The sequence below is a fragment of the Aquarana catesbeiana genome, linkage group LG08, assembly GCF_042186555.1.
Source record: "Aquarana catesbeiana isolate 2022-GZ linkage group LG08, ASM4218655v1, whole genome shotgun sequence".
Lineage (NCBI taxonomy): Eukaryota > Metazoa > Chordata > Amphibia > Anura > Ranidae > Aquarana > Aquarana catesbeiana.
In genome coordinates, this window is record NC_133331.1 from 111,984,582 (window position 1) to 113,138,014 (window position 1,153,433).

The following is a 1,153,433-nucleotide window of genomic DNA, read 5'->3' on the forward strand; positions in this document are numbered from 1 at the left end:
CTGGTAGATAACTATAAACATTGTAACTTTTCCTTCTTAGATCAAAAGGAATGGACTTCGGTCTGGAAGTTTAACCACTAAGGCCCCTTTCACACTGGGGCGGTTGGGGCGTCGTTTTTGCGGCTGTATTCGTCCGCTAGCGGTGCGGTTTTAACCCCCGCTGGGGGCTGAAAAAGGGTTAAAACCGCTCGTATAGCGCGGCTATATAGCCGCGCTGTCCCACTGATTTCAATGGGCAGGAGCGGTTTAGGAGCGGTGAATACACCGCTCCAAAGATGCGGCTGGCAGGAGTTTTTTTCTACTCCTGCCAGCGCACCGCTTCAGTGTGAAAGCCCTTGGGCTTCCACACTGAACAAACAGCAGCGGCTGTTTTGGGTCGGTTTGCAGGCGGTATTTTTAGCGCAATAACGCCTGCAAACCGCCCCAGTGTGAAAGGGGTCTTAAAGACACTTTTTCTGACACTTGTTTCTTACAAAGTTTATATTTTGCTAGAAAATTACTTGGAACCCCTAAACACACACACACACATAATATATATATATATATATATATATATATATATATATATATATATATATATATATATTTAGCAGAGACCCTAGGGAATAAAATGGCAATCTTTGCATATTATTTTATCATTTTATATATACTGGGATTCTGTACTTGCCAAATATGCTGCAGAAATCTCCCTCCACTAAGTCTGGTTATTTATTTTAAATGCTGAAACTGCTGCCTGTTCACTTCCTGTATTTACACAGACACACCTCCAGCTCTGCAGCCCTCATTGTCCCTCTTATGACTCATTCCCCCTCCCTTCCTGGCAAACTCTCACGAGAGTGAGAGAAAGAGCTGTGCATGATGTCATAAGCCTAGGCTATTTACCAGACAAGAAAGAGGAAGTATAAGGTATTTACTGGCAGAAAAAAAAATGTTTTACTATCCAAAGTTAAAACAACAAGGGCAGAAGATTTAATAGATGGAAAGTTGAAAAAAACGACTGAAGGTCTGCTTTAAGCAATCACATTCACACTCATATTAAATAGGAGTCAGTACACAAATGTCATCATTTAAAGTGCCTCCGATTAACCCCAAGTAAAGTTCAGCTGTTCTAGTAGGTCTTTCCTGACATTTTCTTAGTCGAATCCTACAGCAAAAGCCTTGGTCCGCAGACAGCTTCCAAAGCATCAGAGGGATCTCATTGTTAAAAGGTATCAGTCAGGAGAAGGGTACAAAAGAATTTCCACGGCATTATATAAACCATGGAACACAGTGAAGGCAGTCATCATCAAGTGGAGAAAATATGGTGACAGTGACATTACCAAGAACTGGACGTCCCTCCAAAATTGATAAAAAGAGGAGAAGAAAACTGGTCAGGTAGGCTGCCAAGAGGGCTACAGCAACATTATAGGAGCTGCAGGAATAGCTGGCAAGTACCAGCTGTGTGGTATATGTGACAACAATCTCCTGTATTCTTCATATGTCTGGGCTATGGGGTAGAGCAGCAAGATGGAAGCCTTTTCTTAGCAAGAAAAACATCCAAGCCCTAAGGCTAAATTTTGCAAAAACATATCCGAAGTCTCCCAAAAGCATGTGGGAAAATGTGTTCTGGTCTGATGAAACCAAGGTTGAACTCTTTGACCATAATTCCAAAAGATATGTTTGGTGCAAAAACACTGCACATCACCAAAAGAACACAATACCCACAGTGAAGCATGGTGGTGGCAGCATCATGTTTTGGGGATGTTTTTCTTCAGCTGGAACAGGGGCCTTAGTCAAGGTAGAGGGAATTATGAACAGTTCCAAATACCAGTCAATACTGGCACAAAGCCTTCAGGCTTCTGCTAGAAAGCTGAACATGAAGAGGAACTTCATCTTTCAGCATGACAACGACCCAAAGCATACATCCAAATCAACAAAGGAATGGCTTCACCAGAAAAAGATTAAAGTTTTGGAATGGCCCAGTCAGAGCCCAGACCTGAATCCAATTGAAAATCTGTGGGGTGATCTGAAGAGGGCTGTGCACAGGAGATGCCCTCACAATCTGACAGATTTGGAGTGTTTTTGCAAAGAAGAGTGGGCAAATGTTGCTAACCAAAAAGACAGAGTGCTGTAATTAAATCAAAAGGTGCTTCAACAAGGTATTAGTTTAGGACCCCTATCACACTGGAGGCGTTTTTCAGGCACTAAAGAGCTAAAAATAGCGCCTGTAAAGCGCCTGAAAAACGCCTCCCCTGCAGCCTCAGTGTGAGAGCTTGAGTGCTTTCACACTGTGGCGTTGCGCTTGCAGGACGTTAGAAAAAGTCCTGCAAGCACCATCTTTGGAGCGGTTTATAATGAATGGGCACTGCAAAGCGATTCGGCAGCAGCACTTTTCGGGCGCATTTAACCCTTTCTTCGGCCGCTAGGGGGGGTTAAAAACGCCCTGCTAGCAGCCGAAAAATGCAGCTAAAACTACGGTAAAGCGTCGCTAAAACTAGCGGCACTTTACAGCTAACGCGGAGCGGTGCCAGTGTGAAAGGGGTCTAAGGGTGTGCACATTTATGCAACCATATTATTTGAGTTTTTTTATTTCCCTCCACCTAAAAGATTAAAGTTTGTTTTTCAACTGAGTTGTACAGTTTATAGGTCACATTAAAAGTGGAAAAAGTTTGGAAATGATTTAGCTTTGTCTCATTTTTTTAAATCACAGAAACCTGACATTCAAACAGGGGTGTGTAAACTTTTTATATCCACTGTATTCCAGCCCTCGTGCCCTCTACCACCCCAATTTAACACTCCAGGAGGTCCCTTTCGGGCATCCAGCAATCTCCCAATGATCGTCCCATCCCCCCCAACGATCACAGCCTTTTCCATCCCAAACCTCCCACCCCATACCCCCTATCCCACTCCTCCTCGACTACCTTTGCCCTCACTTACCCCCCCCCCCCCCCAACCTCCTACTCGGTGTTAAATAAAATGGTATTGTGCATCTCTAGTTACTACCCCCTTTTATGGGTCAATGAAAAATGCATATATACTAGCACTATATTGTTATATTGTTTTTTACTTGCATGTGATTGGATATTCTTTGTCAATAGCCTATTTGCCTTTAGTAAATCAGCTCCCACATGTACAAAAATGCCAAGTCACAGTATATGTTTTTTTAAGATTGTGAAGCCCTAGAAAGGGGTGGCCCTGTACTCCACCTTGTACACAGATCCATATCTCAAGTAAAACACAGGCACATGGCAAGAAAGCCGACAAGTGAACAGAGTTCATAATTTTAACAGCAAAATGATATGTTTAAACTTGCTATTTAAGTATGGTACAAATACCATCTTTATACTACCTTCAGAAGAAATACCGTACATATATTGTAACCAGCCAAAGTACCCTAAAATCTACATTTTCCACCTGCCAATCAAAAGTGAAAAATAATTTTTTTTGTACTTAACCAAAAGCAATGGTTGTGGCAGCACCTGGGCTCCCCTTAGCAGACTCGCTTACACTTTTTCTCGTAAAGTCTATCCTGGTTGCCCACTCAGCCAAGTGTTATGCCACATACACACGATCGCACATTCCGACAACAAAATCCATGTTTTTTTTTTCCCGACGGATGTTGGCTCAAACTTGTCTTGCATACACACGATCACACAAAGTTGGTCGGAAATTCCTAACGTCAAGAACGCGGTGACGTACACAACACGTACGACGAGCCGAGAAAAATGAAGTTCAATAGCCAGTGCGGTTCTTCTGCTTGATTCCGAGCATGCGTGGAACTTTGTGCGACGGAATTGTGTACACGCGATCGGAATTTACGACAACGGATTTTGTCGGAAAATTTGAGAACCAGCTCTCAAATTTTATGTGACGAAAATTCCAATGGAAAATGTCCGATGGAGCCTACACACGGTCAGAATTTCTGACAAAAAACTCCCATCAAACTAACATTTTCCGTCGGAAAATCTGACCATGTGTACGGGGCATAAGAAGCCTTTCAGCCATCAGTTGCATATGACTGATTGAGGAAAGCCCTGCCAGGATCAGCCAGAACATGTACATGATCAGTAGTGTTACCAAGTCCTGGAGGTAGCTTATCATAATACAGCACCATCTTTCCTTAACTGTTTCTGCTTATAATGGAGCAAAAAGGTCTGTGATCCCAAAAGAAATAAAAGTGTTGCTGTCACTGCTTATAGTGTGAGCTGGAGTGCGGCTTTAATTTGTTAGTGTATTTAAATCTACTAGTACATCTAACACTCCTCCACCCCACCCTCCCCCCGCAGCTGACAGTGCTGTTGTCCAAATGTGATCCCTGTGCTCATTCATCCAGAGCAGGCAAACTATTATACAGGAGATGTGTTACTGGCCAGAACTCAAGGTGAAACCAGAGGGGAAAAAGCCTTAAAAAGAGAAGAAAACGAATGCAGCCACCACATCTAGGGATTGCTAAACTACAATATATTATTTTTTTGGTTTTGTGTTTAAAGGAGAAGTACAGCCAAAGCCTGTTTGTTCGCAGTTCGTTCTGCACTCCTGTGACCCATTCTCAGCATCAGAGAGCCAGTCCAGGCTGGGGAAAGATCGCGACCATGTGATCAGGATCCACCTAGGAGCCTGGACCGGCACCTGGCTTAGCCTCTCAGCGAGCTGCCACTGCTGCCTCCCCAGCCCAGCACTCCAGTGAGCACCAGGGGGTGGGGGGCAGAGCAGTGAGAGGGTGACTGGCATTCACTAGCTCTCTGCTAATGGAGCACTGAGCAATCAGCGGGGTTTGATCGCTCAGTTCTCAGTCTCTTTCTCAGTCTTAGAGCAGGCGGGGGATAGATGCAGTATCCACCTAGGCAAGTATGATGTCTAAAAAAAAAAAAAAAAAAAAAAAAAAAAAAAAAAAAAAAAACACCCTAAACTTCTCTTTTAATTTCGCTTTAAAGTTTAAAGAAAGAACATATGTAGGGTGCCTTGGTTGAACCCCTAGTTGCCCAACTGTCTGACTAAAATGCTTTCTGATTCACTGCCACAGAACAAGCATGTAGCCAGTAAAGCCACTTAAGAACATATACATTTTAAAGGGGTTGTAAACCCTCATGTTTTTTCACCTTAATGCATCCCATGCATCAAGGTGAAAAAACACCTGGCAGTGACCGGCCCCCCAGCCCCCCCATTTTACTTACCTAAGCCCCTTTATCTCCTCAGCGGGGACGTGCTATCCCTCTCTCCACGGGGTCCCGGCTCTTGATTGGATAGATTGATAGCAGTGCAGCCATAGCACTGCCACAGCTCCCGCTGCTGTCAATTAAATCCAATGCCCGAGTCCAGCATTCATGACTGTGGACGCAAATGCTGGACTCGGGAGCACGCCCGCAAGGTAACCCCCCCCTTCTCCTAGAGGGTTATCTGATGTGGGGAGGAGACGCTAGAGCCGCCGGGGGACCCAAGAGGGAGATGTTCGGGGCCACTCTGTGCAAAACAACCTGCACAGTGGAGGGAAGTATAATATGTTTGTCATTTTAAAAAAATAAAAAACAATCCTTTACAAATCACTTTAAGCCACTGGATAAACCCAACAACTAGCATTTTCAGCAGGATTAGACTCAAATGAGCGATTTATTTAGTTATTTGAATTACTGTAGGTACAATTTATAAGTGGGATTTCAAATATGTAACCATAATTATAGTCTCATGCTTCAAATAACCTTACAGTCAGCTTAACTCTACAGCTAAGCTTACTTGAAGGGTATTTGCAGTATAGCATTGTTACTTTACCCATTTTGATGAAGATTTGACCTGCCTGGATGTTCAGCATCTAAAGCAGCATGTCCTGGAGTTTGGTCATGCTGACCTCAAGTAAATCAGAAAACTGTGAATTAATTGTCTTGAATATTTACACTAATTTGCTACTTTAAGAACACCTGTTTGCTAAAGCTGAAAGTCAGAACACCAAAACTGGACAACTAAAACAGTGGAAAAGTACCTGGTCCTATATAGTAAATCTCATTTAATGCAACATGACATTAGGTTCACACCTATGCGTTTTTTAGTGCAGTTTGCAGAAAGGCCCTACAGTCCATTTAACATGGTTTCCTATGGTACACATTCACATCCATGCATTTTTTCAGCCGATGCGTTTTTGGAAAGGGTCAGGGACTTTTTTCCCCCCCGTAGCAGATTGCATTTTGCGTGTAATAGACTTCAATGGACCCGCACCAATAACGCAAGACTTGTTTGTTTGCATGCGTTATATTCCGTTCCATAAGAAACTGTAAATAGCTGGTTGTTAAGGAACGGGCCAAGAAGCCGGCCGTCGCGTCCTTACCAACCAATGAGTCATCAGATGTCAGCAGGGTTCCCCCCGCTGACAGCTGAATGTAAAAAAAAAAAAAGGAATTGCCGACAAGACCTTGTCAAAAACTGCCTACTGTCTTTTTTTTACACTACACTTTTTTTTGGGGTGAATGAGAAGGGGTACTATGTGGGGTAGCCCCCCCATATTGAGCACATGTGGCCTGGTATGGTTCAGGAAGGGAGGGCGCTCACTTATTTTCCCCAATGTTTTTAATGCCCCTCCTACAACTGATGACTCATCTGTTTTTAAGGACAACGCGGCCGGCTTCCCGGGCCGCTCCTGAAAAGAGAAATAAGTTATTTTTGTTTTTTTCCCAGAATCATACTTACCTAGGTGGAAACAGCATCTATCCCCCGGCGCTTCTGCACTGAGAACAGAGAGATCGAAAATCACCAATGGCTCAGTTGCCGCAGCTCCCCGAGCAGAGAGCTGCTGATTGTCAATCAGCAGCTCTCCACTCTGCCCCCCCGTGCTCACTGGTGCGATGGGCTATGGAGGGGCGGGGAGCCTGAGACGGGTATCAGTCCAGGCACCTGGCATGTCCAGACTTTATTGTGGTGATGATGCGGTGCCTGGACTGATTTCTGTGACGTCGGAATTCAGCCCGCTCTCTGCTGAAAACGGGTCACAGGAGTGCAAAATGAATTGCACGCCTGTGATCCATAGGAGAAGACCAGCCAACCAAGCTCAGGCTGGACTTCTCCTTTAACAACCAGCTATTCAGTTTAAAAATAAATAAATAAATAAAACGCAAAATGCATGAAAACTGCATGCAAAAATGCATCAAAAACGCGGGTTTAAAAAACGCAAAACGCACTGGAAAATACCACCAGAAAGCTGCATCAACCACAGCCGTATAGTAAGGGATCTAAGGGATCTATCTATCTATCTATATATGAGAGAGACCATAGAGAATAAAAAGGTGGTTGTTCCAATATTTTATGTCACACTGTATTTGCGCAGCAGTTGTTCAAATGCAATTTTTGGGGAAAAAAATTACACCTAAATGAATTTAAAAAAAAAAACTAACCAGTAAAGTTAGCCCAATTTTTTACGTATAATGTGAAAGATTTTACGCCACGAGAATCGTGATCTTTTTTATTCTAAGCAAAAAAAAAATGTGATTCTCATTTTGGCCAGAATCATGCAGCTTTAGTAGAGGCTAAAACTTTTGCGCAAACCGATCAATATACGCTTATTGGGATTTTTTTTACCAAAAACATGTAGCAGAATACATATTGGCCTAAACTGATGAAGAAATTAGATTTTTTTTACATTTTTTTTAATTGGATATATTTCATAGCAGAAAGTAAAAAATATTGTTGGTCTTTTTGTTTATAGCGCAAAAAATAAAAAAACGCTGATTAAATGCCACCAAAAGAAAGCTCTATTTGTGGGGAAAAAGGGACATCAATTTTATTTGGGTACGGCGTCACACGACCGCGCAATTGTCAGTAAAAGTAATGCAGTGCAGTATCGCAAAAAAAATGACCTGGTCAGGAAGGGGGTGAACCTTCCAGAGCTGAAGTCGTTAAAAAAAGGACTTGGATAACACCATGGGCCCCCCCATTTTTAAAGCAGCAGTATGGCCTTACTACGGCCAAGAACTTGTGCTGTAACATGCCCTTTTCTCCCCTTCATTAAAGGGATTCTAAAAAGAAAGATTTTTTTTTTTTTTTAAATAACAAACATCTTATACTTATCTGCTCTGTGCAATGATTTTGCACACAGCAGCTCTGATACCTCTTCTTTTCGGGTCCCCCGCCGGCGGTCCAGGCCCCTCCCTCTTGCTATGGGGGTACTTGAGCAGGCTCGCGTCAGAGCCGAGCTTTGAGTGTCTATTTACACACAGAGAATGGCTGGGCCAAACCCCCCGCTCTCTCCTCCCTGGCTGTGATTGACAGCTGCAGGAGCCAATGGCCCATTTACAGATAGAGCACCTTGTCCCACTGTGCCCCAGCTGAAAAGATTTGGTGCTTTGCACACTTTAAGACAGGCTTACTGTATGTACAAGATCACTGCTTAAAGATTTACCATATCCCCCCAACTCGTCTTTATACGGATGTTCCCAAACCTGAACAATGTGACAACAGCAACAGATTCTGCAGCAGCCTCTTCTTATGAAGCCTTACTTGACTCGCTTTAAGCATGAGTGTAAATGAACCCTTAGGCCCCATTCACACCTGAGCACTTTGTAGCTTTTACTGCAGCAGGGTGGCTGCTCCACACTGACCAGTGTTTTGGTATGTCACTCAGCACATGCGCAACAATGACGCGATCCTGTGACCTCTCTGTGGTCACCAGTCACTATCCCTGATCACCGTCACACAAGTCATATGATGACGCTGTACTGCATTGGTGACAGTACATAAAAAAAATGTAATCTAATTTCTTGATTTTCCAAAAAATTACAACTTCATAAAACCCGCCATGCCTCTTACTGCTTCCTCCCCGCTACCGGTGCCACATTTGGCACCTTTCGGGGGGGGGACAGGTACCTGTTCTTGACAGGTAGGCTTCCCCACTTCCGGGAGACAGCGCTGCGGCACCATCCCTCGGATGTTCGCCCCCCTCCTCCTTCCTCTGCCACTGGGCCAGTAAGAAAGCGCAGCGTGCTTCGCACATGCACCGCGGGGAACTAACTAACGAATGGCGGCAGCAGCATCCGGCTGGGGTGCCGACATCTAAGGTAAGTGTCCATATATTAAAAGTCAGCAGCTGCAGTATTTGTAGCTGCTGACTTTTCAAAATTTTTTTTCCCCCAGTCGGAACACCGCTTTAAATTTGGGTACAGTGTAGCATGACTGCGCAATTACCAGTTAGAGTAGCGCAGTGTGGAATAGCAAAAAAATGGCCTGGTCATGAAGAGGGTAAAACCTTAAAACTCCAAAATGTTGGGCACCCAAAACCCCATGTGTGTCAATGGTGGCATGGTGCCTGTAGCTCAAATCTGACGATCCAGAAGACACAGGAGATACTTTTGAGGCAGGTCTGGGAATTTTGGGCTACAAAGACTTGACTGGGAACACGTGAAAACATTTGAATCTATCGATTTCATGTGTAAGAACTGGTCTGCTCCCCCTAGTGCTTTGCATTGACTATAACATGAATACCTGACACTTAGCCTGGGAATTGGAGGCAAATTTTTCCCCGCATCCAATTCGCATAGCAGGAGAATGCAACGGGCCCTCTATGGCGCCGGTTCACATATCTCCAGGGAGGCTGATGAGCACCTTTGGCTCCGTTTCAGGGCCGAATTCAGGCAAAGATTCTGCACCGATTCATCCCTGAAACGGAGAACAGGGACACACAGCGTTGCTGTGCGAGCCGCAGCCGGTTTAGGTGTGAACCGAGCCTCAAATGCACATGTAAAATGCTGGAAATATGCTCCTATTAACACACACACATATATCCACACAAAAACGCTATAAAAAAAAAAAAAAAAGTGTCTGACAATCACTCAGATATGAATGCAGCCTACAAGATTGCATGGTCAGATTGTGATGTGTATGATAAACCTAACAGAACACATGGATTAAACATTACTATTGGTTTTCATAGTGTGCCAGCAGAGACGAGCATTCCTAAAGATGAACTAAAGTTGGCCACACATGATCAAACCAGACCAATTTCATTGTATGGCTGTCTCTGCTCCACAGACATCAATCGTTTGATGGACTTCTGCTGAAGGGACATGCTGGAATACTTCTCTATTAGTGGCTGCAGCCAATCAGCTGCTGATCAGTGTATGGTGACATCAGTGGGTTCCACTATCCCAGTGGTGGGGGAATTCCTTCATCCATCCACTATACCAGTGGTCTCCAAACTGTGTCCCTTTACCAGTTTTTATCCGGCCCTTTAGGTAATATTTCATCCTCTGACACCAACAGTGGGGCTGAATATCTCTCACTGACACCAACAATGACACCAATGATGGGACACAAATCCTCCCAGTGACATCAATGATGGGGCATGATTCTTCCCACCCAATGACACCAACAATGGGGCACAGTTACTCCCAATGACACTAATGATGGGACACAAGTCCTCCCAGTGACACCAACGATTAATGATTCTTCCCACCCAATGACACCAATAATGGGGCACAGTTGTTCCCAATGACACCATAATGGGACACAAATCCTCCCAGTGACACCAGCGATGGGGCATGATTCTTCCCACCCAATGACACCAACAACGGGGCACAATACCTCTTACTGACACCAAAGATAAGGCATTGTTTACTCCCACTGATGTTGTGACTTTTTCTACTTTCAATGGCCAGTGTGGCCCCCTAAATTCTGAAGGGCAGTAAACTTTCCCTTTGTATAGAAAGTTTGGAGACCCCTGCCCTATACTTACCTCCTCTCTAACGCTCTGAAGTCTATAAGAGGTCCCTTACCAGCATCTTCTCCCATTGGCCAGTGCAGAATGATGAAACGCCCGCACATGCACAGCAGTCAGTCATCCTGGCACACAGGGACCGTGTTGGAAAAGCAAGCCGAGCTGTGCCTGCCCAACTCACTGTGCATTCTGCAGAGCAGGTAGGTAGGTGATAAATACACTGCCTACCCCCAATTTCTTCTAAAATGCCTTCAGATAGATTTTAAAGAAGAGGTCCAGCCTGCTTCAGAAATAAATTAAAAGTCAGCAGCTCCAAACACTTGTCCAGGGAGCCCACGACATAAGCACCCCATCCAATTTTTACATTGGCTCTCGGGTGCTGCCATCGCCATTGCTTCTAAGGGAAATTTGCAGCCGATTGCCCACTGCGCATGCGCGCTGCACTTTCTGAACGGCCCGGCGGTGGGGGGGGGGGGGGGCCAACCTCCAAGTGATCTCACCATGGCAAGATCACCTGGAGGTGGGGATGGGTACCTGTCAAAAACAGGTATCCGCTCCTGCCTCCCCCCAGAAAGTGCCAAATGTAGCACTGAAAGGGGGGGGGGGGGGGGCAGATAAGTGGATCTTCCACTTTTGGGTGAAACCCTGCTTAAAATGACTGCTCACATATCATGGAAGGGAAAAATCCCAGAATACTACAAGATCCTCAGAGATGGTGGAGGGCTCATACACACGGGGCGTGCAATTTTCTCCTCTGAATGTCTTTTACCACTGGCAGGAAAAAATCAGCATAAAAAGCACGTTTAGATGAGTTCACATGCGTTTAGGTGCATCCAGTGTATTTTCTGCCCAAACGCTCCTCTCCTGAACGCGTTGGTGATGGTTTTTTCAGCCTGTAGATGCCTATGTATGCATGGACACATAGACTTACATAGAGGTGCGCTTACAGGCGGAGAAAGAAAATCGCCTATAAAAGAAAGGTTTTTGAAAGCCCTGTGTGCTTAGGCCCTTACACTGTCAGATCAGATCTATCAAATAATAACAGAAATCTGTCAATGTGTGGCCGCAGTCATCCCGGCCCGATCTCATCTGGGGTTGTCAATAAAAGTTCTACATTCTATTCTATATATGAACGGTTACGGTGACCATACACAACTAGACTATACAATCAATGTGCAATTCCATCAACACAATTGAATTGATCAGACAGGAAGAAAACTGATTGGCGACTTTGCATCGGTCAGCAGCACTGAGATACTTGAATAGGATGGAAAACCATCAGATTACATGGTGGAAAGTGAGATGTGATCAATAACTTACAATCATATCTTCCAATTATTGATGGAAATGCCCAGCCCCCAACAACTGATCGATCGGAAAGTAATCGAATAATGTATAGCAGTGTGTATGGTCGCAGATGGGAGCACACTGCTGCTGCAGCACCTCTTGGGGCAGAGCTATCAGTCAGTGAACTCCTCTCTGGGATTAGTTACAGATGAATAGAGGAGAGAAGAAGAAGATAGAGAAAGTCCCCTACCGGCTTGGACATGCTGTTGATCGGAGCGGAGCGATTGGACACAGCGGAGGAGTCCGGTCTGCTGAGGATCGCTCCACCAACGAGGTATTATAGGCCGGCCAGACACGTAGCAAAGTCCCCGGACCAACCTTTCCCCGGCTAGGCTCCGCCCCCTCATCATCCACCGTACTCAGGGGCACTGAGCAACACGGCTTGGGGTACTGACAAGGGTCAGGGGCCGGGGCGGAGCTTGCATACTTGTCCAGCCTGGTCCCGCCCACACAGGTTTACCCCGCCCTCTCCCTCATCTGGGTAATGAGTGGGGAGAGGCGGCGCGGCGACTGGGGGTCAGAGCGGAGTCAGTGATAGGAAAGTTCAGCGGGTACAGCGAATACTGACACACTGCTGACTGGGAGTGACACCGCTCTCTGTACGGGACTGTCATACAGGGAAATCAACTCTCTTCCACTATGTCGTCTTCTCAGCACAAAACTCAGTTCCCCTTTTTTTAAATAAACTTTATTTGGAATGTTACAAAGCTGCATTCCATTCATCTCTATACATGGCAGCTCAGCTGTGCAGAACGACACAGAGGGCTGAGGAACAATGCAGCTCTGATAGAGGGGTCTCCATAGTCCCACTAAGCACTATGGGAAGTGTCCTGTCCACACAGCCCTGTCATTAGAGGGGTCCTCATAGTCCCACTATACTCTATGTAGGAACATGACCCCCAACATGGACTAAGCACTATGGGAAGTGTCCTGTCCACACAGCCCTGTCATTAGAGGGGTCCTCATAGTCCCACTATACTCTATGTAGGAACATGACCCCCAACATGGACTAAGCACTATGGGAAGTGTCCTGTCCACACAGCCCTGTCATTAGAGGGGTCCTCATAGTCCCACTATACTCTATGTAGGAACATGACCCCCAACATGGACTAAGCACTATGGGAAGTGCAAGCAAGAAGCCACATCTGCACTTGCAGGAATGCTGTCTCCTATGGTAACAGTCTTTAACAGTTCCTAACTCAAACGTAACAGTTCTTTCAGCTCCACTACAACTGCCTCTTGTAGTTCTTCAACACTGAGCTCCCGGTCTCTCACTAGACCCTCTGATTCAATGACTCTGAATCCCTTGAGCTCCTCCAAGTTTGGCAGTGGTATCTCCCTCAAGCGTCACCCCTGCTTCCCTTCTGGGTCCCTAGCTTGGCACTCCAGATACTTCTCAAGCTTCACCCACACTGACCGGCAAGGTCCCTGGCTTGACTCACAAAGCTGCTCTGCAAGCGTCTCCTCCGCGGGTTGGGTCCCTGACTCTGTCACTGCCTGAAGTTTCCTGATTCTCCACGCTGCCCTTTCAGTGAGAATATGGTTCCGGTACTTGCTTCTGTTACTCACTGTGGTCCCTGGTAAAGGTGGTTGGTCCCTTTGTGGCGACAGCTTCCCTTCTACCTCCGACCACTGCCAGGTTCTCCCGGCCGGCAGAACCGGCGCTTCTGGTTGGACTGCAAGCCTCAGTCCCAACCCTGCACTGCTCTCTTTACTTATGGATAGGCCCTCACACAGCCTAGCAGCCAGATGCCCCCGGGATAGGCCCAATCTCCGGCCGAGCAGCCCAGGGCAATACGACACACGTCCACCCAGCCGTCCAGGTGGCACAGAACACAGATCACCTGACTCCACCCAAATATATAGGTGCTCCCAGCAGGCCAAGGGATTCAAGAAAACCCCCTGACAATTGGCTGGGATACCCCATATACCAATAACTTGACCTTGGGATGCCCTTCTCATATCTAGTACCACCAAGTACCCGGCCACCCATTGGTAGAAGAGAAAAGGCCAAACTTAGGGAGAATCAATGGATCTCTATTAATCAACTAGGATAACTACTCCTGGTAAGTCAATTTGTGAGAAGCAACCCTGCCTAAGCTACAGGGCGCTACATAAGTTTAAAGCTGTAAACCGCGCTTTGTTATTTTTACCTACAAGTAAGCTTATAATAAGGCTTACCTGTAGGTAAAATAAATATCTCCTAAACATGCACCGTTTAGGAGATATTCACCCTGCATGCAGCCGCTGACATTAGCGACGCATTCGTTCTGAAGGTCTGGCATACCATGCAAGAACTAAGGGTTCCCACGCATGCGTGGCGTCATCGCAGCTCGGGCCACTCACAGCGCCGGAGCCTGCAAACCTGGAAGAAAGGCTGGGGGAAGATGTCAGCCCTCTCAGCGGTGACAGAGCGCCGCTGGAAGGGCTTCATTCTAAGGTATTTCATAATGTGCTAGTATGCGATGCATACTAGCACATTATGCCATTGTCTTACAGGTGGTTTTTTTTTTATTTAGTTTTTTATTCTGCAGCGGTTTACTACCACTTTAAATGTATTATTAGCTAGAAAATTAGTTATAACCCCCAAACATTATCCTTTTTTTTTTTTTAAGCAGAGACCCTAGGGAATAAAATGCAGATTGCTGCAATTGTTTTATGTCACACAGTGTTTGCACAGTGGTTTTTCAAACGCAATATTTTTTTTTTAAATACACTTTAATGAATTAAAATTTTTAAAAAAAAAATGTAAAAAACACAATATTTATCCCAGTGTTTTTGTAAAGCGTGAACGATGATGTTACGCCAAGTAAATAGATACCTAACACGTCATGCTTTAAAATTGCACACACTTGTGGAATGGGGACAAACTACGGTACTTAAAAATCTCCGTAGGTGACACTTTAAAAAGCCTTAACAGGTTACCTGTATAGAGTTACAGAGGAGGTATAGCACTAGAATTATTTCTATCGCTCTAACCTTCGCAGTGTTACCTCACATGTGTGGTGCGAATACCGTTTACATATGCGTGCACGACTTATGCATGCATTCGCTTCTGCGAATGAGCAAGGAGGGATGGGGTGCTTAAAGTTACAGTTAGCAAGCACTCCCTAGGAGCACATTTAACACTTTGATTGCCCCTAATGTTAACCCATTCTCTGTCAGTGTCATTAGTACAGTGACAGTGCATTTTTTTTATCACTGTATTAGTGTCATTGGTCCCCAAAAAGTTTCACTTAGTGTTGGATTTGTCCACTGCAATGTCGCAGTCCCGATAAAAATCACTGATCACCGCCATTACTAGTAAAAAAGAAATAAATAATCAATAAACATTCTTAGATTGTAAGCTCTAAGGAGCAGGGCCCTCTGATTCCTACTGTATCAAATTTTATTGTATTTGTACTATTTACCCTCAAGTTGTAAAGCGCTACGTAAACTGTTGGCGCTATATAAATACTGTATAATAATAATAAACATATCCCATAGTTTGTAGACGCTATAACTTTTGCGTAAACCAATCAATATATGCTTATTGGGATTTTTTTTTACCAAAAACATGTAGAAGAATACATATTGGCCTAAATTGATGAAGAAATTGATTTTTTTAATGAGTGTGTTTTATAGTAGAAAGTGAAAAAATATTGTTTTTTTTTTTTGTTTTTTTTTTTTAAATTGTCAGCCTTTTTTTGTTTCTAGCGCAAACAATAAAAACCGCAGAGGTGATCAAATACCACCAAAAGAAAGCTCGATTTATGGGGGGGGACACATACATTTTATTTGTGTACTGCGTTGAACAACTGCGCAATTGTCAGTTAAAGCAACACAGTGCCGTATCGCAAAAAATGGCCTGGTCATGAAGGGGGTAAACCTTGCGGGACTGAAGTGGCTATACAGGCTTAGTTTACTACATCAAAAATCAACCCAAATCATTTTATTTCTGGATGATGTGGAAAAAGGTTATGCCCACAGATGATAACAATCCGACAAGAGCAAAGTGCAGAAACAATGTAACAGACCATTAGAAGTCACTTTACACGTCTGTTGTGTAAACTGCAACCTTATTTATTACTGTGTGGTTATCAAGCTAAGTGCTTCCCATATCAGGAAAATTGTGACCCTTGATTTCTGCAGGATGTTAATAGGTAGATTTCTTCTGATCTGCCGATAATTATATAATTCACACATTTCTGAACTGCAGGCTTCTTCCCAGATCTGACATACTGACAGACATTTATCATGCAAATTTAGACACAAATCAGTCTGCCTGTCATTTACGGTCACCACACCGTCACAGTCTTATTGTACAATTTGCTTTAGAGCTCTTTCACACTTGCAGTGCCCTCTGAAGAGTCATCCGTGTTTGGATCACTTTTCAGAGGGCAATTGACAGGTGGTGAAGAGGTGTTATATTGCCTCCTCACTGCTTGAGGTAACCCTGTAATGCCGCACTACCAACGCCTCAATCATGTACATTGCACGCATTGCCTGTGCGGCCTCATTGACCTCAATGGGAGAGTTTGACAGGCGAGTATACGGCTACTAGAGGTTCCATTGTATACAGTTAGGTTTGCATATGTAAAGTGAAAATGTGGCTGTGCTCATATACATGCAGTATATATTTACATATCATACAGTATGAAAAAAACTATTAAAATACATTTTGAACATTCAGCTTTCTACATACGCAATTCAAATAATGTTAACAAGTCAAGTGTTTTCCTATGAATGAAGCTAACCACAGTATGAGATATTCAGATATAAGTTATAGTAGAATTTCAGATGTACTGTGACTTTAAATAGTTATTTTGCGCCAAACTGGCCCAAACAAACGATTTCGGTTACTAACTGATGTGAGTGCTGTGTTGCTGTAATATACTTTGCTATCATTAGCCATTCAGGGTAAGATTTGTATGTTTATTTTAGCTTCCTCTGATTGGCTGAGATGGAGATGCAGGCAGATGATGTCGCAATTTTCACCTTACCTCACCAATCAGAGGAAGCCTTGTATTCACAGATTAAAAATACAAGGCTTCTTTTGAATGGCGGAGGTGCATTCAGATCGACTCAATTTTGTTTTGGCAGCAGACAAGTAATCACCCACAGTGCTGGAGAACACAGTACCACACACTGTTTTTAGGTAACATTACAACAGTATATTACAACACACACAGCGGCTGCATAGTTATGTAAAGTAAATAGTGAATTTGAACCAGCTTGGTCCAAATTAATTATTTAAAGTCATAGTAAAGCTGGAATTCTACCTTAACCACTTGCTTACTGGGCACTTCCTGCACAGGCTAATTTTCAGTTTACAGTATCATATTTTGAATGACAATTGCGCGGTCATGCAACACTGTACCCAAACAAAATTTTTTTTGACAAATAGAGCTTTCTTTTGGAGGTATTTAATCACCACTGGGTTTTTTATTCTTTGCTAAATAAATGAAAAATTACCAAAGATTTTGTAAACAAAAATAATTTTTTTGGAATAGTTTGTTATATTTGCAGACAGGTAATTTTTTTTCCCTCACTGATGGGCACTGATAGGCTGCACTGATGAGGCGGCACTGGTAGGTGACACTGATGAGGAGGCTCTGATTGGCAACACTGGTGGGCACTGTTGGGACTGCCCTGATAATCAGTGTCCTGATCAGGGCCGGTGTTCTGACTAGAACTGTCCTCCTATCGCATAGTGTCTGCCCCGTACTGCACAGGCGCAGCGCTTGCGCAGTACGGAGCAGAAGGAGATGCCGAAAGTGTCCGAAGTTGATCAGCTGACCATCAGCTGTACACGGCGCTTAGGCGATGGCTTTGTAAGAGGGCCCCTCGCGGGCTCGCTTCGCTCGCCACGCTTCGGGCACGGCCTCGCTGCACTCGGCAATTATTTATTCTAACTCTATGTCCACTTGGATAGTAGGGAATGAACCTGGACATAGGGTGAGAATAAAAGCGCAGGCGCCGTGTACAGCTGATGATCAGCTGTTAAACTTCGGAGACTTTCGGCGCCTCATTTGTCCTCCGTACTGCGCCTGCGCAGTACAGGGCGGACACTATATGATAGGGGACTGTATTCGACAAGACACCGGTACAAGGCAGGGGCGGAAGGGACATGTGCCCTGGGCGCTACCATTTGCCATAGGAGGGGGGGTGCAGCCTGCAGGTGAAGTTCTGCAAGTACACCCGCCAGTGTGTACTACAACAAGTAACCTATGTCAGCGCCCAGAGGCACTGTACAAATTGTGTGTGCCGAATTTGTGCGCTCCTGCATCCTCCCTTCCCTCAGCACAGCTTCACTGTTTCGTTTACTGTTTCAGTTTACTTCCCCTACGGAGGAGTCCCATAGTCCCTGCCAGCAGCGTGACGTCACGTCACTCATGGCCGAAGGGGGAGGTGGGAGGACTCAGAGGAGCGCAGGGAGCTGTGTCAGTCCCGGCGCGCTGTGACCTCGAGGAGCTGCTGCCTGGCTGGCTCGAGTCTAGCTGTATTCTGGAGGAAGCTAAGGTAGATTTGGATTGCAGTGTGTGGCAGACAGTGTCCGAACAGTGTCCGATCTTGTATAAAAGTAAGCGCTAAACAAACATTAATAAATGGCTTGATTGGGGGAGGTGAGGAGGCTAAAGGGAGGTTAATGACCACCACTGCTTTTTAATTTCTGCTGTATGTTAAAGCCTGTAACAGATGGGGAAGTGTACAGTGTGTGCACCCTCTCCTGCATGGATTTTGGCTGGAAGAGGAGAGCTGCCTTGTGGACTGTGGAAGTGTGCTGTGCGTGTGGTGTATTGTGATGTCCAGGTTGGCATAGCTGTATGACAGGTGTCCCACACGGACACCGGTCTGTGTGCGGTCCTTGCAATGTCCACTGCCACCACTGACTTTTTAAAATATTTTTTTAGAAAGTTTTTTTAACCGCTTCAGCCCCGGAAGAATTTACCCCCTTTCCTGACCAGAGCACTTTTTGCGATTCGGCACTGCGTCACTTTAACTGACAATTGCGCGGTCGTGCGACATTGCTCCCAAACAAAATTGACATCCTTTTTTTTACCACAAATAGAGCTTTCTTTTGGTGGTATTTGATCACCTCTGTGGTTTTTATTTTTAGCGCTATAAACAAAAAAAGAGCGACAATTTTGAAAAAACGCATTCTTTTTTACTTTTTGCTATAATAAATATCCCCAAAAAATATATAAAAAAACAATTTTTTTCCTCAGTTTAGGCCGATACGTATTCTTCTACATATCTTTGGTAAAAAAAATCGCAATAAGCGATTATTGATCGGTTTGCGCAAAAGTTATAGCGTTTACAAAATAGGGGATAGTTTTATGGCATTTTTATTAATATTTTTTTTTTTTTTTTAATGGCGGTGATCAGCGATTTTTTTGTGACTGCGACACATCGGACATTTTTGACACATTTTTTCGGACCATTGTCATTTATACCGCAATCAGTGTTATAAAAATGCACTGATTCCTGTGTAAATGACACTGGCAGTGAGGGGGTTAACCACTAGGTGGCAGTGTAGGGGTTAAGTGTTTCCTAGGGGCGTGTTTCCTAGGGGCATGTTTCTAGCTGTGGGGAGGGTGGCTACATGTTACACGTCACTGATCTCTGCTCCGATGACAGGGAGCAGAGATCGCGTGACACTGTCACTAGGCAGAACGGGGAGATGCTGTTTACATCAGCATCTCCCCGTTCTTCCTCCCCGTGAGGCGATCGCGGGTATGCCCGCAGCGATCAAGGCGGCGGGACCCGTGACCTGACTCACGGAGCTTGCCGCGGGCGCACGCACCCGCTGGCAGCCTCTTAAAGGGCAACGTATAGGTACGTGGTTTTGCCTGTACGAGCCCTTCTGCCGCAGTATATCTGCGTGAGGCGGTCGGCAAGCGGTTAAAATGGGGTGGCGGGTCCATTAGTGGTAAAGCGTCGCCAGTTTTAGCTGCGCTTTACCACTATTTAAGCGGTACTTTTCGACCGCTAGCAGGGAACTTTTAATCCCCAAGAAGGGGTTAAAAGCGCCCATGTTGCTAGCCGGAGGTGGCTGAGGGGAGGTTAATTACAATGGTATAAAAATACATATAATTAAAATGTGTGAGTGAACTGTTTCTATTGCATTAAACCTAATTGAACTTGTATTGTTAAGTATATTCTTGTTTTGAAACAACATTGATTCTTTATTAAAAACTGGGGGGGGGGGGCGCAGTTTGCCATCTTCGCCCTGGGCACCAATTGGCCTTGTCCCAGCACTGGTCCTGATTATCAGTGAACATATCCCTTTAACACAAGCCAGTTGTCAGCATGAGGAAAGGAGTGCCGATAACTGGCTTCTGTTTACATCGTGATTAGCTGTGATTGGACACAGCTGATCACGTGGTAAAGCGCCACTGATTGGCTCTTTACCTCAATCTGTGATCATCGGTGTCCAGAGGACACTGTGATCACAGAACGCGCTGCACACCGCAGTAGGCGCAATCACGGGAGGAAGTCATATGACAGCCTCTGATAACTGGCCAGCTGCGCTGTAGCTGTCATTAGGCTATAGCGAGGTCAGCAAGTGGTTACATAGGAAGGGTTGCCACCTGAATGACAAACATTAATGAGATATACTGTAATATATGCAAGGTGTGTCTAAAAAGTTTGGTGAATGGTATCAGAAAACAAACAAAACAGAAGATACAAACAAATTACTTTTATTGGCCTTCAAAATAATCGCCATCCTTCACAACATACTTTTGGCAACGTTCGTAAAGCTTCTGGAAACTGTCATAAAGTCCTCTTTAGGAATTGATCACAGAACCACTGTCACACATTCTTGGATTGCCGCCACGTCTGCAAAATGTGCACCTTTCATGACGCTCATCAGGCGGGGAAACAGACAGAAGTCCACAGGCGTCAGAAAAGGGGATGATCGAGAACATGTACGCCGCCCCGAGCCAAGAACTAGTAGCACCTGGTCTCATCCCCTGTGATGATGGTTCTCAGAAAGGATGGATTCTGGACACACTTGATAATGAAATCTCCAGAGGTTTCCATCCGTTTTTCTTTCTGTACGTCTGTCAGTATGCGCAGCACAAACCATGAATGGATCTTTCTCTTACCCAAATCTTTGCGGCTGATGGTGCGCATCATGTCCTTGCTAATGCCCAATTCCTCCGCCATAAATCAGAGTCAGTCGCCAATCTCGTGCCAGCATTTGTTGCACTCGCTAGATCATGTCTGAGGTTCTGCTCGTGGCCAATGGGTCCTGCTGAGAGCAGGGAGAGGGGAGAAGAGCTGCTGAAGACAGGACAACCCTAGATCCAGAGTGGACTCCACTTTTGTGGGGGGAAAAAATGGCAAATAAAGAAAAAATAATATAGCACATATAATCGTGACACTAATCATATTGTAAATTGAATGTTATTAAAACTTACCTTTCCTTTTCAATCTGCAGCCACTATAATTTTCTGAGAATGTATTGCAATATGACTACAATGTGTACTGACCACCCCATCCCCCCCCCCCCCCGAAACATCATTTCACACTTGTGTGATTGGCTCACCAATTTTCCCAGAAGTCTGCCTAAGATACATTCAGATTTCAGGCATCCCCTGCAACAAAAATGTCATTTTTGAGGAGATACTTTCAATAGGAGCATGTCTAAAGGGATGCAGGCCCGGCAGATTTCCTCATTAGTGCCCTGCAGCTGCACACCTGACAGTTAATTATGAAGCCACTAACATTAGACCCACAGAGGCACAGACAAACACACATGGATTACTTAAGAATAACAAAAGGTAGGAATCTGCGGCAAAGGTTGTTATATTCCTTGCAATGTACATAAATCACCCAGAGGGGATTTTTTTTTCTCAACAAAAGTGGAGTTACGTTTTAATCACTTCAATACCGGGCACGTTTACCCCCTTCCTGCCCAGGCCAATTTTCCGCTTTCATTGCTGTCACACTTTGAATAACAATTGCAGTCATGCAACACTGTACCCAAACTAATTTTTTATCAATTTGTTCACACAATAGAGCTTTTTTTTGGTGGTATTTAATCACCACTGGGTTTTTTACATATTTGCAAAATAAACGAAAAAAGAACAAAAATTTTGGGGAAAGAAAAAACGCGTTTTTCTTTAATTCAGTTATAAAATTTTGGAAATAACCTTTCTTCATGAATTTAGGTCTAAATGTATTCTGCTACATTTTTTTGGTGAAATAACCTAAATCAGCTTATCTTATTTATAGTCTGTAGGAAAGTAATAGTCCACAAACTATGGTATATACAGTACATCCAGAAAGTATTCACAACGCTTCACTTTTTCCACATTTTGTTATGTTACATCCTTATTCCAAAATGGATTCAATTCTCTATTTTCCTCAAAATTCCAGAAACAATTCCCCATAATGACAACATGAAAAAAGATTGTTTGAAATCTTTGGAAATGTATTAAAAATAAAAAAATCACATGTACACAAATATTCACAACCTTTGCCATGACACTCAAAATTGAGCTCAGGTGCATCCTGTTTCCACTGATCATCCTTGAGATGTTTCTACAACTTGATTGGAGTACACCTGTGTTAAATTCAGTTGAAAATGATTTGGAAACTAACACACCTGTCTATATAAGGTCCCACAGTTAACAGTGCATGTCAGAGCACAAACCAGGCCATAAAGTCCAAGGAATTGTCTGTAGACATCTGAGACAGAATTGTATTGAGGCACAGATATGGGGAAGGGTACAGAAACATTTCTGCAGCATTGAAGATCCCAATGAACACTGTGGCCTCCATCATCCATCAAGTGGAAGAAGTTTGGAACCACCAGGACTCTTCCTAGAGTGGGCCACCCGGCCAAACTAAGCGATTGGGGGAGAAAGGCCTTAGTCAGGGAGGTGACCGAAAACCCGATGGTCACTCTGACAGAGCTTCAGCAATTCTCTGTGGAGAGAGGAGAATTTTCCAGAAGAAAAACATCTCTGCATCTCTACCAATCAGGCCTGTATGGTAGAGTGGCCAGATGGAAGCCACTCCTCAGTAAAAGGCACATGACAACCTGCCCGGAGTTTGCCAAACGGCATCTGAAGGACTCTCACACCATGAGAAACAGAATTCTCTGGTCTGATGAAAAAAAGATTGAACTCTTTGGCCTGAATGGCAAGCTTCATGTCTGAAGGAAACCAGGCACTGCTCATCACCTGGCCAATACCATCCCTACAGTGAAGCATAATGGTGACAGCATCATGCTGTGGGGGTGTTTTTCAGCGGCAGGAAATGGGAGACTAGTCAGGATCGAGGGAAAGATGAATACAGCAATGTACAGACACATCCTTGATGAAAACCTACTCCAGAGTGCTCTGGACCTCAGACTGGGGTGAAGATTTATCTTTCAACAGGACAACTACCCCAAGCACACAGCCAAAATAACAAAGGAGTGGCTACAGGACAACTCAGTGAATGTTCTTGAATGGCCCAGCCAGAGCCCAGACTTGAACCTGACTGAACATCTCTGGAGAGATCTGAAAATGGCTGTGCACCGATGTTCCCCATTAATCCTGATGGAGCTTGAGAGGTCTTGCTAAGAAGAATGGGAGAAACTGCCCAAAAATAGGTGTGCCAAGCTTGTAGCATCATACTCAAAAAGACTTGAGACTGTAATTGGTCCGAAAGGTGCTTGAACAAAGTATTGAGCAAAGGCTGTGAATACTTATATACATGTGAGTTTTTTATTTTTAATAGATTTGCAAAGATTTAAAACAAACTTTTTTCACGGTGTCATTATGGGGTATTGTTTGTAGAATTTTGAGGAAAATAATGAATTGAATCCATTTTGGAACAAGGATGTAACATAACAAAATGAGGAAAAAGTGAAGCGCTGTGAATACTTTCCTGGATGCACTGTACACTATATTACCAAAAGTATTGGTACACCTGCCTTTACATACATGAACTTTAACTGCATCCCAGTCTTAGTCCGCAGGGTTCAATATAAAGTTGGCTTATGGGAATGGGACCATTCTTCCAGAAGCGCATTTGTGAGGTCAGGCACTGATGTGAACAAGAAGGCCTGGGTCACAGTCTCTGCCCTAATTCATTCCAAAGGTGTTCTGTCGGGTTGAGGCCAGGACTCTGTGCAGGCCAGTCAAGTTCCTCTACCCCAAATTTGCTCATCCATGTCTTTATGGACCTTGCTTTGTGCACTGGTGCAAAGTCATGTTGGAACAGGAAGGGGCCATCCCCAAACTGCTCTCACAATGTTGGGAGCATGAACTTGACCTCAACCGAGAGAACACCTTTGGCATAATGTAGAGCAGAGACTGCAAGACAGCCTTCTTGTCCACATCAGTGCCTGACCTCAAAAGTGCTCTTCTGGAGGAATGGTCAAACATTCCTATAGACACACTCCTAAATCTTGTGGACAGTCTTCCCAGAAGAGTTGAAGCTGTTATAGCTGCAAAGGGTGGGCCAACTCAATATTGAACCCTACGGACTAAGAGTGGGATGCCATTAAAGTTAATGTGCGTGTAAAGCCAGGTGTCCCAATACTTTTGATAATCTAGTGTATATCTGAAAATTTATCAATCCTGATCTACTGACAGCTCCTCATTTATTAAGGCCCAAAAATGTCAGGACAGTACAGATATCCCACAAGTTAACCCTTTTTGAAAAGTAGACAGTCCAAGCTCCAAGTAAGAGGCATGGCAAGTTTTTTTGAATTTGTCATTTTTTGTCATAAGTTTTTGGAATATTAAAAAAATAATTTTATTTTATTTTTTACATACTGTCACCAGTGCAGCACAGTGTCATCATATAACAGGTGTGGCGGTGATCAGGGACACTGACTGGTGACCATATGAAAAAATAAAAATATAATTTGTAAACACACTTTGATCAGAGCAATATAATGTTACCATAGTAACATTGTACTACTCTGGGGAAGTAATCAGAATTTTATTTTTTACACAATATGTTTGCATATAGCAGTGCAGTAAATTGCTATATGCAAGCATTTTACTGAATACAATTGATTCATTCAGTTTGTTTTTTTGTGATTAGCTGTGATTGGTCAGACCTAATCACATGGTACAGATGGGCTGTGATTGGCCCAGCCTGTACCATGTGATCACCCTGGCCAATCACAGCTAGCAACACAATTGTATACAATGGATGGCTTGAAAGGAAGCCATCCGTTGTTTACAACTGTCACGTGACCTGCTTTGATTGGTTACAGCGGTCACAAGGTAACGGCAGCTGGCCAGTACAGCGATCAGTCATTGGCTGTGTCCGGTGGACGCAGCCAGTGACAGATCGCGCCGCTGCACGGCCCCGCATGGGGCGCAAATCGAACAATGTCATATGACATCCACCCGGATCGACGAGAGTTTCCCACCAGCATCATCTTGCCATACGCCGGGCAGGAATCAGTTAAGGAAGGGGCTGGGGACTGTTATTGAAAGATTTTTGAACTTAATGCAGAAAATGCATTAGGGTAAAATAACTTTTACCTTTACAACCACTTTAAACTTTTACAATAAATAAAAATGGTAAAGCACTTACAGTAATAGAAGGAAGGCACATTCAGGTGCAGACTCCAGTGTTGTCTTCTTTTCCTTGCCTTAATAGCCTGAACTCCTGTCGTTGTACTCGGTCCAGGTTACTGCCATACTAGGAAGTGAACTCAGGATGGGAATAGTTATCCATGGCCTGAACCTTTAAAAGTCAATTCAGCAATGGCAGCTCCCATATGTCTTTCTTTAGAAAGTTTCCTTTGAGGTACAGTATCTCACAAAAGTGAGTACACCCCTCACATTGTAAATATTTTATTATATCTTTTCATGTGACAACACTGAAGAAATTACACTTTGCTACAAAGTAAAGTAGTGAGTGTACAGCTTGTATAACAGTGTAAATTTGCTGTCCCCTCAAATTAACTCTACACACAGCTATTAATGTCTAAACCGCTGGCAACAAAAGTGAATACACCCCTAAGTGAAAATGTCCAAATTGGGCCCAAAATGTCAATATTTTGTGTGGCCACCATTATTTTCCAGCACTGCCTTAACCTTCTTGGGCATGGAGTTCACCAGAGCTTCACAGGTTGCCACTGGAGTCCTCTTCCACTCCTCCATGATGACATCACGGAGCTGGTGGATGTTAGAGACCTTGCGCTCCTCCACCTTCTATTTGAGGATGCCCCACAGATGCTCAATAGGGTTTTGGTCTGGAGACATGCTTGGCCAGTCCATCACCTTTACCCTCAACTTCTTTAGCAAGGCAGATTTCTTTATTAATATAAATCCATACAGCAGGGATAAAACCACTAACCGTCAAGGCAGGTGCTTATTCATAGCTAAATTTTAAGGCACTAAGACATATATATATATATACAGACAGGCAAACCCGTAAATTGGCTTGATTGAGTATCATATACACCCACTACAGGTGATGCAATGTTTTAGATTAATGTTGAGGTGAGTCATCTGGACTTCTCCTCCATATATACATCAAATTGACTCCTTAAAGGAAAAGATAGAACAATTACATAGGAAACCAGTCAGAAAGTCTAATATTTATCAGTAACAAACATATAACATAATGAAAACCTAGGCTAGTGGAAAACATCCCTCCTGAAAAATCATTTAAGAACAAAAAACCTTTTTAAAAAGCTTTCAATAAATATAATCATATATGTGCATATTTATTTTCTTTGATAGATTAACTGTGGAGTTTTTGGCAGAGAAACCTGTGTGTATCTCACATGAGAGTTTTCAAACATGTATATGCATGAGAAAACTTATGAAAATAAATGAATGAATAAACATGACAGGAGGGAGGGAGCAGAGCAGAGCCCTTCCTGTGCCGAGGGGGAAGTGATGTCACCAGCCCAGGCAAAGAAAGAGGCAGACTACGAGGGACCACCTAGCAACAGGCATTTAGAGGTAAGTTAAAAAAAAAAAAAAAAAAAATATCCAAATTTTTTTTGTTTTTTTTTTTTAGAATTTTTCAGGTATTTTTGTTTTTTTGGGTGGAACCTCACTTTAAGGAAAACCTCCTCAATGCAACATAGTAAAAAAAAAAAAAAAGAAGGGGTCATTCCCTGTTTGATACAAAAATCCAAAACTCAAAAAATTTTGGTTTATCTTACACTTTAAAGGAAATGTATAATGTTTATGTACAGTCAGATCCATAAATATTGGGACGATTGTAATCTTTTTGGCTCTATACACCACCACAATGGATTTGAAATGAAACGAACAAGATGTGCTTTAACTGTGGACTTTCAGCTTTAATTTGAGGGTATTTACATCCAAATCAGGTGAACAGTGTAGGAATTACAACAGTTTGTATATGTGCCTCCCACTTTTTAAGGGACCAAAATGCTATTTGCATTTGGAATCTGTTGCTGTCAACTCTCAATATGAGATCCAAAGAGCTGTCAGTATCAGTGAAGTAGAACACCAAAATTGTGTATGCCCCAAGGGGGATATTACGGGCAGTGTATCACCAGGAAGGAATTTATAGGTGCAAATAGAGTACAATCATATTTTTAAAAAATTATCAAAAAGTTTTTATTGTTTACAAAGTATACAAAATACATACGACATATAATAACTATAAGATCAAAGAGTGAAGAAGACAATGATTAATTATAATACAACTGCTATAGTGTTGCAATGGGCCACCCCAGCGGACTCAATGGTCAAACCGCTAGAGTGGAAATAAAACAACACAAGGCACCCTACATGTTTCGGAATGACATAGAAAGACTCAGTTCTTTCTATAGTGTATGCTTCCTTCCTCAGGGGTTTCAAAAAGGCAGTTTGATGTATTTCTAAAAAAGGAAAGATATATATACATGTGTGTAAGTAAATATACATGTGTGTTTCCTTTTTTAGAAAATGCGCCAAGAACAAGCAGGAACTGAAGACAGTTGCAGTAGAGGCCTGGCAGAGCATCACCAGGGATGAAACCCAGCATCTGGTGATGTCTATGCATTCCAGACTTCAGGCTGTAATTGACTGCAAAGGATTTGCAACCAAGTATTAAAAAGTGAAAGTTTGATGGATGATCGGTAATCTGTCCCATTACTTTTGGTCCCTTTAAAAGTGGGAGGCACATATACAAACTGTTGTAATTCCTACACTGTTCACCTGATCTGGATGTAAATAACCTCAAATAAAGCTGAAAGTCTGCAGTTAAAGCACATCTTGTTTGTTTCATTTCAAATCCCTTGCGGTGGTGTACAGAACCAAAAAGATTAGAATTGTGTCGCTGTCCCAATATTTATGGACCTGACTGTATATAATTTAATATGCTCCAGACTTTGATTTAAGTTGATTGTGGTCAGCTCAGAGAATTATTACTGTAATTGTAAGTACTGTAATCTGATTCATTGCTGCCCTTTACCCTTACTTATTGAATAAGCCCTTATATTTTACTGACTGGGCAGGAATAGTTCCATAATAGAATAGGAGGGTATAATAAGTTGGCATGACTTATAGTCAAGCCTTCTATCCGATGGCCTGTCAGAAGTCTGATCTCTGATTCCGACTACTAACGGTCTGTCAACTGAAAAGAGAAATGAATAGGGAAATTCATTTTCTTATAAGCGTTTCTTTCAGAAATAGAAGGGATGAATGTAATGCTTTCTCAGAAAAGTAAGCCATCGCATGGGGCGAGGGAGGAGGATTAGACTTGGGTTGTGTGAATGAGCGGTTTACATGAATTATGCAGTGTACTAGACATACATTCCAGGTGGTTTCCTGGAGATTTCTCTTCCCATAGCATTTCATCCGCCATTGTTTCTTTTAATTATTTATTCAATAGGGTCTTAAAATTTGAAATCACAGCAATTTGAATCAGAAACCATAACACCCAAGCTGCACGTCATCTAGTGAAATCTGTGAATACATTTTATCCAAGCTGCAACCCTGTCAAAATCACACAGTGCACTCAGCTGACCTTCAAATGTAGGCAAATCCAAAACTTTTTTGGAGTTTGGATACAGTGTGGAAGGGTTAGAACTGCTGTCAAGTTTTTTTGTTTTTTTTGCAGTGGGTGTCCCTACTAGAGAGATTCCATCTCTATCTGTCCTACTAACTATTGTTTCCAGCACAGAAAGGATATCCAATATTTCTAACCTGTAGCAAGAACAGGAAGTGAGGGGAAATTATCAAATGGGCACACCTGCTCTGGTGACAGTCTAATATGGGACATGCGCTCAGTTTAGTGACCTCTTATTTTCTTCTGTGTCTCTGGGATAGGAATTTTAGGGAAATCTCCCACATGGGGCACCGAAAAAAAAAATCTTGCAGGGGTCTAAAGATTTCCTCCATCTATCCAAAGCTAAAATAAAAGTATTGTCTTTACCGCATACACTTTAAAGGCAATGTATACAAGTTTTTCATTTACAGTATTTCCATGATTATGCCCAGGTAAAAAAAATACAATTCAAAAATGTTAAATTTTATGACAAAATCTAAAATATTCAAATGCCATATTGCATATGTATTTTTGCTCCAGCATTTGGAGGTATTTTTCAGGCCATTCCTAAAGCCTTGTACACACGGTGAGAATATCGGACGAATATTCATCCATTTTTTCTTGCATGCTAGTCTCATATCGAAAATGAAGAGGTTACCAAAGTTACGAAAGTTCTCATGCGACAAAATACAACTTCAGAAGTGATGTATTGTATTGTATTGTATTATAATGTATTCATTTGTTTCCGAGCATGCGTGGTTTTGGTCTTCCATTTTTTTTCAGTTGAATACTGTACTGATTAAACAAAAATCATACATTCTGATATCGTACAAGAAAAATGTTTGTATTTGTCTGATCTGATAATTTCACATGGACTGTCGTGATTGGCTCTCGAAAGCTGCATACTAATGATCAGATTGTCATATGATTGTTTCGAAAGCGGTATTTTTCATCCAATTTTCTGATCATGTATACTAGGCTTAACGGTCTTGCTAAAAAAAATAAATAAAATAAAATAAAAAAAAGGTCTTCTTTACACAGTTCAATTGTTGAAGCTCAAATTACACACATAGCTGTACACTCACTACAATACTCTCTCAATGCAGATGGAACACTTACTACACTATTTGCTTACTGGGCATACATGCATCAAAATTCATCTGGAACACTTATCCTGGAGTATTCTATAAAACATGCTAGATGGTCACATGACAAAAGGTTGCACCGACCCACATCCCTAAATAAAAATGAATAAAGAAAAATTCCTCTAAGTGGGACTTTTAGGGAGCAACGAACAACTATACAATCACAAGGAAGTGCAAAAATATAAATTTTAATTGATCAAGGTTAAAAAAAATGAGATACAATACATAAAAATATGCTGGATGCAGGAACAGATGTATGCAATAAAGTAACAACAGTTGACAACCATCATTGGTCTGTTGGGAATATGGTATAAACAACAGAGATACCCAACGCGTTTCAAGTTTACAGTACTGGTTCTCTTCTTCAGGGGTTGGAGGTTCCATCAGGACGTGAATACGTCTATAATTATAATAATAATATAATAATAATATGTAAGGATATATATTTATAACAAAAATCTATTTCACAAGGATTTGCATTTTACTGTTACACATATATACTAACCATATATATTGCATAAACATTTAAAGTATCTTGCATCCAATTAAAAAATGCTAAGAACAGACTACGACCAGAAAGTCCACCCAGATTCCGGTCCTGAAAGATGCAGCTGCAGCCCATGGCGCATTGATACCCAAATGAGGTCACCCACAAAGGGCGTCCCGAGGGATCCCCTCTAGTTATCCTTGATTTGTGTGGGGCGACAGAAATCGCTAAGGAAAAAGAGGAAAGGGAAAAGCAGCTAGTCCCATGCAATAGACGAAATGATTCGAAAAAATCCATCTGACCATTGTGTCAGGTTTGGATTGTCATATAGGTATGCAAATACATGTGTATTTATTCATGTGATATAAACACATTATTAAAGAGGCATGGAGATTACCTACCCAAGCATTCATATGGATTAGGGAGGAACCGTGGGACTCATTCCAAAGTTAAAAGCTACAGATGAACAGGATTATTCCTGGATGTACCCGAGAGGCAAACAACCTGTAGTGGATAAGGATAAGTAAGGAATGAGTAAGTCAGAAGGAAAGTGAACCGTCAGACCGCCTTATAAACAGACCCTAAAGGTAACCTCTACGGGACATAGTATATACACAGGATTAAAGCATTAACCTGAAAATATGGCTAGTATATGGATTGGTCCCAGGTGCTGCACACTAGCTGCATGAGAGCATTTGTGTGCCAGCACCATGCTTTAAGTGTGTGGGTAAGGGATGGAATGACCAATCCTCGTCAGCGATGTATGAAGAGGAGGGGCTTAGGGAACGCCCCCTGGGACGATGTCACGTGAACGGCGCCTCCACCCTGACCATCTTAGATAAGATGGAGAGGGAGAGAAGTGTTCTGGCGTGTAAACACGCCGGACATGGTGTGTTGAGCGTCACCGGGATTGGAGGATCAGCGCTGGTGGTAACGCGAGGGCGTCGTCGTCCCGCGTCATCCTCCCGTGGCGCATGCGCATGGTCATGGCAACCGGACACTGTCCAGCCGCCATACCTCACAGGAGAGAGAATCCGGACACGTCACAGGGGCATGAACGGCCTCCGTGCGCCGAGTGAGACACCAATGGGCATGTGCCCATGCAGCACACAGCAACATCCGATCGGAATCTAGGGGAGATCAATTTAAAAAAAACGGGAAAGAAGCAGACATCAATATTTACAAAGTCTCACATACAGAAATAAGGATATTTGTTGTGATGATAGACACCCCAAGAAACCTAGGGGGTTGTTCGTAAAAATAGTAATAATAATGATGTATTTGTCATTTTGGCAATCATTACAGAACATATATAGGAGAATCTGAACAAATGTTTGTTAAGCAATACATTATTGTTATACATTAACCCTCAGCAACAGGAAAGGAGTACTTGTCAGAATTAAAAGGATCCCAATCATAGACAGACAATTCAGAGTAGCAAGAAATAGTGAACACAATTTTGCATTATTAATCATGGTAAGTTGGTTTACCCTAAGGGCTCATTGTTGGTTATTGGTTTTGTTCATTAGGGGGGATCATATGGCTCCCATTCAGATCTCCCTGAAGTGAACCCCTCCAGGAAAGGCCTGAAGGAGACAGAGCCATTGAGTCCAGGAGGTTGGGTGGCATTTAGGCAGAAGATCCACCTCTGTTCGTGCTCTGTTCATGAATAATACTGCAAAATTGTCGCCCTCGCGTCAGATGCAGCTGCATCATTCCGGACCGGAATCTGGGTGGACTTTCTGCTCGTAGTCTGTTCTTAGCGTTTTTTAATTGGATGCAAGATACTTTAAATGTTTATGCAATATATATGGTTAGTATATATGTGTAACAGTAAAATGCAAATCCTTGTGAAATAGATTTTTGTTATAAATATATATCCTTACACATTTCCTTTTACTAATTATAGACGTATTCACGTCCCGCTGTAACCTCTAACCCCTGAAGAAGAGAACCAGTACCGTAATCTTGAAACGTGTTGGGTATTTCTGTTGTTTATACCATATTCCCAACAGACCAATGGTGGTTGTCAACTGTTGTTACTTTATTGCATACATCTGTACTTGCATCCAGCATATTTTTATGTATTGTATCTCATCTTTTTTAACCTTGATCAATTAAAATTTATATTTTTGCACTTCCTTGTGATTGTATAGTTGTTCACTGTCCCCTAAAAGTCCCACTTAGAGGAATTTTTCTTTATTCACTTATTCTGGAGTTTACATCTGTGGGGGTCCAATGGCAAGGATCACAACACAGTCTATTTTGCATCTGCATCTTGAGCTGGTGAAGACGACTCTTTTGCATGCCCGTACAGATCAGTACACTCGTGTGAATAAGGCTGCAGTCACATAAAAAAAAGTTAAGATAAATTCAAAATGTGATCGCTGAAAATACACTACAATTTCCCTTTAAGCAGACTGTCAGCTAGCAATAGTCAAACCAATAAATAATAAATACTAAATGCATTTAATAAACATAACCAAATGTGCTTATATAACAGGAATACAATCCATAATGTCAGGAATTATTGTGGTTACGCACACATTCCTCCACATTACCTGGGTGTAGTGAGCCACCAAGTGAAAATCTCTGGATGTCACAGTGACTCAGCTAGATTGAGTTCTCCACCCTTTCTTTTATAGGTTTGACATGTATTACTGAAACATTGTATCACAGCACAAGAAAACAAAGGTATCCGCTGTACTGAAATGTAACCAAAACGAATCAGTTCTGTAGCTCAGATGACCTGCAGTTCCATACTATACAGCACACCCCACATCTGTCAAAGAAGTCAAAATGAATTATTGTTGAAAGAGAACAGGTCCATTCTGGGCTTATGCAAGAATTTTAATATTCAGATTTTAAAGGTTATCTAAACCGAAGAACAAAAACCTACAGCTTACTGGTCCGTCCTTAGGTGTGGTGGCTGCATTCGTTTTTTGGTTTTTTTTTCAGCTCACAAAGTGTCTGGCTAGATGAAGAGCTACTTTTTTTGTACTTGTCAAATATACAAAATAAAATACTTTCAATGGGATAGTTAAAGGACAGGGTCCAGCTTTTGGAGCATGTTACACCTATATTTAGGGTGTAACATGCAATATGCTCCAGCTACCGCTCATACCCCCCCCCCCCCCCAACTGTGGACAGGGGATCCTCTCCCCACAGCTGCTGTCACATTTCAAAATCAGGATCCACCCACACAGCCATGCCATTCACAGAGATCTTTCAATAAAGAAACTACAAGTCCCATCTTCCACCACAGCAGACGACTTCTTGTAATTCTCAATAAAGTGCCCTTGTAGTTTATGCACACCTCCTACAGCTTAGTAACAGAAAGCCCATATAGAGGTGTGGGTACAAAGCTGGAGGATGTGTCTGCAGGAGCCTGACAATGCACTCGTGATCTACTGACTGCAGGCGCAATGCTCTGCAGATCCCTCTGAAAAAAAAAAAAAATCAATTCATATTTTTTACCTGCAGAAATTTGTACATTTTTTTCTTCTTTTTTTTTTTTTTAAAGATGAACTTATCCTTTAACAGACAAAAGTGAGCAAATAAGAGAAATCTATTGTTACGGTATACATACACTTAAAGTTATCATAAAACATACAGGTTTAAATTACAATATTTATATTTTACTTACGAGCTGCAAGACAGCATTGGTTATGTGCATGAGCTCAGGTAGTCCACATGGAAGACACAACTGAGTATTTCCAGACAAAATGTTTGCTTTGTTTATTATAAAATAGCTAAATAACAATTCATAGCCAGATAGCAAGGATAACTTGCCACAAATTTGTGGCAGTGTTGAATTGTAAGTCTGATAACTTGCTGCACATTTTCACAGGGCAAGTTGTACACTTGCAGAGCACTTGAAGCACAAGTTCTAGTTGACACTTTTCTAATTTGTAGCAAATTTGTGTGGCAAGTCTCTAGCAAGAGCAAAGTAGCAGTTGTTGGTCTACAGCAAGAGCTCTGCAAGTCTATAGCACAGGTGTTAGCCCCCACTATATCCTATCGAACTTAATGGGAAAGGGCCGTAGCAATAGTAGGTAGGAATGCATAACAAGTCCCTATCATGGAATTTTCAGTTTGGAACATCTTGGTAAAGAGTAAAATAATAAATATAAGCAGTCATATGAAGTTTTAAATCATGCAGCATGGATGTTCCAAGGATATCCAGTAAGTATATACAGTCTACCCTTCAAATAAATTCTCTGGAGAACATCTAGATGTCCAAATTGGACATCTAGATTTAAAACTTCATATGACTGCTAATTTTTATTTTTTTACCCTCTACCAAGATGTTCCAAACTGAAAATTCCATCATAGGGACTTGTTATGCATTCCTACCTACTATTGCTATGGCCTTTTCCCATTAGGTTGGATAGGATATAGTGGGGGGCTAATGCCTGTGTGATATATTTGGAAACTGTTGTCCTGTTTTTAAATGGAAGTAAGAGACACAGTAATTTACTACCCAGATAGCAAGAAATTGTGTTTCAAGTTTGAAAATGACTTGCTAAGCTATTGCTAGACTTGCCAGGCTTTACAAGTTTGTTGCACAATTGCAGCAAATCCGCATTACATGACTCCAGATCAACTTTCTTTGCAAACATTCTGCAAGTCTGCTGCAAGTTCTGGTTCAGTTATGTTGTGCAATAGTCATCCCACCACAGGGGTCACTGTGGCTGAAATTTCATGCTGTAGACTTGCAGAGCTCTTGCTGTAGACTCACCACTACAACTTTGCTCTTGCTAGAGACTTGCCATGTAAATTTGCTACAAATTGGAAAAGTGTCAACTAGAACTTGCGCTTCAAGCGCTCTGCAAGTGTACAACTTGCCAGTGAAAATGTGCAGCAAGTTATCAGACTTACAATTCAACACTGCCACAAATTTGTGGCAAGTTATCCTTGCTATCTGGGTATGAATTGTTATTTAGCTATTTTATAATAAACAAAGCAAACATTTTGCTTGGAAATACTCAGTTGTGCCTTCCCTGTGGATTACTTGAGTTCACATAACCAATGCTGTCTTGCAGCTCGTAAGTAAAATATAAATATTGTAATTTAAACCTGTCTGTTTTATGATAACTTAAAGTGTATATATATATACCGTAACAATAGATTTCTCTTATTTGCTCACTTTTATCTGTTAAAGGATAAGTTCATCTAAGCTGTAGGAAGTGTGAATAAACTACGAGGGCACTTTATTGAGAATTACAAGTCGTCTGCTGTGGTAGGAGATGGGACTTGTAGTTTCTTTATTGAAAGATCTCTTTGAATGACAGGGCCAGGACGAGGGGTGGGCAGGAGTGGCAGGTGTGGCCTGGGCACTGTGGTGTCATGTGAGCTGGGCGGGGCACAGCAAGGAAATTAAGGGGGAGGGTATTTGTGTTGGGAGGACGAATCTGGGGTGGCAGCAGGGAAAAAGAATTGTTCTAGGAGGAGAAATATGGGGGGGGGGGGTGGAAGGGGTTTTAAGAGTGGTGATTCAGGGGGATTTGTGTTGGGAGGGGGATGGGGGAAGAGGACTCGTGCTAGGAGGAGAATTTTTTTTGGGGGGGTGGAGTATGGCTGATTGGAGGGCATTTGTACTAAGAGGGGGGGTGGGGTGGAGGATTTGTGCTAGGAGGGGTGATTTTTTTTAGGTGGGGCATTTTTACTGGGGGGGTTTGGGGGATGGAGGGGGCAAAGATTTGTGCTGGGAGGGGGGCTGATTTGTATTGGAATTAGGGTGAATTCATGCTTAGGAGGTAATCATGTAGATTAGTGGCAATTTTTTTTTTGGGGGGGGTTGCTGACACATAATTCTCATACTATTTGGGGGGGCGCTGTTTGAGATGTTCGCCCTGGGCTCTAGGTGACCTTGTCCCAGCAATGGTGAATGTATAGTATGGAACTGCAGGTCAACTGAGTTACAGAACTGATTAGCTTTGCTTACATTTCAGTACAGTGGATACCTTCGTTTTCTTGTGCTGTGATACAATGTTTCAGTAATACATGTCAAGCCTATAAAACAGGGGTAGGCAACCCCCAGCACTGGTGCCGCAAGCGGTATACAAAGCCTCTTTTGCCGGCACTCGACTCCCTCCCCATCAGCAGAGCAGCACAGGGAAGTGTCAGTGAGACATTAACGCATTCCAATTTCAGAGTTCCCCACGCCGCACCTGCACTGAGGGGGAGGCACTGTGCCCTCACACATTGTAAAAGATGGGAAGCATTGTTTGGTTCTCTAACTTTGCTGTAGCTGTGATCGTCAGCTTTTATGATGGGGAAGAGATTGGGTGCAGTTCTGCTATGGCGGGGGGGGGAGGCAGTCCCTGTTTCCAGGAGGAGGAGGACTGTCTTGGCCACTGCTAAAGCCAATCACAGTCCTGCTAGCCCCGTCCACCATCTGGAGGAAGATGACTCGCTTGGTTGCCACTACCAATCTCAGAAAGAAGGGATTTCACTGTGGTTGAGAAAACCACAATCAGATGACAGTTTGTGGAATTACTGTTGAGCTATAGGGAACTTTGTTGAAATTATTCCTAATCCTTTGTGTTACTTACTACTGAACCCCTGCACTCTGTGTGTCCCTTTAAGCCAGAGCCAGTATTCAGCGCAATGAAAATCACACCAAACTTTTTCTCAGCTGCGGGGGCCCAACTTATGATCCTGCACACAGGCCCACTGCTTTCAGAAACTGCCTCTGACCTGAACTTATCATTGCGCATCAATTCCAGATGCTTGTATGTGACATCACATACATCACATATATCGCATACAAGCACGTAGGCTGGATGCGAGAGTTGGATCCACAGAATGAGTGTGCCAGGACAGGTAGATGTGTCTCATCTCTGCTTCCTTTCACCACTCTGCATATCACGCATATCATAGATGAGAAGAGGGTACAGCGCTGGAGCAGATGAGCAGGGGGTACAGCGGTGGAGAAAATGAGCAGGAGGGGTTCAGAAGTGGAACAGAAGAGCAGGAGGGTACAGCGGTGGGGCAGATGTGCAGGGAGGTACAGTGGTGGAATAGATGAGAAGGGGGTTCAGCAGTGGGACAGAAGAGCAGGAGGGTTCAGTGTTGGGCCAGATGAGCAGGGGGTTCAGTGTTGGGGCAGAAAAGCAGGGGGTAGAGCAGTGGAGCAGATGTGAAAGGAGGTATATTGGTGGGGCAGATGAGCAGGGGGGTACAGTGGTGGGGCAGATGAGCAGGGGGGTACAGTGGTGTGGCAGATGAGCAGGGGGGTACAGTGGTGGAGCAGATGTGCAGAATAGCACAGTGGTGGAGCAGATGAGCAGGGGGTTTACAGTGGTGGAGCAGATGAGCAGATCACTCATCTGATGAGCAGGGTAGTACAGTGGTGGGGCAGATGTGCAGTGGTGGGGCAGATGAGCAGGGGGGTACAGTAATGGGGCAGATGTACAGTGGTGGGGCAGTGATCTGAGCTGTTAATTTCTCACTACTAAAGTAGTTTATAGCCTTTACTTTATAAAAAATCATTTTTGTGATTGAGAGTGTGAAGTTGACATATTTTTGTTATAAAATCGGCACGCTCAATTCCTTTGAAAGCATGTTTCGACACACTGTGCTCAAAAGGTTGCCTACCGCTGCTTTAAAACAAAGGCCGGAGAGCGCAATCTAGCTGAGTCACTGACATCCAGAGATTTTCACTTGGTGGCTCACTACACCCAGGTAATGTGGAGGAATATGTGCGTTACCACAATAATTCCTGACATTATGGATTGTATTCCTGTTATAGAAGCGCATTTAATTGGTTATGTTTCACAGTTAGAAGATCTCATTGTAAGTCTTCCATTTTCAGCAACATACAGTTCAAATGGTTTCTGCACAGGTAAAATGAGTAGCAAAACAAAACCTGGCAAGACTTCACTAGTGCAAAGGAAGTCCCAGCTTCTCTCTCTGCTCCATTTAGCTGGATACTAAACCATGGCTTAATCATACCAGAGGAGATGTACAGTAAATAAAAGCTTACGTTGAGATGATTTTCCTGATGATCCGGAAAAGTTTACTTATCTCCCAGGCAACACAGTAAATTCACTGCCCTATGTCCAGGTATATTTGAACAACATCTGCCTTTTTTTTTAATGGGGGGTAAAGTTAGGAATATACTCCACTGGTAGCAAAGGATCCAGAGGCTTTAAAAAAATTTAGATTCTTGTTTTAGCCTAAATGTGACTGGTTCTCTTGAAAAGTCTCATTTACCTCTGAACAACCCATTGGGGTTGATTTATACAAAAGGCAAATAGACAGTTCACATAACGAGAAGGTTGCTCTTTGCAAGGAAATGTGTTGCAGACCCTAGTGAATGAGGTTAAGCTCTATTCTAGATGGATATAAAAAATACTGCGCTATAAGAAAAAACATAAAAAAGAGCCGCGACTAAAAGTGTTATGCTACACCAAACACATGTAAAGATAGAGCAAAAAGTCGCGCTAATCAATGAGTAATACAAAAATAAAAAGCAAAAAAATTGAACGTGAATATCAAACAACCCATATCATAAATAGATAATAATGCATATAAATATCCAAAAATTCAAATAGGTATATCTAACAACCCATATCGTGATTACGCACCAGATGTGCAAGTGAAAATATAAATAAAAATTAGAATGACAAAAATCCATAAGAATCAGTCCATGAATAAACACAGTCTGTGTGGGTAAGCATCAGAAAATCCAATAGTGAAGGTGAGTCCACAGTGATAAATAGTGAAGGTTCACACCGAAGTGACTAGTGCAATATGAGAGTCTCCTCCACCACCGAGAAATACTGCCGCTTACCAGAAAGTGTTGGTCCCTTATTATAGGGGACCACACAAGGCGAATGGCTGCAACCCCAGCCCGGGATCTCACTGGCAAGCCCTGGTCTCCAAAGTGTCAGCAGAGGTGGTCAGCAGACAGGATCGTCATGTACCAGTATTAAACCAAAAAGACAAAAGAACTCCACAGAGTGTAATTCTATTACATTTATTCTGATAGAAAAAACAGGTGGCAACTTACATCAAAGAAGAGTAAAAGCGCATGATAAAAGATGAGCCGGCTGGCTTACACAAGGCCCGTATGCTTCCGGGACTCAGCGGTGACGTCAGGGCGTAGCTCCTCCTCCCTACGTCATTTCGTCACTATCGGACGTGGTCACGGGATACGGGCGGTGTCCTGACGCACCGCTTATATAACAATCTAGCAACCATAACAATCTAGCAACCTAGCAACCCCGCCCCGCTCTGAGTCACAGGGTATGAATCGCAGGGCGCCATCCTACTCAAGGGAAAAAACTGTGGGCAAACCCAGCAGGCTAACTGAAGCCGTGAACAATAGATCCCCCATGGGAATAAATCTATATAGTGTATTGGAAAAACAACAAAGTATATGATGAGCTGAACAACTAATACAAATAGGAACAGTATATAATATAATTGGTGTTCCAATAATTAAAATTAAAATTACCTGGTGGCAACATACCTCGACCGATAGGTTAAAGGCTGAAGGCTGCAGCCGCCAGAGCGAGCCAAAATATGCCACACGTAAACGAGTGGTAATTCTAGGCAAAAGTATACCCAGAGGCTCACAGAATGAAAAAATTAAACAATAAAAATGACGGGAATTAATAATTCCATACACACATCTCTATTGCTAGGAAAGCGCCCCGCTATTCTCCATAGACTCCTCACAATATTAAATATACCTATACACCATGAGTAGAAATGATGTCATAAAAATATATATGTATAGAAAAAATAAAAAATATAATAAAATATTTTTTAGAATTAAAACCGAAATATAAACCACTAGTATACTGGCATCAAAAAATGCCTGCCAAAAGCGCCAACTGGCATCCCAATGTGTAAGCAATTATCCCACTAATTCAAATCTATGAGTTGTCAATAAAAGAGTTGACATCAACTTCAATGTTAAGACCAAAAGGGGTGTAACATTTCATCTTATGGACCCAGGCCTTTTCCAGCCTAGAAATACTTCTAACCAACCCACTACCCCTCCAGTGAGGTCTAAATTTGTCAATCCCCCAAAAAATTGTACCAGTGGGGTCTCTCTTGTGGGTGGTCAAGTAATGTTTAGAAACAGAGTGTTTAGTAAACCCTCTACGTATGTTATTAATATGCTCGTGTAGCCTTACTTGCAAGGGTTGCTTGGTCCGGCCCACATACTGCAGGCCACAGGGGCACTGCAGCATGTACACGACCCCAGATGTGGCGCAAGTGATAAAAGGCTCTATGATAAATGATTTGGAGGTACAAGTAGAGACAAAATTGACAGTTCTTCTAGTTCTACATCCATTAATTGAACAGACCTTACATTTCCTGCATTGATAATACCCCGTTAATTCAGAGAAGAAACCCGATCTAGGTATAGGGGGATTCAAAATGTTAGGTGCCAGTTTGTCCTTAAGGGACGGTGCACCCCTAAAAACAACCTGCGGCTTGTCCGGAAGGATAGGCTTCAAAACCCTATCGTTCTTAAGGATGTGCCAATGCCTATTAATGATGTGTTTCACTCTAGCATGCTGACAAGAAAAATTAGTAATGAAGGGGCAGCGGTAAGAAGCATCGACTGGACCCTCAGCCCGTGTATCAAGTAAGTCGTTACGATCAACATTTTCAACCTGATTTAAGGTACTAGCCACAAATTCAGGAGCATAACCCTTGGCTACAAACCTCTGGGTTAGAACCTGTGCCTGAGTTTGAAATGTGGCAGTGTCCGTACAGTTCCGTTTAAGTCTAAGGAACTGACTCTTAGGTACGGACTTAAGCCACGAAGAATGATGACAGCTATCATTGGGAATAAATGCATTTCTATCGGTTGGTTTAAAGTATGTGGACAATACAAATTCATCATTGCGTATAGAGATCGTGAGATCCAAAAAGTGAATCTGTTCTGAGCTAGCCTCGTAATTGAGACGGATGCCTCTGTCATTGTTATTGAGAAAACTCATATACTTAGATAAGTCGGAGTCATTACCGTCCCACAGGAGGAGGATGTAGTCTATGTATCGAACCCACAAGGTCATCTGGGGCCTTGGCTGGGCATAGACGACATCCTCCTCCCACTTGGCCATAAACAGGTTAGCCAAACTGGGGGCATATTTTGCCCCCATGGCTACCCCCTTATCTTGATGGTAATAATGGCCATCAAACCAAAAAAAATTATGAGTAGCCACATACTCCAACAAAACCATAATAAAATCAATTTGCTCGCGAGGAAGGTTAGAAGACCGATTGAGGTACAGAAACACTGCATCCAAACCCAGCTGGTGAGGGATTATCGTATGAAGAGAGGTAACATCTGCTGTTACCAGTCTAGTATCCACGCCTGGCTTGAGGTTAGAGAGAATGTTAATAACATCTCGAGTATCTTTTATATAAGACCGCATTGACCGTACCAAAGGTTGTAAAAAGAAGTCAATGTATTTGCCCACCCGGGAAGTAATGGAATCGATCCCACTAACTATGGGAAGTCCCGGGGGGCAAATCAGGCTTTTATGAATCTTTGGCAAATAGTAGATTATCGGGATCCTTGGTACTTTAGGCACTAAAAATGCCTTTTCTTTTTTATTAAGAATGTTGGAATTAAAGCCCCTGGTGACTAGATCCTCTAATTCTTTCTTATAATTATCATTGGGGTTGGAAAGCAAATGAGTATAAGTGGTACTGTCTCCCAAAATCCGGTACATTTCTTGCATATAGTCATCTTTATTGAGGACGACTATCCCGCCTCCTTTATCCGCAGGGCGGATAACCAAATTTTTATTCGCACATAAAGAATCTATTCCCAATTCAATGTCCTTCTTATTTTTGACAAATTTGATCTCCATATCCTCCAAATCTTTCAGGGCCAAATCCCTGAAGACTTTCAATGAAGGAGGTAAGGGGCCAGGGGGGTTGAACAAGGAAGAGTTAGATAAACCTGAATGTAAAAAATCACAAGAAGACGTCCTCGGAGGGTTATATGGATTTGAGGCCATATATCTTTGTATGTTGAGTTTGCGGACATATTTATGAATGTCCATGTATATGTGAAATTTACAAATATTGCGAGGTGGTGCAAATTTCAAACCTTTATCAAGGACTCTAATTTTAGATTCAGTCAAAACTTGTGAACTTAGGTTAAAGATGCCTGTACTGTCTACGTCCTTGGTCTTTTTGGATTTAATACGCCTCCCTGCTCTAGTTCCTCTCTTAGTTCGACCACCCTTTTTGTTCCCTGGCCGGGTCTGGGAAAACCCCAATTCTGCTGTGCATATTGATCTATGGTACCTGTCTCATCGTAGCCAGCATGATTGCATCTGTATTGGCCCCCAGAGGCGCAACCAGCATCTCCCGAAGTAGGGGGTGGTTGGTAGACTTCCTCATTGGGACCAAATGTATCATTTAGAGGTGGAAAGTTGTTCTGAACAGGGATATTATATCCAGTGTCATGGTCACCCTCATAATGCACCACACGTGGATCCCCGTATGTGTTAGGGTAAGAATACCCAGAGCCCCAAGAGTGGGGTGGGGCAGACATACGGTAATCAAAATGTCCATTGCCAGGGTTGCCCCTATTGGAATGACCATTATTGTAATTAGGTGTGGAGCCCCGCCCTCGAATAGAGTTTGGGGATCCCCGCATCCAACCCCTTCCACGACTCCGTGGGGGGCCCTGAGGGCCAAGATGTTGCGGACCATATCTATAAGTTTGTGGGGATTGTGATCCCACATAAGGACATTTACCACCTTTGTTGAAATTATCATAATTAGAATTAGAAGCAAGGGGAGACCTACCATTCGTCCTTTGTGGCTGGGATTGCGCCACCACAGTGGTGGAACGAACTCGCTGAGGTAGTGCTGCACCAGAGGTGGTAGTACCAATAGCAACACCCTGTATAGGGATCACAGGCTGATTTATCGCCTGTGAGATGGTATCAATTGGTTGGATGGCGTCGTTGGCCTGTTCAGCCAGTAATTTCTTCTGCCATTCAAAGACTGTATGTGATTCGTAATCACCCAAATCCCTATTAAACTTCTTCCTTTTTTAATTTTTTGCTCCTTTTCCTCTTTTTCCAGTAGTTTGAGTAAACTGTTAGATCTATCCAAATACTCCTCACTCGATTTAAAGGGGACAAGCTTATCCTTAATCAGCTTAACCTCTTCATCCAACCTAGCCAGCTTACTGGCCTTTCTTTCTAGTAAAAATTTTAGAAGACTGATCCCATCTTCATTAAATTGCCTATACCAGCCCTCCAAATCGACTTCCCCTTTTTTGAGGACCCACATCCCACCTTAGGCTGCGGGGTACCATATGTTTTTTAACGTATGTTTCCAGAAAAGCCATATCCCACTAGGTATGGATTTCAGAGACAGTCAGATTTTTCAATCTCATAAACAGACCGCCTAAATCACCATCCCCATTTTTAAAGGGTTCAAAAACGCCATCGGTGTTAACCTTTTTAGTGGCTCTGAATTCAAAAATATCCATGATGTATTGAAAGAATCAACAAGACAAATTACCAAAAAATAGCAGCAATAATGGGTATAAAAACGTAAATGGATATAAAAAATACTGCACTATAAGAAAAAACATAAAAAAGAGCTGCGACTAAAAGTGTTATACTACACCAAACACATGTAAAGATAGAGCAAAAAGTCACGCTAATCAATGAGTAATACAAAAATAAAAAGCAAAAAAAATTGAACGTGAATATCAAACAACCCATATCATAAATAGATAATAATGCATATAAATATCCAAAAATTGAAATAGGTATATCTAACAACCCATATCGTGATTACGCACCAGATGTGCAAGTGAAAATATAAATAAAAATTAGAATGATTCTGCATCATCCAACTATGTACAAGCAATAAAGCTGTGTTTTTATTTTTATTTTTTTGGGGGGTGTTCGGGTGTTCTTTGCAAAGTGAAACTGCACCACATTCATTAAGTTGTGGGGAAACTTCCCTTGCGCAGAGCAACTTATCTTGTAAAGCGAACAGCCTGTTTGCCTTTAGTAAATCAACCCAATTGTATTGAGTGGACTTATGCCCCGTACACACGGTCGGATTTTCCGATGGACATTGTCCGATCGGAGCGTGTTGTCGGAAATTCCGACCGTGTGTGGGCTCCATCGGACATTTTCCATCGGATTTTCCGACATACAAAGTTGGACAGCAGGAGATAAAATTTTCCGACAACAAAATCCGATCGCGTCAATTCCGACCGTGTGTGGCCTGTTCCGACGCACAAAGTGCCACGCATGCTCAGAAGAAATTCCGACACGGGACAGCTCGTTCTGGTAAACTTAGCGTTCGTAATGGATACAGCACTTTCGTCACGCTGCAATGTTCAAAATGGTTTAATACAGCGCACTCTCTTCTTCTTTATAATGTGACAAGAATTAAGTCGTTTTGCTGCTCATATTCACACACACTTCTCACAAACTTCTTTCGTTACTATTTATCGGGATTCCCTCAATATATTTTGATTTCTCACATCTGACAACATATTTTTTTTATTTTTTTTACTTTAATGTAGAATCTTTTTTTGTGCTTCTCTTTTTTAATTTTTTTTTTTGGTGATTTTGATTTGTACTCCCGAAAATGTTTGTGTGTTTTTTGTGACAAGTTCCCACAACACCATTGATATGTTGTTCTATTTAATCTGTAGGAGATTGTTTGTTGTTGTTGTCTCTTGTTAATTTCACATTTTATGTTAGAAATGTACCTGAATCCTCACCAACAAACTGTCCTTTTTGGATGAAAACACACACAGGAGAGTAGAATTTACCTAAAAATATTTTATTAAGGGGTCACAACTATAAACAAAGAGGGAGGCAACGCTGGAGAAACTGCAGAAGTGGGTGAAGCCTTGGACCCCCAGGGCAGACATCAATTATTTAAAAGCAAAATTGGTGGCCTGAGGAGTCCATATCTAAGGGAGGGCAGTCTGGTCCAGAAGTCCCAGAGATCCGGAAAGCAGCAGATGACATCTGTGTCCCCAGGCTGTGGTCATATGAGAGACTGCAGCTTTTGTCAGACCAGACTGAACCCAGGGCAATCACTCTTTGGTCTTCCTTCCAAGCTTCCTTCCAGCCTTTGGCTGTGGTGGTGGAGGAGGAGGAGCATCGTCGATCTCAATGACATCCGTCTTGTGTGTCAGTTCCCCACTCTCCCCCTTACGTAGGACTTTATAAATCAGGTCCTCAGAGATCTTGCGTTGGCCCTCCTGCATGCCCTGCAATTTGGTGGCAGCCATGCAGGCAAAGGCCTCTTCAGGACTGGGGCAGGCTCTGAGGGACGCAGAAGCCTCCTGGATCAGCCTGTATGCTGAATCCTGCACAGGACTGGGAGTGGCTTTCCTGGCCCTTTTGTATGGCAGGTGGAGGGGAGGAACCTGAGACTCAGTCAGGCTGAGACTTGTCCCAGGCTTCTCTTGGCTGCCACTTAGCCCCGCATCCTCCTGGCTGCCACTAATCCCCGCCTCCTCCTGGCTGACACTAATCCCCGCCTCCTCCTGACTGCCACATTCCACAGCCTCCTCCTGGCTGAGGTCTTCCTGTGTATGAAAAAGGGACATAGTTTTAGTTTTTTTACATCAATCACACACAATTTTCACCTCCTGACTGCTGCAAATTGAATGTTAACAAATATAACAGACTATCCTTCTGAGCCCAGCATTTTTCATTCTTGTCCCAATTTTGGGTGCCCACTACTGTCTATTGATATGTAAAACACTTTTTTTAATCAGCAATTAAGGATCAATAATAACATCTATAGTAAACATCATTTCTTTATTGCCCAGAAATCTGTAGAAGAATGCTATACCTGACTCCAGCTGGGCTCCTCCACTTCTTCCTGGCTGGAAGGCCCAGGTTGGACATCAGAAGCCTCAGCTGGGATGGAAGGAAGAGTGGAAGGAAGAGTAGAGAGGGATTCCCTGACTTCAGTGTGGTCTGACAGAAATCGCAGTCTCTCATAGTACCACAGCCTGGGGACATAAACGTCATCTGCTGCAGCTCCGGATCTCTGGGAATCCGTGACCTTCTTGGGCTCCCTAAGATAAGTGCTCCTCAGGCCACCAATTTTAGCTTTTAAATAAGGGATGGTTGCTGTGGGGACCACCGGCTTCACCAACTCCAGCAGTTTCTCCAGCGCTGCCTGCCTCTTTTGTTTGTGGTTATAGTGGGGGTGTCTCACCTGCCACAGACAGGGCAGCTCCCTGTACTTGTCTATGAACAGGGGCAGGAAATTGTGGTTGTTAAACCCATCCATTTTCTCTGCAAGACACAACACAAGACAAACCCTAATGTCAGGCCAAACTCCCCTAATCTTGTTACAATATAGGCTTCAATTTCGAAGCAGTATAGGCCCAAGTTTAGATCCTACCTTCGTTAGCATGATCGGCGTCTCCGATGCTCCTTCCTCCGCTCACAGATCGTACGTAAGACGCGCGCGTAATGATTCATACACACTGCGCATGCGTATAACTCCGTCTGCCCCTGACGTTCTTTCTATTCTATTCCCCGCCCCTTTTCGTTCGGCGCAGTGGAGGAAGAGCACATGGCGGATAGACAGCAGGATCGTGCTAAGTACAGCAACGAGGAGGAGGAGGAGGAAAGGCCGGAGCCTGAAACGTCCCAATCCAGAAGGAGATTAAAGGACTCAAATATGTCCTTTGGGGAGATTTTGGAGATGGTGGACATCCTGAAGAAGGCCAGCTATGATGGAAAGTATGGGCCTTACCCCAACCCCAATGTCCGAAAGGCCAAGATCATGGCGAAAGTGGTCAGGAGTCTGCACCGGAATTTCGGGGTACGACGATCGAAAGATCAGCTCAGGAAGCTGCTGAAATTACGAGAACATGAGCAGTACAGAAAGATCCGGAGAGTGCTGCAAAAAAGTAAGTAGTTGTGCTGTGTTCCTATTGTTCTTGTGTTTATTACGTTCGTGCTGCTCCATGTGCTTTTAGGAACTGTTGTACAGTTTAAAATGGCAACTTTCATGTTTATGGGCACATTATTCGTTCGGATCACACATTTTTATTTCGGACTATAAAATACCATTGTTTAGGCCATATGCATTTGGCCACCATTTTGAGGCCCTATACTTGTCTTCAAAGAATTGGGTTGTGTAGATGGCTTTGTTACTAGAATGAAATGCAAACTAGATTCTGTGTAAGGAGAGGACACTGAGCAGCTGTTTTCACATCTGGACACTGGAGCACTAGTGTGGGACCCCAGAACACCATTTTTATTAGGGGGGCCACACAGGTGCTCCAGTGTATACTATAGGGGGGAATACATCTGTGAAGCTTGTACTAAACAGGTAAAGTATCGCAGATTGACAAAGGACACTAAAAATGCTACATCTTGGAACTCTGCTAAAATAGATCATTGTACCCCACTTCCAAGCAATGTTTCATCTTTATAGTTCTGCCATCAAATATCTGTGTGCTAATTATACCATTTTTGTTTTACATAGGGGAGAAAAGACTTGGAGGACACCCCCCATCCGAGGAGACCAGAGACCCCCCCCTCTGGAAGAAGGGGAAATCCACCCAACACAAGATGAGCAGGAGGAAGAAGACATGGTGGAACTAGTCACCACAACAGGTGAGTGTCTGCGACCACAGGCTCAGATAAGAGATGGATGGCGGCATTTTTTTTAGACCTAATTTATTTTGGGTTCCTCTCTTTTTAGGTGATCGTGAGGTTGTGGATGAAGATCCTTTCACATCAGAAAGTGCCCAGATCGTGATCGGGGAGATCATGGGGTGTAATTTACAATTGGAAATCATCAAGCAAAACATCAATGATGTTATTCCAAAATATAAAAACATCATTGATGTTTTGGGGCGAGTTTAAAGCCCCTCCAAATCACTTTCTTCTTTTGTCTGCTACAATGTGCGAAATGTTTTTGTGATTTTTCCCAAAGCCAAATTTGGAGGATGCACACAGTGTGTCAACATGTGCTATCTGCCATCACGGGAGATCAATGGACGCGTTTTGGGGGTGCAACCCCTTCCTCAATAATAAAGTAGCGGTGAGGAAGGGCTTTCTCCCCCAAAACACGTCCCTTGATCCCCTGTGATGGCAGCTAGCACATGTTGACATTGTGAAATTTGTGTGCATCTTCCAAATTTGGCTTTTCCAGGGGTGATTTCCCCCCATCTGAACGCAATATCAAACACAGTTCCTAAATACTCATGTCTGATATTGCCTTCAAGTTCTACCAAATGTGAACTTTGTAAGATCAAGATTTGTGTCTTTCTTGTGGGTTTTACACAGGCCTGTTTTCTATAAAATGCACATTTTGATTTTGGATAATGCCACCACAAAAATTGTTATACAACAAACATGTTGGTTTGTCAGAAAAACCTTTGGTAAATGCACATGTGATTGTGCAGGTATTAAAAAGATTGCTCATCAAGAATGTGTGGATTATTGTCTCAACGCTACAACACTTTTGGGGTGATGTAATTGTTGTTTTCTGAGAAAATGGGGGTAATTTCCTAAGGGCAAATCCTCTTTGCACTACAAGTGCAGTTTCAGTGCAGTTGCAAGTGCACTTGTAGTGAAAAGTGTCTTTGCATTTAGTAAATAACAGCCAACAGTGCTTTGTATAAGGTTACACAATCACAACATTTTCTGGACTCCACACATTTCTGTCAGGGTCAGCTCAAACAAACACAAGCAGTAAATGTCCACAAAGAAGAGCCTGGGGGGAGATGCCTGTCGAGAACTTGAGGTCCTGCAGGCTTCTCCCTGTGGCCAAATACCGCAAGGTAGCGACCAACCTCTGCTCCGGAGTGATGGCTTGCCTCATGCAGGTATCCTGCCTGCTAATATAAGGGGTCAGTGAAGCCAACAAACGGTGAAACACGGGGTCCGTCATCCTGAGAAAGTTCCTGAAATCATCAGGATTATTCTCACGGATCTCACGGAGCAAAGGCATATGACAGAACTGGTCACGCTGAAGCAACCAATTCTTGGTCCATGAACTCCTCCCCACCCTGTTCATGGACTGGACTTGTGTCAAGGTCAGGACCCCAACACCAAGCCCCCGCACAGCACGAACTCTACGAGGAGTACGCATACAAAACATGGCTAGAAAACGGTCGACTGCTCAGAACGAAGTAACAGAATGCACTGAAGAACAGCAAGGCCTGTGAAGAGCGACCTGAAAAACAGCAACGAGCGGGCAAGATCGCACAGAAAACTCCGATACGAACTGACTGCACGCACTGAAGAGCAGATACAAACCCACAAGCACAAACTGAACGGCAGAAAACGATCTGAAAGCCACGAGTCTGAAAAAGCGCGAATCGTCTCTCACCAAACTTTTACTAACACGAGATGAGCAAAAGGAGCCCAAAGGGTGCCGCGCTTGGTTCTGAACCGGCCTTTTCTAGTCTTGTCGTACGTGGTGTACGTCACCGCGTTGTTGGCGATCGGAAATTCCGACAACTTTGTGCGACCGTGTGTAGGCAAAACAAGTTTGAGCCCACATCCATCTGAAAAAATCCTAGGATTTTGTTGTCGGAATGTCCGAACAAAGTCCGACCGTGTGTACGGGGCATTACTCTGCAGCTGGGTCACACTGACACTGGAGTTTCCACTCATTTATATACTGCTCTTGTCAATGTGTACTTAGGGTCGGTGAAGTGAGGTGAAGTGCAAAAAAATTAAGTGAACTAGTATTTACTTAAGTCTCCGCCACACGACAGGATGTTGGAAGTAAATACTGGTTCACTTCAATAACTTCACACTGCTGTAAATGAGGCCCTTTGTGTACACAAAACATTAATCGGCAGGCCTATTTAGCCATAAATTTGCAGCATTTCTGTAAAGCAATGCTCAAATTAAGCACATCATTACCAAAAGTTACGGTGTCTATTGTAGTTAAGGGCAAGAAAGCCAACTCCAAATCTGGATGCACAAGCTTTGCTGAGCTAAAAACTACTATTGGCAATTATAACAATGTCACGCTATGCAAAATCTGTCTGGTTTAGCAGCACAAGGGAACCAGTACTTCCTAAGTAAGGGGCCTTATGCCAAGTACACACTATCAGTTTGTTTTTCTCGTTCAACTCAGCGGGCTGAAATAAAAAAAAACTGAAGAGCTCAGCAGGAGCTCACTGTACTAACTATCCAATGTTAATTCAGCGATCTGTCTGCTTGGCTATTGTATCCCCCCGCCAGACCACATCGGTCAGTGTTGGAAGCCATTGGACGCCGATCGGATGCTGGCTTTCTAGCAAGCCTGTTTAACAGAAGCCAGCCTTTTGGCTAGCTTGTTTCAGACAGGCTGGTGTACACACAGGCCGAATGTCGGCCGGTTTCTGTTGAACTGGCCAAAACAGGTAGATATTCGGCCCATGTGTACCAGACTTTACATTTTATAAGGAAAGTGCCAGTTCTCTGTCCTTTGGACTTTGGGGGGTGGGGGGCAGACTGTGACCAGTGGGCTTACAAAAGCCTTGGCATCAGTTTTCTGTAGGAGTAAAAAATTACCTACCACCTGTTGTTATTGGGAGGAGGAATAATGCTCTATATCATTGGCATCAGCAAGAGGAATAGTGCTCCATCACTGTTATCAGTGGGAGGAACAGTTCCCCGTTAACAGTATCAAAAGGAAGAAATTGTGCCCCATCAATGGTGTCAGTGGGAGAAGTAGTTCCCCATCAATGGTGTCAGTATGAGGAATAGTTCCCCATCATTGGCATCAGTGAGAGGAATAGTGTCCCATCAATGGTGTCAGAAGGAGGAATTGGGCCCCATCAATTGTATCAGTGGCAGGAATAGTGTCCCAATAACATTGTCAGTGGCAGGGATTATGCCTCATTCCTGGGGTCAGTGGGAGGAACTGTGCCCCAAGGACCAATTAAAGGCAAGCAAAGGGCTGCATTCGGCCTGCAGTTTTGGGACCACTGTTCTATTGCTTATTGCTGTATATTCACTGTGCAACTGTTATGGGGCCTAGCAAAGCATGGAAAGTAATGCTTTCTGGTTCCATAACTAACGTGATTTCATTCAAACCAGATAACAAACATATACAGTGGATCTAAAAAGTCTACACACCCCTGTTAAAATGTCAGGTTTCTGTGATGTAAAAAAATGAGGCAAAGATAAATCATTTCAGAACTTTTTTCAGCTTTAAAGTGACCTATAAACTGTACAACTCAGTTAAACAACAAACAACGAGAGTGAGAGAGAGAGAGCTGTGCATGATATCATAAGCCTAGGCTTTTTACCAGACAAGAAACAGGAAGATCGAAAGTTGAAAAAATGACTGAAGGTCCGCTTTAAGCAATCACATTCAAACTCATATTAAATAGGAGTCAGTACACAAATGTCATTATTTAAAGTGCCTCCGATTAACCCCAAGTAAAGTTCAGCTGTTCTAGTAGGTCCTTCCTAACATTTTCTTAGTCGCATCCTAGAGCAAAAGCCATGGTCCACAGAATGCTTCCAAAGCATCAGAGGGATCTCATTGTTAAAAGGTATCAGTCAGGAGAAGGGTACAAAAGAATTTCCAAAGCATTAGATATATCATGGAACACAGTGAAGACAGTCATCATCAAGTGGAGAAAATATGACACAACAGTGACATTACCAAGAACTGGATGTCCCTCCAAAATTGATGAAAAGACGAGATGAAAACTGGTCAGGGAGGCTGCCAAGAGGCCTACAGCAACATTAAGGGAGCTGCAAGAATATCTGGCAAGTACTGGCTGTGTGGTACAACAATCTCCCGTATTCTTCATATGTTTGGGCTATTGTCAGAAACCATGAAATCAGGCCGGGACAGAAGTACAGTTAAATCACACTTGTTTAATAATAAAAGTAAAAAGAACAAAGGTAGTCAAAACATAGCCAAAGTTCAGTAACCGGAACAGATAGTCAGCCAAGCCAGAAGTCAGGGATCAATGTAGTGGAACAGCAAGCAAGATCTGGAGCCAGAAGGGATGTCAGGAGACAGTTTCTGTGATGTTGACCAAGGCGAAGGCAGAGAACCTTCGGACTGGACGGCTTAAGTAGGCAGGACTGACGAGCAGGATATCATTAACAGCTGAGTAACTGTGGAGAGATAGGAGCTGGCAATTAGCCGACAGCTGACCGGCCAGCTCAGAGAAGGAAGGGCTGAGCCCAGCCCTGACAGTACCCTCTCCTCAACGACCCCTCCCCCTCGGAGGACCACCAGGCTTGAGGGGACCCTTTCCAATGCAAGTACTGTATGCACCCACGGAACCTACGGGAGTCAACAATGGACTGTACTTCATACTCCTCATGGTTCTCAACCTGTACAGGTTGAGGATGTGGCACCGAGTTGGTAAAGCCATTGCAGACCAAAGGTTTTAAAAAGGAGACATGAAATACATTCGAAATGCACATATTAGAATGAAGGTCTCATGCATAAGCCACTGGGTTAATCCTGCGAAGAATAGGAAAAGGCCCAATAAACCGAGGTGCGAACTTCAGTGAGGGAACATGAAGTCGGAGGTTGCGAGATGACAGCCAGACCCTGTCCCCAACCTGGTAGGAAGGTGTCTGTGGTCAGCATGAGGTCTGTACCTATCATTAGCATGTCGCAAAGCCTCCTGGACTTGTGCCCAAGTGGAACGAAGACCACAGAGATGCTCCTCTAATACAGGAATACTCTGCGGAACAAACGAGTCAGACAACATAGAGGGTTGGAAACCATAATTTGCCATAAACGGGGACAATCGGGAAGCAGAATTCAAGGCACTGTTGTGAGCAAACTCTGTCCATGGTAAGAGGTCTGACCAGTTGTTATGATGGTCAGAAATATAGCAATGTAGGAATTGCTCCAAAGACTGATTGGCTCGTTCTGCGGCCCCATCAGATTGTGGGTGATACGCAAAGGAGAAAGCAAGCTGAATTCCCAACTGTGCACAAAAAGGCTCACCAGAACCGGGACACAAACTGAATACCCCTGTCCGAGACGATCACCTTGGGTAGCCCGTGCATGCGAAAAAGATCTCCCGAGCAAAAATGGAAGCCAGTTCCTTAGAAGTGGGCAACTTCTTAAGTGGAATACAATGACACATCTTTGAGAACCGGTCAACCACCATAAGAATAACTGTGTTGCCCTGGGAGTTGGGTAACTCCACAATTAAATCCATAGACAGTTGGGTTCAGGGTCTCTCTCCATTGGGTATGGGTTGTAGGAGGCCCACTGGAAGGTGTCATAGAGTCTTACTCTGAGCACACACGGAACAAGCAGCTACGAAGGCAGTTACATCAGAACGTAGACTAGGCCACCAGAACTGTTGGGAAATGGCCCAAAAGAATTCATTCTTCCCAGGGTGGCCAGCAGCCTTGGGGGAATGCTAAGTCTGGAGCACAGTAGTATGGAGACTCTCTGGGACAAAGCAGCGAGCAGCGGTCACAAGGTTTCTCAGGAGGAGCAGGGACCCAAGCAGCAAGAATTTTGTCACCCAAAGGAGAAGTGAGACTGGTGTGAACCGTAGCCAGAATACGATCATGGGAATCACAGGGACCGGAATCGACCCCAACTTGGAAGTGGAGGAAAATTGTCGTGACAAGGGGTCAGCCCTTATATTCTTAGTACCGGGTAAGAATGAGAACCGGCACAGTGGTACCTTTGAGGAGATGTCTCCATTCTTTCAGGGCTAAAATGATTGCCAACAGCTCTCTGTCACCAATCTCGTAATTGCACTCCGCAGGTGACAATTTCTTGGAAAAATAGCCACAAGGATGCATAGCGCTCTCAGAGGTAGGACGTTGAGACAGAAGGGTGCCAACACCAGTCTCAGAAGCATCAACCTCAAGGATAAAAAGTAACGTAGGATCAGGATGTGCCAACACAGGGGCAGAAACAAAGGCAGCCCTGAGACTCTCAAAGGCCTTAATGGACTCCAGGGACCAACTCTGTGGGTTACTGTCCTTTCTGGTCATATCAGTCAGGGGCTTGACCAGAGATGAGAAGTTACAAATAAACATCCGATAATAGTTGGCAAAGCCCAGGAAACGCTGCAAAGGATGTAAACCCATGGGTCGGGGCCACTGTAGAACTGTCGAAAGTTTCTCTGGGTCCATCGAAAAACCAGCAGTGGAAATGACATAACCCAGGAATTTAACCTGTTCACGATGGAACTCGCACTTCTCCAGTTTACAATAGAGATTGTTCTCTCTTAGTTTCTGAAGCGCAGGACAGACATCTGTGTGGTGGCTCTCCAGGGATTTGTAAAATATGAGGATATCATCGAGATAAACCACACATACAGTGGGGCAAAAAAGTATTTAGTCAGCCACCAATTGTGCAAGTTCTCCCACTTAAAAAGATGAGAGAGGCCTGTAATTGTCATCATAGGTATACCTCAACTATGAGAGACAAAATGTGGAAACAAATCCAGGCAATCACATTGTCTGATTTTTGAAAGAATTTATTTGCAAATTATGGTGAAAAATAAGTATTTGGTCAATATCAAAAGTTCATCTCAATACTTTGTTATATATCCTTTGTTGGCAATGACAGAGGTCAAACATTTTTTGTAAGTCTTCACAAGGTTGTCACACACTATTGCTGGTATGTTGGCCCATTCCTCCATGCAGATCTCCTCTAGAGCAGTGATGTTTTGGGGCTGTCGCTGGGCAACACAGACTTTCAACTCCCTCCAAAGGTTTTCTATGGGGTTGAGATCTGAAGACTGGCTAGGCCACTCCAGGACCTTGAAATGCTTCTTACGAAGCCACTCCTTCGTTGCCCGGGCGGCGTGGTGGGATCATTGTCATGCTGAAAGACCCAGCCACGTTTCATCTTCAATGCCCTTGCTGATGGGAGGAGGTTTGCACTCAAAATCTCACGATACATGGCCCCATTCATTCTTTCATGTACACGGATCAGTCGTCCTGTTCCCTTTGCAGAGAAACAGCCCCAAAGCATGATGTTGCCACCCCAATGCTTCACAGTAGGTATGGTGTTCTTTTGTTGCAACTCAGCATTCTCTCTCCTCCAAACACGACGAGTTGTGTTTCTACCAAACAGTTCTACCTTGGTTTCATCTGACCATATGACATTCTCCCAATCCTCTTCTGGATCATCCAAATGCTCTTTAGCAAACCTCAGATGGGCCCGGACATGTACTGGCTTAAGCAGGGGGACACGTCTGGCACTGCAGGATCTGAGTCCCTGGCGGCGTAATGTGTTACTGATGGTAGCCTTTGTTACGTTGGTCCCAGCTCTCTGCAGGTCATTCACTAGGTCCCCCCGTGTGGTTCTGGGATTTTTGCTCACAGTTCTTGTGATCATTTTGACCCCACGGGGTGAGATCTTGTGTGGAGCCCCAGATTGAGGGAGATTATCAGTGGTGTTGTATGTCTTCCATTTTCTAATTATTGCTCTCACAGTTGATTTCTTCACACTTCCCAGCCTGGTGCAGGTCTACAATTTTGTTTCTGGTGTCCTTCGACAGCTCCTTGGTCTTCACCATAGTGGAGTTTGGAGTGTGACTGTTTGAGGTTGTGGACAGGTGTCTTTTATACTGATAACAAGTTCGAACAGGTGCCATTAATACAGGTAATGAGTGGAGGACAGAGGAGCCTCTTAAAGAAGATACAGGTCTGTGAGTGCCAGAAATCTTGCTTGTTTGTAGGTGACCAAATACTTATTTTCCACCATAATTTGCAAATAAATTCTTTCAAAAATCAGATAATGTGATTGTCTGGATTTGTTTCCACATTTTGTCTCTCATAGTTGAGGTATACCTATAATGACAATTACAGGTCTCTCTCATCTTTTTAAGTGGGAGAACTTGCACAATTGGTGGCTGACTATATACTTTTTTGCCCCACTGTAACTGCAACAAATCTTGGAGGACCTCGTTAATAAATTCCTGGAAAACTGCCGGGGCATTACAAAAGGCAAAAAAGGCATTAAGAGGTATTCATAATGGCCTGTTCTGGTATTAAACACAGTTTTCCACTCGTCACCCTCCTTAATCCCCACAAAATTTTATGCCCCTCTCAAATCAAGCTTCGTGAACACAGTTGCTCCCTTGAGGCGGTCAAATAACTCTGTAATCAACGGAATTGGATAGGCATTCTTAATCGTGAAAACGATTGAGATCCCTATAATCAATACAAGGTCTCCGTTTACCACTCTTCTTCTTCACAAAGAAGAAACCAGCACCAGCAGGAGATGAGGATTTGCGGATGAAACCTTGAGAAAGTGCGTCTGTAACATACTCCTCCATGGCCTTATCCTCCAAGACCGACACAGGGTAAACCCGGCCACAAGGGGGTATGGCAACAGGTTGAAGGTCAACTGCACAATCATACAGCCGGTGTTGAGACAAACTACAGGCTTGACCTTTGTCAAAGACTTCACTAAAATCGCAGTACTCCTCCGGCAGGGAGGAGTGTGAAGAGGTGCATAGGACCTTGGCTACCTTCTGGAAGCATGTCTCACTGCATTGTGGTGACCAGTAGAAAACCTCAGCACGGAGCCAATCAAAAGAGGGGTTGTGCCTCTGTAACCAAGGATAACAAATAACCAGTGGAAACTTAGGTGGGGAAATGACTTGGAATTGGATTATCTCATGGTGAAGAGCCCCTACAGCCATGGACAACAGAACTGTCTCATGAGTCACATGGGCAGGCTGTAGAGGTCTCCCGTCAAGAGCCTCAATGGCAAGTGGAGTGTCACACAATTGCTGCAGAATCGAGTGCTTCGATACAAAGGCAGCATCAATGAACATGCCTGCAACATAGGTTGTACCGGGTCGGCCACAGTGGGAGATTCCAGGTGAACCGTGCGACTCAGTAGCATTTGTAAAGCCATGGCAAACTGATCCATGCGGTGATCCAGTTCATCCAATCTAGAAAAAATATTACCAACAAGTGGATTGACTGCATCTTCTGAATTCTGTGCCTTCGCCTACTGTCAGAAACCAAGAAATCAGGCCGAGACAGAAGTACAGTTAAATCACACTTGTTTAATAATAACAGTAAAAAGAACAAAGGTAGTCAAAACATAGCCAAAGTTTAGTAACCAGAACAGATAGTCAGCCAAGCCAGAAGTCAGGGATCAATGTAGTGGAAGAGCAAACAGGATCTGGAGCCAGAAGGGATGTCAGCAAAGCAAGTCTTGAACAGGATCGCAGGAGGCAGTTTCTGTGATGTTGACCAAGGGGAAGGCAGAGAACCTCTGGACTGGACGGCTTAAGTAGGCAGGACTGACGAGCAGGATATCATCAACAGCTGAGTGACTGTGGAGAGATAGGAGCTGGCAATTAGCCGACAGCTGAGCAGCCAGTTCAGAGAAGGAAGGGCTGAGCCCAGCCCTGACAGCTATGGGGTAGAGTGGCAAGACAGAAGCCTTTTTTTTACCAAGAAAAACATCCAAGCCCTAAGGCTAAATTTTACAAAAACACATCTGAAGTCTGCCAAAAGCATGTGGGAAAATCTGTTCTGGTCTGATGAAAGCAAGGTTGAACTCTTTGCCCAGAATTCCAAAAGATATGTTTGACACAAAAAACACTGCACATCACCAAAGGAACACCATACCCACAGTGAAGCATCCCAGATAGCAAGGAATTGTGCTGCAAGTTTGAAAATGACTTGCTAAGCTATTGCTAGACCTTCCAGGCTTCACAAGTTTGTTGCACAATTGTATCAAGTCCACATTATGTGAATCCAGATCAACTTTCTTTGCAAACATTCTGCAAGTCTGCTGCAAGTTCTGGTTCAGTTATGTTGTGTGATAGTCATCCCACCACAGGGATCACTGTGGCTGAATTTTCATGCTGCAGACTTGCAGAGCTCTTACTGTAGACTCACCAAAGCCACTTTGCTCTTGCTAGCGACTTGCCACGCAAATTTGCTACAAATTGGAAAAGTGTCGACTAGAACTTGTGCTTCAAGTACTCTGCAAGTGTATAACTTGCCATTGAAAATGTGCAGCAAGTTATCAGACTTACAATTCAACACTGCCACAAATTTGTGGCAAGTTATTCTTGCTATCTGGGATGGTGGTGGCAGCATCATGCTTTGGGGCTTTTTTTCTTCAGCTGGAACAGAGGCCTTAGTCAAGGTAGAGGGAATTATAAACAGTTCCAAATACCAGTCAATATTGGCACAAAACCCTCATGCTTCTGCTAGAAACCAGAACATGAAGAGGAACTTCATCTTTCAGCATGACAACAACCCAAAGAATACATCCACATCAACAAAGGAGTAGGTTCACCAGAAGAAGATTAAAGTTTTGGAAAGGCCCAACCAGAACCTAGACCTGAATCCGATTGAAAATCTGTGGGGTGTTCTGAAGAGGGTTGTACACAGATGATGCCCTCGCAATCTGACAGATTTGGAGTGTTTTTGGAGAGAAGAGTGAGAAAATATTTCCAAGTCAAGATGTGCCATGCTGATAGACTCAGTATGGCACAAAAAGACAGAGTACTGTAATAAAATCAAAAGGTGCTTCAAAAAAGTATTTGTTTAAGGGTGTGCACACTTATGCAACCATATTATTTTATTTTTTTATTTTTACTTCCCGACTCCTAAAAGATTTCAGTTTGTTTTTCAATTGAGTTGTACAGTTTATAGGTCACATTAAAGGTGGAAAAAGTTCTGAAATGATTTATCTTTGTCTCTTTTTTTTATATCACAGAAACCTGACATTTTAACAGGGGTGTGTAGACTTTTTATATCCATTGTAGTTCAATAGAGAGCAGACTAAACCATCATTGCCTTAGCTTTATTCTTATTATATTTTCAAGGACATTTAACATTTTGTGTTTTTTCCCAATGTCTTATGTAATTATCAAAGTGTCTGTGAGAAAAAGTTTTCGTAATATACTTTTAAAGAGGAAGTAAACCCCGTGCGATTTTTCTTATTTTGTCAATTTTCACATACAATAGCTCATTACAAGGGATAATAGATTCAAATCGGCCAAAAACGAGATCTGTAAATACCTTATCTAGGCTCTTTGTAATCTCTTCATTTCCGGGTATTGGCCGCGACATTCTTTGTGCTGTTTGCTGATTCTGTTCTGGACGTCACTTCCGCCCTTACTCTGTTTCCCTTTCGAAATCTCGCACATGCGCCGTAGCGCTGTATCAGGAAGGAGATAATCAGCAGCATCGCAAGACTTCTCCTCTGTGCCGTTCAGAGGGGAAGCTCGTCCATAGAAATGCCCGACATGCAGGGAATACAGAAACAGCACACTTTAGGTGCTGTTAATGAAACATCCCTACTGCGCAATCGCGCGTGACGTCATTTTCAATGACAGGACGATTTACATGGAAACTACAGCAGTGAGTACACTTTCACAGGCAGCGATCAGCTGCCTGTGTTATCTACATTATGAAGAGCTAAAGTTGTCTCGGAGGGTTTACAACCACTTTAAAGAACATTGTACCTGTAGAACAAGAAAATCCTTTTTACCTGGTAGGTTGTAGCAACTCAATTCATAACTAATCCTTATGGGTGAACTGCAACAGGCCTTGTTCCTCTGAAGGGTTTCTCTATTGTGTGGGAGCTCAGTGGGAAGAGGAAATAAAATGAAAATGATTGGTAAGGATTTCTGCGCTTTGTACATCACCTTTCCTTGCACTGCATTGCTATACAACTCTTGTAGTATGAAAAAAAAATTAAATATTTGGCTATCTTCTGAAGGGTCATTGAACAATGTTAATCTGCAATTTTTTTGCCTTTCTGGTCATTGGGTAACTTTTGGGGCATTTTTTTTTGTATAAAAGTATAGTGTTGTAAATATTGATGCACAATGATTGTGTGTCAGGCACTATAATGTCAGAGATTTAAAGATATTTTAATTTCTAAGAAATTAAATTCCATTTTCAAACATTTAATTCCTCAGTATTACTGAAAATGAACTAACTGGGTGATGTAGGAACTAGATTTTGGCACAATGGAAGCCTTGTGCTTTGATGCCTAGCTTTCTAGTTAATAATAATATCCCTGTTTATTTGGCCAAGAGATTCAGTTTCTGTATAAAATATGTGTCTTTGTTTCTCTCATCAAAAATTCAGACTTATCTATCAGTAGACAGTACTTCTATTCACACATTTTGAGTGGGAAATAATTTTCTACTGCAATCTAAATACTTTAAAATACTATAATAGAACATAACTTATAAGTGATGAAAATCCTTCCATATGAGGTATACTAGTTTTTCTTTATTGGTGCAGGATAATTCTACATTTGACGTTTAAAGTATTGCTTACCTCCACTCTTGCTTATCATAAAGGTTGCTGTGCCATACCATCGCCCATTTAGGTTAACAACGTCTGTTACTGTGCAACTTTGTACATACATTGTGACATGCATCCACAGTCAAACCCTAATAAAGAAATGTTAGTATATCTGGTAAAAAAAAACTATTAGTAGTCATATTACAGGCCAATAAAAGGATTTAGGGTCCATTCACACTTGTGTTCATTTAATTGGGCTGGCAACTTTCAGAAAAATGACACAGAGCACCACACTGTAGTGTACTACAACTTGGGTGCGAAGGGCTGCCACTAGGCATGCATGGCACCACACTGCACCATTGCATAGTATTGTACTCTTTTAGAAACAATGACTAGGAAAAAAAAAAAAAAAGCTAAACGGTAACTAAAACTAAACCAAAAAAAAAAAAAATTGGTAATAGATACACTTTAAATCACAAATGATTATTTATATTTTGCCTGCAATGCTGATTAGTGTATTCTGGCAGAAATCTCTCCGCTGTCAAAATACAATAGTTCTCCCCACAACCGCTGTCACATTTTGAAAATTGGCTGTGCGGAGCTCTGCCAACAGAGCTGGGTCATTCATTAAAAGGAATCTGTGAATGAGAAAACTACAAGTCCCGTCTTCCACCGCAGCAGACGGCTTGTAGTTTTCAATGAACTGCGAGGGCGCTGGTGAGCACTCGTAGTTCATGCACAAGCCCTGCAGCTTTCAAACTGAGAGCGCCTACAGAGGTATGGCTGAAAGCTGTACCCCAGATAGCAAGCAATTGAGCTGCAAGTTGGAAAATGACTTGATAAGCTATTGCTAGACTTGCCAGGCTTCACAAGTTTGTTGCACAATTGCAGCAAGTCTGCATTGCATGACTCCAGATCAACATTCTGCAAGTCTGCTGCAAGTTCTGGTTCAGTTATGTTGTGCAACAGTCATCCCACCACAGGGGTCACTGTGGCTGAATTTTCACGCTATAGACTTGGAGCTCTTGCTGTAGACTTACCATTGCAGCTTTGCTCTTGCTAGAGACTTGCCATGCAAATTTGCTTCAAATTGTAAAAGTGTCAACTAGAACTTGCACTTCAAGTGCTCTGCAAGTGTACAACTTGCCACTGAAAATGTGCAGTAAGTTAACAGACTTACAATTCAACACTGCCACAAATTTGTGGCAAGTTATCTTTGCTATCTGTGACGGATTCTCTGTTGATCCACTGATCACAGGGTGCAATGCTTTGCACATTTCTACCGGCAAAAATATGTGCATTTATTATTTTTTCCCAAAAGGTGAACTTTAAGCCCCTTCCTGTTCAGGCCATTTTTCTGTTTTCAGCACTGTGATACACTGAATAAGAATTACTTGCAACACTGTACCCAAATGAATTTTATATCATTTTCTTTGAGATAGAAAGTTATTTTGGTAGTACTTATTCACCTCTGGGTTTTTATTATTTGCTATATAAAAAGGAAAAACATTTTTTGTTATAAAAATTTGCAAATAAATCACCTTTTTTCATAAATTTAGGCCAAAATGTATTCTGCTATATTTCTTTGGTAAAAATGAACCTAAATCCACGTATATTATTTATCCTGTGTTCTACAAACTATAATATATTTGAAATTAATCAATCCTGATTTTCTGACTACCTTTCTTACTTCTTGAGGTCCTAATCTCAGGACAGTACATATATACCCAACATAACCCATTTTTGGAAAGTAGACATTCCAAAGCATTTACAAAAACAGTTATGGTGAGTTTTTTGAAATTGTAATTTTTTGCCACAATTTTTTGGAAAATTACATTTTTTTGTCACAAAGTTGTCATTTTAAGTTACAGTATTTCTCACACACAACATGGGCATGCTTACAATTACAGCACAAAAGACATTCTTCAACTTCTTTCATACGTATGAAAATTTTGCTGCTGAGATACATTGAGGGGCCTAAATTCCAAGAAACTCCTTCAGAATTTCATGGGGCGTGATTTTGTATCTGATTTCCTGACTACCTATGACATTTCTTAAAGCCCTTAAAGTGAAGCTCTGCCTCACCTGCCTCCCCTGACTGGACATCCCTGGTGTAAGCTACAGTACGCCCTAATGCGAACAAGGCCTAAAAAATAAATAAACAAATGATCACAGTCACCAAAGCAGTGCAGTGTCACTATGATGACATTTGCACTGATGTGGCTAGTGATCAGAAACACTGGATGGCTGCATTGGCATACAGTGTCATCAGAGCAACCACAGCAGCAGCTGTGTGATTGCCATTTTTAAGACATTTTAATACGCCCTCTCAAATCCAGTAACCCACTGCCTGGCCATTTTTATAACTGGTTAAACTTCACATATCTGGGGTCTGGTGTTCTCCTTGCTATGACTGGATTGTGTAAGGATGGTGTGGTGTCAACATGCCAAGATCAGTAGTATGCTCCAAGGCCCTCAGAAAGAAGGTTGTGGATGTCTTGTGTCTGGCAAGGAAATTTCAAAAGATTCCCAATATATTTGAAACCGATTAATCCATTGTAAGGAAAATAATCTGCAAGTGGTGCAGACTTCATATGAATGCTAAATTGTCCAGGACTCACCATTTCAGCAAATTTAGCCCAAGCTATCTATGTAAATGGGTGCACTTCCTAGGTGAGATTAATAACCCAGATAGCAAGAAATTGTGCTGCAAGTTTGAAAACGACTTGCTAAGCTATTGCTAGACTTGCCAGGCTTCACAATTTCGTTGCACAATTGCAGCAAGTCTGCATTACGTGACTCCAGGTCAACTTTCTTTGCAAACATTCTGCAAGTCTGCTGCAAGTTTTGGTTCAGTTATTTTGTGCAATAGTCATCCCACCACAGGGGTCACTGTTCCTGAATTTTCATGCTGTACACTTGCAGAGCTCCCGCTGTAGACTTGCCACTGCTACTTTGCTATTGCTAGAGACTTGCCACGCAAACTTGTTACAAATTGGAAAAGTGTCAACTAGAACTTGTGCTTCAAGTGCTCTGCAAGTGTACAAATTTGCCAGTGAAAATGTGCAGCAAGTTATCAGACTTACAATTCAACATTGCTACAAACTTGTGGCAAGTTATCCTTGCTATCTGGGAAATAATCATCATCATATATCACAAAGTGTAAGTGTGTCATGTACCTGGGTGTCTTCGAGCCGGGATGATCCTGGTCCCGCAGCTGCAGTCTTACCTGGTGTGCCATGGCGGAGCTCTGGAGTTATTGCAATGTTCTCTCAACTTGATGTATTGCCTTGGACTCACTAGCTCCACCTGCTGCCAGCTGCGGACAATGTACAATCAAGCAGCCCATAAAAAGCAGCACTTCCTGTTACTCAGTGCCCATTTGTTTGGACTAGCTCCCTGGGTGTATTGATAACTCTGTGATTCGGACTACCGTGTATTGAACCTCTGCCTGAATTCTTGACCATTCTCCAGCCTGCTGATTTGGTACTTCACCGCCAGCCCGTGTATGACCTCTGCCTGTCTGACCATTCTTTGGGTTTCGATTTTGTACCGCTTTGCCTGATCTGTTGCCAACTTGACCTGTCTGACTACATCTTCGTCTGAATCCTCAGCATACATGCTCCACTTCGGACACTGCCTACCACAGGTACCTTACATTACAAATGGGCCACAATGGCAGTGGACCCTGCTGACATTGTTAAGGCAATTTTGCGTCAGGGACAATTGATTAGAGCTCATGAACAGCATCTTTCTTCTCTGGACACCAAGTTGGATGAACTTTGTGCTATGCTTAAATCTTGCTGGTCTGGTCACTCTGCACCGGTCCAGACTCCGGCTCCTACTCCTCCAATCCAACCCGCCTCTTCTGTACCACCCCAACTTCCCTTGCTTGAAAAATTTGGTGGTGATACTGAGGACCGCAGAGTTTTTTTTTAATATGTTTGCCGTTTGCATCTCCGCAACAACCCTGGGACTTTTAGCACTTCGTCTGCCAAAGTGACTTTTGTAATTTCCTTGTTAAAGGGCTTGGGCCTGGCCTGGGTCTCTCCTTACCTGGAACGCAATGATCCTGTGCTGCAAGACGATGACAAATTTTTGGCTTCTCTCCAGACTGTATTTGGCAAGCCAGATAGAGCTTCTGCAGCTGACTACTCACTTTTGGACATACAGCATGGTACCAGGTCTGTGCCACAGTATGCTATTAAGTTTTGTACCCTGGCTGCTGAGACTAATTGGGATTCAAGGGCATTACGTGCAGCCTTTCGAAAAGGTCTTACAGATCGCATCAAGGACAAATTAGTCTGTAAGGATTCCCCAGAAGACCTTGAAAGTTGTGTGTTCATCTGGATGTCCGGTATCATGAAAGGTGCCAGGAGAGACTTAGAACTCACAAGTTTCAAGTATGCCAGTTTATCGATTGGCCCCTAACTTCCAAGCACCACCTCAGCTAGAACCTGAAATCTCAGTTGAACCACAGGCACCTCTGGAACCCATGGAAGTCAGCAGTCTCCACCTAACAGCATCAGAGAAACAAAGGAGGTGTGCATTGGGCCTATGCCTGTACTGTGGACTTAAAGGACATTTTTTATCTGTCTGCCTTCCCATCCAGTAAAAAGCAGGGTCTAACCAATGTTGGAGGAGCTGGGTTTGACCTTACAGGTATATCCTCCAAGACCGAGATTACCGTTCCTGCAATTATCCATTTAGCTTCTAAACTTGTCTCCTGTGAGGCTTTTGTGGATTCTGGAGCCACTGGCATATTCCTGGACTACACTTTTGCTAAGGAAAATAAATTCCCATTTGTTCCTAAGTCTAGACCCCTGAGCATCACCACCCTGAATGGACAACAGTTGGGAGATGGCCTTGTAAAGTTTGAGACTACGACAATCCTCCTTCAGGTAGGCGCAATCCACAAAGAGGAAATCGTCTTGTCTCTTATTGATTCTCCACTTCTGCCCGTTTTCCTTGGTTACCCATGGTTACAACAACACAACCCTTCTTTTGATTGGGAAAATGGAGAACTAGCTTCTTGGGGACCATCCTGTTATCTAAACTGTTTGTCTCAACCCAAAAGATTTTCTGGTTGTCTGTTGGATTCTGTGGCCATCCCACCTACCTTGCCTTGCAAATACCATGCGTTTGCAGATGTATTTTGCAAGCAAATGGCAGAGGTTTTACCTCCACATCGTTCTTTTGACTGCGCAATTAATTTGATTCCTGGAGCACCTCTTCCCAAAGAAAGGAACTATCCCCTGTCATTGCCTGAACAAAAATCCATGGAGGAATACATAAAAGACAACTTGGAAAGAGGTTTTATCCGACCCTCTTCTCCAGTAGGGGCAGATTTTTTCTTTGTTGAAAAAATAGATGGGGATCTTCGACCATGCATAGACCAACGAGGGTTAAATCAAATTACCGTAAAAGACTCCTACCCTTTGCCTCTCATTCTAGAACTGTTTGACGTACTTAAGCGAGCCATTATCTTTTCTAAGCTGGACCTCTGAGGGTCTTATAATCTAAATCAAATTAGAGAGATAATCATCATCATATATCACAAAGTGTAAGTGTGTCATGTACCTGGGTGTCTTCGAGCCGGGATGATCCTGGTCCCACAACTGCAGTCTTACCTGGTGTGCCACGAAGGAGCTCTGGAGTTTTTGCAATGTTCTCCCAGCTTGATGCATTGCCTTAGACTCACTAACCCCACCTGCTGCCAGCTGTGGACAATGTACAATTAAGCAGCCCATAAAAAGCAGCACTTCCTGTTACTCAGTGCCCGTTTGTTTGGACTAACTCCCTGGATGTATTGATAACTCTGATTTGAACTACAGTGTATTGAACCTCTGCCTGAATTCTTGACCATTCTCCAGCCTGCTGATTTGGTACTTCACCGCCAGCTTGTGTATGACCTCCGCCTGCCTGACCATTCTTTGGATTTCCATTTTGTACCGCTTTGCCTGATCTGTTGTCGACTTGACCTGTCTGACTACGTTTTTGTCTGAATCCTCAGCATACAAGCTCCACTTCGGACACTACCTATCACAGGTACTTTACAAATTGCTTATGTATACAGTAACTGTGAAAATGAATTACATCAAATACATAAAACATATTCTGCCATGAATAGGACACTAAAAATCAATAAATAATAAAAAAGTGAAAGTTCATAGTGCAATCATAAGCACATGCAAACACATAAAGCAAAGTCCATGAGTGTTTCTCTACGTGAATCCTTTACCATGAATCACTCAGCCTATTACCAAATGGTGTTGATCTCCTGCAGCAACAGAGATCAACATGCGCTCAGTATGAATAAACCCCTGGAGACCATCTACTTCCACAGGTATAATCCTCCAAAGCTCAGGCCAGCAAGCATCAAAGGGCTAAGAGCAGGCCATAAATAATATCATCCTCCAAAAGATTCAAACAGGAGCCGATATAGAGTAATATCAGCACACAAGATCCATTTATTCCACTAAAAGGCAGGTACTTACACAACCACAACAAATGAACAGAGAACACCACACCTCCAGGACTCAGTAGTGTGATGATGTCACAGGCTAAGCTCCGCCCTACATGTTTCGCTCACAATGAGCATCATTGGTATAAATATATAATTGAGTTTTGTTCATTTTGATAAGAATTAATACACCATGTAAATTTTATGTGCCATTTTACTCACATACATCCTCTCTATCTCTAGCCACTATTTGCATGATGATCTAATGTTTGCTTGTTGAAAAAGTCATCCGTTTCCATGGGGTGTACCTACTTTTTCACTTGACTTTTTTAAAAACAAAAACACATTGTTAAGATTAAATAAATAAAACTGATATCTTTAACATATATAAAATCTAAACAAAAAACTAAGAGAGACTATACGTTTCTCGTAAAACAAAAACAAAAAAAAAGACTATACATTTCTTTTAAAACTGAACTCGGAGATAAGAAAATTGTCTAAACACAAGAGGCATGTGTATTCTTGAATGTGCTCTGTGTGTTTCTTCCAGTTCTGTGCAGTAATCTAGTGTGATATTTTGTCTCATATTTTGTGCAGGAATTCCTGTAATATAAAAACAGTCAATGCTGCTCTCTCTTCTTTTTCAGGGTGACTGGTCTTGTGTCTGACCTCTGCTGTTGTATGCAGGCAGCCTGTAGTGGGTGGAGCCTGCTGGGTCCCTCCCATGGCTCTGCTATCTGTACAGGCTATGTACAGCACATTGATGATGTCACTGCTACTTTTACATGGTAATCTCTGGTTTAGCAAAGGCATTCAATGCACGCAAAGTGGCTTTGTACCACTTATGGCAGGGGTGCTCAACCTGTGGCCCGCAGAGCCCTCTGATGTGGCCCACGACCTCAAACCAGGGAAGCGCATGTTAGAGTTGGGCGAACAGTTCGGCCCAAGCATCAGTTCAGGCCGAAACATTTGCTGTTTGCCCTGTTTGGGGAACACCCGCTGAATGCCCTGCAATGCACTGTGTGCTGCAGTGCGTTTTGTCCCCTGGTTGGGCAAAGCTTTGTCCAATCAGGGCACAGTATAAGCTGGTTGTTAAGGAGTGGTGCATGCTGGGTCAGTGACATCAGAAGGGGGCGATGCCACCAGGTGACCCCACCCCTTACTTATATAAGAACTGTCAATCAGCTTAGCCTTCTCGTCGGCGGGAGCATTTTTATCTTTTTTCATTTTTTGGGTATGGCAGGTGGTGTGATTGACGATGGATTTACATCGGGGGACACTTTTTTTTTATTTTTCTTAATAAAGGAATTGTCAAAAACTGCATGTGTGTGTTTTTATTACTTTTTGGCACTTTTTTGGTGAATGGGTAGGTGTACCTTTTACATGGGGGGGGGGGGAGGGGCAGGATCTAGGGGCTTCCAGGTTCCTGCCCACAAAAATTTATAAATATCAGTGACTCTACATATCAACAAATTTTTTTAGAATGATAGCAGCAAATGTGGGAGTGCCAACTCCTAATAAAGTGCAAAAATACAGTATATGAGTGAATTGCAACGTGTGTCAAACATGCAACACATAAAGTGACTATGTGCAACAGTGCGGCAAAAAAATGTAGCACAAAAAAAGTCCAAATAATCAAAGTGCTTCAGCGTAAAAATCTTCCTTCGTAAAGTGACAGCAGCATCCTAACATGCATCAATTGCAGTGTAGTGCTCAGATGAAAACATAGTGCGCCTCTTCGTGTTCACACACACACAGGTAGATAATGGCCCCTTACCTTAAGGTAATAGGGTAAATGCATATGACCAGAATTGGGGCTACCATCCTTAGGATTCCACAGCTATCCTCACGGTCCTAGTCCCGGGGCATAGTTCCCTCCGATGTTTTAGGAGGGGCACGGAAATGACAAGAAGGAGGGTCCCAAATAGTGTAATACAGTATGGCTAAAAACGGCTTTTATTGATAAAAGTAAGGGTACTCACATAAAAAACAATAATACTGTAACTTATCTCCGACGAGCGGTGAGCTCATATGCCTCAGTCAGCATGGATGCCTGTCCCGTCCCTACGCGTGACGTCGCACCTCACGTGACTTCATCAGGGGATGTTTTTCTTGCTGTTTGATTGATTAGCTCTTCATGGTTTAGTGAGCAATCACTTTATTTTAAAGATTTTTTGTTACACTTCAGTATACGCTATTTAATAGAATATATTTTTAGTTTCTTTTTTCACTTGTGTTAAGAATTAGCGCAGCACCACTTATTTAAACCACTTATTCACCCACAGGGTCTGGTTTGTACCCTATTCGGTGCAGGCAGCTTTTCCCATCAGCTCTGTCTCTTACACACATGATAGCGCGGGAATAATTATATATATATATACACACATGTGGCCTGGTATGGTTCAGGAGAGGGGGGCGCACATACATTGCACATTTGGGATGGGCATGTTAGCATAAAAAAGGGGATTAGGCTGCTTTCACACTGATCTGCTTCACCTTTGCTTCATTGAGCCATAATATTATAATGCGCTATAGACCTTTACATTGAACAGCTGTAAGAGCCACAACTAGACATATCGCTGTGCGCACATGCGCAGCTGCGTGAACCAAATTGAGGTGCGTTACGCACACCGAGCACCATCTTGGAAGTGATTTACGGGATAAGGAGCGTCATTGACTTAGGCAACAGGTTTTCAATGATTTTATATAGATATCCCTATATAAACGCAGTGTAAGATGGGACATTCAGACCCCAGATGATGTCTTATCAGATGAAACATGTCGGGTTGATGCTCATCTAGCCACTGCATTTAATTATCGAGTTTTATTGGATTTCATGATGACCTGTCTGTTTATTTCCTTTTAAATGTAAGTGCAATATTCCTTTTAATTAATTGTGTGAAGATTTTCTTTGCTTTTATGACGATTGACCTACTAAATGAAAGAGAAGTTTTACTCTGATCGATGTGGAAACGGATGGTGGATCTGTCACACAGTTTTAAGTCTGGGAGAGCTCATTACCCTGAGGCCTATTTGACTCAATGTTAATAGCATTTGAGTCCATACAATCTGGTAAGCGCATTTAAACCTTTGTATTGGTGGCATCTTACACACCAGGGTGACTTTTGGTTGGAGTAACAAGGCTCTTTTCTATCAAATACTACGTTTTCTACACCCGTGGCTCTCATACCTATGAACTTTGACGTCACATATGGACTTTAATTCACATACACTGTATAGGTGTGGATGTTTAAATTTGGATACAATTGCATGATACAGTATTTGATTGGATACACAATTCTTTTTTATTATTGTTATTGTGGTACAAGTTACTGCATCACTACACACGTATAGCGCAGCACTTTTTTAACCATTTTTATTATTGCACTGAGCCATAGACTTCTATTATATCCTGCGGGTTTGGTCCGCTTTCAGAAAGTGCACCACACCCGCAAGATGTAAAATACCATATTTCAATGGGGCCCATGACCGGTTACCAAATCACTTAAGTGGCCCTCGTTCTTCAAAAGGTTGAGCATCCCGGCCTTATGGCTATTGAGCAATTTACTTGAATGAAACTTTTTAGGTCTGGAGTTCAGATTTAAAAGTGTAGCACCCTGAAGTTTAGGCAGGGTTGCTATCAAATTTAGTTGCCAGGTGATAGTTGCCTTGGCCAATTGTTAGGAGATCAATTGATTTCCCCCTAATTCTGGAATTGCTGCACTTCTCTCTTCTGTCACTAGGTAGTCTGGTACACATTGGATAAGACAAGGGCATAGCAAGGACAGATTATGACTGAATGGGGTGTCCCAGCCAATTGTCAGGGGTTTCTTTAAGCCCCTTGGCCTGCTGGGAGAGCCTATTTATTTGGGTGGAGTCAGGTGATCAGGGTTCTACAATAAAAGTGGGTGGATAATTGCGCTGATATTAACCTCTTCTGTGCATACCTGAGTGTAATGATTCAGTGTGTGACATCACACATAAAAAATATAAATGTACATACACTAATAGCATAAATATTAAATACTAAAAAAATGTGAAATATAGTACCACAAATACCCGGAAATCCAAGACCTTCTAAAATAATTGCATGATATATCAAATTTATAACCAAGTGTATAAACTATATTTTCAAAAGCAAATGTGCATATGATTAGTAGTATAGCAATCAGTGCTACTAATTTAACATGAATAATCTATTGTGCACCAATAATCAAAGATTTAGACATAGCAAAGTAAAATAATACGTGAAGAACAATATGAGCAACAATTATTTAAAATGTCATAATTAGTTGAGTGCTTAATTAAAAGGTAATTGCATTCAATTCTGTGTATTGGACCATGAAAGGAGTCAATAGTGCATGCATAGATAGCATATAAAGTAAGTAAGATGCCAAAACCTATGCCTTCAATGGTGGTAGAATTAGTAAGTTCACTGTCACTTTCTTCCTCTCCGATCAGGGTTCTGTGCCACCCGGGCGGCTGTCTGGGTGGAAGTGATTTATCCTGCCCCGGGCTGCTAGGCTGGAAGCTTAAGGCCTATCTCGGGGACATCTGGCGCTAGGCTGTCTAAGGGCCTATCCAGAAGCAGGAGAGCAGTGTAGGGTTGGGACTGCGGGCTTGTAGTCCAACCAGAAGTAGCATTTAAGCCGGACAGAGAACCAGCTGTGGTCAGAGGTAGAAGGGGAAGCTGTTGCCACAAAGGGACCACTCACTTTGTTCTTGAAGACCACTGTGTGTAAACTGAGGACAGTACCAGAGCAGACTTCTCATCGGCCGGGGATGGTGAAGAAGTGGGAAAACCTCAACAGGTGCCAAGTCAGGGACCCAGCGTGTCAGCAGAGGTGACGCTTGAAGAGTATTTGTGAGTGCCAAGCTAGGGACCAAGCAGGAAAGTGGAGGTGACGCTTGAGGAAGATACTGAGTGCTAACAGTGAAAGAGCTCAGGGGATCCAGTGGCTATTGGATCCGAAGTCTAGTGAACGACTGGAAGTTCAATGAGTGAAGACCCACAGTGAGCGATTGTGGAGTAAGCTGAGAACTGTTCGCGTTGCAAGTAGTTGAATACAATTGCCGTTAGTAACTACTACAAGATATTTTGCCATAGGAGACAGTGGTCCTACCTATACAAAAGTAGTGTCCGGCTGGAGGCCTTCACCTATATAACTGTTTTTTTATAGAAGTCTCGGAGTCTGCTAATTATAATTGCATCTACTCATAGGCGTGCGCACAGGGTGTGCTGGGTGTGCCCAGGCACACCCTAATACCCCCATGCACATTAGTGTTATCGTTCTGTGTAGCAACAGGAACATGGGAAAGTTTTCCCTCCTATTGGCTCTGCCATAAGAGAAGAGTTTATCCTTTTCTCTTTCACTGTGCCAGCAGGGAGATCAATGTGCTGGTGTCATATATATGTAGATACATACACATGCATGTGTGTTTGAGCTTAAGGGTGCACACCCTAATGCATTAGGCTGCGCACACCTATGCATCTACTTAAGGGTGTCCTGGCCCTAACCCTCTCTCCCCCAGTTCTGTTCAAGAGACAATAAATCTCTTTGCATTCTAAAAGTGTCTGGTGCCCACCATTTCATCTTGCATTACACCCACCATGCCTTGTAACCCACTCTACATAGAAGGATATCAGCTGTCCCTAACTCTGGAGGTCACTATTAGGCCACAGGGGCCCTGGGACTTTGCTGCAAAAACTCATACAGGTATGACACAGACATTTCACATATAGTTGAAGATTTCACTGCCTCCAATTTTTTTAGAAAATAAACATAATACTTCAATAATACAGCACATTCCCTCAATACAGCAGTGCTTCTTTCCCTTTGTGACCTAACAATTTAAATATTATGCTTGTAATAAAAGCTTAGCAAGTAACCGGACTATGTGCGAGCAGTGCAAATTGATCTTCTGTTTATTGTTAATGAAGTCATATTAGACTAATCACATGTGAGAACACATATTATTGTTTGGAAAGGAGGTGGGTAGGACTGTTTGTTCTAGTTTCTGAATAAATAACTGAATTTTTCAGTAGTGACATCAACGTACAGCTGAGGTAAACATGACAATCGATATATTTTTCTATTAAAATTGCAAGTCAAATGGTTTATAAAACATGATTTCATGCAACCAAAACAACCTTGGCTGTGCATGTCCTGCAGAGGTTCCATGTTCTTTGACATCTGTCAAACAGAAAAATACAGGATCTATGTTACGGCCCGTACACACACTTTGATTTTCAGACGTCAAATGTGTTACGATGACCGATCGTCCGCAAATCTTACTGTTAGTATACAGAGTTTTCAACAGCCAATTTCACTTTTCCGTCAGACAAAAGCTGGATGTGCAGACTATACATTTTTTGTCGGATGTGAACTCAACGCCTTCGTTTCATTAGTACGGTTTTCATACGAATAAAATTATAAGAGCAAGACTACGCATGCTCAGAAACGAAAGAATACATACAAAACTATTTAATGTGTTACGTCACTTCTGACGTTGTACTCTGTACCAAAAATTCTTGTATTGTTAGTAACCTCTTCACTTTCGACATGAGACTAGCATGCCACAAAAATCGGATATTCTGTCGTTCGAAAATCAAAGCCTGTGTATGAGGCTTTAGAAGCCTGGGTGGAAGCTGTCATTCTCTTGGGCTGCATGCCAGTGACATGAATTGCAGTCACTTGGAGCAGCGTTACTGCTACTGAGCTAGGATGTCATGGGGTAATGGCAGATTACCAGCTCCCTTCTGTAAAATGTTCCTTTTTAACAAAAGCAGGAGAAATAAGTATTCAATGAAAGAAGGCAACTAGTAAGGTTTTGAAAGACCAGTCTGCCAAAACATAATTATTGCTGAAGGTAAAGGTACCACCTGTCCCCTATTATACATGATAGTCACGGATTGCAAGTTAAAATGCTGTGTGCCCTGTATTCATTCAATACAGGACACAGTGGGGCAGATTTACTAAAACTAGAGCTTGCAAAATCTGGTGCAGCTCTGTATAGAAACTAATCAGCTTCCAGGTTACTGTGAAATCTTAAAGGAGAAGTACAGTCAAAGCTTGTTTGGCTGTACTTCTCCTGTGGATCACAGGAGTGCAGATCGTTCTACACTCCTGTGACACATTTTCAGCAGACAGTGGGATGAAGCCCACTGTTGGCTGACGTCACAGAGCTGGTCCAGGCCCGGGAAAGATCGCCACCATATGGTCGGGATCTGCCCACATGCCTGGATCAAGAACGGGCTCAGGCTCTCAGCAAGCCGCTGAGAGCCTGAGCCAGCTGTTCCCGCCACCTCCACAGCCCAGCGCTCCAGTGAGTGTGGGGAGGCAGAGCAGAGAGTTGGAGACTGACAGTGGTGTTTGATCGCTCGGTCCTCAGACTTACAGCCGGCGGGGGACAGATGTAGCTTTGGACCAATGCTGCATCCACCTGGGGAAGTATGATTCAAAAATAAAATTCCCATACTCTTCTTCTAATTTAGCAAGCTAATGTTAGAATACTGATTGGCTACCATGCACAGCTGCAGCAGTTTTAGTAAATTACCCCCAGTTTGTCCTGTATTTCTCCTGCTTTCCCACCTCCCCAGCCATTGGACCCTGTGACATGCTCTGTCTATCATTGAGATTCTGACTGAAGTGACTAATAAAACACCATGCATGATTTAATTTATCATTGGTCTGCTCAGACTATTGAAATGATCCAATTATAAAATAACTGGTAAAAGAGCATAGGTTATTAAAAGGAGAAATGTGGAATTTGCAAAAAATAAGCATACATACTCGCCTCCATGCTGCAGCATCTATGTGATGCTGCAGCTGCTCCTCATCTGCCCTAAAACCAAGAACTGAATTATCACATGACTGCAGTTCGCTCAGTTCTCGGTCTGCTGAGAGCAGAGGCTGTCAGAGCATTATAAAAGCTTCAATAACACAGATCAAAGCCTGTTCTTTACTTCTGTGTGATTGAGGCCTTAGAAATTCTTTGATCGTATTAGTGCATGTGTATTGTGACCTCTGCATGTACTAACGCACTAAAGGGACTGAAGAAGTGGGTAAGTCTTAGCATGTGTCAGATGTTCTGGTTTTCGGATTAGGATAAAATGGGGGAAAATCAAACCTTATACCTACCTTGTGTGTTTTTGCACATGTGTAACTGTGTGTTATTCATATATTGGTACAGTTATTTCCCATCTCTGTTCTAGACCAAACCCATTTTCAGTGGAAATGGATACATGCATACATTCTTCGTGTATGGAAACAAGATGCAAAGTTGTCTAAGATCCTGTTTAGGGTTGAAGACTAGTTCCTGGGGCTACTAACTGTTACATCATCTGAATGCAAAAACTCAGTCAGCGTCATCAGAAAGGAATGTCAACAACTTTAATTCTGTTGATCACTTTGCCCAATGCTTATAGGACAGGTGGAGGGAGAAATCCATCTATTTGCTTATCTAAAACAGTTTAAAAGGGAATAGAAACAATACACCTATTATTACATGTCCAATTATGCCCACACATTTGGTCATTGTGTATTATTTTCCATCACCTTTCAATAAGAGTAATCTGCCACCCAGAATTAAATTATTCTCAGGTTCATGCAAAAACATGAACAAAATATGGATGTGAATTGATCAAAATGCCTATTGACTGGCACTGCGGTGTATGCAATCCATTTCCACCACAATTTTGATGTTTGGTCACTGATATGACTAGGATGGAGACAATGACCTTTGTTATTGGTACACACCATGGATAAAACATATGATGTAATCGCGCTAAAGTCCATGAATATAAAATAACAGAAATAGTCAATAAATAATTCCACAGTAAAGTCTGTAATCCGTGAATCAATAAAAATCAGGGAAATCTATTTCTCCAGGATACCAAGGGCTGCTTCCTGTTGAGTGAAGTCGATCCTCCATATATGCATAAAAAACCAAAAAGAAAGCGCCTCTTAGGTATAAAGGATTTATTCACATGCTAAAAACATAGTAAACACTTACATTGAGGTGGATAATGTGCTGCTTCCATAAAGAACTTGTCCCGGTGTCTCTCAATAGTTCCCAGTGATCAGGGAGAGCCTAGGTGGACGCCGTGCGGGTGGCCGCGGACCTCCGCTCGGAAACACCGGCTGTATGAGCGGTGTAGTGGAAAAGTCACTTCCGCGTTCCAGCGGATCACATGGGGGATGACGTCACTCGGGCAGTTCAGATTAGCTGGGGACCACTACGCGTTTCAGAGCATGCGCGAAGCTCGTAACGGGCATGCGCGCTCCTTTTTCAAGTGTATTGTGGGAGAAGCTAACCAGGAAGCTAAATAACTCTAGGATGATGATAAGAGCCAATCATGACTAAGGAGGGGAGGGGATAACAGTATTAGGAACAAATTCTCTATGGATTACAAACTTAATGAATAAATTGATAATGTTGATAGAGTATTTTGACAAAACGAAAATATGAAATCAGAATATTAAATAATACAAAGTAATTATATATTATGATAATAAGTGAAGATCATAATTAGAAAATATATGACTAAAAATGAAAATAAAAATAAATATAAAAATAAAAATAATAAAAATAAAATTCATAAAAATAATAGTAATAATATGTGGATAAAATAATGATAAATAAAATAGTAGTATATATAAATATTCCGGCATGAAGAAAATTCTTATCTAAAAATTCTTGTCTAAAATGGGCTAGGATACTGAATACGAAAATTATATGTATGTCCCTATATATATCGTTATTATTGGGACTAAAAGTGTAAATACAAGTGTATACAATACAACAAGTAACAAATGTGCATATATGTATACACACATAACACACATGTATACACACACATGCACATACATATACGTACGTACATGCGTATACGCATGCGCACATATATAGAAGAAAGGGCCTCAGTATGTTAATAGGTTGATAACAACAAATATATATTAGTAACAATATAATAGGCAGCAGGACACTCTTAATTCTATTATATTTATATCAGTAATATGTGAAAAGAGGACCTCAGTATGTTGATGGATTAATAGCAATAAAATAATAAACAGCAATAAAAATTAACATAAACATTCCATTCCGTATAATATGCCGCAGAAACCCTAAATTAAAATATATTATATATAGATGGTCTGATAAAGGTAATTTTAGTGAGTATATTTAGATAAAAGGATACGTTCTATAAGATGGTGTTGACCTCCAGTTCCTCATTTAACCCGTTAGGTGCTAAAGTATCTAAAATAAAAATCCAAAAAGTTTCACGCTCACAAAGTTTGGAAAAACGTTCAGCCTCGGATAATTTGTGTGAAATAGACTCAATTACCCAAACCTGTAGGCCGACAGTGGATTTCTGGTGACATTCAAGGAAATGTCTGGGAACGCTGTGTTCATCACAGCCTTGTTCTATAAAACGGCGATGTTTGCCGAACCGTTGTCGCAAAGGACAAATAGTGCGTCCAACGTACAGTAATTTACAGGGGCATGTGAGACAATACACAACGTAATCTGTAGAGCAGTTATAAAAGCCTTCTAGTTGGTATGTTTTATCCTTATGTTGGAAGCTTCGTTGGCCGTGTCTAACGAAAGTACAGGTTTTACATAAGGCCTTATTGCATCTATACATACCCGTGAGTGGAATCAGGCAGAGTGGGCTCTCTGATTTGTTGGTTTTAAATTTACTAGGTGCCAATTTATTTTTTAATGTTGGGGCCCTTCTATAGGTAACCATTGGTTTATCACCAAGGTCGTTAAGAAGAAAAGGGTCCTGTTTAAGAATACCCCAATGTTTAAGGAGTATAGATTCCATTCTTCTATGTTTATTGTGATACCTAGTAATAAAGCGAACCGTACCCTGATCAGTCTGTTTGGTTGTTTTGGGTTTTTTTCCGGGGAGGTAAATGGCATGAGCTTGGTCAACCAGTTTTTCAGGAAACCCCTTTTCTAAAAATTTATTTTTAAGATGTATACTCTGTGCAATGTAATCTGATTCCCTGGTGCAGTTCTGCCTCAATCTACAAAATTGGCCCTTTGGTATGTTATTTATCCACTGTGGATGATGACAGCTGGTAAAATGCAGATACGAATTACCTGATGTCGGTTTCGTATAATTGCGGGAAAAAATGGAATTGGCATCATGAAATAATTCTAAATCAAGAAAAGGGAGACTTTCATTGTTGTATTCAAATGTAAATGAAAGACCAAAGTCATTGGTATTACAATGCGAAACGAAACATTCCATAGACGATGGTGGGCCATCCCAAATGACTATAATGTCATCTATAAATCTGCCAAAAAATATAATGTGTCGGGCAAAGGGATTATTGTTCCATATGTATTTTTCTTCCCACAGACCCATGGTAAGGTTGGCGTAAGAAGGGGCAAAATTAGTGCCCATGGCTGTGCCATGGGTCTGTAGGTAGAAATCATCATTAAAATGAAAATAATTGTGACTTAAACAAAATGACGTGGCTTCAGAGATAAATACAGCTTGTTTGCCATTGATGTTGGAGTCTAAAGAAAGAAAGTGTTGTACCGCCATTAAGCCTATCTGATGAGGAATGGACGTGTATAAGGAATTAACATCCAAAGAGAGCCAAAAGTAACTATCTTGCCAGCTGTAGGGTGCCAACAATTCCATGAGGTGTATTGAATCTCGAATATATGAGGGGAGATTCTGTGCTAGAGGCTGCAGAAATGAATCTACATATTGGGAAAAGCCGCTAGTAATGCTATCCATGGAGGCAACAATGGGTCTACCGGGAGGATTAAGGGAATTTTTATGCACTTTAGGTAAATAATAAAAATAAGGTGTATTATAAAAATCTTTTCTTAGAAAAGAGGCTTCAAGTTTAGTGATAATACCATCTGATAATGCAGAGTGAACTAAAATATCTGCTTCAACTTTGAACTGGGGTAAAGGATCAGAAGTAAGTTTCTTGTATGTAATGCAGTCTGACAGTAACCTAGATGCCTCCATAATATAGGACGTCCGATCTAAAATGACGATTCCCCCTCCCTTATCAGCCGATTTGATAATGACATCGGGATTATTAGACAGAGAGTGGAGTGCGGCCTTCTCTCCGGGAGTGAGATTGTGAGGGCGATATTTATATGTATTCTCATTATGTTCACATAATTTCTGTAGATCAGAGTATACAACTTTATAAAAAGTCTCAATATAGGGTCCTTTTGATCTCGTGGGATAAAAAGCAGATTTAGGTTTAAAACTGGTATGTTTAACAGGAGGTGAACAATCAAAGTGCTGAGTGAGTAATTCAAGGTCTAAACCACTGGCCATAGGGTCTAATTCTAAATCAGAATCATAGATGCTAATGGAACTATCAGATGTGTTACACATGTTATCACCAGAGGTAGCTACAGATGTATTAGTAGGAACGGTACTTTCAACAGTTCCATTCTTGATAGATTGAATATTAAAATATCTTTTTAAAGTGAGGTTCCTTACAAATTTGTTCAGATCTTTGAACAAAAGAAAAGAATTGGGAGGTGTAGTAGGTGAAAAAGTGAGCCCTTTATTGAGTAAGGAAATTTCGTCAGAGGATAATGTATGTGACGATAAGTTGAAAAGTTTTATCGTTTCTGTTGTTTTGTGTGGGATTTTGGATTTATTGCGTCCTCCTCTACATCCTCGTCTGTGTATTTTCTTTTTAGACGTTGTTTCTGATATGGGCCTTTCTCTAAAAAAGGAGAAGCAAAAGTGATATCTTTAGAATGTGAGGCTATTTCACCCCTCTGAAAATCTCCTAATAGGAGACTAGAACGCGGAAGTGACTTTTCCACTACACCGCTCATACAGCCGGTGTTTCCGAGCGGAGGTCCGCGGCCACCCGCACGGCGTCCACCTAGGCTCTCCCTGATCACTGGGAACTATTGAGAGACACCGGGACAAGTTCTTTATGGAAGCAGCACATTATCCACCTCAATGTAAGTGTTTACTATGTTTTTAGCATGTGAATAAATCCTTTATACCTAAGAGGCGCTTTCTTTTTGGTTTTTTATTGGTACACACCATGTCTGCTTATGCTGGAGTTGGGAGACCATATGTTATTAGAAAGCTGTCAAGTGAAAAGCAGAACAGGAGCTCTTATGCCGCGTACACACAAGCAGAATTTCTGACAGAGTCCGATGGGAGCTTTTAATCATATATCCCGACCGTCTGTATGCCCCATCAGACTTTTTCTGTCAAAAATTCTGACGGACTTAGATAGAGAACATGTTCTATATTTTTTTGACGGAACTAATTATTATCGGAAAAAACGCTTGTCTGTATGCTGTTCTGACGCACCAAAGACGAGGCATGCTCTGAAGCAAGTACGAGACGGAAGCTATTGGCTATTGAACTTCTGTTTTCTAGTCCCGTTGTACGTGTTGTACGTCACCACGTTCTGGATGGTCGGAATTTGGTGTGACCGTGTGTATGCAAGCCAGCTTGAGCGGAATTCCGTCGGAACTCCATTGGAAAAACCTTCAGAGTTTATTCCGACGGCAAAACCGGTCATGTGTACAGGGAATTAGGGTTCCATCAATCTAGGGCATGTTGCAGTAAGGCAGGTGCTGCAATACCCTTTATTGTGCACTGAGGTATGCTGCTGCAACTTATTCATTTTGAATGGGAACTAGTGCAAGAGAGAATCGCCCCTGCTCTATTTTCTCTGCAGCACACCACCCATCCTTCACCGTGATGTGTTGCGGTGTGATGTAATGCGCATGCTCTCTGTAGAAATCTTAGGGTACCATGCAAAATTAACGACACCACAAAGATCTTGGTGGATTAGCTTAACAGGTGCGTGTTACCATATCATAATGGTATCCACACATTTGTGTTTTTGCCTGATGCGTTTTCCATTGAAGTCAATTGAAACATATAAAGACACATGTCAATGCATGTCACTATACATTTCAACATGCACATCAATGCATGGCAATAGATATTATTATGCGTTGAAGCACTTTACAATACACATTGACATTTGGTTTCATGCGCTTCTATTGACTTTAGTGGAAGATGCATCATGAAAACCGCAAAAGGTGTGAATCCTGCCTAAATAGCTGTCTACTCCTGAGTCACCCTGAAACCATTACAATTAAAAAATTGAATACAGATAAAAACAAGAACCTGTCAAAATGTAGGCAGGTTATACTGTAAATCATGGCTTTTTTTTTTTGGGTGCATTCACACTTGCAAATGCACCTGCAGTTTCGGTTACATGCAAGAATCCCAGCAGGCATTCCCACGATTAGATACAAGAGGCAGTCCCATTGAAAGCAAAGGGGGGTGCTAGCTCCTGCAGCTAATCACACCTACTCGTATGTAGTCATTCATGCAGCGATCACATGTGAGTGATCAGCCCTGGGTGCAGACTGCTTGCATCCATCACTCACATATGATTGCTGCATTAGAGATTACATGTGAGTGGGCAGGATTGGCTACAGAAGCAGGCACCCTCTTATTGCTTTCCATGAGGCTGCCTCTCGCAGCTAATTGCAGGAACCCCACATGGGTTCTCGCATGTAATCGGACTACGGTGCATTCACATGTGTGAATGCATCCTAGGAGTAATACCAGGTGCAGGCTATTCACACACAATATATCATTTCAAAAAGATATTAATCTGGCCTGTCTTTAATCACTATGGGAGCACTAGCTGAACAGGCTGGGCTTATACCAACTTCAAACAATATAATTACTTGGATTCCCAGACTTCATGCTTTGGTCCGCTAGTTTTTTTAAATTGTTTTGCAAAAGTGACTTCAACTTAGCAAACCAAAGTCATCTGCTAAATCTAAATATAAATTTTAGTACAGACAGCTGTATAAGGTCACTCTGTACTTTGTGGTTACAAGGGTCACTAGTATTCTTCACACCAATGAGTACTTAGAAAATGTAATTTTACCAATTTTCAAAAGGTATGAAATGTGGCTACCTCCTCTGTGTTTGACCCTTACGCTAGAATTTCACTTGTCTGACCTGGTGTGTTAGAAGCATTATGATACTTGTTAGTGTGAGTTGCATTAAGCCAGCCTATTTAAATGAATGGGCTGTCAATGCACCGAGACTGGCAAAAAACCCCCAGACATTACCAATTTTTAGCAACATAGTGCACCACGATGCACTGTAGTGCATTACTGTGCTTTGTGGTGTGCTGCAACACAGGTGCAAAGGAAAGGTCCATTGAGGTACTATTCAGCATGATTGGAATTGCAGTGCACAAATGTGCATTACCATAATAATTTTCTTTTTTTTTTTTTAAAGAATTTTTATTGTGCACATAACAAAATAAGCATACATCACAGTAGTCAGGGTTACATCATCAACTAGAGAACAGAAATTGCATATCAATTACATCACCAGTGCACATATCCATCCACCCTTCATATGCCACGTGGATTTCCGACCCTATTCTACTTTTGTAGTATATGTGCATTTTTTTATTTTTACCATTATTACATTTTCAGGCTGTGTAGCGTCAGGCAGGGTCACACTGTGAAATTTGTTGGAATGGATAGAAAATTAAAGCTGAACTCTTTGAATTAGAAAAAAAGTCTACCATTGCAGTGAGCAACCCGCATTGCAAGGGTTAAATGTTCATTGAATCTAGGGGTGCAGGGATGAAGTGTCTTGCTCACCCCATCACTTGGTATAGTAGGCTTCAGCGCTGTCCTCAAGCTCCGTGCGGTTCCTCTGCATCATCAGGAACAGGGCAAGGCTATTAACCCTGCATTATATGTAAAGAGGCGAGCATGCAACCACGGCCTGAAGCTGCTTAGATAGAACGCTATGGGGGGCCGGTCACACCGAATGAGGGAGCCTGCCAGAGCCTGGAAAAAGGTAAGTAATACACCTTAGTAGCAAACAAATGGCCACCACCGCCACCTATAACTAGCCTTCACAGCAAGGAGCACATGGAAGGGCAACGCATGCAAAAACAAAACCAGAGGAAATTCCCAGCTCTTCTCACCAATCAGTCTGCAACCAACCGAAGTAACGTAACAGTATGCGTTAAAAACAAGGGTTTAGATAGCACACATTTACAAACACATGCGTAAGCTGCAGAGCCACTTCACGTTACACCAGTATTATCTGCAGTCCTAACTTGTAAATTTATGAGAGTCTCCACAGTGGAAGCACATGCATTCTAATGGATATATAGAAGGCAGGTCCCGGCCCGGAGATTGCCTGTGGTGAGAGGACACACTGGACACCTTTGTTGCCATTGTGCTATGTGCTGGGTGTCCAGTGTGCCCTCTGTGCCTTTAAGGAGGGATGGGATACATCTGGGCTCACTTGCCCTCTATCTATTCATTAGAATGCATGTGCTTCCACTGTGGAGACTCTCATAAATTTACAAGGGTTAGGACTACAGATAATACTGGGGTGCCGTGAAGTGGCTCTACAGCTTACGCCAGGGCGTAACCACCAGGCTGTGGCCTCTCTGCAGCCAAGCCGCGGGTGCGGAAGGGGGCAGGCGGCATGAGAGAGCCGGGTGGATCAGAGAGGCAGGCGCGTGGAGAGAAGAGGGCTGGCGAGCAGAGATGACATCATCTCTCTTTGCCTGCCCTGCATCACTGCTCTTCCTCCCTCACAATGCGGGCCTCTTCAATTTCAGAGCTGTGGCAGGGAGCAAAAAGGTGAAATCTCTCACCGCCCACCCCACATCACCGCTCTCCTGCCCTCACTCAGAAACGACCACTGCATAGAGGCCTGCCTCTGTGCTAAATGAACCAGTGCTGCCACCAATGCAGTGACAATCCACATCTGGTAGCACTGGCAGGCAGTGTGGCAAGTGACAATCTGCATCTGGTGGCAGGCGACATGGCAGATGACATTCCTCATCTGGTGGCAGGCGACGTGGCAGGTGACATTCCTCATCTGGTGGCAGGGGACGTGGCAGGTGACATTTCCTCATCTGGTGGCAGGCGACAATCCGCATCTGGTGATGTGGCAAGTGACAATCCGCATCTGGTGGCAGGCGACGTGGCAAGTGACATTTTACATCTGGTGGCAAGTAACAAGCTGCATCTGAGGGCAGCCGACATGGCAGGTGACAATCCACATCTGGTGGCAGGCAATGTGGCAATCCACATCTGGTGGCAGGCTATATGGGCAAGTGACATTCCTCATCTTGTGGCAGGCAACATGGCAAGCGACACACTAAGGACTCTGACTGTTTCTGCGTTATGGTAAATAATAGTTGAACTATTTCATTTTATATTACAATGTAATAATGCGCTTCAATCATCCTGACACCATATCAACCATGGTGCAGTGAGGATTGAAGAGCCAATACCAGCCATTGCCCCGACAACTTGCCCACAAAAAAATTTCTTACCCCCCACGCGCACAATTTTCTTCCACACAACCGGCCCCCGGTGCCAAAAAGGTTGGGGACCGCTGGCTTATGCATGCGGTTGCAAATGTGTGCCAACGAAACCCCTATTTTTAAACGCATACTGTTAGGTTAATTCAGTTCGTAAGCAGACTGATTGGTGAGTTGAGCTGGGAATTTCCTCTGGTTTTGTTTTGCAAGTAATACAGCTTGTCCTTGCACCCCTAGGCTAAACAAGCATTTAACCTTTGCAGTGGGATTTTGTCTCATCCCTGGACATCATCTTTAAGCATTTAACATCGTAAACTGCACTCAGGGGGGTTGGGGAATTAAAAAAAAAAATAGGATTTTTTCCTCATACTTACCTGTAAAATCCTTTTCTTTGAGTGCATCATGGGACACAGAGTTAGGCTAATATTCATTACCTACTGGGACGTCCCAGAGCAATAGCCTTCAGAGGAGGGAGACACCCTGCCAAACAATAGCCATCAAACCTTGTACGGCAGCCTGCAGTACACTGCAGCCGAAAGCCGAATCCTCGGCTGCTCGTACATCCACTTGATAAAATTTTGTGAATGTATTCACTGAAGACCAAGTAGGAGCCTTACAAATCTGAGCCACAGATCCCTGATGGTGAGAAGCCCAGGAGGTTCCTACACCCCTGGTAGAATGAGCTCTCACCCTAAAGGGAAGAGCTTTACATTTCAGACCATAGGCCTGAATGACCAATTGACAGACCTAATTGGCAATGGAAGCTTTGGAAGCTGCCTGCCCTTTCTTGGGTCCTTTTGGTAAAACAAAAAAGGAGACTGATCCTCGGATCTCCGCAGATCTAGACAAATAAACCTTGACTGAATGGACAACATCCAAGGAATGCAGTCGTTTCTTCCGCCGAACGAGGCTGAGAGAAAAAAGAAAGCAAAATAATGTCCTGATTTAAATGAAAGGCCAACACCACTTTTGGCAAAAAGGATGGAACAGGTCGTAACACGACCCTGTCGTAGTGAAGAGTCAAGTATGGTTCCCTGCACGAAAGGGCTGCCAACTCCGACACTCTTCTAGCCGAGGTGATGGCCATCAGGAAGGTCCTGGTCTGTCCTTGACCATTTCCCCTGAGCTGTGAGCCCCTCTAGGGTCACTTCCAAGCCTGAGAGACTGGCATTGGTGGTCAGTACTCTCCAAGTTACCAGGAGGAAGGATCTTCCCTTTCGCAGGTTCAGAACCTGCAACCACCAGTTTAGGCTTAAGCGTGCCCGAGGAGATAAGAACATTGGATAATCCAGGGCTTGTCCTCTTCTGTTCCAAGCCAAGTTGTATGGGTCTGGAATGGAACTGGGCATAGGGCACTGCCTCGAAGGAGGACACCATCCTTCCTAGAAGACTCATACAGAGCCAAATGGAGGGTTGTCTGGTGCCCCGTATCTAATGCACCTGATCCTTCCCGGGCACAAATCCTTATGGGTGGCAAAAATACCCTTGCTTGGACCGTATCTAGGATCGGACCTAAATACTTCAGATTTTGAGCCAGTCTCAAAGCTGACGTTTCAGTATTTATGACCCAGCCTAAGCTTTCCAAATACCGCACTGTGCAGGTTATGCTCTGTTCTAGAGCTTGTAGTGAGTGATCTCGGAGCAGGAGGTCGTCCGGATACCCGAGCACTAAGATCTCTTAAGAACCCAGTACTGGTACTAGGACCTTTGTGAACACCCGGGGAGCTGTGGCAAGCCCGAATTGTAGAGCCACAAATTAAAAATGACGTTCCTCTACTGCAAATCGCAGGAACCTCTCATGAGGCTGAAAGATAGGTATGTGTAAATACGTGTCTTTTATATCGATGGAAGCTAGAAAGTCTCCCATCTGGAGTGAGGCTACAACTGAGCGGACAGACTCCATCCGAAAGGACTGGATTAGCAGATACTGGTTCAGGGATCTTAGATCCAAAATGGGCCTTGTGTCCCCGTTTGGTTTTTGAACCGTAAACAGGTTAGAGTAGAACCCTGTGCTCTTTTCGGGTACAGGAACCTGTATAATCACTCCTTGATGCACTAAATGATGTAGTGCCTGAAACAATAAGTTTCTTTTTGGAGGATCAGAGGGAATGCTGAATCTTAGAAATCTCTGAGGGGGAATCCCCCGCTACTCCAGCTTGTAACCGGGATATAGTTGAGGTGACCGAATCGTCCTGAACCATTGTTCTCCAAATGTCCGCAAAGTGCAGCAGCCTTCCCCTCACCCGATAGAGTGGGGGGGTCCCCTCAAAAGGAGGGCTTGGTGCTAGGTTTAGAACAGTTTTTAACCCAGGGCTTTTTCTGGCCTTGGCCTTGCAGATTGCCCCTGCCCCTAGCGCCCTGTTGGCGGCGGAACTGCACCTGAGGAAGCAGTTTTTAAAGGAGGGACGCCTGGTGCTTTTCTTCACAGGAAGTAGAGAACTCTTCCCTCCGGAAATCTTTCGGATATATTTCTCCAATTGATCATAAAATAAACGTTCCCCATGAAAGGGGAAACCTGCCAATAACTTTTTGCATGGAAGCTTATCTAACTAGTTCTTAAGCCACAAAATATACAAGTAAAGGAGCAGGGAACTAGAGCAACAGATATCCCACAGTGCTATAAAACATAAGTTGAAAGCATAGTAATCTATGTACAAATAGAATAACAAGAGTCCATAGTCTTGTAATATATTTGGAAATATATATAACTTGCCGACCGGCTCCTGTACATATACGTTGTCAGTTTGAAGATGGATATCTCGGTAACGGCAGCACCTGCTGCCACATCTTTATAGCCAGCGGTCCTGTTTACGATAATGGTGGTCTCTGCAGTGGATTCGCAGCGAGATCACCTTTATCGGCGGCGGGAGAAGGGCCACCCCCCCTCCCGCCGCTCTCCCGCGCCCTCTGCGGCTTACCGGAACCGTCGGCAGAGGCGGAGGAGAACAGGACCTGTCCGTGGCTGGGTATGGAGACGAGTGAGGGGAAGATGCCCCCCCCACCCGTCTCCATACTATAGCAGGGCGGAAGCGACGTCAAAACGTCACTTCCGCCCATACGTCTTAAAGGGCTATTTTTCTGTTGTCATTTTTTCAAATGACAATATTTTTTTTTTTGCATTTAAGTCCAAATATGAGATCTGAGGTCTTTTTGAACCCAGATTTCATATTTAAGAGGACCTGTCATGCTTTTTTTCTATTACAGGGGATGTTTACACTCCTTGTAATAGGAATAAAAGTGACCCATTTTTTTTTTTAAACAGTGAAAAAATAAATAAAATCATGTAAAATAAATAAGAAAAACATTTTTTTTTAAAAGCGCCCCGTCCTGACGAGCTTGCGCGCAGAAATGAACATATAAGTGAGTAGCGCCCGCATATGAAAACAGTGGTCAAACCACACGTGAGGTATCGTGGCAATCGTTAGAGCAAGAGCAAGAATTCTAGCCCTAGACCTTCTCTAATGCCGCGTACACACGAGCAGACTTTCTATCCTACTTGGTCCGGCACACTTTCCGACGGACTTTGTCCGCCAAGTGCGCCGGACTTTAAAACGGACGGACTTGCCCACACACGCCGGGACTTTCCGGCGGGCTAAGTCCGCCCGTCTTTCCGACGGACTTTCGCCGGAGTTCCGGCGGACTTTCAGAATGAACGGACTTGCCCACACACGGACAAGTCCGTTCATTTTGAACGTGACTCAGGTGCGACGGGACTAGAAAAGGATGTCAATCTTGCCGCTTTTATCGGCGAGATTGACACCTTACTAGCCCCGTCGCGGGGCATACCAGGCCCTTAGGTCTGGTATGGATTATAAAGGGGAACCCCGCTACGCCGAAAAAACGGCGTGGGGTCCCCCTAAAATCCATACCAGACCCCGATCCGAGCACGCAGCCTGGCCGGTCAGGAAAGGGGGTGAGGACGAGCGAGCGCCCCCCCCCTCCTGAACCGTACCAGGCCGCATGCCCTCAACATGGGGGTGGGTGCTTTGGGGGAGGGGGGCGCCCTGCGCCCCCCCCCCCAAAGCACCTTGTCCCCATGTTGATGAGGACAAGGGCCTCTTCCCGACAACCCTGGCCGTTGGTTGTCGGGGTCTGCGGGCGGGGGCTTATCGGAATCTGGGAGCCCCCTTTAATAAGGGGGCCCCCAGATCCCGGCCCCCCACCCTATGTAAATGAGTATGGGGTACATGGTACCCCTACCCATTTACCTAGGAAAAAAGTGTAAGTAATAAAACACACTACACAGGTTTTTAAAATATTTTATTAAACAGCTCCGGGGGGGGGGGATCTTCCTCCGGCTTCGGGGGTCTTCTTCCGGCTTCGGGGGTCCCTCCGCTTCATCTTCTCCCGGCGTCCGGTTGGTTCTTCTCCGCTCTCCGGCCTCTTCTCCCGGTGTCGCAGGTCTTCGGCCGGCCCCTCCGCTGTCTTCATGTAGCTCTATTGCGAGCGGAGGTCCGGACTTCTTGGCTTCTTGGCTTCTCTTCTCTTCTCTTCTCCCAGATGTTGACACGACGCTCTCTCCGGCTGGACTGGTCTCTGCCCAGGGACTGTGACATCATATGGGGGTGGGGTCTCCGCCTATATAAGTCACAACGCAGCCCTCAGAGACCAGTCCAGCCGGAGAGAGCGTCGTGTCAACATCTGGGAGAAGAGAAGAGAAGAGAAGCCAAGAAGCCAAGAAGCCAAGAAGTCCGGACCTCCGCTCGCAATAGAGCTACATGAAGACAGCGGAGGGGCCGGCCGAAGACCTGCGACACCGGGAGAAGAGGCCGGAGAGCGGAGAAGAACCAACCGGACGCCGGGAGAAGATGAAGCGGAGGGACCCCCGAAGCCGGAAGAAGACCCCCGAAGCCGGAGGAAGATCCCCCCCCCGGAGCTGTTTAATAAAATATTTTAAAAACCTGTGTAGTGTGTTTTATTACTTACACTTTTTTCCTAGGTAAATGGGTAGGGGTACCATGTACCCCATACTCATTTACATAGGGTGGGGGGCCGGGATCTGGGGGCCCCCTTATTAAAGGGGGCTCCCAGATTCCGATAAGCCCCCGCCCGCAGACCCCGACAACCAACGGCCAGGGTTGTCGGGAAGAGGCCCTTGTCCTCATCAACATGGGGACAAGGTGCTTTGGGGGGGGGGGCGCAGGGCGCCCCCCTCCCCCAAAGCACCCACCCCCATGTTGAGGGCATGCGGCCTGGTACGGTTCAGGAGGGGGGGGCGCTCGCTCGTCCCCACCCCCTTTCCTGACCGGCCAGGCTGCGTGCTCGGATCGGGTCTGGTATGGATTTTAGGGGGACCCCACGCCGTTTTTTCGGCGTAGCGGGGTTCCCCTTTATAATCCATACCAGACCTAAGGGCCTGGTATGCCCCGCGCTCGCCGCAATAGGAAGATTTGTTTTTCCTATTGCAGCGAGCGCGAGATGCAATACCATCCCCCCGTGTCGTATTTGGTCTGTCGGACCAGCCTACACACGAGCAGGCTTTCCGTCGGACCAGCACACACACGAGCGGACTTTCCGACCGAAACTGAGTCCGACGGAAAGATTTGAAACTTTCTTCAAATCTAGGTCCGGCGGGCTTTTGGGAAGAAGTCCGCCGGGAAAGTCCGCCGCCGCCCACACACGGGCGGATTGTCCGGCACACTCTGGTCCGCCGGACCAAGTATGCCGGAAAGTCCGACCGTGTGTACGCGGCATAACTCAAAACATGCAACTTGTAGAATTTTTTAAACGTCGCCTATGGAGATTTTTAAGGGTAAAAATTTGACTCCATTCCATGAGCGGGCGCAATTTTGAAGCGTGACATGTTGGGTACCAATTTACTCGGCTTAACATTATCTTTCACAATATAAAAAAAATGGGCTAACTTTACTGTTGTCTTATTTTTTTATTCAAAAAAGTGAGTTTTTTCCAAAAAAAGTGCGTTTGTAAGACCGCTGCGCAAATACGGTGTGACAAAAAGTATTGCAATGACCGCCATTTTATTCTCTAGGGTGTTAGAAAAAAAAATGTATAATGTTTGGGGATGCTAAGTAATTTTCTAGCAAAAAAATGTGTTTTTAACTTGTAAACACCGAGTCTGAAAAAGAGGCCTGGTCTTTAAGTGGTTAAAAAGTCCAAGGACAATATGGTATGGTGATAAAGGGTCCAACACTCAGGGCTGCCATCAGGGGGGAACAGAAACAATGTTCCAATATACTGAAAAGACACAAGGAGAGAGGCGCCTCTGGGAACAGATTTATGACAAGTTTAATAACACTTAGTACAGTCTACTCTGCTCGATAAACATCGCTGGATGGTAAACAGCCGGCCGCAGTGGAGAAGACTCGGAGGAATGGTGCGTCCACCTCGCAGGAATGGATTGACGACCTGATGACCACATTGCACCCCATGTTGGCATTTTCTATGCCTACTCAAATGTGAGTTGCCTGTACTAAGTGTTATTAAACTTGTCATAAATCTGCACCCAGAGGTGCCTCTCTTCTTGTGTCTTAAGCCACAAAAGCGCACATATGTACAGACAAGAGAACCAACAGAGGGTGTAAGGGGAAAGTCTGTGTGGCCTGAAGAGGCCTCAGGGACCCCAAAGAGGACCAGGGAGGCTCAGTAACCTCTGCAAGAGGCAACTTAAAGGCAGAACAAAACATCTCGGTAAGAGTCTGGATCAAAAGCTTCTGCGACCGAGAGGCAGATATCAACTGGATATCTTCTTGTCCAGACTGCTCAGAAGCAGACTCATCTGCCAGGCTCTCCACAGAATCCTGAGCTTGTAGCTCTTCCCTATCCTCAACCCATTCCTGCTTCAAACTTGGAGGCTCTGGGGAGGGGGATCTGTATCTCTTCTTGCCACCCTGTGGAATGGAGGCAATCATGTCAGCAATCCTGTGCTCTATCCCGGCTAGGGCCGAGGACAGTTCATCCTTGGTGATAGAGGGTTAAGCAGCAGCGTTGACTCTAGGCACAATACCAGATAGGCGCAGCGGCTCAGATTGCCAGGAAGCCTCCTGCCTTCCAGGGGCTAAGCACCTTTAGTCTGCCAAGCAACAACTGGTGACTCACGTGACCCGGGTAAGGAGAAATGAACCGCTGCAAATGCCTGGTTCAGAGCCTGCTGTGTGTCCCACAACTGCCTTCTGGAAGCACTGCATGCTTGGCATAGACAGGTTAAATAAGCTGGCTGTGCGCCGGAATGTTCTGTGCATGCGTGTGCACGAATGTGGTCTTGGCGAACGGGAGCGGCTGTATTCGCATATGAGGCAAATCTTTGTGCACACAGATAAAGGCTACGGCACATGTGCAGCTCAAGCAAAAAAAGTTACACCTTGCAAACACCCACAGTTAGCCCCAAAACTCACCCGTATGGTCACCACACACAGGTGTCCAGCCTCTAGCTAACTTGACTGATTATTACAATCACTGGGACACCCCACAATAGTAAAAAAAAAAGGGTTTCACTTACCCGTCCAGGCGCAGGGCAGCTTAGAAACTAAAAGCCCAATCTTCACCCATCACAACGTGTTCCTGGCACTTGCGGACCTTCAAGGACTGGGTACCCTTTCATGTTTAGGGTCCACTCTCTTGGACCTGTACAGCACCCTGCAGGAATGCCTTAGCACTGTGGTGTCCAGGATTCCACTTGGCAGGGTCCAGCGCCCAGAGTTCGCATTACAGGCAAAACCTTGCAGGATCCTGAGTCTTCCTCGCAAGGCTCGGGTAACATTTATCTAAGCATATAGAGCCTGTGTCAAATGGATCCGATCAGTCAATCCCTTGATTTATTTAAGAACTGTTTGTAGGACTAGAGACCTGGAGCTCAGAGAGCTCAAACAAACGTGCTCATCCACCTTGCAGACACTGGTAAAAAACTGATGTATTTCCCTAAATAGGAAGGGTTATATAGGGGATCACTTCCTGTCTAAGACTTTGTCTACCAGTGTCCATTCACCTAGAGATTGAATATTAGCCTAACTCTGTGTCCCATGATGTATGAAAAAGAAAAGGACATGTTCACTATTAAAGTGAACTTGTTCTTTACCTTTCACATATCGTTTAACCTTAGTTTGAGGAATTTGTCTTTCCAGCATCAGTTTTGACAAGCATTTGCAAAGCGCTTAACAAGCTTCAACCTGCTTTCTTGCAGCCTATCACCCTTCAGCTTCAGTATGGTAGTGTTAAATACAGATCTTAAAAGCAAACATTTAATAATTGACAGAAAAACAATGCTATAGCCTCAGATATGCTTTTGCATACAATATTGTCCACAAAGTTTATTGAAATCAAATAATACACACAAGGAATAAACCAGCATACGGTGAGGAAAAACAATCTTTTCTTTACAGTCCATGAAGCTATTGAGAAATGCAACTCAATATACATCCATTTCACCAATCAAATATATGGGATAACATTTCAATTCATTGTTACTTCATGAACATTCTCTTGTGTTAAAATATAAAATCAGTGCACGTTGATTTAAAAGGTCTGTAGGCTTAAATTTTTTGCTTGGTGTATACTTATAGTTGCTAAAAAGGTAAAAAATGTTTTGTGCTTGGTCCATTAATGTGAGCGATGGAAACATTCTTCATATTCCAACCTACATGATTGATTCTGCAGTGGAAATACAAGGTCAGATTTAGGCGGTATTAATCCCAAAACCAAAAATGTATTCTTTTGCAGCTTACCAATCATTAGATGTGGTGGCTGGGCCAGTTTTTTTTATTATTTAGCTTTTTTTTTTTTTGGGGGGAGGGGGGGTTAAATGTATTAGCACCCTTGCCAGCCAGCGTTAAGTGGTTTGCCTCATCCATGTAAACTGATGCATTCTGCTGGAGAGCTTGTGCTGTGAACAACAACAGACTTGCTGGCTGGATAACTAGATGGAAATAGAAGAAAAAAAAAACTTAAAGAAACAAATGCAGCCATCACATCTAAGGATTGGTAAGCTGCAATATAATAAAAGTTTGCTTTTGGGTTTAATACTGCGTTAATCTTTATAGAAAACCCAGGGAAAATGTAATAAATATACTTTCTCCAGTCTTGGGACACAGCCCCATAGAAGTCCTTTAGGGCTGTAATGCACAAGAATGATCTGGAGCGTGAGACTTGCAGTGCTGCTTCGGCCATCAGACCGAGATAAGTAGGCATCTGTGTGTTTGTTAAAGTGCACTTATCCTTTAAGTTTAGGTAGTCAGCAATAATTGTAGAACACAGGCTTTTTTTTACATTCTGTATACGTAACAGAAAACTTGTTATCTAGGGCACACAAATCCTTGTACTTACTGCTCACATTCAAGGCTCTTAATCCATTGCCAAGAAAATTCCTGATGCACGAGTTAATCTCATAATTAAAATTTAATATTGACTATGCAGGGAAAATTCAGTAGCTACAAACAATACAATACTTTTCATCATAAAGTGAAAGGGCTCCATCATACACATGTCTAAATGTATTTCAATGTCACCATGAGTCAGTAAAGAATCACTGCTGTCACTCTTACATAATGTCAGTTCTGTGTAAACTTTATCAGTAACATAAAAGCCAAGTTTAATATCTTATTGTGGCAGAGCCACCACCTCAATACACCACCAAAAGCTGCAACAATTTACCCTAATCTACCAGCTGAATGTCACAGCTTGATCATGTATAGAGAACATTACATTGCCAAAGATTACAGAAAAGGGTACTAATAAGGTGTTCAGCCTGAATGCATTGCAGCGATCACAACATAGTTACATAGTAGGCGAGTTGAAAAAAGACACAAACCCATCAACTCCAACCTATGTGTGCGATTTTATGTCAGTTTTACATTGTATATCCCTGTATAAAGCTGGTGACAACTCCAAGGAAACAGGGACCCAACAATACCCCCATCTCTGCTTATAATTATACCCAAACGTTGTAATTTAGACTGCATGGAAATCAGATCAGTCTACCCAATATTATATTTGAGGTTGTGTGTAATCAATGCAGTGTGTGTGAATGGTATAGGGGTAGTGATATGGTAATGCCACTCTTTATGTCCCTGCACTGCTATGTAAAAGCCAACTATGAGCACATCAGTCAGCATTTCACTTCTAGCATATTCAGATTTCATGGGAAATATCCAACACCCAGACCAGGTGAAATGGAAATACATTTTTTTTGTGACGGATTATGCTTTAGATATCACTCCCTGGAAAGTTACATGTCCATAATGTTTCAGTAATAACACAATTTAGTACAAATCTTGCACACACTGATTCCAGCGGCTCTGTCAGTCATGGACGAGCACAAGGATCTTCTTTTTTACCATGATTTCTGTAATTTAATCTGTTACAGCCCTATAATGTTCACTATTGAGCACTGATCCGAGAGCTTTCCAAAGTACACAGGATCAGAGGAGATTCCATACACAAGCAGACTATTTCTAATCATCAGACGGTGCTAATATACTGCTCCTAGGTTATAAGAAATCCTCAAAAAACATATTAATTTAATTATTTTTATTTAGAACTGAAAAAGCAACACTGACTTGGCAGGGAGCTAATGCACTTGCTGAAGAAAGGGCATCCAAAAGACAGAAAACCCAGTCTGCTCTTTGCATTACTTGCATTGAAGGGGGAAGAGAAATGATTTATTGACACCCAACTGAACCCTCACTTTATTTCACCTAAATTAATTCTGGGTGTATAAAAACAAGATTCTAAGGCCAATGTTCTGTCAAAATAGCCAACTCTTCAGAAACTCCAACTACTTAACTTCCGGTTTACACCATCAGTAATTGGTGATTTTGATGAATTGCTGTTTGGACACAACACCGGCAACCGAATACAGTCCAGTGCACGATTGTTACTCCGCTCCGATACTAGCCAACAAAATGGCTGCCTCCGAGGCGGCGGCGAAAACTTTCTCCTCGTTAGCCACTGTGCTGTCAAAACAGTTAAATCTTCCTGTACCGGACTGTATTCGGTTGCCGGTGTGTCCAAACAGCAATTCGTCAAAATCTCCAATTACTGATGGTTTAACCAGTTCCTGACCGGCTCACGTCTTTTTACGAAGCCAGAATGGCACCCCTGCGCGAAACCCCGTATATATACAGGGTTCCCTCTAAAAGCCGCCAGAGGGCGCCCGCGTGCCCACTGCACAGCGGGGGACCAAATGTGCGACAGGGATTTGTGTGTGTAAACACACAAATCCCTGTCCTGTCAGGGGAGAGGAGACATATTGTGTGTTCCTAGTAAGTAGGAACAACGATATGTCTCCGCCCCTAGTCAGTCCTATCCCCATACAGTTAGAACACACTGAGGGAACACACATTTAACCCCTTGATCGCCCCCTAGTGTTAACCCCTTCCCTACCAGTGACATTTACACAGTAATCGGTGCACATTTACAGCACTGATCGCTGTATAAATGTCAATGGTCCCAAAAATGTGTCAAAAGTGTCTGATCTGTTTGTTGCAGTACCACTAAAAAAAAAAAAAAAAAAAAAAAAAAAAAAAATCGCAGATCACCTCCCTTACTAGTAAAAATAACTAAATAATAAAAATGCCATAAAAATGCCATCATTTTTTCCCATCATTTGTAGACGCTATAACTTTTGGGCAAACCAATCAATATACACTTATTGCGATTTTTTTTGCCAAAAATATGTAGAAGAATATATATTGGCCTAAACTGATGAAGAAATTTTTTTTAAAAAACATTTTTGGTGATATTTATTATAGCAAAAAGTTTTTTGTTTATAGCGCAAAAAATAAAAATCACAGAGGTGAGCACCAAAATAGCACCAAAAGAAAGCTCGATTTGTGGAAAAAAAAGGAAGCAAGTTTTGTCTGGGTACAGCATTGCATGACCGCGCAATTACCAGCTAAAGCAGCGCAGTGCCAAATTGTAAAAAGTGTTATGGTCAGAAAGGGGGTAAAACCTTCCGGGGCTGAAGTGGTTAAAGAAACTGGAAGTGACATGGTTGGAGTTTGACGAGTTGGCTAATTTGAGAGAACACTGGCCATACACGGTTCGACTCTCAGCCAGTTCAGCAGGAACCAGCCGAGATTCGAACCATTAATGGCAGGCTGAATGTACCAAGTTGATTAATTGATAAACTTGTGTACGACTAGCCTCCCGGATTTGCTTGCGATTATCACTAGCAGCAGCTAAAGCCACTAGCGAGATTCCACTGTCAACACTGTCTGTAATTTGCACCGTATATGGCCAGCCTAAAGCAGCCTAAATAGAAAAGCCCATCCCCTGCCTGCAGCTACAGAGTGGAACCCTTGCTCTCTGCAGAGAAATAATATTCTCTTTGCAGAGGTTTGACACGCCCCCATGTTGTGTCAGCACTCTCCAGGGAACTTAAAGTGTAAGTAAACCCCCCTATCGTTTTCAGCCAAGGAAGCTGCCATCTTTACCTCTGGCATGATGCTGCACATGTGATCAGTTTAGACACCAGCCATTGGATGGCTTGACAGTTTGGTTGAGAGCACAACCAATGGTACTGTTACATTTCTGGCATGTGACGGAAATTAAACTGTTTTATGGATGGGTTTACTTCCACATAACCTTTGTCAATTATAGAGCTAAGCTATAAGTGTGACTCAGTAAGGGGACATACTGTACAAGGGGATATTTGTTAATGTATATAGCATAATAACTGTACATTTTTGATGAAATATGTCCTTTAACAACTTCTCCCTGGGGCAACATCATATGACGTTGCAGACTTTGAGTGGTGATATCTGAACAATACCTGCAGTTACAGTCATAATTCAGATATCATTTTTTTTTCAGTCAGCGATTCCCTGCACCATACCAACAATCAAAGCAGCTGTTCAGCCACTTGATTGTTCTTAAAGGCAGCGGGTGGGCACACACCCCCTCCCGCCGCCCTCCAGTGGTTCTACTGGCTCACGCATGTGATCGGCGAGCCGGCAAAGGAATGTTTCGCAAGTTTACCATAGATAATCCAGATGGCCCCCAGGAGTCTCTATGACCTTTGGAAGGCCTGTCGTGATGTTATGACGTCACACCTGGCCTCTGCATTTGGAAAAAATGCAGTTTTTTTGTTTTTATTTCAGGCTCCCCAGCCTAGAGGCGAGATCTGTGGACCTTTAGACCCCAGATCTCGCTGTAAAGAGGACCTCTCATGCTCTATTCCTATTACAAGCAACGTTTACATTCCTTGCAATAGGAATAAAAGTGATAAAATTTTTTTTTTTTTTTTAAAAGAAAGTGTCAAAATAGAAAAATAAAAGTAAACTAAACAATACTTTTTTTTTTTTAAACCGTCCCAATCCCTGCGTGTTTGCTCGCAGAAGCGAACGCATACGTAGGTCACGCACACGTAAACGGCATTCAAACCAAACATGTGAGGTATCACCACGAATGGTACAGCGAGAGCAATAATTCTAGTACTAGACCTCCTCTGTAACTCTAAACAGATAACCTTTTAAAAACTTTAAACTGTCGCCTATATAAGTCTGGCACCTTTCCACAGGTGTGTGTAATTTTAAAGCATGACATGTTAGTTATCCATTTACTTGGCGTAACATCTTTCACATTATGCAAAAGCATTGGGCTAACTTTAGTGTTTTGTTTTTTTAAAATGCATGAAACCGTTTTGGTTTTTTTTCCCCCCAAAAAAATTGCTGTGCAAATAACGTGCAAGATAAAAAGTAGCAATGACCACCATTTTATTCCCTAGGGTCTCTGCTAAAAAAAAAAAAACAAAAAAAAAAAAACATATAATGCTTGGGGGTTCTGAGTAATTTTCTAGTAAAAAAAAATATGATTTTTACATGTAGGAGAGAAGTGTCAGAATTGGCTTGGGAGGCAAGTGGTTAAGAAAGGAACGGGGTGCCTTGAGGGGACTGTCACATCAGACTCAAAGCTACTAAGTGAAGCCCTCCTTCAAATGCAGTGGTTAACTGTAGTCAGTTTAATGATTGAAAATGTGTCTGAATGCAGTAATAGCGTATTAAATATGAATTCTCTATAAACCATGATTTTAAATACTTATTTCTGTAATTTGCTTACAGTCACTGTGATCAGTATCAGCACCTTATTTAGAGATAGCCTGTAATTGTGTAGTTTATAGTGTGTAAAACCAATGACCACACCAAATAATTGCACCACTCCATACTTTGGCTGAAAAATTGCAAAAATGTAAACAAAAGAGAAAATAATCTGCAAAAATTACCCACTAACAGTAATTTTAAATGTGAGTCTATGGAGGAATGTTTAAGTGAATGAACATTTCCCTCTATTATTCTGCCTAGTAATGCAATTTCAAACAGAGAATTTTCGTTGAAAGCCTAGTTTTGAGATAAAAAAAACCCCAGTAGGTAGAAATGTGTTATCTGAACAGGATTGTGTTGATTCTGTGATGATTTTAACCTGATGCAATTAATGTATGTTTCTACCTTTATCCTGGATGTGCTGCAAAAAAAAAATTCTCTATGTATGAAGGAATGTATAACGATAAAGCTAGACTGCCTTATAGTTCATCCTCATGAACAGCCTTCATCAATTCACATTCCTCCCTAACACGGCAGTTGCTGAGTAGGTGACTGTATTGCTTTTTAAGATCATCAAAAAGACACACAGACTGTTGTGAGTGCGGGAAAGGAAGGAGGTTTTCATTCAGTAACATTTGTACTTGATACTCTTCCTCCGGGTTCTCCACCAACTCGCAGTGATACAGGACAAGCACCAGGTTGGAAGCGTAAGGCACAATCCTGCCGCTGCGAAACTTCAATTCATTTTGACTAGAGAAACTGTCCGCAGTAAGAGGCTTCTCATCCTTGAAAAGGCCCATCAGAGCCAACAGTGGCAAGAGAGTCTCTGCATGCCCAAAGTGCATGACCACCGGATTAGAGATTTGCTGGGACCTATAAGATAAAAGCATATCACATCATTAAAGTGGAACTTCATTCTTCCAATCAACAGTGAATATTTTTAATCCTCATGCTGCTGGCATTAGTAAATAGATAGGAAAGTATATAATTTTTACTTGTTTTACCTTTTTTTTTTTTTTTTTACATTTCTACAGTTACTTCCTGGTTTCTTGCCTAGGCAAATGTCATATATCCCAGGAGTCTTCAGGAGGGGAGGAGGGGGTTTTCTTAGCTAAGCACACTCTTCTGCATGCACAGGAAGTAAATGCTACATTAATCCTTTGCCCTTACTCAAGATGGCCATGGCCAGAAATGCTAGGGGTTGTTTTCTAAAGTGATTTTGCTACAAAATATAGCATAGAGACATGAATGGATGGCGGCATTCGCTTTGAATATTTAAAATGACAAAAGAAAAAAAAACGGGGTTTTGTGTCTGTTTTAGGCGATATCACATCCATTGTAATTTGTGCAAAAAGAAAAGAACCTAACCATATGGGAACTTACTGCTACCAGTAAAGCCCCATCTGGTTAGGTTCTTTTCTCACAATATTTAACATTAATCGAATAGTGTTTAATTTTATATATATATATATATATATATATATATATATATATATATTTATATTTATATTGTGCAAGCTAGTGTGCAAACATTGGTTTGAATAGTTACTTAGAAATTAGATCTTTGTTGAGTAACTTATAGGAAGTTTGTGTAATCACAGGGCTAAAGGCTCTTTACCGTGACATTGGAAAAGTAAAAGAATGAGGAAGGATTTAATAAGCCAAGCTTAATAGTTAAATTCATTTCTCAATATCCAGCACTAGAAAACAACAACAATACCGCAACAAAGCAATTTATTGATATTGCCATTCATGTATAATGATATTTTGTTGTACCATTGCTGATAGAACACCAGTAGCCTATAAATCCTAATGAAAAAGTGGTCATTTATTTTGGAGGGACTCTTCTACAAGAATAAAGCACATATGGACTAAGCCTCAACACAATATAATTTATGGTCATTGAGAATATAATAGCAACCTCATGTGACTGAAACAATGTTAAAAATTTGTGTATTTCTAAAAATAATACCCATTTTTAAAAACTCAGCGGAGCTTCATAGATATACACTATATTGTGAAAAGTATTGGGAAGCCTGTCTTTACATGCACAAGAACTTTAATGGCATCCCAGTCTTAGTACGTAGGGTTCAATATTGAGTTGACCCACCCTTGTTCAACATCAGTGCCTGACCTCACAAATGCGCTTCTGGAAGAATGGGCAAACATTCCCATAGACACACTTCTAAACCTTGTGGACAGCCTTCCCAGAGGAGTTGAAGCTGTTCTGGCTGCAAAGTGTGAGCCAACTCAATATTGAACCCTATGGACTAAGACTGGGATGGCATTAAAGTTCATGTGCATGTTAAGGCAGGCATCCCAATAATTCTGAATATAGTGTACACTGTATGTGCAAAAGTTTGTGGACACCTGACCATTATATTTATATGAGCTTGTTGGATATCCCGCTAATATGAAGCTGCTCCCCACTTTGCAGCAACAGTCTCCACTTACATGGAAAGGCTTGCCACAAAATAATAAAGTGTGTCTGTAGGAAACGTTGCTGTATAATTGAAACAAGATGCACACCAATGAAACTTGATAAAAACAGCCTTCATTCTGTTCACTCGCCTCAAGATCACCCTGCTGAGGCTTTTCAGTCTTATGGGCTTATTTGTAAAATGGTCTTTACCCTGCTTTGACATGGTCACCCTTATGGGCTTATTTGTAGAATGGTCTTTACAAATAAGCCAGTAAGGGTGAACCATGTCAAACAAGGGTGGTCTTGAGGCGGTACTTTGGCAGCACCTATGAGTGACTCAAAGTCTACTTTTATCCAGTGATCCATTGCGTGGCTCTTGTTTTCATTATATCAAGAAAAGAAAATCCCCCTTCATTGGGACTTTGTAGGGAACAACCACACATAAGTAAATTGGAAAATATAATTTATTAGGTGTACAAAAAATCGTTCGATCATGAAGATGACCGTGAGTTTAAAAAGACATAACGAAAATTATACAAAAATGTACAAAAATTGAGAAGGGAAAAACAAACAAAAGACAAAAAAAAACGACAGGTTACATGGTTTGCATGACAAAAAGATTGTTGTTACTCTCCGGTACAAAGTGGTCTCCGGTACCTGATGCGTTTCTGGTTCAAGCACCTTCGTCAGGGGTATTTAATAAGAGTGTATGAAGTCATAATTTTGTCTTACTACAAAGAATAGAAAGAAGCATATCATAGCAATAGAGAACATGGATATTTGACAACCATAGGGGACAGGTGAACAGCAGTGGTTGTAAGCGACACCTACCATGCAAAATGTTCCATCATGCAACTTGGAAAAATGAAGCACTGCCAGCGGGGGTATTAGTGGATGCACACCAAGGGCACCAATAGTGTACGAAAATATTAGAAAAAAGGACTTGCACACCAAAATTGCCTGATGATCACAAGGAGTCATACGTGGTGAATTGCCAACTAATAAGTAAACAAAAAAGATAAAATGAGCAAAAAATGAATGAAAAAAAGAAGAAAAGAAAAAAAAAAAAAAAAAACGAAATAAAAATATAATTCATGAAAAAATCCTGATCAAAAATAAACAATATTTCTAGAGAAGAAATTTGCCTATGTATCCATATCCATTTTCAGTCATCTAATCCAACACAGGACAAAGGACTTGGAGTGTGCTGCTACATATGGTCAATAAAAAAAACAAAAACGTAAAACCGAAATATTTACCAAGGTTTATAAGATATGAGTAATCACGCTATCTGAAGCTTTAAATGTGGCTTCTTTTCCATATGTAGCAGCACACTCCAAGTCCTTTAGCATTAGACCTCCTAAGAGAGATTATTATACAGAGAAGGGAGTATAAGTGATTACCAAAAATAACCATCGGTGAAAAATTGTATAGATCTAAATAGATTCTAGGTAGAGAACAAAGGTAAGGATTACCCTATAAGCAAAAGACCCTCTGTCCGAACATCACCCCGCTCTGCAGTGCTCATCGGACTGCCCAGAGTCTCAGACTTCATTTTTTCTTCCAAACAATTTTTTGTACTATGTTGGATTAGATGACTGAAAATGGATATGGATACACAGGCACATTTCTTCTCTAGAAAGATTGTTTATTTTTGTTCAGGATTTTTTCATGAATGATATTATTTTTATTTAATTTTTTTATTATGATTTTATTATATTTTTTTCTATTCTTTTTTTTTCATAATTTTTTTTCACTTATTTTATCTTTTTTGTTTACTCATTAGTTACTCATTAGCAATTCGCTACGTATGACTCCTTGTGACTGATCATCAGGCAAATTCAATAGGCAAGTCCTTTTTTCTGATATTTTCTTCATGATCGAACGATTTTATGTACACCTAATAAATTATATTTTCCAATTTACTTATGTGTGGTTATTGCCTACAAAGTGAAAGTGAAATGAAACGGACAAGATGTGCTTTAACTGCAGACATTCAGTTTTAATATGAGGGTAGTTACATCCAAATCAGGTGAACGGTGTAGAAATTACAACAGTTTGTATATGTGCCTCCCACTTTTTAAGGGACCAAAAGTAATGGGACAGATTCACAATCATCCATCAAACTTTCACTTTTTAATACTTGGTTGCAAATCCTTTGCAGTCAATTACAGCCTGAAGTCTGGAACGCATACACATCACCAGACGCTGGGTTTCATCCCTGGTGATGCTCTGCCAGGCTTCCACAGCAACTGTCTTCAGTTCCTGCTTGTTCTTGGGGCATTTTGCCTTCAGTTTTGTCTTCAGCAAGTGAAATGCATGCTCAATCGGATTCAGGTCAGGTGATTAAACTCTTTGGTTGCTTTTGGAGTATGCTTCGGGTCATTGTCCATCTGCACTGTGAGGCGCCATCCAATGAGTTCTGAAGCATTTTGCTGAATATGAGCAGATAATATTGCCCGAAACACTTCAGAATTCATCCTGCTGCTTTTGTCAGAAGTCACATCATCAATAAATACAAGAGAACCAGTTCCACTGGAAGCCATACATGCCCACACCATGACACTACCACCACAATGCTTCACTGATGAGGTGGTATGCTTTGGATCATGAGCAGTTCCTTTCCTTCTCCATACTCTTCTCTTCCCATCACTCTGATACAAGTTGATCTTGGTCTCATCTGTCCATAGGATGTTGTTCCAGAACTGTGAAGGCTTTTTTAGATGTTGTTTGGCAAACTCTAATCTGGCCTTCCTGTTTTTGAGGCTCACCAATGGTTTACATCTTGTGGGGAACCCTCTGTATTCACTCTGGTGAAGTCTCCTCTTGATTGTTGACTTTGACACACATACACCTACCTTCTGGAGAGTGTTCTTGATCTGACTAACTGTTGTGAAGGGTGTTTTCTTCACTAGGGAAAGAATTCTTCAGTCATCCCCCACAGTTGTTTTCCGTGGTCTTCCAAGTCTTTTGGTGTTGCTGAACTCACCGGTGCGTTCTTTCTTTTTAAGGATGTTCCAAACAGTTGATTTGGCCACACCTAATGTTTTTGCTATCTTTCTGATGGGTTTGTTTTGTTTTTTCAGCCTAATGATGGCTTGCTTCACTGATAGTGACAGCTCTTTGGATCTCATATTGAGAGTTGACAGCAACAGATTCCAAATGCAAATAGCACCCTTGAAATTAACTCTGGACCATTTACCTGCTCCTTGTAAATGAGATAATGAGGGAATAGCACATACCTGGCCATGGAACAACTGAGCAGCCAATTGTCCCATTATTTTCAGTCCCTTAAAAAGTGGGAGGAACATATACAAACTGCTGTAATTCCTACACCGTTCACCTGATTTGGATGTAAATACCCTCAAATTAGAGCTGAAAGTCTGCAGTTAAAGCACATCTTGTTTGTTTCATTTCAAATCCATTGTGGTGGTGTATAGAGCCAAAAAGATTAGAATTGTGTAGATGACCCAAATATTTATGGACCTGACTGTATAATTAGGGATGTGGCAGCAACACACATGTCCGAAACCCTCTTTTTTGTGGTTTTCATTACACAGCGCATTGAGCGAGGACACACTCGCAGGCAAAAACAAAATACACCTGTGTGTTACTTGCTTCTTCTTTAACTACCTGTGCTCATTTAACCAAAAAAATTTGTAAGGTCAGGTACTGGTATTGGATGAGAAGACCTGTATTGCAATATTCAACTAACCTTTTGCAAGAGGGCACAATAAAGCTGGAATAGAAAAGAGCCTTCTCCAAACCTAATTGGAATTAGATTGAAGTGTTTAGGGGAGAATAAGTATTGCTTTTAAAGGAAACCAGGGTTGCGAGAAATACTAAGGCCCCATTGCTGGTCTCTTTGTAAAACCATTTATTCCCATACATGTCACTGGCCTTAATACTTTCCCAGTTTAGGTATACCATACAGATATCCTTTAAGGTAAATACTGATTTCAATGAAGGGGATAAGTTCACTTTTGGAGCATGTTACATCTGTTTTTAGGGTGGAACATGTGTTCCAGCATCTGCAGCCTCTCCCTACACCCCCCCCCCCCACCTCCCTGTGACAGTGGGCCAGGGATCTTCTCAAAGCACCCGCTGTCACTACTTGAAACGCGGCCATGGGGGGCTCTGCCATACAGCTGCATCATTCAGTTTCCTGTAAATTAATGCCTACAAGCTTGTAGTTTTCAATAAGCTGTGAGGGCACAGGTGAGTGTCCTCATAGTCCATTGATCTTCCTAATCTCAGGTAACTGCCTGCCCATACGAGGTATGAGCAGACAGCTATCCTGAGAGTCTGCAAGAGCTGTACATTGCACCTGTGATCTGCTCATCACAAGTGCAATGCTCTGCAGGTTCCTTAAAAAAAAAAAAAAATAGACACAGATTTTGAACGCCTGTTGAGACTAAAAATACACTGTGCCCAAATGGGAAAAGCTCACATACTGCTGTAAGCCACGTTGTCGCTTCACACTTTGTCGATGCCAATGTGCTATTAGCACAAATAAGATATATCATGAGTTTTCACATAACCGTAAAAAAAAAAAAATCTTGGACCCGTTTCAAACAGGCGTCAGCTTGTATATAAGCGGTTTGAACACCAACCTTTTACAAAGCATTTGCAGAGTTTTCATCAAGCTTTGTTGAAGCTTTTAACCACTTTCCATCCAGGCCAATTCTGGCACTTCGCTCCTATATGTAAAAATCATAATTTTTTTTCTAGAATATTAGTCAGAACCCCCAAACATTATATATATATATATATATATATATATATATATATATATATTTAGCAAAGACCCTAGGGAATAAAATGGCGGTCGTTGCAACTTTTTATGTCACAGTATTTGCGCAGCGATTTTTCAAAGCGTTTACTTTGGAAACAAAAACTGTTTCATGAATAAAAAAAAGTAAAGTTAACCCAATTTTTTTGCATAATGTGAAAGATGATGTTACACCGAGTAAATAGATACCCAACATGTCATGCTTTAAAATTGCGCACACTCGTGGAATGACGCCAAACTTCGGTACTTAAAAATCTCCATAGGCGACGCTTTAAGATTTTTTACAGGTTACATGTTTAGAGTTAGAGAGGAGGTCTTGGACTAGAATGGTTGCTTTTGCTCTAACGCACGTGGCGATATCTCACATGTGTGATTTGAACGCAGTTTACATATGTTGGCACGACTTACGTATGCGTTCGCTTCTGTGCACGAGCATGCGGGGATGGGGGCACTTTAAAAATAAAGTTATTCTTTAAGTTTACACTTTCTTTTAAAAAAAAATAATGATCACTTTTATTCCTATCACAAGGAATGTAAACATCCCTTGTAATAGGAATAGTGCGTGACAGGTCCTCTTTATGGAGAGATGTGGGGTCAACAAGACCCCACATCTCTCCTCTGGGCTGGAAAGGCCGAGATAAAAAAAAAAAAAAAAAAAACTCTCTCGGCCTTTCCAGCCGCGTCCTCTTCTTTGTTTACTTCCACCGGCCCGGACATGTTGTAGAAATTTTATTATATGGACTCATGTGGACATTTAATTCTAGGATGTGTGTTTTATAGATTGTCATCTGTCTCCATGTGTCCGATTTAACCGAGGAGCGCTCTAGCAGAGCGCACTTGGGTTGAATCGTGACCAGCGGTAAAACCGTCAGAATGAAAACCTTCTCATGGGCTTGGAGACGTGTTCTCTGTGTGTGCGTGCATTTGCAGGTTTGTAAGTATTAAGCGCAATGCACTTGGCTTCTTGCCTTTAAATGTCTATGCACATTAGAGAAGCGAAGTCTGCATAATTAGAGAAACATATATCGCTGTTGTGGCTACGCTATCCCTTTTGGATACATATCTACTTTTATAAGAGGACATTGATATTTGCCTTATTGGTAAACTCGTACCGTATATTGACAACAGCAGTAGCAATGTCCCCGCAGATCTTCTCAAGCCTGTAAGAACAAGTAGAATCATCTTACTAGATACTGGTTACTCTGAACAGTATTGAGTGGGCTCCATGCTGACCAAAATGGTGGATGTACATGCATGTGGCAAGGCGGGGAGGGGGGCACATGCCTCGAGTGGGTGGGACATGTGCACTCCCCCCCACTCCTGTGGATGCCCTCCCCTTCACTGTTGTCATTTCCTGTGACGTCATTTTGCATGGAGGAAGCAATTGGCTGTTGGGGCCATGACTTCCTTTTTGTCATTCCTTTTGTGGCCGAGAAATAAAACAAAGTGCCTGTGCTCATGAGGGCAGCCAAAGTGCCTGTGCTCATGCGAGACTCCAGCTTGAAGCAGCATCTTTTCTGATTCTATCTGGTGCTACTGAAGTACTTCAATTTCCTTGTACCAAAGAGCTCGATATAAACGTGCTTTTAAACACGAAGGAATTGTTTTGTGCTTTGTGTGCATCTTGACACTGGAAGTGCACATTTTGGCACGGTGTGGATTTGCGTACAAAGCCCAAGGAAATTTCCATGACAGACATGACGTCATAACGTCGCGCCTGGGGCTCTGAGGGTCATAAAGATGACTGGGGACCATCTGGTCACAAGAAATCTCTATGATAAATTTCCGGCGGCGACCAATTCATTCCAAGACTCACCGATCGCACGGGTGAACCAGGAGAAGCACTGGAGGGCTGGGGGAGGTGTCTGCTCCCGCCACCTGTAAGAACGATCAAGCGGCTGAACTGACACTATAATTGTTCTTACGGTGCAGGGAATCGCTGGTGGAAAAAAATGATATCTGTATGATGCCTGTAGCTGCAGGCATTATCCAGATATCCCCACTCAAAGTCCATGATGTCAAATAATGTACCTTGGCCAGTAAGTAGTTAAAGCGCCCTTCAGCTCCAGTTCGTAAATGCTGAAGACAGATCCTATCGGGAGGCCGATTGTTACTTGACACAAGCTGCTAGCAGGCTTCAGCACTACTTGAAGCTTGTTTAAAGCCTGCTGAAAACTGTTAGCAAAAGTGACAATTAGCACTCCCAATTAAGATCAGTGTATAACATTTCCAAACAGAAGCAGAAGGGTGCATTAAAGGGTTAGAGCAAACTGCTCTGGAGCTTGCTAAAAGCTTCATAAAAGCTTGCCGTTCACCCTACTCTTACACTGTACAAGCTGAAGTCCATGTGAAACCGGCCTAAATCATTATGGGGTACACAGAATATTTTAAAAGCCTTTATAGAATCAGCAGGACAAGACTGGTAACACTACTGATAATGTGACTTAACACGTTGCTCTGGTTTAGAACGGCAAATCTGTCAGCACAATACATTAATTGCTTCCTACTTAATGACAGCATTGCCTCATTATTCCCTTCAGGTATTTAGAATTACATTATCTATATTCAGAAAGATTACAGACAGTGTGTGCTGATTGTCTCTATGTAAACTAAACTTTCACTAATGGTGATCAGAAAAAAACATCCCGTTACCTTTGGACATTAATTGCTGATCTAGTTAATGTAAGACCAATGGTAGTATCTTGGCTAACGGATATTGATTATTGAACAGGTCAAATCTATAATTACATGTAACACAATCTACTGCCCTAGTTTGCTATCACCCACATGAACTTGCTGACATCTCATTAGTATTATTTATATAATGATATGTCCATGTACAATGCCAATTCCTAAAAAAGTTGGGACGTCTACATAAAAACAGAATACAATGATTCTCATAAACCTATATTTTATTCACAATAGAAAGTAGAAAACATATCAAAATGTTTAAACTGAGAAAATGTGCCATTTTAAGATAGAATAAAGGCAAGTTTGAAATTGATGGCAGCAACAAGGCTCAGCAAAAATTGGGACAGGGCAACAAAGTTGGCAAAGTAAGCGGTACTAACAAAGAAGGGCTGGGAGAACATTTTGCAACTAATTAGATCATTTGTCAACAGGTCATAAGGTATAAAATGAGGCCTCTTGGAGAGTAAGCATGCCTTAGGGCCAGTTCACACTGCTGCGTGGTGTGAGATCGCATGTGATTTGCACTGCACTGCAGTGCAAATCACCTGTGATGTCCATGCGATGCAAATTCAACCATACAGATAGTATGGCTGAATTTGCATAGCATTCAGACCAAACTCGCACAGGACCCTTTTTTGGTCCGCAGCAGAATCGGATCGCATGGGTGTTCACACCCATGCGATCCGACTCCTGTCCGAATTTGCAGATTGCACTGCAATCTGCAAACTGATTTGGGGGCGTCATTAACTTTTGACACTCCCAGCAGTTCACATAGGGCAGTGTGAACTGCCACTGGGAGACATGCGATGTGGGAATCCGCAGTGGATTCGCAGGGTTCCCGCATCCAGCAGTGTGAACCGGCCCTGATAAGCAAAGAAGGGCAGAGGTTCACCAATCTGTGAAAAGTTACTTCTATAAAAATTGTCAAACAATTTCAGAATAATGTGGCTCAACGTAAAAAATTGCAAAGACTTAAAATCTAACAAATCATCAAGAGACAAGGGTGAAATACAATATTGGATGCTCGTGATCTTTGGGCCCTCAAACACTGCATTAAAAACAGGCATGATCTTGTGATGGACATCACTGTATTGGCTCAGGAATACTTCCAAAAATCACTGTCTGTGAACACAGTTCACCGTGCCATCCAAAAATGCAAGGTAAAGTTCTGTCATGCAAAGAAGAAGCCATATCTGAACATGATCCAAAAACTCCATTGTCTTCTCTGGGCCAAAGCTCATTTAAAATGGTCTGCTGCAAAGTGGAAAACTGTTCTGTGGTCAGACTTGAATTGAAATTTGACGTTCTTTTTGGCAACCATGGGTGACTCATCCTCCAGACTAAAGAAGAAGGACCAGACGTTTACAGAGTGTTGTTAAAAAGAAACACGGTAAATATGGCCCTGTCAAAACTTTACGGAATTGGGGTTGTACTTTGCCAGCTTTTTGTTGCCCTGTCCCAACTCATTTAAAAAGTGTGGCAGCCATCAATTTCAAATTTCCATTTTTTTTCTTAAAATGGTACATTTTGTCAGATTAAACATTTGATATGTTTTCTATTTTCTGTGAATAAAACATGGGTTTATGAGATTTGCAAATCATTCCATTCCGCTTTTATATAGAGACACAGGGGATGATTTACTAAAGGCAAATCCACTGTGCACTGCAAGTGCACTTGGAAGTGCAGTCGCTGTAGATCTCTGAGGGCAAGACCTGAAATGAGGGGAAGCTCTGCTGATTTCTATTTAATCACATACAAGCAAAAATGCTGTTTTTTATTTTCCTTGCATGTCCCCCTCAGATCTACAGCGACTGCACTTCCAAGTGCACTTGCAGTGCACAGTGGATTTGCCTTTAGTAAATAACCCCCCCAGTGTCCCAACCTTTGCTGGAATTGGGGCTGTAGCTGTAAAATTTAATTCATATAACAGATTCACATTTCACCAACTTTCCTTTACCAGGTCAGGACAGGCAATATGTGAGCTCTGACCACCTGAAAAGTTTTTTTTAATCAGGACCCACAACTTCCACTACCTTGTGATGGCTGACGGTATGAAGAGTTTAAAAGGAATGCTCCTATTAGGTCATAAGTGAAGTTGTTTTCTGGCTCAGACCTGCTCAGCTATGACAGAAGGAAGAGAGGTGACCCCACTAAAGGATCAAAATAGAGAAATAAAACACTTATTGAAATAAAAAATAGTGCAAGGGGAGGAATCTGTAAAACTGGACGATAGTGAAGTGTGTGTGTGAATTAAAAAAAAAAGCTGCCTTCTTCTGATTCACCAAACAGAACTGGTTATGTCTAGATCTGAAATGAATAAAAAACCTTGCGAGCCACATACGGGTTAATGCCTTATAAAATCAAAACATAAAATCAATCATAGGCCAACATCAGCAGCAAACACTAAATCACGTTCCATAATCGTGTAAGTGAGATATAAAGACAAAAATGTGTCTGCGCTAGATGGAAAATAATAATAATGAAAACTAATAATATTAAAAAAATATATATAAACATACAATAGTAAGTGCTAAGTGCAAAAAGTGAACATACATATAAATCAACGTGCTACAATAAATCAGAGATGGCTGATGGTGCATACATCCAAGGTGCAAGGTGCTATATTGAACACACAAACTAAGTGCCCAATCAGAAGAAAAACAATAACGTTCCTCATATGAATCTTTGAGGTTCAACCAGTGTAAATCCAAAATTACATAAAGTGCCCAAAAATAGTGTCCATAATCAGTGAAGCTCCTCCATCACGTTCTTCAAAAGTGCAGCACCATAAAACATGCCTTAGTGCCCTCCAGTGATCCCCATAAGCATATACGCTCACCTTCCAGCATGTGACACAGTGTTTAAACTCTGTCAAAATGTGCCTTGGAGCCACTCCTGTGCTCAAATGGAATCAGCTGTAAGGTCTCCAATGCTCCCAATTATGATTTTATGCAAGAGAAAAGAAACTCCATAGCGCAATATAGTTTAACAATAAAGAATATTTATTAAAATGTGTATAAAACTCACCCCTTGCTGGGGTACTCACATGCTACAGGTGCGTCAGTGCACCCTTCTATATAAGCATAGACCAGCCGATCGTAACGGTATGGCGTGCGGTGCGGTGTGTGCCTCCAAATCTCCTGCTCTCTCTCTCTGCTGACAGCTCCGTCCAGGGAGGGGAGGGGGAGGGAGGGAGGGGCCTGGACGGAGCTGTCAGCAGAGAGAGAGAGCAGGAGATTTGGAGGCACACACCGCACCGCACGCCATACCGTTACGATCGGCTGGTCTATGCTTATATAGAAGGGTGCACTGACGCACCTGTAGCATGTGAGTACCCCAGCAAGGGGTGAGTTTTATACACATTTTAATAAATATTCTTTATTGTTAAACTATATTGCGCTATGGAGTTTCTTTTCTCTTGCATAAAATCATAATTGGGAGCATTGGAGACCTTACAGCTGATTCCATTTGAGCACAGGAGTGGCTCCAAGGCACATTTTGACAGAGTTTAAACACTGTGTCACACGCTGGAAGGTGAGCGTATATGCTTATGGGGATCACTGGAGGGCACTAAGGCATGTTTTATGGTGCTGCACTTTTGAAGAACGTGATGGAGGAGCTTCACTGATTATGGACACTATTTTTGGGCACTTTATGTAATTTTGGATTTACACTGGTTGAACCTCAAAGATTCATATGAGGAACGTTATTGTTTTTCTTCTGATTGGGCACTTAGTTTGTGTGTTCAATATAGCACCTTGCACCTTGGATGTATGCACCATCAGCCATCTCTGATTTATTGTAGCACGTTGATTTATATGTATGTTCACTTTTTGCACTTAGCACTTACTATTGTATGTTTATATATATTTTTTTAATATTATTAGTTTTCATTATTATTATTTTCCATCTAGCGCAGACACATTTTTGTCTTTATATGTCTAGATCTGGCTGAAGTTTATTATCAGAAAAGTGGGTTCAAGCTCTTGCTCACACTACATTAATTGCAACAGAACTCTGCAGCATGGAGTTGGTGGAGTCACAGAATATAGTCAGCTACAGTCTGAACCATATCATTTTAGTGTTACGGCTTGTTTAGAAAAGGGATTTAATTTTCTGCCCTGCACTCATTTTGGAAGGATGTTTGACTACTGAGCTTAAAGTGGAATTTTAGCCTTAAAAAAAAAAAAAAAGGGTGAACAGGCAAGAATTTTAATGCAGATGAGGCATGCTTAGTCTTTTTTGCATTAAAGTTACCCACCTGTCCACCCCTATACAGTGAGCTGTGCATGTGCAGCTCATTGTACAAATTTGGCAATGCATGGGCGGGAGTGACATCACCCCCACCTGGCTAATGAGAGCAACCAGCAATTGAGACCTGCTCGGCAGGGAGCTCTGGGACGACGTATCCCTGAAAACAATTAAACCCAAAACCTTGCAAAAAATGGAATTAGAGAAGTATATTGCAGAGCGTGGCACCACATTCAATTAAACCCAAAACCTACAATGCAATATATTGCAGCTTACCGATCATTTGATGTGGCTGCTTTCGTTGTTTTTTTTAGGCTTCTTTCCCCCCTGATGGTCTGGCCAGTAACATACCTCCTGTATTAGAGTGTCCCCTCTTTGGATGAAAAAGCACAGGGGGCACTTTTAGACTGCAGCACGGTCAGTCTGGAGGAAGGGTAGTGTTAGATGCACTAGCAGATTTAAATACACTAAGCACCTGCCAGTGGTAAAAGTTTTGTCTCAACAACGTAACTGCTACACATGCAGGAGAGCTTGTTCTGCTGAAAAATAACAGACTTGCTGGCTGGATCACCAGATTTAAATAAGGGAAAGAAAGCCTAAAAAAGGAAACTAATGCAAATATTTGCTCTTGGGTTAAATACCCCTATATTCTTTTTGAAAATGCTAGCTACATGCGGCTTGCTGCATAGTAAACCAAACATTCTGTTTTGTGGGAACAATGTAAACAAGTCTCCTAACGTAACTCACACCCAAACCATTTTTGCCTGAAAGCACTTGTACACGATGTTTTTCACTTCCTTCTGTGCCTGATGCCCATATACCACTACCCCTAAGGTAAACATTACATTGATACACTAAAACAGAAGAGCTGGCACCACAGTAAATTATAGTATTTCTTGAAGTTTTATTGTAAAGCGGTTTAAACGGCACAGGAAGTCAACACGTTTCCGCTTAAAACAGCCTTGATCATGACATAATTTAGGCTGTTTTAAGCTGAACATACGTTGACTCTGTGCTGTTTACGCCACTTTACAATAAAACTTCAAGTAATAATAGAATTTTTATAACAGTTCACCTGTAAAATCCTTTTCTTTGAAGTACATCACGGGACACAGGGCCATAGTAGTTACTATGTGGGTTATAGGCCACCTTAAGGTGATGGACACTGGCACGCCCTAAATTAAAAAGTGCACTCCCTATATAACCCCTCCCACTGGTGGGAGTACCTCAGTTTTGTAGCAAAGCAATACAGGTGTATACTAAGAAGGGAGGGACCTCTGTGTCCCGTGATGTACTTCAAAGAAAAGGATTTTACAGGTAAACTGTTATAAAAATCCTATTTTCTTATCGTACATCACGGGACACAGAGCCATAATAGTTACTATGTGGGATGTCCCATAGCAATGCCAACTGAAGGGAGGGAGACACAATAAAAGTAGGGTACCAAGAGACTAGAGGACTCATACTGTAGCCTGCAGTACACTGTGCCCAAAGATGATATCCTCATGATCTTTTACATCTACTTGATAGAATCCGGCAAATGTATGGACTGAAGACCAAGTTGCGGCCTTGCAGATCTGAGCCATGAAGGCTTGGTGATGCACTGCCCAAGAAGCACTAACAGCGCTGGAGAAGTGCACTTTAATATGAAAAGGAGGAATTTTCCTCTTTAAACCATAAGCTTGAACAATCACTTGACAAATCCATTAGAAATAGTAGATTTTGACGCTACCTGTCCTCTTTTAGGACTGTCTGGCAACACAAACAAAACATCTGTTTTATGAATCTGAGCGGACACTTTCAACAGACTTTGACCGCTCTCACCACATCCAAAGAATGTAGTGACCTTTCTTCCACAGAACGAAGTTCTGGAAAAAATTAAGACAGAACAATATCCTGGTTTAAATGAAAAAAAAAAAACGATACTCACCTTCGGTAGGAATTCAGGATGAATAAACCAATATGGCTCTTTACAAGAAAGAGCAGCCAACTCTGATACTCTTCCTGCAGAAGATATGGCAACCAAGAAAATTATTTTTCCGCGTCCAGAGGATCAAAGGAATATCTCGTATTGGCTCAAAAGGCTGCTTCTGTAAAGCCGACAGGACTAAATTTAAGTCCCAAGGGTTCAGGGGTGACCTGATTGGTGGATTAATCTGAGTTACCCCTGAATAAAGTTATGAACCAGAGGGTGTGAAGCAAGTGGTCGTTGAAAAATAAATAAATAAATAAAAAATAATAAAGCCGACATCTGGCCTTGATAGTACTCAAGGCCAGCTTCATTTCTAATCCTATCTGTAGGAAATCAAGGATCCTACCTATGACATTATTCCTGGGGTGCCAACCCCCTTCCAGATTCTATAGTAAAATGACTCTGGAGGCCGGCTTCCTAGTATTAACCAAGTAGAAACTACTGAAGCTAACAGCTCACAATCTTTTAGAATGTGGGTCTTAAAGAGGAGATCCACTTAAACAAAAAATATTAAAAGCCAGCAGCTACAAATACTGCAGCTGCTGACTTTTAATAAATGGACACTTACCTGTCCCAGGGTCCAGCGATGTTGGCAGCCGATCGATCGCTCATCTCTCGGCTGCCCCCACCGTCATCCTCGGTCAGGGAATCAGGAAGTGAAGCGTTGCGGCTTCACTGCCCGGTTCCCTACTGCGTATGCACGAGTCGCGCTGTGCTTCTACACTGGTCCCCGTTGTGTTGTGGGAACTGTGTATTTCCCAGAACACAACGGGGGTGGGCGGGCATTTGCGGCTAGCTATTCCCTCCCCCCTGAAAGGTGCCAATTGAGGCACCGGGGGGGGAGGAATCCGATGAGCGGAAGTTCCACTTTAGGGTGGAACTCCGCTTTAATAGCCAAACCGCAAAATTTAGCATTTGTAAGGTAGGATGGAATACCGGACCTTGCGAGAGAAGGTCTAGCCATAGCGGTAGGGTCCAAGGGTTCCTTACCGCCATTTTTACGATCTCGGCAAACCAAGATCTCCTGGGCCACAAGAATCACCTCCTTCCCTTCTTGCTTGATCCTGCGAGCAGGCACGGAAGCAGTAGAACAGGAGGGAACAAATAGATCAGTAAAAAACTGATCCTACGGAAAAACCAAGGCATCTGTTCCGTATGCCATTGGATCCCTTGTCCTTGACACAAAGTTGCCGATCTTGTTGTTGAACCTGGACGCAAACAGATCTACGTCCGAACCTCCCCATTTTTGGCATAATGACAGAAAGATGTCGAGGTGAAGGGACCATTCTCCCGGGAACAATTGTTGGCGACTCAACTAGTTTGCCTGCCAATTCCCTATCCCTGGAATGAAAATTGCTGATAGAATATGATTCACCTCTCTCTGGGCTGCATGACTTCTCGTGCCCCCTTGGTGATTGATATAGGCCACAGCTGTGGCATTGTCATATTGGATCCTGACAGGACAAATCTGTAGTCTGAGCGTCCAGGCCTCCAGGGCCAGGCGTACTGCCCGAATCTCTAGAATATTGATGGGCAAGGTCATCCTTTAGACAGATGCTTCTTCCAGGACTGCTCCCCAGCCCAGAAGGCTGGCATCTGTTGTTACCACCTTCCAGGTAACTAGTAGAAAGGATTTTCCTTTTTGAAGATTCTTGGATATCAACCACCAATTGGGGCTCTGACGCACTATGGGGGATAAACGCATTGGGAAGTCCAGAGCTTGGACCTTTTTGTTCCAAGTTGACAGGATAATGTTTTGCAGCAGTCGCGAATTAAACTGTGCATAAGAAACGGCCTTGAAAGAAGCCACCATCTTTCCCAACAATTTCATGCAAAGTCGAATAGAAGGATTCTTCTTTGTTTTGATCAACTGAATCAGTTCCCTTATGGAACAGATCCTTTCCTGGGGCAAAAACACCCTCTTCCAAGCTGCATCTATGATCAGCCCCAAGTACTGCAATCTCCTTGATGGTTTTAAGGAGGATTTTTCTAGGTTGAGATCCAACCTAGGTATTCCAGTCCTGACTGTGGTGAACAAACTTTGGTTTTAAGCAGGCTACCAATTGATCTATCAAGAGTGGATCGTCTAAGTAGGCTAGCCACTTGACCACTGGGCACTTAAACCCCCTTCCTAACCAGACCAATTTTCAGCTTTTGGTGCTCTCACATTTTGAATGACAATTACTCAGTCATGCAACACTGTATCTATATGAAATTTTTGTCCTTTTTTTCACACAAATGGAGCTTTCTTTTGGTGGTATTTAATCACCGCTGGGTTCTTTATTTTTTGCGCCGTAAAAGAAAAAAGACCGAAAATCTGTAAAAAAATACATTTTTCTTCATTTCTGTTATAATATTTTGCAAATTAGTAATTTTTCTTCATATATTTTGGCCAAAATTTATACCGCTACATATCTTTGGTAAAATTAACCCAAATCGGTGGATATTATTTAGTCTTTGTGAAAGTTATAGAGTCCAAAAGCTATGGTGCGAATATCTGAAAATTGATCACACCTGAAGTACTGACGGCCTATCTAACTTCTTGAGACCCTAACATTCCAGAAAAGTACAAATACCCCCCAAATGACCCCTTTTTGGAAAGAAGACATTCCAAGGTATTTAGAAAGATGCATGGTGAGTTTTTTGAAGTTGTCATTTTTTCCCACAATTCTTTGCAAAATCAAGGTTTTTTTTTTACTTTTTTTTTTCCCACAAAATTGTCATATTAGCAGGTTATTTCTCACACACCGCATATGCATAGCACAAATTACACCCCAAAACACATTCTGCTATTACTCCCGAGTACGGCGATACCACATGTGTGAGACTTTTTACACAGCGTGGCCACATACAGAGGCCCAACATGCAGGGGAGCACCTTCAGGCGTTCTGGAGCACCCAGGCCAATTCTGACATTTCTCTCCTACATGTAAAAATCATCATCATTTATTAGCTAGAAAATTACATAGAACCCCAAAACATTATATATGTTTTTTTAGCAAAGACCCTAGAGAATACAATGGCGGTCGTTGCAACTTTTTATCTCGCACAGTATTTGCGCAGCAATTTTTTAAACGCGTTTTTTTTGGAAAAAAAACTGTTTTGTGCTTTACAAAAACCAAAACAGTAAAGTTAGCCTAATGTTTTTGCATAATGTGAAAGATGAAGTTACGCCGAGTAAATAGATACCCAACATGTCACCTTTCAAAATTGCACGCGCTTGTGGAATGGCGCCAAACTTTGCTACTCAAAAATCCCCATAGGCGACGCTTTAAAATTTTTTACTGGTTACATGTTTTGAGTTACAGAGGAGGTCTAGGGCCAAAATTATTGCTCTCGCTCTACCGATCGCAGCGATACCTCACATGTGTGGTTTGAACACCGTTTTCATATGTGGGCGGGACTTACGTATGCGTTCGCTTCTGCATGCGAGCACACAGGGACAGGGGCGCTTTAAAACATTTTTTTTTTTTTTTTATTGTTCATTTTACTTTATTTATTTTAGTTTGATGCTTTTTTCCAAAAAAAAAATTTTTTGACCACTTTTATTCCTATTACAAGGAATATAAACATCCTTGTAATAGGAATATGGCATGACAGGTCCTCTTTACAGTGAGATATGGGGTCAATAAGACCCCACATCTCACCTCTAGGCTGGGAAGCCTGAAATAAAAAAAAGAAAAAAACGATCCTGGCTTCGATTGTAGCGGTGAGTCGGTAGAAGCGTGGGAGGGGGGGGGACATCCCCTCTCGCCTCCCGTAAGAACGATCAAGCAGTGAAACAGCCGCTATGATCATTCCTATGGTGTAGGGAATCGCCGGCTGAAAAAGCTGATATCTGAATGATGCCTGTAGCTGCACCCATCATTCAGATATCCCCGCACAAAGTCAAGGACGTTGTATGACGGCCGGCGGGCGGGAAGTGGTTAAAACGCTTTTTTTTTTTTTTTAACACAAAGTTGTCCATTTATACAATATTTCTACCGCATAACATGTACATACCAAAAATGACACCCCAAAATAGATTCTCCTGCTCCTCCTGAGTACGGCGATACCACATGTGTGAGACTTCCACAGCCTGGCCACATACAGAGGGCGAGTACAGCTGAGCATGGCTCAGCATGGCAGGCTATGGCAGGGTATTGCGGAGTATGGCGGGGTATGGCGGGGTATGGCGGAGTATGGCGGAGTATGGCGGGGTATGGCGGAGTATGGCGGAGTATGGCGGGGTATGGCGGGGTATGGCGGAGTATGGCGGAGTATGGCGGGGGCATGGCGGAGTATGGCGGGGGCATGGCAGAGTATGGCGGGGGCATGGCAGAGTATGGCGGGGGCATGGCAGAGTATGGCGGGGGCATGGCAGAGTATGGCGGGGGCATGGCAGAGTATGGCGGGGGCATGGCAGAGTATGGCGGGGGCATGGCAGAGTATGGCGGGGGCATTGCAGAGTATGGCGGGGGCATTGCAGAGTATTGCACAGCATTGGAGAGTATTGTGGGGGTATTGCAGAGTATTGCACAGCATTGCAGAGTATTGCACAGCATTGCAGAGTATTGTGGGGGTATTGCAGAGTATTGCACAGCATTGCAGAGTATTGTGGGGGCATTGCAGAGTATTGCACAGCATTGCAGAGTATTGTGGGGGTATTGCAGAGTATTGCACAGCATTGCAGAGTATTGTGGGGGCATTGCAGAGTATTGCACAGCATTGCAGAGTATTGCACAGCATTGCAGAGTATTGTGGGGGTATTGCAGAGTATTGCACAGCATTGCAGAGTATTGTGGGGGTATTGCAGAGTATTGCACAGCATTGCATAGTAGTGAGGGATGGCTGAGCATGGATGGATGGATGGCTGGATGTCTCTGTGCAGCGCTGTGGGCACTACACATCCAGCCCACAGCGCTGCAGACATCCATCCATCCCCCTCCCCGCTCACTGTGTACCGATCGGTACACAGGAGGGGAGGAGAGGAACCGGCGTCATCAGATGACGCCGGTCTGTTTACATGTGATCGCGCCGTCATTTGACGGCGCGATCACATGGTAAACGGCCGCGATCAGCGGCCATTTACCGGGATCCGTGATGCGCCGGGTCCTCTGGACCCGGCGGTCACGGATGTGTTCGGGTGCGCGCCCCAGGGGGCGCGCGAGAGGGGAATTCCGGGAGGACGTCATATGATGTCCTCCCAGAGTTATCCAACCGCCCTGCAGCCGTCATTCAGCTATGGGCCGGTTGGTAAGTGGCTAGTATCGTTATACCTTAAGCCCCTAACCTGGTTAAAGGAGGAGCCAGGACCTTAGTAAACACTCGAGGTGCAGTAGCTAGACCGAAGTCAGAGTTACAAACTGGAATTTCTGGTGAGCGGGGAATGTCGACTGACGCCAGAAGTTCTCCCCCTTGTAAGCTGGAGACTACTGATCAGATTGACTCCATGCAAAAAGAACGGTATTCAAAAACCAGTTTAGATGTTTGAGATCTAAAATGGGTCTGACATCCCCGTTAGGTTTTGGAATCGTGAAAAGGTTTGAATAAAAACCCTAATCCTTGCTTTTCCAAGGGGACCACCGATATCACTCCTTGAGACAAGGGATGATCCAAAGCTAGAAAGAGAGACTTCTTATTCACTGGATCTCTGGGAATGTTTGAGAAAACGAGGAGATGGGAACCCTCGGAACTCTAGTTTGTAACCCAGGCAAATTGAGGAAGCCACCCATCTGTTTTGACATTGTTCCTGCCAGACCCTTTAAAACTGTAGAAGCCTTCTCCCCACTCGAGCAAGCAGGGGTGCCCCTTCATAAAGAGGCTTTAGTATTTTGTTTTGTGGGTTTCCTCCCCCAGGTCCTCTTTTGGTCCTGGGACTAACTCTGAGGTTCACCTCTTGAACCTGAGGCCGTCATGACTGCCTGGAGGTTGATGCACCTGGCACCGGAGAAGAAGCGCGTTTTAAAAGAAAAAATGCTTAAACTTTTTAACTGGTAAAAGGGGACTTTTCCCATTAGAAATTCTTTGGATATACCTATCCATATTGTCTCCAAATAACCGTTCACCATGAAATGGGAAACTGGCCAAGGGCTTTTACATAGCGGTAGGATTCTATGCACATGTACCAGCCCTAGCATGAGCCGTGAGGCCTGGAGAATAGAATCTTTCATAGCGTATACTGTAAAACACAACGCTTCTGATATCCCGGCTAAATCTTGCGCCTGCTGATCAAGAATAATCTTGAGTATCTCCATAAACTGGTCCTTTAAGGACTGAGATACTCTGATTGCTGCCAGCGCAGGCTGAACCTGCGAGCAAAATATAGCTTTTAAAAAGGAATTCCAACTTCTTATCTGTTGGATCCTTTAGCATATGAGCATTGTCTATTGGACAAGTCAGGTACAGAGGATATAGCAGCGTCAACTGCTGGAAATCCCCATTTCTTACAGAACTTTTCCTCCATAGGATAAAGTATTGAAAAACTTTTTTGGAGGAAAAAACTGTTTATCTGGGTGCTCCCACTCAGAATACATAAGCTTTTTTAGCCATGAATGGATAGGAAAAGCATGAACAGATTGAGGAGGCTTTAATGAAACCAAACCATCATCAGAGGGGCGTGTCCGAACGTGAACGAAGAAAGACGTGCTGTGGTTGAGCTCTGTTGCCTCTGACAGTATCCACAGCCATCCTACTCCAGTGCTTTAGGATTTCTCCACCAAACCCTCCATCCAGATTCCTGGACATCCCCTGAGCCAAACCCCGCTTGTTTGGTGCATACCGGCCGTCCACTCGCTCTGCTATCCGGCCCGCGGCTGGCTCCATCCACCGAGGTCCGGTTGCCATCTTGAGGCCTACGGGGCCTCCGGGTCCCCCACGCTCGGGTGCCGCTATCGGTAACACTGGAGGCTGCCCCTCCCGGGTACGCTTGTGGCGGCTCACGCAGACCGGGATGAGAGAGCTTGGGAGACCTGTGGGCCACTAGAGATATCCCACAGAGGACAGTACTCCAGAGACAGAGGTGAGAGGCAGCCATCTTGCTGCTCCCTGAACCCACCAGCCTTAGAATTTCGCCACCAAACCCTCCATCCAGACTCCTGGACATCCCCTGAGCTGACCCCCGCTTGTTTGGCACATTCCGGCCGTCCGCTTGCTCGGCTATCCGGCCCGCGGCCGGCTCCATCCACTGAGGTCCGGCCGCCATCTTGAGGCCTCCGGTTCCCCCACGCTCGGGTGCCGCGATTGGCGAAACTGGAGGCAGCCCCTTCCAGGTACGCTTGTGGCGGCTCCCACGGACCGGGAGGAGAGAACTTGTGAGTCCTAGAGGCCACTGGAAATATCCCACAGAGGACAGTATTCCGGAGACAGAGGTGAGAGGAGGCCATCTTGCTACACCCTGAACCCACCAGTAGCTCCCTCGTCCCCCCTGAGCCAGACCCAAACCCCATAACTCTATAAAAATATCCTGCTCGTGGGGGGGTTGACCCGGGCTGCACTATTGTGAGACTTGCCTCTTAGAAAAGTCCCTATCCACATATCCAGGTGCAGTGGCCATCTTGATACACCCACACAGACCAGAATTTCTCTCTGCAGAGACGCTGGAACACCCCAGCAGTTGAGATGGCCTCCTCGGGTCCCTAGCTGAGATCCCCCACACTACCTCGGGGTGGGCTGCTCTTAGCATTGCAGTCAGCGGCCGCCATCTTGCTACACCTCATAGACTGTTTCTACTAAAGTCCTGGGTGTTCGATCATTACCTCAACAAGGTCCCGCGTACACCTCACCCGACAACATATAGCCCCACAACAGACTCTGAGCCAGCTGACACCCTAGGATTAGGGTGATAAAATGAACGAAAATCATAATCACAAATAAGTGGGGGCGCATGCGAGACGCGATGCAGTTCACCATCTGTAATTAAGAATTCCATCGATTCAGCAAGGATTTAACACACACTGCAAGGATCAATTACCCTAAATTGCTATATATATATATATATATATATATATATATATATATATATATATTTTTTTAACATCCCTGCAGTTTATACTAGTGCATGCCATCAGGCAAGAAGGCGTTCAATCGCTGTGCGCAACAGCACTCTTTAATCACATATCCACTGCGCAATAAAGAGCAGAAGAAGATGGCCCATAAAGGCGCTAGTTCATCGCCTGTACAGTCCCTTACAGCTACCAGTGGTCCTCCACATAAGTCTTCTTCGACACATAATAACCGTGATCTCCCCTCTCAGATCACAAAAGCAGACTTAGACTCCAGTTTAACCAAGATCTACAAAAAACTGGTAGACAAAATACAATGCGAACTCCAAAAAACAACAAACACACTCACACAAGAAATAGCAACCCTAGGAGGACGCACAGATGTTCTAGAAACCAAACATGATGAGCTATCACTTGCACACAATGATCTTAGAAGGGACTTTGAACTTTTAGCTGAAAACCACTCATACTTACAATCACAAGTGGAAGATTTGGACAAACGAAACCATAGGAACAACCTAAGGATTTGTGGTATTCCAGAGTCTGTCACCGATCTGATGCCAGCAGTATCCAAACTGTTCCACAATCTCCTTCCTGATCTACCTCCATCCTCATTTGTATGTGACAGAATTCATAGGGCCCTGCGTCCTAAACCACCCCCAGACAAACCTTCATGTGACATCATTCTATGCATGAAAGACTTCATCACAAAAGAAAGCATACTAAGAGCATCTAGGAATATGCATAACATTGAATTGGATGGCACAAAAATTCAAATATTTCCAGACATCTCACAAGCTACCTTGGAAAGGAGACGCAAAACGAAAGAGATAACTTTGGTATTATAATCAGCTCATATTAGATACCGGCGGGGTTTTCCACTTAAATTAACAGTGCCACACAACAGCACCACAATTACAGTCTTCAACATCTCGGAAGGTAAAGATTTGCTTGTAAAGTTGGGTCTCTTGGATCTGGGTGCAGTTGCAAGACCTCCTACCACCCCTCATACTTAACCTATCTGGGCCACCCCAGCCACGCCTCATGGACAAGGAAGATGGCGTCCATCATTCATTCATCATCAGAAATCTGGATGTCTGAAGATAAAGCTAACGCATACCTGCGACTGAAAGTTCACCCTTTTTCTATTTGTTTTTTCCCCGCAAGGTTCAAAGAACAATTTTTTCAGTTCTAAAAATTTGCAAGCTTTGAAGTTTGATTTACTGTGTTTAGTAAACAGCAGTCCTACACCTTTAAAAGGTAATAGGTTGGTATATCATAGTTCCTTCTATGCGATCCTATACACTTAACTGTTTTTTTTTTAATATTTTTTTCTACTAATTTTTTCAACATATGTCACAGCATGCTCTTATATTTTTGTTTATAGAATCCTCGCTGAGGCTGATCTGCTCCGCCTCTGCTAGTTTGTCCCCCTACTCACAAAGGACTCCATGAGCATGATTCAGCTAGTGGATACACTTCCAAGACTGATCCTGCTATCCATTGTTTTAATGGTGGATGCTCCATTTGTGTGTAATGGACAGTATTGTCCACAACAATATTATTTTTGGTCAGGTAGTGCTTCTCACCCTGACCCCCAAGCTATAAATAATTTTTTTCATAATTATACTAAAATATTCTATTTTTACAACATTTTCAAAAGGTCGAACAAATACTCTCTATTTTACTTAAGGCATTATGATGGTGCGTCGTTGTGCAACGTAGCACTGTTATTATCTAGGAGTTTATTATTTCCAGGGTTCTACTGTTCAAGTACCCCAATCTCCAGTGTTTACATATATAAGTACAGTTTGTCATTTGATATAGATAGGTCAACAAGAAAACACTTATGCAAGATATTGATGTATATTTATTGTATTCTTGAAGATATAGATGGCATCACAATGATCACCAGATTTTCCTCTATCTCAGGTAATTTTTCATATGTAATATTAATGGTGTTAACCATATTACTAATACCACACTGACTCTGCCATATGCTCTTCCCCGGGCCTTGTGATCCGTTGCCACTACCTTATAACTATCAGCGCTATTTAATAACAATACAACAGGTCTTAGGGTGATTTCTCACAATGCTCGGGGCATTAATTCACCTCACAAGAGAAAGAAAGCTTTTCGCCACTACAAAAGATTAGGAGCGGATATAATATTAATGCAAGAAACTCACTTTGCAACAGATAAACACCCTAAATTTATTGACAAGAGCTTCAGTCAATTTTATTGCACTACTTACAACACAAAATCTAGGGGTGCTGCAATATTTATTAGAAACTCGGTGGTATTTGAGGTTCAGAATGTCTTTAAAGACCCAGATAGTCGTTATTTGATTTTGAAAGGCTCAATTAAAGGACATTCTATCACTATTGCCTCAGTATATGCTCCAAATGATGCCCATTCAAACTCTTTCAACAAATTTTTTGATACTCTAGACAATTATCATTCCACACATCTTATAGTGGGTGGTGACTTCAATTTAGCCGCTCATTCGGCTCTAGACAGAAGCAAAGTTGTCCCATCCTCTAAAGCTTTCCCCAAATCTTTGAACAGATCACTTTATAATCATCAATTAGTTGATACTTGGAGAGCCCACAACATAGGTATCAAATCCTACACATTCTATTCCCACCCGCATAACAGCTTTGCCCGACTTGATTACATCTTCTGCACCCCAATCCTACTTGCCAATTCCTCTAAGGCAGATATCCATGCATGCCCTTGGTCTGATCACCACATAGTCTCCTTTAACAATTCACGCACAGGTCTAACCAACACATCTCACTCATGGCGAATAAACGATTCCTTGCTAACAGATCCATCATGCAAACAACAAATTCTATCTCACCTTGAGCAATATTTTGCACATAACGTAACACCAGACATGTCTCCTACAAATATATGGATGGCGCATAAAGCGGTAATGAGAGGCCATTTGATAAATATTGCCTCAATTAAAAACAAAACCAAACTTGCAGATATTAGGTCCCTCACAAAAGATCTAGACCACTTATATCACAGAAACAACCAAAATCCATCTAGCGACCTTCTCAAACAGATTCAAGAGAAACACACTTCCTTAGACACAATATTAACATCGGACACTGAAAAAGCCCTCAGATGGTCCAAAGCTAGATTCTTACTCAACAGCAATTCATATTCCACCATGTTTGCTAGAAAACGAAATCAATCTACGAAACCACACCACACCTACAAATTGAGGAACCCATCTGGAAATACAATGTCCCATCCCAAAGTAGTCATGAAACTGTTCTTAGACTTCTATAAAAATCTTCTTTCCACGTCACAATCATCTCCCAAACAGTCCTCCCTGGACTGGCTTAACGACATTACATTACCCACTCTATCTAGGTAACAAATTGAATCTCTCAATGCCCCTTGTACAGACATAGAAATTAACAGAATCATTGGAACATTAAAGATATCCACAGCCCCAGGCCCGGATGGCTATACCGCATCTTACTATAAAAAAATTTGCCTCTACCATTACCCCACACCTTACTAAACAGTATAATAATATCTATAAGGCGGCCATTTCCCATCTGAAATGCGTTTAGCGAACATGTCCCTTCTTCCCAAACCAAATAAAGACCACTCCACCCCTCAAAACTACCGCCCAATTTCAGTTATTGACAACGACTTAAAATTATTTAACAGTATTAAAAATCTACTTAAACTTTGGTCATCATACCAGATTTCATTCTCGGGCAGAATAGTGGCCGTAAAAATGATATTACCCAAACTTTTTTTTTTTAGAGCCCTTCCTGTTATTTTACCTAAAAAAACATTAGATTCTTTACAGAGAGAGATAAACAAATTAATTTGGCTAAACAAGAAACCCAGATTTAGCTATTCCCTTATGTTTAGACCCCACATAAAAGGAGGCCTCAGCATTCCTAACCTTTGGCTTTATTATCTATCGGCCAGATTCACCCAATTAGCCCAATGGTATGCCCCTTCACCCCAAATCCCCTGGCTCCAGTTCGAGGAAGAATCTATCCTACCATACAACCTACAAGGACTTCTCTGGTCCAAGACCATCCCTCCACAAAAAAGACCCTTAAACCTTATCGTCACTCACACCCTTCAACTATGGAACAGACAAGTCTCTAAATTTAATTTATCCTCTGACACTCCCCCCTGGCTTCCTTTTTAGGTGACCCTCGTCCCCCCCCCCAGATAGAGCTCAAGATCAAAACATTCTAACGAATTGGAAATCACATAACCTAACACATTTAAAATCGCTTTCCCACAACAATTAATTTATCACTTTCTCCAATCTACAAACAATATATGATTTCCCACCTTTAGAATTAGGGATGTATAAAAAAATATAAGACAATTCTATCAGAAATATTACTCACTTACACACCACCCCCCTATACACAATTTGAACAAATTTGTATCTCCTCCCCCTGTGACAGGGGTTTAATCTCTAGAATATATAAAAATTTAAATGAGACAAACATGCCTGAGAAATCACATCCCATGCTACAATGGGAATCAGATTTAATTACCTCATTTACTCTTGATCAATGGGATACTATTTTTACAAATCTCCATAAAAGTACCAAAACCACCTCAATCAGAGAATCAGCCATTAAATTGCTCTATAGATGGTATCTTACGCCTGCTAAACTTAACTCATTTTACCCCTCACTATCCCCACTCTGCTTTAGGGGTTGCCCCTTTCAGGGAACACTTCTACACATCTTTTGGGACTGCCCCCACATAAAAAACACCTGGAATAAGGCTAGCATAATCATAGAAAAAATATCCGGTAGAAAGATTTCTCTTACACCCCAAATCTGTCTTCTATTCTCCCCTATACAAGCTATTCCAATGACAACCACAAGACTAATTCATACATTCCTCAGCTCCATTCATTGGGCCATAGCTTTTAATTGGCACTCCACCTCGGTACCTTGGCCAAAAATTCTTAACCGCATGACGAATATCAAACTTTCTGAAAGAATTCATCACACGTTATATGATTCAATGCCTCTTCATCAAAAAAATGGATTCTTTGGGATACCACCTCTCTGATTTAAAATAAAGGAAGGGGAAAAAAAAAAAAAAGAAAAAAAAAAAAAAAAGGGAGAAAGAAGGTATTTTTCTGTTTTGTTTTTCCCATCTCCTCTTCTTAACATACACTCAATTGTCATTATTTCTTCCCTCCACTACAATACTCTTGATTGGCCCGATTATAATACTATGCATTTTTTTCACCTGACTAACCATAACCCTCTTTTTATTTCCTGTACAACATTCACTGTTAAAAATATCTGTATACATACCTGTACCATCATTGGAATTGTTTTATGGGCTCTTCAGTACCCACAGAATATAAGGTACCGCTTGGTCTCTGCTTCTCCTCAGCTGTAGCCCAGTCTGGTTTTCGCCCTGTATCTTGCACATTTTTTTGGCTGCACAGTTTTAATCTGGAATAAAGAAGTTTTTACACTATCCCAGCTTTTGTGGCTTTCATGGGGAGCCACTCTTTGCAGATTTGGTTGATGTATTGATGAACCGAGGCTCAGGTATAAGAAGTTATATTTAATACACTCCTGCTGACCGGTGATTGGAGTCTTTCTGCCAGGATATCCGGAAAGTTACCTTTGATGATATACATTATCCGATCTTTTCCATGCCTGAGGGTCACTTTGTGGCCACTACTGTCTGGTGAGCGCTTTGATATACCACTTCGGGTGAAGCACGAATAAGAAAGCATGTGCACTTTATTATTATGTGGTGATTGGATCTACTAAGAAGATTGTGTTTTGTTTCATAATTATTTGAGGACATTTGATTTGTTGCACTATATTCACTTTATTGGTAATATAGGATTATTTATTGTATATGCACTGGAGCACTTTAATATATGATAGAATCAACAGGTTCACATTTAATTATATTGCACTATTGATACATCTTTACTCGTGACCAACACTTTAGACACTGGCGAAAAAACTGAGGTACTCCCACCAGTGGGAGGGGTTATATAGGGAATGCACTTTTTAATTTAAGGCGTGCCAGTGTCCATCCCCTGAAGGTGGCCTATAACCCACATAGTAACTACTATGGCTCTGTGTCCCGTGATGTACGATAAGAAACTGTGATTTACTGTGGTGCCGGCTCTTCTTCTGTACTAGATGTGTCGGTGGCTCTTAGCACTCCACACCTGAGCACTGGTAATTTCAGCCATGGAGGATAAAAGGGGAGGTAGTAGTGCTGCACCTTTGCTGTTTGATATCAGCATCACAGACTTTACAGCAAAAACATTCACTTATAAATCACCCTCTGTTTACGATTGCTCCTGTACTTCAATACCCTGATATTCAGTTATAACCCAGTTGTTGAACCTCTGCCTCTCTTCACTGTTAATTTGTTGCTTCAGTTAGACTTTTTGGCTGAAACTTTTTCCTCTGAACTCCTCTCACCTGCCTTGACCGAGACAGATATCTTGCTCACTATTCTAGTTACCTGTGTAAAGATCTTGTTTACCTACTCAAATGGTCAATCACCAGTTTAAATGCTCACCAGCAGGAAGAACCTAAGATTTGCAAACTTGGAGTTTTTCACAACAAACATTCCATCTCCACCTTAAGGAAAAAGGGGTCTATAAGAAATCTCCAGACAAAATCAGGGGTTTAAGAACTGAACACAGAAATGCTCAATGAGGGAATTTTAGAATGGGGAGATGCAGGGCAGCTGGTCTAATTATCCCATCAACTTCATTAAAATGGTCAAGGTGAACAAGTGATGTGATATCCTTTTACAAGTTCCAATGAAATCTGAAATATTTGAAACTGCATGGCTTGCTGCCAGTCCAGGCATCTGTGTGGATTCCGACTATACGGTCAGGATCTTTTCAGAGCTTGGACCGGTTCTGTGACATCAGAGGGTACCTAGTTTTGACAAGTACTCTCTCCCGCTTCCTGTTCCCTCAGTCTTCTGGGACATGTCACAGGTCCCAGAAGACTGTTGGACCATTCACAACACGCTGCACGGCTCGTGCATGCACAGTGGGCAGCCTACTGGGAATCTGAAAGCAGTACAGCCGGCTGCCCACAATTCGGATGCTATCGCTGGGAACTCGAAGGCTAGTGAAGAACTAGCCTGGGTGAGGACAGTGCTGGACCCCTGGAAGGTAAGTATCCCTTTATTAAAAGTCAGCAGCTACAGGATTTATAGCTGCTGCCTTTAAAAAAAAAAAAAAAAAATCCCCAGAGTGAACAACCACTTTAATTTTAATTCTGCTCATAAATTTACATGTCCCAAGCAGAATTTGTAAAGTAGCCATTTCTGTTACACCAACCACACAAAACAGCCCACTTTCAATTTACCATACAGCATCTAGAAAAGCCTCAAAACACCTAGATCAAAATAATTTGGAGTGGTGAGACCAAAATGTAACTTTAGCTAGTCTTAACACAATTATGTCATTACAACCGTAAGGCATAATTCAGAAAAATGTATTTAGAGTAATAGAAAATCATGAAAAAAAAAAAAAGAAAAAGCTTCCTGTAAGTCCATTAAAAGGTGCTGTAACACGTGCAAGAAAACATACTACATTGATTTTTTTTGTGGAAATCAGCATGTGTACACAAATCAAACTATAACCCATAACTGGGAAAAAGCCTATTAGTATGATTAGATAAAGCTTGTGCTGGAACATACAGCATGCAGTTCTTAGAATGTATACCTGCTGTGCATATCAAGTTCCTTCACAAAATTTTCCATTAAAGCGGAGGTCCACCCAAAAAAAAAAAATTTACATTAGTAGTCTCCTTTAAATTTAATAAAAATAATTTTGCTAAAAAAAAAATTTGTACTTGAAAGACCCTGTTAGGCAGTCGTCCTAATCTGCCTACTTCCTATTCCGCGGTGCTCCTAGTTCTCTTCCCGATTCGTCTGGGCTCATAGGAAATGATGACACATCATTTCCCATGAGTCTGTGTGGTTACTGTGTTGAAAAATCGCGTTGTTTCCAGACAGGAATCTAAGTTGTCATAACAACGGGACGGGACCTTCCTCCGTCGCCGCCCGTTGTTATGTTACGGCGCTACGGCCGACGTTTAATTGCGCATGCGCGAGATTGAGAGGTGCATGCTGGTTACCCAGCATGCACCTCCATCAAGAAATCCATTGAAAAAATATCGACTGGGCTTCACATGCCCATACCTAATATGGCAACTGCCACAACAGCAGGGACAAGATATTAAGTAAGTTCTAAAAATGATTACAATATAGAACGGGAACAATGCTATATGATTATTGGTTATATGTTGTAACACTGTTCTCAAAAAAAAAAAAAATTATGGCCGGAACACCGCTTTAAGTTCATACTAGATTAGACAGCCTTTTGTTGTCACTCATCATCAATATGGACACAGTCTTGATTAGCCATGTATAAATTAGGAAAACAAACCAGTTCTCCCTGTGTCTTTTAAAGAAATCCCAGTAGAGACTGCAAATGATCTTACTCAAATGTAAATCTAACAGCAAGCTGGTGGATATTAGAGACCTTGCGCTCCTGCACCTTCCGTTTGAGGATGCCCCACAGATGCTCAATAGGGTTTAGGTCTGGAGACATGCTTGGCCAGTCCATCACCTTTACCCACAGCTTCTTTAGCAAGGCAGTGGTCATCTTGGAGGTGTGTTTGGGGTCGTTATGTTGGAATACTGCCCTGCGGTCCAATCTCTGAAGGGAGGGGATCATGCTCTGCTTCAGTATGGCACAGTACATGTTGGTATTCATGGTTCCCTCAATGAACTGTAGTTTCCCAGTGCCGGCAGCACTCATGCAGCCCCAGACTATGACACTCCCACCACCATGCTTGACTGTAGGCAAGACACACTTGTCCTTGTACTCCTCACCTGGTTGCCGCCACACACGCTTGCCATCATCTGAACCAAATAAGGTCATGGTTCCAATAATCCATGTCCTTAGTCTGCTTGTCTTCAGCAAACTGTTTGTGGGCTTTCTTGTGCATCATATTTAGAAGAGGCTTCCTTCTGGGACGACAGTAATGCAGACCAGTTTGATGCAGTGTGCAGTGTATGGTCTGAGCACTGACAGTTTGACCCCTCACCCCTTCAACCTCTGCAGCAATGCTGGCAGTACTCATACGTCTAGTTCCCAAAGACAACCTCTGGATATGATGTTGAGCACGTGCACTCAACTTCTTTGGTCGACCCTGGTGAGGCCTGTTCTAAATGGAACCTGTCCTGGTAAACCTCTGTATGGTCTTGGCCACTGTGCCGCAGCTCAGTTTCAGGGTCTTGGCAATCTTCATATAGCCTAGGCCATCTTGATGTAGAGCAACAGTTCTTTTTTTCAGATCCTCAAGGAGTTCTTTGCCATGAGGTGTCATGTTGAACTTTCAGTGACCAGTATGAGAGAGTGAGAGCAATAACACCAAATTTAACATACCTGCTCTCCATTCACACCTGGGACCTTGTAACACTAATGAGTCACATGACACCGGGAGGGAAAATGGCTAATTGAGCCCAATTTGGACATTTTCACTTAGAGGTGTACTCCCTTTTGTTGCCAGCAGTTTAGACATTAATGGCTGTGTGTTGAGTTATTTGGAGGGGACAGCAAATTTACACTGTTATACAAGCTGTACACTCACTACTTTACATTGTAGCAAAGTGTCATTTCTTCAGTGTTGTCACATAAAAAGATATGATAAAATATTTACAAAATGTGAGGGGGGTACTCACTTTTGTGAGATACTGTATAAATAGAGATATATATAGATATATCTATATATAATCTCTATCTATCTATACATACACAGTGGGGATGGAAAGTATTCAGACCCCCTTAAATTTTTCACTCTTTGTTATATTGCAGCCATTTGCTAAAATCATTTAAGTTCATTTTTGTCCTCATTAATGTACACACAGCACCCCATATTGACAGAAAAAGACAGAATTGTTGACATTTTTGCAGATTTATTAAAAAAGAAAAACTGAAATATCACATGGTCCTAAGTATTCAGATCCTTTGCTCAGTATTTAGTAGAAGCACCCTTTTGATCCAATACAGCCATGAGTCTTTTTGGGAAAGATGCAACAAGTTTTTCACACCTGAATTTGGGGATCCTCTGCCATTCCTCCTTGCAGATCCTCTCCAGTTCTGTCAGGTTGGATGGTAAATGTTAGTGGACAGCCACTTTTAGGTCTCTCCAGAGATGCTAAATTGGGTTTAAGTCAGGGCTCTGGCTGGGCCATTCAAGAACAGTCACGGAGTTGTTGTGAAGCGACTCCTTCGTTATTTTAGCTGTGTGCTTAGGGTCATTGTCTTGTTGGAAGGTAAACCTTTGGCCCAGTCTGAGGCCCTGAGCACTCTGGAGAAGGTTTTCATCCAGGATATCCCTGTACTTGGCCGCATTCATCTTTCCCTTGATTGCAACCAGTTGTCCTGTCCCTGCAGCTGAAAAACACCCCACAGCATGATGCTGCCACCACCATGCTTCACTGTTGGGACTGTATTGGACAGGTGATGAGCAGTGCCTGGTTTTCTCCACACATACCGCTTAGAATTAAGGCCAAAAATTTCTATCTTGGTCTCATCAGACCAGAGAATCTTATTTCTCACCATCTTGGAGTAATTCAGGTGTTTTTTAGCGAACTCAATGCAGGCTTTCATGTGTCTTGCACTGAGGAGAGGCTTCTGTCGGGCCACTCTGCCATAAAGCCCTGACTGGTGGACAGCTGCAGTGATGGTTGACTTTCTACAACTTTCTCCCATCTACCGACTGCATCTCTTGAGCTCAGCCACAGTGATCTTTGGGTTCTTCTTTACCTCTCTCACCAAGGCTCTTCTCCCCGATAGCTCAGTTTGGCTGGACGGCCAGCTCTAGGAAGGGTTCTGGTCGTCCCAAACGTCTTCCATTTAAGGATTATGGAGGCCACTGTGCTCTTAGGAACCTTAAGTGCAGCAGAAATTTTTTTGTAACCTTGGCCAGATCTGTGCCTTGCCACAATTCTGTCTCTGAGCTCTTCAGGCAGTTCCTTTGACCTCATGATTCTCATTTGCTCTGACATGCACTGTGAGCTGTAAGGTCTTATATAGACAGGTGTGTGGCTTTCCTAATCAAGTCCAATCAGTATATTCAAACACAGCTGGACTCAAATGAAGGTGTAGAACCATCTCAAGGATGATCAGAAGAAATGGACAGCACCTGAGTTAAATATATGAGTGTCACAGCAAAGGGTCTGAATACTTAGGACCATGTGATATTTCAGTTTTTATAATATATATTATACAGTATCTCACAAAAGTGAGTACACCCCTCACATTTTTAAAAATATTTTATTATATCTTTTTATGTGACAACACTAAAGAAATGACACTGCTACAAAATTTGCAGGCCCGACCCTTGGACTTCAAAAGAATATTTGCAGAGGTTAGATTACTAAGCATTTACAATTTTTATGAAAATTCACTACACTGACCTGTTGGAGGGGTAAGTCCAAGCCAAAAACAGAGTGGCCTACAGAGTAATCAATTCTGGGGAAACCTCTAAAAGTTGGTAAACCAAGCATAATAGTATTATATAACAAACCAGTGGCGTAACTAGAACCTTCAGGGCCCCGTGCAAAAAACCATGAAGGGCCCCCCTGACACCCCCGGCTGGGGTCCTTCCCTCCAAGACCGGTGGCAGAAACGCCAAGGCCGGTCGCAAATGCGACGTTTTTGACCCTGGTAGTTCTGCCACAGGCGTCGTTTTTTTTTTCCTACCATTTATTTACAATATTTAAAAAAAATATCTTTTACAATTTTTTAAGGGCCCCCTTGGGGGACTTTGGTGAGATATGAGGGGTCTAAGCAGACCTCTGATGTTTCACCTTTGAGACAGAAAAAGGAGACTGAGAACACAGCTTCAGCTGCACAGAATAAAGGGACAGGAATAGCTCTGTACAGAGCCGCCCCTTCATTCACAAACTGAAGCATAGTAAATACACTTTACTATGTTTAAGTCATGAATGGACTGCGTCTCTGATCGGTATGGATCACTGACTCTTCATTCAGAAAAGGTTTCATCCTGAGAGATAACCTGCAGCAGCCGGCAGGAGAGGGGAGGGGGGAACTCTGAGGAGCTCTGGGGACAAGGGAAGGGGCCAGGAAAAAGTACAGGGGGGGCTGGAGAGCACACAGGGGGCAGCAGAAAGATGCTGCATAGGAGGAGTGGTGGGGGGCGGCTGTATATAGAGGAACTGATCTTTCCATTTCCCCCCACTTATCTCCCTCCTGCAGGCTTTCAGCAGCTGCAGGAGAAAAATGGAGAGATCAGTTTCTCTGTATCAGTGTATCTCAAGATTTTACCAGTCACTGCGCAACATATGGCCTCTTCACTGGCTGTCAAATGCCTCTGAAAAGTGATCTGAGCCTGCATAGTTTTTCAGAGGAATGGTATTTTTTTGTTGGTATTATGAACCCGCCCTAAAAAAAAAAAAAAAAAAATCAGTTCAGATAGCCTTTTTAAAAATCGGCAGCAGCAGCGGCATTGTACCTTCACTCTCCATGTCGGGTACTGCGCTGTAGAGGGAGGCAGAGAGCACACACTGTGCAAGACCCCTCTCCCTTGCTTTCACTTTCAGTGTAAACACAGTGGGATCGAGCTCCTGGACTGCTGTTTTACCCATCGGCTGAGGCTCCGAGAGCTCAGTCTCATATGCAGCCACCTCTCTAACTATTCAGGCATGGGGCCCAGTCGCAATGGCAAATTCTGCGACCCCTATACGTCCGCCCCACACGCTCTTAAAAGCAAATCTTTCACTGGTGCATAAATAATATGAATGGCTTTATATTGCTCAGGTTGTAGAAATGTTGGCAAGCTGTCAGGATTTCACAGGTGTTGTACTGGTACTGCAGCATCCAGTCCTTTGTTTCAGTGAGATATTTATCAGCTGTATAGGAAGATCCTGCAAGCAAATAGAACTCACATGCCTGGACTGACACAGGCAGTAAACCATACTGTCAATAAACATTTTGTGTTTAAACTGAAGGATTGTGCTCTTTAAAAGAGTTTTTATTTGCCAACCTTTCAACATTTTTGTTCGTTTTGTTCAAAGGTCACCAGTTGTAGGCAAATGCAATGACACCATGACTTGGCTTTATTGTAGTTTTCTAGGAACTAAGAAATGGAAATTCTGCACAGGATTTAGCAAAATACAGAATCTGAAAAGTCAGTTCTGATGTGTTTTTTTAAGTGTTTGTTATGAATTCGTGAGTTTTAAAGTCTAGGAGATAGGACCACATTTCTCTGGGAGTATTTAATGTCTAATTCTAGACCCTAGACAAGACTGAAGCTGCTGATTTATTAGGAAGACACTTACCTGTGCAAGGATCCCACAATGTCCTCTCCTGAGCTGTATTCTTTAATCGGCTTCGGGTGCAGGTGCTGGCATCTCCAGTAAATGAAATAGGAAGTGAAGCCTTGCAACTTTACAGTCTGGTTTCCTACAGCACATGCGCAAGTCACGTTGTGTCTAGTGAATAGTCCCATAGTCTTGTGGGACCTGTGATGTGCCCCAGAAGACTGTGGGGGAAGGGAGGGGCTGAACTTCCGGCCATGTTTGCCGCGGCGATCTGACCCGGAAGTGGAAGTGGGTGCCTGTCAAAACTAGGGACGACCCCCCCCCGAAAAGTGCTAAATGTTTTTGGGCCTGCTCCCTTCAGAGCAGTCAACTGCCACTTTGATTTCTTTCTCATCAATGAAAAGCTCACCAGCATTCTCCTAGACACACATAAGAAATTTCTAAAAATGTAGACCCCATGGATGCAACATGTTCATCATTCTATGCCTACTGCCAGTTATGTACCGGTACAGGCACCAAGGTCCTAAGATCCTAGCTCGGTTGTCCCTGAGATTCTTCCCCTTTCTTTCTAATTTTTCCCTTCCTACTCCCCTTGGCACTCCCGATGTGGAGACCCTTTTGTTTACATACTTCTTCACTCTCTGCATGGCGGACCCAAACTTTCGCACTAAACTTCTGAGCGTCCTCTTAACGCGTTATTGGCGCTCAGCTCACACTTTGTATACTTTGCTACAACGTTACTGCAAAATGTACATGTTATCTGGTATACTTTTTCTTCTATATCTCAGTTACTCATTCACGTTTGACAGATATGGGGTTTTGGAACTTGCTGATATACTGGTCTCGCTCATGTATCTGTATGAGATTACGCTCCGTATCCTTTACAAAAAAAAAAAACCTATATAAAAATTTACTAAGTCAAAAAAAAAAAACAGTGCATTTATTATTTATTTTACATTTGAGTCTGCAAAGCATTTTAGTAGTGATCAGTTAATCATGGGTGCAATGTGCAATGCTCAGGATACTGCAGACTACTAGCTGCAGATCTGTATTAGAGCTGCACGATTCTGGATAAAATGAGAATCACAATTTTTTTTGCTTAGAATAAAGATCACGACGCTTACGATTCTCACGGCGTAACATCCTTTTTCACATAATACAAAAAAATTGGGCTAACTTTACTGTTTAGTTTTTTTTTTCTAATTCATTGAAGTGTATTTTTTCCCCAAAAATCACGCTTGAAAGACCGCTGCGTATGGCGAGAGGAGCGAGGCTTTGTGCGCCCGCATCGCTGGACCGTGGGACACGTGAGGGTCTGATTATTAAAAAAGTCAGCAGCTACACTTTTTGTAGCTGCTGACTTTTAAATGGGTGGAACTCCGCTTTGAAATTCCCTAATTTATATTGAAGTTCATTCCTTTGATCTAAGAACGTAAAGTTACAATGTTTATAGTTATCTACCAGCGTGAACAATGTTGTGAAAAACAGTTTTTCTTTTGACAGCTGAGTGAGCAGAGGGCTCTTTACACTTGTTACTTGAATGAATTGTGAGGGGGGTTGAATCGAGACCCCAATTTTTTAACGATTAATCATACAGCTCTAGTCTGTATCGAGGTACGGACCTTCATTTATGGGGCTGGAGGAAGTATTAATGGATTACAAGTGCAGTGACCTTACTGCACCTGTGCTCCTTTGAGAACTATGAGCCCCTCTGCTACATTGGCAAATGGTTGTGAATATCCTTGAGCTGAGCTTTAAAGGGTTTGTTAACCCATTTATATAAGACTATGCCAGCCCCTCTATTAGAGGCTTGCATAGCACACTATGTAAGTAGTTTTAAAAAACGAGCATTCTAAAGTCCGAAATTGAGCTGTCTTCAGGCTGGTCACATGACTCGCAGCTGCTTTACAGCTCCGATGGATGGATTCTGCGGAAGGGGCAGTGATCTCCCTCTGACGTCAGCCAGGGAGATCACGTGGCTGCTCTGTATCGTAGCTGTAAAGCGGCCGCGAGTCACATGACCGGCCTGAAGACAGCTCAAACTCGGTATTTTGAAAACTCGTTTTCGAAAACTACTTAAATAGTGTGCTATGCCAGCCTCTAATAGAAGCTCTGGCAGTGACAATTTTAGGTTTTTATTTTACAATAATAGCAGCGTCTATTCTTAAAAATTCCCCCCCCCCTTCACCTACCTATCCTGCATAAAAAAGATCAGTGTACTTATTTTTAATCCACTCTGGTCACGTGATCCAGTTGCTCCAACTGCCTTCCTTCACTGAGCAGCTGTTGCAGGGGACAGGAGAGAGCGCCGACAACAACTGGGCTATGACAGCCTATGGATGATGTCACAGCTACCAGAATTCTGAGCCATTATCAGGGACTCCCCAGAGCTGCACGATAACGTGACCAGTCCAAAGCAGTTTACAAAATAGCCAAGTATACCAATCATAGGTGTACGCAGCCTATTGCATTAGGGTGTGCACCCCAAAGCACAAACACACATGCCTTTCTCTGCAGCCTCAGCTGCAAGGGGCAGTAAATGAATAGGAAGTGCTCTGTGCTGAGTGGCTTCCTATTCATTCACAAATGGAAGGATAGTAAATAAAGTTTACTATGCTTCAGTTGTGAATGGACACCGTGAGCGAGTGTGTTCATTGTGTTCAGTTCATTTAGAAAAGGATGGGGCCAGTAAATGACATATTTACTAGCCCCTTCCCCAGCTCTCCATCCTGAAACATTCCCCTCAGAAGCCGGGGGGAGAGGAGAGGAGTAGGGGGAATCAGCAATGCACATAGTGATTAGGGTGTGCCCAGGCACACCTGGCACACCCCCTGTGCACGCCTATGATACCAATCTTTTTAAAACCGGTTAAGCAGAATAAGTAGGAAGAGGGGGAAAGAACGTTTAAGAATGGATAGAGTAAGGCTTTTCTTCCACTTGAAGTAATGGTTCAGGTAGGTAAGGAAGAGTGCAAGGATATGAAAACGCTAACAAAGAACATTTCTGGTTTGTTCCCATTTTTTTTGGTAAATATACCATTAAACATGTTTTGTTAAATCTGTGTTCTCTGCCTGTTCTGCACTCTTATCAGTTACATTGTTCCCAGCCATCTCTGAGGACTATAGAACCCTCCCCTTTAACCACTTCCCGCCCCGGCCTATAACAGATTGACGGCCGGGAAGTGGTTCTGTTATCCTGACTGGGCGCCATATGACGTCCAGCAGGATAACATGCCAGTGTGCGTCCGCGGGGGGCGCGCAGTGCGGCGATTGCGAGTGCGTAGTGTCAGTCTGACAAGCTGCATCTCCGATTGTGGTAAGAAGCCTCTGACAAAGACTTCTTAGCACGTGATCAGCTGTGACCCATCGCAGCTGTTCATCGCGTGAACCAGGAAATGCCGGTAAATGGCATTCCTCGGTTCGCGCTGACAGGGAGAGCCGATCAGCACATTGATTATCAGCACAGCTCCATCAGATGTGCCACCACAGCTGCCCAAAAGGTGCCCATCAGCTGCCAGTCAGTGTCCCATCAGAAACAGCTGAAGGTGCCCATCACAGTGCCAATCAGTGCCCAGTGCCAATCAGTGCCCTACAGTAACACCTGTCAGAACCTCATCAGTACCTCATTATCAGTGCTGCCCATCAGTGCCAATCAGTGCCGCCTGTCAGTGCCCATCACAGCTGCCTGTCAGTGCCAATCACAGCCGCCTGTCAGTGCCAATCACAGCCGCCTGTCAGTGCCAATCACAGCCGCATGTCAGTGCCAATCACAGCCGCCTGTCAGTGCCAATCACAGCCGCCTGTCAGTGCCAATCAGTGTCGCTTGTCAGTGCCCATCAGTGTCGCCTGTCAGTGCCGCCCATTGGTGCCCATCAGCCCAAAACACCCCCTAACATACATAGGGCTTCAGATATCCAGAAAAGCCACATAACTTCACTCTTATTTTGCATCTGCTCATTTCCAAAGTAATTCAAGAGCTTAAAAGCAGCGCTCCATCCAAAAGGGGAAGCTCGGCTTATCTGCCCCCCCCCTTTCGCTGCCACATTTGCCATCTTTTGGGTGGGGGGGGGCGGGTACCTGGTTTTGACAGGTACCTGCTCCCACTTCACCACGGCAAACTCAGCCGGAAGTTTGCCCCCTCCTCTTTCCCCCGCAGCCGCACAGCTTCATTGCTGGTTTCCATACGTGTAGATGGTGGCGGGGCGGCAACCGATAGCCGATTGAAAAAATCAACGCCGCTGGATTCCTGGACAGGTAAGTGTCCTAATATCAAAAGTCAGCAGCTACAGTATTTGTAGCTGCTGACTTTTAGTTTTTTCTGCAGGAGCCTGGAGCACTTCTTTAAAACATGGAAGACAATATCAATATCCTTTCCTGGCTAATGCCATCTTATTAAAATATACATTTTTCCAAACTTCTTTATTACCTACAAACACTGACTTCTCCTCAATCTGATGCAAACCTAATCACTCCTTTACAACATTCATTTATAAAAGATGAAAAACATGCTTAGCACATACCAAACTAAAGCTGGGCAGACATTGGTCGAAAATTCTAAATTCAAATCGGTTCAGCAGGGAATGGTTCAATTTTTATCCATGTGTGGGCAACCTGGTTGTACAGAAGTCGCTCTACCAATCGACTTCTGTATAACCAGCCTGATGCGTTTTTCCAAATTGATCAGAGCCGCCGGCTAAAGCCGCCAGGCATCAGTGGTAGTGGTTGCCCTATCCACCTTAAATGCATGGATGGAGGAATTGGATAATTTTCCCACTTAAGGATAACCTAAGAGAGCATTCTGATTTTTAGCAAAGTTACCATGTGTATCAGTTTTGCGGGCAGAATCGCAGTAATTCTGCCCGTGATTCAGAAACGCCCCAAATTGTGGGACGCCCTTGCGATCCCCGTTACTCTAAGGCTACGTTCACATCTCCACGTTCTAAACCACGGGTGGAATTGCTGCAATTCCGCCCACGATATAAAATAGCGGCAAATTGCGGGACATCCGTGCATTCCCTGTGACTTGGAATGGCACCCCAATTGCAGTGCAATTTTACGGCGATTTGGCAGGCGACAGAATAACGGGACGCCTGTTGCTGAAAAGAAGCTCTTGTACTTCTTTTGGGTGACAGGCATCCTTCAACTCTGTTTGCTTAATTTTACCGCGATTGTCGCCCGCCCAATTGCAGTAAAATCGCGGCGCGATTGGGGTGCTATTGGAAGTCACAAGGAGCACACGGGTGTCCGGCAATTTGCCGCTATTTATATATAAAAGTGCAGCTCTAGAAGATATCAAATGCAAATATACAAAACTAGAAAAGGTGCAAATGTGCACATATGAACCGTAATTAATATACAATATTCATGTGATTATAATAGAATGCAAAACAAAAATGGTTAAATTGCAAGCAAGAATAAAGTGCAAATTAAACACTTAGTTCATTGGTGATAAAAGTTCATAAGAAGAGATCCTCCTGAAGCATGGATCCAACAGGTGAAATCATGTGAAGTGTAAAATATAAACTTGACCACGTGAAACCAGTCACCACAGAGAGATAAGAGGCTTACCAGAGACTTAGCAACCACCCTTATTAACGGGGGTCATAAGGCGCTTGTCGGATCTGAGATCGTGTGAAACGATGACCCGAGGTCCTGGTGTGTCCCTCTGCAATCTGGGACCTTATAGAGGGATAACCCAATATCCTGGTTCGTCCTTCTGCGGAAATCCTCACAGTTACCAAGCAATGTTCAGATCCAATACAAATGAAACCAAGGCCCAATTGCAAAAAAAAAGGAAAACCTCCTAATAGTGCAATAATGCCTTGTGAGGTTACTTTAATAAAGAGAAATGCAATGCTACATGTAAAACGAAGAGACCCACATACGAGTCAGACAATAAAATAGTAAACTGGAGTTCCAAACAGAAGTAAAATCACATCAACATGTGAAAGCAATCGCGCATGCGCAGAGCGTGTGTGCGTAGCGTCCCGACGATCGTTTCATCAGATATGACGTCATCAGGGGTACACCCACACGCCTGCGCCGACGCCCTAAATAGTCACCCAGCAAGACAGAGGAGCACTGCCATTGCCTGAAACGAACGATCTAAAGGCGCTCATTGGATGGATGTAATAGTAAAAATAGGAGGGCATGTCTTATGTATGTTGGTCAGACCAACACAGAAAGGAGTCCGTAAGCCACTAGAAACACAGGACAGCAAAAAACATGCCAGCCCTCTATAAACCGCATGTACTGCCATCATGTGGCCATAAGGTAAAATAGCAACACATGAAATAGCAGCACATGTAGTACAAATATAAAAAGGCCTGCTAACACTCCGAGCCACATATGTTGCCATCATGTGGCCAAAAAGTGAAAGAGCTAACAATACACTATCATTATAAAATTTGCCGCTATTTTGAATTGTGGGCGGAATCGCGGCAATTCCGCCCACGATTCAGAACGCAGAGATGTGAATGGAGCCTGAATGGCTCCAAATCGTGGCGCAATTTTGCCGCGATTGTCGCCCGATGAATCGTGGTAAAATCGCTGTAAAATAGCGCAAACAGAATTGCGGGATGCCCAATGCCCAAAAGAAGTTCTTGTACTTCTTTTGGGCATCGAGCGCCCCACGTTTGCATGATTTTACCGTGATTCGTCGGGCGACAATTGAGGCGATTTGGTGCCATTCAAAATAACGTGGATCGCAAGGGCGTCCCACGATTTGCGGTGTATCCGATTTCACCACGATTCTGCCCGTGAAACGGAACGCCATGGTGTGAATGGAGCCTTATATTAAACATAATGCGCACTGCAAAACTACATATTTTCATACCTTATTATTATGCGGACATGTAAATATTTTGTTTTAGAATTTTTGGTCTTTTTAGTATAATGTAATTGGTTTGATACAGAATTTCATACACAGGCTTGTGTGTGCAGCACACATAGGAATTTTTGTGAAAACGCTGAAATGGGAGGCACTCAAGTTGCATGAAAGTTGGACAAAGTAGTGCATGAAGTCGTGCATATATGAATGGGTATCATTGGAAAATATGGGGAACGGGGAACAACTTGTCATGCAACTTTGATGTCCAAAGTTGTAAGACAAGTCGCACAAGTGTGAATGGAGCTTTAACTGCAGATTAAAAACTTCGTCTAGCATAATGTTACATTCCCTACTGGCGAACAATGTTCCCCCATGCTCTGTGATCCAGCACAGGTCCTCCTCTGGGATGAATGACACCCAGTGTTATTCAATCTACTTCCTGTAAGTATGGGCCTCAAAAAGTAGCTCTTTGGGGCCATTAAGCCTCTCTGAACTCACACTGGGGGATTTACTAAAATTGGAGTAGAAAGAATCTGGAGCAGCTGAATCTGCTTCTAGCTTTAGCTTGTTCAGTTAGGCCCCTTTCACACCGATAAGTTTTTCCTGCGTTTTTACTCTGCAAGAAAAATGATTCCCTTTAAATCCTATGGGACTTTTCACACCACTGCGCTGTGGATGTGGTGTGTTTTGAAAAGTCCTGCAGGCTGCATCTTTGGTGCAATGTTGAAAACAGCATCAAAAATTCAGCTTCCCATTGAAATTAATGGAAATCACGGCAAAATCATGGTAAAAATCACGTTAAAAATGCACTGCGATTTACGTTTTTAAGTCACATGTCTATTTTTCACAGAAAATGCATATGGAACACAGGGAAATTGTTTTGCTACAGAACAGTGTCAAAAGGGCCCTTAAGCTTTGAAAATGAAAGCCAAATTAGTAGCCCTGCACAGTTGCTCCAGTCTTCGTAAATTCCCCTTACAGTAGAAAGTTGCAGGGAATGGTGAACTATTATGTGGCACCATTCATGCAGCATTCTGGACCCGCCCAAGGATGAGGACAGAAGTATTAGTACAGGATAGATGCACCACATCTTGCAGATTATCGTAATCAGCCATGCCTTCCAACTTCTGCAGGGAGTACCACAGTTAACATTGCAGGGCTCAGGACTTTAAAAATTACATGATTAGTAGTTGTACCTCAAGATTTACATTAGTACACTTTCAGACAGCACACACATCCAGCCTGCTTAGCCCTCTGATCTTAGGGCTGGTTCACACTACAACTTCAATGTTCTGGATGTGTTATTGCATGCATGTTTAGATGAGCTCTTAAATCATTTTTGACACTATCTCAGTGCTTTTTTCCCCCCCCCCTTTTGACACTTGAAAAATTGGACGGTGTGAATGTTTCTTTTCTTTTTTATTATTTTTACAATTTTACGTTTAAATATTTATTACAATTTTTCCTTATTTTTATTTTTTTTATCAACCCTATTGGGGGGGCTTTGGTGAGATATCAGGACATCTCCCCTTTGAGACAGGGAAAGGGGCTGGGGACAGAGATTCCCCAGTCCTTTTCTCTGCAGCCTTTATGATCATTTATGATGCTCAGTTATGAATGCAGAGTCAGCGAACATGGACTCTGTCCATTCAGAAAAGGAAGGAGCCGGTAAATGTCAGATTTACCGGCTCCTTTCTCCGCTCTCCATCCTTACAGATCTGGGACAGAGGGGGACTGGAGAAGCACGGAGGGGGACTGGAGGAGGAGCACAGAGGGGAACCGGAGTAGCACAAAGGAGGATACCGAGGGGAACCGGAGGAGAGACAAAGAGGGGGACTGGAGGGGTACACAGAAGGGCACCGGATTAGCAGCTGTCAGCTGCTTTATTGAATTCTATACAGGGAGATCGGTGCTTGTAACTCCCTCCACCGCCGTACCGATCATCCCTGACTGTCCAGGTAGCGGATCAAGCATCAGAGCATTTGCACGAGTACAAGTACTTGTGCAAATGATCGGTATCGGTGCAATCCGACTTAAAGTGTAAGTAAAACAATGAACTTCTATGATCTGCTCCCCTGTCAGCCTTCCAGTGGCCACTGCAGGTATGGAGCTGAATGTAAAAACACCAACAGAAAGTAATGTAAAAACACCAACAGAAACTGACAGGCAGTGTACCTGAACATTTTGGTTGTCAAAACAGGTGGCTCTCACATTGATTCTTTGGGCTGGCTGCAAGGTCAAGTAAATACACAGGATAAGTGTCAATCATGTATCCATCTTATGGGGCTCGAAAACGCACCGCATTGCACCAAACATGCACAGGACCCGTTTGGAGTGCATGTGTGAACTACCTCCATAGAAAGCCATGTCATCTCCCTTGACATGTGATTCTGTGTAAAGGTATACAAACAACCAAAGATTGGCCTGTGCAAGTTTGTGATACATTTCTATGTAATAGTCCTTTGATAGGAGTAAGAACAGCATAAAGATCTGTTCTAAAGTGGCACACACCTAGCTTTATGGTCTTCTAAAGTTATGATAAGAGTTGAGTTCAATGCAAATAAAGCTTGAATTATTTAACAGTATTGATTTTCTTTCCTTAAGAGACTCAGTGACCCTGCCCACTATACAAGTCATTATTTAACTCCAACTATATATAAACAATTGCCAATCTTTCACCTGCTGATGCTCTTGACATCATGTGATATACTATCTGTATGATAGTCCAGGTTAGCACTAAACTTTACATTTTCCAGACTGTCCAATGAAGCCGCTATAATACTGATTACACATAGATGCATCTCAGATCTGATACATTGTGGAATGGTTACTGAAGACAATGTAAGGGGCAGTTTACACCACATGCTGTCTAGTGCGTTTTTTTTTCTGCATCAAAAACGCAAGGAAAGAAGGTTATATGGTTCCCAATGGCACATTTCACAACAGTGCAGTCAGTTCAAGGGCTTTCCAGTTCCAGAAAAAAAAAAAAAAAAAAAAAGGAGAACATGCCCCACATTTTTCCTACACTGGACTGTTGAACTGTACTGGAACGCAGTAAAATGCATTACAAACACACTGGAATGCACCAAAAACACATCAAAAACGCACCAGACCCCAGTACAGTGGAAAAAAAGGTAAAAAGCACCTGAAATGCATCCGGAAACGCATCAAAATTGTGTTAAAACCGCATCCGTAATGGATCTGGAGTGCATTTTTGAAGTGTGAACCAACCCTCAGGGCAAAATGAAAAACATATACAGTACATATCTGCTACACATGCACATTGTATAGAGTACGCCTTTAAAAACAGGACAAGAACAAACAAGTACAGTGTTCACCTAACTTCCTGTTTGAGCTGACAACAGTGCTTAGCATTTAAGTCTACCAAAGGCACGTGTTGTAAATCCCAACATGAAGCAAAGATAACGCTGGAATTATGGTAGATCATCAGGTACTCCACAGAAAATCCTGCAGGATTTGGGAACTCCACCCTACCCCTCTTTGTCCCTCTCCACATGAATACATAAAAGCTGAACTCCGGTCGTAAACCTTGATTCAAAGGGGTTGTAAAGTCAGGTTTTTCATCTTAATGCATTCTATGCATTACGATAAAAAGCCTTCTGTGTGCAGCAGCCCCCCTCAGCCACCCTAATATTTACCTGAGCCCCATCTCTGTCCACGAGTGTCAAGGCTGTCCGAGATGCTCCCTCCTGATTGGCTGAGATACAGCAGTGGTGCCATTGGCTCCCGGTGCTGTAACAGTCAGTCAATCAGGAGAGAGAGGGGTGGGTCGGGGGCGGCCTGCGGCTCCGTGTCTGAATAGACCCAGGGAGCGGTGACTTGGCTCAGGTGTCCCCACAACAAGCAGCTTGCTGTGGGGGCACTCAACAGGAGGGAGGGGCCAGGAGCAGCGAAGAGGGACCTGTGAAGTAAGGATGAGCTCAGGCGTGTTTGCAGCTCCATGTTCCCTTGCCCGCCAGGAAGCTGACACTCGGCAGTGCTAATCACAGGCAAGGAGACATGTCTCACTGCCTGTTGTTAGTGCTGTGGAGTGTCAGCTTCCTGGCGGGCACGGGCACGTGGAGTTGTGAACACGCTTAAGCTCATCCTTACCGAGAAGAGGATCTAGGCTGTTCTGTGCAAATCCACTGCACAGGTCAGGCAAGTATAACATTTTTTTTTTTTTTTTTTTATAAAAATAACAAACAATGACTTTACAATCATTTTAAATATATTTTGCAATAGCCACAGATAATATAAATCCACTTTGTATGCACCATATGTCTTTACAAACCCAGTTATTACCTTCTAAACTAGCATTACTGTGCTGTACACAGCTTGTTCAGGAATAAGATGTGGGCGAGATCCAGCAGGTTCCACCCACGCCAGGCTGCCTGCAGAAAAATTACAAGAAGGGGAGGAGACAAGACCAGTCACCCTGCACAAGGAGAGAGAACAGAAGGCCTTTATTACAGGAAGTTCCTGCACAGAGGCAAAGTTTTACACTCGATTACCGCACAGATCTGGAAAAAAAAAAAAAAAAAAAAACACACAAAGTATACCAAGATAAGAAGTAGGAACACAAATGCCTTTTCTAATTAGACATGTGTTTATCCCCGACCTCAGCCTTAAAGAGGATGTCCGCCCACCCCTGCAAAAATTAAAAGCCAGCAGCTACACATACTGCAGCTGTTGACTTTTAATAATAGGACACTTACCTGTCCTGGAGTCCAGTGATGTCGGCGCCGCAGCTGATGTTTCCATCAGCTATCGGGTGCTGCCGTCGCCATTGCGGGTAAGGGAACCCGGCAGTTTAGCATTACAGCTCCACACCAGGCGGGTCCCTACTGTATGTACGCAAAGCACCGCTGCGCTCTCCTACTAGCCCAGCAGCGGGGAAGGAGGAGGGAGCCAAGCTGTTGATGTAATGCGCCGCAGCCCGGACTCCCGGAAGTGGGGACAGGATACCTGGCAAAGACAGGTGTCCGCTCTCCCCCTCCCCAAAAGGAGGGGGTGAGGAGACAAATGAGCAGGAGTTCCACTTTTGGGTGGAACTCTGCTTTAATTTCTTACCTTACAAAACAATGCTGCTGCCTTTGTATGATGTGTCAAAGTAATGGGCTCTTGGCAGAGGTAATTCTGGGGGTTTTCCGGCTTCAGCTGGTTCTGAACCCTCATTAGCTACCCCATTTCAATTTTAGAAGCCTGGTGAGGACATCACAGGCAGAATTAAAAGTCTTTTTTTGCTACAGCAACAGGAAAGGAAAAACAAATGCTGGAAAATGCTCTAGAGGGGGAAAAAGGGCCAAGGAAAAATATGGATAAATGTATTGGCAAACATTTAATAGAAGTCTAATGTGAATCTGTAGCAAACAGGACATTTAGAAATAAAGGTTTGCAGAAGGCTTGTCAACAAAAAAAGGAAAAAAAAAGACCAGGTTATACTGATTCACCTATGTTGCCAACTCATATGTAGAATAGGTTGACATTTTGGCTAAAGCAGCAATTATAACATCTGCTATCCATGCAAGAGTGATGAGTGTGAATAAAGCAGATGTGATTGCATGGTACAAACAATCAGATCAATACTCTGACAAAGGAAATGCACTGAAAATCAGAATATAATTAAATTTATAGTGGAACTAAACTCTCCAATTATTTCCAGCCAAGGAAGCTGCCATCTTAGACTCTGTTTGATCTACAGTTGCCATGATGCTGCACATGTGATCAGTAATGACACCAGCCATTTGACAGTTTGGTAGGGAGCATAAGCAAATGTGACAGTTAGCATTCTGAATGTAACAGTTTTTAAAAAAAAACTGTTAAATAGATGGGTTTAGTTCCGCTTTAAAATAACTATTTTCACTGGTCTATGCTAAGATCTAGAATTGGGCAAGCGTACATAGGAATTTGTGGCTTGCGTTTGAAAGTTTGGCTTTTTAAATAGAGTGTGAAATAGAAGTCAAAGCAACAGGTCCACTTTAATGCAGATCTTCACAGATGTATATTATGTACTTTTGTTTCCCTATAGCCAAGAGTAAAAAGCCCTATATGTAAGCTTTGCATCGCAGGAGTTGTAGCTTACACACAGCACTAGCATTCTGTCCCTTAGATGGAATCCTCCATAGCTAAAAGTACCAGTATTTAATTTGGCTCATCTTGCTGGGGAAATAAAGGAAATAGAAGATATGCTGCTAGGGATAGATGGGATAAAGCAAACCCGATTGAGTACATTACTGGTTGGCTATCCTCAAAACTAAGCATAGGTGCCTTCAAAAACTGGCCCATGGGCTTCTATGCACATAATAATCCAAGCCACCCTTGGTTCATCCTTCTACTGGGCTAGTCATGACAGGAGAGATATCTGAATCTCTTACACATACATACTAGATATGAAAGACTCTCACTCTCTCAGAAATGTAATTTAAGAATTCCATAAAGTGGTTCAGAAGGCTCAACACTGTTTTACCTAAATGCATTCCCGGCATGAAGGTAACAAAATGTCCCAGTTGTTGCATCACCCCCTCACCCTGCTTCTACTTACCTGAGCCCTCTCTTGATCCAATGATGTGCCTTGTTTGCAGTGGCGCTGGTTTCTCTTCCTCTTCTCAAAGGACTCTGCTACTGTCAATCAAATCCTGTGAGGTGAGAGCGGAGGGGGCGGGGTGGGGCGTAGCCATTTGGTGTGTCTATGGCTGCACACAGCCTGGCTCAGGAGCAATCCTGTAGGTGTGCCTCCATAGGAAGAGGCTTCCTATGGTGGTGCACAGAGGAACAGGAGCTTAGAGCACTGGCGGGGGGACTACAGAAGAGGCGGTTCGGGGCGGCTCTGTACAATAACATGTTTATTAGTTTAGAAGTAAAGAAAAACACCACAAGCCTTTACAACCACTTTAATTAAAATATTGGGACAAATGTATTACAAATAATAGAATGTACTTCAAAAAGAACTGTAGAAGTGCGAAGCACTGTTTCGGTTGAAATTGTATTGCACTAGTACAGAATGACCTACTTAACCTTTTTGCTGCCACCAACGTAAAAACTACGACAGTTGCAGCGGGCGGTTTTATACACACGCTGCAGCTGCCAGGAGTGTGTGTATATCTGACAATTGCTTCCAATCACCCCATGTATGAGACAACCCCTCCACTATGTATATCAGGCTTCACATGCACGGGACTGGCATGGTGTGTGCCCCGTGTAGTGGGGAAGGAGCAGAGCAAACATCTGCTCTTGTCCCCTTCTTCCAGAAAGCCATGTGTAAAATGTCATTGCTGGGTCCCCTTTTCACTTTCCCCAGCCTGTATGGCTGGGGCAGAAGCTGATACAGTATCTCACAAAAGTGAGTACACCCCTCACATTTTTGTAAATATTTTATCATATATTTTTATGTGACGACACTGAATAAATGACACTTTGCTACAATGTAAAGTAGTGAGTGTACAGTTTGTATAACAGTGTAAATTTGCTGTCCCCTCGAAATAACTCAACACGCAGCCATTAATGTCTAAACCGCTGGCAACAAAAGTGAGTACACCCCTAAGTGGAAATGTCCAAATTGGGCCCAAATGTCAAGATTTTGTGTGGCCACCATTATTTTCCAACACTACTTTAACCCTCCTGGGCATGGAGTTCACCAGAGCTTCACAGGTTGCCACTGCAGTCCTCTTCCACTTCTCCATGATGACATCACGGAGCTGGTAGATGTTAGAGACCTTGCGCTCCTCCACCTTCCATTTTAGGATGCCCCACAGATGCTCAATAGGGTTTAGATCTGGAGACATGCTTGGTCAATCCATCAGTTTTACCCTCAGCTTTTTTAGCAAGGCAGTGGTCATCTTGGAGGTGTGTTTGGGGTTGTTATATTGGAATACTGCCCTTCGGCCCAGTCTCCAAAGGGAGGGGATCATGCTGTGCTTCAGTATGTCACAGTACATGTTGGCATTCATGGTTGCCGCAATGAACTGTAGCTCCCCAGTGCCGGCAGCACTCATGTAGCCCCAGACCATGACACTCCCACCACCATGCTTGACTGTAGGCAAGACACATTTGTCTTTGTAATGCTCACCTGGTTGCCGCCACACATGCTTGACACCATCTGAACCAAATAAGTTTATCTTGGTCTCATCAGACCACAGGACATGGTTCCAGTAATCCATGTCCTTTGTCTGCTTGTCTTCAGCAAACGGTTTGCGGGCTTTCTTGTGCATCATCTTTAGAAGAGGCTTCCTTCTGGGACAATAGTCATGCAGACCAATTTGATGCAGTGTGTGGTGTATTGCCTGAGAACTGACCCCCTCATCCCTTCAACCTCTGCAGCAATGCTGGCAGCACTCATACATCTATTTCCAAAAGAAAGCCTCTGGATATGACACTGAGCACGTGCACATGCACTCAACTTCTTTGGTCGACCATGGTGAGACCTGTTCTGAGTGGAACCTGTCCTGTTAAACCGCTGTATGGTCTTGGTGACTGTGCTGCAGCTCAGCTTCAGGGTCTTGGCAATCTTCTTTTTTTTTTCCAAATAACATTTTATTGTAATATTTGTATTACAAGAGTACATAATATGCAGTGAATAACAAAAATGAAAAAGGGGAGGAAAAAGGGAGGAAGGGAAGCATGCAACAAAAGACATGTATCTTGGCAATCTTCTTATAGCCTAGGCCATCTTTATGTAGAGCAACATACTCTGATTTTTTTCAGATCATCAGAGAGTTATTTGCCATGAGGTGCCATGTTGAACTTTCAGTGACCAGTTTGAGAGAGTGAAAGTGATAGCTCCCAAAATAAAGAATACTATTCACATGCCCCTGCTCATATATTCAGCCATACCTAAAATATTGTTTTGACTGTTGAGGGAATCAACCACTGTATCGTGTTGGTACACGATTGTGCATTCCAAACAAGATAGAGAAACATATTCTCTTATCTGTCTCGTCTGTGAACCTTGGCTTTGTCCTGAAGAGGCCTATCGGCGAAACGCGTAGACATACAAGGGCTCACTGCACATTATTCATAGATGCATTTATGTTATAATCTTTATCTATTTTTACTTTTATGTATTTGTAACCTTCAATAAATGTATATTTTTATACTGTTACTTTCTCTCCAGTGTTTCTTAGCCATTAAAGTCCCCCCCCCCCCCCGGTAATACTTAGTATTACTTATTTTTTTGTCTTCATATATTTACGGACGTGGCCTGTCTTTGCACTTTCTTTTTTTTGTCTAGGTTAAAGAGAACCTGTCACCAATTAAAGTTACACCCAGGCATGTATGTGTCCAGGCTTCACCCATTATTGTGGACATAACCCACAAGGGGTCTTCAGGGTCAGGGAACCATATGCCCTGGATGGGTATAGCACCCTGCGGCAAACTGCAAGTGCTGCACTAAATGAAGACACGAGTGCCCAAGCAGGAAACATTGCAAGCTGTCCCCAACGTGTGGGGTCTGGGTACAGTTCCCAAGGTTATACAGAGGTTGCACTGATCCAGCTGTACTGCTTCTCTTGTTATAGCAGAAGGCAACAAAGAGGTTCTTTTAAGAATTTGACAAAAATAGCAACTAGTTAAAGCAGTATTAAACCCAAAAAGTACACATTTATTATCTTAAAGCTTACCGATTCTTAGACCCTATACAACTTTTTGTTGTCTGATTTCCTTTAGCTTTACCAAAACCATGTAGTGCAAGGGCCTGCCTGATTGCATACAAATTGAAACTCTTAAAGTTTGACCTCATATTATATGGTTTTGGTAAATCTAAAGGGAAAAAAAATCTAAAGAAAATTGTATAGTGTGTATCCAGCTTTAGATGTGATGGCTGCATTCGTTTCCTTTTTTTTTTCCTGTCTTCTATTTTAATCTTGTCATCCAGCCAGTAAAGGCAAAACACAAAAAGAATGCACCCAAGCTCTACCACTGTATCTGGAGAATGTGTGAGCCAGAGTGTCGGTGCCTGGCTATAACGTTCACTGTAGATCCATAATAGACATGAACAGGCAACTCAATAGCTTCTTCATCAATAATCTTTATTGTTCCACAAGAGCAATTGCAGAATACAAAAGATGCTAACGTGTTTCAGACAAAGACTTTCTCATAGTATTCAGCCAGTAAGTCAGTTTTTTTCAAAAGAACAAACTCTCTTCCAGATATAGAAGTTTACGGGGATGAGACAAACCATTTAACATTGGCAGAGGTGCTTACAGCGATCAGCTTTTATGCACATAAACATTCCGAAAAAAAAAATGCTGATTATAAAGTGTAAGCTGGAGTTTGGAATTAGTGTAGTTAAATCAGCTAGTCCATTTAACACTACCCTCCCCCCCAGTCTGACAGTGCTGCTGTCTCCCCTATGCTCCTTCGTCCAGAGTGGAGGCACTCTAATACCAGAGGTGTTACTGGCTATATCACCAGGTTAAAAACAGAGGGAGAAGGCCTAAAACAGAAAACTAATGCAGCTGCCACATCTTATGCTAGGTTAGATGCAACATATTATATTTTGGGTTTTCAAACCGTTTTTAGCACAGAAACTTCTCCATACGGACCATACGGAAGAAGTGGTCCATCTCTTACAAGACAATAGTAAAAAATTGAGGTTCCATGGAGTAGAGTAGGGTTAAAGGGGTACTGCGGAGGAGGATGTGTCCAGAAGCTATGTCAGTGTCCAATATAACCCAGAGTCTATGAATACCCAGCCTGTGCCCAGAACGGCACTATTAAGTTTTTACAATTACCAACCTATCAGTGCAAGAATCAAGAACGGTTTACAACTGATATGTCACATAGCGGAAGCCTATCTTAATATGTGAATGTCTGCGGAAAAATCACACAAACAAGAAAGTAAGAACAACCAAAAAAGCACATTTACTGTAAAGTGTATGTTACCCCATAGTTTAATAGTTCATACATGTGTCTGCATATTCATATTGAGGTTTGTAAATGTAGCCTGTTTTTTTTTTTCTTTGTTTTTCTGTCAAATACCTGGCGTCCCTGCCAGTTCCCATTCTCCCCTTTCGCAATCTGACCACGTCACGTGCAGAAGCAGATTTGTGCTGGCATGGTCAGCTTATGTACCCAAGGTTGCTGCTCAGAGGTAAAGGAAAACAAATTAGAAAAATGCAAATAACTTTTTTTTTTAATTCTAAGTGTCTTCACAAATACTGAACTGCACTTCCTGAAATTCAGCTTTATAGTACAAAAAAGATGTATGACATCTCCTGAACTTATCTATTATTTATATCTGAAAGTTTTATGGTTCTGCCGCAGCATACACTGACACAGGGCTGTGAGAGAAGAGAGAAAGGCACGCAGAGCAGTTATGGCGGCTCCTCCCCTCTGCTGCCCATTCAGAGAAGCCTTTGTACTTTGCAAATGAGTTTACATAATACAAAGGCTTCTGTGATTGGGCAGGAGGATGGGGAGGGACAGACATAGCAGCTGCACCGACTTTAATGCTGAAGATGATTAGACCTGAAGCATCAGCGTTGACTCCTGAAAATACAGTGATAGTCGTCTTCTGGGAGTTCAATTAAAAAAACCTGTCAGATGTAAATAATAGAAATAAGCCTAGGAGATGTCACACACCTCCTGGGGCTTAACTCAGTGCACCCTCACTTTTTTTTTTTTACAAAGGAACTGAATTATTGGAATTCAGCATTAATGGCTGCAATATCTGATATATCTGAAGGAGAGATATCTGGCAAGCATTCATTGCATTATGCACAGTTTACTCATATGAAAGCTTTTCATACTCATCATTCCATGCTTGAGAACCTAAAGTCAAAGTGTTTTAAATAAGCCATTTTATTTTTTCAGAGGCATTTTAGCTTGGGGTGATCCAAGAGCTTTTTCTTCCTAAGATTTAAAATCTGCAAACATTTCATGTGAGAGGGTCTTTTAAGGAAAAAAAAAAAAAAAAAAAAAAAGGATGAATGTGTGGGAGGCACAGAGCATTTGCCAAATGTATAGTCTTTTCAAAGTTTTTTTGTTTTATTTTTTATAAAAGTTTTAATCTTAGCAATATGTGTTAAAATATAACTAAAGGCAGTGGCGAGATATTAAAACATTTGTCAGATTTTCATTGCGGTCTCTGCTTCCATTAGGGAGATTCACCCTCTCCATTTGTCATGTTTACCATTATCATCAAATGTGAAAGTAAAAGAAGATGCTAAAGTTTTGTGTTGTCCCCACAACAAGAATAGATGGTGACCCCAGTAACAATCAGGGCTTTCCTCCTGCTTTGGCTATAGACAGGAAGTGAAGGAAGATTCCCCAATGGGACACAGATGTAAAAAACAAAAAAAAAAAAAACAAAAAACAAAAAACAAAAAAAACAAAACTAATCCATTCACATATATGCAAATTGGATGCGTTTTGAACTGCATCTGATTTGCATGTGCCAGTTCACATATTTGCGGTGCAGCAGCAGTGCAACAAATGTGGTAAATCCATAACAGGCCCTAGCCCGAGGGGGTAGGGGACGAGCGAGCCCCCTTGTGAACCATACCAGTGGAGTTGCTGTGTAGCCCTGCCGCTTAACCACTTAAGAATTGTCAGATGGCAGAGTGGGCAGACGCAGGAGCCAGTTGCGGAACTTTTTTCCCCTCGGGTTGGTGGTGGTCATCTCAATGACGCTGGATCTACACAGGGGGAACATTGATAAAAGGAATTGTCTGTTTTTATTTATTTTTGGTGAATGAGTAGGGGACAAAATGTACCCACTATCATTCATATTGGGGGGGCAGGATCTGGGGGCCCCCTGCTCGCAGACCCCCACAACCACCAGCCAGGGTTGTGGGAAAGAGGTCCTTGTCCCCATCAACATGGGAACAGGGTGCTTTGGGGTGGGGGGCAAAGCACCCCCCCAATGTTGAGGGTATGTGGCCTGATATGGTTCAGGAAGGGGGGGCGTGCTTGTTCGCCCCCCCCTTTCCTGGCTTGCATGCTCAGATAAGGGTCTGAAATGGATTGGGGGGGGGGGGAACACAATGAAATTATTTTAAGAAGTGTTGGAGTGGTTCCCCTTAAAATTGCCGTTTTTGTTTTTTTCTTGTTTTTTTACAATTTTTTTTTTTGCCAGCAATGTTTTTTTTTTTTTTTTTTTTACATCCAGCTGTCAGCGGGGAACCCCACTGACAGCTAATGAGTCATCCATTGTTAAGGACGTGGTGACCCGCTCATTAATAAGCAGCTAATGTTAAAGATGCTCCAAACAATTTGCATCTGAACCACATCTAAAATCACAGCTGAACTGCTGAACAGCTGCTTTGGAAATTCACAGTAAAGACGTAGGGGAAATTTGCACCAGACATGTGTGAATGTAGCCTTAGTTATACTTTAAAGGGTCAGTTTTAAAGGCATTTACAGCGCCTTGAAAAAGCATTCATACCCCTTGACATTTTGCACATTTTGTCATGTTACAACCAAAATTGTAAATGTTATTTATGTGATAGACCAACACAAAGTGGCACATAATTGTGAAGTGGAAGGAAAATTCTAAAATGTTTTTCACATTTTTTTTTACAAATAAATATGTGAAAAGTGTGGTGTGCATTTGTATTCAGCCCCCCTGAGTCAATACTTTTTAGAACCACCTTTCGCTGCAATTACAGCTGCAAGTCTTCTTGGGAATGTCTCTACCAGCTTTGCACATCTAGAGAGTGAATTTTTTGCCCATTCTTCTTTGCAAAATAGTTTAGGTTCTGTCAGATTGGATGGAGAGTGTCTGTGAACAGCAATTTTCAAGTCTTGCCACAGGATCTCAATTGGATTTAGGTCTGGACTTTGACTGGGCCTTCTAACACATGAATATGCTTTGATATAAACCATTCCATTGTAGCTCTGGCTGTATGTTTAGGGTCGTTGTCCTGATGAAAGATGAACCTCTGCCCCATCTCAAGTCTTTTGCAGACTCTTACAGGTTTTCTTCTAAAATTGTCCTGTATTTGGCTTCATCCATCCTCCCATTAACTCTGACCAGCTTCCCTGTCCCTGCTGAAGAAAAGCATCCCCATAACATGATGCTGCCACCGCCATGTTTCACAGAGGGGATGGTGTGTTCAGGGAGATGTGCAGTGTTAGTTCGTTGCCACACAAAGCGTTTTGCTTTTAGGCCAAAAAGTTAAAATTTTGGTCTCATCTGACCAGAGCACCTTCTCCCACATGTTTGCTGTGTCCCCACATGGCTTCTCGCAAACTGCAAACGGGACTTCTTATGGCTTTCTTCTTGCCACATTTCAATAAAGGCCAGATCTGTGGACAGATTCTCTCACCTGAGTTGTGGTCTCCTCCAGAGTTACCATGGGCCTCTTGGCTGCTTCTCTGATTAATGCTCTCCTTGCCTGGCCTGTCAGCTTAGGTGGATGACCATGTCTTGGTAGGTTTGTAGTTGTGCCATATTGTTTGCATTTTTGGATGATGGATTGAACAGTGCTCTGTGACATGTTCAAAGCTTGGGATATTTTTTTATAAGCCAACCCTGCTATAAACTTCTCCACAACTTTATCCCTGACTTGTCTGGTGTGTTCCTTGGACTTCATTATGCTGTTTGTTCACTAAGGTTCTCTAACAAACCTCGAGGGCCTCACAGAACAGCTGTATTTATACTGAGATTGAATTACACACAGGTGGACTCTAATAATTAGGTGACTTTGGAAGGAAATTGGTTCCACTAGATTTTAGTTAGGGGTAACATAGTAAAGGGGCCTGAATACAAATGCACGCCACACTTTTTTACATATTTATTTCTAAAGAAATTTGAAAACTATTTATTATTTTCCTTCCACTTCACAATTCTGTGCCACTTAGTGTTGGTCTATCACATAAAATACATTTACGTTTTTGGTTGTAACATTACTAAATGTTGAAAATTTCAAGGGGTATGATTACTTTTCCACCTCAAAGCTTCTCATATTTTGTCTTGAGATTTCTGCAAAGTTCCTGTGTCCACATTTGCTGTGGTCCTTATGAGGGGGTATTCTACTTTGCACGCCTACACTATGAAAGAGCTTTACTGCTCCTTGTCAGAATACAATCTATGAACAGACTACCCATCTAAAACTATTTATTTCACAAGCTACAGATTTCTTATTTCAGTAGTTGTATAGAGAAACTGCATTGAGTCGGCAAGATGCTCCTCTAACTTGTAATCTACAATTCTTTATATTTAATACAACAATATGGAGGGGTAAGCTTGTAAACATAAGATAATGACAAAGCCTTTAAAACCAGGACACTCGTGTGAAGGGTGGTCATTTTTTAGAGCAAGGGGTCTTACCTTTTTGTTTTTTGATTACAGATCCCCAATGGATTGCCCAGCATGTTAAAATCATTACCATCACCAGTCCTGTTGGGTACTAGTAGGTCTCCAAAAGATGCTGAAGTGATTGTAAATATTTGTTATTAAAAAAAATAAAAAAAAATAAATCAAACATGTCATACTTGCCTGCTCTGTGTAATGGTTTTGCACAGAGCAGTCTATTCTTCTCGGGTTCCCCACCGGCACCCCTGGCTCCCAAGCCCCCCCCCCCCCCCCCCCCACCTGAGTACCCTCCATAGCAAACCGCTTTAAAAATTACTTTAAGAAAACTGTACAATTTTCTTTCACAATTTACTTTTATATTTAACAAAACCATAATATGAGGTCAAACCTAAACACTTTCAATTTGTATGCAATCAGACAGGCCCTTTGCACTATGCTGAAGCTAAATATAAAGGAAACTGAATAAGAAAATTGTATAAATGTATGGCCAGCATTAAATACGCTTTAAAAACCCTACTTTAGATATGCATATTTTTTTTTTTACCTGAAAATCCATAGTGTGTATTTTCTACGAGGAGCAGATAAGGCCTCTATATAATTAACCTTGTCAAACCCATAATTGTAGGACAGAGTGGTCCACTCCAAAGAACTCTAATAATAATAATAATAATAATAATAATAATAATCCTTACAGGGTACTTATGTTTAGTTAGTGCTCTAGTTTAAAAATAGTACACAAATTAGCTTCTATTCAGTTTTTGAATTTTATCCTGTCATATCTCCTCTTGCTAGGCCATTTGTTATCAGCACCCTACAAACTGCCCTTAACATGATTTCTGTTACAGATAAAGCAAGAAGATAAACCTTTTCGCTGCCAGGCCCTGCGTTCCACTTTTAAACTCAGCTGGCCAGACCATTTTTGTAATTTTTCCATTGCTTTTTTATTTTTCCCTTACAGCTTTCAAAGTTTGTAAAAGACTTGTCAACCCATACCTTATATTTTCTGAAAGCACATGATCAGGAGAATAAAAATAAGGTGCTACTGATTTTTAGGGCCCAATGATATTTGCGCAAATGTTTATCAAAGCATTAATTTTGCTAAAAATACACTAAAATCCTTATTAGTAGATTAAAAAACATAGCACATTTTACAAAAATCCTAATAAATATAAAAGCTAACCTGTATCGAGTTTATAAATAACAAAAATATTTGTAAATTTTAAATTGCGCTTCTTTGTGAAATGGTAAAAGCGGCGCACAAACCGTAAAAAAACAAAACAAAAAAAAAAAAAAAACATAAAAACAAAAACAAAAAAAAACTTACTCTAAAAAGCTGGGAGGTTACCATTTTTCATTTACAGCTTTCAGAATTTAAAAACACCCTCCAAACCATACATTTTCTGAAAGCACATGTAAAAAAAAAAAATAAAAAAAAAAAAAAAAAAAAAGTGCTACTGATTTATTTCTTTAGGCCCCGCAATAGTTGCGCATCAAAATTGCTTTTTTCATTAAAAATACACCAAAACCATTATTAGTGGATACATACAGTACATAGCAAAATTTACAAAATTCCTCCTAAATTAAAAAGCTAAAACTGAATAGTTAATAAATAAATATTTTTACGTTTATTTTGTAAAATGGTAAACGGTACGCAAAACTCTAAATAAATACAAATTTGCTCAAAAAATCTGAAGGGTTACCATTTTTGGCTTACAGCTTTTAGAATTTGAAAACGCCTATTAACCATTCCTTTTTGGAAAGCACATAACCTGTAGAATCAATAAAAAAAAAAAAAAATCCTACTGATTTTTTTTGGCCCTGTAATAATTGTGCAAATGTTCATCAAATTGCTATTTAAAAAAAAAAAATTATAATACACTAAAATCATTATTAGTGCACACAAACACAAGTTAACTTACAAACTTCCTGCTAAATGCTAAATTGCTACTAAAGCATCGTTTACATGTGGCATACTAAAGTGTATGCCCTTGAGGGGCCAGGATTACCTGCACAGGGATGCACAGGTGTTCAGTGCAACCCCGTGCAGGCAGTCCCATTTATGTCAATTGGGATGCAAAGGCTGCACAGGCATAGCCGCTGCTCCCAATCTGACAATGGTGTGGGTGCACGACCCTGAACACAGACAGTGTGGGCACAGGGACATGAACCCCGACCTACATGGATGTCAAATTGGGAGCAAAAGGGCCATGTTTTTGCATTTGACATCAATGGGACTGTCTGAACAGGAATGCCACAGAACACCTGTGCATCCTTGTACAGGTAAGCACAGCCTTGCAGGGGTGTACGCTGCGTATGTCCTGAGTGAACAAGGCCTTCGACCCCTTTCTCACAAGCGGACCGATCTGGCCAGCCTGTTCTGTTTTTTTAGGCAGACACGTTCGGATGACCAATTGTTCTCTATGGAGAGGTGGATGTAAATGTACGTGTCCATTTATACCCGCCTAAATCCAATCTGGTCCGCCAAAAAACAGCCAGATGGGGATTTGTTCCCATCCGTCTAGCAGAATGGATTGGATGGCAATCAGATGGAAATGGACATGTGATCCATTAACATCCGACCACCCCTCAGAGAACAGTGGGTTGTGTCAATGTCCGCTCAGCTGATGCCATCTGCCTGCTCAGCGGGGATCAGTGGACAGATCCCCAGCTAAGAAGGCGGATCTGCTTGATGGAGTCCGCTCCATGTAAAAGGGGCCTTACTATTTGTATTTTTTAAAAAGTGAAATAATTTTTTAATTTTTTTACAAATAATATATATAGTTGTACTTTTTTTGAAATATGAAATTTCTGAAATATTAGACATCTAAACAGACCCCTGATGTCTCTTCTTTTTTTAGACAGATAAAGGGACTGAAGACAGTCCATTTCTCTGAAGCTTGAGCTGCACATTACATGAATGAATAAGAAGTCTGTATAAGAACTTCTATCCATTCATAAACTGATACATAGTAAACATGAAGGGGTGGGGGGGCCTTTTTGGAGGAAGAGGAGGGGTAGGGGAGGTGGAAAGGCTGGAGACAGTTAAAGATAAGCAGTTACATTTTAAGAGAGATATAGGACTTTTCTAAATACATGTAATGATTTTTCACTGGACGATTCACACTGTGCTATCAGACTAGCTGTGTTTAAAATAAATAGTATTCTGTGTGACCAGAATCTGATTAGATACTCTAAAGCAGTGGTCATCAACCTTTCAAACCTCACAGACCACTAAACTCACAATTTAGAATCCTGAGGAGCACGGATATGAATTTGACATGCCTTACATACACACAATGCTCCGACTCTCTGCCCCCCTCCCTCAGGATCACACTGCTTCCTTATACACATAATGCTCCAGCTCTCTGCCCCCCCCCCCACCTTCATCATTGGATCTCATCTCCTTATCCAGCCATGTGCTTGAGCTCTGTGCTCCCTCCCACAATTTGTGATCAGCACTGCTATTGGAAGTCCTCACTTCCCACTCTCTGCACTACTTCCGGCACCTCCCTCTGAGTTCACAGGAGCCAAAACTACAGAGGAGGCATCAGGTATCAAAGCATGCTGACAGTACGCACATTGAGAACACTGAAAACATTGGATGGTACACATTTGCCACAATGCTGATTTAGGGCAGAAACCCTGGGGACCACAAAAATTTTCTCATGGTCCACGAACCACTGGTTGGCGACCGTAGTGCTAAACTCATATGAATGCACATAACCACCACTAAATGCGCCTAAACCTATTTTAAAGCAGGAACATCTAAAAAAAGTAGGAAAAAAAAAGTATATTGAACTTGCAAACTGAAGAAAATTAATATAAGCGGCGCTAACAGTGACACTGTAATGTGATAAGGTGACCATGCGTTTAACCAATAAAAATTGTAATATCACAAAACAATCACAAAAAAAATCACCCTGTGTCAATAAAACATAAGCATAAAGTCCATAGATAGATGAACACCGTGAATGATGGGCAAATTCCTTAAAGTATTCACCAAATCACGTGCAGTGATTCCTCTCCCTTCAGATTCAAAACTCACCGAACAATAATGCCTCACACTCGCGTTTTGGCAAATAAGCATGATAAACCTTACACACAGGTTTAAACCAGTGATCCAATTTCCATCCGTGTATGTACCAATTCAATCCACATGTAAATGAAAAATGCACTAATAGTGTAATAACGTAAAACCAGATTTAAATGTAAAAAAATCCGCGCTTAGGACAATCTGAGGACTGCTGCCTATCTCAAGTTAGTACCCCGAGGGGTCTAATTATAATAGTAAATGGGTATTTAAGGAGATAGAAGTGGCGCTGCCCTCTATATTAATTGAATAATGATCTTTAGCCTAAGTTCAATTGACTGTGGCATATAGGAGCTTCATCACTAAATGCCAAGTCCAGGTCCCAAGACAGAAAATCTATATGATATAAGCAACCGGAGAAATTGTAATAGAGTAAAATGAAACTATAATTCAGAAGAGAAGTGTAAATGATTATAAATGTGTCGTAGTACTAGCAAAAATGAAACAATGATCTTTGCACCATTTTAAAAGAAAATTAAAAAGTTAGTGAAAAATACACCCCAAAGTTCAAAAGTTTTGGGACAAGATGGCGCCAAAAGTTGAAAAAATTTTTTTAAAAATAAATCAAAATCCATGGGTGAAAAAAAGTGTCAGTGCAATAACTGGTGGACCAGTCACAAATTGTAAGTGAAATGATGAAATTAAGTGGTAAGTAACCCCAAGATTCAAAAGTATTGTGATAGTGAGCGCCTGCTGTGAGTGCAGAGTAGTAGACTAATTAATGTGTAGCATATGATATACACTCCCTAAACATAACATACAATGCATACAACAATCCCGGACTTATCATGCACAAATTTATAATTTCAGATGTTTTATGTATCATAGATGGTAGTGGTAGATTTCTAAAAAGTTAGTATTTATATGCATATACTCCGTGTAAGCAAACCTTTTCAACCAAATGGGATAATTAATAAGTTCAGTGTATATATTATATATTTTTCACCCCTTAGGGCTTTACATCCGTGACTTCTGTGCTTGTTGTTCAGAGTAGTGACTTGAGGTGCTCACCCCCCAGTGCTCCCCCACTCACCAGAATTAATCACCCCTACAGGGGTACCGAGCGGTAGAATGGGTGCCTTGGGGTAGTTGGTGATCTCTCCTGTTGAGCTGCTGTTGCTCTAATTGATGCGATCCTTTGCAGGTATTCCAGGTTAAGCTGTGTGCTCCAATATGACCAGGTTACTCCATACCTCCTTTGTCTGTTAACCTCTCCGGGATACCGGAGACAAGAGAAACACAAAGAGGCTTCCTTCGTGAAGTATGTCAATGAGTTTTTTATTGCACAAAAGCTTAAACCAGTCCAATATAGTATGTAATAGTAGAAATTTTAGCAAGTCTTAGCAGAAAAATTGTGAAACCGGCACCGCTGTGTGCAAGGATGGGACCAGAAGCACGCTTACAGCTCGCTTCTGGTCCCATCCTTGCACACAGCGGTGCCGGTTTCACAATTTTTCTGCTAAGACTTGCTAAAATTTCTACTATTACATACTATATTGGACTGGTTTAAGCTTTTGTGCAATAAAAAACTCATTGACATACTTCACGAAGGAAGCCTCTTTGTGTTTCTCTTGTCTCCGGTATCCCGGAGAGGTTAACAGACAAAGGAGGTATGGAGTAACCTGGTCATATTGGAGCACACAGCTTAACCTGGAATACCTGCAAAGGATCGCATCAATTAGAGCAACAGCAGCTCAACAGGAGAGATCACCAACTACCCCAAGGCACCCATTCTACCGCTCGGTACCCCTGTAGGGGTGATTAATTCTGGTGAGTGGGGGAGCACTGGGGGGTGAGCACCTCAAGTCACTACTCTGAACAACAAGCACAGAAGTCACGGATGTAAAGCCCTAAGGGGTGAAAAATATATAATATATACACTGAACTTATTAATTATCCCATTTGGTTGAAAAGGTTTGCTTACACGGAGTATATGCATATAAATACTAACTTTTTAGAAATCTACCACTACCATCTATGATACATAAAACATCTGAAATTATAAATTTGTGCATGATAAGTCCGGGATTGTTGTATGCATTGTATGTTATGTTTAGGGAGTGTATATCATATGCTACACATTAATTAGTCTACTACTCTGCACTCACAGCAGGCGCTCACTATCACAATACTTTTGAATCTTGGGGTTACTTACCACTTAATTTCATCATTTCACTTACAATTTGTGACTGGTCCACCAGTTATTGCACTGACACTTTTTTTCACCCATGGATTTTGATTTATTTTTAAAAAAATTTTTTCAACTTTTGGCGCCATCTTGTCCCAAAACTTTTGAACTTTGGGGTGTATTTTTCACTAACTTTTTAATTTTCTTTTAAAATGGTGCAAAGATCATTGTTTCATTTTTGCTAGTACTACGACACATTTATAATCATTTACACTTCTCTTCTGAATTATAGTTTCATTTTACTCTATTACAATTTCTCCGGTTGCTTATATCATATAGATTTTCTATCTTGGGACCTGGACTTGGCATTTAGTGATGAAGCTCCTATATGCCACAGTCAAGTAAAACCAGATTTAACCACTTCAGCCCTGGACCATTATGCTGCCTAAGGACCAGAGGACTTTTTCCAATTTGGCACTGCGTCGCTTTAACTGCTAATTGCGCGGTCATGCAATACTGTACCCAAACGAAATTTGCGTCCTTTTCTTCCCACAAATAGAGCTTTCTTTTGATGGTATTTGATCACCTCTGCCGTTTTTATTTTTTGCGCTATAAACGGAAAAAGACCCAAAATTTTGAAAAAAAAATATATTTTCTACTGTTTGTTATAAAAAAAATCCAATAAACTCAATTTTAGTCATACATTTAGGCCAAAATGTATTCGGCCACATGTCTTTGGTAAAAAAAAAAGTCAATAAGCGTATATTTATTGGTTTGCGCAAAAGTTATAGCGTCTACAAACTAGGGTACATTTTCTGGAATTTACACAGCTTTTAGTTTATGACTGCTATTTGCTGAGAGGCATGTTGAGTCCATGGAATATTTCATATTTTGACACAAGTTGCGGGAAAGTGACACATTTTTTTTTTTTTTTTTTTGCACACAGTTGTCACTAAATGATATATTGCTCACACAGGCCATGGGCATATGTGGAATTGCACCCCAAAATACATTTAGCTGCTTCTCCTGAGTACAGGGATACCACATGTGTGGGACTTTTTGGGAGCCTAGCCGCGTACGGGGCCCCGAAAACCAATCACCGCCTTCAGGATTTCTAAGGGTGTAAATTTTTGATTTCACTCTTCACTGCCTATCACAGTTTCGGAGGCCATGGAATGCCCAGGTGGCACAACCCCCCCCCCCCCCCAAATGACCCCATTTTGGAAAGTAGACACCCCAAGCTATTTGCTGAGAGGCATGGTGAGTATTTTGCAGCTCTCATTTGTTTTTGAAAATGAAGAAAGACAAGAAAAAAAATTTTTTTTTCTTTTTTCAATTTTCAAAACTTTGTGACAAAAAGTGAGGTCTGCAAAATACTCACTATACCTCTCAGCAAATAGCTTGGGGTGTCTACTTTCCAAAATGGGGTCATTTGGGGGGGTTTTGTGCCACCTGGGCATTCCATGGCCTCCGAAACTGTGATAGGCAGTGAAGAGTGAAATCAAAAATTTACGCCCTTAGAAAGCCTGAAGGCGGTGCTTGGTTTTCGGGGTCCCGTACGCGGCTAGGCTCCCAAAAAGTCTCACACATGTGGTATTCCCGTACTCAGGAGAAGCAGCAGAATGTATTTTGGGGTGTAATTTCACATATTCCCATGGCATGTTTGAGCAATATATCATTTAGTGACAACTTTGTGCAAAAAAAAAAAATAAAAATTTGTCTCTTTCACGCAACTTGTGTCACAATATAAAATATTCCATGGACTCGACATGACTCTCAGCAAATAGCTTGGGGTGTCTACTTTCCAAAATGGGGTCATTTGGGGGGGTTTTGAACTGTCCTGGCATTTTATGCACAACATTTAGAAGCTTATGTCACACATCACCCACTCTTCTAACCACTTGAAGACAAAGCCCTTTCTGACACTTTTTGTTTACATGAAAAAATTATTTTTTTGCAAAAAATTACTTTGAACCCCCAAACATTATATTTTTTTTAAGCAAATGCCCTACAGATTAAAATTGTGGGTGTTTCATTTTTTTTTTCACACAGTATTTGCGCAGCGATTTTTCAAATGCATTTTTTGGGAAAAAAAAAACACAAACATTTTAAAATTTTAATGCACTAAAACACACTATATTGCCCAAATGTTTGATGAAATAAAAAAGATGATCTTAGGCCGAGTACATGGATACCAAACATGACATGCTTTAAAATTGCGCACAAACGTGCAGTGGCGACAAACTAAATACATTTTTAAAAGCCTTTAAAAGCCTTTACAGGTTACCACTTTAGATTTACAGAGGAGGTCTACTGCTAAAATTACTGCCCTCGATCTGACATTCACGGTGACACCTCACATGCATGGTGCAATTGCTGTTTACATTTGATGCCAGACTGACGCTTGCGTTCGCCTTTGCGCAAGAGCAGGGGGGGACAGGGGTGCTTTTTTTTTTTCTTTATTATTTTTTTGCTTTTTTAGCTTATTTTTAAACTGTTCTTTTCATTTTTTTTTTTTAAATCATTTTTATTGTTATCTCAGGGAATGTAAATATCCCCTGTGATAGCAATAGGTAGTGACAGGTACTCTTTTTTGAAAAAATTGGGGTCTATTAGACCCTAGATCTCTCCTCTGCCCTCAAAGCATCTGACCACACCAAGATCGGTGTGATAAAATGCTTTCCCAATTTCCCAATGGCGCTGTTTACATCCGGCGAAATCTAAGTCATGAAATGCTCGTAGCTTCCAGTTTCTTAGGCCATAGAGATGTTTGGAGCCACTCTGGTCTCTGATCAGCTCTATGGTCAGCTGGCTGAATCACCGGCTGCATTCTCAGGTTCCCTGTTGAGACAGGAGAGCCAGAGAAAAACACGGAAGACGGTGTGGGGGGGGCATTCCCTCTCATTGCTTGTAAAAGCAGTCTAGAGGCTAATTAGCCGCTAGGATTGCTTTTACATGAAAGCCGACCGCTGGCTGAAAAGAATGATACCAAGATGATACCTAAACCTGCAGGCATCATTCTGGTATAACCACTCAAAGTCGTGAATGGCGTACCTGAAGACAAAAAAATGGTTAACAACAAAACACAGTAAACGGTAAAGTATAAAAAATTGCATACCTGAAAAGCAAACTTGATAAAACATAATAACAATAAAACATTGCAGAATAGAGTACAGTAAAAAAGAGCAGAACAAGAGAGAGAGAATAGAGAGAGAGAAAACAATAAAACGACAACTATTTTTTTTTAATTATATTATATATATATATATATTTTTTTTTTACACTTTTTTATGTAACTAACTTTTATAACTGTAACCGGTTCCAGGTTCGGGTCTCTCAAAATGCTATGGCATCTTGGGAGACCCTGTGAAAGTGTGCCTAGTCTGTGCAATGCTGTACCCTACGCTAATACTCAACTAGTGAATGGTAGCGTTCAAAACATTCACCAATGCAAAGACCAGGATTGTCAGGACAGGAGGGACAATAATAGCGAGTGTCACGCCTATATCCACGCTTTCTACAGACACGACATCTTTTTTGGGGGCGTTCGTTGGGTAGGGGTACTCGGGAGGACATAAAGAAAATGCCTATCATGCAGCTGACTGCATTTGGTTGGGGATGTGAATGGGGGAAGTACTGCAGAAGTGGTGGGTTCCCAGTTAGGATTGGCGAATGCAGCAGGAAGGGCACTATGGGCACAACGGGCCTGTGTTTGTCTTCTTCTTGGTGGCAGCGGGACACTACTTGTGCTTGCCACCTCACCAGCTTGAACTGCACTTATGGGACTCGCCACGTCACCAAGTGTTACTGCAGTGCTGGTTTGACTACGACCGGGGTGTACTAGGCCGCTGGTGCTTGCCAGTTCACCAAAACGCTACCAAAAAAACTGTTAGCGATCGCAGGGATCAGGCCTGACTCTGCGAACGCTGCAGTTATGCGTTTAGTGTTTTATAAGTGACAGTGATCGATCGATCAATACTGCACTTGGGTGGGCTGGGCCGGGCGGAGGGGCAAAATGCAGGTGCTAGCAGGTATCTGGGCTGATCCCGCTAACACTGCGTTTTTGGTGTCAGTGTGACGGACGGACGGACGGGGGGGGGGGGGTGATTAGGGGGTGTTTTGTGTGCCTGGCATGTTCTACTGTGTGTGTAGTGTGTTTTCACTCTCATTGCAGTCTTCTCTCCTCGGCGCCGGAACGGAAAATACAGAGCCGAGGAGAGATGACATCATTTCCTTTGCTGCTGTTTAGCATACAGCAGCATAGGAATGATCTGATTGGCCGGCAGCGATCGCGAGGGGGGGGGCCACTAACGGATGGTCTCCCCCTCATCTCCGATCGCCGCTGGACAAAAGGGGACTGCCTCGGGCACCGGGGGGTACATATACGTGATTCTGCCTGCCCGTGCCACCTTGCCGACGTACAGGCGGTCCCTAAGTGGTTAATAATCACTGTGTGCACTTCAAACATTACACTCACATAAAATCTCTTTAAACGAGCAAACTCCACAGCAACATCACATCAAATACTCCTGTGTAAACGCCCAACACCAGATGCATTAATGGTCACGGCGGACCCAAGGTGTGCGGATGAAGTTCTCACCACCACTCGCTAAGCCTCGCTACTTGGGCTTGGATCCCCGCTCTCTGACTCAATCCAGCGTGTCCTACGTCACACGCTGTTTCAGATGGATGCCGTAAAGCCACGCCCCGACATGTTTCGTCACACCTGACTTACTCATGGGATTGGCTGTACGGTACAGCAACTCCTCCTCTTATACCCCTTACGTCAGCTCCGGCTAAAGCATATGTAACTATCAGCTCCGCTCACCAGGTGTCCCCGCAGCCACAATACATTTCGTATTGAGTCGATCACAGTCTGCAGGAGAGGCAAATACATCTTTACACACATTTCTGAATATTACATAAGTATCGCCATAACTTCGTTATCAGTGATATGCGCCGGATATCATCAAATTAGTTAAAAATAAACAATAAAATTTACAAATGATAAAATACATATATATATACACCTATGGGGTGCCCTACACATATCGTTAATTTTGGTGTGTTGTAATAAACACTTTGTATGAGATTATTGCTATATTGGATTGTATATGCACATATATATATATTATATATATATATATATATATATATATATATATATATATATATATATATATATATATATATATATATATATCTCAAATGTAAATTAATCTATGGCAATCTAATAAAGAACCGATTAGTCCAGTCAGTCTCAATATTATTAAAAATCTTAAAAAAATCTTAAAAAGAATTTATATATATAATATATATATATTTTATATATATATATATATATATATATATATATATATATATATATATATATATATATATATATATATATATATATATATATATATATATATATATATATAAATATATAAATTCTTTTTAAGATTTTTAATAATATTGAGATTGACTAGACTAATCGGTTCTTTATTAGATTGCCATAGATTAATTTACATTCGAGATATATATATATATCTATCTATCTATATATATATATGTGCATATACAATCCAATATAGCAATAATCTCATACAAAGTGTTTATTACAACACACCAAAATTAACGATATGTGTAGGGCACCCCATAGGTGTATAACATATAATTAATTCACTTTAACCCTAATATCTATAAGCATATATTTTTCCAAGACACACCTAACTGCATCTGACCCCCATCCCATGTAACCTATGGGTACAAGGGCACGATACAGTGAGATGAATCTATATGTAAAATCAACATATACAGTATCCACACAAAGTGCCCTCACTATCAAATCTTCAAAAACTTATTACACTATGCTACATAATAACCCCCAAGACAAAAAATGAAATATAATGATCTACCAAACATATTCAGGATTCCCGAACATACAAATTATTGAACTTAAAAATTGTTTATAAAACAATTCAGGTCCACCTCAATATTGAGGCCCCTGGGCGAGAGACATTTCAAAAGGAATATCCATAGGGTCTCCCTCTGTGAGAGATCCCTGACCCTATTTGACCCCCTCCATGATGGATGCACGCAATCTATCCCACAAAACTATGCCAAGGAGGGGTCCTGGTTGTGTTTCTCTTTGAAGTGTAGCGACACGCTATGATATTTAAATCCATTTTTTATATTCGTAAGATGTTCAGCTATACGGACCTTTAGTAATCTTTTAGTTCTCCCTACGTACAATAATCCGCATGGGCACCACAATAGGTACACAACATGCGAAGAAATGCAGGTAATAAATTCTTTTATCTCAAACGATTCCTGATCCGCATTAGTGACCCTTGACATACCTCTATTCGAGACTCTTACAGTCCTATAACATACGCATTTTCTGCATGGATAAAATCCTTTTAAATCAATGCTCAGAGTTTGTTGGCCAGGTGGATCTAGGATTTTTTTAACCACCCGGTCCCCAAAGTTGGGAGCACGCCTATAAATAAATTTGGGTAGTGTGGGTAGAATTTCTCCTAATTGTCTGTCTCTACTCAAAATGTGCCAGTGTTTTTTGAAAATGGCTTCCACATCCCTAAATTGAAAATGAAAGTCAGTTATAAACCTCAAATGATGTTGGTCAGTCCCCCCTGATAATTCCTTCTTCTCAAAGCATTGATCTCTAGAAATATTAGCTACCTCCTGTATGGTTTTATCCAGCATTTGTTCTTGATAGCCTTTTTGTATAAATTTATCTTTAAAAACTTTAACCTGCGTGTGATAATCAGCCAGCTCAGTACAATTCCGTCGCACTCTAAGTATTTGTCCCTTAGGAATATTTTGGATCCAAGTAGGATGATGTCCACTATTGATTGTCAAGTAGCTATTACGATCCGTTGGCTTAAAATATATTTTGGTGCTTAACCCATTCAATTTCCTTTCAATGGTTACATCAAGGAAGTTAGCAATGGTGTCACTAATCTGATAATCTAATCTGATGTTGTTGGAATTGTTGTTCAGGACTTCCAGGAATTCAACCACCGACTCCTTCGATCCTTCCCATATAAATATGAGATCATCTATGAAGCGGCGGTAGAACTTCAATTGGGGTCTCTGTACACTGAACACACACCTGTCCTCCCACTCTGCCATAAACAGGTTGGCGAGGCTGGGAGCAAATTTCGCTCCCATAGCCACGCCAACCTGCTGTGAAAAGAAAAATCCATGATACCAGAAATAGTTATGGGACATGCAAAAGTCCAAAACATGTCCCAAAAACTGTTTTTGCATGTGGGGAATATCATCCCTCCTACTCAGTGCCCAATTTAACGCTAATAGAGCAACCTCATGCTGTATAATGGTGTACAGTGAGGATACGTCAGCAGTCACCAGATAAGTTTCTACGTCAGGGTCAATCACCACCATTTTCAAGTGCTGCAAAAGATGTATCTTTTAAATAAGCCCTAGTTATTTTGACACTGGGCTGGAGAAATCTATCCAAATACTCTCTTAATCTTGCAGTTATTGACCCGATACCGTTCACGATTGGTCGTGCTGGTGGTACCTGTGTATTCTTATTAATTTTCGGTAGCGTATAGATCACTGGGATCCTACATGTGGACGGCACAAGATATCGTTTTTCTTTAATATTTAATGCATTGATGTGGTAATCCCATTCAACCAATGCATTTAACTGTGACTTATACATTTCTGTTGGATCGGATCCCAATCTTTTATATGTGATCCTATCCCCCAAAAGTTCCATGAGCTGGTTATGGTAAAAAGCTTTGTTCATAAGAACTACCCCACCCCCCTTATCCGCTGGTCCGATAATTATATTCTTCTTATCCTCCAGGGACTTCAATCCATCTCTAATGTATCCTGGGTTCACCCTCTTTTTTATGGGGAGTTCTTCAATATCTCTCAAGACCAAATGCTTAAATACTTCAATAAAGTGGTTATTCGATAACTGAGGGTTGAAGATCGATTTATTTTTCAATCCGCTATCAATTCTATTCACCACTCTATTGGCTCTAATCCCCGATTCTACAGGATGACTCAAGAAGTATTTTTTCATGTTTAAAGTTCTAATAAATTTGTGCGTGTCTCTGTATATTTCAAATTTGTTCATCCTCTTTCTTGGTGCACATTTCAGGCCCGACTGTAATATATTCAATTCTTTTTCATTCAACTCAACATTGCTAAAGGTTGTGTATCCCTGTACCTAAGTGTCCCTCATTCTTTTTCTTGGGTTGTCTGTGTTTCCCTGCCCTACATCCCCTTCTTCTCTTTGGAAGGGTATGATATCTCTGTTTGGATATTGTGGTGGTCCATTTCTGTCTCCCCCTTTGCGATTTACTGGGTATATGTTCCTTCTCGGTGTTCCCCCTCCCCTTCCCCTCCTCCCACGTTGTCCCAAAAAAGGCTCCGGTAGGTAATTTGCCCTGCTGATAGTTACGTATCCTTTAGCCTGAGCTGACGTAAGGGGTATAAGAGGAGGAGTTGCTGTACCATACAGCCAATCCCATGAGTAAGTCAGGTGTGACAAAACATGTCGGGGCGTGGCTGTACGGCACCCATCTGAAACAGTGTGTGACGTAGGAAGCGCTGGATTGAGTCAGAGAGCGGGGATCCAAGCCCGAGTAGCGAGGATTAGCGAGAACTTCATCCGCACACCTCGGCGTCGCCGTGACCATTAATGCATCTGGTGTTGGGCGTTTACACAGGAGTATTTGATGTGATGTTGCTGTGGAGTTTGCTCGTTTAAAGAGATTTTATGTGAGTGTAATGTTTGAAGTGCACACAGTGATTATTAAATCTGGTTTTACGTTATTACACTATTAGTGCATTTTTCATTTACATGTGGATTGAATTGGTACATACACGGATGGAAATTGGATCACTCATTTAAACCTGTGTGTAAGGTTTATCACGCTTATTTGCCAAAACACGAGAGTGTGAGGCATTATTGTTCGGTGAGTTTTGAATCTGAAGGGAGAGGAATCACTGCACGTGATTTGGTGAATACTTTAAGGAATCTGCACATCATTCACGGTGTTCATCTATCTATGGACTTTATGCTTATGTTTTATTGACACAGGGTGATTTTTTTTGTGATTGTTTTGTGATATTACAATTTTTATTGGTTAAACGCATGGTCACTTTATCACATTATAGTGTCACTGTTAGCGCCGCTTATATTAATTTTCTTCAGTTTGCAAGTTAATATAATTTACAGTATTTATTTTTAAAGTGGCAGCTTTGAGTTTATACACTTTATATCAAAGTGTATATAACACTTTTTTTTTTTTTTAGCGCAGTGGTGGGAACCCAGGGAGGGCGCGATTATTAGCTTGGTTACCATTATTTACAGGAAAAAAAAGTAACCTGGAAAGTTGTTTATACTTCCCAGATGACTTCTCCTGCATTTAGAAAAGCTACATGTAAGGCAGGCCATACATGGGTCGAATTTCGAAAGAATTTTCTTTCGAAAATCTTATCTAAGAATTTTCATTCGTATTTTTGCACCATTGGTGGGCTACAGCAACAGCTGATTTTCGTGCGGCCATCGAATTTGAGTAATCGGACATGATTGAAATTTTTTGAAAAACTAACGATTTTGCGAGAAATGTAATCGAAAAAGAAATGTGCATGTGAAAGAAAAGAAAATTCCCAGAAAGAAAAGAAGCTTCCCAGCCACGAAAATTCTTTTCTGTAGCAACATGAGGTGAAAATTAAGGCTTGGTTGGACGAATTTTGAAATCAATGGTGGCCTCATCGGATCACAAAACGCACAAATTTTCTGAGTTCAAAAGAAAATTCTTTCGAAATTCGACCATGTATGGCCACCCTAATGCCCTGTACACACGATTGGACATTCCGACAACAAAATCCATGGATTTTTTCTGACGGATGTTGGCTCAAACTTGTCTTGCATACACACGGTCACACAAATCTTGTCAGAAATTCCCAACGTCAAGAAAGCGGTGACGTACAACACATATGACGAGCTGAGAAAAATTAAGTTCAATTACCAGTGTGGCTCATCTGCTCGTTTCCGAGCATGCGTGGAACTTTGTGCGTCGGAATTTTTTACACATGATCAGAATTTATGACAATATGACAACGGATTTTGTTGATGGAAAATTTGAGATCCAGATCTCAAATTTTGTGGGACGGGAATTCCGATGGAAAAATGTTCGATGGAGCCTAAACACGGTCGAAATTTCCGACAACAAGCTCCCATCGAACATTTTCTGTCGGAAAAGCCAACCTTGTGTATGGGGCATAAGAGTGAATGAGTCTAAGACCGCATACACACTATTAGATTTTTTTTGCAGATTTTTGTCTTCAGATTTACCAAAACCATGTAGTGCAAGGGCCTGCCTGATTGCATACAAATTGAAATGGTTTTGGTAAATCTGAAGACAAAAATCTGCAGAAAATCTAATAGTGTGTATGGGGTCTTAGCCTTCATGTACACTGCTGCTGGTAAACGGATTTTTAGGATCAGTTGGGCATTTTTCTCAGCTGCCCCTGAACTCTCCTCTATGTTATCTTATCATTACATGTACACAGGGTTGTTTATAGCGGTTTCTAGGTAGTTGAGTTTAACAGCATTTTTTGGAAAGCAAAAAATTGCGTTCAGGACAGATACTCAGAGGCATTTGAAACAAACGCCTGCAACTGCTTGTAAACGTGCTAACTCACTTCTAGCCGCATTTTGTTTACAGGCGTTTTAAATTTTTGACTATTTGAAAAAAAAAAAAAAAAAAACCTTCTAAAACGTGGCTAAAGGTGGCAAAAACTGACGTTTTTAAACGTTGGTTACTATCTGTCAAGGTAAATCGTTCAGGAGAGGTTGTAAAATGTCCCGTGTACATTAAGCTTTAGAACTCTTTTACACGGAGGCAGTTTTCAGGTGTTTTAGCTCTAGAAACAGCGCCTGTAAAGTACCTGAAATCTGCCTCCCATGCCGCCCGAGGGTGAAAGCCCGAGTGCTTTCACACAGGGGCGGTGTGCTTGCGGGAAATTAGAAAAAGTCCTGCAAGCAGCATCTTTGGGGTGGTTTGGGAGCGCTGTATACAGCGCTCCCAAAATGCTCCTGCCCATTGCAATGAATAAGCAGCACTTCGGAAGCGCCGCAACACGGTTTGTTTATAACCCCTTCTTTGGAGTTAAAAGGGACCCACTAGCAGACGAAAAGCGCTGCTAAAACGAGTGGCACTTTACCGCTAATGCACGGGCGGCCCCAGTGTGAAAGGGGTCTTAGAGATAAAAAACAGATTCATCAGAGTTGATTTCAAAACAATTTTTTGTCTTGAAAACAATTATACACAGCCAGGAAAAGATGAACTTGGTCAAATTCAGTTGTATTTTTACGCAGAACAGATGCTCCATTTTTTTTTTTCAAATATATATGTTTTTTATTAACGCCCAACATGCAACCATAGCAGTCAGGTTTCATATTTACAGTTGAGCATACAGTTTTGTTACAGATATTGCCTCTTTGTTAGCTTGATGTTAGGTGGTAAAGTATACATTAATATTAGGGATGCACCGAAATTTCGGCCGCCGAAACATATCGGCCGAAAATGGCCTTTTCGGCAATTTGCCAAAAGAGAAAAACGGACGATAATGGAGCTGAGAATGGGGCAGGGCTCCGCCCCCACCCCTGGTGCCGCCCATCATAGGCGTGTCCTATAGCTCAGAAGAGAGGAGAGCCGGCGCCGCCTTGTTTATTTGAGCGCCGGGAACATCACAGCTTTCATTTCAATAGCTGTGTGTTCCCCGCTGCGTGCCATCACATACAGCCCCTCCCCCTCGTCACAGGCAGGCTGCAATGGGGACACTGGCTGGGGACACAGGCTGCAATGGGGACACTGGCTGGGGACACAGGCTGCGGACACTGGCTGCAATGGGGACACTGGCTGGCTGCACTGGGGACACTGGCTGGCTGCACTGGGGACACTGGCTGGATCTGACGGGCACTGGTGAGGCTGCATTGATCTCCTGTACCATGTCCCCAGTCTCTGCCCATCTCCTGTACCATGTCCCCAGTCTCTGCCCATCTCCTGTACCATGTCCCCAGTCTCTGCCCATCTCCATGTCCCCAGTCTCTGCCAACCTCCATGTCCCCAGTCTCTGCCAACCTCCATGTCCCCAGTCTCTGCCCATCTCCATGTCCCCAGTCTCTGCCCATCTCCTGTACCATGTCCCCAGTCTCTGCCCATCTCCTGTACCATGTCCCCAGTCTCTGCCCATCTCCTGTACCATGTCCCCAGGCTCTGCCCATCTCCTGTACCATGTCTCCAGTCTCTGACCATCTCCTGTACCATGTCCCCAGTCTCTGACCATCTCCTGTATAAAAATATTTTTAAAAACAGTCACTTTCAGTATTGGTGCTGTTTCGGTATCGGTTTTCGGCCTAGTGTATTTTTCATTTTCGGTATCGGCACCAAAAAACCCATTTGGTGCACCCCTAATTAATATGTACATTATGTATGTATATTTATCTGTCTGAGGGATTAGGTAAGGAGCCCTGGGGTCCTTTCATCTTCTTATGCATTGCACATTTGCTTTCCTATTTTCCCCATCCTCCTTTAACCTCCAGCTGGTGGACTAGTTGCATGCTTGCACTAACACCAAAAAGAAGGGAAGGTAAGAAAAGGGGGGGGGGGGGGGACACAGGGGAAAAAGGAGGGGGGTGGGATGAATGAAAGGAGAACGGAGGGTAGATTATTAGGGTGGGATAGGTTAGGAAGCCCTGAGGGGAGAGAATGAATTGTTTCCATATCGCCCATGTCTTGTTATATTTTTCCTGTTGGTGTCTCGCAGAAGGCACTAGGTCCTCCAACTTACTGACATCTTCTACCTTCTGAATCCAGCTTGCCACTGTTGGCGGCGTTTGGTTCTTCCAGCAAAGTGGAATACATGCTTTGGCAGAATTTAATAGGTGATGTACAATCGACATTTTGTATCATTTTGCCAACATGGTCGAGACGTGCAATAGGAAAAAGGCCGGATCATTCGGAATATTGTACACTGTAAATTTCTGAATGGTTTCCCTGATTTTGGTCCAGAAAAATTAAGCTTAGGGCAGGACCAAAACACATGCAGGATGGTGCTTCTATTTCTCTGACATCTCCAGCAGATTTCAGACGCCTCTGGCTACGAGATATATAAAGCATGTGGGGTGAGATACCACCTTGTTAGGAGCTTGTAATTTGTCTCCTGTACCTTAGTACAGATGGAGAATTTGAAGGTGAACATAGTTATGCGTTGAACCTGGGCCGACGTGTACGGTCCAGGTCTTTTTCCCACTTACTAATGAAATTCAGCGTCATGTCCGCTGGAGAGATCAAGAGACTGTACATCAAAGACAAGACTTTTGGGAGGGTATCTTCTGTCGTACAGAGCTCCTCGAATGTGGTTAATGGCTTATTAAAATGCTGTGGATTTGGTATAGATGTGGGGTAGTGTCTTAATTGGAGAGCGGTCCAGAATGGCAGCTTAAATGGACCTGTGGCGCATGCAAGTGTCTCTATCGTGGCCCAAGCTCCATTTATAAAGAAGTGTTGTGCCCTTGTGTGGTTAGCTGTGTAAAGCATGTCTCTAATTTGGGGTTCCATCCCGGGGGTGATTTGATGGTTTCCTATAATAGGAAATAATGGTGATTCAGTCGTGGATAGCAAGTGAGTAAAAAAAGCTTGTGCGCCTACGCGGATTGTTGTATCTATAGTTGGGTGTTTCTTCAAGTTTGGCGACAGGTGTTCACAGCACCAAATAGCACTCCCTAGCGGGACATGTGTTTGGGCTTGTTCCAAACGTGTCCATAATTTAGATTTTTAGTGACGGCACCAATCAATGATCCTGCCTAGATGGGTAGCCTTGTAGTATTTCCTCACATCGGGAACCTCCAGGCCCCCATTCAACTTGGGGAGGGACAGGAGGGCGCGGGGTAACTGTAAGGGGATTGCTATGGGAAGTGCCTGTATTAAGTACAGAAATTTGGGTAGGATGCACATCTTAATCAAGTTACATCTGCCAAACCATGAATGTAGGCCTTTATGCCATGAGTCTAACAGGGCCTGGGTCTTGATCAGTAGGGGTGGGAAGTTTAGGTTAAACGTACGGGTTAAATCAGCTGGGACTGAGGTACCTAGATATGTGAGGATGGATTATGTCCATTTAAAATTAAAACTAGAGCGAAGTGCGTACATGAGGGTAGGTGATATTCCAACCCCCATCTCTTCTGATTTGGTATAGTTAATTTTCAAGTTAGATATAGTACCATAAATGTCGAATTCTCAGAGGAGGTTCGAAAGTGAGATAGATGGGTTTGTGAGGGAAAAAAGTAAATCATCAGCATATGCTGAAACTTTATATTGATTGTCTCCAGCCATGATGCCTTGAATGTCTGGGTTCAGTCTGATCTTACATAGAAATGGTTCTAGGGATAGGGCGAATAAGAGGGGTGACAGCAGACAACCTTGTCTAGTTCCGTTTGTAATCTGGAAAGGGTCTGATAAGATACCATTAGTTTTGACCTGTGAGGTAGGGGTTGAGTAGATTTGGGTAATCCGTCTAATCAGTTTCCCTAGTCCGATGTGCTTTAGGACCGCAAACATATAGTGCCAATGAACTCGGTCAAACGCCTTTTCGACATCAGTGTTGACAAATATAGATGGTGTATGGGTTTGATTATCTATATGAATGAGGTTCAGCACTTTCGTTGTGCTGTCCCTAGCTTCCCTTGTGGGGATAAACCCCACTTGATCTAGATGAATTAGGTTTTGCATGTGTCGGGCAAGTCGGGTCGCCAGTATTTTAGTGAATAATTTAAGGACGAGAGGTCCGCTCCTCTTCATAATATACAGGGAGTCGGACCTCTTGACCCCACCACTATCGCATTCAATACCTCCCGGGCCACACCAAGCAGGGTGTACAACCCCCCTCACCTCCACGGATACAGATTCAGTCCCAGATATAGTTGCACTTCTGGGACCATTGCACAGAGACAGCCTCAGTGTGGGCAATTCACGGTAACCCGTCCTTCTGGTATCGTCTGAGCAGCAGGAGGAGGGGACACCTTTATGTGGCAATACAAAATATTTTACAGCGCACACATACAAGAATGACATTTCCTGCAGGGCTAGTTAAAAACACCTGAACATATTCAAAAAATACGGGGGTTTGGTCACACTATATGGTCATATAGTGCTAAGCCCACTTACTGCGACAAAGTACCCCGAATTAGTGGGTCCTACACTAGTAATAGAATGGAAGATCCTTTGTCTCAACCATGGCAGCTGAACTCCTCTATGTGGGAGAACTGAAGGGGATACATCCTAAACACTGGTGGCCACTAACAAGAGGAAATGAGGAGGGGGAGGGGTGCTCCAGCCCAAAAAACCTGGTCAGGGCCTATTATAATATACAAGAACATATTTGGGGGGCACACCATACAATGCGTTTAAATTCAAGATGGTGCTGCTATAAGACCTGCAAACAGTACAAAATATTGTACTCCTCATTACCTCTTATTAGTGGCCATCAGTGTTTAGGATGTATCCCCTTCAGTTCTCCCACATAGAGGAGTTCAGCTCCCATGGTTGAGACAAAGGATCTTCCATTCTATTACTAGTAGGGATGAGCTTCGTGTTCGAGTCGAACCCATATTCGACTCGAACATTGGCTGTTCGGTCATTCGCCGAATTCCGAACGTTATGGGCCGTTCGCGCCAAATTCGTGTGGCGCGTCACGGCCCATAATTCACTGCGGCATCGCAGTGCATTGCTGGCTGATGATTGGCCAAGCATGCACTATGACCCGCATGCTTGGCCAATCACAGCGCCGTCGGTTGAGGGAGCTGTAATTGGCCAAAGCCAGGGTGGCTTTGGCCAATTATGGCTCAGGGGGTTTAGAACACGCCCCACACTATATAAGGCCGCCTGCACGGCGGCCCTGTGTAGTGTGTGTTCCGGCGTTGAAAGAGAGATAGACAGAGAGACCGTGTCATTTCATTTGAGTTAGATAGATTAGGCAGGACAATCAGTGAGTTAGCTGCACTTACAGTGTATTGTGTATATATATGCATCCCAGGTGTTGCATATATATATATATATATATATATATATATATATATATATATATACATACACATACACATACATATACACACACACACACACACATATATACATATACACACACACACATATACACTGTATTCAGTTTAGCTAGATCCGTTCCTGTTATCTTCTTACTGACATGCAGGCTTGTCTTGTTACAGTATTTACAGCTACCTGAAGAAAATTGCTGGTGTTCTTTTGATCCTATTAGTACCACAGTCAGGCAGCTAGACTATTTACAGTTAGTGCAGTGCGTCCTGCTCACAGTGTTCAGCTAAAACTACAAGTTAGTGTGGTGCGTTCTGCTCACAGTGTTCAGCTAAACCTACAAGTTATTTCTTTGCGAGCTCTGCACAGTGTTCATCTAAAGCTACAAGTTAGTGCAGTGCGTCCTGCTCACAGTGTTCAGCTAAAACTACAAGTTAGTGTAATGAGACCTCTGCACAGTGTTCATCTAAAGCTACAAGTTAGTGCAGTGTGTCCTGCTCACAGTGTTCAGCTAAAACTACAAGTTAGTGTGGTGCGTCCTCCTCACAGTGTTCATCTAAAGCTACAAGTTAGTGCAGTGCGTCCTGCTCACAGTGTTCAGCTAAAACTACAAGTTAGTGTGGTGCGTCCTCCTCACAGTGTTCAGCTAAAACTACAAGTTAGGGCAGTGCGTCCTGCTCACAGTGTTCAGCTAAAACTACAAGTTAGTGTGGTGCGTCCTGCTCACAGTGTTCAGCTAAAACTACAAGCAAGTGTAGCGAGACCTCTGCACAGTGTTCAGCTAAAACTACAAGTTAGTGCAGTGCGTCCTGCTCACAGTGTTCAGCTAAAACTACAAGTTAGTGTGGTGCGTCCTGCTCACAGTGTTCAGCTAAAACTACAAGTAAGTGTGGTGAGACCTCTGCACAGTGTTCCTCTAAAGCTACAAGTTAGTGCAGTGCGTCCTGCTCACAGTGTTCAGCTAAAACTACAAGTTAGTGTGGTGCGTCCTCCTCAGTGTTCAGCTAAACCTGCAAGTTATTTTTTTGCGAGCGCTGCACAGTGTTCATCTAAAGCTACAAGTTTGTGCAGTGCGTCCTGCTCACAGCGTTCAGCTAAAACTACAAGTTAGTGTAGTGAGACCTCTGCACAGTGTTCATCTAAAGCTACAAGTTAGTGCAGTGGGTCCTGCTCACAGTGTTCAGCAAAAACTACAAGTTAGTGCAGTGTGTCCTCCTCACAGTGTTCAGCTAAACCTACAAGTTATTTTTTTGCGAGCTCTGCACAGTGTTCATCTAAAGCTACAAGTTAGTGCAGTGCGTCCTGCTCACAGTGTTCAGCTAAAACTACAAGTTAGTGTGGTGCGTCCTCCTCACAGTGTTCAGCTAAAACTACAAGTTAGTGTACTGAGACCTCTGCACAGTGTTCATCTAAAGCTACAAGTTAGTGCAGTGCGTCCTGCTCAGTGTTCAGCTAAAACTACAAGTTTTAGCTGAAAAGGAGTTTAACCTGCCCAAGAACAGCCTAATCTGTGACATGCCCACCAGGTGGAACTCAACGTTGGCCATGCTGCAGCGGCTGCACACGCAGCAGAGGGCCATCAATGAGTACCTGTGCGACTATGGCACCAGGACAGGGTCAGGGGAGCTTGTTTTTTTTTCCCCCACGCCAGTGGGCCATGATCAGGGATGCATGCACTGTCCTGTCACCATTTGAGGAGGCCACGAGGATGGTGAGCAGTGACAGTGCATGCATCAGTGACACTGTCCCCCTTGTCCACCTGTTGAAGCACACGCTGCGTGGAATAATGGACAGGGCACTTGAGGCAGAACAGAGGCAGGAAGAGGAGGACTTCCTTAGCTCTCAAGGCCCCCTTTATCCAGACAGTGTTCCTGCGTGCCCGCCGATCACACAGGAAGAGGACGAGGAGGAGGAGAAGGAGGAGGAAGATTGTGTCAGTATGGAGGTGGAGCCTGGCACTCAGAATCAGCAGCAGTCTTTAAGGGGTCAGTCCCAAGAAACACATGGACTTGTACGTGGCTCGGAGGAGGTGGCTGCGGACCATGTCGTCCTTAGTGACCCAGAGAACTCTGGACCGAATGCCTCAGCAAACCTACGCTGCATGGCCTCCCTGATCCTGCAAAGCCTGCGTAAGGATCCTCGTATTCGTGGTATCAAGGAGAAGGACCAATACTGGCTGGCAACCCTCCTTGATCCACGTTACAAGGGTAAGGTTGCGGACCTTATCTTGCCATCGCAGAGGGAGAAGAGGATGAAACATCTTCGGGAGGCCTTGCAGAAATGTCTGTGCAACGCGTTCCCAGAGACTGGGAGGTTACAAACTCCTGTTTCTGGACAACGTGTTGCTGAGGCTTCGGTCAGTCAAAGAAGGAGCGGTGGAGAAGGTGGCTGTCTGACCAATGCGTTCAATTTTTTGGTCCGCAGCCCCAAGGTATGATCGGTTCCAGCAACCATCGCCAGCGTCTGTTTTACATGGTGCAGGAATACCTAGGGGCAAGATCTGACTTGGACACCTTTGCCACCGAAAATCCTCTGGGTTACTGGGTCTTGAGGATGGATCACTGGCCAGAGCTTGCACAGTAAGAAAATTGAGCTACTGGCCTGTCCTGCATCCAGCGTTCTTTCGGAACGCACATTCAGTGCTGCTGCAGGCTTTGTAAACGATCACAGGGTGCGTCTGTCCACCGACTCGGTCGATCGACTGACCTTCATAAAAATTAATCAGTCTTGGATCACCACCAGCTACCAAGCACCTGATGCTGATGTAACCGAATAATTTTTTTCAGATCCCTTCAAAGACTGCCTATGCTGATGCTGAGTGACTATCCCTGAGTATTTATCCTCTTCCTCCTCAATGATCATGCTGATAGCTTGTAAGAACATTTTTGGTTCTGGGCGCCACCACCAGTGCCTAAGGCCCAATTTTTCAGCCTCTGTTTAACAGGGGCGTGTAACTACAATTTTTGATGCAATATTTTGCAGCAGGGCTCGTTCCTGCGTTCCAACTAGAGTGTCTGTGAGGGGTTGCAGTGTTGTGGCACCAGCACCACCACCAAAGGCCCAATTTTTCTGCCCTTGTTCAACAGGGGCATGTAATTACAATTCTTGATCTAATATTTCACAGCAGGGCCCATTTCTGCACCCACCAAGAGCGAGTGAGGACTTACAGTGTTGTGGCACGAGCACCACCACCAAAGGCCCAATTTATGTGCCCTTGTTCAACAGGGGCATGTAATTACAATTCTTGATCTAATATTTCACAGCGGGGCCCATTTCTGCACCCACCAAGAGCGAGTGAGGACTTAGTGTTGTGGCAGCAGCACCACCACTAGCACAAAAGGCCCAATTTTAGTGCGCCTGCTCAACAGGGGCATGTAATTACAATTCTTGATCTAATATTTCACAGCAGGGCCCTGTGAGGGCTTACAGTGTTGTGGCCACAACAACACCTAAGGCCCAAATTTCTGCTGAGTATATAGGGCAGGCCCCTACTTTCAAACATCTAACTTACAAACGACTCCTACTTGCAAACGGAAGGAGACAACAGGAAGTGAGATGAAATCTACCCCTAGGAAGGGAAATTCTCTCCTGTAAGAGTTAATAGGGAAAAAACATTTCTCCTTTCCACTGATGCTTTCCAATCCTTGTTCCACAAAAAACCCCAAATTTTCAAAAAACATTTGTCATTGGGACAAAAAGTGAGGTGAAATCTTCTGAAGAGGAGGACAGACAGCAAAACAAATGTCACAGGGGTGATAACCCTTCCCTATGTTTTATAAAAAGCTTAAAAAAGATTTTTTGGCTGGAGCTAAACACGTTAAAAATGTACCCATTCAAAATTACAAACAGATTCTACTTAACAACAAAACTACAGTCCCTGTCTTGTTTGCACCGCCTGTATACTGCTGTTCAGAGTATATAGGGCCTGGTGGCCCCACACTTTTCCTTATTTTAATTTGGGTGCGGGGTTCCCCTTAATATCCATACAAGACCCAAAGGGCCTGGTAATGGACTGGGGGGTACCCATGCCGTTTGTCTCACTGATTTTCATCCATATTGCCAGGACCCGACATTACATTAAACCCGCAAGCAGTTTTAAATGAGATGTTTTCCTTTAAAAATGACATTTTGTGCAGGGACTGTTCTAAACACGGGAAACACGCGCCACTTTACAGGCATACTATAGACACACCCCAGGTACGATATTTAATCGGTTCAATACAGGGCAATTTCACCCCCTTCCTTCCCAGGCCAATTTTTAGTTTTCAGCACTGTCGCACTTTAAATGTCAATTGCGCGGTTGTGCGACGTTGTACCCAAAAAAAATTGACGTCCTTTTTTCACCACAAATAGAGCTTTTTTTTGGTGGTATTTGATCGCCTCTGCGGTTTTTATTTTTTGCGCTATAAACAAAAGAAGAGCGACAATTTTGAAAAAAACACAATATTTTTTACTTTTTGCTATAATAAATATCCCAATTTTTTTTTTTAAAAACACATTTTTTCCTCGGTTTTGGCCGATACGTTTTCTTCTACATATTTTTGTTTAAAAAAATCGCAATAAGCGTATATTGATTGGTTTGCGCAAAAGTTATAGCGTCTACAAAATATGGGATAGATTTATGGCATTTTTAAAAAAAAAAAATTTTTTTTTATTTTTTTAGCGGCGATCGCGATTTTTTTTGGTGACTGCGACATTATGGCGGACACATCGGACACTTTTGACACATTTTTGGGACCAATCACATTTATACAGCGATCAATGCTATAAAATTGCATTGATTACTGTGTAAATGTGACAGGCAGTGAAGGGGTTAACCACTAGGGGGCGGGGAGGGGTTAATGTGTTTCCTAGGGAGTGATTACTAACTGAAGGGGGAGGGGACGCACTAGGGGAGGAGACCGATCAGTGTTCCTCCGTTCTGAGAACACAGATCGCTCTCCTCAGAGCTGACAGGCTGTGGATCTGTGTGTTTACACACACAGATCCACATGCCGGCCCGGTTAACGGGCAATCGCGGGTGCCCGGCGGACATCGCGGCCGCCGGGCACACGCACCGGGTCCCGAGGAACGCGGCGGCGCGCGCGCGCCCCCTAGACGCCCGGGAATCCCAGGACGTCATATGACGTCCACCCAGGATGGGAGATCCCATCTGGGGACGTCATATGACTATGGGCGGGTAGGGAAGTGGTTAAAGGAATATTTCACTTTTTTTTTACTTTAAGCATCATTAAAATCACTGCTCCCGAAAAAACAGCCATTTTTAAAAGTTTTTTTTGCATTGATACATGTCCCCTGGGGCAGGACCCGGGTCCCCAAACCCTTTTTAGGACAATACCATGCAAATTAGCCTTTAAAATGAGCACTTTTGATTTCGAACGTTCGAGTCCCATAGACGTCAATGGGGTTCTAACGTTCATGCAAATTTTCGGTCCGTTCGCAGGTTCTGGTGCGAACCGAACCGGGGGGTGTTCGGCTCATCCCTAATTACTACTGTAGGACCCACTAATTCGGGGTACTTTGTCGCAGTAAGTGGGCTTAACACTATATGACCATATAGTGTGACCAAACCCCCGTATTTTTTGAATATGTTCAGGTGTTTTAAACTAGCCCTGCAGGAAATGTCATTCTTGTATGTGTGCGCTGTAAAATATTTTGTACTGTTTGTAGGTCTTATAGCAGCACCATCTTGAATTTAAACGCATTGTATGGTGTGCCCCCCAAATATGTTCTTGTATATTGTAATAGGCCCTGACCAGGTTTTTTGGGCTGGAGCACCCCTCCCCCTCCTCATTACCTCTTATTAGTGGCCCCCAGTGTTTAGGATATATCCCCTTCAGTTCTCCCACATAGAGGAGTTCAGCTCCCATGGTCGAGACAAAGGATCTTCCATTCTATTATTAGTGTAGGACCCACTAATTCGGGGTACTTTGTCGCAGTAAGTGGGCTTAGCATTATATGACCATATAGTGTGACCAAACCCCCGTATTTTTTGAATATGTTCAGGTGTTTTTAACTAGCCCTGCAGGAAATGTCATTCTTGTATGTGTGCACTGTAAAATATTTTGTACTGTTTGTAGGTCTTATAGCAGCACCATCTTGAATTTAAACGCATTGTATGGTGTGCCCCCCAAATATGTTCTTGTACGTTTACGTGGCAGTCCCCTGAAGGGGTAAAGACTGTCTCCTCTCTCGACTACCATAATATAGTGTTCACTGATAGCGTCCCGGCCGGGGTACAAAGGGATCACATTTTGGAGTCCACATGGGTCAGGGGGGAGCAGAAACAGAGGACTGAAATCCGGTCCGTCCGGCTCCCCGCCGCTAGACACCCGGCCTTTAGGATAAATCCTGAAGGTCTCTAAGTGGTAGGGAAAATCTGTTCCTGAATAAATGTCGTCATCATTTAGGAGATAAAATATGCAGGTACTGATGGGTAAAAGGGGGGGGGGGTCTTCTTAGGACTCAAGTGTGCCATCCGGCGTGAGTGCCCTGGATCTCCGGCGCGGTCTCTGTGGTCTGGGTTGGGTGTTGCTTCGCGAGGTCCCTGTGCCAGAGCAGCCGCCCTGTTGTGGGATAAAGAGAAGCCAGTTCTGGACCCTGACGGGAGGCGCCCCCAGGAAATCACACAGGGTCGGTAAGTCCCTCGGGGAGCGGAGGGTAAAGGTGTGTTGGTCTTTCTTGAAAAAGACAGATAGTGGATATCCCCAGCAATAGATAGCTGCCCGCTGGCGGGCCACATACAGGACCGGGCGGAGCATAGCCCTTCTCTGCAAGGTGGCCCGGGAGACATCTGGTAAGGTTTTGATTTGCGCGCCGTCAAAGTCTATCACACCGGCCTCAGATAACATCCCTTGGTCTGTTGGGGTCTGCTGAACGTGGGCCTAATGCCCTATGAATACGGTTAAAAATTCTAGCCTTTGGCGGAGCGTATCATCTGGGAGCTTATGGAATATGTCCGCCGCTGTAACATGACCTGTCGCTTCAGGGAGGCCTCGTACGTGCAGGTTATTACGCTTACTTCTGTCCTCCATGTGTAACAGGAGCATGGTAGCTGCATCTATGTGGGCATCTTGTAAATGTTCCAGGTCAGCAACTCTGCACTCTATGTTTGATACTGAAGTCTCCCCTGCTGGCAGTCTAGTTCACAGTGTCTGCAGTACCCTTCTTACCTTCTGTATCTCCTTGCGGTGCTGCGTTCCAACGCGACCTATGAGGGATTCTATGTCGCTTTTTGTCGGAAGGGCTTTTAGTAGTGCCCACAGCTCTGTATCTCCTGCGGCATTTCTCAGCCCGGTCAGCGGCGTCTCTGCTACTAATTGTAGAGCCGCCTGAGTTTTTGAATAGGAGTCCGACTCAATCAATGCTGCGGGGGACAACGATCGTTCCTCCATTCCCTGAGACGGCTCTGCCTCTACACGCGGCTCCGCCATCTTGGAAGCAGGGGAGGCAGGCTGGGAGTGAGTGGATGCTCAATTTTTAAAGGAAACAAGTCAGAAGACTGTTGTATCCATTATTGCCAACCACTGTATTTACACTTGTATGGCCATCAAAAACTCTGGCTACATTCACACCTTTCATATGTAAAAACAGAGCCCTGTTCACAATCTGCACAGCTGTCCTCTGCCCATTGTAAGACAACCACAGGGACTTTAGACGAGTTCCAATAAAAATCAGGGCTACCAATGTTGGATTTTGGTTTTAATAAAACTGTTCCAATAAACCTCTGGCTTCTGAATAAATTAAGCAAAGGTAAACTAAGGCTAAAAATGGAAGGAAAGAACATGTGTGCTCCTCACACTAACCTTATGGACTTTAACAAACTTCACCTGAATGAATAAACATTGGAATTCAACGGATTGCCAAATACTGTGCAAATCTATACTCCCTCTCTAGGATAGAGAGAGGGAGTAAATAGAAATCTGGGTTTGTGTTCAGCAATTGAAGGCAATGTGGCAGACAGAGTGCTTGCAGCGAATGCCCTCTTGTGGTGACTACTACATATTACAGCTTTGCAGTGGCAATTCAACAAAAATCTTTGCGCTCATATGTTACATTGCAAGGCATTGTAGTAATCAACTTTCTCAAATGTATTTACAGTATTCTGTACGGTGTCCCAGTATGCCTATACAGGTTTCTAAAGTGTTAACCATGCTTAGTGGAAAATGCTTAAATGTTATTTGTGGCTAGAATGGAAAACATGCTGTGCCATGTCTATGTAAAAATTCCATAAGCATCTACACCTGAGGTCCTATTACTAGGGCTTCTTACATTTATAAAAGCAGGACTCCTGGGGAGTGGCCACAGCATGAGCATGTGGAGACGCTTGTTAGAGGAGCTCCATGAACCCACCACATATCGCACCCACAGCAGCTTTCCTAGAGAGATTTTGGCACCGAATCATGCCATCCAGACGGCGGATACCTCCACAGCCTTAATGGACCTCCCAGAACTGATCTGGATCCCTGGATCAGTACTTTTCGGAGCCTCGCCATGCTGCAGCAGGGACTTCCAAGATGGCGCTGACCTAGTAAATACCAGGCCACACGTGCAGCCTCTCCTATCCCCTCTCCATGGCTCCCATCTCCCTCGCTACCTTCCCCTGCCTCACCCTCCAGCACAGCCAGCCCAGTGCCTCACTCAGCGGTGGGAGATGACATGGGGGACAAAGATCTGTGGCTCTTATTCTCTCCCTCCCCACTAAAGCTGATCTGGAGCTATTTGCCCACAGGGTTGAGAAGGCCTTTAGGCAGGACATTGAAACACTCCAAGCTAATACAGCACACATTGGGGGCAGAGTGGAGGATTTGGAGGCACAGTGGGAAGTGGTCACACCTGTCCTGCAAGTACTTCATGAATGCTGCAAGACCCAAGACCGAATGATTAACTCTTTAATAGATCAGATGGATGACTTTGAGAATAGAAGTCGCAGAGTTAACATCTGTATTAGAGGCATGCCAGAAGCTACTGCTCCCAGGGATATAGCTCCTTCCCAATGCTGCAGCTGCTGCCCGATCCCCGCACTCTCTGTCACAACAGTACTGGGAGAAATTCACCGTACTAGCTGTCACTTTTTCATTCTTGGCATTAAGATAAACAAACCTTCAGTGTGCAGCAGCCTCCCCTCGATCCAGTGATGTTGTATGAGAGTCTCGGCTGTCTAGGGTGCAATTGGCTTCCGCTGCTGTCGAAGTCAGTAAGCCAATGAGGAGAAAGAGGGGGCAAGACTGAGCTGTTGCTCCGTGTCTGAATGGACACACAGAGTAGTGGCTCGGCTGCCCCCATAGCAAGCTGCTTGCTGTGAGGGCACTCGGCAGGAGGGAGGGGCCAAGAGCGCCAGCGAGGGACCCGAGAAGAGGAGGATCTGGGCTGCTCTGTGCAAAACCACTACACAGAGCAGATAGTTTAGACATTTTTGTAGAGCTCCATATTTCTGGAAAAAATGCGAATCATGATATTTTTGCTTAGAATAAAGATCACTATTCTCTCACTATTCTTGGTGTAATATCCTCTTTCACATTATAAAAAAAAAAAAAAAAAAAAAAAAAACGGGCTAACTTTACTGTCTAGTTTTTTTAATTAATTGAAGTGTATTTTTTCCCCCCCAAAAAAAATTGCGTTTAAAAGACCGCTGCACAAATACAGTGTGAGACATAAAATATTGCAATGACTGCCATTTTATTCTCTAGGGTCTCTGCTTAAAAAAAATATATAGCAAAAAGTATCCCAAACAGGCAGGGACAGAAAAAGATGGGGCTAACTGAATAGCAGTACACACCAATGTACTAGTATCAATCCCACAGAAATCCGGTGAGGTCCACTGGTGGACCTGCCAAATTGTCTCCTTCCATTTGCCATAAACCGGCAATCGTGACCATTCCCTCAGTGCACGGGCTCAACAAGCACCATGGGGGATGTTGCCGTATCGTGGTGTCCGGGCGGAAGTGATGTATATCTATATCCCTGCATAGGAATTTGCATGCCTTGATGGATCTCTTCTCCCCTCTGGACTACTCAGCTGTTTTGTGAATTAACTTGCTTTAAGCGGCTTTATTACTGGACTATAACCACACAGTCTTTTCCTTCCATCCCCACCCTTTTTTCCTCCGCAGGCTCGAGCCCCCAGGGGGGTTGGTGTTAGTCTACCCTCAACTCAGCAAGTGCTGGATATCCCCACCCTAGTGGTGGGGTAGGCTGACACCAATTTACCTGGCGTCTGGATGTTTCTGTTCATATCTGTTTTGTTACTTGTTCTTGATTAGCCCATTGTGGCCTGTCACCAACCGGAGCCAGGGTTAGTTTGTCATTGGTCTCATCAATTTACATATGGTCATTTAAGTCTCTTGTTTATATATATTTCAGTTTAAAAACATTTATATATATATATATATATATATATATATATATATATATATATATATATATATATATATATATATATATATAAATATATAAATAAAATGTTAGTGGGTTCTAAGTAATTTTCTAGCAAAAAATATTGATTTTTAACTTGTAAGCAACAAGTGTCAGAAAAAGGCCTGGTCTTTAAGTGGTTAAACTGACCTCATTTACAGACCGAAGTTCATCCCTTTGATTTAGTGGTCAGTGGGAGGAATAGTGCCTCAAGGGCCTGATAAAGGCTAGCAAAAGGGCCACATCTGACCCTCGGGCCAGTAAGCAAGCAGGTATTATATGATGCTGCCTCTGTATCCGGGACTACAGAGGCAGCATTGGATAATTCCTGCCTGCTTACTCCACAGTTGGTGGCTGCAGTCCTCACAGGAGTTAGTTTTCCCGTTGTAAGCTGTTTTTGTGACAACAGGAAGCATAGGATGGTAGGCTCTGGTAACTACTGTCTCTCTTCTCGGTACTCCTTTTTCTGGGTCTTTCACAGCGTCCAGTACAGGGGGGTGGAGCAGGAAGAGATCATCATAGTGCACCCCAGAGCGATGCTTCCTGCCCAGAACACAGCACATCTCTCCCTGGGACAGACTGAAGATCTGAGAGGAATTATGGCAGCCTGCATCTTCTGTACATATGGATGCATTTTTCTTTCATGATACCCATATTCTCATTGGATGAGGTTGCCCTATGCATACTGCCTGGATCTTTAACCTATCCCGGAGTTCCAGTTCCTGTTTGGGTCTGTGCAACCGACTAACTGCTGCTGACAGTTCCTGGATTTCCAGTGTTCAACATCGGAGTTCCAATTTCAGTTCTTTCCAGCTTGATTGACTCACTGCCGCTGGCAGGCGAGTCCACTACTTCCAGTAAGAGTGTTTACCCCTGGCCCCAGGTGGAGGACGCACTATCCTTGGTGATCTCATTACGGTTGTGGTCTTTCCATCTCCCATCTATTTCTGAATTGGATTGCACCGCTGAGTTAATTTCCTAGCGTGGACCATTCAGCATATTCCAGTCACCAATTCGTTCTTCATTGAACTTATTTTGTTTCTTCATTGAACTCATTTTGTTTCACAGTGACTTTTGTATTTGCACTTTAATATTTGCTTCACTGTTTTATGACCAATATATACTTTATTGATACTTTGCACATGGTAATCATTGTACTGTTACTATTTACATTCTAGCGCTACACTTTTTTCCACATTTATTTACAATGATTAGCTTTTAGTTGTTTGTGTAAAACCTTTATCCCAAAAAGGAAAAAAAAAAAAAAAAAAAAATCTTGCTGTAACTGCTTATAACGTGTTCACTGGAGTTCAGCTTCAAATGTTAGTCAAGTCCATCTAATGCCCTGTACACACAGTCGGATTTTCCGATGGAAAACGTTCGATGGGAGGTTGTTGTTGGAAATTCCGACCGTGTGTAGGCTCCATCGGACATTTTCCATCTGAATTTCGTCGCACAAAATTTGAGATCTGGATCTCAAATTTTCCGACAACAAAATCCGTTGTCGTAAATTCCGATCGTGTGTACACAATTCCAAATGCAAAAAGTTCCACGCATGCTCGGAATCAAGCAGGAGAGCCGCACTGGCTATTGAACTCAATTTTTCTCGGCTCGTCGTACGTGTTGTACGTCACCGCGTTCTTGACGTTCAGAATTTCCGACAAGATTTGTGTGTCCGTGTGTATGCAAGACCAGTTGGTGCAACATCCGTCGGAAAAAAAACATGGATTTTGTTGTCGGAATGTCCGATCGTGGGTACGGCGCATAACCCTACCCTTCCCCTAGATTGACAATGCTGCTGTCCAAAAAGTGTCTCCATTGTTCCTCCATCCAGAGGGAAGACACCCCATAACTGGATTGTGGTACTGGTTGAATCACCATGTAAAAACAAAAAGAAAAAAAAAACAAAACAAAACAAAGAAAGCTAATGCAGTCACCACATTTAAGGATTGTTAAACTGCATTACATTACATTTTTGTTTTAGGGTTTAATCCTGCTTTAACTCTTCAGCATCTACCAAACTTGAAATATGCATTTAATATAGCTTGACACTTCAAAAAAGTTTTCCACCCTAAAGAGCCATTGCTGAATTTACTATAAGCTGGCCATATACAGATCAAATTTCAGCAGAAACTGGCCAAATTTCAATCCATCTATGGGCAGGCTAGTTGTACTGAAGTCTATTAAATTCAGTACAACCAGCATGTCTTTTTTTTTTTTTGGACGATCACTGCTGGCGGCTATAGCTACCACCAGTAGTGATCATTGTGTTCTGACAGTAGAGAAACCTCCCATTGTCAGAATAGAACGGCGCTGCTGGAGAGATTCCCCCATAATCACTGTTTGTTGATGGGGGAAATCAAGCAATTTTCTTTCCTTCAACCACAGGCCAGATTTAGAGAAAAATGTAAAAGTAAATCACAGAATTCTCAAGCGGCAGCAGACTACTAGGGTAATTGCCACATGCTTTGGCCTATTAAAATCATTTGTGACTATGCAACTCAGCAGGGAGCAGAATGCAAAGAACAGTCAGAGACGTGACATTTAACTAATTTAATCAGTAGTTGCTAATTACTTGACTTCGCTGGTAAGGCCCTGTTTACAACTATGAAAGCCAAATACACAAACTGGCTCCAACTAGCTAACCACTTCAGACCCGGAAGATTTGGCTGCAGAATGACCGGGCCATTTTTTGTGATTCGGCACGGCATCGCTTTAACTGACAATTGCGCGGTCGTGCAACGGTACACCCAAACAAAATTGACGTCCTTTTTTTCCCACAAATAGAGCTTTCTTCTGGTGGTATTTGATCGCCTCTACAGTTTTTTTTATTTTTGCGCTATAAACAAAAAAAGAGCGACCATTTTGAAAAAAAAAAAAACAATATTTTGTACTTTTTGCTGTAATAAATATCCCTATTTTTTTTTTTTTAAAAAAAGCTAATTTTTTCTCAATTTAGGCCGATATGTATTCTTCTACATATTTTTGGTAAAAAAAAAAAAAAAAAAAAAAAAACGTAATGGTTTACGCAAGAGTCTACAAAATAGGGGATAGATTTATAGCATTTTTATTATTATTTTTTTTTTTGCTAGTAATGGGGGTGATCTGCGATTTTTATTGTGACTGCGACATTATTGCGGACACATCGGACAATTTTGACACATTTTTGGGAACACTGGCATTTATACAGCGATCAGTGCTATAAAAATGCATTGATTACTGTAAAAATGTCACTGGCTGTGAAGGGGTTAACGGTGTTCCCTGGGACGCGATTCCAACTGAAGGGGGAGGGTACTGACTAGAGGAAGTGACGGATCATGGTTCCTAGCTAATAAAAACACACGATCTGTCATTCCTCTCAGAACAAAAACGCAGATTTGTGTGTTTACACACACATTTCCGTGTTCTGTACCTCGTGCTCGCGAACGCTTGTGGCCGGCGGTCATCGCGACCATCGGCCACGAGCATCAGCACCCCCGCTGTGCAGCGGGCGCGTGCCTCCGGCGGCGCTCGCCTGCTATCCCGATCCCGCAAGCCGACGTATAGCTACGACGGTTCGTGGGATCGTGCCGATCTGCCGCTGTATAATGACGGTGGCTGGTCGGCAAGCGGCTAATCAAGCTGTTCTAAGTAGGGAAAGTCAACATGCAAATAATACTTATTTTCTCAGTCATACTTTGCATAAAATATGCAAGAACAGGACTGGAAAGAACATTGGTTAACAGCAGGATTAATTGATGGTCATAGTTACTGGAGTAATGGTGTGAAAAACAAAAATGCTCAGGGTTGGTCCACAACACACAAACGCACTCCAGATCCTTTCCGGATGCGTTTCTGTATGCCCGTTTTTAACACTTTGGCGCATTCCAGTGCATTTTTTTAATGTGTTTCCGGCTGCATTCCAGATGTTTTTTTCCTGCTTTTTTTTTGCACTGTACTGGGGTCCGGTGCATTTTTGATGCGTTCCAGTGTATTTTTGATGTGTTTTACCTTGTTTTTTTACAGGTACCCTGTCCCCACTTCTGGGAGACCGGGCTGCTGCGAATTACATCAGCAGCTCAGCCCCCCTCCTCCCTCCCCTTCTGCCGGGCCAGTGAGAGATCGCAGTGCACTTCACACATGTGCAATAGGCTACACTGCTGGGTTCCCTTACCTGCAATTGTGCAGCAGCACCCGACCAGGCAATGTAAACATCGGCTACAGTGCCGATATCACTGGACTCCAGGACAGGTATGTGTCCTAATGGTAAAAGTCAGCAACTACAGTATGTGTAGCTGCAGACTTTTAATTTTTAAAGGGGCGGGCGGAACTCCAGTTTAATGTTAACAGATGAAACCACCTACCCATTGTGGTTGTATCTTTTGGCTTTCAAGAGCAGGCTTGCATACATTTCACCAATGTAGCTCTAATTACATTATTGATACTTTAGTAGTTGCTGGATACGGCTGCTGCTCTTTTTGTACAAAATCCCTGGGGTGCAACATGCACATTTCATGTTCAGAAGACAGTAACTGCAACCACGCATCGGGGAAAACAATTGCATGTATTAAAAAAACTGTATTTAACTGTAAGAACTGATTTCGGTAGACAAGGGCAACAGCCAAGAGGCAGTATAGATGTAACAGCAGTACAAGTCCTTGGACAGACGGCCAAAGCAAATCAGTAACAGTCACCAGGCTGATAGGCAGGTCATGGAGTATTTTCCATTCACACACCATATTATAATCAACCATATAGTTAGGAGGGTGCTGCAAAGACTCCCAACTGGTCACTGTGTAGAACATGAAAATGATATGTCTTTAGCACACCGGCAAGCTGGTTTCAAAATCAAAGCTTTTCTTTACTGCATGAAGAGCATGGCCCCAAATGACCACATTTTGAGGCGGTGCTTGCATCAGGAATGTGATCAACACACTGCAAACATAGAAGATGGGAGGACATCATGTGGTGAAAGGTTATTAGTGCTGGGAGCAGTGACCATTGCAGCCAAAATTGCGTTATTTTAAAAACCTGCTAGAGAACATTTTTTTTAAACAAACAAACAAAAAAAGCCCATAGTTTACGCTTAACACCTGGCAAACAGCTAAATACACAAATACAATACATTTATGGAAACAGTTTTACATATGAAAAGGATTTAGATTTCTGTCCTTGCAGTTCAAGTTTACAAAGTACTGCCGAACAGCACAGCTCGGCATAATTGGTCAAGAGGCCTGATTATATCATTATATTATGCTGCAGATAAGATATTATGCCGCGGCCCGCCTCCTGGACACACAGGTCCAGGCGTCCCCAAAATTTTTCCTGTTGGGCTTATCACCACTTCCCACCCCATATAAGAAGCTAGTACGTCACATTTTAACGGCGATAAGATGCCTCATAGCACTGCACTGGAAATGCTCTACCCCTCCCTCTGCTGAGGATCTTTATGCCAGAATTAAGGATGTGGAGGTGATGGAGAAAATGACGGCCAGACTACAAGATAGATTGGAAGCACATAACAGGGTCTGAGAGCTGTGGCAACTCCGGGAGGATTTACCAGGATCAGGTAACAACACCACTGATATTTGAAAAAAGAATTTGGGGTTGGGGCTTTATATGAGGCAATAACTGAGATTTACCTCCATCCCTATTCATTTGGAAAAGACAAAAAGAGGGTGGGACTTTATATGAGGCACACTGTTACATAACATAATATGAACCAATCAAAGTAAATATAGGTATTTATTGATTACAAAAAGGCATACATGACATAATGACATGACATGACATTAATATCAGGGATGGAAGCACACTGCTACACCATTTTACCCTCCATATGATTTGTGACCTAGCCTAGCCAATCCTCATTACACAGTGCTACACACTGTGGTCAGGGTCGGGCTACTTCCGTTGTCCCCGGGAACTGCGACCCGCACCGGGTGCCCCCCTTCCTCTCTCTATCCCGAGGGGCGGGGGAGGCGATCCCGCTGTGGATCGACGCCACGCCCACACGCCCTGCGTCATGGCGCCAACCATGATGTCATGACGCCGGCGTGTCCGTCCATTCCGCGTGTATATGAGGGAGGTTTGGCGCCTCAACGCCGAGCACTGGATTGAGCTCAGGCGATGGCGCCACCCTCCCTCTTCACGCAGCGTGCCGTTGGTGGTTGCCCTTAGTACATTGGCCACCATCTCCTTTCTATGCACCGCGCCTCTATTCATGGTATGTACATCCTTCCTACTATTGGCTTGTCTATCCTTTTATCATTGTTCCAGCCACCTTCATCCCCTGCACTTTACCTGTTCGTTTGTCACTCTACCATTCACTTCACCCTCCCTGCCTTACTCCGTCACCTATATACACCTAACCTTATATGGTTCCACCATACCTCTTCACCCTTTCTCACATATTCCTATTCTATGGGTTACTATGCTCAGTCACCATCAGCTTTATGGCGATTGTTTCACACACGGTCCTCACCAACCTTTCTCCTTTTTTCCTTTCACTTCACTGAGTACTCTACTCACTCAGGTGTTTTCTTTCTCCAGCACTCAGTGACCATCAGCTCACTGTTCCTATGTTTATCTCTACAGGAATTTTTTGGATCCAACTACAGCATACTATTTTATTCTACCATACACTAATACTTTAGTACTGGAGATCCTTATCCACATGTCTTTTCTATGGCTGCTGGTGCCAATGCCTTGCCTCAGGGTTACACTACCTCAGTTTCCGGGGTTAACGCCATATCTAGTATTATTCCATTATGGTTACCATATACAAATCTATTAGTCTACACGACCAGGTAAGAGTGGATGGGATCCTTGTCTGCTCCCCCTCTTTCCTTCCTATTTTGTATATTTTTCTTTTTTATATATAATATTTTTACTCTATCAATCTTGGTTATCTATCCTAGATATAGCCCAAACCCTGCATCTGCTCCTGACGAGTGGTATACTAACCACGAAACGCGTAGAGCTTTCCTATGATGCGACGTCACATTCCCCCATGTTCTACCATTCTACCTGACTACTATCAAAATTATTATTATGCACCAATCTATTATTATTGAGTTATATGCTACCATTACAATCAGGCTTGCATTTCTAGGTCTATTGAGTTTTTATTGTAAGCTTAATATGTACTATATATTGATTGCTATATAAGATATGTATGTTACCCACTATATATTATGCAATTTTATGAATTTTACTATGTTACTATGTCATGTATGCCTTTTTGTAATCAATAAATACCTATATTTACTTTGATTGGTTCATATTATGTTATGTAACAGTGTGCCTCATATAAAGTCCCACCCTCTTTTTGTCTTTTCCAACACCACTGATATAACTACAATATCCCCCTCTACCTTCTTCTCTTTCTATCACTCCCCTCTACTCTCCTATACTATGTAAACCTGTGACCTCTACAGTTACAGATAATTAAGTTACAGTCTTGCAACAGCACTAAAGTTATAAACTTGCCACTAGATATACTAAAAGACAGACAATGGATCACTGTTGGCATTTCACAATGTTTTAATATTAGAGTATAGCTGTATTATACCAGCATTATATACAACAACTTGCATTTATGTACTACTTTTCCATTTACCATTTATTATTGCATAATGTACTGCAAATACGAAATAATAATAAAAACGTTATTTGAAAAAAAAAAAAAAAAAGATATTATGCCGCGTACACACGAGCGGACTTTCCGGCATACTTGGTCCGGCGGACCAGAGTCCGCCGCACAATCCAATCGTGTGTAGGCTCCCGCTGACTTTTTTTTCCAAAAAGTCCACCGGACCTAGAAATGAAGCATGTTTCAAATCTTTCCGTCGTAAGTCCGCCGGACTCGGTTCCTGACGGAAAGCCCGCTCATCTGTATGCTGGTCCGACGTACCAGATACGACGCAAGGGCAGGGTATTGCATCTCGCGCTCGCTGCAATAGGAAAAACAAATTTTCCTATTGCAGCGAGCGCGGGGCATACCAGGCCCTTAGGTCTGGTATGGATTTTAAGGGGAACCTACGCCGAAATAACGGTGTGGGGTCCCGCCCAAAGTCCATACCAGACCCCGATCTGAGCACGCACCCCAGCCGGTCAGGAAAGGGGGTGGGAACAAGCGAGCGCCCCTCCCTCCTGAACCATACCAGGCCGCATGCCCTCAACATGGGGGGGCGCCCTGCGGGGCCCCCCCACCACAAAGCACCTTGTCCACATGTTGATGAGGACAAGGGCCTCTTCCCGACAACCCTGGCCGTTGGTTGTTGGGGTCTGCGGCCGGGGGGGGCTTATCGGAATCCGGGAGCCCCCTATAATAAGGGGGCCCCCAGATCCTGGCCCCCCACCCTATGTGTATGAGTATGGGGTACATGGTACCCCTACCCATTCACCTAGGGAAAAAGTGTCAATAATAAAACACACTACACAGGTTTTTAAAGTAATTTATTAGACAGCTCCGGGAGGGTCTTCTTCCGACTTCGGGGGTCCCTCCGGTTCCTCTTCTCCCGGCGTCCAGTTGGTTCTTCTCCGCTCTCTCTGGCCTCTTCTCCCGGTGTTCGACCTCTGCTCCCGGTGTTCCAGTTCTTCTACCGCCTCCTCCGCTATCTTCATGCCGCTCTTTTGCTAGCGGGGGCCCGGACTTCTAGCTTCTTCCCTCTTCTCTTCTTCTGATGTTGACACAACGGTCTCTCCGGCTGGAATGCTCTCTGATGTGACTTATATAGGCGGAGACCCCGCCCCCTTATGCCATCACAGTCCCTGGGCATGCAGGGACTGTGACGGTTTAGGGGGCGTGGTCAACATCACCCGGTGACCACGCCCCCCTAAAACATCACAGTCCCAGCATGCCCAGGGACTGTGACGGCATAAGGGGCGGGGTCTCCGCCTATATAAGTCACATCGGAGCGCTCAGAGAGTATTCCAGCCGGAGAGACCGTCGTGTCAACATCAGAAGAAGAGAAGAGGGAAGAAGCCAAGAAGCCAGAAGTCCGGGCCCCAGCTAGCAAAAGAGCGGCATGAAGATAGCGAAGGAGCCAGCAGAAGAACTGGAACACTGGGAGCAGAGTTCGAACACCGGGAGAAGAGGCCAGAGAGAGCGGAGAAGAACCAACCAGACGCCGGGAGAAGAGGAACCGGAGGGACCCCCGAAGTCGGAAGAAGACCCTCCCGGAGCGGTCTAATAAATTACTTTAAAAACCTGTGTAGTGTGTTTTATTATTGACACTTTTTCCCTAGGTAAATGGGTAGGGGTACCATGTACCCCATACTCATTCACATAGGGTGGGGGGGCCGGGATCTGGGGACCCAGACAACCAACGGCCAGGGTTGTCGGGAAGAGGCCCTTGTCCTCATTAACATGGGGACAAGGTGCTTTGTGGTGGGGGGGCCCCGCAGTGCGCTCCCTCCCCCAAAGAACCCACCCCCCATGTTGAGGGCATGCGGCCTGGTACGGTTCAGGAGGGGGGGGGGCGCACGCTCATCCCCACCACCTTTCCTGACCGGCCGGGCTGCGTGCTCGGATCGGGGTCTGGTATGTACTTTGGGGGGGGGGGCCCCACGCCATTTCTTCAGCGTAGGGAGTTCCCCTTAACATCCATACCAGACCTAAGGGCCTGGTATGCCCTGCGACGGGGCTCACGAGGTGTCAATCTCGCCGATAAAAGCGGCGAGATTGACTTCCTTTTCTAGTCCCGTCGTACCCGAGTCACGTTCAAAATGAACTGACTTGTCCATGTGTGGGCAGCCGCGGGCTCACTGCCCAAACTGTTTGCTAGCTGTGGCCCATCAGGCATCTAGCAACCAGTAACGTCACCAGAAAAAGTGAGGCTGAAGCCCCAGCATTCAGAGCAGAGGAGGACTTAACGTCCTCCTTTACTACGCCTAGTGCTTAGCTGCACCCACCTCCTCCTCAATCTTCTTAGGCGGCATAGATGCAGATGGATGGAACATCATGAGGCAGGTACTGACTGCAGTGCAGACTGCAGAGAGGACGGTCGGCAGATGAGTAAGCTGGCAGAAGAAGGGAGGACAGATGACATGACACCCTCGGAATGATGAGATAGGGGACACATCATTTAATATCAGGGCAGGGTTCATGCTGGGACTTGTAGTCCTTCACTTTTGGGGGCAAGTGACAAGCTGCATCTGGTGGCAGACAACGGTGGCAAGTAACAAGTTGCATCTGGTGGCAGGCAACAGTGGCAAGTAACCAGCTACATCTGGTGGCAGGCGACAGTGGCATGCTGCATCTGGTGGCAAGTGACAAGCTCAGGGATCCCATTGATTCTACGTTATGGCAAGTTTAACTATTTCATTATATATTACAATGTAGTAATAGAAATAATGTGACTTGATCATCCTGACAACACATCAAGCATGGTGTCAGGATGACTTAAGTGCCAACACCAGCCATTTGCCTGACAAATAGCCCGCCGCCGAATTTCCCCATCAACCCAGAGACTACATCCCCCCACCCCCTCAGCTTTTTTTGGGAAGGGGGTGTCCCTGAATGGCAATTTGTAAATGTGGTCACCCTACCTCCGACACATCCCTTCCATCACTGGTTTGGGTCTTTCAACTAGCAGCTGTGTGCACAGCACCATTTTCATTAAAGTGGTTGTAAACCCATTACAACCACTTTAACCTACAGGTAAGCCTAGATTAAGGCTTACCTGTAGGTGCAAGAAATATCTCCCAAACCTAAAAGGTTTAGGAGATATTTGCAGAAATAGCGGCACTGATGTCTAAGGCGCAAGCGCCGTAGACATCGGGCGCAGGCACACTGAGCGTGCCGTTTCTAACAGCGATCATGCTGTTAGTGGCGGCACCAGTGCGCATGCATGGGAGTGACGTCATCGTGGCTCCGGCCAGTCACCGGAGCCACGATACCTGGAAGTCACTCCGGAATAGATGGCGGCGTCGGAGGCGGCGAACGAGGGCCAATGCGGAGGCTTCGATCTCAGGTAAGTAATTCATAATGAGCTAGTATACTATGCATACTAGCTCATTATGCCTTTGTCTTGCAGGGTGTATTTTTTTTTTTTCAGAGGCTTTACTTCCTCTTTAAAGCATGATTTTAACTAGATTTCCTTGTCTCTTATGGATCTTAGGCTCTGGTTAGTGTATCTACCCCAAACAGTCCATTCCACAGACTGTTTTTATAGGACCTCCCTGTAGCATCTTAACTGTGTGATTTTGTATATTGTCTTTACAACTATTCCGGTGGTCACTCTGAGGCCGCCCAGACAAGTCCACATACCAGGCTCTACATCTTTCTCTGGCTGCTGATATGGATCCACATTGCGATACTGCAGTATAGCGCCTTACATTCTTTTATATTATGAAATCAGAGCTGCACTAGTTTTCCTCTTTTATATCAGCTTGAAGTTTAGCATTAACCTTGGTAAAACTTTACAACAATCCCATCCTGACTGCATACACTGTACTAGAATTTCACAAATATACAGTGTGCTTAATTTAGCTGCCAGAGCCCTAGACAAGTCTTAATATTTCTTCATTCTGCGAGATGGTCTATGAAAGAAATACGTGACGCGGTAAAAATGAATGGGGGAGGGGGCATTAATGTAGCATAAACATATTCAGCTTGTCACATAAGGAACCTTTAATAAATTAGGATTAAAAATGGCATAAAATCAATTATGGGGAAATTTGTTCTCCAACCGCATGAAGAATGTGTTCATTTTAATATTAAAAAGTAAGCTGTGACTCGGTTCAAACAACAAAAGATCCCTTACCCAGAACTATATTATTATTTAACAACGTAATTAGACATTTCAGCATTAAATGAAATAGCTTTATATGTTGACTGTCCTTATTTTGGCTGTTTTAGTGAGATCATTACACCAAAAGTAGACTTTACCCTTCACAAATGCTCTTGAACACAACGGGAGGCATTAAAGTGGAACATCAGTCATTTTTTCATCTTTCCTTCTTTTAAATCCTCTGCCCTTGTTTTAACTTTGGATAGTAAAACAATTTAAGTTTTCCAATTTCATTTGAACTCTTCCTAATCTGCATGTTTGTTTCAGGTCAGTGAATCAGAGTATTGTAGCCAGAGACAGCCAGGCAACTAGCACTTTCAGAAGTTGGGCAGCAATGGCCGACTCTATATTTCTTACAGTATGATTTCCCTTAACCCTTTTGCTGTCACCATAAGGGATAAGACCTCATTCACATGGGGCATTTTAATCTGTGCCCTGGGCAAATCCGTGTTTACTGGCACGGAGATGCACAGGGACGCCCAAAACACACACATTGCAGTAATGCATGTTATGTGCATTGGTGTACTGTGGTGTCCCAACATACTACAACTGGTTATACACTAATTGAAATTCAGCTGGTTCAGCAGGAACCAGACAAATTTCAATCAGCACATAGCCATCCTTGCTTGAGAAAAGTCGACTGTTTGATCGACTTTTCATAACATGAACATTGTTCATATTATGGTTTAAGGTCCAGAGTTTGCCCTCTGCTGTTAAAATGTATTATAAAAACTGGTCATTACAATCCAATTAGACCATCTCAGTATCTATACCCACAGACAACATAATATATAAATAAATATATTATATATATATATATATATATATATATATATCACAGTGGGGCAAAAAAGTATTTAGTCAGCCACCAGTTGTGCAAGTTCTCCCACTTTAAAAGATGAGAGAGGCCTGTAATTGTCATCATAGGTATACCTCAACTATGAGAGACAAAATGTGGAAACAAATCCAGACAATCACATTGTCTGATTTCTGAAAGAATTTATTTGCAAATTATGGTTGAAAATAAGTATTTTGTCAATATCAAAAGTTCATCTCCATACTTTGTTATATATCCTTTGTTGGCAATGACAAAGGTCAAATGTTTTCTGCAAGTCATCACAAGGTTGTCACACACTGTTGCTGGTATGTTGGCCCATTCCTCCATGCAGATCTCCTCTAGAGCAGTGATGTTTTGGGGCTGTCACTGGGAAACACGGACTTTCAACTCCCACTCCAGAACCTTGAAATGCTTCTTACGAAGCCACTCCTTCGTTGCCCGGGCGGTGTGTTTGGGATCATTGTCATGCTGAAAGACCCAGCCACGTTTCATCTTCAATGCCCTTGCTGATGGGAGGAGGTTTGCACTCAAAATCTCACGATACATGGCCCCATTCATTCTTTCATGTACATGGATCAGTCATCCTGTTCCCTTTGCAGAGAAACTGCCCCAAAGCATGATGTTGCCACCCCCATGCTTCACAGTAGGTATGGTGTTCTTTGGTTGCAGCATTCTCTCTCCTCCAAACACGATGAGTTGTGTTTCTACCAAACAGTTCTACTTTAGTTTCATTTGACCATATGACATTCTCCCAATCCTCTTCTGGATCATCCAAATGCTCTCTAGCAAACCTCAGACGGGCCCAGACATGTACTGGCTTAAGCAGAGGGACACGTCTGGCATTGCAGGATCTGAGTCCCTGGCGGCGTAGTGTGTTACTGATGGTAGCCTTTGTTACGTTGATCCCAGCTCTCTGCAGGTCATTCACTAGGTTGCCCCATGTGGTTCTGGGATTTTTGCTCACTGTTCTTGTGATCATTTTGATCCCACGGGGTGAGATCTTGCGTGGAGCCCCAGATCGAGGGAGATTATCAGTGGTCTTGTATGTCTTACATTTTCTAATTATTGCTCCCACAGTTGATTTCTTCACACCAAGCTGCTTGCCTATTGCAGATTCAGTCTTCCCAGCCTGGTGCAGGTCTACAATTTTGTTTTTGGTGTCCTTCGACAGCTCTTTGGTCTTCACCATAGTGGAGTTTGGAGTGTGACTGTTTGAGGTTGTGGACAGGTGTCTTTTATACTGATAACAAGTTCAAACAGGTGCCATTAATACAGGTAACGAGTGGAGGACAGAAGAGACTCTTAAATATGAAGATACAGGTCTGTGAGAGCCAGAAATCTTGCTCGTTTGTAGGTGACCAAATACTTATTTTCCACCATAATTTGCAAATAAATTCTTTCAAAAATCAGATCTGGATTTGTTTCCACATTTTGTCTCTCATAGTTGAGGTATACCTATGATGACAATTACAGGCCTCTCTCATCTTTTAAAGTGGGAGAACTTGCACAACTGGTGGCTGACTAAATACTTTTTTGCCCCACTGTATATTATATAGATGATCTCTCTCTCTCTCTATATATATATATACTGTCTATCTATCGATATATCCTTTCCAGTCCTTAGATCTGGTGGGTGCATTAGCTTTGTTTTTCTGTGTTTTTTTTTTCCCTCCACCTGGTGACTCTGCCAGTAATATGCTTTATGGCTAGGGTTGCCACCTTTTCTTCAAGGCAAACCCGAACACTTTAGCGATGCACGGCAATTTTTTTTTTTTTTTGTTAGTAAATGCTATAGGATTGTAAAAAACCTGGGACACCTTTGGGCGCCCCAAGGAGAGTAGTAATGCGGCGTGTGTAAAGCGCTTTGGCGAATGGTGGATGTGGCCAAATTGCGTTAGCAGTGGGAGGAGCTTAAAGGAGCATGGTTAAATAAAACAAAAGCATTCTTGTACCCATAAAACAGTCTTAGATTGCTGTGCCACAAGTAAGAGTCTCACAGACATGTACAATACCCAGCACAATCATTAAAAAACTAAAATAAAACTCATTACGTATGATTTTGCATACACTGAAAATAGTCAGAAAGCTGACGCTTTGTTTGAACCGACCTCAAAGAAGACCTTCACTAGAAAAGTTACCGACTGCTTAGCAACCAGCAACTCTTAAGACAATGACCACTTTGGTGAGGAGTAATGTACTATATAGTGCAGGACTTTGTTAAGCTGGCCTTACACAAGTAGTTTTCTCTCATTCAGCAAGTGGCCTGAATGAAAACAAAAAAAATGAGGTGGATGGAGGAATTCCTTTCGCCTTAAAGGGGTTGTAAAGGTTCATGTTTTTTCACCTTAATGCATCCTATGCATTAAGGTGAAAAAACACCTGGCAGTCACCGGCCCCCCAGCCCCCCCGTTTTACTTACCTGAACCCCTTCATTCAGTCGGTGGGGACACACTGTCTCTCTCTCTCTCCACGGGCTCCTGGCTCTTGATTGGATAGATTGATATCAGCGCAGCCATTGGTTCCCGCTGCTGTCAATCAAATCCAATGACGCTGGCACCGGAGGGGCGGGGCCGAGTCCAGCATTCTGTGTCTATAGATGCAAATGCTGGACTCGGGAGCACGCCTGCAAGGTACCCCCCTCGGGGAAGCGCTTCTCCTAGGGGGTTATCTGATGGGGGAGGAGCTGCGAGAGCCGCTGAGGGACCCCAGAAGAGGATATTCGGGGCCACTCTGTGCAAAAATGAGCTGCACAGTGGAGGTAAGTATGATATGTTTGTTATTTAAAAAAATAGGTAAAAAACGTACCCTTACAATCACTTTAAGGGCTGGTTCACACCATAAAGGGTGTGTTTTTGCATGTTCACATGTGGTGCACTGGAACACACAAAAAGTAAGGCACACTAATTTGCATGGTAATGCGGAACTATGTATTTTGGTGGCCACAAAGACACCCACATTTGTCAGATGTGTGAGGATGCTGTCAAGTATTATTGGCACCTGTGCATGTTTGCAGAGGTCCGCACATTTCTGTGTGGTGTGGGAAATGTGTGCGGAAATGTACGTTTTCCACACTGTAAATAGTGTGAACCAGCGCTCAGAAAAAGAAAATAAAAGGATTTTGAGTTCTGCTGTTAAAAAAAAAAAAAAAACACACACACACACACACATCAACGCAACACATTAAAAAAACACATCAGCTCAATTGCATTTAAACAAAAATCAATTGGTGCTATACACAGCGCAGGTGGTGTGAATAAGCCTTAATAGTCCTAATTAGTGGAAATGTCATTCCTTCCAAAAATATGACTTTCCTGGCTGTCACTCTGATCAGCCGGCTTCAATACCTTTGGGACGTGAGGATCTGCATGACAGCCAGGTGGAGGGGACGCCAGCTTTCATGTAGTTAGTATGATTTGCTCAGACATGAGATCTACTCTGATCCCCTCATCTTAGCACTGTCAGAGGAAGGTGTGATGTGCCATGCATAGCCCTGTATGGAGGAGGGGCGGGGAAAGGGTTAAATCCCAGGAATAAGGAAGGTGACATCAGAGGGGGCAGGGCTGGGTGTCCCTGGATGCAGGCTGTATTGGCAGGATCCAAGAATCACCTGGGATGGGATGAGCAGCTGATCATTACCTGGGGAAGAGGTGGGCGGCAATCCTGTACTGTCCAACCGCCTGCATGCAGAATTATCTGACCGGGAATGTGATGGAGGCATCCAGGCCAGGACCTCACACCAGGCTCCACTCCAGGATCAGCGCCGCGGCTCTGCCCCAGCACACACAGCGACCACACACAGGGCCAGGGTGAGGAGGAGGGGGGCCCTGGAGAGACTGTCATCCTGGAACATGTCATGTATGCCTCAAATTTTGCCGGAATCCGCTCCGCCGGGGAAACTTCTAAGGAGGAGGAGCTAGAGAATCTGGTCACTTCTGATTGGTGCTCCGTGCGGCAACAGTTGGCCCGGCTCTGCAGAAGGGACAGACTGACTCCCGCTGAATGCAGGGGGGGCGCAGGGAGTGCTCCTCCATCGCTTCAGTGTGTCAGGCACAGTGAGCCACACAGCCCGCTCTGAATAATGTGCCCGGGTTTCAGGCGGTCTGAAAGCCGGGCACATGATTCAAAACCCGAACTGTCCGGGTGAATCCCGGACAGGTGGCAACCCTATTTATGGCTGACAATGCACACTGTACTGTACATTGGAGCAGCACTGTCAAACTAGTACAGAAAGTGCGTTAAGAAAATAGAACATCTCCCCCATTCGTCATAACTAAAACATATGGGGAGGCATTCTGTAGTTCACAGAGAGCTGGGAATAATAACTGATAATTGTGCATCAGCCACAGAGTGCAAAAAGCGTCATCGGGTCAAAAGAGTAGTTTTTTACCACCTTTCGTACAGATAAAGGCTTTCAATGGTATATTTATTATATCAGAAAGAAGCAAATTAGAGACGTTCATTCCTAGAGTTTCATTTAGAACTATCAATAAGAAGTATGTGGGGGTCTACCTAAACAACCCAATATATATATAATGCGATGGTAGGTTCATTGTATCCTGTCTAAAATTGTCCCTAGTATGTATGAATGTGAGTTAGGGACCCTAGATTGTAAGCTCCTTGAGGGTAGGGACTGATGTGAATGTACAATGTATATGTAAAGCGCTGCGTAAATTGACGGCGCTATACAAGTACCTGAAATAAATAAATATATTATAATATATATATATATATATATATATATATATATATATATATATATATATATATATATATATATATATATATATATATATACACATATACACACACACACGCACTCCAGTCTATCAAGCTGTATAGTCATTATAAATCTAAAAGGAGACTATAAATCAGATTGAAACATGTTCATCCAACCTAAAAGCATAACTCCGGGTAGAAAATTTATCAGCTGGCAGTAATGGTGCTTTCATACCTTAATAGAATATGCTGCTGTTTTCTTTCCCCACTATGTCATGTTGAAGAAATGCAATGTGCACATGCAGTGTGGCATTCTAAGACCGGTGGCAGCTATGCTGTGTATCCCCTGCAGCCACCGGTCTCTGCCCCACTGTAGTTCTGTACAGCAAGCAGGTACGCAACGCTATACCTGCTCATTGTAGTGGGTGGACTTGGCAGCCTTAGACTCCCGGTCTGAGCTGCCCACAATGTGTATATGTTACTGCAGCTGGCCATGTTGGCGTGCCCAAGGTACAGCCCTCTGCACCAACTCTGCCCTCCACTCCGCCTCAGTTTCAGTGCAAACGCTGGTTGTGACTTCCTCCATTTGCTTTTGCAGAATGGGAAATTTAGTTCTTTCCCCAAACAGGTGCAGATAAGGAGTACTCTTTCTTTTCCAAGGATTTCCTGACATTACTGGGGCAGAAAATTTCAACTTGCAAGAAAAGTAAGGCTAATATGTAAACATTGTCAGCGGTTTAAAGTGGTTCTAAAGGCAGAAGTTTTTTTTATCTTAATGCATTCTATGCATTAAGATCAAAAACCTTCAGTGTGCGGAAGCCCCCTGAGCCCCCCTAATACTTACCCTAGCCCCATCTTGATCCAGCAATGTTGCACAAGAGCCTCAACTGTCCTGGACTCTGCCTCTTAATTGGCTGAGACACAGCAGTGGGTGCCATTGGTTCCCTCTGCTTTCAATCAAAATCATTGAGCCAATGCCCAGCCGTGGATCTTTGTCTGAATGGACACACAAGCGGACATCTTGTTACACCCAGCGGAGTTTTGCATTTCACACTTATTTTTAACAGTAAACAGAGCTTATAAAAGGTCAAAATACAGTATTTAGAAATCTGACGGACTGTTTAGATGTTCAATTTTAAAAGCAGCGGCAAACCTGCTGATGTCACAGGTTTGTACAGATAGAGATAGTGGCGCTAATATATATTTGTAAAGATATGAGTCAAAACAGCATGATACCGGTGACACTCCGATTCTATACAAAAAACAGTAATAAAGAGAAATATAACACCCCGTGAAATGTGTCAGTAAAAAAATAAAAACCATGGAAGTCCATGGAAAAAGTTCACATGAAAAAAATCTAGCACAGCAGTAGTTTTTCAATCTTCCTATGTGATAGATCTTCTACTCTTCCACCACATCACTGTGATAGTGACACCACTCCCTCTGAAGAGCGCACTCACCAGAATGTATAGCCTCCCACTCTCATGCTTGGCAAAACAGCAATTGAACCACACCTGGGTTGCATGTGATGAACCGTGACTGCAATCAAGCCAGCTCCATATGTGAAAGACAAATGAATAAAGTGCTCCATATAGCATGATACCGTATTAACAAGTTTATTAAAATCACTCCAAGCACACTTTAATGGTTGCACTCGCTTTTAAACTGAAACAAATAAGCCTTTGAACAAATCCACAGCAAACAACAGGATCGATGATCCAACGGTGCACCACGGTCACAGCGGACCTGAAGTGTAAACTGGTGTGTCTCTCACCCAACCTTCTAAGGCCCAGCAGTCCGACCGGCGTAGTCCTCTCCAGACAGCAGTGTCTAATGTCAGTGCGATGGAATGCCGTGTAACCATTCCCCAGACATGTTTCGTCCAAAAGTCTTCTTCAAATGAGATGGGAATCCCATTTGAAGAAGTCTTTTGGACGAAACATGTCTGGGGCATGGTGGATTTGTTCAAAGGCTTGCAGTCACGGTTCATCACATGCAACTCAGGTGTGGTTCAATTGCTGTTTTGCCAAACACGAGAGTGGGAGGCTATACATTCTGGTGAGTGCGCTCTTCAGAGGGAGTGGTGTCACTATCACAGTGATGTGGTGGAAGAGTAGAAGATCTATCACATAGGAAGATTGAAAAACTACTGCTGTGCTAGATTTTTTTCATGTGAACTTTTTCCATGGACTTCCATGGTTTTTATTTTTTTACTGACACTTTTCACGGGGTGTTATATTTCTATCTTTATTACTGTTTTTTGTATAGAATCGGAGTGTCACCGGTATCATGCTGTTTTGACACATATCTTTACAAATATATATTAGCGCCACTATCTCTATCTGTACACATGTGAGAGGTATAGTTTTGGGATTCAGAACAATTTACACATTTATTTAAGTGGCAGCTTTTCACTGTACACTGTATATGTACACATCTTGTATTCATTTACACAACAATCATTTAAAGGGCGGCTTATTGTTACCTCTCTTGCTACAAACCGATGTCACAGGTTTGCTAATCTGACAGAACACCTCTGATTTTATAATTCAACATGTAAACAGTCAGACGGATTTCTAAATACTGTTTACCATATAAGCTCAGTTTACTGTTAAAAATAAAGTGTGAAATGCAAAACTCCGGTGGGTGTAACAAGATGTTCGCTTGCCCCCTTCTTAGTGTATCCTTACTGTGGAGGAGTGTGGGGTGTAGCAAGATGGCGGCGACGGAACCTCACTTCGGTTACAAATTGACGGGTCGCCAAATCTGATGAAACACCGGCAAGGGACCCAAGAAGAGGAGAATCTGGGCTGCTCTGTGCAAAACCACTGCACAGAGCAGGTAAGTATAAAATTTTTTTCTTTTTTGTTTAAAAATAAACAAACAAGAAGACTTTAACTTTTTTATTTTTTTTAATTTATTATTTCAGGTAATTATATAGTGCCGCCAATTTACGCAGCACTTTATATATACATTGTACATTCACATCAGTCTCTACCCTCAAGGAGCTTACAATCTAAGGTCCCTAACTCACATTCATACACATACTAGGGCCAATTTAGACAGGATCCAATTAACACCACTGTGCCGCCCATATCACTTTAATAGAGCTTAGGAAAAGGTATATGCATTTGAAAAATAGCTAGATCCCAGAGTTCAGCTTTAAATGTATCTCAGCAATTTATGGTGTGAGTGAAGTACGTGTACCACCGCAGACCCACGCTAACAATGGGATATATAAAATGTTAGCTATGTGGAGATATAAAAACTTACTTGCAGAAATATTTTTATGTTTTGGGTAATTCTGGACAATGTGCTCTAAAATGCACCTGAGCACTACAATCCGAAAACGCCATTTAATTCATTTTTAGAAAATAAAAGGAAACTCCCCCATCCATCCATGTCCCAATGCTTAATTTTGCTGCGAAAAAACACTTTGAAAAACATCTTCTAGCATTACTGGCTGTGGCCATCTTGAATAAGGGCAGAGGATTCATGTAGCATTTACTTCCTGGAATCAATCTGCGCTTAGCTCAGGTGTGTATGCAGGAGGGTGTACTTAGCAGAGAAAACCCCTCCTCCCCTCCTAAAAACTGCTCCTAGAATGTATGACTTAATTTGCCTAAACCTGAAAGTCAGAAAGTGACTAAAGAAATGTAGGAAAAAAAAAAAAGGAAGGGGGGGGGGGTTGGGCTGCCCCCTGTACACATCATCCGCCTAGGCATACACTAGGCGCCCTTTGCATCCTGGGATATGCACCTCTCTCCATTCAGTAAAGGAGGAGGGGGAGGGCCTAGCGGCACGTCATCGGTAGGGCTGCTGCCTGAACAAGCCGGTGCCTATTGATGACGTCACAACAAAACGTGATTGTGCAGGACAGAGTGGTAGCAAATCAGAAGTGGATCTCAACGCTGGATCCGCTAGGTGGGTCAGTATCTGAACTGTGCAGAAGCAAGGAAAAAAAATAAAATTAAAGCCGCTTTAAAGTACCTCTTAAAATTCAGCCCACTTAAAGGGTTCTATATTTTAGGACTAAAAAAATAAAAAAAAATAAAAAAAAAAAAAGTCCCCCTCTCCCACAGATCCTATTTAAGGCAAGTCACTTAACTTACAATGCATATTATAACTCATGCTTATTAACCATCATATGCCTTGGCCACTGTGCAGACTCTTTAAATGTCCACTTTTTTTTCCCACAGACAGATGTTCATAATTTGCTTTTTGTTCAGTGGGACCTTTGGCTGAGACCGGGCCAACAGATCAGAAGCTCTACAGTTTAGGAACAGTATTAAGTCCCACTTAGAACAACATGCATTTTGGTTATGCATGAAAAAGTGCACAAGGTGTAAAAATCTATTTTGAGACAGTTTCCCCTTTGATAATAAAACAAAATAATATCTATTAAGATTTAAGCTTTAAGGTTTCTTTTGACCTTGATCATGAATGGGTTAAACAGAGTTTACAGAACCATAACAGTACCTTTTGCTTTCAGAGACTGCAGTTTCCAGATGTTGGAAGATATGCTGGAACAGGTTACAGCTGGACCGGCTGTTAATATCAAACCCGTAGCCACGTTTCCAGTACTGTTTCAAGTCATTTAGGTATTCTAGGACCTACACAACAGACACATAAGATTCATTTAGACACGGTGTGGTCTTTTAGTTGATATAAATACAGACTACACCATTCTTAAGCAGGGTTTCTCATATCTCTGCAGGTCAGAGACAGGTAATTCACGTGTACACAAACTAGAAAATCATGAAGACAAGGAAATAGAGTAACAGAGCTTAAAAAAGGGTCACAAAACAAGCTCTTATGCCGCGTACACATGGGCGGACTTTTCGACTGGACTGGTCCGACGAGCTTCCGACAGACTTTTGAAAGAACGGACTTGCCTACACACGAACACACCAAAGTCCGACACATTTGTACGCGATGACGTACGACCGGACTAAAATAAGGAAGTCGATAGCCGGTAGCCAATAGCTGCCCTAGCATACAGACGAGTGGATTTTTCGGCCGGACTCGAGTCCGTCGGACAAATTTGAAACATGTTTCAAATCTAAAGTCCGCCAGATTTTTGACCGAAAAAGTCAGCTGCAAGTCCGATGGAGCCCACACACGGTCGGATTGTCCGCCGAATTCGGTTCGTCGGACCAGTCCAGACGAAAAGTCCGCCCGTGTGTACACGGCATTATTGACCTCTGTAGATACATGCACTGTGTGGCCATTCACCCTCAAAATTCAGTAATACACTAAAGTTGTTCCAATGAGCTCCCTTAGCAGCAAAGCTCCCCAGCTCCTCTCTCCCAGACCACCTTAATATTTTAATAGACTGCCAATGTATTACAACACAGCAAAAATCGTGACATGCATTCTTTTTTCCTTTGATGCATTGCACCACATTATGCTGCATTGTATGTGTTTTGGAGTAGTGTGTTGGGGCGTCCTTTATAATAAATGGCACTGCAATGCTCAAGACATTGCCAATGTCTAAAGTAATTTTTTTTTACTTTACTGCATTCTATGCAATAGGGTAAAAAACCAAAACAAAAAAACAAAAAACACAACCTTCCAGTTGCTGTACTGCAGCGGCTCCTGCTGCTGTCAGTCAAATCCTGTGAGGAGGGAGCAGAGGGTGGGGCCAAACGTACGCGGTTTGTGTTTATGGATGCATACAGCCCGGCTTGAGAGTGCGCCTACACTTGTGCTCCCATAGGAGGCGGCTTTCTATGGCAGTGCACGTAAAAGAGGGAGGCGCGAAGAGCGCTGGCATGGACCCTTGCACAGATCAGGTTTTTTTTTTTTTTTTTTCTAGTGAAAAAAAAACAAAAAACGAAGGACTTTACCACAACTTTAAAGTTTATCTAAAACAAATAAACAAATAATGTAAGATGTTGCAGACTACCAATCCCTCAGATGTCGTGGCTGCATTAGTTTAATGTTTTTCGTTTTCTTGACCTTGTGATTTGGCCAGTAAATTTTAAGCAGTTACAGAAAAAGGTTGTTTTTTCTGTTGGGATAAGGGTTATTACTAAATTAATAAACATTGATCACTGTACGCCCCCCCACCCCCGTCTATGTTAAATGGTTTGTTTCAACCATCTAACTTCCAATTTTGCTGCAGAGCTTGATTTGTTATAGCAATATCAAAAAGGTTAAAAAGACAGCAGGAGACTCAGAAAAACAAAGACTGCCTTGTTAAAGTAGTATTAAGGTCCCTTTCACACTCCCATGATTTCCAATGCATATCATTCATATCTGTGCGACTTCAAAGTAGTCCCTGCACTACTTTGGTCGTACTTTTGATGTGATTTGAGGACCATAGACCTCAAGATTTTACAGGCATTGCTTCAAGTCGCGTCATAGTCGTGGCAAAACCGCACAACTTTCAGGTCACACAAGTGTAAAAGGGGCCTAAACCCAAAACCAAAAAGTAATGTATTGCATATTTACCAATCATTAGATGTGGTGGCTGTATTCATATTTTTTCCCTGGCGATTTGGCCACCAACTGCATTATACAGGCACCACTCTGGATGAATGAGCACAGGGGGCACCTTTGACAGCAGCATTGTAAGTATTGGGGGGGGGTGGTATTAGTTGTACTAGCAGATTTAAATACGGTAACAAATTGAAGCTGAACTCCAGCTAATACTTTATAATGAGTTACAGCAGTTTTTTTTTCATTTGGTAAAAAGGGTTTTTATATAAAATTAATAAAAGATGATAATTTTAAGCACTCCTGCCAGTATTAGGCCTTATTCAGACTTGTTTAAAATACCGAAGCTGAACAAAACGCACCTGTAACATTGTTCAGCGCATTTCACCCACTACCCAAACTACTCAAAAACCACTACCCAAAACGCCCTATGTGCATTGACACATGCTAAAGGTGCAGTAAAACACTCTAGACTCTTTTTTTTTTGTGAACAAGGTCTAATCAGCCACAAACACATGCCAGCATGCTTATGGCGTGTTACCACAGATTTGAATGGAAGGAGTTGAGATGCTTCAACTCCTTCCAAACTCCACTTGTAGCTTAAATTTTTTTTTTTTTTTAAGCACAGCGACGCGATGTAAGCACTTCATGTGTTTATAATGTGAACAGGTCAGTGCCTTGCCCACATTATCAATTGCAGACTGCTTTACTAGGCATGCGAGGAGCATTAAAACCACACCTTAAACGCCTACTTTTACTGCCAGTGTGAAATGGTCCGTCACATCCCTGTAACTGCAATAGAGCTTGTGCTTTTGAAAAACAACATACTTCCTTTCTGGATCACCAGATGAAAATAGAAGAAAAAGACATCACATATAAGAATAGGTAAGCTGCAATATAATAAATATTTGCTTTTGGGTTAATAACTACTTTAATGTTAGTAACAGACTGAGTCATGTCATTTTTAATTTTGCCTTCAGTACCACTTTAAAGTTAATTTACTGTTGGTTCAGAAAATGTAAATATCTTTTTATCCATACAAACAAAAAATTATGTAAAAAAAAAAAAAATCATAATTAGCAACCTTGGAGTTACTTCCCTGCACTGAAACACACCTTTGCATCTTCTTCATCAAACAGGCGGCACCACGGAGAATTCACAGTGTTGTTAATGGCCAATTCAAATGAGCAGGTAAAAAAGGCTACTTGGATTAAATCTACAGCAAAGACATGTACAGATTAGTCAGTGTGTATGGTTAATAGAAAGCTGAAATGAAAATGTAGGAACTAATAGCAGGATAAAATGTAACGTGGTCTGATGCTAATAAAATCTTTTATCAGATTCTTACTGACATCTATGCCCCCTTGCAACAGCCTCTCTCAACCATTTTAGACCAGAGGAATAATTTTCAGGTCTCAGGGAACCCCTGCTAAAATTAATTTATCGGTTGAATAAATGGCATAGTCAGTAGGAAGAATGTCCCCTGTACCCCCCTGGTCAGAATGGTGCCCTTACAGACAGCCAAATAAATCTGCGTTAATAAATGTGGCGTTGGACCTGGAATTATGCAGGCACCATCAGATAGGGGATCAATCGGCCATAACTCAAGGGACCCCTTGCAAATTGTTGAGAAACCTTCGCTTCCACAGAACCCTGATTGAAAATAGCTGCTTTGCAGTGATTTACTCTTCCTTCCTTGGAGGTGACAAATAGCCTCCCAACCAAGACATACATAGTAAGAAAAGCCAGACAGAGGTTCTAGCTTTCCCTGGCCCCAATTAAAAAAAAGTTTTTTTGTATGGTTACCCCCTCATCAAGAGCCCCTAGGATATTTTGAAGCCAAAGTATCAACAGACAGCTAGATCATTAGGATTTTTGGAAGGACCTTACTGTGAATAATCAGACCTTTATAGCAGAAAACTACTGCAACTGACCATGCCATGTAGCTTCAGTGATGAATCATGGAAAGTATACTTTATAGCATGATCTTTACCTTATTGCACTACTTGCTGTTCTTTTGGCCCACATTTTTATTACAAATGACCCATTCCATTACAGAGGCATGACTGACACGTACAACACTGCCTTCAGTACCACGGTACAGCTTTTTCGTTGCAACTCTTAGTTTCCATTAGAAAAAAATAATAAAATGCTAAAGCAATAAGAACACATGAATCATCAAGCAATATTTCACCTGTGTGTCACACTTGCTGTGCTACTAAGCCACACCCTCTCATCATCAAGAAATTCCAAGTGGTGTAAACAGGAGGTACAAATGACAGTTCACACTTGTCCTATATACATCTTAAATGAGTACTTTAGTAATATAAATATCTGCTTACCAGCGTTTAGTTGGTCCTTAGGAATACTTAACAGATCAGCAACTTTATTTATTACTTTCTGCATTTCTGGTCCTATTTTAAACTTGTCCACTTCATGCAATGCTGTGTCATTGTCTTCCACCTGGACCACAAACTTCTCACAATGGTCAAAGAAACGCATGAGAGTGTCATTCACCACAGGTTCTCTACATGTTATATCTGATAAAACAAAAAGGAGGTGTTATTGTTTGACATCAGTATTCTTTCAATCATAACGTATGCTTTCTTTGAAAGAACACCTTACCAAAATGGCACAGACACTTCAAGTGAAAGCTGCAGAATCATATGCATATAAAAAAAAAAAAAAAAAAAACCCGCAAGAAATTAAATCTGTATCCAAAAACATACAGATATTATATTTTAACAAAACTTTTCAAACACACAACACTAGAAACTACAGAGAGGTATATGTGAATTGCTAGCTTGATAAGTACGGTAATTATAATGATGAGCCTTGAGCCTTTGCCAACTGCTGACGATTATACTGCAGGTTAGGACATGAGACAGTGCACTCTTGACTTCATCAGGAATTCTTAAAAGAACTATAGTACATCAAAAGGTTCTATCTGTCTTATAACCCTATGGCTGCTCCACTATTTGGATTGTCTTGGTGAACTTGAATTGTATTCAAACTCTGCTTCAATCTTTGGCATATCTTCTGAACTCTGTTTGCCTTTTGCTTCCACCATCTGTTCATTTGACTCTGATTTTGCCTCACATTTGAATACTACATCAGATTCCATCTGAAGTCAGGCGCCTCCCTGGTCATACAGTGGGTGCACACAACCATGTGATATTCATCATCATTGCTAGCATTAACAATACAGGTATAGGTAAATCCTTCACACAAGAGAATCAACACTTTGACACTGTAGCGCTCAGGGATACTGGTGAAGCTGGACAGATACAGGAAGATGATAGCTATCAGATCTCAGACCAAAAAAACGGAAATGTTCAGCCAACGTACCCTCTCAAGATCAGGGAATCTTGAAAAATTATAAACAAACAAAAGGGTACAAAAGCCTAGTGCATTACTGTCATCATTTTATTGAAATGAATAGTAAGCTCACAAAATCCAATAAAAATGTTCAAGAACTGAACTGAACTGAACTGAAGAGAACATGTCCCTTAAAAAGCGTCAGTGGTAGTTTGATTCATGTGAGGACCCCGAGTGTTCTGGATCACTGATCTGTATCCTGGGTTTTGTACATTTTTATACCTTGGCTTTATTGAGTATGCACCCACTTGGTTTTACATTCAATAAAACAATGATGGTAATTCACTAGGCCTTTGCGCCCTTTTGTTTTGTATGTTTATCAGTAAATCCTTCAAAAATGCACCTATTCAGAAAGAAAAAAAACAGGGAAATTTGGCTTTCTTGTAAATTCAATATCTTGGAGTACAGTACAGGACAAAGGCAACATATTCATACACCATGGATTACAGGCACGTACCTTCAGGTGATTGGACACCAATAAGCTTTAGGAAAGCCGCCCAGACAACCCTTTCTCTATAACCCTATCTCACTTTAGGAGTCCTCCTGGCAGTTTTGTAACATGCAATGCAGTGTTACCAAGGAAAGGAAGGGAGGCTGGCCTGTGTCCTGTACTCCAAGATATGGAACTCGTAGGCAAGTCATAATGCTTCTTAAACTAAATGGTACAGTACAGGTCCCAGGCAACACATTCATACACCATGGGGTGTTCCCATGCTATGAAAACGATGGGTAGTCAACAACTAAGCAAACAGAACTGTGCCTCCAGGCCCAGCACAGCAGAGGTCAAAAAACAGTTCAGAGCACTGCTGCAAGAACCTTGCGGCCAAAAGCTCTACAGGAGATTAGATATCCATCTGATAAAACTTTGAGAAGGTATAAGCAGAAGACCAGGTGGTAGCCATGCATTTTTGAGCTACAGAGGCTTGGTGCCAAAAAGCCCTGGTAGCCATACATAGATGAGCTACAGAGGCTTGGTGTCAAAAAGCCCAGGAAACCACTACAGATCTGGTGGAGTGAGCACAGACAGGCACAGTAGGAAGCTTTTGATTGAGTGTAAGCTCTTGCAATCAAGTTCCTTATCCACAGTGCAATGGTAGATTTTGCAGTAAGGTGCCTCTCGTGAGAACCCAAGGAGGAAACAAACAGGGAATCTGCTTTTCTGATGGCTGTATTAAGGCCGTAATCCGTCCAAAGAAATGTGACCTATATGCAAAAATTCTGTTTTAGTCAAATAGGCCGCTTGTTGCATACCTGAAATAGAGCTAGAATCAGATGCATAGACTGGTGTTAAAACCGGTTCCTGCGTCCCCCCCCTTGATGGAGGTAAGTTGGAGGCTTTTAGCCCCCCTCCCGGGGGACCCACCTACCGGGTCTCTGCTGGCCTCGATGCTGAGTCTGGCCCCCCAGTGCATAGGTGGGGGGCTGCGAGAAGATAAGGGTTCGGGCCGAGGCGAGAAACTCTTTATGACTCTTTTATGCTGTGAAATGGTGTAGAGATAACCTTATCCCCCACTCCCCTCCCTCTCCCTTTTCTTGCCCCCTTGTTTTCACGTTCTTTTTTTTCCTTTTTTTTCTGTTTTATTTAGACTAAGTGGTTGTACAATGTCTGACTCTTAGGTTTATAATGCACAGCCTACAATGCTATGTGAGGAGACCAACTATACATTATGTGTTTTATATGTTCTTTGTAAAATAAAATAAAGATTACATAAAAAAACGGTTCCTGCTCTGCTGCAAGGGGCGCATCGTCACTTCGAGGTTGAGTGTTGTGCGGGTCTTTGGCAGAGCGAAAATCCACCTGGGGTTTTAAATTGGCTCCTTTTCACCTAAACTCCAGCATAGCTACAAATGGGGGTATTCCCCTGTTGGTTACTCATAGAGTACAGTGTAGGAGATAGGGCAAGCATGTCCAGTAAGAGTACACAGAAACTCAGGTGTAGACTGTTCCGCAACAAATCCTCAAGACAAAAGGGCAGGACGAAGTCCCTGCATACCTTAACCCCTTTGCGCAATTGCCTCCTGGCCCTTTAAGGGGTTTTAGATGCTGGGAGGCAGGGGTGGGGTTTATGATCATGTGACCGCTGTGATTGGCTGTCACATGATCGGAAAGCTCCTGATCACAAGATGTGATCAGGAGCTTGCCATTAGCCGCCGATAACTCTGTCGGGAGCGTGCAGTGGTGTCTGCAAATTGGGACGCAAATATGCGGCCACTCGGTGCCTAGGCTCACCTGCCGAAAGGCCCCATATTTGCGTACCGTCTGTGCATAACGGTTAAAAGGGCTCTTACCAGAAGTGGTAACGTATGTGATCAGTGGTGTGATGTTACACCTGGTTGTCCACCTGAGGCTGAGCTCTAAGTGGTTTAATTTGATCACCAAATTTGAAATGTTACACTGAAGTAAATACATTCCAAACATAACCATGTTTATACAGTAACGGTCAGAGATAAGGGGTATCTTACTTATTCATGAATGACATTGAACTGTTTATAAAGTCCAGGCTTCGATCGTTGTGGTGGGCATACCCTTAAAGGGGTCTTTAGGGACTGAGTTCCATAGTGATGGACTACACTCCTGGACCTGTATGGCACCCTGCAGCAGACTCAAGGTGTTGCACCAGTGCCAAGCTCTCTGTCAATGCAGGATCAAATGTCCAAAGCAACATTATGGGTCATCCCCACATTATGGGGTGCGGGTATGGCTCCCAAGGTTTTACAGCGGTTTAACCCAGCCTCATACACAGCTTTTGTATAGGCATTAGAAAACAGTGAGGTGTTCACTCAAGAATTTAGGAAGAAATTAATAAAGAAATTTAAGAAACAAATTAAGCTGATTTCTCCACAAAGAAGAAGAGTTCCATTACCTTCAGACACTAGTAAAAAACTGAGGACTCAGGGGAGGTGCCCCTATAACCCATCACCATATTTATGGTGCAATATGTTCAGCATCTACCCCCTTCCTTGTGACAGCGGGCAGGGGATCTTCTCCCCTGTCACTGTACCCACATCTCCTGCCTCATACATTCACAGATCTCTGTGAATCAATGAACTACAAGTAGTGACAGCCTTTGTGGCCGACGGCTTGTATTTCTCAATGAACTACCAGGGCACTGTTTAGCTCTCTAGATAGTTCATTGAGCTTCCTGCCATTCAGCAACTGCCTGCCTGTATCAGAGGTACAGCCTGACAGCTACACCAACAGTCTGCAAGATTGTGGCAGTACACCTGTGATCCGCCAATTGTGGGTGCAATGCTTTACAGGTCCCCCCAAAAATCACAGACTGTCACAGACCAACAGCACTTGTAGATAAGGCTATTAATTAATAAAAAATCTCTTGTAACTGAATGAAAAACAAAATAATTATTTGTGAGAAGTGCATACTATTATTCTGCTCTACTGACTACTGCAATTAGTGCTTGAGCTATAGTTTTCAAATGTGCAAGCATAGTCTAGCCAGAACAAGTCAAACTCTACTAATCCTGTCAACATTCTATCTTTTAAAAAGCAAAAAGTTACATGCAGTTTTACAAACCATAAAATGGAATAAAACAATAGTTAACACGCAATTTTGGTGGCAGTGAAGACAGATTCAAAAGAACAACACCCTAGCTTACCTTCTTGTTCAGTATCTGGCAGTTCTGGGAGTTGGAGGTAGTTGTGGGTCACACCTTTGATAAAAGACTTTGTGCTGTCTACACATCGATGCTTAGAGCTGGTGGTGAAGGACATCTTACATTTCTCGAGTTTGTCTGCGGTAAAGAGAGATGGGAAGAGAGAAGCCAATCTATAAGCCAAATTCTTCATGTCTTCCTCTCCATTCTTTACCAGCTGACCATCCATCCAGTCATCATACCACATGTTCCAGCTCTGTAGCTCCTTCACCAGCTCTGAATTGCTTTCACTTTGTTGAATTAGGTTATATATTTTCTTCATCTTCTTTATTTGTTTTTGAGTTGGATATCTCCTACCATGTCTGATCACTGACACAACCTGAAGAGGTGTACAAGTATTGGGCAGTAGATCATGCTTTCTGGAAACCAATAATGGATTCACCAGAAGAAAGGGATTGACTTCTTCATATCGGGTTTTTGTTCCAAAATAAGAAGCTAGTCTGGAAGACTCGCTGGTGGAGAGCCCACCAACACTACAGAACCATGTGACAGAGATGAGAAGGATCTGGGCAGCTTTGGGGGCATATCTTCTGTATTCACAGAGCATTAAACTCATGGTTACAGGAGGCAGTTAGTGTTGCAGGTTTACAGGCAGTATAGAAAGGAGTCTGCAGCATGTATATAGTAAAATAAGCTGTTAGCCTTCCTTCATTTATGGTAAGTCCTAGAAATAAGAACACACGTAAGAAGACTTCCATTAAAATACACATTCTAACAGGCCAATTGTTAACACAAGATATAACCACTTTTTTTTAGCAGTCTAACCTCTCTGGTTGAAATAGAATAGCTGGACACTGATGACTTGCTATGGAGCAACAGAAGCAATTTTGGAGGGGGTAGAAATAACCTCAGTGTACTGCCTCTACTCCATTGTTTACTCAAAGATGAACTCTGGAATTAGGCAAACTTCACCCCTGCAGCAGGGCCCCCTCCCACTACAGGAGTTAAAGTGTCAATAAATCCAGACTATTAACCACTTAAAAGGGGTTGTAAACCCTTGTGTTTTTCACCTCAATGCATCTTATGCATCAAGGTAAAAAAACTTCTGACAACCCCGTTTTTCTCACCTGAGCCCATTTGTTCCCTTAGCGCTCACCTTCTCTGCCCAGGGTTCTCAGCTCTTGATTGGATAGATTGATAGTAGCGCAGCCATTGGCTCCCACTGCTGTCAATCAAATCCAATGATGCAAGTGCCAGGGGGGCGGGGCTGAGTCCGGCATTCTGTGTCTATGCACGCAAATGCTGGACTCAGGAGCGCGCCTGCAAGGTAACCCCTAGGGTAAGCGCTTCTCACAGTGGGTTTACCGATGCGAGGAGGAGCCGCAAGAGCCACCGGGGGACCCCAGAAGACGAGGTTCGGGGCCACACTCTGCAAAACGAACTGCACATTGGAGGCAAGTTTGATATGTGTTTTTTTTTGTTTTTTTTTTATAACAAAAAAAAAAAAAAAAAAAACACAAAGCTTTACAATCACTTTAACCACTTGCCGCCCGCCATATAGCAGAATAACAGCAGCAAAAAGGTTTCAATAACCTGACTGGGCATCATATGACGTCCACAGGATATTGAGCCGCTGCGCGCCCCCGGGGGCGCGCATCGCGGCGATCGTTGTTGTGGGGTGTCAATCTGACACCCCGCAACACCGATCCAGGTAAAGAGTCTCTGACGGAGACTCTTTACCACGTGATCAGCCATGTCCAATCACGGTTGATCACGATGTAAACAGGAAGAGCTGGTGTTCGGCTTTTCCTCACTCACGTCTGATAGGCGCGAGCAGAGGAGAGCCGCTCGGCTGCTCTCCTGACGGGGGGGGTCTGTGCTGATTGTTTATCAGCACAGCCCCCCCTCGGATCCCACCCAGGACCACCATCATGCCGCCCAGGAACACCAGGGAAGCCATCCACACTGGACCACCAGGTATGCCCCCTAGACCCCCAAGGAAATACTAATCTGTCCCAGGCAGCTGCCAACCAATGCCCAGGCAGCTGCCAATCAGTGCCTACCACTGCCAGTGCCACCAGGGATACCTATCAGTGCCACGTATCACTGCCCATCAGTGCCACGTATCAGTGCCCATCAGTGCCCAGCAGTGCCGCCTATCAGTGCCCAGCAGTGCCACCCATAAGAACCCATCTTTGCAGCCTTTCAGTGCCCATCAGTGTCGCCTATCAGTGCCCACCAGTGCCACCCATGAGTGCCCATCAGTGCTGCATATCAGTGCCCATCGTCAGTGCCCGCTCATTGGTGCCACCTCATCGGTGCCGCCTTATCAGTGCCACCTTATCAGTGCCCATCAGTGAAAGAGAAAACGTACTTATTTACAACATTTTTTAACAGAAACAAAAGCAAAACTTATTTTTTTCAAAATTTTCGGTCTTTTTTTATTTGTTTAGCAAAAAATAAAAACCGCAGAGGTGATCAAATACCACCAAAAGAAAGCTCTATTTGTGGGAACAAAATGATAAAAATTTTGTTTGGGTACAGTGTAGCATGACCGCGCAATTGTCATTCAAACTGCGACAGCGCTGAAAGCTGAAAATTGGTCTGGGCAGGAAGGTGTATAAGTGTATTGAAGTGGTCAAGGACCAGGCCTATTTTTCAAACTTGTTATTTACAAGTTAAAATCTGTTATTTTTTTGCTAGAAAATTACTTAGAACCCCCAAACAATATATTTATATATATATATATATATATATATATATATATATATATATATATATATATATATATATATATATATATATATATATATATATATATTTGTTTCAGACACCCTAGAGAATAAAACGGCAGTTATTGAAATACTTTATGTCACATCCTATTTGCGCAGCGGTCTTACAAGTGCAATGTTTTATCGGCGAGATTTGACACCTGCCCCGTCGCGGGAGCCAGCGCCGAGCTGGCTCGCTCATCGGGAAAGTAAAAATGTCCAAATTGGGCCCAAAGTGTCAATATTTTGTGTGGCCACCATTATTTTCCAGCACTGACTTAAAGCGGAGCGCCGCCGAAATTTTTTTTTTTTAAAAGTCAGCAGCTACAAATACTGCAGCTGCTGACTTTTAAAACATGGACACTTACCTGTCCAGGGCGCCCGCGATGTCGGCACCCGAGGCCGAACCGTCTCTCCGTCCTCGGGTGCTGCCGCCTCCATCTTCGGTAAGGGAATCAGGAAGTGAAGCCGTGCGGCTTCACTTCCCGGTTTCCCACTGCGCAATCATTCTCTTCGTTCTTCTCAAGACCTCCTGCTCTCTAGCTCTCTCATCACCTCCTCCCATGCTCGCCTTCAGGACTTTTCCAGAGCCTCTCCAAGCCTATGAAACTCCTTACCCCAATCTGTCCGTCTATCTCCTACTCGATTAGCTTTTAAATGATCCCTGAAAACCCTCCTCTTCAGAGAAGCCTATCCTACCCACACCTAACAACTGTATTTTCATTTTGTCCATCTGATCATCCCCCACAGCTACTCCCCTTTGTTCCACTTGATCCTCCCTTCTAGATTGTAAGCTCTAACGAGCATGGCACTCTGATCCCTCCTGTATTCAATTGTATTGTAATTGTACTGTCTTCCCTGATGTTTTAAAGCGCTGTTGGCGCTATATAAATCCTATATAATAATAAAATGAATAATAATAATAATAATAATAATAGAGACCTTGCACTCCTCCACCTTTTGTTTGAGGATGCCCCACAGATGGTCAATAGGGTTTAGGCCTGGAGACATGCTTGGCCATGGCTTGGTGGAGGGGATGATGTTCTCCTTCAGTATGTCACAGTACATGTTAGCATTTATGGATCCCTCAATGAACTGTAGCTCCCCAGTGCCGACAGCACTCATGCAGCCCCAGACCATGACACTCCCACCACCATGCTTGACTGTAGGCAAGACACACTTGTCTTTGTACTCCTCACCTGATTGCCGCCACACATGCTTGACACCATTTGAACCAAATACGTTTATCTTGGTCCCATCAGACCACAGAAGATGGTTCCAGTAATCCATGTCCTTAGTCTGCTTATCTTCAGCAAACTGTTTGCAGGCTTTCTTGTGCATCATCTTTAGAAGAGGCTTCCTTCTGGGACGACAGCCATGCAGACCAATTTGATGCAGTGTGTGGTGTATGGTCTGAGCACTGACAGGCTGACCCCCCCCCCCACCCCCCCCCCACTCCTTGAAATTCAGCAGCAATGCTGGCAGCACTCATGCGTCTATTTCCCAAAGACAACCTCTGGATATGACGCTGAGCACCTGCACTCAACTTCTTTGATCAACCATCTTTATGTGGAGCAACAATTCTTTTTTTCAGATCCTCAGAGAGTTCTTTGCCATGAGGTGCCATGTTGAACTTTCAGTGACCAGTATGAGAGAATGAGAGTGATGACACCAAATTTAACACACCTGCTCCCCATTCACACCTGAGACTTTGTAACGCTAACAAGTCACATGACACCGGGGAGGGAAAATGGCTAATTGTGCCTAATTTGGACATTTTCACTTAGGGGTGTACTTTTTTTTTTGCCAGCGGTTTAGACATTAATGGCTGTGTGTTGAGTTTTTTTGAGGGGACAGCAAATTTACAGCACTATACAAGCTGTACACTCACTACTTTACATTGTAGCAAAGTGTCATTTCTTCAGTGTTGTCACATAAAAAAATATAAAAAAATATTTACAAAAATGTGAAGGGTGTACTCACTTTTGTGAGATACTGTACATATACACACACACACATATATATAAATACACACACAGTATCTCACAAAAGTGAGTACAGTGTAAATTTGCTGTCCCCTCAAAATAACACACAGCCATTAATGTCTAAACCGCTGGCAACAAAAGTGAGTACACCCCTAAGTGAAAATGTCCAAATTGGGCCCAAAGTGTAAATATTTTGGGTGGCAAACATTAACTTTCCAGCACTGCCTTAACCCTCTTTTTTTTTTTTTTCTTACAATTGAAATGAACTTTTATTAAAGTAATCGCATGTCAGTAACAGAAAATAGTTGCATGGCATACATAAAAGTGAAGGTACACATGTTCACAACACAGAGAAAACTGTACAAGGGGAGACTATTCATAAACAACTAACAGAATAGATTACTTATTTGGAGCCGCTGATAGAAGTCAGGATCACATCATCACCTAAACCAGTGGGTCCTGGACAGACATTGGAGAGTCTCATATGGAAAAAAGAAAAAGGGGGGAGGGGAGCCCAAGGGAGCCGGCGGAGGCCCAGTCAAGTAGCATTTTCAGTTCTATGGGTCCACCTCTGGGCTAGGTGGAGAAATCTCCATTTGCAGGGAGCCCTAAGAGTCTATCCAGGAGGACCAGATCTTGTCAAATTTACTTGGACAGTTCCTATTAATGTACGTAATTCTATACAAAAGGTAGTACTTTATTCAGTGTGTTCCTCCAGGAGACAACGGAGGGTGGTAGTCTAGCCTACCAGCCCAGTTTCATGCCCTTTGTCTCTTGTAGGGGGGCTGGGTAACCTTTGGTGACCTTTATTAAATCAACAATAACTGAAAAACAAAAGGAGATAGAAAGGAAAGTAAATAGGCACAAACCAACACAAACGTCGCACTAACCAACCAGCCCGTTTTCATTTTGTTGTAGGGGGGTCAGGGAAGGCTTTTGCACAGCACAAATCATGTCTCCCTGTACATACATATGCGCATGCGCAGACTGGCAACTGGCTGGGCAGATGAGCGTGAGCCTGTCACCAATGCTGGCACCAGACAGACTATTTAAACAGGCTGCAATTTGGTGTGCTGCTTCTGTGTGTTCATTCCTGATTCCTGTGTTTGACCTCTGATCCTAACCCAGCTTGCTTCTGACCTCCGTTTGACTGCTACCTGCCCTGACCTTGGCTTGTCTCTGGATTCTGCTTCTGCCTTCTCTTCTTGCCTGATCTACCTCCTGTTGCTGACTTGGCTTGTGACCCGACTATCCTGTTGTGTGCCGTCTATGCCTGATCTGCCTGACCATTATGGACCCAGATCATCTGACCCTGCATCCTCCTCATCCAGTCTGCTACAGCTCTTCAGCCCAGCAAGGTCTCATCTGTCTCCTGCTTCCAGCTGCTTACCCACAGTCTGCCACCAGCCTAGCTCAGTGCCAGCTCATCTGCCACCAGCTGGTTCTGCCGCCACGCAGTCTACTGGACTGATCACAGGCACTCATACTGCACTGTGCTCCCATGGCTGCTTTCTAACCAGGTGCTCACTACCCAGGTACGTGACAGGAGAGCGGGGTGATATCATCTGGAAAAAACAAATTGCTATTATCTTAAAAATAAAAGCAGCACAAATTTTTATTATTATGACACAAAAAAGCACAAAAACAAGCTGTTATAACTAAAAAACCATAAAAGCACAAATAAAAATTTTAGCAGCACAAACCAGCACAAATGAGGCACTAACAAACGAGATCAGTTTTGTGTCATTTGGGTGTAGTAGGGGGGCTGAGTGAACTTTGGTGACCTTTAAAAAAATCATTAACAACGCAAAAACGATAAATGATAGAACATAAATTTAAACAGCACAAAAACAATACAAATGTAGCACCAAAGAAACACACTTGAGTTTTTATTTGTGCTGATTGTAGGGGGGGTAAAGTGAGTGGGGTTTGACAAAAAAAATCTGTTATAACTTAAAAACCATAACAGCACAAATAAAAATTTTAGCAGCACAAACGTAGCACTAACCAACGAGACCAGTTTCGTGTCATTTGGGTGTTGTAGGGGGGCTGACTGAGTTTTGGTGACCTTTAATAAATCATTAATAACGCGAAAGGGATAAAAGATAGAACGTAAATTTTAGCAGCACAAAACAGCACAAACGTAGCACTAACCAACGAGACCAGTTTTGTGTCATTTAGGCGTTGTAGGGGGGCTAGGTGATGTCATGGTCTGGAAAAAACAATTGCTAATATCTTAAAAATAAAAGCAGCACAAATGTAAATTTTTACAGCACAAAACAGCACAAACGTAGCACTAAAGAAACACACTTGAGTTTTTATTTGTGCTGATTGTAGGGGGGCCAGCTTCGCTGAGCTGTATTTGCACTCTCCCTAGCCAGATAAAGGAAATAAACGATTTAATTTATTAAAGAATGATGCCAGAAGCAAAACTAGGAAATTTCTGAAGAAATAAAGAAATTTGGGGAGGAAGATCATTTTTATTAAATTCACCCTGCCAACTGGGGTAAGAGGGAGTGACTTTCAGCCTGGCACACCATTGCGAAAATGAGGTCAGGAGGGGAAGCAGGTTCAGGTCGAAGTACAAGGTGACTGGTCCGCCCAGGCGTATCCCTACATATTTAAAGGTGTCAACCTATACCAGCGGGGTCTGCATGGCTGGCCTAGGATGTGCAGCGTGTAAGGGATATATCAGGGATTTGTCCCAGTTGACCTTGACTCCAGAATATGATCCAAAGTCGTTGATGGGAGGGAGGAGACATCCGTTAAAAACAGGAGAGCGTCATCAGCATACAAGGATATTTTCTCCTCCACATCCCCCACTTGGATCCCCTGGACCATGGACGCAGCCCATATCTGCAAGGCCAGGGGCTCCACAGCTAGTGAAAACAACCCCGGTGAGAGCAGGCAGCCCTGCCTGGTGCCTCTACCCAGGGGGAAAGCCGGCGACAGAGTTGTTGGTACGCACCCGAGCGCTGGGAGAAGCATACATTTTTGAAGGACAGCAAAGAGGTACTCCCACTCCACCGAGTCAAATGCTTTCTTGGCATCCAGGGATACCACCGCCCCCGGGCTGTCCTCTGTAGCTACATGCATCAACAATCTGTGAATGTTTATGTTGGTTCCTCTGCCCGGCATAAACCCAGATTGGTCAGGGTGTATCAGGGCAGTAATTACAGAGTTTAAGCGGCCGGCCAAAACTTTAGCAAAAATTTTTTTATATCTACATTCAAGCGGAGTTCTGCAGAATTTTTTTTTTTTAAAAAGTCAGCAGCTGCAGTATTTGTGGACACTTACCTGTCCAGGGCGCCCACGATGTTGGCACCCGAAGCCGATCTATCCCTCGGCTCTTGGGTGGAGGCGTTGCCATCTTCGGTAAGGGAATCGGGAAGTGAAGCCTTGAGGCTTCACAGACTGGTTCCCTACTGCGCATGCACAAGTCGCTGTGTCTCCCAGAAGACAGCGGGGGGCGGAGGAGGCGCCGGATGTGGGATAGATATCCATGGATACTGCGGCTATCTATGCCTGGAAGTGGGAGCAAATACCTGGATTATACAGGTATCTGCTTTCCCCTCCCCCCTGAAAGGTGCCAAATGTGACACCGGAGGGGGGGAGGATTCCGAAAAGCGGAAGTTCCATGTTTGGGTGCAACTCCACTTTCAGGAGTGATATCGGCTGCTATGAGGAACATAGTTCAGGGTCCTTGCCAGGCTTGGGGAGGACCACCACCACCGCCTCAGACATAGATGTGGGCAAGGAGCCCTCCTCAAAGGCCTTCAGTAGCTTCTCACGGTATTTGGGGAGCAGGTGGTCAGCATAATGTTTGAAGGATTCCGCCGGGAACCCATCCCGGCCCAGCATCTTCCTAGCTTGCAGAGATTTATTTGACCGCTAGTCTAATTACCCTTAAGGAAATTCAACTATCTAGCCTCTCCCTAGTCGAGTCTGTAAGACATGGCAGGTCAGCTGAGGCCAGGTATGTATGCAGATCTCCTTCAGTGTACGTCACTTGGGAGCTATAAAAGCTCCTGATAATAGAAGGCAAACCTAGCATTAATCTTTGAGGGATCTACCATAACTTCCCTAGTAGGGGATCGGATATGGACACTGGGGTGGAGTGTTCCCGCAACAACCAGGCCAACAGTCGACCACTCCTCTCCCCTTGTTCAAAGATCCGTTGACTCGTTGTAGCAGGTGAATTTTCGTGGCAGATATACAGATAAGGGAGACATCCCGCAGAACTGCCTGGAGAGAGGAATACACCAGAGGGTTCCTATCCCTAGCATAAATAAATAGTCTCCAGGGCCATAGCTTTATTTTCCACCTCCTGTAGCTCCTTACGGGTACCCCTACGCACCCTCCCAATATAGTCCTGGAAGCTACCCCTTTTGCAGGCCTTAAATGCATCCCAAGTAGTAGGGCTAGAAACCGTGCAATTCTGGGAGTTCCAAAAATTGATCATATCAGTCTTGCAGGGGATGTCAGCCCTCGAGTCAGATAGCCAGAACCTAGACAAACGCCACAAGCCTTCTGCTGAAGGACACAAACTGAGCTGCAGGGAAATAGGAGCTTGATCAGAGATACCCCTGGGGAGAATGGTGACATCCCGGACCCTGGAAAGGACAGACCCCCTGGCGTACACCAGGTCAATTCTAGAGACAGTTCTGTAGGAGGCAGAATGACAGGTATACGCTAGAGCTGCACGATTCTGGCTAAAATGAGAATCACGTTTTTTTTGCTTAGAAGATAAATCACGATTCTCGCGACGTAACATCATCTTTTACATTAAAACAAAAAAAGTTGGGCTAACTTCACTATTTCATTTTTTTCTTATTCATTGAAGTGTATTTTTTCCAAAAAAAATTGTGTTTGAAGGACTGCTGGGCAAATACAGTGTGACATAAAATATTGCAGCAATTGACATTTTATTCCCTAGGGTCTCTGCTAAAATATGTTTGAAGGCTGGCCGCAGGCTAGCCTGGATTTGTAAGAGGAGTCTGAGGGCTATTTATTCCTCCTCCTCCTCCCACAGATCCTTCATCGGATCATTTCCGGGTTACGCCGACACACGTCACTTTCGGGTTTCTTGCTGAGTGACGGTCGGCTGCAACAGTGGTGGTAGTGCCTCTCTCGGTTCTCACACCGGGCACCACCGGGGAGACTGCCCGCTCACCCACCTTCTTATCACCCCATGGTTTCTCCCCGCTTCTCCCGGTGCTCACGCCGGGGGGGGGTTTGTTCAGCCATTCGCCAGCTTCTCTCTCCCTGTACAGACCCACGTGCGGCCGTCTGCCTCGCTTCTCCCGGTGCTCATGCCGGGAGGGGGGGGGGTTTGGCCACCCACCAGCTCCTCTCTCGGTACAGATCCACATGGGGGCCATCCACCAGCTTCTCCCGGTGCTCACGAGATTGGGATAAGTGGAATGGTATAAATGACCAACCCAGGACCTCCTAAGTGTCAGTGAAATGGCCGTAAGACTGGCAATCCTGCCAGTACCCGTCATGGTTGCGCCGGGCGGATCCCTGTGCGCATGCGCGCACACAGGTGCGCAATGGTGGGAGTGCGTAGACGCGCACGCTAACGCGTGCACTGTGACAATTGTTGGCGCCCTCTGGCCTATTTAAGCCTGCTGCAGATGCATGCAGGTTGCTGGATTATCGTCAGCTTCCTGTGTCTCCTGTACCTACTACCTGCATCTGATTCCTGTTTACTACGCCAGTTGCGATTTTCTGCGTCTTCCGCTCTGGTCTCCAATGTCTTGACCTTAACTTTAAGGGTATGGAGGTCACTTGTATGATCTCTAATGGAGTCCTCCGTCGGAGATCCTCTGCTCCACCTCCCCCACCCGGCCGCGAAAGGAGTCCAAATCCCTGCGAATAAAATCCACATTCATCTGCAGGTGGTCTATTTTGTCCATAAGTGCAGTCTGGCCGGTTGCAATAGTCTGCATGGCGGCCACAAGGTCTGCCACTGTTGCAAGGGGAGAGACAGAGGCTTCTGTCTGAGACGCCATGTGCGCTGTAATGGCCGCCTGTCCCCTGGTCCTTGCCCAATCTAATGAGGTTGCTGTGGATTTGGAGCAACGGGTTTTACCGCCAGTCATGACCCGGAGGCACCGCTGAGTATCCCAGACCGATCCACACCACAATTAGGTCTTTTGCACCGGATAAAAGTAGCATTAATGAGCCGGACTCCAGGAGCTGTTAGAGCGTCTTCTCCCATTGCCATCTTGGACACGCCCCCCGCCTTAACCCTCGTGGGCATGAAGTTCACGAGAGCTTCACAGGTTGCCACTGGAGTACTCTTCCACTCCTCCATGATGACATCATGGAGATGGTGGATGTTAGGGACCTTGCACTCTTCCACCTTCTATTTGAGGATGCCCCACAGATGCTCAATGGGGTTTAGGTCTAGAGACATGCTTGGCCAGTCCATCACCTTTACCCTCAGCTTCTTTAGCAAGGCAGCGGTCGTCTTGGAGATGTGTTTGGGATCATTATGTTGAAATACTGCCCTGCGACCCAGTCTTCGAAGGGAGGGGATCATGCTCTGCTTCAGTATGACACAGTACATGTTGGCATTCATGGTTCCCTCAATGAATTGTAGCTCCCCAGTGCCGGCAGGACTCATGCAGCCCCAGACCATGACACTCTGACCACCATGCTTGACTGTATGCAAGACACACTTGTCTTTGTACTCCTGACCTGGTTGCCGCCACACACGCTTGACACCATCTGAACAAAATAAGTTTATCTTGGTCTCATCAGGCCACAGGACATGGTTCAAATAATCCATGTTCTTAGTCTGCTTGTCTTCAGCAAACAGTTTGCGGGCTTTCTTGTGCATCATCTTTAGAAGAGGCTTCCTTCTGGCACGACAGCCATGCAGACCAATTTGATGCAGTGTGCGGCGTATGGTCTGAGCACTGACAGGATGACCCCCCCACCCTTTCAACCTCTGCAGCAATGCTGGCTGCATTCATATGTCCATTTCCCAAAGAAAACCTCTGGATATGACGCTGAGCATGTGCACTCAACTTCTTTGGTCGACCATGGCGAGGCCTGTTCTGAGTGGAACTTGTCCTGTTAAACTGCTGTATGGTCTTGGCCACTGTGCTGCAGCTCAGTTTCATGGACTTGGCGATCTTCTTATAGCCTAGGCCATCTTTATATAGAGTAACAATTCTTTTTTTCAGATCCTCAAGAGAGTTCTTTGCCATGAGGCAAATTTAACACACCTGCTCCCCATTCACACCTGAGACCTTGTAACAATAATGAGTCACATGACACTGGGGAGGGAAAATGGCTAATTGGGCCAATTTAGACATTTTCACTTAGGGGTGTACTCACTTTTGTTGCCAGTGGTTTAGACATTAATGACTGTGTGTTGAGTTATTTTGAGGGGACAGCAAATTTACACTGTTATACAAGCTGTACACCCACTACTTTACATTGTAGCAAAATGTCATTTCTTTAGCCCCGGTTCACACGGGGCGACTTGTCAGGCGACCTAGCCGCCTGACAAGTCGCCTCCCGTTCTGTACTATGGAACCGTTCTAATAGGAGCGATGCAATTCGCTGACTTAGAAAAAGGTTCCTGTACAACTTTGTGGCGACTTGAGGCGACTTGCATAGACTTCTATACAGAAGTCGTTTTGCAAGTCACAGTGGAAGTCGTGTGCAGCAAGTCGTGCCGCCCCTGTGTGAACCGGGGCTTACTGTTGTCACATGAAAAGATATAATAAAATATTTACAAAAATGTGAGGAGTGTACTCACCTTTGTGAGATACTGTATATATAAAATATATGTGAATGAATTATGCCAATTAACACTTCTCAGTTTTGTATCACATTAAATGCTCATTTAGTCTAGGGATGCATACTAGCCCATTATGCTTTTCATTTGCAGGCTTTGCAGTGAGCAAAAGAGGAAGTAAAACCAATCAGGGTTTACTTCCTCTTTAAGAGTTTCAATTTGTATGCAATCAGGCAGGTCCTTGCACTAAATGCTTTTGGTAAATCTAAAGGAAATCAGACAACAAAAGTTGTATAGCGTATATGTGGTCTTAGAGAGGAAATCCCTACAAAGCGATGGAATCCCTGGCTTTCACCAGGAAAAGCGTCCCCATTAGATTTCCCCTCTATTCCTGTTCTGGGGACAACCGAGAACTTGTGATTTTCTTTTTCCTTCAATGATAACGGTACACGACAAATAGAGAGGGGGGAATCTCCCAATCGGGGGCACAGGCAGCAATAAAAACTAAAAAGTGTCACTAAATCCAGGACCCTGCACTCACTATATTTGGTCTCCCACAGTACACAGAAATGCAATTATTTTAGTAAATATAACCATGGTTACTACCTTTTCTTATCAGCAGTATAGAGCAGTCGTGTGACTTCTATCAGTGTCTGGTTAAAGCTTGTAAAATAAGTTTTCCTTCTCCCCTGCTTGTCCCGTGAGGCAGCATGACCCCTGACCCTCTGTCTGGACAGTGTTGATTGGCCCTGTGCTGATCACATGCACCCTCCCAAGAAAAAAAAAAACTCTAGCATTACACACCAAACTGAGCATGTGCAGAGTGACTCCAAGGCTCTGTACTCTCAGGAGATGGATAGAGGACTGTGGAAGAAGCCGAGGATCAGAAAAGACAGGATCAAACAGCCATTTTACACAATGCAGAGGATTAAGCCCTTAGGTTCCACAGTGAGTATAACAAGCATGCTTTTCTGCATATACAGACTGATATTACTGTTGTGGGTTTAGTAACATTTTACATTAAAAATTAAAAGTTTTGCCATTAGATCTACTTTGTTGCTTTTTTCCCCTCATATTGAAGGAGTTAAATATTGATAAGTACAGTGAATGTTTTTTTAACCAATCTGTAAATATTTCAATACTGCTGACAAAGCCTGACCCTGTGCACAGACAGGGGGGAGGGGAGGAGGTGGTCTGTCAGGGTAATCTGCCTCCAGCTACATTGGGGTTATCAGAGGCAGATCCAGTCCTCCATGAACATGAAAATGAAAATACAAGGCTCACACACAAGCCGAGCCCCCTACACACCATTCAACCCATATACATGCAATGACATACCAGGCACCTGCTTCCTATGAGACTTGAATTACCTCAACCAGCTCCACAACTTTCTACATCTGATCATCAGCTCAGCACAGACACTGCAGCAGCGCATGCGTTCCGCTGAGCGGTATATTACATAACAGCGCATGCGCTGCGAGAACTCAGCACAGACCTGTCAACAGCGCTCCAGCACTGACGCATGCGCAGGATGAGCTCGTAAACGAAAGCGTGTGTACTTTTGTGTGTGTGGGAACGGCTGTGCGTGGATTTGTTTCCGGTCGGAATCTGTGGATTGTTGGACAATGCGGTGCTCACTGTATTGTAGTTCGTAGGGAACATGGAGTTTGCCTTCTGCTTCGAGGACTCGGTGTTCTCAGAGAGTAGGGACCGGAGTGCGGGGAGAGAGGTGTCCTATACAGCCAAGCAATGTGAGCCTCAGGTCAGACATCACACTTCTCACTACACATTCCTCCTCTCCCCATATGTGTCCTACTTCCCATTCTTCTACACCTCTCTCTGGGCACTGTGTGATATGAGGACCTCACTGCTCATCTTCCTGCAGAATCATCATCTACAATACACTCACCTTCAGTTATCACCCCTCTCCTCCACACATCACCACCAATTATATTTATGTATTATAATTAACATGCATTCTATAACGTTTAGGGTTGATTGCTGACTCTACACGCAAGGAAAATGACAAATCGCAAATGAGTCCCTGCTGAATTGGCCAAACATTCATCTATCTATGGCCAGTTTCTTCCATCCGGAAGACATTTGATATGACTAAAGATTCCGTCACTAATTGAAATATTTTGTTCCATTATTCTCTATGGGCATTCCATTCTGTCATTCCTTTTAGTATGTCCCTCGTTTTTGCTATTAGTCCCCCCTTAATGTTTTGTTGCAGGTTGATGCTCACATAAAGTACATGGCCAGTGAGTTCAGCTGTGATCTGCTGCCACATGCTGGGTCCCATGCTGCCATTTTTTTTCCTGTTGTCATTGGGATCTGGCCCATAATGACATGCCACCAGTTGTGCCCTCTTCCTCCTGCTGCTGTCTGTAAACTGATGCCTCGGGATATCTGACATGGATAGGATGGTGCTGGAATGGGGTACACATCGTTCTAGCCTAGATAAGAATGGCGGCAGGGTATAAAATTGAAGTCTTTTAAAATTTAGGGGGTCGACGTTGAAAAGAAGTAAAGTCCTCGCTTATAGTGGGGCCGTGCCACGCAAGAGTTAAAGTGATTGTAAAGGCTCGTGGGTGTTTAAAATATATATATATATATATATAAATCATACTTGCCTCCACTGTGCAGTGGAGGTGATGCTTTGCAGGCTTGTAGTAAAAAAAAAAAAAAAAAAAAGTTATCAATGCAATGTTGTTATTTTTTTTATTTTTACAAAGAATGTGCATTTATTATTTTTTTAACATAGGTGAACTTATCCTTTTTAACAGTGAAAGTAAAAGGGGTTGGGTTGTTCCCAGAAAAGTAATAGTGGGTACATTTTCCAACAGGGACACTAGTTCTGGTGACCTGGGGGTCCCCAAGAAATTCCCTTAGTTTGCAGGGAATTCCTTTCACTTCCTGTTTTGGGTATGGGACAGGAAGTGAAAGCCAATCTCCCCATTGGGATAAAGAGGCCAACAATAAACCTTACAGGGGTTATAACCCTCCCTTACTCTAGCCAAAATGGGGGGGGGGGGGGTTGCTTGTAGTTCTAGTTTAACTGCTTGTTTATGTCTAGGGGGACAAGGTAAAACAGTTTTTTAATTACCTGAATCTCCACTCCCACCGGCTCATTTGCACTACTGACCAGTTTTGGCAGCCTCTTCTCTTTTATGCTCTGGAAGTCTAAGGTCCTCTGGCATCATCTTCAAGACTGAAGCCAGGGCGGAGGTGAGGACACTGAAGGCCAGGGATAGAGAGGGTAAAAAAGGGGGAGGGGTATGCCTATATATCAAGAATAATGTACAAGTGAATGTGAGAGATGACATCAATAAAGGAGTTGGGGAGGAGGTGGAATCCTTATGGGTAGAGCTTCATCCCTTTGGAGCTAAGGGTAATAAAATACTGGGAGTATGCTATAGGCCCCCTAACTTGAGGGGGGCGGGGGGGGGACTGACCTCCTATCACAATTTGGATTAGCAGCAAGGATGGGAAGTGTTATCATAATGTGGATTTTAATTATCCAGGCATAGACTGGGCGAAGGGAACCACGCATTCGTCTAAGGCTCGCCAGTTCCTCAATGTCTTGCAGGACAATTTTATGGGTCAGATGGTAGACACACCAACTAGAAACAAGGCGTTACTAGATCTACTGATTACCAACAATACAGACCTGATCACAGCTGTGGAAATACAGGGCAATTTAGGAAACCGCGATCACAGGTCAATTCGCTTCAGTATAAATCACACAAATGGAAAACACAAGGGGAACACAAAGACACTGAATTTCAAAAGAGCCAACTTCCCTAAACTACGAACCTTGCTAGAAGATATAAATTGGGATAAAATCTTAGAAACAAAGAACACGGAGGAGAGATGGGTTTGCTTTAAGAGCATATTAAATAAGGGCGTTAGCCAGTGCATTCGATTGGAAAATAGATTTAAAAGAGCGAATAAAAGTTCTGGATGACTTAACTCTAATGTAAATATGCATATAATAACAAAGGAGAAGGCCTTCAAAAAATACAAGGCTGAGGGATCATCATCAGCATTCAGACTTTACAAAACATGCAACAAGATATGTAAAGGTGCAATTAGGGCGCCAAAGCTAGAAAACGAGATGCATAGCGGAGAAGAGAAAAAAAAATCCCAAGAAATTCTTTAAGTATATAAACAGTAAAAAAGGGAAGACAGACCATATTGGCCCCATAAAGAATGAGGAAGGACATCTGGTTACAAAGGATGGGGAGATGGCGAAGGTATTGAATTTATTCTTCTCAGTCTTCACGAGGGAATGGGGGGGGCTTCAGTAACCAAAAACTGCAGTGGTTGTCCTCATGACACATCACAGGAAGCACCCTCATGGCTAACAGAGGACAGAATTAGAAGTAGACTTGGGAAACTTAACATTAATAAATCACTAGGACCAGATGGCTTGCACCCGAGGGTACTTGGGGAACTCAGTCACGTAATTGCCAGACCATTTTTCCTCATTTTTACTGACCGTCTACCGACTGGAATGGTACCAGCTAATTGGAGAAAAGCCAATGTAGCACCAATATTTAAAAAAGTATAATAAAGGAATGAGAAGAAATCACCTATGAGTTGATTCCCAAAGAACTCCCAGTACATCCCATGGAGAAACAATGTGGAGAAAGAATGCCCTTGGGGGGGGGGGGGGAATTGTGTGGGTGAGAGTATGAGTAGGGGATGGAAACAGAAGTATACGTAAAAAAACAATTTTATTACAAAATGACATTAACAAATTATATTATAAATATTCCTAAAACCATTGAATAGGATGTAGATACATATACAGTTGCTTGATTATTGGATCACAGGTAGACTCCAGAAGAGGAGTCATACAGGTAATATGATCACAAAAATCCCAGCATGTTTTGGAAAAGCAGGGGAATAAAGGTAAACATATTCATTTCCTTCCTCAGGGGTTAAATGGAAGCGAACTGTTATATGTAATTACAATATCTGATGTGGAAAGAATGCACAGACCACAATAAAGAGACAGGACCTCAGGTCTCAAAAGGTGTTTCTTGAATGGCAATATTGTGCCAGAAACAAGGAATTTGATCGGTTGGATAACAAATCATCAGATTGGTGAACTTTAGATAAAAGCCATAGGCTGGGGAAGTCCCAGGTTGTGCTTTATCATATGTTTATGGTGTGCGATGCCTACACCCCACCCCAGGGCAGCAAATCAAGGCTCACAAGGAACAGCCATAAAGTCAGAGAAGCGCCAATCTTATTTGACAAGTAATGTGTATGACTGAATCCTGGCTGTGCAGCTGCTGCACAATATTGTTCCTGGCACAATATTGCCATTCAAGAAACACCTATTGAGACCTGAGGCCCCGTCTCTCTTTATTGTGGTCTGTGCATTCTTTCCACATCGGATATTGTAATTACATATAACAGTTCGCTTCCATTTAACCCCTGAGGAAGGAAATTAATATGTTTTAGGGATGCACCGAAATTTCTGCCGCCAAAACATATCGGCCGAAAATGGCCCTTTCGGCAAAAAGCCGAAAGAGAATTTTTGCCGATACCAAATGGGGTGGGGCTCCGCCCCTGGTGCCGCCTATCAGGGGGGCTTCCTATATCGTAGAATAGAGGAGAGCCGCCGCCTGTTTGATTACAGCGCCGGGAACATCACAGCTTTCATTTAAATAGCTGTGTCTTCCCCGCTGCGCGCCGTCACATAAAAGCCCCTCCCACTTGTCCGGGCACTTTGATAGACAGATCACCCGTCCAGGTTGCGAGCACTGAATTTATTCTCTCTGGAAAAGAGGCGCTTGAGAGGGGATATGATTTCCATTTACAAATGCCATACTGGTGACCCCACAATAGGGATAAAACTTTTTTGCGGAAGGAAGTTTAATAAGACGTGGCCACTCACTAAAATTAGAAGAAAAAAGGTTTAACCTTAAACTTTGTAGAGGGTTCTTTACTTAAGAGCGGCAAGGATGTGGAATGCCCTTCCACAGGCAGTGGCTTCAGCGGGGGGCATCGATGGTTTCAAAAAACGATTAGATAAAAACGATTAGATAAGCACCTGAACGACCACAACATACAAGGATATACAATGTAATACTGAAATATAATCACACACATAGGTTGGACTTGTGTCTTTTTTCAACCTCACCTACTATGTAACTACAGTATGTAACAATTCATTGCCACTGAGTGGAGGGTCAGGTAAGTAAAACTGCTCTTACCATTTGACTAAATGAGCAATTAACCCGTGCAGTGTGGGGGCAGACCCACTGCAAGAGAAGACATTTACTTTAGCTTTAAATTGAACCTCTGCTTTGTCCATGCAAGGAAACAGATGCTCTTTAATGCAGACTTCACCTAGCATTTGTGGATGAACATTTTATGGTTACTCAACCTGGTCACATTGCTATATTATTTTTATATGGACTATAAACTGAAGAACTTATGAATAAATGGTTGTGGAACAAATTATTTGAGTTTCTATTATTTCTTATGGAGAAATTTTGCTTTGATATACAAGTGCTTTGGATTACAAGCATGTTTCTGGAACGAATTATGCTCGCAATCCAAGGTTTTACTGTATAAGCTAAGAGTTGCTGGAGTTGTGCTAAGGACTTCCTGTGTGATAGTGCTGTTTGGTGCAGCACTGTCTGGTAAAGTAAGTTGTATGCTCAGAGTAGCTCCTTTGGCTTCTGACACTGAACAGAGGGGCACTAGTGGAAATAAAAGGTAAGTATATGCTGCTGGGTATTGGGGGAAAGAGGGTGCTAAAAGCAAATCTGTTGACTTTCCCAGAATGGTTTGCTTTAAAATGTGCATGTCTCCAATCCTAGACAGTTGGCTGCTATGAGTGCTTGTATGTGGTGACACTGCAGCAAGGTGGGTAGAAATGATAACTTGGTTTATTTTATTTTTACAGTGGTTCAGTGAAGACCTGAAAGGTGATGACCCCACTGATGAGCATACAGTGCTGAAATTCCGGGCAGACTGGTTATACAGACAGAGAAAATTTCTGGTTGGTTTCCAGAACTCAGTCCAAATTTAAATATTTGAATTAAATGTTTATATATTAAAGGGACATTTCTGTTCTGTAATCATGTATTACCTTTACAGCAGCTTTTATTTTTTTTGTACATATTAATTTTGACTTAGTATGGCAAACTGCTTAAAGCGGCGCTATAGGTGAAATTAAAATGAGGCATTTGATGCTGTCTGTCAGTAGTGTTAACATATCAGTTTTTGATTTTCTGAGTCCCCTCTAGACTGTCATTGCAGTTGTAAATCCCAACCATTATGGAGGCTGTAAAAATAAAGTAATTGACAAAGAAGGCATTGTCAGGTAAAGAGGGCATTTATTTATGGCGCAAAGAATGTGTTCCTTTTTTTTTTTTTTATGCTGTAAGTTGACAATTTTGTAAGCATAGGGAGGGGGTATCCAGTTGCTTACTTTTTTTTAAACCGTCTAATTTGCTTGTATTGTTCTGTAATATAAACTTCTGTTTCAGAAAGCATTTGATGAGTACAGCAGCTGTTATGAGCTTCTACCAGCTGCCAATAATGGAATGAGAAGAGATGTGCAGGAAAGCCAGGCACGCTGCTTAATCCACCTGGAGAGATTTCCAGAAGCCCTAGAGATTGCACAAGCTCTGGTAAAATATCTGTCAATACATTTATTATCTAAATCTATGTGGTTTTTTTTTTTTTTTTTTTTTTTTTTTTTTTTTGATCAAATGCTCAGTAGGCATTCTTTAGTATGAAATCCTTTTAGATCATGCAGATCTTGTATTCTTTTCTGTATGTAAAATGTAAAACTTAATAGCATTTTCATTTGGCTGTAGTGAGCATGAACATTTTGAGAGTTATGATGAGAATTGTATAAACTCTGAAAGGGAGGAAAAATAAGCATCCGTTGCAAAATTTAATTTTCCATCCTGGACTAGAAACATAGTAATCTGCTAAAGTTGGCCATACATTCCCTTGGTCCCCCCCCATCTTTGCTCAACAGCATTGATGCACAAATGTTGAGTACTGAAAATTGTGCTGTGACAGCAGGCACCCGCGGCTGTCAAAATACTTGAATAATGACTGCATCTGATTGATTGCAGGTGGTGTTCACTTAAGTTTTCCCAGTCGTTCCTTTGACAAAAGTCAACTGAAAAATCAACTTTTGTTGAACGAATTTCTGTGTATGGACATTTTTAAACATGGCAATCTGCCTGTTTTAGGGGCTTTTAACAACTTGTATCTATATATTTAGAATAATACTAAGATTTTGTAATGCCTACTTGTGAATGGATACTTTTTCACCTAGTGTAGCCTCATAAGAATCATATTTAGGCTTTGGGTCATTCTGGTCTCCATCCCAGAAAGTACTGCATTTTTCCTTCAGCTCCTAGCATGAGACAGATGATATTAGATACAAAAACCTGAATAGTATGCTTGGCTATCAATTGACAGCCATTTACTTGCTGAAGTTTTTGTCTTTGTAACCCTGCTGGTTGAACATTAAAAAAGAGAGAAATGGTTGTTTCTCACCTCATCTTTCAGGACAGCACCTGGAGAGAGTGCAGCTCCACCCACTTCCCAGTCATTGCTTTAAAGCCTGGACACTTCCACCATGGCCTCAGTTGTAGTGTTTCCTCCAGCCATGGTAGAAGCGCTGCAGGGGATCAGGGGTGTGCTGCGCTTTCTCCGAGTAGGGTTAGGGCATACCTTGGTGGTGGTTTTCTTTTCTGTCTGGCCAGCCTGCGCCAGGGTGACGTCACTGCCAGATGGGGCGGGACTTCCGGTTCCGGCCGCTGGAACTCAGGAGGGGAAAACGGCCTCGGTGGGTGCAATTTCCGGTCATTTCACAGCGACGAAAGGACCTAAAAAATTTTAAATAAAAAGCTGCCGGTCGTCTGCTGGGACCCTGGGAAAAATGGAGCCAGAGGAACCGGTAGCGGGAGCAGGAGCCACAAGCACCAGCCAGACCCAGGTAGGAGAGGCAGTGGCCTCTGTTACTTTACCTGGGCTATGGTTGTTACCTCTCTTCCTCCCAGGGGAGGGAGCCTGAATCACACTCCTCAGGTGATGTCACTGGGAAGTGTGTTTTACAGCAGATTTTCTGGGGTATGTCTTTGTTTTCACTGACTGTTGTTTATGGGTCTGCTGGGGAGGAGATCCAATTTACAAGTTTATTTATGGTATTTTTTTTCTGCTTGGTGTGTCTTCAGGCAAAAGACTAAGCACGTTTCCCCCCCCCCCCCCCCCCTCCCAAGAAAAACTATGTGCCTCATGTAAAGCTTCCCTTAGGGATTCTTGGACCAAGCCTTTGTGCAGGCCCTGCGTAGCAGATTTGGTCAGAGGGGAAACCTCTATTAAAGCGCCCTCTGCCAACCTAGATGAATCCAGAAGGTCCTCCAACTGGATGGAACTAAGGGCCATTTTCCTGGGGCTGTGGGCATTCAAAGAGTTAATCAGGGGCTAACACATCCTGGTGTTATCAGACAACGCCATGGCGGTGGCCTACAGGTCGAGTCAAGGGGGCACAAGAAGCAGGTGTCTTCTAACCTTGGTCTTACAGATTCCTACTTGGGCAGACGACAACTTGGCATCCTTAACAGCAGTACATCTGAAGGGCAGCCTAAACCAGATAGCGGACTTCTTGGGCAGAAGAAGGGTGCTAGAGGAATGGAGCTGAAGTACTGAGATTTTTCAGAGGTTAATAAGTAGATGGGGGTTCCCCAGGCCGACCTTTTTTGCATCACAAGCAAATGCAAAAGCATTAGTCTACTTTTCTCTGAACAGGCAGGACCACGAGGCTGGTCTGTATGCACTGGCCCAGCGCTGGACCTTCCGCTTGGTTTGCTCCTTTCCCTCTGTGCATATGATACCTTTTAGTGCTCAAACTACAGGGAGAGAATACAACCCTAATTTTAGTAGCCCCGGTTTGGCCCAAGAGAGCTTCAATCCTACTAAAGTTAGCGGTAGAGCCCCATTGGTTGCTTCCTGTTCAAATTGACCTGTTGACTCAGGGTCCCCTTCTGCAGGTCATGTCAGGCTGGCAGCCTGGATACTGAGGAGCAAATCTTGAGGAAAAAGGGTTTGTCCGACAGTTTAGTTTGTACCCTGCTAAATAGCAGGAAGAAGGTCACAAGGGCCATTTTATTTTGAATAATGGGAAATCCTTCAACTTCTGGTGCGTTTCAAAAAGTTGCTCTTCACAGGAGGACATTTCCAGTCTTGAATTTCTCCATGACGGAATGGAGAAGGGTTTTGCAGCCAGTACCTTTTTTAAAAGTTCAGGTAGCTGCGCTGTCAGTTTTTCTAGAGAGAAGATTATCTCTAGAACCTTTGATCTTAATATTATTTTAAGGCGCTAGCTAGGGCTAGGCCGGTTCCATTTAAATTTTTCCCTAAATGGGATTTATCAGTGGTTTTGCAAGACTAGAAGACCTTTCGAACCATCAGAAGAAGCCACAATTTCATATTCATCATTTAAAACTAACACTGCTGGTAGAAGTTGCCTCGGCTAGAAGAGTTGGTGAACTACAGGCATTATCTATCATTGAGCCTTTTTTGACCGTTTTTCCAGACCGGGTTGTGCTGAGGACAGACCCGGGATTTTTGTCGAAGGTCTTGTCAGTTTATCACAGGTCTCAAGAGATGGTTCTACCAACGTTCTGTCCATTTCCAACCTGCCCTAAGGAGAGGGAATTTCATAGTCTGGACGTAAAGAGATGCATGTTACGCTATCTGGAGTTAACGAGTTTATTATGTCCAATTCTCTGTTTATTTTGTTTTCGGAATCTCGTATGGGTTACGGAACTTCTAAAAGCACGATTGGAAGGTGGCTTCGGATGGCTATCCACAAAGCTTATATGGGGTTATTGCTATGTTTTTGCTTTTATAATTTCAGCATGGCTGGAGGTGCTCGATGACAACTGAGGCCATGGTTGAAGTGTCCAGGCTTTAAAGCAATGACTGCAGTGCACTCTCTCCACGTGCTGTCCTGAAAGACTCGTAGAAATACCATTACCGGTAAGCCTAAGGTTTTTGTGTACAGAAAAAAAAAAAATAAAAGCATAGTTTGTGGTAGATGGCAACAGTAAACTGGTTAAAACTTTAGTCTGAGATTACCTCTGCGTAAAACATTCGATGCGAATGGTATGGGCATTTAATGTGGATGATGCTATTTTAGAAGGACTGTCAGGAACCATGAATCAGACTGAGAGAGAAATGCAGTAAAAATCACACCTTTTAATATAATGGTAAAAATGGTACAGATCAGTAAACATGGTCAAAACATAAGCCACGGATCAGTAACCAAAGCGGGTAGTCAGACAGGCCAGTAATCAGGAAACCAGAGATCAGCACAGTCGGAGGCAGAAGAACAGGATCAGGAACCAGAAGGGACGTCAGCCGGGCAAAGTCTATCACAGGAACACAGCAGAGAAACTCCAGATCTGTTGACAAAAGCGAAGGCAGGAAAGGAATGAACAGGCAGTTTAAATAACCAGGAGGGGCTGGCTGTTGGTGGGACTGATGAGCAGATAATAATAACCAGGTGAGCCACTGAGGGATCAATGATTGCTGACAATTATCTGGCAGCTGAGCAGCCTCAGCACAGAGAAGGGAGCTCAGACCTGACAGTACCCCATCCTCAATGACCCATCCCCCTCGGAGGGGCACCAGGTTTGAGGGGAAAATGTTTTTTGGGAGCATGTACGTCCGAGAATGAGACCCAAGAGCATTCCTCCGGACTGTACCCTTTCCAATGAACAAGGTACTGTAAGCGCCTATGGAACGTACAGGGGTTAATGATTGCATCTCATACTACTCATAATTCTCAACCTGAACTGGGTGAGGATGTGGTACCGAGGTGGTGAAGCAGTTGCACACCAAGGGTTTTAATAAGGAAACATGGAATACCTTAGAAATATGCATGTTGGAAGGAAGCTGTAAAGCGTAGGCCACTGGGTTGATCCTACGGAGAATACAGAATGTCCCAATATACCGCGGTGCCAGTTTCTGTGAGGCAACACTGATTCGGAGGTTACAAGATGACAGCAAGACCCTCTCCCCAACTTGGTAGGAAGGTGCAGGTAGGAATTGGCGGTCAGCATTGGAGTCTTCACCTCGCAAGAACTCTTGGACCTGCACCCAAGTGGAACGGAGATGCTCCTGTAACGCAGGAATTCTTTGAGGAGCAAATGTGTCAGTCAACATGGATGGCTGGCTGGCTGGAACCCATAATTCGCCATAAATGGAGACAATCTGTGTCAGGAAAGGATTCACCTGCTGATGGGGCTGCAGTTCCAGTGTCCACCAGCGGATGTCTCTCGGCAGTCAGAAGCTGACATCATCCTCCTGCAATCAGGCATCACCTGATGCTGATTGCAGGAAGTGTATTTAAACCTGGTGCATGCTGTTACACATTGCCTTGGTGTTTTTCTCCATGTGCCCCTGATCTGTGTTCCTGAAGCCTGCATTCCGTCTCCTGTTCCTGGACCCTGACCCCATCTCGGCAGCCTGATCCCTTCCTACTCGCTCATTCCATCTCCTACCTTGTTCCCAGCTCCATCTGCTTGATCTCCCGTGTATGACCCTGGCTCTGTTCGGATTACGATCTGGTTATCCCATTTTCTGTATAGATCTGATTTAGGCAGTCATTTATTGTGTGTTCACTGTTTATTTTGGTTTGCTGGTTGGGTTACACTGTTATATTTGAGGTGTGTTTTTTCTTTGTGTTATCCACCTATCTTTTAATAAATTATATTATTTACACTTTACCTTTGTTTGGTATACTCTGTGGCAATCCACACATTGTCAGGAACTGGTGTGACCAGAAATCCTGAAGCAGCATTGATGGCACTATTGTGAGTAACCTCAGCCCAAGGTAAGAGGTCTGACCAGTTGTTTGCTTGTCCTGTGGCCCCACTGGACTGCGGGTGATAAGCAGAGGAGAAGGAAAGCTGAATTCCCAACTGTGCACAAAAGGCTTGCCAAAACCTGGACACAAACTGGCTACCCCTGTCTGAGATGATAACCTTGGGTAGCCAAAATAACTGAAAAGATCTCATGAGCGAAAATGGATGGCAGTTCTTTGGATGTGGGCAACTTCTTAAATGGAATACCATGTGACATCTTCGAGAACCAGTCAACCACCAAAAGAATAACTGTGTTACCCTTGGAGTCGGGTACCTCCACAATAAAATCTATAGACAAATGGGTCCAAGGCCTGTCTCTATTGGGTATGGGTTGTAGGAGGCCCACTGGAAGGTGTCCTGCTTTTTTTACTCCGAGCACACACGGAACAGACGGCTACGAAGGCAGTTACATCAGCGCAGAGACTAGGCCACCAGAATTGTTGAGAAATGGACTAAATGAGTTGATTCTTCCCTGGTTGACCAGCTGCCTTGGGAGAATGGTAAGTCTGAAGCAAAGCAGTGTGGAGATTCTCAGGGACAAAGCAGCGGTCACAAGGTTGCTCGGGAGAAGAATAGATCTGAGCAGCAAGAAATCTGTCGCCCAAAGGTGAAGTGTGAATAGTGGCTAGAATATGATCGGGAGGTGGAGGAAAACTGTTGTGACAATGCATCAGCCCTTACATTCTTAGTACTGGGTAAGAATGAGACTATAATTGAAGCTTGACAGAGAAGGAGCCCATCGTGCCCTTCTGGGAGATGAGCGTTTCGTTTTGCCTCAGACATGAATGTGAGATTCTTATGGGCCGTTAAAATTAGGAGCCGGCACAGTGGTACCCAGTGAGGAGATGCCTCCATTTCTTAGGAGTTAAATGATAGCCAATCACATAATTGCATTCTGTAGGAGACAATTTCTTAGAAAAGTAGCCACAAGGATGCATAGCGCTCTGAGGTAGGACGTTGAGACAGAAGGGCGCCTACTCCCAGTCTCAGACGCATCAACCTCAAGAATGAAAGGTAATGTAGGATCAAGATGTGCCAGCACAGGAGCTGAAACAAAGGCAACTTTGAAAGACTCAAAGGTTTAATGGAACGCGGAGACTAATTCTATGGGTTGCCGTCCTTCCTGGTCATATCAGTCAGGGGTTTGACAAGAGAAGGGAAATTACGAATACATAACCAATAATTGGCAAAGCAAAAAAAACATAGCGGACGTAGACCTACGAGTCGAGGCCACTGTAGAACTGCAGATAGTTTCTCTGGGTCCATCGAAAAACCGGTAGTATAAATGACATAGCCCAGAAATGTAACCACTAGCTGCCCACCCACTGTCGTATGACGGTGGGACGAGGCAGCTCTTGTTCTGGGCGGACGTCATATGACGTGATCGCCTCCCCGAGCACTAGGGGGCGCGCATGCTCACTGGCGACCCTATGCACGTGCCTGGGGGCCGCGATGTCCGCTGGGCACCTGCGATTGCCCAGCAACCGAGCAGGACCGTGGATCTGTGTATGTAAACACACAGATCCACATCCTGTCAGAAGAGAGGAGACCGATGGTGTGTCCCTTGTACATAGGGACACCGATCCGTCACCTCCCCCAGTCAATCCTCTCCCCCCCCCCCACAGTTAGAATCACCTCCCTAGGACACACATTTAACCCCTAGTGTTAACCCCTTCCCTGCCAGTCACATTTACACAGTAATCAATGAATTTTTATAGCACGGATCACTGTATAAATGTGAATGGTCCCAAAAATGTGTCAAAAGTGTCCGATATTTCCGCCATAATATCGCAGTCACAATAAAAATCGCAGATCGCCGCCATGACTAGTAAAAAAAAAAAAAATAATAAAAATGCTAGAAATGTATCCCCTATTTTGTACATGCTATAACTTTTTAACTTTTGCGCAAACCAATCAATATAAAAATTTGTTTAAAAAAAAAAAAAAAAAAAATTCAAATTGGATATTTATTATAGCAAAAAGTAAAAAATATTGTGTTTTTTCAAACTTGTCCCTCTTCTTTTGTTTATAGCGCAATAAATAAAAACCACAGAGGTGATCAAATACCACCAAACGAAAGCTCTATTTGTGAGGAAAAAACTATAACAATTTCATTAGGGTGTAGTGTAGCATGACCGCGCAATTGTCATTCAAAGTGCAACAGGGCTGAAAACTGAAAAATGGCTTGGGCAGGAAGGGGGTGAAAGTGCCCTGTATTGAGGTGGTTAACCTGTTCACGATGGAACTCGCACTTTTCCAACTTACAGTACAGGTTATTGTCTCTCAACCTCTGTAGCACACGGGAGACATCTGTGCGGTGGCTCTCTAGGGATTTTGAATATATGAGAATATTGTCAAGATAAACCACCACGCATTGCTGCAACATATCTCGGAGGACATTGTTGATGAATTCCTGAAAAACTGCTGGAGCGTTGCAGAGACCGAACGGCATTACAGGGTATTTGTAATGTCCAGTCCTGGTATTAAATGCAGTTTTCCATTCGTCGCCCTCCTTGATCCTCAAGAGATTGTATGCCCCTCTCAAATCGAGCTTTGTGAAAACCTTTGCTCCCTTGAGGAGGTCGATTAATTCTGTAATCAATGGAATCGGATAAGCGTTCTTAATCATGATGCAATTGAGACCCCTATAATCGATACAAGGTCTCAGTTCACCACTCTTCTTTTTCACAAAGAAGAAGAGCGCATCGGCAGGAGACGGGGATATGCAGATGAACTCTCGAGAGTGAATCAGCAACATAGTCCTCCATGGCTTTATCCTCAGACATACAATGGTTAGATCCGGCCCCGAGGGGGCTTGGCACCAGGTTGAAGGTCAATTGCGCAATCATACGTCCGGTGTGGAGGCAGACTATCGGCTTGACCTTTGTCAAAGACCTGGCTAAATTTGTGGTACTCATCTGGCAAGGAGGAGAGTGAAGAGGTGCACAAGACCCTAACCACTTTCAGAAAACATGTTTTACTGCATTGTGACGTCCAGGAAAGAACAATGCCAATCAAAAGAGGGGTTGTGCCTCTGTAACCAACGATCACCGGATAAGGAGGTGAGGAAATTACTTGAAATTCGATTATCTCATGGTGAAGAGCCACTACGGCCATGGTCAACGGAGCAGTCTCATGAGTCACATGGGCAGGCTGTAAAGGTCTTCCATCAATAGCCTCAATGGCAAGTGGAGTGGCATGAAGCTGCAGTGGAATCGAGTGTTTAGGCACAAAGGCACTATCTATGAACAGGCCTGCAGCCCCAGAGTTGATTAGAGCATGTGTATCAATGGACGACTCAGACCAAGAAAGGCTAACCGGAAATAGAGGCTTATCCTACAGGATAACTGGGTATACATCAACGCCACCTCAAATCTGTCCCCTACAGGACCTCAAGGTGCGGGTGTTTCCTGGACGGGTGGTACAAGACTTCAAAAAGTGACTTGCCTGGCCACAATAAAGGCACAATCTCTCCCTCCTCCTAAAGGCCCTCTCCTCCACAGAGCGACGCGTGAAGTCCAACTGCATGGGTTCTACTTCACTGGCGGACTCGGTACCAGGAGGCATGGGAGTTGAGGGGGGCAAGGGTGGGAATACAAAGCTTGGAGCCAAACGTACAGGAGGCTTCTGCAAGTGCTCCTTAACCACTTACAGACTGGAAGATTTGGCTGCTTAATGACCAGGCCATTTTTTGCGATACGGCACTGCGTCACTTTGACAATTGCGCTGTACCCAATCAAAATTGAAGTCCTCCTTTTTTTTCCACAAATAGAGCTTTCTTTTGGTGGTATTTGATCACCTCTGCGGTTTTTATTTTTTTGCGCTATAAAATAAACAAAAGTGACAATTTTGAAAAAAAACCTAACTATTTTTTACCTTTTTTTGTGTAGCACCCTCTACCTAAAGATAGGTGCTAGAGAAGTATTTTTCTAGTGCAGGGCCCAAGGGCAGGTACATTTAGCCAGGCCTATGCTTTAGGCTGGACCTGGTTGTTGTGATTTGGGACTGGGAGTGATCAGTGTAGTGGGGGGTGTGGCCACCTGCTCTCCAGACATGCCTCCCCTGCTTTCAGATGGATAGTTCTGGAAGAGAGGTTGGACTTGAGATCTGAGTGGCAGGCAGCTCATGTGAGGAGCCCTGACCAATCATTAATTTGCATTGGCAGGGGACAGGCCTCTCATATAAGCTGGGGTCACATGCTTTCAGGGAGGAGTTCTGTGGAGCAGAAAGACAGCATGGAGTGTTGAGGTGCTGTTCCGCGCGTCCCCACGTGGGGGGATGGGGTGGACGCAGAGGAGGGATGGAGGAACCGCTGGGAAGGAGCTAAAGATAAGAATCTTCCTCTCTAAGGAGGCATCAGGCTGCTGTGGGGACACAACTGTTCTGGAGGAAAAGGTCAGTGTAACAGAAGAAGAGAAACTTGTCAGAGCACTGTAGAATGCTGTGGCCGGGGAACGCAGCATTTATAGTCCTGGACTGGCTGAAAGTAGTCCACCCAATACCAAGTGTCAGGTCATCGTGTGGAGGTACCAAGTCATCTCCGGCCTGGATAGATAAAAGGGAATTTTGCGAGCCACAATGGTATATTGCTTCAAATGTGGAAATCACCTAGCTGCCCGCGCAGAACACGTTTCATATGCCGTGCAATGCAATGTATACAAAAGATACGCTGCGCTAAGGTGAAAATGTCAATCTGGAGATCATTAATCCATATGAGGTATACTGAAAATATCACATCAGCGGCTTATTCAACCACAGCAAGGCACAAAAGATATATGTATTAAAAAAAAAATAAAATTTTTTTTTTTTAAGTGATTATAAGATGCAATGTGTAAATAATATACTAGATGTATACCATTAGAATAAGAGTAGCGATGATTAACCACGTCCATATAGGGCATTTTCACCCCCTTCCTGCCCAAGCCAATTTTCAGCTTTCAGCACTGTCGCACTTTGAATAACAATTGCGCGGTCATACAACACTGTACCCAAATGCAATTTTTATCATTATTTTTCCCCACTAATAGAGCTTTCTTTTGGTGGTATTTGATCACCCCTGCGGTTTTTATTTCTTGTGCTATAAACAAAATAAGAGTGACAAGTTTGAAAAAAAAAAAACACAATATTTTTTACTTTTTGCTATAATAAATATCCAAATTTTTTTTCTTTTTAAACAAATTTTTTCCTCAGTTTAGGCCGATACATATTCTTCTACATATTTTTGGTAAAAAATATCGCAATAAGCATATATTTATTGGTTTGCGCAAAAGTTATAGCGTCTACAAAATAAGGGGATAGATTTATAGCATTATTATTATTATTATTATTATTATTATTATTATTATTATTATTATTGTTATTATTATAATTTTTTTTTTTTTTTTTTTTTTATCGTGACTGCGATAGTGCGGCGGACACATCGGACAATTTTGACACATTTTTGAGACCATTCACATTTATACCGCGATCCGTGCTATAAAAATGCATTGATTACTGTATAAATGTGACTGTCAATGAAGGGGTTAAGCAGGAGGGGGCGCTGTAGGGTTAAATATGTTCCTAGGGAGTGATTCTAACTGTGGGGGGAGGGGACTCACAAGGGGAGGAGACCGATCGGTGTTCCTCTGTGTACAAGGAACACACCATCGGTCTCCTCCCATCTGACAGGACGTGGATCTGTGGGTGTACACCCACAGATCCACGGTCCTGCTCGGTTACCAGGCAATCGTGGGCGCACCGGGCCCCTAGCGATGTGGCGGGCGCGCGTGCCCCCTGGGCTGCCTGGAAAGCGATCACGTCATATGACGGCGGCCCAGAACAACAGCTGCACCGTCCCGCTGTCATATGACGGCGGGCGGGCAGCAAGTGCTTAAACTACTAACTGTATATATAATGAATGAAAAATTATTTATATAATCTGAAATTTACCGTGCAAAAAATATATAAATAATATCACAGTGATAAGTGCAAAAAACACAACCAAGTGCCACACAATGAGTGTGAATATCAAATCCAAGATGTGATATGTGGTTATTAAAGTCCAATTTATGAAAGATCCAAGTCAATTTAACCACTTCAATACCAAGGACGTCATATGACGTCCTTGGCTTTGAGCAGGTATATCTGAATGATGCCTGTAGTTACAAACATCATTCAGATATTGCCGGTTTCAGCCGGCGAATCTCTACACCATAGGAATGATCGTAGCGGCCGTTCCACCGCTTGATTGTTCCTATGGGAGGCGAGAGGGGACGTCCCCCCCCCCTCCCGCCGCCCTCCGGTGCCTGCTCCGACTCACCGTTACGATCGGTGAGGCGGAGAGTGGATCCGCCGGCGCCGGATGTAGCTCATAGAGATTTCCGGCGGACCAGATGGTCTCCGGAGTCTCTATGATCGTCGGAGGCCGGGCGCGATGTTATGACGTCACGCCCCGGCCTCCCCATTCAAAAAAACGGCGCCGCTTCAGCTTGGAAGCGGCGATCGTTTTTTTTTTTTTTTTATTTCAGGCTTCCCAGCCTAGTGGTGAGATATGGGGTCTTATTGACCCCATATCTCACTATTAAGAGCACCTGTCATGTTATATTGCTATTACAATGTATGTTTACATTCCTTGTAATAGGAATAAAAGTGATCAATTTTTTTTTTTTTTTTTTTTCAAAAAAGTGTCAAAATAAAAAAAAAAAAAAAATTTAAAGCGCCGCTGTCCCCGTGTGCTCGCACGCAGAAGTGAACGCATACGTAAGTCCCGCCCACATATGAAAACGGTGTTCAAACCATACATGTGAGGTATCGCCGCGAACGTTGGAGCGAGAGCAATAATTTTGGCCCTAGACCTCCTCTGTAACTCAAAACATGTAACCAGTAAAAAAATTTCAAGCGTCGCCTATGGGGATTTTTAAGTACCGAACATTGGCGCCATTCCACGAGCGTGTGCAATTTTGAAGCGTGACATGTTAGGTATCTATTTACTCGTCGTAACTTCATCTTTCACAAAATGCAAAAACATTGGGCTAACTTTACTGTTTTGTTTTTTTTTTAAACACAAAACAGTTTTTTTCCCAAAAAAAACGCGTTCGAAAAATTCCTGCGCAAATACTGTGTGAGATAAAAAGTTGCAACAACCGCCATTGTATTCTCTAGGGTCTTTGCTAAAAAAACATATATAATGTTTGGGGGTTCTGTGTTATTTTCTAGCAAAAAAATTATGATTTTTACATGTAGGAGCAAAGTCAGAATTGGCCCGGTATTGAAGCGGTTAAATCCAAGTCAATCCAAGTCAATTTAAATCTTGATTTTAATCGCTAGTAAAATAGCTTGATTCAAATCATAATTTTTAAAGAAAATCTGTCATCTCTGTCCCACAGCGGCTCCTCCTCCTGACCCGCTGTTGACCCACCGACAGTCTCATTCACTTTAATGGGATGGCTGGTGATGCGGCAGTGACACAAGGTGAGGGACGTGGTGGCAGCAGGTCAGTGGATGCCCATTACCGGGCGCCACCATGATGGATCTGAAATGACAGGTGCCCTTTAAATGTAAGGACTCATTCTTGCTGGTAGTTAGAATCTTTAATATTTGCAAATAAAATGAAGGTTTCCTATTTGGAATAATAAGCTGTCAGGTTAGTAAAACAGCAATGTCAGAACCGATTCAATCATACAGTTTGGAGTGTACATAGATTTGCCAAACGATGGGAGTAAGGAAAATTGTTGCCCATACTTACCGTAATTTGCCTTTCCTGGATCCTCCCCATGTCAGCCTACTATGGGTCAGCTCCGCCCCCTCTGACCCCTCCAGGACCACCTTTTTTCTAGCCCTAAAGGGCGGCTGTCGGACCAGCTCAACGTTCAAAAACCCTTCCTTGCGACGGAAGATAGGGTGGGAATCCCCGGCTGACATGGGGAGGATCCAGGAAAGGAAAATTACGGTAAGTATGGGCAAAAATTTTCCTTATTCCTGGACCTTCCCATGTCAGCCTACTATGGGATGTACCAAGCAACCTTAAACAAGGGAGGGAAAAAAATAAAGCAACTCAGAGAGAGTACTGCTGCTAAACAAATTTAATGACCGACAGCTGCAGAAAAAACAGAAGAACCAAACATTTCCACAGGAGAGAAGACTACATTTAGCCTATAATGTTGGATGAAAGTGTTGGGCGCGCTTCAGCCCGCTGCTCTGCATACTATCTCGAGTGACACCTTTGCATAATCTGCCCATGATGCTGTCATACCCCTAGTTGAATGCGCTCTGATCTCCGCAGGTGCGGGAAAGCCTAGGGACTTGTAAGCGATCTGGATGGTCTTCACAATCCAGGATGAGACAACCCTAGGTGGGGCCACCATGCCCTTTTTAGGTCCCATAGGAAGTTAATCTTGCTTGCGAAACTCCTCAGTCCGCTCCAAGTAAACTGAAATAGAGGAGACCAAATCTAGCCTCTTCCAATCATCCTGGAACTGATCTACGGTGAAAGCTGGCAAGACAGTCTCCCAATTCATGTAAAAGGCAGTAGAGACCTTCGGTAGAAAGCTAGGAAATGGTCTGAGAATAATCTTGTTGGGAAAAATCACACAAAAGGGCTCTTTGGATGAAATGGCGCATAATTCGGAAACTCTCCTAGCGGAGGCTATAGCTGTCAGGAATACTGTCCTCAATGTTAAATGAAATAAACTCCAAGATGTTCGAGACTGAAGGAGATTCGGGCTCCCAGCCCTTTTCCGCAGCAACGCGTCGGAATGTCTTCCATACTCGGTGATAGGTCGAGTTTGTAGATTTTTTTACGAGAATACAACAAGGTGCCCAACACTCGCTCTGAGAGGCCTAAATCCATCAGAGATCTCCTCTCCATTTCCATGCCATTAGTCTCAGCCTCCTGGGGTTTGGATGACTTATTCCGTTCTGGAGCAGGAGATCCTGACAAACTGGCAGTGGGATTGGTTGACACATCTTCATTCTCTACACCAGTGGGAACCATGGCCTTCTGGGCCAAAACTGTAGAATTGCTATGGCTGTAACCCTCTCCCTGTGAATCTTCAATAGGGTCTTGAGCACTAAAGGAAGCGGAGGGAACACATACACCAGGGGGAAGTCCAACGGTTTGGACAGAGCATCTTGGCCGTAAGCTGGTGGATGGTATGTTCTGGAGAAGAAGCAAGGGAGCTGGGCATTCCTCCCTGATGCCATGAGGTCTATTACAGGCAAACCCCAGACTCTGAAAATCCTTTGCAGGAATTTTGGATTCAAGGTCCATTCACCGGGGTCCAAAAAGCTCAGACTCAAATGGTCTGCTAAGGTATTCTCGGGCCCTGGGAATAGGTTCTTCTCTGTTCACTGGAATATCTGGCATCTGATCTGAAGTAGGACTCGGCTCCTCGTCCCCCCCCTAATGGGACACGTATGTGACAGTGGTCTTGTTGTGTAAAAAGACAGAAGAGGTGCTCTCTTTTAAGAAAAAATAAAAATAAAATCTCTTAACATATGTAAACAAAAAAACATATGTAAGAACAAAAAATATATATATATTTAATATAAAAAGAAAAAAGCGTAGGTAAAAACCTTTCCATGGGTTCTTCAGTGCAAGAAGGCTGGGAACACAGGCAGGCAGATAGACCTGGAAGGGAAGGACGGCTCGATGCACAGCGGTATTAAGCAGTAGGAACAAGTATGCAATAATAGCAGAGTTCCTACCTTAATGCAGAGCTAAAGCGCTGAGAGGAACTGCAGGGAAGCCCAGAGTGTGGGAGACCGCCCCTTTAAGTCTAGGCAGTGCCGTGAGTCAGCACAGAGTGTCCCGGCGGTTTCTAGGCAACTGAACGAGAAGGGAAGCCGCCGTGACGTCACCCGCCCGGCTCGGCGCCGCTCTGAAGCACACAAGGGTTGGACTGCAGAGCCCAGCAGACTGCTGGACACAAGGGAAGAAGGTAATAACCTTTCGAAGTGCACACAGAGCTTAGTCTGATCAAAACAGCCCACAACACCTGCCTGTTTCTCATCTGCCACAACATACATTTCTTTAAACTGACAGTATATGTCCCTGCACCATGGGAACCCACCTCTTTGGGAGATTTACAGCCTGTCTGGGGGGGTCTTCTGTGCTGGGAGAGGCTTAACCCGGACAGGACATACATTCGACCCAATTCTTCACTCCTATATTGTTTTAATTTTTTGAAAAAAGGGCGTCCGGAGCGAAGATGAAAAAAGAACGTCGAGCTGGTCCCCGACAGCTGCCCTTTATGGGCTGGAAAAAAGGTGGTCCTGGAGGGGTCAGAGGGGGCGGAGCTGACCCATAGTAGGCTGATATGGGGAGGTCCGGGAAAAAGGAATATTCCCGAACTTTGTTTAATCTCATGGTTACTGTGAAATTGTGTGAATGCATCAAGTGCATGTTATCTCAGTTTACCAAAAATGTAAATATTGCAGAATATACAGCCTCATGCTACATAACTAAGCTCCATTTCATGCTGAATAAACAAAATTATTAATGTATCTTAAATAGAAAACTATCTTTTTAGATTTTTTTTGTTTTTTGTTTTTGTTTTTTTTTACTCCAAAATCGATTTTTAAATTTAAAAATCAGATTTTTATTTTTTTTAAATCATTGATTTATATCCACCCTGGCGGGTAGTCAGGCAGGCCAGTAATCAAGGAAACCAGAGATCAGCATAGTCGGAGGCAGAAGAACAGGATCAGGAACCAGAAGGGACGTCAGCCGGGCAAAGTCTCACAGGAACACAGCAGAGAAACTCCAGATATGTTGACAAAGGCAGGAAAGGAATGAACAAAGCAGTTTAGACAAAGGCAGGAAAGGAATGAACAAAGCAGTTTAACCACTTGCTTACTGGGCACTTAAACCCCCTCCTGCCCGGACCAATTTTCAGCTTTCAGCGCTGTCACACTTTGAATGACAATTGCGCAGTCATACAACACTGTACCCAAATTTAATTTTTTATCATTTTTTTTCCCACAAATAGAGTTTTCTTTTGGTGGTATTTAATCACAGCTGGGATTTTTATTTTTTGCTAAACAAAAAAAGATGGAAAATTTTGCATACAAAAAAATCATGTTTCATAGTTTGTTACAAAATTTTGCAAACAGGTAATTTTTCTCCTTCATTGATATGCGCTGATGAGGCGGCACTGGTGGGCACTGATGGGCACAGTTAAGGCGGCACAGATAAGGCGGCTCTGATGGGTGGCACGGATAGGTGGCATTGATGGGCAATGATGTGTACCACTGGGGGGCACTGATGGGTGGCACTGATGGGCGGCACTGATGGGCACTGGTAGGTGACACTGGGCACTGATAGGTGGCACTGATGTGCAGCACTGTTGTGGCACTGTGGGCACTGATGGGTGACGCTGGTGGGCACTGGTAGGCAGCACTGCTGCCTATTGCTAGGTGTCACTGGCAGGGGGCACAGATGATCGCCGTGATCGGGACTGATGTCTCTCTCACAGCCGCCGGTGATCGGCTTTTTTTTTTTCCCTCCTCCCTGTCAGCGCGAGGAGAAAAAATAGCCGATTACCGGCTCTGTTTACATTACATGATCAGCTGTCATTGGCTGACAGCTGATCATGTGGTAAGGGGTCGGGACCGACCCCTTACTCCGATCTGTGATTAGGCGAGTCTCATAGACGCGCTGATCACCGTGCGCGCTCTGCAGGTGGCGCGCAGGCCGCTCTTGCAGGGGACAACATCAATAAACGTCATCCCGGCAATGTAGGTCCGCACTGTTACCGTCATTCGGCAATAGCGCGGATCTTAAATAGTCAGAAGGGGCTGGCTGTAGGCAGGACTGATGAGCAGATAATGGTAACCAGGTGAGCCACTGAGGGATCAATGATTGCTGACAATGATGATTAGCTGAGCAGCCTGAGCACAGGAGGGTGCTGCTGAGAGCCCAGCCCTGACAAGAACCAAGGGCATATACTTAGAATTGTATATCTCAGAAGGCATGTGAGTACTTTGGAATATCCCAGGAAGAACTGTAGTCTGTGATCAGAAGCTTGTTTCCCCTGTAATTCCAATAGGGTTATGATGTATGAAAAGTATTATTAAAGGCTATATATAGCACCAGCAGTTTGCACAACACTTTACAAAATTAAGGTAGACAGCAGAGTTGCAATACAAAAGCAATCATAGGGCCCTGCTTATTTGAGCTTACAATCTAAAAGAAAATAAGTAAATGTATTGTATTTCTGAAGAATCGTTTTATTTTTATTTTTTTAGATGAAAGGTGTTAACAACACGGATCACTTGACAGTTGCATTGAATCTCCAGGTCACTATTCACAACCATCTGGGGAATTTGAAGGAAGTGGTTTCTTGTTTGCAACAGTTGGTCACCTTGCACTCATTCAATCCACATTTCTGGATATCGCTGGCTGAATCATACAGAAGTCTGTCATTTGCTTCCTCCCACTGCAGAAATGGATCAGTTAATTTCAGTGAGCCTTCAGTGAGAGAACATTCCTGTGTCCATAATTCCATTAAAACTGTGGACACTGCTAACATGATACAAAGACATTGTAGTAAAAATAACACAAGTCCTTCAGTATTAGAATGCTGCAGGAATAGCACACAGCTGTGGATCTGGTCTTGTGCATCCTTCATCAGAGCAAGGTATGTAGAAAATATTGATGTTGCAGTTTGAGGCTCCGTTCACACTTGAGCATATTCAAATTGTGGGCAGAATTGCAAGATTCTGCCTGCGATTCCAGAATCGCAACAAAACGTGTGATGGACTTGCAGTGTCATTGTTTCTTAATGACACCCTAAATGTGGTGCGATTCTGCCACGATTGTTGTGCGACAAACGCATAAAAATCACAGCAAAACACGCCTGGTTCAGTGCCAAAAATTTGGTATGTGAGCTTCAATGCGTTTTTGGAGCGGAGGGAGGCCCATCCAAAATGAATGGTGCTGCTCTAAAAACGCTGTCAGATGTTTATACCGAAATATTAACCGGTTCCCGCAGATGTACTGCGGCAGAATGGCTCTCTAGGGCAAAATCCCGTGTATATATACGGCTTTGTCCAGGAGAACCACCAGAGGGCACGCAAGCGCCGCCAGAGGCACGTGCATGCTGCACAGCGGGGGACCCGATACGCATGGACGGCGGGCGAGATCGCGTGCACGAAAACACACAAATCCCTGTGCTGTCAGAGGAGAGACGGATCGTTGTTCCTACAAAGTAGGAACAGCGATCTGTCATCTTTCCCAGTTGGTCCCATCCCCACACAGTTAGAACACACAGTTAACCCCTTGATCGCCCCCTAGTATTAACCCCTTCCCTGCCAGTGACATTTTATACAGTAATCGATGCATATTTATAGCACTGATCGCTCGATCAATGTCAATGTTCCCATAAATGTGTCAAGTGTCTGATCTGCCCTCCACAAAATCGCAACACCGCTAAAAATCGCAGATCACCGCCATTACTAGTAAAAAAATAAAAAATAAGAAATAACACCATAAACCTATCCCCTATTATGTAGACGCTATAACTTTTGTGCAAAAACCAATCAATATATGCTTATTGCGATATTTTTGGTAAAGGGGGGGAAAAAATGTAGAAGAATACATATTGGCCTAAACTGGTGAAGAAATTTTTTTTAAATTTGGAGGATATTTATTATAGCAAAAAATATTGTTTTTTTTTTTCAAAATTGTCACTCTTCTTTTGTTTATAGCGCAAAAAATAAAAACCGCAGAGGTGATCAAATACTACCAAAAGAAAGCTCTATTTGTAGGGAAAAAGGACGCACATTTTGTTTGGGTACAGCATTGCATGACCGCGCAATTGTCAGTTAAAGCGACACAGTGCCAAATTGTAAAAAGTGCTCTGGTCAGGAAGGGGGTAAAATTTTCCAGGGCTGAAGTGGTTAAAACAGTATTATATTTAAGGAATAATGCAAAAATCTATGGTTTAGGATATTTTTACATCTTTCCACAATACAACCAATTAATTCAAGTTCGTTTATCCATGCTAGTTGAAGACAAGAATGAATACATCAATATGCTAAAATATATATATTTATTAACTAAAAATTCAGTGTAAAATAATATCAGATATAATTGGTGATATACAAAAAAGATAAACAAAGACTCAATTATATTGGTGATACCAATGATGAGAAAATTTTACCACAAGCTTTTTCAAGTCATATTTCAACACTTTATGTCTTGGTAAACAGCTTTCCGTGGCTCTACAGACTTATGAAAACAACTTTAGATGTTGATTTAAACTACTTCAGCCCCAGAAGATTTTACCCTCTTCCTGACCAGAGCACTTTTTACAATTTGGCACTGCGTCGCTTTTAACTGACAATTGCGCGGTCATGCAATGCTGTACCCAAACAAAATTTTGGTCCTTTTTCCCCCACAAATAGCTTTCTTTTGGGGGTATTTGATCACGGTTTTTCTTTTTTGCACTATAAGCAAAAGAAGAGTGAAAATTTTGAAAAGAAAACAATATATTTTACTTTTTGCTATAATAAATATCCCCAAAAATTAAAAAAAAATTCTCCATCAGTTTAGGCCAATATATAGTCTTCTACATATTTTGGTAAAAAAATTGCAATAAGCGTATATTGATTGGTTTGCACAAAATTTATAGTGTCTACAAACTATGGGAAAGATTTATGGCATTTTTATTTTATTTTTTTTTTTTTACTAGTAATGGTGGTGATCTGCGACTTTTAGCTGTATTGCATCAGACAGATCGAAGAGTTTTGACACTTTTTTTGGGGATCATTGGCATTTAGACAGCGATCAGTGCTATAAAAATGCACTGATTACTGTGTAAATGTAACTGGCAGAGAAGGGGTTAAGACTAGGGAGCGATCAAAGGGTTAATTGTGTGTTCCCTCAGCGTACACTAACTGGGGGGGGGGGAGGTGGATAGGATTGACTAGGAGAAGAGACATATATATATATATATATATATATATATATATATATATATATATATATATATATATTTTTATATATTGTTTTTCCTACTTAGTAGGAACAAACGATATGGCTCCTCTTCCCTGACAGCACAGGGATTTGTGTGTTTACACACACAAATCCCCTTGCTGGAGCTTGTGCACTTGATATTGCGTGGCCGGCAGTGATTGTGCCCACCGGCCACGCGCATCAGGTCGCTGGCGTGCATGGGCCCCCTGATGGCCGCTAAAGGAATGGACGTACCTATACAGGATTTCACCTAGGGGAGCCGATCTACCGCAGTATATCTGCGTGAGCCGGTCAGGAACCGGTTGAAACATGTAATTCCTTCTCAAAACAAATAGACCTTCAAGCTTAAACCTTTTTTACAGTATATGGACAATTTTGTTAACCACGTACAAACTTGGTAATTTAACCAAGACTTATTTTTAAATAATAAATTTAGAATGAATTTATGGTTCAACACATACTATAACTAATCCAATCATACTTTTGAAGTCAGCTTTGTTGAGATCTAACAAGCTATTTATCCCTTTGTTTAAAAGGGAGTAGAACTCATACTGCAGTTAGAATTCAACTCCCTCCCAAAACTGACACTACCAACATTGAATAATTTAGTTAAGCATATGCTCAAAACAACTTCAATTACCCAAAAGGTAAAAATACAAGATTAATATTTTACCATGGCTTAAGACTCTCTCTTTTTTTTTTTTTTTTTTTTTTGTTTTTGTTTTTGTTTTGAGACATATCAATTGGGTGTCCAAAGAATTTCTCTGACCCTCATTCCTACATTCTTCCGTACTCAAGATCTCAACATCCCCTCCACCTTCAAAACATACATTTCCTGCATAACCCTTATAGGGAAATATTGTAGTTTCCTTTACTCACAGTGGCCAAAGAGGGCAGTATTGTATAAAAAATTGACTTTAATTCCTGAATAACCTTTTGACTTGGGCTTAAGGAAAGCCATAAACTATAAGAACCAGACTTCCTGGCTCTTTCTGAAATATATAGTTATGAGACTATTTGGATAAGATCATTACCTTAACTTCTCGCAAACCTTGAAAGTGAAGTCATGGCACAAGAATCATCCCGATTATTCAAAATACAAGGATTATTACACCAGTATAGTTACTATAATCTAATCTAAAATTATAACTGGCCTACAAACATACTCTATTCACTATGATAAGATAAGGTATACATTTTTATGAATATCCAAACAATATATCATGATATATAAAAGAAAAATATGAACCAAAATGTAGGCAGCTTTGTTCAGTTAATCATGCCTATAACTACTCCAATATAATTTACTAATATATTGGTAATTATTGTTAATATGATTGTTTATGCAGTAAATAATACAATATGTTTCATATGGCCGTATTTGAATAAGCCCCCCCCCCCCCCTTTTTTTTTTTTTTTTTTTTTTTTTCCACTTTTCAACCACTTGCCGATCATCCGCCGTAGTTGTACTGTGGCAGAATGGCATGGCTGGGTGAAACAACGTTATGTAACGTCGCTTCACCCTGCGGCCACTAGGGGGAGTGCACGCGCCGCTGGAGGAGCGCACGTGCCGCCGGAGGCGCGCACACCCCATGCTCACCCACGGAGCCGATGCGAGTGCACGGCGGTCGCAATCACCGCCGGGCTCCCGCGATCGCTCGGTGCACACAGAGAACCAGGATCTGTGTGTGTAAACACACAGTTTCCCGTTCTCTGAGGGGAGAACAGACAGATCGTCTGTTCATACAGAGTATTAACAGTGATCTGTCATCTCCCCTGCATAGTCCCATCCCCCTTCAGTTAGAACACAGAATAGGACACACTTAACCCCTTCACTGCCCCTAGTGGTTAACCCCTTCACTGCCAGTGACATTTTTACGGTAATCAATACAATTTTATAGCACTGATTGCTGTAAAAATGCCAATGTTCCCCAAAATGTGTCAAAATTGTCCGACGTGTCCGCCATAATGTCGCAGTCCCGATTAAAAAAAAAACGCAGATCGCCGCCATTATTGGTAAAAAAAAAAAAAGAAAAATGCCATAAAACTATGCCCTATTTTGTAGACGCTATAACTTTTTGCGCAAACCAATCAATATTCGCTTGCAATTTTTTTTTTTTTTTTTCAAAAATATGTAGAAGAATACATATCAGCCTAAATTGAGGAAAAAAAATGTTTTTTTTTTTTTTTTTTATATATTTTTGAGGGATATTTATTATAGCAAAAAGTAAATAATGTGTTTTGTTTTTTTTGTTTTTTTTTGTTTTTTCAAAATTGTCATTCTTTTGTTTTGTTTACAGCGCAAAAAATAAGAACTGCAGAGGTGATCAAATACCTCCAAAAGAAAGCTCTATTGTGGGGAAAAAAGGATGTCAATTTTGTTTGGGTGCGACGTTGCACGGCCGCGCAATTGTCAGTTAAAGCGTCGTAGTGCCGAATCGCAAAAAGTGCTCTGGTCAGGAAGGGGGTAAAATCTTCCGGGGCTGAAGCAGTTAATTTTCGATCTAGGCTGATATGCAAGGAGCCTTAGAGTCTCTTACAAGCTCCACAAGCATGAACTTTAATTTAACCTCCAAACATTTTTTTTTTTAAACGATGGCTTCTGAGTTGTTCAAAAATATATATGATGCAAAGGCCTTAGGAATGAATTCTTTTTAACCCGAGTAGTCCTGACAACTCACAAAAAAAAAAAAAAAGGCACAGCGCTCAAGTGTGAACGGGGCGGCCTATATGCTAGTCTATTGTTTCTTAAAGTGGTTCTAAAGACTGAAGGTTTTTTTTTTTTTTTTTTTTTTTTTTTTTACCTTCCTGCATTCTATGCAGGAAGGTAAAAACCTCCTGTGTGCAGCAGAACCCCAGACCCCCCCCCCCCCAATACTTAGAAAAGAGAGTTGTGGCACTGGTCTGTATTCCCTTTTGTGACTGATGTAGTAAAATTCTGACCCTATTATAAACATGTGCAGTAAGAGATCTACTAATACGAGATCCAAATTGTGTTTTACTTAATATACACAGTGACCTACTAATAAGCAATATATAAACCATTCAAAATAAAGTGCAAATTCTGTACAAAATATGCAATATGGTGCAACTACAGAAAAATTGTGCAAAATAGCAAATAAAAGTGCTTAAAAAAATAACGTGCAGCGTGTTTAAGTATATAAATGAGTAAATGTCCAATCAAGCCCATAAATGCTCAAAAATGGAAAAAAAAAAGAACAAAAAGAGTCACTTGAACAAACACTTCAACAGACGAAGTTCCAAATGGCATTACGTGTCGCCCAGTACGAATCCACCAGCCACACTAAACTGACTCACCAGATGAAATGGCTGATCAAATTTATAGACCAGCAAATGTGCTCTGCAACACACTATATCTCCACCATCCAAGCGTTCGGTACATATCCTCACCAGTAGATCCAGGCATATTACGAATAGTCATGGAAGTATAAAAGAAGGTCTCCATAGCGTAAAACAGTTTTAAAATACTGCACTTTTTTATTAAAAATATGTCCAATCCATTCACATGGTTCTAGTGTCTCCCCGACACTAGGGCATTATCACTTGTAATGCTATCCCAACTGCTGGTCGCCTCCGGCCGCAATCACCAAGCTGCAAGTGCGAATCAGGCGTGTGTGATGATGTCAGTGTCCTTGCCCCCACTCTACGCATTTCGTCATACGGCGTCTTCACATTACTGGTTTAATACCATTGTTAATATAATTGGAGTAGCAGCGGTCAACACACACCCAGTTTTCCCTTTCCATTTATATCCACAGGTGCTGTATTAACTCCCCCACCCCCTCCCCCCAAATACTTACCTGAGCTCCCTCTCGATTCAGCGGTGTGCATGAGAGCATCGGCTAGCTAGGGCTCTCCCTCATTGGGTTAGACAGCAGTGGAGGGAGGCCCATTCAGGCCCAGCTGTACCAATTGCTCACTGTGTTCATCACTGAAGTATCGCTATACTAAGTTCACTATTCTTCAGTTTGTGAATGAACAGGAAGCCTCTGAGTGCTTGCTATTCATTCATTTGTACAACTGAGGCTGCAGAGAAAGGAACTGAATCCTCCCATTATTTCTCTGACTCTGAAGTAAGATATCAGGGGTCCAAAAAAAAATTATTTTAAAAATGAAAGGCTCGTTCACAGTGCTTTGTTGCCTGAAGAGCAGTCAGCATATAGATTGCTCTTCAGAGATCATTTTATCCCTGCATTAGCGTGCCGCAGCCGCATTCTAAAAAACGATTGTAGTGTATTTTTATGCCTCTGTCAAGCTATATGGGGCACCGTAATTTCGAACATCACCCCTGGCCACAGAAGTTCTGTAAATAACTCCATAAAGGCTACTTTCACACTGATGCGTTTTTACTGTTCCAAAAACACAATCCCTTCAAATCCTATGGGACTCTTCACATCACTGCACTGCGGGTGCAGAGTGATTTGAAAAGTGCTGCATCTTTGGTGCGGTTTTCAGATGCGCACACACCTAAAAGCAGCCGTTGAAATTACTAGAAAATGCATTAAACACAGGAAAAACACAGCAAAAACGCACCTGCGTTGCACTGGAAACGCATCAAAAATGCATATTTGCATTTGTTACATTTTAATAGAGCCGTGTGAAAGCGGCCAAACTAGTGCTGATGGTTGCCTTTGGCAAATTATGTTGCAAAGCAGGAAAAGCAAATATACTCACTGCTCTGACATCTGACCCATGCAGAGTCAGGAGGCTGCACAAATTGCCTAAGCACTGAGTATCGTACCCTTTGATCCAGAGCAGTTTTTTTTTTCATTTTTGCTTTGGGCCAACTGAAGCAGCTATAGCTTTGAAGAAGTTCACCTTTTTTTTTTTTTTTTCTAAATTCCAGCTCCCCTATGCACCAATATAGCATTCATGTACTTTTTTTGCAAAAATATCAATGCTTTCCATTAAATCTCTAGACCCTTACTTTTCTTGTGCTCATCCATGAATCCAGACGTTTCCATTAGGCCCCTTTCACACTGGGCGGTGGGGGCGCCGGCGGTAAAACAGCACTATTTTTAGCATCGCTTTACCGTCTTTTTAGCGGCGGTATTCGGGCCACTAGCATGGGCGGTTTTACCCCCCTGCCAATGACCGAGAAAGGGTTAAAAGTCGATGGTATAGCCGCGCTGCCCCATTAATTTCAATGGGCAGGAGCGGTATCTCATTAGCACACACCCTGCATCATCTACCCTCCCATTCCCAGGTGCACGTTTTTTAAATGAGATGCAATCCGTGATCACCCTTCTCACTAAATACACAATATACAATCGGATTGCATAGTGTATGGCCATCTTTATACAAGTACATAGGAGGGAGTGGACAGAAACACTCAGCTGTCAAGCCCCGTTCACAACTCTGCTTAGCGGGAACTCGCATTCCCACATACGTTTGGGGCGGGGGCATTTGAGCATTTTCACTCATCACACATAGGGCAGCTCATCCACCTGAATGGACTTCCCTACACACAGCAATCGCCCCAAAGAAGCTTCAGGACAATTTTTTTTAGAGTGGAGCTTGGTGCCTTTTTATACTGCAAACCTTTTTTTTTTTTGTGCAGTTTATTTCTGAAATGCAAGGAGACACACAGATGTGAATGGAGCCTCCTTGTTCTTGTTATAGACCAATTTCACTTTCAGGCCCCATTCATATCTAGTATAGTGGGAGTGCGTGTTTTGTGGCTCATTTTTCCTGTGACACTCATAGGTTACATGTGGCTTATGGGACATTTTGGCATTTTGTGGGTTGTGTGTTTGTTTTTTTCTTTGTGTTGTGTTTTTTTTTTTTTTACTGTGCGTTTTTGCAGCATTTGCCCCTCGTTTTTTCACATGGCAAAATGTGTGTTTGTTTCTGTGTTTTGGTGTACTGTTAACAATTCATGGCACTGAAAGCGCAACTAGTAATTTTAGGTGTATAAACATGGCCATACAATATACAATCTGGTTGTACAATCTCCTTTTAGATTTACCAAATTTATATAGTAGGAGGAAACCCCTATCTACTCAATCGCTCTGTATGTAATCAGGCAGGCCCTTACACTACATAGTTGATGGTAGATCTAAAGGACATTGTACAATTAGATTGTATGGTGAATGTTACAGAACCCAGGAGACCCTTCTGTTTTCAATACTGCAGCTCTATCCACATAGACTGTTCTCTCCTCTCTGATCTACTGCACACTTCAAAATGCCAAAAGAAAGATCGATGCAAGATTAAACTTAAAGGCTAAGTTTGCCTCTTCTTTTTTTTTTTTTTTTTTTTTTTTTTTTCCCTAACTTCCAGCTCCTCTATGTACCAATATAGCATTAATGTACTTATTTTGCAAAAATATCAAAGCTTTCCATTAATTCTACAGACACTTACTTCACTGTCTTCATGGATGTTTGTACAATCAGATTGTATATTGTATGGCCATGTTTATACACCTAAAATCACTAGTTGCACTTTCAATGCCATTAATTGTTAATGGCACACCAAACAGAAGCAAACACACATTTTGACATGTGAAAAAGAGGGGCAAATACTGAAAAACGCACAGTAAAAAACACACAACCCACAAAACGCAAAAATATCCCATTAACCACATGTAACCAACGGGCTGCCCTATGCGTGTCACAGGAAAAACGAGCCACAAAACATGCGCTCCCACTATACTAGATATGAATGGGGCCTGAAAGTGAAATTGTTGCGATAACAAGAACAATGAGGCTCCATTCACATCTGTGCATTTCCTTGCATTTCAAAAATGCGCTGCACCAAGTTCCACTCTAAGAAATAGTCCTGAAGCTTCTTTGGGGCGATTGCTGTGTGTAGGGAAGCCCATTCAGGTTGATGAGCTGCACTATGTGTGATGAGTGAAAATGCTTAAACACAGCCCCCACAAAAAAAACAAAACGCACGTGGGAATGCAAGTTCCCGCTATGCAGAGTTGTGAACGGGGCTTGACAGCTGAGTGTTTCTGTCCACTCGCTCCTATGTACTTGTATGAAGATGGCCATACATTATGCAGTCTGATTGTATATTGCTTATTTAGTGAGAAGGGTGATCACTGATTGATTGCATTTAATTTATAAAACATGTACCTGGGAGTGTGGATGATGCAGGGTGTGTGCTAATGAGATCAGCTGGTCAACTCCTTCCTGTGTCATGACCTCTAGTCTGTGAGGAAGAAAGACATTATTAATGGAAACGTCTGGATTCATGGATGAGCACAAGAAAAGTGTCTATAGATTTAATGGAAAGCGTAGATTTTTTTGCAAAAAAAGTACATGAATGTTATATTGGTGCATAGGGGAGCTGGAATTTAGAAAAAAAAGTGTACAAAGGTGAACGTACCCTTTTAATAAGGATAATGAAATACAGATGTGTGTTTGTTTTGTTTTTTAGGATAAACAAGGCTTTCTTTTCACAATGTTATCTTGCAAAAAATAATTTTATTTTCTGTGCAATATATAGACAAAAAGATGTAGCAAAAATTAAATAGTGTTTTTTTTTTGTTTGTTTTGTTTTTTTTTATTTTCAGAGACGGGTTAGACCCTTTTTTTTATTTCTGTCTGTCAACCTATTGGGAAGGTTGACTTGTTTTGTCTTGATTATTATTGACTATTACCACTGAGACATAGTGTCCCCAGAACCAAGGGTTAAGGAAAATCCCGTTCAGAGGACTGCTGTCTAAGAGAGGAATTCTCCATACTTTGAGAGATTTCCGCTAAGGCCCTGTTCACAACACACCTGAGAACCTCCGGCGGCACCCCGGTTGAGAAAGGCTGGTCTAGGGCTCCATTTACACCAATGCGTTTTTTCATGCTTTTTGCGGAAATGCAGGACATTTTTATAACATTGGTTCCTATGGAACACATTCACATCAATGCATTTTTGTGCCCCGGAAAGAGTCAGGGGCTTTTTTAAATGCAAAACAGTGTTTTTTGTTTTGTTTTTTTTGTTTTTTTTGTTAAATAGACTTCAATGGAAAAGCTGCAGAAAAGCATGTAGTGCGTTTTTTACCATAATTTGCAAAAAAAAAAACTGTTACATTTTAAAAACGAGTAGTAAGGCCTAGGTTTATGAAACAATAAAATATGGTGTAGGTACCATCATCCCGAGGTTGTATATTAGAGAGAGGTATGAAGGTGGAGACGTGACGGCAGTGCTGCTCATGCCTGTTCACACCTGCACCCCCATGATTTGAAAATTGGGACTATTACGGTACTTGATAAAATATTACAGTTACCACATTCTAAAAAATAAAAATATAAATTTTAATGATTGGACATATCAAAATACAACACATCGATATAACATATAGTCGTAAAAACAGGTACCACACTACATACAGCGAGGATAACCCGCAAATTTATACAGAGCATGTGTGTGGAATTTTAGTCTCGACCGGTTTCGCGGCAGGAAGCGCTTCTTCAGGAGAACGCTATAAAGTAATTTTAAAGTAGTTTAGCTGAATACATATATAAAGATTTACATACAAAAAAATGAAGCAGCAAACATAATAAATCACAGTTATAGTCAGAGATCAAAGTACATACATAGTAACATTAAGGACAAGCTCACCCGCTCGCACTGCTTCCGTGCGAGCGGGTGAGCTTGTCCTTAATGTTACTATGTATGTACTTTGATCTCTGACTATAACTGTGATTTATTATGTTTGCTGCTTCATTTTTTTTGTATGTAAATCTTTATATATGTATTCAGCTAAACTACTTTAAAATTACTTTATAGAGTTCTCCTGAAGAAGCGGTTCCTGCCGCGAAACCGGTCGAGACTAAAATTCCACACACATGCTCTGTATAAATTTGCGGGTTATCCTCGCTGTATGTAGTGTGGTACCTGTTTTTACGACTATATGTTATATCGATGTGTTGTATTTTGATATGTCCAATCATTAAAATTTATATTTTTATTTTTTAGAATGTGGTAACTGTAATATTTTATCAAGTACTGTAATAGTCCCAATTTTCAAATCACGGGGGTGCAGGTGTGAACAGGCATGAGCAGCACTGCCGTCACGTCTCCACCTTCATACCTCTCTCTAATATACATTTTAAAAATGCAAATCGTAATTAAAAACCACAGAAAGCACAAAACGATCAAAAGCAACATTCATAGATGTGAATCAAGCCTCATGGACACACACACGGGTAGATTTGCTAAAACTGATACACTCAGAATCTGGGGCAGCTGTCCATGGTAGCCAATCAGCTTCTAACCCCAGCTTGTTCAAATAAGCTTTGGCAATAAAACCTGGAAGCTGATTGGTTTCTATGCAGAAGTGAGCATGAGTTTGCACTCTCCAGCTTTAATAAATAAACCCCACTGAGCCAGCTCGGGAGTGAGCATGCACAAGTGCCCCATAGCACGTCGCTTGCTATAGGGAGCCAGGAGCGCCGGCAGAGGACCCCAGAAAAGATTGGGGCTGCTCGGTGCAAAACCATTGCACAGAGCAAGTATGACATGTTTGTTATTTAAAAATAAAAACGGAGCCTTTAGATTCACCTTAATCTGCACACGGATGGAATGGAGCAAAAGCAACAATTATGTTGTTACAATGTATTAGTGAAGCTTTCGATCACTGTTTAAATGTCGTATTCTTATCGAATTATTATCTTTTGAAACTCTTTTACATTAAAGCAGAGCTCCACCCAAAAGGGGGAGTTCCGCTTTAAGTACTCTTCCCCTGCCACATTTGGCATGCAATTTTTTTTTTGGGGGGGGGGAGCAGATATCTAGTTTTGACAGGTACCAGCTCCCACTTCTGCTCAGATCGCCTAGGCGCTCTGAATGGAAGTTCTCATCCCCCTTCCTCCCTGCAGTCTTCTGGGACATGTCACAGGTCTGCTGGACCATTCAGGAAGCGCAACGTGACTCGGTCATGAGCAGTGGGCACCCAGCTGTTAAGCCGCAAGCTGTCACAGCCGGGTGCCCACAGTTGAGATGCTGGCGCCGGTGAGAGAAGACAGGGAGAAGGGTGACTCAGGTGAGCACATCACTTGATCATGAGACAGGCGAGTGTGTATTTAATAAAAGTCATGAGCTACAGTTTTTGTAGCTGCTGCCTTTTAATAAACACAACAATGACTGGAGCTCCTCTTTTACATCAGTTTATTTTGGATACAATAATCCTTTCATTTGTTATTCAATATTGAAGAGAGAGGTCATTATAAATGCTACAGGTTATTAATTCTGACAGCTTGTTGTATTTACAAGATAACATAGCATATCTGTGGCCAAAATGTAAATTCAGAATTTCTATGCCGTACTTCAGTTATTTCTAGCCTGCACCTATCGTGCTGAACAATCTTGAGATTTGTAAACGTACTTTGCGAAGATCCATACTACTTACTTCCTTGAATTATGTGACATGTATTCACTGTGCCCTGTTAGTAGTCACTGCTGGGTCACAGACCTCACAGAGCCTGCCCTCTGAGGTGCTGAGAGGGGGAGTTTCAGGAGGTGGAGTCAGTTCATGAATCACAGCCTGCAGGCAGCAATGTACCATGGGATATGTAGTCCATAGAAACTGAAGGTAAACCGCAGAGAAGATGCTGCAAAATATGTAGGAAATCCAGGAAGTTGTGGAAAGTGAGGCTCAGCAGACAGGCAGAAGTCACAACATGAAAATGTCAAGAATAACTATTGTTTGTATTGTTATTACAACTCTACTCAACTCTAATGTCATAAAGTGAAAGTGTATACTGTGGCCATATATTTCCTTTAAAGGTTACAGCTGCATTGACACTATAATTCACTCACAGTTCTGACTTTTCCTTTGTCTTTTTTTTTTTTTTTCCTTTTTTGTTTCTTTCAGAATTCTCCTGCATTTTATTCAGCCCCAGCATGCTTCCTTTGCGTTGGACCATAATCTAAAGACTCAAGATTATATAGAGGAGCAGTTAAATCAGATGGATTTAGCAGAAGAGTCTCAAAGTTTAATAACAAATGTGAGTGAATTTGTACTGTTTACCTACTCCCTCTTAGATGGCCTGTGTAGGTGATTACATAATACTGTAAAATTTTCATACCTCATGGCACTGTACCACAATTCACACATTTTAGTATGTTGTGGTGCACAAGTGTAGGCTACATTATTATTATTTTTTTTCCATCCTGTGTTGTGGTGCCATTCAAAAGAAATGCAGTTACCACAAAGGGCTACTTTGAACAGGCCCCAACATCCAGCTTCACCAGCCAGCAGAAAAGCAGGACTACACAGTCTCCAGATTAATCAAAAAAATATACAAAGTATACAAATGTGTTGTGTGGGACAGCAATTGCGACATATTATATAGAAAAGGAAAAAAACAGCAATAGATTCTGCAACAGACACTGGATTGTGGGGAAAAAAAATCTAAACCTTTATTACAGCATACTATAATAAATTGATCACAAACAAAAAAATTAAAACCTTTTAAAAGACCTTTAGTTTCTATTGCAAATGGATAGCCGCCTCCCCTATTTGTGAAAATTTACTTCCCTCCCAAAGTATCAGCTGGATGCAAACATTACCTAAAGTAGGTTATATAAAGGAAAGCAGCCAGTAAGGACCTATCTTATCTTATCTTTTACTTATTTCCATAATTGCACTGTAATATGAATGCCAAACCCCTCCCAGTGTACACTGTGCTGGTTGTGTAATGATTAAAAAGGTTGCAATTTTTTTTTTTTTTTTTTTAATAAATGTGTTTTTTTATTTTATCAATTTTTTTAAAGTAGAAAAAATGAGATTCACAGTAATTGCCAAAAATAAAAGCCAAGTATCCTACAATGCATCTTGGGGGGGGGGGGGGGGTGAAGGCAATTCAAGCTATGTGGCATACACAGATAACAATCTATACATTAAATATGCAGTTGGTAAAGAGGACCAATCAAGTGCAAAGTAGAGCTGCATGATTCTGGCCAAAATGAGAATCACGATTTTTTTTTTGCTTAGAATAAAAAGATCACGATTCTTGCGACGTAAAATCTTTCACATTATACAAAGAAATAGGCTAACTTTACTTGTTAGTTTTGGTTTTTTTTTTGTTTTTTTTTTTAATTCATTAAAGTAATTTTTTCCCAAAAAAATAGCATTTGAAAGACCGCTGCACAAATACAGTGGTGTGACATAAAATGTTGCAACAACCACCATTTTATTCTCTAGGGTGCCTACTAAAAAAATATATATAATGTTTGGGGGTTCTAAGTAATTTTCTAGCAAAAAAAAAAAAATGATTTTAACTTGAAACCAACAAATGTCAGAAAAAGGTTTAGTGTTTATTAAATGGTTAAACTTTTTTCACTTGCACACGAAGTCTATTCCAGTGACAAATTGTTATAAAGTTTATACTTAAGTTCAACTGATAAAGAATGTTTTGATTCTTGGCAGACTGCCCGGTTCTTTCCTTCCTTTCTTTTGAGGGCTGTGGCTTCAGAAGAGCAGAGAGAGTTCTTTGCATAGAAAGAATCGGGAAACACTTTAGTCAAGATCGCGATAACGATTCTTGGCAATTAATCGTGCAGCTCTAGTGCAAAGTGCATCACGGTGAAAAAAATTTGATAAAGGTATATCAGTACAGTAAAGCAGTCTACAGTAGTAATCATATTAGAGGAGATGCATGCAGTATGCATATAGATTATATAAGCGGTTGACATAATTCAACAATACTTTTGCAATAGAACCCTGAAGAAGTAAAACATCAGATATAGGAGGGAGAGGGGGAAGAGTAAAGTTTGGGTAGAAAAAGAAAGGGAGGGGATGTGATTTTAACCGGGTTCCCTAACCGCTGTCCCAGACCTGAGCCTCCCTCGTCCACCATCCACACATAAAAATAGGCCGATGGAGAATGCTAATGTTGGCCATACATGGATCAAATTTCGATCCATGTATTGGCAGGATGATTGTACCCAAGTTGATGGACTTGAGTACAACCAGCCAGTCTGGTTTTTCTACATGCGATTTCTGCCAGCTGCTAGCCATAATCATTGTACTCTGCCACCTGGCGAGCCTGGCAGAGTACAATGACGGCTAGCAGCTGGCAATAATCGCATGTAGAAAAATCTCACAGGCTGGTTGTACCTAAGTCACTACCGCCCCCACCCCAAGTTGGCAGAATACAATAGCACTGTGGGAGATTCCCCCATCAACACAGAATGATGTGATGAAAGCAAAGAAAATTGATTCCTCTATGGCTAGCCTAACAGTGTTTTTTATAGTATGCCACAGTTCACAAACCTTTATTATGTTTGTCAACAGATTTGCTGGTTGCTTTAAGGTATTCCATACTTTTGACATCCTGCAACCTAGTATGAAGCTCCGTCGGAGAGGAAAAGGTTCAACTTGCTTCCATTTGAGGGTCTCAATAAGGATATACATCCTCAGTAGTTTAGATGTTTTAGAAAAATCAGGAGGAGATAAACCTAATAGGTATGTTCTAGGTGTGAATGGGATGCAGCAGTCTAAAAGCTGGTGGATAAGCATATGGACAGCTGCCAGGGGACAATACGAATAGACAAGTTGAGTTGTTCCAAGGTTTTCCTTGCAACTCCAGAACCTATAGTCAGCAAAGGGATATATGGTGCATTACCTATCCAGAGTGTAATGCCAGTGGAAAAGTATTTTGTATTGATTCTCTTTGTACAGTATTTCACAAAAGGGAGTACACCCCTTACTTTTTTGTAAACATTTTATTAAATCTTTTCATGTGATGACACTTTGCTACAATGTAAAGTAGTGAGTGTACAGCTTGTATAACAGTGTAAATTTGTTGTCCCCTCAAAATAACTCATGACACAGCCATTAATGTCTAAACCGCTGGCAACAAAAGTGAGTACACCCCTAAGTGGAAATGTACAAATTGGGCCCAATTAGCCATTTTCCCTTTCTGGTGTCATGTGACTCGTTAGTGTTACAAGGTCTCAGGTGTGAATGGGGAGCAGGTGTGTTAACTTTTGTTATTGCTCTCACTCCTCATACTGGTCACTGGAGGAATACAAAGACAAGTGTGTCTTGCCTACAGCCAAGCATGGTGGTGGGAGTGTCATGGTCTGGGGCTGCATGAGTGCTGCCGGCACTGGGGAGCTACAGTTCATTGAGGGAAACATACAGCCTTTTAGTTTTGTGCAGTGATACAGGCTCATCTCCTGTACTGACAATGCCTAGTCTGATTTCACTGCATTCTGTGAGCTTCTCATAGTGTTCATTAGAAGCAGCAGCAAGCCCACCTTATAACCTGGCTGGAGGACATTCAGCATCATCTTACGCTTTCCTCTCTAGCCTGATGGTCCTGGCCTGCCCCTTTTATTCATAGGATTCCTGTTCCTACAGACTTGCATCCCACCTATCAAGGCATTTTGATGTCTCTACAGCTGTTTCCCTAAAGCCAGACCACTGCTTGCACTTGCTGAAGAGTCTTGAGGACCCGAGGAGTACTGAGACAGAGTGCTGTGATGTTTTTTTTGTGCCGTGAAATGTCTTTAGCATGTTGATGGGGGTAAGGGGAGGGGGAGCAGGGAAGGCAAAATAAAAGCTGGGCAAATTTCAACTTTTGTTGCATTCTGATATGTACTGTGTTTTATTATTTTTAGGTTATGAGTGAAGATCTTTTATCGGAAAGAATACAAGAAGAGGGACAAATTGATACAAAAAGTACTCTGGCACTGAACACTTTCACAATGCCAACTGATACAGAGTTCAAAGAGAAGTGGTTTAAAAAAATTCAGACGTTGCTTTTGGTCCATTGTTAAAAATGGTTGTATTTGTTCTCATATTACATGTACTCATATAAACAGGACTCTGTATCGCTGGGAATCAGCTCTCTGAGATCAGCTTTAGTACCCAGCTCTTGTCAATCCTGCGTCCAGCATTTTTGCTTGCCTGTAGTGAACTATGTGGTCCATGCTGCTGAGTTTTTTGCTTTGTGAGGCTCTCTAAGGTAAAAGTTACAAGATTTGCCTAGTCATATTTAAAGCAAACAAAAACAAATGAAAAATTCCAATACATAGTGCTATCATGCCCCATAGTTTTTTGGAGCTCTGGAGCTAGGATTTGTTGACCCTTTCTATTTAATATATAAAATTGACACTTTAGTGATTACTGACATTGGGGTTGATTTACTAAAGCTGAAGAGTGCAAAATCTGGTGCAGCTGTGCATAGAAACCAATCAGCTTCCAGATTTATTTTGTCAAAGCTTAATTGAACAAACTAAAGTTAGAAGCTGATTGGCTTCCATGTACAGCTGCACCAGATTTTGCGCTCTCCAGTTTTAGTAAATCAACCCCATTTGTCTTGAGGACGTTGATTTAAAAAAAAAAAAAAGAGTACAGCTAGTTTCTGGTCAGTGTAATTTTAGTCAACCTATGGACATTCACGTATTTCCATATCTTAGCAAGTTGTAAATGAGCATTAAATCAAATTGTCACTGATCTCTGTAGCTGCAGAAACAAGCTATTCTCAGTTAACAGCAGAAGTCCTTATTAAAGCCAACTAAGCTCATTATCATGAGCTCATGTACAGCAGTTGTGGGAGGAGAGAGCATGGTGAGCTGAGCTGCCAACTTGGATAACTTCACAACTTTGAAGATGAATAGTCCCACAGTGCTTGCAGCTACAGAGGTCAGTACTTGTTAAAAATCTGCAAATACTTAAATGTCCGTAGCCAAGCTATAGATAATTTTTTAAGCCCAGCTCCACTCAAAACATTTTATTTAGTTTTAGATAGCATGCAAAACACCTAGAAAGTTTATCAAGTTTTTTTTTGCTGTCTGTGTGCCTGTATGTAGCAGAAGACATTAGATTTTTTTATAAAAGATTTTATTGGATATTTTATAGCAGAAAGTAAAAAATATTGTTTATTTTTCAAAATTATCTGTCTTTTTTTCATTTATAGCACGAAAAATAAAAAACCCAGTGGTGATCAAATACCACCAAAAGAAAGCTCTATTTGTGTGAAAAAAATGATATAAATTTAATTTGGGTACAGCGTTGCACGGCCACGCAATTGTCAGTTAAAGTAACGCAGTGCCAAAAAGTGGCCTGGTCATGGTGGGGGGAGGGGGTAAATCTTCAGTAACTAAAGTGGTTAATGTATTCTGATTTTAGAACCATTTAAAAAATGTTCCCTACTTCTACCTAACCTGTATAAATGCACTTACCCCCTCTTAATCTGCTCTGGTCATGTACTTCTGCAGCTTTGTGTCATGGAGAGCTGATCACAGTGATGATGACAGGTAGAATGTTCAGGAGAGGAGTGTGGAGTGTATTAATACAGACAATATGTTCAGGAGAGGCATGCAGAGTAAATGATGACAGGTAGTATGTTCAGGAGGCAGTGCGGAGTGTTCCCTGTGTACAAGGAGAAGAGGAGTGCGGAGTGTATGATGACAGGTAGCATGTTGAGGAGAGGAGTGCAGAGTGTATGATGACAGGTACCAAGTTGAGGAGAGGAGTGCGGAGTGTATGAAGGCACATGGTGTGAATGAGCCCTATTTCTGTGCTCCATCACTGCAGTGAGATGTATGGTGACGATAACTGTTGTTAGCTGCAGACACACAGCACCAGTATTGACCACATACTTGGTCTTGATAATAGGATATGCTTTATGCATTAATATGACTGGAGTCAGCACATTTCTGGGATCTGCATTTTTTTTCCATTTGTGTGATGACACTAGGGCTGGGGAAAAAATCGATTTAAATCTTGAATCGAGTTGAGAGGTAAAATCGATTCAAAATTTAAGCAAATCGATTTTTTTAGATTTTTTTTTTTTTCTTTTTTTTTCACCGCGCCGGTCCTGAGGAGCTGTGGGCAGGAGTTTTTAGGCGAGGCCGCGGCTTCGGCCTAGTCCGCGAGGCCGGACGCCGCAGACTAGGCTGAAGCCCCCGCCTCGCCTAAAAACTTCTGCCTGCAGCTCCCCAGGACTGGCGCTGACACCGCACCGGTCCTGAGGAGCTGCGGGCAGGTATTTTTAGGTGAAGCTGTGGCTTCGGCCTAGTCCACGAGGCCGTACGCCACGGACTAGGCCGAAGCCACGGCCTTGCCTAAAATTTCCTGCCCGCAGCGCCTCAGGACCAGCGCGGTGTCCAAAAAAAAAAACAAAAAGCTTGAATCGTGAATCAAGTGTTTGTTTGTTTTTTTGTTTTTTTGTTTTTTTAAATCGCAGATTTTTTTTTCGCCCAGCCCTAGATGACTAGCCAGCTGGAGGGAACTGTATTACGTGTAGTTGCTTGTTCAAAAGTGACATGTGACGGATTTTGTTAAGTTCTATGACAGTGATGGCGAACCTTTGCACCCCAGATGTTTTGGAACTACATTACCCATGATGCTCAACTACACTGCAGTGTGCATGAGCATCATGGGAAATGTAGTTCAAAAACATCTGGGGTGCCAAGGTTCGCCATCACTGTTCTATGACAACTGCTCCTGACCATTGCACTTTGCATGCTGGAAGTGCGGCATCAAGGAGTGTGCAACATACAGCACAATATACAGTGTTCATCAGTTATGTATGTATTGTGAGACTCTGCATACAGCGTGCAGCGGTCAGGAGTATGCAACTTATGGCACATCATACAGAGGGCAGCGGTCAGGAGTATGCAACTTGAAACCCAACATGCAGAGTGCAGCGGTAAGAAATATGTAACATACATTACACACTACTGACCTCCTTAATCTGTATGCTGTACTGCATGTGATATACACTCTACTGTTGTATCTTACATACTTTGTCCCCTTTCAGATAGGTGTTGTGATCAGGTCAGCTCACAGAGTCTGCCCCATGTGAAAGGGGTACTTATGGCTGCTGCACTCTATATATGATTATACATACCATGCTCCTGACTGCCACACTCTGTACACTGAGCTGTACATTGCATATTCTTGACCTTTGCACTCTGTACGCTGGGCTGTATGTTACATACTGCTACAGCTGGACTCTGTGCAGGGATCTGTACATTACATAATCCTGAACACTGCATTCTGTATACTGAGCTTTATGTTACATGCATGTTACATACTCCTGAGCACCAAACTATATACCCTGGTCTGTATGTTACATTGCTGGATTACTGTATGTTTTCCATATTTATGCCCACTGCACTCAGTATTTTGGGCTGTACATTACATATTCATGACCCCCCCCCCTTCCTCCCCCCAAACTCTGTATGCTGGCCTGTATGTTACATAATCCTGATCATTGCACTCCTAACACTGGACTATAAATTACACAAAAAGGCACAAGAAGAGGGTGCACCAGCCTTGCGCATTCTCTTAGGACTGGTGGGGGCAATAGCCTCCTAGGACTAGGGGGGGGCCCAATATAAATTACATGATCCTGACCTTTGCATTCTGTACCCTGGGTTGTACATTTACCTCTGAACTCTGCACATTGGACTATATGATATAGATTCCTACCCACTGAACTTTGTAAACAGGGCTGTACGCTACATAGTCCTGACTCCTACACTATGTGTTCAGGGCTATATTTTACATACCCCTAAGCACTGTATGCTGTGTACTGAGCTATACATTACATAATCCTGACCCCTGCACTCTAATATGCTATACTGTAATTGCATGCTCCTAAAAAGTGTTCATTATGTTGAAAGTTTCCAGTCAGTAAGTAGTCCCTGACTATTTTAATGACGTTCTTCTTTCAAGTTGGTTTCACTAGTTCCCCTTTAAATAAAAAAGAATCCAAAACAGGGGGGGGGGGGGGGGAGAAAAGGAGGGCTTACTGAATGATAGATTTATACATCACTAATAATCAAGTATAACCACTTTATTCTGGTAACAATAGTTTAAAACATGGTAAATGACTATGGTCTTTAATTTAAGGACTTACTAACATGTAATTTGGCTAGCCACAATGGGGTGAGCCAAAGAATTCATACACATGTAGGACAATAACAACATGTAACAATTAACTAAAAAGCGTCCAGATGCCAGGTATATTGGGAAAGGTTGTATTTACTCGGTCCTTGCCGATATGTCCCCTAATACTGTGGTTATGTGGAACAGACAAGTACCAACCCCCTAGAGGCTCGAGCCATAAAGGGAAGGAGGAGAAATAGAAAAAGTCCTTGTTTTTTTTCTGTTACCTCTAATCCCAGGTGCTGCATGCAGGCAGCTGGTTAAAGTAGTACTAAAAGCTGTGGGTTTTTTTTCATGGATATGATCATTTTAAATATAATGCACAATACTGGTAAAAGTTTACTTTAAATGTAATTGTAATCCCTTCTATTACCTCCAGTCTATCAGCCTTCACCTTCTCTGGGTTCATATGCTGATCTTCCTTGAGTCTTTAAAGTCTTGTTGTTTTTAACTAAAAAAAAAAAATTGTTCTACTTACTTGCTCCGTGTAATGGTTTTACACAGAGCAGCCCACATTCTCCTCTTTTAGGGTCCACCAACAGTTTTGGCTTCTCCTGTCTTCAGAGTGCCCCAATAGCAATCTGCAAAGTATAGTATAGAGTGCCCCTACAGCAAGGTAAAGAAAACTTCTGCCTTTAGAACCACTCACTTCCTGCCCAGGACTACATGTTGCTCCTCACACATTTACAAGTTCTCAGGCACATACTGAGCTGTATGTGTGCTGTACCTGTGCACACCCCAAATTATTAGGAATTGGGATTTATTAAAGGCAAATCCACTCTGCAATACAAGTGTACTTGCTGTAAATCTGCGGGGAAGCTTTGGTGATTTTATCATCCAATTATGTAAAGATTTTTTTTTTTTTTTTTTATTTTGCTTGCATGTCCCCCTTGGATCTCCAGCAACTGCACTTCCAAGTGCATTGTAGTGCAAAGTGGATTTGCTTTTAGTAAATAAACCCCAAAGTCCAAGATACCTAATAATTTGGGGTGTACACGGCAAAATGCTAGAGTGCAATTTACCTAATGGGGAAACTATTTAGATTGACCTGTGTGTCCCCAAGGAAAGACATTGGTAGGGTTTTACCCTCGCTTCCTGTTTGGCTGGACAGGAAGTGAATACATTTGAAGGAGAAAGTGGAAAAATTTGGGAGGTGTCTTCACCCTATCAGGGGTGTAGACATCCCCAAAAACTGACACGACTTCTAATCGCTCTGCATTCTATCCCCAAGCACAAATAAGAAAGCATTTTTTATTTAGTCTAACTTTGCAAAGACACATTCCTAAGTTCAACTGTGATGCATGTCAATGGCCTAGTTAGACCTTGTTTAATAGAAAACACCAGTTGCCTTTCACTAGAAACATTTGTTAGTCCAGTCCTGCAAATCTGCATCTGCTTTACTATTAATTAAAAAAAAAAAAAGGGTTCCTGCAGCTGCTGTGTGCGCAGAGGTATGTACCTGTGGCGCATATCTGGTTCCCGGAAGCGGTGGCCAGCAAACAGGAATGACATCACGCCCCTCCAGGAAGTTGCTTGTCCTGCTGTGCATTTCTTCCCACCACCATGCCCCGCTCACTGGTCTCTGAGGAAGAGATGATCCTTATTTACAAATTAAGATAATTTTAAAGTTATTTTTACATGGGGTGGTGTTTGTGTGGGTCTAGGGTTGCCACCTTTTTGCCAAAATCGAACACTGTAGCAGCGCAAGCCTTTTTTTTTGTTTTTTTGTTTTTTTGTAGTACATTAAATTCAATACCTCTGTACAAAGCAATACACCACAATTTTTTATGTAGTATACACTATACATATATTTTGTGATTAAATAACATTTCTAATCATATGGAGTTAATCACAAGAGTCCCCTTTACATCAGATTGAACAGAGTTCCCCTTTAGAGCTGAATCTGCAGAGTTCCCCTTTACATCTGAGTGCACAGGGTTTGTTACCCTTTACATCTGAATGCACAGGGTTTGTTACCCTTTACATCTGAATGCACAGGGTTTGTTACCCTTTACATCTGAATGCACAGGGTTTGTTACCCTTTACATCTGATTCTGTAGTTTCCCTTTACATCTAAATCTGCAGGAGAGGAGTGTGGAGGGTATGATGGGGGCAGTATGTACAGCAGAGGATTGCGGAGGATAGCAATATGTACAGGAGAGGAGTGAGGAGGGTATGATGGGGGCAGTATGTACAGGAGATGAGTGCGGAGGGTATGATGGGGGCAGTATGTACAGGAGAGGAGTGTGGAGGGTATGATGGGGGCAGTATGTACAGGAGATGAGTGCGGAGGGTATGATGGGGGCAGAATGTACAGGAGAGGAGTGCGGAGGGTATGATGGGGGCAGTATGTACAGGAGAGGGCAAAAGTATAAATAATAACATTAAATAAAAATAGAAGCTCATTTGTCATTTAAAATGCAAATTTCAATTGTGTTTCAGCAAACATGAGGTCATAGTTATTTAGTCACCCACATACGCAAAAGAAAATATATTTCATTGTCATAGAAAACATACTGTATTTGTAATGACAGTTTCTAATAAATGAAGCATGTAATCCTATTGTGGGCCATTTTAGATTGGTGTATAGGTGGGTGTGATTATTGCAGATCACACATTAAATGAGGAATTATATTTTATATACTGTACTTATTTATTGATTAAGATAAATATACACTATTTTGTCAAAAGTATTGTGACGCCTGCCTGTACATACTGTACACATGAATTTTAATGGAATCCCAGTCTGTCCGTAGGGTTCAGTATTGAGTTGGCCCACACTTTGCAGTTATAACAGCTTCAACTCTTCTGGGAAGGCTGTCCACAAGGTTTAGTAGTGTGTCTCTGGGAATTGATTATTCTTCCAGAAACGCATTTGTGAGGTCAGGCACTGATGTTGGACGAGAAAGCCTGGCTTGGGTTGAGGTCAGGACTCTGTGCAGGCCAGTCATGTTCCTCCACTCCAAACCCGCTCATCCATGTCTTTATGGACCTTGCTTTGTGCACTGGTCCAAATCATTTGGTGGAGGGGGGATTATAGTGGGGGTTGTTTTTCAGGGGTTGGGCTTGGCCCCTTAGTTCCAGTGAAGGGAATTCTTAAGCTGTCAGCATTCCAAGACATTTTGGACAATTTCATGCTCCCAACTTTGTGGGGAGAGTTTGGGGATGGCCCCTTCCTGTTCCAGCATGACTGCGCACCAGTGCACAAAGCAAGGTCCATAAAGACATGGATGAGCGAGTTTGGAGTGGAGGAACTTGACTGGCCTGCACAGAGTCCTGACCTCAACCCGATAGAACACCTTTGGGATGAATTAGAGCGGAGACTGTGAGCCAGGCCTTTTCGTCCAACATCAGTTACTGACCTCACAAATGTGCTTCTGGAAGAATGGTCAAACATTCCCATAGCACACTCCTAAACCTTGTGGACAGCCTTCCCAGAAGAGTTGAAGCTGTTATAGCTGCAAAGGGTGGGCCAACTCAACATTGCACCCTACGGACTAAGACTGGGATGCCATTACAGTTCATATGTGTGTAAAGGCCGGTGTCTCAATACTTTTGACTATATAGTTTATGTTAACACATTATCTGGGGGTAGGGATTAACACTGCACTTCAGATTCAAGGAAGCTGCTTCCTCCCCATCCCATAGTGCATGTATGACCCGGATAATGCCTGGATATTTTTTTTTACCGTATATGATCATTAAGCAGGGCACCGAAGTCCACTCTAGCAGGTAGAGGGTTAAGGCAAATTGCGTTACCAATGTAAACAGGGGCTCATGGGTTGCCACGATAATGTTCCTCGCTGCGGATACCAAGTGGCATCTTTGTGTCACATGCGTTTGGGGACTGGCTGGCGCTGCCTGTTTCCCTCAGGCTGCCCAAGTGACATATTAGGGACGGGAGTGGGTGCCAGTGGTGTGTGTACAGCAGGACCGAGCAAGCCCAGGAGCCCGCACTGACAGGACATTGTACCAAGAAGACAGAAGCCGCGGGACAAGCCCCAAGCCACGCAGGGTGTGGGAGGGGGGCGGGAGGCTGGAGGACCGTGATGGAGTTCAGGGACAGGATGTATATGCAGTTATAAATTGTGTTGCGCTACTCTGTGATAGTATTAAAAATGCAACATATATCAAACAAATACCATAATAATTAAACCCATAAGGTGTATAAATTATTAGAAAAATAAACTGATAACAGCCTCAGTGATCCACATAATAAGTCCCATAAGGTGTAAAGGTTCATAAAATAATAATGATAAATTATTATAATAATAATAAAGTCTCAGTGATCCACATTACCATCTTTTCTGTGAGAAACGTATTAATAATTCCATGCTCCACCACTGCACGAAATAGCCATTCACCTGAAATATTGGACCTATATACACACATATACTGTACAGGTCTCAAATCGCTCCAAACCATCAGCAAGTTTCTCCCAAAACGACCTCCAGGTGGCAGCAGGTAACCTTTAAAACCTTCTAAATGGTGGCAGCAGGTTGCCTTTAAACCCGCGGCACCAACCTCTCCATCGCAATATCAAGAAAACTCAACAAAAGGAGAAGAGGAAGCCTCTGATCGTGTAATGCCCCGTACACACAAGTGAAATTTCCGTCAAAAAAAGTGTGATGGGAGCTTTTGGTCGGATATTCCGACCGTGTGTATGCTACATCCAACTTTTTCTGTCTGAATTTCCGCCAGCAAAAGATTGAGAGCTGGTTCTCTATTTTTCTGAGGGAAAAAGTTCTTGACGGAAATTCCACTCGTCTGTATGCAATTCCGACGTGCAAAAAAAAAAACTTGCATGATCGGAAACAATTCGACGCATGCTCGGAAGCATTGAACTTCATATTCTCGGCTCGTCGTAGTGCTGTACATCACCGCGTTCTTGACGGTGGAAAGTTCAGAGAACTTTTGTGTGACCGTGTGTATGCAAGGCAAGCTTGAGTGGAATTCCGTCGGAAAAACCATCCAAGATTTTTCCGACGGCAATTCTGCTCGTGTGTTCGGGGCATAATACGTTTTTTAATAAAAAAGCACTCACATTCTAAAAATACAATCGAATTGCTGCGACTTCCGGTTTTCGACTCCGGACCGGAAGTGACATAACCATCTACTCTGATACAAACAGTTTAAAAAAAGCATATTTTATTACTAATAATTAAAATTCCACTACATCAATAATATATAACAATAACTAAATTTAAAAAAATGCTAAAAATCATCAAAATCATTAAAAGCCAAAAACAGCATCTAGTGGTGAAAAAATTACTTTTTCCAGTAAAGAAAGATAATTCTTGTTTTTTTGGGCAGATCCACTACATTTTTTGAAATCTGATCATGTAATCTGGGAGCTCTGCGCTACATAAACCTGGGATGTTTGGTTAAAACTTCTTTAAGATGTTTGGCAGCCCTAAGAAAATCCTCTCGATTTTTTTATGCTAACAGGAACATTTTTCCATCGACTCCTCTCTTAATGGTTTAATCTTTAAGAAAATCTGTAAGGTGACCTTACACTGGACCCCCTCCCCATCCCACCCAGCCCCGCTTTACCAGAGTCCTGTGGTCCCCCGTGCAGGCTTAGTTTATAATGTACTATTTTGCACTGCATACTTACAGACTTACCTGCAGACAGAGCCTTTCAAAGCTGTGCCGACATGGCTCTCCTTGGTCTCCAGCCGCCTCTAACTTTGCCCAGTCTTCATTCCAGGTTCCTGATCTTCAGGAGCTTGAATGGCCGGGCCACAGATGACGTCACTCCCGTGCATGCACACAGGAGTCACATCGCCAAGGCACGCAGAGTGGGCTGTAAATGTGGTCTGAGCTGCGCATGTGCGGCTCAGATCACATTACCTGCTGACAGGAGGGGGGCAGTTATGACAGAAGAGGCCACTAGGGTCTCTTCTGTTATAAAAAGCCTGCCTGACATCAGATTTTCAATTCCAAGAGTTTATTATCACTTTAAGTCTATTGAATTGCCCTTTAAGGACATTGATAAGCCAAGGAGCATAATGGCAGCTCTCAAGTGGAATGCATCCATTACAATCAATTCATTCAATACTGAGGACGTCCTTGACTTTGAGTGTGGATATATGAATGATGCCTGCAGCTACTGGCATCATTCAGATATTATTCTTTGCAGCTGGTGATTCTGTGCACGATAAGAATGATCATAGTGGCAGTTCCGCTGCTCGATCGCTCTTATAGGCGACGGTAGGGGACATCCCCCCTCCCGCCGCCATCCAGTGCTTCTCCGCGCTCTCCCGTGCCATCGCGGGCCCGGAGAAAGAATCGTCTGGTATCGTATGACGACGATAGAGATGGTAATGTGGATCATTGAAACCAGATGGTCACCAGTCATCTCTATGACCGTCGGAGGCCCGGGCACGACGTTATGACATCATGCCCGGGTTCACAGAAGTAAACAAAGCCGCGATCGTGGCTGTCAGCATGAGATCGGTGAATTTTTTCCAGCCTGGAGGAGAGATGTGGGGTCTTATTGACCCCGCATCTCTCCATAAAGAGGACCTGTCACAATAGATTCCTATTACAAGGGATGTTTACATTCCTTGTAATAGGGATAAAGTGATTAAAAAAAAAAATGTAAAAAAAGTGCAAAAATAAAAAAAATTAAGTAAAATAAAAAAAAAAAATTAAAAAGCCCCTGTCCCTGGTAGCTTGCATTCAGAAGCAAACGCACATGTAAGTCCCGCCCACACATCATTTCTAGCACTAGACCTCCTCTGTAACTCTAAACTGGTAACCTGTAAAAAATTTTCAAGTGTCACCTATGGAGATTTTTAAGTACCAAAATTTGGCGCCATTCCATGAGTGTGTGCAATTTTAAAGCGTGACATATTGGGTATCTATTTACTCGGCGTAACATCATCTTTCACATTATACAAAAAAATTGGGCTAACTTTACTGTTTTGTTATTTTTTAATTCATGAAACCGTTTTTTTTTTTTAAAAAAAGGCATTTGTAAAATGATTGCGCAAATACTGTGCAAGATAAAAAGTTGCAATGACTGCCATTTTATTCCCTAGGGTGTCTGCTAAAAAAAAAATATATATAATGTTTGGGGGTTCTGAGTAATTTTCTAGCAAAAAAATGATGATTTTTACATTTAGGAGAGAAGTGCCAGAATAGGCCCGGTATTGAAGTGGTTACAGAATGTTTTGTCTGTATTTTAGTCTGTATTACACAATCATTGGCTTTCTCTTCTCTTTTTGTTGATTTCTCTTGATACTGTGATGGAGAAGCTGGTGCCGTGGATTTAAAGGGAACCTGCTGCCACCTGAAGGTTGTTTTGGGAGAAATTTGCTGATGGTGGTGGAGCAGTCTCATGTGTGGTAGAGCACAGAATTATTGACAAGTTTCTCTTCAGGAAAGATGGTAATGTGGATCATTGAAACTGTTATCAGTTTATTGTTCTATTAATTTATACATCTTATGGGATTTATTATTATTATTATGAACTTTGTATTTGGTTGTTATATATATATATATATATATATATATATATACACACACTATATTACCAGAAGTATTGGGGTGCCTGCCTTTACACGCACATGAACTTTAATGGATTGTATTTGTGAACATATATGCATAAAGCATATATGTGGGTATGGCTGGTGGCTGCTGCTGTTCCCCAGATGGCTATGGCTGGTGGCTGCTGCTGTCCCCCAGGCGGGTATGGCTGGCTGCTGCTGTCCCCCAGGCAGGTATGGCTGGCTGCTGCTGTCCCCCAGGCAGGTATGACTGGCCGCTGCAAACAGAAAAATCAATGCTAACTACCCATACAACATTTTGATGACAGAGCTCCCGGGTGCTTGATCTACAGTCATTGGCCTTATAGGCTGAAACAAGTCAAATGATTTTATCTTCGTTTGTACACTGTAGGTTTCAAATAAAATTAAGATTTCTTATGAGCAACAATCAGTGAGTGAATAATCTTTCCTACATGACTGGCAGCTGCTGTTGTCCCCCACCAGGGTATGGTTGGCAGCTGCTGCTGTCCCCCAGGTGGATATCACTGGCTGCTGCTATCCCAGGCAGAGAGCATTTGGTATCACTCTGCCTGTGACAGGAGCCGGCACTATACTGGAAGCATCGGCTCTGTTTTCTACTACAGCCACTTGCTTCCTTTAAAGCCAGATTCATTTTTCACAGTGATGCTCAGGGATGGTGGGTCGGGATTCGGTAACCCGCGATCTGGGTTTGACAACACATCAGAGGGCCTTGCAGGCTGTTTTTTACTCGCAACAATCCACAGAAACTGCCCTACTAAAACTCACTAGTGATTTATTAACTGCTAAAACCAAAGACCACTACTCCATACTACTAGACGATTCTGCTGCCTTTGATACCGTTGACCACCTGCTCCTCCTCAATAAACTCCACTCCCTTGGCCTCCAAGACTGCGCTTTTCTGGTTCTCCTATTTCTCAAAGCATTCCTTCAGGGTTGCCTACAACTCTGTCTCCTCCTCCCCATTTCCTCTTTCTGTAGGAGTCCCCCAGAGCTCTGTTCTTGGACCCTTCACTTCTCTATTTACACCTCCTCTCCTGGTCACCTAAAAAACTCCCACGGCTTCCAATACCATCTCTATGCTGATGTTACCCAAATCTATCTCTTTACTCCTCACCTCACTTCTTCAGTCTCCTCTCCCATTACTAACTTACTGACATATCTGCATGGATGTTGCACCACTTCCTGAAACTCAATCTTTCTAAAAATGAGCTTGTAATATGCCCAATCCCTTTGCCCCCCTCCCTGACTTTTCCATCAAGACCTATAATACATCGGGTACTTAAATCAGGAAGGCTGGCAACTCGGATGCTCTTGAATAGAAGCACTTTATTAGTTACATGGGTACACACGTACAGGCTATACGGTAAGCGTATAGCCTGTACGTGTGTACCTATGCAACTAAATGGAAAATGCTTCGCCTTCATGATTGCTCTCTTCACTTACAGCTCTTATATAGGCAAGGGCGGGGCCATCCGGTGATGTAACCAGGTTACCCGCCCCTTCTGACATCATGTGACGTCACATGACATCAGAAGGGGCGGGGTCACCCTTTCCTTGCCAGGGTCTGGTATGAATTTTGGGGGAGGGACCCAAAATTCCAATAACTAACTAATAATGACTATTAAATTATAGGTATTGGAATTTCCTTTCAAATTTGCCTGTTAGTGAATGTAACAAGTACGAATTTATCCGAAGTTACGAATTATCTGAAATAACAAATGCCGTATCAAAACGAATTAGAAGGTAACGATCTAATAATAATAAATATCAATAATAATAATAAAACCTTTTTTTTATTATTATTATTATTATTATTTATTATTCATTTGTTCCATTCCATTTGTTTAGATGCGGCATTCCTTATTTCGGATCATTCGTAACTTCAGGTAAGTTTGTATTCGTGACTTTCACAAACAGACAAATTTGAAAGGAAATTCCAATACCTATAATTTAATAGATAGTCATTATTAGTTAGTTATTATTTTGAATTTTTCTGATTTTCTTTCTTTTTCTCAGATTTTCAGATTTTCGAATTTTCAAATTCTGAAAATTTGTAATTAAAAAATTCGGAAATTCAGAATTCGAAATTCGAAAATACGGAAATAAGAAAATTCAAAATTGGAAATTGGAAATTCGGAAATCTGGAAATTGGAAATTGCAAATCAGAAATCAGAAATCTGAAATTCGGATAATCAAAAATCCAAATTTTCAGATTTCCGAATTTCCCAATTTTCGAATTTCTCAATTTTCAAATTGCCCAATTTTCGATTTTTTGAATTTACGAAAAAAAGCAAAAAAAAAATAATGAAACGAAAACTAAAACAAACAAATTTTTTGTCAGTGCACATGTCTACAGGGTATATAGTGCAGTGTAGTGCAGAGTATATAACGCAGTGCAGAGTATATTATACTGTGTAATGCAGAGTATATCGTGTATTGCAGAGTATATAATACAGTGCAGTGCAGAGTATATATTATAGTGTATTGAAGTGGTTAAGGGGAACCCTATGACAGAATTAAGAAAAAAAACGACACGGGGTCCCCCCCAAAATCCATAGCAGGCCCTTTGGGTCTGGTATAGATTTTAAGGGGAACTCTGCACCAAAATTTAAAAATAAAATGGCGTGGGGTCCCCCCCAAAAGTCATACCAGACCCTGGCCAGGAAAGGGGCTGACCCTGCCCCTTCTGACATCATGTGATGTCACATGATGTCAGAAGGGGGCGGGTCATCTGATTACATCACTGGGTGGCCCCGTCCTTGCCTATATAAGAGCTGTCAAAGTGAAGAGAGAGCAGTCAGTAGGAGGCCTCCCATGAAGGCGGAGCGTTTTCCATTTTTGCTATTTTTTTTTGGTCCGTTGGGCAGGGTGATTGACGGTGGATTTACATTGTGGGACACTTTTTTTCATTTTTATTTGTTAACTAGAAAATGCATTTCCTGGTGAAAATGCGTGGGAATGCTGAAACGGCCCCCATCAAAACTGCCCCTATCATACTGCCATCAAAACTGCCCCATCAAAATTGCCCCATCAAAATTGTCCTCATCAAAACTGCCCCATCATATTGCCACCATCAAAACTGCCCCATCAGAATTGCCCCATCAGAACTGCCCCATCATATTGCCACCATCAAAACTGCCCCATCAGAATTGCCCCATCAAAACTGCCCCATCATATTGCCACCATCAAAACTGACCCATTAGAATTGCCCCATCAAAACTGCCCCATCATATTGCCACCATCAAAACTGCCCCATCATATTGCCACCATCAAAACTGCCCCCATCATATTGCCATCCAAACTGCCCCATCAAAATAGTCCCCATCAAAACTGCCCCATCAGAATTGCCCCATCAAAATGCCCCATCATATTGTCACCATCAAAACTGCCCCATCAGAAATACCCCATCAAAACTGCCCCATCATATTGCCACCATCAAAACTTCCCCATCAAAACTGCCCCATCATATTGCCACCACCAAAACTGCCCCATCAAAACTACCCCCATCAAATCTGCCCCATCAAAACTGCCCCATCATATTGCCACCTTTAAAACTGCTCCATTAAAACTGTCCCCATCAAAACTGCCCCCATCAAAACTGCCCCATCATATTGCCACCATCAAAACTGCCCCATCAGAATTGCCCCATCAAAACTACCCCATCATATTACTCTATTATAAATCAGTACATGGTGTGTCTGTCCCCTCCCCCGGGCTCTGTTATCAGAGCTGAGATGCTCCAGCCACCTCCCCCTGTGTATAACAGAAGCTTTGGTAACCATGGCAACAAAAGCAACACAGTACACTCTGTTTAATGGCAAAAATTTTCTGAATTGACCACTACACAAAAAGCTTTTTCACAAAAACTGTAAAAGATATCAAACTGAAAAGATATATCCAGATAGCTGAATATTTTGTGAACATTTTAAGGTTTGTTTGGCGTCTGTAGGTGAAAGTATGAAGGAGCTGAAACTTTTGGGAGCGGAAGAAGATTTTAAGGATCAGAAGTATGCTCCAATTGTCTTCAATGTTAAAAAAAAGTGTTAAAAAGCTTAATATTTTAAAAAGTATAAATAGTAGAAAAAAAGTTGAAAAAGTCCCATCATCAGCTGAAAGAGCTGAACATTTTAATAGTTGAATGGTTTTAATAGCTAAAAGTATGCAGAAGTTACACAGAGCCAAAAAACATACGGAACTAGAAAATGCATTTCCTGGGGAAAATGCGTAGGAATGCTGAATAGCTGAATTGCTAAAACGGCCGCCATCAAAACTACCCCATCATACTGCCATCAAAACTGCCCCATCAGAATTGCCCCATCAAAATTGTCCCCATCAAAACTGCCCCATCAAATTGCCACCATCAAAACTGCCCCATCATATTGCCACCATCAAAACTGCCCCATCATATTGCCATCAAAACTGCCCATCAGAATTGCCCCATCCAAACTGCCCCATCATATTGCCACCATCAAAACTGCCCCATCAAAACTGACCCCATCAAAACTGCCCCATCAAAACTGACCCCATCAAAACTGCCCCATCATATTGCCACCATCAAAACTGCCCCATCAGAATTGCCCCATCAAAACTGCCCAATCATATTGCAACCATCAAAACTGCCCCATCATAATTGTCCCATCAAAACTGCCCCATCATATTCCTCTATTATAAATCAGTACATGGTGTGTCTGTCCCCTCCTTCGGGTTCTGTAATCAGAGCTGAGATGCTCCAGCCACCTCCCCCCTGTGTATAACAGAAGCTTTGGTAACCATGGCAACAAAAGCAACACAGTACACTCTGATTAATGGCTAAACTTTCTTGAAATGACCTCTAAACAAAAAGCTTTTTCACAAAAACTGTAAAAGATATCAAACTGAAAAGATATAACCAGGTAGCTGAATATTTTGTGAACATTTTAAAGTTTGTTTGGCGTCTGTAGGTGAAAGTATGAAGGAGCTGAAACTTTTGGGAGCGGAAGAAGATTTTAAGGATCTGAAGCATGCTCCCATTGACTTCAATGTTAAAAAAAGTGATAAAAAGCTTAATATTTTAAAAAGTAAAGTATCAGCTGAAAGAGACGAACATTTTAATAGTTGTATGGTTTTAATAGCTAAAAGTATGCAGAAGTTACGCAGAGCCAAAAAACGTACGGAATAATAAAGAAATAAAAACTAGAAAATGCATTTTCTGGGGAAAATGCGTGGGAATGCTGAATAGCTGAATTGCTAAAACGGCCCCCAGCAAAACTGACCCCATCATATTGCCATCAAAACTGCCCCATCAGAATTACCCCATAAAAATTGTCCCCATCAAAACTGCCCCATCATATTGCCACCATCAAAACTGCCCCATCATATTGCCACCTTTAAAACTGCTCCATTAAAATTGTCCCCATCAAAACTGCCCCATCATATTGCCACCATCAAAACTGTCCCATCAGAATTGCCCCATCAAAACTGCCCCATCATATTGCCACCATCAAAACTGCTCCATCAGAATTGCCCCATCAGAATTGCCCCATCAAAACTGCCCCATCAGAATTGCCCTATAAAAACTGCCCCATCATATTGCCACCATCAAAACTGCCCCATCAGAATTGTCCCATCAAAACTGCCCCATCATATTGCCACCATCAAAACTGCCCCATCAAAACTGCCCCATCATATTGCCACCATGAAAACTGCCCCATCAGAATTGCACCATGAAAACTGCCCCATCATATTGCCACCATGAAAACTGCCCCATCATATTGCCACCATGAAAACTGCCCCCATTATATTGCCACCATGAAAACTGCCCCCATCATATTGCCATCAAAACTGCCCCATCAGAATTTGCCCCATCAAAATTGTCCCCTTCAAAACTGCCCCAATATATTGCCACCATCAAAACTGCCTCATCAGAATTGCCCCATCAAAACTGCCCCATCATATTGCCACCATCAAAACTGCCCCATCAGAATTGCCCTATCAAAATTGCCCCATCATATTGCCACCACCAAAACTGCCCCATCAGAATTGCTCCATCAAAACTGCCCTATCAGAATTGCCCTATCAAAACTGCCCCATCATATTGCCACCATCAAAACTGCCCCATCAGAATTGCCCCATCAAAACTGCCCCATCATATTCCTCTATTATAAATAAGTACATGGTGTGTCTGTCCCCTCCCCCGGGCTCTGTAATCAGAGCTGAGATGCTCCAGCCACCTCCCCCCCTGTGTATAACAGAAGCTTTGGTAACCATGGCAACAAAAGCAACACAGTACACTCTGATTAATGGCTAAAATTTCCTGAAATGACCACTAAACAAAAAGCTTTTTCACAAAAACTGTAAAAGATATCAAACTGAAAAGATATAGCCAGATAGCTGAATATTTTGTGAACATTTTAAAGTTTGTTTGGCGTCTGTAGGTGAAAGTATGAAGGAGCTGAAACTTTTGGGAGCGGAAGAAGATTTTAAGGATTTCAAGCATGCTCCCATTGACTTCAATGTTAAAAAAAGTGTTAAAAAGCTTAATATTTAAAAAAGTATAAATAGTAGAAAAAAAGTTGAAAAAGTCCCATCATCAGCTGAAAGAGACGAACATTTTAATAGTTGAATGGTTTTAATAGCTGAAAGTATGCAGAAGTTACGCAGAGCCAAAAAACGTACGGAATAAAAATAAATAGGATCGAATAACAATAGTGGGACTGCTAAAGCATTCCCACTAATAATAAATAAAGAAACTAGAAAATGCATTTCCTGGGGAAAATGCGTGGGAATGCTGAATAGCTGAATTGCTAAAACGGCCCCATCAAAACTGCCCCATCATACTGCCATCAAAACTGCCCAAACAGAATTGCCCCATAAAAATTGTCCCCATCAAAACTGCCCCATCATATTGCCACAATCAGAATTGCCCCATCATATTGCCACCATCAAAACTGCCCAATCAGAATTGCCCCATCAAAACGGCCCCATCATATTGCCACCATCAAAACTGCCCCATCAGAATTGCCCCATCAAAATTGTCCCCATCAAAACTGTCCCATCATATTGCCACCATCAAAACTGCCCCATCAGAATTGCCCCATCAAAACTGCCCCATCATATTGCCACCATAAAAACTCCCCCCATCAAAACTGCCCCTTCAGAATTTCCCCATCAAAACTGCCCTATCAAAACTGCCCCATCATATTGCCACCATCAAAACTGCCCCATCAGAACTGCCCCATCAAAACTGCCCCATCAAAACGGCCCCATCATATTCCTCTATTATAAATCAGTACATGGTGTGTCTGTCCCCTCCTCCAGGCTCTGTAATCAGAGCTGAGATGCTCCAGCCACCTCCCCCCCGTGTATAAAAGAAGCCTTGGTAACCATGGCAACAAAAGCAACACAGTACACTCTGTTTAATGGCTAAAATTTCCTGAAATTACCTCTAAACAGCTTTTTCACAAAAACTGTAAAAGATATCAAACTGAAAAGATATAGCCAGATAACTGAATATTTTGTGAACATTTTACAGTTTGTTTGGCGTCTGCAGGTGAAAGTATGAAGGAGCTGAAACTTTTGGGAGCGGAAGAAGATTTGAAGGATCTGACGCATGCTCCCATTGACTTCAATGTTAAAAAAAAGTGTTAAAAAGCTTAATATTTTAAAAAGTATAAATAGTAGAAAAAAAGTTGAAAAAGTCCCATCATCAGCTGAAAGAGACGAACATTTTAATAGTTGAATGGTTTTAATAGCTAAAAGTATGCAGAAGTTACGCAGAGCCAAAAAACGTACAGAACTAGAAAATGCATTTCCTGGGGAAAATGTGTGGGAATGCTGAATAGCTGAATTGCTAAAATGGCCCCCATCAAAACTGCCCCATCAGAATTGCCCCATCAAAATTGCCCCATCAAAAATGCCCCATCATATTGCCATCATCAAAACTGCCCCATCAGAATTGCCCCATCAAAACTGCCCCATCATATTGCCACCATCAAAACGGCCCCATCAGAATTGCCCCATCAAAACTGCCCCATTAGAATTGCCCCATCAAAACTGCCCCTTCATATTGCCACCATCAAAACTGCCCCATCATATTGCCACCATCAAAACTGCCCCATCATATTGCCATCAAAACTGCCCCATCAGAATTGCCCCATCAAAATTGTCCCCATCAAACCTGCCCCATCATATTGCCACCATCAAAACTGCCCCATCATATTGCCACCATCAAAACTGCCCCATTAAAACTGCCCCATCATATTGTCACCATCAAAACTGCTCCATCAAAATTGTCCCCATCAAAACTGCCCCATCATATTGCCACCATCAAAACGGCCCCATCATATTCCTCTATTATAAATCAGTACATGGTGTGTCTGTCCCCTCCCCCGGGCTCTGTAATCAGAGCTGAGATGCTCCAGCCACCTCCTCCCCCGTGTATAACAGAAGCTTTGGTAACCATGGCAACAAAAGCAACACAGTACACTCTAATAGCTAAAATTTCCTGAAATGGCCACTGCACAAACAGCTTTTTCACAAAAACTGTAAAAGATATCAAACTGAAAAGATATAGCCAGATAGCTGAATATTTTGTGAACATTTTAGAGTTTGTTTGGTGTCTGTAGGTGAAAGTATGAAGGAGCTGAAACTTTTGGGAGTGGAAGAAGATTTTAAGGATCTGAAGCATGCTCCCATTGACTTCAGTGTTAAAAAAGTGTTAAAAAGCTTAATATTTTAAAAAGTATAAATAGTAGAAAAAATGTTGAAAAAGTCCCATCATCAGCTGAAAGAGACGATCATTTTAATAGTTGAATGGTTTTAATAGCTGAAAGTATGCAGAAGTTACACAGAGCCAAAAAACGTACGGAATAATAAAATTAAAACTAGAAAATGCATTTCCTGGGGAAAATGCATGGGAATGCTGAATAGCTGAATTGCTAAAATGGCCCCCATCAAAACTGCCCCCATCATACTGCCATCAAAACTGCGCCATCAGAATTGCCCAATCAAAATTGTCCCCATGAAAACTGCCCCATCATATTGCCACCATCAAAACTGCCCCATCAGAATTGCCCCATCATATTGCCACCATCAAAACTGCCCCATCAGAATTGCCCCATCAAAACTGCCCCATCATATTGCCACCATCAGAACTGCCCCATCAAAACGGCCCCATCATATTGCCACTATCAAAACTGCCCCATCAGAATTGCCCCATCAAAACTGCCCCATCATATTGCCACCATCAAAACAGCCCCATCATATTGCCACCATCAAAACTGCCCCATCATATTGCCACCATCAAAACTGCCTCATCATATTGCCCCATCAAAACTGCCCCATCATATTCCTCTATTATAAATCAGTACATGGTGTGTCTGTCCCCTCCCCCGGGCTCTGTATTTAGAGCTGAGATGCTCCAGCCACCTCCCCCCTTGTATAACAGAAGCTTTGGTAACCATGGCAACAAAAGCAACACAGTACACTCTGATTAATGGCTAAAATTTCCTGAAATGACCACTAAACAAAAAGCTTTTTCACAAAAACTGTAAAAGATATCAAACTGAAAAGATATAGCCAGATAGCTGAATATTTTGTGAACATTTTAAAGTTTGTTTGGCGTCTGTAGATGAAAGTATGAAGGAGCTGAAACTTTTGGGAGCGGAAGAAGATTTTCAGGATCTGAAGCACGCTCCCATTGACTTCAATGTTAGAAAAAGTGTTAAAAAGCTTAATATTTTAAAAAGTGTAAATAGTAGAAAAAAAGTTGAAAAAGTCCCACCATCAGCTGAAAGAGACGAACATTTTAATAGTTGAATGGTTTTAATAGCTGAAAGTATGCAGAAGTTATGCAGAGCCAAAAAACGTACGAAATAAAATTAAATAATAAACTAGAAAATGCATTTCCTGGGGAAAATGCGTGGGAATGCTGAATAGCTGAATTGCTAAAATGGTCGCCATCAAAACTGCCCCATCATACTGCCATCAAAACTGCCCCATCAAAATTGCCCCCATCAAAACTGCCCCATCATATTGCCACCATCAAAACTGCCCCATCAGAATTGCCCCATCAAAACTGCCCCATCATATTGCCACCATCGAAACTGCCCCATCATATTGCCACCATCGAAACTGCCCCATCATATTGCCATCAAAACTGTCCCATCAAAACTGTCCCCATCAAAACCGCCCCATCATATTGCCACCATCAATACTGCCCCATCAGAATTGCCCCATCAAAACTGCCCCATCATATTGCCACCATCAAAACTGCCCCATCAAAACTGCCCCATCATATTGCCACCTTTAAAACTGCTCCATTAAAATTGTCCCCATCAAAACTGCCCCATCATATTGCCACCATCAAAACTGCCCCATCAGAATTGCCCCATCAAAACTGCCCCATCATATTGCCACCATCAAAACTGCCCCATCAGAATTGCCCCATCAAAACTGCCCCATCATATTGCCACCATCAAAACTGCCCCATCAGATTGCCACCATCAAAACTGCCACATCAGATTGCCACCATCAAAACTGCCCCATCAGAGTTGCCCCATCATATTGCCACCATCACAACTGCCCCCATCAAAACTGCCCCATCAGAATTGCCCTATCAAAACTGCCCCATCATATTCCTCTATTATAAATCAGTACATGGTGTGTCTGTCCCCTCCCCTGGGCTCTGTAATCAGAGCTGAGATGCTCCAGCCACCTCCCCCCCTGTGTATAACAGAAGCTTTGGTAACCATGGCAACAAAAGCAACACAGTACACTCTGATTAATGGCTAAAATTTCCTGAAATGACCTCTAAACAAAAAGCTTTTTCACAAAAACTGTAAAAGATATCAAACTGAAAAGATATAGCCAGATAGCTGAATATTTTGTGAACATTTTAAAGTTTGTTTGGCGTCTGTAGGTGAAAGCTCCCATTGACTTCAATGTTAAAAAAAAGTGTCAAAAAGCTTAATATTTTAAAAAGTATAAATAGTAGAAAAAAAGTTGAAAAAGTCCCATCATCAGCTGAAAGAGACGAACATTTTAATAGCTGAATGGTTTTAATAGCTGAAAGTATGCAGAAGTTACGCAGAGCCAAAAAAACGTACGGAATAATAAAATTAAAGTTAAAATTAAAAATAAATAAAAACAAATAACAATAGTGGGACTGCTAAAGCAGTCCCACTAATTAAATATAAATAAAAACAAATAACAATAGTGGGACTGCTAAAGCAGTCCCACTAACTAGAAAATGCATTTCCTGGGGAAAATGCGTGGGAATGCTGAATAGCTGAATTGCTAAAACGGCCCCCATCAAAACTGCCCCCACCAGATTTTAAGGATCTGAAGCATGCTCTCATTAACTTCAATGTTATAAAAAAAGTGTTAAAAAGCCTAATATTTTAAAAAGTATAAATAGTAGAAAAAAAGTTGAAAAAGTCCCATCATCAGCTGAAAGAGATGAACATTTTAAAAGTTGAATGGTTTTAATGGCTGAAAGTATGCAGAAGTTATGCAGAGCCAAAAAACATACGGAATAATAAATAAATAAAAATAAACAAAATCGAATAACAATAGTAGGACTGCTAAAGCATTCCCACTAATTAAAAATAAACTAGAAAATGCATTTCCTGGGGAAAATGCGTGGGAATGCAGAATAGCTGAATTGCTAAAACGGCCCCCATTAAACTGCCCCCATCATACTGCCATCAAAACTGCCCCATCAGAATTGCCCCATCAAAATTGTCCCCATCAAAACTGCCCCATCATATTGCCACCATCAAAACTGCCCCATCAGAATTGCCCCATCAAAACTGCCCCATCATATTGCCACCATCAAAACTGCCTCATCAGAATTGCCCCATCAAAACTGCCCCATCATATTGCCACCATCAAAACTGCCCCATCATATTCCTCTATTATAAATCAGTACATGGTGTGTCTGTCCCCTCCCCCGGGCTCTGTAATCAGAGCTGAGATGCTCCAGCCACCTCCCCCACCTCCCCCCATGTATAACAGAAGCTTTGGTAACCGTGGCAACAAAACCAGCACAGTACACTCTGTTCAATGGCTAAAATTTCCTGAAATGACCACTAAACAAACAGCTTTTTCACAAAAACTGTAAAAGATATCAAACTGAAAAGATATAGCCAGATAGCTGAATATTTTGTGAACATTTTAAAATTTGTTTGGCGTCTGTAGGTGAAAGTATGAAGGAGCTGAAACTTTTGGGAGCGGAAGAAGATTTTAAGGATTTGAAGCATGCACTCATTGACTTCAATGTTAAAAAAAGTGATTAAAAGCTTAATATTTTAAAAAATATAAATAGTAGAAAAAAAGTTGGAAAAGTCCCATCATCAGCTGAAAGAGATGAACGTTTTAATAGTTGAATGGTTTTAATAACTAAAAGTATGCAGAAGTTACGCAGAGCCAAAAAACGTACGGAATAATAAATAAATAAAAACTAGAAAATGCATTTCCTGGGGAAAATGCATGGGAATGCTGAATAGCTGAATTGCTAAAACGGCCCCCATCAAAACTGCCCCCATCATACTGCCATCCAAACTGCCCCATCATATTGCCACCATCAAAACTGCCCCATCAGAATTGCCCCATCAAAACTGACCCATCATATTACCACCATCAGAATTGCCCCATCAAAACTGCCCCATCATATTGCCACCATGAAAACTGCCCCATCAGAATTGCCCCATCAAAACTGCCCCATCATATTGCCACCATCAAAACTGCCCCATCAAAACTGCCCCATCATATTGCCACCATCAAATCTGCCCCCATCATATTGCCATCAAAACTGCCCCATCAGAATTGCCCCATCAAAATTGTCCCCATCAAAACTGGACCATCATATTGCCACCATCAAAACTGCCCCATCAGAAGTGCCCCATCAAAACTGCCCCATCATATTGCCACCATCAAAACTGCCCCATCATATTGCCACCATCAAAACTGTCCCCATCATATTGCCATCAAAACTGCCCCATCAGAATTGCCCCATCAAAATTGTCCCCATGAAAAATGCACCATCATATTGCCACCATCAAAACTGCCCCCATCAAAACTGCCCATCGGAATTGCCCCATCAAAACTGCCCCATCAGAATTGCCCTATCAAAACAGCCCCATCATATTGCCACCATCAAAACTGCCCCATCAGAATTGTCCCATCAAAACTGCCCCATCAGAATTGTCCCATCAAAACTGCCCCATCATAATTGCCCCATCAAAACTGCCCCATCATATTCCTCTATTATAAATCAGTACATGGTGTGTCTGTCCCCTCCCCCGGGCTCTTTAATCAGAGCTGAGATGCTCCAGCCACCTCCCCCCCCCTGTGTATAACAGAAGCTTTGGTAACCATGGCAACAAAAGCAACACAGTACACTCTGATTAATGGCAAAAATTTCCTGAAATGACCACTAAACAAAAAGCTATTTCACAAAAACTGTAAAAGATATCAAACTGAAAAGATATAGCCAGATAGCTGAATATTTTGTGAACATTTTAACCACTTCCCTACCCGGCCATAGTAAAATGACGTCCACAGATGGGATCTCCCATCCTGGGTGAACGTCATATGACGGCCTGGGCTTCCCGGCCATCTAGGGGGCGCGCGCGCCAGCCGCGTTGCTCGGGACCCGGTGCGTGTGCCCGGCGATGTCCGCCGGGCACCCGCGATTGCCCGTTAACTGGGCCGGACCGTGGATCTGTGTGTTTACACCTCACAGATCCACGTCCTGTCAGTTGAGAGGAGACCGATCTGTGTTCCCAGTACAGAGGAACACCGATCGGTCTCCTCCCCTTGTGCGTCCCCTCCCCCTACAGTTAGAATCACTCCCCTAGGAAACATTTAACCCCTCGTCTCCCCCTAGTGTTTAACCCCTTCCCTGCCTGTCACATTTATACAGTAATCAATGCGATTCTATCGCATTGATCGCTGTATAAATGTGAATGGTCCCAAAAACTGTGTCAAAAGTGTCCGATGTGTCCGCCATAATGTCGCAGTCACGAAAAAAATTGCGATTGCCGCTATTACTAGTAAAAAAAATAAATAAATGATTTTTTAAAAAAATACCATAAATCTATCCCGTATTTTGTAGACGCTATAACTTTTGCGCAAACCAATCAATATACGTTTATTGCGATTTGTTTTACCAAAAATATGTAGAAGAATATGTATCGGCCGAAAATGAGGAAAAAATGTGTTTTTTTTTTTTAAAATTGGGATATTTATTATAGCAAAAAGTAAAAAATACTGTTTTTTAAAAAATTGTCGCTCTTCTTTTGTTTATAGCGCAAAAAATAAAAAACGCAGATCAAATACCACCAAAAGAAAGCTCTATTTGTGGGGGAAAAAAGGATGTCAATTTTGTTTGGGTACAACGTCGCACGACCGCGCAATTGTCGTTTAAATTGCGACAGCGCTGAAAACTAAAAATTGGTCTGGGAAGGAAGGGGGTGAAAATGCCCTGTACGGAACCGGTTAAAGTTTGTTTGGCGTCTGTAGGTGAAAGTATGAAGGAGCTGAAACTTTTGGGAGCGGAAGAAGATTTTAAGGATCTGAAGCATGCTCCCATTGACTTCAATGTAAAAAAAAAGTGTTAAAAAGTTTAAATAGTAGAAAAAAAGTTGAAAAAGTCCCATCATCAGTTGAAAGAGACGAACATTTTAATAGTTGAATGGTTTTAATAGCTAAAAGTATGCAGAAGTTACGCAGAGCCAAAAAACGTACGGAAAAATAAAATTAAAATTAAAAATAAATAAAAACCAATAACAATAGTGGGACTGCTTAAGCAGTCCCACTAATAACGCATTTGTCAAAAACTGTCTCTTGTGGTTTTTCCTTTTTTACACTTTTTTGGTGAATGGGTAGGGGTATGATATACCCTCATACACCTGGCAGTGATCTCTGTACACTCAGTGATGACATGTAGACACTGATGAGCCCTCATACACCTGGCAGTGATCTGTGTACACTTAGTGATGACATATAGACACAGATGAGCCCTCATACACCTGACAGTGATCTGTGTACACTCAGTGATGACATGTAGACACCGATGAGCCCTCATACACCTGCCAGTGATCTGTGTACACTCGGTGATGACATGTAGACTCTGATGAGATCTCATACACCTAGGAGAGCTCTGTGTACACTCAGTGATGACATGTACACACCGATGAGCCCTCATACACCTGACAGCGATCTGTGTACACTCAGTGCTGACATGTACACACCGATGAGCCCTCATACACATGGCAGTGATCTGTGTACACTCAGTGATGACATGTACACACCGATGAGCCCTCATACACCTGGCAGTGATCTGTGTACACTCAGTGATGACATGTAGACTCTGATGAGCCCTCATACACCTGGCAGTGATCTGTGTACACTCAGTGATGACATGGACACACCGATGAGCCCTCATACACCTGACAGTGATCTGTGTACACTCAGTGATGACATGTAGACACCGATGAGCCCTCATACACCTGACAGTGATCTGTGTACACTCAGTGATGACATGTAGACACCAATAAGCCCTCATACACCTGACAGTGATCTGTGTACACTCAGTGATGACATGTAGACACCGATGAGCCCTCATACACCTGACAGTGATCTGTGTACACTCAGTGATGACATATAGACACCAATGAGCCCTCATACACCTGACAGTGATCTGTGTACACTCAGTGATGACTTGTAGACTCTGATGAGCCCTCATACACCTGGAAGTGATCTGTGTACACTCAGTGATGACATGTACACACCGATGAGCCCTCATACACCTGGCAGTGATCTGTGTACACTCAGTGATGACATGTAGACACCGATGAGCCCTCATACACCTGGCAGTGATCTGTGTACACTCAGTGATGACATGTAGACACCGATGAGCCCTCATACACCTGGCAGTGATCTGTGTACACTCAGTGATGACATGTAGACACTGATGAGCCCTCATACACCTGGCAGTGATCTGTGTACACTCAGTGATGACATGTAGACACAGATGAGCCCTCATACACTTGGCAGTGATCTGTGTACATTCAATGATGACATGTAGACACCGATGAGCCCTCATACACCTGGCAGTGATCTGTGTACACTTGGTGATGACATGTAGACACCGATGAGCCCTCATACACCTGGCAGTGATCTGTGTACACTCGGTGATGACATGTAGACACAGGTGAGCCCTCATACACCTGAGTGATCTGTGTACACTCGGTGATGACATGTAGACACCGATGAGCCCTCATACACCTGACAGCGATCTGTGTACACTCGGTGATGACATGTAGACACCGATGAGCCCTCATACACCTGACAGTGATCTGTGTACACTCAGTGATGACATGTAGACACCGATGAGCCCTCGTACACCTGACAGTGATCTGTGTACACTCAGTGATGACATGTAGACACCGATGAGCCCTCATACACCTGACAGTGATCTGTGTACACTCAGTGATGACATGTAGACACCGATGAGCCCTCATACACCTGGCAGTGATCTGTGTACACTCAGTGATGACATGTAGACACCGATGAGCCCTCATACACCTGACAGTGATCTGTGTACACTCAGTGATGACATGTAGACACTGATGAGCCCTCATACACCTGACAGCGATCTGTGTACACTCAGTGATGACATGTAGACACTGATGAGCCCTCATACACCTGGCAGTGATCTGTGTACACTCAGTGATGACATGTAGACACAGATGAGCCCTCATACACTTGGCAGTGATCTGTGTACATTCAATGATGACATGTAGACACCGATGAGCCCTCATACACCTGGCAGTGATCTGTGTACACTCGGTGATGACATGTAGACACAGATGAGCCCTCATACACCTGAGTGATCTGTGTACACTCGGTGATGACATGTAGACACCGATGAGCCCTCATACACCTGTCAGTGATCTGTGTACACTCGGTGATGACATGTAGACACCGATGAGCCCTCATACACCTGACAGTGATCTGTGTACACTCAGTGATGACATGTAGACTCTGATGAGCTCTCATACACCTAGGAGGGCTCTGTGTACATTCGGTGATGACATGTAGACACCGATAAGCCCTCATACACCTGACAGTGATCTGTGTACACTCAGTGATGACATGTAGACACCGATGAGCCCTCGTACACCTGACAGTGATCTCTGTACACTCAGTGATGACATGTAGACACCGATGAGCCCTCATACACCTGACAGTGATCTGTGTACACTCAGTGATGACATGTAGACACCGATGAGCCCTCATACACCTGACAGTGATCTGTGTACACTCAGTGATGACATGTAGACACTGATGAGCCCTCATACACCTGACAGTGATCTGTGTACACTGAGTGATGACATGTAGACACCGATGAGCCCTCATACACCTGACAGTGATCTGTGTACACTCGGTGATGACATGTAGACACCGATGAGCCCTCATACACCTGGCAGTAATCTGTGTACACTCGGTGATGACATGTAGACACCAATGAGCCCTCATACACCTGGCAGTGATCTGTGTACACTCGGTGATGACATGTAGACACCGATGAGCCCTCATACACCTGAGTGATCTGTGTACACTCGGTGATGACATGTAGACACTGATGAGCCCTCATACACCTGGCAGTGATCTGTGTACACTCGGTGATGACATGTAGACTTTGATGAGCTCTCATACACCTAGGAGGGCTCTGCGTACACTCAGTGATGACATGTAGACACCGATGAGCCCTCATACATCTGACAGTAATTTGTGTACACTCAGTGATGACATGTAGACTCTGATGAGCTCTCATACACCTCTGTGTACACTCAGTGATGACATGTAGACACCGATGAGCCCTCATACACCTGACAGTGATCTGTGTACACTCAGTGATGACATGTAGACTCTGATGAACTCTCGTACACCTGACAGCGATCTGTGTACACTCAGTGATGACATGTAGACACCGATGAGCCCTCATACACCTGACAGTGATCTGTGTACACTCAGTGATGACATGTAGACACCGATGAGCCCTCATACACCTGACAGTGATCTGTGTACACTCAGTGATGACATGTAGACACCGATGAGCCCTCATACACCTGACAGTGATCTGTGTACACTCAATGATGACATGTAGACACCGATGAGCCCTCATACACCTGACAGTTATCTGTGTACACTCGGTGATGACATGTAGACACCGATGAGCCCTCATACACCTGACAGCGATCTGTGTACACTCGGTGATGACATGTAGACACCGATGAGCCCTCATACACCTGACAGCGATCTGTGTACACTCGGTGATGACATGTAGACACCGATGAGCCTTCATACACCTGACAGCGATCTGTGTACACTCGGTGATGACATGTAGACACCGATGAGCCCTCGTACACCTGACAGCGATCTGTGTACACTCGGTGATGACATGTAGACACCGATGAGCCCTCATACACCTGTCAGTGATCTGTGTACACTCGGTGATGACATGTAGACACCGATGAGCCCTCATACACCTGACAGTGATCTGTGTACACTCGGTGATGACATGTAGACACCAATGAGCCCTCATACACCTGGCAGTGATCTGTGTACACTCGGTGATGACATGTAGACACCGATGAGCCCTCATACACCTGAGTGATCTGTGTACACTCGGTGATGACATGTAGACACTGATGAGCCCTCATACACCTGGCAGTGATCTGTGTACACTCGGTGATGACATGTAGACTTTGATGAGCTCTCATACACCTAGGAGGGCTCTGCGTACACTCAGTGATGACATGTAGACACCGATGAGCCCTCATACACCTCTGTGTACACTCAGTGATGACATGTAGACACCGATGAGCCCTCATACACCTGACAGTGATCTGTGTACACTCAGTGATGACATGTAGACTCTGATGAACTCTCGTACACCTGACAGCGATCTGTGTACACTCAGTGATGACATGGACACACCGATGAGCCCTCATACACCTGACAGTGATCTGTGTACACTCAGTGATGACATGGACACACCGATGAGCCCTCATACACCTGGCAGTGATCTGTGTACACTAAGTGATGACATGTAGACACCGATGAGCCCTCATACACCTGACAGTGATCTGTGTACACTCGGTGATGACATGTAGACACCGATGAGCCATCATACACCTGACAGTGATCTGTGTACACACAGTGGTGACATGTGGACACCGATGAGCCTTCATACACCTGATAGTGATCTGTGTACACACAGTGGTGACATGTAGACACCGATGAGCCTTCATACACCTGACAGTGATCTGTGTACACACAGTGGTGACATGTAGACACCGATGAGCCTTCATACACCTGGCAGGGATCTGATATAATAAGGATCAGTGCCTAGCTGTCCCCTCCCCCCTCTTTCTACAGACACACACTATCCAGCCGCCTCCGGAGCGCTGCAGAGACGGGCGCTCTCCACAAGATGTCGCCAGACTTTTCCAGGCCGATAAGTACGGGCTGAGCTCGTCTTGCTGTCATCACGGAGTCTCCCGTCTGATTATAGTAACGCTATGAATTGTGGGCAGAAAGATCTCTGCCTCTCTGTCTCCGCCCACACTCCGGGGAGCCTTGGGGAGCGCTCCTCTAAGTGACCCGCCCACCTGGGTGCCGGAGAGCCTGTCTTCTCCATCTCTATCCCTGATCAGCATCCTTCCGATCTCCGGAGCTCACCCTCCTGGAACAAGTGAGTAACCCGCCTGTGACATAACGGTGCCCCGGGCTCCTCACCTTGGCACTGCCCATGGCTGATTGTGGAGAGGCTGGCAGTGACCACAGGTGACAGGAGGACCCGGAGTGCCAGGGGGGACTGGCACTGCCTCTGTGTCCGAGGTAAGGCTGCTACAGGAGAGGGATGGGGATCCTGGGGTGAGGTGGGAAGGATGGAAAGATTGGCATCCCTCCTAAAAGGTGGGTGGGATGGTGAGACTGGCATCACTCCTGGGAGGTGGGTGGGATGGTGAGACTGGCATTACTCCTGGGAGGTGGGTGGGATGGTGAGATTGGCATCACTCCTGGGAGGTGGGTGGGATGGTGAGACTGGCATTACTCCTGGGAGGTGGGTGGGATGGTGAGACTGGCAGCAATCCTGGGATGTGGGTGGGATGGTGAGATTGGCATCACTCCTGGGAGGTGGGTGGGATGGTGAGACTAGCAGCACTCCTGGGAGGTGGGTGGGATGGTGAGACTGGCAGCACTCCTGGGATATGGGTATATTGGCAAGACTCACAGTGCACTTGGGAGGTAGGTAGGATGGTGAGACTGGCAGTGTTCCTGATGGGCAGACTGGCAGTGCTCCTGGGAAGTAGGTAGGACAATCAGACTGGCAACGCTTCTGGGAGGTGGGTAGGATGGTTCAGTGCTTTTAAGGGGTGGGTGGGATGGTGAGACTGGCAGCGCTCCTGTTTGGCAGACTGGCAGCGCTCTTGGAGATTGATAAGATGGAGAGATTGGCAGCGCTCTTGGAGGGTGTGTATAATGGTGAGACTGGCAGCGCTCCTGGGAGGTGGGTATATTGGCGAGACTGACAGTGCACTTTGTAGGTAGGCAGGATGGTGAGACTGGCAGTGCTCCTGTTAGATGGGTAGGATGGGCAGACTGGCAGCGCTTTTGGAGGGTATGTATAATGGTGAGACTGGCAGTGCTCCTTGGAGGTAGGTAGGACGGTGAGACTGGTATAGCTTCTGGGGGGTGGGTAGGATGAGGAGACTGGCAGCACTCCAGGGGTTTGTGACAAGGCATCAGACCACTGCCACCTTCACCAACTTGTGAGAAATGACTGGTAAACCTTACATCACGCTCTTACTGATACATGGCAATGCCACTTTCAGCCTCACCCTGCACAAGGATTTTCAAGCTTGTGGGACCACAACCGACTGAGAGCGCTTGTCACTGGGTTTAGCTTTGCCACACTGCCACCAGATAGGGTTCTACCTAAATTCTGTTCTGTAACCCACACTGTCACCACAGACCGGTATATCCAGAGATTTGCCATATAGTAGCTTTTTTCAGAGAGAGACAGGGATTCTTTAAAGATTAACTCCACTATCGTGGGTAAAAAAAAAATGCAAATAAAAACAATGTAGCGTATACAACTGTGACACAAGTCATATTGTAATATAATGGTTTTAAAAATTGCCTTTAATTTTCAATCTGCAGCATTGTAACCTTTTGTAAAATGCAATATGGATACCTGGAGGCATTCTGTAGACAGATGGGGTACTGAACCCCCCCCCCCCAGAAATGTAATTTCCTGCTTGTGTGACTGATTTTTCCAGTAGTCTGCAATCCATGTCAGATTTTGGGCATCCCCCTGCAACAAAAATGCAATTTTTGATGTAATTTTCCTAAAAGGAAATCACTAGAGGGCTGCAGTCCCTGCCACTTTCTTCAGAGTCTTGCAAGTTCAGCAGCTAATTGATAATTATAAAATCACTCCCATGTAGATTCACTGTACACTATTTCTTCAGACTAACAAAACGCAGGAATGTGCAACAAAGTGTGTTAAAATCCCTGCAATGTACATACAGTAGATCACCCAGACGGCAAAAGTGGAGTTACTTTTTAAAAGTTTTGCGTTAGTGCATTAGAGACAATATTAATGATTTTAAAATATTTAATTAAAAAGATAGAAAAAATTGGTGCAAGCAAAATATTTACAGAAAAGTATTATTGTAAAAAGGAACAATAATTCAACAGAAAACAAAAAGGGTTGAAGAATGAAAAATACTTAACAAGTCCTGGTCGTTAAAGTCCAATCTTTAAGGAAGATGGTACAGTCAGTGGCTCTCATAAACCTTGACAGGTGTTCTTTGATGGTAAAGGAGAGCTCCGGACTATGGATGTAGTCCCTCTTTTCTTGTCCGTGTGTAGAACGTTGACAGCAATTATCTGACCAATTAAGAGGTGTGAGGAGTGGCGATGGGACATTATAGGTTTATGACCATGCAGTGGACACTCCCTACCGTACAGTTTTATACAGATATTAATATCTTAAAATAAGTACAGTTTTAATTCTGGTGTAATATTATCTAGCATGGAATTTCCTTTTAAATGATTCCAAATATGATGGGTATTGAATGCCTGTTTCAACTAGAAGAGGTATTGTGTCCCATTTGCGTCCCGTACCTTCTAATAAAGTGGTGTTTAGGCTTAAAATGCATCTAATTAACAGCTACAGGTAAAATGCCCTTCTGGTCATACCATTATCTGCTCGTGAGTTATAAAATACACTGATTTTTTTTTTTTACTCTACAAGAAAGGATGGACATCAATGTGTATTCGCTGACTACTCCAGCTAAGTTATCGATGACAGGTTAGTTAAGAGGGCACATCTGCTTGCTTTCCTAATTACTAAACTTAGAGTGAGACTGAAATGTGTTTTGGGTTAATGAGCTTCAGGGGGTCTGGGGTCCTCTCAATGGACTGATAAGAATGTTCTGGATTGCAGCTAAAAGTTATGTTGATTGTATCAGATGCCTTCCTAGGGGATCACTGCTGTTATGTCTGCTATTGTTACAAACTGTCATGGCTGAATTCGGAACTACATGACAGCCTTGCCTTTTGACACAGCCTTCTGAGGTGCCCAGTCTGCATTATCACAAGGGGTGGATAGGATGGTCAGACTATAAGCGTTCCTGGGGGGTAGGTAGGATGGTGAATCTGGGTGCACTCCTGGGAACTGGGTAGGACAGTGAGACTTGCAGTGCTCTTGGGGGTTGGGTAGGAAAGTGAGACTGATAGTTCTCCTGTAAGGTGGGAAAGATGGTGAGACTGGTAGCACTCCTGGCAGGTGGGAAGGATAGTGAGACTGGCCGTTCTCCTGGGAGGGGGGTAGGGTGCTGAGACTGGCCGTTCTCCTGGGAGGGGGGTAGGGTGGTGAGACTGGCCATTCTCCTGGGAGGGGGGTAGGGTGGTGAGACTGGCCGTTCTCCTGGGAGGGGGGTAGGGTGGTGAGACTGGCCGTTCTCCTGGGAGGGGGGTAGGGTGGTGAGACTGGCCGTTCTCCTGGGAGGGGGGTAGGGTGGTGAGACTGGCCGTTCTCCTGGGAGGGGGGTAGGGTGGTGAGACTGGCCGTTCTCCTGGGAGGGGGGTAGGGTGGTGAGACTGGCCGTTCTCCTGGGAGGGGGGTAGGGTGGTGAGACTGGCCGTTCTCCTGGGAGGGGGGTAGGGTGGTGAGACTGGCCGTTCTCCTGGGAGGGGGGTAGGGTGGTGAGACTGGCCGTTCTCCTGGGAGGGGGGTAGGGTGGTGAGACTGGCCGTTCTCCTGGGAGGGGGGTAGGGTGGTGAGACTGGCCGTTCTCCTGGGAGGGGGGTAGGGTGGTGAGACTGGCCGTTCTCCTGGGTGGGGGGTAAGGTGGTGAGACTGGCCGTTCTCCTGGGAGGGGGGTAGGGTGGTGAGACTGGCAATGCTCCTGGGAGGTTGGCAGGATGGTGGGACCGGCAGCAATCCTGGGGTGTGGTCAGCTCCGTGTGACTGTCATTTCTCCAAGCAATGGGTGGGATGTAGGAGCAAAAAACCCATACCAAAACCTATGGAAGAACAGGCTGATGAACGTATTGGTAGCCCTAGTTTTGGGAGTGATCTTGTTTACTATGGCATGAGTGTGATATGTGGGTCAAACTTTCCTCTTTTTTTTTTTTCTTTGTAGAATCGGCACATAAATTGTGCGTAGTCCCTGTTATAAGGAGAGTAGATAAATATGCCTATCACCCATTGTAACTATTATTAGCTAGCTTAATGTGGTCTACTTTGCCATTATATCCTAATAAAGATACAGAACATCTCTTGGCTTACAGACTGGAAGTGTTTTTAAACCTTAATAATCAACGTCTCCTATTTTCTCCCCTTTTTGGTCTGGTCTCTTAAGTCATTGAACGTTGTTAGCTATATATGTTCAATAAATTCAAAGAAAGTTCCTGTAGACCCTTTCTAAAATCCAGTAAGTTTGTATATTTCTTTAACTGCTTCAATACCGGGCACTTTCACTCCCTTCCTGCCCAGGCCAATTTTCAGCTTTCAGCGCTGTCACAGTTTGAATGACAATTGTGCAGTCATGCAACACTGTACCCATATGAAATTTCTATAATTTTTTTTTCAGACAGATAGAGCTTTCTTTTGGTGGCGTGTAAACATTTATTTTTTTTTTTTTTTGGGGGGGTGGGGGTTGGGGGGGAGTTTTGACAGGTACCTGCTCCCTCTTCCACTTGGGCCCCCTAGGCGATGCGAGCGGAAGTTCTCCTCCCCCCTCCCTGCAATTTTTTGGGACAGGTCCCAGAAGATTGCCCAACCATTGAGGAGGCGCAGCACGAATCGTGCATGTGCAGTGTGCACCTGGCTGTGAAGCCGCAAGTGGAAGTGACATCATCGCGGCTCTGGCCACTCACACCGCTGGAGGCCGCAAACCCAGAAGAAAGACTGAGGGAAGATGTCACCGCTGGAGGGCTTCGTTCTTAGGTATTTCATAATGTGCTAGTATGCGATGCACATTATGCAATTGCCTTACAGGTGTAGTGTGTGTGTGTGTGTGTGTGTGTGTTTTTTTTTTTTTTTTACTGCCACGGTTTACTACCGCTTTAACAGAACAAAGAGAATTAAAGAACAGAAGGTCACGGTTGGGGTTTCCAGATGAGTAATTGCTGATGTCGTGACAGACTAGTACCACAAGAATAGTTCAGTGAAATGGATATTTACATTACCAAGCCAGTGTACTAACGTAAGGACTGACAAATCTTTGTCTTGGTTGGATGTATGTGATTTTTCTATCAACATTTCCCTGACTGATCTGTAGTTTAAAGAAATACAAAACTGGAAAACCTGTATATGTAATATTCTGCATGAAACTTGTGATTGTTCGTTAACCATTCATTAAAGTGATTGTAAACCTTCCCTTATTTAAAAAAACAAAAACAAACATGTTATACTTCCATGCTCTGTGCAAGGGTTTTGCACAGAGTGGCCTCGATCCTCCTTTTCTAGGGCGCTCCTGGCTCCTCCTCTCCTCGAGTGCCCCCCATGGAGAGCTGATTTCCATAGGGGCACTTGTGCAGGCGGGCTCCCGAGTCCTGCTGCTGCGTCCATTGACACAGACAGCAAGACTTGGCCCCACCCCCGGCTCCCGTGTCACTGGATTTGATTGACAGCAGCAGGAGCCTCCCCTTTAACTATGTTTAATAATAAAGTGGACTTTATTTGGTATAACTTTAGTTTTGGCTGATCGCTTTTCTTTAATATGCAGTGGCAAGGAAAAAGTTTGTGAACCCCTTGGCAATAACATTTTATTTGCCTTAAAATGTGATCTGATCCTCATCTAATGCAGGCCATAGATGTTGCTACTTTCTCTCCAAAGAAAATCACTAGTTCCTCATCAGCACAGTCAGTCTCCCTCCTGCAAAGCTATTGGGTTTTGCTGCGGTGGGGGAGCTGTAACTGCCAGCAGAACACCGTGATTACTGCTAGCGACTGAAGCTGCCAGCAATAATCTAAGACTGAAATAACTAATCGATAATGAAATAGTAAAAACTATTTTTATAATTAGTTGGTCAACTGATTAGTTGGCCTGCAACCTTCAGGAGACTGACAGGAATTCCCCTGCTAGCATAACCCCTCCCTGCCAGGCAAGGCTTCATTTTTTTTTTTTTTTGCTAGCGTCTTAAGTGACAATTATGCCCATGCAGTCTCTGAATGAAAATGCTACTAATTTCTCCATAGTTCCACTTGGGATTAATAGACTAGCTCTTACCGGATCCATTTCCCTATGGTTTTTCTATACTCAGATGATTGGTACCCGGGCCCTGCTCTGGACATATTGGGGACACCCTGTAGCATTGCTGACCAGTACTAAACCCCGTGGAACAGGACCCTGTGCAATAATATATTGCCTATTGGAACGGTAAGGTGCTATACATGTCCTGGACAGTGATCCCCAGCTGGGGAGTCAAGTCCCTGAAGGCCCTTGTAGCATTGCCTGCCGTAATGAATAAAGATTGGACCCCCTAGGTGTCAGGGCTGGCTCAGCCCTTCCTTCTCTGAGCTGGCCGCTCAGCTGTCGGCTAATTGCCAGCTCTCATCTCTCTCCACAGTTCACCAGCTGTTGTGGATCTGCTTGTCAGTCCCACCTACTTAAAGATCTCCAGCTCACTTCATTTCTGCCTTCACCTTGGTCACGTCACAAGAAACCATCTCCTGCGTTCCTGTTTAAAGACTGGCTTTGCTGACATCCCTTCTGGCTCCTTATCCTGCTTGCTGTTCCTCTGCTTGGATCCCTGACTCCTGGCTTGGATGATTACACAATCCGGTTACTGAACTCTGGCTTTGGCTGATTACGCGATCCAGTTGCTGAACTCTGGCTTGGCTGATTACCCGATCCGGTTACTGAACTCTGGCTTGGCTGACTACCCGATCCGGTTACTGGACTGGACTCTGGCTATGCTTTGACTACGCTTACTCTTATTTACCTTTTTATTAATAAACAAGTGTGATTTTACTGTACTTTTGTCTCGGTCTGGTTCATGTGTTCTGACACTAGGGCAGTGATGGCAAACCTTGGCACCACAGATGTTTTGGAACTACATTTCCCATGATGCTCATGCACACTGCAGTGTAGTTGAGCATCATGGGAAATGTAGTTTCAAAACATCTGGGGTGCCACTGCCAAGGTTCATCATCTCTGCTCTAGGGGGTTCCGCGGCATGGACTGATTAGTGCCCTGGGGTAGACTTTGCTGGTACCCTCCCACCCGTGGGGCAGGAGAGGAAAAGTGTCCCTCAGTGCTTAGTAACATGTTTTTTGAGGCCTGTTGGCTTATTGCTATGTTGTCCTCCGCAGATTTTCAGGGCTTTGTGGCATCACCATTATAATAGTGATGAAGATGCCCTGTGTCCCAGGATGCATGATAAAGCAATTTGGATTTTTTTTTTTTGGTTACTTGTAAAATCCTTTTCTTAACGTACTTCACAGAACACAGGGATCCCTCCCCTCTGCCATTGTGGTTCATGGCTTGCTACAAAAACTGAAGGCTTGCCTGCTGCCTGCTGGTCCATTTTTTTTTTTTGCTGGTGTCCATCCACCTGAAGGTGGCAGCATAACCCAATCTTGGATGTACTTGATTTACAGGTAAACTAAAAAATCTTATTTGGTGCAGATCATGGGATTTGTTGCCCTTTTGGGATATTATTTTTTATTATATAATATATTTTTTTTTTTTTTGTATTTGTCACACTAGATGTGTCTCCCTATGCAGACCCTTTTAATCCTGTCCAACGTACGTATGTAAACATCCTGGGTGACAAGTGGTTATACCAGGAGCTATGCAAATTTCTTAGCTGGCAACCGGCTTTCAGGTGTAGGTGATCCAAGTGGCTATATAGCAGCTCAGTTACTTTTAAAGTGCTCGGAAGGGGGCCCTCCTCCTGCTGCTGTTCGCGGGCTCTCTTGCTGCACTCCTTTTCCTGTGGTTTGATTGGCTGCCTCTCCTGGCCGATACCGGCCAGGTAAACATTCTGTGTTTGATTGGCTGCCTTGGAGAGTAGAAGAGGGATCCCCTGATTTCTCTATAAAAAAATATCTGTACCTGCCTAAGCTATCATAAGGGATGTCCATACCTTTTTTGATAGCAATAAAGTTAAATAAAATAAAACTAAAAAAAAAAATAAAGCCCTTGTGCTTACTCGCAAATGGGCACTTAGGTCCTGCATGCATATGTAAACAGTGATTGTACTACACAAGTGAGATTTTGCACTGAATGTCATAGTGAGAGAAATAATCCCAGCCCCAGAGCTTCCGTTTTAACTGTAAACTGGTAACCAGGTAACCGGTAAAGACTTTTAAAGCGTCGCCTATGAAAATTTTCAGGTATCTTGTTTGTTGCCATTTCATGGGCATGCCAAATTTGGAATCTACACGTTTGGTATTTATTTAATTGGCTCAACATGCAAATTTTTTTTTTTTTTTTTGTATTTTTCATGAAAATCTGTGTTTGATAAACAGCTGCTCAGATATCGTGCGACGTAAGAAAAAATTCCAACAGCAACCATTTTATTTTCAAGGGCTTCTGCTTTCAGAAAAATATATAATGTTTGGCGGTTCTAAGTAATTTTCTAGCAAAAATGCTGATTTTAGCATTTGAGAGAAATGCCAGTATTGGCCTGGATGGCAAGTGGTTAACCATTTTGCGGCCGCAATATACTGTGGACGGGTGGCCGCTGTAGCCAAAGCGATATACCCATACGTCGCTGCCTACTTCTGGGTTTCGGGAACGCACATGTGCGCCCTCCATTCAGCACCTGCTGTGAATGCACACAGAGGGAGCCTATCAGCATGTCCTGGCCAATGATCCACAGCCGGGACCTACTGATTGGCTGTGTGCAATCACAGCCCAGAGCTCTTGTGTTGGTAAACAACACAGAGCTCTGTACAGAGGGAGCAATCTGTCAGTTTCTCATCCCTGCAAAGCAGGGATGAGAAACCAAGATCTCTTGGTAAAAGCAGCACATTGTACACACATTGCACATTAGACACATTTTAAACCCCTTGATTGCGCTAAATGTTAACCCCTTCCCATTAAGTGTCATTAGTACAGTGACAGTGTATAGTATTATCACTGATCACTGTATTGGTGTTTGTGGCAGTTAGTCTATTCCGCACCAGCTAGTGTCAGATTGCCCGCTGTGCTATCGCAGTCATTGATCGCTGCTGTTAGTAGTTTAAAAAAAAAAATGAAAAAATAAAAATTTAAAACAAAAAAAAAAAAATTTTTTATTATCATCATGTAGCAGAATACATTCTGGCCACAATTTATGAATAAATTTGATTTTGTTAAGTTTTTATTATTTTTTTTTTTTTTATTAGATCTGTTTTATAGCAGAAAGTTTAAAAAAATATATATTTTTTTCAGAATCTTTGGTCTATTTTTAGTTTTATATAGTTAAAAAACCAAAAAAAACCCCCAAAAACCCAGTGGTCTCCAAATACCACTGAAAAAAGCTCTATTTGTGTGGGGGGAAAAAAAGATATAAAGTTTTAAGGCCCCTTTCACACGGGCTTTCCGATCAGGTCCGCCTGTCAGTTTTTCAGGCAGACCTGATTGGATGCTGCATGCGCCTCTATGGAGCGGCGGTATTCAGCGGTGATGTTGTCTGAGAAATCCAGATGGATGGTGACCCTATTTTCCATCCATCTGGCAGATGGGATCGGATGAAAACGGACAGGCGGTCCGTTTTTCATCCGATCTCCCATAGAGGACAGCGGGGCTCTGACAGGTCCGTCTCTGCACAGTGAACGGATCGTTTCCCCACTGAACAAAGCGGAGTCCGCTGAGCTGAAAACCCCTGTGAAAGGACCCCAAGTTCTTTTTATTTGTTTAAATAAAAGGTTACAAAACAAAATATAATCATAAAGGACCAAAATAATAATCATTCAATGCACTGACATCTCAAGAAAAGCACAACATAAATACAGTGACAAAGACTTAAAGAAGGTGCATCTCCTAGTACTTTACCATTATAACCATATATATCATAATTCTTCCCCAAAGAGGAGGTAAGGTGAGAGGTGGTGTCATCTAAATGCAAAAAAAAAAAAAAAAAAATCTTATTCTTCCCCGAGAAAAATGTAAATGTACTTTATCTTGCTCCACTTATCCTCCCCCCTGTCATCACCTCCAGTCACACCTTACTTCCTTTTTGTTTTTGACATTCCAAATTAAAGAAAAAAAACGTGCTGAAAAACACATGGGGAAAAAAAAAAAGTGAAAAAAACATATGATAATTAAAAGGGTAAAAACTTTAGGGGGATTGTACCTTCCTTTTTCTACTCCTTTTTTTCCATATCCATCCCCTGTTATCCCTCCCTCACAATTACCCATTCACGCCTGGTATGGGCATTCTGTAGGTATTTACTATTCCCAAATGACTGTGTGTGCTACACCAGGAAAAGACAATTTAAGGTACAAAAACCTGGGAGGGATGTAAATTTTGTTTGGGTACAGCGTTGCATGACCTCAACCTCAAGTGGTTAGACAATTATGTGGACATTTCATAAACTAGTATTCCATTTGCTAAAATACCAATAGTTTATTAGACCCGCTATGTATATTTTTTTTATACATTGATATTGTGTATGTATGTCGTGTTTCTATGACGTAAAAAAATGAGATGAATCATGTGAGAACCTTTTCCACCTATAATGTGACCTATAAACTTTACAACGCAGTTGTACAACAAACTGAAATCTTTTAGGTGGAGGGAAGTAAAAATAAAAACTAAAACATGGTTCAATAAGTGTGCACACCCTTAAACTAATACTTTTGTTGCTGTACTTTTTGATTTTATTACAGCACTCAGTCTTTTTGGGTATGAGTCTATCAGCATGGCACATCTTGACTTGGCAATATTTGCCCACTCTTCTTTGCAAAAACACTCCAAATCTGTCAGATTGTGAGGGCATTTCCTGTGCACAGCCCTCTTCAGATCACCCCACAGATTTTCAATCGGATTCAGGTCTGGGATCCGGCTGGGCTATTACAAAATGTTAACCTTCTGGTGAAGCCATTCCTTTGATTTGGATGTATGCTTTTGGTTGTTGTCATGCTGAAAGATGAAGTAGTAGAAGTAGAAGAACAACAATGGCGCCACTCTAAGTGCAGTATTAAAACAAATTTAATAAATCATAAAAACAGGTACTCACAAAAGTACATGTATTCAGGCATATAAGTACTGGGCAGGAAATGCCAGGTGTCCCAGGGGTATGATCCGGTCACGTCCTCAGATGTTGTTCCGCTCGGAGACGGGCTGTGCTGCTGTGTGGGCGGCAGATCCGGCTGCTGGAACGCACTGTGTGTGACGTGATGATCTGGGGGAACGAAGGCACTTCCGGGTCTAGGCAGGGGTGACGAATAGGCCTATTCGTCACCCCTGCCTAGACCCGGAAGTGCCTTAGTTCCCCCAGATCATCACGTCACACACAGTGCGTTCCAGCAGCCGGATCTGCCGCCCACACAGCAGCACAGCCCGTCTCCGAGCGGAACAACATCTGAGGACGTGACCGGATCATACCCCTGGGACACCTGGCATTTCCTGCCCAGTACTTATATGCCTGAATACATGTACTTTTGTGAGTACCTGTTTTTATGATTTATTAAATTTGTTTTAATACTGCACTTAGAGTGGCGCCATTGTTGTTCTTCTACTTCTACAGTTTCCAGAGGATTGCTTCTTCTTTAACAACAGGGCCGCCTTCTACAACTGCTTTTATTGGACTTTAATTCAGTTTTTTATTGGACTGCAACAGCTTACAGTTGCTGATGTTTTAATCACCGTATAATTTTACCATTTCAGATTGTCATTTCATGATAAAAGTTATACAGCACCTAATCACCCCATCTACTGTTTACAAGTAGACTCACCACTGCTGTCTGACCATATTGAATATAGCGCTCACATCCACATGTTTTATGCTGAAAGATGAAGTTCCTCTTCATGTTCAGCTTTCTATATTGTTCCATAAGTTCAACCTTGGTTTTGTCGGACCATAACACATTTTCCCACACGCTTTTGGGAGACTTCAGATGTGCTTTGCAAAATTTATCCGGGCTTGGATGTTTTTCTTGGTAAGAAAAGGCTTCCGTCAAACCACTCTACCCCATAGCCCAGACCTATGAAGAATACGGGAGATTGTTCTCACAGGTACCACACAGCCAACCAATACTTGCCAGATATTCCTGCAGCTCCTTTAATGTTGCTGTAGGCCTCTTGGCAGCCTCCCTGACTAGTTTTCTTCCCGTCTTCATAACCAGTTCTTGGTAATGTCACTGTTGTGCCATATTTTCTCCACTTGATGATGATGATGATGGTGGTCTTCACTGTGTTCCATGGTATATTTAATGCCTTGGAAATTCTTTTGTACCCTTCTCCTGACTGATACCTTTCAACAATGAGATCCCTCTGATGCTTTTAAGCTCTCTGTGGACCATGGCTTTTGCTGTAGGATGTGACTAAGAAAATGTCAGGAAAGATCTACTAGAACAGCTGAACTTTATTCGGGGTTAATCAGAGGCAGGTGTGTACGGACTCTTATTTACCATGAGTTTTTGCATGCGATTGCTTAATTCTGTAATTCTGAACACAGCTACATCCCCAGTTATAAGAGGGTGTGCAAACTTATGCAACTATATTTTCATTTTTTTTTTCCCCACCTTCTCTCCTAAAAGATTTCAGTTTGTTTTTTAATTGAGTTGTACAGTTTATAGGTCACATTTAAGAATGGGTTCACACTAGTGTGATCTCAGATCGCACGTGATTCGCACCGGCACCGAAGGTGCCGATCACATGCGATCTCTGATGTTGTATGGCTGAACTCGCATTGGATTCGCACAGGAAATAGTGCAGGGACTTGTTTTTTCCCTGCACTAGAATTGTTTCTCACCTATGCGATCTGATTCCTGTGCGAGTTCATATTGCGATCTGTGAGCTAACCTGGGGGTGTGATTAACTTTGTTACCCGCAGTGCTTCGCAGAAGTCAGTGTGAACTGCCTGCGGGAGGGATGTGATGCAGGAACCAGCTCTGTAATTGCGCTGGTTCCTGCATCGCACATATATGAACTTGGGGTAAAGGTGGAAAAAGTTCTGAAATTATTTATTATATATATATTATATATATATTCCAAAAACAGGGGATTGCTGCACAAACCGTATTTATTTTGAAATTTTCAAAAGGACATCAGCATGGCATACATATTATATTATTATGTATGCCTGATTTTAAGGGTGTCATGCTGATGTCCTTTTGAAAGTTTAAAAATAAATACGGTTTGCGCAGCGATCCCCTGTTTTTGGATTTTTTTTTTCGAAGCCTGTGGGAGGGCTTGATTGCTAAGGGCTTGATTGCTAAGCACGGCCATCTGAGACTGTAGTGCACCTCACCCTTCTGAATATATATATATATATATATATATATATATATATATATATATATATATATATATATATATATATATATATATATATATATATATATATATACATATATATATTCAGAAGGGTGAGGTGCACTACAGTCTGAGATGGCAAAGATTCAGCATATAGTGCAAATAAATGTATGTTGTATAGATAAAATCCTCCTTGTTGTTCAACTGAAAGTGCCATGTCCACGGTTTTCTAATCTACTCTATCATTTGAATCGCTGCAAAAAAGATTAAAAAAAATAAAATACAATAAAACCTTATATTATATTTATATATATATATATATATATATATATATATAAAATTATATTTATATATCACAGAAACCTGACATTTTAACAGGGGTGTGTAGATTTTTTTTTTCCCTGTGTGTGTGTGTGTGTATACACACACACACACACACACACACACACACACACACACACACACACACACACACACACACACACACACACACACACACACACACACACACACACTGGGAAAAAAAAAATCTACACACCCCTGTTAAAATGTCAGGTTTCTGTGATATATAAATATAATTTTTTTTTTATATATATATAAAATAAGGTTTTATTTTTTTTAATCTTTTTTGCAGCGATTCAAATGATAGAGTAGATTAGAAAACCGTGGACATGGCACTTTCAGTTGAACAAGGAGGATTTTATCTATACAGGTAAATACAATATACATTTATTTGCACTATATGCTGAATCTTTGCTAAGATACATCAACTATTTTGTTTTTACAAACTGTCTCATTGTGGGCTGGTCAGATGCATTCATGCAGCGGTCTCTGGGGAGGGATGGTGGCAGCATGTTGCTGATATTCTGTTCTTGGCAGCCGTTCAGATCGGGGTGGAGAGTTGTGAGGATATATTACAGATCTGTTACACTCAGGCGTGTGGTAGAGCAGGGAAAGTGATGTGATTGTGTTTGTATGGGAGGCCGTTGCTGACACTGAACACTCAGGCTGCACACTGCTTTCATTTTCTACCTGCTTATGTCGGTGAACATTGAATGACAGGAATACTGAGCACTGAAGACTCTTCTGAAGGGTGCCGTGTTAAAACCCCTTTTATGAGCTTGTAGGAATGTAAAAATATTTCTGCATCAGTGGCTCCAAAATGTGATCTGATCTTTATCTAAGGGCTCATTCAAATGTGCATCTGATACGCTGAGTTTAGATGCATGCAGTGTGTAGTTTTCTTTGTACAGTGATGCCATACATACAGCAGCATTTGCGAATGAAAATGTTTAATGGCGACACAACTGAGTTCAGGTCATACAAATCGGAGTATTTTACTTGTGTACGCACTTGTAAACACGTGCACGTGTACACACGTAATGTCATTAGAAGAATTATACGCAACTAAACCCCAAAGCTTCATTTTTACTTCTGCTATAACATATATTCAATATAAAAATGGAAAAAAATCGAATTTCTTCATCAATTTAGGCCAATATGTATTCTGCTACATATGTTTGATAAAGCAAAATCCCAATAAGCGTATATTGATTGGTTTGAGCAAAACTGATAGCGTCTGCAAACTATGGGTTAGATTTATGGACTTTTTAAATTTTTTTTATTATTATTTACTAGTAATGGCGGTGATCAGCGATTTTTAGCGTGACTGCAACATTGCGGCAGACAAATCTGACACCAATATAGTGATCAGTGTTAAAAAAAAATAAAAAAATAATGCACTGCCACTATACTAATGACCCTGCCAGGGAAGGGGTTAACAGGGGCGCTCAAAGGGTTGTCTTCCCTGGGAGTGGTTTGTTACGGTGTGGGGGATGGCTGCACTGTAGAAAGACCGAGATCCATGTTCCCGTTTAGCAGAAACCACAAGATCTTTATGTTCCTTACTAGCAGAACAGCGATCTGTCTTGTTTACATGGGTTCCCGGCGGACATCGGACCCACTGATTGGCTCACGCTGTTTCCAATCACAGGGGGGAGCAGGGTCTCGAGCGCTGCGCGCATGCCCCAGCTCCAGAAGAAGTCCCGTACATGTACGTGATTGTGCGCTTAAGGGCTGCCCTGCTGCACTGTATGTATTTGGGGCAGTCCTTAAGCGGTTAATGTGTACCGTTTCCTTACGAGAATAATCAGAAAAGAAGGACTCTGCATGATCAGAATCCATAAAAGACAAAATAAAACATTTGTCGTACGAGGAAAATCGGACGATCGTTCGCCCAATTTTCTTATAGTGTGTGTGTGTGTGTGTGTGTGTGTGTGTGTGTGTGTGCGAACCTTTATGTAAATTAGACTTTTTTTTTTTTACTTAACCACTTCCGGACCGGCTCACACCGATATACGTCAGCAATTTGAAGAGGGATATGGCAGCAGCTAGCTACAATAACCACGGTATCCTCTTCTTCAGTGAGCGGTCTGGTTCCAGATAAAAGTGGTCTCTGCAGCGGATTTGCCGAGTGTGGGGAAGATGGCCCCCACCCATCTCCATACCATTGCAGGGCGGAAGCGGCATCAAAACGTCACTTCCGCCCATAGCTCCTAAAGTATTATTATTATTATTATTATTATTATTATATTTATTTATTTTGATTGCATTTTAGTGTAAATATGAGATCTGAGGTCTTTTTGAGGTCTATTTAAGAGGTCCTGTCATGCTTTTTTTTTCTATTACAAGGGATGTTTACATTCCTTGTAATAGGAATAAAAGTGACAGTGTAAAAATAAAAGGTAAAATTATGCCTTGTTTCCACTGAGCGGATCGGTTCGGGTCGGTACAGTTTGAATGGCCTAGAATGGTCCGGTCTATTCTGGTGAGCGTTTCCACTGCAAGTGGGACCACAAGGGGCCATACAGGGTTTAGAAAAAATGCCTCAGCATGGCACAGCAGAGGGTTTTCTGTCAGCCAATCAGTGGAATGTATCGTAGCTCCGCCCTAACCGAACCGTTCCATTTTCTATAGCCCCACATCTGAAGCAGGACCCTGAATGGAACAGTTCGGTTCGGTTGTATGGGCCACTTTCATAATGGAAACACCCAAAATAGCGTACCGTACCGAACCGATCCGCTCAGTGGAAACGAGGCATAAGAGAAATTTTATATATTTTTTTTTTTTTAAACGCATCCCGCCGAGCTTGTGTGCAGAAGCGAACGCATGCGCGAGCAGCGCCCACATATGAAAATAGTGTTCAAAACAAACGTGAGGTATCGCTGCGCTCAGTAGAGTGAGAGCAATAATTTTAGCCCTAGACCTCCTCTGTAACTCAAAAGATGCAACCAGTAGAATTTTTTAAACTTTGCCTATGGAGATTTTTAAGGGTAAAAGTTTGTCTCCATTCCACGAGCGGGCGCAATTTTGAAGCTTGACATGTTGTGTATCAATTTACTCAGCGTAACATTATATTTCACAATATAAAAAAGTGTATTTTTCCCAAGGCGTCTTTCAGAGCAGCACCTGAGATAGTGACTCCTCCCACCGGACCACAGGAAACGCCTTCCAGATCTCTAAAGGGAGGCACCTCCCTACCACACTTCAGTTTTTGTGTTTCCTCCAGCCCGGAGGGAACTTCTTTTGGAGGGGAGCCAGGATATCTTAGGTGCTCCTGAGAAACGGGGGGGCTCCTCTCTTGTTTTTTCTTTCACCCAAACAGGAGATTTGGGATTTTTTTTTTTTTTTTTTTTTTTTTTTTACTACCTTGTCCTCCGCGGTAGCCTATATGGCGGATGCAATTAGAATGTCGGCTAGATCAGCAGCCTTAACAGATTCGGCAAGGAGAGTATTGTGACTGAAGACTTGGCCAGGCGATGCGGCATTGAAGAGTAAGCTCTGTGGGATTCCTTTTTTGGGTGACCACCTCTTTGGTCCTAATCTAGATACCATTCTAGACAGGACAGCCGAAATCCTTCCCGGTAAAGAAGAAGAAACAACCCCTGAAGCGCCCTTTTCGACCTCAAAGAGCTCAGGAGCAGGACAACAGGTCCCAGGGGAGGAGGAAAAATTGATCCGCACAAAAAGCTAAGGGCAAGGGTGGAATCCTTTTCCATCCTCCTGTGCAAACTGAAAAAATCCCAATGACTCAACCGTCTGCAGTTGGGCGGAAGGCTGCAAAATTTCCTTCTGCAGTGGTCAGGCATAATGTCAAATCAGTTCATCCCGACCACTCTTTCTCAAGGCTACACAATAGAGTTTACGGAATCTCCCCCAAAAAGATTTCTTGTGCCGAATACCCCAAGGCATCCAGTAAAAGCCCTGGCCATGAAGTCCTTATTAAAGGAGCTGATACAGCAGGGTGTAGTGATCCAAGTGCCACCAGACGACCGGCAACAGGGTTTTTATTCTCACGTTTTCTTGGTAAAACAGGAAAATACCCAATTGATCCTCAACCTAAAATTTCTGAACAAATCCGTCAAGTACAGAAAGTTCAAGATGGACTCTTCTGACTGAAAAAAAAAAAAAAAAATCTGCTGTCCCCATGTTACATGGTGTCAATAGATTTAAGGGATGCTTACCTGCATATCCCAATCTCACACCAATCCCAGAAGTATCTCAGGTTAGCAGTAAAGATGGAAGGCGTAATTCATCATCTGCGGTTCAGGGCCTTGCCGTTCAGGCTGTCATCCTCACCTCGAATCTTTACCAAGGTGATGGCGGAAGCCCTAGCTCCGCTTTGTCTTCAAGGAATTGCAGTGATTCCCTATTTGGACAACCTACTATACTTTGCCCCTTCAAGGGAAAGGTTGAAGGATGACTTATGCCGCGTACACACGAGCGGACTTTACGGCAGACTTTGCCCGGCGGACGGGATTTGGTCGGACAATTCGATCGTGTGTGGGCTCCAGCGGACTTTGTTTTCTCAAAAGTTGGACGGACTTAGATTTGAAACCTGTTTTTAAATTAATCCGTTGAAATCGAGTCCGGTCGAAAAGTCCGCCATCTGTATGCTAGTTTGACGGACAAAAAGCCACGCTAGGGCAGCTATTGGCTACTGGGTATGAACTTCCTTGTTTTAGTCCGGTCGTACGTCATCACTTACGAATTCGACGGACTTTGGTGGATTGTGTGTAGGCAAGTCCGTTCATTCAGAAAGTCCGTCGTAAAGTACGTCAAAGTCCGCCGGGCAAAGTCTGCCGTAAAGTCCGCTCGTGTGTACGCGGCATTAGTCAAAGCATGCAACTATCTGGAATCTCTAGGATGGATTCTAAACCTCCAGAAATCTTCCCTAAACCCGTCACAGGAGTTTGTTTCTGGGCTATCAAACCAATTCAAATAGAACAAAAGATTTTTTTCTCCTGCAGGAGAAAAAGGACAAGGTTCAGTGCACTGTATCGAAGCTGCAGACCAACCAGCCAATAACGATAAGGCAGATTATGTCAGCAATACTGACCTCAACAATGTCTGCTATTCAGTGGGCAAGACTGCACTTCAGTTGTCTACAAAGTTTTCTCCTAAGGTCTTGGGATCACAGCTTAAGATCCCTGGACACGGAGGTGAAGATTCTGACCCAGGTGAAGGGGTCACTATGGTGGTGGAGGAGGAATCGGGAGATCCTATCAAGGGGTCTAGATTGGGCCTTCCCAGTCGAAAGAAGACTGAGAATAGACGCCAGCTCTTGGGGATGGGGGGCCCACCTAGGAAAAAAACTTCACTCGAGGACGTTGGTCCAAGAAAGGCGACTCTCTCAAATTGGAGAGAGTTGAAGGTGATCACCTTATTTCTAGTAATATTCACACAAGATCTTCAGTCTCGCCATGTTCAGGTGTTGACGGACAATGCCACAACTGTGACTTATCTAAACAGACAGGTGGGCACAAGGAGCAGGTCCTTATAAACACTGGCAATGGAAATCCTTCTGTGGGCAAAAAAGCACTTGCTATACCTGTCAGTAATCCACCTGAAGGGGACCCTGAACAGAGTGGCGGATTTCCTAAGCAGGTACCCTGTTCCAGAAGCAGAGTGGTCTCTGAACCGGAGGTCTTTGCAAAGATTTCCAGTATGTGGGGACAGCCAGAGGTGGACCTGTTCGCCTCAAAGGAGAATGCACAGGTTCCTCAGTTCTTTTTCCTAAACAATCTTGACGGATCACTAGGGACCAACGCACTGGCACATCCATGGAGATTTCACCGCTTTTTCCCCATTCCAGTTAATCCCACTGGTACCAAAGAAAATCTGACAAGAAGGGGTACCAGTCGTCCTAATTACTCCGTTTTGGCCGAAAAGGACCTGATTCTCAACTGTTCTGGGAATGGCGACCAAGACTTGTTGGCATTTACCTCTCAGGCAAGTTCTGCTAAGCCAAGGTCCAGTAAATCATCCAGAAGTGGCCAGGCTATCTCTCGCAGCCTGGTATCTGAGGAGCAGCTACTAAGGAGTAAGGGGTTTTCAGACCATCTGATTACAAAATTACTATCAAGTAGAAAAAGGATAACAAGGGCCATCTATATTTAAAGTCTGGAAGGTCTATAATTCATGGTGCGATATCTGCCCAAGACCCAAGGAGCCTTGTTTCCATCTTGTTCTTGCAAGAGTTCTTGCAAGATGGGGCAGATAAGGGACTAGCAGTCAGTACCTTGAAAGTACAGGTTGCTGCGCTAGCAGTGTTCTTAGAAAAATCTGTGGCCTCTGAACAGCTGGTAGTCAGATTTTCTTTTCTTTTTTTTTTTTTTTTTAAGAGCTCTTGCAAGATCAAGGCCAGCAGCAGTCAAGAATTTCTCTAAATGGCACCTGTCGGTAGTCCTGCAATCCCTAGCAAGGGGTCCATTTGAACCTCTCGAAGAAGCGTCACTCAAATGTCTCCCTCCTTAAAGTCCCTCCTTATATGTTTTCTTAATCGCCATTACTTCAGCACGCAGGATCAGTGAGCTAGACGCTCTGTCAATTAGGGAACTTTACCTGTCAATATTTCCAAATAGAGTTATTTTTAGGACAGACTCAAAGTTTTTACCTAAAGTAGCTTCAATGCATAATCGCTCACAAGATATTGTGCTCCCAACCTTCTGTGTTAAAGCGGGGATCCACCCACACCGCCAAAAAAAAAAAAAAAATTAAAAGCCAGCAGCTACAAATACTGCAGCTGCTGACTTTTAATACATGGCCACTTACCTGTCCCAGGGTCCAGCGATGTCGGCAGGCGACACTGAGAACCCGCTCGGTTCTCGGCAGCTGCCGCCGCCATCCTAGGTGAGGGAATCAGGAAGTGAAGCGTTGCGGCTTCACTTCCCGGCTCCCTACTGCGCATGCGCGAGTCGCGCTGCGCGTCCCAAGTGGTCCCCGCTCTCTCCTGGGAGCTGTGTGTTTCCCAGGAGACAGCGCGGTGGGGATGGGAAGAGGCGTAGACTCCCATGGGAGTCTATGCCGGAAGTGGGTGCAAATACCTGTCTTAGACAGGTATCTGCACTCCCCCTCCCCCCTGAAAGGTGCCAAATGTGACACCGGAGGGGGGGAGGGTTCCGAAAAGCGGAAGTTCCATTTTTTGTATGGAACTCCGCTTTAACCCATCGGAGTAGAAGGAGACCTTTTTTCATAGTTTGGATGTCAAAAGGATTTTGTTACGCTGTCTAGAAATTACAAAGGACTTTAGACGTACAGACTTGTTATTTGTCATTTTTTTCTGGCAACAAGAAAGGTTGCCAGGCTTCTAAAGGCTCATTAGCCAGATGGCTGAAATTATCCATCCTGGAAGCATACTCTCATGCAGGGTTGTCTCCGCCAGATGGAGTGCCAGCGATCAGACACTTGGCAGGAAGGTCCTGCAGGCTGTTGTCCCACCCTAAGGGGGGTAAGTCTCTGTTATCCTCTCAGGTGCTGTCCTGAAAGACGCCTTGGAAAAATTCAAGTTAGACTTATCGATAACTTGTTTTCCAGAAGTCTTTCAGGACAGCAACGACCCGCCCTATTAGTTTGATGCACTATGCTGTGATTAACATATGTGCTTATGTGTTCCAACCGGGGTCGGAGGTTCTCTTCTACAACTGAAGTGTGGTAGGAAGGTGCCTCCCTTTAAAGATCTGAAGGAAGAAGGTGTTTCCTGTGGTTCTGTGGGAGGAGTCACTATCTCTCAGGTGCTGTCCTGAAAGACTTCTGGAAAACAAGTTACCGGTAAGTCTAACTTGAATTTTTCCAAAAAAAGTACGCTTATAAGACCGCAAATACAGTGTGGCAGAAAGTATTGTAACGACCGCCATTTTTATGTCTAGGTTGTTTGGAAAAAAAAAAAAAGTATAATGTTTGGGGGTTCTAAGTAATTTTCTAGCAAAAAAACCTGTTTTTAACGTGTAAACAACAAATCTCAGAAAGAGGCTTGTTCCTTGTGGTTAAAGTTCCACTTTAAAGCGGAGTTCAACCCATAAATGGAACTTAAGCATTCCTCGCCCCCTTACGTGGCATGTAAATTTTTTTTTTTTTTTTTTGGGGGGGGGGGAGTGGGGGCTTCGTTAGGAGGGGGACTTCTTGTCCCACTTCCTCCTTCCGCCAAGGGACCACCAAGGCGACTCCTCCTTTCGCCTTAGGCGGCCCCTCCCTCTAGGCGATCTCCTGGGACACGTGACAGGTCCCAGGAGATCGCCTGTCCACTCAGGGAGTGCAGCGCGACTTGCGAATGTGCCGTACGTGCCCGGCCGTGAAGCCGAAAGCTGTCACAGCCGGGTGCCTAGAGTGGCAATGGAGGCGCCGGCGGAGAGGAGGGGGAGAGGAGCGACACTCCGTGGAAACAGGTAAGTGTCTGTTTATTAAAAGTCAACAACTACACTTTTTGTAGCTGCTGACTTTTAATAAACATAAAAAGCCTGGAACTCCGCTTTACATTCATGATTTTGGGCCCTCAGGGGGTTGTTGCCATAATGTGCATGTATACACAGCATATTTCCACATTATCTAAGGAAGCGATCTTCTCCAGTGCTGTAATGTCAGCACTCTCCTCCATCACCAGCTCTTCCATCTTCCCTGGGTCGTCTTCCAGGTTTGGAATATTCGCCAGCACTAGTGGTGTTAGAGGCAGAAGCGACGTTGGATCACTGGCAAGGTATGTATCAAAGGGTTTGGAGGGGATGGGGGACCTTTGCCAAGACATGGTAGCAATGCTTCTTTAGTACTGTGTGAGTCCTTGACATTAATGTGTTTAAAATATCACTAAAGGCAAAACTTTTTTTTTTTTAGGTTTTGGAGTGAAGGTGGATTAATGCACTGTCAGGTTTTTATTGCTGTTAGTGTCGCCATCCTCACCGAGCATGAAATGAAATCCCAAAATTTGGGTTGTTTCTAGATGAGGACATCTAGTGACCTTTTTGGCAACCAGGGATTCCCTCATTTTGGAGGGATTTCCTCTCAATTTTGGTTGTGGCTATGGGACAGGAATTGAAGGGAAATCTCCCAATGGGACACAGATGGCAAAAAAATACTGACAGGGGATATAATCCTCCCTTACTCTTCAACAAAATAGAAAATAAGTTGTGCATTTAGTTCTACTTTAACTGGTGATCTGAGTAGTGAAGGAAGGATAAGGATAAACACTCTGGATCATGAAAACAAGTCAACATTGGCAGTTTACATATTTCCATTCTGATTAGTTTTTAATCCTAAGAGCAATTTTATTTTTATTTTGGTGCACAAGAATCAGTACACAAAATGGGTATTAGTAATTATAATACATCTTTTAGAATCTGGAACTAAACCTATACAAAGGTGTATATACTGTATAAAAACGCAAACCCGTAGCCGAGCTTTACTGTTAGCAGCAAGTCCTAACCAGGGAATTAGCTCTGTTGATACGTCAATAATAGCTGATATTGTCGTTGAATAAAATCCATCTGTAGAAAAGCTGATTGGAGGTCACAGAGTTCATTCCTTCCCTCGTGTCGCTGTAATGTCATTAACTGGCTCCTTTTCCAGGAAATATGATTTTCTGCTCTGCTTATAGAAGAAATGTGTCTTTCAACCTAAATCTGGTTATGAGGAGGAAATAATAAAGGAGATATTGCATTTCTCAAGCATGATTTGTCCTGAGTGATGTATAAAGCTTGGAGCTGAAAGGATCTTGGCTTTGTTGTGCCATCATTGCTAGATTGTTTGCTGCCCATTGTATTGAAATCTAGCAGCTCAATTATCATAGTTGGGCTACGTGGACACTGAGCGTTTAGTCCATGTGAGTCAAGTACGGCTGTCTTTGAGCTGTCCACTCTGACATGCTGAAATACACGGCACCTGGGCATGATTGGAACGTAAGTTCTGGGGTGTATGCTCAGAATGCAGAACTGGGCACCTGAAAAATCTCAGATTTGATGCACATGGGCTTAGTGCCCAACGTGCATGAGACCTTATACTGTAAATATAAGGGAAACATTTTATGTAGATGAGTGCCTAAGACTGATATCAGATGGGCGACTCTGCCATTTAAAATTATGCTGCTGGCAATGATGTTGAAATCGACAGCAGTGGGATCACTAAGAGGCTACCTGTTTGTCCCTATGGAATTGCTCCCTCAATTATTAGCGATCCAGAGTCAGCAACAGAGTGACATCTCATTGCATCTGTCTGTAGCGATCCTGCCACTGGTGATTTGTCTCTAGCAGCAGACTCCCCTTTCTGATATCAGCCTAATATAGAACTTCAGCCATACAGTGAAATGTTCACTTTTAAATACTTGTATGGATTGTTTTTTCTTACAAAATATTCATAATCCCGTTTTTTATAATCTTATTTTCTCACCTTGTGACACTAAATAGGGGCTCCAATATCGCTATTGCAGTATTGCAGCTTGCGGTCTCGCCTCCCTAGAAAACCTGTAATGCTTTGTACACACGACCGGACTTTCCGGCAGAATAGGTCCAACGGTCTTCCCGACGGACTTTCACCGGAGTTACGGCGGACTTCCAATCGAACGGACTTGCCCACACACGGACTAAAGTCCGTTCATTTTGAACATGATGAGATACGACGGGACTAGAAAAAGAAGTAAATCTCGCCGCTTTTATCGGTGAGATTAACATCTTGTGAGCCCCGTCGTAGAGCCTACCAGGCCCTCAGGTCTGGTATGGATCTTAAGGGGAACCCCCTACGCTAAAAAAAAAATGGCGTGGGGGGTCCCCTCAATATCCATATCAGACCCTTATCCGAGCACGCAGCCTGGCTGGTCAGGAACGGGGGTGGGGACTAGCGAGCGCGCCACCCCCCCTCCTGAACAGCACCAGGCTGCATTCCCTCAACATGGGGGGGGGGTGGGTGCTTTTGGGGAAGGGGGGGCGCCCTGCGCCCCCCCCCTCAAAGCACCTTGTCCCCATGTTGATGAGGACAAGGGCCTCTTCCTGACAACCCTGGCCGTTGGTTGTCGGGGTCTGCGGGCGGGGGGCTTATCGGAATCCAGGGGCCCCCCGATCCTGGCCCCCCGCCCTATATGAGTATGGGGTACATCGTACCCCTACCTATTCACCTGGGGAAAAAAGTGTCAATAAAAAAACACACTAGATTAGGCAGCTCCGGGGGGTCTTCTTCCGACTTTGGGGGTCTCTTCCGACTTCTCCGCTGTCTTCTCCCGGTGTCCGGTTCTTCTCCCGTTCTCCGGTTCTTCTGCCGCTCTCCGGTTCTTCTGCCGGGCTCCTCCGCTATCTTCTGCTCTTTTGCCGCTCTTTTGCTAGCGTTGGCTCGGTCTTCTCCGTCTTCTTCCCTGTTCTCTTCTTCTGATGTTGACACGACGCTGTGTTCACGGTGCACAACGACTTATATAGGCATGGGGCGTGGTCACTGGGCATGCTGGGTCTGTGCCGTAATGAGGGGTGGGATCACCACGCCCCATGCCTATATAAGTCGTTGCACACCGTGAACGCAGCATTTACAGCGGGAGAGAGCATTGTGTCAACATCGGAAGAAGAGAAGAGGGAAGAAGACGGAGAAGACCGGGCCACCGCTAGCAAGAGAGGATTATATTGTCACCCGCAGCAGATCGCACACCCACTACATTTTGAATGCGGTACAGGAAACACAAACAGAATGTGAGTTTCCCACACTGTTTGTCGATGTAAACGAGCTCTTGCAGTATTTTACAGCTAACAGAGCTTGCCCAAAAAAAACCCAAAAAACAATCATTTTCGAATATGACGATAATGTCAGCCTGCGTGTTTTCTCAGTACAGGTGTTCTTGGTGATCTTTAAGTTTTTGTATTTTTTTTTTTTTTTGCATTACACACACATTTATGTAAGGAAAAATAATGGGCTTTTAACCACATTAGTTTTTTAAAGGGAGTTATTTGTTCCTGAAAAGCTGACCTAGTTGTGCCACTGCTGTGGTTATCCTTTATAAGGACACAGTCACTTTGCCCTGAAGGAAAGTGAATTTCTTTCCACGTTGTCTTTCAGTACATGGGGATAAACCTGCAGAGACAGAGAGAAACTGTAATAAGGCAGCCTTGTAAGTGGAATAAGCTTATATTTTCTCGAGCTGGACACAAAGTTTAACTATTTGACAGAGGGAGACCTATTTATACTGTGAGTTCCAATAAGTTAGGAATTATCTCGTATTTTTTGCTTTTTCTGTGGAGCAATATGTTTCCTGTGTTGATTAAATTGCAGAAATACAATAAAACTAGTTTGTAGAGGTTACATCTTAAACAGCTTTGTGGACTCTTTCTACTTGTACATTTGACACTATAATTTGGCCTTTCTCAACTAGGATTTCTCCATAGGTCGCTAGAGGTTCTTTGAGGATTGTTATTTCAAAAGTTCCTCTGTGTTAAAAAAAAAAAATAGGCTCAATTCAGATGGGCGGACTCCGTCAGTGGATCCAATATTTACATTTGTGGTAAACTCATTCAATAAATCCAAGCTCTGCAAGCTGAGATAACATGCACTGCATTGTTGTATTCGCACAATTTCACAGTAACCATGAGATAAAACAGTTCAAGAATATTCCTTTTGTCCCATTGTTTTGCAAATTTATGTACACTACAAACTGTATGATTTGAATCAGTTCTGATATTGCTGTTTTACTAACCTTACATTCTAACCTTACGTTAGTTTATCCTATATAGGAAACCTTCATTTTGTTTGCAAATATTAAAGATTCTAACTACCAGCAAGAATCCCTCACCTTGTGTTACTGCCACATCATCAGCCGTTCCATCAAAGTGAATGGGACTGTCAGTGAGTCAACTGCGGGACAGAGATGACAGTTGCTCTTTAAAAATTATGATTTAAACCGGGGCTAATTGCATATCCCTGATTTAAACCAAGCCTTTTTACTCGTGATTTAAATCGTGATTTAAATCCAACCCACCCTGTTTTACGCCCATTGGCCAGATGCACATCCAGAACCACTGGTGTATAGTGCAAATATAGCCTAATATAGAGCCATTTATTTCGAACTGAGTACAGCTTTTTCATGGATTTTATGAAGGCTTTAATGTGTGATGTACTGATTCAGTTGGAGGGCTTTTGGAATAGCCTGAGTCCCTTGTCACAATATCCTATATGGTTATGGCAGGGATGTGCAAATCAGTTTGTCACCATTCCACGAGAGTGTGCAATTTTAAACCATGACATGTTAGGTATCTATTTACTCTGCGTAACATCTTCTATATATTGTGTTTTTTGTTTTTGCATCAAAATTCATTAAGGCTGGGTTCACACTTCTGCCAGATGCGGCTTGCAACAGGGGTCTGGTTTGTCCCTGTTCTCCGTTTTCAGGGACGAATCAGGCCCACATTTTTGCCTGAATTTGGACCTGAAACTGAGCCAAAGACGCACAGGACCCCTGTGCAATCTGCTATGCAGCCGCTATAGAGTGAACTGGCTCCATTGAGAGCTTGTCACACTCTCCTGTCACGCGAATTTGGTGCGGAGAAACTGCATCCAATTTGCACTAGTGTTAAACCCAGCCTAAAGTGTTTTTTTTTTCCCCCCCAAATTTTTTTTTTGAAAAAAACGGTGCGCAAATACTCTGTGACATAAAAAATTGCAACGACCATCGTTTTATTCTGTAGAGCCCCTTCTTAAAAAAAAAAAAAAATATATATATATATATATATATATATATATATATATATATATATATATATATATATATATATATATATATATATATTATAATGTTTGGGGATTCTAAATTTTTTTTCTAGCAAAAAAATACTGGTTTTAACTTGTAAACAAAGTGTCAGAAGAAGCCCAGGTCTGAAAGTGGTTAATGGAGTGGAAACTGGAACTTGATTTGGCTGCTCAACATGCGCTTGTACTGAGCACCCCAGTGCTTCCATGTGCGAGGGTAACCTGAAGGAATTTTTTTTTTTTTTCCTCATTGGGGTCGCGCCTCATTTACCTGCTCAGCATATGCGCTTCTGCTGATGAGCACCCGACACTCCTCTTTCCTGATGAGCACCCAGTCGTCACACTGCAAGGCCTCTCCCCTCCCTGCTAATACCTGGATGCTGTGCTGGAGACAGGCAGGGAGGTGATTAAACATCGCAATGTTAAAAATATTAAAAGACCGCCATAAAGCCCCTTTTCAGTTTTAAATGCCCCAGACATTTAAAAAAAAAAAAAACCCTTCACCTGATTTTAGTTAAAACATGGTTTTAGTAAAAAAAAAAAAAAAAAAATTTATATTGGGACAGGTAGATTGGGACCCAGTTTAGCCCCTTGGACAAGTAGTTTTTTAAAAATTTCCACACCCCTGTATACTGTTTTGTAGTATTATGAAAGATCTGAAATGACCATATCTAATGTATTAAGAGCTGGCAAACCATTAGATCATTGGATCTTTATAGTGGCAAGTTCTGACCAAGCACTTTAAATGCTTCAGTTTTCCTAACTGAAAATTTTTGTGTCTGTTTCCTTCAAAGACAACGTTGTGTAGAATAGATTACTTTAATGTGCTTGTTGCCCAGGGAAGAGCAATATGTGTATACATAGTGCCGTCTGTAGTGGACGCTTATTCCCATTCCTGTTTCAAAAGAAAATCGTTCACAATAATGCTGAAGCTGAACCAATATCAGATTTTTCAGTTCCGCTTGGGAAATGAGTACTGCTATTTATAGTTGAGTTAAGTGAATTTCCACTTGCAGAATGATGCGTTCAGACAATACAAATGTCCCCAAACTACCACTTTTATAGAGTACATGGTCAGAAATGAAATTTGAAGGAGTTGATGCCTAAATTACTCACCAGGAACCATTTTTGTTCTTATCCACAGCCTTGAATTTGTTAAGGCCCATTAACATCTTTGCAGTGCATTATTGCACAATATGTTCGACCAGCACATTCAGAATAAATGGGCTGCCAGCGTACCTTTACAAGGTTAAAGCTGACTTCCAAGAATGCTTATTTGGACCAATGTAAGTATGCATGTGTCATACCTGGAAGATCCCTGTGGAAGCTACTACTGTGATAGCCGCTGGCTTCCGGGTCCTGTGCCGAGCATCTGCCCTGCTGCCTAGTGAACGCAGACAATCAAGACACTTGCTCAGCATGAGTGCCATTGAGAGAACATTTTGCATTTTCTCAATGAATGCAAAGCATTCTCTGAGTGAGATGGAGAGGCACCACCTTGCCCAGTCAAAGAAAGCTTTGCATTATATGAAAATATGAAGTGTTCTTTGAATGGCTTCATGTCAAACAAGTGACCTTCTGTGTTCACTAAGCAGTAGGGCAGCTGTTTGGCACAGGACCTGGAAGCTAGTAATGATCACCGTGGTAGTGCCGCTTTCACGGGGATCTTCCAGACATGACATGTGTACTTGCATTGGTCCAAGCAGTTTTCTTTTTTTTACTGTGCAGAGATGAGAACAGATCCTTAAAAGAGAAGTACGGGAATTTTTTTTTTTTCGTTTAGAATTATACTTGCCTAGGTGGCTGCAGCATCAGTCCAATGCTGCATCTGTCCCCCGCCGGATATAAGGCTGAGAACTGAGCGATCAAACACCGCCGATTGCTTGATTCTCAGAGCTCCCTGAGCAGAGAGCTGGTGACTGTCAGTCACCGCCACCAGCTCTCTGCTCTGCCCCTCCAGCACTCACTGAGCACTGGGCTATGGAGGGGGTGGGAGCAGCCAACGCAGGCTCTCAGCGGCTCACTGGGTGGATTCCAACCATGTGGTCGATCATTACCGAGCCTGGATCAGCTCTGTGACGTCAGCTGACAGCGGGCTTTAGCCTGCTGTCTGCTAAAAACCTGGTTACAGGAGTGCAGAACGAACTGCACTCCTGTGATCCACAGGAGAAGTACAGCCAAATGAGCTTTGGCTGTATTTCTTTAATACTTTGTGGTGCCATTCAAAACGAATGGCCCAGTAATGCATTTCACTCCTACGCGTCATCCCCAGAACACCTTCTATTTTTTTTTTAATGAATAGGAGGTGTTCTCTGCACAAGGTGGAGATTGTGATGTTACCACCCCACCTGTCCACCTCATCCAATCAGATAACCCCTTATACTACTTGAAAAAAATTCAAGGCATTCTGTGAATGCTGAGCAAGCAATTCCTTGTGTTCACTATGCAGAGAGGGAGCTGCTTGGCACAAGACCAGAAAGACTGTGACAATCACTGTAGTAGTGGTGAATACTACAGTGATTCTCCTCTTTCACAGAGGTCCCATATGTATGTTAATTGTATACATACATACATTGGGTCAAGCTGAAACAATGTAACTATGCAATAAAAACCATACCTGGAGTTCAGCTTTAATGAAGTTCAGAATTAGATACTAGTTCTCACTGTTCTCAAGACAATGTGATTCTTAAATATCCTGCATTTTTATTTACTTTTTTCAGGTTTGCATCCCAGTCAAGAAGTTGCTAATCCTTCGTTTTGTGGCAGCCCAACAATAAAGAAACCACGTTTCCTTGCCTAAGAATTTTCCTGTGGTGCATCTAAAAGAATTTGTAAGTCGAAGCCTAATTTTATTTTATTTATTTTTTTTCATATTGTGTTTTGTAAGAAGAACAATTGCTTGAAAACTTCCAATTGCCTTCATAGGTGACCTTCAAGTTGTGTGAAAGTGACTCTATCAGCAGTGCCTTTCCCTGGATCAAAATAAGCACTTCATATACATGGAAGTTTCTGAAGCATGTCATGAAGTGTTGCCTTAAAGCAGCCAGCTTCTGTACTGGAAAATTACATTTGAGAGTCCACATTTAAATGTGGAGGTTATGGCCATCATATAAGGTTTAAGGGCATGCGCACACCGGCATTTGTTTGCACTATAACTGTCTTCCCATACAACTCAGTGGGAATGAAAAAGCAGCTTCATTCTGCTTAGAAGGCAGTCGTAAGCATCTCAAATCCAAGATGAATGACCTAAACTTTTTTACTTTTTCATATCTACACTTGCCCTAAATAAGACTCACTGGGGTTGATTTACTAAATGCAGACTGGCTGTTCAATTTTGCAGTGGAATTTTCACCACAGCTTATTGATTGTGGTGCAATTTCACTTTGCAAAGCATGACCAATCATGTGCAAGGAAAATACACAAAAAAAAAATGTATGCTTGCACATTACTGGATGATGGACATTAGCACAGCTTCACTTGGGAAAATCTCCCAGCAAAGTGCAACTTCCCTTGCAAAATGAATAGCTCAATGTCTGTCTATCTCTTACAAGTGAAACTCTCTGTTGCAGCTCTGTGATGCTGCGAAATGAAAAGCTTGTATAGAAAATAGACTCTGTTTATACCGGTAGTATTGATTTTATTAAAAGTGCAAGAACCTTTTTATAGGCAAACAGAGAAATTCTTGCAGCAGCTATTGATGTGTTTTGGTATAAGACATTAACGAAAGGAATTGGGCTGCATTGAAATCTGCAGTCAGCAACAGGAGGAAAACAGAAAATACAGGCCTCGGTAATTGGCATATTAATCATGTTTGTCAAGTTGAGAGAAATCCTGGCGTTGGAAAGGTGAGCGTCTCTCAGATTGAATTTAGCAAAGATCCAGCCTTTTCATTTGCATAAGATTTCCTATTTGTGATAATTTGTAGTGAGTCATATTTATTGCGTGACAGTTTTTACAAGTCATTTATCAAATAGGCTTATATATTTAATACTTCAGATTTTACTCAGAGGTACATGAAGTATACATTGTAGCCAGCTGCAATATTCGACCCATTAGAGCCAGGGTAGGCAACCCCCGGCACTGGTGCCGCAACCGGCGCTCAAAGCCTCTTTTTCCGGCACTCGACTCCCTCCCCATCAGCAGCGCAGGGAAGTGTCAGTGAGACACTAATGCATTCCAGTTTCAGACTTCCCCACGCCGCACCTGCACTGAGGGGGAGGCACTGTGCCCTCACACTAGAGGTCGACCGACATGGGGTTTTCACTGGCCGATGCCGATGCCGATATTTAGAAATCGCGGTGGCCGATGGCCGATATGTGATGCCGATATATTTGGCCGATTTTTTTTTTTTTTTTCCCTTCATCTCATAAAATCTAACAGTTAGACCCCTTTCACACTGGGGCATTTTTCAGGCGCTTTTGGGCTAAAAAGAGCGCCTGTAAAGTGCCTGTAAAACGGCTCCCCTGCAGTCTCAGTGTGATATCCTGAGTGCTGTCACACTGAGGCGATGCGCTGGCAGGATGTAAAAAAAAGTCCTGCGAGCAGCATCTTTGGAGCGGTGTATACCGCTCCTCCACCACTCCTGCCCATTGAAATGAATGCGCACCACTGCCGAAGCGCCTGCAAAGCGTTCTGGCAGCGGCGCTTCAGGGGCGCATTTAACCCCTTCCTCGGCCGCTAGCTGGGTTATAAGCGCCCCGCTAGCAGCCGAATAGCACCTCTGAAATGACGGTAAAGCGCCGCTAAAGCTAGCAGCGTTTTACCATCAACTCCTGCCCGCTCCAGTGTGAAAGCAGCCTTAAGTAATAAGTGATACAGAAAATTTTTTACATTTAAACATTAAACAAAACAAACCTCCGATCAGTTCACTTGTATGTATAATTTAGAAAAAAAAAAACTATCTTAAATATTAAATACACAAAAACAGGTAATCAAAACTTTTGGACGAAAAAAAATGGGCTAACTTTACTGCTTAGTTTTTTTTTTAATTCATTACTGTATTTTTTTTTTTTTAATTGCGTTTGAAAGACCGCTGCGCAAATACCGTGTGACATAAAATATTGCAACAACCACCATTTTATTCCCTAGGGTCTCTGCTAAAAAAAATATATATAATGTTTGGGGGTTCTAAGGGATTTTCTAGCAGAAAATACAGGATTTTTACCTGTAAGCAACAAGTGTCAGAAAAGATTGAGTCTTTAAATGGTTAAACTGAGAGCTTCTACATGCCAAGTTCAGTCTATTGATAAAAGAACTTGAAAAGATACAAATGTATCTTCTTATCAGACTTGGCAGGCTGCCCAGAGGAGGAGAGAATCCTCTCCACAGGCAACTTGCATTGACTTCTATTACAGAAGTCATTTGCAAGTCACGGCTGAAGTTACAATCGGCCTTTTTTATCAGCACAATCGGCCGATGCCGATTAAGTAAAAAAACGCCAAATATCGGCCGATATATCGGTCGACCTCTACCTCACACATTGTAAAAGATGGGAAACATTGTTTGGTTCTCTAACTTTGCTGTAGCTGCGATTGTCAGCTTTTCTGATGGGGAAGAGATTGGTTGCAGTTCTGATGGGGGGGGGGGGGGGGGATGTCCAGTTTCCAGGAGGAGGAAGAGAGGAGGAGGAGGAGGACGACTGTCATTGCCCCAAGCCAATCACAGTCCTGCTAGCCCGTCCACCATCTGGGAGGAAGATGACTCGCTTGGTTGCCACTACCAGTCTCAGAAAGAAGGGATTTCACTGTGATTGAGAAAACCACCATCAGGTGACAGTTTGTGGAATTACTGTTGAGCTTCTGGGAACTTTGTTGAAATGATTCCTGAACCTTTGCATCACTTACTACTGAACCCCTGTACTCTGTGTCCCTTCAAGCCACAGCCAGTATTCAGCGCAATGAAAATCACAACCAACTTTTGCTGCGGCGCACTTTTTCTCAGCTGTGGAGGCCCAACTTATGATCCTGCACACAGGCCCACTGCTTTCCGAAAATACCCCTGACCTGAGCTCATCATTGGGGATCCATTCCAGATGCTTGTATGTGACATCACATACATCATACATCACATACAAGCACGTAGGCTGGATGCGGGAGGTGGATCAGCAGGATAAGTGTGCCAGGACAGGTAGATGTGGCTCATCTCTGCTTCCTTTCACCACTCTGCATGTCACACTTATCATAGATGAGAAGAGGGTACAGCAGATGAGCAGGAGGGTACAGTGGTTGGGAAAATGAGCAGAAGGGGTTCAGAGGTGGGATAGAAGAGCAGGAGGTACAGCGGTGGGACAGATGTGCAGGGAGGTACAGTGGTGGAAGAGATGAGAAAGGGCTTCAGCAGTGGGACAAGAGCAGGAAGGTACAGTGATGGGGCAGATGAGCAGGGGGGTTCAGTGTCGGGGCAGATCAGAAGGGGGTTCAGTGGTGGGACAGAAAAGCAGGGGGTAGAGCAGTGGGGCAGATGTGAAAGGAGGTGTATTGGCGGGACAGATAAGCAGGGGGTACAGAGGTGAGACAGATGTGCAGGAGGTACATTGGTGGGGCAGATGAGAAAGCGGGTTATAGTGGTGGGGCAGATGAGCAGATGGGTTCGGTGTTAGGACAGATGAGAAGGTGATTCATTAGTGAGATAGAAGAGCATATGGATATGATGTGCAGGGGAAGTACAGTGGTGGGGCAGATGAGCAGCAGGATTACAGAAGAGCAAGGGGGTACAGTAGTGGGGCAGATGTGTAGGGGGGGTTAGTGTTGGGACAGATGAGAAGGGGGTTCAGTGGTGGGACAGATGAACAGGGGAGGGGGTTCAGTGTTGGGCCAGATGAGAAGGGGGTTACAGTGGTGGGAAAGATGAGCGGGGGTGTTCAGTGTTGTGGCAGATGAGAAGGGGGTTACAGTGGTTGGGAAGAAGAGCTGGGGGTACAGTGGTGGGACAGAGGAGAAAGTCAGTACAGTGGTGAGACAGATGTGCAGGGGGTTACAGCGATCCGAGGTGTGAAGGTGCATGAATTTGGGCTGCGGCGTGAGTGCAGGATGTTAATTTCTCACTATTACTCAAGTAGTTTACAGCATTTACTTTATAAAAAAATGTTTTTGTTATAAAATCGGCACTCTCAATTTCTTTGAAAATATTTTTCGGCACACTGTGCTCAAAAGGTTGCCTACCCCTGCATCAGAGTATGTTTTGTTCAGTCACTCCCTCTATTTAGATTATCATGTACTGTAACTCATGCTGCATAACCAGATTATAGTGGGCAGTCTCTGCAGTACTTTAAAGGGGTTGTAAACCCTCTTATTTGTTATTTTAATTAATGAAAAAAAATGTGGCGCTGGTGGCTCCTCATCACATCGAGTGTCCACTTTGGAGAGGTGCTTTCCTTGGTGGACACTGGTGCGGGCGCGCATTCTGTGTCCATTCACACAGAATGCAGGACTCTGCCCCACCCCCCTGTGCCGCATCATTGGATTTGATTGACAGCAGCGAGAGACAATGGCTGCGCTGCTATCAATCTATCCAATTAGGATCCGAGACACCAGCTAGATCTGGTGTGCTTGTTCCCGGAGGATGACAGCATTCAGGTAAATAAAACGGAGGGGGGCTGCAGCTCTACATTAGGTTTTTCACCTTTATGCATAGAATGCATTAAGATGAAAAACCATGAGGCTCTACATCCCCTTTAAAGTAGTTGTAAAGGCTCAAGGTTATTTACCTTCATGCGTGAAGTTAAAAAAAAACCTGTGTTAAGCAGCCCCCCAGTACTTACATGAGCCCCATCCCGATCCAGCGATGTGCACGAGAGCACTGGTTGTCTGGGGTCTCTCTCTCCTCATTGGCTGAGACAGCAGCGGTAGCCATTGGCTCCCGCTACTATCAGTCACAGCCAGTGAGCCGTTGAGGAGAGAGCCACACACACAGTGTGTGAATGAACACACAGAGCAGCGGCTCTGGAACATAGCAAGCTGCTTGCTGTGGGGGGTACTTGGCATAAGGGAGGGGCCAGGAGCGCCAGGAGGATCGGGACTGCCCTGTGCAAAACCACTACACAGAGAAGGTACGTATGACATGCCTTTAATTTCAATTTAAGAGGTACATTTAATCCTTTAGGCATGTAGCTGAAAGGTAAACATTGGTCTGATCCATAAGGGTCTTTCATATGGGGCCATCCAGCTGCAGTGAGTCCCTCTTGGTGTTTTAGTGCTCCTGGGAGGAACAAGTGCAGTGGCCAGTCCTGCTGCAGACAGCCAGTTAGTGGTGAGTGGTAACAGCATTTAGGGCCCTAAGCAGTGGTACCATTTGGCACAGTGTTCAGCCCCATTCAGCCACAGCCTGCCATGAACTTTGACAGACTGGATGCTGCACCTGAAATTCTGAATGAACCCTCTGCACACCGCTATATACCCTTTCTAGCAAACTTTGCAGTAAAAAACAGGGATTTTAAGTTCACACATATTGCAATGCATGTTTAAGCTGGCCAACTGCATCAAAGCAATCCCTCTATGGCCAGTCCCTAACCTGCTCTGCATAATGCTAATGCTACTGCTACTCTGGACTCAATGCCAACATGGGGAAAACGACCACAAAGTGGAGGAGAGCCACTAGGTTCAGGTCTGGCCACTGATCTGCAATGCTTATACCTGCAGGTTCATCCAGAATTTTTAGTGTTAATATGTGGTTACACCCCTTTAGCACCTGATGGATTATAAACATGTACAAGCTATTGGGATTTTAGCACAGGTACAGTAGTCGGTGGCCGGAACAGAACCTAGTGGTTCTCCTCAAACTTGTGTCCGTTTGCCCCATGTTGGCATTGTGTCCACTGTAGCGTTTGCATTTTGCAGAGCAGGTTAGGGACTGGCCATAGAGGGATTACTTTGATGCGGTTGGCCAGCTTTAACCACTTCAGCCCCGGAAGGATTTACCCCCTTCCTGACCAGAGCACTTTTTACAATTTGGCACTGCGTCGCTTTAACTGCTAATTGCGCGGTCATGCAATGCTGTACCCAAACGAAATTTGCGTCCTTTTCTTCCCACAAATAGAGCTTTCTTTTGATGGTATTTGATCACCTCTGCGGTTTTTATTTTTTGCGCTATACACGGAAAAAGACAGAAAATTTTGAAAAAAAATGATATTTTCTACTTTTTGTTCTAAAAAAAATCCAATAAACTCAATTTTAGTCATACATTTAGGCCAAAATGTATTCGGCCACATGTCTTTGGTAAAAAAAATGTCAATAAGTGTATATTTATTGGTTTGCGCAAAAGTTATAGCGCCTACAAACTAGGGTACATTTTCTGGAATTTACACAGCCTTTAATTTACGACTGCCTATGTCGTTTCTTGAGGTGCTAAAATGGCAGGGCAGTACAAAACCCCCACAAATGACCCCATTTTGGAAAGTAGACACCCCAAGGAAATTGCTGAGAGGCATGTTGGGCCCATTGAATATTCATTTTTTTTTGTCCCAAGTGATTGAATAATGACAAAAAAAAAAATTACAAAAAGTTGTCACTAAATGATATATTGCTCACACAGGCCATGGGCATATGTGGAATTGCACCCCAAAATACATTTAGCTGCTTCTCCTGAGTATGGGGATACCACATGTGTGGGACTTTTTAGGAGCCTAGCCGCGTACGGGGCCCCGAAAACCAATCGCCGCCTTCAGGATTTCTAAGGGCGTAAATTTTTGATTTCACTCTTCACTGCCTATCACAGTTTCGGAGGCCATGGAATGCCCAGGTTGCACAAACCCCCCCCAAATGACTCCATTTTGAAAAGTAGACACCCCAAGCTATTTGCTGAGAGGCATGGTGAGTATTTTGCAGCTCTCTTTTTTTTTTTGAAAATGAAGAAAGACAAGAAAAAATTTTTTTTTTTCAATTTTCAAAACTTTGTGACAAAAAGTGAGGTCTGCAAAATACTCACTATACCTCTCAGCAAATAGCTTGGGGTGTCTCCTTTCCAAAATGGGGTCATTTGGGGGGGTGTTTTGCCACCTGGGCATTCCATGGCCTTCGAAACTGTGATAGGCAGTGAAGAGTGAAATAAAAAATGTACGCCCTTAGAAAGCCTGAAGGTGGTGCTTGGTTTTCGGGGTCCCGTGCGTGGCTAGGCTCCCAAAAAGTTGCACACATGTGGTATCCCCATACTCAGGAGAAGCAACAGAATGTATTTTGGGGTGTAATTTCACATATTCCCATGGCATGTTTGAGCAATATATCATTTAGTGACAACTTTGTGCAAAAAAAAAAAAAATGTGTCTCTTTCCTTCAACTTTTGTCACAATGTAAAATATTCCATGGACTCGACATGACTCTCAGCAAATAGCTTGGGGTGTCTACTTTCCAAAATGGGGTCATTTGGGAGGGTTTTGAACTGTCCTGGCATTTTATGCACAACATTTAGAAACTTATGTCACACATCACCCACTCTTCTATCCACTTGAAGACAAAGCCCTTTCTGACACTTTTTGATTACATGAAAAAATAATCTTTTTTTGCAAGAAAATTTCTTTGAACCCCTAAACGTTATATATTTTTTTAAAGCAAATGCCCTACAGATTAAAATGGTGGGTGTTTAATTTTTTTTTTTTCACTCAGTATTTGCGCAGCAATTTTTCAAACGCATTTTTTGGGGAAAAAACACACTTTTTAAAAAAAATTTTAATGCACTAAAACACACTATATTGCCCAAATGTTTGATGAAATAAAAAAGATGATCTTAGGCCGAGTACATGGATACCAAACATGACATGCTTTAAAATTGCGCACAAACGTGCAGTGGCAACAAAATTAATACATTTGTAAAAGCCTTTAAAAGCCTTTACAGGTTACCACTTTAGATTTACAGAGGAGGTCTACTGCTAAAATTACTGCCCTCGATCTGACCTTCGCGGCGATACCTCACATGCATGGTGCAATTGCTGTTTACATTTGACGCCAGACCGACGCTTGCGTTCGCCTTAGCGCGAGAGCAGGGGGGACAGGGGTGCTTTTTTTTTTTTTTTTTTTTCTTCTTTATTATTTTTTTTGCTTTTTTATCTTATTTTTAAACTGTTCCTTTCATTTTTTTTTTTTTTTTTTAAATCATTTTTATTGTTATCTCAGGGAATGTAAATATCCCCTATGATAGCAATAGGTAGTGACAGGTACTCTTTTTTGAAAAAATTGGGGTCTATTAGACCCTAGATTTCTCCTCTGCCCTCAAAGCATCTGACCACACCAAGATCGGTGTGATAAAATGCTTTCCCAATTTCCCAATGGCGCTGTTTACATCCGGCGAAATCTAAGTCATAAAATGCTCGTAGCTTCCGGTTTCTTAGGCCATAGAGATGTTTGGAGCCACTCTGGTCTCTGATCAGCTCTATGGCTGAAAATGATACCAAGATGATACCTAAACCTGCAGGCATCATTCTGGTATAACCACTCAAAGTCGTGAATGGCGTACCTGAAGACAAAAAAATGGTTAACAATAAAGCACAGTAAACGGTAAAGTATAAAAAATTGCATACCTGAAAAGCAAACCTGATAAAACATAATAATAATAAAACATGATAGAATACAGTAAAAAAGAGCAGAATAGAGAGAGAGAGAACAATAAAACGACAACTATTTTTTTTATTTTATATTTTTGTTTGTGTTTTTTTTTTTTTTTTTTTACACTTTTTTTTGTAACTGTAACTTTTATAACTGTAACCGGTTCCAGGTTCGGGTCTCTCAAAATGCGATGGCATCTTGGGAGACCCTGTGAAAGTGTGCCTAGTCTGTGCAATGCTGTACCCTCCGCTGATACTCAGCTAGTGTATGGTAGCGTTCAAAACATTCACCAATGCAAAGACCAGGATTGTCAGGACAGGAGGGACAATAATAGCGGGTGTCACGCCTATATCCGCGCTTGCTGCAGACACAACATCTTTTTTGGGGGGGTTCGTTGGGTAGGGGTACTCGGAGGACATAAAGAAAATGCCTCTCATGCAGCCGACTGCATTTGGTTGGGGATGTGAATGGGGGAAGTACGGGTGCTGCAGAAGCGGTGGGTTCCCAATTAGGATTGGCGAATGCAGCAGGAAGGGCATTATGGGCATGACGGGCCTGTGTTTGTCTTTTTGGTGGCAGCGGGACACTACTTGTGCTTGCCACCTCACCAGCTTGAACTGCACTTATGGGACTCGCCACGTCACCAAGTCTTACTGCAGTGCTGGTTTGACTACGACTGGGGTGTACTAGGCCGCTGATGCTTGCCAGTTCACCAAAACGCTACCAAAAAAACTGTTAGCGATCGCGGGGATCAGGCCTGACTCTGCAAACGCTGCAGTTATGCGTTTAGTGTTTTGTAAGTGACAGTGATCGATCGATACTGCACTTGGGTGGGCTGGGCTGGGCCGGGCGGAGGGGCAAAACGCAGGTGCTAGCAGGTATCTGGGCTGATCCCGCTAACACTGCGTTTTTGGGAACCCTAAACTGCTGGGGACGCTAGTATAGATCTGATCGGATCAGATATTGATCCGTTCAGATACTATACCACTAAGGGAGGCGTATGCTGCGTTCGTGGGTGTTAGTGGTACTGGCGCTAATCTGCCGCTGCCTGGGGCGACGCATATCACCGCCGGGCAATCAGGGGGCTAAACCTTTATTCGGTAATAAACGGCGGGTGCCCTGACACTATAAAAAATAAACAAACTAACCAGCGTCACCTGTAACACTTATACGGTGATCAGTGGTGAAAGGGTTAACTAGGGGGCAATCAAGGGGTTAAAACATTTATTAGGTAGTATATGGGGGTCCCTGTCGCTATAAAACGCTGACGGCGAACCCAAATGTTTACGTCCCTAACTAGCGTCACCAGCGACACTAATACAGCGATCAGAAAAATGATCGCTTAGCGACACTGGTGACGGGGGTGATCAAGGGGTTAAAACTTTGTTAGGGGGGTATCCTAGACCTAAAGGGGGCTAACTCTAACTGCCCTAACACTTCTAACTATCACTAACTGACACCATGCAGTAATCAGAAAAAAAAAAACTGCTTGGTGTCAGTGTGACGGGGGGGGGGGGGGGGGGGTGATCTGGGGGGTGATCTGGGGGGGATCGGGGGTGTAAAGTGTGCCTGGCATGTTCTACTGTGTGTGTTTGTGTTTTACACTCGCTCAGATGTCTTCTCTCCTCGGCGCCGGAACGGAAACTGCCGAGCCGAGGAGAGATGACATCACATCCTCTGCCTGTGTGTACTACTAGGATTCTCATTGGCTGGGAGCGATCGCGAGGGGGGGGCCACGATCGGATGGCCTCCCCCTCATCTCTGAACGCTCCCAGACCAAAGCCGACCGCCGCTGGCACCGGGGGGGGGGGGTCCGGACCCCCCACCTGCGGGAAGGCAATCAGGTACATGATTTTGCCTGCCTGTGCCATTCTGTTGACGTATATCGTCGTTAGGCAGTCGGCAAGTGGTTAAACATGTATTGCAATATGTGTGAACTAAAAACCCCTGTGTGTTTTTGCCAGAAAGGGTATATAGCATTGTGCAGAGGGTCCATCCAAGACTGCTAGTGTTAACATGTGGTCACACCCCTTTAGCACCTGATGAATTATATACATGTATATACAAGCTATTGGGATTTGAGCACAAGTATATTTTATTTCTGGAAGCAGCACCTGTCCCTCTGGGGTGCAATAAAACACTGGGAGGGATGCACTGCTGCTGGACGGTCCTGTGCGCAAGAGGCCTAAGTATACCATTGGTATTTTCATTTGGTTAGAGGACCAGGTCATTTTAGTCTAATGCAGCTGCTGTACAAAGATTTTCCAATGTGTTAAACGCCTACCTGATCATTGCAGACTATTTTGCCAACTAAATGCATGACTTTCTTTTATCAAGCTGTGTATGACCACTGCAAAGATGAGAATAATCGAATCTAGCCATTGGCAACCGTTTTATTATTGCGGAACCATTAAAAAATATGTCTGAACTCGGAGAACCTTTGCTAAAAATAGTGACACCTCCATCTCATGGTACAATAGTGTGACTGGTAAACGATTTTATTTATTTAATTTGGGTACTAGCGCGTACTATAACACTGTCAATTTACGCAGCTCTTTACATATACATTGTACATTCACATGAGTCCCTACCCTCAAGAAGCTTACAACCTAAGGTCCATAACACACATTCATACATCTACTAGGGCCAATTTAGTCAGGATCCGGCTAACCTACCAGCATGCCTTTAGAGTGTGGGAGGAAACCGGAGTACCCAGAGGAAAACCACGCAGGCACAGGGAGAACATGCAAACTCAGCATGGGGAGCCAATCACCACCGCAGTGTCGCAGTCCTGCTAAAAATCGCTGATCACCGCCATTACTAAAAAAAAATAAAATGATAAAAATGCCATAAATCTATTCCCTATTTTTGTAGACACTATATAACTTTTGCGCAAACCAATCAAATGCTTTTTGGGATTTTTTTTTTTTTTTACCAAAAATATATAGCAAAATACAAATTGGCCCAAATTGATGAAGAAATTTGATTTTTATTGGGTGTGTTTTATAGCAGATAATACAAAATATTGTTTTTTTTTTTTTTTTCAAAATTGTTAGTCTTTTATTGCGCTATAAGCACAAAAATAAAAATGCGTTTTTTTTTTTTTATTCAAAATTTTCGGTCTTTTCATTTACAGCGCAAAAAATAAAAAACCCAGAGGTGATCAAATACCACCAAAGGAAAGCTCTATTTGTAGGAAAAAAAGGACATCCATTTTATTTGGGTACAGTGTCGTGCGGCCACGCAATTGTCAGCTAAATAAATGCAGTGCCATATCGCAAAAGGGGCCTGGTCATTAAGGGGACAAATCCTTCCGGGGCTGAAATGGTTAACAGTAGGAATCAGAGGGCCCTGCTTATTAGCGTTACAATACTATTAACCACTTGTTGACCACCTAACTGTAAATGTACATCATTACTTTGATGTGGATACAAGGGTTATGGCAGCAGCTAACTGCCGTAACCCCGGTATCTTTTTTTCAGTCAGGTGACTGGCTTTTAGATGTAAGTGGTCCGTGAGCCGATCTGATGCCAGGGCAGGAAGCCAAGTGAGGGCAAGCTAGCCCCCACTCTGTTCTATGAAATTGGAGAACCGCAGCGACTGCCAATGCAACTTCTGGTCCTCGGGCAGATTGACAGATTGAACTGCACCTTCAGTGTGGCTCAATGATATTGAGGTCAGGAGACTGAGATGGCCACTCCAGAACCTTCACTTTATTCTGCTGTAGCCAATGACTGGTCGACTTGGCCTTGTGTTTTGGATCATTGTCGTGTTGGAATGTCCAAGTACGTCCCATGCGCAACTTCCTGGCTGATGAATGCAAATGTTCCTCCAGTATTTTTTGATAACATACTGCATTCATCTTGTCATCAATTTTGACCAAATTTCCTGTGCCTTTTTGTAGCTCACACATCCCCAAAACATCAGGGATCCACCTCCATGTTTCGCAGTAGGAATAGTGTACCTTTCATCATAGGCCTTATTGACTCCTCTGCAAATGTAGAGTTTATGGTTGTGGCCAAAAAGCTAAATTTTGCTATCATCACTCCAAATGACTGTGCCAGAAGGTTTGAGGCTTGTCTGTGCTGTTTGGCGTATTGTAAGCGGGATACTTTGTGGCATTTGCGTAGTAATGGCTTTCTTCTGATGACTCAACCATGCAGCCCATCTTTCAAGTGCCTCCTTATTGTGCATCTTGAAATAGCCACATCACATGTTTTCAGAGAGTCCTGTATTTCACCTGAAGTTATTTGCGTTTTTTTTCTTTGAATTCCGAACAATTTTCCTGGCAGTTGTGGCTGAAATTTTGGTTGGTCTACCTGACCGTGGTTTGGTTTCAACAAACCCCCCCCCCATTTTCCACTTCTGGATTAGAGTTTGAACACTACCAATTGGCATTCTCAATTCGTTGGATATCTTTTTATATCCCTTTCCTGTTTTATACAGTTAAACTACCTTTCCCCGCAGATCTTTGACAATTCTTTTGCTTTTCCCATGACTCAGAATCCAGAAACGTCAGTGCAGCACTGGATGAAAGATGCAAGGGTCTGTCAGGAGTCCAGAAACTCATTGACCTTTTACACACACACACACACACTAATTACAAGCTAACAGATCACAGGTGAGGATGGTTACCTTTAATGGCAATTCAAACCCCTTTGTGTCAACTTGTGTGCATGTTATCAGGCCATAATCACCAGGGTATGTAAACTTTTTTCATGAGGTTCATTTGGGTAGTTTCTGTTGCGATTATGATTTAAAAAGAGTAAACAAAGTTGATTTGATAATAAATTACTTCAGCCAAACACTCACCATGAGTGATCATTCATATTCTGTGTTATCATTCATATTCTCTGAAAAATGGCCAAGAAATCATAACTTCTGCCAGAGTATGTAAACTTATGAACACAGCTGTAAATCTTGTATAATAATTTATCCAACACATTTTTTTTTTTTTTAAGCATGTAGCAAGGAATGTAGACCGTGAAAATCAAATCTTTACATTGGGGCTTAGTGGAGAAGTACCTCCTTTAGGCCCCTTTCACACTTGGGCGGGAGGTGCGTCGGCGGTAAAGCGCCGCTATTTTTATCGGAGATTTACCGTTGTTTTAGTGGCGGTATTCGACCGGTAGCCGGACGGTTTTACCCCTGCTAGCGGCCGAGAAAGGGTTAAAAAACACCGCAAAGCGCCTCTGCAGAGGGTCTTTGCGGGCGGTATAGCCACGGTGCCCCATTGATTTCAATGGGCAGGAGCAGTGTATACACTGCTCCTTCACCGCTTCAAAGATGCTGCTAGCAGGACTTTTTTCAGCGTCCTGCTAGTGCACCGCTGCAGTGTGAAAGCCCCGAGGCTTTCACACTGGAGACACAGCAGCGGCTGTTTCAGGTATTTTTAGCGCAATAGCGCCTGCAGAACGACCCAGTGTGAAAGGGGTCTTACATTGCTATTCAGCAAAGTGCCCCTGTACACTGGGGGTCAGTGGCGATGGGTCTCCTTACAGTGGGGGATCACTGGTGATGGGTCCCCTTACATTGGGGGTTAGTGGAAAAGGCCCCAAACCCTAAATTGGGCGTCAGTGGAAAAGGGTCCCCTACTTCAGTCTAAAATTGATAGCTGTAAGTTACTGTCTATCATTCGTACTTGTATTATAAATAGTGTTTCGTTAATTGGGAAACGAGAGCTTTCTTGCAGTTTTTTCCTCCAAAAGTTGTTTAGTGTGTCTAGTATACTTTTTTTAGTTCTACGAAAAAAGATATGATACTGTCTCCTTCTTCAGGGTTATTTCACAGAGTACTTATAGAAAGACCTTCTTTTTTTTTTTTTTTTTTTTTTTAATTTTAAACCTTGAAGATAGTCTCTTGATATTTACTCAATGATGGCACTGTCAATTATTCCATCAAATCTTTTATTGTGCCCTTTTGTGGAGCAAGCCAAGTTAAAGGACTTCTTGATTGCTGTATTTTGTATGTTTATTATGGCACATTTTTGTTTTCCCTTTATCTTATCACATCAATAGTTGGAGACCTTCTTTATGTTCTGGGACTGTGGTTTCCTATTGTCTTATTGTGTACAATAAATGTCTTATTGTGTACTTAAGTATCTGTTTAGGGAGGTACATTACATCTGATTTTAGAAGTGATGTAAATTGCATAGTTGTTCATTCATCAAAACTGCCTGTAAAAGTGGCAAAATCATATGTTCTCAGACTGTATTCTCTGAAGCTGAAATGTATGAATGAGGAAAATACCACATTATGGCCACTAAACGGAGCTGAAGCGCATACTTATTTCTTGTGTTTGCCAGCGCCATCTAATGGCCATAATACTTTATTTAACTCATTAACTTTTTTAATTTTGCCTCATTACAACAGAACACATTTGTATGCAATTATGATGGGCAAACAGCTATGCTCATTTTTTTATTAATACATCCCAATGTGGGCAGAGAATAGACCATGGTGTGTTCAGCAAAAACAAAATCTTTGGAGAGTATGAAAGCTCCAAGATTCAATTATTTTTTTTTTTTTCCCGAAATATTCAAAGCGATGCAAGCATGAGACATAGTACATGCTACAATGAATCTAGCAGAAAGTCCATAGCTACTTTGTCAGCATGGCTGGTGACTTAATCAGGAGGTTCTTGACCTCTGGCAGTCTCCAATATTGGGAATCATGACCTCATCGGTTAGCATTGTTCTCAGGTGTCACATTTGCTATTTTGCAATCTGTTCATTCAGCTGGCAAACTATCTTCACGGGTAACATAATAAATTAAGGGTAAAGATAAAGTTTCATTTAAATACACTATCAGGTGCATATCATGTCATCTATTGCAAGGTCATAAACTGCATTTATTACCTCCTTTTGTAGTCTTTGATCAGAAGGAAAGTGGATCAATTCACGGAGTCTCTTTAAATTATAATCAGACTTGACTTTGTTTTCAGAGCATGTTTTTCCAGTTTGTGTTCCGATATTTATTGTGACCCATTTGTACCTTTTCCTAACCTACCCCTTGCACAGCTTCCCCAGAAAATGTTGCTAATCCTACGAGCTGTTGGTGATGGGATTACCAGGATACTGTCCTTACAATTTTGATATATTTTTTTTTTTCTACAAATTAGCCAATCACAAAACTGTATTGTAGGAAGATGTCTTCAATAGATAACTTGTACCTTTGTCAATTCACCTGGAAAGGAAGGTAATTTTAGATTGGTGGAGATCAGCCATTAAAGTTTACAGTAACTATTTAAATCTGTGTTCTGACCTTTTATTGAAACGTGAATGGCAGCTGAAAAAATGATATTGTTGCCAAAGATTAGAGTGCTGCCTTCAATAAAATGCAGCAGGCTGGACATTGTGGGCTGCATTCAATTGTATTATGAGAAAAACACCTGGAGTTGAGTCCGGGTCTTTTTCAACATCTAGCTATAGTGTTGGAGGCTTACAAAATTTTTGGGGGAACAGCTTGGTTCGCGTACGACGAATCATTCCGTCAAACAAAGAAATGCGTCACACATTACATTGCATTGGGAAACCAAGGATGTCGAACTTTGGCTGAATCTTTTTCTTCCCCACAGGCCACATTTTCTCAAACCAGCTGCTCCCTCAAACCAGCCAGGAGTATGTTTTAATTTTAACGAAAGCCAATGCAGATGGCCAAACACTTGTAAGTACAGACACGAATGCACATTTTGTGCAGGTACACACCCCATCAAATGTTTCAAAAGAATGTCCAGTACAAATCAGCCATCCGGCAGGGAATCCTTTTCTAAAAGCAGAGTCGCCAGTGAGTCTTCTTGTCATGGCCCCATGTTTCCAGGAATTTCCAGACAGGCAAACGGCCCTTCTGCTGTTTAAAGATTTGCTTCAGGTTTTTCTTTGCCTAAATTTGATGGTAATGGGCGATACACAAAAACCTTAAATCTACAGTAGGTTTAGAGAGGATAGTGGAAGATAAAATCAATAGTGAAATTTGGTTAGGTAGAGTAGAAGGCCCTTTTAGGGATCCCCTTTTCAAAAATGTAGGGTTTCCCCATTGGGCTTAGTTCCAGAAAAAGAGCCAAATACATATAGGCTTATCCACCATTTTATCCTTTCCGGTGGGTTGCTCCTTAAATGATCAGATGCAGGAGGATCTTTCTTCTGTATCTTACGCTTCATTTGAGGATACGCTGACCATTTTCAAGGATTTGGGCCAGGAAGCATTATTAGCCAAGGCAGATATAAAAGCTGCATTCCAGTTGCTGCCAATTGACTCTGAGTCTTTCATTTCTCTAGGTTATTTCTTTAAAGATTATTTTTATTTTGACAAATGCCTGCCTATGGGCTGCACTTTCTTGTTGTTATTTTGAGGCTTTCGCTTCTTTCCTAGAATGGGTGGTTTCCCAAGTAGTGGGTGTTCATTCCTTAATACATTATTTCGACAACTTCCTTTTCCTAGGCCCCCCAATACAAAAGTCTGTATGCATTTACTGTCATAATTTTTTTTTTTTTTTTTCAATCTGTGTAAGGCTTTCAGGGTTCCATTGACATAAGAAAAATCTGTTTTTCCATCTACTTGTTTGGAGTTCTTACGAATTACCATTGACTCTGTGCTGATGGAATTCAGATTACCTATGGAAATTTTTTTTAGAATAACGGGTAGCATTATTCTCTTGGTTAAAAAAAAAGGTTACTCTTGAAGTACAGGCACTTTTGGGTCAGCTAGTGTTTGCCACCAGAATAATGCCTGTGGGAAGAATTTTCTCCTGTAAGCTTTATTTGGCCATTGCAGGGCTTAAGTCTCCATCAGCACATGTCCGGGTATCACATGATATAAGGGAGGATTTGATGGTCTGGTTAAGGTTCTTGGAATATTTTAAAGGAAGGGGAGTTTGGCAACAGGACTTCATCACAGATGGGGATTTCTGCATTCACACAGATGCAGCTGGGTCGTTGGAATTTGCAGCCATTTGGACCACACATTGGTTTGCGGAGCCTTGGGACCCTGCTTGGAGATTTAAGGGACATCTGCGGAACAGTGTTTTGCTGGATTTATTCCCTATAGTAGTGGCGGTAGAGATCTGGGGTAATGGCTTAAAAAATAAGCAAACTCTAGTTGGTACAGATAATAAAAGTGTTATGTACGCAATAAACTGCTTAACCTCCAAGTCTCCGCCCGTCATTGTTCTGCTGAGCTATTTAATCTTTAAATGTTTAAGCCTAAACATTTAGATCAAAGCAAGATATACTCCTGGCAGAGACAATGACTTGGCGGACGCCCTTTCTCGCTTTCAGATGGAACGTTTCGCCTCCCTGCTGCTAAATGAGGACCCGGTGGGTTTAAGTTGCCTGAAGCATTTATGGAGAATCCTTTAGAACAAGTATTCGCCAATGTGCAACATTCTATCGCCCCTGCCACCATGGCGGGATATCAGTCAGCCTGGTGGTTGTGGATTTCCTTTTAACAGAATTTTGGTGTTGACAGCAACCTGGTCTTTGAGGGCTTAGTGCTGTTCTTTCTAAACGATTTGTTCATTAAAAAATGCTCATGGTTACATAATAATAAAGTTCTATTAGGAATTTCTTTCTCAAATTGTACAATCTGCCATCACTTTTCAGGTTACGGTAAGGCAAGCGTTAAAAGATTAAAAAAAGAGGAACAGAGTGGAGGATTCTAGGGAGCCAATCTCTACTGATGTTCTAGAAAGGCTTTGTACAGCCATGGAGAAGGTTTATTGGTCGCATTTTGAATCAACATTATTCAAAGCCGTTTTTTCGGTAGCATTTTTTTGCCGCTTTAAGTATCTCAGAATTGGTGCCACCCACATTACACAAGCAAGGGTGCCTTAACTGGGAGGATCTGTTGATTGAGGACAAGTTGGTAAGAATTTGTATAAGGCAGTCAAAAAACGATCAAACAGGTAAAAGGTCTTGGATAGTCTTAAATGCTTGTAATAATCCTTCATTATGTCAAGTAACAGCCTTAAAGGCTTATATTAGACAAAGACCTGCAGTGCAGGGAGAGCTTTTCATACATTCGGACGGCTCTCCGTTAACAAAGTACCATTTTATGAGTGTTTTTGACAAACGCAAAAAGGTTTTGGGTTTGTAACATACAAGATTGACGTCGCACTCCTTCAGGATAGGCGCAGCCACCGAGGCAGTCAGGTTGAGATTGGAGGAAAAGATGGTAAAGAAAATTGGCAGGTGGAAATCTGTCCTAACTCCTTAATTGAATAATTTACAGGTGCGCAGAAAATAGCTTTTATAGGGGGGATGGCGTTCATTTAAGAGAGATCGGTTTAGATATTTTCAATGCAGGTCTCAACACATGCATTGAAAGGGCCGTGGTTTTGGGGGCTGGGTGACAGGTGGTTCATGGTTTACCACCTGTCTTCTGGGTGATTTCCCCTCCTTCTTTTGAACATACAGCTCGAGTCGTAGTGGCTGAGCTGTTGACGTGTTTTCAAATGAATATAAAAGTCTATTTTATTCATTAAAACCAATAATAATAAAGGCCGCGGCCATAATTTTATCCAAAGGTAGTGTGAGTGTGTTTTTTTTATTGTTTATCTAAATTCCTGCTGTCTGCTATCCCATAGAGCTCCTGTTAGTTTCTCTCATTCTCTCTGCCTGATCAAACATCATTAGCGATGGGTAGTGTGGGTGTTCATTTATTGTGTTTCAAGACCCTAGTCAGCTGTTGAACCTCATAGCTTGGGGATTGTAAATAATGATCTATCCTGTTTAAAAACTTTTCCTGTTTGTCAATCTTAAGGTGGGTATAAGAAAATTGGGTTAATGATCATCTGGTTTTCCTTGATGTTTCACAGCAAGTCAAAACCGAGGCTGGAACTAATGTACGAAAATTTTTGTACGACGGCTTTTTTTAAAAAAATGTAAAATTAAAAAAAATTTTTTTTGCTCTTTCTGGTCATGCACAGTTTTTCGTATCTGATTTTTTTTTTTTTTTTTCGGAAGAAATCCGACACAAAGTACACATTAAGTGAAAATCGTTAGTTCTGTTCACGTACAAGAACATTTTTGGAGTTTGACCCTTGAGAAATTTTTGTATGGAAAGTCTGAATCGGATGTCAAAAATTGTGTACGCTATAAGAAAATCGAACGATCGTGCCTCGTGTGGAATTCTTCTTCCGATTTTCTTAGTGTGTACATTATTTTTGAGTACTGAAACCTCCAATCCTAATGGTCAGTGGTTTAATGATACTTAGTATATAGGTTTTCCATGTGCAGTGCCTACAAAAACAATGCCCGCCAGAATTACTAATTACCGCAAGTTATTGATACCGGGGACTAACTGTTGCTTCTGTATTCTTTCTAAAATATCGTAAGCTTTTGGAAGCCTTGAAGAAAGGTGACAGAGGTTGTTGTAGAATTTTTCTAGTTAGAATGAAAGCTTTCTATGAAAGACACTGGTTTATATATCACCGTAGGCTCCCTTTGGATCTCGGCTGTCTCTAGAGCTGCTTTGTATTTCAAAACTTACGCTTATCAAGACCCGCTGAGAGTTCATCTGAATCCCTGTAGGGAACTTGTAGCAATTCTTACAGCCATTCTCTTCTGCTAGTGAGAAGCTGTCGTTTCAGGCTGACAAGTCTCTCATCAGTTGGATAAACTTTGACAGGAACCGGTGAGGAAAAATTGAGAATGTGATGGATTTTGCATAGCTAGACGTCATCAGACTGCTAGGCCCATTTATTAGAAGGATGCAATAATATTCCAGGTAGCAAAGCGAAGAATAGCACATTTCTTTACTACTATTACTTATCGTGAGGTTATCTGAATTGGCTGACATTTTCATCACCGGTACAGTCAATATTTTTACAGCATATTATGTGCTTCTTACTATGTATCCATGTGAACATTGACCCTTTCTTTATGGATAGTTATAATGCCTGTGGCAATTATATATATATATATATATATATATATATATATATATATATATATATATATAATAATTTATTATTATTATTATTATTTTTCTTGAAAATGTTTTAGTGGAAATCCATTGGCTTCATTTATCAGTGTCTGAGGAAGACATTCCTGTTACCCAGAACAGCAACCAGTCTGACTTTCCCTTTTGGAAAGCATTTCATTTGGTTGCTGAGGGCAAAGAATCCATTCAGAAATAAATCTTCCATCAGACACATGAAAAAAGTCATTAGGATTCTCCAAACTGTAATACTGTAACAACCATTAGTTTACAGGGAATTTTTGAAAACAATTGATATTGTGATTGCGCCTACAAGGGGAGAAAAAGTTGCCTTATGGACCTAGATGCCCTATTGCCAAGACCCCTTTCACACTGAGGCGATTTTCAGGCACTTTCAAGCTAAAGAAAGCTCCTGAAAACTACACTACACTAAAAAACTAAACTACACTAAAAAGCAATAAAAAAAAAAATTAAAATTAAAAAATGGCCCTGTAAGAGATATGGGCGGAAGTGACGTTTTGACCTCGCTTCCACCCTGCAATGGTATGGAGCAAGGTGGGGGCCATCTTCCTCTCACTCATCTCCATACCCAGCCAGCAGACGGACCCAATCGCTGCAGCTGCCGGCTCCGGTAATTTAAAAGTGATCTTGCAGCGAATCCACTGCAAAGACTGGACCGGAAACCGGACCGCCGGCCGAAGAGGATACCAGGCTTATGGCAGCTAGCTGCTGTCATAACAAAGATATCCCTCTTCAAAGTTAGGACGTATATCGGCGTGCGGCAGTCCAGAAGTGGTTAAAGTGGCATTAAGCAACAATACAAACAAAGAAAAAAAAAATGACAGTTTACCAGTCTTTAAAGAGGTTGTAAACCTCAGGGGAAAAAAAGAAACCCTGCAAGACAAAGGCATAATGAGCATCGCATACTAGCTCGTTATGAAATGCTTACCTCAGAACGATGCCCTGAATCTGCGTAGGCACTCCGCGTACATGGCCGACATCTTCCTCTGGAGTTACTTCCAGGTTCGCGGCTCCGTCACTCTGGCCAGAGCCGCCTGTCACAGCACGGCTACTGAAGAAACGGCATCAGCTGCCATTTCTTTAGTGCGCATACGTCGATGACGTCAGCAGCAGCGCATGTACTGAATATCTCCTAAACTGTGCAAGTTTAGGAGATATTCACGGTACCTACAGGTAAGCCTTATTATAGGCTTACCTGTAGGTAAAAGTGGTGTAACAGAGTTTACAACCACTTTAAATGTGACAGCTGTATTGGTTTTATTTATTTATTTTTTAGGCTTTCTTTGCTTTTTAACCCGGCGATCTGACCAGTAATAGAGTTCCTGTCGTAGGGTATCTCCACTCTGGATGGAGGAGCATCAGAGACACCTTTTGGACAGCAGCATTATCAATCTGTGGGAGGTAAGTGTTTGATGCACTAGCATCAAATAGAGCTTGTTATTTTGAAAAAACGATGGATTTACTGACCAGATGAAAATAGAAGAAAGCCTAAAGAAAACCAATGCATCAGTCATAGAAGAATTGGTAAACTGCATTTAGAATGTGTGCTTTTAGGTTTATTACTGCTTTAATTATAGGAACATCTGCACTTAGTTTTCACTTAAAGTGTTAATAAACCCACAACAGTAAAATCGGTCTGTATATGCATTTAAGCATGCTTGTTATACTCACTGTGGAACCTAAGGGGTTAAACATCTACATTGTGTAAAAAGGCTGTTTGATCCTGTATGCACAGATCCTCCCCTTCTTGCATTGTCTCCAAAACATGTCCAGATAAGATAGTTACTGGAGTCAGGCTTCACATGCTCAGTTTGGTGTGTATTGCTAGAGATTTTTTTTTCTTGGGAGAGTGCATGTGATCAGCCCAGGGCCAATCAGCACTGTCCAGACAGAGGGTCAGGGTCCTGCATCCCGATAGGACAGTCGGTGCAGTATGAAAGTGCCTACAAGCTTTAACCAGGCACTGATAGAAGTTATAAGACTGCTATATACTGCTGATGAGAAAAAGGTATTTAGCAGTTTTTTATATTTACTAAAATGATTGCATTTCCATGTTCTCTGTATTGTGGGAGACCAGATATAGTGCATGCAGGGTCCTGGGTTTAGTAACAGTTTAATTATTTTGCAACGTCCCAGAAATACCTGTTGACCCTGTCAGTAAAGTCCACCTAATGCAGCTTCCTATGATAGTGTAGCCATGATGCTGCACTGCTCCTGAAATCAGAGCAGGGTTGCCACCATGTAGGCTGTGCTTTCTTGTGCTACAGGAGGGATGAGAAGATGTTACAGCAGTTGGTGCAGTTGTTTCACAAGCCTGTAGCTTATCAGTCAACACCTGGCTACACCTAGTCCTGCCTACTTTCTGGATTAGCAGCACTGCCTTCCACTGTGAGCTACAGTGCCTGGAAGGGGGAGCGTGTGAGACATTCAGCTCAGTCAGGATTTGGCCCAGCCCGACAGTCATGGAATGTTTTTCTTTATTTTATGAGTACCGGTAACTGGATTTAGTACTTTTTAAAAGGTCGTACAGGAGCCTTTGGTTGTACTTAATACTAGTGTGTTTTTGGAAAGTTAGAGAAAAATAGTGCATGTAACTCCTAGCAAATAGAAACTTTATGAGATTTAAATTGTCCACAAACCTTTTTTCAAAGGTTCCTCTGGTCAGTCCGGTGAAGTCAGAGATCCTTCAAAAAAAAAAAAAAAACAATAAATTGATCTGGCAGGGAAAAGAGTTAAAATTGGGTAAGCTATGTTGTTTTGAAGACATTCTCAACTGTTTTTACAGTCCACAAAATGTGTGTAGTTGCTACAAAGCCAGGTTAATTCATTAAATTGAGGTAAAGAGCATTGCTCAGTATGCCATAGCAACCAATTAGTCTTCGGGTTGCTGTACTCGGGCCAGTAGCAGATGGAATTAAAAACTAGTGACTGGCTTATTGTGCATGCTATAGTGCTCTTTTACTTACTGAAAAAGCATGATTAATTACTCAAATTACATCCTTGAAATTAAACCTAGTTCTTATTTTGCATTTCTTTTCAAAGTTATGGAATTTCATAGCATACAGTGGCTTTCAAAAGTATACCTTCCCCTGCCTACCCTCTTTGTAGACTTTTTATTTTTTTATTTTTAAAAGAGCTTTATTTCAAACAAAGAGTTTAACAATAGTGCAGAAAAACACCCACGCAGGGGTGATGGAGGGGTACAATCAAATTGAAAGACAAAATATAGATTCTTGCCCAGAACAATCGAGCTTGATCAAACAGAGTAAAGTAAAATAAGTTATACAAAATACAAAGTGTAACAATGTGAAGTTAGAGTATAATGTGTAACACAGGATATTACACGAGGTCTACCCCTGCTTACCGACACCCCAAATGGGAGCAATCTGTGTCAATGGGCAGAATACCAACCCCGCATCCCCCCGGGTGAAAACATAAAGTGCTTAAAACTTACTATGAGTAAAAATTAGAAGTACAAAGATGAAAAATATAGAGGGGCAAGATGTCCTATTGAAATATTGTATCATATAGAACGTTGAGTAGTTGTAAGGGCATACAAAGTAGAATGAATTAGTTAAATGTTACTAACTAAATCAAGAATCCCCATTAGATAATCCAATGGGGTATAAGGAAGACAAAAGACAAACAGGGAAAGGAAAGAACAGTTAAGAGAGAAAGGTAGACACAGAAAGAAAGAAGAAAGAGGGGATCCAGGAGCTACTCACCAATGGATCGATGTTGATGGGGAGTTGAAGGTCGAAAGTGTTGTTAAAGGGGTAGTAAAGCCGTAAGTTATAAGGAGGTGCCAATATGTTGAGCCCAGGGTTCCCATATGCATTTGAATGATTCGAATCTATCTAGAATAATACTAGAGGTTTTCTCCTGAATCATAATCCAAGTGATTTTTTGTTTAGTTAAATGAAAGGATACTGAGGGAGATTTCCAGGATTGCCCAATCGTTGTTTTAGCTCCGAGGAGCATAAAGTGAATCAATTTCTGTTTGTATTTTGTGATATTGGGTATCTTCTTGTTTAGAAGGGCCACTAAAGGGTCCTGGCTAAGGACTGCCCCAGTAACCTTTCGAATTAGACTAAAAACTTTATTCCAAAAGCTCCTGATCCTAGGACACTGCCAAAGGATATGTAGGTGGGAACCCAGGATATCGCATCCTCTGAAACAGAGGGGCGAGGATTGAGGGAAAAATTTGAATAGACGAGTGGGGACTAGGTACCAACGAGTTATTATCTTAAGATTAGCTTCGACTAGGGATATATTAATGATTCCTTTAAATGCCTTTGCTACTTGAATGTTCCATGTTTCCAAATCCCATTCAAAATCGAGGTCGCTCTCCCATTTAAGCATGTAAGGCGCTTTCTCCGGAGGGTCAGCCAAAGCTGAGTATATTAGGGAGATACCCCCTCGCACATCCATGGCTTTAGAGCACCATTGTTCATACGGGGTGACTGTGAGGGGGGAGTTGTCATTGGGTTTAAGAGAACTTAAGAAGTGAGAAATTTGGTGGAAGCGAAATATTTCAGATGGGGGCATGTCTAATTTGGAGGTGCAGTATTCTAGTGTTAGGGGACCGTTGGAATTAAAAAAGTGTCCAATCCGATACAGGCCTTTATCTAGCCACCATTGAAAGGCCTTGATATCCATTCCAGGGGAGAATTTAGGGTTATGAAATATATGGGCTAGGGGGCACCATCGAGAAGTTATAGATTGTGATTTGTGAAGAGAGTCGCATAATGTAAATGAGTGGGACAGGTTAGGAGAGAGGATAAGGGGGCCTAGATTTAGGGGGCTGCCATAAAAGGAAATCTAAATTGTGGTTAGGGACTGCTTGTTGTTCTATTTCAACCCAATCTGGTTTTGGGCCTTTGGCGTATATGATGGAGAATTGGGTTAATTGGGCCGCCTGGTAATACCACCAGAGGTTGGGAAGTCCTAAGCCTCCTTTCTTTCTGGGTCTAATCAGTGTTTGTTTAGGAAGACGGTGATTTAGCTTGCCCCAGGTGAAACGTATAATAGCAGATTGGAGGTTTGTTATTTGTGCTTTAGGTACTGGAATGGGGAGGGAGCGGAAAAGATAAAGGATCCTGGGGAGGAGGGTCATTTTAACGGCATTTATCTTGCCTAGCCAGGACAGATTGTAAAGTGACCAATGGTCCAGGTCGGACTTGAGTTTCTTGAACATAGGAGGGTAATTAGTTTTGTACAGCAGATCTATGGAGGCAGAGAGATGGATACCTAGATATGGGATAGAGGATGAACTCCAAGTGAATGGGGAGTGTTCTATAAGTCTATTTAAGAGGGATGACGGGATAGAGATATTAAGAGCGGTGGATTTGGACATGTTAATCCACCAGTCCAGAGGCCTTGCCAAAATTGTTTAGTAGTTGCATTAAATTAGGGATCAAAGTGAGGGGTGAGGTAATGAAGAGAAGGATATCGTCTGCGAATAGGGCACATTTGTGTAATGAAGGGCCACATTTAACTCCGTGGATGTCAGGGTGATCTCTTATTGCAATTGCTAGGGTTTCAATAGCTATGGCAAAGAGGAGGGGGGAAAGAGGGCAACCTTGACGAGTTCCTTTAAAGATAGGGAATGGGTCAGATAGAGAGCCTTGTAGCCTAATCTGAGCTTTGGGAATGGAATAAAGGGCTTTTACTGAGGAGAGAAAGTGAGGACCAAAACCCCATTTTTCAAGGGTTGAGAAAAGGTAAGGCCAAGTGACCGTATCAAAGGCCTTCTGAAGGTCCAATGAGAGGAGGAATCCCTCCTGTGCTGGGCCCCCATCCCATCCTGACCTGAGTAGGGATATAATGTCCACCGCTCTCCTTATCTGGTCCGGTCCCTGCCTCCCCGGTATGAAGCCGACTTGGTTTTTATGAACGTAAGAATCTATGAAGGACCCCAGTCTGTTAGAGAGAATTTTTGTCATGATCTTAAGATCGATATTGATTAGGGAAATTGGCCTGTAGTTGCTGACTAGGCTGGGGTCCTTGCCTGGTTTGGGGATGATAGAGATGTAAGCAAGGTTTGCTATTCTGTCAAGAGGCTGTCCATTTCGAAGGGAATTGAAGAGCCGGACCAGATAAGGGGAGAGGACATCTATGAAAGTCTTGTAATACTGGGACGAAAATCCATCCGGTCCTGGGGCTGAACCATTTTTGAGACCTTTGATAACCTCCCTAACCTCTCCTTCAGTGAAAGGGGCGTCCATAATAGAACGGTGAGATTCAGATAATTTAGGGAGGGGGGTATTGTCTAGAAAGGAGTTTATGTTAGGTGGGGTGCATGGGTTGGTATCAGCATAGAGGTTAGAATAGAATGAGTGAAAAGTCTCTAAGATCTGCTTAGGATTCTGGGTTAATTGGCCTGAAAGGGATTTTATTTTGGGAAGAGCGTGGATTTTTTGTTTGGGGGAAAGTTTTGCTGCTAATTGGGGGCCGAATTTGTTCGCGAGATGGTAAAACATACCGCTAACCCATTCTAGGTGTTTTTTAGCATTGGAAGTAAGGGCTAGGTTCAAGGCTACTCTAGCTGCATCTAGATTGGCGAGAGAACTAGGTGTCGGGTTTTTCTTATGTTGTTTGCAGAGGGATCGGTAATCCTTCTCAAGGTTTTTGATCTCCATTTGGGATTCACGTTTAAGACGTGAGGATAGTTGAATGAACTTTCCTCTCATTACCACTTTGTGAGCTCCCCATAAAGAATTGGGTGAACATTCATTATTATCATTAAGGAGGAAATAATCTTTCAAACCTTTTTCCAAAATATTACAATGTACTGGATTGGAAAGAAGAGATTCTTTAAGACGCCATTGAGGGGGGCCGACTCTGGTGGTGGCGCATGAGATTTTAATTGTAACTATGGAATGGTCAGACCAGGGTACTTCGCATATGGAGGATTGGGACGCTAAGTGTATCATAGATGAGTGTAAAAATATGTGGTCGATTCGTGAATAGGTCCCGTGGGGGGCAGAAAAGTGAGTGTAGTCTTTTGCTGAGGGATTTAACTCCCTCCAGGTGTCTATCAACCCTAAGGAGTGAAGCAGTTTGGCGATGTGTAGACTCTGTTTTGGAGGTTTTTTGGGAATGGGGATCCCCTTCGACGATTTATCTAGTAGGAGGTCGAATGCTATATTCGAATCACCTCCTAATACTATGGTCCCTTCAAGATGAGGTGTTAAAATATTGAACATAGATGCGAAAAAGGCTGCTTGATTCTTGTTGGGGGCAGAATAGGAAACTAAAGAAAAGAGGGTGCCATTGATGTGTCCTTTGACTAATATATAGCGGCCATCGTTGTCTGTAATGGTCTGGGAATGGGTAAATGATAAACGTTTAGAGAGTAGGATTGCTACTCCTCTCTTTTTGACTTCCGCATTGGCTAGAAAGAAAGTCGGGTAGCTGTGGTGTAGGAAGGTGGGAGCCGATCTTTTGGAGAAATGGGTTTCTTGTAATAGTAGAATTTCTAGACCTCTGGAATGGTAGCTTTGCAAAGCTTTACGCCGTTTTATTGGGGAATTGAATCCTTGTGTGTTGTGGGAGGCAATTTTGAGGGTCCCTGAGTGTGTGGTTGGATTAGCCATGGATGTGCGGGGGGGGCGCGTAAAACAGGAGAGGACCTACCTGATAACGTGGAGTGGGAAGAGAGGTCTTGGTACGGCTGTTCTGGAACGGAAACCTAGGAAAGGAGTATCCGCGAACCATTGATGAGAGCACCTGGAGGGGGAAGAAGAAGAGATTAGGGGGTGTAAGGTAAAGCCAAAAAGAAGATTGGAGGACGAAGAAGGAAAGAGAACTCAGGGGCCGGGAAGAAACTTTCCCTGTCACCTGAGGTGTAGGGCTGGCACGCCAAACCCTACTCCGAAAACCAATATAATTCGGAATTCAGTGAGAGGGCAACCAACAATGGGGTTGCATTTCTGATGAGCCTAGGGGAGGGCCTCCCCTAGAGTTCAACAGGTGGAGTGGCAAGTTGAACCGCTCCGGTCTCGAGGCCTTGCGTAGTAATTATTTGGACCCAAAGTTGAGAGACAATGCATCTAGAAGAAGGTACATTATAACATTAAAATATTATAAAACATTGCAGAAAACCCAATAAGATTATAAAGCATAACAGTAAGCCTAATTAGGCCAAAAAGAAACTAATGAACAACCGAACTGTCTAGGAGGGAAGTGTGCATTTGTTGGTCTCATGACGAGGACCCAAGGGGGGGGTAGGTGGGAAGGGGAAGGGGAGAAGGGAATGAGGGAGTGGAAGGGGATGAGGGTAAGGAAAAGGGGGGGGGGGATGAAATTAACCTAGACAATAATAATACCAGTCTGTGAGGTCTTGTGCATTAGATCATGAACCGCTAGACTAAGGGTGAGCATAAGTGGTCCAATGAAGGGGACCTGGAAAAAAAGAAGGTAAAACCAAAAACTAATTCCTAAAAGAAAAAGCCTGAAATGAAGTTGGACTATTTTGTCCAAATAACTATGGGCCTAGATGGGTGTAGAGGTGACTACTACACCAAGGTAGGAAGCATAGTCTCTGAATAGTAGAGGGTAAGGAAGACTCTGGAAGTCAAGTCTCGGGATCATCACGGTGGGATGGAGTCTCTGTGTCTCTTGGATTGTTGTTTGATCCAAAGGGGGGTGAGAGGGCTGTTTGGAGGGGGTCTCTTGGAGGTGTTGATTTGGCGATCTTCATCTTGTTGGGAAGAGGGTTCCTGAGCGATAAGACCCAGTTGTAGGAGAAGACGTTCGCCGTTTTGGAGGTTAGTAAATCCGTAAGATCTGCCTTTGTAGCTAAATTGTAATCGGAACGGGAAAGACCACCTGTACTTGATCGAGTTCCGATTGAGAACTTCCAGGAGGGGTTTGAGGGATCTTCTTTTCATAATCGTGGCAGGGGAGATGTCTGCAAAAATTTGAATTTTATTGTCTTGTATGGTCAAATTGTCCATGTTACGTGATTTCCTCATTATTTCCTCCTTCACAGCGTAAAAATGAGGCTTGACCACTATGTCACGTGGAAGGCCGTCCTGGCGAGGGGGTTGAAGAGCTCTGTGTGCCCTGTCCAATTCCAGTCTGTGGTCCGGTATATCTGGAATGATCTTTTTAATGACGGATTTAACAGCGTCTTGTGTGTCGACGATCGATTCTGGGACCCCTCTAATGCGAAAGTTATATCGTCTGTTCCTATTTTCTAGGTCATCGATCTTAGATAACGCCAAATCTAGTTGATCTTGCAGCGTCTGGATGCAAGTTGAGTTTTGGTTAGTACGTGCTGTAGAATCGTCCATCGCTTTTTCAATGGCATCCATGCGGCCGCCTAGGTTCTGCAAATCAGCTTTGATGGATGTAGTGATCTGCATCGCCGTTTGTGAAAGCCCTGCAGCAAGCATGTCTGAAAAGCTGCTAAGAAGTAAAGACATTTCATTGGGATAGTTATGGTTCAGGGGTAAGGTCTGTATGGAGTCAGCCGGGTTGTTCTGGGAATTTGGTGAGGGAGAGAGGGGAGCTCCCATCATAGGTCTGCCTAATAGAAAATCTGCGGAGGCTGGGGAGGCAGACAGGTCCTGTCCAGTGTGTCCTGGTAGGGAATCCACAGGAGGAGGGGGCTGGGGGTCTGATGCAGGGTAGTGTGCTCTTAGGCCTGAATAGGAGGAGGCATCGGTCGCCATCTTGGATGACTCAGGGGGTGCTAGGCCGCACTTAGATTGCCTGATTACCTTCTTTCTTTGGTGGCCTTTCGGCATGCAGGCGTGTGCTCAATATTGCCCTTCAGGCGCGGGGGTTATTATTTTTTGGTCCCGCTGTGAGATATTAGCTTGCGGGCCTCTGAGACAGCAGAGCGGTGCTGAGCTCCGGATCGAGACGTCTCTCCGGAGATCCGGCGCATGCGCACTCTCTTTGTAGACTTTTATACATTTTACAGTGTTACAACCTGAAATTATGAGTTTATTTGGTATTTTTTACCATTTGATTTCAACATCACACTTACAATTTTGAAAGTGCAACACTTCAGTTTGTAGTGAAGGGGTAAAAGCTTATGCAAGCCATTGTCATTTCCATGTTCAAAGGAGACCTCCATTTAATTTTGGGTGGGAAGGAGGAAACTGAGGTAAATGCAGACTGGATGTGTAAATGGTAAGGAACTTTTATAACGGCATGCTATAGAGGTCATGCAAGGCTAAGGATCAAGTTCAACAGGCCTTTGGTCCCATCAGATGTGTTTTTATGTTCCCCTCCAATCTATGGGGATGCAAGACCCAATTGAAAAGCAGGTCAAAAGGATGTAATCGTGAGTTAAATGCCCCTGTTAATGAATTCTGAATGAACTTGGAAGCATCTCAGACCAGTGTCATCAACGCAGACCCTCAAGCAGTTGAGATAACTTTATATCGAATTGTCATACTGGTGTTTTCGATTGCCTTTAACTAAAGCTGGACTTAGACGGAGCGATTTTCTTTCCTACAGCCTTGGGTTGCTGGAAAGAAAATCGATTGATTTCCCCCATCAACACAGTCAGTGTTGATGGGGGAGTCCTTCCCGTGGAGCCAATGTGTTCTCCCAGGGGGGAAGCCGTTCCTGCCGGGAGAACACAGTGATTACTGCTGGTGGCTATATTAGCCGCTAGCAATAATTGCATGTAAAATCTGACAGGCTGGTTGTACCCAAGTTGATCGATCAACCTGGGTACATACAGCCAGCCCATATATGGTTAAACGTATTGGCCAGTTCAGCAGGGGACGCTTCGAACATGGTTGGCTTAAGGGTAATTTTATGTTTCTGCATTAATAGAGAATACAAAAGATTTGTGTAGCCATTATTCTCCATCCCATTCTAAGAAGTCTGGTTTGTTGGATGGTTTTTCAACATGCCAGAAACGATTACAAGCAAGGGTCAAAATCCAGAAAAAAGAATATAATAGCTCAGATCCATGGATTTGGGTCTGTCCAGCAAAAATGTGGTTCTTGTGTTCTGTGATTCTTGTGTGATTATAATATTTATCTATTTATGTTTTCACTGTTTCTAAAGCTCTGTATAAAAACCGCTGCAACAAAGCACTTTCTAAATTCTCTATTGAAGCTCCTCTTCCAGCAGCAGACAACGAAGGGACGTGGTTTTTTTTTAGTTATGTGTTAACCTTCTTGGTTGCTTTTTGACCTTTTTTACCTTGCTTTTCTCTTTTTGGCCCTTCCCTGTGAAACCTGAAAACTTTTCTAATCTATTGTAACTACTGAATTTAGACTAGTACTGAGGTAGAGCCTTGGAAGCTGTGTTTCCTGTCTGCTTGTGCCTTATTTTCTGCTTGTTTTTTTTTTTCCTGCTGTCTTTTGAAATGTTTTTGAAGTTTTTTTTTTTTTTTGATAAACTGCAGTATTCCTTCTGTTGCTGTGATTTGTGCTTTGACAACAGCAAAATATTTTCATGTTAACTGTGATTTAACCCCACCATAGGTGGATCGAAGTTTGGCTGGTTCATTAGGGACCAACCCAATTTCCAACCATTTATGGACAGGGAGATTGTATAGAAGTCAGTTTACTGATTGAGGTCTGACTGCTCGATCAGCACTGCAGGGTATGGCCCACAATGCTGATCAGTGTATTCTGATGACAGGGAAGTCTCCCCACTGTCAGAAATACAATAGCTCAGCAGGGAGGATTCCCCCATCCATATTGTGTGTGGATGCTGGCATTTATCCAGGTTTTTTTTTTTTTTTTTTTCCTTCAACCCGCTGACTGAAGGAAAAAAAGGACTAAACTGTGGGCTGCCTTGTGATTGTAAACCTCAGACATGAAATATGAACAAAGCATATACCTCTATAGTGTGTACTTGTCGCAATAAAGAGCATTAAGTGTCATTTCTGTCTGCTGCTTTGTTCCTCTATCTGCATGAATCCCTTCTAAAAAGTTATCTTGACACCAAGAGAAAAAAGGTGACGGGTGGACCTCCAGCTGATGGACAGCCTCAGCTTTGTTTCTTTGTGCTGTGTAAAGGGGGGTGTCCAGGGCCGGACTGGTAATAAAAACCAGCCCTGGAAAAAAATGTCATACCAGCCCCATAGCATTATTATACCAGACCAACATCATAATGTCATTATTTCCTTGTTCATGAAAGGGAAAACCATGCATTTTAAAGCACATTTGAAGAATGTGGGGGGAAACTCTGGTTTCCAGAGACCACCTTCTGCAGAAAGAATACACAAAGGTAAGGGGGATGGTTTACTGTTATAAGGGGCAAACCTTTATGCAGGGCTCAGTTAGACGGCTCCAGGTTGGTGGCTCTGGTTTTATCCTATAGTCTTCTCTCCACAGTCCACACATGTCTGACTTCTCCCATGATCCCCACCCCGGCGGCACTCCCACTCTTGACTCCTCTCCAGACTCTCCCTATGAGACTGCAGACATGATATAAGACAAGAGATGGTCAAAGGTTTCAGACATCGTACAAGAGATGGTTAGAGACTGAGGACATGATACAGGAGATGGTCAGAGGTTGCGGACATGGTACAGGAGATGGTCAGAGGTTGCGGACATGGTACAGGAGATGGTTAGAGACTGAGGACATCATACTAAAGATGGCCAGAGACTGCAGACATGAACAAGAGATCAGTGGTGCCTCACCAGTTACCGTCAAATGCACCCTCACTGTGCCCATCAATGCAGCCTCTGTGCCCGTGAATGCAGCCTCTGTGCCCGTGAATGCAGCCTCTGTGCCCGTGAATGCAGCCTCGCTGTGCCCACCAATGCAGCCTCATTGTGCCCACTAATGCAGCCTTACGGTGCCCATCATTGCAGCCTTACTGTGCCCATCAAATGCAGCTTTACAGTGCTCATCATTGCAGCCTCACTGTACCCATCAAATGCAGCTTTACGGTGCCCATCAAATGCAGCCTCGCTGTGCCCACCAATGCAGCCTCGCTGTGCCCATTATTGCAGCCTCGCTGTGCCCATTATTGCAGCCTCGCTGTGCCCATCATTGCAGCCTCGCTGTGCCCATCAATGCAGCCTCGCTGTGCCCATCATTGCAGCCTCGCTGTGCCCATCATTGCAGCCTCACTGTGCCCATCAAATGCAGCTTTACAGTGCCCGTGAATGCAGCCTCACTGTGCCTGTGAATGCAATTTCTGTGTGCCCACCATTTGCAGCCTCTGTGCCCACCAATTGCAGCCTCCCTCTCTGTGCCCACCAATTGCAGCCTCCCTCTCTGTGCCCACAAATTGCAGCCTCTCTGTGCCCACAAATTGCAGCCTCTCTGTGCCGACCACTGGAGCCTCTCTCTACCCATGATTGCAGCCTCACCTTTCCTGGATGGAACACACATCGGCCATCTCCCGGTGTATGTCGTGGAGCTGGGTCTGTGTACGGCGGTGCTGTACAAGGTCCCGCCCCCCTAGACCAGCTTGTGTGATAGGTGGAACACTGACTCAATCAGTGTTCAATAGAAGACTATCACACGAGACAGTCTAGGGGGGTGGGACCTTTTTACATCACATCGTACTCGCACAGACCCAGCTCCGCAAGAGGAGGACAGAGGGGAGTGGAGCGCTGCAGTCGCAGCACAAAGCGCCCCCAGGGTAGGCAGCCTACCGCCAGTCCGGCCCTGGGGGTGTCTCTTCCCTCCAATCAGCGCTCAGAGCTCTTCTCACTAAGCTCTGCAGAGTGTAATTTCAGTTATCCGCCCCCTTTTTTCTAAAAGCTCAGACAAAGTTGATAAATTCTGGACTTTGAACTTATGGAGGAAAGATTTCAGATACACAGGCACATCTTATGTAGGAGGATTTGTTTAATCTCTGTGTATCACCTGCCTGTCACTTCACTGGGTAAAGGTAAGGTACTGTAAATCTATTTTTTAGTAAGTTATACTTTGTTTTCAGGACATAATGGACTTTGATTTGATGGTAAATGGTGATGGATATCTCCTGAAACTGGCACAAAATAATTTAAACATATACAGTTGTGTGCATAAGTTTATATACCCTGGCAAAATTTATGATTTCTTGGCCATTTTTCAGAGAATATGAATAACAAAAAAAACAAAACAAAAACACATCATCTTAGATGGTAAAGCTGCCCATTCCTCTTGGCAAAAAGCCTCCAGTTCCTGTAAATTCTTGGGCTGTCTTGCATGAACTGCACATTTGAGATCTCCACAGAGTGGCTCAATGATGTTAGGTCAGGAGACTGAGATGGCCACTCCAGAACCTTCCCATTATTCTGCTGTAGCCAATGACAGGTCGACTTGGCCTTGTGTTTTGGATCATTGTCATGTTGGAATGTCCAAGTACGTCCCATGCGCAGCTTCCTGGCTGATGAATGCAAATGTTCCGCCAGTATTTTTTGATAACATACTGCATTCATCTTGCCAACAATTTTGACCAAATTTCCCATGCCTTTTTGTAGCTCACACATCCCCAAAACATCAGCGACCCACCTCCGTACCTTTCATTATAGGCCTTGTTGACTCCTCCAAATGTAGCATTTATGGTTGTGGCCAAAAAGCTCCATTTTGGTCTTGTCGCTCCAAATGATTTTGTGCCAGAAGGTTTTAGGCTGGTCTCTGTGCTGTTTGGCATATTGTAAGTGGGATACTTTGTGGCATTTGCGTAGTAATGGCTTTCTTCTTGCGACTTGACCATGCTGCCAATCTTTCTTCAAGTGCCTCCATATTGTGCATCTTGAAACAGCCATACCACTCATTTTCAGAGAGTCCTGTATTTCACCTGAAGTTTGTGGGTTTTTCTTTGCATCCCGAACAATTTTCCTGGCCGTTGTGGCTGAAATTTTAGTTGGTCTACCTGACCGTGGTTTGGTTTCAACAGAACCCCCTCATTTTCCACTTCTTATTTAGAGTTTGAACACTGCTGATTGGCATTCTCAATTCATTGGATTTCTTTTTATATCCCTTTCCTGTTTTATACAGTTCAACTACCTTTTCCTGCAGATTCTTTGACAATTCTTTAGCTTTCCCCATGACTAGAAGCATCAGTGCAGCACTGGATTAAAGATGAAATGGTCTGGTCAGGAGTCCAAAAACTCATTAACCTTTTACACACGCGCACACTAATTACAAGCAAAAAAGATTACAGGTGAGGATGGTTACCTTTTTTTAATAGCCATTCAAACCCCTTTGTTTCAACTTGTGTGCATGTTATCAGGCCAAAATCACCAGGGTATGTAAACTTTTGATCAGGGTCATTTGGGTAGTTTCTGTTGCCATTATAAGAGTAAAGACAATTGATTGATAATAAATGGCTTCAGCCAAACACTAACCATGAGTGAAATGTTTGTGTTATCATTTATATTCTCTGAAAAAGAAATCATACATTCTGCCAGGGTATGTAAACTTATGAGTACAACTGTATGTATTTTTTAATTGTAGCTGTATATTTTCTGCTAGTACCATAACCTACCACCAAATAACAACTCAAAATAAATCCTCCTGCTCCTGATTGCTGCGAAACCACGTGTGTGTGTATAAGTTATTTGTTATTTGTACCCATAGTAATGCCCAGAAACAATAGTGCACATTTTGCTTTAGTTTTATTCTACCTAAAACACACTGACACTAACTGGCTCTAATATTAAATTTAAATTTTATTTTTTTAATCCTACCTAAAATACACTATCCCTGACCTTTGACCATAACCTTTGACCCTAACTCTAACACTGACCTAAATCAAGCCCTGATCTAGCTGTTTATTTTTTATTATTATTACTATTTTTACACACACTTTGTCTGCAATTTCCCCCCCTAGCAAGGGCAATGTATCTTTTTCTCTATTACAATGCAGATCACTGTGGTGGCCAATCAGAGGCTATCACAGTAGTCAGGTGATCGGGAACTGTTTCTCCCAGTTCCTGATAGTTAGTAAAAGTCTCTTTGCTGGGAGCGTGCTCTGCAGATCACTCGAAGTACAAAAAACAGCGGTGCATATATGTGGCCTCACGGAAGAAGGCCCACTTTCCTGACTCTACTTATGTGTACGTTCATTGTTTAGAGGTTAAGAAAGAGTGATGATATAGAAAATGAATAGCCACTTCTGTCCTTTCTGTGCCACCCACTGTATTAGGAAGCCCATGCATGAATCAGTTTTCTTTCCTTCCACCACGGGTGGAAGGAAAGAAAATCATTCCATTCCCCCATGAGCACAATCAGTGTTGATCAGGTAATCTCTCCCACAGTGCTATTGTATTCTGTGCGGTAAGCCTTCCTATCCGGGAGAACGTGATAAGTGCTAGCGGCTATAGCCGCATGTAAAAAAATTGACAGGCTGGTTGTACCCAAGTCGATCAATGGATCGACTTGGTACAGTCAACCTCCCCATACATGGATTGAAATTCGGCCAGTCCCTGCTGAACCGGTCGAATTTCGATCAATGTATGGCCGGCCGTCTTTAGTCTAGTGCGGGAGCTACCCTTTCCAAAAAAATAAATCTTATGCAAATTGTACTTCTGAAATAAAGTATCTACATAGTACTTGGAATACTCCCACTCCTGCTTCTCTTGTTGTGCTTAGCAGTTGCAATTAGTCACTTGAGCATTGTGCATTGCGTTCTTGCCAGCTAGGAAGAGTGTACATGTGTGCCCCATGCTGAGAAGTTCTTTTAGACCCCTTTCACACTGAGGCGTTTTTTCAGACGCTTTTGGGCTAAAAAGATTGCCTGTAAAGCGCCTGAAAAATGGTCTCAGTGTGAAAGCCTGAGTGCTTTCACACAGGCGATGCGCAGGCAAGACGTTAAAAAAAAAAAAAGCCTGCCAGCAGCATCTTTGGAGCGGTGTATACACTGCTCCTCCACCATTCCTGCCCATTGAAATGAATGATAGGAAAAAGGGGTAAACGGTTTCAATAACCCCTTTTTCCTCATGGGAGAGCGGCAGGATGGGCAGTTTCAAGTCTCCCCCTTTGGGAGCCAGCTAAGGCTCTCAGGTGGACACCTGGTGCTCACATGGCCTGGGGGAGTAGTGCATGTGACTTTCCCGGGCTTTTGGGGGTACTAGGGATGAAAGCTGGATAAATCTGGTCAGATCCAGTGAAATATAGGGCTATATAAACGGGGTTCCGTCTAGTCAGGCTCAGTCGCCTCAGAAGACAGGAGCTGTGGTGTTCCCTCCCCCCTCCCAATTTTTTGTTTTCTGTCGCGGCTGTAATTATGTGGTGGTGTCACATTTTGTAAAAAAAAAAAAAAAAAATTAAATACAAAGGGGGACAAATCTGTTTTTGAAGTTATCTAATATTAATTTATGATGTGGATAATTTTGGTTTCCTATAATATTTATGCAGCCTGAGCCGTAGTGGCTAGGTTGTTTTAAGTCTATTAAGTTGGTGTTATTATAATGAATTTAATATTGTCTTTAAACCAATAATAAAGCAGCCGCGGTCTTATTTATCCAACACTTGTCTGAGTTTATTATTATAAGTTATTATAGTTATAGTTATTAAAGAGGTGTTCCGGCCGAAATTATACTTTTTAAATACAAATACCCCTATAATACACAAGCTTAATGTATTCTAGTAAAGTTAGTCAGTAAACTAAAGTCTGTTTTGTTAGTTTATAGCAGTAGTTTGTTATTTTATAAACTTACAGCAGGCCGTGGCCATCTTAAGTGTGGGCATCTGAAGCCAGACTGTATTTCTTCCTGGATCTCATCCTTGCAGATCTCGCACATGCTCAGTGCAGCACAATCAGTGTACCAGGTTTCAGGTCAGGTTTCCATAGCAACGGCAGTTTCAGAGGAAGTTGCCACCCCTTCCCAGAAGGCATTGCAAACAGGAAATGATGCGATGGGCCGCGGCCAGGGAGGAGGAAGTGAAAAATGAATACAGCAGATATACAGTAGGTGTTGAGAAAAAAAATTAAAAAATATCCAGTTTGTTTACAGTGCACAGTTTAGTGAGGGATGCTGAAGAGTTGTAAAAGTGGGTGGAACTCCACTTTAAGGATTTCTGCCTGCTGTCCCATGGGCAGCACCACCGGAAAAGCGTCGCTGCAGCAGCTCTTTGCGGGTCGTTTTAACCCGTTTTCGGATGTTTTAAACCTCCGCAAAAGGATGGTAAAGCGCCGTTAAAAATAGCGGCGCTTTGCCGCCGACGCCCCAGTGTGAAAGCAGCCTTATTGTGCTTCCAAAATGGATAGGGGCTTGGCAGTACTGAAAACAGGAGGAACGTGCACCTTAAATTTCTTGCTATTAGGACATAAGTGTTCATTAGGTGTTAGGCCATGGGAAACCTTTGATCTTACATTTTCAAGACATGTCTGCCATTCATATGGGTGGTATTAATATCATTACTGTGAATGGGCAGTAAAAAACAAAACCTAGTGGCAGTAGAGCATGTAATGCAGAATCCAGCATTGCTGACTACAACAGAGGTACAGTTCTGCACAATGCAAACATATTCATGTTGCCCCAGAAAGGCTCTTTCAGATGAAAAGCTCTTCATGTACCCATTCCTCAAATCATATATGTGTTGGTGTGATTGAAGCTAATGACAAACTTAGTTGGTATAAACAGGAAACTCACATCTGATAAGTGTCTACTGCTGGGCTTTCAAAAGGATGGACTGGTAAATTTCATATGTATTTTCTTTCATCTCTGCTTATTATGCATAAACAAGCCTGCATCATAGTGCCCTATGGGAAATCTTGCTGACATACACTGGTAGATGAATGTACAAGTTGAGTGAATAAGGGATTTTGTGACTGTCTGATAATTGCTGGTGGAACAATCAAACAGTCTGGTTCATGAGTACTTGAATTATCAAGTAAAGTGTAATACATCTTTTTCTCTTCCACAGTATACATATTGCTTGTTATGGCAACTTAAAGAGCAGCTTCAATCCTCCCTTACCTTTTTTTCATTTCTATCCCATCTTGCCTCTCCTGTTGGGTTGTCTTTAAAAAACATACTCTCCAACCAAGTGCTTTCACAATTATCTGCTGTACTTTGATGCTTCACCGCCACACGCTTGGTCCCACTCCGCCTTCTTCTCATCCTACGTCATCATGGAGCCGGCTGTCTCTTCCTGCCGCCCCTCCTGATGATGGGTCATATGCAAAATTAGCTGGACCGTTCCTGGCGTGTGTAGGGTGTAGTGCCTGAAGCCTCCTGGGATGCATGATGTGGGATTCCTAGGAGGCTCCACATAATTCTTGCCTAAGTGAGAAAGGTGGAAGCTCCTTCGGTTTTAGAAAGTTATTTGTAAAAAAAAAAAAAAATTTGCAAATGCGGTAAAGGAGTGGGGGAAGGAGCAACATTATATAAGTGGTAACGAAGAGTGAAGGTTCTCTTTAATTTACATTTTACCTGCCTGGATTTTACCTTTTATGAAGATAAAATGCAGAGAATGCCATTGCTGACCTGCAAGTGTCTTCAATGGGTATGATTCACAAAGGACTGAAGCTAGAGACCGCTATGTACTGTATTTTCAGAAGTTGGTCAGCAGTGCCAACCTCCATATTGGTTTCTCTCCAAATTCTGTTTTTTTTTTTTTTTTAAGAATGGGCTACAAAATAAAGAACTGTCAAAGTATTTAACACTGTGAAGAATGAGGGTATTGCACAAACCTGTCTCTAAAACTGAGATACTTGAAAGTAAGGCATGTTCATAGCTGCTGATTTCAAGTACCACTTGGCATATAACACATAACATTCAATTACCACAAGATCAATTTGAACAATGGCTTTCATTGATGGGCACATTGGTGAAAGTTTCGCATTATGAGTTTAAAGATATCGGGCATGATTTTCATTTTGGAAAGCTGAAGTAGTTTAATTTCTTGCAGATGAGCACTCCTATTACCAGTGTTCATTCAAAGAAAACATTTGAACTTGTTTTTATTTTTGGCATTGCTTTTCAATCTCTCTGGATTTAATGGAACTCCATATAGACTTTTTTTATTAGGGCACAGCAGGCATAATGTCTGACGTTTTTCATTTACCAGGTCATGGTATATCTAGTAGTTGGTCATATTGAACTGGATTTGTTCTGTAATGTTAACGTGAAACTTCACTCTCCCAATAAACTTTGATTATTTTTAATCCGCATGCTGCTAGCATAAGTAAATAGATAGGAAAGTATATTATATTTACTTTAAATTTATTATTATTATTTTTTTTTACATTTCTTTATTTACTTCCAGGACTCTTGCCTAGGCAAATGATGTCATACATCCCAGGATTCTCCAGGAGGAGAGGAGGGGTTTTCTCAGCTAAGCACACTCTCCTGCATGCATGCCTGAGTTAGGGCAGATGGATTCCAGGAAGTAAATTTTACAGTGCCTTGCAAAAGTATTCACCCCCTTGGGATTTTTCGTGTTTTGTTGCCTCACAACCTGGAATTAACATGGATTGTTTGAGGATTTGCATCATTAAATTTACAGAACATGCCCACAACTTTGAAGATGTGTGTTTTAGTGCAAACAACAAATAGGACAAAATAACAGAAAAAGTCAATGTTCATAACTATTCACCCCCCTAAAGTCAATACTTTGTAGAGCCACCTTTTGCGGCTATCACAGCTCCAAGTTGCTTTGGATAAGTCTCTATGAGCTTTCAACATCGTACCACTGGGATTTTTGCCCATTCCTCCTTGCAAAACTGCTCTAGCTCCTTCAAGTTGGATGGTTTGTGCTTGTGAACAGCAATATTTAAGTCTGACCAGAGATTTTCTATTGGATTGAGGTCTGGGCTTTGACTAGGCCATTACAACACATTTACATGTTTCCCTTAAACCACTCAAGTGTTGCTTTAGCAGTGTATTTGGGGTCATTGTCTTGCTGGAAGGTGAACCTCCGTCCTAGCCTCAAATCACATAGAGTGGTACCAGGGGCAGATCCAGAGCCTAGTCTCGGGAGGGGCACTGCCAGAAAATACTTTTTTTGGGGTAAATTTATCGGGGAAATGGCTGGTGTTAGCGCTTCAATCGTCACGGCACCATGGTTGTTATGGTGTCAGGATGATTGAAGTGCATTATTACTATTATTACATTGTTATAAAAAATGAAATGGTTCAACTCATCATAATGCAGAATCAGTGGGAGCCCTGAGCGTGTCACTTGCCACTGTCACCTGCCACAGTCACCTGCCACACGTTGCGGATTGCCACTTGCCACGTCGCCTGTCACCAGATGCAGATTGTCACTTGCCACATCACCTGTCACCAGATGCAGATTGTCACTTGCCACGTCCCATGCCACACGTTGCAGACTGTCACTTGCCACGTTCCATGCCATACGTTGCGAATTCTCACTTGCCACGTCCCATCCCACACGCTGCGAATTGTCACTTGCCACGTCACCTGTCACCAGATGCAGATTGTCACTTGCCACGTCCCATGCCACACGTTGCAGATTGTCACTTTCTCCCTGATTGGCCAGTAGCCACACACTGTCACCGAGCCGCACAGCTGCTCACCAACCGAGCCGCCTGCTGTCTCACCAATGGAGCAGCCCATGCTCTCAGCCACGGAGCCGCCAGCCAGCTCTCTCCCGCGGCGACGCCTGCCCACCCACTCACTCCCAGGCATTCTCGGAGGGGGCAATTGCCCCCCCCCCCCCCGGATCCACCCCTGTGTGGTACAGGTTTTGCTCAAGAATATCCCTGTATTTAGCACCATCCATCTTTCCCTCAACTCTGACCAGTTTCCCAGTCCCGACTGCTGAAAAACATCCCCACAGCATGATGCTGCCACCACCATGTTTCACTGTGGGGATGGTGTTCTTCGGGTGATATGATATGTGTTGGGTTTGCGCCAGACATAGCATTTTCTTTGGCCAAAACGTTCAATTTTAGTCTCATTAGACCAGAGCACCTTCCTCCATACATTTTGGGAGTCTCCCACATGCCTTTTCGCAAACTCCAAAACGTGCCATTTTGTTTTTTGCTGAAAGTAATGGCTTCCTTCTGGCCACTCTGCCATAAAGCCCAACTCTATGGAGCGTACGGCTTATTGTCGTCCTGTGTATAGATACTCCATTCTCTGCTGTGGAACTCTGCAGCTCCTCCAGGGTAACCTTAGGTCTCTGTGCTGCCTCTGATTAATGCCCTCCTTGCCTGGTCCATGAGTTTTGGTGTGCGGCCGTCTCTTGGCAGGTTTGCTGTTGTTGTGCCATGTTCTTTCCATTTGGTTACTGATTTGATGGTGCTCCTAGGGATCATCAAAGATGTGGGTATTTTTTTTTTAATAACCTAACCCTGACTTGTACTTCTCAACAATATTGTCCCTTTACTTGCTTGGAGAGTTCCTTGGTCTTCATGGCAGTGTTTGGTTAGTGGTGCCTCTTGCTTAGGTGTTGCAGCCTCTGCGGCTTTTCAAAAAGGTGTTTATGTAATGACAGATCATGTGACACTTAGATTGCACACAGTTGGACATCATTTCACTAATTATGTGAAAGGGGGTGAATACATATGCACATGCCAATTATCAGTTTTTCATTTCTGAAAAATAGTTTTATGTATATATGTTTCTAATTTTACTTCACCAACTTAGACTATTGTGTTCTGATCCATTACATATAATTCAGATTAAAAAAAATTGAACTAATAAAGGCTGTAATGTAACAAAATGGGTAAAAAGCCGGGGGGGGGGGGGGGGGGTGAATACTTTTGCAAGGCACTGTATATGAATTATTTGGTTTAGGGGTACAGGAAGCTAATCACGTGGAGCAGAAGCTGGCACCTGGAGGTGGTGAGACACTGTAAACGAATCATGCTCGCACTGAGACATGGTGGAGCCGTCCAGTAATATAATAGAGCGTTTTAACCCGGGTGCAGGGGGAATGCACTGTATAATGTGTGCATAGTTTATGATGGTTTGTGAGTTTATATTTTAAGCAATAAAAGGGGTTTACACGATTAGAGTCCTCTCTCTCCTCTATTTTATGATGGGAATCTTGGAGTGGATAAGCTCCTGGATATACTAACCCATTGGGAAAAAAGCACTTCAGACCTTACTCTTCACGGAGCTGTTATGGTGAGTTCTCGAGTGTGGTGGTGATGCACGGTGGAGGAGTAGAAGCATGGAAGAAATAATTTATGCATGAAGCACTTTCATTAAAGTGGTGTTTCATTCATTTTTGTGTATATTAAAGGTCAGCAGCTACAAATAGTGTTGCTACTGCCTTTAATAAACAGCCACTCACCTGTCCCACGATCCAGCAGTGCACTCATCCAAGCTGCTTTTACCCTGTGTCCTCCCTTGGCGACAGCGGCATCTTTATTATGGGTACCTGGCTGTGAAAGCTTGCAGCTTCACAGCCAGGTGCCCACTGTGCATGTGCGAGCGGCGCTCTGTGACTGGTCCCAAAGTCTTCGTAAACCTGTCATGTGTCCCAGAAGACTTCGGGAGGAAGGGGGGAGGGGGAGGAGAACTTCTGCTTCCAATCACCTAAGGTGACCAGAACAAAAGTGGGAGTGGGTACCTGTCAAAATAGGAAAAGGATTTGGACATTTGGCAGAATATTTGTGTTGTATACATTTGTTTTGCTTCTTTAGAATTTAACTGAAGGAAAATATTGAAGAGGTTCTATATTTTTTTTTTTTTTTTTTTTTTTTGTATAAGGACTACTAAGTAAAATAAGCAATGGATTTTTGATGATTTGAGTATTTAAAAGAAGTATGGGTTTTTTTTTTCTTTTTTTGCCCATTCATACTTGCCTAGGTGGACCTAGCATCGGTCCGATGCTGCATCTGTCCCCCTGGGTCTCTGCACTGAGAACTGAGCGATCGAACACGATGGCTCAGGTTTTCACAGATCCCCGAGTGGAGAGCTGCTAACTGTCAATCAGCAGCTCTCCTCTCTGCTCCTCCACGCTCACTGGAGCGCTGAGCTGTGGAGGGGTGGGGAGCGGCCATCTCACCCTCTCTCTTTATTGTCCTGATGACGCGGTGCCTGGACTGATTCCTGTGACATCAGCAGAGAGGGGACTTCAGTCCCCTTTCTGCCTAAAATGGGTCACAGGAGTACAAAACGAATTGCACTCTTGTGACCCATAGAAGAAGCCCAGCCAAACTAGCTCAGAATGGGCTTCTACTTTTAAATATTTCAACTCACAGAAGCACTTTAAACTGAATTTTTTCTTTCAATAGGTTTTTATTGAGGCACATGGGGAAAAGTACAAGTGAGTTGCCTAGGTAATAACAAAGAAATAACAACTTATAACAATGTGTCACAAGTTTTTTCCAAAGGAAGAAAGGGAGGTGGAAGGAGGGATGAAGGAAGGAGCCAGTGTGTTACTGTAAATGCAGGAAGTGTCTACAAGGGTGTCTGAAAAGAGGTATCGGTCAGCATTGAGCAGGGCTCTATAGATATTGAAATGAGCCTAAGTTAGATAATTAGATGGGTAAGGTGAGGATTCCAAGGTGTAATGAGCAATGGTGAGCAAGTTATTATACACTAAGTGCGGTAGGGAACACTAGGGAGAGCATAACCAAAGGTCCTATTTATGAAGTAATTTATCTACTGAAAGGTGGGCTTTTGCAAACATGTACTCATTTGTGGCATGCTCATTTAAAGTGTGTATGGTTGTATAGAGATCAGAGGCTGAGGGTTGTTTCCAGAGCCGAGCAATTGTTAGCCTAGCCGCAATGAATATGTGCGTGACCACCATGTGGAACTCAAAAGGCCAGGAATCCATGCCTATACCCAATAATGCCAGTTTGGGGTCGGGTGTCATAACTGTGTTTGTGTTTTTTTTTTACAGAAGATGCTATGGAAATTGCATTGGACCAGAAGGTTTTGAGGACAGGGCAATGCCACCATATGTGGACCATTGAGCCTGTTAAGTCAGTTTTTCCAGCATAGAGAAGATTAATCCGGGAGAAAGTTAGAGAGTCTATCAGGCGACTAGTACCATTTATGGAGGATTTTTTGTGACGTTTCCCAGTGAGAAATACAACGGGAATGCTTGAATGTCAGTTGAGTAGCAGAAAACCATTGTTGTAGATGTGAATTGGAGGGTGGATTCCCATTTAAACTGAATTTTTATATTTCACATGTTTGAATAGCATGCACTGTGTATGTTGCACTAAAATATTGTTTACAACTGCACTAGAGTATGTGGTAATAGTTCTATGGGAAAATATTATTGAGCGCTGTGTACTGAGATCTAAATAGTTAAAGAGGAGGTCCAGCCCCCCCCAAAAGAAAAATTAAGTCAGCAGCTACAAATACTGCAGCTACTGACTTTTAATATATGGACACTTACCTGTCCAAGAAGCCCGTGATGTCTGCACCCCAGCTAAACTTCGGATCGGATGTCTGGTGCAGCCACCGCCATTCCTGGTAAGGGAACCTGGCAGTGAAGCCTTTCGGCTTCAAAGCCTGTTCCCTACTGCACATGCGCCTTCTAATTGCGCCCCCCCTCCACCCGAAAAGGTGCCGAATGTGGCACCAGAGGGAGGGAGGAGACGGATAAGCAGCAGTTCCACCAACTGTGTTTTTCAGAGCAGCTGTTATTGTAGAGAGAGCGTGTAGCGTGGGTACTATTGGTATACTGTACTTTACTGTATACTGAGACATAAATGGATGGGTGAGTTTGCGTTCAATATTAAACCTGAATTAAATGGTATTTTTGGTTTGTGGTGTTCAGATCCAGTGTAGTTCTGCTTTAAGGACATTTTGTAGCCTGCTCATACTAAGAACTGAAAAAGTGGCTTGCATCAGCTACAAAACTTCTTTACCAATACAGAACAAGTCCAGTAGAATGCAGTGGCGGCTGGTGGAGTTTTAGGATGGGGGGCGCCAGACCCCGCCCTTCCTCTGACCCCTCCCACTTAGTGAAAATGGGCGTGGTTTCAGCAAAATGGTGGGCGTGGCTCTAAGGTGGTGTGGTTAGCGTCTGAGATGAACTAAGGAGAGGGAAGGAACAGCAGGCCCAGATCCTACACAACAAAAGAAATATGTGTATTCCAGAAAGTTTAACAATCGGCAGATAAAGATACTCCAAAAACCTGGTGTTAGCACTTCAATCATCCCGGCACCATGGTTGTTATGGTGTCAGGATGATTGAAGCGATGATTGAAATCATTCAACTCACTATAATGTAGATTCAGTGGGAGCCCTGAGCGTGTCACTTGCCATCAGGTGCCCCCAGCGGAGTCCGTCCTTGCGTCAGGTGCCCCCAGAGGAGTCCGTCCTTGCGTCATGTTCCCCCAGCGGAGTCCGTCCTTGCGTCAGGTGCCCCCAGCGGAGTCCGTCCTTGCGTCAGGTGCCCCCAGTGGAGTCTGTCCTTGCGTCAGGTGCCCCCAGTGGAGTCTGTCCTTGCGTCAGGTGCCCCCAGTGGAGTCTGTCCTTGCGTCAGGTGCCCCCAGTGGAGTCTGTCCTTGCGTCAGGTGCCCCCAGTGGAGTCTGTCCTTGCGTCAGGTGCCCCCAGTGGGGTCTGTCCTTGCGTCAGGTGCCCCCAGTGGAGTCTGTCCTTGCGTCAGGTGCCCCCAGTGGAGTCTGTCCTTGCGTCAGGTGCCCCCAGTGGAGTCTGTCCTTGCGTCAGGTGCCCCCAGTGGAGTCTGTCCTTGCGTCAGGTGCCCCCAGTGGAGTCTGTCCTTGCGTCAGGTGCCCCCAGTGGAGTCTGTCCTTGCGTCAGGTGCCCCCAGTGGAGTCTGTCCTTGCGTCAGGTGCCCCCAGTGGAGTCTGTCCTTGCGTCAGGTGCCCCCCAGTGGAGTCTGTCCTTGCGTCAGGTGCCCCCAGTGGAGTCTGTCCTTGCGTCAGGTGCCCCCAGTGGAGTCTGTCCTTGCGTCAGGTGCCCCCAGTGGAGTCTGTCCTTGCGTCAGGTGCCCCCAGTGGAGTCTGTCCTTGCGTCAGGTGCCCCCAGCGGAGTCTGTCCTTGCGTCAGGTGCCCCCAGCAGAGTCCGTCCTTGCGTCAGGTGCCCCCAGCAGAGTCCGTCCTTGCGTCAGGTGCCCCCAGCAGAGTCCGTCCTTGCGTCAGGTGCCCCCAGCAGAGTCCGTCCTTGCGTCAGGTGCCCCCAGCGGAGTCCGTCCTTGCGTTAGGTGCCCCCAGCAAGTTCCTGGCTTTCTTTGTGTGTTCAGTGGAGAGGGGAGGGGCCTCCTCTCTCCACTGAACACAAGGGGATTAGTCCTCATGGCGGCCATCTTTTTGTAGCCCGCCGGAAATGACTTTATTCTCACAGAACAAAGAACCTGGCTGGGCGTCGGGCGGAAGCTGCTTGGCGCGATGGATTGCGCCACAAAGCAGCTCCAAACCCCGCCAATTAAGCGCCAATCTCGTGATTGCATTGACATGGCAATTCCCATAGTGCACTGTGTATTTAAAGGGCCATGTTTAAAAAAAAAAAAAAAAAATGATTTTTTTTTTTTTTTTAAGACTGCCTGTAGGCCATGCCCCCCTATTGCTCCCCTATTGCAAGGTAATAATGTGAGATCAGTAAAATACCATGCCTAGATGTATTGGGCAAAAGTCAAAGGTATGTTGAAAACCATTGCCATACGTCTTCTTCTTTGCACGACAGAGATTTAACTTGCATTTTTGGATGGCAAGGTGAACTATCTTTGTTCAGACAGTGATTTTTGGAAGTATTCCTGAGTCCAAGCAGTGATGTTCATCACAGAATAATGCCTGTTTTTTAATGCAGTGCTGTCTGAGGTCCCGAAGATCACTAGCATCCAATATTGCATTTCAACCTTGTCCCTTGCACACAGACATTTCTCCAGCTTCTTGGAATCTGTTGATGATATTGTTACCTGTTTACTCTATTTGAGATTTAATATTTCTCAGATATGATTTGGGTTAAATGAGAGTTCTTTGACCATGAGTGAAAGCTTTAACACAATAACAAAAATGTATTGGTATATAGTAAAGTAGGCCTAGACTAATGCATAGCAATCTATCTAATTGTACTGGAAAAGGGTAAAAATCATGGATTACATAAAGGAATACTGAGTATATTCCTTAAAACATTAATCTACAAACAGTAGGACAGAAAAGACATAAGATTAACATAAACATATTTAGTTCCAATAGTTACCAGGCTATGACCCACAAAGGTTCCATTCGGGTGGCCTCTCTATCAGTGTGTTTCTCTCCCATCTTGTCTGTGTATATCATTACAGGCTGATGCCTCATTGGTTGGCATAGCGTGGCTCTGATGGGCCTCTCTATTCCTGAGTAAGGACTGGCTAAATCTCCAATCCCTATACTTTGCATAAGTCAGCCCCCTTTTAATGCAAATCCTTATCCCAGACTATTTTTTGAGCAGGAAATTTAACCTTGTAAGTAGATTACATTTTCAGGGAAATTAAGTATTCATGATGGATTGGTCATGGCCCCTCATTGCATATTCAAACATGGGATTCTTTGAAGTATATGTAGAACAAAGCAGTTTGGGTCCCATTGTTTAGATACACAAGCTTAGGCACCGAATTGTCTGTCTAACAGACACTTCTGTGAAGCTATGTTACACGCCCTCCATAGATACAAGCTAAATAAAATATATTCATAATTACAATAGTTTACAGCTATTAATGGAGCTTTCACATAAACTCATAAGGCAACATTATTATGCAATTTTACATGTCGAACAATTTCAGAATAATGTTGCACACATTTTTAGATGCAACTTTTCACAGATTGGTGATCCTCTGCCCATCATTACTCCTGAGACACTCTCACTCTCTAAGATATTCCTCTTTTTTTTTATACCCAAGCATGTTAATGACCTGTTGCCAATTAACCGAATTAGTTGCAAAATGTTCTTGTATATCAGTATTACTTTTGTCAGTGCTTTGTTGCTCTGTTCCAACGTTTTTGAGACGTTGCTGGCATCAATTTCAAAATATCCTTGTTTTTTGTTTTCTTAAAATCGTACGTTTTCTGAGTTTAAACTTTTGATATGTTTATTCTTTTTTCTGTTGTGAATAAAATATGGGTATATGAGCTTTGCCAATCATTGCATTCTGTTTTATGTAGATTTTACACAGCATCCCAACTTTTTTAGAAATTGAGGTTGTACATTTTTTCATCCTGGCCCTTTAATGTCAACTCTCCTTTAGGTATTTTTCTCATTGCGTTTTATTTTCTTTGCTATGCTCTAGTTTATATTCCTTTATTTGTGCACAGTCTTCATTGCTTGAGAAGGCAATGCTTTTTATTAGCTTGTTTGTATATTTGTGTCTCCAGAAACAAAAATTCTATTTGACTCATAATAAACTCCATGGATGCTCTTGTCTGTACAATGCAAGCAGCTCCAGTATCTCCACCTCGAGTAATGTGACTCCTTTTATAGTAGCGGAGGACAGAGCACTTATGATTTCATCAAACCTATTAATAATTCAGTGTGAATCTTTGCACTTTCCTTGCTAGCTTGTTCATCTGGTTATAGTAGCCAACACTTTCCCATAGAGTTGCTGAGTGGAAGCCAAGGTATGCAAGTGGTTTGGTGGGACCAAGTAAAGGTGATGACAAATGTCTCTTTTTAGTGCCAATGCTGGTCTCCTACTGCTAAGACAGTGTTTTTCTCTGTTGGATAGTGATGACCGGGTATTTTTGCATGTGAGTTCCCAGCTCCACCCAACCGCTTCAAAACTCAACATGTAATCATATTGTGCTTGTTCACATGTGAGCGATGTGCTGTTGTTCAACGCTCACAAAAAATACATGATCACATTTTTTTTTTATTTTTTGGTTGCAATAAACTTAAAATGTTCCTAAACCCAGGACCCTGCATTTACTATATCTGGTCTCCCACAGTACACATAAAATGGAAATGCAATTATTTTAGTAAATATAAACTAAATACCTTTATCTCATCAGCAGTATATAGCAGTCTTATGACTTCTATCAGTGGCTGGTTAAAGCTTGGAGGAGTTTTCATTCCCCTCGGACTGTCCTATGAGGCTGCATGACCCCAGTCTGGATAGTGCTGATTGGCCCTGTGCTAATCACATGCTCCCAAAAAAACAAAAACCTCTAGCGCTATATACCAAATTAAGCATGTACAGAGTGCCCCCAAGGCTCTCTTTTGCTGTCCCCAACTCTAACAGATGGATTGGGGACAGCAAAAGAAGGGAAGGATCAGAGAAGACAGGATCAAACAGCCTTTTTACCATAGGTGTGCGCAGCCCATTGCATTAGGGTGTGCACCCCAAAGCTCAAACATACATCCCTTTCTTTGCAGCCTCAGCTGCACGGGGCAGTGAATGAATGGGAAGTGCTCTGTGCTGAGTGGCTCCCTGTTCATCCACAACACACATAGTTATCACATGCCTCCGATGACGTCAGTTGTGACAAAACATGTAGGGAGGAGCTTATGTATGTGCCGTTGCCACGCTTGTCCTGCTGTATACACCAACATATCGATCTCCATGCATGGTCTATACACCTTGGATTGATTTTACATGCTTGCTTTTATCTTCTGAGATGTAAGTATTTTTAATCCCGTTTTGCATAACAAGAGTGTTTAAGGTATTACACTATCTGGATGTTTCCTTCATTTTATATCCACAATGCACATCCTTTGTCCTACGTCCATTTAAATATATTGGAAGCAATGAACACTGTCTGTTCCTGGAGGATATGTGATGGCTGTTTTCTGATGATACACCATATTGAGCACACTTGACTCCGTAATAGAGTCCTGCAACTCTGGTAAGAGTCCATCTTACACTGGGTGGTGCAGCACGCTGGTGATTTTTGGATCACACACATCTTCTGTTTATTTTTGCACAATCACATTAACTTTATCTGCTATTTCACTTTCTGAGGGGAAGCCTGGGCAGTAGGGGGAATCTTCACCACACAGAGTGACCAGGCACACCCAGCACACCCCCTGTGCACGCCTATGCTTTTTACACAAATGCAGACAATTAGCCCCTTAGGTTCACAGTTAGTATAACCAGCTTACTTTACTGTTGTGGGTTTAGTAATTCTTTAAATGGTAGCAACTGAAAGGTTGCACCTATCAATCTTTCTCTCCCACCAAGTAACTAGCTTTTCGATGACTAAAACAAATGCTGAAGCCTGAAAATGTGCATAGAAGCTCGCGAAAAAAAGTGACCTTGACGCTTAAGTGTGAATGTAGCACTAGTGTAGCAGGCAAGTAACAGTAGGAAGCTGTGAAAGGCAATAGTGGAATAGCCTTCACACACCTAATATCTCTCTTGTAACCATTTTATCATCAAGAACATTTTTTGTTCTTGCGTTTTTGCTGGCCGTACTTCGTAAACACACAATTAAATATTTATTATTCTATAATATGATATTAATAAATTTGGCCCAATTAGCCATTTTCCCTTCCTGGTGTCATGTGACTCGCTAGTGTTACAAGGTCTCAGGTGTGAATGGGGAGCAGGTGTGTTAAATTTGGTGTCATCGCTCTCACTTTCTCATACTGGTCACAGGAAGTTCAACATGGCACCTCATAGCAAAGAATTATCTGAGGATCTGAAAAAAGAATTGTTGCTCTACATAAAGATGGCCTAGGCCATAAGAGGATTGCCAAGACCCTGAAACTGAGCTGCAGCACGATGGCTAAGACCATACAGCGGTTTAACAGGACAGATTTCACTCAATGGGCCTCTCCATGGTCGACCAAAGAAGTTGAGTGCACGTGCTCAGCAGAAATAGATGTATGAGTGCTGCCAGCATTGCTGCAGAGTTTGAAGGGGTGAAGGGTCATCCTGTCAGTGTTCAGACCATACGCCGCACACTGCATCAAATTGGTCTGAATGGCTGCCATCCCAGAAGGAAGCCTCTTCTAAAGATGATGCACAAGAAAGCCCACAAACAGTTTGCTGAAGACAAGCAGACTAAGGACATGGGATTACTGGAACCATGACCTGTGGTCTGATGAGAACAAGATAAACTTATTTGGTTCAGATGGTGTCAAGCGTGTGTGGTGGCAACCAGGTGAGGAGTACAAAGACCAGTGTGTCTTGCCTACAGTCAAGCATGGTGGTGGGAGTGTCATGGTCTGGGGCTGCATGCGTGCTGCCAGCACTGGGGAGCTACAGTTCATTGAGGGAACCATGAATGCCAACATGTACTGTGACATGCTGAAGCAGAGCATGATCCCCTCCCTTCGGAGACTGGGCCACAGAGCAGTATTACAGAATGACCCCAAACACACCTCCAAGATGACCACTGCCTTGCTAAAGAAGCTGAGGGTAAAGGTTATGGACTGGCCAAGCATGTCTCCATACCTAAGCTCTATCGAGCATCTGGGGCATCCTCAAATGGAAGGTGGAGGCGCGCAAGGTCTCTAACATCCACCAGCTCCGTGATGTTGTAATGGAGGAGTGGAAGAGGACTCCAGTGGCAACCTGTAAAGCTCTGGTGAACTCCATGCACAAGAGGGTTAAGGCAGTGCTTGAAAATAATGGTGGCCACACAAAATATTCACTTAGGGGTGTACTCACTTTTGTTGCCAGTGATTTAAACATTAATGGGTGTGTTGAGTTATTTTGAGGGGACAGCAAATATACACTGTTATACAAGCTGTACACTCACTACTTTACATTTCTTCAGTATTGTTACATGAAAAAGATATAATAAAATATTGACAAAAAAATGTGAGAGGTGTACTCACTTTTGTGAGATACTGTGTGTATGTACAGTATATATGTATAATATTCCAATTTCTTGCTTTTTTTTTTTTTTTTTTCTTTTCCTTAATCTCCCGTTTTTTGAAAGCCAAAGCCTAATTATGTCAGCATGCTGATGACTGTTTTATAGCACATCAGAAATATATCCTAGCTAGCTGCAAATCTTATAGAGTCAAATATTATCAATACGCTATATTGGCGTTTATAAAGAAAAGCAATAGAAGTGTTTTTTTGTAAATAGATGTGTATTTTGGTTCCCTTCATAATGTAGAGCTGACAAAAAATTGTTTCAACTCGCCCATATGTTGGGATGGATTTTGCCTTCGTTCAGTGTGAATTGTCAGAGAATGTCCTGTTGGTGGCACTATAACAAAATGTTTTTTGTCACAAATTTCAAGTGATGATGTTGTACTTTGTTCGCAGTTTCTAGCATTCAATCACTTTGCTAATTGCTTTTACAAGGTTTTACAGCCTAGGATCCCTTTTTATGCTAGCACAAGGGTTTTATATGATTTTGTTTTCATGTTATAAGCTTGTGTGTACAGTATGTGACAGATGACAACCTGCTGTCTTCGACTTTTTTTATATTGTCTTCAATCTTTTTTGCATTAATGTGTCAGTAGAAAAAAAAATCATATTTCGAAAGCCTTAAAGTACAACTAAAGGCAAAACTTTTTTTTTTTTACATTTTAGAGTGTAGAGGGATGATAATCCGTTTTTTTTTTTTTTTGCTCTCTGTGCCCCTGTTAAAGAGGAAGTAAACTTTTTTTCCTGACTTTTACCTATAGGTAAGCCTATAATAAGGCTTACCTATAGGTATTGTAAATATCTCCTAAAGGTGCACCGTTTAGGAGATATTTACATTACATTCAGCCAGTGACCTCACTGGCGCATGCGCTCTGAAGGAAACGCCACCCGCGCCTTTCCTGCTGAGCCCTGTGCTGTTAACAGCGGCTCCCGCGCGCATATGCAGTAGTGACATCGTCATTGCTCCGGCCAGTCAGAGCTAGAGAATGTGAACTTTGAAGCAAGAAAGTTGAAAATTGAAGCATCTGCGCTGCTGACATCACGGTGTTGGAACAGCTTCGTTCTAAGGTAAGTTTCACATATGTGACGGCACTGACCAATTAGAATGCTTTGAAACGTCCCTCCTGACGAGGTACATTTTGGACATTCAGCTGAAGGGATTTCTAAGCCCCAGACTTCTGACGTGGATATACCGGGGCTCAGAACTGAAGATTTCCATGGTCCAGGTCACGTGACGGGGGGGTGGGGGTGAGGAGGGGGTCCTGTGTAAGTTCACCTTACAGATTTTTTTGTAAAGGTGATCTTACCCTTTAAAGAGTGCCCAACTATGCCTGCTCTTTCCGCCCTGCTGCTTGTCATAGCAGTCTTTTTACTACAGTTTCCATGAATGAAATCTCTGAAGGATGGGTGGATAATTGATAGGTTTGCCCTTTCATTAATAGATCTTTTATATTAGTAATGACTTCTATGAGTGGAGCAGCTGGGCCGAAAGGGTGGACATAGTCGGGCACTATTTTTGAATGCCAAGCCACAGCCCAGGGTCTAATTAGAGCAGTCTAATTAGACGTTATGGAAATGGAGTGGCTGCAACCAAAAAGAAACAAAACCTAATGACTTGCCTTCACACAAAAATGGAAGTGGGTGCTTTTGGATTGGTAAATCAAAATGTAAAATATTGAGCTATAAAACAAAATGTCAGGTTTTCTGGTATAAGCATGAATATCTTCAGGCAGCAGTAAAGAACAGTGGAAGTTCAGGACTGCGTTTCTGCAAATTGGATTTGCTATTTTCTTGCAATTGATGGCTCTATCGTTGCTATTACAGGTACATTCTTACCTATCATGCAGTACTATCTCATTCTGCTTGTGAAAATATATCTACTCTGTTCTTGCTCACAGTGATTTTATAATTAATTCAGGCTATTTTTTCCCTTTTGGAACATGTATGTTTGAATACTGCTTAACGCTGAGATGAGAGATCCTGTGTGTTTCTACAATAGGTGGTAAATACAGTGTAGTGCTCTCATCTATTCTCTCCATGGTACCAAGCATCCCACGTGAGGCTGATCTTTATTCTTAGATACTGAATAAATTACTCTATTATTCACGTGGTTTACTTACCTAAATGATACTTTCAGAGAAAAAGAATAAAATGACAAGGGATCTTATGTGTTTACTAAAAACCAAAGCCACTGTTCGGCACCAGTCCAGCCTTGAATGTTTAGATCCAGTTGGTAGCTGTGGGAAAATAACTCCAGTTCTTTGTAAAACTTATTTTACATAAAGTCCATAGTATCCAATTTCTTTTTTTCTATTTTCCCATGCTGTAAAGGGCTGCAGTATATGTTGCCGCTATACAAGTCAAAGGTAATAATCAGAATACAGAATATAAGAGTACTGTGCCATACTTGAAGCCAGAATTTGATACATCTGACATGTCTATTTGGTGCATTTTGTTTATTACTGATTTCATGATCATGAATTTATGTTTTATTGTATATTGGTATAGTTTTCATAGTTTCTTTCAGTTCTTTTTTCTTTTTTCTTTTTTTTTTTTATCCTGAGTATCTCTTATCAGCTCAGCAAAGTTCATGGCCGATTTGTCTGTCTATTGTGTCCATGCAATCAATGGCATTTGTGGATCACTGAGTTAGTGTTACTACATCCACAACAGTAAAATCAGTCTGTGTATGCAGTAAAACATGCTTGTTACAGTATACTCACTGTAGAACTTAAGGGGTTAATCCTCTGCATTGTGTAAAGGCTATTTGATCCTGTCATCTCTGATCCTCCCCTTCCACTGTCCCCAATCCATCTCCTCATAGTACAGAACCTTGGGGGCACTCTGCACATGCTCAGTTTATATTGCTAGAGTGTTGTGTGCTGTGTTGTGTTTTTTTCTTTTTTTGGGGAGCGTGCATGTGATCAGCACAGGGCCAATCAGCACTGTCCAGACAAAGGGTCAGGGGTCATGCAGTCTCATAGGACAGCCAGAGGAGAATGAAAACTCCTCCCTCTACAAGCTTTCATCAGTACTCAGCCGGACACTGATAGAAGTCAGCAGACTTCTATATGCTGCTGATGAGAAAAGGTATTTAGCAGTTTATATTTACTAAAATGATTGCATTCCCATGTTCTGTGTACTGTGGGAGACCAGATATAGTGAATGCAGGATCCTGGTTTTAGTAACACTTTAAGCAGTCCATAGATGAATCGATTTTCATATCTTCCACCACAGGTGGAAGGAAAGAAAATCACTCCATTCCCCCTTTAACACTGTCAGTGTTGATGACGGAATGCCTCCAGCAGCGCTATTATGTTCTGCAGGTGAAGGGGTTCTGGGAGCCTTGATTACTGCTAGTGGCTATAGCTGCGATGGGAGTCTCATATAGAAAAAAAAATCCAACAGGCTGGTTGTACCCAAGTTGATCAATGGATAGTCTTGGGTACACAATCAGCTGGCCTATAGATGGATCAAATCTCTGCCAAACCCTGCTAAACCAGCCAAATTTCAATCCATGTATGGCTGGCTTTAAGACTCCTTGTCTGCAAGCCTCTTGTTTGAGCCTATGGCTCATTGTACATCCTCCATCAATCATGGCTCAATATCCCTATCAGGGGTCTTCAAGTACCCCTAAAATTCATGGCTTATTTTTTTACTTGTTTCAATATGCAGCACTTCAGATTATATAGACCTTCGCCCCTTCCCCAGAGGATCTCATTCATGGGGGCAGTTAACGTAAGAATATGTTTTTGGACTTTGAGAGGGAGACCCTTAAAATGTATTGAGAAATTACAAACTCCATGCATGCAGTGTCAAGTGCTGGAAATTAAACCCAGAATGCCAAGAGATTGAATTCTGGGTGTATAGGATCAGCCCAATAGTTTCCTTTTCAAACTAGTATGAATGTAAACTGTTATATATCAGATTGATAAATAAAGCATTGTAAATGGCTCTGAGTTTGAATAAGCTTTATTAACATCTCATTAACATAGCAACAGTTAGTGCATTGTACTTCTTGACTTCTTTACTCCTCAGTGTAACAATGAGCATGGTTCAGACTGTACATTATACAAGCTGTTTATGCACTGCATTTACATCTGTTTCAGAAAACATGCTAACGCTGGGTGCCACATAGTTAGCCATTTTTTGTTTTTGTATTTTCAACTTCTCTGGTCTTTGCAGTTCTTTAGAATTCCTTACCGGGTGTATGGAAGTCTCAGAACATTCACAACTCTGTTCTCCCGGTGCCTTTTTTTTTGTTCACTTTGTAATACATGCCTCAGGTAACAGTTAAGTGGGTTCATCTGGTGCCTTGAAGCTGCATTGCAAGTCATTTTGGTTGATGTCATTGTATCTTAAGGCTACATCCAAAAAAAAAATGCCTAACCTATACAGCGGGTTAAATGAGTATTGAACGCGTCACCATTTTTTTTTAGGTATATATATATTTTTAAAGATTCTATTGACATGAAATTTTCACCACATGTCAGTAACAACCCATGTAATCCATACATACAAATAAAGCAAAACAAATGTTGAGAAATTAAGTTATCTGTAATAAAATGGAATGACACAGGGAAACCGTATTGAACACGCTAACTGAAATTTATTGAATACTTTGTAGAAAATTCCTTGTTGGTAATGACCGCTTCAAGACGCCTCCTGTATGGAGAAACTAGTTGCATGCATTTCTCAGGTGTGATTTTGGCCCACTCTTCCAAACAGACTTCAAATCTTGACGGTTCCATGGGCCTCTTCTATTAACTCTGATCTTTAGTTCTTTTCATAGATTTTCTATGGGATTCAAGTCAGGTGATTGGCTGGGCCATTCTAGCAGCTTTATTTTCTGTCTTTGAAACCACGAGAGTTTCCTTGGATTTGTGTTTGGGATCATTGTCTTGCTGAAATGTCCACCCTCATTTCATCTTCTTCATCCTGGTAGATGGCAACAGATTTTTATCAAGAATGTCTTGGTACATTTTTTTTCATTCATCCTTCCTTCAATGATCTGAAGTTTGCCAGTACTGTAAGCAGAAAAATAGCCCCTCCCATGTTCCCACCTCACTTCACTGTTTGGGTGATGTGCAGCGCCATTTGACCTCTAAACATGGTGTGTATTATGGCATCCAAAGAGTTCAATTTGGTCTCATCTGACCAGACTGTATTTTCCTAGTATTTCACAGGTTTGTCTAAATGTTGAGCAGCAAACTTTAACCGCTTGCCGACCAGCCACCGCAGTTTTACTGCGGCAGAATGGCACGGCTGGGCGAAATAACGTTGCCTTACGTTGCTTCGCCTTTTGGCCACTAGGGGCACCAGCAGTGTGTGCCCTGAGCCGATGCGAGTGCCCAGCGGGCGCGACGACCGCCGGGCACCCGCGATCGCTCGTAACAGAGCGAGAACCAGGATCTGTGTGCAAACGCACAGATCCTGGTTCTTTCAGGGGGGTAGAGACAGATTGTGTGTTCATACTAAGTATTAACACCGATCTTTCTCTCCTCCTAGACAGTCCCACCCCCCCATACAGTTAGAACTCACCTAGGGAACACAGTTAACCCCTTGATCGCCCCCTAGTGTGAACTCCTTCCCTGCCAGTGATATTTATACAGCAATCAGTGTATTTTTATAGCACTGATAGCTGTATAATTGTCAATGGTCCCAAAAATGTGTCAAAAGGTGTCCAGTTTGTCCGCCGCAATATCGCAGTCCCGATAAAAACCGCAGATGCCGCCATTACTAGTAATAAAAAATAATAAAAATGCAATAAATCTATCCCCTATTTTGTAGACGCTATAACTTTTGTGAAACCAATCGATATACGCTTATTGCGATTTTTTTTTTTTTCAAAAAATATGTAGAAGAATACATATTGGTCTAAACTGAGGAAAATGTGTTTTGTGCTTTTTGGGGTTTTTTTGATAAAAAATGTATTATCGCAAAAAGTAAAAGATATTGTGTTCTTTCTTTTTTCAAAATTGTCGCTCTTTTTTGTTTATAGCGCAAAAAATAAAAGCCACAGAGGTGATCAAATACCACCAAAAGAAAGCTCTATTTGTGGGAAAAAAAGGACGTAAATTTTGTTTGGGTACAACGTCGCACGACCGCGCAATTGCCAGTTAAAGCGACGCAGTGCCATATCGTAAAAAAAATGGCGTGGTCATTAAGCAGCCAAATCTTTCATGACTGAAGTGGTTAACCTAGCTTCAGCATGCTTTTTCAGCAGTCGAGTCTTATGTGGTGAACGTGCATACAGGCCATGGCGGGTGAGTGCATTACTTATTGTCTTCTTTGAAACAATTGTACCTGCTAATTCCAGGTCTTTCTGAAACTCTCCACAAGTGGTCCTTGGCTCTCGGACAACTCTTCTGATAATTCTTTTCACTCCTCTGTCAGAAATCTTGCAAGGAGCACCTGGTTGTGGCCGGTTTATGGTGAAACTATGTTCTTTCCACTTCTGGATTATGGCTCCAACAGTGCTCACTAGAACATTCAGAAGTTTGGCAATCCTTCTGTAACCAATGCCATCAGTATATTTTGCAATAATAAGATTGCGAGAGAGCTCTTTGCTTTTACCCATCATAAGATGTTTCTTGTGTAACACCTGGCAATGAGACACCTTTTTTATAGGCCATCAGTTGAGACTGAACCAGCTGATATTAATTTGCACTGACAAGGGGCAGGATTGATTTCAGCTGGTGTCTTGGCTTTCCATGCCTTTTTTTTGCTCCTCCCTTTCTTCATGTGTTCAATACTTTTTCCTGTATCATTCCATTTTATTACACATAAATTAATTTAATTTTTGAACTTTATTTTCTTTTTTTTTTTTTTTTTTTTTTTTTTTTTCTTTTGTATGTATGGATTGCATGGGTTGTTACTGACATGTGGTAAAAATGTAATGTCAATAGCACCTTTAGAAATCCATTTACCTAGAAAAATGGTAACGTGTTCAATGCTTATTTTACCCACTGTATTTGATATATTTTTATATTATAGATGTCCTTCCTGGAAAAAGCAGGGCAGAACTAAGACATGGAGACGTGTCTATGATCTGCCACTCCTGGACCCACAATGTAGCATGGTCCTAGTTAGCTGATGACACCCCAGTTAAATGTGGGATCAGCCCCATAACAGATTATCCAGCGAGTGGCAGGGTGATCAGAAGCACCTGTTACTGCCTCTTTTGCTCTAAATCACCAGATTTTCACCTGTGTGTTGCCAAGGGCTATTAAAGCCACCTTTTAGGCCGGGTTCCCACTGGTACGACACGACTATTGTACGACTGTCGATCCGACTTTGTCCTGTGATATCGGTCCTACTTCCATCTGACTTAAATGAACAGGATACGATTTTGCTTTGACTTGTCCTTTTTGACCAATGAAAACCACCCCAGTGTGACATCAATTCCTTTTCCTGCTGCTGTAATCACCATGTTGGACATCACAAGTCAGATAGGATGAGGATCTGACTTTGATTCGACTTCAGTGATCTTGAATGGGCTGAAAACAGACCAAAGTAGTGTAGGAACCTTTTTTTAAAGTCGGACCAGTTAAGAGGGCTCTCGTAGGGAACCATTGATTTTTACACTTCATGCGACATGTGCTCCCTAGTCAGAGCATGTCGCACCAGTGTGAACCAGGCCTTATTTAATATATGAAATTTACTCCTACTATGTGTATAAGGCCTCATGCCCCTGGGAAGGAAAAAGCAGCATTAAAAATTCCCCTAAAGCTGCATTTTACAAACATGCTTAAGTTAAGCGTCTGGGCGTTCATTACACTGACCAGAATAATAATTTATTTTACTCATTAAAAATGATAGAATGTTCATGCGCTAAATGTGCCTAGCATTTGGACACGTTTTACATGTGCTGTGTTTTTTTTTTTTGCGGCTAAACGCTCCTCTCCTGAGTGCACTGGGTTTTTTTTCTGCCTGTAAACGCTCCAGCCTCTAAATACCTGTGAAAGCCTAGGTGTGCATAGACATAGACTAACCTAGAGGTGCATTTGGAGGCAGATAAAAAAAGTCAAATTAAAAGTAGTGTTTTTGATACCCAATGTGCATGAGGCCTTAGACTCGCAATGATCAGTAGTGGTGACTTTGGCCTATTTGGCTTGTACATTGACAGTAATAGGGCTATTTTCACACTGAGGCGCTTTACAGGCACTATAGCGCTAAAAATAGCACCTGTAAAGTGCCTCTCCTGTCACTCCAGTGTGAAAGCCAGGCTTTTTTTTTTTTCGGACACTAGCTGGGGTTAAAAGCGCCCGCTAGCGGCCGAAAAGCACCGCTAAAATGACGGTAAAGCGCCACTAAAAATAGCGGAGCTTTACTGCTGGCGTGCCTCAGTGTGAAAGTGCCCTAAAATTTGTAATCATTGAACAAATGAAGAGATTCTGATATCTGGGAAAATAATAAAAAATAAAATATATTCCAAAGACTGTGGTTGCTTTAACCACTAACCACTTGCTTTAAGCCTATTCTGGCACTCCTCTCCTATATGTAAAAATCATAATTTCTCATTTGTTCATTGACAGACACAGCCTTCGTATTCAGAACCATAGGCTTATATCACCTCTATTAGGAGTAAGACTAGGCAGAACAAAAAAACAAAACACTTGGCCACGCCCATGGGCCGTCGTCGGACGGTATATAACCCCCTCCCTGCTCTAGGCATTCAGTTTTTTTCTGCCTAGTCAGGAGTAAGGACCTGGTTCCCTGCTGGGATCTCTTGTCCTGGGAATTTGTGTTTTTGTTTTGTCATTTTCTCTTTTTACTGGATTTTTTTTCCAGTGAGATCTACAATCAACTGCCGGGCTGGGTGATGGACTGGATACTTAGATCCAGAGGGTCACCCCAGGCTGGCCAGCGAGCACGTACAGACCTCAGCTACGAAAGATCCTGGAACTTCATGCGAACAGACTAGTTCTGGATCATGGACGGATTGACTTTGGGGGCTCCCGGTACGGATCTAGTCGGACAAGGCAACAGCGGTGGCTTATGTCCTTCACCAGGGAGGGCCAAAATAGACTGTTGGCGGCCCTGGCTGTTGCCAGTATCCTCCGCAGAGGGCAGAGCGTCTCGTTCCGGCCCCTTTTGGCATACGCTTTCCAGGAGTAGAATACTGTAAACCGGAAAGCTCAGTTGGTTAGGGTTGGACCACGGGGTTGCCCCTTCACTGGGCCGTGTTTCATCATATTTGGCTCCGCTGGGGGCACGCCTGAGGTAGATCTGTTTCGCGTCCTAGCTCAACAGGATGGTACCAAGGTTTCTGGCAAGGTCACGGGATTTTCTGGCGGTTCTAGTGACCCACGTTTGCTCTATGCCTTTCCTCCTCTCCAGCCTCTGCTGTGGCTTTGTGGCAGGATCACTGCTGCGGGGATTCCAGTCATTCTTTTTGTTCCGGATGGGTCCCGGTGGTCTGGGTACGCCGACCGGGTGCGCCCGGTCGCCAACGTTCCATGGCGACTGCCTCTCAGGAAGGATCTACTGTCCCAAGGACCGTTCTTCCATCCTGCTTTAGAGTTGCTGGTTATTAACGGCCTGGCTGTGATGGTCCAGGTGCTGCAGTTTCCAACGCTGCGGATAGGGGGATGTGAAGGAAGGGGCCTCAAGTACCATCGTGGCTCAGGTGTCAGCCTGGTTGGTCTTCAGCTTCTCCTGGTCTCGCACTTCCTGGTGCGTGCCTTTTTTTTATTCCAGGATTTAGACGTCTGTTTCCACCAATGTGGGTTTCTTCTACCGCCGTGGGATCGGATCTTGGTGATTTTGATTCTCTCTCTCTCTCTCCATCTCTTATTTTAGCTGTGTGCTTAGGGTCATTGTCTTGTTGGAAGGTAACCCCTTTGGCCCAGTCTGAGGTCCTGAGCACTCTGGAGAAGGTTTTCCTCCAGGATATACCTGTACTTGGCCGCATTCATCTTTCCCTCGATTGCATCAGTCGTCCTGTCCCTGCAGCTGAAAAACGCCCCCACAGCATGATGCTGCCACCACCACCATGCTTCACTGTTGGGTCTGTATTGGACAGGTGATGAGCAGGGCCTGGTTTTCTCCACACATACCGCTTAGAATTAAGGCCAAAAAGTTCTATCTTGGTCTCATCAGAACAAAGAATCTTATTTCTTACCATCTTGGAGTCCTTCATTTGTTTTTTTAGCAAACTCCATGCGGGCTTTCATGTGTCTTGCACTGAGGAGAGGCTTCCGTTGGGCCACTCTGCCATAAAGCCCCGTCTGGTGGAGGGCTTCAGTGATGGTTGACTTTCTACAACTTTCTCCCATCTCCCGACTGCCTCTCTGGAGTTCAGCAACAGTGATCTTTGGGTTCTTCTTTACCTCTCCCACCAAGGCTCTTCTTCCCCGATAGCTCAGTTTGGCCGGGCGGCCAGCTCTAGGAAGGGTTCTGGTCATCCCAAAAGTCTTCCATTTAAGGATTATGGAGGCCACTGTGCTCTTAGGAACCTTAAGTGCAGCAGAAATTTTTTTGTAACCTTGGGCAGATCTGTGCCTTGCCACAATTCTGTCTCTGAGCTCTTCAGGCAGTTCCTTTGACCTTATTATTCTCATTTGCTCTGACATGCACTGTGAGCTATAAGGTCTTATATAGACAGGTGTGTGGCTTTCCTAATTAAGTCCAATCAGTATAATCAAACACAGCTGGACTCAAATGAAGGTGTAGAACCATCTCAAGGATGATCAGAAGAAATGGACAGCACCTGAGTTAAATATGAGTGTCACAGTAAAGGGTCTGAATACTTAGGACCATGTGATATTTCAGTTTTTTTCTTTTTTAATCTGCAAAAATGTCAACAATTCTGTGTTTTTCTATCAGTATGGGGTGCTGTGTGTGTGTATATATAAAAGAGGAAAAAAAATGAACTTAAATGATTTTAGCAAATGGCTGCAATATAACAGAGTGAAAAATGTAAAATGTAATGGGGTCTGAATACTTTCCGTCCCATATATATATATATATATATATATATATATATATATATATATATATATATATATATATATATATATATATATATATATATATCTCTATCATCTCTATCTCTATCTCTATCTCTCTATATATATATATATATATATATACATACATATATATATATATATATATATATACATACATACATACATACATACATACATACATACATACATAGATAGAGAGAGATCTTGCCATATGTCACAGGAAATTAGCATATTTAATTGATACCACCAATTATTCAAGTGGTTGGTGACTACACCTGTTTTCAGCCAGCTAGAGAAAGGGGAGAGGAAAGGAAGACAACATAAAAATTGTTGAGCCTAAAGAGAAGTGTGTAAATCCGCTTTCGCTCTCGTTCTCTCTCTCTACGATTAAGGCTATTGCTGAAACGTGCCAGTACATTGTTTTATTGTCACTCTGATGTACCAATAAATGACACTTCAAGGATTACAGTCTTGCCGGCTCGTCTTACTATTCCTCTCCAAATGTAGCGTTTATGGTTGTGGCCAAAAAGCGTAATTTCTCCTATCACCTTCTAGGACGGCACACCTGAGAGATGAGGGCTCCTCCCTAAAGGAAAAGAAATCAATTGACAGCTTGTTATAAGTCCCTACCCTTCCCCTTGATCCCCCAGTATTGATTGTGTTTCTCCCGAACACAGCAGCATGTTTTGTTTAAAGACCAAATGACAGGGGAGGGTCGGATGGTCCCCTGTTGAGACAGGTTCTAGGGAGGCCAGGGAGGGCTGAACTAACCTGCAGGCTTGTCCTTCTCACAGGTTGCCCTCAAGGCTGCACCAGCCATCTGGCCGAAGGGAGTGCGCGCCATCGCTGCATGTGCATAAAACCAAGCCGCTCTCTTCATTTCCGGGAATCATCTTGCAGGAAGTGCTGCACTCCAAGCCTCACTCTGGTACACGGGCGCATCACAGGAAGTGGGCGGCGCTGGAGGAACAGCGTGACCCGGAAGTGCTAAATGCCCGGAGAACAGCATGGAGAGACAGAGCAAGATGGCGGAGGGCAGTCGGCTCGCTGTACTAGCCCCACAAGCAGTACCAGCAGCCCAGGACCCAGCCAACCTCCTCATGGAACAGGAGGAAGGGAAGGCGACTACAACTGCGGGCAGATCTAGGTCGGGGCCTGGTAAGTAGAAACCCCCCTTGGAAAGGGATGGTGGGAAGAGGGTGAGAGGTCCTGGCTTCTAGAGGTCTGAGAATTCCTGGGCTGGCCAAAACAGGGTGGGCTTCACCAATCACCTTACCCCCCCCCCCCCCAGTACAAGCCCGCAGTTTGGAGAAGACTGAGTAAAATGACATGTATGCTCTATCTCCTGTCTTACAGAATCCCCAGTGGAACCCAGGAGTCCCCAAATATACAGCCTCTTGCCGCAACAGGGCATAGCTCCTCAAAAAAGTGTGGGTACTGTAAGGAGAAACTCCCAAAGTCCCATTCAAAACACTTCTGCTATAAATGTGTCAATAAATTAGCAGGGAAAGAGGCTTCTACTTTGAAAGAAACTTTTTCAGCTGCCGGGTAGTCAGCAACACAGGGTCTTGACCCAGAGGTGCTTGCCTCTAGAGAAGGCACATCCTCCCAGGAAAGCCTAGTGCTCTCCTCCCGCCCTCAGTCACTGCCTCTAGCTCAGGTAGAGGAGGATGGGGAGGATAGAAAGCCAGGTCAGGTCAGGTCAGACCACAGCTCAGATGGGGAGGTGGATCCAGACCAGCTAAGAGAGACACAGAGGGATGCAAGGTTAAGGAGACACCTCTTCACCCTGAAGGATCTGGATGGGCTCCTACAGGCGATATATGCCACAGAGGAGATTCCAGAAACCCCTAGAGTAACCTCTGCACAGGACACGGTATACAGAGGGCTGAGCAAGGCTCAATCCAGGGTGTTCCCACCCCATCAATCCCTAAAGGATCTGATCCTACAGGAATGGAGGAAGCCCGAAAAGGAGATTTTCCTTTAAAGGAGGGTGACAAGGAGACATTCTTTAAGCACCCAAAACTGGATGCTGCTCTGTCTCAAGTCACCAAGCAGTCTGACCTCTCCTTTGAGGATGCAGGCAGTTTTAAGGATCTAATGGACCGTAGATCAGAATCCCTCCTTAGAAAGGCTTGGGATGCTAATACATCAGCCATGGGTCCAAGCTTAGCAGCCTGTGTAGCCAGGAATGCAGATTTCTGGGTGGAGAAACTGACCAAACGCCTGTCGCAGGAATCTGAATCGAATGACCTCCTTGACTCTCTGTCAGTGATAGGAAAAGCTGTCGCTTACCTTGCAGATGCCGCAGTTGAGTCTGCAAGTGCCTCAGCTAAGACGCCCGCCTTAATCAACTCAGCTAGAAGGGCTGCCTGGATTAAGGCCTGGGAAGGAGATGTTACATCAAAGGGTAAACTATATGGCCTTCCCTTTCAGGGCTGATTGCTGTTTGGCCAGGGCCTGGACGATGTTCTGTCTAGGTCCTCAGAAAAGGGTAAAAAATTCCCAGTAAAGCCCAAAAAGGAAAAATTTAAGAAAAATTCTCGTGGTCCCCCCCCCCCCCCCCGGGAACTGCAGCATAGAGCCATAAAAGAGCTCAACAGAAAGTGGGGCTATGGTAGGGGAAGGCAAAAAAACAATTTTGTTTTCCTCCCCCCAAAGTCGGCACCAAAGAAACAAAGTGACGCCAAGATCGGGGTGGGGGATCGGCTGTCCCACTTTGTCCCTCAGTGGGAAAAGATATCAGACAGCACTTACATCTGCCAGATCCTGCAAGAAGGTTATCGCTTGAAATTTTCGGCAAAACCCCCTCTATGATCAGCCTTACACATCTCCCCCCAGGGATGCCCTGAAAATATCAGCCCTTCTGGATGGTATCCAGGAATTCATAGAACAGCAGGCGGTGGTACCAGTACCAAAAAAACAATACCAAGGATTCTACCCCCATGTATTTGTTGTTCGCAAGCTGACAGGAAAGTATCGGCTGATAGTAAACTTAAGAAACCTGAACAAGCTATTGGAATCCAAAGAGTTTACTATGGAGAGTATCTACTCTGTACGCAAAAACTCATGGAGACCTTCATGACGACACTGGACCTCAAGGATGCCTACATGCATGTGCCAATTCACTTGGATTATCAGGCATTCTTGAGGTTCGCAGTAGTCATCAAAAGGGAGATTTTTCACTGGCAGTTCAGCGCCCTCCCATTCGGGTTAACAGCCAGCCCAAGGATTTTTTACAAAAATCCTAGCAGAGGCAGTAGCCTTTCTACATCTCCAGGGTATATCTCTGAGTCTGTACCTGGACGACCTGCTGATCTCCTGACCATCAGTCACCCAGGTCAGGTCAGATACCAACAAGATCACTTCTGGAAATCCTGGGTTGAATAGTCAGCACGGACTAGAACAGGTCAAGACCTTCAAGACCTTCCTAAGCTACATAGTGGTCACTAGACTACAACAACTCTTCTTGCCAAAGGACAAGGTGGCAAAACTAGCTTCATCAGTGGGGGATTTAATAAAAACCCCGTCACGCTCCAGAAGGGAGGTGCTAAGAACCATAGGTCTGATGTCGGCAGGTATACTGGCCATAGTCTGGGCGCAACTTCACTCAAGAGTCCTTCACTTCTTCCTGCTCTCCTGGGACAAAAAGAGGGAGTCCCTGGATCAGGAGATAATGCTCACCCCTCAGGTCCTGTCCTCCCTAGAGTGGTGGACAGTATCCAAAAACCTAAAGGGAGGCAGACCATGGGTGCAGTGGGATCCGGTAAAAGTTACCACCGATGCCAGTTCCTGGGGGTAGGGAGCCCACCTAGGAAAGGAGAAACCTCAAGGTCAATGGAACAGCTCACTAGTTTGGATGTCATCCAACTACAGGGAGCTCAAAGCAGTGGGGAAGGCCCTGAAAGCCTTTCAAGAAAGCATCATGAGCAAGGAGGTTCAAGTAAGCTCCGACAACACCACCATCATAGCCTACCTGAGTCACCAGGTCCAGACCCCATCTAGAATTTTCCAAGGAGATACTGGACTGGGCCGAGGTGGACTTCCTCAGCCGTCGGCCGATAAGGCAGGAGGAATGGGAACTGAACCCCGAGGTATTTCAAACTCTGGTGCAGTGCTTTTGAAATCCGGAACTAGATCTGTTCACCAACAGGCAAAACAGGAAGGTAAAGAGATATTTCTCGATTTCCCAAGAGAGGGAGTCAGAAGGCTTAGATGCCCTGACTCAGACCTGGCAGTGCAGGTTGGCATACACCTTCCCACCCCTAGCCCTGATTCCGTGGGTCCTTCAGAAGCTCAACCAGTCCACAGGCCAGCTCCTTCTGATAGCACCCTGGTGGCGATGGAGAGCTTGGTTCGCAAGCTTTAGATCCATGGCAGTGGCAGAGCCATGGAAGCTCCTGAACAGGCCGGACCTTCTCAGGCAAGGGCCAGTACTACACCCAAGGCCAGAATTTTTCCAGCTGATGGCCTGGTTAGTGAGCGCCAGATCCTAAAACTAAAAGGCTGCTCAGAAAGAGTGGTAAGCACCCTCCTGCTGAGCAGAAAACCAGTGACTACAAAGATTTACTCAAAAATTTGGAAGACTTTCTGTTCCTGGGGAAAAGAAAAACAGATTACCTCCACCACTGTTCCAGTTATCCTGGAGTTTCCCACCTTGAAGGTAGGGCTGTGTTTACTTGATTATCCTCTCAGGTGTGCTGTCCTGGAAGGTGATAGGAGAAAACCTACGTTAGACTTACCAGTAACAGTATTTCTACAAACCTTCCAGGACGGCAGGCCTACTTCCCGCCCTACGTGGAGGGAAAAATGAGCTGAACACTACAAACTGGTGATCAAGGGGAAAGGGTGGGGACTTGTAACAAGCTGTCAATTGATTGTGTTTCCTGCAGGGAGGATCATCTCTCAGGTGTCCTGTCCTGGAAGGTTCGTAGAAATACCGTTACCGGTAAGTCTAACGTAGGTTTTTGGTTGTATTTTTTTTGCAAAGCAAACAACAAATAGGGCAAAATAACAGAAAAAGTCAATGTGCATAACTACTCGCCCCCCCTAAAGTCAGTACTTTGTAGAGCCATCTTTTGCGGCTATTGCAGCTCCAAGTCGCTTTGGATAAGTCTCTGTGAGCTTGCCACATCTTACCACTGAAATTTTTGCCCATTCCTCCTTGCAAAACTGCTCCAGCTCCTTCAAGTTGAATGGTTTGCGCTTGTGAACAGCAATCTTTAAGTCTGACCACAGATTTTCTATTGGATTGAGGTCTGGGCTTTGACTAGACCATTCCAAAACATTTACACGTTTCCCCTTAAACACTCAAGGGTTGCTTTAGCAGTGTATTTGGGGTCATTATCCTGCTGGAAGGTGAACCTCTGTCCTAGCCTCAAGTTGCACACAGTGGTGCAGGTTTTGCTCGAGAATATCAATGTATTTAGCACCATCCATCTTTCCCTCAACTCTGACCAGTTTCCCAGTCCCGACTGCTGAAAAACATCCCCACATCATGATGCTGCCCACCACCATATTTCACTGTGGGGATGGTGTTCTTTGGGTGATGTGATGTGTTGGGTTTGCCCAGACACAGCATTTTCTTTGATGGCCAAAAAGTTCAATATTAGTCTCACCAGACCAGAGCACCTTCCTCCATACATTTTGGGAGTCTCCCACGTGCCTTTTCACAAACTCAAAACGTGCCATTTTGTTTTTTGCTGAAAATAATGACTTTCTTCTGGCCATTCTGCCATGACTTATTGTCGTCCTATGTACAGATACTCCAGTCTCTGCTGTGAAACTCTGCAGCTTCTCCAGGGTTACCTTAGGTTTCTGTGCTGCCTCTCTGATTAATGCCCTCCTTGCCCAGTCCGTGAGTTTTGGTGTGCACTCGTCTCTTGGCAGGTTTGCTGTTCCATGTTCTTTCCATTTGATTATGATAGATTTGATGGTGGTCCTAGGGATCACCAAAGATTTGGATATTTTTTTATAACCTAACCCTGACTTGTACTTCTCAACAACATTGTCCCTTACTTGTTCGGAGATTTCCTTGGTCTCCGTGGCAGTGTTTGGTTAGTGTTTCCTCTTGCTTAGGTGTTGCAGCCTCTGGGGCCTTTCAAAAAGGTGTGTATATGTAATGACAGATCATGTGACACTTAGATTGCACACAGTTGGACATCATTTCACTAATTATGGGACTTCTGAAGGTAGATATTAGTTCAGAGAAGGACTGTGAATGTGTGATAGAGTGGGTTTTGTATAGGTGGTCTAGATCCTTGGTTAGAAAGAATCTTAAGCCAGTTCTCCTTATTATGAGTTGTGACAAGTGCGATAAGCCGACCTCTAATAACTGCTTTATGGGTGGTCCATAGGATCTGTGGGGTGGTATCAGGAGAGGTATTAAGAGCAAAATATTCCTCTATTGCTGTGTTAATTTCCTGTTCACATGCCAGGTCCACTAAAAGGGAGTCATTGAGACAGCAAGAGTAGGGTGTGGAAGCAGGGCCGTCTTAAATTTTGATTGGGCCCTGGGCAAACATTTTCTTGGGGCCCCCCCTCCATTCTGAGACATACAAAAAATAGCAGGTAGACTCAAAATCAGTTTACTGCAGCAGATCACACAGCGATTGCAATTGTTTGCCAGAGGTTACAGCCTATCATTACTGCTCAATGGCTGGTTTCTAGAGGTTACAACACATAATTTCTGCTTGCCGATTGGTTGCTAGAGGTTAATGTACATTATTAGCGCTCACTAATTGGTTGCTAGGGGTTACAGCACATCATTAGCACTTACTGATTGGTTGCTAGAGATTAAAGCAGATCACTACTGTTTGCTGATTGGTTGCTAGAGGTTCATGCACATCATTACCTCTCACTGAGCAGTGGAGCAATCCCAAATAATTGAGCAAGTAAAGGGGCACATTAATACACATACTACAGGAGAGGTTCAGAGACTGCGGACATACTGCAGAAGACAATCAGAGACTGCGGACATACTGCAGAAGACAATCAGAGACTGCGGACATACTGCAGGAGACAATCAGAGACTGCGGACATACTGCAGGAGACAATCAGAGACTGCGGACATACTGCAGGAGACAATCAGAGACTGCGGACATACTGCAGGAGACAATCGGAGACTGCGGACATACTGCAGGAGACAATCGGAGACTGCGGACATACTGCAGGAGACAATCGGAGACTGCGGACATACTGTAGGAGACAATCGGAGACTGCGGACATACTGCAGGAGACAATCAGAGACTGCGGACATACTGCAGGAGACAATCAGAGACTGCGGACATACTGCAGGAGACAATCAGAGACTGCGGACATACTGCAGGAGACAATCAGAGGCTGCGGACATACTGCAGGAGATTACCAGAGACTGCGGACATACTGCAGGAGACAATCAGAGACTGCAGACATTATACAGGAGATGGTCAGGGAACTTTCAGCAATGCACAGCTTTACAGTTAAATAACACAGCTCAGGGTTTAAACAGTCAGGCATTTTATGGTTGTAAGGACATACCTGGCCAGCCAAACTCATTACATACATTCAGGACTGTGGGCAGGGCTTCCACTCTCTGCTCTCACTAAAGCAGCTGGGAGCTCCACTGATGCTTTGTTGGGTGGGCCCTGGGCCCACATCACCCGTGAATGGTCGCCCCGATGACAACTTTGCAGAGCGCACAGAGGACATGGGAGGATGTATTCCGCACTAGCCAGCTGAGAGGGGCGGGGCTGGGAGCTCCACTGACGCTCTGACCCCGCCCACGTGCAGCCTGTGTACTGGGTATAGAGCGCCTGTAGTGAGAGCCAGTGATCGGAGTGGGAGTGTCATTGGAGCTCCCGGCCCCGCCCCTGGACCTCTGTATTCACCAGGCAGTATAGAGGGGGCGGGGCCGGAAGCTCCACTGACACTCGCACTCCGATCACTGGCTCTCACTACAGAAGCTCTTTTCCGAGTACACAGGCTGCACGTGGGCGGGGTCAGAGCGTCAGTGGAGCTCCCGGCCCCGCCCCCTCTCAGCTGGCTAGCGAGGAATACAACCTCCCATGTCCTCTGTGCGCTCTGCAAAGCTGTGATCGGGGCCCCAATTCACGGCTAGCGCGGGCCCCCCAACAAAGATTGGGCCCAGGGCAAGTGCCCCGTTTGCCCTGCGCTAAAGACGGCCCTGTGTGGAAGAAAGTCCGATCAGATTTGTGGTGAATTTTACAGTGTGGTGGTCAGACCATGGACATGCGTGGATAGCAGCTGGTACAGAATTCAACAGTATGACTGGGGTACAAAAGATATCTGGCATGCGTATCTTGTGGGTGAGAATAAAATGTAAATTCCTTGGCGCATATATTTGTGCGCCACGTGTCTATAAATTGGGAAAGGATCAAGATTTTGTTGAATGGTTTTAGAAAAATCTTTAGCGTTCAAGCTAATGCGACTTCTATCTAAAGCCTGGTGAGCAACAAAGTTAAAATCTCCACCAAGATACATATGGGATGACTGGAATCTACAAAGTGTCAAAGAAGTTAGAAAAGAAACTAGTTTGAGCATCATTGGGAGCATAAACATTTGGTATCCTAAGTTTGCGGCCTGCAACCAAACCTTTAATAATGATAAATGCACTTTCTGAATCTTTATAAGTATGCTGAGTTTCAAAAGGAAAAGATTTGTGGAGGAAAATGGCAACTCCCCTAGTCTTAGTAGCATGCACTGTGCAGAACGCCTGCCCAAAAGCCTTCTAAAAAATTTTAGGATGGTTAGAACGAGAAAAATGCATGTCCTGCAATATGACTTTTTGAGCCCCTAATTTTATTGTTCTGCAGGAAAGCTTTCCTACGTTTGTGTGGAGGCTTATATTTGTCAAGGACTCTAGCAGGGAGAAGCACCTACATTTTTATTTAAAGAATCTGGTAATTTGATAACCCTCTATTAAGTAACCGTAATGGGCACCAGTTTATGATTCACCAGCTGGCCAGCATCTAATTCAGCAGTGCCCAGTGTGTGCAGTATAACTGCAATTCTTTTCTGATCAGTAATATTGGATAAAACAGCGTGTATCTCGGGCAGGGTAGCACTCTTGTTTATTCAATACTGTCATTCAACCTAAACAACATTTCAGTTTTATATCTTTTTATTTGATTCAGTCATAAGTGTCGTTTTTGCTGCAGTTTTCCATCGTATATTGCAAATCTTTTCATCCCAGACTTATATAAATGTGGCAGTAAAAAAAAAAAAAAAAAAAAGTACATTAAAGCTCACTGCCTGTGTATTGCATTAAGATACAGCGGTGTAATTTTTATACTTTACACTTGGCAGCGTTGCATCGTGCAAGCGAGACCTGGGTGACAGCCAAAATAATTTTCCAAACAGTAACGGAAACGGCAGTACAAAAAGAGATAAATACTGCAGCCGGGCTGTGGATCCCCAGAGATATTTAACATTGTTTAATTTAGGAGTTCCTTTTTTACACTGCCGGATCAGATTCTAAAAAAGAAAAGGTATGGGCCTTGTTTTGTACTGTCCTGAGAGATGCTCAACTGTAGCGTCTTTGCTCAGAAATGTGGATCTTGGTGCACAATGTAAATGTAATGGCCAATGAATGATTTAGAGATCTTGTAATTAAAGGTGTAGTTTCACCTGACCAGACTGGCAGGGATGAAATGTCATCTCTCTCCTTTCCTGTTACGTTTCAGTGTTACCTGATAATTTTACACAATCACATCTGTAAAATCAGTTTTATTTAAATATTATGGGTTTGATTTAATGGCAAATAGGCTTTTACTTGGCAAAAGAATTTTCCCTTATCTTAGTGAGCGTTGTGAAAGGATGCCCAGAATCACATGAAAAGGGGAAAAAGCATTTTGCTAACGTGATTAGATGATTAAGGTCAGCAGAGCTTCACCCAATTCATTAGGCTGAGCGCCGGTTCACACAGGGGCAACACGACTTGCAGGTCGACTCACCGAGGCGACCTGCACACGACTTCAGCGGCGACTTGCAAAACGACTTCTGTATAGAAGTCAATGCAAGTCGCCTGAAGTCGTCTCAAAAATACTACAGGAACCTTTTTCTAAGTCAGAGCGACTTGCGTCGCTCCTATTAGGACGGTTCCGTAGTAGAGAATGGGACACGACTTGTCAGGCGGCTAGGTCACCTGACAAGTCGCCCCTGTGTGAATCGGGGCTGAGGGAACATTTTCTTGCAAAGTCAACAACCTATTTGCCTTTAGTAAATTTACCTCTGTATGCACATCCTTGATGTGGATCTGGTTTTTAAAGTAGGATTCCCTTAAATAGGTGGGGCAACCTTACCTAATGAGCTGTAAAAACGTGGGTCCCATATGTTTTTAATTTCAGGTTCCATGAATTAAAGCTGACACATTAGGACATGTGATCTACAGAGGGGCTGCATTGTGGTTGAAGACATCGGCAACATCTTTAGTCAGTTTGAGTGAAAGCTTTAGTAAGGTCAGTGCCCTAACGCGCTGCCACCAACGCATTAAGCCATTTGGCCTTGTGTTGGAGCACCACAGTACCTGTTTTTTATATCAAACATCCATGTGTTGTGTGTTGTTTTTGTTTTGTTTTTTATGGTTTCTTGATCAGGGATTTTGCCAGGTAATATTTAACTTTCTCTCTTGGGTTGGAGGTCCGTAATGTAGAAGACTGAGGTGGGAAGTGCCAGAGGTCACTGTAGAGATGATCCAGTAAAGAGACAAAGGCTGTGGCATACTTGTGTGGGTGGCTCTTGGGGAAACTCCTTCCCTTGCATTTGTGTCTTGACCAGTCCCTTGTATAAATCCATTTTGGAAGAGTAAATTGATTTAATTATTTTCTTATTCCTCTTTTATATGTATTAATGCAGTAAACACTGTGCTAGACAGGTCAGCTATCTAAATGGCATTATGTTGCCACTTAGAATTTCTTCTGTGGATTTCCCACCATGGACGGCTTGCTCTTGTCTGTGTTGTAAAGATTGTGTATAAGACTTCTACGTTTTGTGTAGAGAATTCCTGCTCCTGTTTTTTTCTTCCAATTTATTTTTATTGAATTTTCACAAATAGGTTTGACATATAACATTACAGAGTAAAGAAGATCGATATGCTCATGTAAACAAATGTTACCCTCAAAATGGTATAACAAGGTATTACGCAATCAAAACAGAAATGGACCAGGGCGTAGAGACAAGCTGTAATGAAAAAGGTAATACTGGGGTAAGGTATGCACCATATTTTGGGAGGTGAAAGAAAGGGTTTAGGGTAGGACTGGAAACAGGAGCAAAAAAGTTTAGATTATAACACCTCTGTCCCAATTTGAGATCCCCCTCACCCAAATAGCGACGACTGGTAGGGGGGGAAATGAAGGGAAGAGAGAGGAAAGAAAAGGAAAAAATAAGCAGTGACTCTGCAGTCACTGAAGCACTGAGGGCGGCATATAGGATTCGATCCCTGGTTTTCATGTTTTACGAAATGTAGCCATCTTATTTTGTCGGGCGGTCACTTTTTTGAGGACTATTGTTTGAAAGACTCTGTGCTTGATATCAGTGACGGGAACTGTGAATAAGGTTTCTTGCACCTATTCATTTTATTTTATTTCTTTACTAAGGGGTATGTTTTTAGCAATTTAGTTATTTATTTTTCCAAACAATTTTAGCAATTGATTCGTTTTCTGGTCACTTGTTATCATGCAACTACTAAAGGATTTACTAAACTCTTAAAACATGTCCATCTGAATTTTTCACTCATTTGAGGGACTTTTACGTCCTAGGTAAGATTTCCCATATTAATACTTCCTATGTTATGTCTGCTGTTTTCAAGAGGTGAACTATTGACTTGGCATTAATTCCAATGGAGATTGATTGTGCTCAATCCCTGTGCCTTGCCACCACACACATTTGACAGGTTGCCTGTTACTAAATTATTTGTATGCCCATCACATTGCACCTCCTCTACCATGTCCAATTCAATAACGCAATATATTCACTGGAAAAATATAAGGCATTAGGTGATTGGTGGGAAAAACTGGGAGAAAAAATTCCCCAAAGAGGGTCAGCAGAGAACACTAGTGTAAACACAAATCAGCTTTATTAATTACCAAAAAGCATTAAGCAACCAATTAGAGATACAAAAATGGTGAAAAAAGGTAGCAATATGGACAGACGGTACTCACAAACCAATTATTATTATTACCTTATATGCATTTTAGGGCAACTTGAACTGCATGCAGGTTAACCCTGCATGATTGTCTTACACTTATCAGCAATATTGGCCACTTATTTATCCAATTAACTTTTTAGGTTGATCCAGGCAAAACCTTGCGTTTTTTGATTAGGTGATTGGTGGTGGTACAGGACCCAGGAGATTGCACCGACTACTTGAGTGAATGTCAACTTTCACATTGGTCCATCAGGTATGAAATATACTTACTTACATTTTTTAATAGGGCAGATTATACTTAGATCCTATTTCTGATTTTTAATCGCAATTCATATTCACGGGGGGGAGATCCGACCTCTATTTGTTCTGAGGACCACAACCACAGGATAGAAAGTGATAGGAATTCCAAAGTTTTACAGTTGTCACTGGAACAGCTTGTTAAGGGGACATCCTCCAGTAGGAGAAAAGAGGGAATTTACCCTCACTTTAGACCACTTTTTTTTCTCTCATGTCCCTGGGACAGAAAATGAAGGGAAATACTCCCAATGGGAAAAAATTAACAGGAGTCTTAATCATGCTCTTAATGTTTAGGATCAATTACATTAAATAAATTACATTACAATTACATTAAATACACTAATAAACATTAGTATGGAACACTCAATTATGAGGCAATCCTTATCTTCCTCATTTTAGATGGTATACCATTATGCCATTGCTTTTTTTTTAAAGACTTAAATACTTATATATTCTGCTAGTCGGTGGTGGAACACAGCATTGGGGTTGCTGTGGGGGACCTTCTTGCTGGGTGTCCTCTGTGTGCTGGTGGGCTTATTTGGCCTTTCACCTCTTGTAAGTGTTTTTAACCATTCTTTGGCATATTACAATCTTGATTTACTGTAAAAAATATATATATTTCTTTATATATTGCAGCATACCAATCATTATACTGTGTTTCCCCGAAAATAAGCCCGGGTCTTATATTGATTTTGGCAACAAAAGACACAGTAGGGCTTTTTTTCGGGGTAGGTCTTATCATGCCATGTGCTGTCCTCTCGCCCCCTCCCTGCCTGTCCGGAATCCCCTGTGGAACCATGTAAAAGTGCTTGTAAAATACTAGAATCCACTCAATTACAGTATTATATCATGTAAACTGTGTAGGTTTCTGTAATATAATTGTGCCGCAGACCTTCTTATAGCACCGCTGGGCGCTTCTGTGACCCGCGGGAGCTCTGCAGAGGGAGAGGGGACCGAGATCCCCTGCTGACAGCGCGGAGAAGAGGGGAGCAGCTGCTGGGGGCTTCAGTGACCCATGGGAGCTCTGCAAGGTGACCCATGGGAGCTCTGCAGAGTGACCCATGGGAGTTCTGACAGCTTGGAGAAGAAGAGAAGAGCATGAGATCAGCTGAGCACCGCTTGACACTTCCATGGCCCGCTGGAGTACTCCTCCCTGATCCGAGCACTGCAGGGGAGGGGGGGGGGGGCAAATCCCCCACTAACAGCTGGGAGGAGAGGAGGAGAGCAGCGGGAGATCAGCTGCTGGGCGGCACTATAAGAAGGTATGTGGCACAATTATTTTACATAAACGTACACCGTTTACATTATATACTACTGTAATAGAGTGGATTCTAGGGTTTTACCAGAACTTTAAACTAAGGCTTATTTTCCGGGTAGGGCTTATATTGCAGCCCTTCCCGAAAATCACAGTAGGTCTTCTTTTCGGGGAAACGCGGTATGTGGTGGTTGCATCGGTTTTCTTTTCTTTGTCTTTTTCCCCTCTTTTCACCTGGTGATCTGGCCAGTAACACACCTCCTATATTACGGTGCCCCCACTCTGGATGAAGGAGCAGAGGAGGCTCAGCAGACGGCAGCATTTTCAGTCAGGGAGGAGGGTAGTGTAAAATGTTTTGGCAGGTTTGGAACCGCTAACAAATTGAAGTCAAACTAGAGCAGTTACAGCAAACTGTTTTTTTTTTCTGTCTGGATTACCAAATGAAAATTATAAGAAAGAAAGCCTAATAAAGGAAACTAATACAGCCATCACATCTAAGAATTGGTAAACTGCAATTTAATAAATGTTTGCATTTGGGATTAAAGTGGTTCTAAAGGCAGAAGTTTTTTTATCTTAATGCATTCTCTGCATTAGGATCTAAAACCTTTTGTATGCAGCAGCCCCCCCTAATACTTACCTGAGTCCTATCTCGATCCAGCGATGAGACTCGGCTGTCTGGGACTCTCCCTCATTGGCTGAGAAACACAGCGGGCAGCATTGACTCCTGCTTCTGTCATTCAAAGTCAGTGAGCCAATGAGGAGAGAGGGGGCATATAGAGCTGCGGCTTGGCTCGGGTGCCCCATAGCAAGTTGCTTGTTGTGGGGGCAGGAAGGAGGTGCCACGGCTGCCAATGAGAAGAGGAGGATCTGGGCTGCTCTGTGCAAAGCCACTACACAGGTCAGGTAAGTATAACTAACATATTTATTATTTTTAAATAAAAAAAAACAAATTTTAGTATTACTTTAATACTGCTTCAACTACCGCTTTAACTGTGCTCTACTACCCATCATATTGATAGTGTTACATGCCTTTCAGAAAAAAATGCCTTTTTTTCAGCACCCATTTTACCTGGAGACGATTACTTTTATTGATTATTCCAGTGCATGCTGTACAGTGTGGTATACTGCTGTCACAGTCTGTACTGATTTCTCTAAAATTCAATAAATATTTTCTGAAAAAAAAAAATTAGGATGGAAGATTCAACACTTGTGACGTGAAATATGTAGTTTCAGAGCAGTTTCATATTATATAATTTTTTTGAATATTGCAGTCACAGATCTCATTTGGCATTCAGTTTGTTAGGTTAGGAAGTACCTTTGCTGACGCATTGGAAACTATTGTATATAAAATGTTCTATTTTCGGCAGTAGAAAAAATGTCTATTTAGCAGCGCCAAAGAAGTGAAAAGATTAGCTGTAATATGCATGATATAGCATGCACTTTAATTTCTTAGCATTGAACAAAGTTTAGCCGCTGAGCAACCCAGCAAAGGAAACCCTTCACAAAGGTTCCTTTGTTGTTGAACTTTTCAACTCCCTCACAAAGCCAATTATCAATACCAAATTCACACAAGGAAGTCTTTATTTGTTTTACATATCATGTACAGAACTCCAGCTCTGGGGCACACTAGGTGCCTGGGCGACCTACAGTGCGACCAACAAAGCTTTGCTTCGAATGATTGTATAAAAATTTATCTGAGGAGACTTGGTGTTTTAATAGTTTTCTTTGCACTTGAACCTAGAACACGAGCTGCCTTGTAGGAGCCTTTAGTGGCTGCACTGTGGTGCCAAGACCCTATCGGAGAATTAAATCAGCTGGCTCCAGGCTACCTAACAGAAGGCCTCTAGATTTGAACACTTGATCAATGCTAAAAGGGAGGACCAGTCTGTGTGAATTTTACACTTCTCTTTCAGCAGAGATCACATGACCTAGTGCCTATGAAGTGACCAACACTGAAGGGAGCTTTAACTTTTTCAGATCCGTGCTATAGCCGAATGACGGCTACAGCGCGCACCTACTTTGCTGGGAGTACGTCAATAGATGTCCTCCTGTGCCCGAGCGGCCTGTGCGCCCCCTGCAGGGTGCGCGCGGTGCGGTCTGTGATCAGCGAGTCTGAGACTCGGCTGATCACAGATCGGACCCCTTACCACGTGATCAGCTGTCAGCCAATGACAGCTGATCATGTGATGTAAACAGAGTCGGTAATCGGTTATTTTTTTCTCCTCGCGCTGATGGTGTGAGGAGAAAATAAAAAAAAATCCGATCACCGGCGGCTCTCAGAGGGACATTGGTCCCGATCAAGGAGAGCTGCCGACAGCTCATCTGTGCCCACCTGTGCCACCTGCCAGTCCAGTGCCCACTAGTGCCGCCTACCAGTGCCCACCAGAGCCACACATCAGTGCTCACACTGCCACCTATCAGTGTCACCAATCAGTGCCTCAACAATGCTGCCCATCAGTGCCGCCTATCAGTTCTCATCAGTGCCGCCTCATCAGCGCATATCAATGGAGGAGAAAAATTACCTGTTTGCAAAATTGTATAGCATACTATGAAACATGATTTTTTTTTTTCAAAATTTTCTATCTTTTTTTGTTTAGCAAAAAATAAAAACCCCAGCTGTGATTAAATGCCACCAAAAGAAAGCTCTATTTGTGTGAAAAAGATGATAAAAAGTTCATTTGGGTATAGTGTCGTATGACCGTGCAATTGCCATTCAAACTGCATCAGCGCTGATAGCTGAAAATTGGTCTGGGCAGGAGGGGGGTTTAAGTGCCCAGTAAGCAAGTGATTAGGCAGCATTTTCTCTAGGAGCAGAATTTTAGCACTTTTTTGCTATTTAACCAACTTGGGCACAATATTAATGCAGCTTTGTAACATTTGAGTGTAGGTTCACCATAAAGTGGTTGTAAACCACGTTACACCACTTGTGTAATAAGGCTTACCTGTAGGTACTGTAAATATCTCCTAAACCTGCAAGGTTTAGAAGATATTTACCATATATGCTCGCGCCAACGTCATTGGCGTATGAGCTGTAAGAAACGGCCCTCCGTGCTGTTTCTTCACTAGACTGACTTCACGCCACTCCGGCCTCACATTGGGCACCAAAAAAAAAAAACCTGGATCAATATCTGCATTCCCATTAATTCCAAAGGTGTTCAGTAGGGTTGAGGTCAGGGCTCTGTGCAGGACATTCGAGTTCCTCCACCCATCAAACCTACATGAGCTTGTTGGACATCCATTCCTAAATTATTAATATGGAGTTTCCCCCTTTGTGGCTATCACATCCTCCACTCTGTGAGGTCAAGTACTAATGTTTGATGAAAAGACTGGGCCTCACGTTGGGCACCAAAAAAATTAAAACCTGGCCTTTAGCCAACATTCAAGTTCATGCACACTAACCCATTATGCTTTTACTTTGCAGGGGAAAAAAGAGGAAGTAAAACCCATCAGGGTTTACTTCCTCTTTAACCACTTAAGGACCAGGCTTTTTTCTGACATTTGTTTAAAAGTAAAAATCAGTATTTTTGCTAAAAAATTACACAGGACCCCAAAACAAAGTAGTTTTTTTTTTGTTTGTTTTTTTGCAGGGGCTGTACAGAATAAAATGGAGGTCATTGCAATTTTTTTATGTCACACAAGTTTTTTTCAAATTCAATTTTTTTGGGAAAAAATAACCATAATATATACCCTAATTTTTTGTATAATATGAAAGATGTTGCACTGAGTAAATAGATGCCTAACATGTCATGCTTTGTAACTGCACACGCTCGTGGAATAGAGTCAAACTATGGTACCTAAAAATCTCCATAGGTGACGCTTTAAAAATTTCTACAGGTTACCCGTTAAGAGTGACAGAGGAGGTCTAGTGCTCAGGTGTTCGTGGTGATACTTCACATGTGTGGTGTGAACACCGTTTAACCACTTCAGCCCCGAAGGTTTTACCCCCTTCCTGACCAGAGCACTTTTTACAATTTGGCACTGCGTTGCTTTAACTAACAATTGCGCAGTCATGCAGTGCTGTACCCAAATTAAATTTGTGTCCTTTTTCCCCCCACAAATAGAGATTTCTTTTGGTGCTATTTGATCACCTCTGCGGTTTTTATTTTTTGCGCTATACACAAAAAAAAGCGTCCAATTTTGAAAAAAAACTATTTTTACTTTTTGCTATAATAAATCTCCCCAAAAAATGTTTTTAAATACACATTTCTTCATCAGTTTAGGCCAATATATATTCTTCTACATATTTTTGGTAAAAAAAAAAAAATATCGCGATAAGCGTATATTGTTTGGTTTGCGCAAAAGTTATAGCATCTACAAACTATGGGAAAGATTTATGGCATTTTTATTATTTATTTTTTTTACTAGTAATGGTGGTGATCTGTGATTTTTAGTGGTATTGCGACGGACAGATCGGACACTTTTGACACATTTTTGGGACCATTGACATTGATATAGCAATCAGTGCTATAAAAATGCACTGATTACTGTTTAAATGACACTGGTAGGGAAGGGGTTAACACTAAGGGGCGATCAAGGGGTAAATGTGTGTTCTAACTGTATGAGGGTAGGACTGAGTAGGAGAGGACATATCGCTGTTCCTACTTACTAGGAACAAACATGTCTCCTCTCCTCTGACAGCACAGGGATTTGTGTGTGTTTACACACACAATTCCCCGTGCTGGAGCTTGTGCACGCAATCGCATGTGACCGGCGGCGATCACTGGCCACACGCATCGGGTCCCCCCGCCGGTCAGTGGGCGCATGCACTCTGGTGGCTCTTAAAGGAACCCTTACCCATAAATACAAGTATGCTGGTTGGGAACTGGTTAAATATGTGGAGGTGGCCTACATATGCGTTCACTACTGCGTGCGAGCTTGCGGTGATGGGTGCGCTTTAAAAAAAATAAAAATGTAAAACCTTCTTTTTTTTTTTAATCACTTTTATTGTCTTTTATTATCCCTTGCGATAACAATACAGCATGACAGGCCCTCTTTATGGAGAGATCAAATCTCTCCTCTAACCTTAAAAACAAAAGATCAAAAGTTTGGCCTTGTTTACATTGGCCGGATTCAGAGGTGACGTCATGTCACTCTGGTCCTCTTAGGGCATAGAGATGAATGGAGGCCATCTTTCCTTCGCTAATTTCTTTTACACTATTATTTTTTAGTAGAAAAAGTAAATTCAACAGATTAGTGTGTTGGTACAACAAGCATAACATAGGAAACATCAGCTGTAGGTCGCAACAAAGCACATTCAATGCTCCAAGTTATACTGTATGGTAGGCAAAAACTTAGAAATCCCAGGTGCTAATAGAGTGTGTGTGCATAAATATATGAATTACATATTAGTTATGAAAAACCATCTTCACTAGACTGACTCCTGGGAACCAGGAGTGTCAGAGAGAGAATGATTCAGAAAAGGGAAGGAAGTGTTTAAACAGGAAGTGGAAAGCAAGAGGGAAAGGGGAAGGGAAGAGAAAACGGAAAGCGTCCATCGAGGGTGCATCGGGAGACCCCTAAATTGACAGAAGTAGATTGAACCTAGAGGGTTGGTTGCATGTTATCCATGGTTGCCAAACCCTAAAATTTATTGTGAGTGTCATTGGCAAGGGCCGTCAGTTTTTCATTAATCATAAAGTCATTCATGCCGTTTAAAGAGGAAGTAAACCCTGATGGGTTTTACTTCCTCTTTGTTTCCCTGCAAAGGTAAGGCATAATGGGCTACTATGCATCACTTACCTGACACAGGAGCCTGTGATGTCACCGCTGTCCCCTCTGCTACGGAGCGTCCATCTTCTTTCCGGGTATCGTGGCTCCGGCGCTGTGATTGGCTGGAGCCGCGATGACGTCACTCCCGCGCATGCGCACGGGAGCCGCCACTAACGGCATATCGCCGTTAGCAGTGGCATGCTCAGTGCGCCTGCGCGCCGCTGTCTATGGCGCATGCGCCGTAGACAGCGGTGCCTGTCTTTTTGCAAATATCTCCTAAACCGTGTAGGTTTAGGAGATATTTCTTGGACCTACAGGTAAGCCTTAATATAGGCTTACCTGTAGGTCAAAGTGGTTTGTAAGTGTTCTCAACCACTTTAACTGTTTCAAAACTGAGCACAGGGGTTTTCCATGCCTTCACAATGGACAACTTGGTTGCAATAAAAAGGTGCAGAGCCAGTTGGCATTCCGGATGAAGGAGTTCTGGGATAGGTTTACACAAAAGGGCCTCATAGGGGTCTCTTTTAAGATTGGAATGCAACCTATTACGAAGAAGAGTATAGACCCTGACCCTAGTCTACACACCGTAGGACATGTCCACCAGATGTGGGCCATGGTGCCCTCCTGCGAGCAACCCCGGGAGCAAAGAGGGGGATAGGATGAAATAAAGCGAGCTAATCTAGCTAGCGTATAGTACCATCTCTATAGCAGTGGTCATCAACCCTGTCCTCAGGGCCCACTAACAGGCCAGGTTTGCAAGATAACTGAAATACATCACAGGTGATAGCATTTGCTGCTCAGTGATTGCAGTATTCTAGTCTGCATGTTCCCAAGGTAATACATAAAACCTGGCCTTTTAGTGGGCCCTGAGGACAGGGTTGATGACCACTGATCTATAGGACACATTGTAGGCATTTTCCAAGATGAGAACGTTCATAGAGCTTTTAGTAAGTGCTATTGTCATAATCTGCCAGTCCTCTGGATCTAATTGTTTGCCCAAATCTCTCTCTCATCTGTGATTTCGATAGTGAGGCTTGGAGAGCATGGTGGAGTGCATCGACGCTGCACTAGAAGTGCGGGAGTGATGTCATTGCGCTACACGGGAGTGAGGCTTGGGTATATGGGTGGAGCGCGGCAGCGTTGCTGTGCCCATGTAGGAAGTGATGTCGCACACTGAAAATGAGGCTTGGTTTGCGTTCAGATTATTTCCGGACTGGCGGACCGAGCCAGATTACAGTTTATTATGTGCTGGAACATTCCTTGGGACTTTTTATGATGTACTTATATTGGTAAACGACTTCTGTCCTTTAACCTCTTTGTATGTGGGAATACAATAGTTAACTTATGACCTCTAAGGCCGGAAGTGTTATTCATTCATTGCACTTCCGGTATTTGGACACTCCCAGTGGGGGTCATTATCTGTTTATAGAGCGGTGAGGAGGGGGGGTTCCACACCCCAGATGACGGCTTCTCAGCTGAAACATGTCGGGTGGACCCCTCACGATTGCCGCTATATGATGTTTGAGCTGTTTCTGATCTTCTAATATGTGAGTTTGTTTTTAAATTATTTTAATAAACCAGTGTTTTAAACGTTATCACGCTATGTGAGTTTTCTTACTCCTCGCATGGCATATGAATTATTCGTTTGGCCTATGTCGGATTGCCTATGGATGTGGAAGCTGTGCTGTTACCCTCCCTTCCCACTGTATGCTGACGACATTTGACAAGATACATTGCTTAGACCGGGTGGTCAACAAGCCTTTTTGACTTGTATGACGTATGTCATTTCAAGTCATTAAGTTCCGGTAAGCCTCTTGACGTTCCCGGTGATGGCCCCGGCACCGATCTAGATCTTCTGTTCACTCGTGGTTCCCTCACTGTCTACCTACCTGCCAGATCTGGTGAAATCAATTCACTTGCGAACCTGGGATTTCCACCATTTGTTATGTGCAACCTCCATAGACTTTTGGTGGTGGTTTTTCACAATTTTTTTCACAATTTTTTTTCACAATTTTTTCCACAAGTTTATATTATGGATTGTTAAGTTTCAAAATCTTTTTTACAAATATTTTAGGTCTTTGGAACCGTAACGGGTTTCTTAGTACCAGTTATTGTTTATATCTGCCAATAAGGTTTATTATTCATTGTTTCACTTAATTGTTTTGCTGATCAACACCGCATATTTATTGTGCAATCCATATTTATGGTCATACATGGTTTGATAAGGTTTTACTTACTGTGTGTATGCACTTATGTTTTTTTGATTTATATGTCTGGTAATATATAGCGCTACACTTTTATATATATTTTCTGTTCATAAAATGTGACTTGTTGGAATCTAGTATTTAGTAGACATATGTGGCTCTGGTTATTAACTCTGTGACTCTTTATTATGTATGCAATGGTAACATAAATTTCCTTCTCATGTGTGAGATTGTGTATGTAACAATTGTGGCTATAGCTTTGAGTGTCAGGGTCCGTGCGCCCAGTCCCTTTGTTTTCTTCTTTTTTTATTCAAAGAGAAGGAGGCCCACTAGAGTGGGTAAAGATAGCAAGAGAGAGTAGTAGAGTAGAAATCGGCAAGAAGGAGAAAAGAGGGATTGGTCAGAGGTAGAGGGTGGGAGAGGGGGGAAGGGTTCAAACTCCCGTACCTGGTGTTTCAGAGGGATTGTTCTTAGGTTCTTTACATGGTGTTATGAGGTTATCGCAGTTAAGAGTAGAAGGAGGCATATTTTTGTCTCAGGGAGTGTTTTCATATAGCTGTGGTGGGGTTTCTCAATGACTGACCTTCCTCCGAGAATATAAAGCTGTTCCATAGCCTCCAAGTTTTATTGAAAGTTTCTTGCCTATTTTGTGCTGTGAGAATGAGATCTTCCATATGTTTTATTTCTTCTATTCTTGTAAACAAGGCAATTGGGGAAAAAAGGGGGGGGAAAATTAGGGACTTTTAGGAAGCCATGATCTGGTAAGATCAAGTATTTCCATCCCTAGGGACTTTATATGATGTCATGACCTGGTAAGGACATACACATCCATCCCATCTATATTTAAAGAAAAAAGGGTATATAACCATATACCAGGAATGTGGGACTTTGTGTGAAGCATATGACAGCCAAAAGAGTAATAGGGTGAATTGAAGGAATTTTATTACACATTGCATAGTACATACATGATCAAAAATAGCAAAGGTAAATTAACATATATAGGTAGTGAGACTGTTGAACACAGTTCAAGGTATATATGCTGGTAGCAATCAAAATATGCATGAATCACATTAAATTGGTAAAAGAATGTTAACAGCATGGTAAAAAATATTTGTATAGAAGCATTTAAAATTCCCAGGTTCACCACAGAATAAAGGTGTGTACTATTGATAAAAAAGAATATAACCTGCAGGACCTATGGCCTCATTGGCCTGAAAGAGTACAGAACACATCATGACTTGAAGTATTAATGACATTCGTGGAGACACGGCACATCAAGAGCTCTACGCGTTTCGTGGCTGAAGCCACTCATCAGGAGCAGGCACGTGTGATATCTATAGATTAGGAAAAAATTGAAAAATGAAAAACAAGAAGAATTGCAGGGACACGGTTAGGGGTAAGGTATCAAACCACCATAACCGAGACTTACTTGCTCAAATTGGGCATGCTGAAGGTACAATGGCAAGGCCCCACAGACAGTCCGGGAAATAACTCCACACCGGGAGCTGAGGTGGGCAGCCCCACGGATATGGGGAGGGCGACGCTCACGGTAGGCACGGCGGCCGAGGACATTCTGAGAGTGAAGGGACAATGGTAAACAAGGATATGTGACAAACACAGGAGAGGAAAAAGAAAAGAGAAAAGGGGGGGGGGGGAAAGCAAGGAGAAGGGGAAGGAGGAAGGGGGGGAGGGGAGGGGGAAAGAAGAAAAGGATGGGAGAGAAAAAAGGGGAAGAGAAATAGGAAAGGAGAAAGAAGGGGTTAGTAAGGGAGACAAGGAAAAGAGAAGAAAGAAAGAGGGGGGAAAGAACAGGAAAAGAGGGGAAAGTGGGGGGAAAAAAGGACAGGTGAAAGATGGGGGGAGGGAAAGGAAAAGGGGGGGGAAGAAAAAGGGGGGAAAGGGATGAAGTGAGGACGAAGGGACAAGGTGGGGGGTGGGCAGGAAGGGATATTGTGAATGGGTGAAAGGTGGACAAGTGAAGCCAGATAGATGTGATGGTGATGAAACAAAGGAAATTGCCAATATACCTAGTGAGTAGGGGAACCCCATGAAGGGAGCCAGAAGGACTAGTAGAAAAATCCATGTGGTAGATGGTGTGAGGGGAGCCCCGAGTGCCGTGACCAGCCGGGGAGCGCCCTTAAATACCCCCGCCGCGGGAATGCACACCAATGTCACGCCGTGGGGTAGGGGGAGGAGCGCCATGCGGCCGCTTCCGGCCAACGGCACGCAGCGCGTTCCCCCATAGCCCACGAGTGTGGTGAACACAGCCTGTGCGCGGCAGCGTCAGAGCGCTGCCCCGCGCACAGCAAGGAAGCGTGACACTGACACACATTGACATCATATCCGCTCCCCCAGGCCGTGAAGGCAGTGGGGGAGGGGGGAAAAACGTCCGCAAGGTGTGTCACAGCCCCCGGAATAGGAGAGAAACCAGACCGCAGGACGGCCCGGCACATCCCCCAACAGCAGTGCCAACAATCAAGCTAATGAGACAGTTGGAACAATAAAAAAATTATATGGGAATAAAATAGTTACAAAAATACAATAGATGGAACAGGGGAGACTAAACATAGGTCGTTGGTGGCAGAAAGATTAATATATCTAAACAGGTGGAGCTACATCAGATGCTTCCATCCCTATTTGTATACAAGGCAATTGGGGAAAAAAGGGGGGGGGAGTGGAGTTATTTCCCGGACTGTCTGTGGGGCCTTGCCATTGTACCTTCAGCATGCCCAATTTGAGCAAGTAAGTCTCGGTTATGGTGGTTTGATACCTTACCCCTAACCGTGTCCCTGCAATTCTTCTTGTTTTTCATTTTTCAATTTTTTCCTAATCTATAGATATCACACGTGCCTGCTCCTGATGAGTGGCTTCAGCCACGAAACGCGTAGAGCTCTTGATGTGCCGTGTCTCCACGAATGTCATTAATACTTCAAGTCATGATGTGTTCTGTACTCTTTCAGGCCAATGAGGCCATAGGTCCTGCAGGTTATATTCTTTTTTATCAATAGTACACACCTTTATTCTGTGGTGAACCTGGGAATTTTAAATGCTTCTATACAAATATTTTTTACCATGCTGTTAACATTCTTTTACCAATTTAATGTGATTCATGCATATTTTGATTGCTACCAGCATATATACCTTGAACTGTGTTCAACAGTCTTACTACCTATATATGTTAATTTACCTTTGCTATTTTTGATCATGTATGTACTATGCAATGTGTAATAAAATTCCTTCAATTCACCCTATTACTCTTTTGGCTGTCATATGCTTCACACAAAGTCCCACATTCCTGGTATATGGTTATATACCCTTTTTTCTTTTCTATTCTTGTAAGCCACGTAGCAATTGTCGGTGGAGATGTGGTTCTCCAAAGAATCGGGATGCAGGCTTTGGCTGCTTCTATTAGGTGTCTGATTACAGATTTTTTGTATACTTTTTCCGAAATGTCAGAGGCGTGCAATAGAAAGAATGCTGGGTCGTCTGGTATAATGTGTTCTGTAAATTTCTGAGTGACCTCCCTCACTGTACGCCAGAAGTGATTCAGGATGGGGCAGGACCAGAAAATGTGCACCAGAGTTCCCTTGTCTGCCTGGCATCTCCAACAGTGATCAGGCGTCCCTGGGAAAAAATTGTGGAGTAATTCTGGTGTTCTGTACCATCTGGATAGAAGTTTATAATTTGTCTCTTGAATTTTGGCGCATATGGAGGACTTATGGGTAAATCTAAGGATAAGTTGACGTTTAGCTGAATTGAAATGGCAATTTAATTCTCGTTCCCATTTGGTTATTCCCGAGGGACAGAAATCTGCTTGCGGTGTGTTTAGGAGTTTGTAGGTTAAGGATAGCTTATGTGTAATGGTTCCTGACGTGTCACATATTTCTTCTAATTCTGTGAGCAGTGTATCGTATGTTGCTGGGGGGGGGTTCAGGGAATGGAGAAAATGTCCCAACTGATGAGATCTCAAGAAGTCTAGGCGAAACGGGCCCTCCGGATCTGAAAGTTCCGCGACTGTGTACCATCGTCCTCCAGTAATAAAGTGGGAGGTCTGGTGAAGGCCCGCGTCCCTCACACTCCTAAAGATCGCATCTTGTAGTCCCGGTGTAAACTCAGTGTTCCCCAGTATGGGATATAGAGGTGAGTTGAGGGAAGAAATGGATGTTTGAGAGATTAGTCGGGCACAAATTTTTACCGTGTTGCCTATCAATGGGTGGTGTTTTGTTTCTGGCGGTAGGGTCGTGGAGCACAAAGGTGCTCTTTTGAGGGGGATTACACCTTGATCTTGTTCTATTTGTGTCCAAAGCTTGGTTTTTTGGTGTCTGCACCAGTCTATTAACCATACCAAATGGACTGCATGGTGATATGCCCGAATATCCGGCACTGACAGACCACCGTGGTGTTTTGGTAAAATCAGAAGCTTGTGTGCAAGCCTGGGTCTCTTTTTGGCCCATATGAATTCCGTGAACATGGATTGTACCTTTTTGAAATAAGATGTAGGGATTTAGATTCGGAGCGCTTGCATGATATATAGGAATTTCGGGAGGATTGTCATTTTCAGAATGTTACATCGTCCTATCCAGGAGTGTAAACCCGCGGTCCATTGGTTTAGCATTGTTCTAATTGTTTTCAGTAGGGGTGGAAAATTAAGGTTAAATAATTGCGAGAATGTGTGTGGGATGTATGTGCCCAGGTATTTTAATGCAGTTGCCGTCCATTTTAGGTTAAAACTGGCTTGCAAGTGTGTGAGTCGTGGTTGCGGTATCCCTATGCCCATCGCTTCTGATTTGGCAAAGTTGATTTTTATGTTGGAAAGTGCTCCATATGTTGCAAATTCCTGTAGTAAGTTTGGTAGGGATACAGAGGGTGTAGTGAGCGTGAACATAAGATCGTCCGCGTAGGCAAAAACTTTGTGTTGAGTATGGTTGATCGTTATGCCTGATATGTTAGGATTCTGTTGTATATGGCACAAGAATGGTTCTAGTGTCGGGGCAAAGAGTAAGGGGGACAACGGGCATCCCTGTCTCATGCCGTTAGTGATCGAGAAAGGATCGGAGATCACCCCATTTACCCTGACCTTGGCCGACGGTGTTGTATATGTCACTGAGATCCATCTCAGCATTTTATGTCCCAAGCCTACGTGTCGTAGTGTAGCGAGCATAAATGACCAATTGACCCGGTCGAATGCTTTTTCAGTGTCAGTACTTAAAAAGACGCTGGGAGTTTTGGTGTGTGTAGCTGTGTAAAGTAAATTTAGGACTTTAATGCTGTTATCCCTGGCCTCCCTCGTAGGGACAAAACCTACTTGATCAAGGTGGACCAGGTGAGGTAGATGTGTTTGTAGTCTGGTGGCCAAGATTTTAGTATATATTTTCAAATCCGTATTAAGTAAGGATATAGGTCTGTAGCTCCCGCAACAGGTCGGGTCCTTACCCTCTTTCAGAATAACAGATATTTGGGCCTGCATTGTGGTAGTATGTAGTGTGCCCCCCTCGGCAAGGCCATTCAATAATTTAATAAGATGGCTTCCTAATGATGGTAATAGTGTCTTGTAATATTGAATCGTAAGACCGTCTGGTCCGGGGGCTATACCAGGTTTAGTACTTCCTATGGCAAGTTGTATCTCTGGTAGTGTGATGGGGTCTTCTAGTAATTTGCGTGTTTCCGTAGGCAGTGTGGGCATGTGGGATGAGATTATGTAGTCTGACATGCGGTCTAACTGTGGTGGTGTCGTATTTAAGTTGTAGAGCGACTCATAAAAGGACTTGATATCTGCTGAGGTACAGCAATTTTCTGACCCGTAGATGTGTCTTCCGACGGGAGTAGGGGTATGTTGAGGTCTCTGCCAACTATAAGTTGGCCCTCAGTGAACCTCCCGAGGGCTGCTAAGTGTCTTGCTGGCAATTCGGGGCATAAAGGTTTGCAATGGTCACCCTTACCCCCCCAATCTGTCTGAGGAGTAGGAATCTGCCCATCGGGTCTGTCAATACCTCCGTTAGGGACCATGGAAGGCTCGCCTATATTAGAATAGAGACTCCTCTAGACTTCGCTTCCGAATAGGTAGAGTGGTATACCGTCGGGTAAAATCTATTTTTGAGGGTTGGGAACCTATTTTCCCTGAAGTGCGTTTCTTGTATTAAAACAATGTCTGCGCGTAAGCGTCTCATATCATTGAGCAGCATCCGCCTTTTTTCAGGGACGTTGAGTCCCTTTGCATTGAGTGTGACAATGTTAATCTCATCCATGTTTGTGTTGGTACGAAGGGTAGGGTGTGGGAGAGACGGAGGGTAAGAAAGGGTTAGAAAGTTATAGGGTCAGTGGAAGAAAAGAGAAGAGATAAGAGTGTGAGTTGAGTGAATCCCTGTAGGTGACCACTCCCACAGGCGTGTATGTTGCGGCCGCTGAGGGGTTAAATCCGCAGCGAACACTAACCAGAGTGTCTGAGTGTCTAGAATGACAGCAAAATAATTGCTACTGCACTCTCCAGTGTCACCTGGGTAACGAGCGCTAAACGCTAAGTGAGGGTGTGTTCAGCAAGGGCCTCCAGGAGAGTCCCGATCTCCTCCCGACCTCCCCGGCCTATTACTTTTATGTATCTGCGAGTTATCAGTAGTGATTCTAGTGTACTGATTAAAGCAGTAAGTGGAAATACGTTGTATAACCCTATCTTAACGTGAGAAACTTCTATCGGCAACAATAACACTTTAGAAGACAAAATGTCAACATTCAACAATCCTAAGCTGACTTGATTAACAGAATATGACCCCCCCCCCCAGCTCCCCCCCATAAATCTCGATCAAACATCCCTTCGGATAACCCCCCATGGCGTCTATGTAGGCATCCCACAGGGAGCAGCCATTTAAATGCAGGTGACCTTACCAATACTCCCATCTCTGGCGTCACTAAATATTCCCACTAAATGGCGCTTAAAAGAGAGGAGATAAAGTCCACCATCAGCACCGGTCCCCTCACCCCTCACCACCGGACCCCACCAAGTACATCAGGGACATATTTGTTCAGTGGTATATTGGACAGATATGTCTTTAACCGGAGTCCCGTCCATCCAGTCCATCAGTCCAGACTTTCATCACTGAATCTCACCTGTCCAGTCGGGGTAAAGTAGCGTTTCCTCCGTCCCCCTGGGAACTTCTTCTGGAACAACGTCTGTGAAGCAAGTCTGTGCTTCAGACAGAGGAGGGAGTCCTGCATGTCCTGTCTCAAAGAGTTTGTCCCCTAAACTCCATTTTCGGGTACGTCCCAGAGTACAGACATGTAGGACACCGGACTCGCAGATCATGGTAAAACAGCAGGGGGGGGGAGCGGAGGATCACAATCCCCAACAACAGAGGATTTCGTTCTCGGTTGGGTCAAACTGGCGGCCTCCCCCCCTCGTCCTCTCTCCAAATAACCTCCTCAGGGTAAAGACTGGGCAACAGTAAACAACATGGCCCCTCCTGTCTCCTACCAGGATTCAAACGGAGTCCACAGAGTTGCCAGAGTTTTGAGTCCAGCAGTGGGGCAGCAATCTAGGCATATCAGTAGACATTCTCAGACGTCTGGCAAACAAATGAGGCAGTTTGTCTCTCCGCTTTCCCTCACTCTACGAGGTCTGGGGGGAGTGCTGGCGTGCCGAGGGAGATCCCAGAAGAGCGGCATGGGAGCAAGGCATAGGGGGGTAGGGCACGGGGATGTCCGGGTCGGGGGGGGGGTCTATCAACAAAATAGTAATGACCAAGACAGCTCTTTAAGTGAAGTCTGCAGCCATGCAGGACCATTAGGACTCACGTTATCCAGCAGTTGATGGAGCCCTGAAACGACTCCTGTTCCATTGAGTGCGGGCGGGTCGGTCGGGCCTGTGAGCAGTTGGGCCCGAGCGGCCCCCGGGAGGCTGGATTTTCAGGAGCCAATTGGGTACTGAGATAGGTTCTGTGTCCAGGAACGTAAAGATTTCTGGTAAGTCAGCCGGCGTTCGAAGGGTAAAGGAGGACTGAGTTGAGCGAAAGGTGACCGCCAGGGGGTATCCCCAGCGGTACGTACATCCCTGCCTCCTCGCTACTTCCAAGATTGGTTTCATCAGAGCCCGTCTCTGCAGCGTTGCTCTAGACAGGTCCGGAAGGATCTGTATGTGTGCCCCGTCAAAGTCAAGGTCCCCCTTGTCCCATGCCTTGCGCAGTATGATTTCTTTCTGCGCATAGCGATGTAAGCGACACAGTACGTCTCGTGGCCTGGAGGGGTCTGTAGGTTTGGGGCCTAATGTGCGGTGAACCCGGTCTATCTCCAGTGATGGCGGTGGTGTCTCCAGAATCCTATGAAAGATAGCCGTTACCGTCTCTTGTAGGTCTTCTGGCCCTGTGGCTTCTGGGATGCCTCGCAGTCGCAAATTATTGCGGCGGCTGCGATCCTCCATTTCCTCCAGGTGCAACTGCATCTCTTGTGTCTCCCTTGTGTGGTTATCGTTCGCTTGTTCGAGTACCTGCACTCTAGACTCCAATGCTGCCACTACTGTCTCTCCGGAGGCTACACAATCAGTCACTGTGTGGAGATCTGCGCGCACTTCCTGGATGTCCCTGCTGTGTGCATCTTCAATGCGCTGGATCAGGGTTTCGATGTCTGCTCTCGTGGGCAGGGCCTGAAGCATGGCCCTTAGGTCCGCGTCAAGATGGCTCTGAGTTTGGGTGGGATCCTCCATAGTCACACGGAAAGCGTCCGGTGTTCCCACAAAGGGATCTGGCATCTGCAGAGTTAATCGAGTTGATGTCTGTGTTGTAGTAGGAATCCGCGCCTAGTGGGGTTCACGCGGTGCAGTTACAATGGCGCCTGGTGAAGGCCGCTGAGGATCTCTTAGAAAGCGGCGGATGGTGAGTTGGGAAGCTTGGTGTCTGGTCCCTCTGGTCGTTGAACGTGTCCCGTATCGTGTAGGGGTGTTCATGCCGTGCTCACATGAGTGGAAAGGTAGCTAGTGGCCGGTGGAGGTCGGTTCAGACCGGCAGCTCCTGCAGGACACGTCTCTACTCGGCCATCGCTAAGCCACGCCCCCCCAATAGCTTTCTTTAGTAAAGTGTCGTAAAGCCGTCCAGACCCAGCCTTTTACCCACTTTTAGATCTTTAATACATTGTCGGACTTCGGATTCTTGATTATCACGGTCCATAAGGTCCATATGCGCCTTGAATATGGTAGGCAGCGAAATGCGATGCAGAAAGTTCGTTATGCTCTGATCATTTGAGAGGTCATGGGCAGAATACAAGGTAGTAGTGAGTGTATGACGTAACTCGTCCAGTATCCGGATTGGATTGCTGGTAAGGATATTGTGGCGGGTGCGTAAAGTAATAGGAGTAGGTTTGGGGTTAAAAGTACGTAACCTCTTGGCCAGCATCGCATTTGGTTTGTTTGCTTTAGTATATCAATGCTGGCGAGACCAGCGCAGAGCGCGTTCCACCTGATCGGTGAGACATAAGGCCAATTCCGTGAGAGCCTGGTCCAAAAGTTTACAATTAGCAGGCATGGGGGTTTGCTTAAAAGTAGTTCCAACCGGGATTTTATGTTTTGCTGTAGCTATTGACGTTCCCTTTTGTGTTTTGAGGCCAGCTGGATAATGTAGCTCCTAAGTACAGCCTTATATGCCCCCATAAGGTCACCGGTGAGGAGACAGAAGCAGTGTTGAGGCTAAAATATTCCACAGAAGCTTTCAACAATTCGTCCTGGATGTCTTTGAGGGATAAGAGCGAATCATTCATGACCCACAGGGAATGCTGGGGCTTTACACCCTAAGGACCGGCAGACCACGAGAAGAGGATCATGACCTGTCCAGGGGGCCGCAAGAATAGACACCGAGCTTATTAGAGGGAGATGTTTTCTAAGCATTATCATATGATCAGTTCTAGAGTGGAAGCGGTGTGGGTGAGAGTAGTATGTATAATCCTTACTCAATGGGTGTAATTCTTGCCAGATGTCTACCAGATCATGAAAACGTAGGGAGTGGGAATTTTCTTTCGTTGTGGGTGAGGTAGCTACCGTTTCTGAGGGATATTTATCCAGAACAGGATTCAAGGCCACATTTGAGTCCCCTGCCAGGAGCAGGGTGCCTTTTCTGGTGGGATGTCAATAGGACATGGGTCAAGAAGGGTCCTGGATTGGAATTAGGAGCATAGTAGGTCATTATGGTAACCTCCGCATCTTGAATAGTACCCAGAAGCAGGAGGTGTCTACCGTCCGGGTCTGCTATCTGCTTAGTGCAACTAAAAGGTACTGATTTCCGAAATACTGTCAAAACTCCCCTCTGCTTGGTCGGGCCGTTGGCCAAGGGGTATTGGGCATCAAAATACTTAGGGCTAGAGGCAGAGGAAAAATGAGTTTCCTGTAGACATGCTATGTCTGTGTTATTTCATAAGGTACTTAAAAACTTTCACCCTCTTTTGTGGCGAGTTCATACCTTGAACATTTAATGACAACCAATGTAGTGTCAGGTGAAGGATTTACCAATGTCTCTGGATGCAAACCCTGTGGAGAGGGGTAAGGAGAGGGGAAATCGTAGAGAGATGAGGGGTAGTGAGAAAGAGGAAGAAAGAAAAGCACAATAAGGCCGAAGAAATCTCAGGAAAGAAAATATAGCTGATAAAGCAATAGTGCAAATGTACGTGGGTCCAGGGACCCACCAAAACGTCGGTAGCCAGTCGGGACCATAGTCCTGAGAAAGTGCCGACACTTTGGGGGTGCAGTGATCCACTAGATCCATTCAGCTTACTTAAACATTTTAAACAATAAAAATACAAAAATGAGCACTTATTAAAACGTAATGTATTAAACACAAACTATTACAGAAACAGAAATTTCTTGCTCAAACGAGGGATTGGTTTGAACCTGTCCCAGGCTGCTCGGGATAGGCCAGGGAAGCCCAGGGAGAGGCAACTAGTACACAGATAAGCTACTCAGATGCAGGTAGCGACTACCCAGTAGGTAACTGTTAATGAGCTAAAACTGTATCAACCGTTCAGAATGTGCTATATCTTGTGAGTAAGATATCTCACTGATGGCCATAAGGAACAAGGTCACACTCCATAGCCCACTTTGGGCATGGAGTGGACCTTCAACCTGAATAAGCAACCGTTGGCAGAGGATAAAGCCGAAACACCGGCTTAGCTGCGGGTAACCCTCCCCGAGGACCGCCATTTATCAAATCGGGCATCCCAGGGTGGTAAACCCGCACCAGCCGCATTTATATAAGAACAACCTTCATGCAGTCTAGGCATGCCAACTCCTAGAAGAAAGCAGTAGCCGTGCCTTGCAAGTCAGTTGTGGCCTCTGGTATCCCACTGATTCCAAGATTATCCCTGTGGGCCCTGTTTTCAGAGTCCTCCAGCTCGTCACGCAAACTTTCAAGCTCAGGATTAAGTTTATCCACCTCATCCTCGTGGCCCTCCAACACTGTGGTGGTTAAATCCATCCGCTGCTCCAGCTGGTTTATGCGGTGGCCTAGCTCTTTAAGGCCCTGTATAAGCTCAGAGGAGAGTTTGCGAGAGGCTGTGGAGATTTCATTTCTCACTATGGAACTAAATTTAGAGAGCATGGTATCTGGGTCGGACAAGTCTGGGCTTACCAGGTTTGTGCAGAATTGCTGCAGGCTGTCTGAAGGGGAAGCCGGACACGCTGCTGAGAACCTTGTGTCAGGCTCCAGAGGTTTGGGCACCATCTTGCCTTTTCCCGCTGCAGGGGAAGTTTTGTGCTGCTTAGCTTGTTTCTGTTTGTTTCTGTTTGTTTTCTGCGAGAGGTTTATACCCGTGGGTGACCGACATGCACCACCCTTCGCTTTGCTAATTTCTATGCCTACCTGCCTGTTTTCAGGCTTACCAATCCGCCAGTTAAGCCCCAAAACCACCAGAAAGTGGAAGGGCAACTGCAACCCCTCCCACTGCTGCCTCTTCTAAAAGTGACCCAGCGGCAAATCCACTGCTCTGACCACTTATTTTTTTTTTTTTTTTTTTTAGAAAGACCGGTACCTGAGGGAGAAAATGATAACTGGGCTATGACATCTAGCTGCAGCCACAACCTATTTAACATCAAAATACGGATGTATTTTCCCAGTTAGGCGGTCGGCAAGTGGCTCATAAATAAATAAGTAAAAAAATTGTTTTTTTTTTTTTCAAGCAAAACTAGTATACATTTCTGAATAAATTCTGATGGCCTCCCGCAATCTCCAGCAAAGGGGCACCTTGCAGGGAAAGAAGGGAGAGCACTCTGAGCTAGCTAGAGCTCTACTGCTCTTCCACAACTGTAATGGCCCGTACACACGGTCGGATTTTCCGATGGAAAATGTCCGATCGGAGCGTGTTGTCAGAAATTCCGACCATGTGTGGGCTCCATCGGACATTTTCATTCGGATTTTCCGACACACAAAGTTGGAGAGCAGGAGATAAAATTTTCCGACAACAAAATCCGTTGTCGGAAATTCCGATCGTGTGTACACAAATCCGACGGACAAAGTGCCACGCATGCTCAGAATAAATAAAGAGATGAAAGCTATTGGCCACTGCCCCGTTTATAGTCCCGACGTACGTGTTTTACGTCACCGCGTTTAGAGCGATCGGATTTTCCGACAACTTTGTGTGACCATGTGTATGCAAGACAAGTTTGAGCCAACATCCGTCGGAAAAAATCCTAGGATTTTGTTGTCTGAATGTCCGAACAAAGTCCGACCGTGTGTACGCCCTATAAGTGAAATGGGTTTAATATTCTTAAAGTAAGACTAGAGGCAAAACTTTTGTTTTTTCGTTTTGGATAAAGTAAGGGAGGGTTATGACCCCTGTTTTTGTTTTTTGTTTTTTTTGGAGGGGGGCAGCTATTTTTGTTTCATTTGGGGCATTTCTCTTTACTTCCTGTCCTGTAGCCAAAGCAGGATGTCAGGGAATCCTTAGTTTTCACCAGAGTCATCAGAACTAATGTCCTGTTTGTAAGATTTTCCCCTGGTGACAACCCAACATTTGGGATATTCTTTCACTCTTCCTCTTGGTGATCACGGTAAACAGGACAGACAGACAAGGTGAATCTCCCTAACAGGGGCATGGGCAGCAATCCCCTTTTCTCCCTTTAGCTTATATTCTTCCTTCTTTTTTTTTAAGTTTAAAATAAAACGCCTACAGTGCCTTGCAAAAGTATTCACCCCCCTGGGCATTTTTCGGGTTTTTTTGCCTCACAACCTGGAATTAACATGGATTGTTTGAGGATTTGCATCATTTAATTTACAGAACATGCCCACAACTTTGAAGATTGTATTTTATATTTTTTATTGTGAAGCAAACAACAAATAGGGGATAACTATTCACCCCCCTAAAGTTAATACTTTGTAGAGCCACCTTATACGGCTATCACAGCTCCAAGTCGCTTTGGATAAGTCTCTATGAGCTTGCCATTCCTCCTTGCAAAACTGCTCCAGCTCCTTCAAGTTGGATGTTTGTACTTGTGAACAGCAATCTTTAACCTCCCTGACGGTATTCCCGAGTGTGACTCGGAGTGAATTTTCAGCCCCAAAAGCAGTAACCCAGAGCCACACTCTGGATTGCATAGCAGGATCCAGGTACAGCAAACTTACCTTATCCCCAGGATCCTGCGATGTCCTCCCCGCTCTGTGTGTGAGCCGTCCTCCAATTGATTCATCACAGCGCCGAGCTCCGTTTCCTGCGAGCGTTGGGACGGAGAACGGCGCCAAATTCAAAAAGTAAAAAACACAATACATATACAGTACACTGTAATCTTACAGATTACATTACTGTATCAATTTATTTCACATCCCTTTTGTCCCTAATGGTTTCTCCAGTGCCCTGCATGCAGTTTTATATTATAAATACCGTTCTTTCTGCCTGAAAACTGGAGATTGACCATAGCAACCAAAACCGTTCCTTTACATCAAAAGTGGTTTTAGACCAGCTAGAAAACAGCGATAATAAATTAGAATCACTTGCAGAATTGAGCGATAGTGATTTGTGGGGAAATCCTTCATCAAACACTAAAAGTAATGACAGTGACAATTCTGCAACTGAGCAAAGTTTCAGTGTTTTTGATTTGATTACATTATTGAATAATTTTTATTATTATTATTTATAGTTCTATTATATTATAATTTATGATTTTGTGATTCAAACTTTATCATACCCAGGATGTCTACTAGACTTTTGTTTGGACAGATATAAGTGAGTTATTCCTAAGAATTACAGGCCTACAATATAAAATGCCAAGTTTTCATGCAAAATAATTGTACCGCTTTTAGCACCTAAAATCTGAAATGATCATACCGCCAGGGAGGTTAAGTCTGACCACAGATTTTCTATTGGATTGAGGTCTGGGCTTTGACACATGTTTCCCCTTAAACCAATCAAGTGTTGCTTTAGCAGTGTGTTTGGGGTCATTGTCCTGCTGGAAGGTGAACATCCGTCCTAGCCTCAAATCACACGTAGAGTGGTACAGGTTTTGCTCAAAAATATCCCTGTATTTAGCACCGTCCTTCTTTCCCTCAACTTCGACCAGTTTCCCAGTCCCGACTGCTGAAAAAAATCCCCACAGCATGATGCTGCCACCACCATGTTTCACTGTGGGGATGGTGTTCTTTGGGTAATGTGATGTGTTGGGTTTGCTCCAGACATAACATTTTGTAATTGGTTACACCAGAGCTTTTTATGGGCTTCATAACAAAGGGAGTGAATACATACGCACATGCCAATTATCAGTTTTTTTATTTCTGAAAAATAGTTTTATGTATATATTTTTCTAATTTTACTTCACCAACTTAGACTATTGTGTTCTGATCCATCACTTTTTCTTCTCCCGAGTCCATTGACACAGACAGCAGGATTCGGCCCCGCTCCTGTGTCACCGGATTTGATTGACAACAGCAGGAGCCAATCGCTCCCACTGCTATCAATCAGTCTAATGAGGAGAGAGGCATCGGCGGGAGCTGTTGTGCTCATGCACATCGCTGGATCGGTTGGGCTCAGGTAAGGAAAAGGGAGGGTCTGGAGGGCAGCTGCAGCAGAAAAGGTTTTTCACCTTAGTGCATAGAATGCATTAAGCTGGAAAACCTTTTACCACTGTTATGTGCTGTTTGTACTACATGTGCTAACATTTTCTGTTAAAAAGGTGGAAAACCTTAAGGCTTTAAAACCACTTTAATAATTGCATTATTTTTAATGTCACATGAAAAAAAGCACAACATTGAAAATAAACTTTATCTCATTTGTAATTAACTTATATAGTTACATAATAGGTGAGGTTTAAAAAAGACACAAGTCCATCAAGTCCAACCTATGTGTGTGATTATGTCAGTATTACATTGTATATCCCTGTATGTTACGGTCGTTCAGGTGCTTAGTTTCTTTAAACTATCAATGCCCCCCACTGAGACCACTGCCTGTGGAAGGGAATTCCACATCCTTGCTGCTCTTACAGTAAAGAACCCTCTTGGTAGTTTAAGGTTAAACCTCTTTTCTTCTAATTTTAATGAGTGGCCACGAGTCTTGTTAAACTCCCTTTTGCGAAAAAGTTTTATCCCTATTGTAGGGTCACCAGTATGGTATTTGTATATTGAAATCCTATCCCCTCTAGAGCGTCTCTTCTCCAGAGAGATTAAGTTCAGTGCTCGCAACCTTTCCTCATAACTAATATCCTTCAGACCCTTTTATTAGCTTTGTTGCCCTTCTTTGTACTCGCTCCATTTCCAGTACATTCTTCCTGAGGACTGGTGCCCAGAACTGGACAGCATACTCTAGGTGCGGCCAGACCAGAGTCTTGTAGAGTGGGAAAATTATCATTTTATCTCTGGAGTTGAACCCCTTTTTAATGCATGCCAATATTCTGTTTGCTTTGTTAGCAGCAGCTTGGCATTGCATGCCATTGCTGAGCCTATTATCTACTAGAACCCCCAGGTCCTTTTCTACCCTAGATTCCCCCAGAGGTTCTCCCCCCCCCCCCCCCCAGTGTATAGATTGCGTTCATATTTTTGCCACCCAAATGCATTATTTTACATTTTTCTACATTGAACCTCATTTGCCATGTAGTTGCCATTAATTTGTTCAGACCTTTTTGCAAGGTTTTCACATCCTGCGGAGAAGTTATTGCCCTGCTTAGCTTAGTATCTGCTATCTGCAAATACAGAGATTGAACTGTTTACCCCATCCTCCAGGTTGTTTATGAACAAATTGATTAGGATTGGTCCCAGCACAGAACCCTGGGGGACCCCAATACCCACCCCTGACCATTGCGAGTACTCCCCATTTATCACCACCCTCTGACCTTTCCCTTGTAGCCAGTTTTCAATCCATGTACTCACTCTATGGTCCATGATAACAAACCTTATTTTGTCCAGTAAACGTTTATGGGGAACTGTATCAAATGCTTTTACAAAATCCAGATCCACCATGTCTACGGGCCTTCCTTTAGCTGGCAACTCACCTCCTCATAGAAGGTTAGTAGATTGGTTTGGCAAGAACGATTCTTTATGAATCCATGCTGATTACTGCTAATGATACCGTTCTCATTACCAAAAAACTTGTATATAGTCCCTTATCATCCCCTCCAAGAGTTTACATACTATCGATGTTAGGCTAATTGGTCTGTAATTCCCAGGGATGTATTTTGGGCCCTTTTTAAATATTGGTGCCACTTAATAAATCTTCATTTAACCTCCAGCTGCTACTCTTATTTTGAGTCTGTCCTATATTCAATATTAGACTTACGGGCGCATGATCGGAAAAGGTCGTTATTCCGATATTTGAGCTAGTAACAGCTTCCAGCCATCGATGCTCAATTAGAAAAAAATCGAGTCTCGAGTAGGTCCCATGCACGGGGGAGTAGAACGTATAATCCCTGCAGTTAGTATGCTGCAACCTCCATGCATCTATAAATTGTTACTGATGCAATTTCTGTTTCACTTTATTGTTCCATGCCGTGCCTGTCCTCTGTGTATGGGACGAGTTGTCCTTTCCTGGTTCCAAACGGAGATTGAAGTCGCCAGCCATTATGGCCAGTCCTTTCTTAAATTCCATAAATTCGGCCAGCCTCGCTATCATAAAACTATTTGGATTCTTATTTGGGCCATAGTTGTTTGCCAGTGAACAATCAATTCCATTTAATTTCCCGCTCAAGAACGAGTACCGTCCATCCGGGTCCGTCCTTCTCTCGTGCAGGTCAAACCTTGTTCCGAACGACTTACAGGCGAATCTCTGTAGAACCAAACTGGGAATTCCTTAGAGAAGATTTTTTTATTCTTGCCCAGGAATAGATGTGTTTCCTGCAGCAAAATCACATCAGCTCCAAGGAATTTTAATTCATGCAAGATATTAGCGCGCTTTGTGGGGGGGGGGAATTTATACCACGTACATTATACGATACGATTTTTTTCTAGGAAGTCTCTGTCATGTGTCCTGCAACAGAGTGGTAGTCTAAGTAATTATGTGGCATATTAATCCGGTAGGTATTTTTTCTTGACATCGGCCCACTCTCTCCCACCTCCCTTCCACTCCCTCTCCCTTCCCCCTAACCAACCCTCCCACCCCCCTCCTACCCATTTGGGGGTAACAGGCCTACCCTTGGCCTAGAAAACCGTGGCCCCACCAACACCTCCCGGCCCCTCGGTTGTCCCCCTGGAGGTTGAGCTCGGAATGGTCGTCGCCGAATCCAATGCTCCCCCTGTATTTGGGAGGTTCCCGTGCCTGTCCAAGTTCCCCTCCCTCCACCCCCGCCCATGCCCCCCTCCCGGCAACACCATCTAATGAATTTATAGACCGATGCTTATTTTCTATTTCCCTTGAGCATATTTCTTCTTTGCTTATGATCTTTTCATTTTAAATACTGGTTTCCAGGCTTGCTTTTCCGCAATAGTTTCTCTATCTGCTATTTTTTCCCACCAACCCGGAATTTCCACTAATGGCACATCTAAGCGGTTACAGAATTTTGCTGTTTCTTCCGGGAATCTTAGGGTTGCCGAACGGCCTTCTTTACGTCCAATTAGGCAGGCTGGGAAGCCCCAAGAGTATTGAACATCGTGTGCTTTGAGCTGCTCCCGTAGTGGTTTCAGGATTCTTCTCCTGGCCAGCGTCTCTGCTGCCAGGTCCAGAAAGATCTGCAAATTTGTCTCGCCAAACTTCCCTGGATAGTTCTTTTTCATGTTAGCCTTGATCTGCTCTTTGTCTTTAAAGTTGTGGAATCTTGCAATAACATCTCTTGGGACATCCCCACTTATTTCAGCGGGATTTATAATCCTATGGACTCTTTCAAAAGGGCCATTTCACCCTTTGTTGGTAGCTGTTTTTTTTGTTGGAGTTCCTTAGATGAATGCGTGGTTCCTTCTGCCCAGTCTATGTCTGGATAGTTAAAATCCCTTAATTATGATAACACTTCCCATCCTTGCTGCTAATCTAAATTGTGATAGGAGATCTGTCTCCCCTTCCTCCCTCAGGTTAGGGGGGCTATAGCATACACCCAGTATTATTTTCCCCTTAGCTTCATCCCTTTGGAGCTCTACCCATAAGGATTCCTACTCCTCCCTAGCTCCCTTAGTGATGTCATCTCTCACTTTCACTTGTACATTATTCTTGATATATAGGCATACCCCTCCCCCTTTTTTACCCTCTCTATCCTTGCGATAAAGGGTATACCCTTGAATGTTTGCCAGCCAATCATGAGAGCTGTTGAACCAGGTCTCTGAAATTCCCACATAATCGAAATCCTCCTCGTACAACAGTATCTCTAGTTCTCCCATCTTGTTCACCAGGCTCCTGGCATTGGTGAACATGCCACGTAGTTTATACCAGTCGCATATTATCCTCTTATTGGGTGTTCTGAGATTGCAACTAGGACTTGCTACTATACTTACCTTGGGTTTATGTGCTTTGGTCAACCTACCACTAATTCCCCCAATACTACCCTCTGGAATATGTTCTACACTGACTATCTCTACCTGCGGACCCTCCCCCCCATGGCCTAGTTTAAAAACCCCTTTAACTTTTTGGCCATCTTCATTCCCAGCTGATCTAAACCCTTCTCATTTAGGTGCAGTCCGTCCCTTCTATAGTACCGGTTATCGACTGAGAAGTCAGCCCAGTCCTCCAGGAACCCCAACCCCTCCTTACTACACCAGCTCTTCAGCCACTTGTTTACTTCCCTAATCTCCCTCTGCCTTTCTGGTATGGTTCGATGTACCGGTAGTATTCCTGAGACTACCTTTTCCTCAATTTAGTCCCTAAAATCGTTAGGACACTCCACCTGCCTCTGACTTTGTCATTGGTGCGAACGTGCACCATGACAGCTGGGACTCACAGAACTACGTGCACTCGCAGACCACTCGCAGAACTACGTGCACTCGCAGACCACTCACAGAACTATGTGCACTTGCAGATTTATGCCACTCGCAGACCACTCACAGAACTACGTGCACTCGCAGACCACTCGCAAAACTACGTGCACTCGCAGACCTACGTGCACTCGCAGACCACTCGCAGAACTACGTGCACTCGCAGACCACTCGCAGAACTACGTGCACTCGCAGAACTACTTCCACTTGCAGACCACTCGCAGAACTACGTGCACTCGCAGAACTACGTGCAGAACTATGTGCACTCGCAGAACTATGTGCACTCGCAGAACTACGTGCAGAACTATGTGCACTCGCAGAACTACGTGCAGAACTATGTGCACTCGCAGAACTACGTGCAGAATTATGTGCACTCGCAGAACTACGTGCAGAACTATGTGCACTCGCAGAACTACGTGCAGAACTATGTGCACTCGCAGAACTACGTGCAGAACTATGTGCACTCGCAGAACTACGTGCAGAACTATGTGCACTCGCAGAACTACGTGCAGAACTATGTGCACTCGCAGAACTACGTGCAGAACTATGTGCACTCGCAGAACTACGTGCACTCGCAGACCACTCTCAGAACTACGTGCACTCGCAGACCACTCTCAGAACTACGTGCACTCGCAGACCACTCTCAGAACTACGTGCACTCGCAGACCACTCTCAGAACTACGTGCACTCGCAGACCCCTCTCAGAACTACGTGCACTCGCAGACCACTTGCAGGCCTACGTGCACTCGCAGACCACTGGCAGGCCTACGTGCACTCGCAGACCACTGGCAGGCCTACGTGCACTCGCAGACCACTGGCAGGCCTACGTGCACTCGCAGACCACTGGCAGGCCTACGTGCACTCGCAGACCACTGGCAGGCCTACGTGCACTCGCAGACCACTGGCAGGCCTACGTGCACTCGCAGACCACTGTTAGGCCTACGTGCACTCGCAGACCACTGTTAGGCCTACGTGCACTCGCAGACCACTGTTAGGCCTACGTGCACTCGCAGACCACTGGCAGGCCTACGTGCACTCGCAGACCACTGGCAGGCCTACGTGCACTCGCAGACCACTGGCAGACCTACGTGCACTCGCAGACCACTGGCAGGCCTACGTGCACTCGCAGACCACTGGCAGGCCTATGTGCACTCGCAGACCTACAGTGGGGACGGAAAGTATTCAGACCCCCTTACATTTTTCACTCTTTGTTATATTGCAGCCATTTGCTAAAATCATTTAAGTTCATTTTTTTCCTCATTAATGTACACACAGCACCCCATATTGACAGAAAAACACAGAATTGTTGACATTTTTGCAGATTTATTTAAAAAAGAAAAACTGAAGTATCACATGGTCCTAAGTATTCAGACCCTTTGCTCAGTATTTAGTAGAAGCACCCTTTTGATCTAATACAACCATGAGTCTTTTGGGAAAGATGCAACAAGTTTTTCACACCTGGATTTGGGGATCCTCTGCCATTCCTCCTTGCAGATCCTCTCCAGTTCTGTCAGGTTGGATGGTAAACGTTGGTGGACAGCCATTTTTAAGTCTCTCCAGAGATGCTCAATTGGGTTTAAGTCAGGGCTCTGGCTGGGCCATTCCAGAACAGTCACAGAGTTGTTGTGAAGCCACTCCTTCATTATTTTAGCTGTGTGCTTAGGGTCATTGTCTTGTTGGAAGGTAAACCTTCGGCCCAGTCTGAGGTCCTGAGCACTTTGGAGAAGGTTTTCATCTAGGATATCCCTGTACTTGGCCGCATTCATCTTTCCCTCGATTGCAACCAGTCATCCTGTCCCTGCAGCTGAAAAACACCCCCACAGCATGAAGCTGCCACCACCATGCTTCACTGTTGGGACTGTATTGGACAGGTGATGAGCAGTGCCTGGTTTTCTCCACACATACCGCTTAGAATTAAGGCCAAAAAGTTCTATCTTGGTCTCATCAGACCAAAGAATCTTATTTCTCACCATCTTGGAGTCCTTCGGGTGTTTTTTAGCAAACTCCATGCGGGCTTTAACTTGTCTTGCACTGAGGAGAGGCTTCTGTCGGCCACTCTGCCATAAAGCCCCGACTGGTGGAGGGCTGCAGTGATGGTTGATCTTCTACAACTTTCTCCCATCTCCCGACTGCATCTCTGGAGCTCAGCCACTGTGATCTTCTTTACCTCTTTCACTAAGGCTCTTCTCCCCCGATAGCTCAGTTTGGCCAGACGGCCAGCTCTAGGAAGGGTTCTGGTCATTCCTAACGTCTTCCATTTAAGGATTATGGAGGCCACTGTGCTCTTAGGGACCTTAAGTGCAGCAAAAATCTTTTTGTAACCTTGGCCAGATCTGTGCCTTGCCACAATTCTGAGCTCTTCAGGCAGTTCCTTTGACCTTGTGATTCTCATTTGCTCTGTCATGCACTGTGAGCTGTAAGGTCTTATATAGACAGGTGTGTGGCTTTCCTAATCAAGTCCAATCAGTATAATCAAACACAGCTGGACTCAAATGAAGGCATAGAACCATCTCAAGGATGATCAGAAGAAATTTGACAGCACCTGAGTTAAATATATGAGTGTCACAGCAAAGGGTCTGAAATTGTCAATATGGGGTGCTGTGTGTACATTAATGAGGAAAAAAATGAACTTAAATGATTTTAGCAAATGGCTGCAATATAACAAAGAGTGAAAAATTTAAGGGGGTCGGAATACTTTCCGTCCCCAATGTACGTGCATCTGCAGACTACTCGCAGACCTACGTGCACTCGCAGACCTATGTTCACTCACAATACACAAGTACACAGTACACAATACACAAATACGAACGATCCACACACACTACTCAGACAACACTCAGGTACTCAAACTACACGGGTACTATGACCCCTGTTGTAACCTCTGGTTTTTAACTCCCCACTTAGACCAGTTCCACTTGGTCTAAGTTCCAGCAAGCTCAAAGATGAGCAGGCTCACAGTTCCACACTAGGTTATTTAGGCCTCGAGCACCTGTGACCAATTAACCACTCCCCTTAATTAGTAGGCTGAAGGAAGCCAAGAAAAAAAAGCTGTTTAAAAAGTGTCAGAAAAAGGTGTTAAAAAGCTACAAGGAAAAGCCCAAAAAAGAACCTAAAAATGCAACCCAGCAATCTTCAGCAGTCAAAAATCAAGACTTGTTCACTCTCCACTCAAGCAAGTCTGGTGCAATGCTTTGTACCAGAATCATAATATTGGTGTCATTTTTAACAGGAAAAACTATAGAATGAAGTGTATACTTCTTTAGCTACAGTAACGATGTTTTTTTTTTAAATTAACACTGATCAAAATTATTTGTTGATCAAAGTAGTTTTGGTATGGTTTTTCTCTATGCATTACATTTTTAAAATAAAATATTTTTTGCAAGTCAATATTACCAAATAAAAGCCTTCTTTTACTCTGTTTTCTTAAGTAATCATGGCATTATTGTTGGATAAATTGACCCATAGTAGAAATGTAAAAATTGCTATGGTCCATAGGGGGAGAAAAGGGGTGAGTGCATCTTTAAAGTGGAGATCCACCCAAAAGGGGAAGCTCTGCTTATTTGCCTCCTCCCCACCTCCGCTGCCACATTTGGCATCTTTTGGGGGGGGGGGGGGGAGCGGGTACCTGGTTTTGATAGGTACCACTTCCGGCTGACTTTGCCTTGGCAGGGAAAACCTATACGGAAGTCCCGTCCCCCCCTTCTACTTCACCCTCCGCTGGGCCATTAACAAAGCGCAGTGTGCTTCGCTCATGTGCAGTAAGGAATGGGCTGTGAAGCTGCAAGGCTCCACTGCCGGTTTCCTTTAGCCGAGATGACTTCGACAGCACCCAAGAGCCGATTAAAAAAATTGGCTGAGGTGAAGACACCACTGGATTCGTGGACAGGTAAGTGTATTTTTAGCTGCTGACTTAATTTTTGCTGAAGGGGCCTGGAGCTCCGCTTTAAGCAAGACCGCAGACAGGTCTATGTGTTTTTAATTCCTCCAGTGCCTGGATTCCATTAGTAGTAAGACTGCCCATTGTGGCATGTTGGGTTTTGGCTTCCGATTTTTGACTTTTTTTTTTTTTTTTGAGTGCATACATTTTCTACACACATTTTACACGTTTTAGGCATAAACTAATTTTATATCCTAAAATATAAAAAGAAAGAATTGCGCTTGGTTCATAAACAATATGAGAAATACTTAAGTAGAAAAACCGTGAAGGATGTCCTGCTGCTGAACACTATAACCTCGATATGAGGGCACAAGAAATAGATTTAAAATGAACAGTGCTGGACATATATCACAAAATGTGAAAATGTGAATATCAATGAATCAAATAACCAACAATAGTGATTAACATCCAATAGGGAATGACATTAACATCAAATCAGCTGATATGTAATAAATCAATTAAGTGCTAATAAAATATCACAAAAATATGATAAAAAATAAAAAATAAAATATGGTGAAAAAACAGTTCATATGATGAAGTGAAGGTGAAGTAAAGTCCAGAGAATTATGATATTAAATGCAGGACCCTGGGTCAGTATTCCACCGCTTGTGCTGTCCACCACCTGGTGATAAAGTAATGGAGGCTTACCGGAAAGCCTGCGACCACCCTTATTCAGGGGGGTCAAAACAGGCTTAGTAGAGATATAGGGACCACAGGGGATGTCCCACAGATGACACTGCTGGAACCTCGCCAACTTCCTTCATGGACAGCTCATCAGCAGCAACAAGAGGCACCTTAGGTGATGTGATCCCAGGAGCACTTCCCATGGAGCAATCAGTGTACGCTTGCAAAACTCCTTGGGTGCCAGTGGACCTTGTCTGGGCACTGGATAAGGTTTTAGTCACCAATGCCACACCAGCATTTCGGTCAAGTCTGCGCTCCACAATGCATTGTGCCAGGCTTTAAAGAGTGCCCCGGATCTTTTCAAAATCCCAAAATTATGGCCCGTTTAACTTTAGTGCCCTCTTGCTAGTCTGTTTCTGACTTTCAGAATTGACAATTCCCCAATTCATTCTCCATTATCACTATATAGTACATATTAATTGTCCTACTATATTCCTTCTAAATGTTGCTGCTTCATAGATGGTTAATGTGGGTATACGCACACCTATATGTATTTATTTTAGGATTATTACCTTTCATAAACTCACGTTGTGCACCCAGGTGCCTGCTGTAGGTTTGGTGTTTTGCCATAATTTCCTCATTGTTCATCTCCGTCATTTATTGTATTATTCATCAATTGTTGTTATTACATTTTGTATTTTAATTTAATTTAATTTTTATTTTTTTATTTATTATTTTATTTTTATTATATTCTCTCATATATATTTTTACTTTTATCATCATTTTCAAATATTATCTTCTTTATTATAAATTTATTTTCTATTGTTATTATGATTTTGATTTTTCTTTACATTATTGTTAACATAAATGTCCATCAATGTTATTTTGGGGCAGGTCAGTGGATTCCCATCAACTATTTATATATATATTTATTATTTTTTATGATTACTGTTATTCCATTTTAAACTTCTATTGTCACCGCCATATTCTTATTATTTTTTATCATTTATTTATACCCTTCTGTAGATAATTGTCATTATCACATTGTGCAAAGCCTTGTTTTTACTATGCCACACATAGAGCTCTCTTTTTTCGGCCAGCTGTGCGTTGTCTTGCTGTCAGCGCACGCACATATAAGCTCCCCTGTCTATTTCCTATCACTACACTTGAGAAAGGAGCGCGCATGACAAGATAAATCAATTTTAATGTGACACTATAGAACTCAGTTGAACAAACTGAAATCTTTTAGGTGGAGGGAGGTAAAAATTTAAAACTAAAATATTATGGTTGCATAAGTGTGCACTCCCTTAATCTAATACCTTGTTGAAGCACCTTTTCATTTTATTAAAGCACTGAGTCTTTTTGGGTATGAGTCTATCAGCATGGCACATCTTGACTTGGCAATATTTGCCCACTCTTCTTTGCAAAAACACTCCAAATCTGTCAGATTGCGAGGGCATCTCCTGTGCACAGCCCTCTTCAGATTACCCCACAGATTTTAAATCTGATTCAGGTCTGGGCTCTGGCTGGGCCATTCCAAAATTGTAATCTTCTGGTGAAGCCATTCCTTTGTTGATTTGGATGTATGCTTTGGGTCGTTGTCATGCTGAAAGATGAAGTTCCTCATGTTCAGCTTTCTAGCAGAGGCCTGAAGGTTTTGTGCCAATATTGACTGGTATTTGGAACTGTTCATATTTCCCCCTACCTTGACTAAGGCCCCTGTTCCAACTGAATAAAAAACAACCCCAAAGCATGATGCTGCTACCCCCATGCTTCACTGTGGGTATGGTTGTCATGCTGAAAGATGAAGTTCCTCATGTTCAGCTTTCTAGCAGAGGCCTGAAGGTTTTGTGCCAATATTGACTGGTATTTGGAACTGTTCATATTTCCCCCTACCTTGACTAAGGCCCCTGTTCCAACTGAATAAAAAACAACCCCAAAGCATGATGCTGCTACCCCCATGCTTCACTGTGGGTATGGTGTTCTTTTGGTGATGTGCAGTGTTGTTTTTGTGGCAAACATTGGCCAGAAGTTCAACCTTGGTTTCATCAGACCATAACACATTTTCCCACATGCTTTTGTGAGACTTCAGATTTCTGTTTTTGCAAAATTTAGACGGGCTTGGGTGTTCTTAAGAAAAGGCTTCCGTCTTGCCACTCTACCCCATAGCCCAGACATATAAAGAATACGGGAGATTGTTGTCACATGTACCACATAGCCAGTACTTTCCAGATATTCCTGCAGCTCCTTTAATGTTGCTGTAGACCTCTTGGCAGCCTCCCTGGCCAGTTTTCTTCTCCTTTTTTAATGTTCAATTTTGCAGGGATGTCCAGTTCTTGGTAATGTCACTGTTGTAAATAAAATGTAGAAAATATCCACGCTCATAAATGGTAGTGTTAACCATAATAAAAGACAGACAACAGCAGCCAGCTTAAATGTTGTTTGCAATAGGAATAATATATAGTTCATATGCAGCTATGTATGAAGCACACACCACACCACTGTGCTTATATCAAATCCCCTTACCAGAGAGTTGATCATAGAGAGCTTCCCTTAAATCACACACATCTCCAATAATCAGCCGACGATCCAGCCGCCCAATCTGGCAACGTGGTTGATTTTCCTTAGTTGCGGGGCTCCAATGATGGGTCTCCAAAAGGATTTCCAAAGGGCTCATAGTGAAGTATGTAAGGATGGTGTCAGAAACCATGAAATCAGACCGAGACAGAAGTACAGTTAAACACTTGTTTGATAATAAATGTAAAATAGAACAAAACATAGTCAAAACATAGCCAGAGTTCAGGAACCGGAGCGGATAGTCAGACAAACCAAACGTCAGGGAGCCGGAGATGAGCGTAGTAAAACAGCAAGCAGGATCTGGAGCCAGAAGGGATGTCAGCCAAGCAATTCTTTTAACAGGAATACAGGAGAGCGTCTCTGTGATGTTGACTAAGGCGAAGGCAGAGATCCTCTGGGCTGGACCACTTAAGTAGGCAGGACTGACTAGCAGGATATAATCAACAGCTGAGTAACTGTGTGGAGATAGGAGCTGGCAATTAGCTGACAGCTGAGCCGCCAGCTCAGAGAAGGAAGGGCTGAGCCCAGCCTTGACAGATGGTTGAAGATTTATTAAAATCCAATTTGCAGGTACAGGTAAAAAATGAGCAGGTAGAGTACAAGTTTGCCGCGGCTTGTAGCATGCTTGTCACCAACAGACCACCTGATGCATTTCAGCCAAAGGGCCCTCGCCAGTGGTGTGTAGAGGTGAGTAAAACCGAGCTCGTGATACTTTCTCCACCATGTGCCCCTTCCCCTGACTTCTCTGTCAAGATCAATGGCACAACTAGCAGTACGTCCCCACATGCCAGGGTGCTAGGGGTAACACTAGACTCTGAACTGTCCTTTCAGGCCCACATCCAATCCCTGTCCAAATCATGCTGCCTTAGACTCCGCAACATCTCTAGAATACGCCCCTTTTTAACCAATGACACCACCAAGCTTCTCATTCACTCCTTGGTTATCTCTCGCCTCGACTACTGCAACTCGCTCCTCATTGGATTACCTTTACATACACTATCCCCCCTTCAGTCCATAATGAATGCTGCTGCAAGACTCATCCACCTTACCAACCGTTCAGTGTCCTCCAACCCTCTCTGCCAATCCCTGCACTGGCTTCCACTCACCCAAGAATAAAAGTTAAAGTACTAACAATAATTTACAAAGCCATCCGCAACTCTGCCCCCAGCTACATCACTAACCTAGTCTCAAAATACCAACCCAAACTGCTCTCTTCGGTCCTCCCAAGACCACCTGCTCTCTAGCTCCCTTGTAACCTCCTCCCATGCTCTCCTCCAGGATTTCTCCAGAGATTCTCCCATCCTTTGGAACTCCCTACTCCAATCTGTCCGACTGTCCCCTAATCTATCCATCTTTAGACGATCCCTGAAAACCTTTCTCTTTAAAGAAGCTTATCCTGCTTCTAACTAATACACTGTTTTACTTTCTCCATCAGCTCATTCCCCACAGTTATTACCTTTTGTATCAATTAACCCTCCCTCCTAGATTGTAAGCTCTAACGAGCAGGTCCCTCTGATTCCTCTTGTACCAAATTGTAATATCTGCCCTAATTTTGTTAAACGCTGCACAAACTGTAGATGCTATATAAATCCTATACAATAATAATTCTAATAAATACTACTAGCATAAATACGATCATGTAAAATTAAAAAACAAAAAGGTTTACAATGTTCCAGCTTAAATCCTGGTTCTGAAATCTATGTGTCAGGATGTAATGATGAATCCCTAGGTCTAATCAGTAGCCAATTTTTGCTAGTGCTCCTGGTAGTAGGAGATAGGTTTCGCTGCCTGTTGCTACCAAGTCATGGCCTTCAGATTTGCCCCATCAAGGGGTGAGCGGGGACAACAGCTCTGATGCAGAGACAGGAGACTAAAGCATAGTCGGCATCAAGCAATGGGTCTTGGCAAGCAGTGAGGGGTGTCCAAAGGTGTCTCCAAGGAGTCTGGCGTGGAAACAACCTAAGACAAAGTGTGTTACTGGCTAGATCACCAGGTGAAAGTAGAGGAAAAAAGAAAACAAGCAGCCCCCACATCTACCTACTGGTAAACTACAATAGAATACGTTTTTTGTTTTTGGGTTTAATATCATCTTAACCAGTTCCCGTCCGGCTAATAGCAGATTGATGGCCAGGCAGGTGCTTTCCCATCCTGACTGTACCTCATATGATATCCTGTCAGAAGGCGCCAATCACGGGTCAGCGCAGTGGCACGATCTGTCATTAGCCTTTTCCACAGGACACAGCCGATGACCAGAGTACCGGCTCGCTGTCCATACCATGTGACTGATCACAGCAGGTCACATGACAGTTATACACAATGATTGGCTTCCTTTCAAGCCATTTAATGTGTACAAATGTGTTGCTAGCTGTGATTTGGTGAATTTGATCACATGGTACAGATAGGGCCAATAACACAATAACAGCCCATCTGTACCATGTGATTATGTACAATGTGACAACAAAACAGACTGATTCAGTTTCATTCAGTAAAATGCTTGCTTATAGCAATGTAATACACTGCTATAAGCAAACATAATGTGTTAAAAAAAAAAAAATTCTGATCACTTCCCCAGAGCAGTACAATGTTAATATGATAACATTATATTTCTCAGGTTAGTGTGTTGAAAAAAAAAATGTAATAAAATTATAACCTACTTCTTTTTTTTTTTTTTTGTACTGTCACTTCAGTGTCTCTGATCACTGCCACACCAGTTATATGATGGTGCTGTACTGCACTGGTGACCGTATGTAGAAAAACAAAATTGTGAATTGTTTTGAATTCCTTCCTTTCCCAAAAATTACAACTTCAAAAAACCCACCATGCCTCTTACTAAATACCTTGGACTGTCTACTTTCCAAAAAAGGGTCACTCAGGGGGTGGGGGTGGGGGCATTTCTACTATTCTGCCATTTTTGGGCCTCAAGAAATGAAAGTCCGTCAGTACATCAGGATGGATCAATTTTCAGATATACCATAGTCTGTGGACTCTATAACTTTCACACAGACTAAATAATATACACTGATTGGGCTATTTTCACCAAAGAAATGTAGCAGAATGCATTTTGGACAAATTTTAGGAAGAACAGTTATTCATTTGCAAAAAACTAAAAACTTTTTTTTTTTTTTTTTTACAATTTTTAGTTAGCAAAACATATAAAAAAAACAAAAACAAAAAAACAGTGGTGATTAAATACCACCGAAAGAAAGCTCTATTTGTGTGAACAAACTGATAAAATGTAGTTTGGGTACAGTGTTACATGATCGTGCAATTGTTTTTCAAAGTGCGACAGTGCTGAAAGCTGAAAATTGGCCTGGGCAGGTAGGGGGTGAAAGTGCCGGCGTTGAAGTGGTTAAATACCCTCCAGGCCAATCCCATCATTGGTGTGCTGCGCATATTGGAAAACCAGGACTGAACTATAGAAGACCTGGAACAAGGCTGGAAATGAGAAGTGTCTGAACAGCTGTAGCAGGAGAATTGTCTGTTCTTGTGACCCAAAATAACACTTCCCCTACAGTAGTGCTCATGTAGTAATTTGACCTTTCCCTCTTCTCCAGAGAAGAGTGAAGAATGTAGTCCTGAGATTTTCCAAAGGCGAGAAGAAATTGACCGTTGTTGCAATCATTGCTCAGTTTGAGCTATTTCTAGTCACAGATGAGTTTGTTGTGCATGTAAAATGAAAGAGCTTACAGTTTTAGCAGCTGAGCATTTTCTGTGAGTGGTAAATAAAACTAGCACGCTACGCTGTTGGTTTGTTGCCACTATTTGATGTTTACCCTGGAGATCACATGGCTTCTGGAATACAAACATTCAACAGATCTCTACAAGTCCTTCTCATAGTGTGTTTTCCTATTCCAAGACTGGAGTTGGCAAAATAATAAAAGGATTGAAGTAACAGAGAATAAGAGAAGCTGTTTCCTAGGATACAGGAGTTAGTCTCCGGTTTGCAAATAATTATAATACACTGATGTTTTCATTTTTATAAACCTCAGACCCAGTTAATTAGGCATAAAATTTTAAGCAGTTCTGTTATGCTACATTTTAAAAAAATCTGCAATTAATAACGGGAGTAAAAATCATGAATGTTTATTGTATGCATGTTTACCTTTAAGAAGCAATGTTCCCTATGAGATGGTTTATACCAGCCTTTCCCACCTCAACCTCTTTGTCCAAGAGAAATCCTTTTAGTAATTTTAAGGTCTTGGACACCACCTGCTAAATCCCAGTTCTTTGGGGGTCAGTGGGAAAATGCTCCTTATGTTGGTGGTGAATAGAAAGCATACTATCGTTACAGATGGCCAAAAAGGATAATTTGATGGCAGACTCAGCTGAGTCTGCCAAGTTGCGTTGGCTCCATAGCTGTGCAGACACCATCAAATGCGAGGCCAATTGGCCATAGTTCATGTAACCTCTAGCGATCTCTGAAGGAATCCTGCCTGAGAATAGCTGGTCTATACTGGCTTCTGTAAAGATAGAGATAGAGATACTTTTAATTGTGTAGACCAGCCATTCTCAACCAAGGTTCCTCTAGAGGTGGGCAGGAGTTCCTTGAGCTGTGGCTAACTGATTTTCCATTTGATGGTGTCTGCATAGTTCCAGGTCAAACATCACTTGGCAGAGGCAGCAGCATGACTGCAAGGGTGGCATTCTGTCCACCACTGTAAGGCGAAGGCATTCTTCCCATTGATCACAAATATAGATGAGCTAGGGATCTGTTCAAACCCATGTTTGGCCGACCCTGGAAATTGTCTGTCAGTTCCAGACCAATGCCTAGCTATGGCCAGGGCATTCCCTACACATAAGGGCAGAGATGGTCTTGACATCATTGTCCTAATAAGGTGACATACACAAGTCGATCATCAAGGTAAGAGGCATTTTCTCAATGATGCCCAATGGACTAACTTTGAGCAAGGGTTCCCTGAGACCTGAAAATGAGTTCTGTGCGGGAAGAATTGTCCCTCGATAGGCATGATATGCAAAAGGTCTGGGAAAGGACTACTGCCCTTAAGTGGAGGGTTAGCTTAATGGAAGATGATTTAAATCCTATGAAACGCGAGATGAGATCTATAAGAGAACAAATGGCTAACTACCAGACAAAGATAGACGAAATGGAGAACAGGATGCGTAGGAAGAACCTATGGATAGTGGGGCTTCCCGAACGGACTGAGGGATCAGATCCCATTGGTTTCCTGGAAAAATGACTTAAGGACATGTTCGGAGATCAGTCCTTATCGCCCTTCTTTGCACTGGAAAGAGCCCATAGGGTCCCCCCCCAGAACCCCCCCCAACTGGGTGCCCCTCCAAGGTCTCTCCTGCTAAAAACACTTCACTATAAGGATAAAGTGACTATACTAAATAAAGCTAGAGAAATGGGCAATATCCTGTACAATGGTAATAGGGTCTCTATGTACCCTGACTTCTCACCTGACTTACAAAAATGGAGGGCCAAATTTGGAGAAGTTAAGAGCAAACTGCAACAATTAAAAGTGAATTACGCTTTGCTATATCCCGCAAGATTGCGAATAAACGCTATGGGGGAGACTGTGTTCCTTGACACCCTGGAGAGAGTCGAAGACTGGATAGTAACTATAAGAGGAGACCAGGCTTCATCAACTGGGTCAAAATGCTTTACAGAGCACCAGAGGCTAGAATAAGGGTAAATAATGAACAATCTGATAAATTTGGATTGGGGAGGGGGACGAGACGGGGATGTCCCCTGTCACCCCTCCTCTTTGCCATTGCAATTGAGCCTCTGGCCATCGCCCTCAGATCCCCTGATTAGGTGAGGGGCTTCAGAAGAGGTGATTTGGAGGAAAAACTTGCATTATATGCAGATGACCTTCTGCTATTTCTTGGAGACACGCAGGACTCTCTTAAGAAAGCTATGAACATTATTAATAGATTTGGGCTAATCTCCGGAGTAAAGATAAACTGGGCAAAATCTAGCTTGTTACCTGTAGATACCTCGGAAGGCCCCCTCCCTGAGGAGGTGGACCAGATTCAAGTGGTGAATAAATTTAAATATCTAGGTATAAATATCACCAAAGACCCTTGACTTTATACCTCTGAGAGTATTGACCCGTTATTGGCCAATTTTAGGAGAAAAATAAAAGTGTGGAAACGCCTGCCACTATCTGTGGCAGGTCGCTGTAACCTAATCAAAATGATTTGGATGCCACAGCTTCTTTATTTACTACATAATTCCCCAATTTGGCTGTTTAAAAAGTGGTTCCAAAGGATAGATACATTGTTCAGAGAAATTATCTGGAAGGGTGGCCCAGCAAGAATTCGGTTAGCTACCCTGCAGCTCCAGAAGTCGGAAGGAGGAGTAGCACTTTCGCACCCCTTTAGTTATTTTTTTTTAGTCACAACTTCAGCATATAGCGGGGTTTAATCTAGTAGGCCGAGAAGTAGGAAGAAAGATGCTCCTTCAAAACACCCCACATGATTCAATAGTGGCAGCTTTGGAGGCAGGATCCTTTCCATCAGGACTCCCTACCCTGAATCTAAAGATGAGAGTATGGGACACAGTGAAAACAATTTTGAAATATAGAGGACTCACGGAGCACACCCCCCTCTGGGACAATAGCAAACTGGGAGAACTACAAAAGATGGGGTAGTAAAGGAATGGGAGAGATGTGGAATAAAATCTATTACCCAGCTATATCTAGACGGCACTTTGAAAACCTTCCAGGAACTGAGAGATCAATATACTCTACCGAGTAAATCTTTTTTCAGATACTTGCAGGTCAGGCATGCATTGGATGTACAGTTCAGAGGAAGCTCCGTAGAATGGAATACAATTCCAGTACTTCAAAAACTAATCAATGCAGAGTCAGGGAAAGGTTTCATTTCCAAAATATATCCACATGTCAATAAGGGGAGAATGGTAGTAATGGAACCCCCTTTGTACAGGAGAAAATGGGAAAAAGATGTGGGAGACATCTCTGAACCGCAGTGGAACTGAATTTTTTTTGAGCTGGTCACGCTGTCCCCCTCTCAGAGGAGGTCACATTTGTTCTTACTATATAGAACTTTATTATAATCCTCAAACTTTTTCAGTTTGTCCGCCAGCCAGATTCAAGATGCCCTAGGTGTGGGGAGAATCTAGAGGCAGATGCGCACCATATGTTTTGGAGATGTCCGAAGTTGTTCCGTTGTTGGACGGCGGTGACGGGAATCATTGACCGGGCGTTCAGAACCTCCACTAAGTTGGAGGCAAAACATTGCCTAATGGGATTGGTTGAGGGAGAGGAAACAACCAGCTAGCAGTCATGAGATGCTTATTTCAAGCTAGGAACCCGATCGAGCAGAGATGGCAGTCGGCGTCACCGCTGTCCAGTGAGGAATGGCTAAATAATATGAACGGGGTAATTCTCAAGGAGAAATCAGTATACATAAAGCAAGGGGCACTAAAGAAATATGACCTGATTTGGAAACCCTGGTGGGAAGCAAGAGGGATTAATGTTTACATTTTATCAGTGTAGAAAAACATGAAAACGACGGGTAGTGACCTAAAAGAAAATAGATTATGAGAGATTGAAAGATGAGTGAATGAGAGGTATGGTTGGAGTGAGGGCGAAGTGAATGGGTGGCGAATTTAAATAGAAATAGAACCTTAGACAGGCCACTTTGTAGGATGCCCAACCCAACCAGGCAACACTCAAAACGTTATTATTATATCACATACATTGTTTAGTTAGGGAGTGGAAGTACTGGGGAAGGAGGGTGGGCCCTGGAGGAAATGTCTGTTTTCTTATGTTGTGTTTTAATCAAGAAATATTTGAATAAAGAAATAAAATAAAAAAATTAAAGATTTCCCCAGGCGTAAAAAGCTGAGAAAAGCTGTGGACACAAATGATGTGCATTACACAGCGGTCAAAAAACGAAATACACAGTTGAAACACATTTAAACATATAAAGCGTTATACTTGTAAAAATGCTTATCCTTTTAATGGACATGCTCTAGTGATCCCTTTGCTCCTGCTGTGCTAAGTGACTGCCTAGGAGAGTAAAGCTGGCCATACATGGTGCAAACATTTTTCCTGCAACCACGGGTTTCAGGAAATAAATTTACACGATTCCACCATCAACACAGACAGTGTTGGCAGGGGAATCCGCAATTGTTTTCTCCCAGCTGGGGGGCTGGGGCAGGCGAGGGAAGCCATCTCTGCCGGGGCAAGACAGTAATTATTGATCTTAGCTATAGCAGTCACTAGCAATAATAGCAAGAGAATCCGGTAGGCTGGTTGTACCCAATTTGATTGCTCGACTTGGTACATTCAGCCTGCCCATTAATAGTTTGAATCTCGGCTGGTTCGTGTAAAAACAAACACAAGAGGGCGCAAACACCTAGTGCATTACCACAAAAACTATTTATTAAAAACACAACATTGCTATACTTACAAAAGTAAGATAAAATCAAGCTAATCAAATGCACAACTCCAGCAGGTGAGATGGGTTTTCTCATCGGATGCCACATGGTGGAAAAGCTTACATGTTTTGGGGGTCAGACCCCCTTCTTCAGAGCTAGCCCAACCAAGTAGTGATGGGAAGTCCGGATCTTTTAAGTGAATCGGTTCATTTCGAACTACTCACTGAAATGAACTGATTCAATGAATCGATTCTTCGGTTCTTTAGTTCACTTGCTGAGTCTACTGACAAGCAAGTGAACCAAAGCTCTCACTCAACCTTCTTAAATGATTAGAATCAAAAGAATGATTCTTCACAGAAGGTTGGCAGGTCCTGGGGACGTTTACTTGTATTTAGTTCCTTGCTCGGAGGACAAGCACAATCCTATTGTTGTGTCAGAGTGCCAGACCACAATTTGTCAGATTAGCCAACCCAGCGTCATCAATTTTGGTGATGCACAAAAAGCTGTGTAAATGAAAAGCAGGTTTTTGTGCATGTGAACCTCATTCTGATGGGCCAACTTCACAGTTAACATTACTAGCCATCAGATTTTTCCGTAGTCTTTATAGCGCATGCACAGGAAAAATTATCGGACTTTACTACCGTGGGTGGTTGAAGTACCCACGGTAGTAAAATCCAATTGTTTGTGCGATTTGAAAGTCGTGCAATTTTTGCCACGATTTTTAGCATGACTTTGATGCGATTTTGATGCGACTTGAAGCAATACCTATGTATTCTTGAGGTCTCTGCCTCAAGTCGCATCAAAATCAGACCAAAGTAGTGCAGTGACTACTTTGAAGTTGCTGTGACTTAAAGACACACAGATATGAATGGTACTCATTGGAAATCATGGGGTACGACATGTCATGCGACTTTGTAGTCCCAAGTCGCAGGACAAGTCACACAAGTGTGAAAGGGGCCTCATTATGCACTGTAAAGTACTGGTGGTGACTCATGGTTCTTTCAGTGTACTGTGTTCTAACAACTCATATGATTCTTTAACTCAGTAACTCGTATGATTCTTGAACTCGGAGTACCGTGTACTCTGTCTTGACTCATTTTAAGTTTGTATCCAGTTCCTGGGTGTCACTGTGCCTTGAGCACGCTGATTGGTTGCAGGGAGGGGCCGAGCTGTCTCACTCTAGGATCATATTACTAGGCCTGCTCTGCTATGCTAGTATTGAGTGCATACTGAACTGTTTCAAACGGATCAGTTCACTCAAATGAATCGATTCATCCAGTTCACTGAAAAGAATCGATTCAAAAGAACGATTCGTTCATGAACTGGACATCACTACAACCAAGCAGTGAGCCAGTGTTTCAAACCGTGTATGGCCGGCCTAACTGAATTCTGTAGACATGTCATTACCCAGCCTCCTACCTGTACTGCGGAATATTAGTCAATCATATGGGTGACTTTCAACCTGAACACGCTCTCCCTCACATCAGCTTAGAGTGTAGCTCCACTTCTGTTGAGAAAAAAAAATCCCTTTGCATGATCTATGTACATGGTAAGTATTTAAAGTGGTTGAAAACCCTAGCATATGTTTACTGAAGTGACTAGCCTCAGTTGACACATAAAGATAAAACCAATCATTCTACATAAATTGTACCTGTTTATCTGCAGCAATTTCTTTTCTACAGCTATACACATTTTACACAGCATCTCCCTGCTCTGAAAAGCAGAGGGCAGGGATCTAAAGTCGCACACTGCAGAGCTCAGTAAAGAGAGCTCTGAGAGTTGATTGGAGGTAAGAGGCACAGCCCCCTCCGCTCAGTACACAGGGAACATGCACAGCTGAGGCTGACAATTACAGGCTTTGTGCTGGGGCTCTCAGATTCAATATGCATATTCTTATACCTGTCAAGACAATGTTTTCTTCGTATTTTGGCTACATTGTAAATGCCTAAATTTTTTTATTTTTTCCCTGTAAACATAATAAAAATAAATTTAAATATAGTAACATTCATCAAGCTGTTTCTCTAATGTGGCTTAATGACTGTGTAGAGAGGTCTATTATACTAAGTCTGTTTATTTGTTTTTTGTCAATTGATGCTAGTTTCTAGAAAATTTTGTAAGGTATGTTCTCTTGACTGGCCATTTCTGCCCACAAGCAGCGTGATGTTTGGAATAGGTGCCCTTTAAATGAAGAGAACAAGTCCTTTTCGATGGACACACAGAATAAAAATTGGAAAGCTGAATTGGATGCAAATGTGAATTTTGTGTTAAGGATGTTTAATTTAATTGAATATGTAGACTGCTTCTAGAATGCAGCTATCACAAGCGTAATTAGGGGCACGGTTAACAAATCATCTTTCCAATTAGATGTAATGCTGTCCTGCATGGCATGTAAACCTTATTATTGAAATAATGCCTCACCAGGGCCTTTTAACAATATCATTTTCTCACCATAACAGGTCATTTGTCAGCCTTCGTTCGGATGAATGATATACTTTGCACTTGTAGCTACGGTTACAGCCTAACGGGTCACTGTCTATTAGCAGATATTTCATAATGTGTGATAGATTTATGTGACTGCTTGCTTCAGGTTATAGCACATTTCTTACAATGTAATTGGTTAAAGCGGAACTATAATATATTTGGCTAATTACAGTTTTTAGCGGTTATAAAGTGATCTTTTATTTGTTATATTACCTACATAAAAACCTGCATTTGCAATTAATTTTTTAATATAAGGTGCTTCCATGGTCATTAGGATACAGAACATTCTGGGCTTTCTAAAAAGAAAGTCCAGCACTACTTTTTTCTACATGTAAAGCTGGAAGAGGGAGATGGGTACAAACCTCCGCAGACTCATTCAGCTGCATATTTATACAAACCTAAACAGGAGATCATATTGCCTATTTTTTTCACAGCAGTAAGTGACATAAGAAACCCCGGCAACAACATGTTACCTGCTGATTGCAAGTGGTAAATAGTTATTATTTTTACGCAACACTTCATATTTATTAGAAATTAATTGCATCACTAATTCCTTCCTCCTAGAAAATGAAAGCCGTGTTTTCAATACAAAGCTAAGATCAAGAACATGAAGTCATGACCTTAAACTAACAGGAAGAAAGCTCAATTCAAATCTTAGAAAGTGTTTTTGTTACTGAAAGAGTATTTGATTCTTGGAATAGACTTCTAGCAGAGGTAGTGACAGTAGAAAGACAGTGTTGGTTCCGTAGGGTTGCCTCGCTAGTATTTTTATCTTAAAGTGTTGATGTAAATGATCTGGCTCCCAGGCAGGCAGCTTCTACACCCCAGAGGATCTCCATGGTCTTCTTGCCTTTTTTAGTGTAACGTAACAAAAATGGATACTGAAGCACCACACCACTGCTAAGAGGTCCAGGTACAACTCTATTCTGATAAGTCAGAACAATCCAAAAAGTAGCCAACTCGTTTTGGGGATCCAAGAGCGTCCCCTTCTTTAGGGCTTGATTGACAACAATGTGAACAAACCAAAGGTCAACTGGACCAACAAAAGTTTGTTTTTTGTTTTTTTTCCCGTGTGAATTACAAGCACAGGTCTGGTCATCAGCCAAACAAGCTGCTAACCAGGCCTATGCTTGGCTACTTTTTGGATTGTACCCCTGACTTTTACTGGAATAAAGTTGTATCTGGACCTCTTAGCCATTGTGTGACACTTCAGTTTCAATTTTTGTTACAGCAGAGTTAGAGAGATTAGTCAACAGTAAAGGGGTGCAAACATGCTTGGGACAAACCTAGATCTATAATCAAAAAGTGAATAAATCAAAAAGAAAAATGGGGAAGATTTAATTGACCACTTGTTTTTTTTTTCTGCTGTCAGTCCTCTGTTTTCATCAACATGCAGTAAGGTGATGTGCCAGAAGAGAAATCTTTCTAAGGCCAGTTTCACATCTATGTGGCTCTGTGTCATGTTTGCATGTCCACAGCAGCCCATTCAATTGTGTCTGCGTATCCTACTGGGAAAAGGTCCCTGCATCTTTTTTAAAAAATATGGTCTTGTATCAGGCATTTCTGCGCTTGGGAAACTGCACCGCATTTTTCAGTGCACAGGGATGCCATTAAGAGTTAAAGTGACTTGTAAATGCTATTTTTTAATTTATTTTTTTATAACAAACGTGTTATACTTACCTGTTCTGTGCAGTGGTTTTGTACAAAGCAGCCCCAATCCTTCTCTCGGGTCCCCTGCCGACACTCTTGGCTCCTCCTCTTCTCGGTGTGTCACCATAGGAAGCTACTTCCTATTGTGGCCTATTTGTGGACTCAATCCCGAGCCACGCTGTCTGTGTCCATTGACGCAGTATGGCTTGGCCTTGTCCTGCCCCCACTCCCTTGTCACAGCGTTTGATTGGCAACGGCATGAGCCAGTGGCACCCACTACTATCAATCTGCCCTGTGAGGAGAGAGAAAGTCGTTACTCTCTAGCACAGCGCTGGTTCGAGATCGGGCTCAGGCAAGTATAAGGGGAAACTCTACACACAAGGTTTTTTACCTTAAAGCATAGACTGCATTAAAGTATAACTAAAGGCAAAACTTTTATTCCACTTCCTGTTAGTAATTAGAGATAAACTCGCAACCACTCAAATTACCACCACTGCGCCACAGGACTGAAGACCTGTCTAGAAGCTGCCACTTTAAGAATAATAAAATGTGAGCTGTATTTTAACCACTTATCAAAATAATATGACAATAGGTAAAAATAGTGGCGCTAAATGTGTGCTGAAACAAGTGTTTGGTCACCCCAAGGTGACAAGTAACAGAAAATCACTAAATACACATATAAGTAAATAAGTGAATATATAAATAAATACTGGTTCCACCCTGTGACAAGTGAGAAAATAAAAGTAAAAATAATCAAAAATATTCAACACAAAAAATAGTCAATAAAGTGTTCAAATGGATGTGAAATCCTCCTATTCCATCCACCACACCAGTGCATCAGTGATTCCACTCCCCTAAAGAAACGCACTCACCGAAATCCAATGCCTACACTCTCGTGTTGGGCTAAGACGCTTTTAAACCACATGGACAGGGTTTCAAACGAGTATCCAAATTCCAACCGTGCATAACAAATAATTCTCCACATGTAAATGATAAAGGTGCACCAATAGTGTAATAACGTAAAAAAACAGTTTATTAAAATGCACTTTAAATCTTCAACCTTTACGCTCACCTTGTAAAACTTTAAAACCAGCAAAAGTGATCACAGCAAGACTTTCAATATCTATAAAGCAGCGGATCTTTGCGGTCACAGCGGACCCGAGGTGTGCTGGCATGTAAACAACTCTCACCTCTTCCTTTGTCCTGGATCTGAACTAGCTCCTCCACTTCCTAGTCCGACGTACAGCGTCCTACGTCAGTGATGATGATTGCAGTACAGACACGCCCCCGACATGTTTCGTCACAAGGACTTAATCATGGGATTCCATGATTAAGTCCTTGTGACGAAACATGTCAGGGGCGTGACTGTATGGCAATCATCACTGACGTAGGACGCTGTACGTCGAACTAGGAAGTGGAGGAGCTAGTTCAGATCCAGAACCAAGGAAGGGGTTAGAGTTGTTTACATGCCAGCACACCACGGGTCCGCTGTGACCGCAAAGATCCGCTGCTTTATAGATATTGAAAGTCTTGCTGTGATCACTTTTGCTGGTTTTAAAGTTTCACAATGTGAGCGTAAAGGTTGAAGATTTAAAGTGCGTTTTAATAAACTGTTTTTTTACGTTATTATACTATAAGGGCGGCACAGTGGTGTAGTGGGTAGCACTCTTGCCTAGCAGTAAGAAGGGTCGCTGGTTCGAATCCCGACCACGACACTACCTGCCTGGGTACTCCGGTTTCCTCCCACACTCCAAAGACATGCTGGTAGGTTAATTGGATCCTGTCTAAATTGTCCCTAGTATGTATGAATGTAAGTTAGGGACCTTAGATTGTAAGCTCCTTGAGGGTGTAGGGACTGATGTGAATGTATAATGTATATGTAAAGCGCTGCGCAAATTGATGGAGCTATATAAGTACTTGAAATAAATAAAATAAATAAATAAATATTGGTGCACCTTTATCATTTACATGTGGAGAATTATTTGTTACGCACGGTTGGAATTTGGATACTCGTTTGAAACCCTGGCCATGTGGTTTAAAAGCGTCTTAGCCTAACTAAAACTTAAAGTTACATTTTAAGGTAAAGCACCTTCTACCCTTACAATCATTTTAATGGCACCTCTGTACATTTTCTTTAAAGTACCATGTTTTGTTCATGGGAATGTGTGTGATTTACGCATATTCTCACAAAGATGTGAACCTAGCCTAAGCAAGTTAATTGAATGGCTTAGACTTGCCTGCCACAAGATGTCTCTGTTTCCTTTTTAAATTGAGTTTTTAGATGTATCCCTTTATTGAATGGATTTGGGTTCTGATTAAAAAAGGGGCAGTGGGAGGACCTATTTTTGTTTAAGCTGCCAGCTTTCGTATGATTTGAAAGCTGGGTATTTGCTTACTTTGTACTTCTATCCCAGAATCTGGTTGATGTTTCCGTTGCAGAGTTCCAGGATGCTGGCATGCATCACACTGTTTCTACTCGTCAGGGAAAGCTTAACAGCTTATGCTGCTGTGTCAGGGGCCTAACAGTTCATATCTCAAAGTCTCTAACAATAGCTACTGAAAAGGGTTTCTCTGTCTCTAAAATTGGATGAAGACCTGACATGACCTTTGACTAGCTTCAGTGATTGATACCTGAGCTGTTCTGCTTGTTTTGTTTTCTGCTGCCAAATTTTTAGGAAACAGATTTGCCTTTTCTGACAGAAGTAGTGCGTGCGTAACCTGTAATAACAGAGCCTCTTCTGCTAATTCAAACAGGATGACTGTAATAGCGGGTGGTTTTACATCAGTGGCCATTGTTTGCTAAGGCTGCCAATATATAGGTCATGTATGCAAGTATTGCCAGTGATTTAGATGGAAACTGTAATGGTTTGGGATGTGTTTTACTTTGATTTAAGGTTTTCCTTCCTGTATTCTTAATGCAATTAACGCTTAAGTTCACTTTTTTCTTCTAAATTCCAGCTTCCCTATGTACTAATATACCATTCCCACTGAATACACAGCCAGTGTCTTCCTCTGCTGATCAGTCCTTTTTGTACCTTACCTTCTTGTATAGATCGTTCATTTGGTAGAGTGTGCAGGAGCTGAGCGATCACATGACAGCCTGTGGAGCAGAGCTGTAGTACTGAAAACAGGAGAAGTGTGTCCCTGGAAGTCTATAAGGCTCACCATACAGTATACAATCTGACTGTACAATCTTCTTTAGATGTACTGTCAACTATGTAGTGCAAGGGCTACCTGATTGGATACAGAGTAATTGGATAGATAGGCGTGTCTTCCTGTTAAATAGTTTTAGTAAGTCTAAAGTATTGGATAAATGAGACAGCTGCTCCAGCTGAGTATAATAATCCACCAAAAAGGAAGGGCAGGGTACTAGCTCTGGTTCGCAACCTGGGACATGTAGACCAAGTGAGAAAAGTGAGCTCCACACCAATATCCGTCCCACAAGTTTGTTGAAAGACTGCCACCAGGACTAAAACAACGGAGCAAGGGGTGACTACGTTTCACACAATGTATGTACAGTCGGATTGTATAGTGTATGGTTATCTTTATACACCTAAAATTAACTCATCTCACTTTTGGTGCTGTTAATGGCATCCCAAACGCAGAAGCAAACGCGCATTTTGCACAAGAACAATGACAGCTGAGTGTCTCCATCCACTCCCTCCCATGTACTTGTATAAAGCTGACCATACACTTACACTATGCAATCTGTACAATTTCCTTCAGATTTACCAAAACTGTGGAATAGGAGGACCCTCCTGCACAATCCCTTCAATTTGCATCAAATCAGGTAAGCCCTTGCGCTACAGAGCTTATGGTAGAACTAAAGAAGATAATACAATGTATGGCCACCTTAAAGGAAGATGTAGTTAAGTGGGTGGAGATTACAAAAAAAAGAGGAGATATGGTAATGAGGGAGGTGTATTCCAGAGAGGTAAACACGCCGTATTCTGTGATGCAGTAAGGCAGTACATGATGGGATATGACGTTTCCTGGATGGGCACATAGATGATACAAGAAGTGATGGGCTAAGATGCATTCTTTTAAATTGTGAACAGAGAGGTGCAGCTACAGTGCCTTGCAAAAGTATTCACCCCCTTGTCTTTTTACCTATTTTGTTACATTACAGCCTTTAGTTGATTGTTTTTTTTATTCTGAATTATATGTGATGGATCAGAACAGAATAGTCTTAGTTGGGGAAGTAAAATTAGAAAAATATATACATAAAACTATTTTTCAGAAATAAAAAACTGATAATTGGCAGGTGCGTATGTATTCACCCCCCTTTGTTATGAAGCCCATAAAAAGCTCTGGTGCAACCAATAACCTTCAGAAGTCACATAATTAGTGAAATGATGTCCAGCTGCGTACAATCTAAGTGTCACATGATCTGTCATTACATATACACACACCTTTTTGAAAGGCCCCAGAGGCTGCAACGCCTAAGCAAGAGGCACCACTAACCAAACACTGCCATGAAGACCAAGAACCTCTCCAAACAATATCCACATCTTTGATCCCTAGGAGCACCATCAAATCTATCATAACCAAATGGAAGGAACATGGCACAACAGCAAACCTGCCAAGAGACGGCCGCACACCAAAACTCACGGACCGGAACAGGGGTGCATTAATCAGAGAGGCAGCACAGAGACCTAAAGTTACCCTGGAGGAGCTGCAGAGTTTCACAGCAGAGACTGGAGTATCTGTACATAGGACGACAATAAGCCGTACGCTCCATAGAGTTGGGCTTTATGGCAGAGTGGCCAGAAGAAAGCCATTACTTTCAGCAAAAAACAAAATGGCATTTTGAGTTTGCAAAAAGGCATGTGGGAGACTCCCAAAATGTATGGAGGAAGGTGCTCTGGTCTGATGAGACTAAAATTTAACTTTTTGGCCATCAAAGAAAACACCATGTCTGGCGCAAACCCAACACATCACTTCATCCAAAGAACACCATCCCCACAGTGAAACATGGTGGTGGCAGCATCATACTGTGGGGATGTTTTTCAGCAGTCTGGACTGGGAAACTGGTCAGAGTTGAGGGAAAGATGGATGGTGCTAAATACAGGGATATTGTTGAGCAAAACCTGTACCACTCGGTGTGTGATTTGAAGCTAGGAGAAAGGTTCACCTTCCAGCAGGACAATGACCTCAAACACACTGCTAAAGCAACACTTGAGTGGTTTAAGGGGAAACGTGTAAATGTGTTAGAATGGCCTAGTCAAAGCCCAGACCTCAATCCAATAGAAAATCTGTGGTCAGACTTAAAGATTGCTGTTTACAAGCGCAAACAATCCTACTTGAAGAAGCTGGAGCAGTTTTGCAAGGAGGAATGGGCAAAAATTCCAGATGGAAGCTGTTTTATTACCAATTTTGTTTTGAATTGTGGGAGAAAATTAGCTCACATAAACATGCAGACCAGTTTACACTTTCAAACGGGAAAGGGAGCTATTAAAAAGAAAATGGCGAGAAACTCAACTAAAGATTATGCACCGCGCCTACATACCCTTCATCTCGGACAAGACTGTCAAAGGTGCAGCAAATTGCCCCATGTGTCGACAGCCAAAACCATCACTTTCCCACCGTTTCTGGTCATGCCCCTTCATCTCCACTTTCTGGGACCAAATCATCTCCTTCATCTTCAAAATAACGCTGTTAAAAATACCTAAAGACCCCCTACTCCTCATCTTCGGATACTGGGATGACCAACTGCTCCCGTGGTCCCCAATCACCCACCCTACATATAAGGACTGGGCCTTGATCAGTCTCTTACTGGCTAGAAGACTAATTCTACAAAACTGGACCTCCTCTCTTTGCCCACAGATCTCGCAACTTAAAAGGGAGCTTCTAACCTTGCTTCACAGGGACAAACTCAATACCGACTTCAGAAAGGAACTCCCCCACACACGATTTTACTCAAGATGGTGGGCCTTCATGCAATCAACTCTGTCCCAAGAGGAACTACAAAACTTTGAAAATACTTCATTCGCTTACTATGACACTTACATTACCACTCCTGAGGAGGAAGACGCTCCCGTTCTCTCTTCTTCCTGTAACTCTATAGCTACTTAATACTTCAACCGACTGATGTATGCTTCCACTCCCCCCCCCCCCATTCTATCCATCTTCCCCCCCCCCCCCCTTTTTTCTTTCTGTTTTTGATACCAGTAGCTCCCGCAGGACCCACCCTGTTGATCCATCCAGTTATATCGTCATGATATGTCCATCTAAAAGTCACACCATATATCCCACCCTGGTTATTTTGGTTCTACACCTATATATAAACGTGCATAGACTACTGGTATTTATAAATATATATATATAAGTAAATATATATATGTAAAATGTTCAAAAATTATATATATGTAAAATGTTCAAAAATGTTGTATACCAACTAATGTGATACCCTGTATTGCAATTTCTTTCAATAAAATCTATTAAAAAAAAAAAAAAAAAAAAGAAAATGGCAGTTGTGCCCATAGTAACACTATTATTTTCCTAGGATAAGATTGGTCACTACAGGTGAACTTCTGTGTCTTTTTCACTATCCCAGTAAGATGAAAACAAACTGGACTCAATGGGCAACACCTGAACTTTTGTTCCTTTTCTCATTTCTCCAGTTTTTAAAACTAGGCAAGAGGAAAAGAAATCTGGATTGTTCATCAGATCCAATATATAGAATACACACAGGTTTTGTAAGAGGTGAAAGCTATGCCAGTTTAATTGAATTTGTCTGCAAGTTTCATCCTTCCTGCCAGAGTAGGGAATTCAAGAAGAGTTCTAATTGTTATACCTACAGCACACCATGTCTGAGAACTGTATGGTTGCTATATTGGCTTCCATATGTTATCCACTTGCTACAGTCTGCAGTTGGTCTCTTGTGCTTTTACACATCTCAGTGGATCTCAATTAATTGACAAATTTCCACTTTAAAACGATGGTACACTGGTAGATCTTTCTTGGGTTCCTTTGTGAACAGTAATTAGATTTCACAGTCCCTAATGGAGATGTCTCTGAACTGAGCAGTGTTCACAAAGGAATCCTGTATTAGCACCTCTTTATAAACAGGTTACCGCATTTTGGGTTGGTAACATTGACTTTAATTGTGCTTTAAATCAGGGCTTGACCAATTTGCTTTGAATCTAGGAGCTAGCTAAAGTTGGGAGCCGTTTTTGTTAGTAAAAAAAAAAAAAAATCTTACTGGTGGAACATGTAACATGTTCCGAAGGTGAACTTCTCCTTAGACCCTTTCGCTGCCAGAGCTGTTTTTGCCCTTTTTTTTTAGGCCTGAAGATCACATAAAACCCCCAAACATTATTTTTTGAAAGCTGACACCCTAGAGAATAAAATAGTGGTAGTTTCAATTTTTTTATGTCACACGATCTTACCCCAAAGGTCTTTAATTTTTTTTTAATTTAATCACTTTTATTGCTGTCACAAGGAATGTAAACATTCCTTGTGACAGTAATAGGCAGTGACCGTTATTCTTTATTGAGGGATCTGGGGTCTATAAGACCCCCAAATCCCTCCTTTGCACTTAAAAGCATTAAAAACTCAAAGTTTTGAATGCTATAATTTTTTTAAATCTTGCTCTCCAGAAAAGGTTTGTGGAGCTGATGACCTTCCATTCTGAAGATTCATCCCTGTGGGATTCTCATCCTAAGGTAGAGGACTCTTACAGATCTTAGAAGGGGCCATCCAAAGGGTAACTGATGGGAAGTCAGGGCTAATAAGGCAAGAGGAAGAGACCACAGTCCTTTCGGTCAAGAGGCTTTGGAGGTGTGTTCAAGGAGGCAAGAGCATACAGACTGGGAAAGCAGTTTTTCAAGTGTCAATGGCAAGGGACCCAGGGATTCTTTCTTTAAATGAGCAAGCAGAAACAGTCATCTCAGTGCACCAAAAGTTCAAAAGTCTTTCTGAGATTCTTCCTTCCCAGAAACCCCCATTCACTGGCAGATTTTCCTTTTCTAAGGGTCTGGGTGGACAGAAATTCACATCAACTGATTGCTGATATCATGTGAAAAGGCTCCCAGATCCAGTTTGCTAGAATACCTTCCAGAGGTGTGTGTAGAGATCCTGCCGCCTACTAAAAACATTGCAGATAAAAGTGCAGAAAAATTAGGCATTTTAAATGGTTATTTGAATTGTTTTACTTTTTCATAAAATTATTTTTTTTATTCACTTGTAATGTGCCTTTAAACTAAAATGAAATCCTTAGCACAGCACTTCCCTTCCACTTTTCTTCTTGGAGTGTCTAATTATTCTCTGTGCAGGCACAGCTCATCCACCCCTCCCTTTTGTATCCTTGCATGCATATTAACTTTGGAAGCTTTTGTTGAAATGAATGGTTTGGCAACAGTTTTTTTTTTTTTTTAAGGTATAGACTATCTGTTGTGCCAATGCTAGAAAAAATGGTTACTTGGGTAAGAAAGTCCTTAAAGCTGAGTTCCAGGCAAAAAGACAACTCTGTCTCAAACAAATGAGCTTTGGCTGTACTTCTCTTAAGTTTTTATTGCAGTCTGTGCCCCCCCCCCCCCCGTTAGGGAGATTCACCCTCTCTGTTCTGTTATTACTGAAGTGAAGTGAAAGTAAAAGAAAAGCCAACATTTTGGGTTGTCCCCAGAAAAGGTGACCTGTAATTTCCAGTGATTTCCTCACTTCCTGTTTTGGCTATGGGACAGGAAGTGAAGGGGAATGTCTTCAATGGAACAAAAAAAAAAACCTGACAAGGAGAACAACTCTCCCTTACTCTATCCAAAATGGGGAAAGAAAATGCTTTGCCTATAGCTTTACTTTAACCACTTCCCACCCAGCCTATAGCAGAAAGATGCCCGGACGGGGGTTTAATTGTTCTATCTGGATGTCATATGACGTGCTTCAGAACAAGCCCCCCGGGGGCATGCAGCGATGTGATCGGTGTTGCTGTGTATCCTTCGGACACACTACATCTCTGATCACAGTAAAGAGCCTTTAACATAGGCTCTTTACCATGTGATCAGATTTGGCCGATAAGCAGCTTTCCTCAAAGGGGAGATCTGCAATGATTATCAGTGTAGCCCTACCAGTGCGCATCAGTGCTGCATATTAATGCCTCCCATCAGTGTCCGTCGGTGCAGCCTCATCAGCTTACATTCAAAAAGGAGAAAAATTACTTATTTACAAAATTTTATAACAGAAACTAAAACTTTTTTTTTTCTAAATTTTTCTGACACTTTTTGTTTAGCAAAAAATAAAAAACCAGTGGTTATTAAATGCCACCAAAAGAAAGCTCTATCCGACTAAAAAAAACCGATAACAATTTTGTTTGGGTACAGCATTGCATGACCGCGCAATTCTCATTCAAAGTATGACAGCGCCGAAAGCTGAAAATCGCCTGGGCAGGAAGTGGGTGGAAGTGCCCTTTTTATTGAAGTGGTTAAACCAGCACTGTTACGTGATTGCTCTGACTTCTTTAAGGAACTACTATGACCTCAAATTAAAAAAGAAAGCTATGCACCTAATTAAAAATACACGTGTTCCTTGTCTCCCTGCAAAGTCTCACTAAAACCAGTTTAGCCTGCTAGTGTAGTCTGCCTAAAGCAGCTTCCTGGTATTTCGTGGCAATGATGCTTCACTGCTTCTGAATTTAGAACAGGGTTGTTACTCTAATGTATGCTGTGTCTGCTTCATGCTGGGATGGGCTATATCTACATTTTTCATATTACATACATAGTAGTATGTACCACAGGCATAAGTAAATTCATTCTCATCGCTGTGTAACTAATGGGACGACCATGTAGCTTTTTGATACTTCTGGCTATTGTAATTATATTTAGACTTGGACAGTATTACTCCTTATGAAGATTCTGGATGAATTGAAATGCGTTGGGGTTCAATTATTTGTCCTTTTGGTTGTCTGTTGTCATAATGCATTATAATTCTAATGTCATTACCCTTGTGAGTGTGTTTTTTTTTAATGTATGTACAAAAAACATATATATATTTTTTTAAACTTTTTTTATTGTGTGCCATCAAAGTCCCAACCAGTTACCAAAAAGTTTTCTGATATGCATTAGGGATGGGGCACTTTGCAATCGCATCAGACCTATTTAATTTAGCCTGCTTTTACTACAGTGGGAGAAAAAAACTTTGCAGGGGGCGTGGCTATCAGCATTGTTGCTGCCAATTCACAAGCCTGTAACTTGTCAATCAGCTACTGACCACACCTAATCCTGCCCACTGCTTTCTGTATTGACAGAACTGCCTCTTTGCTAAAAACCCGCCTACTGTGAGCTGCAGTGTCTGGGTGGGGAAGCACATGAGACAGAAATGAAGGAGGATTTGGCTCATTCAGGGAAGGCAATGGACGTGTTTTGTGTAGTGTGAGGCTTGTGCCTCACAGTAACTGGATTTGGTACTTTTTCCGTACAAGAGCCTTTAATTGTACATTAAATACCACACATTTTCTGTAAAGGTCAACAAGTTTCTGTGACCTATTTAAAACAATTTTTTAAAGGCCTCCGAGGAAATAAGTTCACATTGCAGTCCAAGCAGTCAATTGATGTACGTCAGACATCATTCAAATGAAGTCTAAAGAGCCCAAAGCAGATTATTATCTTGCATTGTTTACTGTGAACGTGTTTTGTAGAAACAAACATGTATCTGTTCCTTCTGTGCAGGCCTATCAGTGTTCATGTCATGGGGACAAAAAGAGTGCAGCAGCTGTGAGGAGGAGGGGGCGTTCAGTGAAGTTCATAACGGAATCCGCGCTGTCACCAGGGATCATAAACCAGGTGTTAGTATCCTCAGGTAAGGCTCAGTCTCCCTCCTTCATTACATGACTCGTTTAATATATACCTTATGACATCTAACAAGCCATGCATGCAGACGCAATCCTACGCTATACATAGAACATTGTAAATTTGTAAAACTCCAACAGTGTTATTTTTGTAAGTTTGTTGTTAGACAGATTAAAAAAAAAAAAAAATGCAAAATGAGTCAAAAACGCACTACATGCTGTTCTGCAGCGTCTCTTTTGAAGTCCTATTGAGCCGAAAATGCACCGTTCTGCATTTAAAAAAAGTCCCTGACCCTTTCCAAAAATGCAGTGGCTGAAAAAAGCATAGCTATGAACATGTCTAATGTTAAATGGACTGTACTGCATTTCTGAAAAAAGCTAAAGGTATACTCGCGTTACTACTGATCCTACATTGCTCCGGCCTCTGCTGCCTCAGGATAGAAAAGATGTTTCTTTCCCATATAGGGGAGCATGTGATCTCCTCTCATTGACAGTGCATGGGTCTAGTAGCCAGTTAGTAGACCTGAACATGTCACATGAGTGGAGATGGTGGTGACCCCACTCGCTCTAGACTTCAACACAAGCAGCACATTGAATTCCAGTGCCAACTGCAGTGGAGGCAGGAACGGTGTTGGCTCGCCATTTTAGACTTCTGGCCCTAAATATTCTGCCTCACAGCTACAGGGTCCCTGCTGTTCCATTTATGAAACTTAAAGTGGTTGTAAACCCACTTTGAAAAAAACCCCAAAAACTAACTCCTGCAAGACAAAGGCATAATGAGCTAGTATGCATAGCATACTAGCTCATTATGTAATAGTCACCTGAGATCGAAGCTCTCACTGCTGTGGCCGTACATAGCACCGGCCGGCGACATCACTCCCGGGGGTTACTTCCAGGTATCGCGGCTCCGGCACTGTGATTGGCCGGAGCCGCGATGACGTCATCGCACGCGGGAGCTGCTGGTAACGGCACACTGAAGCAAACGGCACGTACGTGCCATTGCTTCAGTTTGCATGTGCCGATAATGTCGGTACATGCAAATACAGGGGATATCTCCTTAACCGTGTAGGTTTAGAAGATATCCTGGGTAGCTACAGGTAAGCCTTATTATAGGTTTACCTGTAGCAAAAAGTGGTCTGTAAGGGTTTACAACCACTTTAAGACACCTTCTCTGTGCACCCCTTCGATACTATTATCCCCTTGTTACTAAGGACTTGACCTTAATGATTTTAGTGGTTAGAGACCTAAATAAAATGGTAAAGTAAAATATGGACAAAGATGACGGTCCTAGAGCTTGCACCAAAATAGGTCTGCAATCACAGCTCTCGTTATTGTCAAGTTTCTTTAAAACTGGACTAAACTAAAGGGTCATTTTAAAACACCATTACACCAAGATAAGGATACTTTTTCTTTTAAAAAGTTTGCAGTGAAATTAAAAATTACAGGCACATGGCTAAGTTAGCGTGCATTTTTGTTTCTGATAAAATTATAAATTATTAAAAACAGGCTTGCATAATTATCGCTGCTGGTCCCTCCACCTAACACAAAAGCCAGAAAAGCCTAGAAAATCAAAATATCAAGCAATGAATTGTGCAGTGATCCCATTCACCCTAAATATACTGTTAATAATTATAGTATAATGTATATGTACAGTGGGGACGGAAAGTATTCAGGCCCCCTTAAATTTTTCACTCTTTGTTATATTGCAGCCATTTGCTAAAATCATTTAAGTTCATTTTTTTTTCCTCATTAATGTACACACAGCACCCCATATTGACAGAAAAACACAGAACTGTTGACTTTTTGCAGATTTATTAAAAAAGAAAAACTGAAATATCACATGGTCCTAAGTATTCAGACCCTTTGCTGTGACACTCATATATTTAACTCAGGTGCTGTCCATTTCTTCTGATCATCCTTGACATGGTTCTACACCTTCATTTGAGTCCAGCTGTGTTTGATTATACTGATTGGACTTGATTAGGAAAGCCACACACCTGTCTATATAAGACCTTACAGCTCACAGTGCATTTCAGAGCAAATGAGAATCATGAGGTCAAAGAACTGTCTGAAGAGCTCAGAGACAGAAATGTGGCACGGTACAGATCTGGCCAAGGTTACAAAAAAACTTCTGCTGCACTTAAGGTTCCTAAGAGCACAGTGGCCTCCATAATCCTTAAATGGCAGACATTTGGGGCGACCAGAACCCTTCCGAGAGCTGGCCGTCCGGGAGAGAAGAGCCTTGGTGAGAAAGGTAAAGAAGAACCCAAAGATCACTGTGGCTGAGCTCCAGAGATGCTATCTGGAGATGGGAGAAAGTTGTAGAAAGTCAACCATCACTGCAGCCCTACACCAGTGTGGGCTTTATGGCAGAGTGACCCGACGGAAGCCTCTCCTCAGTGCAAGACAAATGAAAGCCCGGATGAAGTTTGCTTAAAAAAACACCTGAAGGACTCCAAGATGGTGAGAAATAAGATTCTCTGGTCTGATGAGACCAAGATAGAACTTTTTGGCCTTAATTCTAAGCGGTATGTGTGGAGAAAACCAGGAACTGCTCATCACCTGTCCAATACAGTCCCAACAGTGAAGCATGGTGGTGGCAGCATCATGCTGTGGCGGTGTTTTTCAGCTGCAGGGACAGGATGACTGGTTGCAATCGAGGAAAAGATGAATGCAGCCAAGTACAGGGATATCCTGGACGAAAACCTTCTCCAGAGTGCTCAGGACCTCAGACTGGGCCGAAGGTTTACCTTCCAACAAGACAGTGACCCTAAGCACACAGCTAAAATAAGGAAGGAGTGGCTTCACAACAATTCCGTGACTGTTCTTGAATGGCCCAGCCAGAGCCCTGACTTAAACCCAAATGAGCATCTCTGGAGAGACCTAAAAATGTCTGTCCACCAACGTTTACAACCCAACCTGACAGAACTGGAGAGGATCTGCAAGAAGGAATGGCAGAGGATCCCCAAATCCAGGTGTGAAAAGCTTGTTGCATCTTTCCCAAAAAGACTCATGGCTGTATTAGATCAAAAGGGTGCTTCTACTAAATACTGAGCAAAGGGTCTGAATACTTAGGACCATGTGATATTTCAGTTTTTCTTTTTTAATAAATCTGTAAAAATGTCAACAATTCTGTGTTTTCTGTCAATATGGGGTGCTGTGTGTACATTGAGGAAAAAAATGAACTTAAATGATTTTAGCAAATGGCTAGAATATAACAAAGAGTGAAAAATGTATGAATTATCTGAATACTTTCCGTCCCCACTGTACAGTGAATATGAGCGTTCTACAATTCATTGCTTCACTTTTTATTCTTGTGTTTAAAGTTTTGTGAATTGCGCCTAAAACAAGTTGTAGTATATCGCTACCAAATCATATTTTTTCTGTACATGCTTTATAAAAAATTTCTGGCAACGTTACAAAGCCCAGTTTTTGCTGCATAAAGAATATTTAAATATAATCAAGTACTACATGCAACCTGCTGCTGGGTGAAAAGGCTGACAGAACAAAGCCTTATGCACACCTTGGGTGAGAGATGCAGAGGTTTTGAGGAATTTGCTGCAATTGCTGGTAAATGCCCATGCAAACCAGCATTGGCTTTTACAAGAGTACAGCCATTCACTTGTATGGCATGCTGAATTTGAAAGTGCCTGGATTTTAATTACTCTATGTCCATGCGCATGAAGCCTAAAAAAAAATGCACAGGTGCTGCCTGTTTGTTTTCCTAGTTGGGAAATGACCTGAGCTTGGATAGTGGATGAGCAGATGTTTTGTTTTATGCTATGGACTTGCTGTATAAAACTCCACTGCATTTAAACTGTGTTTGATGTCTTGCTAAATAAAAGTGCAGGGCAAACCTGCTTGGACTGTTCTGGGTGTCCCAGCCCTGTGCATGGTTTACTGATACTGATACCAGTTGAGCCTGCCCGCCACCCCCCCCCCCCCCCCCCCTTTGCAAAAGACATAGTGTAGGGTGTAACAGAGACATGGATATTTAGGAGAGGATCAAAGCAATACTTGGAAGTGAAGTGTGTGCACTGGGGTAGGTCTCTCTGGTAACAAACGAAGGAGTGAGATGTGTGTATGGAATGGCAGCATTGATACAGAGATTGAGATGGATTATTACATTAGGTTGTGTGTATGATGGATCTTGTTTTGTTTGTGTTTGAATTAGCCGATTTCATGACTGTTTAATGTATTTTGGCAGGATTGTAACATCACTGTAAAATCTTGAGTGACCCTAGACTTTTTTTTGGCTGTATTTAGTGTTTTTGTTTGCATTTTGTATATTTTCATTGGTAGACAGACCCAGCACGGTCCCGAAACACTGGACCTGTATTGTGACTGCAATTTTAATTAACCACTTCGCATCCAGGCCATTTCTGACACTTCGCTCCTACATGTCAAAAATCATCAGTTCTTTGCTATAAAATTAGATAGAACCCCCAAACATTATATATGTTTTTTTTAGCAGAGACCCTAGAGAATACAATGGCAGTCATTGCAACTTTTTATCTTGCACGGTATTTGCGCAGCAATTTTTCAAACGCGTTTTTTTTTTAAAAAAAACAGTTTCATGCTTTAAAAAAAAACAAAACAGCAAAGTTAGCCAAATTTTTTTGCATTGTGTGAAAGATGAAGTTACGCCGAGTAAATAGATACCTAACATGTCACGCTTCAAAATTGCACACGCTCGTGGAATGGCGCCAAACTTTGGTACTTAAAAATCCCCATAGGCGACGCTTTAACATTTTTTACTGGTTACATGTTTTGAGTTACAGAGGAGGTCTAGGGCCAAAATTATTGCTCTCGCTCTAACGTTCGCTGCGATACCTCACATGTGTGGTTTGAACACCGTTTTCATATGTGGGCGGGACTTACGTATGCGTTCGCTTCTGCGTACGAGCTCACGGGGACAGGGGCGCTTTAAAATTTTTTTTTTTTTTTATTGTTAATTTTACTTAAAAATTTTTATTTTTACACTTTAAAAAAATTTTTTTTTTTTTTTTATCACTTTTATTCCTATTACAAGGAATGTAAACATCCCTTGTAATAGGAATATGACACGATCAGTCCTGTTTACAGTGAGATATGGGGTCAATAAGACCCCACATCTCACCTCTAGGCTGGGAAGCCTAAAATAAAAAAAAAAATAAAACGATCGCCGCTTCACAGCCGAAGCGGCGCCGTTTTTTTGAATGCAGAGGCCGGGCGTGACGTCATAACATCGCGCCCGGCCTCCGAACGATCATAGAGACTCCGGCGACCATCTGGTCCGCCGGAAATCTCTATGGTGAACATCCGGCGCCGGCGGATCTGCTATCCGACTCACCGATCGCTGAGGTGAGTCGGTAGTAGCACCAGAGGGCGGCGGGAGGGGGGGACGTCCCCTCCCGCCGCCCGTAAGAACGATCAAGCGGCGGAACAGCCGCTATGATCGTTCTTATGGTGTACGGAATCGCCGGCTGAAAATGCCGGTATCTGAATGATGTCTGTAGCCTCAGACATCATTCAGATATAAGCCCTGAAAGTCGAGGACGTCATATGACGTCCTCCGGATGTCAAGCGGTAGCCATGAAATTGTCACTATGTAACACTATCTAACATAGTAGGTGAGGTTGAAAAAAAGACACAAGTCCATCAAGTCCAACCTATGTGTGATTATATGTCAGTATTACATTGTATATCGCTGTATGTTGTGGTAGTTCAGGTGCTTATCTAATAGTTTTTTTAAACTATCAATGCTCCCCTCTGAGACCACCGCCTGTGGAAGGGAATTCCACATCCTTGCCGCTCTTACAATAAAGAACCCTCTACGTAGGTTAAACTTCTTTTCTTCTGATTCTTCTGAAGTGGCTGGTGTAAAATATTTTGTTAAGTGCTAAAGAACAGATCCCAGTGGTGGCATTGATACTGGGGGGGGGGGGGTTCAGTAATGGGGGTGTTTTGTACCTTAAAGCGGAGAATGCATTAAAGCGGTAGTAAACTGTTAGAGAAAAAAAATCCCCCTGCAAGATAAAAGTATAATGTGCTAGCATGCATCGCATACTTTTAAATCCTTTGCAAGAGGCCGTATAGTTCGCATACCGACCCACATGTATCAGAAAACCGAGTGAAGGCTAATAAGAGCAATATTGTAAAGCTCAATAAGGTAATGTCAGACTTCAGGAAAATGTCCTGTGTTGCAAAGCACTGCGTAAACTGTTGGTGCCATATAAATCCTGTATAATAATACACCAAGATTATCAAAAGGGGTCAGCTCAGCCAGCATGTGTCATGCACTGCTTTAGTCTCTTGCTAAGCCCAGTGGCCAAGTATAAAGTACATGAACATGATTGAAATATTCATTCAATTGCTCACTCTGTTAAAGCAAAATGAATTGTGCCTTCAGCATGTAGGTGGTTATCTGAAATCATATCATAGCTAGCACAGTAGCCCTATGAGCACCATTGCCACTTGGCTTCTAAACATGTAATAGTATTCCAGCCCTAAAGCAGCTATTTGTTACAGGGTAGTTATGGATTTAAGGCTTGACACGGAAAAACTATTTTACAGGTGGATAGTGGCCATTATAATTATAGCTAGGAGCTCAGTTTTTCCATTTTTAACTGGAGTCTTTAGTGCATTTATTTTTGTGGGCAGCACAATGGCTAAGTGGTTAGCACTTCCACCTAGCAGCTCCAGGGCCATCGTTCGAATTCCAACCATGGCACCACCTGCCTGGAGTTTGCATTTTCTCCCTGTGCCTGCGTGGGTTTTCTCTGGGTACTACATGCTGATAGGTTAATAAGCTCCTTTCTAACTTGTCCCTAATAGGAGTATTTATGAATGTGAGTTAGGGACCTTAGATTGTAAGCTCCTTGAGGGCAGGGACTGATGTGAATGTGCAATATATATGCAAAGCGCTGCGTAAATTGATGGAGCTATATAAGTGCCTGTAATAAGTAAATTGTAGCTTGTACAAGGTTAGTAGATCTTCATAAAGATAAAAACTTTGTACTCCAGATGTTAATAATTAACACCCCCCTGTGGGCGTACCAGGCCTTTTACAGGCATTTTCATGTTTAAAAGTAATCAAATGCAGAATGGCTGCAGCCATCACCCTCCGGTCACGTATCCAGCTGTAATGGAAATGTTAACATTTAACTTTGCAGGGCTGGGTGTTATTCCATTGCTTGAAAAACAAAAACACATATGTTTCCAATATCTGTAATGGAAACGGCCAGTCTTTCAAATCATGTATTTTTTTGGGTTGGGCTCATTTTAATATGAAATTCATACTGTGAAATGTGTTCTACATCTTCTAGTCTTGTGAAAAGAAAACTATGGAGTATCGATTTGTAAAAAGGGAGGTAATGTTACATTGAGCAGCGCTACAGTTTAGGGCCCCCAAGAGCTCTAGTCATAATGTGCAGGTATGACATGACTCCCACACATGGGAGTTACTTTATCTTGGAACTTACTTCCGGTATCTGTAAGCCATCTGCTGGGATTGTACACAGAGCTGTGCACGTGTGGCTGTTGGTATACAGTTTGTAAAATTGTGATCAGGCATGGGAAGAGGTTTTATGGCAGAAGATACAGAGTCTTTTCTCCCAAAGATGTTTACCTACTAGCAATTTTTTTACTAAACTAACTTTAGTTCTGCTTTAACGAGATAGTGTCATCTGGGCCATACATGAGAAAGTGACAGTGGCTCTGGAAATGCCTTCATCCAACTCTTACCTGTGCTTCCTCACAGTTTCTTGCTCTTGCATAGCCAGCAGCAATACCACACACTTCCAGGTATGGAGGACCATGTGTCTTGCTCCACAGTGGCAGTGCTGGGGCTTATTGGTACAGTGCCTTGAAAAAGTATTCCTATCCCTTGAAATTTTCCATTTTTTGTCATGTTACAACCAAAAACGTAAATGTGTTTTATTGAGATTTTATGTGATATGAGATTTGTGATATATGTGAGATTTTATGTGCCACAAAGTGGCACATAATTGTGAAGTGGAAGGAAAATGATAAATGGTTTTCAATTTTTTTTTTTACAAAGAAGTATCTGAAAAGTTTGGAGTGCATTTGTTTTCGGTCCCCTTTACTCTGCTACCCTTAACTAAAATCTAGTGGAATCAATTGCCTTCAGAAGTCACTTAATTAGTAAATAGAGTCCTCCTGTGTGTAATTTAATCTCAGTATAAAAACAGCTGTTCTGTGAAGCCCTTAGAGGTTTGTTAGAGAACAAACAGCATCATAAAGGCCAAGGAACACACCAGACAGGTCTGGGATAAAGTTGTTGAGAAGTTTAAAGCAGGGTTCGGTTATAAAAAAATATCCCAAGCTTTGAACATCTCACGGAGCACTGTTCAATCTGAAAATGGTAAGAATATGGCACAACTGCAAACCTACATAGACATGGCCGTCCACCTAAACTGACAGGCCTGGCAAGGAGAGCATTAATCAGAGAAGCAGTCAAGAGATCCATAGTAACTCTGGAGGAGCTGCAGAGATCCACAGCTCAGGCAGCAGATTCTGTCCACAGGTCAACTATAAGTCGTGCACTCCACAAACCTGGCCTTTATGGAAGAGTGGCAAGAAGAAAGCCATAAGAAGTCCCCTTTTGCAGTTTGAGAGATGTGTGGGGGACAAAGCAAACATGTGGAAGAAGGTGCTCTGCTCAGATGAGACCAAAATTGAACTTTTGGCCTAAAAGCAAAACTGCACATCACCCTGAACACACCATCCCCACTGTGAAACTTGGTGGTGGCAGCATCATGTTGTGGGGATACGTTTCTTCAGCAGAGACAAAGAAGCTGATCAGAGTTGATGGGAAGATGGATGGATCCAAATACATGGCAATCTTAGAAGAAAACCTGTTAGTCTGCAAAAGACTTCAGACTGGGGCAGAGGTTCACCTTCCAGCAGGACAACGACCCTAGACGTACAGCCAGAGCTACGATGGAATGGTTTAGATCAAAGCATATTCATGTGTTAGATTGGCCCAGTCAACGTCCAGACCTAAATCCATTTGAGAATCTGTGGTAAGACTATTTTGCAAAGAAGAATGGGCAAAAATTGTACTCTCTAGATGTGCAAAGCTGATAGAGACATACCCAAAATGCTTGCAGCTGTAAAGGTGGTTCTACAAAGTATTGACCCTATAGTCAAAAAATTGGGCTGAATAAAAATGCACGCCACACTTTTTTCAGGTATTTTATTTGTAAAAAATGTAAAAAACATTTATCATTTTTCTTTCACTTCACAATTTATATGTCACTTTGTGTTGGTCTGTCACATGAAATCCCCAAAAAAAAAAATTTATGTTTTTGGTTGTAACATGACAAAATGTAGAAAATGTTAAGGGGTATGAATACCTTTTCAAGGAACTGTAGGTTGTTGCATGATTAGGGAAGAGCTGTCCCTGCTTACCCAGGTCACAGAGACAGTCGATCTTGGCACCATCATCTGAAGAGCAAAGGAGCCACGAGGGTTCATAGGTAAGGTAAGTATATCTGGGTTGGATGATGCTCTTTCCAGAGACACTGGCACCTTGCCTTGCTGTTGACCAAATCTGGTCTAATTTTTGGCCACATTTGGACACATTCTTGCCTTTGATAAGCCTAGCCCTTAATGGACCCATCTAAATGACTGGACTTGCAGTACAATGTTCACATTATCAGCACAATTTTCACCAAACAGATCTACTTTTTAGCATCTTGCTACATCTTGTTACCTTAGTTGGCAGATTTCCTAAAAGCAGAGTCACACGAGTAGCTGAGAGCAACATCTCGCGCTCGCGTCATTGGATTTGATTGACAGCAGCGGGAGCCAATGGCTGTCCTGCTATCAATCTATCCAATCAACAGAGAACCCTGGGCAGAGAGACAGCGCGTCCGCAGGGGTCAAGTTCGAGGGGTCAGGTAAGTATAACTGTGGGGGGCCCGGACACTGCAAGGTGTTTTTTCACCTTAATGCATAGGATGCATTAAGGTGAAAAAACATGAACCTTTACAACCTCTTTAAGTTGAATCTGTTTGTACGTCGGAACAGGTACATTTTTTTTAAGTGTAGCTCCAGCCAAAAAAAAGTTTAAGCTTTTTGGATATCATAGGGAAGGGTTAACACCCCTGTAACATTTGTTTTGCTGTCTGTGCCCCTGTTCAGAAGATTTCACCTCATTTTCTGTCCCAATGACATTTTGGATTTTGAAAATTTTGGGTTGTTGTGGAAACAAGCCTTGGTGATGAAGCATCAGTGGGGGTACCTTTTTCCCATAATAAGTCTTACAGGGGTGAATTTCCCTTCCTTGGGGTAGATTTCCTCTCGCTTCCTGTTGTCTCCCTCCGTTTGTAAGTCAGATGTTTGTAACTAGGGGACCGCCTGTACATTGCTGTTTTTCACGTCTCTAGGCTCTATTGTAAAATAAAGACATCTCTTGGGTTTTTAATGGAGTAGATGATATGTTAATACATTCTGATTTAAAATGCAGTGTTGGCGTCACAGTATAAGAGTGGGGTGATCACTTCACTGTAACCTTAAAGTATTACCAAAGGCAAAACTTTTTTTAGTTTTGGATAGTGCACAGAGGATTGAGAACGCTTGTCATTTTTTGTGCTGTCTTTGTCCCCGTTAAGGAGATTTGCGCTTTCTATTTGTCCATTTTTCTATTATCACGGAAAGTAAAAGAAAATAAACGATCATTTCAGATGGTTCTGCATGGGCAAAGCATGTTTGCTTTAGTGCTAACAATGTCTGCTTCCACCCATTATAGGCAAAGAACGTTGGTTTTAATGGTTTGTCTTTTTCTACCCAGTATGGGCAAAGTATGTTTGCATTAAAGAGGAAGTAAACCCTGATGGGTTTTACTTCCTCTTTATTTTCCTGCAAAGGTGAAGCATAATGGGCTACTATGTATTGCATAGTAGCCCATTACGTGTGATTTGCCTGAAACCGAAGCCTGCAATGTCACTGCTGTCCCCACTAGCAGCGAGCGTCCATCTTCACCCCTCTTCCTTCCAGGGCCGCAAACTCCGAACGCCAGTCACGGCATGACCCCCTATTAGAAATGGCATGATGTGCTCTTTCTAAGTGCGTATGCGCTGTAGTCATCGGCGTTTGGCTTTTGTGTAAATATCTCCTAAGCCGTGGAGGTTTAGGAGCTATTTCAAGCACCTACAGGTAAGCCTTAATATAGGTTTACCTGTGGGTAAAAGTGGTTGTACAGGGTGTACAAGCACTTTAAGGTTACCATTCAAATTTGGGAGGCATCACAGTTTCATTATCTTGCACTGATGATTGCTAACAAGCTTGAAAAATCTGTATGCATCTTTGAATGATGTCTCCAAATTACCACTATATTTGTGATATAAAGTAGAAGGTATGTATAAACAGCTAGCCAAATATGGTATAAAGGAAGGCATTTAATGTCTGTACTATTTCTTAAAATGAGGACAACACCATTGGTTATTCTAGAATTATGGTGATTGAGATGATACGTCCATACCTTTTTATATATTAAGGTAAATATGTACTTCTCTCTTAAAGAGAAGCCATAAAGTGAATTCTCATTATATTATTATTACGTGTTGCAGGAGTTATATTAAAGATTCCAGACCTGAAAAGATACCAGTATTCCAAAGCAACAAAAGCAATAAGAGTTTTATTATTGGTTTAAAGTGAAAAAAGATTACTGGTTTCGGTGTGACAATCTTAGCAGCTCTCTGTCTGCTAGTTATTACTACGTGTCATATGTGCTCCCAGTTATCTTGTCTCCAGGAGATTCCTAGAGTGAAGCTTGTCATCATGCTTTTCTATTTATTTGCAGCAGTATGTGGATACTGTAGGAAATTAAATGGCAATGAAAGATCAGTACACAACTGGGAGGCTGTTGCTTTGACATGACAAGCATTCGCTGAGTTTTGTGAATATAAGACATTGGATGTAATTATACATATGTCAATAGATAGCTAAATATTATGCTGTCATCATAAACTATATGTGATTCAAATAACCTACTTGTGTCGTAGCACTTCTGTCTTGCAGCACTCTACCTGTATCGTGGCTCTTTTGTCTTGTAGCACTCTACCTGTATCGTGGCTCTTTTGTCTTGCAGCACTCTACCTGTATCGTGGCTCTTTTGTCTTGTAGCACTCTACCTGTATCGTGGCTCTTTTGTCTTGTAGCACGCTACCTGTATCGTGGCTCTTTTGTCTTGCAGCACTCTACCTGTATCGTGGCTATTCTGTCTTGCAGAACTCTACCTGTGTTGTGGCTCTTCTGTCTTGCAGAACTCTACCTGTTTCGTAGCTCTTCTGTCTTGCAGAACTCTACCTGTGTCTTGGCTCTTCTGTCTTGCAGCACTCTACCTGTGTCTTGGCTCTTCTGTCTTGCAGCACTCTACCTGTGTCTTGGCTCTTCTGTCTTGCAGCACTCTACCTGTGTCTTGGCTCTTCTGTCTTGCAGCACTCTACCTGTGTCGTGGCTCTTCTGTCTTGCAGCATTCTACCTGTGTCTTGGCTCTTCTGTCTTGCAGCACTCTACCTGTGTCTTGGCTCTTCTGTCTTGCAGCACTCTACCTGTGTCTTGGCTCTTCTGTCTTGCAGGACTCTACCTGTGTCTTGGCTCTTCTGTCTTGCAGCACTCTACCTGTGTCGTGGCTCTTCTGTCTTGCAGCATTCTACCTGTGTCGTGGCTCTTCTGTCTTTCAGCACTATGATCATGGTTCCTTTTGAATCATGATAATACATGCATGAGTTTGCATGTTCTCCTTGTGCTTGCATCTGTTTTCTTCAGGTACTCAGGTTTTCTCCTATACTCCAAAATCATGCTGGTAGTTTAATTGGCATCTGTCTAACTTGGCCCTAGTATGTGTATGTATGAGTGTAAGGTGGAGACTGTAGATCATAAGCTCCTTGAAGGCAGGGACTGATGTGAATGTACAATATGTATGTAAAGTGCTGCAGAAATTGTTGACGCTCTATAAATAATTATTATAGTTGGTTTGAGCTTTGCTTGACATTATATGCCAATGCTCATTAGTAGAGTTACACTAACCTGTTAGGTGACAAACCTCCTAAGCCCCCTTGCACATGAGGGCATTTTAGTGCACACTGGAGGCACAGGTGCAGCATACACCGTGGTCCCCAACCTCAGTCCTCAAATACCCCCAACAAGTCATGTTTTCGGGGTTTCCTTCACCTTGCAGAAGTGCTTTAAAACAACATTATTGGCTTGGTATTAATGACAGCTATGTTATGAGGGAAATTCCCAAAACATGACTTGTTAGGGCCACTGGTCTTGTCCCTTTCCAGTGCTGACATCTTCTCCTGTGTGTTGATCTTCTGAAATTTTCATTGGCTGACCTGGGATGTTGTCACTCCTGCACATGTGCAGGAATCGGTCATCCCAGCCTTATAAGCTGAGCTGCACATGCGTAACTCAGTTTACCTGCTGGTGCAGACAGCAAGTAGGCAGGTGAGTGCATCTTTTTTTCAGAAGAGACATTGCATGTCTCTCCTGCAATAAAGTATCTGCTCGCTATTTGTGACAGCAGAACTTTAGTTTAGTTCCACTTTAAGGACTGAGGTTGAGAACCACTGCTGTGATTATTTTCTTTCTTGGCCGTGGAAAAAAAATTAAACAGCATGATGCATTTGGACAGTACCATCACTGAACATAATCTATTCAAGTAAATAGGGCCACACTGCAAGTACTCAAGTGCAGTCAAGTGCAAAGCACCCAGTTGTGGCACAGTGGGTCGGCATTTTCAGGATTAAAATGGGCGGTGAGAAGGTGACCTTTCCCCACCTCACCACCTGTCAAATGCCTTGAGAGGGGGCCACAGGGGCTGCCAAACATATGAACGAGTCCTTAGAGCAGGCTTTCTCAACCATTTACCCCAGAGGAAACTCTAAAATTTTGAGGTCTTGGGGAACCCTTGCTAAAACCAATATGTCAGAGGTCAGTGCTAAAAATGCCCCTTACTGTAGTGATCAGTAGGAAGAATGCAACCCTTACAGTGGAGTCAGAATACAACCTTTACATACAGCTATAAGTAAATGGTGTCATGCTTTGACTTTGTCAAATGAAGTTGTTCCTGAAAAGAGGCAGGCACCATCACATGGGAGAACATTCAACCAGCATTTAAATGGGAACTTTACCCATGCCAACTTGATAAAAATAATGTTCTTTAGAAAGGAATATACGTTCTACATTAATAATTATGTTACAAAATCAGTGTGTGTTGTAAGTTGCCTCCAGCATTGCTCCTGTTTCTTCTTGCTGGAGGCTGCCATTTTGCTGAAGCCCGGAGGCCCTGATCAGCAGTAAATATTTAGGCTGTTAGCAAATTGGCCTCTACAAGTTTGGCACAGTGCCTAAAAATCAAGAGCAACTGAGCATGTGCAGAACAGGAGGAGACAGTGTATTGCTGGATTTTAAAAACTCCTAGGGTTTCATGGAATCCTGGTAGAGAATTGCTGCCTTAGAGCAACACCCAGTGTAGCAGATAGTTTTAATATATGTTTGTAAAATAATTTGTGGGTTTTCACTTACATTTTTGAAGTAGAGGACCATTAAAAAAACATAAATTTCAGTTTTGATCAATGCTGAATATTTCACTTTATTTTCATGACTTGTAAGAGTTGACAAGCATTCCCTGAAGTTCAGAGAAGCCTGATTTAAATTTCATAAATTGCTTAGCCTTTGTAAAACAAGAGGAAAACAGGTAGAAGTGCTGTTAGGAATGTCAGGGAACTATTTGACTTCATGGTTATATGAAATACCTGAATGTGTTAGCTATGTGTCATTCCAGAGACTGGGTGAAATTAAAATATATATGTACACGGTATATACAGTATATGACAAAGAAAGTGTGCACCATTATCTGCCTTGGCTCTTTTCAATGTGATCCTGTTTTGGGCTATTATTGGTGTTTGTTACTTTAGATACAAATTGAGTGGGTTTTTCATTTTTAATCTTTTTAATTAGATTTTTCATGGAAGAAGGAATTAGAATTCACAGTGTAAAAACTGATTTAAAAAAATACAAAAGTCATGGGTCCTCCACTGTTAAGACACATACAATTTTGATAAAGTAAAAGAAAAAAAACAGGAGGCGTAAACCAATGAACTTCACAAATATAGTTAGCTATATTGTTCCATAGAGATAGCTCAAACCATATGACCAGGACGTATATCCATAATCATTTTGATGGTCCTCAGGCATCCTATAGACTGAAAACATCATTCTATCGGGGTAGTAAGTAGTGATGTAAGACCAATATACACTTTTATCTCTGTACCAAATGTATTGTCTACTTGGGCTTCAAAATACACCCTTCATTTACTGAATCTCGGTCCGCCTCCACCAGGGGAGGAAGGTCATACTATCCTACTTGCAAGAGCAGGCCTTCTCCCTGAATTATCAGAAAAAGAGAAGAAAAGACAAGAAGAAGTGGAGAGAAGAAAAGAGAAGAAAAAAAGAAAAGGGGGGTGGGGTTGGTTGTAAGGACTCCGGCCCTCACCTTCCAAAGAGAATCCTAATCGGTTATAGTCCGAGGGTCACCAAATTGAGTGGCTTTTTAGGTAGTGCATCCACTATATAGCTTTGGTAGGTTTAAAGGCTAATGCCCCATACACACGATCGTAAATTCCGCCAGCAAAAGTCCGATGTGAGATTTTGGTCGGAAATTCCCACCGGGTGTATGCTCCATCTGACTTTTGCTGGCGGAATTTCCGCCAGCAAAAGATTGAAAGCAGGTTCTCTATTTTTCCGACGGAAAAAGTTCCTATCGGAAATTCCAATCGTCTGTAGCAATTCCGATGCGCAAAATTCCTACGCATGCTCGGAAGCATTGAACTTCTTCTTTTTCTCGGCTCGTCGTAGTGTTGTATGTCACCGCGTTCTTGACCATGTTCTTGAGAACTTTTGTGTGACCGTGTGTATGCAAGGCAAGCTTGAGCGGAATTCCGTCGGAAAAACCATCCAAGGTTTTTCTGATGGAAATTCCGATAGTGTGTACAGGTAATTAGTTCACCTTTTGCAAAAAATAATAAATGTGGGTTCATTTTTCCCACAGCTCACTGTGGGAAAAGACCGCCTGTGTGGATATCACTCTCCCTAGGTCTTTTCACAACCAAACCCCTCCAAAGATTGAACTCAGGTGATTCAAAGAACAAGGAACTGACTCCTTTTCATAGGGGTTCAGCTCATCCACATCACAGCAATTAGCCAGTTTAAACTTCTCATCCGTTTTAAACTGATGCAAACGTTTACATATCATTGCACCTGGGAAGTTTAAACTGGCTAATTGCTGTATGTGGATGAGCTGAACGCCTATGGAAGAGTCCGTTCCTTGTTCTTTGAATAACCTGAGTTCAATCCTTGGAGATGTTTGGTTGTGAAAAAAGCTACAAGAGTGATATCCACACAGGTGGTCATATCCCATAGTGAGTCTAATCTCTGTAATAGGGATCCACCATATCTGGTAAGATGCCAGCTTTACTTTATGAAACATCATATTTCAAGTCATTGGAGATCACTTACAAGTGGGATCCAGCAGACCTCTTGCAAAATTTCAGCATAGGACAGGGATATGCAATTAGCAGACCTCCAGCTGTTGCAGAACTAAAAGTCCCATGAGGCATGGCAAGACTCTGACAGCCACAAGCATGACACCCAAGGGCCGAGGCATGATGAGACTTGTAGTTTTGCAATAGCTGGAGGTCCACTAATTGCATATCCCTGGTATAGGAGAGTAATGCAGGAATCTGTCTGAAAAGAGTCCACATGCTGTATCTTTGCTCATGGATATGAACTTTGTGTGATATAATTGTTTATTACATAAGGCACAATTTTTCCATACAGATAGTTTATATGTACTGTTTTGAGCACCTCAGAGTGTCACTTATGCACCTATTTAGTATCCGTCTCAATTTATTAAGGCAATTATCTCACATACTATTGTGTACACATCAGTCACTCTTTGTTTATCCAATATATTGTGTTACATACTTTAACACAGGAAAGAGCACACCATTTATATTATTAAGCCTATAATAAGGCTTATCTGTAGGTACTGTAAATAAATATCCTAAACAATGTTTGAGATAAAAAAAAAGTTAACAGGTAAGTTTTTTATTAAAATTTTCAACTTCAAAATACATAAACAAAAACAATGGCAATAGTGGCACCCATAAAGATTGGCAATGAGAGGACTACAGCAAAGTCAAAAGATCACAATTCCATGGCAGCCTACAAGTACACACACAAAAGTATTGTAATACTTATACCAGTTACAAAATCACATCCTACATACTAAAGCAACCTTTCAGCTCCCAATGAAAATTAGAGCAGCTCCAGTGCTAGTTGGCAGAGCTTGCAGCCATCCAGTTGGAAGTAGGGGAGTGAGGGCCTAAATGCCAGGGGAATTAAGCAGTGATGACAAGGGAAAAGTACAGGGGGGGGTGAGAAAATGTGGGAAGGAGTAAGATTGAGGGGAAAGTAGGCAATGTATATTAGGAGAACGAGGTAGGGCAAAGATAAATGGACGGGATATTACCGGGGGTTCTGGCTTAGGAGAGATTTACTTTAGTAGCAGCCAGTGATGTCACTGGCGCATGCGCACAGTGCTCTGAATGGTTGGTTTTGTCCATTCAGAGCTCTGTGCTATGCCCGTGACCTCACTGGGAATCGGCCATTCAAATTGCTGAAGTCTGTGAACACGGAATGAAGACTAGGTGAAGATTGAAGCCCCAGCATCGGTGACAGCTCACTTCTGTTGGACTTTGTTTTAAGATAAGTCTGTTATAATGTGCTAGTATGCGGTGCATACTAGCACATTATGGCATTATCCTACAGGGGATTGACTTTTTTTTTTTTTTTTTTTTTTATGCAGTATACTACTGCTTTTACCAGAAAGCGGAAATATATTAATTGTAAATGATAGCAAATATATTTATTGTATTATTGTAAGAGAATTTTATTTTGGCCTGCAGAGCTGCATTCTGGTGTGATTTTCAGTAAAAGGGGGTGAAAAGTTGGCTTTAACATCGACTCAGGAAAAAACTGTAGAGTCTGGTAGTGGAAGTTTCAGAATGTGCTGACACCACCAACAGTGACAATCCACTGCGGCTTAACTACCCCACAGTCCTGGCCCTGGATAGACTGTACGAATGAAATGGCAGCCATGTGACCACTGATGTATGAGCAAAAAAGGGTACAATTTGCTATTTGTGTACTATATGTATATATCTATAACTGCACGTTTCCCCCCTCATCCCAAGTGCTTGTGAACACAGGGTACACATGTACTTTAAATATCTATAGTGAGGAAGCATAAAACCCGCAATTGCTGACTATAAAAATACTAGTCCTATGGTTGCTCATTTAATCTAATGGCATCAGTATTTTATAAATCATTGACTAAATAAGTATCCAGATTAGGAGTTGTGACTTCACCAACTCCCCCGATCAGTCTTCTGGTTTCAGGTGAATGTGTCAAGCTACACAGCCAGGCAACTAGGATTTTCCAGAGGAGGTCCGCAGTGGATTCCCCTGTATTTCTTCCAGTATGGATTTCCTCTAGTGCAGGTTACTAGCATCCCCAGCCTCCAGCTATTCTTTCACCTTATGTCTGTTTCAGAAGACACAAAAGGAAGTACCTCTGCAGGGGAATTCATGTGGATGCTTGCAATTGCATTCTGTTGACAGTCTGCACTTAGATTGTCCATTAAATCAAATGCATTTAATGGTGACAAATTGATTTTAACCTGCTGTTCTGGTAATATATATAGCTCCATGTAGGAAATCCCATTCATTTACCTAGCGAGACCTGAATTAGGCTGCAATTTTAATTAGTAACAATCGTGCTTATACCTTAAAACAGCAATCCGCCAGCTGTTTGCTTTCTGCTTCTTTTATGAAGGGGCCTAGACCAATGCCAAGCTTTCCAATAAAAGTGCGAGAGAATAGGAGATCCTGCCCAGAGTTATTACACTTTATTAGATCAGACACTAAGTGATAGGACAGTCAAAAGTGCCATTGAGTGACATAGAAGCAACTTAACAAATTAAATTATTCTAACCCAAACCTGTCAGGAAATGTCTTTACCTGCATATGTTACCAGGCGACTCCAATTTTTAATGCAAACTATTTGCAAATAAACTCTGTGATTGGCCGGAGACGCGATGATGTCACTTCCACGCATGCATGCCGGAGCCGTCGGTAACAGCACAATAGCTGAAGCAACAGCACGGATGTGCCGTTGCTTCAGTGCGCATGTGCTGAAGACGTCGGCACATGCTGATACAGGGGATATCTCCTAAACCGTGCAGGTTTAGGAGATATCCAGTGTAGCTACAAGTAAGCCTTATTATAGGACTTACCTGTAGTAAAATGTTAAGTGTTTACAACCACTTTAAAGTATTGCTAAAGTCAGATTTTTTTGTTTATTATTAAAATAACAAACATGTTGTACTTGCCTGCTCTGTGCAGTGGCTCCTCCTCTTCTTTTTATATCCACCATAGCCAGCCCCTTGTTATGGGGAGAAACGTGGTCTGTAGACCCTTACAGGCTCCATAGTCTTACACAGTGGGACTTAAGCCCCCCCCCCCCCCTTCCTCTTCACTGCATTTGATTGACAGCAGCAAGAGCCAAAGACTCCCGCTGCTTCTTAAATGCTGTGTGAAGAGGAAGTAAGGGGAGAATAGATGCAGCCGTGCACAGCACTGATCACTTTTCCCCTCTTACTCCTCACACAGGAAGGGTGGCACAGGAAATTGAAAACTTTTTTTACCTTAATGCAAACAATGCCTTAAGGTAAAAAAAGTTTTTAGGTTTAGTAACACTTTAAAGGGTTAGTTCACATAATTAGCAATAAAGGTCTGCACACCACTATTAAAGAGGAAGTAAACTCCCCTGGTTTGTTTGTGCCTATAATAAGGCTTATCTATAGGTACTGTAAATATCTCCTAAATATGCACGTTTAGGAGATATTTACTATATACCCCACCGATTTTCGTCACCGGCTCATGCGCTCTGAAGGAACGGCCGATCGTGCCGTTTCTTCAGAGCCATGTGCTGTGACCGGCATCTCCCGCACGTATGCATGGGAGTGACGTCTTTGCACCTCCTGCCACTCACAGCGCCGGAGCCCGCGAACCCAGAAGAAACACCAGGGAAGATGTCAGTGGTGTGTGAGCGCCGCTGCAGGGGCTTCATGTTAAGGCAAGTATTTCATAATGAGCTAGTATGCGATGCATACTAGCTCATTTATGCCTTTGTCTTGCAGGGTTTTTTTTGGGGGGGGTTTACAACCTCTTTAACTACACCAACCAGGGTGCCTTCAGGTTTCTTCTGGGGTGCCTTGACAAAATGCCTAAAAATTGCCCAAAAATTGTATACATTGCAAAGGAAATCTGAGAACTGACCTCTAACATAAAACACCTCCATCCCTAAATTTCAGAGAAAACGGACGTCGCCCCTGGGACTTTAAATGAGGTGTTTATGGTGATCAAAAGGGTAAACAAGTATAAAAGTACAAATGATTTATTGAGAACAACAGCATAATCCAATATAGGACATGAGCATGGGTGAACAAGTTCATAAAACAGCAACATTGCATAATAATCCTAAAAACATAGCCATAATATAATAGTAATACATGTGATACAGGTATGCATGGTACATCGCTAACCCGACGCAGTTCGCGAGCTTTCCTTGCTTCATCAGGGGCTGATGTGCATATCTGCTGTCTGTAAAAACAGATAAGGTATATTAGTGGAGTATCGGTTATGTTTGGACAGAAGCAAGAAGCCTGAACCGATCATCCCATACTTACTTGTCAGACCAAGGCTACAAAGACTGAACCCAGGTGGGGGTCGGCAGAGGGCATCTCCCCCGGAGCTGAAGAGACCGAGAACCCAGCTAAGAGGACCGAGGCCAGACGTGGGGGGCAGCATGGCAATATGAGAGAGGAAAGAAAGCGTGGACCCAAAATGCTCCCATGTGTCTTGCAGGGCATACTCACTCTATGGAAAATACAAATGTGTAGTATGTATAAGGTTAAATGTCTTGAAAATATATAAAATGATGAGCATCATGGCATCAAGTACAAAGGTATGCTAATGAACAAGGTCTAAAATGATAGCAATTAGCTCTGTCATAGAAATATGAGGTATGTGCTGGATGCAGAGTATGCACAAGGTGTCCTGCAAAGTGTAGGAGAAAAAGGGGGGTACAAAGTGGAAGGGTGAATGAAAGCAAAAAAGGAGGAGAGGGACAAGTGGGAAATGAGGTACAAAGAGAAATGACGACAAAAAAAAAAAAAGAGAAAGAAAAAGGAAAAAAGAAAGGGAGAAAAAAGAAAGAAAAAAGGGGAGGAAGACAATGGGGAGGGGAGAAAGAAGAGGTGGGGAGGTGAAAGGAAATGTAGCACAATGAAATAAAAAAAGGACAAAAATAATAATGATGATAATACCTGAAAGCAGATGCAACAACGTGGAAGGAAGGGGGGGCGATCCCCCCTTGCTCCACCTGACGCATGACGTTAGGGGCGGGGAACTCGGCGGATGTCCGGGTATTTAGGCTGGGGGTGACGGTATGGCATACCTCTCCTATCATCTCTTTCCAACACAGAGGCGGGACGCTCCACTATACTGGTAGGCACCTTGATGTATCCCAATACTCACATCTTGTACTCTAATGTGTACTCATCTCCATATGCTCATTTTATGTTTCTGACTGATATTCCACACCTACACTTTCTCCACTGCCCCCTTCCTTCCACGTTGTTGCATCTGCTTTCAGATATTATCATCATTATTATTTTTGTCCTTTTTTTTATTTCATTGTGCTACATTTCCTTTCACCTCCCCACCTCTTCTTTCTCCCCTCCCCCTGGTCTTCCTCCCCTTTTTTCTTTCTTTTTTCTCCCTTTCTTTTTTCCTTTTTCTTTCTCTTTTTTTTTTTTTTTTTGTCATTTCTCTTTGTACCTCACTTCCCACTTGACCCTCTCCTTCTTTTTTCCTTTCATTCACCCTTCCACTTTGTACCCCCCTTTATCTCCTACACTTTGCAGGACACCTTGTGCATACTCTGCATCCAGCACATACCTCATATTTCTATGACAGAGCTAATTGCTATCATTTTAGACCTTGTTCATTAGCATACCTTTGTACTTGATGCCATGATGCTCATCATTTTATATATTTTCAAGACATTTAACCTTATACATACTACACATTTGTATTTTCCATAGAGTGAGTATGCCCTGCAAGACACATGGGAGCATTTTGGGTCCTCGCTTTCTTTCCTCTCTCATATTGCCATGCTGCCCCCCACGTCTGGCCTCGGTCCTCCTAGCTGGGTTCTCGGTCTCTTCAGCTCCCGGGGGAGCCTTGGTCTGACAAGTAAGTATGGGATGATCGGTTCAGGCTTCTTGCTTCTGTCCAAACATAACCGATACTCCATTAATATACCTTATCTGTTTTTACAGACAGCAGATATGCACATCAGCCCCTGATGAAGCGAGGAAAGCTTGCGAAACGCGTCGGGTTAGAGATGTACAATGCATACCTGTATCACATGTATTACTATTATATTATGGCTATGTTTTTAGGATTATTATGCAATGTTGCTGTTTATGAACTTGTTCACCCATGCTCATGTCCTATATTGGATTATGCTGTTGTTCTCAATAAATCATTTGTACTTTTATACTTGTTTACCCTTTTGATCACCATAAACACCTCATTTAAAGTCCCAGGGGTGACGTCCAAAAATTGTATACAAGCCTGCAGGTGGGTGAAGCCTGCCTTTTAGTTACACAAAGCCACAGCTTATCATTGTGCACATTACAACCTTCTAGCTGCTGGTGTCCTAACCACCAATCACATCATCGGTTGATAAGGAGTTTGTTTGTCCTTGTAAGAAGTTTGGATCCTTGTTTGTCCCTTCCACCTGCCCCTTTCATCAGCACTGGGGTCACTTAGCTGAGGGAGGAAGAAAACTATTGGAGAAGAGAAGCATTGAAATACTTTTCAGGACCAGTGTGCAAAGGTTTGTTTGCTTTGGAAGAATAAATCACCTCTAATGTTGGCTGTCCTACATGTGTGGATGTTGCAATATGTAAAACTGTTTTAGTGTTTTACATTTTAGAATGGGGTGCCTCAAGACTGTGTGCATAATTTTAAAGGGTGCCTTGACTGAAAAATGGTTTAGAAACACTGAACTACACCATTTAACAACCAACAATATTTATATTAATTAGAATGCTAGAGGCTGCATTCACACCTGAGTGTTTTGTCACCTGAAACAAAATGCCTGAAAAACGCCCTGAGCTCAAAAAAGAACATGAGTTTCTTTGGGGCAGATTACAGGCATTTTTTCTGGCTTTTACATTTGTGACCTGAACAAAATGGAAACAAAAACGCGGCCAAATCGTGGTAAAGATGAGCAACTTTGAATCACTCAGGTGTGAATGCAGTCTAAACCTCTCCACATTGTATCAGTCTGTCAATATTTTTAAATATATAGAGTAAGTATAAAACATAACCAAAATGCTTTGGCAATAAAGGTGAGTTAGGCATATACATACAATTATACAACAGGTACAGATATCCAAGTATGTCATATCACATCAAGCATTAGGCTTCATGCACACTGGATGTTTTTACAGCTGCTGTTTTTTGCTTCAGGGTTTTTTCCTGCAGCCAGTAAACTCCCCAGCATGTTATCCTATATGTCCATGCACACATAGGCTGTTATCAGCGTTTTTAGCAGGGGCATTTTCTGGCTGGTATTAAACTCCCAGAACTAGTGGGTTTTGAGAGGAGTTTTTCAGCTGTAATAAAACGCTCTAATGCCCTGTACACACGACCGGTTTTCCCGTCGGAATAAACTCTGAAGGTTTTTCTGACGGAATTCCAAAGGAGTACCGCTCAAGCTGTCTTGCATACACACAGTCACACCAAATTCCAGAACGCGGTGACGTACGACGGGACTAGAAAACGGAAGTTCAATAGCCAGTAGCCAATAGCTTCCGTCTCGTACTTGCTTCAGAGCATGCATCATTTTTAGTACGTCGGAACAGCATACAGACGAGCGGTTTTCCTGATAGCAATTGGTTCCGTCTGAAAAATCTAGAACATGTTCTTCTAGGTCCGTCAGAATTTTCGACATATAAAGTGCGATGGGGCATACACATGATGGGAATATACGATGAAAGGCTCCCGTTGCAAAACTCATTCTACAGCTTTCTACAGCTAACGCTACTGGTGATTTTCATAACTTCCAGTGTGCATGTAATACAGCAAAGATATTCAGTCCACTGTTGAATCACAGCAAAAAATACATGTATGCGTATAGGTACAGTGAGCTATACTTAAGAGCTGATTTTCAGAAATACATACAGGAGTTAGTACCCAAAATAGAGTAATGAAATGGATGGCTAAGCCAGACCCTGGTGAAAAAAGAGGAGGGAAAAAGAAAACAAGCATTCAGGGGATGTAAAAACCCCCTTTCTCAAGAACCTCCTACCTGAAAGAGGAGAAAAAAAAATTGGGGGAATGTATGAAACCCTTTTCTCAATAAGATTCTACCAGATAGGAGGTTCTTGAAAAAAGGGGCTCCTTACAGTCCCCGAAACGTTGGTTTTACCTCATCTCTTATTTTTTTTTTTTTTTTTTTTTTAACCAGGGTCTGGCTCAGCTGTAGGTGTTCTTTTTTTTTTCCTGAAAAGATGAGCTTAAAGTTTAAGACTCCAATTGCATAAAGTCAGCTAAACATGTGTTCACCACTTCGGACGCCACTGGGAACATGGGAAAGGGAAATCAGCTGTAATCATTTAATTGGGTTAATGTTTTAGGCTTGGCTTTAAACCAAAATATTCATTTTTGTACAAAGAACATTGTTTTTACACATATCAGTCAACCAAATTCCAACATTACTTTGCTTTTTTCTTAAGTATGGTGATATGAGTTATTAATAATGGTCAGCTGAAACATTAATCTTAGAGCGTAGTGCAGTGTTACAATGCAATGATTTCTTGCTTGAATATTGTACATGTATAGGCCTCAAGGTGTATAGATAAAGTTCTGTTCCTAGGTGTAGAATATCATTGTTCCCATGGTGTTAAATACTAGACGCAGTTGGTTATTGTGATGTTATTTAGAGGAGTTCGGGAATTCATCTGCGGACATTGCATCAGTGAGACCTAATAATGCTGTTTTGTCTTTGGGAAAGCGTGTTGAGCAACGGTGTTCTGCACAACTTGAGCCAGACCTGCTGTATTCTCTTTTAGTTGTGATCCTGTTAAAGTACTGTAAAGCTATGTACTTAAATTATACTACAGCTATAGTAAGGACTGAACTGCAGCCTGTGGTAGCTATTTATGCATTTTCAGCCACAAATCTTGCCCCTAACCAAGAATCCGCCAAGGTTTTTCAGTAGCGATGGCAGTTTATAATTTCATTTTTATCTCTGAATAACTGTCTGTCAGAGATCGTCTTTTAGATGCATTGAGAAACTAACCAACATTAACTAAACCAGCACTAGTTGTCCCTTAACCAATGTTACCAGACATAACAAGTTTTCCTGCAGCATTAACCAATATGTATGTCAAAGTGCTTTTGCTCGTTAGAATTTCGTCCTTGGTCCACCCTCTTAGATGTTTCCACCCTGAGTGCAAGCCTGTAAAAATGGCCCTGATTCTCAATAACATTTTTTATAAATTCAGAAAAAGGCTGTGCAGCATAGATGCATGAGACAAAAGGCTGCAGTCTAAAACTGAGCACTCCAGAATCTGGCAGTTATTTTATATTAAACCATTCTGTAATGATTGGGTGTTTTTACCTTCATGACCAGTATGGCTATAGTTTAAATTATGTGAGTTTTCATTTGTTAAAAAAATAAAAAATATGTGAGTTGGTGAATACTCACACACTTTAGGATGCTAAAAAACTTTGGGAATGCAAAGAAAACTAGAGAGTAGAAGTCCTTAGAAGAGAACACCAGCCACAGGTGTCAGAAAGAAGAGAAATTTGGATGCAGACCTCCCAATGGGAACGCAGTCAGCAATAAAGTCAATGTTTTTGGGGAAGGTTCAACCATGGAAAATGCATTTAAAAAAACGCAGTTGCATTTCCAACCGAAGGCATGTTTATCGAAGGGTATGTTTAAGCCCTGCTTAGAACTTTATGCATCTTGGCAGGATGTATTAGCTTTGAATTTTGCGGGTAGTATATCTGCTGTTGAGAATAAACAATTGTATACTCCAGAAATTCAAAAAGGGTATGGACTGTTCAAATGGGGCTGGAAAGTATTTTTTAAGCTTTTTAGACGACATTGGGCACATCTAGAAAGTTTATCTGAATCTTGTTTTTCAGTATTTTATTTTAATCTTGGTTAGGAACTCATTGCTAGGCTTTTGAACATCTTCACTGCTGTTAAGCACAGACTTGGGAATATTTGTCTTAAACCGGTTTATGTTACATAATGTTGGTCTATAGGGCTTACATGCAAACGCGCTGTAATACAATCTCTCGAGAAGCAGACTTTTGGAATATTGTGATATTGTTCACATAGTAATTGCTGTATTTTACGAAGAATGTTTTCATATATTGTGTTTCACGCAGAATGTATGCCTTTTTTTTTCATACATGTAGATTGGGCCTGTATGGCCTCTTGAAAAAAGGCAAATGAAAAACTGAATTAAAAACATTAAATGAGGCAGTAGCTGTAAATCTCTGTGTCTCTGTCTCTTTCTCTTCATCTTTCTTTCTTGCTTTCTCATTATTTTGTACCTCTAGCGTCTCAATTTGCCCTGAAAAAAGTTGAAACGGACACAAGTGAACGGAATTCGCCATTCTTTAGTCCATACAGCACTCACTTTGCTTTTGATTTATGACTAAACATATTTGAACTTGTAAAAGGGATTGTTTCCTCTTTAAGCAAACTGTTTAAACATGTTTTTGGCTAAACATCTAATGCATATTCTGTATTAGATTATTTATTTCAGTCATTTTTTGTGACAACCGTTCACGGTTTGGTTATACTACTTTGTTCCAGTGCAAGTAATTTGGCATCCAAGCCTTTGGCTGTGGGGTTTTCTTCTTCTTTTTTTTTCCATTGGCAATCATTTTAGTAGTGAATGAATAGAAGGCATGACTTTTCATCTCAGTGTTAGTTTTGGTTCTCCGTGCCCAGTCATTGGCCCCTTTCACATGGGGGGTATTCCATTCCGGTTAGCAGGGGATCAGCTCACAGATCCTCTGCTAATGACATATCTGTGTCCACTCAGTTTCTGCAGAGCAGACACAGACTGAGTCCACTCTGCTTTATGGATGGCTGGGAGTACATGGGCACCGCTGTCAGTTTACACCTGATTACCCTCCAATCCGCTGTGCATAAACTAAGAGGACGGAGTCCCTTCCTTTCTTTTTTTTTTTTTGTGGACTTGATCGAACCCAGAGGTAGTTAGATGTAAACGTTCACAAGTCCGTTTACAAATAACTTAGAGGGAAGTTTGAATAACCCTATACCACGCCTACAAACAGTGTGCGCAGTCTCAGGGGTTAGTCTAAGGGGTTAGTGTAAAGATAAAAAATCTGAACACCAGAAGAGCAGTTACCTATAGAGACTAATTGTCATCAAGGGGTTAATGGTACAAAAATAGCTTTATTGAAAATGTGTGACAATGCACAAGTACTAAAATTTAAATAATCCTACATCCATCATCGCATCAAACATTGACATAACCCCCCCCCCCCAGGACGTTCACGAGTCTGTTTACACCTGCCTGTCCATAGGGATGAATAGACCTTCTGATCAGGGCCACCTGAAAAATGGACTTGATCAGGACGACCGTGTGAAGAGTGTGTGTGTGTGTGTGTGTGTGTGTGTGTGTGTGTGTGGGTGGGGGGCATTTGGAGAAAAGGGGAATGATTTTTGTTTTGAATATCCCTTGCAACCATGACCTCCTTATTTGTTGTGCAAAATTTCAACGTTTGTTTCTGGTTTATTAAAACTTAAAGGGTTAGTTCACCTTTCCCAAAAACAAAAAAGCCTATGCAGATAAGGGGCACATGTTAATAAAAATTAACTGTGCAGCTTTGACCAAAGTTAAATGTCCTTGCTTTGGAAAAACTTCCATCATTGTGTTCTACCTTTGTTGCTAGGATGTTGTTAACTCCTTCCTGATTCAAACACCCTCACACGTGCTCCCTCTTCCCTGTTGCAGTAGATCTGAGATCAGCAATGCTGCGACGGGACACAGTGGACCGTGTATGTGTGGGGGTTGTAGAGCTCGCTCCTGTGATGGCTGGTAACAGCTGGGAGTGTCTTGGCAACATCCCAGCAATGTAGTAGGGCTGGATGATTCCATTTGGGGTTTTTTTGGGGGGGGGGGGCAGGTTTCAGGAGTTGCATAAATGGCCTACACCTATAGCAAGGGCATTATCCAACTTTAGTAAAAGTTGTGCCGTTTGTTTTATCTACAGGTGCCCATTACCTGCATAGGCAATTTTTGGGAAAGGTGAACTAACATATCTGAGACTCGGGCTATTATACATGCTTTTGTTTGCCTGTTAGTCTTGATAGCAATGTTGCACTGTATCTGAAAGCTAGGAGCATTGACCATCCTGCTCTGTTTATATAAAAGGAGTCCACAATAAATGCCACCAAGGCCTTGGTCAGCTCACAGGCCACATCTGTTTAGTTCATATTTACGGGTATCTCCTTAGGCACATCACATACTGTTCCACCAACGCAAATCAGAATAAATAAATGCTGACTGGCTTTTACAAAAATGTATGTGTTCTAAAATTTGTCAATTCACTAAATGTTTTTAAAATTGCTGTTATTAAGACATATTTTCTCTGAATAAAATGTATCCAACACTACCCAAGAATGTCTTGTGGGCAAAAAAAATCTTCTAAGAGCTGATTATAATATAATGGCCTTTTACTGATTAGTATATTAAAGCACTACTTAGACTTTGTCAGTCATTATTATGTTTCTTATACTAAAGTTACATGGCCTCTTCTACTTGAATAGTTGATTGACCTCATCACCATTTAATTTAAGTTGATGTCCCGGCAAAAATTAAAACTCCCTAAACCAAAGTTCAAGTACCAAGTAATGATGAAAGGTATGGATTATCTGATAATGTGCTATATTGAATAAAAACAGTGTGCCAATTTCCCTGTCAGTTGGTGGACTGGAACATGCCTAGCTGCCTCCAAGCCATTTTCGGCCTAGACTGTGATCCTCCGGGTTGACTGAAAAAAAAAATGACCGGATTCCCTCATCTACACACTCGGAAGAGGAAATCCTTCCTGTTTAGTTGTTGCATTCTGACAATGGCAAGACTTTCCTTCCGTCAGAATACACTGACCAGTGCTGCCGGCTATAGCTGATCGATTGGGGGAAAACCTGATAGGGTGGTTGTACATAAGTTGACCGGTAGAACAACTTCTGTACAATCAGCCTGCCCATACATTGAAATTCTGGCAGACCCTGCTAAACCAGCCGAATTTTGATCCATGTATGGCTGGCCTAAAGCTATGTTGTCAGAAGTACTCCCCTGAATGACCACATGTGGTATTATGTAGATGGTTAAATTATTAGCAGTGTGTGAATAGAGGACTAGACTTGTAAAATATATACCGTATTTATCGGCGTATAACACGTGCCGGCGTATAACATGCACCCCAAGTTTAGGAGGGAATTATAAGGAAAAAAATGTTTTAAGGAAAAAAACTTACATTTAAATGCCCATCAATGCAGCCTTGCACAGCGTCCATCTGCATGCTTGTCCAGTGTCATTTGCAGCCTTGCAGTCATTTGCAGCCTTGCAGTCAGCAGCCTTGGTGTCATTTGCAGCCTTGCAGTCATTTGCAGCCTTGGTGTCATTTGCAGCCTTATCAGTGTCCATTTGCAGCCTTGCAGCTTTGTCAGTGCTGATCTGCAGCTTTCTGTGTCCATTTGCAGCCTTGCTCAGGCTGCAGTTAAACTGCAGTGACTTTTCATTGTCACTGCAGTTTGAAAATGGCGCCGCCGGCGCCGAAATACACAGAGCCGGTCCTCGGCTCATCTCGGCGGCTCTCGTTCACTTTCGGCTCCACTCGTAGTCCCGCCCGGGATGGGTGTGACTGTGAGCGGAGCTATCCGAACCTAACCGAGTACACTCGGCTAGGTTCGGGCAGCGCTCGAGTGAAGCCAAAAGTGGCCGAGAAGAGCCGAGGACCGGCTCTGTGTATTTCGGCGCCGGCGGCGCCATTTCCAAATCGCGGTCGGCGATTTTGAAGCTCACTCAACCGTCCCTCCACCTGATACTGGGATAAGAAGACTACCGGTCAGGAAACCAGAAGGACGGTTAGTCTCCTGGCAGACCTGACATGGCGGAAATCCAATACAGCTCATGATCCAAATAACACCATTCCTTCAGTAAAGCACCTAGGTGGTAATATCCTGTTCTGGGGGTGTTTCTCTGCAGCAGGGACTGGATAGCAGGAAAAATGGATGGGGCAAAATACTGTCACATTCTTGAGGTAAATCTGCTGTCCTCTGCCAGAAAGTTGTCAATGAGAAAGTTTACCTTCCATCATGACAATGACCCAAATCACACAGCAAAAATGACCACACAGTGATTGAAGGAGAAAACGGTGAATGTCCTTGCATGGCCTAGTCAGAGCCCAGACTTAAACCACATTGAAAATCTGTGGAATGACTTGAAGACTGCGGTCCACAAATGGTCACTATCAAATATAACTGAACTTGAGCATTTCTGCAAAGAAGAGTGGGCAAATATTGCAAAGTCTAGAGGTGCAAAATTAGTAGAGACATATCCCAAAAGGTGGATCAACAAAATACTGACACAAGGGGGTGATCCTTTTTCCAACTCGGTGATTCTGTTTGTGTGTGTTTGTATATGTATATATATAATATTATATAATTTTTTTTTTTTTCTGACACGGTGTTATAAATGTGATTATTTTAAAGGGGGTGATTATTTTATTTTCTATATCCACTGTATGCAACTAAAGCCTCTGTTTTTACTAGTAGTTGAAACAGATTTGTGCTGGCTAACTTGAAAAATGTGCAGGGCTCCCCTTACTGTTATCGAGTTACATATGAAAACTAGAAAAGCTACAATTTCTGGGGAAATTGTGTGAAGTGTTCTTGCCTCCACCAGTAGTCTACAAGCATTATCAAGCCTAGCAGATGAAGTTATGACCACATGCATTTGGGGGGTCTCAGCATCTTGACGTAGAATAGAGGTGAAGGTGTGCTATCTGTGTGATGATAATCAGTGTTTACAACCACTGTTTCCTGGCAACGCTCATGCCCTGTTTATGCTTCACAACCACTGCTCAATACACAATACACAGGATCGTGGTGACTGTAATAACTGTGCAGTACTTCAAACGGTCGTATTTTAAAAACTATAAATCCTACAGTGAAGATCTTTATATTTTGAGAATCACAAGACCCAGACCTAGATTTTGATGCATAGTATGTCTCTGAAATATTAAAAATGAAGGCACAGTCGCAGTTTAGATATTGCAGTTCAAATTTGAAGTGGTTAGAGTGGCGTTTCAATGAATGTCAATGGACGGCGTGAGTTACAAACAAATGGTCATATTGTGAAAACTATCAGGACTATGGCTTAGCCGTGGACATGTTTAGTGGCAGCAGGGATAGCTGAACGTTTTGATATAAGATTTGTGTAGGTGGCCATGAAAATGAGGAAGTGGTGGCAGTTTAGAAATCATGTCCTGATTTTTCAGCTTTTGTCACCTCCCACTCTAGTTTTGAACATTTCCCCATTCATTCCTATGGGACTAATTTCACAGCAAAAACGATGATATTTCGTGAACCATTCGGCGAAACATTCCACAAAGTATTAGCACACCAATCGGGAACAATCCGCACTTTCAGTATATTACTTGTCTATGTAGTGTAAAAACTGTGGGAGGAGTTAGGGTGGTAAATTTGGCTATAATAATAATATATATGTGAGATAACAATAAGTGGTCTTGCTATGCAAGAACACTTAATAAAACAGTTACATTTTAAAAGAAGACAACATGTTGATTTGGGTCTTCTGTACACCAAGAAGTCCTGGTGCTTACCCGGTGCTTGGTATATATGATCTAAAGGTATGTACTACATCATTCGGTATTCCTGACATGAGGCTGAAGATGAGGCTTTGCCTCTATATGTACTTGCTTTAATAACCAATCACAATTAATAAAGAAGCATGGTTGTACAATGTATACTGCATGAAGGGAAGGTTTTCCTATAAGGGTGCTCTTTGCTTGTTGGTGAGCTATTATGGAATTTAGCAAAGGTCATGGTTACAGATAGTCATGAACACTGCAGTGACATCACATACAACAGCCAATTGCTTGTTATTTAAAGTTTGTGTTGCTGGACTACATCCTATAGCCTAATCTTATTTTGAGAAAGTAATGACTGGACAACACTATATAATTTTCTGTTTTATACCCGGTGCCTGTAAACTGTTTCTCTTTAAAGGATCCTGAGGCTTGGTTTTAAAGCAACACAAAATGTAGTGGTACCCCTGAAAGGGTGGCTGGCTGATGATCAGTCACTGTCTACTTCCAGCACTGATGGTGATGATGACCATGGTTCTCCCTCACTAAGGCCTCTTGCACACGGGATGTTTTGAAAACTCTCCTAGAAGCTTTTCCTCCTGGCAGCGTTTTTGGCAGAAAAAATGTCAGGTGCTTGTAAAAGCGTCTAACACTTTTACAAGCGTTTAGGCGCGTTTACAGGTGCCAAGTGCTTGGACGTTAATTCCTTTCGTTAGCCAGACTAATCATTTATTCTACCATTAAAATTAATTAACCCTCAAGGGCTAAACGCGCCTAGCGTTTACAAGCATCAAGTGTTTTTTCTGCCAGAAAACTGCTGCTCCTGGACATGCTGGCAGTTAGGTTTTTCTGCCTCCCAAAAGCCCCTGCCACTATAGTAATGAACACTGCTGCCAAAAGTCATGCACACACAGGCTAACATGGAGGGGTGTTTGGAAGAAAAAAAAAAATGCCTGAAGCCCCTAAAAGCAGCTGTAAAAACATCCTGTGTGGATAAGGCCTCATGCAGAGGCTCTCAGCACACACAGAGCACAGTCCAGGCACACTGACACAAAGAGCAATGGTGTGTAGGGTAGTGTGGTATACTCCAGAACCGCTAACAGGAACAAGAGGACCCTCTTCTCTATGCTGCATATTCCAGGAACAGTTCCTCTTTTCAGCTCAGAATACAATCTTCCAGTAAGAGACTAGTAGAGACCAGAGGTATGTACTTCTCATGGGGGGTTGGAAAACTCCTTGACCCAGCTTCTACAGTCCTCCAATGAGAAACTATAGGAATAAATGTATGAACCGCTCAGGACAGGAACTACTCCGTTCATCTTAGTGTAAAGTCTTTCCACTAAACTAAAGTAGACCGGTCAGTATGTACCTCTCAGGAGAGGAACTACGAAGCCCAGCAATCCTAATAGTACACAGTAACCAGGATCTTGCAGCAAAGCAGTACTCACAAGGCCAGGGAAGTAACTGTGCCTTCCAGTGGAGCTATGTGGACTGGATCCTTGGGTGAGGTCTCAGGGTGTCCGATACCCTCTTGGATGAAGGGCCACTGTCTCTGCCACAGAGGCGGTCTCAATGAACAGAAGCTTGAAACCGCAGAATGGCTGGAGGCAGGGGGTCACCCCCCCCCACCTAAACAGGTGGAATCCCTTCAACAGGAGGACACTGCTGTTCCACAGATCAGACTATGTGTTCCTCAGCCACCTTCTGGCCACACCTCTCCAGGGATTGGCTGCAGCACCATTTGCCTTGCTCTGTTCCTATGTTCCAGAACTTTCTGGAAGGCAGGGGAGAGCAATAAAACCTGCAGCCTGTAAAACCCAGAACAGCCAAAAGAAATCAACCACTCTTCTGTTGTCTACAGAGGAGCCAAAAAGGCTAAAATTACCTAACATTCTAGCAACCTGACTAGAAGGGTGCTACATAAAATATCCGTATTCTACAAAATAATCCATTCACTATTTAATGGCCCTGTAATCTCTTCATGAAATAGTTTCTTATGTTTGTCTGCCTCCTTGTAATGTCTGCCGTGAGCTCCCTAAACCTCTTTTTTCCGCCCTCACTTCTGTTTGCTTGAAGAGGCAGTGCACATAAGCACTATTCAATGCACCTACAAATCATAGTCCATAGTTCATCTCGGGAGCGATCCAGAGAGGGTGGCTACATTCCTTCATACAGTGGGGCCATAGAGAATGAACGTAGACAGCCTCTATCACAGCCTTTTTCGACCAGGGTGCCTTCTGGGTTTCTGCCCAAAAGCTGTGAACAAGCCAGAGGGTGGAACAAGCTTGCCTTTTTGTTACATAAGTCCAAAGGATTTTTTTTTTGTGCAGCATTACAACCTTGGGCACCTTGCAGGCCAGCCGCTGACATCCTAACAACCTATGACCTCATTGGTAGATGAGGAGGAAATTTGGAGTTTTGCCTCTCTCTGTCAGTGCTGGAGTCTTAAAGTGAAATGAGGGAGAAGAGAAACGCTGGAATAGTAGTCGGTACCGGCGTGCAAGGTGTATTTGCTTAGGAAGAATAAATCCCCTCTAGTGTTGGATGTCCTACCTGTGTGGATACTGCTGCGATATGTATAACTAATAGTTTAGTTTGTTTACATTTTAGAATGGGGTGCCTTGTGTTTGTTCAGAATTTAAAGGGTGGCTTGACTGACCTAAAGACTGAGAAACACTGGACTAACAGGAACTCACATCACAGTAGCAAAAAATAATTTGAAGGAGAGCACTCAATGGTACTCAAGAATACATACTTGAATTTATTTTTTTTTAAACTGGGGTTTATTGTCACATCAAGATGTGAATAACTGATATGTAAAAAAAAAAAATACAAAAAGTCTTCAAAATGTTTGTTCTAGTGTTATTTTGCTGTACATTTTTTAGAACTTCCCCATTTTTATGTATTGGGTAAAAATGACTTGCTGTTTTTGTTAAAGTTGGTTTCCAAATGTAGCTATAAGGAAGTCCTTTTCCTATCTGCGGAGGGCTCTAGTGTGGAGCAATCAGGGGCGGCTATGCTGTATACAGTGTATTGGAGGCCAACGGGGGCCACAGCATTGCACACAATCGGACGAGACTGCTGTGGTGTAATCTGCTATGTTCTCTCTGCCCTTGTCTGACACATAACCAACTTCTCTTTCTGTAGGGCAGCATATGGTATGCAGCAGCACTCCTGTATACTCTACAATATACATTGATTGAAAAGACAACTCCTGAATAAACGGGGAAGAAAATGCCGACTTCTCTAAAATTACGGCTGTGTCACACAAATTTTGTTTTTTTCTCAGCAATAGCCTGCCCCATCCTTTTTTTTTTTTTTTTTTTTTCTTTTTTTCTTTTTTTTTTTTTGGTAATGCCATTTGGATTTTGATGCATAATGGATTTCTTTGTAGTTGCTAACTCTTTGATTTTTATCATCTAACTTCACCTTTTAAGACCATGCTACATGTTACGCACTCATATTTATTCAACATGTTGCCAAGCAGACCCCCTCCCACCCCCAAAATGGCCACCCTCTGACAGCACATGCGGTTTATTCTGAGAGCTGTGATTGAATAAACTATAAGTCCCATCTGCCGACTTGTAGTTTTTCAGTGAAGAACAATGGGGCGTCCAGGGACACTTGCTGCAACTCTCCAAGGCCAGCCATAGACGGTTCGAATCTCAGCCGGTTCAGCAGGAACCAGCCAAGATTCGAACCAATAATGGGCAGGCTGAATATACCAACCAATATCGATCAACTTGGGTACAACCAGCCTGCCGGATTCACTTGTGATTATCGCAAGCGGCTGCTATAGCCACTAGCGATAATCACTGTCTTTTCCTGGCAGGGACAGTTTTCCCCGCCCACATTGGGAGAAGACAATTTCTCAAAAGGAGGAATTACCCTGTCAACATTGTCTATGTTAATGTGGGAATTGTGCGGGTTGAAGGAAAGAAATTTGCACGGTCTATGGCCTGTCTGATTGAAAGCCTGTACATCGATATGGGCATCGACCTGGAAGAAAAGTCTGCAGAGCCTGGCATTGCACCTACTATCCACTGACCGCCGAAGCAATGCTTTGCAGGCTCATTTACAAAAAAATAATAAATGCAATTTTTTTCTGTAAATATACATGCATTTATTATTTTTCATTTGGAAAAAGAGGACTTGGCCCTTAATGCGACTTATCACTCAGGAACCAGGATTCAGCAGTATCATTTTCATTTACTTCTAGGTCTTCATTACAAATCGATGAGTCTGGGTTCACACTGATGCAAATTTTACAGTGGGTTTGATGCGTTTAGGAACACACAGATTTGCAGGTCATGTAAAAAGCATGGTATTCCATGGCTTTGGTTCACATCTATGCGTTGCGAATTTGGTGCGAGAAAAAAAAAAAGGGTCCTGTGCGCGTTGACTGCTGGTGTGATTCAAAATCTTATGGTGCAGTGCGAATTTTATCTTTATAGGCTTCAATTTAACTTACAGTAAACTCACAGCACACAGTTCACATCTCTGCAAATTGTTCACTGTCTGCCACTTGAAATTTGCTGTAAAATCATAGTAAATTTGCACCAGTCCACCTCAAAATGCAAGGCAAATTCGCACCTCACACAGGAGAAAAAAATGGATCAAATTCGCAGTACATTACAGTAGTGTGAACCTAGGCTAAGACCCCTTTCACACTGGGGCGCTTTGCAGGCACTACAGCGATAAAAATAGTGCCTGCAAAGCGCCCTGAAAGAGCCGCTCCTGTCTTTCCGATGTGAAAGCCCGAGGGCATGGACGGTAAAAAAAAGTCCTGCTAGCAGCATCTTTGGAGCGTTGAAGGAACGGTGTGTATACCGCTCCTCCACCGCTCCTGCCCATTGAAATCAATGGGTCAGCGCGGCTATACCACCGGCAAAGCGCTGCTGCAGGGTGGTTGCGGGTGGTTTTAACCCTTTTTCGGCCTCTAGCGGAGGTTAAAAGCACCCTGCTAGCAGCCGGATACCTCCGCAAATACGACGGTAAAGGGCCGCTAAAAATAGCGGCGCTTTACCGCCGTCCCCGCCCCAGTGTGAAAGGGGCATAAAGGAAAGGGATTTGTAGCAGAGCACACCAACCCATTTTTTGTAGCACTGTCACCAGTGACTCAAGCAATTAGATTGCTAGCTGCAAATCACGGTTAATAGCTGGCTTTAGCGATCTGTAGCAGCGATTAATCTCTGCTACGAAATTACCTGTGCGACATCAGCTTTGAGCCTCATACACCGATGAGATTATCGGACGAATGATCATCCGCTTTTTTTTTTTTTTCTGGAAGAGAGCTTTAACCACTTGTTGCCAATCAACAATACTAAAATCTGTGTGCTACCAGTCAGAGGATTTTTAACAAGATGTTAAATCTGTTTGCAGCAGGAGGTTAAAATGACCTTTTAGCTCTAGCCTTATAGAGTATCTAAACCCAGGGACAAAAAATAAAATATATATCAGTTTACCAGACCTTAGATATGGTGGCCGCAATGGTTTTCTTTTTTCATGTTTTATTCTTTGTTTTCACCCGGTGATCCAGCCAGTTACACACTTCTGTTCTGCAGGGAGAATGTTCATTCATTGTACTTGTATCTATGGAGGAACAGTGCTGTTATTCTAGGACGGGACTACAGAACACCTCCCCACTTTCTTCTAAATAGGAGGTGTTTTGTAATGCATAAAGAAAGCTGGGAACAATGTTAACTGATAACAGTCCAGCATAGGCAGAGAGGTTATCAGTTTAGAACGGGGCAGGCAAACATCAGCACTGGAACTATATATATCCCATGAGGCATTGCAAGACGATGACAGCCACAAGCATAACTTCCAGGCATGATGGGACTTGTAGTTTAGCAACAGCTGGAGATCCACAATTTGCCTACTCCGTAGTTTAAGATTTCTGGCAGGATGAATAGTATTTTTTGCACTTATTGAACAGATATAACAAAACGCCATACAAGCCTGGGGTTGACTTGCTAAAACTGGAGAGTGCAAAATCTGGTGCAGCTGTGCATTGCAGCCAATCAACTTCTAATTTCAGCTTGTTCAATTAAGCTTTGACAAGAATTCTGGAAGCTGATTGGTTTCTATGCAGAGCTGCACCAGATTTTCCACTTTTCAGTTTTAGTAAATCAACCCTTTTGAGAATATATATAATTCACAGACCAAAGAGGAGCAAATAAGAGAGGTTTCGTGGGGTTTACATACCCTTTAAACTGTTTTGTTCTCCTTTTACAAAAAAAGGTACTTTTTTTTTTTTTTTTTTTTTTTAGGTACTAGTTATAGATAATACTGACATGGTTCTGTGTTTTTATTATTTATTTGTATTGTTTATAGAGTTTTCTATTTCTGCATGTTTTTTTTTTTTCTCCAGAAAAAAAAAAAAAACTGCATTCAACCGTGGCTGTAAATGGTCACTTATTATAATATGCACGCGTTGTTGCATGTTCAGCGGTCCACTTTTGACATTTTCATTTACGGCTGACAAACGTACCAACTTGTACATCCTAGCAATCTGATGTCCTTGAGCATGTACACATCAGTCACTGTGCCACATCATCATTTTCTGAGCGTATTGCTTTAGCCACAGCAAACATTATTGTTCTTGGGAATTTAATTGACGTTTCTCTGTTTGTTATCAGCATTGGGACGGATCTCCTATGCTGGCATGCCACTTTCTGACTGTTTAAAGGATGTGGACAATGAATTTCCCATTCTGTCAGCTCAGAAAGCAATGGAAGGACTGATTAGTAGCTGCAGATATCTGACGTGACATTGCTGTAAATATGCAGAGAGTCAAAGGTCACGTTATATATGGATCCCTGTTATTGCCTCTTCCTGCTGCGTTTCTGTCTTCCTGTAAATCATTGTCACCGTTAGACATGTCGTTGTATTTCATGGATAAGGAAGTATGAACATTTTATTCCATTTGTATGTGTACAGGGAGTATTGATGGTGCTTGAGTTATTTGTTTTGCTATGTAAATGCACGCTTCTGTACCTTTCCAATGCAGGTATCTGTGTGGCTTTGGAGCTGAGTTTTTTTTTTTTTTCTAAAGCTGGCCAAACGTGTACAGTATAGATCCAGTGGCGTCTCCAGCTTTCAAATTTAGGGGGGGCACATGGGGGGACAGGGACAAAAGTAGGGGGGCAACTATAAAATGAATGTGTGTGTGTGTGTGTGTGTGTGTGTGTGTATATATATATATATCTATATATATATATATATATATATATATAGATAGATAGATAGATAGATATATATATCCTGGGGCCCTTTACTACGACCCCACAACGGGCCCTTTCACATGTTCTGCAGTGAGCTCCCTTCCTACTGTATTGGGGTCCCCCAGGGTGGCAGAAAACAAGAGATATATGTCACCAGCATATCAAGAAAATATAAGGATCCAAAGCAGTGGGAGAACTATCAGGGTTGCAAAGGTTGTCTTGCCTCCGGGCCCTGGTGTTCTGCCACTGTGGGGTTCCCCAGCCTCCTCTTGCTGTCCTGCCCCTGCTATTGACAGCTCTGGTCTGGCATCTCTTGGAATTTACAGGCTGGTCCTCCTGTCCTAAGGACGGGAGAAATCAGTCTGTTTTTTCAGTAACTGAAAGTCCTGGTGGAGTCCTTCCTGCAACTCGCTGTTCTCCCTGCCAATGAGGATGCAGGTGAAGGAGCAGATCAGGCGGCCGTGGTTGTGTGAACGCTCGCATTATGCAGTGTCAGCGAGCAGGGGAGGGGGGAGGAATCACCTGCAGGAGCTGACTGGGGACTCCCTCCCTCTAAGGCTCTGTTTCCACTAGTGCGACTTTTCATGCGACTTGGGACTGAAAAGTCGCATGACAAATTGTTTCCCATGATTTCCAATGAGTACCGTTCATATCTGTGCGACTTCAAAGTAGTCCCTGCACTACTTTGGTCCCACTTTGATGCGACTTGAGGTCCATAGATACAGGCATTGCTTCAAGTCGCGGTAAAATCGCGGTAAAAAATCGCGTCAAAATCGCGCGACTTTGGGGACGCAATAGTGGAAACCTAGCCTTAGACATTGATTTTTTGTAAAAAAAAAAAAAAAAATTTTTTTTTTTTGGGGGGGGGGGCACATGGTGGGGCACAGCATAATGTTGGGGGGGTCAGGGCCCCCTCTGGCCCCCCCTAGGGTCGCCATTGTATAGATCCTTTTTTAGAGTCCCTAACAGATTCCTCCATCCATGCTAACAGCCCTCAAGGGCAAATCCTCTCTTCTGGGATACAGGCTGTCCGCATATCCAAAAAGTTGGCTGCTTCTGATTTTATTCCAACAGGTTCCTTTGCCAAAAGTTGATTGAACAATTTGCTTTTGGCAAACTGTTGCGCCAACAGGGCCATATACTGCACAAATTACAGCCAAGCCAGCAGGAATCAGCCAAAATCCAAGCAGCGTATGGCCAGCTTTAGCCTTGCATTTTGCTGCTTGTGTTTTTGGTTAAAAAAAAAAAAGTGGTTGGAAGATGTCCCTGATAACGATTTAATCTAGTTGATGTTTGTAATTTTAAGCCTATATAGGTTGTAGCAGGTTAAGCATACATTGTAGGCAAATAGAGCTATATTCGATTTGTCAGTTTTAAATCCTCTCAGAATGTATCAGCATTTTTTTTTTTTTTTGCTGCCAGAATTTGCTACGAAATAGCCTGATTACCTTGTACTTAAAGTGACACTAGACTGAAAAAAAATTCTATTCAATTATGTATTAAAGAGGAGCTCCAGTCTAATTTAATGAAAAAAAAAATTACAAGTCAGCAGCCACAAAAACTCCGGCTGCTGACTTTAAATAAACAGTCACTTGCCCCAGGATCCGAGCCTTTTGTTCCACTGGTCTTTGGTCCCCGGCAGCAGCATCGATCTTAACTGTGAGCATTCTGCTGTGACAGCTTGTGGCTTTACAGCCGGGTGGCCACTACGCATGTTCAAGCCGCACTGCACATTGTGAATGGTCGCACAGTCTTCTGGGAACTGTGACATGTTCAAGATGACTGCAGGGAGGGAGGAGAACTGTGGGAGCACCCCCCCCCCCCCCAAAAAAAAGTGCCATTTGGTAATGAGGAGTGGGGGAGAAGTGCTTAAAACGGAGCTTCTGTTTATGGGTGAAGCTCCCCTTTAACTCAAAAAACTGCCGTCTACCTTCTGTTTCTCCCAGCCTTCTCTAAAGCTCCAATTTCCTCTATTTTTTTGTAATCAGACTTCCTGTTGGAGGGTGGCTACATTTGTTCTTCATGATCCCACTGTATGTAGGAGTGGAGCCACCCTCTCTTGCTGGAGAGATAAAGTATGGACTACGTGATGTGTAGTGTGTATAGGGCAGTGTACACGACCAGAACTACTTATTCCAAACAGAAGGGAGGGAGAAAGGGAGAAGTTAGGGAACACATAGGAGGTTGTTAGAGGGAAGCAGAAAATTACAGTATAAAAACAGTATGTACATATATATACAGTATAAAAAACAATTACACACATCCTATGAAATTTAGAAAACAAAGTGTCAATGCACCCCAAACTGATATTTTAGGTATAGTTGGAGACCGGATGAATCCACGGCCTACTTCTTGTCTCATTAGTTGTAATCAAGCTCTGTCCCTGCTCACTTTAGAGTTTAGGGTGTTCCCACTCGCCTATTCCTGTATAACAAAATAATATAAAATATAAAAATTCAACAGGCAGAGTGGGACCCCCTTATACCAACTATGACAGATTTACAGACCTGGGAGCTCAAAAAGGGAGATCTCGCCACCAAGGTCCCAGAGAGATTAAATTAGTATAGGGTACAACTGCCTAGACTCCACCAAAAACCTGGAATGCATTTTGGATGGGCTGGCACTTTAGGGCCCATTCACACTAAAGCGTTTCCTTTGTTTTAATGCATGGTTTCCTTGTATTGCATTATGGCAGCTCACTTGCTATGAATGATCTGCCCTAAATATGCATGTAAACTCAATTTGGCTGTTTTTCAGAGGTAGGCTCCCATTCACACCTTTGCTGCAATTCTGCCTGTGATCTCAAAACGCACTATAATCGCAAAACCCGGGTTCAGATGCCAATCTTTTCAGTGGCACCTAAAACATGATACAGTTTATCGTGCAGCAATTGCATCTCGTGAAGCTTTTCACCAAAAAGAAGCTGCTGCTTTTGCCGCGATCCCAAAATGCCCAGGTGTGAATAGGGCTTTAACCACTTAAGGACTGAGCCTCTTTTTGAGATTTGGATAACAAGAAAAATACTGCGCTAACAATCTAAGTGAAAATAGTAAACGTGTATAGCTGCGACTAAAATGTTATACAACACAAACCAAGGTAAGAAGAAAACAAATCGCGCTAGTAAAGTGTGATAAAAAGTTGAACACCATAAATGAATCTACATGAATGATATCAAAGTAATATTAAATGAACCAATATACTCAACATGTGAGCAATTCAATTAATAATATACAATAAATTGAGGTGAATTTATACAGCTAGAGTCCAGAAAAAAAAGTCCATAAAAATAACACAAATATGAAAAAACTTTTCTTCCCAAGTGACAGGTGAAAAATTCCTCTGTTGTAGTGAATGATGTGAAAAGATGAAACCTCCACCTTCAGAAAAAGTATATGCTGCCGCTTACCAGATGATGTTGGTCCCTTATTACAGGGGACCACACTAGGCAGACGGCTGTAACCCCAGCCCGGGATCTCATAGGCAGGCACTAGATACCATCACGTCCCACAAAAGTCCCCTTCACCGATCTTTGTTCAGAAGATATCGCTGTGTGCTGTCCTTCTATCCCAGACTGAGTCGCGTTTCAAAATTGCGCCCGCTCGTGGAATGGCGACAAACCTTTACCCTTAAAAATCTCCATAGGCGATGTTTGAAAAATTCTACAGGTTGCATGTTTTGAGTTAGAGGAGGTCTAGGGCTAGAATTATTTCTTTCGCTCTATCGATTGCGGCGATACCTCACATGTGTGATTTGAACATCGTTTTCATATGCGGGCGCTACTCACGTATGCGTTCGCTTCTGCACGTGAGCTCGGCTGGACGCGGTGCATTTAAAAAATGTTTTTTTCTTATTTATTTTACCTTTTTATTTTTTATTTTTACACTGTTCTTTTATAAAAAAAAGTGTCAGTTTTTATTCCTATTACAAGGAATGTAAACATCCCTTGTAACAGAAAAAAAGCATGACAGGACCTCTGAAATATGAGATCTGGGGTCAGAAAGACCTCAGATCTCATCTTTACACTAAAATGCAATAAAAAAACAAAAGGCCCTTTAAGTGCTATGGGCGGAAGTGACGCTTTGACGTTTCCGCCCTGCAATGTTATGGAGATGGGTAGGGGCCATCTTCCCTTCACTCGTCTCAATGTCAAGCAAGGGGAAACATCCGATCGCCTCCGCCGCTGCCGACGGCCCTGGTAAGCGGCGGAGGCCACCGGGGGCTCTCTCCCACCGTCGATAAATGTGATCTTGCGGCAAACCCTCCACAGAGACCACTCTTATCGGAAAACGGACCGCTGGCTGAAGAAGATACCGGAGTTATGGCAGCTAGCTGCTGCCATAACAACATTCTTCTTCAAACTTAGGACGGTCCGTAAGTGGTTAAGCAACCAAGAAAGACCAGCATTTTTGCTTGTATGTCACAAAAAAATTGCATCAAAAGGTTATCTATGCTTTATAAATCAAATAGTAAATATCTAAGTTAAATATATTCTAATTCCAGGTAGTGGCTACGTACGCTAAGCATAGGGCTGGGAAAAAAATCGATTTAAATCTTGAATCGAGTTGAGAGGTCAAATCGATTCAAAATTTAAGCAAATCGATTTTTTTTTTTTCACCACGCCGGTCCCGAGGCGCTGCGGGCATGAGTTTTTAGGCGAGGCCGCGGCTTCGGCCTAGTCCGCGGCTACGGCCGGACGCCGCGGACTAGGCCAAAGCCGCGGCCTCGCCTAAAAACTCATGCCCGCAGCACCTCCGGACCGGCGCGGTTTCCAAAAAATAAACTCAATTCGAATCGTGAATCGAGTTTTTTTTTAAGAGAATCGAAGATTTTTTTTTTAAGAAAATCTCCCAGCCCTAGCTAAGCATTCTCAATACGTTAGTAAAGTATCAGACATTGTATTATGTTAACAAATTAGTTTAAAGTACATGTCAACCCTTACCTTGTAAAACAACCTATTCAGTTTAAAGTAGAAATGTAATGCATAACGTGTGTGTATATGTGTGTGTATATGTATGTATGTGTGTATATATAATATAATCTCTCACAAAAGTGAGCACACCCCTTACATTTTTGTAAATATTTTATTTTATCTTTTCATGTGACAACACTGAAGAAATGAAACTTTGCTACAATGTAAAGTAGTGAGTGTACAGCTTGTATAACAGTGTAAATTTGCTATCCCCTCAAAATAACCTTTGCAGCTATAACCGCTTCAAATCTTTTAGGAAGGCTGTCCACAAGGTTTAGTCTATGGGAATGTTTGACCATTCTTCCAGGAACACATTTGTGAACTCATTCACTGGTGTTGATGAGAAGGTCTGGTTTAGTCTCCACTCTTAATTCATCCCAAAGTTGCTCTATCGGGTTGAGGTCAGGACTCTGTGCAGGCCAGTCAAGTTCCACCACCCCAAACTTGCTCATCCATGTTTTTGGACCTTTTTTATGCCTTTTTTTCTTTCCCTTTTTTTTTTTTTTAAATTATCGTATAATCTTTGTTCTCAGCTGCATAAGAGGGTGGGGGTGGAGACTGCAGGGGTGTGTGTCAGCAGGAGACAGGGAAAATGGAAAATTGAATACTTACCTTTCCGTAATTTTCCTTTCCTGGTGCCTACTCATGGCAGCATACCAATGGTTGGTTGCTCCGCCCCCCGACCAACCCACAGGACCACTTTAACTCTATAAATAAAAGAGTTGTTCCTCCCCACCGTCATTCTTGTAACTAGATCTCAGAAAACTAAGGATTATTGAAGGGAGGGTGTATGCTGCCATGGGTAGGCACCAGGAAAGGAAAATTACAGAAAGGTAAGTATTCAATTTTCCATTTCCTGGTGCCTCCATGGCAGCATACCAATGGTAAATAACTCGCTTACAGGGAGGGTACTGCAATAAGAAATTTAATGAAAAACTACAGCCTTGATATCTGCAAGGTTCTTTCCCCAAATTCCCGGGAAGTAAGAACCGCTGGGTCTACACTATAGTGAGACATGAAAGTGTTGAATGACGACCAACTAGCTGCTCGGCAAATTGTCTCAGGGGAGACCCGTGCCAATGCTGCCCAAGAAGAGGCCATTCCCCGAGCGGAATGCGCACTGACCGCATCTGGAACTGCCAGACCACTAGCCCGACAGGCCCTTTGGATTAATTTTACGATCCAGCTTGCCAAGGTCGTCTTGGATGCTGCCATTCCCTTTCTGGCACCTTTTGGGATGACGAACAGTCTTTGATCTTTGCGAAACTGTTGTGTTGAGTTTAAATAGTGTCTCAGGGATCTGGCTACATCTAGCTCACGTAATCTTGAAGACTCTGGATCTTCTCCAAATGCTGGGAGAACCCATTCCTGATTAAGATGATAGAGAGAAGGTACCTTAGGAATGAATTGATGGATGGGTTGCAAAACCACCCTGTCCGGGAAGAAGGTGATGTAAGGTTCCCGTGATCCTAGAGCTTGGATTTCCTATACTCTGCGAGCCGAGGTGATGGCAATCAAGAATACTGCTTTTAAGGAAATGTCCTCTAGGGTGCAATCTTCTGTGGGAGCAAAGGGAGGATTTGATAGGACATCCAGCACAATCGTCAAGTCCCATTTGGGGTATAATGCTTTCCAGGGAGGTCGCAATCTCAGGACTGCCTTCAAAAAGCGTTCGACCAGAGGGTTCAAAGCCCATCGTGTATCTGTCAAGGCTGAGAGAGCCGAGACCTGGACCTTAAGAGTGTTTAGACCTAAACCTAGATCCAAGCCATTCTGTAGGAAGAGAAGCACATTCTGGACCCCAAGATCCAGGGGATCGAAATAATTAAGCTCTGCCAGTTCTGTAAATTTTCTCCATATTCTGTAATAGGTGGAATTAGTGGAAGACTTCCTTGCCTGTAGAAGTGTTTGAATAACATTATGTGAGCACCCTAAATCATCCAGCCTTTTCCGCTCAATTTCCAGACCCTCAAGTCTTGGATTTTCGGATGTGGGTGAGAGAAGTCGTTTTGAGACAGAAGGTCGTTCTGGTGTGGAAGAGGAAGCGGTCTGAATACAGCCAAGTTGACTAGGAGTGTAAACCACGGTCTCTTGGGCCAGTATGGGATTACTGCCAAGACTGACTTTCTCCGTCGTCAGGCGCTGAAGAAACCTCAATATCAGAGGAGTCGGAGGAAATGCGTATCCTTTCTGAAAATTCCAAGGCTGGGCTAGAGCGTCTACTCCTGCTGACCCTGGGGACAGGAACCTTGAGAAGAACAGAGGCATCTTCGCGTTGAGTGGAGAGGCAAATAGGTCGATTTGGGGGGTGCCCCACTGTTGGCATATCCAGTCGAAAACCTTGGGATTCAGGGACCACTCGTTGTTGACGAATGATCTTGACAGATGGTCGGCTAACTGGTTCTCAGACCCTGGGATGTATGAGGCCCACAGGTTGATTAAGTTCCTCTCGGCCCAGGTCAGAATGGGCGTCACTTCGCTGAGTAGAGACCTGCTGTGTGTTCCCCCCTGGTTCTGGACATAGGCCACTGCCGCTTTGTTGTCCATCTGTAGGAGTATGGATTTTCCTCTGAGGTAGGTGGCTAAATGTAAGATTGCCATCCATGTCGCCCTTAGTTCCAGTATGTTCGATACTACCGCCTCCGAATTGAACTGCCATCTCCCTTGGACTAGTTGACCTTGGAAGTGCGCACCCCAGCCCAACTGACATGAGATGGGCCCTAGGGAACAGTGAATCTGCAGGTTGGATGGTCTCGTCCACCACCAGAGACTGGACTTCATTATGGATGTGACTAATATCCTCTGATCCAGGCGATTCTTCCTCCACTGTGCCAGAAAGCCCAGTTGGAATCCCCACAGATGCCACCTGGCCCACTTCACCATGGGTATACAACAGGAAAGGGAGCCCAGGAGACTCAGACAGTCTGATACCAACATGGAATGGCTTGCCAATACTCTCTTTACCTTCCTTATCAGGACAGGAATCTTTTCTAGGGGAAGTGAAACTGCCCTCTCTGGAGTGTTGAAAAGTGCTCCTAGATATGTCATCTTTTGTATAGGTGTGAGCTGGCTTTTCGAGTAATTGATTAACCACCCGAACTTGCTCAGGGTGTCTAGGACCAGCCGTACATGCATTTCTAGGCTCCTTTTGTGCTGGGATAGAATGAGGATGTCATCCAAGTAGTGAAGCACTCAAATCCCTTTTTCTCGAAGAGGAGCCAGGATTGCCACTAGCACCTTGGTAAAGGTTCTGGGAGCTGTTGAGATCCCGAACGGCAGGCATTGAAAAACTGTAGGTGTAAATTGCCTACTTTGAAACGTAGAAAAGGTTGAAACTGCTGCAGGATAGGTATATGGAGATATGCGTCTTGAAGGTCTATAGAGACCATCCAATCCCCTGGCTGTACTGATAGGATCACTGTATTTAAGGATTCCATTTTGAAATGCTCTGTACGGATGTATCTGTTTAACCTCTTCAGGTCCAACACGGGCCTCCAGCCGCCCGATTTTTTGGGGACCAAAAAGACTGGGGGATAGAACCCTGAGTGTTTTTCCAAGTCCGGAACTGGAACTACTGCTTGCTGCCGGATAAGAATTTGTACATACTGAAGAAGGACCTCTTTCTTCTCTTTGGAAGTTGGTATCTTCGTTGGCTGGAATGAAAAGGGTGGGGGCCGCCCATTGATCTGTACAATTCTCCACCCAAACCTGGGCGAACGCCCTGAGTCGAGCTCCTACTGGAGCGGTTTGGGTGGATAGGGAGTCAAAAAGACTTCTGGCCCTTAACCGTGAATGTTGAGGTTTTCGGCTTCCCCACTTTCAAGAAAGTTGCCTGCGAGCCCTTCCAGCCTCTTCTGTACTCCCTGCCCGGGCGGTACGTTCTGGAGTCTGTTGCTCTCTGCTGACCAGCTGGACGTGACACAAATCTTTTCCTCCTGCTTCTGTCCTGGGGAATTAGACCACTTTTCCCTCCTGTGACTCTGGTAATCGCTGCATCCATTTTGTCACCGAACAGAGCTTTCCCATTGTATGGTATGCGACACCACGATTGTTTTGAGGTTGGTTCGGCTGACCATGGTTTTAGCCACAATGCCCTTCTGGCAGTGATGGAATACAGCATAGCTCTGGAGGAACACTTGAGGACATCAATGGCGGCCTCCGCCATGAAATCTGAGGCCAGCTTCAGCTCATCTAGTGCTTTGATGATCTCGTTAGACCCCACCCCCTGTCTGAGGGCTGTCTCAATATTGTCTGACCATACTCTAGTAGCCCGAGAGATTGAAGTCAGGGCTACTGCTGGCTTACATGCCCCTCCTGCAGCTTGATAAGATTTTTTTAGATCTGAATCGATCCTTCGATCAAGTACATCCCTGAAAGAGACTGCATCCTTTAGAGGCAGTGTTGTATTCCTGGCTAATCTCATAATTGAAGCATCTACCGTTGGAAGCGAATCAAAAAGCTGGGCATCTGCTTCAGCAAGTGGGTATAATTTGAGAAAACGATTGTAAGCTAAGGGTCTTTTATCCACCTTCTGCCATTCATCTGTCACAACTTCCTTTATTTCTTCCATTAAGGGGAAGATTGATAATTTTTTCTTCAGGTGTGGAAAATATTTCTTTGCTTTAGATGGAGGCTCTGGATCTTCCTCCCATTGGATTGCGTCATTTACCGCATTGATAAAGGGTTCCACTAGAGCAAAATCAAAGGCTGAAGCATTCTCTTCTCCCACATCCGAATCGCTTTCAGAAATAACCTCTGTGTCTGGCTGTGGATTGGGTGTATTCACTGCTGCTTCATCTGCGGGTGGGGTTGCTTGATCTTGGGATAAGGCTAACTCCCGGATAGAGTCTTTGATCGTTCTTTTGATTCCATTGACTCGAGTTTCTCTCTCTCTTTGTCTCCTGTAGCTTCCAGGAGGCATTGACCACATACCAATTTATCAGGGAGGGCTTGTTTGCCACACGCCCAGCATGCTTTCTCTCCTGGATACACAGGTCTGTGCTGGGAGTCCTGTTTACTAGAGGTATGTCGGGATGATCTGTGCCCACTGCGGGAAGTATGGGCCGAGGACGAATGAGAATGACCCGAGCTCCTATGGTCCTTTGATCTTCTATCCGTAGAATATCTATGGGATGATCTGCGGGAAGATCCGTGATGCGGGCGAAGACAAAATAGAAACAAAGACAAGGGTGTTTCAATCAGCCCGGGGTGCTCTTTTCTCTTGATAAAAAAAAAAAACTTACCTGAAAGTTGCAGCCCTTACCTAGTGGTATGTTGAGGATCTTTTTGATGCGGCATTATAGTACTGGGGACAGCTGAAAAGGAATGATTTAAAATTTAATATAAAAGTAGTTAAAAACAAAAAAGGATTTTGCAGAGGAGGGAAGAACAACACAAAATTTTTTATATATATATACACATATACAGTAGGTATACATATAAATATATATATACTCCCATTCCTCCCTGGTACCTTGGCTGGGCTCCATAGCACAGAGTCAAAAAGGATAAAGGAGCTGGAGAGGACACCTCATAGATGCTTCCTCTAAGGCAGCTGCTCCTCTACTGACAGTAAGCTCTCTTATATACTAGAGAGCGGTCTGGTAGTCCCAAGATGGCTGCCGTCGGCTTCACAGTGCTACTGAGCATGCACCGTGACATCACGCCGAGGCCCCGCCCCCCCGCCAGGAAAGCAGAGCCGAATGGCGCTGCACACTCAGAGGAGAGCTACACAGGCACATAAGGCATGCTGTGGAGGTAGGCAAAAACCTCATAGCGTTTTTGTAAAAAGCACAAGCATTTAAGCATTCAGGGTTTTAGTATGCCGAACACAGGAATATATAGGAGAGAAAAACTGGCTCCTGTTAACCTACCAAGCCCCAAAAAGATCCACAGAAAAACGGGCTCCCATACTTATCTGGCGCTTTTAGCAGCCCAAGCAATGGGACTCCATACTTCAGGAGAGCATGAACCTGCAATGATCACACCATAAAGCGGTGAGGTAGGGCTGACCGCTTGATCCTGTAGGAACGAGGACAGAGAAAAGAATGACGGTGAGGAGGAACAACTCTTTTATTTATAGCGTTAAAGTGGTCCTGTGGGTTGGTCGGGGGCAGAGCAACCAACCATTGGTATGCTGCCATGGAGGCACCAGGAAAGAGCAATACACTGACCTTCCCAGTAAGGAACTGTGGGCGGGGGGGGGGGGGTGTTGTGGAGGAAAAGCAGGTTGAGCTATCAGCACAGCCAGAAACCTGACCACACTGGGATGCATGTGCTATCATGCCTACTGTGGTCAGATTGAAATAGGAAAGCAGGGGGACTGGCAGGATTGCCAGGTATTTCACACACAGGAAGAAAACGAGAACAAGTACATGGCACAACAGACACATATCAGGAATATGAAATGTCGGGGTAACATACTCTGTAATTTTGTTATGCAAATTAACAGTATCGATCTTTTGTATTTCATATAGTTGCATTAAAAAGCATATTTGTGTTTCTTAGTATTTTTCTTTTCACAGTCACGGAGAAGCCCTCCACTCCTCTGGATTGTGGATTATTTCTACCCATAAGTAGAATACTGTTTTAATCTTCTTAAGCTCCTTTGTGTATGTTGTTAAATGGCAAACATCAATCATCACAGATGTCATAATGTCTTATGCAGCAGTGTAAAATATTTGCAGTACCATTGTGTTGAGCACAATTGGTCCTATTTTTCGGGCTCAGGCAGATGCGACAAACGAGCGTTTCACATGTCCGCTTGTGCTCCTTCTTTGGAATGGGGAGAATGTGTATTTGAACTATAGGCTTTGCATACAGTCAAGTCTGTGAATATGATTGCTATGCTTGGCATTCTCTTTTGCTTGCGAGTGATTAGCATTTGTAAGTCCCTTCAGTGGCCTGCAGACCTCAAGCCCGTACGCAGCTGTGATAATGATGTAGAAGGAAGCTTTGATGAGTGGTAAGCACCAATCAGCCCATTAATGTTCCAATCTCTTATTAACCTAACAGAATGTTCCTACTGGGTTCCATTGCCAAAGCTATTTAATGAATGACCACCTCAGGTTTAAAATTAAGAAATCAAAAGGTGATTGCCATGTTTGTGTACACAACCCATAGTTATTGCATACAAGGTTTTATCAACTTAAACTCCATCGGAACGTCATACTACCACCATATAATTCTAGTTCGGAATTTTCCAACATATATTTATTGATGTGTATTGTTGCATTACTCATTCTAAGTTTGCACTCTTCATTCATAGAAGAAATCGTTTCCATTCATTTGGCTTAAAGTGCAGAAAAACCTTAGGCAAGACCATTTGAACCTCTATCCATTGACTGTCTAATCTAGTCCCCAGCTGTTGGTGATCTCCTTATAAGGAAGCACAACTCTAGAAGGAAGTACACAGGATAAGCTGAGAGGTGTTTGTTTCTTTCACTTCAATGGAAAATGTCACGTTTTCTAGATGGAGGAGTGGCCAAAAGCGGACCTAAACCCAACAAATGTACTGATTCCCAAAACCGTTACATTCAAGGCATGCCCTGAATAATTACTGACAGTTAGGCTGACCATAGATTATGCTCTAAAATCGCTCATATACAGTCTGTGTTGATGGGAGAATCCCTCCTGCTGCATTATTTGATAGCGGGAGGTTTTCCTGCCGTCAGAATACAATGATCACTACTGGTGGCTATGGCATCTGGCAGGGATCTTAGGAAAAAAGACAGGTTGGTTATACTGAAGTCGATGGACAGATTGACCTCATTACAACCAACCTGCCCATAGATGTTCCTCCTCCCGAAATAACATATAGTTCGTCTTTTGGATAATTTTAGAAGCGTTAAAGAGGAACTCCAGGCTCCCCCCAAAAAGTTAAGTCAGCAACTACAAATACTGTAGCTGCTGACTTTTAATAAAAGAACACTGTCCAGGGATCCAGTGATGTCTTCACCCAAACCAATTCTTCAATCGACTTTGGGTGAACGCTTCGGCATAGCAAGTAAGGGAAACAGGAAGTAAAACCCTGCAGTTTCACAGACAGTTTCCTGATTCGCATGGTATTGGTCCTGTAGTCTTCTGGGATCTGTGATGTATCTCTGAAGACTGCGGGGAAGGAGGGGGTGAACTTCTGATTCAGATTCTGAGCTGGAAATGGGAGTGGGTACTTGTCAAAAGGTACCCCCTCCAAAAAAGTGCCAAATGTGGTGGGGGGTGCAAACAAGCATGAGTCACTTCTGACAGGTTTTCCTGATGCCAAGATATAAAACATGATGGGAGGGAGCTCCAGCTGAATGACAGCCTCAGCTCTGTTCCTGTGTGCTGTGTGTCCTTTTCCCTTCAATCAGCTCTCAGAGCTCCCCTCACTGAGCTCTGCTGAGTGTAACTTCAGCTCTCCGCCCCCTTTTTTCTGCCAGCTTAGACAAGCTTATAAATTCTAGACTTTGAACATATGTAGAGGAGAGAAGACCACTGATAAACAGATACAACTTATGCAAGCTGATTTGTTTCACCTCTGTATATCACCCGAGGACAGTCACTTCACTGAGTATATGTTCAGGGATTACAACCACTTTAAGAGAAGTGTATATATAAGTGACTGTAAAGGAAAAAAAACTTATTAAAAAAAAAAACAAAAAACAATCATGTCATACTTACTTGCTCTGTGTAGTGGTTTTGCACAGAGCAGCCTTGATCCTCTTTTCAGGTCCCCGCTGTGCTCTGGGCCTCTTCTTGCCGAGTACCTCCATAGCAAGTGGCTTGCTATGGGGGCACTCGTGCGTGTTTGCTCCCAAGCTGGCTCTCTGTGTCCATAAGACACGGAGTACATGGGTCATCTCCCCCCCACTCCTACTTCACAGGCTGTGATTGACAGCAGCGGGAACAGATGGCTGCTGCATCTCAGCCAGGTCAGGAGGAAGAGATCCGAGAGAGCTTCAGGTCTCATGCACATCGCTGGATCGAGATCTGGCTTAGGTAAGTATGAGGGGGGAGCTGCACACTGAAAGCTTTTTTACCTTCATGCATAGAATGCATGAAGGTAAAAAAACCTTCAGCCTTTACAACCACTTTAATGAGCTGAGGCCCGAAGAGTGCATGTCAGAGCAAGATTTGCATTTAAACCACGTGAGTCGGGGAGCTCCTGTATGTGACAAAAGCACATTCACATAATGCTTAATTTGTATATAATGAAAGATTTTCTGCGAGGGCCCATCATGCTTCTCTTTAAAGTAATTGAATTGTTTAAATACCGTTGGAAGTAGGGAGGAAATCAACATCAGTGAAGCCTTTCCAGGTCCACCGTTGGAATCTGAAAGGAGTTTTGAATCTCGGAGGAAACATAGGACAGTGGATTAAATTAAGAAGCAGCAAGTGGGGGTAGATGAGGCCGCTCGAATATTTCATGGCATCCCATACCCTAAGAGAGTGCTGCAAAGGAAGAGCGACGGTAAATAGGTGAAAGCCACATCAGCGACGATAAAGCTGTGCTATTACAAGCTATTAAATCCAAGGGCACCCAATCAAATTTGCATCTTCTAAAGCTGGCTATACACTAGTATTATTATTATACAGGATTTATATAGCACCAACGGTTTGCGCGTGCTTGACAATATAGCAACAATACAATTCAATACAAGAGGGTTAGAAGGGCCCTCCTACTGTGAGCTTACAATCTAGTAGGGAGGGGCTGGTGAAAGAAAAGGTGTAGTAACTGTGAGATGAACTGATGAGGGAAGTAGAAGATTCGGTTGTTAGCTGAAGGCAGGATAGTTCTCCCCAAAGAGATGTTTTCAGGGATCACCTAAAAGTGTACAGAGTAGTAGATAGCCAGACAGATTGGGGTAGTGAGTTCCAGAGGATGGGAGAGGCTCTGGAGACTTCCTGGAGACAAGCATGGGATGAGGAGACAAGGTAGCTATAGAGCAAAATGACTTGAGAGGAGCAGAGAGGACGGTTTGGGTGATATTTTGAGAGAAGATTGATGATGTAGCTCAGGGCAGAATTGTAAATGGTTTTGTATATTATTGTTGGTGTTTTGAATTTTATTAGTTGGTAAAAATACTAGTAAAAATGTATTTGTAATTATTCGTTTTAAGAACGTTTGTTCAATTTTCTAATTGTTAGTGGGTTGAAATTGGTGTTTGTTTTCGACCACAGTGACAAGAAAATTCAAAGTAGCAGGATGGAAATTGTTTCTCAGTCAAATGAATTTCGAACAGTGTATGTGGTTTTCCTTTGGGAAAACGCATTCATTCCAAAATCCAATGTCAAAAGCAAAGGAAATTGTGAAGTACCTTTTGAATGACATTTGTCCAGTCATTAAATGTGCAATGAGTATTCATACAAATGTTCATTCAAACATCTATTCGTGTAAAGCCAGCTTAACATTTCTGTTTAATAAAAAAGTACAAGGAAAAGGGAGCTTGGTTTAAATTCACAGCTTGCACCTGTATGAGGACACAATTGGGAATAAAGAAGCAGATCACGTCTGTTCTATTATGTTAGCAAAAGCGAAAATAACACATGAAATGAAACGGTATTTCTTATCTGCATGAAAACCCTGAACTTATTACTACCAGGCCAAGGCCTGCCCAATAGACTTTTTCTTTTATGTTCAAGGAATCCGGCCTTGAGTTTGCAGATTTGCATATGTTTATATAGCTTTGACATTGTATTTATCTGCCTTATAGCCAAGTGTAGCCAGTTCTGTCTTGACGACTGTTTTAGGCTAAAGAAAGCTTACTGGATTCTGTTAGAAGTGCTTTAAACTTGGACTTTTGGGCAAAATTGAGAATTGAAGTTGGTGAGTAGGAATAATGGCATTTTTTCAGCTAGCTGCTTTTCTTATAGGCTTCATATAAGATCAAGTTCACATTTTTGTTAGAGTTTTCAGTTAAAATGAAGGTGAAAATACAGAGAAAGCACCTTTTTATAAATGCTTTATTATATGCATTTGTATAAGAACTAAATGCTGTGTAATACCCGCTTAATAATCAGCACTTCTGTAAATGTAATGTGTATAAATAGTCTAGACCAGTTTTTCTTATCCAGGGGGTCACAAGGGGTTCCTTGAGCTGTGATTAATTGGATGGAGCCTGCATAGTCCTGGGGCCATTGCAACTTGAAAGGGCCAATAGCAAGACACCAGTGATCTTTTTAGCTGTCTGTACCATTCTGACTACCATTGTAAGGGGGACTTTTTCCCACTGACTATGGGCATTCTTCCCACTGTCCACCAAAATTAGAGGGATATTCTTCCCACTGACCTTTAAAGTAAGGGGGGCATTTTTCCCTCTGACCACCAAAGTAAGGGGAACATTCTGCTCCCTGGCCACCACTGTAATGGAGACTTTGTTCTCACTGATCCCTTATGGATTGGTTTTGGCAGGGGTTCTCCTAGAGCTAAAAAAACATTCAGAAGCTCCTTGGCGATAAAAAGCTTGAGTATGGCTGGTCTAGGCTGTTTAATATCCTTAACACGATAACTGTCAAATGACTGGTTCTCTATAAAGCAAAAATCTTTATTTTGTATATTTGTTCATTCTTGCTTATGAAACCTCTATATTTCTTCTTTCTTTGCAGTGGGGTTGGTCCCTCACGGCAAGAGTTAAATACTTCTTTACGTCTAGGGTACCAGAAAATTCACTTTTACTTATCTGATCCTCTGCTTCAGCAGGCTTGCTCTGCGCTGCTACAGTGCCCCCCCCCCTTCCGCTTCTCCCTTGTTCTTGCGGTTCCTTTGGGCCCTACATTCCACTGAATTCAAAGTCTTGTATTGGTGGTGAGGATGCTGAGGAACAGTCCACTGCCCCTGCATAGATAAGTAGAGGGGAGTTCTGGCTGCCAGGGGAGCAAGGGTTCAGGTAGATAAAATGGCATTTTCCAGATCCATAGACCTAAACAAGCATTTAACATTTGCATAGCTGGGGCAGCCCCACTGCAAGGGAGCATTTATTTCTCCTTTCCTTAAGACATGCCTCCATACTAAAGGAGAGCCAGGAACGTACACGGCAGGTGCCGGCAGGGGCCAGCACAGAGGCGGGTGGAGACAAAGAGGTGCAGGCACTAGCAAAGAGTAGATGGGTGATAGTCAGGAGGGGATGAGGGGGAAGTGCCAGGGAGGCCAATCCAGGACTGGAGCATCCCAATAAGTACGCTCCATTGAGTGACATTGGTGAAACCAGTCAGGGACCAGCACTGCTGGAGCTGAGGGACTCTCCTAGCTGCTGGGGGAAGAACTCCTCCAGTGAGAGTGGGGGGGGCAGCAAAGGGAAAGGAAAGACAGATTCTGGTGGTAGGGGACTCAATTCTTAGAAGGACAGAGAGGGCATTCTGTAACCAAGACCTGAAGCACCGAACAGTATGTTGTCTACCGGGCGCTCGGGTTCGGCTCATCACGGATCTTGTGGACAGATTACTGGGAGGGGCTGGGGAAGACCCGGCTGTCATGGTGCACGTTGGCACCAATGACAAAGTCAGAGGCAGATGGAGTGTCCTAAAGAACGATTTTAGTGACTTAGGAGCTAAATTGAGGAAAAGGACCTCCAAGGTAGTATTCTCAGGAATACTACCGGTACATCGAGCCACACCAGTACGAGGAGGATTTGGATTTTGTGGGAATTTCAGAGACCTGGTTCAACAGCTCTCATGATTGGCTGGCAAACATGCAAGGGTATACCCTATACCGCAAGGATAGAGAGGATAAAAAAGGGGGAGGGGTATGCCTATATATCAAGAATAATGTACAAGTGAATGTGAGAGATGACATCACTAAGGGAGCTAGAGAGGAGGTGGAATTCTTATGGGTAGAGCTCCAAAGGGATGAAGCTAAGGGGAAAATAATACTGGGAGTATACTATAGGCCCCCTAACCTGAGGGAGGAAGTGGAGACGGATCTCCTATCACAAATTGGATTAGCAGCAAGGATGGGAAGTGTTATCATAATGGGGGATTTTAATTATCCAGACATAGACTGGGCGGAGGGAACCGCGCATTCATTTAAGGCTCGCCAGTTCCTTAATGTCTTGCAGGACAATTTTATGGGTCAGATGGTAGACGCACCAACTAGAAATAAAACATTACTGGATCTACTGATTATCAACAATACAGACCTGATCACGGATGTGGAAATACGGGGCAATTTAGGTAACAGCGATCACAGGTCAATTAGTTTCAGTATAAATCACACAAATAGGAAACATAAAGGGAACACAAAGACACTGAATTTCAAAAGAGCCAACTTCCCTAAACTACAAACCTTGCTAAAAGGCATAAATTGGGATAAAATATTAGGAACAAAGAATACGGAGGAGAGATGGGTTTGCTTTAAGAGCATATTAAATAAGGGCATTAGCGAATGTATCCAATTGGGTAATAAATTTAAAAGAGCGAACAAAATTACTGGATGGCTTAACTCCAATGTAAAAATGCATATAAAAGCAAAGGAGAAGGCCTTCAAAAAATACAAGGTTGAGGGATCATCCTCAGCATTCAGACTTTATAAAGAATGCAACAAGAAATGTAAGGGTGCAATTAGGACGCTAAGATAGAACATGAAAGACACATAGTGGAGGAGAGCAAGAAAAATCCCAAGAAATTCTTGTAAACAGTAAAAAAGGGAGGACAGACCAAATTGGCCCCATAAAGAATGAGGAAGGACATCTGATTACAAAGGATGGGGAGATGGCAAAGGTATTGAATTTATTCTTCTCCTTAGTCTTCACGAGTGAATCGGGGGGGCTTCAGTAACCAAAACTGCAGTGTTTATCCTCATGGCACAACACAGGAAGCACCACCATGGTTAACAGAGGACAGAATTAAAATTAGACTTGAGAAACTTAACATTAATAAATCACCGGGACCAGATGGCTTGCATCCGAGGGTACTTAGGGAACTCAGTCAGACCGTTGTTCCTAATTTTTACAGATAGTCTACTGACTGGAATGGTACCAGCTGATTGGAGAAAAGCCAATGTAGCACAAATATTTAAAAAGGGCCCAAAATACATCCCTGGGAATTACAGACCAGTTAGCCTAACATCAATAGTATGTAAACTCTTGGAGGGGATGATAAGGGACTATATATAAGATTTTAGTAATAAGAATGGTATCATTAGCAGTAATCAGCATGGATTCATGAAGAATCGTTCTTGCCAAACCAATCTATTAACCTTCTATGAGGAGGTGAGTTGCCATCTAGATAAAGGAAGGCCCGTAGACATGGTGTATCTGGATTTTGCAAAAGCGTTTGACACAGTTCCCCATAAACGTTTACTGTACAAAATAAGGTCCGTTGGCATGGACCATAGGGTGAGTACATGGATTGAAAACTGGCTACAAGGGCGAGTTCAGAGGGTGGTGATAAATGGGGAGTACTCAGAATGGTCAGGGGTGGGTAGTAGGGTTCCCCAGGGTTTTGTGCTGGGACCAATCCTATTTAATTTGTTCATAAACAACCTGGAGGATGGGATAAACAGTTCAATCTCTGTATTTGCAGACAATACTAAGCTAAGCAGGGCAATAACTTCTCCGCAGGATGTGGAAACCTTGCAAAAAGACCTGAACAAATTAATGGGGTGGGCGACTACATGGCAAATGAGGTTCAATGTAGAAAAATGTAAAATAATGCATTTGGGTGGCAAAAATATGAATGCAATCTATACACTGGGGGGAGAACCTCTGGGGGAATCTAGGATGGAAAAGGACCTGGGGGTCCTAGTAGGCTCAGCAATGGCATGCAATGCCAAGCTGCTGCTAACAAAGCAAACAGAATATTGGCATGCATTAAAAGGGGTATCAACTCCAGAGATAAAACGATAATTCTCCCACTCTACAAGGCTCTGGTCCGGCCGCACCTGGAGTATGCTGTCCAGTTCTGGGCACCAGTCCTCAGGAAGGATGTACTGGAAATAGAGCGAGTACAAAGAAGGGCAACAAAGCTAATAAAGGGTCTGGAGGATCTTAGTTATGAGGAAAGGTTGCAAGCACTGAACTTCTTCTCTCTGGAGAAGAGATGCTTGAGAAGGGATATGATTTCAATTTACAAATACTGTACTGGTGACCCCACAATAGGGATAAAACTTTTTCGCAGAAGAGAGTTTAATAAGACTCGTGGCCACTCATTACAATTAGAAGAAAAGAGGTTTAACCTTAAACTACGTAGAGGGTTCTTTACTGTAAGAGCGGCAAGGATGTGGAATTCCCTTCCAAAGGCGGTGGTCTCAGCGGGGAGCATTGATAGCTTCAAGAAACTATTAGATAATCACCTGAATGACCGCAACATACAGGGATATACAATGTAATACTGACACATAATCACACACATAGGTTGGACTTGATGGACTTTAATGGTCTCTTTTTTCAACTTCACCTACTAATGTAACTATGTAACATGCTTTAATGAAAATCCATCCAATTTTATATTGGTCTGGCTTGGTTACTTTGAATTCTTCATATTTCACATCCAAAGGACCACTGGAAAAATCACTGTAGTAGCCTGTGCTACAGTAGTCGGCACTGGTCTCTTCTGGGTGCTGCTTGAGCAACTTGTCTATACTTGTGAGCACAGGCACTCGACGAGCAAGTGACCCCTGTGTTCTGGATACAGAACGCAAACCGCACTAGCAGAACCCAGAAGATCCTAGTGCTGACTGTATGTAGCACAGACTACTACAGTGAATTTCACAAACCCCAGCAGCTCTCCAGATGTGAAATATAAATGATTGGTTGTAACCAAGCTGGGCCAATGTAAGTTTAAAACAAAAGATCATTCCTGGAGCTTAACTTTGAGGGAAAAACTGTACAGCTACAAATATGGAGAATGTAACAGCTGCAATAACTCTTTCTGGAAACGCTGTATACCTGGCTGTCCTGCTAATACGTTCCAAAAATCTGACAAGGCAGTCACGATCTAGGATTTTTAGAAGCATTCAGCAATGGCATCTTGCATACATCTGTGAGCACAGGTTTCCTTAATTATTATCTGTCCAGGTTTGCTTATGAAGGATTTGTTTACCTTGCCTTCACTTTGTCTGAAGATGGCACTTTAGTTGAAGTGTTAGAGGTTAGAGGTCAGAGGTCACCTGAAGTCTGACTTGTACTGCCTTACCTCTCACAATGCACATTCACAAAGTGGCAGACAGAGAGTTTGATTTACTAGAGAAGGAGAATCTTGTCAATATATTGTGTGAATATTCACTTTAGTTATCCAGTCATGTGAATAGCAAATTTCAGTTCACTTTGAATATGCAGTCACGTGCAGTAATCTAGAATTAGCATTTTACATAATTGGATAGTTAAAGTGAATATTCACACAATATATTGAGTGAAGATCTTCAACTCTTTCGGAAGGTGATAATGCAACCTCCTGAATGCGTTTCAGCTGAACACAGATTTTGAATGAAAATACGAGGCCGCAAACCAAATGCTTGGCTCCTGGTTGCAGCACTGCCTCACCCCATTCACTTGAATGGGTCAAGCTTGGTGGTGGTACTGCCTGCTAAATGTGATCTGATGTATACATTTTGACATGCCGTGACAGTGTGTACTAGTGTTATTGGCCATGTTAACGTGTGGTTGGGATGATAAAATCGCAGCTTGAACCCCTATTTTTCCTGCTGCCAGAGTAAATGAGGTCTTAAAGTGGAACTAAAGTCTGTAATATTTACCTTTTCAGATGCCCTTCACGCAATGGCATCTTCTTTCTGGCTTCTTCCAGGTACCCAGCTGCAGCTGCTTTTGATGGCTGGCCTGGGATTATGTCATTCCTGCCCATGCTCAGGATATCAGTCCTCTTCGCACATAAGATCTGTGCCGGAATGTAAACTGAGCTGCACCTGCGCAATGGAGTGTACATTCCATGGAAGACTGCAAGCAGGAAAATATATGTTTTTGCAGAAGAGACGTTGCAAGTCTCTCCTGTAGTAGATAACCTGGCTGCTTGCAGTCTCCTTAACATTAAGACCTCAGTTCCACTTTAAGCCCAAGTGCATTGGGACATGTCAGCGCCTGTTGAACTTTAGGTGACCTCTGACCCTCTAGCATGTATAGGTTTATTTAAACAGCAGTACGCTGTTTGCCTGAAGTTCATTTTTGGACTTTGAAAATAACTGCCATTCTTCAGTGCATTGATTATACTTGAGAGTACAGAAGGATTGGGATCACTCTCTACAATGTAATCTACAATGTAATGCCTAGTACACATAATTGGAAAATCTGAGAAAAAATACCGCTTTCGAAGCGTTTGTAGGATAATCTGATTGTTAGTACACAGCTTTCGAAAGCTGATCACGACAGTTCATGCAAAATTATCCGGGACAAACATGAATTTTTTTTTTGGCATTATACCAGAACAAACGATTTTCATTTAAATGATACAGTATTCATCTGAAAAAAAATCAGAAGACCAAGACCATGCTCGGAAACAACAGAATACATTACAATACAATACAACTGTAGTGTTACCCCCGGAGGAGCCACTTAATTTTCTTCAGCCCATTACTTTGCCTCTCAACCCCAGTAACAGTCTCAGCCCCCTCTGGCACATCTGGCAATAGTGTAAGTGCAATAACCAATGAGAAACACACATATTGTGATAAAACACAGAAATTGTCTTTACTGCAATATTTCTGTGGAAAAGTAACACACAGTAACAATATATATGTTCAGAGAGTGCAATGGGAGAGCAATAACTGAGGTTATGAGCAATATAGCTCAATACTATATTCAGGCTGCTTTCAGGGGATTCAAAACCTGAGAATAACCCCAAGAGCAGAGGCAAACACTTCAATAACAATAAATCACAATATGGCAATCTGTACCAGATTGGTTACCTTTTACTCAGGCCGAAACTATGGGTCCAGGCAGGAGGAGAGCAGCGGAATGACCCTCTTTGGGTCATGCCTCTCTCTTCTATCCCCTGACACCACAGGCCCAACTTTAAACACTTTATTCAAATCAACATGTAATGGCTTAACTTCTTAGATAAACTGGTCCCACAATGCTGCATATACAGAGCCCTGAATACGTGTGTGCGGGTCTGTATGGCACTAGTAGCTTTAGTCCTTTTGAAGAAAGGATAAAACTTTAGAGATTTACTATAAATTGTGCACTCAGGATCTGGTGAGCTGTGCATGGTAGCCAATCAGCTTCTAACTTCAGCTTGTTCAATTAAGCTTTGACAATAAAACCTAGAAGCTGATTGGTTTCTCTGCACCAGTTTTTTTTTATGCTCAAGTTTTAGTAAATCTGCCCCAATGTGTCTTCATTTTCGTTGGTGCACTTAAAACTCCTGAACATCAGGGACAAACAACACAACTTGCCCTGATTATCAAATGAAGAAGACAGGATCTTTCTCAGCATGGTGAAAGGACAATGGTGTCTGTATGAATGACTGAAATGAAATGAATGACCTTATCCTTTTTAGCCTTGTGGCACTACAAGTGTCAGCAATATGACTAACAGCAATGATGACTGTATACAGTGTCCATTTAACGTCTTCTGTGGTGGAGTGTCCATGTTTCCTGCAAATGGGCAAAAGCCCTCTCACCCAATGCTGTAGTCAAAGCCCAAACAAACATCCTGAAACAAGCAGGCTCTCCTGGAGACCCGACTAGTCACTTCACACTGGAACGCTTCACTGTCCATGCAGGTGCACCTAGGATCCCCCTCTCTCAGGCTGGATGTCACGACTGGCGGCGGAGGCCTAAATCGTGCAGTGAAATCACCTAGGAAGCAATACCTCTCCCTTAGGTCTGATCTCTTCCTCTGCCTCATGCTGTCTGAATTCTCCTCACAAAAACAAATTGGAGTCTCTCCTTTCCTGCCCTCAGAGCATGCTGGTCTTTTGTAGTTCCATACAGTTCAATCTGAATATAAAACTGGAGTCCTGGACCTACAATTCCCTTCATGCTTTGCTCCCTGATGGTAATCACTCTGCTGACAGGATGTGATGACTTAGCTGGCACTAGAGGGAAATGGTCTCATTGCAACAATGTTGCAGAGTGTATTTTGATACTGCGGTAAGATTGCTACATAACACAAAAACTGGACGTCATTTGTCCGATATTCCCATTGATGTGTACTGATGTATGAGAAGGGTCTGTGAAACCTTCCATATTAGCCAGTTTGGTAACCACTTTTGAGAAAGACTAATGCTAAGCTGTGATCGGCTATCTGGTCTTGTGACCATTTTCTTTTTTTTTTTTATTCATTTGAACAGTGAAGAAGTTTGCTTCAGCAGCTTGCCAGGCTGTAAACTTTTTTTAGTGTCATTTTCTCAGTGTCTACTTTAATTTTCCATCCCTATATTCATATTGCTAACCAAAAAACATGCGCTTTCTTTGGCACAGATATTTACTGTTGGTAATAATGAAAGTATTATTTTAAATTGTTTCCTTCTTGTGAATCAAGTTAAAGCGGAGTTCCAGTGTTTTTTTTTTTTTTTGTTTTTTCTTTTTTCTTTTTAAACACCCCCATGTTTGCAGTTACGGCATTACTACAAAATGCTGGTTTTGTAAATCTAGTTTAGTTTGAAAAAGTTGCTTTGCAGTTCCCCTCCAGTGTGCTCCCATCTTTAGTGTGGGCAGCTGAAGCCCACTGCTATCTAGTTCCGGGATAAGGCGGTTCTGGCTACCCAGGATGCACCTCCTGATCTCGCACATAAACATCAAAGTGTGGCACGATGCTACAAGCGGTGGAGGCGCCTTGACTCCTGGGATTAACAACACTCATATCCCAGGAACCAATGCACGGCCGGACATGATGTACCTCGCCACGTCGAGGTACTGTGGAAGTGGAGAAATCCTACAAGAAAAAAAAAATATTTATACTGCTCGGAAAAAGCAATAAGAATACAGGAAGTGATGACGAACGCAGGGGGGAGTTTTGAAAAAGCCTGGAACGCCGCTTTAACGTTATCTTTATACAAGCATGCCCTTATCACCACATCTGAGGTAATCAGGGGAATTATGGTGTTCTGAGCCATAAAGAATTGCTCTAGTTCCTTTTGACCCTAAAGCCTGGTTCACACGGTCGAATGTCGAGGGACATCGGCCTGTTCAAAATAAATTGGCCAACATTCGGCTTGTGTGTATGTTGGTCTGTTGGACGTGCATGCTGTAAAACCAGCAGCCTACCAACTCCCAATCAGTGCTCTAAGCCTGTGGTGGAGATCACTGATCGGAGTGTTCTGGTAGGGGGGCCATCGCCCTGTCAGAACACAATAGCTCAGCGGGGGGAGATCGCTATACTAACTTTGCATAGTTAGTATAGCGGCTCCGTCCACATCTGAAAACCCGCTGGTTTGAACGAAAAAATAGAATAGTGTGTACCTGGCTTTACACACATAAGATACTGAAACATAGGCCAGATATATGACTTGTCATAGTGTAACTATTTTCATTGTGTCATTTTCCTATATACTTTATACAAAAGTTAATCAGGGTTGCTGAATTTTGTTTGTAGCTAAATCTATGAAAGGTCTGGCTACCCATTCATTTACTTTGAAACCACTTAAGGAGGTTGTAATTTAAAAAAAAAAAAAAAAAAAAAAAAAAAAAAAGCTTCTTTTCCTTTAAAGCGGATTATCCTCTCCTCTCTACAATATAATCAAACTACACTTCCCATCATGCTTTCGGAATTGCAGTGCATGTGGGAGGGCTCATTCATCACCTCATTCTGAAGCCAGCCAGCCACACTACTCAGTAACACACAGCAGGATAGATAGGTTACAGCCTTATGCCGCGTACACACGAGCGGACTTTACGGCAGACTTGGTCCGGTGTACTGAACTTCATCGGACAATTCGATCGTGTGTGGGCTCCAGCGGACTTTGTTTTCTCAAAAGTTGGATGGACTTAGATTTGAAACATGTTTTAAATCAATCCTTCGAAATCGAGTCCGGTCGAAAAGTCAGCTCATCTGTATGCTAGTTCGACGGACAAAAAGCCACACTAGGGCAGCTATTGGCTACTGGCTATGAACTTCCTTATTTTAGTCCGGTCGTACGTCATCACGTATGAATTCGACGGACTTTGGTGGATTGTGTGTAGGCAAGTCCGTTCATTCAGAAAGTCCGTCGTAAAGTCCGTCAAAGTCCGCCGGGCAAAGTCTGCCGTAAAGTCCGCTCGTGTGTACGCGGCATTAAAAATGCAAAGCATGTTTGTGCTCTCCCCCTCCAGCCACAACAGGAGATAAACATATTCCCCTTACCTGTTTTATGTAATATTACCGAACTGTAGGCACATACCCATAATTATATATTTTGCCTGCTGCACTCTGCTGTACTTCAGTATTATAAACTTTATTCCTCCTGCTGTAGCTTTTGAGATTTTTTCTATCAGCAATCAGTACTTGTATGGTTTATGTGAGTATATCCCCAGCCACACCACAGAAAGAAAGAGCCGGGCCATGCTGCTTTACATCAGCATGTGGCACAAGTAAATGTTGGCATGAAAAAAAAAAAAAAGAAATCAATAACACAATAATGATAGGTGGAAACCTATCCTACAGATATTTGGCAGTGGACCATGTCCACTGCTAATCAGTGCAGCCTCATCAGTGCCCATCAGTGCAGTTTATCAGTGCCAATCAGTGAAGCCTAATCAATGCAGTTTATCAGTGCAGCATATCAGTGCCCATCAGTGCAGCCTCATAGTGCAGCTTATCAGTGCTACCTCATCATTGCAGCTTATCAGTGCAGCCTCATGAGTGCCACCTCAGTGCCCACCAGTGCAGCTTATTAGTGCCCATAGGTGCAGCCTCATTAGTGCCACCTCAGTGCTCATCAAGGCTGTCTTAGCAGTGCCCATAAGTGCAGCCTCATCAGTGCAGCATATTGGTGCTGCCTTATCAGTGCCCATAAGTGCAGCCTCATCAGAGCCAACTCAGTGCCAATCAGCGCAGCCTCCTCAGTGCCAATCAGTGCAGCATATCTGGTGTTGGGGGCAGTGCTGGCAGGGAGCAGAGTAGGAGTAGGACACCGCCTCTATAGGCTGTACAGATTAGGGGTCTATGGGACCCCTCTGCCCACTACAGCAAGCAGGGACAGAAGTACATCCCTGCTTGCTGTAGATGGAACTACAAATGGGAATTGCCAAGACCGGTAGCTGAGGATACAGCCACCAGTCTTACAAACAGGAATCCACAGGGAATTAACGTTTTTTTCTGTAAAATCAGCAGGATATTGCAGACAAACTGCAGGGCTCATAAGAAGATGGAGGCCTTTGTTGGTGAAGGTAGGAGATAAGCAACAAGGACAGAGAAAATTTTTCACCCAGGGTTCTGCTTTAAAACATGATCTATAGTGGGGGACAGCAACCTGTAGATCGCGATCTACCAGTAGATCCTGGCCTTGGCTTGCTGACCCACTATTCCAGAGCATCAAACAGAGTGAATGAAGAAGGGACTACTTGTAAAGTTGAAGCTGTAGAAGGGAGCAAGAGCCGCATAAGCCAATGCCTCCTCTGTAGTGCTGGCTCCTGTCCCACGTGGAGTGATACCAACTGCACTCCACCTCTTATCCCAGCTAGCGGTCTCCAGAATGGTGCCAGCAGCAGGAAAGAGGAGATCTTTAGGTCAGTGTTAAGCAATACACTGGGCATAATAGAATAAGGCTGCTTTCATACTGATGTGCTGCAGTTTACCCACACCGCGGGTGCAGTACAGCGTACCTGCAGCTTTCCTGCAGGTTTGCTGCACTTAGCCATAGACTTGTATTATATCCTGCGGGTTTGATGCACTTTCTGAATGCAGGAGTTTTGGTGCGCTTTCAGAAAGTGCACCACACCTGCAGGTTATAATAGAAGTTCATGGCAAAGTGCAGCTAACCCATGACATCAGTGAGAAAGCAGCCTTATAGGGGGCTCAGAACAGGAAGGGTTCATTTACATTTGCAGTTTAGGGGGTGGAAAAAACCCATAGTTAAGTGTTTTTATCACCCCTGATTCAACTGCACCCCCTTCTGCTGCAGTGGCCGGGGTGTACACATGCCGTACCAGGAGTTATACGCCCTGTCAAGCATGGCACATTCAAGTGAATGAGGCCACTCTGCAAGTCCCCCGCAACCTTGTGAGTACAGCACACAATAAGTTAAAGCAGGCAGTGTTGTTGCTTTCTCACCACCTGATTTAACCCTTTGGACCCCTCAGGAGCATGCAGTTGTGGGACACTTGCAGAGTGGCCCCATTTACTTGAATGGGTCACGATTGGCAGGCGGTAGCACCCACCAAAAGCAACAGGGGGCATAATTTCTGCTGCTTTGGCTGCTGCCTCAGCAGCTAAGGGGGTTAGGGATTGGGGCAGTAAAATGGCAACTTAGCCACAGGATTTTACCAGCCCCCATGTTTGTGTGAACAAGCTCTAAGGGTGCCGCAGCCGAATTCAACTAAGAGCTCTTTCACAAGTGCAGCAGGCACTGCTTCACCTCTGAAAAGCGATCCAAGTGTGTTTGACATGTTGCCTCCTCACCACCTGATTTAAACCCATGATCCATGAACTGCATGCGATTGTGACATGGTAGTATGGCAATTAGAGGTTTAGATCAGGTGTGAGGAGGTGGCACTGTGCCCAGTGCCTTTGACTTCTCCCATGTTGTTCTAGTAGATCTTCACCTCTTTAAGGTTGCCTACCCCCTTATTTATAGCACAATGCTTGTGCAGTGTAATTTGTCCCATTGTATGATCTAAAATACCTGGTTGATCCTGCTTTTTCATGTGCCCCTACTTGCTGACCACTGTAATTAAGGCTGCTGATCCATAATACCATGATCAGTTTACGTGCCTCCGTCATCCCGATCTCTACTGTGAGTCTCTCCCCCTCCCTCCCTGCCTGTCAGGTCAGTAGTCTGTGTGAGAGCCAATCTCCTCACCTCCTGAGGCTATTCCTGTAATGTTCCTGGGACTCTTCTAAATCCTTTTCTCCTACTAGGAGAAAAGCATCTGCAAAAATGCTCCTAAGCTGTGTTTTTTCTAATGTGTTCAGGCGCCTTTAGAAGCATCATGTGCTTGGGCCACAACGGGTGTTTACTCATTTCATTGGCCAGAATATTAATTTATCCCGGACATTGAAATTATAAAACACTTGTGCGCTAAGATCGCCTAGTGTTAACACGCATTTAGACGCGTTTACCCACGTTTAGGTGAGTCAGGCTTTTTTTTTGCCAAAACACTCCTTTCTTGAATGCACAAGTGATGTGTTTTTTTTTTTTTTTTTGCCTCTAAACTTTTGTAAACACCTATTGTGTGCATGGACACATAGGTTGACATAGAGGCGGAAAAAAAAAAGCTCAAACCTCTGTAAAAGCAGCGTGTTGGAACTGAAGTGTGTATGAGGCCTTATTGTATATTTTATGCCAATAAATCTAAATTTATTAAAACTTTAAATCTGACTGTGTTACAACTATATCTTCCTAAAATAAACATTTCTAATGCTTTATTCTACAAGAATAGCAAGTTAGAAATGGTTCCCTTTGACTCCACATAATCTTATGGTTAGTGAGGTTCTTGATATAGGCTGTCTTCTACCAACATGCAGTAAAACAATTGTGAACACGTGTCCCATCTCTATAGCCTGATATATGTACTCGTTTGGCTAGCTTTACCCTTCAGGCAATGGCATTGCAAAGCTTTGTCTCTCCTTGGACACCTTTTATGCTTGACACAGCAGCTTTTGAAATCTACAGTACTCCAAATTAAAAATGTATTGAAAGCAGCAATAGCTACCTGCCAGTAATGTCTATGAGCTTGAGCAGACTCCTATTTTTAGCAGCAGCTTCATTGCAATAAACTTTTCTTAACGTGGTGCACAATAATTGGTAAAGCTGCTGAGCAACATCTGGACTCATTAGGGACTCATTCCAAAGAACTAGATGTGTATCACTGCAGGAAGCGATTAGTGCAGGCTTCACTTTGTCCGCTATCACTGGCTGGTACTAGTGGGACAGGTTTTGGGTCCCTCTTTTTGGAGGGGGCAGCAAATTTTTTTCGATTCATTTTTTTTTTCTAAGAACAATGTTCTGGGATGGAAAGGGGGTGTATGGCAGGATTCAGAAGAATGGAAAGAATGTGAAATTATGGATTGTGTCTCCTTAAACATAGCTGTGGTGAGATTCTAGTAGTGTAGTTGATAGACTGATAAACAAATTTAAAATATTATAGTATATATAGTACTCGTGTGAATGCTTAGGATGTAATAGTGATACCACTAAACTTACTATAGATTGGTTAACGGCCTTTTCACATGGGCGGACTGATCTGATCCGCCTGTCATTTTTTTTGGGCGGACCCGATCAGACCCTCCAGTCCCCTCTATGGAGACATGTGTCCGTTGACACCTGCCGACATCCGTTCCAATCGTATCTGCTAAAAACAGACGGATGGGGATCCCTATCCGTCTGGTGTATCGGAACATATGGCAGTCAGGTGTAAATGGACAGGCAGTCTCTGCATAGAGGAGAGCAGACATGCACCAGCCATCTGTCTGTTCATCGGGGATCAATGGACAGGTTTTCCGCTGAGCAAGTGGACTCCAACAAAGCCTGCCCCATGTGTAAGGGGCTAAGTGTAACCCCAGTTTATATTAGCCCATGTTACAATTGATTGTTGGTTCATATCCCCTTACACCAGTTGGATCTACCTATGGTTGAAAGAAATCCTTAAAACATGAGTGCTCAACCTGCTGCCCTCCAGCTGTTGTGGAACTACAAGTCCCATCATGCCTCTGCCTTTGGGAGCCATGCTTTTACCTGTCAGCCATGCAATGCCTCATGGACTTGTAGTTCTGCAACAGCTGGAGGGCCACAGGTTGAGCATGCCTGCCTTAAAGGATAGGTTCACCCGTATTTAAGGTGTAACATGTTCCAGCAAAGCCCACCCCTGAACCCACCTCCTTCTTCTGACGGTGCTCTCACATTTGAAAAATGGCATGGCTGTGCAGGGAGACAGCTGCGTCATTCATTCACAGCAATCTGTTATTGAATGAACTACAAGTCCCGTCTGCCACTGTGCTAGACTGACTTGTAGTTTCAGTGGACTGCAAGCATGCTTTTAGTCCATTAACACTTCCTACTCCTACAGCCCTGAAAATGACAAGCCCGTTCAGGCACGGATGTCTATAAGGCATACAGAGAGGGGCTTGGCCCCGCTCCCTTTCACTGGCTGTAATTGACAGGAGCCATTGGCTCTGAGCCATTTAGGAGCGAGAGACCCGGGAAAGCCTCAGCTCTCGTGCACATTGGTGGATCGAGATCAGAGTCAGGTATGTATTTAGGGGTGCTGCAAATGAACTGCATGTAGAAGGTTTTTTACCTTCTTGCATACAATGCAGGAAGGTAAAAAAAAAACACCTGCCTTTACAAACACATTAAGCACTAAGGAGAACACAGTTCATTGAGGCCTTGTTAAAACATTGTCATTTAAGCGTGCATAAGTAAATTACGTGAGTACAAGATTCATAAATGGTTTTCGGTTACATGTAGTTATTTGAACAGGCTTATTGCACAAGAAGGGCTTGTTTTTCACCTTTAATTGGGTATATCACTTTATAGTGAGTGTTGATACAAGACATTGGTGCATTGTTGACCTAAATCACTTTTTGTAAATATTCTCAGATGACAAGACTGACATGAGAGTCTATTTCATCTCTTTAGTTCTTTAGTCCCCTTTGATATGGGGCAGACATCCTTGAGATCAGCAGGGTATCTGTCCGCTGATCAGAGCAGAGTGGGCAGAGGACACATCCGTGTCCACTCAGTTTATGCAGAGTGGACATGGTCAGGGTATCAGGAACTATGAATCAGACCGAGACAGAAGTATAGTTAAATCACACTTGTTTAATAATAATAAGGTAAACAGAGTAAGCGTAGTCAAAACAAGCCAGAGTTCAGTAACCGGATCGGGTAGTCAGCCAAGCAAATGTCAGAGAGCCAGAGATAAACATAGTAGTACAGCAAGCAGGATTAGTAGCCAGAAGGAAAGTCAGCCGAGCAAGTCTTTAACAGGAACGCAGGAGAAAGTCTCTGTGATATTGACAAAGGCGAAGGCAGAGATCAAGTGAGCTGGACGACTTTAAGTAGGCAGGACTGACGGGCAGAATCAACAACAGCTGGGTAACTGTGGAGAGAGATGAGAGCTGGCAATTAGCCGACAGCTGAGCGGCCAGCTCAGAGAAGGAAGGGCTGAGCCTAGCCCTCACACAGAGCTGTACGGCCAGGCGTAAACAAACTCCGCTGTCCGTTTACACCCGCCTGCCCTCCGATCTCATCTGCCTAGACTGAGAAAGACGGATCCCTTTTCATTTTTTTTTTTTTTTGTTTTGTTTAGTGGACCAGATCGAACCAGAGACAGGCAGGTGTCATTGGACACATGTCCCTTTACACCTGCTGGTCCATAGGTGTGAATGGACTGCCCGATTACGTCCACCTGAAAAACTGACCTGATTGAACTCTTTGTGTGAAAGGGGCCTTTGAAGTTAAGGTCATTTTTGCATTGCCCAAGCTTATAATAGTAGTACCTTCACAATGCGCACCAACAGCAGTTTTAAAAAAACTATTTCTTTTCCCAAAACATAGGCAGACTAAACTGTACAGATATGCAAATGTTGACTTTTTTTTGTAAGTCAAAATGGAAGCCCACGTCTCCATTTTTAACCACTCTTTCTGCTTACTAACGTATGAAGAGAACAGGTATAGTCGACTGTGTCTTTTAACCACTGGCCATGGGTTGAAAGTAAATTCTGCTGGTTCGAGATTTGTGGTCCACAATAATTTTATATTAAGAGTTACTCGGGAGAGCTTATTCAGGTCATAATGTGCTGCATGGCCTTTGAACTATGGCCAGCAAACCTAGAGAGACCAAATAGGGGGCTTTTGTTGATGCCTTCCTGGGAATTTGGGGGGGGGGGGGGATCACACACACAAGCCGTAGGATCAATTAGGAAATGGTACTCAAATTCTGATTTCTAGATCCTTGGGCAGTCAATTCTTTTGCTGTTTTTTTTGTTCCAATTATTTTTGTTTTTGTCTTATATTTATTTTGTGGTTTATTTGAGAACAGCGGTTTCTTTTTCGCAGATTTGTTTTCTAGCTGCAAAGTTGGAGTTTGGCTTCAATTTGTTACTGTATCTAAATCTGCTAGTGCATCTAACTCTCTTCTCCCCCAGATTAACAATGCTGCTGTCCAAAGGTGCTCCTTCAATCAGGATGGTGTCTGTATAATTTAGGAGGTGTGTTACTTACTGGGCAGATCACCGGGTGAAAACGGATGGAAAAAAGCCTAAAAAAGAAAACGAATGCACTCACCACATTTAATGATTGGTAAGCTGCAATATATTACATTTTTGGTTTTGAGTTTATTACCACTTTAAATCTAACAAGTTGTATGCCACGATGTGGATTTCTCTCTTTACCTCACTTAGGAGAGAGGCGTTCTTTTGTAAGGAAAATGCTGATGGGGAAAAAAACCTTATGTGGGTTAAGCCATTTTCTAGTCCATTAAAAATGGGAAAATCTTCAACAAGACACACAAAGTGTGTTGTATACAATTTCTGTTAGTGATCATTTGTCAGCCTTTCTCTGTACTTTAGTTGAGTTCATTGCATGTATTTTGAATTTTTAAGTGTTTACCATTTTAGTAAAAGATTGAACTAATTAACTTTTGTAGATAAAGTTCACTTTGCTTTGCAGAGCAAATGTCAAACTGAACTGAATGCAAGGCATGGATATGGATGAAAAGCTTCGAAATTTTCAGCACTAGATATTTTATTGCTGATTACATCAAAACAGACCAAGATTCTATCACATGATTATGATCAAGTGCGTCTTTGTGTGTTTTTGTGTCACATGCAACAAACCACAGACCACAAGTATGGTCCTAAGACATGTTTACATATTGACAGACTAACAAAGCAAGTTTAAAGTTATACTAAACGCACACTGTTTAATTTACGTTATCCCTTCTCTTTCAGTATGTGGATGAGGGCACTGTAATTTTTTTTTTTTTCCATTCTTTTTAGTCATTTTAAAGTTAAGTCGTACAGAAACGGTATACAATACGTATAAAAGAAATAGAGGGTTTTAGGTCCAATATCTTTCTTGGATAGACATCAAAAACACAGAACAGAACATAACGGCAAGTCAGCGCTCTTTAAATCGATCAGTCCACAACTTCCGTCGTGAGTCAAACACCTTTCTGCCACCCCTTTTGTTAGCAAGCATAGTTTCATATTTACAATGTAGGTGGACGATTTCAATTGCTTCCGACAGGTTAGGTACTTTTTCAGATCTCCAACCTCTCGCTATGTGTAATCTGGCTGTCACTAAAACATGAATAACAATGGAGCGGCAGAAGGGAGGAAATTAATCTATACCCAAGTTGAGAATTGCCAAACTGGGATGTCGTGAAAATGCCTGTGATATCAGAAATAAAGCGGAAAATGTTCCGCCAGAAGCCGGTGAGATGTTTGCAAGTCCAAAACATATGTAACAGGTGACCAGTGTCTCCACATCCTCTCCAACAAAGAGGCAAGAAGGATGGGAGAAACTTAGAGATGCGTAGGGGTGTAAGGTACCAGTGTAATGCAATTTTTTTTTTTTGATGACTCTTGTCACGTACTGGTTTGGAGGCAGAGGTGCTGAGAGGACTCCCCTTGCGGCTAAGTGCAACACGCCCCTGGAGATGATACAGGGAGTGCGGTGCCCAAAGAAGCATGGTTTTCCAGAAAGTCAGGAGAGCTAATCACCAGGAGATGGCTGTAGCAGACTGGAAGGACTTGAAGAGCAGGTGTGCTGAGGTGCTTGGTAGAGAGGAAACCGGGAGCCAGGCCAAAAGTCATATACGGTGGATCAGTCAGGCAGCAGAAACGAACAAGCCGGGGTCATACATGGGAGACAGGAGAAGCAGAGTCGATGAGCCAAGCTGGGGTCAAACACTGGGAAGCAAGCAGGAGCAGAGTCAAAAATATAAGCCAGAGGTCAAACCAGGATATCAGGAAGCAGGGTCAAGATAAGCCGGGTCGATAACAGGAATTCCAAGGGATACAGAGGCATAGGGAAGCTGCCGCTAATCCAGCAATATCATGCTCTCAGATCTTTCCCAGCCTGTCTGCAGAGAAATATAAGCAGGGGGAGCTTCTAGTCCTCTGCTGCTGGTCACATGTTCAAAAAGAAAACAGCCTTTGGAATACAGAGTAAAAATACATAAATAATATCAACTGTTTTAAATTGGCATAAAATGTATATTTGAAATCAAATCTTTATTATTTTGTGGAAATAACATGGTGTGGGTGGGTTTCTGCCAGTCACAGGCTGTGTCACACCCCTCCAGTCTGTGTCTTAGAATAAGAGGGAGGTGAGGCCACCATTAACCTACATGTAATATCCCACCCCCATTGTGTTTAGCTGGTTAGTGGGCATGGAGGAGGAGGGAGTGAGCTGTAATTTACCACTGTGTATACATCCATATGTGTGACACTCTAGTCGCATGGGCTGCTCAGATGTGATAGGAAGAAAATGCTCAGCATAGAAATTCACTGTCAAACTGAGCATGTGCAAAGTTGCCACCACAGCTGCAAAACCCCTAACTGAATTGGGAATATCAATAGTAGGTGGGGTTAGAGAAGAGCAGGATCAACCAGGTTTTTTTTTTCAGAATACAGACAACAAATCCCATAGTGGCTGAGTATGAAAAGCATGTAATACAGCATTTATTGATAGTTTTATATATGATGTGGGTTTAGTGACACTTTGAGAATTGAATACTAAGGTGTATGCTACAAGAAGGCTCAACATGGAGTGCATGAAATCCACCATATGTTTTGTGGTACGGATTTTAAAGTGAACCGATAGCCATACATGGGGTATAGGTATGGGGGAATTTTAATAACTATCAATTAACTCTAAAACGTTTCCTTTAAGAAATAACCATGTATTGGAGATCAGTTGGTTTTGATGGTTTCACCCACACTAATGGAAAGGTGGCCACTATCTCTGGTCTCCGTTTTCTTGAAAATGCACAATGATTAGATATTAGATATTTTGATGGCAAGATGGAATACAATTTTTCAGAATTTATTTTTATATGAAATCTATTGAATATTCTGGCATACTGCCAGCTTTAGCAGTGTTTGCTCTCAGAAGCAATAAGCAAGGATGTAGAAGTTTTGCTGTATGTTGATCCCAGTTCCCGGCCTGTCAAGTACCAGATTGACAGGCAAGACCCTAAGGTCCCTTTCACTATAGTGGACCGATCGTGTTCGCCTGTCATTTTCTCAGGCAGACCCTCCTGTCTCCTCAGTGGAGACATGTGTCCATTGACATCCGATCATATCCTCTTAAAACAGATGGATGGGGATGTGTTCCCTACCCATCTGGCGAAACGGGTCAGTGGCTGTCGCGTGTAAACAGACAGGCAGTCTGTTTACATCCGACCGCTCACAGAGGAAAGCGTATTTTGTCTGTCTGCTCTGCATAGGTGGAGCTGACATGAACCAGCCATCTGCCTTCTAAGTGGGATCAGCTGACAGGTTCCCCACTTACCGGGTGGACTCCAACGGAGCCCGTCCCCTGTGGAAGGGGCCTGAATCAAGAACAAGCTAGGTTTAGAGCAGGTTGTGCAGAGGCAGATCCAAAACACAGGCACAGCCAAACTGGAGATATTCTCTGGTCTTAACTATAATAGCATTAAGCATCACAGATCAGTATAACAAAGCATCAAAAAAGACCAAGAGAAATCTTCGGGCTCTGACTCAGAAAATATCCATTATGTTTGTGATCATGTATGCCAAAATCACCTGCAGATTACAATGCACTATGAACCGCAAATCTACAACCAGTGTACATTTACAGCATGTCCCAACCAGAACACATTGTAGTAGTAGTAATGCCACCGCTTGGAAAGATACTTCACCAACGATTTCTTGTGATTTGTATGACATATTTTTCTTCTTATTTAGGACTTTAGTCTATGGTTTGTGTCACTTGGTATACTTGCTTTAGATATACAAAATGCATTTGACAGACGCCAATGGTCTGTGAATTGTTCTTAGAGGCACAGGAATTAGAGGAGCCTTATTTAAAGCACTTTCATTATTACCCAATTCCACCTTCCACCGAACCAGACATGCAAATAGTACAGTGTTTGGTGTGTAACCGAAGACATCGCTCTTCCTGCTACCCACTTGGCAGTGCTCAGGTCTGTTGACTGGTAACTCATGTACTGGACATTTTGTATTGTGAGTTTAACGGGACTGCCTAACCTGAATCTCCAGTACATAGAGACGTGGCCAAACGTTTTGAGAATGACACAAATATTATATTTCACAAAGTCTGCTGCCTCAGTTTTAATAAAGGCAATTTCCATATATTCCAAAATGTTACGAAGCGTGATCAGATGAATTGCAATTATTTGCAAAGTCCCTCTTTGCCATGAAAATTAACTTAATCCCATGAAAAACATTTCCACTGCATTTGTGAAGAGGTGCCCAAGAAAGTCCAGCAAGTGCCAGGGCCGTCTCCTACAGTTGTTTCAGCTGTGGGATCCAGACACCACCAGTGCAGAGCTTACTCAGGAATGTCAGAAGGCAGGTGTGAGTGCATCTGCATGCACAGTGAGGCGAAGACCTTTGGAGGATGGCCTGGTGTGAAGTAGGGCAGGAAAGAAGCAACTTCTCCCCACGAAAAAACTTCAGGGACAGACTGATATTCTGCAAAAGGTACAGGGATTGGACTGCAGTGGATTGGGGTAAAGTCATTTTCTCGGATCCCTTTTTCGATTGTTTGAGGCATCTGGAAAAAAAAACCTTGTCCAGAGAAGAAAAGGCGAGCGCTACCATCAGTCCTGTGTCCTGCCAACAGTAAAGCATCCTGAGACCATTCATGTGTGGGGTTACTTCTTAGCCAAGGGAGTGGGCTCACTCACAATTTTGCCTACGTACACAGCCATGAATAAAGAATGGTACAAAAGCATCCTCCGAGAGCAACTTCTCCCAACCATCCTAGAACAGTTTGGTGACAAACAATGCCTTTTTTCAGCATCATGGAGCACCTTGCTATAAGGCAAAAGTGATAACGAAGTGGCTTGGGGAACAAAACATTGACATTTTGGAGAAATGGCCAGGAAACATCCCAGACCTTAATCCCATTGAGAACTTGTGGTCAGTCCTTAAGAGGCAGGTGAACAAAACCCCCCACAAATTCTGCCAAACTTCAAGCATTGATTATGCAAGAATGGGCTGCCATCAGTCAGGATGTGGCCCAGAAGTTGATTGACAGCATGCCAGCGTGAATTGCAGAGGTTTTGAAAAAGAAGGGTCAACACTGCAAATATTGACTCTTTTCATAAACTTAATGTAATTGTCAATAAAAGCCGTTAAAACTTATGAAATACTTGTAACTATACTTCAGTATACCATAGCAACCTCTAAAAAAAAAAAAATCTAAAAACACTTAAGCAGCAGACTTTGTGAAAATTAATATTTGTGTAATTTGCAAAACTTTTGACCATGGCTGTAGAAGTGGAAACAGAGAAGCACTAGGACACAACTTAAAAAAAAAAAAAACACTTGTTCATTAACCACTTGTGATACCAGCTACTTTACTTGTTGCTTTAATTACTTTACTGATCACACCAGTGCTTCAAATTTGGGCTCCTGACCATTTTGGTGAGGGTGAGAGAGGGGTATAGAAAGGGAGAAGGGTTAGAATTTTTTTTATTTCATTGCTATCTCTCTTCTGGGAACCTATCCCCACCTACTTGCTGTCTCATTCATTACTTGTTTATAACACAATTAAAGAAACCTTCCCATCGCCAGAATACACTGATCAGCTTTGCCGCTTGCGCTGATCATACAGAAATTTTCCAACAGGCTGGTTGTACAGAAGTCTGTCAATAGATCAGCATCTGTACAACCAGCCATGCCCATACACAGTCCCTCCTGAACCGGCCAAATTTCGATCCTTGTATGGCTGGCTTAAGAATAGTTCCCCTGACAGTGCGCTGTCAGCAGTCTCCCATCCCTCAGAGATTACTCACTCAGACTATGCATTGTAAAGCTGGCCAAACACACAGATTTTCTCAGTTCAGCCATGTTAAACAGCAGATAGACACATCTTTCTCTGCTGCTACTGTATTGCAACAGCCAACACCGCTGGTTGTCAAAATAACTTAGCAGTGCCTACATATAACTGTTTGGTGGCAGTTTTCCACCTGGCTCCCTACATTTTTTTAATCTAAGGTTGTGGTGCGAGAGGGTCCATGTAGATGGGTGGAGGTGAGAGCTGTTGTCTCTGGCCCTCAGCACAGGAATAGCGTAAAAATCTTCCAATGAGGAACATTAGTTCTGGTAACAACCAGGGATACTCTCACCTTGGATGGACTTTCTCTTTTTTTTTTTTTTTGCTATGGGACAGGAAATTTCACCAATGGGGCACAGATTGCAAAAATAACAGGAGTTACAACCCCCTTACTCTATCCAAAATGAAAAAAAACAGGTTGCCTTTAGTTTTACTATAAAGAAGAATTCCAGACATGATATGTTTCTACATGGTTACATTGATCCAACTTGGACCAGTGTAAGTATGTATATACCATTCCTGCCCGTTCCCCCTGGAAGCTGGAAATCTCTGAAGTGGACGTCACGTTCTTCTGGATCTCGTGCTGAGCAGCCGGCCTAAAGCAATGTGAAATCGGGTGCTTAGCACAGGCGCCATTCAGAGAATGAGCTGCATTATCTGAACAAATGCAAAGCATTCTGTGAATGGCTCCCGTGCCAAGCGGCTGACCTTCTTTATTTACAATGCATCAGGACAGCCCCTCAGCACAGGACCTGGAAGCAAGTGGTGTCTACTTTAGTGATTTTCAGCTTCCGGCAGATTGGCCAGGTATGCGGTATACTGTACATAGTTACATTGGTCCAAACAGGATTAGTGTTACTATGTAAATGTAACTGGACTGTAGCTGATAACTGTTGTGGAACAACATTTGTTGCTGCTGTATCCTCCTTCTGCAGTGTGGACAAGGTTGAACTGAATATTCATTAATGCAGAAGTGCAGCAGCCATCCTTAGGGAGACCACTTTGCAGTGCTCATCTATGGAGTCTCTCCAGTGCAGGGGGCATCTTGGCAGGGTCTGGAGGATGGTGATTGGCTAATGCAGCAGGAGAAGTGTAGTGCGGAGGCTCCAGGGAGGAAAGGAAAGAGCACCACAAGGTTGCAGTGAAGGAGGAACAGTGGTGTGTGGCTAGAGTTTGCTGGGGCCATCTGATACTGTGCTGCCCAGGAGAAGAGTGCTGATCAGAGATTGCTGCTGCCCTAATGCTGTGCAGTACTACATGTAAGGGAACCTAGATCCTAAGAGCTTGCATGGAGAAGTATTTCACTTGCTAGATGTGGTGAGTGACTGTGACCATCAGCTGAGGAACACTTGCTACTACTGCTGGGTGCTAGCTTGAAAGGGAAGAACCTATGTGGAAACGCCTAGAATTCAGAGCGTGCTTACTGTGGTGAGAGGCCTCTTGGCCACTGACTTTTCTTGGTTCCATTAAATAGTTCTGCCCCAGTGGGGTTGTTTTAACTCCTTTTTTTATTTGGGAACAATCCAGTGCCCCTTTTGATTGCAAAGACTGTTCTAGAGAGCACTCCCACCACTTGTAAAGAGGGAAAAGAGGGACTGTCTATGCAGGATTAAAAGAGAAACAGCAACTACCTGACCCTGACTGACTTGAACTTGGCTTTAACTGAATCAGAGCATATGTCTAGGGACCCAGAAGAGGGTGCCCCGGGTCTGGTAAGAGACTAACATCATAGAAATTAATCTTTTGTCTGCTGGGAACTGTTGTGCTTTCTTGAAAGGCCCCAACTTTTCCGGCCAATGGTTTTTTGTTTTTTTTTTCATCATTCACTGGCCATTTTAACAAAACGGGCACTGTTAAAGCAAGTTAGGACTGTCTTTATATGCCGTTGCTAGGTAAATGCAGTACAGTTCTTTCTGGTAATTACTGAAAGAATACTGCAGGCATGTAACCATATAATTTAGAGTAACATTGTCTGATTGTATGAGTACACTTGATAATCCTCTCTTCTTTTAGGCTATGTTTGGCATAATAAATTCTTTGAAATTCCTCAAGGTGTGTCGGTAAATGTTGGGTGAACACAATGTGTCATCTTTACATAAATCACTGAAAAATTCAGCTGCTTCTCTGGGGGTAGTGCCATATTAAAATGTATACAGTATACAATATGTGTGCAATTCTTTAATTATGAATATCTCTTCTTTTATTGTAGCATAGAAGATTGTTTTCATTTATTTTATTCTGGTTTTCTGTTCTAATGCATACATTTGGTGGTTACTTTAAAACACAGCAGGTCTCAAGTCAGATTTTTTAAACATTTTTCTATTTTTAAAATCACTGTTTATTATCGGGATATCAAGTCTCCAGCTAAGATTGTAGTTATGCTCACATGTGTATTTTTAGCCATAAAATATTCAGATCTAGCATGATATCACAGGGCTATGGATTGCATAGCTGTACCAACTAACCTAGACTAAATCTGCATCATTAAAGAACTTTCTTTTAGTTTTGGTGTTTTAACTTTGGAAGGTATTTGCATAAGCTGACATTAATCGGCTACAAAAGAACAGCCAGCAGCGCTTTGGTTTCATAGCTTCTAGTTTTCTTCCAGCATTAAGGACATTGTGTCCTCTGTGGGCGATTAAAATACAAGGGAAATTTCAGCATCCTCTTCGTGCATGGAGTCCATTTCAAAGAAGTAGTAGGATTAGGAGGCATAGCTAGCTCGTTATTCAAGACGTATACTGGGATTTGTATGAAAATTTCAAAGAATTTTTTATTTTGGAAGTTTTACTTTTAGATTTGTTGCTCTTGTTGTAGATGTTTAAAAAGTGTTGTATTTTTCCAAATTGTCATATGATTATGGTATGGTCTATAACAAGTTTACAAGAAAAGACCTTGAAAGTCGGCTTAGTGGCAGAGACGTTACTTCTGGTGATGCTGGCAGATTATCTGCACAGGGGTCTGAAGAGTAAAGGGGAACAATGGATTAAACTACTGGTAAAAAAACTGTTGGTTAAGGGTGTTTGTCCTTCCTGCTGTGGAGTTGTCTGCTGTTTTGGTTTGCTATTTTCAGTGGTTTGCACTATCACTTTGCATATCAGTAATCCCAAGGCTGAATTTTGCAAATAGGAGATAAGAGGGTTATTTACAAAAGGCAAATCCACTTTGCACTACAAGTGCAAACTACAAGTGCAAAGTGCACTTGAAATGCACTGAAAGTACACTTGGAAGTGCAGTCGTTGTAGATCTGAGGGGGACATGCAAGGAAAATAAAAAACAGCATTTTAGCTTGCACATGATTGGATCATAAAATCAGCAGAGCTTCCCCTCATTTCAGATCTTCCCCTCATATTGACAGTGACTGCACTTCCAAGTGCACTTTCAGTGCAATTTCAAGTGCACTTTGCACTTGTAGTTTGCACTTGTGCACCGTGGATTTGCCTTTCGTAAATAACCCCCAAGGTAACATGGTAGAGACCATAGGCAGGCTTTTGTTCCCCATGTTGACCTGTCTACATCTAGAGTCTTAAAGCAGCATTATATCCAAAAACAAAAATTGTATCTAGAACTTGGATAGGGTGATGGAATTGCCAACTTGTCTCAAAAGAATAATTTGAGGACAACTTCCTTCACTATGTACACCACAAAATGGCAAATCCTTGACTATATTCTCTCTGGAACAGCAGCAGTCTTCCTGGAATTGGCCCTTTGTAGGAGCTCTGTGTCCCCTTAGTGGAATTTAGCAATGTCCCAACTTACAAAAAAGGTATATGTCCCCTCTCTTGAAAATGCCAGCCCACCTGTCTGCTTGGTAAAGTGTCCCAGAACAAGGGATTTGGTTTAGCTTGTTGGTACTGTCCCAGAAAAGCTTGCTGAATACTGCATCTGGCAGCTTTCTCCTTTTTAGGCCCTGGGAGTGTAGAGTACTCCTGCTGTCTAGGTCCTCCCATTCTAGCCAGAGTGTACCCTAGACTGTAGGGTACTGGAGATCTCTCTGTCCTTCCTTCCTTCCTTCCTTCCTTCCTTCCTTCCTTCCTTCCTTCCTTCCTTCCTTCCTTCCTTCCTTCCTTCCTTCCTTCCTTCCTTCCTTCCTTCCTTCCTTCCTTCCTTCCTTCCTTCCCTCCCAGCCTGGAGGCACTAACCCCTCACCAATTAACCAGACTAAGAGGCTACTGTGAGTCGCAATACATTTTCCTCACTTTAAACTGCACAGTAGAGGGTGCTACATGGAGGAGCAACAAAACTACCTTTTGGGCAGCAACATTGTCAACCTCGGGAGAGGGTAGTGTCAGATGTACTAGCAGATATAGATGGTTTTGACCAGGGTTACCAACCTCCCACAGCATTTTTTACTGACGAAACATGGAAAATTTACTGGCGGAGCAGAATTTTTTTGCTGACAACCTGAGAAATTACAGAACTCCTATTGAAAACTAACACAGTGAATATTTAAACAGTGGAAACACTGAAAATACCTATAACAAAGTAATTTACTTGATTTACACTTAAAAAGTCAACAGAGCATGAAATTATCAGCCCCTGATATTTACTGACAGTTGTAAAAAAAAATCACTGATTTTTGCGAACTGTCAGTAAATTTACAAGCGGTTGGCAACCCTGGTTTTGACTAACAAATTAGAGCTAAACACTTTATAAGCAGTTACAGCAACAATTTTTTTCCCTTCATGGATAAAGGTTTTATATGAATGAATAAAAGCTGATCATTGTAAGCACCCCTGTGAAGAACTGGGAGAGCAGAGGGTGGCAAATCACACAGAACCTGACGTGTGGACGTTTATTGGGGAACTTGGGTGTACAGGAGGGGTGGCAGTAAGGCACAGCACAGAGAGAGAGAGTTCACAAGACAGCAGTAAGGGTATACAATCTAAAGGCTTGTACACACTATAAGAAAATCAGGCGAACATTTTTGTCCATGGAATTTTCGCACGATTTTCGTACAGTGCGTACACAACTTTCGACAGCCGATTCCGAATTTTCGTATGAAAGTTCCCAAAGGGACAAACTCCAAAATTTTTCTCGTATGGGAACAGAACTAACGTTTTCGTTTTTAATGTGTACTCTTTTCGTACAAGAAAAATCAGAAAGACTGCGCATGATCAGAAATAATATAACAAAAAAGCCTTTTGTCGTACGAGAATATTCTTAAGAATGTTCGTACAAATTTTCTTTCATCGGTTCCGATTTTCCATCGAGAAAAATCAGACGAACGTTCGTCCAATTTTCTTAGTGTGTACCCCACTTAAGCAATATGACATGGCAAGGGCAAATGATCGGGCAGTAATATGGCACAGCATGGATTAATGCTAGCCATACACCTTTCAAAAAATCGTTCAAATGTGTTTTTGAAAAACGAACACATGGTCGTGAGAGAAGACGATTTTGCCATCATGTAATAACCGAAATTTGATCGATAAATGGTTCAACTGACATGGATTAATCAATTTTTCGTTTGTTTTGTCACCTAAGCCCAGTGCAAACTGTTCGGGTGAGGAACACATTAACCTTTCAATTAATCGTCCGTTCAAAGTTTTCCAAACTTTTTCTTTGATTTTGCGGCTGAAAAAGTCACAACCGATTTTCATTTCGTGCCCATTAACTAGGCGATAAACAAACGAACTGTCCAAATGACAGATTTTGGCCACCAGAAAAGTGCGCAGAGTAGCAATATGGCACAGCAAAGAGGAAGTAGTCCACGGGGTGACAATAAGACACAGCGAGGAGAAATAAGGGGCGGAAGCGATCAAAGACTTGCACTCGGACTGCCTTAGATAGTGGGTGTGGCAGTCTTGGTGTCAGGAGGTCCAGGCAGGACAAACAGAGGGGGACTCAGGGCACACAGCAGAGAGGGCAGGCAATTTTTTTAGGCTCTATGGCAGCTGAGGAATACACAAAAGTGAATGCAGTTTACCTATGGTGCCTTGATACTTTGCCTAGTATAGGCAACATTTTGGCTTGTTTTTGAATGGACGTGGCACTGGCACAGGGTGTGGATGGTGTGCCACAGAGGTTTTGTCTGGGCTGCTCTGGCGTCCTAAAAGTTAATAAAAGCTGAACTCTAAGGAGATAGAAAAGAAACAAATTAATGAAGTGCTGTAACTGAAAACACCATAGAGGGCTTGCAGTCAAATGTGTTTTGAAATGCATATGGAAGAAAATTTACTGTATTTTAATGAGCCTAGTTTACACAGTTGTGAGGCTTTCATGTGCATTTAAAAAAAGTACAACGCGCAGTATTTTTTTTTTGCTTATAAACATGCCAGAATACGAGTAAATGGACATGGACACATCACAAATGCATGTAAATGCAACTCTGTAAAGATCATAAATGATGCCTAAAAAAATGCACCATAAGTGCAACCAAAGCAAGCTGCATACGCATTACAAATGCATATCTTGAACTGCACACTGTGGTGTAAACAAGCCTTAAATGTATTTTAAATGCAAGCAGTGTATGTTCATGAATTTGACTTGTATCACCTTCCTGCAGTCCCTGTACAGCAGGGCTGGAATGTCAGATGAAGAAGCTGTACAAGGAGCCAATTGGTTCATGTGCCGACTAGAAGCTTGCTGATAGGAGGACAAAGCAGAGTGACAGATATGAGCTCATCCTTGTGCTACTTCTCCTTTTACTGTCCAGTCACAGGCTGGAGTGAGTCCAGGACCACCTGGGCTCAGAAGAAGTTGGTTGAACGATGGGGCCATCCAACAGAGGACACCTAGAAGTCTCTGGATTAAAGCTGAATACTGCAGCAAAAGCTGGTTTTTGATTTTATCTTTTAATAGGCTTTCTGGTTTTACTTTGTTATGTTTGGCAGAATGTCTGCCTGTATTGCATACACTGACTCTGCCACTTTATCTGTAGTACAGAAATAAGATTGGCAGTTTTATAGGATCAGTGATTGTTGGCAGTGGTTACATTTTGCCAGTAAACATGTGTAGCTGTATTATATGATTTCACCATATGAGATAATGGCTAGTGAAATATAATGGAAACAAAAGCACCTTTATATTAGTGCTAGATGGTGTTGTTACTTAAAGTGTAACCAAAGACTCCAAAGTTCTTTTCACTCTCAATAACAATAATAAAACTCAAGTTGTATTTGTACTTTTGCGTTGAGTTATTAACCACTTGACCACAGGAAGGTTTTACCCCCTTGATGACCAGGCCATTTTTTGCTATTTAGCACTGCGCTACTTTAACTGGCAATTGCACGATCATGCAATGCTATACTCAAATGACATTTATATAATTTATATAATTTTTTTCACACAAATACAGTTTTCTTTTGGTGGTATTTCGTCATAAACGAAAAAAGACTATATTTTTTTACTTTTTGCTATAAAACACATCCAGTATCAAAAATAAAAAATCCAATTTCTTCATACATTAACCCAAAATGTATTCTGCTGCATGTCTTTGGTAAAAAAGAAAAAGATCCCAATAATTGTATATTGATTGGTTTGTGTGTAAATTAGCGTCTAAAAACTATGGTGTATATATACTCCATTTTTATTTTACTTGTAATAGCGGGGACTTATAGTGGGGTTGCGATAGTGCTGTGGACAATCTGACACTTACTGACACTGGCTGGAAGGTACACTAATTGACACTGACATTACCAATGAGACAAATACAGTGATAATACTATACACTGTCACTCTACTAATGACACTGGTTGGGAAGGGGGTTAACATCTCGGGGTAATCAAGGGGTTAAGTGTGTGTCTAACACGTCTTAATGTCTGTAATATGTGCTGCTTTTTATTAAATATCTGTGTGTGCCTTCTCCCTGCTTCGCAGGGAGAAGAAACAAGCAAATTGTTCTCTCTGTACAGAGCCCTGTGTGTTTGTCAACACAGGGCTCTGGGTTGTGATTGGACACAGCTGATCAGCAGGTCTTGGCCATGAATCATTGGCTGAAACCTAAAAAATGCGGATGACGCTCCTGTGCTGCTTGCAGTTCTCAAAAATAAATACATTTAAAGTGGGGCTGCAGTCACTAGTATGTGTTCCCACACCTTAAGATGCAAGTTTATAATTTCAATGCAATGACATCCAATAAATTGGCCAAAATAATGATACCTTGTATATCAAAATAACATATAGTGCTTGTGACCAAATCCATCAATCCTCAAAACTGCATGCATAAACAAAACTGTGCGACTTTGGGGACGCGCTAATGTGATTGGAGCCTACATCAAATAAACACAGGTACTAAATATAAGTGTTCATATATTACAAGTCTCAATAACAGTGGAAACTGATTTTTCCAATTAATCTCCAATGCTCCACCCCAAACTGAAAATTCACAAGTGCTCCACCCAGTATACAGAATGGCCTCTCACCTTCTTATGTGGACCCATATACAAATATCAGGTCATACATGCCTATGATTTATAAACACTCCTAGATATAGATCCTTCCTTTCTTTTTCTTAAGTTGTCAAAGCATATATCTTTTAAACCAGGACTGGCCCCTTTAAGTATATTCAGCCACCTTCTCGCATCACAATTCTCGGGAAGAAAACAGATACTCCCATTGTGCAGTACTTTTCATTAATATTTATTAATACACACAGATCAATAAACCACACACATTTTTCAGTGCACTTACGATCCAGTGCACAGGAGTTCACAGCTTCAAAGGGTTCATCATAGAATCACAAATGAATGAAGTAAAATCCACTCGCTGACAGCTAACTCCTCTGTGTGTTGTATGCAAATCACAAGGGTGTGGCAAGGGTTAATAGAACTGGGGAACTGTCATTTGTCTTCAAAAGATTTAAGATTGCCCGACAATGCCTGCCCCTACCACCCCGATCCAAACACCCCCCCCCCCCCTTCATAGAAGCCGTACTACAGCTTCTATGAATGAAGTGGGATTGATGTATGGAGGGGCAGGCCTCATCCACCTCTCCTTCATTCATAAATCATCCTTCAATCATAGAAGTTGTAGTACAGCTTCTGAGAATGGGGGAGCTGGGTGGAAAGGGTGGGCATAGCTGGGCACTCTTCATGAGTGCTTGTAACAGATTACTGCTGTAATGACAGAGAAAATTGAAGGAAACCAGAAGCAAAAGGACCACAGCACACTAATGCCCTGTACACACGGTCGGATTTTCCGATAGAAAAAGTGCGATCGGATTGTGTTGTCGGAAATTCCGATCGTGTGTAGGCTCCGTTGGACTTTTTCCGTCGGATTTTCCGACACACAAAGTTTGAGAGGAGGATATCAAATCTTCCGACAACAAAATCCGATCGTTTAAATTTCCGATCGTGTGTACACAAATTCGACGCACAAAGTGCCACGCATGCTCAGAATAAATTAAGAGACGAAAGCTATTGGCTACTGCCCCGTTTATAGTCCCGACGTACGCGGTTTACGTCACTGCGTTCAGAACGATTGGATTTTCCGACAACTTTGTGCGGCCGTGTGTATGCAAGACAAGTTTGGCCCAAAATCCGTCGGGGAAAAAACCAATGGATTTTGTTGTCGAAAAGTCCGATCAATGTCCGACCGTGTGTACAGGGCATAATAGTAATTTGTGTTCCTCGTGCTGATTTTTTTTTTTGACTACACTAAAGCTGGCCATACATGGATGGAAATTTGGCCGAATTTCCATCCATGTATGGCCAGCTTTAGTGTAGGAAGGAGGAGGAAGGAGGAGGAAGGGGAAGGGACTAGCTCAAATGTATAGAGAGGTGAATGAAAAATGAAAAAATTATACAAAATATAAAGGTATAATGAGCATGAGGGCTAGTATCATACTAGCACATAAAAAATATATAATGTAAATACTGAAACAGAAGAAAAGAAAAATCTCAGTGCAAAAGGGCTAGTGCCATACTAGCACATATGTGGTAACTCAGCAAATACTTATCAAAAGAAAAATCTCAGTGCAAAAGGGCTAGTATCATACTAGCACATATGTAGTAACTCAGCAAATACTTAATGGTGACTCCAAGTAAATAAATAAATGGTGAACAGTCCCACCGCCTTGTAGTACAAAGTGCTCAAACAATGAGTCATCAGTTCCAAAAGGCAAAATGGAAAAATTATACAAAATATAAAAGTGTGATGAAATGTAATAAAGTGCAGTCTAATGAGCACTAAATCCGAAAAAACTGAAGAAACAAAATAGCCTAAAACGTATAAAAAGCTATGAAATGAGTGACAAATACAGTGTGGGTACAAAAAAAATTGAACAAAATAAAATATATAAATCATGCATGAGGGCTAGTATCATACTAGCACATAAAAATATTGTAAATACTGACACAAAAGAAAAAAAAAAATATCAGTGCAAAAGGGCTAGTATCATACTAGCAAATATGTGGTCTGTGACAGTTCCCGTGCTCCAAACCTCACGCGTCTCGTCACGTGACTTCATCAGAGGATCAGATGATGAAGTCACGTGACGTGACGATACGCGTGAGGTTTGGAGCACGGGAACTGTCACATCCTGATGATAGGATACGAGCTCGGCGCTCGTGGATATTTTTTACTATAGCCTTCTGCTAAATGTAAGTGTACCATGTTGTTTTTAACCTAATAAACTGATTTATATACGGGATCACGCTATGTGCACCACATATATGCATCCCATTGTGACGAGCATTGAGGAAATGGGGACGGTTTGAAGACACCCTTTTTGAGGTATACGAACTCGGCGTTCGTTGGATTGACGCCCACACTCATTTTACAAAAGTGAGTGCATCCCCCTTCTGTGTCCTGTCCCTTTTTCCACTTTGGCCGCCACGGAGTTATACTATATACTGTCTGCTTATGTTTTTTATATACCATCCTGCACACCCACCACCCAAATCGCCTGAACTACTGGATGGGACCCTTGCTTGCTGGTGATTTGTTACTGGATTACAAGCTGTTGTCTTGCAGCAGTAAGGTGAGCTGCTTGCGAGCACAGAGGTGTCCCCACTGAAGACTTTGTTTCCCTTTCCTGTGGCTTGTGGACTTGCCTTTTTGGAACTGATGACTCATTGTTTGAGCACTTTGTACTACAAGGTGGTGGGACTGTTCACCATTTATTTATTTTTCTTGGAGTCACCAATAAGTATTTGCTGAGTTACCACATATGTGCTAGTATGATACTAGCCCTTTTGCACTGAGATTTTTTCTTTTCTTTTGTGTCAGTATTTACAATATTTTTTTTTTCCAAATAACATTTTATTGTAATATTTGTTTTACAAAAATACATAATATGTAGAGAACAACAAAAAGAAGGAACATATAATGGAGAGCATGTATATAACTATTCCCTTTATTTTTCCCTTCTATACTGCTCAAAATTGTATGAGTCATTAGAATACTCAAAGTAGAAAGAAAGAAAGGAAAGTGAAAAGAATGAAAGAGGAGAAGGAGGGGGGGGGGGATCATTATAATAACTATTTTACTTAATCATGGTGGATCCTCTCGAAGATGCCACAGCTCCCATACTTTATCATGTGCTTCCAACTTGTCCTGTATTCTGGCCGTCATCTTCTCCATCAACTCCACATCTTTAATTCTGGCATATAAAGCTTCAGGAGTGGGGGGGAGAGTTTTTTTCCAGTGTAGGGCAATAAGACAACGCGCCGCTGTAAGAATGTGGCGCATTAATTTTTTGTAAGGTGTGGGAATCTTTAATTGTAAGACTCCTAAGAGGAAGGATTTAGGAACCATGGGGATCTGTACCTCTAGAAGACGTGTCAACAAGTGTTGAACCGCATCCCGGAAAGGGGTAATCAGTGGGCAGTTCCAATAGATGTGGAAGAGGGTCCCTCTTTCTTTTTGACAACGCCAGCAGCGATCGGAGCTAGAGGGATATATGGCGTGGAGAGTGTCTGGGGTCAAATACCAGTAGAGGAGGATTTTATAGGTGTTTTCCTTGTATAGGGTACAGAGGGAGCTTTTTGCCGCCTGGGTCCATATCGTCTGCCATTGCTCCATGGGGAGTTCCTCATTGAGGGCTTTTTCCCATTTGATCATATATGCATGTTTACCTTTAATTTCCAATGGATAGGCATTTAGTATTTTGTAAATGTCAGAGATTAAGCCTTTCTGGGCCATGCCTTCCAGGATTAGGTTTTCAAAATGCGTTGGAGGGGAGAACTGTAGGTCAGACGATATGGACTGGGCATAGTGGCGTATTTGCAGGTAGCTGTAGAAAGCTTGATGTGGTAGATCAAATTTGGTCTGAAGATCAGAGTAGGATAGTAGTCTGCGAGATCTAGGATGTACTAGGTTTCCATAGTTGAAAAGGTTCCGTGACGCCCATGGATAGGACATCTGGTGAGTGAGACTATCTGGGATTTTGGTGTTGCAGATAAAGGACGTTAGGACTGATTTTTCTGAGGACAGCTCATATAAGCGGGATAGTTTATTCCACAATTGACAAAGCTGGGACATGGGTCCCAGTAAGCGCTCGGGGGGGACCTCTGCTCTCGTGTTCCATAGTAGGCTATTCGGGTGGGTCGGGGCTAACCATATTTTTTCAATTTCTGTCCATCTATTATAGGACCTTTGAGTGAACCATGAGGCTATTGCACGTAGTTGGGTGGCTTGGTAATATTTAATAAGGTTGGGGAAGGATAGGCCTCCATCTGAGCGTGCCGCCATCATTACCGATTGGGGAATTCTATGTCTTTTATAATTCCAGGTGAATTTAAAAAGGTCGGATTGAAGTTTACTCAGGTGATTGTGGGGGACTGGGATGGGTAATGTTTGGAAGAAGTAAAGTAGTTTCGGGAGGATTGTCATCTTAATCGATGCGATCCGACCTAACAGGGAGATATGGTGTTTTTTCCAGGTTATGAGCAGGGCTCTGATGGAACGGAACAGGGGAGGAAAGTTTTCCTGGTACAAAGTATTAAATTTTGTGGTGATATGTACTCCTAGGTATTTCAAGGAGGTGGTTTTCCAATGGTAAGTGAAATTTGCCTTCAAGTGTGCTATTTCCGTTTCTGAGATATTAATTGGGAGGGCCTCTGACTTAGAAGTGTTAATTTTATAGCCTGATAAGGCTCCGTATTTGTCAAGTTCTGAATGTAGATTTGGAAGGGAAATTCTAGGTTGGGTTAGGGTAAGAATCACGTCATCAGCTAACAGTGAGATCTTAAACTCCTTACCCCTGACTAAAATTCCTCGAATATCCTGGTTGCCTCAAATAGAGGCCGCCAGGGGTTTGACACAGAGTGCGAATAGTAAAGGTGACAGTGGGCATCCCTGACGAGTGCCGTTTTGTTATAGAAAAAATAGGGGAGAGGGCAAAAGGAGTTCTAACCTGTGAGGAGGGATTGGAATAGAGGTGTTGTATAGCTCTCAGGAATGGTCCTCGAAACCCTGCGTGTTGCAGTGTGGCGAACAGGAAGGGCCACCCAAGGCGGTCAAAGGCCTTTTTGGCATCTAGACTGAGTAGCAAAGACGCCGACTTCTCCCTGTTCGCCACATCCACTAGATCAATCACCTTCCTGGTGTTATCCCCCGCCTGTCTGAGGGGGACAAAGCCCACCTGGTCTTTATGGATAAGGGATGGGAGGATCATGTTCAGACGGATTGATAACAGTTTAGTAAAAATTTTGAAAAAAGTCTGAATTCAGCAAGGCGATAGGTCTATAATTAGCACATATGGTAGGGTCTTTGTCTGGTTTGGGGATTAGAGTGATAAATGATCGTTGCATGTCTGATGGGATGGAGGAGTCTCGGTAAAAGGCATTGAAAAGTTTGCACATATGTGGTAAGAGGATGGGGAGGAAGGCCTTATAATATTCGTAAGGTAATCCGTCTGGTCCAGGAGCTTTGTGGGATGGGAGAGTTTTAATAGTCTGTTCTATTTCCTCCTCAGTAATCGGCATGTTTAAGGTTGTCAAATCAGAGGTTTGGAGCTGTGGGACTCCGCTCTGCATAAGGTAACGTTGCATGCGCTGGAGAAGGTCGGGGGGGTGGGGTTACTAGGAATATTAGGATTATTGTAGAGGTCCTGATAGTAGTCTGCAAAGGTGTTGGCAATGTCTTTCGGGTGGGATAGTAGAGAGCCTAGTTTATTCTTAATTTGGTGTGGTGTGGACATGTGAGAGTTATCTTGTAGTTTTTTCGCTAGTAAAGAATGTGCCTTATTGCCTTTATAGTACATTTGTCTTAGTCTAAGAATGGCCTTTTCTACCCGCCCCATAGCCAAGTCGCTCAGAGTTGTGTGTAAGTGTATGATTTTCTTAAGGATGGCTAGGGTAGGGGATCGTTGCAATTGGCTTTCTAAAGCTCTAAACTCTTTTTCGGTTTGAAGTTTGGTGGCCAGAACATCCTTTTTCATGGCAGATGATAACGCCATGCATCTGCCTCGGAGTACGGCCTTGTGGGCTTCCCAGAGTGTGGGAGGGGATATGTCAGGGGTGTTATTTTCGGCGAAGTAGTATTTTAAAGTGGATATTAATTCCGTTTTTGATGGGAGGTGCTGGAGGAGAAATGTATTTAATTTCCAGTTGTAGGGTCTATAGTTGGTGGGACCCAGTTCCAACTTAAGTAAAATAGGTGCATGGTCAGACCATGAGATTGGTAGTATCCATGCTTCTCGTGTGTTTCTAAGCGTGAGGTTATTTACAAAGAAATAATCGATGCGCGAGTGTGTTTGGTGGGGAGCTGAATAAAACGTGTATTGCCGATCGCCAGGGTGGAGGGCCCTCCAGGCATCGAAGAGAGCATAACGTCTAGAGAGTTTGCGAAAGAGCTTCGAGTCTCGCAGAGCCCGAGCTGATGGCGCCCTGGGGCCCACCACCTGACGATCCGCAATTGTTGAGTGGGTTAGATTAAAGTCGCCTCCCACCACCAAAATCTCGTGCTCAGATTTAAAGAGGCGAGTAAATACTTTAGACAGGAAGTTATATTGTTTAATGTTGGGGGCATAGAGGGTGCAAAGAGTGAGTGCCTGTTTTTGCCATTGTCCTTGGAGGATAATAAAGTGGCCATGTGGGTCGCTGTATTGAGCCGTGCATTTAAAGGGAGATCCTTTTTTAATGAGGACGGCAACCCCTGCTCGTTTATGTGGACCGGAGGAGTGGTATATTTGGGGGAAGTGTTTAGAAGCGAATGCAAATGAACCCCCCTTGTCAAAATGTGTCTCTTGGACAAAAATAATGTCTGCTCCAGATTGTTTAAACTCCCTCAACGCCAGATGTCTCTTTTTATTGGAATTTAGGCCATGAACGTTTAAAGATAGGATCTTTGCCATGGTGTCAAATAATGGGGGAGAGATGCCTTACCTGATGTGGAGAATATGTTCTGAAGGCTGTAGGTCAGCTGGGTACATACTTCGAGAGGAGAGCCAGGCAGATTCCACGGATTATGCGGTGGGTCACGTGATGGTGGAAAGGTGAAGGGGGAAGAGAAAAGTGGGAGGGAAAGTGGAAGGAGAAAAGGAAAGAAAAACATGTAATTAGTACATATTAAACATATATAAATTCGAACAACTGTTGTCACATGACCTTGAGAGGCTAAAAGGCCTAGGTCGGTACGGGATTCCAGGGATCCCTCCAACAAGGGTCCAAAAGGGCCTGTCGGGTGGATGCAGGGGAGCCCTAGTTTGGTCATATAAAACATGAACTGTAAAACAGCTGTGATTGCTATCATTTAACCAGTAGGGGGGTGGGAAGGTGTGGTATCTCCTACTCTCTCGAGTCTCCTCAGAGACATGCCCATATTGTATACTAAGATATGAAACTGGAGCGCAGGGAGGGGGGGACTAAGTATACTATAGTGTCCAGGGCTAAGTCACCAGTAATATCTGGTGGTAGAATAGGCCATCAGCAAGTGTCTTTGAGACGTTGTCATTATAGCCGAGGTCAGCCATTTCTGTGCTTGGTGCTCTTGCGGGGCGTATCCTTGTTTCGGGATCTGTTGGATGAAGAAACCTTCTGCCAGGTTGCAGGTGGTGTAGGTGGGGTGGTGACCAGGTCCCAGTCAGGAAGTCGGGGAACGGATATTCCCACTGTGTCGCAAAAGGTTTGTAGGTCTTCCAGGTAAGGCACAGTGGCAGATTTGCCTTGGTTTTTAGCTGTGAGGCTGAAGGGGAACCCCCCCGGGTGGGGATATTTTCCTCTTGTAAGATGCGCAGTAGTGGTTGAAGAAGTCTGCGTTTTTGTAATGTGATCCATGAAAGATCCGGGTATAATTGTACATGGGCATCTTTGTAAGTTACTTTACGCGCTAAGCGAGCTTGCCGCATAATGTCCTCTTTCAGGTGGTAGGAGTTAATCCTACAGATAATGTCTCTCGGTTGTGAAGTGGCATTCTTAGGTCACAAGGCTCTGTGGGCTCTGTCCATTTCTATGAACTTAGTGACGGGTTCACCCAGAAGATTGTTAAACACATCTTGTAAGGTATGTTGAATGTCTTCTGGGCCTTCGACTTCTGGGATTCCTCTCACTCGTATGTTGTTTCTGCGTCCCCTGTTATCTAGGTCTTCCACGTGTCGCTGCATATCTCTTAACATGGTATGGTGGTCTGCTCCCTGGAGTTGAGTTCTGTGGACTGCTAGCTTAGTCTCTTGGATTTCTTCTTCAGCCATTTCCACTCTATCAGCTAGGTGTTTAAGGCCTGATTGGAGCACTTGTATTTCCGAGCGACGTGGATTTTACATCTTCGATCAGTTGTCTAAAGTCCTCTTTAGTGGGGATCGCCTGTAAGTATGTTTGCCATTGTGGTGGTACTGATTGGGGGTGGTCTGGCACTGTGGTCCACTGTGCTGAAGGTGTGCGGGGTGGTAAGGGTTGAGGGCCGGTGGTAGGGAGACCAGGAGCCTGATGTGCCATTCTCGGTGGAGAGTCCCAGGGTTCGCTCCAAGATGGATTCTGAGCAAGTGGGATAGCCCCTGTTGTGCCCATCCTCTGAGTGTGGGGGTCAGGTAGGCTCACTTTTTGAGCATAAGTGGTCTGTGTTACTGTCCATTCTCTGGGTGAGCCGAGTGCTTGTGAGAAGGCTAGTTTTTGAGCCTTTGATGGTGGTGAGTTAGGCTCTGTGTGGCTGAGGGGTGCTGGGCTCAATGCACGCTCTGCTGGGATCCGGCTAGCTGGATGCATGGGGTCTGGTAGGGCCGGAAAGTCCATAGAAAAGACTGAGGATGTTGGGGAGACTGGTTCAGTGCCAGGTATGCAGGGGTCGGATGCTGTTCTCAGCAAGCGAGGAAACGCTTCTGAGCACTGTGTGTATTGCTGTGGAGAAGGGCCCATCATGGCGCCCTGTGAGCCATGCGATGCTGCGTCATGAGAAGGGGATCTGGAGGGGGGACTCACCGCTCCCAGGATAAAGGACCTGGTTGTGCTGCTCATCGGGGCTGGTCCGAGATCCGTGGGCTTCCGTTGAGGTGAGTGGGGCGGTGTAGAGATCCGCGCGGAGCTCCGGTAGTAGGCCGCGGAAGTGTCCGGCACCATCTTGGCCTCCGGTCTGTGGCATGTCCGTCGGCGGGAAGAAGAGATCCGTGGAGGTTCCGGGCAGGGGTAAGGATGATCCCCTGGCTGCTGTGGATCTGGTGGTCCTAGATTTGCCCATGTGGGTGCAGTTTAACGTCCCCTGTGCGCTGTTTGTTCACGGGCTGAGAGAGAGCAGAGGGATCAGGCTGCCATCCAGAGCGGCTGCCGGTCACGCCCCTCAGTATTTACAATATTTTTATGTGCTAGTATGATACTAGCCCTCATGCACATGGACTTTGTTTGATTTATATATTTTATTTTGTTCAATTTTTTTTTGTACCCACACTGTATTTGTCACTCATTTCACAGCTTTTTATACGTTTTAGGCTATTTTGTTTCTTCAGTTTTTTCGGATTTAGTGCTCATTAGACCGCACTTTATTACATTTCCTCAAACTTTTATATTTTGTATAATTTTTCCATTTTGCCTTTTGGAACTGATGACTCATTGTTTGAGCACTTTGTACTACAAGGCGGTGGGACTGTTCACCATTTATTTATTTACTTGGAGTCACCATTAAGTATTTGCTGAGTTACTACATATGTGCTAGTATGATACTAGCCCTTTTGCACTGAGATTTTTCTTTTGATAAGTATTTGCTGAGTTACCACATATGTGCTAGTATGGTACTAGCCCTTTTGCAATGAGATTTTTCTTTTCTTCTGTTTCAGTATTTACATTAAATATTTTTTATGTGCTAGTATGATACTAGCCCTCATGCTCATTATACCTTTATATTTTGTCTAATTTTTTCATTTTTCATTCACCTCTCTATACATTTGAGCTAGCCCCTTCCCCTTCCTCCTCCTTCCTTCCCCTCTTATCACAGCGCAATCACCACTTACTTTATTCACACCACTTTTGTCTGTTTGGATCAGCCATTTAGGTGTTGCAGCAGTGCCCCTTAGCATAGGTATTTCTGACAGCGCAGGAGTTTCTTCATTATCTATCCAGCTTTAGTGTAGTCAAATTAAATAAAACCACAAAAATCAGTTCAGCATGGCCCGGACAAATTTCGATCAATGTGTGGCCACTGCAGTTGAACAGAAATGTATCTACTGGCTGCCTCCTGTTTTACCATCCTTTTGGATGAAAGCTGCTGGATCAGCGCTGCAAGCAATTGGCTGCAGCACTGATCTGTGTATTCTGGCTATGGGAGAGTTTTCCCCCTGTCAGAATACAATAGCATAGTGGGAGTGATTCCCCCATTCACACATTCAAGGTGGCTGAACAAAAACAAGTGAACCATGTATGGCCTGCTTTAGACTTTAATGATTCCAGGAGCAGTTGGGGTCAGTAAATGTAGTGTATGGAGGTGAATATAGTTCTTATCCTATAAAGTACTACCTTTCTTTGATCTATAGGTCTGCACTTTTCTAGTTCTTCTGTCAGCAGGAATCTTATCCACAAAGTAGAGACAAAGCCTCCAGTCTTCAGGTGGTGAAAACAATGACGTTGGTATGTTAATCCTCCATGGAAGAAAGCTAACATGCTGCTTATATTTTTTCCTATTTATTTTCCTAGTGCATGCTCCTGTTTCAAAATAGAAAAATACTCCTTTTAGCATTTCTTGAGTGATTCCGCACAAGACTCTACAAGACCATTTATAGAAATATTCACAGATTTAGCCTGGTTATATGGCCTCTAATATGAAATAGAAATTTATAAACATGATTCATAATGTAAACTGGAAAATAATTGTATGAAATAGCGGAGAAATGTGGCTGATTTATCACCTATTGGGATGGATAAAATAACCAAAAAGCAGTAGCTTGCCCAAGTCCCAGTTACAAGCACAGCTATAAAAGTAGGTCATTTTGGGCCATTTGCAATGTGTGTGCTGTAAAAAGGTGTGTCCGTTTAATTAAGTTTACACAACACACAAGACAAGATCCAAAGCTGCCAAATATTTAGCATTTAAAGTGCTTTCCTCAAGAAAATGCTACAGCTGGGTGTACATTAAAATGGTTGTAAAGGCAGAAGGTTTTTTTTTTTGATTGCATTTAGTAGTTATAAGTAGGTTTAGTAAAGTATATACAGTTGCATCTCATAAAATTATAATATCATCAAAAAGTTAATTTATTTCAGTAATTCAATTTAAAAAGCGAAACTCATATTTTTATAAATTGATGCGGTACACACAGAGTGATATATTTCAAGCATGTCTTTCTTTTAATTCTGATGATTATGGTTTACAGCTAGTGAAAACCCAAAATTCAGTATCTCAGAAATTTGAATATTACATAAGACCAATAAAAAAAAGGATTTATAATGCAGAAATGTTGGTTTACTGAAAAGGATGTTCATGTACAGTATGCACATACAGTATACAGTATAGTATGCACCCAAACTGAATATTTGGTTGGAGCTCCTTTTGCATGAAATACTGCATCAATGCGGCGTGACATGGAGGCGATCACCCTGAGGCACTGCTGAGGTGTTATGGAAGTCTAGGTTGCTTTGATTTCTGCTTTCAACTCATCTGCATTGTTGGGTCTGGTGTCTCATCTTCCTCTTGACAAAACCCCACAGATTCTCTATGGGGTTTAGGTCAGGTTTGCTGGCCAATCAAGCACAGTGATACCATGATCATTAAACCAGTTATTGGTACTTTTGGCAGTGTGGGAAAGTCCTGCTGGAAAATGAAATCAGCATCTCCATAAAGCTGGTCAGCAGAGAGAAGTATGAAGTGCTCTCGAATTTCCTGGTAGAGGGCTGCGCTGACTTTGGACATGATAAAACACAGTGGACCAACACCAGCAGATGACATGGCTCCCCAAATCATCACTGACTGGAAAATTTTACATTTCATTTGGAAATCAAGGTCCCAGTCTGGAGGAAGAGTGGAGAGGCACACAATCCAAGTTGCATGTGGTCCAGTGTGAAGTTTCCACACTGGAACCTGGGCTTCCATAACACCTCAGCAGTGTCACAGGCTGATCACCTCCATGCCACGCCGCATCGATGTAGTCATTTCTACAAAAGGAGCCCCGACCAAGTATTGAGTGCATACTATACTGTACATGGACATAATTTTCAGTAAGCCAAAATTTCTGTATTAAAAATCTTTTTTTTTTTTTTAATTGTATTGGTCCTATGTAATAATCTAATTTTGTGAGATACTGAATTTTGGGTTTTCACTAACTGTGTAAACCATAATCATCAAGATTATAGTAAAGAAATGCTTAAAATATATCACTCTGTGTGTAACGCATCTATATAATATGAGTTTCACTTTTTGAATTACTGAAATAAATTAACTTTTTAATTCTAATTTTCTGAGATGCACCTGTAAAGTGGAAACTCTCCCTTTCAAAGATTACCTAGACATACAGGTCAGCTTAAACATAGTCGCAGTAAAGGCTGGCTCATCTGTAAAAACTATTTTATTATCGATGGGGAGACTACAATGGGGAAATGAAAAGGAACCATTTATTATAAATAATGTAATTAGATTTTTCATGGTATTTCCATTTGCACCAAATGTTTTTTTCTTTTCCTAAATCCCATCCCTAGAATCAATCACCATTGCCCATAATTTGCCTATTCTACAGTTCCCTGCACCATTAAATCTGACACAAAGCCGGAATGGAGGGATTAACCCAGGAGCCTGACAATATACAGTAGGTCTTCATTGATAAAAAGACATTTCTAAGCATATTGGATATATGCCTTGTGGGATCTGGCTAGCCCTAAAGTGCTTCCACCCACAACAGGGTTAAATCCTGATTCATAGAACATGTCATTCAGCATGAGTGGAGTGGGTAGTGTGAGCTCTGATGGCAAGAATGTGTGTTGGCTGAGGTCCTGCACTACCATAGAAAAAACGTGCGCACCATTTGGATAATTCTAGCTATTTAAGTTCATGCCCTTTACAGTGATTCCCTTTAGACATGAATAGGGATGCGATGGAAAATCTTACTAAAGCATTTCTGGTTCATGTTCGTTTTTCCACATAAAATCCAAGAGTGTTCACGTTTCAGTAACTGTAAACTTAGATCCTCAGTTGTTGGGTGACTATAACTACAGTGTATGTGTGTGTGTGTGTGTATGTGTGTGTGTGTGTGTGTGTATATATATATATAATATGTAAGAAGGCCAGTATGGTGGCCTGAATTTATGGGAGGAACCCGGGGGGGTATTTAACCACTTCAATACCAGGCACTTACCCCCCTTCTTGCCCAAGCCAATTTTCAGCTTTCTGCACTGTCGCTGTTTAAATGACAATTGCGCGGTCATGCTACATTGTACCCAAACCGAATTTTTCTCATTTTGTTCACACAAATAGAGCTTTCTTTTGGTGGTATTTGATCACCTCTGCTTGAAAAAATTAAAAGTTTTGCTTTTGTTTCTTTTATAAAATTTTGTAAATAAGTAAGTTTTTTCCTTCACTGATGGGCACTGATAAGGCGGCACTGACGGGCACTGATAAGGCAGCACCGATGAGGTGGCACCAATGAGCAGGCACTGACGGGCCAGAGGATGGGCACTGATAAGCGGCACTGATGTGCAGTGATGGGTGGCACTGATATGCAGCACTGATGGGCATTATTAGGCGGCACTGATGGGCACTCATGGGTGGCACTGATAGGCACTGATAGGCGACACTGATGGGCACTGAAAGGCTGCAAAGACTGGTACTTATGGGTGGCACTGATAGGCAGCACTGATGGGCATTGATACGTGGCACTGATGGGCACTGATAGGCATCCCTGGTGGCACTGGCAGTGGTAGGCATTGTGAGTGGGCAATGATTGGCAACTGCCTGGGCATTGATTGGCAGCTGCCTTGGCACAGATTTGCATTTCTCTGGTGGTCCAGCGTGGTGGCCATCCTTTTGGTCCTGGGCGGCATGATGGTGGTCCTGGGCGGGATCTGAGAGGGGGCTGCGCTGATAATCAATCAGCACAGACCTCCCCCTGTTAGGAGAGCAGCCGATCGTCTGACAGATGCAACTGAGGAAAAGCCGATCAATGGCTCTTCCTGTTTACATCGTGATCAGCCGTGATTGGACACGGCTGATCACGTGGTAAAGAACCTCCGTCGGAGACTCTTTACCGAGATCGGTGTAGCGGTGTGTCAGACTGGCACACCGCACTACCGATCCCCGCCATGCGCACCCCCACGGGCACGTGGCGGCTGTTATCCTGCTGGACATCATATAACGCCCAGTCAGAATACCGTAACCACCGCCCGGCCGTCATTTTGCTATAGGCCGGGCGGGAAGTGATTAACCAGTCCGCCCGCCTGTGGTCTTTGTCGGTTTCCTGTGCACTGCGTTACGTCACTAGGCCGACTTTTCCAACTCGTTGGCGTTCGTGAGTTGCGTCTTCAAAACTTTCCGAGGCTTTCGGTTCCGTTCGCAGTTTTTGTACGATGTGTCTGGCTCGGCTGTCGCAGGTAGGGTTTCGTATAAACATTTCATTTCATGCATCGTCATTGCTAGACATCTGATGTTGCCCAAACCCCGACACGGCACTTACGAGTCATTCCTTTCAAGAAACCCTGCATGTAGCCGTAGTACTTAGTCACCAATTCGTGCGTCTGTCATGCCTAAACGTTTCATTTATTTTACGTACCTCACTCTAAATCGAATCCAGTCGCGTCCGCATCGCACCGGTTCCTTCAGGCAGGTCTCAGTTGTTTTTTACCTCATGTCCATACCACGGTTCGTTGTCAGTCGCAATCGCGGCACACCGATTCGTGCCTCTGTCATGGATAATCATTTCACTGTCACATACCGCGCTCCGATTCGAATCTAGTCGCTTCCATGATGCACTGATTCATCCCGGTGTGCCCCAGTTGTTTTTTTGGCCTCATTTCAGTACATGCTCCAGAGTCCGGTCGTTGTCAGTTGCAGTCGCGGCGCACACCGATTGGTGCCTTTGTCATGGGAAATCATTTCACAGTCACGTACCACGTTCCGATTCAAATCCAGTCACATCCGTGATGCACCGATTTGTTCCGGCGTGCCCCAGGTATTTTTCGGCCTCATTTCAGTACATGCTCTAGAGTCGGGTTCGTTATCAGTTGCAGTCGCGGCACACCGATTCGTGCCTCTGTCATGGCAAATCATTTCACTCATTTCACTGTCACATACCGCGCCCCGATTCGAATCCAGTCACATCCGTGATGCACCGATTCGTTCCGGCGTGCCCCAGTTGTTTGGCCTCATTTCAGTACATGCTCCAGAGTCCGGTTCGTTGTCAGTTGCAGCCGCGGCACAACTGACTCGTGCCTCTGTCATGGCAAATCATTTAATTAATTTCACTGTCACGTACCGCGCCCTGATTCGAATCCAGTAGCATCCGAGATGCACCGATTCGTCCTGGCACGCCCCCAGTTATCTTGGCCTCATTTCAGTCTGTGCTCCACAGTTCGTCTCATTGTTTGTCGCAGTCGCGGCATACCGATTCGTGCCTATATCACGGCAAAACATTTCACTCATTTCATTTCACACACTTATAGCTTGAGTGGAATCCACTCAAACCAGCAACGCATCGATTCGCACCTATCATTTCAGCCTTACAGGTATCGTTCGTATGTTGCCCGTCATTCCCCCCAGGTCCGGCAGTCACTTCATATGGAGTCCTTCGTGCATTCTCTATTTTTAACACAGCTCCATGGATGTTCGACCTCTGACGCCTCTACGACACAAAACAAAACAAAAAAAAAAAAAACACCCCGTCTTCCTTCGAAATTAAGTCATGGACTCGATTAATTCGTTAAAATCTTCACTATTATTGCAAGCACATTCCCAGTGGCACACAAACAGCCACACATCATTTTCAGTGGCACTTAATCAGCGGCATTGTCATACGAGCCACTCACCGTTTTTTGTCTGTCATTTCTCCCTTAGGTCAGTTGAGTTCAGGTTCCACCCTGCACCAGGTATCGTATTGCCACACGCAGCTGGCTCCTTCTCGTAACACTATCAGGTTATACCTAGCCAGCATCCAGCATTTCCTGTCCTTACAGGACCCCGGAGAGCCATCTGTGTTTATGGCCAATACAGTAAGATCCCTTCTACGTGACATCCAGAAGCATCAGCCCATAGCCAACAGCAAACACTTGCCCATCACAACTGCCATCTTTAGGGACATGTCAAAAATCTTTGCACGTTCCCCGGTCTAGTCCTCCTAGCGGCCATCTACCTGACCCTCTACGGTTTTCCACAGCCTAGAGAATTTATCTTTAGTGGCACTAGCAGCCAGGTACTATATAGACACCACCTGTCTCGCTTTTAAAACCATTACGTCCTTTAGCTTGCGGTCTCCAAAACTCAACAATCCGGACCCGAGGTCTACATTAACCTCTTTCGAACTAATAACTCCATGCAAGCCAGCCTCCCCCTTGACAAGCTGACCCGCATCAGGTCAGTTCTCCAAGTCTTCACCCATACACGGCGTTGCACTAAGAAGCAGCTTCAGTCTCTCTTGGGAATGCTCAATTTTGCAATACAGGTCATTCCCCAGGGTCCATCTTTTGTGTCACGCCTCCTGGTCTTCCTCTCCCAGACACAGGACCCCGATCAGATCCTTATTTAGACACCGCGGCAGTAGCGGACCTATCATTGTGGGAGGGTTCCGTACTACGTGGAATGGTATATCAATGTTTATACCGTCAATATCGCCCCTATCACCCCAGGTAGTGACAGGATGCCGCAGCCTCCACAGACTTCGCTGCAATTTTTGGCCACCATTGGTTTACAGGACCATGGCCTCCAGAGATACTCTTAAATATACTTAGCCGGTGTCCCGCACTTTCTGGACTTACGAGATCTACCAAAACCATCTTTAGTCGCATCCCATACGATCCAAGCCATCTTACGCGGCATCCAAACAAACAACAATCCATGAGCAATGCCAAATGTCTGCCTATAACAAATGCTATCTTCTGGGACATGTCTACTGTCCTTGCTAGTTCGTCATTTGGCCTTCTCCCCAGCCTGGTCATACAAGCGGCCATCTACCTAGCCTACTACAGTTTCTTGTGGCCTAGCGAGTTTACTTGCAGCAACCCCGCCGGCCAAGTTTTGCGTAGACATCATCTGGCTCGCTACCAAGACCATTTCATCCCCCACCTTGCAGTATCTAAAACCCAGCAATCAGGCTCCGGGGTAGACATTCACGTCTATAAAATAATGTCTGGTGTCCAGTAACCATACTCAACCACCTACTGTCACTCCTACCGGAACAGTCAAACTCTAGTCCCCTACTACCTTTTCCGACCAAACCCTTGAGTGCCTGCCAGTTCATCAAACATGTGAGGATTCTTCTCCGCAACCTACACCTCAACCCCAGTCAGTACTCCGGTCACTCTTTGCATATCGGAGCAGCCTTGACCGCGTCTCGGCATGGGGTCCCAGATCATGTCATTAAGAGACTAGGCAGGTGGAAGTCTGCCTGCTTCGCCCAGTACATCCCCAATCCTCAGGTGGTAATGGCACAAGCATTCACCAAACTTGCTCAATGAATAACACTGAAAACTAATAAAACTACACCCCCACCTGAATGTTTTTGCCCCCTTATTTTGGCATATCGTCTATCAGACCAGGGCACACTTCAGGTCAATTTCATGTTGTAAGTCTTATGGTAAGTCTATGTTGTTCATGTCTGTATCGGCCATAGGGTTTCAACCATAAGTAAAAAGGCCAGTATGGTGGCCTGAATTTATGGGAGGAGCCCGGAGGGTATTTAATCAGCCCACTCGCCTGTGGTCTTTGTTGATTTCCTGTGCGCGATACCTACCCTCCCATCCCCTTTTCAGGGCATCTCTCAAATTCATTTCTCTTCACAAAATATGAATTTCTAAACTTGGGTATGCTCCCTTATTTTGGCATACCGTCCATCAGACCAGGGCACACTTTAGGTCCATTGTTCACTCGCTCACACTCACATTTCTCGCGTTTCGACTGCACAGTCGTCCCAGATGACGACTGTACAGTCGAAACGCGTTGGGTGGACCTTCCGCTAACCTCGCCTCATGCTTTTACATGCTGTATCAATTTCTTCCAAATGTGAGTGTTGAATTTATATTTTTATTAAACCACCTCCTTTTTAAACAGTATCACGTTATGTCAGCCCCCTTTTTCTATTACATTATACCCTTCCTGTGACAATAAGTTTTCATGCTCCCTGAGACTCCTGGAGCCTCCAGCTAACATCTCATGACCGTCTAAGGCTGATCGACTGACGGAGTTCCAGGATTTGCTGTCCCCCATTGGGTGGTTTGAACCCAAAAAGCCCTGTTGACTTGGGTGGTATATGCCTCGCCAAGTCAATATTATCTGGTAAGCCTCCTCCCTCTTTCACGGTGGTGGTGTTTGCTTTCATTTTTTCACTCCAAGGTTCCCAGGAATGCCAGGAACTTCCCACGTGTGTATTGGATCACAAACCTAATTGGACTGTATTTCATCATTTCGTTCAACTTGGACATTTGTGTGTAGTGCAGTCACTATATTAGCACATTGTTTAATATCCATTCACATCTATTATGTTAGAGTTTGTGTCATTTTGTCACATATATGTTTGAATCACATACAATTTTCCCCCTTTTTTTTTGCAATCATAGCGCTGCACTTATTTATTTTCTCATTACCAAGGTGTCACACAATAAATGTCTCATGATGGATAAAAGCAAAGCTCTCTTTCAAGACCTTCACAACCTTATTGTTGCAAAACATACCGATGGCATTGGTTACGAAGGATTTCTAAACTTCTGAACGTTCCAAGTGGAAAGAACCTCATTTCACAATAAATCGGCCACGACCAGGTGCTCCTCCAGATTTCTGACAGGAGTGAAAAGAATTATCAGAAGAGTTGTCCAAAAGCCAAGGACCACTTGTGGAGAGCTTCAGAAAGACCTGGAATTAGCAGGTACAACTGTTTCAAAGAAGACAATAAGTAATGCACTTAAGCGCCATGGCCTGTATGCACGCTCACCACGCAAGACTCCATTGTTGAAGAAATGCATATTGAAGTTTGTTGAATTTTGCTGTACATTTAGACAAACCTGTGAAATACTGGGAGACTATAAACTAGTCAGATGAGACCAAAATTGAACTCTTTGGATGCCATAATATACACCATGTTTGGAGGTCAAACGGCACTGCACATCACCCCAATAACACCATCCCAACAGTGAAGTTTGGAGGTGGAAACGGCATGGTGTGGGGCTGTTTATTAGCATATGGTGCTGGCCAACTTCATATCATTGAGGGAAGGATGAATGGAAAAATGTACCAAGAAATTCTTAATAAAAATCTGCTGCCATCTACCAGGATGATGAAGATAAAACACAGTGGACATTTCAGCAAGACAATGATCCAAAACCCAAAGCCAAGTAAACTCTCAATTGGTTTCAAAGAAAAAAAATAAACCTGCTAGAATGGTCCAGCCAATCGCCTGACTTGAATCCAATAGAAAATCTATGGAAGGAACTAAAGCTCAGAGTTCATAGAAGCGGCCCATGGATCTTTCAAGATTTGAAGACTGTGTGGAAGAATGGACCAAAATCGCACCTGAGCAATGCATGTGACTAGTTTCTCCATACAGGGAGGCATTTTGAAGCTATCATTACCAGTTAGCGTGTTCAACATTTTTTTCCCCTGCCATTCCATTTTATTACACATAACGTAATTTCTGAACTTCTTTGTTTTGGTTACTTTGTATGTATAGATTGCATGGGTTGTTACCGAAGTGCTGAAAATTTCATGTCAATAGCACCTTTAGAAATATATTTAGCTAGAAAAATGGTGACGTGTTCAATACTTATTTTACCTGCAGTGTATATACAATGTATGTGTGTGTGTGTGTGTGTGTGTGTGTGTGTGTATATATAATTGTATAGTCTCACAAAAGTGAGTACACCCCTCACATTTTTGTAAATATTTTTGTAAAAATATCTTTTCATGTGACAACACTGAAGAAATGACACTTTGCTACAATGTAAAGTAGTGAGTGTACAGCTTGTATAACAGTGTACATTTGCTGTCCCCTCAAAATAACTCAACACACAGAAATTAATGTCTAAACCGCTGGCAACAAAAGTGATAACACCCCTAAGTGAAAATGTCCAAATTGGGCCCAATTAGCCATTTTCCCTCCACAGTGCTACCGTCCTCAGTGTTTGTAAAGCCTTTTTATGGCGATACCCTGAGGCTCATCTAACATGGCTGTGTGGTTCTTATGCACTTTACTCCACGTTTTTTCCAGTCTATTTTTTAATATTCTGGTTAAACTGAATTACTATAAAATAATATATAAGCTACATGATTAAGGACACGTACTATTTAAGGGATGAGCACACTTTGCTAGTATATACAAAATCCAGCTGCACCGCATTGTAGTGTCAAGCCCTTCCTTGTTGAATCTTGCTGCAGTAACCAATCTGAATAAATTAGTAAATAAATTTATTTTATTTTTTTATTTTTTTTTATTTATGACTGTATTTTATTTTTACTTCTTACACTAAGAGGAAAAGGATCACCAGAAGTTAAAACATTCTTGAATCCTTGGGGGAACCCAGTGCACAAGCACTTGGTTCTGTTCAGATCTGTGCAGTGGTTCACAAATAAAAGGAACGCTCTTCTGTCAGTGCTGTGTTTTTGTAGCTTCACCCTAGGCTGAAGATGGGTGTTCCGATGGGGGCGCTACACTGAAGCCACCTCCCCCTTTTCATTTTGCAGCTCTGCCAACTAATCGTCAAGTTTTGTGCCTTTTCTGCTCCACCCCTCGGCCTTGTACACTGAAGGAAAAACGGTGCCCAGACCCAGTAATACTGGGGACTATAGTAGCTGTCGGCTGGTGGTGTTGTGAATGATTGTACAACCAGGTGTCGGGTACTAAAAGAACTGGTGGACGAAGCCACAGCAATCATGTAAACACTATGTTGGCAGCACACCCTAAAGTGGCACTTCATCCATAACAACTTGAAAAAATGATGTTCTTGAGCAAGGAACATGCATTCTACATTATTAATACTACCAAATGAAAGTGTTTGTAAAGACAGGTTTTTTTTTTCTTTCTACATTTTTGCATTAACATAAAAAACCTTCTGTGTGCAGCAATTCCCCTGAGCCCGTCTCGATCCAGTGATGCTGCACGAGAGACTCTGCTGTCCAGACCACCCCCTCCTTATTGCCATTGGCCCCCGCTGCTGTTAGTCAAAGTCCGTGAGCTTATTAGGGGAGAGGGTGTGGGGCTGGGCCACAGCTCCGTGTCGGAATAAACACACGTGGCTTGGCTCAGGTACCCCCATAGTAAGCTGCTTGCTGTGGGGGGCACTCAACAGAATGGAGGGGCCAGAAGTGCCGAAGAGGGACCCAAGAAGAGGAGAATCTGGGCTGCTCTGTGCAAAACCTCTTCACAGAGCAGGTAAGTATAACATGTTTGTTATTTTTAAGAAAAACACAACGAGATTTTAGTATCACTTTAATGTGTGCTGTAAATTGCCTCCAGCATTGCTCCTGTTTCTTCTTGCTGGAGGCTGCCATGTTGCCAAAACCTAGAACCCCTGAACAGCAGTAAGTTTTTTAGACTGTCAGCAAATCGGCCTCTGCAAATTTGGCCTAAAAATAGAGAGCAACTGAGTATGTGCAGAGTAGGGTAAGGCAGTGTATTACTAGATTTTAAACCATATAGGGACCTATTTTTAATGTTTTACATAGCTATACTTACAAAAGGGGCCAGCCTGAAGTGATCTAGTAGAACTTAATTTTCTGACTAAAGTTCTATTTTAACCACTTGCCGCCCGCCATATAGCAGAATGACGGCGGCAAAGTGGTTTCAATATCCTGACTGGGCGTCATATGACGTCCTCAGGATATTGAGCCACTGCGCTCCCCCGGGGGCGTGCATCACGGCGATCGTTGTTGCAGTGTGTCAGTCTGACACCCCGCAACACCGATCTAGGTAAAGTCTCTGACGTGTCCAATCACGGCTGATCACAATGTTAATAGGAAGAGCCAGTGATCAGCTTTTCCTCACTCGCGTCTGACAGACGCAAGTAGAGGAGAGCCGATCGGCTGCTCTCCTGACAGGGGGGGTCTGTGCTGATTGTTTATCAGCACAACCCCCCCCTCGGATCCTACACAGGACCACCAGGGAAGCCGCCCAGGACCACCAGGGAAGCCATCCACACTGGACCACCAGGTATGCCCCCTAGACCCCCAGGGAAATACTAATCAGTGCCCAGGCAGCTGCCAATAAATACCCAGGCAGCTGCCAATCATTGCCCACTCACAATGCCTACCACTGCCAGTGTCACCAGGGATGCCCATCAGTGCCGCGTATCAGTGCCCATCGGTGCCATGTATCAGTGCCCAGCAGTACCGCCTATCAGTGCCCATCAGTGCCACCCATAAGAAGCCATCTTTGCAGCCTTTCAGTGCCCATCAGTGTCGCCCATCAGTGCCCACCAGTGCCACCCATGAGTGCCCATCAGTGCCCATCAGTACCGTATATCAGTGCCCGCTCATTGGTGCCACCTTGTCAGTGCCACCTTATCAGTGCCCATCAGTGAAAGAGAAAACTTACTTATTTACAAAATTTTTTAACAGAAACAAAAGCAAAACTTACATTTTTTTCAAAATTTTCGGTCTTTTTTTATTTGTTTCGCAAAAAATAAAAACCGCCGAGGTGATCAAATACCACCAAAATAAAGCTCTATTTGTGGGAACAAAATGATAAAAATTTAGTTTGGGCACAGTGTTGCATGACCGCGCAATTGTCATTCAAAGTGCGACAGCACTGAAAGCTGAAAATTGGTCTGGGCAGGAAGGTGTATAAGTGGTTAAAGTGACATTAAGAGTCGGTTCACACAGGGGCAACACGACTTGCAGGCCGACTCTGTGAGGCGACCTGCACACGACTTCAGCGGCGACTTGCAAAACGACTTCTGTATAGAAGTCAATGCAAATCGTCTGAAGTCGCCTCAAAAGTAGTACAGGAACCTTTTTCTAAGTCGTAGCAACTTGAGTCGCTCCTATTAGAATGGTTCCATTGTACAGAACGGGACGTGACTTGTCAGGTGGCTAAGTCGCCTGACAAGTCGCCCCTGTGTGAACCGGGTCTTAACTTATATTTAGGCATATTGCATTTATTTTTAAAGAAATGTAATTAGAATGTACCTGCTATCTCTCTTTTCCTTTTTGTTTTATGTCTCAAATGCAAGCTTTTTTTCTGCTCTTCCTGTTCTAGGGTGGCTGCGTTCATTCTCCTTTCCCTCCTTTGTATTTGAATGCAGCCACCCTTTCCTGCTTGCCCCTGAGATGGACTATACATTTACCTGCTGACACATTCATCTCTATGGGAATTGCTGTATACTTAGAGCTGAGCATGTGGCCAGAAATAACAGCATTGCTCGCTGTCCACTAGTAGCTGTGAGGTGCATCAGTGGTGGAGACAGAGATTTTTTTTTTAAAGTCGTTGTAAAGGTAAAAGGTTATTTTACCATAGTTCATTCTCTGCATTAGCCCAAGTTCACACTCACATTGAAAGCAGGTGCTTTAAGGGCGTTAATAATGCCCCTGAAACACCTATGTAAATCATACAATGGCCCACACACAGTGCTGTTCATATTATCAAAACATGAAGGTTTAGCATCGTGTCGCTTTACAATTGAAGTCTCATGTTGAATCAGGAGGCTTTTGAAGTCTTTCAACGCCTCCCATTCAAGTCTATAGTAGTGCGCCGCAACTGTACCGCCATGCAATTGCAGTGGGGGTGTGGCGTGTTACAGTGTACAGTGTGAACTTTAGCTGGTTGTTGAGCAGACTGGGAAGCCGGCTGCCGCGTTCTTAAGCAATAAGTCATCAGCTGTCAGAGTTCTTCCCTACTGTCAGCTGAATGTAAAAAAAAAATTGTCGGCAATAAAAATATTGGGGAACAAACAGAGTTGGGTCCCCCAATTTAAATAAATGGTGGGCGGGAGCCTTTGGGGTGAGCGGAGGGGGGCATGGATCAATATGGGGACAAGGTGCTCAGGGGGCAGGGAGGAAGAGCCCCCCTTCTCCAAAACACCCCCTCATGTTGAGGGCATGTGGCCTGGTATGGTTCGGGGGGGGGGGGAGAGCGCGTGCACTCGTCCCCTTCCTTTCCTGACCTGCCGGGCCTCATGTTCGGATAAGGGTTGTCAACCGCACCTATTAACGCACATTAATGCTATAGGTGCGTTTGATAAGCGTTAGTATTTTTGAGCAAGTGTGAACAAGCCATTAAGGTAGAAAACCTTTTATTAGTAGCTCCCCCACTCATCTGTGCCCAATCTCGATCCAGCATTGAGCACATTTGCAGCAGCTCTTCTCTCCTCTCCCCTGTCTCAACGGCTTGGCTGAGAGCAGTGGGAGCCATTGGCTCCTGTTGCTGTCAGTCAAAACCTGTAAGCAGAGAGTGGGGGCAGGGCCATCTGAATAGACGCACACAGCCTGGCTCTGGATCAGGCATGCATGAGTGCCCCCATAGCAAGTTGCTATCAATGGGGGAACTTGGCCGGGTGGAGGAGCCAGGAGCACCAACGGGGACCCCAGAAGTGGAGGATCAGGGCTGCTCCATGCAAAACCATTGCACAGAGCAGATAAGTACCGTGGGGAAAAATAATTATTTGATCCCCTGCAGATTTTATAAATTTGCCCACTTACAAAGAAATGAAGGGTCTATCATTTTTATCATAGGTATATATTAAATGATAGAGACCGAATATCAACCAAAAATCCAGAAAAAACACATAAAACAAATGCAGTTCAGTGAGTAAAATGAGTATTTGATCCCCAAGCAAAAACATGACTTGGTATTCGGTGGAGAAGCCCTTGTTGACAAGCACAGAGGTAAGAGGTTTCTTGTAGTTGGTAACCAGGTTTGTACACATCTCAGGAGGGATTTTGGTCCACTCTTCTTTACAGATCTTCTCCAAATCTTTAAGGTTTCTTGGCTGTCACTTGGCAACTTGAAGTTTCAGCTCCCTGGCCAGAGCCACTCCGTTGTTGCCTTGGCGGTATGTTTTGGGTCATTGTCATGCTGGAAGACCCATCCACAACCTATCTTCAGTGTTCTGGTTGAGGGAGGAATACATGGCCCTGTCCATTGGCCCCTCAATGAGGCAAAGTCAGCCTGTACCTTTTTAGCAGAGAAACAGCCCCAAAGCTTGTTTCCACCTCCGTGCTTGACTGTAAGGATGATGGTCATAGTCAGCATTTTTCTTCCTCCAAACACGGCAAGTCGAGTTAATGCCAAAAAGCTAAATTTTGGTCTCATCTGACCACAGCACTTTCTCCAAATCCTTCTCTGAATCATTTAGATGATCGTTCATTGGCATGACTGTACATGTGCTTTCTTGAGGAGGGGGACTCGTCGTGTTTGGAGGAAGCAAAATGCTGACTATGACCCCAAGAACACCATCCTTACAATCAAGCATGGAGGTGGAAACATTATGCTTTGGGCTTGTTTCTCTGCTAAAATTACAGACCGACTTTGCCACATTGAGGAGCCAATGGATGGGATCATGTATTGTAAAATCCTGGATGAGAACCTCCTTCCTTCAGCCAGAACAATGAAAATGGGTCATGGATGGATATTCCAGCATGACAATGACCCAAAACATACCACCAAAGCAAAAAAGGAGTTGCTCAAGGAGAAGCACATTAAGGACACGGAGTGGCCTAGCCAGTCTCCAGACCTTAACCCTATAGAAAATTTATGGAGGGAGCTGAAAGTTCGAGTTGCCAAGAGACAGCCAAGAAACCTTAAGGATTTAGAGAAGATCTGTAAAGAAGAGTGGACCAAAATCCCTCCTGAGATGAGAGTGCAAACCTGATAACCAACTACAAGAAACATCTTACCTCTGTGCTTGCCAGCAAGGATTTCTCCAAGTACTAAGTCATGTTTTGCTTGGGGATCAAATACTGTATTTACTCACTGAACTGCAACTAAATTTATAACATTTGTATCATGTGTTTTTTCTGGATTTTTGGTTAAAATTCTGTCTCTATCATTTAAAATACACCTATGATAAAGTATAGACCCTTCATTTCATTGTAAGTGGGAAAAGTTACAAAATCTGCAGGGGTTCAAAGTTATTATTTTCCCCACTGTATGACATGTTTATCTTTCTAATGAAGAAAAAAAATGTAAAGTTTTACAATCACTTTTGCACATTTAGGAGATTTTTAATTGTACCTATAGGTAAGCCCTTATATTGGCTTACCTGTAGGCACAAGATATAAAGTGGTGTTTACTACCACTTTAAAAACAAAACATTTCCCCTTTTTGCATTACTAACCACAATGCACAAACTTCTTGATTACATTCAGTGTTACCAACTTAACAGATTGAAATTTACAGACATGACACCCAAAATTTACTGGCACAGCCAAGTTTTTACTGGCAGTTCCAAAAGTTACAAAATTACAGTTTTTAGTACAAATTACAGTATTTAGGCTACAAATAAGTACAATATGCAATTAGCAATGTGATTTAAGGTAGGTATAGTAAGCAAGTAGCTCAGGGACAGGACTCAGGAGGGCAAGAAATTAGAATGGGTGATGCACACATGAAATTGACTCTCACAGTGATACTGACAGCAGTGTGCTGCAGCACAGATCACCGTCGTGACACATCCCCTCCTGAGTCACAGTGACAGTCTCTTTCCACACCAGGTGGTCCCTTCAGTCCACTCCAGTCCAAACAGCACTGACAGTCCCGCTCCTGGCTTGCCTTAATCCCGTCCTGCAGACCTGCACACTCTGCTCCTGGGCGCTCCGCTCCCTTGCACCATGACATCACACAACATGCTCAGACACTGCCTCCACCAGACCCGCTGGCACCCCCCGAACACACTGTAGCAGGCACTTGGATGGTCTTGGATAGCCCCAGGCCCGAGCTGCGCATGCGCAGTTCCGAGCCGAGCATCACAGCCATATTTTTTACTGGCAACCTTTTCCTCTTACAGGCAGGAGGAAAAGTGCCCTTTTTTTACTGACTGCCAGTAAAAATACTGACGGTTGGCACCACTTATTGCATTTCCTGACCTAGAAATGTCTTTCTTAAAGTGGGAGTCCGGCGACCAATCTTTTTTTTTTTTTTTTTTAGGTCATCGAGACACTTTGCTAATCCCAAAACAATACTCACAGTTTGGGTGTAATATTTCCACCTCTGTCTGTTTTCGTACTGAAGAATAACTTTAAAAATGTGATGCTGGCTGTTTCCATCTTGCTTGTGGGCATGTGAAGCCCACAAGCATTGATTTCCTGGATGCGGTGAATGCTGTTCATTCACAGCTTGTTCACAAGTATGATCATTGTTCCCGCACTGAATCTTGGGATGCCTGACACTAAGCTCCCAGGAGACAGTGCGGCGCCGGGGAAAGGCAATAAACACGCCTACTCCCATGGGAGGAAAGACAGGAAGTGCCACAATAAAGTACAATATAAAGGTAATTACAGCGATAAAAAAAATTTCATGCAGCATTTGAACATCTATGCAATTAACTGAAGGGGGTAAGATTAAGTTAAAAATTTGAGTGGAACCCCGCTTTAATACACCAACCATGTGATATTTTGCTTGTTTCGTTGTCGAGGAAAGAACGTTGTGTGAACCAGTCCCGTTCTCCATATCAGCATGAATGATATATGTAAAGATCTTTAGTGTGTAATCTTTTCCTTTTTTTGCTGTCCTAGTAGAATTGTGTGAATAATGTTAGCAGTTAAGGCTGAAATTCTTTGCAATGCTGTGCAGCAATTCTTTAGGGGTTTGGTGGGTTTGGCTCATTATTGTACGTATGAATTGTGTATATGTGAAGGTATGTGTCCTTCCTTCTCTGCTGGCGGGTCCGTTAATGTACAGCAGGAAGCTGGGAGAGGCTGCTCTGGTATTCTAGACATCTGTAACCAGTATTGTTATTACTCACATTGTGAAGGGATGGGGCAAGGGGAGTGAAAAGGGCTCATTAATTATAAGACTGGGGCGATATCGCTATGCATTTTTCATTGTGTAGAATTGTTTGCTGTGTTTATTTTTGGCCCAAACTATATGCAGAGTCAGCATAGGAAAGTACATGGCAATGTTTAACCACATCCTGCCTTATCAGTGCCCGTCAGTACAGCCTCATCAGTAAAGGAGAAAACTTACTTTTTTACAAAATTTTATATCAGAAACAAAGAAAAACTTTTTTTTTCAAAATGTACTTTTTTATTTGTTTAGCAAAAAATTAAAAGCTCAAAGGTGATCAAATACCACCAAAAGAAAGCTCTATTTGTGGAAACAAAATGATAAAAATTCTGTTTGGGTACAGTGTTGCATGACCGCGCAATTGTCATTTAAAAAGCAACATCGCTGAAAGCTGGAAATTGGCTTGGCAGGAAGGGAGAAAGTGCCCGGTATTGAAGTGGTTAGCCATACTCCTATGTATACAGGTATTTTTGCTTTAGGGAAAAAGGCTGGGAAAATTGTTTTCAAATGATTAGGGGCCGGATGTCTGAAAAATGCAGTAGATAAAGATAAAATGACTTGTTGCTCATAAGTATCCAATGAGCTTTCACCTGTCACATTTACAGTCTGCATTTGAAAAGGAAGTGTAGTGGTTGCTATGGGCAACAAGCATCACCTGAAGTCTTTAGCATAGTTATCAAAGTGTACGTAAAACCCTAAATCTATTTCTTAGTGTGTTTGGTATCTCTATATATAGTTTTCTTAAAAGAGAAGTATGTGGTTTGTTTGTTTTTTCTAAATCATACTTACCTAGGTGGATGCTGCATCAGTCCCCCGCCACAAACTGAGCGACCAAACACTGCAGATTGCCCGGTTCTCAGGGCTCTAAGAACAGAGAGTTGGCAACTATCAGTCACCAGCTTTCTGCTCTGCCCCCCCCCCCCTCTTCCGCACTCACTGGAGCGCTGGGATGTGGAGGGGGCGGCACACTGAGAGTCTGAGCCGGGTGCCTGTCCGGGCATGTGGGCGGATCACGAATTAATTGTCACGATCTTGCCCGTGCCTGGACTGGCTCTAAGATTTTAGCCCACTGTCTGCTGAAAACGGGTCACAGGAGTGCAGAACGAACTGCACACCTGCGATCCACAGAAGAAGTACAGCCAAACGAGCTTTGGTTGTACTTCTTTAGGCAAATCATTTTATGTAAATCTGTTGTAAAGCGTCTTAGGCCCCATGTACACGGGACGCTGCTAAACATATGTTCAGAGGCAGTTGGACGCTTTTTTCAACTGCCCCTGAACTCATTCAATGTTATCCTATGTGACCATGTACACAGTCCCGTTTATTGCCATTTTTAGGCAGTTGCGTTTAACAGCGTTTCTTTGAAAGCAAAAAAATGGGTTCAGACAGATTTCCACGTTTCAGATGCCAAACGCGACTAAACGCGGTACCCGCGTTTAGACGTGTTTTCGTTTATAAGCGTTTTTAAAGGAAGGTACCCTATATTTTTTACCTGAAAAGACAAATATATGATGAAAAAAACATTAAAAAAAATTGTTTAAAATGTTTTACTTTAAAAAATAATAAAATAAAAAAAATATTTATTAAGCACAATTTAAAAATGTAATTATTAAAAATATTTAAAAAATTACAAATAAAAATTTGATATATTATAAAAAAAATGAAATTAACGTTTAAATTTGCATAAAATAGACAAAATATTTTTTTTAAAAAAAGTAATAAAAAACAAAAATAATACCATATACAGCTGAAAAAAATCCAATATCCAAATATCTATAGATATATAACTAACTATAGATATAGATATATATCTATATATAGATATATGATAAAGATATATCTCTATATATAGATATATGATATAGATATATCTCTCTCTCTCTCTCTCTCATATATATATATATATATATATATATATATATATATATATATATATATATATATATATATATATATATATATATAATCTCATGTTGGTGTCCATGTGTGTCAGACTGGGTCGTACTTTTTCCAGTAGAAGGTCAAATGTGGCAATAGACATGCGTGTTAAATAAAAAAATTTGTCAGGGTAGGTACGCAGCTGTACGTACATGATGGTAAAATAGCCTACCGACATTCGCTGCGCAATCACGTCGTTTTAGCCTCATCAAGAGCAACATCAGGAGAATTTCCTCACATATGCTCATTATGGAATCCATTGCAAAAAAAAAAGCACAGAAATAGAAGCAACAAGTATACAGCTGCTCACTCTGGTCAAAATGGCTGAAATAGTTAAAAAACAATGTTTTTTGAGCTTGGGGAGGGTCTTAATGAGGTTATCTTAATAAATGCTTCTAGATGCAAACGCGGTTAAACACGGCATGCAAAATGGGTGTTTCTAAACGCCAGTTTCAAGTTCGTTGAGAGGAGTTTGCCCCAGCGTCCCGTGTAGATGGAGCCTTACTTGTAGATCTCGCCAGTAACAGCACTTTCTATTCCAGGCTGACAAGACTAAACTAAAGCAGGCCAAACATGGTCGAATTTCGAACTAATTTTCTGTTCAAAATCAGAAAGTTCTGTTTTTTTTGTGATCGATGAGGCCAGCATTGATTTTCGAAATTCGGCCGACCAAGCCTTCAATTTCACCTCATGTTGCTACAGAAAATAATTTTCGTGGGTGGGAATCTTCTTTTTTCTCCGTAAATTTTCTTTTCTTATTAAATTTTTCGTACGTTTCTCCCATCATTGATTAGAAAGTCGTTCATTTTACAAAAAATGTCCAACATGTCCGATATCTCAAATTTGATTGCCGCACGAAAATCGGCCGTTGTTGCAGCCCACTAATGGTGCGAAGTTCGTACGAAAATTCTTTGATACGATTTTTGAAAGAAAATCCTTTCGAAATTCGAACCGTGTATGGCCGGCATTATGCCTTAAAAATTAGTAGCAATGTTGTCAGCCTGCAGTGCGCACTCCTTACGTTATTAGGCTCTCTCCTGCAGACAGCGAGATGTTTCCTGCACAAAACTGGCTGACAACATTGCTGCTGATTGCATGGCAGTGGCTTAATGTTGTCAGCCTGGAACATGAATGGTTGTTACTGGCAGGTTCTCCTTGTAAGAAACTTTGCAAGAGATCCCAGAAAATGATTTGCTTAAGAAAACTATATCCAGTATAGTGAGGAATCCTGGCCAAACATACTGCTGTAACACTACTGCAGGTAACACAGAGCAGCACTCATCTACAAGTCATAGCTGTGGGGGATTGAAAGTGATGCTATTACATGGACAGCACATTTCCTTTTCCTTGTCATAACTGACGATTTTGCAATGGTGTCATACTATTGTGAGTTGAAATGACTTGGTTGACAGCGTACAAAAAAAAAGCATCTTGACATTGTTGTTAATGCTGACGTTTTTTTGTAAAGGAAAAAATAAAGGGTGACAGTCTCATTAAAGGTGACCTTCCATTCTGCTTTATAACAGCTTCTTGCCCTGTAAGCCATTTGTAAACAAAACTGTTCATCCAAAAAAAAAAAAAAAAAAAAAAAAGCTTCTTCCTCGGCCTCCACTGTTTCTGGGAGACATGGGTGTATCATAATGCTGGAAATGCTGAAATCCCTCTAGCCCATTGCAAGAGTGAATTCTCGTTAGAGCTGCACAATTAATCGTCAAGAATCGTTATCGCGATCTTGACTAAAGTGTTTCCTGATTCTTTCTATGCAAAGAATTCTCTCTGCTCTTCTGAAGCCACAGCCTTCAAAAGAAAGGAAGAGAAAAACCGGGCAGTCTGCCAAGAAACAAAACAATTCTTTATCAGTTGCACTTAAGTATAAACATTGTAACAATTTGTCAATGGAATAGACTTTGTGTGTAAGTGAAAAAAGTTTAACCACTTAAACACTAAACCTTTTTGTGACATTTGTTGGTTTCAAGTTAATTTCTTTTTTTTGCTAGAAAATTACTTAGAACCCCCAAACATATATTTTTTTTTTTTAGTAGACACCCTAGAGAATAAAATGGTGGTTGTTGCAATATTTTATGTCACACTGTATTTGCGCAGTGGTCTTTCAAATGCAATTTTTGGGAAAGAAAAAATTTTAATGAATTAAAAAAAAAAAAAAATCTAACCAGTAAAGTTAGCCCGTTTTTTTTTTTGTTTTTTTTTTTGTATAATGTGAAAGATTTTACGTAGTGAGAGAATCGTGATCTTTTTATTTTAAACAAAAAAAATTGTGATTCTCATTTTGGCCAGAATCGTGCAGCTCTAATTCTCGTTGGATTTTTTTTTTTTTTTTTTTGGGAGGGTGGATTTGATGGTTTGCTTATAACTTTTTACAGCAGTCTGTGTTGGGGGAAATTGGCTGGAAAAAAACCTACCTTCCATTTGCCATGGAAAGTCTGCTTTAAACCCCCTTCCAGACAATTTTACATTTTTTTTAAACAGAGCTGGAAAAAGTTCAAACATCTGATAAGTTTTTATTGCTGCCTGTAACTTGATTGGAGTGATATCTCCTTGCTTTTCAGTATCTGTGAAATTAGCATAAGAAATAATGGGGAACAGGTATCGTTAGGACTAGAAGACACTAGTCGATGATAAGGCAGCAACACAAAACATGCAGTGGTTATGACCCTTCCCTACTAAAAACTGTTTTTTTTGCTGTACTTGCCCACATTGGGGAGATTCCTCATGGCTTCATATTCTGATGTTCTGTCACTGGAACGGGAAGTTGTTTCCACCGAGCAGATCGGTTCGGGTCGGTACAGTTTGGAAGGCCTAGAATGGTCCGGCCTATTCAGGTGAGCGTTTCCACTGCAAGTCGGACCGACAGGGGCCATACGTGGGTTTAGAAAAAATGCCTAGCATGGTGTCACACGTCCACCAATCAGTGGAATGTATCGTAGCTCCGCCCTAACTGAACCGTTCCATTTTCTATGGCCCCACATCTGAAGCAGGACCCAGAATGGAGCGGTACGGTTCAGTTGTATGGGCCGCTTTCATAATGGAAACACCCAAAATAGCGTACCGATCCGCTCGGTGGAAACGAGGCATTAGAATTAAAGTGGTTGTAAACCCTCTCCTCTACCTAGTGAAGTGAATAGCCTCAGATGATGCACAGAGATTAAACAAATTTCCCTACATCATTTTTACATGCATATCTGCTGTCTTTCCCTTTCTACATGCTTTAGAAAGTGCACATTGTGTTACAAATCGTGTTTCCTCATTCAATTGTGGGAGGGGAGTCTGGGCAAACACTGTGTGGGAGCTGATTGGAGGAAAGACACACCCCCACTCCACACTCCACACAGGAACAAAGGAACCTGCAGAGCTGTACTATGAATTAAAAAGGGGGCACAATATGTATCCACTTTCTTGAGGTTGTGGCCTCCCCACCACAGTTAGATCATTTAAGTTAGCAGCATTAGTTATAGGTAGTTTAGGGCGGCTGCCCCTTTAAGGCAGCTGAGCTGAGGTATCAGGGAGGAACCAATCAGAGCACATGGAAAGTGCTGGAATGTGGGGATAGGCTATAAAAGGTTAGCAGGAGAGAGGCTTTTCCTCTTTGTCAATGGACCAAGCAGGAGGATTGAAGCTCCTTCCCGCCCCAGCGCGAACACCTGTTATGTGGTAGGGTCACCCCGGATTCTGGGGGGGACTGTTGTTTGTATTTAAATTCTGCTACTGCTCGAGTTCTAATAACTGAGCCGATAGAAATCTGTTTGGATTTATGAAGTTATGATATAATAAAAGAGTTATGAAATATTACATTGTTTAAAACCAATAAAGGTGTCGCGGCCAATTTCTTTCCAAGAAAAGGATGTTTGTGTTATTATTTAGTTATATTGTATCTGGGGAAATTTGTTTGTGGGTGGGTGTGGCCTACAATCTCATAGATAAGCTCTCTGTTTATCTATCTCTTGGCTCCCTCCCCAACACAAATTTGCAGCTACTGTTCTCTCCTATGTCGGAGAGCTTGTCAGAAGTGACTGCTGATAACCGAGGAGCAGAAAGACACAGCACTCAGAGCTTTGGAGAGAGATAAGTAAATACTTCAACTACACTAACACTACTGATATATGTGCCCAGGTCAGATCTCATGAATGGGGTTTACAACCACTTTAATCCCATTGGGAACACAGATATTAATAAAAACCTGATTGAGGTTCTAACTGTTCCCTTCTCTATCTAATACAAAACTGTCTGAAGATCATTTTTAATATAGAGGTTCTTAATGAGAAACTTTGGACCCCACCTCCACTTATGTCTTTTACTGAGTTATCCCCAATAAACTTTAATTGGAGGCCCAGTGGTGTTTTGTAAGGATCCGCCATGCTGCTTCACACAGGGTCCCATGCCACTATTTTCCTCTGTGACATCATCAGGATGCCAGCCACCTGACAACAGGCATGTCCTGTGGTATGTCATCCAGGGGAGCCCGCAAGTACCAGGAAGCGAAAGACACTGTCTGATGGTGTGGTGTGGTGCTGTGCAATAGAGTAATCCATGGTCCTCATGCGTGGTGTTGACATCCCTGAAGGCTGCAGGCAAGAAAAATTAAATTTTCCCTAGGTGAAAATCCAAAAAGTAGAGGGGAAGAACCCCCCCCCCCCCCCGCCCCCGAAAAAAATAAAAACAAAAACCGTTAAAAAAAATATTTTTGATTTTGAGAGGCAACTTTAAGGTATAAGATGGCAAAAAGTGGCAAGGAAGGAGGAAGGTCCACTTTAACTCTCTGTACATGTTTGCATCTCCACACAAGAACAAGGAAAGGTCCTATTGCCTATAGTAGCCAACCAGGTTCCAATTGTCATTTATATAGTTCAGGTTTGAAAATGAATCAGTGTTTGTGACTGGGTGTCATAAGAAACAAAAGTATTTCATTGGTGCATTCTTCATGCATGTCACATAGTGCCATAGGAAAAATGTATTATTGTAGAACAAAATCACATTCCGGTGTCTTTTCTAACATGAAAAAATCTTTTTCCTATAGCACACTTTTCATATACCTGTCTTGTAGGCGTCAAAGGCACAATCTCCTGTGGCTCATGGAAACCTTCCATGCGGAATTTTTTTCTTTTATATAGTGGAGTGGTAAATTACATTTCAGAGCCGGGCGTGGCAAAGTAGTAATGGACTAGTGCAGTTTTGAAAGCATACTGCAGTGGCGGAATTACTAGGGTCGCAACAGCCGCACTTGCGACTGGGCCCTGGCATTCTGCCAGTGTGGGGGGCCCCCAAGACCCCGCACCTCCCCCTGTATCTCCGGCTGGCATCTTACTATACAGGGTGGGGGGCAGGAGGGGGCGATTGGCAGGTATGTGATGTCTGCGGGATGTCCCTCCCAGCTAGCACAGTTCACTTCCCGAGTGTCAGTGTATAGAATGGAGAGGGGAGGGGCCTCTGACCCAAGCAGGCACCTGATTCAGTGCACACGTTTGTCGCTCTGCTTGTACACTCTTGCCGATACATGCTCGGGTCAGAGGCCCCTCCCCTCTCCATTGTATACACTGACACTCGGGAAGTGAACTGTGCTCGCTGGAGGGACATCCCACGGATATCACAAGGATATGTACAAGGGCTGCTGCTTCTTGCATTTAGACTTCTCATATAAGGTAAGCCCGACACTGGCCCCCCAAATGTCACCTGTGACACTGGCCCCCTCCCCACCTGTGACACTGCCCCCCACCTGTGACACTGCCCCCCACCTGCCACATAGCTCCTCTTTTATCGCACTGCCCACGTCATACTATTTCCCCAACACACTGCCCCCCAACCTGTCATACTGCCCCCATCTGTCACACTGTCCCCTGACACACTGCCCCCTTGGCACAATACCCTCCTGTCATACTGCCCCCCCTCCTGTAACACCGCTCCTCCATCATTCTGCCCCCTCATCACACTGCCCCCTTCTGTCATATTTACATCCCTCCCGTCACACTACCCCCTGTCATACTGCCCCCCTTCTTTCACAATGCTCCCTAATTACACTGCATACTTCCCAGGTATCCTTTTCCTGTCACACTGCCCCCCTCTTGTCACAATATCGCCCTGTCACACTGCCCCCATCGTACTGCCCCTTCTTTCACAGTGCCGCCTTTTATCACACTCCCCCTCCGGTCACACTTTCCAAATTCTCTTCTTTGGTTACACTGCCCACCTCCTGTCAGAATACCCCGCCATACTGCTCCACACCACACTGCCCCCCATCCTTTCACAACCCCCCCCCCCCCATCGTACTATGGGTCAGGGGCCCTTCATGGTTTCTTGCACTGGGGCCCTGGAGGTTATAGTCACGCCTCTGGCATACTGTATATATGTTAGGTAGTCATTAACTGTGTATGCAAGTGCTCTTAAAGCTTGAGTAGAATAGAGGTAGGTATCTAAAAACTAAGTGGACAGAGGGAAAGAAAGATACACATCTGTTCTAAGTGGCCTACTCCTGGACTCTATTAGCGTATAGATGGTGGCCATCTCCCAGACCCTGCCATTTTATAGTCCCAACATCTGAAAATCAAATTTTGCTTTGCACTTGAGATTAATCTATTTCTGAGGAGCAACCAAAAATAATAGACTGTTGGTGAGGCCTGAAAATTGAATTGAGAGCTTTTATTTCAAAGGAAATCAAAGTAATCTAGGGCTGAGTTGCCTGGAAGCTCAGTAGGAGATAATATAGATGCAGCTAAATGTGATTAAAGTGAATCTGTATGTTTGCTAAAAAAAGAAAACCACTAAGCTAAGCAAACACCAAGCTGAATCTTAAGCTGGTGATTCATAACTTCTTTTTCAGGCGTTATACCTTTTGGCACTCTTTGGATCCCTGCCAGATTCAATATGCAAATAGTGGCTTGTTTGAAGTCACCAATTGTTTATAGGCATGCCCAAGTGACACTGCCCAGACTTGATGATGGGTTGCACAGGCACCACACACTGTATTATAAGATTGATGTAGGGGGTGAGGCTTGTCTAATTACCAATAAATGAAGTGGAGAAACATCCCTAGAGCTCCAGGCAGCACTGGAGAAATCAAACTGAAAAAGAATGCCATTTTTTTTTTTTTTTTTTAACGAGGGTAGTAAACTGCCCAAAAATGCATTATATTGCATCTTACCAATTCTTAGATGTAGTGGCTGCATTAGTTTTCCTTTTTTGGGCTTTTTACCTGAGAAAAAATAATGCAACCATTACATTTAGCGTTCACGCAGAAGGATTATTATAGGTGTTTTTTCATACATTTCCTGGAGCTGGCAAAAACTCATCGGAGGAAACCTGCCTGCTGCCTCTTCCTCTCTGCTCATCTAGTTAGAGGGAGGAGGCAGCTCCTCCTGGCTCATTCCCCCTCTGGAAAGCATCTGTACAGACCCATATCAGTCAGCCCAGTTTTCAGATCTGCGACTGGTCAGACCAGGCAGAGATCTGAAGGTAATATCTTCAGCAAATTTTTAGCCAAGATATTAGTTTATAGGGTACAGAAACCATGGCATTCCTGCAACACCTTGCGACTTTCAATTTTCTGATGCATGTCACAAATGTTCCTTGGCATAAGCAGAATCCACATTAACAGGACAAATGGACCTGTTTAAGGTCTTTCTGCACCACCTGCACCGGTTTCTTTTTAGAGTGAAATATAAATTGGCGCTGGTCCACACCTGATAAACAGAGGGAATGTGGCAGTTTTCCATGTAGAAAACAGCTGCAGATTCCTGCCAGGTGTGATTTTGTCATATGGGATATGAGCTGTCAGTAGACAGCTCACATTCTTCTCTCTGCTTGTGCAATGCTTCCTGCGCTCTAAGCTGAGGGGGGGAACAGGGACAGGCAGAGAGATCATAGCAAGCAGCTCCAACTCTCTGTTCTCTGCACCTCTTTTGTTGGTTAGGAGCAGCATCTCCTCTATGTGGTACGTTTAGAAGAGTCCACGGGTTGCAGGAAAGAAATTTGCAGGACTCCCCCCTCAACACAGACAATGCTGACGGGGGAACCTCTCCTGCCGAGCAATTGTCTGCTCCTTGCAGAGGGGCGGGCAGGGTAAGCCGTCCCTGTTGGAAGAAGACAGAGATTATCGCTAGCAGCTAAAGCAAGAGAATCTGACAGGCTGGTTGTACCCAAGCTGATTGAACCCTCAACTTGGCACATTTAGCCTGCCCATTAACGGTTTATGGCCGGCCCTAATTCCCCCCAGTGTGTTGTTTATTTGGTTCATGTCAAGTGTGCTCCACGTCAGTGGCGGCTGGTGCTAATTTGTTTTTGGGGGGGGAGGGGCAGCAAACAGTACGACACCGATTCCCCCCCCCCCCTTCTGGTTGTTAGCACTTACCCCATCTCCTCACCGACGGCCTCCCCTGCTCTCCACAGGTCAGCACTGTGGTGGCGGCTTCCTTTCCTCCCTCCTCGGTGGCCAATCGGGAATCTGCTCTTTTTGGCCAATCGGAAAACGGGTCTCACACCCAGTTCTGCTTGGCCGGATTGAGAATCAGTGTTTCAACAGCGAATATTTATTCGCTGTTGTAACACTTGGGTGGGCTCCGAGCGCAATGCTCTGCATCCGGAGCCCACCCTAATTTGAAGGCTATTAAAGCCTTTCTCTCTAATCAGGTGTTTAAAAAAAAAAAAAAAAAAAAAAAAGCCCTATGTCCTGAAAGGGGCCGGACGCATGAATAGGGGGTTGCAGCTGTGGATAGAGGGGGCAGCGCCCGGATGCCCCTAATGGATGGGCCTCCACTGCTTCACCTGCTGCACCAAAACAGTTGGAAAAATAGTTTATCTGGCCCCTTATGTTTTGATGCACTTGGAATTTATTTCGCTTATTCAAACTGAAGCTTTAGTTGGGCTTTAATACCCAAACTGTATGCAAATTAGTATTTTTTGATAACTGATGTTACAGGCAGACAAGGCAAAATAAGTGTACCGAGCAAATACTGCTAGATTCAAACCCAGTTGCTGGGCCTTTACTGTTTTGCATGCAGCTGTGTTGATTTGGGGCTTTGGATTTTCTTGGACTGACCTGGAACGATCTCTGTAAGATCAGTCGGGACCACACAGCTCCTCTGTTTGTGTGAAATGATGAATTAGTCAACCGCAGGGAGGTCATGGCAATTTCTGGCTTTCTTTGCACAAAGATTCTCTATATCTGCTTCAGAATTGTGCGCTTCAATTTATACGCAATCATCTCTAATTATGACAGCTGTTTTTGTTTTCTGCTGTGTAATTTGACATGAATAAAATGACAGGTTTAGGAATTGGAAGGCTGCAGTGCAATAATAGTATGTGTGTTGACAGGGAGGATGGATGAAAGCTCCAAATTCAGTTAGTCCTGAATGTACAAATGTAGCTTTTTTTATGTTGGGTCAAAGATTTTAAAACCAAGATGAAGGAATATGGGAACACAAATTCAGTATCTTCTGCAACATTAAAAGCAGGTTCAAATGATCTGTCCACACCACCACAGTACTGTATGTAGTGGGCCCTATTACAATTTGATGGGGGTAGGTACCTTATTGTACTGTGTATAATGCCTAGGTGTGTAGTGTTGTTTTTCTCGGTACCATAGCCAGCTACGTGAGAACTGTTGTGGAAGAATTATTTCTATGTGGATATGCTCTTGTCCGGATCATGCCCTTTGACCCTCGTCAGGGCTGTGCTGACCAATTGTGCTGTTGCATAACTTTTTGTTTTTATTGACTGTATTGTCTTGATTATAAATTGTTGAAAATTAATTAAAAAAAATAAAAATAAAAGCAGGTTCTTATGGGGGTCCTTTTATTGAAGAGGTAAAGAATAATTCTGCCATGAACCTTACCGGGAAAGGGGGATGCTTGGGCAGAGTTAGGGCGCCTTCACACTGCCCTGGTGCAATTCTATACGCTTTGGGCAAAGTACAGCTAATCTGTGGTTTTTGTGCGGGTTAGCTGAGCTTTCCCATGGAATTATAAGAGGTCCTGTGGTTTTGGTGCTGTTTCAGAAAGCGCATCAAAGATGCAGATTGCAGAATGCAGGAGTTTTGTGTGTTTTCTGAAACGGAACCAAAATCACAGCGGAACAGTGTGCAGGCTCCCTTAGTAATAGAGTCTTATGTTTTTTTGGCCCCTTTTACACTGGTGGTCTTTTGCCATGTTTTTCCAGGGCGTCAAAAGTGCATGAAAATTATTCCCCATTAAATCCTATGTAACTGTTTACACCACAGGTGTGCTACGCTTTGAAAAGTCCTGCACGCTGCATCTTTGGTGCAGTTTTTCAAAAGCGCACCAAAAGTCACCTTCTATTGTAAGTCAATGGTAATGCACCAAAAGCACATCAGTGTGAAAAGGGCCTTAAACTGCTCCAAAGTGGGGGGGGGGGGGGGGGGTGGAGCTAGTTTTAGATACTGAAACCTTCAGGGACCGAATTCTTCCAGAGCAGTACACAAAGTAGGATGTCAGATTGGTAATGCTCATGGGCACATTGAATTTTTGCATTTTAATCAGGATTTTAGGATTTTAAAAAGGGTTCAAAGTATGGATATTTTACACATACTTATAGTGGTCCAGCTCAGCCCAGCGCATATAGTGTGAAAGGGCTCCTAATACTGTTAAACACCTGGATATTATCAAATTGATGAGCATGTGCATACCCAAGGTTCTCCATCGGTGAAAACCACATGACTAAACAATCAGTAAATGGATACAGGTAGCTGAAGTTCATATCTGAACATTTTCTGAAAACATGGAGCTCAGCCCCTGCATCTCACCTCCTAGGCCTCTGCCTTAGGCTAGCCTTAAACAGCTCAAATTTTCGCTGATACTTGTTGCATTGTCCAAAATGAGAGCTATGGGAGGCCCAGCAAGCAACACCTGACTCAGTAAAGTTTATCTAAAAATTGAGTTAGGTGGAAAATTGTTGGCCAAACAGTAGCTGCAATACATCAGATGCACTTACTGGTTGTGAATTCTGACAGCCACGGGTGCTGCAGCTGTCTGAATACAATAGCTGGTAGTGGAGATTTCTCCATCCACGCCTTTAAGACATCTCTTCTGCCAGCTATGGTATTCTGACAGCCGGTTGTTAAAATACCTTAGTGGTAACTTCATCTGATTGGCTATCAGTTTTCCACCCAGCTCCTTCAACAAGTGGCTTCAATTTCAGCCAGAAATGGGCCAAATTCGGTCTTTGAACCTTTCACAATTAAAGATCAAAAGGGGAGATGTGGGGGTGAGCAAGACTTTTACAGAAAACATTCAGAATTGGATATAACTTTAGCTGCTTATTTATAGCCTAGTACACACACCAGCTTTTTTTCATTCTACCAAAAACTGACATCTCAGATTGGAGCCACTGTTCTAACAATCTGATGTTAGTACAGTGATCTCCCCTGCTGTGCTATTCTGTTCTGACAAGGGCACATTGGCTGAGACCGCTGATTGGGAGCCGGTCGCCTACTGGTTTTCCAGCATGCTTGCCTGACAGAAGCCAACTGTGTGTGGCATACACACAGGCCAAATGTCTGCCAGTTTTTCATTTTTTTTAATTGAACCCGCTGATGTTGCCCGACATAAGCCGTGTGTACCAGGCTTATCTTTTGGCGCTACTGATGGTTTACCATGCATTTTCCCTTAAGTTGTGCATTTTTTCATCATGATCAATTTGAGTTACCCTGGTTTACGCTAACAAAGACTTAAAGGTCTTTGATTTATTACAGCAGCATGTAGCGCTGCAGGCAGCCAAAGTATTTACAGTAAAACCTTGGATTGAGAGTAACTTGGTCTGAGTGTTTTGCAAGACCAGCATTTTAGCAATTTTTTTTTATAAATTTTGACTTGATATACAAGCAATGTCTTGATATACAAGTAGCGTTATGTCACAACTGAGTATATAGGAGAATAGAGGCGCCCCTAAGTGTAGCAATATGGTTACATTTAATGAAGGTACAACATTTAGCAACTCACATGGTTGAGGAACAGGCACATCTAAGTATGCAGGCATCTGGGGCAAAGCTATCCACATAGACCATCCTCTGCACCGCCATCGATTTGTCCCTTCTACGCTGCGCTCCAAGAGCGCTTCAAGCCTCACTTTCAAATCGCTCTACTGCAGGGTAGTCTTCCTGGTCATGATTGCAGACTGACAGCGGTGAGAGCCGGCGGTGCGGAGGATGGTCTATGTGGACAGCTTTACCCCAGAGGCCTGCATACTTAGATGTGCCTCTTTTAATCATCAACCATGTGAGTTGCTAAATGTTTTATCTTCATTCAATGTAACCATATTGCTACACTTAGTGGCGCCTCTCTTCTCTTTTATATTCTGTAGCGCCTGCTGGAGGCTTCCATTTGTTGATGGACATTTTATGGTTACACAACCTATCACATTGCTATAATCTTTTTATATGGACTATAAACTGAAGGACTTCGATTTGATATACGAGTGCTTTGGATTACATGCATGTTTCCAGAACAAATTATGCTCACAATCAAAGGTTTTAGGCCCCTTTCACACGGACGGATAGAATTGTGCTTTTAGCTGCGGATTTTCTAGTTTTCTGCCGCAGCTAAAAGCGCACAATGCTTTCCTATGGCCCCATTCACACACTGCGTTTAGCTGCGATTTAATTACATGCGGTTCCGTGCGGATAGAAAAAATAGAATTGACTGCGTCCAGGAGCGATTTAGCGCAGCTATCCGCACATAACCGCAGGTAATCGCAGTGCACTGTCTCAGCTGCAGATAGCAGCGTCGAGCTGGCTCGCTCATCGGGAAAGGAAAAATGTTTTTTTCTTTCCCAGTGAGCAACAAGCAGCACGGGGATCCGACTTGGATCCCCACCAATGCCAGGCACTGTGTTTGGTATGAATCTTGAGGGGGAACTCCACGCCAAATTTTAAATAAAAAACCGACATGGGTTCCCCTCCAAGAGCATACCAGGCCCTTCTGTCTGGTATGGATTCCAAGGGGCACCCCCTACGCCGAAAAAAACGGCATGGGGGTCCCCCCCATATCCATACAAGACCCTTATCCGAGCACGCAGCACGGTCGGGGGTGGGGACGAGCGAGCGCCCCCCCCTACTCCTGAACCGTACCAGGCCGCATGCCCTCAACATGGGGTGGTTAGTGCTTTGGGGCAAGGGGGGGCGCCCAACCCACCCCAAAGCACCTTGTCCCCATGTTTATGAGGACAAGGGCCTCTTCCCAACAACCCTGGCCGTTGGTTGTCGGGGTCTGCGGGCGTGGGGCTTATCGGAATCCGGGAGCCCCCTTTAATAAGGGGGCCCCCAGATCCCGACCCCCTTCCCTTTGTGAATGAGTATGGGGTACATCATACCCCTACCCATTTACCTAGGGAAAAAAGTGTTAATAAAAAACACAGTACACATGTTTTTAAAGTAATTTATTAGGCAGCTTCGGGGGTCTTCTTCCGACTTCGGGGGTCTCTCCGGCGTCTTCTGCCGGCTCCTCCGCTATTTTCTGCCGCTCTTTTGCTAGCGGTGGCCCGGACTTCTGGATCGTCTTCTTCCCTCCTCTCTTCTTCCGATGTTGACACAACGCTCTCTCCAGCTGGAATGCTCTCTGAGCGCTCCGCAATGGACTTATATAGGCGGTGACCCCGCCCCCTTATGAGGTCACAGTCCCGGGGCGTGATGGGTATGTGACGTCATAAGGGGGCGGGGTCACCAGGTGACATCACCCGTGGCCACGCCCCATGCCTATATAATTGGTTGCGGACTTTGCTCACGGCATTACAGCAAGAGGGAGCGTTGTGTCAACATCTCTGGAAGAGAAGAGAGAAGAAGACGTCTCAAAAGACCGGGCTCCTCCGCTAGCAAAAGAGCAGCAAAAGAGCAGAAGATAGCGGAGGAGCCCGGCAGAAGGAAGAAGGCACCAGAGAAGAACAAGAGAGAGCGGAGACTACACCGGAGAGAAGGAGAAGAGGTCTGAGAGACCCCCGAAGTCGGCAGAAGACCCCCGGAGCTGCCTATTAAATTATTTAAAAAACATGTGTACTGTGTTTTTTTATTGACACTTTTTTCCCTAGGTGAATGGGTAGGGGTGCTCGGATAAGGGTCTGGTATGTATTTTGGGGGGACTCCCCACGCTGTTTTTTTTTTTGACGTAGGGGGTGCCCCTTGGGATCCATACCAGACCGAAGGGCCTGGTATGCTCTTGGAGGGGAACCCATGCCGTTCTTTTATTTAAAATTTGGCGTGGAGTTCCCCCTCAAGAGTCATACCAAACACAGTGCCTGTATTGGCGGGGATCCAAGTCGGATCTCCGTTCAATATGAGTCGGTACCCTGTCGGGTTGCTATGGAAATGGCAGACTGCAGCTAAACGCAACCGCAGCTAATCGCACTGTACAAATGCAGCTGATCGCAGTGCCTGGTGTCTTGAATCTTACAAAAAAAAAAAAATATGTTTTTAACTGCGGCAGAATAGCCGTCCGTGTGAAAGGCGCCTTACTGTACTTTCTTTTTTGTAGGGTGTCATTTTTATTAGCAGTTTTATTGTTGAAAGGAAAACCAATATTTTGGGGGTGATTGAAGATGCAATTTTGATATTTTGAAATATTGCTTCACATTACAGAATGTCCAATTTTACCATGTACAGGTGTATATCACAGAACTCTTCTATGTAAGGTGGACAAATAAAGAGTCCATTAATATTCCATGTCTTCATGGGCTGTTGCATCTAAGCAGACGTATTGGTGGTATTCTCGTATCTGGCTATATAAATACTCTGTGTGAAAGTGATGGGGACAGATTGGAGGAGTTTTTTTAAAACTGGAGCATGCAAAATCTGGTGCAGCTCTGCATGGAAACTAATTGGCTTCCAGGTTTTTCTGTCAAAGCTTAATTCCAAGCTGAAGTTAGAAGCTGATTGGTTACCATGCACATCTGCACCAGATTCTGAGTGCTCCAGTTTTAGTAAATCTCCCCCATTATGTCTGAAAATTCAATGAGGTCTGCTTAGCATAGAAAAAGGGAAAAACAAAATTCATATTGCTTTTAAAATATATCTGAAATCGTAACTTTTGCATAGCTTACCTTAAAACTCCTAAAACTCAAAATTCTTCTCCTAGTACGTCTGATGTAAAGTCTGTGTATACTGAGTTGTTTCTTTTTTTTAATTCAGTGATAACCGCTTCAGGATGGATGTAGTCAGACAAAGGAGTGGATCAAAACAATCACTTTGAAGTAAGTTCTCTTCTTATAATCCTCCCTTTCATGTAAGCATGTGCATTTTTTATTTAACAAACCCATTTGCATCAGATGTGTTAGACCCCTTTCACACTGGGGCAGTTTTCAGGAACTTTAGCGCTGGAAATAGCCTCTTCTAAGCGCCTGAAAACCGCCTCCCATTCATCGCAGTATGACTTTTCACACCTGGGGCGGTTCGTTTGCGGGACGTTCCAAAAAGTCCTGCAAGCAGCATCTTTGGGGCGGTTTGGGACCACTGTATTTAGCGCTCCCAAAACACCCTACCCATTGTAATGAATGGGCAGCGTTCCTGAAGCGCCTGAAAAGCGATTCGGAAGCACCATAACACTGGAGTTTTTAACCCCTTCTTTAGGGTTAAAAGTGCCTCACTAGATGCCGGAAAGCGCCGCCTAAACAGCGGTAAAGCGCCGCTAAAACGAGCTGCGCTTAACCGCAGCCCGAGTGTGAAAGGGGTCAAAGGCTGCACTGGGTAGCCTTCCTCAATGCAGTCCCAAAGCTTAGACAAGGTAAAAAGCTTTGCTCTCAATCATGTCAGTTCACACTACTGCACTAAAAAAAAAAAAAAAAAAAAAAAGTACAGCATGTACTACTTTTTTTTCAGTGCAATTTGCAGTTTGACGCAATCCACTGCATTTCTCCACTCTGTAGTCAATAGAAATGAAATAAATGTCACTTTGTGAAATTCCAATAAAGTTTGCACAAAAAAAATTAAAATCTGTGTGATCGGATGCTTTCAGTTCATCGGCACTGCTGCTTTCCAGCACACATCAGTGGCAGTGCGATATTACATTGTGCTGGTGTGAATGGGCCCTAATGCTTTCTCAAAAACATTTGTCTGATCTGATATTTCTGCACACATTGTATTTTTTATTTTAAAGTTTAAATTTAGCATCAAGGCATTTCTTTTTTTTTTTTTTCCTGTTTGCCTAAACCTTCCCTTATCTGACAGAAGTTATGACGCAACTGTGACGGTTGGAGAACCATGTGCAACCATTTGTGTGCACAGCATACTAGACTCTGTTTATTCTAAGTGCTTTAAGCTCCTTATGTCTCAAGGTGTTTTCATATATAATCTTCTTTAGTTAACCTACCAAGGTCTGCTAATAGTAGACGATGTCTGGGGAAAAGGACATTAATGCTGCAAGATGTAGATCTATATTAAGGTTAATGTACAGTGGGGACAAAGTATTCAGACCCCCTTAAATTTTTCACTCTGTTTTATTGCAGCCATTTGCTAAAATCATTTAAGTTCATTTTTTTCCTCATTAATGTACACACAGCACTCCATATTGACAGAAGAACACAGAATTGTTGACATTTTTTGCAGATTTATTAAAAAAGAAAAACTGAAATATCACATGGTTCTAAGTATTCAGACCCTTTGCTGTGACACTCATATATTTAACTTAGGTTCTGTCCATTTCTTCTGATCATCCTTGAGATGGTTCTACACCAGGGATATGCAATTAGCGGACCTCCAGCTGTTGCAGAACTACAAATCCCATGAGGCATAGCAAGATTCTGACAGCCACAAGCATGACACCCAGAGGCATGATGGGACTTGTAGTTTTGCAACAGCTGGAGGTCCGCTAATTGCATATCCCTGTTCTACACCTTCATTTGAGTCCAGCTGTGTTTTGATTATACTGATTGGACTTGATTAGGAAAGCCACACACCTGTCTATATAAGACCTTACAGCTCACAGTGCATGTCAGAGCAAATGAGAATCATGAGGTCAAAGGAACTGTCTGAAGAGCTCAGAGACAGAATTGTGACAGGGCACAGATCTGGCCAAGGTTACAAAAATATTTCTGCTGCACCTAAGGTTCCTAAGAGCACAGTGGCCTCCATAATCCTTAAATGGAAGACGTTTGGGACGACCAGAACCCTTCCTAGAGCTGGCCGTCTGGCCAAACTGAGCTATCAGGGGAGAAGAGCCTTGGTGAGAGAGGTAAAGAAGAACCCAAAGATCACTGTGGCTGAGCTCCATAGATGCAGTCGGGAGATGGGAGAAAGTTGTAGAAAGTCAACGATCACTGAAGCCCTCCACCAGTCGGGGCTTTGACAGAGTGGCCCGACGGAAGCCTCTCCTCAGTGCAAGACACATGAAAGCCCGCATGGCATTTGCTAAAAAACACCTGAAGGACTCCAAGAAGGTGAGAAATAAGATTCCGTGGTTGGATGAGACCAAGATAGAACTTTTTGGCCTTAATTCTAAGCGGTATGTGTGGAGAAAACCAGGCACTGCTCATCACCTGTTCAATACAGTCCCAACAGTGAAGCATGGTGGTGGCATCATGCTGTGGGGGTGTTTTTCAGCTGCAGGGTCAGGACGACTGGTTGCAATCGAGGGAAAGATGAATTCGGCCAAGTACAGGGATATCCTGGAGGAAAACCTTCTCCAGAGTGCTCAGGACCTCAGACTGGGCCGAAGGTTTACCTTCCAACAAGACAATGACCCTAAGCACACAGCTAAAATAACGAAGGAGTGGCTTCACAACAACTCTGTGACTGTTCTTAAATGGCCCAGCCAGAGCGCTCGCTTAAACCCAATTGAGCATCTCTGGAGAGACCTAAAAATGGCTGTCCACCAACGTTTACCATCCAACCTGACAGAACTGGAGAGGATCTGCAAGGAGGAATGGCAGAGGATCCCCAAATCCAGGTGTGAAAAACTTGTTGCATCTTTCCCAAAAAGACACCTGGCTGTATTAGATCAAAAGGGTGCTTCTACTAAATACTGAGCAAAGGGTCTGAATACTTAGGACCATGTGATATTTCAGTTTTTCTTTTTTAATAAATCTGCAAAAATGTCAACAATTCTGTGTTTTTCTGTCAATATGGGGTGCTGTGTGTACATTAATGAGGAAAAAAATGAACTTAAATGATTTTAGCAAATGGCTGCAACATAACAAAGAGTGAAAAATTTAAGGGGGTCTGAATACATTCCGTCCCCACTGTATTTTATTTATTGTATACGTTTGTGTGTCAGATATTTGAATTTGCAAGGGAATTGTGCATGCTTGGATATTAACATGTTTAGGGGAATTTATCAAAACTGGAGCAGTTGTGCATGGCAACCAGCTTCTATCTTTCCTTTTTAAAACGCAAATGGACAAGCTGAAGCTTGAAGCTGATTGGTTAATATGCACAGCTGTTGAAGATGCTGTCTTTCAGTGTTGTCAATTTCCCTGCATTGTACTTTAATTGTAACTAGGCTGGTAAAAAGAGCCATGGTCATTCTGAATGGTGAGGTAGCTGTATGTATCAATTGTTTTTTATTGTATCAATTATTAGCTATTAATCTCTGTCATGTAACTGTGATCAGCTGACATATCATTGCCTATAGCAAGGGTCTTCAAACTATGGCCCTCCAGTTGTTCAAGAACTACAATTCCCATCATGCCTAATCATGTCTGTGAATATCAGAGTTTTACAATGCCTCATGGGATATGTAGTTCCGCAACAGCTGGAGGGCCGTAGTTTGAGGATCCCTGGCCTATAGTGTGTTGTATCACCTGTTCCTTTGGCTGGTAATGCACAGGCAACTCTGCCCCTGACAATGTTTCATAATTGGCAGCAGCAGGCTCACTTGTCGCCCCAAAAAAGTTCAGCTTCTTTTGGGCGAGATGCTTCACACGAAATGCAGTTTGCCATGATTGCAGCACGATTTATTGCGGGACAATTGCGGCAAAACCGCACCACATTCATTCAAATGAATGGCATCTGAAATGCGCGTTGTGTGATTTCTCATTCACACCTGGGAATCGTAGCAAATCTGCCCGAGATTCAAAACACTGTGAATGCAGCATAAGGCTGGCCATACATTATACAATTTTCTTGCACAACTTTCCTTTAGATTTACCAAAACCATATAATAGGAGGTCAAACCTAAACACTTTCAATTTGTATGCAATCAGGCAGGCTCTGGCACTACATAGCCAAAGGTAAATCTAAAGAAAATTGAATAAGAAAATTGTATGGTGTATGGCCAACTTAAGAGACTGCCTGTTTGTCATTAGCCTTAGGCAGCATTCACACCTAGGCATTTTCAAAACTCCCAGGTGTGAATGACAAAACGCACATTTCAGATGTCATTGTGCTGCAGTCATTGCAAACCACATTGTGCGAAGTTTGTCGCCCAGAAGTTCAGGAGCTTCTTTTGGGTGACATGCTTCACACAATGTGGTTTGCTGCAATTTATTGAGCGACAATCGCGGCAGAATCGCATTGCGTTTTTTAGCTTTCCATTCAAATGAGTGGCTTCTGAAATGTGCGTTGTAAGATTTGTCATTCACACCTGGGCGTTTTGAAATTGCGAGCAGAATCGCGGCAAATCTGCCTGTGATTCAAAATGTCCAGGTGGGAATGCAGCCTTACAGTGCAACCATGGGCAAAATCAACAAATCTTCTACTAGCATCAACACTACAGAGTGCACCATGTAACATGATTTTATTGTTGATCCTGTCAGGAAGTCTGTTCACTTTTCACTTCCTTTTCATAGGGTGGCAACGCTGTTTGTTCAGCTGTAAAAACGCACAGCAGCGTTTCACCTTATAGATAGAATAGTCATGGATGGGCTTTTTGTTTTGGATGAATTATAAATAAGAGATACACTTGAAATCGTTTAAAAAAAAGATTTGTTTATGTATAGCCAAAACTTTCATTTTTTTTCTGCTGTCTGTGTCCTTGCTGAGGAGATTGAGTCTCGGTTCACCTAGATGCAGTGCGAATTCCGCACCGCATCAAAATCGCAACCCGTTCATGCGAATCGAATGCCGAGTGTATGTTAAGTTAACAACACCCCGAAATCAGTTTGCAAAACGCAGTGAGATTTGCAGAATTGGATTTCGTGTTTGTGAACACCCATGCGATTCAATTCTGGTGGGAAGAAAAAAAAAAAGGGTCTTGCGCAAGTTTGATGCGGTGTGAAAACAGGGCTCATGCTTTTTTGTCCTGGTGATTATAGAATCATCAGAACAGGAAGCAATGGGAACTTTAACTTTTTCAGTGGTTGTTCTAGTGGCAACTAGAACTATGCCTAAGCCCAGGTTCACACTGATGCGGGTTAGAAATCTTGCAAGTTCAGCTGAACTCGCATGATTTCAAACCGGCAATGCAGTCCAACTTCGGGGGCGATTTGAAAGACATCTGTGCGGGTTAATGCACAAATGTCTATTCAAATCGCCCACGAGGTCGCCAAACGTAGTGCAGGAACTACTCGATGTGGCGGTGCAAAGTCGGTGCCGCACCATTTCGGCAATAGCTGCCGATTTGACATGTTAAATCGCATGCCAAATCGGTCCAATGTGAACGTGTGCTAAATCACAGCTCCCAACTGTCCCTGATTTGAGGGACTGTCCCTGATTTGGAACAAAGTCCCTCTTTCCTCCTCATTTGTCCCTCATCTTGGTCTAGCATATATAGTTGTATATAAAATGCACGATTTCTCTTTCAAAAAGTGTTTCACAGTGCTAAACCTTTCATCAAATTTCTAAATTACTGCATTTTTAAATGTCAAACGCCAGTATAAAGGAATAGTAGTGGCAATAAAGCACTTGTAGGTTTAATTATTATTATTATTTTTTTTTTTCTAATAATTCTGCTTAAAGGGGGCATGGTAGGGTGTGTGTTCTGTGCCTACATACATTTGCTAAAAGGCGTCCCTCTATCCCATCTCCAACAGTTCGGGGGTGTGCCTAAATTATTAAAAAACACTTTAATATCAATAAATGCTGTGTTTTTTAAGTACCTCAGTCAATGTTTCATTGTTTGTTGCAACCCCTTTAATTGTTAAGTTTCACTGCACAGCTTGGCTCGCATGTAAAGTGTAGAAAAGTATTAAAGTCTGTGTAATAAAAAGGAAGTCATATGCATCATATACAGAATCCTGTCATTACAGGTATTACCCCATAAAATAACACAAATGCAGTATTTTTTTGCTATAGTAGTATATTTAATTCACTCTAACAGTCCGCTTGTCAAATCATGCAAGTTCTGATGGTCAAACCTTCATTCTGATAAAGGAATGCTGTACAAGGTAGCATGTATGCAATGGGTACTTATGCAGGCTTGTCCCTGTGGGGGATTAAGGGGAACGCACTGATAACATCACCATTACTTCATATGGCGAGAAGCAGTAGTGTTCAACTGGGGAAATTAATCCCAGCTTATTGTCCAGAAGCTTTCTTTCTCTTTAGAAATAGTTGGTGATGCCCTTCAGATTTTTGAATTTCCCAGTTCAATGGTAAACCTATGTAGCCATGTCTTACTGGGAACTTTGTAGCAGAAGTTTGTAAAAGCTTTAAACATCTGTGCCTATTTTTCATCAAATTAATACTGTAGGTGACCACAGTTCTCTATACTGTACCATGATCATTAAACGCTGCATTGGGTAGCATGAGTAACTAATGAAGCTGACCATTATATAGCGTCAATTTCCGGCTAAACATGGAATTCAATTCGTTCAGTTCAGCAGGGACCAGCCAGTGTTCAATCCATGTATGGGCAGGGGGGTTGTACAGAAATCAATTGGTAGATCAAATTCTGTACAACCACCCTGCCCATGCATGGATTGAAATTCTCCCGATCGACTTCTGTACAACTTCCCTGTTGTATTTTTGCCGCTTGCTCACGATAGCCGGCAGCACTGATCAGTGTATTCTGAAGGCGGTGAAGTCTCGCCACTGTCAGAATACAATAGCTCAGCAGGGAGAATTCCACCTCGAAATCAAGTCAGTTTTTTTTCTTGAACGAAAAAACTGATTCATGTATGGGCTGCTTTAGACTTTTCATTGACTTCAATTTAGTTTCTTACTAGTAAAACCACTAGGTTGATCAATTATGTGACACTTCTCCTTTTGTCAAAGGGCAGAGAGCGATGTCTGATGTATTGCGCCTAACGAGAAACATAATCCGTTAAATTGTCTCTCCGGTCACAAAGGTTTATGATGTCTACGACCGTAAAGGAGTTAAGTCGTTATAAAAGCAATCTCATTGTATATGGTTATTTGGTGGTGTAGGTGTATTGTGTTGTAAGAGTTTTAAATAGTATTTCCATTGAATTTAAAACCTCTAGTTAAACGCATGCAAATTTTATAGTCTTCTTAACCTTGCACTTTCATTAGTTCCTCCCTGCAGTTCATACTTGTGGCTGACCTGGAAACTTAGGAAGTGAGTAATTCATTCTAGGACACGTGAATGCTTTTCCAACCTCTTCCAATACAGAATTTCCTGGAACCCAGCCCTACTAGCCACTAAGGAGCTCCTATCTAGTCTGTTTCTGATTTAAAGGGTTTTTTTTTCTTGCAAATATGTGTGGAAGTTGCATGTATTGTTCAAGTCTAATCTAATCACTCAAATCAATATTATGACACGAAATATATGTAGTTTAATATTATAATATAATAATATATTATCTGTCTCATCTTGATAAGAGTAGAACTTTACAATACAGAGGCCTTGATGCAGCATGCAACTTCTAACCAGGTTTTGAAATATTAGCAGATTGTATTGTATGCTTAGTGAATTACTCCTTCAGTTGTGCTTCACTGACACCACAAGTTGGTTATGTGGCATCCATTTATTTTCTGTCCTTATTGTCCTAAAGCAGTTCTATGACAGCTCTGTCTATAGCAGCCTTCTCATTCAGAGTTCTGTAAAGCTCTTGGGTTCCTCCAGATCAGCCATTCTCAACCTTTTTAACACAGAGGAACCCTTGAAACAATTTTCCGGTCTCAGGGAATCCCTGCAAAATTTTACTATATACAGTATATGCAACTCATAATACATTAGTGTGATGGTCAGTGGGAAGAATGCTCCTCACATTGTTTGGTCATTGGGAAGAAATACCCCCTTACAGATCAGTAAAAAGATCATTGGTGTCAGTGAGAACTTATCTGTGAGGCAGAAATTGCTCATTGCTCAGGGAACCCCTAGCGACCTCTGGAGGAACCCTTGGCTTCCATGGAAGCCTGGTTGAGAAACCCTGCTCCAGATGTTGCTAGGGTTCCCATGAGCATTAGGCAGAGGAGGATTGATCTCCCACCAGACAGTACCTGCATAGTTCCAGCACCAGCATCACTCGGCAAAGCAATCAGCGTGCAACTAGTGGAGCCTCTATTCTTGTCTTTCAGGTAAGTACCTGACACCAATTTTCATTTTAGCTGTCTGTGTTGTGGGTATTTTTTTTGTTGCAGCCCACTGTAATTAGCCTTTGTTCCTAAAGATCATCAATATTGGGGGGCATTGCGCTGACCACAAATGTGAGGGGCAGTTTTATCACCAATGTAATGGAATACTGTTTACATTAATCACCAGTTTCAGGGAGTCCTTCTTCTCTCACTGACCACCAGGCATTTCACAACTGTTATCCAATATAAGGGCAAGTGTGAGAGAGATGACCGCTCTTTGATACTCAGAAACGTCAATGCTTTATTGGGTAAAATCTACATATAACATCAGAAATCCACGATACATTAGGACAATGGCAGCTACGTTAACTTGTTTCACTAACTGAATTGCTTCCGTTCATGAAACATGTTAATCTAGCTGCCATTGTCCTGATGTATCATGAATTTCTAATGTTGACAGAAAGGAGACACTCCCAGGAGTACAGACCAATAGGCTGTGCACCCCACAAGATGCATAAGAAAACGTTGGCACCCCCTAATGGGGCTTTAATGCAGCCAATAATATCAAAGTGAGTGGGTAATCAAAAGTCGCTTTATTGATACAAAAATATATAAAAAAAAAATAGGTTCTGACATTAAAAGTCAGGACATGAACTGAGTACAACATGGGATAAAAGACAGCGGGCAATGCCCATGATTGGAAACAGTGTACAATACAATTTATACAAGACAACAAGATCAAAGATACTAAAATCCTGACGCGTTTCGACCCTAGCCGGATCTTCTTCAGAGGATGATTATCAGCTGTGAGGGAGTAAACATATATCAAAACAAGACACAGAACGACAACAACAGTGGACTTGTGTATATATCAACAGCTTCATAAATTACATAGTTACCAGTCACAAAGTTCCCAATGATTCTGAATGGTTACAATGAAAGAAATATAGTCCCTCCTGTGTCCGTTGGACTCCCCAATGACCGGCCAGCCCACCGGAGAGCTGGTATCAGGCCGACATGCCTTACAAGGGATCACGCATAAGCCATCCCCCGAGGGGGGAACCGGAGGGTGAAGGGCACACACTGCACCCGCAGTGGAACAGCGATAATGCTAGGATCGAATTGGGTGGTATAGATTTTGAATGGGTCCATAGGTATGCCGGGAACAAGATGGCAGGGAAGGAAAAAGGGGAAAGAGGGAAAGGAAAAGAAGGAAAGGGGGGGGGAGAAAGCTCCCGGGGGAGGGGGAAGGATAAAACAAGATGGAAAAGAGGGAAAGGAAAGAGAGGGGGGAGGGAAATAAAGTGAGGGAAGGGGAAAAAAAAAAAGGAAAAATATTCAAAGTAAAAAGTGGGGAAGAGGGGGGGAGGGGAAGGGAAAAGGGGGGATGGGAAAGAGGGGAAGGGAGACACAAGTGGGGGAGGGGAAGAGATGGAAGGGGAGAGAACGGGAAGGGGTGTGGGGGGGGTGACGAGAACAAGAGGTGCTGGAAGGGAACCACCGGAAAAGGGAAAACTCAGTGACATTTTAGTGTGATTAAGGAAAACATTTTAGAAAGAGGAACAGGGAAAGGGATGGTGCGTGTGCCAGGGCTAGGGTGGACAGGTACCCTGCTTGAAAATGGATCCTATAGCAACCAGGATATAGGAGATAGTGGTAATCGCAGTGCGCCAATAAAAAGTGGGGGAACAGGAGTGCTGGGTGAGGAAGACCAGCATTCTGGGCTGGAAATCAAAGGGGAAAGAGTGGGGAAGGTGCGGGTGACGGGAGAGGTAGAGAAGGAAAAAGGTGACTCAGAAAATAAGAAACAAGAGTGTTGGTGAAGAAAAGTGGAAACAGCAAACAAACCAAACAAACCAAACCAGACCAAACGTGATGTGTGGAGAAAGTATGAGTGTGTTAGTGATGATGGCTATGCAGATTACCTATGAGTAAGGACGCGAATAACTTGGATCAAAATGCCCAGAATTCTGAAAGGTTGCAAATATATCAGCGTCAACCATAGCTTAATTAGAAAAAGGTTATAGTAATATTAGTATAGCTACTGACCATGGTGTGAACCACGCATCAAGGGGGACAATTAAAGGGATTCCTATCCTATATCCTGGTTGCTGTAGGGTCCATTTTCAAGCAGGGTACCTGTCCACCCTAGCCCTGGCACACGCACCATCCCTTTCCCTGTTCCTCTTTCTAAAATGTTTTCCTTAATCACACTAAAATGTCACTGAATTTTCCCTTTTCCGGTGGCACCTCTTGTTCTCGTCCCTTCCCCCCCCTCCACCCCTTCTTATTCTCTCCCCCCCTTCCCATTCTCTCCCCTTCCCTCTCTTCCCCTCCCTTCCCCTCTTTCCCACCCCCCCCCCCTTCCACACTTTTTACTTTGAATATTTTTCCTTTTTTTTTTATTTTCCCTTCCCCCACTTTCTTTCCCTCCCCCCTCTCTTTCCTTTCCCTCTTTTCCTTCTTGTTTTATCCTTCCCCCTTTTCCCCTCACCCGGGGGCTTTCTTTCCCCCCCTCCCCTCCTTTTTTCCCCCCACCCCTCTTTCCTTCCTTCTTTTCCTTTCCCTCTTTCCCCTTTTTCCTTCCCTGCCATCTTGTTCCCGGCATACCTATGGACCCATTCAAAATCTATACCACCCAAATTGTTTAAAGTTAGTGCATACTGTTGTTATCATCTTGTACCGTTCGGGGAACTAATGACTCCCTCAATTCGATTCTAGCATTATCGCTGTTCCACTGCGGGTGCGGTGTGTGCCCTTCACCCTCCAGTACCCCCCTCGGGTGATGGCTTATGCGTGATCCCTTGTAAGGCATGTCGGCCTGATACCCGCTCTCCGGTGGGCTAGCCGGTCATTGGGGAGGCCAACGGACACAGGAGGGACTATATTTCTTTCATTGTAACCATTCAGAATCATTGGGAACTTTGTGACTGGTAACTATGTAATTTATGAAGCTGTTGATATATACACAAGTCCACTGTTGTTGTCGTTCTGTGTCTTGTTTTGATATATATTTACTCCCTCACAGCTGATAATCATCCTCTGAAGAAGACTCGGCTAGGGTCGAAACTTGTCAGGATTTTAGTATCTTTGATCTTGTTGTCTTGTATACATTGTATTGTACACTGTTCCCCATCATGGGCATTGCCCGCTGTCTTTTATCCCATGTTGTACTCAGTTCATGTCCTGACTTTTAATGTCAGAACTTATTTTTTTTATATATATTTTTGTATCAATAAAGCGACTTTTGATTACCCACTTACTTTGATATTATTGGCTGCATTAAAGCCCCGTTAGGGGGTTCCAACGTTTTCTTATGGATTTCTAATGTTATATGTGGAATTTACCCAATAAAGCATTGAAGTTTGAGTATCGGAGTGCAGTCATCTCCCACACGTGTCTTCATGTTATCCAGTTCACAGACTGAACCGGCCCCTGATCATTCAACTTATTGAGCATATCACCTGGAGCGGTATTACAGTTTCTGTCTTCAACCAATATAAGGGGGCATTTACCCACTAACCACCAGTAGGAGGCATTCCTCCAATGACCACTAAAGTAAAAGTGCATTTCTGACCACAAAGGTAAGGAGATGCTACAGTGACCACCAACATAAACATCACTACAATTTTTGCTATCTGCACTTCTTTTTTGGCCAATATTATTATTATCAGCTCTATTTTAATGATTTACTGAAGAAAACAATTTTTTGTATAAAGAAGGCTTTTGTTAAAATAAAGATACACTCCGGGTAACTGCAGAGAATGCTGCATTCTTTATTGTTTTTTTATTAAATTTACAACTTACTGATCACACTATAGCACAGTAAGCTGTAGATTTAATCATCTTTAGAAAGGGTTCTTCTATGGTAAAACGGCTGGAAACATTCTAATCTAAAGTCTGGAAAAGCCCTAAATCATGACACCAGGTTGATCATGCTGGACTCTACCCCCCTTCAATTAGTACATAGTAGAATGTGGCACATTGTAGCCTTACCATTGTAAAAGACATGAAAGGGTTGGAGGGAGCTGTCCCGGCCATGAGAACACAGTGATTATTGCTAGTGGCTATAACAGCCACTAGCATTAATCGCATGTAAAATCCAGCAGACTGGTTGTACCCAAGTTGATTGATCAAGCAACTTGGTTACATTCAGCCTGCACATACATGGTTCCTGCTGAACCAGCCGAGATTCAAACAGTCTATGGCCGGCTTAACTGTCTGGCTGCCACACTGATCAACTGTCTCCAGTGCCTTAAGGCACCTAGAACAGGAATGCAGATCAGGAGTTCTGACTTTACTCTTGAATCTTGAAAGGTCTTTCTTGTTCCAGGTCCATGACATAGAAATTATGGAAGCCCAGGGTAGCCAGACAAGACAAGTATTCTTAGAACACCAGCAATGGTAGCCCCTGTATTTCTCTCACTACATGTTTCCCTTTAAATGAAATGCCATTTATGGTCCTTCCAAATCCACCCATTCTATTGCCAAGATCAGCATTTTTGGTGTTCAGAAATTCTGACCTATTATATGAATATAAGTTGGTTGGGATTTTTGTAGCAATGACATCTTAGAGCAGGGGTCATCAAACTTTTTAGACAGGGGGCCAGTTCACGGTCCCTCAGACTGTTGGGGGGCCGCACTATAGTTTAAAAAAAATATGAACTAATTCCTATGCACACATCTTATTTGTAGTGCAAAAAAAAAACAGGAAAAAACAGTACAATATTTAAAATAAAGAACAATTGTAATCAATATGAACTTATCAGTATTTCACAGACTACCCTCATTACAGAACCACTCCCAATCACAGACTCACCCCATAACAAAGCCCCCCCATGACAGATCCCCCCATCACAAAGCCCCACATAACAGATTCCCCCCATAACAGACTCCCCCATATCACATACTTCCCCCATCACAGATACCCCCATAACAGACGCCCCATCACAGACTCCCCCCATATCACAGACTCCCCCCATATCACAGACTCCCCCCCCCCCCATATCAGATCCCCCATCACAGATCCCCCCATATCACAGATCCCCCCCCATCACAGATCCCCCTCCATATCAGATACCCCCATATCACAGATCCCCCCCCATCACAGATCCCCCATAACAGACTCCGCCATCACAGAGCCCCCCATATCACAGTCGTCCCCCCCCCCATATCAGACTGCCTCCTATCACAGATGCACCCCCATCACAGACTCCCCTCATCGATATTACACTGCCGCCCCTTCTATAATATCACAGCACTCCCACTCCCCTCTGTTACCTGTATCACACAAGACACGAAGCATGGTAGGTCCGGACAAAGGGCGGGACTTTGCAAGTGAAAGGCAGGTGATTGATTCCTGGGACCGCCCCGATGCCTAGTAACCAATCACCTGCTTCTTAACACAAAAGGTCCTTTGTCCAGACCTGTCATGTTTCCCGTCCTGTGTGATAAAGTAGCAGAGGGCAGGGGGAGTGCTGCGATGTTAAAGGGACAGTCCGCGGGCCGGATAAAAAACGCTGGAGGGCCGGATTCGGCCCGCGGGCCGTAGTTTGAGGACCCCTGTCTTAGAGCACAAAGGTTAATGGGTGGATATGACAGCATCATCTTATAGTTACACTAACTACACTCCATTTTCCCGCACTTACACTATACCTGAAGTTCTGCAGCTCTGTGTTTATCCTTTGCTTTAGGTGTTGCTAACCATAGAAAGGTTCACACAGATTAGAAGAGTTCCATGATGAGAACATGCAGACTATAGAAATCTCAATGAGCATGTTTCTGTTGTAGTAAAGTAGCAGAATATCGGTAAATGACAGTTGGACAAAGAACTCTGGTATGGGAGATTTTATTCCATCTTTCTGGCCAGAAAAGAATGGACACTCCTGACCCGACTCGTGTCTACACGTCAAGAGTGTCAGATACAGTGAATACAGTGTACAAATATATTTTCAGCATATTGCGTCACAAGCGAACAGGCAGTACACTTCTGTTTTAACAGACATTCTAACTTTTTAAAAATCAACGTATGCATCCTAAAACCAGACAAGTTCCGCAAAACCATATATATTTTTAGCTTTATACAAAACTCGTCTCTCTGCAATATGCTATTGCGGTTCCTTCATCTGTCCTAAATGATGTCAGCAAGCAAGCTTTTTGCACAGAAAGAGGAATGTAGCAGATTCCTGTAATGGGGAAGTCACAAATAACTTCAACATGAAATACAAGAAATATGATTCTTAGCTGAAATTCTAAATCAGTCTTACTACACACATAACTATGGCCATATAAACTGACCCCCGTTCCTACTTCATTCCCCCCTTTGATCATAATCATAGCGAATAATATGAGCGAGATTAAGCATCACTAGATAACATACAGTTTTGTTTTGTTTTTTCTTTTCTATGATGACCTCACTAGCAAGCACAAAACATTCTTCTACCGAGATTATTCCCCATTGTCGGTTCCAGCCGGGTCTCTCATTAACTTATAAAACACTGGGATAGTGACCCTTGGCCCATGGTAACAATAAGAATGCAAAAATAGTAAAAAATATTAGCACTCCGTACACTATAGGGAGAATCAGAAAATAATTAAAACTTGTCTCTGCAATACTTGAGTTGGTGATCAGGGTATGGTTTACCAGCTTACTGGTGGAGCTAAAGCTCCGAATGGTTAGCCAGGTTTTATAGGGTGCATAAGTAGGGTTATAACAGGTTATCTGATTTTCAACGGAGCACATTAAATAGGTAGTCCCATTATGTATGCAAGTACCAGTCTCTGTGCCCTTGCATTGATAATGAGAGTGCCACAGTAACATCTTGGTAGCTATGGATCCTACTCTGGTGGTCCTTATACAAGGGTCACATGAATTACCCTCCCCCTTTTTAGCTCGGCCAGTATCACTGCTATGACTATCAACAGTCTCGTTATAAAGATTTTGTAAACATTACACCGAAGAATATCCTCAGGTTTCAGCTTGTGCGTAGACCAACCAGCGTCCGGGGTGTGGTTGGAGCAGAGCTTAGTAGATATCTTTTATCTTCCGCCGTGCGTTGAGCCAGCAGCTTCCAGGAGTGTGTTGAACACAGGGCTGGAGTTCTTCCTTCTGATTTCTCTGGTCAATCTCAGTCTCAAAGGATCTTGGGGATCTACTGTACTGTGCCAGGAGATTGTGAGGTCAGCAGCTCGTTTTACCCTGGAGTGGTGTATTTAGGGTGTCACCTCAGCTACCTTAATGGCTGTTGGGGTAGATAGCAGAACAGTGTAAGGACCTCTCCATTTTGGCCCTAGTGGGGTTAAGTTCCACTCCTTTACCCACACTGTGTCTCCTGGTTTAAAGGGGTGTACTGGGTTTGACAAGCTTACGGGAAGTTTCTCTTGAACCCATTTCCCTATGTCTTGCTTACTCTCCCCAAGTCTCTGTATCAGTTCACAGTTAACTACCCCTCCTATCTGATGCAGGTCTCCTCTTATCCCTCTAATGATGGGTGGGGGCTTACCATAGAGTACCTCAAAAAGGGACAGATTTGTCCTCTTTGTTGGGGTACTCCGAATTCTCAGTAAAGCAATGGGCAACATCAAGGTCCATTTCATTTGGGTTTCCTGACAGAGCTTGGCCAGTTGTGACTTGAGCGTGCGGTTCATTCATTCAACTTTTCCAGAGCTTTGGGGCCTATATGCAGTGTGTAGTTTCCAAGTAATCTTAAGTGCTGTTGCTAATTCCTGGAGGCACTTGTGGACAAAGGCAGGGCCATTGTCTGAGCCTATATCTGGGGATAAACATCTTTTACAAAACTGCTTCCATCAGCACACATCATAGCTTGATATTTAACCATTCGACTGTTAGTAAACCAGTGATTTCCCTTGTAATCCATTAATGCCTGTACTTGGTGTGGGACTCGGACATAAGTCTCCTTACCCAATGACAACTTGTCAGCTTCCGCCACAAGGAGGGCTGTTGCTGCGATGGCTCGCAGGGAGGATGGTCATCCCTGAGCTACAGTGTCCAGTTGTTTTGAAAGGTATGCTACAGGGCGCTGCCAAGACCCAGAGTATTGTGTCAGGACTCCTACTGCTATTCCTTGTTTTTCACTGACATACAAATAGAAGACTTTTTGGCTATCTGGCAAGCCTAGCGCAGGAGCCTGCATTAGGGAGACCTTAATGTCTTGGAATGCTCTGTTTTGTTGTCCCCATGGAAAGGGTTCCTTTTCTTCCCCCTTTGTGGATTCATAGAGGGGTCTGGCTTTTATGGCAAAGTCTGGTATCTAGATTCAGCAGAATCCTGCCACCCCCAGGAATTCACGTACTTGCCGTCTAGTGGTTGGGGTTGGAATCTGACAAACAGCTTCTTTCCTGCCTTCTCCCAATTGTCTCTGTCCTTGTGATACTCTGAATCCCAGGTACTTTACAGTCTCTTGTCAAAATTGCACCTTTCTCCGGGACACCTTATAACCTGCCTCCCACAGTAATTGTAACAGTTCATTAGTGACCGCTGGGTGGATGGTCATTACAGCCTGATTGACCGCACTGAGGTCTTGAACAGGACGACAGTGAGCTGTTTCGGGTTTCTGTACTGGGAGTAGAGGTGTATTCCAGGGAGACTGACAGGGTTTTAGAATCCCATAGTGTATGAATTTGTTTAAGGACTTTTGTATTCCTACTAGGGCTTTTAGAGGGACTGGGTACTGTTTCAGGCTGACTGGAGTGGCTCCAGATTTTATTTCAATAAGGATTGGGGAAATGTGTCTGGCTAATCCTGGTGGGTTGTCTTCTGCCCATAGTCCTGGGATTTCTTGCAGTATGCGGGCTTCAAAGGGATGGGGCAATTTTAGGATAGCCTGTCCGTCAGATTGGAAGTATATGTATGCTCTGAGTTTAGCAAGTAAGTCTCTGCCCAGCAAGGGAATAGGGGAATCCGGCATGTACGGGAACTGATGTTGGACTTGATCCCCCCCCCAAACTACAAAGTCTTTCTAATAGGAAGGGTCTTTTGCCTTTATACTTCTGCACTGCTTGGTTAATTCTGTGTCTCCCCTCAGTATTAAAAAGGGTCAATAAAAGTTGCTGGCAGTCCGACCAAGTGGGGTTATGGGTCTGAGTTATTGATCGGAGCAAATCTGTGATGGCTTGGGGCTTCTCAGCGTAGGCAGGGTTATGAATCTTCCAGTTCAGTAAATCTGTTGTGGTAAAAAGGGGTGTAAACTAGAGTCCGATGTTCCTCCACCGCCTGTTTTCTTAGGGGTATTTGCAGAGGTATGTTGAAAGATGGGGCAAGCTATCCGGCTGTTTGCATCAGGATTTCTCGGAGTGGAAGTGGACACTTGATTGGGGAGCCCATTGACTACTACTGAGTTCCCTATTTCTGTCCTGCCTATACCCAAAGTGTTACGGTTCTGAGTATATTTACTGAGATTTGGCATTGACAGACTTGCTGAATCTGATGTAGGTGGACAACAACTTGAGTCCCCTTGTTTACTGGACGGGGCATTTGGACATGGCTCTGACCTGTCTATCTGAAGTCCGTTCATCTACATACGGGGGAGGCTGATCTGTCTCTTCGGGTTGAGAATATATGTGTTTTGTTTGTTTTGTCAGTGGTACTACTCTTGTCATAACCATAATGCTACACTGTTCCTCTTTTTGTGGCTTCTATCCACTGCAGGTCTTTATCTCCCATTTGTCCAAAGGATGCACAATCATCCAGACGGACGTTTTCTCCTAGCTGACTGACTGACTGACTGGCTGAGGATTTACCTGAGAGATGCACAATCAACTGGACGGATATTCCTCCTGACTGGCTGGCTGAGGATTTATCCGAGAGATGCACAATCATCTGGACGGATATTCCTCCTGACTGGCTGGCTGAGGATTTATCCGAGAGATGCACAATCATCTGGACGGATATTCCTCCTGACTGGCTGGCTGAGGATTTATCCGAGAGATGCACAATCATCTGGACGGATATTCCTCCTGACTGGCTGGCTGAGGATTTATCCGAGAGATGCACAATCATCTGGACGGATATTCCTCCTGACTGGCTGGCTGAGGATTTATTCGAGGGATGCACAATCATCCGAACGAACAGTCCTCCTGGAAGGTGCGTCTTGGTCATGTTTCTGTGAGTCTGACATAATATTCTCAAATAATCAGTCAATGGTCTCTAAGTCAAGGGTTCCCTGTGGGGGCCACCGCGCTCCATAGCAGAGCCAATCTTTCTCACACAATGTTATCAATTTCTCAGGGCTAAGTTTTAAATTGCAGTTCTTAGCAAATCCCTTCCTGAAGTTGAAGATCATGGATTGTAGGGGAGATTCAACACTATGTTTCCCACCCATTCTTATAACCTAAAGACACCAAGACAGACACAGAGGGTAGGGTAAATGATGAGAATTCAGTAAGGGGTCTGAATCCTCGACACAAATAGGAACAATAGACAACGCTTCCCTCGGTCAGTGGCCTGGGCGCGGTCTCCCGGCCAGGAGCCGCACTTAGAAGAGGACCACGGTCACTTCACCACAAAGTGATGTCTCATACACACATCAATCATACCAGACACTCCCACCCAAAAATTACTGACTGACTGAGGATTCGTTAAACTGACCCCCGTTCCTACTTCAGTAGGGCATTGGGGCATTTGGGTGCTGAATTCTAGAATAAGAACGCATCGCAGGTCCCCTGTTAGTCTTAGAGGGGCCGGAGTTGGTCATGGCAACTGATGGTCTCAAAAGCTTTTTCTGTTTACGTATCATTAGCTAAAAAATGTCCAACCAAACTGCTTTTTCATATTGTCTTGCAGTAAAGACTGAAAAGGTATTTATTTTTCATTTCTTGACCTTTTAATGCTATTTGCATTGTCTCACATGGCATTCAGTTTCATGCTATTTGCTGCTGTGGTTATAGGCCATAAAAGCACATTCTTACTGTAAAGTTAGAAGCACCACCCTTTGACATATATATAGTTAAGGACTGTATGTCAGTCTTAACACTGAAATATGTCATTTAGAAACAAGCTAAACTGAAAAAACACAATTTTCTTCAAATTTTTCAAACATATTTGGCAACAACTTCCTAGAAATGACAGTGTGGTTATCACTTAGCACAATAAAGTAGCTGAAAAAGTCAGTCACCACTAGTGAAAGGAAAGTGATCCAAATATCTGCTGGCTGTAAACCTGGCCAGCTTCTGTATTCTCTTTGGGTTCAGATTGTCAATGTGGTTGATTTACTAAAGGCAACTAGTCTGTACACTGCACGTGCAGTTGCTGTGGATCTGAGGGGAAGCTCTGAAATGAAGGAACGCTCTGCTAATTTCTATCATCCAATCTTGTAGCAAGCAAAAATGCTGTTTTTTATTTTCCTTGCATGTTCGCCTCAGATCTGGAGCAACTTCACTTGCAATGCACAGACTATTTGCCTTTATTAAATCAACCCCATTGTGTTTTTTTCCTCTTTCTTCCTTGGCATGCCATGTTCATGAGCTTATATTGCTGTAGCAAATACACATGCCTCAGTTTTTTTACTACCAGCTTGTAGCTCCTTGAGCATGAGGCGATTACAGCAAGAGTGGGTCCAAAAAATGGAACCCCCTTTTGAACCTGCCATGCTAGTCTTAAAAATGTCTGTATGGGAACATTGAAGAAAGCATTGCTCTCCATGTCTGTACTTCTTGGCTTAGGGGAAATTCAGAGGGCTCAAGAGGGCCTGTGTCAAGTACCTAATAGGAGACTGAGATGACGAGGTTGGCCTCTCTTGTATATCCAGCCCGGGCCCCACTGAAGATGCAATAGATGGTGCCAAGGAACACATGTGCCATCAGGTGTTGCTGGTAGAACTTTGCAGTAGGAGATGTAGGCTGAAGCAGTCTGGCAGAGCATCAGGTCAGGAGCGGTAACCGTACAGGATGCGCAAGCTAAAGATTAAAGGAGCATTCCGCATACACCGCAGGTTCTGGGCATGAGGCTTGTCAAAGCTTCCAGCGAACTGAAGACAAGAACACGCTGTGATAATTGACGCTGATATGGTTGACCGTCACAGCAGGTACTCAGAGATAACATAGAGCTAAATCAGAGACAGAGGCAAAGTCACAGGTCTAGCCGAGGTCAGCAGCAGGTAGGCAGCTTAGTGCAGAAACATGGTCAAAGGCAGAGCCAAGGTCAGGAACGGGTAGGCAGAAGAGCAATCGGGATCCGAGATCAGGTCAGTAGCAAGCCGAGTCACCAACAGAGGTCAGACACAGGATAGAAGCAGGGCCACAGGAAGAGATCAAGACCAATCATCATGGAACATAAGCATGAGCATCCTTTAAATAGCCTGTATGGCACCAACGGGAATTGTGTTTGCATGCGCGCCATTCTGTGGGAAACACCATGCACATATCTGCATATCAGATGTCTCGCAGGGATTCCCTTACAAGCTGTGGATGGCTGGACAGAAAAACAAGTAGATATTTTAGATTGTAAGCTCCTTGAAGGCAAGGACTGATGTGCATGAACAATATGTAAAGCGCTGCATAAACTGTCAGTGCTATACACTGTAAATGTCTGTAATAAGTGTCTGCATGTGTAGGCCTATTTTTGTCTTTTGTTCCCACTATCAATATACACTATGATTGACCAAAAAAATTGGATGCAGATGAGGTAAATGCAATATATTTGGATAATGAGATTTCCGGTGAAGCTAGACATACAGTTTGTCTGTACAAGTGCAACTCCTGAGATTGGATAATATGACACTTGTGACATTGTGACATGTTTAGGTGAATTGTGATGCAACAACAAAGGAACCCATTCTAGTGAATGGCTGAAAATCAGTCCATCTTTACCTGTTCACATCTGGAGCAGAATCTTGTTAATATGCTAGATGAACAAACTTGCATGCATTAACTTGTGTGTTTCAATACATGCTACTGTATAAATGCTTTGGTTGCTGAAAATATCTATTCTGATGCAGACCGTATCATGAATCTCATTTCCCTTTAAATTCAAACTTGTTCTCCATGTCTGGCATGTATCGTATCAGTTATTTTAATATTTTTGTATTTTTAGCTTTCTTATATTAGACATCTGTAGGTATAGTGAGACTTTGAAATGCAAATTATAATTTCCTCTTGTCATTCTAAATGTTAATTTTCTGGGAAAGGCTTATAAGCTTGTTCATTCTTTGGATGTTTTGCATATTATCTGGAAAGCACATGTAAAAGTTTTCAGGCTGGCTACTTCCCAGAGTTAGAAAATATATTACCTGCTGTGCTGTGGATATGGCTTTCCCTGCCCTTGTGTATATATTTACTCACTGGATTGCCAATAACACATTTGTAACTTTTGGGATATTTATAGCCTAAAACAATTCTGAATTTTCGTTTTTAGGTAGGTTTAATCATCACTTATCTGTTCTCTGCTGAGCTTGCATCATGTTATAGTAATATATACTGTATGTTAGGTGTAAAACTTGCCAAGTTCCTGCCAACAGCGGGATAGAAATAGGTGCACTGCGCTGAACCTTCGTTGGGCTTTGTGTTGCACCACGTTGACCTGAGTGCGCCATACAATGTTGAGGCTGTACTGAGTTGGAAAGCCAGTTCTTATAGCATCCTTTGTCTGCCATGGAAGGGGCAGCCTTCTGCACACATCTCAACACGTACAGTAGATATAACGAAGAATGTATTTTATAACATACAGTGGATATAAAAAGTCTACACACCCCTGGTTAAAATGTCAGGTTTCTGTGATATAAAAAAATGAGATCAAGTTAAATCATTTCAGAACTTTTCCACCTTTTAATGTGACCTATAAACTGTACAACTCAGTTGAACAACAAACTGAAATCTTTGAGGTGGAGGGAAGTAAAAATAAAAAAATAAAATATGGTTGCATAAGTGTGCACACCCTTAAACTAATACGTTTGTTGAAGCACCTTTTGATTTTATTACAGCACTCAGTCTTTTTGGGTATGAGTCTACCAGCATGGCACATCTTGACTTGGCAATATTTGCCCATTCTTCTTTGCAAAAACACTCCAAATCTGTCAGATTGTGAGGGCATCTCCTGTACACAGCCCTCTTCAGATCACCCCACAGATTTTCAGTCGGATTCAGGTCTGCGCTCTGGCTGGGCCATTCCAAAACTTTAATCCTCTGGTGAAGCCATTCCTTTGTTGTTTTGGATGTATGCTTTGGGTTATTGTCATGCTGAAAGATGAAGTTCCTCTTCATGTTCAGCTTTCTAGCAGAAGCCTGAAGGTTTTGTGCCAATATTGACTGGTATTTGGAACTGTTTATAATTCCCTCCACCTTTGACTAAGGCCCCTGTTCCAGCTGAAGAAAAACATCCCCAAAACATGATGCTGCCCCTACCATACTTAACTGTGGGTATGGTGTTTTTTTGGCGATGTGCAGTGTTGTTTTTGCGGCAAACGTATCTTTTGGAATTATGGCCAAAAAGTTCAACCTTGGTTTCATCAGACCAGAACACATTTTCCCACATGCTTTTGGGAGACTTCAGATGTGTGTTTGCAAAATGTAGCCGGTTTTGGATGTTTTTCTTCGTAAGAAAAGGCTTCCGTCTTGCCAGTCTACCCCATATCCCAGACATATGAAGAATACGGAAGATTGTTGTCACTTGTACCACACAGCCAGTACTTGCCAGATGTTCCTGCAGCTCTTTTAACCAGTTGCCGCCCGCCCACCTTCAAATGACGGAGGGATGGTGCGGCTCTCATTCTGCGTGAATGTCATGTGATGGCACACCCGAACGGCCGCTCCTGCATGTCCCCGGGGGTGCGCAGCCCGGCAATCGTGGGCGCGCCGTATTGCTAGGACATGGCGTGACCCCGATCTCTGTAAAGAGCCGCTGACGTGGCTCTTTAACTAGTTCCTGACCAGCCGCTGCAGTTGTACTGCAGCAGGATGGCTCCCCTGGGCGACCTGTCGTAGCTCTACGTAGGTTCTTTAAGACACTGTAGGAGGAGCGCTACAGCGCGTCCCCGCAAACGCTCGTGACAAAGCGAGAACCGGGATTTGTATGTGTGTAAACACACAAATTCCGGTTCTGTCAGGGGAGAGGAGACCGATCTATGTTCCTACTAAGTAGTAACACCAATCGTTCTCCTCCCCTAGTCAGTTCCATCCCCCCCACAGTTAGAACACACCTAGGGAACACAGTTAACCTCTTGATCATCCCCTAGTGTTAACCCCTTCCCTGCCAGTGACATTTATACACAAATCAGTGCATTTTTATAGCACTGATCGCTGTATAAATGTCACTGGTCCCAAAAATGTGTCCGATTTGTCCGCCGCAATATTGCAGTCCCGATTAAAAATCGCTGATCATCGCCATTGCTAGTAAAAAAAAAAAATGCCATAAATCTATCCCCTCTTTTGTAGACGCTAGAACTTTTGCGCAAACCAATCAATATACGCTTTTCTTTAATCGTACATCATGGGACACAGAGCCATAGTAATTACTATGTGGGTTATAGTCCACCTTTCAGGTGCTGCACACTGGAACACTGTCATGGTTATGCAATAGAGTTTGTCTGTCAGCTTACCTGTCTCCATGTGTTCATCTCTAGAGACAGCTGACCCTCACCTGACTGCTTTTGTAAACTCTCCTCTAGCATGGCTCCACCCCAGCTCCTATCAGGGAACCCTATATTAACTTGTGCACTGCAAGCCAGCAGCGCTGATCAACCATTGTGTGTTAGCTTTCGTGTGTACTTGCTGTGTTTCCTACATCTGATTCCAGTTACCGACTTTGGCCTGTTCTTAACTATTCCTGTCTGCTCGTGACCCTGACCTTTTGGCGTGTCCCAGACCATCCCTGTTTGCCTGTGACAACGAATAAAAAGGTGGAATTCTTATTGGAAAAAAAAAACACCTTTTTTTTAAAAAAAAAAAAACACCTTTTTTTGCGCTGACAGTAATTGCTTAATCATTGAGAGACCAGTTTAAACAGGTGTTCAAGGTTATCCTGCTCAGCAGGCCAAGGAGGCAGCTTTATGTTTGCAATAGTTGCTATGAGAGATTCTATCCTTCAGGCCTTGTGCCCTTCACTAAGCGCCTTGTAAGAAGCTCCGGGCTAATCTTCCTTTTTGCGGTAAACCACTATTTGGGGATGTTTTGGATAATGCATCCAAAGAAATTCTAGTGGGAAACACCCCTTTTGCCCTTTTAGAAAAGGACTTAAATGTATTTTCATTTTAAAGCTCCTTCTCCTGTGCCAGAGGCATCAGCCTCTACGCAGTCATAGCGGCTTCAACTGTCAGGTTCAATCGAATAGGGGAAATTCTTCTGCAGTTCTCAAGGATCTGGCAGGAAGAGTGTCGAGACGAATGGGGGACTTCAATAGCTCCAGGGTACAAACTGGAGTTCCAGGAATTCCCGTCTCCTCGTTTTCTCAGATCAAACGTTTCTAAGTATCCAGAGAAAAAGAAAAAAGTGATCATGGGGGTCCCCATGTAAGAACAGAGGTTGGGGTTTGATTAAAACCTCTTTTTGTCACGGAAATCCGAATGGACATTCTGGATCTCAAAAATCTAAATTCAATTCCTGAATATAACCACTCTTTTTTTCACATGGAGTCGATCCAAATCAGTTATCTCCATCCTGCAAGGAGGAGAACTTCTGCCGTCAATTGACATCAAAGATGCATACCTCCATATGCCTATTTGCTCACTCACTAGTAATATCTACTTTTCAAGGTGGACAATCTTCATTTTCAGTGTGTAGCTCTGCTTTCCCGCCCAGCTACTGCACCTTGAGTGTTTACAAAGGTCTGTCCCCTCTTCTAGCCAGATTAAGGGCACAAGGTATAACGATTATGGTTTACCTAGTCGATCTATTCTTAATAGACCAGTCGGTAGCCTGCTTAGACCAAAGTATGGTCACCACATTTAAGTACCTGGAATATCTAGGTTGAATTCTCAACCTAGGAGAAATCTTCTTTAAAACCATGAAGAAGGCTAAAATACTTGGGTCTGATCATAGGTTCACCAGAAAAGGGTATTCTTACCCCAGGCAAAGATCAGCGCCATAAAGGAACTGATTTAGGTGGTCGAAGCAAGATGAATTTCTTCTATTCAACTTTGCGTGAGGTTGTTGGGAAACATAGTGGCTTCATTCGAGGCTGTTCCTTATGCTCAGTTTCATTCGAGACTGCTGCAAAACAGTATCCTATCGGCTTGGAACAAACGTTTCAAGCTCTACATTCCCAATGTGTCTGACTCCAAAGCCTATGGCCACATCACCCTGATAGCGCCCAATCTTGTCTGATATTTAGAGGCTAAGCAGGGTCGGGTCTGATTAGTACCCGGACGAGAGACCACCTGTAAATACCAGGTGCTGCGGGCTGGGTGCGCCGGAGCCTCAGTTTATGGTTAATATCCAAAAATCTACTAAGGGGAAAATCCTTTCAGTTACCTGGGAAGTGATGACAACATATGCCAACCTTTTTTGTTTAGGTTGGGGAACAGTCCTGGAAGAGGCAACTGTCCAAGGGAAGTGGCCCAGATCAGAAATGGCCTTGCCCATTAACATTTTAGAAATTCAGGCAGAGCTCTTGGTCCTGAGGGTCTGAACGTTCAGTTTACAGTATTGTCCTGCCAGGATTGAATCCGACAATACCACAGCAATGGCCTATATTAATCACCAAGGGGGCACAAGAAGTTGTGCGGTCCAGAGAAAGGTGAATCATATCCTATCTTGGGCAGAAAAAAATGTACTTTGCCTATCGGCAGTCTTCAGGAATGGAAAATTGGTAGGCGGACTACTTGAGTCGCCAGCAGTTGCTCCCGGGAGAATGGTTCCTTCACCCCGATATCTTCCTGTCAATATGTCAAAAATGGGGGATCCCAGACATAGATCTGTTTGCGTCCAGGTTCAACAAAGAAATCGACAACTTTGTGTCAAGAACAAAGGATCCGCTAGCATGCGGAACAGATGCCTTGCTATTCCCGTGGAATTGGTTCTCACTGATTTATGCATTCCCTCCTATTCTGCCCGCATCCACGACTTCTTCGCAGGATCAAGCAGCTTCAAAGGGAAGTCGTTGATTCTTGTGTCCCCAGGAAATCTTGGTATGCAGAGATCCTAAAGATGGCAGTAGGGGACCCATGGACCCTACCATCACGGCCAGACCTTCTCTCGCAAGGTCCGGTGTTCCATCCTACTTTACAAACGCTAAATTTAATGGTCTGGCTATTGAGACCCACACTCTGAAGAAGCGTGGGCTTTCAGGTTCAGTAGTTTCTACCTTGGTGAATGCAAGGGAGCCAGCCTCCATAATTATATATTATGAAGTCTGGGAAACGTATGTCTCCTGGTGTGAAACCAGGAGTTGCACCCCAGGAAATAGGTCAAAGGTAGAATCCTTGACTTTCTGCAGATGGGGTGAGAAATAAGGCTGGCCTTGAGTGCTTCTAAGGACAGGTCTCAGCCTTATCCGTATTATTTCTATGACCACTTGCTTCGCATTCTTTGGTTCGTAACTTTATTCAGGGGGTAACACGGCTTAATCTCCGGTTAGGTAACCCCTGAACCCTTGGGACTTGAATTTAGTTTTGTTGGCATTACAAAACAGCCTTTTTTTGGGCCGATACAACATATTTCCTTGGTCCTTTTTTTGACAAGGAAACAATTTTTTATGGTAACCATATCTGCTGCAAGAAGGGTATCAGAATTGGCTGCTCTTTCTTGTAAAGAGCCATATTTTTATTGTTCACCAGTATAAGGTAGTATTGTGTCCTCATCCTAACTTTTTACCGAAGGTAATATCAGGTTTTTATTTAAACCAGGATATTGTGCTACCTTCATTTTTCCAGAACCCTGTTCTATGGAAGAGAAATCCCTACATTCTCTTGATGTGGTGAGAGCAGTCAAAGTCTACTTAAAGGCGACTGCTCAGATTTGGAAAACGGATGTTTTGTTTGTGTTGCCTGAAGGTCCTAAGAGAGGACAGGCAGCATCGAAACCTACCATTTCTAAATGGATTCGACAAGTAATCGTTTAAGCTTATGGTTTAAAGAGGTAGTTTCACCCTCTCAAATCAAAGCGCACTCCTCTAGGGCTGTTAGTGCTTCGTGGGCAGTGCATCACCAAGCCTCCATGGCTCAATTCTGCAAGGCCGCAACTTGGTCTTCAATCCATACATTTACCAGATTCTATCTGGTGGATGTAAAAAGACATGAGGATGTCGCCTTTGGGCGCAGTGTATTGCAGGCAGCAGTATGAATCCTCTGATCTCATGGAGCCCTAGTTTGGTTGTGTCTCCCTCCCCTCAATTGGCATTGCTCTGGGACATCCCACATAGTAATTACTATGGCTCTGTGTCCTGTGATGTACGATTAAAGAAAATAGGATTTTTATAACAGCTTACCTGTAAAATCCTTTTCTTTTGAAGTACTTCATGGGACACAGAGGTCCCGCCCCTATTTCTAGTATACACGTGTATTGCTTTGCTACAAAACTGAGATACTCCCAGTAGTGGGAGGGGTTATATAGGGAGACAACTTCCTGTTTAGGGTGTGCCAGTGTCCAGCCCCTGAAGGTGCACTATAACCCACATAGTAATTACTATGGCTCCCGTAATGTACTTCAAAAGAAAAGGATTTTACAGGTAAGCTGTTATAAAAATCCTATTATTGTGATTTTGTTTTGTTTATGTTACCAAAAATATGTAGAAGAATAAATACATTTCGGCCTAAACTGAGGAAAAAAATTTGTTTTTTAAAAAATAATTTTGGGATATTTATTATAGCAAAAAGTAAAAGATACTGTGTTTTTTTTTTTTTTTTTTAATTGTCGCTATTCTTTTGTTTATAGCACAAAAAAATACAAACTGCAGAGGTGATCAAATACCACCAAAAGAAAGCTCTATTTGTGTGGGGGGGGGGAGGATGTAAATTTTGTTTGGGTACAGCGGCGCACGACCACTCAATTGTCAGTTAAAGCGACGCAGTGCTGTATCGCAAAAAAATGGCCTGGTCAGAAAGAGGGTAAATTCTTCCGAAGCTAAAGTGATTAACCATGTGATCGGCTGTGTCCAATCACAGCTGGTCACATGTAAATACAGGAAGTGCCGGTAATCGGCTCTCATCGCCTCACACTGACACTCATATATACTAGGGATTTTGCAGCTGTGGTGGCAACTCTGAGCATGCTCAGTTTTCAGTGAGTTTCTATGCTGAGCGCAAATGTTCCTATGCTATCCTTCCTATCACATCTGAGCAGCCCATGTGACTACAGAGTCACACATGTGGGCGTATACACAGTGGTAAATGACAGCCAGCTCCCTCCCTCATCAACCATGCCCAATAAACAGCTAAACACAATGGGGAAGGGATAATACATTAATGGAGGCTTCACCTCCCTTTTATTCTAAGACTCGGGGGCACAGTTTGTGACCTGCAGAAATTCACCCACACCATGTTATTTCCACAGATTAGTAAAGATTTAATTTCAAATATATATTTGTATGCCAATTTAAAACAGTTTATTGATATTATTTATTTTTACTCTATCGCAAAGGCTGTTTTTTTATTTTGAACATGTGTCCAGCGGCCGAGGACTAGAAGCTCCTCCTGCTCATGTTTCTGTTTCCCTACAGACAGGCTAGGAAAGAGCTGGGTCATATGAAAGCTGTATATCGATTAAGAAAAAAATACTTAGATTTTTTTTGTATTAAAATGATTACGGTGCCATTATCCACATGCAAAAATAGAAGGGACAATGTAAATTAAACAGTGTCTTGCCCCGTACACATGGTCGGATTTTCCGACGGAAAATGTTCGATGGGAGCTTGTTGTCGGAAATTCCGACCGTGTGTAGGCTCCATTGGACGTTTTCCATCAGAATTTCCATCACACAAAATTTGAGATCTGGATCTCAAATTTTCCGACAACAAAATTCGTTGTCAAATTCCGATCGTGTGTACACAATTCCGACGCACAAAGTTCCACACATGCTCAGAATCAAGCAGAAGCTACTGGCTATTGAACTTCATTTTTCTCGGCTTGTCGTTGTACATTACTGCATGCTTGACGTTCGGAATTTCCAACAAGATTTGTGTGACCATGTGTATGCAAGACAAGTTTGAGCCAACATCCGTTGGAAAAAATCCATGGATTTTGTTGTCGGAATGTCCAATTGTGTGTACGGGGCATAAGTGTTTGGTATCACTTTAATCGTAGGTTTTTTTTTTTTTATAAATTTCCAAAAGCTCTTACGGGGAAAATGTTGTGATTGGGATAGTAATGTCAATAGACTAGTATGGATTATCTGACTTCCAGTGAGGTCTAGGAGTAGTTGCAGCAGAATGTGTATGTGTCCAGAGCTGATACTCCATGTGGAACAGATAGGGTAGAGGAAGGGGACTAGGTGAGACAATACCAACAAAAGAGTATCCAGAACATTTGTAGGGTTTTACAGGGACATCAACATCTCAGAATGGAAATCTTGATTATCTTCCCAAGTTGTTGATTTTTGATGATCTTGTGTTAGGATGCCTAATATGGACATGCTTGTTCCAGGGTAATGACCCGCTAAATCGTGATGGTGATCAGATTGATATGACAGTTCTAGAGCCTGTCAGCAACGGCATATCCTTAATTCCATCTTGACACATTATCTTAAAGTGGATGTAAAGTTTAGACATTTACCTTAATGCTTTCCGTACATTAAGGTAAAAAAAAATGTCCCAGTACTTGTATGGCCCTGTCACCCCCCCCTGTGCCCATATGCAGAAGCTCTCGTGTCTCTCTGCTCACAGAAGCATCAGCGGGAGCCATTGGCTGTCAATCAGATTTTGTGAGCAAAGAGCAGGCTGAGCCACACTGTATCTCAATAGATGCTCAAGATCTAGCCCGCAGATTTGCCCCCATAGCAAGCCTCTTGCTTTTGCGGCACAAACAGAAGAGAAGGAGCCAAGTACGCTAGTGGGGGACCACAGGGGAGGCGGTTCAGGGTCACTCTGTGCAATACCATTGCACAGAGCAGCTAAGCATAACATGTTATTTTAGAAAAAAAAAAATCTGAGCTGAAGGGTCTACTTGGTGTAACAATTTGTTACAATATTAATACAGAGCACAGCTGCAGAAACTTTGTTATGTCGCATTTTCTCTTCCTTGAATTTGAAGAGCACATTTATCTATAGAATTGGCATGCTACTTGAAAAATAAAATAAGACTCGTTGTAGCGCCTTGTTTATTAATTGGGTCTGAATCAAGTCATTTGGTATTGTTAGATCACTCGTTCAGATTTATTTGTTTACACTTACACATTGTTCTGACAAATCACTGTAATAATCCAATGGGAGATTGTCTGTGTTCTTCCTGCTTTAATTTGAACATAAAGGTTACAAAAGATATGAACTGGGATATATTGCTCCAGCAAAGTTGTGTCTCTCGTAATGAATTGGCATTGAGTTGGCATGCCTTTAATATTAATGTCCTCGTCTAATGTCTTGTTTTCTACCAAGTGGCAAAATATATTGTACCTTTCCATTGCAGCACAAGCCTAGTGGAACGGGCTAATTGAACTCATGGAAATCAGATTGAGCTGACTGCCTGTTCTACATTTGTGTGGGCAGTCTGATTTGTAGTAGATTTTTCCATCCATGGTGTACCTCAAAACTGGGAGGTTTAGGAATTGGGCTTGCTTCTGAGCAAGGTACAGTGCCTTGAAAAAGTATTCATACCCCTTAAAATGTTCCACATTTTGTCATGTTACAACCAAAAATGTAAATGCCTTTTATTGGGTTTTTATGTGATAGCCCAACACAAAGTGGCACATAATTGTGAAGTGGAAGGGAAATGATAAATGGTGTACAAATATTTTTACAAATACATATGTGAAAAGTGTGGCGTGGATTTGTATTCAGCCCCCCCGAGCCAATAGTTTTGTAGAACCACCTTTTCCTGCCGTCTCTCCATTGACAGGATGCCATGTATGGGAGTTCCGCTCCCTGCAACAGAGCTGTGAAAACACTCATGATTGTAAATTCATTCATAACTTTCTGGTACTCCCCATGTGACCATGTGATGTCACATGGGGAATAAACCGGGGCATCATACTGACTCCTATTGCGGCAATCATCCGCAGCATACAGAGGACTGATGGACACAAATAACCAGAACAGCAAAGTAAATATAACACAAGTATGTAATTCTTGGCTGATACACGATCGCACATGTGCAAGATCACGGCAAGGAAAAAAGCAAAGGGGGAAAATACAATCCAAAACTGACTCAGAAAACCACACAGAAGATGGCACCGCCGTATTTAAGGGGAGACCAGTTTTAAAAGTTTAATAAAAAAGTAAGTAGTATGTGATTTGCCTGCTTTATAGTGTGTAATGTTTGTTAATAAGTGAATGCAATGACCTAGATGAACACCAGCATCTGGATAACAGAGTTTACTACCGCGTTAAAGCCCAACTTGGCTCAGGATTATCCTGAGTTCTACGTAATGATGTGGAGATTCTCCCTGCAGTGTTTCTCCCAGGATTCTAGAGTCAGGGTAGGCCTCTCACTCCTGCAATAATGGGAAGTGGGTTCAATGATGTTGGGTGTATTGTTTGCAACCCAGAAGAAGGGCAGCACTGGATCAGTGATTGATAAGTCCACATTAAACTGTGTCTAGAGAAGAGGCGAGTATAGTAGCTGAAGGTGCTTTCTTCATTTTAACTTATGTTGGCCAATGTAAGTATTCCCAATCTAGAGTTATTTACTTATTTATTAATTACAAGTAATTGTATAGCACTGAAAATGAATGCAGTGCTTTATATATATTGTACATTCACATAAGCCCCTGCCCTTAAGGAGCTTACAGCATTGGAAATTAAAGGGAAACATGTATTTCTGTGTACGTTGAGAATAATAGAGGACTGGCAAAAATGCAACACCTAAAGTGTTACTAAACCCAGGAACCTGCATTCACTATATCTCCCACAGTACACAGAACATGGGAATGCAATTATTTTAGTAAACAAACTGCTAAATACCTTTTTTTCATCAGTCTGGTGACTTCTATCAGTGCCTGGTTAAAGCTTGTAGGAGGAGTTTTCATACTGCACTGGCTGTCAATTCAGGATGCAGGACCCCTGACCCTCTGTCTGGACAGTGATGATTGGCCCTGTGCTGATCACATGCACACTCTCGAGAAAAAAACCTCACTAGCAATACACACCGAACTGAGCATGTGCAGACTGACTCCACTACCTGTTTTAACCAGACATGTTTTGGGGAGGATCAGAGAAAACCGAATCAAACAGCCTTTTTACACAATGCAGAGGATTAACCCCTTAGGTTCCACAGTGAGTATAACAAGCATGCTTTACTGCATATACAGACTGATTTTATTGTTAGTTTAGTAACACTTTAGGACCAATTTTAGGGTCCAAATCTTTAAACAAAAAAAAAAATATAAGTGTTTCAACATACACCATCCACTTAGCTTATTATACCACATATATCAGACTGATTATTGTACTTGCAAAAAGGATCCATATTGCATTCAAAGTAGTATTACACAAACATAATAAAGAAGCTTGCAGCCATATAGAATTGATGGAAATTGACAATGCTTTTTAAAGTAGTTATCACTCTGAGAAATTAGATGGGCTGAGAAGATAAATTATACTGTAATGCAATAGGTTGGTGTGCATAAAAAAAAAAAATTTCTGGAAATGCATTATTCCTTGCTAATGAGGAAGGCAAATGGAATAGTTGACTATTGAAAAAGAAAATGAACCATCTGTAAATGCATTTGGCACATGCTTTGCCTATGGTTCCTAAAGCACTGAGACAGAAATTTTCCTGTGGCTATCATTGATGCAACCATTAGATGTTATTTAGAGTCTGCAGTGGGTCACAGTGAGACTTGTTCCTGATTCCAGGATGACATCAGGGGAATGAATATTTGGCCGCTGTTCTTAATAAATGTTATGATTATGTCAGAGAATCCTCTCTGCTAATATAGTCTACATAGTTTAATTGGTAACGGCATACTGGAAAGCACACCTAGTATCCGATATATAAATGCATTAGTGCTAAGTAAAGTATGAGTGTACTAACCAATATTTATTATTTCTCAGAGAGATTACAGCACTTCTCCTGCCAATGCTTTAATGTTCCTTTCTTATAAGATCGACCCCATATTTGTTCAGGCAGCATTCAAGGTCAAGATCTGCTTCGAGGCTGGCCCATAGATTAGTCATGTAAATTGTGGTACCTATTTAGTGCTGTAGTTTCCATCCGGTTCTTTAACATTCAACACTTCCGGGAGTATGCTTGCTGCATGCTGCTGTTGATATTTTCATAGTGACGGGTTCATCCAGACAAAACTTTGAGTTGTCAATGTCATAATGCAATAGTTGCTACTCTGTGTAACTGGTCTATCAGTCAACATAACATCATTTTCCTGGCCTTATACTGATTAGTAGGGGGATCCTAAAATAAATCTAGTAGTCATCTTTTTTTTTTTGGTTTTAGATATTGTGTGAAATGGTTAAAGCCCCTGTATTTTTTTTTTTCTTCTGTTTGTGTCCCTTTTTCACATCCTTTCTTAATACACAGCAGGAAGTTATAGGAGATCTCCCCAAAGCCAAGGAAATCTGATTTTAGACTATTGTTTTTGGAAAAACTATCCTCAATATAAGGGCGTTTTGACATGGGCGGACCCGATCGGACCATCCATTGCCTTCTATGGCAGCAAATGTAAACAGACATGCATTCGTTTACCCACACCAACATCTGATCCGATCCTATCTGCAAAAGCAGGTAGGGGATCTGTACCCCATCCGTCTTGCAGATCGGATGACAGTCGAATTTATACGGACAGGCAGTCCGTTTACATCTGACCACCCATAGAGGAAAGCGGGCTGTGTCTGTGTCTGCTCTGCATTAGTGGAGTGGACACGGACCTGTCATCCGCCTGCTCAGTGGAGATCACCGGACAGATCCCCCCACTGAAACGGTGGATCCGCTGGAAAAGTCCGCCCTGTGTGAAAAACCCCTAAGATATTTTCACTTATTCCCAGTGAAAACTCATAATTTTAGACTTTCCCTCACTTTCAGTCAAAGTGCTAATGGTCATAGGGACCAATAAAGAAGGTGAATCCACCCAGCAAGAACACAGACCGCAAAATTATTATTATATTTTATTTGCTTTTCTTTTGACATCCTTCTGTTTTTTTCTTTTGTTATTACCCCTAAAGTTCCAACACTGCGATTCTGGTACCTGTGGACCTAGAGTAGTCTTCTGCAATTTGTTTTATTTCATTTTCAATACTTAGTGTACTGGAAACTACACATGCAAATTAATATCATTTGCAGCATTACTTACCTCTTTGTATTATTATTATACAGGATTTATTTAGCGCCAACAGTTTGCACAACATGAGGGCAGACAGTACAGGAAAGCCCATTTCACACATGCTCTCTAAACAGGTACGCCTGTCAGTTTTTCAGGCAGACCTGATTGGTCGTTCCATTCACCTCTATGGAGTGACAGATGTCAGCTGTGACATGTTCACTGACATCTGCCGCTATCTGATCTGATCTGGTCCGCCAAATCCAGATGGATGGAAACCCTATTTTTCATCCGTCTGGCGGATCGGATGGGATCAGGTGAAAACGGACAGGCGGTCCGTTTTCATCCGATCTCCCATAGAGGACAGCGGGGCTCTGACGGGACTGTCCCTGCACAGTGAGCGGAGATGGACCTGTCATCCGCCTGCTCAGCGGAGATCATTGGATCGATCCCCCGCTAGTAAAGCGAAGTCCGTCAAAACGGAAGTGCCCTGTGTGAAAGGGGCCTTACAATACAATACAGGATGAATCAGAGGGCCCTGCTCGTTAGAGCTAACGATCTAGGAATCTAGATTTCTAGAATAAAATCTAGAATTATTATTATTAAACAGGGTTGTTACATTATGCACAGTGCTTACAATATAAAGGGAGATAATACAGCACAGTGGTGTAGTGGATAGCACTTTCGCCTAGCAGTAAGAAGGGTCGCTGGTTTGAATCCCAACCACGACACTACCTGACTGGAGTTTGCATGTTCTCCCTGTGCCTGCATGAGTTTCCTCCGGGTACTCCGGTTTCCTCCCACACTCCAAAGACATGCTGATAGGTTAATTGGATCCTGTCTAAATTGTCCCTAGTATGTATAAATGTGAGTTAGGGACCTTAGATTATAAGCTCCTTGAGGGTAGGGACTGATGTGAATGTACAATGTATATGTAAAGCGCTGCATAAATTGACAGCACTATATAAGTACCTGAAATAAGTAAATAAATAAATAATACAGATACAATACATATCAATACAAGAGGGTTAGGAGGGCTGTGATCATGAGAGCTTGCAATCTAAGTGAGCAATAAACCGCTGGCACAGATTCTCACCCTCCCCTACTCTGTCCAAAACTAGAAATGCTTTGGCTCTAGCTATACTTTATTATTGCAGGGGATTTCGCAATCATTATCAAGACAGACTGGATATAAAAAAATGTAATTTATTTGTATTGTTGTTATAATCTGCCTTGTATGGCACAGCCTGGATTCTTTCTAGATTGGAGAAATACTCTGGAATCTAGTTGTTTGAAAAGCTTTACACATTTCCGGGGATTAAGCCGGGCAACCACAATGAGCATTCTTTATAGAACATATGGTGATTCCAAACATTAACTGTCCTGTTGCAAATTCAAGGATGGCTAATGGCCAGTAACCATGCTAAGACTGCTTAATATACATCTGCTGAAGCTGGAACATTCCACTTTGCTGTGGTTTCTTAATGACTAATATTCGGTTTAGAAGTGAAGTTGCTGGATGAACTTTATATTGTGGGCTTGAGTGGAACAAACTTCCTGAGCTGATAACTGTAAGTAATTAGGGACAAAATGTTAGAGTTCATGGTACATCCTAACATAACCATTTCTATTTACTCTTTATACAGCTTACTGCAGATTTGTAAGAGTATGCTGAAAGTAAGTTGTTGGCAGTGACTTTTGAACTCCTGTTTTGCATCAGTAACTGTCTAATTAGTAAAGCGGGGATTTGGTGATATATGCATCTGTAAAGCAATAACATACTATTCAATATTTTATCTTTATTGTTACCTTTTATAGCTCATGCACATTGGGCGTTTAGTGTTTATTATTATTATAGGCATTTATATAGTGCTTTACATATAAACTATATTACCAAAAGTATTGGGAGGCCTTCTTTTACAGGCACATGAACTTTAACGGCACCCTAGTCTTAGTCCGTAGGGTTCAATACTGAGTTGTCCCGCCCTTTGCCGCTATAACAGCTTCAACTCTTCCAGGAAGGCTGTCCACAAGATTAACAAGTGTGTCTATGGGAATGTTTGACCGTAGACCATTGTTTGCGCACTGGTGCACAGTCATGTTGGAATAGGAAGGGGCCATCCTCAAACTGTTCCCACAAAATTGGGAGCATGAAATTGTCCAAAATGTCTTGTTATGATGATGCCTTAAAAGTTCCCACTGGAACTAAGGAGCCAAGCCCAACCTTTGGAAAACAACCCCACACCATAATCCCCCCTCCACCAAATAATTTGGACCAGTGCATAAAGCAAGGTCCATAAAGACATGGATGAGCGAGTTTGGGGTGGAGCAACTTGACTGGCCTGCACAGAGTCCTAACCTCAACCGAATAGAACATCTTTAGGACGAATTAGAGTGGAGAGTGCAAGTCAGGCCTTCTTGTCCACATAAGTGCCTGACCTCACAAATGCGCTTCTGGAAGACTGGTCAAACATTTCCATAGACACACTCCTAAAGCTTGTGGACAGCCTTCCCAGAAGAGTTGAAGCTGTTGTAGCTGCAAAGAGTGGGCCAACTCATTATTGAACCCTATGGACTAAGACTGGGATGCCATTAAAGTTCATGTGCGTGTAAAGGCAGGTGTCCCAATACTTTTGGTGATATAGTGTTTATTGTACATTCACATTAGTCCATGCCCTCAAAGAGCTTACAGTCTAAGGTCCCTAACTCACATTACACAGTATAAATACTAGGGCCAATGTTAGCCAGGAGTCAATTAACCTACCAGAATGTCTTTGGAGTGTGGGGGGCGACCTGTGCAAACAAACAGAGAACATTGCAAACATGCAGAGAGTGCAGTGGATTTCAGCTGATGAGTGTATAGAAAAATACTGCGCTAACAAAAACAAATAAGTGAAAAATAGCTGCAACTATCCAGTGTTATATGACACCAAACAGAATAGTAAAATAATAAAGTCGCGCTAATGGGAATATAGTGGAAACTGCAAACATTAAATGCCTCGAATAGTGATGTAAATACCTCAATAATATGTACAAAAATTGTGCACCTTTAAATCAAAAAACATGCAAACATAAATAAATTGAAAAATTGTCCATACAATAGGCAAACATGGAAGTGAAATGGTGAGGTTTAGGATAAAAAAATGTCCATAAAGTGAAGAAACAAATTCCACAGTGATGAGTGATGCAAATAATCTTAAAGTGCCAAGCGCGTTGTTGGGATCTCCACCTTAGACAAACACTGCCGTTTACCAGAGAGCGATGGTCCCTTATTACAGGGGACCACGCTAAGCAGATGGCTGCACCCCAGCCCGGGATCTCACAGGCAAGCACCGAATGTCTCTGCGTCCAAAGTGATGACTGATCACACACCACTTGTGTTTCAGTCATTCTTCCTTGAGCGCATGCTGCCCTAAATGTTTGTACCGCTAGGTGCAATGTCTAGCCACATTCAGCTGCAGCAGCTGTCAGCCTCTCATAGAGTTTTGCTGGATATACACGGAAAGTTTTTTTTCGCTCATTCGACAGAAGCCAGTCGTGAGCTTGGTTTGGTTGAACAAAGAGCTGTAGACACGGGCCGAAAGTTGGCCGGTAACGGACGAACCGACAGTTGTTGGCCAATTTGTGGCCCCTGTGTACCTACAGTGCCTTGAAAAAGTATTCATACCCCTTGAAATTTTCCACATTTTGTCTTGTTACAACTAAAAATGTAAATGTATTTTATTGGGATTTTATATGATAAACCAACACAAAGTGGCACATAAATTGTGAAGTGGAAGGCAAATGATGAATGGTTTTCAATATTTTTTACAAATAAATATCTAAAGAGTGTGGCGTGCATTTGTATTCAGCCCCTCTTAATCATTATTTTGTAGAACCACCAATTTTTCCTGCAATTACAGCTGCAAGCTTTTTCTTTGGGTATGCCTCAACCAGCTTTGCGCATCTAGAGTGACATTTTTTCCCATTCTTCTTTGCAAAATAGCTCAAGCTCTGTCAAATTGGATGGAGAGCATCTGTGAACAGCAATTTTCAAGTCTTGCCACAGATTCTCATTTGGATTTAGGTCAGGACATTTGGGCCATTTTAACATACAAATATGCTTTGATCTAAACCATTCCATTGTAGCTCTGGCTGTATGTTTAGGGTCGTTGTCCTGCTAGAAGGTGAACCTTCGCTCCAGTCTCAAGTCTTTTGCAGACTCTAACAGGTTTTCTTCAAAGATTGCCCTGTATTTGGCTCCATCCATCTTCCCATCAACTCTGACCAGCTTCCCTGTCCCTGCTGAAGAAAAGCATCCCCCCAACATGATGCTGCCACCACCATGTTTCATGGTGGGGATGGTGTGTTCAGGGTGATGTGCAGCGTTTGTTTTCCGCCACACGTAGCGTTTTGCTTTCAGGCCAAAAAGTTACATTTTGGCTGATCTGACCAGAGCACCTTCATCCACATGTTTGCTGTGTCCCCCACATGGCTTCTAGCAAACTGCAATTGGGACTTCTTATGGCTTTTTTTTCAACAATGGCTTTCTTCTTGCCACTGATTTGAGGAGTGCACGACTAATAGTTGTCCTGTGGACAGGTTCTCCCACCTCAGCTGTGGATCTTTGCAGCTCCTCCAGTGTTACCATGGGCCTCTTGGTTTCCTCTCTAAATAATGTTCTCCTTGCCCGACCTGTCAGTTTAGGTGGACGGCAATGTCTTGGTAGGTTTGCAGTTGTGCCATACTCTTTCCATTTTCAGATGATGGATTGAATAGTGCTCCATGAGATGTTCAAAGCTTGGAATATTTTTTTATAACCTAACCCTGCTTTAAACTTCACCACAACTTTATCCCTGACCTGTCTGGTGTGTTCCTTGGCCTTTATATTGCTGTTTGTTCACTAAGGTTCTCTAACAAACCTCTGAGTGCTTCACAGAACAGCTGTATTTATTCTGAGATTAAATTACACACAGGTGGACTCTATTTACTAATTGGGAGCCTTCTGAAGGCAATTGGTTCCACTAGATTTTAGTTAGGGGTACCAGAGTAAAGGGGACTGAATACAAATGCACGCCACACTTTTCAAATATTTACTTGTTAAAAAAAACATTTATCATTTTCCATCCATTTCACAATTATGTGCCACTTTGTGTTGGTCTATCACATAAAATCCCAATAAAATACATTTATATTTTTGGTTGTAACTTGACAAAATATGGAAAATGTCAAGGGGTGTGAATACTTTTTCAAGACACTGTAGCTTTTGACAAGCTGCCAGCAGTGGGGTCTTCACAGTGGCCCTGTGACCTTTGCCTACAGCTACATGCCAGAGCCCCAATGCTTGCCGGCCAACATCCCGCAATTTAAAGAATCAAAGAACCTGATAGCCGAAGACAGAAAACTCTTCACCAAACAGTTGCGGAGGCAGGTCTGTCCATTTGCATTTTGTAGAGTGGTTGAAGGAATCTGCTTTTTCCATTCAGTATGCAAAGGTTTATGGTCAGCTTTAGAAGATGATAATTAGGGCAGGCCATATACGGTGAAAATTTCTTCTGCAGGGAAGAAATTTGCACGATTCCCCCATCAACACAGGGTTGACAGGGGAATCCCTCCTGCCGAGCAATTGTCTTCTGGCGATGGGGGTAGCCTTCCCTGCCGGGTGGAGACTGTGATTATTGCTAAGGGCTATAGCCGGCAGGCTGGTTTTACCCAGTCGATCAACTTGGTATATTCAACCTGCCCATTAATGGTTCCAATCTTTGCTGGTTCCTGCCGAACCAGCCAAGATTCGAATCGTGTATGGCCAAGTCTGCTGGAATTTATTCAGCTAGTTGTTAGGAAATACATTCTAGTTTCCATCACAAAGTGGCAATCATTTCCTGATAAAGCCATTTGCAGACGCCGGGTAGACATTTCCTCCATTCCGACAATTACTTCAAATCCGTTAGTATGGAGTTGCTTTATAATTTTATGTGTAGCAAACATGAAAACCTGGTTCTAGCGGTTTAATCAAGCAGAGTAGCCTTTTGCACAAACTTCAAAGGTTCTTATCAGCAAAGTTTGTTATCTTCTTGTTTGAGGTTCACAGCTGAGGTCTTTGAAGTCCAGGAAACACAGTATGCCAGAGGCAGGGTATTACTGGCTGCCTTCATTTAGGGGTTGATGCTGTTTTCATTATTTTATACCCTTTTGTAGGGGTTGAGGTGAAATCTGCTTCATTATGAATCTCAAAACAGGTGTGAAATCCCAGTGGAGGTTTGTAAAATCCACATATGGAGTATATTTAACCACATGTGGCGCATTCAGGATTTTTAATGTTCATGGTAATTTCCTGTGGCACCAAGGCATTTATTGACTTAAAAGGAGCAAGTATATGTCTTTATGCATATTCGCATAATAATACCCAGTATAGTATACACAGGACACGCTCTGCTTTTATCTAAATGTAGGATTTTTTCTGAAGTTTTTCAGACACAACTCTCCTGTGATTTTTCTCATGTTTTAGTTTATAATTACTATTGTTTTTATTTTTACAATGTATTTATTGCCTTTCTATGCATGTTGTGTAATGTGTGTGTTTTTTTTTTTTTGTGATGCCTTTAACACAAGTGGCTGACGAGAGGGGAGGTGAAAAACAGGCAGCTACGCTGTAGTTTTATCGCCTCCCAACCACCCAGCTAAAGTCTAAAATACAACCAGAGGGGGATGTTCACATGCCACAGCCATGATGCTTTATGTCTCAGCTGTGGCAAATTTAACATGGCATGTTGATTTGACAAGCAAAAGCACCTGTCAAAGTCAATAGGGGCACGTCAAAAGCCAAATGTTTGGGATGTGGTGCATTAGCCTCATTGTAAAGTTCCATTTGGAGAATAAAATAACAAAAAAAAAGGCTTTATCCTTTGGCTACTATATTACATAGCTTACCTCTAACGGATTGTACGCTGACAATGTTACATTTATTCTTAATTTACCTTCTGATTTATGTTATTTCAGTTCAATGCTTTTGTAGTGTAATGGTTACACATTGTTACTGTGTTGATCTGGACTTTTACCTGTTGTGGGTTAAATAGAATATTTGAAGAAAAAAAAAAAGTCATTCAGGAGGCGTCAGGATAGTATGAACTTATACCTATACTAAAGTGTTACTAAACCTAGAACCTGCATTCACTATATCTGGTCTCCCACAGCACACAGAACATGGAAATGCAATTATTTTAGTAAATATAAACTGCTAAATACCTTTTTCTCATCAGCAGTATATAGCAGTCTTGTGACTTCTATCAGTGCGTGGTTAAAGCTTGTAGGAGGAGTTTTCATTCTACTCTGACTGTCCTATGAGCCTGTATGACCCCTGACACTCTGTCTGGACAGTGCTGATTGGCCCTGTGCTGATCACACGCACCCTCCCAAGAAAAAACTCTATAGCAATACACACCAAACTGATTATGTGCAGGGTGCCCCCAAAGGCTCTGTCTTATCAGGAGATGGATTGGGGACAGTGGAAGAAGGGGAGGATTAGGGAAGACAGGAGCAAACAGCCTTTTTACACAATGGGGAGGATTAACCCCTTAGGTTCCACAGTGAGTATAAGGCCTCATGTACACTGCTGGTAAACGGACGTTCAGAGGCAGTTGGATGCTTTTTGTCAGCTGCCCCTGAACTCATCCAATGTTGTCTTATGTGCACATGTAAACGGATTTGTTTAATGTCGTTTTTAAACAGTTGAGTTTAGGGGCCTTTTTTGGAAAGCAAAAAAATGAGTTCAGACGCTGATTTTAGAGGCATTTCAAGCGCCAAACGCTTCTAAACGCGGTAACTTGCGTTTAGTTTACAGGTATTTTTCATTTTTGGCTATTTTGAAAAAAAAAAAATAATAAAAAATATTTTTTTTCCCCAAATGCTTCTAAATGCAAACGCGGCAAAACAGACGTTTTAAAACGTGGGTTACGATCTGTCAAGTTAAATCGTTCAGGAGAGGTTGTAAAAACGTCCCATGTACATATAAGCCTAACAAGCATGCTTTGCTGCATATACAGATTTTACTGTTGTGGGTTTAGGAACACCTAAACATAATTCTATGCTAGGTGGGATGGATGGATAAAACGGCTGAAAATTACTTTTGCTAGAAGCAATGTTGCTTTGGGTTCCTTTGCTGCCCATGTCTGAACTTGGTCTTCTAGTTTCTGCTGAAGGGGAGTTAAAATCTTGGATTTAATAATCCTATCCTTTAGTACAGATTATGTAGAACATATGGCTAATGCTTTGCAGCAGCTCTAGGAAAGGGGTTCATTAGTGTTCTGTTCCAGGTTTCTGTCAGTTATTATGTCAATATTTGATTACACTCTACAAATATTAATTATCAAAGATCGTTGTAGCTAAGTTTTATATATTGTATCCTATAGAACATGATGTAATATATGGCATTGGGGCGGTGTGGGTTACACATGAGGCACACCTTCCCCTTCACAAAATTAAAATCTTGTATTTAGTGCTGGTTTATCACTGGGACAATTTTTTAATATTCTGAACTTTGGGATATTAATCTCAATGGAAATGTGTACCTGCATGACAAAAAAAAAAAAAATCTCCCCCAAAACTGGATTGTTTAAAAAAAGAATTTGTCCTGTACAGGCAGCTCTGATTGATATCAAAACCGGCAGTACCCTTCTTTCGAAAAGCTTTATATTGTTGTTTTTAAGGCCTTTCCTTATTAGAAGTTCTTCCTATGAGTGACTTTGTGGACATGCCAAAATAACTGAAACAATGAAAACACCTGGGGAATGTTTTCAGTCTCACCCTAGTGGACAATGTGTACACACCTATTCTGTAGACTGGACTTCTTGGAGAAAAATATCCATTTCCTAGTCTTGTTTTCTTGTGTATGAGTACTTTCATCTGTTGCCAAATATAACATTCACCATTACTTCCATGTTGGCCGATTAAAAAGTTAAAGGTAAACTCTAGGCAAATCAGACCAGGTTGGTTTAATCATGCTCTTTATTTAAATGCATATGATGATGACAGTAATTGCGTTATTTATTTTGTTTAGTATTCACTTTACAAATGTTTGAATTACCTTTCTCAGGCCTGCACCAGTCCCTCTTTTTGGTGCTACTCTTCCCCTTAGCTTCTGTTTGGGGTGCACACACAATTTATTAAAAAATAATTAAAATAAAAGTCAATCTTCTTTTTTTCTTTTTATATATTATTATTATTCAGGATTTATATAGCGCCAGCAGTTTCCGCAGCACTTTACAAAATGAGGGGAGACATTACAGTTATAATACAATTTGGTACAAGAGGAATCAGAGGGCCCTGCTCGTTAGGGCTTACAATCTAGGGCTGGCCATACAGTACTATTTTCTTGTACAACTTTCTTTTAGATTTACCAAAACTATATAATAGGAGGTCAAATCTAAACACTTTCAATTTGTATGCAGTCAGGCAGGCCCTTGCACTACATAGTTATAGGTAAAGAAAATTAAATAAGAAAATTGTATAGTGTATGGCCAGCTTAAGAGGGAGGGTCAGTTGATACAAAAGGTAATAGCTGTGGGGGATGAGCTGATGGAGAGAGTAAAACAGTGTATTAGTTAGAAGCAAGGTAGGCTTCTTTAAAAAGGAGGGTTTTCAGGGATTGTCTAAAGTTGGATAGATTAGGAGGCAGTTGGACAGATTGGGGTAGGGAGTTCCAAAGGATGGGAGAAGCTCTGGAGACCTCCTGGAGGCGAGCATAGAAGGAGATGACAAGGGAGCTAGAGAGCAGGTCTTGGGAGGACCGAAGAGAGCGGCTTGGTTGATATTTAGAGATCAGGCTAGTGATGTAGCTGGGGGCAGAGTTGTGGATAGCTTTGTAAGTTCTTGTTAGTACTTTGAATTGTATTTATTGGGTGAGTGGAAGTCAGTGGAGGGGTTGGCAGAGAGGGATGGAGGACACTGACCAGTTGGTAAGGTGGATGAGTCTTGCAGCAGCATTCATGATGGACTGAAGGGGGGGATAGCCTATGTAAAGGTAATCCAAAAAGGAGAGAGTGACTTAGAAGCTTGGTGGTGTCATTGGTTAAGTAGGGCCGTATTCTGGAGATGTTGCGGAGGTTAAGGTGGCATGATTTGGACGGGGATTGGATGTTGGCCTGAAAGGACAGTTCAGAGTCCAGGGTTACGCTTAGCACCCTGGCATGTGGGGACGGGTTGATAGTTGCGCCATTGATCTTGAAAGAGAAGTCAGGGGAAGAGGCACATGGGGAGAAAATATTATGAGCTTGGTTTTAGATAAATTGAGTTTGAGGAAGTGGTGTTACATCCAGGCTGATATGTCTGTTCGTATGAACAAGGGATACTGGTGGACAGCGCCCTATGGACTGGATGTAGAGATGGTGAAAAAGTAAATGCTGCAGGTCATCCCGGCGTGCCCGGAGCTTCAGCTTGGCTCCGGTCCTGCTTCCTGGTTGGCTCTCCCTTACGACAAGATATCGACAAGATATCCCCAAGCAGTGACCATGGATCCTCCAGCTTGGTTCCTTGATTGCCACACACCATCCCGCATTCTGCGGCAGTGTAACCCCCTGCGCACGCCTGTGCCTCTGCCTTCAGCCATCAGGTGTCTTTTCCTGGGACCAGGTTTACATCTCACAGCATGGACATTGGTGCCTCTCCATGCTCCACCAGCTGGCCCTTCGGATGGTGTTAACCCGTTAATTGGTTCCACCATGGTTTTGTTGGCGCTCTTTATTTTTATTGCTTATCCATGACTTTGTTATTGATGGAATAAAACATTGCCTTATGGCTTAATTGACTTTGAGCGCTTTTCACCAGTATCCCTTGTTCATGCTACGTTCTTAAACATGTTTTTTTGTCAGCTGCACTGGCTCTGGATAAGTCATAACTTTTCTGGTTGCTGCACATCACCGTATGACCCACAGTTTTTTTTTTTTTGTTTGTTTTTTTTTTAGCGCTTAAGGAACTATGCTTCTTTCTTTTGATATGTCTGTTAGTAAATCAGTGATGCGTAGGGAGGCTGATGGGGTGAGCTGTGGGGTAGAGAGATCTGCTTTATTGGCTAGATGTTTCTTCTGCACATATCTGTCAATTAATTTTCTCTCTCATGCATACTAGGAGCAATTTAAAAAAAGGAATCAGGAACCAATTAACTTATCGGCATATTTTTGGGGTGTGGGAGGAAACCAGAGTACTTGATGGAGATCCATGCAAGCACATGGAGAACATGTAAGCTCCAATGCCAGATTAGAACTAAAGACTCCACTTCAGGCATGTAAAGTAAATAAACGCCTGAAATAAATGGTCACTATAATCTGATGTTATATAAGTGCACTGCGTTCCTCCCTGGTTAAAATCATGGTCGGCCCAGTATTAACCAAAGTAGAATAGACCATGCTCATGTAAGCCCCACTTCAGAACCCAAACATTAGGATTTGGAAGATATGCTTCCATAGTGACCCGGGGACGTGTAGCCTTAATATTCAGTTACCGTTGCAGAATGTGCAGATTGTCACACTGTTAAACCAGCCGAGCTCCCAGCTCTCTGCTCCTGAAACTACCTATCATTATATTGATGGGTAATTTTCTACTTTAAAATAAATCTTTTTCTCACAGCTGGGAAAGCAGTCATCAGGCTGGCAATCACACAACCTCTACACCCTTTATAATTTTCATAAAGGAGAGAAATGTACAGGTGTCATTATTTCCAAATATTTACATGTCACATATTTTAAGACTTTCTATTAATGGAACAATATGCCAATCTCACATAGTGCTCTAGTACAAAACTTTCAGTAACAAACATCTTTTTTTTTTATCTGATGTAGGAATATGATGCACTTTCCTCCCTGAACATTCATTAGTCATTAGGAATACACTTATGTGTCTATTTATAATGCATTGCAATAATTAGAAATGTGACCCTTTCACTTATCTGAAATATCATTCCGTGATACCTTGTTTAAAGGGAAACTTCATGCAGCTTTACAAGTAAACCAAGGTGAGTCCAAGTCTAGGATTTAAAACGGAGAGGTCATACTCAAGTTTATTGTGGGCTGCATAAGCAGTATGGTTGCTCTCAAAGGGCCAGTTGTATCTGGGGTGCACTACGTACAGAGTGCAGGGTTCAGGATTGCATTACCTACAGAGTGCAGAGTTCAGGCTTATACTACATAGAGTGCAGAGTTCAGGACTGTGCTACATACACAGTGCAAAGTTTAGACGTTCGTTACGTAAACAGTGCAGAGTTCAGGAGTGCGCTACATACACAGTGCAAAGTTTAGGAGTACGCTATGTACAGAGTGCAGGGTTCACGATTATGCTACGTACAAAGTGCAGAGTTCAGGACTGTGCTACGTACACAGTGCCAAGTGTAGGAGTGCATTACGTACTGAGTGCAGCGTTCAGGAGTGCGCTAAGTACACAGTGCAGCGTTCGAGAGAACGTTGCGCACACAGTGCAGCGTTCAGGAGTGCGTTGTGTGCACACAGTGCAGAGTTCAGGAGTGCATTGTGCACAGACGGTGCAGTGTTCGGGAGTGCATTGCGTGCGCACACGGTGCAGTGTTCAGGAGTGCATTGTGCGCGCACACGGTGCAGTGTTCGGCGTGCATTGCGCGCACGCAATACAGTTACATACAGAGTTCAGGCGTGCATTACATACAGAGTGCAGAGTTCAGGGGGTCACAGAATGCAGGGATTAGGGGTGTACCATGTTCAGTGTACAACCCCAACCTCCCCCCCTTCCTCCAAAGCTTCCTAGAAACTTTACTCTCTCCTACCTGGCCCAGCTCTGGTACCTCCCTGTGTAGGAAGTTCTTCTACCTTTGTATTTGGCTCTAGTACCTCTCTGTGTAGGCAGTTCTTTTACCCTTGTATTTGGCTCTCGTACCTCCCTGTGTCGGCAGCTCTGCCTTGCAGGGACACCATTCTCTTTCTCTCAGATTCTGGCAATCTGTCCCCACCATGAGCGTGTGCGAGGTTCTGTTAGATACTGGAGCCTCTGAGAGAAAAAGCGTCCCTTGTAAACATCAAAGACTTCTGTGTTTACAAATGACAGCGGGTGTGGGGAGCAAAAGGTGAAAGCCAGAGGTGGCGGAATGCAGTTCCACCACCCCCCAGCTGCAAAACTGGGAGCGAGGGCCAGTTGACGAGGCCTGGTGGGCCAGGTTTGGCTTTCGGGTCTTGTCTTTTCTAACATATATGTGATTTAATAATATTGTCACCCTGTTCTTGAGAATTTTAAGCTTCAAAAATAGTGGCTTGAACATTTTCAAGGGCCTATAGACTTTATTCTTCATAGGAGGTTTTCCTATAGACTACTATGTTGTACCTAGTAAACATCAATGGAGGGGCAAATAGACAAAATACAAAAGCCTCTTGGGCTGGTTATTTTGTTTGAGAGATCAAAGAAATTGGGTCAAGGAGATGCATGTAGTTTCCAAACAACCACTGTCCCAGCTCTGCCAGTCAATGGTTTCTGGCGTTGCCCTCAAAGATATTTGTACTCTGGTGATGTGTAGTATTAATATTTTGTTTCATTTGCAGAGTGTGCAGATTGTCACACTGTGAAAACTAGCCGAGCTGCTTTAAAGAACCTTATGTTGTCAAGTTATCGTCACCTCACTTGATGATGTGTAGTGTGGCACTGCACAAACTTGGTAGTCATGTGCTCACCCATGTCCAATGAATAACTCTACTGTAGACAAAAAAAAAAAGACAAGCTCATTTTGTATGTGACAGAATCTGCACTCTTTTTTTGGTTACATTTGGTACATTGTTTTTTACACATGCAGCATTGTGTAACGTTATATTGCAAAATTGTGTAAAGTTTCTTTTAAAATAACAGATCCCAGTTTCCCTTTATTAAGATGATTATCACAGTTTCTATCTCTGTCACAACTTCCACACCACCCACCTTAGCCTTTAGCTGCCAGCTATGTATAAATAGAGATGCTGCTGATTAATTAACCTTTTACTCTAGTAAATGGAAATATGTAGCTAGAGTACTTTGAGTAAGGCCAGGTGTCCTGTGCAGACACATTGCAGTAATGCGTTATGTAAAACTTCCTTCAGAAAATTGTTACACTTGAATGAAGTGCTGATAAAATGCATGTACCATATTATGTTCATTTTAGGAAGCAGGTGTACCAATATGCTCTCAAAGCAGATATCAAGTATTTTTATGATAGATACTATGCAGGAATTTGTGCTGCCTAAAGTTCACAGTAGTTGTGGTATTCATGAGTTGCCCTCCCTAGAACATGTACCAAAATCCCAATTAACCAGCACCTCTGCAACCCATAATTTATTAGTGGGACATTTTAGGTACTATTAAACTATATCCGACTCAAAAGCTGTATAAAATCTTTGAACTTTATTTATATACAGTACTGTACAAAAGTCTTATGCCAGCCATAGACTCTTCGAATCTCAGCCAGTTCAGCAGGAACCGGCTGCGATTCGAACCGTATATGGCCAGGCTGAATGTACCAAGTTGATCAACTTGGGTACAACCAGCCTGCCGGATTTGACTTGCAATTATCGCAAGTGGCTGGTAGAGCTGCTAGCAATAATCACTGATTTAAGCCTAACCCCCCCCCCCCCACACACACACTGGAAGAACACATTGGCTCGGCAGTAGGGATTCCTGCACCAATGCTATAGGTGTTGATGGGCGAGTTTCTTTCCTGCAACCCTTGCCAGAGTGCCATCATCGCGGCTCAGTCATTCAAGCTGCCAGAGCCCGTGAACCCAGAAAGATGACCAGGTGATTATTGGTGGCGGACCAAAGACAACCAAAAGACAGGCAAGAAACAAACACTGCTCATAAAATAAATGTTTAATAGGCTTTACTTAATACGTTGTTTGCCCATGGTTTGTTAAAGGAACATATATAGTTATAATAAAGCTTACCTGTAGCTAAAATAAATATCTCCTAAACATGCACCACTTAGGAGATGTTCACTCTTAAAGCAGCCTTTGATGTCATTTGCCCTTGTGCTCCGAAGGAATGGCATATCCGTGCCGTTTCATCAGAGTGCTGTGCCGTGGCCGTGACTCCCGTGTGCATGCGCAGGAGTGACGTCATCACAGCTTAGCCATTCAAGCTACAAGAAAGATTGGGTGTAGATGGAAGCCCTGTCGTTGGTGACAGCGCACCGCTAAAAGGGATTCTTTCTAAGGTAAGTATTTCGTAATGTGCTCTTATGTAATGCATACTAGCACATTATGCAATTGCCTTGCAGGGGATTTTTTTTTTCAATCCCTCAGTTGACTACTGCTTTAAATAAGTTGGGTGGAGAAATGTCATTTACTTTATAGGACTGCTTGACATTTTGTTTGTGTACAATCTCCGCCCTCTACAGATATGTGAAGAGATCAGTGGACTTTCTACTTTCATAGAAAATAATATATGTTTATTTGTTCAAGGTCTGATGGTAACAAACGATATTTCATGCATTCCCTTGTTTTTTTTGTTCACATGCATTTTTGTCATGAAACACCCAAGCTGTGTGTCGTGTTTTTTTTTTTTTTTTTTTTTTTTTTTTAATTCAAACCCATTGCTCCCTTGGTTATTTGGCCATTCAGTGTACACTAAGGCTCGGTTCACACTATTGCAAGTTGGATGCGGTACCCCTGCTGGGAGGCACATCAGTATTAGGTGTGAACCGAGCCTAAAATTCATCCACACCTGTGTCATTGCTTAAACAGGCTATAATATCACACACTAAACTTCTAAATAACTTTCACACTTTATATATGTAAACTAAACATAGCATGGCTCCATTAATATTTAAACTTTGATATTAAATGAGTTATGACTTCCCTTATGTAGCTGTAGGTTTTTTGTAATGAATTGTTAAAGTGGACTCAATCTCTAAAGGCTAGCTTAAATCCATTCGAGATTACACTTCTATACCAGTGTAAGCTTGAAATAGAAAACCACAATTGGATCTCTGATCTCATTTTAATGGAGTAGAGTTGAAAGTGAGAAAATGGAAAAATGAAATGTGATGCGACCTCCAGGAGCAAGAAATGTACAAAGTGTGTGGGTTATGACGTTTGTTATAAACTGAACCTAACTAGTGAAAGACAGGGAAAAAACGTTTTATTAAACTAGAACTACAGGAAAAATGTTTTTCTTTTCTTCACTTTACATAGGGTAAGGGAGGGTAAAAACGACATCAATTTTTTTGTGGAGGTTTTTTTTCCCCCTTCTAGTTCCATGCCCTAAACAAGAAGTGAGAAGAAATCCCTCCTAAAGGGGCAGAGGCAGTTCACTATATAAATATAATGTGAACCTGTGTTCACTTTGACTATCCAATATTTTGCAAAGGAAATTTTTAAAAAAATGAATTTTTATTAGCATATGTAACGAAACATCCCACACTCCACTTGAGTGCTTTCGTCATATACCGCTTCCTCCCAGTCTGAATATAGATATCAGATCTTCCAACCGCTAACAACAAACACAACAAGACAATACTCTTTTGGTTGCTGAACATGGACTGTTAATTAGAACAAGAATACATGCTTATATACAATTGAAGAGGAGGTCCCCCCTCCTGCTCATATTACTCTAACAATACACCTGTAACCAGAAACCTAATTAACATGAGCTAGTTATCTAATCATTTACCCAAACTTGGTGACTCAGAGATATGACCTTTCAGAGTAGACTTGCCGTCTCACTCAACTTACAATACACATAAGTATAAACACATTCCCCAATAGTTTTCTAGGAGACAAAGGTGTGTAATGAGCACAATAAACTATTGGGTGAAAGACCCAGGCTTTCCAGATCTTATTAATCAGCATTCCTTTCACATACATCTGTCCACTGAGTCCCAAGCTGGCAGAGACCATCATGGCCCCCTTAATAATGTCCTTTTGCATTACATAACGGAATACCTTCCTAAATGCTTGTAGCTCCCTCAAATGCCAGGGCCCATAGTCGGTAGGCAAGAGGCTAGCATTCAGTCCCCTCCAAAAGCCTCTGTCTCGGGTGAGTCTGTCACAGCATATAATTGGTTGATTGACCTGAACACCGCTTCGTCTAATTTAAGCACAGTGAACATTCACTGCAAGGGGGAAAGCCTCTACATCTTTAGTAAAGCAACCCCAACAATCTCCTGGTTTGCTACGTGTTACAAAGTTTAATGTATACAGCATTTAATATAAATATATATTACATATGAACACTCAAAACATGAAAATTATATATAAAACAATACAAATTTATTACAAAAAGTAAATAACATCATACAACATGAATAAAACTGAAACACATGATATACAGAAACAGTCCACAAATGGATAAATGGAAGAGGTCCAAACCAACTGTCAGGGAGACAGATGAAATCCAACGCGTTTCAACATGTGAGGTAGAGGTTTTCTTGGGGAAAAAGGAATGGGCTGAGAACTTCCAGGTAAATGCAAACAATCTACAATGGTAATATAGACATTATTACACGTGGCTTTCAAAACATCACATATTTGTTAGACTAATCAACATAATCATTGTTAGTAGACATAAAGCAGAAAGACATACATATTGGTATCAGTACTAACCTCATTTGTTACATGTTTCAAACAATGGAGATCATATACTCAACATAGAAGAGGAAAACGGAAACGCCTGAAAAGGCGTCAAGCAAGCCGGAGCAGGATGGGAATAAATCATGTCCATTTGGAGCCCTCCCGTATCTGAGAACCACCTCCCAAAAGGGGGGCCAGAGCACTCACAGATGACAGACCAGCACAGATCTGAATGTGAAACAGAAGGATGAGAAATGGGGGAGTAATGTAATAAACTAATGCACAAAAGAAACTAATGCACACAGTAGAGGAACACTCATTAGAGTTAACCATATATATCTAAATACACATATCTATCGCTTTAAAGTTTGTAGATTGAATTTTTCAGAGCAAAAGTTCTTTCACAGACCCACATCAACTGAAAATGTCCACTAGTGTTTTAATAAAGCTCCGCCGCATATGGAGCCATAGAGACCTCTCATACTTCAAAGTTACTGCCCCGATATGTTGGCTAGATAGATAACCAGCAGCGAACCTAGGACCAAAAAATCAAATATAATGTTCATTTGTAGAATGCCAGGAAAAATATGCAAGCATTAATGTTACAAAGAGGGGAAAAATACCCCATCATTGTACACAGATGTCACAAAGTATGCTGGCCCAGGGATCTTACCTAGAGAGTGTCACGGATGCAGCGATGTCCTATGTCTCCAAAGTGAAGCCAGGACCATACTAAACTGGCAGGTTTATATAAGGGCCAGGGTGAGAGGAGGGGTGTGGTGAATGTGCTTGACCTGTGATAATTCATCTATGACGCTCCATGAGTGGCCCCCCTTGAGCTGGCGGCACACCACGCCATGCCGCCAACACGTGAGTGATCGTGATGGCATTAACCATTTTCTGACCGCCACATGACTATATACGTCCTGACTTTGAAGAGGGATATATTGGTAATGGCAGCAGCTGCTGCCACAACCGAGGTATCCATCTCTTCAGAAGGCGGTTCGGTTAACGATAATGGTGGTCTCTGCGGCGGATTCGCCGTGAGATCACTGTTATCGGCGGCGGGAAAGGGCCTCCTGCTGCTCTCCCGTGCCCTCCGCCGCTTACCGGAGCCATCGGCAGCGGCGGAGGCGATCGGGACCTGTCCGTGGCTGGGTATGGAGACGAGTGAGGCTAAGAAGGCCCCCACCCGTCTCCATACCATAGCAGGGCGGAAGCAACGTCAAAACGTCACTTCCGCCCATACGTCTTAAAGGCACATTTTTCTGTTGTCATTTTTTTCAAATGACAAATTTTTTTTTTTTCTTTTATTGCATTTAAGTCCAATTATGAGATCTGAGGACTTTTTGACCCCCAGCTCTCATATTTAAGAGGACCTGTAATGCTTTTTTCTATTACAAGGGATGTTTACATTCCTTGTAATAGGAATAAAATTGACCCAAATTTTTTTTTTCTAAAACAGTGTAAAAATAAAATAAAATAAATAAGAAATTTTTTTTTTTTAAAGCGTTATCACGAGCTCGCGCACAGAAGCGAACGCATACGTGAGTGGCGCCCGCATATGAAAACGGTGGTCAAACCACACATGTAAGGTATCGCCGTGATCATCAGAGCGAGAGTAATAATTCTAGCCCTAGACCTCCTCTGTAACTCAAAACATGCAACCTGTAGAATTTTTTAAACGTCGCCTATGGAGATTTTTAAGGGTAAAAGTTTGACGTAATTCCACGAGCGGGCGCAGTTTTGAAGCGTGACATGTTTGGTATCAATTTACTCGGCGTAACATTATCTTTCACAATATAAAAAAAATTGGGCTAACTTTACTGTTGTCTTATTTTTTTATTCAAAAAAGTGAATCTTTTCCAAAAAAAGTGCACTTGTAAGACCGCTGTGCAAATACGGTGTGACAAAAAGTATTGCAATGATTGCCATTTTATTCTCTAGGGTGTTAGAAAAAAATGTATAATGTTTGGGGGTTCTAAGTAATTTTCTAGCAAACACCGAGTCTGAAAAAAAGGCCCGGTCTTAAAGTGGTTAAACCGCGGCCCCACCTGCCAACGATGCCATCGAGGAGCATCACAAATGACATCATCAAGAGCAGACGCCCCAGCTGATTGCACGACGACGTGGCGAGCTGCGTCACCCACTGATGCAACCAGGGCTTGAAGAAGCATGGTTACCCAGGCATCATAGCCCAAACAAGCCACTGTCACTGCGCCAAAATGGGGCGGACCGTATTGCCCTGGTGTGTCAGATGGGAGATTAAGAAAAAATAGCATGGGGGGGGGGTAAACAAGGGAAATGACAATTAGGCACTGGAGAGCTTGAGATAAAGTACAACTACACTCAGGAAAGAACTGGATTTGATAAATCCATATTGGTGGGCCATAGCAAAATAGCCATAGACCCGACCTTGATGCCTGAAAAAAGGAAAGAGATAAAAGAAAAAAAAAACCTGTCTGCAAACCAGATATTTATTTGTTTGGATTTGTGACACATGAGATCAGTAAATGACCCTGTATATACAGTGGCAAAAAAGGAGTAGGAGGATTTTTGCGGTGCCAAGTACAAGAAAGCAAAGTTGACTTTTATCAGTTAAAAATAAAACATAATTTTATTAACATAACATAGTTAAAAAAACATGCTGTTTTAAAGCAATGTGAAATTACAAACGTTTGGTGGTCAAAAGTATACAGGTGAATGGTAAATTGCAGATGGAAATATTGCACACTAGCCCGACATGTTTCGCTACTTTAGCTTATTCAGGGGATGTGCAAGACTTTAATGAGACCGCTAGATAAGTAGAAAAAACAAGGTTGTAACTAAAGTTTGAAAAGATACAATCAAATATGAATACAAAATATTAGATTTAAGTATGAACTTGGTTGCCAAAAGAAAAGGGGAAACATGGGTATGGACACTTACCCTGTACACTGGTAACACCCTTAAACCACCAGGCCGGACCCCAGACTAGGCCCTAAAGGACCCGATCCAAGGGAATCAATTAGGCGTGGCCATAGAGAGCTGATAGGGGGACACTAGAGAATGGAAAAATTTCCATAGAGTTAAAAAAAAAAGTACAAATATGACTCGATGTAAAAAAGCAAAAAAAAGGGACAAACGTCTCCTGAAATACATACTCACATAGAGTGTTTTTGTTAATCTAATTGTCTATGGAGAGGATACACTTGAATATATCTGAAGGGGGGCTCTGTAAAGTCAACTGCAAAGGCAGACTGGAAGAATAAGTAAAAAAGTTTTTTATTTTATGTGGGGCATACTTAATATTGGCAAAGTATAAATAGAAAAGAAGGTGTGAATTGTTATTGAGGAGGTAAGGGTGGCTCAGAATAGTGATCAGAAACAAACATTGCTGAATGAACCTAAGTAATGAAGTAGTGTAATATATGGGGGAGGGGAAGCGCTCCACAACTGAAAGCCTTAAAATAGAGAAATAGTATGGGAGTAAAATAGGAGGAAAAACGCCCAACCTTAAGAATCCAGGGGGTGAAGGGTAAAAACACCAGTGATGAAGAATTTCAGTGGGGAACCAGTAGGTAGTTGAATAAAGATAAGGTAACAAAGCTTAGGAATATAAATGAACAGTTGTGTGGTGTCCAGTCATGCTGTGTAGTAGCTTACCTCTACGAAGATGGCCACAGTGTGAGTGTCTCCCTCTGGCTTAGGCTGAAATGACAGCCAGAAGAGCCGGTTTAAATCAGCCCTCCGACGAGCCGGCGTGTGACGTCGCCGGCTCGAGGCAGACATAAAGACGCCTGTGCGCATGCGCACGGGCAGCCTTCAAACCTCTAACTACAATGACCAGGGGGCTAAGTGACGGAGGGGAGGTGTCAGGCACGTTCGAGGAAAGGGCGCGCCCAGAACCGTCCCGACCAATCGCCGCACTCCCCAGGTATGCAAAAGAGGGAGTAAAAACCTGGATAGCCTAGGCCATCCAGGATCGAAAGGAGGGTGCCCGGCGCCGCCAGGCGTATGAGGGGGCTTGCTGCATGATGGATGGGGCAAGCCCTGGGCCTCCGTATGGCCCGCCAACATTAATGCCCAGGGTCGGTGAGGATTGAGGACAATTAGAGACCATCCCTTCCCCCCCCCCCCCCCTTTTCCCTTGTCCCTTCTCCATTTCCTATTTCCCTTCCCTTTCCCTCCCCTCCTCATCCCAGCCCCCTTCCCTTTTCCCATGGACAAATTGTATATTCATATTTCCAATTGTCTATTTGTTATAGATTTATTTATTTGGAATTAGTATTTATTTTGTATTAAACTCTCTCTGATAGAATATACATGTCACTGTTTGGCCTATTCTCAGTGTACTAAAATACTTTCTTTGATACAATACTTGAGTTACTGTTTGTGTTTTATATATAATCTCTGTAAATGAACATGGTTGCCTATTGGACACTTAAAGTGGTGTTCCGGCCGAAATTATACTTTTTAAATAAAAATACCCCTATAATACACAAGCTTAATGTATTCTAGTAAAGTTAGTCTGTAAACTAAGGTCTGTTTTGTTAGTTTATAGCAGTAGTTTGTTATTTTATAAACTTACAGCAGGCCGTGGCCATCTTAAGTGTGGGCATCTGAAGCCAGACTGTATTTCTTCCTGGATCTCATCCTTCCAGATCTCGAACATGCTCAGTGCAGCACAAGCAGTGTAATAGGTTTAAGGTGAGGTTTCCATAGCAACGGCAGTTTCAGAGGAAGTTGCCGCCCCACATGCTCAGTGCAGCACAAGCAGTGTAATAGGTTTCAGGTCAGGTTTCCATAGTAACGGCAGTTTTGGAGGAAGTTGCCGCCCCTTCCCAGAAGGCATTGCAAACAGGAAATGATGCGATGGGCCGCGGCCAGGGAGGAGGAAGTGAAAAATGAATACAGCAGATATACAGTAGGTGCTGAGAAAAAATTTTTAAAAATATCCAATTTGTTTACAGTGCACAGTTTAGTGAGGGATGCTGAAGAGTTGTAAAAGTGGGTGGAACTCCACTTTAATTGATTGGTGCATTTGTGGTCCTGCTCCACCACCCCTGTATCTGTTTTAATTTTTCCCCTTCTTTCCCCATCCATCCATGCCGGCCCTTCTGTAATTGTCCTCAACCCTCACCGACCCTGGGCATTATTGTTGGCGGGCCATACGGACGCCCAGGGCTTGCCCCATCCATCATGCAGCAAGCCCCCTCATACACCTGGCGGCGCCGGGCACCCTCCTTTCGATCCTGGATGGCCCAGGCTATCCAGGTTTTTACTCCCTCTTTTACATCGCTGCATACCTGGGGATTGCGGCGATTGGTCGGGACGGTTCTGGGCGCGCCCTTTCCTTGAACGTGCCTGACCCCTCCCCTCCGTCGCTTAGCCCCCTGGTCACTGTAGTTAGAGGTTTGAAGGCTGCCCGTGCGCATACGCACAGGCGTCTTTACGTCCGCCTCGAGCCAGCGACGTCACACGGCGGCTTGTCGGAGGGCTGATTTAAAACGGCTCTTCTGGCTGTCTTTTCAGCCTTAGCCAGAGGGAGACACTCACACTGTGGCCATCTTCGTAGAGGTAAGCTACTACACAGCATGACTGGACACCACACAACTGTTCATTTATATTCCTAAGCTTTCTTACCTTATCTTTATTCAACTACCTACTGGTTCCCAACTGAAATTCTTCATCACTGGTGTTTTTACCCTTCACCCCCTGGATTCTTAAGGTTGGGCGTTTTTCCTCCTATTTTACTCCCATACTATTTCTCTATTTTAAGGCTTTCAGTTGTGGAGCGCTTCCCCTCTCCCATCTATTTCACTACTTCATTGCTTAGGTTCATTCAGCAATGTTTGTTTCTGATCACTATCCTGAGCCACCCTTACCTCCTCAATAACAATTCACACCTTCTTTTCTATTTATACTTTGCCAATATTAAGTATGCCCCACATAAAATGAAAAACTTTTTTACTTATTCTTCCAGTCTGCCTTTGCAGTTGACTTTACAGAGCCCCCCTTCAGATACATTCAAGTGTATCCTCTCCATAGGCAGTTAGATTAACAAAAACACTATGTGAGTATGTATTTCAGGAGACGTTTGTCCCTTTTTTTTTGCTTTTTTTGCTTTTTTACATTGAGTCATATTTTTACATTTTTAACTCTATGGAAATTTTACCATTCTCTAGTGTCCCCCTATCAGCTGTCTATGGTCACGCCTAATTGATTCCCTTGGATCGGGTCCTTTGGGGCGTAGTCTGGGGTCCGGCCTGGTGGTTTAAGGGTGTTACCAGTGTACAGGGTAAGTGTCCATACCCATGTTTCCCCTTTTTCTTTTGGCAACCAAGTTCATACTCAAATCTAATATTTTGTATTCATATTTGATTGTATCTTTTTCAAACTTTAGTTACAACCTTGTTTTTTCTACTTATCTAGTGGTCTCATTAAAGTCTTGCACATCCCCTGAGGAAGCTAAAGTAGCGAAACATGTCGGGCTAGTGTGCAATATTTCCATCTGCGATTTACCATTCACCTGTATACTTTTGACCACCAAACGTTTGTAATTTCGCATTACTTTAAAACAGCATGTTTTTTTAACTATGTTATGTTAATAAAATTATGTTTTATTTTTAACTGATAAAAGTCAACTTTGCTTTCTTGTACTTGGCACCGCAAAAATCCCCCTACTCCTTTTTTGCTGCATATATCTTTACTGGGATGAGGTGTCTAATCTAGGAGTGTTGCTTTCATCAACCGGACCTACCACATGCTTCCTGTATATACAGTATTTACATTATGTGCCATATTCAATATAGTAATTCAATCCAAAACGATACCATTATTCACTGACAAAATTCATTTAGTCAGTTGGAATCAAACACTCGTAAGATATATAGCAGATATAATAGCATTAACATAGGTACAAAGACCAACAAGTTGATAAACAGATTTGGGGGGGGGGGGGAGTGTAGAGAATGCCTATATAGCTATTTATTCATTCTCTGGACCGCCCGAGATGAATCCCTCCAAAAGGGGCTTGTAAGAAATTGTCTCATTAAGGCCCGGAAAGGTGGTGGCGTTGAGTCTTAAAATCCAGCGCTGCTCCTGCTGCAGAAGTGTCTTATTCCAGTCACCACCTCTAAGGCCTGGGTGCACTCGGTCCAATATTGGCAATTTTATCCGTGGAAAAAGACCACCATGAAAAAAAGTGACATGCCTTCCCAGTGGCAGATTTTTTGCACCAGACATGTTGATCAGCTTTTTAGATGTTTTAACTAATTGCTGTATAGAGTGTAACTCATGAAGGACCATATAAGTCTCCAGTACAAATGCACCCCAACTGGGGTATCCATCCTATTCTTTGGGAAACCCTGATTTACTGGTTGGATATATTAAAACTATTATCTCTGCCTTATGTTTGGCCACTGCATGGACAGTTTAATTATGAAGCCAACATCATTGGTATTTTAGTACATCATAAGGGCTGTAACCAACGTCTCATGGTTAACATTCTTTCAGTGCCTGTTGATAGTATAAAATCAGCTCATCTCCAGGAGGAAAAGCTTGCTCTTTCTCACAGCCTTCCTGGCAGCAGTATTGCCTGTCTCAGTACATTTGCGCTCCTTTGTCATAAATATTTTTCCCTTTCACATATAATAATAGCATGAGATATATGTACCAGTCTCTGCCAGGTTCGCCTTGCTCTCCCACCGCTTTCTTTCCCAGATGTGGCTGAAAAGCTATTTTCATCTCTGTCCAGCAGCCCTCTCACTATTCCTTGCAAAAAAATAAAATGAGCAAAAAACGTACAATGATGAATGAATTCAGGGAAATTGCTGAGTATTGTAGGTTCTATTAAAGAGTCCAATGTCTTTAAGCTGATTGCTATTCGAAACCATACAAATACGTTGAATTTTGTCATTGAGGGTGCCAACATAATTATGTTTGTTTTATATAGCTTTTTAATTCTTCTAAATGCAGCTCATTATTGCTGCATCAAACAATGACATCATTACGGCAGTCCATATCTAGTGTCCAGTGATGTTTAGTGAGCCTTCTTATGAATGACTTGGCTTTGAAGCTTGCATTGTCTACTGTAAACGACAAGTTGGTAGGGAGCCAGCGTATAGACCAAAGACAACCAAAAGACTGGCAAGAAACAAACACTGCTCTTATAAATGTTTAATAGGCCTTACTTTAATACATTGTTTGTCCATGGTTTGTTAAAAGTACACATATACTGAAAGCCAGTGCCAGGACCAGGTTCAGCAGGGACCGGCAAAATTTTGATCCATCTATGGCTCTTCCCCTATTAAGGGAGTAAACCTAGTGATTAACTTCTCTCAAACTCGACTGTTGGCAGATTTGTGTTCGATTGGCCCACGCAGCCGATTGGCTGCAGCTCTGATCAGTGTTTTCTGGCAGCAGAGAAGTCCTGCAATAGCCAGAATACAATAGCACATACCTTGAATACCATTACTTCAAATGTGTGGATGGAAAAATTCAGTTTTAAAAATAGAAAAATTAATCATCTATGGCAAACGTAGTGTCACTAAAGACCACAAAAGTAAAATCAGTCTGTATGTGCAGTAAAGTATGCTTGTTATACTCACTGTGGAACCTAAGGGGTTACCCCCTGCATTGTGTAAAAAGCCTGTTTGATCCTGTCATCTTCCACAGTCCCCAATCCATCTGCTGATAGTACAGAGCCTTGAGAGCACTCTGCACATGCTCAGTTTGGTGTGTATTGCTAGAGAGTTAGTTATTTTCTTGAGAGGGTGCGTGTGATCAGCACAGGGCCAATCACTGTCCAGACAGAGGGTTAGGGGTCATGCAGACTCATAGGACAGTCAGATGAGAATGATAACTCCTCCTACAAGCTTTAACCAGTGCTCGGCTGGACAAGTATAGAAGTCATAATACTGCTATAAACTGTGATGATAAAAGGTATTTATCAGTTTATATTTACTAAAATAATTGCATTGCCATGTTCTGTGTACTGTGGGAGACCAGATATAGTGAATGCAGGGTCCTTGGTTTAGTAACACTTTAAGGGTAGCATATTTTAGTTCATGGGAGAGGTGTTGCAAAGTGGTTAAATCATTGTGGTTATAAGTATGGGGAAATGGAACCAGAGTTTCATTAAGACAATGGTAACCAAAATCAGTTTTTTCATCTGGTAACTAGCTCTATGGGGTTGGTTTACTAAAACTGGAGTGCAAAATCTGGTGCAGCTCTGCATAGAAACCAATCAGCTTGGTAAGCTTTTTTTTTTTCCCAAAGCTTATTTGAACAAGCTGAAGTTAGAAGCCAATTGGCTACCATACACAACTGCACCAGATTTTGCACTCTCCAGTTTTAGTAAATCAACCCCTATGTGTGGCTGAAAAATGCAGCAGCTGGACACTGTACCAAAGCGTACTAACATTTAGCGCCATATGCACCCAGGGCTGAGTGCCCTAGGAACACAAGTCTGCATTCCATGCATTTGTCCCTGGGCGCTTATAAACCTAAACCGTAGGAGTGTCCAACTGCCATATTTTTCAGCCTCGTATAGGCTTTTACTGGCTGCTTGTAGCCTGTGCCTTCCTCCCGAACGGAAATGCCAGAATCTCAGATGCATGGACTACGTTGGTGTGCATTAGGCCTTTTGAAGGATAATTTTATATGAGGACAACTGTTCCCACAGACAATACCAACCAGCAGGTCTGGAGCATGGTTACCAGTTCATCACCCTGTCTAGCAAAAAACAGCTGGATTGGGCTATTGTCATCTTCTGTCTGTGGATGCGTTAATGGAAGGGCTGAATCTCTTGCGAGTTTGTAACTGTTTAGTATTTATAAAAGCTTCAGGAATAGGTCCAGGCTTACATTTCAATCCTAATTTCTTTGATAAATATGCTAAAGGCATACATAATAAAATATTCATGTACATTTTGCCTTCATATTATTTTGCCATTAACTAATTAAAAATGAAAGTAAAGGTCCTTTTAAAGACAAATGAAAATTTTGCGGAGTAGTTAGTGTTCTAGTTATATATTCATAGCATGTGTAGTGAACCTGAACTGAATTCTATGATTGCAGCCCCTCAAGGCACAGTGTAAGTATCCTGTTCACACAGTGCCCTGTACAGGTGACGTCCTCAGCACTCCTCAGTCACATGTTGCTGCATCTGACTCCTTTTTTTTTACAAGTTTAAATGACTGTGCCTTAATTTAATTGCATATAATTGAAATGTGGAGGCAAGAATAAGGATCTAACCTCCTATTCCATAACCGCAAGTCCCGATACTTTCTGCTAAGCCACATATTGCCTCATTTACTTTAATTTGACATTCAGCTTTGTAATGGATAAATTCTTACCAGCTATGTTACATTCTATTATGTACTGAACATTGTATAGGTAAATTCATTATAAAGTCTTAGCCTGGGCATGCCAGCTCACTGTTTTAGCAGGTTAAATTGCTGGGAGGTTTTCAGATTCATATCAGATGTTAGTCTATTGGCAGTCTGTGACAGAAGCAAATTGTGTAATAGACACTCAGCTTTCTCAGAAAAGTTTAGTTCAAGAGGTTCTCAAGGATCTGTTCTGCAAATATTACAGCTAAAGGAAGCCTGTCCCATAGAGACCAGGTATTGTTTATTTTGGGTTTTGTTTTGGGTTTTTTTTAATGGTAATATTTAGGCATGCATCCTGTATTACAAAAAGAAATGTGGGTCACAGTAAAAGACGCCTGAACTGTTTCGGTTAGACTTTGGGGGGGGGGGGGGAGTTCAAGTTTGGTATTTCTAAGGTACAAATCAGCAATAATATACTGCATATTAAAGGTGTCTAACGAAATCTGGTGATGCTTGCTTTAACACAGTCCGCTTTGTTTTATTATTTTTTGTATCTGATAATGTATGCAAAAAATGTGGTAATAGCATCTTATGTGAGTGTCAGTGGACAGGTGTAGTTTGTAGTGAAAGAATCTGGGAGGTGAGAAATGCTTTGCAGAGGTGTATAGTATACTGCATGTCTTTCAGTGTACAGATATAGCTAAAGGGGAGATGGATGGGAAATAAGAGGTGCTTGCCTTGGGCTCATGGTATACTGCATGTCTTCCAGTGGACAGATGCAGCTAGAGGGGAGGTGGCTAGGAGGTAAGAGATCCCCTGTAGGGGCTCATGGTACTGCACACCTTCTAGTGGACAAATGCAGCTAGAGGGGAAGTGGCAAGGAGGTGAGGGATGCCCTCCAGGGGCTCATGGTATACTGCATGACTTCCAGGGTAAGTCATGGCTGGGAAATTAAGTGGTACTTGTCGTGGGCTCATGGTAAATGGTATGTCTTTCAGTGGACAGATACAGCTAGAGGGGAGATGGCTACGAGGTAAGAGATACCTTCTAGAGGCTTATGGTACTGCACGTCTTCTAGTGGACAAATGCAGCTAGAGGGGACGTGGCCAGGAGGTAAGGGATGCCCTCCAGAAGCCTCATGGTATACTGCATGACTTCCAGGGTAAGTGTCCAGGAGGTGAGATATCTTATCCAGAGGTTCATGGTACTTGCACATCTTCTAGTGGACAGATGTCCTCAAGAGGCTCATGGTTTACTGCATGTCTTTCAGTGGACAGGGGCACCTGGGGGTGAAGTGCCCCTGAGACTGGAGATACCTTCTAGAGGCTCATGGTATACTGCATGTCTTCCAGTGTACAGGGGCACCTAGACTGAAGACCACCTAAAGGCCCATGGTGTACTGCATGTCTTCAGGAGACAAGTGCATTTTAAAGTGGGAACAGTGGCTAGAAGGGAAGTGGCCAAAAGGAGAGAGATACCCCCCAGGTGTACTGCATGTCTTCTAGTAGAGAGGCTGGCTCTTCACTTTAATATTATAGCCATATTGTATATATTACTATTTCAGGCACTCCATCATGTATTTGGCCATATTTTCTATGACAAGTTATGATTTGCTCACTATAAAAAATATTTTTTGGCTTTTAGGTCTGTAGAGTAGCGTATGCACACTCATAAACATAAACATGTGTTCATGTCAGACAATTTTATATCTTTCTATGGGTGTTTACTCACATCTTGAAACCTTCTGGTGATTAGTTTTATACAAGAACAAACTTGTGGGTTTTAAATAATTTTACACGTTTCTTCCCATTTGATGTGGAATCATTATTTCTGTAGTGTAAAGGGTAGATCCAACGAAAGCCACTTAGGGCTTGTACATATGTCTTGTATGCTGGGAAAATTCTCTGGCAATGCTTGTTCTGCAAACATAAATTTTCTTATTATCTTTGGGACTTGTGCACAGGAAAAGTAAATAATCTTTACAAAATACTGGGAGAAATTTTTCCAACCATACTGAATGTGTTACTATACCAGGATACAAGTAAATGGGTTAAAAACACCCTGTGTTTTCTGTTGGGGTTAGGTTAGTTAGATAAAAGGTTCTGTTGTATACATGAAGCAAAAGAGACTCCACCGCACAGGTAGATCCAGACCGGAATGAACAAATCCTTAACCTCCAGGGGAGAAGAGCCCCAGGTGCTGGCTAATGCTGAGACAGGCAGGGAGTGTACGAAAAAAGTTCTGGACAGCTGCACTCCGGGAGAAAATTCAAGTGTCTTTATTGAAGATACTGGATCATGAAGTACACAGGACACCACAGCGAAAAAGTACAGGACAACAGCTGACGCGTTTCACACTTATACGAAGTGCTTACTCATAGTAAGTAAGCACTTAGTATAGGTGTGAAATGCGTCAGCTGTTGTCCTGTACTTTTTCGCTGTGGTGTCCTGTGTACTTCATGATCCAGTATCTTCAATAAAGTCACTTGAATTTTCTTCCGGTGTGCGGCTGTCCAGAACTTTTTTCATACACTTCCTTCTGTTGTATGCATGCCGTAAATTATCACACTAAGAAAAGATCCTCAAGTTACTACCTCCTATAGATTCTTTATAAGATAAATACGTATCCACATACAGGTAACTACCTAAAATGTCTCAAAGAGAGAGACTTAAGGGATGGGAGCTATTGGTAAGAAGATTGAGCCAAATCAGGTTTTTATTTGTAGTCTTGGCATACATGCCGTAAAGCGGAGCTGGAAGGCTTCAGTTTTTGGTATAGATGACGTTCAAGTATTGATATGCCATAGTGGTGTATTATTATTGAATTGAAATACAAATTTGTAGAGTTGTCTGTGGTTTCTGATTACAATTCATGAACAAAGAGGGTGTCAGCAATGCCTAATCACATTATTGTTTTCTTTTATATGTTTCTTTATATCCCGTGTGAGTAAACGGGAAGAAAAATGCTGTTCCCAGGTTTCCACGAGTAACCTAAAGCCTAAACAACCTACGAGGTTGATTTTCTGAAGGCTGTTTCCTGACATGAGAGTGCAGAGAGTCTATTATTTTTGGTGACGTGGATCTTGTTTTGCACACAGTGAGATAAGAAGGCACATCATTTTGCAGTCTACAAATGTAGCAAACTCATTTCTCTATTTGTATGTGTATATTTACAACATGTGCATAGAATAAATGTAATATACTAACATAGAATAGTACTATAATATATTACCTCGCATAGGTTGTAATATTTACGCTAAACCATGTGTATCTCAAAAATGTTAAAAGGACTGCAGTTCCATTTTAAAGTTGCTGAAAAAATAATATAAACTCCTTTATAGGGTCTACAACGGCTGTGCTACATTGGATTTGTGGAATTCGTAAAAATATTGTGCTCAATTAATTTTTTAATAAAGTTATAGTTGCATTTTTTCCTTTCTATTACATAATTTCACATCAATATTCATTGGTTCTTATAGTAAGCCTTTCCAAATCCAAAGGTTCCTATATGCAATTATGAATTGTTATTAACGTGTGTATTTCTCGGAACACTAAATTACCTCCTAAGCTTATCATAACAAAATCTGAAATCCTGTGGTGGCGCAACGTTCTAGCTCTGGGTGGGATTTCAGAGCCTGAACGTCACGCCGCCACAGTGGAGGTTCGTGTGGCGGTGTTACATGCGAGTCTAGCGGCATGATATATTGTTTTTTTGCAATCTTACCTGTTCATTGTATGTCCTTTTAATAAATATTACACTATGAGGCATATCTTTTGTTTATGGCCTTTGGTATTTTGGGGCATAGGAATGGAGCTCTACCCTGTGAAGTGAGATATGAGAGGAAATCCTTGTACTGAAAGCGGTGGACATCCTCGTTTTCACCTTTTAATGCTTCTTATGATCTTTTGTTTGGTGAGTGCGCACTGCATTGGGGTGAAAGCTGGTGGAGGCTGGTGATCGGCAGTTGCACTTCTATTTATACATGGAGTGTTACTCACCTGGGTGTAATTTATCAGAGTGGTAACAATTTTACATCGTATAGTTTTTTCTTTTTACGGACTATCTTGAGTTCCAGAGATAAGGATCAAAGGAGAGGCAGGATTCATCATACTCCACATGAGTGGCATCATCAAAGTGTGTTTGCTGCACTTAATTGTGTAGCCATAAATTCTGGTAAGCCTTCAATCTTCATGGTGGTCGGACAGCTTCTTTTACACTTGCCGAGTGGGAACATTGGACTTTTTTGTTTAACACAGAAGGCCTTTTTATGTTTTTTATGTTTCTGTAACTTGCGTTTATAATCATCACAGCGCTGCATATTTTATGTTTATTGCTTTGGAGGATTGGATGTATTGTCTTTTTTTTACTAGCAGCTGTTATTTCATTTTATTTTTCTGCTTAGCGCCCACTTTATTTTCTCAGTGGAGATCAAGATAGATGATCATTTTATGTTCCAAATAGTGGCACCATTGTGTTGGTGTGTTCCACTAGGGCAAATGGTTGGTAGGCAGCTTCCACACAGCAAGGGGTCAAAATGGCCCCCCTGGATTATGGTAACTAAATTATGAACAGAAGATTGAAGCACCACACCCTGAAAATTGAGTCCCAAAAAAAGTTTATTCCAAATACTAATAGCCAAGTATAATATCCAACACATTTTGGGGGGCTGACATCATCCTCTTCATCAGGGTCTGTGAGAAGCCCCCATGTTCTTTTATGTTAACAAGGCAGAGGTCACATGAAAGTCCTTATACCTTGTCACCAATAAGGAAAGGTAATAGTGAATGCTAACTCTGAGTTGCTTGTGCTCTCAACTGAACTGTTAAACCATAAAATGACTGGTGTCATAACTGATCATCTGTGCAGCTCCATGGCAACAGAGGCTAAGATCTTCCTTGTCTGTAATGGCCCATACACAAGATCCGAATATCGTACAAAAACAGTTGTCCGAGGAATTGTATGATATTCGGATCGTGTGTACACTACTTTCGACAGCCGATCACCACCGTTCATCCAATATTATTTGATCAGACATACATGAAAATTTTCCTCGTACGATTCCAGATTTTCTTTTAGTCAGTATAGTTGTCGTCCGAAAATACAATACAAATACATTACAACACATGACATCACTTCCGATTTTTTTTTTTTTGTCTGTCGTAGGAGAATTTTCGTGACTTTATTTAGCTATTCAATTTCTACTTGCGACTATTAAGTGAGAACGGTCGTACGATATTCGGAACGTGTGTACGAGACATAGTGGTTAGGAAGGTTTAGATCCACTTTAATGTCCATGTCTTTCCAACTTGTGTCTTATACCTCAGTTATATCACTAGTTTCTAGTGATTTACCAGGAAACATCATTTGTGCTGCCTTGAATACATTACACTACATTTGCATTTAGGTGAAGGTCATTTAATACCAAAGAGTCTTGTCTTTATGAGTTTGTCAATATATCTTTAGATTGGAGCTGTGAAAAATAAACAACCAGTGACAAGAAGCAACGTGTTTGATGGACCACACACTGCTTTCTGATCAGACATAGTTTATTTTATCTTGAACATATTGACAGAAAATCTATGGAATTTGACTTCTGCTTTTCTATTTTTAACTGTGTCTATAAAACTATCAATAACTAAGCAACTCTAGCTCTAATATATTTTTACTGAGGGTATTATAAATAGAATTCCCACACGATGCATTCAATAAATTGCTACTCTGATTATGTTAAGATGGATATAAAGTTATTATATTGTTAATTTATCTGTTGGAACTTGGACGGCCCAATAATTACAAATGATCTTTCTGAACATTTCCTAGGGGTTTGTAATGGGTTCTTTTGGCAGTTGGATGAAATCGTTATTGTACAGGTAGATTTTTCAAGTCCTGATCCTTTCGACTGTTGTGGTGTTAGGGAAAGGAGTAAAGTACTGCTCATGCACTAGAGTCGGACTACGTGGTTACTGTTGGAACAATAGCCAATGCTCATGACAAAACCACTGTGGCTTTTTGTTCTGAAAACGTTAATTTCGCTGGAGATCACTGGGAATGACCAAACCATTTTGTATTGCTAGCAGATCAAGGGTATTAAAGTATTTTGTCTTTTTTTACTCCCCACAGTAGGAAAGAGAAACTTTAGGGCTCAAATAAAGCTAGTGAGCAAATGGCCTAGAGGAAACACTTCATCTGTAATGGTCATTCCACCTATTTTGCCTTAATTGGGGTTTTATATGATCCAAATATAACCAGATTCAGATGCAACTGCAGCCTCTTGTCTTGATTCTTTAATGCTCAGCCTACTTACCTAAAAATCACATACCCCTGGGTATGTTTCTTGTGGTAAAGGAACTGATCAAGTAAAAGACTGTGGGCGAGATTGGGTGTCACTTTGCCCAAAGATTGACAGCAAGCAGTAAGAGCAAGTGGCTGGTGCCAGCAGCACCCTCATGGTGGTGTTCCTGAATCTATAAACTCTGCTGTCAGGGCCTGGACTTGAACCTGGGACCTCTGCTGTGTCTGGCGATGACTCTTATCACAGAGCTACCTGAGATGCTGAACAGCGCCTTGAACTGAACCTTGAACTCTTTGCTCCTCCCAATAACTTCCTTATTTAAGCCATGTCTCTGCACTTCCTGTTTGCCAGATTATTGTGCTCCCTTCAACCAGTGCCTCACTCTCGTCTTCCCTACTGCCGTCCATATTTTGCTACACTCGTTATTGACCCTTGGCTTGTCTCAATTACGCTTCTGCCTGATCCCAACCTGCAACTACTCATTACTGACCTTTGGCTTGTTTTACTGACTATGCTTCTGTTTGATCTTTACCTATTTATCTGCTTCTGGACCCCAGCTTGCTCACCTCCTGGTGGGGCGGTCCTGAGGACCGCAACCTTGTACTAACACACAGCAAAATCCATCCTAACCATCAGGAGCTCTGGTGAACACCGGTTAGTACTTAAATTCTGCTCCTCGGGTGTGCCCGCGTCATCTGCCAGGGTGACCGCCTATATGTACCTATCCTGCTGCTCAATGGTAGTCCCGCTACTGCTATAGCAACTGGTCTTCGAGCCTGACCCCTGATCGTGACATCTGCAGTGATGATAGTAATGGTGTTGTAAAATTTGCTGGCCTGTACCTTCATAATCAGGATATTTAAAATAGGAGGAAGTAATTATCACAGAGATCAGCTGAACGGGGAGGAAATGAAAAATGTAAAGCCTGGTACACACGATGGGCTGAATGAAAAAAAACTGAGGAGCTCGGGAGGAGCCACTGTACTGACTATGCGATGTTGGTACAGCGATCTCCACACTGAGCTGTTGTGTTCTGACAGGGGGACTGCCCCCCCCCCCACCACCACCACCACCAGAACACACTGGTCTGCGCTCTCAGCTACTGACTGCCAGTGCTGATCAGATGCTGTTTTTTCAGCATGCCCATTCCATAGAACATGCTGGTGTATGCATGGGCTTAATGTTTCTGTTGCATCGCCCGAAAAAAAGGCTTTATTATCACTTTAGACACAGCAGAAGGAGGAGCTCAAGCAACACGAGTATCGACTTGTAGTCCATAAAGTTTTATTTGGATCCAAGACCTGATTTGCAGCACACAGATTTCTTTCATATGATTTTTTGGTGGACAGCTTCACCTTAATGTAGAATTAAAGGCAGACCTTTTTTTTTTCTTTTCAGGTAGAGTGACAAAGTTAGAAAAAGAGTGAGAAAAAGTTATAACTATCATTTTTTTTTTCTTTTACCATCTGTGTCCCATTTAGAAGATTTCTCTTCACTTCCTGTTCCATAGCCAAAACAGGAAGTGAGAGGACGAATTCATGTTCCAATTGGAAGATTTCCCCTCTATTCCTTGCTCTGGTGACAACCCAAAGTTTTAGAATTTTCTTTCACTCTCTGTGAATAAAGGACACCAGGGCTATAAGAGGGCGAGTCTCAACAACAGGTGCACAGACAGCAATAAGAACCTGACAGGTGTTCTAATCCATCTCCACTCTATACAATACTGAAAAAAAGGTTTGTCTTTATTATACTTTAATCTAGAGAAGCCAGTCTTGGCTGGGAATTAACAGCCATTTAAATTTGGCTTGCATCCTACATATCCTTTTGGAAAGAGTTACAGAATCTAATACTTGGGGCAGTTTATATCTGTACAAAAACAGGCTACAAGCACTGGAAACAGTAAATGCTTAGAATTTTTTCCTGTGCAGAAATGATGACAGCTTTGAATGCCAAGGTAAAGCAAAATAAATACAGAAGTGTGTAATGTTACAATCTAAACTAAAAACAAAAATCTGCGGCACAGAGCGTGGCGAAAATAAACACATTTGTTTCGCTGATCGTTTGGAGTCCAGTGGAAGAGAATCTGTTATATTGCATCTGTGGGATAATTTAGGCAATAATGATCTGTATTTATTTGCTTCTGTCAGTCTAAGACTTCTAGAGGGCAATATGTACATCTTATGAATTATTTACAGTGTGTGGACTGGAGTAGGTGATTAGTAAAATCACCGATGCAACAAATCAAGGTGATTGTGATTAGGGCAGACATTGATATTCACAGTCCCAGCTAGATATTATTCTTCTGCCTCTTTAGCTACGTATGACACTAAATGGTACACTGGGTGCTCTTTTCAGGATTTAAAAGAGAAGTATGTTTTTTTAATTTTTTTCTAATCGGACTTACCTAGGTGGATGGAGCACCAGACCGATGCTGCAGCTGTCCCCCCGGCGTCTCTGCACTGAGAACCGACCCACCGAACACCGCCGATGGCTCGGTTCTCACTCCTCCCCGAGCAGAGCGATGGCTGTCATAAATCAAGTCAGCTGGCAGATCCAGACTTCAAAAGTTGGGATGACGCGCTGCCTCAACTGATTGCAGGGACGTCAGCCGAGAGCAGACTTCAGACCGATTTCCGCAGAAAACGGGTCACAGGAGTGCAAAAAGTATTGCAATCCTGTGACCCATAGTAGAAGCCCAGCCTAAAAAGCTCAGGCTGGACTTCTCCTTTAAAGCTGAAATCAAGATATGTATAAAAATGCCATTGTATATTTATTTAAATTATTCAAATTTTACTGCTAGCAAAGAGAATCTGTCTGAATCGCACAGTACAGGACACAGGCTACATATTCATCGACACTGGGTTATAGGCTGGTACCTTCAGGTGATTAGACTCTGGCAAAGCTTTGGGCATCCCCTTATACCCCTACCCCACTCCATGAGTCCTCAGTTTTTTGGAAGTGTCTTCAGGTCATGGACCTCTGCTCTTAAAGAGGAACTGCAGTCTGCCCACATAATTTGTAATAAAAACATCTTTGCCATTCTGAAGCTTCCCTCCAACCACTTTGCGTATTATTTTATATGTACTGTGATTCTATTCTTGCCAGATATGCTGCAGAAATGCCCCTCCACGGAGTCTGGCTGCAACCATTTTAACTGTGGGCAGCCGAAGCTGCGGCCTGTTCACTTCCTGGATTTACACAGACACATCTCCAAGCTCTGCAGCTCTCATTGGCCCTCGTATGATTCATCCCCCTCCCTTCCTGGCAAACTCTCACGAGAATGTGAGAGAGAGCTGTGCATGATGTCATAAGCCTAGGCTTTTTACAAGAAAAGAAACACGAAGTGGTCTATATAAGGTATTTACTGGCAGAAAAAAAATGTTTTACTGTCCAAAGTTAAAACAACAAGGGCAGAAGATTTAATAGATGGAAAGTTGAAAAAAATGACAGAAGGAGAAGTTACACTTAACTTGACTAGTTTATTATTTTTACTTTGGATTCTTCAATAAACTCTGCACTATCAACTAATACAACAATAGACCAATGCATCTAGATTTGTGCACTCTTTAAACCCTTGGGAGCCATTCCTGGAGTCCCAGCACTGCGGCACTTTGGGTGAAGGAGAGGCAGCTTGGTTAGTCAGTCAGACTTTGCTTTATACATTATATTACCAAAAGTATTGGGACATCTGCTTTTACGTGCATATTAACTTTAATGGCATCCCAGTCTTAGTCTATAGGGTTAAATATTGAGTTGGCCCACCCTTTGCAAATATAACAGCTTCAACTCTTCTGGGAAGGCTGTCCACAAGGTTTAGGAGTGTGTCTATGGCAATGTTGGACCATTTTTCCAGAAGCGCGTTTGTGAGGTCAGGCACTGATGTGGACAAGAGAGCCTGGCTCACAGTCTCTGCTCTAATTCATCCCAAAGGTGTTCTTTCGGGTTAAGGTCAGGACTCTGTGCAGGCCGGTCAACTTCCTTCACTCCAAACTCGCTCATCCCTGTCTTTATGGACCTTGTTTGTGAACTGGTGTGCAGTCATGTTGGAACAGGAGGGGGCCATCCCCAAACTAGTCCCACAAAGTTGGGAGCATGACATTGTCCAAAATGTCTTGGTATGCTAATGCCTTAAGAGTTCCCTTCACTGGAACTAAGGGGCCAAGCCCAACCCCTGAAAAACAACCCCACACCATAATCCCCCTCCACCAAATGATTTGGACCAGTGCACAAAAGCAAGGTCCATAAAGACATGGATGAGCGAGTTCGGGGTGGAGGAACATGACTGGCCTGCACCTGATAGAACACCTTTGAGATGAATTAGAGCTGAGATTGTGAGCCAGGCCTTTTTGTCCACATCAGTGCCTGACCTCATGTGTTCATAAAGGCAGGCGTTCCAATACTTTTGGTAATATAGTTTATATATGTGCTGGTGGGGGAGAGAGCGGAGTGAGCATAGATGGTAACTTTGTTTGTTAATACTCCTTCATTGTCCAATCAGCAGGTGTTATATACAGGATTTATATCACGCCAACAGTTTGCACAATGCTTTACAAAATAAAGGTAGATAGTACAATAACAATACAGTGCAGGACAAGGAGGTTAGGAAGACCCTGCTTGTGAGCGCTTAGAATCTAAGAGGGAGAGGCAATTGAAACAAAAGGGTAGTAACTGTAGGGGAGACGAGTTGGTGGAGTAAGTAAATGTTCCGTTTTTAGGTAGAGACAAGGTAGGTTTCCTTGAAGTGTTTTGGGAGATCGCCTAAAGGTGGATAGAGTAGAGGAGATTGCTGGACAAATTGGGGTAGGGTATTCCAGAGGAAGGGAATAGACTTTAGAGAAATCTTTGGTTCACCAAACTGAATGAACTACGGGACATGGAAGATCTTACAGCCATGCAGCATAACATGCAAGAGATCTTCCAATCCACTTGGAGACCCTGGCAATACTTTGTCTACACCAATGCCCACCTCAAGGCATGCACGAAAACAAAATGACCCTTTAGACCACACAGCCCCCTCCCTGGGAGAGTTAAAGTGAACTATGTAACTCCTTCATGAATAAAAATGCTGCTTTCTAGATCACTTGGTCTCCAGTAACTAGGAGCATTATGTCCTTAAGGACTGCAGAGAGTATATTTTTAGGTGACTTTTTAAAGCGGAGTTCCAGTCCCCCAAACTTTTTTTAAAGACTGCTCTGTAATTGTCAACCTGTAAATGGTAAACATTTCTAACATGTCATATTTTTGCGCTTTTATTTTCTTGAAAAATAGTTTGTTACTCGCTGATCTCAGAAGCAGGCAGGTTCAATTTTAGTTGTGGGCATCTGAAGCCCTATTTCCTGGATTTCTGTGCAGCTGGCTACCCAGCATGCACTTCCATATCTTGCTCATGCTCATTAATGCCTCAGCAAGGCTGTCCTTCTTCCTGACAGTTTGCTATAGCAATGTCGGCATCTGCAGAAGTTACCGCCCCATTGCTATAGCAACCTTTCAATCAGAGAACAGGACAGGAGAGGAGAGGTAATAAAAGTCGGATTGAGCAGGGAATGCCCCGAATGTGGTGGCGTCGCTAGGGGGGTGTGGTCCGCACCCGGGTGACACCATTTTGAGGGTGGCAGAAACCATGGCTTCCTTTGGTAGCTTATTATTTTCAGCTGAAACACCTCCAGGGCCGTGGCCGTGCCTGGCTGGTGTTTTCCTTCACTCACTACTCCCTGCTGAGTCTGCCTGTCACTATATCCAATTCCCCGAGCGGACGGCGTGGCTGCTGCACACTGTGTGTCCTCTCCAGCTGCCGCCCGGGTGTACTGTGTAGCAGTGATGGTGCTATGGGGGTACCCAAGTGACACCATAAAGGAAGCTGGCAGTTGTAGAGGGTGCTGTCAAGGCCCCCTCCCTCCGCCATCCCTATCAGTGAAGTGGTGACAGGGTCAGCGGGCTGCAGCACTCAGCTCAACTCAGGCAGTGGCGGTGTGTCGGGGGGAGGCGGACTATCAAAACGTTTCCATTGCTCGCCCCCCTCCTCCTGTTCTGTCAGCAGAGGAGAGAGAGCAGTTCTCATTAGATTCGCCGCCCAGCTTCCTGCACGCTCCTTTTTCCCCTCACCATTGGCCGCAGCAAAGGGCCAATCACAAAAGACTAGTGGAGCATCATGGGACATGTAGTCCCAGAAGATCAGCGGCCCCATTGTTCTCCACAGGGAGGAGACTACAGAGAACCCAGTAACAACGTTCATGTCCTTTCCTATCTGCAAATAACGCGAGATTTCGGCAGTAGGCGATTCGCAAGGACTCCTGGGATACATGATGCCGCTATCCTAGGAACCTTTGTGAACCGCCTAGTGACGTAATCGCCTAGGCGGGGAAGCGCGGAAGTCATGGAGAAATAACAAAATTTAAAAAAAAAAAGTTTTTTACAAGCATAAAAAAAAAAAAAAAAAAAGCCATTGTGAAAAGTATGAGCTAAGGGCATGCAGCACAGACAAAGTTGAGAAAATGGGTGGAACTCCGCTATAACTTGTAATTAGAGGTGCACCGAATGGAAATGTTGGTATCCCGAAAATGCAGGATGCACTTGATTGAAGATTGAAAACTGAAACCGAAAATTACAGTTTTAAAAAAAGAAATATCTATTATATATATTATATATCTATTTTTTATATAATTGTATTCAACTTTTCATTAATATAATGAATTTAGATGATTATGAATTTGTTGGCCATTATCTGCACCTTTAGCGCAAGAAAAGCTAAAAAAAAAATGCATCTCTTTAAATTCTATGTATGGCGTCACTGCACCAAAAAACACACCTCCCCGTTGAAATGCATTGAAAACGCAGCAAGATAGCATCAATAACACACCTGTGTTTGTTTTTTTGTCACATGACCTACGAAAAACACACCAGTAAAATCGTGTCCGTTTTCAGCGCTATTATCGGGCTGAAATTTTGATGCACCTGTACTTGTAATGTGCTACAGTTACATGTCTCTTTGATCACTGGGAAAGGGGAGAACAAACAGATGACCTCATTCCAAAAAGGCTGCAGTTCTTTGCCTAGGCACAGTTACTCTCCTGCAGTTCCCAGAATGCTTTTCAGTTTTAAGAGCTGCAACATTTTTAAGAAACAATTTTGCTGTATATTTAAACATTAGGAATTCATTCATGTAGAATTGGCAATTTTACTGGTAGTTTCAATAAAACATTACCTTTACCGCTTATAAACTTGTATCCATGTGTATATTGAAGTTTATATGCCATTTCATAACCTTTGAATGCTGTAGTTCTAGCAATAGATGTAGTGCTGCCAATATTAGTGACTGCAGATTTTTCAAGCTTTTTGGCACATGTTGGAAAGTAAGAGGATGCTTATACTGTACCCGGCTATTTATAAGGCCTGACTCATCCGCTCATCACTTTTGTAGCTTACAAAACAAGAACAGATGACTGCTGAACTTCAACAGAGATTTTATTATATTTGTGGTTTGATTTAAATGGTGTTAACTAAACCTCATTTCTAACTTACCTACAGTATATCATCTGTATTACAAGTGTGAATAATTGTGAACATGTGTTTAGCTGCATTGATCGTCACATGAAGACAGATGATTGAATTGTCCCAAATTAAACTTTATATGTTGTTGGAAGCTGGACACAAATGTGGGGTTCTTATTTTGGACGTAGACTTGCATAGGTATCACATTAATATTGCAGTTGTACATGTATTGCACACGGCACTAATAATGTTTTCATTACATGTTTGCATTCTTTCAAATCATGATTAGAATTAGCCTGCCTATGTTACGCCCCATGTTACCATAAAAGTACAATTGTAATATTAATGTGATACCTATGTAATCGTATATAAAAACCTTAACCACTAGCCGACCAGCCTCCATCGTTAGACTGCGGCAGGTTGGCTCTCCTGGGCAAATTGCCGTAGCTGTACGTCGGCCCTTTAAACAGCCTTAGCAGGCGCGCGCGCAGCCCTGTGGCGTAGGAGCTGACGCATGTCCCTGGCGGCTGCGATGTCCGCCGGGCACCTGAGAGAGCGAGAACGGGGGATCTGTCAATGTAAACGGACAGATCCCTGTTCTGTCAGGGAGAGGAGAGAGATCTGCTGTTTCTAGTGTTTAGAAACAGCGATGTCTCTCTACTCACAGTGACTACAATGCCCCCACAGTTAGAAACACCTCCCGAGGACACACTTAACCCCTTGATCGCCCCCTAGTGTTAACCCTGCCAGTGACATTTATACAGTAATCAGTGGATATTTTTAGCTCTGATCGCTGTATAATTGTCAGTGGTCCCAAAAAAGTGTCAAAAGTGTTCGATCTGTCCACCGCAATGCCGCAGTCCCGCTAAAAATTGCAGCTCGACGTTATTACTAGTAAAAAAATAAACAAAATAAAATTGCCATAAATTTATCCCCTATTTTGTAGACGCTATAACTTTTGCGCAAACCAATCCATATATGCTTATTGCGATTTAAAATTTTTTTTTTACCAAAAATATGTAGAATACATATTAGCCTAAACTGATGAATACATTTTGTTTTTGTTTATTGGGATATTTATTATAGCAAAAAGTAAAAAAAAAAATGTTTTTTTAAATTGTCGCTTGTTTTTTGTTTATAGCTCAAACAATAAAAAACACAGAGGTGACCAAATGCCACCAAAAGAAAGCTCTATTTTTGCGGAAAAAAGGACGTACATTTTGTTAGGGTACAGCATTGCGTGTCAGTTAAAGTGACGCAGTGCCGTATCGCAAAATATGTCTTGGTGATTTAAGGGGCCAAATCCTTCCGGGGCTAAATTGCGTAAAAAAACAAAACAGAACAGTTATTTGGAGAGATGCTGAGGGTATCTTTTTGTGTCTGTTCCCTACTGCAGTGGTTATTACATTGGAACCACTAATCAATATGAGGATAGGAGTTGCCCATCTATAAAATTTCCAGAACATCAGTCCTTACTTGTGGTAGCTGCATTAGTTTTCTATCTTTAGTCTTTTTTTTTTTCCCTGGTGGTCTGGCCAGTAACACACATCCTGAGTCCCCCCACTCTGGATGAATAAGTACAGGGGCAACTTTGAGGAGCAGCATTTGTGAGGTGTTAGATAGACTAGTAGATTTAGATACACTAACAAATTGAAGCTAAACTCCAGCTTACACTGCAGTTACACAAACAGTTACAGTTGTGTCAATAACCTAACTGCTACGTTTGCAGAAGAGCTTGTTCTGTTGAAAAATAACAGAATTATTGGCAGGATAATCAAGTGAAATAAAAAGAAAACACATGTGGCCATCACATCCAAGAATTGGTAAGCTGCAAAATAATAAATGTTTGCTTTTTTATTTTTACTGATTTAGGGCTGGCTTCACACTATTGCATTGCATTATCACACCTTTTACAGCACTTGCCACAAAGCCAATTAAGAAGTGGCATTTTGTGCAGTGTGTTTTGTTGCTTTTTATTTAGAATGAGACCCAACGCACAAGCACAGTTATGCCCTGTATACACGATCGGACATTCCGACAACAAAATCCATGTATTTTTTCCGACGAATGTTGGCTCAAACTTGTCTTGCATACACACGGACACACAAATCTTGCTGGAAATTCCGAACGTCAAGAACGCGGTGACGTACAACACGTGCGGCTCTTCTGCTTGATTCCGAGCATGCGTGGAACTTTGTGCATCAGAATTGTGTACACAGGATCGGAATTTACAACAACGGATTTTGTTCTTGGAAAATTTGAGATCCAAATCTCAAATTTTCCGATGGAGCCTACACACGGTCGGAATTTCCAACAACAAGCTCTCGTTGAGCATTTTCCGTCGGAAAATCCGACCATGTGCATGGGGCAATGCAGTAGCTTCATCACATGCTGGGCACTGTGGAGCATTGCGTCAAATAAAAGGTTAAGGGTCTGGTTTTATTTTTGTAAGCCAGGCTCATGCTATTGCATTGTGGACACACACTAATGCATGGGCTTTTTTGTGCACCACAACACACAAGAACAGTAGGGGGCAACAAACCTGCACACTACAGCACACATGCCATGTTTTGTGGTGGGCTGCCTGAAAAATTAGATGCAAGTTCTGTTTTTCCTCTGTTGCCATGCATTGGAAGTCCATTCTAAATAAATGAGCTACTTAATACAACCTATGTTTTTGCACTTTACATGAAATGCATATTCTCGTGTGTGTGGTAATGCGCTGCAACATTCTGTGAAGGGCTTCCTTAATGGGCTGCTTTAACGTAACACAAAGCGCATGCAAAATAGAACATGCTAACAAGTGTGTGTTGACAAACTGCAATGGTCTGAAGGGGCCTCTCAAGTTTTGGGAAATGATTTTCATAGTGCTTGTATTAGAGGATTTTACATGCTTGCCTAACACCTATGTTACTTATTTTGAAAAAAAATCCAAGAGTTTTGTTTATGTTTATATTTTTGAGCTACCTGTCTAAAACCGAACATGCCGGATTCCACAGCATAAATGTACTTAAAGATTGTATCTTGTTTACTTGGCCATGTGTTACGGCCCCCTTAGATAGCCTACTGAATCGCCTGACATTCGAGTCATGAGTGGCCCTGCAAGGACCACTTGGCCCGACAAAAGATGATACTTTAAGACCAGGCTTTTTCTGGTACTTTTTGTTTACAAATTTAAATCAGTATTTTTTGCTAGAAAATTACTTATAACCCTCACCATTATACATTTTTTTTTTTTTTTTTTTAGCAGACGGAATAATAGGGAATAAAATGGCAATTGTTGCAATTTTTTATGTCACATGGTATTTGCGCAGCGATTTTACAAACGCAATTTTTGGGAAAAAATACACTTTAATTTAAAAAAAAAAACACAACCTATAGTCCAATTTTTTTGTAAAATGTGAAAGATGATGTTATGCTGAGTAAATAGATACCTAACATGTCATGCTTTAAAATTGCACACGCTTGTGGATTAGTGACAAACTACGGTACTTAAAAAATCTCCATAGTTGACGCTTTAAAAGCCTTTACAGGTTACCTGTTTGGAGTAACAGATTAGATAGTGCTAGAATTATTGCTTTTGCTCTAATGTTTGGGTGATATTTCACAAGTCTGGTACGAATACCGTTTACATATGCATGCACAACTTACGTATGCGTTTGTTCTGCGCGCGAGCACGGAGGGGGGGCACTCAATTTTTTGGTTTCTTATTTATTTTACTTTGAATTTTTACGCTGTCCCTTTTAAATTCTTTTTTTTAAATCACTTTTATTCCTATTACAAGGAATGCAAACATCCCTTGTAATAGAAATAAGGATAACAGGTTCTCTTTATGGTGAAATCTGGAGTCTTTTTGATCCTTTACCTTTAAAAAAAAAAAAAAATTCCAGCCTGGACCAGAAGTGACGTTGTGACGTTGCTCTGGTCCTCCAAGGCCATAGAGGCGAAAAAAGAGGATCTACTCTTTGATCGCCTCTGGGACTAGCTGGCTGCACAGTCGGATCGTTTCTCAGGCAAACCAGCAGAAGCGGTAAGCCAGAGAGACATCGGCGTGGGGTCGTCTCCTCCTGCCACTTCTAAAAAGTGTTCCAGGGGTACCAGCCACTGGCTGTAAAAAACAATACCGGGGTTATGGCTGATATCTTTAGCCATAATCCTGGTAAACTACGTATTGCGGTCTTAGGGAACATGTTATAGTTCCTGCCCTCCTCTCCTTCTGACTCCCTTACCCGGTGACAGTGGGCAAGGGATCCTCTTCCTTGCAGCCACTGTCACCCATACAGCTGCGTCTTTCATCCACAATGATCTGTGAATGAATAAACTATAAGTCTGGACTTCCACTATGGCAGACAAACTTATAGTTCTCAATAGACTACAAGTATTGTGATCAGCACGCTCGTAGGCCATTCCCTCTTCCTCCAGTTTTCTACATGAAAGCCCGTGCAAAGGTTCGGGCAGAAAGCTGAAGAGTGTGCACTAGCCTGACATTACACCTGCGATCCACATAGCAGCTCATATAGCAGAGAAGCCAAAGGATGAAGAGGCCAGCCTGGGAAGATGAGCAGCTTGTAAATAAGTCTACAGTGGCAGCTCTGTTTTTTTTTTTTTTTTTCTGTCAATGACTTCCTTTAAAAGATTCACTATGAAAGAAAAGGTGTAACACATTCTTTTAAATGAAAAAATGTCATTCATCCAACTTGTTTACATGATACTTGCATGGTTTTTGGTGCTTATGTAAGTGGGAGAGACATAAATATTAAAGAAGTACGCCAGGCAAATGAAAAACAGTGAAAATTTTAAACCAGATGCTTTTTTTTTTAAATGCAACTGGTATACATTCTTGAATCGCGTCATTATAAAGGTTTCCTGTAATCTACTGCAACAACAGGGCTGCCTAACACACGCAACACGCTTACAGGAGGAGGCAGCCAATATGGCCTCATTATTGTGCTCCTGCTCCTTTATTGTCTTGGTAATAGGCTAGGGGTGGGGTGACTCTACTGTGTTCCTTATTTTTCACACTAACTGTGGTGTCACCCTTCTGTGTGATGGGGTGTCTGAATTACTATAGGAGCTTAACAGAATCAGAAATATTTGGGTTGGTAAATAAGTGCTTACATGTACCATATTTTAACTGTGTATGTTGGAGTTCAGCTTTAGTGTGCCCATGAGGATTCTTAGAAAAGCATTTGCTAAACCATGAGCTAAGTGCTGGCATGATATGAATATGCAGCCAATGCTACAATAAAAGCTTTCTTCATGTGCTAGGACAGAAGTAGGCAATCTTTTGAGCACAGTGTGCCAAAAAATGTTTTCATAGAAATTGGGCATGCCGATTTTATAACAAAAAATGTCAACTTTACACTCTCAATCACGAAAAGGATTTTTCATAAAGTAAATTCTGTAAACTACTTTAGTAGTGAGAAATTAACATCCTGCGCTCTCACAACCTCAGATCAGCCCCAATTCATGCACACCTCGAATCATTGTCCCCCCTGCAAATCTGCCCCACCACTGTACCCCCATGCACATCTGCCCCACCACTGTACATTTGCCCCACCACTCTACCCCACTGTACATCTGCCCCACCACGGTAACCCCCTGCACATCTGCCCCACCACTGTACCCCCCTGCTCATCTGTTTCACCACTGTAACCCCCTGCTCATCTGCTCCACCACTGTACATCCCTGCTCATCTGCCCCACCAATGTACCCTCTTTCTCATTTGCCCCACCACTGTAACCCCCTGCATATCTGCCCCACCACTGTAACCCCCTGCATATCTGCCCTACCTCTGTACGCCCCTGCTCATCTGTCCCACCACTGTAACCCCCTGTACATCTGCTCCACCAATGTTCCCTCTTTCTCATCTGCCCCACCACTATCTCCATGCACATCTGCTCCACCACTGAACCATCTTCTCATCTGTCCTAACACTGAACTTATCTGCTCATCTGCCCCACCCCTGTAAACCTCTTTCTCATCTGCCCCACGACTGTACCTCTCCCGCTCATCTGTCCCACCTTGAACCCCTCCTGCTCATTTTCACCACTGCTGTACCCTCCTGCTCATCTGCTCCACCGCTGTACCTTCTTCTCATCTATGATATGCGTGATATGCAGAGTGGTGAAAGGAAGCACAGATGAGACACATCTACCTGTCCTGGCACACTCCTGCTAATCCACCTCTCGCATCCACCCTACGTGCTTGTATGTGATGTCACATACAAGCATCTGGAATTGATGAGCAATGACGAGCTCGGGCCGGGGGCATTTTTTGAAAGCAGTGGACTTGTGTGCAGGATCATACGTTGGGCCCCCGCAGCTGAGAAAAAGTGGTTAGGTGTGATTTTCATTGGGCTGAATACTGGCTGTGGCTTAAAGGGATTGCAGGGGTGCATTAGTAAGTGACGCAAAGGTTCAGGAATAATTTGAACAAAGTTCCCAGAAGCTCAACAGTAATTCCACAAACTGTCACCTGATTGTGGTTTTCTCAATCACAGTGAAATCCCTTCTTTCTGAGATTGGTAGTGGCAACCAAGCGAGTCATCTTCCTCCAGATGGTGAGCGGGGCTAGCAGTACTTTGATTGTCTTTATCAGTGGCCAATGACAGTCCTCCTGGAAACAGGGACCGCCCCCGCCCCCCCCCCCCAGCAGAACTGCACCCAATCTCTTTCCCATCACAAAAGCTAACAATCGCAGCTACAGCAAAGTTAGAGAACCAAACAATGCTTCCCATCTTTTACAATGTGTGAGGGCACAGTGCCTCCCCCTCAGTGCAGGTGCGGCGTGGGGAAGTCTAAAATTGGTGTCTCCCTGACACTTCCCTGCGCTGCTCTGCTGATGGGGAGGGAGTCAAATGCCGGCAAAAGAGGCTTTGCGTTCCGGGGGTTGCCTACTCCTGTGTAAGGATAAGCTCCGGCGTATTCACACACTCCACGTGCAGATGCCGCCAGGAAGTCGGCACGGCGCTGCGCTAATCACAGGCAGTGAGACATTTCCTGATTTCTGCAGACGCACATCGGGAAATGTCTCACTGCCTGTGATTAGCGCAGCACCGTGCCGACTTCCTGGCGGCCTCTGTACGTGGAGTGTGCGAACACGCCGGAACTCATCCTTACTCCCGTGCTAGGACAATTTCATGCAATCCTGAGAACATACCGTGAAGACTGATTTTGTTGTCATTATACCATTTAATATGTTTCCTTTGTCATTATGGCTTACTGTAATTGAAATTCTCACAAATGCCACTTTTTAATTTGGTAGGACATATTGTAGCATGTAATCACGTATTGATATAAAAAGTCCAGTGAACTATGGATGTTTTGGGGCCACACAGGATCTCTTCTTCAAAGCAACATACAGATAAATAGATTTCCAAAGTAGAACCTCGGTTTGCGAGTAACGCGGTTAACGAGCGTTTCGCAAACCGAGCACTGTATTTTTAAAATTTCTAACTCGGTTTGCGAGTGTTGTCTCCCAAAACGAGCAGGATTCAGGCCAAAAGTGGTGTGCAATACCGCTTTTGGCCTGAGGTGGGGAGCGCCGGAGCCAAGCCTTAAGTCGCCGTTCAGAAATGCATGGAAAGGCCCGAGGACAGTTCGGCTGACCTCGGAAAGGCTCGTGAACTGAGTCTTTCCGAGGTTTGCCGAGGTCCGCCGAAGTGTCCCTCGGGCCTTTTCAGCCATTTCCAAGGCTCTCCGGCGCCCCCCCCGCCTCTGGCCGCATGCGGTATTGCATCCCATTGAAGTCAATGCGTAACAAATTATTTTCATTTCCATGGACTTCAATGGGAAAACTCGCTTTGATATGCAAGTACATTGGATTAAGAGCATACTCCTGGAACGGAATATGCTCGTAATCCGAGGTTCCACTGTATACAGTGCCTTGAAAAAGCATTCATAAAATTTTCTACATTTTGTCATGTTACAGCCAAAAACATAAATTTATTTTATTGGGATTTTATGTGCTGGACCAACACAAAGCGGCACATAATTGTGAAGTGGAAGGAAAATGATAAATGGTTTTCCAAATTTTTTACAAAAAAAATCTGAAAACTGTAACGTGCATTTGTATTCAGCCCTCTTTACTCTGATACCCCTAACTAAAATCTAGTAGAACCAATTGCCTTTAGAGGTCACTTAATTAGTAAATAGAGTCCACCTGTGTGTAATTTAATCTCAGTATAAATACAACTGTTCTGTGAAGCCCTCAGAGGTTTGTTAGAGAACCTTAGTGAACAAACCGCATCATGAAGGTCAAGGAACACACCAGACAGCTCAGGGATAAAGTTGTGGAGAAGTTTAAAGCAGGGTTAGGTTATAAAAAAATATCCCAAGCTTTGAACATCTCACAGAGCACTGTTCAATCCATAATTTGAAAATGGAAAGAGTATGGCACAACTGCAGACCTACCAAGACATGGCCGTCCACCTAAAGTGACAGGCCTGGCAAGGAGAGCGTTAATCGGAGAAGTAGCCAAGAGGCCAATGGTAACCCCTGGATGAGCTGCAGAGATTCACAGCTGAGGTGAGAGAATCTGTCCACAGGACAACTAGAAGCTGTGCACTCCACAAATCTGCCCTTTATGGAAGAGTGGCAAGAAGAAAGCTATTGTAAGAAAGCCATAAGAAGTCCCGTTTGCAGCTTGCGAGAAGTCATCTGGGGGACACGGCAAACGTGGAAGAAGGTGCTCTGGTCAGATGAGACCAAATGTAACTTTTTGGCCTAAAAGCAAAACACTGTGCATGTGTGGCGGAAGACTAATGCCTTGTACACACGGTCGGACATTCCGACAACAAAATCCATGGATTTTTTCTGACGGATGTTGGCTCAAACTTGTCTTGCATACACACATTCACACAAAGTTGTCAGAAAATCTGATTGTTCTGAACGCGGTGACGTAAAACACGTACGTCGGGACTATAAACGGGGCAATAGCCAATAGCTTTTGTCTCTTAATTTATTCTGAGCATGCGTGGCACTGTGCATCGGATTTGTGTACACACGATCGGAATTTCCGACATTTCCGGATTTTGTTGTCAGAAAATTTTATAGCAAGCTCTCAAACTTTGTGTGTCAAAAATTCCTATGGAAAATGTGTGATGGAGCCTACACACGGTCGGAATTTCCGACAACAAGGTCCTATCACGCATTTTCCTTCGGAAAATCCTATGTGTACAGGGCATAACACTGCACATCTCCCCGAACACACCATCTGGACCGTGAAACATGGTGGTGGCTGCATCATGTTGTGGGGATGCTTTTCTTCAGCATGGACAGGGAAGCTGGTCAGAGTTGATGGGAAGATGGATGGAGCCAAATACAGGGCAATCTTAGAAGAAAACCTGTTAGAGTCTGCAAAAGACTTGGGACTGGGGCGGGAGGTTCTCCTTCCAGTAGGACAACGACCCCAAACATATAGCAAGATCTTCAATGGAATGGTTTAGATCAAAGCATATTCATGTGTTAGAATGGCCCAGTCAAAGTCTAGACCTGATTCCAATTGAGAATCTGTGACAAGACTTGAAAATTGCTGTTCACAGATGCTCTCCATCCAATCTGACAGAGCTTGAGCTATTTTGCAAAGAAGAATGGGCAAAAATTTCACTCTCCTAGATGTGCAAAGCTGATAGAGACATAACCAAAGAGAATTGCAGCTGTAACTGCAGCAAAAGGTGGTTCTACAAAGTATTGACAAATACACGCCACACTTTTCACATAATTATTTGTAAAACGTTTTGAAAAACCATTATTATTTTCCTTTCACTTCACAATTATGTGCTACTTTGTGTTGGTCTATCATGTAAAATACATTTATGTTTTTGGTTGTAACATGGGAAATTTTTTTTTTTTTTTTTTGTGATATGCTTTTCTTCAAGTAAAAGTACTCTGTTTACTTGCATTCCTGGTGTCTGGCTTGGTCTGCTGTTCTTCACTCTCACATTTCAGCTCCTGTGTCATTGCTCTCCTTTTATTCTTCTCACTAATCTCCCCTGTCTCTTCCCTTCTTCACTGTCCCCACTTAGCTCTTGTGCCTCTGCTCTCCTTCACCCTCCTCACATAGCTCCTGTGCCTCTGCTCTCCTTCACTTTCCCAATTTAGCCCCTGTGCCTATGCTTGTCTTCACTGTCAGCATTCAGCTCCTGTGCCTCTGCTCTTCTTCTTTGTCCCCATTCAGCTCCTGTGCCTCTGCTCTTCTTCATTGTCCCCACACGGCTCCTGTGCCTCTGCTGTCCTTCTCTGTCACCTCATAGGCCCTGTGCCTCTGCTGTCCTTCACTGTCCCCACATAGCCCCTGTGTCTCTGCTGTCCTTCATTGTCACCACAAAGCTCCTGTGCCTCTGCTCTTCTTTTCTGTCCCCACTCAGCTTCTGTTTCTCTTCTCTCCTTCACTGTCCCCACTCAGCTTCTGTTCCTCTTCTCTCCTTCATTGTCCCCACTCAGCTTGTGTGCCTCTGCTCTTCTTCACTGTGCCCACTTAGCCCCTGTGCCTCTGCTCTTCTTCACTGTCCCCACTCAGCTACTATGCCTCTTCTCTCCTTCACTGTCCCCTCATAGCTCCTGTAGCTCTGTTGTCATTTACTGTCCCCATTCAGCTCCTGTGCCTCTGCTGTCCTTCACTGTCACCTCATAGGCCCCGTGCCTCTGCTGTCCTTCACTGTCCCCACTTGGCCCCTGTGTCTCTGCTGTCCTTCATTGTCACCACAAAGCTCCTGTGCCTCTGCACTTCTTTTCTGTCCCCACTCAGCTTCTGTTTCTCTTCTCTCCTTCACTGTCTCCACTCAGCTTGTGTGCTTCTGCTCTTCTTCACTGTCCCCACATAGTCCCTGTGCCTCTGTTGTCCTTCACTGTCCCCACATAACCCCTGTGCCTCTGTTCTCCTTCAATGTCTCCACTCAGCTACTATGCCTCTTCTCTCCCTCACTGTCCCCACTTAGCTCCTGTACCTCTGCTCTCCTTCACTGTCCCCGCCAAGCTCCTGTGTATCTTCTTTTCTTCACTGTTCTCTCTCAGCTTCTATGTCCCTGCTCTTGTTCACTATTTTCATTTAGCTCCTGGTCTCTGACTTTACTCTCCTCTGCACCCCCCTCTTAGATCCTGTGTCTCTGCTCTTCTTTGCTGTCCTCACTCAGTTCCAGAGTCTCTACATTCCTCCACTGTCCCCACGTAGTCCCTGTGTCTCTGCTATCCTTCTCTTTTCCCACTCAGCTTCCCTGTTTTTACTCTCCATAATTCTCACCACTCATTTCCTGTGTCCCCACACTAATCTAGCAAAAGCAGATAATGCAACACTCAAAATCTGTGTAAGTCCTTTGCAGGCTTGTGATAAAATCCACAATGGGTGCGCCGGCTCTGATGCTCTCTCACACCAGTACAGACATAAATACAAAGAATAGAGCCGGCAACTCCAAACGTCCTTGTTGCTTCTTTATTGGTGCATTAATAAAGTGAGTAAAAATATACAGGGGCTCATGCGTTCCAGCTTACAAGCCTTGATCACAGCTTGTAAGCCAGATCTGATTCCTAGTTCTGGATGTGGTTTGTCACAACCTGGTCTATACATACCTGGTCTTTCCTTTTTAATATAAACCTGTAAAAAAAAATGGTAAGGCATAATGTTGCATAGTTGGTACAATAAGCATCCATTATTCTAACTATTATCTTTAAAAGAAATAGTATGGCTTTCTGAAAAAAAAAAAAAAAAACATTCATACTTACCTAGGTGGATGCAGCATCGATCCCCTGCCTGGTCTGCAGTGAGAACTGAGCAGTCAAACACCGCTGATCGCTCAGTTCTCCCCTCCAGTCTGAGCAGAGATCCTTTACTGTCAGTCAGCGGCTCTCTGCTCTGCCCCTTCAGTGCTCACCAGAGCGCTGGGCTGTGGAGGGGGCGGGACAGGCTGGCTCAGGCTCTGAGCGGATCTCTGAGAGGCTGAGCCAGGTGCAGATCCAGACTTCTGGGTGGATCCTGACCATATGCTTGGGATCTTTTCAGAGCTTGGACCGGCTCTGTAACGATAGGTCACAGGAGTGCAGATCAAACTGCAAAAAAAGCTTTGGCTATACTTCTCCTTCAAGCTGCTGCTCTGCAATTATCTAGCTCTGATACTCACCTGACACAGAGGCTTTTGAAGGGGACTGAATGCTAGCCTCTTGCCTACCAACTATGGGCCCTGGCATTTGAGGGAGCTACAAGCATTTAGGAAGATTTTCTGTTATGAAATGCAAAAGGATATTATTAAGGAAGCCATGATGGTCTCTGCCAGCTTGGGACTCGATGGATGGATGTCAAAGGAATGCTGATTAATGTGATCTAGAAAGCCCGGGTCTTTCACCCAATAGTTTGTCTCATTTTGTTGTGGATTCTTTGCTGGGTCGTTTGGGGTGTAGCTGTATTCCAATGTTCTATTGTGTCCGTCTGCCTTGGATATGATGGGATGGGTATGTAGATTAGCTGTGAGATTGGTGGGGGTGAATTCCTCCAACAGCTCTCCCTGCTGATTGGACAGTCTACCCTGCCCAGAATGCAAATGAGGGGGGGAAATTGTCACAAGTTTTATCTGTGTATGTGTTTTTTCAATAAACCGTCCATGTTCAGCAACCAAACGAGTATTGTCTTGATTGTGGTTGTTAGTGGTTCGAATATCTGATATCTATATTAAGACTGGGAGGAAGCGGTATATGACAAAAGCAATCAAGCGGAGTGTGGGACGTTTCGTTACACTAGCATTTACAGTTATAACACACCGATGTACACCCTTCCTCCTATAATGTAGTGCTTCATGCCTGACCAGCCTGCCCGAAAGCTTACACAATGCCACATAGGGGGCAGGGAAGTTTGCTTAACCTTCTGTTTAATATTTAGGTGACTCCAATGGCACATTATTTTAATGTCAAAAGGGTAAATGTATGATTGTTCATCTTATGGTGTCTGCTATGCAGCAACATGGTTACCTTGATATTATTTTCTCTAGTGCCGCGTACACACGATCGGGATTTTGGTCAGAAAAAGATATGATGGCTTTTCCGACGGGATTCCGCTCAAGCTTGCCTTGCATACACATGGCCACACAAAAGTTCGCTGAACTTTCGACCGTCAAGAACGCGGTGACGTACAACACTATGATGAGCCGAGAAAATGAAGTTAAATGCTTCCGAGCATGCGTCGAATTGTTTCCGAGCATGCGTAGGAATTTTGCTACAGACGATCGCATTTTTGGATAGGAACTTTTTCCGACCGAAAAATTGAGAACATGCTCTCAATATTTTGCTGGCTGGAGCATACACACGGTCTCATTTTCTGACCAAAAGCTCTCATTGGTCTTTTGCTGGCCAAATTTTTGATCATGTGTATGTGGCATAAGGCTTCTTTTAGATTTGTTTTTGGGGGTAGTGGCAAAAAGCCATAATTGAGACATGTTTTTAACACGTCAACCACCCCCACTTAAGCTGCAATAGGGGATGTTTACATGCCGCGACCACAATGCTTTGCTTCTTGCCCACCGCAAAGTTCATCCGACATGTAGCATTTGGCAGGGGGCAAGCCCTCTGAACACTTACACATTTACGTAAATGTCTAAATCTACCTTAAAGGATCACAAGAAGTAAGATATCCTATAGTTCTTTGTATTTCACTTTCTTCTGATGCCATATAATTGGCCAGTATCATCAGTCTTTAAAACTCCCTTTTATGCCCAAGATGCCAATGTGATTCACATGGTAGGAATCATCACAATAATTGCTAAATATATACTTTACCTTCTATACTATATAACATGGCATTGGATTGATGATTCTTTCTGACACAGTACAGAGATGGCAGCTGTAGGTCGTTATGCCATATCTAGATGAGGACAGTTAAAAGAAACAGCGCCTGCCTACAGTCACACAGCCCTCATGGGGAAATGAGCGCGTGCCAATGACACCTTTTGACAGCTCTCTAAAACTATTTAAGAGCATTTAAATCTCTGATTGCTTTTGGGTGAACTGGATTCAGAAGAGTCATCATAGCTGGAATTATAGCCCAAGTCTTTCCAATTTTCTGATCTGCATGATGGTCTCTTTGGGAGAAATGCTCATGATTCACCAACGTAATTGGAACTCAGGAACCTATTTCTCTTATTGATGTTTCTGGCATTTAAAGTAGCAATCTGCAATTGAATTTGTTACAGCTCGAATCAGAGGCCATCAGAGGAGGATCTCGTTATTTTTAGCTCTGAGAATCCTCTTCCTCAATCCTTCTCCAAGGTGCTTAATTATTAATAGATTATTAAACATTCTTATGAGACAGCATCCAAAAATGATCCAAGAAAATGGTTTTGCGATTTGAATTTGATTTTCTTGGAGAAAAACATTAACATTAAACTATATTGGTTTATACATATAATTGTACTTTGTTAACATGTTTATAATATCCCTTATCCCTTGTTATTGCAGTGGTTTTCAACCTGGGGGTCGAATGATGATTTGCCAGGGGTCACCGAATCTTGGGCTGTTCCTGAATACCACACCGCTGTCCCAGCTCTATTGCGGCTGCCCAGCAGGGCTGTCCCTGGAGCCTGTGGCCGCACAGTTGGGCTGTTCTTGGAGCCCGCAGCAGCCCAATCAGTTTAGGGCATGGCTGGAGGGCAGAGACTTGAGGTCAGCTGACTGGTGAGGAATGTGAAGTGGGAGGGGCTGGAGGAGACCCTATCTCCTTATTTCGGTGTCACTGCTACGAGACACCACAAAGTCAGAGACACAGTGAGTGACACTACCTGTGATTATAGTTGCAATTAAAAGTCCTCACTACAGTTCTCAGATCAGCAGATGACCTTGATCAAGAGCACCTAAGATGGCTGCTCAGAACTGCCCTCCAGCACTGCCAGTGACCCCCCCCCCCCCCCCCCACACACACACACACACACACACACACACACACACACACCAAGGAGTGAGAGAAGAAATAAAAATAGAGAATACATGGAAGGGAGAGGAACAATGAAAGAGAGAGAGAACAAACACGGCTAGAGAGAGGGATGGGGGAGGGGGGGGGACAAGAAATTAGCATATAGAGAGATAAAAGGGAAAGACATGAGAACAAAGAGATAGTGGTACATCCTAAAATGTACCATAAGGGGTTTTAATATTGTACGAGTAGAAGGGACACAGGGAGCCCTAAATGTCCGTGGATTAGGGGCGCAAATTACTTGTCTTACCTTGGGCGCTGACAACCCACGCTACGAAAATAATTTTACTGTTGGGGGTCCCCTCAACTTGGGAAATTTTTATCAAGGGGTCACGACACTAGAGGGATTGAGGGATTGAGAGCCACTGTGTTGTATTCATGAACTTGCAAAGTACCAAGGAAAAAAATACATGGTAGTTCTCACAGTAAATTGATGAAATATAGAGCCAGACAGATATATATTGTTTACCTGCACATTTGTTCTACACAAAAAACATAAACATATACAGTAGTCCATCTACCAGGCTAGAGATATGGAAACTTCCATGGTTGACTTGTTTTTGGAGGTGCGTGCTTTAGGGTTACCTTTATTCTTCCCTCACTGTTTCGGACCCAGATTAAGCATTTTTATCAGGTGTATGATTGTTCTTTGACTCACTGGGGTGAATGCAAGGATAAGGACAGCACTGGAGTTGGCCCCTTCAAAACAGTTCAGCAAAGGCAGTTCATATATTCTTAAAAATATTCAGGGAAAGTGGCCTCGTGCCCAGGGCACCAGCTTTATGTGGGGATATTTCTTTGAGAATAACAGATACTTAGAATCATTCTACTAATCTGCATGTGTTATTTTACGTGTTTGTTCTAGCTCATGATTTTTTTTCTGTTATCTAAATATACAGTTCCCAAGTAATTGGGTGTGGATTCAATTAAAAAAAGGTGTAACTCATCACAGTGACTCATCCCTGATCAGACAGCTCTATCTGAAGCTTCAACCTGACAGCGCGAGCCATAAGGCAGATATCCACTAATATACTGCCTCTTTAGCTAACCCATGATGCTCTGGAAATCCTTTTGTCATAAAATGTTTATTTGTAAAACAATTATTTTTCTGTTACATATTTTATATGTAATAAAAAACAGATTTTAAAAAGTACATCCAAAGCTTGTCTGGTTGTACTTCTCCTGTGGATTACAGGAGTGCAGTTTGTTCTGCACTCCTGCGACCTGTTTTCAGCCAACAAAAGCTGAGGCCCACTGTCAGCTGATGTTACAGAGCCAGTTGGGATCCACCCAGGAGCCTGGACCAACACCTGGCTCAGTCTTTCAGCGAGCCGCTGAGAGGCTGAGCCAGCCACTTCCACCCCCTCTATAGCCCAGCGCGCGGGAGTGGGCAAAGCAGAAAGTTGGGCACTGAGAACTGAGCGAGCAGCGCTGTTTGATCACTCAGTTCTCAGTCTTAGAGCCGTCAGGGGACAGATGCGGCATCGGATCAAGGAGGGGGTTAGGGGGAGCGTCCACTTGAAGCTTACACAAACCTGCCAGTCTTTGTTCCCAACAGCTCAACAGAGCAGAGGAGAAGCGCAGACCCTGAACGGGCAAAGCACAGACTTGTCTTTAAACTGAGTTGCTAGATTTGAGGCAAAATCAGCCTTGCAGGAGAAGTACCCAGAGTGGGTATCACTAGGGAATGGATGCCTTGTAGGAGGCGGGGCAGTGACACAAACTTCACAAATTGAAGGCTCTGTAGAGTGCAGTCATTCTTTTTGTGCTCTGCAGCTGTGTATCTGCTATTGGCAAGTAGGTTTGTGTTTCAACTATCCATTTAACTGTTTGGGTGGAGCTGCCATTTAGATTGTAACACTTAATTTTCAACCCGAAGGCCCCATTCACATCTGGTGATCTGGAATCAATATTCCAAATCACACTGCAATAGTGCTAAAATGCACCATGCGTGTTTGGGTGCCATTCTATTTTGAATGGCACCTCAAACATGGAGTGGTTTTGCCAGTGATTGTCGCGCAATAAATCAAGCATACCGGACCGCGTTTGAGGTACCATTTAATGATGATTGAAACTTGTTGCCCAAATAAAGCTCCTGCTCCTGGCTGACAAGATTTGCATGATGCTTTTTTGCTGTGCAATTTATTGTGACAATCGCTGCAGAAGCGCCTGTGTTTGAGGTGTTATTAAAGATGAATGGAACCCCAACACGCATGGTACGTTTTGTCACTATTGCAGTGCGATTTGGAACCGTGGGCAAAATCGTGATCCCAAGTCGCCAGATGTGAACGGGGCCCTAATTGCTGTTCACGTGCCCAATTCCTCATAGATTAAAATAGAGAAGGGAAATGAAATCAGATCCTTATTTTGGAATAAATATCTTCCACTATATACAGGACAGCTGCTTTATCGCCATCTGCATGTACTTCATACCAAGCTAGCCATCTGTCAGTACAGATACTCCACTGCGATGAGGAAAGTCATTCATAAATATTATTTGTTTTGTGATTAGGACATTGGAGCTTAGACTGCTTAATCCTGACCAGGAAGGACTCTTTATTTAGAGTGCAAATTTAGCTCCCCGTCTGTATTCTTGTTTAATAGGGAAACCTACCCTAGTCATCAAGAGTCTGTCTTCATTATATTTCCTACAAACACATAGGGGGCATCAGGCCAAATGTTATGTACCCTAGACAGTGCATTCATTAGTCATCAATCCCATCAACACATACATTTTAACCAAAGCAATGTATTATTATTAATTAGTAATTAATATTAGTATTGCCAGCAGTGAGGTTCACCTGAATATAGGAGTTAAAGCTGAACTCCAGGTACAACATTTTTTATTTAAATATATTCCTCAACAGCCACAAAGAATAAAAATCCACTTTCCGTTCACCAAATGCCTTAAAAAACTCAGATGTCACCTTGTAAAAGTAGCAGTGACATCATCAGCCAGTCCAGCAGGCTCCACCCACTACAGACTGCCTGCAGGGAGGCGGAGACCAGACACAAGAAAAGAGAGCAGCAGTGACCGGTCCTTATTACATACAGGAAGCGCCTGCACAGAGGCAATGTTTCATATTAGAATACCTCACAGATCTTGAAGAAATACATAAAGCACACCAGAATTCAAGGAAGAATACTCATGGCTCTTGTACGAAGATAAATTTCCTTATCCCAGAGTTTAGCTTTAAAAAAAAAAAAAAAAACAAAACAAAAAACTTTCAATTTAGTTCTGCAGTAAAAACATAATATGCCATAATAATAAAAAACATTATATATGTATGTATGTATGTATATGTGTATATATATATATATATATATATATATATATATATATATATAAAATAACTGATCTTTATGAAGAACCAGTTTTTAGTAAAGATCAGTTTTTCATGTCAATCAGAACTGATAATTTGGGGGGGGGGCATAAATTGCCAACATCATAGCAGCAATGAGATACTTAAAGTAGAAGCCAATGCAAAAAAAAAAATTGTTTTCATTTTGGAAAGAGTAAGGGGGGTGGCCATTGGCTGAGTGTGCTGATCTGGAGCCGGTCGGCTGGCATACACGGACCGAATGTCGGACTTTTTTTTATTGAATCGGCAGTCGGTCAGCATTCGGCCTGTGTCCAGGGCTTCACTGAATAGGGAGCACTGACAATTGAGCTCTGCCTGAAGTTCAACTTGAGTAATGCCCACAAATAGGGATTGTATCAGGGGAGGAGCAGAGACGCTGGTAAGCAAAAAAAGAAGGGATTTTCTTCACATTTCAATACCATTTTATTGGAGAAGCTAGTTTAGGTGTGAATGTTTTGGGCCTCTGTTTAACCACTTGCCTACTGGGCACTTAAACCCCCTTCCTGCCCAAGCCAATTTTCAGTTTCTAGCCCTGTCGCACTTTGAATGACAATTATGTGGTCATGCAACACTGTACCCAAATGAATTTTTTTTCACACAAATAGAGCTTTCTTTCGGTGGTATTTAATCACTTCTGTTTTTTTTTTATTTTTTGCTAAAACAAAAAAAAGACCAAAAATTTTGAAAAAAAAAAAAAAAAAATTCATAATTTTGAAAACAGGTAATGTTTCTCCTTCATTAATGTGCGCTGATGCGGCTACACTGATGGGCTGCCCTGATGGGCACTGATGAGCAGCACTTGTAGGTGGCACTGATGGGCATTGATTGGCAGCACTGGTGTGCATTGGTAGGTGGTACTGGTGGGTCCTCCCATGAACTTCCTGATCTAAGCCATGTCATTGCACTTCCTGTTTGCCAGATTGTGCTCTCTCCAGCTAGTATCTCGCTCCTGTTTTCCCTGCTGTCACTCGTTATCGACCCTGCAACTGCTCGTTACTGACCTTTGCCTTGTTTACTGAATATGCTTCTGTTTGATCCCTACCTGCTTATCTGCTACTGGGCTCTGGGCGATCCTGAGAATTGCAACCTGGTACTAACATGCAACAAGATCCATCTCCACCATCAGGAGCTCTGGTGAACACTGGTTAGTACTTAGACTCCGCACCCCAGGTGAGCCCATGACATTCACCAGGGTGACTGCCTGTACCTATCCTGGTCGGCGGTGGTTCCGCTATTCTTAGAGCCTGACCCCTTATTGTGAAAGTATGGGTTCACTTTTTATGCCAAATCTGCATCATTTCACTGTAATAATATTGTTGAATACCATGTGCACCCCTGTATGGCAGAAGATTCCAATTTTCCAATGTCTGATTCCTGCAGGGTGTTGTCATGTCACAAAGCGCAGAGCGTCATCTCCAACTAGATCCAGGAACATGGCGCTGGCTTCAATGTATTCCACATATTTGAACTACCTCCAGATCTCAGTCCAGTGGAGCATTTGGGGGAAGACTTGGCACTGAAATGTGTGGCCAACAATCTGAAGAAGCTGTATGATGTTATTAAGGCAGCAAAGGCCAGCAGAATCAGGTTGTGTTTTACCCAACACCCTACAGAATTTACACCGCACAGAATTCCGTGTCTGTTTTCTATGTAATATATATCATGGTGTCTGTGCTGAAATGACAAGGTTATTTATTATAAATGGATTTTAGTGCCTAGTACATGGCAGCTGTGGTCACAGTCACAAGTTCTGATCTCTACACTGAACATCACAGGGGACTGTCCTTGAGAACAGCTGTCTTCACATTTCTCTCTGGGAGTTCTTCTCCTGAGGTCTCTCCTACTTCTGAATTTCAGATAAACGATATGTGATTTCTAATCATCGTTCAGACCAGCGTTCACTGGAGCGATAGATTGCTTTCATTTCTAAAACCATTTTCTGCTTCAGTTTTTCTCGTGTTGGTTTTTGATTAAAATATGTCCATAAACTAAATTGGAATGCATGCCGTTTTCATATATGTACTTTTCCTAGGTTTTTGACTCACTTGGTCGGTACAATGATAAACTTGTAGTCCCTATTTCTGTTATTTATGTTTCTCATACCAGGACAGCAGACAGATGAGGAATATGACGTGTTGTGGTGTAGAGCACATTGTAGGATGTGTGTAGGTGTCGGTAAGAGGTGAAGGGTTATGTTATGTTATGTTATGTTATGTTATGTTATGGAGTGTGTAGAAAAGCGGACAGGCTTCTCCGTACATCGTGATCACCACACCCCGCACCGCTCTGTCTATGAGGGGAGGACACGCCCCGTCCCCGCCCCGTCTCCGCCCCCTGCCAGCCTGGGAAGTGATGAGTGAGGCCTGCTCCGCCCCGCCCCCTCCTTTCTCCAGATGGACGGAATCTCCAGCAACTAACTTGTCTCCTGTTCCCTGTGTGAGGACACCGAGCCCGGGGCCGGAGCGGGGAGAGAGCCGGGGAGCCCTCCACACCCCGATCATCACTGTGTGTGTGTGGGGGAGGGAAACTTTCCACCCGACTCCGGAGATCTCATCACTTCTACATACTACTGCCGGTATGGTGACAACTTACAGACCGATCATCCTATGGTGACAACTTACTACTGACCGATCATAATGTGGTGACAACTTACTACTGACCGATCATAATGTGGTGACAACTTACTACTGACCGATCATAATGTGGTGACAACTTACTACTGACCGATCATAATGTGGTGACAACTCACAGACCAGTCCTGATGCGGTGACAAGGTACAGGCTGATCATCCTATGGTGACAACGTACAGACCAATCATTATATGGTGACAACATACAGGCTGATCGTCCTGCAAGGAACCACATACAGGATTTTGGCAGGTATTAGATTGCAGAGTAGGCGCTGTGCTCTGGTTTGGTCTGAAGGCAAACTTTTATTTAATTATGAAGAATTATATGAACAGATACAAAGAGCTATTGGGGACCGGTGTGGGACCGGGCAGAGAGGGACCGGGCAGTGGGACTGGACAGTGAGGCCGGGCAGGGGGACCGGACAGTGAGGCCGGGCAGGGGGACTGGACAGTGAGGCCGGGCAGGGGGACTGGACAGTGAGGCCGGGCAGTGGGACTGGACAGTGGGACTGGACAGTGAGGCCGGACAGTGAGGCCGGACAGTGAGGCCGGACAGTGAGGCCGGACAGTGAGGCCGGGCAGTGAGGCCGGGCAGTGAGGCCGGGCAGTGAGGCCGGACAGTGAGGCCGGACAGTGGGACTGGACAGTGAGGCCGGGCAGGGGGACTGGACAGTGAGGCCGGGCAGGGGGACTGGACAGTGAGGCCGGGCAGGGGGACTGGACAGTGAGGCCGGGCAGGGGGACTGGACAGTGAGGCCGGGCAGGGGGACTGGACAGTGAGGCCGGGCAGGGGGACTGGACAGTGAGGCCGGGCAGGGGGACTGGACAGTGAGGCCGGGCAGGGGGACTGGACAGTGAGGCCGGGCAGGGGGACTGGACAGTGAGGCCGGGCAGGGGGACTGGACAGTGAGGCCGGGCAGGGGGACTGGACAGTGAGGCCGGGCAGGGGGACTGGACAGTGAGGCCGGGCAGGGGGACTGGACAGTGAGGCCGGGCAGTGGGACTGGACAGTGAGGCCGGGCAGTGGGACTGGACAGTGAGGCCGGGTAGGGGGACTGGACAGTGAGGCCGGGTAGGGGGACTGGACAGTGAGGCCGGGCAGTGGGACTGGACAGTGAGGCCGGGCAGTGGGACTGGACAGTGAGGCCGGGCAGTGGGACTGGACAGTGAGGCCGGGTAGGGGGACTGGACAGTGAGGCCGGGTAGGGGGACTGGACAGTGAGGCCGGGCAGTGGGACTGGACAGTGAGGCCGGGCAGTGGGACTGGACAGTGAGGCCGGGCAGTGGGACTGGACAGTGAGGCCGGGCAGGGGGACCAGTATGAAGTGTTCTTGGGGTCCCTGGTATGTGCTGTACTCTGGCAGACTTTGGATGGGATCTGTAGAGTGTGAAGTGTATTATTTGTATACTTGTTGTGGGTCTCCAGGTCTCAGCATGCTCCCAGTGTGGTCTGTAGGTTCCTCTCGGTATGTAGTCTATTATAGGGCCCTGGTGGCCCCCCCGCAGTCTGTAGTGTATGAGGGGTCAGGGCTGAGGAGGTGAGCACATTATTCTAACATCCTCTCTCTGCTCAGTGACACGGTTGTGGAATGTTGAAGAGTTTTTTTTCTAATGAGCTGGCCCCCTGGGTGCGTCCGTCATCATCTGCCCCACAGTCCTGGGTGACGTCCCCTGTGAGCTGTGTTGTCACATGGACTTTGCTCCGTCACACACTACCCCGGGCTCTGCTCACATGACTGTCAGGAATATGGATCCCCGGTGTCGGCAGACTCGCTGTATGTACTGGCAGTTCTTGTCACTTCTGTACAATCTGGGGAAATAGTTTTGTTTGGGTCAGATCACTGGTGTTCAGGATCCTTCCGTCACTCTCTATTAGGACAAGGACAGAAGTTCAAGCAATCATGATAGTCAGAAATCTGGTTCAGTTTTTATTTTATTTTTTTAACTGCTTTGTGTTTGTAAAGTGATCTTTGCAGTGACCATAGGATCACCATACACTGTACAATCTGACCATACAATCATCGTTGCCAAAGATTTACCAAAACGATGTAATATTAACACCTAGCTAATGTAACAAACCTATGAGTTTCCTATCAGGAAGGCCCTTGTACTGCATACTGACCTCATAGCAGACCAGTCCTGCTGGCCCCTCTCTCTGCTCTGGGACTGCACAGTGTTATATTGTGGTGCTTTGTGTTGTGACTTGCTGCCCTGTATAAAGGTGCTGCATTCATTACTTTTTTTTTTTTTCTTTCCTCAACACAATGATGTGATGTGACTTCATAGCAAACCAGGCAGGCTACCTTGTCTCTGCGTTAGGAAAGTCTGCCCAACACAGCCCAACACAAACGGTGTGGATGAGCCCCAGAGGTTTATGAAAGCAGCTTATCTGTCAAGAACCTTTTAACGTTGACACTGTTTCAGCATCCAACCGCTGTTTAATGTCCATAGGTAGTCTTTAGACCTGGGCTAGGTGACCTCTGTGCTCCAGCTGTCATGAAACTACAAGTCCCATCAAGCCCCTGCCTTTTGGAGTCATACCTGTGTCTGTCAGTCTCGCAGTGCCTCATGGGACTTGTAGTTCCTCAACAGACGGAGTGCTGAGGTTGCCTACCTCACCTTTAGGCTCCAATCACACTTGTACAACTCCAAAGTCGCACGATTTTGGAGTACAACTTTGGTGCACCCTTGGTGAAACTTTGACACAACTTTGGATGGGTGTGACTTTGGTTTTGACCAATGATAATGGACAACTGTTGCACAACTGTCGCATGTATAACATTCAGGTGCAACGCTTGAGGGTTTACAGTGAAGTTTATGGCACTCAAGCTGCATGAAAGTCGAACCAAAGTAGTGCAGGAACCTTTTTAAAGTCGCTGCGATTTTAAGTCGCATATATTTGAACGTTGACATTGAAAAATTTAGGGTGCGACTTCAGTGTCCAAAGTCGCATGACAGGTTGCACAAGTGTGAATGGAGCCTAAAGCCTAGTACACATGGGCAGAGTTTTGGGCAGCATCAACAGATTCAATAGAAACCAGCCGACGTTCACCCATGTGTGCTACAGTTGGTCCAACAGAAGCCAGCTGTTCATACAGGCATGACCAAAAAAGGTCTTCTGATCAGCACTCTTAGCCAACGGCGGAGAGTGCTGACTGGAGTCTTCTGGCGGGGTGCCGTCCTCCTGTCAGAACACAATAGAACAACGGAGAAGGTTGATGTACTAACATCACATAGTTAGTACAGTGGCCCCTCCTTGCTGTCAGTTTTTTTTTTCATTCAGCCCCCGCTGGGTTGAACAAAAAAAAAACTAGTAGTGTGTACCAGGCTTTAGGCCTCTTTCACACAGCCAGTTACACGCGGCCTCCAGATTTCAGTGGCACCGGGCCGGTTACATGCGGCCTCCATATTTCAGTGGCACCGGGCCGGTTACATGCGGCCTCCATATTTCAGTGGCACCGGGCCGGTTACATGCGGCCTCCATATTTCAGTGGCACCGGGCCGGTTACATGCGGCCTCCATATTTCAGTGGCACCGGGCCAGTTACACGCGGCCTCCATATTTCAGTGGCACCGGGCCAGTTACACGCAGCCTCCAGATTTCAGTGGCACCGGGCCGGTTACATGCGGCCTCCATATTTCAGTGGCACCGGGCCGGTTACATGCGGCCTCCATATTTCAGTGGCACCGGGCCGGTTACATGCGGCCTCCATATTTCAGTGGCACCGGGCCGGTTACACGCGGCCTCCATATTTCAGTGGCACCGGGCCAGTTACACGCGGCCTCCATATTTCAGTGGCACCGGGCCAGTTACACGCAGCCTCCAGATTTCAGTGGCACCGGGCCGGTTACATGCGGCCTCCATATTTCAGTGGCACCGGGCCAGTTACACGCGGCCTCCATATTTCAGTGGCACCGGGCCAGTTACACGCAGCCTCCAGATTTCAGTGGCACCGGGCCGGTTACATGCGGCCTCCATATTTCAGTGGCACCGGGCCAGTTACACGCGGCCTCCATATTTCAGTGGCACCGGGCCAGTTACACGCAGCCTCCAGATTTCAGTGGCACCGGGCCGGTTACATGCGGCCTCCATATTTCAGTGGCACCGGGCCAGTTACACGCGGCCTCCATATTTCAGTGGCACCGGGCCAGTTACACGCAGCCTCCAGATTTCAGTGGCACCGGGCCGGTTACATGCAGCCTCCATATTTCAGTGGCACCGGGCCAGTTACACGCGGCCTCCATATTTCAGTGGCACCGGGCCAGTTACACGCAGCCTCCAGATTTCAGTGGCACCGGGCCGGTTACATGCGGCCTCCATATTTCAGTGGCACCGGGCCAGTTACACGCGGCCTCCATATTTCAGTGGCACCGGGCCAGTTACACGCAGCCTCCAGATTTCAGTGGCACCGGGCCGGTTACATGCGGCCTCCATATTTCAGTGGCACCGGGCCGGTTACATGCGGCCTCCATATTTCAGTGGCACCGGGCCGGTTACACGCGGCCTCCATATTTCAGTGGCACAGGGCCGGTTACACGCGGCCTCCATATTTCAGTGGCACTGGGCCGGTTACACGCGGCCTCCATATTTCAGTGGCACTGGGCCGGTTACATGCGGCCTCCATATTTCAGTGGCACTGGGCCGGTTACATGCGGCCTCCATATTTCAGTGGCACTGGGCCGGTTACATGCGGCCTCCAGATTTCAGTGGCACCGGGCCGGTTACAAGCGGCCTCCAGATTTCAGTGGCACCGGGCCGGTTATAAGCGGCCTCCAGATTTCAGTGGCACCGGGCCGGTTACAAGCGGCCTCCAGATTTCAGTGGCACCGGGCCGGTTACATGCGGCCTCCAGATTTCAGTGGCACCGGGCCGGTTACATGCGGCCTCCAGATTTCAGTGGCACCAGGCCGGTTACATGCGGCCTCCAGATTTCAGTGGCACCGGCCTGGTTACAAGCGGCCTCCAGATTTCAGTGGCACCGGCCTGGTTACAAGCGGCCTCCAGATTTCAGTGGCACCGGGCCGGTTACAAGCGGCCTCCAGATTTCAGTGGCACCAGGCCGGTTACAAGCGGCCTCCAGATTTCAGTGGCACCGGGCCGGTTACATGTGGCCTCCAGATTTCAGTGGCACTGGGCCGGTTACATGTGGCCTCCAGATTTCAGTGGCATCGGGCCGGTTACATGCGGCCTTCAGATTTCAGTGGCACCTTTCAGCTGGAATGACCGGCATGCACTTAGCAGCTGACTGTGTCCAGTCTCGGACATTCATCTATAACCGCTTTGTGAACAGCAGCGAATTCTGTCAGCCTGTCATTATAGGCCGCTGGTCATTGCAGCCACTGGAAACTGGTGACCTTTCTTTTGTTCTACTCAGTGGGCTGAACAAAAAAAATAAAAAAACTGATTGCCGTTCTAACACAAGCAGTGTTAGTGCGGCGATCTCCCGCACTGTGCTATTGCCAGTGCTGATTGGATGCCGTCGGATGCTGGTTTTCCTTCTGTAGATCACACAGCTATTCACTCGGGTGGAAAGTTGGTCTCTTCCTGCTGAACGGACTGTGTTTGGCCCATTTCCAGGCCGTGTGTATGATGGGCCATTACACTGCATTGGGCTGGTTGGATATTTTGCTGCAGAAGATTTATCTAGGCATCTTGTGGGAACATGAAATTGTTCCATTTGTGGCCTTCCTGTGTGGTGTTGACAGTTTTTTGTGGTATGGAAGAGATACTTCTTATGTGCTGTTTAGTAAATATTGAATGATTGATGTCTTCCCAACCTCAACATCAGAGGGATTGTGGCCACTTTGTGTGTCAGATTTCAGCTTTGTGTTTATAGAACGGTGAAATGTAAAGAATGTTTCATTCTGGTTCAGAATATATTGAACGGCGGCAGAGAGGGTTCGGTCCTTGTGTGGAACCAGTTCACAGAAGACACAAATGTTAAGAATAAAACCGTGGATCCTGAAATATCCGGAATAAAGCTTTACTAGTTTAAATGATTTGTAATTATCAGGGGTGTGTGCACATACGTCTAATTATAGGATTTGTTGTTCTTTATTTGTGACATCAAATATTGGGTTAAATCTACTGTGCAATGTTCTTTACATTCAAACATTTTGGGGGTAACCCAGTAAAGCATTTGTGACATTTTTCTGGAGGTATTGGCCCATTAGTGTCCTGCAGCCAAGGCCTCATCCACGGGGGCATAACTAGGTGTAGTCCAGTAATCCCTTCTTTCACTTCTTAATTTGTATCCAGCTGCCATCTTTTATTAGCAGGGTGGATAAAAATTGATGTGTTTTTTTTTTTTTTTTATTATTTTTTAAATTTAAATCTTATTTTGTTTTGATTTTTATCAAATTTAAATAATGCTTTTATCTGAAGATAGTTTTCTATTTGAGATACATTAATAATTTAGCTTATTCAGCATGAAATAGAGCTTAGTTATGTAACATGAGGCTGTATATTCTGCAATATTTACATTTTTGGTAAACTCATTCAATGAATCCAAGCTCTGCAAGTGGAGATAACATGCACTGCATTGATGCATTCACACAATTTTACAGTAACCATGAGATAAAACAAAGTTCAGGAATATTCCTTTATCCCATTGTTTTGCAAACCTATGTCCACTACAGACTGTATGATAGAATCGGTTCTGATATTGCTGTTTTACTAACCTGACAGCTTATTTTAATAGAAAACCTTCATTTTGTTTGCAAATATTAAAGATTCCAACTACCAGCAAAAATAAGTCCTTACATTTAAAGGGCACCTGTCATTTCAGATCCATCATGGCAGCGCCTGTTAGTGGGCATCCACTCACCTGCTGTCGCCATGTCCCTCACCTTCTTATGTTACACCCACATCACCAGCCATCCCATTAAAGTGAATGGGACCGTCGGTGAGTCAACAGCGGGTTAGAGGAGGAGTCCCTGGGGGACAGAGATGACAGTTGCTCTTTAACCAATTCAGATCTGCGCTATAGCCGAATGATGGCTACAGCGCGGACCTACTTTGCCGGGAGGGCGTCAATAGACGTCATCCCGTGCTCGAGCGGCCTGCACGCTCTGTGATCGGAGTAAGGGGTCAATCCTGACCCCTTACCACATGATCAGCTGTCAGCCAATGACAGCTGATCATGTGATGTAAACAGAGCCGGTAATCGGTTATTTTTTCTCTTCATGCTGATAGCGTGAGGAGGAAAAAAAAAGCCAATCACTGGCGGCTGTCAGGGACATGGGTCCCGATCAGTGCCCACAGTGCCGCCTATCAATGTCGCCCATCAGTGCCACCCATCAGGGCCCATTAGTGCCATCTTATCAGTGGCCATCAGTGCGGCCTTATTTGTGCCCATCAGTGCTGCCTCATCAGCGCATATCAATGAAGGAGAAAAATTACCTGTTTGTAAAACTTTATAACAAACTATGAAACTTTTTTTTTCAAAATTTTCCGTTTTTTGTTTGTTTAGCAAAAAATAAAAAAACCCCAGAGGTGATCAAATACCACCAAATGAAAGCTCTATTTGTGTGAAAAAAAATGCTAAAAATGTCATTTGGCTACAGTTTTGTATGACCGCGCAATTGTCATTCAAAGTGTGACAGCGCTAAAAGCTGAAAATTGGTCTGGGCGGGAAAGGGGTTTATGTGCCCAGTAAGCAAGGCTTCACTTCCCATTTCCCTTACTACAGATGCCAGCGCCTGCACCCAAAGCTGATTGACAACTCGGCTAGAGATGCCAACATCGCGGGTCGCAGTATTTGGAACAGCCGACTTTTAATTTAATTTAATTTTTTACAGACTGGAACTCCACTTTAAAAACAAGGAGTCTTTTGGCAGCCTAAAGGATAAGTTACCTTTTTAGAAAAAAAATAATAAATGCAAAAATGCCATACTGATTTTAAAAAGCGACAGCTAGTATGGGAATTTTCTCCCAGTACTGCTGCCACTGGGAGTGCGGGGAACGGGCAGCTGCTGCAGCATTGGGAGCATATGACAGGACATATACATACAAACAACACCTATGGGTCAAGACATACAATATACACTATATTACCAAAAGTATTGGGACGCCTGCCTTTACATGAACTTTAATGGCATCCCACTCTTAGTCCGTAGGGTTCAATATTGAGTTGGCCCCCCCTTTGCAGCTATAACAGCTTCAACTCTTCTGGGAAGGTTGTCCACAAGGTTTAGGAGTGTGTCTATGGGAATGTTTGACCATTCTTCCAGAAGCGCATCTGTGAGGTCAGGCACTGATGTTGGATGAGAAGGCCTGACTTGCGGTCTCTGCTCTAATTTATCCTAAAGGTGTTCTATCGGGTTGATGTCAGGCCATTCAAACTCCTCCACCCCAAAGTCGCTCATCCATGTCTTTATGAACCTTGCTTTGTGCACTTATCCAAATCATTTGCTGGAGGGGGGATTATGGTGTGGGTTTTCCTTTTTCAGGGTTTGGGCTTGGCCCACTAGTTCCAGTGAAGGGAACTCTTAAGGCGTCAGCATACCAAGACATTTTGGACAATTTCATGCTTCCAACTTTGTGGGGACAGTTTGGGGATGGCTCCTTCCTTCCGAACATGACTGCACACCAGAGCACAAAGCAAGGTCCATAAAGACGTGGAGGAACATGCTGGCCTGCACAGAGTCCTGACCTTAACCCAATAGAACACCTTTGGGATGAATTGGAGCGGAGACTGCAAGTCAGGCCTTCACGTCCAACATCAGTGCCTGACCTCACAAATGCGCTTCTGGAAGAATGGTCAAACATTCCCATAGACACACTCCTAAACCTTGTGGACAGCCTTCCCAGAAGAGTTGAAGCTGTTATAGCTCAAAAAAATAAAAGTGTAGCGCTATATTACACATCCACGAACTTGTATATCACATTACATAAATGCTTATATAAAGTGAATGTATATAACCAAAAATATGAATAGTGTCAGATAGTTATACAATTAAACCGTGTTAACCACCAAGAAAAATTATATAAAACAGTGAAAATGCCTTATTAGCAAATATACCAGTGACTAGTAATAAAGTGCCCGTGCTGGTTCTATAAACTAAGCACAAAAAAATATAGAACATAACAGTCCATTTTATGTACATAAAAAATTATGTGAAAAAACATTTTCCTTTCTGGTGGAGAAAACATCACAAAAAAAAAGTCTATGCGGGTAATCGGTGGCCAGAGATGGAAAAAACTCCCAAATGCACAGATGGATGATTTCACCAGATCTAGCGGAGAAGTAGAAAATGAGAAGACCACAGGTGTGCAGAGGTTTTACATCAGTGCCGGGACCATCACCAGGAGTGGAGGAGGCTTACCAGAGCAATATGACCTGAAATGGCGTACGCCAGACAAGTCAGAAAGGCTTAATAACCCACGGTTGTGAGGGGTACGTCTGGTCAGATGTCATCAGCATGAATTGGAGACAAAGGCAACAGCACGACTTCCTCACCCATGGACAATCCAGTATAGGCCAAACGTGTTTATCATATATGAGGAGCAAAGAAAACTCACATAGTGTGATAACGTTTTAAAACACTAATTTATTAAAATATTAAAAAACAAACTCACATTTTGAAGATCAAGAATAAGCTCAAATATCATATAGCGGCGATCGTGAGGGGTCCACCCGACATGTTTCAGCTAAGGAGCCGTCATCTGGGGTGATTATAGCTGCAAAGGGTGGGCCAACTCAATATTGAACCCTACGGACTAAGACTGGGATGTCATTAAAGGGAGGCATCCCAATACTTTTGGTAATATAGTATATGTTTATATATATATACAGTGTATGTGTGTAATGAATATAGATAGTAAGATTTCTTTATATAGCCTATCCAAAAAATCTAATAAGATATAGTAATGCATAATAAACATACCATGGGTGGTCTCTGTGGGTGTATATCTGGTTCAAAAATGATCTTCTAATAAATGGAAAATCCCTATGTGATAGAATACATTCTGACCCCAGAGTATTTATAGAAACAAAAAACAAGGAATGAGAAAAAAATTGTAAAAACCAATGTATGGGTAAATCCCACAGGGTAAAGGCCATATCTGTTCCCAAATATCTCAAGGCCATACCTGAGTCCAGTAAAAGGACAAAAAAAAAAAAAATAATACAGTGCAGCCTGAGTAGTAACATCGGCTCATGTGTGACCCGACTGGGGATCCTCCCGCCCTGCATGCCATCTCTCTCCATGCAGGGGAGAACAGAACATGGACTCTGCATGCGTGAGTGCCACATCTAAGATTGCTCCACACGGGCGCCCCAAACCAAGATGGCCACAGTGGAGCCCCCGCCATATGTGCAAGCACCAAAAGGCTGCCAATCAGGTGGTCCCCTGTGTGCATGCCCACTGCAGCCTGGGATAGCCAGGGAAACCACCTGAGACCGCATCCAACATACCTGGCACCCCAGAAGTGAAGTAAACCTCTCCCACAGTGGAGACAACCCAGTGGATGAAAAGCAAGAAGGGGCAGCAAGCACCCATCTCCCTGCACAGTCTGTCAAAGTAGACACTGAGCAGGGTGTACCCCGGGTGCTGCCGAGGTCTCAATCCGAAAAAAAAAAACGAGCAGGGAGGGAAGGGAAAGAGTAGGAGTAGCAGAAAGAAAAGGGCTGTGATCTTAATGGGAAAACGAATATATGATCTTATATGTTGATCATCAGTACACCTTTATTCCCTGTTGTTGTGGCACGTGTAGGAAATGTTTTTAAATGCCGCTCCTCATGCACTGCTCCTTACCCCTCCGTTTATGTAACCTTTTTGCGGTCTATGTTAGTAATAAAGCTTTCAGTTCCTTTATCAGTTCATTGATATGGAGACATTGAAGTTGTCAGAACTTCTAGGGTCAGGGAAAGTTGAAGAAACTCGCATACTGTATATGTGCTTTGATATCCGGCCATGCAGCAATATCAGTAGTGTCCATGGTTGTCCATCTAAAAAGAATCTTAACCAATAATCCAATGATTTGGTGATCCATTCTTCTAGGATGGTAGTTGGACGTCACATTCCCAATACAGAATATTGATTTGTCAGTAACCCAATACCTTGGTTTGTTTGCCCATTAGTATATCAATCCATGTGTATTGAACAATCAGTCACTGATGGATTGAATGTATTGTGTAGCAAAAAAAGCCTTGCAATAAATGGATTTTTCATGTCTGAGAATTAGTTTGCATTTATGGTATCTGTTTTTTGTGCTGGAAGAGTATTATTTATTGACAAAGTTTTCCTAACATATATTTATAGTAAAGCCCTTGATATTGGCCGCATTAAAAATACAAGTCAAGACAGAGTAGTGCCCCATCCACTTTTAAATGACCGGTGTTTTTGCAGCTGTTCCCACATAAACCATTGTATAGTAATTGTAGGAATCAGTTAATATCATCAGTACAGTTGCATTACGGCTGTGGCTCTCTGTGGTCAGTTAACCACAATGGGCTACAGGGAAGTTACCCTGCTGATAGTCCAGGTACATGGGATGGGCTGACACCACAGCAGGCCTTTAGAAAGACACCCAAGTTTGGCAAAGAGAGGAGTTTTCCTTTATCTCTTCTTATCAGAGTTTCCCTCTGTGTTTTTTTTTTTTTTTTTTTTTAGCCACATTTGAATTCCAGTAATAGTTTAAAGAAGAACCGCCCATCACAAGCCTGACTGTGCAGGCAAAAATGTGGGCTGACAGCTTTTCTAAAAGCAGCCTGCTTGGGTGACTTTATGGAGACCCTGACATGGAAACATTGGGGGGACAAGGACATACAGCACTCACCTGTCCTTTAATATTCTGTAAGTGTATAACCAGGGGACCAGTGATGTTTTGTGGGCCAAGGGCCAAGAAATTTAGCTTCATGTATTCAACAAGATGGGATTATGAGAAACAAAGATTCATCTTGAAGAGTACATTTTCTATGGATTGTCTGACACTTGTTGCTTACAAGTTAAAATTTGTATTTTTTAATAGAAAATTACTTAAGACCTCCAAACATTATATCTATATATTTTTAGCAGAGGCCCTAGAGAATAAAATGGCGATTGTTGCAATATTTTATGTCGCACTGTATTTGCACAGCGGCCTTTCGACCGCATTTTTTGGGGAATAAATACACTTTTATTGAATTTTTAAAAAAATCAAAACTGTAAAGTTAGCCCATTTTTTTTGTATAATGTGAAAGATGATGTTATGCCAAGAGAATTGTGATCTTCTAAGCAAAAAAATTGAGTCTCATTTTATCCAGAATCGTGCAGTTCTATAACAAACCAATAGAGATATACAGCGGATAGAAAAAGTCTTCACACCCCTGTTAATATTTCAGTTTTCTGTGATGTAAAAAAAATGAGACAAAGATAAATCATTTCAGAACTTTTTCCACCTTTAGACTACTTTCACACTGAGGTGTTTTTCAGGCACTAAAGGAATAAATATAGCACCTGTAGGTGCTTTCACACTGGAGCGGTGCGCTTGCAGGACGTTAGAAATGTCCTGCAAGCCACATCTCTTGGGCGGTGCGGGTGCGGTGAATACACCGCACCTGCCATTTGAAATCAATGGGCACCGCTACCAAAAGCAGTGCCCATTGATTGCAAAGCGATTCGGCAGCGGTACTTTGCGGGTGCTATTAACCATGAAATCTTTTAGGTGCTGGGACCAAATCCTATTTAATTTGTTCATAAACGATCTGGAGGATGGGATAAACAGTTCAATCTCTGTATTTGCAGACGATACTAAGCTAAGCAGGGCATTAACTTCTCCGCAGGATGTGGAAATCTTGCAAAAAGACCTGAACAAATTAATGGGGTGGGCGACTACATGGCAAATGAGGTTCAATGTAGAAAAATGTAAAATAATGCATTTGGGTGGCAAAAATATGAATGCAATCTATACACTGGGGGTGAACCTCTGGGGGAATCTAGGATGGAAAAGGACCTGGGGGTCCTAGTAGATGATAGGCTCAGCAATGGCATGCAATGCCAAGCTGCTGCTAATAAAGCAAACAGAATATTGGCATGCAATAAAAGGGGATCAACTGCAGAGATAAAACGATAATTCTCCCGCTCTACAAGACTCTGGTCCGCCCGCACCTGGAGTATGCTGTCCAGTTCTGGGCACCAGTCCTCAGGAAGGATGTACTGGAAATGGAGCGAGTACAAAGAAGGGCAACAAAGCTAATAAAGGGTCTGGAGGATCTTAGTTATGAGGAAAGGTTGCGAGCACTGAACTTATTCTCTCTGGAGAAGAGACGCTTGAGAGGGGATATGATTTCAATTTACAAATACCGTACTGGTGACCCCACAATAGGGATAAAACTTTTTCGCAGAAGAGAGTTTAATAAGACTCGTGGCCACTCATTACAATTAGAAGAAAAGAGGTTTAACCTTAAACTACGTAGAGGGTTCTTTACTGTAAGAGCAGCAAGGATGTGGAATTCCCTTCCACAGGCGGTGGTCTCAGCGGGGAGCATTGATAGCTTCAAGAAACTATTAGATAATCACCTGAATGACCGCAATATACAGGGATATGTAATGTAATACTGACACATAATCACACACATAGGTTGGACTTGATGGACTTGTGTCTTTTTTCAACCTCACCTACTATGTAACTATGTAAGGTGGAGGGAAGTAAAAATAAAAAAAATTAAATTAATATGGTTGCATAAGTGTGCACACCCTTAAAATAATACTTTGTTGAAGCACCTTTTGATTTTATTACAACACTCAGTCTTTTTTTTGAGTATGAATCAGCATGGCACATCTTGACTTGACAAAATTTGCCCACTCTTCTTTGCAAAAACACTCCAAATCTGTCAGATTGTGAGGGCATCTCCTGTGCACAGCCCTCTTCAGATCACCCCACAGATTTTCAATTGGATTCAGGACTAGATTCTGGCTGGGCCATTCCAAAACTTTAATCTTCTTCTGGTGAAGCTACTCCTGTGTTGATGTGGATGTATGCTTTTGGGTCATTGTAATGCTGAAAGCAGAAGCCTTTGGGTTTTGTGCCAATATTGACTGGTATTTGGAACTGTTCATAATTCCCTCTACCTTGACTAAGTTAGGCCCCTGTTCCAGCTGAGAAAAACAGCCCCAAAGCATGATGCTGCCACCACCATGCTTCACGGCAGGCATGGTGTTCTTTTGATGATGTTTAGTGTTGTTTTTGCGCCAAACTTATCTTTTGGAATTATGGCCAAAAAGTTCAACCTTGGTTTCATCAGACCATAACACGTTTTCCCACATGCTTTTGGGAGACTTCAGATGTGTTTTTGCAAAATTTAGCCAGGCTTGGTTGTTTTTCTTCGTAAGAATTAAAGGCTTTCGTCTTGCCACTCTACACCATAGGCCAGACATATGAAGAATACGGGAGATTGTTGTCGCATGTACCACAGCCAGTACTTGCCAGATAATCCTTCAGCTCCTTTAATGTTGCTGTAGGCCTCTTGGCAGCCTCTCTGACCAGTTTTCCTCTTGTCTTTTCATCAATTTTAGAGGGACGTCCAGTTCTTGGTAGCGTCACTGTTTTCTCCACTTGATAACTGTCTTCACTGTGTTCCATGGTGTATTTAATAGCTTGGAAATTCTTTTGTACCCTTCTCCTGACTTGTAACTTTTAACAATGAGATCCCTCTGATGCTTTGGAAGCTCTGTGGACCAAGGCTTTTGCTGTAGGATGCGACTAAGAAAATGTCAGGAAAGACCTACTAGAACAGCTGAACTTTATTTGGGGTTATTCAGAGGTACTTTAAATGATGGCAGGTGTGTACTGACTATTTAACATGCGTTTGAATGTGATTAATTCTGAACACAGCTACATCCCCAGTTATAAGATTGTTTTCACACTTGTGCAACCACATTATTTTAGTTTTTTTATTTTTACTTCTCTCCCCCCCCCCCCCCCCCCCAAAAAAAAGATTTCCATTTGTTTTTAATTTGAGTTGTACAGTTTATAGGTCACATTAAAGGTGGAAAAAGTTCTGAAATGATTGCGCTTCGTCCCACTTTTTTACGTCACAGAAACCTGACATTTTAACAGGGGTGTGTAGACTTTTTATATCCACTGTATATCGAGAGGATGTGCATGAGTCACAGTATCAGGACATCTACAAGAAATGACAATGGTTAACCACTTGCCAACCAGCGCACGCCGATTATACATCCTAACTTTGAGGACGGATATCGTTGTTATGGCAACAGCTAGCTCGTATTCCAAAGGCAGTCGGCTAAAAGATGAAAGTGGTCTCTGTGGCGGATTCACCGCAGGATCACTTTTATCGGTGGTGGGAGAAGGCCCTTCCACCGCGCTCCGGTTGCATCCGCCGCTTTTGGAGCCATCGGCAGCGGCGGAGGTGATCTGATCCTTTCACTGGCTGTGCATGGAGACGAGTTAGGGTAAGATGGCCCCCACCCGTCTCCATGACATAGCTCTTAAAGGGATATATATATATATATATATATATATATATATATATATATATATATATATATATATATATATATATATATATATATATATATATATATATATATATATATATATATATATATATATATATATTTTTTTTTTTTTTTTTATTTTTTTTTTTGCATTTTAGTGTAAATGAGGTCTGCTGTCTTTTTAACCCTAGATCTCATATTTAACAGGTCCTGTCATGCTTTTTTTTCTATTACAAGGGATGTTTACATTCCTTGTAATAGGAATATGTGACTTTTTTATTTTTTTAAACAGTGTAAAAATAAAAGGTAAAATAAATAAGAACTTTTTTTTTTAAACGCACCCCTTCCCGATGAGCTCGCGTGCAGAAGCGAACGCATATGTGAGTAGCGCCCGCATATGAAAACGGTGTTCAAACCACACATGTTAGGTATCGCCGTGATCGGTAGAGTGAGAGCAATAATTCTAGCCCCAGACCTCCTCTGTAACTCAAAACTTGCAACCTGTAGAATTTTTTAAACGTCGCCTATTGAGATTTTTATGGGTAAAAGTTTGTCGCCATTCCACGAGTAGGCACAATTTTCAAGCGTGACATGTTGGGTATCAATTTACTTGGGGTAACATTATCTTTCACAATAAAAAAAAAAAATTGGGCTAACTTTACTGTTGTGTTATTTTTTAATTAAAAAAAGTGTATTTTTTTCCAAAAAAAGTGCGCTTGTAAGACCGCTGCGCAAATACGGTGTGACAAAGTATTCGACCGCCATTTTATTCTCTAGGGTGTTAGAAAAAAAAAAAATTATATATATAATATATAATGTTTGGGGGTTCTAAATTATTTTCTAGCAAAAAAAAAATGTTTTTAGCTTGTAAACAAAAAATCTGAAGCTCGGTCCTTAAGTGGTTAAGGAAAAGGAACATAATAACCAGTCTAGCTGCGCAAACTCAAGCCTTTGGACGCAGTCCCCAAATGGACCGATCAAGATTCAGCAAGGCATGGGGATGACACTTTAAGTAGAGAATTCAGTAGTGTGTAGACATTGTACTACTATACTCTACATTAAATACAAGCTCAGTTTAATATCCGAGGCTGGTGTTATTGACCGCACATTTCCCAAGTACAAACGTCTCATTACAGGAGGCCTTATTGTTTAGTGTAAGGTTCAGTGAATCCTTCCAACTAAATGTGAAAGCCTTGAGTGCTAAGCAAACCACTAACTCCTTAGTTATTATTCTCTTTTATGATTGTGCAATAAAGTGCACCTTGTGCAATATACATTTCCAGCATTCTTTATACTTATCAGTACTGTACTGGTTTCTGCGAATGCCTGTTTTTATGTGTTTAGGTTACTGATGCATGTCTTGTTTCCTCCCAACCCAGTTTTTTTTACATTTTGAATAGAAGTGTTGCCATTGAGGTTTTGTTTTCAGTCACACAGCCTTACTTATTACAGTATAACGAAAGGAAAACTTTTTTTAGTTTTTGATAGAGTGAACAGGAACACCTGCCAAGTTTTTACTGCTTGCTATGCCACCATTGAAGTGAAATTAAAATGTGTGTGTGTGTTATAAAGTTTGTTAGCCCCCCCAAAAAAATCCTGTTCCCTTAAAGCATGTTATACAGCACAGTGCTTGTACTGTGTTATTTGGACCCCTTTATCACCTACAATACCTGGCTGATCCTGCCTGGCTCTACCCTCCCCCCTGTAAACTGACCATGGTGTATCATGGCTGCTGAGCCCTGACACCATGGTCAGTTTACGTTCCTCCGTCATCCGCAGCCCTGCTCTGTCTCCTCTGTGCTCTCTCCCCCCTCCCTCCCTGCCTGTCAGCTCCATGTCCGTGCCGCTCCGCATAGAATGCATTAAGGTGAAAAAAACTTGAGGGTTTAGAACCACTTTATTATTGCTTTAGGGAGATGTGCCCCCCATTTATTTGCCAGGCTTACTGTTATCAGTGAAAGAAAATTCCAAATTTTGGGTTGTCACTAGACCATGCACATGCAGCTCAGTTTACATGCCACAGAAGACTGCAGGCAGGATTGGATGCCTCTTCTGCAATAAGCAGCCTGCTCGTTGTAAGGTTTTTAGGTTACTTTTAGCCCCGCTTTAAAGAGGAAGTAAACCCTGATGGGTTTTACTTCCTCTATTGTTCCCTGCAAAGTGAAAGCATAATGGGCTAGTATGCACCTGCAAACAAAGCCCGCAATTACCTTGAGTTCCCTGTTGGGGGCCACGTCCACCTTCACCCCTCTTCCTTCTGGGGCCGTGGACTCCGGCTCTATGACTAGCTGGAGTTGTGTGACGTCACTCCCGGGCATGCGTGTGGGAGCCAATGGTCACAGCACGGGCCCTTTAGGAACAGCACGATTGTGCCTGTCAATGACGTCGCAAGCGTATATGGTAAATATCTCCTAAACCGTGCAGGTTTAGGAGATATTTCCAGTACCTATAGGTAAGCCTTATTATAGGCTTACCTATAGGTAAAAGTGGTGTGTAAGGGTTTACAACCACTTTAAGTTTCTTACTCACCCACTAACTACTAGTAAAGACCTTCTGAACCTGTTTTTCAATTTTCATACAGTTAAAGTGGTTGTAACGGCTGAAGGTTTTTTTTTATCTTCATTCATTCTATGCATGAAGGTAAAAAACCTTCTGTGTGCTGCTCCCACCGCAGCCCCCTCTCGACTTGATCCAGTGATGTGCACTTGAGTATCGGTTGTCCCAGGTCTCTCTCTCCTCATTGGCTGAGACACAGTAGTGGGTGCCATTGGCTTCCACTGCTGCCAATCACAGCCAGTGAGCCAATGAGGAAAGGAGGGGGGGGGGGGTTTCGTGCCCTGGCCCTGTGTCTTATGGACGCATAGAGCGGGGCTCAGGAGCTTGCAGCTTGGGGGGCACTGGTTGAGGGGGATGAGCCAGGAGCACCTGCAGGAGACCCGAGAAGAAGGATAGGGCCTGCTCTACGCAAAACCATTGCACAGTGTAGGTAAGTATAACATGTTTGTTTAAAAAGTAAATAAATAACCTTTCATATCACTTTCATGTTAAAATGAAATAAGGATTGTTGTGATATAAGTGGTGTGTGATATGGTGGGGTCATCCCACAACAAGAAGATGTCTGTCTAGTTCAGTGGCATAATGTTGCTCTTCCACTTTGTTGACAGTGCCGTGCCTCAGTATCTAAATATGGTTAAATACAAAGGATAATTCCCAGACAAGAGACATTTCTTTTAGCCTTGCATGTGGTTCTTTGTAGGGAAAACTGTAACGTAACCGGCAATTGTTCACTGTTGGTCCTCGATGTGTACACATTATTTGTGTCTGAAGGAACTCTTATTTGTTGCAACCAAAACAAAAGCTGCTTTTGCAGTCTGTACTGGTATATTGTTCCCACACTGCATGTAGTTTTATTATCTACATCCTGTAGGCTTTATTAAAGGGGTCCGGTGTTTATGCTCAGGATATCTACATAGAATAGAACAGGGACAGCGATTGGGGAGCAACACCGATTTTATTTTTATGATGACATACTAGGCTGATTGCTGTTGGTTTCTCAAGTCAGCTTAATAGTAACATAGTAACTTAGTTTCTCTAAACTGGTTAAAAATGGAAAATTCAAAAAGTCAAACCTGCATACTAAGCCCTCAAAAATACTCACCTCCCTCTTCCAGTAATGCAACAGTAACCTCTATCGCCAGCCGCTGTCGTCTTTTTCCTGGCTACTTCCAGACTCTAGACTTTTGGATTCTTGATTGGCCGGTGGGAGAATGACGTCATCCTGCACATGGGAAGTTGGTCATTCCACCACAGCATGTGATGGGACCACACACTGAGCTGTTTGTTATTGCAGATGAGATATAGCATGCATCCTCTGCAATAAAGAGCTGTCTGCTGCCTGCAGCTTTTCACTAGTTTGTGATTCTAAGGCCTAAGCATTTTTTTTACCTTAACGTATTCTATGCATTAGGGTAAAAAATGCACCAACCCTCCCCCCCATCCTTAAACACTTACCTGGTGGCTCTAACGATCCATTGCTGTCCTGTCTACAGCGAAGCAGCTCCCCATTCCTGATCCTACAGGAGTGTCTGCGAGCAGCAGGATACATTGACTCCTTTTGCTCAAATCCCGTAAAGAGGAAACTGACTGTATGCATCTATGGATGCACACTGCCAGGCTCAGGAGTGTGCCAGCATGGGCCCACCTTCAGCCCCAGTTCACACTTGAACACAGTGCAGGAAACCTGCAATCGTTTACCGCACCTCTTTCAAATCGCAGTGCCCTTGTGATCCGCATTGGATATCCGTGCAATGTTAAAGCGGAGTTCCACCCAAAAATGGAACTTCCGCTTTAAGTGATGGTGACCACCTGACATGCCACATTTGACATGTAATTTTTTTTGGGGGGGGGAGCAGATACCCTCTTTTTAGGGACATCCAGCTCCCACTTCCGAGCTAGAAGGAAGTTCACGTCTCCCCCTCTCTCCGTGCAATCTTCTGGGACACCTCATAGGTCCCAGAAGATTTCCCGGCCAATTGCAGCGTGGCTCGCGCATGAGCGGTGCATGCCCGGCTTTGAAGCCACAGCCGGATGCCCACAGTCACAATGCCGGCGCTGAAGAGAGGAGGGGAAGAAGAGCAAGGCTTTGTTTGCCCGCAATGCTGGGCCGTGAGACAGGTGAGTGTCCGATTTATTAAAAGTCAGCAGCGACCCTTTTTGTAGCTGCTGACTTTTATATGGGTCGAACTCCGCTTTAACAACAACCAAAATGCAGGTCACAAACGCCTGCCTGCACCAGATTGCATGATTTCAAAACGACCATGTGAGCCAGTTGCAGCGCGTTTCTAAATTGAGTGCATGCACTATTTTGGTGCGATGCAGTGTGATTTAAACCAATTTAAAATGATTGGGCTCAAATCACACCGCCTTGAATTGCATGTGAATTGAGGAGAGAAAGGAGGAGCAGACGGCACTCGTGGGGAACTCCAGAAAAGCAGGTAAGGGACTTCTCTGTGTAATACCAGTGCAATATTTTTGGAAAGTAAAAAAATCGTTTAGTGTCACTTTAAATACAATTGGCCACATATATATTCAATTTTCTTCTGGAGTGCCCTGGAAACCCAAAGCACTTTGATATACAAATGGCCTCCATTTCTCATTATTGGTCAAAGGTAATATCAGTAAGTGTGCCGTGTTTGCTTTTCGGCGGTATGGTAACTTTCACACGTTTAGACTGTCTGGCAGGTTTACTTTTTGTAGTGCTTTGCAGCAAGTTCTCGTAGGTGTTGCTGGGATGTTTCATTTTCTGTTGCCTGTGGTTTCATGTGCTAATAATGACTGGAGATCCGGTATTGCGGGTTATGTAGGACCACCTTTCTTTCAGGTTCTTCTAGACAGAGGTTAAAGGCTAATGCTCTGCATTCCTCCCTTGTAATATGAACCTTGGTATGTAGGAAGCATGTTGCTTGCCATGTGCTTGAGAATAATAATACTAGCAGATGTTTTGAAGGCACTTTCCGCCTCAATTCATGTTCTCAACTTTCAAGGGCTTTGATTTCTAAATCTGGTGAGTACAGAGACCTGGAGTTGTACATAGCATAGTAAATTGTTATATTTGCCTAGGCTATCTTTTTATTTCCTGCATTTAGAAACCCTTTCTATGAATCATAGAGTTCAGTGACTTACCTAGAAGAAATGTTGTTTGAGTTGCATGGCATGTTTTCAGTGTGCTTCATCAGTTTTGGTAATTAAGTTGCCTTCTTATTAAGTTCAATTAATTTTGGATTAGTGCTCAGTTTTCTGATGATTTTTGCCTAAGCTGTGCATTGCTTGAACTTTTCTTGGTAACATTCCAAATTTTGAAAATCATTGCAGTATACAGTAGATGGTCCCTGCTGACTTTTCTTAGTATGTGCACTGTACACTGTCACACAACCATTCGTATCCAATAAAAATCTTTGTGCTGAGTCGGTACTTCAGGCTAGCTTTTACAATGGAATCATTTTTTGGCCGATGGGAAGCAAAGTGAGTAGATGACCAACTGGAAATCTAGTGCCTGTTGGCTATAAACCGAAGATATTTATTTTAATTTTATACAGGAAGTCCCCGAGTTACGAATGACCTCAAATGCCGGCCAATTGTGCTCCACGCTGGTCCTGGATACCTTTCGAGCACCTCTGGACACATCCCACACCCACACTGCCGTACTACGCCCCAGATAACATAACAAGCGCCCAGAACATCCCACATCCATGCACAGGCGGCAGCTACACTTACGAATACAGTGTTCCAACCGGAAGTTAAACTTACAAATGCAGTGTTGCGACTTACGAACAACTTCGACTTACGAAAAAACCTGCAGTCCTTATTGTGTTCGTAACACGGGGACTGCCTGTAGAAGGATCAGACAAATATAGTGCACTCCAAGACCAAAAGACAATGCTCAAGGCTGCTAGAACTCACTGCAGCTAAAAATACAACTTTTACTGGCAATCCACATTTTTTTTTTTTCTTCCTCTAAACGGCCCGCCATCTTTGGCGTATGTGTTCATGTACACATAGGCATTTAAAGGCAGGGAAAAAAGCTATTGCGTGTTCCGACTTGGTCGCATTTGAGCAGAAAAAGCTTGTGCGTTCATGCTTTAATGCATCATAGCCGCTAACAGTAATCACTATGTTCTCCCGGCCAGGATGGCTCCCCCGCCAAGAGAACACAATGGTTCTGCAGGAGGGATTCCCCCATCAACACCTGGTTGCAGGAAAGCATATTGCTCTGTCTATGGCTAGATAACTTTTTCAACTTCATTGTTTTCCCACTTTTTTTTTTCTCTTTGCCAGTTGAAGATGTGAAGGAGGAGTGAGACTTTGTACAGCAAACCTATAAGATGCTTAAAGGCTTATTGTCTGTCAGTTTGGCTGAATGGCAGAACTAAATAGACAGTGGTTTGCATGTCTTGTCATGTACTGAGATGACTAATGTTTATAAATGTATTAACTCCGTACATGGGAAACTTTATTGATGTTGAAAACTTTTGGTTCCACCATTTTTCTCATAGAATCAGTGTTTATATATATATATACAAACTTTTGTACTTTGCTTCCTCCGTGTGGATTGACCACTGATGGCTTTGCCATCCACTTATTACCAAACCACTGGATAAATAAAATACAAGGCTAGTGTTACAATTAGGTGTTTGTCAAACAAATTATTTTCTTATGAAGTGTAACAGAGTAAAAATATGTTAATACTTGCAAAAAACATGGGCACGGGTAAAACCCCTGCATTTTGTGTGTGTATATGTGTGTGTATGTATATGTGTATATATATATATATATATATATATATATATATATATATATATATATATATATATATATATATATATATATATATATATATATATATTATAATATAATTTTTTTTTTTTTTTGTATAATCTTTATTTTTTAAGCATATAACAAGACATGTCCAACATTTTGCAATAGAATGAAATCGCTGACCCACATGAGTCTGGCGTGTGTAGACAGCACAAATAAACAGGTTGAACAGAGAAATAAAATAAATATCGTGTGGATATTGTGCAGGGTGGCCGAGGGGCCATCACCAGTTAATAGGTTAAGGACGTCGCCTTAATGGCAGTGTTGTGGACAGCTGTAGCAGGTGCAGAAGGGTAGATAGAGTGTATAGGCCTCTTGCACGACAGCCCTACCTCTGGTGGTGGGCCAGAGGGGGCTGGCAATAAAACTGTAGTAAAGATATGGTCCCCTGGCCTGCGGCTGGGGCAGAGGGAGGGGGGCCCGATAGCCTCTGTCTAACCTCCCCCTGCACGCCCCAGGGGCACCAGAGAATCCCATTATGCACTTGGGCGGGACATCAAGTGCCCCCCGTAAATAGGGGGTCCATCCCATGAGTGTAGAGGCTCCAGGCATATACGTCAGCCGACAGCATATCATTTAAACCTTAAACCGGTATCGATATAGCGGAGGATACATTCAACCCATAGGATATATAGAAAAATGAAGAGGGGGAAGGGAGCGATTTCAGCGTACCTGCAATCCTGTAGGAAGCCTTAGTCATGACCACACCAACCACACCATCTCCAAATGAGTCAGTCAACCCCGTTGGACTCCAGTAGCCGCCATGTGTCGAGGGGTAGCTTCCCTTCTTCTAAGTTCTTAACAGCCTGCAAATTTTAAGGGTTGGGTCTGCCAGTTCTAGCTATGTCCAGGCTAGAGGGTACATCTCTATAGTCTGTGACCTATTCAGTCTAGGGCGTCCAGATAATGATAAACCGGTCTCGGGAGCCCCGAAAGGTCGCTATGCAGTCTTCAGCCTCTCGAACCGCACTCACTCCGCCGATCCACTCTTCCCGGGTAGGGACTCTGGACTGCTTCCAGTCAGTTGGAAGTAGGCGCCTTGCCGCTTTCAATAAATGGGGCAGCACGCTTTTTTTATATTGGCCGAGTGGGATCGGGGGGACATGCAGGAGGAGGTGCGTCAGAGAGAAAGGTACATCTATCCCTGTTATGCTTTTTATTTGGTCCTTGACATCCTCCCAAAAGGGCATGATTAGAGGACGTTCCCACCATATATGAACAAGCGTGCCTCTGTGTCCACAGCCTCGCCAGCAAAGCTCTGACCTGGAGGGCTAGATACGTGCCATGTCTGCTGGTACCCGGTACCAGCGGGACATTATCTTATAGTTTGTTTCTTGGGCTTTAGAGTCTATAGAAGATGAGTGTGTGAGGTGGTATAGGTGGGTTAGTTGGAAGTCGGTGAATTCCTGCCCTAAGTCTCTTTCAAACCTCCAAATATAGGCGGGTTTGGATTGATGGGCAGCAGAGCCTAGGAGTCGGTACAATTCTGACACCATGTGAGGGATAGGTTCTTTATTTACGAAGAGGTGCTCAAACGGGGTGAGGGAAGAAGGATCTCTAATTGGGCGGCCGTGTATCTCAAAGAAGTGGTGTAGTTGTCTATATCTCCAAAAGTTCATTCGTGAGCCTTGATGCCTGGCCTGTAGGGCGTCAAAGCTCAGGAGCTTACCATCTTTCAAGTTTGCTGCAGCTGGTGTCTCCATCCACCACCCAAGGCCCAAAAAAGGCCATCTGCTCACCTGGGAGGAACCACAGGAACCCACCCAGTGGTGCCAGCGGCGACACAGGGGGGCTATTTTTAAGAGCAGGTTTTTCCGGTCCCAGACTGAGAGCACCTGGGCTGTCAGTGGGGAGGTTGTTACGGATAGCCCCCTGTGTTTTCCTTTGGCAGCCACGGGACATAGGATAAATTCCTGCCCGCCCAACATTTCTCTAGGGAGACCCACAGTTTTGAGTGGGTGTGGAAACGCCAGTTGAGTATCCTCTGGAGGACTATGGCTTGGTAATACCGTCTTATGTCCGGGATCCCTAGGCCGCTTTCACGTTTTGGGCGCCTCAGCACCTTTAGGGCTATTATGGGTTTCCGTGCGTTCCATACAAACTCGGACAGCATGCTGGACAAATGGTCAAAGAGTCTAGGTAGAGGTATCGTAACATCTGTAAGAAGAAGAGTATGCATGGCAATATGTTCATTTTTATAATGTTTACCCGCCCTAACCATGTGAAGGCAGTCGGCGTCCATTTTGAGAGGTCCTTTTTGACCGCAGTAAGCAGCGGGGGGAAGTTGGCCTCGAACAGGGTGTCGAAGCGGTCCATAAGTTGCACGCCTAAGTATTGTAGGGACGATTTGGCCCAGGTAAAAAGGGAAGGAGGCCGGAGACTCATTAAGGAGCGGGGCAAATAGATGGGTAGAATTTCAGACTTTGTGTAATTTATCTTAAAATTGGAAAGTGACCCAAAGTGTTTGAGTTCCTTCATCAGGTTAGGCAATGAGATCAGGGGGTCCAAGAGGTGGAATAAGACGTCATCGGCATATGCCGAGAGCTTATGTTCCGCGTTGCCACCTTGCAAAGCCTTGATATTTTTACTAGTTCGCACAGTGCGGAGCAATGGCTCCAGCACTAGGGCGAATAAAAGGGGTGAGAGGGGGCACCCCTGTCTCGTGCCGTTCCTGATTGGGTGGAATAAGACGTCATCGGCATATGCCGAGAGCTTATGTTCCGCGTTGCCAACTTGCAAAGCCTTGATATTTTTACTAGTTCGCACAGTGCAGAGCAATGGCTCCAGCACTAGGGCGAATAAAAGGGGTGAGAGGGGGCACCCCTGTCTCGTGCCGTTCCTGATTGGGAAGCTGGATGAGACGGTCCCGTTCACCTTAACCTGCACGCAAGGTGTAGAATATACGGGCCATGATCAATGCCAGCATTCGCGGCCCTAGCCCCAGAGACTAAGTACTGCTTTCAAATCCGCATCTGTCGATAGTATTATGTAGGGTTGGGGGTCTGAGCGAGTGCGGGCCCAGTGAACGAGTTGGATTGCTCTGAGGGAGTTGTCCCTAGCATTTCTGCCTGCAATGAAACCTGTTTGGTCAGGATAGACAATCCCAGGCATGAGGTGTTTAAGTCTGTTAGCTAAGATTTTTGCCAGGGTTTTTATGTCCACATTGAGGGAGATGGGGCAGTAGCTTTGGGGGACAGTGGGCTCCTTGCCCTCCTTCGGGATCACAGTGATGTGAGCCAAAAGTGCCTCTGGGGGGATGACCTTACGCCCCGCTACTGAGTTGAAATATTTGCACATGGGTGCCGCTAGATGGGGAAGGAAGGTCTTGTAGTATGCCTTAGTAAACCCATCTGGGCCGGGACTTTTCCCATTGGGCAAGGACTCCACTGTTGCACCAAGTTCAGTTGGGGTAATTGGCAGCTCCGAAGCGGAACATTGGTCTTCCGTGAGGGGGGGACGCCGGCTGAGGTCAAGTATTCCTGGACTGCCTTTTCTCTGGTGTCATGTGTATTAGGTGGAAGCTCAGAGTCTAAGTTATATAGTTTGGCGTAGTAGTCTCGAAACCCCGCAGCAATTTTAGAAGACTGCATTGTCAGTTCCCCAGAGGAGGAGTGTAATTTTTGTATATATGCCTGTGCATGCTTCTTCCTGAGTGCCTTTGCGAGCATACGACCACATTTATTTCCCTGCTCATAAAATTTGTGGGGCATGTATCTAAACTGTTTATGGGTTTGACGATCTAAAAGGAGCAGGAACAGTTCCCGCAGCTCAGTTAATTTCTTCAGTGCCTCGGGGCCCCCGTTTGCCTTATGCTGGAGTTCGGTCTTTTGAAGAGCTGTGTGCACTCTTTAGAAGTCTGCCCGGTGCGCCTTCTTAAGTCTGAACCCTTGGGAGATCAGCTCTCCCCTGACCACTGTTTTATGGGCTTCTTATACTACGCCCTCGTTGATATCATCCGTGGAATTTTCTCTAAAGTAGTGGGTTAAGGTGTCAGTTACCCCCTTCACCACCACATTGTCCAGCAAATTTTTCGTTCAGCCTCCACGTCCAGGCCCTATGGTAGGGCGATGGCGATCGTGACTGAGGCATGGTCAGAGATGGTGATGTTGCCAATGGACGCAGATTGCAGGAGCTCCAGAGTAGCGTGGTCTACATATATGTGGTCTATACGTGTGTACACGTCATGTACCTTGGAATAGTAACTGAAGTCTCAATCTGAGGGGTGTAGCACCCTCCAGCTATCTATCATGCAGTGAAATTGGAGTGTCTTGCGAAAGTGTTTGAGAAATGTATAGGAGTGTGGGGGTCTCGCGTAGGATGTGTCGAGCAAGGGGTCTGGGCAGATATTGAAGTCCTTCTCTAAAGTCGGCCAGTTGCTCCAAGTCGAGTCAATGAAGGTGAGTTGATTGGTGTTAGGGGCATAGATCGTCGCGAACGTATACGTTTGTCCAGCGATACTGCCCTTCAGGAAGACGTATCCACTAGGGGTCTATTTTATTGTCTGTGGGCTGGAAGGGGCCACATATAATACTATATATAATATAGTGCGGCGGTGGGACGGAGCTGCAGAGACACGCGTCCTCACTCCTCCATTGCCAGGACACGCCCCCTGCATTTATATTTTAAAAGCCCCTTTGGTAAACTTGGGGAAACCAAAGCTCTGTGCAGACTTCTTGAGAAATCAGGCAAAACCAGTTGTATTATCAAGAAGAAGAGAATCTTAGGAAATCCTGTACAGGGTGTATTGCCATGATTTGCAAGGAAGCAACATTTAATAATTTTTCTTTTTTGTTGTTGTGGCAGCTTTTGAAAATCTTAGCTGTCTTCAGATTAGAATGGAAACAAAGTAGTACTGTGATCAATTTGTTAAAAAGTATGCAATGCAGCCTTCTAAGTTACACAACTGTCTTTTAGCCCTGGTTCTCACACCAGTGCGGCTTTAAAATCACGCTGCTTCAGTGCAATTTCAAAGTCATAGATCAGTGCAATTTGGATCTCTGATTTTTTTGGGACTTGCAACTTGAAAGAAGTCAATGCAAGTTGCAAAAAAAAGTTGTGTAGGAACCTTTTTCAAAGCTGCTGCAACTTGAGTCACGACAATTTGAATGAATTCCATTGCCATCAGTGGGGTTTGAATTGTCATGCAATTTTGAACTGTCAATTCACATGGCATCACAGGCCAGGGTAGTAAAAGCTTTTTTTTTGTTTTGTTTTTTTTTAAAAGCAGTCGTTTCGCTTAGAGCAGCTTGGATCCTCCTCTTGTCGGGTCCCCTGGCGGCGTTACAGGCTCCACCTTCCTGTCAAATGCTCCCAGAGAAATCCGCTTGCTGTGGGGGACCCGAGCAGGCGTGCTCCCTAGCTGCGTCTCTGCATGTCCAATCACACACAGAGCTGCGTGTCTACCTCGCCCCCTCTCTCTCCTCATTGAAACACTGGCTGTGAGTGACAGCAGTGGGAGCTAAGGGCTCCTGCGGCTGCCTCAGCCAATGAGGAGTGTGAGTCCCCCGAGAGCCAAGGCTGTTGTGCACATCACTGGATCACGATGGGGAGCGCTGCACACGGACAGTTTTTCACCTTCATGCATAGAATGCATGAAGGTAAAAAATCTTGGGCCTTTACAACTACTTTAATAGTTTGCTTTTAGTTGCCCATCAATCTGTCTAAAGTCCCTGTAGGTTTTGCTAGCCAAATCTTTGCTCTTTGCCTGCTGCCGGGTTCATCTGGTGGGATGTCGTCATGTAAACATAGCAGCCTACATTGTCAAGTCAGGCAAATGCACACCTGGAGAGATGCTGGGGATGTGCAAACCTAGTTGATGGGTCCAGTGTGTGTGTGCTAATAAGGTTCAGCTGGTGAACTCCTTCCTGTGTCAGTTTTCATGTCCCAAATCTACGTACCAAGTCATGGAACACACCAGGGCTGAGGTAATGCCTTGTTCTAAAAATCATAGAACGCTTTGTTTTTTTATGCAACAGAGGTACATTAATGGTATATTGGTACAAAGGGGGGCTGGAATTTAGGGGGGGAGCTGAGCTTGGCCTTTAAAGTAGAAGTTTAGGCAAAAACTAACCAACTCTAATCCTTCCCTATGCCACATTTTTAAGACTAATCTATCTAGCACTGTAGAGCAAAATATCGCTGTGCTTACCTGTACTGCGGCGGATGCTGTGTGCAGGAGAGAACTGACTACAGCTGGGAAATGCCTGGGAAGTTTTGTCACCCATAGGCTTACTATGGGGCATCTGCCATCGAATGCCTCTCCTGCACACTCCTACACAGTGAAGCCGCCACTGACAGCTCAGTGTGGGACCGGACCAAGCGGCTGCAGAACAGGCAAGTACAGTGATTTTTGCTTTACAGGGCTAGATAGATTAATCTTAGAATGTGGCATAGAGTAGGATTACAGTGAGTTAGTTTTTGCCTAAAATTCCATTGTAAGGCTCCATGCACACGTGGCTTGAAAAACGTTGCTTCTCTGATTTTGAAAGGCTCAATTAAAGGACGTTCTGTCACCTTTGCCTCAATATATGCTCCAAATGATGCCCATTCAAACTTTTTCAACAAATTTTTTTGGTACCCTAGACAATTATCATTCCGCACATCTAATAGTGGGTGGTGACTTCAATTTAGCTGCTCATTCGGCTTTGGACAGAAGCAAAGTTGTCCCATCCTCTAAAGCTTTCCCCAAATCCTTGAACAGGTCACTATATAATCATCAATTAGTAGATACTTGGAGAGCCCACAACATAGGTATCAAATCCTACACATTCTATTCCTACCCGCATAACAGCTTCACCCGACTTGATTACATCTTCTGCACCCCAATCCTACTTGCCAACTCCTCTAAGGCAGATATCCATGCATGTCCATGGTCTGATCACCACATAGTCTCCTTTAACACTTCACGCATAGGTCTAGCCAACACAACACACTCATGGCGACTAAATGATTCTCTGATTGCTCACAGATCCATCAATCAACCAACAAATTCTATCTCACCTTGAGCAATACTTTGCACATAACGTAACACCAGACATGTCTCCTACAAATATCAGGATGGCGCATAAAGCAGTAATGAAAAGGCCAGTTGATAAATATTGTCTCAATTAAAAACAAATCCAAACATGCAGATATTAGATCCCTCACAAAACATCTAGACCATTTTATATCACAGAAACAACCAAAACCCATCTAGTGACCTTTTTAAACAGATTCAAGAGAAACGCACTACCATAGACACAATATTAGCATCGGACACCGAAAAGGCCCTCAGATGGTCTAAAGCTAAATTCTTACTCAACAGCAATTCATATTCCACCATGTTCGCTAGAAAACTAAATCAATCTATGAAACCACCCCACACCTACAAATTGAGGAACCCATCTGGAAATACTGTGTCCCATCCCAAAGAAGTCATGAAACTGTTCTTAGACTTCTAAAAAATCTTCTTTCCACATCACAATCCCCCAAACAGTCTTCCCTGGACTGGCTTAACAACATTACATTACCCGCTCTTTCCAGGGAACAAATTGAATCTCTCAATGTCCCTTGTACAGCCATAGAAGTTAGCAGAATCATTGGAACATTAAAGATATCCACAGCCCCAGGCCCGGACGGCTATTCCACTTCTTGCTATAAAAATTTGCCTCTACTATTACCCCACACCTTACTAAACTGTATAATAATATTTTACAAGGCGGCCAATTCCCATCTGAAATGCTTTTAGCTAACATGTCCCTTCTTCCCAAACCAAATAAAGATCACTCCACCCCTCAAAACTACCGCCCAATTTCAGTTATTGACAACGACTTAAAAATATTTGGCCGTATTTTGGCAGATTATCTGCTGTCATCTCCCCATTAGTTGATCCTGATCAAACAGGTTTCATTCCTAACAGACAACAAATGACTGACTACAAGTATCATTCAAGACTCCAACATACATTCCAAATCCACATTACTACTTAGTCTTGATATACACAAAGCTTTTGATAGCGTTTCCTGCTCATATCTTGACAATCTACTCCCCAAATATGGCATCAACAATGAATTCCTACATGGCTTTAAGGCTCTCTATCACAACCCACACACACGTATCAAACTCCCAGGCATCAATTCTGACTTTTTCCCCCCCGACCAAAGGTACCAGACAGGGTTGCCCCCTCTACTTTTCGCCCTTGCGATAGAACCCCTTGCCTGCGCTATTAGAAACAACACAGATATTAAAGGATATTTCAAAGGATCCAAAGAATACAAGCTAAGTCTCTATGCGGATGACTTGCTTATGTTTATAACCGACCCTCTCATCTCCCTACCCAACCTAACTAAAACCCTTGCCATCTTCCACGACCTGACAGGTCTGGGTGTAAATCTATCTGTTTAGCTTTACCAATCAATATTCCCCCAGCCTTAATATCTTCACTTAAAGACAAATTCTCATTCAACTGGAATGCGGTTTAGATATCTAGGTATCCAGATTACACCTTCGTATAAAACGTTATACCAAGCAAACTACCCTCCCTTATTTAACAGTATTAAAAATTTACTTAAATTTTGGTCATCATACCAGATTTCATTCTTGGGCAGAATAGTGGCCGTAAAAATGAGATTACCCAAACATTTTTTTTTTTTTTTTTTTTTTTTTTTTTAGAGCCCTTCCTCTTATTCTACATAAAAAAAACATTAGATTCTTTACAGAGAGAGATCAACAAATTCATATGGCTAAATAAGAAAACCAGATTTAGCTATTCCCTTATGTTTAGACCCCAAATAAAAGGAAGCCTCAGCATTCCTAACCTTTGTCTTTATTATCTATCAGCCAGATTCACCCAATTAGCCCAATGGTATGCCCCTTCACCCCAAATCCCCTGGCTCCGGTTCGAGGAAGAATCTATCCTACCCTACCATCTACAAGGACTTCTCTGGTCCAAGACTATCCCACCACAAAAAATAAGACCCTTAAACCTTATCGTCACTCACACCCTTCAACTATGGAACAGACAAGTCTCTAAATTTAAATTATCCTCTGACACTCCCCCCTTAGCTTCCTTTCTAGGTGACCCTCGCTTTCCCCTCCCAGATAGTGCTCAAGATCAAAACTTTCTAACGAATTGGAAGTCACATAACCGAACGCATTTAAAATCGCTTTCCCACAGCAATTCATTCCTCACTTTCACCAGTCTACAAACAAAATATGATTTGCCGCCTACTGAACTAGAGAACTAATATTAGACAATTCTATCAGAAATATCATTCACTTACACTCCACCCCCCCTATACACAATTTGAACAAATTTGTATCTCCTCCCCTCGTGATAGGGGTTTAATCTCCAGAATATATAAAAGTTTAAATGAGATCAACATGCCTGAGAAATCGCATCCCGTGCTACAATGGGAATCAGATTTAAATACCTTATTTACTCTTGATTAATGGGATACTATTTTTACAAATCTCCATAAAAGTACCAAAACAACCTCGATCAGAGAATCAGGCATTAAATTGCTCTATAGAGGGTATCTTACGCCTGCTAAACTTAACAAATTTTATCCCTCACTATCCCCACTCTGCTTTAGGGGTTTCCCCTCTCAGGGAACACTTCTACATATCTTTTGGGATTGTCCCCATATAAAAAACACCTGGAATAAGGCTAGCATAATCATTGAAAAAATATCCGGTAGAAAGATTTCTCTTACACCCCAAATCTGTCTTCTGTTCTTCCCTATACAGGATATTCCAATGACTAGCACAAGGCTAATCCCATACATTCCTCAGCTCCATTCATTGGGCCATATCCTTCAATTGGCGCTCCACTACGCTACCTTGGCCACAAATTCTCAACCGCATGACAAACATCAAACATTCTGAAAGAATTCACCACACGTTATTTGATTCTATGCCCCTTTATAAAAAAAATGGACTCTCTGGGATACCACCTCTCTGGTTTAGAAAAAAAAATTATTTTATTTTTTCACCTCCTCTTCTTAACATATACGCAATTGTCTTTTTACCTTCTCTCCACTACAATACACTTGATTGGCCTGATTATAACACTGCACATTTATTCACCTGACTAACCATAATCCTTTATTATTTCCTGTACAACAGGGATATGCAATTAGCGGACCTCCAGCTGTTGCAGAACTACAAGTCCCATGAGGCATAGCAAGACTCTGACAGCCACAAGCATGACACTCAGAGACAGAGGCATGATGGGACTTGTAGTTTTGCAACAGCTGGAGGTCCGCTAATTGCATATCTCTGCTGTACAACATTCACTGTTAAAGATATTTGTATACATACCTGTACCATCATTGTAATTGATTTATACCTTGACCTTTTACATAATAAAAATCGTTTGTAAACAAAAAGAAAAACACTTCTACAGGAGTTTTGTGTTCTGCCTGTAGAAGCAGCTCATTGTTCTCCTATGTGTTTATGCACATTAGGACAAATACAGGTATATTTTGAGCTCAAAGTTTAGACCCCTTTCACACTGGGGCCATGTTTGCGGTTTGTTTTAGCGGCACTTTACCGCTGTTTAAGTGGCGCTTTTGCGACACTTTTTGCCTGCTAGCGGGGTGCTTTTAACCCCAAAGAAGGGATTAAAACCTCCCGTGTTTCGGCGCTTTTGAAGCGCTTTTCAGGCACTTTAGAAGCGCTGCCCATTCATTGCAAAGATGCAGCTTGCGGGATGTTTGGAAAAGTCCTGCAAGCAGCATCTTTGCAATGAATGGGCAGCGCTTCCGAAGCGCCTGAAAAGCACCGCCCGGGTTTGAAAGCACCTATTGCAGAGAATGGGAGACCGTTTTCAGGCGCTATTTCTATCGCTAAAACACCTGAAAACTGCCTGTGTGAAAAGGGTCTTAGAGGCAGGAAAAAAAAAACTTCTGGTTTGCTTTTCTGATTGCAGCTTACTGGCAGAAAAAAACATAAAACTCTCCAAAACTCGTCTAAACTTTGTATAAAAAAAAAACGTTCTATGCGAAAAATCATTCTATAAGCGTGCCAAGTGAACTGGAGTTTTTTTTAAGCCCAGTGTGCATGGAGCGTAAAGGCCTGGAGAAAGCTGTTCGAAGCTTGCTGACAGTTTTATTTAGCCCTGGTTCGCATTGCAGCGATTTGGCATGCGATTTGACATGTCAAATCGCAGCCCAAATTGGTGGCTATTGCCGGAAATTGCACCGTCCGAATCTGTGCGACGCTGCATTTGCGGCACCACACTGATTCCCAAAAGTAGTTTTGACTACTTTTGGCGACTTTGGGGTGCGATTTCAATAGACATCTGTGCAGAAACCCGCACAGATGTCTCTGAAATCGCCCCCTGAAGTCGGGACTGACATGCTGGAATGAAATGGTGCGAGTTCTGCTGAACTTGCACGATTTAATTCCCACTGTCAGTGTGAACCAAGGCTAAAGCTTGATGTTCACATTGTTGTTACACAAGCCGAAGCCCATGTGAAACAGGCCTTTCAACATTGCAACTGCACTAAAAAAAACTGCAGTAGTAGCAATCTGTTATTACACCTTTGGAACAGAGGGCTCCCTGTGGAGTGAGGCACACAAATGGCATGTAGTGGTGATTAATTGTTAATGATTGCACAATGCGCTGAATGTGTGTGATTAATCACTACTACATGCTGTTTGTGTGCCTCACTCCATAGAGAGCCATTTGTTCCAAGTGTGTAGCACTACTGCTAATGATTAGTCTCTTGCTAATAAAAATCATCAGTGTGCTCCAACCTTAGTTGTATTTTAATTAACTAACAAATTTTACAGGCCTTTGGAGTTCTGTATTGATAGATGAGTGCATAGCATACCCCTCTAGTGCATGGTCTGAACTAGAGCTGCACTTTTCTGGATAAAATGAGAATCACGTTTTTTTGCTTAGAATAAAGATCACGATTCTCGGCGTAACATCATTTTTCTCATTATACAAAAAAAAAAAATTGAGCTAACTTTACTGTTTAGTTTTTTTTTAATTCATGGAAGCGGATTTTTTCCTCAAAAAATTGCTTTTGAAAGATGGCTGCGCAAATACAGTATGACATAAAATATTGCAACAGCCGCCATTTTATTCTCTAGGGTCTCTGCTAATATATATAGGTTTGGGGGTTCTAAGTAGTTTTTCCAGCAAAAAATACTGATAACTTTTATGCAACAAGTGTCAGAAAAAGGCTTATGCCACGTACACACGAGCGGACTTTACGGTATACTTGGTTCGGCGGACCGGAGTCCGTCAGACAATTCGATCGTGTGTGTGCTCCAGCTGACTTTTTTTCCCCCAAAAGTTCGACGGACCTAGAAATGAAACATGTTTCAAATCTTTTCGATGGACTCGAGTCCGGTCGAAAAAGTCCGCTCATCTGTATGCTAGTCCGACAGACAAAAAACCGACGCTAGGGCAGCTATTGTCTACTGGCTATGAACTTCCTTGTTTTAGTCTGGTCGTACGTCATCACGTACGAATCCATCGGACTTTGGTTGATCGTGTGTAGGCAAGTTCGTTCATTCGGAAAGTCCGTCGTAAAGTCCGTCAGTCAGCCGAACCAAGTATGCCGTAAAGTCCACTCGTGTGTACGCGGCATTAGGCTTAGTCTTTTTAAAGTGGTTGTAAGGCTTGCCTGTAGGTAAAATGAATATCTCCTAAATATTCACCCTGCATGCAGCTGCTGACGTCAGCAGCGCATGCGCTTTGAAAGTCCGGCGTATCGTGCCTGAACTTCAACACTTTTTGCCAGAACCGAGGGGTCGTCATCGCAGCTCTGGCCACTCACAGCGCCGGAGCCCGCAAACCCGGACGTATCTCTGGGGGGAACATGTCAGCCCCCTCAGCGGTGACTGGGCGCCTCTGTGGGGTTTCGTTCTAAGGTACTTTTTTTCATAATGAGCTAGTATGCGGTGCATACTAGCACATTATGCCTTTATCTTACAGGTTTTTTGTTTGTTTTGTTTTTTTCACAGGGTTTACAACCACTTTAGGTGGTTAAACTGACCTCATTTGCAGACCGAGTGAGCAGAGAACGGCTCTGTACTGTTTACATGAATCGTGGAAATTCCTCCAACAGACGAGCGGGCTTTACATTAAAGTGAATGGAGTTCAGGCATGTGCTTGGATTGTTGTTCTGGAGCCTAATCATGAAAAAGAGGGGGGGAGGTTGGGACTTTAAATAAGGTGCGCATGATGCAGCCCAATCACACTCAGAGGTGCAAACATATGTATGTTTATTGAGGACCAGTGATCAACATGGCATAAAAACGTATTGCATGCATTAGACATAAAATCGCATATAGACAATAAATCTATGTATATACAACCATAGGATATGGGTAGGTACAGTTATGCATCCTAATCCCCCAAACAAGATAAAAGTCATGTGAAGTAAAAAACATCTGAAAATTGGTCAATGTGTGTTTGATGCATCAAAGGTAGGCCCGACGCTGGACTTCAATCCACTCTTCAGGAGCCAGATGCATCTACATTCTATAAAAGATGTATAAAAAGCAATATAGTTTCATGGGTCTAACAAAATCAGCAGAAAAAGGGGGCAATTTGGACATAATGGGCCATGCCAAAAATGCCATGGAATCAGTACCATTACACTAGCAGATTTACATTAACTGCTTGCTGCCTGCCCCACCGTCAAATGACGGCGGAGTGGTGCAGCTCTCGTTCTGGGATGACTTTGTATGATGGCGTCACAGAACGGCCGCTCTCACGCGCCCGCGGGGGCAGGACGCGGCGCGACCCCGATCTATGTAAAGAGCCGTGTCCACGGCTCTTTAACCATGTGATCGGCTTTGTCCAGTCACAGCCGGTCACATGTAAACAAGGAAGTGCCAGTAATCAGCTCTCTGACACTGACAGTGTGAGGTGAGGAGAGCCGATCAGCGGCATTTCCTCACAGGGGGACATGTAGGAATGTAATCAGGGCACTGATCATCAGTGCTCTGATTATAATAAAGAAAAAAAGTGTTACCAATCAGTGCCCACCGGTGGCAGCAATCAATGCCCACCACTGGCCACAAGTGCCACCAATCAGTGCCCATTAGTGATGCCAGTCAGTGCTGGCAATCAGTGCTGCCCATCACTGCTGTCAATCAATGCTCACCAGTGCCGCCTATCATTACCCACCAGTGCCACCTAACAATGCCTATCAGTGCCCATAAGTGTGGCATATTAGTGCCACCTATCAGTGCCCATAAATGTCACCTCATCAATGCCCACCAGTTCAGCCTATCAGTGCCGCCTCATTAGCGCACATCAGTGAAGGCGAAAAATTACTTATTTGCAAAATTTACTGACAGAAAGTAAACTTTTTTTTTTTTTTTTTCAAAATTTTTTTTTTTTTTTTTTTTGTAAAAAAAAAAAAAACAGCAGTGATTAAATACCACCAAAAGAAAGCTCTATTTGTGTGAAGAAAATGACCGCACAATTGTCATTCAAAGTGCGACAGCACTGAATGCTGAAAAATGGCTCGGGCAGAAGGGGGTGTGCCTGGTAGGCAAGTGGTTAAAATAAAAACGGAAGAAAGCAGAGTTGAAGAGAATAGTAAAACTGACCCCTGGTCATTATATTATCTTTATACAGTGAGCATGGCCGCTGCCAAAATTCAGCAGAGGGGTGTCTGTAGAAGAGCACTACGTTCTAATAAATAATCTTCCCTGGATATGAAAAACCTTTCTCGGTCATGGCGACTTCTGTAAATAATTTTACGGCAGGGAGCTGCTGTATATTTTAGAAGAGATTACAAGTACTATAAGTGCTTACATGTAGGCCCAAGCTGTGTATTTTTGTTTGGTACTTGCAGCGCTTATCCTATGATTGTTTACTGATTGGGAACTTTCAGTTAAATGCTGGCAATAAATGTTTTCTCTTCTAATTGTTTCTGGGAAATGCAATAGAAAATGAGCAAAGACTCCCTGCGCCAGCCATGCTTTTAAGTCATTAGATTTAATGTACTTGCCCTGCATAGTTAGAAAAATTTGTTTTCGATTTATGAGAATAAAAGACGAGTTTGCACTGTTAGTATTGTTTGAATTTGTTGATGTGATTATCTGGTGAATAGATTGATATTATTATTCCTTTTGCCTTAAAATTGTTAGCCGGCTCCTATCCTGATTTGACCACTGCTGACTATTACTTTTCTAAAAGTACCAAATGCAGCTTTTTTTTTTTTGCTTTAATGTTTTTGATGGACACGGTTGCGGTGTTTTAGACACCTTTCACACCGAGGCGGTTTTCAGGCGCTTTAGCGCTCAAAATGGCATCTGAAAAGTTCCTAAAAACCGGCTCAAATTCATTAAGGCTCTAATTAATTTTCACACTGGGGCTGTATGCTTGCGGGACTTTATGAAAAGTCCTGCAAGCAGCATCTATGTGGCGGGTTGGGAGCACTGTATTTAGAGCTCCCAAAACGCTCTGCCCATTGCAATGAATGGGCAGTGCTTCCAAAGTGCCTTTAAAAGCGCGTTGAAAGCGCCACAAAACTGGAGTTTAACTCTTTTTATTTTTTATTTATTTTTTTGGTAAAAACCACTAGCGGCTGAAAAGCACCGCTAAAACCGCTTTAGCGCTAACGGCACAGGCCTTCATTGTGAAAGGGGTCTTGGTGTGACCTGTGCATAAAAATGCAGATCACTAAATATATGGCAGGAGCCCTAAAGAGCCCTGTTGTACTTCTCTTGCACCCCTCTGTTGGAATGGTGGTTTGAGGAATGGGAATAGGCAGGGTAGTACTTTCTGAACAGAACCTGGAACTGCAGAATAGGATTCATTGGGCACTAATTTACACATATAAAGGTGTGCAGACAAATAAAAGGCACCTTCATTTCATCCAGATTTCCAGTTTATCAAGTGTCTGTAGGAGCCAGGTTGACATTCAGCTTGGTCCACGCAATACATTTTACCAGATCCGTACAATTTTGACCAGTCTAATGTTATTTTTTAAACTAATAGCTGTACTGGAATGGCAGTGATTTCAGATGTAAACTCAGAAATCTAACATTTCATGTTTTAGATACATCCTTCCTGAGGTGGGTCACAGTAGAAGTGGTCTGATTGTGGTGAACTAGGCTGAGGTGGGTCACAGGAGAAGTGGTCTGATTGTGGTGAACTAGGCTGAGGTGGGTCACAGGAGAAGTGGTCTGATTGTGGTGAACTAGGCTGAGGTGGGTCACAGGAGAAGTTGTCTGATTATGGTGAACTAGGCTAAGGTGGGTCACAGGAGAAGTGATCTGATTGTGGTGAACTAGGCTGAGGTGGGTCAGGGGAGAAGTGATCTGATTGTGGTGAACTAGGCTGAGGTGGGTCACGGGAGAAGTGGTCTGATTATGGTGAACTAGGCTAAGGTGGGTCACAGTAGAAGTGGTCTGATTGTGGTGAACTAGGTTGAGGTGGGTCACGGGAGAAGTGGTCTGATTATGGTGAACTAGGCTAAGGTGGGTCACAGTAGAAGTGGTCTGATTGTGGTGAACTAGGCTGAGGTGGGTCACAGGAGAAGTGGTCTGATTGTGGTGAACTTGGCTGAGGTGGGTCACAGGAGAAGTGGTCTGATTGTGGTGAACTAGGCTGGGGTGGGTCACAGTAGAAGTGGTCTAATTGTGGTGAACTAGGCTGAGGTGGGTCACAGGACAAGTGGTCTGATTGTGGTGAACTAGGCTGAGGTGGGTCACAGTAGAAGTGGTCTGATTGTGGTGAACTAGGCTGAGGTGGGTCACAGGAGAAGTGGTCTGATTGTGGTGAACTTGGCTGAGGTGGGTCACAGGAGAAGTGGTCTGATTGTGGTGAACTTGGCTGAGGTGGGTCACAGGGGAAGTGGTCTGATTGTGGTGAACTAGGCTGGGGTGGGTCACAGTAGAAGTGGTCTAATTGTGGTGAACTAGGCTGAGGTGGGTCACAGGACAAGTGGTCTGATTGTGGTGAACTAGGCTGAGGTGGGTCACAGTAGAAGTGGTCTGATTATGGTGAACTAGGCTGTTGTGACAACATTGTATGAATTTGATGAAGGCGGTCCTCACTTGAGACCGGCGCGGTGTGCAGCATGGAATCTGCCTTTGTTAATGGTTAATGTTCTGTGACATATTTTACACGAATAAATGAGTGTCAGCACATTAGTGATCCAAGCGTCACTCATTTGTTTGGAGCGACTACCCAGCTTGTTAGCGCTTCTATTTTGTTTCAGTGTAATGAGCTAATTGATACAGGATGCTGTCGCTGATTTGAATAGAGCAGATAAACTCATCCCAAACTGCTGGCAGCGAGAGCAGACAGAAGACTCTCACTAATGGTGTCAGGCAGCCAGGCCTGCAGATGTCATTGTATCTACCAGGAGAGCTCTTATAGGAGACCTATGGAAGACCAGGTAAAGCAGAACTCTGGTCGTTGACCAAGTAAGATACATTGTGCGTGATTTTATTTTCTTCAGCTGCAAAATGCTTTTATAGGAATTACATGGGCTGAGCTGCATTGTGTGTTTTTGGATGGTTTTCATTGAAGAACTGAGGAACAGAATATTATTGGAAACAAATCTGAGCATCTTATTATTTCTTGTAGGTTAAGTTCTAAAAACAGACTCTGGTAAACAACTGATATTACATGCAGGCCTTGGTAAACCTAACCCAGAACTAGGAGCCGGCCCTACGCATCCTGTACTGTATATGACTAGATATAGGTATCTAATACTGTAGATAAGTAGTGGTTAGCACTTTCTCCTAGCAGAAAAAGGCTCGCTGGTTTGAATCCCAAGCAGGACACTACCTGCCTGGAGTTTGCATGCTCTCTCTGTGCCTGTGTGGGTTTCCTCCCACACTCAAAAGACATGCTGGTAGGTTAATGGGATCCTCTCTAAATTGGCCCTTGTATGTGTATGCATGAATGCGAGTTGGGGACATTAGATGATAAGCTCCTTGAGGGCAGAGAATGATGTACAATGTATATGAAAAGCGCTGCGTAAATTGACGGCGCTTTCATAGCACACATATCAAGGCATATCAAGGGGGGTTTTGCATTTTAGTTTTAAAGGCACCCCCCCCCTTTTTTTATTTTTTGATAGAATGGAGCAGAAGTAGAACATATGTCAGGTTCCTTATTGCAATCTGTCCGAGAGCGAAAGTAAATCCCAAATTGTAAGCAGGCCAGGACGCAGTATGCTGAACCGCGCCCAAGTACAAATACATATCGATCAAACTTAAATATGGGGGGTAAATGTGCTAGGGCACGGTACTTACATCCTAAGATGTGTGCCATAGCGTCCATTTACTTCAGCCAGTAGAAGTGTGACCACATTTCCCCAACAGATGCAGGGCTCAATTCACAAAGAATTATTTTACTCTTAAAATCTGAGATAAAATAACTGATTTTTTTTTTTTTAAACGTTGTTTAATTAAATTCACAAAAAAGCTACTAAAAATGTTCTCCTGACATGATATCCAGTGGAGAAGGATTAGAACCCCTTCAGGTTTTATTGCTAATAAAGAGATGAAATGATTTAAACTGTAGAAATGTACCAACTAAGCCAGTGTGGTCCCTGTAGCATATGTATTCAAAAGAAATACCAGTTAAATGGAAGCTGGTTTCACAGGACACATGTGGCGTATCAAAAACAACCAAGTTAAATTAAGTAAATACAAAATATCTTTATAAATGTCAAATATTGAATGAAAATAGTTTTAAAAAATCAATCGTATACATAAATACCTTTCTTTCACCAATAAAAGACTGCTTTGATCCTGGGGAGATTTGCCTTTGCTTCTATCCCATAGCCAAAACAGGAAGTGAGAGGACATTCCTACAAATTAAAAAAAATTCCCTTGGGGACCCCCAGGACACCAGAACCAGTGCCCCATTGGAAGAGTTCCCTTCTATTACTTTTCTGGGGCAACCCAAAATTTGTGATTTTCTTTCACTTTCAGTGATAATGGTAAACAGGCAAATAGAAATTGTGAATCTCCTTAACGGGGGGGGGGGGGGGGGGGGGGCACAAACCACAATAAAAACAGGACATCTAATCCATCTCCACTCTATCCAAAACAAAAACAAAAAAAAGTTTTGTCTTAAGTTATACTTTAAGTAAATCTGCCCCAATGATTCTGTATTTTTCCATATTCAGGTTTCTATGCATTACTGTTGAGAAACTGATCCAGAAAGGTAGAAACTACTCTTCTATTTTACATTCCTTAAAAATCTGTAAGGTGAATTTACGCAGAACCCCCTCCTTGACCCCAATACTCACCTGAATCCAATGCTTGGCTTCCTCTACAGTGGTAGACCAACCCCCCCCCCCCCAAAATACTCACCTGAACCCAATCTGGATCCAGCACTTCTGCAGCAGCTCCCCTCTGCAGTCACTGCTGTCATAGGCTTGGGTGAGAGCAGCGGGAGCCATTGGCTCCTGCTGCTGTCGTTCAAAACCTGTCAGCAGAGAGTGGGGGCAGGGCTGAGCTGGGCTGTGTGTCTGAATAGATGCAAACAGCCTGGCTTTAGGATCAAGCATCACGTAAAGTGGCTTCCTATGGGGGCATTCGGTGGGGGAGAGGACCCAAGAGTGTCGCAAGGGAACCCCAGAAAAGGAGGACCGGGGGTACTCTGTACAAAACCATTACACAGTGCAGGGCAGTGTGACATGTTTATTTGTAAAGGTTTGTTTTTTTTGTTTTTTTTTTAATCACTTTAACAAGATCAGAAGTGAACATGTTTAGGCACTATGCAGAAGCTTATGATGCCAGCATACCTCAAGGAGACGGTAATGATTGGCCAAGAAAAAACAACCTGTCTGTCTCGATTCTTTCCTCAATTATTGGGTGTCTGTGAAGGTCACATGATTTGTTTTCCAAACCTATTGTATGACGCAGTTATCATGTAATTATGGGCACAATTACCTTGATAATGTGACACATTGTGGGCAGGTTACTTCAAAAATGGCTACCTGAATGAATTACGTGTCACCTGTCCACTAAGAAGCCTTTTGAGAACAAAAGGGGATAAATTGTTTAAAGTGACTGTTCTGGAAAACTTATAGATAGGCAACCCCTATCCTCATATTGATTTAGTGGTTCCAAATTAATAAAGAAGTCCAGCCTGAGCTTTTTAGGCTGGGCTTCTCTGGGTCATAGGAGTGCAATTCGCTTTGCACTCCTGTGACTCATTTTCATCAGAGAGCAGTCTGAAGTACGCTCTCCGCTGACGTCACTGCTATCAGTCGAGGCAGCGCGTCATCCCGACTTCCCAAGTCTGGATCCGCCAACTGCCTTGACTGATGACAGTCTCAGCGAGCCGCTGAGACAGCCACTCCCTACCCCTCCACAGCTCATCGCTCCAATGAGCGTGGAGAATCAGCGCAGGAGAGATGCTGACCGTCAGGCAGCATCTCTCCGCTCGGGGGGGAGTGAGAACCGAGCCATCGGCGGTGTTCAGTGGCTCAGTTCTCAGTGCAGAGACTTCGGGGGACAGATGCAGCATCGGTCTGATGCTGCATCCACCTAGGTAAGTATAAAGATTTAAAAAAAACCCATACATCTTTTAACTACTTAAAAGAGGAGTTTGAGGCTCCCCCCCAAAAAATGAAAAGCCAGAGAAGATACAAGATGTGAGTTAGAATGTATAAGTTCTCCACTTTTCTCAGTTTTTATTTTGTAACTTGGATATTTGATTTATTTGAGCCAGTACTAGACAGATTAACCACATGCCAACTGCTTGATAGAAAAGTGACAGCTACAGCGTGGTCTGACAGTTTTTGGAGGCTGTCATGTGACGTCCTGTGGTTGCGCCCGCTGCTCCACTCACCTGGTGCTCTCTGTGATTGCTGTATCCTTAGGACACACAGCTGATCACAGATTGGGGTAAAGAGCCAATCACAGCGGCTCTTTACCACGTGATCAGCTGTGTCCAATCACAGCTGATCACGATGTAAACACGTATGCCGGTTATCGGCATTCCTTTCCGAATGCTGTCACAGCGCGAGGAGAGAGCCAGTAACCGGCTAGTGTGAAAGGGGACTTCTAAACTGATCATCAGTGTCCTGATTATTAGTGCAGCCCCAACAGTGCCCATTAGTGCAGCCTCATCAGCGCACATCAGTGAAGGAGAAAAATTACCTGTTTGCAAAATTTTATAACAGAAACTAAGAAAAACTTTTTTTATTTTTTTTCATTTGTTTAGCAAAACATGAAAAACCCAGAGGTGATTAAATACCACCAAAAGAAAAGCAATATTTGTGTGAAAAAAAATATAAAAAATGTCATATGGTTACAGTGCTACATGACAGCGCAATTGTCATTCAAAGTGTCTATAAGCGGAGAAGTTAGCCTGGGCAGGAAGGGGATAAAGTGCCCTGTAGGTTAGTGGTTAATGTACAGTTTAGGATCCAGTCTGTGCACTCCAGTGCCTCCGGGATTCCATGGTTTACTCTGCTTTATAGAATTCAAAAACTAGGAAAAGACCCTAGGCCCCCCTAGCATTTGTTCAGCCTAGTGATGTTACATACGATTTTAAAAAAAAAAAGCACAATAATGTAACACGTTAAAAAAAAAAAAAAACATGTCAACTAAGGTGCATTAAATGCATGTAGCTTGTGATAAATGCAACACAAGTGGTGTGAAGCCATCCTAATAATTCTCACATATTTCTATTACATTTTTACTGAATCCCTACACACCTTTATGCTTATTATGGCTGCTCAGCCCCAGTGTGGCCGATAGAGATTACATTTACAGCTGCAATGAATAAAGACAACAATTTGACATAATAAGGGGATTTGTGGACTCTCTGCTCCTTTACTGCTAATCATTTGAAGTGCTTCAGAGACCCATTTAAAAACTGGTCTTTTACTAATGAAAGCTGCAACACTTCCACACAGTGATTTATTGGCTTGAGTGGTAATTCCCCCTGGCTTTGTAGATACATCGGAGATCTGAGTCAATTATTTAACCTGCAAAGTGTTGGAATGAAAATATGTGAATTATTCACTGAGCGTTAATTGCAGAAAGCCTTCTTGTGTTCAGTTTCTGGTAACCACAACTTTAGTTGCTAAACTAGGTGTGGCACCATAGAGTATGAAGATCTTGATGCTCATAGGTTTTTTTTTTTTTTTTAGACTATATTAAAAAAAAAATAAAAAACACCATTTAGTTGTTTCCTCAAGGGGTAAAATGACCATATTTTTGAGGTTATTAACTCATTTTTAAAAACTGGTAGAAAGGAAAACAAACCATAAGATATGTTTGCTCAGATTAACCAGTCATATTTCTTGATTAACTTTAACCACAAAATAAAATGCAGGATTGGTCACTGTGGATGACCACTCCATTTCAGTTCACATCTTCATGAAAAATATTTGAATTCTTGTCTGTATTGAATTCAGTCACCCATTTCTGTTTAGGGGGGTAAAAAAGAACATTTCCACTGAACGTGATTGAGACTGCTGTAAAAAGAGACTTCCTCTTAATAAGCTTGACCAGGGTGAACTATTTAACATTTTTGTGAAGAATTCGGGATCTATTAAGTATAGTACATGCAGGAAAAGGCAATCTGCAAAAGCCAGGGGACACGGTCTTCCATTACATCCATAGGGAAGGAACACAAATAGGTAACTGATTAAATGTTCAGTATTGCCTTGACTTCTCCAGCCAGCCCTCAACAAGTGTTTTTATTTTATTTTTGCAGTATGTAATAAGTAATCAGATGTTGTTAAAAAGCTTACTTGGACCTTAAGGAAATCAACGGTCACATCGTAAAGTTTTATTTTATAACATCAACATTGTAATAGCAATACAAGCAATGGTTATATTTGACAATCCAGTATAAACTTACCTGAAATTTTCTTCTTTCAATCTGTGAGCGCTGCCTGTCTGCTGGTTATCACTTTCCACAACTCCCTGCATGCTTTGCAGCTTCTCCTCAACTGTTTACTTTTATATTTCTAAGGACTACATATCCCATGGTACCTTGCTGCCTGCAGATTGTGATACCTGTACTAACTCTGCCTCCTGAAACTGCTCCTGTCAGCACTTCTATAGTTCAGAAGGCAGGCTCTGTGAAACGCATGACACAGCAGTGCATGTTCACAGGACATAGTGAATACGCCAAAATTTCAACTTGCACCTCTCATGAGAAGGTCACTCTGTTATGACTAGATGACTACTATTGTTTGCAGGTTGTAAATGCATTCCTCTTAAATCTTCTGGTTTTTAATTATTATTATTATTAGGATTATTATTATATTATAGGATTTCTATAGCGACAACAGTGTATGCAGCTCTGGACAACATGAGGGCAAGACAGTACAATACAATTTTTAATACAGTAGGAATCGGAGGGCCCTGCTCATTGGAGCTTATACTCTAAGGGGGATATGATAACTTTTACATATAATGTATTTTTGGGAATATTTTGGTTACTTTTTATGCATGGTTCTTTGTTTTAGGAATTGTCTTTTATTCTTGCAAATAACATTTTTCACTTTTTTAAATACTTATGCTTTTCATTTATTTCTCTTCCAGTGACCAAGTGATGTAACTTCTTTTATCTTCAAAAGAAAGGAGACATGTAATGTTATCAACATCCATTGTTTTTCCTGTTTGATTCACAATCTGAGCTGTACAGCCAAGCCTGTGACAGGATGAGAAGGTTACACAGAGGACTTGTTGGCTTCAAGAGCAATTGTCTCGAATAAGCTGACACACACATAGTTGTGATTGGAAAATGAAGGAGGTAATCCACTGGTCACCAAAGGAGGTTGCTGACTGGATAACCAACAGAGGTCTACCAGAATACTTGGAGACCTTTAAATCCCTTAATGGCCAAGGTTTGCTCAGGTTAAAAGAAGATGACTTTTACAAGCCACCGCTGTCCCTTGTCTCTTCTGATAATGGAAGGCAGCTGTTGGAGATGATAGAAACACTGAAAATCGAACATCACATAGAGGAACACAAAAATGGGCATGCAAATGGACATATTTACAGCAAAGCTGAGATCAATTCGAACGATCATGCTTTTACCAGCAAAGCCAAGAAGAATGGAATGCCAAATGGAATCCGCAAGGAAATGATACAAATTCCTATGCCAGATGTGGACCGTTCTCAGTCTTTTCCGGATGAATGGAGTAAAACCTTTCTAGCCTTCCTCTATGCACTTTGCTGTTTTATGTTCACCTCAGTGATGATTTCCGTTGTCCATGAACGTGTGCCTTCCAAGACAGAGGCGGGTCCCCTTCCGGATGTATTTTTTGATCATTTTGACAGGGTTGCATGGGCTTTCTCAATTTGTGAGATTAATGGAATGATCTTAGTAGCACTCTGGATTCTCCAGTGGCTATTCCTAAAGTACAAGTGAGTAAGCTTTCTGTGAACTATTTTATGTTTGGCATATGTTGATTTGACTGCAGTGAAAAGTATTATAGATTTCTATGTTCTTTACCAAGTTATGAAGCAGTTCTTCAGTGGGCCTTAAGGGATTGTTCACCAAGCGTACAAGGACTGCACTGGGCAGCCTTACCCAACGCAGCTCTAACACAAACACAGCAAAAAGCCCTATGGGGGCAGTTTACACCACTGTTATGCGGTGATGTGCACCAAAAAAGAGCGTATGGCACACAGTACTTTTTTCAGTGCAGTGGGTTGCAGTGCAGACTACGGTTCTAAAAAAGGAAAAGGGAAACCGTGTGATGTTTCATGATCAGTGCATCAAAGTTGTTTCCTCCCAGCGCACACCGGCAGCCTTGTAATTTGCTCAGCTTGCTATTGTGAATGCTCCCTAAGCGTGATATAATACTTGATGTAGCATTGCAAACTTGGTACAGTAGTGGCCTTTATCAATTTGTTGATATAGACTAATTTAAAATACTAGTGGATCAGTTTAATCTATTCTTATTAAATGTTTATAGTCTGAGGGTGGTTATGGCTTTGAAAAATGGAAAATAGTAAAGCATCGAAGTATAAGATAGCAGACATTACTGTTCATATCTCTGCATTGAGAATTTTCCTCTGTTGTCAATGTGTGAAATTTAGAGGTTTGATCCACCCTTTTAGAAAAAATGAAAAATTCCCCAGTAGGGACCAAAGGGTGGGGCGGGTGTAGAGTGTGTGTTCACCTTTTTGACCGCTTACATCAGAACGGGAAGATATCTTCTCTGCTTCAGGTCTGGTGGCTGCCTTACAGTTTTGAATTTATCCTCACTTATGCCGCGTACACACGAGCTGACTTTTCGACCGGACTGGTCCGACGGTCTATCCGACGGACTTTCCTAACAAACTTGCCTACACACGATCACACCAAAGTCCGAGGGATTCGTATGTGATGACGAACGACCGGACTAAAATAAGGAAGTTGATGGCCAGTAGCCAATAGCTGCCCTAGCTTCGGTTTTAGTCTGTCTGACTAGCATACAGACGAGTGGATTTTTGACCGGACTCGAGTCCGTCTGAAAGATTTGAAACCTGTTTTATTTCTAGGTCCGTCGGACTTTTGGGAAAAAATAGTCCGCTGGAGCCCACACACGATCAAATTGTCTGACGGAGTCCGGTCTGACGGAAAGTCCGCTTATGTGTACGCGGCATTGGTCTCTTTTCGACCAAAAACAAAGGAAGGAAAACTTTTGGCTGTATTTCTACCTTGGTTATGATTTAATATTGGTTATCAAAACCGGCAAAAAATGGCTCAGACTCTAATTTGTGTAAACTTTTCTTAAAGCAGTCCATAGAAGTTTCCAATCTCGGCCATCTCAGTAGGAACCAACTGAGCTTTGGGCCATGTATGGGAAGGCTGAATGTACCCAAGTTAATCTATTGACTTGGGTACAACCAGCCCTACAGATTTTACATGCAAATATTGCTAGCGGATATTATAGCTGCTAGCAATAATTACTGTGTTCTCCCCCCTCCCAACTGGAGAACACAATGGCTCCACAGGAGGGATTCTCCCATCAACAATAAACATATTGATGGGGGAATCGAGCTATGTTCTTTTCTGCAACCCGTGGCCAGCTTAAACCTGGTACACGCTACAGTTTGTTTTAGTTTTGAAAAGAAACTGACTGATTGCCATACCAAAATAAGTAATGTTGGTGCAGTAATCTCACCTGCTGTGCTATTGTATTCTGACCCCTGCCACCACCACCAGAATACACTGATCAGCGCTTGCAGCCATTGGTTGCGAATGCTGATCAGATGCTAGTTTTGCAGTATGGCCTTTTAACAAAAGCTGGACATTAGACTGGCTTCTGCTGGACAGACTGCTGTACACACTGACTGAAAGTTGGCCAGTTCCTGCTTAACTGGCTGATTTTCGGACAGTGTGTACCCAGCTATAGGCCTGGCACTATAGGCAGGGGGGCAACATGCTCATTGTTTTATCATGCTGACACATTTCTTTTATGTGTGGAGACTTTTTTTATACTCAGTGTATAGAGCAGTGTTTTTTTTAAATACATGGGAGCCCCTTTATGTTCTAAGACTACATTCTTTCAGACCCCTGTGGATGAGATGTTTCTCTGTGCTTTTGAGGTGCCCCCACTCTGTAACAGTACGCTGTTCATTTGTTTGTGGTACAGTCTAGTTCCAGCCTCAGGAGCTCATTGATCTCAGAAGGCTTTTGGGATGGAGATGTGTTTCAAAAGAAAAATCCAAGCAGCTGTCTGATTCTGTAGCCTTAGAACTGCTATAAAAACAGCTGGCTTGTGGGGTCTGTCATGGAAGTGCTAAACCTTTTAAATTCCTCATTCAGAATATCATTCCTAGCCTAGTGCTGGCACTGACCTTAGCCAAAGGGGTTAATTTACTAAAAGCAAATGGCTTGTTCATTTTGCAAATTTTCCCATCGCTTAGTAAATGATTTGAAGTCCTGCTGACTTCCATCCTCCAATTATGTACAAGCAGACTATTTTTTTTATTTTTTTCTATGCATGTGATTGGGTATTCCTTTGCAAAGTGAATTTTCCCCACATTCCCCACTAAACTAAGGGAAAGTTCCATTGCAAAGTGAATAGCTTATTTGCTTTTCCTAAAGCAACCCCAAAATCTTTCAGGTCTAGTTTACTCTGTAGTTCTATCTTGCTGGGAAAGATTAGCAATGGGCTAAGGCTTTGTGTGGGGTGAATAGTGTAAGCTGTAAACCTGAACTTCAGACAAATGGCTAAATACACAGTTGAAATAAAAATATGGGAGGAAACGGTTTTACCTGCCAAAGGATTTGTATTTCTGTTCATCCAGTCCTAAAATTTACTTAATTTGGAGTTGCAACACAAACCGCCTGGTGATCTGATTTTTCTGGAATGCATTTTAGTACCACAGATAGTGAAATCTATGGATATTCAATACAGTCTCTTATATTCAAGGACAAAGCCATCAAAAATTATTTCCACACATGGAAAGGATAACTTGTACTGATGCATTTTTCTGTATCAGCTTCCTCAGGGGCTTAGAGGGTGCAGTTAGAGAGGGTTGAATGAATATAAAGAACTTGTCTCTAGAGGATTCAGTAAGCACCCTAATAAATTCTCCCAAAGTGACCCAAGCGCAAGGCAGGTATATGATGGCATCCAAAAGACACTGGGTGGCTGTCACAGACCAGAAAGCCCCACCAGGGAGCCACAAACATAGAGGAAAGGTTATGGCAACTGAATTGCAAATGTCCATATCCCGCTACATGAAGGGAGATGAGATATATGTGTCAGTCTGTAAGCTAGAAGATGGAGTCCTGGCAAAAAATGGCCTTGATAGTCTCTTAACGCCTCCCTGCCCTTTAAGAGGTTTCTAAAGCTAGGCGGCTGGGTTTCTGATCACTTGACCACCGTGATTGGCTGTCACAGCAGTCACACGATCAGAAAGCTCCTGACTGCAAGTAGGGATTGGGAGCTTTCCGTTAGCTACTGGTAACTGTGCTGGCAACATGCAGGGCGTGTGCTCTTGGCACAGCACTGTTTACATTCTGGTACACATATATGCGGCCACTTGGCGTTAAGACCCACTCACTGGGAGGCCCCATATATGTGTACTGCTGACATGAAGGGGTTAAAGTACCACTAAGGCTCAGTTTACACTAGTGCAACTCCGAGTGCGACTTTCATGAAACTTTACACTCTCTGGCACTTAAGTCATAAAGTTGTATCAAAGTCGCATAGATTGGAATAGGTGCCATTGAAATCACTGGACTGCAGCTTGCCATGCGATTTTGTCTAAAGTTGTTTGACAAGTCACACTAGTGTAAACGGAGCCTTATAGTCTCTTATATTCAAGGACAAAGCCTTGAAAATGACCTTAAGTTTCAGCTTATACAAAATCCATCTCGCATCCTTGATCCTCTGTGGGGTTTTTTTGGGGGGGGGGGGGGGGGGGCTTAAGGAATCCGATGCAGTGCAAATGGAGTTTGCAAAAAAGGATTAAAGTAGAAGTCCAGCCTGAGATTTTTAGGCTGGGCTTCTCCTATGAGTCACAAGAGTGCAATCCGTTTTGCACTCCTGTGACCCGTTTTCAGCAGAAATCGGTCTGAAGTCCGCTCTTGGCTGATGTCACTGCAATCAGTCGAGGCAGCGCGTCATCCCGACTTAGGAAGTCTGGATCCACCAGCTACCTGGACTGATGGCAGTCTCAGCGAGCCGCTCCCCGCCCCTCCACAGCTCGGCGCTCCAGTGAGCATGGAGGAGCAGAGCAGGAGAGCTGCTGATTGACAGGCAGCAGCTCTCCGCTCGGGAAGCGAGAGAACCGAGCCATCGGCGATGTTCGGTGGCTCGGTTCTCAGTGAAGAGGCGGCAGGGGGACAGATGCAGCATCAGACCAATGCTACATCCACCTAGGCAAGTGTGAATAGGGGGGGAACGGACATTCTTTTCTTTTTAAAATAAAAAGCCTGTGATTGACAGCCTCAGCTCTGTTCCTGTGTGCTATTTAAAAGGAGGAAGGGGGGGTGCCCCTCCCCTCAGCTCTCAGAGTTCTCACTGAGATCTGCAGAGTGTAAACTTCAGCTCCCTGCCCCCCACCAACTGAAAGCTCAGACAAGCTGTATAAATCATGCACTTTAAATCGCTGTAGAGGAGAGATGGCTGTAGACGAACAGGCACACAGGCACCGCCCCCCCAACACCTCCACTGCCCTCCCTATCCATGTGCCTGGCCCTTTTCAGTATGCCGGGCACATGAATTACTATGGCGGGGATAGGCGGGGGGTGTGTATTTTGAACCACGTGATTAGAGCCAGAGGCTCTAATAGGCTTCAAAATAGGATGGGCTTGGGGCGCAAAAAACTGCATCCTGATCCCACCCTGTTGTGTGATAATGGCAAATTAATTTTAGCTATGGTCCAATTACAGTTCCTTCCTGCCAATAAGGAGGCAGGTCTGTGAGACCTGTTTCCTGATTGGCCAAAGCGCCAGGCGACCCTATTGGACGCCTAGTGCTTTGGCGGAAGAGGAGACACACAGGGTAAGAAGCCTGAGGAGTGGACACTGGAGCCACCGCTGCCCGCACTGGAGGAGAGGAGGACGACAGCTGCGCCAATGGAGGAGAGCCCCGCCACACAGCGGGTAAGTGCCGCTGGACCACCCGCGGGTGAAGTGGACTGAAGTGGTTAAAGTAGCGCAGTGCCGAATAGCAAAAAAATGCTCTGGTCATGCAGGGGCTCAGATGGTTAAATCATGTTTTTTTGGGGGGGAGGGTTTGTGGAAACATGCAAGTTCTTTTTCTCAGTGAGGTTATAGGGTATCGGAGCGCTCCCTGTTCCCTGGAACAGTTAAAGTGGTAGTAAACTCCCCTCTGTGATTTTTACTTATAATAAAGCTTACCTGTAGGTAAAATGAATATCTCCTAAACGTGCACCATTTAGGAGATATTCCAGTGAATAGCAGCCAGTGAGGCCGGCGCATACCCGTGCCGCTTCTTCAGAGCTGTGTGCTTGCGGGAGTGACATCATCGCGGCACAGCCATTCAAGTGGCCACAGCCTGTGAACCCGAAAGGAAGACCTGGTGAAGATGGAAGCGTCTGCTGCTGGAGGGCATTGTTTCAAGGCAAGTTTTTCATAATGTGCTAGTATGTGATTCATACTAGCACATTATGCCTTTACCTTGCAAGGATGAAGCTGTTTTTTTGGGTTTTTTTCTTTTTTCCCCTGTAAGTTTACTATGACTTTAATAATCTAACTTACAATTGTGAGAGTGAGAATCCTGTTTGTCATCATTTCTTCTGTCATGGGGAGAGCTGCTCTTGAATATACAAAGCCTTTATAGGTCATGTCTTAATGACAGGCTGTTAGTATGACTTTTCTTGGTGTTTCACCATCTGTAATAATTGTGTGCTGCTCAGATGTTTACCATAATCCTCCTTTAATTGGAGGCCGCCACAAACAAATCTATTTCACCTTTTTCAAACGCTGAGTTAATCAGGAACATATTTAATTTGGGAAGTGCAGTGGAAAATGTTTTCCTTATTAATGAGATGAGATTAATGTTCTTTCCAGAGGTTTATGAAAATTGTTCCTTGTTGATTCAGGATAGTTCCGAGGTGTCAGGACGTGAAATACGCTGCAGCTGTTTCATCTGTTTATCGTAGTTTTTCATTGTTCTAGAACTTCTTTTCAAAGATCCCTTTCTGGTTCCTTACAAAGAAAAATCTTGAAGTGTACTTGTATGTGGTGTGATGTTTGTAATACTCACGTGCTTGCACAGTTAGGAGTCATTTTAACTGCATGGTTTGAGCCATGTTTTTACCTTCCCCTTCTGCTGCAGTTGCGATGCAAATTCTACCCAACATGCAGCAATCGGCAGGTGGCAAGCCGCGGAACCCAGCACATTCAAGCAAATGGGGAACTGCTGCACACACCCCAAAACACCCGTGTATTGCATGTGGCTGCCGCACCTTTGTTGGTAAAAATGGGGTTAAAATAGGTGGTGAGGCGGCGTTGCTTCGCCTCCTCACTGCCTGGTAATCACCTCTGAAGCGCGATCCAAATGCCAGAGGTAGATTCAGACATTTTCTTCTGTGTAATTAAAGTGATATTAAAGGCTTTTTTTGTTTTGTTTTTTTTTGTTTTTTTTAAACAAACATTTTAATCTTTACCTGCTCTGTGTAGTGGTTTTAAAGTTAATAGAAATGTAACTTTTGGCACAGCCATGTGTTCCAGAAAAAGGCCCCGGAATGCGTACAGTCCTGAGGGCTGGTTCTTACCATGTGCAGGAACGGGCATTTTTCTGCACATGTCTCTGCAAGCACCCAAATCTCTGTTCACACCACAACACTGGTATCTAGGGTGACCACATTTTCAAACTGCCATTCAGGGACACCCCCCCCCCCCCCCCCCCCTCGGGGTTGACGGCACCAGGGGTTATTTGTCAGGCAAATGGCTGGTGTACTACATTGTAATATATAATGGAATAGTTCAATTCACCACAATGCACAATCAGTGGGAACCCTTAGTGTGTCGCCTGCCCCCAGATGCAGCTTGTCACTTGCCATCGTTGCCTGCCCCCAGATGCAGCTTGTCACTTGCCATCGTTGCCTGCCCCCAGATGCAGCTTGTCATTTGCCATCGTTACCTGCCCCCAGATGCAGCTTGTCACTTGCCATCGTTGCCTGCCCCCAGATGCAGCTTGTCACTTGCCATCGTTGCCTGCCCCCAGATGCAGCTTGTCACTTGCCATCGTTGCCTGCCCCCAGATGCAGCTTGTCACTTGCCATCGTTGCCTGCCCCCAGATGGAGCTTGTCACTTGCCATCGTTGCCTGCCCCCAGATGGAGCGTGTCACTTGCCATCGTTGCCTGCCCCCAGATGGAGCGTGTCACTTGCCATCGTTGCCTGCCCCCAGATGCAGCGTGTCACTTGCCATCGTTGCCTGCCCCCAGATGCAGCGTGTCACTTGCCATCGTTGCCTGCCCCCAGATGCAGCGTGTCACTTGCCATCGTTGCCTGCCCCCAGATGCAGCGTGTCACTTGCCATCGTTGCCTGCCCCCAGATGCAGCGTGTCACTTGCCATCGTTGCCTGCCCCCAGATGCAGCGTGTCACTTGCCATCGTTGCCTGCCCCCAGATGCAGCGTGTCACTTGCCATCGTTGCCTGCCCCCAGATGCAGCGTGTCACTTGCCATCGTTGCCTGCCCCCAGATGCAGCGTGTCACTTGCCATCGTTGCCTGCCCCCAGATGCAGCGTGTCACTTGCCATCGTTGCCTGCCCCCAGATGCAGCGTGTCACTTGCCATCGTTGCCTGCCCCCAGATGCAGCGTGTCACTTGCCATCGTTGCCTGCCCCCAGATGCAGCGTGTCACTTGCCATCGTTGCCTGCCCCCAGATGCAGCGTGTCACTTGCCATCGTTGCCTGCCCCCAGATGCAGCGTGTCACTTGCCATCGTTGCCTGCCCCCAGATGCAGCGTGTCACTTGCCATCGTTGCCTGCACCAGTCCGACACACCGGAGCCCCGGGAAAGTGAACGTCCCTCCTGCCTCTGATGTGACTCTTCCCACACAGGGTCGGGAGGTGCTACATCTTTAGTTCTGAGGGGTTCATGCTGTGTCCTGTAGTCCTTCACTTTTGGGAGGGGTCACACACACCCCCAAAAGGAAAGGACTACAAGTCCCAGCATAAACCCCTGAGAATTAAAGGTGTGACCCCCATAGATTTCATGGGCTTATGCCTGGATCTGTAGTTCACTAATTGGGGGGGGCGCAATCACAGCTCTGAAGGGTTCATGCTGGGACCTGTAGTACTTCACTTTTGGGGGGTCACATCCCCCAAAAGTGAAAGACTAGAAGTTCCAGCGCAAATCCTGCCCTGATATTGCTGTGTCCTCCTTCCATCCCTCCGAGGGTGTGATCTCATCTGTCAGTGTACTCTCCTTCAGCCAGCATACTTATCTGCCAACTTATCTCTGCAGTCTGCACTGATAGACTTGCCAGCAGCTCTAGGCTGACACACACGCATACACTGAGCTGCTGTGAAGTGCTGGCAGTTCAGCACAGAACGCTGACTGCTGGGTGAGTGTTTTGGATTTACTTGCCTTTCTACCTAAACCTATGTCTCCCTTTGTGCACTGCAGCAGTCAGTGCCTCAGGTGTTTCTTATGCATGCCGCTGGCTGGACTCAAGAAGATACAGGGAGGAGGTGGGTGGAGCTAAGCAGAAGGCATGGAGGAGGAGGAAGTTGAATCCTCCTCCGCTCTGAATGCTGGGTCCTCTGCCTCTCTTCTCCTTGTGACATCACTGGTTGCTAGATGCCAGGCGGGTCGTGGCTAGCAACCAGTTTGGGCAGTGAGCCAGAGGCCGTGGTGAACAACGTAAAAGAGGTATCTGCCAGCCAGGGGTCCACCACAGGCTGTGACAGTGAGTGACAGCAGCCATGCAAGGGCTATTTTAGGGGGCATCAGATCAGCCCAGGGCCAGGGGGCAATTCCGGGACACTGTATTGTCCTGCAATGAGGGTATCCAGTACAGAGCTGACAATCATGGGACATGTGGTCACCCTACTGGTATCATGTGTGTATTTTTTCTGTGCAGAAATATGCAACATATATGCAGTTTTCTGTGCAGAAAAAAAACTCATGACTCCAGTATTGTGGTGGGAACGGGGCACATGGAAAACAATTGTTTTCTTTGGGTCCTTGCTGAGACCTACGTTTGATAATTGTTTGTCCCTGCACATGGTGTGAACAAGTCCAAAATATTTTATGCAAGTCAAATCTACATGTTATTTTTCCATCAGTTTTAATGCACATATGGTGTGAACAAGGGCTTAAAAGCAAGTAACATTCGGTACATTGTCTAGCCACAGCGTATCTCAGCTTTCGTAGGCAGGCTACAGACAATAGGGCTAGATGCTGTACCTGTGCCTCCCAGGTACTCAAAATGCCACACTTGGCTAAAGTGTGGCCTAAAGTATTAGCGCTATATATTGAGACTACTTTCACACTGAGGCGCTTTACAGGTGCTACAGCACTAAAAATAGTGCCTGTAAAGAGCCTCCTGTCTCTCCAGTGTAAAAGCCCGAGGGCTTTCACACTGGAGTGGTGCACTTGCAGGACGGTAAAAAAAAGTCCTGCAAGCCGCATCTTTGCAGCTCTGTAGGAGCGGTTTATATTCCTAAAGCAACCCCTGCCCATTGAAAGCAGTGGGGCAGCGCCGCCAAACCGCCGCTGCAGCGGCGCTTTGCAGGCAATTTTAACCCTTTTTCGGCCGCTAGCGGAGGTTTAAACTGCCCCCCTAGTGGTCGAATAACGCAGCTAAAACTACAGTAAAGCGGCACTAAAAATAGCGCCGCTTTACCACCGACGCCCGCCCCAGTGTGAAAGTAGCTTTATTGTTAAACTAAAATCTGTTCAAAATGAAAAGAAAAAACCTACATACCCACCCAGGTGGATCCAACAACGATCAGATACTGCAGCTGTCTTCCGCCACCTCTAAAACAGAAAACCAAGTGATCAAAGACCGCTAATCGCTCAGTTCTTGGTCTTCAGTGAGCAGAGAGCTGGTGACTGTCAGTCGCCATCTCTGTGCTCTGCCCACAGCACAGGGCTGTGGAGGAGGCGGGAGAGCTCAGGCTCTCAGTGGCTTGCTGAGAGGCTGTGCCTGCTATCGGTCAGGCATCTGGGTGGATCCTAACATTAAAGTCGGGATCTCGCCTGAGTCTTAGCCTGCTGCCAGCTGACTACGGGTCACAGGAGTGCAGAACAAAGTGCACTACTATGACCTACAGGGGAAGTACAGCCAAAAGTGCTTTATTCCTACTTTTCCTTTAACTGTTGCTTAACCATATACAGTGGCTTGCGAAAGTATTCGGCCCCCTTGAACTTTTCAACCTTTTGCCACATTTCAGGCTTCAAACATAAAGATATAAAATGTTAATTTTTTGTGAAGAATCACCAACAAGTGGGACACAATTGTGAAGTGTAACGAAATCTATTGGATATTTTAAACTTTTTTAGCAATTAAAAAACTGAAAAGTGGTGCGTGCAAAATTATTCGGCTCCTTTACTTTCAGTGCAGCAAACTCACTCCAGAAGTTCAGCGAGGATCTCTGAATGATCCAATGTTGTCCTAAATGACTGATGGTGATAAATAGAATCCACCTGTGTGTAATCAAGTCTCTGTATAAATGCACCTGCTCTGTGATAGTCTCAGGGTTCTGTTGAAAGCGCAGAGAGCATCATGAAGACCAAGGAACACACCAGGCAGGTCCGTAATACTGTTGTGGAGAATTTTAAAGCCGAATTTGGATACAAAAAGATTTCCCAAGCTTTAAACATCCCAAGGAGCACTGTGCAAGCGATCATTTTGAAATGGAAGGAGTATCAGACCACTGCAAATCTACCAAGACCTGGCTGTCCCTCTAATCTTTCAGCTCAGACAAGGAGAAGACTGATCAGAGATGCAGCCAAGAGGCCCATGATCACTCTGGATGAACTGCAGAGAACTACAGCTGAGGTGGGAGAGTCTGTCCATAGGACAACAATCAGTCATACACTGCACAAATCTGGCCTTTATGGAAGAGTGGCAAGAAGAAAGCCATTTCTCAAAGATATCCATAAAAAGTCTCGTCTAAAGTTTGCCACAAGCCACCTGGGAGACACACCAAACATGTGGAAGAAGGTGCTCTGGTCCGATGAAACCAAAATCGAACATTTTGGCCACAATGCAAAACGATATGTTTGGCGTAAAAGCAACACAGCTCATCACACTCAACTTATCTTCCAACAAGACAATGATCCCAAACATACAGCAAAATCTACAAAGGAATGGTTCACAAATAAATGTATCCAGGTGTTAGAATGGCCAAGTCAAAGTCCAGACCTGAATCCAATCGAGAATCTGTGGAAAGAGCTGAAAACTGCTGTTCACAAACGCTCTCCATCCAACCTCACTGAGCTCGAGCTGTTTTGCAAGGAAGAATGGGCAAGAATTTCAGTCTCTCGATGTGCAAAACTGATAGAGACATACCCCATGCGACTTGCAGCTGTAATCGCAGCAAAAGGTGGCTCTACAAAGTATTAACGCAAGGGGGCCGAATAATTTTGCACGCCCCACTTTTTTATTAGTTAAAGTTTCAAAAATCCAAAAGATTTCGTTCCACTTCACAATTGTGTCCCACTTGTTGGTGATTCTTCACAAAAAATAAAAATTTTATATCTATGTTTGAAGCCTGAAATGTGGCAAAAGGTTGAAAAGTTGAAAATACTTTCGCAAGCCACTGTATCTATGCAGTGGTATGTAGGTTGCGTAGTGCTGGCTCCTAGTTCTGAGTGAGGTTTGTCCAGGTCTGTCCTAAATAATATGCTCTATACGATATGAGGGGCTCTGACATGAAACACTTGTGTGATTAGAGACTCTGGTGACATAATATATTCCCAGACTTGTGGAGGAGTTTTGCTTTTGATGTAGAGTGCTTGAAACAAAATTGTACAGCTTTTAACATTTTCGAAGAGATTGTTGTGCTCTATGCAGCTCACCGAGGAAGTGAAAGGAAGCGTTTAACCGCACCTTGGTGTGGTTGTGTCCCAGTCATTTTCAGATTGAGCAGATATCTTATTGCCCTTTTCAGCATTTTTTTTTTCTATTTCGTTATTGCAGAACCAACCTTTTAAGGAATCTTTTAACCACTTAAGAACCAAGCCTATTTTTCACACTTTACCAGTTAAAATCTTTTTTCTTTTTTTTTGCTAGAAAATGACTTAGAACCCCCAAACATTATATTTTTTCCAGACACCCTAGAGAATAAAATAGAGATCGTTGCCATACTTTGTCATACCGTATTTGCTCTATAAGTGGTCTTACAAATGCAATTTTTTTAGGGGAAAAAAAAATCACTTTTTTGGTTTAAAAAATAAGAGAACAGTAAAGTTAGCCCTATTTTTTTTTCTATGATGTGAAAGATAATGTTATGCTGATTAAATTGATAGCCAACATGTCATGTTTCAAAATTGCACCCGCTCATGGAATGGCGACAAACTTTTGCACTTAAAAATCTCCATAGGCGAAGTTTAACATTTTTTTTACAGGTTACCAGTTTTGAGTTAGAGGAGATCTAGGGCTAGAATTATTGCTCTTGCTCTAACGATCACGGCGATACCTCACATTTGTGGTTTAAACACGGTCTACATATGTGGGCACGACTTGCGTATGCGTTCGCCTCTGCACGCAAGCTTGGAGATTTTTTTTCTCATTTATTTTTATTTTTATTTTTAATTTTTACACTCCCTTTAAAAAAAAAATGAATCACTTTTATTCATATTACAAGGAATGTAAACATCCCTTGTAATAGATAAAAAGCATGACAGGGCCTCTTTAATGTGAGGCCAGGGGTCAAAAAGACCTCAGATATCACATCTACACTTAAAAGCAATAAAAAAAAAATGGGTCCTTTAAGGCTGGAGGGTGGAAGTGACATTTGACGTTGCTCCGGTCCTCCAAGGGCATAGAGTTGAGTGGGGGCCATCTTGCCCTTTCTTGACTTCCTGCCCATCTGTACCCAGAATCGGATCGTCTCCGCCGCTGCGGACGGCTCTAGTAAACGGCAGAGAGTACTGGGACGTGGCGGGAGGGGGCACCTCTCTCGCCGCCCATAAAAGTGATCTTGCTGCAAATCTGCCGCTGAGACCACTTTTATGTGATAGGAGATCGCCGGCCGTGGTAAAATATACAGGGGTATGGCAGCTATCTGCTGCTGTGATAACAGTAATTAACGTCAAAGTACCAAAGTATATCCACGGTGGGCGGTCAGGAAGTGGTTAAAGTATGCATAAAACTTTCAGTTGTCCCCCTTCCCATGCACATTTATTAAAATGATTTCAGTTAAAAAAAAATCTCATTTTGTAATGCAGCCCGTAGATTGATTTTGTTTCCTTCCACTTGCGAAAATCACTCGATTGTGTTCTGCTGGCGGGGGAACACTGGGAGTCCTCCCGGCCGGCAGACTACAATGATTACTGTTAGCAGCTATAGCTGCTGGCAGTAATCTCATGTAATCTCATGTAGAAAAATGCGATAGGCTGGTTGTACCCATTTTGATCGCTGGACAATCAGCCTGCCCATACATGAACTGAAATTTAGCTGGTCCCTGCTGAACTGTCTGAATTTCGATTTCATGTATGGCCAGCTTAAGTTTGTTGACACAATGACCTTTTCACTCAGTCTATGAGAGCCGTTCGCACTGGTGCTTTGGGATTGGAAAAATGTTAAGCAACTACTTTTTTTTTTTTTCCAGTCCGAGACAATGGTTGTTTAAGGCAGTGGTTCTTAACCCTGTCCTCAAGTACCTCCAACAGGCCATGTTTTGGGAATTTCTCATAGATAAAATAGCTGTCCAAAATACCAAGCTATTGACTGATTTAAAGCACCTGTGCAAGATAAAGGAAAACCTGCCAACATGGCCTGTTGGGGGTACTTCAGGACAGGGTTGAGAACCACTGGTTTAAGGCGTGTCAGTGCAGCACAACATGCATCAGCACACAGGAAAGACAGCAGGCTAGCTCTTCTTTGGCTCCCCTGCTGTTTTGTAGACACTTGCATGTTCCAGAAAAGGGCATTACAACACAATGCACCGCAGTGCAGACATGTGCATTAACCTGAGCACAACCCACACAATGTAATGGGAATAGACCAGGGGTAGTTAATTAAATATCAAGGAGGCCAGGTCACTAAAAAAAATTTCCTCCCGAGGTCCGAATCCCAAGTCTGTGCCATGAAAGATTGTACGTGTCCTCTGTATCTTTTTTTTTTTTTTTTTTTTTTTTTTTTTTTGGCACAAGACTGACTTTTCTTACTGTTTCCGCCACACCCCAATAGTGTTCCCCCTTACATCAGGTGCCCCACCACAGTAATTCGTTACATTGGGTGCCCCCATCAGACTACCTCCATAAACCAGTTGCCACCGTCAGAGTGCCCACTTACATCAGGTTTCTTCATCAGAAGGCCCCCTTACACCTGGTGTCTCCCATCAGTGTGCTCCCTTACATTAGGTGTGCCCACCAGAGTGCCCCTTTGCGTCAGGTGTGCCCCTTTGCGTCAGGTGTGCCCCTTTGCGTCAGGTGTGCCCACCAGAGTGCCCCTTTGCGTCAGGTGTGCCCACCAGAGTGCCCCTTTGCGTCAGGTGTGCCCACCAGAGTGCCCCTTTGCGTCAGGTGTGCCCCTTTGCGTTAGGTGTGCCCCTTTGCGTCAGGTGTGCCCACCAGAGTGCCCCTTTGCGTCAGGTGTGCCCACCAGAGTGCCCCTTTGCGTCAGGTGTGCCCCTTTGCATCACATTTTTGCTTACCTGAACCCTGGAATTTCCAACGGCGAGGATGCGCTGTCCCTCTGCCCAGGGTTCTCGGCACTTGATTGTATAGATTGATAGTGCAGCCATTGGCTCCCGCTGCTGTCAATCAAATCCAATGATGCGGGGGTCGGGGCCGAGTCAAGCATTCATGTCTATAGACACAAATACTGGACTCGGGCGCGCGCCTGCAAGGTAACCCCCAGGGAGAGCGCTTCTCCTAGGGGGTTATCTGATGTGGGGGAGAGCCGCGAGAGCCGCCGGGGGACCCCAGAAATCGAGGATTGGGGCAATTCTGCAAAGCGAGCTGCACAGTGGAGGGTAAGTATGATATGTTTGTAAATGTTAAAAACAAAACAAAAAAAAAAAAAACAAAGCTTTTATAATCACAAGTAGTTAAATCAAAAAAATCAGATTTTTTTTTTTTTTTTTATCATTGATTTTTATCCATCCTGGTAAAAAAAAAAAAAGCATTTTACTGCAATTTTGCTGTATTTCACATGCATTTCCTGTGTGTTTCTGGTTCGATTTTTGGAGTTGCCTGCATCTGAGAAAAATGGTTATTCAAAGGCACCAAAAATGCAAATTGCTGTGCGTTTTTGCTGCAATTTTACCACAATTTCCATTCATTTCAGTGGGAAGCTGTGTTTTTGGTGCGTGTTTCAAAAGTGCACCAAAGATGCAGCATGCATGACTTTTCAAAAAGCACTGCACCTGTAACTCAGTGCTGTGAAGCGTCCCATAGGATTTAAAGGTAAACCTTTTTCTAGCAAGGTAAAAATGCAGGAAAAACTTATCAGTGTGAAAGGAACCTTACTGTACAGCCAGCCCGTGTGTGTTTTCTCCTCTAAATGAAGAGAAAGATACATTGTATCTTGTTCTCCTTGCTGGAGGAAAAAAATGTAAACAAGCAAAAGAGTGTAAAAAATAATAATGATTAAAATTAAATATTTTAGGTAGGATAAAAAAAAGGCATTTTAAATTGTCAGTGTGTTTTAAGGTAGGATTAAAAAAAGCAAAATAGTGCACCATTGTTTCTTGCCCTAGAATTTATTTTGGGTTGTTCTTTGGTAGTAAGTGATGGTAATGGCACTAAATATACACCTAAATTTAAAAAAAAAAAAAAAAAAAATATATATATATATATATATATATATATATATATATATATATATATATATATATATATATATATATATATATATATATATATATAATTTCCTTTTTTGGACCAGTTTTCCTTTGATAACAAAAAAAAAAAATCAGAAGATATCGATTACCATTTATCACCAAATGAAAGCCCAATTTGTCCTGAAAAAACAAGGTATAATTCACCTGGATGCACAAAGTAGTTGTGGTGATTTGTACAGTTTTATGAACACATGTTAAAATTGCAAACTTGTGTTCAGGCATTAAGATTTGTTTTTTAGTCCATTATGAGGGGGTTAAATAACTGTGTTGTGTTTTATATTTTTATTAAAAAAATAAAAATAAACTCTAATTGTCATTTATCTCAACAGATCCATAGTTTCCCGGAGATATTTTTGTATAGTTGGTACTCTGTACTTGTATCGATGTATAACTATGTATGTTACTACACTGCCAGTTCCTGGAATGCATTTCAACTGTTCTCCAAAGGTACGTGTTCTCTTTTCATATAGATGTTTATTTTGTTACTTTCATAGGAAGCACAGGGGAGCAGCTTGGCAGACACAGTAACATTGAAACTGAGGATTTGTTTAGGTTTGGAGGAAGTGTGTCTTGGTCTCTCTTATATTAAAGGAAGGAAGAAAGATTTCAGGCCTTCTACAAGTGGTTTTTGGAGTGACCACAGTTTACCCCTGGTTCACATTGATGCTACTTCACTTGAGAGCGCAGGTCGGCACGATTTCAGGTGTTACTTGGCTGGGACTTGTCATGGAATTGATTCTAAAGATTGTAAATTAAAAAAGATTAACAAACCCATTATACTTTCCTGCTCTGGGTAATGGTTTTGCACAGAGCAGCCCTGATCCTCTTCTTTTTGGGTCCCCTGCTGAAACCTTTGGCTCCCCCCCCTGCTGAGTGCCCCAAATAGCAAACCTCTTGCTTTGGGGGCACTCAAGCAGGCTTGCTCCTGAAACATGATCTGTGAATAAACATTGTCCATTCACGCACAGAGCGTGACTTGGCCCCGTCCTCTGCTCTTTTCTCATTGGCTGTGATTGACAGCAGCAGGAGCCAATTGCTTCCATTGCTGTGTGAACCACTGGTGATAGAGCTACCCGGGAGAGCTGCTGCTCTTATGCACATTGCTGGATCAAGATGAGGCTTTGGTAAGTATAAGGGGGGGGGGGGGGGGATCTACGCACAGAAGGCTTTTTTACCTTAATGCATAGAATGCCTTAAAGTAGAACTATAGGCAAAACTTTTTTTTCATTTTGTACAGAGCAAGCAAGGGTATAGCTCCTATATGATTTATTTCACCATCTGTCTCCTATTACGGAGGTTTCACTTCCTATCCCATAGCCAAACAAATGAGAGAAAATCCCAGCAAATTAAGGGAATTCCTTGGGGACCCCCGGGTCACCAGAACTAGTGTCCCCATTGGAAGATTTCTCCTCTATTACTTTTCTGGGGACAACCCAAAATTTGAGTTTTTCTTTTATTTTCACTTTCAATGATTTTGGTAAACAAGAGAAATAAAGATGGTGAATCTCCTTAATGAGCACAGAAAGCAATAAAGACGGACAGGTGTTCTGATCCCTCTTTACTCCATCCAACTAAAAAAAAAAGTTTTGCCTTAGTTATACTTAGTGGATGTAAACCTGATTCAAAAAATTTGACCTAAGTACATAGATCTGCAGCGTTTTCTTATCTCTCTCCAAAGCCCGTGTCTTTCTACTGCTCTGTTCTGTTATCAGCATGATAACTTTGGACAAGTTCTCCGTCAACCAAGATAAAGCCAGCCTGAAATTTGTGTCATGGGAGGTTGCTATAAATAGATTAGCAGAGAGCTTGTCTTGTCACAGCACAGCTCTCCACATTCCTTCCTTCCTCTACCTATGTGGAAGAGGGGGTGCGTGCCTTTCCTCCAATCAGCTGTCTTGGCTGTATACCAAGAATCCACCCCCAATGCTGAACAGGAAGAGAACATCTCTAACACAATGTGCACTTTCTAAAGCATATATAAAGCTGAAAACAGTAGATATACATGTAAAACTTATGTAGGATGATTTGATTCATCTCTGGGTATCATCTGAGGCTTTTCATTTCACTGAGTATATGTGAGGGTATACTTGCACTTTAACGTAAAAAACCTGCTGCCTTTAGAACCACTTTAAGGGCTAGTGAAAGGCAAATTAGCACATTTTGTTGCTCGACAATCACGGCAAAATCGCCCCGCGTTTAGGGTGCCATTGCGTTTGTCCGCAATCCTGGAATCGCGAGCAGAATCACTCGCCTAGGTGTGGACAGATACCAACAAAGCCTGGGAAATGCCCAGGAAAAAATCCAAGCCTACTTACCACCAGCTCACAGACAACCAATTAACCTGTCTAACAGTATGCGTTAAAAACAGGGGTTTAATCCGCGCGCATTTGCAAACGCATGCGTAAGCCACAGAGCCTCGTCACGGCACCCTGGTATCTGTGGTCCTAACATTAAAATATGAGTGTCCCCACAGTGGAGGCACATACATTCTGATGGATAAATAAGGGCAGGTGGACTGAAGGGGAGCCCACCCCTTCTTAAAGGTACAGGAGCACACCAAACGCCCAGTAGGTAGCACAATGGCTGCAAAGGTGTTGGTGCGTTGCTGGACCAATACACACACCAACGTGATCACAAACAACGTGCCACCACCCTCACTTATAGCTGGCTATCGCAGTAAGCGGCATTGGAAGGCTACAAACAGATACCAACAAAGCCTGGGGAATGCCCAGGAAAAAATCCAAGCCTACTTACCACCAGCTCGCAGACAACCAATTAACCTTTCTAACAGTATGCATTAAAAAAACAGGGGTTTCAGGTGTGGACAGAACCTTAATAATGCTTTATGTGTTTTTTTTTTATTTAATTTAGTTGTTCTATACCTACATTTTTGTTTGGTAAACAGATCATTGCAGTGGTCTTGTTTCATTTCCATGGCAATGTCAACTGTTTGGTCCCTTGAAACTGAAATCACTGTGGGTTACACATTGCTGTGGTTTAAAGTTGGTTGATAAAAACCCTAATAATTTCCAAGTGCATGGCCAGCCTTATACGGAGTATACTGTTTTTAATCTGATCAGACCTGATCTATGGATTTACACTGAGAGAATAGAGCATGAAAGTTGAAAAGACAAGCAACTGTGACCGTTATCATTCATGGCATGGCGTGTTTTGGGAAACCGTTCAATTGATGGGTTTAGTTTCGCTTTCAATGTTTCTGGATATCTTCTCAGGATTCTGCCCTTGTTTATCATGTAATACTTTACTATGAATGGCCTTGCAAATGTTTTCTCTTTCAAACATCCAATATTGTTTCTAAAATTAGAACTAGACATCTGTACTGATGATTGATGTGCTCATCGACTCCTGCTGTAAGTGAATTACTCAACATCAGCATTTTAGTGCCCATAGAAGACCCAATGAGCAACGCTAGCCATGTACGTTTTTTTTTTTTGTTTTTTTTTTTTTTTGTTTTTTGTTTTGTTTTTTAGCACATACAGTAGCCACAAATAGTAGTGGCCACATTCTTTTGGCACTCGCTAGACAATCCAGTGTAGGACCAAGTGGCATGTTACCGGACCTGGGAATTATTACTGACAAGGGTACGATTTAATGAATGTAAAAATTATCTTTCAAATTACAGCAGTTAATGTGCATCGTATGAAAAATTAAGTATACCCCATGAAAAATTTTGAAATTTCCATATGTTTGGACAGTCAAACATTAAATCTTTACTTAAGCAGTGCTTACAGATAAATGTGATATACTTGATTAGGGAAACAAGAAAAAAATGCCTTTTCAAAAATGTATTAATGTGTTAAACCCTCAACAGTGAAATCAGCGTGTATATGCAAAACAGCATGCTTGTTATACTCACAAGTGGTTAATCCTCCACATTGTGTAAAAAAGGCTGTTTGATATTGTATTTTCTGATCCTTCCCTTCTTTCACAGTCCCTAATCCATCTCCTGATGGTACTGAGCCTTGGGGGTGCACTGCACATGCCCAGTTTGGTGTGTATTGCTAGAGAGTTTATTTTCTTGAGAGGGTGCATGTGATTGGTACAGGGCCAATCAGCACTGTCCAGGCAGAGGGTCAGGTATCCTGGAGCCTTGTAGGACAGTCTTAGTAGAATGAAAACTTCTCCTACGAGCTTTAACCAGACACTAATACTGCTGATGAGAAAAGGTATTTCGAAGTTTATATTTACTAAAATAATTGCATTTCTATGTACTGTGGGAGACCAGATATGGTGAATGAAGGGTGCTGAGTTTAGTAACACTTTTAAGTGGAGATCCACCCAAGAGGGAAAGCTCCGCTTATCTGCTTCCTCCCCCCTTCTGGTGCCACATTTTGCACCTTTCAGGTGGGGGAAGGGGGTGCCTGGTTTTTGACAGGTATCCATCCACACTTCTGGGAGCCCCCCTCCTCCTTCCCCTGCCGCCGGTCTATTCACAAAGCGCATGCAAGGCTTCACTGCCGGTTCCCCTTGCAAGCAATGGTGGCAGCAGCACCCAAGAGCCGATGTTTCTATCGGCTGCGGTGCCGACATCGCTGGATTCCAGGACAGGTAAGTGTCCCGATATTAAAAGTCAGCAGCTACAGTATTTGTACCTGCTGACTTTTAATTTTTTTTTTTGTGGGGGGGCTGGACCTCCCCTGTGATGGATGTAATTGGAAACTGCAGTAAAAGTATACCTTTGGCATCAAAAGCTAGAATTGTCCTTTCTGCAGAAATGACTTCCTGTAATCATTTTGTATAACTGCTTACCAGACCCTGATATTTCCATGCACCGTTCTTTCAATTGCAAGATATTTGTGGGTTTCCTTGCCCAAAATGCCTGTTTTAACGCCCACCCCTTACAAAATTTCTGTGGGAATCAAATCAGGGCTTTAAAGTGGTTCTAAAGGCAAAAGATAAAAAAAACCTTGTGTGTGCAGCAGCTCCCCTAATACTTACCTGAGCCCCATCTCGATCCAGTGATGTTGCACAAGGGCCTCGGCTCCTGAGCCGAGCCTCTGCTTTGTGTGTGCATTCAGACACAGAGCCGCGGCCCGGCCCCACCCCCCTCTCTCCTCATTGGCTCACTGACTTATTTATTTATTTCAGGTACTTATATAGCGCCGTCAATTTACGCAGCGCTTATATATATTATACATTCACATCAGTCCCTATACCCTCAAGGAGCTTACAATCTAAGGTCCCTAACTCACATTCATACCTATACTAGGGCCAATTTAGACTGGATCCAATTAACCTACCAGCATGTCTTTGGAGTGTGGGAGGAAACCGGAGTACCCGGAGGAAACCCACGCAGACACAGGGAGAACATGCAAACTCCAGGCAGGTAGTGTCGTGGTCGGGATTCGAACCAGCAACGGCTTTGATCGACAGTAGCAGGAGCCAATGGTGAGAGAGAGGGGGTGGGGCTGAGGCTCTGTGTCTGAATGCACACACAAAGCAGAGGCTTGGCTTGGGTGCCCCCATAGCAAGCTGCTTGCTGTGGGGGCATTCGGCAGGAGGAAGGAATCAGGAGCTCCAGCGAGGGATCCGAGAAGAGGGAGGATCTGGGCTGCTCTGTGCAAAACCACAGCCGCGCCATTCATTCAGAGTTCTAACAACCTTTCTCGGTGACCTACCAGGTCAATGATGAGCGCTTTTAGTTAGTTGTTGATGATTCCTGTCATTCAGTAACTGCATGGCTGTTTGAGGTGTAGGCAGACAGCTACACTGACAGTCTACAGGAGCCTGAGATTGCACCCATCTGCTGATCATGGGTGCTAATAAAAAAAAAAAAATAATAAATGCACATTTTTTTACCTACAAAAATGTGCTTTTTTTTTTTTTTTTTTTTTTTTTTTTTACAAAGGGGAACTTATCATTTTAATTCCTGTCTATAATTTAATCCCATAGTTCACTTGCCCTGTCCTATCTGCACTTATATCAGCACATATTGATGCATGTTTTGGTATCCATGCGGTGAACAGATGAAATAGATTTTGTTCTGTAGAGGGTTGCTTCCTGTGCGTAGCAAGTAAATGAGATGGAGAAACTTTTGCACGTGTACTTGGCGTCACTAAATTAGTATGAGTCATTTCCCTTTTTATTTTTTATTTTTTCCCTTTAAGTTAGCAACGAAGCATGTTTAACCACTAGTGAATCATTGTTTGTAGCTGTGAGCCACCAGTTAGATTTTGTTTACTGTTGTGTTCTTTTAGTTATGGAATTCAGAAAGGACTAATGATGTATAAAGTACAGTAACCCATAGCAACAACATTTATTTACTGACCATCAGAAAATGAAAATGAACGGGTGCCGTAGTTAAATAATGCATTAGTCGCTATGTGTTTTCTGCAGTTTGTGCATAAAGAACAGCTGTCCTAGGAGAATTATGGAGGCTGTTACAGCTGATTTCACTCTTCTGCTGGCTTGCCTAGCTTCCTCTGGCTTCAATATATTGTCATTATTCCCAGAAAAGTGTGATGTCAGAACTCCTGCTCTCCAAGTCTGTTCTGAGCCAGTGACATAAATTATTGAGAAGAATCGGAACCAGACACAACCAGCAAACTAGCATTTTCACATAGAGGGTGGTAATCACATTACCACTAATTTCTTATTTGCCACTTTCTTTTTAAATAGAGTGATTAATGGAGGTTGCCATTGCTGAGCTCTTCAATTGACAGTGCTAGTTCCCTGGCTGACATAGTTATGTTTATAGTAAGCGTAACGAAACGTCCCACACTCCGCTTGAGTGCTTTCGTCATATACTGCTTCCTCCCAGTCTGAATATAGATGTCAGATATTCCAACCACTGATAACAACAAACAAGACAATACTCGTTTGGTTGCTGAACATGGACTGTTTATTGAAAACACAGGTAATACTCTGGACAATACCCCCCCCCCCCCCCTTTTGCATTCCGGGCGGGGTAGACTGTCCAATCAACAGTGAGAGTTGTTGGAGGAATTCGCCCCCCCACCATTCTCACAGCTAATCTACATACACATCCCATAATATCCAAGGCAGACAGACAGTAGAACATTGGAATACAGCCACACCCCAAACGACCCAGCAAAGAGTACACAACAAAATGAGGCAAAAACTTTTGGGTGAAGGACGGGCTTTCCAGATCTCATTAATCAGCCTTCCTTTCACATACATCTGTCCACTGAGTCCCAAGCTGGCAGAGACCATCATGGCCTCCTTAATAATGTGCTTTTGCATTACATTATGGAATATCTTCCTAAATGCTTGTAGCTACCTCAAAGGCCAGGGCCCATAGTCGGTAGACAAGAGGCTAGCATTCAGTCCCCTCCAAAAGCCTCTGTGTCGGGTGAGTCTATCATAGTAAGTATAGTCTGAGTTGTTGACTTGGAACAAGTCTTCTCACCGTCATTTACAGCATGCTTGTTCTGGGTCGGTACAGCTTGCCACAGATAGGAAGTTGCCCAGCTCAGCAAGGACTGGCCAAATTTTGATCAGGGTTTTTCTGTCCCTTTTCAAAAAAAAAAGGCAGTCTGTAGATCAACTTCTATCAAACAGACAAGTTGGAAAACTTGTCGATCAGCGGCATCCACTAATCAGTCCATTTTGACAACGCCAGGTGCAGCTGTCAGAATAGTGTCCTGGCAGGGTGATTTTTCTCTGTGCACCATATTTTGTTCGGCTGCTGGCAGAATAAAAAAAAATAAATCATCTTTCGCCAACTTAAAGCGGATCTTCACTGCATCTGTGCACCACCTAAGCAAACCCCCCCCCCCCCCCCCCCCAAATCCATCTATGACTGTATGGTTTATTTTGTTGAGAAATCTTTTTGAAAAGCGCTACCCCCCTAGGATTTCTGGCCATGATTACTTCCTGGAATCCATCTGACCTTAGGTCAAACACACATGCAGGAGAGCATTCTTAGCGGGGGGGGGGGGGGGGGGGGGGTTCAAAACAAGTAAATACGATATACTTTCTTATCTGTTTACTAATGCTAGCAGCATGAAGAATAAAGATACTGTAATCAATGTTGATTGGGAAAGTAAAGTTTCACTTTAACGCTAAAGTAGTTAAGTCACAAAAGCAGATTTTTGGTGATTTCAGAATAAGACCAGTAATGGTAGTGCCTGTAGTTTTGTGGGACAGGTTCACTTTACATCAGCCTGTATTGTGGTGTTTACATATGCTGCAATACATGTTAGTGTTTCATTTTTTAAGAACTGTACTTTTGTCATAAGTATCCTTGTAACATACGATGTCTACTTCCCTTGATAGATTCTGTACTTCTCTATTGTACAAATAAATGACAATGCCTTATCTTTTACATGTTCTGTATATAAATCGCAACAAGCAAACTGGGACCTTCTGTCTGTTGAGCACTCTACTAACTTTAAAGGACAAGTTCACCTTTTTTGAAACAAATCCTAAATACACATATTTTTGCCGGGAAAAAATGTGCATATATCATTTGTTTCTTAACCACTTGACGACCGCCTCACGCCGATGTACGTCGGCAAGGTGGCACGGACAGGCAAAATCACGTACATATACGTGATTTGTCTTCCGCGTGTGGGGGGGTCCAATCGGACACCCCCCCCCCGGTGCCTGAGGCGGCCGTCTTTTGTCCCACGGCGATCGGAGGTGAGGGGGAGGCCATCCGTTCGTGGCCCCCCCCCTCGCGATCGCCGCCGGCCAATCGAATCATTCCTTTGCTGCTGTATGCTAAACAGCAGCAAAGGAAATGATGTCATCTCTCCTCGGCTCGGTAATTTCCGTTCCGGCCCGAGGAGAGAAGACAGGTATGTGAGTGCACAACACTACACACACACAGTAGAACATGCCAGGCACACAAAACACCCCGATCCCCCCCAATCACCCCCCCCCCCCCTGTCACAAACTGACACCAGCAGTTTTTTTTTTTTTTTTTCTGATTACTGCATTGGTGTCAGTTTGTGACAGTTACAGTGTTGGGACAGTTAGTATTAGCCCCCTTTAGGTCTAGGATACCCCCCTAACCCCCCCCTAATAAAGTTTTAACCCCTTGATCACCCCCTGTCACCAGTGTCGCTAAGCGATCATTTTTCTGATCGCTGTATTAGTGTCGCTGGTGACGCTAGTTAGGGACCTAAATATTTAGGTTCGCCGTCAGCGTTTTATAGCGTCAGGGACCCCCATATACTACCGAATAAATGTTTTAACCCCTTGATGGCCCCCTAGTTAACCCTTTCACCACTGATCACCGTATAACTGTTACGGGTGACGCTGGTTAGTTTGTTTATTTTTTATAGTGTCAGGGCACCCGCCGTTTATTACCGAATAAAGGTTTAGCCCCCTGATCGCCCGGCGGTGATATGCGTCGCCTCAGGCAGCGTCAGGTTAGCGCCAGTAGCGCTAACACCCACGCACGCAGCATACGCCTCCCTTAGTGGTATAGTATCTGATCGGATCAATATCTGATCCGATCAGATCTATACTAGCGTCCCCAGCAGTTTAGGGTTCCCAAAAACGCAGTGTTAGCGGGATCAGCCCAGATAGCTGCTAACACCTGCGTTTTGCCCCTCCGCCCAGCCCACCCAAGTGCAGTATCGATCGATCACTGTCACTTACAAAACACTAAACGCATAACTGCAGCGTTTGCAGAGTCAGGCCTGATCCCTGCGATCGCTAACAGTTTTTTTGGTAGCATTTTGGTGAACTGGCAAGCACCAGCCCCAGGCAGCGCCAGTAGCGCTAACACCCACGCACGCACCGTACACCTCCCTTAGTGGTATAGTATCTGAACGGATCAATATCTGGTCCGATCAGATCTATACTAGCGTCCCCAGCAGTTTAAGGTTCCCAAAAACGCAGTGTTAGCGGGATCAGCCCAGATACCTGCTAGCACCTGCGTTTTGCCCCTCTGCCCGGCCCAGCCCACCCAAGTGCAGTATCGATCGATCGATCACTGACACTTACAAAACACTAAATGCATAACTGCAGCGTTCGCAGAGTCAGGCCTGATCCCTGCGATCGCTAACAGTTTTTTTTGGTAGCTTTTTATTGAACTGGCAAGCACCAGCGGCCTAGTACACCCCGGTCGTAGTCAAACCAGCACTGCAGAAACACTTGGTGACGTGGCGAGTCCCATAAGTGCAGTTCAAGCTGGTGAGGTGGCAAGCACAAGTAGTGTCGCGCTGCCACCAAGAAGACAAACACAGGCCCGTCGTGCCCATAATGCCCTTCCTGCTGCATTCGCCAATCCTAATTGGGAACCCACCGCTTCTGCAGCGCCCGTACTTCCCCCATTCACATCCCCAACCAAATGCAGTCGGCTGCATGAGAGGCATTTTCTTTATGTCCTCCCGAGTACCCCTACCCAACGAACCCCCCCAAAAAAGATGTTGTGTCTGCAGCAAGCGCGGATATAGGCGTGACACCCGCTGTTATTGTCCCTTCTGTCCTGACAATCCTGGTCTTTGCATTGGTGAATGTTTTGAACGCTACCATTCACTAGTTGAGTATTAGCGTAGGGTACAGCATTGCACAGACTAGGCACACTTTCACAGGGTCTCCCAAGATGCCATCGCATTTTGAGAGACCCGAACCTGGAACCGGTTACTGTTATAAAAGTTAGTTACAAAAAAAGTGTAAAAAAAATATATAAAATAAAAAAAAATAGTTGTCGTTTCATTGTTCTCTCTCTCTCTATTCTCTCTCTCTTGTTCTGCTCTTTTTTACTGTATTCTATTCTGCAATGTTTTATTATTATGTTTTATCATGTTTGCTTTTCAGGTATGCAATTTTTTATACTTTACCGTTTACTGTGCTTTATTGTTAACCATTTTTTTGTCTTCAGGTACGCCATTCACGACTTTGAATGGTTATACCAGAATGATGCCTGCAGGTTTAGGTATCATCTTGGTATCATTCTTTTCAGCCAGCGGTCGGCTTTCATGTAAAAGCAATCCTAGCGGCTAATTAGCCTCTAGACTGCTTTTACAAGCCGTGGGAGGGAATGCCCCCACCCACCGTCTTCCGTGTTTTTTCTCTGGCTCTCCTGTCTCAACAGGGAACCTGAGAATGCAGCCGGTGATTCAGCCAGCTGATCAGAGACCAGAGTGGCTCCAAACATCTCTATGGCCTAAGAAACCGGAAGCTACGAGCATTTTATGACTTAGATTTCGCCGGATGTAAATAGCGCCATTGGGAAATTAGGGAAGCATTTTATCACACCGATCTTGGTGTCGTCAGATGCTTTGAGGGCAGAGGAGAGATCTAGGGTCTAATAGACCCCAATTTTTTCAAAAAAGAGTACCTGTCACTACCTATTGCTATCATAGGGGATATTTACATTCCCCGAGATAACAATAAAAATGATAAAAAAAAAAAAAAAATGAAAGGAACAGTTTAAAAATAAGATAAAAAAGCAAAAAAATAATAAAGAAAAAAAAAAAAAAAAAGCACCCCTGTCGCCCCCTGCTCTCGCGCTAAGGCGAACGCAAACGGCGGTCTGTCATCAAACGTAAACAGCAATTGCACCATGCATGTGAGGTACTCAGGAGAAGCAGCAGAATGTATTTTGGGGTGTAATTTCACATATTCCCATGGCATGTTTGAGCAATATATCATTTAGTGACAACTTTGTGCATAAAAAAAAAAAAAAGTGTCACTTTCCCGCAACTTGTGTCAAAATATAAAATATTCCATGGACTCAATATGCCTCTCAGCAAATAGCTTGGGGTGTCTACTTTCCAAAATGGGGTCATTTTGGGGGGTTTTGTGCCACCTGGGCATTCCATGGCCTCCGAAACTGTGATAGGCAGTGAAGAGTGAAATCAAAAATTTACACCCTTAGAAATCCTGAAGGCGGTGCTTGGTTTTTGGAGCCCCGTACGCAGCTAAGCTCCCAAAAAGTCCCACACATGTGGTATCCCCGTACTCAGGAGAAGCATCTGAATGTATTTTGGGGTGCAATTCCACATAGGCCCATGGCCTGTGTGAGCAATATATCATTTAGTGACAACTTTTTGTAAATATATATTTTTTTTTTTTTTTGTCATTATTCAATCACTTGGGACAAAAAAAATAAATATTCAATGGGCTCAACATGCCTCTCAGCAATTTCCTTGGGGTGTCTACTTTCCAAAATGGGGTCATTTGGGGGGGTTTTGTACTGCCCTGCCATTTTAGCACCTCAAGAAATGACATAGGCAGTCATAAACTAAAAGCTGTGTAAATTACAGAAAATGTACCCTAGTTTGTAGACGCTATAACTTTTGCGCAAACCAATAAATATACGCTTATTGACATTTTTTTTACCAAAGACATGTGGCCGAATACATTTTGGCCTAAATGTATGACTAAAATTTAGTTTATTGGATTTTTTTTATAACAAAAAGTAGAAAATATCATTTTTTTTCAAAATTTTCGGTCTTTTTCCGTTTATAGCGCAAAAAATAAAAACTGCAGAGGTGATCAAATACCATCAAAAGAAAGCTCTATTTGTGGGAAGAAAAGGACGCAAATTTCGTTTGGGTACAGCATTGCATGACCGCGCAATTAGCAGTTAAAGCAACGCAGTGCCAAATTGGAAAAAGACCTCTGGTCCTTGGGCAGCATAATGGTCCCGGGCTCAAGTGGCTAAAGAACCTTGAAAGCATTGCACCCGTGATCAGTGGATCAGGGGTGCAATTCCTGACTCCTGCAGACAAGCCCTGCAGCTTTCAGCTTGTACCTCCATACAGGCTGACTATTTACAAGCTGCAAGGCTTGTGAATGAACTCGCAGCAACCTCCCGGTCACCATAGAGACTAGAGGGTGCTTAGCTGTGTAGGCATTATACAGGTGCCCTCCTCTGGCATAGTCCTCTCCTAGCATAACACCATTGCCCAGTACACACAATCAAATTTTCCAACAACAAATATTGGATGTGAGCTTGTTGGCGGAAAGGCCGACCGTGTATATGCTCCATCAAACATTTGTTGTCGGACTTTCTGCCAACAAATGTTGGTTAGCAGGTCCTCAAATTTTCCGCCAACAAATGTTTGTTGTCGGACTTTCTGATCGTGTGTACACAAATTCGCCGGACAAAAGTCTACGCATGCTTGGAATCAAGTATGAGCCGGAGATATAACTAGCGCTCATAATGGAGATATCACGTACGTCGCTACGTTCGTAATTGTTGGCCAATGTTTGTGTGACCGTGTGTATGCAAGACAAGTTGGAGCCTACATTCTTCAAACAAAAATCCACGGTTTTGTTGTCGGAAAGTCAAATCGTGTGTACGGGTCATTAGACTGGCTGTTTGTGTTTGGCCTATAGAAGAGCATTAGACATATATGTTAAATTAGCTTATCAGTAAAAATGTCAGGTATTATTGTCAGAGAGCCACTTTCCATGGGGTCACCCGTGCGGTCGTGCTCCTGAGTCCTGCTGCTGCATCCATTGACAACAAGACAGCAGGACTCAGCCTCGTCCCCGTCTCCCATGTCACTGGATTTGATTGACAGCAGCAGGTGCCAATAAGGACCCGAGACAGCAGCTGGTGCTACTGGGCTCGTGCTCGTTGCTGGAATGTTCGGGTTCAGGTAAGAAAAAGGGGATCTCTGGGGGGCAGCTGCAGCACTGAAGGTTTTTTACCCTAATGCATAGACTTTACAACTCCTTTAATTCAATGATCCATGTGTAGAGTTGCATCCTTTTTAAAACAAAAGGATTAGTTTACACATTGTTCACATAATCCTTCAGGGAAATTTATTAGGCGAGTGCAATTCATCACCCATGGTAAATAGTCCAGTGAGCCTTGTATGCTAAGCAGTTTGGCAAATCTGGGCTGGTATGCTAATCGTCACCTTTTTTCGTGACCATTAAAACATCCTTGGTATTGGCTGTAGTTGATTTGTATGTTAAAAGTTCAATCTCATCTGAATTAAAAGTAGTAAATAAGCCTTCAAGATCCACCCAGAGCATACAAATACACTGGAAAACCTGAGATTTTTGAGCCTGCCCAGCTGACTCCAACATGCTTTCGAATTAAAAAAAGGAATTATCTGTTGACATTCTTAAGCCTTGTACACACTACTAGTTTTCTTCCTTTAACCCGGCAGGGCTGAACGAAAAAAAACTGACAGCCCAGGGGAAGCTTCTGTACTACTGGTAACTATCCAACATAAGTACAGCTATCTGCCCTGCTGAGCTATTGTGTTCTAACAGGGGGACGGCCCACCCCACCAAAACACTCCAGTCATCGCTCTTAGCCATTGGCTAAGAGCACTGATCGGCAGACCTTTTTTGGTCATGCCTGTTCGTCCGGCTTCTGTTGGACCGACTCTGATACACAAGGGCCAAATGTCAGCTGGTTTCTATTGAACCAGGCAATGTCGCCCGATATTCAGCCCATATGTACTAGGCTTCAGACGTGCATCGATCTAGGAGTGCTCATGAAGAGCCACCAAGTGCCTCCCGAGTGGAAAAATACAGACTTCTGCCCCGGGGTATTGATCAGTGTGCGTCTAAATGAGACCTGAGAATTTGTGAGTCCCTATGTTCTTAGCATCCAGTAGCTGGGCATGTCTGAACCAGATTAAAAAGGGCATGTGCTGTATGCTGCAATAAGGACTTCAATTAACACAATGGCAGTTTTTCCTTGTGCTTTAAAAGGAGGTATATACACAGTGACATGACATGTGAGAGGAGCAATTCTTCATCTACCTTCTTCCTGAGATGCCCAGAAGATTTTTCCTCTGAAACATCTTGTCACTTTGTATATACTTACAGCAGGTGTGGCTCAATAAAACCAGAATTTCCGTCCTCTTAGCCTAAATCTGTCCAGTTCTACCATCCAGACTGCCCAGTGTGGATGACAAATCTCCCTCTACGGCTATTGTATTGTAACAGACAAGGCCGGAAGCTGTCAAAATTCCTGACCAGTGCCTGCATCTGATTGGATGCAGGCACTCACTGTTCAGCCAACAGTTTTTTCTGTCCAGCTGTTTTGATTTTTTCAGTTAAAGCGGAGTTTCAGGCAAAAAGAAAACTCGGTCTCAAACAATTGACTACCCCACCCCCTTCGTTTTTGAAGATATACAACATTTTTTTTTGTTTCTTTGGTACCTTTTCTGCTTTTTTTCATCGGGATTTCCGTCCTACGTCGGTGCGGCAAGGTACGTCACTTCCGCAAAGATGTAGAGATGTGATTCGCTGTGTGTGGCACCACATCCAAGACTAATTGCAAAAAGAAGGGAAGGAAGGAAAAAATGGACTTTGAAGGTGCCACTATAGTCCCAAATTGAAAAAAGAGAAACTGCTCACATAAGTATGTATAAAATAAACATTTTATTCAACATATATAAAATTGCATATTAAAATGAAAAGTGCAAGTACTGTCTAAATGTATCTCCCCAATGTGTATGAATGACAAGGGTACAGAGAGACCCCTATGTGGATTGGTCTACAAGTCACTCTCACGCAAAATAAGGCATGTGTGGAAATCCTACACATGGTTATGGGGGCCAACTCCAGAGTCACTGTGATAGCGCCAATAGATCGCTACACGTTTCGCCAAAGGCTTCTTCAGGGGATCCTGTTGGTAATGCCACAATCACTATGGAAAACATGGAGTGCCCAGTTCACCATACATAAGGGAACGGAGGAATGTATAGTCATCCAAAGAGAGGAAGGGGCCCTATATTGCACCCAAAATAGGGGGCCACCCAGGGTCCAATTTAAAAAATATGAGGTGGCTCTTCCCCGCATTGAGTGTCCACTTTGGAGAAGCGCTCTCCTTGATGGACACCCGTGCGGGCGCACTACCGAGTCCCACAGTGTCCATTCACACAGAATGCAGGACTCGGGCCCCCCGGCACGGCCTCACTGGATTTGATTGACAGCAACGGGAGCCAATGGCTGCGCTACTATCAATCTATCCAATCAGGACACAAGACACCAGAGCTGGTGTGTCTGTTCCTGGCCCGAGAAAGATCAGGGTCAGGTAAGTAAAACAGGGGCTGGGGGGGGGGCTGCAGCACCACAGAAGGTTTTTCACCTTAAGGTTAAAAACCATGAAGGGTTTACAACCCCTTGAAGGTTTCACTGCCAGTTTCCCTTACTTGCAATGCCGATTGACTTGGGGTGCCGACATTGCGGGCTCCATGGATAGGTAAGTGTCCTTCTAATAAAAGTCAGCAGCTACAGTATTTGCAGCTGCTGACTTTAAAAAAAAAAATTCCTCAGGCTGGAACCCTGCTTTAAGGAATGTTGGGTGGAAAGGGGGGCCATAGTGCCAGCCACTAAGCAATTTTCATCCTGGTTTTCAATTTTTTTTATCCAACTGAAATCCGCTCAGTGTGTGACCAGCTCAAGTCCCGTTTTTCTGGTATTTGGTTCTCTCAATTTTTCTGTGATATGATTTTGAGGACTACTAGTTTTAGATCTGCTTTTGGCAATACACACACATCCTGTAATCTGCTCTTTTGAAAGATTTGCAATTTTAGGATTTCCCCATTTTAAATCTGACATGTATTTTTGACTGCCACAATTTAGTCTTTCCACAATTTACATCTAACCACATAACCTATCCCCAGTGATTGAGGTTACCATGGTTCTAATAGCTATACAAAAGGTATAAATGAGCAGGGTGGCTAGCTATTACGAAAACGTATTGTGTAGGGAAAGTACACAGTAAAAGTTCTAATACCAATAAAGCAGATCTAAAGTCCAATTTTTTTTTTTTTCGTTTTGGCTAGAGTAAAACATGAGTAAAACCCTTATTAGTTTGTGCTTTCTTTTCTGTGTCCCGTTGAGGGGATTTCTCTTTTCCTTCTGTCCAAATGACATAACAGGAAGTAAGTATAAATCTCAGTGATAATAAACTCCATGTAGACAGAGGTCTCCATTGTTAGTGCCCCCCTCTTATCTTTTTCCGGTTACAACAGTAACATTTTGGATTTCTTATCACTTTCTGTCCTGTTGACAATAGTCAAATCCGGGAGGCAAAAACCTGACAGAGGTGAGGTTAGATACGCTTTATGCAGTCACTGGCGTTTCTTAATTCCTGCTAATGTCACAGTATGAGTCATAATTAGGAAATGTTTTAGCTCATTATAATCCTCCCCAACATGGAATTGCAAACATGGAAATAGGCCAATCCAAGTAAAAAAAATCCTTCTCTCTGCAATCCCATTACTCATTTTTCCCATAATAGTCAGTGGGCAGTTAGGTTTCATTAAACCTTGCATACCTACTGCTGATTCATGCCTTTGTGAACCAGGGCAGCCCAGGTCAGGTGTTTATCTGGGGCCACTCCTTATTAGTCAGTCTGTGTTCTACTCTTTAGACCCCTTTCACACTAAGGCGCTTTACAGGCGCTACAGCGCTAAAAATAGTGCCTGCATAGCGCCTGTAAAGAGCCTCTCCTGTTACTCCAATGTGAAAGCCCTCGGGCTTTCACACTGGAAAGGTGCGCTTGCAGGACGGTAAAAAAAAGTCCTGCAAACCGCATATTTGCAGCGGTGTATACACCGCTTCTACAGCGCCCCTGCCCATTGAAAACAATGGGGCACCGCCACTGCAGCAGCGCTTTGCGGTCGGTTTTAACCCTTTTTTGGCTGCTAGCGGGGGTTAAAACTGCCCCGCTAGCGGCCGTATAGCGCCGATAAAACGACAGTAAAGCAGCACTAAAAATAGCACCGCTTTACCGCCGACGCCTGCCCCAGGGTGAAAGGGCATTTATTGTAAGCAACGTTTTATGTAACAAACTTTACAATCACATCCCCCTGATGAAGACACATGACCCCTGTGTTGAACACGCGTAGGGGAGGGGCCAGGACGGAGTGAGCAGCATTGAACATAGCTGGGAGAAGTGTATACTGCACCGCACGCCGATCGGCGATTTTTAACAAGCTTGTATAGAATGGTGCACTCACTCACCAGGGAAATGTGAGTACCCCTTTGTGGGGATTGGGTTCATGTTTTAATAAAGACTAATTTTACGGAATTACACTATATAGTCTCTCTTTATATATTTTTGGGATGATGCATATGGAGCCACATTGATCCAGGTTGGAGATCGTATCTAGCTTGCTATACAGAGCCCGGGGGTGGCTCCACAGCGTGTTTTGACACAGCTAAACACTGTGTCACACGCTCTAAGGTGAGCGCAACCACTTTGGGGGGTCACCAAGGCACACCGTGGCATGTTTTGTGACACTTGGATTAAGCACGCTGGATAAATTTGGACATTAATTGTTATTTGGACACTAATAACACATTATCTTTTTGGATATCTTTGGACACTATTATATGCACTTTTTTTGGGCGTTGTTTGCTTCTATGGATTTAATTAATTCATTTAAGTTTCACTTGGCACTTCAATGTATTTATTTTTTGATTTCAGCATAGTATATGCATATTGCACGTTTTGCATCTATTCATATGTTTATTACGTGCACAGTATATTCATTTGTGATTACATGTTAGAATATATTTTTTTGTATATTGCACTTAAGAATAATTGTGTGTAAATATATTTATGTATTTTCTTTTCTAATATATATTTATTTTGTGGTATTACAGTTAGGTTGAGGAGTTCACATGATATATACTTGAGCGCAGCGCATCCTTGTTTTATATTAACTTGCACGGCTATGAATACGTGATCTGCGTTTGCTGCTGGGTATTCGCATTTGCGTTTTTATTTGGGCACTGGATTATTGTGGCTCGCAAGACTTTTTTCCTTTAAAACTTTACAACCATACTGCTTATTGTAGATCACATTTTGATTAGTGGTGTAGTGGAGTTCGAACTAAACAAAGTAACTTTTAATTGTTTTAATTTCTTTAGCTTCTAGTGGCAAGGCTTGTGTGTGTGTGTGTGTGTATATATGTATGTGTGTGTGTGTATGTATGTATGTATATATATATATATATATATATATATATATATATATATATATATATATATATATATATATATATATATATATATATATATATATATATATATATATATATATATATATTATACAGTATCTCACAAAAGTGAGTACAACCCTCACATTTTTGTAAATATTTTGTTATATCTTTTCATGTGACAACACTGAGGAAATTACACTTTGCTACAATGTAAAGTAGTGAGTGTACAACTTGTATAAGGCCCCTTTCGCACGAATGGACAATGGAGCGACCGTTCAGGTCCGCCGACAAAACTGACAGGCGGACCTGAATGGGCGCTCCATGTAAGGCTATGGAGCGACGGATGTCAGCGGTGACATGTCCACTGACGTCCAACCCGGTCCGATCCGCCAAAATCAGACGGATGGCCCTACGTTCACATCCGTCCATATCGGATCAGGTGAGATCGGACGAAAACGGACATGCTGTCCGTTTTCGTCCAATCTGTCCATAGCAACCAGCAGCGCTCGACGAGCCCCTCCCCGCTCAGTGAGCGGAGTGGTACCTGTCATCCGTCGGCTCAGCGGGGGATCAATAAAAAGATCTCCCACTGAGCTGGTAGACAGAGGCGGACTCCGAGGCCAGCGGAACCACCTTGTGGGAATGAAGCCTAAAGTGTAAATTTGCGGTCCCCTAAAAATAACTCAACACATAGCCACATCCTGTACTCACTTTTGTGAGATACTGTATATATTATCAGCTAGTTCCCTTCTGGAGCAATTTCTGTATTTTTCACACGTTGAAATCTGCATTTTTGGATATAAATTTACTCAAACCCTCCCAGAACGTTATTTTCTGAAAGCAAAGACCCTGTAGAGAAAAAGATGGTAGTTGCATTTTTTTTTTGTCGCACAAAATATGCATAACTGTTTATTAAATCTATATTTTCAGAACAAAATACACTAAAATTAATTATATTGCATACAAACACAATTTAACTGTTATTTTGTGGTATAAAATGAGGTAGGGTAGAGTAATTTAGACAGCAAATGTGCCAATCCTTAAAACTACAGACAGAATGATGGCAAAAAACTATCAATGTTTAAAACTTTAAATACCTTTACAGCTCATTAGTTTATAATGAACCGTAAAGCGGGACCAAAAATTAATTCCGAAAATAATGTTATTTCCCTTGTCATTCAATTCTGTGCGACTCAAGTCGCATCTCAAAATCCCACTAGTGGGAACAAGACCTAATAACTTGTTTCTAGAGCGGGTGTCCCAAGTGGAAGATTTCTATCACTTCCGTTTTTTGTGGCATTTCTAAAAATGTGGATTCCAATCACTTTCAGCCCTGGAAACAAATAAATATAAAGAGTGAATCTCCCCAGCAGAGACACGGTTCATGAAGAGTAAAAATATAATGACCTTTAGTCACTTCAGTAGGAAGAAAGCAGATGGCATTTGGTAATAAGGTTCTCATTTAGGTTTATTACTTTTTTCCTCTTCATCTTTCGGTGTTCAACAATGAATTAAATGAGTACGGTTTGATACCCTTAACTAAAGAAAAGCACTATTTTAAATTTTATGTTTGCTGTTTTTGTTCAGCTTGCATCAGTGAAATGGCACAGAGGGGTGCTCTATACTTAAGCTGGCCATATACTGGTAGAATTTAATTGGAAACTTTCTGTTTTAAGAACGTTTGTTCAATTTTCTAAATGTTAGTGGGTTCAAGTTGACAAGGGGGTTCAAAATGTGAAGAATTAAGATGAAAATGTTTTCTCAAATTAACAAATTTCTGCTCCTGACGACATCCTGGATTGACAAAACACGTTGGGCGTGGCTTGAGCGTCATTTTTGCTCTGTTGAACGTATTTTCGCACCCAGAGTGTACGGGTTGAGCAGTGTTTTACACACGCACACAGGTTATTGTAAGTGCCAGGAGAGGCACTAGCAGTTGTGAGCCATTTTTTTAGATTTTTATGCACTTGAATAAAGCGCTCTTAAGTGAGTTGAGCTTTTCCTGTCTTTCTCTTACATCTTTATTGGAGAATGGAGATCAGGTTTTGTTTTATTGGTTTGATCTGTTCAGGACATGCTGAGCTAATCTTGGCAGAAATCTTGTGAGTTGATAAGTCTCAGTGCTTTCTGTCTCTGACCGTTATCAGTTACATTGTTCTCCGCTATCTCTGAGGACTACACAATCGCATTCCTCCGCTATGTTATGGACAATAGAAGGGTATGGTTCTGTTGTCCTGATACAGAGTGAGTGAGTTGAAGTGTTCTCATCGTAGTCCCATAAGCATGTTACTGGCAAAGTCACCAAGAAAAAAAAAAAAAATTAATCAAAGGCAACAAGGGCAGCCTAAACAGCTTAGCTGCTATGTTACATTTTTGGTTTTGGGTTTAGAAATGCTTTGCAAACATTTAGCGTTTTAATGAATTTGCAGTACTCCCTCTCCAGTTTGATCTGTGGTGTGATGCAGAACATCCAGTCTGTTTCAAACTGGAAAAACTTTACCCATGCTCAACTGGTTTAATTCCATATAAATTGCTGAGGGCTGGTGCGTGCCTCAAGTGTGTACTCTGAAGGCATAAATCCATGAAGAAAATAAATATTCTTCATGGATTGATCCAGTCTGTTTGTCTTTGACCAGGCAGAGGTGGTTCTTAATGGGTCAGGGCTGATGATCTGCAAATGAGGTACATTTCTGGTAGAAATCTCCTCATAGTAGTTTGTTTCAATAATTTTAATTGTTTTGCAAAAGCACAAAGTACAACAACCATACAAGGAAGACCTAGTTCTGAATAAGGCACCATACGCCATGAGTCACATGAATAAAAGTGTCACAGCATATAAATGTTATGAAATACAATGTTCCACAGCCCTCTAGCATTTATATACGGTCTGTTCATTCAAATGGAGCACTGTGTTCTTGATAACAGCACCACAAAGTAAACAAGTAAGAGAGTGCTATGATATATGTATATATTAAGAGCAGAAGCAGTTAGAGTGGAAAAAGTGTGTCCTTGTTGGAAGATTCTCTAGGACCGGGACCCCCAAGTCCTGCCACCCTCACTGTATCAGTCTGTACATTGCAAAGATTGATGCCAAGGTCCCCAGATCTTCTCAAATTTTGATTGTTCATCTAACAGGATGCTGGCTAATTTCTTGTGGATCATAATCCATCAGTGTTTGTTCTTGGTGGCAATCAGTTGAACCACTGAGCTCTTCCACACCTTGGCAATCGTCATTTTGCTGCCAGGAACATGAAAGAAATTAGGGTCTGGGTGTACTTGGGTATATCTGTGACAGGTTCATTAAGGAGCGCAACCCTGGCTTTCCTAATTGACATCCAAATTGATATTGACCACAGTGTGGATAAGTGTGAATACTCTGATCCAGAACTGCCGGAGTTTGGGGCAAGTTCACCATGTATGTCCACATCCCTCAAAGCAAAGATACCCTGGGGTATATCTTCGCAGGTCTGGAGCTCTTTATAGTAATCTAGATGGTGAGGACACAACCAGTTGAGCTCCATATGAGAGGATGGTTGTCCCTGTAGCTGACCAGTATCATGGCGGGTCCCAGCACAAGTTGGCCTTCCCTGTAGCAGACAAGCATCATGGTGGATCCCAGTATGAGATGGCCTTTAGTGTGGCACACAAGTATAATGTGGTCTTCGGCATCGGATGGCCTTCCCTGTGGCAGATTGAAAGTGGTTGTAAACCTTAGTCTTGGAATCTGAGCAAAGCACATATATCTGTAGTGTTTACTTATCTCTCTCCAAAGCTCTGAGCGTCGTTTCTCGACGGTGCTTCGTTCCTCAGTTATCAGCATGCCCCACTTCTGACAAGTTTTCCCGACGCATTAGATAAATTTGTGTTTGGGAGGGAGAGCTCAGAATGTAGCTTGTCTATTCACAACACAGTTCTTCTGCTGTGTGAAGGAGGGTGTGTTCCTTTCCTCCAATCAGCTCTTGTGCAGTGTAACTGCAACCTCTCCACCCCCTCCTCTCTGCTCCTGACAGATGAAGAAAATGTTCTAACACAATCTGCACTTTTAAAGGGGTGTAGGGAAGAGAAGACTGCAAATAAACAAATAAAACTTATGTGTATCATCTGAGGTTGTTCCCCTTTGGGTTTACATTCACTTTATGTATTATGGTGCTCCAGCATGCATATGTGGACTGTATATCTCTTCACTTTTTGTCCTTCGTCTATGGCCGTTACTGACCTGTCAACTGTTTCATACAACCTCACCCAATTTTTATGGTGACACTACTTCTGAGAGTCAACACACACTTAAACATCTGTACAGTTCTATCAACATTTAATGGGTAATACAATCCTATTGTAATGTGTAGGCAGCTTAGAATGACGGAAAGCTGCTTAACTACATATCTATGGAAAAATATGACCTTTTTCGGGTTCCATAGAATTTGTTTGAGAAACACCGCAAATGTAGTAAAATAGTCCGCTGCAATGTTCTAAATGTAAACGTCATACATGAGTCTCTGGCAGCTCATAGGCACAACAATCAGGAGGTTTCTTTCAGCTGTTACCATTATAACATATGTGTCAATATCAATATATTTTGCCTGTTGACATTTCAGTTTCTAAAAGATTTTACCATTACATATGTATTTTTCTCTAGAGTTTTTTGCTCCTTCCCCCAGAAGAAGACCTCTACTGTTAAAGGTCAAAACGCATTGGGGTTCCTCAATATGATTTACATACTTCTATCATGCTGTGTTGTCCTTCGTATATTTAACGGCTGTATTTTAATGCACATGTATTAGCCTTACATACCGAGCTCATGTTTTATCACAAACAAATGTCTCTTTGATGTAACATTTTTTTCTAAATACATTTATATTTTCTCAGTTTTTTGTACTTTGTTGCTGCAAATCAAAACCCCACGGGGAACCTTTTCCATTCATGAGCCTAGCTATTTCAAATTGGATACCTTAAAATATATACAACATTAATATGGAAAAAATGGAACAAAGTGACTTGACAAATTGTGTCTCTGGCAGCCTGGCTGGCTTAGTCCTGTCCTCCTCTGATCTCCTGACAGGAGACCTTGTTTCTCAAAGTGTCTGCAGGAAAAGCTGTGCTTTCTGCACTCATCACCAATCATATTTTCTTACTGAGCTTGACGAAATGAAGTGCTATAGACAAGAACAGTTCCTGCAGACAATATGGTAAGGGCAGTTATGAGACTTTAGTCTACTAGAATGTGGGAGCTGATGATCTCCTGGCCTGTTGAAAATATGTGATGATGGTCAGGTTAAATAGATTGTCCAATTACAGAAGTAGATGGTGGCAAATGTGACCTGTAAGCTTTCAGATTTGGTTTTCTGCCTTGTTAGGAGTTTAGTTTTCTTTTGGTTTGTAGGTGTCTGTGAGACAGAATGTATAACCTTTGTATGCACTGATGGTGAATGGAGGAGATTTATTGGAGACACAAATTAAACGGTGACTCAGAGGTGAGGTCACTATTGCTTTGTCCTGTTACGTGGTTTCCAAGGTTACTGTATTGAGGATCTGGAAGAAAGATCCCCCTTTAGCCCTGCTATATTGTGTGTAAAGTATTATTGTGCCTGAGATTATTGTAGGTTCCTCTGCCTGTAAGGGCGGATCTACATGGTTGCTTAAACTAATTTTTAATTTATCAGTTCAATAAAATAATAGATTTATATGTGGCTTTGCATTTTCTGTTTTGTGGTTGGAGCTCACACAAATGTTAATTTCTAAATTTGAAATGCTAAACTAGTTTTGTGTTTTTTTGTTTTTAAATAATATGTGAAGTGATGATTTTAAAGCGACTGTCACTGAAACATGCAATTCAAACAGAAAGCACTTATAAAGGAAGAGCGGTTGTACTTTTCTAGTCCAGCGCCCCTTAGTGGAAACCTTACTTTCTGCACTGCAAAGATGCCCAAAAAATGTTTGCATCCGACAGTTTTAGGTGTTTCTGTTGCCTTGGTATCCAACCTCACTTTTTGGTACCTCCAGCCCAAACAGCATTTTCATTTTCTGTGCATTCACTAAACACTGTAGTGTGAAATGCAGCCTTAAAGTGGTATTAAAGCAGAGTTCCACCCAAAAGTGGAACTTCAGCTTTAAGTACTTTTGACCCCCTGACATGCCACATTTTGGCATTTTTTTTTGAGGGGGGGGGGTAGAGGGTACCTAGTTTTTAACAGGTATCCAGCTCCCACTTCCTCTCCTGGCACTGAGCTGAAGTTTACCTCTCCCTCCCTGCAATCTTCTGAGACACGCCACAGGTCCCAGAAGATTGCCCGGCTATTCATAACGCACAGCGCGGCTCGTACATGCGCAGTGTGCGCCCGGCTGTGAAGCCACAGTCGGGCACCCACACTTGCAATGCTGGTGTTACAGAGAGGAGGGAGGCTTCAGGCGGCCGCATCGTCGGACTGCTGGACAGGTGAGTGTTTATTAAAAGTCAGCAGCTACACTTTTTGTAGCTGCTGACTTTTAAATGGGTGGAACTCCACTTTAAGCCCAAAACCAAAAATGTGATTTATTGCAGCTTACCAATCATTGGATGACACCCGGTGATCTGGCCTGTAACTAGGGTTGCACCGATGGCATTTATTTTTATTGGCAAGTATGAGTACCGATACTTTCGGTCAAATACTTACCTATATCGAGTACCAATAGTTTGCGGTGCTGTTTGTGTCAATGCAAAAAAAATGGGCACTAATCGCCCTGCAAAGAATCGCATGCAATTTGAACAGGATTTGCATGCCATTTCCCCCACTGCTCGTGTGTGTGTGTGTGTTTGTGTTTGTGTTTGTGTTTGTGTTTGTGTGTGTGTGTGTGTGTGTAGAAAGTGAATAAAGCACCATCTAGTGGGCAGTTTAAAAAATGTTAGGACTCACAGCACATATCTGGCCACATACAAAATAACCTACTTGGGTGTCCCGATCCGCTGATGGTAGCAAATCAGGGCTGCTGGAGGAGAAGTCCCGGTACCCTGTGGGTATAGGGCAGAAGTGATGTCAGCTTTGTGGTGGACTGCCTCTACAGCATCTCCAGCGCCCCTGATTTGCTACCTTCGACAGACCGGGACACCTATGTAGATTATTTTGCTTGCGGCCCGATATGTACTGTGAGTTATAACCTTTTTTAAACTGCCCACTAGATGGCGCTTTAATCCCCTTTCTATACACTTTCTTTAATCCCCTTTCTTTAGTCGGATGCGATTTGGACAGGAATCGCACAACATTCCTGTTCAAATCGTATGCCATTCTTTGCAGTGCGGTTTGCGCCCATTCATTTTTTATTGACACAAATCGCACTGCAAAGTATTGGTTTCTGTATCTGGAGCATTTGGGTGAGTACCAATACTCAAATGATTGGTATCGGTACTGTTGCATTCCTACCAGTAGCACACCACCTGTATTAGTGCCCCCACTCTGCATGAAGGAATACAGGGGGCACCTTTGGACAGCAGCAGTCTGGGACAGGGGAGTGTTAGACTGACTAGCAGATTTACATACGCTAACAAGTTGAAGCCAAACTACAGCTCACACTTTATAAGCAGTTACAGCAACCATCTTTTTCTTTCTGGAATAAAGAATTACATAACTAAATAAAAGCTGACCATTGTAAGCACCCCTGTGAGTGGTAAATGGTTTGTCTCAACCCTCTGCATCATCTGCAGGAGAGCTTGTTCTTTTAAAAAACAAGAGACTTGCTGGCAGGATCACTAGGTTAAAAATAAGGCCCCTTTCACACGAGGCGGACTCCGTTTCTACGGAGCCCGCCTCGGTCCGCCGGATCAGCGGGAGATCTGTCCGTTGATCTCCGCTGAGCCGGCGGGTGACAGGTCCCTCTGCTCACTGAGCGGGGAGGGGCTTGTCAGGCGCCACTGCCGCCTATGGAGGGATCGGATGAAAACGGACAGCATGTCCGTTTTCATCAGATCTCATCTGATCCGCCAGCGACGGACCTGGACGTAGGGCCATCCGTCTGCTTTTAGCGGATCGGACGGGGTCGGATGTCAGCGGACATGTCTCCGCTGACATCCGACGCTCCATAGGCTAACATGGAGCGCCCGTTCAGGTCCGCCGTCAAAACTGACAGGCAGACTTGAACAGTCCGACCGTGTGAAAGGGGGCTTAAGGAAAGAGAGCCTAAAAAAGAAAACAAATGTTGCCATCACTTCTAAGAGTAAGCTGCAATAGTTTGCTTTTGGGTTTAATACTGCTTTAGGATATGTGGATTTAGTGCTAAACAAATTGGCTTTACATGTGTCCCTCTTGTATATAATGAGGGCTGTGCATTTGTGACAGAGGTGATGACTTGGTGAAGCACTACATTTTGTCCAAGTTTAACCTATAACATCTCACATAAGATTGAATGAAAATATTTGCATATGGTGCCATTCTCTTTTCTATGCATAACCCCATGCCATTTTTTTTTTCTATCAAAGTCTTCAAATGTGTATAATTAGAGCAGCAGTTTCTATTCTTGATTAACATGAACTTTTGAACTACTAATTAATTCCATTATGATTAATGAGCTATAATTGCAGCAGAGTAGAGTGTGAAAGGTCTTGTACTTTTTGTAAAGAAAACCTGTCATGAAAAAGGGGGTGACATTACTGAAGCTTCTTTATAAATGTGCTAGTTTCCTTATTGTTAAACTGACCTCCTTACTTCAATAACGTCAGAGCATTAAAGTGGGAATAAACTTCCATGTATCATTTTTACCTATGGGTAAGCCTATAATAAGGCTTACCTTTAGGTACAGTAAATATCTCCTAAACATGCACAGTTTAGGAGAGCTTTACTTTCAATGCAGCCAGTGACGTCACCGGTGCATATCCCTCTTTGACATTCACATTTGTATGTTCTGTAAACTAAAAAAAAAACATTTCTTGTTTGTTACAGCTTTTTGGTGACTGGGAAGCCCAGTTCCGGAGGATAATGAAGATGATTGCAGGAGGAGGACTTTCAATTACAGGAGCTCACACTATGTGTGGGGATTATCTGTACAGTGGTCACACAGTCATGTTAACACTGACATATATGTTTATTAAAGAGTGTAAGTATTTCTAATGTCTTACTCAAGTTGTAACTTAGGCAGATTTTTATCTGGTCTCAAAGATCAAAATGTACTCTTTCACACCCCTCCAATCCACTTGTCTTCTTTTTTTTTTTTTTTAATTTTGAAAACTTTAGTATAACACATTACAGACAAATATTAAACAACAACCAAAAAACACAAAATCTACAGCAGGAAGCATGAGCTTTGCTGATTGCAGGGCTATTGGTTTGACTCAGCAGTAGGTGTGTCAGACCTCTGCAGAGAGACTATTTCTACCACACAAAGAGCGCGGGTCCTTTTCCGAAGCATGCTGGCAGGGGACAGGCTTTTCTAAGGAACTTAAAACTAAAACTGAAAAGTCCTGCACATACCTGATTGGCCTGCCAATTTGTTCTAGCTAAACAGTATTTTTAACATTTTCGTATAAGTTACTTCAAGAACCTAGTATAAGTTACTTTATACTTTCCTACAGTTTGAAGAATTATAGTCTTAACTATTGCACCATGGTACCTGCTTCCTAAACACTATTGGATTTGGTTTCGAGTCCTGCAAGCGGTTTCCTTTTCTTATTCAGGACTTTTAAATTGTAGTAGTTAGTGGTGTGTTATAGGTCTTGATTTCATTAATATAGCAACCAGCTAAAGTGCTAGGGCAACTATCTAATCTAAACTAAGACTTTGTTGTTTAGGGGATGCAGGGCAGATCTTATTTGGGTTTTCAATTTGCTCTACTTGGTGATCACCCATCACTGGTTATTAACCACTTCAGCCCCAAAAGGTTTACCCCCTTCATGACCAGGCCGTTTTTTGCTATACGGCACTGCATTATTTTAACTAACAATTGCTCGGTCGTGCAACGCTGTACACAAAATTGATGTCCTTTTCCCACAAATAGAGCTTTCTTTTGGTGGGATTTGATCACCTCTGTGGTTTTTATTTTTTGCGCTATAAACAAAAAAATACAGACAAATATTTAAAAAAAAACATATTTTTTACACATCCAATAAAAAATTTAAAAAATCCAATTTCTTCATCAATTTAGGCCAATATGTATTCTGCTACATGTTTTTGGTAAAAAAAAAAAAAAGAAGAAAGAAAATCCCAATAAGCGTGTATTGATTGGTTTGCGCAAATGTTATAGCTTCTACAAACTATAGGATATTTTTATTGAATTTTTATTTATTTTTTTTTACTAGTAATGGTGGCGATCAGTGACTTATAGCCGGACTGCAACGTTGTGCTGAACAAATCACACACTAAGTGACACTTTTTGGGGACCAGTGACACTAATACAGTGCTAAAAAATATGCACTGTCACTGTACTAATGACACTTAGAGGGAAGGGGTTAACAGGGACGATCAAAGGGTTAAATGTGTCTCTAGGAAGTGCTTTCTGTGTGTGGGGTGCTTTAACTATGGGAAGACCGAGATCCGTGTTCCTGCTTAGCAAAAACACAAGATCTCTGTCTTCCCTTGTCACAGAACGGCGATCTGCCTTGTTTACATAGGCAGACTGCTGTTCTGCCTCTCTCGGGAACAATCGACAGGTCCCAGACGACCTCGGTATGCCGAACCCGCTGATTGGCTCCCGCTGTGTCCGCAGACCTGGAAGAGCGACATCACATGTACAGGTACGTGATTTCACGCAGCAGAGACGCCGCCCCGCAGTACATGTATGGGGCGGTCGGCAAGTGGTTAAATTGCTGATTAGGTAACTATTCATGGTAGACATCATGGTAGACCTCATTATGCAGTAATACTTTGACTGTCTGGGTGTTCTGAAGCACTGAGCCTTCCTACACGCGTGCCACTTAATCCATTATTCTGCAAGTACAGGAGCCTTTATTTGTACTTTAATTATAAAAAAAAATACATTTATTTGTAAATTTAAAAAAAAGTATGTATTTTTTTTTCTCTTTCCTTTTAACAGATTCATCTCCGCGCTTCTGGTGGTATCACTGGATCTGCTGGTGTCTCAGCGTTGTCGGGATCTTCTGTATTCTTTTGGCACATGACCACTATACTGTGGATGTTGTTGTTGCTTATTACATCACTTCCAGGTGTTTCTGGTGGTATCACACTATGGCCAACCAACAGGTAAGCTGCAGTGTTTTAGAGTAAACATTATTATTAATGGCAGGAAGATCTGCATGACCACCGGGGACCTCTGGAATTAAATAAACATTCGAAAGTATCTGTATATCCTATTGCAAACAGTCCAGCTGTTTGCAGATGTGTATTAGGAGCAAAAAGCTAATGTGATTTGTTGCTATGAGCTACCCACTGTTCCTTTGGATCAACAATACTGCTTGGCTGTATTGAATAAGAAATGCAGTAAAGCAGAACTAAACCCAAAAGCAAAGATTTAATATATTGCGGCCGATCAATCATTTGTCGTGGTGGCTGCATTCATTTTATTTTTCAAGCTTTTACTCCTTTATTTTCACCTAGTGATCGGTGAGTAACACGCCTACCATCTTTGGCTATATTCACTCCTCCAATGCGTCTTTGAAGCAACACCTTTGGGCAGCAGCATTGTCAGTCGATGGAGAGGATGGTGTTGAATGGACTAATAGACTTAGGTGGACTTTTTTACATTTGTAACTAACTTTGTAAAGTCCAACCCTAGCTAACACCTTTTTTATTTTGAGGTAAAGGTTTTACATAAATAAGTAAAAGCTGACTATTGTAAGCACCCTGTCAGTGTTAAATGGTTTATCTCAACCCTCTAACTGCCACTTTTTCTAGACAGTTTTGAATGTTAAAGGAAGTTAATAAATAACAGATTTAACCACTTCAGCTCTGGAAGACCCTTTCATGACCAGGCCACTTTTTGCGATACGGCACTGTTACTTTAACTGACAATTGTGTTGTCGTGCGACACTGTACCCAAATTAAACATATGTCCTTTTTTTTCCCCCCCAGAAACAGAGCTTTCTTTTGGTGGTATTTGATCATCTCTGCATTTTTTATTTTTTACGCTATAAACAAAAAACGACAGACAATTAAGAGAAAAAACTTTTACTTTCTGCTCTAAAACATATCCAATAAAGAAAACATAAAAATTAAATGTCTTCATCAATTTAGGCCAAAATTTATTCTGCTACATATTTTTGGTAAAAAAAAATCCCAATAAGCGTATATTGATTGGTTTGCGCAAAAATTATAACGTCTACAAACTATGGGATATATTTATCGAATCTATTTATGTTTACTAGTAATGGCGGCAATCAGCGACTTGTAGTGGAAGTGCAATATTGTGGTACATTCTGACACTAACTGACAATTTTTTGGGAACCAGTGACACAAATACAGTGATCAGTGCTAAAAATATGCACTGTCACAGTACTAAGCACTGGCACTGGCTGGGAAGGGGTTAACATCAGGAGCGATCAAAGGGTGCCTAGCTGGTGTGCCTAGCTGGTGTTTCAGTGTAGTGGAGGGATGCTTTTACAAGTGGAAGGCATGGATCAGTGTTTCTGCTTTACAGGAACACGGGATCCATGTTTTCTGTACTGGCAGAAAGGCAATCTGCCTTGGTTACATAGGCAGATCGCCGTTCTGCCTGTGTACAGAACGATCGGCAGGTGTCGACAGATCCGCTGATCAGCTCCCGCTGTGCAGATCCACAGTTGGAGCAAGCCGCCGGTGGTGTGCACTAACGCCCGATACCCGGAAGTGTCAGATCATGTATATATATATATATATATATATATATATATATATATATATATATGTATATATGTGTGTGTGTGTATATATATATATATATATATATATAGTGTGTGATCCTGCGCGGTGCGACTGCCCTGTAGCAGTAAATGTGCTATAGGGCGGTCAGCAAGTGGTTAATTGCTGTATCAGCAGATAATAATAAAACTGTTGAACCCAGACCATAATAAAGAATATTGGGAAGTAATACGCACTCAAATTTCCTTAACATTAATAAAATTTATAATTACCCTTTATAATTTAATCTTCCCATGACTTGACAATTGTAATAATTCTTCCAGGAAACTCATATCAGTTGGTAAACCATGCAAAAAAGTAACATACGTATCCAAAAGGCTGTGTAGAACCATCATTAAAAGGCATCAATAAATATTAGGTCAAGTACAGCTCTCTGGGTAAATATTTTTTAATGATGCACCCGAATTTGAATGAAATAGATGTGGATGATATTTTTGTGCATGACTATGCATATAGTATACCTGAGTAGGACATACATACCCCTAAAGGAACAGGTTTGCAAGAGAAAGCCAAGAAGATGCCATCCATAGGAATGGATCGATAGCTCTCCGAGACTATGGACTTGGTGAAGGCAAATTTGAAGATACTGGATAAGTCTTACAGTGCACTGATAACTTATTCCCCTATACAAGAAAAGCTTTAGATGCTTTAAAAACGCAAATATGGTTATAAAACCGAATGATAAAAAGGGTAATGTTGTCTTGCAGTCTGAGACCCAATATAGACATAAAATTTATAGGCAACTTAAATCGGTACGTTGTAAAAACATAAAAGAGGACTTGTTCCCAAGCATAGTGAAGAATTTGAATAGGCATCTCAAATGGGGCTATTGAAGGGGCACAGAACAAGAGTATGAATACTTAAAAGTAGATACATACACAGTACCCACATTCTATATCCTACCTAAGGTGCCTAAAAATAAACAAGTACCACCAGGGCGCCTGATAATTTTGGGTAGGGGAAGTCCAACAGACTGAGTGGGTAAAAAAATTACAACACATTGTGAAACATTTGAGATCATATGCAAGAACACACAGATATTCTGAGGAAATTAGAAGGTATTGCTATAGAAGATTGGTGCTTAGTGGGCTTAGATGTGGAGTCTCTGTACATATCCATACCACACTCCGTGGTTTTTGCTGCACGTGAGAATGTTTTGGATTGGTGGTTCAAAGGTTTTGGTGACCATAATGAATTTATTATAGGTTTTATTAGATTTCATTTTATGCAACTGCTATTTTCTATTTTGAGGGTTACCAGAAGCTGGGCATTGTGATAGGGGCAGCATGTGCACCTGCCTATGCATGTTTGCATTTGTGCTGGTGTGAGAAGTTGGTGATCTACCAGTCTAGCGGGTTTGGTGAGCATTTTGCACTTTAGCTATAATTTTGTAAACGACGTAATAATGTAAAAAAATGTATTTTTAAAGAGCATTTAACATTAAATCTTTAGTCAAAAAAGAAGTCCTGATGGATCACTTCAGGCTGGACCCTTTTGCAGGTGTAGCTATGAAAAGCATTAGTGCCTATAATGTTTAAAATCCAGTATTCCCTGCTCTGCACATGCTCAGTTGTTTTCTATTCTCATCACTGTGCTTAAAATCAGAGCCTCTAGAGGCTGCTCAGCTGACAGCTTTAGGATTTACTGTTGATGAAGTGGGTAGAAAGCAACAGGAATTGCACACACTGTGCCAAGGGAATACAGATTAGGGAGAGCGAAAAGAAAAGCAGGAGAGGTGACAGGACAAACTCTGCTGCCAGGGAGAAACAAAATTGTTAAATTTACAAAGATGATGTCTTCTCTTATCTCTCTGATAGTCTCTCCTTTCTCCCTCATCACAACCTGTGAACCTCAGCATTGTAAAGCTTCTGTCAGCAATTCCCCTTTTTTTTTTTTTTTTATCAAATGTTTTTATTGTGCACAAAGTCAAAATGTATACAATACATTCGATATGTAGTGACGTACAAGTCAGGATCGAGGTGTACATTTAACCAGCATTAATAAAACATACATATTTCAATGCTCGTACATGTATGTTCCTGAGTTCTCCGTCTTTATCACTCATTCAGTATATGTGCTTTTTTTTTAAACCAGAAAAAGAACAAAAACCAGTATAGTACAACCAGTAACTTCTCCCATCCCACCCTCGCCCACCCATAGGTCTGTCTTTGGTAGAACGGCCCATAAGATAAAAGGAACCAAAAAAAAAACCCTCAGCACCCCAAACAGAAGATTTGAGTTCACTATCGCCCACCCTTTGCCTATTCACTTCCTGGGATAGGAACAACCTCCCAGCAAAATATTTATCCCTCGCCTTCCAGGGTATCAGCAGAGTCAACCCATCTAAACCATACTTTATGAAATTTCTTAGAGGCCCCCCTAGCTTCATAAGTCATTTTATACATCAAAACATCAGAATTAATTACTTTTTTCCACATCCCCAGTGTCAGCAGTTCATCATGTATCCATCTTCTGGCAATAAGCTTTCTTACTCCAAAAAATAAAATTCTCAGAAATAACTTTGTGTGTGCGCTCATTTCTTCTTGTCCAAATACCCCTAAGAGACACCTTAAGGGAGAGCAAATATTGGGCAAGTCAAACTGTTCCGAAATGAATTCTGTTACCTGTGACCATAGTGGTCTTACCTTTTCACATTCCCAAGTCCAGCAATTCCCCTTTAGCTGAGCTAAGACATATCAAGGCTGGAAATGCAAACATTTTATTTGCCAACGGTGACATATAGTTTTTGAGACCAAGGAGAGGGGGAGAGTTTCTAAGAAATGACTGCAACAAAATGGCAGCCTCAAGTAAGAAGAAACAGGAACAATGCTAGAGGCAATCTTCAACACACACCAATTTAATAGTTTAATAATGTGGAATGTATGTTCTTTTGTTAAAGAACAAAGAACACTAAAGTAATACTAAAGTCTTGTTTGTTATTTAAAAAAAAAAACAAAAAAAAAACATGTTATATTTACCTGCTCTGTATAATGGATTTGCACAGAGCAGCCAAGATTCTCCTCTTCTCGGATCCCTTGCCGGCACTCCTGGACCGTTCCTCTTGCCGAGTGCCCCCGCAGCGGGGTGCCAGTCAGGACAGAGTCCCGTGCAACATCGCTGGATTGAGATGGGCTCAGGTAAGTATTAGGGGGGCTGCTGCACACTGAAGGTTTTTTATCTTAATGCATAGAAAAAAGAACCTGCCTTTACAACCACCTTAATTGTTATCAAACTGTTATTGGTAAAGTTCCACTTTAATAAAAGAGGACATTTGAGAGTGTGGTAGTTCCCCATATTCTTTCTTATTTTGATATTATTTATTAGGTAGATGCACCCCACTCATATTAGTGGTTTGTCTTTGGGGATGTGGCAAATGCTTTTTAAGTGGTGTGATTAACCAGTTCCTGACCGGCTCGCGCAGATATACTGCGGCAGAATGGCTCTCCTGGGCGAAACCCCGTACAGGTACATCCTTCCCCTTTTCGGCCACCAGAGGGCGCGCGCTGCACGGTGTGGGACCCGATGCGTGTGGCCGGTGATCACACACAAATCCCTGTGCTGTCAGAGGAGAGGAGACACGTAGTTTGTTCCTAGTAAGTAGGAACAGCGATATGTCTCCTCTTACTCAGTCCCATCCCCCCTACAGTTAGAACACACTGAGGGAACACACATTTAACCCCCTTGATCGCCCCCTAGTGTTAACTCCTTCCCTGCCAGTGACATTTACACCGTAATCAGTGCATTTTTATAGCACTGATCGCTGTATAATTTTCAATGGTCCCAAAAATGTGTGAAGTGTCCAATCTGTCCGTCGCAATATCGAATACCGCTAAAAATCACAGATCGCCGCCATTACTAGTAAAAAATAAAAATGCCTTTTAAAATGCCATAAATCTTTCCCATAGTTTGTAGACGCTATAACTTTTGCGCAAACCAATCCATATATTATGCAATTTTTTTGGGGGGGGCGGGTTTTCTACCAAAAATATGTAGCAGAATACATATTGGCCTAAACTGATGAAGAAATTTGTTTAAAAAAAATTAAAATTTGGGGATATTTATTATAACAAAAAGTAAAAAATATTTTTTTTTTTTCAAAATTGTTGCTCTTTTTTTGTTTATAGCGCAAAAAATAAAAACTGCAGAGATGATCAAATACCACCAACAGAAAGCTCTATTTGTGGGAAAAAAAAGGACGCAAATTTGGTTTGGGTACAGCATTGCATCACCGCGCAATTACCAGTTAAAGCAACGCAGTGCCAAATTGTAAAAAGTGCTCTGGTCAAGAAGGGGGTAAAATCTTCCAGGGCTGAAGTGGTTAACAAAACTAAATTACTAAATGTGACACATTTTTAAAAATTTTAGCTACAAATTCATCAGGGCTGTTGTTCATGATGTTCACTCTTTATTTTGCTTCACTGAGTGTCCATCAAATGAAGATATGTGTCATGTGGTGTTCATTTTTAATGCACTCCTAGTTTGTTACATCCCAAAATGTAGTTCAATACATCCTTAATATGTCTTATCTAACAAGTTTGTTAGTGATTTGTAAATGCCTTCAGTAGATGCTAAAGTACAAATTGATCAGTATCATTGATTTGAACAAAAGTGCTTCATTGTCTTCTTCCTGTAAAGAATGCAGTTTGTCCTGTCTGAACAGCCGGTTTTGACAAGGTTATATAAGGATTTATTATAGGTTACTTTGTAATTGCACACAGTTTGTAAATGTTTGTAATTTTTTTAGTTTTATCACTTTTCTCCTAAACACAATTGGATTGGGTTGCAGGTCCTTTTTCAGGACTAATTGGTTGGTGGCATGGTATATGTTATGATTTGTTAAATAATGTAAACTACCGTATTTATCGGCATATAACATGCACCTTCATTTTAAGAGGGACATTTCATGAAAAAAACCTCAAATTTTAAATAAAGAACTTAAGGGTCAGTGCCCATAAATGCATCCTCACAATTGCCCATCAGTGCAGCTTAATCAATGCCCATCTACAGCCTCACAATTTCCTATCAAATGCAGCCTGATCAATGTCGGGAAGGTGCCTTGGGCGCCGTAAGCACACAGCTGGTGGAGGAAGTGATATAGAAAACTTCCTCTAATGGCTTCAGTGTTGAGTGACAGCCTGGAAAGAAGAGGGCTGCCATAGGTGTCGGAACGCCGTTCTGCCCCGTTCCGGCTGAGAAAAAGCCCTGGGTTTACCCATTTAACTGCTGCATTCTATAAAACAAACAATTTCTCAATAAGGTAAGTAGGCTCACTCAAAATTGCCAAACGTGTTATGTCATAGGCAGGGCTTTTTTTAACACATAGGGGCCATCTTTGTACAAGTACATAGGAGTGAGTGGACAGAAACACTCAGCTGTCAAGCCCTGTTCACAACTCTGCTTAGCGGGAATTCGCATTCCCACATGCGTTTTTTTTTTTTTTGTTTTTTTTTTTGAGTGGGTGGGGGGGGGAGTGTTTGAGCATTTTCACTCATCACACATAGGGCAGCTCATCCACCTGAATGGGCTTCCTTACACACAGCAATCGCCCCAAAGAAGCTTCAGGACAATTTTTTTTTAGAGTGGAGCTTGGTGCCTTTTTTGCTGCGATTTTTGGTGCAGCGCATTTCTGAAATGCAAGGAAACGCACAGATGTGAATGGAGCCTCATTGTTCTTGTTATCAACCAATTTCACTTTCAGGACCCATTCATATCTAGTATAGTGGGAGGTCATATTTTGTGGCTCGTTTTTCCTGTGACACGCATAGGGCAGTCTGTTGATTTCAATGGGCTGTGCTATATGTGGTTAATGGGACATTTTTGGAATTTTGTGGGTTGTGTTTTTTACTGTGCGTTTTTCAGTATTTGCCCCTCATTTTTTCACATAGCAAAATGTATGTTTGGTGTGCCGTTAACAATTAATGGTACTGAAAGCGCAGTCATTTTAGGTGTATAAAGGTGGCCATACACTATACAATCTGATTGTACAAACATCCATGAAGACAGTAAGTGTCTGTAGAATTAATGGAAAGCTTTGATATTTTTGCAAAAGTACATTAATTATATTGGTACATAGAGGAGCTGGAATTTAGAAAAAAAAAAGATGAACAAAGGTGAACTTAGCCTTTAGTGTTGGTTCACACTGAGGCAGCACGACTTTCATCGCGACTGCTTTAGGCGACCTGAACACGACAGGAGCGGCGACTTGCAAAACGACTTCTGTATAGAAGTCAATGCAAGTCGCCCCCAAAGTCGTACAGGAACCTTTTTCTAAGTCTCAGTGACTTGCGTCGCTCCAATTAGAACGGTTCCATTGTACAGAACGGGACGCTACTTGTCAGGCGGCTAAGTCGCCTGACAAGTCGTCCCAGTGTGAACCGGCACTTAAGTTTAATCTTGCAACGATCTTTCATTTGACATTTTGAAGTGTGCAGTAGATCATAGATGAGAAGTCTATGCGGCTAGAGCTGTAGTATTGAAAACAGGAGAAGGGTCTTAATGGAAAGCGTTGATATTTTTGCAAAAAAAGTACATCAATGCTATATTGGTGCATAGGGGAGCTGGAATTTAGAAAAAAAAAAGTGTACAAAGGTGAACTTACCCTTTAAGCACAGGCTCATGCCTGACCATTCAGAAAAATGCCATTAATCACTACCCTCAGGACACACCTGCAACCAGTTTTTTTATCCAGGTACATACAATCTCATCAATGGCAAAAGATCTTCATTTGCAAACTGTTTATGGGCTGTTCTTGGAGCCTGTTACCTATCATGTGGGTATCCATAATTGTATTTTCGATAAATATATGAGAAAAAATGACGCAGTCCATATATAAATGTATTTTTTGTAATGTTTTACAGGTGCTGAAGGATGCTTCCCCATCAAACCTCCTTTCAAGGGTGTGGTGGTACAGACCTTTCCAGTACTTTGAGAGGAATGTTCATGGTGTTGTACCCCGTTCCTATCATTGGCCCATCTCTTGGCCTCGGTTTCATGCTAGGCAAGTGAAGTACAGTAGACTGGTCAATGTGGCATAACCACAATATGCTGGCAGTGGACTAAGAAGCTCACTGAAGTGCTTAGAACTCTAAGATGTTGCCATAAATGCAAACACCAACACCCCTCTGTATGTTAAGTTACCTTGACCTTTTTCAGTTACCTGGTCAACACTGTGATAATTTTTTCTCCAAAGGACCCATGTTGGAAGTACATGAGAACCAAGAATTTAACTTATCATGCACTGTACAGTTTCCTGCACATGTGGGAAGTACATTATCCATAGCCATGCTTGTTTGTATATGAAGAAACACTGAACAATAGAACACTCGAGATTTTATAATCTACATTTGTCTTTTCCAGTCATGTCTGGGAATAAACAATTATTTTCTTGGGAAAACAATTTCATACCACTTACCCTAAATACTGGGCTCTAAGCCATTTTCTAACCAGTGTCTCTATGAAGGCTTTGTTGTACCTGAACAAATGTATGCTGCAGTCCCACATAATGGGAGGTATACCGGCACTGGTTGAAGGTGATATTTGTTCTTTTTTAATTATATTTTAATTGTCTCCTTATTTGAACATTTCAAGCGTACCAAAATTTGATTTGATTTAAATTTTTTTTTATACATATATATACTTAAAAGTATTTTTTCCAGTGCTGTGGGACTGCAGCTGTGTATTTTGCAAACTATCTGTTGCACCAATGCTCTACATTAAAAATGATACACAAAGAATGGTTTAGTAAATATGATTTTGTAAAAGAATCTTTAGCAACCGTGTCAAAAAATATTAATTACACTCTGTTGTAAAGTGATTTTTCTAAGTATTTCCTACCTTTATTTTTCAAACTAATGTTGATAAAGATATCATATAAAGATTTTTACATGTCAGAGAGAAGATCTAATAGGGAGAGAGATTTGTAAATGTTTCTAGTGCCTTCCTTGTCTTGAATGTATGATCAGTAGGCAGTCTTAATAAATTTTAATTTTAAAGTATTCCATTACACACTTGAAGATGAAAAAGTATATAGATATATAATATATGGAAATGTTATGACATATTTTTGGCATTCACGTTTCAAAGACACTTTAACTCAGATTTTCATTGTTTAGTTTCACCGTAAACAAAAATAGAATGTTTGAAGCAAGTTATAAGTTGCATATGTTCAGTTTTTCTGGTTTTTTTTTTTGTTTTGTTTTTTTTTTGTTTTTTTTTTTAAACTTAAAAAACAGTAACTATTCCTTAGCAGTTACAAATGTTTATTATCCCTTGTTAAATCCCACTGTAGTTTAATACCATGCCATGCATATATTTGACACTCCTGATAGTCAGTTTCTCTGTTTTATTTGTGCTGAAAACATTTGTTATGGTATTTTCGCACTAACCATATTTAAGATGAAAAGTATTTGATCATATGATTGCCAATGTACAGGATATAGTAGTTTTTTTAAGAATGAATAAATATATCTATAACTGATATATATTCGCATATATATATCTGTTCTGTATTTTCTGTATAGCAGATCTTTCTTTTTGTGTTTTTTTTTTTTTGTTTTTTTTTTTTGTTTCCCCTTTTGTGTATTCACAAGGTGATGTTTGTACTGTAAAGAGAACTATTGGTGATTTGAAAATAAAACGGTTACAAAAACCTAAAAAGCAAATAGAATACACTTGAATTGTGTTTGTGCTTGTTATCTTAGCCTTACCATTAATGCTGGGCAGTATGGATCTGAAATGTCTGTCTATTTATGGTGTCTACTGTTGTTGACTTAATATAAAAAAAAACCCTTTAATGTTTCCGGTTTTCTTTTTCACCTTTTTACCATTTTAGTTTTCACAATTTTTTTCCCCTTGTTTCCAAAACTGTTAATTAAAATATATTTATTTATATCATGGTTGTGTTGTATTCAATGTACTTGCTCTATTTATGGATGGCAAATCAATTGCTGTATAATAAATCCGTATCTGCACTGAAACCATCATGTGTGCAGGAGATTCTACAGGTAAGTGTGGTTCAATGTTAAGTTTAAAGTGATTGTAAAGCTTTGATTATTTAAAAAAAAAAAATAACAAACATGTCATACTTACCTCCACTGTGCAGCTCGTTTTTCACAGAGTGGCCCCGAACACTGTCTTCTGGGGTCCCTCGGCGGCTCTCGCGGCTCCTCCGCACATCAGATAACCCCCTAGGAGAAGCACTCTCCTGGGGGGTTACCATGCGGGCACGCTCCCGAGCCCATCATTGGGCATCCATAGCCGCTGAATGTATGACACTGCCCCGGCACCATTGGATTTGATTGACAGCAGCAGGAGCCAATGGGTGTGCTGCTATCAATCTATCCAATCAAGAGCTGAGAACCCTGGGCAGAGGGACAGTGCGTCCCCGCCGGGTGAAGTTCCTGGGCTGCTATGGTAAGTAAAACAGGGGGCTGGGGGGGCGGTCACTGCCAGGTGTTTTTTCACCTTAATGCATAGGATGCATTTAAGTGAAAAAACACGAGGGTTTACAACCCCTTTAACTAGTTCAGCTCTTTGGATGTACTATAAACATCCAAAGAGCAAAGGGTTAAGCACAAGCTGATGGCTGCAATAGTAGCCATCGGCTTGTGCCCATTTTGTTCAGCCAGCTGCTGTCTGTAAAGTGAAAGTGATCTGGGTGACGTATAGCCACCGATCACTTTCACAGTGTGGGCAACACACTGTGAAAGTGATCTTCTATCTTTTAAATATCACCAAAAATATGTATTATATTGTGTTTGTGTGCACTAAAATTAATTTGATTATATTCTTTCCTTACAATATGCATTTCATAAACCGTTGCGCAAATAACATGCAACGTAAAAAATTGCAACTACTATCTTTTTATTCTACAAGGTTTCTGCTTTCAGAAAATATTTAATGTCTGTAGAGTTTCAAGTCATTTTTTTTTATTACAGGTACTTCTATAGTGCTGTCAATTTATGCAGATACCTTGTACTTTCACTTCACTCCCTGCCTTCAAGGAGCTTACAATCTAAGGTCCCTAAAGCCCCATACACACGGGCAGAATGTCGGGGGGGGCATTTACTGGTTTAACCTCCCTGGCGGTATGATTATGTCAGATTTTTGCGTCTCAAAGCGTTACAATTATTTTGCATAGAAATTTGGCGTTTTATATTGTAGGCCTGTAATTATTACCAATGACACTTAACTCTGTCCAAACAAGAGTCTAGTAGATATCCCGGGTATGATGAAGTTTGAAACACAAATTCACAAATTATAATATAAATAAATATAAATAATTGTAAAAAATAATATAATAATAATAAAATTAATTTCCCCACGATTCACTATCTCTCAGTTCTGCAAGTGTACTAATTTACTATCGCTGTTTTCTAGCTGGTCTAAAACCACTTTTGACATAAAGGGACACTTTTTAGTTGCTATGGACAATCTCAGGTTTCCAGGCAGAAAGAACAGTATATATCATATAAAACTGCATGCAGGGTACTAGACAAAAGCACTAGGGACAAAAGGGATGTGAAATAATTTCATACAGTAATGTAATCTCTAAGATTACAGTGTACTGTATGTGTTATGATTTTTCAATTTTTAGAATTTGCAGCCGGGCTCCGCCCCCCCTGCGTTGTGACGCTCGCAGGGAACGGAGCCGGCACAGAGAGGCATTGGGCGGAGGACAGAGCCCAAGGACAAATCGGGGGAGAAATCGCAGGCTCCTGGGGACAAGGTAAGTACACTGGACCAGGATCCTGCAATGCAATCCCGAGTGTGGCTCGGGGTTACCACTAATGGTACTGAAATTTAACCCCGAGCCACACTCAGGAAAACTGCCAGGGAGGCTAAAAAATACGGCCAACATTCTGTCCGTGTGTATGTCAGACATGCATTTTGGAAAACCAGAAGCCGAGTGTCTCCCGATCAGCGCTCTCAGCCAATGGCAGATCGGAGTGTTCTGGTGGGCGGCCCGTCCCCCTGTCAGCACACAACAGCTCAGCGGTGGAGATTGTTGGACTAACCTTGCATGGGCCACTGGATTGCACAAAAAAAAAAACCTGTAGTGTGTACTCAGCTTAACTCACATTCATACATACACATACTATGGTCAAATTAGACACAATCCAATAACCTACCAGCATGTCTTTGGCGTGTGGGAGTAAACCAATGTAGACACATTTCTGACTCAAAATGCAGATTTTTTTTTTTATGTGTGTAAAAAAAATTCCTCTAGTGTCAAAGTGGGTTAGCACCAAAAGTAGGGCCGAAACAAGTAATAGATTATGAAAATAGTTGCAACTATTTTTATAAATGATTAATCGGTCAGCCGATTAGTTGGCCTGTATACAGAATTCATTATTTGTTTACATATCAGGAAATACAGTGCAGCACACATGCAGCTCAATACACCATCCATACATGTCAATAAGTGCCTGAGAACTTGTAATTGTGTGAGGAGCACTGCCTTCATGGGACATGTAGTCCTGGGCAGGAAGGCAGAAGTTTTTTTACCTTGCTTTTGGGGCACTCTGAAGGCAAGAGGAGCCAGAAGCGTTGGTGGGGGACCCTAGAAGAGGAGCTGTTCTGTGCAAAACCATTACAGAGCAGGTAAGTATAACATGTTATAGGAAGGTTGAGGCTGATAGACTGGAGGTATAAGAAGGCATTACAATTACATTTGAATTGCACTTTTACCAGTATTATATATTATACGTAAAAAGATTATCCATGGAAAAAAAAGTCTCAGCATTTAGTACTAATTTCATATAAAAGATTTATATGTCCCTTCCACCATTCATATAGCTTCATGTCTGACTCTTAGTTAAAATGCCCATATATCCTACTTCTGGGTGTATTTATTTTAAATATATATGATAAGTAATATGTATTATTACTTTCTCTGTTTCACGGTGTAAATGAACTCCTTATAGTAGTGATTATCTGCTCTTTTTGTACTATAAAGGGCTCATTTTAGTTTTTTTAACCCCATTATGAACGGTGATACAAAAAAGCATGGTGCTGCTACTAAACGTCTTAGGCCTGGTTCACACCTATGCGGTTTTTGGTGCTTTTTGCAGAAACGCACTACAGTTCATTTAACATGGTTTCCTATGGGACACGTTCACATCAATGCTTTTTTCAGCCACTGCGTATTAGGAAAGGGTCAAGGACTTTATTCAGCGCAAAACAGTGCTTTTTTTGGTTCAATAGACTTCAATGAAGAAGCTGTAAAAAAGCATGTAGTGCATTTTTATAGCGATTTGCTTTTTTAATCTGCCCAGCAAATTGGCCAAAAAAAAGCATAAGAAATGCAAAACGCAAATTGCGTGTGCACAAATGCATAACGCACAGCAAAAAGCACTGCAGAAACTGATCAAAAGCAAACTGCATAGGTGTGAACCGAGCGTTATGCTGGCTGTGCACAATTTCAAACGAGAATATTCATACGAAAAATCTTAGTACATTCGCTGAGTGAAAGAATGTAGTTTGAAAATTTACTTGCTTTTAACATTCAGTTTTAAAATGAGTAATTTCTGAATGAAAATCACATACCCTGTCTGAAAATTTCTTTGACCAAGAAGTTTTCTATTCTGCACTTACGATTAGAAAATCAAACAAACGTTCTTAAAATTACATTTTGTTTGGAAGGGAGACATTGTTTTTGTATGGCCAGCATATAATATGTTACAATTATATCTGAATATCGGCAAAACAGTCTTTCGTTTTTTTGTTTTTTTTTTCTTAAAATATATATATATTTTTTTTTCTATCTTTATCTCTGAGTCTGAAATTTTCCAGATTCAACCTCTAATAGTATATATGGTATATCTCTTCTGTCTTGTTATTCTCAGAGTGGGTTAGAGATCTTACTCCCTAACCATATTGTTGGTTATGTATATTTACCACTGCATATAGATATTTAAGAATAAATGGCCTTTTTTTAAAAAAACTTTACATATTAAGTAAATTATACACCACACTTTAAGGTTATTGTCCGATTAATCGGCCAATTAATCGATTATGAAAATAATCGTTAGTTGCAACCCTAACCAAAAGTCAGAGAGTGATTTCAATGCTGGAAATAAAAAAAAAAACATCCGCACCTTAATCCCGTCTGGTGTAACAAGTCTTTTTATGACTGTATCAAGTGGGCCAGTGTGGGATTGAAGTATGTGCATCAACAGTAGTCATGGTGTTCTTTTAAGTCCTTTGGTGCATTGCAGCAGGAACTCGCAGCACCATATGCTGGCCATTTAAAAAAAAAAAAAAACACTATATATACCCCATATTTTTGTAAATTGTGAAAGATTATGTAATGCTGAGTAAATGGATGCCTAACATGTCACTCTTTAAAATTGCACACGCTCATGGAAAGGTGACAAACTATGGTACTTTAAAAATCTCCATAGGTGACACTTTAAAAATGTTTACAGGTTACCTGTTTAGAGTTACAGAGGAGGTCTAGTGCTAGAATTATTGCTGTCACGCTAATGTTTGTGGCGATTACTTACATATGTGGTGCGAACACCATTTACATATGCGTGCCCGACTAACGTATGCGTTTGCTTCTGCACACAAGCACAGAAGAATGGGGGCGCTTTAAAATAAAGTATTGTGTTTTTTTTCCACTGTCCCTTTTTAATTTTTTTTTTTTTTTTTTTTTTTTAGTACGTTCTTTGTAATAGGAATAAAATTAAACATTCCTTGTAATAATAATGACAGGTCTTCTTTATGGATAGATCTGGGGTCAAAAATCCCAAATCTCTCTATCTTTCAAAGCAAAAGATCTAAAAAAAAAAAAAATATATTTTTTCTTTTTTGCTGTAAAAAAAAAAAAAAAAATACTTCCAGCCAATCTACTCTTTGATTGCCTCTAGCACCAGCCTCATCATTTCTAGGGCGAGCTGGTGCAAACGGTAAGCCCGAGAGACACCGGCAAGCGCGCTGGGGGGGGGGGGGGGGGGATTTTCCCTCCCGCCACTTTTGAAAGCATTGCAGCCTATTGGAACACTTTCAGAGAAAGCCAGCCGCCGGATGAAGAAAAAGGTACCATGGTTATCGCTGATATCTTCAGCCATAATCCCAGTAAACCACTTCAAAGCCACAACTTATTTATTTCAGTTACTTATATAGCATTGTCAATTTACGCAGCGCTTTACATATAGATTGTACATTCACATCAGTCCCTACCCTCAAAGAGCTTACAATCTAAGGTCCCTCACTCACATTCATACATATTAGGGACAATTTAGGCAGGAGCCAATTAACCCACCAGCATGTCTTTGGAGTGTGGGAGGAAACCGGAGTACCCTGAGGAAACCCACGAAGGCACAGGGAGAACATGCAAACTCCATGCAGGTAGTGTCATGGTTGGGATTCAAACCAGCAACCCTTCTTACTGCTAGGCGAAAGTGCTATCCACTACACCACTGTGCTGCCCAACTTGTGTATATACAGTATCTCACAAAAGTGAGTACACCCCCTCACATTTTTGTAAATATTTTATTATATCTTTTCATATGACAACACTGAAGAAATGACAATTTGCTACAATGTAAAGTAGTGAGTGTACAGCTTGTATAACAGTGTAAATTTGCTGTCCCCTCAAAATAACTTACAACACAGCCATCAATGTCTAAATTACTGACAACAAAAGTGAGTACACCCTTAAGTGAAGATGTCCAAATTGCACCAAAAGTGTCAATATTTTGTGTGACCATTATTTTCCAGCACTGCCTTAAACCTCTTGGCCATGGATTTCACCACAGAGCATCACAGGTTGCCACTGGAGTCCTCTTCTACTCCTCCATGATGACATCACGGAGTTGGTGGATGTTAGGAGACCTTGCACTCCTCCACCTTCCATTTGAGGATGCCCCACAGATGCTCAATAGGGTTTAGGTCTGGAGACATGCTTGGCCAGTCCATCACCTTTGCCCTCAGCTTCGTTAGCAAGGCAGTGGTCATCTTGCAGGTGTGTTTGGGGTCTTTGTCATGTTGGAATACTACCCTGCGACCCAGTCTCCAAAGGGAGGGGATCATGCTCTGCCTCAGTATGACACAAGTCTATGTACGCCTCAATTGGTTTCTGCCACACACGCTTGACACCATCTGAACCAAATATGATTATCTGGGTCTCATCAGACCACAGGACATGGTTCCAGTAACCCATGTCCTTAGTCTGCTTGTCTTCAGCAAACTGCAGGCTTTATTGTGCATCATCTTTAGTAGAGGCTTCCTTCTGGGATGACAGCCATGCAGACCAATTTAATGCATTGTGCGGCGTATGGTCTGAGCACTGACAGGCTGACCCCCCACACCTTCCACCTCTGCAGCAATGCTGGCACCACTCATACATTTATTTCCCAAAGACAACTACTGGATATGACACTGAGCACGTGCACTCAACTTCTTTGGTCGACCATGGCGAGGCCTGTTCTGAGTGGAACCTGTCCTGATAAACCGCTGTATGGTCTTGGCCACCATACTGCAGCTCAGTTTCAGGGTCTTGGCAATCTTCTTACAGCCTAGGCCATCTTTATGTAGAGCAACAATTCTTTTTTTCAGATCCTCTGAGTTCTTTACCATGAGGTGCCATGTTGAACTTCCAGTCACCAGTATGAGAGAGTGAGACCGATAACACCAAATTTAACACATCTGCTCTCCATTCACACCTGAGACTGTTAGAAACACTAACGAGTTACATGACACCGGGGAGGAAAAATTGCTAATTGGGCCCAATTTGGACATTTTCACTTAGGAGTGTATTCACTTTTGTTGCCAGCTGTTTAGACATTAATGGCTGTGTGTTGAGTTATTTTGAGGTGACATCAAATTTACATTGTTATACAAGTGTTACACTCACTACTTTACATTGTAGCAAAGTGTCATTTCTTCAGTGTTGTCACATGAAAAGATATAAAATATTTACAAATATTTGGGGGGTATACTCACTTTTGTGAGATGCTGTACGTATTGCGGTCCTGAAGTGGTATAATAACCTCATTAACACTTCTCCTGGCCAATCGGGTCTCAGGACTGGCTTCCTGATTGGCCGGGAGGGGAATCAGGAATAGCGAATATTAATTTGCTATTGTCTCAACTGTGCCCTGAGCCTGCCCTTTTTTGAAGCCAATTAGGGCCTCAGGCTCTAATCATGTGCTTCTAAAATAAAAATGAAAAAAAACCCCATTGGAATCCATGTGTCCACCACCCTGCATGTAGATTATGGACCGGCAGCAAGGATTGGGGGGCTGCGCCCTGTATAGACAGGCCATCACTGTGTAGAACCATAGATAAGAAAGCCAGACCCAACACAGGCAGCCATAGATTCCCAGAGTTTTTAACTCTTTCCAGCCTCCTGGCCCTTTAAGAACTTCTAGATGCTGGGAGGCAGAGGCAGGCATTCGGCTCAAGTTACCGCTGTGATTGGCTGATCCGAAAGCTCCCGTTCGCAAGTATGCATCGGGAGTTTTTCGGCCCCCGGCAGTGACCGTGCTGGGGGTGACTTTTTTTTTTTTCTTTTTATGCTAGAAAAAGCACTAGAAGTTGTATCTGGGGAGTAGACCTTTTCATCTAACACCCCTAAAAGACAAATAGGATAAAGAATGATATTCGAATGAAAAATACTATTTATAGTAGGTAAGACAGATTGGCAATACCAAAAAAACTTTGGTCACCTCTAAAACATATGAATTAAGTCAGCAGAGGCACCCTGGCATTTCGGAAAACTTGCCATATCTCACCTATGCCATGGAAATGATTTTTGTGGTGTACTGCAGGACCTGTGTACAATAAATAGTTGTGTCAACCGCTGCATGGGTGATAGTGACACTGTAGGTATAATCTCCAAAGCTCTTTCCCAGGCTTTCTCTGAAAGGTTCCCCAAATCATGTTCCCATCCCTCTCTAATGTTTTATCCTTAACTTTTTTGCTGCTAGTGGCAGTGTTTGGGATGAGGATGATACATACTCTGTACATAACCCTGTACAGCCACCAGATCGTTTCCATTAGAAAGCTGACAGTCAGCTTGTAAAGAGTACAGCCGCTGGATTGTGGCGAACCCCCCTTCCCCTGACTTTCTGCTCTCTGCAGTTCTAACCGTGAGACTGAACTGGGACCCACAAGGCAGGTGTTGTTGGGTAGTGGCGAAGGGAGACTCGTGAACATCCATTCACTTATCTTCCCTAGTTAGAATGAACCTTTCGCCTTCTCTTGACCAACTGTGGGTATAGGATTGGGTATATGGGATTGTTTGATATTATTATTTATTTTTATGGTTAAACTAGATGGACTTGTCTCTTTTCAACCTATAGCTATGTAACCTAGAAGCTGTGTGTAAAAAGTATCTGTTAACCACTTCAGCTTCAGCAACATACCCATACATAGTTGGGTTCAAGGGGTTATACTGTGATGATGCCTGCAGCTACCTTTTTTTAACCTGGCGATGGATTTTTATGTAAAAGCATTCCTAGCGGCTAATTAGCTGCTGGATTGCTTTTACAGCTGATGGAGCACCGCCTTCCCGCGTTCTCCTGACCCACTGGGGAGCCTGGGACTAAAGGCAGCAGTTCTGCCTGTTGACCATAGAGATGACTAAGGACCAGAACATCCCTGGTCCTCTCTATGGTCTAAGAAACCAGAAGCGACAAGTATTTTGTCACCTCCCGTTTCGGTCGAATGTAAACGGGCCGTTAGCGACCTGTGAAAGCATCAGATAACACAGTTTTATCTGATGCTTTTAAGAGCAGAGGAGGGATCTGGCTTCCAATAGACCTCAGATCTCTCAGTAAAGAGTACCTGTCACTGCCCATGCTACCACAAGGGGTGGTGTCCATCCCTTGTGATAGCAATAAAGTTGATTTAAAAAATGTAAAGCGTAAAAAACTGTATAAAATTAAATATTTTTTAAAGCACCCCTGTTTCCCTGTGCTTGTGCAAAGGGGAACGCATGCGTCGGTCCTGCATGCATACATAAACAGCGATCACACCACACGTCAGGTATCACCGTGAATGTCACAGTGAGAGCAATGATTCTAGCACCAGACCACCTGCGTACATCTAAAGTTGTAGCCTGTAAAGACTTTTAAAATGTCGCCTGAGTACTGTAGTTTGTTGCTGTTCTATGGGAGTGTGCAATTTTAAAGCGCAACATGTTTGGTATCTGATTATTCAGCGTAACATCTTTTATATTTTACCAAAAAATTGAATATTATGTTGTGTTTGTGTGCACTAAAATTCTATAAAGTGTTGTCAAAACAAATGTTGCATTTGAAAAACCGCTGCACAAATACCGTGTGACATAAAAAATTGCAACACCCACCATTTTATTCTCTGCTTAAAATAAATATAAATATATGTATATGTTTGGGTTCAAGGTAATTTTCTATCAAAAAATTGTAGATTTTTACATGTATGTAAGAAGTGTCAGAATTGGCCAACGCCACAGTAGGTAATATCTTGCTTTTGGTAGATGCTATCACAGTGGCTGCATTTGTTCATACAGGTGCTCATAAGTTTACATACCCTAACAGAATTTTATTTCTTGGCCATTTTTCAAAGAATATGAACGATAATACAAAAACGTTTTTCACTCATGGTTAGTGTTTGGCTGAAGCCATTTATTATCAATCAACTATGTTTACTCTTTTTAAATCATAATGGCGACAAACTACCCAAATGACCCTGATCAAAAGTTTACATACCCTGGTGATTTTGGCCTGATAACATGCACACAAGCTAACACAAAGGGGTTTGAATGGCTATTAAAGGTAATCATCCTCTCCTGTGATCTGTTTGCTTGTAATTAGTGTGTGTATAAAAGGTCAATGAGTTTCTGGACTCCTGACAGACCCTTGCATCTTTCATCCAGTGCTCCACTGGCGTTTCTGGATTCTGAGTCATGGGGAAAGCAAAAGAATTGTCAAAGGATCTGTGGGAAAAGGTAGTTGAACTGTGTAAAACAGAAAAGAGATATAAAAAGATAGCGAAGGAATTGAGAAATCCAATCAGCAGTGTTCAAACTCTAAACAAGAAGTGGAAAATGAGGGGTTCTGTTGAAACCAAACCGCGGTCAGGCAGACCAATTAAACTTTCAGCCACAAATACCAGGAAAATTGTTCGGGATGCAAAGAAAAACCCACAAATAACTTCAGGTGAAATACAGGACTCTCTGAAAGCATGTGGTGTGGCTGTTTCAAGATGCACAATAAGGAGGAACAAATTATCCCCCTTACAATATGCCAAACAGCACAGAGACAAGCCTCAAACCTTCTGGCACAGTCATTTGGAGTGATGAGACCGAAAATTGAGCTTTTTGGCCACAACCATAAACGCTACCTTTGGAGAGGAGTCAACAAGGCCTATGATGAAAGGTACACCATTCCTACTGTAAAACATGGAGGTGGATCGCTGATGTTTTGGGAATGTATGAGCTACAAAGGCACAGGAAATTTGGTCAAAATTGATGGCAAGATGAATGCAGTATGTTATCAAAAAATACTGGAGGAACATTTGCATTCATCAAACAGGAAGCTGTGCATGGAACGTACTTGGACATTGCAACATGACAATGATCCAAAAACACAAGGTCAGGTTGTCATTGGATACAGCAGAATAAAGTGAAGGTTCTACAGTGGACATCTCAGTCTCCTGACCTCAATATCATAGAGCCGCTCTGGGGAGATCTCAGCCATGTAGTTCATGCAAGACAGCCCAAGAATTTGCAGGAACTGGAGACTTTTTGCCAAGAGGAATGGGCAGCTTTACCATCTGAGAAGATAAAGAGCCTCATCCATAAATACCACAAAAGACTTCAAGCTGTCATTGATTTATAAGGGGGCAATACACTGTATTAAGAACCGGGGTATGTAAACATTTGATCAGGGTACTTTCGGTAGTTTCTGTTGCCGTTTTGATTTGAAAAGAGTAAACACAGTCGATTGATAATAAATGTTTTCAGCCAAACACTAACCACGAGTGAAAGAAGTTTTTGTGTTATTCATATTCTTTGAAAAATGGCCAAGAAATCATAAATTCTGCCAGAGTATGTAAACTTATGAGCACAACTGTATATGACCAGTGTATGATTCTCTACTGTCCTGAACAAACCATAAGTTTATGTTATCGGTTCTACATGTGATGGTATTTATTCAGATAATTTGAAGCTGACCTTTTAGAATAGGACATGCACATGGACTTTGTTTTTCCTGTTCAAATAATTTTATTGAAAGATAACAAGGTTACAGATATAGTACAGAATTGCAATTTTGGAACAAATCAAACAAAAGGAATCATAAAGTAGTGTTGGGTCAGTGGGGATGCAAAGCATTTGCATTTGCAAAGCTAGTTAGAAGTACAAATGATCCCTCTAGTGATCCCACTTAGTTTATGGCTATCAGGTAACAATCAAATGACCTAGGCTTTACAATTATTATTTTTATTGTGTCATTTTCTTTATTGAAAACTAGCCAAGTTATACAAACTCATGTAGTACATAACAAGTATATGTGTATATGTAGATATATAGTATAGGAGGCGCTATGTGTGGCGCTATTCACAATATTTCAGTAGTGGTGCACAAAGTATTATTTTTTTGATTAGAGCGCATCAATACTCCTATACTGTTTATAATGGGTGACAGAAACACTTTTTTTGATTGATTGCAGCTTAATCCCTTTATTATCCCTTTCTTCTTTGTGTGTCACTTTATGATTTTTTTATTTATCCCAGCGCTTGAGTAATTTTTTACATATCCAGTTGATATTTCAACCATCTCTGAAACACTTTTGGATTGATTGCAGCAGTATTTTACTTATTTCTCCTTTCTTTGCACTAGTTTTTCATTTATTCCATTTCAGCGCTTGAGTATTTAATTTTACACACACACATATATATATAATATTTTGGGGACGGAAAGTATTCAGACCCCCTTAAATGTTTCACTCTTTGTTATATTGCAGCCATTTGCTAAAATCATTTAAGTTCATTTTTTTCCTCATTAATGTACACACAGCACCCCATATTGACAGAAAAACACAGAATTGTTGACATTTTTGCAGATTTATTAAAAAAGAAAAACTGAAATATCACATGGTCCTAAGTATTCAGAACCTTTGCTGTGACACTCATATATTTAAGGTGCTGTCCATTTCTTCTGATCATCCTTGAGATGGTTCTACCCCTTCATTTGAGTTCAGCTGTGTTTGATTATACTGATTGGACCTGATTAGGAAAGCCACACACCTGTCTATATAAGACCTTACAGCTCACAGTGCATGTCAAAGCAAATGAGAATCATGGGGTCAAAGGAACTGCCTGAAGAGCTCAGAGACAGAATTGTGGCAAGGCACAGATCTGGCCAAGGTTAAAAAAAAAAAATTCTGCTGCACTTAAGGTTCCTAAGAGCATAGTGGCCTCCATAATCCTTAAATGGAAGATGTTTGGGACGACCAGAACCCTTCCTACAGCTGGCCGTCCGGCCAAACTGAGCTATCGGGGGAGAAGAGCCTTGGTGAGAGAGGTAAAGAAGAACCCAAAGATCACTGTGGCTGAGCTCCAGAGATGCAGTCGGGAGATGGGAGAAAGTTGTAGAAAGTCAACCATCACTGCAGCCCCCCACCAGTCGGGGCTTTATGGCAGTGTGGCCCGACGGAAGCCTCTCCTCAGTGCAAGACACATAAAAGCCCGCATGGAGTTTGCTAAAAAAAAACACCTGAAGGACTCCAAGATGGTGAGAAATAAGATTCTCTGGTCTGATGAGACCAAGATAGAACTTTTTGGCCTTAATTCTAAGCGGTATGTGTGGAGAAAACCAGGAACTGCTCATCACCTGTCCAATACAGTCCCAACAGTGAAGCATGGTGGTGGCAGCATCATGCTGTGGGGATGTTTTTCAGCTGCAGGGACAGGATGACTGGTTGCAATCGAGGGAAAGATGAATGCGGCCAAGTTTAGGGATATCCTGGATGAAAACCTTCTCCAGAGTGCTCAGGACCTCAGACTGGGCCGAAGGTTTACTTTCCAACAAGATAATGACCCTAAGCACACAGCTAAAATAACGAAGGAGTGGCTTCACAACAACTCCGTGACTGTTCTTGAATGGCCCAGCCAGACCCCTGACTTAAACCCAATTGAGCATCTCTGGAGAGACCTAAAAATGGCTGTCCACCAACGTTTACCATCCAACCTGACAGAACAGGAGAGGATCTGCAAGGAGGAATGGCAGAGGATCCCCAAATCCAGGTGTGAAAAACTTGTTGCATCTTTCCCAAAAAGACTCATTGCTGTACTAGATCAAAAGGGTGCGTCTACTAACTACTGAGCAAAGGGTCTGAATACTTAGGACCATGTGATATTTCAGTTTTTCTTTTTTAATAAATCTGCAAAAATGTCAACAATTCTGTGTTTTTCTGTCAATATGGGATGCTGTGTGTACATTAATGAGGAAAAAAATTAACTTAAATGATTTTAGCAAATGGCTGCAATATAATAAAGAGTGAAAAATTTAAGGGGGTCTGAATACTTTCCATCCCCACTGTGTATATATGTATATATATATATATATATATATATATATATATATATATATATACAGTATCTCACAAAAGTGGCAACACTGAAGAAATTACACTTTGCTACAATGTAAAGTAGTGAGTGTACAGCTTGTATAACAGTGTATATTTGCTGTCCCCTCAAAATAACTCAACACATCGCCATTATAGTCTAAACCGCTGGCAACAAAAGTGAGTACACCCCTAAGAGAATATGTCCAAATTGGGCCTAATTAACCAGTTTCCCTCCCTGGTGTCATGTGACTTGTTAGTGTTACAAGGACTCAGGTGTGAGTGGGGAGCAGGTGTGTTAAATTTGGTGTCATTGCTCTCATACTGGTCACTGGAAGTTAAACATGGCACCTCATGGCAAAGAGCGCTCTGACATCTGAAAAAAGGAATTGTTGCTCTGCATAAAGATGGCTTAGGCAAGTGATGGCGAACCTCGGCATCCCAGATGTTTTGGAACTACATTTCCCATGATGCTCATCTACACTGCAGAGACAGTCTGCAGAAACATCTGGGGTGCCCAGGTTCGCCATCACTGGCCTAGGCTATAAGAAGATTTCCAAGATCTTGAAACTGAGCTGCAGCACAGTGGCCAAGACCATACAGCTGTTTAACAGGACAGGTTCCACTCAGAACGGGCCTCACCGTGGTCGGCCAAAGAAGTTGAGTGCACGTGCTCAGCGTCCTATCCAGAGGTTGTCTGGGAAATAGACATATGAGTGCTGCCAGCATTGCTGCAGAGATTGAAAGGGTGGGGGGGTCAGCCTGTCAGTGCTCAGGCCATATGCTGTACACTGCATCAAATTGGTCTGCCTGGCTGTTGTCCCGGAAGGAAGCCTCTTCTAAAGGTGATGCACAAGAAAGCCTACAGTTTGCTGAAGACAAGCAGACTAAGGACACGGATTACTGGAACCATGTCCTGTGGTCTGATGAGACCAAGATAAACTTATTTGGTTCAGATGGTGTCAAGTGTGTGTTGCAGCAACCAGGTGAGGAGTACAAAGACAAGTTTGTCTTGCCTACAGTCAAGCATGGTGGTGGGAATGTCATGGTCTGGGGCTGCATGAGTGCTGCCGGCACTAGGGAGCTACAGTTCATTGAGGGAACCATGAATTCCAACATGTACTGTTACATACTGAAGCAAAGCATGACCCCCTCCCATCGGAGACTGGTCCGCAAGGCAGTACTCCAACATAACGACCCCAAACACACCTCCAAGACTACCACTGCCTTGCTAAAGAAGCTGAGGGTAAAGACGATGGACTGGCTAAGCATGTCTCCAGACCTAAACCCTATTGAGCATCTGTGGGGCATCCTCAAACTCAAGGTGGAGGAGCGCAAGGTCTTTAACATCCACCAACTCTGTGATGGCGTCATGGAGGAGTGGAAGAGGACTCCAGTGGCAACCTGTGAAGCTCTGGTGAACTCCATACCCAAGGGGGTTAAGGCAGTGCTGGAAAAAAATTGGTGGCCACACAAAATATTGACACTTTGGGCCCAATTTGGACATTTTCACTTAGGGGTGTACTCACTTTTGTTGCCAGCGATTTAGACATTAATGGTCGTGTGCTGAATTATTTTGAGGGGACAGCAAATTTACACTGTTATACAAGCGGTACACTCACTACTTTACATTGTAGCAAAGGGTCATTTCTTCAGTGTTCTCACATGAAAAGATATAATAAAATATTTACAAAAATGTGAGGGGTGTACTCACTTTTGTGAGATACTGTATACACAGCAATAACAAGATACAATGGGAGAGAGCGATGCCTAGTCTCATTCTATTTGATCCATTTTTTTTTTTCTTTAATATTTTTGTTTTGTTTTTATGCTATTGACTAATGTATTTGGTGGCTTTGTGTTCTGCGTCAGCTGATTAAGAAGAGATGAAACAAATAATGATATTTTTAAATATACACAGATTACAGACAAAGCTGCAAAAGGAGCATCTGGCTTCAAGTATAGATCGCCCTCTGCTGTTCAACCCCCCAAAAAAGTTGTATTAAAGGTGAGACACATAATCCCAATACTGGTATATTTACTTCAAAACTACCTGAGGGTCCATTCAGACTTATGCATGTTTGAGCTAAATTTTTCATATGTCATGCTGTGCTGCCATGCATTTTTTTTAACCTGTGTTTTGGCATGCATCGTTAAAGTAGAACTATAGGCAAAAGGTTTTTTTCATTTTGGACAGAGTAAAGGAGGGTTATAACCCTTGACAGATTTTTCTCATTTTCCCATAGCCAAACAGGAAATGAGAGGAAATACCTGCAAATGAAGAGATATCCTTGGGATCCCCCAGGTCACCAGAACTAGTTTTCCCTTTGGAAGATTTCTCCTCTATTATTCTCAGGACAACCCAAAATTTGTGATTTTCTTTTACTGTCAATGATAATGGTAAACGGGGACACAGACAGTAATAGGAAATTAAAGCGTTCTAATCCCTCTGCACGAAAAAAAAAAAAAAAAGGTTTTGCCTTTATGTTTTTAATGCATTTTCTGCTATACTGTGCACCTTGGGTTGAGCTTGTTTTTAGGCTTATGTGATAAATATAGGCCAGACAATTGAGAGCCAATAAATAGGAATTCCAGTTTTCAGGCAATCTTATACTATCCCTGTGACCCTGCTGCAGAGCCACCTAGGGCCCCCCATTTCATCCTGCAATAACAGATGAAATTATCTATGCTTAAAATGTTACTAAACCCACAACAGTAATATCAGTCTGTATATGCAGTAAAGCATGCTTGTTATACTCACTGCAGAACCTAAGGGGTTAATCCTCTGCATTCTGTAAAAAAGGCTGTTTGATCCTGTCTTCTCTGATCCTCCCCTTCTTCCACAGTCCCCAAAACGTGTCCGGATAAGACAAGAGTTACTGGAGTCAGGCTGCACATGCTCCAGTTTGGTGTGTATTCCTAGAGTTTTATTTTTTATTGGGAGAGTGCATGTGATCAGCACAGGGCCAATCGGCGCTATCCAAACAGAGGGTCAGGGGTCCTGCATCTTGATAGGACAGCTCAGTGCAGTATGCAAACTCCTCCTACAGGCACTAATAGAAATCACAAGACTGCTATATACTGCTGATGAGAAAAGGTATTTAACAGTTTATATTTACTAAAATAATTGCGTTTCCATGCTCTGTGTACTGTGGGAGACCAGATATAGTGAATGCAGGTTCTGGGTTTAACACATCATATGACAGCTTCCCAGAACGACCGATCTCACGTGCCCTCGGGGGACTCCGATCCGTGTTAAGGACCGCGGCTCTTTAACCATGTGATCGCTGTGTCCAATCACAGCCAGTCACATGTAAACACGGAGATGCCAGTAATCCGCGCTCCTCGCCTCACACTGACAGGGTGTGAGGAGAGGAGAGCCTATCAGCGGCATCTCCTCACAGGGGACAACTGGGTATGTAATCAGGGCACTGATCATCAGTGCCCTGATTACAATTAAGTGCCCACTAGTGCCAGCAATGATTGCCCACCAGTTCCAGCAATTAGTGCCCACAATTGCTACCAATCTGCTCACAAGTGCCAGAAATCAGTGGCCATTAGTGATGCCAGTCAGTGTTGGCTATCAGTGCTGCCTATTTGTGCCCACCAGTGCTGCCTATCTGTGACCACCAGTACCATCTATCTGTGCCCAGTACCACCCATCAGTCCCCCCTATCAGTGCCACATATAAGTGCCCATAAGTGCGGCATATTTGTGCCTCCTCATCAGTGCAGCCTATCAGTGCAGCCTCACCAGCACCCATCAGTGAAGGAGACAAATTACTTATTTACAAAAAATGTACTGACAGAAACTAAAAAACTTCTAAGTTTTTGGTCCTTTTTTTTTTTTTTTAGGAAAAAATAAAAAACCCAGGAGTAATTAAAAGCACCAAAAGAAAGCTCTATTTGTGTGAAGAAAATTACAACAATTTCACATGGTTACAGTGTAGCATGACCACGCAATTGTCATTCAAAGTGTGACAGCGATGAAAGCTGAAAAATGGCCTGGGCAGGAAGGGGGTGTAAGTGCCCTGTATTGAGGTGGTTAAGGGACACAGGATAAAGTATTCAGGTACATTGGATTATGCTACTACCTTCAAGGGATTGAACAGTGGCAAACAAATATGAAAAAAGGCAGCCAAATATACCCTATCCCATTCCTAGCTGAGCAGTAGTGGCTTGTTTTGCAGCTTTTCAGATCAGCTGATCTTTGGCATATCCACAGAACCCATACCCAGATCCTCCTGAGAAGAAGCAGGGCAAGCTTTAATGTGTTTTTTGGCACTGTACTCACCTGAAGGCAATTGTCTAGGTACTTAAGGGAGTTACCTATGCTATGGGGGTATGCCTGCTGGTGCAATGAAGACTAGCTGAGCTCCATGATCCCTGGTGGTGCTTATGGTTCTGGTCCCCATAAAGAATTAAATGACCAGGCTGCAGCACTTCTGGTCCCACAGCCAGCAGCGGGATAGGTGACCTGGGCTAAATTAAAATGTTAGTGCCCAGGGGGGCTGTGCTGTGGTTGTATGGGCCCATTGCTCCTATTTGCATGTGTCCCCCTCCTTTTAGTCTCACTGTTTTGCGCATGCCTCTCTGTTAGTGCATGTATAGACCTTGTTTCCTTCCCACCATCTCCTCCACAATTGCATCAGTTCTTCAGAAACTACACTTTGAAACTATTAAAGTGGTTGTTAAGCCACTATATGCATATTATACCATTCTCTTTGTTTAATGATTCTGTGTTTTATAAAAATAAGCCGTTCTTTACCTGTTTTCAGAGCGGCGCTCACGGGAACTGCTGCCTCTCTGATCTCCCCGTCTGACAGCTACAGCTGTTTTCCCGCTGCCGTCAGTCGGAAGGAGAGAGGTAAAACACATTTTTTTTTATAAAACACAGACACAGGGGCACACAGGACTATTAAACAGAGAGAATGGTATAAAACGTTTAATATAACTTCAGCAGGGGTGGAAGGGGGGCATGCACTGACACAGGAGCTGACAGGCAGGGAGGGGGGAGGAGGACAGAGGAGAGCTGCGGATGACAGAGGCATGTAAACTGACCACGGTATCAGGGCTCAGCAGCATTGATAAACCGTGGTTAGTTTACGGGGGGAGGGCATAGCCAGGTAGGATCAGCCAGGTATTTTAGGTTATACAAGGCCAAATTACACAGCACTAGCACTGTGCTGTATAAAATGCTTTAAAGGAACGGGGTCAATATATATATATATATATATATATATATATATATATATATATATATGTATATATATATATACATATAATTTTTTTTTTTTTTTTTTAGGGTAACAAATGCTTTAAGGATATTTCTCTGCCTTTCTTTTTTCGCAAGGTTGCCTTTTATGTCGCTGACATTTTTACAAGCCCAGTTAATAAGTTGGCTTCCTTAACCTGTAAAGAACCCTTTATTTGTGCTACGCAAAAACAAGATTGTTTTAAGGCCCAAGACCTCTACTTTCCTCACTGGTTTCTTCCATTCATCTTAGGTTATTGTTCTATCATCTTTCTGCCCTGCCCCAAACATCCCAAGATTTCCCTCCATTGTCTGGTTGGGGTACATGCAGTTTAAGTCCATGGGGAAAAGAAAGAAAACAAGGGCGCACCAACCTTGTGCATTATCCTTAGGTAAATATTTTATTTAAAAAAAATAACACGGAAAACTTTTAACAAATGTATAAACGAAAAACTCATGATGCAAGTAGTCTCCAGATGACAGCAATTATTCAAGTGGTAACAGACTCCCGATTGTAACAGAGGAGATTGCAGGAGTCACTGCCGGCTGACGCGTTTTGAAGGATGACCTTCTTCCTCAGAGCCCTGCCAGGACTAATCCCCCTAACCCCCAGCCCACCCAGCCCCGGCATCCCTTTAACAGGGTCTTTATGGTGTGGGGGGCAGAAAGGATTGGACAATTGGGTGCTGGTCCCACTGGCTACTGATCATTAGCAGAGACTGAGAGCTGTGTTTCACAGCTCAGTCACTGTGCTAGGAGTGCTCAGCGAGTGCTCCCTCAAGACAGAAAGCCCGTGGACACGTTTTCACCCCCTTCAGGACCAGGCCATTTTTTGCTATTCAGCACTGCGCTACTGCATGACTGGCAATTGCGCAGTCATGCAACACTGTACCCAAAGGAAATTTATATCATTTTTTTCAAACAGAGCGTAGTTTTGATAGTATGTGATCACCACTGGGTTTTTTATTTTTTGCAATATAAACAAAAAAAAGACAGAAAATTGTGGAAAAAAAAAAACAATATTTTTTACTTTCCTGACAGACTCCATAGCAGCCTACGTGTGGGTTAATCCCACCCCCTCATACCTCATAGGACCCCTCTCCCATAAATCTTTGTTCCAGGCCAGAAGCCGTGTTCCTTTTTTTTTTCCCCCTCATAAGACCAAGTCTTACCTTTCATGAAGTTTCCGCAATCCAGGCCTGGCGGTGCGCACGGGAATACTGTGGTTTCAAGCGGTGATCCTAGCTGGAGTCCAGCAAGCAAAGTTCCAGATGTCATAGATTGTCCTCTAGGTCTAGGCGCCACAGAGAAGAGCCCAAAACCACATCTGAGCGCCACTCTCACAACCACTCCAGCCACTCTGAGAGGAAAGCTTGCTGGGGTTGTGGGGCGTAGGTCCCTGGTGACAAGTAGCTCTGTGAGCCATGCTGTACTAGAGCCGTGAGAGCAAGAGAGGGTGGAGACCAACAGGTGGAATCACTGGTCAGATGGGTGGTCGTTGAGTCACTGAGTAAATTGGATTCCGACCGTACCCACAACCTTGCTGGCGACACAGTATCAGTCTCTACTGGGGATGATCTTGAGGCTCTGGGCTCATCTCAGCCAAGCTATTCCTCAATTGAAGCCTCAGACAGTGAGGCGGAGGTAGATGACCCCCGCGCCAGTAGAGGCACCCTCCAAACAGAGGAAATATTTGAAACACCTCAAGAAAGAATGCCTTAACCTTCCCTTCTTGGGTGAACTTGGTAAAATAATTACAGATGAATGGGGTGGCGTCGAAAGGAAGAAATCCTTACTATCCAAAGTATCAAAGATGTATCTATTTAAAAGTGGGGATGTGAAACATCTGGAGTCGGCTCCTCTCATTGTCTCACCCCTAATGAGATTGGTGAGGCACGTCACACTCCCACTGGAGGATACTGTATCCTTTAAGGATGGCCTGGAGAGGAAAATCAATACCGACCTCAAGCGGATCTACATTACAGCAGATATGGCCTGCAAACCAGCCCTGGTTCTCGCAGCCCTGTCCAAAGTGATGGAGGCCTGGATAGACAATGTGGATCCCTCCCTAAGGAGCATTTCAGAAGAAATGGCCAGGGGTTCAGCTGTACATGAGCTAAGTTGGCTGCGTCTTTTCTGGGTAAGGCTTCCCTTGACATAATTCGCCTAGTGGCCTGGGTCATGCTTTCGTTCGTCACGCTCAAGCATGCCTTGTGGCTGCGCTCGTGGGTGGTGAAGTGGGCACAGCCAACCCTGCCTCCAAGCAGGCGTGGTGCAGGATTCCCTTTTGAGGGCTCCTCTCTCTTTGGGAACAAATTGGACAGTGCCATCACGCGCGCCACAGGGGGCAAGTCGGGGTTCCTTCCCTAGGATCGTCGACTGCTAAGCCAGAAAAGAACCAAGCCCAGGCAAGGTTCGGATCATGCGAGAGGCACTCACCGCTATAGACCTGGCCATGAGTTCAGGAAGACCTGGAAGAGAAACCAGCCCTCAGCCTAGAAGTTCTCAAAAGGAGCTCCTTCCGGTGGACAAGAAGCCTCTAAGTCATTTTGATATTGGGCCTACCCAGGGCTCACTTACTCCGTTTTCAGGGCAGCCTTGATCAAAGATTACTGCACCGTCAAAATGGCCTCCTCAGGCCATGTCTGGACATTCAGCAACCCACCCACACTCCCATTTGTACCCACATCCTTGCTTCACTCGGAAAAGAAAAAGCAAGTCCTTCTGTCCTACGCAGACTCTCCAGTGGCTCAGGGCGCTGCCATACCAGTTCCAACTGACGAGAGATTTCAAGGGGTCTTTTCGCCCCTCTTCATGGTTCTGAAGAAGAACAGCTCCTGGAGACCAGTTATAGATCTGACCCACTTGAATTCTTTCATCAAGAAAGAGAAATTCAAAATGGAGACACTACTCACAATCCGTCAGGCAATCCAGCCAGGCGATTGGCTCATGTCCATAGATCTGAAGGACGCCTACTTCCATGTCCGGATAGCAGAAGAGTTCCAGAAATTCCTTTGCTTTGCTGTAAATCAAGTCCACCTTTAATTTACCTGTCTCCCGTTCGGACTTAAGACATCCTCTCGTGTATTTTCAAAACTCTTGTTGGCTGTCGTGGCACTGATCAGGACCAGAGGGATCTGTCTGCATCATTATCTGGACGACCTGCTGTGACTATCTCGTGACAGGGAGCAGCTGTTAGTCGACAGATCTCAGGTCATCTCCACTCTGCTCGAGTTCGGCTGGCTATTGAACATGAAGAAGTGCCTTCTAGAACCTACACAGTCCCTGATATTCCACGGGGCTCAATTCAATACACTCAGAAGTACCATCTCCTTGCCTCTGGAAAAAATTCAGGTGAATCGAGACAGAGTTCATCTTGTAATGTCCTCCTCTTATCTCCGGGCTTCACAGTGTCTGAAGATCATTGGCACCATGGTGGCCGCAACACCGATGGTGAAGTGGGCACAGTGGAAAATGTGGCCCTTCTAGAAGGGCTTCCTCCAGCAATGGAACCCAGGGCTCTGAGATCATTCCACCTGAATAACCTCGTCCATGCGGGAGAGCCTTCCTTGGTGGCTACAGCGGAGGAACCTCCTTAACTGTCACTCCATCGCGCCTGTTTCTTGGATCACGATCACAAGAGATGCCAGCAACGGGCTAGGGCGCTCTCTGCCTGGCAGAAGTAGCCCAAGGCAAATGGAGTTTTCTGTCTCACAGGATAGTCTTGAATGTTCTGGAGCTCCGGGCAGCGTTCTGTCCCCTAAAGGCCTTTCACCACTTGACGGTGGGAGCCTCAGTTCTCCTGAGACTGGAAAACACAACAGCAGTCTCATACATCAAGAGACAGGAAGGTACTCTCAGTCTTTCTCTGTTGAAGGTAGTAGAGCCTATCATGTCCTGGGCCCAAATGAACCTGGCAAATCTGACAGCTGTCTATCTCCCCAGAGATCAGAATGTTCAGGTGGACTTTCTTTTGAGGGTATCTCTAGACAACAACAAATGGGCTCTCCACACCGAAGTCTTCAAGTGGGTCCTGTCCCTGGGAGTCATCCCAGAGGTAGACCTATTTGCCTCCCCATGCAATTTCAAACTGGAGAGGTACTACACAAGGTGTTGTTGTCCTCAGGCCTTCGGGGTAGATGCCCTGAGAGACCAGTGGAGATTTCATAGGGCCTATGCCTTTCCCCCGATTCCTGTCATCCTCCAGTTCTTGTCGAGACTCAGGTGGGAAGAAGGGAAGATAGTGGCAATAGTCCTGTACTGGCCAAACATACCTTGGTTTCCCCTGCTGATGCAACTCAGCTTCTGGGACCCAGTTTCTCTGGCCAGATCTCCTATCGCAAGGGACAACTGTACATCCCTATCCGGCCCATCTGCACCTGATGGCTTGGTTTTTGAGAGGGGAAGGCTGGAGGCCCTAGGTTGTCCAAGCAAGGCTATTTCCACGTTGATGAATGCCAGAAGAGCAGGTACCAACAGAGTCTACCAAAGAATTTGGTCAAGGTTTGCAGACTACATTTCCACCACTGCAGGTTCTTGCAATAACCCAAAGATACAGGATATCCCGGGCTTCCTACAAACGGGCCTAGATCTTTCCTTGTCAGTCAGTTCCTTGTGGGCTCAAGTCTCTGCAATTTCTGCCTTCACGGGCATATCCTGGGCGAGACATCCTCTTACTTGGCAGTTCTTCAGAGGAGCAATAAGGCTCAGACCTCAGAGAAGATTTTCTAAGTGGGATCTTCCCCTTGTCCTGGATTTCTTCTCAGGAAGAGAGATGGAACACACAGGTCAGTTGTCTATCAAGGAACTTTCTCTAAAAGTTGCCTTCCTGGTGGCCATTACATCGGCCAAGAGGGTCTCCAAAATTAGCTCTCTGGAATACAAGGAGCCATTCCTAACTTTTTCCCTGATTGGGTAGTTTTGATTCTTATGCTGGGTTCAAACCCCAAAGTAGCATCTGTATTTCATGAAAATCAGGCGATTGCTCTTTCGACGTTCAGGTCAGCTGAAAATTCCAATCTTCATCCTCTGGATCTTGGTGAAGCTCCGAGACAGTATCTAGAAGCCACAGCTCAGTTTCGTAAGTTTGATCATCTGTTCATTCATTTCCATGGAAAGAATAAGGGCTTGCGTGCCTCTTCCAGATCTATTCCAGTATGGATTGTTCAGGCCATTCAGTGGGCCTACAAAGCTGAGGGCTTGACGCCTCCAGAGGCGTCGACCGCTCATTTGACCAAAAGATTGTCAACATCATGGGCGACTTCCTGACATGTGGCTCCAGAAGTGATTTGCAAGGCTGCCTCGCGGTCTTCAATTAATACATTCATGGCGCACTACTGCATAGAACCAGCCTCTTTTTCCTCTGTTAATTTTGGTTTACATATCCTGTTTGTTGACGGTGCCAATTAAACCTTTTCTTGTCCAGTACTTTGCCCACCCGGGTGTGTATGGCTACCATGGAGTCTGTCAGGAAAACTGAAAATTTCCTATCAAATACTTACCATAATTTTGTCACTCCATGGCAGCAAGAGTTCCCTCCCATTGGCTGGAGTAGACTAAATTATGGAATACGGCCTCTGGCCCAGAACAAAGATTTATAGGAGAGGGGTCCTATGAGGTATGACGGGGTGGGATTAACCCACACGTAGGCTGCCATGGAATCCATCAGGAATGGAAAATTACGGTAAGTATTTGGTAGGAAACTTTCCGTTTTCTGCTATACAACATATCCAATAAAAAATGAAATCTGATTTCTTCACCAATTTTGGCGGTCGCTAAGTGGTTAAAGGGAACGCTTCCTCATTTGGCTATCAAAGCATACACCACCAGATCAGTTAGTGCTTTTTGGACTTTTCAGCATCATGTATCTGTTTTTCAGATTTGCAGATACCACCTGGTCTTCTGTTCAAACTTTTGTTTAGATTTACTGGCAGGACCTCGGCTGACACTGGTTTCAAATGTAAAGTTCTTCAGATGGCTCTGTAGGCCACCTCTGCTTACTAATTGTTTTTTGTGACCCTGTTGTTGGCTCTGTTTCTCATCCCTCTGTTAGCTAGCTCTGCTTTTGGATGTTCTAATTTACCTAAAAAAATGTCATTCTGTGTTCTATTTTAATATACCAATAAGAAAATAGCAAAGACAAATGAAATAAAAAAAACTTATAAGTGATAAAACTGTGATGTAGACATAGTAAATGTGCAAATAAAAAAACTTGAAAGTTCATGATCTATGGATAAAAATTGCAATATCCTCAATGGAAATGTGGTAACTGTTCACCATGCAGAATTGGTCACTGGTGCCGCTTATCCACCACCATGGACACACTCACCAGACACTTATGGGGCATACACACGGTCAGACTTTTCGGCTACAAAAGTCCGACGGCCCGTCCGACAAACTTTCAACGGAATTTTGGCGGACTTGTGGCGGACTTTCTAACGAACGGACTTGCCTACATATGATCACACAAAAGTCAGACGGATTTGTACGTGATGGCGTACACCAGACCAAAATAAGGAAGTTGATTGACCGGTAGCCAATAGATGCCCTAGCGTGGGTTTTTGTCCGTCGGACTTGTATACAGACAAGCGGATTTCTGGGTCCAGCGGAGTTACGACGTAAAGATTTAAAGCAAGTTCCAAATCTAAAGTCCGTCAGATTTGCAACTGGAAAAGTCCGCTGAAAGTCCGGGGAAGCCCACACACGATCGGATTGTACTCCGGATTTGGTCCATTGGCGTCCGTTGGACTTTTGCAGCCGAAAAGTCCGACTGTGTGTACGCCCCATAAGCCACAAATGAATGCAGCAAACACATCCTCTGTTGCACATCTACTATCAATCCCCACAATTCTCCACCAGGGTGCAACCCAAACAGGAAGAGTGCTGTATAAAAAGCAGCCCACCACACAGAGCTAAAATAGTGCTGGCCCATCAGAGCTATATTAGGCCTTGGCCAAACTGCTAAGGCTCTCCAAGAGATTTCATTCTTTTGATCAGTATGGAACTGGTCCATCTAATACAGCTCTGAAGGGCCAGCATTATTTTGGCTCCCTGTGGTGAGCTGCTTTTTATACAGCACTTTTCCTGATTGGGTTGCTCCTTGGTGAAGAATTGTGGGGAGTGCTGGTGATTGTCCTTCAGAATTGATAGTGAATGTGCAGTTTTTACTTGCACATTTAGTATATGTACATCACTGTTTTATCCTTTATAAGTTTTTTTGTTTTTTTTTTAATCAGAAGAAAATTTTATTTGATTGCATTCAAGCATACATGTCAGTAACTAACATTAAGTAGTCAAAGGCATTCTACCCCAATAGCCTATCAATATTCAGGTCTATTGGAGCCAATCCTGGTACATCAAGCCACCCCCCCTCCAAACCCTCACCATTTATCAGTTTACTTTGTCTATTTCATTTGTCTGTTCGGGGCGTGGCACCTTACATTTTACAATTGTTTTGGGGTTTGTATGTGCCAGCTGCCCATACTTCCAGGTGCTGTCTTACCTTGACATTGAATATTAAGAAAATAGAATTTTTTCATTTCTGTAAAATTATTTTCTTGGAGTACATTGAGGGAAATTGGTCCCTCCCCTCTGTTCCTATGATCCACTCCTACTATTGCGTTTCTACAAAATTGAGACAAACTGAGCTGGTATTTTTCAGCTTTGTTTGCATATGTCCCATATATGTCCAATAACCTGAAGACTGTGTCTTTTAATGTACTACAAGAAAAGGATTTTTATAGTAAGTTGAAAATACTATCTTATGCGGTTCCATTAGGTCTTTAGTATATTCATTGTAAAATAAGTGTAGATTTTCTGACATTTCTTTGTGTTTATTTTTCACAGATACGGGCCAGGCATCTTCCAGTCTACACTTCCTTTTTCTGCTTGACATGTCTCCCGCCTGCAGTATAGTCTATCATACTTGTGTTGCTGTATAATATGTACTTAATGAGAGAGCGGTGAAGCCCACTATGGAGGATTGGTCCCAGATTGCACATTTATAGAAAATTACCACTTCCCTAAATTTGTTGGGGTCATTAATATGAAGCACATTATATGTGCCTCCAGGCAGTAACAGCAGATTTTTCAATTCTTAAACTTATATGGTGACTAATGGCAATTATTGTTATAGAGAAGTGGATACCTATGGCAGTAGTTCAGATCCTATGATTTTTTCCTCTTGGTAGGAAGCTACGTGACAATCCGCTGTAGCTTCCTTCCGATCAGCCTCTGCCAGTGGCCGCAGGACCATACCAGTGTTTCTCAATTCCAGTCCTCAAGGCGCACCAACAGGTCATGTTTTCAGGCTCCCAATTATTTTGCACAGGTCATTTGATTAGTTTCACTGCCTTAGTAATTACCACAGCAGTTTCATCTGGGGAAAATCCTGAAAACAAGATCTACTGGTGCGCCTTGAGGACTGGAATTGAGAAACACTGATCTATACCCATGGTGTTTATTAGCAATGAGGCATTTGCCTTATCTGAACACCTTATGCAGCCCTATTCCAGACCTACCCTGGCCACTGAGAGCAGGGTGTCAATCGCTGCCTCAGCCATTCCAGTCACATGGTGGAATCTACCTTTGGTGTTTTAGCCAATAAATTGATGAATCCGCAGTCTGCTCTGTTTCCCATGTTGTGAAAGTAGTCTGTGACCTCCACAACTATGTCTGTCATAAAGACCAATTTCTATATATGAATTCCCTGAGCTATAATATAGAAAGGGCACAATGGCTAGCCAGAAGGGTAGCAGGAGTGGGGCAAAAAACAGACAGTTTGCACAATACTTTTCCATCAGAAGGACAGCTTGCCTGGCAGCTAGAAGGTATATTGCTAGTATTATGGTAATTTTGTTTTGAACACAGTACAAATACTGTTCACTCAATAAATTTAATTTAAAACAAGAATGTTCGATTTTTCTTTTCTTGTGCAATGCTATTCGCTAAGAATACCAAAGTCTATGTAGATGGATTCCTAAAGGAGTAGGGAAAGTTAAAACTACAAATTGTGAGACGTTGTGAATGTACAATGTGTATGTAAAGTGCTGCATAAATTGACAGCGCTGTATAAGTACCTGTAATAATAATAATACAATTTTTTTGTACAATCATGTGAAAAACATCTGCCAATGACTAAGTCTTCTGAAGTAACAGGGTTTTAACTTTCACATGTTTGGATACATATAGTGAATAATCACAACTCCATATGCATATCAACACTGTTGCATAGTATTATCTATTAACTAAGAAAAAATAAAAACCTGATTATGACTCTGAAGCTCACACTCTTAGGCTCCTTTCACACGAGACGGACTCCAATTAGATCAGCAGGTGATCTGTCCGCTAATCCCCTGCTGATCTGTGCAGAGGGGGCAGTTGACAGGTCCGTGTCATCTCAGTTTCTGAAGAGGGGACATGGACAGAGCCCGCTCTGCTCTATGGACTGGCGGGTGTAAACGGACTCTGTTGTCTGTTTACACACAACCATCCTCGGATCTGCCTAGAGGGAGGGTGATGGATCCCCTTCAGCTTTTTTTTAGTGGACTGGATCACATTGGAGGTAGGTAGGTGGGTGTAAATGAACAAAAATCTGTTTACAGCTGCCAGTCCGAAGGGGTGAATAAAGGGTCCGATCAGGTCTGCCTAAAAAACTGACAGGCAGACCTGATTGGACTCTTTATGTGAAGGGGGCCTTATTCAAAAATATAATCTAATTTAATAGATACAAAGAAACATGCCATGAACATGTGTCTTTAAATCTATTAAAATCACTTGATTGATGAATGCCCTTTGCATGCAGAGACAGCAGGTCCCTTGGGTGTAGAAAAATATTATGTAGTCCTAGTGCTAGCTGTCCACATGGCTACTGAGCCCAGTACCACATCTTCAGGCCCTGCCAGCCCTCCTGGCTGCAGCTGCCTCTCTCTCCACTGCCCATACCACCACAGTCCATCCTACTGGCTCTGCACCCATCTCAGACTGCAATCTCCCAGTCCTCTCAGGCATGCCTCCCCAGACCTCTCCCGACTGTGTGTCACTCACCAGCACTCTTGGCTGTGACCTGTTGTTCCTCTCCTGGAGACTTTGCCTGGCAGTGCTCTCCCGCTGACTTCTCCTTCTCCCGTGCTACCTGTCCAGGACACCTCTGTGTGTTGTGAGAAGGGTCCTGTCCGCACCCGAGCCCCAGACCCAAGGTCACCCCCCCCCCCAGACTGGGGAGCTCCACAAAGGCCCGACAGCCTAGCACTCCATCTCCAGCTTCCACCCGAACAACTCCTCCCCCACTGGGCTGACCCTGGATATTTAAGGAGGCCCCCTGCCAAACCAGGTTGGGGATTGGTCAGTGCTCCCCAGAACACCCCAGAGAGCTCCACCACCCCTCTCCTCCTTCCTTTCCAGAAAACACTAGAACATTCTGGAAAGAAGTGGGAGGTCTTGGTGATGCTGCCTGTGAATCACCAAGCTCTAATCTGAGTTACTCCCAACCCACATCAAAACACACACAGGCTTGGCTGCCAGTCAAGCCTGGAAATGTACCTACTCTCACACAAAAAAAATGCACTATCCTTCTAGCACACTAGAGGGTGCTACATGTGTATACCCGTATCTCCATACAATTTATCTTAAGTGCTGTATTACAACAGTTCTTGCAGAGAATACAGTGATAAATATTAACTGCACTGCAAATGCATTTGGCATAAAATATTTAGAACACATCATTTGACCACTGAATTTTCTGCTGAGTACTGCAACCCATGTTGTAGGTTTTTGTAGGTGGTAAAAATCCTATGTAATACAACTAGTTAGGAGGCATATTACACTGTGACACATTTCTACTCAAGAGCAAAACTGGAAATCTTTGCATGCATATAGTGGGTGATTCTACACTGGCCACCAATGTAATAGGGGATTTTTACGCTGACCACCAATGTAATGGGGAATTTACACCAACCACCATATGAAAGAGAACTTCTACATTTGCCACCAATATAGGAGGGGCTTAAACTGACTAGTAATGTAATAGGAGCATTTACACTGGCCACCAATGTAAGGGGGGATTTATACTGACCACCAATGTAATAGCATTTAACCTCTGCAACCCAACTCCACCTACCCCACCCTCCCCTCCTTCCTGCTTAATTCTAAATGTCTCCTCTGCTCATTTTTGCAGCCCGCTCTTTGAAATCCCCAAAACTGTAATCCCTTCTCTTTGTACCTCTGCACCTCTCCCCCTCCCATTCTTGTGCTCACCTGTGCAGTACAGGCGTGATGGCAGGCTCTGTGACAGAATTCAGCAGAGGTGATGGTGTACCAGGACTCAGGGGGGGCCTGATTTATATATCAATGCCTCCGCCATTTACATATACATACTGTTCAATCCGTATATGAATCATGTGTACACTGCACGCAGTAACAGGGCAGGGCAGCATTAGTGACATACGCAGCACTTGTAATCTTGGGTTACTTCCAGGGACAAGTGAATTTAAACCCAGACTGTCTTGGCCATAGGTATGTGCAGCCTATTGCATTAGGGCGTGCACCCCAAAGCTCAAACACACATGCCTTTCTCTGCAGCCTCAGCTGCACTGGACAGTGAATGAATGGGAAGTGTCTGTGCTGAGTAGATTCCTGTTCATTCACAAACTGAAGTATAGTAAACACAGTTTACTACTATATACTTCAGTTATGAATGAACACAGTGAGTGAATGTGTTCACTGTGTTCATTTAGAAAAGAAAGGGGCCAGTAAATGACATATTTACTAACCCCTTCCCCCACTTTCCATTCTGAAACATCCCCTGCAGCAGCCAGGGGGAGAGGAGGGAAGCCAGCAGCACTGCGTACTGTGGGGGATGGTGCAACACGAGTGAAAGCTCAGACATGGGGGAATAGGCACCTCACGCAGTGATTAGGGGGTGCCCAGGCACACCTGGCACACCCCCTGCACCCCAGGCTCTGAAGAAGAAAGCTAGTCCTTCAAAACGCGTCAACCTGAGAGGTCTCATACAGGACCCCCCATCCCCAGGTTCTGTGACTTGAGTAACCGATGAGAGACAAGCATGCTTTTAACTTATGTTTGTGAGTAGACCTCTTTATGGTTTTATTCAACTTTTTAATAAATCTGTTGCATACTGCACTAGGCCAGTGCGCCCTCTTTTCTTCTTCTATTTTTACACCCCCTGCACATGCCTATGGTCCTGGCAAACCCAGGACAGTTGGCAAGTATGGGGTAAGCAGGGCAAACAGAGAGGGAAAATCTCAGTCATGTGGACATAAACAGCAAAAATAACCTTTAGACTTTTAAATCTTTCACTAGTCTATTCCAAAAACAAAATTCTTTTGGCCTGGAATTCAACATTAATCACATAATGCTAACATATGTAAAAGGGAGTATAAACAGAAGGCAACATCATGTAAAGGGTAATGTCACAATACATACAGTGTATACCTTCACATTTCTTTGAAGAAGCACTGGGGTTTCAACAATCATGGTGGAAGATGCTACCAATTTCACCTCATGCTCTTCACCTCTGCTCAATAGTTCATAGGCGAATGAAAAAAATGGGGTCCTGCTCTGCAAACATATAAGGACCTCCACATTCATTTAGGAGATGTGGGACATGTTTGCTTTGGACACCGAATTACAGGCAACTTTTTTTTACAGAAATCAGCCCAAATTAATATGCACAACCATCGCATGTAAATGTATGGAACGCACATTAGTATGCATCCCTATTCACTTTTATGGGCCATACCATGCACTCCACCAGAAAAAGCCAAAAATGCACCGGACACTACTTAAACAAAATAAGTTATAAATCTGAGCAATGCCATAGAAATGAAGACTAAAAGACATGCTTTGTGATACATTGTAATGAACAGGTGTGAATGGGCCCTTAGTTTTCTCTTTGTGCAGTTGTCTGGTGTAATGGTCTGACTCAAAGATGGTACAGTTTATCTGTGGAGTCAGGTTGAAATGGCATCCATATATAAGTAGGTTATATATACACTGCCTGAGATGACACAGAGCCTTGCACTCATTTTCCTGCCATCATGTCATATTAACAATGTTCCTTACTTTTTTGGCATTTGGTAAATTATTTATTTGCATATATTACTTCACAGTGTTGGATATGGATACATTTCAGTACAGTTTTTTTTCTTTTCAGGTTACAGTGTGGATTTTTCTTTAAAGTGGTCTAACAGCTGTAAATTATTCACAACACTTAGCTGGTACTTGACTGAATTATCTGCATATTTTCTGCATAATACATGTCTCATGTGTATAAGGGAAAGGAAACATTGCCCGATTTCTTTAATTTTTTCACAATTATTAACCTGCATTTTATTTAAGCAACGAAAAAAAAAAAATTAAAACCAATATTGTACAGAGCAAACTATTTGTACAGTTTCCGTATTTGTTGAAGCATCACTGAATAGCTATTCCAAAGGGCAAAATACAGAAAAGTTGCTTAAAGCAGTATTAAATCTAAAAGCAAGGCATTTGTTTTATCGCAGCTTACCAGTTCTTAGATGTGATGGCTGTGTTAGTTTCCTTTTTTAGGATTTCTTTCTTCTATTTTCTTCTGGTGATCTGGCCAGTAAGATTGTTGTTTTTTAAAAGCACAAACTCCATAGCAGAAAGTATCGGTTTACATGGATAAGACAAGCCACTTAAAGTGGATGTAAACCCCATTTATGAAATCTGACCTGGGCACTTACAGTATATCTGTAGTGTTTAGGTATCTCTCTCCAAAGCTCTAAGTCCCATGTTTTTCTGCTGCTCCGTTCCTCTGTTATCAGCATGATAACTCAGCATGATAACAGGATATAAAAGCAGCTGAAAACTTGTGTTGGGGAGGGAACTTGGAGATAGATAAGCAGGGGGGGGGGGGGGCAGAGGATACTGCTATGGTGGAAGGGCATTATAGGGGGGCACTACAGAGGGGCAGAGAACACTACTGTGGGGTGGATGGCAGAGGACACTGCTATGGGGGAAGGGCACTACAGAGGGGGCAGAGGATACTGCTATGGGGGAAGGGCACTACGGGGGGGCAGAGGACACTGCTATGGGGGTAAAGGCACTACAGAGGGGCAGAGGACACTACTGTGGGGGGGAGGGCAGAGGACACTGCTGTGGGGTGGCAGAGGGCCCTACAGTCGGGGGAGGGGGTCAGTGGACACTAATGTGGGAGGAAGGGCACTATAAAGGGGGGTAGCAGAGGACACTACTGTGGGGGGGGGTGCAAAGGACACTGCTATGGGGGCAGGCATTACAGAGGGGGCAGAAGACACTACTGTGGGGGGCAGAGGACACTGCTATGAGGTGGCAGAGGGCACTACGGTGGGGGGTGGGGTCAGAGGACACTGCTATGGAGTGGTAGAGGGCACTACTGTGTGTGTGGGGGGGAGGGTTGTGGAGTACACTGCTATGGGGGGGCAGAGGATACTACAGTGGGGGGGATGGCAGAGGACACTGCTATGGGGTGCCAGAGGGCACTACAGTGGCGGGAGGGGGCAGAGGACACTACTGTATGTGTGTGTGGGGGGGCTGCAGATGACACTGCTATTGGCTGGGGCAGAGGGAACTACACGGGGGGACACTACTGTGTGGGAGGGGTGCAGAGGACACTACTGTGGGGGGGGGGGCAGAGGGCACTACAGTGGGGGGGATACTGTTTGGAGGGGGCACAGGACTACTTTGGGTGGGGGGGTCAAAGGACACTACTGTGTGTGTGGGGAGTCGGAGGACACTACCGTGTGTGTGTGGCCAGTGGGGGGGCAGGGGACACTACAGTAGGGGGCATAGTATGTTACCGGGGGTGGGATAATGTGAAAGGGGGCAGAGGATACTACTGTGGGGGGGGATTTGAAGCAGGGCAGACACAACTGTGACACACTATGTGTTTTTATTGGGGGCTTTATTTTATTTATTTATTTTTAAAGGGCGAAGGTGACGCACAACCCAACCCCCCCCCCCCCCCCCGGATCTTTTATTTCCTGCATGTTGTCCAGGTAGATCTCAACCTCTAAGGTTGCCCACCCCTGTTCTAAAGAATATAGGAAGCTGAAGACAGCAGATATACATGTAAAATTTATGTAGGGAGATTTGTTTAATCTCTGTGTATCATCTGAGGCTGTTCACTTCACTGGGTATATGTGAGGGTTTAAAACCACTTTAACACTGGCGGGGGTGATTAAAATGATCAGCTTTTATTTACTCATGCAAAACCTTTATCCTAAAAGGAAAAACTGCTGTAACTGGTTATAAAGTGTGAGCTGGAGTTTGCCTTCAATTTGTTAGTGTATCTAAAACTGCTAATACATTCAACACTACCCTTCCCCCTACCAGACTGACAATGCTTCTGTTTGCTGTGCCTCCTGTGCTCATTCCTCCAGTGTTGTATCTCTCTAAAACAGGAGGCGTGTTACTGGCCAGATCACCAGGTGAAAACAGAGGCAAAAAGCCAAATAAAAGATAACTAATGCAGCCACCACATCTAATAAATGGTAAGTTGCAATTTAATACCTTTTTAGTGTGGGGTTTAATACTGTTTTAATATAACGGTACATGAATAAAGTACTTTGTGAATGATTTAATAGATTAAAATCGTATCATCGCATAGTGGTCATGCGGATACGGAATAAGTTACAGGTGCCACGTCTTATATACAATAGTTTAGAAGAACAAGAGAATATTGGTGGGCTCAAGACTTTATAGGCACAATAATGAGGATAATATGTAATTAAAATATTGTTTTATTTCGAAATTATTATAAAAAAAAAAGGGAGAAGGAGGATAAAGAATAGGATAGGACAATCACAGTTTACAAATTATGCACTCCATACACATTTGGTTGGTTGGTGAAAAAAATAAGCGAAACTTATGGAACCAACAAGAGACATGCAGCTTATTGATCTATATAGTTACAGTACATTTCGTTGAACCAAGCGCTATGTGATGGTGGCAATCAGTTTCTGTATGAGCTCGACATGTTACGCGCCGCATGCGCTTCTTCAGGAGCACAGAATTAGGATACTGTAATGAATAATACATTTTGTGAAGGAAACAACATCATTTTATGTCTATATATGAACTTACATCTGAACAATAAAGTAAAGTGGTAAAAGGAAGGCTGTTCTTATAACATCAAGGGGGTATCCGTCCTGCAATGATCAGGCGGAGCAAAGGCAATGTGGGGACGAATGTAACATGGTACAGATCAATAGTAAGAAGATAGGATAGATTGTGGGGTATAACGTAAGATATAGAATCAGGTAGGGTTAAGGTAAGAAGCAAGGAAAGTGGGAGGGGAGAAGGGAAATATGGGGAAAGAGGGGGATGGTAAGAAGGGGGGGGGGGGGGAGAGAGAGGGAAGATGGGGAGAGGGAACAGGGAAGGGAAGGAGATGTGGAAGGAAGGACTGGGGGAGGGGAGGAGGGGGGGGGGAAGAGAGGGGGGAGGGAAGGAAAAGGGGGGGGGAGGGGGGGGAGGGGAAAAAGGGGGGAGGGAGAGGAAACAGGGAGGGCAGGGGGGGGGAAGAAAAAGGATTCCGATGAATAGATAATGTATGTGGATGTCTGTATGTAAGTGTAAAAGGATATTTTTGAAATAATAAAAATAACTATAGCTAATAACGAGAGGCTCAGAGGAAATTGTATTATTAAATGATAAAATATGTAGCAGGTGGTATATGATGTAGCCCCTGATATTGTGTATTGAAGATAGCATTAGTGTTGAAAAATAACTTAATAAAGTTAAATTACACTTACCCTGATAGATTTATGACTATGCTTGGAAGAAAGGGGAGGTAAAAACAAAACCACAGCGGTCTCCTCAGTAAGTATTAGTAATTCCCAGCACTCTCAGCGGTAATTGTTTGATGGAAGGGGATATATAATAGTCAGAGGCAGAAATAGAAGTTGCATCAAAGTGCATAGAGACTTTTATTCCTTGGGAAGCTATTCAGTCTGAGCCCCAATCCTGCTGAGTCTGTTAAATCAGTGAAAATTATATTGTAAGAATAAGCCATAAATGAGCTATGATAGAAGATGGTAGGGATGTAAGCTTACCTGAATATGTAGCATATAGATCGTAAGTGGAGAAGTTGGTGGTGGGGCGCCGCACAGCCGTCCGGCCGCAAGCGACTTGTGATATGGATAGTACAGAGAGAGACGCCAAGCAGGCGTCTCTTGTACATCCGCCCCGCCTGTAGTCACCAATCGGCGTAGCCGACGTGACGTCATTCAGGCCGGCCGCTGGTGCGTACTGCGCATGCCTAGATCCCCGGCGGATCGTGCATCGTCAGCCGTCTAGCCCGCGTTGGAGATGGGGAGTCTGTGCGGCGGCTCCGGGTCCGCTCGGTTGCCAGGTTACCAGGACGCGACTGCCTCCTCTATCCCCGACGCTCCGTCAGCTGTTCGGAGTCCGCCGGGGATCTAGGCATGCGCAGTACGCGCCAGCGGCCGGCCTGAATGACGTCACGTCGGCTACGCCGATTGGTGACTACAGGCGGGGCGGATGTACAAGAGACGCCTGCTTGGCGTCTCTCTCTGTACTATCCATATCACAAGTCGCTTGCGGCCGGACGGCTGTGCGGCGCCCCACCACCAACTTCTCCACTTACGATCTATATGCTACATATTCAGGTAAGCTTACATCCCTACCATCTTCTATCATAGCTCATTTATGGCTTATTCTTACAATATAATTTTCACTGATTTAACAGACTCAGCAGGATTGGGGCTCAGACTGAATAGCTTCCCAAGGAATAAAAGTCTCTATGCACTTTGATGCAACTTCTATTTCTGCCTCTGACTATTATATATCCCCTTCCATCAAACAATTACCGCTGAGAGTGCTGGGAATTACTAATACTTACTAAGGAGACCGCTGTGGTTTTGTTTTTACCTCCCCTTTCTTCCAAGCATAGTCATAAATCTATCAGGGTAAGTGTAATTTAACTTTATTAAGTTATTTTTCAACACTAATGCTATCTTCAATACACAATATCAGGGGCTACATCATATACCACCTGCTACATATTTTATCATTTAATAATACAATTTCCTCTGAGCCTCTCGTTATTAGCTATAGTTATTTTTATTATTTCAAAAATATCCTTTTACACTTACATACAGACATCCACATACATTATCTATTCATCGGAATCCTTTTTCTTACCCCCCCCCCCTCCCCCCCCTTGCCCTCCCTGTTTCCTCTCCCTCCCCCCTTTTTCCCCCTCCCCCCCCCCTTTTCCTTCCCTCCCCCCTCTCTTTCCCCCCCCCCTTCCTTTCCCTCCCCCTCCTCCCCTCCCCCAGTCCTTCCTTCCACATCTCCTTCCCTTCCCTGTTCCCTCTCCCCATCTTCCCTCTCTCTTTCCTCCCTCCCCCCCTTTCTTACCATCCCCCTCTTTCCCCATATTTCCCTTCTCCCCTCCCACTTTCCTTGCTTCTTACCTTAACCCTACCTGATTCTATATCTTACGTTATACCCCACAATCTATCCTATCTTCTTACTATTGATCTGTACCATGTTACATTCGTCCCCACATTGCCTTTGCTCCGCCTGATCATTGCAGGACGGATACCCCCTTGATGTTATAAGAACAGCCTTCCTTTTACCACTTTACTTTATTGTTCAGATGTAAGTTCATATATAGACATAAAATGATGTTGTTTCCTTCACAAAATGTATTATTCATTACAGTATCCTAATTCTGTGCTCCTGAAGAAGCGCATGCGGCGCGTAACATGTCGAGCTCATACAGAAACTGATTGCCACCATCACATAGCGCTTGGTTCAACGAAATGTACTGTAACTATATAGATCAATAAGCTTCATGTCTCTTGTTGGTTCCATAAGTTTCGCTTATTTTTTTCACCAACCAACCAAATGTGTGTGGAGTGCATAATTTGTAAACTGTGATTGTCCTATCCTATTCTTTATCCTCCTTCTCCCTTTTTTTTTATAATAATTTCGAAATAAAACAATATTTTAATTACATATTATCCTCATTATTGTGCCTATAAAGTCTTGAGCCCACCAATATTCTCTTGTTCTTCTATACTTTGTGAATGAGTTTAGTGTACAATGCAGTAGCATATTATTATTCGCTCAAAACTGAGACAGTCTGTATGGTGTTTGACTGGCATTATTCTACTGATACTGAACATCACTAGAAAACTATTAGTGCTGATAATTGAATGAACCAATTTTCGCTTGCAAGGCAGAAAAACAGGTTCACTTTGACGTCCAGCGTCCTTTCTTCATATACTCTCATTCCCTTTTCTCTCTCACCAACCCGTTTGATGCCGGAAGCAAATAGAAATACCTAACACTTCTTGATAGAGTGGATTGTGTGACTCATTTCTCATTATTTCACACTAGAGTGCTGGTTCAGGCTCTCAGTGCCTGTCTGTGGGTATAGAAAATAATCACCCCCTTTAAAATAATCATATTTTGTTACCTTGCCTGCCTAAAATGAAGACACAGTTTTTGTTTTATCCAGCTGTATTTACTAGTGCAACTTATAACATCCGAGTGATGTTATAAAAAGAAAAATCAAAAACAGAATCACTGAGTTGGAAAAAAAGATCACCCCCTTATGTCAGTATGTTGTTGGACCACCTTTTGCTTTAATTACAGCCTTTAGTCTGTTAAGATATGTCTCTACTAACTTTGCACATCTAGACTTTGCAATATTTGCCCACTCTTCTTTGCAGAAATGCTCAAGTTCAGTAAAATTTGATGGTGACCCTTCTTTTGTGGACTGCAGTCTTTAAGTCATTCCACAGATTTTCAATGGGGTTTAGGTCTGGACTCTGACTAGGCCATGCAAGGACATTCACCTTTTTCTCCTTCAACCACTGTGTGGTCATTTTTGCTGTGTGCTTTGGGTCATTGTCATGTTGGAAGGTAAAACTTCTTCCTATTGACAACTTACTGGTTGAGGGCAGCAGATTTTCTTCATACGTGATTTTGCCCCATCCATTTTTCCTTCTATCCTGACAAGTGCTCCAGTCCTTGCTGTAGAGAAACACTCCAATAACAGGATATTACCACCTCTATTCTTTACTGTAGGAATAGTGTTATTTGGCTGGTGAGCTGTATTGGATTTCCGCCAGACATAGCGGTTGGTGTTGAGGCCAAATAATTCAATTTTAGTCTTATCTGGCCACCTTAAACGCACCAGGAAGATTCTGAGGCCACATGGAAAAAGGTGCTATGGTCAGATGAGACTAAAATTTTATTATTTGGCACACAGCAAAAATGACCACACAGGGGTTAAAGGAGAACGAGGTGAATATCCTTGCATGGTTAGTCAGAGCCCAGACTTGTACCCAATTGAAAATCTGTCGAATGACTTGAAGACTGGAGTCTAGAAAAACGGTCACCATCAAATTTAATTGAACATGAGCAACTCTGCAAAGAAGAGTGGGCAAATAATGCAAAGTTTAGACGTGCAATGTTAGTAGAGACATATCCCAACAGACTAAAGGCTGTAATTAACCGGTTCCCGACCGGCGCACGCCGATATACATCGGCAGAATGGCACGGCTGGGCAAATGGGCGTACCCGTACGTCCATTTGAATTCCCCGCAGTGCCATTGCGTGCGCGCCGCCGGGAGCTCCGTGAGTCGGTCGCGGGTATCCCCGCGGCGATCGAGTCCGCGGACCCGCGATCGCCTCACGGAGCGGATGAACGGGGAGATGCCGTTGTAAACAGCATCTCCCCGTTCTGCCTAGTGACAAGTGTCACTCGATCTCTGCTCCCTGTCATCGGAGCAGAGATCAGTGACGTCACATACAGAGCCCATCCCCCTACAGTTAGTAATCACTCCCTAGGACACACTTAACCCCTCCCCGCCCCCTAGTGGTTAACCCCTTCACTGCCAGTGCCATTTACACAGTAATCAGTGCATTTTTAATTGCACTGATCGCTGTATAAATGACAATGGTCCCAAAAATGTGTCAAAAATGTCTGACATGTCCGCCATAACGTCGCAGTCACAATAAAAATCGCTGATCGCCGCCATTACTAGTAAAAAAAAATTATTAATAAAAATGCCATAAAACTATCCCCTATTTAGTAAACGCTATAACGTTTGCGCAAACCAATTATTAAACGCTTATTGCGATTTTTTTTTTTACCAAAAATATGTAGAAGAATACGATCGGCCTAAACTGAGGAAAAAAAATGTTTTTTTATATATTTTTGGGGGATATTTTTTATTGCAAAATGTAAAAAATAATGCGTTTTTTTCAAAATTGTCGCTCTTATTTTGTTTATAGCGCAAAAAATAAAAACCGCAGAGGTGATCAAATACCACCAAAAGAAAGCTCTACTTGTGGGAAAAAAAGGACGTCAATTTTGTTTGGGAGCCACGTCGCACGACCGCGCAATTGTCAGTTAAAGCGACGCAGTGCCGAATCGCAAAAAACGCTCTGGTCAGGAAGGGGGTAAAATCTTCCGGGGCTGAAGTGGTTAAAGCAAAAGGTGGTCTAGAAAAATACTGACATAAGTGGGGTGATCCTTTTTTTAACTGAGTGATTCTGTTTTTAAAATCTTTTTTTCCTGACATGTTGGTGTTACATCTTTCACTTGGATGTTATAAGTTGCACTAATAAATACAGCTGGATAAAACAAAAACTGTGGCTGTCTTCATTTTAGGCTGCAAAGCAACAAAATTTGATTATTTTAAAGGTCGGTGATTCTTTTCTATACCCCCTGTATAGGGGCTATGAGAGAATCCTCAGCCTGTGTAAGCTCTGACCAGGATTGACTCGGAGCGTATATGGAGCTTTGTCTTCTCATTCCCTGTGGAAGTGAAGGGAAAGTAAACATAGGATATTGCAGAGGGCCAACTTTAAATTGTATTTAAAGCCAACAATTTACTTTTCTTATGTGCTCCCTTTTAGTTTTGTATATCAAAGTGTTCAACCCTATATTTATCAGTTTGATAAGTGCAACAAATACATGTATCCTGCCAGAAATCTTGTGAGCTGATAACTTCCTGTGCTCTGTACCTTTGCTATCTGTTATCAGTTATCATTGTTCCCAGGTCTCTCTGGACTGCATGACTCTTTCCGCCATGTTATGAAGAAGAGAAGGATAGGTGTTCTATAGTCATAAGTCCTGTCCTAGGATGACGACATAGTTCCTCCACATATACCCTAGTCACCCAGAACTTATAGATCTTAATGGCAGGATTATCAGGTGAAAATAAAGGGAAAAAAAAGCTTAAAGGAGAAGTCCAGCCTGAGCTCGTTAGACTGGGCTTCTCCTAAGGGTCACAGGAGTGCAATTCGTTTTACACTCCTGTGACCTGTTTTCAGCAGAGAGCGGGCTGAAGTCCGCTCTCTGCTGACATCACAGGAATCAGTCCAGGCACCTGTCTCAGACTCTCAGCGAGCCTCTGAGAGCCTGAGACGCCCACTCCCCACCCCTCCACAGCTCACGCTCCAGTGAGTGTAGAGGAGCAGAGAGGAGAGCTGCTGATTGACAGTCAGAAGCTCTCTACTCGGGGATCTGTGAGAACTGAGCCATCGGCGATGTTTGATGGCCTGGTTCTCAGTGCAGAGGCACCAGGGGACCGATACAGCATCGGACCGATGCTGCATCCACCTAAGTAGGATGGGGAAAAACCCCCAAACCCATACTTCTCTTTAAAAAAAATGAATGCAGCCATATAATGTCTAGTAAGCTGAAATATAGTACACTTTTGTTCTTTGGTTTAGATACCCCTTAATAGGAATCCATCTCTTTGGTCTGCTTGTCATGGGAAATTTTATAGGACCACAATGGCCAGAGTAATAAGAAATGAAAGCGCAATAGCAGGCTTTGAATGTTCAGCAGTCTGTATTAGCCAATTAAATTGCTCAGTTCTTTATTAAAAAAGCTATTTTGTTGTGTAGTACTAGTGATGTTACAACATAAATACATAAAAGAATACATAAAGGAATACATAAAAGCAGGCAAACTCCAAACAATGCTGTAAAGAAACACAGGAGGGCGCAAACGCCTAGTGTATTGTCACCAACAATTGTGTTGGTGGTAATGCACTGGGCTTTTGCGCCCTCTTGTGTTTCTTTACAATAAATATGTAAAAGCCTGACAGAGCTATTTGGACCAAATATACTAAAGCTCAATATCACGTTCTGGGCCATGTGAATACATCTTGATAATACCCTTGCAATCAAGCTTCACTTTAATGTCAGAGAGCTTACTCAGCCATAGAAGGAAGTCCTAACCAAGGGACTGAACTTTGGTTTGGCACCCTGATATGTACCTGTAGTGGATGTCACAGCTACAGAATCTTACATCTATAGCTACTACAAATCTTTAATCTCAATCTAAATTTATTGGAAATTTTTTATTGTACAAACACAAATTCATACATAGATGGCATAATCATACCATCAAACATATTACAAAACATTACACAAACCAACAAAAAAAAAAAGGAAAAATGCAACAGATAGACATCATGTATTGAAACCTTACTTCACGTCACATTTAAAGGGGTTGTAAACCCTCGTGTTTTTTCAGCTTAATGCATCCTATGCATTAAGCTGAAAAAACTTCTGTCAGTCACCTGCCCCCTAGCCCCCCCGTTTTACTTACCTGAGCCCATTTCATCTGTTCGGCAGGGACACGCTGTCCCTCTCTCCACGGGTCCCGGCTCTTGATTGGATAGATTGATAGCGGCCATTGGCTCCCGCTGCTCTCAATCAAATCCAATGACGTGGGCGCTGGAGGGCGGGGCCGAGTCCGGCATTCGTGTCTATGGTCGCAAATGCTTGACTCAGGAGCGCGCCCGCAAGGTAGCCCCCTAGGGAGAGCACTTCTCCTAGAGGGTTATCTGATGTGGGGAAGAGCCGTCGGGGGACCCAAGAAGACGAGGTTCAGGGGCACTCTGTGCGAAATGAACTGCACAGTGGAGGTAAGTATGACATGTTTGTTATTTAACCACTTGCCTACCGTCGTATTGTAAAATGACCACGGCATGAACCCTTCCTGCCTCCGGGCGGACGTCATATGACATCTTTGTCTTCCCGGCATTGTGGAGAGCGTGCATCACTGGGGACCCGGTGCACGTGCCCGGCGGCCGCGATGTCTGCCGGGCACCTGTGATTGCTCATCACAGAGCAGGGACGTGGGTCTCTGTGTGTTAAAACACAGATCCACGTTCTGTCAGGGGAGAGGAGAATTGATCGTATGTTCCTTGTATATAGGAACACCAATTGGTCTCCTCCCCTCATCAGTCCCCTCCCCCCACAGTTAGAATCACTCCCTAGGACACACATTTAACCCCTTCAGTGCCCCCTAGTGTTAACCCCTTCCCTGCCAGTGACATTTATACAGTCATCAATGCATTTTTATAGCACTGATCGCTTTATAACTGTCAATGGTCCCAAAATAGCGTCAAAAGTGTCCAATCTGTCCACCGCAATGTCACAGTCACAATAAAAATCGCAGATCGCCGCCATTAGTAGTAAAAAAAAAAGTTAATAATAAAAATGACATAAATCTATCCCCTATTTTGTAGACGCTATAACTTTTGCGCAAACCAATCAATATACTCTTATTGCGATTTTTTTTTTACCAAAAATATGTAGAAGAATACATATCGGCCTCAGCTGAGAAAAAAAATTGTTTAAAAAAAAAAATTGGGAGATTTATTATAGCAAAAAGTAATAAATATTGTGTTTTTTTCAAAATTGTCGGTGTTTTTTTGTTTATAGCGCAAAAAATAAAAAACGCAGAGGTGATCAAATACCACCAAAGAAAAGCTCTATTTTTGGGGAAAAAAAATATCAAAATTTAATTTAGGTACAACGTTGCATGACCGTGCAATTGTCATTCAAAGTGTGACAGCATTGAAAGATGAAAAAATGCCCTGAAGTGGTTAAAAAAAATCACTTTAAGTCCTACTCTACTTCCCATAAAACTTCCTAATTTCCTGTTGATTCCCTGAAAGTCCTCCAGGGGGCCCATAACTGATGGCATTTTTCATATGTATCCAAATCATGTGCTCTCAATGTAGTCCATTTCTATAATCCATTCATTCACCGATGGGGATTGTATTGACCAATCTCAATCTCTCTTACATGGGCCTGGTAAAATGGAGAGCCGGGTAATTTGAGCCGTATTGGGTACTAACCCCCCCTGTAACTGTAGTATACAACTGCATAATCCTATCCCAAAAGTTATGAATTTGAGGACATTCCCACCAAATGTGTAGCAGCGAACCCTTGGCAGAGTGACACCGCCAACATATGTCAGATGCATCTGGGTATATACACTGAAGGGACGTTGGACTCCGATACCACCGAAAGAGGAGCTTGTAGCTTGTCTCTTGGGCTTTAATTGCTGATGACAAGCAATGTGAGAGGGTGAATGACTTCTCCCACTCTTCGGCTCCAATTTGAACATTGAGATCACATACCCATTTGTTTGTATATTCCAGGAGCTCAGGATGTTTTTTTTGTAATAAGGATCTTATATATTGTTGATAGGACATGCTTTGGTTTATAGTTTTGCAACAGAAGGGACTCAAACAGGTTTAGATCTCTATTAATAGATTTGTTTAAGGGAGTAGAAGACAGAAATGACAGCAGTTGCTGATATTCCAACCATTGCATAAATGAGGGCTGCTGCGTAGAGAATAAATTTAGTAAGGGCGGAAGTATTCCCTGACAGAGAATCTGGCTCACTCTTCCATGAGACTCCTTATTCCATGTAAGGAAACTTGTCCGGTCCACTGCAGGTGGGAATTGAGGATTACCGAATAGGGGTGTCATTGGTGCTACTTGTGAAGAAATCCCTAGCTGCAAGACCATTTTATCCCAGATATATGATATGTAAGAAAGGGTAGGGCAGAGGATGAGTCTCGGTGAGTATCACGGGAAGGTAAATCTATCCAAGGGAGTGCCTGAAGATCAAATTGATTCAGCCACTGTTCTATTAATACCCATTGTTTAGTATCAGAATGATAAAACCAGTTCACTAACCTGGTCAGGACTGCTGCAACATAGTAATAGTATAAATCCGATGCACCGCTCCTCCTTTCGTTTTAGGTAATGAGAGAATTTTCCTATGTAGTCTTGATCTCTCATGCCCCCAGATAAACCTTGTAAAAGCAGATTGTAGAGTGGTAAAAAAAGATCTAGGGACAAAAACAGGGAAAGTTTGAAAAACTACAAATCTTTAGAGGAGGCTGAACATCTCCATCTGAGGGTCTCAGCTGTCCTATCCAGTGCCAAAGCACCTTCTTCCAATTTGACCCCGCTAGAGAGGAGGATTCTTTCATTGCTTAGAAGGGATCTAAGCATTTCCATGCTGTCAGGTTGCAAGGGGAGACTCACTGTGGCCATGAAAACATAAGATTAACATTCTAAAGGTGACCACTCTTGTGTGGTCAACATTTCTGAGCCTGTAAAGAGGGACCCTACTATGTATTACAAGAAAAAAGTTTTTTTTTTTCAACTACTAGAAAAGTTAAAAGCCATTTATCAGACCTTGTACCACCATCTCTATCCCAGGTAAGATACACCTTGCCTGTATGGGCTTCCTAAGATACACACGGAAGGTGACCCTTTAGGAAAGAATGTCAACAGCATCAACTTTGTCACATATAACATTGCTAAGTAGCTGACTACTATCCTATTACCTTAATTGGCAACATGGTACACCTTATTCATTACTCCAAAGAATTCATAAAAAAGATATGGGGATAGAAATTACAGCCAGAATAGACAATAGCGTGCTATGATGTCACCCCTTTTTACCAACTGCAGAGGGTATTGAGACTGTAAGGAAACATCTGAAATGAGATAATACTCTTTACAGTTGAATAGAACACAGGCTAGACCACGTATGTTCCTTGCTGGACCTTTGTCTAAACACCACCTATTTCAAGTGCAAGGATAATTTCTACAGACAAAAACATGGCTGTGCTATGGAATCACATGTATCTCCCATTATAGCTTATCTGTATCATGGAGGTGGTGTATAGCAGAGAGAAGTACATATTCTATATTGTATGTTGATTTGTTGCTATCTGTGAAAATGATTTTGTTGATCTTAAAAAAAAAAAAAAACTCTGTTGCTTGACCTTCACAGTGACTTCACTATTCCATCCTGAGAAAGCAGACCAAGTCTGTGAAACCCGCAGAGATAGGATGGCATTTCACGATTGATTATGCTACACCCAAGATGACACTGTATTATGATAAAAGTTTTAAATTGGTATCTAATAGGGCAATGCTGTTTATCATGTCATGTGGAATGGTGCAAAAGCAAAAATTATGCATCAACCTATAACATGTTGATGTTTTGTTAAAAAAAATGTTGATATATTGATAAAAATAAAAATCAAGTATTTTTACTTATGCATTCTTCCCTGAGTGGTACCTGTAAAGTCCAAATATATTTTGGATTCATATAAGATAATGGATGTGGTACCAGCCTAGCACTTATCTTCTTACTCTGCCTGCCTATTATCACTAAAAGGATTTAAAACAAATTGCAATTTTTTTCTGCATATGTACGGTCTTAAAAATTACAAGGTCAAGTAGTGCTAATTTATCATAAGAGCAAATGTTGGTATCTCATCTGTATGACGCATGCGCTTAGCTTCTTTTTTTTTATCCTCTGTTTTCTTTTTGTAAAATGATACATATTTCAGCTTTTTAAATTTGATAACCAAATCATGTATGTTCCTTTTTATACATAGAAAACCTATTTACAGTGTAAATTCATTGATATGGTTTAATATCCAACATTATCGCAGATTAGGACATTTAAATTATATAAGCACCCAGGAACAAAATTCACAGGATTACCAGGTGAAAATAAAGAAAAGGAAAAGGGAAAATATTATTGCCATCACATCCAATGATTGATAAGCCCCAAAATAAGAAAATATTGTCTCTGGAGTTTAGATAGACCTAGTTGTAATGTTTGCTCAAAGTAATTTTTGGCTTGGTTATGATTTTAACAACATTTTCCCCAATAATTGTAAAGGTTAAGTTCACCTTTAAAAAATAAAAATAAATGCACATTTTTTTGCCGGTAAAACATGTGCATTTAATTTATTTTCTAAGGAGCCAGCAGAGCATTGCACCTGCTAACAGCAGATTGCGGGTGCAATCTCAGGCTCCGCAGACTCTCAGCATATCTGTCTGCTCCTACCTCGTACAGGCAGGCAGTTACCTGAAAGCAGGAAGCTCAATAGACTAAGAGAGCGCTCATCAGAGCCCTCGCAGCTCCTTGAGAACTACAAGCCATCAGCTGCAATGGCTGACAGTACTGACGGAATGGCGCAGCCATGTGGGTGGAGCCCTTTCCAAATTGTGACAGTGGGTGCAGGGAGAAGATCCCCCATCCCCTGTCACAGGGGAGGGAGGGGGACTCAGCCGTGCGGGGTGTAGATGCTGGAACATGTTACGTGTTCCACACTAAAAACGGGTAACATGCAATAAAAGGTAAACTTAGCACTTAACCGCTCCCGGACCACCCCACATTCACTGCGGCAGGGCAGCCCGGCTGCGCAAAATCACATACCTATATGTGATTTCGTGCATGCAGTTTAGGGGGCTCACGCAACGACGCTAGAGCGCTACTCCCGCTGTGATTGGACACAGCAGGAGCCAATCAGCGGGTCCAGCAAACGATGGCAGCCGCGACCCGCCTATCGTTCAGAAGAGCCCCCGAACAGTGGTGTGCCGATGTAAACAAAGCACACCACTGCTCTGTCCGGGAGGAAAAGAGAGAGATCTTGTTTCAATTAAGCTGAATCACAATTTCTCTTTTCCTCCAGTGAATCCCCCCCCCCCCACAGTTAGAAAGCACCTCCCAGGGAACACATTTAACTCCTTTATCGCCCCTAGTGTTAACCCCTTCCCTGCCAGTGTCATTTATACATTGATAAGTGCATTTTTTAGCACTAATCACTGTATTGGTATCACTGGTCCCCAAAAAGTGTCACTTAGACCCCATACACACTATTTGATTTTCTGCAGATTTTTGTCTTCAGATTTACCAAAGCCATATAATGTGAGGTCAAACCTTAAGAGTTTCAATTGCAATCAGGTAGGCCCTTGCACGACATGGTTTTGGTAAATCCAAAGACAAAAATCTGCAGAAAATCTAATAGAGTGTATGGGGCTTTAGGGTCAGATTTGTCCGCCGCAATGTCGCAGTCCTGCTAAAAATCGCAGATCGCCACCATTACCAGTAAAAAAAAGAGAAGTCTATTAATCTATCCCGTAGTTTGTAGACGCTATAAATTTTGCCCAAACCAATCAATATATGCTTATTTGGGATTTTGTTTACCAAAAATATGTAGCAGAATACATATTGGCCTATATTGATGAAAAAAAATTCTTTTACATTTTTTCTTTTGGATATGTATTATAGCAGAAAATAATATTGTTTTATTTTTCCAAATTGTCTGTCTTTTTTTGTTTATAGCGCAAAACATAAAACCCGCAGAGATGATCAAATACCACCAAAAGAAAGCTCTATCTGTGGGAAAAATTGGACATCAATTTTATTTGGGTACAGCGTCGCACGACCTCGCAAAGTGCTGTATTGCAAAAAATGGCCTGGTCAGGAAGTGAGTAAAACCTTCCAGGCTGAAGTGGTTAATACAAAATACATAGCTCCCAACTGTCCCTGATTTGGAGCAATGTCCCTCTGTCCCTCATTCCTCCTCATTTGTCCCTCGTTTTGGTCTGATCTATATAGTTGTATATAAAATTCACTTTTTATCTTTCAAAAAGTGTTTTCCAGTGCTAAGCCTTTCATCCAAATTCTAAATTGCTGCATTTGTAAATGTTAAAAGCCAATTTAAAGGAATAGTAGTGGTAAAAAAAAGCCCTTTTAGATTTAATTAACCTTTTGTGGTTAATTCTCCTTTAGGGGGACGTGGCAGGGGGTGTGCCCTATGCCTACATACATTTGCTAGTAGGGTCCCTCATTCCCATCTCAAAATGTTGGGAGGTATGCAAAATATCAAATAGAGGAATTTAAAGTTTGGGCCATTAAAATAAGCTCTTCGTGGCTCATTACAATTAATGTCATTCTGTTTAAAAACTTTTAAGCTAAAATGCCATCTATATACAGAGCATTTTGTTTTCAATGAGCCAGATGCCTCAGACATCAGCCTTTTTTCCTTGTTTACCTGTTGTTGTTTTTTTTTTTGTACAGTAGCATGCTTTCTGTATTAGGGTGACAACACTCATTACACTCTATGGAGGAGCAACGTTTCCTCTCTATGCTACAGAACAACTCCCCCTCTACTAATCTCTTTAACATTTAAGGGGCCTGTTCTGTAGTCCATGAAACAGAACTAGACAGGGCTTATACCACTGTTTGGGATTTTAGTACAGCATGGGTGGAATGCACAGGAAGTTAGGAACTTGCTAGATTTCTGAGAGAATCATTGGATAGTTTTCATTTTTTTTTTTTTTTTTTTTTTTTTTAATCAAGTAATTTATATTAGGGATTTTCTTTTGAAAATACGTTACAAACATTTCCAACAGAGGAAAAGCAAAGCATCAATACAGCCTTATCAATAGGCATATGAACAACATTGCTTCATAACAACATAAAGACAAGAGAAAAAAAAAAAGACACATTGTGCATTTTAATAAAGGTAAAAAAACAAACACTTAGCCTATCTCCCACAATTGGCAGGAAATATAAACATTAATCCCAGCAGCATAACAACACCACTTCTCAAACATGCTAACGAACCATAGAAACAAAATTGGATTCCGCTGAGGACAAGCAGAGGTCCCAGACCTTTCTAAATGTTTTGGGATACCCCCTGTGTTTGTATGTTAGTTCTTCTCTTTGTAGGTTTGTATTGACCACTCCATGCTATTGTGAAGTTGTAGTAGGGGAGGGTGAGAGCCATCTTTGTAAAATTAGTTTACGGGCGATATACAGACCCCTAGTCCAAAGCAAGTTGCATTCAGCCGGTAAAACTTCTTCCAGAATATTGCCCAAAACAGCCAATTTAGGATCAAGAGGGACTTGGACAGAACTTTTACTATTGAGTATCTGAAATATCGCAGTCCCATATCGGTGGAGCTTAGGGCAATGCCAAACCATATACATAAGAGTACCTGTGTTTACTACACAACGTGGGCAATGTTGGTGAGGCCAACCTGCCCCAAGAGTGTAACCGAGGAGGCATGTAGTATGTTAAATAAACAATTGTGTCAGGTGTGGAGGGCAAAAGGGAGACAATAGGAATAAGCTCTAGGGCCTGTTGCCACTGGTTATCCTCTAGCAGAGTTATATCCTCCTCTCACCTTTGTCTACAGCTCATCTGCACCCGGACACTAACAGCTATCTGCAGTGTAGAATACAGATCCCCTGTTAATCCCTTCTTGAAAAAGAGGGTAGATACTGCCATGGTAAGAACAGAGGATGGGTTATGTAAGGGGAAAGTGGCAGCCTGACATTGTAAAGTGTGTCAGAGTGAAAGATATTGAAAAAACATTTTGGATGATATATGGTATGTCTCTGCTAGGATATTAAAAGGTTTTAATACATCCTATAGCTGATGTAAATGAGTAATAACCGCCCGCTTCCAGGCGTCAAAACCCCTAAGCCTATCCAACTCAGGTAGAAGTGGGTCATTCCAAACAGCGGATAGTTCCCTAACTAATTCCCACAGGCGATGAAACATAAAAAATGAAGAAAAATTAAGTTTCACATGAAATTGACTCAACCCCAGTAATTCCACTGGTATTACCTCCCAGAACTGCAATAGGATTACATGTTGGTTGGGGTCATCTCCATCGACTTTACTCCAGCCATAAAAATGTTGTAATTGAGAGGCCAAATAATACAATTTAGCATTTGGGCCAGCAAGACTTCCACCATCTTTAGAGAGTTGAAGCATGCTAAGTTTAATTCTGGGGTGTCCATGTTTCCAGATTAAATCTCTAAATAGGGTGTCTATGGATCTAAATGTACGCTATGGAAGCTATACTGAGTAGTTATGCAACAGGTAAAGTAGCTGACTTTCATAATTTTTAAAGAGGTAAAAAATGGAATTGTGAATGTTTTGCAGAGATATATTTTCCTCTGAAATATACTCTACTTCTGATTCTCAGCTATAGCATTCTTCTACTTTTCTTTAATTGGTTTTTAATCTGAAAACTGTCCAAAAGGTTATGTTTTACAGCCACCTGAAAAAAGTGATTGCCATGTATTTTAAAAATGATACCACCAATCTCAGAGCAATAGTTCGAAGTCCATCTGAGGGCAGCTTGAAAGCTGAAAAGATGAAAAGTTTCTTAAACAGGAACTTATATCTATATTTGCAGCCAAATTGGGATAACACCTGTCACCTACCTTATATTTGTTACATGCTTCCAATAACATAGCATAACATAAAACAAATATTTAACAATTGCTGGTTACCATTTTAAGGGGCTTGTAGTTGCTAAAAAATCCTTGTGTGGAGTAATGCTTAAAGTGGTTGTAAACCTCACTCATGTAATCTTAGCAAAGCGAACTGTATATCTGTAGTGTTTACTTATCTCTCTCCAAAGCGCTAAGTGTCATTTCTCTCTGGTGCTTCGTTCCTCTGTTATCAACATGAGTCACTTCTGAAAAGTTTTCCGGACACATAGGATAAATTTGTGGCTGTTGGGAGGGGGGGGGGGAGCTCAGCAGACAGCTTGTCTATTCAGAACACAGTTTTACTGCTGTGTGAAGGTGGGGTGTATTCCTTTCCTCCAATCAGCTCTTAAACACTGTTACTGCAGCCTCTTGCCCCCTCCTCTATCCTTCTGACAGATGAAGAGAGCTTTTAACACTTTTCTGCCCTTTTGAAGTAGTGTAGGGAAGAGAAGACTGCAGGTAAACAAGTAGGAGGATTTGTTTCATCTCTGAGGCTATTCACTTCACTGGGTATATGTGAGGGTTTACAACCATTTTAATATAATCAACCCTGTCTTGTACTGTGTTTGCATATCTTCATTATGGGGTGGAAATTTGAATTTGAACACTATCTGTTCTGTATTTTATGTTAATAAGGGATAGTGTGGGGACAAAGACGCTTGTACTTTCCAGAATCAGCCATGATACCGTCTCCCTAGAAACATCTAAAAGGTAAGAACATTTTTTTAGGTATGTTGTATGGATGGGAACACATAACAAACATGTAATGGGGTTTTCTGAAATTTGACTGAAAAAAATGAATTATGCCGCGTACACACGGTCGGACTTTTCACCTGCAAAAGTCCGACGGACGCCGCCGGACAAAGTCCGGCGGAAAGTCCGACCGTGTGTGGTCTCCATCGGACTTCCGACGGACCGTTTCGGTCGGATTTTTGCGGAAATCCGACGTACTTTAGATTTGAAGCCTGCTTCAAATCTTTACGTCGTACCTCCGCCGGACTCAGTTCCTGACGGAAAGCCCGTTCGTCTGTATGCTAGTCCGAAGGACCAGATACGACGGAGGAGCAGGTTGCTGCATCTCGCGCTCGCTGCAATAGGAAAAACAAATCTTCCTATTGCGGCGAGCGCGGGGCATACCAGGCCCTTAGGTCTGGTATGGATTATAAAGGGGAACCCCTACGCCGAAAAAACGGCGTGGGGTCCCCCTAAAATCCATACCAGACCCCGATCCGAGCACGCAGCCTGGCCGGTCAGGAAAGGGGGTGGGGACGAGCGAGCGCCCCCCCCCCCTCCTGAACCGTACCAGGCCGCATGCCCTCAACATGGGGGGTGGGTGCTTTGGGGGAGGGGGGCGCCCTGCGCCCCCCCCCCCAAAGCACCTTGTCCCCATGTTGATGAGGACAAGGGCCTCTTCCCGACAACCCTGGCCGTTGGTTGTCGGGGTCTGCGGGCGGGGGCTTATCGGAATCTGGGAGCCCCCTTTAATAAGGGGGCCCCCAGATCCCGGCCCCCCACCCTATGTAAATGAGTATGGGGTACATGGTACCCCTACCCATTTACCTAGGTAAAAAGTGTCAGTAATAAAACACAACACAGGTTTTTAAAATAATTTATTAAACAGCTCCGGGGGGGTCTTCTTCCGTCTTCGGGGGTCCCTCCGGTTCATCTTCTCCCGGCGTCCGGTTGGTTCTTCTCCGCTCTCCGGCCTCTTCTCCCGGTGTCGCAGGTCTTCGGCCGGCCCCTCCGCTCTCTTCATGTAGCTCTATTGCGAGCGGAGGTCCGGACTTCTGGGCTTCTGGGCTTCTTGGCTTCTCTTCTCTTCTCTTCTCTTCTCCCAGATGTTGACACGACGCTCTCTCCGGCTGGACTGGTCTCTGAGGGCTGCGTTGTGACTTATATAGGCGGAGACCCCGCCCCCATATGATGTCACAGTCCCTGGGCATGCTGGGACTGTGACGTTTTAGGGGGCGTGGTCGACCACGCCCCCTAAAACGTCACAGTCCCAGCATGCCCAGGGACTGTGACATCATATGGGGGCGGGGTCTCCGCCTATATAAGTCACAACGCAGCCCTCAGAGACCAGTCCAGCCGGAGAGAGCGTCGTGTCAACATCTGGGAGAAGAGAAGAGAAGAGAAGAGAAGCCAAGAAGCCCAGAAGCCCAGAAGTCCGGACCTCCGCTCGCAATAGAGCTACATGAAGAGAGCGGAGGGGCCGGCCGAAGACCTGCGACACCGGGAGAAGAGGCCGGAGAGCGGAGAAGAACCAACCGGACGCCGGGAGAAGATGAACCGGAGGGACCCCCGAAGACGGAAGAAGACCCCCCCGGAGCTGTTTAATAAATTATTTTAAAAACCTGTGTTGTGTTTTATTACTGACACTTTTTACCTAGGTAAATGGGTAGGGGTACCATGTACCCCATACTCATTTACATAGGGTGGGGGGCCGGGATCTGGGGGCCCCCTTATTAAAGGGGGCTCCCAGATTCCGATAAGCCCCCGCCCGCAGACCCCGACAACCAACGGCCAGGGTTGTCGGGAAGAGGCCCTTGTCCTCATCAACATGGGGACAAGGTGCTTTGGGGGGGGGGCGCAGGGCGCCCCCCTCCCCCAAAGCACCCACCCCCCATGTTGAGGGCATGCGGCCTGGTACGGTTCAGGAGGGGGGGGGGGGGCGCTCGCTCGTCCCCACCCCCTTTCCTGACCGGCCAGGCTGCGTGCTCGGATCGGGGTCTGGTATGGATTTTAGGGGGACCCCACGCCGTTTTTTCGGCGTAGGGGTTCCCCTTTATAATCCATACCAGACCTAAGGGCCTGCGACGGGGCTCGCAAGGTTTCAATCTCGCCAAAAAAAGCGGCGAGATTGAATTCCTTTTCTAGTCCCGTCGTACCAAATTCACGTTCAAAATGAACGGACTTGTCCGTGTGTGGGAAAGTCCGTTCGTTCTGAAAGTCCGGCGGAAGTCCGTCGGGAAGACCGGATTCCGGAAAGTCCGGCCGTGTGTAGGCAAGTCCGGCCGTTCAGAAAGTCCGGCGGTAGTCCGCCGGAAGTCTGGCGGCAAGTACGTCGGACCTAGCTTTCTAGAAAGTCCGACCGTGTGTACGCGGCATTACCCTTTAACTCTGAAAGCTGAGCCCCCAAAAAAAGACAGGCACAGTACAAAGGACTGGTGAGCAGCATTTCCTGTGGTCTCCCTGCAGCTTTTTCCATTACTGACTTATGACTTGTACTTGATAAGCAAATCGGACGAGAAATACTGCTTTAAAAGCGATCGTAGGATAGTCTGATTATTAGTACACAGCTTTCGAGAATTGGTCACGACAGTTCATTCAGAATTATCTGAAGGGACAATTACAAAAATGTTCTCGTACAATACCAGAACAATAAACAATCATTCGTCTGATATTCTCGTCGTTTGTACAAGTCTTTACCATGAAATGTTCTGTACTGTGACTCGGCTTGTGAGGGGCCGTTTTGCAGGGTTTTGCTTCCTTGTGTCAGAGCTTCCAGCAAAGAGAACAGTGAGGAGCACAGTGGGGAAATCACCAAATATCACTCATTTCAGACTAATAGTCAGAGACAACAATGCCTCAGATTTTTCAGGGTAGTTCTTAGGCATAATTAAGTTCTTAAATGTTCCTTATTACATGGCAAATCTTTTTCTTCATATGCTGTGATGGTCTTTAATTGGCCCAGCTTGTAAGAGTGCATGGAACGTTTAGTACACTATCAGTGGTAACTCCTCGCCATTTCTCTATTAGATTATAATAACATCTGACCTCCCTTCTGTTGAATGTCACAACATGTCTGTCACCTCTAATGTTTTTATTTTTTACAACAGCATAATTCTTTATAATCATATCTGCACAATCTGGATTTTATCAGGTTTTGCGATTTTAGATAACATATTTTTTAAAACATACATCTTTACAATGATACCTTAGGACTGTGCCCTTTTTTAAACCTGCTCAGTAAATGATGATTTCAACAAAGCAATGAACACAGAGGATATCTTGTGAACTTTCATCATCATTTCAGATGGGGTATATTTTATCAAAGGTGTTTATCCCTGCTATCACTCAATCACTGATTAATAGTAATAAAAAACTGCTTATGTGAGGATCAACCCTAATGAAAGTCCACTGAGATAAAATGCTGTAAAGTATGTATCACTTAAAGAAAACAAGATAAACCTGGTGATGTGTATGGTATTCTGGTGTTTCTACATTATTTGAGAACTTAGTCTTAGCCACTTCCATATGTCCCAAGATACATGCCTCCTGACAACACCTCTCCTACCAGTTCTCATTCCATTTATTAGTAATCACCACCAAATAATGACCGCATGGTTTACATGGTTGTGTCAGCAGTCACACAAAAAGAACACTATTGGCTTATTAATTACATTTAACCAAAAGTACAGTTGTGTTTAGCAACACCAGTCAGAGCTCAGATTTCAAAAATTCTAATGAGCAAAGTAATAAATATTGATATCTGACTACTAAGGGTTAGAACCCACTGATTATCTTAGTGATGTGAACATCTTTGGCTTGATTTTATTAGGCTGTGCAATATGCAGTAATCTAGAGCTATCCAGTGATTTCCATCTTTTAATCATCTGACTACACAAAGCAGAGAGATGTTTGGTTTCTGTACAATTGCATATAGAATATACAGGCAGTCCCCAGGTTACAAAGACGTTGGAACAGGTACATTTTTTAAGTATAACTCCAACCAAAAAAATTACTTTTACTTTTTTTGGACAGCATAGGGAAGGGTTAACACCCCTGTAATGTTTGTTTTGCTGTCTGTGCCCCTGATCTCACTTTCTGTCCTGGGGACAATTGGATTTAGAAAATTTTGGGTTGTCGTGGAAACAAGAAATGATGATAATGCTTCAATGGAGACACCTTTTTCCCATGATAATTCTTACAGGAATGAATTTCCCTTCCTTAGGGGTAGATTTCCGCTCACTTCCGGTTGTCTCCCTCCGTTTAGGTCGTATGTAAGGCTGGGGGGTTTGTAACTCGGGGACTACCTGTAGTCTTTGCATATTATACTCCCTTAATAAAAAAGACCATCAGTATGATTCTGGCAGATAAATTAGTTATACCACACCCAGATGACTGAAAACCCTCTCTGGGTATGGGTGGAACGACCTCGCCCATGCGGCCCCCCTGTCATTGGAGAAAAGCACTTGCTGTGTCACCCTGCGTAGGTAATTCAATAAACTCAGAGGGCTCGGGCCAGCCAGGCAGGGAACGCTCTGGCCCGTCCTGGCCCATCTGAGTTTCCAGTTTCACATACACAGGGTGATGGGGCAAGTGCAGTGTCTTCCCCCCCGACCTGCTCAGCTGTGCTCAGCCCTGCTCAACTATGCTCATCTATGCTCAACATTGCGTGTGCACACAAGGTAGGGGCAGGGCGGCCACATTCTGAGCTGCCGGGTGAAAGTGGTGGGCTTGTATGCGAATCTGGAAGTCGGAGGGTTTGCCCACCTCAGGTGGGGCCAAGGCCAGGCCCTCTGAGCTTCTTCTTTTACATGCAAGCCCACCACTTTCACCTGGCAGCTCAGAGTGTGGCTCGCCTGCTCCCACCTTGTTTGCACGTGCATGGTTGAGCAGGGCTGAGCAGAGCAGGGAGGGAGGAGCTGTACTGGACAGAGTGGGGTCTGAGCAGAAAGTGCACTGCTGGGGGAAAGGGCTTGCCTTGTCACCTTGTGGAGCGGAAACCAGAAACTCGGAGGGCCCAGGAGAAGCCTGAGCAAGCCCTGGCCCAGCTGGCCCGGGCCTTTTGAGTTTACTGAATTACATTTGCAGAGTGACAAGCACTTTTCCCCAATAACACAGTGTAGAGGGCCAGATTAAAGTTTGCATCTGGGCCCACAAGCTTCAAGCTACACCTATGTCTCTCGGTATAGTCAGTTGCACTGGTGGATGGCAATCAGTATTGGATTAGCAGGATTTAGACATAATGGCTATAACTGCATGACCCTGTGTAAATATTTTTAACATTCAATATTTTGAGTATGGCAGTTCTATTTTTATGTCATTCTTAAAGTGGGATTAACCCCCAAACCAAAAATGGAATATTATGCAGCTTATTAAGCATTAGATGTGATAACTGCATTTGTTTTGTTTTTTAGGGTTTTTTTGGCTTTTTTTCCCCTCTGTTTTCAAATGGTGATCTGGCTAGTAACACACCTTCTGTACTAGAGTGTCCTTGCGCTGGATGAATGACCACAGGAGACACCTTTGGACAGCAGCATTGTCAGTCTGAGGAGAGGGGAGTGTTAACTGCACTAGCAGATTTAAATACACTTACAATTGAAGTAATAGTATAATAATAACAAATTGATAGCATCATCGAAACAATGAACATGAAGTTAAGCAAGCTCCGGGAGGCAGTGGAGGACAGAAAAGCCTGGCGCATTAGGTTACAAAGAGTCGAACACGACTAAACGACTGAACAACAACAACAGATTGAAGCCAAACTCCTCTAAGCAGCTTCGCTTTTAGGATCAAGATTTTACACAAATAAAAGCTGATCGTTGTAAGTACCCCTGCAACTGTTAAGAGGTTTGTTTCATCCCTGTAAACTGATACATCTGAAAGAGAGCTTGTTCTTGCCAAAGACAACAGACTTACTGGCTGGATCACCAGAAGAAAGAAAGCCTAAAAATAAAATGAATGCAGACATCACATCTAAGAATCGGTAAGCTGCAATATAGTAAATGTTTGCTTTTGGGTTTAATACTGCTTTAAAGCCCAGTTATAGTCAAAGGTGCCCTATATAAGACTGTGCAACTGAAAAGGCATCAGAGTTAGATTAGTTAAATGTTACTCAGCTGCACTCTGCACTTATCTCATGCCTGAAGAAGGGGCAGGGTCGGATTAACATAGGGGCTATTGGAGCTGCAGCTCCAGGCCCCTTAAGATAAGCCCATCCCCCCCCCCTCCAAAAAAAAAAATCACAAAGAAAAAATAAATAAAAACGATCATTCTTCTCACTGATCACCAATGTAAGGAGCATGTTGTTACTCAGCGACCAGGGGTCACAGAGACCCCAAATTTGGGGGGTATGTAGCTGAAGATCTACCCCACCACTGGTCAAAAGGGGCTCCTATCGTCTATGGTTCCGGAGATACAGGGCTCCTTGCACAGCCTGTCAGAAGCTACATACTCTCCTCTCCTGTACATACTGCCCACTGTGATATCCTCCACACTCCCCTCCTATACATACTGATCACTGTCATACCCTCCACACTCCTCTCCTGTACATACTGCTCACTGTCATATCCTCCACACTCCTCTCCTGTACATACTGCCCACTGCCATACCTTCCACAATCTTCTCCTGTACATACTGCCCACTGTGATATCCTCCACACTCCTCTACTGTACATACTGCCCACTGTCATACCCTCCACACTCCTCTCCTGTACATACTGCCCCCATCATACCCTCCACACTCCTCTTCTGTACATAGTGCCCACTGTTATACCCTCCACATTCCTCTCCCTCACCTGCACATACTTCCCACTTTTTTACCATCCATACTCCTCACTTATGCCTCTTACCCACAAAAACAGTTCTTTCAAATTATATTGAATATCCTCAATGTTACCAGCTCTAGAATGGGAACACTTTTGTTAGTTCAACTAAAGAAAATCTTCTCAGTCCTCATATTTTTTCTGCCCATTATTATTCATTTAGTACTCATTTAATTTTGTGATTACTACTGTGATGTATAGAGGAACATATGGGAAGTGCCAGCTACTCTAAATATACCACTGGTAAAAAGTGTCCCTGAAAATATTTTTGAAATGTTGGCAACTATGCACTTGGGCACTGCCCAAGGGCCACCGGGACAGTAGGGGGCCCCATGAGAGGCTCCTGGGATCCTGTGATATTAAAGCGGTAGTAAACTTTGCTAACATTACTACTTTTTAGAGGCCCTGAGGTAGGTTATGCCATAATGTACAAGTATGCACAGCATATTAGCAAATTAGGGTACACTTACCTGTCAGACTGAGACCTCCAACGCTGCGCTGTGATCAATCCAGCGGGTCCCGGGCACTTCCATCTTCACCCGGTCTTCCTTCTGTATTCTGTGCCTTTGGTCACTTGCCTTGCCAGGCTGCGCTGCTATCACTCCCACGCATGCTCCCCTCTCTCTCTCTCATCCTCCCTCCCTTACCCCTCACCCCCTCTCTCATCCCCTTTCTCTCTCTCTCATCCTCCCTCTCTCTATTTATTTAATTTGTTATAACAAAAAAATTGTTTGCATTTTTATTTATTTATTTTATAAAAAGCCCCACCAAAATTCGCAGCACCAGGCCCGTGATGTTCTTAATCCGGCCCTGAGAAGGGGCAATGCTTGGCTCTAAAACATTGCAATTTTATGTTGTGATGTGATCACTTCAATATATTTCTGAATGCTATTTCAAAGATCCTTAACACTGTGAGAGCCAATCACAGTGGTCACATAATATAGAGAAAACACAACCACCTCCAGGGCATTAAAGTATAGTTAAAGGGCTTCTAGGAGGCAGCAAGATAGGGTTAAGATAGCAATACATCTTCATATCAGTCTGTGCATACAGTATAATGCAAAAAAAAGGGATCTTTAATATCTTGCATAAAGCAGCTGGTCCAGACTAGAGAATAATGCTGCAATTGTGTATGTCATGAATATTTCTGTCTCGCCTCTGGGTTCTGATGTTCTTATGTTTTCATTACATTCATTGCTATCCTGTTGTTTTCTTCATGCTTGGTTCTGGGTGATAGCGCTGCTATAGATATGTTTTCTTCTCCGTACCAATAAATGTGGTAGGAGAATATATGAGAAGTACCATAGGGTGTAAAGTACAATAAGTAGAATCACATAAAAAGAATTTTGATTGTCTGTGTTGGTGTCATCTCATGAAGCAGCTGACTTCTTTCCAGGACCCCATTAACATCCAGCAACAGGGGTTGTTATCGGTGAGAAGGGTTAAGAGCACCCTTGAAGTAATAAAGATAAGGCTGGAATAGCAATGATTCAGAGTGAACAGTGCAAGATTAAGTTCAGTGTATGCTCATAACAGGAGATCTTAATGGAGTGAGACTCGGGAACATTCTCCTCTTGGTAGGAAACATCTGTACTTTTGTATTCCACAGTCTGTGGGAATTGCACTCAGAGGTAAGACATTCAGCCCTAAAGGCATTTCATTTAGACTGTGCTCTTAGCATTTCTCTTCTTTTCAGAGCCAGTAATAATTCCTCTGTCTGTTTTTGAGGTTTTAAATGAACAGTTGAGAGGTTTGTGTGTGCTCTTCTATGTATACAGTATACTGTATGTCTGAGAGGCTTAATAAGTATAAAAAAAAGCAAGAAGGTGGTACAAAATGCTGTAACCCATAACAACAAATCATCTTTCATCTTTACCAGGGTGACTACGGTAACCTATTCCTATTGGTGACTCTACTACATTTTGCCATGTCTTGTTGAATTTTTGTAGCTTTTATACAGTTTTTCGGACATATATTTACAAATATCATGTGTCATTTGATATTTTTTATTGATGAACACATACAGAATTTTTGTGTGTTCTAGTATCAGATGGTTGAAATTAGTTGCTGTTGGGTTTTGGGTATAGTCCTTTATCATGGAGATAGGAAGTTGGTATACCAAAAGCAAATACGTTGTTAGCTTTGCATGGGAATTATCCCCAGAGCTCAGTTGATGAGGTAAAGCTTAGGTGACTTCCATCATCCAATCATGTTCAATGGGTTATGCATAATGGGGTATTCTTTGTAAAGTGAAATATCACTACATTCTCTAGGCTCTGAGAAAGTCTCTATGCAGAGTGCAACTTACCTTGCAAACTGAATAGCCTTTTTGTCTTCAGCAAATCAATCCCATTTGGTCAGTCATATGTCTTCTTGCAAGAGGGAAATTTGCTGGGAACCAGGCGCTTGGGTAGTTCAGAAACAGATAACTCACTGGGGTATTAGTTTACCCAGCTTACAGCCTTGAACATTGTATCACTGTGGAAGGGGGGTGATGCTTTTTCCAGTGTCTATTGTTACTATATACAGGAATGAAAGGCAAAACATTTGTGTATATACATAAAAAACATTATAAATACTTTTTTTTCTTTTTTTTTATAACTGACCACATTATCTGTGTTCTCAAATGCATAAGGGGCTTAGGGAGGTAGGAGAGGAGAAACTGCAGTACAATGATCTTCCCAGTGAACAGCTGTGCAAGGAGGGGCTTGTTAGCAGAAGTGTGATCGTTGGAGGAAAGGGATGCTGTTCCCCCAGGACAGCCAGAAAACTGACAATGCTTTGAAGGATAAACTGGACCCTTTTTAACAAAAGTACATGGTACAACAGGCACATATCAGGAATATGAAATGTTGTATTGTCAAAGGTATTGGAACGCCTGCCTTTACACGCACATGAACTTTAATGGCATCCCAGTCTTAGTACATAGGGTTCAATATTAAGTTGGCCCACCCTTTGCAGCTATAAGAGTTTCAACTCTTCTGGGAAGGCTGTCCACAAAGTTTAGGAGTGTGTTTATGGGAATGTTTGACCATACTTCCAGAAGTGCATTTGTGTGTTCAGGCACTGATGTTGGATGAGAAAGCCTGGCTTGCAGTCTCTGCTCTAATTCATCCCAAAGGTGTTCTATTGGGTCGAGGTCAGGACTCTGTGCAGGCCAGTCAAGTTCCTCCACTCCAAACTCGTTCATCCTTGTCTTTATGGACCTTGCTTTATGCATTGGTCCAGATCATTTGGTGGAGGGGGGATTATGGTGTGAGGTTGTTTTTCAGGAGTTGGGCTTGGCCCCTTAGTTCCAGTGAAGGGAACTCTTAAAGCGTCAGTATACCAATACATTTTGGAAAACTTCATGCTCCCAACTCAGTTTGGGGTTGGCCTCTTCCTGTTCCAATATGACTGCGCACCAGTGCAAAAAGCAAGGTCAATAAAGACATGGATGAGCGAGTTTAAGGCGGAGGAACTTGACTGGCCTGCACAGAGTTAGAGTCCTGACCTCAACTTGATAGAACACCTTTGGGATGAATTAGAGCAGAGAATGCGAGCCAGGCCATAGACGGACTCCTAAACCTTGTGGACAGCCTTCCCAGAAGAGTTGAAGCTGTTATAGCTGCAAAGGGTAGGCCAACTCAGTATTGGGCCCTATGGACTAAGACTGAGATGTCATTAAAGTCCATGTGCGTGTAAAGGCAGGCAATATAGTTTATTTTTAAAGCCCTCCAGCTTAACAAAGTCACTAACATCTGATTGCATTAAGCTTAGAAGATTTCTTCCGTAAAAGCAATAAAAGATATTTCTTAAGAGGACCATTTGTTCCAATTGATCTGTTTGTGCTGTTACAGGGAAATATCATAACTTTGTATACTTACGCAATCATGATCAATTCAAAGAACTTGAAGAACTGTATTATCTGTGCAAATAAAACAAGGTTCAGCTATTTTTAGTATTGGCTAATGCAGGCTTTCCCAACCAGGTTCAATTTTTAGCTAAAATCCATTGTAGGAGGCTACTTCAACACTGACCACCAGTTTGAGGGAGTCCTTCTCCATAGACCGTCAAAGTAAGGCTGCATTTCCTAACTGATCACAGTATAAGTGGACACTTCTCAATTGGCCACCAATGTAAGGGGACACCTTCTCACTGACCATTGCTACAATGAGGGCACTTCTTCACTACCAATGTAAGGGGGGCAACTTCTCTGCTGACTACCAGTGTAAGGGGGCACTTCATTATTGACCACCAGTGTAAGAAGGCCAATCTCCACTGACTTGTGTAAGGTGGGAATTTCTCCACTGACCGCTTGTTTAAGGGGACACTACAATTTTCACAGTCTGTGTTTCTTTTCATGAAAATATTATTATTATTTACCCTCCTCATAAAACTATTTACCTATCATTACCTAAAATTCTAAAAATATAAGGAACAAAAGCCTTGGAATACATTCTTTTTGCAGACCTCGTCCCACTGTTTAAGAACACATTGCCACAGAGCTTGGCAACATGGTCACATGATCTCTGCTGAAAGGGACCTGAACTCCTTCTCCTCCTACAGCAGAAGTCATATGACTGAATACCCAGGCTTTCATACATGTAGCCAGCCACCATGGGGTCCTACAGCAGTCGTTTTTGCAATGAGGTAGGCATGTTAGTGTTTCTGTTGTACTTAATAAGTGGAAATAAATTGAGCTGGCAAGGTAGCCTTTTCAGTATCCTATATACTATTCAGGCATCCACTTTTCATGGGTGTGTAGATTTAAAATGTGATAATACTGATGAAGCTGTCTGTGATGCAAAATTGAATATTTCTGTAGTAACAAAAAAGTCAACTTTGCATCAATTAATGGGTAGTTCAGACACTGTGATTGATATTCAAGAATAACATGAATAAGAATGTAAAAAAATAAAAATAATAATGTACAGAAATCTCCTGTTCCCATTCACTGGGACAGGAAGTTAAATTGTTACTAAACCCAGGACCCTGCATTCACTATATCTGGTCTCCCACAGTACACAGAACATGGAAATGCAATTATTTTAGTAAATGTAAACTGCTAAATACCTTTTCTCATCAGCCGTATATAGCAGTCTTATGACTTCTATCACTATCTGGTTAAAGCTTGTAGGAGGAGTTTTTATTCTCCCCTGATTGTTCTATGAAAAATGCAATTATTTTAGTAAATATAAACTGCTAAATACCTTTTCTCATAAGCAGTATATAGCAGCCTTGGGACTTCTATCAGTTCCTGGTAAAGCTTGTAGGAAGAGTTTTAATACTGCACTGAGCTGTCCTATCAGGATCCAGGATCCCTGATCCTCTGTCTGGACACTGCTGATTGGCCCTGTGCTGATCACATGCACTCGCCCAAGAAAAAAAAAAACTCTAGCAATACACACCAAACTGAGCATGTACAGCCTGACTCCAAAGGCTCTGTCTTACCCGGACCAGTTCTGGAGTCAGTGGAAGAAGAGGAAGATCTGTGCATACAGGATCAAACAGCCTTTTGTATACAATGCAGAGGTTAACCCCTTAGGTTTCACAGTGAGTATAACAAGCATGCTTCACTTCATATACAGACTGATTTTACTGTTGTGGGTTTAGTAACACTTTAAGTGATTATTATTAAAGTGGAACTAAAGGCAGTTTATACTTACCACTCCTCCAGTGGTCCTGTCCCTCGCCGGTGCCAGCATCACTGCTTTTCAGTCAGCTTCATTGGCCGGTGCAGGATGTTGTCACTCCTGCACATGCAGAACTTTAGTTCCACTTTAATATGTAATATTGTATGTAAAAATACATAGTTACATAGGTATGTAGCACTAACTCTCGGTGGAGCTGCTGGTTTAAGCGGGCTGTTACATTCGCTCTCGATACCTCTGTTTCACCGGCACCGGGTCTAGGGTTCCATTGAGTTTACCTCTGGACGATATAAGCACCAACACTTGAGTATGTTTTCAATGCTTTATTGAACCAAGTAAAGAAGGAAGTAGCAGGAAAGAGGCAGGAGGAAAACTGCAGGGAAGCTCAAATATCTTTCTTTAGGTTTCTTTAGAACATCCTTTAAAGTTGAATACTGTAATTGAATGCAATCCCCTTTTGTGGGACACGATCTTTGCTCGCCTGGATAGGCCTCTCTCACTTGCCTAGCAGCCAGTACGTAGCATGAACAAAAGTCTCTGCCACAGACTTGCTTGAAATAAACCCGTACAATCCTCTGCCACAGGATATATTGGCTCACGATGAATGTCAGACACAGTACTTGGACCTCTAAGCCAACCCGGCAGTACCATGTAATAAGACTACTTCAGGATACGTCCTCCAACCGAGTCACCAGGCCCCTCTCCAGACCAGCACTCTGCATGATCCTTCCATGACGGGTCCTCCCCTGGGATCTTCTCGGTTGTCCAGCTTCTTCACTCTGGATAGACAGCTTCAGGACCATTCCTCGGCTGCTGTAGTAGGCCCCAGACAGGCTTCTGGGCCCACCCACGCGCCACAGCGATGTGGGCCTCCGGAACGGAGGACCACGAGGTGGTACTCTAACACATACCTGTCGGCCAGGAGGGCCAGCAGGTGGCTGAAAACGAACCCCTAAACATGGCGTCTGTACCATAAATACCCTCTCCCAGAATGCAACTCGGAGGACCACCTCCACCGAGTTGTCTCCGGGACAGAGGAGCACTCATCCGCTTTAACACGTTGCTTTTCCAACACCCGCCGATGGTGACAACGACACCCACCGGCACAATGTGGAACCACACGCAATGTCAGCCAAGCTGGAACAGAGGCAAATCTAACTTCCTATAACGAGCAATTCACTAAATTTACCTAACAGATGGTAGATCATAAATCTACCAGCGCTACAGGTACATAGTAGTAAGGTTGAATAAAGACACCAGTCCATCCAGTTCAACCTGTGAAGGTGTGTGTGTTCATAATAATTTCCCGTATCCCTGCATACTGTGTTCGCTAAGATACACATCCAAGAGTTTATTTAAACAATCAATACTTCCTGCTGACACCACAAATTGTGGAAGTGAATTCCACATCCTTCCTGCCCTGACAGGGAAAAACTCCCTATGCAGTTTAAGGTTAAACAGCTTCTCCTCTAATTTCATTGAGACTGAATAATTTATTCCCTATGCCAGAATCTCCAAATATTTTTTTTATTTGTTGGATTTAATGACACTATAATGTTACATACCTATGCAAAGTATATGGGGTCCATGTGGACATTTTTCCCCAGTTATTTAATTATAACCTGAGTAATACCTAAATAAAATAATGACTAAGGTCAGGTGTCATAGCCACAGAAGGCACGTGTAAGTTGCTGGTGGAGAGACGGAAAGTGACAGTTTGCATTCTCCTAAAACAGTACATATGCGGTAGTCATATACAGTGCATATACTGTAGATCTAACAGCTAGATGAACAAATGGTTGTCCTATTCTTTTAGCAACAACACAGATGACACAGTGGTAGTAATTCTTTCTGTTATACTGTTACAACATATGTTACATAGTTACATAGTAGGTTAGATTGAAAAAAGACACATGTCCATCAAGTCCAGCCTATGTGTGTGATTATATGTCAGTATTACATTGTATATCCCTGTATGTTGTGGTCGTTCAGGTGCTTATCTAATAATTTTTTGAAACTATCGATGCTCCCCGCTGATACCACCACCTGTGGAAGGGAATTCCACATCCTTGCCGCTCTTACAGTAAAGAACTCTCCATGCAGTTTAAGGTTAAACCTCATTTCTTCTTATTTTAATGAGTGGCCATGTGTCTTGTTAAACTGCCTTCCGCAGAAAAGTTTTATCCTTATAAGTTCAATGCTTGTAACCTTTATTCATAACTAATATCCTCCAGTAGGGATGAGCTCGATGTTCGGGTCGAACATAAGGCTCCGATGTTGGTTCCCAGGTTGAGGAAGGGAGTAACGTGAGCCTAGAGAGAGGGGTGCTCAAGAAGGACAAGAAACTGGCAGTCATGTTCCCCCAGCTGCAGCATACTGCCAGGTTTGCTCCTGTAAGGAGGAGGGAGGGGGTGATAAGGGCACTGACTGTACTTGGGTGCCGAGGAAGAGGAGGCACAGCTACAACAAGGCAGGATGTCCTCTAGGGGGCAGCTTAAAGGGGTTGTAAACCCTCGTGTTTTTTCAGCTTAATGCATCCTATGGTGAAAAAACACCTGGCAGTGACCGGCCCCCCAGCCCCCCCCGGTTTTACATACCTGAGCCCCATATTTCTTTCGGCGGAGACGCGCTCTCCCTCTCTCCACGGGGTCCTGGCTCTTGATTGGATAGATTGATAGCAGCGCAGCCATTGGCTCCCGCTGCTGTCAATCAAATCCAATGATGCGAGCACCGGGGGACGGGGCCGAGTCCGGCATTCACGTCTATGGATGCAAATGCTGGACTCAGGAGCACGCCCGCAAGGTACCCCCCTGGGAGAGCGCTTCTCCTAGGGGGTTATTTGATGTGAGGAGGAGCCGTGAGAGCCATCAGGGGACCCCAGAAGACGAGGTTCAGGGCCACTCTGTGCAAAACGAGCTGCACAGTGGAGGTAAGTATGATATGTTTGTTATTTAAAAAAATGAAAACCTCTACAATCACTTTAAGGGCAGCCACCCTATTGCATCACACCGCAGAGCTCCGCAGGTGCAGGGCGCTGCTGACTCCCCCAACTTTGGTGTGGGCCTTTTTCAACACGTGTGCAGCAGATCGCATCGTTGCTGTTTGCAACCTATGTCTGAAGCGGATCAAGCGTGACCAGAACAGCAGCTGCTTGGGCACCACATGCTTGACCAGACATATGACGACCTGTCATGCAGTCCATTGGTAACAACAATTGAAAGACCCACATAAAAAAAAAGGTGGACTTCTCTTTGCTCCTCATCTGGGATCTCCAACCCTGCTATACCTCCAGTCCTCTCAAAAACCTGCACTGAGAGAAATGAAGGTATAGCAATAGGTGTACTTGCAGCCAATCTGCTAGCAGTACACCGCCATCTGATTTTAGCAGGCAAATTTCCCTACCCCAGTTGCTGAACCGTAAAAAGAAATTTGGTCCCAGCCATCCACATGCTCAACGTCTAAATGCTAGCTTGGCCAAATTGCTAGCACTGCAACTGCTGTCTTTTCAGCTGGTAGACTCTGTCCCCTTTCATGAATTTGTGGAATGTGTTGTACCTCAGTGGCAGGTTCCAAAACACCATTTCTTTTCACGGAAGGTCATTCCGGCTCTCTACCGGCATGTGGAAGGCAATGTTTTGGTGATTCTGCCACAGCTCTCTCCTCCACTCCCTTCTCTTCTTCTTCCTCTATGGCCTCTTCTGCACATTTGTCCTCCGAACCAGCGGTGCTCTGTAAGCGTTCAAGGGGCTACGCAAGCAGTCAGGCTAAAAGATGCCATGTGGTGCTTGAGTTGGTCTGCCTAGAGGACAGGAGCCACACTGGGGCAAAGATTTTGCCAGCTCTGCAGGGGCAGGCTCAGAGGTGGTTGACGCCACACCAGCTTCAGCCAGAAATGGTTGTATGCGACAAATGCACCAACCTTCTCTCCGCCCTCCGACAGGAACACTTGACCCATGTTCCATGTTTGGCACACGTCCTGAATTTGGTGGTGCAGCAGTTCTTGAGCAGGTACCCAGGCTTACAGGATCTCCTGAGGCAGGCCAGAAAGTCTGTGATCATTTCCACCAGTCATACAATGCCAGTGCTTGGCTGGCTGATATTCAAAGGGAATGCAACCTGCCCACCAACCGCCTCATTTGTGACAAGCCCACCAGGTGGAACTCAACGTTAGCAATGCTGCAGCGGCTGCACACACAGCAGAGGGCCATCAATGAGTACCTGTGCGGGTATGGCATCAGGACAGGGTCAGGGGAGCTTGGCTTCTTTTCGCCACACCAGTGGCTACTGATCAAGGATGCATGCACTGTCCTGTCACCATTTGAGGAGGCCACAAGGATGGTGAGCAGCAACAATGCATCAGTGACACTGTCCCTCTAGTCTTCCTGATGGAGCACACGCTTCGTGGAATCAATCCACAGGGCACTTGAGGCAGAACAGCGGGAGGAAGAGGAGGACTTCCTTACCTCTCAAGGCGCCCTTTATCCAGATAGCATTCCTGCAAGCCCGCCAAACACACAGGAAGAAGAGGAGGAGGATTGTGTCAGCATGGATGTAGAGGATAACACTCAGCAGCAGTCTTCAAGGGATGGTTTTCAGTCCTGAGAAACCCAATGAGTTGTACGTGCCTGGGAGGAGGTAGTTACGATCATGTGATCCTTAGTCACCCAGAGGACTCAGAATCGATTGCATCTGCAAACTTACACTGCATGGCCTCCCTGATTCTGCAAAGGCTGCAAAAGGATGCTAGCATTCGTGGTATCAAGGAGAGGGATCATTACTGGCTAGCAACCCTTCTTGATCCACGTTACAAGGGTAAGGTTGCAGAACTCATCCTGCCTTCACAGAGGGAGCAGAGGATGAAACATCTTCAGGCCTTGAAGAAAGGTTTTTGCAACGCATTTCCGGACCCTGGGAGGTTACAATTTCCTGGTGCTGGACAACCTGTTGCTGAAGCTTCGTTCAGTCAGAGGAAAAGCAGTGGAGAAGGTGGCTGCTGACCGATGCCTTTAAACAATTTTTCAGTCCTCAGCGCCAAGGTCTGATCAGTTCAAGCAACCATCGCCAGCGTCTGCATTACATGGTGCAGGAATATCTAGGGGCAAGAGCAAACTTGGAGACCTTTCCAACAGAGCATCCACTGGGTCTCGAGGATGGACCACTGGCCAGAACTTGCTCAATATGCAATTGAGCTACTGGCCTGTCTTGCATCCAGCGTGCTTTCTGAACGCACATTCGGTGCTGCTGGAGGGTTTGTAACGGATCAAAGAGTGCGCCTGTCCACATTCATAAAAATTAATCAGTCTTGGATCAGCAGCTATCAAGCACCCGATGCTGATGTAACTGATTGAATTTGCTTTGGATGCGGGATTCCTTGAAGACTGCCTCTGCTGACTATCCTACTCCTCCTCAATCTTGATGATGCTAGCTTCCAACAATATTTTTGGTTTAGGGCACCACCACCACCCAAGGCCCAATTTTTCTGCCCCTGTTTAACAGGGGCATGTAATTACAATTTTTGATCTAATGTTTCACAGCAGGGCCCGTTGCTGTGCCCAACAAGACTATCTGTGAGGGATTACGGTGTTGTGGCACCACCACCCAAGGCCCAATTTTTCTGCCCCTGTTTAACAGGGACATGTAATTACAATTTTTGATATAATATTTCAACGGAGGGCCCGTTCCTGCGCCCAACAAGAGTAACTGTGAGTGCTTACAGTGTTGTGGTACAACCACCACCACCCAAGGCCCGATTTTTCTGCCCCTGTTTAACAGGGGCATGTAATTCTTGATCTAATATTTCATAGCAGGGCCCGTTCCAGTGCCCACCAAGAGTAACTGTGAGGGCTTACAGTGTTCTGGTACCACCAACCCCTAAGGCCCAATTTTCTGTAGAGTATATAGGGCAGGCCGTATAGTATATATACTGATGTTCAGAGTATATAGTGCCTGGGGGCCCCCCACGCCATTTTTTTAAATATTTGGGTGCGGGGTTAGCCTTAATATCCATACCAGACCTGAAGGGCCTGGTATGGATTTTGGGGGTGACATCCATGCCATTTTTTTTGGTATTTTTGGTATTTTTATTTATATTGCCGGGATCCGACAACACATTACAGCCGCAAGCAGTTTTTAATGACATTTTTTCCTTTAGAAATGTCATTTTGCCGTGGCACTGTTCTAAACATGGGAAAGATGCGCTACTTTACAGGAATACTAAGGACACCCCCCCCCCCCGACACAATATTTATTTCATTTTTATTGTTTCACTTTAAGCATTATTAAAATCACTGCTCCCGAAAAAAAAAGCCATTTTATAACTTTTTTTTTGCATTGATATATGTCCCCTGGGGCAGGACCCGGGTCCCCAAACACTTTTTATGGCAATAACTTGCATATAAGCCTTTAAAATTAGCACTTATGATTGTACACGTTTGTGTCCCATAGACTTTAACAGTGTTCGAACAAATTTTTTGCCTGTTCGCATGTTCTGCTGCGAACTGAACTGGGAGTGTTCGGCTCATCCCTATCCTCCAGTCCCTTTTATTAGCTTTGTTGCCCTTCTCTGTACTCGCTCTTCTAGTACATCCTTCCTGGGAACTGGTGCCCAGAACTGGACAGCATACTCCAGTTGAGGCCTGACCAGAGTCTTGTAGAGTGGGAGAATTATTGCTTTATCTCTTGAGTTAATCCCCTTTTTAATGCATGCCAATATTCTGTTTGCTTTGTTAGCAGCAGCTTGGCATTGCATGCAATTGCTGAGCCTATCATCTACTAGGACCCCCAAGTCCTTTTACATTATTGATTCCCCCAGAGGTTCTCCCTTCAGTGAGTAGATTGCATTCCTATTTTTGCCACGCAAATGCATTATTTTACATTTTTCCACATTAAACCTCATTTGCCATGTAGTTGCCCAACCCATTAATTTGTTTAGATCTTCTTGCAAGGTTTCCACATCCTGCAGAGAAGTTATTGCCCTGCTTAGCTTTGTAGCGTCCGCAAATACAGAGATTGAACTGTTTACCCCATCCTCCAGATCGTTTATGAACAAATTAAATAGGATTGGCACAGAACCCTGGGGGACCCCACTTTCCACCCCTGACCATTCTGAGTACTCCCCATTTATCACCCCCCTCTGAACTCTCCCTTGTAGCCAGTTTTCAGTCCATCTACTCACCCTATGCCAACGAACCTTACTTACAGTAAACGTTTATGGGAAACTGTGTCAAATGCTTTTGCAAAATACTTCTACACCACCTCTACAGGCCTTCGTTTATCTAGATGGCAGCTCACCTCCTCATTACTGCTAATGATACCATTTTCATTACTGAAATCTTGTATATAGTCCCGTATCACCCCATCCAAGAGCTTGCATACTATTGATGTTAGGCTAACTGGTCTGTAATTCCCAGGGATGTATTTTGGCCCTTTTTAAAATATTGGTGCTACATTGGCTTTTCTCCAATCAGCTGGTACCATTCCAGTCAGTAGACTGTCAGTAAAAATTAGGAACAATGGTCTGGCAATTACTTGACTGAGTTCCCTAAGTAGATAAAGAGTATTCCTGCGCTACCATATACGGGGAAAGGAAACACTAGGAAAAGCCGCCTACACCAAGTGGGGTGCAACCTGACCCTATATATAAAATTAAGGAATAAAAGTGTGGTGTTGCGCTAATCCTTAAAGCATATAAAAGTATGTGGGAAAATATATAAATCAATAAATAAATAGTGTACGTGTGTCCCACTTATAATAATGGTTCTAGTATATTAGTTAACAAATCCGTGATTCACCAACATAGGCAACCTGGTGCAAAAATAATCATAAATAAATAACACATAACGGATGCAATAAAATCAAATGGCAATACCTGGCTAGAAAATTAATAAAAATAGGTGTATACAATGCAGCCGGGCATATTGCAAACAAACAAAGATGAAACATGAATTGTGCTCATGAACACAATACAAGTGACAGTTTAACTGGAACCTTGTGATATTCAACAAATAAAGTCCACAAAAAGTGATCCACTGAAGGTTAATAAAGTCCAAATAGTGTGTATAAACAGTGATCCATTGGGAATAAATTAAAGTGACTGATAACAGTTGTGATGTGTATCCTTTCTTCATGCAACACAGCACGCAGTGGTGGGCAGTGGCCCCTTACCTGAAGGTAATAGGGTACTCGCTTTAGCCAAATGGTGACCCTCAGCTAGCAAAACCACAGCATCAGCCAATCGTGGGAGCGATAATAATTAGATCCTATCCTGGCTTATCTCCTCTGGGGGCATCCGTCTCTCAAGTAGTATCCTGGGGTCACCAAGATAAAGACATCTAGTCCCTGAACATGCTCCTCCCGCTGGTCTTGTAGGGTGATACAAGGACTTGCACAGCCGGTACCCTCCTCTCTGCCGCAACTCCAGCAGGAGGTGAGCATATATGCTGATGATGATCCCTCAGCCTTGTATTTTTTGAAGGCTTTCTCCTTTGCTTTTATATGCATTTTTACATTGTAGTTAAGCCATCCAGGACTTTTGTTCGCTCTTTTAAATTTATTTACTAATGGGATGCACTGGCTCATGCCCTTATTTAATATGCTTCTAAAGCAAACCCATCTCTCCTCCGTGTTCTTTGTTCCTAAGATTTTATCCCAATTTATATCTTCTAGCAAGGTTCGTAGTTTAGAGAAGTTGGCTCTTTTGAAATTCAGTGTCTTTGTATTCCCCTTATGTTTCCTATTTGTGTGATTTATACTGAAGCTAATTGACCTGTGTTTGCTGTTTCCTAAATTGCCCTGTATTTCCACATCTGTGATCAGGTCTGTATTGTTGGTAATCAGTAGGTCTAGTAACGCTTTGTTTCTAGTTGGTGCATCTACCATCTGACCAATGAAATTGTCCTGCAAGACATTAAGGAAATGGCGACCCTTAGACGAATGCGTGGTTCTTTCCATCCAGTCTGGATAATTAAAATACCCCATTATGATGACACTTCCCATCCTTGCTGCTAATCCAAATTGTGATAAGAGGTCCGTCTCCCCCTCCTCCCTCAGGTTAGGGGGCCTATAGCATACTCCCATTATTATTTTTCCCTTAGTTTCATCCCTTTTGAGCTCCACCCATAAGGATTCCACGTCCTCCCTTGCTCCCTTAGTGATGTAATCTCCCACATTCAGTTGTATATTATTCTTGATATACAGGCACACCCCTCCCCCTTTTTTACCCTCTCTATCCCTGCGATAAAGGGAATAGCCTTGAATGGTTGCCAGCTAATTATGAGAGCTGTTGAACTAAGTCTCTGCAATTCCCACAAAATCGAAATCCTGCTCGTACAACAGTATCTCTAGTTCTCCCATCTTGTTCGCCAGGCTCCTGGCATTGGTGAACATGCCACGTAGTTTAGATCGGTCGCATACTGTCCTCTTATTGGGTGTTCCGAGATTGCAAATAGGACATATGTGTTACAGTGCTTTTTACCACCACCCATAACACAGTGGTTTTAACCATAATTTCTGCTCCATCATCATCATCAAAAATATTTTTTTCTTTAGGTTTATTTTTTATTTTACATTGGTGACCTCTGGGAAATAAGGGGTCAGTAAAAATTCATGGCTATGGGCTGCCATTAAGGTTGATTTAAATAAGGGAAAGTCTAGCAAAGTTTTTATTGCTACATCTGTAGCACTTACCTCGAAGGAGCTACTGGATGTCTTAGGTCCCCTGTTCCTGTGGCCATGACTCTGCAAAAAGCACCACACACTCTTACACATCTGGCTGGGTGGGGAATATTTGCAGATGTATATGCAGTACCCCCGTAGCAAAAAAGATATGAATAACAGTAATGATACAGCAAACATTTAAACTATAGCAAGGAACATATCGCAAATAGGTGAGCAGTAGAAATAAATATGCCGTAAAAACAAGCAAAGGGCATAGAGAGCAACTTTTTCTAAACCCTATACAGGGACATGTAGTGGGACAATCCTAACTAAAGAGAATTACGCCACTCTAATAATTCAGCACTCTATAATATACTCTCTTCTGCTGGCCAGCTGGTTGGGGCCCAACTTTTATGCACTCAGGATAATGTCCCTTTAAGCACTGATGATGGTATTGACTCTGGTCCCTTTAGAAACTGATAATGTCACTGGCTCTGTGATAATCTTAGGCAACACTGTCCTTCGTTGGGAGGCCAATGGCCTCTCACCAACTTCTTGTGTTAGCAGATAACCCTCCTCTGTATACTAGGTGAAACACAGCCGGTCTGTGTCTGTAGTGTCCTTCTCCCTTGATTAGGCAGCAGGCTCCACCAACATCCATGGCTTTCTCCAGTGTCCATAGATGTCCGTCGCTGTGCTTCTCTCCCTCTCGGGTGCAACAGTGAGCAGTCTGCCAGCAGCCAAATGTGCACACAGTCCTCTCAGAAATGTCCTCCACACTTTTTCTCCTTAGCCCATGAAAACAGCAGGGAACCACCTCTCCTCTTTGCCCCAGTGCCTTGTGGGATTTGCAGTTTACTCATTCCAGCTCACCAATACCAGCTCAGTCTGTCAGAACTAAACCTCCCACAATCCTTGCAGTCCACATCCTGTGTGCCCTCCTATTGAGTAGAGGGCAGACTCACAGCTGGATGTACACAGCTCTACAATAATAGCCCCCTTTTGTCGCTGTGCCTGTGTAAAAGTCTCCTCTGCTACACAGATACTTATTCTTTTTTTCTAATTTGTTACTATTCACAGCTGCACCAGATTCTGCACCAGGTTTAGTAAATCTCCCCCACTGTGTGAATTCATTGTTATGGTACTGGCAGCCGCCTGAAAGCAGAGTGGAAGCACATAATACTGATCCAGGGCTGCTGCATCCTGGGCCTCAGCACTCAGAAGAGGACCTACTCTGCCTCCTGCCCTTTGTCCAGACCTGCTTCACCTACTGTCCAGTGCCATGCTGCTGCTATGGTGAACATTGTAAGATAGGAGAAGGTACTGAGGGCTCAGGGGGGGTCTTATTTGAAGGGGGCTTCTGATATGAAAGGATACAATGTGGCCCTCTTACTGAAAAGTTTGGAGACCCCTGCCCTATAACAATAGGTTAAAACAATATTTGGTAAATGAAAAATTATAAGTAATGCAGTTTCTTGTAATTGCTAGGCAACACCCTACAAATATGGATGCAGATACTGTATATTAAGCCTTCAAGCTTAATAATAACCACATCACCACTGCCCAAATAGTCACTGGCATTTTGAGGGACCTTTTGGAGGGGTCTTTGCACATTTTTTTTTAATAGAAGTCAGAAGGTAAATGTAATTTGCCTGCAAATTAAAAACATTTTTTTCATTGTAAATGTCAGAAGTTTAAATTTTCTTTTTGTATTGGTACATGTTCCCCAGGTCTTTCCGAAATTCTATTTTTGACAACCCTTTGCCTATTAGCCTTAAAAAACTGGCATTTTTCATTGGACTGATTCGGCTCCCATTGATTTCAATGGGGTTAGGGTTTGGCATCTGAACTTCTTTGAAGTACCTAGGGCAGTGATGGCGAACCTTGGCACCCCAGATGTTTTGGAACTACATTTCCCATGATGTTCAACTACACTGCAGAGTGCATGAGCACCATGGGAAATATAGTTCCAAAACATCTGGGGTGCCAAGGTTTGCCATCACTGACCTAGGGCTTGGTTATTTTTCTATCATTTGGATTATAACTCTGTTCAATCTGTTAATTTTCCTCCTGCAGTCATATCCAGGAAGGTTAACTAACTTTCAAAATTGGAATTCTTGGATATTACTAAATAAAAGCCTTCTCTTAAACAGTTAGCATAGGACAAACTGTGTTCTCATTCAAAGTGTAGATATCCATGGATCAAGCTAGTGAATTGAACAGTGTAATATATTTGGAGGATATTCATGATAAGGTTTAGCCAATTTCCATATTTTCCTAGAAAATATAATTATTTTCGGACAAATGATTGTGTCACCTAAAATGGAAAACATTTTTTCATTACATTCCTGTCCAATAAAGCTAATGAACGCAATGTTTTTAAACAGAAATAAAAACAACTATTTTCTTTTAATTTGTTCTGTGATTGCAATCATACCATTTGTGCCCTGTGCCATTTTAACAAACGCAATTATACTGCTAAAGCGCCTGCCATCAGCCTCTGCTTCATTTGTGGCTGCTTATTTCAAAGCATTACTTCTGAAATATATGCACATATTTTATTCCTACCACTGGCGTCTATTAAGAAATACATTGAAATACTTGCAGATGTGGCATTACAATGTTTTCTTCACTATATCTCTGCAACTGCTTAATAAAATGACCCATACAGTGTATGTATATATATATATATATATATATATATATATATACACAGTGCCTTGAAAAAGTATTCATATCCCTTGAAATTTTCCACATTTTGTCATTTTACAACCAAAAATGTAAATGTATTTTATTGGAATTTTATGTGATAGACCAACACAACGTGTATTGGTATCCAGCCCCCCTGAGTCAATACCTTGTAGAACCACCTTTCGCTGCAATTACAGCTGCTTTTTTTTGGGGGGTATGTCTCTTCCAGCTTTGCATCTAGAGAGTGACATGTTTGCCCATTCTTCTTTGCAAAATAGCTCATGCTCTGTCAGATTGGATGGAGAACATCTGTGAACAGCAATTTTCAAGTTTTGCCACAGATTCTCAATTGGAATTAGGTCTGGACTTTGACTGGGCCATTCTAACACATGAATATGCTTTGCTCTAAACCATTCAATTTTAGTTCTGGCTGTATGTTTAGGGTCGTTGTGATGCTGGAAGGTGAACCTCTGCCCCACTCTCAAATCTTTTGCAGACTCTAATGCCGCATACACACGATCTGATATTCCGACAACCAAATCCATGGATTTTTTTCCGACGGATGTTGGCTCAAACTTGTCTTGCATACACACAGTCACACAAATCTTGTCACAAATTCCGAACTTCAAGAACGCGGTGACGTACAACACGTATGACGAGCTGAGAAAAATGAAGTTCAGTAGCCAGTGCGGCTCTTTTGTGTGACGGAAATTCCGATGGAGCCTACACATGGTCAAGATTTCCGACAACAAGCTCCCATCCATTTTTCGTTGGAAAATCCAACGGGGCATAACGGTGTACAAGGCATAACAGGTTTGCTTCTAAGATTTCCCTGTATTTGGCCCCATCCATCTTCCTATCAATTTTCACCAGCTTCCCTGTCCCTGCTGAAGAAAAGCATCCCCACAACATGATGCTGCCACCACCATGTTTCAGGGTGATATGCAGTGTTTGTTTTCTGGCTCATATAGCGTTTTATCTTTTAGGCCAAAAAGTAAAATTTTAGTCTCATCTGACCAGAGCACCTTCTTCCACATGTTTGGTGTGTCCCTCACATGGCTTCTCGCAAACTGCACACTGGACTTCTTATGGCTTTCTTTCAGCAACGGCTTTCTTCTTGCCACTCTTCCATAAAATTTGTGGAGACCACGGCTAATAGTTGTCCTGTGGACAGATTCTCCCATCTGAGCTGTGGATCTCTGTAGCTCCTCCAGAGTTACCATGGGCCTCTTGGCTGCTTCTCTAATTAATGCTCTCCTTGCCTGGCCTGTCAGTTTAGGTGGACGGTCATGTCTTGGTAGGTTTGCAGTTGTGCCATACTCTTTCCATTTTTGGATGATGGATTGAACAGTGCTCTGTAAGATGTTCAAAGCTTGGTATGTTTTTTTATAACCCTGCTTTAAATTTCCCGACAACTTTATCCCTGACCTGTCTGGTGTGTTCCTTAGCCTTCGTGATGCTGTTTGTTCGCTAAGGTTTCTCTAACAAACCTATGAGGGCTTCACAGAACAGCTGTATTTATACTGAGATTAAATTACACACAGGTGGACTCATAGTTACTAATTAGATGACTTCTGAAGGCAACTGGTTCCACTAGATTTTAGTTAGGGGTATCAGAGTAAAGGGGGCTGAATACAAATGCATAATCACACTTTTCACATATTTATTTATTTTAAAAAAAATTGAAAACCATTTATCATTTTCCTTCCGCTTCTCAATTATGTGCCACTTTGTGTTGGTCTATCACATAAAATCCCAATAAAATACATTTACGTTTTTGGTTGTAACATGACAAAATGTGGAAACTTCCAAGGGTATAAATACTTTTTCAAGTCATTGTGTGTGTGTGTGTGTGTGTGTGAGTGTGTGTGTGTATATATATATATATATATATATATATATATATATATATATATATACACACAGTATACAGGCTTGGCTAGGGGGGGGCATGGCTGGAGCGGTGCTGGCTGAGGCCACATTCATCTACATACTAATGCACTGGGCTGGTGAGCGGCACCTTTTCTTCTCATTGATAAAGCTCTTACACCTCTGAATGGGGCACTGACTCTATCTCCTTTCACTGCAACCATCAGGGAGACATCTGTCTCAGCTTAGAGTGGTACAGTATAATTTGGGTCAATCAGATGATCTGGACTGGAACCAGGCCTCCCAGTTCATGATCATCAGTACAGAGCTCTTGGTAAAACACAGCATCGCATATACGTGGTTTCATGGAAAAAGATCCACTTACAGGAGGCTGTATATATGCGTATGCTCGGCGGGAAGGGCCTAAGACGCATCCAACATGACAAAGATGCAAAGATCCATATTTATAAAATCTTTGCGAGTAATTGGCTGCAAATAAGCTGTATGCCTTTTCTATTTATATTCAAACATTCTAAAAACAAACAATTGCCCTTTTCAGCATAATTAATCTTAAAAGTTTAATGCCTCAAAATGGATATTATTTTTTATTTGTGTGAATGCTGTCTGAATCCTGCACTTTGTATGTTTTGGAGACTACAGCATGTGGCTCTGGTCACACCTATGTGCACATTGCAAGCCTTAGCACATAAGAAAACATATCTGCACCTTTTTTTTTCCAGCACAGCACGTTTACAGTACATCTGTGAGTTGCGGTGTGCTAAAGGAAAGGTACACCTCTTTACATCTGTATGTTTTGTGTGAACTGGAGCACCAGGCTGGTCAAGCAAAGGACCTGAAAGGAATAAATTGAACAAAACTGAATAGAGTGAGAAATAAAGGGATTGAATCTAATAGAATACAACAGAAGAAAATAGAATAGAAAGTAAAAGGATAGAATAGAAAATAAGACACAATCAGCATAGAAAAGAAATAGAATAGGTTAGAATGGAATATAATAGAATAGAATAGAAAATAAAATAATACAAATAGAAAAAAATAGAATAGAATAAAATAGAAAGAATATAGCCATCTTCTGAAAAAAATTGAATTTCAAATCAATTAAAAAATAATGCATATACGAAATTAATCCCAATTTACAAAACAAATTCTGAAAACAAATCCTTCTAAGATACTGAATATGATGAAATTAAATCATTCACTTAGCGAACAAATCTGAACAAAAGGAAACGCATTTTTCTGTTGTACACATCTCTAGTTGCCACTGGCCACAAAGGAGCAGTGGCTGCAGCTCTCCTAAATCCCACCAGGGTTTCTGAACTCTGCCTTTACCCCCACGTTGCAACAGATGTATTTTTTTCTGAATTCTCCACAATAAAAATACATTTGGGTGGACTAACTTTGTAAAAAATGACACACATAAAGAATTTTCCAGAGTTTTAAAGCTTCTCTTTGTTCAATTTTGATAACGTGATTTTTTTTTTCTCTCAGCTTGTAGATCTTGACCTTAAAGGAAAATGGGAACAAAGAAAAGAGTTTTCAGCAATTTGGAAGTAATCTTGATTACACTTCTTGTGTTGCTTTTTGCCGTTTCGGCTGGCTTAATAGCATTAATATTTGTCCTGGAAGACATGCCGCGAGATCCCAGTAAGTCATTTCACTCTCCTGCTTTCATGTATCTCTTTGAAAGAAGCACAGTGGAAAGTATATTTTACACTGTCATTTACTGGAATACTAATCCATACCTCTGACTTGTCTCTACTAGCGACCCTTTTACTAAGAAAGAAATGTGACTTATATCAGCAGATATGCTTAATACTTTTGCTGATCCAAGGTCCTTAGCTCAGCTTTACCCTGCACTTCCTTACTACTGAGTCTTGTGAAGATGTTCATTTTATTATTGTATGTGATTTTTTATCAGAGAGAGTGGATATGTCAGGGAACAGCACACACAAGGTCAAAACACCACCGCTTCTGGCAGAACACTGTGGCAGCCTGTAGCAAGCTCTAGTTTTATTGACCTTCACAAATTCTTGCAAATAAAATAACTTTTGAAGAAATTAAGTCCTTAAGTTCTAATAGGAACGACTTGAGTCGCTCCGACTTAGAAAAAGGTTCCTGCACTACTTTTGGTCCGACTTCAATACAACTTACATTGACTTCTGTTAAAAAAGTTGTATGCAAGCCGCGATGAAGTCCCGCTGGCATGTCGGATTCAAAGTCATGCAGAAGTCATGACATTGTGAACGGGTCTTAAACCTAGAAGCTGATTGGTTACTATGCACAGCTGCACCAGATTCTGTGCGCACCAGTTTTAGGTAATCTTCCCCGCTGTGTAAAATCTACATAAAAACCGAATATAATGATTTGCAAATTTCATAAACCCATATTTTATTCACTTTAGAAAATAGAAAACATATCCAATATTTAAACTGAGAAGAAGTATAATTTTAAGAAAAAATAATGTAATTTTGAAATTAATGGCAGCAACGTCTCAAAAAAGTTGGGACGGGACGACAAAAAAATGGCAAAGTAAGTGGTACTTAGGCCTCTTGCATACGATACTCCTGTTTGAGCATCTACTTTTTCAGACTTTTTTTGTATGTATTTGGGTACATTTTCGCTTATATGCATTTGGGCAATTTTCGCGCAATTTCACGCACACGCTGGAAAATGCATTCTCGCTTTTTTTGGTTCTGCACAGTATGTAAATGGTCATTTGCGCACATTTACGCACATTTGTGCGCAATCGCGTGTATTTGTGTGCATTTGCGTGCATGAGGCGTAAATTACTGACCAAAAATGCAGATTTTTCTATGTATTTTTTTTTTACTGAAGAATGCACAGCGCTTTTTTTACGTGCCTGTGTGCATATGCACATTACAATTAATGGGCTGTATTTTAGCTCAGTAAAAAAAAAAGAAGCTGTACTGAGCATTTTTAAGCTGCAGTGTGTAAGAGGCCTAACAAGAAAAAGCTGGAATTTTCTTTTTCAATTAGTTAGGTTAGTAACATGATTGGGTATAAAAAGAGCATCCTTGAGAGTCAGATGGGCTCAAGAATACTTCCAAAAATTACTGTCTGTGAACATAGCCATAAATGCAAGTTAAAGCTCTATCATGCAAAGAAGAAGCCATACCCGAACACGATCCGGAGTCACCGCCCACTTCTTTGGACCAAAGCTCATTTAAAATGGCCTGTTGCCAATTGGAAAACTGTTCTGTGGTCAGACGGATCAAAATTTGACATTCTTTTTTGCAACCTTGGGTGCCATGTCCTTCAGACTAAAGGGACTTTCTGGCTAATTATTAGCATTCAGTTCAAAAGCCCGCAACTCTGATAGTATAGGAGAGCATTAGTGCATATGGAATGGGCAGCTTGCACATTTGGAAAGCACCATCAGTGCTGAAAGATATATCCAGGTTTTAGAGCCTTTTTTCAGGGAAGGAATTTTTGCAAAACCACTTCACTCATTTCTAGTGCTAACACTAATGCCCCGTACACACGGTCCGATTTTCTGACGGAAAATGTTCGATCGGAGCCTTTTGTCGGAAGTTCCGACCGTGTGTAGGCTACATCGGACAGTTTCCATCGGAATTTCCGTCGCACAAAATTTGAGATCTGGATCTCAAATTTTCCGACAACAAAATCCATTGTCAGAAATTCCAATCATGTGTACACAATTCCGACGCACAAAATTCCACACATGCTCGGAATCAAGCAGAAGAGCCACACTGGCTATTGAACTTCATTTTTCTCGGCTCGTCGTATGTGTTGTAAGTCACCGTGTTCTTGACGTTCGGAATTTCTGACCAACTTTGTGTGACCGTGTGTATGCAAGACAAGTTTGAGCTAACGTCCGACGGAAAAAATCCATGGATTTTGTTGTCGGAATGCGCGATCGTGTGTACGAGGCATAACAAGCAACTGATCATTAACTGTTTATTATAGTACACATTCTTCTTTGCCATACTTAACTTACATGATTTTACAGTTAATGACTGGTATGATTTTAAAATGCTTATATTGTCAAATATGGCAATTTCAGCTTCAATTGTTGAAGTAAATTTGTGCCTTTTCTTTATGTAGGGTTATCCAATAAACTGAGATTTTTACAGTTTAGAAATCTAGCCTATGTTATTTTTTCCAGGCCCAACAACAGCTACCACCACAGCTACCACCACAGCTACCACCACAGCTACCACCACAGTTACCACCACAGCTACCACCACAGCTACCACCACAGCTGCCACCACAGCTGCCACGGAAATTTTCCTTGTTGGGGCTGGTAGAGCTGACTGCACTGGCTTCCTAGCAGATGTTCCCCTGGTATTTAATTTTTTTTTACCTACATTGCATATGTAAAATGTAATTTACAATCATTTTAATACCAGTTAAAGTGGTTGTAAACCTCTGAAATGAAAAATGAACAGATATTATCCATCTATAGTAAATACTAGCATCAATCTAAAGCAGGGGTCTCAAACAGGCGGCACTCCAGCTGTTTTAAAACTACAAGTCCCATGAGGCCTTGCAAGGCTGACAGTTACAAGCATAACTCCCACAGGCAGAGGCATGATGGGACTTGTAGTTTTGCAACAGCTGGAGGGCGGCCAGTTTGAGACCCATGATCTAAAGCACCAAGTGTGATTTCTGTCTCCTCATTCTTCCTTCTGCTATCTGCTTTAGTCACTTCTAACTGGTTATCCCGGCACTACAGTATCTTGGGAGATGGTCCTGCCCCCCTACAGCACACAGAAGATGATTGACAGCATCAGCGTTGCATGTTGCCTGAGACTGTGTAGAGGGGGAGTGACTTTTCCCTTCACTAAGGTCTCATATTACACACAGCTCTGCTCTCTCTGATGTGCAGTGAGTGACATCAGATCCCCACCCCCTGCCTGCTAAAGCTGAGCAATAGCCTTCAATCTGTGTGTTTTAGAAGGCTGTAGAGAAGATAGGGCTGCAGATAAACATGCACACCTTATGTAGAAGGATTTGTTTCAGTTCTGTGTATCACCTGAGGCTAGTCACTTATATGAAGGTTTGTTGTTGTTCAGTCATTTAATCGAGTCTGACTCTTCGTTACCTCATGGACCATAGCGCGCCAGGCTTTTCTGTCCTCCACTGCCTCCCAGAGTTTGCTTAACTTCATGTTCATTGTTTCGATGATGCTGTTTATCCAACTTGTTTTCTGTCGTCCTTTTCTCCTTTTTCCTTCCATGTTTCCCAGCATCAGGGTCTTTTCCAATAAGTTCTCTCTTCGCATTAGGTGGCCAAAGTATTCGAGTTCCAGCTTTAGGATCTGTCCTTCCAGTGAATATTCAGGGTTGATTTCCTTCAGGATTGACTGGTTTGATCTTCTTGCCGTCCAAGGGACTTTCAAGAGTCTTCTCCAACACCATAGTTCAAAAGCATCAATTCTTCAGGGTTCAACCTTCCTTATGATTCAACTTTCACAGCCATAGGTTACTACTGGGAATACCATTGCTTTGACTATACGGCACTTTGTCGGTAGGGTGATGTCTCTGCTTTTTGTAATGTTGTCTAGGTTTGCCATTGCTTTCCTCCCAAGAAGCAAGCGTCTCTTAGTTGCATGGCTACAGTCACCGTCTGCCGTGATCTTGGAGCCTAGGAAGATAAAATCTGTCTTTAGTTTTGGATAGAGTGGATAGGCATTAGAACAGGTTTTATCAGTTTCTGCTCCTGTTAGGGAGTTTCACCCTCTCTTGTGTTCATTGAAAGTGAAAGTAAAAGAAAATCCCAAATTCTGGGTTGACACTAGAACGGGAATAGAGGCAGGGCCAGTGCTAGACTAATTTGCACCCTAGGAAAGACCAGCTACTTGTCGCCCCCCCCCCCCCCCAAAAAAAAAAATTCACAATTTTTAAAACACAGGTCACTACAGTATGGATGAACAGGGTCTTAGGTAGAAATGCACCTGCATATGTGGTGTCACCGAAGGAAAAACCTTGATGGTGTCACTGAAAGGAAAAATGTCCTTGCACTGTGCTGTAGAAGATGTTGGCACTGTATAGACATTCATATGGGTAGAGTGGGGAAGGCTCTTGCTGTCCTTGTACATCGCCGCAGTCAGTGTTGGCACTATACTTGGCTGAGGGGCACAGTACAGGAGGGCAGAGTACAGGGGGGGAGAGGGGCACAGTACAGGAGGGCAGAGTACAGGGGGGAGAGGGGCACAGTACAAGAGGGCAGAGTACAGCGGGGAGACGGGCACAGTACAGGAGGGCAGAATACAGGAGGGGAGAGGGGCAGAGTACAGGGGGGAAGGGGCGGGGGAGAGGGGCAGAGTACAGGGGGGAAGGGGCAGAGTACAGGGGGGAGAGGGGCAGAAGGGGCAGAGTACGGGGGGGAGAGGCGTAGAGTACAGGGGGGAGGGGAACACAGTACAGGGGGGGTTACAGAGCTCCGTGACCTGGAAAGGGCAAAGTATCCAGGAGTAAAGTGTCAGGCTTACCGTGACCATCTGAAGAGCAAAACCATCCAGGACTCCAGGTGATCTGACTGCTCTCATGCTTCTCAGTGGAGGGGGGAGAGATAACACACTCTGCATATTTGGTTCAGTCTTTTATCTGCTCAGCCCGGCCCATATGTTATTTGCAGGCAGTGTGGGCAGTGGACCCTTCTCTGCATACACTGCACTTTGAGTTACATATGGCAGCAGGAAAATGCCAGGCGCCCGAGATGTTTACACACAGGGTCCGCCCCCAAGTGTCATCAGATGGCATTCTAACATTCCAAGCTGGCCGGCTGGCTGTTAAACTGTTGCATGTGCAGGGCAGTTTGTATTTGCTGGCACCCGGCAGAGATGTCATTATTGCTGACAAGCTGCTCGCCCATTTCCACAGTCTGCCAAGAAAATTCAGGGGCCCCCCATACACCTCAGGCCCCTGTGTTAAGATGGCCCTGCCTCCTCAGTGTCTCCACGCCCTCCCATTCTCTGGGTGTCTGCCTCTCTTCAGTGACAGTCTCCTGCGGGTTCCGCTCACTGCTCTGCCGGCTGATCATGACGTTCCCATCGGAGCTGTCCCCGGATCGGTTCTCAGGGTACAGCCGGCAGTGCTGAGAGGCGCAGAGAGGAGGTGAAGCTCCCTGGCATGGTACTTCACCTTCCTTCTGCACTACGCCCCCTTCCCTTGTGCCCAGACATGTATCTGCTGCTGGACCCTGCACCCCCCCTAGATGAAGTGGGGGACCTTCCAGAGGAAGACAGTGTACCAGACCTACCTGACCCTGGTCAAGAAGGAGCTGGTGTTGGGGGAGAGCCGGCTGGTGCGATGTCCGGAAGAGGAGGAGAAGAGTACGGCGAGGAGGACAGGAGACCGACACCTAATTCCAGCACCCTGGACTACGGAAAAGCCCCCGGCAATGACAAGCTGCCAGTGGAGAGTAGGAAAACCAGCGGTCATGGTTGCGCCCTGGGCAGCTGCTTAGTCCGCCTAGTGGTAGCGCCGGCCCTGAATAGAGGGGTAATGGGGACACTAGTTCTGGTGACACTCCTGGATTCCCTTGCTTTGGAGGGATTTCCTCTCACTTCCTGTTTTAGCTGTAGGACAGGAAGTAAAGGGAAATTTTCCCGATGGGACAGAGAAGGCAAAAAACAACCCCTTCCTCAAAAAAAAACAAAAAAACCTGGCAGGGCTTAAAACCTTACCTTATTCTATCCAAAATGAAAAAAAGAAATGTTAACTTTAGTGCTGTTAGGTTGTAATTAGCCTAAGCTAAACTCATAGTTTGATATTCACTTGGTCTCCCCTAAGCCCTGTGTTATTGTTTGTGTCTGTTTGTTGCTGGAGTGTGTCCCTGGCAATAGTGCAAGAAAATTTAATAAAGCTGACTTATGAATATTCATGTCATGGTCCGCCTGCATGGCAAAAAACTTATTACACATATATTTAAGCAACCAAAAACGTTATATACTACTTGTATAAAGTCTTCAAATGAGTAACCAAATGTTTTTTTTTTAATCTCTAGATGGGTTATGCTAGTGGTGATCAAATAGCAGGAGGACTTCACACTCGTCAGTACAGCCGAGCCTTCATTGTAGCCCAGCCAGATAATTCTAAGAGGGTCGTGTTTGTCAGTGCAGACATAGGAATGATGTCTCAGAGAGTCCGGCTGGAGGTAAGTTCACAAATAATGTGTTTGAAAGGATTTGAGATTCCAATTGTCATTTTTCTCTGTTTAAATGTATTTTACTGGAACATTTTCGCAAGTTATAAAAAGGCATAGCACAGAACATTATTCCCTTGAAGAGCATGATATTGCAGGTTCAGCATAACAGAAATATTCTCCTCAGAGTGCAAAAATGTGACAGTTAGTATTGTCACACAAAAAAATGGTTTAGGACGAGAATGCTCAACCTGTGGCCCCCTGGCTGTTGTGGAACTACAAGTCCCATGAGGCATTGCAAGGCTAACAGTTACAAGCATGACTCCAAAAGGCAGAGGCATGATGGGAATTGTAGTTCTGCAACAGCTGGAGGGCCACAGGTTGAGCACCCATGGCTTAGGAGATGCAACTTTTTCTCTAGAGAAGTCATACAGTCATGAAGTGCATATCCATGTCAATAGAGGTTTCACAATAAGTTGCTGGCAACATGCCAGATGGGGAGGTGCAATCAAATGAGGTCAATGGGGATGGATAGTAAGGCCTCATTCACACAGGGCTGCCTGTCCACGCACCTGTACGAAGGGCCATTTTGCCTGCACAAGATGCACAGGTGTTCCATGCATCTGCCTGCAGGCAGACCCATTCATGCCTTTTGAGGTGCAGCGGCTGCATGGACACCACTGGTCCCACCATGAGAGCTGTGCAGGTGCATGTCCCCAAACGTACACTGTCTGCATACGGGGACATGCACCCACACGACTGTCAAGTTAGGACCAGTGGCTGTGTCTGTGCAGATGCTGTATCCCAATGGACTCGAATGGGTCTGCCAGGCATACGGATCCATGGAGCACCTGTGCAGGCAAAAATGGTTCTTTGCACGGGAGTATGTATAGGTATGCTGGTGTGAATGAGGCCTAAAAGAAAGGAAAAGGTAGTAGCTTCTGGATATGGGGGTAAGAAGGTAGAGAGGAAGACCAATAGGGGAGGGGATAGTATAGAGAAGTGGGACAGAGCATGACAGCTCGCCAGGATCAATTCTGGGATATATCCCCAGTATATATTCTACAAAGAGGTATCAAAACGGACCCGGGGATCCTACATACATTCAGAAGCATTGAGAGTGTTACTCATCATTGCTGCACGAGCTTTCATGTGTTTGACTTCTTGAATGCAAGAGTATAGTTTGGTGTTTGTTGGACCATATGTCTGCTTCCAATGAGAGGCAATCAATCATTCAGTACCGGTTAGAAATGAAATCTGATGCAATTGATTGCTTTGGGCAGTACCTGTGTATTCAATTTCCACTGCCAAAGCACAAAATCACCATGAGGTTTTTACACATTTCTACTATCATATTTTTCTTCGAAGGTGATAGACAAGTTGAAAACCAAACATGGGGATCTATACAGGCAAGACAATGTAGTGTTAAGTGGCACCCACACCCATTCAGGACCAGCAGGCTTTTTCCAATACAGAACCTTCATGTTGACAAGTAGAGGATTTCACAGAGGGATCGCTGATGCCATTGTCAATGGTATTGTTAAGGTATGATCTGTTGCATGTGATTTTCTTTAAGATTTAACTATGTCAAAGTAAACACCAATTCACATACACATGTTTTTTATAGTCAACAAAAAGGATGACCACATTTACTTACGGTATTTACTTTAGATTTATGTGGACTTAAATACAGGCATACCCCACTTTTAAGTACGCAATGGGGTTTATTTACTAAAGCTGGAAAGTGCAAAATCAGGCTCACTTCTGCATAGAAACCAATCAGCTTCCAGGTTTTATTACCAAAGATTAATTGAACAAGCTGGGGTTAGAAGCTCATTGGTTTCTATGCAGATGTGAGCCTGATTTTGCACTTTCCAGCTTTAGTAAATAAACCCCATTGCGTACTTAAAAGTGGGGTATGCCTGTAAACTCTTGCAACACTACAATACACCAGGGCTTTTAGCATCTCTGTATTCTGACATCTGCTATTGTAATAGGATTTTATCGCCTTTGTCTCTACTTCTCAAGACCTTCACATTCACGCTTAAAGGAGCATGTTCCCAGTCACCTCACATGACAGAAATTCCCATTCTCATGGCAGAATACATTTTTACCCCAGAATAGATAATGCCCTTTGTAGTCTGTGATAAGAGGAATAGCTGAAAGATAATTATAAGCTGAAGTCCATAAGTAATTACCACACCTTAATATAAGTAATAAAATATAGTGAGCTTTTTTGATATGTATAAAAGTTCAAACCATTTGCATATCAGCGAACATTTTGATTGTTATCGGATATAAAATATTCAGAGCAGTGATTAAAAACAAGTGCTTACCTTTATAGATAATGTGCACAGTTTATAAAGCCCTAAATAGTCTTAAAGTCACCATGTGCTATATTTAACTTGGCTTTAAACCAGTCAAAAAAATCAGTCAATAATTCCTTCGCAAAGATAGTTCAAATGTAATGTCATATGTAAGGATGCCTGCGGTTAATCAAAATGCCTCCAAATACCAGGGTTACATCATGTCTGTGCTATGGCATATCTTTTAGGTAGGTGTACACATGTACATGTAGGTTCTCTTGTTACTGTATGTTTCAGAATAAAGTCATCTGGCAGCTTGGAATTGGTACTTAATAAATGGTACATTTGCCCAAAATGGATGTAACGTTGCACAGATGCATATTCACCTGTAACTTTAAGATTAGTTTTAAGAGTCTTTGTGATTAACTTATGGCAACGTTATTAATAGCATTTCATATGAATTATCTTTCCACCAGTATCGGTGACTAAGTTTTATTCAACCCATGAAGAACTTGACTATATTCAGATATAGTACACAAAATGTCTTTTGATAACTTACTTCCTGCATTCTCCATTTAGTATTCTCCACAGTAAGTGTAGGATTTTGCAGGCTCCACTGAAGCCTGGGGGGGCTTTTACTAGGAGGGGGAACTACACGATGCTATACAGTATAACAGTGGTTCTCAACCTCGGTCCTCAAGTACCCCCAACAGGCCATGTTTTGGGAATTTCTCTTAGATAAAATAGCTGTCCAAAATATCAAACCATTGACTTTGATTTAAAGAACCCGTGCAAGATAAAGGAAAACCTGAAAATATGGCCTGTTGGGGGTACTAGAGGATTGAGGTTGAGAACCACTGCGCTACAACATACCACTCTCTGAACACCAGACACCTGCGACCAGTCCTCCTATTTATCTCTCTCGGTCTGCAATTCCCTGATTGATCAGGAGAAGTATTTTGCACCACCTCATATACTTGCCTACCAACTATCAACAGGGCACAGACTGTCTACAGAAGGCTCCAGAAGCCCCCTGTCCTTGCAGAGCTAAAAGAAGTTACCCCTTATTACATCAAAATATGTGAACAGTGTTGCTGGGATGGACATAGTTATAAAAAGGATGATATACTTACCTTTCTATGATAAAAACCTGCTCTTTGCTCATTTAAATGTTGGCCACATGTCTGAGGGCCTAGGTCCTATGATGTATGCCAAGGGCTAAAATCAGCCATATTGAATTCTAATCCTTGCCTTTAAAAATGTCACATGACTAAGTGCCCCCATAGAGCGTTTTCTCCTAGAAAGGTAACTACTTTGGATTCTTTGTTGCTCTTCATCTGTCCATCTTCCGAAGACTGTTAGCCTTAGCTTCACTTTAATTTTTATTGTTAGACAATAGATTATGTCACTTTAAATCTACCTTTTTTTTCTGGCTGTACCTTTTTACAGATTTTGAAAACAGGTACTGGATTTTTTAAAATTAATCAATCAAATAACCCATATCCTAGACTAAAAAGTGCAAATATTATCTAAAATTCAGAAAAAAATGTTTTTGTATGAAATTTTATAAAACAAACTGGTGCTATCTGCACACAAATAATGTGTAAGTACTACAGTATGTATCCCAATATAGCTGCGCTGGGTGTAACAACTAAATATGTTTCCAATACAATCACAAACCATTTAATGAATAAAGTGAATATAATAAATCTAACATGAAAATCCGTCAAAAAACAGTCCATGCAGTGCTCTGTGCTGTTCAGTGTTGTATTAGTAAATAAAACAGTTCTTCGGTGAAGGTAAAAGTCACCCTTGTACCACCACCTTTAACACAAACAAGTCACTGGACCTCCATAACCCCCTAATGAAAAGTGGGTCATGCAGCGCTTTTACCCTTTAAGGGAAGAGACCCCCAGGCAAGCCGCTCTCTCTCCTCCAAATTAATTCACTCTTCCAATTGAGGTAATAGCCAAGAAGGAAAAAAGAACTTACATAGTATAAAATCCTCACTTTATTAGGAACTAGTAATTAAAAACTTACTAGTGCTCACTCACATTAAAATGTGTACAGCCTTGCACTAGAATTTTTATCATACAATCACATAAACCATCGGCACTATGAGTGTCCCGCAACTCTGGTCAAAGGGGTATACCTCTCCCTCCCGGGCCGTGACAGTGGGATGGCATCACTTCCTGTCCACTGTCACAGATTTTTTTATCTGGCATCTCATATCCGATGGACAAAGAGTTTCTTTAAAGCCATTGAAAGAAAACAAATCTAATACAGAAATATTATTTTGAGTGCACTTAGGCTTTAAGTGATTTCCCATCTAAAACATTTGTATACAGCAGTTATATTCTGTAATTTAGGCATATTAAAAAACTGTTAGGGCAACTCCTGAATAAAATGTATTTTTGAAGAACATAAAATATAGTAGTATAAAAAATAAAGGTCTATCCTAACGTGAATGCTTTGTTTCAATTCCTCATTCTGTGCCTAGAGCATTGACATAGCACATGCAAATCTAAGAAGAGGAAAAGTGTATGTGAACAGGGGCACTGTACAGGATAGCCATATCAACAGAAGCCCCTCCTCCTATCTGCGTAACCCTAAATCAGAGAGAGACAGGTGAGGTGGTAGTTGTGCTATACATTTCATAATGGAAAATTATGGCCTGCTAATAATCATATGTGGTATATGTACCTAATGACTGATGCCCCGTACACACGGTCGGACTTTGTTCGGACATTCCGACATCAAAATCCTAGGATTTTTTCCGACGGATGTTGGCTCAAACTTGTCTTGCATACACACGGTCACACAAAGTTGTCGGAAAATCCGATCGTTCTGAACGCGGTGACGTAAAACACGTACGTCGGGACTATAAACGGGGCAGTGGCCAATAGCTTTCATCTCTTTATTTATTCTGAGCATGCGTGGCACTTTGTCCGTCGGATTTGTGTACACACGATCGGAATTTCCGACAACGGATTTTGTTGTCGGAAAATTTTATATCCTGCTCTCAAACTTTGTGTGTCGGAAAATCCGATGGAAAATGTGTGATGGAGCCTACACACGGTCGGAATTTCCGACAACAAGGTCCTATCACACATTTTCCGTCGGAAAATCCGACCGTGTGTACGGGGCATTACAGTTTAATTTTTCTTTTGATATCCCTGAACTCTATGATAGAACATAATTGTTTATTTCCACTCAAATGTGTGTTTTGTGAACCACCATTTATATTTCTGTCCTTGTCCTGGGAATGTTGATCAGATACGTCTGATATGTTAGATAATTGTGTTTAAGTTATCAAACATTAAAGGATAACTAAACCAAATAACAAAAATGACATATCTTGCAGCTTACCAGTCCATAGATGTGGTGGCTGCATGTATTTTCTTTTTTTTCTGGATTAAAAACGTTTTCAGCAAGTACAGAAAATAATGGTTGAAATTTGGTGCCCTTTTCACTACCTGTGAGTTTGGAGTGTAAGTGATAGCATTTATTGGCTAATTTAGGTTATTAAAGATGCAAGCTTTAGGGATAACTTACATCTCCTTTTCAGGCTTTGTACATTTCTGAAAAGTGGTTCTGAAATTTGCACACAGAGCTACAAGGAAAGGAAAATACATTTATATATTAAAAAAATTATAATATATATATATTTTTGTTGACACACTTTAGTGTTATAGTGTAAGAGATAAAGATCAGAAAAAAGGTACAATAGGCATGTCAAGCGACTGTCCTTTTGAACTGTCCATCATTTTGGTCAATTAATTGATATTGATTGTCCATACCTTTCTCACACCATTCCTAAATGCTCAAGCTGGAGAAATTATTATTTTTTGGAGCATTCAATGTGGCAAACAGGAATGCTGACAGTTTTTAAATGCAAAAAGCTCAACCAACTGGTAAATTACTTTCCCGAGCAAATAGAAATAGCACTCAAACATAATTACATAAGTAAGAATTATGGTTGGTGAACTGTATGATAAAGGGGCATAATATCCATTTTCTGGTTTTCCAGTCAAAAGGAAATTCCGTGGTTTGCAACAACAGCTGTAAAGGAAACTAGTGTTTTGTTTTGGGGTTTGTAAAGGTAACTGGACAGACACATTCTAATTAAAATGACCCTATTAGCTTTAGAAGCAATAGTCAATAAGCAATTTAAAAAGCCAGGTTAAAGAGACCTTGTCACTGGAACTAATATTATACTTTTATTAAAGCCCAACTGCCCTAGTGGTAAACTGTTCTTCAGCCTCCTCATGTCCAATGCAGGTCTATGGGCTCTGCATTAGTTTGATTATGTCAATTTGCAGATGGAGAAGAGGCTACTGGGACTGGTCTAGCAGCATAAGGTAGCCTGCTGAAGTGGAGAATCAGGAAAGCAGAAATGATTTTCCAATTCTCCTATACACAGTCAGGTCCATAAATATTGGGACATCAACAGAATTATAATCTTTTTGGCTCTATACACCACCACAATGGATTTGAAATGAACAAGATGTACTTTAACTGCAGACTTTCAGCTTTAATTTGAAGGTATTTACATCCAAATCAGGTGAACGGTGTAGGAATTACAACAGTTTGTATATGTGCCTCCCACTTTTTAAGGGACCAAAAGTAATGGGACAATTGGCTGCTCAGCTGTTCCATGGCCAGGTGTGTGTTACTCCCTCATTCCCATTTACAAGGAGCAGATAAAAGGTCCAGAGTTCATTTCAAGTGTGCTATTTGCATTTGGAATCTGTTGCTGTCAACTGTCAATATGAGATCCAAAGAGCTGTCACTATCAGTGAAGCAAGCCATCATTAGGCTGAAAAAACAAAACAAACCCATCAGAGAGATAGCAAAAACATTAGGTGTGGCCAAATCAACTGTTTGGAACATCCTTAAAAAGAACGCACCGTGAGCACAGCAACACCAAAAGACCCGGAAGACCACGGAAAACAACTGTGGTGGATCACCAAAGAATTCTTTCCCTGGTGAAGAAAACACCCTTCACAACAGTTGGCCAGATCAAGAACACTCTCCAGGAGGTAGGTGTATGTGTGTCAAAGTCAACAATCAAGAAAAGACTTCACCAAAATGAATACAGAGGTTTCACCACAAGATGTAAACCATTTGTGAGCCTCAAAAACAGGAAGGCCAGATTAGAGTTTGCCAAACAACATCTAAAAAAGCCTTCACAGTTCTGGAACAACATCCTATGGACAGATGAGACCAAGATCAACTTATACCAGAGTGATGGGAAGAGAAGAGTATGGAGAAGGAAAGGAACTGCTCACGATCCAAAGCATACCACCTCATCAGTGATAGTGTCATGGTGTGGGCATGTATGGCTGCCAATGGAACTGGTTCTCTTGTATTTATTGATGATGTGACTGCTGACAAAAGCAGAAGGATGAATTCTGAAGTGTTTCGGACAATATTATCTGCTCATATTCAGCAAAATGCTTCAGAACTCATTGGACGGTGGTTTACAGTGCAGATGGACAATGACTCGAAGCATACTGTGGAAGCAACCAAATTTTTTTAAGGGAAAGAAGTGGAATGTTATGCAATGGCCAAGTCAATCACCTGACCTGAATCTGATTGAGCATGCATTTCACTTGCTGAAGACAAAGCTGAAGGGAAAATGCCCCAAGAACAAGCAGGAACTGAAGACAGTTGCAGTAGAGGCCTGGCAGAGCATCACCAGGGATAAAACCCAGCGTCTGGTGATGTCTATGTGTTCCAGACTTCAGGCTGTAATTGACTGCAAAGGATTTGCAACCAAGTATTAACCACTTAAGGACTAGCCTCGTTTTGGATTTTAGGTGTTTACATGTTTAAAACAGTTTTTTTTGCTAGAAATTTACTTAGAACCCCCAAACATTATATAAGTTTTTTTTTCTAACACCCTAGAGAATAAAATGGCGGTCATTGCAATACTTTTTTTTGCACTATATTTGCGCAGCGGTCTTATAAGCGCACTTTTTTTTGGAAAAAATGCACTTTTTTTAATAAAAAAATAAGACAACAGTAAAGTTAGCCCAATTTTTTTTATATTGTGAAATATAATGTTACGCCAAGTAAATTGATACCCAACATGTCACGCTTCAAAATTGCGCCCGCTCGTGGAATGGCGTCAAACTTTTACCCTTAAAAATCTCCATAGGCCACGTTTAAAAAATTCTACAGGTTGCATGTTTTGCGTTACAGAGGAGGTCTAGGGCTAGAATTATTACTCTCACTCTACCGGTCACGGCGATAACTCACATGTGTAGTTTGACCACAGTTTTCATATGCGGGCGCTATTCGCGTATGCGTTCGCTTCTGTGCACGAGCTCGTCGGGACGGGGGTTTTTTTTTTTAAAAATTGTATTTTTATTATTTATTTTACATTATTCTATTTTTTTTTACACCGTTTAAAAAAAAATGTCACTTTTATTCCTATTACAAAGAATGTAAACATCCCTTGTAATAGAAAAAAGTATGACAGGACCTCTTAAATATGCGATCTGGGGTCAAAAAGACCTCAGATCTCATATTTACACTAAAATGCAAAAAAAAAAAAAAAAAAAAAAAGTCATTTAAAAAAATATGCCTTTAAGAGGCGTGGACGAAAGTGACGTTTTGACGTCGCTTTCGCCCAGCAGTGTCATGGAGACGAGTGGGCACCATCTTAACCTCACTGGTCTCCAGACACAGCACTGACAGAATGCAATCGCCTTCGCCGCTACCGACGGCTCCGGTAAACGGCACGAAAACGGGGATACCAGGGTTATGGCAGCTAGCTGCTGCCACAAGAACGTTATCCACCGCCAAAGTTTGGACGTACATCGTCGTGCGGCGGTCGCAAGTGGTTAAAAAGTGAAAGTTTGGATGATTTTTAATCTGTCCCATTACTTTTGGTCCCTTAAAAAGTGCGAGGCACATATACAAACTGTTGTAATTCCTACACCAGTCACCTGATTTGGATGTAAATACCCTCAAATTAAAGCTGAAAGTCTGCAGTTAAAGCACATCTTGTTCGTATTATTTCAAATCCATTGTGGTGGTGTATAGAGCCAAAAAGATTAGAATTGTGTTGATGTCCCAATATTTATGGACCTGACTGTATAAAGGAACATTTTACCCTTGCAGTACAGGTGCAACCCCCTTGTAAGGTAACATTTTTACTTTTCCAAGGGTGCAACTTTAATACTATAGAGCTTTATTTGACATTTCTATTGCCGCTTCTGGATTTTATTCAAAGACTTCAGTTATGGGAAAATGAGAATGTGGGAGTGTGTGTCAGTGATTTAGTGGTCAGGGGGAGAAGCAGCCAGAAAGCAAAGAATCCAACACACCTGAAAGTGACAAGTTCTTCTATTTTTTTCATCTGTCCATAACTAGAACTGTCAGTGCAGCCTTGCCCCAGTGTCCATTGCAGCCTTGTCAGTGCAGCTTTGCCCCAGTGCAGCCCTGTCAGTGCAGCCTTGTCAGTGCAGCTTTGCCCCAGTGCAGCCCTGTCAGTGCAGCTTTGCCCCAGTGCAGCCCTGTCAGTGCAGCCTTGTCAGTGCAGCTTTGCCCCAGTGCAGCCTTATCAGTGCAGCTTTGCCCTAGTAGAGCCTTGTCAGTGCAGCCTTGTCAGTCCAGCTTTGCCCCAGTGGTCAGTGCAGCCTTGCCCCCAGTGTCCATGCTTGGACAGATCGCCGCCGACATACACATAGCATGTAGTTTTAAATATGGCGCCGCCGAGTTCGGAGGGATTCGGCGGAGCTGAACAAGCGCCGCTGAGATACACATAGTCGAGTGTACTTGGCTCTTTCCGGCGCCGCTCCCAGTCCTGCCCAGTCCCGCCCTATGATGGACATAACACAGGTCCAATGGCGGGACTGGGCGTGACTGTGAGCGGCGCCGGAAAGAGCCGAGAACACTCGACTATGTGTATCTCGGCTCCGCCCAGTCACTGTGATATCGGCGGCGCTCGTTCAGCTCCGCCGAGTCCCTCCGAACTCTGCGGCGCCATATTTAAAACTACACGCTATGTGAATGTTGGCTGCGATCGCGGCGATCGCTCCGATAGCTCACAATTAGCGGGGATCGGCGTATAACACGCACCCACAATTTTCTCCTGATTTTAGGGGAAAAAAGTGTGTGTTATACGCCGATAAATACGGTAGTTATTATTAGTTAGTTATTTAGAATTTTCAGATTTCGTTCTTTCGAATTTTTGGATTTTCTTTCTTATTTTCAGATTTTTGAATTTACGAAATTAAGACTTTTTGAATTTACGCATTTACAAATTGCGATCATAACGAATGAATCGAAAAAAAAAGAAAAACGAACGAAACGTAAACAGAAACGTACAAATTTTTTAGCAGTGCACATGTCTATCCATAAATAGATTTTTTAATTACAAATAAAGCTTTGTAACATTAACTTAAAAATAGTAATTTTCCCCATTCAGCAACAAGTTCGATTATCTCTTCCAAGCAGCACATACTCACCTTCCATTGCTTCCTTACTGCTCTGTTTAGCTGCCAGGAGCAGGGGTGTCAGACTGTGTAAGCTGTGAATTACTAGCATTATTGCTTACACAGGGCTCCTTCTCTGTGACAGGGCTGGTGCTTGGAGGTGGGAGAAATACGTCCCATAGAGCTGCAGGAGAGCAAAGGGTAGGTGAGTATGGGCTGCTGAAGAGGTGGGATATGGCTAAGGCAAACCTGCCATGCCCTGTATGAAGAAAACACAGGTTTGCTTTAACAAAAAATAACTTTGAATATGCTGTATGATGATTGTAGTCACAGTCACTGTCTTAGTGGTTAGCACTTCTGTCATGTAGCCCTGGGATCATCGGTTTAAATCCTGGTCAGGATACTACCTGTATAGGGTTTGCATTTTCTCCCTGTGCATGGGTTTCCTCCAAGTACTCTGGTTTCCTCCAGAACTCCAAAGACATGCTGGTAAGTTAGTTGACGCCTGTCTGTCTAAATTAGCCCTCCCTAGTATACATGTGTATGTAATGTAGGATACATAGGATACCTTAGATTGCAGTGACGACCCATCCATAGGAGGCGCAAGGGCGCTGCCCCTCCAAAGCTAGTGACAAAAAATAAAAAGGGCCTTTAAAAAAGAAAAAGAAAAAAAGGTCCTTTAAGTGCACTGTGTTCGGGCGCCAGACACAGAGCACTATGGGAAGTGTGACGTCAATGCAATTGCATGATTTCAGACCAGACGCTTCATTTGTGGGGTTTTGTGCTGCATTGTGGCGCAGTGCTATGCACCGCAACACTCCCATTCATGTACCTTCATGTCATTCTTCACTGTCTATGCTTTGATTGTCAAGTGGTGCGTGGAAATGACAGTGGGCTGGGTGCTGGAGCGAACGGTCACATTATTCCCACAGCTGTGGCATTCACAGACAGCCTCTCCTCTTGTTGCATTTTTCTTACCACACAAATAGCAACGCAGCCAAGCCATTTCCACGCACCACTGTGCAGGGTCCTTTCCTGCTTTTCGGCCCCAGTGGGTCCTCTGGCTTCCCTTCCTCCGGGTTGGTGTTGTGTGGGCGTGGGGGAGCTGGACCAGCACAAACGGGTCAGGCATTTTCCTGTTCTTGAGGTATGCCTGCATATTGAACTCTGTGGCTCAAGCAATTTGGAAACAACTCCTTTTGGCACCTCTATGTTTTTAAACAATTGTGACTTCCAGTCTATAATACTGAGTTTGTTTAAACTATACCCCTGAAGAAGAAGGATTACATTTCACACCAAAATGCGTTGGGTACAGGAAACACTAGTCTGTTAGATGTATTCTGATTTGTATGACAACACTGGAATGTTTATTCTCAACATTTTTTTTTATTAAATGTGTATTTTTCATATTTCAATAAATACCTTTCATATTAGAAAATACCTTTTTACCATTTGGTGCCTTATATACTACCTGTGGTAATGATCTATATACTACCTGTGGTGCTGATCCATATACTACCTGTGGTGCTGATCCATATACTACCTGTGGTGCTGATCCATATACTATCTGTGGTGCTGATCCATATACTATCTGTGGTGCTGATCCATATACTATCTGTGGTGCTGATCTATATACTATCTGTGGTGCTGATCTATATACTATCTGTGGTGCTGATCTATATACTATCTGTGGTGCTGATCTATATACTATCTGTGGTGTTGATTTATATACTACCTGTGGTAATGATCTATATACTATCTGTGGTAATGATCTATATACTATCTGTGGTGCTGATCTATATACTATCTGTGGTGATGACCTATATACTATCTGTGGTGATGACCTATATACTATCTGTGGTGATGATCTATATACTATCTGTGGTGATGATCTCTATACTATCTGTGGTGTTGATCTATATACCGTATATACTCGAGTATAATGCCCCGTACACACGGTCGGATTTTCCGATGGAAAATGTCCGATCGGAACGTGTTGTCGGAAATTCCGACCGTGTGTGGGCGCCATCGGACATTTTCCATCGGATTTTCCGACACACAAAGTTGGACAGCAGGAGATAAAACTTTCCGACAACAAAATCCGATCGCGTCAATTCCGACCGTGTGTGGCCTGTTCCGACGCACAAAGTGCCACGCATGCTCAGAAGAAATTCCGAGATGGGACAGCTCGTTCTGGTAAACTTATGGTTCGCAATGGATACAGGACTTTCGTCACGCTGCAATGTTACAAATGGTTTAATACAGCGCACTTTAATGTTGATTCTTTTTTTGTGTTTCTCTTTTTTTTTTTTTTTTTTTTGGTGATTTTGATTTGTACTCCCGAAAATGTTTGTGTGTGTTTTTTGTGACAAGTTACCACAACACCATTGATATGTTGTTCTATTTAATCTGTAGGAGATTGTTTGGTGTTGTTGTCCCTTGTTAATTTCACATTGTACTTTAGAAATGTACCTGAATTGTCACCAACAAACTGTCCTTTTTGGATGAAAATACACACAGGAGAGTAGAATTTACCTAAAAAATTTTATTAAGGGGTCACAACTAAACAAAGAGGGAGGCAACGCTGGAGAAACTGCAGAAGTGGGTGAAGCCTTGTACCCCCAGGGCAGACATCAATTATTTAAAAGCAAAATTGGTGGCCTGAGGAGTCCATATCTAAGGGAGGGCAGTGTGGTCCAGAAGTCCCAGAGATCCGGAAAGCAGCAGATGACATCTGTGTCCCCAGGCTGTGGTCATACGAGAGACTGCATCTTCTGTCAGATCAGACTGAACCCAGGGTCATCACTCTTTGGTCTTCCTTCCACTCTTCCTTCCAGGCTGTGGCTGTGGTGGTGGAGTTGTGGCAGCAGGAGGAGGAGGAGGATCGTCGATCTCAATGACATCCATCTTGGGTGTTAGTTCCCCACTCACCCCCTTACGTAGGACTTTATAAATAAGGTCCTCAGAGAGCCTGCGTTGGCCCTCCTGCATGCCCTACAATTTGGTGGCAGCCATGCAGGCAAAGGCCTCTTCAGGACTGGGGAAGGCTCGGAGGGACGCAGAAGCCTCCTGGATCAGCCTGTATGCTGAATCCTGCACAGGACTGGGAGTCATCTTCCTGGCTCGTTTATGTGGCAGGCGGAGGGGAGGAACCTGAGACTCAGTCAGGCTGCGACTGGTCCCAGGCTTCTCTTGGCTGACACTTAGCCCCTCCTCCTCCTGGCTGCCACTAATCCCCGCCTCCTCCTGACTGCCACTAATCCCCGCCTCCTCCTAACTGCCACATTCCACAACCTCCTCCTGGCTGAGGTCTTCCTGTGTATGAAAAAGGGACATAGTTTTAGTATTTTTTTCATCAATCACACACAATTTTCACCTCCTGACTGCTGCAAATGTTAACAAATATAACAGACTATCCTTCTGAGCCCAGCAGTTTTCATTCTTGTCCCAATTTTGGGTGCCCACTACTGTCTATTGATATGTAAAACACTTTATTAAATCAGCAATTAGTGATCAATAATAACATCTAATAAACATCATTTATTTATTGACCAGAAATCAGTAGAACAATGCTATACCTGACTCCAGCTGGGCTCCTCCACTTCTTCCTGGCTGGAAGGCCCAGGTTGGACATCAGAAGCCTCAGCTGGTATGGAAGGAAGCGTGGAAGGAAGAGTGGAGAGGGATTCCCTGACTTCAGTGTGGTCTGACAGAAATCGCAGTCTCTCATAGTACCACAGTCTGGGGACATAAACGTCATCTGCTGCAGCTCCGGATCTCTGGGAATCTGTGACCTTCTTGCGCTCCCTCAGATATGTGCTCCTCAGGCCACCAATTTTAGCTTTTAAATAGGGGATGGTTGCTGTGGGGACCACCGGCGTCACCAACTCCAGCAGTTTCTCCAGCGCTGCCTGCCTCTTCTGTTTGTGGTTATAGTGGGGGTGTCTCACTTGCCACAGACAGGGCAGCACCCTGTACTTGTCTATGAACAGGGGCAGGAAATTGTGGTCGTTGAACCCATCCATTTTCTCTGCAAGACACAACACAAGACAAACCCTAATGTCAGGCCAAACTCCCCTAATCTTGTTACAATATAGGCTTCCATTTCGAAGCAGTATAGGCCCAAGTTTAGATCCTACCTTCGTTAGCACGATCGGCGTCTCCGATGCTCCTTCCTCCGCTCACAGATCGTACGTAAGACAAACGTGTGTTACGCTTTATACACACTGCGCATGCGTATAACTCCGCCCGCCCCTGACGTTCTTTCTAGTCTATTCCCCGCCCCTTTTCGTTCGGCGCAGTGGGGGAAGAGCACATGGCGGATAGACAGCAGGTGCGTGCTAATTGTAGCAACGAGGAGGAGGAGGAGGAGGGAAGGCCGGAGCCTGAAACGTCCCGATCCAGAAGGAGATTGAAGGACTCAAATATGTCCTTTGGGGAGATGTTGGAAATGGTGGACATCCTGAAGAAGGCCGACTATGATGGAAAGTATGGGCCTTACCCCAACCCCAATGTCAGAAAGGCCAAGATCATGGCGAAAGTGGTCAGGAGTCTGCACCGGAAATTCGGGGTACGACGATCGAATGATCAGCTCAGGAAGCGGTGGTCGGACCTGAAATTACGAGAACATGAGCAGTACAGAAAGATCCGGAGAGTGCTGCAAAAAAGTAAGTAGTTGTCCTGTGTTCCTATTCTTTATGTTTATTACGTTCGTGCTGCTCCATGTGCTTTTAGGAACTGTTGTACAGTTTAAAATGGCAACTTTCATGTTCATGGGCACATTATTCGTTCGGATCACACATTTTTCTTTCGGACTATAAAATACCATTGTTTAGCCCATATGCATTTGGCCAGCATTTTGAGGCCCTATACTTGTCTTCAAAGAATTGGGTTGTGTAGATGGCTTTGTTACTAGAATGAAATGCCAACTAGATTCTGTGTAAGGAGAGGACACTGAGCAGCTGTTTTCACATCTGGACACTGGAGCACTAGTGTGGGACACAAGAACACCATTTTTATTAGGGGGGCCACACAGGTGCTCCAGTGTATACTATAGGGGGGTCTCCATCTGGGAAGCTTGTACCAAACAGGTAAAGTATTGCAGCTTGACAAAGGGCATTTAAAAAATTACATCTTGGAACTCTGCTAAAATAGACAATTGTACCCCACTTCCAAGCAACGTTTCCTATTTATAGTTCTGCCATCAAATATCTGTGTGCTAATTATACCATTTTTGTTTTACATAGGGGAGAAAAGACTCGGAGGACACCCCTCATCCGAGGAGACCAGAGACCCCCCACCTCTGGAAGAAGGTGAAATCCCCCCAACACAAGCTGAGCAGGAGGATGAAGACGTGGTGGAACTAGTCACCACAACAGGTGAGTGTCTGCGACCACAGGCTCAGATAAGAGATGGATGGCGGCATTTTTTGTAAACCAAAATTATTTTGGGGTTCCTCTCTTTTTAGGTGATCGTGAGGTTGTGGATGAAGATCCTTTCACATCCGAAAGTGCCCAGATCCTGATCGGGGAGATCATGGGGTGTAATTTACAATTGGAAATCATCAAGCAAAACATCAATGATGTTATTCCAAAATATAAAAACATCATTGATGTTTTGGGGCGAGTTTAAAACCCCTCCAAATCACTTTCTTCTTTTGTGTGCTAAATGTTTTTGTGATTTTTCCCAAAGCCAAATTTGGAGGATGCACACAGTGTGTCAACATGTGCTATCTGCCATCACGGGTGATCAATGGATGCGTTTTGGGTGTGCAACCCCTTCCTCAATAATAAAGTAGCGGTGAGGAAGGGGTTTCTCCCCCAAAACACATCCCTTGATCCCCCGTGATGGCAGCTAGCACATGTTGACATTGTTAAATTGGTGTGCATCTTCCAAATTTGGTGATTTCCCCCCATATGAACGCTATATCAAACACAGTTCCTAAATACTGATGTCTGATATAGCCTTCAGGCTTTACCTAATGTGAACTTTGTAAGATCAAGATTTGTGTCTTTCTTGTTGGTTTTACACAGGCCTGTTTTCTATAAAATGCACATTTTGATTTTGTATAATGCCACCACAAAAATTGGTATACAACAAACATGTTGGTTTGTCAGAAAAATCTTGGGTAAATGCACATGTGATTGTGCAGGTATTAAAAAGATTGTTCATCAAGAATGTGTGGATTATTGTCTCAACGCTACAACGTTTTTGGGGTGATGTAATTGTTGTTTTATGAGAAAATGGGGGTTATTTCCTAAGGGCAAATCCTCTTTGCACTACAAGTGCAGTTTCAGTGCATTTGCAAGTGCACTTGTAGTGAAATGTGTTTTTGCATTTAGTAAATAACAGCCAACAGTGCTTTGTATAATAAGGTTACACAATCACGCCATTTTCTGGACTCCACACATTTCTGTCAGGGTCAGCTAAAACAAACACAAGCAGTAAATGTCCACCAAGAATTTTTATTTTTTTTTATTATAAAAAGGCTTCACAGATTGTCTGGCATATTGATAGCCCCCCTACCCGCAAAGAACTCCAGGTAGCGTAACCGGACATCACGGGCACTCGGGGAGGGCAAGCCAGGACGGCCACTTTCAAGCGCCGTCAGTGTGGTTTGATGCATCATTCCGGCCTCAGGCCCAACTGAGCCAGCATAGTTGGCAGAATGTTTTCTTAAAAAATTATGGAGAACACAGCACGCCAGTATTATATGGTTCAGTTTATACTCTGCCATATGGATAGGTGTCAGAAATAGGCGGAACCGGCTGGCCAGGATTCCAAATGTGTTCTCCACCACTCTTCGGGCTCTGGCCAGCCGGTAATTAAAAACCCTCTGTTCCGGGGTGAGGGTCCTCATCGGGAATGGCCGCATCAGGTGGTCCCCCAGCGCAAACGCTTCATCAGCAATGAACACAAATGGGAGACCTTCCACATTGTCCTGTGGAGCTGGCAAGTCCAAGCTGCCATTCTGGAGACGCCTGTAGAACTCCGTCTGGGCGATGACTCCACCATCGGACATCCGGCCATTCTTCCCCACGTCCACATACAAGAAGTCGTAATTAGCCGACACCACCGCCAACATCACTATACTATTAAACCCCTTGTAATTATAATAGTACGACCCCGAGTTAGGTGGTGGGACGATGTGGACGTGTTTCCCATCAATTGCCCCTCCGCAGTTAGGAAAGTCCCACCGCTGGGCAAAGTGGGAGGCCACAGTCTGCCATTCCTGTGGCGTGGAAGGAAACTGTTGAGGAAAAAACAATAAACATTACTATTTTTTCACAGAAACATGGCAAGCAGATTAGACACAAACATTCTTGGGCAACCTCCAGATAGCATTTATTAAGGGGAATTTAACAAGGCCAAAGTATAAGGTACACCTATCATATTCCCACTCCCCCCCCTCTCATGGGCCATTTCTAACATTTTAGGGGGGGGGGACTCTTGGACAGGTAACCCTCTTCACTTCATTGAGAGATGAATGCCTAAATACAGGGTATTACTTGGAACAGCCCCTCCTTAGTTACACTATTGGCAGCCCACTGGACAGGTAAGAAGTGTCATAATACAAAGATATAAATACACACTGTACACATTTGAGGACATTTGGACATTCTGCTATTACCTATCAAGATAATAGGATACAAGAACTTTAAACAGTACCATTGGAAAGTATACAGGCAGGCCCTTGCACTACATGCTTTGGGGAATTCATCCATAAATCTGACCACTAAAGAGATGGTTATAGTGTGTATGGGTTTGGCAAAGTCAGCAGATAGATGATTGAGGATAGAGAATTTGGATCAGCTGACCTAGCAGTTGGGGGGAGGGAGGGTTACTAAAAATTATTTGGGGACACCACAAAAAAAGCCTCTGGCACTCTGCCTGAATTTAAATCAAAAATTACATTTACAAACATTTTAGGGGGTGTTTGGGGTAAAGCACTACTATGGAGCTGATACAATACATTGTTAAGTGACTACATGAGGTGAATATGGGGCCAAGAGACACCATGCTGGGGAGGTTATTGAAGGGCAAATATGTATGAAGGACCTAAAATAATAATTACATACAAATCCAGCAGGCATGAGAACAAAGGGGACATTCACAGCATATTACAATCATGGTAATTAGGGAATGAGGAAATAAATACAATATATTAGCAAACATTCAATACAATAAAATGGGATATAAAAGGATAAAAATCTTACCTTCATATACTCCTTCTGCAGGACCTGGATGATGGCAGAACAGGTCTCTGGGATAATGATACCCAGAGCCTGGGGGGAGATGCCTGTCGAGAACTTCAAGTCCTGCAGACTTCTCCCTGTGGCCAAATACCGCAAGGTAGCGACCAACCTCTGCTCCGCAGTAATGGCTTGCCTCATGCAGGTATCCTGCCTGCTAATATAGGGGGTCAGCGAAGCCAACAGACAGTGAAACACGGGGTCCGTCATCCTGAGAAAGTTCCTGAAATCATCAGGATTATTCTCACGGATCTCATGGAGCAAAGGCATATGAGAGAACTGGTCACGCTGAAGCAACCAATTCTTGGTCCATGAACTCCTCCCCACCCTGTTCATGGACTGGACTTGTGTCAAGGTCAGGACCCCAACACCAAGCCCCCGCACAGCACGAACTCTACGAGGAGTACGCATACGAAACATGGCTAGAAAACGGTCGGCTGCTCAGAACGTGGTAACAGAACGCACTGAAGAACAGCAAGGCCTGTGAAGAGCGACCTGAAAACCAGTAACAAACGAACAAGAATACAATGACTACCTAAAGTCACGCGGAACTTGCTTGCACGCACTGAAGAGCAGATACAAACCCACAAGCACAAACTGAACGGCAGAAAACGATCTGAAAGCCACGAGTCTGAAAAAGCGCGAATCGTCTCTCACCAAACTTTTACTAACACGAGATTAGCAAAAGGAGTCCAAAGGGTGCCGCGCTTGGTTCTGAACCGGCCTTTTCTAGTCTCGTCGTACATGGTGTACGTGACCGCGTGGTTGCCAATATGAAATTCCGACAACTTTGTGCGACCGTGTGTAGGCAAAACAAGTTTGAGCCAACATCCGTCGGAAAAAATCCTAGGATTTTGTTGTCGGAATGTCCGAACAAAGTCCGACCATGTGTACGCCCTATAAGTCAAATTTTTCAGCCTTTTTTTTGGGCTGAAAGTGTCCCCTTCGACTTATACTCGAGTCATCACCGTCTGTCTGCATGATCAGCGTGTCATGCAGGCAGACGGCGGCCGGCGGGTGATTATAGTGTTCGGAGGCTATTCAAGCTTTCAAAAGCCGCGCCTCCTGCTCCTCTGTGATAGGCTGAACAGCTGTCAGTGTACAGCCTATCACGGACATTCTCTCACCCTCGGCCGTGGTATGAGAATGAGAGAATGTCCGTGATAGGCAGTCAGCGGTCAGCCTATCACAGACGAGGAGGAGGTGCGGCTTTTGAACTGTAGAATGGCCGCCGAACAGTATCATCACACGCCGGCCGCCGTCTGAGGATAGAGATCGCCACAGGGAGGCTGAAGATCGCCACAGGGAGGCTGCACAGGACACAGGTAGGCTGCACATGCACACAGGACACATGCACACAGGAACACAGGACACACATGTACAGGACACACATGTACAGGACACACATGTACAGGGTACAGGTAGGCTGCACAGGACACAGGGAGGCATGCAGCTGCAGATGGGCATTGTTGACCCTCTGCATTTCTCACCCTCGTCTTATACTCGGGTCAATAAGTTTTTCCCAGTTTTTTGTGTTAAATTAGGGGCCTCGACTTATACTCGAGTATATACGGTACTATCTGTGGTGCTGATTTCTATACTATCTATGGCGTTGATCTATATAATATCTGTAATGCTGATCTTTATACTATCTGTGGTGCTGATCTATATATTATCTGTGGTGCTGATCTATATACCCTATCTGCGATGCTGATCTACAGTCAGGTCCATGAATATTGGAACATCGACACAATTGTAATATTTTTGGCTCTATACACCACCACAATGGATTTGAAATGAAATGAACAAGATGTGCTTTAACTGCCGACTTTCAGCTTTAATTTGAGAGTATTTACATCCAAATCAGGTGAACGGTGTAGGAATTACAACAGTTTGTATATGTGCCTCCCACTATTTAAGGGACCAAAAGTAATGGGACAATTGGCTGCTCGGCTGTTCCATGGCCAGGGGTGTGTTATTCCCTCATTATCCCATTTACAAGGAACAGATAAAAGAGAGTTCATTTCAAGTGTGCTATTTGCATTTGGAATCCGTTGCTGTCAACTCTCAATATGAGATCCAAAGAGATGTCAGTATCAGTGAAGCAAGCCATCATTAGGCTGAAAAAACAAAACAAACCCATCAGAGAGATAGCAAAAACATTAGGTGTGGCCCAATCAACTGTTTGGAACATCCTTAAAACGAAAGAACGCACCGGTAAACTCAGCAACACCAAAAGACCCGGAAGACCATGGAAAACAACTGTGGTGGATGACCGAAGAATTCTTTCCCTGGTGAAGAAAACACCCTTCACAACAGTTGGCCAGATCATGAACACTGTCCAGGAGGTAGGTGTATGTGTGTCAAAGTCAACAATCAAGAGAAGACTTCACCAGAGTGAATACAGAGGGTTCACCACAAGATGTAAACCATTGGTGAGCCTCAAAAACAGGAAGGCCATATTAGCGTTTGCCAAACAACATCTAAAAAAAGCCTTCACAGTTCTGGAACAACATCCTATGGACAAATGAGACCAAGATCAACTTGTACCAGAGTGATGGGAAGAGAAGACTATGGAGAAGGAAAGGAACTGCTCATGATCCAAAGCATACCACCCCATCAGTGAAGCATGGTGGTGGTAGTGTCATGGCGTGGGCATGTATGGCTGCCAATGGAACTGGTTCTCTTGTATTTATTGATGATGTGACTGCTGACAAAAGCAGCAGGATGAATTCTGAAGTGTTTCGGGCAATATTATCTGCTCATATTCAGCAAAATGCTTCAGAATTCATTGGACAGCGCTTCACCGTGCAGATGGACAATGACCCAAAGCATTCTGAGAAAGCAACCAAAGAGTTTAAGGGAAAGAAGTGGAATGTTATGCAATGGCCAAGTCAATCACCTGACCTGAATTCGAATGAGCATGCATTTCACTTGCTGAAGACAAAACTGAAGGGAAAATGCACCAAGAACAAGCAGGAACTGAAGACAGTTGCAGTAGAGGCCTGGCAGAGCATCACCAGGGATGAAACCCAGCATCTGGTGATGTCTATGCGTTCCAGACTTCAGGCTGTAATTGACTGCAAAGGATTTGCAACCAAGTATTAAAAAGTGAAAGTTTGATGGATGATTGTTAATCTGTCCCATTACTTTTGGTCCCTTTAACCCTTTCATGACTAAGCCTATTTTTGAAATTTGGTGTTTACAAGTTAAAATCCATATTTTTTGCTAGAAAATTACTTAGAACCCCCAAACATTATATATATTTTTTTAGCAAAGAATCTAGAGAATAAAATGACGATTGTTGCAATATTTTTTATCACACGGTATTTGTGCAGCGGTGTTTTAAACGCAAATTTTTGGAAAAGTGACACTTTCATGAATTTTAAAAAATCCAAACAGTAAAGTTACCCCAATTTTTTTGTATAATGTGAAAGATGATGTTACGCCGAGTAAATAGATACCAAACATGTCACCCTTTATAATTGCACGCACTCGTGGAATGGCGACGAACTACGGTACCTTTGAATTTCCATAGGCGACGCTTTAAAAAAATTTTACGGTTACCAGGTTTGAGCTACAGAGGAGGTCTAGGGCTAGAATTATTGCTCTCGCTCTGACGATCGCGGCGATACCTCACATGTGTGGTTTGAACACCGTTTACATATGCGGGCGCGACTTCCGTATGCGTTTTCTTCGCTGCGCGAGCTCGCGGGGACAGGGGCACTTTAAAAAAACCCCCCATCCCTCCTTTACACTTCAAAGTATTCAGATCGCCGAAAACGGCGATTCTGAATACTGTGTACTTTTTTAAATTCGGCGCCATTGGCAGCCGAGTAAACGGGAAGTGACGTCATGACGTCGCTTCCGCATTTACAAGAAGAAGGCTGGAACGAAGCCGCTCGCAGCTTCGTTCCAGTCCGCCCCCAGCCGCCGAAGGCAGCGGACCGGACACCGGGCCTCCCGATCGCACGGGAGGCCCGGTAACAGCGGCGGGAGGCGGCGGGAGGGGGGGGATGTCCCCTCCCGCTCCTCCGGTATAACAACCGAGCGGCTTTTAGCCGCATCGGTTGTTATATTCGGGTAGCCGATCGCCCGCCGAAAACAACGGTACCGGGATGATGCCTGCAGCTGCGGGCATCATCCCGGTATAACCCCGGAAAGCCGAGGACGCATATATGCGTTCGGTCGGCGGGAAGGGGTTAAAAGTGGGAGGCACATATACAAACTATTGTAATTCCTACACCGTTCACCTGATGTGGATGTAAATACCCTCAAATTAAAGCTGAATGTCTGCAGTTAAAGCACATCTTGTTCGTTTCATTTCAAATCCATTGTGGTGGTGTATAGAGCCAAAAAAAATTAGAATTTAGAAGTGTCGATGTCCCAATATTTATGGACCCGACTGTGTATACTATCTGTGGTGCTGATCTATATACTATCTGTGGTGCTAATCAATATATCCTATCTGTGATGCTGATCTACATACTTTATCTCTGATGCTAAGCTGTATATTGTCCTATGATTCTGGGGCTGTAAACTCTGTCCTGTGAGTCTGGGGCTGTATACTCTGTCCTGTGATGCTGAGCTGTATACAAGTCCTGACACTATGGGTGGAAGCAAGTGAAATACAGGGGATGAAGTGGGTGGATTCTATAAGGGGTGGGGCTTATGAGAAGTGGGAGGTGTCAAAAAGTAAGGCCGGGGCCTGGCACCCCCCCATCCTAAAACTTCACCAGCCGCCACTGTTAGATTGCAAGCTCCTTGATGGTGGAGATTCATGGGAATGCACAATATGTAAAGCACTGTATAGATTGTCAGCACAATAAAACCATCTGTAATACCAAATATTATACAGTATCAGGGATAAGTATATCCATTTGAGCAAAGAGTATTTTTGCTTTTGTGAGAAGAATTGCTTTCTTTTGTAATTGTACCTTTTATTTTTATCTTCTTAAAGTGATTTCTCTCTCCTGAGCCTGCTCTCTGCTTTAATAAGACACAGAGAGCGCCGCTCAGCTCCGCCTCCTGCTTCCACCTCATTGGCTGTGATTGACAACAGGAGGAGCCATCTGATCTCAGCCAATCAGGAGGGAGAGTCCCGGGAGAGCCTCAGGTCTCATGCACATTGCTGGATCAAGATCAGGCTTAGGGAATTATTATGGGGGAGCTGAGGGGAGAGCTGCACTCTGAAGGTTTTTTTTACCTTTATGCATAGAATATGCTTAGATGTAATATATACTTTTCATACATTTCACATACAAAAAAACTCTCAGTTGAAATAATAAACCAGAAGTCCCCTGGCTCGCTATATGAAACAAAATGATTAGCCTTGGTTGCAGCTGCCATAATATTCTGTCTTTAGGGGTAAACAAACTTTCAACAAGTTTAACCACTTCAGCCCCGGACCATTATGCTGCCTAAGGACCAGAGGTCTTTTTCCAATTTGGCACTGCGTCACTTTAACTGCTAATTGCGCGGTCATGCAATGCTGTACCCAAACGAAATTTGCGTCCTTTTCTTCCCACAAATAGAGCTTTCTTTTGATGGTATTTGATCACCTCTGCGGTTTTTATTTTTTGCGCTATAAACGGAAAAAGACCGAAAATTTTGAAAAAAAAAATCATATTTTCTACTTTTTGTTATAAAAAAAATCCAATAAACTCCATTTTAGGCATACATTTAGGCCAAAATGTATTCGGCCACATGTCTTTGGTAAAAAAAATGTCAATAAGCGTATATTTATTGGTTTGCGCAAAAGTTATAGCGTCTACAAACTAAGGTACATTTTCTGGAATTTACACAGCTTTTAGTTTATGACTGCCTATGTCATTTCTTGAGGTGCTAAAATGGCAGGGCAGTACAAACCCCCCCAAATGACCCCATTTTGGAAAGTAGACACCCCAAGGAAATTGCTGAGAGGTATGTTGAACCCATTGAATATTTATTTTTTTTGTCCCAAGTGATTGAATAATGACAAAAAAAAAAAATATTTACAAAAAGTTGTCACTAAATGATATATTGCTCACACAGGCCATGGGCCTATGTGGAATTGCACCCCAAAATACATTCAGCTGCTTCTCCTGAGTACGGGGATACCACATGTGTGGGACTTTTTGGGAGCCTAGCCGCGTACGGGGCCCCGAAATCCAATCACCGCCTTCAGGATTTCTAAGGGCGTAAATTTTTGATTTCACTCCTCACTACCTATCACAGTTTTGAAGGCCATAAAATGCCCAGATGGCACAAAACCCCCCCAAATGACCCCATTTTGGAAAGTAGACACCCCAAGCTATTTGCTGAGAGGCATGTTGAGTCCATGGAATATTTTATATTTTGACACAAGTTGCGGGAAAGTGACACATTTTTTTTTTTTTTTGCACAAAGTTGTCACTAAATGATATATTGCTCACACAGGCCATGGGCATATGTAGAATTGCACCCCAAAATACATTTAGCTGCTTCTCCTGAGTATGGGGATACCACATGTGTGGGACTTTTTGGGAGCCTAGCCGCGTACGGGGCCCCGAAAACCAATCACCGCCTTCAGGATTTCTAAGGGTGTAAATTTTTGATTTCACTCTTCACTGCCTATCACAGTTTCGGAGGCCATGGAATGCCCAGGTGGCACAAAACCCCCACAAATGACCACATTTTGGAAAGTAGACACCCCAAGCTATTTGCTGAGAGGCATGGTGAGTATTTTGCAGCTCTCATTTGCTTTTGAAAATGAAGAAAGACAAGAAAAAACATTTTTTTTTTCTTTTTTCAATTTTCAAAACTTTGTGACAAAAAGTGAGGTCTGCAAAATACTCACTATACCTCTCAGCAAATAGCTTGGGGTGTCTACTTTCCAAAATGGGGTCATTTGGGGGGGTTTGTGCCACCTGGGCATTCCATGGCCTCCGAAACTGTAATAGGCAGTGAAGAGTGAAATCAAAAATTTACGCCCTTAGAAAGCCTGAAGGCGGTGCTTGGTTTTCGGGGTCCCGTACGCAGCTAGGCTCCCAAAAAGTCTCACACATGTGGTATCCCCGTACTCAGGAGAAGCAACAGAATGTATTTTGGGGTGTAATTTCACATATTCCCATGGCATGTTTGAGCAATATATCATTTAGTGACAACTTTGTGCAAAAAAAAAAAAAAAAAAAATGTGTCTCTTTCCCGCAACTTGTGTCACAATATAAAATATTCCATGGACTCGACATGCCTCTCAGCAAATAGCTTGGGGTGTCTACTTCAAAATGGGGTCATTTGGGGGGGTTTTGAACTGTCCTGGCATTTTATGCACAACATTTAGAAGCTTATGTCACACATCACCCACTCTTCTAACCACTTGAAGACAAAGCCCTTTCTGACACTTTTTGTTTACATGAAAAAATTATTTTTTTTTGCAAGAAAATTACTTTGAACCCCCAAACATTATATATTTTTTTAAAGAAAATGCCCTACAGATTAAAATGGTGGGTGTTTCAGTTTTTTTTTTCACACAGTATTTGCGCAGCGATTTTTCAAACGCATTTTTTTATGAAAAAACACACTTTTTTAAATTTTAATGCACTAAAACACACTATATTGCCCAAATGTTTGATGAAATAAAAAAGATGATCTTAGGCCGAGTACATGGATACCAAACATGACATGCTTTAAAATTGCGCACAAACGTGCAGTGGCAACAAACTAAATACATTTTTAAAAGCCTTTAAAAGCCTTTACAGGTTACCACTTTAGATTTACAGAGGAGGTCTACTGCTAAAATTACTGCCCTCGATCTGATGTTCGCGGTGACACCTCACATGCATGGTGCAATTGCGGTTTACATTTGACGCCAGACCGACGCTTGCGTTCGCCTTTGCGCGAGAGCAGGGGGGGACAGGGGTGCTTTTTTTTTTTTTTTTTTTTTCTTTATAATTTTTTTGCTTTTTTATCTTATTTTTAAACTGTTCCTTTCATTTTTTTTTTTTTTTAAATCATTTTTATTGTTATCTCAGGGAATGTAAATATCCCCTATGATAGCAATCGGTAGTGACAGGTACTCTTTTTTAAAAAAATTGGGGTCTATTAGACCCTAGATCTCTCCTCTGCCCTCAAAGCATCTGACCACACCAAGATCGGTGTGATAAAATGCTTTCCCAATTTCCCAATGGCGCTGTTTACATCCGGCGAAATCTAAGTCATGAAATGCTCGTAGCTTCCGGTTTCTTAGGCCATAGAGATGTTTGGAGCCACTCTGGTCTCTGATCAGCTCTATGGTCAGCTGACTGAATCACCGGCTGCATTCTCAGGTTCCCTGTTGAGACAGGAGAGCCAGAGAAAAACACGGAAGACAGTGGGGGAGGGGGGAATTCCCTCCCACTGCTTGTAAAAGCAGTCTAGAGGCTAATTAGCTGCTAGGATTGCTTTTACATGAAAGCCGACCGCTGGCTGAAAAGAATGATACCAAGATGATACCTAAACCTGCAGGCATCATTCTGGTATAACCACTCAGTCGTGAATGGCGTACCTGAAGACAAAAAAATGGTTAACATTAAAACACAGTAAACGGTAAAGTATAAAAAATTGCATACCTGAAAAGCAAACATGATAAAACATAATAACAATAAAACATTGCAGAATAGAATACAGTAAAAAAGAGCAGAACAACAGAGAGAGAATAGAGAGAGAGAGAACAATAAAACAAAACGACAACTATTTTTTTTTATTTTATATACCGTATTTATCGGCGTATAACATGCACTTTTTTCCCCTTAAAATCAGGGGAAAATCGCGGGTGCGTGTTATACGCCGATCCCCTGCGATCCTGACCTGTCAGAACTAAAAAATCGCTGACCGCGATTTGAAAATGGCGCCGCCGAAATACACAGTGCCGGTCCTCGGCTCTTCTCGGCGGCTTTCGGTTTCACTCGAGCGCCGCCCGAACCTAGCCGAGTATACTCGGCTAGTTTCGGATAGCTCCGCTCACCGTCCGAGTGGAAACGAAAGTAAACGAGAGCCGCCGAGAAGAGCCGAGGACCGGCTCTGTGTATTTCGGCGCCGGCGGCGCCATTTTCAAATCGCGGTCGGCGATTTTGAAGCTCAGAGGCTTCAGCAAGACTGCACTGGGGCAAGGCTGGACTGGGGCAAGGCTGGACTGGACACTGGGGAAGGCTGCACTGACAAGGCTGCACTGACATGGCTGCACTGACATGGCTGCACTGACATGGCTGCACTAGCAAGGCTGCACTGACAAGGCTGCACTGACAAGGCTGCACTGACATGGCTGCACTGACATGGCTGCACTGACATGGCTGCACTGACGTGGCTGCACTGGCAAGGCTGCACTGACATGGCTGCACTGGCAAGGCTGCACTGACATGGCTGCACTGGGCAAGGCTGGACTGGGGCAAGGCTGCACTGAGAAGGCTGCAATGATGGGCATTTAAATGTAAGTTTTTTTCCCTTCAACTTCCCTCCGGTGCGTGTTATACGCCGATAAATACGGTATATATATTTTTTTTTTTACACTTTTTTTGTAACTAACTTTTATAACTGTAATCGGTTCCAGGTTCGGGTCTCTCAAAATGCGATGGCATCTTGGGAGACCCTGTGAAAGTGTGCCTAGTCTGTGCAATGCTGTACCCTACGCTAATACACAACTAGTGAATGGTAGCGTTCAAAACATTCACCAATGCAAAGACCAGGATTATCAGCACAGGAGGGACAATAATAGCGGGTGTCATGCCTATATCAGCGCTTGTTGCAGACACGACCTCTTTTTTGGGGGGGTTTGTTGGGTAGGGGTACTCGGGAGGACATAAAGAAAATGCCTCTCATGCAGCCGACTGCATTTGGTTGGGGATCCCAATTAGGATTGGCGAATGCAGCAGGAAGGGCACTATGGGCACGACAGGCCTGTTTGTCTTCTTCTTGGTGGAAGCGGGACACTACTTGTGCTTGCCACCTCACCAGCTTGAACTGCATTTATGGGACTCGCCACGTCACCAAGTGTTACTGCAGTGCTGGTTTGACTACGACCGGGGTGTACTAGGCCGCTGGCGCTTGCCAGTTCACCAACACGCTACCAAAAAAACTGTTAGCGATCGCAGGGATCAGGCCTGACTCTGCGAACGTTGCAGTTATGCGTTTAGTGTTTTGTAAGTGACAGTGATCGATCGATACTGCACTTGGGTGGGCTGGGCCAGGCGGAGGGGCAAAACGCAGGTGCTAGCAGGTATCTGGGCTGATCCCGCTAACACTGCGTTTTTGGTAACCCTAAACTGCTGGGGACGCTAGTATAGATCTGATCGGATCAGATATTGATCCGATCAGATACTATACCACTAAGGGAGGTGTACGGTGCGTGCGTGGGTGTTAGCGCTACTGGCACTAACCTGATGCTGCCTGGGGCTGGTGCTTGCCAGTTCACTAAAACGCTACCAAAAAAACTGTTAGCGATCACAGGGATCAGGCCTGACTCTGCAAACGCTGCAGTTATGTGTATAGCGTTTTGTAAGTGACAGTGATCGATCGATACTGCACTTGGGTGGGCTGGGCTGGGCTGGGCGGAGGGGCAAAACGCAGGTGCTAGCAGGTATCTGGGCTGATTCCGCTAACACTGCGTTTTTGGGAACCCTAAACTGCTGGGGACACTAGTATAGATCTGATCGGATCAGATATTGATCCGTTCAGATACTATACCACTAAGGGAGGTGTACGGTGCGTGCGTGGGTGTTAGCGGTACTGGCGCTAACCTGACGCTGCCTGGTGCTGGTGCCTGCCAGTTCACCAAAATGCTACCAAAAAAACTGTTAGCGATCACACGGATCAGGCCTGACTATGTGAACGCTGCAGTTATGCGGTTAGTGTTTTGTAAGTGACAGTGATCGATCGATACTGCACTTGGGTGGGCTGGGCAGAGGGGCAAAACGCAGGTGCTAGCAGGTATCTGGGCTGATCCCGCTAACACTGCGTTTTTGGGAACCCTAAACTGCTGGGGACGCTAGTATAGATCTGATCGGATCAGATATTGATCCGTTCAAATACTATACCACTAAGGGAGGCGTATGCTGCGTGCGTGGGTGTTAGCGGTACTGGCGCTAATCTGACGCTGCCTGGGGCGACACATATCACCGCCGGGCGATCAGGGGGCTAAACTTTTATTCGGTAATAAACGGCGGGTGCCCTGACACTATAACAAATAAACTAACTAACCAGTGTCACCCATAACAGTTATACGGTGATCAGTGGTGAAAGGGTTAACTAGGGGGCAATCAAGGGGTTAAAACATTTATTAGGTAGTATATGGGGGTCCCTGTCGCTATAAAACGCTGACGACGAACCTAAATATTTACGTCCCTAACTAGCGTCACCAGCGACACTAATACAGCGATCAGAAAAATGATCGCTTAGTGACACTGGCGACAGGGGGTGATCAAGGGGTTAAAACTTTATTAGGGGGGGTTAGGGGGGTATCCTAGACCTAAAGGGGGCTAAACCTAACTGCCCTAACACAGTAACTGTCACAAACTGACACCATGCAGTAATCAGAAAAAAAAAAAAAACACTGCTTGGTGTCAGTGTGACAGGGAGGGGGGAGGGGTGGTTGGGGGGCGATCAGGGGGGGGGGATCGGGGTGTTTAGTGTGCCTGGCATGTTCTAATGTGTGTGTAGTGTTTTTACTCACAGTGCAGTCTTCTTTCCTCGGCGCCAGAACGGAAAATACCGAGCCGAGGAGAGATGACATTTCCTTTGCTGCTGTTTAGCATACAGCAGCAAAGGAAATGATCTGATTGGCCGGTGGCAATCGCGAGGGGGGGGGCACGAATGGATGGCCTCCCCCTCACCTCCGATCCCCGGGGGACAAAAGAGGACCGCCTCGGGCACCGGGGGGGGGGGTCCAATCGGACCCCCCCACCCGCAGGAGGCAGATCACCTACATATACGTGATTTTGCCTGCCCGTGCCGCCTTGCTGACGTATATCGGCGTGAGGTGGTCCTTAAGTGGTTAAGACCCCTTTCACACTGAAGCAGTTTTCAGGTGTTTTAGCGCTAGAAATAGCCTCTGAAAAGCTCCTGAGAATTTGCATGAGTGCTTTGAATTAATTTGCATGAGTAATTTCACACTGGGGCGTTGCACTTTCCGGACATTAGAAAAAGTCCTGCAAGCGGCATCTTTGGGGCGGGTTTGGAGCTCTGTAAAAAGCACTCCAAAAACACCCCTGCCTATTGAAATGAATGGGCAGCACGCAACCTTAAAAAAAAACACCCGATAGCTACCCTAAAATGCAACTAAAGCACCGCAAAAATGACTGGCGCTTTAGCACTGTTTTAGCGGCGCTTCATGTTAAAGGGGTCTAAATGTTCTGAGTGTATATACATACAAGATGATGATGCAGCAGTATTGATTGCACCTGCAGCAATTGAGGTGCTGGATGTTGGGGCTGAGGCTCATCAACAATGCTGGAAATTATATCAAAATCAGTCGCTTGCCTAACTATACTTTCAGCACATACAATTATAATTTGCCACACTAGTCATACTTTTGTTCCAAATTAGAAATCTATACATGGGATGATTTCACGTCTACCCCTTAATGAATTTCCTGTTCTAATGGGACACAAAGTATGACATTATCTATTAATTCTGTCCCATTGTAAAATCTCAAACTGTTTTTGTTCACCTTTTTTTACCCTCCTCCTATTTTGTTGGATAAGCGGAGAGAATTCAAGTGACTGTATATGCCATTTTTTTTTTTTTAAATAACAAACATTTCATACTTTCCTGCTCTGTGCAATGGTTTTGCACAGAGCAGCCCTGATGCTCCTCTTCTTGGGTCTCCCCATCAGTGCTCCTGGCTCCTCCTCCCCACCAAGTGCCCCATAGTAAGTCGCCTGCAATAGGGGCACGTGTGCATGCTTGCTCCATGCAGAGAATGTATTAAGATAAAAAAAATCTGCCTTTAGAACCACTTTAATATTTAGTTGCTGTAACATATGTGACATCTATACCTTACATCAGAGAAATCACTGTTCCTCACAAATGACACCCAACCTACTTACCCTAGGGCAGGGGGTCTCAAACTGACGGTCCTCCAAAACTACAAGTCCCATCATGCCTCTGTCTGTGGGAGTCATGCTTGTAACTGTCAGCCTTGCATTGCCTCATGGGACTTGTAGTTTCGCAACAGCTGGAGTGCCACTAGTTTGTGACTTTAACCAAACTTTTTCAGAAGGGGGATCAGTCACCACCATTTAAAACACCTGGAACTGGAAGATTCACCTGCAGAGAATGTTTGCTGAATGTTGTTTTCTCTGCTTTATAAATATGCCCCTCAATGTCCAGAGCCCAAACTCCCCAAATAAGCATACTTAGATATTCAATGGTTATCTTAAAACCCTCCACATAGCTGCTTGACCCATTTTGCAGTAGTATGAAATATTTTGATCTATAAAGAGTTTCCTTAGGGTGCCTACACTAAACAGGGCAGAGTTTTGATATTGCATTTGGAAGGCAAACAGAAGGTGGAATACCGCTCAGGTGTAGGTGTTAGTTAGGAATTAATTCCAGGTGCCGGCCCCTCCTTGCCACTGCAAAGACATGAAAAAGTGAAAATTGGCCGCACACTGTAGATAGCATCCATAAAAGTCCTTTATTCCATAACACGTGACAAACAGCACTAGGATATACAATGCAGTTAACGCATTTCACACAAGGAGTGCCAAGCACTGTGAAATGCGTTAACTGTATTGTACATCCTAGTGCTGTTTGTCCCGTGTTATGAACTAAAGAACTTTTATGGATGCTATCTACAGTGTGCGGCCAATTTTTTCACTTTTTCATGCATTTTACTAAAGGGCAGTCTATGAGGTTACTAGTCTAAACTAAAAAATACAAAATAAATCCGCCAACATAAGTTGTATCTGTTTATTTGCAGCACTCTCTACAGCTGTTCAAAGTCCAGAATTATCTGAGCTATCAGAAAAAAAAGAGGATGGAGAGCTGAAGTTACACTCAGCACAGCTCATTGAGGGGATCTTTGAGAGCTGATTGGAGGGAAGAGACACCCCCCCCCCCTTTTCTCACAGCACACAGAGCTGAAGCTGTCAGTCTACTGGAGCTCTCTCCCCATCACCTTTTTTCTCTTGGTGTCAGGAAAACCCATCAGACGTGACTTTTGCTGATAGCAGAGGAACGAGGCAGCAAACAGAAATGACACTTCGTACTCTTAATTGAGACAAGTTGGAGGTGGAGCCATAGGGTGCCTGTATATTTATGGATGAAATCATGTATTGGCCCACAGCAATGAAGAAGGGGGTACGTCCCCTGAAACGAGTCACCTTGCCGACATGGTGATGCAAAAGTGAAGTTGTTTGATGCTACACTGAAACCATAATGCTAATATGATACAACACGTTTTCTTCCTTTTTGACTATGGATTTGGCATTTTGCTTATTGTGTTAAGGCATTTGTACCCTCCTGTGTGCTTTTTACCAGAAAAGTACACACTATAGAGGGATATATTTTGTTTATATCTCATGTCTGAGATTTACAACCACTTTCAGCTTGTGGACTGAACAAAAATATTCTAACATTCCTCCATCCATGCAATCAGGGCTTTTTTTCTTGGAGAATACCTGTAGGTGCAGGAACTCCCCCCGTCTGAGTCACCCCTTGTCTCTGCCCCCTACCCACCTCTGACCACCGTCCCTTGATTCCACCCCCTACCCACCTACCAGTACTGCCCCTTTTAGAGAATACAGAATCAAAGTATCATTTTGTGGTGCTAAATCATTTGTATGGAATGTGTTGATAAAAAGAAAAGCAGTAAAATAGATCCCCTGCAGTCAGCAACAATAGAATCCCAGCAATAGATCCCCACACAACAATAGACTCCCCCAGCAACAATGGACTCCACCCCAACAACAGTAGATTCCCTGCAGCAACAGTGAACTACCCACAACAAAATATCACACCCAGTAACAAAATATCCACCCAAGTAACATTAGACCCCTCCCCCCCCAGCAGCAACAACAGATCTCCCAGCAGCCAGCATCAATATATCCTCCAGCAGCCAGTAAAAATAGACCTCTCCCTCAACAGTAGATCCATTCTAGCAACATAAGACCCCCAGCATTAATAGATTCCCCATCAGCAACAATAGACCCTCACACAAAATCAGATCCCCACCAGTGACAATAGATCCCCCAGCAGCCAACATCAATAGACCCTCCAGCACACCCCACACCCCATACTATTACATACATTCATAGGTGTACGCAGCCTATTGCATTAGCGTGTGCACCCCAAAGCTCAAATACATATGCATGTGTATATGTACTGATGGTGTCAGTAGGGCAGTGGACAGTGTCAGTAGTTTTATTTTTATTCTTTTTAAATTATTTTATTTTGTAACATTTTTTTTTGGATGAAATATCAGTGGTCTAAACAGGGGGGAATATGCACCACACAAGGCGATTAGGGTGTGCCCAGGCACACCTGGCACACCCTGTGCGCACGCCTATGCATACATTCAGTGCTGGAGGTGCCGGAACTGTGTTCCCCCAGGTTCCCGCTGAAAAAAAGCCCTGCATGCAATACAAGGTGAATGGATGAATCTCCCACTGTGTCTTTTGTATCCTGACAGCTGCCATCAGCAGCTGTCAGAATACCAACAATTTCCTGTTTGGCTCTTCCAATTTTTCAGCTAAATGTTATCGGGCAGGAGAGTGGTGACAGGGCCACCCACAAAGCAAATTTTGGTGGTTCATTGCCATACATAATGTATGGCCAAGCTTTACTTCAAACGTAAAAGGCGCACTTCATGCTAGTGGAGAGTCTAAAGTTATGCAGCTGTGGTGCAGCAGTTAAGTCTCCTGCAGTTAACACTAAACAAGTATTGGGACACCGGCCTTTAAAAGCACTTGAAATTTAATGGCATCCCAGTCTTAGTTCATAGGGTTCAGTATTGATTTGGTCCACCCTTTGCAGCTATAACAGCTTCAACTCTTCTGGGAAGGCTGTCCACAAGGTTTAGGAGTGTCTATGGGAATGTTTGACCATTCTTCCAGAAGCGCATTTGTGAGGTCAGGCACTGATGTTGGATGAGAAGGCCTAGCTCACAGTCTCTGCTCTAATTCATCCCAAAGGTGTTCTATTGGGTTGAGGTCAGGACTCTGTAAAGGCCAGTCAAGTTCCTCCACCCCAAACTCGCTTATAAACATGTCTTTTTGGACCTTTCTTTGTGCACTGGCCCAAATCTTTTGTTGGAGTGTGTGTGTGTGGGGGGGTTATGGTGTGGGGTAGTTTTTCAGGGGTTACGTTTGGCCCCTTAGTTCCAGTGAAGGGAACGCTTAAGGTGTCAGCATACCAAGATATTTTGGACAATTTCATACTCCCAACTTTATGGGAGCAGTTTGAGGATGGCCCCTTCCTGTTCCAACATGACTGCGCACCAGTGCACAAACAAGGTCTATAAATACATGGATGCGTGTGTTTGGGGTGGAGGAACTTGACTGGCCTACACAAAGTCCTGACTTCAGAACTAGAACACCTGTGGGATGAACTAGAGTGGAGACTGTGAGCCAGGCCTTCTTGTCCACATCAGTACCTGACCTCACAAATGCGCTTCTGGAAGAATGGTCAAACATTCCCATAGACACACTCCTAAACCTTGTGGACAGCCTTCCCAGAAGAGTTAAAGCTGTTATAGCTGCAAAGGGTGGGCCAACGCAATATTAAACCCTATGGACTAAGACGAGGATGCCATTAAAGTTCATGTGCGTGCAAAAATACTTTTGGTAATATAGTGTAGTTGGGACTGTCCATCCCAAGCTGTAATTTGGCTTACATATAGACCTACACAGCAAAAATCTCTGTTCACACCCAGCCTGAAAACTCATACAAGGTCTTATTCTGTTGTGGTCTTTTTGCAGTTCTCATTGCTAAATATGTACAGAATCAGTTAATATTTAACAGGTTTGGTACTTCAAATGTGGTGAACTTATGTACAATGCACTTGGATCAGGCTCATTAACACTTTTTCCATCATAATCTTACTAAACGGGAGTGTGGTCACTTGTTAGATGGGGGAAATGGTGGGACTGTCATTGCATATATATGGCCGGCTTAGCAAACATTACTTAGTAGACATGTGCAATTCGTTTACTTCCGAATTCGTTTTTTAACGAATTTCAACAAATTCGTTAATTCGGGAATATCCAAATTAATGAAAACCCGTTTAACGAATTTTTTCCGAATATTCGGAAATTCAATAAAATTGGACATTCGGGCATTCGTACATTCGCAATTTAGGAATGTACATTCGTACATTTACGAATGTACGAACGTACATTCGTAAATTAGTGAATTTGTAAATTTGTAAATTCGAAAATTCGGAAATCTGAAATAATAGTTAATTAATAATAACTTAACTATTAGTAATTACTAGTGACTTTTAAATTATAGGTATTGTAATTTCCTTTTAAATTTGGCTGTTAGTGAACGTAACACATACAAATGTATCCAAAGTTATGAATGATCCAAAAAAACGGAATGAAACGTAATGAATTAATAATAATAAATAACAATAATAATAATAACGTTTTATTATTATTATTTATTGTTAATTTGTTCCGTACCATTTGTTTAGATGCAGCATTCGTTTTGGATAATTCGTAACTTCGGATAAATTCGTATTTGTTATATTCACTGACAGTCAAATTTGAAAGGAAATTACAATACCTATAATTTAATACTTAGTTACTATTTCAGATTTTTTAATTTTCGGGTTTTTGGATTTTCAAAATTCGAATTTACAAATTTCCGAATTTTCTAATTTACAAATGTACGATTTTATGAATTTACGAATGTACAAATGTAAAAATGTACAAATGAACGAATGTTCGAATGAACAAATGTACGAATGAACGAATGTACGAATGAACAAATGTACGAATGAACGAATGTTCGAATTTACGAATGTACGAATGAACGCATTTACGAATGCACGAATTTACGAATCGCGATCATAACGAATGACCCGAAAAACGAAAAAAATAATAAACTAATGAAACGAAAACGAAAATGAACAAATTTTTTGGCTGTGCACATGTCTATTACTTAGCACTGTTCTGCAGATTCATGTCATACTATTTAGTGCAAAGTGAAATACAATATTTCTGGTGTTGACTTTTGTGAACTTCTGAGTCAATGTGCATCTTACAGTGGACAAAATTACTAAATAAACCTCTGTATGCAGGTACCCAACAAACACAGACAAAGACATGGTTATATTAAAGATGGTGGACTTGAACGGAAAGGATGTTGGGCTCGTTAGGTAAATGGCTTCAACTTATTTTATTTAACGCAGAGTATGCAACTATGCAAAAACCCATGTATGATATGAGCAACAGGCATATACATTTTTAAATAAACCTGTCAGGATTAAAATATGGGAGTCACCATTCCTGACTAGGGTTGCCACCTCATCTTTTGAAAACCAAACACATATTAATTACACAGGTTCTGAGGCTAATTTAGTGCAGATAATGCACTAAATGAGTTTAACTGCCATCTCAATCAGCCACAGAACCTGTGTAAATAATATGTGACTCATTTCGAAAGGTGCCAAATCTGGGGCTGTCTGTTCCTTTCTTCACTACTTTGTGTGTCACTGACCTTGACCAAGCTTGTGTATATTAGGTTTTGGGGCTTCAGATGACAGCCCCAGCATTGGCAGATCCTATAATTCTCTCCTCACAGATTTCATTTGAGAATTGTCTGGAGAAATGCTGTGTGTTGCAATAACCGTATCCAGGCCAATGTGCCAACTGTAGCAACCAACTGTAAATGACAAACACCCATTTGTTATTGTTTCAGCTAATATAAACTGAAGAAATTGCATGGTTCCTTAACTTTGTATGTATCAAACACTTTCTATCTTTCTCTCTCTCTCTATCTAGAGCAGTGATATGCAATTAGTGGACCTCCAGCTGTTGCAGAACTACAAGTCCCATGAGGCATAGCAAGACTCTGACAGCCACAACCATGACACCCAGAGGCAGAGGCATGATGGGACTTGTAGTTTTGCAACAGCTGGAGGTCCACTAATTGCATATCCCTGATCTAGAGGTAGAAACAGTCTGTGCTATTGGAATTGATGGGAGTTTTATTAAACAAAATGATCAGGATTTCTAAAAAATGCCCCATATACACCTAGGGGTGTACTAAAAATTAATCTAGTAAAAGTAAATGTACATTTGTTCTGTGCAAATGGGGCAAAAAAACATGATATTAGGTTAATTCCTGTGATGGTCGAATATTTTTCATTGATTTAAAATAGAAAATACCAATTTGGCCACTAGATGGTTCTAAGTATCATATGAGTTTCATATGTAGTTTAGCATGGTCTGGTGGCCAAATGCAGTGTTTTTTACTTTAACTTGCACAGGCTTCAGCCTAATAACATTCTTTTTTTGCCCCATTTACGTACATAGACCAAATATACATTCACTTTCACTACACTCCTAATGTAAATTGCATGTCTCAACCCAAAAATGAATCAGACATAATACCTATTATGTAGATAATACATAAATATACACGACCCGGATATAGCACAAAAATAGTTTACTTTATTACCTCATATAAAGCACCAAACATTTGAAACATGATTCCCTATGGACCTGGATTATATTCTGTACTCTATATATAAAAATACATATCATATTACAAAAATATTTATTATACAATTCCCTGCAAATACATTTAATATATACAGTATATGCTGTGCAAGCCATCACTCAAAAAACAATAATACTGGACACAGAGATATTAGCATCATGTTGTTTCAAGATCTATACATTGTATTGCATATGGTTATTAACACCCCAGCAATAAGTTTTTAGCCCCTGCTGTCTAATGCAAAATATATGCACAACCGCCACAATAGGCATAAAGGCAGATGTTTGTTTCAGTGTCAAACATGGAGATGGATGATTAGGTGCATATTATTACATGAGTTAGAATTATCACTTGAATTAAAGCAGTAATCTCCAAAGCATTTCCAAACATCTCCAAAGTTCGAAAGGCTGAAGCCGGGACCAACAATCTGAGACCAAAGCTGGCCATACACATTGTAATGAAACCTGTTTAAAAGGTCTAAAATTACATTCAAATTTCAGATTTGGATGAAATTTAAAGGGCATTCAACAAAATGATTTGACTCAGTGATGCCAAGAACGAAAACTCTTATGCCCTGTACACACGATCGGACATTCCGACAACAAAATCCATGGATTTTTTCCAACGGATGTTGGCTCAAACTTGTCTTGCATACACATGGTCGCACAAAGTTGTTGGAAACTCCGATCGTTCTGAACGCGGTGACGTAAAACACGTATGTTGGGACTATAGACGGGGCAGTAGCCAATAGCTTTCGTCTCTTAATTTATTCTGAGCATGCGTGCCACTTTGTGCGTCGGATTTGTGTACACACGATCAGAATTTAAACGATTGGATTTTGTTGACGGAAAATTTTATATCCTGCTCTCAAACTTTGTTTGTCGGAAATTCTGATGGAAAAAGTCCGATGGAGCCCACACACGAATGGAATTTCCGACAACATAATCCGATCGCACTTTTTCCGTCGGAAAATCCGACCGTGTGTACAGGGCATAAGGATGCTCTGATGAGAATTTTTGTAGGAATGTTCATACAAAATTCTACTAATATATGGCTGGCTTAAATAAATGTCCACTGATAATACAAGCTGTGCACAAATGAAGAGACTAATTATTATCTTCTTACAGCAGAACTTCACTCTTTCAATCAGCATTGACTATTTTTAATCCTTATGCTGCTAGCATTAGTAAATTATATCATATTTACTTCTAAAAAAAATTTCTTACATTTCTTAAAGTGGTAGTAAACCGCAGAAAAAAACAACAACAAAAAAACAAAAAAAAACCCTGCAAGACAACAGCATAATGTGCCAGTATGTATCACATACTAGCACATTATGAAATACTTACCTTAGAACGAAGCCCCTGCAGCGTGCCCGGTCACCGCTGAGGGAACTGACATGTTCTCTCTGCATTTCTTCTGGGTTTGCGGGCTTCAGTGCTGTGAGTGGCCGGAGCCGCGATGACATCACTCAGTCCTCCGTTCCAGCAAGGAGCTCTGATTTTCCTGCATGGTTAGCTGAACCTTCAGAGCGCATGCGCCGCTGATGTTAGCGGCTGCATACAGGGTGAATATCTCCTAAACCATGCAGGTTTAGGAGATATTCATTTTATCTACAGGTAAGCCTTATTATAGGCTTATAAGCCTTATCATAGTGCCCCTTTACACATCACAGCACCCCAATTACATTGCAGCCATTGTCACATCACACATTCACATGTAGGTGTTTTGGCGACCCACATTTGCGCAGACACAGCAACCCATTCATTTGACCCATTTTCACCCTTTAAAAGTCTATGGGAGAAATCAAAAGTGCTAATTTTAAAGGCTTATATGCATGGTATTGTCATAAAAAGTGTTTGGGGACCCAGGTCCTGCCCCAGGGGACATGTATCAATGCAAAAAGAAGTTTTAAAAACGGCCGTTTTTTTGTGAGCAGTGATTTTAATAATGCTTAAAGTCAAACAATAAAAGTGTAATATTCCTTTAAATTTCATACCTGGGGGGTGTCTATAGTATGCCTGTAAAGGGGCACATGATTCCTGTGTTTAGAACAGTCTGACAGCAAAATGACATTTCAAAGGAAAAAAGTAATTTAAAACTACTCGCGGCTATTAATGAATTGTCGGTCCGACAATACACATAAAAGTTAATTGATAAAAACGGCATGGGATTTCCCCACAGGGGAACCCCAAACCAAAATTAAAAAAATGGCGTGGGGGTCCCCCTAAATTCCATACCAGGCCCTTCAGGTTTGGTATGGATATTAAGGGGAACCCCGCGCCAAAGTTAAAAAAAAATGGCGTGGGGGTCCCCCTCAAAATCCATACCAGACCCTTCAGGTCTGGTAATGATTTTAAGGGGAACCCCACGCCAAAATTTTTTAAAAAATGGCATGTGATCCCCCCAAAAATCCATACCAGACCCTTATCCAGGCACGCAACTTGGCAGGCCGCAGGAAAAGAGGGGGCACAAGAGAGCGCCCCCCCCTCCTGAACCGTACCAGGCCACATGCCCTCATCATTGGGAGGGTGCTTTGAGGTAGCCCCCCAAAGCACCTTGTCCCCATGTTGATGAGGACGGTGACCCTGCCCCCCTCTGATGCACGGGGACTTGACGGGGACTTCCCTATGGCTTTCCCCGTGACATCAGAGGGGGCGGGTCACCCGGTTACGTAACGGGTGACCCCCGTTACGTAGCTCGTCAAGTCCCCGTGCGTCAGAGGGGGGCAGGGTCACCAGGTGGCCCAGCCCTCCATTATATAAGAAGTGTCAGAAGAAGAGAAGTGTCACACAGCGGGAGCCTCCCATGGATGCGGAGCGGCCCAAGAATGAAGCGGGGAAGAAGACGCCGCAGAGGAAGATGCCGGACGAGAACACCGGAGCAAGAAGCAGAGGATCGGAGGAAGAACCAGAGGAAGAAGAAGATGGAGGAAGAAACTGAAGGAAGAAGGAAGGAAGAAGGAAGAAGACCCGAAGAAGATGGAAAGAATAAGACTGCGGGGTTCCCCTTAATATCCATACCAGACCTGAAGGGCCTGGTATAGAATTTCGGGGGACCCCCACGCATTTTTTTTTTCTTAATTTTGGTTTGGGGTTCCCCTGTGGGGGAATCCCATGCTGTTTTTATCAATGAACCGTTATGTGTATTGCCAGACCGACAATTCATTATAGCCGCAAGTAGTTTTAAATAACTTTTATTCCTTTAGAAATGTCATTTTGCTGTCAGACTGTTCTAAACACGGGAAACATGTGCCACTTTAGAGGCATACTATAGACACCCCCCAGGTACGGAATATTACACTTTTATTGTTTCACTTTTTATTATTAAAATCACTGCTCCCGAAAAAACGGCTGTTTTTAAAACTTTTTTTTGCACTGATACATGTCCCCTGGGGCAGGACCCAAGTCCCCAAACACTTTTTATGACAATAACTTGCATATAAGCCTTTAAAATTAGCACTTTTGATTATTTATGTTCAAGTCCCAAAGACTTTAACGGTGTTCACGTGTTTGAACAAATTTTTTGCCTGTTCGCATGTTCTGGTGCGAACCGAACAGGGGGGTGTTCGGCTCATCCCTAGTAGTGAGTGTACAGCTTGTATAACAGTGTAAATTTGCTGTCCCCTCAAAATAACTCAAGACACAAAGCCATTCATTTCTAAACCGCTGGCAACAAAAGTGAGAACAGCGATGTCCAAATTGGGCCCAAAGTGTCAATATTTTGTGTGGCCACCATTATTTTCCAGCACTGCCTTAACCCTCTTGGGCATGGAGTTCATGGAGCGTCACAGGTTGCCACTGGAGTCCTCTTGCACTCCTCCATGATGAGATCACGGAGTTGGTGGATGTTAGAGACCTTGCTCTGGAGACATGCTTAGCCAGTCCATCACCTTTACCCTCAGCTTCTTTAGCAAGGCAGTGGTCATCTTGGAGGTGTGTTTGGGATCGTTATGTTGGAAAACTGCCCTGCGGCCCAGTCACCGAATGCTCTGCTTGACTGTAGGCAAGACACACGTGTCTTTGTACTCCTCACCTGGCTTCCACCACCAGGGCTGGACTGGGACAAAAATTTGGCCCTGGACTTCTTCCAGACTGGCCCACTTTAATTTTGCAGACATGCACAAAAACAGTATATAAACTATACGCAATTGCTCGAGGTGCACCCGCCCAGGATTGCCCTGCAAAGCGGCCAGTGGGTCCTGCTGGGAGCCAGCCACTGACCTGTGGGCCCTGCAAGGAACTGGCCACAGGCCATGGCCAGCTTCCAGCAGGACCCACAGTGTTAAGGCCTTTTTTGAGGTACTGGGGCAGCGTAAATGGAGGGGTGGATAGATGGGATTTGGGGTCAGCTGGACCTGGGGTTGTCAGGGTCTTTCACCTCAGCAATGCTTCCCCCCCCCCGGGAGCTTGAGCGTGTGGACTACAACTCCCAGAATGCAACAGGGTGCAACAGCTAGCTGGCGGCCATGCCCCCAGTGAACTGACACTGATAGCTCCAGCACAGCTGGCTCTGGCCACTCACACAGCCTCCTGATCCATGTTCCTGAGGACAAGACTTTTTGTGTACTTAGGCAACGGTGCATTTTACCACCCCCCCACCCCAAGGCAACTGGATACATCCCTGACTGCCACTGTCATCCTATGCATACAGAAAGAGCCCCCCTTTACCATCAGAGACCCCACTTACAGAATGAGCCCCCCTTTACCATCAGATCCCCCACTCACTGAAAGAACCTCCCTTTACCATCAGATCCCCCACTCACAGAAAGTACCCCCTTTACCATCAGATCCCCCACTTACAGAAAGTACCCCCCTTTACCATCAGATCCCCCACTTACAGAAAGTACCCCCCTTTACCATCAGATCCCCCACTCACAGAAAGTACCCCCCTTTACCATCATATCCCCCACTCACAGAAAGTACCCCCCTTTACCATCAGATCCTCCACTCACAGAAAGTACCCCCTTTACCATCAGATCCCCCACTTACAGAAAGTACCCCCCTTTATCATCAGATCCCCCACTTACAGAAAGTACCCCCTTTACCATCAGATCCCCCACTCACAGAAAGTACCCCCCTTTACCATCAGATCCCCCACTCACAGAAAGTACCCCCCTTTACCATCAGATCCCCCACTCACAGAAAGTACCCCCCTTTACCATCAGATCCCCCACTTACAGAAAGTACCCCCCTTTACCATCAGATCCCCCACTCACAGAAAGAACCCCCCTTTACCATCAGATCCCCCACCCACAGAAAGAACCCCCCTTTAACATCAGATCCCCCACTCACAGAAATAGTTCTCCAGCAGTGCTGGAACTATACATGAGGGAGAGACTGTTGGGGGAAGAAAGTGTAGTTGCAGCAGTGGAGCACACAGATGACATTATACCTGTCAGATGAGAACCAGGAAATGGAGGCTGGCGTGGCGGCTCCATGTGCACGGTGTCCCGCACATGTCCTCCAGGCTCCACTAGTTTCGGCTTCAGCTCAGAGGAGGCGGGTGGAGCTAAGTACTAGGCGCGCGTGGAGGAGGAGGAAGTTAAATCCTCCTCCACTTTGTATTCTGGGGCATCGCTCTGGTGACGTCACTGGTTGCTACACGCCAGGCGGCAGGCGACCAGCAACCATTTCGGGCAGTGAGCCTGCAGCTGTGGAACTACAACGTAAAGCGGATCTCGGCCGGCCTGCCCGGCCAGAACAAGTGACAGTCGGTAAAGCGGCAATGGTGGCCTTTTTAGGGGGCATCAGATCGGCACAGGGGGTAATCCAGGGGCACTGTATTGTCCCGGAATGAAAGGATCCTGTCACTGAAACCGGCCCACTGAGCCATCGGCCCACCGGGAAACTCCCGGTAGTCCTGATGGCCAGTACATGCCTGTCCACCATACACGCTTAACACCATCTGAACCAAATAAGTTTATCTTGATCGCATCAGACCACAGGACATGGTTCCAGTAATCCACGTTCTTAGTCTGCTTGTCTTCAGCAAATTGTTTGCGGGCTTTGTTAATGTTAATGTGTGTTGAGTTATTTTGAGGGACAGAAAATGTATACTGTTATACAAGCTGTACACTCACTACTTTACATTGTAGAAAAGTGTCATTTCTTCAGTGTTGTCACATGAAAAGATATAATAAAATATTTACAAAAATGTGAGGGGTGTACTTACTTTTGTGAGATACTGTATATATATTTAAGGCAGCATTGGGCAAAACTAACTAGCAATATGCATGTTCAAAGAAGATTGATATATTCACTATGTACAGTATATATACCTGTGTATCTTCCTTGAAAATATAAAAAAAAAATGATATGCTACAAGCATTTAGATTAGCAGTATTTGAATATTATATTGACAAAAAGTTGATAGCTAGGGAGTGTTTGCATGTGATGAACATTTTTAGCGCTGGTTGCCGATTTTCCCATTATGCTGGAAAATCACCACTGACATGTTTCCCCAGAAAAAAAGGGAAATTACTGCTGGAGAAACAAATGTCACCCTTGTCTCAACTGCCAAAAGGTTTGATTGCATATAGCCAGCATGTTTGTCACACTGTCGGATAGTTGCCCTGGGTCATATTGTATTTATGTAACCCATAGCACAGTTATTAAAGTCAGTACTACTAAGCTTATCAAGTCTTTTTCATGAAGACTTTTTTTTTAAACCTTTAAATCATTAAACCCCACATTTATTTCACCAGAAAACACTGCATATTGATCTCACTAACATATGAATTACCCCTGTTGCTTCCAGCTGGTTTGCTGTGCATGCCGTTAGTATGCCGAACACTAACCACTTGATCAGCAGTGACAACTTGGGCTACGCGTCTTACTTGTTTGAGCTGGAAAAGAATAAAGGGTTTCTGCCTGGAGAGGTTGGTGTTGCACTGAATGGCAAATAGATAATTGTAGCACTGATTGACAGAACAATGACATTGTAGAGAAACAATACAGCAATGTTTTTGAGTGTGTGCATTATGGTACTTCTTAATAAAAGAAAAAAAAAAACTGTATACTTAAAGTGGAAGAAACACCTAAGTCTAACTATTCTTAAAAATATCCCCTCACCTCTCCTCCTACCTTTTCAGCCTAACCTGTACTTACCTATTAATAATATGTTCCAGTCCTATCATGCATAGTTGCCAACATTGCAAAAAAAATACGTGGGCGGAGCCGCACAATAATTAGGGGGCGGGGCATTCGTTTGTAGGCGTGGCCTAGCACAAAAGTACAAGTGCAAGGCTTACATGTAGAAGTGGCAGTGGCTTAAATGGGCGTGGCTCAAGAGGGTGTGGTTAGAGTCTGAGATGAATGAGGGATGGAGAGGGAAAGGGGGAGAAGGAGAGGGGGAGAGGGTAATGACGGGACAGCAGCCCCAGATCCTACACAATGGAAATGTGTATTCTAGAAAGTTTAACAATCAGCAGATAAAGATACTCCAAACACCTGGTGTTAACGCTTCAATCATCCCGGCACCATGGTTGTCAGGATGATTGAAGCGCATTATTTCTATTATTACATTGTAATATAAAATTAAATCATTCAACTCACCATAATGCCGAATCAGTGGGATCCCCGAGCGTGTCACTAGCCACGTCGCCTGCCACCAGCAGTCTGTCCTTGCATCAGGTGCCCCCGGCAGAGTCTGTCCTTGCATCAGGTGCCCCCGGCAGAGTCTGTCCTTGCATCAGGTGCCCCCGGCAGAGTCTGTCCTTGCATCAGGTGCCCCCGGCAGAGTCTGTATAGACCCCCTCAGTGCAGACCCCCTCCATCAGTGCAGATCCCCTCCATCAGTGCAGACCCCCTCCATCAGTGCAGACCCCACCTCTATTAGTGCAGACTCCCCCCCTCTATTAGTGCAGCCCCCCCTCTATAAGTGCAGCCCCCCCCTCTCAGTGCAGCCCCCCCTCAATTAGTGCAGCCCCCCCCTCAATTAGTGCAGCCCCCCCCTCAATGCAGCCCCCCCTCACCCCCCGCTCACCCCCCGTTCAGTGCAGGTGCGGCCAGGCCGGTGTTCTGCCTGCCGAGAAAGTTCCCCTCGGCAAGTATGGACCCCCTGTACTGTGCAGGCGCAGCGCAGTACGGGGCAGGGGAACTTAGTTTCGGCAAGACACGCCGCGCCATCACAGTTGTCTTCTCCTTCAGTGGAGAGGGGAGGGGCCGTGCAGCCACTTCATTGGCTGCACGGATCGAGCCCCCTTCCTCTCTCCACTACACAAGACAGTCACTAGGGGGAAGATTGAGCGGCGGCGCCGGCCGCCATTTTGCTGGAGCCAGCTGCTCCAAAACAAAAAAAAACATTCCCGATTTTCCTTATGGAAAATCCCGATTCGGGACAGCCTCCATCCGGGACGAGGGTCCCAAAATCGGGATTGTCCCGGGAAAATCGGGACTGTTGGCAACTATGTATCATGTGATCCTACAGTTCTGACTCAGGGAGTGCTGGACAACGGCTGTGAATTCTGGAAGCCGTGTCGTCACTCATGGCCCAGCTGTTGTTAGCGCTCTCTCTTCTCCCCTGCAGCAGTCGCTCACTGACACAGGGGAGCCATAACTGCGGGGTCATGTAAACAAACCGGATCACGTAAACGGAGCTGAATAAAAATAGGTGTGTAAACACATCTATATTATACAGGTTAGGCAGGATTGGTAGGAGGAGGGGGAGGGGACATTTTCAAGAATAGTTAGACTTCTTTTGCACTTTAAATTACATTTTTATAATCAGGCTGGTAACGTTGATACACTATATTACCAAAAGTATTGGGGCGCCTGCCTTTACATGCACATGAACTTTAATGTCAGCCCAGTCTTAGTCCATGGGGTTCAATATTGAGTTGGCCCACCCTTTGCAGCTATAACAGCTTCAACTCTTCTGGGAAGGCTGTCCACAAGTTTTAGGAGTGTGTCTATGAGGATGTTTGACCATTCTTCCAGAAGCGCATTTGTGAGGTCAGGAACTGATGTTGGACAAAAAGGCCTGGCTCGCAGTCTCCGTTTTAATTCATCCCAAAGGTGTTCCATCATGTTGAGGTCAGGACTCTGTGTAGGCCAATAAAGTTCTTCCAGCCCAAACTCGCTCATCCGTGTCTTTATGGACCCTGTTTTGTGCACTGGTGTGCAGTCATGTTGGAACAGGAAGGGGCCATCCCCAAACTGTTCTCACAAAGTTGGGAGCATGAAATTGTCCAAAATGTCTTGGTATGCTAACGCCTTAAGTGTTCCCTTCACTGAACCTAAGGGACCCCTGAAAAACAACCCCACACCATAACCCCCATCCACCAAATGATTTGGACCAGTGCACAAAGCAAGATCCATAAAGACATAGATGAGCAAGTTTGTGGTGGAGGAACATGACTGGCCTGCACAGAGTCCTGACTTCAACCCCGTAGAACACCTTTGGAATGAATTAGAGTTGAGACTTTGAGCCAGGCCTTCTCGTCCAACATCAGTGCCTGACCTCACAGATGCGCTTCTGGAAGAATGGTCAAACACTCCCAATAACACACTCCTAAACCTTGTGGACAGCCTTCCCAGACGAGTTGAAGCTGTTATAGATGCAAAAGTTGGGCCAACTCAATATGGTACCCTACAGACTAAGACTGGGATGTCATTCATGTTCATGTGCGTTTAACCACCTCAATACAGGGCACTTACACCTACCCAGGCCATTTTTCAGCTTTTAGCACGGTCACACTTTGAATGACAATTGCGCAGTCATGCTACGCTGTAACCATGTGAAATTGTTATCATTTTCTTCACACAAATAGGGCTTTCTTTTGGTGGTATTTAATCACTCCTGGGTTTTTTATTTTTTCGTAAAAAAAAAAAAAAAGTCCAAAAATTTTGAAAAAAACCCTGTTTTTCTTAGTTTGTCAGTAAATTTTGTAAATATTTAATTTTTCTCCTTCACTGATGGGCGTGATGAGGTGGCACTGATAGGCTGCACTGATGGGCACTGATGAGGTGGCACTTATGGGCACTGATGAGGCGGCACTTATGGGCACTGATGAGGCGGCACTTATGGGCACTGATTAGGTGGCACTGATGAGGAGGCGCGAATATGCCACACTTATGGGCACTGATATGTGGCACTGATGAGCACTGATAGGGGTGGCACTGGTGGGCACTGGGCACAGATAGGCGGCACTGGTGGGCACAGATAGGCGGCACTGGTGGGCACAGATAGGCGGCACTGGTGGGCGGCACTGATGGACACTGATAAGCGGCATTGATGGTCAGCAGTGATGGGCATTGATGAGCAGCACTGGTAGCCAGCACCGACTGGCATCACTAATGGCCACTGATTGCTGGCACTTGTGGGCACTGATTGCTGGCACTTGTGGGCAAAGATTGGTGGCACTTGTGGGCAAAGATTGGTGGCACTTGTGGGCAAAGATTGGTGGCAAATGTGGGCACTGGTTGGCACTGATTGATGGCAGTGGTGGGCAATCATTGCTGGCACGGGTGGGTAATGATTGTAATCAGGGCACTGATGATCAGTGCCCTAATTACATACCTAGCTGTCCCCTGTGAGGAGATGCCGCTGATCGGCTCTCCTCTCCCCACACTCTGTCAGTGTGAGGCGAGGAGCGCCGATTACCGGCATCTCTGTGTTTACATGTGACCGACATTAATAACATTTAATGTGAGAAGCTGTCACATTAGAGGCTGGCATGTAGCAGAGAATTGTTTCTGTTATAGGCAGATATATGTAATATAACAGAGCACAAGGCAAATAATAGTGCCTTCAAAAAGACAAAGACTGAATGTGCAAGCTTTGTTTTTGGCTATTATATCAGTGGAAAAAGGCCATTAAAAATATGGCAATGGAATGCTGGGTCTGCCTCGTTATTCAACCATATTGTTAATGGAGCGCTGGTTGAGCAGAAATTTGTGATCAAACATGTGTGCTCCAAACATGCGTCAATAAACATATTTTCGGTGGAAGTGCTGTATTGATGCTGCCTTTACTAGAAACATTTGCTCAGGTACAACATGTACTGGATTTGTGCAGCTGAAGATGAAATTACCTTGATGTAAACCGTTGGCTGGTTAGTTGTTGTGAGCAACAAGGAGATAGTGAGATTTATCTTTAATGAGACAGCTGCTTTACATGCACATTACACAACTTTGTATTGTTTCCCCTATTATTGCAAGCACTCAGTGGACAAGAGTGAGTTTTACAGCAAAAACCTGAGCTGGATGACAACTGTTGAACTTTCCAGTCCTCTGACAGCTTTCAGTACTAAGGGATTTATGAATTTTGAGACCTCATTAGGAACCTCTCACTATAAAATTAATTACTCAATAAAAGTAAACACCACAAGGTACTTGTACAGACCTGCAGCTGGTGTTTTCCTTGGAAGACCCCAAACATAGGTACGAAACAAGAACCCCACTTCAGAGTTTTGATATGCTCCCACTGCTATATGTCACAAGCCTATATGTTACCAGGGGCAGTACGTGCTTCTTAAAGATTTTACAGAGGCTCATAATAGCCTGGTGGGATGTAGGGTAGAGGGGATCTTATTGAGCTCTGGCATGGATCCCATGTTGGCATTGCGCATGTTGAATAACAAACTTCAGGGGTTTTTGGATTGAACAGGAGACCATATTTTACCAGCTCATTTTTTATCACCGACTTACCTATGTTTAGAGTTTGCTTTAGAATTTAAATTTCCATTCAAATTCCATAAATAAATATAAGGTTGGTTTACCAGTCCTAGACTTTTGTTATATAGAAATATTTTTTTATGTAGTCCAATACCAAACAATGTTAAGGCACGTTTTTATGTCTTTTTATATATATTCTTATTATTTTGGGGTAGTTTAAGATATCATATGTTTAGATTTCTACAAAAATTATTGTAAATATTTTGTCTGTGAAATTAGGTCATCGTTACAGAATTTGTGTATTTTCTAGGGATCTTTTGTTGCAGCTTTTGCATCAACAAATCTTGGGGATGTAACACCAAATACCAAGGGTCCTCACTGTACAAATACAGGTGTTTCATGTGAAAACCCTACTAGTACTTGTCCAGAAGGTGGGGTGAGTTAGACTTTACTTTTTCTCTTCTCTCTTTTAGGATCCTACAGATCTCCAATTTACTCCACTGTCTTGATTTTCAAAGCCTTGAAATAAGTTGATTTTGGAAAAACTGCAAGTAATCTATAAAAAATGTTTAGTTTGGAGACTGAGTTTGCAGAGTTTGGGGGCAGGGTTTAATGGACCTTGATGCCGTACTGCTAGGAATACGCTTATTATGAATATCCCTCAGTCTTTGCTGCACATTTAGTGGATTTTGCACAATAAAAGTTGAAGGATCACTATGATAAAAGGTTTTCTTATAAACTACTGTACATGCCCTGCACACCTACATACTTACAATTCGATCTGACATAATATTTTTGTAATTACTTTCTAAAACAGATATTCAGTTGGACCGTTTGTTGCTTCTAGTGGCATTACAGGAGGATAGGTTTAGAGTATTCAGTTATTAAAGCGGGGGTCCACCTATCTATCGTTTTTTTTTTTTTTTTGAGTTCATTCACAAACTTTTCTTCTTAGCATTACATACTCACATATTGTGTGTAATATGTCCGCCTGTGTCAAATTCCGTCGGAAAGAATAACTTATATTATTCACTGCAGGCGGTTTCCATCTTAAATTGTGGGCATTTGAAGCCCACAAGCATTTATTTCCTGGATGTGGTGAATGCTGTGCTCCCAGCATTCACCGCTCATTCCCGCACATGCTCAGTGGCATCCTGGGAAGCCTGAGACTAGCTCCCAGGAGTCTGGGAGAGGCTGGAAACACGCCTACTCCCACGGGAGGAGAACCAGGAAGTGCAAAGAAGAATAGAAAAATAAAAGGTAATTACGGCGATTTAAATTTTTTTAAATGGCATGTCAGCATCTAGGCAAGGAAGAGAATACATACAGATATTGTTCAAAATTTGGGTGGAACTCCGCTTTAAGACTACAGCTAAAACAGTTGAACAAAAATAGAGTGGAGAGATTTTGAGGTGAGTTCCTGATGAACGCAATTAAATAAACAAACAACAGGTGACAAGTAAGGATGAGCTCAGGCTTGTTCGCAACCCGCACGTGCAGAGCCCGCTAGGAAGTCGGCACTGGACAGAGCTAATCACAGGCAGTGAGACATTTCTTGATCTCTGCAGCCGCGGATTGGGAAAATGTCTCGATGCTTGCGATTAGCGATGTGCAGTGCCGACTTCCTGGCGGGCTCTGCATGTGCGGGTTACGAACATGCCTGAGCTCATCCTTAGTGACAAGTTTTCTAGGCCACATTACCCTCCTCGTCAGGTCAAAGCATGAAAGAGTAGACTAGAAGAAACTATACAAGTCATAAAACAGCTTATCTATCAAGAACAGCTATTGAAGTCAGAGGATATTTTTATTTGATGTCTGAATGCAGAGTTGAGTGGCGAAGCTGCAATTAGAAGAAAGAGAGGTCAAAAAATAAAAGCAATTAAGTCGAATAATGTTCAGAATGTCCATCAAATATTTCTTGCCTTCTTCACCCTTCTGTGCATGTAAAAAAAAAAAACTTCAAACAGTGCTTGCGACAACCTTCAATACTGCATGGGGTTGATTTACTAAAACTGGTGCAGCTGTGCATGGTAACCAATCAGATTTTCACTTCAGCTTGTTCAATTAAGCTTTGACAAAAAAAAAAAAAAACTGTAAGCTAATTGCACTCCACATGAAGCCTCATCAGATATCCTCCTGTGCTGCTGTATGTGTCTGTTGCTCATCTGGTCCAGCTAGAGTTGCCACCTCATCCCTTTAAACCCGAACACATACGAATTACACAGGTTCTAAGGCTAATTAAATGCAGATAAGGCACTAAGTCGGTTTAATTACACCTTAATCAGCCACAGAACCTGTGTAATTAATATGTTTTTGGGTTTAAAGGGATGAGGTGGCAACCCAAGGTCCAGTTCCCATTGTACCTAGGGTTACCACCTCATCCCTTCAAAACTGAACACATATTAATTACACAGTTTCTGAGGTGAATTTAATGCAGGTAAGGCACTAAGTCAGTTTAATTACCACCTTAATCAGACACAGAACCTGTGTAATTAATATGTGTTTGGTTTTAAAGGGATGAGGTGGCAACCCTAATTGTACCCTGCCCCCAGTTTGTTCAAGGAAACTCCTCCATGAAGCTCTCACAAGTGGCCACACCTACCAATGCATTTTGTCATAGCAGACTTTGTCTGGGGATCCCTAAATAAATTCTGCTGTGGTACCATGGTACTGCATTGTTTATGTTGCTTATATGTATGATAAAGAGCTGATGGGGCACTTTAGTTGGTAGCTGCAGTACAAGCGCACTATTTTGAGTAGATAGTGTGAAGTGCTTTATATACCTAAAGACAATACAAGGCCAATAGGATATTCAATGAATTAGCCCTAAAGTATTGTTTACTTTTCTCTATTTGGATTTTCCCACATTACAACATGTATTCCTAACAACAATGACAGCAATGAAGCATGGGAAATATTATTGCAGATATAGGGGAGTAAGCAAATTCACTTCAGCAGTAGATTTGTTTTATTAAAAAACTAAAACTAAAAATTGCAACTTTTCAAGGAGCACATGCACTGAATCTTTCTCCTTCTTTATTGTCAAGTTTGGGTCTTTCCCTTTCTCCTAGCAATAATGAATCAACCATGCAGTTAATTGAGGCCTGTTTCACACTAGTGTGATGTGATTGTAATCCAATTTCAGTGGCGATTATGTAGTGCGACTTGTTTGCAATTTTGATGCATTTTCATGCCTGTGCGCTTTTGACTGTGACTGCTACTGCTTCTTTTGAGGAACCAAGAATCTGACGGGAAGAGAGTTGAGGGTTAACAAAAAAACATGAAATCGCTTACGAAATTGTATTAGGATTGCATTTGCATACAATTTCTGTGCATTTCCATAGAAGTCTATGAGATCAAAATTGCGCTGGAATCATACCAAAGTAATACAGGAACCTTTTTCAAAATTGCTCCGTCTCTGTCACATTAATGTGAATGCCCACTATTGAAAACAATGTTAATTCTCATTATCACGTGATTCTGTGTGACTAATGTCACATCTGAAATCGCACTAGTGTGAACCACTTTTATATAGCCAGCTGTCTGCATGGGGAAGATCCATCTAGCTGGACTGTGAAAAGCCTACTTTCTATCCTGTGTCTCAGAAGACAGGGTTCTCAGTCTACAAGCAAGGAACCAGGTTGGGAAGAAGGGAGGCCAAGTGTTTCCTGAATAGCTACAGAAGCAGTTTTTTTATCGTTTGTTAAAAATCTGCATTTACTAGCTCTATAGTTACAGTTGCTGTCACTTTTTTGGCTGTAGTGAGTGCATGTTAAAAAATGTGAACGTATACAAACCAGTACTTAAAGAGGAACTGCAGTCTGCTCACATAATTTGTAATAAAAACATCTTTGCCATTCTGAAGCTTCCCTCCAACCGCTTTGCATATTATTTTATATATACTGTGATTCTGTATTTACCAAATATGCCACAGAAATCTCCCTCCACTGAGTCTGGCTGCAGCAATTTTAACTGGGCAGCTGAAGCTGCTGCCTGTTCACTTCCTGGATTTACAAAGGCACACCTCCAGCTCTGCAGCCCCGCAGCTCTTATTGGCTCACCCCCCCCTCCCTTTCTGGCAAACTCTCACATGAGTGAGAGAGAGAGCTGCACATGATGTCATAAGCCTCGGCTTTTTACCAGACAAGAAACAGGAAGTGGGCTGTATAAGGTAATTACTGGCAGAAAATAAAAATGTTTTACTATGCAAAGTCAAAACAACAAGGGCAGAACATTTAATAGATGGAAAGTTGAAAAAATGGCTGAAGGTCCGCTTTAAAAACATGTATGTACAATTAAATAGTAAGTAAATAAGAAAGCATGACACCTACTTTAAAGCACTTGTTCATTTTCTCGATACCAGGATTTTTTTTACCTGCATGAAAATTTAGAGGTGTAAATGGCCATAAAATAGCTTACCTTGGTACATTATTTCCATGCACATCAGCAATATGATAATTGCATAAAATATAACAACCATATGATAACTGCCTCAAATTCAATCTATGAAATATTTTTTTATAAAGCATATCTATATTTTTTTTAAGCTGAAAGTTTACAGTGTGTAATAAAATGCATTGTTTTATTTTATGATCAAAATTCTAGGTCACAACCTGCGTTGCTACTGGACCTGGAGAAAATGGGTTTGAGAGTACAAGAATAATAGGAGAAAATATATTTTTGAGAGCAAAGGTAGGTTAGTTTATGTAATAAAAAAGTGTAGTGCTCCACTTGAAATCAAAATGTGAATTTATATGTAAAAAAAATACTAATAACTCTCTCAAATAAAAGCATTTACATCAAATAAATCTCTTTAACATTCATTATCCTAAATGAGTGTAAAAAAACATTTTAAATGGTACTCCACTCAAAAGTGTCTCAAACTTATGTGCTCTAATAATATGTGATTAAAAGTTCTTGAAAGTTCATTCTATCCACAAAAATAAAAGCGTTCATAAATATTCATCCTAAGTGCTCTTCATTCAGAGCCACCCTGTGATCACCACACATGTGCAAAAAATGCGCTCATCATCAGGATTTGACCCCTATATATAGAAGGTAAATAAAAACTTGCCATCATATAGGTATTACTGCCAGGCCCTCCATCACACTGTCCTTTTGGAATGCCAGTCAATGCACAGAATTCTACTTTTAGAGAGACATCTCTTTCCTTGATAATGCACTCTTCATCACATATAGCAATTCCACATGTAATGGCACCTGGGAATTCACTACTCTGCCTGGTCTCACTGCAACCATTTAGTTCACCTGAAGGCTTTGCAAAAAACTAATCCCAGTAGCGTGCTGACATCACAGACCAGTCCTACTTGATGCGTTGCATCCCAGTGGGGCTTCCTCAGAAGCTAAGGATCAATCAGCAACTGCATGCTTTAAAGAGGAACTACAGTCTGCTTACATAATTTGTAAAAAAATTACTTTGCCATTCTGAAGCTTCCCTCCAACCACTGTGCATATTATTTTATATATACTGTGATTCTGTACTTGCCAAATATGCCGCAGAAATCCCCTCCACTGAGTCTGGCTGCAACCATTTTAACTGTGGGCAGCTGAAGCTGCTTCCTGTTCACTTGCTGGATTTAAACAGACACACAGAGGCACACCTCCAGCTCTGCAGCTTTCAATGGCCCTCTTATGACTCATCCTCACTCCCTTCCTAGCAAACTCTCATGAGAGTGAGAGTGAGAGAGCTGTGTATGATGTCATAAGCCTAGGCTTTTTACCAGACAAGAAACAGGAAGTGGGCTGTATAAAGTATTTACTGGCAGAAAAAAAAAAATGTTTTACTATCCAAAGTTAAAACAACAAGGGCAGAAGATTTAATAGATGGAGAGTTGAAAAAAATGACTGAAGTTCCGCTTTAAATAGAAGCACCCCTTGGTGTTATCTGCCCAAAAGCTAGAGCACAAACTAAAAGAGCAAAAGGTCCGAAAATAGAGCTAGTATTCTCTGTACCTATAGTGTTCTCTGTATGTATATTATAGGTATTTATAGTGTTCTTGGTATGTATATTATAGGTATTTTATAGTGATCCTGGTATCTACTGTGTTCTCTGTTTCTATAGTGCTCTCTGTATCTTTATATCTACAGTCTTCTCTATATCTATTGCATTCTCTGTATCTCTCTGTATCAGAGCTTTCATAGGGTATCTGCTACATCAATTAGCTAGCTCTATCTTGAAGAAGGCTGTAATGGGTTCTGTAGGCACAAACGTCTTTAGCAGTTTTCTCCTATTTTGTAGCTGCTGGTTAGACATTGGTTCGTTTCTGGTTAGCATTACTCTAGACCAGGGGTCTCCAAACTGCAGCCCGTGGGCTGGATGTGGCCGTTTGCTTGCCATTATCCGCCCCTTGGGCACTACTACCTGCCAGGAGTCTGCATGTTCTCCCTGTGCCTGCATGGGTTTCCTCGGGGTACTCTGGTTTCCTCCCACAATCCAAAGATATGCTGGTAGGTTATTTGGCTCCTGTCTAAATTGGCCCTAGTATGTGTATGAATGAATGTACAGTATGTTAGGGACCTTAGATTGTAAGCTCCTTGAGGGAGGGACTGATGTGAATGAATAATAAATATGTAAAGTGCTGCATAAAATGACAACACTATATAAGTACCTGTTATAATTACAATAAAATAAATAATACATCCACTGATATGAGGCACTATTCCTTACACTGACACCTCAGATGGGGCACTATTCCTCCCACTGGCATCAGAGATGGGGAACTAATTCTCACACTGTCACCAATTATGGGGCACTATTCCTTCATTGACAACAACAATGGTGTACTGTTCCTCCCACTGACAACAACAATGGTGTACTATTCCTCCCACTGACAACAACAATGGTGTACTATTCCTCCCACTGACAACACAATGGTGTACTATTCCTCCCACTGACAACAACAATGGTGTACTATTCCTCCCACTGACAACAACAATGGTGTACTATTCCTCCACTGAAAAAACAATGGGGTACTATTCCTCCCACTTACAACAACAATGGTGTTCTATTCCTCCCACTGACAACAACAATGGTGTACTATTCCTCCATTGAAAAAACAAGGGGTACTATTCCTCCCACTGACAACAACAATGGTGTACTATTCCTCCCACTGACAACAACAATGGTGTACTATTCCTCCCACTGACAACAACAATGGTGTACTATTCCTCCCACTGACAACAACAATGGTGTACTATTCCTCCCACTGACAACAACAATGGTGTACTATTCCTCCACTGAAAAAACAAGGGGTACTATTCCTCCCACTGACAACAACAATGGTGTACTATTCCTCCCACTGACAAAAACAATGGTGTACTATTCCTCCCACTGACAACAACAATGGTGTACTATTCCTCCCACTGACAACAACAATGGTGTACTATTCCTCCCACTGACAACAACAATGGTGTACTATTCCTCCACTGAAAAAACAATGGGGTACTTTTCCTCCCACTGACATCAGAGATGGGGAACTAATTCTCACACTGTCACCAATTATGGGGCACTATTCCTTCATTGACAACAACAATGGTGTACTATTCCTCCCACTGACAACAACAATGGTGTACTATTCCTGCCACTGACAACAACAATGGTGTACTATTCCTCCCACTGACAACACAATGGTGTACTATTCCTCCCACTGACAACAACAATGGTGTACTATTCCTCCCACTGACAACAACAATGGTGTACTATTCCTCCCACTAACAACAACAATGGTGTACTATTCCTCCACTGAAAAAACAAGGGGTACTATTCCTCCCACTGACAACAACAATGGTGTACTATTCCTCCCACTGACAACAACAATGGTGTACTATTCCTCCCACTGACAACAACAATGGTGTACTATTCCTCCCACTAACAACAACAATGGTGTACTATTCCTCCACTGAAAAAACAAGGGGTACTATTCCTCCCACTGACAACAACAATGGTGTACTATTCCTCCACTGAAAAAACAAGGGGTACTATTCCTCCCACTGACAACAACAATGGTGTACTATTCCTCCCACTGACAACAACAATGGTGTACTATTCCTCCCACTGACAACAACAATGGTGTACTATTCCTCCACTGACAAAACAATGGGGTACTTTTCCTCCCACTGACATCAGAGATGGGGAACTAATTCTCACACCGACACCAATTATGTATTTTTTTTTACTCCCACTGACCACCAAGCCTATGGCATTGTTTACTCCCACTAATTCCAGGGCATTTTCTACCCCCCCCACCGCTCAAAGTTCGGCCCCCCTAAAGTTTGAAGGGCAGTAAACTGGCCCTTTGTTTCAAAGGTTTGGAAACCCCTGCTATAGACACTGATCGGCTGCCCCAGTTATGCTCTCAAATCATATTGAGTGGCAAATGGAATCTCTTTATTAGATGCTGAACTAATTTTGCATAATAAACATTTCAGAAACTGTTCTTGGCTGGATCTGTACAAGTTACATACGTTCTTATTGATATTGATATATAGGTTTTGTATGATGAAGCATCCAAGCAGATAGAAGGCAATGTGAGTTCAGCCCACCAGTGGGTCAACATGAGTAATGTCACTGTGAAACTTAATGACACCCATAATGTGAGTATTTATGTGAATCCATGAATATCATGACCAACATTAACTAAGAATGGCCATATTGTATTGTTTAAATGGTGTGCACATTTCCATTGAATCTGCATTTTATGTATTTCTATAAAACATTTTTGCCAAATCTGCAAATTCTGAAAATTAAAACAAACACATCCCAATCTATATAAAATGACCTTGGTTTCCCATAGAATGTGAAGTACTGTATGTCTGTACTGTATTAATATAGAAAATGTATCCTCTTAATATATTCTGTAATTTATGTGTTGTACCCTCTGAAGGCAACAACCTGTAAACCTGCCCTTGGCTACAGCTTTGCTGCTGGAACAATTGATGGTCCTGGACTGATCAATTTTACTCATGGTAAGACCCCCTTTGCATAAACCTCATACTGTATGTTAATACATGCGCTTTAAATACAAAGTGCTTTCCAATGCATTTGGTTCAACAATCTTGCTCAGTAGGGCAGTGTAAAGAGAAATCATGATGTAAACTGAGATTAGCCAAACTGAAACCCTATTTTACTTATATGATTACAAGAAGAGTAAATCTGATGTGTTGCTGTGGAGTATTGTACTTTGCCCTCAGTTTAAATTGACATATTATTTACTGAATAACTATGCATATGGGAAAGGTGTGTATGTACAGGTATGTAAAATATATAGAAAACGTTGTACCCACTTAAAATAATACTTCAAAAACCAAAAAGAAAATCACAAATTAGTTTGACAGGTCTGTTCCGACACCTCTATCAATCTATCCATCAGTGGCAGCCCGTCCAATATGGGCGCCCACCCCGCTATCCATGCATCTGGCCCCCTAAGCTACATGCGGGGCGCCGGATGCATGGATTCCAATGTTTGTTTTTTTCAAGCATGTGATTAGAGCCAGAGGCTCTAATAGGCTTCAAAAAAGGGTGGGCTATTGTCACACAACTGGGTGGGCTCAGGGCACCGCGCCCTGAGCCCACCCAGTTATGTGACAATAGCGAATGAATATACCCACAATATACCAACAGCCGCCACTGCTATCCATATAGAAAAGTCTCTAATCTGACACTTTAAGGCAAAGCCGACCATCATTTTTAAAATGGTTCTAAAGCCTAAACATTTTTTACCTTCAGGTAAAAAATGTTTACACATCGAATATTGCCACTCCTCAGTAAAAGGCACATGACAGTCCACCCAGAGTTTGCCAAAAGGCACCTGAAGGGCTCTCAGACCATGAGAAACAAAATTCTCTGGTCTGATGAAACAAGGATTAAACTCTTTGGCCTGAATGGCAAGCATCATTTCTGGAGGAAACCAGGCACTGCTCATCACCTGGCCAATACCATCGCTACAGTAAAGCATGATGGTGGCAGCATCATGCTGTGGGGATGTTTTTCAGCAACAGGAACTGGGAGACTAGTCAGGATCGAGGGAAAGATGAATGCAGCAATGTACAGAGACATCCTTGATGAAAACCTGCTCCAGAGCGCTATAGACCTGTAGACTGGGGCGGAGGTTCATCTTCCAACATTACAATGGCCCTAAGCGCACAGCCAACATAACAAGGGAGTGGCTACGGGACAACTCTGCAAATGTCCATGAGTGGCCCGGCCAGAGCCCAGACTTGAACCCGATTGAACATCTCTGGAGAGATCTGAAAATGGCTGTGCACAGACGCTCCACATCCAACCTGATGGAGCTTGAGAGGTTCTGAAAAGAAGAATGGGAGAAACTGCCCAAAAATAGGTGTGCCAAGCTTATAGCATCATACTCAAAAATACTTGAGGCTGTAATTGGTGTCAAAGGTGCTTCAACAAAGTACTGAGCAAAGGCTATGAATACTTATGTACATGTGATTTTTTTCCTTTTTTATTTTTAATAAATTTGCAAAGATTTCAAACAAACGTGTTTCACATTGTCATTATACGATATTGTTAGTAGAATTTTGAGGAAAATAATGAATTTAATCCATTTTGGAATACGGCTGTAACATAACAAAATGTGGAAAAAATGAAGCGCTGTGAATACTTTCCAGATGCACTGTGTGTGTATATATATATATATATATATATATATATATATATATATATATATATATATATATATATATATACAGTGCTTTAAAAAAAAAGGTATTCATACCCTTTGAAATTTTCCACATTTTGTCATGTTACAACTGAAAACGTAAATGTATTTTATTGGGATTTTATGTGATAGACCAACACAAAGTGGCACATAATTGTGAAGTGGAAAAAAAATGATAAATGGTTTTTAAAATGTTTCAAAAGATCTGTCTCAGCAAACAAGATGAAACAAATACCAGACTGCACTTCAGCCACAATAGTCACAAAAAAATGGTTGCATTGGCTGGGAATCAATTCCAGGTTGACTGCTTGGAGAGCAGTTATGCTCACAAATACTTTTTTTTGTTTTACTATTTTATGAATTTTTTTTTTTTTACAATTTTATTCTTTTTTTCTTTGTTTTAAATTTTTTTAGGAACCCCGTTGGGGGGCTTTGTTGAAATATCAGGGGTCTTAACAGACCTCTGATGTTTCACCTTTGAGACAGAGAAAAGAGATTGAAGGCACATCTCTGCAGATTAAATGGACAAAAATAGTTCTGAACAGGGCTTCCTGTTTATTCACCAACTGAAGCATAGTAAACAGATCTTAGTTTGTTTCAGTCATGAATGGACAGTATCGATCACTAACTTTGTTGATTCAGAAAAGGAAGGTGTCAGTAATTGATCCAGTTCTGGCCCCTTCCCTGCTCCCCATTCTGATGCATCCCCTGCAGCAGCCAGTGGCAGAGGGGAGGGGGGCAAACCAGCAGAGCTGCGTGGGGGGGGGGGACAATGACAGGGGAGCACACAGTGGCTTGGGGGCAGCAGAAAGAAGAGGAACTTGGATAGGTGGGGCGGCAGGGGCGGCAAATAGAGGAATTGCTAAATACCTGGGGGGGGGTGGAAAAACTGACTTTCGGCAGCTGCAAAAGGAAAATGGAGAAGATCGCTTCCTCTGTATGCCGCCACTCCTCCACGGAGGAGCCACACATACCCCCTGAAGCACGCACGGTGCCGGGGCAATTGCCACCCCTGTAGTTTTGCCCCAGATATAAGTCCTTTTTTTTTGTATTTTTTTTTTATGTTATTTTTTATTTTTATATTTCCTTTTAGTATACCATTCATGGAGATTCTGTTGTGTCACAGATACAAAACACATCCTCTTATTTGACTTCATGTATTCTATGAGATTATGACTATCTCACTTATGTGAAGTCATGCAAGCTATATTCAACAATATTGTTGTATATTGATGGTATATTGATGGTATATTGATGGTGTTAGTTAAATTGCTTTAAGGTTTTTTTTTATATAAGAGATATAATAAAGTTATATGTTGAGCCATTTCAAACAGCTGTGGATTTGTTATTTCCATGTGGTACAATAAAAGTCCCATTGTTACGGCTCCCTAACTTTTCTCTTTAGTTTAGGAGGTTTGGAGTTAGTTTTCCTTCTTTGTTGCTAACTAAATGTTACCAATATGTTGGTATGCCAGGGGAAAATAACATTATATACTTGTAAATCATAACTTTTACTAAGGGGTTGTTTTACTAAAACAATTTTGCTGTTCACTGTGCAAGTGAATTTGCCCCAAAGCTTAGTGAATGAGGTGCAACTCTGTTGACTTCCATGATCCAACTGTGTGCAAGCAAAAAAGCATTTTTTTTTTCTTTTCCTTGCAAGTGATTGGGTATTTTTTGCAAAGTGGCTTCACCACATTTACTAAGCTCTGGGGCCAATTTCCTTGCCAAGTGCAACTTCCTTAGCAAAGTGAACAGCCCTGTTTGCCTTTAGTAAATCAGTAAATTAGTAAAGTAACTGTTTTCAGCCTTCCCTGTTTATCTTTAATTTATAGGAATGACTGAGGGAGATCCGTTGTGGGATGCATTAGCAGAGATAATTCTTGGAGCACCATCAAACGAAACACAAGAGTGTCATCACCCGAAACCCATCCTTCTGAACACTGGAGAGGTATATACCCTATCTGCCCATTTAATATCGTGAAACCTGGGGCACAGAAAATCATTTTATGAACACAGTTATTTTCTCACTCAAGAAATACATTTGGCCATGAGCTCTGTAATAGTATGATAAAATAATATATCATCCTACTCAAAAAACATGCAATTTAATATCAGTCAAATTGTGTTTTGTAGAAGAACTGCAGCCATATAATAAAAACAGATTTAGACAGATTACCGTATTTATCGGCGTATAACACGCACATTCATTTTAAGAGGGAAGTTTCAGGAAAAAAAAAAAATTTAAATAAGGAACTTTGAAGCAAAATAAGTGTCAGTGCCCATCTGCAGTCTCACCATTGCCATCAATACAGCCTGTTCAATGCCTATCTGCAGCCTCATCATTGCCACCAATGCAGCCTCATCAATGCCCATCTGCAGCCTCACAAGTGCCATCAATGCAACCTCATCAGTCCACATCAATGCAGCAGCCTCACTATTGCCATCAATGCAGCAGCGTCACCATTGCCATCAATGCAGCAGCCTCACCATTGCCATCAGTGCAGCCTGATCGATGCCCATCTGCAGCTTAATGGGGACAGGGAGGGGGCGGCCCAGGAGAGGCGACTTCCTTTTACAGAGACCGCCAAGTAAACATGAAATTCTCCTGTATGTAATCTGACAGCGCTCGTCCTGCCCCCCTCCCTGTCCCCTCCGAGGCATCTAAAATTGAAGTATTGACGTATAACACGCACGTGCTATTTGCACCCAATTTTTAGGGTGAAAAAGTGAGTGTTATACGCTAATAAATACAGTATGTAATCTTTTGGAAATACTTTTTAAAGTAATGCTAAAACCTATAATCAGTGTCATTTTATCTTCTTGTACTAGGCCATATACCAGAGTGCAAGGTTGGTCAAGATGTGAGTTGGCTCAAGATCTACTGCATTACATAATGCTTTGTTGTCATCATAACAAGTTTTAAATAGTAGAAGCTTAAAGCTCAGTCTGTTTTAAAAAAACTATAAAAGTCAGCAGTTTGAAATACTGTAGCTGCTGACTTTTAAAAAAAAGACACCTACCTGCCCAGGTATCCTAACCTAATGGTCCCAATGTTTAAAACGAATGCAAGTTCGACTGGAACATCGGGTGTTTGTTTGTCCGGAAATAAACTGAACATATGGGGTGATCCCCATCAACATGTGCCCATGTTGATGAGGACAAGGACCTCATCCCCACAACCCTCACCCGGTGGTTGTTGGGGTCTGCGAGCGGGGAGCTTATCGAAATCTGGAAGCCCCTTTTAACAAGGGGGCCCCCAGATCCCCCCCCCCGTGTGAATGGGTATCGGGTACATTGTACCCCTATCCATTCACCAAAAAAGTGTCAAAAAGTAAAAACCACAATACACAGTTTTTGATAATTCCTTTATTAAAAAAAGAAAAAAAAAAGGGTCCCCTGATGTCCATCTAACTTCAATACCGCCGCCCGACGAAACCGAAAAAAATAAAAAAGGCTCCGTCTTGATGGGAGGCCTCCCAGCGACTGCTGTCTCATGTGACGTCAGAGGGGGGCAGGGTCATCTGGTTATGCCCTTGCCTATATAACAGCTGTCAAAGGGAAAATACAGCAGTCGCCAGGAGGCCTCCCAAGGCAAGGCCTTGAATTTTAATCTATATTGCTGGGAGGGGGCAATACATTACAGCTGCAAGCCTTTGGAAATGTCATTCTGCTGCGGCACTGTTCTACACATCACACAGATGTGCCACTTTACAGGCAGACTAAGGGGACCCCGCAGGCACGATATTTAAAGGAATATTTCATTTTTACTGTTTCACTTTAAGCATTATTAAAATCAGTGCTCCTTAAAAAACGGTCATTTTAAAAACTTTTTTCTCTTTCGTTCATTGACAGACACAGCGCTCCATTATTCAGAACCATAGGGTTATATCGCCCCCTACAGGAGTAGGACACTAGGCAGAAAAAAGACTTGGCTACGCCTATGGGCAATCCTAGGTGATATACACCCCCTCTCTGCTTTATGCCTTCAGTTTTTTTCTGCCTAGTCAGGAGTAAGGACCTAGTTCCCTGCTGGGATCTCTGGTCCTAGCAATTGTTTGTTTTTGCTTTTTAAATGACTTTTTTTCTCTTGGATTTTTTCCTGTGAGATCTACAATCAACTGCTGGACTGGGCCACGGGCTGGACACTAAGATCCAGTGGTCTCCCCAGTCAGGGCAGCGAGCGAGTGCAGACCGCAGCTACGCGCTAGTTCGGCCGTGACATAGCCCCACTGGACGGGGGCTGGCCCTGCGAGTTAAACGTCTCGCGAGGTCGCATACAACCGGGTCTTGGCCTTTGTCGCAGCATTCCTCGTGGCCGCAGCCCCCCCACTTCGGTGGCGAGGAGGATCTGTCTGGGAGCATTACCCACGCACTCGCTGGAACGGTAAGTAAGGGGCCCCTCCTCTGCTTCCCTGGAGTGGTGTGGGGTGTGAGTACTCTCTGGGGTGGTCGGTCCCTCTGGGGTTCTCCTCCACATCCCCCCCTTTTCCCGGTGGGGCCGAGGCCCAGGCCTCTGGCTTAGGTGCTTCGGACACTCTGTCCACCCCCTCCCCTCCAGGGTTGTCACTATGGGGGGATACATCTTGGCACCTGCTGGATGGTTGTGTGGGTGACCAGGCATCCGCAGTTCAATGCCCCCTGCAGCAGCCCGCCACTAATTTAGGCGGCCAACTGGAACGACGTGCAGGGTGACCATAGAGCGGGCGGCAGAGGTCGCCGCTTTCCATTGCGGGCATCCGCCCTCCTTCCTCGGCTCTAGCCTGGTCCGGCCCCCCCCGCGGACCTGTGCACTCGCAGCGGGCGGCCAAATATTTAGGCTTACTTACTTACTAGGCCATGGCCTGCTCTTTAGCATGGTCACGCCAGACGTCCCTCTTCCAGAGGGATGGCGCTGTGAGGGCTCTGAGGGCGACCCCCTTTTGGGGGCGTTGTTTAAGTGGGCCCTCTGTAGGCGCGCCCTGTGAGGGGCCTTAGAGGATGCCCACTGTGAGGGGACTTAGTGGATGCCCCCTGTGAGGGCCTTAATGGATGCCCACCGTGAGGGGCTTCAGCCAGTGCCCCCTGTGAAGGGCCCATTGGTGTCCCCTGTGCAAGGTCTCAGCCAGTGCCCCCTTTGAGGGTTTTAGTGGTGCCCCCTGTGCGGGGTATCTGTAGGTGCCCCCTGTGTGGGGTCTCAGCCAATGCCCCTGTTTGGGGTCCAATGGTGCCCCCTGTGCAGGGTATCAGTAGGCGCCCCAGTGCGGGGTCTCGGCCAGTGCCCCTTGTGAGGAGCCTTGGTCAGCGCCCCCTGTCTTCCACAGTCTGAAATGGGGAAAAGGGCCTCGTAGCAGATGCAGTCCTTCTTCTCGGCATGCAATGGACCTGGTCTGGCGAGCCGAGAGCGGGACTCCCTAGATCCACAGACAAGGCCCCTTCAGCATGAAGGCGCACCCTCACCTATGTCCTAGTGTTCTAGCCTTGAACCCCGAAAAGGTTCTTTTCCTTCCAATTGGCGTCTGTCACTGGACTGTTGGCAGTTCTCCTTGGGGCTGTGCAAGCCCTGTTGCTTCAGGGTGTGCTTGTCCCGGTTCCAGTGGGTACAGAAGGTCAGAATGGAGGACTTTAGGGCTTCTGCGGACATCACGGATGCTTATTTACGCACTCCAGTATGTGGCCGACACCAACACTTCCTCAATTTTACTGTGGGAAAAGAGCATTTTCAGCTCGCCTCACCTTGGTCTCACCTCTACCCCTCACATACTCACAAAGGTGTTGGCCCCAGTTCTGGCATGGTTATGTTAGCGGGGAATTGCAGTCCTGGGCTGCTTGGAAGAACTTCTGTGAGCCTGCGAGCAGAGTCCTCGGCTACCCTGAGGGGCGTTATAGCTTGCTATACAAACCTCAGTTTTCAGTTGGCTTCTATACTACCTGAAGTCTGCTCTGGCTCCTTGCAGAAAATTGGATTATCTAGGCCTGACTCTGGTTTAATCTCTGGCCAGAGTGTTTCTTCCTCTGGACAAACTCCAGAAGTTGCACGCTGCGTTTCAACTACTGTTGTCTCGCAGGTGGGCTTCCATGTGATCCTGCATGTGGGTGTTGGGCCTGATGGTATCTACCTTCGAGGCGGTTCTATACAAGCTCCTTTCAAGTGAGATCCTGGCATAAACTGCCCGAGGTCTCTGGGCTACCAGATTCGGCTGAGCCAGAAAACCGGGGGTCCCTGGTCTGGTTGCTTCGCTCTCCGGAATTTCGGCAGGGCACATCCTTTCTCCCCTTGTATTGGACAGTGTTCATCACCAATGCCAGTCTGTTGGGGTGGGGAGGTGTCCTGGGTTCTGCTCAGGGTTGTTGGATGCTGGAGGAATCCGGACTGCCGATCGATATCCTGGGACTTCGAGCGATCAGACTATGTATGGATCATGGAGGTCGACTTTGGGGGCTCCGGGTACGGATCCAGTTGGACAATGCCATGGCGGTGGTGTTGCTGCTGTTTAGAGGGTCTATTCCCTCTTGAAGGGGTGTTGTTCAGGTTGGGCTCCAGTTTGTTTCTGTGGTGAGCTCCTGTACCTGGTTGGCTCTTGTGTTAGCCTTGGGATTTTTTGTTGTCCCACCCCTCATGTTTGTCACTTCTTTGGAACGTCCCCAAGGTTCTGAATAATGGAGCTCTGTGTCTGTCAATGAACTCAGAGAAAATAGGATTTTTGACTTAACGTAAAATCCATTTCTCTGAGTTCATTGACAGACACAGCACCCACCCCTCTTAGGAGTTTTGATGCTTCTGACACTGCTTGTTACTAAACTAAAGACCTATAGCAGTGTATATCACCTAGGACTGCCCATAGGCATAGCCAAGTCTTTTTTCTGCCTAGTGTCCTACTCCTGTAGGGGGCGATATAACCCTATGGTTCTGAATAATGGAGCGCTGTGTCTGTCAATGAACTCAGAGAAATGGATTTTATGGTAAGTCAAAAATCCAATTTTTGCATTGATACATGTCCCCTGGGGCAGTACTGGGGTCCCCATACATTTTTATGGCAATAGCTTGCATATAAGCCTTTAAAATGAGCACTTTTGATTTTTCATGTTCGTGTCCCATAGACTTTAATAGGGTTTGAATGTTCGCTCGAACTTTGTGTCTTTTCATATGTTCTTGTGCGAACCAATCCCGGCGGTGTTCGTCTCATCAATAATCCTAACCAGGGCTGGTAACTCACCGGTATTTGGGTTCTCGGCCTAGGCAATCTATGCAGAAGTGCTCCCTTTGTTTACTTTCTCATTCCACATCCTTGCAGATTGCTTAAGGCTGTAGATGCTCTTCTGAAGTTTGCACACAAGGTTGTCTCCTTGCTCAAACCCTGGTGGTTGCTCCATGTAGAGGTCTTCCTTAATGTCTCCATATACTGTAGGAAAGCAGTTTTAACGTCTAGGTGTTTCGCTTGCATTCCCTTCCCTGCAACACTAAGAAGCGCTCTAATAGTGGGGTGTTTTACGACAGGAGCGAATGTTTCATTGTAATCTTCACCAAATTTCTGGGAGTAACACTTGGCAACTAGTCTGGCTTTGTATTTGTGGATATTCCCTTCTGGGTCTGACTTTACTTTGAAAGTCCACTTACTTCCTATAGTTTTGCAGTTAAGAGGGAGCTCTGTGAATGTCCAGGATTTACTTTCTTGAAGTGACTTTAATTCTTCTTCTGCTGCTTTTCTCCATTTATTGGCTTCACATTTTGGCAGTTTTTCTATGTCTTCCCAGGATGATGGTTCAAGTATGCTGTGTGTTTTGACAGTGTATGACAGCTTGCGGGTTGGTATCCCCTTTGTAATCTGAATGGATCTTCTGACTTCAAGCAGTTCAGCGGGATCTGGTGGGAAACTTGATTTAGGCATTGTGAGTTCCACCCCTTGTTCTGACTCCTGCACAGGTTTGCTTTGGTCGACCTTTTCTTCTGGTTTGCCTGGCATATTCACTTCACAGCTTTCAGGGATTGGTGTTTCTGATGATGAACTCTCATCAAAATAAACACTACGGCTTATTGTCACTTTGTCAGTCTTTGGGTGTAGGATTCTGTAACCCTTAGTTTGCTCACTATAGCCTACTATGGCGCTGTTCTCCAGCTTGGATCACTTTTTACTTGGAATATAGGCATACGCTTTACATCCAAATAATCTGATGTGCCTTATGCTAGGCTTGATCCATGCCGCATTTCAAATGGAGTACTTTTAATGGCTCTTGAGGTTAGTCTGTTATGTAGGTAGGTTGCAGTCAAGACTGCTTCTCCTCAGTACTTGTAAGGTAGGTTGGCATCTGACAACATGCACCTGGTAATTTCTATAATGCCACGTACACATGAGAAGACTTCTCGTCTGACTCAACTCCGAAGCACTTTTCGATGGAGTTCCGACGAAACGGAGATGCCTACCCACGATCACACCAAAGTCGGACTGATTCGAACGTGATGACGTACGACCGGACTAGAATAAGGAAGTTCATAGCCAATAGCTGCCCTGCGTTTTTCGTCCATCGGACTAGCATACAGACGAATGGATTTTTCGATAGGACTCGAGTCCGTCGGAAAGATTTGAAACATCTTCTATTTTTAGGTCCGTCAGAATTTTCGACAGAAAAGGTCCGATGAAGGTCCGATGAAGCCCACACACGATCGTAATGTCCGGCGGAATCGTTCCGTCTGACCTTTTCTGCCGGACAGTCTGCTCTTGTGTACGCGGCATAAGAGTGCGATTTTTCCTTTCTGCTACACCGTTCTGTTCAGGAGTGTATGGTGTGGTGGTCTGGTGTACTATTCCTTGTCTCTTCAGATACGAGGCCACCTCTTTGCTTATGTATACTCCTCCATTGTTGGCGCGTATTATTCCTGGTTTGTGTTGGAATTTGTTGCTAGACATAGTGACAAACTATTGAAGTTTCTCTGATGTTTTATTCTCGTGTTTAATCAGATAAGTAGTAGTGTACCTGGAATAGTCATCAGTGAAAGTCAGTAGATATCTGTTCCCGCCTGACGACGTTTTTATTGGACCGCATACATCAGTGTGTATGAGCTGCAGGGGGTGGGTAGTTTTTCTTTGAGAAGCCTGTGGAAGAGGAGCACGTGTGGCTTTTGCTTCAATACAGCACTTGCATTTCATGAGCACTTTGCAAGGCGCTATTGTCAAATCTTCTGATAAACCTCTTTTTATAATGTCCTGTATAGCTTCTGGACTTCTGTGCCCTAGCTGCCTGTGCCATAAGTGAATACATTTGTTGTGTATGTCATTAGAGACTATATTGACTTGCTGGTCTGTAGTGATGAGCCTGTATATGTGATCATCCAATTTTCCTTTTGCAAGGAATTGCTTATTATTGTGAATTGTGCATTCATCACCCTGAAACCTAACTGTGAGACCGCTGTTTGCAAGACTTTTCACTGATAGATGACTGCCTTCTAGTTCTGGAACATACAGCACGGGTACTGTGCTTGCCTTGTGCTGTAATGCAGTTCAGGAAGCCCTGGCCTTTACCTTCTGAGGTGATGCTTTTCCCGTTTGCTAGGAAAACTTTGTCTTTTGCACTGTAATCAATGTTTGTGAAGAAGGTCTCATGGTCTCATCACTTGTCATGTGGCTTGTCCCACCTGAGTCAGCCGCGTGGCTTGCCGCTCTGTGTCACTTTAAAGGTGCCACTCTATGATTTATCTTTAGTTTCCTTTGTGATTGCTTTGATTCTTTAGTGGATAGCTTTAGCTTTAGCTTTCGCTGCTCGGCTTTCCAGATAGAACAGTCCTCTTTTAAGTGACCGGTTCTTTTACAGCGAAAACAGGCTTTGCTTTCTTTGTTGTGCTTTATGCCTTTGTACATCTTAAGAGCTTTGTCATCATGGTGCATATTTTCTTTCCTTCTGTCATATTCATCAATTAATTTGCCTTTGACATAGTCCAGTGTCAATTCCTGCTCCGGTCTGGTTTCTAAAGCGTTAATATACGCAGTATATGTCTCTGGAAGGCTGCAGAGGAGCAGGGAAACAATATGGTTATCTTTGATGTCCTCTCTGATGGCACGCAGCTGCTCTATGGTCTGTAGCATGGCTTTCATGTGGTCACACATGTGCTTGCCTTCTTCTAGTCTCATCTTATATAGCTTTCTTAGTAAAAACAGCTTGCCGTTTCAAATTGAACATTCTTGCAGTTTTTGTAATGAAGTCCACATATCTTTGGCCGTTTTCTCTGTTCTTATGTGGATAAGCCGGTCAGCTTCCACTAGTAAGCTTATAATTGCTTTTGCCTGTCTGTCTTTCCTGTCCCAGTCCTCCATCTCTCCATTTGTGGGTCTGTCTGTATTGAGCACTTGCCACAAGTCATCCTTGCTGAGAAACACTTCCAGTTTAAACTTCCACAGCTGGTAATTGGTCTTGTTCAGCTTTGCAATTGCAAATCTCACATCTGAACTACTTGCCATCTTTTAGTAGCTTGTATACAGTAGTTACTGACTTGCAGTATCCTCTCCAGTGCCTGGGTGCTGCTGGGTGCGCTGGGCCCATAACCTATTATCAGAGTATTGAAACATGCGCTGGAAGGTTCTTGTATACAGCAGAACACCTTTACTTTCATTGAGGATATCTTTATCATGGCTTTACATCATGTAGACAGAAACAGGAAGCAGAAGCCTACAACTACATGCAGTGAGATAGACAATACATCCTGTTATATCATAGAAACATGAACTATACACTATAATACTACAGTGCCACCTGCTGCATAGATAGGTATAATGCATACAGTATTGTCAGTTTTGCACTCTTTTAAAAGACATTATAAAGCATATCAATAGGTCTCCAACTGGTGGCAACCTTCTAGGGGGTCAATGGTGAGCAAGCCCCTCCGCGTGAATGTGATGTAAGGTGCTGGGAACCAGAAAGTTGACTAGGGGAACACCAGGATAAGCCATCAGGAGCAGCAGACTGAGTGGGTATATCACATAAATAAGAACCACTGTGGGCAGCAGGGAAGTGTGTAAGGCCCACAAAATGGCCACGATGATCTCATGTGTGATAATGATGGCAGTGGTTATGCATGATTTGGGGGTATGGCTCCCTTTGTCAAAGCAGGAGGAGTGGGAAGATGACTTTTATTAAGCTGCTCGGGAAAGCTCTTTCTCTTGGCACTGAGGGAGTTAGAGAGAGAGCACCTCTGTCTGGATATTCGCCTGCCAGCAAGAGACCATACCAGCAGAGATCCAAGCCTGAGACTGAGAGTGAGGACATCCGGGGGCTGGGGCAGCACCGCCCACATCACAGCATCTGCACCGCTGCAGCAGGGAGACTGGTGCATTGCTACGGAGGCACTTGGCAAGAGGGAGGAGCCCAAAGCGCCGGCAGGGGACCCAAGAAAAGGAGGATCGGGGTTGCTTTGTGAAAAAACATTACACAGAGCGGGTAAGTAGGACATGTTTGTTATTTTTTTTAATAAAAAAATTTACTTTACAATCACTTTAAATTGTAAATTCACCTTTACAGAAAAATCTGTAAGGTAAACTTACACAGGACCTCCTCCTCACCCCCCCTCCCCGGTCCCGCTGACCTGCAGCGTGGCGATATCCCGTTCTGAGCCCTGGTATAGCTGCCTCAGGGATCTGGGGCTTAGAAATCCCTGCAGCTTTCACTCTTCTTCTTCCCCACTGAGAGGAGGGGCTACGTGGGTTCTGATTGGTTGGCACCACTCAATTAGAATACTCCTAAACGTCCCTCCTGATACATTTAGGAGATTAAGCTCCGGGGATTTCTAAGCCTGTGTAAGGGCGTCCTGTGTAAGTTCACCTTACAGATTTTCCTGTAAAGCTGAACTTGCCCTTTAAGGATTTGGAAGATGCAATATACTACATTTTTACTTTTTAGTTTAATACTGCTTTAAAGGAAAAATAACAAATGGAAATAGATTAGTTGCTTGCAATGTACAACACAAAACCTTTTAGGTTAGACAACAATACATTTCAGTTTATTTATCCAGCAAGAGCAATGATGTGCAACTGTGAAAACCACATTTAAACTTTAATCAGGCTTAGAGTTGCTATAATAGAAAATTTGATTCTGAAAGGTTTATTGCACTTTGCATGTTGCTCTTTGGCTATTCATATTCATGGGGGTATTTTGTTTTTATTTATATACAATGACTATCTTAAAAGCCTCTATGGCTTTTACTCATATGGCTTTTACTCTTACGTATAAGATTTACAGTATGTACTTCTCAAGTCTAAAAGTCTGGTTAGTAACTTTAAAATATGTCTGCTTCTTCTAGGCGACCAGCCCAATACCGTGGCACCCAACAATAATTGATGTTCAGATAATCACTGTTGGATCTCTGGCTATAGTTGCCGTTCCCGGAGAATTTACGTATGTTTAAATAAAGTTTGATACTAAATACTAGTAAATACATGACTTGTATTTAACTGTTGAGTCATTTTGCACTACTTTTTTCTTTTTAGAACTATGTCTGGAAGAAGACTAAGAGAAGCTGTAAAACAGGTATGTAGGTTACATCCTAAATTTATACAGCTGAATTGTTTGTAGTTAACAAACGGAGCATATATACAGTGGAGATGAACTATTCCATTCAACAGCCTTTTTTAATGCAGTGATTTGCCGAAACAACAGCACAAAAATCTATCTATGCTCAATATCGTTTTTTAAACATAATCTAATAATACCAGTAGGGATGAGCTTGATGTTCGAGTCAAACATCGGGTGGTTGCCCGTTCCCCGAACAGCAAATATTATGGGGCGTTCGCGGCAAATTTGAGCGCCGCGGAACTCCCCATTATGCACTGCAAGATCGCGGTGCATTGATGTCTGATTGGCCAAAGCATGCACCTGACCTGCATGCTTTGGCCAATCACAGTGTGCTCTGGCCAAGGTGCCTTTGGCCAATCATGGCTCAGGGGGACTAAGTCCACACCCCACACTATATAAGGCATACATAGCAGCCGTGTAAAGTGTGACTGTGGACGGAGAGCTAGATTAGGCAGGCAGGTTAGTTAGTGGCAGGGTATTTAATATATATACACAGTCTAGTGTGTGTGTATGTGTATATATATATATATATATATATATATATATATATATATATATATATATATATATATATATATACACACTCTGCATTTAGTGCAGACTAGATATTCAGTGTAGACTCTATATTCAGTTAGTGCGGGCAGTGTAGTATATATAACAGTGTATTAAAGTGGTTAAGGGGAAACCCGTGCCAAAGTATAAAAAAAATGGCGTGGGGTCCCCCCCAAAATTCATATCAGGCCCTTCAGGTCTGGTATGGATTTTAAGGGGAACCCCGTGCCAAAATGTAAAAATTAAATGGTGTGGGGTCCCCCCAAAATCCATACCAGACCCTTATTTAATAAAGCAGCCATTGCAGGCCAGGAAAGGGGGGGGGAATGAGCGAGCGCCCCCCTCCTGAACCATACCAGGCCACTTGCCCTCACAATGGGGAGGGTGCTTTGGGGTCACCCCAAAGCACCTTGTCCCCATGATGATGGGGACAAGGGCCTCATCCCCACAACCCTTGCCCGGTGGGTCTGCAGGCTTATTGGAATCTGGAAGCCCCCTTTAACAAGTGGGCCCCCTGATCCCGGCCCCCCTATATGAATCGGTATGGGGTACATTGGGTATGGGGACCCCCAAAGCACCCTCCCCATGTTGAGGGCAAGCGGCCTGGTATGGTTCATGGGTGGGGGCGCTCGCTTGTCCCCCCCTTACCTGGCCTGCCATGGCTGCTTGCTCGGATAAGGGTCTGGTATTGATTTTGGGGGGGACCCCCACGCCATTTTTTTTTACAATTCAGGGCGGAGTTCCTCTTAATATCCATACCAGACCTGAAGGGCCTGGTATTGACTAGAGGGGGACCGCACGCCGTTTTTTCAATTTTTTTAATCTATATTGCCGGGAGCCGACAATACATTACAGCCGCGAGCAATTTTAAATGACCTTTTTTCCTTTAGAAATGTCATTTTGCTGCGGTACTATAATAAACATCGGAAAGATGCACTACTTTACAGGCAGACTAAGGGGACCCCCAGGCACGATATTTAAAGGAATATTTCATTATTATTGTTTCACTTTAAGCATTATTAAAATCACTGCTCCTGAAAAAACGTCTGTTTTTAAAACTTTTTTTTTTGCACTGATACATATCCCCTGGGGCAGTACCCGGTCCCCATACACTTTTTATGGCAATAACTTGCATATAATCCTTTAAAATTAGCACATTTGATTTTTCCTGTTTGTGTCCCATAGACTTTAACGGTGTTCGCATGTTCGCACAATTTTTTTGTCTGTTCGTATGTTCTGGTGCGAACTGAACCGGGGGCTGTTCGGCTCATCCCTAATTACCAGTAAAAAAAGAGTGTGAGCATGCATGAGCCACTATCATTGTGGTGTTTATATCACTATTTTTTAACACAGGTGTCAAGAAAAATCAGTTGCATTTTTAAAAAATATGTATATTTTATTGCTCCTCATTGTAACTCACTGTAACTGTGTATAAATATGTGAGTTTTAGAACCATGTTCAGAAATGTAAAAAAAACCTAACAAAGGGATCTAATTAATGTTGAAAGCTTGTATCTTTAATAACTTAAAGCTGTAAAAATAAAAAAATTAAAAGTCAGCAGCTGGATTTTTGGGTCCAGGCGCCAGCATGTTTACTTTGGGAAGGCTTCCCACTAGGCATGCACGATCCATGCTGTGCTTTGTGAATGGTCCCCCAGCTTTCTGGGACCTGTGACGTGTCTCATAAGGCTGCGGGGGGAAAAAATGTGGGGGGCAAACTATCGCTCGGATTACTATGGCGATCCAACCGGAATTGGGAACAGGTACTTGTCAAAACCAGGTACCTTCTTCCCCCAAAAATTAGAAATGCCAAATATGGTAGCAGAGGCAGGGAGGAGGCAGACAAGCGTATCCTCCTCTTTTGGGTGAAGTTCCACTTTAAAGTGTATTTCTACTTTGCTATTCAATTTTAGAAAGCCCTACAATTTGTTTATGTGTTCCCATTCCCACTGCTTACCAAAAAAAATATTTCGAACCGTTTAGATATTTTTCAGTAGGAGGCCTACTGCAATGATTTTTAAACCATGTCAGAGTGAGTTTGTCCTAAGGACAGGCTTAGTTTCCTCTTACTAAAGGTTAACTCCAATTTTATGCAAAAAAATATTGCAAATAAAAAAAAAATATATAGCATATACTTTGATTGATTTGATTTGACTATAATTGATACACAAGCCATATTGTAATTTAATTACCATTTAATTTCAATCTGCAGCCTTATAACATACTGTAAAATTCTAAGCAATATGCCATTGATGTACAGAACGCATCCAAAAATGTTATTTCCTGATTGTGTGATTGGTTAACTGATTTTCACAAAAGTCTGTACCAAGACACAAGTCAAATTTTAGGCATCTTCTGCATCGAAAAATTCATTTGGGGTGAGATACTACCTAGGGGTTAATTACTTCTAAAAGGATGCAAACACTGCAGCTTTTCTCATTAAAACACAGAGAGTGCACCGGCTAATTAAAATGAACCAGAATCTTTAATTTAAAACCAGACAGCAAAGGTTATTTCTTCAGAGCAGAAATTGGTAGGACTATCTGAACAGGGAGGAGTCAACAATGTTTTTAAAATTCTTACTGTACAGTGTTTGCTTTTCTCAACAAAAGTGGAGTTACTCTTTAATATACAATGGAAAAAAAACACCTTCTCAGCCCTTAAAGGAGTTGTAAAGTCTCAAGATTTTTCATCTTGAGGCTGGGTTCACACTGGTCCGACAAACGCTCCGACATTGGGAGCTCATGTCGCATGACGTGTAAAATTCAATGTTTCCCTATGGGAGCCTTCCTAACTGGTCTGACACAAGTCGTTCCGACTTTAGAAATGCTCCCTGTACTACTTTGGTCCGACTTTGATCCTACTTCATCCCACTGACTATCATTGAAGTCGGATCAAAGTCGGATCGCCATCTTGCATGATCCGACTTCGGCATGTGACTTGTGCTCAGATGATCTTGAGGGGGAACTCTGCGCCAAATTTTAAATAAAAAACCGGCATGGGTTCCCCCTCCAAGAGCATACCAGGCCCTTGGGTCTGGTATGGATGAATGGGTAGGGGTACATCGTACCCCTACCCATTCACCTAGGGAAAAAAGTGTCAATGAAAAAACACAGTACACAGGTTTTTAAAGTAATTTATTAGGCAGCTCCGCGGTCGTCTTCCGACTTCGGGGGTCTTCTTCCGACTTCGGGGGTCTTCTTCCGACTCTGGGGGTCTTCTTCCAACTTCGGGGGTCTCTCCGGCGTCTCCTCCCGGTGTCCTGATCTTCTGCCGGTTCCTCCGCTATCTTCTGCAGCTCTTTTGCTAGCGGTGGCCCAGACTTCTGCCTTCTTGTCTTCTTCCCTCTTCTCTTCTCCTGATGTTGACACGACGCTCTCTCCAGCTGGAATGCTCTATGAGCACTCCGCAATGGACTTATATAGGCAGTGACCCCGCCCCCTTATGAGGTCACAGTCCTGGGGCATGCTGGGACTGTGCCGTCATAAGGGGGCGTGGTCATCAGGTGATGTTGAGGGTATGCGGCCTGGTACGGTTCAGGGGGGGCGCTCGCTCGTCCCCACCCCCATTCCTGACCGGCCGGGCTGCGTGCTCGGATAAGGGTCTGGTATGGATTCGGGAGGGACCCCCACCCCAATTTTATGGTGTAGGGGGTTCCCCTTAAGATCCATGCCAGACCCAAGGGCCTGGTATGCTCCTGGAGGGGGAACCCATGCCGTTTTTTTATTTAAAATTTGGCGCGGAGTTCCCCCTCAAGATTTATACCAAACACAGTGCCTGGTATTGGCGGGGATCCAAGTCGGATCCCCGTTCATTGAAAGTCGGACCCATGCCGGCCCCAAGTCGCAGGGCAAAGTTGGATCCAAAGTAGGACGGCTGTCGTGTCGCACCAATGTGAACCCAGCCCCAATGTCGGAGCGTTTGTTGGACCAGTGTGAACCCAGCTGGTCCGACAAACGCTCCGACATTGGGAGCTCATATCGCATGACGTGTGAAAATCAATGTTTCCCTATGGGAGCCGTCCTAACAGGTCCGACACAAGTCGTTCCGACTTTAGAAATGCTCCCTGTACTACTTTGGTCCGACTTTGATTCTACTTCAGCCCATTGACTATCATTGAAGTCGGATCAAAGTCGGATCGCCATCTTGCATGATCCGACTTTGGCATGCGACTTGTGCTCAGATGATCTTGAGGGGGAATTCCGTGCCAAACTTTAAATAAAAACCGGCATGGGTTCCCCCTCCAAGAGCATACCAGGCCCTTGGGTCTGGTAAAGAATTTAAGGAGAACCCCCTACGCCGAAAAAACGATGTGGGGGTCCCCCCCAGATCCATACCAGACCCTTATCCGAGCACGCAGCCCGGCCGGTCAGGAATGGGGGTGGGGACGAGCGAGCACCCACCCCGAACCGTACCAGGCCACATGCCCTCAACATGGGGGGGTGGGGGAGCCCTGCGGGCCCCCCAACCCAAAGCACCTTGTCCCCATGTTGATGAGGACAAGGGCCTCTTCCCAACAACCCTGGCCGTTGGTTGTCGGGGTCTGTGGGCGGGGGGCTTATCGGAATCCGGGAGCCCCCTTTAATAAGGGGGCCCCCAGATCCCGGCCCCCACCCCATGTGAATGAATATGGGGTACATCGTAACCTTACCCATTCACCTAGGAAAAAAAGTGTCAATTAAAAAAAACACAGTAGATAGGTTTTTAAAGTAATTTATTAGGCAACTCCGGGGGTCTTCTTCCGGCTCCGGGGGTCTTCTTCCGACTTTGGCGGTCTTCTTCCGACTTCGGGGGTCTCTTCCTTCTTCTCCGCGGTCTCTTCCTTCTTCTCCGTGCTCTCCGGTTCTTCTCCCGCTCTCCGGTATCTTCTGCCGGGCTCCTCCGCTATCTTCTGCTCTTTTGCCGGCTCTTTTGCTAGCGGTGGCCCAGACTTCTGCCTTCTGCCTTCTATCATGTTCCACGCCCCCTTATGATGGAACAGTCCCAGCATGCCCAGGGACTGTGACGTTATAAGGGGGCGGGGCCACCGCCTATATAAGTCATCGCGGAGCGCTCACACACCATTCCAGTGGGAGAGAGCGTCGTGTCAACATTGGAAGAAGAGAAGAGGGAAGAAGACAAGAAGGCAGAAGGCAGAAGTCTGGGCCACCGCTAGCAAAAGAGCCGGCAAAAGAGCAGAAGATAGCGGAGGAGCCCGGCAGAAGATACCAGAGAGCGGGAGAAGAACCGGAGAGCGCGGAGAAGAAGGAAGAGACCGCAGAGAAGAAGGAAGAGACCCCCGAAGTCGGAAGAAGACCCCCAAAGTCAAAAGAAGACCCCCGGAGCCGGAAGAAGACCCCCGGAGCCAGAAGAAGACCCCGGAGCTGCCTAAAAAAAAACCTGTCTAGTGTGTTTTTCTTACTGGGTGAATGGGTAGGGGTACGATGTACCCCATACTCATTCACATAGGGCTAGGGGCCCCCTTATTAAAGGGGGCTCTCAGATTCCGATAAGCCCCCCACCCGCAGACCCCGACAACCAATGGCCAGGGTTGTCGGGAAGAGGCCCTTGTCCTCATCAACATGGGGACAAGGTGCTTTGGATTGGGGGGGCCCGCAGGGCGCCCCCCTGCCCCAAAGCACCCACCCCCCATGTTGAGGGCATGCGGCCTGGTATGGTTCAGGAGGGGGGGTGCTCGCTCATCCCCACCCCCATTCCTGACCGGCCGGGCTGCGTGCTCGGGTAAGGGTCTGGTATTGATTTGAGGGGGACCCCCACGCCGTTTTTTCGGCATAGGGGGTTCTCCTTAAATTCCATACCAGACCCAAGGGCCTGGTATGCTCTTGGAGGGGGAACCCATGCCAGTTTTTTATTTAAAATTTGGCGCGGAGTTCCCCCTCAAGATTCATACCAAACACAGTGCCTGGTATTGGCGGGGATCCAAGTCGGATCCCCATTCATTGAAAGTCGGACGCATGCCGGCCCCAAGTCGCAGGGCAAAGTCGGATCCAAAGTAGGACGGCTGTCGTGTTGCACCAGTGTGAGGCCAGCCTTAAGGTGAAAAACCTTCTGTGCTGCAGCTGCCCCCCAGAGCCCCCCTGTCTCGAGTCCTTATTGATTAGATTGATAGCAGCAGGTGCCATTGGCTTCCGCTGCTGTCAATCAAATCCAGTGACACGGGAGTCAGGGTGGGGGCGGGGCCGAATCCTGCTGTCTGTCATTGGATGCAGCAGCAGGACTCAGGGAGCGCACCCGCACGAGTACCCCAATGGAATGCGGCTCTCTGTGGGGGCACTCGATGAGGAGGGGAGCCAGGAGTGCCGCTGAGGGACCCCAGAAAAACAGGAACAGGACCGCTCTGTGCAAAACCCTTGCAAAAAGGAGGTAAATATAAACATGTTTGTTATTTATTTTTTATTTTTTTTAAACTAGCCTTTACAATCACATTAACCCTTTGTTAGGACAGTCTTTAAATCTAGTTTACAACAGATGATTATCCCCATGGTACAGAGATGGTTAATTATGGTAAACACAGATGCCCAGCCCTCTAATAAACAAAGAGAATTGGTAGGATTTTACTTTTATATGTGGTATTGGATTTTACAGTGCTGTAATTTCCAGAACAGAGCATCTAAAAAGATAAAACACAAGGAAGGGAGGCACCTCTGGGTGTAGTATAAAAGACCGTTTTTAATTTTTTAAAAATTATGATGAAGGCCCTTTGACGTCACAGCCTGTGCGCTTGCCCTCCATCTGCGTTCCAAGTCTCACCTGGATTTCCATCATCACCGCGGCCGGCATTAGCGGTATACCAGGAGCTACACGCAGACCTGCCAGCACCACTGTGACTCACTGCATGAACTGCCCCATGATGGATCATTCCTCTGGCTTTCTAGATGCTTTGTTTACACTACTAAAATGTGAGTTGCTTGCATATTGCTTTTAAAAATTAAAAACGGTCTTTTATACTACACCCAGAGGCGCCTCCCTTCCTTGTGTTTTTTCTATAGATTCTGGAGCTTAGTTTCAGTTCCCTGGAAGGCAGCCCTGCTTGTGGACTATACATTTATCCCCTTTTATATTGACTTGTTACATGGACCTTTAATGGACTATTCATGTTGTTTTTTTCCTTTTACATTGCACATGTATCTTTTAAAATTGTAGTTTCTTAAATTGTTTGCTGTTTACTGTGATGTTGCATGATATTTTCCAGTTTTTTTGCGCCTTTTCCTTGTACATCTAAAAAGATAAGCTGCCATTTTAAAGCTGTTCTAAAGGCTTGGTGTTTCTTTACCTTAATGCATTCCCTGCATTAAGGTTAAAAAACTCCCCAACTATTTCCCTTCCCCCTCTCTTAACACATACCTGAGCCTGTTAAGGATCCAGCACTGTGCCCAGCTGCAGTCTTCTCTCCCCTCACTTCCTCTATCCACAGGGACTCGGAAACAGCAGGAACCATTGCTGTTCACAATCAAATGCTGTGAGGAGGGACCGAGGGTGTGGCCGAGCTGTGCTGTGTACGTCTATGGAGCACGCACCCACAGAGTAAAGGAGGAGCCTGAAGTGCTGGCGGGGGGCCCCAGAAGAGGAGGTTTGGGGCTGCTCTGTGCAAAATCATTGCACAGAGCAGGTAAGTATGACATCTTTGTTATTTTAATAATAAAAAAAATTGAGAGTTTGCAATCACTTTAATATTTTTTTAAGTTGTGCCATGTGAATGAGAACATGTAAAACATATAAAGTAGATGTATCCCAAGTCGGCTGCAAAGTGGAAATACACTTTAAGTTATCCAAAAAAAGGGTATTAATCTACAAACTTTCTGCAATATTTATGCTTAAAATGTTATGAAAAAGCAATCCTTGCAGTGACAGTTACTTAATACATACGTGTTATCTTAAGGAATGTTGGTAGAGGTTTGTACTAATTTATGCAGGTTAGTATCTCATGTACATGAAATTATACAGTCTAACATAACTGTCCCATGTGTCTTTACCAGTGTGCAATACCTCTTGTGGTTATTTGTTATAATTAAATTGGCTCACATGTAGCCTGTCTTGTTTTCTTAGGAACTGGATCTATCTAATTCTAGGAACACTGATGTGGTTATTTCGGGACTTAGTAATGTATATACACATTACGTTGCAACATTTGAGGAATATCAGGTAAACAGAGGAGGACATCTGGAGAGGAAATGGCATTTACCGTTGAAATTAAACATAAATGCTGTAGTATATGTAACCTTTTATGAATAATACTGTATAAGCAGCACTGGTATAAAGCGCGGAATCTAATTTTTTTTTTTAACCACTTCAGCCCCGGAAGGTTTTACTCCCTTCCTGACCAGAGCACTTTTTACAATTTGGCACTGCGTCGCTTTAACTGCTAATTGCGCAGTCATGCAATGCTGTATCCAAATGAAATTTGTGTCCTTTTCTTCCCACAAATAGAGCTTTCTTTTTATGGTATTTTATCACCTCTGTGGTTTTTATTTTTTGCGCTATAAACGGAAAAAGACAGAAAATTTGGGAAAAAAAAGATATTTTCTACTTTTTGTTATAAAAAAAATCCAGTAAACTCAATTTTAGTCATACATTTAGGCCAAAATGTAGTCAGCCACATGTCTTTGGTAAAAAAAAGTCAATAAGCATATATTTATTGGTTAGCGCAAAAGTTATAGCGTCTACAAACTAGGGTACATTTTCTGGAATTTACACAGCTTGTAGTTTATGACTGCCTCTCATTTCTTGAGGTGCTAAAATGGCAGGGCAGTACAACCCCCCCCCCCCAAAATGACCCCATTTTGGACAGTAGACACCCCAAGGAAATTGCTGAGAGGCATGTTGAGCCCATTGAATAATACATTTTTTTGTCCCAAGTGATTGAATAATGACAAAAAATAAAAAATTACAAAAAGTTGTCACTAAATGATATATTGCTCACACAGGCCATGGGCATATGTGGAATTGCACCCCAAAATACATTCTGTTGATTCTCCTGAGTATGGGAATACCACATGTGTGGGACTTTTTGGGAGCCTAGCCGCGTACAGGGCCCCGAAAACCAAACACCGCCTTCAGGATTTCTAAGGGCGTAAATTCTTGATTTCACTCCTCACTACCTATCACAGTTTCAAAGGCCATAAAATGCCAAGATGGCACAAAACCCCCCCAAATGACCCCATTTTGGAAAGTAGACACCCCAAGCTATTTGCTGAGAGGCATGTCGAGTCCATGGAATATTTTATATTTTGCCACAAGTGGTGGGAAAATGACAAACTTTTTTTTTTTTTGCACAAAGTTGTCACTAAATGATATATTGCTCAAATATGCCATGGGAATATGTGGAATTACACCCCAAAATACATTCTGCTGCTTCTCCTGAGTATGGGGATACCACATGTGCGGGACTTTTTGGGAGCCTAGCTGCGTACGGGGCCCCGAAAACCAATCACCGCCATCAGGATTTCTAAGGGCGTAAATTTTTGATTTCACTCCTCACTACCTATCACAGTTTCGAAGGCCATAAAATGCCAAGATGGCACAACCTCCCCCCCAAATGACCCCATTTTGGAAAGTAGACACCCCAAGCTATTTGCTGAGAGGCATGGTGAGTATTTTGCAGCTCTCATTTGTTTTTGAAAATGAAGAAAGAAAAGAAAAATGTATTTTTTTTTCTTTTTTCAATTTTCAAAACTTTGTGACAAAAAGCGAGATCTGCAAAATACTCACCATACCTCTCAGCAAATAGCTTGGGGTGTCTACTTTCCAAAATGGGGTCATTTGGGGGGGAGGGGGCCATCTGGGCATTCCATGGCCTCCGAAACTGTGATAGACAGTGAGGAGTGAAATCAAAAATTTACACCCTTAAAAAGCCTGAAGGCGGTGCTTGGTTATCGGGGTCCCGTACGCGGCTAGGCTCCCCAAAAGTCTCACACATGTGGTATCACCGTACTCAGGAGAAGCAACAGAATGTATTTTGGGGTGTAATTCCACATACGCCCATGGCATGTTTGAGCAATATATCATTTAGTGACAACTTTGTGCAAAAAAAAATATAAAATATTCCATGGGCTCGACATGCCTCTCAGCAAATAGCTTGGGGTGTCTACTTTCCAAAATGGGGTCATTGGGGGGGGGGTTTGAACTGTCCTGGCATTTTATGCACAACATTTAGAAGCTTATGTCACACATCACCCACTCTTCTAACCACTTGAAGACAAAGCCCTTTCTGACACTATTTGTTTACATGAAAAAATAATTTTTTTTTGCAAGAAAATTACTTTGAACCCCCAAACATTATATATTTTTTTGAAGCAAAGGCCATACAGATTAAAATGGTGGGTGTTTCATTTTTTTTTTAAACAGTATTTGCGCAGCGATTTTTCAAACGCATTTTTTGGGGAAACAACACTTTTTTTTATTAATTTTGATGCACTAAAACACACTATATTGCCCAAATGTTTGATGAAATAAAAAAGATGAGGCCGAGCAGGTTACCACTTTAGATTTACAGAGGAGGTCTACTGCTAAAATTATTGCCCTCGATATGACCTTCGCGGTGATACCTCACATGCATGGTGCAATTGCTGTTTACATTTGACGCCTGACCAACGCCTGCGTTCTCCTTTGCGCGAGGGTGGGGGGGGGACAGGGGTGCTTTTTTTTTTTCTTTATTATTTTTTTTTCATTTTTATCTTATTTTTAAACTGTTCCTTTCATTTTTTTTTAATCATTTTTATTGTTATGTCAGGGAATGTGAATATCCCCTATGATAGCAATAGGTAGTGACAGGTACTCTTTTTTGAAAAAAATGGGGTCTATTAGACCCTAGATCTCTCCTCTGCCTTCAAAGCATCTGACCACACCAAGATCAGTGTGATAAAATGCTTTCCCAATTTCCCAATGTCGCTGTTTACATCCGGCGAAATCTAAGTCATGAAATGCTCGTAGCTTCCAGTTTCTTAGGCCATAGAGATGATCGGAGCCATTCTGGTCTCTGATCCGCTCTATGGTCAGCTGGCCGAATCACCGGCTGCATTCTCAGGTTCCCTGTTGGGACAGGAGAGCCAGAGAAAAACATAGAAGACGGTGGGAGGGGGGGGACATTCCCTCCCACTGCTTGTAAAAGCAGTCTAGAGGCTAATTAGCTGCTAGTATTGCTTTTACATGAAAGCCGATCACTGGCTGAAAAGAATGATACCAAGATGATACCTAAACCTGCAGGCATCATTCTGGTATAACCACTCAAAGTCCTGCAACATACCAGTACGTTCCTGGTCCTTGTTGGGCATATATTGTAATCTTTTTTTTATGCAGCTTGTGGGCTATAATGAAAAAAAGAGATTGATTGGTGGGTATGCCCACCATTAGAATACCACCCTTCATCCACCCACTTCTAATGATGGGCATACATGCACTATTTATATATGCTGAAGCATGGGGGCATCCGCCCCAAAAGTTAGGAGCAAATCGCTCCTCCGCCTCTGCTGCCCCCATGCTTTGGCATATATGCTCTTTTTGTTAACTGTGGTGGTGAAATCGCCTCCAACAGCGCTGGAGTCACGGCTTTATGTATCGTGGGAGCAAACGCTGTTGCTGTCAAGATAAATAAATCTGCGCTGCAGCTGAATGGCGTACCTGAAAACAAAAAATGGTTAACAATAAAACACAGTAAACAGTAAAGTATAAAAAATTGCATACCTGAAAAACAAATATGATAAAACATAATAACAATAAAACATTGCAGAATAGAATACAGTAAAAAGAGCAGAACAATAGAGAGAGAATAGAGAGAGATAGAACAATAAAATGACAACTATTTTTGTTTTTTTGTTTTTAAATATATATATATATATATATTTACACTTTTTTTTGTAACTGTAACTTTTATAACTTTAACTGGTTCCAGGTTCGGGTCTCTCAAAATGCAATGGCATCTTGGGAGACCCTGTGAAAGTGTGCCTAGTCTGTGCAATGCTGTACCCTACGCTAATACTCAACTAGTGTATGGTAGCATTCAAAACATTCACCAGTGCAAAGACCAGGATTGTCAGGACAGGAGGGACAATAATAGTGTGTGTCACGTCTATATCCGCTCTTGCTGCAGACACAACATCTTTTTTGGGGGGTTCGTTGGGTAGGGGTACTCGGGAGGACATGAAGAAAATGCCTCTCATGCAGCCGACTGCATTTGGTTGGGGATGTGAATGGGGGAAGTACGGGTGCTGCAGAAGTGGTGGGTTCCCAATTAGGATTGGCGAATGCAGCAGGAAGGGTACTATGAGCTCCACGGGCCTGTGTTTGTCTTCTTCTTGGTGACAGCGGGACACTACTTGTGCTTGCCACCTCCCCAGCTTGAACTGCACTTATGGGACTCGCCACGTCACCACGTGATACTGCAGTGCTGGATTGACTACGACCAGGGTGTACTAGGCCACTGGTGCTTGCCAGTTCACCAGAAGGAAAAGCGGCGCTAGTACTTCTCTGCTCCATACGAGAGCCCTGTGGTTCTTGCACCTCAACAACAGCAGAAGAAGATCGGGGTCTGGTACGCCTGACCTTGGCAGGGACCACAACTCCGTCGTCAGAGCTATCTATCATGGAGCCGCTGTCCTCTACAGGATCGTATTCTGAGCCTGAATCTGACAGATGAGTGACTTCCTCTTCACTATCTGTCATGCTCAGAAACGTGTAGGCCTCTTCACTGCTGTACCTTCGATTTGCCATTTTGGGCTCTAAATTTAGTGGTACACTAGTGAGACTCACAGGTAAAAAAGTTCCTGACTGTTAGCAACTGATTCAAACGCTACCAAAAAAACTGTTAGCGAACGCAGGGATCAGGCCTGACTCTGCGAACGCTGCAGTTATGTGTTTAGTGTTTTGTAAGTGACAGTGATCGATCGATACTGCACTTGGGTGGGCTGGGCTGGGCCGGGCGGAGGGGCAAAACGCAGGTGCTAGCAGGTATCTGGGCTGATCCCGCTAACACTGCATTTTTGGGAAACCTAAACTGCTGGGGACATTAGTATAGATCTGATCAGATCAGATATTGATCTGTTCAGATACTATACCACTAAGGGAGATGTATGCTGCATGCGTGGGTGTTAGCGGTACTGGCACTAACCTGACGCTGCCTGGGGCGACGCAGACCCTATCTGACCCTAAAACCTAACTTGTATCACCTGCCGGGTGATCAGGGGGTTAAACCTTTATTAGGTAATAAACGGCGGGTGCCCTGACGCTATAAAAATAAACAAACTAATCAGCGTCACCCGTAACAGTTATACGGTAATCACTGGTGAAAGGGTTAACTGGGGGCAATCAGGGGGTTAAAACCTTTATTAGGCAGTATATGGGGGTCCCTGAAGCTATAAAACACTGACGGCGAACCTAAATACTTACCTCCCTAACTAACGTCACCTGTGACACTAATACAGCGATCAGAAAAACGATTGCTTAGTGACACTGGCGACGGGGGGTGATCATGGGGTTAAACCTTTATTAGGGGGGGTTAGGGGGGTACCCTAGACCTAAAGGGGCCTACCACTAACTGCCCTACCACTTATAACTGTCACAAAATGACACCAATGCAGTAATCAGTAAAAAAAAAAAAAAAAAAACCTGCTATTGGTGTCACTGTGACAGGGGGTGCAGGGGGGTGATCGGGGGGTGATTGGGGGGTGAAAAGTGTGCCTAGAGTGTTCTACTGTAAGTGTAGTGTTGGTGCACTTACTTGGATGTCTTCTAGCCTCGGCGCTGGAACGAAAAGACCGACACGAGGAGAGATGACATCACTTCCTCTGCCGCTGTTTACATTACAGCAGCAGAGGAAGATTTTCATTCGCTGGGAGCGATCTCGAGGGGGTGGCCATGAATCGATGGCCTCCCCCTCAGCACGGATCGCTTCACTAACGATGTCGACCGCCTCGGGTACCGGGGGGGGCACAATGCACTCCCCGCCCAGGGGAGGCAAATCACGCATCAGATACGTGATTTTGCCTGCCCGTGCCATTTTGCCGCAGTATATCTGCGTTGGGCAGTTGGCAAGTGGTTAATAAATCTTTTTATTTCATTTCTTGGACAAACAAACAAAGCAAAACACAACAAAACATCATACACATTGAACCTAAAGTATATTAGTGAAATGTCAAGATCCAATCACATTGCATAGCAACTATCAATCCAAAATTAAAATACAAAATAAAAAATCATAATTAACAGATGATATTTTATCTGGGCTTAGATCTAGGCCTATCCATGTGTCCATTCAAATGTCAAGCCTCACCCCATATATTAAGGAAAAAGGAGGAAGCAAACATTAGTCCCTTCTATCACCAGTAACCCCAAGCATCCCCTATAAGGAAACACCCAGATTATACTTAGTTACCCCCATCTGAATTAGATGCCGTGTACGATTTGTCCAGCCACTTTGCCCAGACTTTATTGTACTTACTAGGCAACCCCTATTCATATAGGTGTCTCTATATAGTGGGAGATTATTATTTATCAATTGTTTCCAATGTAAAAGCGTAGGAGAACAAGGTTTCTTCCAATGCAAAGCAACGGCATTTCTTGCATAGAAGAATGTTGTATTAACAAATACGCGCTCGGTCACTGTAGGGATAATAGCCTCTACCAAACCCAACAGGCAGACTTTGAAACCGGTAAAGGAGCTGAAGTGTTAGAATTCACTAAATCCACCACTTCCACCCAAAAAATAACTATATATGGGCAAGTCCAAAAGATGTGTGTGAAATCCCCTTGAGATGCTCCACACCTCCAACACTTAGAAGAGCACCCAGGATTTATCTTTTGAAGTCTATAAGGCGTAATATATGCTCTATGTACCAATTTAGATTGGATCATGCGGTCTCTCTAGGATACCAGAGATCGCAGAGAGAAATCCCACACACCACTCCAATCCTCCATATCCAAATCTGGTATATCTCACATCCACCTAGCTCGAAGACCTTCTAGTGGCAAAATAGAATTTAAAGTAAGATGAGAGTACAGTCTTGAGGTAGGCTTATACAGACACTCAGACCTAAGTACTGTTTCCAGAGTGGATTGTATCATCATTAGACTATCCTGGGGAAACTGTCCATGAAAAGTGTGGAGAAGCTGGAAATATCTAAATAGATGGGAACTAGGTGAATTAAAAGTTGAGGTAAGTGTAGAAAAAGTAGATCATTTCCGATCAGTAACCACTTGAGAAAGTAATTTAATATTATATTTAGTCCATGCAATAGGCTCTGGTACTTTAAAAAATTGAGGAAGAGTAGGATTAAACCATAGAAGGGCATTTGGAGAAATCGCACCCTTTGGATAACACTCACATCTAAGACCAGCCTCCCAGGCTCAAATAGTATTAAGCATGAGAGTAGTCACCTAGTAGGGTGCCCTACGGCCCCTAAATTAAAGTACCTTATGAGCTTCTATGGAACCTACCAGTGCTGCTTCCAGCCGAGAAGAGGAGTTATATAAATCTGGGCTTAGCCACCATACGGCCATAACCAGCTGAGTGGCTAAAAAGTATTTATATAAATCCGGAAAAGCTAAACCTCCCTGTTCACAAGGGCATCAGAGTGATTTATTTATACTTGGGGTTCTTCAATCCCCATACAAAAGATGAAAAAAGCTGATTTAATCTTGTAAAAAAGGATAGAGGGAGCCACTGAGGAGAATGTCTAAATAAATACATGAATTAAGGTATAATTTTCATTTTTAAAAGATTAATATGTACCAATAAGGACAATGGTAGAGACTTCCATGCTTTCAATTTTTACCCAATGTCTCCTAGAATCGGAGTCAAATTCAAAGAAATAAATTCAGAAGCTTGGCGGGAAATTGCAACTCCTAAATACTTGAAATTCTCTACCTACTGTAGTGGAATATCATTCAAAGCCATGCTACGGGCCTCCATATCTATTGGAAACAACAAGGACTTAGTCCAAATTACCTTCAGCCCTGTAACCGTTGAAAATGAATCCAGTATCTCTAAGGCCCCCTGGAGCGGGGGGTCCATTGTTCAAAAATAATAAAAGGTCGTCTGCATACAAAGCTACCCTCTCCTCCAACCAACCAATCCTCAATCCCTTAATATTGGTGGAAGTGCGTAAAAGCCTCCGCCACCGGCTCCATAGCAATCGCAAAAAGGGTTGTAGAGACCCTACGAGTTGCCCTAAATAATTAAAAGGGAAATGACAACCCTACCCCCAATTTCACTGCAGCTGTGGGATTCCTATATAAGACTTGCCACCATTTTATAAATACCATTGGAAAGCCCATTCTGCGGAGTACTTCCCACAAGAAGGGCCACTCCAAGGTATCAAAAGCCTTTTCAATATCTAGGGAAGCAATGACCCTAGATCTTATATTAAGGTGTGAAGCATAAATATTAGTATATACGGTAATCTCCTCAAATTCACATCAGTAGCCCTATCAGACATGAACCCCTGCTGATCTGTGTTGATAATATTAGACATCAAAGGTTGTAGTCATCAGGAGATGAGCTTGGTTAAAATCTTGAAGTCTACATTCAAAAGAGCAATAGGCCTATATGAGGCACAAGAGGATGGATCTTTTGGGTGCTTGTAAATGAAATGTATATGAGCATGACTCATTGAGTCCGACAAAGCTCCCTCCTTTAGACAATCAGAGTAAAGGAGTATAGAGAAGCCAATACAGGAGCTAATTCTCCATGAGCCTTATAAAATTCAATAAGAAGGCCATCTGGCCCCGGTGACTTCCCCAATGGAAAGGAACCGATGACCAAAAGGGCCTCCTCCGATGTTATAGGACATACTAGCATCTCCCTCTCATTATCTGTTAACCAGGCCAGTGCGACTGAATCCAGCCAAGCCTCCAATTCAGTTGGCTGGAAATCAGAAGGCAACTGAGATGTATATAATGTCTGATAAAATTGCAGAAAATTCTCCAGAATTTTAGGCTGTGTACAGGCCATATCTCCAGAGGAGGTGTGTATTTCCGAAATTGGAATACTAGATTGTTCATGTTTAGCCATCATGACCAAAAAAACACCATTACGATCTCCCTGCTTGAAAAGATTTCTGTTTATTTTTGTATAAGTCCATCCTCGTGGTGTCAGCCATTTGCAAATGTAGGGCCCGTTTACTATGGAGTAAGTAAAGCATTAAAATTAGATTCTGAAGGATCTGCAGCATATTGGGCTGTTCTTTCATCTACTATAAGCTTCAAAGCATCATTCTTTACTCGTTGAGACTTATTGACCACTTTAATAGCGGATATATATTGTCCTCTTGTATAGGCCTTAAAAGGCAGGAATCTAATTTACTATGGTATGACACATTAAAGCATTAAATCATCATAGTTAGTATTTTCCAAATACTATTTTCAAGATTCTTCCGCTCTTCGTCACAGTGGCAAAAATGTCAAAAGGGGAATTACGCCTAAAGACTTTCACGATATTTAACATCAAAGAGGACTTATCTTAAAGAGCAAGTTTACATTTGGAAAAGCGAGCACCTAAAAAGCCCCCCCAAAACATATTTGGTCAATGACATCACCCAGGATATGTGACACTGCATTTTACATTTCAGAGGCACCAGGAATTTATCATTCGGGACAGGAGTAGCAGTGGGTCAGCATCATTGTGGTGCCGGTTCTATAACTTCAGGCGTCCCTGATCATGGCTGATGTGGATCTTCGCTGGATGCATGTAATTGACCTTGGATTTTGAAGAACATCTTTTTTTTTTTTTAAGATATTTTTCTGTGAGTTTTTTAATTTACTCTTTACATTAATGAAGGGGTATTCATTCACGTAGTATGTCTGGGGGTCCTCTTATTCTAAGGGGGCTTCCCTCCCATACAACCCCATATGTGGGTATGATGCCATTGCCCACGTCAACATGGGGACAAGGTGCCTTGAAAGGTGGCGAGGCTTTGCAAGGTACTTTCCCAATGAGGGCACGTGAACTGGTATGGTTCAGGGAGGTAGACGCATGCTAGCTAGTCCCCTTTTCTTGGTAAGGAGTGTTAATGCTTGGATAAGGCTCCTGTATGAACTTTTACCTGAACCCTAAAAAAAAAAAAAAAGTAATTAAAAATATTGTGGGATTCCCCTTTCAATTTACTCCAGACCCTTATGCAGGTGTGAAGCCTGGGTGGCCAGGAAAGTCTGGCAGTGAGCGTGCACCCCCCTAGGATGCATACACTCAACTTTGGGAGGATACCTTGTATGAGGCTGTAGCCAAGCCTCCCTTCCACTCTGTCCTTGTCCCCTAAATGGGATGTGGAGTCTTTGGGGGGACTTATCAGGATTTTCAAAAACAGATTCCCTGGTTTGCTGACAACCACAAGCTGGTTTGGATCTGCCATTTATCAGCAGTACCACTGCTAAATGACTGACTCCCATCCGCTGTTTGTACAAAGTCACTTTAAAAGGAGTACATCCTACTGCTTCGCAACTTCAGAGACATGTTTAAAGCAAGTCATTTAAAAGGATTTGTATAATTTTAATGTTCCTATTAGCTGCATTAATAGACTCTCTCCCTGCTGAATAGTATTTTTTTTTTTTTTTTTGCATCCTGTCCTCCAATGGCAGTGCCCAGCTACCCATGTCCTTTTTAACAAAAGCTTGGAAACTGACCTTAAAAAATAACAAGATTTGGTTCCCATGGACTTCGATGGAGTTTGGATCTTAGGTTTGAACTTTGCCCTATTCGCTCATCCCTAGATTAAAAGTGAAATCATGATGTACAATTTAGACCAGGACAAGCAAAATCTCCAGGGTGATAATTACATGTATTTTTTCTACAAAAATAATAAATATGCAAGCATGAAAGTTGTTCTGTCTGTAGGGCAGATAGCTAAACCTTCTTGTCCCATAAACTTCAGACCATATTTCTTTGATCTCAGTTTTATTAGAACAAGCCAGGAGAAACTACAAAATAACAGAAATAGACCTCAATAAGTACAATATTGCATACAATACAGCATACATTGCAGAAACAACGATATACAATACAAGATGTGATAGTAAAAACATACTTTTTAAGTTCTCTAAGGGGTGATGGCGATAGATTGAGAAATACATGTGTTGCTTCTTGAGTATCTTCTCAAAGAATGGTGGCTGCTTCACTTCCTGTGAAGATTCTACCCAGAATTCCATGCTTACCAACAGCTTCCTTAACTACACATACAGTAAATCAAATAAACAGAACTGCAGCAATAACAAAAGAACGCTAGATGGAGCTTGCACTCCACATATGATTGTCTTATGTAAATTACAAACATTACATGTAATTTTAACAACACAGGTACAAATAATCAACATAAACATCTGGTGCACAGAACAAAAGTGTCCATCTATTAGATGTTATAATTCTTCCACTGCTAACTGACAGAAGGAAAAAAATAGGCATTCATATACCATGAAAAAATAAACAAAACACTTATGTCGCAGTTTTTTTTTCACACTGATATTCAATGCAACATTTTGTATCAAATCCATCAAATGAACACTGTACTTAGACCAATTTCAAACTGGTGCCCTGCGGTTTGGCCGCAGCACGACTGTATCAGTGATTTTTGTGTGCTTACCCATGGTTTTAGCTGCGGTCTCATAGACATTCTATCAGGTCGTGCATTTTTGCAGTGGTTTCTGAAAGTGGACAAAAAAGGAACATGCAGGACTTTTAGCGTGCTTTCAGAAAAAGCAGCAAAAACATGCAACATATTAGAAAGTCTATGGAACTGCGGCTAAAATTGCGGGTAAAGTGCATGAAAATCGCAGCTACACCCGTGCTTTGGCCAAAACACAGCGCACCAGTGTGAAACCAACCTTAATATACTAAAAATGTATAACATTTTTATCAAAGTATTTAAAAAATATATAAATAATCTGACACAGGTAAATGTTATTATTATACAGGAGTTATATAGCGCCAACACTTTGCTTAGTGCTTTACAATATAAAGGGAGACAGTACAGTTACAATACAATAAAATACAAGAGAGTTAAGATGGCCCTTATCATAAGAGCTTACACAATCTATTAGGATGAGGCAAGTGGTACAAAAGGTTATAGCTGTGGAGATGAGCTGATGGAGGAATTAAAAGTTCAGCTTTTAGTTGGAGGCGGGATTGGCTTTAGTGAAGAGATGAGCTTTCAGGGATCACCTAAAGGTGGTTAGAGTAGCTGGACAGATTGAGGTAGAGAGTTCCAGAGGCTGGGATAGGCTCTGGAGAAGTCCTGCAGATAAGCATAGGAGAAAAAGACAAGACAGCTAGAAAGCAGGAGGTCTTGGGAGGAGCGAAGAGAATGGTTTGTGTGATATTTGGAGACAAGATTAGAAATGTAGCTCGGAGCAGAATTGTGGATGGCTTTGTACATTGTTGTTAGTATTTTGAATGTAATTTGCTGGGCAATCGGAAGCCAGTGGAGGGATGGGCAGAGAGTAGTGGCAGACACTGAGTGGTTGGTGCGGTAAATGTGTCTGACAGCAGCATTCATAGATATAAGAGAGGATATCCTATGTAGAGGTAGGCCTATGAGAAGGGAGGTTCAATATTCAAGGTGAGGGGTAACAAGGGAGTGAATGAGTAGTTCTGTGGTTTTATAAGTTAAAAAGGGGCAACTTTAGGAGATATTACAAAAGTAAAGTCTATAAGATTTAGACAGTGATTGGATTTGGGGCTAAAAGGACAGGTCAGAGTCTAGGCTTACATCTAGTACCCTGGCATGGGGGGAGGGATTCAATTATACTATCCCTATAGGACTGATGACTATTTTATTATGATATAAAGGTCCATATACAGGTGCATCTAAAAAAAATAGAATATCATCAAAAGTAAATTTATTTAAGTAATTCAATTAAAAAAAAGTGAAACTCATATATTATATAGATGCATTACACACAGAGTGATATATTTCAAGCATCTCTTCCTTTTAATGTTGATGATTATGGCTTACAGCTAGTGAAAACCTAGAATTCAGTATCTCAGAAAATTAGAATATTGAGAAAAAGTTCAATATTGTAGACTCATGGTGTCACACAATCAGGTAATTAGCTCAAAACACCTGCAAAGGTTTCCTGAGCCTTTAAATTGTCTCTCAGTCTAGTTCGGTAGGTTACACAATCATGGGGAAGACTGCTGACTTGACAGTTGTCCACACAGTCAGTAACAGAAGACAGTCATTGACACCCTCCATAAGGAGGGTAAGTCACAAAAGGTCATTGCTAAACAAGCTGACTGTTCACAGAGTGCTGTATCCAAGCATATTAATGGAAAGTTGAGTGGAAGGAAAAAGTGTGGTAGAAAAAGGTGCAAAAGCAACAAGGATAACTGCAGCCTTGAGAGGATTGTGAAGCAAAGGCCATTCAAGAATTTGGGGGAGATTCACAAGGAGTGGACTACAGCTGGTGTCAGTGCTTCAAGAGCCACCACACACAGACATATCCAGAACATGGGCTACAACTGTCGCATTCCTTGTGTCAAGCCACTCCTGAACTCGAGACAATGTCAGAAGTGCCTTACCTGGCTAGGGAGAAAAAAGACTGGACTGCTGCTCAGTGGTCCAAAGTCCTCTTTTCGGATGAAAGTAAATTTTGCATTTGATTTGGAAATTAAGGTCCCAGAGTCTGAAAGAGGAGTGGAGAGGCACAGAATCCAAGCTGCATGAGGTCCAGTGTGAAGTGTCCACAGTCAGTGATGATTTGGGGAACCATGTTATCTGCTGGTGTTGGTCCACTGTGTTTTATCAAGTCCAAAGTCAGTGCAGCCCTCTACCAGGAAATTCTAGAGCACTTCATGCTTCCCTCTGCTGACCAGCTTTATGGAGATGATGATTTTATTTCCCAGCAGGACTTGGCACCTGCCCACACTGCCAAAATTACCAATACCTGGTTTAATGATCATGGTATCACTGTGCTTGATTGGCCAGCAAACACACCTGACCTAAATCCTATAGGGAATCTGTGGGGTATTGGCAAGAGAAAGATGAGAGACACCAGACCCAACAATGCAGATGAGCTGAAGGCCGCTATCAAAGCAACCTGGGCTTCCATAACACCTTAGCAGTGCCACAGGGTGATTGCCTCCATGCCACGCCGCATTGATGCTGCAAAAGGAGCCCCAACCAAGTATTGAGTGCATACTATACTGTACATGGATATACTTTTCAGTAAGCCAACATCTCTGTATTAAAAATCCTTTTAATGGTCTAATGTAATATTCTGTTTTTCAGAGATAGTGAATTTTGGGTTTTCATTAGCTGTAAGTCATAATCATCAAAACTAAAAGAAAGAAATGCTTGAAATATATCACTCTGTGTGTAATGGACCTATATAATATATGAGTTGCACTTTTTGAATTGAATTACTGAAATAAATTAACTTTTTGATAATAGTCTAATTTTTTGAGCTGCACCTGTTTGCCCAAACAGGGTTTTAAATATTTTAAAAAGTTGTATTGTGAAAATACTTGTGTAGCAATAACTCACAGTGGAGCTGCTGATTTTTAGCGTGCTGTTACCGTCACCTTTTTTCCTGTAATTTCACCAGTACCGGGTCTAGGGTTCCATTGAGCTTACTGTCAGACAATAGAGGCAACAGTCACTTGAGTACTTTTCCAATGCTTTAATGGGGAATAACTGGAAGAAGTAGCAGTAAAGAGGTAGAAGAAGAGTTGCAGGGAAGTTCACATACCTTTTCTTGGTGTAGCATCAAGGAATTTAAATCTTTATGATGAATGTATCCTCAGTTTAGGATTAAATCTTTGCCCGCCCGGATAGGTCTCTCTCACTAACCTAGCAGCTGGTACACAGCACGAACAAAAGTCTCTGCCACAGACTTGGGTGAAACAAAACTGTATGATCCTCTGCCACAGGATGTAGTAGTTTTTGATGAACAGCAAACACAGTACCAGAACCTTTAAGCCGACCCGGCAGTACTTGTGCGGTAGTGTAGTTTAGGATATGTCCTCCAACCGAGTCACAAGGCCCTATTTAAGACCAGCCTTGCATTGTCTCTTCCAAGATGGGTCCTTCCCTGGATCTTCCCGATTGTCCGGCTTCTTCCCGCAGGACAGACAGCACAGGACCATCCCAGCTATAGCAGGCCCCAGACAGAATTCTGGGCCTACCTGCACGGCTGCAGCAACGCAACCCTCCAAGCCGGAGGGCTACGAGTTAGGACTCACTGACACATACCTCTAGGCCAGGAGGGCCACGAGGCAAGAACTCGCGAAACATGGCGTCTGTCCCATAAATACCCTCTCCCAGAATGCAACTCGGAGGACCACCTCCGCCGAGTTATCTCCGGGACAGAAGAGCACTCATATACTTCAGCTTGTTGTTTTTCCAACACCGGCCTATGATAACAACGACACCCACAGGCACAATGTGGAACTGCACACAACACAGCCAAGCTTAACCACTTGCTTACCGGGCACTTAAACCCCCCTCCTATCCAGACCAATTTTCAGCTTTCGGCGCTGACGCACTTTGAATGACAATTGCGTGGTCATACAACACTGTACCCAAATGAAATTTTTATCATTTTTTCACCACAAATAGAGCTTTCTTTTGGTGGTATTTGATCACCTCTGCGGTTTTTACTTTTTATTAAAAAAATGTAAAAAACTGAATTTTTTTTTTAAAAAAAGTTTATTTTTTTATATTTTGTTTTAAAAAATTTTAAACGGGTAATTTTTCTCCTTCATTGATGTACGCTGATGAGGCGGCAGTGATGGGCACTGATAGGCGGCAGTGATGGGCACTGATGGGTGGCAGTGATGGGCACTGATGGGTGGCAGTGATGGGCAGCACTGGCAGGTGGCACTGATTGGCACTACAGGTGGGCATTGATAGGTGGTACTTGTGGGCACTGATAGGTGGTACTTGTGGGCACTGTTAGGTGGCACTGTGGGCACTGTTAGGTGGCACTGTGGGCACTATTAGGTGGCACTGTGGGCACTATTAGGTGGCACTTTTATTGGGCACTGATGAGGCAGATGTGCCTCTTCCACTTGGGGACCGATGTCCCTCACATCCGATCCGGTGATCGGCTTTTTTTTCTACTCGCGCTGTCAGCGTGAGTAAAAAAAAAAACCGATTACCGATCTTTTGTTTACATCATGTGATCAGCTGTCATTGGCTGACAGCTGATCACATGGTAAGGGGACGGGACCGGCCCCTTACACAGATCGGTGATCAGCCGAGTCTCAGTGACTCGGTGGTGATCACAACGCGCCCGGCGCGCGCCCTGTAGGGCGCACGCAGGGAGCGTGCACAGGGGAGGACGTCATATGACGTCCTCCCGGGAATGTAGGTCCGCGCTGTAGCCGTCATTCGGCTATAGCGCGGATGCCAAGCGGTTAAACAGAGGCTAATCTAACACTAGATTGAATCTGAACTATGTACAGAACAGATGACCCACTAAATTTACCTATAAGCGGTAGACTGAAAAATCTACCAGCGCTACACTTGTGTCAGATTATATACCTTTTAATAGAGAGGTAATCATGTTTGCTAGTTTGATCTACCGTACAGGACTAAACAGATTAAATACAGCACAATTTCATCACCTCTTATATGCATGTATTAATAAAGCTGTAAGTGTAGCCTAACTGTATTTATTAAAAAGTTTATTTCACTCCAGGACATGATAACATAAATAGATTTCTTGATTATATGTGCATGGAAAATTAAACAGTAAACTGATCTTGTCTGACTGAAGTTTGACCTGGAAATGTGAACATGGAGATGATTTTCTTTGATCTATGAATAATAAATCACTGATTGGTGATCTGCAGAATCCTAATGACCAGGTTATCTCTGCTTCTAATAACAAATGAAAATACTAAATACATTTTATTTTCTCAATCCAGGCTCAGAGGTATGAGGCTGCATCGACTATTTATGGGCCTCACACACTGTCTGCATACCTGCAGCTGTACAGAGGGCTGGCCAAAGCAATTGCAGAGGTAAATATAATTACTGTTAAAGGGGAATTCCATCAAAACTAATATGGGTGGGTACTGTATGACAAAAGGTGTTGATACATGCGTTCTAATTCTATTTTATTTTTGGATAGAATGGGGGGGCAGTTAAAACCTCAGATTTTTTTTTTTGGGGGGGTCACTTTGTCCCTTTATTAGAAGGTCATGGGAAAAACAAAATTGTATAGTCAGGAGGCGAGGGGAAATCTTCCAATAGTGTGTGGTTATGGCTATCTAAGAGGGCAATTCCACTAACCACACTAACATATTCTGCTCTGTAACCACTTAAGGACTGGAAGGATTTACCCCCTTAATGACCAGGCCATTTTTTGCGATATGGCACAGTGTCGCTTTAACTGACAACTGCATGGTCGTGCGACGCTGTACCCAAACAAAATGTATGTCTTTTTCCCCACAAATAGAGCTTTCTTTTGGTGGTATTTGATCACCTCTGCGGTTTTTATTTTTTGCGCTATAAACAAAACAAAAAAAGTGTCAATTTTGAAAAAAACAAACAATATTTTTTACTTTTAGCTATAATAAATATGCAAAAAAAAATTTCTTCCTCAGTTTAGGCTGATATGTATTCTTCTACATATTTTTGGTACACAAAATCGGTTTGCGCAAAAGTTATAGCATCTATAAAATAAGGGATATATGGCATTTTTATTATTATTATTTTTTTTTTTACTAGTAATGGCGGTGATCAGTGATTTTTAGCGGGACTGCGACATTGCGGCGTACAGATCGGACACTTTTAACACTTTTTTGGGACTATTGACGTTTATATAGCGATCAGAGCTAAAAATAGCCAATGATCACGGTATAAATGTCATTGGCAAGGAAGGGGTTAACACTAGGGGCGATCAAGCGGTTAAATGTGTGTCCTAGTGAGTGTTTCTAACTGTGGGGGGTGGGACTGCCTGGAGGAGGAGACAAATCGCTGTTCATAATCAGTATGAACAGCAAATCTGTCTCCTCTCTCCTGACAGAACTGAGATCTGTCTGTTTACATTGACAGATCTCCATTCTGTCTCTCTCACCCAGATAGCAGGCATTTGAGCTGCAAACGACTTGCTAAGCTATTGCTAGACGTGTCAGGCTTCACCAGTATGTTGCACAATTGCAGCAACTCCGCATTGCATGACTCCAGATCAACTTTCTCTGCAAACATTCTGCAAGTCTGCTGCAATTTCCTGTTTAGATATGCCCTGCAATAGTCATACCACCACAGAGGTCACTGTAACTTGCAGAGCTCTTGCTGTAGACTCACCACTGCAACTTTCCTCTTGCTAGAGACTTGCCACGCAAATTTGCTACAAATTGGAAAAGTGTGAACTAGAACTTGTGCTTTAAGTGCTCTGCAAGTGTACACCTTGCCAGTGAAAAGGTGCAGTATGTTAAAAAGACTTACAAAATCGCCACAAATTTGTGGCAAGTTATCCTTGCTATCTGGGCAGGAACGATCGCGGATCACGATGTCCGCCGGGCACCCGCATCGGCTCTGTCGCCGCACCTCTAGAGCACTTAAAGCAGCCGACCTGCAGCTACGGCGATTCTCCCAACGGAGCTAACCTGCCACAATATAACAGCGGCAGCTGGTCCTTAACTGGTTAAACTCTCTTCCGCTATATACAACTTCACAATTTTATAAACTCTCTAACCAAAAATCATACTGATCCATTTCTGTCGACAGCCTTCGAGACTGTATGCCACACATGTCCTTCGATTTGGGGCCTCATTTCATTGCTGTACACTAGTATCTTTAATCATACGGGACACATATGCCATCTTACTGTTCCAAATGGGAACTAGAACTTGGCACTACACTACCCCCTGAAGAATGGTGCAAGATATGGGAGGCTTTATTTAAATCATCCCGTAATTTAATTGCACCTGAGAATTCCTTCAAGGTTATGTCTCATTGGTACTACTGTATACACTAGCCAAACTAGCTAAATACACACCCGCATACCCATCTAATTGTTTTTGAGGCTGCCAGGATTTGGGTGACATGAAACATATTTAGTGGACATGTCCAAAAGTAAGTAATACAGGTTTTTACATTGGTCAATACTGCCCTTCATGTTAACCTGCATAAAGATTCCTGGGATTCCCTTTTGCATGAACCAGTTGAAAAACACTACGTGTCGGAAGTGCACTCTTCTTACCCAATTTTTTATGGTGATGAAACAAACCATTGTGAAATCCTGGAAACGATTAAAAAATTAACAGCGATTCCTGCAGGCATGCATGATGAATTCTTACAAGTTTGGCAGCCTCATATGACCTCCTGCTTCTTGGAACTATAACCACATTTATTTTATTGGGTCAACCAGAGTCCCTGGCATACCCCTTGCTCTTTCCCTGTCTCCTCTGCCTTTCTTTTCTTATTTTTCATTCTTCTCCTTTTCCTTTCTTTCTTTTTTCTATTTTTCTACTACTAATCTTGAGCAATTCATATACCCTCCCCCTATATCCTGGTCCTGGCCGGTAATTTCCCTCGCCTTCCACCTGCGCCAAAATATCCCCCCCTTCCCAGCCCCCCCCCCCCAATTTTTTTTTGGGGGCCAGACCTTTTCTATGCTTTGGTTTAAAGATCGATTGCCCAGCAACAAACCTTTATGTGACAATGCTTTGATCAAGCAATTATTTCCCTTCTCCTTTTTGTTTCTTTATATCTTACATTTCTCATAGATCATACACATAATTCAATATCTACAGTATTTAATTCTGGGCTAAATTAGTTAAATCCAGTCCGAATTCTAATCTTATGATCCTGTTTTTGGTTATCCTTTGTTAAAGGTGGAGGCTTTGCTTCTTCATCTTTTATTTACCTTTATTTTGTATACTGACTGTATATTACTTATTCTACTAAAATTTTAATATAAACTTATTGAAAAATAAACCCTTGGCGTCTTCAGTGGTCTCCTGCTGGAGTTCCTGGCTCTGACCCTCTACCATGTAGTCTCACTTTTGTCTTTTGCAGTAGAAGGTGTATTCTTTCTCCTCCTTTCTTGGAAACATAAAATATCAATAAAAAGCCTAACGGGAAAATTGCATCGATCTCACAGCATAGGCATTTATGAGACAAGAGAAAAGAGGGCTTGCTCAAACTGCCACTTTCTATGCATAAATTTACTTGCAAAACTGACTATCGTTTTCGAGGTCTTCAGCTATAATGTTTACAATATTATACATTATTTGTTTTTGCAAAGAATGTGTGTGCCCCGTTGGGCATATTAAAGGAAAATAAGGTAAAAAAAAATAGTTTAATCAGTTAATCTTTTCATGTTTTCATTTTCCTGGAAACATTGCTTGTCTTGTTCTTGTTGTCTTGACTTGTCTAGTTACAGTAGACAATACATGTTGCTTTTTCCATAATAACTGAGCTCCAAGAAATTATCTTGCCGTGTCAAAAAACATTTATTATTTATTTATTACAGGTATTTTTATAGTGCTGTCAATTTACACAGTGTTCCACTTATATATTGTACACTCCCATAAGTCCCTGCCCTCAAGGAGCTTACAATCTAAGATCTCTAACTCACATTCATACATACACATACTAGGGCCAATTTACACAGGATTCAATTAACCTACCAGCATGTCTTTTAAGTATGGGGGAAACTGGAGTACCCAAAGGAAACCAATGCAGTCACAGGGAGAACATGCGAACTCCAGGCAGGTAGGGTCGTGGCTGAGATTCGAACCGGGGACCCTAGTGCTGCTAGGAGGACGAACTAACGACATTAATGAAAGCAATTAAAAACATCCACGCTGAAGATGATCTGTTTATTCTCAATATATTTTGTTGCAGAACACAGTTGGTGAATTGCCTAAAGGACCACAGCCGCCATTTTTCAACGAGTCACAACTTCTTAGCTTCTTGGGTGCTGTTCTTGTAGATAGAGCCCCAGGAAATACCACCTTTGGAGATGTTTTAGAGGAGGTGAAGCCTCAATATCTGCCGGTAAGTGATAATATATATGTAAAAAAAAAAAAAAAAAGAATAATTCTTTAATTTGCTCTCTGTTAGGTTGACATAGCTTTTGATTAAAGAATATATACTTGTCTGTTAAAGCAGGAATAAACTACATTTGTTGATTTTTACATCTAGGTAAGCTTATAACAAGGCTTACCGATAGGTACAGTAAATATATCTTAAACGTGCACCATTTAGGAGATATTTGTTTTAGAAGCGGCCGGTGACGTTACTGACATATGCGCACTGGGCTCTGAATGAACGGTGCTGTCTATTCAGAACTCTGTGCCGCGGCCGTGACTTCCGCACGCATGTGTGGGAGTGACATCATAGTGGCTCGCCATTCATACGGCTGAATCCCCCGAACCCAGAAGGAAGACCAGGTGAAGATGGAAGTGCCTACAGCGGTGACAGCACATTGCTAGAGGCTTAGTGTTCAGGTAAGTCTGTCATAATGTGCTAGTATATGGTGCATACTAGCACATTATTACTTAAATTGCCTGGGGCCCAATTGTTTTCTTTGCTGGGGTTTACTACCACCCTAAAGCATATATATTTGTCTGTTGAAGAAGAAACAGAGCAGTATAGGTAGTTCATCATAGCAGAAGGACAGCTGGTTCCCAGAGGAGGAATTTCTACTATATAAAGTAATAATGAACATTGACTTCAGTGGGTGTATGGTTATACTGTCATGATCTGACCATCATCAGGCTAAAGGGAAGGTCACAAACTTGCAAGCTTGGATGCAGGTGTTGGGGCAGGTTTCCTGACCTTCCTGGCCAAATACTCCTTCCTAGCAATCTTGTGCTTCCCTCCCAAAGACATGAAGTTTTTGCTAAGAGATGGAACCTCTTTACAGTGCCTATTTAAACATATCAAAAGTGGAATACCTTTATTATATACTCTATATGTTTAGTGTTTTCTCAAGACAAATGACAGAGAAATGAGAGAGAATGAGGGAGATAGAGAGACATGAAGATATGACAGCAAGTCTTGGCCAGTACAATAGCAAACTTAGATACATTACAATATTGCCCTTCAAGTCCCATACACAAAATGATAACCCAATGAACAGATCATATTTATAGAGTAATGCCCCATACACACGATCGGACATTCCGACAACAAAATCCATGAGTTTTTTCTGATGGATGTTGGCTCAAACTTGTCTTGAATACACACGGTCACACAAATCTTGTCGGAAATTCCGAACGTCAAGAACGCGGTGACATACAACATGTACGAAGAGCCGAGAAAAAGAAAATTCAATAGCCAGTGCGGCTCTTCTGCTTGATTCCGAGCATGCGTGGAACTTTGTGCGTCGGAATTGTGTACACACGATCGGAATGGATTTTGTTGTCAGAAAATTTGAGATCCAGATCTCAAATTTTGTGTGACGGAAATTCCAATGGAAAATGTCTGATGGAGCCTACACATGGTCGGAATTTCCGACAACAAGCTCCCATCGAACATTTTCCGTCGGAAAATCCGACCGTGTGTACGAGGCATAGGAAGTGCATATATCTCTTTGGAGCTCAAAAGTAGGCCATTGCTAAATTACCACAGAATCATTTTAATAAATAGGGAAAAAAGGTGAGTTTGGAAAACCCAATCTAGCAACAATAGGGGTGCACGTTACATAAATACTGCTATGAAATCTTATAGGCAGGCCATGCATACAACCCATATACAAAATGTTTATTTGTTAAAGCAGAAATTATGTATTGCTTTTATTGTGATCTTTTGTGTTATTTAGATTACTATGAATAGCCTGAAATGTCATCCCAACATTATTCTTCTTAGTACATAGAGCAAATACTCTTTTTATCTATATAGAACTTCGATATGTGTATTTTTATGACATGACTTTATCTGTCTACTATCGTATGTCTTGCATAGGGTGAAGTAGCTTCAGTTACATTTGTCGCTGGGAACCCCAGGAATTCCGCAACATACATGGTAAGTGAGAATTAGCAGCACTACAATGACAAGTTGGAGAATTTGGCCCTAAATGTTGCCTTTTGATATGGGTACACTTCTCAGGAAATGCATACATTCTACAACCGATCACTGACTTTTTAGCAAATCATCATCATTTTGGATCTGTGATATAATATCTCTGTTATAAATATTTACATAGCGCTGACAATTTAGACATCACTTTATAGCTCATTTACATCATTCCCTGACTTCAAGATGCTTACAATCACAGGTCTCTAACTCACATTCTTTGATGGACATACTAGAGCCAATGTATAAAGAACCCAATTGTAGTGGTCACCCCAAAGAAGCCTATAAATTGTATCAAGCCCCTTCTCCCCTGCACCTGTAATGATCTGCCCTTAACTGGACCTGGGAACACTGACACACCTTATACGGTTTAATTGGGCTTTAACCACTTGCAGCCCACCCACAGTACTTTTACTGTGAGCAGGTGGCAGCTGCAGGCACTACCACGTACTGGTATGTTGCGGTGCACATGTGCACTCCCTGGAGAGTGCAGTGGCGCCATCTCGTGACCGGACACATTGAATCATGGCACCCTGTACCCAGCCACTGTGAATGACTGGGGTATCGTGATCGCCATGATTGGTCATAGCCATCAACATGATTACAATCTAAACAAAACAGTCATGAATGGATTCCAGTATTGTAATGCGTTTGGCCAACAGCTTTCACATGGTACCTGGGCCAATCACAGCCCCCTGTACCATGTGATTAGCTGTAGACAATCAGAGATCACATTAGTAAGCAAACTGTTATGAATAAAAGCCATTCAGGACAGCTAAAATTATTGGTTATAACAGCGATCATCACTGTTATAAGCAATAATAGTGTAAAAAAAAAAAAAAAGCCTGATCACCCCCCTCCCCAGAGTAGTAGTGTTACTATGGTGACACTGAACTACTCTAATGAGAGTATGTAAAAAAATCTCGTTCAAATCCCCTTACATAATATTACATGAAAAATATAAACTTATATCAATAAAATATTTGCACAACAAAAAATATCAACGAAAAAACAAGTTCAAAAGGTAGTGTTGTGGCTGGGATTTAAACCAACAATCCTAGTGCTGCTAGGCAGAGATGTTAATCACTAAGGCTGGCCATAGATTAATTGAAAATCGAATATCCTATTGATTAAACATATGAAAATGGCGCATGCAATGGTGCCATCATCCAGCATGTTGGATCAGGCAGTTTTGGTCATGGCATGAAAAGAACGTGTCACAGCTGGCACATTAACGATGCAAAAAACAAACAAACCTGACGATCGACAAGAATTTTCTTTTTTTTTTGACTCGTCTATGGCCTGCTTAAGCCACTGTTCTGCACCACTTGCCTTCTACTCCTCCCCTCCCCCACTATCAATGGTCCTATGGAATCATTTTGCTAAATGCTTGTGATTTGTGTCAGAGATCTCTATTAATATATTCACAGTATACATAGAACTAAATGTGATCTAGGTTTACCCATGTGCTGCATAAGCACATTTGTGTAGCTGTCTCTAAATTTGAGACATGTTAGTTTTTCTAATTTCCCACAAGTTCATTATTTGAGTTTTGATTGGATTTTGTTGCATCATTTACATGCTTTACACTTTAAACCTTGCTTGTTATTACCCTGTAATATAAGCTTTTTAAGGTTTATCACAAACTTGAAGCGTGTAAACATAAGTCTTGTCTCCCAGCATTGTGAAATGCCATTTAATGTGTGTTAGTACCTTTAATTTGACTAAAACGGCTCTGAGCATTTTTTAAGTTTCTTTTTTTTCTTCTTACCTTACAGGCTAATGATACTTACCTTAAAGTGGAAAAATATCAAAATGTAACAGGAACATGGCATACAGTTCATAATGATGCCTCATGGGAGACCAGGTAAGCTGGGTCTTGGTATGCAGTGTCTTCCACAGTGATGTTTTATTCTTTGCATTAAAATTAGTTCCTTTTATGCCACAAATGTACCTTGAGCTTCTACAGTGCTGTACTCCATCAACCTGTTGGCTTCATATACTATATATGTAGCAAGGTCCTTGGTCCCCAGAGGCCTAAAGGTGACCTCCAGAGTTAGGGACAGCTGACATCCTTCTGTGTAGAATGGGTTACAAGGCATGGTGGGTGTAGTGCAAGGTAGATGCATGGGCGCCAGACATTTCTTGAATGCAAACAGATTTATTTTCTCTTGAACAGAACTGTAGGAGAGAGGGTTTAGGGCCAAGACACCCTTAAGTAGTTGCAATGGTAATTAGCACACTTCTATAGGTAGACAGCCATACAGGGAAAGGCACCCAACAAGACACCACATCTGCATGTGTAGGATTGCTGTCTTCTATGGCACAGTCTTATAACAGTTTCCAACACAAGTTGTAACAAACTTCTGTACTTCCTCTACAATCACTTTTTGTAGATCTTCACTCCACTGAGCTCCCATCTCTCTCACTAGACGTGCTGATCCACTGCCACTGGATCTCCCGAGCTCTTCCAACCTTCTCCTTGAGTATCTTCCTCAAGCCTCACCCACTGGCCTGCTTGGTCCCTAGCTTGGCACACAAGACTGCTCTACAAGCGTCACCTCTGCTGGCTGGGTCCCTAGGTTGGCACTCACAGATACTCCTCAAGCTTCACCCCACTGGCCTGCTCAGTCCCTGGCTTGACACACAAGTCTGCTCTGCAAGCGCCAATTCCGCTGGCTGGGTCCCTGGATTGACATTTGCTGAAGTTTCCCAATTCTTCACTGTCCCCGGTTGGTGAGAATACTGCTCTGGGACTTACTTCAGCTACTCACTGTGGTCCTTGGTAATAAGGTGGTCGGTCCCTTAGTGGCGACAGCTTCCCCTCTACCTCCGACCACGACAGGTTCTCCGGCTGGCAGAACCGTTACTTATGGTTGAACTGCAAGCCGCAGTCCCAACCCTATGCTGCTCTCTTGCTTCTGCATAGGCCCTCAGACAGCCTAGCAGCCAGATGTCCTGGGATAGGCCTCAGACTCTGACCTAGCAGCCGGGGGCAGCACAACACACGTCCACCCAGACAGCCGTCCAGGTGCCACAGAACCTCGATCACCTGACCTCACCCTATCTATTCCTAATCTGTCCTTAATGCCCTTGTCTTATCTAATGTCACCAGATACCTGGCCTTCTAGTGACAGAAGAGAGAAGTGCAGCAATTCCAGAATTAGGGTGGAATCAATTGATCGCCTATCAATTAGCCAAGGCAACTATATCTGGCAGGTAAATTTAAGAGCAAACCTGCCTAAACATCAGGGTGCTACATATATTAAAAGGAACCGAGAGAAAGTCTCTTCAAAGTAAGAGAAATCCTATGGAGCAGCGCCAATCTAAATTTAAGATAGCGGTATTAAAACAGTGAAAAAAATACCAAAACATCCTTAAACCCATGTCTTAAGATGATTTTAACTGCTATTGGAAAGTAGAAACATCATGTAATAACTAAATTTGAGCTACAGGTGTTAAAATATACTGAAAAGGTCACAGATTTGTCTTGAAACATTAAAATGTAAGCTACACTAACGGAACAACAGGCCATTTTTGTGGTGTGTAATGGGCTGGACCCCATAGAATTCTTCTCCTGCCCCTTCCGCTGGCAAGCCTCCTTTCCCTTCTACTTCTCTCTCTTACCTTCTGTCCACCAACACTACTGGCAGGTTTCCTCCATTCCTCGTTTCCTCCCCTTCAGCACTGTACTCTTTATTGGGCTTCAGAGCATTCTGCCCTATTCTCTACCTTTACTAAGGCGAGTGCCTTCGCTGGCAACATTTGTCCTCATTGGCCCATCTTCCGAATCATACTGATGATGACAATGTGCACTTGTACTTTTTACAACTTGTGAAGTAATTTGATGAGTTATCTCCACATTTTGGTGGTCTTGTTACTATGTACTTGTCTGTGCTACTTTTTATGCTACATTCTTCTATACATGATGTGTTGTATAACTTTAAAGCAAAATATGACAAACCCAATAAAACTATTGTGAAACAAAGTAAGGAAAATCCTCTTTTAGACAGCTGTCACTTTGACAAATGTCCCAATTAGAAAGTTGGGGTAATGAATAATCTGGGATAACGCAATGTGTTTTCCCTGACATAGTCTTGGTGACAATGATTAGTAGGAAAAATAACTTTCTATCAGGGACACAAAACCTGACAATGTTGCTACAGTTGTGAATTCCATGTTTTGATATTACGGATTACCTAGTACTGTGTACCATGCTGTAGCTTCTCCTTCCATAACCAGGATTATGGTAAAGACAGGAAAGATAGCTGGGTTAATGATCGTGTAGGATCATCCTGAAACTAAGTTGTTTGAAATCTGCAATGATTGTTTAATGAGGCTGATTACATCTCCTACAGTGAAACTATTTATTGTGATAGCTTTTTGCAAATTTGGTCAAGAAACAAGGTACATTTTGGTAACCCTAGCTTGGTGACAGTCCTTATTTGTAAAGCCAACAGAGACATTCACCTCCTATCCAGCCCCCTCATGAATTGGTCATCATGAAAATGGCTGGGTGGTCCTGGACACGACTTAGATTGCTCATACAAAGGTTGATCTTTTGTCAAACTTAACAGGTGTTAGAAGTGTCAGTTTTGTTACTATCTATCTTCGGATCCCCAAGTTCATACTTTTTCCTCTTATGAGCACAGTTTTGCTGTCTGGTTGGTACAAAAATTCCTGCAAATTTGCACATACTGCAAAATGTCTATGTACAATGGCATTATTTTTCATCTTTTTACCCTTCATCGGTCAATTATTGCATGTAGTTTATAAAAGCCTTGAGTTATTGAGTGAGGAATTAAAATACAACAGGCCAACAAGGTCCAAAGATCATATCACAGAAAGCGGAATTCTGATGTTCTTTGGGTTGTTGTAAATTGTACACTGTTTTAGTAGAAGTGGGTATACAAAACCATTGGAAAATTATGAATGTTTATAAAAATATGTATAGCTATTTATTGTTACAAATGTGTAAAATCTAATTTAGAATGAAAGATATGCCTCACCATGTGGAAACAACTGAATCCTGTATAAGTCTTGTATCTGAACACAGCACAGAATATATCTGATAACTGTCTCTACATATATACATGGTATATTACTAATTAGCATATACTTCATATTTTTACAGATATTACTGGCATAAAGGGACTGGTGGTCAAAGCAATGCTACAATTGAATGGCACATACCTGTCTCAGCTGAACCAGGAATCTATAGGATTTGTTACTTTGGTCATTATAAAGAGAGCCTTATACCTTCTACCATAAAGCCATATGAAGGCATTTCATCTCAGTTTGAGATCCGAAAGCTTTACTAATGTCCATGTTAGACTGTTTGGTTTACAATAAAGATATGTATTTCTATTACAATAGATAGAACAACCAGATATAGGTGGAACAAGGCACCTTATGTATATCAATGGTTCAGGAAGATGGAACAGTACTGCGATAAACAGATTTTCCTCATTAAATAAAAGTGATATGAGCTTACACCTGACTTTTCTTAAACTTTAAAACAAACATGGTATACCTGTCATAAGATTAGGAATAGTTTGATGTATTGAATCTTGATGACATAACACGATTCTGTTAAAGAGCAGAAATAGCCCATGACCTATATGTTGATTATAGAGGATTGTGTTAAATTGTTTGTGTACTAGAATGGTTGACTGTTATACATACATGTTATAATTACATACAGTTACTCATATTTAACATTTGGCAGCCCTTTCATTTTGATGACTATAAAAAAATAAATATGGACTAGGTCAGAGTCTCATTTTTTGTGCCAGCTTCAAGATAGATGGGTTTTAGAGGGGAGTGAATGTAAAAAGGTTCTACATTTAGAGAGATAGGCTATTTTTATATATCGTAATAAATAAGGTATGATCTGTCCCTTAATAATCTCAGCATGCTTTGGTGTAACATGAAAGTAGTTTTAGCAGTACAGTGATATATTGCAGATTTACTTTCTCAGTGTCCCAGATTTCTAGCTATCTGTCTTATTGCTAAATGTGGTGGCCAAAATTGAAATTAACAATGTGTTTACCTTGTTCCTGTAAGACTGGACAATTATAAGTGACACAATTTATCTTTAGGTAATTAACCTTTTAAATCAACCTTTCTAAAACATTTTACCCTGGAGGAACCTTTGAAATATTTTCAGGTCTCACTGAAAATTATCATACTCATAGCTCATGACTAGTTTTCGATAAAAAAAATAAAGAATTGGATGTACATACCCCCATCATGAAATATTCATGAAATGAAACACAAGAATAATAATGGTCATAAATGAAACATGGAGAGTGAAATTATGGCCAGTGTAGATGTGACCCTTTTTACTAGTAAAGAAGTGACCCTTTACATTGATGGTATAGGTGAAATATCAATATGCCACTGCTTTCTCCTCAAGGAACCCCGAGCAAACCTCTGAAGGAATCCCAGGGTTCCTCAGAACCCTAGTTGAGAAAGGATGATTTATATAGTACTTAAAAATTCTTCATAAAGCAAGTTGATTGCAAGAGCACTAACAAATATCCAGTGAGATGAGAGATGAGTAAAACATGTATGGTGACTTCTGTGACACCCTCCACCAATAAGCGAAATGGCCCCTCACCTCATGCGGTGGACCCCTGAGTCAATCAGTCAGGTCAAAACAGCAATTCCCTTATGGGAAATTAGGTTAGCAAGCTCTCTCAGCATGTAAAGTGCAATGTCGGTTTAGGTAGCTAGATATGGATTCCTCATCAACTCCAAGATCGGTACATGGAATAGAAGCAACAATATCTAGTGCTCTCTAATTTATTCAAAATATGGTTAATTTAAAAAGGTGAATAACACTCACAAATCTCGCACTGTACCCCAGTGCTAGGATGAATGGCAATAGATAGGGAAGTATATCCACGAGGATCAGCATTGTGGGACGCGGGTGACGTCACAAACAGGTCACCACATGATGTTTTTTTTAAGGACTGTTTTTATTTACACTTTATTCGTTTTTGGGTGCCTATTTTAATTGTTTTTGTTAGTTTTGTATTATCAGTTAGCGCTGTACTGCCTTTCTCTATCGTCTATTTTGGGATTTGATATTTTGACCCTCAGTATTTCAGCTGCTATTATTAGATATTTGTGTTGCGCTGGTTGATTCTTTTTTACATTTACATAGTACTGGCTACACAAAATAGGCTGGTCTCTTTGGAATGGGACCTGTAATTTCCGAGTTCCATATACCTGAAACAATAAAAACAAACTGTATTTCCCAACATGTTACTTCCTGAATGATTATATTATGGAGAAAAGAGTTGCACAAGCCCACTCTGCATTATTTTCACCGGCAGGGAGGCGGACAAAGCTTTGCGCAGCCAGCGGCAACACCCCGCAGCAGCATCTGGCTACACCGTATAGTCTTTAAATATATTGCAGCTTACCAGTCCTTGGATTTAGTGGTTGTTATGGTTTTTGAAGCTAAGAACATTTTCAAAAAGTACAAAAAATATCAATTGATCTTATCTTATCAAGATTGTGAGCTGAAAAGAAGGTACAAACATCATTATCTTTCTTTTGTAAACTACTAGTCCCATCAATCCAGCATGTTATGGCTTAAACAACAAAGACAGACATGTTTAAAGTCCAGCCTATGTGAAAAACATGGCTCCCTCTATAGATACAATGAATTCTTTATAGACACAAAGGGGAGAATTTACTAAAAATGGAGCACTCAGAATCTGGTGCAGCTGTGCATGGTAGCCTATCAGCTTCTAACTTTAGCTTGTTTAATTAAGCTTTGACAGTAAAACCTGGAAGCTGATTGGTTTCTATGTAGAGCTGCACTAGATTTTGCACTCTCCAGTTTTAGTAAATCAACCCCATAGGGACAGAAAACGGAAAATTGTATACTTATCTTACATAATATTCCTTTCCTGGTGCATGTTCATGGCGGCATACACTGGGTTGTGACTCTTCCCCCACAACCTGATAGGACTGGTTAGCTATAAATTCTAGAGAGGAACCCACCACAGCATTCTCTGTATACAATTTTCAGTTTTCCTGTTGCATCATGGCAGCATACACTGGGAAATAACTCGCCACTCAGGTGGGTGCTGGAAAGTATAGTTTTATTAACAAGAAACTGAGGAATTATCTTGAATAACTGTTTTCCCAAATTCCACAGTTGTCAATTGAGCAGGATCCACTTGATAATGTGACATAAACGTGTTTCTGGAAGACCAAGTTGCAGCTTTATATACTGTTTCCAGGGACACCCTGCAATTTGCTGCCCATGCGGTTGCCACAGCCCTAATGGAGTAAGCCCTTAAGCCCTGAGGTATTGAGAGTTGCTGTACCAAATATGCCTTCTTCATGGTTTACCCAACCATGAAGCTATCATGCATGGTGATGCCTCTTGACCTTTCCTAAAGCCGTGGGGAATAATTAGGAGATTGTCTGATTTCTAAATGAGCTAGTAGCCAATAGATATGAGGTAATGCTACATTTGATGTCCAAAGGTTGTAGTTCACCTTGGTCACTAAGTAATGCTGATAGACTTATTTCTTGGTTGAAGTGGAATGAAGAGGCTACTTTAGGTATGAAACGATCCAAGCAACACAGAAACACTCTGTTCGGGTACAAAATCAGGTAGGGACCTTTTATCAATAATGCTTGCAACTCGGACAGTCTTTTCGCTGAAGTTATAGCAACGAGGAAGGTTAATTTCAAATTAATTTTCAGTCGTCTGACTCAACTCTGAAGGACTTTTCGAGGGAGTTCCGACGGAGTTCCGACGAAATGGACTTGCCTACCCACGATCACACCAAAGTCAGACTGATTCGAACGTGATGACGTACGACCGGACTAGAATAAGGAAGTTGATAGCCAGTAGCCAATAGCTGCCCTAGTGTGGGTTTTCGTCCGTCGGACTAGCATACAGACGAGCGGATTTTTCGACCGGAATCGAGTCCGTCGGAAAGATTTGAAGCATGTTTCAAATGTAAAGTCCGTCAGATTTTAGACTGGAAACGTCCGCTGAAGGTCCGATGAAGCCCACACACGATCGGATTGTCTTCCGGACTTGGTCCGTCGGACCAGTCCAGTCGAAAAGTCCGCTCGTGTGTACGCTGCATAAGGGTACTTGAACTTAGGCCTTTGCACCAAAAAATTATTTGCAAGATAACAGAACAAACGATTTTCATGTAATTAGTATGGTATTTGCACAAAAAAAGTCAAATGACCAAGACTGCGCATGCTCGGAAATGAAAGGATACATTATAATACATCATTTCTGAAGTTATATTCTGTCTAATGAGAATTTTTGTAACTTTAGTAACCTATTTGTTTTCCATATGAGACTAGCATGGAAAAAAAAATGTCCGATATTCTCATTGTGTGTATGGGCCTTTTTTTATAGAAGTAGAGGAGTAAGGAAAAATGACTTGAACTGGCATACATGCATAGGTTTTTATTTCCATCAACCAGTGGGCTGAATTAAATAACAGATTCATCCATCCACACAAGAGAGGTGGAGGCAGAAATCCCCTCCGTCGAGATGTATTCTGACAGTGGGGACTCTTCTTTGTCAGAATCCACTAATCAGTTCTGCAGCTAATTGGCTGCAAGCCACTGATCGAACAAGGTTTTCCAGAAGTCCCATTCTACAGAAGCTGATCTCATGGGTGGCTGGCTTCTGTCTAACAGGCAGGGCCACACATAGATTAAAATTCAGCTGGTCCCTGCTGAACCGAACAAATTTTGATCTGTGTGTACCCAGATTTACCTTATTCCTTGCGCCAATAAGCTTTCTCCAGTGCTGTGACTGGTCTTCTGGAGTTCCTGGGTGAATTTTGAGTGGCTGTGGTTACACTCCAGCCTCATTATTATACCATAGGCCTCATACACACGGGAGTTATAAAAAAACGAGCTGTAAAGGTAGTACTGACAGCAGGAAAAAGCGGCGTTAAAAACATGATGTTAGCATTTTGCATTGGCATCTCTGCCTCTATTCAAAATCAATAGTTCCCTATGGGAGCCCATTGATTTGAATAGAAATCGCACCAGAAGTCGGATCATGATGATCCGACTTGCGGTGCGACTTGTGTGCTGAGGATCTTGAAGAGAACCCCCTCCCCCAGCAAAAATGAAAAAAAAAATGGTGTAGGCGTCCCCCAAAGATCCATACCATACCCTTATCCAAGCACGCGGCCTGGCAAGCCAGGAAAGGGGGGGATGAAGGCCCCCCCTCCTGGACCATACCAGGCCATATGCCCTCAACATGGGGGGTGGGTGCTCTGGGGCAGGGGGGGCCTTGTCCCCATGTTGATGAAGACAAGGGCCTCTTCCCAACAACCCTGACCGGTGGTTGTTGGGGTCTGTGGGCAGGGGCTTATCTGAATCTGGAAGCCCCCTTTAACAAGGGGGCCCCCAGATCCTGGCCCCCCCACCCTTTGTGAATGAGTATGGGGTACGTTGTACCCCTACCCATTCACCCAAAGAAAGGGTCAAGAAATGAAAACACCACACAGGATTTTAAAGTAATTTATTAAATCAGCTCCAGTCTCTTCCGATTTCTTCTCTTATCCCTCCTCCGGCGATGTCTTCTCCCTCTGCCAGGTCTTCTCCCTCTCCAGTTCTTTTCCTCCCTGTGTTGTCTTCTCCCTCTTCTGCGGGTTCTTCTACTCTCTGTGCTATCTTCTCCCTCTTCTGCCAGGTCTTCTCTCTCCACTGTCTTCTCCCTCTTCTGCCGGGTCTTCTCTTTCTGCTATCTTCTCCCTCTATTCTTCTTCAGATGTTGACTCGACGTGATCTCCCAGTGTAATTCTGGGTCCGCCGTGTGCCATGACTTATATTGGCATGGGGCGGGGCCACCTGCTGACATCGTCCAGATGCCCCGCCCCTTGTGATGTCACCGTTCGGAGCATGATGGGGCAGTGACGTGACAAAGGGGCGGGACCCCAGATGACATCAGCGGGTGGCCCCGCCCCATGCCAATCTAAGTCATGGCACACGGCGGACTTAGCATTAAACCGGGAGATCACGTCGAGTCAACATCGGAAGAAGAACAGAGGGAGAAGACAGCGGAGAGAGAAAACCCAGCAGAAGATGGAGAAGACAGCAGAAAGGAGAAGAACTGGCGAGGGGAGAAGAACCAGCAGAGGGAGAAGACATCACTGGAGGAGGGAGAATTGCCGGAGAGGGGAGAAGAAATCGGAAGAGACGCCAGAGCTGCCTTAATAAAATACATTAAAAACCTGTGAACTATGTTTACTTTTGACACTTTTTTTTAAGGTGAATGGGTAGTGGTACAATATACCCCATACTCATAGGGTGGGGAGCCGGGATCTGGGGGCCCCCTTGGGGCTTATCGGAACCTGGAAGCTTTTCTCATCAGCTTCACTATTTACCAAACAAACCCTTACCTTGCAAGTCGAGGATGGTCTGTTTGGGCAGCGGCCTCCATGAGCATTGATATAGAAAAGCTTCCACCTAAAAGTTATGTGACATTAGCAGAGGAAAGGTAAACCTTCATCCAGGAACAGCAGCAGAAGGAATGCAGGAAGTCTCCCTAGCTTACTTACTGGTGGCAGCAAGGCAGAGAAATACAGGGTGGATCAGCAGGCATAAAAGACCAAAAATGTTCAAACATACAATGTTCCTATAGAGCAGCTGGCCAAGATACAATAATACAGCTTTTTAAATATGCTGCCGCTGTGGCAGAAGTGACATCATCTCCCTCGCATGCGCACCAGCACACCTCTGCAAAACTGGCAGAACGGGTTCCCGCCGGCATCACTTCCGGTCACACAGGACGGGCAGCCACAATCTTGGGAATGGCAGGGAGGACTTGTTGAACTGGAAAGCCCAGCAGATAGAGAAAAACAAAAGAGTGCAACCGAAGGTAAAGAATAGGAGACCGCTGCAATATAATAAGCCAATTTAAGGCTTTTACAGTGCCAGGCAACATACCTTTGAGACCATCAGAATGGGGTTCCTTCCATCTAGCCCATTTAGAGACTGTACAGGCAAGGACTTCCACCCAGGAGAGGCTGAACCTGGCTGGGGCGAATGCGGTAAGAGGTGCCGAGCTATCCATCCAGTCCTGAACAGGTAAGGAAGAAAAGGAGAATGCTGCAGTGGGTTCCTCTCTAAAATTTATAGCTAACCAGTCTTATCAGGTTGTGGGGGCAGAGTCACAACCCAACGTATGCTGCCATGATGTGACAGGCAGGGCCATATTTAATGCAGGGCAAATAGGGTAGCTGCCCAGGACCCAATCATTGTGGGGGGCCCAAAGCAGCTGCCAATTGAGCCTACGCTGCTTCCCGTCGGAGTTTCGCCACTTGTTGGCTGCTCACTATTGTCACTTGTAAATACAGAAGGGGACGGTGTGAGCTCTGAACTGGAATCTGGGGGAAGAGCTTTCTACTCAGGGGAATGGAGAACTTGGATGTACACAGCCCTCAACCCTGCACGCCATACAAAGCTCACCCCTCAACCCCGCACTTTGCACATAGCTCACCACTCAACTCTGCACTCCATACAAAGCTCACCCCTCAACCCTGCACTCTGTACGTAGTGCACCCCTCAACCCTGCACGCCTAACATAGCACACCCCTCAACCCTGCACTCTGTATGTAGCACACCCCTCAACCCTGCACTCTTTATGTAGTGCACCCCTCAACCGTGCACTCTGTACGTAGCTCACCCCTGCACTCTTTACATAGCTCACCCCTCAACCCTGCACTCTGTATGTAGTGCACCCCTCAACCCTGCAGTCTGCACGCAGCTCACCCCTCAACCGTGCACTCTGTATGTAGCTCAACCCGCCACTCTGTACGTAGCTCACTCCTCAACTATGCACTCTGTACATAGCGCACTCTTCAGCTTTGAACTCTATGTAGTGCACTCCAGAACCCTGCAGTCTGTATATAGTGCACTCCTGAAATCCTGGTTTATAACAATGCCACACAATTTGATGCCGAGGTAATGATGTGCAGTAACCTCTAGCAACTAATCAGTAAATAGTAATGCTCTGCTGTAATCTCTAGCAACCAATCAGTTAGCAGTAATGATGTGCAGGAACCTCTAGCAACCAGGCAGTGAGTGGTAAGAATTGCAGTAACCTCTAGCAACCAATCAGCAAGCAGAAATAATGTGCTTTAACTCCTAGCAACCAGTCAGTGAGCGGCAATGATATGCTGCAACCTCTGGCAACCAATCACAATCGCTGCCTGATCTGTTGCAGTACACTGATGGGGGGGGTCAAGAAAATGTTTGCCCAGGGTCCAATCAATATTAAAGACGGCCCTGGCAACAGGACAGTTTTAGTAAATCAACCCCACAGGGACAGAAAGCGTGTTATTTGAAGGATCACCAGGAAAAATAGAGGGTAAAAAGCCTAAAAAAATAAAATGAATGCAGCTATATGATATATTAAACTTTTGATTTTAGGTTTTAAGACACTTTAAGACATACTGGACATGGCATGGTAAGGCAGACAGGAACTTACTAGGCAAAAGTCGGTTGCTAGGCAGCAATGTGATGCTCAAATGAAGCACCATAGCTTGCAACCAACCAGAAGAAGAAGCCTGCGGCAGGGATTTGTAGGCTGTAGGCCAGTCAAAACTAAGAAGGCTAGGCAGACAAAGCTGACTCGCTGCCTAGCAATGAGGATGGTTTGCGAGAACCATTCTAACGCCAGCTAGTGGGGGCAGAGTGGGCTTTGTCTCTGTTGTCCAATGATCGAGAAGTGGGGAGAGCAGAGATCAGTGAGCTGTAGAGGGTGTGAGTGTGTCTCAGGCTCTCAACAATTTATAAGTCAAGGATGCGAGTCCTCAGTACAACTAAATAAATCATTATCACATAAAAGCAGTTTTCAGCGCTGCCTTGTTCACATAAAATAGTTCCTCCCTAATATGAAACATATGCTATCATTGGAAGACAGATAATGCCTGCCAAACAAAACAGAAAAACATTTTTCAAGAACCTGGATTTGGTAATGAAGCTTCTTCAACTTTTGGCTAAAAGTATTAATAAGTCATAATCTTGTGAACCCTGTGCTGAAAATGAGCAGAAAATAAAGATAAGAATATTCCCATTCTGTGTCCTGGAAACTTGTCTATATTCACGTCACTTAGTATAAATGATAATTGGATAAATGTAAATGGGAACCTACCCAAGTACATATCCTGAAAAAAGGATCTTGTTATGCTGTTTTTATAAAGTACTAATATGTTTACTTCATATGAATGATTATGTCGATTAAAACGGAGTTCCACCCACTTTTTCTTCTTTTAACCACTTGACCACTGGGCACTTAAACCCCCTTCCTAACCAGATCAATTTTCAGCTTTCGGTGATCTCACACTTTGAATGACAATTACTCAGTCATGCAACACTGTACCTATATGAAATTTATGTCCTTTTTTTCACACAAATAGAGCTTTCTTTTGGTGGTATTTAATCACCGCTGGGTTTTTTATTTTTTGCGCTATAAATCATAAAAGACTGAAAATTCAATTAAAAAAAAAAAAAAATATTGGTTTCTGTTAAAATTTATTGCAGAGTATTGTAGTATTGGCAGAGTATAGGCTAGTATTGGCAGAGTATTGGCGAGTATTGGCAGAGTATTGGTGAGTATTGGTAGAGTATTGGCGAGTATTGGCAGAGTTTTGCAGTGTTGCAGAGTATTGGCAGAGTATTGCACAATGTTGCAGAGTATTGCACAGTGTTGCAGATTATTGCAGAGTATAGCACAGTGATGCAGAGTATTGCAGTGATGCAGAGTATTGCAGAGTATTGCAGTGGTGCAGAGTATTGCAGTATTACAGAGTATTGCCATTATTTATATTGAGCAGTGCTGTGGGCACTAAACATCCAGCCCCCTCTCCCCCTCTCCCCCCGCACTGTACCGATCGGTACAGAGAGGGGAGGGAGGAACCGGCGTCATGACGTGACGCCGGTTTGTTTACATGTAATCGCTCCGTCGTTTGACGGAATGATCACGTGGTAAACGGCCGCGATCAGCGGCTATTTACCGTGATCCATGATGCACCGGGTCCTCCGGACCCAGCGGTCACGGATATTCCGGAGTGCGCGCCCCTGGACGTCCACCCAGAACTAGCCGACCGCGCTGTTGCCGTCTTTCAGCAATGGCCCGGTCGGCAAGTGTATATACAGAATTTCTAACAGGTTATGGGCCCAGGCATAGTCCAGATACCCAGGGAAAACCTGAGAGCCCAGTCATAGCCCAGCTACAGCAGATAACTGCAAGATACAGCAACAGAAAGAAGACTGCAATAGAATAAAAGAAAAGGGCCAGAAATACAGCTGCAACTAAGCTTTCATTTGCAAATCTGACAAATCAGAACTACCAGTCTTGGAAATTCAAGATAAAAATGTTGCTAGGATTTTTTTTTAAAAAGTGTTATTCCACCAGTTGCTCGTAAGTTGAGAGTTGCGGCCACCAGCAGCTCAGGTACTCTGGAAGAGGATTTAAAGGAGCATTAACTTAGGGGGCATTTTGGAAGAGGGTGTAAGAAGGCACTCTGGAGGTACTAATTTATTACCTTCAGAATGCCACCTTAGTGCCTCCAGAGTTCCCCTTTACATCCTCCAGAGTGCCCCCTTACATCCTTCAGCATGCCCCCCTTACATCTTCCAGAGTACCCCTTAGTATAGTACTACTCTGCAGGTACTAATGGGCACTCTGGAGGAGAATGTAAGGGGGCATTCTGAAGATTCTAAAGGGGCACTCTGGAAGATGTAAGGGAACACTCTGAAGGTACTAAGAGGCACTCTGGAGGATATAAGGGGGAACCCCGGAGGCACTAGGGGGCACATTAAATGATGTAAGGGGACACTCTGGAAGATGTAAAGGGACACTTTGGAAGATGTAAGGGGGCATGCTGTGGAGGTACCAAGGTGACTCTCTGGAGGATGTAAGTAGGCACTTTGGAGACACTGATGTAATTCCAGTATATATCCCATAGTTTGTAGACGTTATAACTTTTGCGCAAACCAATCAATATACGCTTATTATGATTTTTTTTTTTTTTTACCACAAACACGTAGCAGAATACATATTGGCTTAAATTGATGAAGAAACTAGATTTCTTATTTTTATTATTTTATTGGATGTGTTGTAACGGAAAGTAAAAAAAATGTTTTTGTTTTTTTTTTCAAAATTGTCAGTCTTTTTTTGTTTTATACCGCAAAACATAAAAACTGCAGAGGTGATCAAATACCACCAAAAGGGATCTCTATTTGTGGGAAAAAAGGACATCAATTTTATTTGGGTACAGTGTCGCACGACCACACAATTGTCAGTTAAAGCAATGCAGTGCAGTATCGCAAAAAATGGCCTGGTCGGGGAGGGGGTAAAATCTTCTGGAGCTGAAGTGGTTAATAAAGAACATTGTCAAATGTGTGCTATGTTTATTTATGTTGTAATTTTTTTTGTGTATTTTTTGAGGTAACAGGGTTACTATATATATGTACCCCTTACTCATTCGAACGGTGAGCCCCTTATTTTAAGGGGGGCATCCAGATTCTCCCCCATTGACCATGGTATGGTGTACATGCATATGATTCATTCCTCTCAATGTAGAAATTGTGAGTTCTGACTCCACAGCCCAGAGCCCTGTGTTGACAATCAACACAGGGCTCTGTACAGAGGGAATGTTCGCTTGCAAAGCAGGAAAAATAAACAAATCAGTCTATGGTAAAAATCAGTACTCAGTACACACATTACACATTGTTAGGCACACAATTAATCCCTTGTTGCCCCTAGATATTAACCCCATTCTCAGCCATTGTCATTAGTGTCGGTGTATATTATTAGTACTGGTCAGTGTATTATGCCGTGTACACACGGGCAGACTTTTCGGAATCAAAGGTCCGACAGTCTTTCCGACGGACTTTTGACGGACTTCCGACGGACTTTCGAATGAACGGATTTGCCTACACACGATCACACCAAAGTCCGACGGACTTGTACGTGATGATGTACGACCGGACTAAGATAAGGAAGTCGATAGCCAGTAGCCAATAGCTGCTCTTGCGTCGTTTTTTGTCCGTTGGACTAGCATACAGACGAACTGATTTTTCGACCGGACTCGAGTCCGTTGGAAAGATTTGAAATATGTCCCAAATCTAAAGTCCGTCTGATTTTCGACAGAAAAAGTTCACTGCAGGTCCGATGAAGCCCACACACGGTCGGATTGTCCGATGAATTCGTCCCGTCGGACCACTCCGGTCGAAAAGTCCGCCCGTGTGTACACAGCATAAGACTACATTCAGGACCTAGACGTCCCGGAGCTTCTTTTGGGCAGCAGGCGTCCCGCAATTTTGTCGTGATTTGTGGGGGGACAATTGCCACAAAATTGCACCGCGATTGGGGTGCCATTGAAAGTAACGGGATTGCAAGCGTGTCTGTGCATCGATTTGGGAATTGCGGGCAGATTCACAGCGATTCCGCCTGCGATCTGGAACGCCTAGGTGTGAACTGAGCCTTAGTGTCACTGGGTCCCACTATAAGTCGCTCCTTCTTTACAACTGGGGGGGCGCAGTTTGCCATCTTCGCCCTGGGCACCGGATGACCTTGTCCCGGCTCTACTGGAAAACCAGCACCCAACCAGCTCCGATCAGTGCTCTCAGCCAATGGCATATCAGGAATATCAGCAGATATTTCTCTCATAGCAAATTTGCCTTATGCATCTTGAGTGAATTCCACTATAAAGTCACCTGGATAGTCAACAGTAGAAGAAACACCAATGGGGGCTAAAACTAAAGTTGTTAGGACATTTTCTCTCCAGGTTACATAGTTACATAGTTACATAGTAGGTGAGGTTGAAAAAAGACACAAGTCCATCAAGTCCAACCTATGTGTGTGATTATATGTCAGTATTACATTGTATATCCCTGTATGTTGCGGTCATTCAGGTGCTTATCTAATAGTTTTGTAGTGCTGGTAGATTTTCCAATATATCGCTTATATGTAAATTTAGTGGGTCATCTGGGCTGTACATAGTTCAGATTTAATTTACTGTTAGATTAGCCTCTGTTCCAGTTTGGCTGTGTTGCATGCAGTTCCACATTCTGCCTGTGGGTGTCATTGTCACCATGGGTCGGTGTTGGAAAGCAACAAGCTGAAGTATATGAGTGCTCTTCTGTCCCATAGACAACTCGGCGGAGGTGGTCCTCCGGGTTGCATTCTGGGAGAGAGTATTTATGGGACAGACGCCATGTTTCTGGGAGCTTTACCTCATGGCCCTCCTGGCCTAAAGGTATGTGTTAGTGAGTTCTACCTCGCGGCCCTCCGGCCTGGAGGGTTGCGTTGCGGCAGCCATGCGGGTAGGCCCGCAAGCCTGTCTGGGGCCTGCTATCGCTGGGATGGTCCTGTGCTGTCTGTTCTGTGGGAAGAAGTCAGAGAATTGGGAAGATCCAGGGGAGGACCCATCTTGGAAGGGACCATGCAAGGCTGGTCTTAAGAAGGGCCTGTTGACTCGATTGGAGGACGCATCTTAAACGAATCTACCGCACAAGTACTGCCGGGTCGGCTTAAAGGTTCTGGTACTGTGTTTTGCTGTTCATTGAAAACTACTACATCCTGTGGCAGAGGATCGTACAGTTTTGTTTCACTCAAGTCTGTGGCAGAGACTTTTTGTTCGTGCTACGTTCTGGCTTCTAGGTTAGTGAGAGAGACCTATCCGGGCGGGCAAAGATATAATCCTGAATGTAGGATATATTCACCCCTGAGATTTCAATTCCTTAGTGCTACACCAAGAAAAGGTATTTGAACTTCCCTGCAACTCTTCTACCTCTTTCCTGCTACTTCTTCCAGTTATCTCCCATTAAAGCATTGGAAAAGTACTCAAGTGACTGGTGCCTACATTGATAATAGAGTTAACGTGGACTCTAAGTTCGGTGTTGGTGAAATTACAGGTAAAAAAGGTGACGGTAACAGCCCACTTTAAATCAGCAGCTCCACCGTGAGTTAGTGCTACAGTTTCTTGAAACTATCGATGCTCCCCGCTGAGACCACAGCCTGTGGAAGGGAATTCCACATCCTTGCCGCTCTTACAGTAAAGAACCCTCTACGTAGTTTAAGGTTAAACCTCTTTTCTTCTAATTTTAATGAGTGGCCACGAGTCTTATTAAACTCTCTTTTGCAAAAAAGTTTTATTCCTATTGTGGGGTCACCAGTATGGTATTTGTAAATTGAAATCATATCCCCTCTCAAGTGTCTCTTCTCCAGAGAGAATAAGTTTAGTGCTCGCAACCTTTCCTCATAACTAATAACCTCCAGACCCTTTATTAGCTTTGTTGCCCTTCTTTGTACTTGCTCCATTTCCAGTACATCCTTCCTGAGGACTGGTGCCCAGAATTGGACAGCATACTCTAGGTGCGGCCGGACCAGAGCCTTGTAGAGCGGGAGAATTATCGCTTTATCTCTGGAGTTGACCCCCTTTTTAATGCATGCCAATATTCTGTTTGCTTTGTTAGCAGCAGCTTGGCATTGCATGCCATTGCTGAGTCTATCATCTACTAGGACCCCCAGGTCCTTTTCCTTCCTAATTTCCTAGGTTGAATACTTTTCATTCATTCAGGATAGAATGAATCAGGAAAATACCACATTATAGCCAATAGATGGAGTTGAAGATCATAGGAAATAAATACTTATTTACTATTAGTGTCAACTGCATCCAGTGGTCATTTTGCAGTATTTTCCTGATTCATTCTATACGAATGAAAAACACTTGACCCGTAGAGAAAATAGCTTAGTAACATTTGTTTTTGCCTTTGTTGAGTTCCACTTGATGAATGGCTCTGCAGGTTTCTTTTAAATACACCGTTAGTGTTAGGCTTTCTATGGTGCCTTGCTTTGCTATATACTTGTATAGTGAGGAGAACGAGACACTCTACAGTAACACAAGTTGCACAGTCCAAAGGTTGTCTCACAATATGCTTAATCAGCTGTTTGGTTCTCATACTCTTCAGCAAGCACACCATCAAACAAAAGACTGAACAGGCTTGTGATCTGTGCAAGGACACATTACAGTTTGGATTACTGCTGCCTCATTTTCCTGAGCTTGGATGTATTCAATCTATCATTCCTCTGAGAGTATCTGAAACCATATATTTAGAACATAATTACATGTTATATTAAATGTTATTATCTGACACATTTTTGATGTATATCATTGTTACAAGCTACTGCTTGCAAAGTTCACCATTTTTCTATCCACCTCATAATATCAGCTAAGCCAGATGGTGGGTTACACATTAAAATGAGGAGGCTGCAATTTTGCAGGCTCGGTTCCCATTTATGAGAGAGCAAGCTGTCATTTTGGTAGGATTTAGTGGCTCTTGACCTGAAGACAGGATTAAACACATTTAACCAAATCAGTTTTATTAATGCAATTGGTTCCTAGCACAATATATATTTAGTTGTCTTACTAACCTCACAATGCCTTGGTACGTTATATCTCATGCTGTAGATCATGTTAGGTAATTGTCCATAAATGTAAAGACCTGAGGAGTCCACTTGTATGGCCTAGTGGGAAACCGTTACAAAATCAAATGACTGAGAGTTGTCAGATTTTACACCAACATAAATAATGGTATTCTGAATATTGTGTTCAGTCTGACAATTGCCATATATTAACAGGTTAGTCTAAAGGTGCTATGTATTAAAATGTTGCTTGTGCTGCCAACCTGTTTGCTGGTAATTTGAAATCTGGAGACAAAACCCATCCCCACTCTGACCAAAAGGGTAGATGTGACCCCAACTCTTCCCTCTTTCAGATTATTGTCCAACTATTTGTATTGCATATTTACATAGCTCCCAATTGTCCCTGATTTCGAGGGACTGTCCCTGATTTGGAGCAATGTCCCTCTGTCCCTCATTCCTCCTCATTTGTCCCTCATTTTGGTCTGATCTATATAGATGTACATAAAATGCACTTTTTATCTATCAAAAAGTGTTTTCCAGCGCTATACCCCTTATCCAATTTCTAAATTGCTGCATTTGTAAATTCCAAAAGCCAATATAAAGGAATAGTAGTGGTAAAAAAGAACTTGTGGGTTTGCCCAATCTTGTTTTTTTGGACAATTATCCTTTAAGGGGGCCTGGTAGGGTGTGTGTCCTATGCCTGCATACTTTTGCTGATAGATGTCCCTCATTCCCATCTCAAAAAATTGGGAGGTATGTATTTACACTGGTCCAGCTTGGCATCTCATACAGTACCTGCTGGACCGCTGGGAGGCAGGAGATCACTGTAGTGTTGTCAAAACGACAGCGATAGTCGCAATTCCCCTCTGCAAACTGACCACGACGGTTTGTCTTTTTGGCACTGCCACCATTCATATAACACATTGGGATAGATTTACGAATACTGGTGCATACAGAATCTGGTGCAGCTGTGCATGGTAGCCAATCAGCTTCTAACTTCAGCTTGTTCAATTAAGCTTTGCCAATAAAACCTGGAAGCTGGTTTCTATGCAGAGCTGCACCAGTTTTTGCACTCTATAGTTTTAGTAAATAACCCCCATTGTATTTTTTCAGTGATATCACTGCCCCTTCTCTCCATCTCTTCCAATCACAGAACCTCTTGTATTCAAAAAAATACAGTTCTCTGAATGGCTGTGAGCAACCCTCTGTGGTCAGTGTGCAGTGGGGCAACCACTAAACCCTGAGCAGGAACTGGAAGATCACAGCTAGTAGTGTTGACTCCTACAGTGATTTCCAGCTCCCCCAGAGGCCCATCAGGTATGAGCAGGGCTTTTTTTCTCAGAGAATAGGTGCAGGTACTCCACCCTTCCAAGTTACCCCTTGTCTCCGCCCCCTACCCACATTTAAGCGTTGTCCCTTGGTTCTACCCCCTACTCACCTCCCAGTACCACCTTTTTCCTTAGAGAATACAGAATCAAGTATCATTGTAACTTGTAATTGTAATTTGTAGGAATGTGTTAATGATAACAAGAAAAGCAGTACAATCGATATCCTGAAGCCAGCAACAATAGACCCCCCCAACAACAAAAGATCCCCCACCAGCAACAACAGATCACTCAGCAACAGTAGATCCCACCGGCAGCACTAGAGCCCCAGCAACAATATACCCCCACAACAACAATAGATCTTCCAGCAGCCTGCATCATTAGGCTCCTCCCTCAACAGTAGATCCCTCACCGGAACAACTGTACCCCCCCAAAACATAAGACCCCCAGAAACAATAGACCACCCCCGCAACAAGAGATTCCCCACCAACAACAATAGAACACCCTTCCCAGCAACAATATATCCCCTAGCACCCAGCATCAATAGACCTCCCAAAACACACCTCAGCACCCATTGCCATTACACATATTTACTGCTTTAGGTGTTGGAACTGCGTTCCCCCATGTTCCCGCTGAAAAAAAAACCCTGGGTATGAGTGATACGTATTACATTGTGCCAAACTGGACCAATATAAGTATGCAATACAAATACAGCATTCAAAACTCCTGAACCTTACCACTGTCAAAAGATAACCTGTACTGGAAGAAAGAGACTGGCTGACAGCATGCTAGCTGCCTGCCTGTCTGCGTTTTAATACTTTGAGTCACAGACCTGGAGCAAACATGAAAGAAGTAAAAGAAGAACGAATGTTTGATCTATAGTATCTCACAAAAGTGAGTACACCTCTCACATTTTTGTAAATATTTTATTATATCTTTTCCTGTGACAACACTGAGGAAACGACACTTTGCTACAATGTAAAGTAGTGAGTGTACAGCTTGTATAACAGTGTAAATTTGCTGTCCCCTCAAAATAACTCAACACACAACCATTAAGGTCTAAATCGCCGGCAACAAAAGTGAGTACACCCCCTAAGTGAAAATGTCCAAATTGGGCCCAAAGTGTCAATATTTTGTGTGGCCACCATTATTTTCCATTATTTTGTGTGGCATTCATGGATCCCTCAATGAACTGTAGCTCCCCAGTGCCAGCAGCACTCATGCAGCCCCAGACCATGACACTCCCACCACCTTGCTTGACTGTAGGCAAAACACATTTGTCTTTGAACTCCTCACCTGGTTGCCGCCACACACGCTTGATACCATCTGAACCAAATACGTTTATCTTGGTCTCATCAGACCACAGGACATGGTTCCAGTAATCCATGTCCTTAGTCTGCTTGTCTTCAGAAAACTGTTTGTGGGCTTTCTTGTGCATCACCTTTAGAAGAGGCTTCCTTCTGGGACAACAGCCATGCAGACCAATTTGATGCAGTGTGTGGCGTATGGTCTGAGAACTGACAGGCTGACCCCCCCATCCTTTCAACCTCTGCAAAAATCCTGGCAGCACTCATACGTCTATTTCCCAAAGACATCCTCTAGATATGATGCTGAGCACGTGCACTCAACTTCTTTGTTAGACCATGGTGAGGCCTGTTCTGAGTGGAACCTGTACTGTTAAACCTCTGAATGGTCTTGGCCACTGGGCTACAGCTCAGTTTCAGGGTCTTGGCAATCTTCTTATAGCCTAGGACATCTTAATGTAAAGCAACAATTCTTTTTTTTCAGATCCTCAGAGAGTTCTTTGCCATGAGATGCCAAGTTCATTCCAGTGACCAGTATATGAGTGAGAGTGATAACGCCAAATTTAGCACACCTGCTCCCCATTCACACCTGAGACCTTGTAACACTAATGAGTCACATGACACCGGGGAGGGAAAATGGCTAATTGGGCCCAATTTGGACATTTTCACTTAGGGGTGTACTCACTTTTGTTGCCAGCGGTTTAGACATTAATGGCTGTGTGTTGAGTTATTTTGAGGGGACAGCAAATTTACACTGTTATACAAGCTGTACACTCACTACTTTACATTATAGCAAAGTGTAATTTCTTCAGTGTTGTCACATGAAAAGATATAATAAAATATTTACAAAAATATGAGGGGTGTACTCACTTTTGTGAGATACTGTACATACTTGTTTTAGGACTGAGACTCAGAATGTACCAAGACAGAGGTCCGGCTCACACCATAAAGGATGCGTTTTTGTGCATGCATTTTTGCGTATTCCAGTGTGGTGTGATTTGATGCCAAAAGCACAAAAAGTATAACAGACTAAACTTTTAAAATTACGCTGTGCCAAACTGCATGGGACTGCAGTATTATGGGTTTTGGTGCCCACAAACGCATCTGCATTGATGAGATGCATGGGGCTGCCATTAAGAATGAATGGCGCCGGTGCATCTGCAGATGGCAGCCCTTTCCCACGCGGTGTGGGAAAATGCACACTTCTACACGTTTCCACATCACAAATTGGTGTGAACCATCCCTAATAGATCAACATGTCATGACATGTAACATTTCCTCAGTTCAGGTTTCCTTTAAATATATCTTTAAATCCGACTGAAAATAAAGTGTGCAGTGTACAACAGAACAGAAACTTTTTTTTATGTTATAAAAGGAAACATCATTTGAAAAGTAGAATATGAGATTCAATCTGTGGGAAAGCTTTGATGCCCCTTTTTCAAACAACAGAAAATTCTTTATAGACCAAAATTGGAGCGCTCAGCCACTGCCGTCTACAGTTGTTATTACAAAGAATGGATGTTCACACGGAGAGTTATATTTAGCAGTCAGCTGACATCAATTTAAAATTAGCCAATAACTTTTAAACATTGAATGCTGTAATATATGTACATAAAAAGAATAGGCAGCTTTCCAGTCACTAAATCCACCACTAGATGGTAGTATTAGTTCACAAACATTCCAGAGGTCTCTTCCCAAACTTCAGTACAAATGTCTTCATAACTTAACAGCATAGTCTAAAGCTGGCCATACATGGACTGAAATTCAGCCAGTTCCGCAAGGACCAGCAGGATTTCGAGTAGGGGCACACCCGCTGTACTCACATATACATGACCATCTACATCCTGGCCATTTTCTCTCTGGCTAAAGCCGATGACGCTGTGTAATCTAATGGTGGGGACATCACCCTGCTGTCAAAATAAATAACACTGTGACATGGATTCCCCCATCTACATCGAGTGTGTGGGTGGGGATTCGAGTCATTTTCTTTGGTTCAACCTGCTGGTTGAATGAACAAAATGATGGATGTATGGTCAGCTTTAGGGCCATTTTAGAGAGATACACCAAGGAAAAGTAAAAAAAAAATCATAATATGTTAGGGAGTTCTGGTGGTGTTCTTTAACTGCTTGCCAACCTAACGCAGTATATTTACAGTGGCAGGTCGGCTCATACAGGCATGTATGGTACGTTGCTGCTCTCTACTTGTCACACATGCTAGCAGGTCTCTGGCAATTATTCATGGTGGGGACCTGCTGATCAACTGTGTCCAATCACAGCCCAGAGCCCTATTTTAAAAATCAGAGGGAACATTTTCTCTGCTTCTTCTCCCTGCAAAACAGGTAGAAGAAACAAAGAGATCTTTAGTGAAAAGAAGCACACATTACACAAATTAACACTTGTTAGGCACACATTTAAGCCCTTGATTACCTGAGATGTTAACCCCTTCCCAGCCAGCATCTTTAGTATAGTGACAGTGTAGCAAGGGTGTCAAACTCAATTGTTTTGTGGGCCACATCAGCATTGAATGAAGAAATAAAGTGATCTTGCGCAAAAATAGATAATCACAAAAAACTTATGGAATAAATCCACTGATAAATAATAAAATAAATATGAGTGCAATAGTAATAAAGTGCAAGTGCTAATATGAAGTGAATCATAAACCACGCCAGTAAATGCAGTGACAGTAAATAACATAAATAATGAATGAATTCATAAATGTGTCTCCATAAAGGTGGAGTAATATACAATCCAAACGTAAAAAATAAAAACTAATAAGTAGTATAGAGTCTATGAAAGATACAACGATATTTATAAAAATCTTCCTAGTGGGAGTGATGGATTTGCAGGAAATTCCTAATCAATGATTTGGTATGAAAATTATGTAAGGTATATGGTATCAACCACATTATATCCATATAATTTCTCTTGGTCTGTGGTCTCCCAGAACTCTCACCTTATTGATGTATGGTATAACATCAGCATTGTGGTTGCCCTCAAATAGCCAGTTGTATTTGTAAGACTGGATGTCCAGAGCACCCCCCCCTACATCAGATGTCAAGAGTCCCCCACCCTTCCTTAAGTCACAGTGCATCCCCCTTACCTTGAGCTACAGCCGGGATAAAGCTGGGGGCGGAGCAAAGAAACAGAAAGTGCAGGGTCTGGAGGAGGACCAGAGGAGGGCTGCCAGAGTCTGCTGAATGCTGAGACATGGGGAGGCAGAGACAAGCCCCTCTGCGGCTGCATAGAGAAGCGCGTGATCTAGTGGAGGAGTTCTGTTCTGATCTCTGCTGCCGACTGCTGAAGCAAGATAGGGGCAGAGATAAGGGGGGTTCTGTAGCTGCAGGAGAGGTGCGAGGGTCACATCAAATACAGGGCCATCTTGATTGGACCCTGGGCAAACATTTTCTTGGGACCCCCCATGCAGTTTCGCTCTCCACCTGCCTGCCCACCATGGACTGGGGCGGTGAGGGGACCTATCAATAGACAGAAAACTCTTAGGGATCCTAGGACTCCTGGGATCAGTGGCAGTCCTGGGGGAGGGGAGAGTGTGATCAATGGCAATGCTGATTTTTTTTACCGACTATCAATATAAAGAGGAGTTTCAACATTGGCCACCAATGTAATAGGGGTTTACACTGACCACTAATGTAATTGAAGCATTCACAGTAACCACCAATATAACGAGGGGGACCTTCACACTGGCCACTAGTGTGAATAAAAGGATTGTACACCAAGCCCCAATGTAATGAGAAGATTTACAATGACCACCAATGTAAAGGGGGTTTATACTGACCACTAATGTAATAGGAGAATTTACAGTAACCACCAATGTAAAGAGGGATTTACACTGACCACTGATGTAAGGGGGACCTTAACACTGGCCACTAGTGTGAATAAAAGGATTTTACACCAAGCCTCAATGTAATGAGAAGATTTACACTGACCACCAATGTAACTGAGACAATTACCCTGCGTTCACATTTGTGTGTGTCGGGAACGCATGCAAAATCGTTTTCCTGACACCACAAAAACGTGCTGCCTTTTAGTAGATACACAGCAGTGCCATTAATTGTTAAGGACACCCTCACGCATCTCCTGACATGTGCTGTGCAAAAGCGTTAGGGACTTTCTTCCGTATTTCTAGTGCATAGAGCAGCCCATTAAAATAATTGGGCTGCCCTACACGCGACCTACATCTTTATCCACCCTTTAAGTACACCTTTGCATCCTAAAACCCCTGCTAACCTCTGCACCCCAACCTCCCCCATCATCTCCACTCCAACCCTCCACTCCTTTAACTCTACCTTCCTCCTCTGCTCATCTTTGAACCCACCTTCCTAACCTCTATACATCCCCTCCTTGCTCGTCTGTGCATCCAAACTGTAATTCCTTCTCTGCCTACCTCTGCACACCCCACACTACCCTCCCTTCAATTTGCTTACCTTTGCAGAACAGGCTGATGTTAAGCTGAATGACCACAGTTGCATGCCGGACTTTCAAGCATGACTCTTTATCTCCCCAGTGGGCAGCATTCAGTATAGAAGATGATGGTTATGACCTCAGGGGGGGCATGATATACATATGAATGCTGCCTCTATTTACATATCAATGCAGCTGTTCCACGGCTTTTTACATATGAATGCAGCCGCTATTTACATATCAATGCCGGTTATTTGTGTAAACACAGGGTCTGCAGGTGAGTCATCTGTACACAGTAGGGCAGAGCTGGGCAGCATTAGTTGCAGCACTTCACACTGAGATATCGGGACACAGCACGGGACTAAAACTTCAAGGGACAAGGGAATTTAGACCAGGAAAGTTGGCAAGTATGAGGTAGCTGCTTTGGGCCCCACAACAATGACAGGGCCCAGGGCAGCTGCCCCTTTTGCCCTGCCTTAAAGACAGCCCTGATCAAATGGCCTGAGGGACTGGAATTGGCCCCCAGGCCTTGTGTTTGACACATGCGATGTATAGTATTATCACTGATTACTGTATTAGGCCTCATGCACACTGGCCTATTGTAAAACGCGGTTTCTCCTGACACGAGAAAATCAGAGATAAAAACTTACCTAGGCTGTGTTTTTTCAAACCAACTTAGCAGAGTTTAGTAGCGTTTGGTGTTTGGGCCTTTATTTTTCTTTCATTGGCCAGAATTTTATTTTATTCTGGCTATTGAAATGAATATATGCTATGAAGCTGAACGCGTCTAGCATTTATGCGTGTTTTGACGCATTTAGAAAAAAAAAAGAACAATTGGTTCCCCTGGGGTGGGATTTTACAGGCATTACCACAAAAAAGACATTAATAGTAAAAAAGATATTTTATTACAAAATGCAAAAACATAACATACAATACACCAGAGATCAAATTTTTGATCTTGGATCGGGTCCACCCGGGTTGGAGGGGAGGAGACTGGAACAAGGACCTCCTCCAACTCGAACTAAGGTGGATCTATAACTTACGGGCAACCAGACCCCCTGGATTGAACGATACCACATGTTTCAAGCCTTTTCTGGAAGGTTTTGATTCTGGGGGCATGGAAAGATAAATCTCTATTCCATCACCTGCCGATCATACGCCCCAGGCCTTTTCACACCATTTGCAGGATATCTGACCTTGGCCCCTTTTTTACCCCAACAAATGCTCCTACCATCGGTAGGTTTTTGCTTTGCTTACGTTCTGTGTTGGAAATTGATACCATCACGGGCCATACTGGGGACCAATTTGCTTGCTCATGCTCTCGTGTTTGCAAGACAGTTGGGTGATCCCCTGTGTTTACAATCCTGTCCCAATTGGGTGAGTCAATTGGTATTATCCCTTATATGGGTGCTTTGTAGTTCTCTGTTTTTGTTATTTACCTTTCTCCCCATGTTACAGCTCTGCTGTGGTTTCTCACGCGGTAGGTGCATTGGCAGACAACCAACATAGTTTTGTGTTCCCACACTGTGGAATACTGTGCATATATATACTTTTTTTATTTTTTTATTTTTTTTTTTTTTGTACTTTTTGTTTAATCCCTGGTTGGCAATCTTTGTCTGTTGCCTTCCTTTGCTGTGACTGTGCGTGGACCCGGCACGGCAAGGCTGTCCCCTTTGGGGACACATGAGAGGAAATTGCTTGTCTGTTCCTCCCTTCCTGGTCTGGTTCAGCGGTTGCTGAATCCAGCCCTGGCTTCCCGTGCCGGTGGGAGTGGACGGCGGCGCGCGTCTCCGGGGCGCGGCGTCGTGACATCAGCCGTGACGATGCGCTCCAGCTTGGCTGACGCACATGCGCGGTGTGGGGTTGGAGCCGACGTCCGCGGGGGGGCGTGGCGCGGTCCACTCCCAGGGGGTCCAGGATTGGACCAAGAGGACGGGATACCGCTCCATAGGCTGAATGTCTGACAGCTGGGGAGAATGGGAGGAGGCAGCCTAGGGAGGACACGGCGCTCAGCTGTTTGTTGTTACAATCAGCTGGGAGCGCCTCTAACGGGGATATATACTCTAGCTCATCCACTCTGATCTTGTGATCAGAGGTGGATGATGCACTTATGCTGCGCTCCTGGCTGTCATAGGTAAGTCACTCTGATTGATTGGGGGTACCTTTCAAATTATACCTTGGAGAATACTTTACTATATGTGGTGTGTTTTACACACACCACAACCTGTTTATGCACTTCTTTATGAATTCCACCCTCTTTCTTCTTGTTCTTTAACATTAGGCCTTCACTTTAATGTCAGCCCGGTAGCCGGCACGGTGATCTATGAGCCCCCCCTTCTCCCTCCTACGCTACACCTTGTAGGTGTCTCCTCCAGCTCTAGTCTCCAGGTATGCTTCTGGTCCTTATCCCCCATACATATGTACACTTCTTTGTACTGTTTTTAGGACTTTGTTTTCTTTAGTTCCCACCACCTCTATTACTATTGGCCTTTTCTTACGATACTGACCTTTCCTTATGATATGGTTTGTGTAATCTTAGGTCCGAAGATCCATTTGGACCCCAGCCTGCGCACAGACGCTGCGCCTATATTTGGACGTCTGTGGCGTCTCCTCAGCATCTAGGGGGACGGTACTCTTCATACGAACCTTTTATAGCTTTCTGCCTACCCATTTTTGGATTTTTGATATATGCACGTGGCCTGGGACACCACAGCAGAGCTGATCATTTGCCTTGAATGTCTTTATTACACCTGCATTGGATGTTAATTCTCACTTGTCAAACCTTGACGAAGGACTTTCCGAAACGCGTCGGTTTAGTGAGACCCACTCCATCTTTTATCATTTGTCTGTTTTCATTTATTGTCTTGTGTGATATATATATATTTTTTGTCACATGCATGTCATTCCCGATGCAATCGTGCATATGTATCTTTCATGTGTGTTAATTTAATAATTTTTTACTCTGGTGTATTGTATGTTATGTTTTTGCATTTTGTAATAAAATATCTTTTTTACTATTAATGTCTTTTTTGTGGTAATGCCTGTAAAATCCCACCCCAGGGGAACCAATTGTTCTTTTTTTGCTATTATGGGATGTGGCATACCTTTTTTATTTGCTACTTCTGGTCAGAGCTCCTTTGTTTCTATTTGACGCATTTAGCAGCGTCAAGCTTTTTTTCTGCCATGACTCTGCTGCTCCTGGATGCACTGGCAGTGGGTTTTTTTTTTTCCTGCCTCTAAACTCTCCTGCCATTAAATGGCCTATGTGTGCATCGACACACAGGCTAACATGCAGGGGAGTTTAGAGTCAGGAAAAAAAACACCAGATGCCCTTAGGAGCAGTTGTTAAAAGTCCATGAGGCCCCTTTCACACTGGGGCGGTAGGGGGCGTCGGCGGTAAAACAGCGCTATTTTTAGCGCTGTTCTACTGCGGTATTTGGCCGCTAGCGGTGCGGTTTTAACCCCCCGCTGGTGGCCGAAAAAGGGTTAAAACCCCTCATATAGCGCGGCTATAGCCGCGGTATTACCGCGGTATAGCCACGCTGTCCCATTGTTTTCAATGGGCAGGAGCGGTTTAGGAGCGGTGAATACACCGCTCCTTTACCACTCCAAAGATGCGGCTGACAGGAGATTTTTTCTTCTCCTGCCAGCGCACCCGAGGGCTTTCACACTGAACAAACAGCGGAGGCTGTTTAGGGGCGGTTTGCAGGCGCTATTTTTAGCGCAATAACGCCTGCAAACCGCCCCAGTGTGAAAGGGGCCTAAGTCAGTTCCCACTCGGTGTCAGAGTGCCTGCCGCAGTCCCAATATAAATCACTGATCACCGCCATTCGGAGTATAAAAAACAATTCCAGTATATATCCCATAGTTTGTAGATGCAAACCAATCAGTATACACATATTGGAATTTTTTTTTAACCAAGGACATGAAGCAGAATACATAGTTACATAGTAGGCGAGGTTGAAAAAAGACACATCACCCATCCATCCAGTCCATCAAGTCCAACCTAATACATTTTGGTCAAAATTTATGAAGAAATGTGATCTTTTTCATTTTTTTACCACTTCAGCCCGAAGCCCCTTCCTGACTAGAGCACTTTTTACAATTTGGCAGTGTGTCGCTTCAACTGACAATTGCGCAGAAGTTCGATGCTGTACCCAAATTAAATTTGCGTTCTTTTTACCCACAAATAGAGCTTTCTTTTGGAGGTATTTGATCACCTTTGCGTTTTTTATTTTTTGCTTTATAAACAAAGAATAGCGACAATTTTGAAAAAAAAAACAAACATTATTTTTTACTTTTTGCTATAATAAATATCCCCCCAATTTTTTTTACAAAACAAATTTCTTCATCAGTTTGGGCCAATATATATTCTTCTACATATTTATGGTAAAAAATCGCAATAAACGTATATTGATTGGTTTACTCAAAAGTTATAGTGTCTACAAACTATTGGAAAGATTTATGGTATTTTTATGGCATTTTTATTTATTTATTTATTTTTACTAGTAATGGGGGTGATCTGTGATTTTTAGCGGTACTGCGACATTGTGACAGACAGATCGGAGACTTTTAACACTTTTTTGGGACCATTGGCATTTATACAGCGATCAGTGCTATAAAAATGCACTGATTACTGTGTAAATGTCACTGGCACGGAAGGGGTTAACACTAGGGGGCGATCAAGGGGTTAATTGTGTGTTCCCTCAGTGTGTTCTAACTGTATGGGGATAGGATTGACTAGGAGAGGAGACATATCATTTTTCCTACTTAGTAGGAACAAATGATATGGCTCCTCTTCCCTGACAGCACAGGGATTGGTGTGTTTACACACACCAATCCCGTGCTGGTGCTCATGCACAGGATCATGCATGGCCGGCGGCGATTGTGCCTGCCGGCTACATGCTTCGGGTCCCCCTGCCATGCAGCGGGCAAGCGCGTGCCCTCTGGTGGCCGCTAAATGGAAGGACGTACCCATATGGGATTTCACCCAAGGGAGCCATTATGCCGCAGTATATCTGCGTGAGCCGGCCGGGAACAGGTTAATTGGATATGTGTTATATCAGAAAGTTTAACCACTTCAATACCAGGCACTTAGACACCTTCCCGCCCAGGCCAATTTTCAGCTTTCAGCACTGTCGCAATTTGAATGACAATCGCGCGGTCATGCTACACTGTACTCAAACAATTTTTTTATCATTTTGTTCCCACAAATAGAGCTTTCTTTTGGTGGTATTTGATCACCTCTGCGGTTTTTATTTTTTGCGCAACAAAAAAAAAAAAAAGACCGAAAATTTCGAAAAAAAACAAGTTTTTCTTTGTTTCTATTAAAAATTTTTGTAAATAAGTACGTTTTCTTCTTCAATGACGGGCACTGATATGGCTGCAGTGACGGGCACTGATACGGTGGCACTGATGGGCACCGATGAGGTGGCACCAATGAGATGGCACTGATGAGGTGGCACTGACGGGCACTGATGATGGGCACTGATAGGCGGCACTGATGGGCACTGATAGGTGGCACTGGTTTGTGGCACTGATGGACACTCATAGGTGGCGCCAATGGGCACTCATAGGCAGCACTGATGGGTATTTATGGGTGGCACTGATAGGTGGCATGGATGGGCACTGATGGGCACTGATAGGTGGGCACTGATGGGCACAGATGGGCACTGACAGGTGCCACCGATGGACACTGATGGGTGGCACCGATGACACTGATTAGTGGCACTGATGCCCCTAAGGGTGGCATTGCTGGGAATCACTGCAATATAATGGTGCCAATCAGTGCCCATTTGTGCCCATCAGACTGACACACCGATCCACTGATCGCCGCGACGCGCGCCCCCACGGGAGCGCAGCAGCATGTTATCCTGTTGGACGTCATATGACGCCCAGTCAGGATCACTGAACCACCGCCCGGCTGTCATCTGCTATGGGCCGGGCGGGAAGTGGTTAAAATGTTGTATTTTTTTTCCATAATTTTCAGGGTTTTTTTTCTGTTTATATAACAAAAAAACCCAGAAGCGATCAAATACCACCAAAAGAAAGTTCTATTTGTGTGAAAAAAAATGATATACATTTTGTTTGGGTACATGACCGACAATTACCGGTTAAAGTGGCGCAGTGCTAAATAGCAAAAAATGGCCTGGTCATGAAGGGGGTAAAACTTTCTGGAGCTGAGGTGGTTAAAATATACAGATAAGATTGTATATATTAAGTGAAAGATGGTCTGTTACAGCTGCCGTAATCCTGCACCAATATTTAAATCAATTTTCAAGGGTTTCTGGATGTGTCTAGGTTTAATTTTGAAGTATAAATGCTTGCGATTGGTTGTATGCGTTTGAATACTATACACACTGGGGTAGATTTATTAAAACTGGAGCACTCAGAATCTGGTGCAGCTGTGCATGGTAGCCAATTAGCTTCTAGCTACAGCTTGTTCAATTAGGCTTTGGCAATAAAACCTGGAAGCTGATTGGTTTCTATGCACAGCTGCATCAGATTTTGCACGCTGCAGTTTTAGTAAATCAACCCCATTGTGTCAGGAGGAAAAGAGCTGTTCCACAAATGCATTATTATGTATTATTTTCTATTGAGATTAAAAGGGAACTTTAGGGAAAAAATGGCAAGCACAAGATTTTCAATGCAGAAAAAACATACTAAGTCTCTTCTGTATTACTTTACTTGCTAGTACTGTATGTCCTATACACTGAGCAGCATAGTGCAAAGATGAATGAACTCCTGCGCATGAGATGATGCGGTTGAGATGATGTCCTGTGTTGTCATCTTGGTCCAGCCAATGAAAGTGGGCGAAGATCAATACCCAGAAGTCAACCAGCCAAAGATGTCAGCGGCTGGCAAGTGCTGGAAAGAAAGTGAATATAGTCCTGCTTTAAAGTATAACTAAAACCAAAACTTTTCTTTCCATTTTGGATGGAGTAGGAAATTGTGAATTGGAAGATTTCCCCTCTATTCCTGTTTTGGCAGCAACTCAAAATTTGGGGTTCTACCCCACTTTCAGTCCTATTGGTTTATATGGCATTGGTTACTGGGGTGCAACAAAGTCATGGGAGACACAGACAGCAATACAAATCTGATGGGGGTTCTAACCACTCACTGCTGTATCCAAATCTAAAATAAAAGTTTTGGCTTTGGATATACTTTAACTGTCAACACATTTGGCTTTATTTTTAAATCAGTCTAGCAGATGGTTGGACATGTATCATGTATTCAACAGCAAAATAGTATGACAGAAGGACAGGAAATGTTTTTTCATATGGAGCTATTTATCAAACGGGATGCTAGTTTGGATACATAACATTAGGTATTTATTCAGTCATAACGCTCTTATCACATATAAAATGTTTTGTGTGTACACTTTACAAGCCCATAAAAACATGGGCACACTTATAAACACAATCACACAATCCAGCAGTTTTAACAAGCGCAATAATGCATATCATGAGTTAGCTTTACCATAAGATCACAGCTTGATTCTTATATTCCGTCCTATAAAAATAGCTCTACACCAATATACTGTACTGAAAAACATCGATCTTTTGTTAGACCCCTTTCAGATGGGCAGACTCCACCAGCGAAAACCTGTCTGCTGATCCCGAGCAGGTCCAGGTCCATGTCCTCTCCTTGTCTTCCGTACCTGTGTACAGGCTGGGGACCTCGGCAGTGCTGATCTGCTCCTGTTGCTCTGGGAGAGGGATCGCTGCAGAAGGAATGCCGACAGCATTTCCCTCACTACAAGAGGCCATCCCACCTTTCACATGTACACGCTTGATGACAGGCTGCTAGAGAACCCTTTGTAACCATTGGTAACCACTTGTATCTTCACACTGTATTAACTCTTTACTTTGATGTCTTCATACTCCAATGTGTTTTAGTGACCTGAGCTGTACAAATGTGCCGGTTACTTGCATTACACCCCTTGAGTAACTTCAGAGCGGGCGGGAACAAGGTTTCAAAAGCTGTACTTGTACAAGTGTAAAAGCATTAAAGTCCAACAGAGAACAGTCCTTTCCCTTTATCCCTAATCCTAACTCAGGCTATGTCCTGCCCCAGCATACCTGCACATGCAGAGTCCATGTATTAAAAGGGTCCATCAGTGGCATTCCTCAGTGTCTGGTATCTTTGTGGATGAACCCCAGGTCCTGATTACCTCCTACATCACAGCACTTGCAGAAGTTAGCAACAAGCATTCATTCCTCAATCCTAGGGCTCCAGGCCTGCAGCTCTCCAGCTCTCTAGCTCCGGACCACTGTCCCTCTTTTATATCACAGGATCAGTGGGTCTGACCCTAAGAAACCCACCAATCAAAAGGACCTGGAAAAACAATAACCCTCACAACCCTTCAGGCCAGCACCTATTTAGCTCAATTGCAACCCGCCTATAGACTGCTCACTTTGAAAGCAAGTTTCTTCCTTAGCTTAGTGAATAAGGTGAAGCTCTGCTGACTTCCATTATCCAATCAGGTGCAAGTAAAAATCTTTTTTTTTTAAATTTCCCTTGCAAAATAAAGAGCCTATTTGCCTTTAGCAAATCCACCCCTGTGGGTCACTAACCAAGAACAAATATGTATAAAAGGACTTCAGGCTTAACTCTGACTTCTCTGTTATGCTTCCTTGTTTCAGGACAGTGACTAGGATAAGTATGCAAGCCAGCATAATGGCCAGGCAAATGCCATTTTCAGAAGACAGTGAGCAATGGCAGCTCCAACATTTACTTTTGGGCCTTGTGCATATGGGCTTTAGTATGTGTAGCGCAAGCTTCAAGCAGCTTTGTTAAAACATGTAAAGTAAACCAGCTCCAGTACGAGAATGTTAAAAATGAATGTTAATAGAAGTTAGGGATAACCCAGAAATAAGCTGTCATTGCTGAGGCAGCGTATTGTGGCCAGGAGTTTACCCACCTTGCTGTTCATGCATACCAAGGGGCAGGAATACTTGTGGCATCACTGACTTAATATTGCCAGATAAGAACAATGTGTACTGCAAGCCTTTTTGAAGCCCCAGTCTGGGAGCACATCTTAATGAAGAGTGCTCTATACTACAATAAACAAACTGTTAGCAGTCTTCAGGGGGTTTCAGCACTGCTTGAAGCTTCTGAAAGCCTTTAGAAGTCTATGTAAAGCTCTATTAAATGCAACAATTGGTACTCCCATTAAGATCAGTAAAAGAAACTACACAACTGCCTGACGGGGGTCCTTGGTAGGGTGATATTTCTGGTAAAGCTGAATTTCAGACATAAATTTGGAGAGGTGGGCTTTGATACTGACCCATATAAATCAGATTTCCATCAGTTACAACAGCATACCCTACAACACAATGGTGTCTTTAAAATAAAAAGAAAAGAAGCATACAGAATTTTATTTATTTAAAAGGCATGGTGTATGTATAGCATACTAACTAATACTTAATATGTTACCTTTTGAAACTGTCACAAAGGTTGCATTTTGTGTTTCATTTAGTGTAGAACTGTTACCTTATGTTACAGTTCAGTGTGCTGTCAGGTCGTGACATGTTCCTCCCTGTGCAAGACAAAGCTTTGAGAATCGATTAATCAAATAAACCAAAGTTCAACTTTAGAAGCTAGATGTGAGATTCCAAAACTAAAAAAAAAGGAGGGGGCAAGGCGGGGGTTGATAATAATGACACGGTACACTGCAATGCATGTGCACATGCAAGAAGTGCTTTAAAAATCAACCATACTAGGAGAAATTGTGAGCCTTTGAGATCAGTGTTCTGGCCCCCGGGAGGGAGTGGAGTGCTATTGCCAAGACCAACCAACCAGGATCCACCTACCAAGGTAGAAAATAGGTTAAGCAACTATATGCCAGGATCTATTTGTTTGATATGGGCAAATACATTACTGGTTCTTTGCGTGTTTGCAATACAGGAACCTCAATTGGTGTTAGTGAATGTTGTGAAGTATTCATAGTCAATACAAACACATAAAAATAGTATGCACAAGTTTATTGGTTGTAATTAGCATCTCAGTATTTTCAGGAATTTCAGTATTCTCAACCAGTATTTACATATGTATTTTACTTATTATATTGAGTTCCAATTTTATCATCATTTGCAGAACAGTTTTCTTTTTTACAATAATAAACATTTTAAAAATGCCTTCCTACAAGAAGTGTCAAAACAGGATACCAAAACACGACTTCAACTTGTAAAAAAAGGTAAATGTTAGCTACCATCAAGATACCATGGCACCATAATTTGCAGTTCGTCCACATGTCAGATCTACAGAAACCTGAAGTTGGCCACTGGCTAGTAGATAGGAAGAACGGCATTTCCTGCCCTGAATAGAACTTTGGATAACAAAAGCTTCAGGTTGTTGGAAGAACCTGGTATACCTCCAAGAAAACCAGCAGGCTGCACAAAAAAAAACTAACAAGTTCCTCTACCCATGCTTAACATGTGATTAGATGCAGCCAATGTAGCTTCTGAAAAATGTTCAGCAGGTTCCAGCAGGATCACCCATGCATCAAATTGTAGCTGGTTTATCAGGAACTGGTTGAAATTTGCTCAGGGCTTGGCCAATTTTAGAGGTGAGAGGTCACCTGCAGTCTGACTTTTGATGTTCTGCTCATGTGACTGACCTCATGTTGATAACACACACCCCTGAGTGTACATGACAGCACAGCATAACAGATCCCTGTAGTTGAAAATAATATAAATAACTACAGGGGTCTGTGTTTGATACTGCTATGGGTACTTAGGAGATGGAAGACCGCGTGTGCTATTGGCTTGAATTTAGATGACTGACAGGGCAGTAAAAACCTCAGAGGGGCTTCTTACCTCTAACTCTTAGATCCAAGGCTCACCCTAAATATCATTGATGTGATTAGTACTCTTTAAGGATATTTCAGTAGTAGATTTTGGTGCTCCGTTTGCAGCCAACATAATCAGAGAGTCATACCATGTAAACGTTTTCTGTTCCTATTATGTCAAATTAAAGATATAAAAGGATTTTTATTTTGAACTATTCTATAGTATTATGATGGCAGCTATTTATAGATTTCATCATTACCAAGTTATATGAAATACTTTTTTTTTAAATTCACAGTGACAGTTCTTTACAAACAGAAGTATCATCTGTACAAACATAAGTGCTCCATGTGCACATTCTTTTTTAATACTGCTGACTTTACTCTTTTTTTGCCATTAGCTTAACATGTGTAGACCACCTTACAAAGGTCATGCAAGCTTTGCGATTGGAAGAAGAGAGACCAACCAATTACATGTTTATAGACTTTTTAAATCCATATGCTCAAATCAATAAGTCTTTGCCTGCCCCTCTACTAGGTAATTATGTCTAAATTAGTTCTATATGAATTACTCTGTCCTTTAAATGAAGTAGCAGAGAGTAATTTGTTTGCAGGGGGTGGGTTGACTGATAGACAAAGTTAACAAGGGTATGCTGGGTCCAGACTGGCAGATGTCTGCATTGGACTCTCTACCACTGTAGGTGATTGCTCAATGTCAGTCAGTAACCTCTGTGTCACCCATCTATTGATAAAGATGCTAATTTTTCTAAGAATAATATCAGTTAAAGTATGGCCAGCACTACTTGTTTGATCCAAACCATGCTTGATGGTCTGGCAAAAAACCCCAAAAAGTACAATTTTAATTTGAATTGTCACATAGATACTTTGATTTCCCTATAAGTTATGTAGAATTCATATAATCTAACATGCAAACACAAAAATGTCAACAGTGAAACAGCAGCATGCAATAAAACTTAACACATCCTGTCTGAATAATAAGAATTATACACTGTTGTTAAGTCTTGAATACAAATTCAAGGAAGCAGGAGGACATTGGGACCTGTAAGTGAACAGTATAGGACTTAAAGGAAACCTGCACCAGGAGAAACACTAAACTCCTTAAAATACTAGTTGTCAGACTGTGACTGGCTACTATACATTCTTATTTATCCAGAACAAGTATACAGCCAAATAAGTCAGAGTCTCTGAAATGCATGGTTGTTTTAGGTCACTGACCAAAATTACTGAAGCCACTGGACTAGCATAATATCCAGAGAGCTAGCACTCTCAGTGCTCTCAGCACAAAAAAAAGTGGACCAGCAGCAAAAATGGCAGAGCAGAAAAGAGCAGTTTATACATCTGACTCAATGCAGACGCCTCCATACAAAACCAAGAGTCCTAAAATCTGCACTGCCATGTCATTTAAGCTTAAAGCTTAATTTGTAAAGATAAAACACAAATATATTGTAATTTGGCCTCTCAGGCCTCTGTACTGACTTCTGGAAATGCTCATGATTTATCCAGATCGTTCCATACAGGAAAAAAATAATAAAATGGAAAAAATGCAAGAATACCTATTTACCTGTGGTAAAAAAAACGCATTCCCTCAACAATACATTTGATCCAGTGTTTAAAGTCCTCTAAAAGAATTTAAAAAAAGGCCTAACTTTTTTTTGTTACTTCACTACTAACTAGTGCATAAAAAGTGTAAACACTATCAACAAACTTGAAGCTGAGGACCATTAAATATAAACTGCAGTATTACTAAAGAAAATAAAACCTTATGCCTATAAAACTACACTAAACATCCAACTAAGTATTTTCCATTCCATCACAGTGGATTAAAGTCCCATTGGACATCACATATAAAGGAAACCCCAGATTCCATTCACATTCACCACATACAGGATGTCTTAACTGAAAGTGATATAATCCTTAGAATGTTCCATATGCATCTCCTCGCGCTGCTACTGCAAAAGCTGGATAGGCTTCGTAGGTGGCATAAGCGGCAAGGTCTTGTCCCAAGGCGACTGCTTGTTTTAGTTGGGTGGCAGCAGCTACTGCAGCTGGCGAGCTAGCTATGGCATATCCTAAAATTAAAATTAAGCAAAACATTAAAAATTTGAATGGATTGGTATATTAGATCAAGGACTATATGTGTTAGCCATAGGACCCAATTTCACTTAGACAATGCTAGAACAATCTGAGTGGTTGGCCAGAGTAGCAAAAAAAATCTTGGTATAGACACAACACACATTAAAGGTAATCTGCCACAGAGGCATCTGATTGGTATAATCCAGAAACAGATTACATAAATACTCATAAAATCACCTTTATTGCCATAAACTATTGGCAATCAAAAATACACAAATACCAATTGTATAAAAATACATTTTTAAACACACAATACATGTGGTTTTTGAGCTCAAGAAGATTTGTCTTAGTGGGAAATATTAGGTAATTCAAATTACTTGTGCTGTGAAATTCTTCTTTTCCTAACCTGTAATAAACCTGGTTGATTGTGCCAGTTCCTGTGTCCTCCTGCCTCTGCTGACCACAATAATCATGGCTGCTGAGCCCTGATTACCATGGTCAGTTTATGTGCCCTTGTCATCTGCTGCTCTCATCTTTCCCCTGATAGTCACTTAGGCTACTTTCACACTGAGGTGCTTTGCAGGCGCTATAGTGCTAAAAATAGCACCTGCAAAGCACCCTAAAAGAGCCGCTCAGTTCACTCCAATGTGATCTTCTTTTTTGGTCTGCTCCAGGCCACCTGTTGTTTGCAGTTTTAAGTAATTTGTTTGCTGCATCCCCCCTGCCAAACCTGCCCCTCCATGTTCAGCCTCTCATGGAGTTGGAAGACCCTCAATGCTGAAGGACGTCTCTATCCTCCATATGTAGAAGGCATCCCGGTGAAGCACCCCTAGGATTTCTTCTCCAGTGTACCATTGGGATCTCCTCATCTTTGCCAGGGGGCAACTTTTAAGCCTGTTTGACTCATACAGCATATGCTGTCTTGGGTCCCAACCTTTAGGTAAGCCTCCATTCATATGGGTGGTGGTATCTGCACAATCTTTATTTTTTCACATCAAACCCCTGAGAAGGCCTCCAAGGCGATTTATACCTGTATATTTTCTTCTGACCTACACTTTTGCTATTGGACATTAATGGCTTGTCTAGACCTATATAACATCAGCTATTTTTAGGTCCAATATCCATGATACGCCTTCATTACTTTGGGGATTATTTTGACCACTGTTTTCACTATTTATCCACGTGGTGACTATAATTGTTTCATAATCAAGATGGACTGTTTTACTAATAAGGAACATTTATCATTTTTATGTTGATACTCACATTTTGTCACTTCACTTTTGAATAATTTACAGCGCTGCACGTATCTTATATACCTTATGGTTTTCAGCAAAAATTCTATTTGCAGTGTCAGCGGCTTACACGTTTTGAGTTAATACGTTTTGAGTGAGCGCAAGGTTATTTTGTTTTTTCTGTACACTCCAATGTGGAAGCCCGAGGGCTTTCACACTAGAGCGGTGCGCTTGCAGGACGGTCAAAAAAGTCCTGCAAGCCGCATCTTTGCAGAGCTATAGGAGCGGTGTATTCACCGCTCCTAAAGTGCCCCTTCCCATTGAAAACAATGGGGCAGCGCCACAAACCGCCGGCAAAGCGCCGCTGTAGCGGCTCCTTGCGGACGGTTTTAACCGTTTTTCGGCCGCTAGCGGGGGTTAAAGCCACCCTGCTAGCGGCTGAATAGTGGCGCTAAAACGACGGTAAAGCAGCGCTAAAAATAGCACTGCTTTACCGCCGGCACCCACCCACCCCAGTGTGAAAGTAGCCTTACCCCTCCCCTATCAGCATGAGAGTGCTTTCCTCCCTGCCCCTCCCACCGCTATTTAGCTGAATGTTGCAGCACATCAATGTATCCCATAAAGGTATGCTGTCGTTAACAAAAGTGTAAGTATTTGTTTTAAAATGAAAAGGCAAAATACCTTTTCTGAAACCACACTTGTGCGGTCACATGATCCCCCTGTTCTGGCCAGCCCCGATCTATGGAGAGAAGCAGGAGGGGCTGAGATTTTCCTCTGCTGGCCAACTGATGTCACAGGGGAATCTCGGCCCCTCCCGCTTCCCTCCATGGATTGGGGCCAGTCAGCGCAGGGGGATCATGTGACCGTAAAGTTGTGGTGTCAGAGAAGGTATTTCGCCTTTTCATTTTAAACGAACACTTACACTTTTTGTTAATTACAGTGTACCTGCATGGGATACATGTAAAGTCACATAGTGACTTTACAAACACTTTAAGCTTTAGCAATAAAACCTGGAAGCCCATTGGTTTCTATGCAGTGCTGCACCAGCTCTTGAACTCTCCAGTTAGTAAATAACCCCCCACGTGACAGTGCTCGGGTCTGGCAATTGGTGCTTTGGCATGTAATGCTGCATTGTGGGAGGTAAGAGAGAGAGTCGCATGCTACTCCATAGTTCAATGTATTGCATAACATTCTGGCTGTAACGGAGAAGCAGGGGAGCAAACAGAAGATTGCCAGGGCAGTCAATTAAGGGAAACTGTCATTTTGGCCTTCATGGTTCACTTTAATTTCATCCACAAAGATATAATCAAATCCTACTGTCCTGGAGCTCTAGCGCCATAGGAGCCACTGGATAGGATTAGTCCTCTGTTTTTGCCTCAACATTCTCAATAACCTTAGCCCCTCTGACACATCAGGTTAAGTGTACAAACATACAATATGACAGGAATTCACTGAAAGTAATGCTATTGCCCAATAGTAGTGCTACATCACTAAAAACAGACACCAAATCAGGTAGTAAAGGCAAAGCTAATATATTGTCACCCAGCATGGTTGCTAACTAGGCAAGCATAAAATGGATTAACAGTGGTAATATCACAGTTTAGCAGGCAAAGTGATTAACAGTAGGGATTAGGCAGAAGATGACATTTGGTATCCAGATCAGCATAAACATTAGTAAGGCCAACTCAAGTGCAATAATGAACAGTAGTAACGTTTAATCTACCGAGTGTTGTAACTATACTGCCAGAGCACATTTATGGTGGCGATGCTAGTCCTAGACCAACTGGGTATGCACTGTCCAAAAGAAAAGGAGGATTGTAGCTGAGAGGGCAGGTGAACAAAGGGGGTTTGCAGGATAATTATTATGGAAGGGGAAGTCTTTTGAGATGTTCTTCTGACGGCTATCGCTGGGGCCCGTTAAGAATGTTGGTGCACTTAACGACAGTTCTAGTTAACCTGCATGCAGTATAGGCAATGTATAGGTATAATCTTGGCACAGGTGCAAGGTAGATGTGGTTCACATGCAGTAAATGTTTGGTATAATATGGTATGAGGTTGATATAGGTGCAGTCTAGGTTTGGAATAAATGTGGTATAGAGTGCACTATGAGTGCCTTATGGATTGGGGACACTGGGTGCCTTGATCTCAGTGGTTCAGTCCCTGCTAGCAGTATCAGCAATAGACGAATAGCCGTCTCACCAATCCCTGGGACCTCCTGCTGTAGAAGGGGATGCCAAAAGTCAGGAAAATATAGGCAGTTTTGTAAGTGTCATCCATTCTTGGACTATGTTGCTTGAAACTGGTGGTGCAATTTCATCTTAAATGGAGCATTGAAAGAGTAGTTTTTTTTCATTCACCTTTTTACCATACTACAGTTAAAATACCCAGCCAGTACTGGAGGATGCCACTGCATGATACCCAGATATGATGCAAGTTACATAGAGGAACAACCTCTTGTAGCATTATGCAAAAAGCCCTGTCTGTCCTGGAACTAGAACAACATCTGAGAATAAATAATGGCAATAAATTGCTATTGAGTGGGAAAACTATATCATGCCCACATCCCTAATTGGTACAGAATTAACATAGGACACATAAAGATGCTCACTGTACCTGTTCCCCTAAGTTTTTACTAATTCATTTTATACTTGCTGGCCAACACGTCTGGTGCAATGCCATCTTCTTCATTTTGTATATCTGCTCTATTTCAGGTGTCTGTGCCATAAGGCATATAGATTAGAACCAGCTTGGTTTCTGGTTGGTCATTCACTAACTCTTTACCTGTTATGATAAACTTACTCTAAAAAACAGACATACCCCTTGAATCCATCAGAACAATGCCCTTACAACCAGCGTTTAAGCCTAACACGTTTATATAGACAAGAGTTTCATTAAAAGAAAACTTTGATGGGAGAAACATAGAAGCTGTCATTGCTGACTTTTTGTTGAAAATACTATCCAGCAATTACAGACCCCATTTTTCTCTGTGGACAACAATAATTATAGCCTTTAATGGTGAACGAGGATGGATGCCAGCTGGGCATGTACTATATGTACTATAGTGAAAAATGAACATGATGAAAGAATGGTACACATATTGGAATTACCTGCAAAGGCTGTTTGTGGCTCAGCACTCTCTGTTGGGATTCCTAAGGTCTGAAGTGTATACTCAGCTGCATAGGTTTTTGCTTCATCCACAGATATACAAAGCTTTGGAGGGGTAAATGGGTGGCTATAACAGCAATATAACAATATTTAAATGTTACAGTTGGCCTAAATGGTACTATGTCTACCAAAAGGCTATAAAAAGGTTAGAAATAACTAGCTAATGTTTTAGGTTATTATTGCAGTGTTTTCCTTGCCCATGCAGTGTATGTGACACTTTCCAGCACCCAATTACCGCTTCTTCCTTTACTCTACTGCCATACACAGAGCCTGTGCAATGCTGGCTTGAATGTTGGCATATTCTGATTTTTGCTGAGCCGGACAAAATTTGAGCCATGGGTGTCCCTGTTGGTACCACCTGGCTTAACGGCTTAACAAACTTCAATATGAAATTTGAATTAGCTGGGCAGAAAGTTTTCAAATGTACTGCGGATGCAGCCTATCAGATGCAGTAACTGCTCAGGTATTCTGTAAGCCAGGGGAGCAGCAGCTCTCAAATTAGAATGATCAGTAGGAGAGATTCCTCCATCCACACTGTTTATGGAAGAATTCTTAATGTGTATGGCTAGCTTAAAGTAAAACTATAGGCAAAACTTTTTTTTTTCATTTTGGATAGAGCAAGGGAGGGTTATAACTTTTTCGCTATCTGTTTCCTATTGCGGTGATTTTTCTTCACTTCCTGTCCCAAAGCCAAACAGGAAGTGAGAGGAAATACCTGCAAATTAGGAGAATCCATTTGGGGCTCCATAGGTCAACTAGTGTCCCCATCAGAAGATTTCCCCTCTATTACTTTTCTGGGACAACTCAAAATTTGGGACTTTTACTTTAACTTTCAGTGATATTGGTAAACAGGACAAATCGAGAGGGTGAATCTCCTTAACGGGGGCACAGACAGTAAAAAAAACTCCACTATATCCAAAACTAGCAAAAACGTTTTGCCTTTAGTTATATTTTAAGATATATGGTTGCCTCAAGTACATTTATTATTACAAACTATGACACAGAACCAACATTTTTTTAAACATAAATTTACGTAGATAACAGTGTTTACTTCTTCTGTGTGCATATCCTACATTTTTAAAAGACTTTAGAGTACCTTTTAAACAAAGTGCCTATGGTGTCACCCTTACAACCCCCAGGTCAAATGAAGCCTCACCTCTTCTACATAGGCACTGTCCGCCTCTGGATGGCCATTTGCCCTGAAGTCAGTTGTAATTAATTATACATATGTATCCCTTCAGAACATGTATGTTCATGAAACATGTTTTGAGGGTTCTATGAGCTCACATCACGCCACCGTGTCCACATGCTCAGAGCGGCGGCCATTACTGTAAGTCTGGCCGGTTTGTTTTTACTGTTTTATTCTGCTGCAGCTGTTTTTATGTAAAATCCTTTTAGAATAAACTACATACAACACCATATGAGCACTTTTTGGACCCCTGGTGGTGAGCTTTTTAGATGCAGTTTGTGGCTTCCTGTGATAATGGTTCCACGCTTCAAACTAAATGAAGTAATGAGTGCCTGCTAAGGAATTTATATTGAAGCCTTCATATGTTTTACTTCTGGTGAGTGCATACTGTGGTGGAGGCTCACTTATATTAGATCTTCTCATAACACCTTATGGAATTTGGTCATTGAGTCCAAACACTGGAAGAAACTTCTCATACTTGGTGGACACTTCTATATTTTTACTTTTATGTTTGTATGCACATTATTATTATTATTCGGACTTTCATTTTATTAGACATTTATTGTACATATTTTTTGCACTTTTATTTAAAAAAAAAATTACACTTAATTGGGATATCACATCTGTACCATAATTAAAGGGGTTGAAAAGGTAAAATTTAAAAAAAAAAAAAAATAACAAACATGTTATACTTACCTTCACTGTGCAGCTCGTTCTGCACAGAGTGGCCCCGAACCTGGTCTTCTGGGGTCCCTCGGCGGCTGTTTCAGCTCCTCCCTGCAAGCATTAACCACCTTAATGCGAGCTCCCTCGCATGGTGGTTAGTGCTTGCGGGCGCGCTCCCGTGATACAGCCGGCGGCTATAGCCGCTCAATGTATCACTCGGCCCCACCCCCCAGCGCGCCGCGTCATTGAATGTGATTGACAGCAGCGCGAGCCAATGGCTGCGCTGCTTCCAATCCATCCACTGTAGCCAATCAGCGGCCAGGGTGAGCGGAGGAATAGATGTCGGGAACGAGAAGCTGACTTTCGAGGCGTCAGGTAAGTAAAACGGGGGGGCTGGGGGCGGCGGTATTGTCAGAAGTTTTTTCACCTTAATGCATAGAATGCATTAAGGTGAAAAAATTTTTACCTTTACAACCCCTTTAAGTGATGCACTTTTATTGATTGGATTTCTAATAAAACTGTTAATATTATCCAATCATTTTCTCGGTTTAAAGTAATCTGATTTGCTGATAATTATTGCTAGAAATGTTATTTGTCCTTTAGATCTATGCATAATCTATCACTTCTAATGTAAAATGAATATAAAAACACATATTTAGCAAAAAGGTAATTCAAAAACATTATATAACAGAATACAACTGTTGCAGTTTGTCTAAATACATCTGTAAACACCCGAGCACAAACGAATGTCCAAAATAATATAAACACTTACATAGCAGGGTTCTGACTAGCAAGGAGGGGAATGGTGATTTTATATAGAAACAGTTGTCTCTGGTCTTGACCGATTGCAGAGTGCAGTTGGTATACTGGCTGACCCCAGTTATTTTTTTGACAGATTTCCTCCAGCACCTTTAAAAATAGGAACAGGTCTGTAAAGTCAGTTTACATTTTCATACACAGAACCAATGTATAAAATATAAACTGCTACAATAAAGAGCCAAACATACAGCAAAAAAAATAAATTAAAAATCTAAATTTATTCTGAGATTTATTGAATCTGGGCCATTTCAGATCCGTATTTAACAAAAAGTTGTATAGTGTGTAATCACAGTTTTTTACTTCTAAAATCCAATAAATCCATAAGCTGATCTTTCTAACATAAACTTAATTTTAGGGCAATATGTGTCTTTTATGTCATGCATAGATTTGCATGAGAGGAGATAATTTGTACATTTTTTTTTGACAGTTGTTTAAAACAGTACTAAACTTTTAACTATACATTTTCTTTAAATATGCATTGGGTATTCACACATAATGGCAAGAATAATTTTAAAATATTAAATTGTAGCATTGTATTGTAGCATTCATTATTATTTATTATAGGCATTTATATATCACCGACAATTTTTGCAGCACTGTGTATACTGTACATTCATATCAGCCCCTGCTTCAAAGGAGTTTACAGTCCCAGGTCTCTATCTGAAACGTATTCATAAACACGCACACTGGGGTCAATTTAGACAGGAGCCAATTAAGTGGCATGTCTATAGAGTGTGGGAGGAGACCCGCACAAGCAGAGGGAGAACATGTAAACTGTCTTGTAGTGAGTGGTTTGGCTGGATGTCAAAACAAGAACCCCAGAATTGCAAGGCAGAATTGTTGACCACTAAACCACCATTGGAAACAAAGCAGTACAGTGAAAACTGTAAACTGAAATCTCAAAGAGTATTTCTTAAAGGATGCTGTGGGCTATAGCACTTTGCACATTCCCATGGCTTAAGCCGGGTACACAGTACAGTCTTTTACATGTTACTCTGGGGGTTGCGCAAAAAAAACAAACGGTCAGCTCTGGACGGAGCCGCTGTACTAACCATGTGCGGTTAATCCAGTGATCTCCCGCTGAGTTGTTGTGTTCTGACAGGGGGACAGCCCCCTGCCAGAACACTCCAATCACCGCTCTCTGCCTTTGGCTGAGCACGCTGATCGGGAGACAGTCGGCTGCTTGTTTTCCAACATGCACTGTCGGACAAACTGACATATGCACAGGCAGAATGTCACCCGTTTTTTTTAACCGGCAAATGTCTCCCAAAATTCTGCCTGTGTGTACGCGGCTTTACTGAGTTCCTAAATTAACAGGTAAAAGAATAAAGTAGATAAGCAATCTATCCTTGGAGAGGTCCTATAATATTAACAACCCTTGTAAGCAAGGGCAAAACTTAAGCCCCATACACATGGGCTGATTATCCACTAATATTGGCATGTTCAACAGAAACCTGCTGACATTCAACCAGTGTGCATGGCAGCCTGTCTGACAGAAGCTGGCCGAACATCTGGCTTCTGTCGAAGGTGCATGACCAAAAAACATCTGCTGACCGATGTCTGCGAGCGCTGACCAGTGTGTTCTGGTGAGAGGGCAGTCTTCCTGTCAGAATACAATAGCTCAGCTGGGAGATCGCTGTACTAACTTCAGTTTTTTTTGATCAGCCCTCTGGCTTGAACGCAAAAAAAAAAAAAAATAATAATGTGTACCTAACTTAAAGAAGAGCTCTAGTCTCTTAAGTGAAAATTAAAAGTCAGCAGCTACAAAAAAACTGTAGCTGCTGACTTTTAATAAACAGCCACTCACCTCTCCCATGATACAGCGGTTTGCTCACCCCAGCCCTTTTTGTCCCTGTGTCCTCTCTCGCCGGCACTGGCACCTTTACTAAGGGCACCCAGCTGTATCAGCTTGCAGCTTCACAGCCAGGTGCCCACCGTGCATGTGCTAGAGACTCTGCACACTGTGAATGATGCTGCAGTTCTCTGGGACCTGTTATGTGTCCCAGAAGACTTTGTAAGGGGGGGGGAGATCTTCTGCTTCCAATCTCCTAGGTGGTAGGAGCATGAGTGGGAGCAGGTACCTGTACCTGTCAAAATTGGGTACCTGCTCCCCTCCTTCTCCCCAAAAGCTCCATTTCAAAAACAGGAGCGGAGGAGGAGGCCTTAAAGTGGAATTTCCCCTTTTGGGTGGAGCTCCGCCTTAAGTTTGGGCATAGTTGGTTTGAATTTCAGCTGCTTGGCTTGCAAGAGACAAAGAAAAAATGCCTCACCTGATAAGATGCAATCAGTATTTAGATGGTAATTTTCCACCTGGCTCAGTTAATTTTAAATTTTATTGAGCCAGATGGTGCTTGCAGGGCCCCCCTCTGCTCAATTTTCAGTCAAAATGATTTTAAACCTCAGACCTGAAATATGAACAAAGTATATTCTTCTATAATGTGTACTTGTCTCAATTAAGATCACTGGGTGACATTTCTGTCTGCTGCTTCATTCTTCTGCTATCAGCATGAATCACTTCTGGCAGGTTTTCCCAATACCAAGAGAAATAAGGTGACAGGAAAGGGACCTCCAGCTGATTGACAGCCTCAGCTCTGTTCCTGTGTGCTGTGTGAAGGAGGTGTGTCCCTTCCCTCCAATCAGCTCTCAGAGCTCCCCTTACTGAGCTCTGCAGAGTGTAACTTTGGCTCTCTGCCACTTTTTTTCTGAACTCTCAGACAAGCTTATAAGTTATGCACTTTGAACCAATGTAGAGAAGAGAAGACTGCAGATAAACAGGTACAACCTATGTAGGAGGATTTATTTCACCTCTGTATATCACCTGAGGCCAGTAACTTTACTGGGTATATATAAGACTTTACAACTACTTTAATTCAGCATTCATTTGGTTGAAATTCGATATGCCTACTTTTAGGCTAGAGTATGACAGGAGATCTGTAATAATTCAAGAGTCACTTAATCCCTAAAGACTAGTCGGTATAAGAAATGATCAATATGCTAAAGGATAAAACAAATAGCTCCCTATGGTGTAAACTACACAAGTACTACGTAGTAGCAATTAATATCACATGATCTACCCCACCGTGTAAAATTCAAAATGCTAACCATAACATGCCATTCACAACATCGCCCCCATCTACATCACCAACCTCATCTGCAGATATCGCCCAAATCGCCCCTTCCGCTCCTCCCAAGAACTCCTGCTCTCTAGCTCCCTTGTTACCTCCTCCCATGCTCACCTCCAGGACTTCTCCAGAGCCTCTCCCATCCTCTGGAATTCCCTGCCCCAGTATGTCCGATCAGCCCCTACCCTGTCCACCTTTAGGAAATCCCTGAAAACTCATTTATTCAGGGAAGCCTATCCCACACCCACATAACTGTCCCTGAGCCACCCCCATCAAATCATTCTTTGCAGCTTTTACCTTTTGTACCACCACCCCCTCCCTTTAGAATGTAAGCTCTACGAGCAGGGCCCTCCTGTACCTTTTGTATTGAACTGTACTGTAATTGTGTTGTCCCCCTTATACATTGTAAAGCGCTGCGTAAACTGTTAGCGCTATATAAATCTCGTATTATAATAATAATAATAATAATAATAATAATAATAATCTGCAATGCTCTAGTTATGTGTGACAGATAGCTATTTATGTAAATTACATCATTGGGAGCCATTTGTCTGACAATTAATTGCTAGCATTTTAGTTGCATTGCAAAGTTACTAAATATTGCCTGTGTAACTCTAATAGACAACACTAAATAAATATCATAAAGTATATGGATAAAACATGATCTCTGAAAGATGCTGCACACACATGCAGTGCATGAACAAAGCCATCTACCATTTTTTTATATAATATTTAGGCATGTCATTAAAATTTAGGAGTATGCTAAGTGACCTTCAAGATTTCAATATATATTAACTTCCTGTCAGTTAGTCAGTGCAGTCGATGTGTTCCTGTAATTTATTGTCTAATTCCAGGATACAGAACTCAAGGTTCTGTTCTCTAACTAATGGCATATTTTCTTATCTAGAAATTAAGGCAAATAGCTTTTCAGCAGATGCGTATGTGGTCAGATAAATACCATAATGGAAACATCGTATTTGATAATATGCTGTCAGACTACACTCTGCTAAAAATACTTCAAGAAGCAAAATGTTTTTTTGGCATATTACATCTATCACTATTACTTTTATTATTCACATTACGCTACTAATGATTATTATACTTAGAGCCTTACCTATACTACCCACATACACCCCCCCCCCCCGATTTAGCAAGACATTATAATATGTTTCTAAAAGATTATGTTCATTCATTTTGTAACCCTGGATTTTCCTAAACCAGAATTCCCATGTCCATATTTGGTCAGTGATGTCACCACATTCCTAACCCCTTGAATATACACCTGATAACAAGTCTGGTGAGTCATGTGCAGTGTGAGCAGATGGGTCAGTATTTCCATGTTTTTTTTCTTTTGGCAATCAGCAGGAGATGTTCGTTGTGAATGTTGCTGGAATTACAATGCTTTGTTTTTATTTTTTTAAATGATGCACTTGTCTGTGTTTATTGACAGCAGATTTTTATGTGAATGAGTATGGGTACTATATACCTCTTGCTCATTCACTTGGAGAGGTGTGGATATCTGGGGGACCCCTTATCTTAAAGGGGGCTTCCATATTCCAAAAAGTCTTCTCTGCATCACCACAGCCACCGGGCTAGACTTGTGGGGAAGGATCCCTTGTTCTCATCAACATAGGGCCACGCCTCCTGCTGGAGGAATATGGCCTGTTATGCCCTGTACACACGGCCGGTTTTCCCGTCGGAATAAACTCTGAAGGTTTTTCCGACAGAGTTCTGACGGAATTCTGCTCAAGCTGTCTTACATACGCACGGTTACACCAAATTCCGACCGTCCAGAATGCGGTGACGTACAACACGTACGACGGGGCTAGAAAATGGAAGTTCAATAGCCAATAGCCAATAGCTTCCGTCTCGTACTTGCTTCAGAGCATGCGTCGTTTTTGGTGCGTTGGAACAGCATACAGACGAGCGGTTTTTCTGATAGTAATTAGTTCCGTCGGAAAAATTTAGAACATGTTCTCTATCTAAGTCCGTCTGAATTTTCAACGGAAAAAGTCCGATGGGGCATACACACGGTCGGAATATACGATGAGAAGCTCCCATCTGACTTTTTCTGATAGACATTCCGCTCGTGTGTACACGGCATTATAGTTTAGGCCTGCCAGGTGCTCAGATAAAGGGTCTGGTATAGATTTGTGAGGTGACCATAGAACTTAATTTAGTAAAGATGGAGAGTGCAAAATATGGTGCAGCTGTGCACAGAAATCAATCAGCTTCCAGTTTTTTTTTTGTCAAAGCTTAATTGAACAAGCTGTAAGTTAGAAGCTTATTGGCTACAATGCACACATATGTAATTTCCCTCTTAACCACTTGACGACCGCCTCACGCCGATGTACGTTGGCAAGGTGGCACGGACAGGCGAAATCACGTACATGTACGTGATTTGCCTTCCGCGGGTGGGGGGTCCGATCGGACCCCCCCCTCCGGTGCCCGAGGCGGTCGTCTTTTGTCCCACGGCGATCGGAGGTGAGGGGGAGGCCATTCGTTCGTGGCCCCCCCCTTGAGATCGCCGCCGGCCAATCGAATCATTCCTTTGCTGCTGTATGCTAAACAGCAGCAAAGGAAATGATGTCATCTCTCCTTGGCTCGGTAATTTCCATTCCGGCCCGAGGAGAGAAGACAGGTATGTGAGTGCACAACACCTACACACACACAGTAGAACATGCCAGGCACACAAAACACCCCCCCCCCCGATCGCCCCCCCGATCCCCCCCCAATCACCCCCCCCTGTCACAAACTGACACCAGCAGTTTTTTTTTTTCTGATTACTGCATTGGTGTCAGTTTGTGACAGTTACAGTGTTGGGACAGTTAGTATTATCCCCCTGTAGGTCTAGGATACCCCCCTAACCCCCCCTAATAAAGTTTTAACCCCTTGATCACCCCCTGTCGCCAGTGTCGCTAAGCGATCATTTTTCTGATCGCTGTATTAGTGTCACTGGTGACGCTAGTTAGGGACGTAAATATTGAGGTTCGCCGTCAGCGTTTTATAGCGTCAGGGACCCCCATATACTACCGAATAAATGTTTTAACCCCTTGATGGCCCCCTAGTTAACCCTTTCACCACTGATCACCGTATAACTGTTACGGGTGACGCTGGTTAGTTGTTTTTTTTTTATAGTGTCAGGGCACCCGCCGTTTATTACCGAATAAAGGTTTAGCCCCCTGATCGCCCGGTGGTGATATGCGTCGCCCCAGGCAGCGTCAGATTAGCGCCAGTACTGCTAACACCCACGCACGCAGCATACGCCTGCCTTAGTGGTATAGTATCTGATCGGATCAATATCTGATCCGATCAGATCTATACTAGCGTCCCCAGCAGTTTAGGGTTCCCAAAAACGCAGTGTTAGCGGGATCAGCCCAGATACCTGCTAGCACCTGCATTTTGCCCCTCCGCCCAGCCCACCCAAGTGCAGTATCGATCGATCACTGTCACTTACAAAACACTAAACGCATAACTGCAGCGTTCGCAGAGTCAGGCCTGATCCCTGCGATCGCTAACAGTTTTTTTGGTACTATTTTGGTGAACTGGCAAGCACCAGCCCCAGGCAGCGTCAGGTTAGCGCCAGTTCCGCTAACACCCACGCACGCACCGTACACCTCCCTTAGTGGTATAGTATCTGATCGGATCAATATCTGATCCGATCAGATCTATACTAGCGTCCCCAGAAGTTTAGGGTTCCCAAAAACGCAGTGTTAGCGGGATCAGCCCAGATACCTGCTAGCACCTGCGTTTTGCCCCTCCGCCAGGCCCAGCCCAGCCCAAAAACACTAAACGCATAACTGCAGCGTTCGCAGAGTCAGGCCTGATCTCTGCGATCGCTAACAGTTTTTTTGGTAGTATTTTGGTGAACTGGCAAGCACCAGCCCCAGGCAGCGTCAGGTTAGCGCCAGTAGCGCTAACACCCACGCACGCACCGTACACCTCCTTTAGTGGTATAGTATCTGAACGGATCAATATCTGATCCGATCAGATCTATACTAGCGTCCCCAGAAGTTTAGGGTTCCCAAAAACGCAGTGTTAGCGGGATCAGCCCAGATACCTGCTAGCACCTGCGTTTTGCCCCTCCGCCCGGCCCAGCCCAGCCCACCCAAGTGCAGTATCGATCGATCACTGTCACTTACAAAACACTAAATGCATAACTGCAGCGTTCGCAGAGTCAGGCCTGATCCCTGCGATCGCTAACAGTTTTTTTGGTAGTATTTTGGTGAACTGGCAAGCACCAGCCCCAGGCAGCGTCAGGTTAGCGCCAGTAGCGCTAACACCCACGCACGCACCATACGCCTCCCTTAGTGGTATAGTATCTGAACGGATCAATATCTGATCCGATCAGATCTATACTAGCGTCCCCAGCAGTTTAGGGTTCCCAAAAACGCAGTGTTAGCGGGATCAGCCCAGAAACCTGCTAGGACCTGCGTTTTGCCCCTCCGCTCGGCCCAGCCCACCCAAGTGCAGTATCGATCGATCACTGTCACTTACAAAAGACTAAACGCATAACTGCAGCGTTCGCAGAGTCAGGCCCGATCCCTGCGATCGCTAACAGTTTTTTTGGTAGCGTTTTGGTGAACTGGCAAGCACCAGCGGCCTAGTACACCCCGGTCGTAGTCAAACCAGCACTGCAGTAACACTTGGTGACGTGGCGAGTCCCATAAGTGCAGTTCAAGCTGGTGAGGTGGCAAGCACAAGTAGTGTCCCGCTGCCACCACAAAAGACAAACACAGGCCCGTCGTGCCCATAGTGCCCTTCCTGCTGCATTCGCCAATCCTAATTGGGAACCCACCACTTCTGCAGCGCCCGTACTTCCCCCATTCACATCCCCAACCAAATGCAGTCGGCTGCATGAGAGGCATTTTCTTTATGTCCTCCCGAGTACCCCTACCCAACAAACCCCCCCAAAAAAGATGTTGTGTCTGCAGCAAGCGCGGATATAGGCGTGACACCCGCTATTATTGTCCCTTCTGTCCTGACAATCCTGGTCTTTGCATTGGTGAATGTTTTGAACGCTACCATACACTAGATCAGTATTAGCGTAGGGTACAGCATTCCACAGACTAGGCACACTTTCACAGGGTCTCCCAAGATGCCATCGCATTTTGAGAGACCCGAACCTGGAACCGGTTACAGTTATAAAAGTTAGTTACAAAAAAAGTGTAAAAAAAAAAAAAATATATAAAATAAAAAAAAATAATTGTCGTTTTATTGTTCTCTCTCTCTCTATTCTCTCTATTGTTCTGCTCTTTTTTACTGTATTCTATTCTGCAAAGTTTTATTGTTATTATGTTTTATCATGTTTGCTTTTCAGGTATGCAATTTTTTATACTTTACCGTTTACTGTGCTTTATTGTTAACCATTTTTTTGTCTTCAGGTACACCATTCACAACTTTGAGTGGTTATACCAGAATGATGCCTGCAGGTTTAGGTATCATCTTGGTATCATTCTTTTCAGTCAGCGGTCGGCTTTCATGTAAAAGCAATCCTAGCGGCTAATTAGCCTCTAGACTGCTTTTACAAGCCGTGGGAGGGAATGCCCCCCCCCCACCGTCTTCCGTGTTTTTCTCTGGCTCTCCTGTCTCAACAGGGAACCTGAAAGTGCAGCCGGTGATTCAGCCAGCTGACCATAGAGCTGATCAGAGACCAGAGTGGCTCCAAACATCTCTATGGCCTAAGAAACCGGAAGCTACGAGCATTTTATGACTTAGATTTCGCCGGATGTAAATAGCGCCATTGGGAAATTGGGGAAGCATTTTATCACACCGATCTTGGTGTGGTCAGATGCTTTGAGGGCAGAGGAGAGATCTAGGGTCTAATAGACTCCAATTTTTTCAAAAAAGAGTACCTGTCACTACCTATTGCTGTCATAGGGGATATTTACATTCCCCGAGATAACAATAAAAATGATTAAAAAAAAAAAAAAATGAAAGGAACAGTTTAAAAATAAGATAAAAAAGCAAAAAAATAATAAAGAAAAAAAAAAAAAAAAAAAAACACCCCTGTCGCCCCCTGCTCCCCTGCTCTCGCGCTAAGGCGAACGCAAGCGGCGGTCTGTCGTCAAACGTAAACAGCAATTGCACCATGCATGTGAGGTATCACCGCGAAGGTCAGATCGAGGGCAGTAATTTTTGCAGTAGACCTCCTCTGTAAATCTAAAGTGGTAACCTGTAAAGGCTTTTAAAGGCTTTTAAAAATGTATTTATTTTGTTGCCACTGCACGTTTGTGCGCAATTGTAAAGCATGTCATGTTTGGTATCCATGTACTCGGCATAAGATCATCTTTTTTATTTCATCAAACATTTGGGCAATATAGTGTGTTTTAGTGCATTAAAATTTAAAAAAGTGTGTTTTTTCCCCAAAAAATGCGTTTGAAAAATCGCTGCGCAAATACTGTGTGAAAAAAATAAATGAAACACCCACCATTTTAATCTGTAAGGCATTTGCTTTAAAAAAATATATAATGTTTGGGGATTCAAAGTAATTTTCTTGCAAAAAAAATAACTTTTTCATGTAAACAATAAGTGTCAGAAAGGGCTTTGTCTTCAAGTGGTTAGAAGAGTGGGTGATGTGTGACATAAGCTTCTAAATGTTGTGCATAAAATGCCAGGACAGTTCAAAACCCCCCCAAATGACCCCATTTTGGAAAGTAGACACCCCAAGCTATTTGCTGAGAGGCATGTCGAGTCCATGGAATATTTTATATTGCGACACAAGTTGCGGGAAAGAGACAAATTTTTTTTTTTTTGCACAAAATTGTCACTAAATTATATATTACTCAAACATGCCATGGGAATATGTGAAATTACACCACAAAATACATTCTGCTGCTTCTCCTGAGTACGGGGATACCACATGTGTGAGACTTTTTGGGAGCCTAGCCGCGCACGGGACCCCGAAAACCAAGCACCGCCTTCAGGCTTTCTAAGGGCGTGAATTTTTGATTTCACTCTTCACTGCCTATCACAGTTTCGGAGGCCATGGAATGCCCAGGTGGCACAAACCCCCCCAAATGACCCCATTTTGGAAAGTAGACACCCCAAGCTATTTGCTGAGCGGTATAGTGAGTATTTTGCAGACCTCACTTTTTGTCACAAAGTTTTGAAAATTGAAAAAAGAAAAAAAAAAATGTTTTTTCTTGTCTTTCTTCATTTTCAAAAACAAATGAGAGCTGCAAAATACTCACCATGCCTCTCGGCAAATAGCTTGGGGTGTCTACTTTCCAAAATGGGGTCATTTGGGGGGGTTTTGTGCCACCTGGGCATTCCATGGCCTCCGAAACTGTGATAGGCAGTGAAGAGTGAAATCAAAAATTTTCACCCTTAGAAATCCTGAAGGCGGTGATTGGTTTTCGGGGTCCCGTGCACGGCTAGGCTCCCAAAAAGTCCCACACATGTGGTATCCCCATACTCAGGAGAAGCAGCTAAATGTATTTTGGGGTGCAATTCCACATATGCCCATGGCATGTTTGAGCAATATATCATTTAGTGACAACTGTGTGCAAAAAAAAAAAAAAAAAATGTGTCACTTTCCCGCAACTTGTGTCAAAATATAAAATATTCCATGGACTCAATATGCCTCTCAGCAAATAGCTTGGGGTGTCTACTTTCCAAAATGGGGTCATTTGGGGGGGTTTTGTGCCACCTGGGCATTCCATGGCCTCCGAAACTGTGATAGGCAGTGAAGAGTGAAATCATAAATTTACACCCTTAGAAATCCTGAAGGCGGTGATTGGTTTTCGGGGCCCCGTACGCGGCTAGGCTCCCAAAAAGTCTCACACATGTGGTATCCCTATACTCAGGAGAAGCAGCAGAATGTATTTTGGGGTGCAATTCCACATAGGCCCATGGTCTGTGTGAGCAATATATCATTTAGTGACAACCTTTTGTAAATATTTTTTTTTTTTTTGTCATTATTCAATCACTTGGGACAAAAAAAATAAATATTCAATGGGTTCAACATGCCTCTCAGCAATTTCCTTGGGGTGTCTACTTTCCAAAATGGGGTCATTTGGGGGGTTTTGTACTGCCCTGCCATTTTAGCACCTCAAGAAATGACATAGGCAGTCATAAACTAAAAGCTGTGTAAATTACAGAAAATGTACCCTAGTTTGTAGACGCTATAACTTTTGCGCAAACCAATAAATATACGCTTATTGACATTTTTTTTACCAAAGACATGTGGCCGAATACATTTTGGCCTAAATGTATGACTAAAATTGAGTTTATTGGATTTTTTTTATAACAAAAAGTAGAAAATATCATTTTTTTTCAAAATTTTCGGTCTTTTTCCGTTTATAGCGCAAAAAATAAAAACCGCAGAGGTGATCAAATACCATCAAAAGAAAGCTCTATTTGTGGGAAGAAAAGGACGCAAATTTTGTTTGGGTACAGCATTGCATGACCGCGCAATTAGCAGTTAAAGCGATGCAGTGCCAAATTGGAAAAAGACCTCTGGTCCTTAGGCAGCATAATGGTCCGGGGCTCAAGTGGTTAAAAAAGAATACTAGATCCAAAGGGTCTGATATAAGTTCTGATATTGATTTCTGAAGTGGTGCCATTTCTTTTTTTTTTTTGCATGCCCCTTCACAGAAAAGTTTAAGGGACCCCCAAGCAGGTTGATTTTTTTAACCCCTTCATGCCAACGTAACAAAAATATACTACCTCACTGGACTGGGCTTTTTTCTGTGGGGACGCATATTAGCGCATCTCCCTTTGTGCTGGGATAGTGTTTGAGTCAAGGTCAGGGTCAAAGGTCAGGGTCACAGGTTAGGGACAGTATTTTTTTTTGGACAGAATTATTTTTATTTTTTTTAAGTCAGTGTGTATTAGGCAGGATAAAAAAAGCAAAATGCGCACTATGGTTTTTAGGGTGTACTACAGGTACATACAAAAACTAAATACACATATGTGGTATCGCTGCGATCGTCAGGAGAAGGAGAATTTAATTCAGGTTGCTCTTTTGTGGTAGGTTGTGGTAGTACCAAAAAATGTACAGCTAAATTTTAAAAAATTAATTTTTTTGTATTATTTTTAGCCAATTTTCCTTGATAACAAAAGGATCTTGCTCCTTTAAAGCATGTCATACAGCACAGTGCTTGTGCTTTGTAATTTGGCCCCCTGTATCACCTGAAATACCTGGCTGATCCTGACAGTTTCTACCCTCCCCTTAGTAAAAGGACCATGGTTTATCATGGCTGCTGAGCCCTGACACCGTGGTCAGTTTATGTGCCTCTGTCACCCGCAGATAACCTGTCCTCCTCTGTGCTCTCTCCCCCCTCCCCTCTCTGCCTGTCTGCTCCTGTGTCAGTGCCCGCCCCCACTCCCCTCCTGCTGCTAAAATAACTTTTATTGTCCTCTATAATCCTCTCTGTGTCCTAATGACAAGTGCTCTTGTTTTTTATTTAAAAAAATGCCTTCTTTACCGTATTTCATAGCATTTCCCAGTGATCACGTGACTGGCAGTCTCTCTCTCTTCTCCTCCTGACTGATGTCAGTAGGGGAATCTCGGCCCTGCCCGCTGCATCTGTTAGACAGGAAGAGGAGAGAGCTGACTGGTCACATGATCGCCGGGAAACGCTTTGAAATATGGTAAAGGATTTTTATTTTTATAAATCACACAGACAGGAACACTTGTCATTAGGACACAGAGAGGATTATAAGAAATAGTCAAAGTGGGTTAACAACCACTTTAACATTAACCACCAAATGAAAGGCCAACAAGGTATAATCAACTTGGATGAACAAAGTAGTTGATGATATGTACAGTTTTACTAATATATGTCAATGTTGCAAAATTGTGCTTAGGCATTTAGATTTGTTTTAGCCTTAGGTGCGAAGGGGTTAAGGAATAGTGCATTTTTAATACTGCCCTTTCAGCATTTTTAAATTCACTGCTCTCTGCAAAATGGTATTTATTGTTTGTTTGTTTTTTTGCATCGTTTTATGTCCTTTGGGGCAGTTTTCAACCCTCCGTGCACTTTTTTTGCCAATCCCTTGGCGGTTTGCCTTAAAAATGGAGAAGAATGATTTGACAGGTTCAGCTTTCATTGACTTCAATAGGGATTGGATTTGGCATCCAAACTTTTAATATGTTCGGCCAAACCTTTACTAACCAAAACCAGGTGTGTTCTACTCATCCTTAGTGACTTTGTCCTCTGTCTACCTTTTTGGCACAGCTTCCAGAGCTACTGGAGTATATTTATTGCTTCCTAAATCTTGGAGTTTTTTCTTACCCTACCCTTTCTGAATGAAAGCTGTGTTAAGTCAGCCTGGATTCTAATTGGCAGTGATCTAATGAAATGGGGTGAAACTGATGTCTACTAGAAAGGGGAGACTTCTAAAAAAAGCTTGATAACTTGCCTTGACCATTCTAGAGGTAAGCATCATCTTCAAAGTCTGCCAGTAGGAATGAGCCAAGCATTTGTGTTTATGAAGCCATTTACTGTCAGAGGTGTCATATCTAGGTCTATAACCACTGACTAGATCTATATTCACCATTAAGCTCAAATTGGTCTGATTCTTATTGGATACGGGATAAGTGGATGAGTGACAAAAGATCTCAGTTTGGGTCTTTTGGGTTACACCTAAGATCCTCGTTTATTGCTCTGACATTTGTATCCTCCCTAAGTTTGTTAATGGAAGCTTTCATGCTAATCCAGTGAAAGTTATCTCATTTTTATAGCACTTCAAAGACTTAATTAGATGGATAACACTTTCAAATATGTAATTTTTAACATAGTAATGTTATTATATTTAATGGTAACGTTGTCCTTAAATCTTTAATTTCTACAGCTAAAATGCATTAGTAACCATAGATATCTTGCTCTATTTTATCCTCCTTAGAAAATTACAAGATTATACATTTCAGGCCTTACCTGTGGTGCAGGTTTAACAGCTTGTGGCTTTATAGCGACAGCGCCCATTGGTGTTAGCTCCATTCCTGGCAAAATATCATAAAGTTTCTCGTCTCCCCGCTTGTCTCCTTTCATTTGGTATCCAAAACAGCCGCGGCCCAGGCCAGTGTATGCCAGGTATCCCCGACCTCCCAGTCCTCTAACTCCCGCAGCCCCTACAGGTACACTCATGTAAATTTCTAGGAATGCAAGAAGGCATTAAACTGTATCAAATCAGCAGAAATCACCCAGATCCATGATATCATGAAAGAGTTAGCCCTGTGTACAGAGAAGCTGCTGAAACAATGGAATGAGCAACCCTTATGCACATTTTATGAAAATTGATTTTTTTTTTTTTTTTTTTTACTGTAGACTATAGTGTTCTCTGAAGAAATCTTGAATTAAAATGAAAATTGAATTTAAAAATGTGAACAAGCTCACATTATAGTGTCCGGAAGAAAATTAGTCTGTAATCTCTTGGTAATTATTTGCCTTAAAGACGACAGAAGGAAGGTTAAATGCCAGCATTATTGGAAGTGGAATAAAATATTCAAATAATTAGAAAAATACTATCTCTCATATGTAGGGGCTATGCTTAGTCATAACAGAAATTATTTTTTAATGCTAGCTGTGCCCATATTAATATATTAAAATAAAATTATTTGTAATATACACACCCTTGTAGAAAGCACAAAAAGATTGGGTAACTAATGTAGTTACGAATGACTGACAGGATTCCTCATGATTTGTTCTCTCACTCAATAGAGAGTAAGAATGGTAAACATTACTGATTCTGAAAAAAAAAAACTACTATTAAAAGTTTGTAATAAATTGGTAATTTCTCCCACCCCCCTTACAAGTTACATCACATAAAAATATGGATCAGCTGCTGAGCTAGGAAAACAGATCACAGCAGAAGATTTACTGGATTGCTGGAAGTGCAAAATGTAAAAAGTTAATTTATTACTCACTTGCATCACTATTGAGAAGATTTTATAACTTAAGGGGGTAATGCTGCGCAATAACCACACTGCAGCAACTAAATACAAATCTATAGCAGACCCATTTTCAGTTGCTTGTCTATTGCCAAAAGATACTGCGGACCAAATTCCATTCGAACACTTTACTTGAAAATCTGAATGCTGCATACATCTGAATGCTGCATACAGGTCAATTCAGTATCTAATTACATTTTACATTATAGTAGATAAAGAAGTAGTTAACTGCAGGGAAGAAAAAGCACCTCCATTGTTTAATCCTGTTCAGTGTACACTGGACTGCAGTTTATAATAAATTAATGAACAAATTAAAACCTTTAGCCTTTCATTTTCTGAAACATCATTTTGTAGCTCATAAAACGGTTTACCGTTATACAGAAAAAAGGCACTAGTAAATAATATGCTATAGATTATTACATTATTATAAAAAGAATTAAATGTGGTCATGTGATGGTCATGGCATTCAATGACTGCATAATTATTTAGTATTACCTTAGTAAAATATATTAAGGGTAATTTACAAATAGAAACAATTAAAAAAACAGGTTGCCAGACTAACATGTTAGTATGTTTGTCTGGATCAGAAGTGATTGGAATGTTAGAGATTATTAGTCTGCAGAGACGATGTTGGCCCTCTGTGCCTGGTTCAGGTAAGCTTATGTCAATACACATAGTAAACCTGCAGGACATCTGCTGGGAAACCGGCTCATGTCTATAGAATCAGGTGGAGGCTTGCCAGATCTGAGGACTTGAAAGGAATCCTTGACTGAGAGGATTGTGAAGGCTCTCATTTCCAACCTTTGGAAAATGCTAGTGATCTGACTGCAATGCTGATCTAAAAGCTTTTGTATTATCTGAGTTCTGACCCAGAAAAGGAATTCATATGAGGAGTTCTGGCTTTCTAATCTGCTTACTTGTTGTTGAACAGCAACTCAATGTATTGGAGCCAGAGATAGACAAGTAAGATATGGAACACTTGGATTTCTCTCAATACAGGTTTCCTTTAAGGGCATGGACGCAATGGTGGCTATTTACTAAAACTGGAGTGTGCTAAATCTGGTGCAGCTCTGCATAGAAACCAATCAGCTTCCAGGTTTTATTGACAAAGCTTAATTGAACAAGCTGAAGCTGGAAGCTGATTGGCTACCATGCACAGCTGCACCAGATTGTGAGTGCTCTAATCAATCTCCCCCCAATATAATTATAGCTTCTATTTTATCTGCTTTTAATTCTGTGTACAAGCCTTCCTTTATTTGTCTGTTTATACATCCAAACAGCAATATGCTTTTACACTTTTGCATATTGTGAACTGCTTTAAAATGACACCATGCTGCAGTTTTGATCCCATTAATTCTAGCTGGGTTCACATTGGTGCGATGTGGGAAACCCTGTGAATCCTGTGCGGGTCCCCGCATCGCCCCTGAATCGCTGGTGGTTCACACTGACATCTGCGAACTGCTACGGGTGTCAATGTAATGTTAATGGCACCCCCAGATTGGTACGCAGATCACAGTGCGCACTGTAAAATGTTGCAGGAATTGGATCACGTAGGTATGAACACCCATGCGATCTGTACTGAAATAAGGGTCCTGCACCCTTTTGGTGCGAATGCGATTTCAGCCATACAGTTTGTATTATGGTTGATTTCGCATTGCACAGGCATCGCATGTGATCTGCACAGCAATGCGGTGAAAATCACATGCAATGTCTGTGATCGCACAAATGTGAACCCAGACCCCATTTTCTTTTTACAGTTATTTAAATTTTCCTTTATCTTCAATATCCTACATGAGATTTTGTAGCGATGTCCCTTTCCTTTAACTTAAAAGTTTTATGCATTGAAATGTCTTATTTATCAGAGCTTCTACTGTCAGTCTTTAAGAGACAGACAAAGTTATTTTCTAAACTCCTCAAGCTAGTTACTAAATGACATTACATTGAAAGTAATTTGAATTATTGAACACACTGGATCAGTATGCCACCCAAGCACCTAGCATTTTCAGTAGTTAAAGTAATAAAGTAAAATGTGAATCCACAGACATACATTAGTAAATGCTGGTCTACTTCCGCATTACATGATGACATCATACAACAGAACTACACTCCAAGGTGGACCAGCATTTACTGTTGTATGTCTGTGGATGTCAGACCGGCAATGTATGTTATAAGCTATACATTGAGTTCATTTTGTGAGTACCTTGATTTTTTTTATATGTTTTAGCAAATCATTTTAAACTAAGAGCACTAGATGTCTCTATTTTGTCTCTAAGGAGGAGTGGAGATAGCGGTGTAAATGCAAGGAAGGGGAACACCTTGTAACCCCCTGGGCATGAAAGTCCTTGGAAGTGGCTGGAAGCTCTTTAACATCAGGCTCATATAAACCTCTTATAGTTTGGAGGTCTACAGAGTGGGGAGCGCATATAATTTTCTGCTGTGCTCGTGGTCTTTCTGGTGGAAGAAGCATCCTGAATTTACAACCACCATTTATGCTAATATAAAGTTTTCTTTGACTGAAAGTCAATAGAAGACCAGGGACTGTTTAATTTTTTCACATATTAGACTTGTTTTACAATAATCACTGTGACTTATGCTTTAATGCTCATTCACATTGTTTGTTATACTGCAGGATATATGTTATGTATAAGTTTGAAAAGCATAAGATTTATTAAAGTGTTAGGTAGCCTCACTCGTAGTGCTGCACATTTTTACTTAATTTTATAAATTGTTTTACTAAAATGTATTGCCTAGGTTTTCCTTTAATACCAATAATTACATGGTCTTCACAAAACATTACACAGATAAATATAGGGCCCGTGTTATATCAATAATAGAGCTGTCTGTTTATCAAATATGTAAAAGTAAATTTATCACATGAGTTCATTAATATTATTTTCTCCCTTTTACCCAATGGAAGAAGGTAGCAGGTCAATGTGCAATTAAAACTGAACTGTAGCCATTTGCTAAGTAACCCTTAGTCAGATATTATCCTTTTTATTGCTTCAAAGTGTTTAAACAAAAGTAAAATATTAATCAAGCACTGGAGATAGTATCCCAATCCTTGATACATAAGAGAAAAGATTGCCATAGTTGTATAGAGCCTATGCTGTGCCGTTGCTGTCATCTCCAATTAAACAAGGATTTAACCATCAATGGCAGTTAGAATCTACTTCGTTTATGTACGTTTTTACAAATATCCTCTATGCCAACCAAGTGTATAAAAGTAGAATTCCATTCTATAAAGAAGGCTCTTGAGTGGGCCAACATTCCTTTCCGTTTCCTTTGCTCATGCAGGACATTTAAATCCCCCTCCCTAGCAGGAGCTCCAATCAGCAGCGATGACCAGAAAAAGAGAGCCCTGTATGAGTTCTAAACCAGCTTGTTGGTGCTAACTTAGAGCCACGGACTCTGGCCCAGCACTGACAAATATTGGTGAGGATAATCAATGCTGTCACTTGGGAGAGGGAGGAGTGGACAAGATATGCCATGTTTTCCACTTCATTCCTGGAGGCTAAATAAGGCAATGAGGGAGTGAAAGAAATCTAAGTATACACTATAGTACCAAAAGTATTGGGACACCTGCCTTTACACGCACATGAACTTTAATGGCATCCCAGTCTTAGTCCGTAGGGTTCAATATTAAGTTGGTCCACCCTTTGCAGCTATAACAGCTTCAACTCTTCTGTCTATGTTAATGTTTGACCATTCTTCCAGAAGAGCAGGCATTGATGTGGATGAGAAGGCCTGGCTCGCAGTCTCCACTCTAATTCATCCCAAACGTGTCTATCAGGTTGAGGTGCAGGCCAGTCAAGTTCCTCCACCCCAAACTCGCTCATCCATGTCTTTATGAACCTTGCTTTGTGCACTGGTGCACAGTCATGTTGGAACAGGAAGGAGCCATCCCCAAACTGTTCCCACAAAGCTGGGAGCATAAAATTGTCCAAAATGTCTTGGTATGCTGATGCTTTAAGAGTTTCCTTCAATGGAACTAGGGGGCCAAGCCCTGAAAAACAACCCCACACTTGACTGGCCTGCATAGAGTCCTGACATCAACCAGATAGAACACATTTGGGATAAATTAGAGAGGAGACTGTGAGCCAGGCCTTCTCGTCCAACATCAGTGCCTGACCTCACAAATATGCTTCTGGAAGAATGGTCAAACATTCCCATAGACACACTCCTAAACCTTGTGGACAGCCTTCCCAGAAGAGTTGAAGCTGTTATAGCTGCAAAAGGTGGGCCAACTTAATATTGAACCCTACGGACTAAGACGGGGATGCCATTAAAGTTCATGTGCATGTAAAGGCCGGCGTCCCAATACTTTCAGTAATATAGTGTATACTGCTATGGGTGGTGGAAATAGGTTACACTTTCACTTTGCCCTTTATAGCCAAAGACATAGGTGTGCACAGCCTATTGCATTAGGGTGTGCACCTTTAAGCTCAAACACGTGCATGTGTATATACATTGACGGTGTCAGTAGAGCAGTGGACAGTGTCAGTCATTTTTTATTTTTTTATTTTATTACTTTTTAGTATTATATTTTTTTATTATTTTTTAGAATTTTATTTTTTTTATTATTTAAAAAAAATATATATATAAGCCCCGTTAGGGGGCTTTGCTGAAATATCATGGGTTTAAACAGCAGGAATCTGTGCCACACAGGGTGATTAGGGTGTGCCCAGGCACACCCTGTGCGCACGCCTATGGCCAAAGAAAAGGGTCACTTTAATGTCTTATCAATCATTCACAGGGCGTTTTGCCTCCCAATGCAGCCATTCCATTTTTAGGTTGTTGTCCTTGAATCCCTTTTCAAGATGAAGTGAGTTATCACAAAGTGTACTTCTTCTTGAAGCTAACAAGCTTTTTATCCTAACATATTCCTGCAGCGATGATTAATGTAACATCCATTTTTCATCCTGTCTCTAATCTATTTACAAAGTATGTATTTTTAGATACAGAACTTTAGGTAGTTAACTGCTCCCTGTATATTACAAGGGTGACTGATTAGGAGTCTAATTAAATAAATTACACAGAACTAACTCATGCTGGGGATCTAAGCATCTAATTACATTTCTAAATTGTCACATTATGGTCTGCCTTGTCAATTAATAATTGTGGCAACATTTATTACACATAATTGAGCTTTATTTCATTTAGGGAGTGTGCTGTTACCTCTGACTGAAGGCGGTCGGATGAGGTTACGGTTGCTGACATAGCCCTTGGCGGAAGGGAAAGGAATACTTGGGATTGTTGCAGCATATGGAGGTGGAGCATAGAAGACAGGGGCTCCAAGATAGGCTGTGGTTGGATCATAGACATGGCCAATAGTATAAGTATATTCTCCTTGTACAGCAGCTCCTCTTCCTCCTGTTCCCCTGGTATACCGCACATAACTGTCCTTGTCTACTGGCTTAGCCAAGGTAACTTCTATGGGAGATCCATCTATAATCTACACAAACATAACAAAAACACCTAAATATATAAAATGTACCATGTGCACATAATAACATTTAATTGCCAACATTAGGTCCTATATTTACACTGATAACACACTGCAATGTACGTTGTGCGTGTTGGTGCACTTCCTTTTCAATTGCATGGTGCATGCACATCATTTTCTACATTTTTGGTGTATTAGAAAGCCTAATCAAATTCATTGATTGAAAACAGACACTGGAAGACACCACAATGTATATGTGCTTTAGCATTGTTGCTATCCTAATAAGGCTTTCAGCAGGGTCAGGCTTACTGTTCCCCCATTGTCCTCTTTTTATGAACTCTTAAAGGAAATTTAAAATAAATGAAGTCACGTCAGTCCAATATTTTAATGTTGGCAGCTTAAAGGACCATCGTATCTAAGATAAAATAGAATTCAACTGCATCCCACTATTGCTACAATACTACTTCTTACAATATTAGTCTGCTGCAAATCCTTATATTGCTTGTACTATCAGATGTTTCACGTGAGCAGCACATCATCAGTGTGCAAGAGCCGCCCTATTATTGAATATTCACCAAATCCTGGCATACACATTTACATAAAGCCGTACAGGTCACTTTCCTGTTGTTCTCCTGCATCTCTGACAGCCTTCAGTTCAGCTGTGACAGATTCCATTCTTATCTGATTAATATTGTTTATTTCACTGTCTTTCATTTTCATTCCTGCTAGCAAGGCTGTGTGTGTGTGGAAGAAATATTTTATGATGTCAGCTCTGTGTTTACATATAATAATGAGGAAGCAGAATGGAGCAGCGCATGGCAAAATGTCAACTCTGACACTTTTTCAGCTACACACAATCAATGTTTCCATTAGCTATGTACTCAATGTGTTGTGTCTGTGAATGTACCCATTCCTCCAGATTTGGTAGAACCTCATTTAACATTCCTGCCCTTCAACAACCTAAATATACTATATACAGTCACTTTTTTACATACTGTGAACTTTTTTCATGCTACGGACTTGTACATTGATGCTCGCTCATATTATAAGGTACTTATAATATAATACTTTATAATACTTTATACTTGTAATGCAACTGAATGATTGTGTGCTCAATGGTCAACAGGGCATACCATACCATCTCATGGATCGTCAGAAGAGTATGGACTTCCATAATACTGTGTAATAGTCTATTTTGGTAAGACCTGAATACTGTGTAAAGGGGTGGTTTGATCCACATTGCATTTCTCAGACCATTATCTGTACATTATTTAGACCCTACATTATACTATCATATTGGTCTTTGAAGCTGTATTAGGCCCAAAAACAAACATGTATTGTATTGCTGCTTACCAATTTTGATGTGGCGCCTGCATTTTAAATTTTTTTTCCTTTATTTTCACCTGGGGATCCAGTCAGTAAACCTATTTCTTTTCAACTTCCTTTAACAGACCAAGATGTCCAGAAAAAGTGGCATTAGAGAGTTGAGAGAGTTAGAGAGGTGAGATAAAACCTTTAAAACTAACAGGAGTGCTTTACAATGGTCAAATTTTGGTCATTCATGTAAAACCGTTATCCCAAAGGAGAAATAAATACTGTAACTGCTTAAAAAGTGTAGGTAGAGTTAAAGATTTAATTTGTTTGTCATGTTGATCCAAATAGTGCATCTAAGGCTGGCCATACATGGTTCAAATCGTTAATGGGCAGGCTGAATGTACTACCAAGTTGACCGAAAGATCAACTTTGATGCAACCAGCCTTCTGGATTCTCTTGTGATTGTGGCTAGCAGCTGCTATGGCCCCTAGTGATAATCATTGTCTTCTCCTGGTAAGGATGGCTTCCCCCGCCCATACCCCGTCTCCCTGCCGGGAGCACACATTTGCTCGGCAGGAGGGATTACCCTGTCAGTACTGTCTGTATTGAGGGGGGAATCATGCAATTTTGTTCCTGTAATCCTGTAACCCTGTAACCCATGGTTGCAGGAAAGAAATTTGCACGGTGTATGGCCTGCCTAACACTACTCCCTCCCCACACTGACAATGCTGCTGTTCAAACATTGCATCTCCATCCAGAATGCAGACACCCCAAGACAGGAAGTGTGTTACTGGCAGAATTACCCTGTGAAAATAAGGGAAAAAAAGCCTAAAAAGGAAAACTAATGCGGCCACCACATTGGTAAGATTCAGTACAGTTACATTTTTGTTTTTGGGTTTAATACCACTTTAAGATCACCTTCTTGACTCCCTGCAAACATAGTTTTAAAATGTTTCTAATACATCACTACTAAAATAGGAACTGTGTACACAAGATATAGTTGACCAATATTCAAGTGCCCATGAGAAGTTAGGTAAGGGAAAGATGGAGTAACACAAACCGACAGATTAACAAAGTAATCCTAATTAGGAGAGATTCCCAATTAGCAGTTAGGCTAACCCAAGATGATAACTAATTTACAACAATGGCAAAGTGATAGTACTATGTATATAAATACATATTTATGATTTCATGAATAAGTGCCCCTTTAGGTATATTTGGGTATGTGTACATGTTTTTTTTATTTTTCCTTTTCTTCAATGTGTTCTAATTGTGGTAAAAAGAAAGATAGAGAAATGGAGGAGAGGTGGACTTTCCCTGTTGAACAAATCAATGATCTCTGTTCAATATTGGGCATTGTGCACTCATGGTTGCTAGTCAAGCTTAAATATCTAGACCTTTTGGAAATCACCAGTGGTAGTAAACTCAAGTGGGTGATTTTTACCTAAAGGTAAGCCTACGCTAAGGCTTACCTGAAGGTACCGTAAATATCTCCTAAACGTGCACTGTTTAGGAGATATTTACTTTAGCATCAGCCAGTGATGTCACCGGCACATGCGTACTGAGCTCTGAATGGACTGTGCCATCCATTCAGAACTCGACCGCGACTCCCGCGCACATGTGAGTCTGACGTCGTTGGGGCTCGGCCATTTATATGTCCAAATACCAGGTGAAGGTGGAAGCACCTAAAGTGGTGACAGAGCTCTGCTGACGGGCTTTGTTTTCAGGTAAGTCTGTCATAATGTGCTAGTATGCAGTGCATACTAGCACATTATGACTTAAACTGCCCAGGGGCCAAATTTGTTTTTGGTGCGGTTTACTACCGCTTTAATGTACTGTATGTATAAATGCAGTTGAACATGCACACTGATTTACATGGCAACCAGGTGCCATGCAGATAGGTGACTAAAAGTAACATTTTTTTGTAGCGGAAGAGAGAGCCAGCAGTGCACATAATCATATATGTGCATAGGATACATGTAAATGCCGAGCACCTTACATATTCAGTAAATCAATTCCCTATGTATTGTAGCAAACAATAAAATGAAAAGCAAACTGATACATTTGTTGTAGACCTTGAATCTTTGTGATGAGTCTTACCACCACAGACAAGCATCATCAATGATCACTGTACGCATATTTGTTCAGATGTAAATAATATCACAGATGTGCAATATCAGCAGATATCTCACCTTGCCATTTAAAGCATTCATGGCGTCAACAGCATCATTACGATTGTTAAAGTGTACAAAGGCATAATCTCGAATTTTCTTTACACGTTCAACTGCGCCTGTAAAAAGAAATTGCAAATATTAAATACTGGCATGCTTTCACCAATGTGTTGTTAAGGTAAGTAATTTGTACTCACTTATAACAACTGATCATGTGTGCTGCTCTGGTTTGGTTTGTAATTCACTGCTACAATACTACTATTCAATACCACATACTGCAGTGAAACCTATGTTGTCCTGTTACCAACTCATTCATGTCCTGATGTCAGTTTTTAGAACACAAGGCAGAGCTCCCTAAATGTCTACAGTAAAGGAAATCTGTAGGCTGTCATTGCTGCCTTGTTTTGAACATGCTAGTTTCCAGAACATATATGCAGCCAGTGAAATCAGAATACCCGATCTGCATACTGCTACTGAGTGAGTGACTAAAAGTCATAAAATGAGGGGATTAGCATGGCAACCAGTCAGAAGGAAGACAAGAATTGCAGGCTATGTATTTCTTTCACAGGCAGGTTTGTTTTACCTCCAATGAAAATCTCAAATAACATTTTTGGCTTCCATGTCCCATAAGGATCAGAAACTGTTTAGAATGGTTGAAGGACATGGTTGGACATGCTTTCTTGAAGGAGCTAAGAAATAATTAGACACATGCTATGCCAATTAATTCTACATTATCAGTGTTAGTGGATATATCTTTAATCCAAAGGGCCGTGTTACTTTGTGCTTTCCTCCAAATACACCTTTCATTTTAAAAATGGTAAAATAGATTAAAATACTGCACATCACGTGCTGACTATGTTTGAATATCTGTTATTTATTTTGATAGAGGTGAACAAATTCTTCAGAATCATGCATGTAACTTTCTAGAGTTGTAAAAATACCTTCATGGTTGATTACAAGGACAGGACTTTGAAGTCAGAAAGACATGATACATATTCTGACATGATTGATATCTCCTATCTCCAGATTGATTTGAAAAGCACATCAATAACTAGATTTATTGCACAGAAAGTTATCAGCTCACAAAGTTCACAGTTCAAAGTTCTGACATATTTTAAAAGAAAGCTGTAGTTGAATATTTGTGGAAAAAATAAAATTGCATAAAGTTTATCGCAATGGTTAAAACCTAAAAATATTATTATTTTATCTTAGAAATTGATTCAAGAACTGAAATTAAATATAACAATTTATGCTTGGTTACATTTAATCAGTTAATCAAATATACTTCCTTCAGTCTTACTGTTTAAATGATATATGAAGCTAAAACATTTTTTTAGAGTAGGAGATGGTTAATATCCAACAGTCTTATTGGGACAAATTATCTTCCTATCAGTTTGAGTCCTATAGACATAGGAAATAAGAGGAAAGCTCTCCAAAATAAGGGACATACCATCAAAGACAGTTGACACCAGAACAAGTGTCCTCATTGAATATCTTGGATTTTCCCTCAGTCTCAGTTCTGGTGACCATAACATACACATAAAAAACCTCACAGAGCTTCTAGCTAAATATTTTCAAATTAAATCAACAAGGTTTGTATTTAACCACACTTTAACAATCCAACAATTAACATGTTCCATCCTATTAAATCTATAGAAATCTAAATTATTTGGCTTGATTAAAGTATGGCTGACACAATGTGGAAGGCACATCCCCACAACAACAATGTGTACATGAGTCAGTTATCATAAAGTAGTTCACTAATAAGAGAATGTACCAGGCTTGATGTTGTTGAATTCTTTCTCTATTGTCTCCTCCGCTGTTGTTAGCATGAGATTTCTGACATATAGAATCTTAACTGATGACATTGTATCTTCATCAACTTCAACCTCTGGCTCTGCCCAGTCCACTGCAATAGGATGACCCCATAACTGAATGCGCCCTGTCAATGGGACAGCAAAATAAACATATCTGACGGAACAGTGATATGAGATAGGAATAATTGAATACTAAATGCACTTAAGAGTGCAACCATAACTAAGATTCAAACTTTATTGTACATAAATCTGCCAGCCACATACCAGCAATAAATAAATACAGAAAAAATTTTTTTGCATTATCGCATATTGATAAGATCATTTACTTTAAGGAAATCAAAAAGACTATAGCTACTCAAGAAAACTCTAGACAAAATATAAAACAATGTTGTTTAAAAGCTATTTAGAAGCTTGAGAGAAGTTGAAAGATTTGTACACCTGGCCTCCCTCTGTGATAGTGGGCTGCATCCCACTAAAGACCCCCTTGAATCTATTTTCACAGGGAAATGGAACACTTCCTAGTCTACCACTGCTACTTGGAAACTTTTTATTACTCATGACAACCAAGGATAAACATTAAGTTGATTGTGAGAATGGATTAAAAAAACTCCTACAGAATCAGTGCAGAGCTTCCCTAGAACTGAAGGTATTCACACGTCTCATTCAATTACATACCCCAAACATAGGAAGAATATTCCTCATTTTAGGATAGTAGGTGGACCCATGCAAATCATTCATTTAGCCCCAGTGGCCCAATGCACATCCAAAACCACTGGACATTGCACTAATGGTGGTCAGAAAGCCCAAAATACCAGTACATACATAGTTTAGAATAAATGCATCTGTAACATTAGGCTATATTTGGACTGAACACCAGTGGTTCTGGATGTGCATTTGGCCATAGGGATGTAATGAGTGATTTTCATGGCTACACCACTATCCTAAAATGAGAAATAATCCTCCTATTTTTGGGATAGTTTATGATTTGAGACATAGGAACCTTTTGTTCTAAGATTGTGCTACTGTTTTACTTTACTCGTGACAAAGATAGAAATGCAGGTATGTATTTTACTGAATCATGTAACGTGTGAATTTAATTACAAGTCTATCCTAATGCTAGAATAATGACAAAAGTCAAAACTCTACATTTCTTTTTTTAAAGTTATGGCAATGTAAATCTGTTAAAAGTACAATATGACTGAGATGCTGACCCCAAAGACACATTTTAAAATGTTTCAACTCTGTATACTGTGGTGGAGTGATCCTTGGTTGACCCGACTTCATTCTGGATGCTTTCCAAGCTGCAGTCTTTCTTATATTTCTTCCAACATTAAGATCAACAAAGCCTAAGAATACATTAAAAAAATAAAAGCTTCTAATTCAGTCTTTTTTGTTCTTGTGGTATCCCATTTTCTTCTACAGATGCCGCTAAGTACAGCAGCTACTTTGTAAACAAAGATTGAGTTTATTTTTTTTTCCTACCTAACTCTAGGTCTTACCTAAAGCTTTATTTTATAAAAATGGTAAACCAAAAGAGATTACAGTAATACCTTGGATTGCGAGTAACGCGGTTAACGAGCGTTTCGCAATACGAGCTATTATTTTTTAAAAATCCTGACTCGGTTTGCGAGTGTTGTCTCACAAAACGAGCAGGATTCAAACCTCTGCGGTGTGCAGTACCGCATTTGGCCAGAGGTGCGGGGGCGCCAGTGACACTTGGAGCCATTCAGAGCCACTTGGATGCACTCAGAAATACTTGGAAAACACTAAATTCCAGAGTGTTTCCAAGCCCTTCCGAGAGTTTCCGAGTGCATCTGAGTTGCTCCGAGCAGTCTCCGAGTATTTCCGAGTCTCTCTGGTGCCCCCCACCTCTGGCCACATGCTGTACTGCATACAATAGAAGTCAATGTGGAACGAATTATCTTAGTTTCCATTGACTTCTATAGGGAAACGGCCTTTGTTATGCGAGTGCTTTGGATTACAAGCATTCTCCTGGAACGGATTATGCTTGTAATCCAAGGTTCCACTGTACAATACAAAGGCATATCAGACCTATATACCCAATGATTGATTGTTTGTCTCACCTGGTAATAATTTTCGTCTGGCCATAGCTGCTGCACGATGACTGTCATACTCTACAAAGGCAAATCCACGATTTTTAGATTTATCTGCAGCACTGGGGTAGACAATCACATCAGTAACACCGTCTGTTACTTTCCTCATTTCCACCAAAATTTCTTCTCTCTTCTTGGTCTTTGGGATGCCACCAACAAACAACCTGCAGTTGTCTACACTCGCACAGACCCCAAGAAGTCTCCCATTTCTGTAATATTGATAGCACATTGAAATGTTGCTGAGCAAAATTAAGTTTACGTTAACAGAACCAGTATTTGACACCCTGACACCTTTTAGGTACACTGGGTTTCTTGGGCTTGACATAAATGGTCTGACCTGACTACACAATGAGAGGGGTGGGGGAAAGGGGGTTGATTGGTGGGGGTGTTATGGAGTGGCAATAAAAAATAATTACTGATGCACTTTTTACCAAATGTGAATTGTTCTAAAAAATGGGTGGCTTGTCCAAACCTTCCCATTGAAACCCACAAAATCATTAGTTGTAATGGGTAAAGATCTAGTCCTTCTTTTCTTTCTCAGTACATTTTAGGAATGACTCCAGCTGCTTAACACAGTCATAGAAATAAGATAACATATCCTTAATTTAGTCTTGTTTGGCTAGATGAAAGAACAATCTAATATCTCTGGTCCAGTAGATGGCAAACTGTTCCAGGGAACTATTAATCAGACATATTTGAAAACCTGAAAGTGTATTTTCACATTTGCAGTCAAATTTAAAAAAAAACGCACCATATGTTTGTTATGTATTCCCATTCCCGCAACATATGTAGATTTTTTCATATTAAATGCAATTATATTTTTAATAATTCTAACATTTAAGATGTTTCTTAGGAGAAGGTTTCATGGCTGACTGAAAGTATTTATCAACAAGTTCAATGTGATGTGTCCCATTAGATAGACTTAGACAGCCCATAGATCAATCTTTTTTTTTTTTTCGTTAGACCCGTCGGTTGAACAAACGGAAAACACTGAACTGATTCCCCCATCCACACATTCAAGGTGGATGTGAGAATCCGCTCAGTTGAGCTATTGTATTCTGACAATGGGGAGATTCCCCGTTGCCAGAATACAGTAATCAGCACTGCCGGCTATAGCCAGCAGCGATGATCGAACAGGAGAAAATTCAACAGGGCAGTTGTACAGAACCGTCCCTGCCCATACATGAATCAAAATTCAGCTGGTCCCTGTTAAACCAGCTACATTTCAATACATGTATGGCCGGCTTAAGGGACAGGTTGAGCTCCCTTTCATTAACAAACAATGGAGATGTCAACTTGTAAATATTGAGGCCTTTGTTAGGACAGACCTTGTTTAAACCTAGTTTACAAATGATGAAATGGGATATGCTAGCACTGTACAAATAGGGATAATTATAACAAACACAGCTCCCACCTCCCTCATAAACAAAGAAAACTAGTAGGATTTTTCAATGCTTGATTTTCCAGATATAGTGCCTATGTGAGTAAGACATGTACCAAATTTAAAGAAGGCGTTATCCCAATGGATCTGCAAAAGTGTAAATACACTTTAGGCCCTCTTATGTCTATGGACACCATTGCAATGGAGTAGCTTTATAAATGTAAGCTAGCATGGGTCCTTTAATAACATTAACAAAATATCTTTAAAGCAAGGTAAATCAACACATATTGGGCAGGCTGCTCTTACTGTGAAAATCCTCAGAAAATGCACATGAGAAATATCTGAACGATTTGATCTAAATAATATCCTTATTTTATTCCATCTTGAACAGTTCATGAATACAATGCTCAGCATTTACTATTCACAAGGCACACAGGTCTCTTTGGCTACCATCCTGAAAACATTGCTATATATGCTTCTGTATGAAAAAAATCCTGAATAAAAATAAAGCACAATAGCAGACACTTTTTAGTCTCGTTTGGACTAGAAATAAATGATAGCTGAAATCTGATTGATTGCTATAGGTAACAGAGAGAGGCTTTGCTGTCAGATACTAATTTAATATGAAGCTCATTATTGTCCCCATTAAATAGCTTACATCTGCACGATTAGAAACTACTCAGCTAATTAAAAAAACATTTAAATTCTTCTCAGCTTTTCAACAGAACAGAACAAGGTTTTTCCTACTTTTGAAACCTGACTTAATTGAGAATTTTTATTGTATTATTCTGTTAGCAAAAGGATCTTGCGAAGATGTCAGTATTGTAAATTAGGAAGATTGCTGAAACCATAAACTGTCTGGCTGCAGCACTGTCTGTTGGGGATGAATAGTCATTACTGGTAACAACATATGCATAGATATCACTTTTAATGAATACTCACCGAATTTCATAATTATTTAGTTGTTTGATTGCATTCCTGGCATCCTGTCTGTTGGTGAAGGTTACAAATGCATACCCCCTATTATTTCCATTGAAGTCCATCATCATTCTCATTTCAAAGATTCTCCCTATCTGTGATGATATGTAATAATGATAGAGAATCAAATAGTTAACATGGAAATAGCAATATTACAAGTACCAGTACAGTGGAATCATATGTGTGCTATTTGTACATGCAAAATCATCTGTTACAGGACAAATGAGGATGTTTCATGTACTTGACATAACAAAAATGGTTTAGCAATAACGCTGTATTAGGCATATGCATAAAGTTATTCTAAGTGTGTCATATCACATTAAGCATAATTCCAACCAAGAAAAATACATGCATGTATATATCACCACAGTGATCAATACTTAAAGAAGAAGTTCAGCCTGAACTTTTTAGGCTGGGCTTCTCCTATGGGTCACAGGAGTGCAATTCGTGAGGCAGCGCATCATCCAGACTTAGGAAGTCCGGATCCGCCAGCTGCCTGGACTGATGGTGGTCTCAGTGAGCTGCTGAGACGACCACTCCCCGCCCCCCCTCCACAGCTCAGTGCTCCAATGAGCATGGAGGAGCAGAGCAGGAGAGATGCTGACTGACAGTCAGCAGCCCTCCGCTCTGGGAGGTGAGAGAACCGAACCATCAGTGATGTTCGGTGGCTCGGTTCCCAGTGTAGAGGTGACGGGGGACAGATGCAGCATTGGTCTGATGCTGCATCCACCTAGGTAAGTATGAATCCAAAAAAACAAAACAAAACATACTTCTCTTTTAAATCATATAGCAGCTGATGTTTAGAAAATAGGATTTTTATAACAGCTTACCGTACATCACGGGACACAGAGCACCATAGTAATAACTATATGGGTTATAGGCCACCTTTAGGTGAATAGACACTGGTATAACCAAAAAGGAAACAGGAAGTGACCCTCCCTATATAACCCCTCCCATACCAGGAGTATCTCAGTTTTTGTAGCGAAGCAATATATACACATATCCCAATAAGAGGGGAGGGACCTCTGTGTCCCGTGATGTACTCCAAGAAAAGGATTTTACAGGTAAGCTGTTATAAGAATCCTATTTTCTTTATCGTACATCACGGGACACAGAGCACCATAGTAATAACTGTATGGGATGTCACCTACAGAATGCCACCTGAGGGGAGGGAGACACAAAGCAAATAGCCGCCGCCAGGCGTGAGGACCCATACTGCTGCCTGCAGCACACAGCGCCTGAAGGCGGTGTCCTCCTGCCATCTTACATCCATTTGATAGAATCTCGTGAATGTATGTACTGATGACCAAGTAGCGGCCTTGCAAACCTGAGCCACAGGGGCTTGGTGATGCACTGCCCATGAAGCACTGACTGCCCTGGTAGAGTGCGCTTTAATCTTAAAGGGAGGAACCCTTCTTTTCAGGCCATAAGCCTGATTAATCACCTGACGAATCCACTTAGCAACAGTAGATTTCAATGCTGCCTGATCCTTTCTAGGGCCTTCCGGCAACACAAATAAAACATCAGTTTTCCATATCTGAGAAGTTGCTTTCAGATAGGCTTTAATTGCTCTCACTACATCGAGAGAATGTAATCATTTTTCTTCTGCAGAACGAGGTTTTGGAAAAAGGAAGGTAAGGAAACATCTTGATTCAGATGAAAACCAGACACTACCTTTGGCAAAAAGGTTGGGTGCGGACACAGCACAACCTCATCCTTGTGAATGATTAAGTATTGCCCTTTACAGGAGAAAGCAGCCAATTCTGATACTCTTCTTGCAGAGGTTATCGCAACTAGTTATATAAATTTCCTTGCCAAAAGGATCAAAGGAATATTCCATATAGGTTCAAAGGGTTGTCTTTGCAACGCCGACAAAACCAGATTCAAATTCCATGGGCACAAGGGTATTCTAACTGGCGGAGTTATCCGAGTTACCCCTGGTATGAATGCCCCGACTAAAGAGTGCGAAGCAAGCGGCCTTTGGAAAAACACTGCCAAGGCCGAAATCTGACCCTTGATTGTACTCAAGGCCAGCTTCATTTCTACTCCTAATTGTAGAAAGGCCAGAATTATTTCTATGACATACTTACAAGGATGCCAACACTTGGTTTCACACCAAGTGATGTAGGCCTTCCAGGCCCTGTAATAAATGGTCCTGGAGGCCGTCTTTCTGGCATTAATCAGGGTGGTTGCTACCGAACCTGAAAGCCCCTGATTTTTTAGAATGTGGGCTTCAATAGCCACACTGTTAAATTTAGCATTTGTAAGGCAGGATGGAATACCTGCCCCTGCAACAGCAGGTCTGGACAAGTTGGAAGAGTCAAAGACTCCCCTACTGCCATTCTCACTATCCCTGCATACTAGGGTCTTCTGGGCCATGCCGGGGCCACTTCTTCCCTGATCCTGTGAAGCAGCTGAACTGGAGGGAATGCATAAATCAGTGAAAACTGATTCCACGGGACCACTAACGTATCTCCTCCGAGTGCAAGTGGATCCCTTGTTCTCGCCACAAAGTTGTCCAAATTCTTGTTGAACCTGGACACCAATAGATCTACGTCCGGCGTACCCCATCTTTGGCATATGGCCAAAAAGACATCGGGATGTAGGGACCATTCTCCCGGAAACAACTCAGAAAATCTGCCTGCCAATTTTCAACTCCTGGAATGTAAACTGCAGATAGGCAAGGAACATGTTTCTCTGCTCAAGACAGAATATGGTCCACCTCCTTTTGGGTAGCGTGGCTTTTGGTGCCCCCTTGGTGATTGATATAGGCCACTGGTGTGGCATTGTTGGATTGTATCCTGACATGAGCATTCCGCAACCTGGATGTCCAGGCTATTAGAGCCAGACGTACTGCCCGAATCTCTAGGATATTGATGGGCAAGGTCTTCTCGGACTCTGACCACTTCCCTTGAACAGTGGTATCTTCTAGAACTGATCCTCAGCCCCATAGGCTGGCATCCATTGTTACTACTTTCCAGGAAACTGGAATGAAGGATTTCCCCTTCTGTAAATTCCTGGTTATCAACTACCAGTTGAGACTCTGGTGTACCTTTGGAGCCAGATTCATTGGATAATCCAAGGCTTGGATCCGTTTGTTCCAAGCAGACAGAATGCAGTGTTGCAACAGTCTTGAATGAAACTGGGCATAGGAAACCACTTCGAAGGAAGCTACCATCTTCCCTAGTAGTCTCATGCAAAGGCGAATGCAGCCTTCTTACCGGCTGTAAGGATGATTTCTCTAGATTGAGAATCCAACTCAGGTGTCTCAGATAACTGACTGTTCTGAACACCCCTTGATTTAACCCTGCTATTGACCGATCTACCAGTAGCAGGTCGTCTAGGTATGCTATTACTGCTATACCCTGGCCCCTTAGTCTTGCTGGTGCTGGGGCCAGCACTTTTGTAAACAGTCGGGGAGTGGCGGCTAACCGGCAAGGCCATGAACTGAAAGTGGCGCTGCTCTACTGCAAACCACAGAAACGTGAGCAGGAAATATTGGCACATGTAGTTACGCATCCTTGATCTCTATGGATGCTAGAAACTCTCCTTCCCGTAGGGTGGAAACAACGGACTGAATCGACTCCATTCGAAAGGAGCGGATATTTAGGAAGTGATTCAGATTCCTGAGATCTAGATTGGGTCTGACATTTCCATTTGGTTTTGGTACCATATAGAGATTTTAATAAAACTGCATGTCCCTCTCTTCTTAGGGAACCTCTATTATCACTCCCTGACACAGTAATCGGTCCAGTGCCAGAAATAAGGACTTTTTCTTTACTGGGTCCTTGGGAATGTTTGATTTTTTAAAACGCGATGGTGGAAACCCTTGGAACCCTAGTTTGTAGCCTAGGGCTACTACAGAGAGGACCCACTTGTCTTGGATTACCTCTAGCCAAGTTTCTGAAAACCACCGCAGTCTTCCCCCACTCGATCGACCGGGGGTGCCCCTTCAGAAGGAAGCCTGGGGATTCTGTTTTGTGGACTTCTGACCCCAGGGCTTTTTGTAGCCCTGTGTCTGATTATGAGGCTTACCCTTTGCCCCTGGTGGTGGAGGCCGTCAATATTGCCTGGAGGCTGTTGCCCCAGGCATAGAAGGGGAAGTCTTGAAAGAAGGCCGTCTATTCTTTTTCTTAACCGGCAGAAGGGTACTCTTACCCCCACATATCTTTTGGATATACTTATCCAAATCTTCCCCAAACAACCTTTATCCATGAAAGGGAAACCCAGCCAAGAGCTTCTTGCATGGTAACTCCACTGACCAATTTTCAAGCCACAGAGTCCTGCGCATATGTATGAACATAAGCACAAGGCGAGACGCCTGACGGATGGAATCCTTGATAGCGTCCACCCACTGTAAAGTATAGGGCCCTACGTAGCTCAGCTAAACTTTGGGCCTCATCAGCTTGAGCAGGAACTTTTTTATTAACCTGCTTGAATTCATCCTGAAGGGATTGACGAATGCTTATTGCTGCTACTGCAGGCTGTACCACCGCACCGGCTACAGCAAATGAGGATTTTAGTAAAGATTTCAACTTTTTATCAGCTGGATCTCTAAATACTTGTACATTGTCCACTGGACAAGTTAAATTCCTGTTCACAGAGGAGATAGCAGCATCCACTGCTGGCAAATCCCATCTCTTTGAGAACTTTTTCTCCATAGGGTAAAGAAATGGAAATTTCTTAGGGGGAGAAAACTTGCTTATCTGGGTGATCCTAATCAGCATAAATCAGTTGCTCCAGTAAAGGGTGCATAGAGAAAGCATGAGAATCCTGTGGGGGTTTCAGCGAACCCAAAGAGGAGAAGGAAACCTCATCCACCTCTGCAGGAGGCAACTTATATCCAGAGTGGACCAAGTCCGTAAGGGATTGAATTAGAAATTTCTGAGATTGCGAAGTTGAGGAGTCACCTGAACCTCCTTCCCTCAAAGGTACCCCACTATCATCTGCCCATTGTTGTTCCAAAACGGGAAGGTCAAGGGCAGGAGAGGGGGACCTGCTACGTTTTCTCACTTCCTGAGAGCATGACGCGAACAAATCGGCTATTTTCCCCTCCAAACCAGCCAGAGCCAACGCTAAATCGTCCTTAGTGACGAATGCAGAAGCTGACATGTTGGGGGTAGCCACCATGCCTGTGAAACAAGATGGCTCAGATTTTCCAGATGCTCCAAGTCCTTCAGGGAAGGATGGAACTGCGGGCGTGTGACTAGGACCCTCAGGCTCTGACTGCAGTGATTTTGCACACTCCCTGATGAATTACCCCTCCTATGGGCAGACATAGTCCTAAGCACAAAAAAAAACAGAGGTACTAAACAAAATGCATCTACTGCCGAGCTTTAGTCTAGCAATTTACATAATATGCTGCTATAAATGCTCTATGCTGAGTAAACGTGCCCCTTGGAAATGCCTGTATCCACACACCCATACAGCTTACATGCCCTTGTGCGCTCTGTGTCCCTCCGTCAGCCAACCAGACACTCCCAGAGTGTAAAGCTATTAAGCAGTGAGCCTTGTGCTTCACGTGCACACTGGTGACATTTAAGCCACGCTCCGTGGACTTAGGCTCTGCCCCCCTTTTTAAAGGATCCCTTTCTCGCGCTCTGCGTGGAGATAGCTGGCCCTGTAGTGAGGGCGGATCGAGGGGGGGTGGGGGTCATCAGCAGGGGGTAACCTGACCTCTCTGATGATGGATGGTCCCCCCAAACCCATACTGATGGCTGACAGAGCAGGAGAAATAACAATGCTGCCGCAGGAAGCCTTTGCTGACACTTGAGCACATCACAGGGGAAGCATGGAATGCTGGAAGCCAGGTATGCAGCTTTTACACTCTCTAGTGGCAAAACACAGACAAGGCATCGCATACTCACACCAGAAAGATCAAGTGAATCATATATATATATATATATATATATATATATATATATATATATATATATACATTCCCTGTCTTTCTGACTTACCTGATCCCCGCTGCAGGACTGCTGGAAATTATCACAGGCAGATCCAGCCAGCACCCACCACGGCGGGCCGTGTCATGCCAGACCTTCAAGGACTGGGTTCCCCTTTCACGGGTCCACTCCCTTGGACCTGTACAGCACCACTGCCGGAAAACGCTTTGGCTGTATTAACATGACCAAGGTGCCAGGTCCCAGGGTCCAGGCACTTTAGATGGATCCGTTTGCACAGCCCCTTGATCCCATCAGGGATTACTTAGTGGAGCTCTCTTAGCACTTCATCAACTGTGACCAACACCTTACACACTGGCGAAAAAACTGAGATACTCCCGGTATGGGAGGGGTTTTATAGGGAGGGGCACTTCCTGTTTCCTTTTTGGCTATACCAGTCTCCATTCACCCACAGGTGGCCTATAATCCATATAGTTATTACTATGGTGCTCTGTGTCCCGTGATGTATGATAAAGAAATGCATACAGGAATTCAGCACCCAGAATAGAGTAATGAGAAATATAGCTGAGCAAGACCCTGGTGAAAAGAGAGAGGAGGTCGGAGGAGGAAAAACACAACATTTTGGGGATGAAAGGTCCCTCTTTCTCAAGAACCTTCTACCTGCCAAATGGATACTCTATATGGTGTTCACTCCCACAAGCAAAGTATCCAGCATGCGAATCAAAGTTTGGTCCGAACTAATGCTCAGACTGAACCTTGACCTCATCCCTAATGATAACCTGATAAAGGTTCTAAGCTTTTTCCACATTACTCAAAACTAGAAAAACGCTTTGGCTGGAGATCCTATTCAACTGCAAAGCTGCTGGCTAAAACCCTAAATGGACAAAATTAATATTTTGCCTTATGTGACTTTCTATAAAACGGTAAAATGTTACAGCAAGAAGACATGTGTTTGTCCCAGCTGTCTTCCAAATATTATTTTAAAACCATGCAAGTTCCATATGTTAGATTTCTCTTCAAAAACAAACTTTATTAGAATGCATCATTAGGCAGGAGTAATTTGTCCACAAACACACATTAAATAATTATACATTTATAACTATTTAGAATGCATAAATGTGTACAATACTCATGCACATTATTCAGCTGTTCTAATGTTACTTTATTGCATCACTTATTTTAGCAAGCACATATTCCATACAGTTCAGCCAGGAAGTTTAAGTAGATCTAAACTTTGCTTGCTACAGTTTGTCTTAAACAGAAGTCAAGTTTTGTTAATTTGTTTTCACTAAATGTTTCCTTTGCATCTCAGGACTGCTGATCCTCTACCTACAGCCTCTTTCACCGACTTCCTTTCCATATGCACTCAAACCAGTGTCTATTGCTATAATCTTTAGCCATTCGACCTCCAGGAAGGTTTACCCCCTTCGTGACCAGGGCATTTTTTGCTATTCAGCACTGTGCTACCTTAACTGGTAATTACTTGGTCATGAAACACTGTACACAAATGAAATTGATATAATTTTTTTTCACACAAATATAGCTTTCTATTGGTGGTATTTAATCACCACTGGGTTTTTTATTATATAAATGAAAAAATAACAAAAATGTTGACCCCCCCCCACTGACGTCCCTAGTGACACTAATACAGTGATCAGTGATAATACTGTACACTGACACTGTACTATTGATGTTGGCTAGGAAGGGCTTAACAGCAAGGGACAATCAAGGGGTTAACTGTGTGCCTAACAAGTGTAATGTGTGTAATGTGTGCTGCTTTTACTTACTGATCTGGCTGTTTTTTCTACCTGCTTTTCAGGGAGAAGAAACAGCCAGATCGCTGTTAAGTGTACACAGAGTTCTGTGTGTTTGTAAATCACCGATCAGCAGGTTTCAGCCAAAATCATTGGCTGAAATCTGTTGTCAAACTCTTGCAATGTCCAATTATAGATAGCATGGGTCAGTAGGATGTCAGGATGCCTGACAGCAAGCCAGCAATTTGCACGTGCCTTCCGCTTGCACATAGTATTTTTACTGTTAGCGGTCGACAGCAGGATAAGGAGACCTTGTCACCAGACCATTCATTTCAACAACAATCTATTCATTTCAACAACAATGGATGGCTGGTGGTGCTGCTGCACACAACCTTCTGTGTGCAGCAGAACCACCAGCCATCCATAATACTTACCTGAGCCCCATTTCAGTCCAGCAATGGCTCAGCGCAGAGGCTCACAAAAAGTGGACCCCTCCCCCTAAAAAAAAGAGGCTTCCAAAAGAGGAGAGAGAGCTATATTGTGCAAGGAGAGAGGGGACTGTGCTAGAAAATTGACTCTCCCTGAAGTAGTCCAATTTGCTAGCAAGCTCAAAGACACATATCAAGTCAATGAAAATGTTAATAGAATTAAAAAAAATACTGCAGGTAAGCATTTAAAATACTTGATTCTGTGTTTTTATCTTTTAGGCTGGTAACAGGGTCTCTTTAATTACTTAACTTTATTATTCCAATTTTTCATATCTCCATTGTATTTCCAATTTTACCTTTTCACATAATGGTATGAGTTCATCCTCAAAAAGATCACGGGGAAGTTTGCCGACAAAGATCTCACAGCCTCTTTCTGGAGGCGGACCATCCCATCCGGGAGGAGGGCCTCCATATCTTCTCTGCCCATTTTCCTGTTGAAAAGAAATAACTTTTTGTTAGCAGAAACACAAGTGAATGTTTTTCTATGATCTTAATCTGGAAAACCTTGATATGGAAGTTCAACCCTGACTCAAAGTTTAGGTCAGTCATTTTTTTAAACTAGATTTCAAAATGCTTGGAAATATGCCTCCATCAGAGATAAGAGACATTGCCACATTATATAACATTTGTTAATTATTGTATTGCAGAAGTTCTTATAATTGTTATAATCGGTAACTCATAGCATTAGCAACCAATAGGATTCCATCTTCTACTAGTCTGACTTCATTTTTAGTGAATACTTATTGGTTGCCATAAATTGCTGCACTTAAGAATAAGATTTATTTAATAAGGCTGAATGCGTTGCTGCTTCATTATGTGCTTCAGGTTTAACTAGCCTCATTGGTGATAGACTTTTAGGATTGTTAAATGAGCACATGGCAATTCCTTTATCCTCACCCAGTTCATGGACTGAAAAAACACAGAATTGAAAGTTATCTAGACAATAGGGATGCTAGAGGCTGTAGTATGATGATGCTTGGGTTGATTTACTAAAACTGGAGAGTGCAAAATCTGGTGCAGCTCTGCAAAGAAACCAATCAGCTTCCATTTTTTTTTTTGTCAAAGCTTAAATGAACCAGCTGAAGTTAGAATCTGATTGGCCATGCACAGCTGCACCCATTTTTGTGCTCTCCAGTTTTAGTAAATCAACCCCGGTATGTATCTCTATGGGCAGAAACGATTTTTTTTGGCTTTATTAATCTCTGAGAAGCTAGATCTTTCACATTTGCTTTGTTCACACACAGCTAAATCTAACGGTGGACATAATCAGCCCAGGCTGTCCCCATTGTGATGGCCTGATGCAACATTTTAGGCCATTGACAGTACCCTTATGAAGATGATTAAAAGTGCTTTTATCAGAAGTGCTAGTTTATCAGCCTACAGTAAAATCTTGGATTGAGAGCATAATTTGTTCCGGAAACATGCTTGTAATCCAAAGCACTTGTATATCAAAGCAAATTTCCCCATAAGATATAAAGGAAAATCAGATTTGTTCCACAACCGTTTATTTATGGGTCTTTCAGTTTATAGTCCATATAAAAAGATTATAGCAATGTGATGGTTGTGTTGTTGTGTAACCATAAAATGTCCACCCACAACTAGCAGCCTCCATATAGGGGATTAGAAGCAAAATTCAGAAGGAGCTACAGAGTATAAAAGAGAAGAGAGGTGCCTCTAAGTGTAGCAATATGATTACATTTAATGAAGGTACAACATTTAGCAACTCACGTGGTTGATGATTAAAACAGGCACATCTAAGCTGTCCACATAGACCATCTATAGACGGCTCTCACCGCTGTCAGTCTGCAGTCCGCTGTCATGTGCTTCTAAGTTGATATAATTTTGTATCCTTGATGTACCACGTTATATATATGTATTCGCCATATTGTCATGAGTTTCAAAGTTGATATGATTATGTGTCTCTGATGTCCATGATATATATGTATTTTTATGTGCAACCTTATGACCCAGATAATTTTACTCATTTATCCTCCATGTTAATAAACATGTGTTTCCTTCAAACATGCCCCCACTATGTCTAGAACCTCATTCAAAGTCCCAAATCCCCTTTTCTATTTCCAATATCTCAAATGTGAGTTTATCTCATAGCTTGTTAGACCACTTGTATGCCTGAAGCAGCTGGCTGTACAGAGGAGTCTTATCATGAATCAGATTGAGGCTGAGCAAGCCACTATTGTGGATGGAGTGTTGTGACTGAGCAGTGTCAGGACAATACTGAAACAGCCAGTGAGCTGGAACGTCTCAGTAATTTAGTTGGGAAACCTTCTGAAAACCATCCACTCCACAATAGCGACTTGCTCAGCCTCGATCCGGTTCATGATAAGACTCCTCTGTACAGCCAGCTGCTTCAGGCTTACAAGTGGTCTAACAAGCTATGGGATAACCTCACATTTGAGATATAACTTGCAGTTTACCTCGGAGACTATCCATCTGATGCGGGATCACCTGTTCCATATTGGAGTCCATCTTTCATTCATCGCTTTCCGTATGGATGATTTCACTGAGGTCATTTCCTCACAAATGCCTGCTTGACCCATGTGCTATACAGTACGTTTAACCACCTTGTCTTGTAAGCGTGCCAACCTAACTTTTCTTCCTTTGCACTTCATGGTCAAGTATTTTTCAAGATTCATCACTGTATTTGATTCTCCATTTATGGACTTCCTTTTACACCATTATATTTCATACTGTCTACTCAAGATGGACCAATATGAATTATCTTTTTATTTTGATTATTTTACCCAAGTTTGTATTGTTTGCATTTATATGTTCACTTATCTACACACTTTGAGCTCTACACTATTTGTTTTTATTTGTTTTGCACTTTGTGTCTATCGGAGTGTTGGTGGCTCACCCAGTTTTCTCTTTGTGCAATTTTCCTATACATGATTGATTTTATTTAGTCAAATCAAAGGTAAAAAATACAACTTCGTATCAGATATATATTATATTTCTAGTAGCTAGTATTATAAACTCTATAGTTACTGAACTAAGGCTTAAAAACTATGCGTAAATGAAATATGTACAGTATATTACAGACATTGCCATAACAGGAAGGCTTTAACAAATTAATTATTTAAAAAAAAAACAGCTTCCTACAAAAAAAAAAAATCCAGCCACCAGTACATTTAATAATGTTTGTATCGTTAAAGAAAGGAAATGTATGAACAGTAATGCGTGAGGAATGATAAATCATGCAGGATATCTAGTTTTTACATTATGACAATAAATGTAAAGTATATGGTGAAGAGATCCTGTTTACAGAAGCCTGAAATAATCAGGTCAATCTTTTTTTTACCCAAATACACATACATAAAAGTTGTGTATTAAAAAAACGCTACGTAATATGCATAATTTCAACGATGTGTATCGACATTATATTATTACATAACATTTTTACAAATATAGGGGTATTCTACATTTTTCTGTAGTTATGCCCAAATCTATTGTAATCTAGATTTATATGAAAAAAAAATCTGAATCTTAAATATGATAGTAGTGGCTATCTGCAGCCAACATCTTTGCTCCAGCCAAGCTTTGCACCTTTTTGACATGGAATATCAGCTTTTTTTATGCTGAATTCCTAAGGGGCTGCAGTTACCTTTTTTGGTGAACTGTAACTTTTTTAACATTTACACATTTATAAACTGAGCTTTTATATTATTTTCAACTTGTATAACATCATTATTTTACAAACAAACATTTAATACAGGATGCTTTCATACTCCTCTTAAGACAGAGCATTCTGCGCATTTTAATGAGAATGCCCTGCATCAGATTTTCATTTGTTGGCTTCTCCTACAGATAGAAAATCCAGAAGATTCCTGTCTCTGCAAGCATTGCAGGAAGGGTGTCCTTCCTTTAGTTCATTTGGCTGTCTATGTATCTGATCTGCTGATATTCATAAGTAGTCACCTCACAGGCAATACACAGTATAGTAGTAAACTGGCTTTCTAAAATCACTCTGAAACTAATTTCTCACTTGCTACCTGCTGGCTGCAAGTGGTAACTATGTATTATGCAATGTGAATGATTAACTAAAAATAAATAAATATTTCTAATTTCTCATAATACTTAAGAAAATACAGGCATACTATAGCTTCCTAAGAAAAAAAACACAAAATGCAGCGCTCTGAAAGAATGATCAACTAAATTCCAACATAGTACTGCATGCATAAACAATGCTATTTATTCTATAAAGTTAAAAAATGGTTGAACAATCAAAGTTCAAAATAAATGGTAGTGAACATTACCAGTGACCTCCGAGGGGCTAATGGGGAAACAATCATCCGGGAGGCTTGCCTGGAGATGGTTTGAACATCAATCACCATTCAAGGAAATGGAGGGGAGAAAATTAATTTCCCAGAGGGGGAGCGTACTGGCTGCTGGCAAAACCTGCCAGCTCCAGGCGGATGCCATGGCTGGATGGTGGTCAGCAGTATGGATGGAAAGGCAACCTGTGTGATGTAAATGGCCCCAGAGGGAACAACCATGCTGAGCAGGGTCGATATTCTCAGCGTGTCTATGCGCCTTCTGTAACGTCACTGCTGTGCCGGATATGAAGGGGAAAGGTGTCCTAAAGTCAGTTGTGTAAGTGTCCACTGTTCTGTATACGTACCTTAAGAACAAGAATTGGTGAACACCGGAGGCTTATACACAAAGGGTGTGATAAACATAGTGTCCCACGTCATTTAAAAATAAAAATAAAAAGGATATTAAATGCCTTAAGGTTTTTGACATCTAGGCTATTCCGATGGACACACTCATGGCCAATGAGAGATTTGCTCTCCTTTGCAGGAGAGAACATTTTTGTATTTTTATAGTGGGGTCGCTTTCGCCCCATGGCTTAAATGAAGAACTTGAGATTAATACACTTATTTAAATTCACTCACTCTGCGTACATCTTATTGTAGGTTGATTTTTAGTATATTTTTTTTTTCATATGTTGTTTATGTATATGTATACTTTTTTCTTTTTTGTAATATATATCTAGATATATATATCTATATATATATATATTTATATCCTCTGATTACATTTTTGGATATATATTTACAGGCATACCCCACTTTTAAGTACACAAGGGGGTTTATTTACTAAAGCTGGAACGTGCAAAATCAGGCTCACTTCTGCATAGAAACCAATGAGCTTCCAGGTCTCATTACCAAAGCTTAATTGAACAAGCTGGGGTTAGAAGCGCATTGGTCTCTATGCAGAAGTGAGCCTGATTTTTCACTTTTCCAGCTTTAGTAAATAAACCCCATTGTGTACTTAAAAGTGGGATATGCCTATATTGATAATCTTTTATATTAGACATATGACTATTACATGCATAAATTTGTGTATGGTCATGGGTAAAGTTTTTTTTCGTTTATCATGTTATTATTGTTTTTGCATAGGAACTGTTGTTTTTGATTGTTTTGGTCTTACAATAGATAGTTGCTAATTTATGGCCTTTTATGTCTATTCTGATGTTCATGAATTGTACCACTCATATGGAGCTTTTTATAGTCTACCCCTTTAAGACTGAGCAGTGAGGAGGTGACAATTATCCTCGGGCTTGTAATTAGCTCTCTCTCTTTATCTGGCTTCTGTTACCGTCCTGGCCGTGACTTTGACAAAGCTCATGCTCGCGAAACATGTAAGTCACAGCAACCGAACAGTGGATGTTTACATAACTGACTTCAGGGCACCTTTACCCTTCATCTCCAGCACAGCAGTGATGTCATAGAAGGTGCATAGGTGCGCTGAGAATATCAACCCTGCCCAGCTTGGTTGTTCTCTCTGGGGCTGTTTACATCACACAGGCTGCCTTTCCATCCATCCTGCTGACTACCATCTAGCCGTGGCATCCGCCTGGAGCTGGCAGGTTTTGCCAGCAGCCAGTACACTCCCCCTCTGGGAACTGAATTTTCTCCCCTCCATTTCCTTGGATGGTAATCAATGTTCAAACCATCTCCAGGCAAGCCTCCCGGATGATGTTTCCCCCTTATCCACTCTGAGGTCACTGGTAACGTTCACTACCATTTATTTTAAACTTTGACTGTTCAACCATTTTTTAACTTTATGGAATAAATTGCATTGTTTATGCATACAGTACTATGTTGGAATTTATTTGATCATTCTTTCAGAGCGCTGCATTTTGTGTTTTTTCTTTGACTGTCGCATCTCTTTCCACACTGTGCTGGCTGCACTGGGTCTGATCCACTTATCTGATTACTCCTCACCAGAGCACTCTACTTGCCCCTAGACTCGCAGTGCTCCAGGTGTTTTTTTATGCTATAGCTTCCTTTTAACACTCCACATTGAGATTGCTGTTTCTCTTCTGAAATGTTTATAAACTAGTGAAAACCAGAAGACATGGCATCTGTATAAATAGATGCACAAATGTACCCAAAAAATAATCTTTTTATTTTGGGTGGCTGCAAGTCAACAGTCATCAAGCCACCTGCCCAGCAGTTTTATTATGGATTACTTAAAGCAAATGAAAACTCAATAGCAAATATATTTTATATTGCAGCTTGTCGATCCTTTAATGTGGTGGCTGCATTTGTTTTTCAGGCTCTTCTTTCATTACCTCCACCTGATGATCCGGCCAGTAAGTCTGTTATTTTTCAACTTCTTTTAAAAGAACAAGCTGTCCAGACAAAGTGGTGGTTAGAGGGTTGAGACAAACCTTTTAAAACTGGCAGGAGTGATTACAATGCTCATCCTTTATTCATTTATGTAAAACCTTTACCCCAAAAGGAATAAAAAACTGTTTCTGTAACTGCTTCAAAAGTGTTAGCTGGAGATCAGCTTTAATTTGTTAGTCAAATACATTTATATCTTCTACTGCATCTAACATTACCCTCTCTCCAGACCGCCAGTGCTGCCTGGCAGTCTGCCAGTGCTGCCTGGCAACAAAGACAAAGTTGTCTTTGTTGTCCCTTTATCCAGAGTGGAGACACTCAAAGACAGGAAGTGTGTTACTTACCAAATCAGCAGGTGAAGTAAAGGAAAAAAGCTTTAAAACAGAAAATGAATGCTGCCACCACATGTGAGAATTGCTAAGCTGTAATATTTTATATTTTTGTTGATGTGGTCTGAGCAAGGCTATGGCTGGTTGCAGAAGACAAAATCTTGATTTTTTGATGGAAGGCTCCCCAAGTTATACAAACATTATTGACACATTAAAACATATCTACACTATATAGCCAAAAGTATTGGGCTGTCTGCCTTTACACACACACACACACACACACATGAACTTTAATGGCATCCCAGTCTTAGTCCATAGGGTTCAATACTGAGTTGGTCCACCCTTTGCAGCTATAACAGCTTCAACTCTTCTGGGAAGGCCATCCACAAGGTTTAGGAGTGTGTCTATGAGAATGTTTGACCATTCTTCACGAAGCGCATTTGCGAGGTCAGACACTGATGTTGAATGAGAAGGCCTGGCTCGCAGTCTCTGCTCTAATTCATCCCAAAGGTGTTCTATTGGATTGAGATCAGGATTCTGTGCAGGCCAGTTAAGTTCCTCCACCCCAAACTCGCTCATCCATGTCTTTATGAACCTTGCTTTCTAAACTTTGTGGACAGCCTTCCCAGAAGAGTTGAAGCTGTTATAGCTGCAAAGGGTGGGCCAACTCAATATTGAACCATACGGACTAAGACTGGGATGCCATTAAAGTTCATATGGGTGCAGGCCAGACAAGTTCCTCGACTCCAAACTCACTCATCCATGGACTTTGCTTTGTGCACAGGTGCGCAGTCATGTTAGAACAGGAAAGGGCCATCCCCAACTGTTCCCATGAAGTTGGGATCATGGAATTGTCCAAAATGTCTTGGTATGCTGATGCCATAAGGGTTCCCTTGAGGTTAGTCAAGTTCCTCCACCCCAAACTCACTCCTTCAGCCTTTACAAAACCTTTATGATATGGGCTGCTATTTAGTGGAGAAATGTAAATCAGAATGGCATACTTTGAAATACCCCAGCCATGGTATATAACAAGAAAATTACCAGTTAGCCTCTTGCTTTGACTCTTTAAATTGTTAAAACTATATGACAGCTGGAACCTGACAACTAGCTAAAGATAGCATTAGCACTTTAATTTGTTTTAAAAAAATAATTCCTATGTGCGATAAAATAAGATGGTAAATGTAAGAGACAAAAAAAAATTACATTTGTATATTGACTTCTATAGATAAGGAGACATGAATCTAAAATGCAAAAAATTAGCAAGTATTGTACACTTGGTCAATTTTGAAATGCAACATAATTTACAGGAAAATTTTCAAAGCTTATCATTGAAGTCAAGAACCTTTAGCAAATATATACGTGTGTATTTTTAGAAAGCAAAAACACAGCTTAATATTGTTGCATTTGAGCATAGAACTTCAGCAACTGTAACGACTTGTTGTGCCCTTCTGATTACCATGGGATATCTTGCAGGAGAATCATGGACTGAAGGATAGACCTTTTACCCCTGTTCAGTGCTGGTGGGATTTAAAAGCAGTGTTTTCTGTTTGGACTGCAATTAACTAGAGATGTGGCAACCTTGACTCCAGAATTACTTGGCACAATATATTTTACAGTCGTATGAACTACATTCAGAAAATCCGTGGAGGGATTAATGTAACTTGTGTTTTTACTGCACTGTGGAAAAAGAGAGTATATTGATATCCAATCCCTTCTTGATTCTAACATTACCCGGTCGACTCGACTTTAGTTCATTTTTAATTTTCAAACTAAGCACTTTAAGTAACTTGTTGTTCATATTTGCCTTGCTTATGGAAATCAGTAAAAGCCATGGGGATACCTTGCCCTGTAATTGCATCAAATGACACATAGAATGAAAACCTCTACAGGCTAATGAGAGCATAGTGTTTTTGTTTTCTGGTTCTGATCTATCAAGCTATAATATTCCACAGATTGAACTAGAAGGGTCCACATCTGTGAGCTTCAAAAGACATTTTGCTAAGCAATGGAAGTACTGGATGTGACCCATTAAGGGCCCTGAGATGGCTTTGTGAAGGTAGTGGGTCCAAGGGTTGGCAACTTTGAGGGCAGGTATAAACACTCAAGAGGCAATAGGCAAGCGAAGTCAAGACTGGAAACCACGTGGGCCTGTTCACACCTATGTGTTTTCTTTGACTTCATCCAGCCCATGATGTGCGTCTATGCATGAAACTATTTTTTTTAACAAAGCATGTTGATGCATGGCATATCTGAATAAGCACAATTTAAAACATGTCATTTTGCATGCAACACATTTTTAAATGTTATAAAATATAATTATGATTGGGCCCTCAAACCTAGAATGAGCTTGAAAGAGGCAGAAGGGTAGAGGACACTCCTCCTGGACTCCTGAATTGACAGCAAGGCCATTGAATTTTTACTGAAGATACTTACTGAAACCAGCCACAGCCAATATCAGTTAACGTCAAATAGGCTGTTCAGTTTGCAAGAGAGTTTTGACTCTGCAAGGGAAATCTTCGTTAGCTTAGTGAATGAGGTGAAGCATACTACTGCAACGCATAGGTGTGATCAGGCCCTTAAATTTTCTCCATTTAGTTTCTCTGTCTTTACTTAACAGTATACATGTCCAGTCTACAATGCTAAATACTTCTCCGAGTTTTTTCAGTTATGCCTTGCTAAAATCACTTATACATTATCAAATTTAACAAAGTTTTAATTTAACTGGTTCATTGACTTTGTGTCAAAGATAAATATGCATCCCTCACTAGTTCACCCTCAGGAATATTTTACAAAAATCCTCCCATGCAGTTCTATATCCAATGAATAGTACATACCAGAGCTGCTTATGTTGCAAATGGTGAAGGCCCTCCTAATACACATACAGGTGTTGGTGGACAGAAAGAACACTGGCCCTCATTCCCTTCTATCCTGCCATTTGCAGGACAAGGTAAATGTCACAATAACAAGCTATAAATCAGTGCTGCCTTACTCCTCACACCATCTCTATAATACATAAAAAGTTGACAAATAAAATAAAAATAGGATAAACCTAAATAAATAGCATATCAAACATAAACACACGTCAATATAAAAAAGTGAACTAATCATAGACCCAGTGTTAAAATAGGTTAGATAAAAAAAATGCACAAATATAAATATCACCAAAGTAAATAAAATGAAGAATAAATAGACACATTCCCAAAGTAAATAATGTGGAAAAAATCCACAATAAGTATACACCACACATATAAATTGCCCAAAAGTCCCAAATACTTTAAAAGTCCAAAAGTGGATCTAATAATCAAATCTCCAATTGTGTAGATAATAATTGGTCATTCTTCATCACCATACAGTGCTCCATCACAAATAAAGTGCACACTGACCTCATATACTAATCTATAAAATATACTATAAAATATACGGGCCAAAATCACTCATATCTCATCTGTATGGTCTCTCTTCCACAAGGAGAAGGTCCTGGCCCCCAAGGGATTTGTGTCACTCAAGCAACTAGCAGTGATGTGTTTAGAAGAGGAGGGACAGCTTTCAGTAGTGTAGTCATTTTTATATAATAGGAAAGCCCAATATATCCAAAAATTACACTCACATTTCATAAAAGAGTCACAAACTCAAACAAAGCACATAGGTAAGCAGTTTACTGCTAATTTACGGTTTTCGGTCCCAGGCCTGAAGTGACATGAAAAATGTGAATGGGGGATATTACTGCGCTAACCCGGTGTGTGAAGCCCGGAAGTGACATGACCCCGCTCCGTCCGACACATTGCATCAATTATGTGACTTTTTCAGGGTAAGTTCTTCAGTTACTAGTCAGTTATTGTAGATTTTTCACATCATTTACTTTGGAGATATTTATATTTGTATATTTTGTTATATTACCTATTTAACACTTGGTGCATGATGATTTCACTTTCTTATAATGATGTGTGTTTATGCATTTGATTTTCTACAGTATTTATTTAGGTTTAGCCTAAATATTTGTCAATATTTTATGTATTATAGAGATGGTGTTTTTACCACTTTACTGACGTTTAAGTTAGTGAAGAGCAGCACAACACTAATTTGTGGCTTGTTATAGTTGATGTGGGAACACAGTGGGGTGTTTTGCAGCAGTTCCCCCCAACACCTGATTGTGAAAACATGCAAACTCCTTCCCTTTTTATGATTAATTTCTCTTCTAAACACGATGTAGCCTTCCAAATGAATTGTCCAGTTGTTAATTTTTAATGAGCCAACCCAGGTTTCTGCTACTGTATATCCACTATATTATAATTCATGGCGATCATCAGCAATCCCAATTTCTTAAAGTGTATCTATACCAAAAGCTTTCCTTTTTTTTTAGCTTTGAATAGCATGGGGAATAATTGGAACTCTTGTGAGATTTTACTGCAGTCAGTTGGGAAAATTCTGTCTGGTAAGAAAGGTTGTCCCCAACCTAATGCTATTTATAGGTTGAGTAGGGGAATGCTGGAATTTCTGTCAGCTGTCAGCAGTCTTTCTCTGGTGCAGATTTTCCCTCACTTCCTGATTGCAAAAGTGTTTTCCCAGAGTAGGAAGTGATTGGAAATCTCTCTAATGGAGCCTCGAAAAGCAGCAAAACTTAACAGAGGTTCAAACGTTTCCCCATTATAAGACTACAAATAGTTTGGGGTATAAATACACATGTATTTTGTTTGGAAAATGTTTATGTTTGTTGGCATACACTTTTAAGTACTACATTTTGTATAGGTAGAAGTGAGATAAGAATGTTGTTCCAATACAAACCGGGATTCACACATCACTCAGAAAATAATTAACAATCAAACCTTTTGCATCTGCGTCATTCAGGGCTCTCATACCTGTGTCAAATTATATCCTGTGCGCTGAATCAATGCACGCAGTGCAGCTTCCTTCTGAGTGGCGGCCAATCCTTCCCCGGATTTTTGATTTGATTCCATTGAGAATGATTATCAGCAAAAAATCAGGTTAATTAGGTGTGCTCACTGCAATTAAATTTAAGATAAATTAAATGAATTAATAAAACTAGAAGATATAGCTTGCAAATAATTTGAAGACTTGTTTAATTTTCTTGTACAAAATATAGAATTATTTGTAACTTAGAATCATATGATTTATCAGTAGTTACACGTCTGCTCACTATACATGGTTCAGAACTGCTCATTTGCTACTGATATATGAACTATATGACATGCAACTGGAGCAAGGAATCTGTGATATTACCAATATTACCACAATTAAAAATGCAAAGTTGACAAGGTAACAACCGACCCGTTTGACTTCTTGAAGATACATTCTCTTAGTTCATGTGGCTATTAATTATTATTAGAATTATAAAAAAAATTGTAATTGCTCAATTCCACCAAATTTCAACATAAAATGGCCCATATATGCAGAAATGTTATGAATGATATAAACCAATTCTGTGGCTTTGTGTCACTTTTGTAAACATATACAGTATCTCACAAAAGTGAGTACGCCCCTCACATTTTTGTAAATATTTTATTATATCTTTTCATGTGACAACACGGAAGAAATGACACTTTGCTACAATGTAAAATAGTGAGTGTACAGCTTGTATAACAGTGTAAATTTGCTGTCCCCTCAAAATAACTCAACACAAAGCCATTAAAGTCTAAACCGCTGGCAAGAAAAGTGAAAATGTCCAAATAGGGCCCAAAGTGTCAATATTTTGTGTGACCACCATTATTTTTTGCAGCACTGCCTTAACCCTCTTGGGCATGGAGTTTACCAGAGCTTCACAGGTTGCCATTGGAGTCCTCTTCCACTCCTCCATGATGACATCACGGAGCTGGTGGATGTTGGAGACCTTGTGCTCCTCCACCTTCCATTTGAGGATGCCCCACAGATGCTCAATATGGTTTAGGTCTGGAGACATGCTTGGCCAATCCATCACCTTTACCCTCAGCTTCTTTGGCAAGGCAGTGGTCGTCTTGGAGGTGTGTTTGGGGTCGTTATCATGTTGGAATACTGCCCTGCGGCCCAGTCTCCGAAGGGAGGGGATCATTCTCGGCTTCAGTAAGTCAAAGTACATGTTGGTATTCATGGTTCCATCAATGAACTGTAGCTCCCCAGTGTTGGCAGCACTCATGCAACCCCAGACCATAACACTCCCACCGCCATGCTTGACTGTAGGCAAGACACACTTGTCTTTGTACTCGTAACCTGGTTGCCGCCACACACGCTTGACACCATCTGAACCAAATAAGTTTATCTTGGTCTCATCAGACCACAGGACATGGTTCCAGTAATTCATGTCCTTAGTTTGCTTGTCTTCAGCAAACTGTTTGTGGGCTTTCGTGTGCATCATCTTTAGAAGAGGCCTCCTTCTGGAAGGACAGCCATTCAGGCCAATTTGATGCAGTGTGTGGTGTATAGTCTGAGCACTGACAGGCTGACCCCCCACCCCTTCAACCTCTGCAGAAATCCTGGCAGCACTCATACGTCTATTTCCCAAAGACAACCCCTGGAAATGACGCTGAGCACGTGCACTCAACTCCTTTGGTCGACCATGACGAGGCCTGTTCTGTTAAACTGCTGTATGGTCTTGGCCACCATGCTGCAGCTCAGTTTCAGGGTCTTAGCAATCTTCTTATAGCCTAGGCCATCTTTATGTAGAGCAACATTTCACAAAATGTCTCATGATGTAAATCCATCTCACGCCGCCGATGAGCCGAAAAAAGAAAAAAAAAAAGCCGCAACAGATTGCTAAGACCCTGAAACTGAGCTGCAGCTACAGGTCTTGCCATGGTCTACCAAAGAAGTTGAGTGCTCGTGCCCAGCGTCATATCCAGGGGTTGTCTTTGGGAAATAGAGGTATGAGTGCTGCCAGGATTTCTGCAGAGGTTGAAGGGGTCACATGGCGTCAGAGGGGGGTGGGGTCACCCATTTACATCACCGAGTGGCCCCGCCCTCAGCTATATAACAGCTGTCATTGAGAAGAAGCGTCACTCGGCGGGAGCCTCCCATGGAGACGGAACTGTTGCGGCTTTTTTTTTCTTTTTTCGGCTCGTCGGCGGTGTGAGATGGATTTACATCGTAGGACATTTTTTTTTTATCTTTTAATAAAGGACTTGTCCCAAAGTGTCTCCTGTCTTTTTTACTTTTTTTGACACTTTTTTTGTGAAATGGTAGGGATACTATGTACCCCTTACCAATTCACATGGGGGGAGGCCGGGATACCTGAAGGGTCTGGTATGGATTTTGAGTTGGACCCTACGCCATTCTTTTTTATTTGGCGCAGGGTTCCCCTTAATTTCCATACCAGACCTGAAGGGCCTGGTATGGATTTTGGGGAGACCCCCATGCAATTTTATTAAAATGTTTGGTTCGGGGTTCCCCTTAATATTCATACCAGACCCAAAGGGCCTGGTAATGGACTGGGGGGGGTACCCATGCCATTTTTTTCAATGAGTTTTATCTATATTGCCGAGACCCGACAATTCATTACAGCTGCAATCAGTTTTAAATGACTTTTTTCCTTTAGAAATGTCATTTTGCTGTGGTACTGTTCTAAACACGGTAAAACGACGCCACTTTACAGGCATGCTATAGACACCCCCAGGCTTGATATTTAAAGGAATATTTCATTTTCATTGTTTCACTTTAAGCATTATTAAAATCACTGCTCCCGAAAAAATGGCCATTTTTAAAACTTTTTTTGCATTGACACATGTCCCCTGGGGCAGGATCCGGGTCCCCAAACACTTTTTATGAGAATAACTTGCATATAAGCCTTTAAAATTAGCACTTTTGGTTTTTCATGTTAGTGTCCCATAGACTTTAACGGTGTTCCGCAGCTTTCGAACAACGCATAATGTTCATTGTTTGCCGAACGTCCGAACAACCAAAGTTCCGCCCAAACCTATACTTGGGCACAACCGTTTGCCCATCCCTGGTGCCTTGTTCTGTTACTTCCACTTAAACGTTAACCTGCTGTACAAGGACTACAAGAGGCTGATATGATATGGGTGAAATTCAGGTACTCACACTGCTTGCATTTGAAAAATACATTTAGTAATGGATTAATCCTTGCAGTGCTGCAAAATTATACACTGTGTTTTGTGTGTTTCTATCAGACTAGAGTTCAGTTTAAAAATATTGAAACTACATTTATTTGATTATATGAGATTTTAGTTAATTCATTAATTAATTAATAATATATTATTTTAATAATATTATATATTATTTAATGAGCCTAACCACTGGACTTTGATATTGTAAAACCACAATTTATGGTTCTTTTACAAGGTGGTCAGAAGTTAGGAAATGTTTTATATATTGTCTGCTGCCATGAAGAATGCACCCGGAAAGAAAAATTACAGAAAGGAAAGTATACATTTTCTGCTCTTCTGGCACATCAAGACAACAAACAATGGCTTTACCACATTGTGTTATATATATATATATATATATATATATATATATATATATATATATATTCATTTCAATGTATTTATTGAATCTGAAACGTTCAAAGACAAAAAAATCGAGCAGAGATCTGTCAGTATATAGGACTTAAGCACAATGAAATGTACAAAAGCAAGAGGAAACAGTGTCATATCAATACTGAAAGGTTTCTAGACATAAATGCCTTGAGCAGGGGGTCTTAAACTGGCGACCCTCCAGCTATTGCGAAACTACCATCATGTCTCTGCCTGTGGGAGTCATGCTTGTAACTGTCAGCCTTGCAATGCCTCATGGGACTTGTAGTTTCGCAACAGCTGGAGAACCGCCAGTTTGAGACCCCTTGCCTAGAGAGTCAACTACCTTGTGCTCAACCATAAAAAAACATTCAGGAAATAAGGGCATATACACAGTCATTATGTAGCATCAACAGATGTTAATGCATATGAGAAGTTCAGGAAGGTAGGGGGGAGAGGAAATTGAGAGAAAATGGGGCCAAAATATATATTTTAATTGTTTTTTTTTAAATCAATTAACAAAATACAAACTGAGTGAACAGGAAAAACATCTAAACCAAATCAATATTTGGTGTGATTACCCTTTGGCTTCAAACCAGCATCAATTCTAATGCCCCGTACACACAGTCGGACTTTGTTCGGACATTCCGACAACAAAATCCTAGGATTTTTTCCGACGGATGTTGGCTCAGACTTGTCTTGCATACACACAGTCACACAAAGTTGTCGGAAAATCCGATCGTTCTAAACACGGTGACGTAAAACACGTACGTCGGGACTATAAACGGGGCAGTGGCCAATAGCTTTCATCTCTTTATTTATTCTGAGCATGCGTGGCACTTTGTCTGTCGGATTTGTGTACACACGATCGGAATTTCCGACAACGGATTTTGTTGTCGGAAAATTTTATATCCTGCTCTCAAACTTTGTGTGTCGGAAAATCCTATGGAAAATGTGTGATGGAGCCTACACACGGTCGGAATTTCCGACAACAAGGTCCTATCACACATTTTCCGTCGGAAAATCCAACCTTGTGTATGGGGCATTACACTTACACACTTTGTACACTTGCACAAAGTCATGGAGTTTGTAGGATTAGAGTCAAATGAATAACTACCCAGTTATACCAAGAAGAAGCTAATGATCATCAATTTAATATGTAGGTTGAAACATGGTCATTAAATGAAACATAAACAGCCGTATAGGAGGCTTAAAACTGGGTGATGAACAGCCAAACTCTGCTACTAAGGTAAGGTAGTTATACTGCATCAGTAATATCTCTCCCGGACAATTATTTCAAAGCAGACTGGGTTTTTAAGTCGTGCTGTTTAAGCTCTTTTGAAGAAGCACAAACGGGCATGTTGGGGACCATAGATGCAGGGGTTGGCCAAGGAAACTTAATGCAGAAGATGAAAGCACATCATGCTTCCTTCCCTTTGACATTGGAAGATGTCCAGTAGTGCCATCAGCACAGAACTTCTGGAAATCAGTGGGACCCAGGTACACCCATCTGCTGCCTGGAAAAGTCTGGCCAGAGGTGGTCTTCATTGAAAAATTGTGGCCAAAAAAGCCATACCTCTGATGTGGAAACAACGCTAAGCGACTCAACTATGCATGAAAACATAGGAACTGGGGTGCAGAAAAATGACAGCAGGTGCTCTGGACTGATGAGTCAAAATGTGAAATACTGTATTTGGCTGTAGCAGGAGGTAGTTTGTATGCCGAAGGGATGGAAAGTAGTACAATAATAAGTGACTGCAGACAACAGTGAAGCATGGTGGAGGTTCCCTGCAAGTTTGGGGCTGCATTTCTGCACATGGAGTTAGAGATTTCATCAGGATCAATGGAGTCCTTAATGCTGAGAAATACAGGCAGATGCCATACCATAACATCAGGGAGGCATGTGATTGGCCCCAAATATATTCTGCTCAGGAGAACGACCCCAATCATACAGCCAATGTCATTAAGAAATATCTTCAGTGTAAAGAAGAACAAGGAGTCCTGGAAGTGATGGCTTGGCCCCCAAAGAGCCCATTCTCAACATTATTGAGTGTGTCTGGGATTAGATGAAAAGACAAAAGATATGAGACAGCTTACTTTTACAGGCTCCAAGATGTTTGGAATAACCTACCTGCCAAGTCCCTTCAAAAACTATATTCAGGTGTACCTAGAAGAATTCATGCTGTTTTGAAAGCAAAGGGTGGTCACCCTGAAGATTGATTTGATTTGGATTGCTCTGCTATTCATTTACTTTCCATTTTGTCAATTGATAAAAATAAACTATTAACACTTCTTTTTCTGAAAGCATTTTAGTTTTACTGCATTTTTCACACCTGCCTAAAATGTTTGCACAGAAGTGTATATATATATATATATATATATATATATATATATATATAGTATATACACCGATCAGCAATAACTTTATGCCCACTTACAGTGGCAGGTTAAGTGAATAAAATTGATTATCTCATTATAATGGCATTTCAAAGTTGGTGGGATATATTATGCAGCAAGTACCCATGTTGTCCCTGAAGGTGATCTGTTGAAAAGAAAAAAATGGACATCACAGTTTTTGTTGTGTATGGGGCTGTGTAGCCACAGACCGGTCAGGGTGGCCATGCTGACCTCTATCCACAGCCAAAAGCGTCTACAATAGGCACACAACCATCAGAATTGGACCACAGAGCAATGGAAGAAGGTGACCTGGTCCAATTAATCATGTTTTCTTTTACACCATGTAGATGGCTGGGTGCATGTGTGTCTCTTCCTTGGAGAAGAGATGGCACAAGCATGCACCAAGAGAAAATGGCAACCCTGTGGAGGAAGTATGATGCTATGAGCAATGTTGTGCGCCAAACCATTGTGCCTCGCCATTCATGTGGGTGCTATTTGACACGTACCACCTACCTAAACATTGTTGCTGATCAAGTACACTACTTCATGGAAATGGTATTCCCTGATGGAAGTGGCCTCTTTCAGCAGGATAAAGCACCCTGCCAAACTGTAAAAATGGTTCAATAATGGTTTGGGGAACATAACAAGGAGTTTGAGGTGTTGTCTTGGCCTCCAACTTCCCCAGCTCTCAATACAATTGAGCATCTGTGGGATGTGCTGGAAAAACTGGCCTAATCCATGGAGTCCCCACCTCACAACTTTTAGGACCTACACAATCTGCTACTAATGACTTAGTGGCAGATACCACAGTATACCTTCAGAGGTCTAGTGGCATCCTTGCCTTCACAGGTCAGGGCTGTTTTGCTGGAAAAAGGGGCTGTTTTGAGGCAAAAGGGGGATCTACTCATCATTAGGTGGGTGGTCATAATGCTATTGTGATTGGTGTAAATAGTCAATGTCAGGATCAGCCTAATCCGACCAGTCTCATGGTGTAATGCAATGCTTGGGAGAATATTGTTCCTTTTATATTTGACACTAACCTAGGGGGTAATAATGAGTGCTTTTGATTCATTGCGTAGGGACTGAAAGGGTCATCAAAGCTTGCAATCATTTCTGTCCAGCGGGTGAATTTTTCTTCCTCTGCCTTTCTCAGGGAAGGGATGTGCTCTTCTAAGGCCTTCAGTCTAGTTACGTGGCTGTTAGGGCCTGTTCACATGGGAAATCTCAGAAGAACTTAACATTGACACTCGATGTAGATCGCACATGCAGTGCATTTTGAAAGCTGTGGGGGAAACTCATGTGGAACAATTTCCTGCATTACATTTTAGTGGGTTTGTTTAAAATTCTTTACTTTGTGTTGGCAAAGCATTTACATTGAATTGTCAGGAAGAAAAACTGTGTGGCAGGCATGTTGTAATGCAATTTCTCCTTTTGGCCACAAGATGGAGACAGAGAGATGCTAACTGGTCCTTCCAGAAAACTGAGAGCGACAGAGAACACTGGGAAAAAGGGGAGTTTCAGGAAGTGCTGAGGGGATGGAAGAGAGGGAAGTACTGAGGTAAAAGAAAGAGAGAATGCTGACAGGAGACAGAGGAGAGGAGATTGCTTATAAGAGAGGGAGATACCAAGGCTCAAAAAGTCCTTTGCTGGAACACAGTGACACTTAACAGTGAGGAGCGGAGAAGTGTGTGAGGGGAAGGAACTGAAGTGCAGAGTGAGGAGAGAGACACAAATATTGACACCAGGGACTGTGTGCTCCAACAGAGGAGGTGGGATATCCTGAAGCCTGGGAAAAAGAGTCTGTGAGGAGAATAAGGTGAGCAGTCTGAGGAGAGAGAGAGGGAGAAAGAGAGAGAGTGTGGTGAGGTGACAGGTGTGAGGAAAACCGCTGAGACTGAGGAGACAGAGAGAGAGACTCTGGCAGCATCAGAGAGGGAGAAAGCCAAGCTTTTCCATGGACTGCCAGGAGAGTGTTGCCTGGAGATAGAGGAATGAGGACGCCTGTGGGGAGCCAGGAGCAGAGACAGCCACGTGGTCCACTACTATCTAATCCAGGCACCCTACTCAGCAGCCCAGCACCACTCAGCTCAGCAGAGACGACCCACGCCTTTCAGGGATCGAGATACCTATCCGGGTATTGGGTCGGCACCTGCCTGTTCACCTTGCAAGTTTAGCTACCAGTCATCTTGATCGGCCATCAGCGATCCAGTGCCCTAGAACATTGCTAGGAGCATCAGGAGCCTAAACTGACACCTGGGACTATCGTTGTGTCATCGCACAGAGGACTGGTGAGCGGGTGTAAACCCAACATCCTTCTTGATACCATACTGACACTGCATGCAGACACCAATTTCCCTTTTTAGCAGGGGTCTCAAACTAGCGGCCCTCCAGCTGTTGCGAAACTACAAGTCCCATGAGGCATTGCAAGGCTGACAGTTACAAGCATGGCTCCCTCAGGCAGAGGCATGATGGAACTTGTAGTTCCGCAACAGCTGGAGGGCCACCAGTTTGAGAACCCTGCTTTTTAGTGTCACGGGATGCTTGTTTGGAGCTGCCATCTCTAGTAGTTTGCCCTTTTAAATCTCTACCTAACGGAACATTCTAGAGGATTACTGCTGCATTCAAGCTTGTTTAAACCTACTCTTAAAAGAAGGGCCCCACTGTTTGCTAGCAGAAGACACGAGTATTCTTCACCTCAGGACCTGCAACATTACAGAACTGTGCTTACTGTACTTGTGTAACCCTTTTCTTTTCACTGTGTGTTTGCCTCTCAAAGGTGTTTGCAGCCCAGAAGGAGCTGAGAAGTTGATAAGTCTTCTCTCCTCCCTCTCAGCGCCTTTGTTAAGGGCATATAGATTACTGCCCTTTCTATACCTGCAGTTGCTAAATATTGAAGGTTGTCTTTTCTCATGTATTAGTTATTTGTAGCAAGGTTTAACAGTGTTGTAAGTTTCCATATACTTTAAACCGTGCTAATATATTCAACTTGTTGAATCACTACCAGGTTTGTGTCTATTTTTGGTGATAATCCACAGCCAGGATAACGGTATTTACCACATGTGTCCTTTAATGTGTTTGCAGTAATTTTATTTAACCAGGTGTGTCAGAGGGGCTGAGGTCATTCTTGGAGTTGAGGCGGAGATCAGAGAATCCAAATTTGCCAAGCGACTCCTTCGTGGGGGCGCTACAACTGAAAATCAAAAACTGATTTCAAACTGACTGCCATGTTCAAAATTAACCAAATTTTGACTCTGTCTATGGCCAGCATAAGGCATTCATTTTACTTCTATAACTACTCTATATTTAAATGTTTTTATTTTCCTCACGCTCATGCACTGCCAATACTTTGTTGTGATGTTTTTTGCTTTTTTTGTGTTAATTCCACATTTTCACTATTCCATTTGTAATACTTCAGAACACATCACATAGGTGCTAGAGTTTTGTCTTTTGTATGTGCCATATTATCCTTTCAGGGAACCTAGCTACAGTTTCAGAGATAAGCAAATTATGTTTATTCTGTGTACATCAACACTGTGATGTTTGATTTTATTGACTCGAGCAAAACTCCATATGGAAATTAGAGCAATAGTCTAGATCATATTTGGGCCACATACTTGTTTATGTGTAAAAAGAAGTGAATGCATGCTTATCCACCCCAATAAAAATATTTAGTTTTGACAGTTTTGTAATTATTATCTTTATCTATTTATAGATTTTGTAAATAGTTTTAGAAAATGATAATACATTTTCTTGCATGCAATGATTGGCAGGTACAGGTGGCAGAACCTGCAGGAGCATTAGCACTGGAAGGCAAGAATCTTTTTTCATGCACTGTGCTGTTCATCTTTCTATTCATCTTCCATGCTAACAAAGCACAGATAAGTGGCGATAACCCAGTGCCATGTGGTACTACCTCAAAGGAAGTCATTTTCAGATAACCTGACATGCACTGATTAGTGGATATGCATGTCAAGTTAACAACAGATTGTTTATTGGGAATTGACATCCATACAACCCAAACTTATAATTATTTGTTTGAAAGATCAGACTTTTTCCATGAAAGAGGCACACATAATATTACAGGGCTGGACAATTCCCGGGTGCTAGCTTGCCATGGATACTGAAAAAACCTCTTTGCCAACTGTGTCACTAAGGGCTGAGAGAGATGGGGATTATCGCTCTTGCACTCATCCCACCATTTAGGATATTACACCCTGGAAGCCTGGCCCTGCTCACTCCTGCCCCTTGCATCATCCTTTTGTCAACACCTGCTAGCAGTCTCTGGCTCTTCCTTGCTGGGGCACCCATAGGGAAGTCTGCCCCTCCAGCTAACTGGCGTTCTGAAATAAATCCTATGATTTTCTTGAATTTCCTTATCAGAGTGTATCAAATGCTGATTACTGTTATTACAGTTCCTGGTGCCAGAATGCAACAAACCAACAGTTCTGACACTAGGATCAGAAAATACCAGAGCAGGTGAGCTGCCCTGAACACCTTCTTAAATAAAGGAAGAATACTGCGTATGTGTAAAAACATAAAAATAAATAATGTCAATCACCACTATTACAGTGTAAATTTTCCTAGTGGCACCACAAAAGTGAGATATAATCACAATAAACAACATGTAGAAAAACATAAGGAAAAAAATTATGCGCTAAACAAAAATATCATATTTGGTTATTAAATCCAACTGTAGAAAACACAAATCTGTGATAAGTAGTTGAATCCAAAAAAGAAAACCTCCACCTCATGTGTGCACCGTCACCGCAGGCAATATAGACTCTTACCAGAGAGCCGGGACCCTTTATTATGAAGGGTCAAACAGGTTTGATGTAACAATCTTTGCAGGGGTCATCAACTTGAGATGTGTCCTCAGATCAAACAGGGCATAAGCGGGATATTCAAAACAAGCTCCATCCACCCCACAATCAGAATGATCATAAAATGAAAGAGACGCCAGATAGTGTAAAATCCCAAAAGGTTTGTTTAATATAAAGTATTGCACTTACATTAGTACAGGTAAAGCCAGCGTTGTGTACAATATAGGCAGCTGCCTTAAGATATCCGAGCACACACTCTACCTGGGTACAGCAGCATGCAGCCACAGGCCTTTCACATTAGGGCAAGTGGTTGCGTCAGTGCAGCTACATCTTCATAGACTTGAATGGGCTGCCTGCATGCAGCACCTGGCACCCAGGGAAGCATAAACAACTGACCTGTCCACAGTGTAAGGGTCTCATTGTAAAACAGGGAGGGGGAGAAGCGCCAAGAGCCCAGATAGTGTAGTATGTCAGTTTATTATAAATGGTAAAATCACATAAAACAGTTGCACTCACATGATGTTGCAGAAAACAAGCTTACCAGGGGCTATAGTGGTCCCTTATCCCAGATGGATGGATAGATGGCAGGGATCCCTGTCAGGTGGATATAACAAGTAGCAGAGAGTGCAGTCAAAGTGTTTATGTGCCGCTGACAGGTGGAAATGTCCAGCAGCGTAAACTGTCATGGGGGGGGGGGGGTCCTGATTGCTCAGTGCAAACATCATAGGTGGGGGTACACCGTGTGGAAACAGAGCGCGTTTTGGAAGATCCAATTGCTTCCTTCATCAGCCCATGTGAATAACCCTAATAGTCAGTTTTTTTATTGTGAAGTTAAAATAAAGACTTATCAAAATTAAGAGAACAAATGTTTATTTAAACTGTTGCTTAAAGTAGACACACAGGCTATTGCTATCTAAGCCTAAATCTGCTCCCACCCCACCCCCCCCTTGTAACTCTTATTCTAACTACCCTGTGGAAGAAAGATGCTTATACTTACCTATTCACAGAGCTTACCTATTCACAGAGATTAATGCATAAGCGCTTACCTATTCACAGAGTGCTCTGGTCCAGTCACATAATCACCCCAGTGTACGGCTTCAGGGGAGAGAATAAAGCGACAACGGCTGTAATGCCTGGGTGGTGACATTACACATAGGGCTGTTCCTCCTCTCCCTGAAGCTGGCTTCTGTGAGCCAATTACATAACCAGAGTGGAGTACTCTACGAACAGGTAATATCTTCCTTCTACAGGGTAGTTGTTATAGGATTAAGACAGGGATTAGGAAGCAGTTTTAAAGTGATACTAAACCTTTACATTTTTTAAAATAAAAATACCAAACATGTTACACTTACTTGCTCTATGCAATGGTTTTGCACAAAGCTGCCCTGATCCTCTTCTTTTGGGGTCCTCTGTTGGCGCTCCAGGCCCCTCCTCTTCATCGGGTGCCCCCATGGTAAGTCGCTTTCCATGGGGGGCACCCATGCAGGCTCGCTCCTGAGTCCCACTGACTCTCCTCATTGCAGAGATCGATGGCAGCGGGAACTATTGGTAAAAAAAAAGCTGGAACAGCTGCGCTCGTGCACATTGCAGGATCAGATTGGGCTTAGGTAAGAAAAAGGGGGGATCTGGGAGGGAGCTGAATGTATTAAGGTGAAAAACCTTAAGGCTTTACAACCACTTTAAGCTTAGTTAAAGCGGGGGTCCACCTATCTATCGTTTTTTTTTTTTGAGTTCATTCACAATCGTTTCTTCTCAGCATTACATACTCACATATTGTGTGTAATATGTCCGCCTGTGTCAGATTTCGTCGGAAAGAATAACTTATATTATTCACTGCAGGCGGTTTCCATCTTCATTGTGGGCATTTGAAGCCCACAAGCATTTATTTCCTGGATGTGGTGAATGCTGTGCTCCCAGCATTCACCGCTCGTTCCCGCACATGCTCAGTGGCATCCTGGGAAGCCTGAGACTAGCTCCCAGGAGTCTGGGAGAGGCTAGAAACACGCCTACTCCCATGGGAGGAGAACCAGGAAGTGCAAAGAAGAATAGAAAAATAAAAGGTAATTACGGGATTTACATTTTTTTAAACGGCATGTCAGCATCTAGGCAAGGAAGGGAATACATACAGATATTGTTCAAAATTTGGGTGGAACACCGCTTTAATAATTGCCTAGACTTCCACTTTAGGTTTTCATTGTTCAGCTACCTATATACAGTATGTCACAAAAGCGAGTACACCCCTCACATTTTGTAAATATTTTATTCTATCTTTTCATGTGACAACACTGAATAAATTACACTTTGCTACAATGTAAAGCAGTGAGTGTACAGCTTGTATAACAGTATTAATTTGCTGTCTCCTCAAAATATCTCAACACACAGCCATTAATATCTAAACCGCTGGCAACAAAAGTGAGTAAACCCCTAAGTGAAAATGTCCAAATTGGGCCCAATTAGCCATTTTCCCTCCCCCGGTGTCATTTGACTCGTTAGTGTTAGAAGGTCTCAGGTGTGAATGGGAAGCAGGTGTGTTAAATTTGGTGTTATCGCTCTCACTCTCTCATACTGGTCCCTGGAAGTTCAACATGGCATCTCATGGCATAGAACTCTCTGAGGATCTGAAAAAAAGAATTGTTGCTCTACATAAAGATGGCCTAGGCTATAAGAAGATTGCCAAGACCCTGAAACTGAGCTGCAGCATGGTGGCCAAGATCATACAGCGGTTTAACAGGACAGGTTCCACACAGAACAGGCTTTGCCATGGTCGACCAAAGAAGTTGAGTGCATGTGCTCAGCGTCATATCCAGAGGTTGAAGCCTCTTCTAAAGATGATGCACAAGAAAGCCCACAAACAGTTTGCTGAAGACAAGCAAACTAAGGACATGGATTACAAGAACCATGTCCTGTGGTCTGATGAGACCAAGATAAACTTATTTGGTTCAGATGGTGTCAAGCGTGTGTGACGGCAACCAGGTGAGGAGTACAAAGACAAGTGTGTCTTGCCTACAGTCAAGCACGGTGGTGGGAGTGTCATGGTCTGGGGCTGCATGAGTGCTGCCGACACTGAAGAGCTACAGTTCATTGAGGGAACCATGAATACCAACATGTACTGTGACATACTGAAGCAAAGCATGCTCCCCTCCCTTCGGAGACTGGGCCACAGGGCAGTATTCCAACATGATAACGACCCCAAACACACCTCCAAGATGACCACTGCCTTGCTAAAGAAACTGAGGGTAAAGGTGATGGACTGGCCAAGCATATCTCCAGACCTAAACACCTAAACACAATTGAGCATCTGTGGGGCATCCTCAAACAGATGGTGGAGGAGCGCAAGGTCTCTAACATCCACCAGCTCCATGATGTCGTCATGGAGGAGTGGAGGAGGACTCCAGTGAAGCTCTGGTGAACTCCATGCCCAAGAGGGTTAAGGCAGTGCTGGAAAATAATGGTGGGCACACAAAATATTGACACTTTGGGCCCAATTTGGACATTTTCACTTAGGGGTGTACTCACTTTTGTTGCCAGCGGTTTAGACATTAATGGCTGTGTGCTGAGGTATTTTAAGGGGACAGCAAATTTACACTGTTATACAAGCTGTACACTCACTACTTTACATTGTAGCAAAGTGTCATTTCTTCAGTGTTGTCACATGAAAAGAGATAATAAAATATTTACAAACATGTGAGGGGTGTACTCACTTTTGTGAGACACTGTAGTAATACGCAGGTTGTGTAGTGCTGACTCCAAGGTTTTTAAAATCGGGCTCCTTGTTTTGGGTAAGATTTGTCCATGCCAGGACTTCATGTGAGAGCTTCCGCAGGCCATAAACCAAAGCTTATCTGCTTGATCAAAAGAACAATGGTGTATCAATTCAATTTTTTTATCCCAAGGGATCGCCATTTTTTCAGGTTGGTGGATGACGGATCTTTTTTTCATCAAATGCCAGTTGAGAAAAAGTTGCCTAAATCAATTTACTATACAACAATTCTTTAATAACTAGGCTGGCTTTTTAAAATAATACATACACTTTAAGGCTGCATGCACGCTGGGCTTAAAAAAAAATGCCAGTTCCCTTGGCAGAAAAAAAAGCTCATATAGAGAGTTTTTTGTACAAAGTTTAAATGAGTTTAGGAGAGTTTTGCGTTTTTTTCTGCCAGTAAGCTCCAGTCAGAAACACAAACCAGAAGGGTTTTTTTCCTGCCTCTAAATGTTGAGCTCAAAATATGCCTGTAATCATCCTAATGCACATGTGCATAGGATAACATTGAGCTTCTTCTACAGGCTAAACACACAACTCTTGTAGAAGCAGCAATTTTTAAACCAGTGTGCATGGAGCCTAAAACTTAACTCTAATTTAACCAAGAAGTCAAGCATGTTTCTAAATGCAACCCATTAGTTTACTCTTTGTTCGTGTGTCCATTCAGATTTCCTTACTAATGGCCGATCGTACCCTATGATAAATACTTCATACCGTATAAGAAGGACTATAGCACCCCCCCAGAATCTCCTAGTGTTTAATTGTTAAGGTGTCAGCCACTGTTTTCTTCAGGATGTTTAGGACTAAAGAAATAATAAAAGTTCTTATAGCTGTCAAGTATGATCCAGCCAGCTGTGGGGAGGAAAATAATGGTTAACGGAAACTAGATGCACTTGAAAGAAAAATTGTAGTATGAATTTGTTTTTCTAGATTGCCATATAAAGGAGATCAACTTATATAAAAACATGACATATATATGGAGGCTATTATTACTAACATCTACTTCTGAAATGCTAATTGTCTGGCTCTAATACTGATGCCTTTGCTTCAATACTTTAAAGCCTGTCTCCTGGGAAAGGAAAAATGCTCCCTTGCAATGGGGCTGTCCCCACACTGCATGGGATACATGCTTGTTTAGGTCAATGGGGCTACATAAAGCAATGTTTTCATTCCACCAGTCCAACAGCGGACTGTTCCTTGGCATCTACATGTCCAATGCACGACTATGAGAGATATATGTAGATTTTCATGGCTGACATTTCTTTCTAGAAATACTGTCTATGTATCATGCTGATGATTTTCCTTCAATTATTTCTGTCACTCACCCAGAAAAAGAATAGAGATAACACATTGTGAAATGTTTCAAATACTCCTGAGTTGCTCGCCTGTTCCATGTGTGTTACTAAAGGCATTAAAGGCCAAACGACTAGCATTTTCAGAGTGAGGCTAGCAATGGCAGCCTTCATAGTTCACTTTACTTTGAAGGCGTCTGTAAATATTAAAGGGCAGTCAGAGTTGCCTTATCTGACCTCCTTTGGTGCAAAGAAAAATCATGTGCTTTAGAATGATACTTGTGGTTGTAAACCTCAGACATGAAATATGAACAAAGCATATTCTTCCATAGTGTGTACTTGTCTTTTTCTAAAGCACTGGGTGAGATTTCTCTCTGCTGCCTCCTTTCTCTGTTATCAGCATAAATCACTTCTGAACGGTTTTCTCCAAGAGATAAAAAGGTGATTTTTTTTACAGCCTGTGACTGATATCCTTAGCAGTGCATGTTCTCCATGTACTGTGATGAGGTGTGTGTCCCTTATCACCAATCAGGGCTCAGAACTGCCCTCACTGAGATCTGCAGTGTGAGACTTCATATCCCCGCCCTCTGCCTTCTAAAAGATCAGACAAGCTCTGAATTCTGGACCTTGAACTGATTGGCTTTAGATAAACAGGTACAAAATTATGTTGGAGGATTTGTTTCATCTCTGTACATCAGCTGATGCTTGTTACTTTACTGGGTATAGGTGAAGGTTTTAAACCCCTTAAAGCTGGTCATAGATGGATCAACATTTGTCCAGTCCAGCAGGGACTGGCCGGGTTTTGATCCATCTAGGGCCATTTCTATTCATGAGAAGTCGATCACTAGAGGGCTCATTGGAAAATGTGTGTTCGATCAGCGGAGGAGTTCCTGCTGTCAGAATACAATAGCACAGTAGGAAGGATCCATCCACCTTGAATGTGTGGATGGGGGAGTCCATGCAGTTTTTTTTTTATCAACCCCCTGGCTGATCGAAAAAAAAACAACAGATTTATCTGTAATCCATTAATGGAGAGTAACAATAAGTGCAAAAAAAACACACCAAATGCTCATCTCAAAATGGCCACTGCCAACTGCAAGCTTAGTAGATTGATAGGCTGGGTGGGTGAACAAGGTAAAGTTAAACATATAGTATATTATGCAGTACTTTAAATAGACCAATCACAATTATTGTTTTACTGATTGACACACTGACTACAGCAAGGTAAATCTGATTGGTTAAATTGTTAGTGAAATTCAACCAATCAGAACATAATATCACTTAAAGTGTTTCTAAAGCAAAATCTTTTTTTTATTTTTGGGTAGAGTGGTAAGGCATTCAAATCACAGTCAGGTTTTTTTTGTATTTTTATATATATATATATATATATATATATATATATATATATATATATATATTCACATCAGTTCCTGACCTCAAGGAGCAAACAATCTAAGATCCCTAACTCACATTCATACATACAAATACTAGGGCCAATTTAGACAGGAGCCATTTAACCTACCAGCGTGTCTTTGGACTGTGGGAGGAAACCAACGCAGGCACAGGGAGAACATGCAAACTCCAGGCAAGTAGTACCATGATTGGGATTCAAACTAACAACCTTAGTGCTGCTAGGTGAAAGCACTAACCACTTAGCCACTGTATAAATCCATATAGTAGGCAAAATCACAGGAAGAATAGATTTTCTTTACAAACATGAAAAAAAGTTTGTGAACATTTTGGTAATGGTTATGACACATATAACAGGCCATACTCAATTTCAGTAGTATGACAACACTGTAATGTAAACATCCCTTGTAAGAGAAAAAAAGCATGACAGGACCTCTTAAATATGAGATGTGGGGTCAAAAAGACCTCAGATCTCATATTTACACAAAAATGCAATAAAAAAAATGTTGTCATTTGAAAAAAAAAAAATGTCCCTTTAAAAGCTATGGGCGGAAGTGACGTTTTGACGTCGCTTCCGCCCTGCAATGGTATGGAGACGGGTGGGGGCCATCATCCCCTCACTCGTCTCCATACCCAGCCAGCAGAAGGACCCGATCGCCTGCGCTGCTGCCGACGAGTCCTGTAAGCGGCGGAGGGCAGCGGGAGGGGGGCCCTCTCCTGCCGCTGATAAAAGTGATCTTGCGGCGAATCCGCCGGAGAGACCACTATTATCAGAAACCGGACCTCCGGCCAAAGAAGAGGATACCGGGGTTATGGCAGCTAGCTGCTGCCATAACAAAGATATTCCTCTTCAAATTTAGGACGTATATCAGCATGCGGCGGTCCGGAAGTGGTTAATATCTGAAATTATTTCCTAGATCTTTTATGTGACAATGTATATTCTATGAATTTAAAGATTTTAAATTGAATTTAAAGAGTAGAGACCAAAGGCAATTCATGGGCATGGGTCCTGAAAATATTGGAACATAAATAAACTTTAAAATATATTATTTTTAAATTGCTAGCATAGCCTGACCAGAAGAATTTAGGGCCAACCCAATTGTACAGATCCTCTGATACAGTATCTGGTTGTACACGTTTTGAAACTTATGCTTATATAAGTCTGTGTAGTGAATTGTTAAAACTGAAGCTTAGTTAGAATTCTTTTTCTTTTTATGGTATAGTTTTAGTCACATAACTTAGCTGTAATGAAGTAGATTTCATGTCAGACTGCTCCTTGAGTTGATCATAGATGGATCTTTTTTGAGGTTTAAGAAGGAGGTTGAGGTTTAAGAACTGCGCTCTTATATTCTTTTTTTTTTTTCACCATACATTTTTTATATTTTATCAAATAAGAACATTATTATTATTATACAGGATTTATATAGCGCCAACAGTTTATGCAGCACTTTACAATATAAAAGGGAGACAATACAGTTATAATACAATAAAATACAAGAGGATTAAGAGGGCCCTGCTCAGAAGAGCTTACAATCTAATAGGGTGGGGCGGGTGGTACAAAAGGTTGTAACTGTGGGGAATGAGCTGATGGAAGTGGTAAAAGATTAGTTAGAGACGTGATAGGCTTTCCTGAAGAGATGAGTTTTCAGGGATCGCCTGAAGGTAGCAAGAGTAGGGGATAGCCGGACAGGTGGAGATAGCGAGTTCCAGAGGATGGGAGAGGCTCTGGAGAAATCCTGGAGACGAGCATGAGAGGAGGAGACGAGAGAGCTTGAGAGTAGGAGTTCTTGAGAAGAGCAGAGAGGACGATTTGGGTGATATTTGGAGACAAGATTGGTTATGTAGCTCGGGGCAGAGTTGTGAATGGCTTTGTATGTTGTGGTTAGTATTTTGAATTTAATTCGCTGGGTGATTGGGAGCCAGTGTAGGGATTGGAGTAGAGGGTTGGCAGACACTGAGCGGTTGGTAAGGTGGATAAGTCTGACAGCTGCATTCATGATAAACTGAAGAGGGCATAGCCTATGGAGAGGCAGGCCAATGAGAAGGGAGTTGCAATAGTCAAGGCGAGAGATAACAAGGGAGTGAATGAGGAGCTTGGTGGTTTCATTTGTTAAAAAAGGGTGAATTTTAGAGATGTTATGGAGGTGAATTCTACAAACTTTTGACAACGATTGGATTTGAGGCTGAAATGACAAGTCAGAGTCTAGGATTACACCGAGTACCCTGGCGTGAGGGGAGGGACTGATGGTTGCATTGTTGATTTTGATGGAAAAGTCATGGAGAGGGGCATGGGCGGGGGGGAATATTAATAGCTCAGTTTTAGAGATATTTAGTTTAAGGAAGTGGTGCGGCATCCATGCTGATATGTCAGTTAGTAAGTTAGTAATGCGAAGAACATGACAATTAAAGTTGTTGCAAATGGTACATAACATTATAATAATAAACATTGAAAAGGCATAAAAAATAAGCTTCGATCAGATCTTGATGGCCTATTCCAACCTACCCCTAATGGGTTCATGCTATAGGTCTGGGGAGGTCATCACATTGAGCCGCTAGTCAGCCTGTACAAGTAGGGGAATCACTTGGGAAGGGGGAGGGTAACAAAAAAGGAAAAAGCAGAAAATAGAGGGCAACATAAGTAATGTTCTACGAGCGCTATTGTATTCTGATAGCGGGACTCCTCTGCTGTCAGAATACACCGAGCAGAGCTGGAGCTGATTAACCGCAGATGTTGACTGAACAAAAATATACCAACAATCCCATTTGAGAGGATTGAAAGTCCCTGCTGAACTGGCCGAATTTCGATCGATCTATGGCCAGGTTTACTTTACAAAATTTCTCTTCAGTGAATCCAGCAAAACGTTCTGTGCTACACGAGGTAACTTCTTCACATCTATCACTGTAGTGCTTTAAAAGCATTGTGATGGACATCTTTCTCCCTCCTCCACCATGGACAAATGTATTTGCATTGTTTTTGCAAATGCAACACATTCTGTGGATGTGGGAAAGATAGATGAATGACAGTATCCCCTCTGACACTCAGAATGTGTTACATTCAGTGAAAACAATGTATTGTGAATGGAGAAGAGAACAGAAAGGGTTTGGCACATATCAGGACTTTTTCTATATACTTCAATGTTAGACCTGAAGCAGTTAACTCGTGTAGCAAAGGAAGTCCAGCGCTGTAAAGAAGACCCAACTTCCACCTCCAACTCACTATTGAATAAAGTGCTTTTTTGCTTTCTGTGTCCTTGCTGCCATGAATTCCCACACTTCCTGGCTTGGTGACTGCTCAGGAGTGATCATTTCCTAAAGTGAACCTGAACAGTAACAAAAAACCCAATAAGAGATCAGATGACAGACGTTCTAACCCTCCCCCATCAAAAACAGAAATTTATTTTTAAAGGAGTTCCCCTATAAACTTCAAATAATTGGTTTTATGACAAAGGAAGAATTGAATGAAAAGAACTGCAAAAAATGTTGTGTTTCAAATGTTGATATCAATCTGTAAACATCTGAATATACAGTCATTCATCAATTGTTGCAGTGGAATTCCCCCAAACCTCCCTGAATAATTGAAACTATTCATAAAGGAGAATGTTGTTTTCTCAGTAAATCACTTTGTGCAACTCTTGTCATAGTATAAATATCATGTGACATAATGTAGCTGGTGCAATTCATAACCAGGTCAAAAAATATGCAAATCAGTTGGAATGTTATCTACTTGTTCAACTACTTGACTACTGCAGTTAGGACAAGGCTGGTCTTCATTCAGCATGTTGACCATTAACCTGTTTCCATTGGCCATACCCATCTACACCATATTATCAAAAGTATTAGGACGCCTGTCTTTACACGCACATGAACTTTAATGGCATCCCAGTCTTAGTCCATAGGGTTCAATATTGAGTTGGCCCACCCTTTGCAGCTATAACAACTTCAGTTCTTCTGGGAAGGCTGACCACAAGGTTTAGGAGCGTCTATGGAAATATTTGACCGTTCTTCCAAAATCGCATTTGTGAGGTCAGGCACTGATGTTGAACGAGAAGGCCTGTCTCTCAGTCTCTGCTCTAAATCATCACAAAGGTGTTCTATCGGGTTGAGATCAGGACTCTGTGCAGGCCAGTCAAGTTCCTCCACCCCAAATTCACTCATCCATGTCTTTATGGACCTTGCTTTGTGCACTAGTTCAAATCATTTGGTTTAGGGGGGATTATGGTGTGAGGTTGTTTTTCAGGGGTTGGGCTTGGCCGCTTAGTTCCAGTGAAGGGAACTCTTAAGGTGTCAGCATACCAAGACATTTTGGTCAATTTCATGCTCTCAACTTTGTGAGAACAGTTTGGGGATTGCCCCTTCCTGTTCCAACATGACTGCGCACCAGTGCACAAAACAGGGTCCATAAAGACATGGATGATTGAGTTTGGGGTGGAGGAACTTGACTGTCCTGCAAGGAGTCCTGACCTCAACCTGATAGAAGACCTTTGGGATTAATTTGATCGAAGACTGCGAGACAGGCCTTCTCATCCAACATCAGTGCCTGACCTCACAAATGTGTCTTTGAAAGAATGGCCAAACATTCCCATAGACACACTCTTAAACCTTGTGGACAGCCTTTCCAAAAGAGTTGAAGCTGTTATAGCTGCAAAGGGGGGGGGGGGGGGGGGGGCAACTCAATGAACCCTACGGACTAAGACTGGGATGCCATTAAAGTTCATGTGCATGTAAAAGCAGGTGTCCCAAGACTTTTGGAAATATAGTGTATGTGGCAGAACTGTGGTGGGCTCCAACACCATGCTGCCACATTAAATCTGTGACTTTTACAACTGTCCATAAATATCAGGGGCTGAGAATTTGTCATGCTGTGTTCACTTTTGTAAGTGTAAATCAGGCAAATTACTTGTTATGTGTATGGTCAGTGTTTCCATATTGTGTTTATACTGTTCAAATATCGATTGTCTTAGTTTTTAATAGGGGCCCTGCCATTGTTCAGGTTGCCAGTAAAAAATGTGCGCTGTCAGTAAACTTCCCATGTTTTGTGTTAGTAAAAAATGCAGCGGGAGTTTGACAACCCTGGAGTTTGCTCACTTGTCACTGACAGCTCTAGGTCAGTATTTACAATCAGGAGCCAGTAAGGCAAGTTCTGATCCCATGATCACTGTGACGGCCAATCACACGATCAGCAAGCCCAGGAAAAACTTCTGACATTAAAGCGGAACCAAAATCTCAATCAATATTAACAATTTTTAATCCTTTTGTTGCTACCTTTAGTAAATTCTGTGGATAGGAAGATATATTTTATTTTCTTGTTTTAACCTTTTTTTAAAAAAAATGTCTTCAGTTGCTTTTTTTGGTTTCTGTCTTAGATCAAAATGATGTGATATACCCCAGGAGTCTAAGCACATCCTCCCGAATACATGCCTGACCTAAGGGAAGATGGATTAAAGGAAGAAAATGGTACATGAATCATCTGCCCTTACTTAAGATGGCCGTGGCTAGAAATGCTGGAGGAGGGGGGGGGGGGCAATGTAATTAATCATCAAAGTAAAGCATAGAGACAAATGGATAGATGAGTTTGCTTTGAAAATTAAAAGTGAACTAAATTGTGTTATCAGTTATGTGCTCAGATACTGTTTAGTTCTACTTCAAGATCCCCTTAAAGGGCAAGCAAGAGACAGCTGTAAGGGGTTAAACATGAATTTAAACAAGTGTGTACACTAAAGATATTGCCCTATATAGCTTGTTAGGACACATACCTAAATATTTTGCTATTATCTGGATATTTACTGCATACATTCTAGGTGCATTAAAAAAAAAAAAAAAAGTTAAAAAATCCTACAGTTTATTTATTTTTTATTAAAAAAAAAAAAAAATGCCTGCCCCTTCTAGCAGCTGCGGAGGGGAACCTTTGCTCTCTGGGTGGAAGCAGCAGTCTCTTTGCAGAGGTCTGGTCCCCTAATCAGAATCAGAGCTAAAGCTTTCCAATCAGCAGAAGAACAAAATGTAAATTTTAATTTAATCTAAGAAGAAGCTAAGTGGAGATTTACTATGTAAAAAATACCTTACCACGTGCATAGAAAAATAAAAAAAACAGGATGTTTGCTTGTACAGGATTGGATGACTGAAGTCAACAAACCTCATTTACTAATCTACGTGAAAACGCTTTACTCCTTTAATAAATCAACCCAAAAGGGGAGTTAATAAAAAGTGGTTGAAACAAGTTCTATCTTACCTGGTACCATTGGCCATAGCAAGCAATCTGCTCCTATTATTCCATTTATTTTTTCTATTTTTTTAAAACATGAAAATTTAAAAGCTGATTGGCTGAGCTCCGGTTCAGAAAAAGATGAGTCAAATTTTGCTTTGGACACTTTTTATAAATTTCCCTGCCCACTATGTCAAGATATGTGCTTAAGCTGGCCATACACAATTCATTTTGTTTCATTCAACCAGTGGGTTAAATGAAAAAAGATCAGCCAATTCCCCCATCCACACATTCAATGAATCTCAAGGAATCTGACAGCAGGGGAACACAGTAGAAACAAATTCATGAAAAAAAAGATTACAGGGCCATTAAAGTGTTTCTAAAGTCAGAAGTTTTTTTTTTATCTTCATACATTCTATGCATTAAGACAAAAAACCTTCTGTGCAGCAGCTTCCCTCAGCCCCCCTAATACTTACCTGAGCCCCCTCTTGATCCAGTGATGTTGCACAAGAGACTCGGCTGTCCGGAACTCACCTCCTCATTGGCTGAGACAGCAGCAGGGCACCATTGGCTCCCGCTGCTGTCAATCAAGATCAGTGAACCAATGAGGAGAGAGAGGGGGCAGAGCCGAGCCATGGCTCCCTGTCTGAATAGACACAGAGAGCAGTGGCTTAGCTCAGGTGCCCCCATAGCAAGATCCTTGCTGTGGGGGCACTTGGCAGGAGGGAGAGGCCAGGAGCGCGGCGAGGGACCCAAGAAGAGGAGGATCTTGGCTGCTCTGTGAAAAACCACGGCACAGAACAGGTAAGTATGACATGTTTGTTATTTTAAAACAACAACCCCCCCCCCCGATACTTTAATATCACTTTAAATAGTGGATGCATATGCATTGTTTTAGGAGAATAAGGATATTGTTTAGTGAGACGCTCCTCTGTTTCTTTAATATATGTATTTCATCTGCACTAAAAGACAACAGCGCCTAAGCAGGAGCACAAGCGGTCTGAGATCCCCATCCATGGTTGCAGAAAATACATTTGCACCTGCTTTAAGCCTGGTACACACGATGAGATTATCAGACGAATGATCGTCTGGTTTTTCTTTTTTTTTTTTGCATGCTTGTCTCCATATCAAAAATTAAGAGGTTACTAAAGTAAGAAAATTCTTATACAACAGAATAAAAATTTGAAAGTGATGTAATGTATTGTATTGTTTTTTCAGACGAGAAATGTACTGGATGAAAATCGTACGATCTGGTATTGTACGGGAAAGTTTTTCGTGTTTGTCCCTTCGGATAATTTTGGATGAAAGCTGTGTACTGACATTCAGATTATTATACAATTGCTTTGAAAGCTGTATTTTTTCTATTATTTTCTGATAGTATGTACGGGCCATACAGGTCTTAGACGGCACTAATTTCTTTCCTGCAACCACGGCTGGGGGGGGGGGGTGTCAGGCGGTGGAAGCCCGTCCCCACCAGGAGAAGACAGTGATTATCGCTAGTGGCTATGGCAGCCGCTACCGGTAACCGTAAGAGAATCCAGCAGACTGGTTGTCTCCAAGTTGATTGATCGATCAACTTGGTACACTCAGCCTGCCCAATAATGGTCTGAATCTCGGCCCGTTCCTGCTGAACCGGCTTAGATTCAGACTGTGTCTGGCCAGCCTTACAGAAATTTTCCAAGATGTTGGCAAACCTCTGTGATTATAAGAAAAAAGAAAAACGCTCTCTCCGCTTAGGTAATCTATTCTTTCATGTTTCGCTAATAAGACAAAAGGAGTAGACCAGTGATCAAGATGATGAGTAGATTTCTTATCATTATTCATTTACTGATATCAAGCATTAAACCCTTATTGTTATGTTTACCCGTCTACATTTACCACCTACTCCAGAATCCAGAGGTATCTTATCTTTGATCAGAAAGGTATGTTGTTATAACATTGTTCATTCCATGTGGTGCTGTCTCCAAGCTGTCCTGTGTGATTACCTCACCACGTCCTGTTGGATACTGTCAACAGTGCTGATATCTTGATACTGTATCTAACACCATGTGAACGTGTGATAAGACAACCTTTAGTGTGCCTAGCTCTAACTTTGTGAACAAAATCTTTGTATGTCTGTCAGTTCTGTAATTCGCTGATGCCGCGTACACACGATCGGACTTCTCGACGGAAAAAGATATGCCGGCTCTCCCGACGGGATTCCGCTCAAGTTTGCCTTGCATACACACGGTCACGCAAAAGTTCGCTGAAATTACGACCGTCAAGAACGCAGTGATGTACAGCACTACGAGAAAATGAAGTTCAATGCTTCTGAGCATGCGTCGAATTGTTTCCGAGCATGCGTAGGGATTTTGCACGTCGGAATTGCCACAGACGATCGCATTTTCGGATAGGAACTTTTCCCGACCAAAAAATTGAGAGCAAGCTCTCAATCTTTTGCTGGCTGGAATTCCGCCAGCAAAACACAGATGGAGCATACACACAGTCGCATTTTCCGATGAAAAACTCTCATCAGTCTTTTGCGGGCCAAAATTCCGATCGTGTGTACGCGGCATAAGAGTCGGTTTACACCAGAAAGCGGCACACATTTCCAGCACCATGATCAAGACGCACTACCTTTGCGATCTGCTGTGGGTGCCAGTACATTTTTAGTGGCACACCAAACAAAGATTGCAAGTGCAGTGTTTTTGTGGGCACCAGACTGCATGGTACCGTGGTACCATGTGATTTGGTGTGGCGTGTTTTTCAAAAGTAGTGCATGCACTACTTTTTGTGTGATCCTGAGCAATTCACATGAATGGGCTTAAAATCACACTGCAGTGGAACACACAGGGACCAGCTCTAAAACAAACATCTTAGTATAAACACATTCATGTGATGGTTAATGTTGGGGTTACAGGGAGGATGTTGTGATTGTTAAGCCTGGGACACACATGCTGAAATTCAGAAGGTTCAGTGGGAACTGGACCGAATTTCGGTATGTGTGTACTGCTGTCTATCCAACAGAAGCCAGTCTAATGACTGACTTCAGGTTGAATGGTCTTGTTGGAAAACAAGCATTCAGTCAGAGCTTGCAGCCAATGGCTGTATGTGCTGATCTGTGTATTCCGGAAGGGGAGGGGGGAGTCCCCCCCATTTGAATACAATACCACCGCAGGAGAGATCCTTGCATCAAAATCGCTTGTGTTGATGCAGGGAACTGTCACTTTTTTTTTCATTCAACCCGCTGGTTAAAGAAAAAAGGAGTGAACATGTATACCCCGCTTTAATATTCGAATTACAGGGAGGATGTTGTTATTGTTAGTCTTAGGGTTACAAGTAAAGTTAGGATAAGGGTCACTTGAAAGATTATTGTGAGTGTTAGGCCTCATGCACACTGGACGTTTATTGACGTTTTTACAGCAGCTGTTTTTTGGCTGTAGATGTTTTTTTCTACAGTCATTAAACTCCCCATCATGTTATTCTATGTGTCCATGCAAACATAGGCTGTTATCAGCAGTTTTGGGCAGTGGCGTTTTTGAGCAGTAAAAAAAACCCCCAAAACTAGTGAGTTCTGAGAGACGTTTTTCAGCTGTAAAAATGTTCTAACGCTGATAAACGCTGATAAACGTTAATAAACGCTCAAAAACTTCGCTCACCAGCGTTTTTTTACGTTTTTGATCCATCCAAAAAAAAAAAATGTTTTCTTAAAAAAAAAAAAGCTAAACCACTAACGGTGAAAACCGCTAAAAACCGCTAATAATCGCTAAAAAAACACTATTGCAAAAACGTTGAAAAAAGTTGAAAAACTCACTGCAAAGCTACTGATGTTTTTATAACGTTATTTTAACATCTAGTGTGCATGAGGCCTTAGCGTTAGGATTGCAGGAAACATTGTTGCAATGATTTGTGCAAGAGTTGCAAGGAGGGTTAGCATAAACATTAGTGATAGGGTCACATGAAAATTTTAGTTTGCTAGTTAGTGTGAGCTATAGAAAGGGTTAATGAACATGAACAGTTTGTTTTCCAGTTATAGGAGAATTACTGTGACTGGTTCACATTGGAGCGATTAGGCATGCAATTTGACATGTCAAATCGCATGCCAAATCAGCGGCAATTGCCAGCAATGGCACAGTTCAAAGCTGAACTTGCACGATTTCATTCCCGTCGTCAGTGTGAACCTGGGCTTAGTGTTCTGGTTATAGGTATTATTATAATTAGAGTTAGGCAGGCCAAGAGATAAATAGCTTGTCTTTCCTGCATTCATGGGCTGCAGGAAAAAAATAGCTTGATTTCCCCATTAACGCAGCTAGTGCTGATGGGGGAATCCCTCCATCCCTCCTACGGAGCGATTGTGTTCTCCTGGCAGGGAGAGCGGAGCAGGGAGAACACAGTAATTATTGTATTATTATATATATTATTGTATATTGTATATATATATTGTATATTGTATATTATTATAACAGCTAATACTGCTGGCAATAATCGCATGTAAAAATCCAACATGCTGGTTGTGCCCAAGTCGATCGATAGATTGACTTGAGTACAATCAGCCTGCTTATAGATGGTTCAAACCATGGCTAGTCTCTGCTGAACTGGCCGAGATTCGAGCCATCTATGGCCAGCTTTAGTGTTGAGATTACATAGAGGGTTAGAGGATTATGGTGATTGAAAAAAAAAAATAAAACTGCCATACATGGATCATAATTTGGCTAGTTCTCAGGGACCAGCAGAATTTTGATCCATGTATAGGCAGGCTGGTTGTACACAAGTCAATCGATCGCTTGACTTGTGTACAACCAGTCTGTTGGGGTTTTCCTCAAATGATCAGTGCTGCTGGCTATAGCCAGCAGCATTGATCATTGCCGTCTGATGACGAGGGAAGGTTCCCCTCCATCAAAATACAATAGTACAGCAAGAGTGATTCTCCCATCCACCTCAAATGTGTGGATGGGGGAATCTAATCATTTTTTTCATTCAATCTGCTGGTTGAATGAAAAAAAAAAAAAAGATTAATGTATGGCCTGCTTAAAGTGTTACTAAACCCACAACAGTAAAATCAGTCTGTATATGCAGTGCATGCTTGTTATACACACTGTGAAACTTAAGGGGTTAATCCTCTGCATTGTGTAAAATGGCTCTTTGATCCTGTGTCCTCTGATCCTCTCCTTCTTCCACTGTCCCCAATATATTTCCTGATAATGAAGAGCCAGAAGACAGGCTGCACATGCTCAGTTTGGTGTGTATTGCTAGAGAGTTTTTTTTTTTTTCTTAAGAGGGTGCATGTGATCGGCATAGGGTCAATCAGCACTGTCCAGATAGAGGGTCAGGGGTCCGCCATACTGATAGGACAGTCAGTGCAGAATGAAAACTCCTCCTACAAGCTTTAACTAGACACTCATAAAAGTCACAAGATTGCTCTAACTGATGATGAGAAAAGGTATTTAGCTGTTTATATGTACTAAAATATTTGCATTTCCATGTTCTGTGTACTGTGTGAGACCAGATATAGTGAATGCAGGGTCATGGGTTTACTAACACTTTAGGTTACTGTTCAATGATTTAAAACAAACCTCCCCTACATCAAGCTGCAAAACCCAATGGGATTCACTCACCAAAACATATATGAATATAAAAAATGTGCAGAGCTCAAATAATATGAATCAGTGAATCACATATAGCAGAAAAATACATATACACTATACTGACCCCAAAGCTTAGTTTTGTAAAGAATGTATGTGTAATAATAATAAATAAATAAACCATCAATCCACTAAAATGTGCATAAGGTTCAATACAGTGATTTTCAGTGATATTCTTCAAATAAACACAAGGCGAAAAAAACTCCTTCTTGTAACCAGTGTGGATGAACAAACCAACATATGTTAGTGTATAATGTGCTCACCCCTTTGAAGACCTCCAAGTTATGGGAGGTCTACATAAGAATGACTGACAAATCTCTAAATGACAGAGACAGACCTCCCCACCTCCTCCTCACAGAAAGTCCAGACTGTTTGTACCCAGATGGCTCAAGGGAGCTCCTCTTTCTTCAGCCAACTCTCTTTCTCCACTCCTCATCAGTAAGACACAAATAAAAACAGTTCTAATGCTTACTGCTTAAATTATTTATTAAGAATGTGCACCACCAAATTACTCGCATAAGATAAAAGGACAGGCAGCATCAAAAGGGTTACAAATACACTGCAACTGGCCTCATCAACTCAAAAATCTCACTAAGCAGACTCACAGCGGCACTTCCCGATCAGTTCCATGTTGTGTGATGATGTCATGAGACGTGGTTCCACCTTACGAGTTATCTCCCAAAGGTGGGACTTCATTAGAGTTTAGACTTTGCCTGCCGATGATATAGAAGTTTTTTCTGCCATATGTGATTCACTGAGTATAATTCTTTTTAGGTAGTCTTTATATTATTTGAGTGCTGCACACTTTTTTGTATTCATATAGGGTTATGGAAATGGTTAGTGGAATGGTCAGTGATAGGGTTACAGTTACCCCGATGATTAGCGTAAGAGTTAGGTTCAGCCTAGTGTAATGGTTATTGTTAGGGTCAGAGAGAAAGTTGGTGTACTGGTTAGTGTTAGGGTTAGAGGAAAGGTTAGTATGATAGTTAATGGAGTTACAGAGAGGGTTAATTCAAGTGTTTAAAGATGCAAGCTTTTGGGATAACTTTGATTCCTTTGTCAGGCTTTCTACATATTCAAAAATGGTTCAGAAACCCATATATTTATACACAAAGTTACAAGGAGGAGCAATGCACATATACATTTTCTTGATTTTCTTGACACAGGCTTTTGTAAGAGATAAGAGGTCAGATTTTAGAGGTAGTTTTGGGGCAATTAACTCACAGATAAGGATTTCAGGCACAATTCTCACCTCAATGACAGTCTTTCTGAAAAGTCCATAGAACAATTACAGCTATTGTCACCTCAAACTTGTCACCTCATTAAGTCTATTTGAACTATCCATTGTTTTCATCAAAGGCCTGAGAAAAACAGTCGTAAAATGAAAAAAAAAAAAAAAAGTCGTAAAATGAATTCAAATACCAGTAACACTTTAAGTTGCTATCCAGATTTAGAACCCTGTCCAGAGTTTGTGTATGAATTAACATTCCCATTCCTACCTCTATTTTCTTGATTTGAATTCCCTATCAGTACAATAATTCTTAGATTATTTATGCCCTGATCTACAGTATACTACAGAAATGCACCACCACAGGGACATGGGTTTTGTTATTATTGTTGTTAATTTTGAACCTATGAAGGACCTTCCTTGCAAACAGAGTTCTTTGGGCATTTAGCACACAATATAAGCTATACCACATGTGAGCAACTGAAGTAAAAGTTACCCTATATTCTGTACTATGTGTATGTTGTGATCCTGGATATCGGTATCCTATATGTGCTGTAGATGTGTGTACAAGTCTTACATCTCTTCTGCATGCAGGAAGATGTTCCATTTGGTATTGGGCTGTTTAGGGAACATCACACAATTAGCTGTCTTAGGTTGGGTGGTTGTCAAAATGCTAATAGTTGTGATTCTGGGAATATTTCTTACATCTTTGTGAAAACAAGCCTGGAGCTCTTTTGTGAGCTTTCTTAGAGTTTCTAGGGGTAGGTTGCAGGTGAGCAATCGAGGAATCTGATTCTCTATTTTCTTATAGTGTTGCGGAGATGTTAGCTGCTTTCCTGATCTGTGTGTTTATTGTCATTGTATTATATTCCTGCACTTTCCTCTTTTTTGTGTCTATTATATTCCTGTTTTATGAAATCCCTCTTGGGGTGCTAATTTTGGCATTTCTCTCTATGGTATCTGAGCAGATTTGATTGTACCTCATGGTTTGGTTATAAATTACAGATTATTTTATGTGTCTGGGATGAAAGCTGTAACGCCTGAGGTACTGTATGTGGGATGGTCTGTGTGTTTTCTGTAGGGTTAGTGTGATGGTTATTGTTGAGTTTACAAGGATGATTACAGTTTGGGTTGCAGGGAGGTTTCGAGTGCGAAGGCCCTAGTATAGGACATTACTGTCTGTGTTGTGACAAATACCTGCACCAAAATCCACCTGTACCAAGTCACTGACACATGATCTTCAAAAATGCTAGTTGTCTGTCATGCTTATCCTCTATGATACTTCGTTAATCACTTAACTAGAACAATTGTGCAGCAAATCAGGTCACAGCTCCAGATCGTCATATTTGTTCCTGGTCAGTGACTTAGTAGTAGCATGGCAGCTAGGCAACTAACATTGTTGGACCCAGCAATGGCATCCTTTGTATTTCTCCCAGTATAGGGTGCCCTTAAAGTAGGGGAATAGCTTTGTACAACTCTTCTAGCTAAGAATAATCATGATGCTTTTATATGTGCAACAATTAGAAATTGAAACATTTTTGATTCAAAGTCAGAGCTACCCCGAGGCCCACTGTGTTAGGGTGACCAAGCACAAGAGTCTGTGATAAGGAGACACTCGTCTCATAACTGATTAATATTCATCTTGTCTATGAGGCAAAACTGATTCCCAATGCTAAATGATAAGCAGTGTAGATTGATATCCAGTGAGCAACCTTAAATAGGCAGACAGTCAATTGTTGAGAAAAACTGGACAAAAAGAGTATATGTTGCTCCTCCCAACAAGGTTTCATCTTTAAAATGCAATGTGAACTGTTGGCGCTATATAAATCGTGTATAATAATAATAATAATAATTGTATGTCTAACATGTTCATCGTTCATCCAGTTTTCTTTGTGTTGGTTACATGCTCTGATAATTTTCTCAGCTTCTCAAAAGTACCCATTCTGATATGGGCATACATTTGCTAATGTTTCTAATTTGGTAACTACATTCTAATAAGTTGATCGCTAATATTCTGGAGACCCAAATACCAGATATGTTCTAAAATAGACCTGACTGGTATAGACATAAAATGAAACAATCTTTTGAGTAAGTCACACAAAGGGAAAAATCTCCTATAGCAGAGATGGGACCACCTGACTTAGCATTACACAGGATGCCTCTTTTCATGCAGGCAGATCTGGGCTTTCACGTTAGAAAGTCCATTATGATTTGCAAGTTGACTGTCATGGCCCCACCATGCAAAGCCTTAAAATCTATTATACTTTCTCTTTTTTAAATACCAGGCTTGTCTTACTTCTATTCATAGTTGCCAGTTAATATGACATAAACTGCAAATAGATAACTGCCTACTGCTTTCAGTTATCTAATACAATTGTATGTCTAGAAAAAAAACAACTTAGCATAAAACAGATATTTACAGTTGTATGTGTATATTAATTTACAGGTTAGCATACAATAACTGCATGACTAACTTTTTTTTTATTTATTAGGCCTACCTCCCGTCACCTCCCAGTATTTTCATGGACAATTGCATGCCATGAATTGGTTAGATATTGTAGCGCTATCAAACTAGATTGATGTGGCAAATAAATTGTGGGTACATCTTTAACATTTTTAGACAATGTTATTACTAAAATTGCCTACTTTATATTCCTGTTTATAGACTTGCAAAATGACACCATTTATTGGTACTTCTACTGTAACTGGTATTTTATTTAAAAAAAATAATCTTGTTTTATATATAATATAAAGTTTAGTGTATAATTTAAGGTTCAATACATGGATATAAGTAGTCGCTAACTCTAAAGACTGTAGCATTTTACATTTATATATGCACAGAGCCTAAATCTTTTTTTACACAACACCTTTTATCATTTTTAACCTTTATCCCCCAAAAAGTTGGCTGATATGTAACAGAGCAAGTACGGTAAATATACATCTGAATTAAAGTTGCTGTTTAAGCACCCTATATCAACATTAATTTCTATGTATAATTTTAATAATTAGTTCTATAGATCTTTTTTTTTTTTAAAAGTAAGTTTTCAGAATGAGAAATCCATATGTTTTCAAACGTAGCTAGCAAGTGTCTTCGATCAGGTTTTAGCCCAATAAATGTATTATTAATATAAATGACTATGTGACATATTTCTAATTAGATCAGACAACCTTTTGATTGTTTTAGTTCTTTTCAAACAACATATCTGCTTAAATATAATTATCCATATTCTATTACAAAGATACATTGCAGGCCTGAAACATAACGTAGTGCAGAGACTATAACAGTAATGTCAATAAGCAATTCTGATTATTTACGCCTTTCTCTAGTACAGATCGAGCTGGTTGAATATATAAACAAACAGCATTTGCCTTCCTAGGCTTGCATCATTAACGCTATACATAAAATAAAATTTGCTTACCCATTTACAAAGCATAAGAAATATAAGGGAAATGATAAAGGAAGCCATACTTAATGTATTTAACATACGCAATGTATTTCCTTTTGAACATAGTGTTCACTTGATCAAAGTTAAATTATGGAATATTATTAAAAATAATGTAAAATATGTTAAATCCTATATCAATATATAGTATAGCTGAGATATAAAAAAAGATGAGAAAATAATCATTTTGTTATATCAATATTCATTTTGGTGCAGGCATCATAAGTCTTCTGAATTAATTTTTAAATTTAAAAAACTCATTAATGTATCAAAAAGTTTTTTTTTTTTTTTTTTACTTTTTTACATACCAGTTTTAACTAAAAATGAATAGCTTCATGTAAAATAATGCATCTCTATTACCCATAAAATTTCACATCTGAGCATTCAATTGTGATTGCTGTTTGTACTATAATGTAAAATATTATGACATATAAAATGTCCTAGATAAGTCACTTTTTTAATGCAACATATTGTTTACACAGGGAGAACCTATTCATACATTTCTGATTATCCAGAAAGTGTAGCATGCAATATTACAGTTGTGTAAACATTTTGCTTTACAGACATTTTTTGTTAGCTTTGCTGTTTAAAGATATATTTTACAGGTTTAGAAAAAGTTCCAAGCTTACCTGAGCAATTTCAGAGATCACCACCAGCAGGTTCTGCTTGATTATGGCGAATTTGAGACGTGTACCTCTGGTTATTCCTTAATCATATCAAACTCCAAAGGTTCATTGGCCCCAGGTTTGGTTTACAATCCTCGCAGGTTAAACGTTAACTTGCTCTATCTCTTAGCTGTATAGCCCTTTGACCAGATAATTAGGCTGAGCCATAGAAAGCATCATCACAAAACGACACCAGTGACAAGGCTCTAAAACAGCACAATACCTTTCTAAAATAAGACAAGTATATATTACCACGACATGGGGGATATTTACTAAAACTAGTGCATGCAGAATCTGGTGCAGCTGTGCATGGTAACCAGTCTAGTGTCTAGGTTTTATTGCTAAAGCTTAATTGAGCAAGCTGAAGTTAGAAACTCATTGGTTACTATGCAAAGCTGCACCAGATTCTGTGTGCACCAGTTTTAGTAAATCTCCCCATAGTGTTTTAAAGGCAGAGTTAGGTTTAAAGACGAGTTCTGTACACAATCAAACGTGCCTGTATTTGCAATGAAATAACTGAGAAAACAGATCAAAGATTTTCCACAGTGTGCGCCTTTAATGCTTTGAAGATAGCTGTACGAAATGTGTCAAAAATCTAGGTGAGAGTGGAAATGAGGTGGTGTTGTCCACAGCAGCCAATCAGATGCTTGCTCTCATTTTATCCTGAAATAAATGTCCAGCGGCAATCTAATGTGTCTGAGAAACTGAATGTGATGTTTTCATATCAGAAAGCATGTGATACAACATCTTATATTGAACAATATTACAAAAATATTTGCCATGGCCTATAGGACATCTGTTACTAAACTACCAAATACACAATATGACAAATCTAACAATATGCAAAAAATGTACTAGAGCAGCCCTCAAAATTTCCACTCGCCTGCTCACATTTGGCAAGTGGAAATTAATGGAGGGTGAGTGTGGAGCAGGGGCCCACTGGGCTGACATTCCTGGCTGATGGCTTTTGGCAGAAGCAGTGCACTCATCAGAGCGGCCTGGAAGGGGGGCTTCCTGCCCCCCGGGCCACACTGATGCCCTATAAAAAAGGCCCCACTGCTTCTGCTAGAAACGATCAGCCAGGAAACTGTCAGGAGAAGAGCTGGCCAGATTACACAGAGTGGGGATCTCCCGCTGTGACACAGCTTGTATATGAAACTCCAGCCGCTGTCAAACAAAGTCTCACCTACTGGACCGGCTCCTATGATAGACAGCACACTGGTCCAATGCTGGTCCAGGAGGTGGAACTTTGTTTGATAGCGGCTGGCATTTCATATACAAGCTGTGTCACAGCAGGAGACCCCTGCTCTGCATGATCTGGCCGGCAATCCTCCTGATTCCTCCCTTCTGCATTATTGGGCAATAATAGGCTGCACTGATGGGCAATGATAGGCTGCACTGGTGGGCATTGATAGGCTGCACTGATGGGCACTGATAAGGCTTACAGATTACAGTACTGTATGAAATGATTTCACACCCCTTTTGTCCCCAGTGCTTTGGCCCATGCCCTGCATGCAGTTTTATATGATATGTACTGTTCTTTCTGCCTGGAAACTTGAAATTGTCCATAGCAACCAAAAAGTGTCCCTTTACGTCAAAAGTGGCTTTAGACCAGCTAGAAAACAGCGATAGTAAATTAGAACGCTTGCAGAATTGAGCGATAGTGAATCATGGGGAAATTTATTTTATTATTATTATAATTTTTTAAAAATTATTTATATTTATTTATTCTATTATAATTTATGATTTTGTGTTTCAAACTTCATCATACCCGGGATATCTACTAGACTCTTAGTGGACAGATATGAGTGTGTTATTGCTAAGAATTACAGACCTACAAAATAAAACGCCAAATTTCTATGCAAAATAATTGTACCGCTTTGAGACGCAAAAATCTGAAATAATCATACCGCCAGGGAGATTAATATTGTTAAAGTTGTTAATATTTATTTTTGTAACTTAATTCTGCATAAAACATTTAACAGTGTCATTTTATGAGATAATTTACGAGGTTGTGTTTAGGGGCGGAATTAGGAAAAGGGGCAGGGTAGTGGTTGGGTGGAGCAACTGGTGGCGAGTAAATCTTAAGGCCTGGATAGTGGCTCCGGTCTTGAAATTTTGAGCCCTCTGATAGAGCATAGTAACCAACCAAAATGATGCTGTGGAATGTATAGTTAATAAAATAAAATGGGGTTAAAAAGGCGCTCTAGTCTCCCCCCAAAAAATGAAAGGTCAGCAGATACAAATATAGTAGCTGATCACATTTAATATAACGACACTTACCTGTCCATGGATCCAGCGATGTCGGCACCTGAGTTGATTCTTCAATTGGCTTCGGGTTCAGGCACCGGGCATCTTAGGTAAGGGAAACCGGCAGTGAGGCCTTCCAGTTTCACCGCCAGTTTCCTACTGCGCATGCGTGAGTCATGTAGTGCTTTGGGAATGGTCCCACAGTCTTCCGGGACCTGTATGTGTCCCAGAATTCTGTGGGGGAAGGAGGAGGGGTCGAACTTCCTCGTAGATGGCCGCAGTGATCTGACCCGGAAGTGGGAGTGGGTACCAGTCAAAACCAGTTACCCGCTCCCCCTCCCCCCAAAAAAGTGCCAAATGTGGCAGTGGAGGGGGGAGGGTGAAAACAAGCAGAGCTTCTCCTTTTGGGTGTAGCTCTTCTTTAATAAAACAAAACACAAATACAAAATGCTGTTATGCGTTAGTGTTTTTTCTTATTGTCCTGCCACCCTACTCACTGGATCATTAATGTTTCTTACTATACATAGGGATATGGCCTAAAAGTTAAAATGATATTAACCACTTCAGCCCTGGAAGGTTTTACCCCCTTCATGACCAGAGAACTTTTTGCAATTTGGCACTGGTAGTTGCGCAGTCATGCAATGCTGTACACAAACGAAATATGCGTCCTTTTTTTCCCCACAAATAGAGTTTTCTTTTGGTGGTATTTGATTACCTCTTGGATTTTTATTTTTTGTTAAAAAAAAATTCAATAAACTCAATTTTAGTCATACATTTAGGCCAAAATGTATTCAGCCACATGTCTTGGGTAAAACATTTTTCAATAAGCGTATATTTATTGGTTATGCGCAAAAGTTATAGCGTATACAAACTATGGTATGTTTTGTGGAATTTGCGCAGCTTTACGCGTACAGGACCTCGAAAACCAATCACCGCCTTAAAGGGGTTGTAAAGGTAAAAATTTTTTCACCTTAATGCATTCTATGCATTAAGGTGAAAAAACTTTTGACAGTACCGCCGCCCCCAGGCCCCCCGTTTTACTTACCTGACGCCTCGAATCTTCGCTGCTCGTCCTCGTCATCTTCATTGCAGCTCAGCCTGGTCGCTGATTGGCTGCAGTGGATGGATTGAAAGCAGCGCAGCCATTGGCTCGCGCTGCTGTCAATCACATCCGATGACGCGGCGCGCCGGGGGGCGGGCCGAGTGATACAGCGAGCGGCTATAGCCGCCGGCTGTATCACGGGAGCGCGCCCGCAAGCACTCACCACCGTGCGAGGGAGCTCGCATGAAGGTGGTAAATGCTTGCGGGGAGGAGCTGAAACAGCCGCTGAGGGACCCCAGAAGACCAGGTTCGGGGCCACTCTGTGCAGAACGAGCTGCACAGTGAAGGTAAGTATAACATGTTTGTTATTTAAAAAAAAAAAAAAAATTAACTTTACAACCCCTTTAAGGCTTTCTAAAGGCATAAATTGATCATTTCACTCCTAACTACATATCACAGTTTCGGAGGTTTGTGCTATCTTGGCATTTCATGGCCTCCGAAACTGTGATAGGTAGTGAGGAGTGAAATCAACAATTTACGCCCTTAGAAAGCCTGAATGCGGTGATTGGTGATTGTCCTGTATGCGGCTAGACTGCCACAAAGTCTCACACATGTGGTATCCCCATACTCAGGAGAAGCTGCAGAATGTATTTTGGGGTGTAATTTCACATATACCCATGGCATGTTTGAGAAATATATCATTTAAGTGACAACTTTGTGAAAAAAAAAAAAAAAAAATATATATATATATATATATATATATATATATTTTTTTTTTTTGTAATTTTCCTGAAACTTGTGGCAAAATATAAAATATTCCATGGACTCAACATGCCTCTCAGCAAATACATTGCCTTGCAAAAGTACTCATACCCCTTTTTTTCACACTTTGTCATGTTACAACCAAAAATGTAAATCTGTTTCATTGGGATTTTATGTGATAGACCAACACAAAGTGGCACATAATTGTGAAGTGGAAGGAAAATGATAAATGGTTTTCACATTTAAAAAAAAAAATTATATCTGGAAAGTGTGGTGTGCATTTATATTCACCTCCCTTTACTCTGATACCCCTAACTAAAATCTATTGGAACCAATTGTCTTCAGAAGTCACCTTATTAGTAAATAACCTGTGTGTAATTTAATCTCAGTATAAATACAACTGTTCTGTGAAGCCCTCAGAGGTTTGTTAGAAAACCTTAGTAAACAAACAGCATCATGAAGATCCATGAACACACCAGACTGGTCAGGGATAAAGTTGTGGAGAAATGTAAAGCAGGGTTAGGTTAAAATATCCCAAGCTTTGAACATCTCATGGAGCACTGTTCAATTCATCATCCAAAGATGGAAAGAGTATGGCACAACTGCAAACCTACCAAGACACAGCCATCCACATAAACCAACAGGCCGGGCAAGGAGAGCATTAATCAGAGAAGCAGCCAAGAAGGCCATGTTAACTCTGGAGGAGCTGCAGAGATCCACAGTTCAGGTGGGAGAATCAGTGCACAGGACAACTATTAATTGTGCACCCCACAAATCTGGAAGAGTGGCAAGAAGAAAACCTTTAAAGAAAAGCCATAAGAAGTCCCGTTTGCAGTTTGCAAGAAGCCATGTGGGGGACACAGCAAACATGTGGAAAAAGGTGCTCTGGTAAGATGAGATCAAAATGTAACTTTTTGGCCTTAAAGCAAAACGCTATATATGGCAGAAAACTAACACTTCACATCAAACTGAACACACCATCTCCACCGTGAAACATGGTGGTGGCAGCATCATGTTGTGCAGATGATTTTCTTCAGCAGGGACAGGGAAGCTGGTCAGAGTTGAGGAGAAGATGGATGGAGCCAAATACAGGGCAATCTTAGAAGAAAACCTGTTAGAGTCTGCAAGAGGCTTGGGATTGGGGCAGAGGTTCACCTTCCAGCAGGACAATGACCCTAAACATACAGCCAGTGCTACAATGAAATGGTTTAGATCAAAGCATATTCATATGTTAGAATGGCCCAGTCAAAGTCCAGACCTAAATCCAATTGAGAATCTGTGGCAAGATTTGAAAATTGCTGTTCACAGAAGCTCTCCATCCAATCTGACAGAGCTTTAGCAATTTTGCAAAGGAGAATGGGCAAAAATGTCACTCTCTAGATGTGCAAAGCTGGTAGAGACACCCCCAAAAAGACTTGCAGCTGTAATTGCAGTGAAAGGTGGTTCTACAAAGTATTGACTCAGGGGGGCTGGAAACAAATGCAAGCCAAACTTTTCACATATTTATTTGTAAAAAAAAAAATTGAAAACCATTTATCATTTTCCTTCCACTTCACAATCATGCGCCACATTGTGTTGGTCTATCACATAAAATCCCAATAAAATACATTTACGTTTTTTTGGTTGTAACATGACAAAATGTGGAAAATTTCAAAGGGTATGAATACTTTTTCAAGGCACTGTAGCGTAGGTTGTCTACTTTCCAAAATGTGGTAATTGTTTGCTATATTGACATTTCATGACCTCCAAAACTGTGATAAGATATATGATGTAGCAGCGCTGGACGTAAATTCTCTGTATACGTCCATCCCTCACCAGATAGGCCTAATGGCGGTACAACATTTTCTTTCCCTAGATTCCTGTATTAATGGCAAACAGGCGGTTTTTTATCTCTGAAGCCACTTTATTTTGTTTAAGTCATAATTATTTTCATTTTAATGGTGACTTCTACCTACAGACCCATGGTACAGCTATGGGCACTAATTTTGCCCCCTCCTATGCCAATCTGACCATGGGTCTGTGGGAGGACAAACACATATGGAACAATAACCCTTTTGCCTGACATATTATTTTTTTCGGCAGATTTATAGATGACATTATTGTCATCTGGGATGGCCCATCATCCTCTATAGAGAGTTTCGTTTCCCACTGTAATGCTAACGATCTCGGTCTATCATTTACATCTGAACATAGCAAGGAGAGCCTTCCTTTTCTGGATCTAGAATTATTTCACGATTATAACTCCATTTTTTCTCGCAATTAAACAACACCAACATCGGGAAACTCTTATCTACATTATAACAGTTGTCATCACCCACAGTGGATAAATAACATACCTAAGGGCCAATATTGTAGATTAAGGCAAAACTGCACTAGGGATTCCGATTATATTGCACAGAGCATTCACCTCAAAAATACATTTCTTGAAAAGGGGTTTCCTGAAAAATTGGTTGACCAAGCGTATGCCACTTATCTCTCCGGAAAAAAAACAAAAACTTCAAAACAGATTGATCATGGCACTGTTCGCTTCATCACCAGATATCATAACAAGCACAGAAGAATGGAATCCATACTCCAAAAACATTGGGATATCCTTAAACAGGATCCCTTTCTCAGTGATGACCTCGGCGACAAACCAAAGGTCACCTACAGAAGGGCCCCAACACTAAAAAACAAACTAGCACCTAGCAGATTTAAAACTATCAAACCAGAGAGCACTCTTTGCCTCATTCCACTCACTGGCATGTATAGATGTAATAAAGCCTTATGTAAGACCTGCGCTTTTGTAAGACATGGCCAACGAAGTTTCCAACACAAGGATAAAACATACCAATTGGAAGGCTTTTATAACTGCTCGACAGATTACGTTGTGTACTGTCTCACATGTCCTTGTAAATTATTGTATGTTGGACGCACCATTTGTCCTTTGCGACAACGATTCGGCAAACATCGCCGTTTTATAGAAAAAGGCTGTGACGATCACAGCTTCCCCAGACATTTTCTTGAACATCACCACCAATCCACTGCCGGCCTACAGGTATGGGTAATTGAGTCCATTCCACGCAAATTATCCGAGGCTGAGCGTTTTTCTAAACTATGTGAGCGTGAAACTTTTTGGATTTTTATTTTGGACACTTTAGCACCCAATGGGTTAAATGAGGAATTAGAGGTTAACACCATCATATAGAACGTATCTATTGATCCACTTTTACTCTTTTTTAATCATTCTATTCATTTTATCATATCACTGGAATAACTTAGGGTGTCCTGCCTGTGTGTTTTTTCTACACTCTATGTTTTATGTATTATTATATTATATATAATTTTTAATAATTTTTATCTATTATATTATTTTATTTTTTATTCTTACTGGTATCAGTTCATTAACTTATTGAGGCCTCCCCCTCATTAGAAAAACCTCAGTCCATATTTTATTAATATATATATTCTTCTATACACATATATATATATATATATATATATATATATATATATATATGTGTGTATATAAATATAATTTTTTGCAATTTTTTGCATTTTTTTCAGTTTCTGTGTTTTTTTTTTTTTTTTCTGAATTTTGTGTGTATATATATATATATATATATATATATGTATTTTTTTAATATTACAGATAATATATTGGTTTTTACATAGATGTATATATATTTTTCCATACAACATGAATTACTGTACATAACTCCCATGTCCATTATTTAAATTTTATTCATGTATTAATTTTTCTTATTTTTTGATTACACTTCTCATTTTATGATTCTTATTTTTTATTTTATTTTTTGATCACTATTCATGCATTGTATAATTATCCATTTATTACCAATTTCCTCAACTTTATATCTTCATGTCTTCGGATAAACTCTATCAGCATTATTAATTTATATACTATCACTTTTTATATTAGTTTGCAATCCATAGAGAATTCATTCCTATCATTGTCATTCTATTCTCCGGATACTGTTCCCTCCCCCTCTTCGTTTTGATTGGTCCAGATCGGTATCTGCTTCACACTTTCAGCTATTTAAGCCTCCTGGTTTGCTGTCCCAAATACACTTGAAAAATGAGCGCGCATGCCCGTTACGAGCTTCGCGCATGCTCAGAAACGCGTAGTGGTCCCCAGCGAATCTGAACTACCCGAGTGACGTCATCGCCCATGTGACCTGTTGGAACGCGGAAGTGATTCTCTCACTACACCGCACACACAGCCGGCGCTTCCGAGCGGAGGTCCGCGGCCATCCGCTCAGCATCCATCCAGCCCCACACTATTGGGATTTCTTTGATGAACACCGGGATTAGTTCTCTATGGAAGCTGCCATTCGTCAGTCTTTATGTAAGTGTTTATAATGCTTTTATCACTTGAATAAATCATTGATACTTAAGAGGAGCTTTCTCTTTGGATTTTTTTATCCAAAACTGTGATAGGTAATGAGGAGTGAAATAAAAACTGTACGCCCTTACAAAGCCTGAAGGCGGTGATTGGTTTTCAGGGTCCTGTACGTGGCTAGGCTCCCAAAAATTCTCACACATGTTGCATCCCCATACTCAGGAGAAACTGTAGAATGTATTTTGGTGTGTAATTCCACATATACCCATGGCATGTGTGAAAAATATATCATTTAGTGACAAATTTGTGTAAAAAACTTGTGGCAAAATATAAAATATTTCATGGACTCAACATGCCTCTCAGCAAATAGCTTGGGGTCATGGGGGGGGGGGGTTATCTGTCCTGTCATTTTTTGCCCAACATTAGAAGCTCATGCCACACATCACCCACACTTCTAACCACTTGAACTTCCAAGTCCTTTCTGACGCTTCTTGTTTACATGAAATTTTTTTTTTTTGTTAGAAAACTACTTTGAACCCCCAAACAGTATATATTTTTTAAAGCAGAGGCCCTATAGATTAAAATGTTGGGTGTTGCAATTTTTTTTTCACACAGTATTTGCGCAGAGATTTTTCAAATGCAAATTTTTGTGAAAAAAAAAACCCACTTTTTTTAATTCTAATGCACAAAAACACATTATATTGCCCAAATATTTGGTAAGAAAAAGATGATTTTATGCCGAGTACATAGATACCAAACACAACATGCTTTATAATTACGCACACCCGTGCAGTGACGACAAACTACATACATTTTCAAAAGCCTTTAAAGGCTTTTACAGGCTACCACTTTAGATTTACAGAGAATGTCTACTGCTAGAATTACTGCCCTTGATCTGATGTTCGCAGTGATACCTCACATGCATTGTGCAATTGCTGTTCACATACAACACAAGACTGATGCTTGGGTTCGCCTTTGCGTGCAAACACGGGGGGACAAGGGTGATTTAATTTAATTTAATTTTTTGAATGATTTATTTTGCATTGTTATTTTATTTTTACACTGTCCCTTTTATATTTTTATATTTTTATCATTTTTATTGTTATTACAGGGAATGTGTCTCACAGTATGTTGTCTACCGGGCGCTCGGGTTCGGCACATCACGGATCTTGTGGACAAATTACTGGGAGGGGCTGGGGAAGACCCAGCTGTCATGGTGCACGTTGGCACCAATGACAAAGTCAGAGGCATATGGAGTGTCCTAAAGAACGATTTTAGGGACTTAGGAGCTAAATTGAGGACCTCCAGGTAGTATTCTCAGTAATACTACCGGTACATCGAGCCACACCAGAAAGGCAGAAGGAGATTAGGGAAGTAAACAAGTGGCTGAAGAGCTGGTGTAGTAAGGAGGGGTTTGGGTTCCTGGAGGACTGGACCGACTTCTTAGTTGATAACCGGTACTATAGAAGGGACGGACTGCACCTAAATGAGGAGGGTGCAGATCTGCTGGGAATGAAGATGGTCAAAAAGTTAGAGGGGTTTTTAAACTAGGCGATGGGGGGGAAGGTCCAGAGGTAGAGATAGTCAGCGCGGAAGATATTCCAGAGGGTAGTATTGGGGGCATTAGTGGTAGGTTGACCAAAGCACAAAAACACAAGGTAAGTATAGTAGCAAGTCCTAGTTGCAATCTCGAAACACCCAATACGAGGACAATATGCGACCGGTTTAAACTATGTGGCAGGTTCACCAATGCCAGGTGCATGACGGACAAGATGGGTGAACTAGAGATACTGTTGTACGAGGAGGATTTGGATTTTGTGGGAATTTCAGAGACCTGGTTCAACAGCTCTCATGATTGGCTGGCAAACATTCAAGGATATACCCTTTACCGCAAGGATAGAGAGGGTAAAAAAGGGGGAGGGGTATGCCTATATATCAAGAATAATGTACAAGTGAATGTGAGAGATGACATCACTGAGGGAGCTAGGGAGGAGGTGGAATCCTTATGGGTAGAGCTCCAAAGGGATGAAGCTAAGGGGAAAATAATACTGGGAGTATGCTATAGGCCCCCTAACCTGAGGGAGGAAGTAGAGACAGATCTCCTATCACAATTTGGATTAGCAGCAAGGATGGGAAGTGTTATCATAATGGGGGATTTTAATTATCCAGACATAGACTGGGCGGAGGGAACAGCGCATTCATTTAAGGCTCGCCAGTTCCTTAATGTCTTGCAGGACAATTTTATGGGTCAGATGGTAGACGCACCAACTAGAAATAAAACATTACTGGATCTACTGATTACCAAGAATACAGACCTGATCACGGATGTAGAAATACGGGGCAGTTTAGGTAACAGCGATCACAGGTCAATTTGTTTCAGTATAAATCACACAAATAGGAAATATAAAGGAAATACAAAGACACTGAATTTCAAAAGAGCCAACTTCCCTAAACTACAAACCTTGCTAAAAGGCATACATTGGGATAAAATATTAGGAACAAAGAACACGGAGGAGAGATGGGTTTGCTTTAAGAGCATATTAGATAAGGGCATTAGCCAATGCATCCCATTGGGTAATAAATTTAAAAGAGCGAACAAAAGTCCTGGATGGCTTAACTCCAATGTAAAAATGCATATAAAAGCAAAGGAGAAGGCCTTCAAAAAATACAAGGTTGAGGAATCATCCTCAGCATTCAGACTTTATAAAGAATGCAACAAGAAATGTAAGGGTGCAATTAGGATAGCTAAGATAGAACATGAAAGACACATAGCGGAGGAGAGAAAAAAAAATTCCAAGAAATTCTTTAAGTATGTAAACAGTAAAAAAGGGAGGACAGACCATATTAGCCCCATAAAGAATGAGGAAGGACATCTGGTTACAAAGGATGGGGAGATGGCGAAGGTATTGAATTTATTCTTCTCCTCAGTCTTCACGAGTGAATCGGGGGGCTTCAGTAACCAAAACTGCAGTGTTTATCCTCATGACACAACACAGGAAGCACCTCCATGGTTAACAGAGGGCAGAATTAAAATTAGACTTGAGAAACTTAACATTAATAAATCACCGGGACCAGATGGCTTGCATCCGAGGGTACTTAGGGAACTCAGTCAAGTGATTGCCAGACCGTTGTTCTTAATTTTTACAGACAGTCTACTGACTGGAATGGTACCAGCTGATTGGAAAAAAGCCATTGTAGCACCAATATTTAAAAAGGGTCCAAAATACATCCCTGGAAATTACAGACCAGTTAGCCTAACATCAATAGTATGTAAACTCTTGGAGGGGATGATAAGGGACTATATACAAGATTTTAGTAATGAGAGTATCATTAGCAGTAATCAGCATGGATTCATGAAGAATCGTTCTTGCCAAACCAATCTACTAACCTTCTATGAGGAAGTAAGTTGCCATCTAGATAAAGCAAGGCCCATATACGTGGTGTATCTGGATTTTACAAAAGCATTTGACACAGTTCCCCATAAACGTTTACTGTACAAAATAAGGTCCGTTGGCATGGACCATAGGGTGAGTACATGGAATGAAAACTGGCTACAAGGGCGAGTTCAAAGGGTGGTGATAAATGGGGAGTACTCGGAATGGTCAGGGGTGGGTAGTGGGGTTCTCCAGGGTTCTGTGCTGGGACCAATCCTATTTAATTTGTTCATAAATGACCTGGAGGATGGGATAAACAGTTTAATCTCTGTATTTGCAGACAATACTAAGCTAAGCAGGGCAATAACTTCTCCGCAGAATGTGGAAACCTTGCAAAAAGATCTGAACAAATTAATGGGGTGGGCAACTACATGGCAAATGAGGTTCAATGTAGAAAAATGTAAAATAATGCATTTGGGTGGCAAAAATATGAATGCAATCTATACACTGGGGTAGAGAACCTCTGGGGGAATCTAGGATGGAAAAGGACCTGGGGGTCCTAGTAGATGATAGGCTCAGCAATGGCATGCAATGCCAAGCTGCTGCTAACAAAGAAAACAGAAAATTGGCATGCATTAAAAAGGGGATCAACTCCAGAGATAAAACGATAATTCTCCCACTCTACAAGATTCTGGTCCAGCCACACCTAGAGTATGCTGTCCAGTTCTGGGCACCAGTCCTCAGGAAGGATGTACTGGAAATGGAGTGAGTACAAAGAAGGGCAACAAAGCTAATAAAGGGTCTGGAGGATCTTAGTTATGAGGAAAGGTTGCGAGCACTGAACTTATTCTCACTGGAGAAGAGACGCTTTAGAGGGGATATGATATCAATATACAAATACCGTACTGGTGACCCTACAATAGAAATAAAACTTTTTCGCATAAGAGAGTTTAATAAGACTCGTGGTCACTCATTAAAATTAGAAGAAAAGAGGTTTAACCTTAAACTACGTAGAGGGTTCTTTACTGTAAGAGCGGCAAGGATGTGGAATTCCCTTAAACAGGCGGTGGTCTCAGCGGGGAGCATCGATAGCTTCAAGAAACTATTAGATAAGCACCTGAATGACAGGGATATACAATGTAATACTGACACATAATCACACATAGGTTGGACTTGATGGACTTGTGTCTTTTTTCAACCTCACCTACTATGCAACTATGTAATGTAAATATCCCCTATGATAGCAATAGGTAGTGAGAGGTACTCTTTTTTGAAAAATTTGGGGTCTATTAGACTCTAGATCTCTCCTCTGCCCTTAAAGCATCTGACCACACCAAGATCGGTATGATAAGATGCTTTCCCAATTTCCCAATGGCGCTGTTTATATCCGGCGAAACCAAATTCATGAAATGTTAGTAGCTTTCCGTTTCTTAGGCCATAGAGACGATTGATTGGAGCTGTTCTGGTCTCCAATCAGCTCTATGGTCAGCTGATGGAACCACCGGCAGCATTCTTGGGTTCCCCAGTGGAACAGGAGAGCCTGAGAAAACCATGGAAGACGGCAGGAGGAGGACGTTCCCTCCCACTGCTTGTAAAAGCAGTCCAGCGGCTAATTAGCCACTAGGATTTCTTTTACATGAAAGCCGACCGCCAGCTGAAAAAAACGATACCATGATGATACCTAAACCTGCAGGCATCATTCTGGTATAACCACTGAAAGTCCAGCAACATACTAATACGTCGCTGGTCCTTGTTGGGCATATATTGTAATGTTCTTTTTTTCATGCAGACTGTGGGCTGAACGAAAAAAGAGAACCTAACAGAGTTCTCCATTCACAACTATTAATCGATGGTATGCCCACCATTAGAATACCGCCCTGCATTCACCCACTTCTAATGATGGGCATACATGCACCGCTCTTTTTTTTTCGTTCAGCCCATTTTCTACAGACACAACATCTTCTTTGGGGTGCTCTTTGGGTAGGAGTATCAGGGAGGACATCCAGAAAATGCTTCTCATGCAGCCGGCTCATTGCATTTGGATTGGGAAGTTGGGCCACAGCACCATCTGGAAACAGAAGGGCTGTGATTATTTCTTTCTGGAACTTTAGGAAGGATCCAGTTCCTCTAGACGCTTTGTATAGCACGTAAGCGTTGAACGGAGCCAATTGGAATAAGTATACAAACACTTTTATACCAGCGTCTGACCTTACAGGCAACTACATATGACGCCATCATCTGGTCGTTGAAATCCACTCCTCCCATTTTAAGGTTGTATTCGTGGACACAGAGGGGCTTCTCGACAACACCAGTCGCCGTTGTAATTTGGACTGCCGTGTTTGCATCAGTGGTGGCTGGTGGCAATTTATTTTTTGGGGGGGGGCAGCAAACAGTGCACCCCGGGTCGGGTTGGGCCAGGTCGGTCAGTCAGATGGTGCACTTACCTCAAAGAAGAGCGGCTTCCCCGGCTCTCCTCCGTAGGCATTACGAGTGGGCATCTCTTCTCCCTGCTTGGCGGCTTCCGTCTCCTCCTCGACAGCCAATTAGAACGCTTCTCCTTTCTGCCAATCTGGAAACGTGCCTCACACCTGCGCTTCCTGACTGGCGGAAAGACGATTCAGTGTTAGAATACCGAATATTCATTTGCTATTCTGTTTTTAGTGCTGTTAGATGCGTTTGGAAGTACTAACACTGTATGTGATCATGTGCAAAGTGCAGTAGCACATAACAATTAGAAATCATGTTAGCAGTCCCTAGCAATCTGCAGGGTCACTGCTATCTGCCCATCCCATTGTGATTTGCGCTATTAATCAAATAAGAATGAATATGCAATAAACTATATCTGATCTTCTGGGAATAGTTATTGCAATGGTAACAATTGTGGGGTGGGAGTGGGGGGGATGGGGGCAGATTATTCACGAATGTTTTGATGTCTCGAATATTTCAAATACTGACATATAATCATACACATGGGTTGGAGTTGATGGACTTTTTTCAACCTCACCTACTATGTAACTATGTAAATGTTCACTCAGAAATGTATCCATGCACGTTTGTAATATTACTGAACAGCCAAAAAAAATAAAAATAAAAAATGATATTTCTTAACATTACGAACACCTAATAAACTGTATGTGAAAAATAATCAGTCAACCAATGATCACATTCGGATTCTAAAGTCTGTTCAGATGAATTCACAGACACTAAGCCCGGGTTCACACCTATGCGAATTAGATGCGGCTTACACCGCATCTAATTTGCAGGACATTTTAAAATACATTCATATGAATGCATCTGGTTCACATATGTGCGTTGCATTCGCACTGCGCATTGCACAAAAAACGTGTGCGTTTTTTGGGCATTGCGGTGCGAACTACAAGCCTATTATCTCCTATGGGAACGCATCTGATTCGCAGATGCATTGCGTTCTGAACAAGGATTTTCTCTTTCTCCTCACTACACCTCCCCCTCTCCCCCCCCCTCCCCCCCCCTCTCCCTGCTCTCTAATCCTGAGCAAAAACGCAATGAATCCGTTGAACAGGAGATTGTTATCTCCCCAGTGAAACCTGAGCTTCAATTCGCACCGCACAAGTGTGAAACCAGGCTAAAGCTGAGTTGTTTTTTTTTTTTGTTCAAACAAGTGGGCTGAACAAAAAAAACTCACAGATTCCTGCATTTAGACAAACGAGGTAGATGCAGGATTCTCCACCATCGTGTTTTTGTATTTTGACAGTCAGGATTCCTCCCTTGCCAGAATACACTGATCGAATGCTGGTTTTCCAGCCGGACAGAAGCCAATCTAAAAAGCTTTACAGTTAGGGTTTCCTAACAACCTGTAGTTACCTATGGTTACAGTAAAGAAAATTGCATAATCTATGGCCTGCCTTACTGTGCAAGCTCTGTGTGATTTGACTATGTTTGCTCTGTTTTTGCACGCTTTGTCTGTGAGATCTCTAACTGAAAGTGTGTAGTAGGGATGCGCTTCGAGTTCGAGTCAAACTTATGTTCGACTCAAACATCGGCTGTTCACCAGTTCGCCGAACAGCGAGCAATTTGGGGTGTTCGCGGCAAATTCGAAAGCCGCAGAACACCCTTTAAAAGTCTATGGGAGAAATCAAAAGTGCTGATTTTAAAGGCTTATATGCATGGTATTGTCATAAAAAGTGTTTGGGGACCAGGGTCCTGCCCCAGGGGACATGGATCAATGCAAAAAAAAGTTTTAAAAACGGCCATTTTTTCGGGAGCAGTGATTTTAATAATGCTTAAAGTGAAACAATAAAAGTGTAATATTCCTTTAAATTTCGTACCTGGGGGGTGTCTATAGTATGCCTGTAAAGGGGCGCATGTTTCCCATGTTTAGAACAGTCTGACAGCAAAATGACATTTCAAAGGAAAAAAAGTCATTTAAAACTATGCGCGGCTATTAATGAATTGCCGGTCTGACAATACACATGAAAGTTCATTGATAAAAACGGCATGGGAATTCCCCACAGGGGAACCCCTAACCAAAATTAAAAAAAAAATGATGTGGGGGGTCCCCCTAAATTCCATACCAGGCCCTTCAGGTCTGGGATTGATATTAAGGGGAACCCCGGCCAAAATAAAAAAAAATGTCCTGGGGTCCCCCCAAAAATCCATACCAGACCCTTATCCGAGCACGCAACCTGGCAGGCCGCAGGAAAAGAGGGTAGGACAAGAGAGCGCCCCCCCTCCTGAACCGTACCAGGCCACATGCCCTCAACATTGGGAGGGTGCTTTAGGGTAGCCCCCCAAAGCACCTTGTCCCCATGTTGATGGGGACAAGGGCCTCATCCCCACAACCCTTGCCCAGTGGTTGTGGGGGTCTGCGGGCGGGGGGGCTTTTTGGAATCTGGAAGCCCCCTTTAACAAGGGGACCCCCAGATCCCGGCCCTCCCCCTGTGTGAAATGGTAAGGGGGTACCCCTACCATTTCACAAAATAGTGTCAAAAATGTTAAAAATGACAAGAGACAGTTTTTGACAATTCCTTTATTTAAATGCTTCTTCTTTCTTCTATCTTCTTTCTTCTATCTTCCTTTGGTTTCTTCCTCCATATTCTTCTTCTTCTGGTTCTTCTAGTTCTTCTGGTTCTTCCTCCGGTGTTCTTGTCCGGCATCTTCCTCCATGGTGTCTTCTTCCCTTCTTCTTCTCGGGCCGCTCCGCATCCACCATGATGGGAGGCTCCCGCTGTGTGACGCTTCTCGTCTTCTGAAGGTTTTTAAATAACGGAGGGTGGGGCCACCCGGTGACCCCGCCCCCCTCTGACACACGGGGACTTGAAGGGGACTTCCCTGTGGCATTGACGTCACAGGGAATGCCACAGGGAAGTCCCTGTCGAATCCCCATGATTCAGAGGGGGGCGGGGTCACCGGGTGGCCCCGCCTTCCGTTATTTAAAAACCGTCAGCAGACGAGAAGCGTATTTATGTTGGCAATTCTAGTCCTAGAACGACAGGTTATGCACTGTTTAAAGAAAAGGAGGATGGTAGCAGAGGGGGCAGAGGAACAAAGGAGGCTTGCAGAATAATCATTATGGGAACGGTAGTCCTTCCTGTAATAATTATTTTTCTGCTGGCTATTGTTGGGGCCCTATAAGAGCATTTTTGGCCCTAAAGACAGCCCCAGTTATCCTGCATGCAGTATAGGTAGAGTATAGATATGGTCCAGGTACAAGGTAATTTGATTCAGATACAGTACAAGTTTGGTATAATGCGGTATAGGGTTGGCATAGGTGCAGTCTAGGTTTAGAATAAGTGCAGAATAAAGTGCGATATGGATGCGGTATGGATTGGGTGCACTTTGTGTTCTGCTCTCAGTGGCTCAATCCCTGCTAACAGTATCAGCAATGAGCCAAAAGCCCTCTCACTAGTCTCCGGGATGCTGCCATGACCTCTCAATGTAAACAGGGCCCCTTAGTCTCTGTCCGAAAGCCTCTTATGATCAGCGGTAGGAAGCGGAGGATGAGTGAACTCTCCAATCTCCTTGCCCCAGCGGTTCAGGTGTTGCAATGTGGGCAGTGCTGCGCTGCCCCGGGTGTCTTCACTCCCAGTCAAGGGCTTGGATCTTGGTATGGTCTCCAGCTGGTAACTGGATATCCAGACAGAGGTGCTCTCACTCTAACTCTCTTGGTGCTAAGAGGAAGAACTTTCCCGAGCAGTTTCATAAAAATCCTCTCTCCACGCCTCCTACTGTGTAGTGTAACCATTATATGGCTGCTGTCTCAAAAAACAACTCTCAGCTTTCTTGGCACTCTGCGAAGAAGTCTATGGGCTTGCTTGGCTTTAGCTCTCCCCCTGCTGGCCAGAGAAGAATAGTACAGCATAACATCAGTATATCAGTAGAGGGGGATAAGAATAAAAGCCAATGTCTCCTTCTCCACATCTCTGTAGCCCAGCACCTGGCTACACTTACAAGTGGTGGGAGTGCTCTCTAGTACAGACTGATCTCACAAAGCATCTAAATCACACCATCCAAAGGAGAAGGTTCTCAGTCTCTTTTCTTCTGTGAGTTCTCACCTGATTGTGGTCAGCTATGGCAGGGATCCATTCATCCAACAGCAGCAGCAGCAGCAGCTCAGTCTCTTTCCCACACACCTGCTTGCTTCCAGAGCCATTACCGCTCATGCAACATTGCACAGAGTATGATGGCAACAGTCTCTGATCAGCTCTCTTCTCCTGGGCATCACAGCATCAGCTAGCTCCAACAAACTTTGGCCACACATCACTGTTCTCCTTTCACTGCAACCTTGTGGTGCTCTCTTTCAGCTGCTCAGCACAGGAAAATGGTTACAACAGCACACGGTCCCCACAGTGGCTTCCTCCCTGCATTCCGCAGGTTGGTGGCACAACCAAGCTCCCATTCTCCAGCAGCCAAGTTCACAGTCCTTGCTTTGTTGCCTCAGACAATCACCATCCTGTAAACCCAGCCAAGATGGCTGCCCCTTGCTCTGGAAGCACGTCACAAATGAGCATTACAAAGGGCTCTTATTAAAGATGACTGCTGTACTACTTCTGCATTAATGAATATTCAATTTTACCCTGTCCACACTGCAGAAGGAAGACATCCCACATTAGTTACAGTCCAGGTTACAGGTGCTTTACACATGCTTGTCTTTTTGTGTGTGCTCTGTATGTTGTGTGTGGTATGATCATATATGCAGCATCTGTGTTTATTCCTTGCATTATCTGTCAGTCCCCTGCCTATATGTGCCCTGGCTGTGTAATTGAATTGGAGCAGTCACCCCAGTGTCTGTGTAGTGCACTGGGGTCTTGGAAGAAAAACAAAGGGGGAGAGAAGCAGCCACACACAAGAAGCATCTCATTTTGCAAGGGAAATCAGATGCATTGGGGGAATACTACAGTGAGGTGGAGAGAAGAGAGAGTGGTGTTGTACGATCCCTGTATTTGTAAAGCTAAGTGTGTGCAAGAACCCAATAGAACAAATGGAAAGAAACAGGAGGTGCTCTTCTGCTATGGAATGCATGTCAGTAAGAGTGCCACACCAAGGCGGAGAGCAGAGAGGTAGATGGAGCATGCTTACTGAGGGTAAAAAGCGGAATACAGGCGGTCCCCAGGTTGCAAACATCTGACTTACAAACGACTCCTACTTACAAATGGAGGGAGACAACAGGAAGTGAGAGGAAATCTACCCCTAGGAAGGGAAATTCACCCCTGTAAGAGTTAATATGGGAACAAGGTGTCTCCACTGAAGCTTTATCACCAATCCTTGTTTCCACAACAACCCAAAATCCAATTGTCATTGGGACAGAATGTGAGGTGAAATTTTCTGAACAGGGGCACAGACAGCAAAACAAATGTTACAGAGGTGTTAACCCTTCCCAGTGCTATCCAAAAAGCTTAAAAATATTTTTTGGGCTGTAGCTACACTTATAAAATCTACATGTTCTGACTTACAAACAAATTAAACTTAACAAACCCACAGTCCTTATCTTGTTTGTAACCCAGGGACTGCCTGTATGTGCAAGATGTTTATATACATTTTACATGACACAAAGTAAAGTAGCTAACATCATAAGTTAGAGGAGACAATGGGGGTTAGTTACGAAAGGCAAATCCACTTTGCACTGCAAGTGCACTTGGAAGTGCAGTTGCTCTCAATCTAAGGGGTAGATCGGAAATGAGGGGAAGCTCTGCTGATTTTATCATCCAATCATGTGCAAGCTAAAATGCTGTTTTTATTTTCCTTGCATGTCCCCCTCGGATCTACAGTGACTGCACTTCCAATTGCACTTTTAGTGCAATTTCAAGTGTACTTGCAGTGCAAAGTGGAGTTTCCTTTAGTAAATAACCCCCAATGTGTGAAGGTAATACATCTGGCTTCAAAACAGTGATATAATGGTTGTTTTGTTCATGCGTAGAGATGGGAGATTCAGGTAGAGTGTCTGTGTAGCTTTTCTGTGGAGCTGCATAAAAAAAAAAACACAAAGAAAACAGCACGATTTGCTATAACAGCACCAATCTTACCAAGCATTTTGCATGCAATTTTACATACATTTAAATTTTTTTTATAAATGCATACGCTTCCTGTTGTTACATGTGAGATAGGGGGCTTTACCTTGTAGAAGAAATGTTAGGATCTCCTGTATTCACTTTTGTCTTCTGAGTGTATTCACTTTTGTCTCTTATTTGGACAACCAAAACATTTCTTAAGTAAAAAAGACAGCAGCAAACTTGTTTTGCTCTACTAAATTATTTAGTGAGAGGGGTATAAGAGAATGCGGTGCAGACCTCTCAAACTCAAATTGTAAGCAAAACACACAGGGGATCGTGGTGCTAGATTAATTGGGACAGTTGAGGAAGTATACAGTATGGTCATTATACAGCTAACTAAATGTTTGTCTACTGAAATGTTCAAAATATGAATTTGTATTGTTTGTTTATGTACAAATCTAACAATGAAAAATGTGTACATTTGAATCCAGCCATCTTTCTGCTTCTATTTGAGGAGGCTGGAGACAAAGAAAACCACAAGTGTTAAATTGATCATGTAGGAATCAGCTGCTGTGAGCCCAGTGCAGAACACACTCCTCGAAGACCCAAATATTTGGTTTTTTTTGTAGATTTGAGATCCATACTGAGTATGCAGTTTATCACCTAGAAGGATGCTCTGTATTCACAGTCATTGGATCCTTCTTCCCCAGCTCAAGAAGCAGAGCTCCATGCTACACCAAAGCCTGTGAGCTATCAAAAGAGTATATATGTATATAGATAGTAGTGTATTGGAGAGCTTTTGGTTTGGTTTTGGCATTTGAAGGGCCAGATATTTGTTTTTACTTCGGCAGGTAAACCAATCAAGAATGCTAAGTCTTCAGCCTTCCAGCTTCTTGCAGAGCTAGCCATAATATCTTTAAAACTCACACATGGAAGCAGATCAGGCGACTCTAAGGATGCTGCATTACAGCCCGGACACTTGATGGGTCTGTGCAACTCACAGATTCCACCCTAGTTCTGGCCCAGTATACCTGGGATTAATAATTCAACTTTAAGGACCCCAGAAGGAGAAGAACAAGTGGTCCACAGGGGGCAACTTCTTATGAAACAGGACTTTGGAAAAAGGTGATCTTTTATGTCTGCCAGCCACTCTTTTCCCTCCAGCTTGACACATGGACCGTGTCATCGGTAACAAGCAGTTATGGCTGCCTTTGTAAATGAGCATGGGATAGAGCCAGGGTTCACCACAGTTGTTTTTATAACATACCACTTCTTGTTTTACCTGTTACCAAAGGTGTTACCAAAAGCTGAACATCCCTTCCAGAGATTACAAAAAGATATATCCGGATTTCCAAGTCAGGAACTCTTAAGTATGCATTTTGTCTGTATGGATATGTTTTCTGGATGTCCAGTGGCAAATGCTACTGCAAAGGCCACAGTAAAGTGTTATCAGAAGTAGTTTGTAAGTACAGAGTGCAGAATCTACAGAGAGTAACAGAGGAAATCATTTTTATAAGAGAGTCCTTACTAGAAGTCATGAGGTTTTATTTTTACACCCCCTACTGTCTACAATAAGGAAAAAGTATAGTAAGAAACTAGAAAACTATTTCCTGAGTGTTTTCTTAAATTTATTACGCCCCTCAGGGATATTGGACTCTCTTCCTATGAGATTTTGTTTGGGAGTGTGTTACTCACTTTCTTATATATTTTGTCTCAGCAGCTGAAGTCCTCCATTTGGGTCTCACAGAGAATGTTGCTGATCTTTTAAGGTTTTGACAAACTCATTGATGTGTTTTCTCCCCAATTCCAGATCCTAACAGTTTGGAAGGATCTCATAAACTAAAGCCAAGTGACTTGTGGATTGCTAAGAGACATACAGTAGGGATGGAAAGTATTCAGACCCCCCTTAAATTTTTCACTCTTTGTTATATTGCAGCCATTTTCTAAAATCATTTAAGTTCATTTTTTTCCTCATTAAAGTACACACAACACCCCATATTTACAGAAAAACACAGAATTGTTGACATCTTTGCAGATTTATTAAAAAAGAAAATCTGAAATAACACATGGTCCTAAGTATTCAGACCCTTTGTTCAGTATTTAGTAGAAGCACCCTTTTGATCTAATACAGCCATGAGTCTTTTTGGGAAAGATGCAACAAGTTTTTCACACCTGGATTTGGGGATCCTCTGCCATTCCTCCTTGCAGATCCTCTCCAGTTCTGTCAGGTTGGATGGTAAACGTTGGTGGACAGCCATTTTTAGGTCTCTCCAGAGATGATCAATTGGGTTTAAGTCAGGGCTCTGGCTGGGCCATTCAAGAACAGTCACGGAGTTGTGAAGCCACTCCTTCGTTATTTTAGCTATGTGCTTAGGGTCATTGTCTTGTTGGAAGGTAAACCTTCGGCCCAGTCTGAGGTCCTGAGCACTCTGGAGAAGGTTTTCGTCCAGGATATCCCTGTACTTGGCCGCATTCATCTTTCCCTCGATTGCAACCAG

At 42.7% G+C, this 1,153,433-nt stretch overlaps 6 protein-coding genes across 16 annotated transcripts in view; 3 read left to right on the forward strand and 3 right to left on the reverse strand.

The window, feature by feature from the left end:
* The window catches only part of PAPSS2 (3'-phosphoadenosine 5'-phosphosulfate synthase 2), an 82,509-nt gene extending 70,073 nt beyond the window's left edge, over positions 1-12,436 (reverse strand). For both annotated transcript variants that reach the window (XM_073596320.1, XM_073596319.1), the window contains exon 1: positions 12,207-12,436. In XM_073596320.1, coding sequence (XP_073452421.1) covers positions 12,207-12,218 — 12 coding nt within the window. In that variant the 5' untranslated portion in view covers positions 12,219-12,436. The remainder of the gene's footprint in view (positions 1-12,206) is intronic.
* An 80,443-nt stretch (positions 12,437-92,879) lies between these two features.
* MINPP1 (multiple inositol-polyphosphate phosphatase 1) lies at positions 92,880-235,729 on the reverse strand. 3 transcript variants are annotated; one of them, XM_073596321.1, is made up of 6 exons: positions 235,585-235,729; positions 221,706-222,426; positions 217,055-217,252; positions 215,828-215,928; positions 212,751-212,884; positions 92,880-99,509 (listed from the first exon to the last, which is right to left on the reverse strand). In XM_073596321.1, the coding sequence occupies exons 2-6, from the start codon at positions 222,316-222,318 to the stop codon at positions 99,116-99,118; spliced, it is 1,440 nt and encodes a 479-aa protein (XP_073452422.1). In that variant the 5' UTR covers positions 222,319-222,426; positions 235,585-235,729; the 3' UTR covers positions 92,880-99,115. The 3 variants fall into 3 exon arrangements, with proteins under 3 accessions (XP_073452422.1, XP_073452423.1, XP_073452424.1); XM_073596322.1 differs by having other exon boundaries at positions 235,553-235,687; XM_073596323.1 differs by lacking the exon at positions 235,585-235,729 and adding an exon at positions 222,528-222,634.
* Positions 235,706-277,902, forward strand: LG08H8orf76 (linkage group 08 C8orf76 homolog). Its single transcript, XM_073596324.1, has 6 exons — positions 235,706-235,976; positions 241,146-241,241; positions 241,732-241,875; positions 259,363-259,754; positions 272,934-273,066; positions 276,689-277,902. The coding sequence occupies exons 1-6, from the start codon at positions 235,875-235,877 to the stop codon at positions 276,845-276,847; spliced, it is 1,026 nt and encodes a 341-aa protein (XP_073452425.1). The 5' UTR covers positions 235,706-235,874; the 3' UTR covers positions 276,848-277,902.
* A 30,193-nt stretch (positions 277,903-308,095) lies between these two features.
* On the forward strand, positions 308,096-806,660 carry SGMS1 (sphingomyelin synthase 1). Of its 5 annotated transcripts, XM_073596327.1 has the most exons (11): positions 308,096-308,249; positions 338,248-338,358; positions 414,855-414,967; positions 473,815-473,944; positions 546,389-546,542; positions 605,792-605,853; positions 749,183-750,010; positions 766,419-766,536; positions 793,868-794,021; positions 795,954-796,120; positions 804,631-806,660. In XM_073596327.1, the coding sequence occupies exons 7-11, from the start codon at positions 749,385-749,387 to the stop codon at positions 804,805-804,807; spliced, it is 1,242 nt and encodes a 413-aa protein (XP_073452428.1). In that variant the 5' UTR covers positions 308,096-308,249; positions 338,248-338,358; positions 414,855-414,967; positions 473,815-473,944; positions 546,389-546,542; positions 605,792-605,853; positions 749,183-749,384; the 3' UTR covers positions 804,808-806,660. The 5 variants fall into 5 exon arrangements, with proteins under 5 accessions (XP_073452428.1, XP_073452427.1, XP_073452430.1 ...); XM_073596326.1 differs by lacking the exon at positions 414,855-414,967; XM_073596329.1 differs by lacking the exons at positions 414,855-414,967; positions 546,389-546,542.
* A 60,261-nt stretch (positions 806,661-866,921) lies between these two features.
* Positions 866,922-1,004,352, forward strand: LOC141105289 (putative neutral ceramidase C). 2 transcript variants are annotated; one of them, XM_073595172.1, is made up of 21 exons: positions 866,922-867,196; positions 886,922-887,077; positions 889,581-889,759; positions 893,426-893,575; positions 894,932-895,108; positions 898,370-898,497; positions 930,804-930,881; positions 938,987-939,107; positions 944,156-944,281; positions 948,451-948,537; positions 952,354-952,458; positions 952,749-952,830; positions 956,378-956,493; positions 966,808-966,902; positions 966,995-967,034; positions 975,677-975,772; positions 992,481-992,576; positions 996,412-996,564; positions 998,476-998,535; positions 1,000,365-1,000,453; positions 1,003,721-1,004,352. In XM_073595172.1, exons 2-21 carry the CDS (start codon positions 886,948-886,950, stop codon positions 1,003,905-1,003,907), a joined length of 2,295 nt encoding a protein of 764 aa, XP_073451273.1. In that variant the 5' UTR covers positions 866,922-867,196; positions 886,922-886,947; the 3' UTR covers positions 1,003,908-1,004,352. The 2 variants fall into 2 exon arrangements, with proteins under 2 accessions (XP_073451273.1, XP_073451274.1); XM_073595173.1 differs by lacking the exon at positions 866,922-867,196 and having other exon boundaries at positions 886,921-887,077.
* Positions 1,004,353-1,036,054: 31,702 nt separating this feature from the next.
* A1CF (APOBEC1 complementation factor) lies at positions 1,036,055-1,130,761 on the reverse strand. 3 transcript variants are annotated; one of them, XM_073596332.1, is made up of 12 exons: positions 1,130,665-1,130,761; positions 1,096,260-1,096,403; positions 1,084,718-1,084,852; positions 1,076,238-1,076,368; positions 1,073,885-1,074,123; positions 1,071,761-1,071,925; positions 1,070,005-1,070,102; positions 1,066,231-1,066,507; positions 1,060,043-1,060,236; positions 1,045,991-1,046,127; positions 1,043,306-1,043,430; positions 1,036,055-1,038,962 (listed from the first exon to the last, which is right to left on the reverse strand). In XM_073596332.1, exons 2-12 carry the CDS (start codon positions 1,096,356-1,096,358, stop codon positions 1,038,808-1,038,810), a joined length of 1,755 nt encoding a protein of 584 aa, XP_073452433.1. In that variant the 5' UTR covers positions 1,096,359-1,096,403; positions 1,130,665-1,130,761; the 3' UTR covers positions 1,036,055-1,038,807. The 3 variants fall into 3 exon arrangements, with proteins under 3 accessions (XP_073452433.1, XP_073452432.1, XP_073452434.1); XM_073596331.1 differs by having other exon boundaries at positions 1,060,043-1,060,260; XM_073596333.1 differs by lacking the exon at positions 1,096,260-1,096,403 and having other exon boundaries at positions 1,060,043-1,060,260; positions 1,130,665-1,130,755.
* Between the last annotated feature and the right edge of the window lie 22,672 nt (positions 1,130,762-1,153,433).

What these genes read in the sequence shown, in the direction of transcription:
- MINPP1 (XM_073596321.1), bottom strand. Translation starts at nt 222,318, where the DNA reads ATGAGTTTAATGCTCTGTGAATACAGAAGATATGCCCCCAAAGCTGCC. An exon ending in TAAGGACCAACTAAACGCTG is followed by an intron (nt 215,929 to 217,054) that starts GTAAGCAGATAT and finishes TCTTTGCTGTAG; the next exon opens with ATTTAATCCAAGTAGCCTTT. An exon ending in GCAGTCTCTGAAAGCAAAAG is followed by an intron (nt 99,510 to 212,750) that starts GTACTGTTATGG and finishes TTTATCTTATAG; the next exon opens with GTCCCAGCAAATCTCTAATC.
- LG08H8orf76 (XM_073596324.1), top strand. Translation starts at nt 235,875, where the DNA reads ATGGAGTTTGCCTTCTGCTTCGAGGACTCGGTGTTCTCAGAGAGTAGG. An exon ending in ACAGACAGAGAAAATTTCTG is followed by an intron (nt 241,242 to 241,731) that starts GTTGGTTTCCAG and finishes CTTCTGTTTCAG; the next exon opens with AAAGCATTTGATGAGTACAG. An exon ending in CTCAAAGTTTAATAACAAAT is followed by an intron (nt 273,067 to 276,688) that starts GTGAGTGAATTT and finishes TATTATTTTTAG; the next exon opens with GTTATGAGTGAAGATCTTTT.
- SGMS1 (XM_073596327.1), top strand. Translation starts at nt 749,385, where the DNA reads ATGAAGGAGGTAATCCACTGGTCACCAAAGGAGGTTGCTGACTGGATA. An exon ending in ATTTCAACTGTTCTCCAAAG is followed by an intron (nt 766,537 to 793,867) that starts GTACGTGTTCTC and finishes TGTTTGTTACAG; the next exon opens with CTTTTTGGTGACTGGGAAGC. An exon ending in ACACTATGGCCAACCAACAG is followed by an intron (nt 796,121 to 804,630) that starts GTAAGCTGCAGT and finishes AATGTTTTACAG; the next exon opens with GTGCTGAAGGATGCTTCCCC.
- LOC141105289 (XM_073595172.1), top strand. Translation starts at nt 886,948, where the DNA reads ATGGGAACAAAGAAAAGAGTTTTCAGCAATTTGGAAGTAATCTTGATT. An exon ending in TTGTCAATGGTATTGTTAAG is followed by an intron (nt 895,109 to 898,369) that starts GTATGATCTGTT and finishes TTCTGTGCCTAG; the next exon opens with AGCATTGACATAGCACATGC. An exon ending in GTACTTGTCCAGAAGGTGGG is followed by an intron (nt 944,282 to 948,450) that starts GTGAGTTAGACT and finishes TCAAAATTCTAG; the next exon opens with GTCACAACCTGCGTTGCTAC.
- A1CF (XM_073596331.1), bottom strand. Translation starts at nt 1,096,358, where the DNA reads ATGGAATCAAATCAAAAATCCGGGGAAGGATTGGCCGCCACTCAGAAG. An exon ending in CAGGATATAATTTGACACAG is followed by an intron (nt 1,084,853 to 1,096,259) that starts GTATGAGAGCCC and finishes TCTTTTCAACAG; the next exon opens with GAAAATGGGCAGAGAAGATA. An exon ending in TGAATGCTTTAAATGGCAAG is followed by an intron (nt 1,066,508 to 1,070,004) that starts GTGAGATATCTG and finishes ATGTTTGTGTAG; the next exon opens with ATTATAGATGGATCTCCCAT.